The sequence below is a fragment of the Macaca thibetana genome, chromosome 19 (genome assembly GCF_024542745.1).
Source record: "Macaca thibetana thibetana isolate TM-01 chromosome 19, ASM2454274v1, whole genome shotgun sequence".
Taxonomy (NCBI): domain Eukaryota; kingdom Metazoa; phylum Chordata; class Mammalia; order Primates; family Cercopithecidae; genus Macaca; species Macaca thibetana.
Genome location: NC_065596.1, coordinates 17,048,438 through 18,012,297, shown reverse-complemented (window position 1 = coordinate 18,012,297; position 963,860 = coordinate 17,048,438). Strand labels below are relative to the sequence as shown.

Sequence of the window (963,860 nt, the reverse complement as noted above, 5' to 3'; positions counted from 1 at the left end):
TGTCACCCAGGCTGGAGTGCAGCGGTGTGATCACAGCTCACTGCATCCTCTAACTCCTGGGCTCAAGCCATCCTCCCACCACAGCCTCCCATGTAGCTGGGACCACAGGCATGCACTAACACTCTCAGCTAGTTTTTGTATTTTTTGTAGAGATAAGGTTTTGCCATGTTGCCCAAACTGGTCTTGAACTCCTGGGCTCATGGGATCCACCCACTTTGGCCTCCCAAAGTGTTGGGATTACAGGCGTTAGCCACTGGAAAACTTTCTATAAGGGCCAGAAAATACACATCTTCGGCTTTGCAGGTCTCTGTTGAGACTACTCAACTCTGCCTCTGGACAGTAGGAGGAATGAGCACGGCCGCCGCACTCAGTGCTTTTCAGAGCCATGCTAGAGCCTGGGGCAAAGCGGGGAAAAAAAAAAAGCAGCAGTGCTGATCCTGCCTTATGTAAAATTTCAACATTTTGTTCGTCATGGAATTTTTTTCCCATTTTTTTTTTTGAGACAGGGTCTCAAAACACGGCTCACTGCAGCCTCAACCTCCCCGGACTCAGGGAGTACAGGCACGTGCCACTACACCTGGCTAATTTTTGTATTCTTTGTAGAGACGGGGTTTCACCCTGTTGTCCTGGCTGGTCTTGAACTCCTGGCCTCAAGTGATCCACCCACCTTGGCTTCCTAGAGTGCTAGGATTACAGGTGTGAGCCACTGTGCCCGGCCTTCATCATGAAACTTTTTGGCATTTATTTTGATTTTTTAAAATACTGCATTAAAACATTGTGTATCTTGATGACTGTTTTTTTTAGGCACTGCCTTAAATTTTGTACCTCAGGCGAGGGCCTCACTTGCCTCATGCTAGTCCCAGCCCTAGTACTGGTGCTGTTCCAATAAAACTGAACATTTATGGACACTGAAATTTATGGACACTGAAATTTAATTTCATATCATTTTCATGTGTCACAAAATATTTTTTCTTGTTTCCAATCACTTAAAAATGCAAAAAAATATTCTCAACTCATGGAAAGTAAAAACAAAAATAAAATCCACAGTAGTGTGCCAGATACAGTCTGCTGACCCGTTTTTGTTTTTTTTTTTCAAATTTTTATTCATTTATTTATTTATTACGAGGCTGGTTCTTGCTCTGTCACCCAGGCTGGAGTGCAGTGGTGCAAACATGGCTCACTGCAGCCTCAACCCCCAGAGCTCAAGTGATTCTCCTGCCTCAGCCTCCCCAGAAGCTGAGACCACAGCTATGTGCCACCATGCCTGGGCAATTTAAAAATTTTTTTTGTACAGATGGGGTCTCATCATCTTGTCCAGGCTGTGACCCCTATCTTAGATGGCCTTTTGGGGAACATGTCTTACTCATAATTATAGACAGTGGAAAATGCCTGCTAGCGAGTGGGCACTCAAGCGTGTCTGAATAATTTAATCCCATTTTCTCCATTCTTAAATTCCTGATTAGGTTGCTTTTCATTCTCTTCCCAGCCCCAGATCTCCAAATACAAGAGATGAGCACACGTGTCCAGGGCACCCCAGGCCTCTTGGGCAGGGAGGACTCTCGGCAGAGAAGGCCCGATATGGGAGTGTGGCGTGGGAATCGTCTGTGAGTGCTGAAGAACCGGCTCTCCACCTGCCCCAAGCTTTCTTTCCATTAGGCTCAAAAGCAGAATTCGCCCAGTTAAGGGCATGGAAACGAAATGAGCTTGCTGTGCATCATTCAGCTAATATGTGACCACAGGCGAGATAAATGTTGAGGGTCTTTATTGAAGCTGTGATCCTCTGCTTTAGCAGGAGAGTGTAGGGACTTACGAGGGGCAAACTATACAAAGCATATGCCTCCTAGTAAAGTAACGCTGGGAAATATGATGGGAGTCGATTACTCTTTATCATTAACTGTGGTAAAATGTGCATAATGTATAATTTACCATTTTAACCATGTTTAATGTACAGTTCAGTAGCATTAAGTGCATTCACACTGTTGTGCAACCATCACCTCCATCCATCTCCAGAACATTCTGATCTTCCCAGATCGAAACTTTGTCCCCATGAAACACTCACTTCCTACCCCTCTCCAGCCCCTGGCACCCACCATTCTACTTTCTGTCTCTACGGATCCGATGACTCTAAGGACCTCCTAGGGGTGGAATCACACAGGATTTGTCCTTCCTTCCTTCCTTCCTTCCTTCCTTCCTTCCTTCCTTCCTTCCTCTTTCTTTCTTTCCTTCCTCCCTCCTTCCCTCCCTTCCTCTTTCTTTCTTTCCTTCCTCCCTCCCTCCCTCCCTTTCTCCTCCTCCTCCTCCCCTTCCTTCCTTCCTTCCTTCTTTCTTTTTCTTTCTTTTCTTTCTTCTTTCGATGGAATCTCGCTCTTGTTGCCCAGGCAGGAGTGCAGTGGTGCGATCTTGCCTCACTGCGACCTCTGCCTCCTGGGTTCAAGTGATTCTCCTGCTGAAGCCTTCCAAGTAGCTGGGATTACAGGTGCCTGCCACCACGCCCAGATAATTTTATATTTTTAGTAGAGACTGGGTTTCACTATGTTGGCCAGGCTGGTCTCAAACTCTTGACCTCAGGTGATCCACCCGCCTTGGCCTCCCAGAGTGCTGGGATTAGAGGCGTGAGCCACTGCGCCCAGCTGGATTTGTCCTTTTGTGTCTGATTTCCTTCACCAAGCATGATGTCCTTAAGCATAATGCATAATGTCCATGTTGCAGCCTGTGTCAGAATTTCCTTCCTTTTTCAAGGCTGAATAGCATTCCATTGTATGGATGGATCACATTTTATTTATCCATTCATTTGTTGGTGGACACTTGAGTTGCTTCCACCTTTTAGCTATTGTAAATCATGCTGCTATGAACATGAGTGTACAAATCCCAGTTTGAGTGTACAAACACTGTTTTCCAAAGCAGCTACACTATTTTGCATACCTACCAACAGTTCACACGGGTTCGGTTCCAATTTATCCATATTCTCATCAACATCTTTCTGTCTTTTTTCTTTTGGATAACAGTCATGTTAATGGGTGTGAAGTGGTACCTTATTAGGGTTTTGATTTGCATTTCTGCAATGATTACTGGTGTGAAGCACCTTTCCAACTGCTTATTGGCCGTTTGTATATCTTCTTTGAAGAAACGGAAATATCTACTCAAGTCCTCTGTCCATTTAAAAAAATTTTTGCCAAGTTATAGAAATTCTTTATATATTTTGAATATTAACCTCTTATTAGAAATGATTTGGAAACATTTTCTTCCATTCCCTGGGTTGTCTTTTTATTCTGTTGCTACTGTTCTTTGATGCACAAAAGTTTTTAACTCTGATGGTAACTAATTTTTCTGTTTTTTCTTTTGTTGTGAGTGCTTTTGATGTCCTATCCAAGAAATCATTGCCAGATCCCATATCATAGAGATGTCTCCCTATGTTTTCTGCTAAGAATTTTACAGTTTTAGCTCTTATGCTTAGGTCTTTGATCCATTTTGAGTTAAATTTTGTAATGTTATAAAATAAGAGTCCTGGCTGGGCATGGTGGCTCATGCCTGTAATCCCAGCACTTTGGGAGGATGAGGTGGGAGGACTGCTTGAGGTCAGGAGTTCAAGACCAGCTTGGGCAACATAGTGAGACCTCATCTCCATAAAAAATTTAAAAATTAGCCTGGCATGGTGGCACATGCCTGTGATCCCAGCTGGTTGGGAGGCAGAAGCAGGAGGATCTCTTGAGCCCAGAGGTAGAGGCTGCGGTGAGCCATGATTGCACCACTGCACTCCAGCCTGGGTGATAGAACAAGATCCTGTCTCAAAGAAAAAAAAAAGGCATGGGAGGTCCAATTTCATTCTTTTGAAGGTGGAAACCCAGTTTTCCCAGCATCATTTATTGGAAAGACTGTCTTTACCCCATCGAATGATCTTGGCACCCTTGCAGGAGTCAAATACGGTCATGAGGCGCTTCCTGACAGGGATACATTCTCTTCAATGCATCCTCAGGCAATTTCGTCATTGTGTGAATATCACAGAGTGTACTTACACAAACCTAGACGCTACAACCTACGTAGCACACCTGGGCTGTATGGTATAAGCTATTGCTCCCAGGCTGCAAACCTGTCTAGCATGTGACTGCAGTGAACACTGCAGGCAACTGTAACACAATGGTAAGTATTTGTGTCTCTAAACATAGCTAAGCATAGAAAAGGTACAGGAAAAATACAGCATTATAATCTTATGGGATCACTTGTATATGTGGTCTGCTGTTACGCATGGCATGATTGCGTTATAAACAGATAATTAAAGTTAAGTAATAACACACAAGAATCTAATCTTGCCAGAAAGGGCACTCTAAAAGTGAACTGCAAAAGCTCACAGGAATTAGATGACTTCTGTGTTTCCCGTTTGACAGTAATGGATGCGTCCATGCACACGGCTCATTCCTGTTTTCAGTGATGCACTTCCTTACCATTATTTGCAAAGGGAATTTGTCTGTTCTGACCACACAACTCTACGGAGATACAAACATCACATGGGCACCTCTGCCTTTTCTGTTTACTACTAATGTAGATTGTCATGTAATTTTTGCCCTTCCATGCCTGTTCTTCTGAGGAGAAATTCCCGGTGTTGAGCAGATTTTGAAAGAGATCCAGACTGATGAAAATTAAAAACCACTGGGCTATAGCAGTATGTCCTTTTTTTTTTTTTTTTGAGACAGAGTTTCATTCTGTCGCCCAGGCTGCAGTGCGATCTCAGCTCACTGCAAGCTCCGCCTCCCAGGTTCACACCATTCTCCTGCCTCAGCCTCCCGAGTAGCTGGGACTACAGGCACCTACCACCACACCGGCTAATTTTTTTTTTTTTTTTTTTGTATTTTTAGTACAGATGGGGTTTCATCATGTTAGCCAAGATTGTCTCGATCTCCTGACCTCGTGATCCGCCCACCTCGGCCTCCCAAAGTGCTGGGATTACAGGCTTGAGCCATCTGCCAGGTCTTTTTTTTTTTTTTTTTTTTTTTTTTAAATCTTTTAAAACTTAAGTTGACAAATTTGAGGACTCCAATTCAGACGAGCTTTGTTGTATAAACCAGGCAGATCTGTGGTCTTTAGAAGAAAGTAACAAAATCAATTCACTTCCTGGGCGGGGACTGAGCAGAGGCAGACAGTGGCAGCGGGTCAGAAGCCACAAGCTGCAGAGACAGACTCATGATAGAAAGGGCGACAGGCATAACCTCCACAGGGGCAAAGTGAGATGCACACCCGTCTCCAGCAGGCAGCCACAGTCCACACAGGTGGCTACTCCTTCCTCCCACCGCCCTGTATTTAGGAACTCAAACAGCCTGGGAAGGGACTGTGCTGATAATTGGCTCTGCCTTCAAAGAACACCTGGGAGATAATTAACCCACAGTCCACCAAGTCCAGGAATTCGAGGATCGAGGATCAGAGGAAGCCCAGGAGAGAGATACCTGCCAGAGGGGAGTAAAGGGGCTTAGAGAGAAGTTCAGTTTTTTTCTCGCATCCACCCATTCAACACAGGGAAGCCCACCTGATTTACCACGTCTAGTCACTGACCTTGATCAGTTTCATGGCCAGGCATTAAGGCGAGTCCCCACTGACTTTCTCACCCCAGAGAAGCCCGATTGCAATTCAGCCCCTCCCTGGACTCTGTCAGTAATTCCTAGCAATGTCTTAACTCTAAAAAATCCAGCTACAACAAAAGATTCAGATGTTGCAAAATTTATGTTCGTGAGGTTTCAGCTCCAACTGAAAGGGCTGATATCATGGAAATAGCTTTTTTGACAGCTAAACAGAAATTATTTTCCTTGTTGATTAGCCATGACACATTCTCACTTCTTAGGTGGACAGCGTGTTTTGAGATGAAGGTGACCGGTTACAGGTGCTGGGTTTCTCTACGGGGGCAGTTTCTCCCCCAGGAGCTTCACTCCTTACATCATCATCTAGAGCAGTAATTAATTTCAGAAACCACTCCTGGCTGCCATATAAGCTGCACACCCACTTCCAGAACTGGCTTAACCCGCCAGGAAGCAGCCACAGTCCTCAAGGGACAGTCACCCAGAGCTGCGTGTTGGTGAGTCAGAGACCAGAGCAAAGACAAAACAATGCCCCCTGAGACAGAGCCCTTCAAAGACAAAGAAGAATGCCACAGAGGAAGACCAGGGCACTACAGCTTTTTTTTCTTTTCTTTTCTTTTTTTTTTTTTGAGATGGAGTTTCACTCTTGTTGCCCAGGCTGGAATGCAATGGCGTGATCTCGGCTTACTGCAACCTCCACCTCCCACGATTCTCCTGCCTCAGCCTCCCGAGTAGCTGGGATTACAGGCACGCGCCACCATGCCCTGCTAATTTTGTATTTTTAGTACAGATGGGGTTTCTCCATGTTGGTCAGACTGGTCTCGAACTCTTGACCTCAGGTGATCCTCCTGCCTCGGCCTCCCCAAGTGCTAGGATTACAGGCGTGAGCCACTGCACCGACCCAGCATTTTTTTTTAAAGGCATAGTTCTCATAGGTATAAGAAGGCAATGAAATTCATCCTGCAAGATGGATGTAGCCAAAGACTCTTCTTTAATTACAACAAACAGGAGAAGATAACAAAGCAAATATTATTCCTCTCTCCCTTAGATGAAGCAAAAATATGTTAAACACCATTGAAGAGCCTAAGGGATTTTATAAACCTCAAAATTAGCATCACATTCATATACACATGAGTACTAATCACATATAGCCAAGTAATGTGTGTCAGACCAGGGGTTGGCAAGCTTTTTTTGTGAAATGCAGAATAGCAAATATTTTAGGTTTTGCAGGTCAGGCATTCTCTGTCAAGATGACTCAACTCCATCCATCGTAGGGTGAAATGATTGTGGCTGTGTGCCAATAAAACTTTATTTATGGTTCCAATTTTAGCATATTTGCTGCCGAAGCAAGCACAATTTATGGACACTGAAATGTGAATTTCAGATAATTTTGTATGTCCTAAAATATTCTTCTTTTGATTTTTTCCAACTACTTAAAAATGTAGGAAAAAAAGCATTCTTAGTTCACGGGCTGTACAAAAACAGGCAGTGAGTTGGATTTAGCCCATGGGCTAGTTTGCCCACTCTGTATTAGACTCAGATGTTTGGACTCATGTCTTTAAAACAGAGCCTAAAATAACTCCAAATAAATAAAAGGGCAGGTATCAAATAGCCCATGTAATGACAAATACCATTCTAGAAATCTGTGTCCATCAGGTCAAGGACACTCTGGGGGTGAAGACCAACATTCCTGTCATGTCTCCATCTCAGAGGCACAGGATGTGGGGTTTTGGGCAGTCTCTGGAAAGGGCGCGTGCATGGGCAGGAGCTGGAGCAATGTCATAGGGAAGGCGAAGGCCAGCTCTCATGTCATGTGGATCCTGACCCTGTGCTATGGTTGGAATGTTTGTATCCCCCTAAAACTCACATACTGAAACCTAACCCCCAATATGACGGCATCTGGAGGTGGCGCCTTTGGGAGATGATTAGGTCATGAACATGGTGCCCTCAGGAGTGGGATTAGGGTCCTTGCAAAAGAGGCCCCAGAGACTTCCCCTGCCCCTTCCATCATGTGAGGATACAGCTAGAAGGCAGAAGCTGAACCAGAAAGCAGGCCCTCCCCAGACACCGAATCTGCCAGTGCCTTGTTCTTGGACTGCCCAGCCTCCAGAGCTGACAGCAACGCATTCCCGTTGTTCAGAAGCCAGCCAGTTTCTAAGATTTTTGTTGTAGCGGCTGAATGAACTGCCACCCTCCCTTCCCTCCACCACCCTGTGTAGCTCTTACATGTGTTCAGGACCTTAACGATTCAGGGTCTTTGGACATTTCACAGAAGAGAAACTTGTGGATTAGAGAAAATTATTATACGAGATAACATCTTTGGATTGTTCGTTCGTTTGTTTGGAGACAGGGTCTCGCTTTTGTCACCCAGGCTGGACTGCAGTGGCATGAACATGGCTCACTGCACTCTCAATGTCCCAGGCTCAAGAGGACCTCCCACCTCACCCTCTGGAGTAGTTGGGACCAGAGGCCCACACCACCACCCCTGGCTATTTTTGTATTTTATATTTTTCATAGAGACAGGGTTTCACCATGTTGCCCAGGCTGGTCTTGAACTCCTGAGCTCAAGTGATCTTCCTGCCTCAGTCTCCCAAAGTGCTGAGATTACAGGCATGAGCCACCGTGCCAGCCCAGATAACACCTTTGAATATACATTTCTCGGCCGGGTGAGGTTGCAGTGAGCCAAGATTGTGCCATTGCACTCCAGCCTGGGTGACAGAGTGAGACTCTGTCTCAAAAAAAAAAAAAAAAAAAAAATACATTTCTTCAAAGAAGATCTACAGACAGAGAAAAGCACATGAAAAGAGGCTCAGCATCATTAGTCATTAGAGAAACACAAATCAAAACAACAATGAAATACCACTTCACACCTACTAGGCTGGCTATAGTAAAAACAGGGAAAAATAAAAGTGTTGGTGAGGATGTGGAGAAACTGGAGCCCTCACTCCCTGCCGGTGGGAATGTGAAAGGACGGTTTGACAGTTGACATGCAGTTACCATACGACTCAGCAACTCCACTCCTAGGTATATTCCCTGAAGAAATGAAGCTATATGTCCAGGCAAAAGCTTGTCCGCAAATATTCACGGCAGCACTATTCGTAATAGTCAAAAGGTAGAAACAACCCAAATGCCCATCAAGGGATGAACGCATAAACAGATGTGGTCCATCCATGGAGGGGAATACTATTCAGCCATGAAAAAGAATGAAGCTCTGACACAGGCTACAATGTGGATGAACTTCAAAACAATATTATCCAATCTTCCAGGGCTTAAATATATATTTATATACACACAAGTGAAAGAAGCCAGTCACGAGAAAGGTCACATATTGTATGATTCTATTTATAGGAAATATTCAGAAGAGGAAAACCCACACAGACGAGAAGTAGACTGGTGTTTGCCAGGGGCTGGGGAGTGGGGGACTGTGATTGACTTCTAATAGGTATGGAGTTTCTTTTCATGGGGACAGAAATGTTCTGGAATTAGAGAGTGATGATGGCTTCACAACACTGTGAAAATCCTAAAATCCACCAAATGAAAACCACTTTAAAGTGGTTAAAATGGTAAATTTTGGGCTGGGTGTGGTGGCGTATGCCTGTAAACCCAACACTTTGGGAGGCTGAGGCTGGGGACTGCTTGAATCCAGGAGTTTGAGAGCAGCGTGGGCAACATAGTGAGACCCTGTCTCTACAAAAAATTAGCCAGGCACGGTGGCGTGCACCTATAGTCCCAGCCCAGGAGGTGGAGGCTACAGTAATCCATGATCGCACCACCGCACTGCAGCCTGGGCGACAGAACAAGAGCCTATCTGAAAAAAAAAAAAAAAAAAAAAAAAAGTGAATTGTATGTGAATTTTACCACAATTGAAAAAAGAAGATGACGCTGAGTGCTGGCAAATGCCAGCCACGAAGAGAAACAATGACATACAGACTAAAAGCATTTCCTGCATTCCTCACCTCAGGAGAAGTAAAATGCAATATTCTCATAATTATGAGAAAACTAGGCACCAGAACTTACAAAGTACAATTTGAACATTTTCAGAAATAAAATTCAGTAACAAACAAAAATATCTGTTCAACATGATCCCTAAGAGACTGTTTGTGAAAATCTCGAGTGACAGGAGAGAAGTAGGTGTGGGGAAGTCTGGTTCAGAAACGCTGAGTCTAAGCAGCAAAACGTGTTTACATGAGTCCCGTCAACAGAACAAGCCGAGGGACTGAATGAGGAACGAACTGCGGGAAGTAGGCATTCTACAATCAGGAATCTGAAATGAGACTATGTCCCAGTTTGGGAGTCAGAGAATTGTAGACTTTCTGGGCCAAGCCCTCAGTGAACATTAACCCTGGAGAATAAAGGAGCAGGGAGTTTCTAGAAGATTCTACATTCGGGGGTGGGGGGAGGAAAACTGTGGAGGTTGGTGTCTCAGAAATCTTAAAGGATGTTAAAAAAGAAAACTATGATTCACTGAATTTAAAATGGGAGAAAAGCTCAGATTAAGAATGAATAACTTTATCGAGGATTAGGTCACAGGAATTCTGGTTTTAAATTGTTTACATAGAGTTAAAGAGAAAGAATTTGTACCATAATAAGAAGCCAACCATAACAGCAAGAAAGAGGTTCAAGAACAGGATCTAGTGGCTGCACAACTGAGTTCCCTCCTCGGGCTGGAGAGAGCAGGGGCTCAAGTCCCTAAACCCGGGCCATGGCAGCAGGGGGTCAATGACCCGAGAAAGCAGCTCGGGACGGAGGGTGGCCCCGCAGGCTGCATCCTGGGCTGCTGGAAGAAGGTCTTCCGCTGAGAAGGCAGCAGAATGAGTGCTCTGCTGGAGAATAAAGGTAGCAGAGTTTACAGCCGCGCGTCCAGAGGAAATTCGGAGGGGCGGGGCACGCCGTTGCTAGGCTCCAGTCCGCGCAGGAGTCGAGGGCGACAAGCATGAGCTTGTGGCTGCGCAAACTAGCCCAGCAGCCAGGCCTCCCCGAGAGGCACACGCCCGCATGGGCGCAGCTCACGGTGACAGAATGAGGCTGAGTCAGTCACACGTGGGCTGTAGGACAGGCAGAGCCAAGCTGACGGGGAACACGTTCCAGAAGAGGGGCCGGGGGAGAGGCTGCCCAGGGGTCCTAGCACCTCCTCAGTGGCCCACAGAACACTGTGGCTGAGTTCAGTGTGCATTCTCCTGGAGGGTGGAGACACAAGTTTTCACGAGTCCGTCAAAGGGTCTGGGACCTGCTACTCTGAAATGTTAAGAAGGTAAAGAGTTTGTGCTGGTCTGAGAGGCAAGGAGTGGGACGGGGACTTAGGGCAAAGGACAGGCATGTGGTAAAAAAGGCCCTGTGGTGTCGGGGAGGTGAGGAGGTGGCTCTGGTCCTGCTGGAGGCAGTGCAGTTTCAGGAGAGGACAAAAGTGGAAAGTCACCTTTATAGTAGGAATGGAGTGCAGATGTAAGTGGCGGCAAGCTAAGGCCAAGGGGAGGAAGTCCGTCAGGCTCAGCAATTTCCCTCCCGTGACTGTGCAAACATCTCACATGTGTACACAAATGTATTTGGGCATGTGTGCTTACTGCAGCATTGGCGGTAAAGTGGAAGGTATAACCAAAATGCCTATGAATAAATAACTAAGGCCAGGTGCAGTGGTTCATGCCTGCAGTCCTAGCACTTTGAGAGGTTGAGGGGGGCAGATTGCCTGAGGTCAGGAGTTCGAGGCCAGCCTGGACTACATGGTGAAACCCTGTCTCTACTAAAATACAAAAAATTAGCCGGGCATGGTGGCATGTGCCTGTAATCCCAGCTACTCGGGAGGCTGAGGCACAAGAATTGCTTGAACCCAGGAGGCAGAGGTTGCAGTGAGCCTGGATTGTGCCATTGCACTCCAACCTGGATGACAGAGCAAGACTCTGTCTCAAAAAAAAAAAAAAAATAAAATAAAATAAAAGGCTAAGTAACTACTTAGGGCAGGAGTGGAAATATCAGACCGTTAGTAGAAAGAATGAAGCACAAACACAAATAGTGAGTGATAAGGAAATATACAGGCTAAATATTAGGTAAAAGAGCAGGTTGCAGAAAAGTGAGCAAAATAATATCTCTTTTTTGCACACACACACAAAAAAAAGTCTTATTCCAGTCATGAAAAGCAATGAAGCACCAACACATGGTACAAGGTGGATGAACCTTGAGAACATCATGCTAAAAACAGCCAGTCACAAAAGGCTACTTACTATATGATTCCATTTTCATGAACTTTCCAGAACAGGCAAATCCACAAAGACAGAAAGTGGCTTAGTGGCTGCCAGGGACTGGGGAAGGGAGGTGGGGAGTGACTGCTTAATGGGGATAGGGTGTCTTTTTGGGGTGATGACTCTGGAATTAGATGATGGTGATGGCTGCATACCCTTGTGAATATACTAAAAGCCATTAAATTGTACACATTAAGAGGGTGAATTCTATGGCATGTGAATTACATCTCAATGCAAAAAATACTAAAAAATTCGTGTGTATATTTTATAGGCCTGCGAAATATGTGAAAGCATCCACACCAAACTTTTCTTAGTGGTGGGAGGGGCAGAGGAGAGAGGAAGAAGCAGCTAGAGGCTCTTTTTTTCTTTTGTACGATTTGGATTTTTTTTTTTTTTATGATGAAAAGGTAAGATTTTTATAATGTAAAAGAGAAGCAGTCAGAATTATGGGGACTACACACAGGATCCCAAAGTCCTGAAATGGTCACTAGGGAATTCTGGGGACAGATCACTCAGGTGGCTTGGAGGGCACTCAGGTGGCTTGGAGGGCACCACCTGTGTTACAAAGTCCAGCGATGGTCACTTTAGAAAATGGACAACACTGAGGTCAGGTGGACCCACACCACTCAGACTTTGCGATGACCTTATGTTTTCACAGCTATGGAGTATCTGCACGCCAGTAAGTAGCCAATATAGTGGTCGCCTTTTAAAAGGAAGAGTTGACGTAAAACTTGTGCCTGCCTTGACTTTAACACCTTTACCTGTGCAGTCGGTATAGAAGCCAGGGTCACACGTGGCTGCCGAGCACCTGAAATGGGGCTGGTCTGAACTAAGATTTCTAAGACTTAGCACACAAAAAAGAATGTGAAATATCTCAACAATAATTTTTCCTATAGATTATATATTGAAATGAATATTTTCAATACAGTTCATCGGATGAAATGTATTATTAAATTACTTTCACTTGTCTCTTTTTACTTTTTAAAATGCAGCTACTGGGCTGGGCGCAGTGGCTCATGCCTGTAATCCCAGCACTTTGGGAGGCTGAGACAGGCAGATCACAAGGTCAGGAGACCGAAACCATCCTGGCTAACACGATGAAACCCCGTCTCTACTAAAAAATACAAAATATTAGCCGGGTGTGGTGGTGGGTGCCTGTAGTCCCAGCTACTCAGGAGGCTGAGGCAGGAGAATGGCGTGAACCCAGAAGGCGGAGCTTGCAGTGAGCCGAGATCGTGCCACTGCACTCCAGCCTGGGCGACCGAGCGAGACTCCGTCTCAAAAAAATAAATAAATAAAAACAAAAATAAATAAATAAAATGCGGCTACTAGAAAATTGCAAATTTCACATGTAGCTTGTGTTATGTTTCTATATTGGCCGGTAATGATCTAGAAGACCCTTAGAATAAATCATCTTAGGGTAAGTTTAAGAGTTCACAAGTATCTTAAGAGATCCTATTTTACTAGAAAGTAAGCAAAATGATTTTTAGAGGTAGATGTGATCTCTATCTAGTAAGAACTCATGTAATTTTGACAAATAATTACTCTATGTGGTGTCCCACAAATACAATTAGACATGGCCTCTATCCTCAAGGGTTTTGTATGGATGGGGTAAGAAAGAAAAGGAGACGTACACAGATAATTCCTTACGTGGCAAAAGGTGACAGGTGCAGACTCCAGATGGAACAGGGTGCCATAAACAGCAGGGCAGGGGAGTCTGGGCAGCATCCCGTCCTGGACCCTGCTGGAGGTGGGGTAGGGAAAATCAGGCAAAGGTGTAGACAAGGGGAGGGTGTGTGGGGCAGGGAAGGGGTCAAGAGACCAAGCTGGTTGGAGCTCGGGGAATAAAGGGGGAAATAAGATGGACCACTTGGAGAAAGTCTATGAATGTGAGTCAGAGCCCCTGGACTCCACCATAGGGGCAGGACTCAGGAAACTACCGCCTACCACCCAAATTTGGCCCAGCCGCCAGCCTGTTTGTGTATGGCCCATGAGCCAAGAATGGCTTTTACATTTTGAAGTGGTTAGAAAAAAATCAAAATCAAAATATTTTGCGATGCATGAAAATTACATGAAATTCACATTTCAGCATCCATAAATAAAGTTTGATTGGCACATGGCCATGCCCAGGCTCTCACATGTTGTCTACATCTGCTTTCAAGCTCCATCGGGAGGGCTGAGTAGTGGAGATAGCGACCATCTGGGCCGCAAAAGCTAAAACATTTACTATCTAGCCCTTTATAGAGAATGTTTGCTGATCCCCACTTCCTTGGAATACTAAAACATCCTGTGGGCTTTCTTTGCTCAAATAAAATAAAGGCACTGCTCAAATAAAATAATGGCACTTGTGCCAATCTACAGAAATATTTATTGGCTAGGTTCCTCGAATTTAAAACATTTTCCCTATCAATATTTCTTAAACCTTTGGTAGACGTTTCCTCTTATCTGCTAATGAAGAGTAGCAAACAACAAAACAAAAAATAATGTCATACCCTGCAGGTTTCACATTATTGGGAAGCCCTGCACCAGTCTGTCTCTCCCAATCAACAGCAGTTTTTTGTTTGTTTGTCTGTTTTTTTGAGACGGAGTCAGGCTCTGTCACCCAGGCTGGAGTGCAGTAGCATGATCTCGGCTCACTGCAAGCTCCGCCTCCCAGATTCACGCCATTCTCCTGCCTCAGCCTCCCAAGTAGCTGGGACTACAGGTGCCCGCCACCACGCTCGGCTATTTTTTTTTGTATTTTTAGTACAGACGGGGTTTCATCATGTTAGCCAGGATGGTCTCGATCTGCTAACCTTGTGATCCGCCCGCCTCGGCCTCCCAAAATGCTGGGATTACAAGCATGAGCCACCGTGCCCGGCCAACAGCAGTTTTAAAGAACGTATGCTCACAGTTGATACTGCACACACGCTCATTTCTTATAATTTAATCATGTTGCATGAATAAAATATGATGAGTTCACATGATTTAATTCAGTGCACTCCTGGTATTCCATGGTGTTTCACAATATCGGGTGGTCTCCCCCTCCCAGGGTCCCCCGCCATCTTAAGGCCATTGTTGAGGGCAGCTAGAAGCACCAGATTTGGAAGAACACAGAGCAAGAAGACCCGTGCTCTACCCTTCAGCTAAGGTAAGAAATCGGAAGTTTACTTGAACAATCCTGAATGAGAGGGTCTGAATTGGAACAGTATAATCCGAAATAGAAAGGGAAGAATCAATACAAGACCAGTTTGGGTGGTGGGATCTATAGGAAGTAGTGAGTAGAAAAGAGGGCAGTGGGTTAGTGGGGGTGAAGGAGAGTGGGGAGAAGATGAGGTGACCCCTACCCTTCGACACTGGGCAACAGAGGAGACAGCTCCATCTATAGCCTTGGACTAGACCCTGGCGAGGAAGAACGAGTGGTCCAGGCTACTCAGGTTTCTGGCAAGAGCAGGGTGCCCAGGTTGGGACCCACACATCTCTCTTTCACTTGGGCCTTGCCTTTCTTCCTAGACCCTGGGTCCAACCCTTTCTGAAGCAACAAAGCGGGGAAGCAACTAAGGAGAAAGGCAAATTGAGTGCAGTTTAGCTGCAGGAAATATTCCTCAGCTACCTGCCCAAAGGACTGAGACATGCATTAAGATATCTTTACCCTTCTGAGGGCATGATCATCATTCCAATTCCACTGGGCTTTTACAAGGATTAGAAGTAACACATGTAATGCACCAGGCACATAGTAGGTACCCACAGGTAATATCATGGCAACCCTTTATTATTATTAATTATTATTATTATTATTTTAGAGACAGGTCTCACCCTCTCACCCAGGCTGGAGTGCAGTGGTGCAAACACGGCTCACTGCAGCCTCCAACTCCTGTGCTCAACTCCTGTGCTCAAGTGATCCTTCCACCTCAGCCTCCCGAGTAGCTGAGACTACAAGTGTGCACCACCAGGCCCAGCTAATTTAAATTTTTTGTGTGTGTAGACAGAGCCTTGTTATGGTGCCTAGGCTGGTCTTGAATTCCTGGCCTCAAGCTATCCTCCACCTCAGCCTCCAAAAATGTTGGGATTACAGGCATGAGCCACCGTGCCAGGTTCCCTTTATTTTTAAAACATAACCTTGTTGATCTAACAGGCACTACTTTTAACGTCTGGCTACTCCTTACTGAGGGCTGCTTTTTTGCCCGTTTGCTTGATTCTGTGGCCAACACACCACTCTCTGCTGTTCTTGAAAAACCCTCTTTCTTCTTTTCTTATATGAGAATCAAAAATGTTATCACAAAGCATTGAACATTCTTATATAGATCAGAGAAGGCAAATGACTTGATAAATGATGTCATACGTTATTTTATCTAAGAGCTTTGTAACCAGACAACTAAACATATAATTATTTCAGAGTATCTATTTGGAAACAATAAAAGAACTTTGCCACCCATGAAGTTTATCCCAGCCTCTCTAAGTGGCTTATATTTTGACTTGCATGAAAAATGACCTCTCTTCCTGATGAGAACTGTTACTGGTCTAATTAGAAATGTGGGGCTCCATTGTGGGAACTTGAGAAATGGGGGCTGTCCCTGCACCGAGGCAGTGCAGTGAGTGCTTGGCTGATAATAACACCTATAAAGAGGCCACAAGATAAAGAGAGTCTTCAGCGAGATGCGTTTTCGTCCAAGTTCATCAGAGCCACCTGGGCAATGATCTTGAGGCAGTGTCTCTTTGTTGGTTTTAGCACCTTCCAGGACCACCAATACTACCATTTACTATTTTTCTTTAACAGTCAGCTCTCGAGTTTTGAAGTCTGTTCTTCATTAAACATGAGAGGTCAGGAGTGTTACAGAGGGGTTAAAGATACCTTAACACCCACAAGAGACTTTCTCCTCAGCCTACTGGGAAGGCCTAAAAAAGAACTGGAAAAAAAAGAGGATTCTGCTTTGGCAGATCCAGTGGTAGCAGATCCATGTGTTGGGAAATGCTTTTGAGTTGGGGAACAAAGCTGGGGAAATAGATCTTTAAGAAAGGGAGCCAAGGTTAGAAATATTTGTCTACAAAGTGAGTAAATTTTATGTAACTCTGTTAATTCTCTGTAACTGCTTCCTCTGCCACTGCTCGTGGCCCAGGGCTGACTTTTTGGGGTGACCCCAAGTGTCTGGAGCTTTCAAATATTTCACTAATTGTTTGAACCACAAAAAAAAAAAAGCTAAGGGCTAAAATACAACTTGCCCTATAACCTTGCTTTCCCTCAGAGCAAAAAGGAGAATTCATTGGTTCGACAAATGCTGAGTGCCACATTTCGTTGCTGAAACAATTCTAATAGACATAACAGCTCTATATTTATTCCAAATTGACTTTTTAACAGAGTGAAATCTTTGAAAAGTTCCAAAGCAAAACAAGAGACAAATCAAGCCACTGCAATGGGCTGGGACATAGAATTCGGGATTTCATATTCTCCACTGCGTACTCAGCTCCTAGCAATGAGACCCAGCAGCAGCTCTGTTATAAAACCCCTCCCTGCTCCCCGAACTTTCTGGAAAAAGAACTTCATTTGCAATTTTGGCTGGGTAAAAAGGGAAATTAATTAACAGTAGGGGTCTTTGATTAAAATTTCTTTTGAAATTTGGTAAAGGAAAAGTACATATTGAAAGAGCTGGAATGTTAATTGAGACCAAATCGAAAACATGGAGTTTGAAGGTTATTGGATCTCAGGCACCGACTGCGTGATTTTTTTTTTTTTTTTTTAAGAACTGTACGTTTACCATCTTGATATAGGCCTTGCCATTCTGAAGAGCACTCGGGCTTATGTGTGTCATTCACTCACGTGTTAAATATGAAGCCCTATGTACAATGGCCTGTGGGAACTGTGGCAGGAGTAGCTGTCTCCATCCTCCAGAACCTTGCCACAATCAAGAATAGGAAATGAGACGCACAAATCACTACCACCTGTCGAAGAGGCCTTGCAATGCTAAATCTAAGTGCTGAGGCAATTTGCCTGCAGTCTTTGCCACTTCTGGTTGATTAGTCCAGCAGCCCCCAGCTGGGGGGCAATTCTGTTCACCTTAGCTCCCACCTCAGGACATCTGGCAATGTCTGGAAACAGTTGGTTGTCACCACTTGGGGAAGGGGGAATGTGCTTTTGGCAGGTAGAGGCCTGGGAGGCTGCTCCACATCCTATAGTGCACAGAACAGTCTCCCCAACCAAGAATAATCTGGCCCCAAATGTCAATAGTGCCATGATAGAGACTCTGCTCTAGTTTATATTTTCCAACTTAACTCCTCAACGAAAATCTCAAGGTTCCATGGCAAGAGGGGATTAGAGAAGGGTCTTGAGGGAAGAGTAGGATTTTCTTTAGTAGAAATGACATTCCAGAGACGGGATAAGAAAGTACAAGACCCGTTTAAAGTATGGCAAGGTCATTTGGAGTAGTGAAAAGGAGGCAATGAAAAGGAAGATGGGGCTGGACTGAAGGAAGCCTTGAATGTGTGGTTACAACAAAGGGGAGGGGGAAGTTTGTCCATTTGGCTAACAAAGTAGTCAGAAAGTGCCCTTCCGTTCCTCCTGACATAGCTCAAAGAGACGTGACAAGGCGGCTGGGAGAAGACGGAGATCAGTAAGAATCCAGAGACGAAGGAACCCAAGGTCTGTGCAAGGACCCGCAGGGAGACCATACGGAAGTATAAGAAGAAGAGAGGCCGGGCGCGGTGGCTCAAGCCTGTAATCCCAGCACTTTGGGAGGCCGAGACGGGCGGATCACGAGGTCAGGAGATCGAAATCATCCTGGCTAACACGGTGAAACCCCGTCTCTACTAAAAAATACGAAAAACTAGCCGGGAGAGGCGGCGGGTGCCTGTAGTCCCAGCTACTCGGGAGGCTGAGGCAGGAGAATGGCGTAAACCCGGGAGGCGGAGCTTGCAGTGAGCCGAGATCGCGCCACTGCACTCCAGGCTGGGTGACAGAGTGAGACTCCGTCTCAAAAAAAAGAAAAAAAAAGAAGAGAAGTAGGCTCATGCAGGCCCACGTAAATGGGAGGAAGGTGGAAGTTTCCGGACCGGAAGTCTAGGTGGGAGGCGCCATGTTGCGGCCCAGTGGCTGCTGCTGACTCCACCATCCCGCAGTTCGTTAAATTAAATAACTGCAAATTGATGAGTCTTTTCTTTTGCATGCTGAGTCCCTCTGATGAGCACGGTCATCAGTGTGAACTAAGGCTGGCGATTAATTGAATTATATTGATTTAATTGAATTAATTAATAGAATCATATCCATTTCCAGAAGTAATTCTACTCACCCGTGTCTGTCATTTTAAGGGTCTGCAGTAAAAATACCAGGATTTACACAAAAGATTTGCTCCTGAGATATATCCTGTTTTTAACTTAGGGTCTGAATATTAGTTGCCAATGGTTTCTAATAATTTTAAATTTGTCTAGTGCCTTCTCCCCTCTCAACTGTCCACATGATGATATTAATACACGTAAATACTTAACTAATTATAAGCTCCTCAGATGTTTGATATTTCAGGCCCACAAATATTTGCTAAATAAATGGATGGAGATCCCAGTGAGCTCCTCACCGAAATCCCTAGTAGGGTGAATTCTTCAAGAAATGAATAATTCCTTTTAAAATCAGAAGCATATCCTTTAGTCTGTTTTCAGTGGGTCTGGAATTCCAAATATATTTTTTCTCAAGGCAGGCTACATCTGTCTGTGTGTATTCTGAGAAGGACAGGAGAGGTGGGAAAAAGGCCTTCGTGTTATTTTCTTTGGGTTTCCACTGGCCTGGGTGGAGCCCGCATACATTTTTGTGGGCTGGTAATTTTTTTGGAAACTGCTTCTAAGGCCTTTCCCCACCGATCACCTTTTGGACAGAAATGTATCCTTGGAGACATGGCACAGTTTCTAAAAGATAAACAGTTTGCATTTTTTAAAAAAGTATAATTAAGTGCTATTGCAGCATTAGGAATGGACTTCTATATCATTGGTATAATTTCAACAGTTTTCCAGGAGACAGGCGCTTATGAGTCAAGCCTTCTGCCTTTCTGTGGGGACCCAGTCCTTTTTCTCATGGGACTTGTGCAAGTCTTATCTTTCTGGTTGCCACTGGATCTCACTCTTCATGGTGCTCAGTTCTTGAAGTTATTTCCTCCTTTGCCTTTTGAGCCTCTGTCCAGGTTCTCCCTCCACCTAAGAGTCCCTTCGAGATCTCTGCTTAGCATGATTCACAATAGCTGTAAGGTGGAAACCACCCAAGTGTTCATCCATGGATGAATGCGTAAACACAATGTGGCATATCCATGCAATGGAATATTCTTTAGCCTTAAAAAGGAAGGAAATTCTGCTGCATGCTACAGCATGGACAAGCTTTGAAGATATGCAAATGAAATAAACCAGTCACAGAAACACAAATACTCTATGATTCCACTTATATGGGGTATAGTCATCAGATTCATGGAGACATGAAAACATGGACTGCCCAGTCCTGAAAACATGGCCACATCCCTCTCCCCCACCTGCTGCCTGCAGAACACCATTCTCAAGATGCAGTTCAGATCCACACCCTCTTTTCAGACCTTTCCTCAGCTCCAGGGATAGCTGGCCTCCCTATTTTGTCTGCCTTCTGTGCCTGTAGAAATACCCAGCAAAGCCTATTTGATACTGACTCCCCTTCCTTGTTGGTCTTTGGTCTTTGTAACCGGGTAGGATAGCACTTTACTCAAAGAAGGTAATGAATAAATGAATGGAGGATGAATGAATGAAGAATGTATGAATGAATAATGAACAAATGTCAGGAGTCTGAAAAGCAGGTCTTTTGGTAAATGACTGGACACCCTTGATCTGACAGCTACAGGCTGACGTGAACTCTACTGATGATCCCGTTTATACTTAGAATAGCATCCAAACTTTGCTCATGGCCTCCAAGGCCCCGCAGATTGCCCCTGTCTCTTCTGCCTCTCTTTGCTTTGCTCGCCAGGCATCAGCCACACAACTGCAGGACCTTTGCATCTGCTGTCCCTTGCCTGGAAGGCTCTTCCTTCTGAACCCCACAGCGCTGGTTCCCTCTCCTCATTTCAGTCTCAGCTCAACTGTCACCTCCTTAAAAACTGCTAGATGCCAGGAGCCCAGTCCGCATCACACGGCCTTGCTTTTTTTGTCTCTACTGTTCAATTTTTCAGCCAAGTTCAAATATAAGAAGCCTCTTATGGCCAGGCACAGTGGTTCACATCTATAATCTCAGCTGCTTGGGAGGCTGAGGCAGGAGGATTGCTTGAGCCCAGGGGTTTGAGGCTGCACTCCAGCCTGGACAACAGAGTGAGATTTCATCTCTTTTTTTTTTTTTTTTAAAGTTTCTTATTATTAATTACCCACACCCCAGTCTCAAACATATACACAAACACATGCACACATGTCCAAAATAACTGCAGAGATCTTAGTAGAAATAGGCTTACCATATATAGCACATCTGGGCTTCATTATATAAAAAATGACAAATAATCACTATATCGGACCATTACATGTAAATTCTACATATTTTTAATGGCTTTTCAGCTTTTTCTCCACTTTGAAACATGGACTGTAGCAGGTGTAAATGAACTGACAGCATTTAAAATCTATCTGCTTTATGTATCATCTACAGGCAGTGGCAAGTCAACTGTATTTTTTAGAAAGTCATGAAATTCACAAACATTAAAAATAAGAATAAGGAATTGCCAGGGCATACAACAGGGTTTTCAAACACGCAAGACATTATGTATCATAAAACAGGAATGCACTTTCAGGAAAAAACAACTGAGGTGCAGCAAGGCCAGGCTGTCTGCTCCTAAGGGCCCAACTCAAGTCCTGGCACGAAGACCAGGCCAGTCCTCAGCTCCAAGTGGCTCATTTCCAGACTCCGACCATGTTGGCATCCAAGAGCCAGTGATAACAGAGAAGGGAAACCAGTTTTAAAATGTTCTCATCTGTAGAGCTGGCCACTCCCCAAAACCCATCACAAATGTGATGTCTGGGGAGTCATTTCAGAGGGGCCCATGTCACAATCAAGATGTAGGACTCCAACAACTTTTCGCGTTGTTTTTGTTCTTATGAAGCACTTGTGTTTGCAGAGGGACACATTAGTACCCATGAGTTTCCAGGTTAATTTAAGGGGATTTCCTACCTTAAAACAGACAGCATGGGGCCCGACCACTCAATCAAGCAAGATGTATTTACTAAATGCCTCCTTAGCCTCTAGTACTGGTCAGGAAACCACAATAAAAAACTGATCATCCCAGGCCACTTACTACTTATTTGCTTCATCCTAATAATAATAATAATAACACTGACTTTTTTCTGAGCATCTAGTAGATGCCAGCCGCTGTGCTAAATAGCTTATAGAAATTATTTCTAATATAGCAACCACACGAGCTATTATAATCGATTTCACAGATGTCAAATCTTGCCCCAGAGCCACTAAGCTAATAAATGGTGGCGCCACAATTTAACCCCTTCTCTGCTGTGCTCCAAAGCCCTGGTCTACAACATCCAGCACTATGACCTGCACCTTTTCCTTTCCTCTTTGCCCTGCCCCCGTTCATCCAGATTCATCCAATTTGAGTTCTACTGACTCAGAGATGGCAATATGAGCTTAAGGTGCCGATGAGCAATTCTTAACTAAAAAAAAATTTTTTAAGGGCAGGGTCTCACTATGTTGCCCAGGCTGGTCTCAAACTCCTGGGCTCAAGCGATCCTCCTGCCCTAGCCTCCCAGGTAGCTGGGATTACAGGTGTGAGCCACCACACCCAATGCAGCTCCCAGCTCTTCATTTCTACATATGCTTTCCCCATAAGTGTCAAGGCAACCATTTGTTTATTCATTTCACAAATATTTCTCAATTGCCTACTCAGCACCAAAATTATTCTCAGCCCTGGGGATATAGAAGTTAATAAAACAGCTCATGCCTGTAATCCCAGCACTTTGGGAGGCTGAGGCGGGCGGATCACGAGGTCAGGAGATTGGGACCATCTTGGCCAGCATGGTGAAACCCGGTCTCTAATAAAAATACAAAAATTAGCTGAGTGTGGTGGCACATGCCTGTAATCCAGCTACTCGGGAGTCTGAGGCAGGAGAATCACTTGAACCCGGATGTCAGAGGTTGCAGTAAGCCAAGATTGCACCACTACACTCCAGCCTGGTGACAAAGTGAGACCCCATCTCAAAAAAAAAAAAAAAAAAAAAAAAAAAAGAAGTTAATAAAACAGATAGAAGTTCCTGCCCTTACTGAGCTGACATTCTAACAAGAGGACAGTGATAATAAAATAAATATGTATCACTTATGGTGTGTTAGATAGGAATAAATGCTGAGACAAGAGAAAGCAGGGGAGGAGGCTGAGAGCACCCATTCTCAAGTGGATGGCCTGGTGACATTTGAGAAAAGGCCTGAAGAAAGTCAGGGAGCCAGCCCTCCAAATACCTGGGCAAAGAGCTTTCCAGGCAGAGCTGGAAGGAGCTTCCGGAGGCCAGCAGGGTGGAAGTCCAGTGAGGGGAAGGCATCTAGGTTGGCGATGAGGTCAAAGAGGTATTAGGCTTGGCGGGGAATGGAGTTGGGGTGACTTTGGTTTTTGCTCCAGGTGAGATGGGAGCCATCGGAGGGTTTGGAGCTGAGGGATATGAAGTAGAACTTAACATGACACCCCCTCCCCTAGGGTTAACAGGCCCTGTCTGGCTGCTGGGCTGAGGAGAGACTGCCGAGCGCCAGTGGTGGAATCATCTGGGCTAGATGCTGGTGGCTTGGACCAGAGGGGCTGGCAGTGGAGGTGGCGAGGCATGGTCAGGTTCTGGGTAACTACTGAAGGTGGAGTCAACAGGATTTGCTGATGGCTTGGGAGAGAGGAGTAAAGGACAATCCCAAGGTTTGGCCTGAGTAATGGGGAGAAGTGAGTTGATACTTACTAAGGAGTTTGGGGGATACTTTGGGAGTAGTAGATCTGGGGGGACTATGGCAGGCTCAGCGTGGCCAGCTTAAGTTTAAGGTGCCCATCAGAATCCACCTGGATGTGCCCAGCAGGCAGCGGGATAAATGTTTTCTACAGAGAAGAGCTTAGAATCCTAACCCAGTTTGGAGCTTCCCAGGCTCCAGTTCCCTCTAGACCTGTTAGGGCCTCTCTCTGGACCTTTTCCCACTCCTCCTTCACCTACCCTTATCCCTTTCACCCCCTTCATTCTGGGTCTTCCCCTATATTTTTTTCCTATGAGGATTCCTTTGCTGACCTTAGAGTTTCCAAGAAGCAAGTAGGTGGTTTTCAGTTTTCTCTCTAATTCCCAGCGTATATTCCATCGGCCTGCCCATCTATCCATCCGTCCATCCATCCACCCACCCACCCATCCATCCATCCATCCATCGAAATAAGAGCTTTCACTATGCCAGGCATATGTCTACATGAGAGAGCATGAGAACACGACCAGCAGAGGAGCTCATCGCCATTTACATTCTAAAGTGGGAGTCAAAACATCTTTTTAAAAAATACGTAAGCCCACAACCCCTTACAATAATACTAAAATCCAGGAAACTCTGAAAACTGGAAGTTTTTTTGTAAATTTGGCCTGAACTCACTTGGTGACAAAAGCTGGCCTGAACTGACATGAGGTTACTTATGGTCCTTCTCTTCCCCACTTCAGGTGAATATTCATATAGTTCAGTCCAGAAATACAGCTATGTTTAGTGGGAGTGCCCTGGACCCGTAGCTTCAGAGACGGGCCCACAGACTCGCATTCTCCTCTCCGGTAGTTTAGTGAGTGTCTTGACAAGCAAGATGAGAACTTCCCTTTGTTTTTCCAAAGTTTCATATTTTACAAGTAAGTGTGTATGTATGGGGGCACACTGTTTAAAAGTTTGTAAATATTTAAATATATTTCTTTTATATTTAAAATATATTTATATTATATTTAGATTTTATCATATTTAAATATATAAATATATATACATGTTTTAATATTTCAAAATATATTTTAAAAATATTTAAATATTTAATAAACAGCTGTCAACTTTAGAAACAAATATATAAGATGTGGTTCCTTCTGGCCCCAGAATTTCATGACCAAAACAATCATTAGCTACTATAAAAATCCACAGGTGCAGGGGCCGAAAACGGGTGGCTCACGCCTGTAATCCCAGCACTTTGGGAGGTCAAGGCGGGTGGATCATTTCAGGTCAGGAGTTCGAGACTAGCCTGGCCAACATAGTGAAACCCTGTCCCTACTAAAAATACAAAAATAAGCTGGGTGCAGAGGCGCGCACCTGTAATCCCAGCTATTTGGGAGGCTGAGACAGGTGAATCCCTTGAGCCTGGGAGGTGGATGTTGCGGTGAGCCGAGATCTTGTCACTGCACTCCAGTCTGGGTAACAGAGTGAGACTCTGTCTCAAAAAAAAAAAAAAAAAAAAAAAAAAAAAAAATCCACAGGTGCATTTAAAATTGTGATTCGATTATAATATTAAAGTTAAGCCAATTTAATATTTTTATTGATTATAACGTTAATATAAAACTAAACAATTAGATCTAAGCAATAAGACCCAGAGAAACAATTCCCCAGCATCTGCATTTCTGGTGAACAGAACCATCCTTAACAGTACTTCAATAATAACCAATGTTAAAAGATGAGTATCGGCCGGGTACGGTGGCTCAAGCCTGGAATCCCAGCACTTTGGGAGGCCGAGACGGGCGGATCACAAGGTCAGGAGATTGAGACCATCCTGGCTAACACGGTGAAACCCCGTCTCTACTAAAAAATACAAAAAACTAGCCAGGCGAGGTGGCGGGCGCCTGTAGTCCCAGCTACTCGGGAGGCTGAGGCAGGAGAATGGCGTGAACCCAGGAGCGGACCTTGCAGTGAGCTGAGATCCGGCCACTGCACTCCAGCCTGGGCGACAGAGCGAGACTCTGTCTCCAAAAAAGAAAAAAAAAAGATGAGTATCTATATTTAAACATACATCACATATACATTATATGATATTGTTATATTTAAATACACATCACACATACATTAAGGTAATGCATGCCCTTCATGCAGAAAGCAAAGATCAAGTGATTTCAAAGAACTTGTCCTGTTATTGAGGTAATAACTGTCTGTCTCTTCTCAGATTCAGTGGTTTATAAGAATGAACTTAAAAAACTAAAATAATTCAGTATTGCTTTTCCTGCAGGGGCAAACTATTTCAGAACTCGTTCCCGACCCAAGTCCGTTGAACTGTCACACAGTCACAGAACCAGTGATCTTTCCCATCATACATTATGAATTGCCTTCCGTACCACGCCTGTTGATGAAGAAGCCCTAGTCATTCAAGAACTTAAATTATTTTCCTAGGGGAGGGTACCATAAACTCTTACTTCTCTGGTCAGAGTAGGTGAGTTGCCGTTTCTAAGGTTATTTTACAGTCAGTTCAAGTCTTTAAACTGGAGCAGGAGAGAGCACAGATGCCCCCCTCCTCCTTATCCAGAGAAGGGCGGGAGGTAAGGATCTTTCCATAAGCAAACAATGTTTCGGGGCATGATGTAAAAAGATAAAATACACGTCAATAACATGTACAGGCAAACTTTTTTTTTAGTCTTTGTTGTTGTTTTGTGTCGTTATTATTATTACTGTTACTTTGTTGGGGAACTCTTAGTTGAAACAGAGAAAGAAGCTTGTACGAGGTTTGATACCTCGGACCTGCAGAGATGAAGCTGACTGAGAGGGAAAAGAACTCATCGACGCCTGCGCTGGTCATTTATGGTACAAAGCAGGAAAATAATTGCAGGGAGGCGCAATGCTAACAACACCCCAAAGTAGGAATAAAGCCTGGGGGGAGGGGGGCGGTGGGGGTAAGGCAGCCCGCCCTGGGTCCGGCGCTCATCCTGCCCTCTCCCTTCCCCATTCTGGCCGCACAACCAGGAGGTTAAAATAGGAAGATGAACCGCGCCGCCGGCAGCCGCCAGAATGGCCCGGGCGCTTGGGGCCCTCGGGGGGCCCTTGAAATAGACACTAGGATCGGAAAACCCAATTTTCCTAGCGGAGCAGCGAGGAAAATCAGAAGGAACGGAGCCGGAGGCTGGTGGCGAGGGAGCGCGGTGGCTTCTCCGAGGGAGGGAAAAAGAAAGCAATGAGCATTTGGGGTGTGAGTGTGTGAGTGTGTGTGTGTGTGTGAGTGCGTGTGTGTGTGTGTGAGAGTGTGTGTGCGCGCCCGCCACCGCGCTGGGGGGGGGGAAAGGGGGTGGAGTTTAAATCCACAAACACACACACGCACTCGCACAACCTCGGAGAAAATGCCCCGAGCAGTTTAGGTTCTTTAAGAAAATAAAGAAATTGAAAAAAAAAGAAAAAGTTTCACTCGCTTAGGTGAAACTTTTCCCTTCCAGATCAGTCCTGAGAGGACAGCCGCGGACGTGCGGAGGGGCTTCTTGGGGGGACGTAGAAAGACTGGCGGACGCACGAACCCCCAAACTCAGGAATATGGGGTCACAAGGAGAAGGGGAGGGGGTGTCAGAGAGAGGAGCCCTGAACGCGAGAATTTGGGGTGAAAAGGTGAGAAATGGTTCCCGGGGAAGCTCGCTAGGGGAGTTTGGGATGAAAAGGTGAGAAGGACAAGAGGGGTTCTCTCCAGGGCAGACGCACCAGCTTTTAGTTAAGGAATGAGAAAAGGGTTCCAGGGGTGCCCCCAAATTCAGTATGTCTGGGAGTCCATTGAAAAGGGGGTCCCCGGGACAAGTCAAATCTAGGAATTTGGGGTAAAAATGAGAAGGGAGTCTTCGAGGTCCTCTCGAGGCAAGGAGTTTGCGACTAAGAGTGACAGAAGAGCTCTGGGGTCACCCCAATTTCGGAGGTTTGGGGAGTAAAGTAAGAAGAGGGCCCCAGGTGCCCCCAACTCAGGGAGTTTGAGGGTATGAGTAAAAGAGGTGTCCCTGGGCGCCCCCAACTCAGAGATCTGGAGAGTAACCGTGAGAAGAGGGTCCCCCGGGGCCCCCAATTCAGAAAATTCGAGGGTATGAGTAAAAGAGGGGTCCTCGGGTGCCCCCAACTCAGATATCTGGGGGGTTAAAGTGAGAAGAGGGTCCCCAAGCGCCTCCAATTCAGGGAGTTTGAGAAGTTTGAGAGACGTTCCCGGGGCGCCCCCAACTCAGCGAGTTTGAAGGTAAGCGTGAGAAAGGGGTCCCCGGACGCCCCAACCTCAGGAAGTTTTGTAAAAAGTCAGGCGACGGCACCGCACCTCCCCCGCGTTCGGTCCATAAGGAAAGTGGAGGCGTCGCCAGGGTCCCCCCAAACTCCGCCGCGCGCGCGGGACGGGGTGGCGGAGGCGGGTCCCGCGGCCGCACCCCCCGGACGTTTGGGGTGAGCGGCGGGGACGTGCTGCCCGCTCCCCCGGCTCCCCGAGCGAGGTCCCCGCCGCCCCCCATACTCCCCGGCCGGGCTGGGCCCGGGGCGGTCGCATCGGTCACCTGGAGTTCGGGCCGGGAGTTCGGGCAGCGGCTCCCGCGGCGGCGGCAGCGGCTGCTGCGTGTTGGTCCCCGTTGGTAAGTAACAGTCTCCACGGCTACAGTCTCTATGGCGGCGGCGGTGGCGGCGGCGGCCGCTCCTCCTCCGGCTCCCGCCGCCAGCCAGCCTCGCGCAGCCCGCCCGCCCGACTGGGCGGGGCGTTGTTACCGGCAACGGTTACCAGGCTCCGTGCCCCACCTTCATAACGGCCCGCCCACGCCCGCCTCCAACGGGCCCGAAGAGGGCGGGGCGCGAGACCCTGTGGCGTTCCATTGGCTGTCTGCAGAGTCTGTCAGAAGGAGGAGGCGTTCCCTGGCGGAAAAGAGGGCGAGACTCGGCCAATCGCCGCGAAGGGGGGCGGGTCTTGGCGGGAGGCGCGCTGGGCTCAGAGGGTTGGCAAACCCGAGGCGCGCGCGGGGCCGGGGGTTGGTGGCGCGTTTTGGGAAAGTCTAGTTTTAGGGGACCCAAGGGACTTCGTTAACCCCACAGGAGGAATGTGAGACATGTCGGGACAGTCTGATTAGGGGTCAGCAAACTCTGGCTCGCGGCCTGTTTTTCACGGACCCCCAGCTGAAAATTTAAATATATATATATTTTTACATGGTTAAAAGAAACTATCAAAAGGAGCTTTTGTGGGGTCTGAACCTGATAGGAGACCCTCTTTTATTGTAGTGGGTCCAGTATTTTGAACTAGTTTAAAGCTTGGCAAACTGTGGCCTGCGGGTCAAATTCTGCCTGCTTGGGTTTGTAAATAAAGCTTTATTGGAACATAGCCACGCCCATTTCCTTGAACAGCTTGGAGGAGTAGAGTAGTTGCGCAAAGGCGGCATGTCCCACGCAAAGCCTAAGATATTTACTATACGGTCCTTTACAGAAAACGTTTGCCAAAACTCACCAACCCTCCTGTCAAGCTGGTAGATTCAGCTATGAGTAGAACAGAAACAGACCCTGTTTCTCTATAAAAATAGAGCTTTTATTCTAGCGAGGGAACATTGATAACAAACACAATAAAGAAGTAAACATATAGTTATTCGAGACAAGGGGCTGGAACAATAGGAGAAAACAACTTGTACTGAGAAAAGGCAGGAGATTAGGCTTCAGCTCCACTCATTCATTCAACAAGAAATCATATTAGTGAACACTGATTAAATTGTTACGTGCCAGAAAGTGATCTAAGCATTTTTTAATTTTTTAATTTTTAATTTTAATTTTTATTTATTTAGTTTTTTTGAGACGGAGTCTCACTCTGTCACCCAGGCTGGAGTGCAGTGGCACCATCCCGGCTCACTGCAAACTCTGCCTCCCGGGTTCACGCCATTCTCCTGCCTCAGCCTCCCGAGTAGCTGGGACTACAGGCAACTGCCACCATGCTGAGCTAATTTTTGTATTTTTAGTAGAGACGGGGTTTCACCATGCTGGCCAGGCTGGCCTCGAACTCCTGACCTCAAGTGATCTGCCAGCCTTGGACTCTCAAAATGCTGGAAATACAGGCATGAGCCACCATGCGCGGCCTATCCCCATTTTTCAGATCAGGAAACTGAGGCCCAGAAAGAATGAGTGAATTTGCCCAGTGTCAAAACAGCTTGTGAAGGATCGGAGCCCTACTAGTCTAGTGCCATAGTGCATGCTGTTGATCACTAGACGGGTGGTTTTCGAACATTTTTGACCACAGCATACAGCAGGAAATACATTTTACTTAGGGGCTCAGTCCACACAAACGTCTATAACTGAAACAAATGATACTGTAACTAAAACAAATGACACTGTAACTAAAGTACCATGAAATGATACTTTAATGCACTCTGATATTTCCTGTTCTGTTTCATTTTAATTAAAATGTTGACCGTGATTTTCTAAATTGATTTCATCATCTCCTTCTTTTTTTTTTTTTTTTTTCTTGAGACAAAGTCTCTGTTGCCCAGGCTGGAGTGCAGAGGCACGATCTCAGCTCACTGTGACCTCCGCCTCCTGAGTTCAAGCGATTCTCCTGTTTCAGTCTCCCTAGTAGCTGGGATTACAGGTGCCTGCCATCACGCCCGGCTAATTTTTGTATTTTTAGTAGAGACAAGGTTTCACCATGTTGGCCAGGCTGGTCTCAAACTCCTGATCTCAAGTGATCCACCGGCCTCAGCCTCCCAAAGTGCTAGGATTACAGGCAGGAGCCACTGCGCCCGGCCATGCGACAGAATCTTAAACTTAAGTGGTCTACAGTAATCAGTCCCTTTCATTCAATTATTAATTTAGTCAAAAATATTTATTGAGGTCCAAGTGCAGGGACTCAGCAGGAGGATTGTTTGAGACCAGGGGTTCAAGACCAGCCTGGGCAACATAGTGAGACCTTATCTCTGTAAAAATAAAATAAACTAGCCAGGCACAGCAGTGCACACCTATAGTTCCAGTTGCTCAGGAGGCTGAGGTGGGAGGATCACTTGAGCCCAGGAGTTCTAGGCTGCGATGAGCTATGACTGTGCCACTGAACTCCAGCTTGGTAGATAGAGCAAGAATCTATCTCATATATATATATATGAGATATATATATATACACACACACACACACATATAGTGTATATGATGATAGATAGATAGATAGATAGATAGATAGATAGATAGATAGATAGATAGATAGATAGATAGAGCCTACTATTTGCTAGGTGCTAGGACACAAGTGTAAATAAAATAGGCCGGGCGCGGTGGCTCAAGCCTGTAATCCCAGCACTTTGGGAGGCCGAGACGGGCGGATCACGAGGTCAGGAGATCGAGACCATCCTGGCTAACACGGTGAAACCCCGTCTCTACTAAAAAATACAAAACAACTAGCCAGGCGAGGTGGTGGTCGCCTGTAGTCCCGGCTACTCAGCAGGCTGAGGCAGAATGGCATAAACCCGGGAGACGGAGCTTGCAGTGAGCTGAGATCCAGCCACTGCACTCCAGCCTGGGCGACAGAGCGAGACTCTGTCTCAAAAAAAAAAAAAAGGTAAAATTCCCATGCCCATAGGAAAGTGATATAGTAGTGGCTTGGTGGGAGAAGTGGGTGGGTGGACCTTATCTTAGATAGAGCAATCAGAGATGATCTCCCTGGGACGTCCAACAATCCTGCTTGGCCCAAGACTGAGGGGTTTCCCAGGATATGGGAATTTCAGTGCTAAAACCGGGAAATCCCCAAAGCGGGAAGAGTTGGTCACCCTGAGTCTCTCTAAGGAGCTGACATTTGAGGCAACGTTGGAGTAACGAGGAACAGAGGAAAATAGTTTGGAATTCAAAATCCCTGGGGTGAAAGCTGATGTGGAAGAAACAGAAAGCAGGTCCTTGGGCATAGCCGGAGCCAAGTGAAAGGGGAAGAGCAATGAGTGGGTGGGGCGAGTGAGTCAGGGGATGATATGATGGCAGTCATTTTATTGGAGGCTATAGGGAAGAAGTCATGATCACACTGGGAAACCAATGGAGGGTTTGTTGTTGCTGCTGTTGTTTTTGCTGTTGTTTGTTTTTGAGATGGAGTCTCGCTCTGCACTCCAGGCTGGAGTGCAGTGGTGCGATCTCAAGTTGTAATCTTGGGGAGTAAGGTGACCGCCTGTCCTGGGACTGCTGGTTGACCCTTTTAGCTAAGCTAGACCTCTTCCTGCTTCCAGCCCTGGCCAGACGTGGAAACTGTGGCCCCAGTTAGCTCAAAAAACAAGCACAGAGTAGCAAAAGACAAGCCAAAAAGTGGCAACTTCTTATGAGTCCTGCTTTTGTGCCACACATTTTTTTTTAATTAAGGTGAAATTAACATACCATAAAATGAGCCATTTTAAAAGGAAATAGTTCAATGGTATTTAGTATATTCACAATGTTGTGCAACCACCACCTATATCTAATTCCAAAGCATTTTCTTTTTTAAATTTTTTCTCTTTCTTTTTTTAATGATGGAGTCGCCTATCACCCAGGCTGGAGTGCAGTGGCACCATCTAGGCTCACTGCAACCTCCCCCTCCTGGATTCAAGTGGTTCTCTCCTGTCTCAGCCTCCCAAGTAGCTGGGATTACAGGTGCCGCCACCACGCCCAGATAGTTTTTGTATTTTTTGTAGATATGGGGTTTCACCACGTTGGTCAGGCTGGTCTCAAACTCTTGACCTCAAGTGATCCAGCCCCCTCGGCCTCCCAAAGTGTTGGGATTACAGGCGTGAGCCACCACGCCCAGCCCCCATGGCGGATTTTAAGCAAGGGGGTGTGTGGGGGCAGGTGGAGGGAGGAGTGGGTGGAATGTAATCCGATCTGTGATTTTATTTTGTTTTGTCAATTAATTTTTTAAGAGACTCTTACTCTTATCGCCCAGGGTGGAGTGAAGTGACACGATCATAGCTCACTGCGTCCTCAGACTCTAGGGTTCAAGGGATTCTCCCACCTCAGCTGCCCAAGTAACTAGGACTACAGGCATTGCCACCAAGGCTAGTTAAATACAAGATTTTTTTTTTTTTTTTTTTTTTTTGTAGAGACAGGGTCTTGAACTCCTGACCTCCAGTGATCCTCCTTCCTTGGCATCCCAGAGTACTGGGGCTACAGGGATGAACCACCATGCGTAGCCTAAACTATAATTTTAAAAGCTAGGTTGAGGCCAGGCACAGTGGCTTATGACTGTAATCCCAGCACTTTGGGAGGCCAAGGCGGGTGGATTACTTGAGGCCAGCCTGGCCATCATGGTGAAACCCGGTCTTTACTAAAAATCCAAAAATGAGCTGCGCATGGTGGCAGACACCTGTAGTCTCAGCTACTCTGGAGACTGAGGCAGGAGAGTAGCTTGAACCCGGGAGGTAGAGGGTGCAGTGAGCCGATATCATACCAGTGCACCCCAGACTGGGCAACAGAGAGAGACTCCATCTCAAAAAATAGAAATGAAAATAAAAATAAAAATAAAAGCTCAGTTGAGCCACCTCATGGGGAACAGATTGTAGGAGATAAAAGGGACAGAGAGAGAACCTAGGAGTCTGTCCCAGTTCTCCTGGGTGGGAAAGTATGGTGGCTTGGTTTAGGGACCTGGTAGTGGAGGTGGACATGAGTGGGTGGACTGAGGGTACATTTGGAAGTACACTCTAGTGGACTAGACGTGGGGAGTGAGGGATAACGTTTTAGGGTGCGACAGGAGGTGCCTTGTAGCTGATTTGTATGCTCCGTTCTGCTAGAATGCTTGTCTTTGAAATGTGAATTAGTCCCAAAGTGGTGGATATAATAGCAAACAATTTGGGCATAATGTGGATTTTGCCTTCCTTATGCACAATTTTGTCTGCAAGAAACACTAGGTAAATAGAAAACTGCACCTGTCTGGACCAAATCGTATAGGACTGCACAAAATATGCATAAGCACACATCTGAAATATCTACCAGCCAGCTCAGCTTCCTGTGAATTATAAGCCACATTTATCTACACCTAGCATTACAACTTTCCATCTGATTACAGATGATTTTCTGCCTTTTCACAATAACTCACAAGCTGCAGTCCTCCAATAGCCACTTCCTCAAGCAAATTTCAGGCTTTTTTCATGGCAATGTGTCATATTTACTATAGTATTTATGTATTTCTTAACCATCTAAAATGTGTAAAACTCTTCAATCTCAAAGAAGAAATCATGAGGGAAATTAGAAAATACATTAAGGGCCAGGCACAGTGGCTCACACCTGTAATCCCAGCACTTTGGGAGGCTGAGGCAGGTGGATCACCTGAGGTCAGGAGTTTGAGACCAACCTGGCCAACATGGTGAAACCCCGTCTGTATTAAAAATACAAAAATTAGCTGGGTGTGGTGACACATGCCTGTAATCCCAGCTACTGGGGAGGGTGAGGCAGGAGAATGGCTTGAACCTGGGAAGCGAATGGTTCCAGTGAAAGGTGAGTCAAGATCACACCATTTTGCACTCCAGCTGGACAACAGAGTGAGACTCCATTTAAAAACAGAAAAGAAAAGTAAAGAAAAACACATTGAGAAAAATAAAATAAAAACACAACCTACCAAGATTTGTGGAGGCAACTAATGCAGAGGGAAATATACAACTGTCAGACACCTATGTTACTAAAGAAAAAGGATCTCAAATCAATAGCCTTCCACCTTAAGAAACTGAGAAGAGTAAACTAAACCCAAAGCTAGCAGAAGGATAGAAATAATAAACATATGGGTAGGAAAAAACAAAATAGAGAAATAAAAATCGGGAGAGTCAACAAAACTATAGGTTGGTGTTTTGAAAAGATCAACAAAATTTTAATTAACTAGGCTAAACGAGAAAAAAAGAGAGAAGACTCAGATTGCTAAAATCAGGAATGAAAGAGGAAGTATCACTACTAATTTTATAGAAATAAAAAGAATGATGGAGCAATGCTATGAGTGATTGTATGCCAACAAATTAGATAAATTAAATGAAACCCAGTAACCAAAAAATAATCTAAATGAAATGGACAAATTCATAGAAAGTCAAAACTACCAAAATGGACTCAATAAAAAATAGCAAATCTGAATAGACTTATAACAAGTAAAGAAATTGAGTAGTAATCCAAAAGAAACTTTCCACAAAAAGCCCAGGACCATGTGACTATACTAGTTAATTCTTCCAAATATTTAAAGAAGGATTAACACCAATCCCTCACAAACTAAATGGTCCCCAGCTTACGATGGTTCGACTTTCAACATTTTTAACTTACAATGGGTTTATCAGGCTACAACCCCATCATAAGTTGAGGAGCATCTGTTGTCTTAAAATGGGAAAGGAGGGAACACTTAGTTCTACTATTTTATGAAGCTAGTATTATCTGGATAACGAAACCACACAAAGACATTATAATAAAAAAAAAAAACTACACACCAATCTCTCCTATGATTATAAATGTAAAAACCCTCAATCCCAAATCCAGAAATGTATAAAAAGAATTATACACTATGATTAAGTCAAATGTATCCCAAGAGTGTAAAAGTGGTTGGGTCAACATTTTAAAAGTCATATTAGTAGAATAAAGGACAAAAACCATATAATCATCTCAATAGATGCAGAAAAAGCATTTGACAAAAATCCAACACTCATGATAAAAGCACAGGAAACTAGAGATAGAACTTTTTCAACCTGATAGAGGGTATCTATGAAAATCCCACAGTTAATATTAGAGTACTTATTGGCAAAAAAAAAAAAAAAAAAAAACAACCAAAAAATACTGAATACTTTCCCCCTTAGGTCAGAAACAATACAAGGATGTCCACTCTACCACTTCTATTCAGCATTGTACTGATGGAGCTAGCCAGGGCAACTATGCAAGAAAAAGAAATAAAAGGCTACTGGATTGGAAAGGAAGAAGTGAAACTACTTCTATTTGTAGATGATATGATCTTGTATACAGAAAATCCTAAGGATCCTACCAAATCGCTATTATAATTGAGAAACAATTTCAGCAAGGTTGTAGAGTACAATAACAATATACGAAAGATAATTGGAACCTGGTGCCTGGCACTGCAGGCCGGGGTCAGGTGGGCTGGGTTGGGCTCCTCTGGGCCGAGGTGCACATGTTGTGCTGGTAACTGGGGAAGTGAGGAGGGCTGACCTCTTGTGGAGCTGCCTGCTGTTTTATAAAAAAGAAAAAGAAAAAAAGTCGGGCGCAGTGGCTCATACCTGTAATCCCAGCACTCTGGGAGGCCGAGGTGGGCAGATCATGAGGTCAGGAGATCGAGACCATCCTGGCTAACACGGTGAAACCCCGTCTCTACTAAAAATACAAAAAGTTAGCCGGGCGTGGTGGCGGGCGCCTGTAATCCCAGCTACTTGGGAGGCTGAGCCAGAGAATTGCTTGAACCCAGGAGGCGGAGGTTGCAGTGAGCCAAGATGGTGCCACTGCACTCCAGGTTGGGTGACAGAGTGAGACTCCATCTCAAAAAAAAAAAAAAGGAAAAAAAAAAAAAGTAAGTGAGTGAGGCTGGATGCAGTGGCTCACACCTATAATCCCAACACTTTGGGAGGCCGAGGTGGGCAGATCACTTGAGGTCAGGAGTTCTAGACCAGCCTGACCAGTCTCTACTAAAAATACAAAAATAAGCTGGGCATGGTGGTGCACGCCTGTCATCCCAGCTACTTGGGAAGCTGAGGCAGGAGAATGGCTTGAAGCCAGGAGGTGGAGGTTGCAGTGAGCTGAGATTGCACTCCAGCTTGGGCAACAGAGCAAGACTCCATTCCACATTCAAGGGAAGGATTAGATAAGGGTGTGAACATGAGACAATGGGGACCCTGGGGGTCTCATGTAGGGGCAGCCCACCACACTGGGGTACAGAAAGGTTCAGTCACTTGTCCACACTTACAGAGCTAGCTAGCAAATTGCAAACTGGGATTCGAGCTCAAGCAGCGTGTCTCTAAAATCCAAGTGCTTCACCTCCACCCTGTACCACGCCTCCTCTGCACCCTTCTGCAGTATGCTTGTATATGCAGATAATATTTCTGGAAAGATAAAAAAAAATACACTAAGGATATACATAACAGTGGAAGGGAGGCTTAACTTTCATCGAAGAGCCTTTCATGTGGTTGAGTCTGTCTGCATGTTTTTTTTGTTGTTTGTTTTGTTTTGTTTTTTTTTTTTTTGAGACGGAGTCTCGCTGTGTCTCCCAGGCTGGAGTGCAGTGGCGCGATCTCGGCTCACTGCAAGCTCCGCCTCCCGGGTTCACGCCATTCTCCTGCCTCAGCCTCCCGAGTAGCTGGGACTACAGGCGCCCACAACCGCGCCCGGCTAATTTTTTGTATTTTTAGTAGAGACGGGGTTTCACCGTGGTCTCGATCTCCTGACCTTGTGATCCGCCCGCCTCGGCCTCCCAAAGTGCTGGGATTACAGGCGTGAGCCACCGCGCCCGGCTGTCTGCATGTTTTTATGTGCGTTTACCAAGCACAAATACTATTTTTCAATGTTTTTTTTTGCCACAGAACTCAAATGGCACGATAAAATAAAGAGATTTTTCTGCTAAAATACAAAATAAAATCAAACAAAAATTATTTATTCATTTATTTTAAAGATGAGGTCTGGCTCTGTCACCCAGGCTGAAGTACAGTGGTATGGTCACAGCTCACTGCAGCCTCAAACTCCTGAGTTCAAAGGACCCTCCCACCTCAGCCTCCAGAGTAGCTGGAACTACAGACCACCACCAAGCCCAGCTAATTTTATTTTATTTTATTTTTTTTTGAGACGGAGTCTTGCTCTGTCGCCCAGGCTGGAGTGCAGTGGCCGGATCTCAGCTCACTGCAAGCTGCGCCCTCTGGGTTTACGCCATTCTCCTGCCTCAGCCTCCCGAGTAGCTGGGACTACAGGCACCCGCCACCTCACCTGGCTAGTTTTTTGTATTTTTTTAGTAGAGATGGGGTTTCACCGTGTTAGCCAGGACGGTCTCGATCTCCTGACCTCGTGATCCGCCTGTCTCAGCCTCCCAAAGTGCTGGGATTACAGGCTTGAGCCACCGCGCCCGGCCAATTTTTTTTTTTTTTAAGAGACGAGGTCTCACCATCCTGCCCAGGCTGGTCTCGAACTCCTGGGCTCAAGTTATCCTCTGGCCTCAGCCTCCCAAAGTTCTGAGATTACAATCATAAGCCATCCTTCCCTGCCTCAAACAAAAACGTTTAGCCAGCACATTTACAAGGGAAGAATTAGTAAAACCACAGGGCCAGTGAAAACGAGTTCGGGTATGAGAATGGTACAAAAACTGCCTCTTGCCTGGGAGATGTCCAGGTCTCCTTGAAACAATTTACCCTTGGTGATTGTTAAAACTATTTTTTTTCCTCCCAGACGAGCTTCTCCCTAATTGATTGTTTTTATTTAACTGATGACTGTTAATTAACCAGCACTATTAGAACTTTACAGGCCATTGACGCACCAATGCGTGGTTTTAAGAGCCTCTTACTTGGTACAAACCTGAGTTTGAGCATCTGATCCTTTCAAGGGTAGCATAAAAGGACAATTTCCATAATGACGGGGCTTCTGAATAGCGGATTTTGTGTAAAAAGCACCTGAGTGCCGCAGAGATCTTTTATTTGTCTTGTGGCTTTGTCGCTGTCCGCTGCCACGTTTCTCTGCAACATGGAATCATTTCCATAGCAAATGCTTGTGACCCCGAACAGCCTTCGAAGGGGCAAGCTGAATACATATCAAACACATTTTTTTAAAACAAAACAAAACAAAACAAAAACTTTTTTTTTCAGCCAAAGGTATTAACCACTTCCAGGTAACCAGGGAGCAGAAGGATAGAATGGCTGTGTGTGCCTGTGTTCCATATTAACCTCAAAGGCAAGGAAGAAGGAAAGGAAAGAGGAAAAAGAGAAATGGAGGGAAAAAAAAGGAGAATTTGGAGAGAAAATGAAAGGGGTAACCGGGCACAGTGGCTCATGCCTGTAATCCCAGCACTTTGGGAGGCCTAGGTGGGTGAATCACTTGCGGTCAGGAGTTCAAGACCAGCCTAGCCAACATGGCAAAACCCCATCTCTACTAAAAATACAAAAAATTAGCCCGTGTGGTGGCAGGCGCCTGTTAATCCCAGGTACTCGGGAGGCTGAGGCGTAAAAATCACCTGAATTCCGGAGGTGGAGGTTGCAGTAAGCTGAGATTGTGCCACTGCACTCAAGCCTGGGTGACAGACCTAGACCCTGTCTCAGACAAAAAAAAAAAAAAAAAAAAAAAAAAAAAAAGGCAAGGAATGAGAATGAAAGAGGTTTAAAAAAAGAGAGAAACAAAAAATTTCAGTAACAGAAGCTGTAAAGTATACTAGCTGCCTTCTTTATGAAAACAGAGATAAAAATGTTCAATTCTGGATGGGCATGGTGGCTCCTGCCTATAATCCCTGCACGCTGGGAGGTCAAGGCAGGGTGATCGTTTGAGGCCAGGAGTTTGAGACCAGTCTGGACAAGAAAGCGAGACCTCATCTCTACAAAAAAATAAATAAAATCAGACTGGGCACAGTGGTTCACACGTGTAATCCCAGTACTTTGGGAGGCTGAGGTGGGCAGATCACTTGAGGCCAGTAGTTTGAGACCAGCCTGACCAACATGGTGAAACTCCGTCTCTACTAAAAATACAAAAATTAGCCAGGCATGCTGGCAGGCGCCTGTAATCCCAGCTACTCGGGAGGCTGAGGCAGGAGAATTGCTTGAATCCAGGAGGCAGAGGTTGCAGTGAACTGAGATTGCACCACTTCACTCCAGCCTGGGTGACAGAGCAAGACTCCATCTCAATCAATCAATCAATCAATCAATCAAATCAACTGGGCATGGCAATGCAGACCTATAGTCCCAGCTACCCGGGAGGCTGAGGTGGAAGGATTGCTTGAGCCTGGAGAGGTTGAGATTGTAGCGAGCAGAGATTGTGCCATTGTACGATGGGCAACAGAGCAAGACCCTGTCTCAAAATAGTAAGAAGAAGAACTCAAAAAAGAGAATGTTCAATTCTTAGCTTAATTACAACCAAGCTGTAACAGTAACATAGTGCGTTCACTAGTCTAGGTTCTGTGCCTGAATGTTAGCAACTTTTCAGAATTGATACAAAGATTTATCTTACAACTTGGCAAGGCAATCTAACAAAGGGGACTGTGGGGGCTTTGCAACTAGTTCGCATCTTTATAAACGACACTGGCTTCATCTGCATTATTTTAAGGATATCACCGTGTAAACTGCACCACTTTTATTATTATTGTTGTTTTAATAGAGACAGGAGGCTGGGCACTGTGGCTCATGCCTGTAATCCCAGACTTTGGGAGGCTGAAGTGGGAGGATCACCTGAGCTGAGAGAGGTTGAGGCTATAGTGAGCCACAATTATGCCACTGCACTCCATTCTAAACAACAGAGTGACACCCTGTCTCAAAAAAACAAAACAAACAAAAAAAAAAACAAATTGAGATATAACTTACATACATCAAAGTGCACAATTCTTAATTGTTTACATATGTGTGACTTTTTACGTGTGTGTGTGTGTGAACCCTTACCACCAGCACCTGGATCAAGGTATAGAACATTTCCTTCTCCCCAAAAGGTTCTCTCTTGTCCTTTTCCAGTAGATACCTCTACTCCGTTTTTCTGACTTCTACCACCACTGTATTTTGCTTACTCTTTCATTTTATTTTAATTTTTTAGATGGAGTCTTGCTCTGTCGCCCAGGCTGGGGTGCAGTGGCGCGATCTCAGCTCACTGCAACCGCCATCTCCTGGTTCAAGCGATTCTTCTGCCTCAGCCTCCCAAGTAGCTGGGACTACAGGTGCATACTACAACGCCCAGCTGATTTTTTGTATTTTTAGTAGAGATGGAGTTTTGCCATGTTGGCCAGGCTTGTCTTGAACTCCTGACCTCAAGTGATCTGCCTGCCTCAACCTCCCAGTGCTGGGATTACAGGCATAAGCTACCACGCCCAGCCTTTTCTGGCTTCTTTAGTATGATATTATATCTGTGAAGTTCATTCATATTGTTGAATGCATCAGTTGTTCATTCTTTTAAAAAAAAATCTGAGTGGTATTTCATTAAAAAAATATACCACTATTTATAGGTTTATTCTCTTGTTGACAGACATTTGGTTTTCTTCTAATATCCTTTAAAAAGAGTTTTTTTTTTTTTTTTGAGACAGAGTCTCACTCTGTCTCCCAGGCTGGAGTACAGTGGTGAGAATTCGGCTCACTGCAACCTCCGCCTCCAAGTTTCAAGTGATTCTCCTGCTTCAGCCTACGAGTAGCTGGATTACAGGCACCTGTCACCACACCCGGCTAATTTTTATATTTTTAGTAGAGACAGGGTTTCACCATGTTTGCCAGGCTGGTCTTGAACTCCTGACCTTGGGTGATCTGCCTACCTCGGCCTCCCAAAGTGTTGGGATTACAGGCATGAGCCACTGTGCCCGGCCCGTCAAATTTTTAACAGACACAATTGGCAAGAAACTTTACGCACACAAACAAGCAGTAAGAAACTTCAAACCATTTTCTACAAGCCTTTAAAAATTACAACAGGTGGCCGGGCGCGGTGGCTCAAGCCTGTAATCCCAGCACTTTGGGAGGCCGAGACGGGCGGATCACGAGGTCAGGAGATCGAGACTATCCTGGCTAACACGGTGAAACCCCGTCTCTACTAAAAAAAAAAAAAATACAAAAAACTAGCCGGGCGAGGTGGCGGGCGCCTGTAGTCCCAGCTACTTGGGAGGCTGAGGCAGGAGAATGGCGTAAACCTGGGAGGCGGAGCTTGCAGTGAGCTGAGATCTGGCCACTGCACTCCAGCCTGGGCGACAGAGCAAGACTCTGTCTCAAAAAAAAAAAAAAAAAAAAAAAAAAAATTACAACAGGTGAAATTATGTCTAAGGACCCCTCTTCTTTATTCATTAACAAATGTAAGTTTCAAAAATTCTTGACTGGGCACGGTGGCTCACACCTGTAATCCCAGCATTTCGGGAGGCTTAGGCAGGTGGATCACAAGGTCAGGAGATCGAGACCATCCTGGGTAACATGGTGAAACCCCGTCTCTACTAAAAATACAAAAAAAATTAGCTGGGCATGGTGGCGTCCACCTGTAGTCCCAGCTGCTGGGGAGGCTGAGGCAGGAGAATGGTGTGAACCTGGGAGGCAGAGCTTGCAGTGAGCTGAGATCACACCACTGCACTCCAGCCTGGGTGACAGAGCAAGCCTCCATCTCAAAAAAAAAAAAAGAAATAAGTTATTGTAATGATATAAATGGCTTTTTGAATCCAGTTGAGTGTTTTCCCATCAGGCACTTCAAATGATAATGATGCTCTAATTTGCATGCATTGTTGGAACAGTCATCCAGTTGCTGGCTTGATCCCTGCTGAAAGAGCATACCAGCTGCAAATTGACAGAAGAATCTGATACATGTAAAGCTGGGGACTTGGAGGTTTTGTCTGGCGCTGCATCCACCAGGAGCCCCCTTCTGGTCTCCTCCAAGAACTGCACCTTGGCTTCACGGCCTTTCCTTGGCACCTGGAACATGGACTCCTTCAGTATCTTCCAGTACCTGGATCCACAGTGACACAGGATGTTCGTGGTGGACAGCGAGTGTCAGACGTAGGGATCAAAGACACACCTCCAGACCTCACTCCATACTGGCCATCCTGATGGGAGCCTTGGATGAGGCTGCTCATGGCTGTAGATGACACACCAAGGAACTAGAGCTTTTCAGATGCCACCTGGCCACACAGAGAACACCTTTTCAGACGTTCTCGGCCATAGCAGTGTTACTTGCTACTGTCAACATCCACTGCATTCTGTCAAATGTGTGTCATTTAAAGACCACAAGACATAACAAAAATTAATTCATTAAAACTTCCTGTATTTTATTTTTTAAACTGAGATAGGGTTTCTCTCTGTAGCCCGGGCTAGAGTGCAGTGGTGCAATCACAGCTTACTGCAACCTCAAACTCCTGGGATCAAACAATCTTCCTGCTTCCCAAGTAGCTGGGACTACAGGTACACGTCACCACATCTCGTTAATTTTCAAATTTTTAGGAGAGATGAGGTCTCTCTATGTTGCTCAGACTGGCCTCAAACTCTTGACCTCAAGCGATCCCTCCGTGTTGGCCTTCCAAAGTGCTGGAATTACAGGTGTGAGCCACCATGCCTGGCTTAATTTTGCTTTTACACAGACACACACACATACACACACACAAACACACACACACACGATAAGAAAATTGCAATTTCAGGAGCCAAGACTTAGGACATCATTGATTCCTGATGGGGTTGGTCAAAACAAAACAAAACAGGACCACAAGATGGCAGTATTGCCTAACAAGCTTTATTGCACGGCACTTAGATAGGTTTGCATGTGGGCGCTGTCCCTTCCAGCAGGACTCCTTCCAGAGGAGCTCCTGGAACAGAGGAGAGTTAGAGGCAGGGTTTAAGTGTCTAGGTGATGTCATTCAGTAGCAAGGTGGGGAGAGTCTGCATCATAGAACTCTGAAAGGCAAAAATAATTTGGAGTTTCTTATGGCTATAAGATTTGTCTTCTCTGTGATTAATAGGTGTTGGGTGCAATTTTGTGGGGTATGCAAAGTAGGTAGGCTCTAAACGACTAAACATATGCTTATTTGTGCAATATTTATAGCAATGGATTGTGTGACAATTTGAGCTTGGTGCTGGTGGGCTTTGAGCTGTCAGGTCTCTGCCTGCCTGCTGTAAAGAAATAAATGGGGGCCGGGCATGGTGGCTCACGCCTGTAATCCCAGCACTTTGGGAGGCCAAGGCAGGCAGATCACGAGGTCAGGAGATTGAGATCACGGTAAAATCTTGTCTGTACAAAAAATACAAAAAATTAGCTGGGCGCAGTGCCAGGTGCCTGTAATTCCAGCTACTCGGGAAGCTGAAGCAGGAGAATGGCGTGAACCCACCAGGCGGAGTTTGCAGTGAGCCAAGATGGTGCCACGGCACTCCAGCCTGGGCAACAGAGTGAGATTCTGTCAAAAAAAGAAAGAGAGAGAGAAAGAAATAAAGAAAGAGAGAGAAAAAGAAAGAAAGAAAGAAAGAAAGAAAGAAAGAAAGAAAGAAAGAAAGAAAGAAAGAAGAGAGAGAGAGAGAGAGAGAGAGAGAGAGAAAGAAAGAAAGAAAGAGAGAGAGAGAGAGAGAGAAAGAAAGAAAAAGAAAGAGAGAGGCCGGGCGCGGTGGCTCAAGCCTGTAATCCCAGCACTTTGGGAGGCCGAGACGGGCGGATCACGAGGTCAGGAGATCGAGACCATCCTGGCTAACACGGTGAAACCCCGTGTCTACTAAAAATACAAAAACCTAGCCGGGCGAGGTGGCGGGCGCCTGTAGTCCCAGCTACTCCGGAGGCTGAGGCAGGAGAATGGCGTAAACCCGGGAGGCGGAGCTTGCAGTGAGCTGAGATCTGGCCACTGCACTCCAGCCCGGGCTACAGAGCAAGACTCCGTCTCAAAAAATAAATAAATAAAAATTAAAATTAAAATTAAAAAATTAAAAAAAAAAAAAAGAAAGAGAGAAAGAAAAAGAAAGGAAAGAAAGAAAAAGAACAAAAGAGAAAGGAAAGAAAGAAAGAAGAAAGGAGAAAGAAAAAGAAAGAAACAAAGAAAGAGAAAGAAAGAAGAAAGAAAGAAAGGGAGAGAGAGAAAGAAAGGAGATAGGGCTGATAGAAAGACATCATCTTTGGCTCATTTATATAGCAAGTGACAACCAATGTCGCTCAAATTTTCTTGCCTCTAGACATGCACCATCCACTCATATCCACATATCATTCTTCCTGGAAACTGCCACGGAACACGCAGACCTCCGTATCCACTTTTGTCAGTAGGGACACCCACTTTTGAAAAGCCACGGACCCCTTGCAATGAAGCTGCAGACATACCATTTAACTCAACCTGCCTGGAAAGGGAAAGTAAACGTTTTCTTCCCAATTTTTGCTAGGGAAATCCAGGCACATAAATGTATTCAGTAGCTCAATGATTTAAATTTCAGGGCTTGTGTGTGTGTGTTATTGGAAAAGCATTTGAGGCTGGCTGTCATGATTCATGCCTGTAATCCCAACACTTTGGAGGCTGAGGCAGGAGGCTAACTTGAGGCCAGGAGTTCCAGACCAGGCTGGACAACTCCACCTCTACAAAAAAATAAAATAAAATAATAAGCCCTGCATGTTGGTGCACACCTGTAGTTGTAGCTACTTAGGAGGCTGAGGTGGGAGGGTTGCTCGAGCCCAGGAATTCAAGGCTACAGAGAGCTATGATCACACCACCAGGCCTGGGCAATAGAGTGAGATTCCATCCCTAAAAAATAATGCATTTGAGAATTTTAGCGAATCTAAGTACATTTGGAGTCTGCTAATATTACTGTATGTGGGATTTTGGTGGGACCATCCCTAAGGATTTAGTAATAAAATGTCCCTTTATATTGTTGAGAATTTTAAATAATTCTTTAAAGCAGTTATGTTCTGGTAAATATTTAATAACTGGCTCTTGAGTGGCATGGGGCACTGATTTGCAGTGTTTGCCAATTCCTGTGGTGTAAATACTCCCACCGTGGCTGATTTCAAGGTACAGATGTGATACCACTAAATGTGAAGCTGAGAAGAGATGCATGCAATTGGCTCTGAGTCATGCAGTTGATACCTGCCAGCACCAGCACATCATGACTTCAAGCTGTCCTAGATGTGCCCTGTCTGAACTTCTGACCTACCAAAACCATGAGAGATGATAAGTGATTATCATTGTTTTAAGCTGCTAAGTTTTGGAGTAATTTATTGCAGGGCAATAGATAATACAGCGATGACATAGCCCTTTCTCATTCTTTTTCACAGCTGTATAGTATTCCAGCTATGAAATGGAATACTATAGAGCTGTGAAAAAGAATGAGAAAGGGACATGTACCTATTATAGCAATTTGACCTCACCCAATGGTGAGAGTTCATTATGTAACCATATCGGACCAATCTGGTTCAACTTTTATGTAACAAAGTTGTGAGTTGTCTTTCAGTTGCCATGGACCCCAAGTTGCAAGTTATATAATCAGAACATGTCCAGATGAGCTAAAAAGTCAACCATAGGTGGAACGTAAGTGCTCAGACTAAGGAGCAGAACTGAATTAAGAAACAGATGTCACATGGAAATGATCCAGCATCCAATCAGCTCAAGCCCTGGCATCACACCATCACAAGAGCCAATCAGATCATGCCTCATTACCCTGTGACTATAAAACCTGCCCCAACTCCCAGTTCAAAGAGACAGATTTGAGTGTTTCCTCCCATTTTCTTGCCAGTTGGCTCACATTAAACCTTTCTCACTGCAAGACCATGGTGCTTTGCTGGTTGATGTTCCGTTGTATACAGAGAAGTAGATCCAGTTTGGTTTGTAACAGTTACATATGAGGTTTTGACTCTGCATCTCATGCTGTTGGAGCTTTTTAAATTTATTATTATTATTATCATTATCATTATTATTATTATTATTAATGCAGGGTCTTGCTCTGTTGCCCAGGCTGGAGTGCAGCGGTACAATCATACCTCACAGCAACCTTGATCACCTGGGCTGAAGTGAACCTCTTACCCATCTCTTGAATAGCTGGGACTATAGCCATGTGCCACCATGCTGGGCTAATTTTTTAAAAATTTTTTGTAGAGATGGGCTCTCACTATGTTCCCCCATCTGGCCTTGAACTCCTGGCCTCAAGCAATCCTCCTACCTTGGCCTCCCAAAGCACTGGAATCATAGGCATGAGCCACTGAGCCCTGCCTCTTTGATTTCTGAACTATGAATATGAATATTTTGCCTATTGAAAAAAATCAAATGAAGTAAAGGTATAAATAGAACAGGTCTCACACTGCACAAAGGATGTGGAGAAATTACAACTTTCATACTCTGCTAGTGGGAATGCAAAATGGTGCAGACACTGTGCAGAACAGTCTGACGGTTCCTCAGGAAAGTTAAACATAGAATTGCCACCTGACATAGCAATTCCACTCTTCTGCTGCAACCCAAAATAATTGAAGGCTGGTACTCAGATAAGTGTACGTGAATGTTCATAGCAGCATGGTTCACAATAGCCAAAAGGTGGAAATGACCCAAGTGTCTGTCCACCCATGGACGAATGGATAAACACAACGTGATCGATTCATGCAACGGAATATTATTCAGCCATAGCAAGGAACGAAGCCCTGGCACGTGCTGCAATGTGGATGAACCTTGAGAACATTATGTGGGTTGAAAGAAGCCACATACAGCTGGGCGCGCAGCGGCTCACACCTGTAATCCCAGCACTTTGGGAGGCCAAGGCAGGTAGATCACGAGGTCAGGAGATCGAGACCATCCTGGCTAACACGGTGAAACCCCGTCTCTACTAAAAATACAAAAAAAAAACTAGCAGGGCGACGTGGCGGGCGCCTGTAGTCCCAGCTACTCGGGAGGCTGAGGCAGAAGAATGGCGTAAACCCAGGAGGCGGAGCTTGCAGTGAGCTGAGATCTGGCCACCACACTCCAGCCTGGGCGACAGAGCGAGACTCCGTCTCAAAAAATAAATAAATAAATAAGATAGTACAGGCCAGCGTGGTGGCTCATGCCTGTAATCTCAGCACTTTGGGAGGCTGAGGCGGGTGGATCACTTGAGGTGAGGAGTTTGAGATCAGCCTGGCCAACATGGTGAAACCCTGTCTCTACTAAAAACACAAAAATTAGCCAGGTGTGGTGGTGCATGCCTGTAACCCCAGCTACTTGGGAGGCTGAGACAGGAGAATCGCTTGTACCTGGGAGGTAGAGGTTGCAGTGAGCCGCGATCATACCATTGCACTCTAGCCTGGGCTACATTAGTCTAAAAAAAAATAAAAAAACAAAAAATAAATAAAAAATAAAGAAATAAGATAGTAAACAAAAGAGGGGTGTTGAAATTCCTCCTGTGACTAATCCATTGGATATGTGAATAACTTTTTTTTTTGAGACAGAGTCTCACTCTGTTGCCCAGACTGGGATGCAGTGGTTAGATCTTGGCTTACTAGAGCCTCTGCCTCCCAGGTTCAAGCGATTTTTCTGCCTCAATCTCCTCCCGAGTAGCTGGGATTACAGGCACTTGCCACCACGCCCAACTAATTTATTGTATTTTTAGTAGAGACGAGGTTTCACCATGTTGGCCAGGCTGCTCTTGAACTCCTGACTTCAAGTGATCCAACCGCCTCTGCCTCCCAAAGCGCTGGGATGACAGGCGTGAGCCACCACACCTGGCTCTATTTTTATTTTTAATATGGCAAAATACGTATAACACTAAACTTACTACCTTAACCATTTTTAAGTGTACAGTGGTAAATTTTATGTAATTTTAAGTTATTACAATTTTAATTTAAATACTCACATAGACTTGTGGCTACCATATTGGACAGGGTCAATTTTCAGTTTTTTCCTTGAGTAAGTTATCTTGTCCTTGCATAATTCATCACTCTTTTATCAGCTGGACTTTGAGACTTAGAAACGACGAAATTTTCTTGCTGCTGTATTTCAATGAGGGGTATAATATTTGATTACATTATGTTGTTAGGGCTGGGCCTGGTGGCTCACGCCTGTAATCCCAGCAGTTTGGGAGGCTGAGACGGGTGGATCACCTGAGGTCAGGAGTTCGAGGCCAGCCTGGCCAACATAGTGAAACCCCGTCTCTACTAAAAATACAAAAATTAGCCAGGCGTGGTGGCGGGCGCCTGTAATCCCTGCTACTCGGGAGGCTGAGGCAGGAGAATCGCTTGAGCCCTGGAGGCAAAGGTTGCAGTGAGTCATGATGGCACCATTGCACTCCAGCCTGGGCAACAGAGCGAGACTCTGTCTCAAAAAATAAATAAAATATAAAATAAAATAAAATAAAATGTTGTTAGAACAAGCAGCACAACTGGCATAAATAGGTTTGGGAACACACAGCTTGCGCTCAGTGAGCACACGGCAAGCCTGGTATGGAAGTGGATGCATGTGCATTTCAGAGCAGCCCTGCAAGGGTTCCGTACGAACCAGGAACCTTGCATGTTCTTTGGGGGATAGACCTTGGGTTAATGGATGAGTTGGTTAATTGGGTGTCTTGGAGGTTGGCTGAGAGCGCCCACTGTTCTCGACTCTTAAGACAAGATGGCACATGAGGTGAAAGCAGGTGCCCCAGTGGAGGATCCTAGAGCCAGCCAAGTAAGTGAGGAACCAACCGCCCCCTTGCCCAGAGAGGTACTGGTGGAGGACACACAGGTGACTCACACTGCCAGGTGAGTCCCCCGTTCCCCATTTCTGGTGTGAACGCCTGGATTCTTTTACAGTGTTCCCCTCGGCTTGAGTTCACTTTGCCCTTGGCTCTGGGGAGAGGGAGTCTCCCGGGGTCTGCTGGATTAGAAGAGATGCATTTTGCCCAATGAATGCTTCTCTTTCTGCAGCTGTTGCCTTTCTGCGATGCCCTTTCTATCTTCAGTCCTTTCTCCACTGAAATGTGAGCCATGGCCTGGAATGAACTTCATCCCTCTGTGTGGAGGAAGTGTCCTCAACTGCCCAGACAGGCTCAGCTTCCGGTCGGTGTAGGAAGAACGCGTCAAAGGGAGTGGGGAGTCGAGCTCAAAGAGTAACAGCCAAGACTCTGGGGGAGTGGTCAGCTCAGAGTCCTCAGGGAAGCGGGTGTGGGATGAGAGTACATGTCACTATCTTACCTGGGGCAGGTGGAATAAAGGTAAGAGAAGGCAAGTGGAGGATTTCAGTGACATACAATGCCTGCCTTTGTTGCAGAGAGCTTATTGGGAAGCAGATGAGAGGAACTGAGCTTGCAAAAAGTTTTAGAAGGATGGATACTGATGGAAGGGAAAGAGAAGGGAAGGGAAAGAAACAGGATGGGGGGGGGGGAGGGGGGGAGGGGGAGAGAGAGAGAGAGAGAGAGAGAGAGAGAGAGAGAGAGAGGTCCAGCTGCCCCTAGCTCTGTAGCTGGGATGGCCCCTGAGTTGTCCTGATTTGGGGAGAAGGGCCTGAGATTTTAGGTCTCCACGCAGATGTTGGTGGCCCAGGGAAGGGAACAAGACCCTGGATGAGGAGGTGCTATTCGGCAGACGCTGACCTGAAGGGGTGGACAGCAGAGGTCTGCTTCGGGTAGCATTCCCAGAAGCTGGGGCACACGTCTTTCTTCGCTGAAAAGACCTGGGTAGCACAGCAGTGTCCTCCTCATCCTTGCTGAAACTTGTCTGGGATAGCTATGGACAGACTTCCTCTAAGCAGATTTACTTTTCCGTGCTGAGAGGGTGTGTGTGTGTGTATGTGATTATGTGTCTCTATGAAGGTGTGAGTGCATATGTGTGTGTCATACTGTATGTGACTGTGTATGCCTGCATGTGATTATGTGCACGTGTGTGATTGTGTCTCTATATGAAGGTGTATGTGAGTGTATACGTGTGTGTGTCATACTGTATGTAACTGAGTGTGTATGCGTGTATGCGTGTAATTATGTGCACGTGTGTAAGTGTGTGTCATACTGTGTATGTGTATATAACTGTGTCTGTTCGAGTGTGTGTGAATGTGTGGTGACTGTACGTGCAACTGTGTGTCAGCACGAGGGTGTGTGTGCATAACTTTGGGATGATATGCGTGTGTCTGTGTGTATGTAGGAGAGTGTATATGAATGCATATGTGTGTCATAAGGTATGTGTGTATGAGGGTTTGTGTGAGTCTGAGCAAGTGTGTGCATATGTATGTGTGTGAGTGTATGAGTGTGTGTAATTGTGTCTGCATGAGGCTGTGTGACTATGCGTGTCCATATATGTGTGTGTGGGAATGCATATATGTAATTGTGTCTGCATGAGGGCCTGAGCATTGTGACTGTGTGACCATCACACATTGTGTGTCTGACAGTGTACATATGTATGAAATTGGATGTCTCTATAATGAGGCATGTGTGTGATGGCATATGTGCATGGCTATGTGGATGAGTGTACATGCATGTAATCGTGTCTGTAGGCGAGTGCATGTGACTGTGTGTGTGCACATGTGTGTGTGTGCCTGCCTGCCGGTTTGTGTCTGTATGAAGGCATTTGAATTGTGCAAACAGGTGTGATTATGGGAGCATGTTGTGAGTTTGAGTGTGTGTATGTGAGTGTGCTTGTGACTGTGCCCATGGGAAGGTGTGTTTGAGTGTGTGTGAGTACCTGTGCACGTGAGAGTGTCTGAGCAAGCGAGCGTGTGTGCAACTTGCATAAATCTGTCTGGCACCAGCAAAGTGGCTCAACCATTATTAGAGACAGAGGTCCCTTCCCTCCTATTGGGGACCTCCTATCAAGAGGTCCCTTGACCTGCTCCCTCCCCTCCAGCTTCACCCCTGTCCAAGGAGGCTGCTTCTGATCCCAGGATTCTACTGGGCGGGGAGTTGGGGAAGGGCGTCACCTCCTTTCCTTTACAGGCATGACCAGGCGTGGCCCCCACCACTTATGCCCACTTCCCACAGGGCAGGACGTAGCCACCCGGACACGCCATGCAGTCAGGGAGTCTGGGAAACATTCTCTTTAGGTGAGGGCTCTGGGGAAGAAGGGCTGGATGGACATTGGTGGACACTGGCTCTCCTAGCAGAGCTGCCCAGGTGCTCTGCAGAGTGGATATTTGTGAAACATTAAAAAGGCCCCGGTGACCAGGCCCGGTGGCTCACACCTGTAATCCCTGAACCGTGAGAGGCCAAGGCGGGCAGATCACGAGGTCAGGAGTTCAAGACCAGCCTGGCCAACATGGCGAAACCCCGTCTCTACTAAAAATACGAAAGATTAGCCAGGTATGGTGGCGGGCGCCTGTAATCCCAGCTACTCGAGAGGCTGAGGCAGGAGAATCGCTTGAACCCGGGAGGCGGAGGTTGCAGTGAGCTGAGATCGCGCCATTGCACTCCAGCCTGGGTGACAGGGCAAGACTGAGTCTCAAAAAAAGAAAGAAAAGAAAGAAACCACTCCCAGACTCCCTGCCTTGGTGGGATCCTCTGATCAAGCCCTCAACACGCCTTAGGGCTTCTCTTCACAATAAGTTTGCATTTGTTTGTGTGACTCTAGGCCTCCCCTTATCTTCTTGAACAGGCCTCATCTGGTTTTGTTCATCTTTTTTTTTTTTTGAGATGGAGTCTTGCTCTGTCGCCCAGGCTGGAGTGCAGTGGCATGATCTGGGCTCACTGCAAGCTCCGCCTCCCGGGTTCACGCCATTCTCCTGCCTCAGCCTCCCGAGTAGCTGGGGCAACAGGCGCCTGCCACCACACCCGGCTAATTTTTTGTATTTTTAGTAGAGACGGGGTTTCACTGTGTTAGCCAGGATGGTCTCGATCTCCTGACCTCGTGATCCGCCCGTGTCGGCCTCCCAAAGTGCTGGGATTACAGGCGTGAGCCACCGCGCCTGGCCTGGGTTTGTTCATCTTTATGTCTCCAGCATCCAGCACAATCCCTGGCATTACGGTCATGGCTCCATAAAAATGTCATGAACACACACAGAAGTGCGTGCGTGCACGAATCAATTAACAATGCATGAAAAAGCAATCTCCCCATCCTGGAAGCAGCTTCCCCTAGGGTGGGGGTGGTGTGCGGAGGCAGGGACAGCCAGTGATGTCACAAGAGGTGGCTGGGATGGAAGGTTCTGGAAGGTTGAACGGGGTAGAAGGCCTGTTGTGGAGGGAAACCACCCAACCTCCTGCCTGCCACCACCACCATCATCCTGGCTGGACGGAGAGGGTGACGGGGGCTGGGAAGGGGCAGCTCATGTTCAGGTTTCCAGGAGGGGCTACCTGTTTACTGTCTTTGCAGGAAGAAGAAAACACCTGAGTGACCAGATGTCCCAGCTCCAGGTGCCTTGCCAGATGGCCAGAACCACACCTCTTGAAGAGTGACAGGTGCCAGTGGTATGGGAGAAGGGCACGTGTTTTCTTTTTTTTTTTTTTGAGACAGGGTCTCACTCTTTCTCCCAGGCTATAGTGCAGTGGCATGATCTCAGCTCACTGCAACCTCTGCCTCCCAGGCTCCAGCGATCCTCCCACCTCAACCTCCCAAGTAGCTGGGATTACAGGCGCCCGCCACCACGTCCAGCTAATTTTTTTTTTTTTTTTTTAGACTGAGTCTCACTCTGGCGTGATCTCGGCTCACTGCAAGCTCCACCTCCTGGGTTCACGCCAGTCTCCTGTCTCAGCCTCCCGAGTAGCTGGGACTACAGTCACCCACCACCACGCCCAGCTAATTTTTTGTATTTTTTTTAGTAGAGACGGGCTTTCACCGTGTTAGCCAGGATGGTCTCGACCTCCGATCTCGTGATCCGCCCACCTCAGCCTCCCAAAGCGCTGGGATTACGGCGTGAGCCACCGCACCCAAACCCTACATGGCCTTTTAAAATTGCAAAACATATAATGCGCGTAAAACAACACAAAACATACCTGCACGATTTAATGAATAACAATAAATATCTGTGTGCCCTTTTCACTTTGTGAAATCGAATATTACTAGTAACTTACAAGTCCTCTGTGGAGAACTCCTGAGCTCAAGTGCTCCACCTGCCTCGGCCTCCCAAAATGATGGGCTCAGAGGCATGAGCCACCGCGCCCAGGCTGCATGCATTTTTGCATATCTGCTGGGGGTGAAATGATTGTGTGATTTTTTAACGTGCAGTTCCCTGATGACCAAAGCTCCTGAGCATCTTGTCCAGGATTTATAGCCCATCCAGGCTCCTCTTTTGTGACCTGCCTGCTTACATTTTTCGTCACAAAACACTGGGTTGTTTACTTTTGTCTTTTAAATCCAGAGTTCTTGTCATACTCTGGATACTAATTTTATTTGCCCGTTTTGCATTACTATAAAGTAATACCTGAAGATGGGTAATTTATAAAGAAAAGAGGGGCCTGGTGCGGTGGTTCACGCCTGCAAATCCCAGCACTTTGGGAGGCCGATGTGGGGGGATTGCTGGAGGTCAGGAGTTCAAGACCAGCCTGGGTAATATGGCGAGGCCCCCAGTTCTACAAAAATAAAAATAAAAATAAATTAGCCAGGCATGGTGGCATGCACCTGTAGTCCCAGCTATCTGAGGGGAAGAGAGTTCCAGGCAGAGGGCTGGTGTAAGAACCACGTGCATGTTAGAGGGCTTCATTCACCAAAGCGTTTACTCAAGTTGTTGCCTGCTGGGTTCCTGCGCTCACTGATAGAAACATTTACAGTCCATAAAACATTACTGCAAATCTAGAATTCAGAACAACTGCTTGATTCTTGTATCGAGTCCACTCTTTATCATGAACAAAATCGCACAATTTTCCTCCCTGAAAGCCACTGGAAAAATCAGTTTCAATAAATATCGACCCATAATTTGGCCTCCACTTCCCCCAGGGGACAAAGTTGACCATATCTGGGGACATTTTTGATTGAAATAAATTGATATTTAGAATTTGTGATTTTAGGCCAGGCACAGTGGCTGACACCTGTAACCCCAGCACTTTGGGAGGCTGAAGCCGGTGGATCACCTGAGGTTGGGAGTTTGAGACAAGCCTGACCAACACAGAGAAACTCTGTCTCTACTAAAAATACAAAATTAGCCAGGCATAGGCCAAGCGCGGTGGCTCACGCCTGTAATCCCAGCACTTTGGGAGGCCGAGGTGGGCGGATCACGAGGTCAGGAGATGGAGACCATCCTGGCTAACACGGTGAAACCCCGTCTCTACGAAAAATACAAAAAAATTAGCCGGGCGTGGTGGCGGGTGCCTGTAGTCCCAGCTACTCAGGAGGCTGAGGCAGGAGAATGGTGTGAACCCGGGAGGCGGAGCTTGCAGTGAGCGGAGATCACACCACTGTACACCAGCCTGGGCGACAGAGCGAGACTCCATCTCAAAAAAAAAAAAAAAAAAAATCAGCTGGGTATAGTGGCCTGTAATCCCTGCTACTCGGGAGGCTGAGACACAAGAATTGCTTGAATCCAGGAGGTGGAGGCTGCAGTGAGCCAAGATTGCGCCACTGCACTCTAGCCTAGGCAACAAAACAAAACCCCATGTGATCTTAAGTCTGATTACTGATAAACGTTTTCTAAAGAGATGGCATTGATTTTATCACAATGAATGAGAGCACCTGTTTTCCCACATTTTCATAATAGGAAATATTGTCACCTTTTTTGATCTTACTTAACCTGAGAGGTGAAAACTGCATGATATTTTCTATTGTATTTCTCATAGGACTGAGTTTGAGCATGTTTTCTTCTTTTTAAAAGTCATTTTTTAGTTTCAGATAATTATCTGTTCATGTCCTTTGCCCACTTTCCCTTTGGGTTTTGGTCTTTTTCTGACTAACTCCTCAGGGTTCTTTACATATGAAGGAAATCAAGCTTTTATACTTTGGATGTATTGTCCATATCTTTCCCTAATTTGTAGATCTCTTGATTTTTGTTTATGGTATTCTTTGCTATGTGGAAAATTTAAAAATTTTATGTAGCAAGATTTATTCTGTTTCTCCTTTAGGCCCTTTGAGTTTTCATATTAATACTACCTTTAAGAGAAGGTAAATGTGTGGTCCCATAAGAGTTTCTTTCCCTTGGGAGGCTTGAAAATGTTTTCTCACCCACAGAGTTGTGTATAGGCCCACACTTTTTCTATAAACTCACAGATTGAATACCCTCTGGGTTTTACAAATGCTGTAGTATCTGGCATGCCCGCCACTCTCCTCTCCTCCCAGGCCCAGGACAGGCATGACCAATGGATCCCAGGATGCTAGGCAGACATGACTAGTGGATGGAGGAGTTGGCCTCATACCTACAGCCCCTTTACCAATCCTGTTCAACTCCTGCTTTTTTGCCTTGCAGTACTGTGAAGCATGGTTTCTGCACACCTTGAATGATTGGAACCCCAAAGACTCAAGAAGGAGCTAAAGATCTTGAAGTAGACATGAATAAAACACAAGGTATATTGCACTAAAGAGTGCATGGGAGAGAGACAGGCACGTTGATTCCACAAAGGCTCTTGGCAGAGGAGTCTGGATCTAGAAAGATGTAGCCGTTCCTTGACTGACCCTGCTGACCCCCACCCTCCACCCGTTTTTTTGAGACAGTGTCTTGCTCTGTCATGCAGGCCGGAGTGCAGTGGTGCCATCATAGCTCACTGCAGCCTTGACCTCACAGGCTCAAGTGATCCTCCTGCCTCAGCCCTCCAAGTAGCTGGGACTACAGGTGCACACCACCATGCCCAGCTCTGTATTTTTTTGAAGAGACAGGGTTTTGCTTTGCTCCCCAGGCTGGTCTTGAACTCCTGGGCTCTAGCAATCCTCCCACCTTGGCCTCCCAAAGTGCTGGAATTACAGGTGTGGGCCACTATGCCCAGCCTGGGGCCTATTTTCTACTCTTGATAAGGTGTTGAGGTAGCAGGGCAAGTGGTTCACTTAATTCAGAGCTCTGCTCTACTGGTCATGTGACACTGGGCAAGTCACTTGCTCTTTGGAGGCCTCATTTGCATATCTGAATGATGGGGGCATTGATAACAGCACCTGCTTGTCAGGATGGTGAGCCCAAGTGGATAAAGTACCCAGGAACCATCCATGTGGATATGGCACAGATATGATCATAGTGACTTATTAACATTAGGCTATAGGCCAGGCGCGGTGGCTCACGCCTGTAATCCCAGCACTTTGGGAGGCTGAGGCAGGCGGATCACGAGGTCAGGAGATCGAGACCATCCTGGCTAACACGGTGAAACCCTGTCTCTACTAAAAATACAAGAAGATTAGCCAGGTGTGGTGGCGGGCGCCTGTAGTCCCAGCTACTCGGGAGGCTGAGGCAGGAGAATGGTGTGAACCCGGGAGGCGGAGCTTGCAGTGAGCCAAGATCGCGCCACTGCACGCCAGCCTGGGTGACAGAGCGAGACTCGGTCTCAAAAAAAAAAAAAACAAACATTAGGCTGTAATCATTTTACTGCCAGAGCTAAAGTCAAGGGACATGGTGACATCATAGACAGCTTTGATACCAGTGGGCTAGGGGAGGTCCTCAAATGCCAGTGGGACCTCGAACCCAGCCATTGTCCAAGCTCTTGACACCATCGAGAGTGAATTCAAGAAACAAGTCAGAAAATAGTGAAAGTGGGCCAGGCATGGTGGCTCACACCTATAATCCCAGCACTTTGGGAGGCCGAGGTGAGCGGATCACGAGGTCAGGAGTTCGAGGCCATCCTGGGTAACACGGTGAAACCCCGTCTTTACTAAAAAATACAAAAAATTAGCAGAGTATGGTGGTGGGTGCCTGTAGTCCCAGCTACTTGGGAGGCTGAGACAGGAGAATGGCGTGAACCCAGGAGGCGGAGCTTGCAGTGAGCCAAGATCACATCACTGCACTCCAGCCTGGGCCACAGAGTGAGACTATGTTTAAAAAAAAAAAAAAAAAAAAAAAAAAAAAAACTGAAAGTACTGAGGTTTATGGCAAACAAAAGTACTTGCATTGCAAAATGCACATTCAAGGAGAGGGAGTGCGGGAGTACTCGAAAGATAGCGTCATGCACAAAAGGAGTTTGGGGACCTTTATGGGTCCAAGGGGTGGAATATTCATCTAAATCCCTAGAAAATTGGCTGAGCACAGTGGTTCACAACTGTAATCTCAGCACTTTGGGAAGCTGAGGTGGGCAGATTGCTTGAGGCCAGAAATTCGAGACCAGCCTGGACAACATGACAAAACCCTGCCTCTTAAAACTACAAAAATTAGCCAGGTGTGGTGGCACATGCCTGGAATGTAGTGAGTCTCAACTCACTGCAACCTCTGCCTCCCAAGCTCAAGTGATTCTCGTGCCTTGGCCACCCAAGTAGCTGGCATTACAGGCATGCACCACCATGCCTGGCTAATTTTTTTTAACAAAGTGCCCCAAAATGAGTGTCTGAAACAACAGAAACGTATTGTCTCACAATTCTAGAGGCCAGATTTCTGAGATGAAGGTGTGGGTAGTGAGGTTGCAGTGAGCCAAGATCGCACTACTGCATTCCAGCCTGGGCAACAGAGTGAGACTCCGTCTCAAAAAATAATAATAATAGGCCAGGCATGGTGGTTTACGCTTGTAATCCCAGCACTTCGGGAGGCCAAGGCGGGTGGATTGCCTGAAGTCGGGAGTTCGGGACCAGCCTGACCAACATGAAGAAACTCTGTCTCTACTAAAAATACAAAAGTAGCTAGGCGTGGTGGTGCATGCCTCTAATCCCAGCTACTTGGGAGGCTGAAGCAGAATTGTTTGAACCCAGGAGGCGGAGGTTGCAGTGAGCCGAGCCTGGCCAAGAACAGCAAAACTTCATCTCAAAAACAAAAACAAAACAAAATAATAATAAAAAAAAATAAGATGGGGCCAGGTGCGGTGGCTCATGACTGTAATCCCAGCACTTTGAGAAACTGAGAGAGGATTGTTTGAGCCCAGGAGTTTGAGATCAGCCTCAGAAACACAGTAGAACCCCATCTCTACAAAACATTAAAAAATAAAATTAGCTAGGCATGGTGGTGTTCACCTGTAGTCCCAGTTATTTGGAAGGCTGACGTGGGAGGATGGTTTGAGCCTAGGAGGTCGAGGTTGCAGTGAGCTGTGATTGTGCCAGTGCACTCCAGCCTGCTGACAGAGTAAGACTGTGTCTCCAGAAAAAAAAAGAAAAGAAAAGAAAAGAAAAAACAAACAAAAAAACAAAAAACAATGGACAGAACAAAAATAGCAGGACAGATGTGTGATAATATATACTAAAATGCTAGCAGTTGTAGAATCTAGGTGTTGGGTAAGAAAGTGCTTGGTATACAATCCTTTCGACTTATTAAAATTTTTTTGGGGGGGGAATGAAAAAATAAATAAAGAGAAAGGAAGCTTGTCTTGCCAGTGTTGACCACATAACTTCACCCTAAAAGGGGATTAATTCAACTCTCAGCACCTTAGGTCCAAAAAGACACCAACCGCCCCCTATCCAAAGTTGTTAAATAAATTAAAACATTTGCCACCCAACTCTGGTAACTATTTGCAGTTACTCCCAGGCTGTGGACCACCTGTCGAGATGGAGAAGTCCTTCTGAGGCTATCCAAACATGGACCGGGCCATGAGACCCCGATGACCATCCCTGAATTTTTTCGAGAGTCAGTCAACCGATTTGGAATTTATCCAGCCCTTGCATCCCTGAATGGCAAAAAATGGGAAGTTCTGAATTTCAACCAGTACTACGAGGCTTGTCGGAAGGCTGCAAAATCCTTGATCAAGGTAAGATCCATTCATTCATTCTCCTTTGTTCAACCATTCATTCTGAATAGGTAATACACGTACATATATGTGGTACAAAATTCACAGGGCACCAAAAGATACAAAGGTTAATTGGTGAAAAATTTCCCTCTGATTCATGAGCCTCAGACATCTAGCTCCTCTCCAAGGAAGCAGCCACCATTGTCAGTTTTTTGTGTGTCCTTTTGAGAACTAGATTATGTATATATACATAAAATACAATTTTTATATATGCAAAATTTTACACACATAATAGCCTACTACACCCATGGTTCTGTATCTTGCATTTGTCCCTAACATACTATATCTATGTATTAGTTAGTTGCTGCTGCATAACAAATTATCCCAAAACATACTGACTTGAAATGACAAACATTTATCATCTCACAATTTCTGTGGATTGAGAATTTAGGAGCTACTTTGAAATTGGGTGGTTCTGGCTCCAGGTCTCTCATGAGGTTGCAGCCAAGTTATCAGCTGGGGCTGTCTCATCTGAAGGCTCAATCAGGGCTGGAGGCTTTACTTCCAAACTTACTTACCTAGATGGCTGGTTGTTGGCAGGAAGTCTCAGCACCTCATTCCATGGCCTTCTCCACAAAATTGCTTGAGTGTCTTCACAGCATGCTTGCCAGTCCCCCCTAGAATGAATGAAGCAAAAGAAAGAGGGAAAAAGGCTGGGGTCAGTGGCTCATGTCTGTAATCCTAGGGCTTTGGGACATTGAGGCAGGTGGATCACTAAGCCCAGGAGTTCAAGACCAGCCTGGGCAACACAGACCCCAGTCTCAACAAAAAATTTTAAAATTAGCCAGGTGCAGCGGCACATGCCTGTAGATCCAACTATCAGGAGGCTGAGGTGGGAGGATCACTTGAGCCTGGGAGGTTGAGGCTGCAGTGACCTGTGATTGCACCATTGCACTCCAGCCTGGGCAACAGAGTGAGATCGTGTCTTAAAGAAAAAAAAGAGAGAGAACCATGTGTTTGGGCTGGGTTTCTTCTTGGTGGCCCCACCCTCATACTATGTCGCTGTGGCTAGTTCATCTCTCCTGAAAGATGGTCTCCTTTAGGCATATTCTTTTTTTTTTTTTTTTTTTTTTTGAGACAGAGTCTCGCTTAGTCGCCCAGGCTGGAGTGCAGTGGCGCGATCTCGGCTCACTGCAAGCTCCGCCTCCCGGGTTCACGCCATTCTCCTGCCTCAGCCTCCCGAGTAGCTGGGACTACAGGCACCCGCCGCCTCGCCCGGCTAATTTTTTGCATTTTTAGTAGAGACGGGGTTTCACAGTGTTAGCCAGGATGGTCTCGATCTTCTGACCTTGTGATCCGCCCGCCTCGGCCTCCCAAAGTGCTGGGATTACAGGCGTGAGCCACCGCGCCCGGCCTCCTTTAGGCATATTCTTAGTTCCGTGGAGTTGAAGGTCCCTCTCCTCCTCTAAATCTTGGAGACCTGACCAAGCATGGTGGCTCATGCCTGTAATCCCAGCACTTTGGGAAGCCAAGTTCGGCCAATCAAGGTCAAGAGGTTAAGAGTTTGAGACCAGCCTGGCCCACATGGTGAAACTCCATCTATACTAAAAATACAAAAGTTAGCCAGGTGTGGTGGTGCACGCCTGTAATCCCAGCTACTCAGGAGGCTGAGGCAGGAGGATTGCTTGAACCCAGGAGGCAGAGGTTGCAGTGAGCCGAGATCGTGTCATTGCACTCCAGCCTGGGTGAAACTCTGTCTCAGAAAACAAACAAACAAAAACAAAACTTGGAGACCAAAGTAAAAACAAAACCAAAAAGAAAAACAAACAAAACTACCTGCAGCCCCAAGTAGAAATTAATCAGTGTAATTATTATTAATAGGCATTAATAAAAACACACTCTGTCCATAATAAAGCCAGCCTTTTGGTCACTGAAACACTTGGCATCTCATCCTGAGGCACCAGCAGGCAAATGGTTCCTTTTCCCCCAAGAACAGCAGATCATTGCCAGCCGTGATCCCGTATGACTAAAAGAGCCGACAATGTTGGTTGGCAGTACCCAGAACAAAGAGGGAGATTTCCCCTAAGGATGCTTACTTTTGTTTCTGAGTTTCCTGGTTTATTCTCAGCCACACTCAGGGCAAGTCTGTACCTTTACATGTGCAACTTTTTTTTTTTTTTTTTTTTTTTTGAGATAGAGTCTCACTCTGTTGCCCAGGCTGGAGTGCAGTGGTGTGATCTTGGCTCACTGGATCCAAGGCTCACTGGAGCCTCCGCCTCCAGGTTCAAGCAATTCTCCTGCCTCAGCTTCCCAAGTAGTTGGGACTACAGATGCGTACCGCCACACCTGGCTAATTTTTTGTATTTTTAATAGGACGGGGTTTCACCATGTCGGCCAGGCTGGTCTCGAACTCCTGACCTAAGAGATCCACCCGCCTCAGCCTCCCAAAGTGCTGGGATTACAGGTGTGAACCACCACACCCAGCCCTACAAAAATAAATTTTTTTAAAATTAGACTCCGTGGAGCAGGCCCATAGTCCCAGCTACTCAGGAGGCTGAGGTGGGAGGATTGATGGAGCCTAGAAAGTCGAAGCTGCAGTGAGCTACGATCACCCACTGCACTCCAGCCTGGGCAAAAGAGCAAGACCCTGTTTCTTTTTCTTTTTTTTGTCGCCCAGGCTGGAGTGTAATGGCACAATCTGGGTTCACTGCAACCTCTGCCTCCCGGGTTCAAGCAATTCTCCTGCCTCAGCCTCCCAAGTTGCTGGAATTACAGGCATGTGCCACCACGCCCAGCTAATTTTCTGTATTTTTAGTAGAGATGGGGTTTCACCATGTTGGCCAGGCTGGTCTCGAACTCCTGACCTCAGGTGATCCACCCGCCTCGGCTTCCCAAAGGGCTGGGATTACAGGCGTGAGCTACCATGCCCGACCTACATATGCAACTTACAACCACTATCTGATATCATTCCTTGAATACTTTCATTAAAAATAAAAATACGGCCAGGCACAGTGGCTCATGCCTGGAATCCCAGCACTTTGGGAGGCTGAGGTGGGCGGATCACGAGTTCAGGAGATAGAGACCATCGTGGCTAACACGGTGAAACCCCGTCTCTACTAAAAATACAAAAAATTACCCGGGCGTGGTGGCGGGCGCCTGTAGTTCCAGCTACTCAGGAGGCTGAGGCAGGAGGATGGCGTGAACCCGGGAGGCAGAGCTTGCAGTGAGTCGAGATTGCGCCACTGCACTCCAGCCTGGGCGACAGAGCAAGACTCCGTCTCAAAAAAAACCAAAAAAACAAACAAACAAAAAACAATATTACACCTCAGATTTTAGGCTCAACGCTGTCTCCCACTCCGTGTGGCTACTTTTGCTTTGTTTTGAAACAGGGTCTCACTCTGTTGCCCAGGATGGAGTGCAGTGGTACAGTCATAGCTCACTGCAGCCTCGAACTCTAGGGCTCAAGTGATCCTCCTGCCTCAGTTACCCAAGTCGCTGGGACGACAAGGGTGAACCACCATGCCTGGCGAACTTTTCTACTCTTTTGTAAAGACAGGGGTCTCACTGTGTTGCCCAGGCTGGTCTTGAACTTCCGACCTCAAGCAGTTCTCTCACCTCAGCCTCCCAAAGTGCTGGGATTACAGGTGTGAGCCACCGCGCCCAGCCTCCGTGTGACTACATTTGACTCTAACGTCACATATCCTAATGATGTAACATCTCTGTGTTCACGCTTTGTTTTTCTGGTTTTTTCCTTCCCAGCTGGGCTTGGAGCGTTTCCACGGAGTTGGCATCCTGGGGTTTAACTCTGCGGAGTGGTTTATCACTGCTGTTGGCGCCATCCTAGCTGGGTAAGGTCCTTGGCTTGGTTCACGGTGAGGATTAAGGAGCCGCTACCCTGGGCCTGGGACCCCTGGGCTTGTTCGGTGTGAGATGCAAACAGGAATTTTGGATGAACGCCCTGGTTAGCAGGCAGGATAGATACACGAACACATTATTCTGATCACAGGACATACGCAATAACACCCATTAGACCAGCGGTGTCAGACCTCTTGGTTTTCTTCAGCTGCAGAACTTTTTGCAGACAAAATAATAATCACAGCATTTAGAGGCTTCTGATTATGTGCAGAAGCATTGTGCTCCGTGTGTATGATCCTGGAAGACCTCACGACAGCAATGTGAAGTGGGTCCTATCATCTCCTATCTACAGATGAGGGAACTGAGGCTCATGCGGCCAGTGAGCAGTAGAGTCAGCACTCTGCTCTAAAAATAAAAATTAAAAAAAAAATTTAAAAATCCACAAAATGGCCAGGCACGGTGGCTCATGCCTGTAATCCCAGCACTTTGGGAAGCCAAGGTGGGCAGATCACCTGAGGTCAGGAGTTAGAGACCAGCCTGGCCAACATGGCGAAATCCCATCTCTACTAAAAACAATACAAAAATTAGCTGGGTGTGGTGGTGGGTGCCTGCAATCCTTGCTACTTGGGAGGCTGAGGCAGGAGAATTGCTTTAACCCGGGAGGTGGAGGTTGCAGTGAGCCAAGATCATGCCACTTCACTCCAGCCTGGGTGACAGAGCAAGACTCTGTCTCAAACAAACAAACAAACAAACAAACAAAAAATAGCTCCTAAACACACATGCACACACACAAATAAAAGAGGGAGTTCCTCTAGTTATATTACCTGGGAGTTAGGGAGGGGCTGGGATATCCCGACATTAATCTCCCATGACACTGACTGTGTTTTGTTCATCTCTGGGGTCTGGTTTACCAGGTTACTCAGTATTTAAATAAAAGATGATAATCCAGTCCAGATGCCACCATACCACTGGGGTTTTTCTGTTTGTCTGCTTTGGGGTTTTTGTGAGACAGAGTCTCGCTCTGTCACCCAGGCTGGAATGCAGTGGTACAATCACAGCTCACTGCAGCCTTGAAGTCCTAGGCTCATGCGATCCTCCCGCCTCAGCCTCCAGAGTAACTGGGACTATGAGCACACACCACCACACTTGGCTAATTTCCTTTTTTTTTTTTTTTTTTTTTTTTTGTAGAGATGGTTTCTTGCTATGTTGCCCAGGCTCTAATCATGAAAAAAAAAAAAGTAAAAATAAAATATTGATTTCTTTTTGAGCTGGTAATTCTACCTTTGGGAGTGTTACTTAAAGAAGCAAAACCAAAACATGAGAATATATTTTGGCTTATGCACGAAGATGCTTCTTGGAAGTGTTATTAGTGATGGCAAAAAGTCAGGGACAACCTAAGTAAAAGTCAGGGACAACCTAAGTGTCCCACAGCTGGGGATTAAACCATGAGACGCCTTCTGGATGGGATTCTGGGTAATATTTTGAAATGATGGCTCTGAAGAGCACATTTTAAACATTTTTTATGTCAGAGGTGACAAAGCAGGTATCAAAATATTTATACACTGTATGGTTACAACTACGCTTAACATTTAAAATACCAGGCCAGGCGCGGTGGCTCACACCTGTAACCCCAGCACTGTGGGAGACGGAGGTGGGCGGATCACGAGGTCAGGAGATGGAGACCATCCTGGCTAACACGGTGAAACCCCATCTCTACTAGAAATACCAAAAAATTAGCCAGGCGTGGTGGCGGACACCTGTAGTCCCAGCTACTCAGGAGGCCAAGGCAGGAGAAAGGCGTGAACTCAGGAGGCAGAGCTTGCAGTGAGCCGAGATCGCACCACTGCACTCCAGCCTGGCCGACAGAGCGAGACTCCGTCTCAAAAAAAAAAAAAAAAAAAAAAATTAAAATACTAATTATTAATATAGCAATTATTGCTGGTCACTCTTACCCATATGATATCATTGACTGTTCATGGTAGCCCTTTGAGGTAGGTGCCAACATGATCCCGAGTAATAATGATGGTGACGATAATCTGGGACCCATCGAGGTTAAGTGGCTTCCCCAGAATCACGCTGTGGTTGGATAAAGACCCTGAGACCTGAACTCATTTGTTCGAGTCAAGATTAATAATAACAACAGCAATGACAACAGTAGCAGCAGCCACAGCTATGAAAAAATTGAGAGGCTGGGCACAGTGACTCATGCCTGTAATACCAGCACTTTGGGAGGCTGAGGTGGGAGGATTGCCTTAGCCCAAGAGCTCAAGACCAGCCTAGGCAACATAGCAAGATTCTGTCTCTAAAAAAAAAAAAAAGAAAGAAAAAGGTGCTTTTAAAATTAGCCAGGCATGGTGGTGTGTGCCTGTAGTCCCAACTACTTGGGAGGCAGAGGTGGGAGGATGGCTTGAGCCCAGGAAGTTGAGACTGCAGTGAATTATGATCACACCACTGCACTCCAGCCTGGGCAACAGAGTGAGACCCTGTCTGTAAAAAAAAAAAAAAAATAGAAAGAAAAGAAAAAGAGAGAGAGAAGGAAGGAAGGAAAGAAGGAAGGAAGGAAGGAAGGAAGGAAGGAAAAGAAATTGAGGGTAGTGACTAGAAATAAATATTAACATTAGTTATATCTCATCATCGAGACTAAGAACACCCTAATATGTTATATTCTATTTTCCAAATTTTTATGAGCATATACTACCCCATCTTACAGGGAGTTGAAATATATATATAATATATATAATATATATTCTTTCTTTCTTCCTTCCTTCCTAATAGTAATATTATATATAGTATAGATAATATTATATATATATAATATATATATTTTGCCTCACAGGGCTGTTACGAAGATTCAATAAGAGATTCAGTAAGATTCAATAAGAAGATTCAATAACCCTTAGCACAGCGCTTAGCAAATAGTATGTGCTTAAGAACAGTGATGAGAGTAACCATCCCAAATAATTATAACGTGCTTCATTCCCTGACATATTAAAAACAAAACAACTAGATCAACAGAGCAGAGAGCAAGAAATAGCTCCATGCATACATGGTCACTGGTTTCCAACAAAGGCAGCAGAGTAATCCAGTGGTGATGGACCAACTGGATATTTGTATGGAAAAATAAATCAGCCCTGATCCCTACCTCACATCATATGCAAAAATTAAATTGAGATGGATTACAGACCAAATCATGCAAGTCAAATTCTAAAGCTTCTAGAAAAAGGAAAGGATGGAATGGTTTCACAACCTGGGGGTAGCGAAAGATTTCTTAGACAGGACACAGAGAGCAAAAAGCATAAGAGAAAAAGTTGCCAAATAGGACTTTTTATTAGCATTAAAAAGTCTGATTATTAAAAGACACCAATAAGATGAACAGTTGCTGAGCATGGTGGCTCACACCTGGAATCCCAGCGCTTTGGGAGGCAGGGGCGGGTGGATCACTGGAAGCCAGGAGTTTGAGACCAGCCTGGGTAACATGGCGAAACCCCTTCTCTACAAAAAATACAAAAATTAGCCAGGTGTGGTAATGCATGCCTGTAATCCCAGCTACTCAGGAGGCTGAGGCAGGAGAATTGCTTGAATCCAGGAGGTTGAGGTTGCAGTGAACTGAGACTGCACTACTGCATGCCAGCCTGGGTGACAGAACTAGACCCCATCTTAAAAAAAAAAAAAAAAAAAAAAAAAAAAAGAACAGGCAAACTGCATACTTGGGAGAAAATATTCTTAAAACTCAAATTTCTGACAAAAGACTGGTATCTAAGATATATAAAGGAATTCTGTAACTCAGTAATAAAAAGGTAAAAAAAAAAAAAAATTGAAAGGGGCAAAAGATTTTAACAGAAATGCCACAAAGGAAAGTAGCCAAAAGGCACGTGTAAAGATGCTCAATGTCATTATCCATTGGGAAATGCAAATTAAAAGCAAAAGAGGATGCCACCTGCAAGCACAAAAGGCCATGAATGATGGGAACAGGAGCTGAGTGAGGAGTTCAAATCCTAGGTCTAACACCTACTTGCTGTGTAATCTTGAGTAACTTCACTGCCGGATCCTTGTTTTTCTCATCTGTAAAATGGGGTGTTCTAAGTGTTCCACGACCTGTTGTCATAGTGACATCATAGGAGCTGTCACTCTTATCATCATTGTCATTTTTGTTGTCTTCACCGTTAAGTTGGGAAGGGAGGGAAGCTGGTGCTGTGGCTGCAAACTTAAGAACTTGCCTGCAAATCTTTCCTCTCTCTTGACCTTCCAGACCATTCTGCCTTTAAGGTGTGTTTGGATGCACACATGAATGTGTTTTCTTTTCCCAGGGGTCTCTGTGTTGGTATTTATGCCACCAACTCTGCCGAGGCTTGTCAATATGTCATCACTCATGCCAAAGTGAACATCTTGCTGGTTGAGAATGATCAACAGTTACAGAAAATCCTTTCGGTAAACCCCTACCCAGCAAACCCCTACACACTGCCTGCCAAAGTCACCCAGGGAGACCTCAGGGCTCTGGGCAAGTGTTCTTTTTCTCCCAGGTAAATTCTAATGAGGGCCATTAGAATAAGGCCATACATCGGTTCAGCAAGAGTCCTCCGTGACCTCATTAGTATACGTGGTGAAGCTGATGTTTGGAGAAGCAGAGTGAAGTGGAGGAGTTTGATTTCCAATTCATATTAACTTAGTTTAATATTCAGCCTCCATTTCTTTTCTTTTTTTTTTTTTTTTTTTTTTTTTTTTTTTTCCGAGACAGGGTCTCACTCTGTCCCCAGGCTGGAGTGCAATGTCGTGCTTGTAACTCACTGTAGCCTTGAACTCCTGGTCTCAACTGATCCTTCTGCCTCAGTCCTCCAAGTAGCTGGGACTACAAGCATGTACCACCATGTCGGGCTAACTTTTTTTTTTCCGAGACGGAGTCTCGCTCTGTCGCCCAGGCTAGAGTGCAGTGGCGCGATCTCAGCTCACTGCAAGCTCCGCCTCCTGGGTTCACACCATTCTCCTGCCTCAGCCTCCCGAGTAGCTGGGACTACAGGTGCCTGCCATCACGCCCGGCTAATTTTTTTGTGTTTTAGTAGAGATGGGGTTTCACCATGTTAGGCAGGATGGTCTCGATCTTCTGACCTCGTGATCCGCCTGCCTCGGTCTCCAAGTGCTGGGATTATAGGTGTGAGCCACTGCGCCAGGCCTGGGCTAATTTTTAAAACATTTTTTGGGCCAGGTGTGGTGGTTCACACCTGTAATCCAGGCACTTTGGGAGGCCAAGGCAGGCAGATCACCTGAGGTCAGAAGTGTGAGAACAGCATGGCCAACATGGTGAAAATCCATCTCTACCAAAAAATGCAAAAATTAGCTGGGCGTGGTGGCATGCACCTGTAGTCCTAGCTACTGGGGAGGCTGGGGTGGGAGGATCGCTTGAACCTGGAAGGTGGAGATTGCAGTGAGTCAAGATTGATCCACTGCACTCCAGCCTGGGCAACAGAGTGAGATCCTGTCTCGAAACAAACAAACAAACAAAAACCTTTTTTTTTTTTTTTTTTTGTAGAGACAGGGTCTTGCTATATTGCCCAGGCTGCTCTTGAACTTCTGGCCTCAATTGATCCTTCTGCCTCAGCCTCCCAAAGTGCTGGGATTATAGGAATAAGCCCCCATGCCTGGCCTTAAGCCCCCACGTAAAAATATTTATCTATTATTTTATATACATCCCACTGCTAATTATTTTTTCTTTTGGAAGTGTGATGATTTCAAGCCTGTGCTTCTATATAATTTTCTTCATTTCTTGTCATTGTCTTCATTTCTAGATGCTTTTGTTGTTCTCTTCTATTTCTTGCCTAAGTTCTATCCCTTCCTGTTTCACTTTTTTCTAGTGTCCTGCTGTCTCTTCCCTGAGTGCTTGTATGTTTGCTTTGTGTTCTTTCTTTCTAGCTGTGTTTGCTTCATTACATTTTTAGTTTTATGTTGGAATGTTTGGTTACAATTTTCTTTTGCATTGTGTTGAAATTATCCAGTGAGTTTTCTTTGTGTACAGTGAAATTTGGCTCCTGTGTTACTTTTTTTTTTTCATTGTAGTGTCTTTGTATGGCTATTGTGGAAACTTTAAATTTCCTACATGTTTGAATGAGTTGCAGTTTGCTGATTCAGCTTTTGGCAGGAGGGTCCTGGAGAGGAGAGGAGTCCTTGGGAGGGGTGAGCCTAGATGGCTAGGTTCATCATTCAGCTCAAGGACCACTGTGACTGTTTCTTGAATACATGATTTCATGACTCTGAGCCACTCATTTCTTCACTTTTTAACATCTCTGGAATCGAGATGTGTCTTTTCATTGATGGCATTCTCTGATCACTACTGACCATATGTTTTCTCACATTTTACTATCTCCAAAATTTGGGTACAGTTTCCAGATTCAGTGAAATCCTAGCTAGACTCAGCAAAATACAACACTTTCTGCTGCCTGGCTTCCTTTGACTCCTAATTCCTGACTTGGTTCAGTAAGGACAGACCTCTACCTCTGGCCTGGAGCTTTTAAAAATTCTTTTCTTTTTTCTTCTTCTTCTTCTTTTTTTTTTTTTGAGACAGTCTCACTGTGTCATCCAGGCTGGACAGCAGTGGTATCATCTTAGTTTGGCTCACTGCAACCTCTACTTCTCAGGTTGAAGTGACTCTCATGCTTCAGCCTCCCAAGTAGCTGGGACTACAGGTGCACACCACCACACCTGGCTAATTTTTGCATTTTTTTTTTGAGACGGGATTTTGCCATGTTAGCCAGGCTCCTCTTGAACTCCTGGCCTCAAGTGATCCAATGGCCTTGGCCTCCCAAAGTGCTGGGATTACAGGCATGAACCACTGCTCATAAAATTACTTTCTTAAGTGATGCATCTGTGGTTCCCAAAACTCATGTCATACCTGTTTGTCCTCTTCTTAGCAGAACACACTATGGGGTGGGTGCTAGTGGGTGGGTAGGATCCTTCTTCCATCTGGGAATGCTGGCTTAATTTGAGTTTTCCATAACTGGAAAATGCCACATACACAACCTTCCCCTCTACACTCACCTGGCTGCTATGGATTTCTGTCCTGATTCTAGGAGGTCCAGCCTTAAGTGAATAAAGAAATATCTGAATTATTTCTGACTCCTAGTTTCATTGAAGGTGAAGTCTGTGGAGGATTTATTGTTCCAGTTGCTATGTCTAGAAGATTCAAAACCAGGTTCCTGACATGCTCCTTCCAAATTGGATGCCCAGCTCCACTTGGAGATCTTTGATCTGGGGAAGTAATCACAGATCCTCCTCTGCTTAAACCCTCTAATTCTCTTGTGGTTTTCTGTTGGAGTTAAATAAACTCCAAACTCCTCATCTTTGCCTCCAAGGCTCCGCTGATCTGGGCCTCACCATTCTTTCATGCCCCCTCACCTGTCATACTGTCTTGGGTCCCCACTCTGGCCATCCTGGACTTTTTATATCCCTCAGACATCCCAAGCTGTTGCCTGCCCCAGGCTCCTTGAATGTCTGTTTCTTCTTCTCTCTGGAAAACTTGTCCAGCTGCTGTACGGGCTTCTGCTCTCTTCTCTCCAATGCCTGCCACAGGCATGGCTATAATTAGCAAAATGGATGTTGCAAGTAACTTTTTCACTGGATTGGCTAGAAGTGTCATAGAGAGACCCCTCCCCCTTTCTTTGGCATGAACAGAGTACAAGAATCTTGCAGGTTGCCTGATTCTTACCGTGCTAGGTATGGGTAGAGGGCTCTGCACTTGTCCAGGTTCCAGCCAACTTCATGGAGGATTTTTGTTGCCTGATTCCAACTAAAAGGTTAGCTAAATCTGGGCTGCAAGGTGAAAAGTCCTGGAAAACAGAGAGCGGGAGGGACTTCCTTTAGCTCATCAACCAAGATCCACATTTCTGTGTAGCATAATTCGGTCAGAGGTGTGTTGTCTCAGGCAGATTGCTGTCATCCTCTACCTACACTGTTGGAAGCTAGTGATATGGAATACAAAGAATCCAGGAGTCCTGAAACCAGGTCATTTGGGGTCAGTCAAGACCAATAGCAGCGTTTTATAGTGTGGGCAGGGGAAGAAAAGAGGCCGGGCACAGTGGCTTACACCTGCAATCCCAGCACTTTGGGAGGCCGAGGCAGGTGGATCACCTGAGGTCAGGTGTTCGAGACCAGCCTGGCCAAAATGGTGAAACCCCAGCTCTACTAAAAATACAAAAATTAGCTGGGTATGGTGGCGCATGCCTGTAATCCCAGCTACTCGGGATGCTGAGGTGGGAGAATGGCTTGAATCCGGGAGGTGGAGGTTGCAGTAAGCCGCGACTGAGCCAATGCACTCCAGCCTGGGCGACAGAGCAAGACTGTGTCTCAAAAAAAAAAAAAAAAAAAAAAAAAAAAAAATTGGCTGGAGTTGCTGGAGAGAGCTTAGGACATCCAACCCAGCTTTAGTCTTTCCCAGGGCTGGGCTGCCATGAAGCCCACAGAGAACTTTCTTTCAGATTCCACAGAGCAGCCTGGAGCCCCTAAAAGCCATCATCCAGTACAGACTGCCAATGAAGGAGAACAACAACTTGTACTCTGTAAGTGTGGGAGGTGGGCACTGGGGAAAGGGGAGGGCGGGGCCTTGCAAGAAAAGTAGGCGTGGCCTAAGGAAGTAGAACGTGAGCAGAGGGAGGAGGTGGGACCTGGCAAGGGTGGGAACTCTCAAAGGAAGTAGGTGGGGACTCTCAAAGGAAGTGAATGGTGAGAAAAGGTGGGTGGGGCCTTGTGAGGAAAGTGGGTGTGACCTTTCAAAGGACGTGAAAGGTGAGCAGAGGGAGGGGGTGTGACCTTACAAGGGAAGTGGGTGTGGCCTTTCAAAGAAAGTGGGAGGTAAGCAGAGATGCAATGGGGCCTCACAAATGTGGCAGGTGGGACTTTGCAAAGGGCTGTGGGTGGGGCTTCATAAATGTAGTGGGTGGAGCTTTGCAAAGGGAAGTGGGTGGGGCTTCCCAAATGTAGTAAGTGGGGCTTTGCAAAGGGAAGTGGGTGTGCCCTTTGCAAAGGGAAATGGGAGGTGAGCAATGTGTGGGGGCCTCCTAAAAGGAAGTAGGCGTGACCTCTGGGACACATTTTTCCCTTCTGGCATAAAGGGACTGATTAATGAACAGTGTCTGTTCCAACTAATTACTGCTGGACTGAACAAATCACCACCAAAACTGGTGGCTAAAAAAAAAATCAGTTATTTTGTTATTTTTTTCCCAAGAACATTAAGATAATTAAACAATATACTAAAAAGTTGAAAATTATGTGTTAAAACTAACATTAAGTTTAAATATTTTATTTATACCCAAGCCAAAATTTATTATAACTTTATTTTTCTGGCTTTAACAGATGCAAAATCATTGATAATATTTTTACTAAAACCATTGACCATTTAAAAATATGCATAGAGGGATGTAAATTTTTCCTTTTGCCGCAAGCTCCAGTATGGCTAGGACCCAACAGCTGTGTCGCAGCCTGTCTTTATGTAAAATTTTGATATGTATTCATCACGGATGTTTTTTGCTTTAATAGTTACTTTTAAAATACATATTATTTATCTTAAGCTGGGCATGATGGCACATGCCTGTAATCCCAGCTACTCAGGAGGCTGAGGTGGGAGGATCACTTGAGCCCAGGAGTTCGAGATCAGTCTGGGCAACACAGCAAGACCCCATCTCAAAAAAAAATAAACAAATAAGCAAATTTGCTAAACTAAAACATCATTGATCCTGATTACCAAGGGTTTTTTTTGCGGCCCTTTGGGTATTGTGCTGTAAGCAAGGACTCTGGTTTTCATCTTAGTCCCAGCCCTGTAGCTGGGGTGCAGCCAGCATCTTTCTCCATCTCTTTATGGTTTTTCCATATGGCCTCTCTAGTACGGTCACTTCAAGATTGCTGGGGCCGGGCACAGTGGTGGCTCATGCCTGTAATCCCAGCACTTTGGGAGGCCAAGGCCGGTTGATCACGAGGTCAGGAGTTCAAGACCAGCCTGGCCAACATGGTGAAACTCTGACTTGACTAAAACTACAAAAATTGCCAGGTGTGTTGGCGCACACCTGTAATCCCAGCTACTCAGGAGGCCGAGGCAGGAGAATCGCTTGAACCCGGGAGGCAGAGGTTGCAGTGAGCCGAGATCATGCCACTGCACTCCAGCGTGGGCAACAGAACAAGACTCCATCTAAACAACAACAAAAAGATTGCTGGACTTACTTGGTGGCTGAGATCTTTATAGAGAATATCTTGAGAGAGAGCACGTGTGCCAGGTGGAAGCTGTCTCACATTTAATGACTTAGTCTTGGAAGTCACATGACATTGCTCCCGTCATTACTTGCCCATCAAGGCCAAGCCAAAGATCTGTCAGGGATCAAGGGATGGGGACATAGACACCATGGCTTACTAAGGGAGAGGCAAGGTCCCTAAAGAATGTGTGACATTATACATGTTGTCACAATCATTTTTGGAAAATATATTCTGCTGCAGCATCTTTTGCAGCCAGAAAATGTTTGATTGCAAGCAACAGAGATCCACTTAAGCCAAATAATACTTTTATTATTGATTTTAGTTTGCTTTTTTTTTTTTTTTGAGACAGTGTCTTGCTTTGTCGCCCAGGCTGGAGTGCAGTGGCGTGATCTCGGCTCACTGCAAGCTCCGCCTCCCAGGTTCACACCATTTTCCTGCCTCAGCCTCCAAGTAGCTGGGACTACAGGCGCCCACCACCACGCCTGGCTAATTTTTTGTATTTTTAGTAGAGACGGGGGTTCACTGTGTTAGCCAGGATGGTCTCGATCTTCTGACCTTTGATCTGCCCTCCTCGGCCTCCCAAAGTGCTGGAATTACAGGCGTGAGCCACCACTCCCGGCCTGCTTTTTTTTTTTTGAGACAGAGTCTCACTCTGTCACCCAGGCTGGAGTGCAGTGGCGCAATCTTGGCTCACGGCAACCTCCACCTCCTGGGTTCAAGTGATTCTCCTGCCTCAGCCTCCCTAGTAGCTGGGATTACAGGTACCCACCACCATGCCTGGCTAATTTTTTGTATTTTTTTTTTAGCAGAGACGGGGTTTCTCCATGTTGGCCAGGCTGGTCTTGAACTGCTGACCTCAAGTGATCCACCTTCCAAAGTGCTAGGATTACAGGTGTGAGCCACTGCTGTTGTTTTATTTTAAAGGACATATTGAGTTATCTTACAGAAACCAGGGCAAGAGGCTTGTGAGAGACCATGAAGAATTCCTTCTAATTTCCATGAGATTAGACTCTCAAACCCATTGCTCCAATCAGAAGGAACTGAAAGTCATGGAGTTTATTTTGGTTTTCCCTCCATGCAAGTGGGAGAAATGAACCTTTCTGGCCAGCCAAAACTCATCAGCTTTCATGCTTTTCAGAAAACATAAATGTCCATATTAATACCAGAACAATGACTAAGACAACCAATTAGAATTACAGACTTTTCAGGAGATCAAGACCATCCTGGTTAACATGGTGAAACCTCGTCTCTACTAAAAATACAAAAATTACCTGGGTATGGTAGCACATGCCTGTAGTCCCAGCTACTCAGGACGTTGAGGCAGGAGAATTGCTTGAACCCAGGAGGCGGAGGTTGCAGTGAGCGGAGATTGTGCTACTGCACTCCAGCCTGGCGAGAGTGAGCCTCTGTCTCAGAAACAAAAAAAAAAATTACAAACTTTTTAGAGTTTCAAAATGACCACTACAGCAACAGCCTTAAGTCTTGGATAACTTAAAAGACTCCTTTGTTAGCAATAACACTTATAGTAGGGTTTCTCAACCTCCTTGCTGTTGACATTTGGGGCAGGTAATTCTGTGTTGTAAGGAGTTGTCCTATGCCCTGTAGGATGTTGAGCTGCATCGCTGGCCTCCACTCACTGGATGCCAGGAATATATCCCCTGCCTCCCACTTGAAACAACCAAAAGTGTCTCCAGACACTGCCTAATAGACCCTGGTGGTGGGTGGGTGGGCAGTGGTGGAGTACTATCACCCCTGGTCGAAGCTGCTAATTTATAGGGGATAGCGACATAGAAGGGCATCTACTTCTCTGCAAGGGAGAGTAGAACCTACCATTTTAAGATTCTGTTTAGGCTGGACGCAGTAGCTCATGCCTGTAATTGGGAGGCTGAGGTGGACAAATTACCTGAGGTCAAGAGTTCGAGACCAGCCTGGCCAACATGGAGAAACCCTGTCTCTACTAAAGATACAAAAATTAGCCAGCCATAGTGGTGCACGCCTGTAGTCCCAGCTGCTCAGGAGGCTGAGGCAGGGGAATTGCTTGAACCCGAGAGGCGGAGGTTGCAGTGAGCCGAGATCGCGCCACAGCACTCCAGCCTGGCAACAGAGTGAGACTCCATCTCAAAAAAAAAAAAAAAAAAAAAAAAAAAAAAAAAAAAAAAAAAGGCTGGGTGCAGTGGCTCATGCCTGTAATCCTGTAATCCCAGCACTTTGGGGGGCCAAGGTGGGTGGATAACCTGAGGTCAGGAGTTTGAGATCATCCTGACCAGTATTAGCAGACCAACCTCTACTAAAAATACAAAAAGTAGCTGGGTGTCATGGCACGCACCTGTAGTCTCAGCTACTCAGGAGGCTGAGAGAGGAGAATCACTGGATCCCAAGAGGCAGAGGTTGCAGTAAGTTGAGACCACGCCACTGCACTCCAGCCTGGGCGACAGAGCAAGACTCTGTCTAAAAATAAACAAATAAATAAAATAAAATAAAATAAAATACAAAAAAAAAAAAATAGCCAGGCGTGGTGGTGCATGCCTGTCCAAGCTGCTTGGGAGGCTGAGGCAAGAGGATCACTTGAACCTGGGAGGTGGGGAAGAGGACGCCTGACTGCCTTCTCATCCTCCGTTTGTCTTTTCTGTCCACAGTGGGATGATTTCATGGAACTTGGCGGAAGCATTGCTGACACCCAACTGGAGCAGGTCATCCAGAGCCAGAAAGCGAATCAATGCGCAGTGCTCATCTACACTTCCGGGACCACAGGCATACCCAAGGGAGTGATGCTCAGTCATGACAACGTACGCCAAAGTCCCTTTGCTCTGGAGTGGTGGCCTTTGGGCTGTTTCTCCTGTTGGCTTCCAGGGGCAGGGTGGCATTCCAGGGTCTAGCACGCAGTGGCTCCTTCACCACTGGGGGTTAGAGAGTAGTGTAGTTGCTTCACTAGGGGGCAGCAGAGTGCAGTGATTCAGATCAAGGAATGCTGGCCATGTCAAAAGCAGAAAAATGTCTGGCAGGGTATGCACCCAACAGACAAGGATGATTCCTCTGTGTAGGTCAGGAAGGTTGTGTGTGTGTGTGTGTGTGTGTGTGTGTGTGTGTGTGTGTGTGTGTGTGTGTGTGTGTGTGTTTGAGATGGAGTCTTGCTCTGTCCCCAGGCTGCAGTATAGTTGCGCAATCTCAGCTCATGGCAACCTCCGCCTCCATTCAAGTGATTTTCCTGCCTCAGCCTCCCAAGTAGCTGGGATTACAGGCACCCGCCACCACGCCTGGCTAATTTTTGTATGTTTAGTAGAGACAGAGTTTCACCAAGTTGGCCAGGCTGGTCTTGAACTCCTGACCTCAGGTGATCCACTGCCTTGGCCTCCCAAAGTGCTGGGATTACAGGCATGAGCCACCATGCCCAGCCTACTTTATTTTTCAGTTGTGTTTGTGTATGTGTGTGTTTTTTTGTTTTTATTTATTTATTTATTTGAGACTGAGTCTGGCTCTGTTCCCCAGGCTGGAGTACAGTGGCACTCCACTCACTGCAACCCCTGTCTCCTGGGTTCAAGCAATTCTCATGCCTCAGCCTCCTGAGTATCTGGGACTACAAGCCAGTGCCACCACACCCAACTAATTTTTTGTATTTTGGGTAGAGATGGAGTTTCACCATGTTGATCAGGCTGGTCTCAAACTCCTGACCTCAAATCATCTGCCTGCCTTGGCCTCCCACAGTGTTGGGATTACAGACATGAGCCACCGCACCTGGTCTATTTTTAAATTGTTTTTAGAGATGGGATCTTGCCACGTTGCCCAGGCTGGAGTGCAGTGACTACTCAGAGGCACAATCATCGTGCACTGAAGCATCAGACTCACAGGCTCAAGTGATCCTTCTGCCTCAGCCTCCCAAGTAGCTGGGTCTTACAGATGCATGCCACCACACCTAGCCTGCTGGTTTTTAAATGAAGCATTTCTACTTTATAAATGCTTCCCTGCCCTCCCCCCCCACTCAGCCTAGGGTAATAGTTACCAGCACACACTGGTGTCTGACAACATCAGTGTTGGAATCCTGGCTTTGCTACTTGTAAGTAACAATATACGCTGGTGTGACATTGGTCATATGACATCATCAAACTGTGTGTCAGTTTGCCCATCTGTAAAATGGGGAGACTAGAGTGCCCAATTCTGGCAGAGGGCCTGGCCCATGGAAGGTCAGCAATGGAAGATTGCAAAGATCAGCCTCCACTTCCTTAACACACTGTCTCAGCTAGTGCTGTATAGCAAGGTGTGGGGCTAGGATCATCCCCCTGGGTCTGGAGGTCCCGATCCTAGATCCACACCTTGGAAATCTTTTCTGAATTTCTCATTTTAACATGAATCCAAATCTTTCGCCAACACTGTCTCCTTCTTGCAGAGCTCCTTTCCTCCTCCTGAATCTTAGCTCAAGGTCTCTCAGAAATTTTCTGATTTTTCTACAACTATGGCTTTGACCCTCCCATACCGTCTGTTTGAGCAACATTGTGGGTCCAGGACTAAGGTCTATATGTAAATTAAAACTTGGCTTCCTGTAAAATTTGATGCATAAATATATTTTGCTATAACGACAAAGAAAGCAGGCTTCAAGTTTGGCAATAAATTGTTGGAGTAAAAATTAAAAGTTCAGACATTACAGAAGCCCTTGGACTCAACTGTATGATGCATGATAGAGAAAAATTATTTTTGGTCTCATCTCCATCATCGCTCCCCTGGATCTGTGTGGTCGCTTTCACCCTACCCTGTTACCCGCCTCCCACCCAACTCCCACCCTTACCCCGCGTCTATCCTCTCTACAGCCACCAGAGGGCACCTGTCAGCGCCTGAGTCAGGTCCCATTCCTCCTCTGTCCACAGCCCGCCATGGCTCCCATCTCCCTCCAGGTAAAAACCCAAGTCCTCCTGAGGCCCACAAGGCCCTGCAAGCGTAGCCCCTTCCCCTTCCTCCTCTTTTCTCCACCCTCTCTCCCCCTTCCTCATTCTGTTCTAGCCACACCGTCGTCCTCACTGTTCCTCCAACACGCCAGACAAGTCCTGCCTCGAGGTCTTTGCATGAGCTTGGTGGGAAGTTTTTTCCCTAGATAGCCACACAGCTTGTTCCCTCCCCTCCTTCGGGTGGGTCTCTGCTCAGCGTCACTTCCTCAGTGAAGCCCTCCCTAACTTCCATGTTTGAAACAGCAAACAATAAACCACCCCCTTACTCCCTAATTCCCGTTTGGCTACTTCTTTTCTTCCTTAGAATTTTTTAACACTGACATATTATATGCTCATTTGTTTGTCAGGAACATCAGCTCCTTGAGGTCAGGGGTTGTCTGTCTTATTCGCTACTGTAACTGCAGGGCCTGGTGGGCAGGAGGATTCAATCCACTTTTGGGAAATGAATGAATGAAAGAAATCTGATTAAACAGGATATTCCCCTCTATGCTGGCTAGTATTTATGCTCCTAGTAGCTGCATGTCTGCTAACATATTCTCCTAGCACAGGGGTTATAAGCATAGATCCTGAAGCAAGACTGTCCACATTTTAATGGGGTTGTTTTATTTTTTTCTTGTTGATTTAAGTTCCTTATAGATTCTGGATATTAGTCCTTTTTTTTTTTTTAAAGAGTCTTGCTCTGTCATCCAGGCTGGAGTGCAGTGAACGCTATCTCAGCACACTGCAATGTCCACCTTCCAGGTTTAAGCGATTCCCCTGTCTCAGCCTCCCAAGCGGCTGGGATTACAGGCACCCACCACCACGCCTGGCTCATTTTTGTATTTTTAGTAGAGATGGGGCTTCACTATGTTGGGCAGGCTGGTCTCAAACTCCTGACTTCAAGTGATCGACCCGCCTCAGCCTCCCAAAGTGATTACACGCGTGAGTCACAGCACCTGGCCGATATTAGTCCTTTATTGGACGCAGAGTTGCAAATATTTTCTCCTATTCTGTAGGTTGTCTTTACTCTGTTAATTGTTTCTTTTGCTGTGCAGAAGCTCTTGAGTTTGAGTCCCAATTGTCCACGTCTGTTTTTCTTGCATTTGCTTTTGTGGTCTTAGTCATAAATTCTTTGCCTAGGCCAATGTCCAGAAGAATTTTTCCTAGGTTTTCTTCTAGTTTCTTCATTTTTCTGCACATGGCTAGCCAGTTTTCCCAGCACCATTTATTGAATAGGATGTCCTTCTCCATTGTTTATTTTTATTTTTATTTATTTATTTTTTTTTTTTTGAGATGGAGTCTCACTCTGTCTCCCAGGCTGGACTGCAGCTGCCGGATCTCAGCTCACTGCAAGCTCCGCCTCCTGGTTTTACGCCATTCTCCTGCCTCAGTCTCCCGAGTAGCTGGGACTACAGGCGCCTGCCACCTTGCCCGGCTAGTTTTTTTGTATTTTTTAGTAGAGACGGGGTTTCACCATGTTAGCCAGGATGGTCTCGATCTCCTGACCTCGTGATCCGACCGTCTCGGCCTCCCAAAGTGCTGGGATTACAGGCTTGAGCCACCGCACCCGGCCAGATAAACACATTTTAACCCCTCAGTAAAACCCCACCAGGAAAATTTTGTCACTAACCCTTTTACAGATGAGAAAACTGAGGCTCAGACAGAGGAAATTACTTGGTCAGGATCACAGAGCAAGGGAAGCTCTGAACTGAGATCTGAACCAGGAGTGTCTAAACCATTGTACCTCACAGACTACACACACCAAGCCCCTTCTCTCAACAAAAGTGTGCTAAGTTCCTTGAACCCTGGACTATGCATGACAAGGTTTATGGGAGCCTTCATCCTGAGCCCAGGGAAAGAAGTGGAACTAGCCTTGAGGGATATTTTGGGCTGACTGCTGTATGTCCTTTATTGTAGTTAACCTTTCCTTCTATTTCCTCATTCATTCAACAAAAATTCATTGAGCACCTAGTATGTACTGGGGAATATTCCAGGAACAGGGGATACAGCAGCGAACAAGACAGACTCAATCTGGACCTTGGGAACAGATAAGAAATTAACAAATGAAAACATTCAGCTTGCATGACATGGTGCGTAGAGACTTAGGCAGTCACTGGCAATTTCACCTTAGATGGTGTGAGATGGCCCTTCTAAGGAGGTGACACTTGAGCTGAGACTTAATGTTCAAGAAGTAGCCAGCCACGGGGGTGGGGGGTGGTGAGGGAAAAGGCTGAAGAAAGAGCATTCCAGGCAGAGGGAATAGCCAGCGCAAAGGCCCTGAGGCTGGACCATGCCTGATACATTGGAGGAACAGCGAGGAGGTCCGGGTGGCTGGATTAACGAAGTAACTATTCACCAGATATTTATGACACTAGTGAGAACTATAGGTGACAAAATTATAGGTACACTAAAACTTTACATCCACATATGCATCGGAGAAAGAAAAATGCTAATAATGCTAATAATGCTAATTGCTGGGTTGTTTATATGATGGGATTATGGAGGCCTTTTTGTTTGTTTGACCATGTTGGTTCCATAGTTCTATATTGGACCTGAGAAGCCTCTGTCCCCACTTTAAAGATGAGGCAATCACGGCCACAAGGGATTTTAAGTAAACAGCCCAAATGTCTAGCAAACAGTGGAGTCAGGGTTTGACTCTGGGACACTTGCTGAATCCTTCGGTTTTCTGAGTTCTGTCATTGGACCCAAGAGGGTCTGCAACCTCCCTACTCCTAAAGCTGCCTGCTAAATTTTGCAACCCCCGTAACTTCAGGCAAGTTAGTTAAGGGCTCTGTGCTTCTGTTTTCACATAATTCTCCCTGGTTAAAAAAACTGTTAGACCTGGGGCTTCACCCAAAAAATCTGTTGAATGATTAACAGCCATCTACTCACCTGGGCTGCCCAAGAGGATGAAGTGGGGGATCCAGGTGCTTACTTGATCTTACCTTGAGAGCATCTGCTTGAGCAAAGTAAGTGAGCGCCCCAATCTTCATGAGTACCCAGATGTCCATCATCTGTGCTGCAATGTGGCTGAGTGGGAGGGAGCTGATCACCGTCTCATGCTTTTCTGTCAGTTTAAAGTCCTTTGCCACTGCTCCTGCCATCCACGTGATCTGTAACATAAGGGACAATCCAAGATGTCTTATACTGACTTATGAAAAAGCAACACACACACGCACTCAGCCAGATTGCGGCACAGATGGTGGACATCTGGGTACCCGTAAAGATCGGGGCACTCATATACTTTAGGCTTAAGCAGATGCTGTCAAGGTAAGATCGAGTAAGGACCTGGGGCCCCCACTTCATCCTCTTGGGCAGCCCAGATGAGTAGATGGTTGTGAATCATTTGACAGATTTTTGGGGGGAAGCTCCAAAAATTTCGGGAGAATTATAGTTACTGACCCCCAGGTGTTACAATGATTCAACGACTTGATGTTTGTAAAGTATGCAAACAGTGTCTTGGTCATAGTAGGTGCTTTGTAAGTGTTTACTTAATTAATGTGTTTAGCTAAATATATTTAAAAGGGCCCTCCAGGCTGGGCATGGTCACTCACACCTATAATCCTAGCACTTTGGGAGGCTGAGGCGGGAGGTCGCTGGAGGCCAGGAGTTTGAGGCCAAGCTGGAAAACATAGTGAGTTCCCCTCTCTACAAAAAAAAAGTTAAAAAAAAAATTACCTGGATGTGGTGGTGTGTGCCTGCAGTCCCAGCTACTCAAGAGGCTGAGATGGGATGATCCCTTGAACCCAGGAGTTTGGGGCTGCATTGAGGTGTGATCACACCACTGCACTCCAGTCTGGGTGACAGAGTGAGGCCCTGTCTGAAAAATAAATAAATAAAAATTTAAAAATAAAATGGCCCTTCTATGAGGGCAAGGCACCTTGGATTGTCCCTTATGTTACAGATCACGTGGATGGCAGGAGCAGTGGCAAAGGACTTTAAACTGACAGAAAAGGATGAGATGGTGGTCAGCTACCTCCCACTCAGCCACATTGCAGCACAGATGATGGACATCTGGGTACCCATGAAGATTGGGGCGCTCACATACTTTGCTCAAGCAGATGCTCTCAAGGTAAGATCGAGTAAGGACCTGGGGCTCCCACTTCATCCTCTTGGGCAGCCCAGGTGAGTAGATAGTTGTTAATCATTCAACAGATTTTCTGGGTGAGGCCCCAGGTCTAACCGTTTTTCCTCTGCCCTCATCTTAATGCTCTATTTAGAAGCATTAAAAACAAGACCAGGCACAGTGGCTCATGCCTGTATTCCCAGCACTCCGGGAGGCCGAGGCAGGCAGATTGCTTGAGCTCAGGAGTTGAGACCAGCCTGAGCAAGATGGCGAAACCCCATCTCTACAAAAACCAATAATAATAACAGTAAATTTTTCTTAAAAAAAAAACACCTGACCAAATAAAACAACTTTTTTTTTTTTTTTTTTTTTTTTTAAACCAACTGGCTACATTCTCCTAGTTTTTATCTTTATCCAAGTGAGGGCATCTATGTATGGTTATGTAGATTGAACACTGAACAACACAAGACAAAGATGTACTTGGTATTGAAAGTAAAATATGTGTGTGTGTGTGTTTTTATAAGTCGGTATTCCAAAATCTAAAAAGCTCCAAAAAAACAGGAGCTTTTGGCAGCAAAGTCGGATCTGAATTCATACGATGTTGTTTGTGGTCTTCATTTTGTTCCACTTGCTGGGATTATGCATATATTTGAGTGTAGAACTTTTATACCACCTTTTCTTGACTTTAAGTATTATCTTTGCCTTTCTACTGTGGTGAGGATTTCACTCCCTTCCTCTCCCGTCTCCTCATTTCTCCTTCCCCATTCTCTCAATATAAATTATTCTTAGTTAACTGAGCCAAGTAGTTTATTATATGATAACATTTCCTGTTTGGTACAACTTTTTGTTTTTCCCAGAATTAATAGTTGCCTTTCTTTTCCAATTTGGTGAAGTTTTTGCATATATGTCCAGTTGCTCCATCTGATCTGTCACATGCTTATCAATATTCTCCAAATGTTCACATATTCATTGCATTATTATTATTTGAGATGGAATCTTGCTCTGTTGCTTGGGCTGGAGTGCAGTGCCATGATCTTGGCTCACTGCAACCTCTGCCTTCCAGGTTCAAGCAATTCTCGTGCCTCAGCCTCCCAAGTAGCTAGAACTGCAGGCCTGTGCCACCATGCCTGGATAATTTTTGTATTTTTAGTAGAGATGGGGTTTCACAATTTTGGCCAGACTGATCACGAACTCCTGACCGCAGGTGAGCCTTGGCCTCCCAAAGTGCTGGGATTACAGGCATGAGCCACTGCACCCAGCTTCATTGCATTATTCTTTTCCTCCATCCTTCTGCACTTAGCTGGACTGTTGTTTTAGATTGTCCTAGGCTGGGTATCCTAGAAGCAAAATCTGAGTTGGAGATCTTTGTGATTTATCAATGGGGAGCTCTCAGGTGAAAACCAAAAGGAAGTAAGGAGAGAAGGATAGGCTGGGAGAAAAAACAAGAAAGGACATACATTCAGCTGGATTGTAACTTCAGACTGATCCCATAGGAAGCTCTGAGGCATGAATGACACTAGAGTTGTTCCACTTTGAGGCAAGGAGGCTGTGCTTTTGTATCCCCAACTCAGATAGTCATTGGCTGTGGGCTCAGGCACCCACATGGGATAGGGAGCATAACTTCCCAGTTATTTCTAAGTAAGGGCTGTTTTCTGGAAAAGAGAGAACTGTGGGCCACTAGAGATGTGATAGGACATCAACAGCATCTTCTACAAGCTGCCATACAGGGATACCCCTTCTCCCCACTCCTGGGTTGGATCCCCTGTTTTCTGGGGTCTTTGCCTTTTTTTGGATTATTCCTTGATTTAGCTGGAAATCATTCATTGGTAGGTTTTGCAAAGTAGTTATGTGAGAGAACACTTTGATTTCTTTTTAAAATACTGTTTTCATTTTTTTTAGAGACAAGGTCGTGCTCTGTCACCCAGCCTGGAATGCAGTGGCACGATCATAGCTTACTGCAGCCTTAAATTCCTGGGCTCAAGGGATCCTCCCATCTCAGCCTCCCCTGTCGCCAGGACTACAGGCATATGCCACCATGCCTGACTAATTTGTTTTACAGTGATTTCCTACATGTCTGGACTTTGCAAACAGAGCCAGAAAAGAACTCTGACATTTTCCCCAAGCTACATTCTCTGAATTAGTTTCCTGTTAATGCCACAACAAATGAACAGAAACTTAGTGACTTAAAACAACATTTATTTATTTAGAGACAGAGTCTCGTTTTGTCACACAGGCTGGAGTGCGGTGGCAGTGGCGTGATCTCAGCTCACTGCAACCTCCGCCTACGAGTTAAGCGATTCTCGTGCCTTAGCCTCCCAAGCCGGGATTACAGGCATGCACCACCATGCCCAGCTAATTTTTGTATTTTTAATAGAGACGGGATTTCACCATGTTGGCAAGGCTGGTCTTGAACTCCTGACCTGAAGTGACGCACCTGCCTCAGCCTCCCAAAGTGCTGGGATTACAGGCGTGATCAAGTGTGCCTGGCCCTTTTATTATCTTATAGTTCTGGTGGTCAGAAGTCTGAAAATGGGTCTCACTGGGCTAAAATCAATACGTCATCAGGGCTGCATTCACTCTAGAGGTTCTTGGGGAAGAAATCATTTCCTTGCCTTTTCCAGCTTCTAGAGGCCACCTATGTTCCTTATCTCAGGGCCCCTTCCTCCATCTTCACAGCCAGCAGGGCAACCTCTTCCCCTCTCTGACTCTCCTGCCTCCCGCTTGTAAGGACCCTGTGATGACACTGGGCCACCCAGATCATCCAGGATGATCTCCCATCTCAAGATTCTTAACTTAATCCCATCTACAAAGTCCTTTTTACCATGAAAGATTATACATTCACAGGTCCCAGGGGTTAGAACGTGGACATCTTTAGGGGGCCATTATTTTGCCTCCCACACTCTCCATCAAGCAGGCTAAATCTTAGGGCCTTTGTACATGCTTCTAGAAGGTTCTTGCTCTTGTTCTTTGCAGGGCTGACTCTTCTTTGTCACTTAGCTCTCTGCTAAATATTTCCTTGGGCCCTCTCGATCCCTCTCGCATGCCCCATGCTCAGTGCCTGAGATGTGTTAGGTCTTCAATACATTATTTCCTTTCTTGGCTGAATACATAATACATACACATTTACCTACAGGACCTGAGAAGTTCCCATTTTCCCACATCCTTACCGACTCCTAATATTGTCAGAATGTTTAAAACTTGTCAATCTGAATAGAGACAAAAGTGTCTTAATATTTTCAGAAATTTCCAGACTGTTTTCTAAAGTAAGTGCACCAGAAGTGTGCGAAGGTTAGTTTCTCTACATCTTCACTAACGCATGTTATTATTATTATTTTTATTATTATTGCCATTCTAATTTATTATTTTTTTATCATTTTTATTATTTTATTATTTTGCCTTTTTTATTATTGCCATTTTAATTTGCATTTCCTTGATGATTAATGATAGTGAGCATCTCTTCATGTGTTTATTGACCTTTTACACATCTTCTTTGGAAAAAGAAATCTGTTCAAATAGTTTGCCCATTTACAAATTTGGTTGCTCTTTCTGTGCTAGCATGACTAGTAAAAAGAAAAGTAAAAGCCGGGCGCAGTGGCTCATGCCTGTAATCCCAGCACTTTGGAAGGCCAAGGCAGGCAGATTGCTTCAGGTCAAGAGTTCAAGACCAGCCTGGCCAACATGATGAAATTCTGTCTCCTCTGTCTCTATTAAAAAAAAAAAAAAAAAAAAAAAAATTAGCCAGGTTTGGTGGCATGCATTTGTAATCCCAGCTACTCAGGAGGCTGAGACAGGAGAATAGCTTGAACCTGGGAGGCAAAGGCTGCAGTGAGCTGAGATGGTGCCACTGGACTCCAGCCTGGGTGACAGAGGGAGACTCTGTCAAAAAAAAAAAAAAAAAAAAAAAAAGTAAAGAAAGAAAGAAAGGAAAGAAAAGGAAGGAAGGAAGGAAGGAAGGAAGGAAGGAAGGAAGGAAGGAAGGAAGGAAGGAAGGAAGGAAGGAAGGAAGGAAGGGAAAGAAATAAAAAAGAAAGAAAGAAAGAAAAAGAAAGAAAAAGAAAGAAAAGAAAGAGAGGAAGGAAAAGAAGAGAAGAGAAAAGAAAAGAAAGAAAATTTAAAATGAAAAAAAAAGAATTGGCTGCACATCTAATCTTTTCTTTTTTTGAGACAAAGTCTTGCTCTGTCGCCCAGGCTGGAGTGCAGTGGCGCGATCTCAGCTCACTACAAGCTCCGCCTCCCAGGTTCACACCATTCTGTTGCCTCAGCCTCCTGAGTAGCTGGGACTACAGGTGCCTGCCACCATGCCCAGCTAATTTTTTTGTATTTTTAGTAGAGATGGGGTTTCACCATGTTAGCCAGGATGGTCTTGATCTCCTGACCTTGTGATCCGCCCGCCTCGGCCTCCCAAAGTGCTGGGATTACAGGTGTGAGCCACTGCACCTGGCCTGCATATCTAATCTTATTGTTGAGTGTTCAGGGTTCTTTATATATTCTGGTTACAAATCCTTTACCAAATTTGTGGTTTGCAAATACTTTCTCCCAGTTCTATGGCTTGTTGTTTCCTCAATAATCTTTTGAAGAGGAAAAAAGTTCAAGTTGGATGAAGTTTGATTTATCTATTTTCTTTTATGCTTTTGGTATCATATCTAGGAAATCTTTGCCTACTCTAAAGACACAGAGATTTTCTTCTACGTTTTCTTCCAAAAGGCTTTTAGTTTGAGCTCTTACATTTAGGGCTATAATACATTTTGAGGTAATTTTCATGTTTGGTGAGAAATAAGGCTCTAACCCTAAGTTTTGTGGAAGTGTTTGTTTGTTTTACTTCGTTTTGTATTTGAATAGTCTCCCCTCTCCACTAAATTGCCTTGGCATTTTGTTGAAAATCAATTGATCATAAATGTAAGGTTTTGTTTCTGGATCTTCTGTTTTGTTCCACTGATCTGCATTTCTATCTTTATGCCAAAGCCACACTGACCTGATCACACTAGCTTCATAGCAGGATGGCTAAATTTTCCTGGTTTGCCTGGGACTTCCCCAGTTTTAAAATAGAAAGTTTCACATTTCAGATACTCCTGCAGTTCTGCAGTAAACCAGGATGGTTGTTCATCCTACTTTAGAATAAATTTTAAAATCAGGTAGTAAGTCCTCCAATTTTGTCTTTCTTTTCCAGAATTGCTTTGACTATTCTAGGTCCTCTGCATTTCTATATAAATTTTAAAGTCGGCTTGTCAATTTGTATTTAAAAACAAAACAAACAAACAAACAAAAACCTGCCTAGATTTTGATAGGGATTGCATTGAACCTATAGGTCTCTTTGGGGGAGAATCTTGCATCCTTTTTTAACAGTTGTACAACATTCCACTGCATGCTTGGACCACAGTTTCTTTAGCCAACCCCTTGTCATTGAACCTGTAAGCTGTTTCCATTCTGTTACAAAACAGTGTTGCAAAGAACATCTTGAATGTGTTTCTTTGTGTGACTGAGTCTTTCCTTCAGCTGAATTCCTTCACCCACAGAAGTGAAGTTGACAGGTTGCATTTAAAATGTTAATAGTACTGTCATGTTACCTTCCAAAAATATCTTACCAGTTTATGCTTCTCATCAAATCCCTAGAGAGAGTGCAAAAATCTGATTGGCCAACCCAGCCAGTGGGTTGTCTCCTTTGGGCTGGGAGCCCTGCATAATCTGATCGGTGAAGGAATGTTCTCTTGGGCAGAGTTGGGTGGATCGGGAGAGATGGACATCCCTGGTGCACGGAAGGCCCTGCTGTGGCTAACCTAGCTTCGTTACGTACAGGGCACCTTGGTAAATACTCTACGGAAGGTAAAACCCACTATCTTCATGGGAGTGCCCCAGATTTGGGAGAAGATACATGAGACAGTGAAGAAAAATAGTGCCAAGTCCACAGGCTTGAAGAAGAAGGTGTTCGTGTGGGCAAGAAACGTTGGCTTCAAGGTCAACTCAAAGAAGATGTTGGGGTAGGTGCAGCATCCAGAGGGCTGGGAGGATAGTTGGTGAGGAGGCTCAGCTTTCTCCACAGGGTCCCATCAGCCCCTTTCCACTTGATGGCATTCTTATTCACAGGAAATATAATACTCCCATGAGCTACCGCGTGGCTAAGACTCTCGTGTTCAGCAAAGTCAAGACGTCCCTTGGCTTGGATCACTGTCACTCTTTCATCAGTGGGGCTGTGCCTCTCAACCAAGAGACTGCCGAGTTCTTTCTAAGCTTGGACATACCTATAGGCGAGTTGTATGGGTTGAGTGAAAGCTCAGGACCCCACACAATATCCAACCAGAATAACTACAGGCTTCTAAGGTACCAGCCCCCGGGGCAGACCCCTGCTCCTCCCATAACATGGGGTCAAGAGGGGGAAGGTGGGTATATAGATGGGCCTCTGGGTTAAGAAGAATCCTGACGTGGTGTCTCCAGAATGATCCTCTTCTCCAGCCTCCAACTCCTAACTCTGCATGACCATGGGAAACCCTGGATGGTCAGAGAGCCCACAGACAAGGGGGATGGCTCTCTGAACATTCCATGGTCTCCCCATTTGTCATTTGTGAGTTCTGCCTCCAAGTTCACCGTCTGTGACCTCAGCACCTTTCATCCCCATGATCCCCCATCTCAAAACACCTCCATGGCCCATTCCTGGCTTTCTCCCAAGCTCAGCTTGCCCTAGGCTGCAAGGTTGAACCCAATGATAAGAAAACTTTAAGAATACCAAATTCAGGTCCAACTCCCCATCTGACAGCAGTCATAGTCATAGAATCTTCTGGTTGTGTCTCTCCCTGACTCCCTCCTTTTAGCATGGGTGAGGTTTGAAAAAAATCTTTTCATATATATGTTTATTTTTAAAAATTTATTTTAAAAATCTTTTTAGAGACAGGGTCTCACTTTGTTGCCTAGGCTGGAGTACAATGGTACAATCATAGATCACTGTAACCTCAAACTTCTGGATTCAAGCATTCCTCCTGCCTCAGCCTCCCAACTAGCTGGGACTACAGGCATAAGCCTCCATGCTTGGCAATTTTGTAAAAATTTTTTTGTAGAGATGGGGTCTTGCTATGTTGCCCAGGCTGGCCTTGAACTCCTGAACTCAAGCAATCCTCAGTCTCCCAAAGCACTGGGATTACAGGCATGAACCATCATGCCCAGCCTTTTCATATACTTAAAAGTCATTTGTACTTCCTTTCCTATGAACTATCTGTCAATATTATCTGCCTGTTTTAAAAATTAGATTATTGGGCCCTTTATTATTGGTTTGTTGGCACTCTTTACATATTAGGAAAATCAGCCCTTTGTCTTTCATATGAGTTACAAATATTTTATTCCCTGGCTTGTCATTGGTATTCTGATTTTAGTTAAGATATTTTTTACTCTGCAGAAATTTGTGGTCACAAATTTAGATGGTTGAACTTACCAATCTTTTCTTTTATGGCTTCTGGATTTTTCTACATACCTAAAAAAGTTTCAGTGGGGGAAATCATAAGGCAGCTCTTTGTAAATTTTAAATTTCTCAGGTCTGTCTCCATTTTTTCTTTTGCTAACCGGGGGAATACCTACATTTAACCCTGGGACCACTGGCCTTGCTAACAGTTAATCAAAGAGATCTCAGCAACACAAGGAGAAAATATTTCCTTTCCTGCATCCTAGAACTACCCTGGCCAATACTATCTCTAGGGGGGAAAAAAGAAAAGTAAGAAGAAGAATCCAGATTTCAAATAGTGCTACTCTGTTTTATGAAAGTAACTTTTACCTCTAAAGAGATTGTAGTTGGTTGTCATACTTAAAATTAGCTGTCTGAATCACTGCAGAGAGGTCTACCTATCTGTTTTCTTAAAAATGAGGGGGTTTTTTTCCTATCCTTAAGCCAAAAGCATTTTTTTCTTTGCCGGCATATGTGGAGATTTAAAAAAAAAAAAAAAAAAACAAAAAACAGCCTGAAATGCTGTTGGATTTTCTTTTGTTTTTTGTTTTCGTTTGTTTTATGAGATAGAGTCTTGCTCTGTTGCCCAGGCTGGAGTACAGTGGCGTGATCACTACTCACTGCAGCCTTGACCTCCTGGGCTCAGGTGATTCTCCCAGCTCAGCCTCCCAAGTAGCTGGGACCACAGGTATGCACCACCATGCCCAACTTTTATTTTTTATTATTTTTGTAGAGACGGGTCTCTGTATGTTGCCCAGGTTGGTCTTGAACTCCTGGGCTCAAGCAATACTCCCTCCTCGGCTTTCCAAAGTGTTAGGATTACAGGCGTGAGCCACCGCACCCGGCCACCGCTGGGTTTCCCGGTTCACAAAGCCTTTGGGAATCTGACACGCTGGATTAAACACTGCAGCAAACACCTCCTTCTGTGCACTCGGGTGCATATCCAGCCTGCTGTAGTTGAGCAGAGTATTAGGTACCTAGGCTGAAGATACAGGCAGAGCTGGGTGGCTGATTTTGTCTCTATGAGCCTCAGTTTCTCTGCTTCTGTCCCCTGGCAGCTGTGGCAAGATCTTGACTGGGTGCAAGAATATGCTGTTCCAGCAGAACAAGGATGGTATTGGGGAGATCTGCCTCTGGGGTAGGCACATCTTCATGGGCTACCTGGAAAGTGAGACTGAAACTACAGAGGCCATCGATGATGAAGGCTGGCTACACTCTGGGGATCTGGGCCAGCTGGACAGTCTGGGATTCCTCTATGTCACTGGCCGCATCAAAGGTACCAGGGGCTGAGTTCTTTGGGAATCTCCTGCAAGCAGGCCCTCCCTGAACATTTAAGGGCCCAGCATACCAGCACAAAGGCCACCCCCAGTTCCTCATCTTCCAAGAGGAGCTGTGCAGAAACACCTCAGTCTGTACAACCCATCTCTGTCCTCCTGTCCAACAAACGTTACCCCTTGGTCACTTGGTATCCCATGGTCCACCCTCAGGCGGATGGACCTGCAAAAGACAAGCCTTGAAGCCCGTTTCAGAATAGCACCAGCCCAGAGGAAAACTCAGTAAGAGAAGGATAAAAAAATTCCTTGTGACATCATTTTGGCACCTTGATCCAGCCATACCTGAAGCCAGGGACCTTTTGAACTTTTCCGTTATATTGAGCCAACAGTTTTACTAAAAAAAAGGTAAACTCAAACTCATTCAAGCTGGCTCAAATGGGTTTGAGTAAAAAAGTGCCATTTTCTTCCTCAGCATTTTCAGAGGACAACAATCTACAGAGTTGTAAGGATTAAAGAAAGTATAGAACAAGGATAAGCCAATTTTTCCTGAAGAGCGCCCTTTAGCAAACATTTTTGGGTTCACAAAACGTGTCTCTGTTGCAGCTTCTCAACTCGGTAATTTGTAGCATAAAAACAGCTGTTGACAACACATAAAGAATGGGTGTGGCCAGCTGCCAATATGAATGTCATAATTTTTATGTGTCAAAAATATTCTTCTTTTGACTTCCAACAACTTAAAAATGTAAAATTCATTTTTAGCTTTTGGTCATACAAAATTGAATAGTGGCCTGGATTTGGCCACTATGGGCCATAGTTTGCCAAAACCTGATGGAGAACACAGTGCTTTTTTACTCAAACCCATTTAAGATGGGTTTAAATAGGTTTGAGGGGGGGAAAAAAAAAAAGCAAAACTGTTGACTCAACATAACTGAAAAGGTCAGTTGGCCAAAAGGTTAGCTGGCTTCAGGCATGGCTGGATCTGGGTGCCAAAATGAGGTCATAAGAAATTTTAAAATTCTTTTCTTGAGTTTTCCTCTGTGCTGCTACTGTTTTACTTTTGAGAGAGGGTCTCACTCTGTTGGCCAGGCTGGAATACAGTCTCCAATTATGACTCACTGTGGCCTCGACTTCCCAGGCTCAGGTGATTCTCCCACCTCAGCCTCCTGAGTAACTAGAATTATAGGCGCATGCCACCACACCCCACTATTTTTTTGCAGAGACCCGGTTTCACCATGTTGCCCAGGCTAGTCTAGCACTGTGGGCTCAAGTGATCTGCCCACCTCAGCCTCCCAAAGTGGCAGGATTATAGGTGTGAGTCACTCCCCCTGGCCACTAGTGTTCTTTTTTATTTTGTTTTGTTTTGTTTTTTTGAGATGGTGTTTCACTTTTGTTACCCAGGCTGGAGTGCGGTGGCACAATCTTGGCTCACTGCAACCTCTGCCTCCCAGGTTCAAGTGATTCTCCTGCCTCAGCCTCCCGAGTAGCTGGGATTACAGGCGCACACCACCAAACCTGGCTAATTTTTGTATATTTAGTAGAGACGAGGTTTCACCATGTTGGCCAGGCTGGTCTCGAACTCCTGACCTCAGGTGATCCACCCGCCGCAGCCTCCCAAAGTGTTGGGATTACAGGCGTGAGCCACTGTGCCTGGCTGTTGCTTTTTTTTTTTTTTTTTCCTGAGATGGAGTCTCCCACTGTCGCCCAGGCTGGAGTGCAGTGGTGCGATCTCGGCTCACTGCAACCTCTGCCTCCTGGCTTCAAGAGATTCTCCTGCCTCAACCTCGCAAGTAGCTGGGATTACAGGCGCACGCCACCACACACGGCTAATTTTTGTATTTTTAGTAGCGACGGGGTTCCACTATGTTGGCCAGGCTGGTCTCAAACTCCTGACCTGGTGATCCGCCAACCTCGGCCTCCCAAAGGCTATTCTTAAATAAACTTTGCCATCTGGTAGCAAGAAAGCTACCAACAGTCTAGGCTGACCTCTAACCCCGCAAGGGGACTAGAGTGTATCATTCTCAATGTTTTCAGCGTTTTAGGCCTCTCATTGGATCCTCGAGTCACGATATGTCTCACTGTAAGGGGTGAAATATGCTGATTGGTCAGAGGTGGTCACATGCTCACCCCTGCAGTCCAACCCACCCAAACCACATTAAAAAGTGAAGAGTAGTTCCCACTCAGTACTCTTACCCCAAGAAGGCGTTACACACTTACGTCCATTTCATGGTCATATTTATTCTTACTGCTATTAATGACCACAGTAAAGGTGACTTTGTGAGTCTCTGGGACAAGGGAGAACGAGTTTGAGTGGGTGGGACAGAAAGAGGGAAGCATCTTAGGATGAAAGAACAAGTGACCAGTGGGTCTGGGGCAGGAGGAGACGCTGTTGAAGAATCTGAGAGACTAAGGGAGATTCTTGCAGAGTTTGCCAAAATTAGGGTTACTACACATGTCCCTGGGGCTAAGACTGGAATTACATTACATTCTGAAGGGGTTACTAAGTGACTAGGAGGCAACAGACAGGCAAGGTGTGGCCAAAAAGGCTTCACTATCTTTCAAGGAAGACATATTGGAAGAACCTAAAACCAGGGCATGGTGGACCAGGAGATAGGAAATGAATTATTAAGATGCTGTCCAAGTGGAAGTCACAACTTTGGACACTTGATGATAATTAAAAGTGGGTGGGGGAAGAGGGCCAGGTCCTCCTGTGCTTCTGGGGCTTTCTGGGTGAGTGTTGGCCATGCCAGCAGCTGCCCTTCTGATCTCCAAGGGGCTGGGGGTTCCACGTTGTCATGGCTGGACGTGTACCAAGTCAAGCTCTGTTCCAGAAATCCTTATCACTGCTGGTGGTGAAAACGTGCCCCCCATTCCCGTTGAGACCTTGGTTAAGAAGAAGATCCCCATCATCAGTAACGCCATGTTAGTAGGAGATAAACTGAAGTTTCTGAGCATGTTGCTGACGCTGAAGGTAACATGGGTTTTCTGTCATTGGGGGAAGTCTCTGCAGCCGCTCTTACGTTCCCTGGCCCCACCCCAGGGTCAAGAGGATGCAGCTGTGGGTTCAAGACCCACTTCTTGGTCTGTGGGCCTGGGGAGGGGTGCTGGTCAAGGAGTATGTGTGGTGACAGAGGTGTCCGGGGGCAGTGTGAGATGAATCAGATGAGCGGAGAACCTCTGGACAAGCTGAACTTGGAGGCCATCAACTTCTGCCGGGGTCTGGGAAGCCAGGCATCCACCGTGACTGAGATTGTGAAGCAGCAAGACCCCCTGGTCTACAAGGCCATCCAGCAAGGCATCAATGCTGTGAACCAGGAAGCCATGAACAATACACAGAAGATTCAAAAGTGGGTCATCTTGGAGAAGGACTTTTCCATCTATGGTGGAGAGCTAGGTGAGTGGCCATGACGTTTGGAGACTGGTCCCTTGTTAGCATCCGGGACTGTGTGGGCTCTGAAGAGACGGGTCCTTTTCTGAAGGTCAGAGGATCTATGAGACCAGCCAGGGACCAGGAGAGGGATGCTGCCACCTCTAGCTAACTGGTCCCCAGCTCTTCATCTTGGAAATAAAATCCAAACTCCTTACTATAGCTCTACACAATCTCTCTCCTGCTGACCTTTCATTCACTCTGCACCAACTCTATGGGCTTTCTTGATGTTCCTGCAGCTCTCTGGGCTTTGTCCAACTGTAAGGCCTTTGCACTTGCCAGTCTGCCTCCCTGGTAATACCCTTCCCCCTCAATTCCTTGCCTGGATGGCTCCTTCTCATGGTCCAGGTCTCACCCTACAGGCCTCTTCCTCCTCAGAGCAGCCTTGTTACAGGACCACCAGGTTTGTATGCCCACTGCACACTAATATACCAATACACTGAGACAGCAAGGGATGCAGCAAAGACAGAGTTTAATTATGGCCAGGCACAGTGACTCACACATGTAATCCCAACACTTTGGGAGGCTGAGGTGGGCAGACTGCTTGAGCCCAGGAGTTTGAGACCAACCTGGGCAACATGGTGAAATACTATTTCTACAAAAAAATACAAAAATTAGCTGGATATGGTGGCATGTGCCCAGCTACTCAGGAGGCTGAGAGGATCACTTGAGCCCGGGGAGGTCAAGGCTGCAGTGAGCCACAATCATGCCACTGCACTCCAGCCTAAGCAATGGAGACCCTGTCTCAAAAACAAAAAATCAAACAACAAAAATAAAAAAGGAAATTAAATTCCCTTGCAGGGAAGCCAACTGAGATGGAAAGAACCCTCAAATCTCTCTTTGAGGAATTCTGGGCTGGGGTTTTAAGGGGATCTTTGGGGGTGAAGGGCTGGAAAATTAGAGTCATTGATTGGTTCGGGTAAGGGGGATGAAATCATCTGGATGTGGAAGCTGCATTCTTTGGTAATTCAGCTCCTGTGGGGTCCTTCAGATCAGTGGGCATCAGTAGTTTCACTGGTATGCAGGACTTGAAAAGATATCTCAAATGGAAAACTTAACCTTTCACAATGCTTAATATGTTATCTGTAGAACAGTTAAGGGGAACTATATCTTGTGACTGGGTTTTTTTTGTGTGTGTGATTCTGGGGCAATAGGCAGACAGCTAGCTATGAGGAAGGGGTCAGAGAGCAAACTGACCTAATGATGAATGTTGAGTGTGTTGTAAGTATGGCTGATTTTAGTTTCTCCCCCTCCCTTCTTCTCTGATTAATATTATAAAGTTTTTAGGAATGGTTTCAGCCTTCCCTGACCATGCTGGCTTAAGTGGCTTGCCATTGTCCTTAATATTTCACCCTGTAGCTCACTGTCACCCCCATTATACCACCTTGTCTTCTTTAAAGCATCAGAACATGAAATTATTCTCTGTATGAGTCTTATTTTTGCCTCTCTTTCCCTATGAGGGAAGGGCTCACTCCAGAGTGGGGATACTGGATTCTACCAATGTACTTTCATTTGGGAGTTTGCTGTCAGTGCTTGGCTGTAATCTGACGGTGTGGATGGAAGAGTCAGAGCAAGCATGTGGCACTGAACAACCTGGGTTGAAATCCTGTCCCCTCTACACAGGGAAGTGACTTGTCCTACTGAGCCTTGTTTTTTGTTTGTTTTGAGACAGAGTCTCGCTCTGTTACCCAGGTTGGAGTACAATGGCATGATCACGACTTGCCGCTGCAGCCTTGAACTCCCAGGCTCAAGCAATCCTCCCACCTCAGCTTCCTGAGTAGCTGGGACGAGTGTGCTCCACCACGTGTGGCTATTTTCTTTTTATTTTGTAGAGATGGTGTTTTGCCGTGTTGTCCAGGCTGGTGGTCTTCTCAACTATAAGCTGAAAAACAGTCCTTGTGGGGTTGCTTGAGACACGCAGAGAGGTCATCAATGCCCCTGGTGACTCAGAGGCTTTCAACGAAAGTCCTGGGCTGAGGGAGCAGACAACTCCCAGTTTGAGTCTTGATTCTGCCATGCACTTGCTGGCTGACCTCAGAGGAACTGGTCCTCTCTATGTTCCAGTTTCCTCACCTGTAAAATGGGGATGGGGCATGGTTTGAGATGATGATATCCCTCCTCCATTGGGTACACAGTCCACCTCAGGCACAGAATGCAGCGTGCTCTTCACCTTCCACCTCACAGAATCCTCACCACAGCTGAAGGACCACATGGAAGTTTTATCATCCCCATACAGATGGCACAAGTTACACACCCTGAAAGTCAATGGCACAGCCAGCCACCCAGCCTAGCCCGAGGCATGGGACTCTGTTGCCTGGTCATGCATGGGTGTATGGAATTTTCTTTTATCTCCGTAACTCAATTGATTTCTCCTTTCTCAATAGGTCCAACGATGAAACTTAAGAGACATTTTGTAGCCCAGAAATACAAAAAACAAATTGATCTCATGTACCACCGACTGCTTTGATGGAGCTGCTGTCACCTGTTCTGATGGTGAGATTCAGTTGCTTGGCTTTGCTGGGCTATGCATTCAGAGTCCAAGAGAGGGCTCCACTGTGTGGCAGGCAGATCTGTGACTGGAATTGCAGAACACACAGACACAGACACACACAGTTGCAGTGGGTTCTGAGCAGCAGGCTTCAACTCATACCAGGGTCATGGTAGGGTATGTAAACTCCTTCAACTAGCCACCAATGATGTAAGCTGTGCTTCCCGCCTTTTCTATTTGTTTCTAGAAAGTAGGAGGCAATAAATCCCAAATGTCTCTTTGGGTCTTATTTGGAGAAGGCCTTTTGTCAGAAACTTTAGTGGAGAAAGTTCTACTTGCCAGGAATCCAAGGAATGAGGTGTGTTGGCCCATTACACAGATTAATAAGGGATGGAGGCTTGAACTTCCACTACCCACCATTTCTCCTCTCCTCTCCTCTCCCCAAGGCATGTGCAGAGGGAGCCTCCATGACACCATGAATCACTGATAGTTTTGTTTGTTTTCTTCACTAGATGCACAATGCAGGCAGAAAGTAGAATGCATCTTCAATTGTCCTATAGGCTGCCTGTAACCTTCTCCTGGGCAAATTGTTCTAATGCCACCAGCCAACCCATGTTTTAGTTTGCTGGGGCTACATAACAAAGTACCACAGACTGGAGGGCTTAAACAACATAAATGTATTGTCTCACAGATCTGCATGCTAAAACTGTGAGATTGAGAGGCTGATTGGCTTGGTTCCTTCTGAGGGCTGTGAGGGGAGGATCCATTCCAGACCTCTCTCCTTGGCTTGCTGATGGCTGTCTTCTCTCTGTGTCTTCACATCATCTTCCCTGTGGGTGTCTCTGTGTTCAAATTTCCCTTTTATAAGGACAGGTTAATAAGATTAGGGCTCACCCTAATGACCTCATTTTAACTTCTGTAATGATCCTGTTTCCAAAGAAGTTATATCCTGAGGTACTAAAGGTTAGGACTTCAACACGTGAACTGTGGAGGGGTACAACTCAGCCTGTGACTCATCACATCCATTGTCCTTTGTTCAGTGTTAACTGGTTTAACCCTTCTGCACCTTCATGTGTCGATGTCTTGTGGGTGGGCCCAGCAGTTCAACGTACCACATTCATAATTCTTCATCTTTCGTGAGATTTCCAATTTCACTTTCCAGTTGAATGAGAAACCATTGGACATTGATGCGGGAGTGAGAGATGGACCCTCTTATACCAGTGCTGTCCAATATGGCAGCCACTGGCCACAATGTGGCCTGTCCAAACCAAGATGTGCTGTAATACATAAAACACACACTGGGCTTCAAAAGCTCAGCACTATATATATATTTATAATATATATATTATACATATTATATATATATAAATAAAATATCAGTATTTTAAAATTTTGATTACATGTTGAGATGATATTCTGGAATACTGGGTTACATAAAATATTTATTATTAAAAGTACTTTTACCAGTTTTAAATTTTTATTTACTTTTTAGAGACAGGATCTTGCTCTGTTGCTCAGGCTAGAGTGCAGTGGTACATTCGTACCCAGTGTTTTAAATGTTTTTGTGGGGATAAGGTCTTTCTATGTTGCCCAGGTTGGTCGCAAACTCCAGGCCTCAAGCGACCCTCCTGCTTCAGCATCACAAAGTGCTGTGATTACAGGTGTGAGCCATTGTGCCTGGCCAAGTTCCTTTTTTAAAAATGTGGCTGCTAGGAGAAAGGCGTGAACCCGGGAGGTGGAGCTTGCAGTGAGCTGAGATTGCGTCACTGCACTCCAGCCTGAGAGACAGAGCGAGACTCTGTCTCAAAAAATATAAATAAGAATGTTTAAAAAGTGGCTGCTATATATTATTAAATTGCATAGGTGGCTCCAGTAATGTTTCTTTTGGATAGTGCCACTCTAAAGTTCATTGTGGGGAGATTTTGGGTGATGGCCAATTTATAAATGGATCAATTCACTGGGGAATATTTTCATCATATGGTGACTGTGGGATCTTGGAGACTGAATGCACATATTACGAGAATCCCCCAGTGATAACTTGTGTTTCTCCTCTTTGCAGCCTTCGGCAGGAAGACCTCATTGCAATAAGTGAAATGCTGCTCTGGGTAGAAGCTCTTCCTGCTGTTTTTAAGGAGCCACATTCCTCCTTGGTCAGTTTCTTGATTGTTCGTCTGTTGAAGAGGTGCTCCCTAGAAGAACCTGCCATATGTTTCAAAGCATGAAAATCATCGTAGATCTTTCTACGGACCTTCAAGTCATGACCCCAGGGAAGCCTTACTGGGAAGTCTACCAAGAGCTGCCTGATTTGGAAGAAAGATCTGAACTTGTGGGTTCCCATTTGATTTTTTTTTTCTCCTCAGGGGACTTAAAGAGACATTAGAAAGAAAAAGCCTTCACAGATTTGAAGAACTGGGCCACCAAATGAACTCACCTGCCTGAAAGCAACTGGGAAACCCTTCCAATAAGTTCTGATAATAAAGCACTTCAGGGCCCCATGTCTTGATTTTTGGCTTGACACAAATACTTCGTCCTTTATTTAGTGTGATGGGGAGGGACTTGGCCTCTGAAATCGGTTCTGGGTTCAGACTGTGACCAGCTGGGATTTCAACTGTCTGAGGCTCAGAGATTTTAAATCTGGAAAGTAGATCCCCATCTCGGAGGGTGGCCACGGAAGTTCATGGAGATGATGTACAGGGAATGCAGTGTCTGACTCCAGAAAGTCCTCGGTATGAGTTAATGGTTATCATCAACACAGTCAGTCTTGGTTAACTCAGGAGTCAAGGTATGACTCTTGACTAATTCCATCATTAGGGAGGAGTTTTGCTGTTGTGGTAAAATTCAATAAGAACAACTGAAAGAAGATAGTTTATTCCTCTCCCATCCAACAGTCCGTTATAAGCAGACCAGACCTGAAACGGCATATTCATAGTGTGTCCCTGAAATATTAGTAGGGAGAGTGGGAGAGGGAACATCTCCCAGGCTGGAGAGAAACAGCTTATCAGGAGCAACAAAACTCCCAGTGTCTCTTAAGGTTCTAGATACTGATCAGAGGCAGGCCAGAGACCCTTTTGAGTTCCATTTTTTAAATACACCAGAAATTTAAAATGGCATTCTCCTTGCAAAAAAAAAAAAAAATTAACGCAATGCAGATAAGGCTAATGTCAACTTTGAGTGCTGTATTAGGCCATTCTTGCACTGCTATAAAAGAAATACCTGAGATGGGGTCATTTATAAAGAAAAGAGGCTTAATTAATTAGCTCATGGTTCTACAGTCTTTACAGAAAGTATGGTGCTGGTGCCTGTTCAGCTTCTGGTGAAGCCTCAGGGAGCTCGCAATCATGGCAGAGGGCAAAAGGGGAGCAGGCATGTCTCATGGCGAAAGCAGGAGCAAGCCAGAGGGAGTGCCACACATTTTTAAATGACCACATCTTTCCAGAACGCACTATCGTGAAGACAGCCCCAAGCCATGAGGGATCTGGCCCCCGCCGTGACCCAAACACCTCCACCAGGCCCCACCTCCAGCACTGGGGATTACAGTGCAACATGAGATTTGGGCAGGGACAAATATCCAAACCACATCAATGGCCCTCCTCAACTATTTGGTGGGCTTTTACTTTTTAATAAGTTAGTACAGTTGGTCCTCATTATTTGCCGATTCCGTATTTGCAAATTCGCCTCACCGCTAAAATTTGCTTGTAAACTCCAAATCAATATTTATGGCACTTTAGAAGTCATTCCAGGACATACACAGGAGTGAAAAATTTGAGTGGCCGACTGTACATTCCCATCTGAGGTTGAACAAGGCGATGCTCTGGCCTCGTTTCAGCTGTCACACTGTAAACAGTACCCTTTCTGAGGTATATCTCACGCCACATTTTCTGCATTTTCATGTTTCTGTTAGTAAACTTTTTTGAGTTTTTTTAAAAATAGAGCCAGGGCCTCAGTCTGTCACCCAGGCTGGAGTGCACCGGTGTGATCTCAGCTCACTGTAACTTCAAATTCCTGGGCTCGAGGGATCCTCTCCTGTCTTGGCCTCCTAAAGCACTGGGGTTACAGGTATGAGCCACTGAAATCAGCCAAACCCTTCTGATTTTATCCATGACTATACTGTACAATTTTGGGTCAATATAATTCTGTTTTATAGCTTGTTTCTACTGTCCATGTGATCTCCCCACTTTTAGGTTTTCTAGGTAGTTAATGTTGGTATATGGAAAAGCTGTTGATTTTTGTATGTTAATATTATATTTAGACACCCCACTGCTAACCTATTTCTCAAAATGTGTAAGCTTTTTACAGAGATGTGCATATCTTTTGCAAATATTTTTTCACTTCCTTTTCAATGTTGATTCCTCCTCAAGGAAATACAAATGGTTGATTATGTCAAGTGAGGGAAGCTCAAATACAGGAGAGGAATGTATGTGTTTTCTATAATGATTCTCACCCTGGTCTCACTGTTCTCTTAATGTTCTCTCAATGTTTTTTGAGAAACGACAAGAATCTGCTATCGTCAGGAAGGCTTTTAAAATTTAACTGTGGTAAAATATACGTAACATAAAATGTGTCGTTTTAACCCTTTGTTATTACACAGTTCAGTGGCATTAAGCACATTCACATCGTAGTACAACCATCAACACGACACATTTCTAGAAGTTGCATCTTTTCAAACAGAAACTTTGGATCCATCAAACAATTCCCCGTTTCCCCTTCCCCTGAAAGCTATCATTCTACTTTTTGTCTCTTGAATTTTACTACTTTAAGCACCTTAAAAGTAAAATTGTAGGCTGGGTGCGGTGGTTCATGCCTGTAATCCCAGCACTCTGGGAGGCCGAGGAGGGTGGATCACGAGGTCAGGAGTTCGAGACCAGCCTGGCCAATATGGTGAAACCCTGTCTCTACTAAAAATACAAAAATTAGCCGGACGTGGTGGCGTGCGCCTGTAGTCCCAGCTGCTCAGGAGGCTGAGGCAGAAGAATCACTTGAACCCAGGAGGCGGAGGTTGCAGTGAGCTGAGATCATGCTACTGCACTCTGGCCTGGGTGACAGAGCGAGACTCTATCTCAAAAAAAAAAAAAAAAGAGGGGGTATTGTAAGAATATTTGCCATTTTCTGGCTGGCTTATTTAACTGAGGATAATGCCTTTAAGGGTCATCCTTTTAAAAAGTTTTTTCAATTTTTTAACAATTTTTTAAAAATAGAGACAGGGTCTCCCTATGTTGCCCAGGTTTGTCTTGAACTCCTGGCCTCAACTGATCCTCCCATCTCGGCCCCTCAAAGTGTTGGGATTACAGGTGTGAGCCACCATACCTGGTCTCATCCATGTTTAGCACGTGTTAAAATTTCTTTTTTCAGGCTGAGTAATATTTCATCATGTATGTATACACGTGTGTGTGTACACATATATACGTGGATAAATTTAATTTATCCGTTCATCCATCAATAGACCCTTGGGTTACTTTCCCCTTTAGGCTCTTGTGAATCATACTGCTGTGTATATGGGTCCATGGCATGGTTCAGGGTCCATGGCAGAAACACATTCAGTGCCCAGAAAAGAAACCATGGGTGTATAAATACCTCTTCACACCCCTGCTTTCAATTATGCTTGGTGGGTAAATGAATTCATAAAACCCCAGGCACAGCGACTCAAAGTCCTTCTCTAACTCAGCCTTCCGGGAGCCCAGGGCTCTGTTTCCTTGACCTCCATGATGCCCGCACCTTATTTACCTCCTCCATCTCACCACTCTTCTTCCAGTTCCCTTGTGAACTGTCTCACTCAAAGCCAACTGTGTGGAGCAGGACTCTGGAGTCCCTCCCGCTGCCAGACTTGCCCCTGGCTCTTCCCTGGGGACTGTCACCTTGCAGACCACTGGCCTGTCAGAGCAGTGAAGGGCCTTCTTGGGTAGACCCTCCCTGCCCTCTAAAACTGGTCTCTACAAAGAGGCAATAGGTCATGTCTCCATCGTGGCTGTGGGCCACGGGATCCACAGTGATGTCACCAGGTTGGCCATGGACAGGAACATTCTGGATGTCTGGTCTAGAGACCACTGTCCCCCTGTGGCTAGAATCCCTGTGGCTAGAACAGGGGGAGTGACCAAGAAGATAAAAAGGTAGAGTCCAGAGGCGGGCATATAGTGGCTCACGCCTGTAATCCCAGCACTTTGGGAGGCCGAGGCGGGTGGTTCACAAGGTCAGGAGGTTGAGACCATCCTGGCTAACATGGTGAAACTCTGTCTCTACTAAAAACACAAAAAATTAGCCGGGCATGGTGGCGGGGGCCTGTAGTCCCAGCTACTGGGGAGGCTGAGGCAGGAGAATGGCGTGAACCCAGGAGGCAGAGCTTGCAGTGAGCCGAGATTGCGCTACTGTACTCCAGCCTGGACCACAGCGAGAGACTCTGTCTCAAAAAAAAAAAAAAGGTAGAGCCCAGAGTGGGCACTGCCTTCCCAATGACAGAGGGGCATGAAAATATGTTGTGGACACGAGGGAGGGACTGGGAGCCCACATATGTCAGCTCCCCCTGGGGATGAACTAGGCTGCACACCAGGTGGGGAATGGGTGTGGTAGATTCATTTCCTTCCTTCCATGCTCCTTCTTCTCTTCACGCCGGCCGCCAACCGCCTTCATCACGTTTTTCCCTTTTTTTATTTTTTTTTTGGAGACAGAGTCTCCCTCAGTTCCCCAGGCTGGAATGCAGAGGTGCGATCTCAGTTCACTGCAACCTCCACCTCCCAGGTTCAAATGATTCTTTTGCCTCAGCCTCCCGAGTAGCTGGGATTACAGGTACCCGATACCATGCCTGGCTAATTTTTGCATTTTTAGTACAGATGGGGTTTCACCATGTTGGCCAAGCCTCAAGTGATCTGCCCACCTTGGCCTCCCAAAGTGCTGGGATTACAGGCATGAGCCACTGCACCCAGCCTGTTACCTCTTTATTTATTTATTTATTTTATTTTTTTTAATGAGACGGAGTCTCATTATGTCACCCAGGCTGGAGTACAGTAATGTGATCTCAGCTCACTGCAACCTCCACTTCCTGGGTTCAAGAAATTCTCCTGCCTCAGCGTCCCGAGTAGGTGGGACTGCAGGTGTGCACCACCACGCCCGGCTAATTTTTGTATTTTTTTTTTTTTTTTTTTGAGACGGAGTCTTGCTCTGTAGCCCAGGCTGGAGTGCAGTGGCCGGATCTCAGCTCACTGCAAGCTCCGCCTCCCGGGTTCACGCCATTCTCCGGCCTCAGCCTCCCGAGTAGCTGGGACTACAGGCGCTGCCACCTCGCCCGGCTATTTTTTGTATTTCTTAGTAGAGACGGGGTTTCACCGTGTTAGCCAGGATGGTCTCGATCTCCTGACCTCGTGATCCGCCCATCTCGGCCTCCCAAAGTGCTGGGATTACAGGCTTGAGCCACCGCGCCCGGCCTAATTTTTGTATTTTTTAGTAGACACGGGATTTCACCATATTGAACAAGCTGGCCTCAAACTCCTGACCTCGTGATCCGCCCGCCTCGGCCTCCCAAAGTGCTGGAATTACAGGCTTGAGCTCCGGGCCCGGCCGCTTGTTACCTCTTTTAAGATGCTTCTCCCTCCTTCCTTTGCCTGGTCAGTGTCTACCCACTGTTCAGAGAAGCCTTCCCTGGTCACCCCCATGACTCGGTGGGAATCCTGTGCCTCCCTGTTGGACACTCCCACCCCCGCTGCCCGCTGTAGTTTCGTTTGAAGATCTGTCTGCCCAAGCCCAGCAAACTAGATGCCCCACACAAGAAGAAGAAAAACAAAGATACTTTGGAGACCATGTTTTCGGACAGATTCAGAGTCCATGACAGAAAGGCACTCAACACCCAGGAAAGAAAAACAGAGGTCGGGGTTCCTTGGCTCCTGGGTGAGGCTAGTGGGGTTCCCAAAGAAGCCAGTTTGAGATTGGGGGATCTAGAGCTTCAGGGCTGGCCAAGAGCAGTTCAGCCAGTGTCAGGATCCTTTAGGGTTCAATCTGTCTCTTCAGAAGTCGCCTGATGGGATAGGGGCATGGAAAGCACCGCCACAGGGTGCCAGGTTGGGTGTATGGGGGCTTGGGGGGTGCAGGTGGTTAGTTGTCAGAAGGGTCCAGTCCCTGGGGAGGATACGGCGCCCGGCAGGGACAGTGTGGGCCTGCAGCTGACCTGTCTGCTTGCTGGTGGGTTTCCTGCTGAACTCCTCTCTCTGGGTCAGTGCGTCTTACTGTCCACCTGTCCCTGCATCCCCTTCTGTGCCTCGCTGGTCATCTCTTTCTCCCTTGGCAATCCACTTCATACCTCACGCCCCCTCTGTCTGCCATCTCTCAGTGCCACGCCCCCGCCCGTGCCCCCATCTCTCCCTGGTTTTGCCCCTGACACCCCACCTGCTCGCCTCTCTCTAGGTCCACTGGGGGTCTCCGGACGCCGCTGACCCGCCTGTCCGCAGGCTGAGCTACTTGGACCACGGAGCGCGACGAGGAGGCGCGACTGCGGCTCAGCAAGGACTAGGTTAGCAACGAGACACTCCTCACCGTGCACGACATGGTCGCAAGCACGGCCATCAAGTACGCCAACAACATCGCGCCCGGCTCCAACTACAGAGACAGCTGCCACCTGCTCACCTACTTCGAGTACCACGAGCAGTGTCCGTGGGTCGCCAAGTCTTTCTTCGAAGTACCGCCAGGCGGCCCGCGCCTGCGCGCCTCTCTCGCCCCTCCTGCGCCTGCGCGCCTCTTCTACACCCACCCTCCTGCGCCTGCGCGCCACTTACTTCACCTCCTGCACCAGCGCACCGCTCCAGGGCCTTTCTTCCCCCGCCCCTCCCCACCTCCTGCGCCTGCGCGTCTTTCCTGCCCTCTGGTACGCCTGCGCACCGCTCCGGCCCACCCGCTTCTGCGCCTGCGCGCTGCTGCAGGGCCGTCCTCCCCCAGCCCCCCGCCTCCTGCGCCTGCGCGCCACTCCTTCCCTCCTGCGCCTGCGCGGTGTTACTCTCCCGTAACTGCCTCTTGTCTTACCCGCATGTTTGTTTGAATGGATTCCCTGAGGCTGCCTGAGAGCCAGAGATGAAAAGCTGCAGCCTTAGGGGGCCCGGTTCGGATCCCAGAGCAGCCATTAGCTACGTTTCTCTTGCACGAATTACTTTGCCTTTGTGCCTCTGTTTCCCCATATGAAGAGTTTACATATACATGTATATGTAAAGGCCAGGCGCGGTGGCTCACGCCTGTAATCCCAACACTTTGGGAGCCCGAGGCAGGCGGATCACTTGAGGTCAGGAGTTTGAGACCAGCCTGGCCAACATGGTGAAGCCCTGTCTCTACTAAAAATACAAAAATTAGCCAGGCATGGAGGTGCATGCCTGTAATCCCAGCTACTCGGGAGGCTGGAGGCAGGAGAATCACTCAAACCCGGGAGGCAGAGACAGTGAGCCGAGATGGTGCTACTGCACTCCCGCCTAGGCAACAACAGAGCGAGACTCTGTCTCAAAAAAAGAGAAGAAAAGTCATTCCAATACCCATAATAAACTGGATCTTCAAGTAAAAATACTGTTAAAAATTTAAAAATTAAACATAAAAATATGTATAATTAGATATATACATTTAAAATATAGTTGTTATAAATGCACAGTATATAAAACATCTGTTTATGGATAAATTTTATGTGTGCTATACTTTTATGTTAAACTTAATATAAAATATGTTCATTTATATTAGCATTTTGTATGTAAATATACAAAATATAACAGCAGCTAGCTCACAGCTTTGCTGCATGGATTCAGTGAGTTTACACACATTCAATAGCTCTGGCACACACAAAGCATTGCACCAGCATTCACTATTTATTATTTTTATGGTTCTTTTTCGTTTTTGTTTTTGAGACAGAGTCTCGCACTGTCGCCCAGGCTGGAATGCAGTGGTGCGATCTTGGCTCACTGCAACCTCCGCCTTCCGGGTTCAAGCAATTCTCCTGCCTCAGTCTCCCGAGTAGCTGGGATTACAGGTGCCTGCCACCACATCCAGCTAATTTTTTGTATTTTTAGCAGAGACAGGGGTTTCACCATGTGGGCCAGGCTGGTCTCAAACTCCTGACCTCAAGATTCGCCCACCTTGGCCTCCCAAAGTGCTGGGATTACAGACGTGAGACACCATGCCCGGCCATTTTTACGGTTTTTATTGTGTCTCTTCTCCAGTGGCACGTCCTCAGCGAGATCTTTCCTTGCTCCCCTGGTTCCCCAGACCTACCCCCTTCCCCCTCTCTGTGACAGTGCCTTTAAAAGTTGTCTGCCCAGGGCCAGGCACGGTGGCTCACGCCTGTAATCCCAGCATTCTGGGAGGTTGAGATGGGCGGATCACTTGAGGTCCGGAGTTTGAGACCAACCTGGGCAACATGGTGAAACTCTGTCTCTACTAAACATACAAAACAATTAGCCAGGCATGGTGGCACACCTGTAATCCCAGCTACTTGGGAGGTAGAGGTTGTAGTGAGCCAAGATCATGCCACTGCACTCCAGCCTGGGCGACAGAGCAAGACTCTGTCTCAAAGAAAAAAAAAAAAAAATCTTCCCAGTTTTTATCATCATGGCTACAAGCTACCATGGCCGTTTGTTTATTTGGTCATTTCCCTGAGGGCGAGCGGCCGGATTGCCTTGTTGTTGTACCAGCGCCAACCCTCTGATGTTTGTTGAATGAATGAACACCCATTTCTCAGATTAGGAAACGGGATAAGAGACCTCCTGTGACTTGTTCAGTCCATGTAATAAACAACTAAATTATGCAATAGGTAGACAGAGGTCAGTAATTCAGAGGAATCCAAAGCATGTAAAGGAGAAAACTGCTGAGGTGGGGGCAGAATTTAAAAATATGGCAGCTAGCCAGGTGCGGTGTCTCACCCCTGTAATCCCAGCACTTTGGGAGGCTGAGGAGGGCAGATCACTTGAGGTCAGGAGTTCGAGACCAGCCTGGCCAATATGGTGAAACCCTGTCTCTACTAAAAAATACAGAATTAGCTGGGTATGGTGGTGCACACCTGTAATCCCAGCTACTTGGGAGGCTGAGGCAGGAGAATCGCTTGAACCTAGGAGCCGGAAGTTGCAGTGAGCTGAGATCATGCCACTGCACTCCATCCCGGGCAACACAGTGAGACTCTGTCTCAAAAAAAAAAAAAAAAAAAAAAGGAAAAAAGAAAAGAAAAACATGGCTAAGGAGAACCTCACTGTGAGAAAGAGATATTTCAACAAAGACTTCAATGAAGAGGAAAGATCTAGGGGACGGTGTTCCAGGTCAAGGGGAGTTTGTGCAAAGGCCCTGAGGCAGGACAGTGCATGCTGTGTTGAAGGAATAGGGAGGAGGCCCGTGTGGCTGGAGCAGAGTGAGGGAGGGAGGGGGTGGGGAAGGTCGAGAAGTGCCTGGTGGGCCTTGGGGAGAATGTGGCTTTTACCTGAGGGGAGGGGGACTGGGAGCCATGGAGGCAGAGGAGGGATGTACCCTGAACTCAGGTGCTCTCTGGCTACTGTGGGGAGGACAGACTGAGTAGAAAGAGACCAGCTGAGATTGAGATGCTGATAGTTTGGACCAAGGTGTAGCAGGGGAGAGGGTGAGAAGCGTTCGGATTCTGAAAGCAGAGACCACAGAATTTCTCGGTGTCTCAGCAGAACCCACTGAGAATGACCAAAGTTTCTGGTCGGTGCCACTTGAAGGATGGAGCTGCTGTTGTTTGAGATTATGGAAGGTTGGAGTGGAGGGAGGAGGTTTAGGGACAAGGGCTATTAGTAATATCCCTCCCCTAGCTGGGCTCCCCTAGCCGGGTTTGAGATGTGTGTTAGACGAGGAAATGAGGGGTGGGCAGCTGTATCCAAGAGTCTGCAGTGGCGGGGAGGGGCCCCACCTGGATCCGATGGGCTCACCTGAGTGAATGGAACCAAGAGAGTTACACCATCTTAAATTATCAGGTGGACACTTATGTCAGCACAGATAATCTCAGTGCACAGGCAGAGCTTGAGCTACCAGGGTGTTCACCTCAACATTTTACCTAATAAAAGTGAAACCAGGCTGGGCGTGGTGGCTCATACCAGCTTGGACGACATAGTGAGACCGCCATCTCTAAAAAATATGAAAATTATGGTGGCATGGTGGTGCACATGGAGTCCTAGCTACTCAGAAGGCTGAGGTGGGAGGATCGCTTGAGCCAAGGAGGTGGAGGCTGCTGTGAGCCATGGAGGCACCACTGCACTCCAGCCCTGGGTGACAGAGCAAGACCCTGTCTCTTTTATTTATTTATTTGTTTATTTTTGAGACGGAGTCTCGCTCTGTCACCCAGGCTGGAGTGCAGTGGCGCGACCTCGGTTCACTGCAAGCTCTGCCTCCCGGGTTCACGCCATTCTCCTGCCTCAGCCTACCGAGTAGCTGGGACTACAGGCGCCCACCACCGCGCCCGGCTCATATTTTGTATTTTTTGTAGAGACGGGGTTTCACCGTGTTAGCCAGGATGGTCTCAATCTCCTGACCTCATGATCCGTCCCAAAGTGCTGGGATTACAGGCGTGAGCCACCGCACCTGGCCAAGACCCTGTCTCATTAAAAAAAAGAAAGAAAGAAAGAAAAAAAAAAAAGTGGAACCAACAACAAAAAACCCAGCAGCCAGAGCCTACGTATCAGCCAATAAGGGGGATGATTAAATCATGACATCTCTATACTACACGACATTATGGAAGTGTTAGATTTGATATTGCAGAGAAATATTTAAAGACTGGGGGAAACAGTCAAGATGAATGGTTTTGTGAACAAAGGCAGGTACGTATGTGTAGTATTGCCCTGGCTCTGTGAAGTATGCGTGCTTAAAAATGTCAGGAAGGTAATTTGTTTGCAGTTCTTTTTTCCAGGATTTCTCAATCTCCGGGCCGTTGTCCTCAGGGGCCGGATCATTCTTTGTGGTGGAGAATGTCCTGTGAGTATCTCGTCTCTATCAAAGCCAGTGGCGCTTCATTCCCGGAGCTATGACAACCCCTAATGTCTCCAAGTATTACCACAAGTCCCCGGAGGAACAGAATCGCCCCCTGGCTGAGAGCCCCAGTTCTAGATGAATGTGTGGTTGCTTGTCATGGGGGGCATGCGTTATTTTATCAGAGAAAACAACAACAACAACAACAAACAAAACAAAACAAAACAAAACAAAAAAAACAGAAGAAACAGGACAAGCGAGGTGGTTGTAATCCCAGTGCTTTGGGAGGCCAAGGCGAGTGGATCGCCTGAACCCAGGAGTACAAGACCAGCCTGGGTGACATAGTGAGATCCTGTCTCTACAAAAAATTAAAAATTAAAAAATTACCCAGGTGTGGTGGCGTACACCTGTAGTCCCAGCTACTTAGGGGACTGAGGCGGGAGGATGGCTGGGGCTGGGGGAGGTCGAGGCTGCAGTGAGCCATGATTGCGCTATTGCATTCCAGCCTGGGCAAGAGAGCAAGATGTTGTTTCAGAAAAAAAGAAAAAAAAAAGAAGAAGAAGAAAGAAGAAACAGGCAACAGAGAAAAGGGAGCCAAAGGTTCTCAGCCTGAGGCTCCCGGGCAGGTGGGAGGGGATGGCTGAGCCTCCTAGTGCCTCACAAGGACCTCCTCCCCTAGCTGGGCCTGGAGCGCTTCCACGGCGTGGGGATCATGGGTCTCAACTCAGAAGAGTGGGTCATCACCGGTATTGGTGCCATCATGGCAGGGTAAAGGGCACATGGCCCCTCCCTGGAGCGTTTTGGGGGCAGGAACCCAGCAGCCCACCTTCTATGGGGTCCCGAGGAACAGTCCTCAGGACAGGGAGCTGACAAGGGCTCCCACTTAAGTCTATGCTTAGTGGGATTTTTCAACGGCCCAGTCCTGTGCATGCCCAGCTCACCCTTCCAGACATTCTCCACCTAGTGAACTCATATACATCCTGTGAAGCCCCACTCTCATATCCCCTCTCCTAGAAAGCCCTCCCCACTTCTCAAGGCTCTCCAGCACTGAGCCCTCTCTCCACCCATCCAGGACACTGGGGAACCCCTTGAGAGCAAGGTCCAAGCCTGGGCTGTCCCTGAATTCCACCTCCCAACAGGGTATGTTGTGTCAGGTGCTGGGGACTCCCAGGAACCTTGCACTCACCCAGCAGCGAGTAGCTGGGATTACAGGAATGCGCCACCACACCCGGCTAATTTTTTTGCCTTTTTAGTAGAGACAGGGTGTCACCATATCATCCAGGCTGGTCTCGAACTCCTGGCCTCAAGAGATCCACCCGCCTCGGCCTCCCAAACTGCTGGGATTACAGGCATGAGCCACCGTGCTTGGCTATCAATTTTAAATAATAATTAATATGCTAAGAGCTCTAATGGAAAAAGCTGACAGAACCTACAACAAGGGGGTTCTCGTAAGCAGAGAGATGGAAACTCTAAGAAATCAAAAGGAAATGGTCATCAAAAACACTGACATAAAGCAAGCATGCTTCCAATGGGCTCGGCAGGGGACTGAAGCCGGCCGAGGAAATCATCAGTGAGCCTGAAGCCGGGTCAATAGAAACATCCGTCGCCGAAAATCTTAAGAGAAAAAAAGAGGCCAGGCACAGTGGCTCATGCCTATAGTCCCAGCACTTTAGGAGGCTGAGGTGGGAGGACTGCCTGAACCCAGACGCTCAAGGCCAGCCTGAGAAACTTAGCAAGACCCTGTCTCTATTTAAAGGAAAAAAAAAAAAAAAAGAAAATTGAGAAGAAAAAAGAAAAGACAAAAACACAACAAAATGGACAAATGTAAAAGAACCGCGGGACAATACAAAAACCGTAACATACACATAATGAGGGTTGGTTACAGATCTGAAGCTGAGGCCGGCGGATCACCTGAGGTCAGGAGTTTGAGACCAGCCTGGCCAACATGGTGAAACCCTGTCTCTACCAAAAATACAAAAATAGCCAGGCATGGTGGCAGACACTTGTAATCCCAGCTACTTGGAAGGCTGGAGGCAAGAGAATCACTTGAACCTGGGAGGCGGAGGAGGCAGTGAGCCGAGCCGGCACGACTGCACTCCAGCCTGGGCAACAAGAGTGAAACTCCATGTCAAAAAAGAGAAAAAGAAAAAAAAAGAAAAAACATTGCTGAGAATTCTCCAGGAACTCACCAAGTGCCAACAAGGAGACATTTTAAAAAAAAGTAAGGCCAGGTGCAGTGGCTTACTCCCGTCATCCCAGCACTTTGGGAGGCCAAGGTGGGAGGATCTCTTGAGCCCAGAAGTTCAACATCAGCCTGGGCAACATAGCGAGACCTCGTCTTTACAAAAATAATAAAAAAAAAAAAAATTAGCTGGGCCTGATGGCACGTCCTTGTGGCCCCGACTACTCAGGAAGCCAAAGTGGGAGGATTCCTTGAGCCTGGGAGGGTGAGGCTCCAGTGGGCCGTGATAGCGCCACCCCACTCCAGCCTGGGTGACAGAGTAAGACTCCATCTAAAACAAAAACAAAAACAAATTAAAATTAAAATTAAAACTTCAGAACAACAGATAAAAATATTCTGAAACACAAGCTGATTCATTTATATGAAGAAAAAAGCATCCAAGAATATCTGGGGAAATTCTGAAGCAGAATTATAAAGGGAAACTACCACTACCAGACTTTTTTTTGTTTGTTTTTTTTTTGAGACGGAGTTTCGCTCTTCTTGCCAGGCTGGAGTGCAATGGCGCGATCTGGGCTCAACGCAACCTCCACCTCCCGGGTTCAAGCGATTCTCCTACCTCAGCCTCATGAGTAGCTGGGATTACAAGCATGCGCCACCACGCCCAGTAATTTTGTATTTTTAGTAGAGACGGGGTTTCTCCATGTTGGTCAGGCCGGTCTCGAACTCCCGACCTCAGGTGATCCACCCACCTCGGCCTCCCAAAGTGCTGGGATTACAGGCGTGAGCCACTGCATCCGGCCGCACTACCAGATATTAATTAGGTCACACAGTGGCAGACATGCAAAGGTGAGTACTGTGCATATGAGGGAAGCCAGGGAGAGACACAAACGTATGCAGGAATTGAAAAATACAACCAAAGATGGCATCTCAAATAAGTTAAGGAAAGACAGGTTATTCAATAAATGGGGTGGATCGCCTTGCATAGCTATTGGGGAAATACAGTTGGGGCCCTCCCTCATGGCTAAATAAATTCCAGATGCAACAAATTGAAATGTGAGAAAGAAAGAGGGAAGGGAGGCAGGAAAAGGGGGAAGAATTGAATTCTTAGGAGAAATCAAGGGAGAACCTAAAAGAAAAACATCCTAAACAATAACAGCCCAAAAGCCATTTCAAGGAAAACTTGATAACTTGATAATGGATCACTTGAGGTTAGGAGTTCGAGACCAACCTGGGTGAGAGTGAGACTCCATCTCAAAAAATAGTAATAATAAGTCAATAAATAAAAAAGAAAAAGAACGAGGCACGGTGGCTCACGCCTGTAATCCCAACACTTGGGAGGCCAAGGTGGGTGGATCATGAGGTCAGGAGTTCAAGACCAGCTGACCAAGATGGTGAAACCCCGTCTCTACCCAAAATACAAAAATTACCTGGACAAGGTGGCAGGCGCCTGTAATCCCAGCTACTCGGGAGGCTGAGGCAGGAGAATGGATTGAACCTGGGAGGCGGAAGTTGTGGTCAGCTGAGCTCGCATCGCTACACTCCAGCCTGGGTGACAATGTGAGACTCCATCTTAAAAAAATAAAAATAAATAAAAAAGAATCCTGGGCGAGTCGGCTTGCTGAGGCTGTTTCTTTTTCTGTAGACAGGGATGAAGCAGTGCCTGCCTCATGGAGTGCTTATGAAGAGTCCATGAGAGAACTCTTAGGGATTTTTTTTTTTTTGAGTTGGAGTTTCACTCTTGTTGCCCAGGCTGGAGTGCAGTGGTGAGATCTTGGCTCACTGCAAGCTCTGCTTCCCAGGTTCAAGCGATTTTTCTGCCTCAGCCTCCCGAGCAGCTGGGATTACAGGCGCCCGCCACCATGCCCAGCTAATTTTTTGTATTTTTAGTAGAGACAGGCTTCACCATGTTGGTCAGCCTGGTCTCAAACTCCTGACTTCAGGTGATCCACCCGCCTCAGCCTCCCAAAGTGCTGGGATTAGAGGTGTGAGCCACCTCTAGCCTTTTTTTTTTTTTTTTTTTTTTTGAGACAGGTTCTCTCCTGTCACCCAGGCTGGAGTGCAGTGGTGCAATCTTGGCTCACTGCAACCTCTGCCTCCCGGGTTCAAGCAATTCTTGTGATTCAGCCTCCCAAGTAGCTGGGACTACAGGTATGCACCACTACGTCAGGCTAACTTTTGTAATTTTAGTAGAGACAGGGTTTCGCCATGTTGCCCAGGCTGGTCTTGGACTCCTGGACTCAAATGATCCACCCGCCTCGGCCTCCCAAAGTGCTGGGATTATAGGTATGAGCCACCGTGCCTGGCCAGAAAGCCCTACCACATTTTTACACATCCGTAGTCCTTCCACTGCATCTTGGAGCGTCTGGGAACCCTGAAGGAACCACCATAGACCCTCTTTCACTCCATATTCCTACTTTAGGAGCTCAGACCCAAAACCATACCCCGAAGGCTCAAAAGAACCTTTCTCTGGTAAGGCACAGGGCAGGGAAAGCCACACTCTGATGCTGGGAATGGATTTTTTGGTTCCAGAGTAGAAAGGAGAAGACATGCTCCAGAGTCACCAGCGCTAAGCTGAGCCCAGCTGAGTCCCCAGCTGCTGCCTGCTGACAAAGGTGATCTCAGTCAGTGGCTGCCGCAGTGACTCTGCAATGTGGGCCGCTCAGGAATGGAACTCCTGCTCCTCTGGGTGGAGCTGGAGCTGGAGCACAGAGGACAGATCTGCTCAAATGGGGCCAGTGACAGCTTTGTCTCCTGGAGGTTCACTGAGCTCTGCCACACTGAGGCCAGAGAAAAACCCACCATAGGGAAACTGGGAGATGGCACGCTGGCTCCTGGAAAAAAATGTCTGCCTACCCCATCCATCCATCCATCCATCCATCCATCCATCCATCCATCCATCCATCCATCCATCCATCCATCCATCCATCCATCCATCCATCCATCCATCCCTCCATCCATCCATCTTTCCTTCCATCCACCCATTAATCCACCCATTGATCCATCCATCCATTCATCCTTTCATCCATCCTTCTTTCCATCCATCCACCCATCTGCGGTTCCTTCCTTCCCTCCCTCCTTCCTTTCCTCTCTCCTTCTTTCCTTCCTTTCTTTTCTCCTTCCTTCCTTCCTTCCATCCACCCATCAATCCATCCATCCTTCCATCCTTTCTTCCACCCACCCACCCATCCGTTCATCCGTGGTCCACCCAACCAATCATCCACTCATCCATCAAACCATCCGTCCATTCACCCATACACCTTATGAAACCAAGTTTTCTTCTCAACCCAAACCTTGCTGCCTGCTTCCAAGTAGAGAGCACAGCATCAGAAGCAGGATGCGAGCCAAATTCTCTGCCCTCTTGAATTGCTGGTGGCGTCGCCTCCAGCCTTGTTCACACTCCCCGCCCCCACCAGGCTTGGTCCCAACCCTCCTTCCCCTTCTTGGTCACTGATCTAGGGGCACCGGGACAGGCAGTCGGGGCAGGGGGCCCCAGGCTACCTCGCACGCCTGACCACTGACTCGACACAAGGAACACGGCAGATGCATGGGTCTGCTTTCCCATCTGACTTTATTTCACTTTTTTTTTCTATAAAACTCCTCCATAATTTCACAATTTAACAAAAGTTTAAAATCCAGGAAAGAAACAATCCTGTAACTCGTTACAAACACGATTCTCCTTATTCCTTTTATCCAGGAGTTGGTCTCGGGCCGATGAGTGTCCTAGTTCCTAGTGAGACACATTCTTTGTAAAAACCCTTATGGGCAAGAAAGGTATTCGATACCATTTGCTTTCCGGCGTCGGTTTACATTTTTGTTCAGGAGAGAGCAAAACACAGAGATTTGCACTGGGGGCAGGCGGCTTAACACGAAACACGTGGCAATCACAAAGTGCCGGGCCCCTTCCTATGGAAGTGTCCCCAGAGCCCTCGTGGGCCCAGCTGCCGGGCAGCTGGGGTGGGGTGGGAGAGCAGCTGGGGATGCTGCTTTTGGAGCCCATGCTGCCCGGCACGTCCATCGGGTGGTCACGGAGCCAGCCCTGGGCCCAGAGCAGCTCTGGAGGACAACGTGAGGCCTTCCGGCCAGAGGAGGTAACTGAGAACTGGGTTGGTGCTTCCGGAGGCCTTGGAAACCGCAGGAAGGGCCAGACGCCACCACTGAGAGCAGGCGGGGGAGCCCGGCCCTCCTCTGGCTGAGCGGAAGGCTGCTCGAGTCGCTGTGTGGATCCTGGGGGGGACTCTCGTGAAGGAGAAAGGCCAGCATCCTGGGCTGAGATTCCTGTCCGTGACCCCCGGCGGCCTCTGTGCATAGAGCACCCAGCAGCACAGGCCCCCGGTCAGCCCCCCTCAGGCCAGTTCCTTCAGTCCAATGTCTTAGTTTCCAGAGAAGAAAGGAAGTACCCCACGGTGGAGTATTGTTGGCCGACCTGGGAAGGGGAGAGGGGGCACAGGGGCCTGCCCTCTTCCTGATACCTGAAGGCAGTGGGGCCGGGAGAGAAACAGAGCAGATGGCGAGGAGTCCTGGAGGCTTCCTCGGAAGGTTCTTGGGCCTTTCCCCGAGGGTTCTGGGGAGTTTCCCCAGGACAGCTGGCACTGGGGGCAGCCTTGGAGGCAGGGGTCCTCACCAAGGAGTGTTCAGGTCTGCTGACAGAATCAGAGCAGGGACAAGATTGGGGACCTCAGAGAGGGACAGATGGAGCCCCCCAAGTCTGAGCTCATAGGCTGGGGAGGAGGAGACATCTAGGTGGGTTCGAGAGGGCGCGAGTCCACCTCCAGGCCCTCAGCCTTCTTTTCCTCCTAACTTGGTCAGGGCACAAGGACTTGAAAGGACTTGAAAGTCAGGGGCTTGGGAGGACTGGAGGCGCCTCGAGTCAAGGTCTGGGAAACGGAGGCTAACCAGGTAGGCCTCCAGCCCCTGGGACCCTCAGCCAAGGTGGGCTGGCTCCACAGGAGCGTCCTGGTCCTGGAAGAGTGGGCCGGGAAGGAGGACCGGCTTGGCCCGTGGAGAATCTCAGGCATACCAGGAGTGGGGCTGCAGGCACGGCACCAGCATGAATTGTGGCGGTGGAGGCCGGGGCGGGCCGGGCCACGACCAGAGAGAAAGGCAGCCTGGGAGGGCCAGCCCGGCCAACCCAGCGGGCCTGCCGACGGCCGAGCCCACGCTCAAGGGGCTGACCAGAGTCCAATGCGCCTCAGAAAACTCCATAAACTATCCCGTCTTATTTGGCAAAAGCTCATATTTTTTTTTTCAAAGTTTGAAGACTTGATGAATGAAAGAGAGGAAGAGGAGCCTATGGGAGGAGGCCGAGACCCGGGGCAGCCGATGCGAGTCTGTTCCCGGAGACTGTTGGCGCTAGTCTGAGTAGAGCCCGAGAGCGGAGTGGGGGCTCCCCGGCGCCCTGAGGACTCACTGCCCTTTGTAGTGTTGGCTGGCCCCCCGGGAGCCCCAGCAGGAGGCGGCGGCATCCTTGGAACGGCAAAGGGAGAATTCCTCCATGCGCCTGGAGAGGGCCGGCTGCCGTGCCTGGCTCGGCCTCCAGCCCCACACCACCGCGGACACATCTTAACCTACAAGCCCCACCGTACGCACCCCCCACCCACCCCACGTGCACTGCTGCCACAGAAACGCACATGGACACTGCTCTTAACCAGACAGTGCACACACATATATAATAGAGAGAACTATACAGCACGGACCCCAGCGCAGCGTGAGCCGGGGAGGAGCCGGCGCTAGGTCTACACGGAGGACGACGCAGACACACAGGCAGGGCCTTCTGAGGCCCAGGGTGGGCAGAGGGTGTGTTCTGAACCATTCAGGAGGCTGGAGACGCTCCCCAGCCTTCGGTCCGCTGCTCAGAAAGGCTGGGGCAGCCACGCCCTGCCGCACAGCCCGCCGAGGAGTGGGGCCTGGTCCCAAGGCTGGGCGAGGGGCCCCCGGCCCTGTCTCTGCCCAGAGCTGCCTTCAACACCAGCCGCTCTCTGAGGGGAGCCCGAGGGGCGGCTCGCGGGTGGCCCAGCCTGGCCCCAGGGCTCCTGGCGATGGAGCAGGGAGAGTGGGCAGGGAGCCGCCGAGGAAAGTGCAGCGGGCCGTGCGGGCGAGGACAGGGCTGTCGCTAAGGCAGTGCTGCGGGCAGGCGAGACGGGAGAGGAGGGCAGGCGGGGCCCGGCTGCAGCCTCCCAGGACCCCGGTGGTGGGGGCCCGGCACGCGGCCCAGGGTCATGTGGCCACGGCCTCCAGATAGCTCTGCAGTTTGCGCACGGTGGTCTCGTCCAGGGAGAAGAGGTCGAAGTCGAAGGTGGTGTTGGTGACGTTGAAGTGGCCGGTCTCCTCGATCAGATTCACAATCTGTAAGGTGGTGGCAGGTGGCCTCAGGGGCAGGAGGCCAAGGGTGGGGTTGCCCTGTTCCCCAAGAGAGGTATGGGGCTCCTGGGACAGCACTAGGGACCCCTGCAGCCCACACTCCTCACGGGCACCCAGACCTCAGCCAGGCAGGACCCTCGGTGGGGGCGATACCTGCTGCAGCACGTTGCGCTCCCGCAGCGCCATCAGCCTCCGGTGTAGCTCCACCAGCTCGTCCGTGTAGGCCTGGAGAGCGGGGCGGGTCTCAGCAGCGTGTGGGGGGCCCTGGGCCCTTCCTGCTCCCATGCCCAGCCCCACCCATGACCCAGTCCCAGTCCATCCCAGCACAGGACAGAGGTAGCCACATTCACCCCAAGGAAGGCCCAAGGCTGCAGGGGCAGTCCCTTAGCTCCAAGGCCTTGCCGGGAGGGGAGGAAGGACTGTCTCTGCTCCCGCCAAGGAACAGTCTGACTGTGGGGTGTTCAGGGGTTCTGGGGTCCTCCACTGGCTGCAACTCCCACCACCCGCCCCTCCTGAGCACCCCCACCTTGTCGTAGGTGCCCTTCTTGAGGATCTTCTCGGGCTTGCTGCAGGACTCAGGGCTCCTCCGGCCTGACACCTGCAGGGAAGCCAGGTCTCCACTGAGCTGCGGCCCACACCAGCCCCAGCCCCGAAGGCCCCGCAAACCCTCCTAGGACAGCCAGGCCGAGGGCTAAGCCCGGCCTCCTGTGCACCCCCTGCCTGCCTGTGGGCCCCGGGCTCACCTTGCTGTTGGGCGGGGGTGGCTTCTGGGGGGGTGGGGGCTCGCGGCTGGGCAGGGAGGAGTCAGCGCTGTTGTCACTCTCGCTGTCGCTGAAGCTCAACCTGAACCGACACACGGGCGCATCAGGCCCCTGACGCCCCCACCAACCCCAGCCCGCCCCCAGGCTCAAGCCCCTGTCCCCGCACAGAGTCAGCACCTGAGCCCACACACCCCCGACAGCTCCATTCAGCTCTGAGCAGGAACCTCAACTTAAAAAAAAAATACTGTGTGTGTGGCCACCAAAAGGAAAGAACCCCAAGAAAACTAGGCCACCCAGAGGCCCTTTGGGGGCTGCCCGAGCCGGCCCGGGATACCCGGGGCACAAAGTCCCCCAGCCAGATGGGGCTTGCTGGGCTGTGGTCCTCTGACTTGGTTCTGTGGCTTTAACAAGGGGAGGAGGAGCTGCCTGCTGAAAAACCCCGAGCTTCTCCCAGCACTGCCCTGGGGCTTCCATGGCCGCCTGCCCCTCTGATGCTCCCGCGGCCGCCTGACCAGCTGATGCTCCCGCGGCCGCCCGCCCCTCTGATGCTCCCGAGGCTGCCTGACCCTGGTGTGCTCTGGACGGCAGGCCTCCATCAGCTACATCAGCCCCCTGACCCTAGAGGGTGTGGTCCTAAACACAAGTATCTGGTGGTGGGGAGAGGCCCAAGCTCTCAACCTCCCCCACCCTGGGGAGCTCTGCCTCAGTTTCGCCATCTGTGAAAGGAGGCTGCCATGACCACACACACAGCCTGGGCCCATTTTTCTCTCACTGTGCGTGCCTGGGGTCCCGCTCTGCCAGGGATATTTTGGGCTTGATCCAGCGAGAGGGGCCCCTGACAACTATCACTTCATAACACGTTTAGAACACAGCAAACCCCAGGCCTCCCGGTGAACAAGGTGAAAGAAGCGCCTCGAGCACACTGGACTCCCCGCTGGGCAGCACAGCCACTGCCCCCGTTCCTGGCCTGCTCCTGCCCCGGCGCAGGCTCCGTCCATCTCTTAAACTTGCCCCTCAGTGGCCTCAGGCTGGGGCCACTCTCTGCAACTGCCTCCCGACTCTGGCGGCTCCAGGTCTGGCTCACGTTGCCCAGGCGACGCCCCTGCCTGCGCTCCCGCCGGCCTCTGCCGCGCATCCCACAGGTGACTGGGATGACGGCTGGGAACCGCTGCAGACTGGGCTTCCCAGGCAGCAGACCAGGGTGTGCGGAAGCTCCGATGGTGCGGCCTGTGCGCTCCCTGCCCCAACAACGCGGGGACAAGGCCGGCAAGCCCTCACCCAGGGCCCACACAAACACACAAACATTCCAGGAGGAATCAAAACACACCTCGCGTGAGGCTCGGTCCCTGTGCCGTGCCTGCCGGCCCCTTTAGAACCAGACCCTATGTCAGCCTCTCTGCGCTCACGGCTCTTGGCGTAAGCAGAATCCACCCTGAATGTCACTGAACGAGGCGGGAGCCTCCAGGTCCTGTCCTGGGGACGCCACAGCCCTCCTCGTGTCTAGAGGCTAAGTCCCTGTCAGAGTCGTGGGCCTGGACCTCCCACCAGCAGCTCCCCTGCAGTGAGCCACTGCTCCTGCTCTGTCTGCGGTGGGTGGGAATCCCGCCATGTGCCTCTGGCTGCACATGGAGGACCAACCAGGCCCTGCCGCCCAGCCTGCGGGAAGGTGGCTTCAGTGAACAACAGACAGCTGCAGGCGCCTGTGAGGCTCCCATGCACCTTGCTGGGTGCAGGCTGGTAACCAGCCCTGTCTTCAGTAGAAGCCACTGGGGCCTGAAGGCCTCAGCCTCACAGGAGGAGGGACTGACTGCCGGCTCTGCTACAGCTTTGGAAAAGCCTGGGCCCCTGCCCACTGAAACCTGTGTGCCCGGGGCCAATGCCCGCATGTTCTCTGCTGTCGCTTGGCTGGAGGCCGAGCGCGCGGAGCTCTCCCAGGTGGGGTCACACCAAGGGTCCTGCATATCCCAAGGAGGCGCTCGGCACCCCCGTGCCTCTTGGGGAAAAGGCCACAGGCAGCCAAAGCTGTTCCCACACTGGGTGTCGGCTGTCCCAGGACGGGGCTCCCCATGGATCCTCACCAGTGTAAGGCAGGTGGGAAAGGACTGGGAGTCTCCTGGCCCGAGAGCAGAGCAACAGGCCTGCTCCCTCCCCCCACCTCCAGCCAGGGCTCCCTCCTGCACCCCTCCCTGCCGGACAGCCTACACCTGCCAGCGACCACGAGGAGGGACAACACCCAAGGCCCCAGATGGGGGCAGCCCTTGAGGCCCTCAGCCTCAGGGACCAGGAGAGGACACACAGCCCCAGACCCACCCCAAGGCCCAGGCTGGACTGAGGCCACCTGGGGACGGATCCTCGCTTTGGCCCTCCCAGGGGACCCTCCAGTCCCAACCCCACCTCCAGCCTCACAATCACTGCAGACCCAGCCAGAGGCGCCCCGGGTGGCCGCCTCCGCCCACTGGCTCCCGCCGGGCAGTCACCTGGAGTCCCTCCCCGGGTTGGTCTTGCCGGCAGCCTCCTCGCCTGACGAAGAGTCATCCTCGTCGGACTCCTCAGACTGCAGGTCCTCCACCATGGAGCGCAGGGGTCCTGGGGAGGCGGGGCGGGGAGGGAGGGGAGACAAGGGCAGGGCTCCGCTGAGCCTCCAGGGTCCCTCGCGCACGAGGCCACACAGAGCTTCTTGACACTGGTGACCCCCAAATGCACACGCCAGCCCACCTGGGGGTCCCTGTGACCATCTCCAAGAACTGCCCCCACACCGGCAGCCACCCCCTTCCCCAAGAACCCCCTGGCTCCCCCATCCCTCCCTACCTTCCTGGCCCTGCTCGCAGGCCTCAGGGGCCTGGCCGGCAGTGGGCGCGCAGGGCCCCTCCATTGCTGCAGCCGGAGGAGAACCCCTCCTCTGCTCAGGGCACAGAGATCAGAAGCTCTGCCGAGAGCCCAGGGAGGGCGACGGAGCCACAGCCCGGCTTGGAAGCTGGGCCTGGGGCCACAGATTTCTCTGCCTGCGCCCTACGCCGGCCTGCCCACCCCCTCGGTAATCCCCTCTGCTGCTCCCAGTCCACCGTCCTCCCCTTTCTCCAGAGGCACACGGTTCCAGTCCCCTACAGACGGCATCTTGGTTTATATTCCTGTTACCAAGGCAACAGAGGGACACAAAGCCCTCAATTACCTTAGTCACATGATCCCGCTTCAGTAGGTCCCCCTCCCTTCCCGGCAGATAAGAACACTTGGAGCGAGTGTGGGCTTCAAGGGCCCCATCCCCCAGCCCCCTCGGCAACTGCACGGCTGAATTCCAGGCCAGACTCCCTCCACAACCCCGTACACTCCTCTCCCCCAGCCCCCCGGCAAAGGATTCCAGGCCAAGGGGGAAGGAGGCTCCTGTTCCCATACAGGAGTGGAAACGCTTCTGGCCTGGGAGTGGGTGCTGGGGTCTGGGCTGGGGCTCGGGGCTCAGGGCAGCTCTCCCGCTGTGTCCTGCAGGCTGCCTGGTCTCCACGGCCCTCCCCACTCTGGGGCAGGCTGGAGCAGGCCTATGTCCTTTCGCCAAAAAGCCTTCCCTACTCAGGGTGGCCTGCCTGGAGAGGGAGAGGACACGCCAAACACTCCGGCAGCAGGAGACCCCGGCCGTCCACAGGCAGCCAGCGCCTCAGTGACCCTGGGGAGCGGGTGGGATGGGCGGAGGAGGTGATGCCGTCTGTCCATGGTCCCCAGCAGCGCAGGGAGGGTTCTGGCCATGGGCAGGGCCCTCACCAGAAGCCCCTCACCAGCCTGGCTCCAGGCACAGGGTGCATGCCAACAGCCACCACAAGGAGCAATGCCCCAGGCCTGGCTGTAGATCCGGTTACCTGTTCCTGCTTTGCTTTTAAATATAGACTCTCCCAAGCCACCAAAACTCTCCATGTACAGATCTGCGCGGCCCAGCCTGCGCAGGCAGCGGACACTGAGGAATGCGCATGCAGCCTGAGCTCCAGGCCCTGCCCGGCCCCATCCGTGCCCCCCGGCTGCTCTCCGTACACACCTTGGCTGTGGTTCTGAGATGGCTCGAAGTCCGAGTCTGAGCTGGAGTCTGAGCTGGAGCTGGAGTTGGACGGGCTGGACTGGGCAGACTTCACCCAGTGGCGGGGCAGGGAGGGAGGAGAGAGGAGAGCTGTCACCTCTTAGCAGAGACAAAGGGGCCCCTCTGGCAGTGGCTATGCTGAGTGGGTCTCCCCCAGACACCCCCAGGGTCTCAAGGGTACCCAGGTGTGCCACTGAGAACGCACTAGGGAGCCAGCGCCCAGGCCATGTGATGCCTACAGCCTCCCACGCCAGCCCTAGGACGCCCCTGGATTCTTCCCACTGAGCGGTGTCTGGGTTTCCCGTAGCGCCAGGAGATCTTGAGGACCACGTGGGCTCTCCTGTCTACCCAGGCAGGTGCACAGGGGACTGGGAGGGAGGCTGGGGCAGGGGCCTGAAGTCCCACAGGTGGGTGGGCCTTGCCTTCGTCCAAGAAGGCAGGCATTGACTGGTGTCGCAAAAAGGTCTGGAACAGGAAAGCTGGGTGTGGACACTTCTTGTTCTGACCCAGCGCTGTCCTGGGGCTCAAGGGTGGCAGAGAGCTCCGTCTCCCCACCTATGTGCTGCTCCTACCACCAGCTGCCCGAGACACTGAGGAGTGTGTGTGCACAAGGGACAGAAGCCATGGGCAAGCCTGGCCAGACCTGCCTCCTCCTCCCACAGCCGTCCTTCCAGGCTCAGCCACCAGGGGGCAGTAAAAGCCACAACAAGGACACAAGGGGTGCGATGCCAGGGCAGAGGGTGGCAGTGCGGGGCAGGCGGTTATGGGGCGGAGGTTCAGCTCCTGGGTGGACGGGAGTCAGGCACTGCAGACACCTGCACGGGGAGGGGCCCACTGTTCCAGGCCCACATTTCTGCCAATGGGCTCACCCCGAGGGGTGTGCCAGAGGACGCAGTGGGCCCAGGGCAGCCCCCTCACCTTGGGGGCCCATCTGGTGGAACTAGGTGGCTTGAGCCCCTCAGACCAGTCCTCTCCAGGGTCCTCCCTCCATCAAGAGGAAGCAGCTGGTCTGCTGGGTTCTGGCAGGGGCCGCTGCAGCCGCCAGCCATGCAAGGGAAGCCGCGAAAGGAGTGCTGAGGTGCTGAGCCGGTGGGACTCAGGACCTTGAGTGCCTGGGGGCCCCCGGCCCCTCCCCTAGCATGTGGATGAGGGGCCCCACGAAGGCCCAAGGCCTCCCCATGCAGCAGGTCCAGACTCACCCTTGCCTGAGAGGGAAAAGCACTCTCTTCCCAAGGGTTTACTGCAGCCCACCCCAGCCCCCTCCTGCCCCTCAAACCAGCCCCTGCCAGCACCCCTCCCCACCAGCACAAGCCCGCCGTGGTGCCCATCAGTCACTGCCCACTCAGGCCACCTGAGTCCCGAACACATACCCCAGAGCGTCCAGGACCCCTGGCTGGGCCTTCCTGGAGCTGTGTGATGCACAGCCTAGACTTCTGTTCTTGGGGGCCAGGGGTGAGTAAGGGTGACTGAGAGATGGCCTGTTGAACCCCAGCCTTCTGACCAGCAGGCCTTGCTACTCAGACCAACGCCGTCCCATTTTTCCCAGTGCCTCAGTTTTCCCAGCACTGCCAGCTGCCTACACATGGACCAAGGCTAGTCCTCTCTTGACCTCCGGATGGAACCCCTGGGGCAGAGGGGTGGACACCAACCTGGAGGAAGGTGGACTGGGGAAGTATCCAAGGTCCCGGTCCCATATCCCACACACTTTCGCACTAAGGGTGGGGCGGGCGGCACAGTTCAGGCAACCAAAGGAGGCTGTGCAAGGTCAGCAGGGATGGAAGCGGGGAGGGTCCAGAGCCCCGAGAGGCCTCCTAAGCCTGCCTGGGCCAGGAGTCCTGGCGCCATGCCGGACAGAGGAAAGCCAGTCGGCAACACGTGCCCCCTTTCCTTCCACCCAAATCCAAGGGGCAGCGAGGAAAATAATCCAGAAATGGTCTCAGCCAGAAGAGGCCTGAGGTGGTGTGGTCAGAAGGGCCACCGGAGCACGCCCAGGGCTTAGAGGGAGGGCGGAGCAGATGGGGTCCACAACTGGCCTGAGGGTAGGCGGTACCGACTGACTCCAGATCCCCAAGGGCCAGGGAGACCCCAAGGCAGCAGCTGGAGGACGTGGGAGCTCAGCCTGGGGACTCGGCCCAAAGAGCTGCCCTACGAGGGTGGGCGTGGGCCGGACCCCAGCTGGTGCAGACTCCTCCGATGGCCGGTTCTGGTAGCACAGCCACACACAGCCTCCAGGAGGGGCGGCCCAAGACCGCCAAGGGGAAGCCGGGGGGCCAGTGGTCTGGAAGGCCGATGTGCTTCTTCACCACAGCAGCCTGGGCTTCGGCGAAGCCCCTGGGGGAGAGGCTGTCAGGGGCTCTGTGCTGCTGGGGCCTGGGTCTCCCTCCCGCACAGACCTCGGGGCGCTAAGCCGCATTGCTCAGAAGCCTCTCAGCACGCGGCACGCTCTTCTTCAGCCAGGAGGAAGTCCCAAAGCCTCCGCCAGCAACTCCAGCCTCAAGGCCACCCAGCCACTCTGAGCAGCAGTGTCCTAGGTGGCAGGAAGCTCCCCACAAAATATTCTAGCTGTTTGACAACACTGGTGGCGGGAGCCAGGAGCCAAGTCACTCACTGCTGGGGGCCAGGCTGGGTGGGCAGAGAGGAGCGGAGCGGGCCATGGAGCCACCTTGCCGCTGCCCAGCATGCTGCACACCCAGCCCCAGGAGCCAGAACGCCTCGGCTGGAGATGCCTGGCCTGGAACTGCACGTCACCCAGTACCTATCCCTGACCCTGGGGTAGAAGAGAGGGGACAAGCACCTGCCCAGGGCTGTGGTTGCTGCCCAGGCAGAGAAGGGGGCAGGCTTGGTGCCCAGCAGGCACCACCAGGCCCTCCCACAGCTGAGAGGGCTACTGAGACGGCCCGGGACTTCCGGGAGGCGGCACCGGCCCCCCCCCCACCTCAGGGTCACAGCAGATGGTGCTGTCTTCAGCCAGGGCCAAGCCATGGGGAACACCGGGCACTCAGCCTTGCCTGCCCATGTGTGTCTATGAGGCAGGATGCACTGTCACCCAGAGGCTGGGCCATCACCCCCAGGCAGCCCCGACACCTCCATGAGGGCCCTGGGGGCAATCAGCACTGCCCACATAACCCCCTCTGGCTTTGTGGCTGGGACCTGCGTTCAAAGCCCCAGCGGCTTTTCAAAGCCTCAGCAACCCTGAGGCAAAGCTTCCCCTTGAGGGCAAGCCAAACCCACAAAAGGCCCCTGAGGGCTGGGGCTGGCAATAGAGGTGAGAGGCCCAACCTTCATCCATTCATTCATTTTCACCTGGCCCAGTGTCCGTTGTCTGAATGCCAAGTGCCAGATAACAGCGCTGGAAGACACCACTGCCATCCCAGGCCCCAAACAGGGTCTGGCCACAAGACCATGAGGTGATTACCGGCTCTTGTGGCTCAAGTCATGTCTGATGCAGTCCTCTGAGAATGTCCGGACGCAGTGCTGTGGGACAAGCCCGCAGCCTCTCATGGTGAGAAGGCCGGTCCCTGAGAGGGGTCCTCGTTCCAAGCTCAGACACCGGTGGGGACAGATGTGAGCATCTCCAAGTCACAGCTGTATGTGATGGGTGTGGGCGGGAGGGATGCTCTTGACCCCACCAGCCACCTAAGAAGGGAGCCGGGCACGGCCCAATGGCTCCTCATGGCTAGGGGCTGTCTGAAGTCCTCATCATTAACCCTCCAGACAAGGGTGAGTCTCCCAGATGCCCTATTAGCAGAGGGAGCACACTCCAGGCTGGGCTGACCGCACCATGGTCAGAGCAATCGTGAGACATGCTTGCCCACTGGCACCAGAGCGGCCAAGACCTGGGCCCGTGCAGGGGGCTGCTGGAGGAGGCGAACTCAGGACCTTGGGACCATGCCATCATGCTTTACCAGAACCACCCACAAACGCCACCTAGGAGGCAAGGAGGGACTCCTCATGAGGCAGACTTTTATCACCTGACAGATGGGGAAACCGAGGCCTAGTGACGTGTGGAGGCCCCAGGTTACAAGGAGCCAGCGGGAGGAGCGGCTGGTGAGACCTGAGGTCCGGGCTCAGATCCCACCTCCTTCCACTGTTCCAGAAGGGAGGCGGGTCCCACCACACTGCCCGCACCTCGCTGCCCTGCCCCAGCGCTCACTCACCTCGGACTTGAAGGAGGCCTCGTCCTCTGAGTTGGACTCCTCCACCTCCAGGGCCTTTTTGGCCTCCCGTGGCTCACTCTCGGCCTTCACCTTCTCCCCTCTGGCGCTGCTCTTGTCCTTGGCCGGCTTCTTGTCCGAGAAGGAGGAAGAGGTGCGGGGCGAGGTGCCTGGAGCACTCCGGGACCCCTTTGAGCTGCTCTTCTTCGGCTTCTTGGCGCTGGGCTTTGGCGAGTCGGCGGTGGCCGGCCGCTTGCTGGAAGCCCGGGGCGGGGGTGGGGGCGGGGGCGGGGGCCCACCCTTGGGGGACGTGCTCTCCAGCTTGGTCTCTTTCAGGGCCATCTTGGGCTCCTTGAAGGCAGCCTTGGGCGGGGGCGCCTTCTCCTCCTTGGGCAGCCGGCCCTCGCCCAGCTTCCTCGAGGTGTCCTTGGAGCTCTTGGCCTGCTCCCGCTCCAGCTCCTTGGAGGAGCTCTTGCTCTCGGAGTCTTTGCGGGGCCGCTCCCGGTGCTCCTTGGTCACCTTGTGCGGCTTGGAGGCCTTGCTGCTCTCCTTGTTGGCGTCCTGCAAGGCCCAGAGCAGGGAGGGCAAGGGGAGAGACAAGGTCACATGGCACTGCGGGGCGCCCTGCTCCACCACCCCTGACCCCTACAAAGCATAATCCACCTGATTCAGCCTCAGCTAGAGAAACTCTTCCATAAAGCAAAAAGGTAAGGCAGCAGGTGAGAGTTTTAAATGGAGTTCTCCCTCTAAACTACTAGGAAGTGTCAGCTGGTCCCCGGCGGCGGCAGGCTAAGCTTCCCCTCTGAATTGAACTGACATTCCCTGAGGGATTCAAGAAGAGCACAGGGTGAGTCAGGCAGAGCACGGCCACTTCGCCCGCGCCCGCCGCGCTAACACCTCACAGCTGGGCCCGGGAAATTCAGAGGCTCTGCTGGCACTGCGGGGTGCTGGCGGGCACTGGAGGCAGCCCTGCCCCTCATCCCAGCCTCCATCTCCAGCATTCACGCTACGTGCGGGAAGCTCAGTGCTTCCTGCTCGGTCACTCAAGGCCTTCCGTTCTGAGCCCCGCCGGCCCCTCTCTCCAGGACTCCACTCCCCTAGGGTCCAGCCGGCTCAGGCCTGGCTTCGGGGCGCCACCTGTTGAGTGCCCACTGAGTCCCAGGTACCACACAGAGCAAACAGCTCCTGGGCTTCTCAGAAGGGAAACCGCCTGGGTCGCCTTCCTAAAATACTGAGGACATTCCTAGGTCTCCGCCTCAGAAACCCAGGGGTTTAGGGTGGAGCCGGACTCGGGGGCTGATCGCATTGAGGACAGACGTAAGATGATGGCAGAGAGCAGCAGGACGCAGGCCCAGGGGTGAGCTCAGCTCTGACCTGACACTGCAGGACTCGGCAGAAAAGCCCAGCCATCTGTGTCTGCTTCCCTGAGGAAGAGCAAGCTACCACCTCAACCCAGCACACAGCGTGGGGGCTGCCAGCACCGCGGCTGGGGCGGCACAGCCCGCGCCTGGCCTGGGCGCTGCTGCTTGTATGCTGTATGTTTCTGCCCTACACCCCGTCCCACAGGCACGCTGCCAACACTCCCGCGGCGGGAGCCACGCCTTCACCTTCCCTACGGAGACCCTGTGTCACCCCACGCACCCCGGGGCACTGAGCAGGCTTCTTTGCCGTCAGCCGCCTGGGACTCCACCCTTGCTAGGAAAGGAGCAGCGGCCAGCAGGTGCACGGCGGCCCCAGAGCCTGTCCAGACGATCACGCACCTGGCCTCCCGGCACAGAAGCCAGCAGCAGCCAGACCCTGAAGGCCCTGGGGAGGGGCTCTGGGAGCAGTGAGAGTACCAGGGAGGAGGGGGGTCACGCTTCACAGCTCCCCCAAAGACATGCAGGAGGGGCAGGCTGGGCAGAGGCCTCTCAAAACCACCTGAGTGTCCAGGGACAGACTCCTCCCTGCAAAGAACCACAGGGCAGGCAGAGCAGCTGGCCATCTTCTTGCAAAGCCACAGCCCACGCTGAGTGTCAAAGGCTCAGGAACAGTACCAGTGGCTGTGAGGCCTCAGCCTGGCTCTTCCACTCGGGGCGGTGGGAGTGTCCCCAGAATCCCCCCAGCTGGCCTGGGCCATGCAGGGCTATCGGGGGGGTGTCCTCTTGGAAGCTGGGCTGTGGAATGGGGCTGTGCTCCACAGCAGGCTACTCCCCAGGGAGGGAGGTGTGAGACACTGAATGCCACATGCCACCTGGCCTCTTCAAACAGGGGACACACGCCCAGCTGGGCCGCAGGAGTTCAGCCGGGGTCACAGCCACCAAGGGCAGAATGAGAGCAAACTCCAAAGGCACACCAGAGGCCCCTAACACAGTTCCCACTGTGCGCCCCTGGCCTGGGGTCAGCCGAGCCGCCACTGCCACCAGGGCCTGCCCGGCTAGGAGGAGCCTTCCCACCCAGGCACACAGGCACCCGACACCACAGGTTCTGAAAATAGGCACTAAATTTTTTTTTTTTTTTTTTTTTTTTTGAGATGGAGTCTCCCTCTGTCACCCAGGCTGGAGTGCAGTGGTGCGAGCTCGGCTCACTGCAAGCTCCGCCTTCCGGGTTCACACCATTCTCCTGCCTCAGCCTCCCGAGTAGCTGGGATTACAGGCACCCGCCACCACGCCTGGCTAATTGTTTGGATTTTTTAGTAGAGACGGGGTTTCGCCGTGTTAGCCAGGATGGTCTCCATCTCCTGACCTCGTGATTCGAATTAGGCACTAAATTTTCAGCATAACATGAGCACTCTCCAGGGTAAGAAGCCATGAAAATCACGTTCGCAAGGTTGTCTGTGAACCTCCACGGGAAGCAGCAACCAGGCCGAGTACCTGACATCACATGGGTGACACCCAGCTCCCTGAAGCTGATGCCAGGCAAGGCCATGAGAGGGTCCTGCCCCCTCTACGAGGCTGTGGTTCCTGCCTGCCACGCCACTCTTGAGTGAGGGCTATGAAGGAGGGACAAACCCCAGGACTGAGTCCCCCAAAGCTGCCACAGCTGCACTCACCAGCAGTCCCCCAGCCTGGGGATTCTGATGGGCAAGGCCCCAAAAGGCCCACCTATCCCATCTCTCTGGGCTCAGGGAGCCCTGCTGAGGCCCCTCTGCTCGCAGCGCATGGCCTGGCCACTCACTCCCCAGGCAGAGCCAGTGACCGACGGAGGGCGCTTAGCCGGGGAAGAGGCCGGTCCATAGGCCTGTGCCGTCCAGGGCTCCACGGTGGGGTTGGCGGCTCATTCACTAGGCTAGGGTTTGGGGCAGAGGGGCTTTCTTAAAACGCCCTCAGCAGACAAGTGCCTTGGCAGGACCCTGTGCTGCCCGATTCTTCCCCACAGATGCCGCCTACATCTCTCCACCCGGTGGCTGGAGAAGTCTCCAGGGACAGAGAGGGTGGAGCCGGAGGACCCTGCCCACAGGCCTCCTGAGCCTAGTGGATCAACTCACCAGCTGGGAGCTCCAAGGGTCTCAAAGACACTCCGGCAAGAGAAACCACGAGCAGCCCCAGCCCCGCCAGCCCCAGGGAGGGCACCTCTCCAACCGGGACGGCCTTTCTACACAGGGCTTTAGGTGGCTTGAAGTGACCCGTGCAGAAGAAATCCTGTTGTGGTGGCTGAGAGGGACGCTGCCAAGATCCCCAGCAAGAGCTTTCCTTCGTTGAGCCTCCACAAGGCTCAGGCAGAGACAGGCCAGGAGGCCGAGCGCGGAGACCCCAGGGTTCCGTTTCCTACTCAGACACTCTGGCAAGTCTGACGATTTCTAAGACCTGCTGGCCTTGGGGAAAGAGCCAGAAAGACCTGCCTGGGTGCTGCAGTTCTTCTCCCGTGCGGCTGACGGTGAGTCTGTGAGGCAGCTGGAGAGCCCTGCCTGTCCCACCTGGGATGGCCGGGTCCACACGCAGGGCCCGGCAGACAAGTGAGGCAAGGAGAACGGAGAGGACCAGTGGAGAGACGTGTGGGTGGCGGGCACCGGGGAGCTGCCCCGAGGGCCCGTGCAGCTCGGTCTCCAGGAACGGCTGCGCTGAGTGGGCGGCTATGGAGGACTGGGGCGTGCTCAGGGGTTAAAGGAACACTGTGATGCCATCCAAGGGCTTTCTAGCTTGTCTTTTGAACTGCCGCTCAGGGACGGTTTAGAGAGAGAGGCCTCAGAAAGGCCGAGTGCCACCCACCTGACCGACTGGGATGAGATGACACCATAAAAAGTTTCTTCCACACTGGAATTCAGCTGGCGCCCACCTGGCTTCCCCTGCCCTTCCCCCACGAACCTCTGCGGTGAGCCATAGCCCGAGATGCAAAGCCTGGCATAGCCAAGGGCAGGAGTAGCCCCAGCTGCCCTCAGGAGGGTTGAGGAGGTGGGCAGCTGCAGCCTAGACAGACACTCTACCCAGCGGCCGCCCCAGCAGCCGTCAGCGAAGCTCTCAGGGCTTCAGGCCGAGCAGTCCTGGGACCCTGCCATCACTTGGCAGAACGGGAGAGGACCAGGCAGGGTCTCTGGCCTCAAGATGAACAGGACAAAGAGCCCACGATCACGGGCTTATTCCTGAAATCCTAGGGAAGCGGCAGTGCGCAGCGAGGGGTGTGCAGAGAGCTCAAAGAGGAAGACGCCAAGGGAGCGAGTTCAGGTACGGAAGGCCCAGCCCAGTGGAGGGAGGGCGCCGGGAGGGGCCAGACCTACCACAGCTGGGCCCGGCGCTCCCATGCGACTGGGCCTTCCGCCTCACTAACCTTGGAGCCGTGGGATGGTTTGGTCTTCTTGGGGTCAGAGAAGGCAGAGAGTGGAATTGTGGGTAACATGGGGTAGTCGGGACTGGGCCTGGACACCGTGTCTGCTCCTTCGGGCATTACCATCACCTAGTGACAGAGAAGAGACAGTCATTATCGATGGGCAGGGGGCAGGGGCCACGCGGGCCGGGCTGAAGGTGGTGGGGCTTCCCTCTGCAGGAGGGAGAAGGGAGAGCCTCAGCGCTTTCCCGAAAGAGTCCCAGGCGCTTCCCCGCTGGGGACTGGGTGCTGAGCACACAGATGAAGCAGGCATGGGTGGGGAGCGAAGAAAAGCCCAGGGTCCCAGGATGGCTGGGCCCAGATGGGGCCACGCGGCCTTCCGGGAACAGCGGACCGGAGGGCTGGCCCAAGAAGACTTGCGGAGCACACTGAGAATCATGAGAAGGCAGCGTGGCCAAAGCCTGACCTGCATGCTAAGGTTTAGGGGGAACAGCTAAGAAGTGTGAGAGGCCAGCCAGATGCCCGCAACAGGCAGGGAGCAACTTCCCGGGGTGCACACGGGTGCAACTCCAGTGGGTCCCACATGCCCAGGGGAATGAGCCGTCCTTGGTGTGCGGTGACTGCAGCTGGCCCGAACAGGGCAAGAGCACCCAGGCTGAGGCTGAGACCAAGGCAGACGACCTGTGCCTACCAAGGGGGCTCTCTGCAAAGCAGGCCCGAATGAGCCAGCGAGCCCGCAGCACGGGGCACCTGCTCCTGTGCTCCGTCAGAGGCTACGGATGACGAAAGTTCTGGGGTCCTTCCAGGAGGGCTCCCAGGAAACACCTGCTGTGCAGGGGGAAGCTCAGAGCAAGGTCTTGAAATACCAACACTGCAAGTTTAGGAACACCACCACCACAGAGAAAAGCCTCCCAGATGGCCGCAAGAGAGAACAAAAGGCGAAAACACACTTCAAAAAAAAAAAGTATTGAAGTTGGTAGAAGAAGCACCGCTAACAGCCTTGAGCACCTGCGGTTCCCAGCCAGCCAAGCCTTTCATCTGAAGATGCTGACGTCATGCGGCCATGGGGACACAGGCTGAAAAGAGGGCCCCCAGGGTCCCCACTCAGAGCTGCTTCTCAGAGCCTGTCTGACCGTGATAGCTCAGCACCGACAGCACGTGTGCCCCAGCCGTCCCTGAAAACATGCCACGGGAGGCCCTCCGCGCTCTGGGGCACGCACACCTCACAGGCTCACGGAGGAGCCACAGAAGGCCGCCATGCACAGACGGGCTTGCCAGGAGGCTGAGCCCCATTCCCGCTCAGGCCCAATCCTTTGACTCTCATGGTAATCTACCTTCTTTCCCCTCAAAACAATGCCCTAGACTGACTGTTTCAGGATCACGCAGTGTCTCGCTCTAGCACAGACCCTTGAGAAAAAGGAACTGGGAACTGAACGCACAGATGACTCCCACCTCCTACAAGGCACTGCCAGGAGGACCAGGCTCCCCAACGGAAACAAGGACCCTCAGCCACGGGGGCAGAGATAAGACATGGTCCTAAGGGGCACAAGGCTGGACCGGCGGAAAGTCCTACCCGCTCTCCCTTGAATTACCGATCTCCAAGTGACCCCAGCAAGAGGAGCAGAGAAAGCAGCGCTCGCTGACACAGAAAGCAGCCCCTCCTCCCGGGTCTCCCAGCACCGACAGCTCCGCGGCGGGGGCTGTGGTCACCTGCTGCTAGACGGCCACTGCCTGGTCCTGGGCAGCCCCAAGAGGAGCCCCCGCCACTGAGACCTCTGGCTGCTGCTAAGGCTGAGAGCCCCACTCAGCCATCAGCCCAGGGCAAGCCCCGGAGGCCTGGAAAGTTCCTGCCCAGCCAGCCAGCTCCCCGGGCAGCCCACCCTCAGAGGGCAGAGCGCCCAGCGCCTGGGGCAGAGACCCCCCACGGCGCCTGCTGCAGCCTGCGTGCCTCTCTGTGGAGCCAGCGCTCCCTCCTCCTGACAGGCCCTTCCTCCCAACCTCGCCCCATGCCTCCTCCCCGCCCCTGGCTTTTATGTGTTGAGGCGATGGCCTCAGAGCCTTCATCGCTGCGGAGGAAAGGAAGCCGCCTCCCACAGGGAGCGAGGTCCTGGCTGCAGCCCAGAGAGGCCCAGGGAACGCCACTTCCCAAAGCCACGCCGCCACGGAACCTCCGGGGACGCCCAAAAACCCTACTGCAAACGCGGTGAAAACACCTGGCCATGAAAGAAGGTGGAAAAGCGGAGCCAGGAGGGCGCTGGGACCCAGCCCCCACACCCTCGGGCCACCCAGCACTCAGCCACGCCGTCCACAGAGACCCACGCTGTCCACATAGATCCACGCCATCCACACAGACCCACGCCGGCACCACCCTCCCCAGATCAGAACCACAAGCGGGGCTCTACGAGGATAGCAGCAGGATGCACTCAAGCTTCTACATGGACAGACGCCTCCTTCCTCTTAGGAAAACGACGGCCACCAAGGATCTGACTGTGCCCCAGGAGGAGGAAGGGGGACTCCCCAGCCCAACACCCACAGCCATGGTGCCCCCAATTCACCCAGGAGGCGACCCACTCCACCCGCATACTCAACACGTCACATGTGCCACATACACACCCATGACACATTCACACACTCCCAACACACGTCACACCATATATGCGTGACACACCACACCCACGTCCCACAAGTGACACGACATACATGCCATGCACACACCATACATGACACATCAGACAGCATATGTACACACCACACAACACACATATATACATGCCACACACACCACATGCCCCACGTGTGACACCACACACCACTCACCCCATACATGCTACACGTGCCACACACTGTACACGACACACCCCACACATGTACAACCACACCCCACACGTGCATGCCACACCCCACACATGTACTACACCCCACACATGTACAACCACATCCCACACATGTACAACCCCACCCCACACATGTACAACCCCACCCCACACATGTACAACCACACCCCACACATGTACAACCACACCCCACACATGTACATACCACACCCCACACATGTACATACCACACCCCACACATGTACATACCACACCCCACACATGTACAACCCCACCCCACACGTACAACCACACCCCACACATATACAACCACACCCCACACATGTACATACCACACCCCACACATGTACATACCACACCCCACACCTGTACAACCACACCCCACACATGTACATACCACACCCCACACATGTGCATGCCACACCCCACACATGTGCATACCACACCCCACACATGTGCATACCACACCCCACACATGTACATACCACACCCCACACATGTACAACCCCACCCCACATGTACATACCACACCCCACACATGTGCATACCACACCCCACACATGTACAACCACACCCCACACATGTGCATACCACACCCCACATACATACATACCACACCCTACCCCACACATGTGCATACCACACCCATGTACATACCACACCCCACACATGTGCATACCACACCCCACATGTACATACCATACCCCACACATGTACATATCACACCCCACACATGTACATACCACACCCCACACATGTGCATACCACACCCCACATGTATATACCATACCCCACACATGTACCACACCCCACACATGTACAACCACACCCCACACATGTACACCCCCACCTCACATGTATGTACCACACCCCACACATGTACAACCACACTCCACACATGTGCATACCACACCCCACACATGTGCAACCACACCCCACACATGTACAAGCCCATCCCACACATGTGCAACCACACCCCACACATGTACACACCACACCCCACACATGTACATACCACACCCCACACATGTACAAGCCCATCCCACACATGTACAACCACACCCCACACATGCCTACCACACCCATGTACAACCACACCCCACACATGTACATATCACACCCCACACATGTACAACCACACCCCACATGTACACACAACACATACCCCACACCACACACAGCACTCACACCACACACAACACACGTACATACCACAAACACCACACATACATACACATGACACACCACACACCGCACACGACACACAACACGCCACCCCAGCCCACTCCATCACAGGCTCAGGCCGGCACCCAGGCAAAGGGTCTGTGGCCTTGGGCCCTGAAGGTGGCATTGCTGTCCTGTGACCAGGCCTCAGCCTGCACATCCCTCCCTCCATGCACCCCCCTCCATAACCGCCACCAGCACCTGTGCCCACCCTGTTGCCAAGAGCCCTCGTGGGGAGCTCTGCCCCCACATAGGGTCCGGAGGGCTCAACTCCAGCCACCGCATGGGGGTCCCGGCCACATGACTCCTGGAGAGCCCTGGCCCCAGAGCTGGCACTGTCGTCTGGCCTCCCGAAGTCAGAGGTGATGGCGATGCGCACGGCGGGGGCCCTGTGCGGAGGCCCTGCCCGGCTAGTTACAAGCCAGCTCCAGGCCCAGCCACGCGGTCAGACCGGCCTCGCGCCCATCCCTTCCCGGCACTTCCTGCAGGAGGGTGTTAATTACCCGCGGCTACCCAGAAGCACAGGGTGACCAGCAACGAGTCACCTGCAGCGACCACGCCCCGGCACAGGTTGCGGAGCTCCCAGGTCCCCTCCAGCTCTGTCGGGCGCTGCCGTGTGACCTGTGCCTCGGGTCTCGGCCCCCAGCACCAACACCTCTGGCCGGGCACAGGAGGCCGCAGCGGAGCGTCCTCGGCGGGGCGGCCCCTCGGCGGGCAGGGGTGGGGCACACTCACCCCGCCGGCCCGCAGGAGCTTGTACCGGAACTCCGTGGTGGGGTTGTTGAAGGTGAGCTTCTCGCAGCGCAGGTGGTTCACGGGCGGGTTGCCTTCCAGGTTCAGGAACAGGTCGTAGGTGAAGCAGACCTTCCTCGGCTCCTCCTGGAACAGAGAAAACAAGAAAGTCCACATCAGAGGGTGGTCGTGGGGCAGGGACAGAGCTCCCCACTGGCCCTGGTTCTCCTCTCTCCCTCACCAGACCTCCGCTCCCCTCCCTCCGATTTGCACCCACTTCTCTCTCGGGGCGCCTCCTGCCCTGCCGTTATTCAAAATCGAACAACTTACTAAGTGCAGCTAACTGGGTCTTGTAGGCCCCACGGCAGAAACAAAGCTCATTCATAGCCATGCTCTCGGACGGTTACGGGAAACACGTACCCCCTTCAACCCTTGCAGCACCACTAACGGACAGGGAAACCGAGGCACAAAGGCACCAACTAACGCATGGCAGCGCTGAGACCTGCCCCAGGCCTCTGGGGCCCACGATCTCACCACCTCCACTCCCTGCTTCCTTTGCAAGGGGAGCCAAGCCCAACAGACGCGGGACGCAGGATGCAGACTCAAACGACAGAGCAGCGCCCAGAGGGGGCAAAAGTACAAGGTCACGATCCAGTTTCCAGGAGGCTCTGTCCACTTTGGGGGCCGCCCCGCACCCTCACCACCCCAGAAGACAGGGACGCTCTGGCATGGGGCAGCGCTGATGAATCTTCCACGTGAGGGTGAGAGGAGCTCATGTGACGGCCTGGAAAAGGGCTGTGAGTGAGAGGCTGTGATGAGCACAGCAAGGCCGGGAGGGCTCAGGGCAGGCAGGCTTGTGGGAAGGAGCCGTCTGCCCGGGCTCCCGTGGAGGCCCAGCAGCATGTGCAGGGGCTGCGTTTCTGTGAACCTGGAAATTTTGAAGCAAGACAATTTCATCTGCTTTTCCTTAAGAACCTCGCCCCATCCCAAATGATGTAAGCCACAGGTCCCAGTAAACAGAGATGTGCTCCTGGGAGCAGGGACGTCAGGCTGGTAAGAAAATGGAGTGGACGGGGAGTGTGGGAGAACGGCACCGTGACAAGCCCGAATGTCACATGGAGGAAGGGAAGTTTTCATAGAAACAACGTGTACGGGTCGGGCGCGGTGGCTCACGCCTGTAATCCAGAACTCTGGGAGGTTGAGGCAGATTGATCACTTGAGGTCAGGAGTTTGAGACCAGCCTGGGCTACATGGCAAAACCCTGTCTCCAATAAAAATGCAAAAATTAGCCGGGCATGGTGGTAGGAGCCTGTAATCCCAGCTACTTGGGAGACTGAGGCAGGAGAATCACTTGAATCCGGTAGGCAGAGGCTGCAGTGAGCCAAGATTGCACCACTGCACTCCAGCCTGGGCGACAGAGAAAGACTGTCTGAAAAAGAAACAAACAAACAAACAAACGTGCAGGCTCACGTTCTCACATTATGGGCAGCTGGTGCTTGATAAGGGTGACGAGACCACTCAGTGGGGACTGAGGAGTCTCTTCAACCAATGGTGCTGGGACAACTGGATACCCACCCATGGGAGAATGGAGGTGGCCCTACTTCACCCACACACAGGAAACAACTCAAAATGGATCAGAGACCTGGACAGAAGCACTAACGCCACACGGCTCTCAAGAAAATACAGGTGTCCATCACGACATTGCATTAGACAATTGTTTCTTACAATATGACACCAAAAGCACAGGCAACTAAAGAAAAATAGATCACGTGAACTTCGGAAACATTTCAGAATTTTGGCCCAGGCATCATGGTTTATGCCTGTAATCCTAGCACTTTGGGAGGCTGAGGCAAATGCAGAGACACGGGTGAGTGGGTACCGGGGGCGGGTGGGAGGTGCAGGAGTGGCTCTAACAGGCAAAGGGTTTCTTTTGGAGGTGATGAAAATATGCTGGAATTTAAAATTTGTGATGATTGCACAACACTGTGAATATACTAAAACCACTAAATCTGCACAGTTTAAAAGGCTGAATTTTATGATAGGTGAATTACAACGCACTTTGTTAAAATGCAGTTCACCGGCATAAAAATAACTAAGAGTATGGGCGTCCCGTGAAGGCTTCTGAGTTGGGGAACACTCTCAGAAGCTCGAGACGTCACACTGGCTCAGTCAGCAGTGGGGACGCAGGGCAGAGCTCCGGGCCCGGGGTCCTCTGCACCCTCTTTATTCTCAGCCCTTTCCCCAGCAACCTAAGCTCGCAGGTGCATGACCACATCCTCAGTCCTGGCAAGAGGGGACAGACCGAGGGGCTTAAGGTGCTGCAGCAGGCCATCTCTCCCCAGCCTGCCTGCAGTGCCAGACGGTTTGCACAGGCGGCACCAGACTCTGCAAGCTCTGGGGACAGGTGCCTCCTGGGAGTCGGGGACTAGCTAGCAACACAGGTGGCAGAGGCAGCTCCTGCGGCCGCCCACGAGTCCCAGGTGCACCTGCATGGGAAGGAGCCTCCAGAACCACAAGTCCGGTCAGGGCGGACAAGTGAACAGGTTCCCAACCCAAGGCCAGCCGGCGTGGCCGACAGTGACCTTGTGTGGGGAAAGCCCCGATCTCAGAAGAGTGGGTCTCTGTCCCAGCCCCAGGCGGGGAGGCGTGACCCGTCTGGGCCAGGCTAGGACTCCCTCCCCTTGTCCGAGGGGACGTGTGACTTAGGCTCGGGTAAGGAGACGGAAGGGAGGGCAGCCTAGGGAGAGCTTTCCTTCCCAAGTCACAAACAAAACTGCAGGGACAAAGTTTCTCACCACCGCTCTTTGTCCTGCCAAAACTCGAGGGTGGTGCCGGCGGGGGCGGCTTCCTCCACAGCACTATGTGGAGGGATGCCAGGCCCTGGCACCTCCTGCCTTCATGTCCTGTAAGAAGACCAGCCCTTACAAGAAGCCCCACTGCACACTTGGTCTGAGCAACTGGACGTATCCCTAACCGACACGCCCCCTCCAAGTCCACACTTCTCCTACGCTGCTCTTCCTAAGGACTCAAATGTGGCCGCGTGCCCCTCCTCTGTGCCCCTTGCCTTTACAGAGACACTTGTCCCAGGGGCTGTGGGTCCCTGCCAAACTGGGAACCTGGGACTATGAGGACTCCTCTCCTGTCTTCCCCCGAGGGGCGCAGCTGGTCCAGCTCCAAGTGAGCCACGGGAGTGAGATGCTAGGGCAGACTGGAGGGGGGATGGTGCAGCACCAGGGGTGGGAGGGGCTGGGAAGGCTCCCTGGGGGCTGTGGTGGGGTTGAAGGATGGCCAGGAGCCGGTCAGCTCAAGAAGGCTAAGAGGTGGATGGGTGCCCAGGCTGGACCGCCAGGAGCATGCACAGCCTCACACAGGAAACAGGGGCACGGGCCAGTGTCCTCGCGGGACCCCCGGGCTCCGGCGCGGCTGCGGTGGGGAGAGGTGGTGGTGCTGCCCCTGAGGAGGGGAGCCCCGTCCGGAGGTGGACGAAGGTTTCAGCTCAGGAACAACGGTCACATCCAGGTCTCAGGAAGCCACACCCTCCGGCCTACGGCGCAAAGGGCAGACGCAAGCCGGCACTTCTGGGCGCAGGGCTGGCTGGAACCTGGCAGATAAAGGGGAACGGGGTAGGGGAGGAGAGCTCTTGTCCTGCCTTTCCTACAGAAGCAACACCACTAGGTGAACCCGGAGAAGGCAAGCAGCTAACCCGCACAGACTGTCCCAGCCCACCCACGAAGGACCATGAGAGCGTCCTAGCATCTTGCCATCCACTCGGCCGGCGGCAGAGACGTGGGCAGCCACACAGAAAGACCAAGCCTCCAGATTCAGGCCCCCGAGACAGGGACACGCGAGTCAGAGGGCGACCCTGAGTGCCACTGCATGGCCAAAAGCAGCAAAACCCAGATGGTACCAAGCTCTGCGGGACACATGGTCCTGACTCTTCACCAAATAAATCGCAAAGCCAAAAAAGACTTCGTGAATGAGAAGGGGGCGGGAGAATCTACAAACAACGAATCGCAGCGTGTGGATTTCATCAACATCCTGATTCAAACAAACAAACACAAAAAACAGGACTTTAAACACTGGCATATTGAGAGACTAAGGGATTATAATCATCAATTAATATCACCAAGTAATATGGTAACATAAGAGATGACTAATTCATGGGTGTGGTCCTGGTAGCACTGTCTTGTTAGAGGCCTCTTTTGAAATATTTACACATGAAATGAGGACATCTGGGATTTGCCCCAGAATGACCGAGAGGGCAGCGCAGGCTGGCACAGGCTTGGCTGTGCAGGGACCACCTTTGGGTGGGTGGCAGCTACGAGAGTTTGTTGCATCTGCCTCTGTAAATGCTTCAAACTTTCCCTGGTAACTTCTGAGTGGACGCCGGGAGCAAGGCTGTGCAGAGGGTGAACATGCCTGGGGAAGCATCCTCGTGCAGAAAGCCTAGGGCCTGAGGGACACCAGCGGGAGCCTGGCCGCGGTCCTGCCTCCTAGGCCTCAGGTTCTTCATAGGCAGCTTGCGGGGGTCTACCGCAGTGCCACAGCCACAGCCCGCAGCACCCTATCGTCCACAGGAGCCCTCAGCGCCCCCACAGAGCAGCCTGGGCTAACAAGGGAACCTGGGGAGGCGCAGCCAGACGGTACCAAAGCACTGGGATGCCCCAGGGACACTCCCCAGCTCTGCCCACTGCCTGGAATGGGGCACCCTGGGGCTCAGAACCGGGTCCTCGCCTCTCCACCCACGCTCCTGGCCACGGCTGTGCACCCCGGCTGTGCACCCCTGCTGCACAGCGAGTCCAGCCACTTCTCCCGAGCTCCTCGGCCGGCCCCTGTCTCCTGGACCACCTGCCTCCTAACCGTCACCCGCTTCTACCACAGCCCCCTTTCAGGCCACAGTATCTCCATGTGCTCAGCCCACCAACGGCCTCGATGAGCCTGGAGGAGGCGCCACATCCTCGGTGTAGCCAGAGCGACATGCTGCCTTCTTCCAAGCCTCCTCCACCCAGCTCACCCCTTCCTGACCCCTGCCTGCCCCTACCCCGGCCTGCTGTTGTCCCCAAGCACAGAGCACAGCTCACTCTCTGCCAGCTCTCCTCGCAGTCTGAAGCACGTCTGTCTTCTGTCCCAGCACCCTACTGACCCATGAACACCACACATCATGGGACCGTCGTTTTGTTCCTGATGGGCCTGGTGCTGGGCTAGCACTGTGTCTGCTGAACGTCCCTGGATACTCATGTATCCACCAAAAATGCCACAGGCGCCTACCACAAGATCCCGGCAGGGATCACGAGAGAGGAGAGGTCTCTAATCTTACGGACAGTCAGGCTACAAAGGCGAAACAGCCACGCGGCAGTGACACCAGTGCGACACCAACTGCACCGTGTCAGTGTCTGCAGAGCGCTGACGGTGACCAGGCACTTTCTAAGCACTCAGCAGATACAAATGCTTCATAGCCCCAAAACCCAGGTGCTCCTGGTATCCCCCCATCACAGATGAAGATGCTGAATCGGACAGGGGATCTGGGCAGCAGCAGAGCGAGCGCACCCCAGCAGAGGTTCTCGGGAAGCCCCAGGTCTTGGAGAGGTTCCTGTTGCCCACACAAACCAAACAGGGAAGGCAGCCACAACAAGGAGATCCGGCATGTTCACGACTGCAGAGAGGGCAGCACCGGAAAGCAGGGAGGACACCCCCCACCGGCCAGGTAGAGGTCATGCCCCGAAGTACCCTGCGGCCAGCATCCTGGGATCGGGATTGGCTGCTGGAAGCTGCCAGTGAGTCGCAGGCACTGGGAGTGACTAAAAGGCACGCCCTCTATGTGAGACCTGGGCCTACAAAGCTTAGGAGCACCCCAGGGGGCTGCGAACCCCTTCCTGGCCATCCCTGGAAACCAGCTTTCTGGGGGATGTCGGGACGGCAGCACCTTCATGCCCCTGAGGCCTGGCAGCAGGTTCCGTGAGCACTGGCAAAGTCGAAGGTGGCTGGCCAAGCAGCCCAGGTGTGACACCCTTAGCAACTCCAGCCGGACTGCACTGTGACCCACTAATGGCAGGAGCCTCCTAGAGTCACGTGTTCCCGGGCCAGGTCACGAGCAGCTAGCTGCCCACTCCCAGGCTGCTGGCCACAAGCCAGCGTCTCTGGCCTCGGCAACTAAGATGCAGAGGAACTGGCCAAACAGGTGCCTGTGCCAAAGACCGCAGCATGCACCATCCGGTGCCCGGGGTGGGGAGTCCAGGCAGCAAGCCCGCCACGCCTGCCAGTGCTCCTTGGGATGAGAATCACAGGGCCGAGTGGCCAAGCTGGCCTTGGCACGAGGCACATCAAGGCAAAGGCCCTGTGACCAGCGGGCCACGCATGGAGCGCCTGCTGGCGCCACCACCTCTGAGAGGCCACAGTCTCTCTGCCCCACGCCCCACCTGGAGGACACCCAGCCTTCCCTCCCAATCCTGGGTGTGAGGGGAGCGCAACCAGCCCTCCTGCAAGGTCTTCCAGCTCCTGCCGACCTCAGCTGTCTCCTGGCCATCTCTTCCCTGCCAAGCTCGTCCAGCGGCTGCCTGGCATTCCCCTCTGAGGCCCCAGGGTTCACAGACATATGCTGGGCTTTAAAAAAAACATTTTGGCCGGGCACGGTGGCTCACGCCTGTAATCCCAGCACTTTGGGAGGCCGAGGTGGTTGGATCACGAGGTCAGGAGATCAAGACCATCCTGGCTAACATGGTGAAACCCCGTCTCTACTAAAAATACAAAAAAAGAAAAAAAAAAATTAGCCGGGCGAGGTGGCAGGCACCTGTAGTCCCAGCTACTTCGGAGGCTGAGGCAAGAGAACGGCGTGAACCCGGGAGGCAGAGCTTGCAGTGAGCCGAGATCGCGCCACTGCACTCCAGCCTGGGTGACAGAGCAAGACTCTGTCTCAAACTAATAATAATAATAATAATAATAATAATAATAATAATAATAATTTGCAAGGGAGGAAAAAAGAAGTGGTGGTGGCTGGGAAAAGGTAGGGTGACGGAGAGGGGAAGAGAGAGAGAGAAAGTGAAAAAGAGATGGAAGGAAGAAAATGGTTTAAAGACGCTTAAGAGACAAAGCAATCAAGAGAAATGCTTGGGCCTGGCACAATGGCTCATGCCTGCAATCCCGGCACTTTGGGAGGCTGAAGCGGGAGGATCGCTTTGAGGTTGGAAGTTTGAGACTGGCCTGGTCTACACAGTGAGATCTCATCTCTACAAGAAAAAGAAAAAAATTTTTTTTAATTAGCTGAGTGTGGTGATGCACCTGTAGCACCTGCTACTCAGGAGGCTGAGGCAGGAGGATCCCTTAAGCCCAGGAGTTGGAGGCTGCAGTGAGCTATGATCAGATCACTGCATGCAACCTGCGTGAGAGCAAGACCCTGACTTAAAGATGGAAAGAGAGAGGGAAGCTCCAACCTTACTTGAATCCTGATGTGAACACGTAATTTTATAAGATGTATGTCCACACACACACAGCCTCCTTCGGTTTCTGCAGGCTCTAGAGGGCTGACTGTGTGTGTGAGAGATGACAGGGGAAACTGATGGTACTGGGCATGTGACAATGTTAAAGAATTACTAATTTACCAATTTCTAGCCAGAATGATATTGTGGTTAGGGTTTTTGCTTTGTTTTGTTTTAAGAATCTTATCTCTCACAGGCACAGCAGGAAATATTAACAGATTAGAAGACGTGATGTCTAGGACCTGATTCAAAACAACCCTAGAGAGGAGAGAGGAGAAGGCACCCGTGCAGGCTGGCGGCTGTGGGAGCCAGAGGTGGGGGGCGGCTGCTCTGCCGTTCTCTCTGCTTCTGCGTATGTTTTCTAAGTCGTCTATATTAGAAAGAAGAATTAAATAGATATGCTTGGCCCCGCCCCCAGCCTGCCTCACAGCTCTGAATTTGAATGCAACACCACCTGTGTCCCTACCACCCTGCCTCTGTCCTGGAGCTGGGAAGACAGTGGGGAACCAGGCAAGTCCCCGCCATGGAGCCCAGATGGAGCCTCTGCCAGAGCCTTCTCTGGTCAGCAGGCAGATGCCTTGCTCTGCTTCAGGTGGCTACCTTGGCAGCAAGGAGCAGGCCCTGTGGGGATGCGTGCGGGGCCGCAGGCCTTACCCCACCACACCTTCGTCGGTCCACACCAACACTCCAGGAGGGCATCACTCTCTCATCAGCTGCCAGGAGAGGAAGCGCAGGTTTCGTGGCATCTGGCCACTCACCGAGGCCTCACAGAACCAATAAATGCCAAACCCACTAGTCTACACATCAAAAGCCTCTCGCGTCCACAGAGCCCTGCCCCTCCTCTGGACACAGCTGTAAGGCACTAGGCTCTCGCGTCCACTGGCCCACGGCAACCTGGAATGGGGCTGACACACAGTCTGGCGAGAAAGCAAGGGAAGAGCAGAAACGTGGAAAAAAGATGTCCAAGAAAGAAACAACCCCATCCCTCAAATCCCACGTCCAGGATGAGATCCAACCGAAATATCCACAGAGAGTGTAAACAAATGTACAAGGGGGTCACCGAGGCACCCCTGCAGAGGGAGACCCTGAGATGCCAAATGTCCCCCCCCCCCCCCGAACAGTCAGGTAAATGACAGCTGACACAAATGCCAGGGCACACGATACTGACCGTAGCCAGAACCAGACACAGTGGCCTGTGCTGACGCCGGAGGGCCACAGGCAGGGAGTTCAGATGTACGAGTCACACTCATGCCCACACACTCATACACACGTGCGTACACACACCCACAGTTACCCACATGCACACGCACACACCCACTCACCTGCCCTTATACCCGTGTACAGACACACCCACCCACACACCCACGTACGCACACACCCATGTGCACACACTCATACACGTCCATACTCACCCCTCACCTACCTGTGTACAAAACAAACACACCCGTGTACACACAGACACCCACCACCCACACTCATACACTCAGACTTACACACACACCTATGTACATATACACACCCACTCACATCCACACACCCGTACGCATACACCCTCACACGCACACTCAGACTCACGTACGCAGAGAACTGTTTTGGAAGGACAAGCATTGCTTATCATGGAGAGGATTTCAATTCCTTGTAACCTGCATATGTCACACCTTGGCTTTGTCATCAAAAGAAAAAAAAAATTTTTTTCAGGTTTAGGTAAAACAGCACAATGTGGGCTGAAAACCTCTGACCAGGAGTCAGAGGACTCCTGGGTACTGAAGCGGCTCAGCGCTGGCTCGCTGTGTGACCCTGGATGGGCTGCTGCACCTCTCTGAGCCTCAGAGAGAAACAGGAATCCAACGGGAAGGAAGCAGGAAGGCCGGCGGTGTCTCTGGCTGGGAGGACAGCCTGGGGAGCATTAGCCCAGACCCCTTCCAAGGCTGCCTGACCGCTCAGCCTGGGAGGCCAGGGAGACCCCAGAGACCCCGCCCCCTCCCACAGGTGTGCTCAGGGCCTGCAGCCCTATGTGAAACAGTGAAAGCCGGCCACCTACAGGCCTGCCTGGAAGGGGCCGGCCCTGGTCAGGGGAGGTGGGGGAGTTTTCTTCTCGTACCCTTGAACTTCGAACCCCACTGTGGAGCACGCTGCCGCCACTGGAAGGAGCTTGACAGATGCAGCAGGTGACGCAGAGGGCGGGCTCCGAGCCGAGCTGGCCCCGGCACTCACCGTGCAGCCGGAGCAGGCGACGCTGCCCATCTGTGCTCAGCGTCCTCACCTGCAAAGTGGGAAAGGCAGAACCCAACCCATATACAGGTGCTCAAGAGCTACTCCTCATCACATGCTGACCCGGAGACCCCCGGGACACATCGCTGGGAGAAGAAAACCAACCACAAGACTGAGAGCACCACGGAACCTACAGCGCTCAGATTCAAAAGCACTGGGGGTGTGATGTCAGATGCAAAGGGAGAGACTGGACCCCACACTCAGCTACAAACCTCCCGAGAGAGCACGAGAATTCAGGGGCGAAGGGATGGAAAAGGCAGCTCCTACCCTGCATCCTTGTGCGCTTCGCATTTCCGATAATCGGAATCAATTCCTGCATCGATGAGCAATGAGAAACCAAAGCGAGGAGGCAGAAAGGCAGACACCACATTTTCAAACGCTCTCCATGGAAACAGACGTTTTTAGACTCAAAGTTGGCTTCTATTATCTGGAGGCTAAACTTAATGATTTCTCCTCAGTCTGACACCAGAAAGGGGAGAACGCAGCCTGCAACGTAAACACGTGCAAAATGGCAGTTTGAAATCTGGACCACAACAAATGAAGACAGGAGGAGGTATCCCCAAGATGAGCCCATGAAAGTCACCGGCCTGATGCTGCCAGGCCAAGAGCAGCTGAGCTGAGACCTGCGAGCGGTCAGTCCCGGGGCCTCCTGCCTCCCTCATGCCCAGGATGAGGACAGCCTCTCTCTACCCTGATCTGAGGCCACTGGAACTCACAGCTCCCAGACCCCCGCCCTATCCCGAGAGCCCGTGTCCCCCAGGCCAGTGTCAGGCAGAGTCCAGCTGGAGGCAGGGTCTATTCAGGGCTCCATGGCACCAGACTCCCAGCCCCCTCACTGGACAGCACCTTCCCTGCTCTGGGAGCCACAGGGCAGATGCCTTCGTCCTGCGGCCCTGTCTCTACAGGAGGCACAAACATCAGTCAGGAAAGATGGCCTCCGAGAAGCCGGGAAAGAATTTTATCAGGCACATGCCGAGATAGGAAATTTGGGGAACATAATGGGTGCTTTCAATGCCCAGCCAACTCTTCCAGCCCCTTCTCTAGGGACCCAGGAGAAGGCATTCTGGGCCTCTGGGCCGTCCCACCGTCCCAGCTTTGGAGGTCCTGGGGTGGCTGTGGCGGGCGCAGGGCTGCGCAGCACCTCCTCTCTCCCTGCAGCGGTGGGTGCCTTCTTTCTTTCCTTGTGCTTCTCTGCCGGGCTCCAGACCCGCCCTCTAGGAAACACAGATGCGCATGGGGACCCACTTCAGGGAACAGAGGATGCTCCAGGGAAAGACAGACCGCCACAGCTGGCACGCATCCATGCGGCTTGTCACAACGCGGCAGCTCGGCCCTGCCCCGGGTCCCCGCACACAATGTGGCTTCTGTTCTGGCTCCCTCGGCAATCCACCAGCCAAGGCCTCCCCCTCGGCCACATCAACCGGCTGATTGTCCCTGGCGGAGCGCTCTATGGGCTCACCAGAGGGGCTGCCCGCCTCCTGAACTCTGCAAGGCCCTGGGAGCCTGGGAGCCAGGGAGGGCGTGCGAGGGTTGCTTGGCTTCTGCGCCAGCAGGTCAGGGGCAAGGGGAGAAGACAATGGAGGCCCAGAGGGGGCTCCCGGCCTCCCTGCCTCAAGACCGGCTTTCCCTAGTCTCAAACTGAGCGCATGCAGGGGCAGCCCAAGTGGAACCCGCATGGGGTAGCATTTGCAGCTGAGAGCCATCTCCACTCTACAGAGGGTGGTGGCTGCAGAGGGCACCGGGCTTGGTGTCCCTGGAACCTCCCCTGGCATGTGCGACTGCCTAGGGCCCCCAACACAAGCCACCCAGGATGTGTCAGGAAGATGCCTCTGAGGGTCTTAAGGATCTGAGGCCAGCGTGGTTTAACTTACTTTTAAAACTCTCCACGTAAACTCGTGCACACTTCCTAATGGCACGAACCAAAACGCCCTTCCTGTGCCCTCAGACATCTGCCTGTGGGACACCACGGGGGACTGGTGATGGCTGTGGTTCCCTGTCCAATGACAGCTTGTTGCAGGGGTTGGGGAGGAGGTCTAATATGAGTGGTAAATAACCACAATAAACTTCTTTTTCACACTTGGCCATTTCCAACACTGGACTGTCTCTCACAATCAGCGCGTACCCCTCGCGTTTCTTCTCCTGCTCTCAGGACAGGTTCCTTCAACTCAAGTCACGGGAGGCTTAGACTGAAGGAAGAGGAATCTGGGGTCAGGGGCAGGGCAAGTTTTACCGCCCCAAACAGCCACACTCCCCTTTCCTGGCACCGTTCGTACCGGGTTCAACAGACACAAGTGCCCCGGCCGGCATCCCCTCATGTGACAGCATCTACAGGGCACCTAGGGGGCCGTGAGCCGATGCCAGCCACAGGAGAGGACAGCGGGCCACTGTCATCTCAGACGACCCCTCTCCCCATCTGAAAGCAGCTCTCTCTCCACCCCTCTCGGTTTTGCCAAGCACGCCAAGCCAGTAATGCAGGACTGTGTGACAGCCAGCACTGGCATGAAAGAGACAAAGGTGAGGGCTAAAAGGATTGCCAAGGAAAATTAAGTCACATCAAATGATGCCTCAGAGAAGAGCTCCTGAGTCCAGCTGCTGATCTTGGCTAATGCCTCAAAACAAAGCAAGACAAAAGGCAACTGTGCTAAAGTCTGCTGGGAAGGTAAAGCAGGAACGTGGCGGGGTCACCAAGCGGTAAAGCTGAAAGAGACCCTGAGAGCCGGTCCCAGACCCAGCAGGGCCGTGAATGTCAGTGGGGGCCCCCCATGAAGGCTTGGGGAGGCCAGCAGCCCTGGGGCCCGTGCCCCACCCAGGACCAGGGCATCGAAGCCCTCCAGGTCAGCCCTGCAGCCCCTCCCGAGGCCCTGACCCTGCCTCCTAACTGACTCTAGGGCACAGACAAGCACTTCCTGTTTGGCAGCCATTGAATTACTTCTGGGAGAGACGGAGCCAGGTCTGCATTATAATGTCACTGACCTACTCCAGAACACACGGGACAGGCGTGGGACAGGCACCTGGCGGGGGCTTCTGAAGCCACAGCCACAGAGCTTACACCCAAAGAGGCAGGTGAACCCGCAGGACTCCACCCCTTATGGAGGATCTAACGGCAAATGTCACCATGTCACCCCCGGCAGATGAGCAGCTCTGCCCACCCAGCTCACCTCCCTCACATCGCCCCAGACCCCACTTCATCACCTGGACTCTGCCCTTCAAACAGCTGCCACTCCCCCTAGAAGGGACCACCCCATCCTCTCAGCCTCACTTAAGAAGTCAATCTCACTTCTTAAAGAGAACCCTCCTGACCCTTTCTAACTGGGCCCCCGTGACACACTCGTAGCACCCGGCAGCTGGGCTTCCCGCAATTCATTCTGATGGTCACTTCCTCTCCCGTGTGTCTGCTGTCTCTTGCCCTGTCAGTCTGTGAACTCCACAAGAGAGGGGAACGTGTTCACTTGGTCTTCACTGGGCCTGGACTTGGTAAATACCTGTCACATGAAGAAATCTATGAAACTCCAGCAAAGAATGGAAGTAAAAGCAATTCCTCCTCCTCACTGTAAACGCACACTTAAAACAAACAAACAAAAAAAACCCCCTCATTTGCGAAGAATAAATGACAAGGGCCTCCCTTACTAGATACCCGCTGCCCTCCGGCAGTCCCCCCACCTCTCTCAACAGCGGGCTTGGTGCACGCTGCCAGCGGACAGTGAAAACAGAGGCATGGGCCTCAAGTGGCAAAGGGTTTCAGACACAAAACCAGAAGCACTTGCCAGAAAAACAACAGTAAGCCGTCCATCAAAATAAAAAACGTTTGCTAGACAAAAATATACTATTAAGAGAATGACAAGATAAGCCACAGACTTGGAGAAAATATTTGCAACTCATATACCAGGTATAGGACTTGTATCCAGCGTATATACAGAACTCTTGAAACTCAACAAGAAAACAGCTAACCCAATTTTTTTAATGGGAGGGAGGGGCAAAATTCTGAACAGATACTTTACCAAAGAGAATGTATGGATTGCAAATAAGCACGTGAAAAGATGCTCATTACCGTCAGTCGTCAGGGAGATGCAAATCAAAACCTAACCGGGCACCACTTCACACCCACTAGGACAGACGGCTATAATCAAACAGGCAGAATATGAGCTGCTGGTGAGGAAGCAGAAAAGTTAGAACCCTCATACCCAGCTCGGGGGAATGTAAAATGGCACAGCTGCTGAAACACAGTCTGGCAGTTACTCAAAAAATTAAACAAAGAATGTGGCCAGGTTTGGTGGCTCACACTTATAATCCCAGCACTTTGGGAGGCTGAGGCAGGAGGATCACTTGAAGCTAGGGTTTTGAGCCCAGCCTGGGCAACATAGTGAGACTCTCTCAACAAAAAAATTTAAAAGTCTTTCTTTCTCTTTCTCTTTCCTTTCCTTTTCCTTTTCTCTCTTTATTTTATTTTATTTTTTTGAGACGGAGTCTCGCTCTGTCACCCCGGCTGGAGTGCAGTGGCACAATCTCGGCTCACTGCAAGCTCCACCTCCCAGGTTCACGCCATTCTCCTGCCTCAGCCTCCTGAGTAGCTGGGACTACAGGCACCCGCCACCACGCCCAGCTAATTGTTTTGTATTTTTAGTAGAGATGGGGTTTCACCGTGTTAGCCACGATGGTCTCAATCTCCTCATCTCATGACCCACCCACCTCGGCCTCCCAAAGTGCTGGGATTACAGGCGTGAGCCGCTGCGCCCGGCCTCTTTATTTTTTTTAGAGACAGGTTTCACCATGTTGCCCAGGCTGGTCTCAACCTCCTGAACTCAAGCGATCCTTCCACCTCAGCCTCCCAAAGTGCTGGGATTACAGGCATAAGCCGCTGTGCCCAGCCGTTAAATTTTTTTTTTTTTTTAACTCACTGGGTTTGAGGGCTGAGCACAGTGGCTCACGCCTGTAATCCCAGCACTTTGAGAGGCCGAGACGGGCAGATCACGAGGTCAGGAGATCGAGACCATCCCGGCTAACATGGTGAAATCCCGTCTCTACTAAAAATACAAAAAAAATTAGCTGGGCGTGGTGGCGGGCACCTGTAGTCCCAGCTACTCAGGAGGCTGAGGCAGGAGAACGGCGTGAACCCGGGAGGCGGAGCTTGCAGTGAGCTGAGATCGCGCCACTGCTCTCCAGCCTGGGCAACAGAGCGAGACTCCATCTCAAAAATAAATAAATAAAAGATTTTTTAAAAACCCCACTGGGTGTGGTGGCATGTACCTGTAGTCCCAGCTACTTGGGAGGCCAAGGCAGGAGGATTGCTTAAGTCCAGGAGACAGCGGCTGCAGTGAGCTGTGACTGCACCACTGCACCCCATCCAGCCTAAGTGACACAGTGAGGCCCTGTCTCAAAACAAACAAACAAAAAACCCAAAAAGTTGGCTGGGCATGGTGGCTCATGCCTGTAGTCCCAGCACTTTGGGAGGCCAAGGCAGGTGCATCAGCTGAGGTCAGGAGTTCGGGACCAGCCTGGTCAACACGGTGAAACCCTGTCTCTATTAAAAATACAAAAAAAAATTAGCCAGGCGTGGTGGCGCATGCCTGTAATCCAAGCTACTCGAGAGGCTGAGGCAGGAGAATCGCCTGAACTCGGGAGGTGGAGGTTGCAGTGAGCTGAGATCACGCCCTTGCACTCATCCAGCCTGGGCAACAAGAGCAAAATTCCATCTCAAAAAGAAAAGAAAAAAGAAAACAACGAGAAAAAAAAGGAAAACCACCTGACCATATTCAAGGACTGGCAAGGATTTGGAGCAACAACGGGAACTCTTCCTGCTGATGGGGCTGCAGAACGGCACAGCCCCTTTAGAAGAAAACTACTGGGCAGTTTCTTAAAAAGTTAAATAGACCCTCCAGGTGCGGTGGCTCACGCCTGTAATCCCAGTACTTTGGGAGGCTGAGGTGGGCAGATCATGAGGTCAGGAGATCGAGACCATCCTGGCTAACACGGTGAAACCCCATCTCTACTAAAAATACACACACACACACAAACACACAAAAAACAACAACAACAAATTAGCTGGGCATGGTGGCGGGCGCCTGTAGTCCCAGCTACTCCGGAGGCTGAGGCAGGAGAATGGCGTGAACCCGGGAGATGTAGCTTGCAGTGAGCCGAGATCGTGCCACTGCACTCCAGCCTGGGTGACAGAGCGAGACTCCGTCTCAAAAAAAAAAAAAAAAGAAAAGAAAAAAACCAGTTAAATAGACCCATATCATGTGACCTAGCAATCTCCACTCATTTACCCAAATAAACTAAAAACATGGTCACACAAAAACCTGCATGCAAATGTTTAGGGCAGCCTTATTCATAATCACAACAGCTGGAAACAACACAGACGTCCTTCAACAGGCGAACGAATACACAAACCGTAAGGCATGCATGCAGCGGAACACTCCTCGAAAAAAACACAACAAAATTACAAAGATTCATTCACACAGCAACATAGACAAATCTAAGTGCGCTTTACTAAGGGAAAGAAACCAGATACAAAAGGGTTGCATACTGTCTGAGTCTTATGACAATCTGGAAAAGGTAAACTACAAGAATGGCAAACAGATGAGTGGTTGTAAGGCCTGGGGGTGGGAGGGGTGACTGACTTCAAAGGGACAGCAAGTGGGAATGTGCAGGGTGGGCGGGGGAGCGGAGTCCTGGTAGATATACAACTCTCTGCACTGTAAACGTCACTGAGTATGAACTAAAAAATCAGTAATAACCAGATGGGCAGAGGGGGCAGACCGAAGATGAAATGCAAGTGTGACTAACGAAGCGAACTGTATTACAAATGCATGACATGACCACACCAGGGAAAGAAAGGGCTGCCACAAATAACCTTGTAACCTTGCAGGGTTCCAACTTGACAGAAAGAGCTGCATGCCAATGCCGAGCCCTCGTGGCCAACACAGGAGGGCTGGCCGTTGATTCTCAAACTATTTTCCAGGTATCCTGGAATTAAACAGGTAAGCAAACACAGTACAGATAACAGGAGCCACGTTTCCTCCTTCAGAGACAGCTACAAGGAAGCAACTGGGGAAGGTGTGAATGAGTCCGCTCGTGCTGGATGGAGTTGGTAGCCTCAGAGGAACTTGCGTCTGTTTTCATATTACACAGATAGACATAGAACGGAACACAGATGTAAAGGGTGGGGTGGTTTCCTAGTTCTGTCACATGAGAGGACCTGAAGGCGTGATAACCAAGCAGCAGTGAGCACACTTAGCTCCCAGATCTTGGCTTTTAAACACCATTCTCCAACAACAGGAACTAAGGCTCCTGGGAGCAGTGGAAGATTCTAGGGCTGGGGCAGAGAAATACAAGGTGAGCCTGTGGTGCCAGAATGTGAAAGCACCCCCAAAACCATGGGAACATGATGAAATGACAGGCCCAAATGCGAGAACAATTTCAACAACAGACAGGTAACAACAGACAGGATTATAACCCAAAGAAAAACGAAATACCTGTGAACCCATCCACGTTGAGATAAATAACTGAATACGTGAACAGAAGAGAAGGGACAGCTCTTCCTTAACGAAAAATTCCAGTTAATAAATGTAGAAAGGAAGGAAGAAATTAAAATTACCAGTAGAACACCACTGGGGCAGGCTAAAATTAGCGGGTGGTACCACAGGTTAAGTAGCCCTTATCCAAAATGTTTGGGACCAGAAATGTTTTGGATTTCAGACTTTTTTTCCGGATTTTGAATATCTGCATTATACTTACTGGTTCAGCATCCCTAATCTGAAAATCTGCAATTTAAAATGCTCCAGTGAGCAGTTCCTTTAAGTGTCATGTTGGTGCTCAGAGTTTCAGATTTTGGAGCATTTTGGTGCCTTTTTTTTTTTTTTTTTTTTTTTTATGAGAGTCTCACTCTGTGACCCAGGCTGGAGTGCACTGGTGTGATCTCAGCTCACTGCAACCTCTTCCTCCCGGGCTCAAGCAATTCTTGTGCCTCAGCCTCCCAGGCAGCTGGAACTACAGGCGTGTGCCACCATGCCCAGCTAATTGTTGTATTTTTAGCAGAGATGGGGTGCCATGTTGGCCAGGCTGGTCTCGAACTCCTGACCTCAAGTGATTCACTCACCTTGGCCTCCCAAAGTGCTGGGATTACAAGAGTGAGCCACTGCGCCCAGCCTGAGATTTTGGAGCATTTTTTATTTTGGATTTCTGGATTAGGGATACTCAACCTGTGTTTTTTAAAAAAAGATAAAACAGGTTATAAGCACAGCTTCAAAGTATCTCTCCCAAAATGGGTATTATTAACTGTGTTGTTTTTAACCTACGCCCACCAGGATGGAGGGGTTAATTCGTCTCCCTTGAGTGTGGGCTGGACTTAGTGACCCGCTTCTTCTAAGCAATAACCAGTGGAGAAACCTGGCAGACACCACTTAACCAGGAGATCAAGGTTAACCTCGGCTGTTAACCACGAGTCGTGTAAATGTCTGGCACTTCCTAATACGATGTAAGCAGAAGTGCATTTACCTCTGTGGTCTTCTTATCGAACTCTATAACCACGGACTAGCCATGAGAAAATGGCAAGCGGAGGGAGATTCTGCGTAATAGGCCACTAGTACCTTTCAAAAATATCCAGGTCATGAAAGGCTGAGGAGAGAGAGACAGGCGACGGTGCAGCATCCTGGGGTGGGTTCCACAACAGAAAAAGAACGTGAATTGAAAACTGGGAAACCCGAACCAGTCCCTAGTTTAGTTCGTGGCGATTGTACCGATGCTACTGTCTTGGTTTTGATCACTGGACCGTGGTTATGTGAGATGTTCACATTAAGGGAGGCTGGGTCGTGGGGGAGGTCCTATGGGAATTCTCTGTACTATCTTTGCAGCTCTTCTGTGTCTAAAATTATTTCAAAATTTAAAAAATCGTAGCTATGAGAGATTCCCACTCAGGAACCACACTCGGTTCAGTAACGAAGATTTTCATGCATCTGGAGCAGCTCGGGTGTACGAATCTACTTCTTTGTTCAACTGTGAGTTTTATGGAATCTAAATACAGATCAAGCCTTTCTGATGACGTTTCCGTATCCAAATTGAGATGCGCAGCAAGTATAATAAACAGACTGAATTTCAAAGACTTGGTATGAAAAAAGAATGTAAAAATCTCTCAATACTTAAAAAATATTGATTACATGTTGAAATGATAATGTTTTAGATACACCGAGCTAAACCAATTATATTATTACAATTAATTTCACTTGTTTCTTTTGACCCTTTTTTAATGCGGCTAAAAAATAATAATAATAATTAAGATTTCTACTGGACAGTCTGGGGTCTGAGATGTTACTCACTCACTAAAACAGGAAGGGCTTTAAATATCTCTGACCACTTCCAGGACAACAAACAGATACAAAGAGAGCATTTAAACAAGACTCCCTCATCTGACTGGGCCAAGTGCACTGAGGAACCGATTTATTCATCCAGGCCACTGCCTTGTCCGGGGCAGCCCCAGCATGGCCTCCCGGGCCACAGTCAAGGCCACTTTCCAAAAGAACAGTTCAGCTGCAGCACGCAGAAGCCTCGAGGCCGCATGTGACGAGAGGCAGGCCACCCGGATCCCCCCTCAAAGAGCTGGAGCTCCCAGCTCAGGGAAGTTCCCGTCATGCATCCAGTCTGCCCAGCAAGCACTTTACTGTCAAAGTTTAAAAACGGGCACTTATCCAGAAGATAGAAAGGGCCCAGTCAGGCAAAGCGGCTTGCGCCTGTAATCCCAGCACTTTGGGAGGTCTAGGTGGGCGGATCGCTTGAGCGCAGAAGTTCGAGATCAGCCTGGGCAACACGACAAGACCCCATCTCTACAAAAGTAGAAAAATTAGCCAGGTATGGTAGTGCACACCTGTGGTCCCAGCCACTCAGGAGGCTGAGGTGGGAGGACTGCTTGACGGGGGAGGTGGAGTCTGCAATGAGCTGTGATTGCACTACCCTTCTCCAGCCTGGGTGACAGAGTAACACTCTGTTTCAAAAAAAAAAAAAAAAAAAAAGCAAGACAAAAAATTCTTACAACTCAAAAAGAAAACCCCAAATCAAATACGGGCAAAGAGCTTGAATAGACCTATCTTCAAAAAAGATACACAAATGGCCAATAAGCACATGAAAAGATGCTCGTCATCATTAATCAGGGAAAGGTGAATCAAAACCACCTACAAACACCATTTCACACCCACAAGGATGGCTATCATTGAAAACAGACAAAAAACAGGAGATAACAAATGCGGGTGAGGACGCGGTGAAACTGGAATGCTTGTGTGTTGCTAGTGGCAATGTAAAGTGGTTTGGCTGCTGCGAAAACAGTTTGGCACTCCCTCAAAGAAATTAAACATAGAATTACCATATGACCCAGCAATTCCACTCTAAGGTATACAGTCATCTCTCAGAACTGTGAGGGATTGGTTCCAGAACACCCTTTGGATACCAAAGTCTGCAGAGGCTCAAATTCCTTTATATAAAACAGTAGCATTTGCACATAACCTATGCACACCCTCCCATATACTTGAAATCATCTCTAGATCCCTCATCATGCCAAATACAATGCCTGCACATCACTGCATTCCTGTGGATTCAACGGCCTTTGGCAAATTCACGTTTTGCCTTTTAGAACTCTGTGGATTTTTTTTTCCAAATAGTTTCTGTTTGTGGTCGGTTGAATTCATGGATGCAGAGCCCATGGATATGGAGGGCCAACTGTATACCCAAAGGAATTGAAACCTGGTACTCAAACACATACACGCACAGCCATGTTCAAAGCAGTGCTTATTCATAACAGCCAAGAGGTGGGAACAGCCTGCATGGCCGTCCACAGATGAATGGGTAAACAAAGTGTGGGACAGCCACACAGCGGAGTGGTACTTGGCCATGAAAAGGAATGCAGTTTTTTGTTTTTTGTTTTTTTTTTTTGAGACGGAGTCTCGCTCTGTCGCCCAGGCTGGGGTGCAGTGGCCGGATCTCAGCTCACTGCAAGCTCCGCCTCCCGGGTTCACACCATTCTCCTGCCTCAGCCTCCAAGTAGCTGGGACTACAGGCACCCGCCACCTCGCCCGGCTAGTTTTTTGTATTTTTTAGTGAAGACGGGGTTTCACCGTGTTCGCCAGGATGGTCTCGATCTCCTGACCTCGTGATCCGCCCATCTCGGCCTCCCAAAGTGCTGGGATTACAGGCTTGAGCCACCAGGCCCGGCCAGGAATGCAGTTCTTACACATGCAACAATACGGATGAACTCACAAACACGGCAGAAAGAAGGAAAGAAGCCAGACACAAACGTCACATACTGTATGACTCCATTTACATGAAACTGCCAGAATGGGCCCGTCCACCAAGACACAATATAGATCAGTGGCTGCCAGGAACGGTGGCGAGGCGGGGAACGGGAAACAGCTGCTTACTGGCACAAGGTTTCCTTCCGGGGTGATGAAACCGCTCTGGAACTAGGAGACAGCAGTAGTACAGCCTCACGAATGTACTAAATGGCACTTTACTTACTGTGTGCTTTAAAATGGTTCATTTCATTTCATGTGAATTTCACCTCCCTTCTTAAAAACGTTGGGGTGGGGGGGTGGCAGCACTTATACACTGGTTATGCCAGGAGGTTTTCCGATATTTGGATGTAAAATAGCTACCCCTCTGGAATGAATCTGGTTCATCCATTTAGTACTCGTTTAATAAATATTGAACAAGTGCCACCTCCATGCTAGATGCCAGCTGAGAACAAAAGCAGAACCCTGGTCCTAAGCTTACTTTTGCGTGGTAGAGACACACGGACGAGTAAACACACATCCACATATCTGCTACAGAAAAGAAAGGAACAGTCAGTTAGAAAAAAGAAGAAAGAAGAACCAAATCCAGATGAGAGGCTTTAATTTTAGATGTCAACTTGACTGAATTAAGAAATACCTAGAGGACCTGGCACAGTGGCTCATGCCTATAATTCCAGCACTTTGGGAGGCCAAGGCAGGAGGATCGCTTGAGCCCAGGAGTTCGAGACCAGCCTGAGCAACATGACAAAACCCCATCTCTACAAAAAACAAAAAAAAAAGAAAAAAGAAATTAGCTGGGCATGGTGGTACACACCTGTAGTCCCAGCCACTCGGAAAGCTGAAGTGGGAGGATCACCGGAGCCCAGGGAGGTCAAGGCTGCAGTGAGCTGAGAGTGTACCACTGCACTCCAGTCTGGGTGACAGAGCGAGACTCCATCACAAAGAAAAAAGAAAAAAAGAACCTAGAGAACCGGTAAGGCTTTATTTCTGGGTGTGTCTATGAGGGTGTTTCCAGAGGATACTGACATGTAAGTCAGTGGGCTGAATAGGGAAGATTCACCTTCAATGTGGGCCAGCACCATCCAACTGGTTGGGTCCCAGAAGGGACAAAAAAGAGAGAGAAATGGCGATCTGTCTCTAAAGGGACAAAAAGTCAGGGATGGCAGTCTCTCTATCTGCCTGTCTCTCTCTGTGGCCTTAGGACTCTGGCCTCACCCTCATACCACGCCTTCGACCTCCCAGCGAGAATTACACCAGGGTTTCCCTGCTGTGGGGGCGTCTGAGCTTGTGGGGAGCTGTGCTGCCGGCCGCCCAGGTCTCCAGCTTGCGGGTGGCCTGTCATAGGACTTCTCGGCTTCCACAATCACGCGAGGCTCTTCCCCCAATAAGTTCCCTCTTGTATCTGGGTATCTATCTATGTATCCTACTGATTTTGTCTGGAGAAAAAACCCCAACAAATACAACAACCAATGGGTCAAAGAAGAAACCACTGAGAGAATTAGAAAGTACTTCTGAGATAATGAAAACAAAACACAATATATCGAAACATATGGAATACAGTGTACACAGTGCTTACAGCGAAATGTAAAGGTGTAAACACCTACATTCAAAAATAAGAGTGACTTCAAATCAGTGACTCCCTTTACACCCTAAGGAATTAGAAAAAGAACTAAACTCAAAGCTAACAGAAGGAAAAGGAACAGAAATAAAATAGGGAATAAAAGATATAGAGTGAATCAATAAAATCAAGTTTCTTTGAAGAGATCAACTAAATTGACAAACCTTTGGCTAGTATTTTAAAAAAAGAACATAAATAACCCACATCAGACATAAAAGTGGGAACTACCAATCTTACAGAAATTAAAAGAATTATGAGAATACTATAGACAACTATATGCCAGCTAGAAAATGCAGATAAGACATAACCTTAGAAGCAAATTACTAAAATTGAATCAAGAAGAAGTGGGGCCGGGCGCGGTGGCTCACGCCTGTAATCCCAGCACTTTGGGAGACCGAGGTGGGCAGATCACGAGGTTAGGAGATCGAGACCATCCTGGCTAACATGGTAAAACTCCATCTCTACTAAAAAAAAAAAAAAAATTAGCCAGGCATGGTGGGCACACCTGTAGTCCCAGCTACTTGGGAGGCTGAGGCAGGAGAATGGCGTGAACCCGGGAGGTAGAGCTTGCAGTGAGCCGAGATTGCACCACTGCACTCCAGCCTGGGCGACAGAGCGAGACTCCATCTCAAAAAAAAAAAAAAGAAGTGAAGAATCTCAACACATTGATAACAAGAGATGGAATCAGAAATCAAATACTTCCCAGAAAGAAAAGTCCAAGACCAGATGGTTCACCGAACTCTATGGAACATTCAAAGAACAAACACCATTCCTGCTCAAACTCTACCAAAACTTAGAATAGGAGGGAATACCTCCTAACTCACTTTATGAGGGTGGCGTTACCCTGATACTAAAGCCAGACAAAGATACCACAAGAAAACCACACAGCAACGTTCCTTATGAATACAGACACAAAAATCCTTAACAAAATACTAGCAAATCCAATCCAACAGTACACTAAAAAGATTATATACCATAACCAAGAGGGATTTATCCCAGGAATGCAACGCGGCGGGGGGTTCCTACGTGAAAATCCATTAGGGTAATACAGCACATTAATAAAAGAAAGAAAAAAACAACATGATTTTCTCAATAGAGACAGATAAAAGCATCTGACAAAACTCAACACCTATGCATGATTTAGAAAAACATCATTCAGCGAGCTAAGAAAAGAAGGTGTGACATGGTAAGAAATATATACATTTGGTCTCTACTCCTAGTCCTGGCACCAAGCTGCTAAAATACTTTCTGAGAGATGGTGGTGATAGGAGCCTGTTTTGTTTTAATATTGGGTCTTAGTCCTGGGTTCCTGACACAAAGGCCTCTAAGATCCTTGAAATCTTGGAAGTGATACGAGCATCTTTACATTTGTTCATGAGATGCCTGGTGACTGAATGCCTCTAGATAGCTTCAGGATGGGGGCTGGTTGCCAGGGGAACCAATCATGTGATACGCAGCTGGAATTTTCAGCCCCACCCCCTGACCTCTTAGGGAGGGCAAAGGGGCTGGAAATTTAGTTTAATCACCAATGGCCGATGGTTTAATCAATCATGCCCACACAATGGAGCTTCCATAAACACCTTACACAAAGGGGTTCCGAGAGCTTCCAGGCTGGCCTGTCTGAGGGCATGGAACACCGGCACCCTTCCCACATACCCTGCCCCATGTAGCAAGGTTTGGCCATTACTGAATTGCACTCTTTACGACAAACCAGTAACGGAAGTAAAATGTTTTCCTGAGTTCTGTGAGCCATTATAGAGAACTGTTGAACATAAGGAGGGAGAACGTCCAGTTTATGGCCGGTTGAGTACAGGTGGCAGTCGGGGACTTGCCACTGGCATCTGAAGTGGGGGCTGTCCTGTGAAACTGGGCTCTTAACCTGGGAGCTTGCGCTAACTCCAGGTCGTGGATAACAACACTGAATTCAATTGCAGGACCCCCAGGTGGGGTCTGAAGAGAACTGGAGAACTGCAATGTCCGAGAAACCTACACATTTGGTGCCAGAAATGTTATAAGTGGAGAAAACATGTTTTTCCTTCTTCTAGAAGGGAATTTCCTTAACCTGATAAAGGGTATTTACAAAAAGCTCACAGCTGACATCACACTCAATGGAAGAAGGCTGGAACTCTTCCCCTGAGATCAGGAACCAGACGGGATGCCCACTCTCTCCATTGCTATTCAACACTGTGCTGGAGGTTCCAGCCAGAGCAGTCAAGCAAGAAAAAGACTTTGACAAAAGACATCCAAACTGGAACCTCTATTTGCAGATGACATGATTCTATAGACAGAAAATCCCAAAGAAGCCAAAAAAAAAAAAAAAACAAAACAAAACCCTACTAAAGCTACTAATAAATTCAGTAAAGCTGCAGGGTACAAGATCAATACACAAAAATTGGTTGTGCTGTCCACAGAGGAGGTCTACAGGAAAAACAAAATCAGCTGTGCTTCTATACACCTGCAATGAACAATCCAAAAAGGGAATAGTATTCCAAAGAATAAAATACCTAGGAATAAGGCCAGGCACAGTGTAATAAGGCCAGGCACATGAGATTAAGGCTCATGCCTGTAATCCCAGCACTTTGGGAGGCCAAGGCGGGCAGATCACTTGAGATCAGGAGTTTGAGACCAGCCTGGCCAATATGGCAAAACTCCATCTCTACTAAAAATACAAAAATTAGCCAGGCATGGTGGCACACGCCCATAATTCCAGCTACTCGGGAGGCTGAGGCAGGAGAATCGCTTGAACCCAGGAGGCAGAGGTGGCAGTGAGCCAAGACTGTGCCACTGCACTCCAGCCTGGGTGACGGACAGAGACTCTGCCTCAACACAAAACAAGCCAAAAAAACCTAGGAATACATTTAAGCATGCAGGTACAAGACTCAGGGATACTGAAAACTATAAAACACTGCTGAAAGAAACTAAAGACTTAATTAAGTGGAAAGACATTCCTTGTTCATGGAATGAAGACTTAATATTGCTAAGATGTTTCAAAAATGACTAGATTCAAGGCCGGGCGCGGTGGCTCACACCTGTAATCCTAGCACTTTGGGAGGCCGAGGCGGGTGGATGATGAGGTCAGGAGATTGAGACCATCCTGGCTAACATGGTGAAACCCCGCCTCCACTAAAAATGCAAAAAATTAGCCGGGCGTGGTGGCGGGCGCCTGTAGTCCCAGCAACTTGGGAGGCTGAGGCAGGAGAATGGCGTGAACCCGGGAGGCGGAGCTTACAGTGAGCCGAGATTGTGCCACTGCACTCCAGTCTGGGTGACAGAGCAAGACTCCGTCTCAAAAAAAAAAAAAGGACTAGAGTCAATAGAATCTCTATCAAAATTCCAATAGAATTTTTTGCAAAAATGTAAAAGTCAAACCTCAAATTCATATGGAATCACAAGGGGCACAGAATAACCAAAGTCATATTGAAGACGGAAAAAAAAACACAGAGTTGGAGGACTCACACTTGCCAATTCCAAAACTTCTACAAGGCTGAGCGCGCTGGCTCACACCTGTAATTCCAGCATTTGGGGGGCCCAAGGCGAAAGGATCGCTTAAGGCCAGGAGTTCAAGACCAGCCTGGGCCAGGCACAGTGGCTCACACCTGTAATCCCAGCACTTTGGGAGGCCGAGGCAGGTGGATCACCTGAGGTCAGTTCGAGACCAGCCTGGCCCACATGGTGAAACCCCGTCTCTACTAAAAATGCAAACAATTAGCCAGGCATGGCGGCGGGCACCTGTAATCCCAGCGACTCAGGAGGCTGAGGCAGGAGAATCGATTGAAGCTGGGAGACGGAGGTTGCGGTGAGCCAGGATCGTGCCACTGCACTCCGGCCTGGACAAGAGCAAAACTCTGTCTCAAAAAGATAGATAAATAAATAAGAAGACTAGCCTGCACAACACAATGGGACCCCATCTCTACAAAAATAATGAAATTAGCTGGATGTGGTGGCACGTGCCTGTGGTCCCAGCTACCTGGGAGGCTGAGGTGGGAGGACTGCCTGAGCCCAAGAGGTCAAAGCTACAGTGAGCCATGATTGCACCACTGCACTCCAGCCTGGGTGACAGAGCAAGGCTCTGACAAAAAAAAAAAAGAAAAAAAAAACCTTCCTATACAACTACAGTAATCAAAACAGTATGGCACCAGCATAAGCACAGACACACAGACCAATGAAATAGAATTCAGAGTCCAGTTTTAAACCCAAAATCTATGGCCAACTGATTTTCAACGAGGCTCTAACACCACTCGATGGTGAAAGAACAGTCTCTGCGGGCCGGGCACGGTGGCTCAAGCCTGTAATCCCAGCACTTTGGGAGGCCGAGACGGACGGATCACGAGGTCAGGAGATCGAGACCATCCTGGCGAACACGGTGAAACCCCGTCTTCACTAAAAAATACAAAAAACTAGCCGGGCAAGGTGGCAGGCGCCTGTAGTCCCAGCTACTCAGGAGGCTGAGGCAGGAGAATGGCGTGAACCCAGGAGGCGGAGCTTGCAGTGAGCTGAGATCCGGCCACTGCACTCCAGCCTGGGCGACAGAGCGAGACTCCGTCTCAAATAAATAAATGAAACAACAGTCTCTTCGGTGAACGGTGCTGGGACACCTGGAAAACCACACGCAAAAGAATACTGTTAGACCTCCACCTCGCTTCATATATGAAAGTTCACTCGAAAATGAATCAACTATCTAAGCATAAGGACTACAACTATGAAATGGGTGCAAATAAACATGGGGCAAACCTTCAAGACCTCAGATTTGGCAATGGAGTCACAGATTTGACACCAAAGGTGTGAGTGACAAGAAGAAACAGATTAATAGAACGTCATAAACATTTAAAACGTTCATGCAACAAGGGACATTATCAGGGCTGGGTGTGGCAGCTCACGCCTGTAATCCTAGCCAGCTGGGAGGCTGGGGTGGGAGAACTGCTTGAGCCCAGGAAGTCAGGGTTACAGTGAACCAAGATCACATCACTGCACTCCAGCCTGGGCAACAGAGTGAGATGTTGCTGAAAAAACAGACATTATGAAGAACGTAAAAAAAAAAAAAAAAAAAAAAACCTATAAAAGGGGATAAGATATTTGAAATCACATACCCTGTAAGAGTTTAATATCCAAAATATATAAAGAACTTCTATAACACAACAACAAAAACAACCTAATTCAAAAATGGGCAACGGGCATTCAAAAATGGGCAACTCACGCCTGTAATCCCAGCACTTTGGGAGGCCAAGGCAGATGGATCACTTGAGGTCGGGAGTTCGAGACCAGCCTCACAAACATGGCGCAACCCCATCAATGCTAAAAATACAAAAATTAGCCCGGCGTGGTGGCGGGAGCCTATAATTCCAGCTACTCGGGAGGCTGAGGGAGGAGAATCGCTTGAACCCAGGAGGCAGAGGTTGTAGTGAGCCGAGATGGCGCCACTGCACTCCAGCCTAGCCAACAGAGCGAGGAAAAAAACAAACAAAAATGAGCAATGGATATATCTAGACATTTCCTGAGAAAGAGATACGTGCAGCCAGCAAGCATGTGAAAAGATGTGAAACATCACAGGTCATCAAGGAAATGCAAATAAAAACCTCAACAGTTACAGCTCCAAACCCACAAGGATGGCTATAATTTTTAAGAAACAGAAAACAAGCATTGCTGAGGATCTGGAGAAACAGGAACCCTCACACATTGCTGGTGGAACTATGACAGGGTCCAGCCACTGGAAAACGGCTTAGCAGTTCCTCAGAAAGCTAAACTGAAAATTGTTGTATGAGCTGGCAATTCCATTCCTAGGTGTATATGCCCAGAGGGACTGAAAACGGGCACTCAAACAAGTACGTATACACACACACACACACACACACGTTCACAGCAGCACTATTCCGCATAGCAAATGGGTAGAAACAGCCCAAACATCTATCCACAGACGAATGGATAAACACAGAATGGTACAGCTGTCTCTCATTCTGCATAGATTCCATACTTTTGAATTTACCTCCTCACTGAAGTTCATTTGCAAACCCCAAACCGATACTGTCGGCTTTTACTGTCTTTTGCGGACACGCCCAGAACAGCAAAAAGGTTGAGTTGCCCAACACGCATGTTCCCAGCGGATGTCAAGCAAGACAACACTGTCCTCTTGCTTGGGAAAAACTTCACAACACACATGTATTACTTTGCAATCAGATGAGGTCCTCCAAATTCTTTTTCCTTAAGAGAAAGGAGTGATTTTTCTGTTAAAGAACATGTCACCGGCCGGGCGCGGTGGCTCACGCCTGTAATCCCAGCACTTTGGGAGGCCAAGGTGGGCAGATCATGAGGTCAGGAGATCGAGACCATCCTGGCTAACACGGTGAAACCCCATCTGCACTAAAAAATACAAAAAAAAATTAGCCAGGTGTGGTGGTGGGCGCCCTAAGTCCCAGCTACTTGGGAGCCTGAAGCAGGAGAATGGCGTGAACCCAGGAAGCGGAGCTTGCAGTGAGCCGAGATCACACCACTGCACTCCAGTCTGGGAGACAGAGCGAGACTACGTCTTAAAAAAAAGAACATCCTACCAACAGGTCAAACAAAATGCAGCCTCAGTTAAGTTCTAGTGCCTAACACTGCATAAAGCACAATTCCTTCATTTTACAGGCGATGTCATATTCAAGGTCAAGTGCACTCACTGAGAAAGCCACACACTTATACAAGAATAGAGCTGTCTGCAAAAGCACATTTTCTGCTCTGGTCTTAGAGCCACACTCACGGGAGAAGCCAAACAACATCTTTTTCATCGCAGGAACCCTCAACCTCCTTTGGGCCCTCCGAGGTCTGAGGCTCCCTTTCTCCACTGAACTTTCTTGCCCAGATTGACTGGAAGGAGCCGATACCATTTCAACAACAAATGGATGAAATGCCCGCTGTGCCGGGCCCCGGGTCAAGTGCTGCACCTGCTGTCTCCCTCTTAATCTTCCTGACTCCTGAGAAGCAGACGCAGCCAGAAACTCCATCTTATGGACAGACAAACTGAGGCCCAGAGGAGTGACCCACCCATGGTGACACAGTCAGGCTATGAGACTGAACCCTGGCGTGTCCACCTCCAAACTGTGGTCTCTGCAGCTCTCTCCCTACCCTGTCCAGACACACCAGCACCTCCCCAAACCCACTCCGTCACCAACCTCTGTTTACTCCTTATTCCACTTTCCTGACCTCCCACTGAGGAGTAAGCCGTGGCTAACCACCAAACACAAGCCCTGGCTACACCAGGTAGAAAAACCGCTAGCAAACCCATGCACTATGACCCTGTCCCTAATCGTGTTCCAAATCCTGCAGCCATGAAGCACTCCCATCCCCGGCACCGAAACTCATCAAGCACTATCATGCTTCTAGGTCATGCCTGTCTCAGGCAACGGGTGTGTGCTTACAAAGAGCTGGTTCCAATCCTAGCTCTGCCAACTTCTGGGGCTTGACCAAGTGACTCGGGATCCAGGATCTCCTCCACCTGTGGATGGCACACACACCCCTGCCACTGTGAGGAGGACCTGCATCCCTGGACCTTGCCGTGGGGCCACCAGTACTCCCGGTGCAGGACCCTCTACAACCACCCCAGGAAGAGAAAGTTCCCAGGCAATGGGGCACATAGCACACTGAAGCAGCTGGCTTCTGTCCTGAGAGAGGGGGAGCGCTTCAGTTCTCAGCACAGGCTCATGGCAGAACGGCCCAGCCACACGGCTTCTGCAGGAATTGTTCAGACAAATAAACACCAAGAAATACGACTTAAAAAAAAAAGAAAAGAAAAGAAAGAAAAAACAGAAAAACTGGCCATCCTCCAAAAGTGCTCAATGAAAGCACATGCTGAAATTTGAAAAACCTGCTACATCTAAAATGGGAGAATTTTACTATATGTAAATTATACCTCGATAAACCAGACTTAAAGAAAACATATTGGCCGGGCGCGGTGGCTCACGCCTGTAATCCCAGCACTTCGGGAGGCCGAGGTGGGCAGATCACGAGGTCAAGAGATCAAGACCATCCTGGCTAACACAGTGAAACCCAGTCTCTACTAAAAACACAAAAAATTAGCTGGGCATGGTGGTGGGCACCTGTGGTCCCAGCTACTCAGGAGGCTGAGGCAAGATAATGGCGTGAACCCGGGAGGCGGAGCTTGCAGTGAGCCGAGATCGCTCCACTGCACTCCAGCCGGGGCGACAGAGCAAGACTCCATCTCAAAAAAAAAAAAAAAGAGGCCGGGCGCGGTGGCTCAAGCCTGTAATCCCAGCACTTTGGGAGGCCGAGACGGGGGGATCACAAGGTCAGGAGATGGAGACCATCCTGGCTAACACGGTGAAACCCCGTCTCTACTAAAAAATACAAAAAAAAAAACTAGCCGGGCTAGGTGGCGGGCGCCTGTAGTCCCAGCTACTCCGGAGGCTGAGGCGGGAGAATGGCCTAAACCCAGGAGGCGGAGCTTGCAGTGAGCTGAGATCCGGCCACTGCACTCCAGCCTGGGCGACAGAGCAAGACTTCGTCTCAAAAAAAAAAAAAAGAAAAGAAAAAAAAAAGAAAAAGAAAACAATTTAACCCAACAATGTCACCGCAGGTTGCCGGAAGTACACACGCTCCTGCTGAAGGGCACCGAGGGAGCCGGCACCGCACTTGGGGCCATTCAGAGGAACCAGGCAACAAGTGCTATAGAGGAACATGGGGTCCCATACCCCCCATGCAACCACACGCCCCCACACCCTAAATGAAGCCCCCAGGATCCCGAAAGAGCAGGCAGGGATTCAGAGAGGGCTCTCTGTCCCCTTGACACCCCCACACAGGAGAGGATGCTGGGCCCAGCAGTAACAATCCTACGGCCAAAGGGTCCCCCGCTTCCTTTCTCTACAGGGACAGGATGCAAGGGTGGAGCCTCAGGAACTCAGGACAGAAACAGCCCTGGAGTCTGCATTTCAGCCTCAGTTGAGAGCTGCAGGACACATCAGGTGGGGCAACCTGAGCAGCAGCCACTTAGGGCCCCTGCTGCGTTGCGCACGGCGGCACCACACACTGTGGGTTTCTGCCACATTTGGGAGCGGCCAGCCTGCATCTCGCCTGAAGGTGTCCCTACTGAGCAAGGATGACAAGCAGCAAACAGCACTGGCCAGCCCCTGCCCCACCTGCCACCAAATCCATGGGCAGCCCACGGCGGAGCCAGGCAGCAGTCAGAGCCCCTTGCCTGAGGGCGCTGGGAAGTAGAATGGATGCCACCAGTCCCCAGGTGGCTGAAGGCTGTGTCAGGGACCACACAGGTGTCTGGGAACACAGAAAACCTCACTGAGCTTGGGCACAGTGGTACTTGCCCGTAGTCCCAGCTACTTGGGAGGCTGAGGTGGGAGATCGCTTGAGCCTGGGAGGCTGAGGATGGAGTGAGCTATGATTGCACCACTGCACGCTCCAGTCTGGGCAACAGAGCAAGACCTTGTCTCTAAAAACAAACAAACAAAAAGCCTTGCTGGCCCAAACTGCTTCTGAACCTCAGAGGACCTTAATCTAAGTCACCCCAGAGGCGAGCTTAAACTGCCTACACAGACGGTGGCCCCACAAGCCACCCGCTAGAACACCAGTGCCTGAGCTACGGAGCACCTTCCACGGACAGGCTCGAGCAATCCCCTCAACCGCCCCAAGAGGGGGCTGCTGTTCTCATTCCCTTTCCGCACGCTCACGGGATGGAGCTGGGGAGACTGGGAGCCCAGGGATACACCTGACAGGGGGGTGGCCCCACAGGCCCAAGGGCCGGGACCACTCACCCCCCAGAAGGCCCACTTGCAGGCAGGTTCGGCTCTTCTCCCAGTGGGGCCTCAATTCCAACAAAGCCTCAGAATGACCTCGGTTTCTGTGAACTGGACCCCGGGCGAGGCCTTGCATCTGAAATTGGCCAAGGTGCACCGGCTGAAATGTCACCCGGCTCCTAGGAGGGCCGCATGCCAAATGCCTCTCCTCAAGGCCCTTAGTGCCAGGGGGTTTGTGGAAAAGTGGAACAGTAGCCATGCGGCCCGGCACGGCCAGGTACAAACCAGGGACTCAGTAACCAAGCAGGCCGGCATCCACAGGCCTCCCAGGACACCTCCTTCCCCAGCGCTGCCTCCATGCCAGTCCAGCTGCACTTGTGGGAAAGCAGCCGGCGGTGGACAAGCCACGAGCCAGGAAATGTCACCGCTGGCCCTGTGGTGACGCCTGGGAGGAGGAGCAGGGGCAGGTTCTGAGTTGTTTTAATTATTAGGCCAAGAAAAAATAAAAAGGTGAAAAACTACAGATGAAAGAAAATGGAAACAAAACCCCCGCAGTCCCACCACCCAGATGACGCAGACGACCGGCGCTAACATTCCGGATAGAGGTAACTCCAGATGACGCGGATGACCCGCACTAACATTCTGGATAGAGATAACTCCTTTTTCCTTTAAGTTTTATATATGTAGTTTGCTTCGTTAATTCTGAAGCTCATCAAAGATTCTGCCCAGAAGACGCACCGTAATCGGACCGTAATCAGATATTTAAGCTATTTCTCGATCTCAGTCACCACACATGACCCGGATATTAACCCTCTAGGACCGTCGAGGAAGCTGGTCCTGACAGGGGATGTCACTGCCGGCACATTTTCCAGGCAACTGGACAGGAGGTGGCCCAGCAGCTCCCCGAGAGAAGCGGACCAAGGGGCACGCCCACCTGCTGTCACGAACCCACCTGTGTCCTGGCCCCTGATGTCCCCGGGAATGGAGATGGCGACCAGCACTCCCCGCAGCCCTCACTGGAACGCCTGTGCATGGGCAGCAGCCAGGTCTCTGGCCTGTTTTGTGAACTGCCGTGGCACCCGGAGCAGGGGCTCCCACAGAGAGGCAACCTGCCTGCTCCCCTCAGGGATCCTACCTTGTTTTTGAAGTGCACCTCGATGGGCATGATGAAGCCAGCGTACCCCGACTCCTCTACTTTGTAAGGGGGCTCCTTGCACACTAAAAAGAAAAGGAAGAAACACACGCATCAGCTTCCTGCCTGTTTCAGGCCCAGTCGCCAGCGGCAGTACTGCACCCCTCAACCCCACCACCTCCTCCCAGGGGCTTGGCTGGCCTCGCAGGGGGTGGCTTTTCAGTAGGTTGAGCCCCCGTGACAGGGTTGACTTCCACGGCAAAGGGATCTCAGGCATACAACAGCAGGGAAGAGGAGGAGAAAGGAGACTCAGCCACCGGTGTGGTCAGCAGAGAGTGAGAGGGAACATTAGCCTGTCATTGGGGCCCTTGCTCCTGCAGAGGACAAGGAGGCTGAGCCCAGAGAAGGCTGCACAAGTTGACCCAACTCAGGTCAATGTCGGTAAGTGTGGCCTGGGTGAGACATGAAACCCAGCAGGCAGGGCCACACACTCTACTGTCACCACCTCCAGCATGGGGGCTGGGCACCTGCTGCGCCACAGATGCACGCGCTCAGAGACGGGGGAGCCCCAGGCGGCTGGGACCCTCCTCCTGGGTTCCAGTTTAGCACCTAATAAAAGCATTCCAAAGCAGCATGAACAAAACCCCACTGAACCCAGAGATTTAAAAAGATTTTAAAAAAAACAAAAAAAAGGCTGGACATAGTGGCTCACACCTGTAATCCCAGCACTTTGGGAGGCTGAGGCGGACAGATCACTTGAGGTCAGGAGTTCAACACCAGCCTGGTCAACGTGGTGAAATCCCATCTCTACTAAAAATACAAACATTAGCCAGGCATGGTGGCAGGCACCTGTAATCCCAGCTACATGGGAGACTGAGTCAGGAGAATCACTTGAACCCAGGAGGCAGAGGTTGCAGTGAGCCAAGATGGCACCACCACACTCCAGCCTGGGTGACAGAGTGAGACTACGTTTCCAAAACAAACAAGCAAACAAAAACTATGCTTAGTGCCTCATGCTTGTAATCCCAGCACTCTAGGAAGCTGAGGCAGGAGAATCACTTGAACCCAGGGGTTTGAGGCCATCCTGGGCAACACAGTGAGACCCTGTCTCTGTAAGAAATTAGCCAGGCGTGGTGGCGTGTGCCTGTGGTCTCAGGGGCTACTCGGGGGGCTGAGGCGGGAGGATCGCTTGATCCAGGAGGTATGATCGTGCCATTGCACTCCCGCTTGGGTGACAGAGCAAGACCATGTCTCAAAAAAACAACAACAACAACAAACAAAACTGAAATAAACAGCAAAATATATGTAAAATAATCTCCTATAATCTCATCCCCCAGAATAAACCATCAATGTTTTGACCCGTATGTTGTTACTAGGAAAGCACCATGGAAGCAGTGTCTTCTCACTTTAAGAAAAAATCTAGAGCCGTAGAGATCAAATCCCGCGTCCCTCGCTTCCCCCTCCAGATGCAACTACGACTGGGAGACAGGAAAAAATCCTGGCCACTGTGTGTCAGTTTTTTCCCCACTTTACTGAGGTCTGGTTGACAGGTTAAGAAGCTGCATAAATTTAATGCCCACCTTTAGATGAGTTTGGGGACGTGAGTACATCTGTGAAACCATCACCACCACCAAGGCCGTGAACATATCCATCACCTCCCACAGTTTCCTTCTGCTCTCTCTCACTGTTTTTGTCTTTGAAGACCACTGAGTTGCCCTCTTAGCAATTTCAGTGTATACTACAGTATTGTCAGCTATCGGGACTCTGCAATACAGCAGATCCAGAACTTACCTTGCAAAACCGAACAACGGTACCTTCTGACTATCATCTCCCCGTCCCCCAGCCCCTGGCAGCCACCCTCCTACTCTAGGCTTCTCTGAGTGTGACTGTTTTAACTGCTGGATGTGTGTGAGATCATGCAGTCTCTGTCTTCTGGGTCTGGCTTTCTTTGTTTGCTTGTTTGTTTTTCTGAGACGGAGTCTCGCTCTCACCCTGGCTGGAGTACAATGGTACGATCTCGGCTCACTGCAACCTTCGTCTCCTGGGTTCAAGCGATTCTCCTGCCTCAGCCTCCTCAGTAACTGCGCCCAGTCAGTCTGGCTTCTTTCACTTAGCATAATGCTCATTGCTAAAAATCTTCATACACACATATTTGCACTAGTAAGGTAATTCTTAAGTGGGTCAGAAATTGCTAGAAAACTGGCTGGGCATGGTGGCTCACGTCTGTAATCCCAGAACTTTGGGAGGCCGAAGTGGGCGATCATCTGTAGTTTATCACCCAGGCGGAGGCAGGAGAATTGCTTGAATCCGGCAAACAACATCTATCAGTAGGGTAGGTTTGGAGTGATGACCTGGGAACCTCAAAGACAGGGCTGACTGGACAGCCTTGAACAGGGCCCCTGCCTACATGCCACGTCTGTGCAAGGCTTGCTCAACTGGACCGAGGTGGGCACAGCCTCCCCAGAGACCAACGGTAGCCCTGGCTGCCCTGCTGGGAGCTCTGAACACCACTGCCTGACATCAGGGTCTGCACACGAATCAAAAACACACTCCCAAACGACAGTAGAGATGATATCCGCTCCATTCACTCATTCACGCCCCACTGTCTGTGTCAGACAGAGTCAGAGGCTGGGATGATCAAAGAGGCCAAGAAGAGGCCCCTGACTGGCCGGGTGGCTCACGCCTGTAATCTCAACACTTTGAGAGGCCAAGGCGGGCAAATCACGAGGTCAGGAGTTCCAAACTAGCCTGACCGACATGGTGACACCCCGTCTCTACTAAAAATACAAAAATTAGCTGGATGTGGTGATGCACACCTGTAATCCTAGTTACTGAGGAGGCTGAGACAGGAGAATTGCTTGAATCCGGGAGGCAAAGACTGCAGTGAGCCGAGATCGCACCACTGTGCCCGGCCTGGGCGACAGAGCGAGACTCCATCTCAAAAAGAAAAAAAAAAAAAAAAAAGAAGATGCCCTTGGCCTTCAGTGCTTACTCCAGGGGGAGTCATCGCCCTCAGATCAATGCTCGCCCTGTGGTGAGGAGCAGCCCTGCCTGCAGGGCACTCTGGCTCTACAGGGAGCACCTGCAGCCTGACGGAGGCCGGCCCGGGCACCTGCGCCCCAGTGTCCATTCCACTCTCCTTCCCGATCCTCTGACATCCTGCCAGGATGGTGGACAGGGGACCTCCAATGATGAGGCCCACCCCACACCAAACCCCCTCCACACACCAGTCCCCCCGCCACCTTCTCCTGCAACTCGCCACTCAGGACCCAGCTGCCCACCACTGGCCCTAGACCCCAGTCCACTGCAGTCCTCTCCGGAGGCTCAACTGAGGCCAAGTGCTAGCAAGTCCACCCCAAAGCCCCTCTGGAATTCAGCCCTGCCCCGGTGCCATGCCTCTCTCGTCCAGCCTCAGGCTCCTTCCGAGGCACCTTCTGCACGGGGAATGACCAAACCTCTGACTGCGCCCACTGAGGGAGGGCTCCCCACTGTCCTATGCAACCCGCGAGGTGCCTTCCGCCTCAGCTCTGTGCAGCCCAGCACCAGATCCCACGATCCAGCCACATTGAGCCTCTCAAATCCCCAGCTCACTTCCTCTGGGAGCCCTGCTCTGAGCCCCCACAGGCTCCCCGGTGTCCTGTACCCCTCCACCGCAGGACTTCCGTGCTCACTTTGCCTGTCTCCCTCCATCCCCACCTCTAGACGATAAGCTCCATCTCACCGAGTGTGACATCCCCAGGGCCTGAAATGGAACCTAACACTTCCTTTCGGAAGCATCTTATATCCCTTAAACACTGCCAAGCTGGTCTAAAGTGCAGCAGGGGGTCGGGCGCAGTGGCTCACGCCTGTAATCCCAGCACTTTGGGAGGTTGAGGCAAGTGGATCACTTGAGGCCAGTTCAAGACCAGCCTGGTCAACATGATGAAAACCCGTCTCTAATAAAAACACAAAACTTAGCTGGGCATGGTGGCGCATGGCTGTAATCCCAGCTACTCGGGAAGCTGAGGCAGGATAATCGCTTGAACCCGGGAGGCAGAGGTTGCAGTAAGCGAAGATTGTGCCACTGCACTCCAGTCTGGGTAACGGAGTGAGACTCCGTTAAAAAAATCTAATAAATAAATAAAGTGCAGTATGGGGCCACACACCTGAAAACTTAATCTGAACCTGGGAAGGAAAGTGGAGGCAGAACAGAGGAAGGGTGGCCTGTCCCCAGCAGAGGAGGCGCGGGCATGGGCAGTGGCCTGGGATTTGCTCTCAGACTCCACCCATGCCCCGTCCTCTCCCCACCCACCCATAGTCTGAATCCCACCCAGCCACAAAGGCCCACAGCAGGGCCACCTCCTTCGAGAAACAGACCCCATGTCCCTCGGCCTCTGACTTCCAGGTCACATGCTTCCCAAATCTACTGTCACATCTTATCTCATGGTCCCCACCCCTTCAAGGAAGGAATCCTGTCCTGTGACGGGTACTCCAAACCTAGAGAACTTCTATCCCCCCAGACAGTGCCAAGAGGGACGGCAGTCGGCCAAGCGCCGGGGATAGTCTTCAGTCCAACTGGGGAGACCAGGGAGACGCACCGGCCCACTCTCCTGCCTCAGAGCCCACATGAATCAAGAGGACAGGAATAAGGCCGTGAGAGTGAAGGCAGGAGGGAAGAGGTTTGAGCCACCTGCGAGTTTCTGGAAGGCAGAAGTCGGACGAGGACACGCTGGGCAAGGGGCAGGATGAGGAGGTGACGGCTCAGAGTCTGCTACGGGGGCGCCGTAGGGCAGGGACAGCCACTGGTGCCAGAAGGCTGAAGGTCCTGGACTGGCTGAGCAGAGGGCAGGAGTGAGGATGAAAGCTGGGAGAGGGAAAGGGAGCACGGTGGGGGAGGAGGGTGGGAGCAAGAGAGTGAGGGCCTGAGCTTCTCCCTGAGGTGACAGCAATGTTTTGGAATTAGACAGCGATGATGGAATCAGTGGTCATGGCTGCACAACTATGCGAATATACTGAAAACGCTAACTGTACACATTACAAGAATGAATTTTATGATGCGTAAATTTTATCTCCATAAAGCGGTTATTAAAAAAAACAAAAGGGCAAACTGAAAGGCTGCGCTGGGGACAGAAGCCCTGGGATCCCTGCCTCCTGCCCATCCTCCCTCCCGCCCATTCCCCTCCCCGTGCCCTCCCCCCGCCCAGGAAGTTTCAGGTTTCCCTCTGGGAAAATTGAGATGACTCCGTGTCTCAAGGAGCCAATGATCTGGGGGAAGCTGAAGCTTGCAGCGTGGAAACCAGACCCCAAGGAAGGCCTTACTCATTAGGAAATCAGGAGGCCTGTGAGCCTTCAGGTCTGTGGATGAGCGGAACCTACCCTCCCAGCACAGAATGCTCAGGAGCTCCCACCAGGAGGAAAGAGCCCGAGGAGACAAATAATTTGGAGACCCCAGAGAGCTTGACAAAAAGAAAGTAAAAAAAATAAAAACCGAGAGTCAATGTCCTCAGATTCAAGGAGATATACATCCAACAACAACAAAAAAATAAGATATTTCTAACAGGGAAAATTACAGCCAGGCACCACAGCTCACACCTGTAATCCCAGGCACTCTGGGAGGCCGAGGTGGGAGGATCACTTGACACCAGGAGTTCAAGGCTGACCTGGACAACGTTCTCTACTAAAAATACAAAAAATTAGTCAGGCATGGTGGTGCGCACCTGTCACCCCAGCTACTCGGGAGGCTGAGGCACGAGAATCACTTGCACCCGGGCAGGTGAGGTTGCCGTGAGCCAAGACAGTGCCACTGCCCTCCAGGTGACTGAGCAAGACTGAGTTTCAAAAAAAGAAAAAAGAAAACAAGAAATAAAATGAGGATCCCAGAAAGAAGAAAAGAGAGGAAATAAACAGATGGAAGGAAACTGTCAAATAAATAGAAGGAAACTTTCAGAGCTAAAATGAAGGACACTCAAATGTCACAAAACATAGTGAACAGCAGCAAAAAAAAAAAAAAAAAAAAAAACATGATATCATAAAGCAAACGTCCTAAAAACATCCTAAATGTTTCCACAGAAACAAACAGGTCACGTGTAATGGGATGAGGACCAAATGGCATCAGACTTTCCAGAAGATACTAACACAACGCCTTCACAGCGCTAAGTGATACGTGCTCCCAAAACATTTGGGAGCAGGAGTGTTGTGAACTTGGGATTTTTCAGACTTTGGAATATTCGCATTCCACTGGTTCAGCATCCCTAACCCGAAAATCCGAAATCCAAAATGCTCCAGTGAGCATTTTCTTTTTTTTTTTTTTTTTTGAGACGGAGTCTTGCTCTGTAGCCCGGGCTGGAGTGCAGTGGCCGGATCTCAGCTCACTGCAAGCTCCGCCTCCCGGGTTTACGCCATTCTCCTGCCTCAGCCTCCGGAGTAGCTGGGACTACAGGCGCCCGCCACCTCGCCCGGCTAGTTTTTTTTTTTTTTTTGTATTTTTAGTAGAGACGGGGTTTCACGGTGTTAGCCAGGATGGTCTCGATCTCCTGACCTCGTGATCCGCCCGTCTCGGCCTCCCAAAGTGCTGGGATTACAGGCTTGAGCCACCGTGCCTGGCCTCCAGTGAGCATTTTCTAAGCATCATGTCAGCACTCAAAAAGTTCTGAATTGACCGGGTGTGGTGGCTCCCGCCTGTAATCCCAGCACTTTGGGAGGCCGAGGGGGGGTGCATCACCTGAAGTCAGGGGTTCAAGACCAGCCTGATCAACATGGAGAAATCCCATCTCTAATAAACATACAAAATTAGCCAGGCAAGGTGGTGCATGCCTGTAATCCCAGCTACTCAGGAGGCTGAGGCAGGAGAATCGCTTGAATCTGGGAGGCAGGGGTTGTGGTGAGCCAAGATCGTGCCATTGCACGCCGGCCTAGGCAACAAGAGCGAAACTCCATCTCAACAACAACAAAAAAAAGTTTTGGATCTTGGCCAGGCACGGTGGCTCACGCCTGTAATCCCAGCACTTTGGGAGGCCGCAGCGGGCGGATCGTGAGGTCAACAGATTGAGATCATCCTGACCTACATGGTGAAACCCCGTCTCTCCTAAAACTACAAAAATTAGCCAGGCGTGTTGGTGGGGGCTTGTAGTCCTAGCTACTCAGGAGGCTGAGGCAGGAGAATCGCTTGAACCCGGGAGGTGGAGGTTGCAGTGAGCCGAGAACGCGCCACTGCACTCCAGCCTGGGCAACAGAGTGACACCCCGTTTCAAAAAAAGTTTTGGATCTTGAGCCGGGCATGGTGGCTCACGCCTGTAATCCCAGCATTTTGGGAGGCCGAGGCGGGAAGATTTTAAGCCCAAGAGTTCAAGACCAACTTGGGCAACATGGTGAAATCCTGTCTCTACAAAAAATAAAAAAGCTGGGCATGGTGGTGGGCCAGTAGTCTCAGCTACTTGGGAGGCTGAGGCAGGAGGACTGCTTGAGCCCAAAGGTTGAGGCTGCAGTGAGCTGTGATCACAACACTGCACTCCAGTCTGGGTGGGTGGCAGAGCGAGATTCTGTTTCCAAAAAAAAAAAAAAAAAAAAAAAAGTTTTGGATTTCAGATTTTCAGCTCAGGGATTCTCGATCTGTAATTCGCAAACCACAAAATTACACCCAACCAACCCACCGTTCCACTGTGAGAAGAGAATAATGGCATCTTCAAATATGCTAGGACTCAAAGGGTTTACTGCCCACATGTCTGTCTGTCTTTTTTTTTTTTGAGACAGAGTTTCTCTCTGTCACCCAGGCTGGAGTGCAGTGGCATGATCTCGGCTCACTGAAACCTCCGCCTCCCAGGTTCAAGCGATTTTTCTGCCTCAGCCTCCCGAGTAGCTGGGATTATAGGCGCCCGCCACTGCCCCTGGCTAAATTTTTGTAATTTCAGTAGAGATGGGGTTTCGCCATGTTGGCTAGACTGGTCTTGAACTCCTGACCTCAGGTGATCCACCTGCCTCGGCCTCCCAAAGTTCTGGGATTACAGGCGTGAGCCACTGAGCCTGGCCAGAAATGTCTTAAGTAATTAATCTCTTGGGATATTACTTGAGAAACTGCTCTACCAAAACGAGAAAATAAATCAAAACGAGAAAATAAACCAAAACATAGGCCAATAAACAAACCACCTCAGGAGAGCAGGAGAGAAAAGGCCCAGGGTGGTGGCTAAAGGGGTGGCTGGAGAACAGTCCACTGTAATCAGAGAAGGAAGGCACAGAGAAACAGCATGAAACACTCAGAGGACTTCACAAAACAAACAAGCCAGAAGGTCAGGTGAGGCGGCTCACACCTGTAATCCCAGCTACTCCTGAAGCAGAGGTGGGAGGACTGCTTGAGCCCAAGGAGTTGGAGTCCAGTCTGGGCAACAACATAGCGACACCCCATCTCTAAAAGAATTTTTTTTTTTTTTTGAGACATAGTTCGCTCTGTCGCCCAGGCTGGAGTGCACTGGCATGATCTCGGCTCACTGCAACCTCCGCATCCCAGGTTCAAGCGATTCTCCTGCCTCAGCCTCCTGAGTAGCTGGGACTACAGGCACCCGCCACCACAGCTGGCTGATTTTTTTGTATTTTTAGTAGAGACAGAGTTTCAGCATATTGGCCAGGCTGGTCTTGAACTCTTGACCTCAGGTGATCCACCCGTCTCGGCCTCCCAAAGTGCTGGGATTACAGGCATGAGCCACCACGCCCAGCCAAAAAATTAAAAAAAAAAAAAAGCCACAGAATAAATGAAATGATTGAGAGAATGGGGGGAAAATGAAGGTATTGATAAAGACACAACACAAAAAGGAGAAGGAAGGGGGGATTCCAAAAGCCACAGACCAAATGTGAAGCAAGCTAAAATAGGGCCAAATTTTAACCAAAAATGACCAAAAAGAACCCGTTTGCCATGGACCTGACTTGGAGCCTCCCCCCTGGAGTGGCCCAGGGTTCGGGAAACGGCAAACAGAGGCTGAATGAAGTCCTGCCGTCCCAACCAGCCTGACGGTGGCAGCGTCAAACACGTCAACGCTGCCTACTGCTAGTTCCCAACTCTTACAGTCAATCCACAGCCGGGGAGTGAAGGTCTTGGTCTTCATCAACAAGCTTCACAACGTCCAGTGTAGCCTCAAAAGGAGGGGTGCAGCAGGGTCAAAAAAAGACAGGGTACCGGTGGCCTTGCCTTCCTCAGTGGAGAGTCAGAAAACACTAACAAAAGCTGATCAGGTGCAAGGGTCCATTCAGTCATCAAACACTTAGTAAGCACCTACTGTATCCCTGCAGGCACCGAGCATGTAGCAGCAAACAAAACTGATAGAAACCTCTTACTTGGGGTGGGGAGAGGGATGGACAAGATAAGGAAGTAATATGTACAAGATGTTAAGATGGTGCTAAGGAGAAAACCAAAGCAGAAAAAAAAGGCTAAGAAGCATATGGCTGTGTGGGTGTATTGGGCAAAGAAACTGCGAGTTAGCCCAGGCAGCCAGAGGACTCCCTAAAAAGGGTGACGTGGGACTCTGCTGTGAAGGATCCCAAAGGTAAACAGGCTCACATCATCATTCAGAGTCACAAAGACGACCAACGCAAAAGCGAGTCACTGGACTATTAAAAACTTAGAGAAGACAGTGGGTAAAAGGGGGTACTTTGGGATAAATTCTAACCCTTCAAGCCGGTAAATCAGTAAGTATTGTCTACATTTTCAAGAAATAAGAAGCAAATGAGCTGCTGTGAAGACAGTTCAGAGAGGGCTAGGAAGATGGCCCCGGGGAGGGAGGACTAAGGAGGCCAGGAACAGCAACTTTGTACCTTACATGTTTCTGCCCAGTTTGATTTGTGATAATGTAAGCCGCCTCGGAAGTAAAAGATACTTTTTAAGTACCTCAAGTATCATTCCAGAGGCTGGAGTGCTTTAAGAGGTTCACTCCCTCTCTCAAGTTTTATTCAGTGCAATAGCGTGTGAGCTGGGAGTTTACTTTCTGATACATTTGATGGGGCTGCTATCTGTCTCCAGGCCCCAGAGACAGACTACAACAAACAGGGCTCAGTTACTAATTTAAAGGCTGCCTACAAACTGACACTGAAGCCTGGCATGGTGGCACGCGCCTGCCAGGAGCTCAAGGCCAGCCTGGGCAACACAGCGAGCGAGACCCCATCTCTTCAAAAACAAACAAAAAACAAAAAACGAACCCTTAAGAGTGAGCCCCACTCATGACCCCATCTTCCAGGTACCTGGAGCTTGGAGAAGGTGCTGTGTCAACATGGTGGGGAGCAAAGGTGAAATCAACAGTCTCAAAGTAGATGGAAATCAGCGTCCAGGGCCCATCCCAGAGCTCCGGGGACAGAGAAAAGGGGAGTGGGGGAGGGGGTTGGTGAAGGAGAAGTGGAGTGGATGCCGCCAGAGAAAGGAAAGAGGGCCTGGTGCAGGAGGGGCAGCCAGGCTTCTGCTCTGCCGACGTGGCGCGAAAGCAGCCACAGGCGACACCCACGCGAGCGGGCATGGCCGTGCACCAATAAAAACAGGCCGCACTGGCAGTGGCCGGACCCAGCCCACGGGCCAGCCTGCCCACCCTGCTGTATGCACAGGCAGCGGCCTGCCCCCTGGGCCCGTCTCCCTGTCTGCACGAGAGGGCTGTGGCGAGAAGAAAACGTGATCCTGCGCATGAAGGGCTGGGCAGGAAGTGCTCGATAGATGGCACGTGTCCCCACAATTAGGAAGCGCTTTATAAATATCTGCCGCTGTCAGGAGCCTCCGTGGCCATCCTCTAAGAGGCTTAGAGAGGGAGGAAGGAAAAGGGGAGAAGGTGAAGACTCAGGAAAGGAGAAATGCAGAGGCAAAGGGGAGCCGCAGGCTGAGGGAATCGGAGGTGAGCGTCCCTTCAGCATGAAATCCTTCTGCTGCTGTCAACGCCCGTCACTTCCCCAATAGGCTGCAAACCACTCACAGGCTCAGGGCCAGGGTCCCGGCTCCCAGGAAGCTCCTGCTTCAACCTAAGCACACCCACGCTTGTGTGCGGCTCACCTCCTGTGGCCCCTGGAGCTCCCAGGACCCCCATACTGCAGGGTAGAGGGGTCACCAGCCCAGCCAGGGCTCTCCTGACCCTGAAGCGCTTCGCTACAGCAAGTCCCTCATTCCTTTATCAACACGTCACTCAAGAAGTATTTCTCGAACCCCTGTGATGCGCCAGGCCCCGGGCTTCACACTGGGGACTCAGCGGTAAGAAAAGCAGATGTGGCCCCAGCCCTGATGGCGCTCCCCAGACCACCACCTCTCTCTCCAGTTCCACACCACAGTCTTCCCCTGGGGCTCCCTTCCCCAGGAGGGCTTCCCTGATCATAAATTGGGTGCGTTCCTGCCTCTGCCCCGTCACACTGCACCCTCAGGAAGGCCAGGGCCCCCACGCCACAGATGGAGGCGCTGACAGAATACACGACTGAGGCACTCGTGCTGAACCAATGACAGTCTGAGGCTTGAAGGGAGAGGGAAGACACGGAAGAGAAAAGACGGTGGTGACATGAGCTCCTGCATTCTTTCTGCCCCAAATATTCGGAATCTTTCACACAGCACCCCCAAGCAAACCTAGGGCCAGTCGGCAACTTTCTGATCACTCACCAGCTGGCTGACTTCACCTTTCCCACCCGTGCCCACCTGGCTGTTGCTTCCCAGAGCCCGGGTCTAAATCACGACACGACAGACCGCCACCACCTCCTTCAGTTTTTCCTACAACTAACTCAACAGCTGGAGGTGACGCGGCTCCAATGCCCCCACGCCGAGGGACGCAAGCCGGAACCTCACGGTTGGGGGGTCCTGCTGCTCCTGAGGGAGGGGTGGAGCCTGGCCTTGGGAGGAGTGGAGTCAGACGGGTCCGTGCTGTGGGCACTCAGGGCTTGGGGCCACTCACCGCGTCTGGGCTTGGGGAAGCTGTCGTGCAGCCAGAAGACCACCTTCTCCACGAAGTGCTGGATGTCACATTGCTCGGGGCCGCGGACAAACACCATCCAGTCGTGAGTGAACCCCTCCGTGGTGGGCTTCTTGCGCAGTTGGGCACGGTGCCCCAGCTCTAACCTCACCTGGACGGTGCACTGGAGGGAGAGAGAGGTGGGGAGACCAGGTCAGCACACGGCTCCACGCAGGGGACTATCCCCTCATCCACAGAGAACTTTCGATAAAGACCTCCAGCAGTGCTATACGCTCTCAACCCAGTGAGGAGCACACAGACAGCTTCCCAGCGTGCTAGCACCTTGTCGCCGACGCCCCGTGCCTTCTCCCCTCCGTACTCCCACGCAGCCCCTGCGTCTCCTCCCATCCACCCCCTCATCCTCAGTTCCACCCGCACAGCCTCCTCACCAGTCCCCAGCTCAGCCCAGCTCACTCCTGCCTCGGGGCCACTGCACTGGCCTAGGATGCTCTGCTCCTGAGACTTCCCAGGCTGGCGCCTCTTGTCACTGGGCTCTCAGCTGGACTGTGCCTCTGCAGGGAAGCCTCCCCTGACCACCGATCCGAAAGCATCCACCACCGCTCCCATCACTCTTTATCATAGAGGATGCTCTTCCGAGCACTTGCATTATCAAAAGTCATCTTGCGGATGGCTGTCGGTGTCTCTGCCACCTAAGCTTGTTGACACCAGCATTTTCATTCCCACGCACGCATCACAGCACCTCCCGGAGGCCCCTCTCCTTCCCCTAAGTCATCAGCTACAACACTGGCTTTCAGTTTCAAGAGCAGAATGGGAGGTTCCCGAGGAGAAGGCAGAGGCCAGCCTGCGGCCCCCTGGTGACTAGTCCCAGGTGGACCCTTGGCCTGGGCAGCCCAGCCCCCTCCGCTGAGCGAATGTCATGTCTGACACTTAGGTCTGAAATACAAGGCAGCGCAGGCCAGTTCCACGCTACTGAACACAAAGCCGCATGCCTTCAAAGCACTCTTCATACCTAGGTTGGCCAAAACCACCAACAGGGAACCTACAGTAAACATCCACCCTGCTTTGTAAAAACCTCCCCGGACTTTTCAGATACCGCCCTGACACCTAATATCAAATACAAGAATGTTACAAAATAAAGCTGCGGCCAAGTACACACTTGCTTCTAAGTGCTGAGATAGCCGGGAGACAGCCAGACCGTGGCCTGAGTCCCACGCCCTCGCCCGACAGAGCCGCCCTCCCAGGCCCCAGACCAGACAGCTCCCATCTGCGCCTTTCCACGCCATCGCTCGGCAACTGGCCAGGTGTGTCCCAGTGGCTGCAATCCCTCCAGTACCTGTCTCTTCTTTGGCATTCCGAGGCCCCGTTCAGACCCTGCCACCTGGCTGAGTGCCCCGGCGCCTGGCCGGCCTCCCTCCCTCTCCGTCCCCCTCTCTGAGCTCTCAGTTGTCACGCGATTGGAGCCGCTGGGGCAGGCAGATCCTATCGCCCCCACCCCCGCCCGCCATGTTAAAGCTTTCCAAGGCTTGTCACTCCCTCAGCAGGAAGCCCGAGCCCCATGTACATCTTCCATGCGTGTATTTCCTCAAGTCTGAGACACTCGTCTCTTTTCACGTCCTAACCCTTTTGAAGTCAGAGTCCAGCGTGCACCCACAGGAGCACACATGCACACACACAGAAGCTGCGCCTGAGTTGGTGGCGCTGTCTTGGTATCTCAGAGTCCCGGAACTGAGGAAATGCAGGAAACGCGCACATTCCAGCTCAATCCTACAGCCAGCCCCAGACACACCAGGAACATCCACCCCATCTCTCTTCATCTCTTCTAGTGCTGCAGCCTGGGTGCCCTAAGCTCGTTTCAAAACTCTACTCATCTTGAGTCCTGGCTCACACACCGCCCTCTTTCCAGGACCCTTTCTGGTAGCCACGCTGGAGAGCAACCCTGAGTCCCCACCGAAGCCTGTGGGCAGCTCCACGGGAGCCCATTCATCTCATCCCCCGCTCCTGGGAGTTGGCGGCAGCCCCCAGGGCCCCTGTGAACTCTCTGAGAGCAGGGACTACCTCTCGTTCGTCCTCTTAGCCTCTATCTTGAAACCACGGGACAGGAGGCCTGGACGATGCTGGATTAATTAAACCAGAGAGCCTCTCAGGTCAGGGAGTTCTGAATGCTGCTTTCGGAGAGGGCAGGGCCACGGTGGCAGATAAGGACAGGCCAGTTCCAGTGTGTGGAAGAACTGGCTGGAGGGGCTGAGGGTTCTGCGCGCACAGCAAGTTAGGTATAAGAAATGAGGCAGAGGTGTGCAATTTGTATTTGGCAACTTAAAAAGTAAATTAAAACATGTACATGATATAAATACACAATTTTTATTTGTCAACTAAAAATTAATTTTTAAAAGAAAATGGGGCAGAGGGGCTTCCCTTGGCTCAGGACGATTATCCCTCTGGAGTTCCCTGGGAAAAGAGGGTGGGGACTCCCCAGGGACCAGGCACACTGCAGGGGGTGCCTAGGATCGGGCCAGAGTGTCCAGGTCGGACACAAAAGAAATAACCCGTGGTAAGTGGATGACAGACACGGGAAACGGGCTCAGAGTCAAAGACCCCCGGCGCTCTGTGCACCGCCTGGGGTGCAGGCAGAAAAGGGCAAACGGCAAACCAACGGCAACTCAAGCCCATACAGAGGCAACCAGAGGGAATGGCTGGAAAAAGGGGTGAACACAGCCTGAAGCCAGAGAACTGACAGGACCTGAGGGTGGAGGACATTCAGGTGACCCCAAGATCCAGGCAGCAGGGACATCGACATCGACAACCTCAGTGTGGGAAGAAAGTGGGGATGGATGGAAGACCAGGCGCTCTCATAAACCCCGGCGCTGCGGATTCATGAGGATCTCAGGTAAAAGTACCCCCACCGAACACACGAGGTGAGGGCTGAGCATCGGCACAGCAATACTCAGGCCAAGCGCAAGCGTCTATCTGAACAGCACGGCATTCCGACAAACCCAAAACAACACCGACATTAGCCCCAGTCGGCTGTGATCACCCTCTATGCTTACACGCGTGGGCCTCTGCCTTTTTCTCTAGAAAACAGGAAGGCAACCCCTGTCCCGCTGGGAGCATTACAGGTGAAAACGAAATCTACATATACATCATGGGAACAGCACCAGGATGTGGGAGAATGACCCCTGCTGCTGTGGAGCTGACTCCCACACAATGACAGCGTCTCCTCGGAATCACTTATTCACTGACCCGGCCACTCAGACCTCGGCCGACTTCCCGGCATTTTTGATGACAGGGAGTTCCTACTCAGGGCACGCAGGCGGCAGAGCAGTTATTGTGAAAGAGTGAAAGACTGTGGTTCCACTGGAGAGGGGGAGGATGGAAGCACCAGAACTCCGCCGCAGTCGCCAAAGTAAACAGGAAGGTTCGGAGGCAGCGATGGGTAATCTTCGCAGCCGGCAGGCCAGGCCCAAAGCGCTGCCCGGGCGACACCGATGCCCTGGGGGCTGGCGCCAACTTGAGCCTCAACACCCACGGTTAAGGGCACACCCCAGACTCAGCCAACAGATGCAAAGTTCGGGTGCCTGGCCTGCTGCACCCAGGGGACTGTGGAGCACTGAGGGGGGCACTCCCCGGAAGGGTGGGATAACACAGAGTCTCTGCTGTTGCAGTAAAAAAGGAATCACGGATTCAGTAAGACGCTCAAGCCACGTCAACGGGAGGCAAGAAGCGGAGCCCCGGCCAACGCCTTTGACTTGTCAGGTCATGATAATTTATTAGCACAGCTAAGCCAATTCCATAGCCAAGGGTAACCACCCCCCTTCCCCCACGCCACCTGGACTCTTTCCCTGGCCATTAGGACCAAAGAATTGAAGCTAATCAATTAGCTGCCTCTCTAGGAAGGGTGCCTGGCTGCAGAGGTTAACTGACAGGCTCTCTACAATGTCTTAGAATGAATGCATCTGATTGGTCAGTAGCTCTCCCCCAACTTTATCCCAGCAAGTTCCTTCAAGGCACCAGGAACGCCTGCTGCTGCCGGGAGGGCACTTTTTTGGAACCTCTGGACTGGATGGCTGGAAACAAGCCAGGGCGCTTTGGTCTCGAGGATTTCCACTTCCCTGCACCTCTGGGATCACCCTGACACCCACTCCCCAACAAAAGCCCTGGATAAAGGGGAACCTTCCAGGACTGTCCTGGAAAGAGCTGTCCATCGCACTTCTGGGAAATCACCTGAAAGACAGTGGACGGAGGGATGGGCACAAGCGCTCCAAGGGCCATCTGGGGACAGTTAGGCTTGGGCAGAGGGCCTCAGCTGGGACACTGCCTTCTCTCCAGGCCAGCTGGCAGAGGGCACTTGGAACCAAAGGGCCCAAATCCCAAATCGGGCAAACCAGGCAAACAGCCCCTCGAGGGCAGCTTCCCTGGGGCTTTCTCAATGCAGTGTGTGGATCTCCCCAGGTGTGGGCTACAGCGGCCCTTGCCTGGCAAAGAGCCCCGAGCCAGCCACGTTCCAACAGCTTCTCACAATTCCTTCAGCCCATGCACCGCACGCACTTCCTGCAAGCCCTTAAGACAGGTCTTCAGCAACCAGTTTATCTGAAGGTTTCCCTGGTCTCGTGGTGGGAATTCTCAATAGGTGCCCTTCCTCCGGGAACCTGCCCTTCACCCAGTGGTGTAATGACGCCTGGAGTTTGGCTACTGCATCTAATTCCCTCGTAGGCAACCATCCCCCCCCACCCGCAGGAGGGGAGAACTGAGGAGTCTTTTCCCCTTTCAGCCTAAATGGATTTTGAGGTCCTCCTGGGCTGAGCACGTGCGTGTGTGTGAGCCACACACGCACAAACAGGAAGCGGTGACGAGGTTTGGGCAATCCCACGGAGACCCAATAAAACACCCTGTGGAACCTTCTCCTGCCAGGTCCGGTGGGGGGCCCTCAGTGGTAACCACTGAATTCGAAGGTGAGAGAGACCGGGAAAGATGGGTACTCCTCTGTGACAGTCCTCTGAAGCGGAGAGCTGCCCACCCAGAGGGCAGGGGCCTCTCACTGACAGGTACACGGGGCCCTGGTCCCCTGACTGCTGGCACACTGGGGCTGGGGGCCAGCACCTCCCCCCTCTTCTGGCTGTATCTGTCCTAGTGCCTCTGATCCAAGGCACAATGACAAAGCGATGAGATGGCACTCAATGAATTTCTCTCTGAAAACTCTCTCAGAGAGGTGTGCAGACCACCTGGAAATGCAAATTCCCCTTTATAGGGCCCGCCGGTTCCTGGTAAGACCGACTCTCTGACCACAGTGTCAGCGGAGGCCTGGGCCAGACTGTTTACAAACCACGGGCCCAAAGATGTGTAGACAGTGTACCAGGTATCTCCCAGGTTCTCCAGCGGGGAGCGGGAGGGGCCTTGGTGGACTTTCTGAATGGGTACAACCCCAATAAAAGCATCTGTCACCAGACCAGGTGGGCCTGGCTGCAAACGGACTGATTCCGTTACTTGTATTTAACCAGCAGCTGGCAAAGCTGAGTGCAAAACCTCCTGTGACGAACCACAACGGGCATAAAGGGAAACGGGACTCTGGTCCCTGCCCTCAACTGCTTCACAGTATAATCACTTTAGGACAAAAAAACTGGCAGGTCGGCTTTCCAGGGAGAAGCTTCAGAGCTGGGAGCAGGCGGGAAATCTGTCACACCTCAGCCAGCGACCTGGGTAATTCGGAGCTTTTCGGGCAGGTTTGGGGAACCAGCCGAGTTGCAAGAGGAAGACTCTACCCAGCCTTGCCTGCTGGTAGGACGTCCTGAGACTGCATTTCCGCATCTGTGAAATGGGTCCCTGGCATCAACAACAAACTTTCCCTGCTGAAGAACATCGTTGCCAGGCAGCTGCTCTCAAATCCAAACCCAGGAGAGCATGTGCAGGACCAGCAAGCAGCAATTCAAGTGTGGGGGTGCTCCCTGGTCCTTTTGAAGAACGTGACCGCCCAGATGCTGACACCACCTCCCAGCTCCCTAGGCAGCCCCAGTCCCCGTGACCTGCTCTCAGGCCCTTTCCCAATCTCTTCGGCATCTGCTCAGCCTTATCCTTGTCACGTCCCAGTCCCCTCCCCCGGCCCCAGCCCAGGAAACAAACCACACTCCTTCCAGACATAACCCTTAAGTGAGCAGGGAACTCGCTCATCCCCCTGCCAAAAAAAATACAAATACCACAGACAACACCAGCACAGACTTGGGGCGGAGGGGGAATCAAACATGCGGGTTACGGTTGGGGCAAAGAGAACAAGAAAGGCGTTTTCCTGGCCATGGGGAAAAGATGTCAATGTTGAGAAGCTGGGAGCCCAGAGCACAGCGGGAAATCCTGCTCTTAGAGGGGGTCTGAAAGTCCTAGAAAGTAACAGAGGAAAGCAGAAAGAGAACCAAAGCTTCCCAAAGCCAGCGACTGGGTGGAAAGCTGTGCTGTTTCCCACTATACCGAGGCACTAACGTTTTGTGGCATCAGGGGCTAGTGGGAGCGGAGGCCCAGGTTCTGCTGGATTCAAAGCATTTTCCCTGTGCCAAGAGTCCCTCAGGGACACTGACCGCCAACTCATCTGCTTGGGTAAAAGATACCATTCTCTCCTGTTTCTCCAGGGGCCTCCTGCTCTGTGAGGAACGGACAGAGAGCCCTTGGGCCTCTCTCAAACTTGCATGAAGGCTTTGCTGGGGAAGGAGAATCAGACTTTGGGTCCAAACACACTTCCCTCTGGGAGCCGCTTCCCTTGCAAATACTTCTGCAAGGAGGGAGACCACCGCCATGGATGGAACTTTCTGCGATGATGGAAATGCCTCTGCACTGCCCAACACAGTCGTCAGTAGCTCAGTAATGGTGGTTACTGAGCGCTTAAAACGTGGCTGGTGAGATGGAGGAACTGAAGTTGTCATTCGAGTTAGTTTAAATGTAAATCAGCCACAGATGCTGGTGACTGTGGTACCGGGCAGTGCAAAGCCAGCTCTCTCCCACGCCTGTCTACCTGAGCGAGACCTTTCTCTCTCTCCGTCGCAGACCAGGAATGCCACCCATTTCCACCATCCCACTTACATAAGTGACAGCCACCCAGACCTCCGGGGTCCCACACATCACAAGGGGAACAGACACGCTTCAGCCTAGGACGTCTCCGCCGGGGACTAAGGAAGGAGGGCAGGGGCCATACCCTACGCCTCTGTGTGCCCAACGGGACTTGCCTGGAGTCAGGCTTCATTGAAAGTGGACACTAAAGGTACATTTCATTTGGGCTTTTAACTCGATACCAGATTGGAAGCAACAAGCTCTGTCTCTTCAACGGAAATCAACTCACACCATGCCGTGGAAATCCACCGATCAACTGCTGCAAACTCTTCCTTACCTCTTAAGAGGAAGGCAGCAACACCCAAATCAGACGGGAAGCCACTGGAACTGGGTACCAGAAGCATGAGCCACCTGTCTCCATGACCCTGTGCCACAGGCGCCCAGATGGGCAGGAGGGAGGTTCCCTGCCCCCCACCCATGAAACCACACAGCCAGACAGTGCCACCTTAGTGGCGCCAGCAGCCAGGGACGCCCCAACCTGCCCTTTCTAACGGCGGAGATTTCGGCTGCCACCCCCACAGCCCCAAGACACTTTTCCTGGCCTGGCGCCCCTGAAAGCCAGGGCAGCCGGGGAGGAGGAACAAATGATCCCATGTTGGGGGCCAGCAATGGTTCTGGACTTGAGGAAGAGGGGTACGGGCTTGGGTATTGAAGAGGCAGCGTAGAGTTGGGTAAAGGGGGTACCAGCGTGCAGGAAGACCTTGTGTTTATGAGAACCGACACAGACCAATGGGGAGGGGCCGTCCGGAGCGTTTAGGGAGGCTGGGGAACCCACCCACCCTGGGTTTCAACTGAGACTCTTAAGATCCTGGGGGCAAAAAAAAAAAACCGAAAATGAGGTGGAAGAAGGGAGAGGGTAGTGGCTGAGACAGACATCAGGACTGATCAGGCTGAGGGGCGTTAGATGAAGTGGGAGATCCTGAAGGCAAAGGTTGTGCAGGAGACTGTGGGACTGTGTCATGACAAACCAGCCTGGGAGGGAGATGTGGACTGGGGTGAAATGTGGGGAAGCCTAAATCAGGATGCCAGGGACGGAGATGGCCCAAGCTGAGGGCAACAGCAGGCAATCAGTGACTCAAAGGTCTGGGGCATCCAGATCAGAGAAGCAACTGCTCCTGGTCCTGGTCTCAGGGCAGAGGATCTGAAGGTGAAAGAGACAGCCCCACCAGGTCTAAGGCAGAGTGACCAGGGCCTGAAACTAGAAGGGGGCTGAGGCGGCAGGGTGGGTCAAAGAAGTCTGAAAAAGCAAGTACAAAGAGAGGGGACGCTCCAAACAGGCCTGAGTCCCTGCAGCAAAAGACAGAAGGCCAGGGTCCTAGGGAGTCTGAGGAGCTCAGGCCAGGGCTGGGGTTGAAGGAGAAAGGGTTGCTCTGGCTGCAGCCGGGGCAGGAACAGAGGGGAGAGAAGGCTCAGGCCCAGGTAGGGGGTGGGTGGAAATAAATCTTAGGCTAGGCCTGGGTTCAAGGAAGAGAGACGCTGCAGAGCAGGGTCTCAGGGGGCCGGGGACGCCTCATCTCTGAGCTGAGGTTGAAGGGAGGACAGGCAGCAGGTTGGGGACTCAGGGAGTCTGAGGCGACTCCGGGCCAAGGGTCCAGACAGGAAAGGAGACAGTGACTGGCCCTGGACCCAGAGAGGGAAAGGTCTACAGGGCAGATCCCAGGGGTCCCGGGAGGGGTCTGGACAGGGCCGAGATCCCAGGAAGTGCCTGGAAGGAGCTCTGGACCAGGCTGAAGTCCCGAGAGCTGTCTTGAGGTCCCTAAGCCGGAATGGGGTCCCCAGGGGCGTCCCAGGTGGATGCAGATCGGACTGGGGTTCCGAGGGGTCTCCCGGGGGGCTCCGAGCCAGGCTGGGGGGTCACCAGGGGCGTCCCAGGGGGCTCCGGACCTGGCCCAGGTCCCGAAGGGGGTCCGAGGCGCCCTGGCCGGGCCGGGGTCGCGGATGGGGGAGGGGCGCCCCCGCCCCACATAAAGGCCCGGGGAGCAGCGGGCGCGCACAAAGCGAGCGGGCGGGCGCGGAGCGGGGAGGCCGGGACCGGGGAGGGCCGGGTGGGCCGGCGGGGCGGGAGGGGGCCGGGCGGGCTGCGCTGGGGCGGCGCGGCCGCTCCTCACCTGATTGTCCATGGCTGGCGCCCCGCCCCGCCCCCGGGCCCCGCGTCGCTCGCCGCCGCCGCCGCCGCCGCCGCCGCTCAACGCCGCCCCGCCGCCCTCATTGTCTGTCAAGCGCCGCCGCCGCCGCCGCCGATCCCGGCCGCCCGCTCGCCCGCCAGCCCCGCGGAACCGGAAACCACCGCCAGCCCGGGTCGCGCACCGATCACGGGCCCCCGCCGCCGACTAGGGCCCGCCGCATCGACTGACAGCCACCTGGGCCAATCGACGGCGCGGACGGCCGCTCGTGGCGCGGGACTTCCTGCCTGGCGGGGGCCTGCCGAGCTGCGGTCGGAGGGACGAAGCCCGCAGCCAATGGGAGGCCAGGACCGGAGGGGCGGGAGGAGGGAGGGAGGGAGGCGCGAGGCGAGCCTGGCGGAGGGGAGCGCGAGGTGTGCGCCGCACGTGGAGGGGGGCGGGGGCGGGACGGGCGCTCCGCGCCTGCGCGCTGTGGCCCGCAGGGGGCGCTGCCTCGTGGCTGGAGCCTCCAGGGCGGGAGCGTTCAGGGGCTGCAACTGAGGTTACTGGTTCGAGCCCTGGGGAGGGATCCCCAAGGGCCCCCGGTAGGTACACTTTTGTTTCCTGACCGCATGATGCTGCTATGTGACGGAATGAGCCCTGGGTTCTGGAACTGGAGATTAATTTTTTTTTTTTTGAGACACGGTCTCGCTCTGTCGCCCAGGCTGGAGTGTAGTGGCACGATCTCCACTCACTGCAACCTCCGCCTCCCAGGTTCAAGAGATTCTACTGCCTCAGCCTCCCGAGTAGTTGGGATTACAGGCGCTCGCCATTACATCTCACTAATTTTTGTATTTTTAGTAGAGACGGGGTTTTGCCATGTTGGCCAGGCTGGTCTCGAACTCCTGACCTCAAGTGATCCACCTGCCTCAACCTCCCAAAGTGGAGATTAATTTTCTAATCCTGCATAATCCTTGGCAAACCTGGTCAGCCCCTTCTTCACCTTTCCCTGAGTCTCAGTTTGCACATCTGTAAAATAGGTTGAAGAACAGTACTGTGTGATTCTTCCTGCTAATTTGAATGATACAAATTTGAAACATTCAGACGACCCAAGAGAGTCACATGTTTTCAGTTAGACAGGAAGAGTAAATTCTGGCCATCTATCACACAACAAGGTGACTACATAATAACGTTATTTTATATTTTAAAATTGCTAAAAGTGGTCAGATGTGGTGGCTTACACCTGTAATCCCCACACTTTGGGAGACTGACTGGGGTGGATCACCTGAGGTCAGGAGTTCAAGACCAGCCTGGCCAACATGGTGAAATCCCATCTCTACTAAAAAAATACAAAAATTAGCCAGGCGTGGTGGTGTGTGCCTGTAATTCTAGCTGCTCAGGAGGCTGAGGCAGCAGAATCGCTTGAATCAGGGAGGCAGAGGTTGCAGTGAGCTGAGATCACACCACTGCACTCCAGCCTGAGTGACAGAGCAAGACTCTGTCTCAAAAAAGAGAAAAAAAGAAAAAAGAAATGCTAAAAGTGAATTTTGAATGTTCTTACCGTAAATAATTGATAAGTATATGTGCTGATGGATATGTTAATTAGCCTGATTTGTTTATTCCGTAATGTATACATGTATCAAAGCATCAAGGTGTACCCCATACATACATACAGTTATTATTTGTCAATAAAGATTTTTTTTTGAAATGAGGTCTCTGCTGGAGTGCAGTGGCACAATCATGGCGTGCTGTAACCTAGAACTCCTGGGCTCAAACAATTCTCCCACCTCAACCTCTCAAGCAATTAGGACTGACTGCAGGCTTATGTCACCACACCCGGCTAGTTTGGTTGGTTATTTATTTATTTATTTATAGAAAGAGGGGTCTCACTGTATTGCCCAGGCTGGTCTCCAACTCCTGGCCTCAGGCAACCCTCCCGCTGTGGCCTCCCAAAGTGCTGGGATTCTAGGCATGAGCCATTGTGCCCTGATCAAAGATAAAATTTTTAAAGAGAGAATCTCATGTTATCCATGAAAATTTAAATAATACCAATCTCTCACACAAAAAAATTTTTTTGACTTATTGAGGATCACAAAATTTTACAATGACCTGTAAACTGTGTTTATGTGGGAAATAGGCATACCCCCATCTTTTTCAGGACTTTGTAAGCCACTTGTCTCTTGGACATTAGGACCTTCTGCCTGCGATTTAGAGACTCTTGTGCAGTTATTTTAAATTCCTTTTTATCATTAAAAATCGGGTTGTCATTTGCAAGAAAGAAACAAACCACCCTGTTAAAAAGTGGGCAAAGGACACGAACAGACACGTCTCAAAAGAAGACATACATGCGGCCAATAAGCATATGAAAAAACGCTCAGCGTCACTGATCATTAGAGAAATGCAAATCAAAACCACAATGAGATACCATCTCACACCAGTCAGAATAGCGATTATTAAAAAGTCTAAAAACAACAGATGCTGGCAAAGTTGCGGAGAAAAAGGAGCATTTTTATACTGTTGGTGGGAGTGCAAATGAGTTCCACCGTTGTGGAAGACAGTGTGACAATTCCTCAAAGACCTAGAGGCATGAATACCATTCAACCCAGCAATCCCATTACTGGGTACATACCCAAAGGAATGTAAATCATTCTATTATAAAGACACATGCACGCGTATGCTCACTGCAGCATTACTGACAATAACAAAGACATGGAATCAACCTAAATGCCCATCAGTGATAGACTGGATAAAGAAAATGTGGTATATATACACTGTGGAATACTATACAGCCATAAAAAGGAACCAGATCATGTCCTTTGCAGGGACATGGATGGAATTGGAAGCCATTATCCTCAGCAAACTAATGCAGGAACAGAAAATCAAACACCACATGTTCTCATGTATAAGTGGGAGCCTAATGATGCAAACACATAGTAACGTGATGGCAAAGAACACACACTGGAGCCTGTTGGGGATTGTGGTGGGGGAGGAAGAGCATCAGGAAGACCAGCTAACAGAGGCTGGGCTTAATACCTAGGTAATGGGATGATCTGTGCACCAAACTGCCATGGCACACGTTTACCTATGTAACAAACCTGCATATCCTGCACATGTATCCCTGAACTTAAAAGTTGGATAAAAAATAAATAACTCCTATTTAAAAAATCAGATTGTTGGGACACACGTTCTCAGGATCTCATGTGAGCTGTGTCATGGGCAAAAAGTAACAAAATTCTTTAAAAACGAAGAAAAAAATCGAGACGGGAGGATCACCTGAGGTCAGGAGTTCAAGACCAGCCTGGCCAATGTAGTGAAACCTCGTCTCTACTAATAATACAAAAATTAGCCTGGCATGATGGTGGGTGCCCATAATCCCAGCTCCTCAGGAGGCTAAGACACGAGGCTCGCTTGAACTCGGGAGGCGGAGGTTGCAGTGAGCAGAGATTGTGCCACTGCACTCCAGCCTGGGCGACAAGAGCAAAACTCTGTCTCAGAAAAAAAACACACACACGAAAAAAACAACCAGATTGTTTTCTCACTTAAGTGTCAGTCAAACATTTATTAGCTAGCGGGGCTAGTGTTTGCACTGAAGAACAAACAGCACCAGAAAATGAATAACTTTGGAATGAAAGTAAGTCCAGATAAAAACTCTAAAGAAGGCCAGATCGCTGTCATAGTAACACCACCATGCTTTTTAATCGAGGGCAGGTGGTGCTGGAAAGGAAAAAAAAAAAAAAAATGGAGATCATGCTGAGAAAATAAGCAGTGATTTAATGTTGATACATTTTTTGGTTTTTGTTTTTTTTTTTCTTTTGGTTTTTTTGTTTTTGTTTTTTTGAGACAGGGTCTTGCTCTGTAACCCAGGCTGGAGTGCAGTGGTGCAAACACAGCTCACTGCAGCCTTAACCTCCTGGGCTGAAGCAGTTCTTCCACTCAGCCTCTCGTGTAGCTGGGAACACAGGTATGCACCTATTTAGGTATGCCTATTTCCCACATAAACACCATGCCCAGCTAATTTTTAAAAATTTTTGTAGACAGCCAGGTGCAGTGGCTCACACTTGTAATCCCAGCACTTTGGGAGTCCAAGGCAGGCTGGTCACTTGAGGTCAGGAGTTTGACACCAGCCTTGCCAACATGGCGAAAACCCATCTCTACTAAAAATACAAAAATCAGCTGAGCGTGGTGGCACATACTTGTAATCCCAGCTACTCAGGAGGCTGAGACATAAGAATTGCTTAAACCCGGGAGGCAGAAGTTGCAGTGAGCTGAGAGCCAAGATCGTGCCGCTACACTCCAACCTGGGCAACAGAATGAGACTGTGTCTCAAAAACAAAACAAAACAAAACAAAAAATCTTGCCCAGGCTGGTCTCAAACTCCTGGGTTCAAGCAATCCTGCTGCCTCAGCCTCCCAGAGTGCTGGGATTATAGGTATAAATCACTGCACTTGGCCATAACTTTAAAAAAAAAAAAAATGTTTTAATCCTATCACTAGAAGTAAGTAGATCAGTGTCTCTAAGTAGTCCCCAAAGCAGCAGTGTGAGCATCACTTGGGTATGTTGCTATAAATACACATTCTGTTCTTCCCCCACCCTTGTTTATGGAATCAGAAATTTTATGTGCTTGGACAGCAGTGGCTTAACCAACCCTACAGATGGTTCCAAGGCTCACCTAAGTTTCAGAATCACTGCCCCAGGTAAAGGGACAAAAATGGGAGTCAGGGGTAGCCATCTACCTTTTTTTTTTTTTTCTGAGACAGAGTCTTGCTCTGTTGTCCAGGCTGGAGTGCAGTGGCACAGTCTCAATTCACTGCAGCCTCCACCTCCCAGGCTGAAGTGATCCACCTGCCTCAGTCTCCCAAGTAGCCAAGAATAAAGGCTCACAGCACCGTGCTCAGCTGATGTTTGCATTTTCTTTTTTTGTAGAGACAGAGTCTTATTGTTTCCCAGTTATGTTTCCCAGTTATGTTTCCCAGTCTGGTCTTGAATTCCTGTGCTCAAGCAATCCACCTGCCTCGGCCTCCCAAAGTGCTGAGATTATAGGCATGAGTTACCATGCCTGGCCAGCGTCTGTCTTTGAAGGAAGCTTGCAGGAAAGAATCTTTAGGCTACGCTTGCTACAAATATGAGCTTTTGGAACTCAGCCCCCTCCTCCTTATGCAGTTGGGAAATTACCATTCAATTAGGTTCTACATTATTGGGAATTTTCAAAACTGCATCCCTTGGACTCCCACTGGCTGAGGTGGAATACTTTGAACATTGAAAAGAATAATGGGGAACAGCCAGGCGCGGTGGCTCATGCCTGTAATCCCAGCACTTTGGGAGGCTGAGGCGAGCAGATCACCAGGTCAGGAGATCGAGACCATCCTGGCTAACACGGTGAAACCCCATCTCTACAAAAAATACCAAAAAAAAAAAAAAAAAAAAAATTAGCCAGGTGTGGTGGTGGGCGCCTGTAGTACCTGCTACTTGGGAAGCTGAGGCCGGGGGAATGGCGTGAACCCAGGAGGCGGAGCTTGCGGTGAGATGAGATTGCGCCACTGCACTCCAGCCTGGGCGATAGAGAGAGACTCCGTCTCAAAAAAAAAAAAAAAAAAAAAAAAAAGAATAATGGGGAAGGAACTGAATGTCTACTGACACATGAGCTGATAGACTAAACATGGCTTATCTGTGCAATGGAAACTTATTCAACCTTAAAAAGGAAGAACATAGGGTGTGGTGGTGTGCACCTGTAGTCCCAGCTACTCAAGAGGCTGAGACAGGAGGATTGCTTGAGCCCAGGAGTTCAAGGCTGCAGTGGGCTATGATTGCACTGATGGCAGCGGCTGGCCATCTGGACCAGCCACCACTATCATACTAGCTGCAGCACAGAGACCCAGCCAGGACTGCATGCTCCATAAATCTGGCAGAAGCTGGTGACAAGTGGGAGCCCTGCCCCTTCTGAGTTGGGGTGGGAGCTCCCTGGATGGTGCTGCAGCCACTCAAGCCACGGCTACAGACCTGGGCATTACTGGGCTCTCGGGCCCGGAAGCAGGCAGGAGCCCCACCCTCCCAGGTGCAGCTGCAGCTGTCCAAACTGCAGCTGTGGACCCAGGAATCCCTGTACTCCTGAGGGCCCGGGAAGGTTCCCCCTGCCCTTGCAGGCTCAGAAATATCTGCTCCCACTGCTTGGCTTCTCCCTGCTGTTGATGCCCGCTCCATCTCAAAGCAAAGTTGGGGCTGAGCCCCAGAGCTGTTACAGCCAGGCAGGGTGTGCCCACACTTGGGGCAGTGCAGACATGCCAGCTCCCTGCTACCTCAGCCCCATCTGGACTTTGGGCACCAATGAGCATAGGAGGGAAGCCAAAGTGGGGCTGAGGGCAGCTCAGTGCTGACCTGCATGTGCCCCTTGGCATCTATAGCCTGGGCACCGTGAACAGCAGCAGAAGGCAGACAGGCTCCTGGGTGGAAGGAGATGGTCCCTGGTGAGGCCCCACCTTCAGGCCAGGGAGGGCCTGAAGGCTAGAGGCTGGGCTATCAGCTCTATGGACTGGAGTGGCAACATGTGATGCCTTTTCCAGGCCTGCTCATGGACCAATCAGAATGCACTTTTTCCCCTCTGAGGCCCATAAAAGCCCTGGGCTCAGCCAAAGCTGGGCAGACATCAGGATGACCAGCTTCGGAGAGCAGCTACCCACTCCAGGGCCTCCTCTCTGCTGAGGGCTGCAGAGACATCGGGACTACCAGCTGCAGAGAGGAGCAACTTACTCTAAGGCCTCTTCTTTGCTAAGAGCTTGGACGAACATGGAATGACCTTCCTGCAGAGAGAAGCAACCCATCCCAGGGCCTCCTTCTGTTGAGAGCTGCAGAGAATGATGGCACAACATGCCTGCAGAGAGGAGCTACCCACTCCAGGGCCTCCTCTCTGCTGAGAGCTGGACAAGCAATGGGACAATCTGCCTGCAGAGAGAAGCTACCCACTCCAGGGCCTCCTCTTCTCTGAGAGCCACAGAAAATGACAGGATGAACTGCCTGCAGAGAGGAGCTACCCAGTCCAGGGCCTCCTCTGAGCTATTCTGTCACTCAATAAAGCTCCTGTTCACCTTGCTCACCCTCCACTTGTGCACATACCTCATTCTTCTTGGGCACAGGACAAGAATTCAGGAACTGCTAAACAGCAGGGCTGAAAGAGCTATAAAACCCACAGGGCTGAAACATGCCCCTTGCCATGCTGTGGGTAAAGAGAAGGAGAGAAGAGCTGTGGCCCTTCAGGGACCTAGGAGCTCCCTGAGCCAGGACTGTGACTCCCTCTCTGGGGCCTGGTGGTTCCTGGAGTCTCCAAGCTTCTGAGTGCCATTGCATTCCCTGGTGGCAGCTGTGGAAGCTGCTTGTGGTGCACCTAGTCTGGCTGCAGCCTCTCAGAGAGCCAGGGTCCCTGCCAGCACCTGGAGCTGCCTGCCCTGCTGCAGCAGCTGGTGTGCCTGGCTGCATGCAGTGGCCAAACCTCATGCTTGCGTGCTCACACATCCCTCACCCCTCCATACCTGGCTCACCCTTGGCAAGTATGAGATCCAGCCTAGTAGTGTGAGCTGAGTACAGCCTGCCAGGCCAAGTGGGTGGACTGAGCCCAGTGGGCCCAAGCAAAACTCAGGCAAAGGTGCCACCAGCCACAGAGGTTTCCAACCAGAAATCAACACCCCAAGGATCCTACAGTATTTTTGAGGGCTCGTCCAGGATCTGCAGAAGGGTGAGTGAAAGGGTGAGTAAAAGTGGATCTGCTCTTTCTATCCCTTTCTCAGAGTCCTTAAACTCAACAATAGCTAAAATGGAAGAAAAATACTAGGCCTCTATTAATAGTTAAAATTGACTAGCACAGCTGCTGGACTTAAGACATGGATGATAGGCTTGCTGGGGAGGACACTGTCGATCCCTCATCATCCTCAACTGTTGAAAAAGTTGGGTTTGTTTCAATCCCGTTTCCTTTCATGAGGTCTACCTGTTACATGAGACCAGAAGGAGGTCCTGGGGCAACTGAGGGTATCTGGCTGAGGCTATGCCTCAGTGTTATCCAAAGGCCCTGGACTAACTCCTGCAACTCAAGTCCCTAAGCATCCATTAGGGTGTTGGCACTAGGACCTCCAGTCTCCAATCTATCTTTCTTTCATGGTTGTCAAGGTTCTCATATCTTCTTCTTCTTCTTCTTCTTCTTTTTTTTTTTTTTTTTTTTTGAGACGAAGTCTCTCTGTGTCGCCCAGGCTGGAGTGCAGTGGCATGATCTTGACCCCTGATCTCAGGTGATCCACCCACCTTGACCTCCCAAAGTGCTGAGATTACAGGCATGAGCCACTGCACCCAGCTCCTATCTCTTCTTTATATACAGTGTTTGTGTGTGTGTGTGTGTGTGTGTGTGTGTGTGTGTTTGAGACAGAGTCTCACTCTGTCACCCAGGCTGGAGTGCAGTGGTGTGATCTCATCTCACTGCAACCTCTGCCTCCAAAGTAGTTCGGATTTCAGGCATGCACCACCATGCCTGGCTAATTTTTGTATTTTAGTGGAGATGGGGTTTCACCACGTTGGCCAGGCTTGACTTGAACACCTGACCTCAGGTCATCCACTGGCCTCGGCCTCCCAAAGTGCTGGGATTACAGGCATGAGCCATTGCATCCAGTCTACAATGTTAAATATTAAGAATGTTGTTGCAAAACAGAGATATTACCGGGTAGAATGAGCATTTGGCTTAGACAACAAAAGTATAAAATGGAAGGTTAAGAGTAGCACAGATGAGCAAAGTGTGCCTTGGTGTCTGTACATAAATTTGTGACAAAAATGTTATTGTCATTGCCTTGGTTGCCACCTTAGTGCCAGGCACCTTGAGGCACAGAACAGAAGCATGGCCTCAGGAAGGAAACTTTTCTGTAAACACGAGGGCAAATAAATGGTCCAAGGTCCCATAAATGCAGGCCTTCTTTGCCTTGCAGGGTAATCTGGACCTTTGCCAACATTGTAGGATTGATTCAACTGTCCTAATGGCCTTCTCAGGAAAAGCTGCAAGAGGTAATCCCAGGGAAATAGGGAAACATACCCCAGAGATACCTCCAGCAGGGGAATCAACCCCTTCAACTCCTCCCTATCCAGGTTCTGTCTCAAGCTTGCCCCAGCATAGGAATCCTTGTTTTAGGCAGGTCCCAGTCTCAACTGCCCAGAAACAGATGCCTGGTGAATATGGTCTCATTGAGGTTCAGGTCTCCTTTTCTCTATAGAACTTAAGGCAAATTTAAGGGGAAATGTTGGAAGGTTTCAGATGGCCCTCACAGGTATATAGAGGGTTTCCAGAACTTAACCCAAGTATTTGAGCTCTCCTGGAAGGAGGTCATGTTACTCTTGTTTTTGTTTTTGTTTGAGATGGGGTCTCACTCTGTCACCCAGGCTGTAGTGCAGTGGCACTCTCTTGGCTCACTGCATCCTCTGCCTCCTGGGTTCAAGTGATTCTCCTGTCGCAGCCTCCTGAGTAGCTGGGACTACAGGCATGTGCTACCACACTGGCTAATTTTTATATCTTTAGTAGAGATGGGGTTTTACCATATTGGCCAGGCTGGTCTCAAACTCTTGACCTCAAGTGATCTGCCCACCTTGGTCTCCCATAGTGCTGAGATTACAGGCATGAGCGGCACCCAGCTTCATGTTACTTTTGAATCAAACCCTGACCACCACTGAAAAGCAGGCCACCCTGCAAGTGGCAGAGAATTTGGGGGATGAGCTTTATATCTTATATAGGGCCAGGGAAGGGGATGAGACTCATCTGATTGGAAGAATAGCAGTACCACTGAAGAACACTAAATGAGACCTCAATGATGAGATAAAAGAATGGGGCTGGTCGTGGTGGCTCACACCTGTAATCCCAAAACTTTGGGAGGTCCAGGCAGGTGGATCATGAGGTCAGAAGATCGAGGCCATCTTGCCCAACATGGTGAAACACCATCTCTACTAAAATACAAAAAAAAAAATTAGCCAGGCGTGGTGGTGCTTGCCTATAATCCCAGCTACTCGGGAGGCTGAGGCAGGGGAATCACTTGAACCTGGGAGGTGGAGGTTGCAGTGAGCCAAGCTCGTGCCACTGCACTGCAGCCTGGTGACAGAGCAAGACTCCGTCTCAAAAAAAGAAAACAAAGGCCGAGCGCGGTGGCTCAAGCCTGTAATCCCAGCACTTTGGGAGGCCGAGACGGGCGGATCACGAGGTCATGAGATCAAGACCATCCTGGCTAACACGGTGAAACCCCGTCTCTACTAAAAAGTACAAAAAACTAGCCGGGTGAGGTGGCGAGCACCTGTAGTCCCAGCTACTCGGGAGGCTGAGACAGGAGAATGGCGTAAACCCGGCAGGCGGAGCTTGCAGTGAGCAGAGATCCGGCCACCGCACTCCAGCCTGGGTGACAGAGCGAGACTCCGTCTCAAAAAAAAAAAAAAAAAAAAAAAAAAAAAAGAAAACAAACAAACAAACAAGAATGGAAGAGGAGGCCAGGCACGGTGGCTCGCACCTGTAATCCCAGCACTTTGGGAGGCTGAGGTGGGCAGATCACAAGGTCAGGAGTTCGAGACCAGCCTGACCAACATGGTGAAACCTCATCTCTACTAAAAATACAAAAATAAATTAGCTGGGTGTGGTGGCATGTGCCTGTAATCCAAGCTACTCAGGAGGCTGAGGCAGGAGAATCACTTGAACCTGGGAGGTGGAGGTTGCAGTGAGCCGAGATCATGCCACCGCACTCCAGCCTCAGCAACAGAGTGAGACACCATCTCAAAAAAAAAAAAAAAAAAAAAAAAGGGATAGAAGAGGAAACACTTTCAGGTGTGCATACCAGAGGGCGTACGAAGGACTAGGACTAAGCCTCTCAATTACACCAAGCTATCCATGGTAGACCAGGGACTAGGTGTGAGTCCCATTGCCTTCCTGGAAATGCTAAGAGAGGCCTTGGTAAAACACAACTATGTCCTGATTGAGGAGACGGACAGCTGATCCTAGAGGATGAGTTTATCTCATAGTCAGGCCCTGATGTCAGGAGGGAGCTTCAGAAACAAGCTGTGGGACCAGATGGTACTTTGGAGGGCCTTCTGGGAGTGGTCACCTTAGACTTTGCAGTGGGAACTTGGAGGAAGTCCAGAAAAGAGAGAGGAGATACAGGAAAAAAAAGGCAAAAGCTCTAATACCTGCCCTGCAGCTTCACAGACTCCATAGTCCCTGAGATGCATCTGTTGTCTGCTGCAAATATAGCAGGCCAGGCCACTTCAGGAGGGACTGTCTGGGCAGTGCAAGAAGGTCACCTCAACCCTGTCTGGTTTGCAATGGGGATCACTGGTGGGGAACAGCCTGTCCTTGGAGACACAGGTTGCTGGGTCCAGGACCAGACTCCCAAATAGTCCAGCAGGACTGGTGGATTCTAGGGCTCCTCTCCCAAGCTCTGATGGTTCAGACCACTATTACCATCCAGGATCCCTGGGTGATTCTGGAAGTCGAAGGGAGGAAGGTAGACTGCCCTTCTGGACTCTGGAGCAGGCCTTTCAGTTCTCCTCCCGAACCTTTCAGTTCCTCTCTTAGCACGAACATAAGCAGCATCTCAGGTCTTCTTCCTCCACCACACCAGGAGTCATCATAGTCTTGTGACTACAGGGAGCTTTTCTATGTGTGGGGTTACTTTTTTTTTCCTTTAGGGAGTATATTAGTTCTTTTCACACTGCTGATAAAGACATACCCTAGACTGGGAAGAAAAATAGGTTTAACGGACTCACAGTTCCACATGGTTGGGGAGGCCTCACGATCATGGCGGAAGGAGAAAGGCACTTCTTACATGGTGGCAGCGAGAGAGAACGAGGAAGAAGTGAAAGTGGAAACACCTTATAAAACCATCAGATCTCATGAGACTTATTCACTACCACAAGAACAGGATGGGGGAAACCACGCCATGATTCAATGACCTCCCACCGGGTCTCTCCCACAACGTGTGGGAATTATAAGAGTACAATTCAAGATGAGATTTGGATGGGGACACAGAGCCGAACCATATCAGGGAGGCACCTGATTAGGCCAGGTCCCCAATTCCCGGGACTCCCTTTCTCTCCCTTGTTTGAGAAGGACCTGGCCCCACAGCTTCACCTGCTTGTGATAAGGAGGCAGTAGAGGACCAGCCTCCTTCAGTTGCTATCTGCAATTTGATGAGGGCCATGTGGGACTAATTTAATGGGTCCATAGACCCATCTGAGGCACCTTTTTGTCCCATGCTTCAGTTTAAAGTCCTGAAATGGGACGTTAGACCTGAGGCAGCGGGACTTGATGACAGTGGGACTTGAGAGGCACAGCCCAGGTGAGCATGATAATTCCTGCCAATTAGGCCCTCCTGCTTCATGGATGGAAGCATAGATAAGGTCTAGGGAACCCAAAAGTTACCAACAGTACAAGGATAGGGTGGTATGTAGGTAAGTGCAAATATTCCTACCCACCATGCCTTCCTGCTGCATGGGTGAAGGTCTCACTTGCATCTATGAGTGGCACCTGCAAAGGTCACTGGGACTTGGGGATATAAGGTTGAAAAAAGGAAAAGAGATGTCTTTTCTTTTTTAAATCTCCATCACGAACCCCAGGTATTCGTTGGAAGGACAGGAACAAAGAGATGTCCTTTCCCCTCTTTCCGGATGGGTAACCAACCAATCATTTTCAGCCTCCACTCCTCTCAAGTGCATTCTAAATTACTGGAACTGAGCTGGTTGCAGCCGCTCATACATGTAATCCCAGCAGTTTGGGAGGTCGAGGTGGGTGGATGACTTGAGGCCAAGATTTTGAGACCAGCCTGGCCAACGTGGCAAAACCCCATCTCTACTGAAAATACAAAAAAAATTAGCCGGGCATGGTGGCACACGTGCCTGTAATCCCAGCTACTTGGGAGGCTGAGGCAGGAGAATCACTTGAACCCAGGAGGCAGAGGTTGCAGTGAGCTGAGACTGTGCCACAGTACTCCAGCCTGGGTGACAGAGCGTGACTGTGTCAAAAAATAAAATTAAATTAAAATTTAAAAAAATCACTGGAACTCCTTTGACCCTTAGACTCTGGAGAAAAAAACATTTTTCCTTTATTCCTCCTCTGTCCTGTCTTCACAGATGGGTAATCACACCTCTGTACCACAGGATACTCTCCTGGGATCCATCCCCCAAACTGGGAAGAGTTCAATTTCCCCAAGTCTTAAACTGCTTGGCAATTTCTTGAGGAGGGACAACTCTTTGGCTGCTCCCCTTCACAGGACTCCAGGGTCAATAGGGCTCCATGGCTCAGGGGAATGGAACCCAGAACCCTAACATGCTGGCAAAAGGGTAAGAGTTCTTACCAGTTGGACTTATGGCTTCTCTCTGTGCAAACTGGTTGCAGGAATGACAAAAATCACTGTATTCTCTGCCCCTCCATGAGTTCAAACATCAGAAGTATTGGCCATTTGGCATGGCTAAGCTCAGGTAGTAACATATTTTAAAGCACTTCTTTTTTTTTTTTTTTTTTTTTTTTTTTTGAGACAGAGTCTTGCTCTGTTGGCCAGGCTGGAGTACAGTGGTGCAATCTCAGCTCACTGCAACCTCCATCTCCCCCGGGCTTCATCAATCCTCCTGTCTCAGCCTCCTGAGTAACTGGGATTACAGGCGTGTGCCAACGTGCCCGGCTAATTTTTGTAGTTTTTAGTAGAGACAAGGTTTCACCATGTTGGCCAGGCTGGTCTTGAACTTTTGACCTCAGATGATCCACCTGCTTTGGTCTCCCAAAGTGCTGGGATTAGAAGCGAGAGCCTCTGCTCCCAGCCAGGACTTCTTAAAAAGGAAGTGCTATGGTTGGCCGGGCGCAGTGGCTTGCCCCTCTAATCCCAGCACTTTGGGAGGCCGAGGTGGGTGGATCACAGGTCAGGAGATCGAGACCATCCTGGCTAACATAGTGAAACCCCGTCTCTACTAAAAATACAAAATAATTAGCCGGGCATGGTGGCAGGCACCTGTAGTCCCAGCTACTCAGGAGGCTGAGGCAGGAGAATGCCATGAACCTGTGAGGCAGAGCTTGCAGTGAGCCAAGATCACGCCACTGCACTCCAGCCTGGGTGATAGAGTGAGACTCCATCTCAAAAAAAAAAAAAAAAAAGGAAGTGCAATGGTTAAAAGTCAGCTTAATTAAAGATGGAGGATATCCAAACTATAGGTATATTTAAAAGGCCTTTATGTCATTTATTTTTGTAGATTTTTTTTTTCCTGGAAAAAGGTGTCTTCTTCTCAATCAACTGAACTATTTTTCTCCATTTTTGTCTTGCTATTCTTAATGTACACATGAGAGGTTCCAGGATGACTTCTGGTGGCCTGAGACTCCTTGGGAAAAACACAGGAGGCTCCACTGACCCATTTTGGGAAAAACCTCTGTTTTCCTCATGGCACTTCAGGGATTAGGGGTAGATGGATCCCTCTCAAAATCTATTTTTGTCGTCCAGCTATGCCTACTTATTAGGCCTTAGAAACTGCAAGTTTTCCTAGCCCTGATTCTTGAAGGGCTCCACCCCCAGGCCAGTAATCCAATTAAGAAACTGGCACAAGAGGCTGGGTGCGGTGGCTCACACCTGTAATCCAAGCACTTTGGGAGGCCAAGGTGGGTGGAGCACCTGAGGCCGGGAGTTCAAGACCAGGCTGGCAACATGGCGAAACCCCATCTCTACTAAAAATACAAAAATTACCTAGGCGAGTTGGTGGGCACCTGTAATCCCAGCTACTTGGGAGGCAGAGGCAGGAAAATCACGTGAACTTAGGAGGCAAAGGTTGCAGTGAGCCAGGGTCATGCCAGTACACTCCAGCTTGGGCAACAGAGTGAGACTCTGTCTAAAAAAAAAAGAAGAAAAAAAAAAGAAAAATCTTACAACTACTACTGGATCTCCTTCTGTCTATCTGTGTAGTTATATATGTGTTACATGTGTGATGTTTATATAAAAGAGCTCTAATTGATTAGCTTAAGGAAAAATAAGCACTTAGGGCAAATATTCTTGAAGAAAAATAGAAACAATAATGCCTTTTAGTTCTCATACTTTAATCTTAAAGAAATAAAAACAGTCTTAAAGATTATTGATAAAATAAAAATGTCTTCAAAATGTAGACATGTGGTCCAAATTATGCAGGTCAAATATTAGGTTTGCTAAATGCTTTGAAGTCATAAACTGCTTTTTTGGCTTTTGAAAACTGTTCGACTTGCCTGCTTTACAGTTTGGTAAGGACTAGGTACATATGGAGTTAATCATGTCCATAGATGTGCTGGAAATATTCAGATCTTATCAGCACCTAGGACATAATTAAAATAACTTACCAGGTTTTCTTTCTTTTTTTTTTTTTTTTTTTTTTTACCAAAAGTAAGAATTGCTAAGAGTTACCATTATAACATGTAATTGAGACTGCTGAAAATAGATTTACATGCAAGATGTGTAAGAAAAGTAAAATGTGTCTTTAGTAAAAGAATATAAGAAGGCATGGGAATGTGAATTTTTGCCAAGTTTAGAGATTTAAAGGATTGTTTTAAGTTAGATAAGATAAAGCTAAGGGTTTAAACAAGTTATAGAAGGTTTGTAAAAATTAATCTTGTAAAAGGAATTCTGTGTGTAAACATATTGACTATTTTTTTTTTTTTTTTTTTTTTTTTTTTGAGATGAAGTCTCACTCTGTCACCCAGGCTGGAGTGCAGTGGCATGATCTTGGCTCACTGCAACCTCCACCTCGCAGGTTCAAGCAATTCTCCTCCCTCAGCCTCCCTAGTAGCTGAGATTACAGGTGCATGCTACCACGCCTGGCTAATTTTTGTATATTTAGTAGAGACTGGGTTTTGCCATGTTGTCCAGGCTGGTCTTGAACTCCTGACCTCAAGTGACCTACCCACCTCAGCTCTCCAAACTGCTGGGATTACAGGCGTGAACTACCATGCCCAGCCCACATTGACTAAATTCAAAAGGGTATTATTTGGTTTTCCTGTAAGTTGAACATTGGAATGGAAGCACAATCTGCTATTATTAGGGCACTGATCTATTTCATAATAAGTGTTATAAGCCTTTAATATGTTTGATAGCCTTCCTGAAATCAAATTTCAACTTCAAAATTGTCTTTTCTAACCTCTAAGTTTTGGATGCTACAGAGGATCACTGAAGTGTCCAGGGAAGAAGTAGACAGGGTGATTTGATATGTTTAGCTACATAGGATTGTCAAAATAAGGTGGTGGTTGATCTCCTGCGGGTTACATTTTAATGAATAATGTTAATGTGTGTTCCAAAATTGTATGGGATTTCTAGAGTTCTGATGTCTAAGGATGTGTTATGAATCATAATTAAGGTTATTGTGTTCGGTTATTGTAGACCACAGCGGTTACCAAATTTCTTTGTCAATCATGATTTTGACTGTGACTCTCCTAGGACATTTTGACATTCATAGACAATTGTTGTCTTGTTTTGATCTTCTTCAAAGGATGGATTATAGACCTCGAGTGCAGGTTTCTACTGGCTTTGGAGATTGTGAACAGGAGTTGACTGGGTGAACTGAACTAATGGAAGACCAAAGTATTCTGAGTTTTTGCTTGGAACATTGCTGATCCTTTGTTTTGTTTTTCAGAATCAAGGAAACTTTTCTTTCAAGCTATTTGTAACCTTTGACAATTGTGGGAGAGAACCCATCAGTGATCTCTGACTGCAGCTCAGAAGAAACTAAAGGGATGGACTGTCAAACTCCAAATGGTCATGCAAATGGAGCCTCAGACGATGGCTCCCTTTTACTGCAGACCCTTAGATAGGCCCCTGAGGGAAAATCTGACTGCCATTTTTCCAAAAACAATGCCCCCTGTCAGCATGAAGCAGTTAAGAACGGTCATCATCGGCCAGGCTTGGTGGCTCACGCCTGTAATCCTAGCACTTTGGGAGGCTGAGGCGGGTGGATCACAAGGTCAGGAGTTCAAAACCAGCTTGGCCAGTATGGTGAAACCCTATCTCTACCAAAAATACAAAAATTAACTGGGTGTGGTGGCATGCACCTGTAGTCCCAGCTACTCGGGAGGCTGAGGCAGGAGAATCGCTTGAACTCGGGAGGCGGAGGTTGCAGTGAGCCGAGATCACGCCACTGCACTCCAGCCTGGCCAACAAGAGTGAAACTCCATCTCAGAAAAAAAAAAAAAAAAAAAAAGAATAGTCATCATCCCTACCCTAATGACCATTAGATGTACCTCTTCAGAGGGGAGATTGATGGCTGTGTCAGGGTCAAGTGGGAGCCCCGCCCCTTCTGAGTTGGGGTGAGAGCTTTCCAGGTGCTGCTGTAGCTGCCCAAACCACAGCTGCAGACCCGAGCCTCCTACTCCACAGAGTAGGCAGGAGTCCCACACACCCCCAGTGCAACTGCAGCCACCCAAACCGAGGCTGTGGACCCAGGCATCCCCGCACTTTTGGGGTCCTGGGAGGGCCTCCCTGCCTTTGCAGGCTTGGAAATGCCTGCTCCCACTGCCTGGCTTCTCCGTGCTGTCCATTCCAGTCTCAGAGCAAAGTTGGGGACAAGCCCAGACACTGTCACAGCCCAGCTGGGTGTGCACATGCTTGGGGCAGTGGTGACACTCCATCCCCTGCTGCCTCAGCTCCCTCTGGACTTCGGGTGCTGATGAGCATAGGAGGGAAGCTGAGGGAGGGGTTGAGAGCAGCTCGGTGCTGGCCTACAGATGCCCCTTGGCACCTATAGCATTGGCACCATGAACAGCAGCAGGAGGCAGACAGGTTCCTGGGTGGGAGGGGGAGGATCCTCAGTGAGGTCCCACCTTCAAGCCAAGGAGGTCTTGAAGCTCACACCTGCAATCCCAGCACTTTTGGAGGCTGAGGCAGGTAGATTATCTGAGGTCAGGAGTTCGAGATCAGCCTGGCCAACGTGGTGAAACCCCGTCTATACTAAAAATACAAAAATTAGTCGGGCGTGGTGGCACACGCCTGTAATCCCAGCTACTTGGGAGGCTGAGGCAGGAGAATTGCTTGAGCCTGGGAGACGGGGGTTGCAGTGAGCCGAGATCACACCACTGTACTCCAGTCTGGCTGACAGAGCAAGACTCTGTCTCAAAAAAAAAAAAAAGAAAAGAAAGAAAAGAAAAAGAAAAAGATAAAGATAAAGAAAATAGGCTGGTGGATGCCAGGGGCAGGGGAGGGTGCTGGAGAGTGAGTGTTTCATGGGGACAGTTTCATGCTGGGAAGATGAGAAAGTTCTGGAGATGGATGAAAAAGTCAGATGCTATACATTCTCACTTACAAGTGGTATCTAAATAACATGTACACATGGGCATAGAGTGTGGAATGATAGACACTGGGTGGGCTGGAGGTGGAAGGAGAGAAAGTGATGAAAAATTGTTTAACAGATACAAAGTATATTATTCAGGTGATGGATACACGAAAAGCCAAGACCACCATCATACAATATACGCATGTAACAAGCTGCACGTGTACCCCTTCAATTTTTTAGATTTTTTTTTTTTTTTTTTTTTTTTTTTTTTTGGCAGCCTGATCTTGGCTCACTGCAAGCTCCGCCTCCCGGCTTCACGCCATTCCCGTTAGCCAGGATGGTCTCAATCTCCTGACCTCGTCATCTGCCCGCCTCGGCCTCCCAAAGTGCTGGGGTTACAGGCTTGAGCCACCGCGCCCGGCCGAGATTTTTAAAGTCAGGGTCTCACTCTGTCACCTAGGCTAGAGTACAATGGCACGATCACAGCTCACTGCAACCTCAACTTCCAGGGCTCAAGCGATCCTCCCACCTCAGCCTCCCCAGTAGCTGGGACCACAGGCATGCGCCACCACATCCAGCTAATTTTTAAATTTCTTTGTAGAGATAGGGTCTCCCTATGTTGCCTAGGCTGGTCTTGAACTCCAAAGAAAGTAACATTTTGGATGTTCTGGTCTTGCTTTTGGTCCGTAGCTGAACAGTTACTGTTAATACATTAAGTCTTTCTGCCCTCTAGTGGTTCACTTTATTTGCACCCCGGGAACAACATTTGAGGGTTCCCTTTATATGATGGTCCAGCCCTCTTTTGGATATTTTTTGGAATCCCTTTGGCTTCCAGCCTGTTTCCTGTAACCTCCCAGTTTGCTGCCTGCCACAAAAGTACACACACAGCCACCTGTTGCAATATACATATATAAGTATATATAGTTTTTGAGACGGAGTCTGGCTCTGTCACCCAGGCTGGAGTGCAGGAACGTGATCTCGGCTCACTGCAACCTCAGGCAATCTGCTCACCTTGGCCTTTCAGAGCACTAGATTACAGATGTGAGCCACTGCTCCAGACTTTTTTTCTTTTTCTTTTTCTTTTTTTTTTGAGACAGGGTCTCACTCTGTCACCCAGGCTGGAGTGCAGTGGTGTGATCACAGCTCACTGCAGTCTCCAGCTCCCTGGCTCATGAAGCGATCCTCCTGCCTCAGCCTCCCAAGTAGTTAAGACCACAGATGCACACCACCATGCTTGGCTGATTCTTAATTTGTTTGTAGAGACAGGGTCTCACTATGTTGCCCAGGCTGGTCTCAAAAAATCCTCCCACCTTGGTCTCCCAAACACTGGGATTACAGGCATGAGCCACCATACCCAGCCTGGGCTTGGAGTTTTGAGTTCACTTTTAAACTTAGAAGGAAGGCAGGCAGCCTAGCCCTCCTGGTGGCCGCTCCTACCCGTGAAGCCAGTCAGAGGGATAAGGAGAGCCTGGCCCTGGTGACATCATTTGAAGCCTGGACCCAGCCAGGTCTGCAGCCTGGGGCTGAACTTCAAAAGCATATATGCTGGCCGGGCACAGTCGCTCACGCGTATAATCCCAGCACTTTGAGAGTCTGAGTTGGGCAGATCACCTGAGCTCAGGAGTTCTAGACCAGCCTGGGCAACATGGTGAAAACCCACCTCTACTAAAAATACAAAAATTAGCCAGGCATGCTTGTGTGCACCTGCAATCCCAGCTACTTGGGAGGCTGAGGCCAGAGAATTGTTTGAACCCAGAAGGTGGAGGTTGCAGTGAGTCAGTGAACCAAGATTGTGCCACTGCACTCCAGCCTGGGTGACAGAGCAAGACTCTGTCTCAAACAAACAAACACAAGTATATATTGCTGATTGTCCATTTGTGATTTCAGCCAGTTTGGGTTGAATATTTTGTCCTTTTTCACCAATAGACCTTCCTGATAAAGCAGACCACCTGAGGTCAGGAGTTCAAGACCAGCCTAGCCAACATGGTAAAACCCCGTCTCTACTAAAAATACAAAAATTACCCAGACATGGTGGTGGGTGTCTGTCATCCCAGCTGCTTGGAGGGCTGAAGCATGAGAATCGCTTGAACCCAGGAGGTGGAGGTTGCAGTGAGCCAAGATTGCACCACTGCACTCCAGTCTAGGCGACAGAGACTCTGTCAAAAAAAAAAAAAGTATATATGCTGATTGTCCATTTGTGATTTCAGCCACTTAGGGTTGAATATTTTGTCCTTTGTCATCAAGAGACCTTCCTGATGGAGACTAGGGTGTACAAGGGTCATGTAGCTTGTCAGAATTACAGCCTGGAGTCCGGGCACAGTGGCTCACGCCTGTAATCCCAGCACTTTGGGAGGCTGAGGTGGACGGATCACAAGGTCAGGCGTTCGAGACCACCCTGGCTAACACGGTGAAACCCTGTCTGTACTAAAAATACAAAAATTAGCCAGGCGTGGTGGCGCGCGCCTATAATCCCAGCTACTCAGGAGGCTGAGGCAGGAGAATGGCGTGAACCTGGGAGGCGGAGGTTACCCAGGCCTCCTGCTTTTCGGCTACCTTTATGCCCCAGGAGGAGGCTGTGAGGAGGGACCAGCAGAGCCAGAGGACAGATACTGGGGATAGAGTGGGATTTTTTTCTTTTCTTTTTTTTTTTTTTTTTTTTTTTGAGACGGAGTCTCGCTCTGTCGCCCAGGCTGGAGTGCAGTGGCCGGATCTCAGCTCACTGCAAGCTCCGCCTCCCGGGTTCCCGCCATTCTCCTGCCTCAGCCTCCCGAGTAGCTGGGACTACAGGCGCCCGCCGCCTCGCCCGGCTAGTTTTTTGTATTTTTTAGTAGAGATGGGGTTTCACCGTGTTCGCCAGGATGGTCTCGATCTCCTGACCTCGTGATCCGCCCGTCTCGGCCTCCCAAAGTGCTGGGATTACAGGCTTGAGCCACCGCGCCCGGCCGAGTGGGATTTTTTTTTTACATGATTTTACACTCGGGCCACATAAACTGGCAAAGAAGAGGAAGAACCATGGGGTCAGGGGAGGAGGCAGGCGCTTCTCTATCCTCCTCCCTCAGAAGATTTTGTTTGTTGATTTGTTTTGTCTTGTTTTGTTTTGTTTTGTTTTTTGAGACGGAGTCTTGCTCTGTTACCCAGGCTGGAGTGCAGTGGCACAATCTTGGCTCACTGCAAGCTCTGCCTCCCAGGTTCACGCCATTCTCCCGCTTCAGCCTCCCAAGTAGCTGGGACTACAGACACCCACCACCACGTCCAGCTAATTTTTTTTTTTTTTTTTTTTTTGTATTTTTAGTAGAGACGGGGTTTCACCGTGTTAGCCAGGATGGTCTCGATCTCCTGACCTCGTGATCTGCCTGTCTCAGCCTCCCAAAGTGCTGGGATTACAGGCGTGAGCCACCGTGCTCAGCCACCCTCCCCAGGAAGATTTTGAACTGAGGTTCTCAACTCTTTGGGTGGTCAAACACCTCTTTAGGGGATGTCATGGAATCACAGCTCCTCTTCCCCAAATACACCAAGACACACAGCATTTCGTAGATGATTTTACAAGTTTATAGAAATCCCCAATTCCACCTCTTCCGACCACCATGATCCATCCTGGAGCCACAAGTGAAAAAACCTCTGGTTTCTAGGACAAGAAAGGAAGAAGGACCCAGAAGCAGATGACCAGGGATCTAGGTTCAAGTCCACTACTGACTCACTGCAGTGCAAGGAGCTTTGGAGGACAGACTGGGTTCAAGTACACACTGGGTGGCCTTAGGCAAGTGACTTGCCCTCTCTGAGCCACATCTATAAAATGAGAGTATTCTCATCTATCTAAAGTGATGCACTCCAGGTGCCTAGATTGTATGCCCAAACACCCATCTTTTGCACACAATGTCAAGTGGTCTGTGGAAGCTGAAACCCATCCAGGGCCCCCAGATTAAGAACCTCTTACTATGTGTCCAGGTTGGAATGCAGTGGCACAACCTCCACTTTCTGGACTCAAGCCATCCTCCACCTCAGCCTCCCAAGTAGCTAGGACTACAGGCTCATGCCACCACACCCAGCTAATTTTTTAAAAATTTTTCATAGAGAAGGGGTTTTGCTGTGTTGCCCATGCTGGCCTTGAACTCCTGGGCTCAAGCGTCCTCCTGTCCCAGCCTCCCAAAATGGCCTTGCCCTGGCTTTTGATATCGTTTGTTTCCTCTTGTCATTGAGGGCTCAACTGCAAAATGCACTCCCTGAACCACCCATGTGATAGTACTGCTCCCACAACCATCATCTTCCAGAATATTATTGTGTTTGTTTTAGCACCCATCAGTGTCTGGAAGTGCTTTGAGTGTGTGTGTTTGTATTTGTTTAATATCTATATTCTTCATTAGGGCAAGGACATTGCATGTCTTTGTTGTCTTGGATCCCCAGAGGCTAGCGTCTGATATATAGTAGGATCCCAATACACGTGTGTGTGTCGAATGAGTGAATGAATGAGCAGTTGAAAAGTAGATGAACAAAAGCATGGTTGCATGATTTGGATGGATAAACGAATGGAGAAATGAATGGCTAAATGTAGGCGAATGGATGGATGGACAGAGGGAGGCAGGGTAAGGTGATGGATAAATAATTGGGTAAATGAATGGATAAATGGCTTAATAGAGGAATGAAAGAATAATAAATGATGGATGATGATGAATAATTGATAATGGATGGATGAATGAATGCATAGTTAGATGGATGATTCAATGGATGGATAGATACATTAATGAATGAATAGGTGGATTAAAGGATAGATAATAGGTGAAAGATAGAATGGTTGGATAAATTATTGGATGGGCAAATTAAAGGATGGATAGATGGATAGTTCAATGGAGAGTTCAATAGATGAATGGATGGATGGATGGATGGATAGATGGATAGATGGATAAATTAATGGTGGTTGGATGAATGGATAAAGTAATGGATGGGTGAATTAACGGATGGATGGAAGGATAGAGAAATTAATGTGTGCATGAATTAAAAGACAGGTAGATGGATAAACTAATGGGTAAATAAATTAAAAGATGGGTAGGTGGATGGATAGATGGATAAATTAATGGATGGATGAATCAAAGGATGGGTAGATGATGAATGGATAGATGGATAAATTAATGGGTAGATGAATTAAAGGGTGGGTGGATGGATGAATGAATAAATCAATGGTAGATGAATGAAAGAATGGATGGATGGATGAATAAATTATGGGGCAGATGAATTAAAGATGAGTGGGTGGCTAGATGTTTGTCAAACTCTATGCTAAGCACTTCACACACATTCATTTGTTTTAACCACACAAAAACCCCCACAAGACAAGGAATATTATGTTTATTTTACAGACAATGTCCTTGAGCTTCCAAGGAAGGAAAAATCACTTCCCCAAGATTGTACAACTAGAAAATGGTGAGGCAGGAATTCTAACTTAGGTCTGCCTGACTCGAAGCCCTGTGCTCTTAACCATCATGAAAACTGCCCTTCCCCACCATCCCACCACTGCTTTAAAGACTATCCTCACTCGTCTGTCATGTCCACATGCCCCCAAAGCACACAGATTGCCCAGTCTGGGACTCTGCTTTCCTCAGCTGTGAACCTGAGGACCTCACAAGCACATGGGAGGAGGTGGGTGGGTCTGCGTGCAACGTCTCCACATGTATGTGCGGATGTAGAATGAGGTGACTGGAAGTCATGTTCATTCTCTGGGGTGCCCCACAAGAACCAGGGACATTGCCATGGTCAAAGACAGATGAGGGAGTCTGGTAGTGACCACCAATATTTAGAAGCTAATATTTATTTATTTATTATTTTTTGAGATGGAGTCTCGCTCTTGTCGCCCAGGCTGGAGTGCGGTGGCGCAATCTCAGCTCACTGCAACCTCCATCTCCTGGATTCAAGCGATTCTCCTGCCTCAGCCTCCCAAGTAGCTGGGATTACAGACGTGCACCACCACGCCCGGGTAATTTTTGTATTTTTAGTAGAGATGGGGTTTTGCCATGTTGGCCAGGCTGGTCTTGAACTTCTGACCTCAGGTGATCCGCCCTCCTTGGCCTCCCAAAGTGCTGGGATTACAGGCGTGAGTCACCACGCCAGGCCTGGAAGCTAATATTTAGATGCCACATCCTTCAGTCACCCCAGTACCTGGTGACTCAGCCCCACTAGCTCATGTGACAATGGTCACTGGGAGGCTGTGGACACAGAGGAGGAAATGAAAGAGGGTGTGGGGGATCATGGAAGGGAGATGCGCGAGACAGCCCCCCACAGTCACCAGGCTGCTGCTCAGAGATGTTACAAAGTCCATCCTCGGCCTCAAGGCAGGGCAGTGCAGGACAAGGAGGACATGGAAGGGGAAACAGAGGAAGGAACCATGAGTGTCCCTCAGGCGCAAGTCCTGACCGGGGCTCTCTTCTCAAGACACAGGCAAGTTGAAGGGTGGTGGTTGGATAGTCAAGAGGCTGGCAGGTCTCAGCAGTTCTTGTCATCACCCCGGATTTCCACATAGGGCAGCCCCACGGGCCAATTGTCCCGAGGCCAGTAGCGGACTTTGAGGGTTTCTCCTGGCATCTCATAGTTGGCATCCACCAAGGCCATGGTGACCATACCATAAGGGAAGGTGATGCTGATGAGCACGTGCCTGTGGAATGCAGAGCGAAGGTGGTGACGGCATAAGATGCCCATAGCCTCACACTGGCCCTCTTTTTATTTCTCATGGATCTTTTTTTTTTCTGAAACGGAGTCTCGCTCTGTCACCCAGGCTGGAGTGCAGTGGCACACGGTCTCTGCTTACTGCAAGCTCCACCTCCCGGGTTCACGCCATTCTCCTGCCTCAGCCTCCCGAGTAGCTGGGACTACAGGCGCCCGCCACCATGCCCAGCTAATTTTTTGTATTATTTTTAGTAGAGATGGGGTTTCACTGTGTTAACCAGGATGGTCTCGATCTCCTGACCGCGTGATCTGCCCGCCTCGGCCTCCCAAAGTGCTGAGATTACAGTCGTGAGCCTCCACACCCAGGCTTTTTTTTTTTTTTTTTTTTTTTTTGAGGCGAAGTCTGCTTCTGTCTCCCAGGCTGGAGTGCAGTGGCAGGATCTCCGTTCACTGCAAGCACCGCCTCCCGGGTTCACGCCATTCTCCTGCCTCAGCCTCCTGAGTAGCTGGGACTACAGGCACGCCTCACCACACCCGGCTAATTTTTGTATTTTTAGTAGAGACGGGGTTTCACCATATTGGTCAGGCTGGTCTGGAACTCCTGACGTCATGATCCACCCGCCTCTGCCTCCCAAAGTGCTGGGATTACAGGCATGAGCCACGGCGCCCGGCCTTTCATGGATCCTGACCATCCAAAGGGACCTTCTGGGTCTGGCCTTCTGACTGCAGCCTTCCCCTACTGCCAGGACCCAGTATCTGGCTCTCCTCCCTCTGCTCCTCGACCCCCAGCCCCCAGGCTCCTACTCCGAGCTCTGGCATCTAAGATTCTCTGACTCTGGGCCCCTCACAGCCTCAGAGCACGCGCTTACCAGATGCTGTGCAGATAGAAGAAATGAATCCTCTGCCAGAAGCTGCAGAGCAGACGGTCACTGATCCAGCTGGTCAGAGCAATAGCCCATAAAACCACGGAGACCTCAATCAGGTGCCGAAGCTCCTTATTGCTGGTCCTAGAGAGGGGAGAGGGGGATTAGAGAGTAGCACCTGAGGGGGCTGATGGGAAATTCCTCCTTCCACAGTGATGAGGCTCAGAAGCTGCGAGAAGGGCAAGAGCAGGAATTGAGGGTGCGAGCAGGGGGGGGCCCAATCTCGTGCTTAGAACTAACACTGAGCATTGCCAGCACACCACGTGCAATTTCAAATGTCCTTCAAGCCAGGCAAAGTAGCTCATGCCTGTAATCCCAGCACTTTGGGAGGCTGAGGTTGGGAGGATCGCTTGAGCCCTGGAGTTTACAACCAGCCTGGGCAAAGTAGCAAGACCCCTAAAAAACCAAAAATTAGCCAGGCACGGTGGCATGCACCTGTCATCCCAGCTGCTCGGGAGGCTGAGGCAGGATAATGGCTTGAACCTGGGAGGCGGAGGTTGCAGTGAGCTGAGATTGCAACACTGCACTCCAGCCTGGAAGACAGAACAAGACTCTGTCTCAAAAAATAAATAAATAAATAAATAAAAATAAATAAATAAATATAATGTAGGGTGGATGCAGTGACTCACTCCTGTAATCCCAGCACTTTGGAAGGCTGAGGTGGGTGGATCGCTTGAGCCCAGGAGTTCAAGACCAGCTTGGGCAACATGACAAAATCCTGTTTCTACAAAAAAATAAATAAATAAATATAAAAGTTATCCTGGCGTGATGGCATACGCCTCTAATCCCAGCTACTTAGGAGGCTAGAGTGGGAGGATTGCTTGAGCCCAGGAGGTAGAGGTTGCAGTGAGCCAAGATCACACCCCTGCACTCCAGCCTGGGCGACAGAGCGAGGCTCCATCTCAAGAAAAAAAAAAAGACAAGCTCTGCAGTCAGTCAAGTTCAAATTCTGGCCCTGCCACTTGTTAGTGGATGATCTTGGGGAAGGGACGTCCCCTCCGTGAGCCTGGAGTCAGGGGTGCCAGGAGGGGGATGGCAGCCCCCTGCCCAGGCACCTGCAGTGTTCACTCACTTCCTGTACTCCTGGCACACGATGTAGACAATGTGTAGGGCAATGCTGTTGAGGACGTAGGCGTTGACCGTGGGCCGCAGGAAGGACAGGGGGGTGCTGACCACGGTGGTGACGAAGACCAGGCGGATGAACTGGGACCTGGGGAGGAAGGGCCTCAGCTGTAGGTGGGAAGGAACATCGTGGGGTTGTAGGCAAGGTCACTTGGAGATCTTGTGGCCCAGGTGGGTGAGGAAAGGAAAGGATTCTGGGGGGCCCAAATAGGCTCAGCAAAGGGTCCTAGCCAGGCAGGGCACAGTGGCTCATGTCTGTAATCCCAGCACTTTGGGAGGCTGAGGTGGGAGGATCACCTGAGGTTAGGAGTTCGAGACCAGTCTGGCCAACATGGTGAAACCCCATTTCTATTAAAAATACAAAATTTAGCCAGGTGTGGTGGCAGATGCCTGTAATCCCAGCTACTCAGGAGGCTGAGACACAAGAGTCGCTTGAACTCAGGAGGCAGAGGTTTCAGTGGGCCAAGATCATGCCACGGCACTCCAGCCTGGGTGACAGAGGGAGATTCTGTCTCAAAAACAACAATTAAAAAAGGGTCCTAGCCAGGCACAGTGGCTCATGACTGTAATCCTAGCACTTTTGGAGGCTGAAGCAGGAGGATCGCTTGAGCTCAGGAGTTCGAGACCAGCCTGGGCAACATAACAAAACTCTGTCTCTACCAAAAATACAAAAAAAATTAGCTGGGTGTGGCGGCATGTGCCTGTAATGTCAGCTACTAAAGAGGCTGAGGCAGGCATCGCTTGAGCCTGGTAATTGGAGGTTGCAGTGAGCTAAGATTGTGCCACTGCACTCCAGCCTGGGAGACAGAGTGAGATCTCATCTCAAAAAAAAAAGAAAGAAAAGAAAAGAAAACAGGTAGAAGAAGAAGAAGAGGAGGAAGAGGAAGAAGAGGAAGAAGAAGGAGAAGAAGGGGAAGAAGAAGAAGGGGAAGGAAGAAGAAGGTGAAGAAGAGGAAGAAGGAGAAGGAGAAGGAGAGGAAGGAGAAAGGGAAGGAGAAAGGGAAGGAGAAGGGGAAGAAGAAGGGGAAGAAGAAGAAGAAGAAAGAAGGAAGAAGTAAAAAAAGAAGGAGGAGGAGAAGAAGAAGGAGGAGGAGAAGGAGAAGAGGGAGGAAAAGGAGGAAGGAAGGAAGAAGAAAAAGAAAGAAGGAAGAAGAAAAAGAAGGAGGAGGAGGAGAAGAAGGAGGAGGAGGAGCAGGAGGAGGAAGAAAGAAGGAAGAAGAGGAAGAAGAAAAAGAAGGAAGAAAAAAAGAAGGAGGAGAAGAAGAAAGAGGAGGGGGAGGGGGAGGAGGAGAAGAAGAAGGAGGAGGAGAAGGAGGGGAGGGGGAGAGGGAGGAGGAGGAGGAAGAAGCAGAAGGAGAAGGAAGGAAAAAGAAAAAGAAGGAGGAGGAGGAGAAGAAGAAGGAGGAGGAGGAGAAGGAGGTGGAAGGGGAGGGGGAGAAGAAGAAGAAGGAGGAGGAGAAGGAGGACGAGGGGGAGGAGGAGAAGGAGAAGAAGAAAAAGAAGAAGAAGAAAAAAAGAAGAAGAGGAGGAAGAAGGAGAAGGAGGAGAAGGAGGAGGAGGAGGAGGGGGAGGGGGAGGAGGAGAAGGAAAAGGAGGAGGAGAAGGAGGAGGAGGAGGGGGGGGGGGGGAGGAGGAGAAGAAAAAGGAGGAGGAGAAGGAGGAGGAGGAGGAGGGGGGGGGGAGGGGAGGAGGAGAAGAAAAAGGAGGAGAAGAGAAGGAGGAGGAGGAGGGGGAGGGGGAGGAGGAGAAGAAAAAGGAGGAGAAGAAGAAGAGGAGGAGGAGGGGGGGGGGAGGAGGAGGAGGAGGAGGAACGAAGGAGGGGAGGGGGGGGAGGAGGAGGAGAAGGAGGGGGAGGAGGAGAGGAGGAGGAGAGGAGAAGAGAAGAAGAAGAAGGAGGAGGAGGAGGAGGAAGAAGCAGAAGGAGGAGGAAGGAAGAAGAAAAAGAAGGAGGAGGAGGAGGAGAAGGAGGAGGAGGAGGAGGAGGGGGGGAGGAGGAGGAGGAGGAGAAGAAGAAGAAGGAGGAGGAGGAGGAGGAGGAGGGGGGGAGGGGGGGAGGAGGAGAAGAAGGAGGAGGAGAAGGAGGGAGAGGGGGGAGGAGGAGGAAGAAGAAGAAGAAGAAGGAGGAGGAGGAGGAGGGGGAGGAGGAGAAGAAGAAGGAGGAGGAGGAGAAGGAGGGAGAGGGGGAGGAGGAGAAGGAGAAGAAGAAGAAGAAGAGGAGGAGGAGGAGGAGGAGGAGGGGGAGGGGGAGGAGGAGAAGAAGGAGGAGGAGAGAAGGAGGGAGAGGGGGAGGAGGAGAGAAGAAGGAGGAGGAGAAGGAGGGAGAGGGGGAGGAGGAGAGGAGGAGGGAGAGGGGGAGGAGGAGAGAGGAGAAGAAGAAGAAGGAGGAGGAGGAGGAGGGGGGGGGAGGGGGAGGAGGAGAAGAAGAAGGAGGAGGAGGAGAAGGAGGGAGAGGGGGAGGAGGAGAAGGAGAAGAAGAAGAAGGAGGAGGAGGAGGAGGAGGAAGAAGCAGAAGGAGGAGGAAGGAAGAAGAAAAAGAAGAAGGAGGAGGAGGAGAAGGAGGGGGAGGGGGAGGAGGAGAAGAAGGAGGAGGAGAAGGAGGGAGAGGGGGAGGAGGAGAAGAAGGAGGAGGAGAAGGAGGGGGAGGAGGAAGAGGAGGAGAAGAAGAAGAGGAGGAGGAGGATTTCACAGAGGTCAAGTGTGGGTGTGGGGATCAATTAGATCAAGAGAGGGACCCAGGGGTCTAAGAAGATCAGATGAAAGATGCCAGGGGCCCAGGTGAGAGGCTCAGGGAGCAGTCCCTTGGGGCCAGGTAAGTGTAGACATGAGGTCCTGGAACTCCTATTGGATGCAACAGAGTCTGAAGAAAGTTCCAGGTTGTACAGGTAGGATCAGGGGAGGGATTCCAAAAAACCAGGTAAGCTCAGGAGTGGGGTCTCCAAAAGCCCACGTGAGTCAGGCAGGGTCAGGAGAGAACCCGAAGTGGTCAGGGGAGGAATTCCAAGGGCCCCAAAAGGGGTCAGGGGTGGGGACCCAGGGGACTCAGGTGAGCTCAGGTAGAGTCACCTGAAGACTCAGACCCCACCCAGTCCAGATGGCCAGCCCCTGACCCACCTGTTGCCCCCCAGGAAGGAGGGGAAGTAGCAGCGGGGCATCCATATGCTATAGCCACTGCCCAGGAGCCACAGGATGGCAATCTCATCCAGCAGCTGGCCCAGGAAGCTGAGCGTCATGTGGAAGTACATGGAGAACAGACCTGCAGCGACAAGGGCAGGCGGTCAGTGGGGTCTGCCACCTCCTGCACCCCCACTGCCTCCCGACTCTCACAGACCTGAACCACACCTCCCTACCTATGATCATGAAGAGGACCCAGAAAACGTAGATGTAGCGGGAGCGCTTCTGGGCATAGGGGTGCATCAGGAGCATCATCAGTGGCCCGAAGATGAAGAAGGGGATATTGGTGAACTGGAGCAGAGACAGTCATAGGGAGGAGCTTGTCAGATAGAGGAGGCGGAGGAGGCTGCCCTCTGTCCAGACCCTCAGTCACCAGCCAGTCGGTTACCTGCTGCATTTCAGGCAATTCATCAACCCAGGATTTGTCAATCACTCACCTGTCAACCTTTCAGCCGACCTCTTTTATTTATTTATTTTTTTTTAGATGGAGTCTTGCTATGTTACTCAGGCTGGAATGCAGTGGTGCCATCTCGGCTCACCGCAACCTCCACCTCCCAGGTTCAAGTGATTCTCCTGTCTCAGACTCCTGAGTAGCTGGGATTACAGGCACACGCCATCATGCCCAGCTAATTTTTTATATTTGTGGTAGAAACAGGGTTTCACCATGTTGGCCAGGCTGCTCTTGAACTCCTGACCTCAGGTGATCCACCTGCCTTGGCCTTCGCAAGGGATTACAGGTGTGAGCCACTGCACCTAGCCACTTTTCAGCTGATCTTGACCATCAGTTGGTCATCCACAGATCAATTTCTCAACCTGTTATTGGTTCATTCATTCATGCAATGAGTGTGGCAAAGACTATCCACTAAACTTCCATATATATTCTCCTTCTTCTCTTTTACTTTTTCTACTTATTTATTTTACAGGCAGGGTCTTGCTCTCTGCTGCCAGGCTGGAGTGCAGTGGTGCGATCACAGCTCATTGCAGCCTCAATCAGCTGAGCTCAGAGGATCCTCCTGCCTCAGCCTCCCAAGTAGCTGGGACTACAGATGCCCGCCACCCCACCTGGCTAATTTTCTTTTATTTTTTTTAAAGAAGGGGTCTCACTATGTCACCCAGGCTGGTTGCAAGCTCGCAGCCTCAAGCGATCCTCCCACCACAGCCTAAAGTGTTGAGATTACAGGTATGAACCACTGCACCCAGTCCCTTTTCCTGTAGAAATAGTATCTCCCAAGTTTCAGCTGGGCACACAGCTTACCCAATGAAAGACTACATTTCCCAGCCTTCACTGCAGCTCACTGTTGCCTTGTGACCTCCTCTGGCCAATGAGATAAGAATGTAAATGATATCTACTACTTCCAGGTCAGTCCTTTCAAAAACCACTTAAGGAAAGCTTGCCCCCTTTCCTCTTCCTGTGGACTGAAATGTGGACATGGGAGTCATGAGTTGACCTTGCCCTTGCAGACAAGGAAAGATGATGCAGTACCCTTTTGATAAACAGCATGAAGCAGAAATGATACTGTGTGACTTCTGAGGTTAGGTCATAAAAGGAACTGTGGCTTCCACCTTTCTCCATCTCATAGGACAAGACGTCAGGCCCTAGGCCACCATGCAAGAAGACTGGCTACCCTTGAAGCCACCATGCTAGAGAAACCATGTGTAGAGACTACACTGAGATGGAGGGAGATGCCAGAGGAGGGCCAGTGGTTCAATTCTTCCCCATACAGTCATCAGACACATGAGTGAATGAAACTTCAGGTGATGGCTGGACGTGGTGGCTCATGCCTGTAATCCCAGCACTTTGGGAGGTTGAGGCAGGTAGATCACCTGAGGTCAGGGGTTCGAGGCCAGCCCAAACAACATAGTGAAATGCTACAAAACAGTATGTGAATATATATATAATATGTGAATATATATTTCACAATAATGTTAAACAATACAAAAATTGGCCAGGTGCAGTGGATCACACCTGTAATCCTAGCACTTTGGGAGGCTGAGGCAGGCAGATCACTTGAGGTCAGGATTTTGAGACCAGCCCAGGCAACATGGTGAAATCCCATCTCTACTAAAATACAAAAAATTAGCTGGGTGTGGTGGTGGATGCATGTAATCCCAGCTACTGAGATTTGGGAGGCTGAGGTGGGAGAACTGCTTGAACTCAGGAGGTGGAAGTTGTAGTGAGCTGAGATCACACCATTGCACTCCAGACTGGGCAACAGACTGAGACTCCATCTCAAAAAAAAAAAAAAAAAGTCACAAGAACATTTGCACCAAAATTAAATGGCTCAAGACCCTGACGTGCTGACACCAGACTTCGACTCCCCACAAAGTCTCTCCCTGATATGTCTGAGCCACAGCAAGTCTCTCACATGACAAATACTTATATAGTATTGGTGGAAATGTAAATTGGTACAACCTCTATGGAAAACAATATGCAGAATTTTTTTGGTTTTTTTTTTTTTTTTTTTTTTTTTTTTTTGAGACAGAGTCTCCCTCTGTCACCCAGACTGGAGTCCAATGGCGTGATCTCGGCTCACTGCAAGCTCCGCCTCCTGGGTTCGCGCCCTTCTCCTGCCTTAGGCTCCCGAGTAGCTGGGACTACAGGTGCCCACCACCATACCCGGCTAATTTTTCTGTATTTTTAGTAGAGATGGGGTTTCACCGTGTTAGCCAGGATGGTCTCCTGACCTCGTGATCCGCCCACCTCGGCCTCCCAAAGTGCTGGGATTACAGGCATGAGCCACTGCGCCCAGCCCCAGTTATTCCTTTAGAGCAACACAAACTGAACTAAGACAGATATAGAAAGAAAACCAAGCGATTGATATGAAATGGACAACGTCAGTAAATAGATTACTACAACAATTCTGGACTGTAAGCCCTTCTTGTCAGTGGTCCAAGAACAGATGGGACAGGGCCATGCCAACGTCTCCATGGGCCTCTTCTCAGCCCGTGACCCTAGCTCAGTTACCTCCATTTGTGCTGATGCACACATACTCCCAAACAAACCCAATGTTCCCTCTGCCTCCAGCCAAATACCAGCCCTTGGGTATCAATGCATGCCTGAAGATACTGACCCAACCACTTTCCCAGATTCAAAAGCATCCATTAAAACATGTCTGGGCCTTCCATAAATAAAGTCTAAACTCTTAAACTTGCCTTATAAATTCCTTCCATAACTCATCTCCAACTTTTTCTGTTGTTGTTTTGTTTTTTGTTTGTTTGTTTTGTTTTTGTGTTTTTGTGTTCTTTTTTTTTGAGACAGAGTCTTGCTCTGTCACCCAGGCTGGAGTCCAGTGGTGTAATCTCAGCTCACTGTAACCTCCGCCTCCCAGGTTCAAGCAGTTCTCCTGCCTCAGCCTCCCGAGTAGCAGGGATTACAGGTGGTCGCCACCATGTCTGGTTAATTTTTGTATTTTTAGTAGAGGCGGGGTTTCACCATATTGCCCAGGCTGGTCTCGGACTCCTGAACAAAGTGGATCCACTCACCTCAGCCTCTAAAAATCTCCATTTAAAAAGTGTTCAAACTGGGCGTGGTGGCTCATGCCTGTAATCCCAGCACTTTAGGAGGCCAAGATGGGCTGATCACCTGAGGTCGGGAGTTCGAGACCAGCGTGGCCAACATGGAGAAACCCTGTCTCTACTAAAAATACACAATTAGCTGGGTGTGGTGGCACATGCCTGTAATCCCAGCTACTCGGGAGGCTGAGGCAGGAGAAATGCTTGAACATGGGAGGCAGGAGTTGCAGTGAGCTGAGATCACATGATTACATTCCAGCCTGTGTGACACAGTGAGACGCTGTCCCCCAAAAAATAAATAAAAAATAAAAAATAGGCCAGGCACGGTGGCTCACACCTGTAATTCCAGCACTTTGGGAGGCTGTGGCGGGCGGATCACGAGGTCAAGAGATCGAGACCATCTTGGCTAATACAGTGAAACCCCGTCTCTATTAAAAATGCAAAAAAAAAATTTTTTTTTAATTTAAAAAAAATTAGCTGGCTGTGGTGGCGGGCACCTGTAGTCCCAGTAGTCCCAGCTACTCGGGAGGCTGAGGCAGGAGAATGGCGTGAACCCGGGAGGCGGAGCTTGCAGTGAGCGGAGATTGTGCCACTGCACTAGAGCCTGGGCAACAGAGTGAGACTCCAGCTCAAAAAAAAAAAAGAGTTTAGATTTTATTTACTTGCCTGAGTAGCTGGGACTACAGGTGCCCGCCACCTCGCCTGGCTAATTTTTTGTATTTTTTTTAGTAGAGACGGGGTTTCACCGTGGTCTCGATCTCCTGACCTCGTGATTCGCCCGCCTCGGCCTCCCAAAGTGCTGGGATTACAGGCCTGAGCCACTGCGCCCAGCCAAAATCTAAACTCTTAGACGTGCCATATAAAATTATTTCTAAGTCATCTCTCCCCGACTCAAAAAAAAAAAAAAAAAAAAAAAAAAAACAAAGGTGGAAAGACTAGATGGGTGGTGGTGATTAAGAGGGCGCTCCCCCGCTGCCTGACCCTGTGACTAATGCCTCTTGGTTTCTCTTTGCTTGTATCAGTAAAAGCAGAGTATATCATCAATGGTACCTTGCAGGCTGATGCGGGGCATGCACAAGACAAGGCATTGCCCAGGATGTGATATGAGCTCAAAAAATAGCTGGGGTGGCCGGGCGCGGTGGCTCAAGCTTGTAATCCCAGCACTTTGGGAGACCGAGACGGGCGGATCATGAGGTCAGCAGATCGAGACCATCCTGGCTAACACAGTGAAACCCCGTCTCTACTAAAAAATACAAAAAACTAGCCGGGCGAGGTGGCAGGCGCCTGTAGTCCCAGCTACTCGGGAGGCTGAGGCAGGAGAATGGTGCAAACCCGGGAGGCGGAGCTTGCAGTGAGCTGAGATCTGACCATTGCACTCCAGTCCGGCGACAGCGCGAGACTCCGTCTCAAAAAAAAAAAAAATAGCTGGGGTTGCTGCTGTTGTTATTGTTGAGGGAGAAAATAATAACAACAGGCCTGTTATGGGTATCATTATTCCAAGTTTAGGGGCCAGCAGAGTCCAGCCAGGGATTATCAACAGTGCTCCCAAGCGCTCAGAAGGAGGACAGAGCTGTGGGTGGAGAAACTGACTAAAGGAGGGCCCCAACTGGCTCTGGAGTCTCTGAAAACATCAGAAACTGCCCGGATGCCAGGGCCTCCCTCCCTGTCCTCTGGGGCTCAGCCCCCACATTCCCTGCTTCTCACCCCACCCAGGCCCTGCCAGGCAGGGGAGACACCTGTCTGGGATCCCATCCGAAGCCAGCCCAGTCCTGAACTCTGGACACAAGTGAGCTGGACCTTCTGGGTCCCAGCTCCAGCAGGTGACATCACCTCCCTCCCTTCATTCATTCATTCATTCATTCATTCGTTCAAGCATCCCTTGAGTACCTACTATGTATGTGCTCAAGGACCATACCAGTGTCTGAAAACAAAGTCCCTGCATTCTCGGGGTGCATACGGTCAGGACAGCAGGACACGTCCTGTGCCTGATTTTCCGGCTCCTACTTCCAGAGGCTGCTATGAGGATTACAGAGTTAAGTGCCACGGGACCAGGGAGCTCTGTGTGTTTTGCCCCCTCCCCACCCTGTATCTAGAACAGTGTCTGGCACACAGTAGGTGCTCAATACATTTTTGTAGAAAAGAATGCACGTAAATAATACAAACGGGGCCAGGCGTAGTGGCTCATGCCTGTAATCCCAGCACTTCGGGAGGCTGAGATGGGCAAATCACTTGAGGTCAGGAGTTCAAGACCAGCCTGACCAACATGGAGAAACCCTGTCTTTACTAAAAATACAAAAATCAGCCAGGTGTGGTGGTGGACGCCTGCAGTCCCAGCTACTCAAGAGGCTGAAGCAGGAGAATTGCTTGAAAGTGGGGGCTGCAGTGAGCCGAGATCGCACCACTGCACTCCAGCCCCCGTGAGAGAGCGAGATTCTGTCCCAAAAAGAAAAAAGGAAGGAAAGAAAATGTGTTGAATACATCTCTAACATCTCCTCATTCTTTGTCCTCGTTACCAAAGCTCAAACTCTCTCCCACCACCCACACCTGGCCTCTGTCACCAGTTGGGGACAGCCACCTGAGTTCATTCCAAATGTGCCTGCTAATGTTGGAGGGATGAAGCGTGCACCGGCCATAGCACAAGACTTAATTGCATGAATTAAAATGCACATATCTCGCTCTGTCGCCTAGGCTGGAGTGCAGTGGCGTGATCTCGGCTCACCCACCACAACCTCTGCCTCCCGGGTTCAAGCAATTCTCCTGCCTTAGCCTTCTGAGTAGTAGCTGGGACTACAGGTGTGCGCCACCACACCTGGCTAATTTTTGTATTTTTAGTAGAGACGGGGTTTTGCTATATTGGCCGGGCTGGTCTCGAACTCCTGACCTCAGGTGATCCGCCTGCCTCGGCCTCCCAAAGTGCTGGGATTACAAGTGTGAGCCGCTGCACCATCCAAAATGCACACAATTAATTCCTAATCACCCAGTAATTAAGTGGTCTCACCCCGCACTGTAGTTAAGGGAGAGACTCTTAGGACCAGGCTCTTGGAGAAGCTGTAACTTTTGCACAACTGTAATTTGCATACTGTGTGGCTCTGGGAAATAAATATACCCTCTTCTGAGCCTTGATTTCCCCATCTGAAAAATGGGGAGCATAATTGTACTTACTTCATAGGATTTTATGAGGATTATAGTCGGTGCTAATTATTCAATGAAAGGAATAAATACGTAATAAAATTAATGAATGTTACTTTCACATCTCTGGGTGCTGTATTCACTTGTAATAATAATAGCTACAATGTATTCAGTGCTTAGGATGTGCCAAGAGCTGTGGGCTGTGGGTTTTTTTTAAAACATCCCTATTTTTAAAATCTAGACATAAATCACATACTATAAAATTCGCTCTTTTAAACTATGCAATTCAGTGGGTTTTAGTATATTCATAAGGCTTGCAACCATCACACTAGCTAATTCCAGAACATTTTCTTTTTCTTTCTTTTTTTTTTTTTTTTTTTTTTTTTTTTTTTTTTTTTTTGAGACCAAGTCTGGCTCTGTCACCCAGGCGGGAGTGCAGTGGCGTGATCTTGGCTCACTGCAGCCTCCGCCTCTTGGGTTCAAGTGATTCTCCTGCCTCAGCCACCTCAGGAGTTGGGACTACAGGTGCCCATCACCATGCTTGTTTGTTTGTTTGTATTTTTAGTAGAGATGGGGTTTTGCCATGTTGGCAAGACTGGTCTTGAACTCCTGTGCTCAAGTGATCCACCTGCCTCAGCCTCCCAAAGTGTTGGGATTACAGGTGTGAGCCACCGCATCCGGCCAAAATACATTTTTCAAAAAAAGAGGGTGAGAGGCTGGGCACAGTGGCTCACGCCTGGAATCCTAGCACTTTGGGAGGCCGAGGCGGGCGGATCATGAGGTCAGGAGATCGAGACCATCCTGGCTAACACGGTGAAACCCCATCTCTACTAAAAATACAAAAATGAGGTGGGCGTGGTGGTGTGCACCTGTAGTCCCAGCTACTCGGGAGGCTGAGGCAGGAAGATGGTGTGAACCTGGGAGGCGGAGCTTGCAGTGAGCCGAGATCGCACCACTGCATTCCAGCATGGGCGACAGAGCAAGACTCTGTCTCAAAGAAACAAAAACAAAAACAAAAAACAAGAAGAAATTAGCTAGCCATGGTGGCAGGTGCTGTAATCCCGTCTACTCAGGAGGCTAAGGCAGGAGAATGGCTTGAACCCAGGAGGCGGAGCTTGCAGTCAGTCAAGATCGCGCCACTGCACTCCAGCCTGGGCGACAAAGCCAGATTCCACCTCAAGACAACAAGAACAACAACAACAAAAACCTTTACATATGCTATTCCCTTTGCCCCCAAAGCCTTGAGCTGGGCATGGTGGCTCATGCCTGTAATCCCAGCTACTCCCAGGACTGAGGCAGGAGGATCACTGGAGCCCAAGAGTTCAAGGCTGCAGTAAGCTATGATCACACTGCTGTACTCCAGGCAGGGCAACAGAGCAAGACCCTATCACTAAAACAAACAAAATTCAAAGCCTTAGAGGACATCTACTCATTCTTTTTAGACTTGGTTTCAACGGTACTGTTTGTTTTCTGTTGTTGAGTCTGTTTTTGTTTTGTTTTGAGGCAGGGTCTGGTTCTGTCACTCAGGCTGGAGTGCAGTGGTGCAATCATAGCTCACTGCAGCCTTGCACTCCTGGGCTCAAGCAATCCTTCTGCCTCAGCCTCCAGAGTAGCTGGGACCACAAGTGTGAGCCACCATGCTCAGCGTTTTGGTTTTTTTTTAGAGACAGATTCTTACTCTGTCGCCCAGGCTGGAGTGCAGTGGCGCGATCTTGACTGACTGCAAGCTCCGCCTCCTGGGTTAACCTGCCATTCTCCTGCCTCAGCCTCCCAAGTAGCTGGGACCACAGGTGCCTGCCACCACACCCGGCTAATTTTTGTATTTTTTTTTTTTTTTTTTTTTTTGAGACGGAGTCTCGCTCTGTCGCCCAGGCTGGAGTACAGTGGCCGGATCTCAGCTCACTGCAAGCTCCGCCTCCCAGGTTCACGCCATTCTCCTGCCTCAGCCTCCCGAGTAGCTGGGACTACAGGCGCCCGCCACCTCGCCCGGCTAATTTTTTTGTATTTTTTAGTAGAGACGGGGTTTCACTGTGCTAGCCAGGATGGTCTCGATCTCCTGACCTCGTGATCCGCCCGTCTCGACCTCCCAAAGTGCTGGGATTACAGGCGTGAGACACTGCGCCCAGCCAATTTTTGTATTTTTAGTAGAGATGGGTTTCACCATGTTAGCCAGGATGGTCTCAATCTCCTGACCTCGTGATCCGCCCGCCTCGGCCTCCCAAAGTGCTGGGATTACAGGCGTGAGCCACCGTGCCCAGCCTTTTTATTATTATTATTATTATTAAATTTTTTGTAGTGATGGAGTCTCACTATATTGCTCAGGCTGGTCTGAAACTCCAGCCACACCCATTTATCATACAGCCACACCCAATTATTGTCATATAGCCACACCCATTTATTTATCTATTATCTATGGCTGGTTTTCAGCTACAGTGGCATAGTTGTGTAGTTGAGACAGAGTCTGGATGGCCCACAAAGCCAAAAATGTTGACCGGGTGCAGTGGCTCTTGGCTGTAATCCCAGCACTTTGGGAAGCCAAGAAGGGTGGATCACCTGAGGTCAGGAGTTCAAGACCAGCCTGAGCAACATGGTGAAACCCTGTCTCTACTAAAAATACCAAAGTTAGCCAGGCGTGGTGTCAGGTGCCTGTAGTTCCAGCTACTCGGGAGGCTGAGACAGGAAAATTGCTTAAACCAGGGAGACGGAGGTTGCAATGAACCAAGATAGAGATGGCACCACTGCACTCCAGCCTGGGCAACAGAGTGAGACTCTGTCTCAAAAGAAAAGCCAAAAATATTTACTAGCTAGCCCTGTACAGAAAAGGTTGGCACTGGGTGCAGTGGCTCATGTCTGTAATCCTATCACTTTGGGAAATGAAGGCACAAGGATTACTTGAGCCCAGCCTGGGCAGCATAGCAAGACCCCATCTCTATACAAAACAGTTTTTTTTAGACAGGGTCTCACTCCGTCACACAGGCTGCAGTGCAGTGGCACCATCGCCACTCACTGTGACCTCCACTTCCCAGGTTCAAGCAATTCTCCTGCCTCAGTCTTCCGAGTAGCTGGGACTACGGATGCGTGCCACCATGCCCAGTTAATTTTTTTTTTTTTTTTATAGAAATGGGGTTTCATCATGTTGTACAGGCTGGTCTTGAACTCCTGAGCTCAAGTGATTGAACCACCTCGGCCTTCCAAAGTGCTGGGATTACATGTGTGAGCCACTGTACCCAGCACCCATCTGTATAAAAATTTAAAAATTAGCTGTGTTTGGTGGCACGCACCTGTGGTTCCAGCTACTTTGAAGGCTGAGGCAGGAGGATCACTTAAGCCCAGGAGGTCAAGGCTGCAGTCAGCTATGATGGCACCACTGCATTCCAGGCTGGGCAATAGAGTGAGACAGTGTCTCTAAAAACAGTAAAATAAAAATAAAATAAAATAAACATGAAAAGAAAAATTTTGCCACCCACCCGACCCTTTTGAACTGTATGATTTATTAGCTATAGGTTTGGGATACTCAGAAGTGTTTTGGAGGAGAAGGTCTTGGGAAAGCCCTTTCTCACATAACTCTGATTCTATTCCTCATCCCCTGACCTGTTTGGATAGAGGCTTTTTTATTAGAATAGAATAGAATAGAATAGAATAGAATAGAATAGAATAGAATAGAATAGAATAGAATAGATCCGGGTGTGTTTGTACCAGGGAAAGGTAAGTCTCGTTTTGTGCAACTTTTGTTTCTGTATGATACACATCTGGAAAGGCAGGTATGGGATGATGATGATGTAAAATCTCTTTCCTAATAGGTGTCATGATCAGAGGAGTTTGACACCTGCAACCTTACCAGGTAGCTACAGGTGGCTCAATTTATTTTATTTGGGGACAGGCTACAGGAGAATCCAGTGGAGGACAATTTCGCATGCAATAAGAACACACAGCTATACTCGGGCTCAGCACACACCTGAATCAGCCCTTTCTAGGTGCCTTTTATTTTTTAGAGACAGGATCTCACTCTGTTGCCCAGGCTGGAATACGGTGATGCAATAACAGAGTACTGCAGCTTCAAACTCCTGGACTCAAGCAATCCTCCTGCCTCAGCCTACCAGATAGTTTTTATTTTATTTTTAATTTTTTAATTTGTAATTTTTGGCTGGGTGCGGTGGCTCACGCCTCTAATCCCAGCACTTTGGGAGGCCGAGACGGGTGGATCACGAGGTCAGGAGATTGAGACCATCCTGGATAACGCGGTGAAACCCCGTCTCTACTAAAAGCACAAAACAATTAGGCAGGCGTGGTGGCGGGCGCCTGTAGTCCCAGCTACTTGGGAGGCTGTGGCAGGAGAATGGCGTGAACTTGGGAAGCGGAGCTTGCAGTGAGCTGAGATCAGGCCACACCTGCCTGGTTGAGCAAGACTCCATCTCAAAAAACAAAAACAAAAAAAAATTTTTTTATTTTTTTATTTTTTTTTATTTTTTTATTTTTATTTTTATTTTTTTTTTTTTTGAGACGGAGTCTCGCTCTGTCACCCAGGCTCCGCCTCCCGGATTCCCGCCATTCTCCTGCCTCAGCCTCCCGAGTAGCTGGGACTACAGGTGCCCACCACCTCGCCCAGCTAGTTTTTTTTTGTATTTTTTAGTAGAGACGGGGTTTCACCGTGTTAGCCAGGATGGTCTCGATCTCCTGACCTCGTGATCCGCCCGTCTCAGCCTCCCAAAGTGCTGGGATTACAGGCTTGAGCCACCGCGCCCGGCCAAAAAATGTTTTTTAATTTTTAATTTTTTGAGATGGAGTCTTGCTCTGTCACCCAGGCTGGAGTGTAATGCTGTGATCTCAGCTCACTGCAACCACCACCTCCCAGATTCAAGTGATTCTCGTGCCTAAACCTCCCCAGTAGCAGGGATTATAGGCATGCGCCACCATGCCCAGCTAATTTTTGTATTTTTAGTAGAGATGGGGTTTCACCATGTTGACCAGGCTGGTCTCAAACTCCTGACTTCAAGTGATATACCCGCCTTGACCTCCGAAAGTGCTGGGATTACAGGCATGAGCCAGCGATGCCCAGCCCACAGCTAGTTTTTAAATTTTGTGTAGGGACCGGATCTTGCTATGTTGCCCAGGGTAGTCTTTTTTTTTTTTTTTTTTTTTTTTTTTTTTTTTTTGAGACGGAGTCTTGCTCTGTCGCCCAGGCTGGAGTGCAGTGACCAGATCTCAGTTCACTGCAAGCTCCGCCCCCGGGTTCACGCCATTCTCCTGCCTCAGCCTCCCGAGTAGCTGGGACCACAGGCGCCCGCCACCTCACCCGGCTAGTTTTTTGTATTTTTTAGTAGAGACGGGGTTTCACCTTGTTAGCCAGGATGGTCTCGATCTCCTGACCTCGTGATCCACCTGTCTTGGCCTCCCAAAGTGCTGGGATTACAGGCTTGAGCCACCGCGCCTGGCTGCCCAGGGTAGTCTTGAACTTCTGGCCTCAAGTGATCCTCCTGTCCTGACCTTCCAAAGTACTAGGATTAAAGGTGAGAGCCACCACAGCCGGCCTACCAGTGCCTTCTGCAGGGGGTCTCATCTGGAGGTGGGATGAAAAGAGAACACTGTACCGCGGTGGATGCTGGGGACTCCAGAGAGAAGAGCTCTAGAGCCCTTACCCATCATCTCAGCCTCCGAGGACCAATCATTCAGCTCCCTCCCACGTTACAGGTGGAACTACTGACGACCGGAAACCATATCTCTGGCCAAGGAAGAGAAAGAATCAGTGAGACCATGAGGATCCCGGAGTCTCATAATCCCACTTCCCAGATATGGGAAACCCCGGGGTCAAAGGTAACAGGATCAGAGCAACCTGAGCATCCTGGAACTAAGCCTCCTACCCTCCTCCCAAAAAAGTCTCCTGGACTCACCAAGTTTTAAGTCCTGGCTCTAATAACCAGGGTGACCCTGAGCACAGCCTTCAAACTCCTTGAACACCTGTTTCATCACCCGGAAAATGGGAAGAAGTCTATATCATATAGATTGCGTCTAACTCCCAATGTCACTGTGCACATTAAAGGAGGTGTTTCATGTAAAATGTTTAGGGCCATGCCTGGTACACAGCAAGCACTCTTTTTTTTTTTTTTTTTTTTTTTGAGATGAAGTCTCACTCTGTCACCAGGCTGGAGTGCAGTGATGCAATCTTGGCTCACTGCAAGCTCCGCCTCCTTGGTTCAAGTGATTCTCCTGCCTCAGCCTCCTGAGTAGCTGGGACTACAGGCACCCGGTACCACGCCTGGCTAATTTTTTGTATTTTTAGTACAGACGGCGTTTCACCATGTTGTCCAGGATGGTCTTGATTTCTTGACCTCATGATCCACTCCCCTCGGCCTCCCAAAGTGCTGGGATTACAGGTGTGAGCAATTGCACCCGGCCAGCAAGCACTCTTTTGCTCACCGAGCAGGGGCTATGTGCAGGGCATAGAACTAAGCACTACGAGGCCGGGCATGGTGGCTCATGCCTGTAATCCCAGCACTTTGGGCGGCTGAGGTGGGCGGATCACCTGAGGTTGGGAGCTCGAGACCAGCCTGGCCAACATGGCAAAACCCTGTCTCTACTAAAAATACAAAAATTAGCCAGGCGTGGTGGTGGGCACCTGTAATCCCAGGTTGGAGTGCAGTGACGCAATCTTGGCTCACTGCAAGCTCCGCCTCCCGCTCACTGCAAGCTCCGCCTCCCGGGTTCAAGTGATTCTCCTGCCTCAGCCTCCTGAGTAGCTGGGACTACAGGCACCTGCCACCATGCCCGGCTAATTTTTGTATTTTTAGTAGAGACGGGGTTTCACCATGTTGGCCAGGCTGGTCTCAAACTCCTGACCTCAGGTGATCAGCCTGCCTCAGCCTCCCAAAGTGCTGGGATTACAGGCATGAGCCACCGTGCCTGGCCTTTTCCTTTTTTTTTTTTTTTTTTTGAGATGGAGTCTCGCTCTGTCGCCCGGGTTGGAGTGCAGTGGCCGGATCTCAGCTCACTGCAAGCTCCGCCTCCTGGGTTCACGCCATTCTCCTGCCTCAGCCTCCCGAGTAGCTGGGACTACAGGCGCCCGCCACCTCGCCCGGCTAGTTTTTTGTATTTTTTTAGTAGAGACGGGGTTTCACCGTATTAGCCAGGATGGTCTTGATCTCCTGACCTCGTCATCCGCCCGTCTCGGCCTCCCAGAGTGCTGGGATTACAGGCTTGAGCCACCGCGCCCGGCCTTTTTTTTTTTTTTTTTTTTTGAGACAGGGTCTCCCTCTGTCGCCCAGACTGGAGTGCAGCAGTATGACCTCAGCTCACTGCAGCCTCCACTTCTTGGGTTCAAGAAATCCTCCCACCTCAGCCTCCCAAGTAGCTGGAACTACAAGCACATACCACCACTCCCAGCTAATTTTTTTTTTTTTTTTTTTTTTTTTTGAGACGGAGTCTTTGCTCTGTCACCCAGGCTGGGGTGCAGTGGCGCGAACTCGGCTCACTACAAGCTCCGCCTCCTGGGTTTACGCCATTCTCCAACCTCAGCCTCCCAAGTAGCTGGGACTACAGGCGCCCGCCACCTCGCCCGGCTAGTTTTTTTTGTACTTTTAGTAGAGACGGGGTTTCACCGTGTTAGCCAGGATGGTCTCGATCTCCTGACCTTGTGATCCGCCCGTCTCGGCCTCCCAAAGTGCTGGGATTACAGGCGTGAGCCACCGCGCCCGGCCCTAATTTTTAAGAACTTTTTGTAGAGACACAGTCTTGTTATGTTGCCCAGGCTCGTCTGGAACTCCTGGGCTCAAGCGATCCTCCTGCCTCAGCCTTCCAAATTGCTGGGGTTACAGGCATGAGCCATGGCGGTAGGTACATCCATGATTTTTTAGCACTTCCCGTGTGGTGTTTTAACAGGGAAAAAGAAGACCACCGAGAATGCCCAGAACTGAGGGGTTTCCTAGGAGGTGGGATTTTTTTTTTTTCTTTGTGAGACAGAGTCTCACTCTTTCACCCAGGCTGGAGTACAGTGGCACAATCTCAGCTCACCGCAACCTCTGCCTCCTGGGTTTAAGCGATTCTCATGCCTTAGCCTCCTGAGTAGCTTGGACTACAGATGCCTGACACCGTACCCAGCTAATTTTTTATTTTAGTAGAGATGGGCTTTCACCACGTTGCCCAGGGTGATCTCGAACTCCTGAGCTCAGGCAATCCACCCACCTTGGCCTCCCAAAGTGCTAGGATTACAGACGTGTGCCACTGCGCCCAGCCAAGAGGTAGAACTTTTTAAATACAGAAACCAGGATAGTCCCGGGCACACCGGGACAAGTTGATCAGAGGGTACAGCTACAAACAAGACAGACACAGTCACCTCTTCCAGGAAACCTTTCCTGATTGGCCCATTCCCTCTGGCTCAAGGGCGCCCTCTGCTTCCCCTAACCACAGCTGCCTCTTTGCCCCCCAAGAAGATACCATCCCTCCCGGTTGCAAATGCCTGCAGTCACATCAGCGTCAGCTTAGGCAAGACAGAAACCAGCTCTTTTCCTGGCCACCGATGTGTCTCTAAAACCTACCACAGAGCCTGGCATCAAGTAAAGACGAGTAAATGAATGAAAGCTGGGACTCTTTGGCTAACAGATGAGAAAACTAGGGCTCAGACAGGGGAACCACTCCAGCAAGATTCCCCAGTAAGGATGTATGGGGAGGAACCGGGACTCGAACCGGCAACTGGAGAGAGTCCTTCACACACCCGCGCACTCACCGTGTTGTAGAACTCAGCCACCAGCTCCGAGTACTGGAAGTTGCTCTCACACCAGTCCACCTCGGAGCTCTGATAGGCGAAGATGCTAGGCATCTTGTCTCAGTGGCCACCGCCAGCCGGCTGTGCCCGGCAGAGAGGAGAAGGCAAGTTTGGGAAGGCCGGGCCCTGGTGAGGCGGGGAGAGGACAGCCCGGTGCCCCGCGGCAGGCAGACTGAGAGGAAAAACCTGCTGGGCCGCTCCCCAGTTGCACCAGGGCAGCCTGGCTGTGCAGTGAGAGCAGCCCTGGGCATAAGCCATGGCGCTAGCACTGTCCAGGCAGGGCAGGGGGCAGGAGTACGCAGGGAAGAGGCCTCCCATCCAGACTCCCCAGGAATAGGAATTGGGGTGGGGGGCAGTGGAGGGAACTGTTTTTATCTTTTATGTACTTATTTATTTATTAGAGTTAGGGTCTTGCTCTGTTGCTCAGGCTGGAGTACAGTGGCATCATCATAGCTCACCACAGCCTCAAACTCCTGGGCTCAAACAATACTCCTGCCTCAGCCTCCTACGTAGCCAGGACTACAGGCACATGCTGCGACCATGCCTGGCTAATTTTTTTGTTTGTTTGTTTTATTTCGTTTTGTTTTTGTTTTTGTTTTGAGATGGTGTCTCACTCTGTTGCCCAGGCTGGAGTGCAATGGCGCAGTCTCCCAGCTCACTGCAACCTCCGCCTCCCGGGTTCAAGCAATTTTACTGCCTCAGCCTCCCAAGTAACTGGGATGACAGGCACCCACCACCACACCCAGCTAATTTTTGTATTTTTAGTAGAGGCAGGATTTCACCATGTTGCCTAGGCTGGTCTCCAACTACTGACCTCAAGCAATCCGCCTGCCTCAGCCTCCCACAGTGCGAGGATTACAAGCGTGAGCCACCACATCTGTACTATTTTTTATATACTTATTTGTTAGAGTCAGGGTCTTGCTCTGTCAGCCAGGCTGGAGTGCAGTAGCACAGTCATAGCTCACCGCAACCTCAAACAACTGGGCTCCAGCAACGTTCCTGCTTTAGCCTCCCAAGCAGCTGGGACCACAGGCACAGTCTGCCACCATGCCTAGCTAATTTTTTATTTTTTTTATTTTATATTTTGTAAAGTCGTGATCTTGCCATGTTGCCAAGGCTGGTCTCGAACTCCTGGGCTCAAGTGATCCTCACGCCTCAGCCTCCCAAGATGCTGGGATTGAAGGGAGGGGACTGTTTTTAGAACTGTCATTCAAAAATAATAACGTAGAGTCCATTGAGATGAGTAGCATGGCTATCCCAAGTTTACAGACGAGTAAACAGAGACACGGAGCACAGTCATTTGAGAGGGCACACAGATGGTAACCCTAGGCTGGCTCTGAACTCAGGTTTTACTGCCCTGGCACCATCCAAAGCCACACGTTGCTGCTGCCTAGGTTGGGGCAGCAGCTGGACACCTACCCCAGTGGGCTCAGCTCAGCTCCCCTGAAATCCTTGTCTCTGTAACCTTGACATTCATTTCGCCTTTAAGGACCTCTGTCTTCCTGTTTCGGCTAGGGAAAGTTGGGCTGGATTGAGGCCCCCAACTCTTAGAGTGAAGACCTCATCTGCTCAGAATGTCCCATCTTCCACCAGAAGCCACTTCAAAGCCTCTGTGAGGAGAGGAAACCTTTGGGGTTTCAGGTCTAGGATCCGCAGTCCTGGCTTCCAAGGGTTGCGGAAAGCTCTGAGTGACATAGGCTTGGGTTTGAATGCTGAGTTCCTCTACTTGCCTTTTTTTTTTTTTTTTTTTAAATTGAGATGGAGTCTGGCTCTGTCACACAGGCTGGAGTGCAGTGGCACAATCTCAGCTCGCTGCAATCTCCGCCTCCTGGGTTCAAGCGATTCTCCTACCTCAGCCTCCCAAGTAGCTGGGATGACAGGCACCCGCCACCACATATAGCTAATTTTTTTGTATTTTAGTAGAGATAGGATTTCACCATGTTGGTCAAGCTGGTCTCAAACTCCTGACCTCAGGTCATCTGCCCACCTCAGCCTCCCAAAGTGCTGGGATTATATACGCATGACCCAACTCACCTGGCCTGAGTTCCTCTGCTTTAAGCTGTGTGACCTTGGGCGAGTGAATTTACCTCTCTGATCCTCTTTTTGCTCACCTGTCATACGGAGAGGATGGTGACAGAACCAACCTCAACAAAGGAAGACGGAGATAAAGCATGTCAAAGGCTTAGCCCACTGCCTATGTCAGAGTAGGCGCTCGATGGATGGTAGTGAGTTTTCTTACTGAAGCTGGCCTTGAACTTTAAGTCAACTTTGTGGGAATAATAACAATTATTATTATTATAATTAAAAGAGCCTGGCCTTAGCAAGCAGTTAGCAAAAGTGTGAATAACAATACTATTATGTAATTACTTATTATATAATAGCAATATTATATCAAAATATAAAATTACCATATTAAAAATATTTTATATATTAAATATTTTAGTGTATTATTTTTAATATAATAATGTTATATAATAATTAATTAACATATAATTTAATAACTAATTAATTATATTACTTATTATTTTTCTTTAAGTGCTTGATGTTCAGTATCATCTCATTTAATGTTCTTTTTTTTTTTTTTGAAATGGATTCTAGCTCTGTCGCCCAGGCTGGAGTGTAGTGGCACGATCTCCGCTCACTGCAAGCTCTGCCTCCCGGGTTCACGCCATTCCCCTGCCTCAGCCTCAGCCTCCCGAGTAGCTGGGACTACAGGCACCCGCCACCACACTCGGCTAACTTTTGTATTTTATTAGAGATGGGGTTTCACCATATTGACCAGGCTGACCTCGAACTCCTGACCTTGTGATCTGTTTCAACTTCCCAAAGTGCTGGGATTACAAGCGTGAGCCACCTTGCCCAGCCTTCATTTAATGTTCTTAACAATCCTACCCCAGACGTGGTGGCTCACGCCTGTAATCCCAGCACTTTGGGAGGCTGAGGTGGGTGGATCATGAGGTCAGGAGATCCAGACCATCCTGGCTAACACGGTGAAACCCCGTCTCTACTAAAAATACAAAAAATTAGCTGGGCATGTTGGCGGGTGCCTGTAGTCCCAGCTACTTGGGAGGCTGAGACAGGAGAATGGCATGAGCCCGGGAGAAGGAGCTTGCAGTGAGCCGAAATCGTGTCACTGCACTCCAGCCTGGGTGACAGAGCAAGACTCTGTCTCAAAAAAAAAAAAAAAAAAAAAAAAAAAATCCTAAGCGCCAGGAACTATTGTTATCCCTTTTCTTTTTTCTTTCTTTCTTTCTTTCTTTTTTTTTTTTTTTTTTTTTTTTTTTTGAGACAGAGTTTTGCTCTTGTGGCCCAGGCTGGTGTGCAATGGCATGATCTCAGTGCACTGCAACCTCCGCCTCCCGGGTTCAAGCAATTCCCCTGCCTCAGCTTCCCGAGTAGCTGGATTTACAGGCACCCACCAGCACGTCCGGCCAATTTTTGTATTTTTAGTAGAGACGGGGTTTCACCATGTTGGCCAGGCTGGTCTCGAACTCCACCCGTCTCGGCTTCCTAAAGTGATGGGATTACAGGCGTGAGCCACTGCACCTGGCCTCTTTTTCTCTTTTGAGACAGGGTCTTGCTCTGTTGCCCAGGCTGGAGTGCAGTGGTGCAATCATAGTTCACTGCAGCCTTGAAATCCTGAGCTCATGCGATCCTATCTCTTGCTAGTAATCACTAGCAAGGAAACTAAAGCCCAGAGAAGTTAGGGAACTTACCATAAATCACACAATTAGGAAATGATAGAGACAGGCAAGCCACACCACCTGTCTGACGCCTCAGTTTCCTCACCTGTAAGGTGGTGAAAATAATGATGGTACTGCCCTCTCGGGCCTGTTGTGAAGATTTAGTGAGCTGACACGATGTTTCCATAGAAAGATAAACTGTGGGCCGGGCGCGGTGGCTCACGCCTGTAATCCCAGCACTTTAGGAAGCCAAGGCGGGCGGATCACGAGGTCAGGAGATCGAGACCATCCTGGCTAACACAGTGAAACCCCATCTCTACTAAAAATATAAAAAATTAGCCAGGCGTGGTGGCGGGTGCCTGTAGTCCCAGCTACTCAGGAGGCTGAGGCAGGAAAATCGCTTGAACCTGGGAGGCGGAGGTTGTAGTGAGCCGAGATCATGCCACTGCACTTCAGCCCGGGTGACAGAGCGAGGCTCTGACTCAAGAAAGAAGAAAAGAACAGAACAGACAAAGAAAAAGAAAGAAAGATAAATTGTGGTGCTATGTTGCCCTGCATTCCAATCACTGAACTGGGCCAGGCGCGGTGGCTCATGCCTGTAATCCCAGCACTCTGGGAGGCTGAGACAGGTGGATCACTTGAGGTCAGGAGTTCAAGACTAGCCTGGACAACTTGGTGAAACGCCGTCTCTACTAAAAATACAAAAATTAGCCTGGTGTCGTGGCACACACCTATAATCTCAGCTACTCAGGAGGCTGAGGCAGGAGAATTGCTTAAACCCAGAAAGCGGAGGTTGCAGTGAGCCAAGACTGTACCACTGCACTCCAGCCTGGGTGACAGAGCGAGACTCCCTCTCAAAAAAAAAAAGAATAATAATAATAGTAATACTAATAATAATAATGGCCGGGCGCGGTGGCTCAAGCCTGTAATCCCAGCACTTTGGGAGGCCGAGACGGGTGGATCACGAGGTCAAGAGATCGAGACCATCCTGACTAACACGGTGAAACCCCGTCTCTACTAAAAAATACAAAAAACTAGCCGGGCACGGTGGCGGGCGCCTGTAGTCCCAGCTACTCGGGAGGCTGAGGCAGGAGAATGGCGTGAACCCGGGAGGCGGAGCTTGCAGTGAGCCGAGATCGCACCACTGCACACCAGCCTGGGCGACAGAGCGAGACTCCATCTCGAGAAAAAAAAAAAAATTGTGGTTGTGTTTGCACAAATCTATACATGTGATAGTATTGCATAGATTTGCTCCCATTTTTCTGAGAATATGAAAAGAAAATTGCCTAACACATGAATGCATGGGAAAAGCTGTTGAAATCTGAATATGGCCTATAGGTCATATTTATGTCACCGTTCTGGTTGTGAAATTGTATAGTCATAAAAGAGGTACCACTGGGAGAAACTTAGTGAAGGTTACCTGGGATTGTTCTATACTATTATTGCAGGTTCCTGAAAGTTTATAATTATTCCAATTTTTTAAAATGTTTTTGATAGACGGTCTCACTCTGTTGCCAGGCTTGAGTACAGTGGTGCAATCACAGGCCACCGCAGCTTCAAACTCCTGGGCTCAAGTGATCCTCACACCTTCGCCTCCCAAGTAGCTGGGACTACAGGCCAGGCAAATGTTTTCTATTTTTTTGTAGAGACGGGTTCTCACTATGTCTCCCAGGCTGGTCTCTAATTCCTGAGCTCAAGCGATCCTTCCACCTCAGCCTTCCAAACTGCTAGGATTACATGTATGAGCCACTGCACCTGGCCTAAAAATCTTTTTTTTTTTTTCTTTTGTTAAGACCGAGTCTCTCCCTGTCCCCCAGGCTGGAGTGCAATGGCGCAATCTCGGCTCACTGCAACCTCCGCCTCCCGGGTTCAAGTGATTCTCCTGCTTCAGCCTCCCGATAGCTGGGATTACAGGCGCCCACCACCATGTCCAGCTAACTTCTACATTTTTAGTAGAGATGGGATTTCACCACGTTGTCCAGGCTGGTCTGGATCTCATGACCTCAGGTGATCCTCCCGCCTCAGCCTCCCAAAGTGCTGATTACAGGCGTGAGCCACCGTGCCCAGCCTAAAAATCTTTTTTTTGTTTTGTTTTGTTAAAGGGATTGAGTTAGAGTTTTAATTAGTACATGAATGGATAAACACAATGTGTGTGGTTCATCCATACCATGGAATATTATTCAGCCCTGAAAAAGGAAGGAAGTTCTGACACAGGCAACAACATGGATAAACTTTGAGGACATCAAGCTGGGTGAAATAAGCCAGATACAAAAGGACAAATCCTGTGTGATCCCACTCCTAGGAAGTCCCTAAAGTCCTCAGAGTCACAGAGACAGGAAGTAGAATGGGGGGTATGAGGGGCTGGGGAGGGGGATGTGGAGTGTTTCTTGGGGACAGAGTTTCAGTTTGGGAAGATGAGAAAGTTCCAGAGGGGACGGTGGTGACGGTTGCACAGACATGTCAATGTGCTTAATGCTGCTGAACTGTGCACTTGATGATTAAAATGATCAGTTTCCTGTTATGTATCTTTTACCATAATTTTACAAAGTATTGATTTAGGTTTTTAAAAGAGGGGTTTGGGGCTGGGCATGGTGGCTCACACCTGTAATCCCAGCATTTTGGGAGGCCGAGGCTGGCGGATCACTTGAGGTCAGGAGTTCAAGACCAGCCTGGCCAACATGGTGAGACCCTGTCTCTAATAAAAATAAAAATAATAACAGGGTGTGGTGGCGCGTGCTTGTAGTCCCAGCTACTCGGGAGGCTGAGGTACGACGATCGCTTGAACCTGGGAGGTGGAGGTTGCGGTGAGCCAAGACTGTGCCACTGTACTGCAGCCTGGGGGACAGAGCAAGACTCTGTCTCCAAGGAACGGCAAGTCAAGGCAAGGCAAGGCGGAAAGAAGAAAGGAAGGAAGGAAGGAGGGAGGGAGGAAGGGAGGGAGGGAGGGGAAGGGGAGGGGGGAGGGGGGAGGGGGGGGGGGAGGGGGGAGGGAGGGAGGGAGGGGGGAGGGAGGGAGGGGGAGGGAGGGAAGGGGGGGGGGAGGGAGGAAGGGGGAGGGGAGGGAGGGGGGGAGGGGAGGGAGGGGGGGAGGGGGGGAGGGAGGGGGGGGGGGGGGGGGGGGGAGGGGGGGGGGAGGGGGGGGGGGGGGGGAGGGGAGGGGAGGGGGGGGGGGAGGGGGGGGGGAGGGGGAGGGGGGGGGGAGGGGGGGGGAGGGGAGGGGGGGGGGGAGGGGGGAGGGGAGGGGGGAGGGGAGGGAGGGGGAGGGGGGAGGGGAGGGGGGGAAGGGGGGGGGGAGGGGGGAGGGGGGGGGGGGGGGAGGGGGGGGGAGGGGGGGGGGGGGGGGGGGGAGGGGGGAGGGGGAGGGGGGAGGGGAGGGGGGGGGGAGGGGAGGGGGAGGGGGGGGGGAGGGGGGGAGGGGGGGGAGGGGAGGGGGGAGGGGGGGGGGGGGGGGGGGAGGGGGAGGGGAGGGGGGGGGGGGGGGGGGGGGGGGGGGGAGGGGAGGGGGGAGGGGGGGGGGGGGGAGGGGGGGGGGAGGGGAGGGGAGGGAGGGAGGGAGGGAGGGAGGAAGGGAGGAAGGGAAGGAAAGGAACTAAAGCTTGACCTGGCTCTGTATAGCACCCCTCCACAAACATACACCATTTAGCCACAGCCCTAGCCCCCAAATCCCCTCCCCAGGTGGACCACGAGGGCAGACAGACACCACCCACCACTGCCACCCCAGCTCCCTAGTAGCGACCCTGACTCCTTCCCCATGGAGTAATTTTGAAACAGTCTCCGCTCTGTGTGTAGGTGGAGCAGATGGTCTCTGAGGCCCCTTTCTGCTCATAGCTGGAACAGGACCCAGCTGCTGAGATCCTGAATCTTGGCGAGGGTTTAATAGCAGGCAGTAAGGTAGTGACTGGCGCCCACGCCCAGCCCAGACTGGAGAACTTGGGCAATCATGGTGCTGACTGGGGAGGACAGAGCAGCCAGGCAGGTGGGTGGGAGCCCGGAGAGAGCTCTGCCTCTGCTAGGAGGAGAGGAGGGGCTAGAGAGAGGGTGACAAACAGAGGCGTGTGAGCTCTCAGTGGTTATTGTAACAGATGCCACAAATTTAATGACTTAGAACAACACACACTTACCATCTTACCTTTCTACAGGTCAGGACCCTGAAATGAGTCTTACAGGCTAAAGATGTCATCACAGCTATGTTCCTGGTCGAGGCTCCAGGAGAGAACCCATTTCCTGCCCTATCGAGTGTCTAGAGGCCACCCATGTCCCTCAACTCGGGGTCCTGTCCTCCACCTTCACAGCCACAGTGCACTCTCTTCCAGTCTCTCTCTGACTTTCTTTTTTTTCTTTTGAGACAGAGTCTTGCTCTGTTGCCCAGGCTGGAGAGCAATGGTGTGATCTCGGCTCACTGCAACCTCCACCTCCAGGGTTCAAGCAATTCTTGTGGCAGGAGAATCCCTTGAACCCAGGAGGTGGAGGTTGCAGTGAGCCAAGATTTCGCCACTGCAATCCAGCCTGGGCAACAGAGCGAGACTTCATCTCAAAACAAAACAAAACAACAACAACAACAAAAAAAAAAACAGTCTAGGCAACATGGGGACCCTATTTCTATAAAATATTAAAAAGTTGGCCAGTGGGGGTACACACATGTGGTCTTAACTTCTTAGGAAGTTGAAGTGGGAAGATTGCTTGAGCCTAGAAGGTCAAAGTTACAGTGAGTTATGTGTGCACCACTGCACTCCAACCTGGGCCACAGAGTAACACCTTGTCTCAAAAAAAAAAAAAAAAAAAAGAGTTATACCCATCTTAGCATTGGGCTTTTTTTGTTTTCTTTCTTTTTTTTTTTTAATTTTTTTTTTTTAGGATGGAGTCTTGCTCTGTCACCTAGGCTGGAGTACAATGGTGTGGCCTCCACTTACCACAACTTCTGCCTCCTGGGTTTAAGCGATTCTCCTATCCCAGCCTCCCAAATAGCTGGGATTACAGGCACCTGCCACCACACCTGGCTTAATTTTTTAATTTTTAGTAGTGACAAGGTTTCACCATGTTGGCCAGGCTGGTCTCGAACTCCTGACTTCATGATCAGCTCGCCTTGGCCTCCCAAAGTGCTGGGATTATAGGCGTGAGCCACCACACCCGGCAGTATTGGTCTTTATACCTGCTTTCTATTTATTTAGTAGCTTTCCATGTAGTGGAGCAATATAAAATTTCCTTTTGAAGTAAAGGTATGCGTTAATGTTTTTGGAAAGTGAACTTGTTTAAAGACAATGTTTAAGTCAATAATGGTTACCGTACAGATTGGCAAAATTTTAGTCTGACAATGCCCAAAGTCACAAAGAACATTATTGGGTAATTGGTGAAATTTGAATATGGAATATAAAGTAGATAATAATATTGTGTCCGTGTTCGTTTTCTGAAGTAGATAAATGAATTCTGGTTGTGTAAGAGAGTTTCTTAGTTTTTGTTTTTGTTTTTGTTTTTCAGATGGAGTTTCCCTCTGTCGCCCAGGCTGGAGTGCAGTGGCTTGATCCCGGCTCACTGCAATTTCTGCCTCTGGAGTTCAAGAAATTCTCCTGCCTCAGCCTCCTGAGTAGCTGGGATTACAGGTGCCTGCCACCACACCCAGCTAATTTTTATATTTATAGTAGAGACAGGGTTTTGATATATTGGCCAGGCTGGTCTTGAATTCCTGGCCTCAAATGATCTGCCCGCCTCGGCTTCCCAAAGTCCTGAGATTACAGTCATGAGCCACTGTGCCCAGCTCTTTTTTTGCAACCTCTGCCTCCCGGGTTCAAACGATTCTCATGCCGCAGCCTCTGGAGTAGCTGAGATGACAGGTGCCTGCCACCACACCCGGCTAATTTTTGTATTTTTTTTTTTTTTAGTATAGACAGGGTTTCCCCATATTGGTCAGGCTGGTCTTGAACTCCTGACCTCAGATGATCCACCTGCCTCGGCCTCCCAAAGTGCTGGGATTACAGGCATGAGTCACCGCACCAGGCCAAAAGATTTTTCTTTATTTTTTGAGACGAAGTCTCGCTCTGTCGCCCAGGCTGGAGTGCAGTGGCATGATCATGGCTCACTGCAAGCTCCGCCTCCTGGGTTCACACCATTCTCCTGCCTCAGCTTCTCGAGCAGCTGGGACTACAGGCGCCCACCACCGCGCCCGGCTAATTTTTTTTTTTTTTTTGAGACGGAGTCTCGCGCTGTTGCCCAGGCTGGAGTGCAGTGGCCGGATCTCAGCTCACTGCAAGCTCCGCCTCCCGGGTTTACGTCATTCTCCTGCCTCAGCCTCCCGAGTAACTGGGATTACAGGCGCCCGCCAACTCACCCGGCTAGTTTTTTGTATTTTTTTAGTAGAGACGGGGTTTCACCGTGTTCGCCAGGATGGTCTCGATCTCCAGACCTCGTGATCCACCCGCCTCGGCCTCCCAAAGTGCTGGGATTACAGGCTTGAGCCACCGCGCCCGGCTAATTTTTTGTATTTTTAGTAGAGACGGGGTTTCACCTTGTTAACCAGGATGGTCTCGATCTCCTGACCTCGTGTTCCCCCGCCTCTGCCTTCCAAAGTGCTGGGATTGAAAGTTTTTTCTTTAAGTTGCTGATGCCGAGTACTGGTGAGGATGGGAAGTGGGGGAGTGGTAGAAACGTGAGAGGCCAACCACTTTGGAAAACTGTTAGAACAAGACAATTCAACAAATATCTGTGTCCTGAGAGTTATATCTCACATAAGCAAAGAGCATGGAGGGTGAAGTCATTCCAGAAGGCTCAGGCAAGTGAGAATTTAGCAATCCAGGCCCCTTCCTTCCTTCTCATGATGCTTCCATCCCAGCCTGTGGCCTCCATCCCAACACGTGACCTCCACTCACAAAATGTGGGCCTCCTCCCAACTTGTGGCTCTCAATTCCAACATGTGCCCTTTGCTCCCAACATGTGGCCTCCATACCCATCATGTGGCCTCCATCTCAACATGTGGCCTCCACTCCCAATATGTGGCCTCCACTTTCAACATGTGGCCTCCATACCCATCATGTGGCCCCCATCTCAACATGTGGCCTCCACTAACAAAACGTGAGCTTCCTCCCCAACTTGTGGCTCTCAATCCCAATATGGCTTTGGTGTACCTCCTATTGGTCAGAACTAGTCACATGACCTCCACTAGATGAAAGGGTTGCTGGGAAATGTAATCTCTAGCACAGCAGCCACTTCCTGGTACCCACTTTACCCTGTGGGAAAGGAGTCTGAATCTATAAACTACAACAGGCTGCCTCCATCACATTTAGTAAAGGTGAAAATGAACATGTCCTACAACCAGGAACTCACTTCCTGGATTTATATCCCCCTGAGAAACTCCCACAAACGGACCCAGGATTCCGGTACAAGATTATTCAGAGCAGCCCTGCCTGCAATAGCAAAACCATGGATCTATTCACAAACATGACTGAGTTAAAGAATTGATAAGTAAGGCCGGGCGCGGTGGCTCACGCCTGTAATCCCAGCACTTTGGGAGGCCGAGACGGGCGGATCACGAGGTCAGGAGATCGAGACCATCCTGGCTAACATGGTGAAACCCCGTCTCTACTAAAAACAAAATACAAAAAAGTAGCCGGGTGAGGTGGCGGGCGCCTGTAGTCCCAGCTACTCGGGAGGCTGAGGCAGGAGAATGGCGTAAACCTGGGAGGCGGAGCTTGCAGTGAGCTGAGATCCCGCCATTGCACCCCAGCCTGGGCGGCAGAGCAAGACTCCGTCTCAAAAAAAAAAAAAAAAAAGAATTGATAAGTAGGCCAGGCATGGCGGCTCACGCCTGTAATCCCAGGAGCCCAAGATGGGTGGATCACCTGACATCCAGAGTTCAAGACCAGCCGGGTCAACATGGTGAAACCTTGTCTCTACTAAAAATACAAAATATTAGCCAGGCAATGGGAGGCAGAGGCAGAAGAATGGCGTGAACCCGGGAGGTGGAGCTTGCAGTGAGCTGAGATTGCGCCACTGCACTCCAGCCTGGGCGACAGAGCGAGACTCCGTCTCAAAAAAAGAAGAAAAGAAATATTAGTCAGGCGTGGTGGGGTGCCTTTAATCCCAGCTACTCGGGAGGCTGAGGCATGAGAAGCGCTTGAACCCAGGAGGCAGAAGTTGCAGAGAGCCAAGATCACGCCATTGCCATTGCACTCCATCCTGGGCAACAAGAGCAAAACTCCATCTCAATTAATTAATTAATTAATTTATTAAAGACTCTTTAAGTAAATAGTGGATTCTCCTGCCTTGGCCTCCTTAGTAGCTAGGACTACTGGCGCCCACAATCATGCCTGGCTAATTTTTTTGTATTTTTAGTAGAGACAGGGTCTCACCATGTTGGCCAGGCTGGTCCTGAACTCCTGACCCCAAGTGATCCTCTTGCCTCAGCCTCCTAAAGTGCTGGGATTGCATGCGTACGCCACCATGCCTGGCCAGTGCAGATATAAGTTTTCAACGCATCTGGGTAAATACCAGGGGGCACAATTGTTGGATTATTTTGTTGTTTTTTTCTTTAAACCATATATGTTTGTTATATATCCTCTTGTGAAGGTATATTTCACAATAATCAATTTATTTTATTTATTATTATTATTATTATTATTATTTTGAGATGGAGTCTCGTTCTGTCATCCAGGCTGGAGTGCAGTAGCGCAATCTCAGCTCACTACAAGCTCCGCCTCCTGGGTTCACGCCATTCTTCTGCCTCAGCCTCCCGAGTAGCTGGGACTACAGGCGCCCGCCACCGTGCCCAGCTAATTTTTATATTTTTAGTAGAGATGGGATTTCACCGTGTTAGCCAGGATGGTCTCGATCTCCTGATCTCATGATCCTCCTGCCTCAACCTCCCAAAGTGCTGGGACTACAGGTGTGAGCCACCACGCCTGGCCTTTTTATTTTATTTTTGAGATAGAGTCTTGCTTTTTTGCACAGGTTGGAGTGCAGTGGTACAATCAGCTTATGCAGCCTCCAACTCCTGGGCTCAAGCCATCATCCTGTTTCAACTACTCCCAAGTACTTTCAACTACTAGTACTCCAAGTAGTTGAAACTACGAAAGTGTGCTACCACTTCTGGCTAAGTTTTGTATTTTTGTGGGGTAGGGATGAGGTTCCACCATGTTGCCCAGGCAGGTCTCCAACTCCTGGGCTCAAGTCCACCCACCTCAGCCTCCCAAAGTGCTGGGATTACAGGCCTGAACCACCATGTCTGAACAACAATCAATTTAAAAATTAGAAGTGTGGGCTGGGCGTGGTGGCTCACACCTGTAATCCCAACACCTTGGGAGGCCAAGGCAGGCAGATCACGAGGTCAGGAGATCGAGACCATCCTGGCTAACATGGTGAAACCTCATCTCTCCTAAAAATACAAAAAAATTAGCCGGGCGTGGTGGCGGGCGCCTGTAGTCCCAGCTACTCAGAGAGGCTGAGGCAGGAGAATGGCGTAAACCCGGGAGGCGGAGCTTACAGTGAGCCAAGAGCGCGCCATTGCACTCCAGCCTGGGCGACAGAGTGAGATTCCGTCTCAAAAAAATCAAAACAAAAAAACCAGACGACTTATAAACAAATGGATGTGGCTGTGTGCCAATAAAAATTTATTCAAACACAACTTCATCTACAAACAATACACTGAGGCCAGGCGTGGTGACTCATGCCTGTAATCCCAGCACTAGCACTTTGGGGGGCCCAGGTGGGTGGATCACCTGAGGTCAGAAGTTCGAGACCAGCCTGACCAATATGGTGAAACCCCCATCTCTACTAAAAATACAAAAATTAGCCAGGCGTGGTAGCGGGTGCCTGTAGTCCCAGCTACTCAGAGAGGAGGCTGAGGCAGAAGAATTGCTTGAATCCAGGAGGCAGAGGTTGCAGTGAGCCGAGATTGCGCCACAGAAACTCCAGCCTGGGTGACAGAGCGAGACTCTGTCTATAAATAAATAAATAAATATAAAACAAAATAAAACCCAAACAATACACTGGTTGTAGTTGCCAACGCCTGGCCTAGATTCTACAATTAACATTTTGTTCTATTTGTTCAATCACATAGCTGTTAATATATCCATATTTTCATCTCGTCATCCCTCCATTTTATTTATTTATTTATTTTAATGATTTAATTATTATTATTATTGGAAATGGGGTCTCCCTGTATTGCCCAGGCTGCTTTCAAACTCCCAGGCTCAAGTGATCCTCCCACCTCAGCCTCCCAAGCTGCTGGGATTCCAGGCGTGAGCCACTGAGCCTGGCCATCACATTATCTTCCGAGGTGGGTTAACTCCATGACTTACCAGAAGAAGGGTTGCCACATAAAATACAGGACACCCAGTTAAATCAGAATTTCAGATAAATGAGGGATAAGTGTTTAGCATAAATATGTTCCAAATATTGCATAAGATCGGATTATCCTCAAAATTATTCTTCATGTATCTGAAATTCAAATTTAAATGAGCCTCCTGTATTTTTAGGTGCTAAATCTGGAAGCTCTAATCTGGAAGTATCTCTTCAACTGAGTCTGTCTCATTCCTTCCTCCAAAAAAGAGTTTGAAAAAAGTTTTCATTAAGTGGCATTATGTCATTTCTATTGCCTCCTCTACCAAAATCCAATAACCTCAAATGGGTACTCTGAGGTTAACCTTTTATTTCACTCATTCTTTCCTCCTCCTCCTCCTCCTCCTCCTCCTGGGTGACAGAGCGAGATTTCGTCTGGAAAAAAAAAAAGATGATTAAAGACTGAGCCCTGGAGCTCTCCAAGACAGAAGGGTCTCTTAAAGGACCAATCTGATGAGAGGGAAAAAAATCTTTCATCACAAAGAAAACATCCATTTACAGGGGACTAGTTAACTAAATTATGGGTTTTGATATCATGGACATGGAATGCTCCACAGGCATTTAAAAAAAAAAAAAAGATGACAAAAGTTCTGAGTCACCATTTGGATTCTCCAGAACAGATCCTGAGAAATAATTTGGGGTGTGAGATTTTTATTGGGACTCACAGTTGTCAAAGAAAGAAGCAGAGCAGGCCGGGCACGGTGGCTCACGCCTGTAATCCCAGCACTTTGGGAGGCTGAGGCGAGTGGATGATGAGGTCAGGAGTTTGACACCAGTCTGGCCAATGTGGTGAAAACCCGTCTCTACTAAAAATACAAAAATTAGCTGGGCATGGTGACGGGCGCCTGCAGTCCCAGCTACTCTGGAGGATGAGGCAGAAAAATCGCTTGAACCTGGGAGGTGGAGGTTGCAGTGAGCTGAGATAGCACCACGGCACTCCAGCCTGAGCAACAGAGTGAGACGCTATCTCAAAAAAAAAAAAAAAAGAAGAAGAAGAAGAAGCAGGGCTGGGTTTGGTGGCTCACGCCTGTAATCCCAGCGCTTTGGGAAGCAGAGGCAGGTGGATAGCTTGAGCCTAGAGTTTGAGATCAGCCTGGGCAACATACGGAGCCCCAATCTCTTCAAAATAAAAGAAAGAGAGAGAGAGAAGAAAGGAAAGGAGGGAGGGAAGGAAGGAGGGAGGGAGGGAGGGAAGGAAGGTAGGGAGGGAGGGAGGGAGTGAGACAGGGAGGGAGGCCAGACAGGACTGGGCAAAGGGAGAAGTTAAAGTGGTGTTGAGCATGGACAAAGCCTTGGCTAATCAGCGAGGGACTCTAGAGCCAGTGTGCCTCATCAGAGCATCCCACGTGAAGTCAGAATACCCAGACCTTTATTCTTCTGCCTTGCCCAGTCACTGGCTGTGGGCTGCCCTGGGACAGATGGGGCTTTGAGGGAAGTGGCTCTCTGCACCTGAAGGTGACCCTAACCATGGAAGCCGGAGGTTTCTGCTCACAATACATCCCTTGGCTGGTCAGCAACTCCCTCCTTGAAAGGGGATCTGGGCCCGGGCGTGGTGGCTCATGCCTGTAATCCCAATACTTTGGGAAACTGAGGTGGAACAAACACTTGATCCCAGGAGTTCAAGACCAGCTCAGGCAACATAGCAAGACCTCGTTTCTACCAAAAATACAAAAAGTAGCCCACTGTGGTGGCGCATGCCTGTGGTCCCAGCTACTCCAGAGGCTAAGGCAGGAGGATCGCTTGAGCCCAGGAGGTTGAGGCTGCAATGAGCCATGATTGCACTACCGCACTCCAGCCTAGGCGACAAAGTAAGACCCTGCCCTGTGTCAAAAGAAAAAGGAAAGAAGGGAAAGGAAGGAGAGGGGAGGGAAAGGGAGGGGAGGGGAGGGGCGGGGAGGGAAGGGGCCAGGCAGTGGCTCACGCCCATATTCCCAGCATTTTGGGAAGCCGAGGCGGGTGGATCACAAGGTCAAGAGATCGAGATCATCTTGGCCAACATGGTGAAATCTTGTCTCTACTAAACATACAAAAATTAGCTGGGCATGGTGGCACACGCCTGTAATCCCAGGTACTTGGGAGGCTGAGGCAGGAGAATCGCTTGAACTCGGGAGGCGGAGGTTGCACTGAGCCGAGATCGTGCCATTGCACTCCAGCCTGGGCGACAGAGCAAGACTCCGTCTCAAAACAAAGACATAAAATAAAATAAAAGAAGAGAAAAGGAAGAAGGAAGGAAGGAAGGAAGGAAGGAGAGAAAAAGGAAAACTCCGTGAAAGCAGGGATTGTTGTCTGTTTTTCCTTGCATTTGCTTGCTTTGTTTTATAGGAATAAAAACATCAGGAGCTAGGCCGGGCGCAGTGGCTCAAGCCTGTAATCCCAGCACTTTGGGAGGCCGAGACGGGCGGATCACAAGGTCAGGAGATCGAGACCATCCTGACTAACATGGTGTGAAACCCCGTCTCTACTAAAAAATACAAAAAACTAGCCAGGTGAGGTGGCGGGCGCCTGTAGTCCCAGCTACTCAGGAGGCTGAGGCAGGAGAATGGCATGAACCCGGGAGGCAGAGCTTGCAGTGAGCTGAGATCCGACCACTGCACTCCAGCCTGGGCGACAGAGTGAGACTCCGTCTCAAAAAAAAACAAAAAAACAAAAAAACCTCAGGAGCTCTACCCCAATGCTGTGTACATAGTAAATGCTCAGTAAATATCAATGGAATAAATAAACAAATTTCCCAGCTCCTCTGCAGCCAGGTGTGGCCATGTGAATAGATCCTAGCCAATAGAAACTTTGTGTGACACAATCACCCTACCAACTCTGGATGCCAACCTCAACTGTGACTGGGAGAGAAAGACATGTCTATCTTATCTAAGTCTTTGGTATTTCTCTCCCTCACAGTCATATCTAACCATGTAATTAAACCAGTGAAGGCACTCCATAAATATGAGTTACGGGCCAGGCGTGGTGGCTCACGCCTGTAATCCCAGCACTTTGGGAGGCCGAGGCGGGCGGATCATGAGGTCAAGAGATCGAGACCATCCTGGCCAACACGGTGAAACCCTGTCTCTACTAAAAATACGAAAAATTAGCCGGGCATGATGGTGGGCACTTGTAGTTCCAGCTACTCGGGAGGCTGAGGCAGGAGAATTGCTTGAACCTGGGAGGCGGGGGTTGCAGTGAGCCGAGATTGCGCCATTGCACTCCAGCCTGGGCAAAAAGAACGAAACTCCATCTCAAAAATAATAATAAATAAATAAGAGTTATATTCCATACTATGGATGCTTGATAATTTGGTTTAAAATTTGGCCAGGCACAGTGGCTCATGCCTGTAATCCCAGCACTTTGAGAGGCCGAGGCAGGAGGATCGTTTGAGACCAGGAGTTTGAGTTCTGCCTGGACAACATAGCAAGACCCTGCCCTTACCCCCCCAAAAAAAATTAGCCGGGTGTATTGGCGTGCACCTGTGGTCCCAGCTACTCAAGAGGCTGATGCAGGAGGAACACTTGAGCCTGGGAGGTCAAGGCTGCAGTGAGCCATGATTGGGCTACTGCACTCCAGCCTGGGTGACAGAGTGAGATGCTGTCTCCAAAAATTAAATAATAAACTAATTTTAAAATTCAAGCCATTCAAGTCGTCCCCTCTTACGAGGCATTTATTTGCAATTCTTTGCTAATATGTGTATGATAGACTATCTCCAGAGACACTCGCCATCACTTTCCATCCTGTTATGCCCCTGCCACTCCTCCCCCGAGTCTATTTCATCTCCTCTTCCCCTTGAATTTGGGTTGGGCCATGTGACTTGCTCTGACCAATGGAATGCGGCGGAAGAGCTACCATGTGGCTTCCAAGCCGATCATTTAAGAAGACAAGTAGCAGCCGGGCACGGTGGCTCAAGCCTGTAATCCCAGCACTTTGGGAGGCCGAGACGGGCGGATCACGAGGTCAGGAGATCAAGACCATCCTGGCTAACACGGTGAAACCCCATCTCTACTAAAAAATACAAAAAAAAAAAAACTAGCCGGGCGAGGTGGCGGGCGCCTGTAGTCCCAGCTACTTGGGAGGCTGAGGCAGGAGAATGGCGTAAACCCGGGAGGTGGAGCTTGCAGTGAGCTGAGATCTGGCCACTGCACTCCAGCCTGGGCGACAGAGCCAGACTCCCTCTCAAAAAAAAAAAAAAAAAGAAGAAGAAGACAAGTAGCTTTTGCTAACTCTCTCTGAAGTCGGTTGCCATATGGGGAACAAAGACCACCATACCGTGCAGCCACGTGGAGAGAGAGAGGACTCACTGGGGCTCCAGATATGTGAGTGGAGAATGTTCCTTGTGGATGTTCCAGTCCCAGGAAATCCTAGCTGAGCCCAGTCCAGATTCTCAAATTATGAGAAATGATAAACTGTGGTTGTTTCAAACTCCTAAGTTTAGGAGTGGTTTGTTACACAGCATTAACTAACTGAAACACAGGTGATGAACAACTCTGCCATAAGCAACTCTGTGGTCAAATCTTAGCGCACAGGTGCACACCTTTGATCATTTCCTAAAAACAAATGACTAGAAGTGGGTTCTGTGAATTTGAAATTTGGTGTCAACTTGATTCCCAGAGAAACTGTAGCAAAGTCCATGAGCCATTTATTGACGCATCCATTCATCCACAGCCTCTTCAGCACTGAGAGTTTCCTTTTCTTTTCCTAATTTTCCATTTCTATCATTTCAATAGGCCCATTTGCATTCATTCCAGAGAAGGTAACAGCGATGACAGCTTCTCTCTGATCATGGAGTGATAACCAAAAACCAGTAGGGCAGGTTGATTTGCAGCCAAGAGCCAAAATACTCATTCATTCAGAACTTACTGAGCAAGGTTTAGAGGAACAAAAACATTAAATATTTATGGAGTCCAGGTGTGCTAGCTCACGCCTGTAATCCCAGCACCGAGAGGCCAAGGCATGGGGATCATTTGAGGTCATGAGTTCAATATCAGCTTGGACAACAACATAAGAGAAATTCTGTCTCTACAAAAACAAAAACAAAAATTAGCTGGGCGTGCTGGCTTGCACCTGTAGTCTCAGCGACTTAGCAAGCTAAGGTGGGAGGATTGCTTGAACCCCGGAGGTCAAGGCTGCAGTGAGCCATGTTCACGCCACTGTACTCTAGTCTGAGTGACAAAGCAAGGGAGACAAACTCACCTTCAACTCCTTCCCTGTGTTGACATCCCAGCGCTTTGGGAGGCCGAGGTAAGAGGGTTGCTTGAGACCAGCCTGGACAGCATAGTGAGGCTCTGCCTCTACAAAATAAAAATCAATAAATAAAGTTGCTTTTTTTTTTCCATCTATTTCAGATCACTATCCACTTTCATCTAAATCGTGGTTCTTGGCCAGGTACAGTGGCTCACACCTGTATTCCCAGCACTTTGGGAGGCAGAGGCAGGTGGATCACCTGAGGTCAGGACTTCGAGACCAGCCTGACCAACATGGTGAAACCCCGTCTCTACTAAAAACACAAAATTAGCTGGGCGTGGTGGCATGTGCATCTATTCTCAGCTACTTGGGAGGCTGAGGCAGGAGAATCGCTTGAACCGGCAAGGCGGAGGCTGCAGTGAGCTCAGATCATACCATTGCACAACGGCCTGGGCAACAAGAGTGAAACCCCGTCTCATAAAATAAAATAAAATGAAATAAAATAAAATAAATCATGGTTCTCAGGCCAGCTGTGATGGCTCACACCTGTAATCTCAGCACTTTGGGAGGCTGAGGCAGGTGGATCACCTGAGGTCAGGAGTTTGAGAACAGCCTGTCCAACACGGTGAAACCCCATCTCTAATAAAAATACAAAAATTAGCCAGGCACGGTGGTGCGTGCCTGTAGTCCCAACTGCTTGGGAGTGTCAGGCAGGAGAATCGCTTGAACACGAGAGATGGAGGTTGCAGTGAGCCAAGATCACACCACTGCACCCTAGCCTGGATGACAGAGCGAGAAACCGTCTCAAAAAAAATAAATAAGTAAATAAATAAATAAATAGTGATTCTCAGATGGGAGCGACTCTGCCCCCTGGGGGATACTTGGCAAATGTCTGAGACACTTTTTATTGTTAGGGGAGCATTTTTTTTTAATTGATGGGGGTAGGGGTGGGGTGCTCCTGCTATCCAGTGGGTGAAGGCCAGGGATGCTGCTCAGCACCCTACAGTGGCCTGGGTGGCCTTTTGTCCTCTCAAAGTATTCTCCAACTCAGATTTTCAATCGTGCCAAGGTTGAAAAACCCTACTTTAAGTGAAATGCAATAGAATAGGATCAAATAGAATAGAAAATATCAAAGGACATTGCTCAAATAATAAGCTTCATTTCATAAGACTTTTGTATTTTTGTATACTCAGACACTATATTAGATACGTTTCTCCTTGTGAGCCCGAATCAAAAAGCTTTAATTGACTGAGTGCAGCAGCACACGCCTGTAATCCTAGCACTTTGGGAGGCCGAGGCAGGAGGATTGCTTGAGCTCAGGAATTTGAGACCAGCCTGAGCAACATATTGATACCTTGTCTCTGCAAAAAAAAAAAAAAACAAACAAACTTTAAAAACATTAGCAGGCCCTGTTGGCGTGTGCCTGTGGTCCCAGCTACTTGGTAGGCTGAGGTTGGGAGGATTTACCTGAGTCCAGAAGTTTGAGGCAGCCGTGAGCTATGCACCAGAGCCAAACAAGATAGCAGAATGTTCTGCAAATAAAAAAAGAAACAAATGAATTAATGCAATTGTTTATGATGGCAGTCACACCAAAATGAAAATTAAACAAGGCAAATGTTCTAGAGTGCCTGGGATATTAGCAAAGGTGTTCAGGGAAGGCTTCTCTCGGGGATGACATTTGAACTGAGATTTTTTTCTTTTTTTTTTTTTTTGAGATGGAGTCTCACTTTGTCGCCCAGGCTGGAGTGCAATGGCGTAATCTTGGCTCACTGCAACTTCTGCCTCCCGGGATCAAGCGATACTCCTGCCTCGGTCTCCCAAGTAGCTGGGACTACAGGCACGGGCCACCATGCCTGGCTAATTTTTGTGTTTTTAGTAGAGACAGGGTTTCACCCTGTTGGTCAGGTTGGTCTCGAACTCCTGACCTCAGGTTATCTGCCTGCCTTGGCTTCCCAAAGTGCTGGGATTACAGCCGTGAGCCACTGTGCCCGGCTTTGAGTTGAGATTTACATGTTGGAAGAAGCCGGGACTCCAAGCAGAGTAAAGCAAAGGCTTTGTGGCTGGACTGAGCTTGGTGTGTTTGGGGCATGAAAATCGGACCAGGGTAGGGAAGGAGATATGGGGAGTCGGCAGGGGGGATGGGAAACCGTGGTTCAATTCAGCTTTCTCAGCTGAGCTCGGTGGCTCACACCCGTGATCCGAGGACTTTGGGAGGCCAAGGCGGGGGGATCACTTGAGGTCAGGAGTTGCAGACCAGTCTGGCCAACATGGTCAAACCCTGTCTCTACTAAAAACACAAAAGTTAGCTGGGCGTGATGGTGGGTGCTACTCGGGAGGCCAAGGCCTGAGAATCGCTTGAACTCGAGAGGCGGAGGCTGCAGTGAGCCAAGATCGTGAGCGAGAGACCCCCGTCTTAAAAAAAAAAAAAAAAAAATTGGCTTTCTCGGGGATCTCTTAGAGTGAAGAATGAAGAAGAGACAGTGTGTCACAGTGACATGGGCGAAACTGGAGTACCTGTTAGGGAGCTATTAACAATGAAGAATGTGAAAAGCAGTTGCAATGCAGAGAAATGAAGCTGATTAAACAAAGGGAGACAGGGAGGGCATCTAAGAGGACCTCGCCACCCCACGTCAGAGGTTGGGCAGACAGGGGGTGCAGGGCAGCGTCCGGAGGAGTGGAGGAGTGGCTGCAGGGATGATGGCAGCTGCTGTCCTGGCCCTTCTCCCCAGGGCGGGGGCAGGAGCTGGGGCCCTGGGGGAACCGGCCCGGCAGGGCCACCCACCTGACTCACAGTAGAAACTGGGACAGCGGCTGTAATCCCAGCTACTTGGGAGGGTGAGTCAGGAGAATCACTTGAACCCAGGAGGCAGAGGATGCAGCAAGCCGAGATCACGCCACTGCACTCCAGCCTGGGCATTAAGAGCAAAAGTCCATCTCAAAAACAAAACAAAACAAAACAAACAAACAAAAAAACGAATCACAGCAGACTCCTGAAGTGGATTTTGATGTATAAGAAGGAGTTTACCAAGCAGTAAGTGGTAGACTTTTTTTTTTTTTTTTTTTTTTTTTTCGGTGACAGAGCGAGACCCTGACTCAAAACAGAAAAAGAGTCTACCGGCCGGGTGCAGTGGCTCACGCCTGTAATCCCAGCACTTTGGGAGGCAGAGGCAGGTAGATCCTGAGGTCAAGAGATCAAGATCATCCTGGCCAACATGGTGAAATCCCATCTCCACTAAAAATACAAATATGAGCTGGGCAGGCCGGGTGCGGTGGCTCACGCCTGTAATCCCAGCACTTTGGGAGGCCGAGGCGGGCGGATCACGAGGTCAGGAGATTGAGACCATCCTGGCTAACACAGTGAAACCCTGTCTCTACTAAAAATACAAAAAATTAGCCGGGCGTGGTGGCGGGCGCCTGTAGTCCCAGTTACTTGGGAGGGCTGAGGCAGGAGAATGGTGTGAACCCGGGAGTCGGAGCTAGGAATGAGCCGAGATTGTACCATTGCACTCCAGCCTGGACAAGACTCCGTCTCAAAAAAAAAAAAAGAGTCTACCACTTACTGCTTGGTAAACTCCTTCTTATACATCAAAATCCACTTCAGGAGTCTGCTGTGATTCTTTTTTGTTTGTTTGTTTGTTTGTTTTGTTTTGTTTTTGAGACGGAGTTTTGCTCTTATTCCCCAGGCTGGAGTGCAGTGGCGCGATCTCGGCTCGCTGCATCCTCTGCCCCCTGGGTTCAAGTGATTCTCCTGACTCACCCTCCCAAGTAGCTGGGATTACAGGCATGCGCCACCATGTCCAGATTATTTTGTATTTTTAATAGAGATGGAGTTTCACTGTGTTGGTCAGGCTGGTCTCGAACTCCTGTCCTTAGGTGATCCACCCGCCTTGGGACCCCAAAGTGCTGGGATTACAGGCGTGAGCCATTACAACACCTCGCCTGAACCTGCTGTGATTGGAAGGACTGCCCGGGGAAAAAACAAACAAACAAAAAAAAAAACCCACTTCAAATAGACCCCCATGTGGGAGGACTTGAGACTCCCATGGTCCCTGATCTAAGACATCAATAAATAATTCAGACTGGGTACTTTTTACACATTTTTGGACCCTTTCTGAGGACCTTCTGCACAAACCTAGGAGGTAGGTTATCATTATCCCAACTCTGCAGATGCCTCCAAAGCCCTCTGCCTTTTACCTATCTCCTTTATCACCTCTTCATCTCTTGGTTCAATGTGTATTTAATAAGCACCTACTGTGTGTCAGGCACCATTCTAGACTTTGGGGATGAAGTAGTGACACTGGCTTTCTCGGGGATCTCTTAGAGTGAAGAGTGAAGAAGAGACAGTGTGTCACAGTGACATGGGCGAAACTGGAGTACCCGTTAGGGAGCTGTTAACAATGAAGAACGTGAAAAGCAGTTGCCATGTGGAGAAATGAAGCTGATTAAACAAAGGGAGACAGGGAGGGCATCTAAGAGGACCCCGCCACCCCACATCAGAGGCTGGGCAGGCAGGAGGTGCAGGGCAGCGTCCGGAGGAGTGGAGGAGTGAAGTCGTGACACTATCTTAGATAGTGACATTGAACTGAATGATGCAAAAAAATCTGCCTTGAGAAGGTGTGGCAAAAAACCAGAAGTCCCAACATTACCAGGAATCTTCCTACTTCCACCCTTTTGCCCATTCTTTTTCCTCTGCTGGAAATGCCTTTCCCCAGCTAACAAACTCCTACTTATCCTTCAAAGCCCAATTCCAATACCCGCTTCTCCTAGGAAAGCTTTCCAGTCTGATCTCCAGGCAGAATCCGCAACACCCTTCTCTGGGCTCCCACAGACTGGGGTCCCTCGCTCTACTCCACAGGTGGCCAAAAAATGAATGAGGAGGTCGGCCACAGCAGGCTGGAAGCTCTTCAAGGCCAAGATCCAGGCTAAGTCCTCTCTGGGACCCCTCTTCCAAGATGAGCTGTGGGAACACTGCAGCTGTTTTTTTTTTTTTTCTTTTTTTTTGAGACAGAGTCTCGCTCTGCCGCCCAGGCTGGAGTGCAGGGGCACGATCTCGGCTCACTGCAAGCTCCACCTCCGGGGTTCACACCATTCTCCTGCCTCCGCCTCCTGAGTAGCTGGGACTACAGGTGCCCATCACCTTGCCTGGATAATTTTTTGTATTTTTAGTAGAGACGGGGTTTCACCGGGTTAGCCAGGATGGTTTTGATCTCATGACCTCGTGATCCTCCCGCCTCGGCCTCCCCAAGTGCTAGGATTACAGGCGTGAGCCACCGTGCCCAACCCTGCAGCTATTTTTAAAATAAGGAATAAGTGGGGTGTGGTGGCTTACGCCTGTAGTCCCAGCACTTTGGGAGGCCAAGGTGGGAGGATCACTTGAGGCCAGGAGTTTGAGACCAGCCTGGGTGACATAGTAACACTCCATCTCTAATATATATATATTTGCCAGATGTGGTAGTGCACAGCTGTAGTCCCAGCTACTCTGGAGAGCAAGGTGGGAGGGAGGGTCACTTGGGCCCAGAAATTTGAGGCTGCATTGAGCTAGGATGGCGCCACTGCACTCCAGCCTGGGCCACAGAGTGAGACTCTCTCTCAAAAAAAATAAAAATAAATAAAATAAAGCAGAAACAGTAGAAAACGAGGCCAGGCGCAGTGGCTCATGCCTGTAACCCCAGCACTTTGGGAGGCCAAGGTGGGAAGATCACAAGCTCAGGAGTTCAAGACCAGCCTGGCCAACATGGTGAAACCCCGTCTCTACTAAAAACACAAAAATTAGCCGGGTGTGGTGGTGTGTGCCTATAATCCCAGCTATTGGGGCAGCTGAGCCAGGAGAATGGCTTGAATCCAAAAGGCAGAGGTTGCAGTGAGCCAAGATCGTGCCACCGCACTCCAGCCCGGGTGACAGAGCAAGACTTCGTCTCAAAAAAAGAGAAAAAAGAAAACGAAGACGAATTCGTCGGTAAGGGGACTCGAACTGTAGACTCTAAAGCTTCTCCAGCCCCGCCCACTCTATTTACTTCACTGGCTCCTCCCTTTCAGGTTCCGATCCTAGCCCCGCCCCACCCTTAACGGCGCCCGCCCACACTCCCGGAAGTGGGCGGCCTAGCGAGCGCGCTCCTAGGCGCAAAGCACGCCGGAAGTTGTAGTTCCGCCATCGGACGGAAGCCGACCGGGGCGTGTGGAGGGATGTGGCCCGCAATATTAGTGGGGGGGGCCCGGGTGGCGGCATGCAGGTACCCCGCGCTGGGGCCTCGCCTCGCCGCTCACTTTCCAGCGCAGCGGCCGCCGCAGCGGACACCCCAAAACGGCCTGGCCCTGCAGCGGAGCCTGCACGCGACGGCGGCCCGGGCTCTCCCGCTCATTCCCATCGTGGTGGAGCAGACGGTACGGCGGCCGGGCGGGGACACGGCCCGGGGGCTCCGGGCTGGGTGAGGATCGGGGGGCTGCCCGCGACCCCTCACCTACATCTTTCTACCCTCAGGGTCGCGGCGAGCGCGCCTATGACATCTACTCGCGGCTGCTGCGGGAGCGCATCGTGTGCGTCATGGGCCCGGTGAGCGCGCCGGGACCCTCCCCAGGACTCTCCGAAGCGCCTGCCCAGACCCCCTGCGCCCCTCCTTCCCTGGCCCCAGACTTTCTTTCCCCAGGCTCCGCTCCCCTTCCAACCCCCTTCCCTCTCCTTCTGACTCCCCTCTTGGCTCCCGGTCTCCCCACCCGCTCCTCACCTCTTCCCCTCTGCTCCTCGCCTCTTGAGCTCCCACTGCCTTCCTGACACCTGGCACCGCTCTCCTCAATCCTAGGCGCAAGACTCTTCGCAGGTGTTCTGACCCTTTCCTTTCCTGTGTCCTGAGCCCCGCCTGGGTCCTAGCCACTACTCTCTCCCCATCCGCTTCTGGGTCCTAAATTCTTCCCCACCCCTTTTATTTGGGCCCTGGTCCCCCTTCCTGGTTCTCTGACCCATCCCCAGCAGCCTTAAAACTCTCTCCCTACCCCGAATCTGGGAACACCCCTGCCCTCTCCACCTGCAGATCGATGACAGCGTTGCCAGCCTTGTTATCGCACAGCTCCTCTTCCTGCAGTCCGAGAGCAACAAGAAGCCCATCCACATGTACATCAACAGCCCTGGTGAGCAAGCAGGGGCTTTCCTAGGTGCCAGGGGCGCTCGTCAGGGCGCACGGGTGACTCAGGGGACCAGAATCCCGGGTCAGGGATGTTCTCTCTCTGGGAAAGGGTGCAGAGCGTCAGAGTTCCAGAAGTGGCTTGAAACCGCCAAAAGGTGCCTGTTGCTGGCTTTTGAGCCTCGGTTCACAAGTCAGGATGTGGCCTCTTTGATCCTGCACATACTGTTCTGCCAACCTGACCCGGCTAACATTTAAAAATTGTAGATTTAAAAAAAAAAAGGCCGGGCGCGGTGGCTCAAGCCTGTAATCCCAGCACTTTGGGAGGCCGAGACGGGCGGATCACGAGGTCAGGAGATCGAGACCATCCTGGCTAACACGGTGAAACCCCGTCTCTACTAAAAAATACAAAAAACTAGCCGGGTATGGTGGCGGGTGCCTGTAGTCCCAGCTACTTGGGAGGCTGAGGCAGGAGAATGGCGTGAACCCGGGAGGCGGAGCTTGCAGTGAGCTGAGATCCGGCCACTGCACTCCAGCCTGGGCGGCAGAGCAAGACTCGTCTCAAAAAAAAAAAAAAATGTAGATTTTAGCCCGGGCACGATAGCTCTCACCTGTAATCCCAACACTTTGGGAGGCTGAGGTGGGCGAATTGCTTGAGCTCAGGAGTTCAAGACCAGCCTGAGTAACATAGTGAGACCCCATCTCTACAAAAAAAGTACAAAGATGTGGCGCATGCCTGTAGTCCCAGCAACTCGGGAGGCTGAGTGAGAAGGATCACTTGAGCCCAGGAGGTCGGGGGCTGTAGTGAGCCCGTCTCAAATATAATAATAATAATTGGTAGATTTTTCGCCTCCCCCAAAAAAGTGGTCAGTTTGGATTGACCACTTACAATTGAGGCTTTTTTTTTTTTTTTTTTGAGATGGAGTCTCGCTCTGTCACCGAGGCTGGAGTGCAGTGTCGCAGTCTCAGCTCACTGCAACCTCTGCCTCCTGGGTTCAAGCGATTCTCCAGCTTCAGCCTCCCAAGTAGCTGGGAATTACAGGCATGTGTCACCATGCCCATCAAATTTTTTGTATTTAGTAGAGATGAGGTTTCACCATGTTGGTCAGGCTGGTCTCGAATTCCTGAGCTCAAGTGATCCACCCACCTCGGCCTCCCAAAGTGCTGGGATTACAGGCATGAGCCACTACGCCTGGCCTGATTTCTAGTTTCTCTTGGAAATTTAGTAGATCTGGTCCCGTGGGTCCACTGGCACATGTGGCAAGTCAGTACACTGTAAAGCAAGCACTCTCCCTTTTGCCTGCACCTGGCCCGTGTCACCTGTTTTTGTCACCTGCCAACCCCTGGAAGCATTTGTGTTGGTGAACCCTTCTTTAAAGAGCTGCTTCTAGGCCGGGTACGGTGGCTCACGCTTGTAATTCCAGCACTTTGGGAGGCCGAAGCGGGCTGATCACTTGAGGTTAGGAGTTTGAGAGCAGCCTGGCCAACATGGTGAAATCCCATCTCTACTAAAAATACAAAAATTGGCCGGGCACAGTGGCTCACGCCTGTAATCCCAGCACTTTGGGAGGCCGAGGCGGGCAGATCACGAGGTCAGGAGATCAAGACCATCCTGGTTGACATGGTGAAACCCCGTCTCTACTAAAAATACAAAAAAATTAGCCGGGCATGGTGGTGGGTGCCTGTAGTCCCGGCTACTTGGGAGGCTGAGGCAGGAGAATGGAATGAATCCGGGAGGCAGAGCTTGCAGTGAGCCGAGATCGCGCCACTGCACTCCAGCCTGGGCAACACAGCCAGACTCCGTCTCAAAAAGAAAAAAAAATTAGCCGAGCGTGGTGGCGTACTTGTAATCCAGCTACTCGGGAGGCTAAGGCGGGAGAATTGCATGAACCCGGGAGGCGGAGATTGCAGTGAGCCGAGATTGCACCACTGCACTCCAGCCTGGGTGACAGAGTGAGACCCTGTCTCGAAATATATATATATATAGCTGCTTCTGGCTAGGCGTGGTGGCTCACATCTGTAATCCCAACACTTTGGGAGGATCGCTTGAGCCCAGGAGTTCGAGACCAGCCTAGGCAACATAGTGAAACCCAGTCTTAATTTTATTTTTTTTTTTTTTGAGACAAGAGTCTCACTCTGTCGCCCAGGCTGGAGTGCAGTGGCGCGATCTGGGCTCACTGCAAGCTCCGCCTCCCGGATTCACGCCATTCTCCTGCCTCAGCCTCCCGAGTAGCTGGGACTACAGGCACCCGCAACCACGCCCGGCTAATTTTTTGTATTTTTAGTAGAGACGGGGTTTCACCGTGTTAGCCCGGATGGTCTGGATCTCCTGACCTCGTGATCCACCTGCCTCAGCCTCCCAAAGTGCTGGGATTATAGGCAGGAGCCACCGTGCCCGGCGGTCTTAATTTTTAAAAAAGGAAGGGGGCTGCATCTGTTCCACTCTCCCCAGGGTTAGGAGATGAAATAGGAAAAGGGTTGGGGGAGCTGGTCCAGCCCCTCACTTGCTCCCCCACTCACAGGTGGTGTGGTGACCGCGGGTTTGGCCATCTACGACACGATGCAGTACATCCTCAACCCTATCTGCACCTGGTGCGTGGGCCAGGCCGCCAGCATGGGCTCCCTGCTTCTCGCCGCCGGCAGCCCGGGCATGCGCCACTCACTCCCCAACTCCCGTATCATGATCCACCAGCCCTCAGGAGGCGCCCGGGTGAGTGCCAGACACACAAGCTGCTGTCAGGATTCAGGACAAGGTCTAGACAGAAGGACTGACTGGGCGGAAGTCAGGTGTGGGAGTGGATGTCTTAAAATGTGCAGGCTGGGCTGGGTGTGGTGGCTTAGGCCTGTAATCCCAGCACTTTGGGAGGCCGAGACGGGCGGATCACGAGGTCAGGAGATCAAGACCATCCTGGCTAACACAGTGAAACCCCGTCTCTACTAAAAATACAAAAACTTAGCCGGGCGAGGTGGCAGGCACCTGTAGTCCCAGCTACTCGGGAGGCTGAGGCAGGAGAATGGCGTAAACCCGGGAGGCGGAGCTTGCAGTGAGCTGAGATCCGGCCACTGCACTCCAGCCTGGGTGACAGAGCGAGACACCGTCTCAAAAAAAAAAAAAAAAAAAAAAATGTGCAGGCTGGGCTGGGTGTGGTGGCTTAGGCCTGTAATCCTAGCACTTTGGGAGACAGAAGTGGGAGGATCATGTGAGCTCAGGAGTTCAAGGCCAGCCAGGGGAACATAATGAGACCTCGTCTCTATTTAAAAAAAAAAAAAAAAAGGCCCAGCATGGTGGCTCACGCCTGTAAATCTCAGCGTGATTTGGGAATCCAAAGCAGAAGCCAGAGCAGGTGGATCATTTGAGGTCAGGAGATTGAGACCAGCCTGGCCAACATGGTGAAATCCCGTCTCTACTAAAAATACAAAAATTAGCTGGGCGTGGTGGTGCGCACCTGTAATCCCAGCTAATTCGGGAGGCTGAGGCGGGAGAATCGCTTGAACCCAGGAGGTGGAAGTTGCAGTGAACGGAGATGGCGCCACTGCACTCCAGCCTGGATGGCAGAGCAAGACTCTGTCTCAAAACAATAAAGAAAAGAAAAGAAAGTACACTCGGGAGTTGTTTGCTATCTGTTAAGAATTAGCTTCCGCCGGGCGCAGTGGCTCACATCTGTAATCCCAGCACTTTGGGAGGCCAAGGCAGGAGGATCACTTGAGGCCAAGAATTTAAGACCAGCCTGGGCAGTGGTGAGACCCCATCTCTACCAAAAATTTTCAAATGACTCAGGCGTGGTTATGCTTGCCTCTGGTCCCAGCTACTCAGGAGGCTGAGGTGGGAGGATTCAGCCTGAGAGGTCAGGGCTACGATGAGCTATCTTGCACCGCTGCAGTCCAGCCCTAGGAACAGAGCAAGACCCTGTCTCAAAAAAAAAAAAAAAAAAGCAGGATTACAATTGGGCATGACGGCTCATGTCTTTAATCGCAGCACTTTGGGAGGCCGAGATGGGAGGATCACTTGAGGCCAGGAGTTTGAGACCAGTCTGGGCAACCTAGCAAGACCTCATCTCTTAAAAAAAAAAAAAAAAGGTTTAGCTAATGCAAGACAGAGAGACACTGTTCCTCCCAGTCTGCAAGGCTTCAGATGCAGAAAATAAGAAAACATACTTAATCCAGTCAGAAAGCTTTCCTGGTGGTGGGTGGCAAGATTGAAGCAGGATATCAGGGGATTTACACAACCCCAACCCACCAACCTCAAACCAAAAGCCCAAAGCCCAGGGAGGGCTCCTGAGTACCACCTCCGACCTCCCTGTGAGGGGCTGACACTGATGCCAACCTTTACCCCCTCGCTCCCCTTGGACGTCCCTCAGGGCCAAGCCACAGACATTGCCATCCAGGCAGAGGAGATCATGAAGCTGAAGAAGCAGCTCTATAACATCTATGCCAAGCACACCAAACAGAGCCTGCAGGTGATCGGTGAGCACCCTCCTTTATTTCATCCTGGTCCGTGCACAGGCGGACTAGGTGTTATTCTAAGCCAGGGCTTCTCCACCTGGGCCCTGTGGACTTTCAGGGCTGGATCATTCTCTGGGATGGGACCATCCCAGGCACTGCAGGATGTGTGGCAGCGTCCCTGGCCTCCAGCCACTCCACGCCAGTACCCTCCTCCAACTGTGACAACCAGAAATGTCTCCAGACATCACCAAGTGTTCCCTGGTGGGCAGAATTGCCTGCAGCCAAGAGACACTGTTCTAAGCCCTTTAAAAATATCCTTAGGCGTGGTGGCTCACGCCTGTAATCCCAGAACTTTAGGATGCCAAGGCAGGTGGATCACTTGAGGCCAAGAGTTCAACACCAGCCTGGGCAACATAGCGAAACCCCATCTGTACTACAAATATAAAAATTAGCTGACCATGGTGGTGGGGACCTGTAATCCCCACTGCTCTGGAGGCTGAGGCACGAGAATCACTCGAACCCGGGAGGTGGAGGTTTCAGTGAGCTGAGTTCACACCACTGCATTCCAGCCTGGGTGACGGAGCAAGACTGTCTCAAAAAATAAAAGAAAAAAATCAGCTTAGCCAGGTACGGTGGTACACATTTGTAATCCTAGCACTTTGGGAAGCCAAGGTAGGAGGATCACTTGAGCCCAGGAGTTCAAGTCCAGCCTGGGCAACATAGGGAGACCCCATTTCCGTAGAAAATTTAAAAATTGGGCACAGTGGCTCACGCCTGTAATCCCAGCACTTTGGGAGGCCGAGGTGGGTTGGATCACCTGAGATCAGGAGTTCTAGACCAGCCTGGCCAACATGGTGAAACCCCATCTCAACTAAAAGTATAAAAATTAGCCTGGTCTGGTGGCAGGCGCCTGTAATCCCAGCTACTCGGGGGGGCTGAGGTAGGAAAATTGCTTGAGCTCGGGAGGCGGAGGTTGCAGCGAGTCAAGATTGCCCCATCGCACCCCAGCCTGGGGGACAAGAGCGAGACTTCGTCTCAAAAAAAAAAAAAAAAAAAATTTTTTTAAATTAGCCAGGCATAGTGGCTCATGCCTTTAGTCCCCAGCTACTCAGGAGGCTGAGGCAGGAGGATCTGTGGAATATGAGAGTTTGAGGTTACAGTGAGCTAATTATTATTATTATTATTTTTTTTTGAGACAAGGTGTGGCTCTGTCGCTCAGGCTGGAATGCAGTGGCATGATCTCAGCTCATTGCAACCTCTGCCACCTGGGCTCAAGCAATTCTCCTGACTCAGCCTCCTCAGTAACTGAGACTACAGGTATGCACCACCATGCCTGGCTAATTTTTTGTATTTTTTGTAAAGACGGGGTTTCACCATGTTGCCCAGGCTGGTCTCAAACTCGTGAGCTCAAGTGATCCAACTGCCTCAGCCTCCCAAAGTTCTGGGATTACAAGTGTGAGTCACCACGCCCAGCCATAATTTTATGAAAATCAAAAAATGAAGCCAGGTGTGGTGGCTCACACCTGCAATCCCAGCACTTTGGGAGGCTGAAGTGGGAGGATCACTTCAGTTCAGGAGTTCAAGACCAGCCTGGGCAATATAGTGAAACCCCATCTCATTAAAAAAATAGGCCGGGCACAGTGCCTCACGCCTGTAATCCCAGCACTTTGGGAGGCTGAGGCGGGTGGATCACCAGGTCAGGAGATTGAGACCATCCTGGCTAACATGGTGAAACCCCTTCTCTACTGAAAATACAAAAAATTAGCCGGGCGTGGTGGCGGGCACCTGTAGTCCGAGCTACTCGGGAGGCTGAGGCAGGAGAATGGTGTGAACCCGGGAGGCGGAGCTTGCAGTGAGCAGAGATCACGCCACTGCACTCCAACCTCAGCGAGAGAGCGAGACTCCGGAGTGTCTCAAAAAAAAAAAAAAAAGAAAAAAAAAATTTTGCGGGGCGCGGGCTCATGCCTGTAATATCAGCACTTTTGGAGGCCGAGGCGGGTGGATCATGAGGTCAGGAGTTCGAGACCAGCCTGACCAACATGGTGAAACCGTGTCTCTACTAAAAATACAAAAATTAGACGGGCATGGTGGCGCGCACCTGTAATCCCAACTACTCAGGAGTCTGAGGCATGAGAATCGCCTGAACCTGAGAGGCGGAGGTTGCAGTGAGCCAAGATCACACCACTGCACTCCAGCCTGGGCGACAGAGCAAGACCCTGTCTCAAAAAAAAAAAAAAGTGAATGTACCACAGCATCACATATGAATCTTGCAAATACAATGTTGCATGAAAGAAGAATAAACACTCTGTGATTCCATTTATTTAAACCGTAAAAACAAGCAGAGCTGGCCGGGCACGGTGGCTCAAGCCTGTAATCCCAGCACTTTGGGAGGCCGAGACGGGTGGATCACGAGGTCGGGAGATCGAGACCATCCTGGCTAACACGGTGAAACCCCGTCTCTACTAAAAAAATACGAAAAACTAGCCGGGCGAGGTGGCGGGCGCCTGTAGTCCCAGCTACTCGGGAGGCTGAGGCCGGAGAATGGCGTGAACCCGGGAGGCGGAGCTTGCAGTGAGCTGAGATCCGGCCACTGCACTCCAGCCTGGGTGACAGAGTGAGACTCCGTCTCAAAAAAAAAAAAAAAAAAAAAAAAAAGCAGAGCTAATTTATGCTGTTAAAGGAGTGGTTGCTTTGGGGCATGGGGAGGGGGTGGCAAGGATTCGTGACCGTTGTGGGCCCAAGTAGGGTTTCAGGGGTGCTGGCAATATTCCATCTCTTGGTCTGGGTGCTGGTCCTGTAGGGTATGTTCAGTCCAAAAATCCATCCCACCAGACATTTACAAATCATGTCCTTTCCTGGGTGTATATAATACATCAATAACAATTTTTTTTTTTTTTTTTTTTTTTTTTTGAGATGGAGTCTCACTTTGTTACCCAGGCTGGAGGGTAGTGGTGCAGTCTCAGCTCACTGCAACCTCCACCTCCCAGGTTGAAGTGATTCTCGTACCTCAGCCTCCCTAGCAGCTGGGATTACAGGTGTTTGCCACCACACCTGGCTCATTTTTGTATTTTAAGTAGAGACAGAGTTTCACCATGTTGGCCATGCCTCCCAAAGTGCTGGGATTACAAGTGTGAGCTGCCGTGCCTGGCCCAGAAACAATTTTTTAAAAAACAAAATTGAAATTGGTATTTTACTGATACCTAGGGGAAACTGAGGCAGTGCAGAATGAGGACATATCTCAGTCAGCTTGAGCTGCTTAACAAAACACCACAGACTTCCACAGAGATTGATTTCTTACAGTTCTGGGGGCTGAGAAGTCCAAGGTCAGGGTGCTGGCTGATGTGGTTCTCGGTGAGGGCTCTCTTCCTGGCTTGCAGACAGCCGCCTTCTCCCTGTGTCTTCACATGGTGGAGAGAGAGCAAGTGCACTCGTGTCTCCTCTTACAAGGCCACTAATCCCATCAGGGGGCCCTGACCCCATCTCTCCCTAAAGACCTCCCAAGGACCCCGTCTCCAAATCCCATCCCACTGGGGGTTGGAGCTTCAACATACGAACTTGGGGTGATGGGCACAAACATTCAGGCCAAAACACGAACCAGACCTGGCCCCGGGTCTCTGCTATTACCCTAATGTGTATCACCGCCTGCTTCCCCACCAGAGTCTGCCATGGAGAGGGACCGCTACATGAGCCCCATGGAGGCCCAGGAGTTCGGCATCTTAGACAAGGTTCTGGTCCACCCTCCCCAGGATGGTGAGGATGAGCCCACACTGGTGCAGAAGGAGCCTGTAGAAGCAACGCCAGCAGCAGAACCTGTCCCAGCTAGCACCTGAGAGCTGGTCCTCCTCTCCAGAATCACATGAAGGGGCCAGAGGCCAGCCAGACCCCCAGCTGGGCCCTGTTCACCCCTTGCTGCTGGGCCCGGAGGGGCCCCTTGAGGAACTTTTAATTTGCAAGGGTGCCCCCTATGGATGGGGCATTCCAGCTGAGACACTGTGATTTTAAATTAAATCTTTGTGGTCTTTGCTCTGCGTCTGGGACACCCTCCCTCTCTGCACGACGACGGCGTGTACACATCTGTATTTCACAGGCCCCTTGTGTTTTTGTCCTGACCCCAAGAGGTAAGCCATGTTTCCCTTCAGCAGATTCTCCTGATCATATCCTATATTCTAGGCAGTGTTCTTTTGTGAAGAAGACACAAGCAACCATCCTCAAAAGAGCTCCATTCTTGTGGCAGTAGACAGTTATTTAAAAAAAAAAAACAAAAAAGGCCTGGCGGCTCATGCCTGTAATCCCAGCACTTTGGGAGGCCGAGGCGGGTGAATCACAAGGTCAGGAGATCAAGACCATCCTGGCTAACATGGTGAAACCCCGTCTCTACTAAAAATACAGAAATTAGCCAGGCATGGTGCACCTGTAATACCAGCTACTCCAGAGGCTGAGGCAGGAGAATTACTTGAACTTAGGAGGCGGAGGTTGCAGTGAGCAGGATCACGCCACTGCACTCCAGCCTGGGCAACAAAGCAAGACTCTGTCTCAAAAAAAACAAAAAACACAGGAAAGGTGGCATGCAAGTGTGAGGGTGAGTGTGTTACAGTTTTCTATGGGGTAATCAGGGAAGCCCTCACTGAGAAGGTGGTGTTTGAGCAAAGCCTCAAAGGAGGGGAGGGATGGAGCCTGTGTCCAGGCAGAGGACACAGCCAGTGCAAAGGCCCTGTGGCAGGACGGTACCTGGCATGTGAGAGGACCTACGAGGAGGCCCGTGGTTGAGGGAAGGTGGAAGAGATGAGATCAGAAAGTAGAGGTGAAAATTAGCCAGGCATGGTGGTGTGCTTGAACCCAGGAGGCAGAGGTTGCAGTGAGCCAAGATCACACCACTACACTCCAGCCTGGGCAACAGAGTGAGATTCTGTCCAAAAAAAAAAAAAAAAGTGGAGGTGATTGAGGAGACTAGATCATAAAAGGCCTGACATCTAAAAGGAGGGAGGTGAACCATGGCGAGTTTTTAGAAGAGGAAGGAAAATAAGGATGACTGTGACTCCTGAGGAGTGCACCCTGGACGGAAACTGGAGAGCAGTTAGGAGAGCTGGAGTAATCCAGATGAAAGCTGATGGCAGGCCTGGCCGAGGGGTGAGACAAAGTCAGATTCTAGCTAGGTGGGATGTGACAGAGAGCAGTTTCCAGAAACTCCGAGCTGATGGCCCAAAGCAGGAAGATGGAGACCTGTCACCTGAGATGGGAAGTGTAGGGAAAGGAACAGGCTTGGGGAGGGATCGGGACTTGATTTTGGATATATTATACCTGGTGTTTGTTATGTCCCTCGACATCAGGGTCAAGAGGTTGAAATAAAAATGTAGGCAGCATTAGCATGTAGGTTAATTACCAGTCAGACTGAGAGATGGCTATTGGATTCGGTGCTGTGGATGTCACTGGTGGCCTTAAATCAGGGCATTTCTGGTACTGTGGGAGCCAAAAGCCAGGCTGGAGTGGATCCAGAAAGAATAGGAGGAAATATCAGACATAGACAAGTCTTTCGAGGAATTACACTATCTCCTCGATAGTGTAATGATTACTACACTAAGCGGAGCAGGGAGTTGGGGGACGGATGTAGCCGGAGGGAGAAATGGGGTCAATAGTTTTCAAAATTCAAGCATTCAGGCCGGGCGCGTGGCTCACGCCTGTAATCCCAGCACTTTGGGAGGCCGAGGCGGGCGGATCACAAGGTCAGGAGATCGAGACCACGGTGAAACCCCGTCTCTACTAAAAATACAAAAAATTAGCCGGGCGCGGTGGCGGGCGCCTGTAGTCCCAGCTACTCAGGAGGCTGAGGCAGGAGAATGGCGTAAACCCAGGAGGCGGAGCTTGCAGTGAGCCGAGATCGCGCCACTGCACTCCAGCCTGGGCGACAGAGCGAGACTCCGTCTCAAAAAAACAAAACAAAACAAAACAAAAAAACAAAATTCAAGCATTCGGGAGGGGGGCGGGCTATGCTTAGCAGTTACAGTGTTGCACTTTGCATTATGGACATTAAAAATACATAGAAAAGTACCCTGAGCTTTGAGAGGCTGAGGGAAGAGGATCTACCTGAACCCAAGTGTTCGAGGCTGCAGTGAGCTACGATCCTGCCCTTGCACTCCAGCCTGGGCAATAGAGGGAGAAAATAATAAAACATTTTATTATTATTCTGTAAAAAAATAATAAAAAAATATAGGCCGGGCATGGTGGCTCACTCCTGTAATCCCAGCACTTTGGGAGGCCAAGGCAGGCGGATCACCTGAGGTCAGGAGTTTGAGGCCAGCCTGGCCAATGTGGTGAAACCCCATCTCTACTAAAAATACAAAAATTAGCCAGGCGTGGTGGCAGCTGCCCATAATCTCAGCTACATGGGACGCTAAGGCAGGGGAATAGCTTGAACCTGGAAGGCTGAGGTTGCAGTGAGCCAAGACCGCACCATTGCACTCCAGCCTGGGTGGCAAGAGGGAAATTCGGTCTGAAAAACAAAACAAAAAAAGCTGGGCATGGTGGTTTGGTGCCTGTAATCCCAGCTATTTGGGAGGCTGAGGCATGAGAATCACTGAAACCCAGGAGGCAGAGGTTGCAAATCTCCAGGGCCCAAGATCGTGCCACTGTGCTCCAGCCTGGGCAACAGAGTGAGACTGTCTCAAAAATAAATAAAAATAAATATAAACAAAAGTAGAGAAAACAGGGTAATGAGACCCCACGTACTTATCACACCAGTTCCACAATTAATTCACGGTCAAATGTGATTCTTCCCTACCCGACCCCATCCCTGCCTCCATAGCCTGGATTTATGTGGAAGCAAATCCCAGAGATCTTTTCATCTGTAAATTTTTTTTTTCAGTTTGCATTTGTAAAATACGAGGACTTTTTTTTCCTTTTTTTTTGATACAGAGTTTTGCTGTGTCACCCAGGCTGGAGTGCAGTGGTTGGATCTTGGTTCACTGCAACCTCCGCCTCCTGGGTTCAAGCAATTCTCCTGCCTCAGCCTCCTGAGTAGTTGGGATTACAGGCGCGCGCGCCACCACGCTCGGCTCATTTTTTGTATTTTTAATAGAGACGGGTTTTCACCATGTTGGCCAGGCTGGTCTCGAACTCCTGACCTCAGGTGATCCACCCACCTCGGCCTCCCAAAGTGCTGGGATTACAGGCATGAGCCACCACGCCCGGCCAAGGAATAAAAAAGACAACCATAATGCCATTTTCAAACCTAAAGCAAAGTAATACGGAGACAGGGAAATGAATGAAGAAGCCTTGCTTTGACCTTTGACCATAAGCCCTAACTCTGAATAGCTGGCCCCACCACACACCTAATCGTGGCCTTGACGTCAGTCCCCTAACCCCGGACCCTTATCTCGGCCTCACTGTACTCTGCCCTTAACCTCTAGCCCTAGTCGACTCTATAACTGTGGCCTTAGCCCCAGTCCCCGTGACCTCCGGACTTCAGACCAGATACTGCCCATATCCGCTTGTGAGGTCTTGGTCAAGCAACACCTGGGTTGTACGTTTTCTCTTTCATCATTAAAAAGGCGGTGCTAAGCTGCAGACGGACTTCTGACTCAGCCAATGGTGTAAGCCAGTCCGGAGGTGGCGTCCAATAAGCTCAAGAGAGGAGGCGGGTTCTGGAAGGAAGCCAATAGCTTGTGAAGGCGAGTCTAGCAGCAACCAATAGACATGAGGGAGAGGCAGGACTCCGAGGGAGGTCAATCGCTGGAGGCGTCTGGCGCAGCTACAGCCAATGATTTTTGGCGGAGGCGTTCCCCAACCCTGGCCTCTCCCATGACCCCGCTCCGGGGCTATGGCCGCGACTGGGCTGCTGGCGCTGCGGACGCTGCCAGGGCCCAGCTGGGTGCGAGGCTCGGGCCCTTCCGTGCTGAGCCGCCTGCGGGACGCGGCCGTGGTGCGGCCTGGCTTCCTGAGCACGGCCGAGGAGGAGACGCTGAACCGAGAACTGGAGCCCGAGCTGCGCCGCCGCCGCTACGAATACGATCACTGGGACGCGGTGAGACTGGCAGCGCGGGGGGCGAGGGGCGGGGACTCGTCGTGGGCGCGGCCTGGGGACGTGGAGCACCGGATGGGGCGAGAACACGCTGGGGGCGGTACCTAGAGCGGGGATTTGGAGCGGGGACAGAGGATACGAGCGCCGGGATGGGCCAGGGTTACACTGGGGGCGGTTACAGTGCAGTCTAGCGTTGGGGCGGGGCTACAGTGCTGGGTGGGGCGGGGCAGGGAGTCGGGCGCAGGGATGGGGCGGGGCCACTCTGGGGGCGGGGACAGGAGTCTAGCGTACGGACGGGGCGTGGCCACGCTGGGGGCGAGGACAGTGGGGACCTGTGCTGGGATGGGGCGTGGTCACGCTGGGGGGCGGTTACAGCTCAGTCGAGCGTGGGGGCGTGGCTAGGTGGGGGTGGGGCCAGGGAGTCGGGAGTGGGATTGGGGTGCGATTATACACTGGCAGCAGTTACAGGGCGGTAGAGCGTGGCAGTTGGGATTGGGGCGTGGTCAGGTCGTCGTGCGCATGGATGGGGCGGGACCAAGCTTGGGGCGGGGTCCGAGGAGTCAAGAGCATAGATGGGTTGGGGCCGTGCTGGGGCTGGGGGCCGGGAAAGTCGTTTAGAGACGGCAGAACCAGGCTGTGAGCGGAGATAGTGGAGACACACATGCTGGGATGGGGCAGGGCCTTGTTGGGGTCGGTAGCTAGAGCAGGGATTTGGGAGCCGGGCTATGGTGGGAGCTGGGCTGAAACTCAGGCTGTAGGAGGGGTGGGACCTGGGGGATGAGGACATTGGGGTCAGGGAGAGCACTTTTGCGATCTGGGACCAAGGTTAGGATCAGAAACGGATGTGGAACCAGATGATGAGAGACAGAGACACGACACTTGGGTGGGGTCAAGTTGTAGGGAGACTCAGCCAATTGAATATTGCTGCCGGGCCAGCATTGGGGACCTGAAATTGTAGCCTCAGGGTGAGTACTAAGGGCTGAGGTCACACCTAGGTAGGGCCATGGTTGGGGGGCTAGGGGAGTTTGAGTTGAGGGCAGGGTCGAGAGTCACATTAGGGAAACCAGCCCCTTGCCCTGTTTTCTGCCCCTCCATGCCTCCATTTCCTTGTTCCCTCTGGGAGCTCCCAGGCTTGACCAAGCTCTCTGTGCAGGCCATCCACGGCTTCCGAGAGACAGAGAAGTGGCGCTGGTCAGAAGCCAGCCGGGCCATCCTGCAGCGCGTGCAGGCGGCCGCCTTTGGCCCCGGCCAGACCCTGCTCTCCTCCGTGCACGTGCTGGACCTGGAAGCCCGCGGCTACATCAAGCCCCACGTGGACAGCATCAAGGTGGGCAGAGGCCTACGCCTTGGCACTCCCAGCCAGGGGGTAGGCAGGCCAGACCAGAGCCTGACCCATCCCCACGCCCCTTTTGCAGTTCTGCGGGGCCACCATCGCCGGCCTGTCTCTGCTGTCCCCCAGCGTTATGCGGCTGGTGCACACCCAGGACCCGGGGGAGTGGCTGGAACTCTTGCTGGAGCCGGGCTCCCTCTACATCCTTAGGTACCTCCAGCCAGGCAGCTGATTGTGCCATCCACCCCCCCAGTGCCCTGGGTACCTTCCCTCACTCCAGCCCTCCCCAAAGAAGCCCTTACCCCAGGGCCTGTGTGGGAGGCAGCAGGGGGCTGGAATCCAGGTCTGCCTGGAGCAGGGGCTGCCCTCCTTGCACCCAGTCACAGCCTGTTTCCTCCTGCAGGGGCTCAGCCCGTTATGACTTCTCCCATGAGATCCTTCGGGACGAAGAGTCCTTCTTTGGGGAGCGCCGGATTCCCCGGGGCCGGCGCATCTCCGTGATCTGCCGCTCCCTCCCTGAGGGCATGGGGCCAGGGGAGTCTGGACAGCCGCCCCCAGCCTGCTGACCGCCAGCTTTCTACAGACACTGGATTTGTGAATAAAGCTGGGGAATGGACAGCCTCACTGGAATATTGCAGTGGCTGCTTGCTGGGGCCGGGATCTGCAGGGGAACCCAGGACTGCACTGGCCCACAGGGAGCTCCAGGTGTGGCTGGCTGGACACAAGGTCAAGGTCACAAGGCCGGGAGAGTGGTGTCCTTTATTGCATTCATTGCTGGTCACCCCAGCCCACTCCCCTCCTTGTTGTCTGTGCATCCAGGTCTCCAATAAATAAGTCAGCCGAGCTCCCCCAGCACTGCAGCTCCTGGCTGCCAGGCCGGGCACTCTCAGCCGCCACAGCCGCAGGCAGCCGCCGAGAGCTGGGGCAGCCGCTGCCAGCGGTGGCGGTCGTCAAGAAAGGCCACGTCGGTGTAGCGAGTGGGCCAGCAGCAGGGCCCGCCGTGGGCTCGGCCCTGGCCCTGCAGCCGGGCCAGCGCCAGGCCGTGCTGGGTGCGGGCACCACGGGGGCAGCTGCCGGCGCAGTAGCGGAAGATGACCTTCTCCTCTGAGGCGTAGCCCAGGCCCAGCTCTGCCACCGATAGGGTCAGGCTCCACAGCTGGCATGGACCGGACGGGGCTCGGCGCAGGCGGGCGAGGGGGCGGTGGGTGCCTGTGGGAGAGAAGGGTGCTGACAGTGAGCAGGGTCAGGGCTGGGGGAAGTTGGGAAGTCACAGAGGGTCCCTGGGGGTTCTTACCCAGCCAGGTCCCTCCAGCCTTTGCCACCTGCTCAGACGAGAACTCTCCATCGGCCACCGGATCCCCACGGGCATCAGGGCCCCAGCCCTGTCCCAGCTGCAGGGACAGAAGCAGCAGAGAGCCCAGCAGGACCTTCCCCACAGCCATTGTGATGGGCAGGTCCTGAGGGTGGGAGCTGTGCCCCGAATTTATGCCCTGCCTGGGCTGGGAGCTAACCTCTTCACTGCCGGCCCCTGCAGCCAGGAGGCCCCACGTCTGCACCAGCCCATCTCCCGCACCCTGGGATCCAGGCATCTCCTGCCCCACACCCCACCCTTCTAAGAGTTAAGGGCTCACCCCCAGCCTACCCCACCCCGACATTCCACACACCCATTTCCTACGCCCCAGACACCCCCTGATTTACGAGTGCTGTGCTGGCGGCCAGGGCAGGCAACTGGTGTTCCCCCGACCTGCTGCCTGGAGCAGAAGTCGGGGGGCTTCGTGGGACCCCATTGGGGTCCCTCCCCACTAAGTCAGGGTGCTGGGGCTCAGGAGCCCCCACATGTATCATGTGCCAGGTGGGGCGTATGTGAGTGCTGGGAAAGGTGGGTTGGCAGGGGACCGGGTTGGCAGGGGACCGAGGCCACGGGAACTCTCCGTGGTGGCTCCCGCCTGGAGGATTAGGACATCATGCCCCTGTCTCCGGGCCTGGCTGAGCCAGCTTCAAAACAGGAAAAGGGAGAGGCCTGGGGACAGCCAAGGGTGGGGACATAAGGGGACAGGGACGCCTGTCTCGGGAAGGCCAACCTAAGACCCCCATAACTGCAGCCCCATCCTGGGATCTGAGCGTGTCAGAGCCCCTGGGGTGATGGAGGCCGTCCATGTCATGGTAATGTCTAGCATGATGCAGCCAGTGAGGATAAGGGCTCTCCAGGCTTCCATACCCAGCCCTGTGTGAGCCCAGTCCCCTTCCCAGTACAGGGGAGCTCCTCAGGACCCGTCCTACTCAGCTTGGTGAGGAAATAAATGGGTACTTATAGAGTGTAACGCAGTACCCGTAGCTTTAAATGCAAAAACAAGCAAACAGCTTGTGATTGTCCAAAGGGGTACTTGACCCTAATCACCCACAAGATTGGTGAAAATCAGAAAACCCTCACACACAGCCCGTGTGTGACCCAGGCGCGCCCCCGTGCTGTTGGTGGGGGTGTAAAATGCTAGCAGCTCTTTGGATGAACAGCTGCTACTGGGGAATTGTAAATTACACCCTCTGCCCCAGGAGCCCTGTTTGTGGGGTTCCTCCCACACAGGCCAGTGAAACAGCTGGCACAGGGACGTCTGATGCCTTCTTCATATTAGGAAAGACTGGAAGTGACCGCAACTCCATCCACGGGGGATTGCGTCGATGATGATGATGTGGTTTTTCTTCCTGAAGTGCTTATTGAGAGAATTTTCAGATGGAAAGAAAAGCCTGGGCTTGGCATGGTGGCTCACTCCTCGGGAGGCTGAGGCGGATGAATCACCTGAGATTGGGAGTTTGAGACCAGCTTGACCAACATGGTGAAACCATCTCTACTAAAAATACAAAAATTAGCCGGGCATGGTGGTGGGCGCCTGTAATTTCAGCTACTTGGGAGGCAGAGGCAGGAGAATTGCTTGAACCTGAGAGGTGGAGGTTGCAGTGAGTTGAGATTGTGCCATTGCACTCAAGCCTGTTCAACAGAGTGAGACTCTGTCTCAAAGAAGCCTGGCCGGGCCCAGTGGCTCACACCTGTAATCCCAGCACTTTGGGAGGTTGAGGTGGGAGGATCATTTGAGGTCGGGAGTTCGAGACCAGCCAGGCCAACATGGTGAATCCCCATCTCTAATGAAAATACAAAAATTAGGCCGGGCGCAGTAGTTCACGCCTGTAATCCCAGCACTTTGGGAGGCCAAAGTGAGCAGATCACCCAAGGTCAGCAGTTCAAGACCAGCCTGGTCAACGTGGCAAAACCCCATCTCTATTAAAAAATTAGCTGGGCGTAGTCTCAGCTACTCAGGAGGCTGAGGCAGGAGAATCACTTGGAACCCAGAAGGCAGAGGTTGCAGTGAGCCAAGATTGCACCACTGCACTCCAGCCTGGGCAACAGAGTGAAACTCCATCTCAGAAATAAACCCAAAAAACAAAATTAGCTGGACATGGTGGGGCGTGCCTGTCATCCCAGCTACTCAGGAGGCTGAGGTAGGAGAACTGCTTGAACCCAGGAGGCGGAGGCTGCAGTGAGCCGAGATTAGGCCACTGCACTCCAACCTGGGCGACAGAATGAGACTCCATCTCAAAAAAAAAAAAAAAAAAAAAAAAAAGCCTGAAGTTACCCAGAATTAAGCAACGGACCTGGCATTTGAACCCAGGCAGGTCCTACCTGAATGCAAAGCCCCTGCTCCTAACCACGGGGCCACACCACCCAGCCTCCTTAGATGAAGGTCCATGAAGTGGGGATGGCTGGGGTGAAACTGCTGAAGCAGCAGCTCCCTCTAGAGCTGCCTCTGCTGCCCAAGAAGGCCTGGTGGGAGAAGCGGGGGAGGGGGGGAGGTTGGCCTGAACTGGGACATTCCGAGGAATTAGCCGGACATCTCAGGCATTCCTGCTCGGCAGCCAAGGGCTGCAGAACTGGGTGGGGAAGACTTCCACCTGCAAGTTTCCAACCACCAGGAAGACGGAAGGGATCGCCCGGAAGATGGGTTCAAAAGTAGTGGCTGCAGCCAAATTCCATTTCCAGCTACATTACTGACCAGGAACTGGAAAAGCCCTACCTTACAGAACGCCTGGCAATGCCAGATCAAATATATGCACGACCAAGCTTGTAAGAAGGGAAGGAAGCCCCCCAAAACATCACTGGGAACCTGAAACATAGGGACCCACAACTGGGGGGGAGGGGGGTTGGCTTTGGTGGCCACCTAGGGACAAAGTCTGCAAGCCGAGAACCACACACAAAATGAGCTGGGTAGCTAGCGAAAACCAAGGCGGAACCATCTGGAAGGACTGCCTGCAAAGTAGGCCACCCCGGATTCCCACAGAGCCCCCAGCTGGCCATGAGAATCCGATCCCAAGTCACAAGAAAATCTATCACCAAGGGTAGTCACAAGAAACAGAAGGCTGCCTGGGAACTTCAGCTTCTAGGTTTATCAGACTACAAAGTCAGGATGCGTAAAATAAAAACATCAGCCGGGCGTGGCTGGGTGCGGTGGCTCACGCCTGTAGTACCAATACTTTGGGAGGCCAAGGCAGGCAGATCACCTGCGGTCAGGAGTTCGAGACCAGCCTGGCCAACATGGTGAAACACCATCTCTACTAAAAATACAAAAATTAGCCGGGCGTGGTGGCGGGTGCCTGTAATCCCAGCTACTCGGGAGGCTGAGGCAGAATTGCATGAGCCAGGGAACTGGAGGTTGTGGTAAGCCGAGATTGCACCACTGTACTCCAGCCTGAGCAACAAGAGTGAAACTCTGTCTTAAACAAAACAAAACAAAAACACATTAGCCAGGCATAATCGTACATGCCTGGCTGAGCCATGAGTTCAAGGCTGGCCAGGGCAATACAGTGAGACCTCACCTCTACAAAAAATTAAAAACTTAGCTGGGCGTGGTGGTGTGCACTACTTGAAAGGCTAAGCGGGGAGGATGGCTTAAGCCCGGGAGGTGGAGGGTGCAGGGAGCTGAGACAGTGGACACTGCAGTCCAGCCTGGGCAACAGAGCAAGACCCTGTCTCAAAAACTAAAAAATAAAAATAAAACCATGAAAGTTGGGACCAAAACATAAGGAACAAGACATTTATCCCCAGCAGAATAGCAGATCTAAAAAGGAAACAAATCTCAGCAATTTATTTTTTTATTTACTGAGACAGAGTCTCACTCTGTTATCCAGGTTGGAGTGCAGTGGCGTGGTCTCGGCTCACAGCAACCTCCACCTCCCAGGTTCAAGTGATTCTCGTGCTTCAGCCTACAGAGTAGCTGGGACCACAGGTGCCTGCCACTATGTCTGGCTACTTTTTCGTGTGTGTGTGTGCCAGGATCTCGTTCTGTCACCCGGGCTGGAGTGCAGCGGCACCATCAAAGTTCACTGCAGCCTTGAACTGGGCTAAGAATCCCAGGTAGCGGGGACTGCAGGCGCGTATCATCACACCCAGCCCAAACTGAAGACTTCCTGGGCTGTGCGGTGGACAAGTCATGGCTAAAGAGAGAACTAGGGGAGTGGAAGGGAGAACTGTGGAAGTGGGGAGCACGGGCCCTTGGTCAGTGTGAGGGAGGCTGAGCCAGGAGAAGGAGGACAGTAAGAAGGTCTAACAGGCATCTGAAGATTCCAGGAGGGGCCAGAGGAGGAGATGGCTTAACCTTTCCAGAATTGCTAACTATGGGGCCCTGGGAGTCAGGGAGCAGGATAGTGAAGGGGCAGTGAGAGCCTGAGTTCTGGGGGCAGGGCTGTGTGCCGGACAGCGCCTCACTCTAGGATGGCGAAGGGGCAGTGAGAGGCTGAGTTCGGGGGCAGGGCTGTGTGCCGGACGGCGCCTCACTCCTTGAGGGAGAAGTGCATTTTGTCGTTGACCATCTTGCGCTCGGGGTTGAGGCGCTTGAGGATCTGGGCCAGCACGTTTACCGTCTGCTCGCTGCTCAGCCCTGTCTTCTTGGTCTGGAACTTTTTCAGCAGGTCCTTAGTGGTCATGGGCTTCCGTGTCAGGTAGCGGCGCACGGCATCCTCAGTCACCTGCACGTCGCTGAGGATGGGAGGGCGGGGAAGGTGGCATCAGTGAGCTTGTCCCCGGTAGCCCTTGCCCTGCCCCCTGCCGTCCTCATCAGCTTACCCGCTACTGGGTGTTGACTTGCCCGATGGCGGCTGGGGGGTCGACTTCCCGGACAGGCTCTGGGGCCCCGCGTCCAGCCGCAACCGCTTGGCTGCAGGCATCTCGCTCACCCGCTTCCCTGTGGGAGTGGGGTCAGGGCTGAGTCTTGGGGGCAGGAGGCCGAACCCCTGAGCAGGACCCCAGGCTGGGCAGTGCCAGGATGAGGGTTCAGGGGGATTGGGGACAGACAGGCCTCCACCCCCATCTCCATCTCCTCTCTGTCTTAAGCCCCAACAGAGGTCGGGAGGCCGCGGCTGTGGGAGTGGGGAGGCCACAGGCGCTCACCTTGCTCGAGCTTGCTGGCAGCCGCCCGCAGGGTGGAGGAGGTGCTGCCGCCCTCTGCGCTGGGCGTGCCTGGGCGGCTGTTGCCCCTCGAGCTCCCTCCCGACGGCTTCCGCTCTCTCTTGGGTGGCGTCTTCTTCTTCTGCGGAGGTCAGGGTGGGGTGAGGGGTGTGAGTCTGGAAACAGACGCCCAGGCCTCCCCTGTCACCGGGCTGGGCCTTACCGCCATGAAGAGGGCCGAGGAGGCCTCGCTGTCAATGTCGCTCTCCTCTGAGCTGTCCGACTCCTCGCTGCTGTCTGCGGGGCACAGGAAAGGGGTCAGGGCCAGAGCAACCCTGGGACCCGGCATCCACCGGTACCTCCACTGCAGATGAGGGAGGCCTGCAGGGGAGAGGGGAGGAGGCAGCAGAGCACCAGGCCCTGACCCGAGCCTCCAACATGGGCCACACCGGCCGCACCTTTCCTGCGCTTCTTCTCCTGCGGGGTGGGCGCCTTCTTCTCCTCCTCCTCCTCCTTGTCCTCCTCGGGTGGCTTCTCCTCCTCACTCTCCTCGCTACTGTCACTCTGCTCATCAACACCTGGGGGGACAGGGTATGAGCAAGAGCAGAGACGCACTGCCCGCATCTCCCCCCGCATCTCCCCCCGCATCTCCCCGGGGCCCGTCCAGCCGCCGCCTACCCTTGGGCCCCTCCTCCTGCTGGGGCGGCTTGGCCTTGCTCTCAGGCTCGTCCTGGGAGCTGCTGTGAGACAGGGATGGCAGAGGGTGAGCGCGCGCCCGCAAGGCCGCACGGGGTCTCGCAGCCGCCTCGCGTCGGCCTCACCTGGAGCCGTCCGACATGTAGTCCACCTCCTGGCCCTCGAAGTCCCCATCGTCGCTGTCCTCGAAGGCCTCGTCGTCGGAGCCCTTCTTCTTCTTCTTCTTCCTGCCACGCTTGGCCAGCGGCGCCTTCTTCTTGGCCTTGGGGGCTCTGCCGCCTGGGAAGGGAGGAAAGGAAGGAAAAGGAGGGGGAGGCAGTGGGTATTTTGTGCAGTTTTGACATCCTGGGGGCCTCACTGACTGGGGAGACTGCCCCACCAAGGCCAGCCCAGGAGCTCAGCTCTCCTAAACAAACTCCTGGTCCAGACCCCACACCCCAACCCACGTTCTCTAACGCTCACAGACCACTCCCCACTCCCAGACCAACCCAGGCGAGGCACCTGATAACCAGGGACAGCCCCTACAGCCCAGAGCGCACAGGAATTATTGAAACTGGCCAACCCAGAGTTGCAGTTTCTCATAGGAACCCCCGTAAAGACCTCAGCCAGGCCAGGCGCGGTGGCTCATGCCTGTCATCCCAGCACTTTGGCAGGCTGAGGCGGGAGGATGGCTTGAGCCCAGGAGTTTTCAGACCATCCTAGGCAACATAGTGAGTGAGACCCCAGTCTCTACAAAAAATACAAAAATTAGGCCAGGTGCTGTGGCTCACACCTGTAATCGCAGCACTTTGGGAGGCCAAGACAGGCAGATTACCTGAGCTCGGGAGTTTAAGACCAGCCTGGCCAACATGGTGAAACCCCGTCTCTGCTAAAAACACAAAAATTAGCCAGGCGTGGTGGCGCATGCCTGTAATCCCAGCTACTTGGGAGGCTGAGGCAGGAGAATCACTTGAACCTGGGAGGCAGAGGTTGCAGTGAGCTGAGATCGTACCACTGAGTTCCAGCCTGGGCAACAGGGCAAGACTCTGTCTCCAAAAGAAAAAAACAAAACTTAGCCGGGCATGGTGGTGCATGCCTGTAGTCCTGTAGCTACTCAGGAGGCTGAGGTGGGAGGATTGCTTGACCCTGGGAGGTCAAGGCTGCAGTGAGCTGTGATTGTACCACTGCACTCCAGCCCTGGTGAGAGAGAGAGATCCTGTCTCAAGAAAAAAAAAGAAAGAAGGGCCACAGCTCAGTTCTCCCGGGCTCTGGCTTTGCCTCTTGACTGACATCACTGCTCCTCCAGGCAGCCTCGCCTGACTCTCATTCTTTTTTTTCTGAGACGGAGTCCCTCTCTGTCGCCCAGCCTGGAGTGCAGTGGCGCGATCTCGGCTCACTACAACCTCCATCTCCCAGGTTCAAGCGATTCTCCTGCATCAGCCTCCCGAGTAGCTGGAACTAGAGGCATGCACCACCATGCCCAGCTGATTTTTGTGTTTTCAGTAGAGACAGGGTCTCACTGTGTTGGCCAGGCTGGTCTCGAACTCCTGATCTCAGGTGATCTGCCTGCCTCAGCCTCTCAAAGTGCTGGACGACAGGCGTGAGCCACCGCATCTGGCCCCAGGTGCCTCGAATTCCAGGGCCACTGTGAGCGACGGTAGACTGTGCCTTCACTGGCACCGCCTGGGCAGGTACCTCTGTAGCCTAATGCCCGGGCCCCCGTGCTCACCCTCCTCACCGCTGGCATCACTGGCATCAGACGACATCTCCAGGTCATCCTCCAGGTCGTGGATGCGTAGCTCGCTTGCCTTCCTGCGGCCGCGTTTCTCCTTCTCCTCCTCGTCCTCATCCTGGTCCTGATCCTTGAGCCGCCGCTGCTGCATGATGCTGAAGTGGTTCAGCACCTTGTTCCTCCTGGGGGCCAGGCACAGGGTGGCTCATGCTGGGCCTGGCACCACCCTGCCCCTGCGCTTGCAGGGGGCGAGCCCTAGGGCACCACCCACACAGCCTTCAATGTGATGTGGACCCCGGGGACTTGGGCTGTGGCCCAGGACTCCCTGAAACCACACGGATAGAACCGGCCCTTCCTACCTTCCCTTTCCGCCCCGAGTCCCTCAAAGACAGGGTCCCCACGTGCTGCTGGAGTCTCAGCACCTCCCTTGGACTCAGAGTCTGGCCCCAATCCAGTCACACTGGTTTCTTGCTATTTTTTTTTTTTTTTTTTTTTGAGACAGACTCTCGCTCTGTCGCCCAGGCTGGAGTGCAATGGTGCAATCTTGGCTCACTGCAACCTCCGCCTCCCAGGTTCACACCATTCTCCTGCCTCAGCCTCCTGAGTAGCCGGGACTACAGGCGCCCACCACCTCGCCCGGCTAATTTTTGTAGTTTTCATAAGGACGAGGTTTCACCATGTTGTTCAGGCTGGTCTCAAACTCCTGACCTCAGGTGATCCACCTGCCTCGGCCTCCCAAAGTGCTGGGATTATAGGCGTGAGCCACTGCACCTGGCCAGATCTCTTGTTATCTTAATTTATAGATGTCTTTTTCTTTAATGACAAAACCTACTGTTTCCACTGGAACAATGTAACGTTGTCTCATTGCTCATGGAAGCTTCAAAAAACAGGACTGCAGGCCGGGCTTGGTGCAGTGGCTCACGCCTATAATCGCAGAAATTTGGGAGGCCGAGGCAGGTGGATCACCTGAGGTCAGGAGTTTGAGACCAGCCTGAACAACATGGTGAAACCTCGCCCCTACGAAAACTACAAAAATAAGCCGGGCGTGGTGGTGGGTGCCTGTAGTCCCGGCTACTTGGGAGGCTGAGGCAGGAGAATTGCTTGAAGCTGGGAGGTGGAGGTTGCAGTGAGCTAAGATTGCACCACTGCACTCCAGCCTGGGTGACAGAGTAAGACTCTGTCTCCAAAAAACAAACAAACAAAAAAGACTGCATGTAATGAGAAGTGTTAGGAATACATGTAACACGGGCAAAGCCCAGGCTGGTGTGAAAGATAATGAAACTGCTGCATAACACTGTGAGCGGCTTTACCCCACTGAGCGGTGCACCAAAAAAGTGACAGTTGGATGCAGTGGCTTAAGCCTGTCATCCCAGCACTTTGGGAGGGGAGGCCAAGGCTGGATACTCGCTTGAACCCAGGAGTTTGAGACCAGCCTGAGCAACATAGCAAGACCCCATCACCATTTTTAATTTTTTTCCTTTTTTTTTTTTTTTTTTTTTTTGAGACGGAGTCTCGCTCTGTCACCCCGGCTAGAGTGCAGTGGCCGGATCTCAGCTCACTGCAAGCTCCGCCTCCCGGGTTCCCGCCATTCTCCTGCCTCAGCCTCCCGAGTAGCTGGGACTACAGGCGCCCGCCACCTCGCCCGGCTAGTTTTTTGTATTTTTTAGTAGAGACGGGGTTTCACCGTGTTAGCCAGGATGGTCTCGATCTCCTGACCTCGTGATCCACCCGTCTCGGCCTCCCAAAGTGCTGGGATTACAGGCTTGAGCCACCGCGCCCGGCCTTGTTTTTTTTTTTGAGTCGGAGTCTTGATCTGTCACCCATGCTGGAGTGCAGTGGTGTGATCTCGGCTCACTGCAACCTCTGCCTCCCAGGTTCAAGTCATTCTCCTGCCTCAGCCTCCCCAGTAGCTGAGATTACAGGTGCCCGCCACCATGCCCGGCTAATTTCTGTATTTTTAGTAGAGATGGGGTTTCACCAAATTGGCCAGGCTGGTCTCTTGGCCAGGATGGTCTTGAACTCCTGGCCTTGTGATCCGCTCTCCACGTGCCCAGCCTGAACAGTTCTTAGCTAAGTAGATTTAACATCTGATCAAGAGATGGCATTCTGGCCGGGCACCGTGACTCACACCTGTAATCCCAGCATATTGGGAGGCCAAGGTGGGCAGATCACTTGAGGCCAGGAGTTCGAGACCAGCCTGGGCAACACGGTGAAACCCCTTCTCTACTAAAAGTACAAAAATTAACCGGGTATGGAGGCGCACGTTTGTAGTCCCAGCTACTCGCGAGGCTAAGGCAGGAAAATTGCTTACACCCGGGAGGTGGAGGTTGCAGTGAGCCAGGGAGCTGAGATGGCACAACTGCACTCCAGCCTGGGTGACAGAGTGAGACTCTGTCTCAAAAAAATAAAAATAAAAAAAAGGCCGGACACGGTGGCTCACGCCTGTAATCCCAGCACTTTGGGAGGCTGAGGCAGATCACAAGGTCAGGAGATCGAGACCATCCTGGCTTACACAATGAAACCCCATCTCTAGTAAAAATGCAAAAAAATTAGCCAGGCGTAGTGGTGCGTGCCTGTAGTCCCAGCTACTCGGGAGGCTGAAGCAGGAGAATGGCGTGAACCTGGGAAGCGGAGCTTGCCATGAGCTGAGATCGCGCCACTGCACTCCAGCCTGGGCAACAGAGCGAGACTCCATCTCAAAAAAGAGATGGCATTTCTCCTTTGGTTAACATCCAGGTTTTACACAATTCTATAAAATGCCAAATTCTTCTCCCTAAAACTTTCAAAGCAGATTCTAAGGAAAATGCAGCAAAAGGGAACCTGCCCTCCCAGCAAAGACTGATCGATGGATTTTACAATGGAGCCCCAGGAACTCAACCAACGTGGAGCAGGCAGGAAGACTGGGGGATGCTGTTCCAGGGTCCAGGGGCACAGAAACTGCCCCACAGGCTCGGAGGCTCATTACCTGGAGAGGAGGATGCTCTGACTGCGTGCCATTTATGGGGTTGCTTTTGGAGCTGAGCCAACCTACGACTCCAGAAATTTTAAAACCAAAGAAAATGACTAAAAACTAAAGCAGGCCGGGCATGGTGCCTCATGGATGTAATCCCAGTACTGGCTCATGGATGTAATCCCAGTACTTCGGGAGGCCGAGGCGGGCAGATCACCTCAGGTCAGGAGTTTGAGACCACCTGGCCAACATGGGGAAACCCTGTCTCTACAAAAAAATACAAAATTAGGCTGGGCGCGCTGACTCACGCCTGTAATCCCAGCACTTTGGGAGGCCGAGGTGGGCAGATCACAAGGTCAGGAGATGGAGACCATCCTGGCTAACACGGTGAAACCCCGTCTCTACTAAAAATACAAAAAATTAGCCAGGTGTGGTGGCGGGCGCCTGTAGTCCCAGCTACACGGGAGGCTGAGGCAGGAGAATGGCGTGAACCTGGGAGGTGGAGCTTGCTGAACCCGGCAGGTGGAGCTTGCAGTGAGCTGAGATCGCGCTACTGCACTCCAGCCTGGGTGACAGAGCGAGACTCCGTCTCAAAAAAAAAAAAAAAAAAAAAAAAAATTACAAAATTAGCTGGGCGTGGTGGTGGCCAACTATAATCCCAGCTACTCGGGAGGCTGAGGCAGGAGAATGGCATGAACCCGGGAGGCAGAGGTTGCAATAAGCTGAGGTTGCGCCACTGCACTCCAGCCTGGGCAACAAGAATGAAACTCAGTCTCAAAAAAAAAAAAAAAAAAAAAAAAAAAAAAACCACTAAAGCAAAGAGAGAAAAAGGTGTTTTTTAACCCTTTGTGAGCCATCAACTCTTTGAGCATCTGCTCATCTGTGACCTGTGCAGATGCCATTTTGCAGACGCATCCAAAGTGCCCTCCCCACCATCTGCAAGCACCCTAGGGCAGTGGTGGCCCTAAGGTCTCATCCAAAGCCGTAACATCCAAGACCAAGTGCTCTGGGCCCCCAGCCTCGTCCCCCTGCCCACAGTCACTCTGCACTGGCCTCATGCACTGTGTCTCTCCACAGCCCTGAACTGTACCCGCCTCACCTCTGAGGCCAATGACACTGCTAGAGAAACCCTCCCAGGATGCCCTGCCTGGAGCTGTTGCCCTGCAGTGGATCAGGCTGTGTGACCTGCGGCCTGTGGAAGCCAAGGGGACAGTTAGATCCCATTCTGCTCTGCCAATTTGAGCTCCAGGTCACCCCCTCCTATCTGTTTCCCCCTGAACTGACAGCTCCGAGATGGCTGAGTGGGGTCTGCCCTGGTTACCCCCGAGTCCCCAGCTCCCAGCACAGGGCCTGGTGATATACCCACAGCAAGGCACCCCATTTCCCTCACTTCTGTCCCCAGCAGCCACACAGTCCACTCACCTCTCCCACTCCTCCTCGGCCTCCTCGGCAGTGAGCGTGCGGTGCCGGGCCAGTGGCGTGAAATTGTACCAGTTGTGCACGGGGAAGGCCTCGAAGGCCCCGTCGGGGCACTGGGTGAAGATGTAGTAGGACGTGTTCTCTGTCACGCCTCCCTTCTTGATGCCCTTGAACCTGCAGGGAGCCACGATCATGGCCTGGCCCACAGGGACCAGCCCAGACCTGCCTGTGTCCCCCAGGCCTGCCTCCTTTATGGCACTTGCCATAAGAGGAAGACCAAGGAATGCCCATGAGGCCTTCAACCAGCTGGGCCTCGTCAATTCTCACATCTGGGGAACAGCGCTGGCACACCTACACTGCAAAGGGCTAGGCATGTGCGCATCGGGATCATTTCTGGAAAGACCGTGTGAGATTATCTCAGAAGAGCCCAACCCTGCAGTCAGACCGTCTACATTTGCCTCCAGCTCTGCTACTTGTGGGCCATACCCAGGAAAATGAGGAGCCAAGTGAGAGGATGGGGTGGGAAGGCATGGCCAGATATTTTTTTTTGAGATGGAGTCTCGCTCTGTCACCCGGGCTGGAGTGCAGTGGCATAATCTCAGCTCACTGCAACCTTCGCCTCCCGGCTTCAAGCGATTCTCGTGCCTCAGCCTCCCGAGTAGCTGGGATTACAGGTGTCCGCCACCACGCCCAGCTAATTTTTGCAGTTTTAGTAGAGACGGGGTTTCACCATGTTGGCCAGGCTAGTTTTGAACTCCTGATCTCAAGTAATCTGCCCGCCTCGGCCTCCCAAAGGGCTGGGATTACAGGCGTGAGCCACCATGCCCAGCCATGGCATGGCCAAATCTGAAGTGGACACCTGGCCCAGGCCACCATTCCCTCAAGCCTAAACAACTGCCCAGCCTCCTAAGGCCTCCACTTCATTCTCTTCTACCCTAAAGGTCCAGGCAATCTGGGTGAGCGCCCCTTCCCTGCCTACAGCTTTCCAAGGCTCCACTGGGTCCAGCACATCCTGGCACCTACTGCCCTGTGTGAGCTGCCTGTGTCTCTCACTATCACCCAACTGCTGTGCCTGGAGCACCCTTGATCAACCTAACCTGGACCCCTCCCGTTCTGGCCTCAGTCTGCCCCCTCTAAGAGGTCATCTCAAGTGTCATGAGCCCCCAGCGCTGGCCACCCAAGCTTCCTGCATTGTGTACTCAGAGCTGCCTCAGAGCCAGGCACAAGCACCAACTCAGTGAACTATCTTCAAAAATACAACCCCAGGGCCTGGGCGGTGGCTCACGCCTGTAATCTCAGCACTTTAGGAGGCCAAGTTAGGAGGATCGCTTGACCCCAGAAGTTCAAGACCAGCCTGAGCAATGCAGCAAGACCCCATCTCTACCAAAAATACAAAAATGAGCCAGGCATGGTGGGGCACGCCTGTAGTCCCAGCTACTCAGGAGGCTGAGGTGGGAAGATCTCTTGAGCCCAGGAGTTGGGGCCTGCAGTGAGCTACGATGACACCACTGCGCTCCAGCCTGGGTGACAGAGTGAGACCCTGTCTCAAAATAAATAAGTAGGCTGGGTGGCCGGGCACGGTGGCTCACGCCTGTAATCCCAGCACTTTGGGAGGCCGAGGCGGGCAGATCACAAGCTCAGGAGATCGTGACCATCCTGGCTGACACGGTGAAATCCCATCTCTACCGAAAATACAAAAAAATTAGTCGGGCGTGTTGGCAGGCGCCTGTAGTCCCAGCTACTCGGGAGGTTGAGGCAGGAGAATGGCATGAACCTGGGAGGCGGAGCTTGCAGTGAGCCGAGATCGAGCCACTGCACTCCAGCCTGGGTGACAGAGTGAGACTCCATCTCAAAATAAATAAATAAATAAATAAATAAAGTAGGCTGGGTGGGGTGGCTCACGTCTGTAATCCCAGCACTTTGGGAGGCAGAGGCAGGAGGATCACGAGGTCAGGAGTTCGAGACCAGCCTGACCAATATGGTGAAACCCCATCTCTACTAAAAATACAAAAATTAGCCAGGCCTGGTGGTGGTGGGCACCTGTAATCCCAGCTACTCAGGAGGCTAAGGCAACAGAATCGCTTGAAACCGGGAGGTGGAGGTTGCAGTGAGCCAGGATCGTGCCACTGCACCCCAGCCTAGGCGACAGAGCAAGACTCCATCTCAAAAAAATAAATAAGTAAAATAAGATAACATAAATAAATAAAAAATAAAACCCTACAGGGATGGAAGTGCCAGCACCTCCATCGCAGCAGTGGGAATCCGAGGTTCAGAGAGGGTACCCCACAAAGTTTGTAAGTGGAGGGGGGATGTGGACTGGTCACTAAGCCGGCACCGCCACCGCCCCACCACTTACTTCCTGCCAGATTTGCCGTTGACCCGGAGCAGCCAGGGCTGGTCCTCGGGCCGGAACTCCTTGAGGACGATGCCATACTTCTTCCTCCGAGCCTCCTCCCGAAGCTTGCGGTTGAACTCACTGCCTGCGCCCGATTCGGGCATCTCCTCCTCTTGGTAGATTTTCTTGTTGCTCAAGTCCCGCTCCAGCCGAGCCTAGGGGAGCAGGAAGCAAAGCCTCTCAGGGTCCCTGGCTTTGCTTGGGCGGTGCCCCGCTCTAGGAATGCCCTTCCTCACCCTAGGCCAAGCTCTAGACGCTCAAAACCAACTTACCACTTGGCAACAAGGGAGGAGAATGGTAGCCTTTGATAAATCTGGGTAAGGGGAATTTGAGCGAGCCTTGTGTTCTATTTTTGCAACTTAAAAGCTTGAAATTACTTCCAAATTAAAATTAAAGAGAAAAAGAGCACCTGGTGGCCATCGAGCAGGCCCTCGAAGGCAACATTCCTTATCTGAGGAATGTAGAAGTAATGAAGATTTCCCTATTCTGTACGGCAGGCATCTGGTTCCAGGCTTCTTTTCCAAAAATTCATAAGTAACCAGAATGGCTACACATCTCCAGAATGCATGCGTGTCGAAACTCATTGTGTGGTAGCTCACGCCTGTACTCCCAGAACTTTGGGAGGCCAAGGCAGAAGAATCGCTTGAGCTCAAGAGTTTAAGACCGGCCGGGCGCGGTGGCTCAAGCCTGTAATCCCAGCACTTTGGGAGGCCGAGACGGGCGGATCATGAGGTCAGGAGATCGAGACCATCCTGGCTAACACGGTGAAACCCCGTCTCTACTAAAAAATACAAAAAACTAGCTGGGCGAGGTGGCAGGCGCCTGTAGTCCCAGCTACTCGGGAGGCTGAGGCGGGAGAATGGCGTGAACCCGGGAGGCGGAGCTTGCAGTGAGCCGAGATTGCGCCACTGCACTCCAGCCTGGGCGACAGAGCGAGACTCCGTCTCAAAAAAAAAAAAAAAAAAAAAAAAAGAGTTTAAGACCAGCCTGGCATCAGAATGGCTTGAACCTGGGAGGCAAAGGCTGCAGTAAGCCGAGATCACGCCACTGCACTCCAGCCTGGGTGACAGAGTGACACTCTGTCTTATTAAAAAAAAAAAAAGGCCGGATGCGGTGGCTCATACCTGTAATCCCAGCACTTTGGGAGGCTGAGGCAGGCGGATCACCTGAGGTCAGGAGTTGGAGATGAGCCTGACCAACATGGGGAAACCCGATCTCTACTGAAAATACAAAATTAGCAGGGTGTGATGGTGCATGCCTGTAATCCCAACTACTCGGGAGGCTGAGGCAGGATAATTGCTTGAACCCGGGAGGCAGAGGTTGCGATGAGCCAAGATCACACCACTGCACTCCAGCCTGGGCAACAAGAGTGAAACTTTGTCTCAAAAAAAAAAAAAAAAAAAAAAAAAAAAAAAAGGCCGGGCGCGGTGGCTCAAGCCTGTAATCCCAGCACTTCGGGAAGCCGAGACAGGCGGATCACAAGGTCAGGAGATCGAGACCATCCTGGCTAACACGGTGAAACTCCGTCTCTACTAAAAAAATACAAAAAAACTAGCCGGACAAGGTGGCGGGTGCCTATAGTCCCAGCTACTCAGGAGGCTGAGGCAGGAGAATGGTGTAAACCCGGGAGGCGGAGCTTGCAGTGAGCCGAAATCCGGCTACTACACCCCAGCCTGGGCGACAGAGCGAGGCTCCGTCTCAAAAAAAAAAAAAAAATGAAAAAGAAAAGACCAGCCTGGGCAACATAGTGAGACTCTATATCTATTTTTAAAAAATAAAAAGGCCGGGCACAGTGGGAGGCTGAGGCAGGTGGATTACTTGAGGTCAGGAGATCAAGACCAGCCTGACCAACATGGCGAAACTTCATAAAAAGACAAAAATTAGCTGGGCGTGGTGGCAGGCACCTGTACTTGGGAGGCTGAGGCAGAAGAATGGCTTGAACCTGGGAGGTGGAGATTGCAGTGAGCCCAGGTCGTGCCATTGCACTCCAGCCTGGACAACAAGAGACTCCATCACAAAAAATAAATAAATAAAATAAATAAAAAGAATCTCATTGTGCAACATTTGCTGACATTAAGGCACCAAAATCTCTACAAATGTTACCATTTATCGTGACCTATGTGGCTAATATGATCCAAATTACCCTTAAGCTCTTGATTTAAGGTCCATATATACCATTTCCAAAACACTCTAGAATCAGCCACATCTCATAACCTCCACTGCCCCCAGTGCCCACCAGGACTCACCTAGACCAGACCAGTTGCTTCTACCCGGTCTCCCTTTAACTGCCCTCAAACCCACAGTCTGTCTCCCCACAACAGCCAGATCACACTACAACCTCCCAGTTGAAAACACTTTAATGGCTCCCAAACTCCTTTCTAGAGCCTCTGATGGCAGGGGCTCTGGGAAAGCCCCCAGCCCAGTCCCCTCCCTTGCCCAGATAAACCCTCTCCAAAAATGCCCATCGGTGGGCACAACTTCTGAATGTTCTCCTTTAAGGAGAGGCCTCCGGTGGGCCTACCAAACCTAACTTACAGGGACACCCAGGAGCTTGACCTGGGCCTTTGTCATTCTTTTTTTTTTTTTTTTGAGATGGAGTCTCGCTCTGTCCCCCAGGCTGGAGTGCAGTGGCCGGATCTCAGCTCACTGCAAGCTCCGCCTCCCAGGTTCACGCCATTCTCCTGCCTCAGCCTCCCAAGTAGCTGGGACTACAGGCGCCCGCCACCTCGCCCGGCTACTTTTTTGTATTTTTTTAGTAAAGACGGGGTTTCACCATGTTAGCCAAGATGGTCTCGATCTCCGGACCTCGTGATCCACCCGCCTCGACCTCCCAAAGTGCTGGGATTACAGACTTGAGCCATGGCACCCGGACTTTTTTTTTTTTTTTTTTTTTTTTTGAGACAGGGTCTTGCTCTATTATCCAGGCTGGAGTGCAGTGATGCAATCATAGCTCACTGCAGCCTTGAACCCCTGGGCTCCAGCGATCCTCCTACCTCAGCCTCCTATGTAGGCCTACAGACCCACACTACCAGCCCCAGCTAATTTTTTAATTTTTTTGTAGAGTTGGGGTCTTGCTATTACATTGCCCAGGCTGGTTTTGAACTCCTAGCCTTAAGCAAGCTTCCTGCCTCGGCCTCCTAAAGTGCTGAGATCAGGGGTGTGAACTACTGCACCCAATCCTTTGTCATCTATCTTTTCTTCATTTTGAGAAAAGTGAGAAAATTAAGACTTAGTTACTATGACAGTTAAGCAACTATTACAATCACCAAGGTCAGGGTCATGTTCTCCCACCACCCCAGCTCCCAACCCCCAGGACCCAGGGACTTACCTGATTCCACGTAGCAAAGTTGACTTTATCGGCTGCATTAAAAGCCATGATATTATATTTTTTGGTTGTATTCCTGGAGTGGATTAGAAAGAGGTGGTGTCAATCCAATACAGTTCAATCATTAATTTAATGAATTAATGCGATTGAACCATTAATTCAATCAGCCATCCAACTGGATCATTAATTCAATCAAATCATTAATTCAATCGCTCAATCCAATTGAACCATCAATTCAATTCAATCATTCCATTCAATTGAATCATTTATTCAATTCAATCACTCAACAAACCCACCCCGATTCGATTCATTCAGCCTGTTTTGCCTGGCAACACTGGATACAGAAGACTCCAAGGATTCCCAGTCTGCCAGAGAAGCTAGACCCATCCCCTCTTGACCCCAGGCAGAAGAAGAGCAGATGGAGGGACAAAGATTTGAGGGAACCCAAGATGTGGAGATTATTGTGAACTCAGCCTTGGGGAGGAGGGAGGACAGGCACGGAGGGCTTCCTGGAGGAGGAAGATACTGAAGCTGAGCTTTGTAGAATCAACAAGAATTCACCCAGCAGAGTCACAGTTTAGGGGTTGAGGGGAGGCACTCATGGCAGAGGGAACAGGATGTACAAAAGCCTAGAAAGGAAAGATAGCCCGACCATTTTGAAACAGGACGAGGAATATGTTCTTTACAGCTGGCCTGAGCATCATGGGATCGAAGGTTAGGCCAGGGGGCTGGATCGCCGTGTTATTAATGCACTCATTCATTCATTCGTTTAAAAAAGCAGTGTTGTCTCCAGGGAAGCCTCAGCTTAATCCCAGCCCTGCCCTCCAAGTCTCTCCCAGTCTGGAGGAAGAATCACAGACAGGGCCAGAAACGCCTGGCTAAGAAGACCGTGAAGGTTTTCATTTTTGGAGGGTGGAGAGGAGGGGGAGATGGGGCTGGACACTTACTTGGGAACTCGAACGACGTATTCAGTGACATTCTGGCTGCTAGGGCCCTGCGGAAAGAGGAACCGGACGGTGAGTGAGGAGTTGCCGAGGTCGCCGTCGGGACCCCGGAACCCCGCCAAATCCACACTCACTAGGGCCGCCATGGGCAATGGTCAGTGGTTCCGATCTGGTCCGACCCGGGTTCCTTTCGTCTCCTCTGGCGTGCGCGTCCCTCGATCCCGGGCAAGCCGCCGCTCGCTGTCGGGTCTCTGTCCCTGAGCGAAGACCCCAACCCCAGGCGCCTCCGGCACTGGGAAAAGGTAACCGGAAGAGGCGCTGCAGCTACTCCGTCTACGCTTCTACGGCCGCTTAACCCGGAAGCGAAACCCTCCAGCGGCCGCGTCGCGATGGCAACCTTCTTAGCCACTGTGGCCGCCTCAATGCGCAGTCACTTATGCTCCTCGGCGGCTATGGTCACCTCAAAAGGGCCACCACGGTCCCTTCTTAGACTCAGCAAACCCAGGCCGAGTCTGAGATAAACTAACCGGCCTCTGTCGCTGGCGCTCTTTTACATAACACGGTTAACTTCATCAAATGGGGGGCCGCCCTCCCTCCTGACGTCACACCCAAGGACCGCGGGGCATCCTGGGTGGGGAGAGGGAGAAGAGTCCTCCTTGCGGGCCCCCAGGCACTTTGCGCATGCGCCATATCGCTCTGGACCGGGGTTGGGGAGGGCCAAGAAGGCCGCGTCACCATAGCAACCGAGGCCTACTCCGGTTGGGTCGAACCGCTGCTTGGCTCCCCATGGGCCTGTTTGGGGTTCATTTCCTCCCCCTACCCCGAAGGAATGGACCCCGTCATTGTCGCAAAATGACCGGGGCGGGGACCCTTGTGACGTTGTGCGGAGCCAGGAGGGGTCAGAGCCTGGGCGGGGTCGGGGAGCGACCACCCCAAGGCCTGCTGGCTGGATGGGTCTCTGCAAGTCCAAGCTGCCCGAGATGGGCAGGGCTCTGAGGCCCCAGGAGAAGGGTAACGTCGCGGGGGCGGCTGGCTGGCTTCCTGGGGGGAAGGGAAGGAGGCTGCAGAGAACAGTAGGGAGATGCAGGATCCCCTACCCCGTTCCAGGCATGCACACACGCCCCAGTCATGGCAGTAACACAACTGCGCATGCTCACGGCGCAACCATTCATTGCTCCACTTCGGAAATACTCGAGCACCTCCTGGGTTCGGGGCCCCGCAAGGTGAATCTGTCAAACCAGCTCCCAACGGAGGGTTACAGTGTCCTCTCGAGGGTTACAGTGTCCTCTCGAGGGTTACAGTGTCGTGGGGGAGACAGACTCATAACATGGGAATCTACAACCCAGGAAGGAGCAGGAGAAGCACAGTGGGCTCTGAGGGCTCAGAGAAGAGGGGAGGTTTCAGTTGGGCACTGAGGGATGCATAGGAGTTGGCTAAGCAAAGGGAAGGGGAGCAAGACACAAAAATTGGGCCATGAACTACAGACACTGTCGATGTGTCTGGTTTCATTTATTCCTCATCCACCACTAAATGTCAGGAACTGCCAACTCCTAGGAATATAGGAATGAGGGAGGCAGAAATAGTCCTTGCCCTCATGGAGTCGAGTCTGGCATGGAGGAGACAAGAACGAGTAAACGGCCGGGCACGGTGGCTCACGCCTGTAATCCTAGCACTTTGGGAGGCCGAGGCAGGCAGATCACCTGAGGTTGGGAGTTTGAGACCAGCCTGACCGACATGGAGAAACTCCGTTTCTACTAAAAATACAAAATTAGCCGGTCGTGGTGGCTCATGCCTATAATCCCAGCTACTCGGGAGGCTGAGGCAGGAGAATCACTTGGACCTGGGAGGCGGAGGTTGTGGTGAGCAGAGATCACGCCATTGCACTCCAGTCTGGGCAACAAGAGTGAAACGCCATCTCAAAAAAAAAAAGCAGGAAGAAGAAAGAAGAAGAAGAAAAATATAAAAAGAACAAGTAAACAGGGAAGATCATGACTGACTGTGGCCATTGCTGTGGAGGAAATAGGTGTCTGAGACAAGGAGTGATGGGGGGAATCTCTAGACAGAGGCTAGAGAAGGCCAGATGGAAGTTGTGGCCAGAAAGAACTGGGGCAGGCAGGGATTTTCCAGGCAGAGGAAACAGCAAAGGAGAAATGAGTTTCAAATTCAAAGAACTGAAGCTCCCTGGGGCTGGGACAGAGGAAAGGGGAGTATGGGATGGGGCTGGGACAGAGGGAAGGGGAGTATGGGATGGGGCTGGGACAGAGGGAAGGGGAGTATGGGATGAGACTGGGACAGAGGGAAGGGGAGTATGGGATGGGGCTGGGACAGAGAGAAGGGGAGTATGGGATGGGGCTGGGACAGAGAGAAGGGGAGTATGGGATGGGGCTGGGACAGAGGGTATGGGATGGGGCTGGGACAGAGAGAAGGGGAGTATGGGATGGGGCTGGGAAGGGGAGTGGGATGGGGCTGGGACAGAGAGAAGGGGAGTATGGGATGAGACTGGGACAGAGGGAAGGGGAGTATGGGGGGCTGGGACAGAGAGAAGGGGAGTATGGGATGAGACTGGGACAGAGGGAAGGGGAGTATGGGATGGGGCTGGGACAGAGAGAAGGGGAGTATGGGATGAGACTGGGACAGAGGGAAGGGGAGTATGGGATGGGGCTGGGACAGAGAGAAGGGGAGTATGGGATGAGACTGGGACAGAGGGAAGGGGAGTATGGGATGGGGCTGGGACAGAGAGAGGGGAGTATGGGAGTATGGGATGGGGCTGGGACAGAGGAAAGGGGAGTATGGGATGGGGCTGGGACAGAGGGAGGGGGAGTATGGGATGGGGCTGGGACAGAGGGAAGGGGAGTATGGGATGGGGCTGGGACAGAGGAAAGGGGAGTATGGGACTGGGACAGAGAGAAGGGGAGTATGGGATGGGGCTGGGACAGAGAGAAGGGGAGTATGGGATGGGGCTGGGACAGAGGAAAGGGGAGTATGGGATGGGGCTGGGACAGAGGAAGGGGAGTATGGGATGGGGCTGGGACAGAGGGAAGGGGAGTATGGGATGGGGCTGGGACAGAGAGAAGGGGAGTATGGGATGAGACTGGGACAGAGAGAAGGGGAGTATGGGATGGGGCTGGGACAGAGAGAAGGGGAGGGGATGAGACTGGGGGGAGGGGGGGAGTATGGGATGGGGCTGGGACAGAGAGAAGGGGAGTATGGGATGAGACTGGGACAGAGGGAAGGGGAGTATGGGATGGGGCTGGGACAGAGAGAAGGGGAGTATGGGATGAGACTGGGACAGAGGGAAGGGGAGTATGGGATGGGGCTGGGACAGAGGAAAGGGGAGTATGGGATGGGGCTGGGACAGAGGGAGGGGGAGTATGGGATGGGGCTGGGACAGAGGGAGGGGGAGTATGGATGGGGCTGGGACAGAGGGAGGGGGAGTATGGGATGGGGCTGGGACAGAGGGAGGGGGAGTATGGGATGGGGCTGGGACAGAGGGAGGGGGAGTATGGGATGACGCTGGGAGCATGGGTAATTCCCTGCCTCTCTCTGAACCTCAGTTCCCTCCACTGTAAAATGGGATGATAGAGTTCTCAGGATGCTTTAAGGAGATGCCATGTGCGAAGGGCCTGTCCTGCTCAAGTTCACATCATTTTTTTTTTCTTCTTTTTTTTTTTTTTGAGACAGAGCCCTGCTCTGTTGCCCAGCCTGGAGTGCAGTGGCACAATCTCGGCTTACTGAAACCTTCGGCTCCTGGGTTCAAGCGATTCTCCTGCTTCAGCCTCACAAGTAGTTGGGATCACAGGCGTGCGCCACTACACAAGCTAATTTTTTTTTGTATTTTTAGTAGAGACAGGGTTTCACCATGTTGGCCAGGCTGGTCTCAAACTCCTGACATCAAGGGATCCACCCCCACCTCAGCCTCCCAAAGTGCAGGGACTATAGGTGTGAGCCACCGAACCTAGCCTCAAGTTCACATCTTCATCCAAGCGGTACAAACACACAACGTGCCTGGCTATACCCTTGAGAACAGAAACATACCTCCAAGATGCCACCCTACAGCAAAAGAGAGTATGCCAAGAGACTTTGTCCAGTGTCACCCAGGGACACCTGTGCCCCTACAGGCACTAACCCATCTCCTTCCCTCTTCCTGGGTGCCACAGACATCCTCAAGTCCCCTCTGATCATCTTCGTGATGGGCGGCCCAGGCTGTGGCAAAGGGACGCAGTGCAAGAATATGGTGACCAAGTATGGCTTCTGCCACGTAGGGCTGGGCCAGGTACTGCGACAGGAGGCTCAAAGGAGCACGCAGCAGGGCCGGCAGATCCGTGACATCATGCTGCAGGGGCTCCTGGTGCCCCCGGTAGGAGCTGATGGGAGGGGGTAGGAAGGAAGGGGGTACGTTGGGACAGCCACCCACCAGGAGGGCTCACAGGACCCAGAAGGTTGCAACTTCCCACGTGGCTATTGCCTTGCTGCACTAAGCTTTCATTTCCTTATCTGTGAAGAGGGGAGATCCCATCAAAAGGCTGTAGGGGTCCGGCCCAGTGGCTCACACCTGTAATCCCAACACTTTGGGAGGCCAAGGCGGGTGGGTCACCTGAGGTTAGGAGTTCAAAACCAGCCTGACCAACATGGAGAAACCCTGTCTCTACTAAAAATACAAAATTAACTGGGCGTGATGGCGCATGCCTGTAATCCCAGCTACTCGGGAGGCTGACGCAGGAGAATAACTTGAACCCGGGAGGCGGAGGTTGTGGTGAGCCGAGATTGTGCTATTGCACTCCAGCCTGGGCAACAAGAGCAAAACCCCATCTCAAAAAAAAAAAAAAGAATCACTCACTAGGGAAGCTCTCGCTGTTTGGTGAAGTGGAGGGTGCCCCATTCGTGAATTGCAAATAAAAGTCAATTTGAGCTAAACAAAAAATCACTCAAGGACAGGCACAGTGGCTCATGCCTGTATTCCCAACACTTTGGGAGGCCAAGGAGTTTGAGACCACCCTGGGCAACATAGCAAGCCCTATCTCTTTTTTTATTTTATTTTTTTTTTTGAGGCGGAGTCTCGCTCTGTCACCCGGGCTGGAGTGCAATGGCGTGATCTCGGCTCACTGCAAGCTCCGCCTCCCAGGTTCACGCCATTCTCCTGCCTCAGCCTCCCGAGTAGCTGGGATTACAGGTGCCTGCGACCACGCCCGGCTAATTTTTTTGTATTTTTAGTAGAGACAGGGTTTCATTGTGTTAGCCAGGATGGTCTCGATCTCCTGACTTTGTGATCCGCCCACCTTGGCCTCCCAAAGTGCTGGGACTGCCCCCGGCCCAAAACAATACATTTTAAAAAGTTAGCTGGCACTGCAGGGAAAAGGTATATACTGAAAATGAACCAAAAAAAAAAAAAAAAAAAAATTTAAAAAAGAAAAAATTCAGCCGGGCATGGTGGCATGAATCTATAGTTCCAACTACCTGGAGTCTGTAGTGAGAAGATTCCTTGAGCCCAGGAAGTGGAGTGCAGTGAGCCATGACTGCACAACTGCTCTCCAGCCTGGGCGACAGAGCAAGACCCTGTCTCAGGAAAAAAAAAAGAAAAAGAAAAGAAAAGAAAAAAAAGTTCCAGGCGTGGTGACTCATACCTGTAATCCCAGCACTTTGGAGGCCAAGGCAGGTGGATCACAAGGTCAGGAGTTCAAGACAAGCCTGGCCAACGTGGTGAAACCCCTTCTCTACTAAAAATACAGAAATTATCCAGGCGTGGTGGTGGGTGCTTGTAATTCCAGCTGCTCAGGAGGCTGAGGCAGGAGAATCGCTTGAACCCGGGAGGTGGAGGTTGTGGTGAGCCGAGATCGTGCTACTGCACTGCAGCCTGGGTGATAGACCCAGACTCAGTAAAAAAACAAACAAACAAACAAACAAAAAAAAAAAACGCCAGGTGCGGTGGCTCATGCCTGTAATCCCAACAGTTTGGGAGGCCAAGGCGGGTGAATCACTTGAGGTCAGGAGTTCAAGACCAGCCTGGCCAACATGATGAAACCCCATTTCTACTAAAAGTACAACAACAACAAAAAAATCAAAATTAGCCGGGCATGGTGGCACACACCTGAAATCCCCAGCTACTCAGGAGGCTGAGGCAGGAGAATCTCTTGGACCCGGGAGGTAGAGGTTGCAGTGGGCCGAGCTCATACCATTGCACTGAGGTCTGGGCAACAAAGTGAGACTCTGTCTCAAGGAAAAAAAAAAAAAAAATTGGCTAGGTGTGATGGCTCACGCCTGTAATCCCAGCACTTTGGGAGGCCAGATCACCTGAGATCAGGAATTCAAGAACACCCTGGCCAACATATTAGTGAAACCCCATCTCTTTTTTTTGTTTGTTTTCTTTTTTGAGATGGAGTCTGGCTCTGTCGCCCAGGCTGGAGTGCAGTGGCCGGATCTCAGCTCACTGCAAGCTCCGCCTCCCGGGTTTACGCCATTCTCCTGCCTCAGCCTCCCGAGTAGCTGGGACTACAGGCGCCCGCCATCTCGCCCGGCTAGTTTTTTTTTGTATTTTTTAGTAGAGACGGGGTTTCACCGTGTTAGCCAGGATGGTCTCGATCTCCTGACCTCGTGATACGCCCGGCTCGGCCTCCCAAAGTGCTGGGATTACAGGCTTGAGCCACCGCGCCCGGCGTGAAACCCCATCTCTACTAAAAAATACAAAAATTAGCTGGGCATGGTGGTGTACACCTGCAATCCCAGCTACCTGGGGAGCTGAGGCAAGAGAATGGCGTGAACCCGGGAGGCAGAGGTTGCAGTGAGCTGAGATTGCGCCACTGCATTCCAGCCTGGGCGACAGAGTGAGACTCTATCTCTTTAAAAAACAAAACAAACAAACAAAATCACTCAACAGAATTAGCTAGTATTTATTTCCTTTGTCACCCCGTGAAGCCGCTTCCTCAACCGGAAAAGGAAGGGAACCCCAGTACCTGCCTCACGACATGGTGATGATTAAGGTACGGCCGGGCGCGGTGGCTCACGCCCGTAATCCCAGCACTTTGGGAGGCCGAGGCTCCCAATCTGACCTCAAGTGATTTGCCCGCCTCGGCCTCCTAAAGTACTGAGATTACAAGCCTGAGCCACCACGCCGGCCTGTTTTTTTTGGATGGTAAAGACAGGGTCTCACTCTGTTGCCTAGTCCGGAGTGCTGTGGTGCGATCATAGCTCACTGCAGTGTTGACCTCCTCCCACTTCAGCCCCCCAAGTACTTAATTTCTTTTTTTTCTTTAAGACGGAGTCTCTCTCTGTTGCCCAGGCTGGAGTTCTCTGTTGCCCAGGCTGGAGTTCTCTGTTGCCCAGGCTGGAGTTCTCTGTTGCCCAGGCTGGAGTGCCATGGTGTGATCTCGGTTCACTGCAACCTCTGCCTCCCGGGTTCCAGTGATTCTCCTGCCTTAACCCACTGAGTAGTTGGGATTACAGGCGCCTGCCACCATACCAGGCTAATTTTTTTTTTTTTTGGTATTTTTAGTAGAGATGGGGGTTTCTCCATGTTGGCCAGGCTGGTCTCGAACTCCTGACCTCGGGTGATCCACCCACCTCGGTTGGCCTCCCAGAGTGCTGGGATTATAGGCATGAGTCACCGCGCCTGGCCAAGTATCATTTTTTTTTTTTTTTAATTGTTTGTAGACATAGGTTTCCTCTATGTTGCTCAGGCTGGTGTCTAACTCCTGGCCTCAAGCAATCCCCCCCTTCAACCTCCCAGTGTGCCGGGAGTACAGGCATGAGACCCTGCACCTTCCTGGGAAACGGAGTGTTCTATTATTAAGGGAAGGTCAGGGTGTGGGAAGTTTCTGGAACTCTGAAAACGAGTTAAGGAGCTCTCTGAGGGCAGGGAGGAAGTCATTTCAGTGTCTTCCTGCCCAGCTCCTGGCATGTGGTGGGTGAACCATTTGCCCACTGAATAGCGTGTGGGTTTAGCTCCTCCCTAGGCCACACAGAGGGATTCGTGTTGTTCATTCAACTGTTTACGCAACCACCTGTCCCCGAAGTGTTCTTAGAGCAAGCCCTGCCCTCGGGGCTGGGGTTACAGAGTTTACAGGATGCTGACATCAGAGTGGGAAAGAGAGGCACGGAGTCATGCCAAACAAAGACATTTCTGGGCCGGGCGCGGTGGCTCACGCCTGTAATTCCAGCACTTTGGGAGGCCAAGGTGGGCGGATCACCTGAGGTCGGGAGTTTGAGACCAGCCTGACCAACGGGGTGAAACCCCCTCTCTACTAAAAATACAAAAAAAAAAAAAAAAATTTAGTCAGGCATGGTGGTTCGCGCCTGTAATCCCAGCTACTTGGAAGGCTGAGGTACGAGGATCGCTTGAACCCGGGAGGCGGAGGTTGCAGTGAGCTGAGATCGCGCCACTGTATTCCAGCTTGGGTGACAGATCGAGACTCTGTCTCAAAACAAACAAACAAACAAACAACAACAACAACAAAAACCCACAAAGGCATTTATGATAGCAGTTAAGTGCGGTGAGGAATAGAAAACAGAGTGACATTTGGGAGGAACGAGTGTGCTCTTTCGGGCAGGGTGGGCTGGATGGTAGCCTCCCTGACGTGGATACACTGGGGCCCTGAGTGGAGGATGAGGAACTGGTGCTGGGAAGGTTGGAGTAAATTTCTTCAGGTGATTTTCACACTTCAGCGTGGTTTTTGTGCAAGCAGCTGTCTGAACACATGAACAGTGATGATACTGCGGCCCGAACAAGAAGGAATCTTTTTGATTCCATTTGGAAACAGTTGAGCAGGAAAAGAGAGGCCGGGTGCAGTGGCTCATGCCTGGAATCCCAGGACTTTGGGAGGCCAAGGAGGACAGATGGCTTGAGCCCAGGATTTCAAGTCCAGCCTGGGCAACATAACAAGACCTCTGTCTCTACAAAAAAATTTTAAAAATTAGCCAGGCGTGGTGGTGCATGCCTGGAGCCCCAGCTATTCAGGAGGCTGAGGTGGGAGAATTACTTGAGCCCAGAAGGTGAAGGTCACAGTGAGATATAATTACACCATTGCCCTCCAGCCTGGGTGACAGAGCGAGACCCTGTCTCCAAACAAACAAAAACAAAAAACAGGAAGGAGGCCAGGCGTGGTGGCTCAAGCCTGTAATCCCAGCACTTTGGGAGGCCGAGGCGGGCGGATCACGAGGTCAGGAGATGGAGACCATCCTGGCTAACACGGTGAAACCCCGTCTCTACTAAAAAAATACAAAAAAACTAGCCGGGCGAGGTGGCAGGCACCTGTAGTCCCAGCTACTCGGGAGGCTGAGGCAGGAGAAGGGCGTAAACCCGGGAGGCGGAGCTTACAGTGAGCTGAGATCCGGCCACTGCACTCCAGCCTGGGCGACAGAGCCAGACTCCGTCTCAAAAAAAAAAAAAAAAAAAAAAAAAAAAAAAAAAAAAAAAAAAAAAAAAACAGGAAGGAGAAGAGAAGAGAAACTGTCCGTCAGGCTACAGACCTTGAAGCTTCTCTGAGGATTGCTGGATTCCAGTTAAAATACCTTTCGATTCGAGACCAGCCTGACCAACATGGAGAAATCCCATCTCTATTAAAAACAGAAAATTAGCCGAGTGTGGTGGTGCGTGCCTGTCATCCCAGCTACTCAGGAGGCTGAGGCAGGAGAATGGCTTGAACCCAGGAGGCAGAGGTTGCAGTGAGCTGAGATTGTGCCACTGTACTCCAGCCTGGGCAACAAGAGTGAAACTCAGTATCAAAAAAAAAAAAAAACCTTTTGAAGAAGCACTTTGATGGAATCAAAGGTCATGGGGGCCAGGGCAGCTGTCCCCGCCTGCAGGTGGGGGCCCTGCCCTTTGTTCACACCTACAAGCAAGGAATTCTGTTGGGCTCGTAATTCTCGTTGTGATGGGGTTAAAGGGCAAATCTCAGGCCCCCGCCTCAAGACTGGGAGTTCTCCGAGGGCAAAGGCCGGGCTCATTCATTTCTATGCCCGCCCCAGCCTCAGGCCAGTGCCCGGAAGAAAGCAGGTCCCCAGTTCCACCAGGGTCTTCTAAATCTCAGAACAGAGGCTCCAGACTGTGGCGTGGGCCCCTATGGTTCCACCAAAGTGTTCGGTTTGGACTTTACAGCATTTCGCATTTTCCTTTTTGGATTCACGGCCAACATTCGACAACAGGGAGCTTCCACATCAAAACTCCCAGCTTCTCTTGAAAACCGACTGACTTGGCAACGCAGGGCCTGCACGTCCCCATGGCAACAGCTGCGTGAACGCTTCCTGAGCTTTTATTGAGCCCAGCTCTGTTCTCAACACTCTGCACGGATGAACTCATCTTCTGGAACGTTCCAGGCATTAGCATCCCGATGTTTTGCAGAGTGATCAGGGAACTGCAACAGGGTCATACAACGTAGGTGGGGGAGGCAAGGCGGAAGCCCAGGCAGCCCCACTCCTTGGGCCCATATTTTTTAACTTTTTATTTTATTATAGAGATGGGGGCCAGGCCCGGTGGCTCACACCTGTAATCCCAGCACTTTGGGAGGCTGAGGTGGGTGGATCACCTGAGGTCAGGAGTTTTGAGACCACCCTTGTGTGATGGCCAACATGGTGAAACCCCATCTCTACTAAAAATACAAAAATTGGCCGGGTGTGGTGGCTCATGCCTGTAATCCCAGCACTTTGGGAGGCCAAGGCAGGTGGATCACTTGAGGTCAGGAGTTCGAGACCAGCCTGGCCAACATGATGAAACCCCATCTCTACTAAAATACAAAAATTAGCCAGGCATGGTGGTGAGTGCCTGTAATCCCAGCTACTCGGGAGGCTGAGGCAGGAGAATCGCTTGAACCAGGAGGCACATGTTGCAGTGAGCTGAGATCGTGACACTGTACTCCAGGCTGGGCAACAGAGCCAGACTCCCTCTCAAAAAAAAAAAAAAAAAAAATTAGCTGGGCTTGGTGATGTGAGCCTGTAATTCCAGCTACTCAGGAGGCTGAAGTAGGAGAATCTCTTGAACCTGGGAGGCAGAGCTTGCAGTGAGCAGAGATTGCACCACTGCACTTCAGCCTGGGTGACAGAGCAAGATTCTGTCTCAAAAAAAGGGGGGGTCTTGCTGTGCTGCCCAGGCTGGTCCTGAACTCCTGGCCTCAAGCTCCCACCTTGGCCTCCCAAAGTGCTGGGATTACAGGCGTAAGCCACCACGCCCAGCCACCAAGGCCCCAATTTTATTTCCTCTGCTGTGCAACTGACTTTGCCACAGTCACTGCCACAGGCATTTGAGTCTGCAGTGGCCTTGCCTTAGAGTCTGTCCATTAGTTCCTAGTAGCACAGCATCCCTGGAGCCTGAAACACAGACCATGCCTAGCCCCATCTGGGACCCCAGCTGGCTCATGCGTCTTTGTTTGATGCATTTTGGTGCGGCAGGTCTGGCTTGATGATGGATCCCCAGGACGGAGATCTCCGTGCACAAGAACACGATGTGCAGGAAGCGTGTGTTGATTCCCGTTACGATTCCCACTGTCCTGTATACTCCAGACACCACGGGGGGCCGTCCTGGATCAACCCACTGAAATCCACGGGAAGCCAAGGCTGCACACAGCCTCAGCATTCCAGGGAAACTCTCGCCCCTATTTTACAGATGCAGAAACCAAGCCCTAAGGAGGAAGGGTTGCCTCCTCTTAAAAGTTGTAGGGCCAGGTGAGGTGGCTCATGCCTGTAATCCCAGCATTTTGGGAGGCTGAGGCAGGTGGATCGCTTGAACCCAGGAGTTCCAGACCAGCCTGGGCAACATGGCAAAACCCCATCTGTACAACAACAAAAAAAAAAACAAAAAAAATTAGCCAGGTGTGATGGCGAGCACCTGTGGTCCCAGCTACTAGGGAAGCTGAGGTGGGAGAATTGCTTGAGCCCAGGAGAGTTTAGTGAGCTGAGATTGTACCACAGCACTCCAGCCAGGGTGGCAGGAGTGAAACCCTGTTTCAGAATAAATAAATAAATAAAATACGTGTTTTTGTTTGTTTTTCTTTCTTTTTTTTTTTTGTTGAGAGAAGTCTCGCTCTTGTCCCCCAGGTTTGAGTGCAATGGCTTGATCTTGGCTCACTGCAACCTCTGCTTCCCAGGTTCAAATGATTCTCCTGCCTCTGCCTCCCAAGTAGCTGGGATTAAGGTGCCTGCCACCACGCCTGGCTAATTTTTATATTTTTTTTATAGAGATGGGGTTTCACCATGTTGGGCAGGCTGTTCTCGAACTCCTGACCTCAAGCGATCCCCCCATCTCGGCCTCTCAAAGTGCTGTGATTATAGGCGTGAGCCACCTCGCCCAGCCATGATGTCTGAATTGATGGAACTGATGGTCATGTAACATCAAAACCAGCCAATTGACATTGATATATATTTGTTTATACAGTTACCTGCATGTGGAGATACCATTGTCTTTTTTAAAAAAAAAAGGTTGCCAGGCATGGTGGCCCACACCTGTAGTTCTCGATACTTGGGAGGCTTAGGTGAGATGATGGCTTGAGCCCAGGAGGTTGAGGCTGCAGTGAGCTGTGATTGAGCCACTGCACTTCAGCGGAAGTGACAGAGTGAGACCCTGTCTCACAAAACGAAACAAAACAAAACAAAAAACGGATCACGCGAGGTCAGGAGTTCAAGACCAGCTTGGCTAACATGGTGAAACCACATCTCTATGAAAAATACAAAAATTACCTGGGCGTGATGGTGGGCGCCTATAATCCCAGCTACTCGGGAGGCTGAGGCAGGAGAATCGCTTGAACCGGAAGGTGGAGATTGCAGTGACCCAGATTGCATCATTGCACTCCGTCCAGCCTGGACGACAGGGTGAGACTCTATCTAAAAAAAAAAAAAAAAAGAGAGAAAGAGAGAGAGAGAGAGAGAGATACAGGGTCTTAAGAAAAGATCTGGGCCGGGCGTGGTGGCTCAAGCCTGTAATCCCAGCACTTTGGGAGGCCGAGACGGGCGGATCACAAGGTCAGGAGATCGAGACCATCCTGGCTAACACGGGGAAACCCCGTCTCTACTGAAAAATACAAAAAAAACTAGCCGGGCGAGGTGATGGGCGCCTGTAGTCCCAGCTACTTGGGAGGCTGAGGCAGGAGAATGGCGTAAACCCGGGAGGCGGAGCTTGCAGTGAGCTGAGATCCGGCCACTGCACTCCAGCCTGGGCGGCAGAGCGGGACTCCGTCTCAAAAAAAAAATCTGTCACTGGGGGGAGGGAGGAGTGATAGCATTAGGAGATATACCTAATGTAAATGACGAGTTAATGGGTGCAGCACACCAACATGGCACATGTATACATATGTAACAAAGCTGCACGTTGTGCACATGTACCCTAGAACTTAAAGTATAATTAAAAAAAATAACAACAACAGCAACAAAAAATATATATACAAAAAGCAAGAAAGAAAAGACCTGTCACCCCGGCTGGAGTGCAGTAGCGGAATCACGACTCACTGCAGGCTTGAACTCCCTGGCTCAAGTGATCCTTCTGTCTCAGCCTCCTGGGTAGCTGGGACCATAGGCCACCTCTGTTTTTCTTTCTGATGCTAGAGTGGTCACATCTTGGGCTACCAGGAGCAATTTCATGTTGATGCTGGTGTCCTTTTGGGTTGAATGCTGCTTTTTTTTTTTTCTTCAAAACAGAGTTTCACTCTCTGCTCACTGCAAGCTCCGCCTCCTGGCTTCACGCCATTCTCCTGGCTCAGCCTCCTGAGTAGCTGGGACTACAGGCGCCCACCTCTGCGCCCAGCCAATTTTTTGTACTTTTTTAGTAGAGACGGGGTTTCACTGTGGTCTCGATCTCCTGACCTCATGATCCTCCTGCCTCGGCCTCCCAAAGTGCTGGGATTACAGGCGTGAGCCACCGCGCCCGGCTCCATTTTTTGTATTTTTACTAGAGATGGTTTCACTGTGTTAGCCAGGATGGTCTCGATCTCCTGACCTCATGATCCACCCACCTCGGCCTCCCAAAGTGCTGGGATTACAGGTGTGAGCCACCGTGCCTGGCTGTGGTTGAATGATTCTTGTTTTCTGGTACAAGACTTTAAACTCCTACTTTTTTTTTTTTTTTTTTTGAGACAGAGTTTCATTCTTGTCACTCAGGCTGGAGTGCAATGGCACGATCTCAGCTCATTGCAACTTCTGCCTCTCAGGTTCAAGCAATTCTCCCGCCTCAGCCTCCTGAGTAGCTGAGATTACAGGCGCCCGCCACCACACCTGGTTAAATTTTGTATCTTTAGTAGAGATGGGGTTTCACCATGCTGGCCAGGCTGGTCTTAAACTCCTGACCTCAGGTGATCCATCCACCTCGGCCTCCCAAAGTGCTGGGATTACAGGCATGAGCCACCATGCTCAACCTCGTTTTCCTTTAATATGTAGGCCCTCTGTATCTATGGGGGTTTGGTTCCAGGACCTGTCTCAGATACCAAAATCCATGGATGCTGAAGTTTTTTTGTTTGTGTGTTTTTGAGATGGAGTTTCGCTCTGTCGCCAGGCTGGAGTGCAGTGGTGCAATCTTGGCTCACTACAACCTTCGCCTCCCTGGTTCAAGCGATTCTCCTGCCTCAGCCTCCCGAGCAGCTGGGATTACAGGTGTGCACCACCACGCCCGGCTAATTTTTTGCATTTTTAGTAGAGACGGGGTTTCGGAAACCACGTTGGCCAGGCTGGTCTCAAACTCCTGATCTCGTAATCTGCCCACCTCGGCTTCCCAAAGTGCTGGGATTACAGACGTGAACCACCACACCTGGCTGCTCACGTTTCTGATATAAAATAACATAGTAGTGGCCAGGTGTGGTAATCACACCTGTAATCCCAGCACTTTGGGAGGCCAAGGTGGGAGCCCAGGAGTTTGAGGCCAGCCTGGGCAACATAGTGAGATCCCATCTCTAAACAAATTACATATTCAGACAGGGCGTGGTGGCTCATGCCTATAATCCCAGCACTTTGGGAGGCTGAGGCGGGCGGATCATGAGGTCAGGAGATCCAGACCATCCTGGCTAACACAGTGAAACCCCGTCTCTACTAAAAATACAAAAAATTAGCCGAGCGTGGTGGTGGGCGCCTGTAGTCCCAGCTACTCAGGAGGCTGAGGCAGGAGAATGGTGTGAACCCGGGAGGCAGAGACTGCAGAGAGCTGAGATAGTGCCACTATACTCCAGCCTGGGTGACAGAGTGAGACTCCGTCTCAAAAAAAAAAAAAAAAATTACATATTCGAAGAGCTAAATAATAAAATACCGTGGTATTTGCCTAGAACCTATTATCACCCTCCCATATACTGTAAGTCATCTGTAGATGACTTGTAATACCTAAAACAATGTAAACGTTATGTAAATAGTTGTTATAATGTATTGCTTAGGGGATAATGACAAGGAAAAAATTCTGGGCTGGGCGAGGTGGCCCACGCCTGTGGTCCCAGCTACTTAGAAGAGTGAGGTGAGATCGCTTGATCCCAGGGGTTCGAGGCTGCAGTGAGCTATGATTGCGCCACTGTACTCCAGCAAGACCCTGTCTCAAATTAAAAAAAGAATTTTAATTTGGACATTATGAGGTATGGGGAAAAAACCAGACCCTGTCTTTAAAAAAAAAAAAAAAAAAAGTCTATACATGTTCAATACAGAGGCAACTTGTTTTCCAAATATTTTCTTTTTTTTTTTTTTTTTTTTTTAATTTTCTGAGACAGTTTCCCTTTTGTTGCCCAGGCTCACTACAACCTCTGCCTCCCGGGTTCAAGCGATTCTCCTGCCTTAGCCTCCCAAGTAGCTGAGATTACAGGCGCCCGCCACCACGCCTGGCTAATTTTTTGTATTTTTAGTAGAGACTGGGTTTCACCATGTTGGCCAGGCTGGTCTCAAACTCCTGACCTCAAATGATCCGCCCGCCTCGGCCTCCCAAAATGCTGGAGTTACAGGCCTGAGCCACCATGCCAGCCCTTTTGTTGTTGTAGTTGTTGAACTTTGCCATATATCCAGAAGATCTCACATTAGTGTAAAGAGATCTTCCTTGTTCCTTTTTTTACAGCTGTGTAGTATTCCATTGTTTGGCCACGCCATTGTATATTCAGCCAATCTCCTATGGGCCATAAATTACTTTCAATCCTTTGCCACTACAGACAATGACACATTAAATAATAACCTTTGCATGTCATTTCACCTTTTTGCTAGTATCCTTGAAATAGATTAAGGGTGCAATAGCTGGATTAAAGAGAAATGCATAATTTTGCTAGACATCGCCAAATTCCTCTTCATTTTACATTTACAGCAAGACCTACAAAACATGCTGCCAAGGTTTTGGATTTTTGTCAACCTGTGTAGGTGAGAAGTGGTATTTCAGTGTGGTTGTAATGAGCATTTCTCTGGCTACAATTGAGTGTTAATATCTTTTGCAAAGTTTAAGGGCCACACTGGGCACAGGGGCACATACCTGTAGTGCTAGCTATTCAGAAGGCTGAGGTGGGAGATCGCTTGAGCCCAGGAGTTCAGGGCTGCCGTGAGCTATGATCTTGCCACTGCGTTCCAGCCCAGGCAAGGGTGAGACTCTGTCTCTAAAAATACAAAAAACTTGAAAAGTGTTTTGTTGTCTTCTTCAGTGAACTCTTTATATCTCTATAACAGGTTGTTGACTTTTTCCTTCTTCTGTTTGTTTGTTTTGTTTTTGTTTGTTTTTTGAGGCAGAGTCTTGCTCTGTTGCCCAGGCTGGAGTGCAGTGGTATGTAATCTCTGCTCACTGCAACCTCCGCCTCCCGGGTTCAAGCGATTCTCCTGCTTCGGCCTCTCCCGAGTTGCTGAGACTACAGGTGTGCACCACTATGCCCGGCTAATTTTCCTGTTTTTAGTAGAGATGGGGTTTCACCATGTTGGCCAGGTTGGGCTGGAACTCCTCACCTCAAGTGATCCACCTGCCTTGGCCTCCCAAAGTGCTGTCATTACAGGCTGAGCCACCATGCTTGGCCATTGCATCACATTTGGATCACATTACAATTGTAAACTAGTTTGGGAAGACTCAGCTCCTTTATAATGTTGAGTCTTTCTATCCAAGAATATATATCTGATCCTTTTGTGCAAGTATCTTTTTGAGTCACTTAAGAATATTTTACTTTCTAGGCGCAGTGGCTCACGCCTATAATCCCAGCAATCTGGGAGGCCAAGACGGGAAGATCACCTGAGGTTAGGAGTTCGAGACTAGCCTGACCAACATGGCAAAACTGCGTCTCTACTAAAAGTAGAAAAATTAGCTGGGTGTGGTGGTGTGCACCTGTAATCCCAGCTACTTGGGAGGCTGAGGCAGGAGAATGGCTGGAACCTGGGAGGAGGTGGTTGCTGTGAGCGGAGATCTTGCCATTGCACTCCAGCCTGTGGGACAGAGTGGGTCTCCCCATCCATCCCTCCGTCCCGTCTGTCCCGTCCGTCCTGTCCCGTCCCGTCCGTCCATCACCAGGGCGTCCTGATTATTTCTTATACCTGCCCATGTAATCCTAGATACCAGGTTTCCAGGGAAACCAGGGTTCTGGGACCACCGTGCCTGGAACCTCCTCATCCAGCCCCCTTGTTTGGGTTCCCAGGTGGGCCGGACCCCCAATGTCGTCATTGTATTTCACTGCTCCATGGAGACGATGGTCCGACGAGTGCTACACTGGGGCCAGATGAAGCACCAGGCAGACGACTCGGAGCTGGCCATCTGCCAGCGCCTGGACACGCACTACACCTTGTGTGAGCCAGTCTTGACCTTCTACCAGCAGAAGACCCTGCTCCGAAATGTCGGTGCTCCCCGCTTCTGGCTCACTACACCCCAACCCCTAGGGAACAAGTCCTGCTTCAACAGCCCAGGGTCACCTGGGCCTGGTCCTCGCTTTCCTACCAGGTAACCTGGGGGATTCCCATTCCCCCAGGAAATGCCCTGGGAACCCAGCCTCAGCTCACGTGGGCAGGCGATGGGACGCTGGTGGGGCCTCCCTGCACGCCCTCACACAGCAGTCAGCAACACAAGCTTTCCTGACCGTGTCCCCACTCTCTCTTCACGTGCGTGCCTCTGGGATTTTCCCAGGATCTGAGCGGGAGAGGGTGACGTCCCTGCCGTGGGGCCCAGACCTGACCCCTGCGGCTCCCCCTTCTCTAGATCCTGGCAGAGGAAGCACCAGAGAACATCTTTGCCAAGCGCTGCTCTGTCATTGAGAGTCTGCAGTGAGATGGAGGGGCTGGGGGCGGGCCTTGCCCCTCACCAGAACCTGTGCAGGACGTGGGAGGGGTGCGTGCCTAGATGAGACCTCCAGAAATGAGGGATGATGCCCCCTGTGATTCCAGAGCAACAGCTTCCCCTTCCCTGGGTCTGCTTCCCCATCAGGCAGGTTGGCCAGGGGCCACCAAGGAACACGCCCCACCAGGCCAGGTGCCTGGCACACCTGCATGGGTTGGGGGGCTGTAAACAGCCCACCCTAGAGACCACATCTGTTACTGGAACCTGCTGGGGCTCTCACCGGGCCTGTGAGCACAGGACATTTGAGATGAAGCCAGTTTTAAATGCTGGCATTCAGCCACAACCTCAGAGACCCCGCAGCTGCATGGGGAGTTACAAGATGCCCGCCCAGGTCCAAACAGCTCAGGTGGACCCTCGGTGCCCTCTCCCACCTCACATCCGGTCCCATCACCCACCGAGCATTGGCACGGACCTGGCTCCTACCTCAGGGCTCTGAACGTTAACAGGCCAGAGGACTTCCTGTAGCAACAGCCCATCCATGGGAACACTGGTCCCTGAGGCCCTCCTGAGCGCCTTGCTCCCCAAGGTGCTGGAAGGAAACTGGGTTGGGGAAGACAGCAGTGCTGGGCTTGGCCAGCCTCCCCTTCCCACATCGGAAGGGGAAAGTCTTGGGGGGCCACACCCCACTCTAATCGGCCGAGACTTGCTCCTCAACTTGTTTCCTCTCACAAACACAACTGCGGCCGGCACGCAGTCTTTTTTTTTAAACAAAAAACACTTTATTTAACAAAAAAAAAAAGGTGGAGGGCAGGGTTAGGAAAGCACATTGCGCCTGAAGAAAACTATTTTCTATTTTTCTTAAAAAAAAAAAAAAAAAAAACACAAAGTTTGTAATTTTCAATCACCGTTATCAGGCTTTTTAAACAACATCTATAAAGAACAAACATCTGCTTCAAAACTACAGGGAGGGAGGGAGGGAGGGAGCGGGGGAGACAGACAGCACCCGCAGACGGGGAGGTTTTGTTATCATTTATTTGTGAAGTTAAAAACGAGCGATAAAAAGTAAAAACTGCCATACAATTTTTTTTGTTGTTCTCATTTTGTTTTCAGTTTCAATCTCCTCTTGAACAGATGAAAAGACAACAGACCAGTCCTGGGAGGGGGGACGGGCGGGGCCGCAGGAGCTGAGCCAGGGCGGGAGGAGAGGAGAAGAGGGGGCTTGGCTGCTGGGGGAAGGGGTCCTGCAATACAACACCTGGTCCAAGGAATGTTCCACCTCTAACTAAAAAAAAGAAATAGCAAGAGTGACTTTTTTTTTTCCTTTTTAAAAGTTTATTTTAAAAACAAGAAGAGGGCCGAGGGTGGGAGAAAATGAATTGCTTTATCCTCAGAGAGGCAGGTTCAGGAAGGCTGGGGGGTGAAGAATAGAGACTTTTTAATATATATATATATAATTTTCTAAGTTCTGCTTTGCTCTTTGTGTTTTAATGTTTAAGGTGTTTTTGGCAGAGATCGAGATCTCGCTATCTTCTCTGGCTGGCTCAACATGAAGAATCCCAATTTTGAAAGAAAAAGCATGTGAGACACAGAACAGGCGAGAGAGTGAGGGCCCAGCAAGCCCCCAAGCCCCCTCCCACCGCTTGCCGCGAGGGCTCCCCGATACTCCCCACGGCAGCCATCGCTCTCTCGCCAAACAAAACAGAAGCCCCCAAACAGAACAAAATGGAAAAAAAAATAAAGATTTTTCACAGATGAAGAAGTTCACATTCATTCGATTCATTGAGCCTGCGGAGAGGGAAGAGATAGGAATTGGTCACTACGGGGAGGGGAGGGTGGGAGACTAGGGGGCGGAAGAGAGGAGGGGCTGGAACACCGTTGTGGGGGGGGCAGGAAGCCCCCTCCCAAACCTGCGCTGGCTCAGGCTGGAAGGACGTGCTTGTTAACTGTCTAGCCAGGTGCTCGCGGGACTCGCTGAAGTCACGCTGCTCCCTGATGGAGAAGGAGGGACAGAGCAGGAAGAGAGGAACGGGGGCCGCGGAGGGTGGAGGCGCTAGGGTCGGAGGGGAGCTGCCCTGTCTCCGGAGGGCGGCGGCTCCCGGCGCAGCACAACAACATGAACAATCCAGAGATCATGGTGTCCCCACAACACCCCTGTGAGGTAGGTTGGAAGGTGGCAACGATCTTCACGCCCACTTCACAGACAAGCCCGGGACACAGGCAAGCGCGAGCGCATGGGAGGCTAAGCCCGGCGGGGCAGGGGCCTGGGCCGCTCCCTGCGTCCCCACCAGTCCCTGCCAGAGCCGGGCCGCCTGCAACACAGTCACTTGGACACGGGAAAAAAGATCACGGGTTAAAAAAAATAAAAGAATAAAAAGAACAAAAACCAAAAAAGTGATGCAGAGAAGGGGAAAAAATAGACGTTTTCTTCCCAAGTGGCCAGATTGTGAGCAAGGTGGCGGCCGGGCCGGTGCCCACCGTCCGCGCTGTCTGCCTGCCCCCCGACTCCCCAGCAGTTCAGAAGTCCCGCCTGCGAGTCTCAGCGCTCCCCAGCATCACGACAGCGGCACACAGGAACGAGCAGCCGGCGCAGGGAGGCCTCTTCGTTTAACCTCTGGACCCAGCGAATGCTTCCCTGGTGGTGCGTGGGGACTCCCGGAGACCTCCAGCCACACGGCCCCCGCTGCAGGCATCAAGGGCACACCCCGCAGGGGAAGGGGTTTCCGGCGCTACCCACTAAGGCAGGATGGACGGTGGCCGGGGGTTGGAAGGAGAAAGGAGGAGGAGGAGGGTGGCAATTCCCACTTGCCTGCTGCTGTCCCTGCTGCGTGGGCGGTGGCTGGGGGCCGCCAGGACCTGGGGTCTGTCCGTAGTAAGCGGCCTGCTGTCTGTAATATTCCGCCCAAGCGGCACTGTAGTCTGGCTGGGAGCCTGGAGGAGCTCCTGGACCCCCTCCGGTGGCCACTTGCGCTGTGGGTGGACAGACACAGGTGAGAGGCTGTGGGTGAGGGCTGCCCCTGCCCCTGTCCCCAGTCGGTGGCCACTCACCTTGCTTCTTGTAGTACTCCTCCCAGGCCTTCGTGTAGTCCTGCTGTGGGGGCGCTCCGGGCTGCTGGGGCTGCTGGCCTGTGAGGGCGCCAAGACAGGTCAGAAACCACTCCCCCGGCAGGGCTGGAGCCCCCCCGCCGCCCTGCAGACTCACCGATCTTTTTGTAATACTCTTCCCAGGCCTTAGTGTAGTCCGACTGGCCGGTGGGTGGGGGCTGAGGGGGCTCACCCTGAGCCGGTGGGGCCGCAGGGGCCGGCGCAGGGCCTGGGACGGGGCCCGGGGGCTGCTGGTAGTAGTGTGAGTAGTAGGCGGCCCACGCGGCATTGGGGTCCGCGGCCGCTGCAGCTGCTTTGCCTGCAGGAGATACCCCGGGTGAGACATGGGCACAGAACAGGGCCCGCCCTCCCCAGGCGGCCCATCACTTACTTGGGTCGTGAGGAGCAGGCGGTTGCCACTGGGGGTAGGTATTGCCCCAGCCCTGGGGTGGGTACTGATGAGGAGGGGGCCCCCCGGCACTGCAGGAGAGAAGAAAGGGATGTTTGAGCAGTGGTGCGGGGGTGGCCGCAGTCGGCCCACCTGGGGTGGGGACGTTTTTCAGTGGGGGGGAACAAGAGACCCAGACCACCAGGCTCAACAGGGCGCCTAGGAAAAGCCTAGACAAGAGGCAACTTGAAGGACATGCACTGTCAGCTCGAAGACACGAAATAAGCCCCTGAAACTTCCACGTGGGCAGAGAGATGCTGAAAGGCATATGTGCTGTAGCAGTGGACAGGAGAGGGCCTGTTGATGGTATCCACGAAAACGGGCTGGATGAGGCCCCCCACCTGCACTTCTAGGGAAATGGGGTCTGTTATTCTTCTTGCCAGCTCAATGAACCCCCGCCCCCAAAGCCCAGGAGGCAGAGAAGGATACTCACTGTGGGGGAGCCCCGGGTGGCCCCTGGTTGAAGGGTCCAGGATTGAAGGGCCCCATTGGGCCAGCAGGGCCTGGGCCGCCTGGGCCTGGTCCAACTGGACAGAGAGGACCCTGGAAGGAAGGAGAGTAGCCGAGGTGAGTGGGCTGGGATCTGGGCTGCGAGCCCAAACCCCCAGAGCCCGCCCCAACCCACCTCGATCTTCTCCTCGATAAGCTGCTTGGCGTGGTCAATCTGCTGGGGCGAACCCCGGATGATGAACAACTTGAAGTTGGGGTCCCCGTTGGGTGGCAGCTGCCGGGAGATCTCTACGAAGGCTCCCGTCTGCTGGTTTATGGCTTTCACATTCTCGCCACCTGCAAAAATGCAGAAGGTGAAGGTGGCCTGCAGTGGTGGCCCAGGAAAGGGGGGGCAAGGGGCAGGGGGCCACACTCACCTCGGCCGATGACCAGCCCACACTTGTGAGTGGGGATGGAGAAGGTCATCTCCCCACCAGGGGGACCCCAATTGCCTTGGCCTCTTCCTCGGCCTCGCCCCCCTGGGGGCATGCCTGGACCCCCTGGAGGACCTGGGGGACCACTCTGCAAGACAAGAGGAAGAAGACGAACCCTAGAAGCCGATCTGGTCTCCACACTCCCCTGGAGGCCCTGCCAGGCCCTTCAGCACCCGGGGCCACCTACCCTGAGGCTCTGGAGGAGGTCGTTGATGATCCGGGCTGCGTGCTCGCACCTGTCTGGGGGCCCCATTATATGAGCAATCTTCTCGGGCCCTGTCCCGTCATCTGAGGCCAGCACCAAGAGAGCAGAGAGACAAGTTTAAAAGTGCCCACCCCAGAGCCCTGCAACGCCGCCTCCAGCGCAGACACCACGCTGGCCTGAGATCTCAGACACGCTGCGCCGCTCCCAGCTTCCACCCGCTCAGGGATCGAGGGGGAGGCGGCCCACATTCCCAGAGAAGGAAACCCACGGCCAAGCCAGGGGGTGGCTCAAGCTTCTTCCAGCACACAGCACCCCCAGCACTGTGAGATTTTACAGAACAGTAAATATCTGAAAAGCCAGAGGGGCCCTTCTCCCCACGGCAGGCAGCTCAGAGACTGGCTGAGGACTGGCAAGAGTCCAGAGCTGAGGTGGAATAACCTGATCCAGCCTGTGGGACACCCAGGGCTGTCCTGTCAGGATGGGCTCCATCATGGGGGGAGGAAGAGATCTGACAGGGACAGGGACACACGGTCCCCTGGATGTGGAAAGCCCATGTCACCCCCTCATGCAGCCGTCCCAGAGGAGAGAAGGGACTGGGCATGTTCTGACGGCTGGACTAGGAGCCATGAGGTGCTATGGAGGCCACCTGGCTGACCACGGTGCCCAGCTCCCTCAGAGCCTGCCTCCTGAAGAGGGTGGGGGGAGGGACGCTGGCCAGGCCCTGACCTTGCTTGAACTGTATCCGCACGCCAGCATCATTCTGGATCTTCTTGATCATCTCTCCGCTCCGGCCAATGACCACGCCAACAGAATGCCTGGGCACTGGCACCTGAGGAAGGAGGCGGCAGGGTCGGCTCGGCCCGCAGCTCTGCTGCCCTCTGCTGTCCACTGGCCACGAGGAGCACTCACCCCGGCCCCTCCCTCCACCGGGGGGTGAAGGCAAGGCCCACACTCACATCAATGCCTCCGCCAATCCGAGATCCGTACTCATTCCGGTCCCCAAAGCCGCCTTGGTCACGTTCCCGGAGGATGTCCATCACCATCTCGCAGGCTTGCTGCAAACACACAGGAGAGGCAGCCCTCACGGGTGAGTCTTGCTGCCCCACACACCCCCTACCTTCTCAGGGGATGTGGGCCTCAGCAAAGGACCCATGAACCCTGGCTGAGCCCAGCATGGCACCCTACTAAGCTTTCTACCTGCCACTTGAATGGGGAGGCACTGACAACAGTCCCATTTCCAGATAAGAAAGCAGAAGGTCAGAGGTGAGGCCGGTGCCTCACACACACAAAGCTGGGAGTTAGTTCAGGGTCGCCCTCTGAGCTAGCACTCTTGCAAGCCTCTTGGTGTTATGACCAACTGTTCATGTATCTCTCCGGCGGAATGCAGACCTGAGGCTGCTGGCCCTGCCCACCTGCCCATGCTGCTCCAAAGCCCCGTCCACCACCCCAGGGTGTGCTCACCTGCACTTTGTAAGGATCCCCAATGATTCGGAGAGGTTTGTCCACATTCGTATTCTGAGATCCGTCCTGAATTAAGATCATCTTCACTCCAGCACGTTCCTTTACAACCAAGGTTAACTGTTAGTGCTGGGCTCTCCCAGGACTTCCTGGGCTGCTGTGGTGGTGGGGGGTGGTGCACAGATGCGGAGGAAGCTGCCCAGGTGCTGCCCTCACCTGCAGCTGCTTAATGGTCTCCCCGCCCTTGCCGATGACCAGGCCAGCCTTGCCCGCAGGGATCATGATCTCCTGCACGGTGCCATTCTGGCCCCCGTTGGCGTTGTCGTGGAACTGTCCTGGGGGGCCCCCACGACCCCGAGACACAATGTCGTCCAGCATCATCTTCGCTTTCCTGGGAAGGGGAGGAGTGGGTGCCACCACTGGAGAAAGGTACTGGTCTGGTGGCCCACCCAGCTCAAAGGGAAGGCGACCCCAACATGTGCAAGGATGACAGGGAAGAGAGGCCAGTCACTGGAGCTGTTCAGGCTCCAGATTCCCCAGGTCTTGGGCTGCTAGGGAATCAGCCTAATGTTAACATGGCTCTCTGGAGAAGGGGGCAAGAGTGGAGCACATGCGAGTTGCTCCCAACTTTCAATTCAAAGGGACAGAGCGGGCTTCTGCTTGTCCCCCACATCACAATGAAAGGTCCTGCGGGGACTTACTGGACAGATTCTGGGGCTCCTGTCAAGGACACGCTGCGCTCAGGTAGGCCACCGCTGTCTGGAAAGAGGAAATAGGGTCAGTGCCCTCCCTGGCCCACAGGCAGAGAAAGGCCTGCCTTGGACATGAGGAAACTTTCAGAACGATCAAGAGCCACTTCTGTCCCATTCAGCAGCTTGACAAATCAGTTTACTTCCCCTAAACACCTGGGAGGCTGCTTGAGGCAAGGCCAAGGTTGGGAAGGGATCCCAGAAGAGAGGCAGCACTTTTAGGGAAAAGGATGAGGTGGAGGGAATGGCAGATTCCAGAAGGTCCAGGACCTGGCCACCCCCACTACTAGCGGTGACCACCAGAGCCTCTTCTACAGACAGCACGTGCTACACACCCACATGAAGCCTCAGAGCCCCCTACCGAGCAAGCTTTCTGTACCTCAGGACTCTGAGATTCAAAGAGGTAACTATATTGCCTAAGAGCAGATGTACAGTCAGAACTGGGATCTGCACCTGGGCCTGACCTCAGAGGGATCCCTCTTTCCAAGGCACCACCTGCCTCATGCAGTCTTGCCGGGGTGCTTTCACTCACGCGGCAGGTCAGTGCAGTGCTGCGGAGCTTGGTGTCTGCAACCAGGCCCCTGTGTGAAATGCTAGCCCTGCCACCTCAGGCCATCCCTACCCACTGAAAATAAGTCACAGCTGCACCCCGTGGGCAGTACCAGTGCAGTGAGATACTGCACTGAGCCCAGGCCATAGTAACCACCACCAAGCGCCAGCTCGCTTCCTGTCCACAGTCCCCGTGAAAATTAATTAAAGGAAAGTGCAAAGGGCCCAACCCCGGCCCCCTTTCTGGCAGGAATCTGACGCTCTTGTACCTGGAGAAATCTGTACTTTGCAGCCTGAATCCTGTTGGATTTTGTTAATTTGTTCACCTCCTCTGCCAATAACTGGATGGAGAAAGAAGGAGAAAAGCAAAGCGTGATGAGGGAAGGGAACCCGGGCCTCAGGAGACTGCGTGGCCAGGGCCCCAGCCCCTCTGATGTTCAGGAGGGCAGCAGTCCTCTAGAGGGCTCCTATCCTCTGCCCAGAGGGGATGAAGGAGGGACAAATGAGAACAGCACACAGGAGCTCTCTCAGACCAGGGCTTCTGGGCTGGCAGGAGCTCACAGGACACTTCCTCCTGGGGAAGAGTGGGCCTCCCCACCCAAGGTAACCCACACTCACTCAGGCCCACCATGCCGTCTGGGACCCTGTACTCTTCTGTCATTGAAGTCCTGTAGAGAGACATGCCCAAGGTCAGTTCTCAAGTGGGAAGGGAGGAGAACAGAAGTTCTGGAAGGTCTACTTGAAACCTCTGCCACCGTAGGCCTAAGCAGAATCTGACCAGACAGGCCACCAAACCTCTGGAGGCCTCAGTTTCCCCATCTGTGCCCTGAGAGATTTGGTCTGGGCATTGTGGGCTGTGGCCTGGTGCCGTCCCATTGATTCAGGGCGAGAGCGAGCACTGAGACTCACAGCAAACTGACAGTCACTCTACATTGCTGAGCTCTAAAAAGCCAGCTGTATGTCCTTTTCATCTTATTTTCCTAGTATTTTATGAAACTACCAGCCCATTAAAAAACAAACAAACAAAAAACTGGCCCCCGACAACTGCCCTGTGTCAGGTTCACCTCAGTCCATTTGGTCGGGCAAAGAGCCCTGAGCGCCACAGCACGGAGTGGGATGGGCACTTGCAGATGTGGGAGGGAGGGAGGTAAGGCCCTCCCAGCCTCTTCCAGGACGACAATATTTGTTCTGCTCAGAGTCCCCACCCCAGCGGAGGAAGCCATAGGGTGCGGAGAACACCCTGTCTCTACAGTGACTGCCATGACCCTCTCCTCCCACAGCCCTACAGACAAGGGGTACGAGGAACGGACACAGCTCCTCTGTCTCGTTCCCATCTGAGCACTCTCTGGTCAACTGGCACTGGGGGATAAAACCTGAGAGAGGCGACCCCAGTCAGAGCCCTCCCAAGCCAGAAGAAAGGCCAGTCTGCTGGCCAACAGACAAGAAAGCAGTGTGGGCCCCACCGTGGCTTACCTTGGAGGAGGATGGATGGGTCCAAGTTGAGAACTGATTGCTGTAGAGAGAAAACCCAAAGCAAAGACTGGCTTAGCTCCTCCTTGGGCACTTGGCACTGCCTGCCCCGGGGCAGTGGGAGCTGAGCTTGGCACCATGGTCCCCAGCCTGCTCCAGTGCCTGATGGATGCTGTGGATCCCCTCCCCATAAAAGCAGAGTTCATCTGCCTCAATTTCAGGGGTCCTGGGATCCCTCAAATGTATGGGCCCCAGAATGAAAGCACCAGGCGCCTCTGTAAAGAGCTGCCACCTCCTCACTGACTCCTGAAAACCTCAACCCATTGAAGCCACGTATCTGCCTGCAGACCCCCTGGACTTACAGTCTCCCTGGGAAGCCAGCTTCTTGCTCTCCGGTTGATCTGGGAAAGAGAGAGGGTGGCAGATGCAGCACCCGCCCACCCACGGCCACCTCGAACCTGATGCTGGTGCCACATGTCCAAGGTAACCAGTGCCCCTCAGCCCGCACCCTTAACAAGAGCTGAGACAGGAGCCTAGGAGAGACCGGCCCCTGACGGGGCCAGACTCCGCCAATCCCGCCACCAACGCCCAGAGTAAAAAAGCCTTCGGAACACGCAAACACCACCAGGCACCTGAGTCCTCCCGGTTTAGGACAGCACCCGCCTCTAGCAGGGAGGGGTGTCATGGATAACAGTGGAGTTGGTCAGGAGATGATCACCCACTACTTGCGGTCACACGACGCACCCCAGGGCTGGGCCAACTTCACATCAAGACTCACTAACTGCTCCTGGTTGCCTCAGCCTCCCAGAAGGAGAGGAATCATCTTGGGAACTTACAACTTCGACCCAGTCACAATCAATCTGCCCTCCTCTCTGCCACCTGATACCTCAGGATGGCACACGGAACAAAAAGAATTAACAAAGCCGGGACTGCTGAAGTTTAAAAAGACCAAACAGCAGCAACACCCACCCCCTCTGAACCACACTCAAACAAAAGCACCCCTTTAGGCCCCCAGCCCTTCCTCCTAAGCTAAAGACGGCAGCAGGGAGTTACCTCCATCTTCCAACTGTCTCTTTTGGCCCCCAAAACCAAAATCAGGAGTGCTGTTATTCACTGTTGTGGCAGCATCGCCTCCAATTTTGGCTGCAATCTAGAATAAAGTAGTAAGCACAGAAGAATTACCACCAGAAACAACCCTCCATGGCACCCAGGTCAACTTCTCAGAACATTTCCTGGATATGAAAGCCCGTCAGGTCTTGGTGTCTGGCCCTCCAATTTAGGGAAGAGTCAGCTGGTTAAGACATCCTAGAACGAGTTTTGAACCTAGGCCTCAAGGTTCTCACCAGTTATCCGGGATTATCAAAATTCCTCTCTTCCCTTCTGCTGTGATTTGTGTCTTAATTGTGGCCAGCCCATAATCCACACTGACTTCATTCTACGGCTGACGGGAACACAGGCTCAGGTGCCAGGGAGGGTCCCCAGGTCATCTCCAGGAGCTTTCAGACACTTCCTTCTGCCAGTGGCCCCAGCTCACACAACCAGAAAGTGTGTGTTTTTTTAGCCCAGTTTTCCTGGGATGCTGAAGAGTTCAACTTTCCCTTATCTCCCCCACTCTCAAAATCCTTTTTTCAATTTACTGAATAAATTTGATCAGAGTGATCACTTCAAGGGATATGAAATCCTCATTTGACCAAAATAGAAAACAGAAGATTCTTTGGATGGCTGGACGCGGTGGCTCACGCCTGTAATCCCAGCACTTTGGGAGGCCAAGGCTGGCAGATCACTTCAAGTGAGGAGTTCGAGATAACCTGGCCAACATGGTGAAATCCCACCTCTACTAAAAATACAAAGATTAGCTGGGTGTGGCGGTACACACTTGTAATCCCAGCTACTCGGGAGGCTGAGGCAGGAGGAGCACTTCAACTGGAGAGGTGGAGGCTGTGGTGAGCTGAGGTCGCGCCACTGCACCCCTGCCTGGATGAGAGTGCGACTCGGTCTCAAAAAACGAAACAAAACAAAAAACGAAAACAGGACTCTATGGGACACAAGTTCCATCTCAGACACGTGAAGAGCAACTTTAAAGAAACCTCAACCCAGCAAACTTAGGATCAGAGTCCAGGTTTAGAAACCTAAATCATATTAAGAATCTCCCTTTCTACCAGTCTCCATTTTTCTATGTTGCCCTAGAGCCAAAGTTCATGGGACGCCCACAGGGGGCCTGTCCCCACCAACTGACAGCACCAGCTCCCTCCCTTCAAGCTGCCCCAGAATCAAGACGGTTCCATGGGCAATAAGACCAAGTGCACGCTAGAACCCACCCAACTCCAAGGGTGAGTTAGTCAGAGACCACAGAGGGCCAGAACACAGGCGTTCACCTAACGGGACCTCCCACCTTGGGAGGAGCCAGTCTCTAGCCCCGGAGGCATTGGGACAGCCCAGGAGCCGGTCGGTTTCCCGAAAGGCTGCAAAGTCCTCCCATTCTACAGACCACCAACCCTCCAGGCCATGAGGAGGCTGCAAATGGAGCTGGAGAGGTCAGTCCTAGTAGCATGTGACACTTCCTTGTTGTCATCACGCCTTAATACACGGTGGTGGGAGACCCTCCCTTCTTTCCCCCAGAGAGACAGACCACGCTTTCAAGCCACCAAAGCATCCAAAAGCCAGTCCCCATGCTCGTCTTCCCATTTCGCACAAGTGCTCAGTCCTAGACAGGTCCCCATCCACTTTCCCGACTCAAGAGCAAGGACTGTCCCTCCCACCCCCACAATGTCCCTTCCTTCTAGGGAGGGAACAGAAATGGGATAGAGTTGGGGGCAAACACTGCCCTTTGCCCTGATATGGGGAGGAGAGTAAAGACTCTCCACCCGGGAAGGTGGACCCCTGCCTCCAGGCATGTCCTAAGGCGGGGGGCTAAGGGGGGCTCCCAAAAGTGCGTCCCGGAGCTCAGGGGCACCTGCATACCCAGGGGCCGCTCCTGGTGACCCCCAGTGCGCCCCTACCCCCTGCAGGGGGGTCACCCGCAGGGAGCCCACTCGAGGCGCAGCGGGAGGGCCAGGCCCCCGCCTACCGCCCACGTGACCCCGCGACGGCCCGGGCCCCCCCTCCGCGACCCCGCGCGCGCGCGCGCACGTGACCCCCGCCCCCTCCCCCGCCTGCGCGCGCGCGCGAGCGCGCCCCTCAGGCCCTCGGCCTCCTCACCTGGCGGGCCCGCTGCACGGCGTCGGCGAAGGCGTCCTTGCGGATTCCCGGGCCGCCTCCGCCGGGTGGCTGAGAGGGGCCCCCGGCCGACCCCCCGCCCGGGCCGCCGCCGCCAGGGCCGCCGCCGCCCCGGTCCCCCGCGCCTGGCGGGCCCGGCGGAGGGCCTCCCCCGGCGCCCCCGGCTCCCCCGCCCCCGCCGGCGGGTGGCGGCGGCCCGGGCGGGGGTCCTCCCGTGCTGTAGTCCGACATGGCGCGGCGGGGCCGGGCCTGGCGCGGAGGCTGAAGCTGAGGAGGCGGCGGCGGCGGCGGCGGCTCAACGCGGGAACAAGGCCTCGCTCCACACGGCCGCGGAGCACTCTGGGAACCCAGCCGCTGGGAAGACGACGAGGGGGGAGAGGGTGGCCCCCTCCCGCCGCCGGCGTGACGGACGGCTCCTGCGGGCCAATGGGAGGCAGACGCCGCACCCCGGACGCCAATCGCGAGCTCTGAAGGAGGTGGCCAATCGGAATGCAACGAGGGGCAGTGGGCGGGAGGCTCAGAGTGACTGACAGCTCTCAGAGGCAATAGCTGCGAGCTGCCGGTGCTGGGCGGGCAAATGAAGGCGATCTGAGAAAGCAGGAGGCCCAATGAAACGCGAGTGCCAGATTCGCGGGGCGGCTTCAGAATTAGATTGACGGTTCTGAAGAGTCACGTGGACTGTAAGGCAGGGCCTAGTGAAAGACTCCTATGGACTGGCTGGGTGGGCGTTCGGCTTGATAGTCGTGGACAGAAGCCAATGAATGCACGTGAGAGGTGGTGCTTGTAAAGATGGGCAGTGAATTTAATCCAATCCCTGACGAGTTCTGGGTGATGAGGTTGGCTTTGGACTTTAATTGCTTCCCTTGTTAACCAGAATCCCTTTCTAGCCCTGACTTCTAAACCAATGGCTGAGCGACATGGGTGGGTGTTCGGTGACTGACACTGGTCTGGACAAATGGGAATGAAGGAAATCAAGGCGCCCAGTTTTGGTGGGAGCCAGTGGAAGTGCCGCTGCATTGGGGCGGAGTCGGCCACCAGACAGCGAGAGGGGATTAGCGGGAGCTGTAGTGAATGGCAGCCGACGTGGGCGGTGGCAACCGGCTGCCCGAACTCAGGCCTGACGTCTGGGTTAGCTCCCTGGGAGCCTGGCTGGGTAGGCCAGGCACGTGGCCCGCTTGAAGCGTTAGAGATCGACCGCTTCTGGGGGTGGGGAGGCCGGAAAGCAGGAAACCTGGGATCCCCTGGGCCCTCTTCTTTCTCGACCCCCCATCTAGAGCGTCCAGTTCTCTTGCAGGACTCAAGGAACCAGCCCCCCTACCGAGTCCAGAGCCGTTCCAACAACCGGGATCCAGGGATCACAGCCCCTCACTTCACACCCCTCACTCCCTTCGCATAATGCCCTGGGAATAGAGCCTCAAGCTCCTATCCTGGGTCCTCACCTCCTCTCCTGGACACAAATTCCCATTCAGTACCCAGAGGCGCAAGGTCCCCAGCTCCCCTACTGGGTCCAGGGATCTCATGCACCCAGTTCCACTCCTAGGCCCAGGTATCCAGACACGTTCAACAAAAACCATCTCTTTATTCCTCGTTGTGTGACATGTTCACCATTTCGCCCTGGAGCCAGGACGACCCACAAGGAGCCAGACTGGAGTCCACGTTTCTTGTCTCAGGCTGCACCGTGGGGAGGGAGCCCCGGGAATCTTCTGACGCAGCATCACCCCCCACCCACCAACCCCAGCCTCAGGAATCTTCTGACCCAGCGCCCCACCCCCACCCCACCCCCAGCCTGCTTTTGCCACCAACAACTGCTCCAGGGCCTGAGCCTTGAGGCCTTGAGGGCTCTTTGAGGCCAGGGGTCATCAGGTCCTCCTGTCCCATTTCTGCCTAGGCTGTGTCGTCCAGCTCACAGCCTATACGCCCAGGGTTTTCTTCATGGCTTCGTACACCACATAGCTGATGCCACCTGCTGGTAAGACCTTCAGTAGCGTGGGGGTCATGCCTCGGTACAGCCCTAGCCAGCCCTGCTGGGCCAGGATCCGCTGGAGGACTCCGCGCATGGTGGGATTTGAGCCCTCCACGGTATCTGCAGGGACACAGACAAGATCAGAACTAGGCCAGAGATGACCCGGCCTCCTAGGAGTCTGGAATGTTGCAGACAGGTGCTGAAGCCACCGGTAGGGAGGGGCCCCAGGGGTCAGTAGGAAAGGAATTTCGAAGTCTTAGAGGAAATTGGTCAGTTTTAGGAAGAGTGGGGGAGTGTTTGAGTAGGAGTTTTCAGGATTAATTTTAGGAAATTTTCTTCGAGGGTGGCAGTGGGGATAGGATCTGGCTCTGTCACTCAGGCTGGAGTGCAGAGGCACGATCATAGCTCACTGCAGCCTCGATCTCCAGAGCTCAAGGGATCCTCCAGGCTCAGCCTCCCAAGTCGCTGGGACCACAGGTCTGTATCACCATGCCTGGCTACTTTATATGTATATATTGAGATGGAGTCTCAAAAGCCATCAAAAGTGGGCTGGGATCAGACATGGAGGGTGCCGGACTCAGTTTTGGGGAATGAGAAAATTAAGACAGCCAGGGCCTTGCGGGGAATGGGCATGCGTGGTGGCCGCTGGGGGCAGGCTGACCTTGGGCCTGCATCCTGGTGCGCACCAGAGTCAGTGGGTAGCTGGCCATCTGGCCACAGGTCGTGGATAGCGTCACAGATGACAGACTGACCAGGCCACTGGGGTCCCCCATATCCCTGCCTGACTTCAGCCAGAAGCACTGGAGCATCTGCAAGAGAAGGGGGGCCAGGAGAAAGCTCACTAGCAGCCTGGGCTCCGGCCACCCCTGCCACCCCCTCTGGAGGACCCATACCTCATAGACAGCCAGGTCGGTGCAGGCGTAGGGGATGATGCCGAGCATATTGGGCAGGTAGCCGCGGTAAAGGGCGCGGGTGCCCTCCCGCTGCAAGATCTGCCTGGCGCAGTCCAGCAGCCCCTTGTACTGGCCCGTCCGTCGCAAGGTCAGCCGTGTCTTCAGCACCTGGGGATGGCGGGGAACAAGGCAGCTCATTCAATTGAATCCTGTCAATGATTCTCAGGGGTAGCCATTGTCCCCACCCTACAAACAAGGAAAATGAGGCTCAGGAAAGCAAAGAGCTGGGTTTCAGACCCAGATCTGTCAGAGTCCCTGGGATGCTCTCTGAATTTTGAGTTCTGAAGCACAAATCCTGGCAAAGGCCGAGAGAGTGAGGGAAGAAGGCTCACGTCTGTCATCCCAGCCCTTTGGGAGGCTGAGGCGGGAGGATCGCTTGAGGCCAGGAGTTTGAGACCAGACTGGGCAACAAAGCGAGACCCCATCTCTACAAAAAAAAAATCAATAAAATAAAAATAAGATATATATGGAAACATCAACATAGGAGAACGGCCTGGAAAATTGATTAAGAATAACAGGGAAGGGAGGCAAGAAAACATACCATCAAGCCTCGAAAATTGAAGACAGCTGGCAAAACTTTACGGCAAAAAGATCAAGCATTGGGGGGAAAGAAAGGGAGTGAATAAGTAGAGAACAGGGCCTTCCTAGGGCAGTGAAACTACTCCATAAGATACTACAATGGTGGATACAAGTCATTATACATTCCTCAAAAGCCATAGAACTGTTACTTTAAGAGTGAACCCTAGGTCGGGTGCGGTGGCTCACGCCTGTAATCCCAGCACTTTGGGAGGCCAAGACAGGTGGATCACTTGAGGTCAGGAGTTCGAGACCATCCTGGGCAACATGGTGAAACCCTGTCTCTACTAAAAATACAAAAATTAGCTGGGTGTGGTGGCAGGCACCTGTAATCCCAGCTCCTCGGGAGGCTGAGGCAGGAGAATCGCTTGAACCCGGGAATTGGAGGTTGCAGTGGGCAGTGAGTCAAGATCGCTCCACTGAAACTCCAGCCTGGGTGACAGAGTGAGACTCTCAAAAAAAAAAAAAAAAAAAAAAAAAAAAAAAAAAAAAAGAAGGGTTCCTGGTTCTCAGATGAGGAATGAAAATATATACGTCGGCCGGGCGCCGTGGCTCACGCCTGTAATCCCTGCACTTTGGGAGGCCGAGGCGGGCGGATCACGAGGTCAGGAGATCAAGACCATCCTGGCTAACACGGTGAAACCCCGTCTCTACTAAAATACAAAAAATTAGCCGGGCGCGGTGGCGGGCGCCTGTAGTCCCAGCTACTCGGGAGGCTGAGGCAGGAGAATGGCGTGAACCCGGGAGGCAGAGCTTGCAGTGAGCCGAGATCGCGCCACTGCACTCCAGCCTGGGCGACAGAGTGAAGACTCCGCCTCAAAAAAAAAAAAAAAAAAAAAAAAAGAAAATATATACGTCTACATATATATGGTATATATACATATTATATACATATTATTATATATGTTGCATATATTATATATAACATGCATATATATTATCTATTTTTATATTACATATTATATAATAAATGTAATTATATACATTCAATTTATATATAATATATACATGTTATATGCACAATATATAACTAATATAATAAGTAATGTATATATGTGCATATTATATATAAAACATATATATATATTTTTGAGACAGGGTCTCCATCTGTCACTCAGGCTGGAGTGCAGTTGCGTGCCATCACAGCTCGCTGCAGCCTCCACCTTCTGGGCTCAAGTGATCCTCCCACCTCAGCCTCCTCAGTATCTGGGACTACAGGCGTACGCGCCACCACACCTGGCTGATTTTTTTTTTTTTTCATTAGAGATGGGGTCTTGGTGTATTGCCCAGGCTGGTCTCAAACTCCTGGGCTCAAGCAAGCAGTCCTCCCTGCTCAGTCTCCCAAAGTGTTGGGATTACAGGCCTGAGCCATGGTGTCTGGCCTGAAAACGTTTTATATATACATACATACACACATATGTACATATACATATATAAATACATATGTATATATTGTATATATGTTATATATAATATATACATATATAAATTTAGAGAAAGGAAGAGGAGATTGGAGAGGAGGAGGAGAGAAAGAGGTAAAGGGGGAGGAGGGAGAGGAGGGAGAAAGGAGGAGGAGGGAGAAAGGAGGAAGGGAAGTGGAGGGAGAAAAGAGGAGGAGGACGAGGTGAAGGGGGAGAAGGGAGAATAGAGGAGGAGAAAGAGGAGAGGAGCAGGAAGGAGAAAGATGAGGGGAGGGGGAGGGAGAAAGGGGAGGAGGAGGAAAAGGTGAAAGGGAGGAGGGAGAGGGGAGAAAGGGAGGAGGAAGGGGAGGAGGGAGAAGTGGGAGAAAAGAAAGGAGGAGGGAAGGAGGAAGAGAGGAAGGAGGAGGGGAGGAGGAGGGAGAAAGGAGGAAGGGAGGAGTAGGGGAGGAGGAGGGAGAAAGGAGGAGGGGAGGAGGCGGGGAGGAGGAGGGAGAAAGGAGGAGGAGAGGAGGAGGGAGAAAGGAGAAAGGGAGAAAGGAGAAGGGGAGGAGGAGGAGAGAGAGAGAGGAGGTGGGGAGGAGGAGGGAGAAAGGAGGAGGGGAGGAGGAGGGAGAAAGGAGAGGGGAGGTGCAAGAAGAAAGGAGGAGGGAGAAAGGAGGGGAGGAGAAGAAAGTGAAGGGGAGGAGGAGGGAGAAAAGAGGAGGGGAGGAGGGAGAAAGGAGGAGGGGAGGAGGGAGAAAGGACGAGGGGAGGAGGGAGAAAGCAGGAGGGGAGGAGGAGGGAAAAAGGAGGAGGGGAGGACAAGGGGAGAAAGGAGGAGGAGGAAGAGGTGAAGGGGGAGGAGGGACAAGTGGGAGAAAAAAGGAGGAGAAAGGGGGAGGGGAGGAGGAGGGGAAAAAGGAGGAAGAGGAAGTAGCCCAGCAACGTGGGTAACTAATTTACACAGCGTTTCCTCACCTGTGGGGCAGATGTTCTCTTACCTCCATGGGGTTGATGAGGGTCTGGGAGATGGCCACGGCCAGGGAACCAGCGAGGAGACGCTCCTGGAAGGGCGGGGACCCATGTATTCCACAGAAGTAATTCTTGCACTGGGAGAGGAGAGAGGAGGAGAGAGAAGTCAGCCACCCTCCGACACAAAACCCACGCGGGGAAGAGGCCTGGGGTCTGCAGGGTGAGCGTGTGTCTTGAACAAGGGCCTGGAGTTTTGGGGTGTGGGAGGGGTTTGGGCTTGAGCTGGGGGAAGCAGACCCCTCATTCCCCACCTGCTCGAATACGGAGAACTTGATGGCATACTCGGGAGCAATCTTGAGCACGTTGATGCCGTTGCCCCGCCACAGGGAGCGGAAGCCTCCCTCCTGGACCATGCTCTGTAGCCCCCCCAGCAGGTTGGTGAAGGTCGTCTTGGAGGAGTAGACCTGGGTGGAGGGAGGACCCTGGAGGAGCCCCTCCTTACCTCTGTCTTGTCCCCATCCCCACCCCAAGCGCAGCCCCACCGGGAACTCCCCAGCCACCCAACCCGAACCCATCCCCATCCCATCCCCATTCCTTCTTCAGCCCCTTCCCCAGCCCCTTCCCCAGCCAGTTCTAGAATCGCACACAACACGGACCCAAAGCCAACATCGACCCACATTCCTGCCTCATCCCTCTTCTTCATCTTCTCCTCAGTTCTTTTCTCTTTCTTTCTTCCTTCCATCCTTTCCTTTCTTTCTCCCTTTCTCCTTCCTTCCTTCCTTCCTTCCTTCCTTCCTTCCTTCCTTCCTTCCTTCCTTCCTTCCTTCCTTCCTTCCTTCCTTCCTTCCTTCCTTCCTTCCTTCCTTCCTTATTTTCTTTTCTTTTCTTTTATTTTATTTTTTTGACGGGGTCTCACTCTGTCGCCCAGGCTGGAGTGCAGTGGGGGGATCTCAGCTCATTGCAACCTCTGCTTCCCTGGTTCAGGCAATTCTCCTGCCTCAGCCTCCCGAGTAGCTGGGATTACAGGCTCACATCACCACACCTGGCTAATTTTTGTATTTTTAGTAGAGACGGGGGTTTGCCATGTTGGCCAGGCTGGTCTGGAACTCCTGACCTCAGGTGATCCGCCCACCTTGGCCTCCCAAATTGCTGGGATTACAGGCGTCAGCCACCATGTCTGGCCTTGTTTTTCTTTTCTTTCTTGTTTTTTTTGTTTGTTTATGTTTTTGAGACAGGGTCTTGTTCTGTTGCCCAGGCTGGAATGCAGTGATGCAATCACAGCTCACTGCAGCCTGAGACTCCTGGGTTCAAGTGATCCTCCCACCTCAGCCTCCCAAGTAGCTGGGACTACAGGTGCATGCTACCATGGCAGGCTAATTTTGTAAAATGTTTTGTATAGATGGGGTCTTACTAGGTTGCCCAGGCTGGTCTCAAACTCTCGGGCTCAAGCGATCTTCCCACTTTGGCCTCCCAAAGTGCTAAGATTATTATAGGTGTGAGTCACCATGCCCAACTCCTTTTTAAATTTTTATTTATTTAATTAATTTATTATCATTTTGTAGAGATGTGGTCTCACTATACTGCCCAGCTGGTCTCAAACTCCTAAGCTCAAGCAACCCTCCCTCCTTGGCCTCCCAAAGTGTTAGGATTATATACGTGAGCCACTGCACCCATTTATTTTTTTAGTCAGGGATCTCGCTCTGTCACCCCGGCTAGAGTTTGTGGCATGATCATGGCTCACTGCAGCCTCCAACTCCTGGGCTCAAGCGATCCTCCTGCCTCAACCTCCCGAGCAGCTGAGACTATAGGTGTGAGATATCCTGCTTGAGATAGCTCCAGTCCTACGCTGCCTTTTTCTTTTTTGAGACAGAGTCTCACTCTGTTGCCCAGGCTGGAGTGCAGTGGCGCGATCTCAGCTCACCGCAATCTCCATCTCCTGGGTTCAAGCAATTCTCCTGCCTTAGCCTCCTATGTAGCTGGGACTACAGGCACATGCCACCACACCCGGCTAATTTTTTTGTATTTAGTAGAGACAGGGTTTCGCCATGTTGGCCAGGCTGGTCTCAAACTCCTGACCTCAGGTGATCTGCCTCCCCTGGGCCTCCCAAAGTGCTGGCATTAGAGGCATGAGCCACCACGCCTGGCCCCTACCCTGTCTTTAAACTCATCCAAAGACCCCACCCCCAATTCCCTGACCTCCAACCCCTACCTTGGCCCAGCCGTTGGTCCCTGTCCCTGGTTAAGTTCTCTCAACTCCTCTAACTCGACTCCAAGCCAGGTCCACACCAGCTCCATCACCACCCACAACCTCAATCTCAACCAGTCCAGGAGAGCCCAACTCCAACCAGCACTCCCATCCTGAACTCCATCTACATCAACTCTATCTGTCCTCACCCCACGTTCTCCCCAGTGGCTCCAGCACTGTGTCCCGTCCTCCCTCCAACCCATACACACCTGCATGTACACTTTGGCTCTGTCCAGAGGTGCCGTGCCTGTGCGAGACACCGCCCCAGCCATTGCTCCTGAGAGCAGAAACTTCCACAAGGCCCCCTCGTTATCTACTTCCAGGACTTCCACAGGGACCATCAGCTGCTCTCCTGTGTCCAGCACCTGCAGGGAAGACCCGGCCCTCCCTCATCCTCAGCCAGGTTGGGGCACCTTCCCCAGACACACATCTAGGGCACCCTCCTGGTGAAAGACCCACCAGGTTCCCCCGAGTCTGCATTTTTTTTTTTTTTTGAGACGGAGTCTTGCTCTGCTGCCCAGGTTGCAGTGCAGTGGCATGATCTCAGCTCCTTGCAGCCTCCACCTCCCAGGTTCAAGCAATTCCTGCCTCAGCCTCCTGAGTAGCTGGGATTATAGGTGTGCACCACCACACCTGACTGATTTTTGTATGTATATTTTTTTATTAGAGACAGGTTTCACTATGTTGGCCAGGCTGGTCTCTAACTCTTGACCTCAAGTGATTCGCCCACCTCTGCCTCCCAAAGTGCTGGGATTACATGCGTGAGTCATTGCGCCCTGCCTCCCTGCCTCCCTGCCCTGCCCTGCTTCAAGGTGGAATTCTAGGTCTGCTAGCAGGGGAGTGGGCCCATAGAGAGTGGGGGTAGCCTGGCCTCTCCCTGCAGTCCCGACCAGAGGCGCTCGGACACCGGTGTTTCCTGAACTCACCTGCTGTGACGGGAGATGGTCAAGGTTGTTGTCATGCATGTGTCCAAACACGTATCCATACACGTGTGTACAGCCAGGGTTCCAGGATGGGGGTGGGGGTGGAGGTGGCGGGGGAGGCGGGGCTTTGATGAGTAAGTTCTTGACCCTCCTAAAGAGCGTCTGGATCCTAGAGCAAGGGTTCTGAGGTTCTCCAGGCTGAGCGCCCATGGAGGAAGTTAGGACACCTGGCTTCAAATCTCTAAGCAGTAGTTTGCCGCTCCAGCTACCATGCGGGAGTGTCTAGTGGGAGGGTTGTGTGGGGGACCAAGAGGGGGATGAAGTCACAACCGCCCCTGTGACCTCGCTGGATGTGGTGGGCAGCTTGATGGCCCCTTTCCCCCAAATGTCCACCTCCTGATCCTCCCAACCAATAAATGTGTTATCATTATAAATTGAATTGTGTCCCATCAAAATTATTATTTTTATTTATTTATTTATTTATTTGAGACGGAGTCTCACTGTGTTGCCCAGGCTGGAGTGCAGTGGCTTGATCTCGGCTCATTGCAAGCTCCGCCTCCCAGGTTCACACCATTCTCATGCCTCAGACTCCTGAGTAACTGGGACTACGGGCGCCTGCCGCCACGCCCAGCTAATTTTTTAAATTTGTAGTAGAGACGGTGTTTCACCGTGTTAGCCAGGATGGTCTCGATCTCCTGATCTCGTGATCCGCCCGCCTCGGCCTCCCAAAGTGCTGGGATTACAGGTGTGAGCCACCGCGCTCGACCCCAAAATTATTATTATTACTGTTGTTGTTGTTTTGATACGGAATCTCGCTCTGTCGCCCAGACTGGTGTGCAGTGACTGGATCTTGGCTCACTGCAACCTCTGCCTCCTGGGTTCAAGTGATTCTCGTGTCTCAGCCTCCCAAGTAGCTGGAATTACCAGCATCTGCCACCACACCTGGATAATTTTTGTAATTTTAGTAGAGATGGGGTTTCGCCATGTTGGCCAGGCTAGTCTTGAATTTCTGACCTCAAGTGATCCACCTGCCTCAGCCTCCCAAAGTGTTGGGGTTATAGGCGTGAGCCAGCACGCCCAGCTCAAAATTAATTTTTTGTTAATTTTTTTTTCAGGGAAGGGGTCTTTCTCTATTGTCCAGGCTGGGCTGGAGTGCAGGGGTGCAATCATGGCTCACTGCAGCTTCAATCTCCTGGGCTCAAGTGATTCTCCCACCTCAGCCTCCTGAGTGGCTGGGACTACACAAGCACACGCCACCAGCCTGGCTACTTTTGGTTTTCGTTTCTGTAGGGGGTCTTGCTATGTTGCCCAGGCTGGTCTTGAACTCCTGGCCTCAAGTGATCCTCCTGCCTCATCCAAAGTGTTGGGATTATAGGCATGAGACACCACACTGGGCCCTATCAAAACTCTTATGTTGAAGCCCTGTCTCCCAGTGGGCTGGAATTTGGAGGTAGGGCCTTTGGGAGCTCATTAGGGTTAGATGAACTCATAACGATGGCCCCTGCAAGATGGAATTAGTTCCATAAGAAATAGACAAACCTGAGCTCTTTCTCTCTCATTTTACCATAGGAGTACACAGCAAGAAGGCATGGTAGGAAGAAATCCCTCAGCAGGAACTGAGCTAGCCAGTCACCTTATCCTTGGATTTCCCAGCCTCCAGAAATAAATGTCTGCAGTTTAAGATCCCACTCTGTAGTGTTTCGTTATAGCAGCCTGGGCTGACTTACATTTGTTACATGGCAAAGGGGAATTAAGTTTGCAGATACAATTGAGGTTGCTAGGCCAGATGTGCTGGCTCGTGCCTGTAATCCCAGCACATTGGGAAGCTGAGGCCGGTGGATCATCTGAGGTTAGGAGTTCGAGACCAGCCTGACCAACATGATGAAACCCAGTCTCTCCTAAAAATACAAAAATTAGCCAGGCTTGATGGCGGGCCCCTGTAATCTCAGCTACTCTGGAGGCTGAGACAGGAGAATTGCTTGAACCCAGGAGATGGAGGTTGCAGTGAGCCGAGATTGGGCCATTGCACTCCAGCCTGGGCAATAGAGCAAGACCCCATCTCAAACAAACAAACAATGACAACAACAACAACAAAAAAAAAAACCTTGCTAGGCTGGGCGCAGTGGCTCACGCCTATAATACCAGCACTTTGGGAGGTTGAGGCAGGTGGATCACATGAGCCCAGGAGTTCGAGACCAGCCTGGGCAACGTGGCCAGACTCCTGTCTCTATAAAAAATACAAAAATTAGCTGGGCATGGTGGTCCATGCCTGTAGTCCCAGCTACCGAGGAGGCTGACACCTCAGGATTGCTTGAGCCTGGGAGGTGGAGGCTGCAGTGAGCTGAGATCTTGCCACTGAACCCCAGCCTGGGTGACAGAGCGAGAACCCTGTCTCCAAAAAAAGAAATGAATTAAGGTTGCTAAACAGCTGATGGGAAGATGGTCTCACTCTGTCACCCAGGCTGGAGTACAGTGGCACAATTAAGATCAATCCCCTTGACCTCTCTGCTCAGGTGGTTCTCCCACCTCAGCCACCTGAGTGGCTAGGAACACAGGCGCGGACACCATACCCGGCTAATTTTTTTTTTTTTTTTTTTGAGACAGAGTCTCGCTGTGTCACCCAGGCTGGACCCAGGCTGGAGTGCAGTGGCGCGATCTCGGCTCACTGCAAGCTCCGTTTCCCAGGTTCACGCCATTCTTCCGCCTCAGCCTCCAGAGTAGCTGGGACTACAGGCGCCCACCACCATGCCCGGCTAATTTTTTGTATTTTTAGTAGAGATGGGGGTTTCACCATGTTAGGCAGGATGGTCTCGATCTCCTGACCTCGTGATCCGCCCACCTCGGCCTCCCAAAGTGACGCCCGGCTAATTTTTAAAAATTATTTTTGGCTGGGTGTGGTGGCTCACACCTGTAATTCCAGCACTTTGGGAGGCCAAGGTAGGTGGATCACCTGAGGTCAGGAGTTTGAGACCAGCCTGGCCAACATGATAAAACCCCGTGTCTACTAAAAATGACAAAAATTAGCTGAGTGTGGTGGTGCACGCCTGTAATCCCAGCTACTTAGGAGGCTGAGGCAGGAGGATCACTTGAGTCCAGGAATTCAAGACCAGCCTGGGCAGCAAAGCAAGAAATTTTTCTACAGAAAATTTTAAAAATTAGCCAGGTGTGGTCCTGTGCACCTGTAGTCCCAGCTACGCGGGAGGCTGAAGGGGGAGGCTCCCTTGAGCACAAGAATTAGAGGCTGCAGTGAGCTATGATTGTGCCACTACACTCCAGCCTGGGTGACAGAGTAAGATCCAGTCTCTAAAAAAAAAAAAAGTAGGCATGGTGGTGTGCGCTTGTGGTCCCAGCTACTCCGGAGGCTGAGGTGGGAGGATCGCCTGAGGCTGGGAGTTTGAAGCTGCAGTGAGCCATGACTGCACCCCTGCACTCCAGCCTGGGGAGGGGACAGAGTGAGATCCTGTTTCAAAAACCAAAACCAAAACCAAAAAAAATGTGACAAAATCATATACATGCAGGTGCATATATATTAGCCAGCTATTGCTATGTGACGAATTACCCCCCACCAAAGCTTGGCAGCTTAACACAACAAACGTTTATCATCTCACCCATGTTCTGAGCATTAGGAACTCAGGAGCTGCTGAGCCAGCTGTTCCTGTGGTTCAGTGTTTGAAGTATAAGAGTCTAAGATTCAGGATTCAGGTACTGGGATCCAGTTATTCTGGTGGAGGGATCCCCAAAGCTTGGACTATCCAGGGCATGCAACTGGTAGAATTGCAGTGAGATGTTGGCCAGGACAGCAAGATCCTCTTCCAAGTTCAGTTACATGGCTATTGGCTGAGTTCCTCACCACATGGTCCTCTCCATAAGGCTGCTCATGGCATGACCACCGGCTTCCTTCAGAGCAAATGTTATGAGAAAGGGAGAGAGAGCAAGAGAGAGCATATAACCAATAACCAAGATGGTAGCTACAGTGTCTTTTTTTTTTTTCTTTCTTTGAGACGTAGTTTCCCTCTTTCGCCCAGGCTAGAGTACAGTGGCGCAATCTCGGCTGACTGCAACCTCTGCCACCCAGGTTCAAGCAATTCTCCTGCCTCAGCCTCCTGAGTAGCTGGGATTATAGGTGCCCGCCACCACGCCTGGCTAATTTTTGTATTTTTAGTAGAGACAGGGTTTTGCAATATTGGCCAGGCTGGTCTCGAACTTCTGACCTCAGGTGGTTCACCCGCCTCAGCCTCCCAAAATGCTAGGATTATAGGCATGAGCCAGCACCCAGACTTTTTTTTCATTTTTTTTGAGATGGAATCTCACTCTGTCGCCCAGGCTGGAGTGCAATGGTGCAATCTTGGCTCACAGAAACCTCCGCCTCCCGGGTTCAAGTGATTCTCCTGCCTCAGCCTCCTGAGCAGCTGGGATTACAGGCATGTGACACCACGCCCGGCTAATTTTTCTATTTTTAGTAGAGATGGGGTTTCACCATGTTGCCCAGGCTGGTCTGGAACTCCTGACCTCAAGTGATCTGCCCGCCTTGGCCTCCCAAAGTGTTGCGGTTACAGGCATGAGCCACCGTGCCTGGCCTACAGTGTCTTTTATAACAGAATCTTGGAAGTGATATAGGATCATTTTTATTGTATTCTCTTAGTCAGAGAAGCCCACCCTGGTACAACATGAGAGGGGCTACACAAAAGTGTGAATTCTATTAAAAACATTTTTTTAACACCTCTACTGGCAGGAAGAGAGTGTGAATTCTTTTTTAATTTGAGACGGATCTTGGCTCTCTGCAACCTCTGCCTCCTGGGTTCAAGCGATTCTCCTGCCTCAGCTTCCCTAGTAGCTGGGATTACAGGCGTGCTCCACCACACCCAGCTAATTTTAATATTTTTAGTAGAAACAGGGTTTTGCCATGTTGCCCAGGCTGGTCTCAAACTCCTGGGATCAAGTGACCTTGAACTCCTGAGCTCAAGTCATCCTCCCATCTCAGCCTCCTGAGCCGCTGGAACTACAGGTGTATGCCATCATGCCCAGCTAATTGAAAATTTTTTTGCAGAAATGGGGTCTCACTGTGTTGCCCAGGCTGGTCTCAAACTTCTGGTCTCAAGCGATCGTCCTGCCCCGACCTCCCAAAGTGCTGGGTTTACAGGCATGAGCCTGAATTTTCTATTTTTTTCTACAGTGAATTTGAATTACTCGTTTTGGGTTGAACTGTGTCCCCTAAAAAGATGTGTTCAAGCCCTAACCCCTGTAACCTGCGAATGTGACCTTATTTGGAAATAGGGTCTTTGCAGATATAATCGAGTTAAAATGAGGTCACACTGCATTGGAGGGGTGTCCTAATCTGATGACTGCTGTCCTTCAAGACATGGAATCGGCCGGGCACGGTGGCTCATGGCTGTAATCCCAGCACTTCGGGAGGCCGAGGCGGGCGGATCACGAGATCAGGAGATCAAGACCATCCTGGCTAACATGGTGAAACCCCGTCTCTACTAAAAATACAAAAAAAAAAAAAAAATAGCCGGGCGTGGTGGTGGGCACCTGTAGTCCCAGCTACTGAGGAGGCTGAAGAAGGAGAATGGTGTGAACCCAAGAGGTAGAACTTGCAGTGAGCTGAGATCGCGCCACTGCACTCCAGCCTGGGCGACAGAGCAAGACTCCATCTCAAAAAAAAAAAAAAAAAAAAGATATGGAATTTGCACTTTGGGAGGCCAAGGCAGGTGGATCACTTGAGGTCAGGAGTTTGAGACCAGCCTGGCCAACATAGCGAAACCTGTCTCTACTAAAAATACAAAAATTAGCCAGGTGTGGTGGTGTGCACCTGTAATCCCAGCTATTCTGGAGGTTGAGGCATGAGGGTCACTTGAATCCAGGAGGCAGAGGTTGTAGTGATCCGAGATCACATCATCATCGCACTCCAGTCTGGGCAACAGAGCAAAACTCTGTCTCAGAAAAGGGGGCCGGGTGCGGTGGCTCACGCCTGTAATCCCAGCACTTTGGGAGGCTGAGGTGGGTGGATCACAAGGTCAGGAGATCGAGACCATCCTGGTCAACACGGTGAAACCCCATCTCTACTAAAAAAAAATACAAAAAATTAGCCGGGCGTGGTGGCGGGCGCCTGTAGTCTCAGCTACTCGGGAGGCTGAGGCAGGAGAATGGCGTGAACCTGGGAGGTGGAGCTTGCAGTGAGTGAGATCGCGCCACTGCACTCCGGCCTGGGCGACGGAGCGAGACTCTGTCTCAAAAAAAAAAAAAAAAAGAAAAAGAAAAAGGATGGAAATTTGGGCAGAGAGACACAGACACACAGAAGGCAGCATACAGCATGAGGATAGGCAGGCAATGGAGTGATGGATCCATCATAAGCCAAGGAATACCAAGGACCAAGTGCGATGGCTCACACCTATAATCCTATCACTCTGGAAGGCTGAAGGTTGACGAATTGCTTGACCCCACAAGTTCAAGATGGGCCTGGGTAACGTGATGATATCCTATTTCCACAAAAAAGAAGTAATAATAATTAGGCCAGGCACGGTGGCTCACACCTTGAATCCCAGCACTTTGGGAGGCTGAGGTGGGCAGATCACCTGAGGTCAGGAGTTCGAGACCAGCCTGGCCAACATGAGAAAACCTGGTCTCTACTAAAAATACAAAAATTAGCTGGGTGTGGTGGTGCACGCCTGTAATACCAGCTATTCTGGAGGCTGAGGCAGGAGAATCGCTTGAACTCGGGAGGCAGAGGTTGCAGTGAGCCGAAAGCAAGCCACCGTACTCCAGCCTGGGAAACAAGAGCGAGACTCCGTCTCAAAAAAAAAAAAAAAAATTAGCCAGGCATGGTGGCATACGCCTGTGGTTCTAGCTGCTTGGGAGGCTGAGGTGGGAGAATCACTTGAACCTGGGAGGCACAGGTGGCAGTGAGCCAAGATCGTGTCACTGCACTCCAGCCTGAGTGACAGAGCAAGGCTGCATCACAAACAAACAAGCAAAGAAATAAACAGAAAGTTAGCTGGGCATGGTGACGGTTGCCTATAGTCCTAGCTACTTGGAAGGCTGAGGTGAGAGGATCACTTGAGCCCAGGAGGTGTAAGCTGTAGTGAGTCGAGATCGCACCACTGCACTCCAGCCTGGGCGACAGAGCGGGATCTCTGTTTCAAAAAAAAAAAATAGCTGGACACAGCAGTGCATGTGCCTGTCGTCCCTGTGGTCCCAGATACTCAGGAGGCTGAGGTGGGAGGATTGCTTGAGCCCAGGAATTCGAGGCCGCAGTCAGCTATGAGTGTACCACTGCACTCTAACCTGGGCTGCAGAGTGAGATCCCATCACACACACACACACACACACACACACACACACACACACACACACACAAATTGTTTTAAGCCATCCCGTTTGTGATAATTTGGTCTGGCAGCCCTAGGAAACGGATAATTTGAAAAAAATTTGAAATTTCTAATTTTTAAAAAAATACAGGGCCGGGCATAGTGGCTCACGCCTGTAATCCCAGCACTTTGGGAGGCTGAGGCGGGCGGATCACGAGGTCAGGAGTTCGAGACCAGCCTGGCCAACATGGGGAAGCGCTGTCTCTCCTAAAAATACAAAAAATTAGCCAGGTGTGGTGGTGGGCGCCTATAATCCCAGCTACTCAGGAGGCTGAGGCAGGAGAATCACTTGAACCCGGGAGGCGGAGGTTGCAGTGACCTGAGACCGTGCCACTGTACTCCAGCCTGGGCAACAGAATGAGACTCTGTCTCAAAAACAAAAAACAAAAAACAAAACACCAGAACATTTAGAAGGGGTTATAAACATGGATTCCCTAACCCTGCTCCCATTTTATAGATGTGTAAACTGAGGCTCAAAGAGGGAATCGTTTCCTGGCTCTTGGAACTGTGGGTGTTGGGAAGCAGCCCCTTATCCCTTCCCTAGGGGTAGGCTAAGATGGTCCCATAGCCACCCACCCCCTTTTCAGCAAAAACCACAATAAAAGAGCTTAGAAAATTTATTCCTTTTGTTCTTTTCCTTTGAAATAACACACACAGGCAGGGAGGTGGGGCGCAGTGGAGGTGGAAGCGTGAGGAAGTCCTCCAGCCCCTCCCCGAATCCCCATTCCCCTTTCCAAGTCCCTCCATGGGGTCTCCCGATGATCCTAAGCTCAGAATCCAGCTATGAAGTGCAGAATGTATGGAGGTAGGGGAGGGGGACTTTGCTCCTCTCTCTCGTAGAAAAATAGATCCGGAATGAATTTGGGGATTTGGCGTTTTTCTGTTTTGTTCTTTGCATCATTGGGTGCTTGGGTTCAGGGAAGGGTGGCCTTTGCCGAATTTCTCCTGGCTTTCAACTCTGGAAGCCTGGGGAGGGGCTGGCAGTGCTGGGGTGGGGACATCCCTTCATGTGTCCCTGGCCTCAGACTGTCTCCTTGCCAGCCGCCAGGAGTGAGTGATTCCTCGGACCCCTTGGAGGGACACAGCTCTGGGGACTATTCGCCTAGAAGGTGGGAGGCGGATGGAAGATGCTGTAAAGTGGGGGGGATGCAGGGAGTGGGGTGGTTCCAGGGAACAGTTTCCCCACAGGGCTGGGAGGGGGTGGCCATGCAGAGGAGGTGAGGTGAGGAGGAATCCAGCATCCGTGCAGGTCGCAGGAGATTCATCTCTGCCCTTGCTGCCTGGTGATGAGCTGTATCAGGACCTGGGACCAATCCCCCAGGGTTTTCTGCAGCCAGGACCTGGGCTCCCTTTCCCACAGGCTCCCTCCACCATGCAATTTCATGTCACGAGAAGCCTGCTCTGGGCATCAGTGTGTGTGGGATACTGTGTAATTGGGCTGCCAGGATCTAGACTTGGGGCCTGAACATGTGAGACCTGGCGCCTGGAAGATTCAGACCAGAAACCAGGGGTTAAGGGCTTGGGATTCAGTGCCTTGGAATATCAGGGTCTGCCTTTAAGAGATGAGGTTTCAACATCGAGGGACTGGGCAGAAGGATTGGGGATCTAGAATGTGGAATCCAGCAGCTGCAGTTGCCAGGATCCACTTGCTGTACTGTTGGGGCCTCTACACTTGTTTTAGGAGCCATAATCTGGTGGGTGAGGGCTTGGGGGATCTGGGATCCAGTGGCTGGGGGTGGAAGGCGTAGTGCTTGAAATGTAGGGATCTGGCAGTCAGAGTAGAAGGATGTGAGACCCAGTGTCAAGGTTAAAAAACAAACAAACAAATAAAAAACCAATGCAGGAATCCAGTGGATGGAGTGAGGGGATCTGGGATCCAGTGATGAGGGCCCCAGGATCTAGGCATTGCGATTGTCAGGATCCGGTGGTGAGGTCTGTTGACATCCAGAATCCAGCAGCTGAGCATGAAGATCCAGGGCTCGAGGCATGGGGATCTGGGGTTGGGGATCTAGGATCCAGTGTTTCACAAGGACACTGGATCTGGTGCTCGAGGGAGGTGGGGTCTGGGTGTTGAGGTACACAGGGAATTCGTGCTCCTGTGGTTGGGGTGTTAGGATCCATTCACTGATTTGTGTGGGATCCAGTGGTTAAGACATGGAGGTCCAGGATCCAGTAGGGGGGACAGGGAAGCGTGGGATCCACCTTGGGATGTAGGGCTGCAGGATCCAGTGATTTGGGGATGGGGATTAAGGGCTGGGGTGTGGATAATCTTGGATCTTGTAGTTAGGGTAGCAGACTTGAGTTGCTGAAGTAAGGGATCCACAGTTATGGTTACAGGTGATCTGGGATCTAGAGATAGGGTACTGGGATCTAGTGGCTGAAGGGTGGGGATCCCATGACCCAGTGGTTGGGGCATAGGAGTCTAGGATCCAGGATCTGGGTGCTGGGATCCCATAACTCAATGGTTGAGGCATAGGAGCCTAGAATCCAGGATGTGGGTACTGATTTCTCGTGGCCAAAGAGTAGGGATCCTGTGGTTGGATCATCAGTCTCCAGTGGCTGAGGTGTGGGGGACGTCATGCCTGGGGTGAGGGATTGGGGGGACAGGCTCCGGGTCCCTCACCTGGACGTGACCCCCAAGGCCTGCTTCATGTTCTCGTAGACCACATAGGAGATGCTCACAGCTGGAATAACCTTCATGAAGTTGGGGGCAATGCCCCGGTAGAGGCCCCGCATGCCCTCCTGGGACAGGATGTGACGTAGCAGACCCAGCATGGACAGCTGGGGGCCACCCTCGATGGAGGCTGGGAGGGGGCGGGGGGCACCAGGTAAGGCCAATGTTCCCCTTTCACTTTCCCCTCCTACCCCCCAGGGTTGGGCCAGGTGGTGTCATTGCAGCAGGAGGGAAGGAGGTTAGACTAACAGTGGGACCTACCACTCAGAGGCGAGACTTGTATTGACCTTGGAACTGGCTGCTCATCTTTTTGCCCCAAGTTTGGGGACAATTAGAAATGGAGCAGGTATGGGTGTGCAAGGTGGGAGAGGACAGAAATGTCCTCCTCCTGGAGCCAGGTTCCCTTCCTCCTTTCCCAGCTGACTCCTACTCATCCTCCTAACCCCTATCCCAGAGCCAACTCCCCAGGGGAGTCCTCCTTGGTGCTCCAGTCTAAGTCAGGCTCCTCCCTGCACTCCACCCACTTTTTTCTTCCCCCAGAGATGGAGTTTCGCTCCTGTTGCTCAGGCTGGAGTGCAGTGGTGTGATCTCGGCTCACTGCAACCTCCGCCTCCCGAGTTCAAGTGATTCTCCTGCCTCAGCCTCCCAAGTAGCTGGGATTATAGGCATAAGCCACCACACCTGGCTAATTTTTTTGTACTTAGTAGAGATGGGGTTTCACCATGTTGGTCAGGCAGGTCTTGAACTCTTGACCTCAGGTGATCCACCTGCCAGGGCTCCCAAAGTGCTGGGATTACAGGCATGTGCCACTGTGCCCGGCCCTTTTTTTTTGAGCCTGTTGCCCAGGCTGGAGTGCAATGGCACGATCTCGGCTCACTGCAACTTACACCTCCTGGGTTCAAGCGATTCTCCTGCCTCAGCTTCTTGAGTAGCTCAGATTACAGGTGCCCGCTACCACGCCCAGTTAATTTTTGTATTTTTAGTAGAGACAGGGTTTAGCCACGTTGGTCAGGCTAGTCTCGAACTCCTGACCTCAGGTGATCCGCCCGCCTAGGCCTCCCAAGGTGCTGGGATGGCAGGTGTGAGCCACTGCCCCTGGCTCCCACCCACTTTTTTGAGACAGGGTCTCACTCTGTCACCCAGGCTGGAGTGTGGCGGCATAATCATAGCTCACTGCAGCCTTGAACTCCTGGGCTCAAGTGATCCTCTGGCCTCAGCCTCCCAAGTAGTTGGGACTATAGGCACCTGCCACCACGCCTGGCTAATTTATTTCATTTTTTTAAAAAAAAAGATGGGGTCTTGCTATGTTGCCTGGGCTGGTCTCAAACTCCTGGCCTCAAACGATCCTTCCTCTTTGGCCTCCTAAAGTCCTGGGATTACAGATGTAAGCCACTGTGCCCGGCCTCCTTCTCCCCTTTATACAACCCTAAATCAATACTTAATTCCAGAATGATTTATTTTGCATCTTCCTTCCTCTCCAGCCTGTGAGCTCTATGAGGGTGGGGACCGTGTCCATCTTGTGCACTGACACATCCCCAGTGAAAATCACAATACACAAGCACTAAAATTCCCAAGAAAATTCTCAAAACAGATTCAGAAAGAATGGGAGGGTAGTGGTGGAGGGGAAAGGGGGGAAATAATTCATAAAAGAAAAATACAGACAAAAACAGTAACCAGTCTGGCCCTGACTGCTCCCTACCCTTGCTCCTAGCCTCCCACTCACGATAACCCAGGCTTGCAAATTAGAGTTCAAGTTATCAGCCTGGAAATGCTAGATATTTGCCAGCAGTGACATCCCAGCTAAGTCTGCAAGGGATCTCTTCCTGTACTCACTGCATCTGTTTTCCTAGTTAATCCTCAGCTCCATGAAAGTAAAGGACTCTCATTTCAATGTCACAAGTGGGGAAACTGAGGCCCAGAGAAACCCATCCAAATCCAGGAGGGGATCCCAGCCCAGGGCTTTACCTGGGAGAAGCTGGGGCCCAAGCGATGAGACTCTCCCTGCCCCATCCTCCCGCCCAGGCCTCACCTTGTGCCTGCATGCGGGTCCGGACCAGGGCCAGGGGGTAACTGGCTATCTGGCCGCAGGTGCTGGATATGGTACCGCAGGCCAGGAGCACGAGGATGCCTGGGTCTGCCGAGTCGTGGCTGTACTGCTGAAGCCACCAGTTCTTCAGAGTCTGGAGTGGAGAAGGGAGTAGGGAAGGTTGGGGTGGGTGACCCCAGGACCCTGGCTTCAAAGGCCTTGCTGGCCGGTTCTGTATCCCATGACAGCTGCTACTAGCTGAGCACTTAGTACCTCCTAGGGGCTGAGCCAGCCCTTTCCCTGCATCCCCTCACCCAGTTCTCATCTGGACCCTCTCTGGTAGGTGGAATAAGGGTCCCCTGTACTGACTATGCCCTAATCTCTGGAACCTCTGCATATGTTACCCAAGATGACACAAAGGACTTTGTAGATGGGATTCAGTTAAGGATCTTGAGATGAGATTATTTTGCGTTGTTGGAGTGGCCCAATGCCATCACAAGGGTCCCTTTTTTTTTTTTTTAATTATTATTATTATTCTGAGATGAAGTCTTGCTCTATCATCTAGGCTGGAGTGCAGTAGCATGATCTCAGCTCACTCCAACCTCCGCCTCCTGGGCTCAAGTGATTCTCTTGTCTCAGCCTCCCAGGTAGCTGGGACTACAGGTGTGTGCTACCACACCCGGCTAATTTTTGTATTTTTAGTAGAGACGGGGTTTCTACCGTGTTGGCCAGGATGGTCTCAATCTCCTGACCTTGTCATCTGCCTGGCTTGGCCTCCCAAACTGCTGGGATTACAGATGTGAGCCACTGTGCTCGGCCTCATTATTTTTCTTTTTATACAGATGGAGTCTCATTATGTTGCCCAGGCTGGTCTCAAACTCCTGGGCTCAAGCGATCCTCCCTCCTCAGCCTCCCAAAGTGCTGGGATGACAAGCCACCATGCCTGGCACAGGGCCCTTCTTCTTTTTTCCCCCCGGAGATGGAGTTTCGCTCTTGTTGCCCAGGCAGGAGTGCAATGGTGCAATCTCGGTTTATTGCAACGTCCGCCTCCCGGGTTCAAGCGATTCTCCTGCCTCAGCCTCCCAAATAGCTGGGATTACAAGTGTGTGCCATCATGCCCGGCTAATTTTTGTATTATTAGTAGAGACGGGGTTTCACCATGTTGGCCAGAGTGGTCTCAAACTCTTGACCTCAGGTGATCCACCTGCCCCGGCAGCTCAAAGTGCTGGGATTATAGGCGTGAGTTACCGTGCCTGGCACAAGGGCCCTTCTAAGAGCTAGAAAAGTAGGTTTAAAGACAGAAGAAGCAGCAAGAGAGAGATTGGAAGATGCTATGTTGCTGGCTTTGAAGATGGAAGGGACCACAAGCCAAGGAGTGCAGGCGGCCTCTAGAAGCTTTGTCAAGGCAAGGAAACAGATTTTCTCCTGGAGCCTCCAGAAGGAACACAGCCCTGCCAACATCTCGATTTTATAAAGCCCAGTAAGACCCCCATTTTGGATTTCTGACCTCCAGAACTGTAAGGTAATACATTTGTGTTGTTTTAAGACACTAAGTTTATAACTTGATCGCTTGCAAGAAGGGTAAAGAATAAATTAAAAACGGCCGGCTGCGGTGGCTCACGCCTGTAATCCCAGCACTTTGGGAGGCCGAGGCGGGTGGATCACGAGGTCAGGAGATCGAGACCATCCTGGCTCACACGGTGAAACCCTGTCTCTACCGAAAATACAAAAAATTAGCCGGCTTGGTGGTGGGTGCCTGTAGTCCCAGCTACTCGGGAGGCTGAGGCAGGAGAATGGCGTGAACCCGGGAGGTGGAGCTTCCAGTGAGCCAAGATCGCGCCACTGCACTCCAGCCTGGGCGACAGAGCAAGACTCTGTCTCAAAAAAAAAAAAAAAAAAAAAATAAATTAAAAACAACAACAGCAACAAAAGGCTGGGCATGGTGACTCACGCCTTTAATCCCAGCACTTTGGGAGGCCGAGTCAAGAGGATCGTTTGAGCCCAGCAGCCAGAGACCAGCCTCAACAACATAGCGAGACTCTGTCTCTACAAAAACAAACAAACAAACAAACAAAAAAACTGGATGTGATGGTGCATGCCTGTGGTCCCAGCTACTCAGGAGGCTGAGGTGGGAGGATTGCTTGAACCCAGGAATTTCTAGTGAGCTGGAATGCATTCCAGCCTGGGCGACAAGAGTAAGACTCAGTATCAAAAAAAAAAAAAAAAAAAAAAGTTGGGCCTGGTGTCTCACGCCTATAATTCCAGTGCTTTGGGAGGCTGAGGTGGGCGGATTTCTTGAGGTTAGGAGTTCGAGACCAGCCTGGCCAACATGGCAAAACTCCATCTCTCCTAAAAATACAAAAATAAACTGGTATGGTGGCAGGCACCTGTAATCCCAGCCACTCAGGAAGCTGAGGCAGGAGAATCGCCCGAACTGGGGAGGCGGAGGTTGCATCGAGGCAAGATCACACTACTGCACTCCAGCCTGGGCAATAAGAGCAAGACTCTATCTCAAAAACAAACAAACACTCTCCAAAGACAGTCCTGTGGCAGATGCTGTGAGTATACCACCTTCATCCCTTCCCACTCCAATTCAGACCTGCCGACTTCTTACTGCCAGCATCTACCCAAAGACTTTGCTTGTGGACTTTCTCTGAACCCAGACCAGCCTGCTCTGACCGCTTAGGAATCGGCAGGAAGCACTGGGAAATTAGCATCTTCAGATGCAACCTTCAAAAGACTGGCTTGGTGTATCAATACCCCAGCTCCCTCACCTCTCTGATGCAGAACGTCCTATGTTGCCTCCTACAGGTTTCTAGAGGGCTGGAACTCCATTTGCTAGGAATGGTAACTTGCTTGATAACATACTGTTATGGGTTGAATCATGTCCCCACTTTGGGGGGGAACATGTTGATGTCCTGACCCCCAGTACCTTAGAAGGTGACGTTCTTTGGAAATAGGGTCTTTGCAGATCTAATTCGTTAAGATGAGTAGGGTAGTAGGGTAGACACTTAGGCCAGTATGACTGGTGTCCATAGAGGAGAAAGACAGAGACACACAAAGACAGAGACACACATGGAGAAAGACAGCCAGGTGACAGCAGAGGCAGAGATTTGAGTGAATGTATCTACAAGCCAAAGAATGTCCAGGGTTGCTGGGAACAAGTAGAAACTGAAAGAAGGAAGGAAGGATTCTCTCCTACAAGTTTGAGAGGGAATATGGCTCTGCTGACACCTTGATTTTGCACTTCTGGCCTCCAGAACTGTGAGACAATAACTTTCTGTTGTTTTAAGCCAACCAGTTTGTGATACTTTGTTACAGCAGTCCTAGGAAACTAACATACTCATACTGTATGCATTGACTCCCTGTCTCATTACCTCCCTAATAAATCACTCACGTCCAATAAATCCCCTCACGTCCCAGTTTCAGGGTCTGTTTTGGAAGGATCTCAAACTAAGACCAAAACTATTATTATTATTGAGACAGGGTCTTGCTCTGTCACCCAGGCTGGAGTGCAGTGGTACAATCTCAGCTCACTGCAACCTCTGCCTCCTGGGCTCAGGTGATCCTCCCATCTCAACCTCCTGAGTAGCCAGGATTACAGCTGTGCACCACCACACCTGGCTAATTATCTTTATTTTTATTTTATTATTATTTTTTGAGACAGAGTCTCACTCTGTCACCTGGGTTGGAGTGCAATGGCACCATCTCGGCTCACTGCAACCCCACCTCCCAGGTTTAAGTTATTCTCCTGTATCAGCCTCCCAAGTAGCTGGGATTACAGGCATGTGCCACCAGGCTTGGCTAATTTTTTGCATTTTTTTTTTTTTTTGAGACGGAGTCTCGCTCTGTTGCCCAGGCTGGAGCACAATCTCGGCTCGCTGCAACCTCCACCTCCCAAGTTCAAGCAATTCTCCTGTCTCAGCCTCCCAGGTAGCTGGGATTGCAGGCACACACCACCACAACCAGCTGATTTTTGTATTTTTAGCAGAGACGGGGTTTTACCATGTTGGCCAGGATGGTCTCCAACTCCTGACCGCAAGTGATCCGCCTGCCTCTGCCTCCCAAAGTGCTGGGATTACAGGAGTGAGCCACCACACCCCTTCCCTATTATCTCTATTTTATAGAAAAGAAACTGAAGCTCAGGGAAAGTTACTTGCCCAAAGCTACAAAATAAAGGTGAGAACTACCATTCACAGCCACATGTGAATCTAGAACTGTACGCCTGAAGGCTTTAGGGTGGCTAATCCCTTCTGAAGCCTTCTGCCAAGGTGACTGTAAGAACAAGACCTTCTTTGCCTTGTGGCGGGGAGAAGCTTGTAAGTTTCATTTCCTATGCCAATTCTAATCCACCAGAAATTGCTGCCTGAAACTGGAATTGTGTTGAGGGGGACTCAGTGCTGTGATGGATTAGTAATGCCTAGCCCAGGCACAGACTGGGTAAAACAGGCAAGTACTTAACATTATTGCCTTTGCAACTTTAGAAGCCTTCTGTTGGGTCTAGAACAGCACTTGCCAAATAGATGTTTAATGGGTTATTATTAAGATTAATCTATTGAAAAGAAGTTCTAAAGATGGCTGGGTGCAGTGGCTCATGCCTATAATCCCAGCACTTGTTTTTTCTTTTTTTTTTTTTAGAGATGCAATCTTGCTCTCTTGCCCAGGCTGGAGTGCAGTGGCGCGATCTCGGCTCACGGCAACCTCTGCCTCCCAGGTTCAAGCAATTCTCCTGTCTCAGCTTCCCGAGTAGCTGGGATTACAGGTGCCCACCACCACACCCAGCTATTTTTTGTATTTTTAGTAGAGACGGGGTTTCACCATGTTGACCAGGATGGTCTTGATCTCATGACCTTGTGATCAACCTGCCTCGGCCTCCGAAAGTGCTGGGATTACAGGTGTGAGCCACCGCGTCTGGCAACCCCAGCATTTTGGGAAGACGAGGTGGGCGGATCACTTGAGGTCAGGAGTTCAAGACTAGCCTGGCCAACATGGTGAAACCCTGTCTCTACTAAAAATACAAAAATTAGCCTGGCGTGGTGGCGCGCACCTGTAATCCCAGCTACTTGGGAGGCTGAGGCAGCAGAATTGCTTGAATCCAGGAGGCAGAGGTTGGAGTGAGCTGAGATCGCACCACTGCACTCCAGCCTGGGTGAGAGAGAGAGAGACTTTGTCTCAAAAAAAAAAAAGAAAAAAAAAGTTCTAAAGACTAGATTAGCCGGGCGCGGTGGCTCACGCCTGTAATCCCAGCACTTTGGGAGGCCGAGGCGGGCGGATCACAAGGTCAGGAGATCGAGACCACGGTGAAACCCCGTCTCTACTAAAAATACAAAAAACTAGCCGGGCGCGGTGGCGGGCGCCTGTAGTCCCAGCTACTCGGGAGGCTGAGGCAGGAGAATGGCGTGAACCCGGGAGGCGGAGCTTGCAGTGAGCCGAGATCGCGCCACTGCACTCCAGCCTGGGCGACAGAGCGAGACTCCGTCTCAAAAAAAAAAAAAAAAAAAAAAAAAAAAGACTAGATTAACATGGAAAGCACTGGGTTAAAAACAAAAACGTTAAATCACTTTAAGGGACAAACACAGATTTTGAAACTCCAAGAGGGTCCAGGTTTCTAAAACCTCTTAGACTTCTAAAGTCCCTTTTTGGGCAAAGAATGCATTAAATAAGATTTTGCCTCCTTTCTTTTTCTTTCTTTCTTTTTTTTTTTTTTTGGAGACAGGGTCTTGCTCTGTTGCTGAAGCTGGAGTTCATTGGCATGATCACAGCTCACTGCAACCTCTGCCTACTGGGCTCAAGCAGTTCTCCCATCTCACCCTCCTGAGTAGTTGGGACTACAGGTGTGCACCACCACACCTGGCTCTTTTTTTTTTTTTTTTTTCCTGAGACGGAGTCTCGCTCTGTCGCCCAGGCTGGAGTGCAGTGGCGCGATCTTGCTCACTGCAAGCTCTGCCTCCCGGGTTCACGCCATTCTCCTGCCTCAGCCTCCCGAGCAGCTGGGACTATAGGTGCCCGCCACCACATCCAGCTAATTTTTTGTATTTTTAGTAGAGACTGGGTTTCACCATGTTGGCCAGGATGGTCTCGATCTCCTGACCTCGTGATTCGCTCGCCTTGGCCTCCCAAAGTACTGTGATTACAGGTGTGAGTCATGCGCTCGGCCACCTGGCTAATTTTTAAATTGTTTTGTAGAGACTGGTCTCGAACTCCTCGGCTCAAGCAATCCTCCCACCTCGGCTTCCCAAAGTGCTGGAATTACAGGCACAAGTCACTGCCCCTGGCTGCATCTTATTTCTACTCACAACTCTTTTTTTGTTTTCGAGATGGAGTTTCACTCTGTCACCTGTGCAGTGGCGAGATCTTGGCTCACTGCAACCCCCACGCCCCGCCCCGGGTTCAAGCGATTCTCCTGCCTCAGCTTCCTGAGTAGCTGGGATTATAGGTGCCCGCCACCACGCCTGGCTAATTTTTGTATTTTTAGCAGAGACGGGGTTTCACCATGTTGGCCAGGATGGTCTTGAACTCCTGACCTCAAGTGATCCACCGGCCTTGGCTTCCCAAAGTGCTGGGATTATAGGCGTGAACCACCGCGCCTGGCCTCTCCTCACACTTCTTAATGGCTTCTTATTGCACTTAGAAGAACCTGTCTCCTGCCTTGATCAGTTCCCCCCAGCCACCTAAGACTTCCACTCCTCCAAAAGGCCATATTTGTTCTTGCTTCCGGACCTGGGTACTAGATTTGTGCACACTCCCTTGTGATAATACGCCCAACCCATGGCTTCAATGTCACCTTCTTGGAGGTGTTCCTCAACCCCCCTCCCGCCCACTGTTACTGAAGATGACAAATCCTGGCTCGTGATCTTCTGAGAGCTTTTCTAGGAGCTGAAACTATCTTATTTGCTGGTTGATTGCCTGCCTTGTTTATGGAAATGGGCATTCTAGGATGGCAGGGACCGTGCTGGTCTCAATCAACACGACATCCGCAACAATCTGCACAGGGCCTAGCACAGAGTAGATGCTCAGTAAATAGTCACTAAGCAAATGAGTGAACAATAAAATCAAGGAACAAATGAATGAGTGAGCAACGGTCTTGTCTCATTTGGTTGTCTAGATGCCAGGTGCTGGGGCGGGCAGGTAAAGATGGCAGGAACAGTGTCTATTAGATCAGAATCAGCTACATAATTTGCAGGATCCAGTGCAAAATGTAAAAGGGTGAGGGTCCCTTGTTCAAAAATTATTGACCAGGTGTGGTGGCTCATACCTGTCATCCCAGCACTTTGGGAGGTTGAGGTAGGGGGGATCACCTAAGGTCAGGAGTTTGAGACCAGCCTGCGCAACACGGTGAAACCCTGTCTACTAAACATACAAAAATTAGCCAGGCATGGTGGCAGGCACCTGTAATCGCAGCTGCTGGGGAGGCTGAGGCAGGAGAATTCCTTGAACCTGGCAGGTGGAGGCTGCAGTGGGCCCAGATCGTGCCACTGCACTCCAGCCTGGGCAACAGAGTGCGACTCTGTCTGAGAAAAAAAAAAAAAATTAAGAATTTCAGCCCTGGCACGGTGGTTCACACCTGTAATCCTGGCACTCTGGGAGGCCGAGGTGGGTGGATCACTTAAAGTCAGGAGTTTGAGACCAGCCTGGCCAACATGGAGAAACCCCATCTGTACTAAAAATACAAAAATTAGGCTGGGCACGGTGGCTTACGCCTGTAATTCCAGCACTTTGGGAGGCCGAGGTTGGTGGATCATGAGGTCAGGAGATCGAGACCATCCTGGTTAACACAGTGAAACCTTGCCTCTACTAAAAATACAAAACAATTAGCTGGGCATGGTGGCGGGCACCTGTAGTCCCAGCTACACAGGAGGCTGAGGCAGGAGAATGGCGTGAACCTGGGAGGCAGAGCTTGCAGTGAGCTGAGATCACACCACTGCACTCCAGCCTGGGAGACAGAGTGAGACTGTCTCAAAAAAGAAAAAAAAAAAAAAATTAGCCAGGCATGGTGGTGCATGCCTGTAATCCCAGCTATTCGGGAGACTGAGGCAGGAGAATTGCTTGAACCCAGGAGGTGTAGGTTGCAGTGAGCCGAGATTGCGCCATTACACTCCAGCCTGGGCGGCAAAAGCGAGACTCCATCTCAAAAATAAATAAATAAATAAAAATAATTTCAAGACAGCAGCAGCAGAGCGTTGCATCAAGCACAGGGCCCTTCTGAGCATGGGGCCCTTTGCGACTTCACAGGTCACATGCCCGTGAAGCAGGCCCTGTCTTGCATACAAAGATTTTGGAGGGTACGCTTGGGGACATCCAGGACCATGCTAATTGGGAAGACCTGGCGATCCCACTAGGAGAAGGTAAAAACTACAGATAAGGCCCCTGGAAGAAAAAGAGCAAGAACTGTCTGGACCTGCCTGCGTTGATAAAGGTCTCAAGATGCTGGTGATTGGGTGTGGTTCTTGTGGTAACAGCAGATGCTCAAATGGGCAGGCCCTGAAGATGACCTTGGCTTAGAGACAGAGGCCGGGTCTGACACGTGCTTCGGGGAAGTTGGGTGTCTTTGAGACTCATCTTTGCCTGCTTTTTCTTTTTCTTTTTTTTTTGAAAAGGAGTCTTGCTGTGTCGCCCAGGCTGGAGTGCAGTAGTGGGATGTTGGCTTACCGCAACCTCTGCCTCCCGGGCTCAAGCAATTCTCATGCCTCAGCCTCTTGGAGTAGCTGGGATTATAAGCACACACCACCATGCCCGGCTAATTTTTGTAATCTTTGCCAGCTCTTATGGTTCTGTCAGCTAGAGTGGTCCCTGACTTTCAGGTGACCCGGGAAGGCTGAACTGCTAATCAAAATTAAGTGGAGAAGTGGGAGAGTCCAATACCTGGAAGGGTTCCCCAGGATTCCCAGGTCCAAAGTGCTCCTCACTTCATAAATGCCTTTCTCTAGCTATAGAAGGTCAACCGAGCCAGCCCCAGGGGAAGGGGAAGGGGTGTCCTGTGGGCAAATCCCAGAGGGGAGCAGGGAGGGAGGGGCGGGCTGCCCACAGACCTCATAGACGGCCAGGTCGATGCCCGCATAGGGGATGATGCCCAGCACGTTGGGCAGGTAGCCGCGGTAGAAGGCACGGGGCCCCTCCCTCTCCAGGATCCGCCTGGCGCAGTCCAGCAGCCCCTTGTACTGGCCCGTCCGGCGCAAGGTCAGCCGTGTCTTCAGCACCTGGGGAGAACCTGGTTATCCCTGGAAAAGCTGCCCCCACCAAATCACTACATCCCGGAATGAAGACACCTAGAAATAGCTACTCTTGAAAACAGATGCCCTGAGAACAACCGAATTTTAAAAACCACCTACTCCAGAATCTTCTGCTATCCCCAAATCTCTATACCTAGAAATAGTTACACCTACCAAAGTGCACGCATGTGGCACCACCAGTAACTGTGTCCTGATATCTTTATTTTATTTTTTGGTCATTTCTGTAGAGATGGGGACTTGCTACGTTGCCCATGCTGGTCTCGAAATCCTGGGCTTAAGCGATTCTCCTGCCTCCACCTCCCAAAGGACTGGGATTACAGGCATGAGCCATCATTCCCAGACCTCCAGTATCTTGTTCCCTTCTGCTTTCATACAGAAACTGTAACTTTCAGCAAGCACACAGCCACTAGAAAGAAAGATGACATTTCCCAGATGCCCTGGGTATGTGGCTATGTCACTATGTCCTAGCCAAAGAAATAGAAGGAAGAGAAAGAGGTACACATGAGGTTCAGAAAGCATCCTTAGAGGTGGGGAGGTGTTTCCTCTTTTGTCTCTTCTTCCTTCTTGGCTGGACTGTGGAATGTGATGAACGGAGCACAAGCAGCCACATTAGTCCACGAGGTTGTGTAACAACAAGATAGACAGAAAGAACCTGCATCTCTGACACTCTGAAGCTACCATCCCAGCCTGAAATGCTCATCTGTAGACTTTGTTGACGTGATTGAAGTTTTTCTTTCTTTTTTTTTTTTTTGAGATAGAGTCTTGCTCTGTTGCCCAGGCTGAGTGCAGTGACACGATCTTGGTTCACTGCAACCACTACCTCCCAGGTTCAAGTCATTCTCCTGCCTCAGCTTCCCGAGTATCTGGGATTACAGGCGCCCACCACCATCCCCAGCTAATTTTTGTATTTTTAGGAAAGACGGTATTTCACCATGTTCATCAAGCTGGTCTTGAACTCCTGACCTCAGGCAATCCACCTGCCTCGGCCTCCCAAAGTGCTGGGATTACAGGCGCTAGACATCATGCCCAGTTGACATGATTTAAGTTTTCTGTCACTTTCAGAATCTGAACAATACACTGCATAACCTGAAACCTGAAATAATTTATCTGAAAACATGTAGCTAGGACAGTCTATCCTTAGAAGAGGCATAATCATAAACAGTTGGTGACACCTAGATACAACGTCCCTGGGAACGTGCACCCTATCCTTAGAGGACGCATATTTATAAACAGCTGGCTCCGGCAACTACCGTCCAAACAAGGATAACCAACACTACCTTCCCCAGAAATTATATCTCAGTTGTAACACCCAGACAGGCTACATATGAAATAGCATTACTGTGATGAGCTATACTCCAAATCAGAGAGACAAAGGTATAATCCCAATGGATATCATGAAATGCGGAGTGAGATGGGTACAGCAGGCCCCCCACCCTGCCATGGGGCCTCCACCGGGGTCCCTCCTTCTCACCTCCATGGGGTAAATGATGGTTTGGGCTGTGGCACCAGCCAGGGAGCCAGCCACGAAGCGCTCCTGCACATGCAGTGTCTCCTGCTGCCCCAGGATGGCCCTCTTGATCTGAGGCGGGGAGACACAGGGATGGGTAGGACCATGGGGGTTGAACCTTCCTTGCACTCCACTGTTCTCCTGGCTTCCACAGAACTGGCCTGCTGTGGGCATTCATGCAGAGGAGCAGATGCCTGATCCTGGGGAACTGTGTTCACCACCCACCCCCCAAGCCAATTCCATAAATCTTTATGTACAGCCCAGTCTTTCCTGTGGCAAGTACATTCCTCCCTGTACCTGCCCTCACCTGCTCATAGGCCATGAACTTGATAGCTGACTCAGGGGCAATCTTGAGTACATTAATACCATTGCCGCGCCACAGGGAGCGGATGCCCCCCTCCAGGACCATGCTTCGAAGCCCCCCCAGGATGTTCAGCCGGTTGGTCTTTGAGGCATGGACCTGAATGGGGAGACAACAGCTTGGAGGTCCCCTCCCACATGTCAGGCCTTGGGGAGGGGGCAGATCTCTCCAGGGTCCCTCACCTGCATGAAGACCTTGAGGCGGTCCAGAGGGGCCGTGCCTGTCCGTGACACGGCGCCTGCCACTGCGCCGGCCACCAGCTGCTTCCACCACATGCCCGTCAGTTTTTCCTGCTTTGAGAACTCATCCGGCACTGTCAGGCATTCGCCAATGTCCAGGACCTGAAGATACACGTGCTGGGGGTGTCATGCCATGGTAGGGACAGGGAGATGTGACTCAGTCCTAAATAGGGGAGTTTCCTCCATGAATCCTAGGATACCCTAGAGTCTGCCAATGACTCTTGCTTGGAGATCCCAGAAGAGTCCTGTTGGGTCCTACCAGGTGTCACCAAAGCATCTAACCTAGCAGCCTCCTTAGAAGATCCCAATATCCTACTACCAAATCCGACCATAGGATGTGCCAAATCCCACTAAAGAATCGTATTCAAGTATCTGCCACATAAAGATCCCTCCAGGCTGGGCGTGGTGGCTCACATCTGTAGTCCCAGCACTTTGGGAGGCCAAGGTGGGAGAATTCCTTGGGGGCAGGAGTTCAAGACCAGCCTGGGCAACAGAGCAAGATCCCATCTCTACAAAAATTGGCCAGGCATGTGCCTGTAGTGCCAGCTACTCAGGAGGCCAAGGCGGGAGGATTGCTTGAGCCCAGGAGTTCGAGGCTACAATGAGCTATGATCATACAACTGCATTCCAGCCTGGGCAACAGAGTAAGACCCTGTCTCTAATAGCAAAAAAAAAAATCCCTCCAGGGCAAATGAGATTCTACTGAAAGATCCCACTCAAGGGTTTTCCATATAATGATTCCAGAAGATCCCTCCAGGGCCATACAAGATCTTACCAGGCACCTCCCATATAAGGACCCCAGTAGATCCTTCTCAGGGATCCACCAGATCTCATAGGGATCTCCTCCACAGGGAATCCCTGTGCAAGAATTATCTCCTGTCTAGAATTTCCAACCAAAGTCCCCATGAAGCCTCTGGGGTGGGAGTCTCTGGATCTCCAAAGAGGTTCTCACCGGATCCCACAGATGGATCCCCCTCCGGATGCTACAGGACACATTGCTCATAGATACTTCACCCAGGAACTAGGGTGAAGCAAATCCCCACTACCCTCTCTAGTGGCTCCCACTGGATCCTCTGAAGACTGTGTTTTTTTTTTGAGATGGAGTCTGGCTTTGTCGCCCAGGCTGGAGTGCAGTGACATGATCTTTGCTCACTGAAAGCTCTGCCTCCCGGGTTCACGCCATTCTCCTGCCTCTGCCTCTCTAGTAGCTGGGACTACAGGTGCCCGCCACTACGCCCGGCTAATTTTTTTTTGTATTTTTAGTAGAGATGGGGTTTCACCATGTTAGCCAGGATGGTCTCAATCTCCTGATCTCGTGATCCGCCTGCCTCGGCCTCCCAAAGTGCTGGGATTCCAGGCGTGAGCCACCGCGCCCAGCGAAGACTGTGGTTTTTGAACGATTCCGTTCAGTGGTAGAATCCTTTATCCAGGCAGAGAACCCAGCAGAAGGGAGCTGTGTGGGTGGAAGGTGGGAGGCCTGGTGCCCCATCTGGTGAGCTCTTTCTTTCCTGCACCCGCAACCCCCGCACGCTGTCCCCAGAGGCCCCGATGTAAGTCTCAAGGACTGCGCTTCAATCAGACAGCAGAGATGTCCCAAATGGGACCCTTGAACCCCAAGTGGAGAAAGAGGAACAGACCCTCATTCCTCAGCTGCTGCCAGTGCCTTCTCCTTCTGGAAAGTCCTGGCCCAGCCCGTCCAAGCCCAGGGGAGATCGGAGCAACGCCCCCCCGGGGAAGAGGGCACAGCCTTCAGCCAGGGAAAACCACCCCCACCTCACCGTGGAATGCTTCCAGAAATACAGCACGTCCTCCACATTTTCCAGCGAATGCAACAGGAAGTGGTCGCGCCATTCTTGCCAGTCAATGGTCATTGTGCCGTCTCGGTCCATGCTGAGGGAAGAGTGAGGGTGGAGGACAGGCTCAGTGCCTGGGGGTGGGCTAGGCTTGGGTGAAGATCTGCTAGGTTTTGCAGTTTGGGAGGTTCAAGTCCTCATATCAACCCTATTGGAGACGTAGCAGTATTGCCATCATTTTCTTTTTTTTTTTCTTCTTTTTTTTTCTTTTGTTTTGAGACAGAGTCTCGCTCTGTCGCCCAGGCTGGAGTGCAATGGTGCAATCTCGGCTCACTGCAACCTCCGCCTCCCGGGTTCAAGAGATTCTCCTGCCTCAGCCTCCCATGTAGCTGGGACTACAGGTGCACACCACCACGCCCAGCTAATTTTTGTATTTTTAGTAGAGTCGGGGTTTCACCATGTTGGCCAGGATGGTCTCGATCTCTTGACCTCGTGATCCACCTGCCTCAGCCTCCCAAAATGCCAGGATCATAGGGGTGAGCCACCATGCCCAGCCACATTACCCTCATTTTCTAGAGGGGGAAACTGAGGCTAAGAAAGGCAACTGGTCCCAGATCTGTCTGGCTTCAATTTGAATTTTTCTTTTTTTTTTTTCCAGACAGAATCTCATTCCGTCACCCTGGTTAGAGTGCCCTGGCATGATCATGACTCACTGCAACCTCTGCCCTTTGGGTTTAAGGGATTCCCGTGTCTCAGCCTCCCAAATAGCTGGAATTACAGGCATGTGCCACCACACCCGGCCAATGTTTGTATTTTTAGTAGAGATGGGGCTTTACCATGTTGACCAGGCTGGTCTCAAACTCCTGACCTCAGGTGATCCACCTGCCTCCATCTCCCAATGTGCTGGGATTGCAGATGCGAGCCACCGCACCTGGCCAGATCTGTCTGACTTCAAAGCCCCAACCTCTCAGCTGTATCCTCCTTGGGACTGGGTCTGGAGCCCAGAAGACAGAGATGGCCAAGGGGTCACTGCGTCCTGAGTTACTTTGGATTCCAGACCCCCAGTGACTCACCTGTGCAGAATTTTCTCCGCCTGCTCCAGCGTGATGGAAATGCCCAGAGCTCGGAAACTCTGTTGGATCTCAGAGACGTCAATGTGACCTGGGGAGGGGGCCGGAGGTGGGGAAGGATGTGCGTGTGAGGACACCTGGGGAGCCCCAGAACCAAGGATCAGAACAGCTTGGAATGGAGGTGGTCTAGCAAGATCAGGGGTTCCAGAAACCCAGGACGAGGTTTGCAGCAGGGCTCTGGGGGGATCCCTGACTCACTGGGGTCAGAGAGGTGGAACCGGGAAATACTGGGGCGGCTTCTCTGTTCTGTGAATGAATGAAGGAATCCAGGGGTAACTGGGGGTCTCTATGCCATGGGGAATTGAGAGGCAATATCCGCAACCCAGATGCTGCTATGAGGGGATCTCTGTCCTACGGGGTACCCAGGAACAGCATAGGGTATCTTTGCCCCGTAGAAAAACCTAAGGGTGCCGGGCGTGGTGGCTCACGCCTGTAATCCCAGCACTTTGGGAGGCCGAGACGGGCGGATGACGAGGTCAGGAGATTGAGACCATCCTGGCTAACACTGTGAAACCCTGTCTCTACTAAAAAATACAAAAAAGTAGCTGGGCGAGGTGGCGGGTGCCTGTAGTCCCAGCTACTCGGGAGGCTGAGGCAGGAGAATGGCGTGAACCCGGGAGGCGGAGCTTGTAGTGAGCCGAGATTGTGACACTGCACTCCAGCCTGGGCCATAGAGCGAGACTCCGTCTCAAAAAAAAAAGAAAAAAAAAAAAAAAGAAAAAAAAGAAAAACCTAAGGGTAATTATCAGGGTTCTGCCCCAGAAGGGAAAAGAGGTGGGATGGGCTGGCTGGGCCTCGAACCACCTAGCTGGGGGGTGAGGAGCGCTCCTGAAATAGCCTGTGAGTCATCGGGGAGAAGCGGCCCTCCCCCTCTCCTCCTAGGCTGCCAGTTCTAGCCCCATTGATGTGTCTAGGGCCCCCACAGCCCTATCCCTGGGGGCCTGCAGGCAGGCGGCCCCACCTTACCGTCCTGGTTCCGGTCAAGACTGTGAAACATGAGCAGCAGACGCTGTTCCCGCTCCTGGAGGTAGCGGGAAAATTCCTCCAGGTCAAGCCCGCCATCTGGGTCAGCGTCACCCTCAGAGGAGATACCCTGGCAGAGGAAAAGGGGACAGAGGTGACTCCAGCAACCTGCTCCTGATCTGGAGGGGACGCACGTCACCTTATGCCTTAGGAGCCCAGAGCCCCCAGTGCCTTGAGGAAGGGGACAGAAGGTATCACCCCACTTCTCCCTCAGTCGGCTAGCTTCTCAGTCAGATCCCTACAGCCACCACAGGTCTGTGCCGTGGGTGTGAGTGGTCTAGTTTTCCTGGTGAGCAAACTGAGGCTCTGCAAGGTCAAGCCACCAGTTCAAGGTCACAGAACCAGGAAATGGTAATCTTGGGTTCTCGTCTCTAAAGCCTGTCCTCCCAGCCGTCTCTTGTTTTTAGTTTTTATTTTTTTTTTAGGTACCTCATTCCTGTTGAACCCAACTGCCTCTTTAAAAAACCCTGTCCACATGGGGGTCCTAGGAGTTCCCTTTGGAGGCAGCCCTGGGTGACGTGGGGTAGGAGAGAACCAAGCGGAGTGGCTGAGGCCTTGGTTTTTCCCAGTTGGGAAGTGGGAGGTTGGACTGGTCTCGGGGACACTGTGGTTGTTTTAGGGCGATCTGGGGCTACAGGTGTGGGAAGGGCCTGCAAGGTGGAGGTGGGGGTGGCGGGGGGGCAAATCCTTGTGATAGGTGCATTTTCAGCTGCTGGTGACCGCAGATAGGATTGGGTCCCTGGCTGGGGCAGCCCGGGACAGTGAGCCAGGCCCGTGAACAGCCCATGAAAGGGCAGGCCAGGGAATGTAAACACAGGGACGGGGGGTAGCTGCAGGCCAGGGCAGTAGGTGCCCAGAGGATGGAGGGTGTGTCTCCTGGAGGTGGGAGCAGGGCACGTCTTGGGCTGTGCAGTCCGGAGGAGGGTGTGTCCCGGGCAGTGGGCAGGAAAGCGCCCCCATCTCTTCCCAGGCAGACGCCCCCTGCTCCCAGGGAGGGGGATCGGGTGTTGGCCGCGGAACTGCAGACTTGGGGCCTCGGCAGCCCTGTCTTGAGCGAGTCCGTTAGGCCAAACACGAGTGGGTAGGGGAAAGGAGATAGAGACACAGACCCTGGAGTCTAGCCACAGGTAGTCCCTGGTGGCTCCGGCCGCCCCATTCCGGGGCTTAGGTGACCGCGAGCGGGCGGGGCCGGGAGGGGAGGAGGTCCCCGGGAGTGGGGGTACCTGTTGGGCGCCGGGGTCTGGGTTGCCCCCGCCCAGCCTGGCCAGCCCCTGGCGCAACTCGTGCACGTCCACGCGGCCATCCTTGTTACTGTCCAGCTCCTCGAACAGGCGACCCCAGCGCTGCCGCCGCTCCGCGTCACCCGGGCTCCCCCGCATGGCGCCCGCCCGGGGGGGAGGGGAGGCCCGGCAGCGGCGGCCTCAGCGGGGGCTTCTCGGCTCCCCCTCCCCCCCGGGACCCCGCAGGGTCAGCTCCCGCGGCCGCCGGCTCCGCAGCCTCCGTGCAGCCCGCTGGGCTCTGGCACTTGCGGGAGGTGGTGACTGCTAGCCGTCGCCGCCCGCGCCAGAACTTGCGTCTCCTCCCCCGACCCGCATTGGGGGGAGGGGACCGAGGGCGGAGCTGGGGGCGTGGGGAGGGAATGTCTGGGATGGTCTGGTATTGCACAGCCGAGGGAACACAAGAGTTCTTTCTGGGAAGAGGGGCTAGGGAGCTCAGTGGTCTCAGAGTTCCGCCTCTGCGTGCCTCAGTTTACCCTTTTCCCCTTTGCCCAAGGGGGCAAGGTAGAGAGCTGTCGGGGATTGGGTTTCATAATCCCCTTCCACTTGACCTCCCCGCCACACCCACTAATCTTCAGGAACTCAAGTTCTCGCTTCTGCCAGACGCACGCAAGAACCCTGCAACATCTCGCTCTCTCTCTGCCCGCCCACGCCCGACACCTTCTCCTCTCGGCCGCAGAAACAGAAGATCCAGGCGCTATGCGCTCCCACTGTCCTTTCCTCCCGCTCGCGCGCCTCCTTTCTCGGTCCCACTCCGACCGGGAAACAGAAAATCAACACGCGGCGCGGCTGCAAGGTCGGTTTCCTATTGGTCAGCGCCGCCTGGGCTGAGCCCGCCCGCCCCGCCTCTTCTCCCACCTGGGCGGGGCCTCTCCGCAGACCCCCGGCTGCCGCCTGCCCGCAGTCCAACCACCTGCCAGGCGATCTTAAAGAGGCCGCGGCCGCATTGAGACGCTGCGCGGCATGGGGAGGGGGTGGCTCAATGTCCCGGGCGCGGGGTTGAGGATCCCAGTGTTCGAGCGCTGGAGGCGGGGCCCCAGCCTGTAGCACTCGCTGCACCTGCGGAATGTCCCTACTACTAGTTTCAGGCGCAGTTTCTCTATTCACCATTAGGGGGAAGGCAGCCCAGACCACTTGACAGCGAATAATAACAAAAGCTCACTTTGATTCAGTGCGTTGCACATGCCAGGGCTTTTACTCACCTCTCGCGTCGTCGTTGCCGAAACCCTATAAGGTAGGTGGTACTGGCGTTCGCACTTTGCAGATAAGGAAACGGAGGTTAACTCATTCTCCCCAGTCCTGATGCCCACTAAGGGGCAAAGTAGGGGTTTAAAGAGATCTGGGATCCTTAACCATCACTCTATCCCCTAGAAGAAATTAATCCTTTTTTTTTTTTTTTTTTTGAAACGGAGTTTCTCTGTTGTTGCTTAGGCTGGAGTGCAATGTCGCGACCTCGGCTCACTGCAACCTCCGCCTCCCGGGTTCAAACGATTCTCCTGCCTCAACCTCCCGAGTAGCTGGGATTACAGGCGCCCGCCACCAGCCCCAGCTAATTTTTTTTATTTTTAGTGGAGACAGGGTTTCACCATGTTGGCCAGGCTGATCTCGAACTGTTCACCTCGTGATCCATCCGCCTCGGCCTCCCAAAGTGCTGGGATTATAGACATGAGCCACCGCACCCAGCCGTGAGTTTTGTATTTTTAGTAGAGATGGAGGTTTCACCATGGGGGCCAGGCTGGTCTTGAACTCCTGATCTCAGGTGATCCTCCTGCTTCAGCCTCCCAAAGTGCTGGGATTACAGGCGTGGGTCACCAGGCCCGGCCTGGCCTAATTATTCTTTAATCATCACTCGTCACCCAAGGGTCCTCAGGAGGGGGTCTTGTTATTATCATCATCGTTTATCCAAAGATACAGCATTGGCCAGGCTCAGTGGCTTAGGCCTCTAATTCTAGCACTTTGGGAGGCTGAGATGGGAGGATCGTTTAGGGTCAGGAGTTCGAGACCAGCCTGGGCAATATAGCAAGATACCCATCTCTACCAAAAATAAATAAATAATTAAAAAAAAAAAAAAAGAAGAAGAAAAGAAAAGAGACAGAGAGAGAGAGAGAAAGAAAACAAAGATACAGCCGTGAGGGCACATTTGGTTCACTCCCAGCCTCTGCCTAGACAGGTGTGCCGGAACAGGTGTGCCCCAGACAAATGAGTCTCTTCTAAGAGACGCCCCTAGCAGAGGTTTTTATTCACGGTTGTTCCTTGCAGGTGCCATACAGCATGGAGTGATACAGAGGTTTTTTTCCGTGTAAGTGCCCCCAAATAGGTGTTTTCTCACAGATGCATCCTTGACAGGTAGGCCTCAGTATATGTGAGCCCCTGCCCTGATGGTTTTACCCACAGATGTGCGTCAATGTGAGTGTGCCCCATGCAGAAGTTCCAAGTTCTTCCCCTCACTTGAGCTCAATCTCATACAGGTGTTCCTCCTACAAGGTGCTTTCCCTTACCTCACAGGTATGTTTCTGAACAGGTTTCCCTCCACCCATGAATGCATTCTACAGTCTCCCACCCCATAGGTGTGTTTCAGTTAAGTATACACTCATCTGGGTATGTTTCCATATAACCAAGTCCCATATAGGTCTACGTAAATGCAGGTATGTCTCATACAGGTATTTACAAGACACTGACACCCCAGTAATTCCCCAATACAAGTGCTGTACATTTCATAGGTGAGCCTGCAGATGTGTTCCTAAAACAGGTCTATTCCACATCAGAGTGCCTTAGCTGTTTGTGATGATAATGCAGGCGTGTTCTGTGGAGATATTGTCCACCCTGGTGGTATGTATCCATTTGGTCATATTTCTTTTCTTTTCTCTCTTTTTTTTTTGACAGAGTCTTGCTCTGTCACCCAGGCTAGAGTGCAGTGGCATGACCTCGGCTCACTGCAACCTCCGCCTCCAGGGTTCAAGCGATTCTCCTGCCTCAGCCTCCCAAGTAGCTAGGATTACAGGCACCCACCACTACGCCAGCTAATTTTTGTATTTGTTTTAGTAGACACAGGGATTTCACCATCTTGGCCAGGCTGGTCTTGAACTCATGACCTTGTGATCCACCTGCCTCGGCCTCCCAAAGTGCTAGGATTACAGGCATGGGCCACCATGCCCAGCCTTGGTTATATTTCATATAGCTGTGATTCAATGCAGATTTTTTTTTCTTTTTATGGGATGGAATTTCACTCTTGTTACCCAGGGTGGACTGCAATGGCCCAGTCTCGGCTCACTGCAACCTTTGTCTCCTGAGTTCAAGCAATTCTCCTGCCTCAGCCCCCGAGTAGCTGAGATTACTGGTGCCTGCCACCACACTCAGCTAATTTTTGTATTTTTAGTAAAGCCAAGAGTTTCACCATGTTGGCCAAGCTGATCTGGTCTCGAACTCCCGACGTTAGGTGATCCTCCCGCCTAGACGTCCCAAAGTGCTGGGATTACAGGCATGAGCCGCCGCACCTGGCCAGATGTTTTCTATGTGTTCTTATATGTGAATGCCTGTACAGGTTTGATTCCACACAGGTGTTAACCGTACAGGTGTTTTATCTTTTTAAAATTTTTTTAGAGACAGGGTCTGACTTTGTCACCCAGGCTGGAGTACAGTGGTACAATCACAGCTCACTCACTGTAACCTCCACTCCTGGGCTCAATCCATCCTCCCACCTCAGCCTCCCAAGTAGCTGGGACTACAGGTGGGTGCCATCACATCCGGCTAATTTTCTTATTGTTTTGTAAAGATGGGGCTCCCTATGTGGGCCAGGCGGATCTCGATCTCCTGGCCTCAAGTGATTCTCTTGCTTTGGTCTTTCAAAGCGCTGGGATTACAGGATCACGCCAGAGCCCCGGGCTTATTTTCTTCTTCTTCTTCTTCTTCTTTTTTTTTTTTTTTTTGGTAGAGAATCAGGCCTCGCTGTGTTGCCCAGGCTGGTCTCGGACTCCTGGCATCAAGCGATCCTCTTGCCTCAGCCTCTCAAAGTGTTGGGATTACAGGCGTGAGCCATTGCGCCTGGGCGGGTGTTTTTTCTCATGGAGCGCTCCCCATCGAAGTCTGCCCTAGGCAGGAGTGCCTCGTGCACGGGTACATACATACCCCGTGCGTCTCCACACCTGTGCACTCCTACACATGGCTCGCAATGCAGGTGTGAGGGTCCCGTTACAGGTGCGCCCGCAGCGCGGCCCCGCCCCCCTCTTGGCTCCGCCCTCTTATCGAGGCTCAGGTGCACAAGCCGGAAGTGCGCTCTCCTCCCAGGTGAGTGACTAAACTTTCCGGGTCACGTGAGCGGGCGGAGCCGGTGGGATCGGACCCAAAGACCGACCGACGGACCGAGGGTTCGAGGGAGGGGCACGGACCAGGAACCTGAACTAGGTCAAAGACGCCCGGGCCAGGTAGGAAAGCAGGACGCACCGCTAGGCCTTCGCCCTCGCCCGTCCACCCTACCCGTCCCGTCGCCTTCCTTTCCCCAGCCCAGGAACGCGCTCCCAGGAGTTAATCTTTAATCGCTGACCTCTGGCGGCTGGGGCGGGGCGGGACTCATGGGTGCCCTGGCGCCAGTTGTTTCTCCTGTGGGCCTGCGCCCGGGTCCAGACCCCGATCCCAATGCCCGGGCCTCTCTCCTTCTCCTGCCCCCAGGTGCCCCGTCGCAGGTGCCCCTGGCCGGAGATGCGGTAGGAGGGGCGCGCGCGAGAAGCCCCTTCCTCGGCGCTGCCAACCCGCCACCCAGCCCATGGCGAACCCCGGGCTGGGGCTGCTCCTGGTGCTGGGCCTGCCGTTCGTGCTGGCCCGCTGGGGCCGAGTCTGGGGGCAAAGTAGGTACCAGCTGAGAGCTCTGGGGGGAGGGGTCCGGATTCCTGGATCTCTGCTGGGGACGTGGCTTAGAAGCGCTGGGTATCTGGGGCACAGAGAGGGTCAAGAATTGGGAAGCGGGCAAGAAATACCTTGGGGAGGGGTCTACAGGGTTAGGGCTCAGGGAGATTAAGATTTCTAGTTTCTTCCTTGGACCCTGGGAGGTGGTCTAGGAGACCGGAGTTCCTGAGCCAGGTGGAATTGTGTGTTGTAGTGGGGGCTCCTAAGTAGGACTTGGTGGGAGGTAAGGGCTGTGTACCTGAGTCCTGGCATAGTGCAGGTGTTTTGGGTGAACTGGGAGCTGGGAGGAGGCCTGCCGAGCCCGGTCGACCCGGTTGGCTGAAGGTGTAGACCCCAGCCGTTCAGTCTTAGATTTGTTTTGGGAGCCTGGGGGGAGGTGTGAGTCACACACTCCAGGGAAAAGCTAGGCCCGCCCAGATCCTTAAGGGCCCAGGGCCGGGTGGTGAGTGGGGGAGGGTTGGACTTCCGGACACCCTCCTGGGCTCTGCTGGGCTGGGTGGGGGGGTGTCCGGAGGAGCAAACACCGGAGGGACAGGTCCTGCCTGCAAGGCGCCCACTGTCTCTGTGCCAATGAAAGGCAGAGTTTGAATTGGGACTTGCTGGGAGGAGGCGAAGGGGAATGACCAAAGCAGGTGCCCATGGCGGGGATGGGAGAGAAAGATGGAGACTGATTTAGTCTCTGCCTTCAGCCTCCACAGGATTGGCCTCTTCTGCATATGACAGTAGCACTGTTGTGCCTTCACCCACCAGCTCCAGCTCCAATGGCAACTTGGTGAGTTGGAGGTATATGTGGGAAGATGGCAGCAAGGATGTTATCCAGGGGCCACACATACAGCATGTAGAGAGGACTAGACACCCCCTTCCCCCAGAGGTGGCAGGTCAGGGTGGCTTTGGAGAGCTCTAAGTAGGAGAGACCTGAAGTCTTAGACCAGGAAGACTAGGAGACCCTAGAGGGAGTGGGCAGGAACACTGTAGCTGTCAGATGTGGGGGCTCAGGAACTCCACATGCCTCTCAGGTGGGTGAGGAAGCAAGGAGCTCAGACTTGGTAGACATGATGAAAGCAGGAGCCCTGGCTGGGTGCGGTGGCTCACATATGTAATCCTAGCACCTTGGGGGGCTGAGGCAGGCAGATCATGAGGTCAGGAGTTTGAGACCAGCCTGGCCAACATGGTGAAACCCCATCTCTACTAAAAATACAAAAAATTAGCCAGGCAGGGTGGCACACGTGTGTAATCCCAGCTACTCGGGAGGCTGAGGCAGGGATAATCACTTGAGCCTAGGAGGCGGAGGTTGCAGGGAGCTGAGATCGTGACACTGCACTCCAGCCTGGGCGACAGAGCAAGACTCTGTCTCAAAAAAAAAAAAAAAAAGCCCAAGTCCCAGACATGGCAGGTGCTTGCAAGGGGTGTCCCAGACATGGCAGGTGGTGGGGAGCCTTAGCACCCCAGATAAGGTAGGTAGGGATTCAGGAAGCCCCAGTGTGGGGATCAGATCACCAAAAATGGCAGATATGTGTGTGTGTTGTGGGTTGGGGGTTGTTGAGGGGGGTGCAATTCAGGTGGAGGTGGACAGGCTACCCAGGCTCAGGTGATTCACCCCTGTCCCCTCTCTGAAGTCTCAGGAGGCCATCACTGCTATCATTGTGGTCTTCTCCATCCTGGCCATCTTGCTCCTGGCTGTGGGGCTGGCACTGTTGGTGTGGAAGCTTCGGGAGAAGCGGCAGACGGAGGGCACCTACCGGCCCAGCAGCGAGGAGCAGGTGGGTGCCCGTGTGCCACCGACCCCCAACCTCAAGTTGCCGCCGGAAGAGCGGCTCATCTGAACGCTGGGGCCTGCTGCAGTCACCAACACTGCCCAGGACTGCGGGGTGCTGGCTTGTACACTGCAGCTGCCACCGAGACACCAGCCTCTGATGGCTCAGGAGGACTTGTGGGGAGAGGCTGGGGGCACCCACCTGGTGGGCTCTGTGCAGCATGTTGCCTCTGCTTGGCTGTGCCTGCAGCTCAGGGTGCTGGGGCTCGGGACCCACCTCCCTGCTTGCGGAACCAACTTTTCTCTGTGTGTCCTGCAGGCTCCACAGCCCCCTCTCCTTTCTTTCAGTTCTCCCATGCAGCTGAGGCCCGGGCCCCTCAGGACTCCAAGGAGACGGTGCGGGGCTGCCTGCCCATCTAGGTCCCCTCTCCTGCATCTGTCTCCCTTCATTGCTGTATGACCTTGGGGAAAGGCAGTGCCCTCTCTGGGCAGTCAGATCCACCCAGTGCTTAAGAATAGCAGGGAAGAAGGTACTTGAAGACTCTGCCCCTGAGGTCAGGAGAGGATGGGGCTATTCACTTTTATATATGTATATAAAATTAGAAGTAAGATGTAATAAAAGCTTTATTGGTGTGTTTGAGCTGGTGGGAGCATTAGCTGAGATGGAAGTGACGAATGCCGAGAGGAATTGTAAGGTTGCCGGGATTCTAGAGGACCAGGAGGCTTCCTGGAATTCCCCGCTACGACTCAGTTAGAGAGGCTGCCCTTGGAGGGACAGAGGTGGGTGGGATGGATTTCTGAGCAGAATGAGGGCACCAGAGAAATTCACCAGGAAAAAACCAGCTTTGGGCTCCTGTGGCTTTACTGAGGGACTGGGGTCTCTCCTGGACCCCTGATTCTTTTTTTTTTTTTTTTTTTTTTGAGACGGAGTCTCGCTCTGTCGCCCAGGCTGGAGTGCAGTGGCGCGATCTCGGCTCACTGCAAGCTCCGCCTCCCGGGTTCACGCCATTCTCCTGCCTCAGCCTCCCGAGTAGCTGGGACTACAGGCGCCCACAACCGCGCCCGGCTAATTTTTTGTATTTTTAGTAGAGACGGGGTTTCACCGTGGTCTCGATCTCCTGACCTTGTGATCCGCCCGCCTCGGCCTCCCAAAGTGCTGGGATTACAGGCGTGAGCCACCGCGCCTGGCCGGACCCCTGATTCTTAACCCTCAAAGCACTTCTTAAGATCAGCGACTCTGGGCCGGCTGCTGGGCTGGAGCTTTTGCCAGTTGCTGGTGGGTGTAGCAGGGGAATTCGGGGCTCCTGGTTCCTTGAGTGGCTGGAGGTGAGCGTGCTCTGCTAGCAGGGCCTTGGGAGACTGGGCTCTGGGGTCCTCCAGAGAACTGGGGTCTGAGGAAGGATCAAGGGGCTGGGACGTCCAGGCTATATCAAAGTTGGGCTTTGTGGGGGCCAGAATTTGGGGGCTTTCTGGAGGGCTGGGCTCAGTGGGTGCAGTGGACAGCCAGGAAGCGGGGTTTTCCTGGGTTCTAGAATCTTCAGCTGCCTTGTGGGAAGGGGCGAGATGAAGAATTAGGGGCTCTGTGAGAGGAGAGGGTTCGGGGTCCCCTCGGCTGCTTGCGTCTGCAGAAGCTGTTGAGGACTGGGATGGAGAGATGATTTCTTGGTCGGACTCTGAGGGTATTAGCTGGGACCTGGGGTCCTTTGAAGAGCTGGTGGCATCCAAAGACGAGGTGCTTTGCAGGGATGGCAGGGACAGGGGCTGGGGCTCTGGCTCTGGTAGTTTCGTATCGTCTGGTTGCCATCTTGGTATGTTAGGCTAGGTGGGATGGATAGGGAAGTTGTGGCTTTTAGATGGCAGAGGGGCTGGCAAGTTGGATGGACCATTAGGGGAAGACTTGGGGCGGGGTTGGGGGAGTGGGCGAGGCTCTCACCAGGCTGAAGCAGCTGTCCAGGTCTCCTCTGTGACAGCAGTCTAAACTCTGGCTCGGTCTCAGGCTGCCTGCACTCTTGGCTCCCACGCTAAGGCTGTCCAGAATCTCGCTCAACAAATCCAGTTCTTCTCCAGACCCTAAGAAGCTGCCGTCCAGAGCTTCTTCTGCCCACGGGCACCCCTCATCCTCAGGACTCAGAGGGGGTGTCCTGGGTGAGGATGGGCAGCCTCAGATGTTTGCCCGAGACCCCCCAGCCCTGGTCAGGCTGCTCTGGAGTTTGGGGACCCTCTTCCCCATCAGTCCTGGCCTCCCACTTTCAACACCGCTGTTCCCTTTTAGCCTTACCCCACCCCTGGGGGCTCGGAAGGTCCCTCTTCCAGCCGGCGTCTCCTGCTGGGGCGAAGGGGCCGGTTCTGCAAAGGGTGGGGGTGATAGGACCTCAGGAGACTGCAGAATCAGGGGGCTGAAGCTTGCTAAAGGAGGGTGAGTGTGAAGTGGGTGCCACATATTAGGGAAGCTGAAGAAGGAGGTGAGATGTCTGGATGGGGACTGGGATGGGTGGAGGATTCAGTGATAATTCCAGGTGTGTGCATGGCGGGAAGGGGCGCTCTCACCTGTCCAAAGTGCCGAGTGATTGGGAGGCGTTGCTGCAGGCGGTCTGAGCGGCTGGTAAGGGCTGGGGCCCTCAGAGAGCCCCCCCTCTGCAGGATGGAGTCCCCATCCTAGGAAGAGAATGCATGAACTGGGAACCTCTGCCACGAAGTCTCCCCATCACCCCCTACCATTGGTCTTTAGTTAGTCTTTTTTTTTTTTTTTTTTTTAAATGAAGCTTCACTCATGTTGCCCAGGGTGGAGTGCATGGTGCAATCTTGGCTCACTGCAACCTCTGCCTCCCGGGTTCAAGCGATTCTCGTGCCTCAGCTTCCCAAGTAGCTGGAATTACAGGCATACGCCACCATGCCCAGCTAATTCTGTATTTTTAGTAGAGATGGGGTTTCACCATGTTGGTCAGGCTGGTCTCAAACTGCTGATCTCAAGTGATCCACCTGCCTCGGCCTCCCAAAGTGGTGGGATTACAGGCGTGAGCCACCGCGCCCAGCCAGTCGTCGTCGTCTTTTTTTTTTTTTTTGAGACAGAGTCTCCCTCTATCACCCAGGCTGGAGTGCAGTGGCACGATCCCGGTTCACTGCCCTCTACCTCCTGGGTTCCAGCAATACTCGTGCCTCAGCCTCCCAAGTAGCTAGGATTACAGGTGCCCACCACCACGGCTGGCTAATTTTTGTATTTTTTTAAGTAGAGACAGGATTTCTCTATATTGGCCAGGTTGGTCTCAAACTCCTGACCTTAAGTGATCGGCTCTCCTTGGCCTCCCAAAGTGCTGGGGTTACAGGAGTGAGCCACCGTGCCCAGCCACGGTCTTCTTTTTTTTTGAGACAGGGTCTCTGTCACCCAGTCTGGTGTGCAGTGGTGCTATCTCAGCTTACTGCAACCTCCGCCTTCTGGACTCAAGCAATCCATACTCAGCTAATTTTAAAATTTTTTTTGTAGAGACAAGGTCCCACTATATTACCCAAGCTGGTCTCAAACTCCTGGACTCAAGCGGTCCTCCTGCCTCGGCCTCCCAAAGTGCCAGGATTACAGGGGTGAGCCACTGCACCCGGCTGTTGGTCTTACCTTATACATTAGAAGGCTCTGCACCCCCTTCAAGCCACTCTTGGCCTATAAAGAAGTGGAGAGAGAATTACCCGAGGGTGGTGGGATCCTGGGCATTTGAGAGCTCAGCCTTCTGTCCCCTAAGATAGCTTTATTTTGCCATCTGCGTGTCTCAAATATGTTCACCACCCGCCATACACCACCTAAGAAGTCAATGCAAACTTTCACCCTGTTGACTAATATAAAATTAGTATTCCCGGAGGAAGGCATCCCCAAATAAAATGGGGAATGGCGAAGCAACAGGGCAAGGTGTTCCTGTCTCAAAACTGTGAAGAATAAAATCGCATGGACAATTTTGAGCTGCAAGAACTGGCCCCAGGAAACTTCTGAGCTTGGGAGAAAAAAGGCAGAACCTGGAATTGTGGCATCCAAGGACAAAGAATGTTTGCCGGTGAATCTTGGCTGTCAATTTTACAGGGGGGTGGGGGGTAGGATTCCAACAAAAATGAGTATAGTAAATAAAAAAATAAAAGGGGGAAGAGCTGTTAAGGGTTTAACTGCTGGTTCAGTTCTGATTAAATCATTTGTGTTTAAAGTGTCTGCCAGGGTCAAAATACTCCATCCTTGGGAGGTCAAAGTGTCCTCTGTCCCCTCCCCCTCATCACCCCAGCGAGAGTGGCCTGTCCAGCTCAGCCTCACCGAGCGGTACATGTTCTTGACTGCTGGTTGGGTCTTGGCCTTGACTGAGTGCAGGAGGGCACCACCGCCTTTCTGCAGGAGAGGAAACACCAAGGGGGAGGGGCTAGGGCCAGATCCCACCTCCCCATCCCAGGTTGTGTGATGCTGATCAAGCCCCTTTCCCTCTCTGAATCTCCATTTTTTCACCTCTATAAATGAACACGATCGTAGTCATGACCCTACCTGCTGACTGTTGTGGAATTAAATTAATCCATTGAGACACACTTAAGTGTTTTTTGTTTGTTTGTTTTTGTTTCTTGAGATGGAGTCTCAAAGAACAGAGGTTTTTTTTGTTTGTTCGTTTTTGCTGAAATGCAGTCTCACTCTGTCACCCAGGCTGGAGTGCAGTGGCACCATCTCGGCTCACTGCAACCTCCGCGTCCCGGGTTCAAGCGATTCTCCTGCCTCCGCTTCCCGAGTAGCTGGGACTACAGTCGCCTGCCACCATGCCCGGCTAATTTTTGTAATTTTAGTAGAGATAGCATTTCACTATGTTGGCAGGATGGTCTCGATCTCCTGACCTTGTGATCTGCCCGTCTCAGCCTCAAACTCCTGACCTCAGGCAATTCGCCTGCCTCGGCCTCTCAAAGTGCTGGGATTACAGGCGCGAGCCACTGCGCCCAGCCAACAAGCGGTTTTTGAGACAGGGTCTTGCTCTGTCACCCAGGCTGGAGTGCAGTGGCACGATCTCGGCTCACTACAACCTCCACCTCCTGGGGCTCAAGCCATCCTTCCACCTTAGCCTCCCGAGTAGCTGGGACTACAGCCACACCTAGTTAATTTTTTTTTTTTTTTTTTTTGAGACGGAGTCTCGCTCTGCCGCCCAGGCTGGAGTGCAGTGGCCGGATCTCAGCTCACTGAAAGCTCCGCCTCCCGGGTTCACGCCATTCTCCTGCCTCAGCCTCCCGAGTAGCTGGGACTACAGGTGCCCGCCACCTCGCCTGGCTAGTTTTTTGTATTTTTTAGTAGAGACGGGGTTTCACCATGTTAGCCAGGATGGTCTCGATCTCCTGACCTCGTGATCCGCCCGTCTCGGCCTCCCAAAGTGCTGGGATTACAGGCTTGAGCCACCGCGCCCGGCCTTTTTTTTTTTTTTTAAATTTAGTAGAGATGGGGTTTCGCCGTGTTGTCCTGGCTGGTCTCAAACTTCTGGTCTCAGCAATCCTGTCTCCGCCTCCCAATGTGTTGGGTTTACAGGCCTAAGCCAAAGCCTATTGTTTTGGTGGTCTTACCTTTAGATTGTCTGCCCAGAGCTGATAGGATCGAATGGTCCCTGGGGTAAGGAGAGAGTGTGGTGGTCACCAAAGTCTGGCTGAGGCTGGGGGTGCTGGTGGGTGGGGGGGACCCAGGGACTGGACTCAGGGCTCACCTGAGGAGGCCCCGCAGCCGGTGATCTCCTGCTCGAATTGATCTGAGAAGCCCTCCCCATTGTTGAGCTTCTCCAGTCGGGCTTCGATGAACTGGGATGGGGGACAGTAAATCAGAAGCAGCAGGAGACACATCGGAATGCCAGCACTTTGCAGCCTGCCTGCTATCAAGATGTAGAAGCCATCTCTGGCCTCCAGCCTGCCCACCCCCAAGCACCTGGGAAACTGGAGCCCACTTTATTTTTTATTATTTTTTTTTGAGATGAAGTCTCACTCTGTCACCCAGGCTGGAGTGCAGTGGCAAGATCTCAGCTCACTGCAAGCTCTGCCTCCCCGGTTTAAGTGATTCTCCTGCCTCAACCTCCCAAGTAACTGGGATTACAGGAGTGCACCACCATGCCCAGCTAACTTTTATATTGTTTGTAGAGACATGGTTTCCCCATGTTGGCCAGGCTGGTTTTGAACTCCTGACCTCAGGTGATCTGCCTGCCCTGGGCTCCCAAAGTGCTGAGATTATAGGCGTGAGCCACTGCCCCCAGACCAGAGCCCACTTTAGGAACCAGAGATCCCACCTTCTCCTCTCTCCCCAAGTCAGGACCTGTCCCCAGGGACCAAGCCCCGCCTCTTTCAGGGACCCAGAAATTGATTTCTGCCTCCTCTAGACCTACCCACCTGCTCTCAGTGAGCCAAGAGTAGGTTGACCCCATCTTTAGGGATCTTGTGGTCCAAGCTACCTTCTCCCAGGGGCCTAGAAGTCCAGTCCCACCTGCCACCCCTCCCCCCATATCCCTAGGACTCAGGAAATCCTGGGATTTCAGTCAGGACCTGTCCCCTCTGGAGTCCAGCTCGGGCCACCACCCCAGTCCCAGAAAGATACCTGCTTAGGGACCTGGGATTTGGTTCCACCCTGATTTCTCTCAGGGACCTAGGAGTAGGTGTTGTCCTCCAGGAACCCAGGAGTTGGGGGCTCCCATGTTTTTGTTTTGTTTTGTTTTATTTGAGACAGAGTCTCGCTCTGTCATCCAGGCTGGAGTGCAGTGGCATGATCTTGGCTCACTGCAACCTCTGCCTCCCGGGTTCATGTGATTCTCCTGCCTCAGCCTCCTGAGCTGGAATTACAGGCGCACCCCATCACGCCCAGCTAATTTTTTAATTTTTAGTAGAGACAGGGTTTCACCATGTTGGTCAGGCTGGTCTCGAACTCCTGACCTTGTGATCCGCCTGCCTTGGCCTCCCAAAGTGCTGGGATTACAGGCATGAGCCACCGTGCCCGGCCGGGGCTCCCATCTTTAGGAATCCAGGAGTTCAGTCCTTCCCCACTTGGGAACCCTGGAGTAGGGGATCCTGCTGGACTGTCTACAGCGATACCCTCAGGGACCCAGGAGTCTGCCCTCAACCCTGCCAGTTCAGACAAGCCCTCGGGGTCTCAGCAGTCCACCTCCAGCCCCAGCTGGACCCTCAGGGCTCTGGCATACCTGTTTGAACAGCTGCAGGTGCACAGCCCGCCGGTGGAAGGCCTGCAGAGGTGCCCCAGGCTTCTGGGCCAAGAAGGCTTCCTCACTGAAGGTCACTGGCTGGCCCTGGAAGAAGCGTTGGAGTTTTGAGCTCCCTGGGGTGTTCCTGGCCCTCCCTCATTCTACTATATATTTAGGTAGCAAACATTGATTAGGCACCTGCTGTGTGTCTGACCCTGTGTGGGGCCTCGTGGATGGAAGGGAGGACTTAAGCTGTTTTGTTGTTGTTGTTTTGTTTGTTTGTTTTGTTTTTTGAGACAGAGTCTCACTCTCTCGCCTGGCTGGGATGCAGTGGCGCAATCTCAGCTCACTGCAACCTCCGCCTCCAGGGTTCAAGCGATTCTCCTGCCTCAGCCTCCTGAGTAGCTGGGACTACAGGCACGTGCCACCACTCCCAGCTAATTTTTGTATTTTTAGTCGAGATGGGGTTTCACCATGTTGGCCAGGATGGTCTCGATCTCTAGACCTTGTGATCCACCCGCCTCAGCCTCCCAAAGTGCTGGGATTACAGGTGTGAGCCACCGTGCCTGGCCCTGTTTTTTTTTTTTTCATTTCTTTTTTTGAGTCAGGGTCTCACTCTGTCACCCACGCTGGAGTGTAGTGGTGTGATCTTGGTTCACTGCAACCTCTACCTCCTGAGCTCAAGCGATCCTCCCACCTCAGCCTCTCAAGTCGCTGGGACTATAGGTGCACGCCACTATGCCCGGCTAATTTTTGCAGTTTTTGTAGAGACGGGGTCTCACTATGTTTCCCACACTGGTCCGAACTCCTGGGCTCAAGCAATCCACCCACCTTGGCCTCTCAAAGTGCAGGGATTACAGGGTGAGTCACCCACCCGGCTGATTTAAGTGTTTATCTTGAGTAAGGTGGAAGACCTGCAGGGCTGTGGGCAGGGGAGGGAAATGATCTGACTCAGGTGTTCACAGGTGACCTCTGGTCACTGCGGGGAGGACAGACTCTGGGAGATAAAGCAGAAAGCTGCTTGCAGGGGGCCGGGCGCGGTGGATCACACCTGTAATTCCAGCACTCTGGGAGGACGAGGTGGGTGGGTCACCTGAGGTCTGGAGTTTGAGACCAGCCTGGCTAACTTGGTGAAACCCCATCTGTACTAAAAATACAAAAATTAGCCAGCGTGGTGGCGCATGCCTGTAATCTCAGCTATTCGGGAGGCTGAGGCAGGAGAATTGCTTGAACCTGGGAGGCGGAGGTTGCAGTGAGCTGAGATTGTGCCACTGCAGTCCAGCCTGGGCAAGAGAGCAAGACTCTGTCTCAAAAAGAAAAGAAAGGCCGGGCGCGGTGGCTCAAGCCTGTAATCCCAGCACTTTGGGAGGCTGAGACGGGCGGATCACGAGGTCAGGAGATCGAGACCATCCTGGCTAACACAGTGAAACCCCGTCTCTACTAAAAATACAAAAAACTAGCTGGGCGAGGTGGCGGGCGCCTGTAGTCCCAGCTACTCGGGAGGCTGAGGCAGGAGAATGGCGTAAACCCGAGAGGCAGAGCTTGCAGTGAGCTGAGATCCGGCCACTGCACTCCAGCCCCAGCGGCAGAGCGAGACTCTGTCTCAAAAAAAAAAAAAAAAAAAAAAGAAAAGAAAGAAAGAAGGCAGCTGCTTGTGGAGGAGTCCCAGGGGAGAGATCAGTGCATTAATTTTAGGCAAACAACGACAGGGTCCCGGCCAGGGTGGAGACAGAGGAAGTGGGTGGTCTGTGTGCAGATTTGGGATGCAGCGATGACAAGAACGTCAGATGCTCAAGTGATACTGGACCCCCCGCCCCGCCCCAGCGATTTTATAGCTTGGTTGTGCAAAACAGGGGAGGGCACTTCAGAGATCGAGGCCCTGGCTTCAACATTCACCCACTGTGGGACTTCTCCAAAGCCTTGGTTTCCTCATATGGAAAATGGGACTATTGCAGTATCCATCTCAAAATGTCATGAGCATTAAATGAGATAATAGCAGCAGTAGGAGCTAGCATTTATTGAGTGCTTGCTGTATGCCAGGTACGATTCAAAGTGCTGGGAAGATGCTAATTCACTGATTCTAATATCCTTTTGGGTGGTACTATCGGGGTCCCATTTTACAGAGGGGCAAACAGAGGCACAAAGTAAGCACTCCATTAATGCTACCTATCATTATTATTATTATTATTTTTTTTTTTTTTGAGACGGAGTCTCGCTCTGTCGCCCAGGCTGGAGTGCAGTGGCCAGATCTCAGCTCACTGCAAGCTCCCCCTCCCGGGTTTACGCCATTCTCCTGCCTCAGCCTCCCGAGTATCTGGGACTACAGGCCCCTGCCACCACGCCCGGGTAGTTTTTTGTATTTTTTTTTTTTTTTTTAGTAGAGACGGGGTTTCACCGTGTTAGCCAGGATGGTCTCAATCTCCTGACCTCGTGATCCGCCCGTCTCAGCCTCCCAAAGTGCTGGGATTACAGGCTTGAGCCACTGCGCCCGGCCTCATTATTTTTTTAATTAAAAAAATAGAGATGGTGGCTGGGCGCGGTGGTTCACACCTGTAATTCCAGAACTTTGGGAGCCCGATGTGGGTAGACATGGAGAAACTCCGTTTTTACTAAAATTACAAAAATTAGCTGGGCGTGGTGGTGCGCACCTGTAGTCCCAGTTATTGGGGAGTCTGAGGCGGGAGAATCGCTTGAACCCCAGAGGTGGAGGTTGCAATGAGCCGAGATCATGCCACTGCACTCCAGCCTGGGCGACAGAGTGAAACTCCGTCTCAAAAACAAACAAACAAACAAACAAACAACAGATGGGGGGGTCTCACTGTGTTGCTCAGGCTGGTCTTGAACTTCTGGGCTCAAGCAATTCTCCCATCTCGGCCTCCCAAAGTGTTGGGATTACAGGCGTGAGCCACTGCGCCCGGCCTCATTATTTTTTTAATTAAAAAAATAGAGATGGTGGCCGGGCATGGTGGTTCACACCTGTAATTCCAGAACTTTGGGAGCCCGATGTGGGCAGACATGGAGAAACTCCGTTTTTACTAAAATTACAAAAATTAGCTGGGCGTGGTGGTGCGCACCTGTAGTCCCAGTTATTGGGGAGTCTGAGGCGGGAGAATCGCTTGAACCCCAGAGGTGGAGGTTGCAATGAGCCGAGATCATGCCACTGCACTCCAGCCTGGGCGACGGAGTGAAACTCCGTCTCAAAAACAAACAAACAAACAAACAACAGATGGGGGGTCTCACTGTGTTGCTCAGGCTGGTCTTGAACTTCTGGGCTCAAGCAATTCTCCCATCTCAGCCTCCCAAAGTGTTGGGATTACAGGCGTGAGCCACTGCGTCCGGCCATCTACCGTACCTATCATTATATTACGATTCATTCAGGAACCCACGAGATCTCTCCCGCAACGGCCCCGCTGCTCACCGGGCTGCAGACGAGTGCATCGCGGTACCCTCCGAAGAGCAGGGCCTGGGCTTTGAGGAAGAGACGGGACACCCCTTCCCCGGGGGCCAGGGCGACCTTCCTGAGTCGGAGCCTCAGCAGGGACACCTGAAGCACAAGGGAGTGGCCCTGAGTGGGCAGGTGTGGGGCCCTCGCCTCCCGGGGCAGGAAGGTGGGAGGGGCGACACTGACCACGTCTGGAGGCAGCGCCTGCACATCGTTAAATGTTGTCTCCAAAGTATTGGCGTCGACGTTCAGCACCACGACGTCCTCCAGAGCTTTTTCTCGTACTCTCTGCGGAAAAGCGGGGCCGGCGGCTCAGAGTCCGAGAGTCCTTGGCAGAGGAGGGCATCTGGGGATGTAGAGGGAGGGGGAACCCTCACATCCCCGCCGTCTGGGTGGATACGCGCTCACCTCGGCGAGACTGGCGTGCACTCCAATGAGGTAGGGCATGGGCGCGCTGCGGACCAAGGGGACGGGGTCATGCAGGCACCGCCTCCAGGGCCTGCCCCCAGGCCCGGCCCCTCCCAGCTTCCCTCGCTCACCAGCAGTAGTCCAGCAGGTGTGGGGGCAGCGTGGGGATCAGCACGTGCTCCCAGCGCATGGGGTACAGGAGCGCGCAGGACGCGTGGACGCACGAGGTCAGCTGGGGGGCGATGGCGGGGCGTGAAGTCATGGCCTGGACCCTCTAGCGCGGGGGTCTCTTCCAGCTGCATTTCCCACGTCCCCAGTCTCCTGTTCCCCCTTCCCATCCACTGCTGGGTAATGAGTGACAACTCGAACCCCTTTAGAAATCATGTGGAGACCAGGAATTTGGCCACTTAACAGTGCTTTAAGCAGGTGAAGCCAGGACTCATCCCGTCCTGATCCCTCTCTCTAAGAGGCGCAGTTAATAGGCAACAGCCCTGAGTCTTCCCGCACACAGGTGGTGCAAGGACTGAGCCTCCACGCACTCCACCCCGAAATAGGTGGAGCTATGATGTAGCCCGCCCTTGTCCCGCCCCTAGGGGTGGAGCCACGACCTAACCCCACCCGAAGAGGTGGAGCTGGAATGCAATCATTCGGCCCCACCCCTAGGGGTGGAGCCAGTCTCCGCCTCTGCCTTTGACCCTGGGTCTCGGGGTCCCTGGCAGTATGGGTCTCTAGTTGTTATCTGAGTCCCTGTGTTCCTAGGTCCCTGGGTATTCGGGTCCCTGGGTCCCTGGATCTCTGAGTCCCTGAGTCCCTGGGTCCCTGGGTCCCCATGTGTATAGGTCCCTAGTTCTCAGTGTACCTGAGGGTCCGGAGGGGTGGAGCCAGACCTGTTGTGGCCCATAGTAGGTGGAGCCTGAGCGCAGTACTCCCAAAAAAGAGGAGCTGAAAGCAGCCCCCTCCCACGAGGGCGGGGCCAGAATTCAACTCTCCGAGACCGTCGAAGGGGCGGGGCCAGGGCTTCGCCCTCAGGTCTCGCGCAGTTGGGTTAGAGCCAGGAATCAGCCCTCGTTGTCCCGCCCCCAGGGGCGGAGCCAGACCCTGCTCCCACCCCGGCCCGGCGGGCCCCGCCTCACTGTGCTGAGTTTGCTGGCGGTGAGCAGGACTCTTCTCTCCGCCAGGAGCGCCGCGAACAGCGCCACGATGTTCTCGTCAGTCACGGCCACCACCAGCTCCGTTAGGTTCCTCTGAGGATCAGAGAGGTGCGCTGGGCGTGGACTGGCCCCTGGATCTTGCATCCCCGGTCCGGGTTTCGGGACCTGTTCCCATCCCCAGAGACCCCTCCCGGGTCCCCACTCACGTTCTCAGGGATGGAGGGCAGGCGGCCGGAGTCCGGGGCCACGAAGCAGGACAGCTGGTGGGGGTATTGGCAGGGGGATCAGTCAGTCAGGAGGCTGGCCTCACCTGGACCCCCGACCTTCTAGGGTCCCGGAGCCCCGCTCACCGGCTTGCTAGTTCCCGGGATAGGGGGCAGGATACCCTGCCCGCTGGAGACGGTCACTCCGCTGCCCTGGGAAAGAGGCACGATTCTGTGGTCATCAGGGCTGGGGCGCAGCCTTCCCATCCACCTAAGGTCCGGCGCCCAGGGAATGGGAGCTACTCACCAGCTCCAGCCCCACTGAGGCCTGGGGCCCAGACAGGGACTGCTGAAACAGATTTTGAAGAAGTTCCTCTGCCTCGGAGACCTGGGTGGGACGTGGAGGGGCGGGGGTGGCTGAGCCAGATGTGGGGATTGGGGATTCCGAGGGCTCTGAGTAAGCTTGAGTGGTCTGGCAGGAGCCAAGGGCTCAGGTCAGGCCTGGGAGGTTTTTTTTTTTAATTTCTTTAAAAGAAATTTAACCATCCTGGCTAACCCGGTGAAACCCCGTCTCTACTAAAAAATATAAAAAAACTAGCCGGGCGAGGTGGCGGGCGCCTGTAGTCCCAGCTACTCCGGAGGCTGAGGCAGGAGAATGGCGTGAACCCGGGAGGCGGAGCTTGCAGTGAGCTGAGATCCGGCCACTGCACTCCAGCCTGGGTGACAGAGCGAGACTCCGTCTCAAAAAAAAAAAAAATAAATAAATAAATAAATAAATAAAAGAAATTTAATAATAATAATAATAATAATAATAGAGACAAGGTCTAATAGAGACCAGCCCAGGCTGGTCTTTTTTTTTTTTTTTTTTTTTTTTTTTTTTTTTTTTTTTTTTTTTTTTGAGACGGAGTCTCGCTGTGTCGCCCAGGCTGGAGTGCAGTGGCCGGATCTCAGCTCACTGCAAGCTCTGCCTCCCGGGTTTTTACGCCATTCTCCTGCCTCAGCCTCCCGAGTAGCCGGGACTACAGGCGCCCGCCACCTCGCCCGGCTAGTTTTTTTTTTTTTTGTATTTTTTAGTAGAGACGGGGTTTCACGTGTTAGCCAGGATGGTCTCGAACTCCTGACCTCGTGATCCGCCCGTCTCGGCCTCCCAAAGTGCTGGGATTACAGGCTTGAGCCACCGCGCCCGGCCCCAGGCTGGTCTTGAACTCCTGGGCTCAAGGGATCCTCCTGCTTCGGCCTCCCAAAGGGCTACAATTACAGGCGTGAGCCACCGCTTCCGGCTTTTAAAATTTTTTAATTTAAATGTTTTCTTGTAGGCTGGGCGTGGTGGCTCACGCCTGTAATCCCAACCCTTTGGGAGGCTGAGGTGTGTAGATCACCTGAGGCCAGGAGCCCATGACCAGCCTGGCCAACATGGTGAAACCACGTCTCTATTAAAAGTACAAAAAAAAAAAAAAAAAAATTAGCTCGGCTGGTGGGCCAGGGTCATGCTCTGTGTCCCAGGCTGGAGTGCAGTGCTGTGATCATAGCTCACCATAGCTTCAAACTCCTGGGCTCAGGCGATCCTCCCACCTTGCTCTCCTGAGTAGCTGGGACCACAGGTGTGCGCCACCACGTCTGGCTAATTTTTCTTTTTCTTTTTTTTTTTTTTTTTGAGATGGAGTTTCGCTCTTGTTGCCCAAGCTGGAGTGCAATGGCGTGATCTCGGCTCACTGCAACTTCTGCCCCCCGGGTTCAAGCGATTCTCCTGCCTCAGTCTACGAGCAGCTGGGATTACGGGCATGTGCCACCACACCCGGCTAATTTTTTTTTTTGGTATTTTTAGTAGAGACAGGGTTTTACCATCTTGGTTAGGCCGGTCTCGAACTCCTGACCTCAGGTTATCTGCTCACCTCTTCCTCCCAAAGTGCTGGGATTACAGGTGTGAGCCACCGAACTCGGCCAATTTTTTAAAAGATTTTGTAGGCCGGGCGCGGTGGCTCACGCCTGTAATCCCAGCACTTTGGGAGGCCGAGGCGGGCGGATCACAAGGTCAGGAGATCGAGACCACGGTGAAACCCCGTCTCTACTAAAAATACAAAAAATTAGCCGGGCGCGGTGGCGGGCGCCTGTAGTCCCAGCTACTCAGGAGGCTGAGGCAGGAGAATGGCGTAAACCCAGGAGGCGGAGCTTGCAGTGAGCCGAGATCGCGCCACTGCACTCCAGCCTGGGTGACAGAGCGAGACTCCGTCTCAAAAAACAAACCAAAAAATAAAAAAAATAAAAAAAATAAAAGATTTTGTAGAGGCAGGGTTCTCACTATGTTGCCCAGCTGGTCTCAAACTCCTGGGCTCAAGCGATTCTCCCACCTCAGCCTCCCAAAATGCTGGGACTGCAGGTGTGACACAGTGTGCCCTGCCAGGCCTGGGAGATCTGAAAGGGAGGGGTTGGGAGGTTGGGGGGGGGGCTGGGGCTCCCACAGGAGTGAGAGAGGGGCTGGTCTCACCTGGTCCTGGGCTAGGAGGTCTCCCACCGTGTTCAGTAGCTTGTAAAACACCTCGAACCAGGGCAAGTGGCTGTGGAGAGAGGAGACACGTTCCACGAAGTGTCCCTAGGCCTCGGCCTTTCCCATCCCCCCCGCATCCAACCCCCATATCCCGCACCTGAGGATGCAGAGACAGCTCTGGGTACCCGCCCGCAGGCGGCAGAAACCAAATCTGCGGTTGCCGGCAAGGTCTGTGAGGGCGAAGGTGAAATGCTGCACGACTGGGCTGGGGGGCTCCCTGGAGTGGGAAGGGCTGTTAGAGAGACCTGGACATCCCAGCTGTCTGAGGATGTCCCCCCTCCCCCACAAAGTTCCTGGGATCCTGAGTGTATGGGTCTCTAATCCTGCAAGCCTGGGTCCCTGGGTCTTAGAATCCCTGGGTCCCTGAATCTCTGGGTCCCTAGATCTCTGGGTCCCTAGGTCCCTGGATCTCTGCGTCCCTGGATCTTCTTGGTCCCTGGATCTCTGGGTCCCTGAGTCCCTGGGTCCTTGAGTCCCTAGGTCCCTGGGTTCCTGAGTCCCTGGATCTCTGGGTTTCTGGATCTCTGGGTCCCTGGATCCTTGGGTCCCTGGGTCCCTGGGTCCCTGAGTCCCTGGGTCCCTGGGTCCCTGGGTCCCTGGGTCCCTGGGTCCTTGGGTCCCTGAGTCCCTGGGTCCCTGGGTCCCTGGGTTCCTGAGTCCCTGGGTCCCTGAGTTTCTGAGTCTTTGGGTTCCTGAGTCCTTGGATCCCTTAATCCCTGAGTCCCCGAGTCCCTGAATCCTTGAGTCCCCGAGTCCCTGAGTCTCTGGGTCCCTGGGTTCCTGAGTCCCTGAATCTGTGTGTCCCTGAGTCCCTGGGTCCCTGAGTCCCTGAGTCCTTGCATTCCTGAGTCCCTGAATCTCTATGTCTCTGAGTCCCTGGGTCCCTGGGTCCCTGAGCCCCTGAGTCCCTGGATTCCTGAGTCCCTAAATCTCTATGTCCCTGAGCCCCTGAGTCCCTGGATTCCTGAGTAAATCTCTGTGTTCCTGAGTCCCTGGGTCCCTGGGTTCCTGAGCCCCTGAGTCCCTGGGTTCCCAAGGCCCTGAGTCCCTAGATTCCTGAGTCCCTGAGCTCCTGGGTCCCTGGGTCCCTGAGTCCCTGAGCTCCTGGGTCCCTGGGTTCCTAGGTTCTTGAGTCCCTGGGTCCCTGGGTTCCTGAGTACCTGGATCTCTGGGTCCCTGAGTGTCTGAATCCCTGGATGCTAATGCATATAGGTCCCTAGTTCTCAGGGCTCCTGAGCACCTGAGTCTTTGAGTCTCAGGGTCCTCTAGTGTATGGGTTTCCAGATGTCTAAGTCTCTAGGTGTTGAGTCCTTGGGGCCCCTGAGAGATCTGAGTCCCTGAGTCCTTGGATCTCCCCGCCCTTCCGTACCTTTCCACATCAAAAGGGAAGCAGAATTTAGGCACCATCTGCATAGCTTCCTGGAGATGAAGAAAAGTGCAGACTGCTTGGCCACTGAGGTTGGGCACCGCCTCCCTAGGCTCCAGGTCCAAGAAACAGAGTCCCCTCCCCCTGGGGGACCGGCCCTGGCCCTGGGGGAGCAAGGAGCCACCTTGAATACCTGGTCCCTGAAGTCTGGAGGGAACTGCCGCAGGATGGGGGGATCTGTAGAAGAGAGCAGGCCTCTAAGTTCAGTGACCCAGGCCCACCCTCCCCTCCCACTCCCTCACTCCCAGGCTCCCAACTCACCCTCCTGCAGGGAGGCGGGGCAGGCCGCTTCGAAGAACCAATCAAACACGGCAGGGGAGCCCCCTCTGTGGGATGCAGAAGGGATCCAGAGACTTGCTTCTAGGCATGTGTGGTTGTGTCTGCCGCTTTGCACACAAGCGTGGTTGTGTGTGCCTGTGCCACAAGGTGCATCGGCATGTGCATGACTCTGGGGCTCTGTGGCTGTGAGTGTGTGGTTGTGTGAGGCTGTGTGTGTAGCAGTGTTAATGGTGCACACAAGTACGGGATGGAGTGAGAAAGTGTGGCTGTGTGCGTGTGGCTGTGTGTGATTGTGTGTGGCTGAGTGCGTGGCTTGTGTGAGCAGGCAGTGAGTGTGTGTGTGATCCTGTCTGCTGTCTGCCTGAAAAGACGAGACTGTCCCCTATATCTGTGGGGTGGGACTGCATGGATATAAAGGACAGCCTGTGCAGTCTAAAGCTAAGTGAATGACATCTATCTATCTATCTATCTATCTATCTATCTATCTATCTAATTTTCTAATTTTTTTGAGATGGAGTTTTGCTCTTGTCACCCAGACTGGGGTGCAGTGGCACAATCTTGGCTCACTGCAACCTCCGCCCCACCCAGGAGGTTCAAGCGATTCTCCTGCCTCAGCCTCCCTGTAGCTGGGATTACAGGTGCCTACCATTATGCCCAGCTAATTTTTGTATTTTTAGTAGAGACAGGGTTTCACCATGTTGGCCAGGCTGGTCTCGAACTCCTGACCGCAGGCGATCTGCCCACCTTGACCTCCCAAAGTGCTGGGATTACAGGCATGAACCACTGCATCTAGCCACGACATCTGTATTTTCTTGTATAGATGTGAGTGTGTGTGCCCGAGCAAGTGAATGACGTCTATATTTTCCTGTACAGCTATGAATGTCGCTGGGTAACTGCGTGGGATCCTTGTGGGCTGTCTGTGTGTTTCTGTGTGAGAGACCCCATAGAACCCTGGTGGCTGATCCCACATGTCTCATCAGAGGAAGGAGGGCAGGATACCTAGGTACTTACTGTAAGCCCTGCAATCTCTGCTTTCCTCCTCTGCCCCCATATCAAGCAGAAGATGCAGCCTTGGGCTCAAGGAGAGAGACAGGAGATCTGGAGGGAGATCAGCTACAGACACACTGTCCTGCCCAGTTGCACACAGTCTCTGCCATGGGGCACCCCAGCACTTCACCCTCATGCTGACACAAGTCACACACGATCACCCACTCATACGAACACCCAGCCTCCCCTCTGCCCTGATCGCCCCCCGTGGGACCCCCCTGAAGCCATCACTCAGACATACCAAGGACAAAGCTCAGAGGGGTACATGCATCCACAGAGCTACAGACATAATCACAGGAGCTGAATATAGAGAGAGAGACAGGAGGGGACCGAGAGTGGCCCGTCCCAGAGTGGAGGTCATAGCGGAGGCCCGCAGAGTATCTGATTCCAGCCACCTGCCCCTCCAGGTCACTGCACCTCCCTGGCCTGCTCCAGCCCCAGCTCCCCTCTGCGCCGGCTCAGGCCTGGCCTGGGAATCTTGTACCAGAGAATGAGGGATGGGGAGACTCTTACTCAGCTCTGGATTCCATGGTCCCTGCAGGGCCAGCCCAGCGGGGCCCTCTCCCCAGGGGTCCTGGGGGCCTGTGTTTGCTGGGCCCCAAGCCGGCTCAGCTTCCTGTGTGGCTGAGAGAGGAAGTTTAACGGGTGACGTCCCCGGACAGAGGCCCTGCCCCCACCCCCTGTGAGAAACCCAGGCATCCTGCCTGCTAATTATGTTGGGGATGGGTGGGCAATAAGTAGTCAGCCTGGGAAGGCAGACCCCCAGGTCCGTCCCCGCCAGGCTGGACTGTCTCTGGTCCCCCGTATCGTGCCTCGGCCCTCGTCTCTCCTTCCCCGCTCCGCAGCAGCCAAGATTCACAATCTGTCTATTAATAAAATGCCTCCCCGTCTCTTAACTCTTTTTTCCTTGGTCCATTTGGCCTGGATGGTCACTGGTGGACCACCAGAGGGAGCCACCTGTAAAGTGGATGGTGGGGGTACCAGGGACGGCGACAAAGAGCACAAAGTACAGGCACGAGGACAGACAGACAGACACGGACAGTTGCACACTGAGGAAGTCACCAGCACAGACAGACCGAGTCCAGAACAGCCAGAGACGACAGACATGGAGAGATAGGGAGTCCTATAGCTGGATCATGGTCCCAGGCTGGGCACAGTGGCTCATGTCTGTAATCCCAGCACTTTGAGAGGCTGAGGTGGGAGGATCACTTGAGCTCAGGAGTTTGAGACCAGACTGGGAAACATGGCGAAACTCCGTGTCAACCAAAAACTACAAAAATTATAGCTGGGTGTGGTGGCACATACCTGTAGTCCCAGCTTACTCAGGAGTAAGGCCGGGTGCGGTGGCTCACACCTGTAATCCCAGCACTTTGGGAGGCCGAGGCGGGCAGATCACCTGAGGTCAGGAGAGCGAGACCATCCTGGGTAACACGGTGAAACCCCGTCTCTACTAAAAATACAAAAAATTAGCCGGGTGTGGTGGCGGGCGCCTGTAGTCCCAGCTGCTCTGGAGGCTGAGTTAGGAGAATGGCATGAACCCGGGAGGCAGAGCTTGCAGTGAGCCGAGATTGTGCCACTGCACTCCAGCCTGGGCGACAGAGTGAGACTCTACCTCGAAAGAAAAAAAAACATTTTTTTGTAGAGATGGGGTTTCGCTTTATTTCCTGGTCTGGTCTTGAACTTCTGGCCTCCAGCAATCCCCTGGCCTCGGTCTTCCAAAGTGAATGGGATTACAAGTGTGAGCTACTGTGCCCAGCCGATTTTTATTTTTTATTTTTAATTATTATTTTAGGGCCGGGCGCGGTGGCTCAAGCCTGTAATCCCAGCACTTTGGGAGGCCGAGACGGGCGGATCACAAGGTCAGGAGATCGAGACCAGCCTGGCTAATACGGTGAAACCCCGTCTCTACTAAAAAATACAAAAAACTAGCCGGGTGAGGTGGCGGGCGCCTGTAGTCCCAGCTACTCGGGAGGCTGAGGCAGGAGAATGGCGTGAGCCCGGGAGGTGGAGCTTGCAGTGAGCTGAGATGCGACCACTGCACTCCAGCCTGGGCGACAGAGCGAGACTCCGTCTCAAAAAAAAAAAAAAAAAAAAAAAAATTATTATTTTAAGAGATAGGGTCTCCCTCTCTCTGTCTCCTAGACTGGAGAGCAGTGGTACCATTATAGCTCAATGCAACTTCTAACTCCTTAGCTCAAATGAGCCTCCCACCTCAGCCTCTTGAGCAACTAGGATTATAGACACAGCCACCACACATGGTTAATTTTGTTGTTGTTTTTTGAGACGGAGTTTCGCTCTTGTTGCCCAGGCTGCAGTGCAATGGCATGATCTTGGCTCACTGCAACCTCCGCCTCCCTGGTTCAAGCGATTCTCCTGCCTCAGCCTCCCTAGTAGCTGAGATTATAGGCACCCATCACCATGTCCGGCTTATTTTTGTATTTTTAGTAGAGACAGAGTTTCACCACGTGGCCAGGCTGGTCTGGAACTCCTGATCTGAGGTGGTCCACCCACCTCAGCCTCCCGAAGTGCTGGGATTACAGGTGTGAGCCACGGCACCTAGCTTTTTTATTTTTATTTTTTATTTTTTTTTTAGAGACAGGGTCTCCATCTGTTGCCCTGGCTGGAGTGCAGTGGTGCGATCATAGCTCACTGTCGTCTGGAACTCCTGGGCTCATGTTATCCTCCCATCCCAGCCTTCCAGGGAGCTAGGACTACAGCAACGTGCCATCACACCCAGCTAACTTCTTAGAACAATTTTCATAGAGACAGCGTCTTGCTATGTTGCCTAGGGTGGTCTCAAACTCCCGGCCTCAAGTGATCTTCGTGCTTCAGCCTCCCAAAGTCCTGGGATTACAGGTGTGAGCTACAGTACCTGGCTGAGTCAGTAGCATTAATCTTCAAATCTCTCACTTGCTGGGACTCCTGCTTTTGTCCTCACTTCTTCTCTGACTCTGATCCTCTGTCTCCCTCTTATAAAGACCCTTGTAGGCCGGGCGCGGTGGCTCAAGCCTGTAATCCCAGCACTTTGGGAGGCCGAGACGGGTGGATCACGAGGTCAGGAGATCGAGACCATCCTGGCTAACACCGTGAAACCCCGTCTCTACTAAAAATACAAAAAACTAGCCGGGCGAGGTGGCGGCGCCTGTAGTCCCAGCTGCTCGGGAGGCTGAGGCAGGAGAATGGCGTGAACCCGGGAGGTGGAGCTTGCAGTGAGCTGAGATACGGCCACTGCACTCCAGCCCGGGCGACAGAGCCAGACTCCGTCTCAAAAAAAAAAAAAAAAGACCCTTGTGATTATATTGGACCCACCCAAATAATTTGCCATAATCCTCTTATCTTAAAATCCTTTACTTTTCCTGGGATGGTGGCTCATCATGCCTGTAATCCCGGCACTTAGCGAGGCTGAGGCTTGAGGTCAGAAGTTCAAGACCAGGCTGGGCAATATATCAAGATCCCGTCTCTACAAAAAAAATCTAAAAAATATCTGGGTGCAGGCCAGGTGCGGCGGCTCACGCCTGTAATCCCAACACTTTGGGAGGCTGAGGTGGGTTGATCACCTGAGGCCAGCAGTTCAAGACCAGTCTGGCCAACGTAGTGAAACCCTGTCTCTACTAAAAATACAGAGATTAGCCAGGTGTGGTGGCGCATGCCTATAATTGCAGCTACTTGGGAGGTTGAGGCAGGAGAATCGCTTGAACCTGGGAGGTGGAGGTTGCAGTGAGCCGAGATCATGCCATGGCACTTCAGCCTGGGCGACAGAGTCAGACTCCACCTCAAAAAAAAAATTAAAAATAAAAAAAAAATAAAAATAAAAAAATTAGCTGGGTGTGGTGGTGCACGCCTGTAGTTCCAGCTACTCAGCAGGCTGAGGTGGGAGGATTACTTGAGTCCAGAAGGTCAAGGCTGCAACTGAATTGTGATCATGCCGCTGCTCTCCTGGCAATTGAGTGAGACTGTCTCAAAAACAAACAGACAAAAAACTTACACTTGGCCGGACGTGGTTGCTTGCTCTTGTAATCCCGTCACTTTGGGAGGCCGAGGCTGGTGGATTGCTTGAGCTCAGGGATCCTCCCACCTCAGCCTCTGGAGACCAGCCTGGGCATCATGGTGAAATGCCATCTCTGCAGAAACACTAGCTGGCATGGTGACACATGCCTGTGGTCCCAGCTACTTGGGAGGCTGAAGTGGGAGGATCACTTGAGTCCAGGAGGTCGAGGCTGCAGTGAGCCGTGATTGTGCCACTGCGCTCCAGCTTAGGTAACAGGAGACTCAAAAAACAAAACAAAACAAAACAAAAAAAAAAACAGTTGAAACCCCCCCCCCCACAAAGCAACTGCCTCATCAAAGTTTGGGGAAATACTATTTAAAACAACAAAACAAACAAACAAAAAACCAGGCTGGGTGCGGTGGTTCACACCTAATCTCAGCACTTTGGGAGGCTAAGGCGGGCTGATCACCTGAGGTCAGGAGTTCGAGACCAGCCCCTGGCCAACATGGTGAAACCCCATCTCTACTAAAAATACAGAAAAATTAGCCAGGTGTGGCGGTGGGTGCCTGTAATCCCAGCTACTTGGGAGGCTGAGGCAGGAGAATCGTTTGAACCTGGGAGGTGGAGATTGCAGTGAGCCGAGATTGCACCACTGCACTCCAGCCTGGGCAACAAGGGCGAAACTCTGTCTCAAAAATAAATAAATAAATAAATAAATAAATAATAAAAGAAAAAAGAAAAAAAAAGGCAAATAAAAAGTCTATATACGGCCAGGCGCAGTGGCTCAAGCCTGTAATCCCAGCACTTTGGGAGGCCGAGACGGGTGGATCACGAGGTCAGGAGATCGAGACCATCCTGGCTAACATGGTGAAACCCCGTCTCTACTAAAAAATACAAAAACTGGCCAGGCGAGGTGGCGGGTGCCTGTGGTCCCAGCTACTCGGGAGGCTGAGGCAGGAGAATGGCGTGAACCCGGGAGGCGGAGCTTGCAGTGAGCTGAGATCTGGCCACTGCACTCCAGCCTGGGCGACAGAGCTAGACTCCGTCTCAAAAAAAAAAAAAAAAGTCTATATACTTCTGAGTAGTTAAGTGCCTTGTGCAAAGAAGGAGGAGGAACCCAACCCAGATCTATTCACTATGCTGCTACCTAAGTCCTTTGTATTGCTGGTCTACCACCCAGTGCTGTGCTGTGCTGGGCCTGCTGAAGTTGCTGTGGGCTAATGTCCATGCTGCTTGCCTCATGCCTCTCCTTACTCCTGGCTGCAGGGCCTAGCAAGAAGACTGGGGCTCCAGCCTGGGTCTGGTGGTCTAGCACAGAGTAGTGGACATTACTGCTTGGCTCTCCACGTGTCCCCGCTCACCTACCCTTGCCCCTGGCTTGTCTTCCTAATGCAGAGGCTGCAAAAAAACTCCTCCAAACCCTACATTTCCCAGATGCCTTTGCAGCTCCGTTTTTGGATGCAGAATGGGTTCTACCAATGAGAAATGCTCATGAGAGATTTAGAAAGTGGAAGCGAGGCAGTGTGGGCGTGTGCATATGTCTTGCCGAGAAGCAGGATTGTGGAGCTATACATTTTATTTTCATGAATTTGTGTGCTTTGTTGGACCCATTTCCAGGTCATAGTTCTGGTAACTGCCTCTTTTTTCTCCACCTTTCTCCCTATACAGGGGAGCTGCTCCTTGGTGACCCATTTCCATGGTGTCACAAGGGTCCTACCTACTCCGGGGCTGCTCAATCTGTGGTCTTATTCACACATCTTTAGCATCTCCTGAGAGCTTGTTAAAAATGCGGAGTTTTGGGCCCCACCCTGGACCTACTTACTGAATCTGAAACTGTGAGGGGGTGGGACTGAAGAAGCTGTGCTTTAGCAAGTTGTTCTACCGATTCTTTTGCACAGTAAAATTTGAGAAGCCTACGGCCCACTCTCTCAGCGTCTTCCAGTGATTTCGCAGGCACCATCAATTCTTGTATTAAGTTCTTTTCTGCTTAATATACCTAGAATGGTCCCCATATGGAACTCCGGCTGCCCGTGTCGGGGTTCTAGAGTTCAACTAGTAGGGTTTGAATTCTAGCTCACTGTTTAATAGCCATGTGACCATGGGCAAGTGACTTTGTGTGGTAAATTATAATTTTTTCCTACCTTCCTTTTTTCCTTCCTTCTTCCCTTCCTCCCTTCCTCCTTCCCTCCCTTCCTCCTTCCTTCCTTCCTTCTTTCCTTCCTTCCATCTTGCTTTCCTGTCTTCCTGCCTTCTTCTTTCCTTCCTTCTTTCTTTCCTTCCCTCCTTTCTTTTCTATCTTTCTTTTCTTTCTTTTCTTCTTTTCTTTTTCTTAAGACAGAGTGTCACTCTGTTACCCAGGCTGGAGTGTAATGGCACGATCTCAGCTCACTGCAACCTCCACCTCCCAGGTTCAAGCGATTCTCCTGCTTCAGCCTCCCGAGTAGCTGGGATTACAGGTGTGTGCCACCATGCTCAGCTAATTTTTTGTACCTGTAGTAGAGATAGGGTTTCACCATGTTGGCCAGGCTGGTCTTGAACTCCTGAACTTGTGATCTGCCCGCCTTAGCCTCCCAAAGTGTTGGGATTATAGGCGTGAGCCACCGTGCCCAGCCCTCTTCCCTTCCCTTTCCTTCCCTTTTCTCCCACAGTGTCTCACTCTGTCACGCAGGCTGTAGTGCAGTGGTGCAATTACAGCTCAGCCACTGCAGCCTTGACCTCCTGGGCCTGAGTGATTCTCCCACCTTGGCCTTCTGAGTAGCTGGGGCTACAGGTGTGCACCACCATAGCCAGTTATTATTATTATTTTGTATTTTTTGCAGAGATAGGGTTTTGCCATGTTGCCCAAGCTGGACTCAAACTCCTGGACTCAAGTAATCTGCCCGCCTTGGCCTCCCCAAATTTTGGGATTACAGGAGTGAGCCACCACACCTGGCCAAAAATTTGTAATTTCTAAAGATGGCCATGGCTCTATTGCTCTCCCTACACGCTCTTCTAGAATCTTGCCACTCTACCATCAAGAGCTGAAGTGTGGGCCGGGCATGGTGGAACATGCCTGTAATCCCAGCACTTTGGGAGGCCAAGGTGGGTGGATCACCTGAGGTCAGGAGTTTGAGACCAGCCTGGTCAACATGGTGAAACCCCATCTCTACTAAAAATACAAAAATTAGCTGGGTGTGGTGGTGGGTGCCTGTAATCCCTGCTACTCAGGAGGCTGAGGCTAGATAATTTCTTGAGCCCAGGAGGCGGAGATTGCAGTGAACCAAGATTACACCATTGCATTCCAGCCTGGGCGACAAAGGTGAAACTCTAACAAAACAAAACAAAAAACAAAACAAAACAAAACAAAACAGCTGGAGTATAGACCAGGTGTGGTGGCTCATGCCTGTAATCCCAGCACTTTGGGAGGCTGAGGCAGGAGACTAGCCTGGACGACATAGTAAGACCCTATCTCTAATCTCTACTAACAATAAGAAAAAGCCAGATGCGGTGGCACATGTCTGTAGTCCTAGCTACTCTGGAGGCTGAGGTGGGAGGATCGCTTGAGCCCAGGTGCTTGAGGTTTCAGTGAGCCATGATCATACCACTGCACTGTAGCCTGGGTGACAGAGTGAGATCCTGTCTCAAAAAGAAAAGAGTTGGAGTCTGTACCTCATCCCCTTGAACATGAACAAGCCTTAGTGAGTTCCTTGATGGTGAGTCCTGAATAAGTGACACTGTATGACTTCTGAAGCTAGGTCATAAAGATGCAATCTACTTTTCTTTTGCATTTACTTCTATCCTGCTCTCTTGGGATGTTTGCTGTGGGAGAACCCAGTGGCCATGTTGTAAGGAAGCTCAAGCAGACTATGGAGAGACCTACATGGAGAGACACTAAGGCCTTTGTTCTCCTTACTCCTGCTGAGCCCCCAGCTGATAATTGGCACTACCTGGCCAGTCAGTTGTGAGCCACCTTGGACATAGATCCCTCTACCTCCAGCTAAGATGCTCTGGCTGATGTCACGGGGAGCCTAAATGAACTGCCTCACCAATCCTTGCTCAAATTACAGATATGAGAGCAAAATAAATACCTGTTTTTGTCTTAAGCCACTAAGTTTTGGGGGATTGTTTGTTACACAGCAAAAGCTAACTGATATGCTTTTCTCTCTCTAAACCTTGGCTTGGAAGGGATAGAAGCTCAGGCCTTCCAGGGTTGGTGTGAGGCTTGCATGAAATGAGGCATGAGTCAGGCACACGAAAGAGCTTCATGTGGGTGAGCTGTGTTGTTACTCTGGCAGGATTGCCACTTGGGTGCCAGCTGAGGCTGCCATCTTCCTGGCACCCTTCCCTAGAGATTCCCCTTCCTGCCTTCCATATTTGCAAGGTGCTGCACAGAGAACAGCAATACCTCTGCCACCAAGCACCCGCTCTGTGCCCCTGAGATATCCTCAAATCCTCAGGAACAATTCTGAGGTGGGTGTGTCAGAGACGTGTGAACCAGAACAACTCCATCTTGAATAGGAGTTTGGTAAAATGAGGCTGAGACCTGAGACCTACTGGGCTGCATTCCCAGATTGTTAAGGCATTCTAAGTCACAGCATGAGATTGGCATAAGATACAGGTCATAAAGACCTTGCTGATAAAACAAGTTGCAATAAAGAAGTTGGCCAAAACCCACCAAAATCAAGATGGCTGCGAGAGTGACCTCTGGTTGTCCTCACTGCTGCACTCCCACCAGTGCCAGGACAGTTTACAGATGCCATGGCAACGCCCTCTATGGTCTAAAAAGGGAGACATGAATAATCTACCCCTCGTTTAGCATATCATCAAGAAATAACCATAAAAATGGGCAACCAGCAGCTCTCGGGGCTGCTCTGTTTATGGAGTGGCCGTTGTTTTTTCCTTTTTTTTTTTTGAGAGTCTTGCTCTGTCCCCCAGGCTGGAGTGCAGTGGTGTGATCTCGGCTCACTGCAACCTCTGCCCCCCAGGTTCAAGTGATTTTCCTGCTTCAGCCTCCCACGTAGCTGGAACTATAGGTGCCCGCCACCACACCCAGCTAATTTTTGTATTTTTAGTAGAGATGGAATTTCACCGTGTTGGTCAGGCTGGTCTCTCCTGGCCTCAGGTGATCCGCCCACCTCGGCCTCCCAAAGTGTTGGGGTTACAGGAGTGAGCCACTGCACCTGGCTCCTTTATTATTTTTGAGATGGAGTGTCACTCTGTTGCCAGGCAGGAGTGCAGTGGCGTGATCTTGGCTCACTGCAACCCCTCTGCCTCCCAGGTTCAAGCGATTCTCCTGCCTCAGCCTCTGGAGTACCTGAGACTACAAGCGCCCACCACCACGCCTGGCGAATTTTTTTATTTTTAGTAGAGATGGGATTTTGCCATGTTGATCAGGCTGGTCTCCCCTGTCCTCAGGTGATCTGCCTGCTTCGGCCTCCCAAAGTGTTGGATTACAGGTGTGAGCCACTGTGCCCGGCTCCTTTACTTTCTTAATAAATGTGCTTTTACTTTATGGACTTGCCCTGAATTCTTTCTTGTGTAAGATCCAAGAACCCTCTCTGGGGGTCTGGATCGGGACCGTATTCCTGTAACAGTTGTGAGAGGATCCTGGGGGGAAACACATGATCCCATTTTACAGGTGGGAAGACTGAGGCTCAGAGAGGGCAAATGGCTTAGTCAACACCTCAGCACTAGTGGGTGGCCTAGCCTGGCCTGTCTGATCCCTCCCCACCCAGAGATGAGATGTCATTGGTACCCTCCTCCATCCTGTAGAGAAAAGCTGGCATTTGCTCTAAGAGAGGAAAGAGGAATTCGGCAGAAACATCCAGGACAACAATCAATTTATTTATTGAGGGCAAGGCAGGGATGCGGGAAGGGAGGGCAGGGGCAACCTCTCCTCCTCACAGGAACCGGGCCTTGTTTCTCTCCCAGATAAGCTAAGGTCGGCAGGGGCTGAGGGGAGTGAGGCAGGGAGGACGCATATGGGGCCTGTGGGAGCCAGGAGAAGCAGGGGTCAGAGGTAGGAGCTGGGGCTGTGGGGAGTGGAAGGTGAGGCAAGTTCAAAGGTGAACTGCAGCTCGGAGGGAGGGGTCCAGTGCAAACCAGGACTTACAGGTGTAGAGGTAAAATGGGACTCATGGGGGTGAAAGAGAAGTTGGGGTCAGAGGGGATTCAGAGGTCAAAGAGAAGTTGAGGTCAGAGGTAGGAGCTGGGGCTCTGGTGATGGGGTTAAAGGTGAGGCAAGGTCAGAGGTGAAGTGCAGCTCAGAGGGAGGGGTCAAACATAAACCAGAACTTCTAGGTCTAGAGGTAAAATGGGATTCATGGGGGGCAGGGGTCAAAGGTGAAGCAGAGGTCAGGGGTGAAGGAGGACCCGCAAAGTTAAAGGCGCGTTCCCAGAGTCAGAAGGGTGAAGCGGGGCTCCTCCTGGGAATGTCAAGGTTGGAAGAGCTCAAGAGGGTCAAAGATAAATTGGGGCTCAAGGGTCAAAGGGGAGCCAGGGTTGGAGATGAAGTAGCCAGAGGTAAAGCGAGCTCCAAAGGTATTGTTAGGGTCAGGGCCAAGTCTTACGGTTGCGGGGAAGTCAGGCTTGGAGGGAAAGTGGGGCTCCAGGGGTCAGAGATGGGGGGCCTAGGGGGTCAAAGGTCAGAAGCCTCAAGGGGAAAGATGGGAAGCGATGGGAGCAGCCTAGGCCACCTCCTCCTCCGCCTCCTCCTCGAACTCGCCCTCCTCGGCAGTGGCATCCTGGTACTGCTGGTACTCAGATACCAGATCATTCATGTTGCTCTCGGCCTCGGTGAACTCCATCTCGTCCATGCCCTCGCCCGTGTACCAGTGCAGGAAGGCCTTGCGCCGGAACATGGCCGTGAACTGCTCGGAGATGCGCTTGAACAGCTCCTGGATGGCCGTGCTGTTGCCGATGAAGGTTGCAGCCATCTTCAGGCCGCGGGGCGGGATGTCGCACACAGCCGTCTTCACGTTGTTGGGGATCCACTCCACGAAGTAGCTGCTGTTCTTGCTCTGCACGCTCAGCATCTGCTCGTCCACCTCCTTCATGGACATGCGGCCCCGGAACACGGCGGCCACGGTCAGGTAGCGGCCGTGGCGCGGGTCGCACGCGGCCATCATGTTCTTGGCGTCGAACATTTGCTGGGTGAGCTCAGGCACCGTCAGGGCCCGGTACTGCTGGCTGCCCCGGCTGGTCAGGGGCGCGAAGCCAGGCATGAAGAAGTGCAGGCGAGGAAAGGGGACCATGTTGACTGCCAGCTTGCGCAGGTCGGCGTTCAGCTGGCCCGGGAAGCGCAGGCAGGTGGTGACCCCGCTCATGGTGGCCGACACCAGGTGGTTGAGGTCCCCGTAGGTGGGGGTGGTCAGCTTGAGGGTGCGGAAGCAGATGTCGTAGAGCGCCTCGTTGTCGATGCAGTAGGTCTCATCCGTATTCTCCACCAGCTGGTGCACGGACAGCGTGGCGTTGTAGGGCTCCACCACCGTATCCGACACTTTGGGCGAGGGCACCACGCTGAAGGTGTTCATGATGCGGTCCGGGAACTCCTCGCGGATCTTACTAATGAGCAGCGTGCCCATCCCAGACCCCGTGCCACCTCCCAGCGAGTGGGTCAGCTGGAAGCCCTGAAGGCAGTCGCAGCTCTCGGCCTCCTTCCGGACTACATCCAGGACGGCGTCCACCAGCTCCGCGCCCTCCGTGTAGTGCCCCTTTGCCCAGTTGTTGCCGGCTCCGGATTGGCCTGGAGAAGGAAGGGGAGGGGACAAAGCGCAGGCAGTTATGGGGAGCCCCCACCCTCGACCCTGTCTCTCCACCACCTGGAGGAATACTAGTAGCTATCAAAAATAATAACAATTAGCCAGGTGTTGTGGCAGGCACCTGTAGTCCCAGCTACTCGGGAGGCTGAGGCAAGAGAAACACTTGAACCTGGGAGGAGGCTGCGGTGAGCCGAGATCGAGCCACTGCACTCCAGCCTGGGCAACGGAGTGAGACTCCATCTCAAACACACACACACACACACACACACACACACACACACACACACACACACACACACAACACCCTCCTGCCCCCACCACCAAAAAAACAAAAAACAAAACAAAAAACCAAGACTGGGCATGGTGGCTCTCAAGCCTATAATCCCAACACTTTGGGAGGCCGAGGCGGGAGGATTGCTTTGCTTGAGTTCAGCAGTTCAAGACCAGCCTGGGCAACATAGTGAGACCCTGTCTCTAAATATATATATATACACATATATATATATATATAAGCCAGTCATGGTGGTGGCATGCCTATAGTACCAGTTACTAGGGAGGCTGAGGTGGGAGACTGCTTGAGCCCAGGAGTTGGAGGCTGTAGTGAGCTATGATCACACCACTGCACTCCAGCCTGGGAGCCAGAGCAAGACCCTGTCTCTAAAATAAATAAACAACAATAAAAATATTAATAATTAACATTATTATTATCATTTCCAGGCAAGGTTTTGGTATGTTGCCCAGGCTGGAGTACAGTGGTGCAATCATGGCTCACGGCAGCCTTGACCTCCTAGGTTCAAGTGATCTCCTGCCTCAGTCTTCTGAGTAGCTGGGACTACAGGCTTATGCTACCAGATCTGGCTAATTTTTTTATTTTTATTTTTTTGTAGAGGTGGGGTTTCATCATGTTGCCCAGGCTGGTCTTGAACTCCTAAGCTGGAGCAATCCACCTGCCATGGCCTCCCAAAGTGCTGGGATTACAGGTGTGAGCCACCATACTTGGCCTGTGTTTTCTTGTTAATCATGTTGTCTGTAAGCTCACTTGGAATGCAAGCTCCATGAGGAAAAGAATCAGTATTAGAATATTGGCCGGGTATGGTGGCTCACGCCTATAATCCCAGCACTTTGGGAGGCCGAGGCTGGCGGATCGTGAGGTCAGGAGATCGAGACCATCCTGGCTAACATGTGAAACTGTGTCTCTACTAACAACAGAAAAAAATTAGTCGGATGTGGTGGTGGGCGCCTGTAGTCCCAGCTACTCGGGAGGCTGAGGCAGGAGAATGGCGTGAACCTGGAAGGTGAAGCTTGCAGTGAGCCGAGATAGCGCCATTGCACTCCAGCCTGGGCGACAGAGGGAGACTCCATCTCGAAAGGAAAAAAAAGAATATTGGCCAGTATTACTGTGAACAGCTAACGTTTTCTTTCACCCCTTGTCTGTTTCCACCTTGGTTCAGCTCCAGCATTGCCCTCCTGGATAAGTTCAGTTCCCTCTGTCCTGGTCCCCTGGCTCCTATCCTCATCCCCCAGTCTGTCCTTTCCACAGTACCCACAAGACGACACCTGAGAGCACCTGAGTTAAGTCCTGTCCCTCTTCTGCCTACAGCCCTCCAGGGCTCCCACCTGCCTTGGGGTCAAAGCCCAAATCCTCCCTGCAGGCGACAAGGCCCTGCCCGACCTGTCCCATCCTCTCCCTCACTCTGCTTCAGCCACAGTTGTTTCTTCAGCTTTCCAGGTGTGGTCCTGCCCTGGGGCCTTTGCACTAGTTGTTCCGGCTGCCTAGGCGGCTTTCCCACCAGGTATTCACACGACTTTTTCCTCACCTCCTTCAGGTCTCAGCTCAATGCCACATCCTCAGAGAAGCCATCTCTGGTCACCCCCACCCTCCTTCTCCCCAGCCTGGTGGTTTGGACTCCAGCTTCTCAGGACTGACAAGACAAACTGTGTGACCTTGGACGAGTGACTTCCCCTCTCTGATCTGTTGGAAGATTTCAAAACATAATGATGCCGTTCTGTGGCCGTGGCCTATAATAGGTCCTTGGGAAATGGCTGGGTGAAATCAACATGAAATGAGATTGGCCAAAGGATGTGAGTGATTTCAGGAGGACCACAGAGGGTTTGCAGTTGGGCCAAGAGAATCTGTGGTCTCTGGGTGGCCAGGGGGTGGGAGGAGCATTAAAAGTGTGGACTCAGACTGGGCGCGATTGCTCACGCCTGTAATCCCAGCACTTTGGGAAGCAGAGGCAGGCGGATCATCTGGGGTCAGGAGTTCGAGACTAGCCTGGCCAATATGGTGAAACCCCGTCTCTATTAAAAATACAAAAAATTAGCTAGGTGTGGTGGCACGTGCCTGTAGTCCCAGCTACTCGGGAGGCAGGAGAATCGCTTGAATTGGGAAGGTGGAGGTTGCATCACTGCACTCCAGCCTGGGCAACGGAGACTCTGTCTCAAAAAACAAAACAAAACAAAATGTGGACCTAGTAGTCAGACCCTCTGGCTCCTGGCAGCCTCACCGGCTTGCGGTGTGACTTTCTGCATGTCACCTACTGTCTCTGTGCCTGTTTTCTCACCTGTAAAATGGAAGCAAGAGGCGAAGGGGAGGAAAAGATTCAGAGAGATAGGACAGGTCCTGCATTTAGCACATCTTAGATGCTGGGAGTATTGGAGGCGGGTGGAGCCAGGGCCTGAGGCCAGGGTGGGGACATGCAGCCAGCTGGAGCCAGGAAAGCTTCCCCGGAAGGATGGTCCCAGGGTGTGGACGCCTCACTATCTTCACATATGCTGTTCCCTCCGTCTTAAACATCTTTCCTCCCTTCAATGCCCTTTGGCTAGTCCAAATCCTACACACATTCTAGACTGCAGATAGTAATGAAAACAATGACAAATGCTTATTTACCTCTTTCTCTGTGTCAGGCATTGTTCTAAATTCTTTACATATATTAATGGCTTTAGGCCTCACTTTTTTTTTTTTTTTTTTTTTTTGAGACGGAGTTTCACTCTCGCCCAGGCTGGAGTGCAGTGTCGTGATCTTGGCTCACCACAACCTCTGCCTCCTGGGTTCAAGCAATTCTCCTACCTCAGCCTCCCGAGTAGCTGCGATTACAGGCATCGGCCACCATGCCTGGCTAATTTTGTATTTTTAGTAGAGACGGGGTTTCTCCATGTTGGTCAGGCTGGTCTCAAACTCCCGACCTCAGGTGATCCACCCATCTCGGCCTCCCAAAGTGCTGGGATTATAGGTGTGAGCCACTGTGCCCACCCTAAGCCTCACTATTCTAATAGTTAGCATTTTAGAATCCTTGTTTTATTTGATCTTTTTAAGAGGTAGGGTCTCACGCCATCGTTCAGGCTGGAGTGCAGTGGCACCATCATAGGTCACGGCAGCCTCGACCTCCCAGGCTCAAGTGCTCCTCCTACCTTAGCCTCACGAGTAGCTGTGGTTGCAGGTGCATACCACCTCACTCAGCTAATTAGAATTTTTTTTCTTTTTGTAGAGACGGGGTCTCGCCATGGTGCCCAGGCTGGTCTCGAACTCCTGGCCTCAAGCTCTCCTCCTGACTTAGCCCAAAGTCCTGGGTTTACAGGCATGAGCCACCATGCCCAGTGAAATCCCTGTTTTAAAGACGAGGAGGCCGGGCAAAGTGGCTCATGCTTGTAATCCCAGCACAGCTGAGTTGAGTGGATCATTTGAGTCCAGGAGTTTGAGACTAGCCTGGGCAACACAGAGACCCACCTCTCTACAAAGACTAAAAAATTAGCTGGATGTGGTGGTGCACTGTAGTCCCAGTTACTTGGGAGACTGAGGCAAGAGGACCACGTGTGCCGGGAGGTGGAGGCGACAGTGAGCCGCGATCATGTGACTGCACTCTAGCCTGGGTGACAGCAGGACAGACAGACCTTGTCTGAAAAAAAAAAAAAAAGAGGATTTTGAGGCCCAGAAAGGCTGAGGAGCCCAACCTAAGTTATCCATCTGAATCAACCCCTGGCTGAGCTTTACTTATTTATCTCCTTTGTGGCCTATCAGCTCACATATCCACCAGAATGTGAGCTGCACTGGGGCAGACAGGGAGCTCTGTCTATTTGATTCTTCCCTGTATCTCCAACTTCTAGAACAGGGCCTGGTATGCAGTAAGTGCTCACCATTTGTTGAATGCATGAAGTGGCAGAATTGGGATGTGCACCCAGGCAGTCTGGTTCCGGTTCAGACTGTTGAATTAAAATGCCACCTCCTCCAGGAAGCCTTCCCTGAACCCCTCTCTCTGTATCCACCCTCCCCAGGGCTCTCACAGTGGCCCGAGCGACCCCCCCATCACAGCCCTGGATGCAGGGCTGGTGGCTGATGCGCTCCCTGTCCAACCTCTCTCTGGTCTGTGGGCTCCGGTGGTGGCTGTTGACTCAGTGGTGTTAGCAAGAATAAGGAGGTTTTCCAGCCTCTGCTCCCTGCTGGGGGACTCACCAAACACAAAGTTGTCGGGCCGAAAGATCTGACCGAAGGGGCCGGAACGGACAGAGTCCATGGTGCCGGGTTCCAGGTCCACCAGCACCGCTCTGGGGACATAATTCCCTCCTGCAGGGAAACAGATGGAGGGCAGTTTGGTGCGTGCCAGGAACCACAGGCGCCCGGTAGCATCCTGTTCCCTCCCAGCTGCCCCTCCCCACCTGGAAGGGGCCTCCTTCGCCCTACCTGTGGCCTCGTTGTAGTACACGTTGATCCTCTCCAGTTGCAGGTCACTGTCCCCATGGTATGTGCCTGTGGGGTCGATGCCATGTTCGTCACTGATAACCTCCCAAAACTAGAGAGAGAGGTGGTCGGAAGAGTTGAGAGAGGGGAAGCCGGTGGCCAGGCGGAAGAGTACCGCCAGCCCCCAACTACCTCCCCAGCTGCCACCTCTCCCCCAGCAAGGTGAACGGGGGACCTAGAGGCATGGTGTCGGGGCGAGGATGAGGCAGCAAGAAGGAACGGTGGGGGCGGGGTGCAGCCGAGTCAGCACCCAGCGGGGCCGGCTGGTGCCAGCGCACCCAGGCTGCAGCCCGGAGGAGGCATGGGGGTTCTTTGTGCGTGAGGAGGGGACAGTGGCCCAGCTGTGGGCCCAGCTGTGACAGGCGGACAGAAGGCTGGCTCCCACTCTCCGCAGCCTCTTTGTTCCCAGCCTGGCCCTGCCACCCCCACCCCGCGACCCTTCCCCCACGGGCCCTGGGACGCGCTGGCCTCCTGGGGACCTCATTCCTCTCCAAAGGCTCCCAGGTTGGGGGGTGCTCCGGGGACCGACCCCGCGCCGCTCCTCGGGGTCGCTGCTTCCTCCCCGGGCCCCGTCCCTCTCGAACCTTGGCCCCGATCTGGTTGCCGCACTGGCCGGCCTGCAGGTGCACGATCTCCCGCATGGCGGTGGCGCTGAGGGTGGACGCGGCGGCGGTGGCGCGAGCGCGGGGAGCTGCGGCGGCGGCGCGGGTGGAAGATGCGGCGGAGACGGCGGAGCACGGTCCCTGCGCCCCCGGGAGCCGCTATATGAGCGGGCGGGGCACGCGTCACGGCCGGTCACCCTCCCGCTCCGCCCCTTGGTCCCGCCCCGGGATGATAGAGGGGGCTGGGGTGGGGGGAGGTGGTGCAGGGACCTCCCTCCCCAGCGGCCTCCTGGAGGTGTCCGGGACCCCACGTACTCCGACCCCTGCCTTGTGGGTGAGGCCCCTTAGGGCTCCACCAGTGCCTTCTCCACCGTCCCAGCCCCCAGCCAGGCTTGACCACCCGCAGAAATTGGGCGGAGGAAGGGAGGGGAGCGCCTGGTAAACAGGCATCTGAGAAGTCCTGCCCCTCCCCCTTAGCCTCCACCCTCCTGTCCCAGGCTTTGCCTCAGTTTCTCGGTCCGCAGCCCCTCTTCTCATTCTACTTAGACTGCATTCGCCAGAATCCTTGCATTAACCGCGAGCCCTCCCAGTGGGGCTGGGCTGGGGGCTCCGGAGCGGAGATATGGTTTGCAGGTTGGGTCCCGGAGGGCTTGTCCTGAAGCTGCATAGTAAAACCACGATTTTCCTCCCATGACTGGGTGCAGATGCTGGTGGGCTCCCCTGGTACACCTCTACTGGGCATTGAGCTCGTCCCAGGTGGGTCAGCCCCAGCCTGGCCCAAGGAGGAGAGTGGAGGAGTAAGACAGCTGGGTTACATATTGGGAGGGGATAGTGAGTCGCCAGGGCTGCCTCGCTCTCCCAAAATAACGCCACTCCTCTCCAGTATTATAATATATCTATATCTGTATCTATATCTATATATCTATATCTATATCTGTATCTATATATCTATATCTGTATCTGTATCTATATATCTATATCTATATCTGTATCTATATATCTATATCTATATCTGTATCTATATATCTGTATCTATATCTATATCTATATCTGTATCTGTATCTATATATCTATATCTATATCTATATCTGTATCTGTATCTATATATCTATATCCATATCTATATCTGTATCTATATATCTGTATCTATATCTATATCTGTATCTATATATCTATATCTATATCTATATCTGTATCTATATATCTATATCCATATCTATATCTGTATCTATCTATATCTATATTTATATCTGTATCTATCTATATCTATATCTATGTCTGTATCTATATATCTATATCTATGTATCTATCTGTATCTATATCTATATCTATATCTATATATCTGTATCTGTATCTGTATCTATATCTGTATCTATATCTATATCTATATCTATGTCTGTATCTGTGTCTATATCTATATCTATATCTATATCTAAATCTATGTCTATATCCATATCCTTTTGCTGTTTTTTTTCTTTGAGACGGAGTTTCACTCTTGGTGCCCAGGCTGGAGTGCGATGGCGCGATCTCGGCTCTCTGCAACCTCTGCCTCCCAGGTTCAAGTGATTCTCCTGCCTCAGTCTCCTGAGTAGCTGGGATTACAGGTGTGTGCCACCACGCCCTGCTAATTTTTTTGTATTTTTAGTAGAGGCAAGGTTTCTCCATGTTGGTCAGGCTGATCTCAAACTCCTGACCTCAGGCCATCTGCCCACCTCTGCCTCCCAAAGTGCTGGGATTACAGGTGTGAGCCACTGCGCCCAGCCTATATATATATATACATATATATATATATATATATATTTTTTTTTTTTTGAGACAGGGTCTTGCTCTGTCCCCTAGGCTGTGGTGCAGTGGCATGCTTAGAGCTCACTGCAGCCTCAATGTCCTGGACTCAAGCAATCCCCTCACCTCAGCCTCCCAAGTAGCTGGGACTGCAGGTGCACGCCATCACGCCTGGCTAATTTTCAAGACTTTTTGTAGAGATGGGGTCTTGCTATGTTGTCCAGGCTGGTCTCCGACTCCTGAGCTCAAGGGATCCTCCCACCTTGGCCTCCCAAAGTGCTGGGATTCCAGGCGTGAGCCTGGAATTGTATTTTATTCCAGTGTTCAGTATTATAATTTATTACACACCATATATCCTGCCTCTGCATTTCCTGTAACGTTAGGTATATGACCTTGCCCTCGTGCTCCTCTCTGTGTCTGAATTTCACATTTGCAAGCTGGGGTGGTGAAGAAGGCCCACCCTCCAGGGTCTGATGATGCGAGACCCAGTTAAGAACATGGTGCTAGTCTCCCCTTCCGCAGAGTCAACAATAAATTGTATCTTTCACGAGTCTATTATCAGAGGCTGGACTGGACTTCCTGTGCTGCCTCTCATGTGAAGGTCAGGCCTCCTGGGGCTGCTTCCTTGGACAGCCTCCAGTCCCACCCTCCCAGGAAGTCTCCTCCTCACCTCCCGTCCTTGACTTCCGCACTCAAGGACTTTGGTGTATTGCTGGTGGGGGGTGGGGTAAGCCATCCTGGCCATGTGGTTGGGATGTCACATTTGCCATGGCCACTAATTTTTTTTTATTTTTTTTGAGACAGAGTCTTGTTCTGTCACCCAGGCTGGAGTGCGGTGGTGCCATCTCGGCTCACTGCAACCTCAGCCTCCTGGGTTCAAGCCATTCTCCTGGCTCAGCTGCCCCAGTAGCTGGGATTACAGGCGCACACCACCATGCCCAGCTAATTTTTGTATTTTTAGTAGAGACGGGGTTTCACCACGTTGGCCAGGCTGGTCTCGAACTCCTGACCTCGTGATCTGCCCACCTTGGCCTCCCAAAGTGCCGGGATTACAGGTGTGAGCCACTGCACCTGGCAAATTTTTTTTTTTTTTTCTGAGACAGGGTCTTGCCCTGTCATCCAGGCTGGAGTGCAGTAGCATAGTCATGGCTCACTGCAGCTTCAAACTCCTGGACTCAAGTGTTTCTCCCACCTCAGCCTCCCAAGTAGCTGGGACTACAGGCATGCGCCACCATGCCTGGCTAATTTTTGTATTTTTTTGTAGAGATGGTGTCTTGCTGTGTTGCCCAGGCTGGTCTCCAACGCCTGAGCTCAAGCGATCCTCCCACCTCAGCCCCCCAAAGTGCTGGGGTTACACATGTGAGCCATTGTGCCCTGCCCAATGACCACTAAATTTGACTAGTGGTTCTCAACAGTGTGTGTGTGGGGGGGCGTGGGGGGGGGCGGTGAGGTTGCCCTCCCAGGGGACGCTTGGCAATATCTGAAAATGTTTTTGGTTGCTGTATCCAGATGGGGGCGGGTGTGTGTGTGTGTGAGACTGTGTGCACTACTGGCATCTAGTGGGTGGAGGCCAGAGGTGCTGCTGAAAGCCCTTCAGTGCACAGGATGGCCCCACCCCAGAGAATGATGCGGGGCCAATGTCAACAGGGTTGAGGCTGAGAAATCCTATGTTAATGATTTCGGGGGAAATTTGTGTTAGCCCCTTCGCTCACACTAGATGCCAGAATAAATTCCAGGGGGGCTAGACCTTATATGGGTTTGATGGGGTGATCTCTTAGCTTCTGTGACTTACATACTCTCTCTCCCCCAACTCAGTTAGTGTGTGTGTATGTATGTTTTTATTTCTTTTTTTTTTTTTTTTTTTTTGAGACGGAGTCTCACTCTGTCACCCAGGCTGGAGTGCAGTGGCGCGATCTCGGCTCACTGCAAGCTCCGCCTCCCGGGTTCACGCCATTCTCCCGCCTCAGCCTCCGAGTAGCTGGGACTACAGGCGCCCGCCACCGCGCCCGGCTAGTTTTTTGTATTTTTAGTAGAGACAGGGTTTCACCATGTTAGCCAGGATGGTCTCGATCTCCTGACCTCGTGATCCACCCGCCTCGGCCTCCCAAAGTGCTGGGATTACAGGCTTGAGCCACCGCGCCCGGCCTTGTTTTTATTTCTTTAGCAAGGCCATTTTTTTTTTATTTTGAGATGGAGTTTCGCTCTTATTGCCCAGGCTGGAGTGCAGTGGTGCGATCTCTGCTTACCGCAAACTTCGCCTCCTGGGTTCAAGCAATCCTCCCGAGTAGCTGAGATTACAGGCATGCATCACCATGCCCGGCTAATTTTGTATTTTTAGTAGAGACAGGGTTTCTCCATGTTGGTCAGGCTGGTCTTGAACTCCCGACCTCAGGTGATCCCCCTGCCTCTGTCTCCCAAAGTGCTGAGATTACAGGCATGAGCCACCACACTCGGTCGCCATTTTTTTTTTTTTTTTTGAGACAGTTTCACCCTGTTGCACAGGCTGGAGTACAATGGTGTGATCATATCTCACTGCAGCCTTGACCTCCCAGGCTCTGGTGATCCTCCCACCTCAGCCTCCCGAGTAGCTGGGACTACAGGTGGGCACCACCATGCCCGGCTGATTTTTGCATTTTTTGTAGAGATGGGGTCTTGCTGAGTTGCCCAGGCTGGTCTCAAACTCCTGGGCTCAAGTGATCCTCCTGCCTGTCAGGCCTCTAAACCCAAGCTAAGCCATCATATCCCCAGGGACCTGCACTTATCCATCCAGATGGCCTGAAGCAACTGAAGATCCACAAAAAAAGTGAAAATAGCCTTAACTGATGACATTCCACCATTGTAATTTGTTTCTGCCCCACCCTAACTGATCCATGTACTTTGTCATCTCCCCCACCCTTAAGAAGGTTCTTTGTAAATCTCCCCACCCTTGAGAATGTACTTTGTGAGATCCACCCCCTGCCCCCAAAACATTGCTCTTAACTCCACCACCTATCCCAAACCTATAAGAACCAATGATAATCCACTATCCTTTGCTGACTCCTTTTTCGGACTCAGCCCGCCTGCACCCAGGTGAAATAAACAGCCTTGTTGCTCACACAAAGCCTGTTTGGTGGTCTCTTCACACGGACACGTGAGACACTGCCTTGGCTTCCAAAGTGCTGGGATTATAGGTGTGAGCCACTGCGCCTGACCAGCAAATGATTTTTTATTTACTTGCATATTATAGCTCCAATAGGAAAGTAATTCGGCTTAGCACTCTTTACAACTCCAGTACAATCTTTTTTTTTTTTTTTTTTTTTTTTTTGAGACGGAGTCTCGCTGTGTCACCCAGGCTGGAGTGCAGTGGCCGGATCTCAGCTCACTGCAAGCTCCGCCTCCCGGGTTCACGCCATTCTCCTGCCTCAGCCTCCCGAGTAGCTGGGACTACAGGCGCCTGCCACCTCGCCCGGCTAAGTTTTTGTATTTTTAGTAGAGACGGGGTTTCACTGTGTTAGCCAGGATGGTCTCGATCTCCTGACCTCGTGATCCGCCCATCTCGGCCTCCCAAAGTGCTGGGATTACAGGCTTGAGCCACCGCGCCCGGCCTCCAGTACAATCTTGAAGGCATCCTAAGGTTTCACTGACCCACACCTAACAGTGCCTTTAAAAAACCCTCCAAAACCCCTCCCCACCTATACTTCTTTTTTTTGGAGATGGAGTTTTGCTCTTGTCGCCCAGGCTGGAGTGCAGTGGCACGATCTCAGCTCACAGGAACCTCTGCCTCCCAGGTTCAAGCGATTCTCCTGCCTCAGCCTCCCGATTACAGGTGTGCGCCACCAACCTCGGCAATTTTTTGTATGATTAATGGGGACAGGGTTTCACCATGTTGGCCAGGCTGATCTCAAGCTCCTGACCTCAGGTGATCCACTCGCCTCGGCCTCCCAAAGTGTTGGGATTACAGGCGTCAGCCACCGCGCCTGGCCCCTGTGCTACTTAATTTTTTAATTTTTTATTTTTTTGAAACGGAGTTTCGCTCTTGTTGCCCAGGCTGGAGTGCAATGGTGCGATCTCCAGCTCACCGCAACCTCTGCCTCCCAGGCTCAAGCGATTCTCCTGCCTCAGCCTCCTGAGTAGCTGGGATTATAGGCTTGTGGTACCACACCTGGCTAATTTTGTATTTTTAGTAGAGACGGGGTTTCTCCATGTTGGTCAGGGTGGTTTCAAACTCCCAACCTCAGGTGATCCACTAGCCTCAGCCTCCCAAAGTGCTGGGATTACAGGTGTGAGCCACCGCACTCGGCCGTGGCCCCTATGCTTCTTATCTTGCTCATGAATATCTGAAAGTTTGAAGATTCTTCCAGCTTTAAAAGCAGTGAAAAAAAAAAATAATAGTGTTGTGCAGACCAGATCTATGGCCAGATCTTGTTTTCTTTTCTTTTTTTTTTTTTTTTTTTTTTTTTTGAGACGGAGTCTCGCTCTGTAGCCCAGGCTGGAGTGCAGTGGCCGGATCTCGGCTCACTGCAAGCTCCGCCTCCCGGGTTCACGCCATTCTCCGGCCTCAGCCTCCCGAGTAGCTGGGACTACAGGCGCCCGCCACCGCGCCCGGCTAGTTTTTTGTATTTTTAGTAGAGATGGGGTTTCACCGTGTTAGCCAGGATGGTCTCGATCTCCTGACCTCGTGATCCGCCCATCTCGGCCTCCCAAAGTGCTGGGATTACAGGCTTGAGCCACCATGCCCGACCCAGATCTTGTTTTCAAGTGCTTGCTGTGTATCAGCTTGTGTGTGTGTGTATGTGTGTATAATTTTTTTTTAGGCAGAGTCTCACTCTGTCTCCCAGGCTGCAGTGCAGTGGCCCGATCTCAGCTCATCGCAACCTCCGCCTCGGCCTCCCTGTGCTGGGATTACAGGCATGAGCCATTGCACCTGGCCTTGTTTATATTTTACTTATTTATTAACTTTTTGAGACAGAGTCTCACTGTGTCGCCCAGGCTGGAGTGCAGTGGCCTGATCTCAGCTCATCACAACCTCCACCTCCTGGGTTCAAGTGGTTCTCCTGCCTCAGCCTCCTGAGTAGCTGGAACTACAGGCACCCACCACCACGCCCTGCTAATTTTTATATTTTTAGTAGAGATGGGGCTTCGCCACGTTGGCCAGGCTGGTCTCCCAATGTGCTGGGATTACAAGCATGAGCCGTGGCACCCAGCCAGCTTGTTTATATTTTTAGCTGATGAAACCACAACCTAGGGAGGTAGTTGCTGTTTGTGTGCCCATTCTACAGATGAGAAAATGGAGGCCCAAGGAAGTTGAGTATCTCATCCGAGTGTCCCATACTGTTGAGGCTGGGAATAGAGTCAAAAAAACCCCCGCATTCCAGGTCCAAAGACCCTGCTTTTATTTATTTATTTATTTATTTATTTATTTGAGACGGAGTCTTGCTCTGTTGCCCAGGCCGGAGTGCAGTGGTGCAATCTCAGCTCACTGAAAGCTCTGCCTTCCGGGTTCACGCCATTCTCCTGCCTCAGCCTCCTGAGTAGCTGGGACTACAGGCGCCCGCCACCACGCCTGGCTAATTTTTATGTGTTTTTAGTAGAGTCGGGGTTTCACTGTGTTAGCCAGGATGGTCTCGATCTCCTGACCTCGTGATCTGCCTGCCTCGGCCTCCCAAAGTGCTGGGATTACAGGCCTGAGCCACGCGCCTGGCCGACCCTGCTCTTTATTGCCACAGGATGTTGGAGTTACTTTGTTATTTGATTTTTTTTTTTTTTTTTTTTTGAGGCAGGGTCTTGCTCTGTGGCCCAGGCTGGAGTGCAGTGGTGCGATCTCGGCTCACTGCAACCTTTGCCTCTGGGTTCAAGTGATTCTCCTGCCTCAGCCTCCCGAGTAGCTGGGATTACAGGCGCACACCACCACATCCAGCTCATTTTTGTATTTTTAGTAGAGATGGGGTTTCACCGTGTTGGCCAGGCTGGTCTCAAACTCCTGACCTCAGGAGATCTACCCACCTTGGCCTCCCAAATTACTGGGATTACAGGCATGAGCTACCGTGCCTGGCCTGTTATTTGATCTTAAAAAAAAAAAAAAAATGGGGGGGGGTACAGTGGCTTATGCCTGTAATCCAAGCACTTTGGGAGGCCAAGGTAGGTGGATTGCTTGAGCTCAGGAGTTCGAGACCAGCCTCACCAACATGGTGAAATCCCGTCTGTACTAAAAATACAAGAATTAGCCGGGTGTGGTGGCAGGTGCCTGTAATCTCAGCTCCTAGGAAGGCTGAGGCAGGAGAATTGCTTGAACCTGTGAGGCGGAGGTTGCAGTGAGCTGAGACTGCACCACTGCACTCCAGTCTGGGTGTCAGAGCGAGTCTGTGTCAAAAAAAAAAAAAAAAAAAGCCTGGGAGTCCAGTGAGCTGTCTTTCAGGAGGAAAATGTCGCTGGTGTTGAGGCAGCCGTGTGACTGTCACGTGCTCCATGGCCTGGGCCTCTCCGTGTCATGTGTCTGCCCACCACGGTGCCCGGTGTTCCCGGCTGGCTCCGATGTGTGCTGTCAGCTTCCAGCATCGGAATCTGTGCTGTCTTTGTGTACTTGGCCTGTGGGTCACTGGCCCTTTTCCCAAGGTCCTTGCTGCCCCCTCTCCCCGGCGCCTCCTTCCACCTTCCCACCCAGACGGTAGAGTCTGATCTCCTTTTCCTCTGCCCAGGTGGAGCCCAGCCCTGGACGTAGACACAGCCAGCACGGACCCTCTCCAGCTAGAGGCAGCAGAAGACAGAGGGTTGGAGCGGTTACTGTTCTGAGACAGGGATGCTGAATGAGTCTTAAGAGAAGCCCTTCCAACTCCAGGGGCACACACAAGCTCTGTGAAAGCCGTGCCTGGCACTGTCGGGACCAGTTATGGGGTGGGGGGTGGTGGAAGGGGTGGGGAAGGGGACAATGGAGCATTCTCCGGCCTTGCTGGGCCTCCCGCCACCAGATACACAATGGAGTACATCCCAAAGAAGGCGTGTTCAGAATATAAGGATTTCTTAGTGGCTCACGCTGGTAATCCCAGCACTTTAAGAGGCCAAGCAGGGAAGATCGCTTAAGACCAGGAGTTCAAGACCAGCCTGGGCAACAAAGTTAGACTCTGTCCCTAATTTAAAATAATTAAATAAATAAACTAGAAGGATTTCCCGAGCCAGGCGTAGTGGCTCATGTCTGTAATCCCAGCACTTTGGGAGGGCGAGGTGGGTGGATCATCTGAGGTCAGGAGTTCGAGGCCAGCTTGGCCAACACAGTGAAACCCCGTCTCTACTAAAAATGCAAAAAATTAGCTGGGCATGGTGGCAGGCACCTGTAGTCCCAGCTACTCAGGAGGCTGAGGTGGGAGAGTAGTCTGAACCCGGGCAGGGGAAGTTGCAGTGAGCCAAGATTGTGCCACTGCACTCCAGCCTCAGAGACAGAGCAAGACTCCATCTCAAAAGAAAAAAAAAAATAGCTGGGCGCGGTGGCTCACGCCTGTAATCCCAGCACTTTGGGAGGCCGAGACGGGCGGATCACAAGGTCAGGAGATCGAGACCATCCTGGCTAACACGGTGAAACTCCGTCTCTACTAAAAAATACAAAAAACTAGCCGGGCAAGGTGGCGGGCGCCTGTAGTCCCAGCTACTCGGGAGGCTGAGGCAGGAGAATGGCGTGAACCTGGGAGGCGGAGCTTGCAGTGAGCCGAGATCCGGCCACTGCACTACAGCCTGGGCGACAGAGTGAGACTCTGTCTCAAAAAAATCAAGAACAAAAAACCACAAAAAACAAAAAACAACAAGAACAAAGTCCCCACTCTGCTCACTGAGATACATGCATATCTGATTGCCTCCTTTGGAGAGGCTCATCAGAAACTCAAAAGAATGCAACCTTTCGTCGCTTATCTACCTATGACCTGGAAGAGTCCCCTCCCGGCTTTGAGTTGTCCCGCCTTTCCAGACCCAACCAATGTTCATCTTGCATATGTGATTGATGTCTCATGTCTCCCTAAAACGTGTAAAACCAAACTGTGCTCTGACTACCTTGGGCACATGTGGTCAGGACCTCCTGAGGCTGTGCCACATACACGTGTCCTCAACCTTGGCAAAATAAACTTCCTAAATTAACTGATGGCTGGGTGTGGTAGGTCACGCCTGTAATCCCAGCACTTTGGGAGGCCGAGTCGGGTGGATCGCCTGAGGTCAGGAGTTCCAGACCATCCTGGCCAACATGGAGAAACCTCATCTCTACTAAAAATACAAAAATGAACTAGGCGTGGTGGCACATGCCTGTAATCTCAGCTACTCCGGAGGCTGAGGCAGGAGAATCGCTTGAATCCAAGAGGCGGAGGTTGCAGTGAGCTGAGATCGCACCACTGCACTCCAGCCTGGGCAACAGAGTGAGACTCTGTCTCAAAAAAAAAAAAAAAAAGTAAAAATAAAAAACTGAATTAACTGAGACCTGCCTCTGATATTTGGGGTTCACATGGACATGAATCATCTCTCCCAGGCTGATGCGCAGGGGTTCTCTAACTGCCCAGTGGGTTCACTTTGTCCTCTGCCCAGATAGAACGAATGTATCAAGACAGGAACATTGCAACAAGAGTTTAATTCATGCCGAGCTGGATGAACAGGCTGGAGTTTTATTTGAATTAATTAATTAATGTATTTATCTATCTATCTTGAGTTAAGTTCTTGCTCTGTTGCCCAGGCTGGAGTGCAGTGGCAGGATCATAGGTTACTGCAGACTCCAACTCCCCGGCTCAAGTGATCCTCCCACCTCACTCTCCTAGATAGCGTGTGTGCCTCATGTCTGTGGTCTCGCTACTCGGGAGGCTGGGGCATGAGAATCACTCAAACTCAGGAGGCGGAGGTTGCAGCGAGTCGAGATGTTGCCACTGCACTCCAGTCTGAACGAGACTCCATTAAAAATTTTTTTTTTTTTTTTTAAAGAGAGAGCAACTGGGTGCAGTGGCTTATGCCTGTAATCCCAGCACTTTGGGAGGCCAAGGCAGGTGAATCACTTGAGCTCAGGAGTTCACGACCAGCCTGGCCAACAAGGTGAAACTCCATCTCTACTAATAATACAAAACACTTAGCCAGGCATGGTGGCGAGCGCCTGTAATGCCAGCTACTTGGGAGGCTGAGGCAGTAGAATTGCTTGGACCCGGTAGGCAGAGGTTGCAGTGAGCTGAGATTGCACCACTGCACTCCAGCCTGGGCAACAGAATGAAACTATGTCTCAAAAAAAAAAAAAAAAAAAAAAAAAGAGGGTTGGCACCATGGCTCATGCCTGTAATCCCAGCACTTTGCGAGGCCGAGGCGAGCAGATCACAAGGTCAGGAGATCGAGACCATCCTGGCTAACATGGTGAAACCCCATCTCCACTAAAAATACAAAAAAAAAAAAAAAAAAAAAAAAATTAGCTGGGTGTGGCAGCATGTGCCTGTAGTCCCAGCTGCTGGGGAGGCTGAGGCAGGAGAATGGCGTGAACCCGGGAGGCGGAGCTTGCAGTGAGCCGACATCGCACTGCACTCCAGCCTGGGTGACAGAGCGAGACTCCATCTCAAAAAAAAAAAAAAAAAAGACACACACACACACACGCACACACACACAAACACAATGAGATACACACAGATGCATAGGCCTAGAATCAGATCCTAGGACAGACATAGCCAGACTATCATACATGGTTAGAAACACAATACACGACAGGCGCGGTGGCTCACGACTGTAATCCCAGCACTTTGGGAGGCTGAGGTGAGTGGATCACCTGAGGTCAGGAGTTCTAGACCTGCCTGGCCAACATGGTGAAACCCTGTCTCTACTAAAAATACAAAAATTAGCCAGGGGTGGTGGTGTGCACCTGTAATCCCAGCTACTTGGGAGACTGAGGCAGGAGAATCACTTAAACCCAGGAAGCGGAGGTTGTAGTGAGCCAAGATTGTGCCATTGCACTCCAGCCTGGGCGACAGAGCAAGACTCCATCTCCATAAAAAACCCCAAAAAACAAAAAACACAGTACAGACTCGGGTACACACATACTACATACATGCAATCAAACATAACACAGATATATGCAATGCACCCGCACAGCCCTACAGACAGACCTGGATATGCAACTCAAAAAAAAAAAAAAACAAAAAAAAAAACAGAGCCAATACACAGACCCAGGGAGCTGGCAACACACAGGGGTGCTTTGGACACAAAAGCCACACTGTAGGGAGTTTTTTCTGTCATTCACTCAAACACACATTGACCCAGACGCCCCCCACACAGGGACACACACAGATGGACATACACAGGACTGCAGTCCACAAGCCAGGGAAGACTGCCTTCCCCCAAGCATCAGACAGAAAAAGTCAGAAGCATCCAACATCGCCCGGCCTTTTTTTTTTTTTTTTCTGAGATGGAGTTTCACTTTTGTTGCCCAGGCTGGAGTGCAATGGCGCGATCTTGGCTCACTGCATCCTCCACCTCAGCCTCCTGAGAGCTGGGATTACAGCTCTACTTATTCATAATACAAAAAAAATTTAGATCGGCGTGGTGGCGCATGCCTGTAATCCCAGCAACTTGAGAGGCTGAGGCAGGAGACTCACTTGAACCCGGGAGTCAGAGGTTGCAGTGAGCCGAGATCGCGCCATTGCACTGCAGCCTGGACGACAAGAGCGAAACTCCATCTCCGAAAAACAAACAAACAAACAAAAAAGCAAGAAACGGAATGGGGCAAGAAGAGTCTCCAGGCCCTATTCCCGGGCCACTAATGATTGGAAAATGGGCGGGGCCTGGGAGAATGACAGGGAGGTGTGAGAGACTGAGGAGTGGGCAGGGCCTAGGAGGCTGATGACAAGGGAAGTGGGCGGGGCCTGGAGATAATGTTGGGAGAAACTGTGGCTTGGGGAAGGCCTGGAGCGGACGGCAGGGGGAGGTGGGCGGGGGACCTGGGGAGAATGAGTGAATACACCCAGTCTGAAACCCCCCGCGCGCCTTGGCTCTGGGCCCCGGCTCCGTGCAGCCCTGGACTGGGGCTCCAGGTCCACCAGGGGGCGCCCGCCGCCCAAGCTGGGTACCGCTGCGGAGAAAAGGGGCCCAGAGTGGTTCCTCGGGGGAGGGAGGGGGCGGCCCCCAGACGGAAGGGCCTGGGTTTCCTCTGGGAGGATGGATCTTAGGTGATCTGAGGGGTGAGTCCTGGGTTCCCTGGCGGAGGTGGATCTTGGGTGGTCCTCTGTGGGTAGAGGGTGGAGCTTGGGTGTTCTGAGGAGTCGTCCCTGGGGACTCCTCTGGGAGGGGGGCAGACCTTGGATGGTCTTAGGGTTGGACCTGGACCTCTGTGTGTGTGGTTGTGTATGCCCATAACGTGTGTTCTTGCGTTATGTCTATGGCTAGCCATGGTGCCTGCCATGTGTATCTATGATTGTGTCTTTGGGGGTCTGTCTCAGTGTGTAACTGTGTATATGTGTGTGTTGTGTTTCTTCATGTCTGTTTTGGTATGCGTGTGATGGTGTGTCTGTGTTGGTGTGTTCTAGTCTTGCTGTGTTTGGTTATATGCCCTGAATATATGTATCTTTCCTCTGTCATTCAGGCTGGAGTGTAGCAGCACGATCTTGGCTTACTGCAACCCCTACCTCCGGGGTTCAAGTGATTCTCCCATCTTAGCCTCCTTAGTAGCTGGGACTACAGGCGCTCACCACCACGCCCAGCTAATTTTCTTTCTTTTTTTTTTGTATTTTTGGTGGAGACGGGGTTTCACCATGTTGCCCAGGTTGGTCTCGGACTCCTGACCTCAAGTGACCCGCCTGCCTTGTCATCCCAAGGTGCTGGGATTACAGGCGTGAGCCACTGCACCCGGTCTGTGGCTAGCTTTGATGGTTGTTGTGTATCTATGATTGTGTGTCCAGGTGTGTGTGTGTGTGAGATTGTGTGTATGTCTGCATGGTGTGTCTGTGTGTCTGTCTCGGTTTGTGTGATTGTATATGTCCAGAATGGGAGTGCCCTTTGTGTTTTGGTGTCTGTGTGTGTCTAATTGTGCCCCTCCCCGAGGGGAGTTGGAAAGTCCTTTCCAGGTGGTTACCCTGCTGGGATTCCCTTTCTGAAGTTAGTTGACTTCCCAGCACCGTGAGCTGCCTCTTCACACTCTTTGAAGGGGTCCCTGGGTCTGCCCCAAGTCTGCCTGGGTCTTCCCCATCCCTGACTCCCCCTTCCACTGCCCTTAGCAGGGAAACACCATTTCCTGCCTTTGATGTCACCAAGTGCTAAAAGTTTCCTTCCTCCAAATGGCTCTGGCCACTGGTTTCTTTCTGCGTGTGTGAAAGCTGGCCACGATTCTGTGCTTAAAGTTAAAACAAAAAGAATAAAACAAAGCAAACAAAACTAACCCATGGAAAATGCAAGCATGCAAAATCATATACCATGAAACGTCCACATCTTCTCACCCCTAATACCCTCAATTTTTGCATATCTTTCTGAAAAAACATTTTTTTTTCTTGCTCTGTCGCCCAGGCTGGAGTGCAGTGGCGTGATCTTGGCTTACTGCAAGCTCCGCCTCCCGGGTTCACGCCATTCTCCTGCCTCAGCCTCCCGAGTAGCTGGGATTACAGGCGCCTGCCACCATGCCCAGCTAATTTTTTGTATTTTTAGTAGAGACGGGGTTTCACCATGTTGGCCAGGATGGTCTCGATCTCCTGACCTCATGATCTGCCTGCCTTGGCCTCCCAAAGTGCTGGGATTACAGGCGTGAGCCACCGCCCCTGGCCGAAATGTTTTATACGAACCTATTTCTGCTCTGAAACCCAAAGCGTGCATTCGGTACATAGCAGCCTGCACCTTGCTTTCGTTTCTTTTTTTTCCTCACTTACTTATTCTTTTAAAGTTTTGTTTTGTTTTGTTTTGTTTCTGAGACAGAGTCTCATTCTGTCGCCTAGGCTGGAGTGCAGTGGCACGATGATCTCGACTCACTGCAACTTCCACCTCCTGGGTTCAAGTGATTCTCCTGCCTCAGCCTCCCGAGTAGCTGGGATTACAGGCATGCACCACCATGCCTGGCTAATTTTTGTATTTTTAGTAGAGACGGGGTTTCTCCATGTTGGCCAGGCTGGTCTCGAACTCCTGACCTCAAGTGATCCACCTGCCTCAACCTCCCAAAGTGCAGGGATTACAGGTGTGAGCCACCGTGCCCAGCTTCTTTTTTTTTTTTGAGATGGAGTCTCACTCTGTAGTCAGGCTGGAGGGCAGTGGCATGATCTCGGCTCACTGCAACCTCCGCCTCCCAGGTTCAAGCGATTCTCCTGCCGCAACCTCCTGAGTAGCTGGGACTACAGGCACCCGACACCACGCCCAGCTAATTTTTGTATTTTTAGTGGAGACGGGGTTTCATTACGTTGGCCAGGATGGTCTCGATCTCTTGACTTCATGATCTGCCCAGCTTGGCCTCCCAAAGTGCTGGGATTACACGTGTGAACCACCATGCCCGGCCGCCCAGGCTCCTTTAAAGGTTTTGTAAGCAGCCGGGCGCGGTGGCTCACGCCTGTAATCCCAGCACTTTGGGAGGCCGAGGCGGGCAGATCACAAGGTCAGGAGATCGAGACCATGGTGAAACCCTGTCTCTACTAAAAATACAAAAAATTAGCCGGGCGCGGTTGTGGGCGCCTGTAGTCCCAGCTACTCGGGAGGCTGAGGCAGGAGAATGGCGTGAACCCGGGAGGCGGAGCTTGCAGTGAGCCGAGATCGCGCCACTGCACTCCAGCCTGGGCGACAGAGCGAGACTCTGTCTCAAAAAAAAAAAAAATAAAAATAAATAAATAAATAAATAAATAAATAAATAAAGGTTTTGTAAGCGATCTGTCCAAAAAAGCAATTACATAAAATAATCAAGCCAAATGTTCAACCTAAAGTTCAAACAGGACAGAGACTCAACCTGATGGTTAAGGCCCATTTCACACTAAAAACCTTAATCTTTGAAAGCATAGAGGAGGCCAAGTCTGAGTGCCTTGTTCTCTTAGCCCTTGGAGATCTCTATCAAGAGATGACTCAGACATGTTTACCGCTTAATTTTTAACTGATTCTGTGAGTAATAATCTGGCAGTTTTCCTTCTGATGACCATTGCAGTTATTTCCATCCTCAACAGTTTTGCACCATATGTTCCTGCCTGCCCGTTGTTTCTATTTTGTTTTTGTTTTGTTTTGTTTTGAGACTGAGTCTCTCTCTATTGCCCAGGTTGGAGTGCAGTGGCATGATCTCGGTTCACTGCAACCTCCGCCTCCTGGGTTCAAGCGATTCTCGTGCCTCAGCCTCCCGAGTAGCTGGGATTACAGGTGCCCACTACCACGCCCAGATAATTTTTGCATTTTTAGTAGAGACAAGGTTTCACCATGTTGGCCAGGCTGGCATAAGCTACCGCGCCTGGACTTTTTTTTTTTTTTTTTTTAAGATGGAGTCTTGCCCTGTCACCCAGGCTGGAGTGCAATGGCGTCATCTTGGCTCACTGCAACCTTTACCTTCCGGGTTTAAGTGATTCTCCTGCCTCAGACTCCTGAGTAGCTAGCATTACAGGTGTGGACCACCACGCCTAGCTAATTTTCGTATTTTTAGTAGAGACAGGCTTTCACCATGTTGGCCAGGCTGGTCTCGAACTCCTGACCTTGTGATCTGCCCGCCTCGGCCTCCCAAAGTGCTGGGATTACAGGCGTAAGCGACTGCGCCCAGTTTTTTTGTTTATTTGTTTTTTCTTTCTTTTTTTTTTTTGAGACAGAATCTCTAGGCTGGAGTGCAGTGATATAATCTTGGCTCACTGCAACCTCGCTTCCCAGGTTCAAGCGATTCTTTTACCTCAGCTTCCTTAATAGCTGGGACTACAGGTACCTGCCACCACAGCTGGCTAATTTTTGTATTTTCAGTAGAGACAGGGTCTCGCTATACTACCCAGGCTGGTTTTGTACTCCTGAGCTCAGGTGATCCGCCCCCCTCAGCCTCCCAAAGTGCTGGGATTACAGTCGTGAGCCAGCACGCCCAGCCCTGCCTGCTTTTTTGCCCAGACAAGATCAACCCTTGTACACAGTCATGTGGAGGCACCGCACTCTCAGCCCACTGGCAGCAATGATGACGGGTCCTATTGGGCAACTGCTGTATGCCAGGCACTATTCTGGCTCCCTGATTCTGGACAACAGTCCCACAAGGTGGTGACTGGTGTTAGTCCCATTTCATATATGGGGAAACTGAGGCACAAAGCGATGGAAAGATTTCAAGGTCATGTAGCCAGCAGAGGCAGAGCTGGGATTTGAAGCCAAGTGAGTTAAATCCTACGCTATGGTGCTGTTCCACTGGAAACACACCCATGCCGGCATGCATCCTCCTGAGCACACAGCGGAGACACTGTGTATCATGTCGGAGACACTCGGTCCCAGAGTAGCAGGGTGTGTGCCCCAACTTCACAAAGCTCAACTGCTTTGCACAATCATACCTTGCAAGCTGGGAGTGGTAGTTCTTGCCCCTAATCCCAGCACTCTGGGAGGCTGAGACAGGAGGATCTCTTGAGGAAATGTTTTGGTCATTTCTTCAACTTCAGGAGTTCCAGACCAGTCTGAGCGACGTAGTGAGAATACACCTTGTGACTCTTTTTTTTTTTTTGAGATGGAGTCTTGCTCTGATGCCGAGGCTGGAGTGTAGTGGCACAATCTCGGCTCACTGCAACCTCTGCCTCGCGGGTTCAAGCGATTCTCCTGCCTCAGCCTCCCAAGTAGCTGGGATGACAGGCACCCGCCACCGCGCCCGGCTAATTTTTTGTATTTTTAGTAGAGACGGGGGTTTCACCATGTTGGCCAGGATGGTCCCCAACTCCTGACCTCAGGTGATCGGCCTGCCTAGACCTCCCAAAGTGCTGGGATTACAGGTGTGAGCCACCATGCCTGGCCTGTACCTTGCAACTCTTACACAAAACCCCAGGTGCACACACTCGGGTGCCAATCCGTGTTTTCCAGAGACCTGGATGTAGCTTTTCCAGCAACTGGAACTCATTTGAACTATGTAATTCCCCTCTCCGTGTCTCTTTCCTCCTTCAACATGTGTAAACACTCCTTCATGACTCAAGATCAATCTCAGGCTGGGTGCTCATGCCCGTAATCCCAGCATTTTGGGAGGCCAAGGCAGGAGGATCACTTGAGCTCAGGAGTTTGAGACCAGCCTGGGGAATATAGCGAGATCCCGTCTCTAAAAAAAAAAAAAAAAAAAAAAAAAAAAAAGGTCCGGGCGGAGTGTAATCCCAGCACTTTGGGAGGCTGAGGTAGGAGGATCATGAGGTCAGGAGTTTGAGACCAGCCTGGCCAACATAGTGGAACCCCATCTCTACTAAAAATACAAAAAATTAGCTGGGCTTGGTGGCAGGCGCCTGTAATCCCAGCTGCTTGGGAGGCTGAGGCGGGAGAATCGCTTGAAGCCGGGAGGCAGAGGTTGCAGTGAGTTGAGATCGAGCCACTGTACTCCAGCCCGGGTTACAGTGCATGACTCCATCTCAATAAATAAATAAATAAATAAATAAATAAAGCATGGTATGGTAGTGTGTACCTGTAGACCCAGCTATTAATACATGGGAGGCTGAGGCAGGAGGATCGCTTGAGCCCAGGAGTTCCAGATCAGCCTGGGCAACATAGTGAGACCCCATCTGTACAAGAAATAATAATAATAATAAAAGAGCTGGGTGTGGTGGCATGTGCCTCTAATCCCAGCTACTCAGGAGGCTGAGGTGGGAGGATCTGGGAGTTCAAGGTTGCAGTGAGCCATGATTATGCCACTGCACTCCAGCCTGGCCAACAGAGCGAGACCCTGTCTTTAAAAAAAATAAGATCCACTTCACTTCATACTTTCCTTCCCTTTTTTCTTCAGTTCCATCTGGTCCCTAGCTTACTCTGTAACTGTCTGACTCATGCAAATTGCTCTGCTCACACCAGTAATGCTCTGTGAGGCTTCACCTCTGCCCCGGGGTAGACAGAGGACCCAGGCCAGGTAAAAGTTAACACTCAAAGAGGTCACTGGCAACATGATGGGAGACACACTACAGAGACCCTGAGAGGAGAGGATTTTTGCTAGGAAACAATCAAGGTGGACTTTATGGGGGAGGCATCTGTTCACTCAACCTCAGAGGCAGAAGAAGGAGGGGCCCCCTGGCACAGCCTGGGGTGCTGTCCCTTCCAACTACTTCCTGTGCAATCCCTCCCTCAAGGCCTGTGATGGTGAGGGTGGAGAGTGGGGCCCTTCCCCAGTGGGTGAGGAAAACCAGAGCCCACGCTTACTTCGAGGAGACAGCTGAGCACAGAGGTGTGACTCCAGTAAACGTGAGGTGCTAAGAGGGTGACGTTGAGTCTCCATGGTGGGCGGGGCCGCCTGGCTCAGATGTCCCAACCACAGCACGTCACGGCGCTCCCTGACTGCGGCCTGAGCCTTCCCCAGGCGTTGAGGTCTTGTTTCCCTTCCCTGGGGTGCACCTTCAGAACTCCGCCAAGCCCCCCAGCACAGATAGGAGTTCAGACCAGTCACAGTGAGACTTTGGCCAAGAGACCTCACTTTCTGGAGTTTCAATTTCTGTGCCCACGTTTTAGGGACGATGGTGTACCACAGAACTGTAGAGAAAATTCAGTGACCATCACAATGACAGGTTGCCTTTATTGAACATTTACTATGTGCTCGGCACAGCGCTCAGAGCAAGCTTTCCGCCATTCTTTGAGATCCACTATGATTTCCATTTAACACATCTGAACAATGAGCTGAATCAGAGAAGTGAAGCAGTTTGCCCAAGATCACACAGCAAAAACTCCCACACTCTCTCTCTCTCTTTTTTTCTTTTTCTTTTTCTTTTTTTGAGACAGAGTCTTGCTCTGTTGTCCAGGCTGGAGTGCAGCAGCACAATCTCTGCTCACTGCATACTCCGCCTCGCGCATTCAAGCGATTCTCCTACCTCAGTCCCCTGAGTAGCTGGGATTACAGGCATGTGCCACCATGCCCAACTAATTTTTTGTATTTTTAGTAGAGACGGGATTTCACCGTGTTAATCAGGCTGGTCTCAATCTCCCGACCTCAGGTGATCCACCTGCCTTGGTCTCCCAAAGTACTGGGATTATAGGCATTAGCCACCATGCCCAGCCTGTCTTTCTTTTTTTATTTTTGTTTTTATTTGAAAGACAAGGTCTTGCTCTTTTTTGCCCAGGCTGAAGTGCAGTGGTGTAACCATAGCTCACCGCAACCTGTGCCTCCCCAGGTCAAGCGATCCTCCCACCTCAGCCTCCCTGAGTAGCTGGGACCACAGGTGTGTGCCATGACACCTGGTTAATTCTTTTTTTTTTTTTTTTTTGAGATGGAGTCTCACTCTGTTGCCCAGGCTGAAGTGCAGTGGCTCGGTCTTGGCTCACCACAACCTCCGCCTCCCGGGTTCAGGTGATTCGCCTGCCTCAGTCCCCCAAGTAGCTGGGACTACAGGCGTGTGCCATCATGCCTGGCTGATTTTTTTTTTTTTTTTTTTTTTTTTGAGACGGAGTCTCGCTCTGTCGCCCAGGCTGGAGTGCAGTGGCACGATCTCGGCTCACTGCGAGCTCCGCCTCCTGGGCTCACACCATTCTCCTGCCTCAGCCTCCCGAGTAACTGGGACTACAGGTGCCCGCCACCACGCCTGGAGAATTTTTTGTATTTTTAGTGCAGACGGAGTTTTACTGTGTTAGCCAGGATGGTCTCGATTTCCTGACCTCGTGGTCTGCCCGCCTTGTCCTCCCAAAGTGCTGGGATTACAGGCATGAGCCGCCGCACCCGGCCTTTTGTATTTTTGGTAGAGACGGTGTTTCAGGATGTTGGCCTGGCCTTGTTTTTTGTTGGTTTGTTTGTTTTTTTAGAGATGGGGGTCTTGCTATATTGCCCAGGCTGGTCTTGAACTCCTGGGTTCAAGTGATCCTCCCACCTTGGATTCCCAAAGTGTTGGGATTACAGTCACGAGCCACTGCGCCCATCCCACACAGCAAGAACTCTGAAGAGCTGGAATTGAAGACTCCAGAGACAGCAAACATTGTTCTGAGAAGGACCAGACAGTAACTATTTTGGGCTTTGTGAGCTAGTCAGTCCCTCGTCACAACTCTTCAACTCCACCATAGTGTCAGCAAAGCCACCATAGACAATGAGGAATGAAGGGAGGATCACTTGAGCCTGGGAGTTCGAATGAATGAAGACCGGGTGCAGTGGCTCAGGCCTGTAATCCCAGCACTTTGGGAGGCCAAAGAGGGTGGATCAGGAAATCAGGAGTGCAAAACCAGCCTGGCCAAGACGGTGAAACCCTGTCTCTACTAAAAATATAAAAATTAGTCGGGCGTGGATGCGGGTGCCTGTAATTCCAGCCACTCGGGAGGCTAAGGCAGAGAATTGCTTGAACCTGGGAGGCAGAGTTTTCAGTGAGCCGAGATCATGCCACTGCACTCCAGCCTGGGCGACAGGGTAAGACTCCATCCATCTCAAAAAAAAAAAGACAATACGGAATGAATGAGTGTGGCTGTGTGCCAGGCACACTTTATTTATGGACAGTAAATGGGAAATTCATATCATTTGCACGTGTCAGGAAATGTTATTTTTCTTTTCTTTTTTTTTTTTTTTTTTTTGGAGACGGAGTCTCGCTCTGTAACCCAGGCTGGAGTGCAGTGGCCGGATCTCAGCTCACTGCAAGCTCCGCCTCCCGGGTTCACGCCATTCTCCTGCCTCAGCCTCCCGAGTAGTTGGGACTACAGGCGCCTGCCACCGCGCCCGGCTAGTTTTTTGTATTTTTTAGTAGAGACGGGGTTTCACCGTGTGAGCCAGGATGGTCTCGATCTCCTGGCCTCGTGATCCGCCCGTCTCGGCCTCCCAAAGTGCTGGGATTACAGGCTTGAGCCACCACGCCCGGCAGGAAATGTTATTTTTCTTTTGATATTTTTCCAGACATTCAAAAACAAAAACAATTAAGTGAAAGAATCTTCATTTGCAAGGCTGCTCAAAAACTGGCAGTGGGCCATATTCAGCTTTTGGCTGGAAGTTTGCTGATCCTGGCTCTAGAGTGCTCTTAACCTTTATGCTACAATTATTTCTCGTTTCCTTTTGTTTTGTTTTTGTTTTTGTTTTTAGAGGTAGCGTCTCACTCTGTCACCCAGGCTGGAGTGCAGTGGTGCGATCCTAGCTCACTGCAGCCTCAGCCTTCTGGGTTCAAGTGATCTTCCAACTCAGCCTCCTGAGTAGCTAGGACTACAGGCGTGAGCCACCATGTCCTGTGGCACCAGTATCTTTAAATCTTTTTAAAATTTATTAAATTTTTTTTTTTTTTTTTGAGACAGAGTCTTTCTCTGTTGCCCAGGCTGGGGAGCAGTGGCGTGATCGTGGCTCATTGCAGCCTCTGCCTCCCAGGTTCAAGTGATTCTCCTGCCTCAGCCTCCAGAGTAGCTGAGATTACAGGCTCGCACCACCACTTCCATCTAATTTTTGTATTTTTAGTAAAGGTGGGGTTTCACCATGTTGGCCAGGCTGGTCTCAAACTCCTGGCCTCAAGTGATCCGCTTGCCTCAGCCTCCCAATATGTGGGGATTACAGGCGTGAGCCATCGCGCCCGGCCTAGAGTGCGCTTAACCTTTATGTTATATTTCTTTCTCTTTTCCTTATTAATTTATTTTATTTATTTTTTTAAAGATAGGGTCTCGCTCTGTTGCCTAGCCTGGAGTGTAGTGGTGCAATCATAGCTCACTGCAGCCTTCACCTCCTGGACTCAAGCAGTCCTCCCACCTCAGCCTCCTGAGTAGCTGGGACTACAGGCATGAGGCACCATGCCCAGCAGCATCAGTATCTTTTAATCTTTATTCCTGGCCTGGCGCGGTGGCTCATGTGTGTAATCCCACCACTTTGGGAGGCTGGGGCGAGCGGATCACTTGAGGTCAGGGGTTCAAGACCAACCTGGCCAACATGGAGAAACCTTGTCTCTACTAAAAGGAGGCAGAGGTTGCAGTGAGCCGAGATGGTGCCACTACACTGTAGCCTAGATGACAGAGCAAGACTGTCTCAAAAAAAGGAAAAAAAAAAGTCTTTATTCCTGGTTGGTCAGTTTCCTTGGAGAGGAACCTTCTGCCTATCCATCTTCTGGATCCTGGATGCGGAGGGAGTAGAGGTAAGCGCTGAGGGCATGTGTGCGTCTTAATTTCACATTCACATTCCAGGTTCAATGAACACTCCTGTTTCCCACTACCCGCAATTTTTTTTCTCTTTCCAGAAACTCTGCCATTTCCCTTTCTCTCTCTCTCTCTTTTTTTTTTTTTGAGACAGAGTTTCACTCTTGTCACCCAGGCTGGAGTGCAAAGGCGTGATCTCCGCTCACTGCAACCTCCGCCTCCCGGGTTCAAGCAATTCTCCTGTCTCAGCCTCCCAAGTAGCTGGGATTACAGGTGTGTGCCACCATGCCTGGCTGATTTTTTTTTGTATTTTTAGTAGAGGCGGGGTTTCACCATGTTGACCAGGTTGGTGTTGAACTCCTGACCTCAGGTGATTCACTCACCTAGGCCTCCCAAAGTGTTGGGATTACAGGCATGAGCCACGGTGCCCAGCCCATTTTCCTTTCTGTTTTTTTTTTTTTTTTAACGGAGTCTTGCTTTGTCGCCAGGCTGGAGTGCAGTGGTGCGATCTTGGCTTACTGCAATCTCCGCCTCCCAGGTTCCAGCAATTGTCCTGCTTCAGCCTCCCGAGTAGCTGGGACTACAGCGTGCCCCACCATGCTCAGGTAATTTTTTGTATTTTTTAGTAGAGATGGGGTTTCACCGTGTTAGCCAGGATGGTCTCAATCTCTTGACCTTGTGACCCACCCGCCTTGGCCTCCCAAAGTGCTGGGATTACAGTCATGAGCCACTGCCCCCGGCCTTTCCTTTCTCTTAAGGAAAAAACAAAACAAAAAAAACAAAAAAAAAAAACTGGACGCAGTGGCTCACACCTGTAATCTCAGTACTTTGGGAGGCTAGGGCAGGAGGATCCATTCAGCCCAGGAGTTAGAGATCAGCCTGGGCAACATGGAGAGACTCTGTCTCAATTAAAATATAAAATAAAATATCCTAGCCAGGCGCGGTGGCTCACGCCTGTAATCCCAGCACTTTGGGAGGCTGAGGCGGGCGGATCACAAGGTCAGGAGATCGAGACCACAGTGAAACCCTGTCTCTACTAAAAATACAAAAAAAAAAAAATTAGCCGGGCGCGGTTGTGGGGGCCTGTAGTCCCAGCTACTCGGGAGGCTGAGGCAGGAGAATGGCGTGAACCCGGGAGGCGGAGCTTGCAGTGAGCCGAGATCGCGCCACTGCACTCCAGCCTGGGCGACAGAGCGAGACTCCGTCTCAAAAAAATAAAATAAAATAAAATAAAATTAAAATATCCTGTGTGCATTCACTTAGGAAAAAATGCAATAAAATAAAATAAAAAATAAAAAAGAATAAAAAAGGGCCTGGTGGCCCAGCAGCCCACCAAGGTAGCTCACGCCTATGATCCCAGCACTTTGTGAGGTCGAGATGAGCGGATCAGTTGAGCCAAGGAGGTGGACTGAGCAATATGGTGAAATCCCATCTCTTCAAATAATACTAAATTAGCTGAGCATCGTGGTGCGTGCCTATAGTCCTAGCTACTTGGGAGGCTGAGGTGGGAGGATTGCTTTAGCCTGGCGGTTGAGGTTGCTGTGAGCTGGGATTACCCACTGCCTGGGTGACAGTGTGAAACCCTGTCTCAAAAAAATAAAAATGATTTAGAAAGGGCCAGGTGAGGTGGCTGTTACCTGTAGTCCCAGCACTTTGGGAGTCTGTGGCGGGAGGGTCACTTAAGCCAAGGAGTTCGAGGCTACAATGAGCCGTGATGACAGCACTGCACTCCAGCCTGGACAACAGAGTGAGATGCTATTATTTTTGAGACAGAGTCTTGCTCTGTCACCGAGGCTGGAGTGCAGTGGTGCAATCTCGGCTCACTGCGACCTCCACCTCCCGGGTTCAAGTGATTCTCCTGCCTCAGCCTCCCAAGTAGTTGGAACTACAAGCATGCGCCACCACACCCAGCTAATTTTTGTAGTTTTTTTTTTTTTTTTTTTTTTTTTTTTTTAGTAGAGACAGGGCTTCACCATGTTGCCCAGGCTGGTTTTGAACTCCTGAACTTAAGGGATCCACCCGCCTCAGCCTCCCAAAGTGCTGGGATTACAGGCGTGAGCCACCAGGTTGGGCCGAGAACCTATCTTAAAACAAAAAATTCCTTCTCTGATTCTGTCTTATGGAAAGTGGAGAGGAGCTCATGTCCCTTCCGCATTTTTTTTTTTTTTTCTTTTTGAGATAAGAGTCTCACTTTGTCACCCAGGCTGGAGCGCAGTGGCACGATCTCCATCTCAGCTCACTGCAATCTCCGCCTCCCGGGTTCAAGCGATTCTCTTGCCTCAGCCTCCTGAGTAGCTGGGATTACAGGCACCTGCCATCACGCCTGGCTAATTTTAGTATTTTTAGTAGAGATGGGGTTTCACCATGTTGGTCAGGCTGGTCTTGAACTCCTGACCTCAGGTGATCCACCTGCCTCAGCCTCCCAAAGTGCTGGGATTACAGGCGTGAACCACCGTGCCCTGCCTTCTTCCGCAAATTTATCTATGGCAAACTTCTGTATTTTAGCCGCCATCCACCACGTTGTTCATGGTTGAGGGGATTCACCAACAAGTAAGTCTTGGGGGTGGTGGAAATCTAAGGAAACTCACCTTTCCATTCTGCTGGCTTGTAATTTTTTTTGGTTTACGAACAATTGCTTAAGTGTCACTACAGTGAAGTTTCAGGAGACAGTGAAAGCAGAGGCTGGTTCAGTTTGTCACCTTGACCCGGAAGGGATGGTATATAGGGAGACATGAGTGGTAAGAAGGTGTCTGGCAGTTGCAGGTCTGGGGAAAGAATGTTCCAGGCCCAGGAACAGCAGCTGCGAAGGAAAAACGTGGGCACAAGTGGCATTCTCAAACTTACGGGCCGTGAGAATCTTCTGGAGGACGCCCCCTCCAGAGAGTTTCCAGGTGCTAGAATTTGCATAGCTAATTGATAGTGGCCCTGTTGCTGGGTTGGGCCTCACACGTGGAGAACCCAAACCGTATATAGGAAGTGTTTAGCATTTGGTAATGTTCCTTCAACACTAGCCAGTATCATTATTGTTTTCTCTGTAATCCCCCAGGGAGGCCCAATACAGGATCAGACACAGTGCTGACATCGGAAGATACTTGTTCTGTTGCATGAGAAGTCTCCTTTATGACTGGGCACGGAATGCATGCCTGCACTCACAGCGCTGAGAGGCCAAGAGAGGAGCAACGCTTGAGTCCGGGAGTTTGAGACCGGCTGAGCAACATAGCAAGATCCTGTCTCTATAAAAAAGTAAAAAATTAAAAAAAATTGGTAGGCATGGTGGTATGTGCCTGTAGTTCCAGTTATTCAGGAGGCTAAGACAGGAGGATGGCTTGAACCCAGGATTGGAGGCTGCAGTGAGCTATGATCGTGCCACTGCACTCCAGCCTGGGCAACAGAGCTGGTATCTGAAAACAAAACAAGTCCCTTTATTTCATGGGCTGTTGACTCCTGCTAGCAGAGGGATAAAAGGTGTGGTCTACCTCCCATCTCCCGTGGGGCTGGGAGACGGGAAGGGAGTTGGCTAGTGTGGACCCACACTGGTCTGGGCAGACCAGGACTTCAACACCAGCCAAGGGCTTTCCCCGGGTCACCTCCCTCTCCATCTAGGAGTACTTCCTCTTTTGGGGCTAAGTTTTCACTGCTTTTTGGCCCATCCTCCCAGCCCCGGATTGGCCGCCTCCAGCAGGCCAGAGCAGATGGGAAATGTGAGTTTCCTCCAACTGGCTCCACACTGTCTCTTTCTCGCAAGGGGAATTTCTCCACCTGGACTCTCCGAGCTTCTGCTTATAGGGTCCCGAGGGACTCCTGCCGGGAAGCATCCAGTGGGTGGGTGGGGGCAGGCCAGGGAAGGCCCAGGGATCCTGGGGAAGGTGGGCAGGAGGGCTGAGCATGACACTCAGGGTTCCATTAGGGGGGTTGGGGCTTGGGGGCAGGTGCTCCAGGAGTGGGGGTGGTTGAGGCCTGGCTGAAGCCTGACCCTTCTTAGGAAGTGCTGGATGTGGGGGAACCTGGGGGAGTCCTAGTGATGGGAGGCTAGGGGGTGCTGAGAGGAGGGGAAGGAGACAGAGACTAACAAGGACAAGGAGAGAGACAGGGAGACATAGAGAGTCAGAGACAGAGGGAATCAGAGACAGAGAGAAACAGGCAGAGAGACAGAAAGAGTGAGAGCCAGAGACATACAGAGACAGGGAGAGACACAGAGACGCATAAAGAGAGGGAGCCAGAGGCAGAGACAGAGAGAGATAACAGAGCCAGAGATAGGGAGAGTCAGAGACAGAGAGAGTCAGAGACAGAGAGACAGAGATAGATAAAAGAGCCAGAGACAGGGAGAGAGAGAGAGAAAGACGTTAACGGGGAGACACACAGAGCAAAGGAGACTAAGTCAGCAAGAGACCCACAGAGATACCGGGAAAGAGCGGCAGAGAGGGAGAACCAGGGCAGTGGAGACCCTGCAGGCAGAAAAGAACCTGGGGCCGAGCTTGGAAGGCCGGAAACGCAAAGGAGAGCGAAAGGCGGAGAGAGATCCGAGTGGAGAAAATTTCGCAGAGTCACGGGGGCAAGGGGAAAGGCTCTGGGCTGGGAAGGGGCGTGGCCGCGGGCGGAGGGGCGTGGCCGTCGGCCGCGGGCGGAGGGACGTGACAGCGGTACCCTTTTTTTGAAGTCTATAAAAGGCTGCGCGCTGTGTCTGCCGGCAGTCTCCGGTCGCCGGTCATGGAATGCGCCTCTGACGCTGCCCTGGACCCCGAGGCCCCGTGGCCTCCCGCGCCCCGCGCCCGCGCCTGCCGCCTGCTGCCTTGGGTTCTGGTGGCCGTGCTGCTGCTGCTCGTTGCCGCCTGCACCGTCTTCCTCGCCCGCCCCTGGGCCGTGTCCGGGGCTCACGCCTCGCCTGGCTCCGCGGCTAGCCCGAGACTCCGCGAGGGTCCCGAGCTTTCGCCCGACAATCCCGCCGGCCTCTTGGACCTGCGGCAGGTGAGACGTGCCCCGACCCTCGGTAGCTGGTCTCGCGGGAGACCCCTACCGTCCCTGTGGGACTCCCTTCTCCCTCCCGCACCCCCAGGGACACCTGTTCTACACTCCCGGCCTGGGAGAGGAGACTCACGGGGGCTCCCTTTCTCCATCTAGCACCGAGGCGGGGCGAGGGGGCACACCTTTCATCGCTCACCCCTACGAGACCTCATCAGTACCCCAGGCCGGGGGCGGGGAGGAGACTGCCCAACAGTTCTTTTTGGACCCCCCAAGGGTCTCCTTCTTCTTCTAGCCCGGGGGGCGCCCCTTTTATCCTGCGCCCGCTAGGAGACCCTATCTGTATCCCGCACGGGGGAGAGGGGACCCCGACAAGTTCTTTTTGGACCTCTAAGGGCTCTCCTTCTCCGTCTTGCACGGGAGAGCACCCCTTTCATTCCACATCCCCACGAGACCCCATCAGCACCCCAGGCCAAGAGGAGGAGACCCCCACCGTCCTCAACCCCCCAAGGACACGTCTTCTGCACCCCGGGTCGGAGAAAGACTGGCTTCTCTCCTCCATGTGGTACTGGGTGGGGGCACCCCTCTTCATTCCGCATTCCCAAGGCACCCCATCTGCACCCTGGAAGGGAGACCCTCCGCGGTTCTCCAACCCTCGATAGCCTCCTTTCTCTATGTAGGACTTAGGACGGAGAGGGCACCTCTTTTTACGCGGCAACCTCACAAGATCCGCATCCCTGCGGGGGAAACTTTTCCATCCGCGATCCGAGGGGGGCACTTCCTCTTTATCTGGGACCACCAGGGAGACCCCCAGTTCCTTTGCTAACTCCCAAAGAGCCTTATCCCCAACCGTTGAGGTATCCCCCTCTCCCTTGCAAGACCCCCAGGGGAATCCCCGCAAGGGGGCTGGAAAGAAGAGGGATCTATTTTCCCTCCTGAATTCTCGGAGGTCTGTCCTTGGGGCAGGTTGAGCCACCAGTTTCTTGTGTGTGTGTGTGTGTGTTTGTGTGTGTGTTTGTGTGTGTTCGTGTGTGTGTGTTCCTGTGTGTGTGTGGTGTGTGTGTTCGTGTGTTTGTGTTTGTGGTATGTTTGTGTGTTTGTGTTTGTGGTGTGTTTGTGTGTGTTCGTGTTTGTGTGTGTTCGTGTGTGTGTTTGTGGTGTGTTTGTGTGTGTTCGTGTGTGTTTGTGTGTGTGTGTTCGTGTGTTTGTGGTGTGTTTGTGTGTGTTTGTGTGTGTATTCGTGTGTGTGTTCTCAGTGTTCTTTAGTTGGAAGTGAAGGGAAGCGTAGGCTTCAGGTCTGCACAGACCCTGGGGACCCTGACAACTGAAGTGAGTGGAGACAGAACCTCCATTTTCTCGGGGAACCCCCATCCACCTTCGTTCTTTCCACTTTTAACAGGGCATGTTTGCGCAGCTGGTGGCCCAAAATGGTGAGTGTCCTGCGCCACTTCCGGTCCCTGGCCCCTCCTGGGGATACTAAGAAGGGGGAACACCTGGAGAGTGGGGCTCTGCCGCCCACCCGCTCTGACCCTCGACCGCTGCCTTCTCTAAAAGCTGCCACTTCACCTCTTTGAACGCCACCGATCCCTCTTTCGTCCCTCTTTCTGACTTGCCCTGACTCTCTGGATACCATGGCCTCCCCATCAGACCCCCATCTGGGCCCACCTGGGACCCCTGCCCTCTCAGAGTTGGGGCTTGACATCCCCAACCCCCAGCCTGGTTTTGTGTCTCTGGCCTCCTTCTTTTTGAAATCTTCCTCCCTGTTGCTTTTCTTCCCTCTTTCCTGCCCCTTCCCCACTCCCCCAGCCTCTCTTCCCCACCTCTTCTCCTCCCCCAGAGCCTCCTCCCTACTCCCATTCTCTCCCCCATCCCCAGGCCCTCCTCCTCTCCCCTTCCCCTCCCCTAGACCCTCCTCCCTGTCTCTTACCCTACCCCTTCCCCAAACCCTCCTCCCCAACGCCATCCTCTCCCTGTTTCCAAGACCCTCCTCCCCACACCTTCGCTCTCCGTCGAGAGACCCCCTTCCCTTCCCGTTGGAGACCTCTTCCCCCTTCCCCTCCCATTCTAGAGACCCTCTTCCCCCTTCCCCTCCCATTCTAGAGACCCTCTTCCCCCTTCCCCTCCCATTCTAGAGACCCCCCTTTCCCCCTTCCCCTCCCATTCTAGAGACCCCCTTCCCCCTTCCCCTCCCATTCTAGAGACCCCCTTCCCCCTTCCCCTCCCATTCTAGAGACCCCCTTCCCCCTTCCCCTCCCATTCTAGAGACCCCCTTCCCCCTTCCCCTCCTATTCTAGAGACCCCCTTCCCCCTTCCCATCCCATTCTAGAGACCCCCTTCTCCCTTCCCCTCCCATTCTAGAGACCCTCTTCCCCCTTCCCCTCCCATTCTAGAGACCCCCTTCCCCCTTCCCCTCCCATTCTAGAGACCCCCCCTCCCCCTTCCTCTCCCATTCTAGAGACCCCCTTCCCCCTTCCCCTCCCATTCTAGAGACCCCCTTCCCCCTTCCCCTCCCATTCTAGAGACCCCCTTCTCCCTTCCCCTCCCATTCTAGAGACCCCCTTCCTCCTTCCCCTCCCATTCTAGAGACCCCCTTCTCCCTTCCCCTCCTATTCTAGAGACCCCCTTCTCCCTTCCCCTCCCATTCTAGAGACCCCCTTCCCCCTTCCTCTCCCATTCTAGAGACCCCCTTCCCCCTTCCCCTCCCATTCTAGAGACCCTCTTCCCCCTTCCCCTCCCATTCTAGAGACCCCCTTCTCCCTTCCCCTCCCATTCTAGAGACCCCCTTCCTCCTTCCCCTCCCATTCTAGAGACCCCCTTCTCCCTTCCCCTCCTATTCTAGAGACCCCCTTCTCCCTTCCCCTCCCATTCTAGAGACCCCCTTCTCCCTTCCCCTCTCCCTCCAGAGACCCCTCCCCCTTCTCCTCCCCTCCAGAGACCCCTTCCCCCTTCCCTCCCTCTCCAGAGATCCCTTCTCCCTCTCCAGAGACCCCACCCCCCTTCTTCCCCCCTGCAGAGACCCCATCCCTCCCCCTCCAGAGACCTCTTCCCCCTTCCCTCCAGAGACCCCATCCCCGTTCCCTCCCCACTCCAGAGTTCCCCTTCCCCTCTTTCCCTCCCCCTGCCCAATACTCCTCCCTACCCCTTCCCCTCGCAGTCGAGAGACCCCCTCCCTGCCATCTTCTCTCCTTGGTGCTTCCTTCTCCCTAACCCCTCCTCCGCCCCTTCCTCCTCCCTTTTCCTTTCTTTGAAGTCCTCTCTTACTAGGTCCTCTGTCCACCCGTCTCAAAGTTCCCTTGATTCCCTGATGGATCCTTCCTCTAGAACTTCCCCCTTTCCTAAGGACCTTCCCTCTCCCTCCCAGCTCCCTCCCAGCCTCCCTCTCCCCCTCTCCTCTCCCCTTTCCTGCCTTCTCTCCCTTCTCCCCCATCTCCATTCTGTCTGGAATCTGCTGCTCCCTCCAACCCCCTCACTGCCCTCTCCAGGAGTCCCCTTACCCCTCCCCGAGGCCTCTTCCAGCCAGACTCGCCGGACCTTTTGCTTTTCACCCCGTCCTCCTCTTCCTGAAAGTCTCCCCCCGCAGCCGCATCGCTCCTTCCCCACCCAGCCTCCTGGAGTTCTGCCCTGTCCTGACTCTTGGCCTTCCCCCTGGATTCCCTTCCTCTGTTCTATCCCCTTCTTTCCCTTCCCCAGCCCTACCCCCGCTCAAAGTCCAGTCCCCTACGACCTCAGTCTCCTTCAATCAGCCGCCCCCCACCCTCAGCTCCTCCCCCCACGCTCCCCTGCCCCACTCCCCACCCCACCATTCCCCGTTTCCCTCCCCCGTCCCCCCCCACCCCACCTCCCCTCGACCCCCCTCACCCTTTCATTTCTCCCAGAGCTGCGCTGTCCTGCTCCGTGGCCACGCCCAGCTGTGTTGGGACCAGCTCAGCGAAACTAAGTGCATCCTATCCTCCCACAGTTCTGCTGACCGATGGGCCCCTGAGCTGGTACAGCGACCCAGGCCTGGCAGGCGTGTCTCTGGCGGAGGGCCTGAGCTACAAGGAGGACACAAAGGAGCTGGTGGTGGCCAAGGCTGGCGTCTACTACGTCTTCCTGCAACTAGAGCTGCAGCGCGTGGTGGCCGGCGAGGGCTCAGGCTCCGTTTCGCTTGCGCTGCACCTGCAGCCACTGCGCTCTGCTGCTGGGGCTGCCGCCCTGGCTTTGACTGTGGACCTGCCATCCGCCTCCTCCGAGGCTCGGAACTCGGCCTTCGGTTTCCAGGGCCGCCTGCTGCACCTGGGTGCTGGCCAGCGCCTGGGTGTCCATCTGCACACTGAGGCCAGGGCATGCCATGCCTGGCAGCTTACCCAGGGCGCCACAGTCTTGGGGCTCTTCCGGGTGACCCCCGAAGTCCCAGCCGGACTCCCCTCACCGAGGTCTGAATAACGCCCAGCCTGGGTGCAGCCCACCTGGACAGAGACTGAACCCTACTCCATCCTTCATGGAGACCCCTGGTGCTGGGTCCCTGGTAATTTCTCTACCTCAAGGGGCTTGGCAGGGACCCCTGCTGCTGACCTCCCCTTGAGGACTCTCCTCACCCACTCCTTCCTCAAGTTGGACCTTGATATTTATTCTGAGCCTGAGCTCAGATAATGTATTATATATATTATCTATATATCTATATATATATCTATATATCTATTTAAAGAGGTTCCTGAGTTTGTGGAATGGGCTTTTTTAGGGGAGTTGTTTGGGGGGGTGGGTCTTCGACCCTGCCGAGGCTAGTCTTGAACTCCTGGACTTAGACGATCCTCCTGCCTCAGCCTCCCAAGCAACTGGGATTCATCCTTTCTATTAATTCATTGTACTTATTTGCTTATTTGTGTGTATTGAGCATCTGTAATGTGCCAGCATTGTGCCAGGGCTAGGGGGGCTAGAGAAACATCCAGAAACAGACTGAAAGAAAATCTGAGTTATGGTAATGTGTGAGGAATTTAAAGACTCATCTCCAGCCTCCACCTCCTGTGTGATATTTGGGGACTAGCTTTTTTCTTTCTTTCTTTCTTTCTTTTTTTTTTTGAGACAGAGTCTCGCTGTGTCTCTCAGGCTGGAGTGCAGTGGCGTGATCTCGGCTCACTGCAAGCTCCGCCTCCCGGGTTCACGCCATTCTCCCGCCTCAGCCTCCCAAGTAGCTGAGACTACAGGCGCCCGCCACCTCGCCCGGCTAGTTTTTTATATTTTTAGTAGAGATGGGGGTTTCACCATGTTAGCCAGGATAGTCTCGATCTCCTGACCTCGTGATCCACCCGCCTCGGCCTCCCAAAGTGCTGGGATTACAGGCTTGAGCCACCGCGCCCGGCCCTTTCTTTTTTTTTTTGAGATGGTCTTGTTCTGTTGACCAGGCTGGAATGCAGCGGTGCAATCATGAGTCAATGCAGCCTCCAGCCTCGACCTCCCCAGGCTCGGGTGATCCTCCCATCTGAGCCTCTCGAGTAGCTGGGATCACAGGTGTGCACCACCGCACTTGGCTAACTTTTTAATTTTTTTGCAGAGACAGGGAGGGTATCGCTATGTCTCCAAGGTTGTTTACATGCCAATACAATTTATAATAAACACTCATTTTTCCTCCCTCTGGAGAGTTGGTTGTTAACCATTTACCAGCACATCCTGTCCCTCTCTGCTCTACAGAGCTGGCCAGTTTCTTCAGCCCCATAATTTCCCCACCGTACAGATCTTTCACGACCACCCCTATAACTAGACGCATCCTCTGGCCCGCTAGGATAGCCCTGTGACCCTGCAACCCAGGCCTTAACATGGGATTTGTGGGGAGAGAAGGATGGTCCCCCCAACTCTGGTCCGGGAGCCAGTGCCAAATCTGATTGGTCAAACCTGATTGGTCACCGTCTGTCTGGCTACAGGGTGGTTTGCCTGTTTTGAATAACACTCCTGGCAACAGGTGACTCAATTCCTTTGTCCCAGTTGATTGGGTCAGGTTGGACCTGTGACTCAAGCTGGGCCAATCGGATCTCCTCCCCAGGAATGTGGGTGGTCTGGGCCACAGAGGCTAGATAGTGGAGAGAAGGAAGTTGTGCAAAGACTCAGATGCGACCACAGAGTTACAGGAGCTACTTTGATTTCCTTCTTGCCTCTTGCTGGTGACATGGGTTGCCATTTTAATGGCAAAACTGCAATTACTTTTGCATCAACCTAATAGTTTTCTAGGGCTGCCATAAGAAGGTACCGTAAAATGGGTGGCTTAAAGCAAACGAGAGTTGTTATCGCTCGGTTCTGGAAGCCAGAGTCCAAAGTCAAGGTGTTGACAGGGCCATGCTCATTCTAAAGACTCCAGGGGAGAGGACTTCCTTGCCTCCTCCTAGATTCTGGTGGTTACCAGCAATCCTCTAATCTCTGCCTCTGTTGGTCACATGGCTGTGTTCTTTCTGTGTGACTCCATCTCTCTCTCTTCTTCCTCTTTTTTTCTTTGAGATGGAAGGAGTCTCACTCTGTCACCCAGGCCAGAGTGCGGTGGCGCCATCTCGGCTCACTGCAACCTCCACCTCCTGGGTTCAAGCGATTCTCCTGCCTCAGTCTCCAGAGTAGCTGGGATTACAGGCGCGGGCCACCACACCCAACTAATTTTTGTATTCTTAGTAGAGACAGGGTTTCACCATGTTGGCCAGGCTGGTCTTGAAGTCTTGACCTCAAGCGATCCGCCCGCCTTGGCCTACCAAAGTGCTGGGATTACAAGCATAAGCCTCTGTGCCTGCCTTCTTCTTCTTTATGTATTTTTTTTTTCTTTCTGTAGAGACAGGGTCTTGCTATGTTGCCTAGGCTCATCTTGAACTCGGAGTAACCCTCCTGCCTCAGACTCCCAAAGTGCCGGGATTACAGGTGTAAGGCACAAGGCCTGAACTCTCCCCTTTTTATAAGGACACTAGTCATACTGGATTCAGGGCCCACCCTCTTCCAATATGACCTCATCTTAATTTAAATAATTACATCTGCAAAGACCCTATTTCCAAAGAAGGTCATTAATATAGTTTGGCTCTGTGTACCCACCCACTTTTTTTTTTTTTTTTTGAGGCGGAGTCTCGCTCTGTCGCCCAGGCTGGAGTGCGGTGGCCGGATCTCAGCTCACTGCAAGCTCCGCCTCCCGGGTTTACGCCATGCTCCTGCCTCAGCCTCCCAAGTAGCTGGGACTACAGGTGCCCGCCACCTTGCCTGGCTAGTTTTTTGTATTTTTTAGTAGAGACGGGGTTTCACCGTGTTAGCATCTCCTGACCTTGATCTCCTGACCTCATGATCCACCCGTCTCGGCCTCCCAAAGTGCTGGGATTACAGGCTTGAGCCACCGCGCCTGGCTCTTTTTTTTGGATAGACTCTCATCTGTCGCCCAGGCTGGTGTGTAGTGGTGCAGTCTTGGCTCACTGCAACCTCTGCCTCTTGGGTTTAAGTGATTCTCCTGCCTCAGCCTCCTGAGTAGCTGGGATTACAGGAGCAGGCCACCACTCCTGGCTATTTTTTTTGTATTTTTTGTGGAGGGTTTTGCCATGTTGGCCAGGCTGGCCTCGTACTCCTGACTTCAAGTGATCCACCCGCCTTGGCCTCCCAAAGTGCTGGGATTACAAGCGTGAGTCACCTTACCCAGCCCCCTTGGGGTTCTGAGCTCCCCTAAGCTAAAATCAAGGTGACTGAAGGTTTGCATTTCTTCTGGAGGCTCTAGAGGAGAATTGCTTTCCTTGTTTTCCAGGCGTCTAGAGGCTTTGTTTTTAATTTAATTTAATTCTATTTTGTAGAGACAGGGGTCTCCTCATGTTGCCCAGGCTGGTCTTGGACTCCTGACCTCAAGGGATCCTCCTGTCTTGGCCTCCCAAAGTGCTGGGATTACAGGCGTAAGCCACCACACCTGGAAGCTGATGGTTTTAAAGTGTGGCACTTCCCTGCTTGCTCTTTCCTTCTTGCTGCCTTGTAAGATGTGCCTTGCCTCCCCTTCATTTTCCTCCGTGATTGTAAGTTTCCTGAGGCCTCCCCAGCCATATGGAGCTGTGAGTCCATTAAACCTCTTTTCTTTTTCTTTTTTTTTTGAGACAGAGTCTCACTCTGTCACCCAGGCTGGAGTGGAGAGGCACTATCTTGGCTCACTACAAGCTCCGCCTCCCGAGTTCACACCATTCTCCTGCCTCAGCCTCCCGAGTAGCTGGGACTACAGGTGCCTGCCACCACGCCTGGCTAATTTTTGTATTTTTAGTACAGACGGGGTTTCACTGTGTTAGCCAGGATGGTCTTGATCTCCTGACCTTGAGATCTGCCTGCCTTGGCCTGCCAAAGTGCTGGACAGGCATGAGTGACTGCGCCCAGTCAAACCTCTTTTCTTTATAAATTACCCAGTCTCAGGTAGTTCTTTATAGCAGTGTGAAAACAGACTAATACAGTCATACCCAGGAAGGGCAAAAATAGTGAGGGGCCACTGTTCAACTCAGCCTAGTATCAAGTGTTGAGGACCATGGAATGTCTGGTGTGTTCCCATGAATTTTCTTCTGGGGTGGATTTTGTTCCAAATTTGTAGCCAAATAACCTCTAAGACAAGAACCCCTAAGCATGCAGGCCTCCAGGTCCCTCACTGTCCCCTTGGGTGGCTTTGGCATTCAAATGATTGCCCTGCTTTTGGGGTTATGTGGGGCCTGGGTGTGCCTCACAGCAGGGATGCTTGGACCCCATAATGTTCTAGGATGTTCCCAAGACCCAAGACTATGCATACAGCTGAAATTCTACAGTAGTAGCAATAACCACAGATGCATTTATTGATGTTTACTAGTCCCAGGCATTATGCATTTATTGCATCTGCAAAGATGCTATTTCCAAATAAGGTCATATTCTGAAATTTTAGGAAGGACATGAATTTTGTGGGGACACTCTTCAACTCACTATTCAACCCAGGTGCATTTACTTTATTTTTTTGTTTTTGAGACAGAATTTCCCTCTGTCACCCAGGCTGGAGTACAGTGGCACGATCTTGGCTCACTGCAACCTCCACCTCCTGGGTTCAAGCGATTCTTCTGCCTTAGCCTCCTTAGTAGCTGGGATTACAGGTGCCCACCACCACGCCCAGCTAATTTTTGTATATTTAGTAGAAGAGGGATTATGCCATGTTGGCCAGGCTGGTCTTGAACTCCTGACCTCAAGTGATCCTCCCGCCTTGGCCTCCCAAAGTCCTGGGATTACAGGTGTGAGCCACTGTGCCCAGCCCAGATGCATTTATTAATGTTTACTCGTCCCAGGCACTAATTACCTTATGACGACCCCTGTGTGAAGCTGCTATTCTATAATTATTCCCATTTTATAGACAAGGAAACTGAAGCCCAGGGAAGTGGGCTTAACACCACACAGTCCCAGTAACAGGCAGAGTGGTTGACAATGTGAGTTCTAGAGATGGACTTCCTGGAACCCTGGATCTTTTCCAAGTAACCCCATGGAATATGCAAGAGGGTAGCGTGTTTGAATTATGCTCCTTCCACCCTCAAATTCACATGTTGAAGTCTTAACCCCCAGAACTGCAGAATAAATAAAATTATTTATTTTTTAATTTTTTGTTCTAACATGATCTGTGTTTTGTTTTGTTTTGTTTTTGAGACAGGGTCTTGCTCTGTCACCCAGGCTGGAGAGCAGTGGTATGATCACAGTTCACTGCACCCTCAACCTCCCAGGCTCAAGTGATCCTCCCACCTAAGCCTCTGAGTAGCTGGCGCTACTGGTGTGCACTACCAAGCCTGGCTAATTTTGTTTATTTTTATTTTTATTATTATTTTTAAATTTATCGTTATTATTATTATTGTTTTTCGAGATGGAGTCTTGGTCTGTCACCAGGCTGGAGTGCGGTGGCACGATCTCAGCTCACTGCAACCTCTGCCTCCTGGGTTCAAGCAATTCTCCTGCCTCAGCCTCCTGAGTAGCTGGGATTACAGGTGCCCGCCACCAAACCCGGCTAATTTTTGTATTTTTAGTACAGATGGGGTTTCACGATGTTGGCAGTATGGTCTCCAACTCTTGACCTCATGATCTGCCCACCTCAGCCTCCCAAAGTGTTGGGATTACAGGTGTGAGCCACTGTGCCTGGCAATTTTATTTGTTTTTTTGTAGAGATGAGGTCTTGCTATGTTGCCTAGGCTGGTCTCAAACTCCCGGGCTTGAGTTATCCTCCCGACTCTATAAGAATTAAAGAAAGAGGAAAGAAACAGGAAAGGTGGCTTAACAGTCAAGCCACCTTTCTCTCTTATTTTCAGAGAAAATAAACCTGAGAGGGGCTTCTGGCTGAGTTAGGTCAGAGGCACACTCTCTTACAGACTAGGAGTTTTTAGAGATTTATCAGAAGCTTGGACTGCTTCTGTGTTTCTTTCTTTCTTCTTTTTTTCTTAGTTGAAGTCTCGCTCTGTTGCCCAGGCTGGAGTGTGGTGGCACAATCTCGGATCACTGGAACCTCTACCTCCCCGGTTCAAGCAATTCTCCTGCCTCAGCCTACAGAGTAGCTGGGACTACAGGTGTGCGCCAACACACCCAGCTAATTTTTGTGTTTTTAATAGAGATGGGGTTTCGCCATGTTGGCCAGGCTGGTCTCAAACTCCTGACCTCAGATGATCTGCCCGCCTTGGCCTCCCAAAGTGCTGGGATGATAGGTGTGAGCCACTGTGCCCAGCCCTGTGTTTCTTTGTTGTGCTTATCTAGGAGGGAGAGTTGCATGTCTGTCCCCATGCACCTTCCTGCAGCTGCAGGCATTGCCCGCCGAGTCTGCCTTTAGCTTCCCCATGTTAGTGCATCTGAAGGGAAAGGAATGTGTTTATTAAGTAAGACCCCACTGTTTTACTGGGGCCCATTGATTGAGGGTGAAGTTTGGCAGTTACCCAAGAGACTTCCTCCTCGCCTCCCGCTGTGTCTGAGCTGCCTTATCTGTGTTTTACTGTCTGATCTTTCTGGCTGCTTGTAGTTAGAAGAGAAGTGATTTTCTTGAAATGCATGAGGCTAGAAAGGGAGCTGGAGGTCAGGTGCAGTGGCTCACGCCTGTAATCCCAGCACTTTGGGAGGCTGAGGCAGGTGAATCACTTGAGGTCAGGCGTTTGAGACCAGCCTGGCCAACATGGCAAAATGCTGTCTCTACTAAAAACACAAAAGTTAGCTGGACGCACTGGCATGCACCTGTAATCCCAGCTACTCAGGAGGCTGATGCAGGAGAATCGTTTGAATCCGGGAGGTGGAGGTTGCAGTGAGCCAAGATCACACCATTGCACTCCAGCCTGGGCGACAAGAGTGAAATCCTGTCTCAAAAAAAAAAGAAAGAAAGAAAGGGAGCTGGAACTTGAAGTGGCGGGATTTGTCTGAGATGACGATGCTCTGACTCTGTCAGCCTTGGCCTCCCAAAGTGTTGGGATTACAGACCTGAGTCACCGCACCTGGCCCACAAACAATTATAAATAAAGCTTAACTCTTATATAAAGACCTGACAATGCATACAATGGTCCTCTGTTGATTTGGAAGCAGGGACAGTTTTCTATTACAGTCTGTTGATTGTATTGTATAATTGTTAAGGGAAAAAAGGAAAATTATATTTCTGTTTTTTGTTTGTTTTGAGACGGAGTCTCGCTCTGTCACCCAGGTTGGAGTGCAGTGGTGCGATCTCAGTTCACTGCGACCTCCACCTCCCTGGTTCACAAACGATTCTCCTGCCTCAGCCTCTTGAGTGGCTGGGGTTACAGACACACACCACTACACCCAGCTAATTTTTGCATTTTTAGCAGAGACAGGGTTTGTTGGTCAGGCTGGTCTCCAACTTCTGGGCTCAAGTGATCCACCCACTTCAGCCTCCCAAAGTGCTGGGATTACAGGCATGAGCCACCAAGTCCGCCCTCCCCAGTATTTCTTATTGGAACTGTTTTTCTTGTTTGAGGTTTCTTTTCCACACCCTGAATCTACAATGACCCAACCACAAATTCGGGAACCTCGCTTCTGAGGCCCATTCTCTGATGAGTAAGTTTAGTCCCAAATGGGGAAAGTACCTAAGTTTCAGCCTTTTCAGCCTGACTGCATCTATTTCGAGATAGGGTCTTACAGGGGTGATAACGTTAAAATGAGGTCATTAGGGTAATCCCTGATCTAATATGACTGATGTTCTTATAAAATGGGGGCTTTGGCTAGATGTGGTAGGGTGGCTCATGCCTGTAATTCCAGCACTTTGGGAGGCCGAGTCACGTGGATTGCTTGAGCCCAGGGGCTTGAGACCAGTCATGGGCAACATAGCAAGACCCTGTCTCTACAAAAAATACAAAAATTAGCTGGGTGTGGTGGTGCACACCTGTAGTCCCAGCTGCTAGGGAGGCTGAGGTGGGAGATCACTTGAACCTTGAGGTCAAGGCTGCAGTGAGCTATGATTACCACTGCAATCCACCCTGTGTGACACAACAAGATCCTGTCTCCAAAAAAAGTGGGGATGAGGGGTGGAATTTGGACGCCGACACACACAGGGAGAGCAGCATGTACAGAAGAAAATGGCATCTGTGGCCAGGCCCCAGTAGCTGACGCCTGTAATCCCAGCACTTTGGTGGATCACTTGAGATCAGGAGTTTGAGATCAGTCTGGCCCATATAGTGAAACCTCGTCTCTACTAAAAATACAAACGTTAACCGGGTGTGGAGGCGTGCACCTGTCATCCTGGCTACTCCATCTCAAAAAAACAAAAAAAAAACAAAAAAAAAAAAGAAGAAAATGTCATCTATAAGCCAAGGAGAGAGGCCTGGAACACAGCCTTCCCTTACAGCCCTCAGACGGAACCTTATCTGCCAATGCCTTGATTTTGGACTTCCAGCCTCCAGAACTGTTAGACAATACATTTCTGCTGTTGAAGCCCCCAGTATGAGCTACTTTGTTATAACAGCCATATCAATTAAAAAAGAGAATTAAAGGAGTTGATAATTTTTTTTTTTTTTTTTTTTTTTTTTTGAGACGGAGTCTCGCTCTGTCGCCCAGGCTGGAGTGCAGTGGCGCGATCTCGGCTCACTGCAAGCTCCGCCTCCCGGGTTCATGCCATTCTCCTGCCTCAGCCTCCCGAGTAGCTGGGACTACAGGTGCCCACAACCGCGCCCGGCTAATTTTTTGTATTTTTAGTAGAAATGGGGTTTCACCGTGGTCTCGATCTCCTGACCTTGTGATCCGCCCGCCTCGGCCTCCCAAAGTGCTGGGATTACAGGCGTGGGCCACCGCGCCCGGCTTTTTTTTTTCTTTGAGATGGAGTCTCGCTCTGTCACCCAAGTGGAGTACAATGGCACCATCTCAGCTCACTGCAACCTCCGCCTCCCAGGCTCAAGTGATTCTCCTGCCTTAGCCTCTCGAGTAGCTGGAGCTACGGGCACATGCTAGCATGTCCAGCTGATTTTTGTATTTTTAGCAGAGATGGGGTTTTGCCATGGTGGCCAGGCTGGTCTCAAACTGCTGGACTCAAGTGACCCACCCGCCTCGGCCTCCCAAAGTGCAGGGATTACAGGCGTGAGCCACCGCACCCAGCCAGGAGTTGATAATTTAATACACTTTCAATGCACAGTGTCTGGCTCCTGGTTAGCAATTATTAAGGACACTCAAATGGACAGAAACGATGTTACAGAAACACAGTGGTACAATAGAGGGGTTGCGGCCAGGCACAGTGGCTGATGCCTGTAATCCCAGCACTTTGGGAGGCTGAGGCGGGTGGATCACGAGGTCAGGAGTTTGAGACCAGCCTGGCCAACATGGTGAAACCCCGCCTCTACTAAAAATACAAAAATTAGCTGGGCGTGGTGGTGGGCACCTGTAATCCCAGCTACCTAGAGGCTGAGACAGGAGAATTGCTTGAACCTGGGAGGCGGAGCTTGCAATGAGCTGAGATCACGCCACTGCCCTCCAGCCTGGGTGAAACAGCGAGACTCTGTCTCAAAACAAACAAACAAACAAACAAACAAACAAAAAAGGTTTGATTCAAAACTGGCAAGCAAGGCCAATAATAGAGAGAGTAAAAATACTATGAGAGATAGTGAAATAAGAGATAGTGAAAATACCATGAGAGATAGTGAAATAAGATAGTGAAAATACTGTACGTTGAACAGGACGCGTTGAGAGATATGACTAAGACAACACAAAGGCACATTTCTCAAGCAGTGACACACAGGTTTACAGATGACATCATACAACGACAGATGTGGGTATTAGAAAGAAGCAACAGCTCACAGAAGAGCCTTGCCGTGACACAGCTGTGATGTTACAGAGATATCCTCAAGCTGGGCATGGTGGTACATACCTGTGGCTCCAGCTACTTGGGAGGCCGAGGCGGGAGGATCTCTTGAGCCCAGGAGGTCGAGGCTGCAGTGAGCTGTGATCACACCATTGCACTCTAGCCTGGGCGACAGAGAGACACCCTGTCTTTAAAAAAAGAACCGTCGGCCGGGCGCGGTGGCTCAAGCCTGTAATCCCAGCACTTTGGGAGGCCGAGACGGGTGGATCACAAGGTCAGGAGATCGAGACCATCCTGGCTAACACGGTGAAACCCCGTCTCTACTAAAAAAAAAATACAAAAAACTAGCCGGGCGAGGTGGCGGGTGCCTGTAGTCCCAGCTACTCGGGAGGCTGAGGCAGGAGAATGGCGTAAACCTGGGAGGTGGAGCTTGCAGTGAGCTGAGATCCGGCCACTGCACTCCAGCCTGGGCAACAAAGCGAGACTCCGTCTCAAAAAAAAAAAAAAGAACCCTCTTGCCAAGAAGGGAGTTACAAAGTCATAATGTCATAAAAGCAATTATGCAAGGATGGGATATTGTAAACCAACCACAGCTTTATAATATCATAGCCATTACTCTAACGTTGCCAAACAGGAAGACAAATACTGTATGATCTCACTTATATGTGGGATCTAAAATAATCAAACACATAGAAGCAGAGAATAGAGTGGTGGTTGCCAGGGGCTGTGGGTGGGTAAAATGAAAGCTGTTGGTCAAAGGATACAAATATTCAGTTAAGAAAGACGAGGCCGGGCGCGGTGGCTCACGCCTGTAATCCCAGCACTTTGGGAGGCTGAATGGATCACCTGAGATCGGGAGTTTGAGACCAGCCTGACGGACATGGAGAAACCCCATCTGTCCTAAAAATAGAAAATTAGCCGGGCGTGGTGCTGCACGCTTGTAATCTCACCTACTCGGGAGGCTGAGGCAGGAGAATCACTTGAACTCAGGAGGCGGAGGTTGCAGTGAGCGGAGATCACATCATTGCACACCAGCCTGGGAACCAAGAGCAAAACTCTGTCAAAAAAAAAAAAAAAAAAAAAGAAAGAAGAAGGAAAGATGGCTCACGCTTGTAATCCCAGCACTTTGGGAGGCCGAGGTGGGTGGATCATTTGAAGTCAGGAGTTCAAGACCAGCTTGGCTAACATGGTGAGACCCCATCCCTACTAAAAATACAAAAATGAGCCAGCTGTGGTGGCGGGTGCCTATAATCCCAGCTACTCAGGAGGCTGAGGTTGGAGAGTTGCTTGAACCTTGCAGGTGGAGGTTGCAGTGGGTCGAGATTATAGCACTCCAGCCTGGGAGACAGAACGTGACTCTGTCTCAAAAAAAAAAAAAAAAAAAAAGGTGTCTTTATTGGATTGATAAGGAACTCCCTCCTTCTTCTTCTTTTTTTTTTTTTTTTTAAATTTTTTATTTTTGAGACAGGGTCTCTCTCTGTCATTCAGGCTGGAGTGCAGTGGGGTGATCTCAGCTCACTGCAACCTCTACCTCCCAAGTTCAAGTGATTCTCTTACCTTAGCCTCTCTAGTAGCTGGGACTACAGGCGCTCACCACCAAGTCAGGCTAATTTTTGTAGTTTTTGGTAGAGATGGAGTTTCACCATGTTGGCCATGCTGGTCTGGAACTCCTGACCTCAAGTGATCCACTCACCTTGGCCTCTCATAGTGCTGGGATTACAGGTGTGAGCCACCGTGCCCGGCCAAGGACCCCCTTCTACCAGACAGAAGCCAAGATGCACAGACTAGGGGGCAGATTATCGGCTGGATTTGAGCCTTCACTCACATCTTTAGTCCAGGGACTAAATATATGTGTGTGTGTATATATATATATATATAAATATGATTGGGTGTGGTGGCTCATGCCTGCAATCCCAGCACTTTGGGAGGCTGAGGCAGGAGGATCACTTGAGTGCAGGAGTTCAGGACTGGCCTGTGCTACATAGGGAGACCCTGTCTCTGCAAAAAATTAGCTGGGTGCAATGGCGTGCACCCGTAGTCCCAGCTACTTGGGAGGCTGAGGCTGGAGGATCGCTTGAGGCCAGGAGTTCGAGGCTGCAGTAAGCCATGATTGCACTACTGTACTCCAGTCTGGGTGACAGAACCAGACTCTCTCTCTCTCTTTCTCTCTCTCTCTCTCTCATCGGATATATGTATCAGAGGCTAGGAAGAGGGGAGAGGGGGATGAGGAAAAAATAAGAATACAAAAGTATTTATTTATTTATTTTTTATTTATTTATTTTTTTAGGAATTTAGCTTTTATTCAAAATTAAATAAGGAAAAGCAAAAATTTTAAGAAATTTTTACAAATTACTTACATAAAAGAAAGTTAATAAGGATAGTCACAAATTTGCAACAGATAATTACAAAAGTTTCTAGGCAGCATGAATATAAACCATGTCACAGCATGGTCATCTAACTGTGATATGAATAAGGCATAACTAGCATTTGCTCCGAGACCAGAATTAAAAACAAAAACAAACTTTAAAAGCTTAGTTCTATATTAAACTTCTTCTCTTCTCCCAGATCCTTAATGGGTTTATACTATGTATTTTTTTTTAAAACACATCATGTCAAACTATAAATTACATAAATGGGCAGTTAATGTGAAAAGCCTCCTAAAATGTACAAACTAACTGGTACTGAATTGAGTTCTCCTTTTACCTTTATGTACAATTAAATGTAAACCATATTTTCACAGTTTTGAGTGTTTTATGAATAGATGCACAGTACCATGTCAGGTTTACAGTTGTTCCTGAAAACTGGCTGTAGGTTCTGCATCCAATGCCTGTCGGCCACTGTGATGCAAGTATTTACATAAATAAGAAACTGTGTCATAGTCAATGGTCAAGACAGTTCAGCAAGAGCAGTATTTCCAACAAAGAATGATCCTCAACACGATATTTTACATACTTGTGCAAATATAAGCATTAGGACAGATATATCTGAGGCAAATTCAATTTCCAAAAACTTGTATTGCTACTCTTGTAAACTTGGGCAACAAATGACCCTCAGCAAGTTCTGCTCTCTACGGCTTTTTTGTTTGTTTTAAAATTTTAAAGCCAGAGAAAATGCACACACACTACCCAACCCCCACAAGCACGCATGCATGCACGCACACACACACGCACACACTCTCTCACTGAGTTCTTATTTCATTTTAGAGTAAAGTACATAGTGCAACTTCACAATGTAGAGGTTTAACACACATTCAGCGCGTGTTTTTCTGCGCAAGTTCTTAGTGGTCTAAATCCTAGTTGAAGGTATTCATTTGCAGAACCACATGATTCAGGAGGTTGAAGGAAAAAGAAAAGTTTCATTACATTTCTGAAACCAGCACTAGATGTGCAAAGGCAGCGGACAATCTGGCCATCGACACAGCCAGATTAGGGTAATTTTAAAGGGAGATCCAAGCAGTTACTTAGATTGGTCTCTAGAAAAATAGGTCAGTATATGCTGTATCTTTGTCAACCGTTCTTTCAAAGACTTCATTGACAAAACTGACAGCTGGTATCGTGGATCTACAGGGAGAACTGCAAGAAGCCACCAACACCATGCGGGTCCATTAGGGATTGCCTGAAGGTTTTTCTCCCTCTCGGGCATTGATCCAAAGTGCTGAAGAATTTGGCTTCGAAATCTGTCTCTTAAATTCTGAAACCAGCTGCAGGCTTGAGAGTAAACCAAATCATGAAGCTCTCTGAGATTCTTACTCTCATCTTCATTCTCAACCTTAACATCTTCCAGATATTCAATGTCGGCAGTGCAATATCCATCTTTCATTCCTCTTTTTAAAACCCTAAACCGCTTTCCTCCAACTGTATCCACCACAGACCTTCCGTCAGGTAAGAAATGCACGTTTCTCATTTGCAACATACAACCATAATCTGCAAAACTATTTTGTGTATCACTGACACACAATGCCAAACCGTTTGGTTCCAGTCTGTATACTTCTTCGAATCATCAATCTATATCTTGGCTCAAATACACGGAGAGGGCAAGGCACAGTGGGGTAGGACATAGTACAAACAAATATTGGAACATTCTTGGTCACGTGTGAGAGTTCAGCAGTTTCTTCATCATATATTTTTTTTTCTCTCAGACAGTTCATCAGGCAGATACTTCACTATTAATTCTTGCAACAGCTGTGTGACACAGTACCTCCTATCTGCTAGATACTCTTTTAAGCTTTCTTTGCAAAGAGGACAATGTGGTGCATGATCTAAACAACGCTCAAGACAATTCCTACAGAATAAATGTCCGCAAGGGGTTGTTACTGGCTCAAAAAACCACCTCACGCAGACAGAACATTCGAAATCCGAGACATCGATTCATTCTTCTGGAATATCACCATAAGCTAAGGAAAACATACAGACTTCATTGGGAGTTTCTCCTTGTTTTTTAAGCTTATTTCTTCCACCTTCATTTACAATCACATCCTGTTCTAAAAGAGACAACTTTCTTTTCAGCAGAACACCTTTTTCTTGAACAGACAGAACAGGTTCTGAGGACACTCTTTTTAAACGGTCCTCTCTGGCAGGCGTTTCTGTTGAATGTATAGACTGTGCTGACTGAGCACGGTTTAAGCTTCCTTTGACGGGCTCTGAAGTGACCTCTGGTATTTCTTCACTCTGCTTTGGGCTAGGCTCACTGGGAGACTGAGACTCTTCCATCACTGAAGGAAAATCAAAAGGTCTGTTTTTAGTACACGGTAATGAATTCCAGGAAGATTCCTTCAGGCCTTCTCTTAAGGTTTCAGGTAATAATAAATCACATAAAATCTTTTGCACTTGCAGCTTTGCAGGTGCAACATCTTCATCAAGGGCTAAGCACTGAAGACAGAGTTGTAAGGCATCACCCAAAAAACCAGCATCATAGAGTACTTTTCCTTTCCTGAAGTAAGCCTCAGGCCAATCTGGAAGTTGAAAAAGAACTGCATTGAAATCTTCGATGGCTGCTTTAAACTCTTGGAGACCAGCATATGATTCCGCTCTGTACATTTTTACAATCAAGTCACTGGGCTCTGCTCGCAGCGCCTCGCAGGCGGCGGCCAAGGCCTCCCGGTAGCGCCCCTGGTGCAGCAGCTCCCCGAGTCTGCCAGCCGCCCGGGGCCGCTCGCGCTGGCCCGGGAACCACTTCTCCGCCAGGTGGTTGAGGACGACGCTGGTTCTGAAGTCTGAGGCGGCGATGGCGGCCGCCAGAGGCGGCGGCCGCGGGGCGGTCCCTTCAGCATCAGTGGCACTGGCGGAGGGGGGGCAGCGGCCGGTCCGGCAGAGGCGGCAGCGGGAGCGGAGTTCCCTCCGCCCGCAGCGGCGGCAGTTGCTATGGCCACAGGGCACGGCACCGGCTCGCTCAGTAAGCCCCGGAAGCCCAGGCAGCCCCGGCAGCCCAGGCATCTGAGGACCCCGCAGGCGCCGCCGTCCGCGCCCGCAGCCGGGGCCGCGCTCCAGCTCTGCCCGTGGCAGAGCCGGTAGTTGAACACCAGGCAGTCCCACCAGGGCGCCCAGGCACTCGGGCCTGGCCGGGGCCCCGCGGCGCAGCGCCGCCGCGAACGCCTCCCGCGCGCCCTTCAGGTGGCCGCCCAGCGCCAGCAGCTCCCCCCGGCGGAGCAGCAGGTCCCAGCGCTCCGACTCCGCGGGCGCGCGCTCCAGCCGAAGGCCGCTGCCGCCGCCCACTTCCCAGAACCGGCCTCCGCCCTGCGGCGCCGGGGCCACCTCCCGACTCCCTCCCGGGGGACTCCTCGCCACAGCCGGAGAGGACATGGCCCGCGGAGGGCTGAGCTGCCGCCGCCCGCCGCCACGGTCCCGGAGCCTCCCGGGCGCGCGGCTCCGCACGCGGCCCCTACAAAGGTATTTATTATCACTGAACTGAATCCTTAATAATGTAAAAAAAAAAAAAAAAAAAAAAAAGATAAACCATATATACACATTTTACACATATAATTTAAAATTATATTTATATATAATTTACATACATGGTGTATTGATATACCTAAAGCTGGAAAAATGTTAATCTCCCAAGCAGAAACTTGCCTTTGTCATAAGTACTTTGGCAGTCGAACTTGACTGTGCCCATGTAATTGTTTTGATGGTCTTTATTCATGGCATAACCTGCAATGAAACAGGGACGTTTACATCAATCAAGTATGTTTGATTATGGAGGGATGTCCTAGGAGCCCCCAGAGGGGATAATCCGTGCTACACACATCGTACTACCTTTCCAAATTCTAATTTTTTTTTTTTTTTGAGACAGAGTCTTGCTCTGTCACCCAGGCTGGAGTGCAATGGTGCAATCTCAGCTCGTTGCGGCCTCCGCCTCCCGGGTTCAAGAGATTCTCCTGCTTCAGTCTTCCAAGTAGCTGGGATTATAGGCGTCCACCACCACGCCCGGCTAATTTTTTTTTTTTTAATCTTTGCTAGAGATGGGGTTTCGCCGTGTTGGCTAGGCTGGTCTTGAACTCCTGACCTCAAGTGATCCACCCGCTTCGGTCTCCCAAAGTGCTGGGATTACAGGCGTGAGCCACCGTGCCTGGCCTCTAAATTCTAGATCTCCAAATCTGGCTTCTAGGGTTTGGGATCAGGGAGTGCGGATTTGTGGATTTGTCCGAGGGCATGGGGTGGGAACAAAGACCGCATGTTTACAAGAGGTCAGATGTCAGGAAGCGGAGGTACGCCCACACCACTGAGGTAGGTGCGCCCCTTTCAGGGGGGATTTCTGTTCAGGGGATCCCCATTCTGAGGTTTCCCAGCAGGGGATACTTTTCAAGTCGACTTTCCTGACCGTCGCATCTTGTCCGTGGTGCATCTCAGCTTTGTCTTGTGGCCCGCAATCTCTGGCGTGGTCTGCACAGGAAACCCCCTGTGCCCAAGATCCGGATGGAGATGAGGGCCTTAGTTGGCCTAGTCGCGGTATCTCAGGGGTGTGAGACACCTCGGTGGGGAAAGCAGAGTGGAAAACCCAGCACCATCCACCAGCAACTCTTGTGAACATGTGTGTGTTGGTTTGTGTGCCAGGAAGGAGTGGAGATGGATAGTGTGGTCTGCAGAGGATGCATTTTGGAGCTGACAGAGCTGAGTTTGAGCCCCGGTTCTGCCAGTGCTGGCTAGGCTGTGCACCCCAGGGCAAGGGTCTTCACCTCTCTGGGCTGGTGTCTTCAATTATAAAACTGGAAAATAATTCTCATAGGCTCTTGGGAGATTTATTTATTTGTTTATTTATTCAAAGACGAATTCTCGCTCTTATCTCCCAGACTGGAGTGCAGTGGCACGATCTCAGGTCACTGCAACCTCTGCCTACCAGGTTCAAGTGATTCTCTTGCCTCAGCCTCCCAAATAGCTGGGATTACAGGCGCCTGCCACCACGGCTGGCTAATTTTTGTATTTTTAGTAGAGATGGGTTTTCGCCATGTTTGCCAGGCTGGTCTTGAACTCGTGACCTCAGGTGATCCGCCCGCCTTGGCCTCCCAAAGTGCTGGGATTACAGGCGTGAGCCACCGTGCCCGGTGCTCTCGGGAGTTTTAAATGAGCTAACAGTTTCAATTGTACAGTGGCTGACATCGGATTTCATATGTGAAATCTGTTATTATTATTAACATCATCATTATTATTATTATTTGAAACAGGGTCTTGTGCTGTTGCTCAGGTTGGAGTGTGGTGGTGCGATCTTGGCTGACTGCAACCTCCACCTCCTGGCTTCAAGCGATTCTCCTGCCTCACTCTCCCAGGTAGCTGGGATTACAGGTGTGAGCCACCACACCTGGCTAATTTTTGTAATTTTAGCAGTGACAAGGTTTCACCCTGTTGGCCAGGCTGATCTCGAACTCCTGACCTCAGGTGACCTGCCTGTCTTGCCCAGGCTGTAGCACAGTGGCGTGATCTTAGCTCACTGCAACCTCCACCTCCTGGTTGAAGGAATTCTCCTGCCTCAGCCTCCTAAGCAGCTGGGATTACAGGCGCCCGCCACCATGCCTGGCTAATTTTTGTATTTTTAGTAGAGATGTGATTTCACCATGTTCGCCAGACTGGTCTTGAACTCCTGACCTCAAGTGATCCACCCGCCGTGGCCTCCCAAAGTACTGGGATGACAGGCGTGAGTCACTGAGCCCGCCTCAAACTGTATTTTTCCTCTGCTGTGACACCAAAACCACTACCACCACTACCACCGGAGTCATCAATACAGAAGACGACTACGGTGACCAAATGTGTGGGTTTTTTTTTTTTTTTTTCCCCACACACCCAGCAGCTAACACCAGCTGGGTGTCTTCCAATTCAATTGCAACATCATCTACCTGTAGATGGTGTCAGATTGCACAGACTGGGGGCTCAGTCCCCAAGAGTGACCCCCACGTCCCCCAGACACCAGTTGCAAGTCTGGGCTTCTGGAAGGTTTTGTTTGTTTGTTTGTTTTTTTAGATGGAGTGTTGCTCTGTCACCAGGCTGGAGAGCAGTGGCACAATCTCGGCTCACTGCAAACTCTGCCTCCCAGATTCAAGCAATTCTCCTGCCTCAGTCTCCCACGTAGCTGGGACTACAGGTGCCTGCCACCATGCCCGGCTAATTTTTGTGTTTTTAGTAGAGATGGGGTTTCACCATGTTGGCCAGGATGGTCTTGATCTGTTGACCTTGTGATCCTCCCGCCTTGGCCTCCCAAAGTGCTGGGATTGCAGGCGTGAGCCACCACGCCCGGCCTGGAGCTTTTGATCGATTGGCTTCAAGTTGGGGTTCCCACGATCCCTTGTTTTGAGTTTGATCAATTGGCTGGAGCGGCTTACGGAACTCAGGGAAATACTTATGTTCACTGGTTTATTATAAATGATGTTCCTAGGGATATAGATGAAGAGATGCATAGGGTGAGGTATGGGGGAAGTGGGATGGATCTTTCATGCCCTCCCTGGATGTACCACCCTTTGGGATCCTCCCGTGTTCAGTTAACTGGAAGGTCTCTGAACCCAGTCTTTTGGGGTTTCCATGGAGACTTCATTACATAGGCATGATTGATTAAACCATTGGCCATTGGTGAACAACTTGACCTTCAGCCCCTTTCTCCTCCCCCTGAAGACTGAGGGCTGGGACTGAAAGTCCTGACCCTCTAATCCTGCCTTGGTCCTTTCTGGTGACCAGCCCCACCTTGAACCCATCAGACAAACAGTACACAAAAGACAGCATTTTGGAGATCCCAAGGATTTTAGTAGTTCTGAACTGGGAACCGTGGACGAAAGCCTGTACATATAATAATGCCACAAGCAGGGTAGACGGTGGAGGCATTTATGGACTTGGGGAACCTGATCACAGGTCACTTTGAGTTGTGCGGGATTTCTAGATGTCTTTGAGGGACTTTGACCTGGATGGCCAAGGGGGAGTGTTGAATGCATTCTGTAGCTATGCAAGCTGTTTGCCTGGAATGCACATTTGAGAGTTGTTGCTATATTTTATATAATGCAAGTTTTGGGGGCAGGATGAATCTCTTACACAGACAAAGGTGTAGAAGAGAGGAGGGTCTAAGCTCAACTGCCAAGAAACTCCTATATATATAACAAAGTGTGTGTGTGTGTGTGTATATATATGTGTGTGTATATATATATATGAGATGGGGTTTCACCATGTGCCAAGAAACTCAGATATACAACAGAAAGCCTATATATGTATATGTATATGAGATTGGGTTTCACTGTGTGTGTGTATATATATACGTATACATATATACGTGTGTGCACATATATATATCCAGTGTCTGTAAATCAGGTGTTCAGCATATTTGGAGGTTTGGAGGAGTGACCAGACAGGAAAGAAAAAAATTAAGTTTCGAGAAATGTGTTTCAAGAAGGAAGTGGTGGTCAGTGGTGTCTGATTCAACTTCTGAGAGTCTGTTAGGATGAGAAGCTGAGGCAGGAAGGAAGGTAGGCACCATGTCCGGCCATGAAGTTGGCGAGAATCCCTTGAAACAGGCCAGGGAGATGAATGAAGAAGAAAGGGCTTTGAGGCAAAAACGATGTCCACATCTACACAGTATTTAGCTCCCATTTATGCCAAGACCAGCTCGGTCGGGGAGACCCACACCCAGCGGTGCTAGAGGAATTAAAGACACACACACAGAAATATAGAGGTGTGGAGTGGGAAATCAGGGGTCTCACAGCCTTCAGAGCTGAGAGCCTCGAACAGAGATTTACCCACGTATTTATTAACAGCAAGCCAGTGATACTCACTGTTCCTATAGATTATAGATTTAGTTAATAAATTTAGAAATAAAGGGATGTGTCTGCCTAGTTATCTGCAGCAGAAGCATGTCCTTAGGCCACAGATCGCTCATGCTATTGTTTGTGGTTTAAGAACGCCTTTAACACATCTATACATGCACCCTAGAACTTAAAGTATATATAAAAAAAAAGAATGCCTTTAAGTGGTTTTCTGCCCTTAAAGTGGGCAGGTGTTCCTTGCCGTCATTCTGGTAAACCCACAACCTTCCAGTGTGGGCGTCATGGCCATCGTGAACATGTCACAGTGCTGCAGAGATTTTGTTTGGGGCCAGTTTTGAGGCCAGTTTATGGCCAGATTTTGGGGGGCCTGTGCCCAACACATTTATAAGTGGGAACATGCAGTATTTGACTTTCTGTTTATGAGTTGTTTCACTTAAAGATAACGGTCTCCAGCTTCACCTATGTTGCTGTAAAAGACAGGATTTCATTTTTTTTTTTTTTTTTCAGACAGAGTCTCATTTTGTTGCCCAGGCTGGAGTGGAGTGATGTGGTCACATAGCTCACTGCAGCCTCAAACTCCTGGGCTCAAGCGATCCTCCTGCCTCAGCCTCCTGTTTAGCTAGGGCTGCAGGAGCGAGCCACTGGGGCTGGCTAAATTTAAAATTAACTAATTACTTGATTTGTGAGATAGGGTGTTGCTATGTTGCCCAGGCTGGAGTGCAGAGGTGTGATCACGGCTCCCTGCAGCCTTGACCTGCTAGGCTCAAGGAATCCTCCTATCTTAGCCTTCTAGGTGGCTGGTACTACGGGGGTGCACCACCATGCCTAATACAGATTTTTTTTTTTTTTTTTTTTGTAGAGACAGAGTCTTGCTATGTTGCCCAGGCTGGTTTAGAACTCCTGTGCTCAGGCGATCTGCCCGCCTTGCCCTCCCAAAGAGTTGGAATTACAGTTGTGAGACACTGCACCCAGGCTAAGTTTATTTTTGTTTTATATTTCTATTTAATATTTGAGATTGAATACGATGAATAGAAATGCAAGTGAAATAAATAATTTTAAAGAATAAAGGCGGGGCATGGTAGCTCATGCCTGTAATACAGCACTTTGGGAGGCCAACGTGGGTGGATCACTTGAGGCCAGAAGTTCGAGACCAGCCTGGCCAACATGGTGAAATCTTATCTCTACCAAAAATATGAAAAATGAGCTGGGCATGGTGGCATGTGCTTGTAGTCCCAGCTACTCAGGAGGTTAAGGCATGAGAATCGCTTGAACCTGGGAGGTAGAGATTGAAGTGAGCCAAGATTGCACCACTGCACTCTAGCCTGGGTGATAGAGCCAGACTCTGTCTCCAAAAAGAAAGAATAACAATGTAAAAGGTAATATTTAATATTATATACATTTATATATACTATTTATATTTTATATTATATATATTTTATTTTATTTTTAACTTTTATTTTTCCAATATAACACTTTTAAAAAGTATGCCACTGTCACTTGGGAAAAAGTAATTTGTTTGCATTGCTAATTTTTTTCTACTGCAGTATTTTTCTACTGCAGTGTTAGCACTTCATATAGGCACCACTCTTCCATTTCCTACTTACATTCATTTGGTCTATTGTTACAAATATAGTATGCAATTGAAAACACTAATGGGGGCCCAGTGTGGTGGCTCAGGCCCATAATCCCAGCACTTCTGGAGGCCGAGGTGGGCGATCACCTGAGGTCAGGAGTTGGAGACCAGCCCGGCCAACATGGTGAAACTCCGTCTCTAAAAAATACAAAACTTATCTGGGCATGGTGGTATGCGCCTGTAGTCCCTGCTACTCGGGAAGCTAAGGCACAATAATTGCTTGAACCTGAGAGGCAGAGGCTGCAGTGAGCCGAGATTGCACCACTGCACTCCAGCCTGGGTGACAGAGCCAGACCCTGTCTCAAAAAACAAACAAACAAACAAAATAAAAACAAACAAAAGAATCCAAAAAACAAACAGGGAAATGAAGCTTTATAGATTTTTTCCCTCTTTACAGCTTCTCAATATCATGCCATTTAAGTGAAAATTTATATGGACATTTTCTGTACATATCTTTTTTTTTTTTTTTTTGAGACGGAGTCTTGCTCTGTCGCCCAGGCTGGAGTGCAGTGGCGCAATCTTGGCTCACTGCAACCTCCACCTCCCGGGTTCAAGCCATTCTCCTGCCTCAGCCTCCTGAGTAGCTGGGACTACAGGTGCCTGCCACCACGCCCGGCTAAATTTTAAAAAAATTTTTAGTAGAGAAGGGGTTTCAGTGTGTTAGCCAGGATGGTCTCGATCTCCTGACCTTGTGATTCGCCCGCCTTGGCCTCTCAAAGTGCTGGGATTACAGGTGTGAGCCACCGCGCCCACCTCTGTACATATCTTGAAGGGCAGAGATTACACCGATAAAGCCAAAATAACTGTGCAAGGCCGGGTGCAGTGGCTCATGCCTGTTATCCCAACACTTTGGGAGGCTGAGGTGGGTGGATCACCTAAGGTCAGGAGTTTGAGACCAGCCTGGGCACCATGGCAAAACCCCGTCTCTACAAAAAATATAAAAATTAGCCAGGCGTTGGTGGTACACACTTGTAATCCCAGCTACTCAGAGGCTGAAGTAGGAGAATTACTTGAATCCAGGAGGCGGAGGTTGCAGTGAGCTAAGATTGTGCCACTGCACTCCAGCCTGGGCAACAGAGCGAGACTCTGTCTCAATTTCCCCCCCCCACACAAATACAATACAGAAAACAGAAACTACAGATGATGTGGCTGGGTACTGTGGCTCATGCCTATAATCCCCGCTCTTTGAGAGGCTGAGGTGGGAGGATTGCTTGAGCTCAGTTCAAGACCAACCTGGGCAACATAGTGCCCCACCTCTGGGACCCAGGTCTGCAAAATACTAAAAAATTACCAGGCATGGTGGTGCACGCCTGTAGTCTCAGCTACTATGTAGGCTGAAGTGGGAGGCCCCACCTCTGCAAAATATTAAAAAATTACCAGGCATGGTGGTGCACGCCTGTAGTCTCAGCTACAGTGTAGGCTGAAGTGGGAGGATCACTTGAGCCTGGGAGGTCGAGGCTGAAATGAGCCATGATTGTGCCACTGTGCTCCAGCCTGGTCAACAGAGTGAGACCCTGTCTCAAACAAAAACCAAAAAACAAAAAAAACCAAACAACAAAAAACCCCCCCAAAAACCAAAGCATTTAATTTGACTGAAAAGCTCTGTAAGTGGAGAAACTATACTCAGAATGTTCTTTAGTTACCTCTCTCTCAAATATCAAGGGTGCACTGAGTTCAAGGCAGAAATCACGTGTGAATTAGTTCCAGTGGTATACAAACAAATGGAAACGCTAAATGAAAAACTGCCTTCCTCAAAGTGTAGTGAGACCTCACAGCGGCTCTAACTGTAACCTCAGTCATCAAGACAGAGGACGCACTGTTACTTCTGCATTACAAATGTGGCTCTGGCACACCTGTTATCTATCCAAATCATTAACTTTCTTTGCCTTTCTAGAAAAAGGTCTATTATTGAACATTAACCATATTCTAATTTTAAATGTAATTCATTTCTTAAAAACCACTGTCTTTGAACAGATAAAAATGACTTACACAGACCAGATACGGTGGCTCACGACTGTAATCCCAGTACTTTGGGAGGCCAAGGTGAGTGGATTGCCTGAGCTCAGGAGTTTGAGACCAGCCTGGGCAACACAGTAAAACCCCATCTCTGCTAAAATACGAAAAGTCGGGCATGGCCGCGTGTGCCTGTAATCCCAGCTACTCGGGAGGCTGAGACAGGAGAATCGCTTGAATCTGGGAGGTGGAGGTTGCAGTGAGCCAAAATTGTGCCACTGCACTCTAGCCCAGGCAACAGAGCAAGACTCCCTCTCAAACAAACAAACAAACAAACAAACAAAAAGGCTTACATAATACTGTTACAGAACCTTTAGGGTGTCACTTTTCTGGTCGGAAACGTCTGTGGTCCCTGGCGCCTTCGCCGGAGTTCTTGTCTTGCATCCAGGAAGAATGAGGTACATAGGCAAGTAGAGGGTGAACAAGATGAAGAGGAGTTTTATTGAGTGTTTGAGCAGCTCAGAGAAGATTCACAGTGGGCAGCTCCTCTCGGTAGGCAGGTCATCCCACTGAGTGTTCAGCTCTCAGCAGAGCGGAGACCCCAGAGAGGGTAGTTCCTCTCTGGTCCTCCTGATATCTGCAGGTCTCAGCAGAGAGGAGGCCCTGGAGAGGGTAGCTTCTCTCTGCAGCTGACTCGTTCCGATGTCTCTCTTTTTCTCTGCCCTGCTCTGGCTGAGCCTGGAGCTTTTATGGACTGCAGAGGGGATGCAGTGTGTGCCGACTAGGTCCATCGACAGCCGTGGATGGGCCTGGAAAAGGCATCAGAAGTCCCCACTCTGGTCCACAGGTCTGGCGGCCCTCAGCCTTCAGGCCCTCCCTGACCTGAACGTGGGGTCTTAGCGGGGACTTGCTCCCTTCTGCCAGGAATCAGTCTGACTCCTGCTGCTGTTCGTGGCCTCAGGTTGGGCCCTGACTTTGCTCCAAGATCAGAGCAGGTGCTGAGAGCAGGGAGAAACCAGGCAGTTGGAGCAGGTGCTTTGGAGCCTGCAAGGGCAGGGCTACCTCCCTGACCCCCCAAGAGCACAGGGAGGCTTGAATCTGTGGCTACAACTTGGGCGGCTGCAGAGGCCCAGGATGCAGCCTCAGGTGCGCCCCCTTGCAGACTGGGGTGGGGATTCCTGATCCTTGCTGGGCCTGGGCTGGCGTCCAGGGCAGGGCAATATCACCAGGAACTGCCCCTGTTGCCCCAGCACTCAGGCGCAGCCTCGGGAAGGCCTGGCCATGGGGAGTGGCAGGCTTGACGGTTGCCCTGATGTGGGATGAGCCTCAGGAACAGGGCTGGGAGGCCCTGCACAGAGCCTCCTCCTAAGGCCCAGGATCCCTGAACCCTCTGTGGGGTGGGTGCAGTAGCTGCACTGCTGGCTAGTCCCTAAAGAGGGCGCTGCTCCCTCTTCCTGCCACTGCCCGCAAAGCGCGGCCCCGGCTCCACATCCGGGCCCCTCTCTGCCGGACTGTGCTGCTCCAGTGCTGTGCTGAGGCCTGTGGACTGCAGGCTGCATGGTGGGGGAGCCGTCAGCCTCCTCCCTGGGCCCTCCCTACGGCAGCTGGTGTGATGCCAGCAGCCAGACAGCCCACTACAGCCATCAGTACCACACGAGTTTTCACAAGAAGCTGGTCAAACTTTCCCTTGTGGAAAAAATTAGTCTGTGGCCGGGCGTGGTGGGGCCCTGCCCTCCCAGGAGGTTATCACGACATAACCTGCCAATTTGATAAATCTCTGCCTCATGGAGTCACAAACATTCTTCTCTAGGGGAGAAGTTCTCCATGATTCCATACATATAAATTTTAAAAAATTTAACTTGGGGCTGGGCGCGATGGCTCACGCCTGTAATCCCAGCACCTTGGGAGGCCGAGGCAGATGGATCACCTGAGGTCAGGAGTCTGAGACCAGCCTGGCCAACATGGTGAAACCCCGGTCTCTACTGAGAATACAAAAATTAGCTGGGCGTGGTGGCGTGTGCCTGTAATTTCAGCTACCCAGGAGGCTGAGGCAGCAGAATCACTGGAACCTGGGATACGGAGGTTGCAGTGAGCCAAGATCACGCCACAGCACTCCAGCCTGGGTGACAGAGCAAGACCTCAGATGGTGAAGGGTTTGGGGAGGAAGAGGATCAGGAAAAGTAACTAATGGGTACTAGGCTTAGTACCTGGGTGTGGGAAGTAAGCCACCCAGGTGTTGAGGCAAGAGCTGGAGGGCACGAGCTGTTCCAGTATAATAAAATATATAAAATAAGAATAGTTAAACTAGATATAGATCATAGATATGATTGTATATAACTATCATTAATCGTTAGTCTGTAGCAATCACTCTTTATTCCAATATTATAATAATCCTCACTCTATAATCACCACCTAAGAAAAACCAGACCATACAGAGATAGGAGCTGAGGGGACACAGTGAGAAGTGATCAGAAGACAAGAGTGTGAGCCTTCTGTTATGCCCAGGCAGGGCCACCAGAGGGCTCCTTGGTCTAGCGGTAATGCCAGCATCTGGGAAGACGCCGCATGTTGCCAAGCAGACCGTGGTCTAGCGGTAGCGTCAGTGCCAAGGAAAAGCACCCGCTACTTAGCAGACCGGGAAAGGGAGTCCCCCTTTCCCCGGAGGAGTTCAGAGAAGACTCTACTCCTCCATCTCTTGTGGAGGGCCTGACATCAGTCAGGCCTGCCCGCAGTTATCCGGAGGCCTAACCATCTCCATGTGATGCTGTGCTTCAGTGGTCACGCTCCTAGTCCGCCTTCATGTTCCATCCTGTACACCTGGCTCTGCCTTCTAGATAGCAGTAGCAAAATTAGTGAAAGTACCAAAAGTCTCTGATATGCAGAAATAATGGCATAAACGGTCTCTCTCCTCTCTCTCTGCCTTGGCTGCCAGGGAGGGAAGGGCCCCCTGTCCAGTGGACATGTGACCCACATGACCTTACCTATCATTGGAGATGGCTCACACTCCTTACCCTGCCCCCTTGTCTTGTATCTAATAAATAACAGCACAGCCTGGCATTCGGGGCCACTACCGGTCTCTGCGTCTTGGTGGTAGAGGTCCCCTGGGCCCAGCTGTATTTTCTTTTATCTTTTTGTCTTGTGTCTTTATTTCTACAATCTCTCAACTCCACACACGGGAAGAAAAACCCACCGGCCTTGGGGGGCTGGGCCCTACACCTGGGTGAAATAATCTGTACAACAAACCCCCATGACACAGGTTTACCCATATAACAAATCTGCACATGTACCCCTGACCTTAAAGTTATTATTATTATTTTTTGAGACAGAGTCTTCTTCTGTTGCCCAGGCTGGAGTGCAGTGGCATGATCCCAGCTCACTGTAACCTCCATCTCCTGGGTTCAAGCAATTCCCCTGTTTCAGCCTCCCAAGCAGCTGGAATTACAGGCTTGCGTCACCACGCCCGGCTAATTTTTGTATTTTTAGTAGAGATGGGATTTCACCATGTTGGCCACCATGGTCTCGAACTCCTGAACTCAAGTGATCTGCCTGCCTCAGCCTCCCAAAGTGTTGGGATTACAGGCGTGAGCTACCGTGCCCAGGCAAGAAGGGAATACCTTAATGGCAACTTCTCCCCGCCACTTGCCTCGCCAAAATTCTTCACATCCACCTTTGCCAGTGCTTTCTTGTAACAACAAGAGTTTTTGCAATTGTTCTCTGAACGAGCAATGGTAGAACTGATCCAGAGCCTGATAATGTCGTATCGTAAATTAAATCTTTTAACGTAGTGCCCTCTGAAATAAAAGGATGATCTAATGAAGAGTCCTCTTTATTTGGCACTCGATGGTGAGTGGCAGAAACAGATCATCAACATGAGTGAGATGTGGAGGAGGCAATGGCAGCTGCTAGTTCTATGAGACCTGGGCCAGGCGACGGCTTCATAGTAGTTGAGTGTTTTATTTTATTGCGATAGTCCTGATTGCAGCAACACATTGTGGTCACACACCCAGTTTATGTATTTATATTTTTTATCTTAAACACATTTTTTTTTTTTTTTTTTTTTGAGGCAGTCTCACTCTGTCGCCCAGGCTGGAGTGCAGTGACGCGATCTCGGTTTACTGCAACCTCCGCCTCCTGGGTTCAAGCGATTCTCCTGCCTCAGTCTCCCGAGTAGCTGGGTTTACAAGTGCCTGCCACCATGCCTGGCTAACTTTCATATTTTTAGTAGAGATGGGGTTTCACCATGTTGGCCAGGTTGGTCTTGAACTCCTGGCCTCAAGTAATCTGCCCACCTGGGCCTCCCAAAGTGCTGGGATTATGGGTGTGAGCCACCACACCCAGTGAGACAATAGATTCTTGTAAACTTTAGACACCCAATTGAGCTAACAAACACTAGGTCTTATTTTATCAAACTGTGTGTTTGTACCCATTAATCAGCTTCTCTTCCTTCTCCCCCTCAAGAATAAACTTCTGTAAAAAAAAGAATCATAGAGAGGTTCATTCTCTCTTCAGTCGCTTTTGCTTAACCATTTCTACCTTAGCTATGAGTTTAAAGTAAACCCAGGCTGGGCGAGGTGGCTCATGCCTGAAATCCCAGCACTTTGGGAGGCTGAGGCGGACAGATCACTTGAGGTCAGGAGTTCGAGACCAGCCTGTCCAATATGGTGAAACCTCATTTCTACTAAAAATACAGAAAATTAGCCAGGCGTGGTGGTGGGTGCCTGTAATCCTAGCTACTCAGGAGGCTGAGACAGGAGAATCACTTGAACCTGGGAGGTGGAGTTTGCAGTGAGCTGAGATTTCATCACTGCACTCTAGCCTGGATGACAGAGTGAGACTCTGTCTCAAATGAAACAAAAGGAAACAAAAGGAAACCCAGCCCGGTAAATCTGGGCTGACCCTGTGGTTCAGTTTTTGTTCCACTCTAACATTTGGTCTCACGTGGAACCCACACATTCCCACACATTCAAAAAAAATTTTTAAAAGATAACTGAAAACATTTACTGGAGTTTGAACAACTGGAGTCACAAGGTGATTTTACAAGGGCAATTTTTAGTGATGGGAATGACTCTAGTTGCATGAGTGGCTTGAGAAATTAGTGACAAGGGAAGAATTTAAGATTGCCTATAGGAAGAGCTTCTTTTAGAAGACTATTTTTGGAAAATAACTTCAAATGTAAAGCAAAGTAGGCCGGGCATGGTGGCGCATGCCTGTCATGTTAGCACTTTGGGAGGCCGAGGCGGGAGGATTGCTTGAGCCTGGGAGTTTGAGATCAGCCTGGGCAACAGGGTGAGACCCTGCCTCTACAAAAATTAGAAGAAATTAGCCACACGTAGTGGTGCTTGCCTGTAGTGCTGGCACTTTGGAAGGCTGAGGTGGGAGGACTGCGTGAGCCCAGGATAGAGACTTTGCACTGCAGCCTGGCAACAGAGAAAGACTGTCTCAAAACAAAACAAAACAGAAAGTTACATGAATGAAAGGTGTACAAGGAACACCCATCGTGTCTTTTACCCAGGTTCCCCAGTTAATATTCAGGCCCGCTTGCATTATCATTTGCTCTCCCCCGCTCTCTCTGTCTCGTTCATTTTCTGTCTCCATCTCTGTCTCTCTCTCTTTCTCTATATCTATCTTTCTATCTCTATCTCTTTAAAATATGCTTACATTTTGTTTTTTATTTTTTCTATTTTTGTTATTTTTTTCTTCCTTTTTCCTATCTCTCTATCTCTCTTTTTTTTTTTTTTTTGAGACGGAGTCTCGCTCTGTCTCCCAGGCTGGAGTGCAGTGGCCGGATCTCAGCTCATTGCAAGCTCCGCCTCCCAGGTTTACACCATTCTCCTGCCTCAGCCTCCCGAGTAGCTGGGACTACAGGCGCCCGCCACCTCGCCCGGCTAGTTTTTTGTATTTTTTTTTTTAGTAGAGACGGGGTTTCACCGTGTTAGCCAGGATGGTCTCGATCTCCTGACCTCGTGATCTGCCCGTCTCGGCCTCCCAAAGTGCTGGGATTATAGGCTTGAGCCACCGCGCCCGGCCCTATCTCTCTATCTCTTCATCTCCATGTACTTCTCTATCTCAGTCTCTCAATCTTTTCCTCTCTGTCTTTGTCTCTCTCCATCTCTATCTCTCTACCTCTATCTATCTCTTTCTCTGCCTATCTCTCTATCTCTGCCTATCGCTCTCTTTCCATCTCTATCTCGTCTCTTTTTGTCTCTACCTATCTCTGTATCTCTACCTATCTTTCCATCTCTGTCTCTATCTATCTCTATCCCTCCATCTCCATCTCTATCTCTATCTGTCTCTTTATCTCAATCTATCTCTTGATCTCTCTATATCTGACAAGACCGGGGTTAAGAATCAAAGCCAGAGGAAACCACAGCCTCAGAGGCCAGGGAAGTTCTGGGAAATTTCCCATGCAGTGTGAGAGGATTTGAGAAAACAGGAGGGAGTCTTGGGGCATTTGTGAAGGCGATTTCTTAGAAAGAAATACAGAACTGGTTGGGTGAGCTTTGCTCCGTCCTTTGGCCCGTGTTTTAAGCAGATCAAATGATATCATTAGCCCCTGGGGGCATGAAATATCAGCTAATCAGCAGTCCTCTTTTTTTTTTTGTTTTAACATTTTTATTACTTTTCTTTTTTTTTTTTTTTTAAACACAGAGTCTTACTGTGTCTTCCAGGTTGGAGTGCAGTGGCGTGATCATGGCTCACTGCAGCCTCAACCTCCTTCCTAGGTTCAAGCAATCCTCCCACCTCAGCCTTCCAAATAGCAGGACTAAAAGCACACACCACCATGCCCAGGTAATTTTTTTGTTTTAAACTTTTTGGTAGAGACAGGGGTCTCTCCATGTTGCCCAGGCTGGTCTCAAACTCCTGGGGTCAAGCGGTCCTCCCACCTTGACCTCCCAAAATGTTGGGATTACAGGTGTGAGCCACTGCCCCAGCTGTGCCCACATTTTTCAAGGTGCAATGATACAGAATAAAAAGAAAGAGAGACTAGTTTCTGCTCTCAAGCAGTTTACATTTTAGATCATGAGTCAAATCTAGATCAGGTGAAATCTAGTCCATGGTCTGTTTTGTTTCTGAGACATGCTCTCACTGTGTCACCCAGGCTGGAGTGCAGTGGCACCATCATGGCTCGCTGCAGCCTCAACCTCCCAGGCTCAAGCAATCCTCCTGTCTGAGCCCCCCAAGTAGCTGGGACTACAGGCATGTGTCACTACGCCTGGCTAGATTTTGATTTTTTTGTAGAGATGGAGTCTTGCCATGTTGCCCAGGCTGGTCTTGAACTCCTGACCTCAAGCGATCCACCTGCCTTGGTTTCCCAATGTGCCGGGATTACAAGCGTGGGCCACTGTTCCCGGCCTCCTTGCCAGTTTTTGTAAGTTAAGTTTGATTGGAATGCAGCCATGATCATTTGTTTATGTAATGTTTATAATTGCCTTCACGCTACAGTAGCAGAGTTAAGTAGCTGCAACAGAGACTGTGTAACCTCTGTGGATATGCACATATGGGGGGGTTAGAGAAGGGAAGAGAGAGAGAGAGATTTTTTTTATTATTATTATACTTTAAGTTCTAGGGTACATGTGCATAATGTGTAGGTTTGTTACTTATGTATACTTGTGCCATGCTGGTGTGCTGCACCCATCAACTCGTCAGCACCCATCAACTCGTCATTTACATCAGGTATAACTCCCAATGCCATCCCTCCCCCCCCACCCCCATGATAGGCCCTGGTGTGTGATGTTCCCCTTCCCGAGTCCAAGTGATCTCATTGTTCAGTTCCCACCTATGAGTGAGAACATGCGGTGTTTGGTTTTCTGTTCTTGCGATAGTTTGCTGAGAATGATGGTTTCCAGCTGCATCCATGTCCCTACAAAGGACACAAACTCATCCTTTTTTATGGCTGCATAGTATTCCATGGTGTATATGTGCCACACTTTCTTAATCCAGTCTGTCACTGATGGACATTTGGGTTGATTCCAAGTCTTTGCTATTGTGAATAGTGCCGCAATAAACATACGTGTGCTTGTGCCTTTATAGCAGCATGATTTATAATCCTTTGGGTATATACCCAGTAATGGGATGGCTGGGTCATATGGTACTTCTAGTTCTAGATCCTTGAGGAATCGCCATACTGTTTTCCCTAATGGTTGAACTGGTTTACAGTCTCACCAACAGTGTAAAAGTGTTCCTGTTTCTCCACATCCTCTCCAGCACCTGTTGTTTCCTGACTTTTTAATGATTGCCATTCTAACTGGTGTGAGATAGTATCTCATTGTGGTTTTGATTTGCATTTCTCTGATGGCCAGTGATGATGAGCATTTTTTCCTGTGTCTGTTGGCTGTATGAATGTCTTCTTTTGAGAAATGTCTGTTCATATCCTTTGCCCACTTTTTGATGGGGTTGTTTGTTTTTTTCTTGTAAATTTGTTTGAGTTCTTTGTAGGTTGAGAGAGAGATTTAAAGAAATTGTCTCACATGATTGATGAGGCTATCAAGTCTGAAATCTGCAGGGTAGGCTGGAGACCCTGGGGAGAGTTGTTGACTCTGAAGTCAGAGATTAGAGGCAGGACTCCTTCTTCCTGTGGTGGATTTCAGTCTTCTTCTCTTAAAGCCATCAACTGATTGGTTGAGGCCCACCCACATTATGGAGGGTCTCCCAGGGACTTTACTCAAAGTCTACTAATTTAAATGTTAGTCCCTAAGCCAGGCACCGTGGCTGTAATCCCAGCACTTTGGGAGGCTGAGGCGGGTGGGTCCCCTGAGGTCAGGAGTTTGAGACCAGCCTGAGCAACATGGTGAAATCCCGTCTCCACTAAAAATACAAAAATTAGCCGGGAGCAGTGGCGCATGCCTGTAATCCCAGCAACTAGGGAGGCTGAGACAGGGGAATTGTTTGAACCCAGCAGGCGGAGGTTGCAGTGAGCCAAGATTGCACCACTGCATTCCAGCCTAGGCGACAGAGGGAGACTCTGCCTCTAAATAAATACACAAATAAATAAAAGTTGAAATTATAAAAAAAAATCTCTGCAAAGTAAATTATGATGTAAGGCTGGAGTGTTGATATTCTCCTATGGCAGGACCGTGAAGGTATATTGCTGGCCTTGCCGGATGAATGCTAACTGTTTCTGGTCGTCTTTATTAACGTATGGAGTGAAAAACCATGGACCAGGCTGGATGCAGTGGCTCATGCCTGTAATCCCAGCCCTTTGGGAGGCCAAGGCGGGAGGATTGCTTGAGCTCAGGAATTTGAGACCAGCCTGGACAACATGGCGAAACTTCATCTCTATAAAAAATATAAAAATCAGCCTGGCATGACCAGGTATGGTGGCTGACACCTGTAATCCCAGCACTTTGGAAGGCTGAGGTGGGTGGATCATGAGGTCAGGAGTTCGAGAACAGCCTGGCCAATATGGTGAAACTCTGTCTCTACTAAAAATACAAAAACTAGCCGAGTGTGGTGGTGTGCACCTGTGGTCGCAGCTACTTGGGAGGCTGAGGCAGAAAAATAGCTTGAATCCTGGAGGCAGAAGTTGCAGTGAGCTGAGATCACACCACTGCATTCCAGCCTGGGCAACAGAGCAAGACTCCATATTAAAAAAAAAAATTAGCTGGGCGTAGTGGTGTGTGCCTGTAGTCCCAGCTACTTGGGAGGCTGAGGTGGGAGGATCAATTGAGCCTGGGAGGCAGAGGTTGCAGTGAGCTGCAGTGGTGTTACTGCACTCAAGCCTGGGTGATAGAGTGAGACCCCATTAAAAAAAAAAAAAAAGACAAAAGAGTATTAACCAGATTGCTGGGTACAGTGGCTCACGCCTGTAGTCACAGCACTTTAGGAGGCCAAGGCGGGCAGATCACGAGGTCAGGAGATCGAGACCATCCTGGCTAACATGGTGAAACCCCATCTCTACTTAAAAAAAAAAAAAAAAAAAAAAAAAAATATTAGCGGGGCATGGTGGCAGGCTCTTGTAGTCCCAGCTACTCGGGAGGCTGAGGCAGGAGAATGGTGTGAACCTGAGAGGCAGAGCTTGCAGTGAGCTGAGATGGCACCACTGCACTCCAGCCTGGGCGACAGAGCGAGACTCCATCTAAAAAAATAATAAATAAAATAAAATAAAATAAAATAGCTACGCATAGTGATGTGTGCCTGTAGTCCCAGCTCCTAGGGAAGCTTAGGTGGGAGGATCACGTGAGCACAGGAATTTGAGGTTGCCATGAGCTATGATTGTGCCACAGCACTCGAGCCTGGGCAACAGAATGAGACCCTGTCTCCAAAAAAATTTAAGAAAGTAGCAAAGGACTTGGCTGAACTGTGTTCTAGTGTTTTGCAGAAGGCAGATCTTAGAAGTGACAAAACTGGATACTTAGCTGAGGAAATGTCTAAGCAAGGTGTTGAAGGAGTGGCTTGGTTTCTTCTTATAATTTATAGCAAAATGCAAGAAGAGAAAGGTAAGTGGAAGGAATTGTTAAGCAAAAAGGAACCAGAACTTGAAGATTTGGAAACTTCTTGGTCTATGCATATTGCAAAAAATGACAAGGCTTGTTCTGAAGAGAACGCAAGCATAGATGTGAGCCATGGATTTAATCAGCCATCTCCCTAGAAGTTAGGAATACAGATGGGATTATACCAGCAGAGACACTGCCGGTTCAAACTAAAAGGAACAGAGACAGATCAACCTAAGGGAAGGATTTCAGACTTCTAGGATTCAACAGGATGGGGCGATGAAGTTATTTGGCTGTGAGTATGCATTAGCCTTTAAGAAAAGGGAGGAATGGGGGGCCGGGTGCAGTGGCTGAAGCCTGTAATCCCAGCACTTTGGGAGACCGAGGCGGGCGGATCACAAGGTCAGGAGATCGAGACCATCCTGGCTAACACAGTGAAACCCCGTCTCTACTAAAAAATACAAAAAAAACTAGCCGGGCAAGGTGGCGGGCGCCTGTAGTCCCAGCTACTCGGGAGGCTGAGGCAGGAGAATGGCGTGAACCCGGGAGGCGGAGCTTGCAGTGAGCTGAGATCCGGCCACTGCACTCCAGCCTGGGCTACAGAGTGAGACTCTGTCTCCAAAAAAAAAAAAAAAAAAAAAAAAAAAAAAGGGAGGAATGACTTCAAAGGCAATTCAGAGATCATCAGGGCTGTCCCTTTCACAACAAAAGGAGTCTGGCTCCTCTTCATTTTCAGAGGGCAGGATTTCTTCCTCACTGTCAAAGGATCAGGGACCACCACAGACAGCCTCGGGATCCTGAGCCGAGGGGTGAATCTGTCCTGAGGATCTGAATTGATGATGCTTCCCTGGTGGTCTAGTGGTTAGGATTTGATGTGCTCTCTCCCAAAATGGTGATGCTGCCGCTGCAGTGGGCCTGGAGGCAGAGCATGGGAGCAAAGAGGATTATTCTCCAGCCTTAAGATCGAATGGAATTTGCCTTGCTAGATTTTGAACTTGCTTGGGACCCATCATCACTTTCTTCCTTCTGATTTTCTCCCCTTTTGGAAAGGGAATCCTATGCCTGGCCCAGCATTTATTTAATTTAGTATTATTATTTTTTATTATAGTTTAAATTCTGCGACACACGTGCAGAACGTGCAGGTTTGTTACACAGGTATACACGTGCCATGGTGGTTTGCTGCACCCATCGACCCGTCCTCTACATTAGGTATTTCTCCTAATGTTATCCCTCCCCTAGCCTCTCACCCCCCGACAGGCCCCGGTGTGTGATGTTCTGCTCCCTGGGTTCATGTGTTCTCATTGTTCAACTCCTACTTATCAGTGAGAGCATTTGAGACAGAATCTTACTCTGTTACCCAGGCTGGAGTGCAGTGGCATCATCTTGGCTCGCTGCAGCCTAGAACTCCTGGGCTCAAGTCATCCTCTCGCCTCAGCTTCCCCCCAGGCATGAGCCACCATCCCTGACTATTTCTCTAATTTTTTTTTTTTTTGAGACGAAGTCTCGCTTTGTTGCCCAGGCTGGAGTGCAGTGGCGCGATCTCGGCTCACTGCAAGCTCCACCTCCCGGGTTATGCCATTCTCCTGCCTCAGCCTCTGAGTAGCTGGGACTACAGGCACGCACCACCATGCCTGGCTAATTTTTTGTATTTTTAGTAGAGACGGGGTTTCACCGTGTTAGCCAGGGTGGTCTTGATCTCCTGACCTCGTGATCCACCCACCTCGGCCTCCCGAAGTGCTGGGATTACAGGCGTGAGCCACCGCGCCCGGCCATTTTTTTTTTTTTTTTTAAGAGATGGGGTCTTACTATGTTGCCCTGGCTGGTCTCGAACTCCTAGACTCAAGCAATCCTCCCGACTTGGCCTCCCAAAGTGGAGGAATTATAGGTGGAATTATAGGAATTATAGCTGTGGCTGGGTAAGTCTCTGGTATTTCGTTATGGCTCGCAGACCAGGCTAATACAGTCCCCATTCCAATGTTCATAATCCCGTATTTCTTCACAATCAATGGCCTTGCTTTAACTGCAGACACCACCTGAGACTGAAAATTCAATCTGTGTTGGAATCCAGTGAGGGATTTATGCAAAAATAGATTTTTTTTTTCAAATGGTGTCAGGCAGGCAGAGACAGAGACGAGAGAAAAAAAAAAAAAAGTCAACACCAGGTGATAAGGTTTGGCTGTGTCACCACCAAAATCTCATCTTGAATTTTAACAATCCCCACAAGTCAAGGGTGGGACCAGGCGGAGATAATTGAATCATTAGGGGTTTTCCACCATACTGTTCTCATGGTAGTGAAGTACTCTCAGGAAATCTGATGGTTTTACAAAGGAGAGTTTCCCTTCACAAGCTCTCTTGCCCGCTGCCACGTAAGACATCTCTTTGCTCTTTTTCATCTTCTGCCTTGATTGTGAGACCTCATTAGCCATGTGGAACTGTGAGTTCATTAAGCCTCTTTCCTTTATAAATTACCCAGTCTTGGGTATGCCTTTTTTTTTTTTTTTTTGAGTTGGAGTCTCACTCTGTCGCCCAGGCTGGAGTGCAGTGGCACGATCCTGGCTCACTGCAACCTCCACCTCCTGGTTCAAGCGATTCTCGTGCCTCAGCCTCCCGAGTAGCTGGGATTACAGGCAGCCATCACACCTGGCTAATTTTTGTATTTTTAGTAGACATGGGGTTTCACCATGTTGGCCAGGCTAGTCTCAAACTCCTGACCTCAAGTGATCCGTCCGCCTCAGCCTCCCAAAGTGCTGGAATTACAGCCATGAACCACTGTGCCTGGCCAGTCATTCCTTTTGGAATATCAAAGTTGTGATTTGTTTTTGACAATATGCAGTTTGGGCAGCAGATGGCCATCGGCTAATGCCATTTCATTGCCATCCAGAAATTTACGTGTAGAAAACTTAGTGTCCTCCATGATATTTTCATCAATTTCATCAGGGAGAGGATAATTCAGATATTCATAAGTTTTTGCAGGTTTTTTTTTTCTTCAACTTTTAAGTTCCAGGGTACATGTGCAGAGGATGTGGAGGTTTGTTACATAGGTAAATGTGTGCCATGGTGATTTGCTGCACAGATCAACCCATCACCTATGTATTAAGGCCAGCATTCATTAGTTATTCTTCCTAATGCTCTTCTTCTCCTCACCCTGCTGACAGACCCCAGTGTGTGTTGTTCTCCTCTCTGTGTCCATGTGTTCTCATCATTCAGCTCATAGTTATAAATGAGAACATGCAATGTTTGATTTTCTATTCCTGTGTTAGTTTGCTGAGAATAGCTGTTCCAGCTCCATCCGTGTCCCTGCAAAAGACATAATATTGTTCCTTTTTATGGCTGCATAGTATTCCACGGTGTATATGTACCACATTTTCTTCATCCAGTCTATCACTGATGGGCATTTGGGTTGATTCTATGTCTTTGCTATTGTGAATAGTGCTGTAGTGATCACATGCATGCATGTATCTTTATAACAGAATGATGCATATTCCTTTAGGTATATATCCAGTAATGGGATTGCTGGGTCAAATGGTATTTCTACTTCTAGATCTTTGAGGAATCACCACGCTGTCTTCCACAATGGTTGAACTAATTTACACTACCACCAACAGTGTAAAAGCGTTTTTTTTTTTTTTTTTTTTTTTCTCTCCACAACTCACCAGCATCTGTTGTTTCTTGACTTTTTAATAATCACCGTTTTCTGTAGGGTTTTTAAGAGATCCCTCACTCATGCTTCATTAACTTCTGGCCTTGAATTCTTGATCTATGTAGAGAATTTGGCAAAGATGTCAATTCCAGCAGTATTTGATTCTGGGTGTTTTGGTGAAAGCTTTAAGTACTTGGGAGGACATAAGACTTCTTCAGGAGATTCCTCAATCTTATTTGACTTCAATATTATTTGAAAATTATAAGTGGTGGGTTGTTCCCAGGAGCCTTGTTTTGCAGATCTGCAGGTTTCCATTTCAGATCAACAGTTGTGACACTAAACACAACTCCTTTGAACTAAGGAATCATGAGGAATATCTGGGGAAAAAGGCAGATTTCTGTGCTTTCACCATCACTGACCACCTTGACACAGAGCTCAGTGAGGGGTGCTTTGTCTTCCTCCTTCAACCTGTTCAGTGTCATTGACAATGCCAAGGCCAGCTCAGCTGGGCTTTGCAAATGGTGGCAGCTGCTGTTTCTGCTCCAGGGCTGCTCTGGCTGATGACTTAGGCCATGCTGCTCACTGGACAGTCTGGCATTGAGGACTTGTGACTTGAGCCACTTCCTCAACTGGCTTTAAATTTATCAAAGGGAGATTGTCCAGGTGAGCCCGAGTTAATCATGCAAACTCTATAAATCTGAATGTAGAAGGCAAATATCAAGAAAGTAAGAAACCAGAGAGATTCAGACCTTGAGAAGGATTTGACCTGTCATTGCTGGCTTTAAAGATGGTAGGGGCCACATGACAAAAACCTGAGAACACTTTCTAGGAGCAGAGTGATCCTTGGCTAACAATGAGCTAAGAAAACAGGGGCCTCAGTTCTGCACTGCAAGGAACTGAATTCTGCCAACAACATTAATGAGTTTGAACACAATTTTTCCCCAGACTCCAGATGAAAACATGGCTTGGTCAACTCCTTGATTAAGTAACCCTGAGAATAGAATCCAGATAAATCTTGCCCAGATTCCTGATGCACAAACACCATGAAAATAATGAATGAGTATTGTTTCAGGCCACTAAGTTTGTGATGATTTGTTACACTGCAGTAGCTAACTAATACACTGGGTTATGCGGCCAACCTGTTGATTGGGATCCCCAGTCTTATTTCGCATAGATACTTCAGAACCATGGACAGTGGAACAAATGCCAGGGGAGAGCTGATTGGCTGGATTAGCTACCATCCAAACTGGAGAGATCCTATTGGACAATCTTTGACCTGGGCACTGATCCCTGGACCAGTCAGATTTTGTCAGGATCTACAGACTCAACTTTTCCTTGCCAACCATGAAAATGGTGCCTCAGGGGTCCTGCAAGGTCCTGAGTGAACAAGTCCCTGCCTAGTTCTTCAGAAGGATATTGCACCACCCTCTTCCTCATCCACATTAGCCTCCTTTGCCTTCTCCTTCCCATTTCCCAGCCATTGCCCAGTGTTGTTCCTGTGTTCAGGAACTCTGTTCTTTTCTCTCTTTGAAACTTTCTATCCTTTACCTAGCCAACTCTTATTTTTTTTTTTTGAGACAGAGTCTCTCTCTGTCACCCAGGCTGGAGCGCATTGGCATGCTCTTGGCTCAGTGCAACCTCTGCCTCCCAGGTTCAAGTGATTCTCATGCCTCAGCCTCCCCAGAAGCTGGGAATATAGGTGCATGCCACCATGCCAGGCTATTTTTTTTTTTTTTTTTTGAGATGGAGTCTCACTCTGTCACCTGGGCTGGAGTGCAGTGGTGTGATCTTGGCTCACTGCAACTTCTGCCTCCTAGCTTCAAGTTATTCTCCTGCCTTAGCCTCCTGAGTAGCAGGGATTACAGGTGCCTGACACTATGCCCAGCTAAGTTTTTGTGTTTTTAGTAGAGATGGGGTTTCACCATGTTGGCCAGGCAGGTCTTGAATTCCTGACCTCAAGTGATCCTCCCACCTTGGCCTTCTAATGTGCTGGGATTACAGGTGTGAGCCACCATGCCTGGCCTGATATCTCTGAAATTTAAAAACTATTTAGAATATCACTGGGACTTATGTGCTTTCATAGCCAATGGCCTGCTGCTAAAACTATATAAGCCCCTTCCCTCTAGGCCCAGGGACTGTCACAGAAGAGGTGGGCATGTGAGATGGTAAGGGCCAAATTTGAGGGATAGAATTATTTCAGACCCTCATACTCAAGAATGGGCACACAGATGCCCAAACATCTTCCAAAATAAAACTGCTTCTTGGGCTACTATGTGGCCTCTCTCCATCCATCCCAACCATAAAAAGTTTTGCTTGCCATAGAATTAAACAAAAATTATAGAGAGGATATCCAGATGCCTGGTGTATTAGTCTGTTTTCCTGCTGCTGGTAAAGATATACCTGAAGCTGGGTAATTTGTACAGGAAAAAGGATTCACAGTTCCACGTGTCTGGGGCAGCCTCATAATCATGAAGGAAGGCAAGGAGGAGCAAGTCACTTCTTACATGGATGGCAGCAGGCAACAAGAGAGCTTGTGCAGGGAAACTCCTGTTTTTAAAAGCATCAGATCTTATGAGACTTATTCACTGTCATGAGAACAGCATGGGAAAGACTTGCCCCCATGATTCAATTGCCTCCCACTAGGTCCCTCCCACAATGCATGGGAATTCAAGATGAGATTTGGGTGGTGACACAGCCAAACCATATCACCTGAGCCTTCTGGGTATAGTGCTGCCAGTAATAAAATTGTGCCAATTGTATAAACAATTTTATCAGCCACTTTAGGAGAAATTACTAAAAAGACTACAAAAAGCCTTGCAGCACATTGAAAGTCTCTAAATTCCTTAGCTTAAATGGTTTTAGGAAAATGCTTATATTTTGTATCACTAATTGCTACAAGTGTGTAACTACAACCAATATTACAGTAGCTCAGTGCATAGAACTTAAATAGATGTCAATTTTATAACCTCGCCTTTTGACATTTGATTTTTGGCTCTTATGTTACTTAAAGGGTTCCCAGGGTTAGTGAGAACCTGCCCACCACCATTCCCATCTGGCCTGGAACATTTAGTTGGCTGTAAATATTATGACTCCAAGACCTTTGGCCATAGGGGCCCCACCGAGGGACATGTTGGGCCTGGGTAGGCAGACACACCACCCCAGCAATAATATGGGACAAAATAAAAGTTTGGCCATTGATGCTGCGTCTGGTATATAATGACAAAAAAAAGGGGGAATGTAAACTAATAATTAAATCCCAAGCTCCCCCTTCCCACTGCCACTGACAGAATGGATCCCTCCTTGGCCAAGGGAACCCCCTGTAAAAAAATCTTAAAAACTTAGTTCCCAGACATAATGAGATGGGAGGCCAGACATACCTTCCTTTTGTGGTTTAGACACAATAACTGACCAGCATTAATGGTCAAATAAAAATCACAAGACGAATGGAACAGACTTACTGTAACAATAAGATAGCAAATTAAGCCAGGTATGGTGGTATGCACCTGTAGTACCAGGTTGCCGGGTCTGACCTACGGACCCTGACCCAGTGACGGATGAAAGACATACACTGACACAGATATTTTGCCTGTCAGTGCGGCTAAGGGGCTCTGCTGCCTGAGTCAGCAGAATCGGCCTTGATAAGCCAGTGAAATTCACATTTATTTAGTACAGATTAAATGACAAAGGTCTCAAGTAAACACCACTGGGGGGTAATTAACATTGCCGACCTCCCAAGTAGAGAGCAATCATGCACCCGCAGATGACCAAAGGTCAGTCTTAGGACCACAGGAGTAAACAAGCTATTTAGATAAACTCCTCTACAGTCCCATATATCTATGCCCTAAGCTTTTAAGATAATTCAACTGCCTTCAGCCAAATCTTCTACGTAAGTTATACAAACTCCTGGCCTTCCAAGAAGATTTGTATCTATTTCCTGTAACTTTATAATTTCTCCCACCACCCTGACCGATCCCCTACATCTCCCCCTTCTCTGTTTTTCACATCAGTCCTTGTTGTTTGAAGAGTACAGACGTGTGCATCAACAGGTCTGTCAGGCGAGGCAGTCGTTGCTCTTATTCTGGCTTTGCATCCTAGAATTAGCAAATAACATGAGGTAAACATGAGTATAATCAGTAACATTCTTTTCCAGTCGAGGAGTGACCTGTAGTGTTACTTGGCGCTTCAGTTTGATGTGTGCTGTTACTAAGGATCCCCACTGGGGGTATGTTAGTTTCTTCTAGTGAAGCACTCACATTTTTAGAAGCTGGGAAGGGGTTGTTTGTCTAAGCAACAGGGCAGACAAAAGGCAGATTAGAAGATGGGCTTAATAGAGTGTGGCAGGTACAGGTAGCAGGCAAAGTGAGAGAATGAAAAAGGAACAAATTATCTGGAGTGAATGGTGTTTGTGTTTGGAGTAGGATTTGCTTAGCCTTCGGAGTTGTCCTCTTCAGCCTCCTCCAGATAATGTCTGGGGCCTGTGTTGTCTGATGAAGTCACATCATCTGGGGCTGTGGATCCTGCCGGGTCATCTCCTTCATTTCTGGTATTGGGTTGGGTCCTAGCCATGCCATGGTAAGGTTTGATGCATCATGCTGGAATCCAAAGAGGACCTGAGGGGGTGTGAACACCAGCATATCCTCTTCCCCATGTTAGCAAATCATCTGGACCACACCATTCATTACTATTTATATCCTTCCATAAAACTGCAGGTTTTGTGTCTTGAGAAGTTTTAGCAAAGTGCCTTTCTATAGCTGGTGGAAATTTGTCACCTAAATTTTAAAAATGAAGGGTAAATGAGGTGTGTGCTAGTAGTGTTGCAGGGTGCTTATCCATACTTTCCCTCTTTTTGTTTTCTGAGCATATTTTTAAGGATGGAGTGGGCACGTTCTACTATGGCCTGTTCTTGGGGGTTATATGGAAAGCCTGTGGAATGTTGGATGTTCCATGTGTGACGAAATTGTTGAAGTTATGAGCTGGCTAAGTTGGACCATTATCAGTTTTTATTTTTGTGGACTGCCCCATAAACACAAAAGTTAAAAGAAGATGTTTAATGACATATTGAGTGGACTCTCCAGGAAGAGCATGTGCACTAATTAAATGAGTGTAGGTGTCAACAGTTACATGTACATATCATAGTTTTCCAAATTCAGGGATGTGTGTACATCTATTTGCCATAACTGATTAGGTTTTAGTCCTCTAGGGTTAACACTTGTAGAAGGAGGGGATGTGCCTGTGAGTTGGCAATCTGGACATTGTAGGATAATTTGTTTAGCTAGTCTCTGGGTAAGTTGAAATTGTTTAGATAAGTTTCTCCAGTTTCGGTGGAAAAATTAGATATATTTCTCCAGTTTTGGCAATTGGGTGGCTTGGTAAAGCAGTGATGTCATAACTTGTAAGTCTGTTTGATCATTGCCCTAAGCCAATGGGCCAGGCAGTGAGCTGTGGACTCGAATATGGGTAATAAAAATAGGGTGTGTACATTGATCTAGCAATTTCTGAAGTTGGAGAAAAGCAGTGCACAGGGTGGGCTCCGGAGTGAACTTAATGAGTGCTGTCTCAAGGTTCTACAATAAATAAACATAGTAAGCAGAGTCACTAACAATATTGATGCGCTGAGTGGAAAAAGTCTCCAAAGTCAATATTAAGGCTCCAACTTCAGCTCTTTCAGTGCTAGTAAACCCATATCAAGTGAGGGAATTATGTGGTCTCCACCAGACAGTTACTTTTCCATGTTTACCCGAGCCATCAGTACACAGTGTGAAAGCATTAGGTATAGGGGAGTGAACTATTTTTGTAGGTAAAATCACAGTAGTTCGAGATAAGAATGGAAGGAGTTTGTCAGCAGAAAGGGCATGCTCTATATGGCCTGTGTAATCAGAGAGGGCTATTTGTAGATCTAACGACGGGGCAAAACTGCTTCAAATTGCTTTTTACTTAAAGGAATTTTTATGACATTAGGATCATAACCTAGCAACAGATTGCATCATTTGTGGCCTGAATAGATGACTTTACTGATTAACTGGATATAGGGAGAGAGTGATGTAGTCCCAGTATGTGAGCAAAAAACCCATTCTAGAAGGCGCAGCCCTGGGGCCATCTGTCCTATTAACTCTGTAGGGGAGTGTTTAGTGGGAAAAATAAACAATTGAATTGAATACCATGGATCAACGTAATCTAGTTGCCTTTGAGAGATAGCTTGCTCTATCTCTTCAATTTCCTTTTTCGCTGTGGGGGTTAAATACCTGGGAGAATCCAGGGCTGTATTGCTCTTTGAGATAGAAAACAGGTTTTGCAATTTACCATTAGTAATGCCCAAGTTGGGGCGAAGCCAGTTAATATTGCCTAGTAATTTCTGATAATCATTTAAGTTGCTAGTATTTGATTTAACCTTTTGAAGTCTTACTGACCAGGAAGTTAGTATGTACCCAAGATATTTCCAAGGAGAAGACATTCGTACTTTTTCAGGTGGGTGCTATGATTAAACCTCTTGACTTTACATTCTTTACAACAGAGGTATATAAACTTAAAAGCATTGGCTCCATTGGGGCTGCTAGTAATATATCATTCATAAAATGAATAATCTTGCACTTAGAAAATTCTTTTCTACTGGGGAGCAAAGCTTGATTTACATGATACTGACACATGGTAGGACTGTTCAGCATTCTTTGAGGAAGCACTTTCTAATGAAATTGGCAAGCTGACCTTTCATTATTGGTAGCTGATATGGTAAATGCAAATTTTTCTCTGTCCTGCTTTGCAAAGGGAATGATATAAAAGGAGTCTTTTAAGCCTATGATGATTATAGGCCAATCTCAAGGAATTGACATGGGGGAGGGGTTGATTGCCCGAGCTGAAGGGACCCTATAGGTTGCAATTAGTATTAATAGCACATAGGTCATGCAAAAGTCTCATTTACCATACTTTTTGGGAATGACAAAAATAGGCAAATTTCAAGGGCTGTTAGATGGTTCTATATGGCTGGCTTTTAATTGCTCTTCAACTAATTCATGGTCTTTTTGCAATTTCTCTCCCTTCAGAGGCCACTGTTCTACCCAAATTGGATCTTGACGGAGCCACATCAGGGGTAGGGGAGGGATAATAACAGTGGCCATTATTAGAAAGGGATCTGCAGAGTGACTCCCCCATTGGGCTAAAAGGTCCCATCCCCATGTTGCAAATGACAGGATCTCACTCTTGTTTTATGGTTGAATAGTACTCTATTGTGTATATGTCCCATATTTTATGTATCCATTCATCTGTTGATAGAAATAGATTGCTTCCAAATCTTGCCTATTGTGAATAATGCTGTGATAAACATGGGAGTGTAGCTATCTCTTTGATATACTGATTTCCTTTCTTTTGAGTATATACCTAGCAGTGGGATTGCTGGATTGTATGGATTTAGTTATTTGAGGAACTTCCATGATGTAGGGAGACCCCCTGAAACTATTGCTATGGAATAAAAGATGAAATGCTCCTGATTATTGTAAATACAAAATTGCATGCAGGATTGTGTAAAGATAATGCCAAGTTGGACTGCCAGAATGAGCCAACAGTGTGTGATGTGCTTCCCCCTGTGGAGAGCTTATGAATGGATGTGCAGTCGGGGAGGTCACATCACCAAGATTCCTACCCCAGAAAAGCAGATGTTCATAGCTCTGGGAATGGAATGCAACCTTTGTGAAGAGCCTATAAACAGATGCATGGCGGGGGGTGCCTGTCCATATGGATAAGATAGGGCTATAAACGCCCTCATCTTGTCATGACTCTTCTAGGCCTCTTTAGGGTTAAGGCATACTCCCTTCTGAGCATTTCTGGTCTAACCAGTTGTCTAGCTTCACGTCCTGTTACTATGGATTGTCTAGTTTCATTCTTCTGAATATGGATATCCAGTTTTCCCAGGGTCATTTATTAAAGAGACTATCCTTTTCTCAATGTTTGTTCTTGGCTTTTTTGTCAAAAATGTGTTTACTCTAGATGTATGGATTTGTTTCTGGGTTCCCTATTCTGTTCCATTGGTCTATGTGTCTGTTTTTATGCCAGTACCATGCTGTTTTGTTTACTATATCTCTGTAGTATAATTTGAAGTCAGGTAATGTGATTCCAGCAGTTTTGTTCTTTAGCTTAGGCCTGTTTCCCTTGCCTCCATAACTGTTGCGGGTATTGACAGTCAGGCTGCTAGACCCCTTAGAACTCCCCATCTCTGGTGCCAACTTGGACAACATTCTTTTATGCACACCTTTTTAGTTATCCCCACCTGCCCAGCTCCCTTATTAGGTCAAGAAGTTTTAACAAAATTATCCGCTACCTTAACTATTCCTGGACTACAGCCTCATCTCATTGCTGCCCTTCTCCCCAACCCAAAGCCTCTTTCACATCTTCCTCTTGTATCCCCTCCACCTTAACCCAAAACTATGGGACACCTCTGCTCCCTCCCTGGCAACCAATCACATGCCCATTACTATCCCATTAAAACCTAATCACCCTTACCCAGCTCAACGCCAGTATCCTATCCCACAACAGATTTTAAGGGAACTAAAGCTTGTTATCACTCACCTGCTATAGCATGGGCTTCTAAAGCCTATAAACTCCTTACAATTCCCCCATTTTACCTGTCCAAAAACTGGACAAGTCTTACAGGTTAGTTCAGGATCTGCGCCTAATCGACCATATTGTTCTGCCTATCCACCCTGTGGAGACCAACCCATACACTCTTTTGTCCTCAATACCTTCCTCCACAACTCACTATTCCATTCTCAATCTTAAAGATGCCTTTTTGTTTTTCTATTCCCCTGCACCCTTTGTCCCAGCCTCTCTTTGCTTTTACCTGGACTGACCCTGACACCCATCAGTCCCAGCAGCTTATCTGGGCTGTGCTGCCGCAAGGCTTCAGGGACAGCCCTCATTACTTCAGCCAAGCTCTTTCTCATGATTTACTTTCTTTCTACCCCTCTGCTTCTCACCTTATTCAATATTTTGATGACCTTCTATTTTATAGCCCCTCCTACAAATCTTCCCAACAGGACACCCTCCTGCTCCTCCAACATCTATTCTCAAACGAATCACGTATCCCCCTCCAAAGCCCAAATTTCTTCCTCATCCATTACCTACCTTGGCATAATTCTTCATGAAAACACACGTGTTCTCCCTGCCAACTGTGTCCAGCTGATCTCTCAAACCCCAACCCCTTCTACAAAGCAACAACTCCTTTCCTTCCTGGGCATGGTTGGGTACTTTTGCCTTTGGATACCTGGTTTTGCCATCCTAACAAAACCATTATATAAACTCACAAAGGGAAACCTAGCTGATCCCATAGATCCTAAATCCTTTCCCCACTGCTCTTTCCATTCCTTGAAAACAGCTCTAGAGACTGCTCCCATACTAGCTCTCCCTGACTCATCCTGACCCTTTTTCATTACACAGAGCCTAAGTGCAGGGCTGTGCAGTAGGAATTCTTACACAAGAACCAAGACCATGCCCTGTAGCCTTTCTGTCCAAACAAATTGACCTTACTGTTTTAGGCTGGCGCTCATGTGTGTATGCAGTGGCAGCTGCTGCTTTAATACATCTGAAAACCCTCAAAAAAACAGGCTATGCTCACTGACCCTCTACAGTTCTCACAACCTTCAAGCATTAATATCTTCCTCACACCTTTCACACTTACTGTCTGGCCCTTGACTCCTCCAGCTCTATTCACTCTTTATTGAAACCCCAACAGTAACTATTGCCCAAGGGCCCGATTTCAACCCAGCTTCTCACTTAACACCCAACACAAGTCCTGAACCACATGACTGTGTTTCCCTAATACACACAGCATCTTCCCCCTTTCCTCAGATTTCTATTCTTTCAATTCCAAACCTAGACCACACTTGATTTATCAATTGTAGTTCTTCTAAACCCAATCAGTTTTCACCAGCTAAAGCTGGATATGCTGTCATGTCACACACCTCCATTATCGAAGCTGCTGCTTCCTCCTTCCCCCACTTCCCAACAAGCTGAACTAATTGCTTTAACTTGTGTGCTCTCTCTCGCTAAAGGAATGCACATTAGCTGTTATACTGACTCCAATATGCTTTCCACATCCTCCATAACCATGCTGCCATCTGGGCTGAAAGAGGCTTCCTTACCATACAAGGCTCTTCCATTATCAATGCCTCCCTAACAAAGGCCCTCCTTAAGGCTGCTCTCCTGCCAGCCAAGGCTGGAGTCATTCATTGTAAAAGACACCAGAAACCAACTGATCTTATTGCAAAAGGAAATGCCTATGCCGACAGGACAGCAAAACAAATAGCCAGTGCCTCCACACCTGCCAATATTCCAGCCCCAACTCCAGAGGGCCAGTATTTTTCTTTCTCTTCTATCACTCCCATCTACTGTTCTTCTGAAAACCTGCTCCACCAGTCTTTTCCAACTCAGGGCAAGTGGTTCTTAAATCATGGAAAATTCATTCTTCCTGCCTCACAAGCTCAGTCCATTCTTTTTTCCCTTCGTGACCACCTCCATGTGGGATACAAGCTTCTGGCTTGCCTCCTGCAGGCCCTCATCTCCTTCCCTCCATGGGAATCCATCCTTAAGACCATCACCTCTCAATGCTCTGTCTGCTATGCCACCAGCTCCCAAGGCTTTCTCAGACCTCCTCCTTTTCCTACACATCAGGCTTGTGGATTTACTCTGACACAAGATTGGCAAATTGACTTTACTCATATGCTCCATGTCTGTAAATTTAAATATCTCTTGGTTTGGGTCGATACCTTCACCAGATGGGTCGAGGCTTTTCCCACTAGCTCCGAAAAGGCTACTGCAGTCATCTCTTCCCTTCTAACAGATATAATTCCCTGATTTGGCCTCCCTACTTCTATTCAATCTGACAATGGTCTGGCCTTTATTAGTCAAATCACCCAAGCAGTTTCTCAGGCTCTTGGTATTCAGTGGAAACTTCGTACCCCAAACCATCCTCAATCTTCAGGAAAGGTAGAACGGACTAATGGTCTTTTAAAAACACACCTCGGCCAGGCGTGGTGGCTCACGCCTGTAATCCCAGCACTTTGGGAGGCCGAGGTGGGTGGATCACAAGGTCAGGAGATCGAGACCATGGTGAAACCCCGTCTCTACTAAAAATAGAAAAAATTAGCCGGGTGCAGGGGCGGGCGCCTGTAGTCCCAGCTACTCGGGAGGCTGAGGCAGGAGAATGGCGTGAACCCGGGAGGCGGAGCTTGCAGTGAGCCGAGATTGCGCCACTGCACTCCAGCCTGGGCGACAGAGCGAGACTCCGTCTCAAAAAAAAAAAAATAAAAAAATAAAAAAAATAAAAACACACCTCACCAAGCTCAGCCTCCAACTTAAAAATGACTGGACAGTACTTCTACCATTTGCCCTCCTCAGAATTAGGGCCTGTCCTCGAGAGACCACAGGGTACAGTTCATTTGAACTTTTATACAGACACACTTTCTTGCTTGGCCTCAACCTTGTTCCAGACACAAGCCTTCTGGGTGACTATCTTCCAGTCCTCCAGCAGGCTAGACAGGAAATTCTCCAGGCTGGTAATCTTCTCTTGCCTACTCCAGATTCCCAGCCACAGGAAGGTACCTCTTTTAGTACATCCTCTCATCTTTTCACTTTACATTTCCATTTTTACCTTACACAAGGCCTCTTCTTCCTCTGTGGCTCCTGACCTACATGTGTCTACCTGTTAATTGGACAGGCACATGTACACTAGTTTTCCCTACCCCCAAAAATCAGTTTGCAAACGGGACCGAACAACTTCCCCTCATGACACCAACACTCCACTACTGTTTTGTTTTTCTTATTATTAATATAAGAAGACAGGAATAGGCCTCGACTTTCTCACTACTGAAAAAGGAGGACTCTGTATATTTTTAAATGAAGAGTGTTGTTTTTACCTAAATCCATCTGGCCTGGTATATGACAACATAAAAGCACTCAAGGATAGAGCCCAAAAACTCGCCAACCAAGCAGATAATTATGCTGAACCACCTTGGACACTCTCTAGTTGGATATCCTGGGTCCTCCCAATTCTTAGTCCTTTAATACCTGTTTATTTCCTTCTCTTATTTGGACCTTCTATCTTCTGTTTGGTTTCTCAGTTCCTACAAAACCACATCCAGGCCACCAATCATTCTATATGACAGATGCTCCTTCCAACAACCCCACAATATCACCCTTTACCCCAAAATCTTTCTTCAATTTAATCTCTCCCACTCTAGGTTCCCACGTCACCCCTAATCCCACTTGCAGCAGCCCTGAGAAACATCACCCATTATCTTTCCATACCATCCTCCCTAAAATTTTCACTGCCCCAACACTTCACCACTATTTTGTTTTGTTTTTCTTATTAATATAAGAAGACAGGAATGTCAGGCCTCTGAGCCCAAACTAAGCCATCATAACCCCTGTGACCTGCATCCAGATGGCCTGGAGCAACTGAAGAACCACAAAAGAGGACATTCTACCATTGTGATTTGTCCCTGCCCCACCCCAACTAAACAATCCACCTTGTGACATTCCTTCTCCTGAACAATGAGTCTCATGATCTCCCCACTGAGCACCTTGTGACCCCTGCCCCTGCCCTCAGGAGATAACCACCTTTAACTGTAACTTTCCACTACCTACCCAAATCCTATAAAAACTGCCCCACCCCCATCTCCCTTTGCTGACTCTCTTTTCAGACTCAGCCCACTTGCACCCAAGTGAAATAAACAACCTTGTTACTCACACAAAGTCTGTTGGTGGACTCTCTTCACATGGATGTGTGTGACAGGATAGTCCTATTCTACCCTCCTTGTAATAGTCTTTTTGAATAAAGTCTCTCCTGCTAAATTCGGATTTGTTTTTTATTTGACAGAGTAATGGTCTGTGCACATAAAAGACTAAGTGTGCACACTTTACCAAGGCCTGGGTGTGTGCACATGAGGAGGAGGCTGTGCTCGTGTGTGTGTGTGTATGGGTGCTGGGTAGGTGGTTTTTGACTTACATATGAATCTGAGAGTCCAGATAGTCTCTGAATGTAAAGAAAGTTTGGTTTTGTCTGGGCTTGTCTGGGCTTGCCTCCTGAGCGGATGAGGCACATCCGTCCCAGCCTATTTGAATAATGACAAAGTGTTAGAGTTAAGCCAATTCTCAGGGCAGAAACGATCTTGCAAGTACAATATGATCTTGGGGTTGGAGGAGAGAAGAATCTGCAACAAGTCTGCCAGTGGAAATGTTTGCCTTCTCTGGGTCTTGTGTGGTCCCATCGGGGAATCAGGGCATATAAGACAGACACCAGAGAACAGCTTCGCTAAGACCTGAAGACCCTAGTACCCTCTTCCAGAATGCCCTGGGTCTTGTGTGGCCCCCATGGGGAAACCAGGGTATATGAGAAAGACGTCAGAGAACGGTTTCACTAAGACTTGAAGACCTTAGTTCCCTCTTCCAGAATGCAGTATTTGGAGCAAGAGAATCTGCTCTTTAATAGCTTTCAGCTACACAGGTTTCAGTTCCTCAAAGGCCGTACTTCTGACATTGAGAAGTCAGAACATAGTAATATCTGCATGAACATTGCAGCATTATTATTTTTATTTTACTTTAAGTTCTGGGATACATGTGTAGAACATGCAGGTTTGTTCCATAAGTATATGTGTGCCATGGTGGTTTGCTGCACCTATCAACCTGTCATCTAGGTTTTAAGCCCCACATGGCATTAGGTATTTGTTCTAATGCTCTCCCTCCCCTTGCCCCCAATCCCCTGACAGGCCCTGGTGTGTGATGTTCCTCTCCCGTGTCCATGTATTCTCATTGTTCAATCCCCACTTATGAGTGAGAATACGTGGTGTTTGGTTTTCTGTTCCTGTGTTAGTTTGCTGAGAATGATGGCTTCGCTTCCAGCTTCATCCATGTCCCTACAAAGGACATGAACTCTTTTTTAATGATTGCATAGTATTCCGTGGTGTATATGTGCCACATTTTTTTAATCCAGTCTGTCATTGATGGGCATTTGGGTTGGTTCCAAGTCTTTGCTATTGTGAATAGTGTCATTGCAGCATTATTTATAATAGCCAAGATATGAAAACAACCTAAGTGTCCAATAATGAATGAATAAAGAAAGTATGGTCTAGAGAGGAACACATTGGAACATTATTGCATCTTACAAGGGAAGAAAATCCTGACATTTGGGACAATATGGATGAACCTGGATGACATTGAGCTCAGTGAAATAAGCCAGACACAGAAAGACAAGTACTGCATGATCTCACTTATACGGGTAAGAGTTAAAGAAAGAGGAAAGAAACACAAAAAGTGGCTCAACAGTCAAAGACGGGTTTATTTTGGAGAATAAACCTGAGAGGGGCTTCTAGTCAATTTCAGTCAGGAGCGCTCTCTCTTACAGACTAACAGTATATATTGGTTTTAGGGTGAGGGGGCTTATCACAAGCTTGAAATGTTTCTGTGTGGGGGAGAGGTTTGTGGGGGGGTTGGAATGTCTCTGGGCAGAAGGGAGGTTATCTTGGGGCTGACATCTTCCCACCCAGAAAGGAGGTTATCTTAGGGCTGACATGTCTGTGGTTGAGGATGTTATTTGTGGTTTATGGTCATGGTGACCTTAGCCATTAGGCTGATGCCATTTGGATTTAGGCAGTTTTTGATCAAGATGAAACTTTTTTTTTTATTTGAGAGGGAGTCTCGCTCTGTCACCCAGGTTGGAGTGCAGTGGCGCGATCTTGGCTCACTGCAAGCTCCGCCTCCCAGGTTCATGCCATTCTTCTGCCTCAGTCTCCCGAGTAGCTGGGACTACAGGTGTCTGCCACCATGCCTGGCTAATTTTTTTTGTATTTTTAGTGGAGACGGGGTTTCACCGTGTTAGCCAGGATGGTCTCAATCTCCTGACTTCGTGATCCACCTGCCTCAGCCTCCCAAAGTGCTTGGATTACAGGCGTGAGCCACCACGCCTGGCCCTGATCAAGATGAAACTTAAAATGGCAGCACTTGTCCGAGATAGTGATACTCCTGTTCTGTCAATATGGGGAATCTTAAAAAAAAAAAAAAAAAAAAAAAAAAAAAAAAAAAGCCAAACTCTTAGAGACAGAGAGCAGAACTGTGGTTACCAGGGAATAGGGGTGGGAGGAAATGAGCAGATATTGGGGCACAAATGTGTGGGTTCTCTGGAGACTTGCATAGTATTAAGAAGTGGGTTTGCCCCAAATTGGAAAATGTGGGCTCTGTGTTCAAATAGTCTCACTCGGGTCTCAGGGCTGGTAAAGTTTGCTGGAAATTTGCATGTGCATTGTGCATACGCACGCTAGCATGATATTTAAATCAATGTTCTGAGAATTTTAAAGAGATACAGTTTTTCTGTCTCAGCACAACATACTCATGAAGCATTTACCGTCACCCTTAAAAAAGATCACACACAAAGTGTGGTCAGTTAATTGGTGAGTTAGGTAGATTCATCAAAACACCAGTTCCTCCTTTGTGCAGGCTAAATTTATGACGGTGGACATCTCTGGTCTTTATCCTGGTAATCTGGGTGTCTGAGTTTAATGCTAAATTTTAAAAGATGAGACTGGATGCATCGGCTCATGCCTATAATCCCAGCACTTTGAGAGGCCGAGGTGGGTGGGTCACCTGAGGTCAGGAGTTTGAGACCAGCCTGGCCAACATGGTGAAACCCAGTCTTTACTAAACATACAAAAAAAAAAAAAAAAAAAAAAAGAGAAAGCTGACCTTGTTGCAATCTTGGCTCACTGCGACCTCTGCCTCCTGGGTTCAAGTGATTCTCCTGCCTCAGTCTCCCGAGTAGCAGGGACTACAGGCACCCGCCATCATGCCTGGCTAATTCTTTTGTGTGTTTTAGTAGAGAGAGGGTTTTGCCACAAAAGCCACATTGGTCTTTCCCTTATTGCCCTTCTGACCAAGCCAAGGTGGGTGATCCTTCCCCTCCCTCAGCTGGGACAGGTGAATCACCCATCTTGGCCTCCCTCCACTTTGGCCTCCCAAAGTGCCAGGAACAAGCATGAGTCACTGCACCTGGTCTTGTTAACGGACATTGAATTTCCTTTTGATGAAGTGGACAGGATGATGATTAACTGTTAACAGACTGAATTTTCTTTTTTCTTTCATTCTTTCTTTCTTTTTTTTTTTTTTGGAGATGGAGTCTCGCTCTGTTTCTAGGCTGGAGTGCAGTGGCGTGATCTTGGCTCACTGCAACCTCTGCCTCCCAGGTTCAAGCGATTCTCTTGCCTCAGCCTCCTGCGTAGCTGGGACCACAGGTGCCCACCACCACCCCTGGCTAATTTTTTTGTATTTTTAGTAGAGATGGCGTTTCACCGTGTTGGCCAGGCTGGTCTCCAACTCCTGACCTCAGGTGATTCACCCGCTTCGGCCTCCCAAAATGTTGGGATTACAGGTGTGAGACACTGTGACTGGCCTTGCATTTTCTTTTCTTTTTTTTTTTTGAGACGGAGTCTTGCTCTGTAGCCCAGGCTGGAGTGCAGTGGCCGGATCTCAGCTCACTGCAAGCTCCGCCTCCCGGGTTCACGCCATTCTCCGGCCTCAGCCTCCAGAGTAGCTGGGACTACAGGCGCCCGCCACCTCGCCCGGCTAGTTTTTTTTTGTATTTCTTAGTAGAGACGGGGTTTCACCGTGTTAGCCAGGATGGTCTCGATCTCCTGACCTCGTGATCCACCCGTCTCGGCCTCCCAAAGTGCTGGGATTACAGGCTTGAGCCACCGCGCCCGGCCGCATTTTATTTTCTATAAAACCCTGTGTATACACTCTTTTTTCAAAAATTGAGGTGAAAATCATATAACATCAAATAATCTTCCTTCCTTCCTTTGTCCCTCCCTCCCTCCTTCTCTCTCTCTCTTTCTCTCTTTTCTTTCTTTGTATTCCTTTGTCACCCTAGCTGGAGTGCAGCATGAACATATAGCTCACTGCAGACTCCTGGGTTCAAGCCTCCTGCCTCAGCCTTCCTGTTAACGGACATTGGATTTCTTTTTCTTCTTTTTTTTTTTTTTGGAAATGGAGTCTTGCTCTGTTGCCCAAGCTGGGGTGCAGAGGCTTGATCTTGGCTCACTGCAACCTCCACTTCCCAGGTTCAAGCGATTCTCCTGCCTCAGTAGCTGGGATTACAGGCAGGTATGGTGGTGGGCACCTGTAATCCCAGCTACTCAAGAGGCTAAGCCAGGAGAATCACTTGAACCCGGGAGGCAGAGGTTGCAGTGAGCTGAGACGGCACCACTGCATTCCAGCCTGGGTGACAGGAGCGAAACTCCATCTCAAAAAACAAACAAAAAATCAAAACAAACAAACAAAGAAAAAAGAAAATAGAACTGATTCAAATAACTGTGAAGCACCTGAAGGAAAATTCTTGATGGGTAGAAACACAAAGAAACCCTCAAAGACCGCACATCTAAAAAATTCTATTTTATATTCCTGTGAACAGTTTTACTCCTATTGGTAGATTACTGTAAGCTAGTTTATACAATATATATTTTTCCTTTTTGACTGACTTATTTCATTGAGCATAATGTCCTCAAACTAATCATGCCTTCCCAACCATCCCCCAAAGTCTTAACTCATTTCAGCATTAACTCAAAAGTCCACAGTCCGAAATCTCATCTGAGATAAGGCAAGTCCCTTCCACGTGTGAGTCTTTAAATCAAAACCAAGTTAGTTATTTCCTATAAACAGTGGGGTACAGGCATTGGATATACCCATTCCAAATGGGAGAAATTGGCCAAAACGAAGGGGCTGAAGGCCCCCTGCAATTCCAAAATCCAGCTGGAGTACAGTGACTCGATCTTGGCTCACTGCAACTTCTGCCTCCTGGGTTAAAGCGATTCTCTTGCATCAGCCATGGGACTACAGGCTCATGCCGCCATGCCTGGCTAATTTTTTTTTTTTTTTTTTTTTTGTATTTTAGTAGAAACAGGGTTTCACCATATTGCCCAGGCTGGTCTTGAACTCTTGACCTCAGGCAATCTGCCCACCTTGGCCTCCCAAAGTGTTAGGATTACAAGCGTGAGCCACTGTGCCTGGCCAGGCAGTCAAATCTTTTTTTAAAATTATACTGTAAGTTCTAGGGTACATGTGCACAACGTGCAGGTTTGTTACATATGTATACATGTGCTGTGTTGTTTTACCGCACCCATTAACTCATCATTTACATTAGGTGTTTCTCCTGATGCTATCCCTCCCCCCTCCCCCCACTCCACACTCCACAACAGGCCCTGGTGTGTGATGTTCCCCACCCTATGTCCAAGTATTCTCATTGTTCAATTCTCACCTGTGAGTGTTAGGTTTTCTGTCCTTGAGATAGTTTGCTCAGAATGATGGTTTCCAGCTTCATCCATGTCCTGACAAAGGACATGAACTCACCTTTTTTATGGCTGCATAGTATTCCATGGTGTATATGTACCACATTTTCTTAATGTAGTCTGTCATCGATGGACATTTGAGTTGGTTCCAAGTCTTTGCTATTGTGAATAGTCAGGCAGTCAAATCTTAAAGCTGCCAGATAATCTCCTTTGACTCTGTGTCTCACATCCAGGTCATGCTGATGTAAGTGGTGGGTTCTCATGGTCTTGGGCGGCCCCTTCCCTGTGGCTTTGCAGGGTACAGCCTCCCTCCCGGTTACTTTCACAAACTGGCGTCGAGTGTCTGTGGCTTTTCCAGATGCATGGTCCTGAGTCCAAGTAAGGTTGGAGAGGGGCTGCAGGGCTAGATTTGTGGGGGAGGGTGGTGCGTGGGTCTCACTTCCCCTCCCTCAGCTGGGGACACCCCACACCTCTCCTCTCACTTCACCCTCTAGAGGTGAGAGCAAGGATGCAAGATGCGGGATTATCTGGGTTGGAATCCTGAGTCCACTACTATGTAGACGAACTGCCCTGGGCTTGTGACTCAGGTTTTATGCCACTATTTTCCTTAACTGTTAAATACAAAGGCCCCAGCAGTTACAAAACCAGTAACTTTGGGCAGATAACTTAAAGTTTTGTGCCTCTGTTTTTCTCATCTGTGAAATGGGATGATGACGATTCCTCCAGCTTTGTAGGTCTTGCATAAACACGAGCTGAGTTAATGTGTTAAAACGGTGTGCAGTCCATATTAAATGCCGTAAGGAGCATTTGACTTTACTTTGAGTCCCCAATTCCAAAATCCAAAAACCCCTGGAAATCAAGTCGTTTTGGTAAATTGTTTGGCGGCAATTTCTGACCTGAACTAACTTTTTGTTAATTGTAGTCTTTCTTTTCTTTTCTTTTCTTTTTAAGACAGAGTCTTACTCTGTTACCCAGGCTGGAGTGCAGTGGCACTATCTCAGCTCACTGCAACCTCCACCTCCTGGGTTCCAGAGATTCTCCTGTCTCAGCCTCCCTAGTAGCAGGGATTACAGGTGCCCATCACCACACCCAGCTAATTTTTATATGTTTAGTAGAGATGAGGTTTCACCATATTAGCCAGGCTGGTAATTGTAGTCTTGATTTTTTTTTTTTTTTTTTTGAGATGGAGTTTCGCTCTAGTCACCCGGGCTGGAGTGCAATGGCACGATCTTGGCTCACTGCAACCTCCACCTCCTGGGTTTAAGTGATCCTCCTGCCTCAGCCTCCCGAGTAGCTGGGGTTACAGGTGCCGGCCACCATGTCCGGCTAAGTTTTGTATTTTTAGTAGAGACGGAGTTTTCCCATGTTGACCAGGCTGGTCTCGAACTCCTGACCTCAGGTGATCCGCCCACCTCGGCCTCCCAAAGTGCTGGGACTACAGGCATGAGCCACCGCGCCTGGCCTGTAGTCTTGATTTGTATCCCACTTAGTGTGAATGTTAACACTTCTCATTGTAAAAAAAAAAAAAAAAAAAAAAAAAAAAAAAAAAATAGGTATGGTGTTTGATTACAAAATGCTGCCCCAACCTTGCTAAGGTGATGCATAAAAGACGGTATAAACACCGGGCGCAGTAGTTCACGCCTGTAATCCCAGCACTTTGGGAGGCCGAGGCGGGTGGATCACGAGGTCAAGAGATCGAGACCATCCTGGCCAACATGATGAAACCCTGTCTCTAATAATAACAGAAAAATTAGCCAGGCGTGGTGGCAGATTGCTGTAGTCCCAGACTTGAGAGGCTGAGGCAGAAGAATCACTTGAACCTGGGTGGGTGGAGGTTGCAGTGAGATGAGATTGCACCACTGCACTCCAGCCTGGACAACAGAGCGAGACTCCATCTCAAAATAAAATAATAAAAAAAAGATGGTCTAATCCTATACACCATCTTTAAATACTGGACAATTCTGGGTTCCAAAATGTATTCGAGGTCCAGTGCAGTGGCTCATGCCTGTAATCCCAGCACTCGGGAAGGCTGAGGTAGGAAGATGGGCATTTCGGGAGACTGAAGTTTGAGACCAACTGGGGCAATGTAATGAGACCTCATCTCAAAAAAAAAAAAAAAAAAAAAGCCAGGTGTGGTGGCCTGTGTTGGCGGTCCTAGCTATTTGGGAGGCTGAGGTGGGAGGATCACTTGAGCCCAGGAGTTTGAGGCTGCAGTGAGACACGATCATGCCACCACACTGTAGCCTGGGTGACAGAGCAAGACCCTATATTTTCAGTAGAGGTGAGGTTTCGCCAGGTTGGCCAGGCTGGTCTTGAACTCCTTGACCTCAAGTGATCTTTTATTATTATTATTATTATTAAAGTTCTGGGGTACATGTGCAGGATGTGTAGTTCCGTTACATAGGTAAACGTGTGCCATGGTGGTTTGCTATACCTATCACCAGGCTGGAGTGCAATGGCGCGATCTCGGCTCACTGCAACCTCCGCCTCCCGCGTTCAAGTGATTCTCCTGCCTCAGCCTCCTGAGTAGCTGGGATTACAAGCGCCCTCAACCATGCATGGCTAATTTTTGTATTTTTAGTAGAGATGGAGTTTTACCATGTTGGCCAGGCTGGTCTGGAACTCCTGATCTCAAGTGATCCACCCACCTTGGCCTCCCAACTTGTTAGGTGTTTTGCACTGTCTGCTTTGAGGGACAGCCACCCAAAGTGATCTCTGTGTTTCCTCTCGTCAAATAGAGGCACCAAGGAGAAAACAGAACTTTTTTTTTTTTTTGACAGGGAATCTTACTCTTTTGCTCAGGCTGGAGTGCAGTGGCATGGTCACGGCTCACTGTAGCCTTTGACCTCCTGGGCTCTACCCAACCTCCCATTTCAGCCTCCCGAGTAGCTTGGACTAGCATACCACTACATCTGGTTAATTTTTATATTTTTTTGTAGGGATAGTTGTCTCACTGTGTTGCCCAGGCTGGTCTTGAATCCCTAGGCTCAAACGATCTGCCTTCCTCGGCCTCCCAAAGTGCTGGGATTACAGGTGTGAGCCACGGTGCCCAGACTGCTTCCTCTATTCTTCAAACATCCCTAACCAAGAACATTTTTTTTTTTTTCTGAGACAGAGTCTTGCTCTGTCGCCCAGGCTGGAGTGCAGTGGCACAATCTTGGCTCACTGCAACCTCTACCTCCAGGGTTCAAGCGATTCTCCTGCCTCAGTCAGCCGAGTAGCTGGGATTACAGATACATGCCACCATGCCTGGCTGATTTTTGCATTTTTTAATAGGAAAATGAAAAGACAGAAAAAACTCAATACCCTCCCTTGTCCTACCCGCCACCCCACCCCGACTCCCACCTCAGGTGGCCCCTGTGTGTAAACATTTTCTCTCAAACTTAAATAAAATAAAATAAAATTAAAAAAACCCTCATCAGAAGCAGTGGTCAGGGGCGCACCCACTGCACTCCAAAGAAGGTCTCATCAGTGTTTCTGGAAGGCAAAAGTGTCCCAGTAAGGTTGGTGCAGAGTGTGTCCCCTCGGGCCAGAGGCGTCAGGCGCTGGGAGGCAATGGTACAACCTTGGTGGAAGCTGAGACGTAGCAGGCTGATGCTACGGGAGGCGGGAGAGCAGATTCCCACGGCCAGGGTGGTGGGGTGGTGGTGTCTGGAGGTCGACGTGGAGGAGCAGATGGCCAGTGTCACCTGGATGTGGACCATGTAGATGCCGTCACGACGGATACGTAGCTGCCCCTTGTCCAGCTCTGGTCCACGCAGGAAGGAGCGGCCCAGTGCTGGGCCCCCCTGCCAGTATAGCCTGGGGTCCTGCTGAGGTCCTGGGGCACAGGGTTAGAGGGATGAGAGGATGAAGTTTTAGGGAAACTGAGGCACAGGAGGTCATAGAGAAAGTCAGATATAGAGATTGAGAGTTAGAGATCAAGGGATAGGTTGGACATGGTGGCTCATGCCTGAAATCCCAGCAGTTTAGGAGGCCAAGGCGGGTGGATCACCTGAGGTCAGGAGTTCAAGACCAGCCTGGACAACATGGCGAGATCCCACCTCTACAAACAATAAAAAGTTAGCCAAGTGTGGTGGTGTACGCCTCTGGTCCTGGCTACTCTTGGGAGGCTGAGGCTGGAAGATCGCTTGAACCTGGGAGGATGAGACTGCAGTGAGCTATGATCACACCACTGCACTCCAGTATGGGTGACAGAAACCCTGTCTCAAAAAAAAAAAAAAAAAAAGGAGGGGGGTAGAATGTAAGAGATCTAAAGAGAAGGAGAGAGGAGTAAGGGGAGAGGGGTAGAGAGAGAGAGAAAAAAAAAACCGAAACAGACAAGGGTAGAGACGGATGGGGAGGGAGAGATATAGAGGGAGAGAATGCATGAGACAGCGAGAGAGAGAATGAGAGAGCAGGAGAGAGTAAGAGAGCACGAGAGAGCATGAGAGAGAGAGCAAGAGAGTGTGTGTGTGAGAGAGGACGAGAGCTACAGAGCTTGAGAGAGAGTGCACGAGAGAGTGAGCGAGAGAGAGTGTGAGAGGGAGCGTGCGCACGAGAGGACGCGAGAGAGCCGCGAGAGAGCGAGAGAGAGGACGTGCGAGAGAGCGCACGAGAAACAGCTCGAGAGAATTCCCAAAGGGAAGCCTGCTTGGGTAACACCCTGAACCTCAATAAAAGCTTTGGCTCCCAGGTCCCTTTCTTTTCCTTGCTCTCCACCCGCTGGTTGAGCGTGTGTATGTCTCAGAGAGCTCCGACACCTTCTCATTGGCCCTCTTCTCTCTAGGATCTTTATTTTCTTGAGAGATGGTGTCTGACCCTGTCACCCAGGCTGGAGTGCAGTGGTGCAATCATAGCTCACTGCGGCCTCAGCCTCTGGGGCTCAAGCTATCTCCCACCTCAGCCTCCTGAGTCACTGGGAAGTGGCGTGCGTCACCATGACCAGCTGATTTTCAAAATTTTGTTCTAGAGATGGTGGTCTTGCTATGTTTTGCAAGCTGGTCTCGAACTCCTGGGCTCAAGCGATCCTCCCGCGTCAGCCTCCCAAAGCGCTGGGATCACAGCTGTGAGCCACGGTGCTCGGCCACATTTCATGTGTTTCTCGCAGCGTCTCCTGTCTCCGTGTCTTATCTGACTGACACACCTGAGCCTCACTCTCCTTCTTACTCGAGGCTCTCCTGGACACTGGCTGTCTTGTGAGGAAGGAACGGAACACAGGTCAAACAGGAGCCACAAGGTTGTTTACCAGGCTTTGCAAATTTCCTGTATTGTTTACCAGGCTTTGCAAATTTCCTGTAAGAGTGACACCTGGTCCCCTGTCAGACACTTAGGCATGACATCATCCACCAGAAGAAAGAACTGACATGTGAAAGACGCTATCAACAACCATGGTCACCACGCCCGGTGCCCCGTCGATGCGGGGCTAGAGTTTACAGTCACTCTCCAGAAAGGGGCCTCAAGACCAAATTACAGGAAAAATATAGGGGGGGGGGGGGGAGAGAGAGAGAGAGAGAGAGAGAGAGAGAGAGAGAGAGAGAGAGAGATCAGGGGTCAGAGACCCAAGGAGAAGAGAGAGAAACAAAGGTCCTTTCCATTACAAAATAGAAGGAACAAGCCTGTAGTGATGTTAGTCTCTGGGGATGAACCGTGGAAAAACAGAAGAGGAAGAAGTGTTTGAGAGAGGCTGGGAGGAGACAGATACTCTCACCTAAAGCAGAATGCTTCATTTCATCTCCCTTAAGGCTTCTTGCCAATGCCACCCACTCAGAGACCCCCTGCCCCCCAGCGCCGCGACTCCACTTTAAATGAAAACCCCAACCCAGGCATGCCGGGATTCCCCACCCACACATCCTTGCCTGATTTTTCTCTAAAACCTGCTCTTGGCCTGTTTTACTCTATGTGGCATTGCTCTGTTTTTCACATGTTCATTTTTATCTTTTGTCATCTCCTCCTCAGTAGGAGTAATGGTAGAAGGGAAGCTCACCAGGCAGGGATTTCTGTCTGTTTTGTGCGCGGCACCGGAACAAGGCCTCCCCACCGCAGATGTATAATTAGTGCTTGTGGCATGAATGGAGGAAGGGTAGCCATTCCTGTGAGCATTTTTGATTACTAACAAAATCCCTTTGATTCTTCTAAGGGAAGAGATCGAATGTGAAGGACTGAGAGCGAAAGAGAGAGAAAGGTAGTGGATGCCCAGAAACACACACCTACCCTCTCTCTCTCTCTCTCTCTCTCTTTCTTTCTCATTCTCTCCCTTTTCCTCTTTCTCTTGGGCATGATCTCTTTCTCCCTCACCCTCTTTCTCTTCTTCCCCCTCTCTGTCTCTTCCTCTCTCTCTCTGCCATTCGCCTCTTTTCTCTCTTCTTTCTTTTTCTTTCTTTCTTTCTTCGCTTTTTCTTTCATCTTTTTCTTCCTTTCTTTCTCTCTCTCTGTCTCTTCCCTCCCTCCCTCTTTCTTTCATCTTTCTCTTTCTTCCTTTCTTTCTCTCTCTGTCTCTTCCCTCCCTCCCTCTTTCTTTCTCTTTCTTTCTTTTCTTTCTCTTTCCTTTCATTTATTTATTTGTTTACTTATTTATTTGACGGAATCTCCTTCTGTCAACTAGGCTGGAGCGCAGTGGCATAATCTCCGCTCACTGCAACCTCGGCCTCCCAGGTTCAAGCAATTCTGCTGCCTCAGCCTCCCGAGTAGCTGGGATCACAGGCACCTGCTACCATGCCCAGCTAATTTTTGTATTTTTAGTGGAGACAATGTTTCACTGATCTCAAACTCCTGGGCTCAAGTGATCCACCGCCCTCAGCCTCCCAAAGTGCTGGGATTACACCCGGCCGCCTCTCCGGTTTTCATTCACTGTTCCTCTCTGTCTCTCCCTCCCTCTCTCTCCTCTATCTTTTTTTTTTCCTCTCTCTCCCTCTCTCTCTTTCTGTCTTTCTCCCTTGCTCTCTCTTCCTGTGTCTCTCCCGGTTTCTTTCTCCCTTTCTTTCCCTGCCTTCTTCTGTCTCTGTCTGTCCCCTCTGTCTCTCTCTCTGTCCTTGTTTCTCGCTGTCTCTCACTCCCTTTCTCTTGGCCTCTCCCTCCCTCTCCGTCTCTCTTCTCTCTGTCTCCCCTTCTCTGTTTCCCTCCCTATCTCTCCCTCTCTCTCTCCTTCCTTCTCTCTCTGTGTCTCTTCTCCCCGTCCCTCCCCGTCCCCCGTGTTACCTGTATGGTTCAGCTGCAGCTCAGCTATGTCCCACTGGAAGAAAAGACCAGAAAACAGGGCACGGACGTAAGCAGAGAGGTTCTATGTGTCCCCCGTGCCAGGAGCTCTCTTTTCTCTGGCCATCCTCCTTTCCAACTCTCATCCCACGGCGCGCACGGGTGACTTCATTTTATTTTATTTACTCTTAAGACTTCTTAAAGAGGAAGCAGGTCTGAACCAGCGGGGAGCGTAAAGTCGAGACCTTCAAAAGAACTTCTTGGTTTCCCGAATCGTTTTCCTGTATGTCACTGGGCGCGAGTGCACCGCGCGCAGCGGACTCTCTCCGCTGCAAAGGTGCCCGGCGCGGTCCCCAAGGGGACCCCTCCCCCACCCGGAGCGAGTGGCTGGGGTCATCCCGTCCTAGGAGGCTCCAGGGAGCCCCCACGCCCAGCCTTGTGAAGCCCCCAGCAGCCTCTGAGTCAGCCTGCCGGGGAACACCAGAGCCGAGTCATCTTCCATTTCCATGTGCGCCTACCTTTCCCGTCCCGGGATCTCCCTGTACCTCCTGGCAGGGTGACTCTCTCGGAGCCCCTACACCGCGCAGCCTGGTCCCCGCCTCGCCTCCCTGTTCTGGTGTCTGTTTCTGCCCTACCCGATCTTCCTCCCTGGCCTCTTTGTATCCATCTCATTCTGATTTTGTCTTTTCTGTCCCGCGCTTCTCAGTCTCCGCCCTGGTGCACGGTCCCTCTGCCCCTCTCCGTATTCTCTGCCGGAATAAGTTCGGATGTTTTCTTCCCAACTTTCTATCTCAACTCACCCCAAGTGACTCGAGCGGCAGCTGCTGCTGAGCCCGTGAGAGGCGCTGGATGCAGACCACGAGGCAGATCGCCAAGCCCGCGACCAATGGAACCACAGCAGCCCGCAGGACGCACGCATAGGGCCTGCGCCGCACCGCGCAGCCGGAACCCTCCTCCGGCATCGCCGCGGCGATCACCTCCGCTAGCGCAGGCGGGGCGAGGGGGGCGCAGAGCGCTGCGGGGAAAGGAAGGAAGGCAACTGCAGCCCCCTCCCGGGGCTCCTGGGCGTCTACTTGCCTCAACTTGTCAGGGGACCAGCCTGCCCCTCTCTGGGGATGTCCGGCCGGTCGAGGGGAGGGACTAGAGCGATTGGCGAGGGGAAATTCCCTCCAACTGCTACCAGTCTGCAGCTCGCACAGTGGGTGGAGGTGGTTGCCGGATGGGCCAGGCAGTGGCCTCGGGTGAGCCACTGAGTTGCCTGTCCCCAACCCCTCCCCGCCCGATCTTCCTATTTCCCTCTCCACCTCATTCTTCCGGGGCCCATTCATTTATTCACCAAACTTCCACTGCACATTTGTTAGGGACTAGACTGTGTTCTGTGCACTGGGGGTACAGCAGGCATCCAAGAATTGGGGGTGCTCCTCAAATATTCGTGTACCCATCTCCTGCATTTTTTTTTTTTGAGACGGAGGTCTCCCTCTGTCGCCCAGGCTGGAGTGCAGTGGCGCCATCTCATCTCACTGCAACCTCGGTCTCCTGGGTTCAAGCGATTCTCCTGTTTGAGCCTCGCGAGTAGCTGGGATTAACAGGCGCGCGCCATCATGCCTGGCTAATTTTTTGTATTTTTAGTAGAGATGGGGTTTCACCGTGTTGGCCAGGCTGGTCTTGAACTCTTGACCTCCGGTGATCCGTCCGCCTTGGCCTCTCAAAGTGCTGGGATTAAAGGCGTGAGCCACCGCTCCCGGTCAGTTATCTCCCACATTCTTGGAAACCTCCTGCTTTTTCGTTTAAAGTTAAACTAATATTTTTATTTTTTTATTTTTATGTTTTTGAGACAGAGTCTGGCTCTGTTGCCCAGGCTGGAGTGCAGTGGTGTGATCTTGGCTCACTGCAAGCTCCGCCTCCTGGGTTCACGCCATTCTCCTGCCTCAGCCTCTTGAATAGCTGGGACTACAAGTGCCTGCCACCAAGCCTGGCTATTTTTTTTGTATTTTTAGTAGAGATGGGGTTTCACCATGTTAGCCAGGATGGTCTCGATCTGCTGACCTCGTGATCCGCCGGCCTCGGCCTCCCAAAGTGCCGGGATTACAGGCGTGAGCCACCCTGCCCAGACTAAATGAATATTTTTAGAGACAGAGTGTTGCTCTGTTGCCCAGGCTGGAGTGCAGTGGCGCCACACAGTTCACAGCAGCCTCAAACTCCGGGGCTTCAGTGACCCTCCCATCTCAGTCTTTTGCATAGTTGGGTCTACAGGCACACGCTATCATGCCTGGCTAATTAAATTTTTTTTTTTTTTTTTTTTTTTGTAGAGGATGGGGTGTTACTATGTTACCAGGCTGGTCTCAAACTCCTGGGCTCAAGCGATCCTCTTGCGTAGGCCTCCCCACCGCACCCAGGCCCCTGCCTCTGTTCTTGATGGCTGTAGTGGGTTAACAGCATCCTCCCAGAATTCATGGCCACCTGGAACTGCAGAATATGACCTCATTTAGAAATTAGGGGTTTTTTGCAGATGTAATTAGGATTAAATGAGGTCATACTGGATTAGAGAGGGCCCTCAGGTGGAGAGAAAAGAGACACATAGAGAAGGAGGCCGTGTGAAAACAGAAACAGAAACTGAGCAAGGCAGATGAAAGTCAAGAAACACCAAGGAGTGGCCCGGCGCGGTGGCTCATGCCTGTAATCCCAGCACTTTGGGAGGCTGAGGCGGGCAGATCACTTGATGTCAGGAGTTTGAGACCAGCCTGGCTAACAGGGTGAAACCCCGTCTCTACTAGAAATACAAAAAATTAGCCGGGCGTGGTGGTGGGTGCTTGTAGTCCCAGCCACTCGGGAGGCTGAGGCAGGAAAATGGCGTGAACCAGGGAGGTGGAGCTTGCAGTGAGCTGAGATGGCGCCACTGCACTCCAGCCTGGGCGACAGAGCCAGACTCCGTCTCAAAAAAAATAAAAAAAATAAAATAAATAAATAAATAAATAAAAATAGAAAAATTAGCGGGGTGTAGTGGTGCGTGCCTGTAATCCCAGCTACTCGGGAGGTTGAGGCAGAGAATCACTTGAACCTGGGAGGCACAGTCTGCAGTGAGCTGAGATCGGGAGATTGAGACCAGCCTGGCCAACATCGTGAACCCCTGTCTCTATTAAAAATACAAAAATTTGCTGGGTGTGGTGGTGCACGACTGTAATCCCAGCTACTCAGGAGGCTGAGGCAGGAGAATCACTTGAACCTAGGAGGCGGAGGTTGCAGTGAGCTGAGATCACACCACTGCACTCCAGCCTGGGCGACAGAGTGAGACTTCATCTCAAAAACCCAAACAAAACCCAAAGCCAAACCCAAAACCAAAACAAAGAAACATCAGAGATTGCTGGCTAGGTAAATATCAAATAATTGGTGTAGGAGGTCATCTTGGAGGTGCCGTCCACCCACTGTCCCAGACCTGGAGACCTAGGGCTCCCGTGAAGGAAATTCCTTTATTACTTGGGAGATCCCAGGTACTATGTAATCATATGTATATGCTGATTTCTTGGACGTCCCAAAATTCTGGACCTATTTGACTTCCACCTTTCACCTGCCCTGCACATGCTGTATGTAGGCTCAGGCTCCGATATCTCCCATCTCTCCGGTTTCTAGCCACTAGAAAGTGGAAGAGGCAATGGAGTCTCCCCTTGGACCAGTTAGGGGGCATGTGGCACTACTGACACCTTGATTTCAGGCTGTGGCCTCCAGAACAGTGACACAATACATTTCTGTTGTGTGAAGCCATCCAGTTTGTGGCACTTTGTTACAGATTCCCGAGAAAACTAATCCAAAGGTGTAGTTAGGGCATAAAAGCCATCCTAACCTTGTACGATGGTGACAAAATGTATGAGTCGACCCTGACTCATTACAGTTGTACCAAAGCTTGCCAACTGGGTGTGGCTAATGTTTGGTTGTAGACACTGACATTCAAAAGCTTTGTTACATATTGGGGGTGTGGGTGAAGGGCAGGTGGGGACTCTGTGGACCATTTTTGTAGCTTCTTGTGAGCCTTAAACTATTTCACAATAAAAAGTGTCACTCAACTCCTGTTATTTGAGGTAGTTATTGCCCACGAACACCGAACAATTCTCCTAGGGGAAATTATATAGTTAGGGGCCAGGCATGGTGGCTCGCACCTGTAATCCCAGCACTTTGGGAGGCCAAGGTGGGCGGATTACTTGAGGTTAAGAGTTGGAGACCAGGCTGGGTGTGGTGGCTCATGCCTGTAATCCCAGCACTTTGGGAGGCTGAGGCAGGCAGATCACAAGGTCAGGAGATCAAGACCATCCTAGCTAACACAGTGAAACCCCATCTCTACTACTAAAAATACAAAAAAATTAGCCAGGCGTGGTAGCGGGCGCCTGTAGTCCCAGCTACTTGGGAGGCTGAGGCAGGAGAATGGTGTGAACCTGGGAGGCGGAGCTTGCAGTGAGCTGAGATCGTGCCACTGCGCTCCAACCTGGGTGACAGAGCAAGCCTCTGTCTTAAAAAAAAATAAAAATAAAAATGAATAAATAAAAGAGGTTCCAGCCTCTTTTTCCGGCTGGAACTATGGAGGGTGTAGAAGAGAAGAAGAAAGTTCCTGCTGTTTCAGAAACCCTTAAGAACAAGCGAAGGAATTTCGCAGAGCTGAAGATCAAGCACCTGAGAAAGAAGTTTGCCCAAAAGATGCTTTGAAAGGCAAGGAGGAAGCTTATCTATGAAAAAGAGAAGCACTATCACAAGGAATATAGGCAGATGTACAGAACTGAAATTCGAATGGAAAGGATGTCAAGAAAAGCTGACAACGTCTGTGTACCTGCAGAACCCACATTGACGTTTGTCATCAGGACCAGAGGTACCGATGGTGTGAGCCCAAAGGTCCGAAAAGTGTTGCAGCTTCTTCACCTTCGTCAAATCTTCAATGGAAACTTTGTGAAGCTCAACGTGCTGAGGACTGTAGAGCCATACGTTGCATGGGGTACCCAAATCTGAAGTCAGTAAATAAACTAATCTACAAGCGTGGTTATGGCAAAATCAGTAAGAAGTGAATTGCTTTGACAGATAACACTTTGACTGTGTGATCTCTTGGAAAATATGGCATCATCTGCATGAAGCATGTGATTCATGAGGTCTATACTGTTGGAAAACGCTTCAAAGAAGCACATAACTTCCTGTGGCCCTTCAAATTATCTTCTCCACAAGGTGGAATGAAGAAAAAGATCACTCATTTTGTAGAAGGTGGAGATGCTGGCAACAGGGAGGAGCAGATCAACACAACAGGCTTCTTAGAAGAATGAACTATGGTGTGTACCACAATTATTTTTCTAAGCTGTTCGGTTAATAAACAGTACCTGCTCTCAAACTGAAAGAAAATTGTGTGTGTATATTTCTGTAGTTAGCTTCCCGAGAGCCTCTGGCTATGAATCAGCAAGCAGTCAGTGTCATTAACACCTAACTCACAGCCAACAGAGTTAGAACTCATGCCTGGGCATAGCTTCTTGAACACAGGGATTTCTTCCTGTGTGAGGCTCATCACGGTCTCCTTGCTCTTGGTGACATTAGACAGGGCTTCAGCACTACTTGGGGGCCGTCTGAAACAGCAAAATTACCAACAAAAAGCAAAAAAATTGAAAGGAGATAAAAACGGGAGATTTCAGAGCCTGAGCCGATAGCATTTGCTGGGTAGGTGAAAGAGGGTAGTCAAACAGGTCCAGAATCTTGAGGTATTCAGAAATCAGAGTATCTTCCCTGGGATCCCCAAGTACTAAAGGGATTTCCTTCACGGAAGCCCTAGGACTCCAGGTCTGGGGGAAATGGGTAGACAGCACCTTCAAGATAACCTCCTACCCTAATTTATTTAACATTTACTTAGCTGATCTTTTTATCAGTTTAAGATATAAATAGTTTAGAACTCACATCATTAAGAAATAAGTAATACCTTCTAAAAAGATGGGGAGAAAAGAGATAGGGCGTGGTGGCTCATACACGTAATCCCAGCACGTTGAGAGGCCGAAGTGTCTTAGAAAAATCCCAAAACAAAACAGGAGCTGTCAAGTCACAAAAATAAGTACAACTGCTTATGAAACTAAATCTCATTCACCACAAGAAAATTGGGAATTGAAAGCTCCGTGAAAAACAATTTTTCTTTCTTTCTCTTTCTCTCTCTCTCTCTCTTTTTTTTTTTTCTTTAAGATGGTGTCTCCCTCTGTCGCCCAGCTTGGAGTGCAGTGGCGCCATCTGCTCACTGCAGTCTCCGCCTCCCAGGTTCAAGCAATTCTCCTGCCTCATCCTCCTGAGTAGCTGGGATTACAGGAGCCCACCACCACGCCTGGCTAATTTTTGTGTTTTTAGTAGAGACGGGGTTTCACCATGTTGGCCAGGCTGGTCTTGAACTCCTGACCTCACGTGATCTGCCCACCTTGGCCTCCCAAAGTGCTGGGATTGCAGGTGTGAGCCGCCCGCACTCAGTCACACTTTATCTTGTCACCTGTGATTTGGTAAAAGATAAGAGTGTTGGATGATTCACCACTCAGCAAGTGCGTGGGTGAGAAGGAGCCTCAAACCTAGAGGCTAGAATCTGAAATGGACCCAACTTTTTGGAAACACAGCTTGTTAAAATCTATCAAGGCACCAAAATGCACCTTCCCCTCAACCCAGAAATTTTACTTCAAGGATTTTCTTTCGTAAGCACACCTGCACACATCACAGACACAGATGTATGCACACAAACAGTGTGGTGTGGTTTGAATAATACTGGAACACCACCAACCACAAGACCCATGCGTGATTGAGGGTTTAGTCCAGTGCTGAGCACTTGTCAGGTTTCAACTTTTCTGACCTTCCCAAGAACGCTATGAAGTGGATCGTGCTGTTATTTCCATTTTCCCTACGAGCAGGCTCAGAGAGGAAGGGCAGCAGCTTAATCTACCTAGCAAAGAGCTTGGGAGAGGAGGTGCCTGGATTTGAATGTGGATCCATATCATGTACCTGAAGAACCTGTACCTTCCCACCTGAGTCACTTAGTGACTTGACCTGGCCTCCGACCACATTCCAGTCTGCAGTTCTGCTGGAGGTCATTTGCACCATTTCTTTCTTTCTTTCTTTTTTTTTTTTGAGACGCCTTGCTCTGTCACTCAGGCTGGAGGGCAGTGGTGTGATCTCAGCTCTCTGCAACCTCTGCCTTCCGGGTTTAAGTGATTCTCTTCCTACCTCAGCCCCTCAAGTAGCTGGGATAACAGGCGTGCACCAGCACGTCCGGCCAATATTCGTATTTTCAGTAGAGACGGGGTTTTGCCATGTTGGCCCGGCTGGTCTTAAACTCCTGACCTCAAGTGATTCACCAGCTTCGGCCTCCCAAAGTTCTGGGATTATAGGCGTGAGCCATGACGTCCAGCCACGGTCGTGTGCATTGTTTTTTGGTGACGTTTGAGAAGAAGGTTTTCTAAAACCAGAGTTTCCCCATCTGCAGACTCTAGAGCTGAGGCTCCAGCACAAGACGTCCACCGATGTTGGCTCTCTCTCTCTCTCTCTCTCTCTCTCTCTCTCTCTCTCTCTCTCTCTTTCTTTCTGTTGCTCTAAGTCAGGGGAATCATGAGCCCTGTGCAGGGAAAGAGCTGATGGGAGAGACCCAGAGGACAGCTGGAACACAGGAAGTAAGATCATTTTCCTCCTAGGAAAGCCCGAGGCCCACGAGGCTGAGTTTTGGCTACCTTCTGCTTACCCCCAAGGGAAATCTGGAAACTTCTGCCTCTCTTCCATAACCCTGGAAGCCATGGGCCACTTGAAACTGCCAACTCAGGCTTCCTCTTTGTCCAACTTGGCCACTCCTTCTCTTTCCCTTTGCTGTGGCTGATCTCAAGTTGCCACAGGGATATCCCCTTTGGTGATGATACAGGAGTTAAGAAGGAATTACTGGCCGGGCGCAGTGGCTCACGCCTGCAATCCCAGCACTTTGGGAGGCCGAGGTGGGCGGATCATCTGAGGTCTAGAGTTCGAGACCAGCCTGACCAACAAGGAGAAACCCTGTCTCTACTGAAAATACAAAATTAGTCGGGCATGGCGGCGCATGCCTGTAATCCCAGCTATTTGAGAGGCTGAGGCAGGAGAATCGCTTGAACCTGGGAGGCGGAGGTTGTGGTGAACTGAGATCGCGCTATTGTACTCCAGTCTGGGCAACAAGAGTGAAACTCCGTCTCAAAAAAAAAAAAAAAAAGAGAGAGAGAGAAGGAATTACTTAGGCAGAGAGCAAGGGCATGGCAGTCGTCGCTAAGGTTTTTCTTTTTAATGAAAGGCAGCCCCAAATCATTTTCTAATAAAGAGCAGCCTGCAAGCTGGGAGCTTGCCCGGATGAAGGCCGGGAGGAATTAAGGACTAGACATATTGACGATGGCAGCTCTATCTTCCCTTCTCTGCCAGCCACATGTACTGTAAAGGAGCAGACAAGATGGTGCCGATCAACTAGAAAGCCTATTTGCTTAAGAAGGTTAGGCTGTGGGCAGCGGGGCGCTGTGGCTCACACCTGTAATCCCTGCACTTTGGAGGCCCAGGCGGGTGGATCAGCTGAGGTCAGGAGTTCCAGACCAGCCTGGTGAATGATGAAATCCAGTCTCAGCTAAAAATACAAATAATAGCTGGGCGTGGTAGTGAGCGCCTGTAATCCCAGCTACTTGGGAGGCTGAGGCAGGAGAATTGCTTCAACCAGGGAGGTGGAGGTTGCAGTGAGCCGAGGTTACGCCATTGCACTCCAGCCTGGGTGACAAAGGGAGACTCAGTCTCAAAACACACACGCGCACACATACACACAACTAGGGTGGGGCAACCAGCCTTCTCTGCACACTATGTAGACGTCATACCTAATCAAACTAATCTGTGAGCCCTATGTAAATCAGACACCGCCTTCTCTAGCCTGCTTATAAAATCTGCGTGGTCTGCTGGCTCCCCCTTTTCCTGATCTCTCTCTCTCTCTCTCAGCTCCTCTTCTCTCTCTTTTCTTTTTCCTTTGAGACGGAGTCTTGCTCTGTCACTCAGGCTGGAGTGCAGTGGTCTGATCTTAGCTCAGTGCAACTTCCGCCTCCTGGGTTCAAGCAATCCTCCTGCCTCAGCCTCCCGAGTAGTTGGGATTACAGGCGTGCACCACCATGCCCAGCTACTTTTTTGTATTCTTAGGAGAGAATCCCACTGCTGGGATTTCTGCTGGGAGGGAGGGTATCAAGACGCTCTTACTTCTCACTCTTCCATTCCTGTTCCTTTCTTTCTTTTTCTTTTTTTTTTTTTTTAGACGGAGTTTTGCTCTTGTTGCCCAGGCTGGAGTGCAATGATGCAATCTCGGCTCACTGCAGCGTCTGCCTCCCAGGTTCAAGCAATTCTCCTGCTTCAACCTCCTGAGTAGCTGGGATTACAGGTGCCCACCACCACGACCAGCTAATTTCTGTATTTTTCGTAGAGACAGGGTTTCACCATGTTGGCCAGGTCGAACTCCTGACCTCAGATGATCCACCCGCCTCAGCCTCCCAAAGTACTGGGATTACAGGCGTGAGCCACCATGCCCGGCTCATTCCTGTTCCTTTCTTTATCCCATGAGCCAGTAGGACTAGGAGAATTCTGTGCAAAAGGAAGCAACAGGAAACAATTTTCACCTATGTGAAAGTCTGGGCTGGCATGTCATCTCTGTTCTGCAAAATCTTTAGGAGCCAAAATTATTTCGCTCAAGTGCCTCTGACACACAAAAGGTGATGCCCTTGTCTGCAAAATACAAAGTGACATACCACCATGGCTGAGTTCCAGGAAACAGGAAGATCAAAAAGTGAAGGGAAGCAACTCTCCTTCCTTTTCAAGGAAGTGCTTGCACTAATAAATTCCGCTCACAACCCATTGGCCAGGACTTTGTCACATGACTCAGGCAAGGGAGGCTGGGAAATGTAGTCTTCATTCTGATTAGCCATGTACCCAGCTGAAACTCCAGGGTTCTATTACTATCATTAACAGAATTTTGTGCCGCAGGTGCAGATTTCAAGGGGGCATCTCAAACTGTCATTGTCAAGATAAATGATATTCTCAGGCAACATTTAAAAAAAATCTAAAAAGTGAAGGTCAAAAAAAAAATTCATGATGAACACATTGCAAAAATGTTTTAAATAAAGATGAGATCCAACCCTACACTTCTACAATCTGCTTCATTTTCTTCCACTCTAATTCTGGTCTTGCAGCCCAAATTTGCATTCTGGCTCCAACACTTACCAACTGTGTGACCTACAGCAAATATTTTAATCTCTCTGTGCCATAGTTCCCTGGAAGTAATGAAAGTATCTCACAGGTTTGCTATGAGGTTGGAAGGAATTCATATTTGTAAAACCGTTTAGCAAAGAGCCAGTACATGGTAAGGAACTGGTAAGAACTATTATTATCGTTGCTACTACTGAAACGGCCTCCTTGTCTGGAGTAACACCCGAGGTTCATAGTCTCACAGCCAAGGAAAACAAGGACATGGACATGGAAAGAGTGAGGTCAAGTGTTGCAGGGAGTCAGGGACCCCGAACGGAGGGACCGGCTGAAACCGTGGCAGAAGAACATAAATTGTGAAGATTTCATGGACATTTATTAGTTCCCCAAATTAATACTTTTATAATTTCTTACACCTATCTTTACTGTAATCTCTGAACATAAATTGTGAAGATTTCATGGACACTTGTCACTTCCCCAATCAATACCCTTGTGTTTTCCTATGCCTGTCTTTACTTTAATCTCTTAATCCCATCATCTTCTTCGTAAGCTGAGGAGGATGAATGTCACCTCAGGACCCTGTGATTGTATCAACTGCACAAATTGTTTGTAGAGCATGTGTGCTTGAACAATATGAAATCTGGGCATCTTAAAAAAAAAAAGAACAGGATAACAGCAATGTTCAGGGAACAAGAGAGGTAACTTTGAATTGGCCGCTGGTGAGCCGGACAGAACAGAGCCATATTTCTCCTCTTTCATAAGCAAATAGGAGAAATATCGCTGAATTCTTTTTCTCAGCAAGGAACATCCCTGAGAAAGAGAATGTGCCTTGAAGGTAGGCCTATAAACGGCCACTTTATTTATTTTTTATTATTATTATTATTTTTTTTGAGACGGAGTCTCGCTCTGTCGCCCAGGCTGGAGTGTAGTGGCCAGATCTCAGCTCACTGCAAGCTCCGCCTCCCGGGTTCGGGCCATTCTCCTGTCTCAGCCTCCTGAGTAGCTGGGACTACAGGTGCCCGCCACCTTGCCCGGCTAGTTTTTTGTATTTTTTAGTAGAGACGGGGTTTCACCGTGTTAGCCAGGATGGTCTCGATCTCCTGACCTAGTGATCCACCCATCTCGGCCTCCCAAAGTGCTGGGATACAGGCTTGAGCCACCGCGTCCGGCCTAAACAGCCACTTTAGAAGGCGTGCTGCCTTTTATGGTAGAAGCCAAAGGGATGAAATAAGCCCCGGTCTCCTGTAGCGCTCCCAGGCTTATTCGGACGAGGAAATTCCCGCCTAATAAATTTTGGTCAGACAGGTTGTCTGCTCTCAAATCCTGTTTCCTGATAAGATGTTACCAACGACAATGCGTGCCCGAAACTTCATTAGCAATTTTAATTTCTCCTCATCCGGTGGCCCTGTGATCTCGCCCTGCCTCCATTTGCTTTGTGATATTTATTACCTTGTGAAGCATGTGATCTATGTGACCCATACCGGATTCGTGCACTCCCTCCCCTTTTGAAAATCGCTAATAAAAACTTGCTGGTTTTATGGCTTGGGGAGCATCATGGAGCCTACTGACATGTGATGTCTCCCCCGGACACCCAGCTTTAAATTTCTCTCTCTAGTGCTCTTTCCCTTTATTTTTCAACCCAGCCGAGACACTGAGGAAATAGAAAAGAACCCATGTTAAACATCAGGAGTGGGTTCTCCCGATAGTCGAGAGCTGAAGTTTAACAGGCGAAAGAAGGAGAAGAGCTCTTTTCTGCAGAGAGGGGTCCCAGAAAAATGGGTTGCTGTATCAGGGGTGAAATGTAGGGGGGTTTATAGTTAAGCTAGTGAGTAAACAGTGTTTGATTTACATAGGGTGTGAAAGACTGGTTAGACCACGTGTTCCATTTGCATAGGGTGCACATTTCTGGTAGCTTCCCACCCTCTTTTATTATGCGGGCAGGTTCTCTACCTGAGCTGTGCTGTATTGCCCATTTCTCTGTTACTACACACGTGGTAACAAAAAAAAAAGGAAGATGGAGCCTCCATGTTGGGCCTGCCTGGCCCCTGAGTAGCTCTTTTCTATTGGTGCACCTGCTGGCATTCTCCTGTGTAAGCTTCCAGCTTGCCTATCTTTGTTTGCAGCTCAATTTTTCAGGCTGCTCTTTGGTAGAAAAGAAATGATTTGGGGACTGCTTTTTGTTAGAAGGGAAGCTCTGCCGAGGACTCTGTTGCCTTCACTATCTACCAAAATAATTTCTGTCTACCTCCTGTATCACTACTACTGTTATTATTAATTTGAGAAAGAGTTTCACTCTGTTGCCCAGGCTGGAATGCAGTGGCCTGGGCTTACCGCAACCTCCGCCTCCCAGGGTCAAGTGATTCTCATGCCTCAGCCTCCCAAGTAGCTGGGACTACAGGAAGCTGCCATTATGCACAGCTAATTTTTTTTTGTATTTTTAGTAGAGACAGGGTTTTACCACGTTGGCCAGGCTGGTCTTAAACTCCTGACCTCAAATGATCTGCCTGCCTTGGCCTCCCACGGTGCTGGGATTACAGGGTGAGCTACTGCGCTCGGCCTCTTATTATTTGTTTATTATTATTACTATTTTTGGAGACAAGGTCTTACTCTGTCACCCAGGCTGGAGAGCAGTGGTGCACTCATAGCTCCCTGCAGCTTCCAGTTCCTGGGCTTGAGTGTTCCTTCTGCCTCAGCTTCCTGAGAAGGTGGGACTATAGGTGTGCACCACCACACTCAGCTAATTTTAAAAGTTTGTGGAGAGATGGGCTTTCGCTATGTTGCTCAGGCTGGTCTTGAATTCTTGGCCTCAAGTGATCCTCCCACCTTGGCCTTCCAAATTGTTGGGATTATAGGCATGAGCCACCACTCTTGGCCAGACTTTACACAATAAAGGTTTATTTCGGATCACTCTGCCTATGGAGTGGCCATTCTTTACTCCTTCGCTTTCTGTTTTTCATTATTTGTTGTTGTTGTTGTTGTTTGTTTGTTTGTTTGTTTGAGATGGAGTTTTGCTCTTGTTGCCCTGGCTGGAGTTCAATGGCGTGATCTCAGCTCACTGCAACCTTTGCCTCCTGGGCTCAAGTGATTCTCCTGCCTCAGCCACCAGAGTAGCAGAGATTACAGGCACCTGCCACCACACCCAGCTAATTGTTTGTATTTTTAGTAGATATGGGGTTTCACCATGTTGGTCAGGCTGGTCTCAAACTCCTGACCTCAGGTGATCTGCCTGCCTTGGCCTCCCAAAGTGCTGGGATTACAACCGTGAGCTAACACTCCTAGCCTATTCCTTTTCTTTCTTAATACACTTATTTCACTTTAAAAAAAAAAGTTTATTTTCTACTCACACAACATTCAGATCAGGAAGGGGTTCTGTCTGTGGTAGGCTGCTTCTTCTTTTTTTTTGTTTTTGAGACAGGGCCTCACTCTGTTGCTCAGAGTCGAGTGCCGTGGCACAATCTCAGCTCAATGCAACTTCTGCTTCCTGGGTTCAAGTGATCCTCCTACCTCAGTCCCCCAAATAGCTGGGACCACAGGTGCACGGCACCATGCCCAACTAATTTTTTTTTTTAATTTTCTACAAGTATTTTGTTATCAAGCATTAAAAATCTACCCAAACTACAGGCCAGGTACGGTGGCTCACACCTGTAATCCCAAAATTTTGGGAGGCCGAGGTGGGCGGATCACCTGAGGTCAGGAGTTCGAGACCAGCCTGGCCAACATGGTGAAACTCCCTCTCTACTAAAAATTCAAAAAGTAGCCAGGCATAGTCGTGTGCGCCTGTAGTCCCAGCTACTCAGGAGGCTGAGGCTTGAGAATTGCTTGAACCCAGGAGGTGGAGGTTGCAATGTGCCGAGATCATGTCACTGCACTCCAGCCTGGGTGACAAGAGTGAGACTTCCTCTCAAAAAACAAAAATATATACAGAATACAAAGACAGTATAATAGACTTGTCACCCAGGTTTAACAGCTACTAGTCATGCCATTTTTGTTTCATCTATACTTGGACCCATTTCTTACCCCCCACTTTATTAGTTTTTTGGGTTTTCTTTTTAGATAAAATATATATATTGAAAGGTACAATCTGAATTGTACCTTTTTGACAACTTAATACACTCATATAGACTCCCCCCTTTAAAATAATAGAATTACTCCACTTACCAATCACTAATGTACATATAAGTTATCTCAAAGTATTATTTACAATCCAAATTTTTATAAAATAGGTCAGAGTTTTGACTGAAATTTTTTTTTTTTTTTTTGAGACTGAGTTTTGCTCTTGTTGCCCGGGCTGGAGTGCAATGGTGCAATCTCGGCTCACCACAACCTCTGCCTCCTAGGTTCAAATGATTCTCCTGCCTCAGCCTCCTGAGTAGCTGGGATTACAGGCTCGTGCCACCACACCTGTCTAATTTTCTGTGTTTTTAGTAGAGATGGGGTTTTGCCATCTTTGCCAGGCTGGCCTTGAACTCCTGACCTCAAGTGATTTGCCTGCCTCAGCTTCCCAAAGTGCTTAGATTACAGGCGTGAGCCACTGCACCCGGCCCGTGTCTTTTTCGTATGATGCCTATGTTTGGTCCAGAGGTAGGGTAATTCTGACCTCCACATAAACAATGAGAAATGTTCCCTCTTCCACTATATTCTGAAAGCGCTTGTGTAGAATTGGTGTTATTTATTCCTTAAATGTGTGATAAATATTTTACCAGTGGAGTCATCTGAGCTTGGACTTTAATTTGTGGGAAAGATTTTTATTTAGAGATGAGATCTCGTTATGTTGACCGGGTTGGTCTTGAACACTTGGCCTCAAGCAATCCTCTCACCTTGGCCTTCCAAAGTGCTAGGATTACAGGTGTGAGCCACCAACACCCATCCTGGCTATTGGTTTTCTATGTGTCATATGACCTTGTTCTTTGTGTTTTCCATTACTACATTCTGCATTTGTTTGAATTCAGTTTATTTTTTTGTAGGATACTAGTTTCATTCCCTTTTTCTTTCCTATTCTGTTTTTTTCCCCCATTTATTTTCTTAATGGCCTTCTGGATTATAGTTTTAATACTAACTTTATTTATTTTATTTAATTTTTTTTTAAAGATGGAATCTTGTTGCATCACCCAGGCTGAAGTGCAGTGGCTCAATCTCGGCTCACTGCAACCTCCGCCTGCACGCACCCCCCTCCCACCCGATTGAAGTGATTTTCATGCCTCAGCCTCTCGAGTAGCTGGGACAACAGGCATGCACCACCACACCTGGCTAATTTTTGTATTTTTAGTAGAGATGGGGTTTCACCATGTTGACCAGGCTGGTCTTGACCTCAGGTGATCTGCCTGCTTTGGCCTCCCAAAGTGCTGGGATTATAGGTGTGAGCCACCATGCCTGGCCTAATTAACATATTAACTTTATAACAACCTTGTTTGAATAATACTTTTTTAAAAATAATATACAAACTCTCTGCCCCTATATGTCTCTGTCACTCCCCTTCATGTTGTTATTTTCACATATCGTATCTTTATACATTGTGTGCCCTTTAACATATATTTATGTTATCTCTTTCATCAGAGTTAGAAAGCTTTTTGCCATTATTTTTTACAAAATATTTTCTTCTTTCACTTTTTCTTCTCCTCTGGGACTCACGAAGTGTATGTTGGTACGCTTGATGTGCCCCATAGATTTTCCCAGGCTCTGTGTATTTTTCTTTTTTTTTCTTTTCTTTTTTGTTTTTTGAGACGGAATTTTGCTCTTGCAGCCCAGGCTGGAGTGCAATGGTGCAATCTTGGCTCACTGCAACCTCTGTCTCCTGGGTTTAAGCGATTCTCCTGCCTCAGCCTCCTGACTAACTGGGACTGCAGGCATGTGCCACCACACCCGGCTAATTTTGCATTTTTAGTAGAGATGGGGTTTCTCCATGTTGGTCAGGCTGGCCTCAAACTCCCGACCTCTGGTGATCCGCCCACCTCAGCCTCCCAAAGGGCTGGGATTACAGGCATGAGCCACCGCGCCCGGCCGGCTCTGTGTATTTTTCTTCACTTTTTTTCCCTGCTTCTTGGACTTGCTAACTTTATAGTTGCCTCATCTTCAAGTTTGTTGATCTTTCTTCTACCTACTCAAATCTTTCTTAAATTCCTCTAATGAATTATCATCTCCATTATTGTAATTTTCAGCTCCAGAATTCCTGTTTGTCAATTTTTAATAATTTCTTTCTTTTTATTGACATTCTCACTTCTTTCATATATCATTCTCATGATCTGCTTTAGTTCTTTGTCCATATTTTCGTTCATCTCACTGAACACATTTGAGATAGTTGCTTTAATGTCTTTGACTAATAGTTTCAATGTGTGGGCTTTCCTAGTAATGGTATTTGTTAAGTCATTGTTTATCGTAAATGAATTATACTTTCCTATGTCTTTATGCTTTGTAATTAGGACTGGACATTCTGAGTACTATGATTCATAAGTCTGGAACTCCGATGCTCCAAGTCTTCATGGATTGCTGATTTCTGCTTCCTGAAGGCTGAAATTATTCATTTCTGGCTTTCCCAGTCTGTCTTTTGGCAAGTGTGTATCCTTTGGGTGTGATCACTGAAGTTTCTTTTCCATTTTGTGGTCGGTTAGTAACCTGACACAGATTTTGCAAGGCATTGAACCTCTAAGTCTGAGAGATACCAACGGACTCAAGAGGGCCAAAACAAGCATCTTGTTGGCTTCTCAGGACATTGGCAGTCCCAGTAGAGTGCAAATCCCCCAAATTTTGGAGGACAAGGTCTCAACTGCCTGCTCTGGCACTGGTCACCTGTTTGAGGGAAATGGGCTCTCTCCAAATTGCCCCACTCAGGCAGAGGAATGGGGAGTGGAGGCTGGTTCGTGAAGGCTGCTCTCTTTCTAAAGAGTCTCAGTCTTTCCTTTCATCAAGCACTCCTCTCGTTATTATAAGTGCCACAACAGGATGACCAGTTCTGAAATCATTGATTCTGTGTCCCCCGCCCCTCAGTTCACTGTTTATCTCACTGGAGGGAGGGGCTCCCAGAGCTTTCTATTCTGTCTTTTTGCTTGACCTCACTGTTTGCTGACTTTCTGAGATATGCCCAAACTCATACGGCTATTGGAAATTTCCGCGTTAAAAGTACTTCACCAGATTGGGCAACATGGTGAAATCCTGTCTCTACAAAAAAGAAAAATACAAAAATTCCTTGGGCGAGGTGGCACACTCCCGTAGTCCCAGCTACTTGGGAGGCTGAGGTGGGAGAATCGCTTGAGACCGGGAGGCAGAGGTTGCAGTGAGCCGAAATGGCACTACTGCACACTAGCTTGGGCGACAGAGTGAGGCTCTGTCTCAAAAAAAAAAAAAAAAAAAAAAAAGGTACTTGACATGATAGTTTCCAATAAAAACATTTTAACCTAATTCCTTCATTTCACTCTTTAGCAATCAAGATGTGAAAATTATATTGAACGGGTAAAAATGCAGGTTACAAAGATAAGATAAATATGAAATGCTACGATATACTTCTGACTACTGGAAGACATAAGAGAGAGTTGCAATGATTATGCTTAATATTTTGGTTAGTAAACAGAGAGAATGCATCTGCCCAAGGATTCAGAAGAGGTATGTGAATATTTAATAAGGTAAGTAATCCTTAGTTTTTGAGAAACCAGAGATAGAAAATACGTTGTTTTTTGTTGTTGTTGTTGTTGTTTTTTTTACCTTTAAGTTCTGGGATACACGTGCAGAACATGCAGATTTGTTATGTAAGTATATGTGTGCCATGGCGGTTTGCTGCACCTGCTGACCCATCCTCTAAGTTGCTTCCTCTCACTCCCCACCCCACAACAGGCCCCGGTGTGTGATGTTCCCCTCCCTGTGTCCATGTGGTCTCATTGTTCAACTCCCAATTATGAGTAAGAACACGCAGTGTTTGGTTTTTTGTTCCTGTGTTAGTTTGCTGAGGATGATGGTTTCCAGCTTCATTCATGTCCCTGCAAAGGACACGCTCTCTTTCCTTTTTATGGCTGCGTAGTATTCCATGGTGTATATGTACCACATGTTCTTTATCCAGTCTGTCATTGATGGGCATTTGGGTTGGTGCCATGACTTTGCTATTGTAAATAGTGCTGCAATAAACATATGGTGCATGTGTCTTTATAGTAGAATAATTTATGTTCTTTTTTTTTTTTTTTTGAGATGGAGTCTCAGTCTGTCACCCAGGCTGGAGTGTAGTGGCATTATCTCGGCCCACTGCAACCTCCAACTCCCGGGTTCAAGCAATTCTCCTGCCTCAGCCTCCCGAGTAGCTGGGATTACAGGCGCCCACCACCACTCCTGGCTAATTTTTGTATTTTTAGTAGAGACGAGGTTTCACCATGTTGGACCAGGCTGGTCTTGAACTCCTGGCCTCAGGTGATCTGCTTGCCTTGTCCTCTCTAAATGTTGGGATTACAGGCGTGAGCCACCACGCCTGGCCAGGATTGTTATTACTACTTTTAACCCATTTCCCATTTGCCCCAAGAATACCCTTGTCTCTTATCCTAATGTAACATCATATACATTTCTGTTACATTAGGATTAGAGACAAATTATGTTTAGAAATGACTCCAAGAACAGTTTTTATATTTTATTTGCACATTGAAACTCAGCCAGATTTGATTCAGCCTCGAAGAGTGTGTTTATGTAAAATTAAATGAACTCTGGCAGTGAGCAGCACGTTTTTTTAAATTAGGAAATGAGTTAACTAACATTGATCTTGAGGTTTTAGTCATTGTAATGAAATGAAAAGATTGAATAGGAAGAAATGAGTCATTATTTAGAGATTACTTGGCCGGGCGCGGTGGCTCAAGCCTGTAATCCCAGCACTTTGGGAGGCCGAGGCGGGCGGATCACAAGGTCAGGAGATCTAGACCACAGTGAAACCCCGTCTCTACTAAAAATACAAAAAATTAGCCGGGCGCGGTGGCGGGCGCCTGTAGTCCCAGCTACTCAGGAGGCTGAGGCAGGAGAATGGCGGGAACCCGGGAGGCGGAGCTTGCAGTGAGCCGAGATCGCGCCACTGCACTCCAGCCTGGGCAACAGCGTGAGACTCCGTCTCAAAAAAAAAAAAAAAAAAAAAAAAAAAAAAAAGAAAAGAAAATTCCAAATAATTTACACATAGTTTTATTTTTATTTTTGAGATGGAGTCACTGTGTCTCCCAGGCTGGAGTGCAGTGGCTTGATCTTGGCTCACTGCAACCTCTGCCTCCCAGGTTCAAGCAATTCTCTTCCCTCAACCTCCCAAGTAGCTGGGACAACAGGCGTGCGCCACTACGCCCAGCTAATTTTTTGTATTTTTAGTAGAGATGGGGTTTCATCGTGTAGGCCAGAGTGGTCTCAAACTTCTGGTCTCAGGTGATCCACCCATCTCAGCCTCCCAAAGTGCTTAGATTACAGGCGTGGGCCACCGTGCCCAGTCTACACATAGTTTTTTTGTTTTTATTTTTATTTTTTTTGAGACAGAGTTTTGCTCTGTTGCTCAGGCTGGAGTACAGTGGTGTGATACTCCTCTTCCCAGGTTCAAGTGATTCTGGACCTCAGCCTCCTGAGTAGCTGGGATTACAGTCATGCACCAGCACACCCGGCTAATTTTTGTCTTCTTAGTAGAGATGAGTCTACCGTGTTCACCAGGCTAGTCTCAACCTCCTGACCTCAGGTAATCCGCCCACCTCAGCTTCCTAAAGTGCTGAGATTACAGGCATGAGCCACTGCGCCCAGCCTACACATAGTTTTAATATATTGGTTTAGCAACATCACTGGATGCAAAGCCTAAGTACAAAAATAAATCATATTTTTACATACCACTAACAACTAGAAAAGACATGTAAAACTATGTCATTTACAAAAGCAACAAAAATATATCAAATACCTGGGATTACATCTAATGGAAGCATTATACAAATTCTACACCAAACACTATAAAATGTTACTGAGAAAATTAAAGAAACCTTAAATAAATAGAAGGATATACCATGGCCAAGAGGTTGGAAGATTTAATACCATGAAGACACCAATTCCACACCAGTATCTATTGATCTATAGATTCAATGCAATCCCAGTCAGTCCCTCAGCAGGAAGTATACGTGTGTGTGTGTGTGTGTGCATGAGAGGGAGATTCTAATAAAAACACAGGGAACTGCAAACAACTAAGAAAGACAAGATGATCCATAAAAAGAACAAAATGGAGAAACTTTACTATATATTGAGTCTTATTAAAAGGCTACAGCAAGTTAAACAGTGTGGTATTAGTGCCACGAAGGACTACAATCCAGTGGGATTGTAAAAAGAATTGCTCCGCTGCACTCCAGTCTGGGCGACAGAGCAAGACTCCACCTTAAAAAAAGAAAAAGAAATTAAAAAAAAAAAATGGCACACAAAATATACTAGCTGTAAAAGAAAAGATGATCCGATTAGACCACATTAAAATTAAAATCTGTGTTTCAAAACATACTGATTCAGAGCACAACCTACAAAGGCAATCCACAGGGTGGGGGAAGATATTTGAAAAAATATTATTCACAAATGGCTCATTTTCAGATTATATAAAGAATTTCTGGGCTGGGCGTGGTGGCTCGTGCCTGTAATCCCAGCACTTTGGGAGGCCACAGCCGGTGGATCACCTGAGGCCAGGAGTTCAACACCACCCTGGCCAACATGATGAAGCCTCATCTTTACTAAAAATACAAAAAATTAGCCAGGCGTCGTGGCGTGCACCTGTAATCCCAGCTACTTGGGAGGCTGAGGCAGGAGAATAGCTTGAACCCAGGAGGCAGAGGTTGCAGAGAGCTGAGATCGTACCACTGTACTCCAGCCTGGCTGCCAAAGTAAAACTCTGACTCAAAACAAAAAAGGCCAGGGAAGGTGGCTCATGCCTGTAATCCCAGCACTTTGGGAGGCCGAGGCGGGTGGATCATGAGGTCAGGAGATTGAGACCATCCTGGCCAACACGGTGAAACCCCGTCTCTACTAAAAAAATACAAAAAAATTAGCTGGGCGAGGTGGCGAGCACCTGTAGTCCCAGCTACTGGGGAGACTGAGGCAGGAGAATGGCGTGAGCCTGGGAGGCGGAGCTTGCAGTGAGCCGAGATCGCGCCACTGCACTCCAGCCTGGGCGATGGAGCAAGACTCTGTCTCAAAAAAAAAAAAAAAAAAAAAAAAAAAAAATTAGCCAGATGTGGTGGTGCACACCTGTAATCCCAGCTACTCAGGAGGCTGAGGCAGGAGAATCACTTGAACCCGGGAAGCAGAGGTTACAATGAGCTGAGATCTTGCCACTGTACTCCAACCTGGGTGACAGAGTGAGACTCTGTCTCAAAAAAAAAAAAAAAAAAAAAAAAAAAAAAAAAAAATTCTGTAAGGCAAAAAGAAAAAGACAACCTACTTTTAAAAGATGTAAAAGATGTGAAGCAGCACTTCACATAAAATAATATCCAAGTGGACAATACATACATGAGAGGATGTTTAGCTATATTACTCGTAGAAAAAATAAAACCACGTGGAATCCCTCTTACTCAACAGTGAATTGGCGAGACCGATCATGACTCTGAGAGTGAGTCAACAATGTGGCAGGATATGTTTTGAACCTTTATGCTTTCACAGAAACATTCATTTCAATAATCTTCTGTGCAGAAAAATACCTTCACAAGAGCCAAAGAATTCAACTGAGAGACCAGAGCACTCGAAACGGAGCATAAAAATAAGAAAAGATAGGCCGAGTGTGGTGGCTCACGCCTGTAATTCCAGCACTTTCAGAGGCCGAGGTGGGTGGATCACCTGAGGTCAGGAGTTCCAACCAGCCTGATCAACATGGAGAAACCCCGCCTCTACTAAAAATACAAAAAAATTAGCCAGACGTGGTGGATGCGCCTGTAATCCCAGTTACTCAGGAGGCTGAGGCAGGAGAATCTCTTGAACCGGGTGGCAGAGGTTGCGGTGAGCCGAGATCACGCCATTGTACTCCAACCTGGGCGACAGAGCAAGACTCCATCTAAAAAAAAAAAAAAAAAAAAAAAGAAAAGATGTACTGAATTGGGTAGGAAGGACAGTTTCACTTGATCTGCATCATCCCCTCCCTGAACCCAAGGCAGCACAGAGAGAGATACCCACTGCATCGGGGAAGAAGAGTAAAGTGAGTTCCAGGCTGCACTGCAGACCTGAGCCCGAGTTCCACTCTAGTGAACACTGTTATCAGGCTGTCCTCAACAGACTCAGGCTCCAGGCCCATCTCATGGCCAGTCTGGCTCCCACAGTCTCAGGCTCCAGCACTTCAGGCAGGCTCCAGCTTCAGGCAGGACCCTGTGGTTCCAGGCTCCAGGTGGCTCCTTTGAGCCCAGGCTCCAGGCTGGCACGCACAGACTCAAGCTCTGCAGCTGCCGTCATGCTAGATTGGCCCCCATGAACCCAAGAACCACGCCCATCCTCACCGACTTTGTTTCGTTTTGCGACAGTCTCGCTCGGTTGCCCAGCCTGGAGTGTAGTGGCGTGATCTTGGCTCGCTGCAACCTCCGCCTCCTGGGTTCAAGCGATCCTCTTGCCTCAGTTTCCCAAGTAGCTGGGATTACAGGTGCCCACCACCGTGCCCAGTTAATTTTTGTATTTTTAGTAGAGACAGGTTTCATCATCTTGTGTAAGAATCTTCAATGGTAAGACCAGCGCTGTGGCTCACGCTGGGTACCGCCCGAGGCGTGCAGAGAAGCGAGGTGAAGGCTCGGGCCAGGGGCTGCAGCGGCCAGTGGGGGACGCTCCTCTACGCGTCTCCGCAGCACCTGCCGAACGCAGCCTCCAGCGCCGCCACAAACTCCACATGGCTGATTTTGGCACCAAAGTCTGTGAGGGGGCCAGTCACCCTGACACTTTGGGAGGCCGAGGCGGGTGGATCACCTGAGGTCAGGAGTTCGAGACCAACCTGGCCAACATGGTGAAACCCTGTCTCTACTAAAAACACAAAAATTAGCTGGGCATGGTGTCAGGGGCCTATAATCCCAGCTACTTGGGAGGCTGAGGCAGGAGAATCGCTGGAACCCAGGAGGCAGAGGTTGCAGTGAGCCAAGATCATGCCACTGCATTCTGGCTTGAGTGACAAGAGTGAAACCCTGTCTCAAAAAAAAAAAAAAAAAAAAAAAAAAAAAATGGGAAGAAACAAAAAAGAAAGGGTGCCGTTGTGTCATTTTCTAGAATCCTTTCAGTTTTAGCTACCAACTGCCAGGAAAAGCCCTCATCTTCTCCTCCTCTCCTCGGTTTCCATCTTGTTGGTACTTTTCTAGCCTTATACAAACGATCACCATGTTAGCCTTAGGCTGAGAAGCTGGCTAGTCCTTTCTATGAAGCTAATACAATGGTCATTCCCAGACAAATGTAAAGGAAACACGAAGGCTGCTTCGAAGATTACCTGATTCCTTTAAAATATATACCTATATACACAGACATGCTCTTTTTTTAAGTGCTTATGCTTTAATAGAGATGAATCAGTTTTGGGATCTAAGCTGTTTGCGAAGCTGAAGCCACAGGTTGTGAAATACTTTTTAACTTTTGGAATCATACTGCCTACTGTCACTCTAAATATCAATATAGGGGTTATTATTATTATTTTGAGACGGAGTCTCAATCTCTCGCCCAGGTTGGAGTGCATTGGCGTGATCTCAGCTCACTGCAAGCTCCGCCACCCGGGTTCACGCCATTCCCCTGCCTCAGCCTCCCGAGTAACTGGGACCACAGGTGCCCGCCACCACCCCCAGCTAATTTTTTGTATTTTTAGTAGAGACAGGGTTTCACCATGCTAGCCAGGATGGTCTCGATCTCCTGACCTTGTAATCCTTCTGCTTCGGTCTCCCAAAGTGCTGGGATTACAGGCATGAGCCACCACGCCCGGCCAAATATAGGGATTTTTAAAATGTGAATTTTTGCCTGTCTTTAAAAATTTCAACATCAGCCTTTGTTAAGCTTAAATACACTGAATTGAATCTACAAAAGTGACTCATCTCCAGACTTTTATTGATACTACAGCTTTTGCTTTCTGGTGGCCAAAATACCAAAATGCCTATTGTATTTATGGATTAAAAACTGCTCATAAAAGCCTGTTATTACTCCTACTCCTTTTTTTTTTTTTTTTGAGATGGAGTCTCGCTCTGTTGCCCAGGCTGGAGTGCGGTGGCACGATCTTGGCTCACTGCAATCTTCGCCTCCCAGGTTCACGCCATTCTCCTGCCTCAGCCTCCCATGTAGCTGGGACTACAGGCGCCCGCCACCACGCCTGGCAAATTTTTGGTATTTTTAGTAGAGACGGGGTTTCACTGTGTTAGCCAGGATAGATGGTCTCGATCTCCTGACCTCGTGATCCGCCCGTCTCGGCCTCCCAAAGTGCTGGGATTACAGGCGTGAGCCACCGCACCTGGCCCCTATTACTCCTACTCTTGAAGATGATAATATTCTACGTGGTCAAATGTTTGGATTCATTCAGGTCTTAGATATTTCACTGTACTTGATTTTTAATTTAACTCTTTTTCACAGCCACGCTAAGGGTAAAAATGAATAATTTCTGTCTGTCTTCCTTTTCAAGTATTTCTGGATAAGGGATTTGAAAAACTAAAACTGTTTTTGTTTGACATAATATAAAATATGGAACTGATCTTTCTGGGGTGAGAGATGATTAATGTTTTTGCTATATACTTTTATACATTATTTTCTTATCAAACTAGTTAACAATTATTTTTATATGTTTGTAAGCAGATATGCTTTCACAGCATACCTTGTGTATATGTAAAGATAAGTATTTGATTCTCACTGTTCACTTATTTTATTTTATTTTTTTTTAAAGATGGAATCTCACTCTGTTGCTAGGCTGGAGTGCAGTGGCACGATCTCAACTCACTGCAACCTCCGACTCCCTGGTTCAAGCTATTCTCCTGCCTCAGGCTCTGAGCAGCTGGGATTACAGGCACGCGCCACCATGCCCAGCTACAGCTAATTTTTGTAGTTTTAGTAGAGACGGGGTTTCACCATGTTGGCCAGGATGGTCTTGATCTCCTGACCTCGTGATCTGCCCTCCTTGGCCTCCCAAAGTGCTGGGATTACAGGCATGAACCACCACGCCCGGCCCCATTGTTCACTTTTAACTGACAAAGAAAAACAAGTGGAAACTACAGAAACTGTGGTAGAACTTTTACTTGCTGGTCTGGTCTAGGTTGTATCCAACTTTGGCCAGTCACATATGTACTCAAGAAACCTTCCCAATAGAGTAGAACAGGATGAGACTCTGAAATCACTTTCAATATTCCCTGCTAGATATTGATTGTTATATCAAGTATTAAGTGTAAGCTTTTAATGAACAATTTATTGATTGTTATATCAAGTATTAAGTGTAAGCTTTTAATGAACAATTAGTATAACTGTGGATGGCATCTGCTTTTGTTTTTAATTCTGTGGATTGTGTTTAAGCAATTCCATAGTATGTTCCTGATTTTGAGATGCTAAGTGGTATTGCACAGTTGTCACTTTATCAAGTGTGTACCACAGTCCCATGAAGTTTATAGAGCATACCCTTGTGTAGCTTCAGGTGCTAGAATTAAAATTGATCTGTTATCACACACACACACACACACACACACACACACACACACACACACACACACACACAATCAGCCATGTGGACTCAAACTCCAGGTCCATCCCAGTGGATCCAGGCACCAGGTCAGCCCCTGTGGAACCAGGTGCCAAGCCTCCCCTCTTGCTGAAATACGCACCAGGCAATCCCTCTCAAGGACTCCAGCAAGAAGTCCACCAACAACTCCCCACCAAACAGCCTATCTAGAATCTCTAGATAGGTTGACTGGCAAAGGGCTTTTCCTGCTAAAGCCAGTATGTAAAGACTGGAAGAGGTGACTACTTCAAATGCAGAGACACTAATGCAAGGCCATAAGGATCGTGAATAATCAGAGAAACACAACACCACCAAAAGAACAAAATAAAGTATGAGAAACTGACACAAAAGAAGTGGAGATCTATGAACTCCTGATGAAGAATTCAAAATAATCATCTTAAAGAAGCTCAGTGAATTAGAAGAGAACACAAATGGACAACTGAATGGAAAACAAAACGTGAACAAAATGACAAATTCAACGAAGAGATAGAACCTATTTTTTAAAAAGGACTAAAAAGAAATTCTGGAGCTGGAGAAAACAAGGACTGAACTGAAAGGCTCCATGGAGAGCTTCAACAGCAGATGTGATCAAGAAGAAGAAAGAATCAGTGAGCTCAAAGGCAGGACATTTGAAATTATCCTTTCAAAGGAGCAAAAATAAAAAAGAATAAATAATACTGAAAAAACTCAATAGGCTTATGAGATACCATTAAGTGAACCAATATATACATTATAGAAGTGCTCCAAAAGGAGCAGGAAAGGTGAAAAGAAGAGAAAATGTATTTACAAAAATAATGATAGAAAAATTCTGGGGTCAGGCATGATGGCTCATGCCTGTAATTCCAGCACTTTGTGGGGCCGAGGTGGGTGGGTCACTTGCGGTCAGGAATTTGAGACCAGCCTGGCCAACATGGTGAAACCCCATCTCTACCAAAAATACAGAAATAAGCTGGGAGTAGTGGTGCACACCAATGGTCCCAGGTACTTGGGAGACTGAGGCATAAGAATCACTTGAACCTGGGAGGTGGAGGTTGCAGTGAGCCAAGATTGTTCCACTGCACTCCAGCCTGAGCAACAGAATGAAACTCTATCTCAAACAAAAACAAAAACAACCCCCCCAGAATTTCCAAATCTGGAAAGGAAAAAATGAATATGAAGATCCATGGAGCCCAAAAAACCCCAAATAGGGTTAAGGTAAAGAGAACTTCATTGAGACATATTATAATAAAATTCTCAAAAATCAGAGATAAAAAGGATTTGAAAGCAGCAAGAGAAAAGCAACTCATCATATACAAGAGAACCTCCATTAGAGTATCAGAGATTTCTCAGCAGAAACATTCCAGGCCAGGAGGAAGCGGGATGATGTATTCGAAGTGCCAAAAGAAAACAACAACAACAACAACAACAATGACAACTGTCAATCAAGAATACTATAACAGCAAAGCTATCCTTTAGAAATAAAAATAAATAAATAAAAACTTTCCCTGATAAGCAAAAACTGAGGTAGTTCATCACCACTTAACCTGCATGACAAGAAATGCTAAAGGGGCTGGGTGCAGTGGCTCATGCTTATAATCCCAGCACTTTGGGAGGCTGAGGTGGACATATCACCTGAGGTCGGGAGTTCAGGACCAGCCTGACCAACAAGGAGAAACTCCATCTCTACTAAAAATACAAAATTAGCCGGGAGTGGTGGTGCATGCCTGTAATCCCAGCTACTCAGGAGGCTGAGGCAGGAGAATTGCTCGAACCTGGGAGGCAGAGGTTGTGGTGAGCCGAGATCCCGCCATTGTACTCCAGCCTGGGTAACAAGAGTGAAACTCTCTGGGAAAAAAAAAAAAAAAAAAAATGAAAACATGTAAAAGTATAAAACTCACTGTAAAGGTAAGTATAGAATCAAATTCAGAATGCTTTAATATTGTAATGGTGTGTATAGATCATTTTAAACTGTAGAATAAAAAACAAAAATACTTAAAAACTATACAGTAATTTGTTAATGGATACAAAATATTAAAAGATATAAAATGTGACACTAATAAGATAACATATAAGAGGGAAGTAAAAGTGTAGAGTTTTTTATGTGATCAAAATTAAGTTGCTAGCAGCTTAAGATGAAATGTTAGAAGATGCTTATGTAAACCTTATGGTAACCACAGAGAAAAAACCTGCAGTAGATACACAAAAGAGAGGGAGAAAGGAATCAAAGCTAATCACTACCCCAAATCATAAAATCACAAAAGATAGTAGAAGAGGAAGAAATGAAGGAACTACAAAAACAGAAAATGATAAGGAAAACAGAAATAGTAAGTTCTTACCTATCAATAATTATTTTAAAGGTATGTGGATTAAATTCTCCAACCAAAATATGTAAAGTGGCTGAATGGATTAAAAAACAAGAACCATCTATATGCTGCCCACAAGAGACTAATTTTACTTTTAAGGACATATATGGGCTGAAAGTAAAAGAATGGAAAAAAGATATACCATGCAAATGGTAACCAAAAGAGAGGTAGCAATAGCAGTTTTGAGTGAAGTTTATAGCAATAAATGCTGACGTTAAGAAAAAAGAGGCTAGGCACAGTGGCTCATGCCTGTAATCCCAGCACTTTGGGAGGCCTAGGTGGGTGGATCATGAGGTCAGGAGTTCGAGACCAGCCTGGCCAATATGGTGAAACCCTGTCTCTAATAAAATACAAAAATTAGCTGGGGGCAATGATGTGCACCTGTAGTCCCAGCTGCTCAGGAGGCTGAGGCAGAAGAATTGCTTGAACCCAGGAGGTGGAGGTTACAGTGAGCCGAGATCATGCCACTGCACTCCAGCCTGGGTGACAGAGTGAGACTCCATCTCACAAAAAGAGAGAGAGAGAGAGAGAGAGAAAAGAAAGATCTCAAATAAACAACCTAAGTTTACACTTCAAGGAAATAGACAATTTAAGCAAAAGTTAGAAGAGGAAGAAGATAACGGAGCAAAAAATAAAATCGAGACTACAAACACAATAGAAAAGATCAATGAAACTAAGAGTTGGTTTTATAAAAAGATAAACAAAATTGACAAAACTTTAGCTAGACTAAGAAAAAAGGAGACTCAAATCAAATCAGAAATGAGAGGAAACGTTACAATTGATACTACTGAAATACAAAGGATTAAGAGAATATTATGCACAGTTATACACCAACAGATTGGGTAGCCTAGAAGAAATAGATAAATTCCTACAGACCTACTAAGTCTGAATCATGAAGAAATAAAAATAAATCTGAACAGACCAATAATAAATAAGGAGATTGAATCAGTTATCAAAAGCGCTCCAACAAAGGCAAGTCTGCGACTAAGTGGCTTCACTGGTGAATTTCACTAACTTAAAAAAAAAATTAACACTAATCTTCTCAAACTATTAAAAAAAATTGAGGTGGGAATAGTATCAAACTAATTTTACAAGGATAGTATTACTCTGATACCAAAACCAGACAAAGGCACTAGAAGAAAAGAAAATAATTACAGGCTAATATCCCTTAGAAACACAAATGCAAAATTCTCAACAAAGTACTAGCAAACCTAATTTAACAGCACATTAAGAGGCTCATTCACCATGATCAAGTGGGATTTATCCCTAGGATGCAGGGATGGTTCCAAATACAGAGATTAATAAATATAACATACCATATTAACAGAATGAAGGATAAAAATTATATAATCATCTCACTAGATGCAGAAAATCACTTGACACAATTCAACATCCTTTCATGATAAAAACCAGCAACAAAGTAGGTATAGAAGGAAGGTATCTTAACATAATAAAGGCTATATATGATAAACCCATAGCTAACATCATACTCAGAGGCGGACAACTGAGTGCACTCTCACCACTTCTATTCAACATAGTACTGAAAGTTTTATGCAGAGCATTTGGGTAAGAGAAAGAAAGAAAAGAAATTTAAATTGAAAAAGAAGAAGTAAAATTATCTCTGTTTCTAGATGTCATAATCTTAAGTATAGAATTTTTTTTTTTTTTTTTTTTTGAGATGGACTTTTGCTCTTGTTGCCCAGGCTGGAGTGCAATGGCGCGATCTCGGCTCACTGCAACCTCTGCCTCCTGGGTTCAAGCGATTCTCCTGCCTCAGCCTCCTGAGTAGCTGGGATTACAGGCATGCACCACTGACTAATTTTGTATTTTTAGTAGAGATGGGGTTTTTCCATATTGGTCAGGGTGGTCTCGAACTCCTGACCTCAATTATCCACCCATTTGGGTCTCCCAATGTGCTGGGATTATAGGTGTGAGCCACTGTGCCCAGCCTAGAAAATCTTACGGACACCACAAACAAACCTCTTAGAATTAATAAATTCAGTCGCAAGATACAACATCAATGTAGACAATTCAGTGTATTTCTACACACTGACAACAAACTATCTGTAAAACTAATCAATAAGGCAATCCCATTTAAAATTGAATAAAAAATGCTCAGGAATTAATTTAACCAAGGAAGTAAAAGATCTGTATACAAAAAAAAAAAAAAAAAAAAAAAAAAAAAAAAAAAAAAAAAAATTGATCGAAGAAATTGTAGAAGACACAAATGAATGAAAAGATATCCCATGTTCATGGATTGAAGGAATTAATATTGTTAAAATGTCCATGCTACACAAAATGATCTACAGATTCTATGCAATCCCTATCAAAATTTTGGGGGCATTTTTCATAGAAATAGGAAAAAAATTCTAAAATTTCACCACAAAATACTTTGAATAATAAACGCAATTGAGCAAGAAAAACAAAGCTGAAGGCATCAGTTCTGGATTTCAAACTGTATTACAAATCTATAGTAATCAAGACAGTATGTTACTGGAATAAAAGCAGACGCACAGACCAATGGAACAGAATAAAGAGTCCAGAAGTAAACTCATGCATCATGCATGTATGGTCAATGAATATCAGACAAAAGTGCTGAGAACACACAACGGGGAAAGGAGAACACTTTAATAAATGGTGCTGGGAGAAATAGATATCCACACGCAAAAGAATGAAATTAGACCGTCATCTTGTTACTGAAACACCAGGGATATGGTCTGGGTCTGCTGCTTGCCACACAGAAAGCCAATGACTGAGGTGATGAGTATTGCCGAGGAAGAAGGCTTTAATTGGGTGCTGCAGCTGAGGAGATGGGAGCTAAGTCTTGAATCCCTCCCCTTGACTGACTAAAATTAGGGCTTTATACAGCTGGGAAGAAATGTAACTATGTGTGGGAAAACGGGAACTTGGGAGGCATAAGGAAGCAATCATGATGAATGAGGGGTCTGGATGTGATGATCTGGTGAGTTTCAGTTCTTTGATATTTTTTGAGATGCCTGGGTGGGGGTGGGGGGATTCTTTCTTGAGGAAGAAGAAATTCAGATAAAACAAACCTAAGTTTCAAGGTTTAAGACCACAAGTGTCAATTTCTATTTATCAAAAACAAACACACACAAAAGCCAAAATAGTCTATGGGACTATTGGGTCAGTTTTGGTCCCCTCTTTTGAATTTTTTTAAATCATGGGAAATCAGGCCATCGATCTTTCTGGCTGCTCCATGCTGAGGAGGGGTGTCACGGGCAGTTCCATACCATGGGTGACCATATGGCCACTTTCTGAAACACAATCATTCTCTCTCCAGCCACTGCTGCCCCCACCAAAGACAAGTCACAGCAGGATGAACCTACCTGCAAAATAAGCTTCAGTCCATGGCTGGGCATGGTGACTCTTGCCTATAATCTCGGCACTTTGGGAGGCCAAGGCAGGTGGATCACTTGAGGCTGGGAGTTCGAGACCCAGGAGATGGAGGTTGCAGTGAGCCAAGATCATACATTGCACTGCACTTCAGCCTGGGTGACAGAGTGAGACTCTGTCTAAAAAAAAAAAAAAAAGGAAAAAGGCCAGGCGCAGTGGCTCACGCCTGTAATCCCAGCACTTGGGGAGACCGAGGCAGGCGGATCATGAGGTCAGGAGATCGAGGCCAGCCTGGTTAACGCGGTGAAACCCCGTCTGTACTAAAAAATACAAAAAAAGTAGCCAGGCGTGGTGGCAGGCACCTGTAGTCCCAGCTACTCGGGAGGCTGAGGCAGGAGAATGGCGTGAACCCGGGAGGTGGAGCTTGCAGTGAGCCGAGATCGCGCCACTGCACTCCAGCCTGGGTGATACAGTGAGACTGTCTTAAAAAAAAAAATTCAGTCCCATATACTTGGCCTGCTTACCCACACAAAATGCAGCAAAAATCGTTGTCCACATAAATTCTTCTAAATTGGCCTTGCTGGAACCTCTCGCTGTGTTCCATTATAAAAGAAAATATTTTCTTATTGAAACTGTGCCAACAAACACATTGACATATCAGAATTTTAGGAATCTCATACAATCCTAGAACATATATTAACAACTCATCTATATAAATTTAACCCTAAGGGCTGGGTGTGGTGGTTCATGCCTATAATCCCAGCACTTTGGGAGGCCGAGGCAGGCAGACCACGAGGTCAGGAGTTCGAGACCAGCCTGCCCAATATGGTGAAACCCCATCTCTACTAAAAATACAAAAATTAGTCAGGCGTGGTGGCGTGCACCTGTAATCTTAGCTACTCGGGAGGCTGAGGCAGAAGAATCACTTGAACCTGGGAGGCAGAGGTTGCAGTGAGCCAAGATTGAGCCACTGCACTCCAGCCTGGGTGACAGAGCAAGACTCCGTCTCAAAAATAAAATATAACCCGAAGGAAGCTAAATACCACCTTGGATCTGACAATGTTTCCTGCCTAATTCCAACATAACAAGCCTAATATGTCTCTCTTGGATTTCAGGGAACCTAATATCCAAAAAAAGTTAGTTTGAGGTCAAAAAGACTGAATTTAGACCTTTAAATTGTGCTCCTGGAAATTTTGCCAATTATAAAAATTTTAAAACACTTGAAATCACAAAACATGATCACAGGTCACAATAAAATAGTCATTTACGGCCGGGTGCAGTGGCTCATGCCTGTAATCCCAGCACTTTGGGAGGCCGAGGCAGACAGATCACCTGAGGTCAGGTGTTCAAGACCAGCCTGGGCAACACTGTAAAACCTCGTCTCTACTAAAAATACAGAAATTAGCTGGGTGTGGAGGCACGTGCCTATTAATCCCAGCTACTTGAGAGGCTGAGGCAGGAGAATCACTTGAACCTGGGAGGTAGAGGTTGCAGTGAACCGAGATTGGGCCACCGTACTCCAACCTGGGTGACAAGAATGATATTATGTCTCAAAAAAAAAAAAAAAAAAATCGGCCGGGTGCGGTGGCTCAAGCCTGTAATCCCAGCACTTTGGGAGGCCGAGATGGGTGGATCACGAGGTCAGGAGATCGAGACCATCCTGGCGAACACAGTGAAACCCCGTCTCTACTAAAAAATACAAAAAAAAAAAACTAGCCGGGCGAGATGGCGGGCGCCTGTAGTCCCAGCTGCTCGGGAGGCTGAGGCAGGAGAATGGCGTAAACCCCGGAGGTGGAGCTTGCAGTGAGCTGAGATCCGGCCACTGCACTCCAGCCCGGGCGACAGAGCGAGACTCCGTCTCAAAAAAAAAAAAAAAAAAAAAAAAAAAAAAAAAATCATTTATTTAGCCAAAATGATAAAACAAAAATGCTTACGTTTTAATAGGAGATGTAGTTTCTCAAACAATAAGACAGCATGAGACCAAACAAATCTGTCTCTCTCCACTCCATTTTTTCCCTCCAGTTTACTTAAAAGGTAAACAAAACTACTTTATCTCTTATTAATATTACACAAATTTTGTTCAAAAGAGAAAACCCAAATTTTACCTTTATATGGTGTATTTGTTAATGTTAAAGCCAATTTTAATAAAACCTTATGAATAAATCTATCTAATTTTCATTGGCTTGACCACATGCCTTAGCTTCCCAAAGTTCTGGGATTACAGACGTGAGCCCCCACACCCAGCCTTAGTGATGATTTTTTGGATTTGACAACAAAAGCACAGATAACAAAAGCAAAAATAAGTGGAACTGCAACAGACTAAAGAAGTTCTGCCAAGCAAAGGAAGCAATCAAGGAAATTAAAAGGCAACTTATGGATGGGAAGAAAATATTTGTAAGCCATATATCTGGTAAGGGGTTGATATCCAAAATATATAAAGAACTCATATAACTCAACAGGAACATAACAAATAACTCAATTTAAAAATGGGCAAATGGTCTGAATAGACATTCCTCAAAAGAAGACATACGAATGGCTAACAGGTGTATGAAAATATGCTCAACATTATTAATCATCAGGGAAATGCAAATTAAAACCACAGTGAGATATGATTGTGCTGATCATTTCAGTGTATAGGTGTATCAAAGCATCACTTTTTGTTGTTGTTGTTTTGAGACGCAGTCTCGCTCTGTTGCTCAGGCTGGAGCGCAGTGGCGCGATCTCGGCTCACTGCAACCTCCGCCTCCCGGGTTCACGCCATTCTCCTGCCTCAGCCTCCCGAGTATCTGGGACTGCAGGCTCCCGCCACCACACCTGGCTAATTTTTTGTATTTTTAGTAAAGATGGGGTTTCACCATGTTAGCCAGGATGGTCTTGATCTCCTGACCTCATGATCTACCCGCGTCAGCCTCCCAAAGTGCTGGGATTACAGGCATGAGCCACTGCACCCAGCAAAGCATCACATTTTCACCTTAAATATGCACAATTTTTATTTGCCAGTGATGCCTAAATAAAACCGGGGAAAATATGGGAAATAAGAGTTGGCAGAATGAGAAACAACAGAAATTCTCACATATGGCTGGTGGAGATATTTTTTTTTCTTTTTCTTTCTTTTCTTTTCTTATTCCTTATTTTATTTTATTTTATTTTTTTGTGGAGACAGGGTCTTGCTGTGTTGCCCCGGCTGGAGTGGAGTGGCACCATCATAGCTCACAGCAGCCTCAAACTCCCAGGCTCAAGCTATCCTCCCTCCTCAGCCTCCTGAGCAGCTAGGACTACAAGCCCATGCCACCATGCCAGGCTATTTTTTTGTAATTTTTCGTAGAGATGAGGTTTTGCCATGTTGCCCAGGCTGGTCTTGAACTCCTGGCCTCAAGTGATCCTCCTGCCTCGGCCTCCCAAAGTATTGGAATTACAGGCATGAGCCATCGCATCCAGCCGTGATTTCTTAATAAGAGTTTCTTTCCTCTAACTTACTTTATTGTAAGAATACAGTATATAATATATGTAACATACAACATATGTAATAATCAACAGCTTATGTTATCAGCAAGACTTCTGGTTAACAGTACCCTGAGTTAGGTCTTTGGGGGGTCAAAAGTTGCATGTGGCCGTTCGACTGCTCAGGGATTGGTGCACCTAAGACCCCACAGTTGTTCAAATTTCAACTGTCTATGGAATAAAAACGTTTACGAAACATCTCACTTTGGCTGTTGTATGAAGAATGGCCTGTAGGGGGAGCCAGTGGCTACAGGGAGACAGGGTAGGAGGCTTTCTGCAGATAAGAGACTTAGACTCTGATAGATTAAATATGTAAATTAAAATCTTTAAAAGTATAGGAATAAAATGTATAATTTCTGAACTCAAAAGAAAAAACTGGAATGAGAAAAAAAATCTGAAACAAGGCAAAGAAGGAGAGAAACAGAAATACAGAAGAGGCAAATAATTCCTCCAAAAAATTCAAAATGTATGAAGAATTGCAGTTAATGCAGATAGTCCAAATCTGTGCTAGTCAATACCATGATATTCCATGTCAATAGCCATATTTTACTATACGGCGCTTGGAATGTGGATCTGAACTGAAAGGTGCTGTTGTGGCCGGGCATGGTGGCTCATGCCTGTAATCCCAGCATTTTAAGAGGCCAAGGCGGGTGGACCACTTGAGGTCAGGAGTTTGAGACCAGCTTGGCCAACATGGTGAAATGCAGTCTCTACTAAAACTACAAAAATTAGCCAGGATATGGTGGCGGGCACCCGTAATCCCAGCTACTTGGGAGGCTGAGGCAGGAGAATCTCTTGAACCTGGGAGGTGGAGGTTGCAGTGAGCCGAGATGGAGCCACTGCACTCCAGCCTGGGTGACAGAGTGAGACTCCATCTCAAACAAACAAACAAACAACAACAATAACAACAAACAAAAAACACATTAAGAAATGCTTATGGGCCAGGAGTGGTGGCTCATGCCTGTAATCCCAGCTCTTTGGGAGGCTGGGACAGGTGGATCACTTGAGGTCAGGAGTTTGAGACAAGTCTGACCAACATGGTGAAACCCCATCTCTACTAAAAATACAAAATTAGCCTGGTGTGGTGGCAGATGCCTGTAATCCCAGCTACTCGGGAAGCTGAGGCAGGGGAATCGCTTGAACCCAGGAGGCGTAGGTTGCAGTGAGCCGAGATGGCAGCATTGTACTCCATCCAGGGCAACAGAGCAAGACTCCACCTCAAAAAAAAAAAAAACAAAAAAAAAACAAAAGAAAGAAAGAAAGAAAAAGAAAAAAGAAACACTTAGGGATCTGGTAGGAATGTAAATGGGACAGCTGCTATGGAAAACAGTATGGCACTTCCTCCCAACATAAGAACATAATTACTATGATCCAGCAATTCTACTTCTATGTATATACCCAACAGAATTGAAAGCAGGGATGAGAACACATATTGTTACATCTGTGGCCATAGGAGCAGTATTCACAGTAACCAAGATATAGAAACAACCCAAGTGTCTACTGATGGATGAATGGATAAACAAAATGTGGTATATCCATACAATGGAGTATTATTCAGCCCTGAAGAGGAATGAAGTTTTAATATATCCTACAACATGGATGAAACTTGAAGACATTTTTCTAAGTGAAATGAGCCAGCCACAAAAGGGCAAATAGTGTTATGATTCTACTTATATAAATAAATCATGGAGCAAATTTATAGAGACAGAAAGGAGAAAGGTGGGTGTCAGGGGCTGGGGAGGACAGAATGGGGAGTGAGTGTGAGTGTTTAATGAGTACAGAGTTTCAGTTTTGTAAGAGAAAAAACGTTCTGGAAATGGATGGTGGTAATGGTTGCATAACAATGTGAATATACTTCATATCAGTGAAGTGTACACTTAAAATTGTTAAAATAGTACATTTTTGTATTTTTAGTAGAGACAGGGTTTCGCCATGTTGGCCAGGCTGGTCTCGAACTCCTGACCTCAGGCGATCCACCCACCTCGGCCTCCCAAAGTGCTGGGATTACAGGTAAATTTTATCTTATATATGTTACCATAATTAAAAATAGATGCATTTTAAAATGCTTAGGGAATATTTAGAAAAATTGGCCTTATACTGGGTGATAAATCACATCTCTACCAAAGGAATTGATATCATATAGGCTCTCTAAGTTACTCATGGAGGATCAGAGGAGGAATAAAAATGTAATTACGACAATATCTAGGATCTTAATTTATTTTTATTTTTTATTTTTTTGAGACAGAGTCTTGCTATGTGGCCCAGGCTGGAGTGCAATGGTGCAATCTCAGCTCACTGCAACCTCACCTCCTGGGTTTAAGTGATTCTCCTGCTTCAGCCTCCTGAGTAGCTGGGATACAGGCGCCCACCACCACACCTGAATAATTTTTGTATTTTTAGTAGAGACAGGGATTCTCCATGTTGGCCAGGCTGGTCTCGAACTCCTGACCTCAGGTGATCTGCCTGCCTTGGCCTCCCAAAGTGCTGGGATTACAGGCGTGAGCAACCTCTGCCTCCTGGATTCAAGCGATTTCCTGCCTCAGCCTATGGAGTACTGGGATTACAGGAGTCCACCACTATGCCCGACTAATTTTTGTATTTTTAGTAGAGATGGGGTTTCACTATGTTGGCCAGGTTGGTCTCGAACTCTTAACTGCAAGTGATCTGCCTCCCTCGGCCTTCCAAATTGCTGGGATTACAGGTGAGCCACTGCACCCGGCCTTAAAAATAATTTTAAATTAAATTTTATTTATTTTTTGAGACAAGGTCTTTCTTTGTTGCCCAGGCTGGAGTGCAGTGGTGTGATCATAGCTCACTTCAGTCTCAACTTCCCTAGGCTCAGGTGATCCTCCACTCTAGCCTCTTGAGTAGCTGGGACCACAGGTGGGTGCCACCATGTCAGGCTAAGTTTTTAGTTTTAGTTTTTGTAGAGACAAGGTCTCGTTATGTTGCCCAGGCTGCTCTTGAACTCCTGGGCTCAAGCAGTTCACCCGCCTCTGCCTCCCAAAGTGCTGGGATTACAGGCAGGTGCCACCATGCCTAGCTAGTGGCTGTTATTTATTGAGCACCTAGTTTGTGCCAAGAACTGCTAAACTAAGCACTTGTGGGCCAGGTGCGGTCGCTCATGCCTGTAATCCAAGCACTTTGAGAGGCCAAGGCAGACTGATCATCTGAGGTTGGGAGTTCGAGACCAACCTGACCAACATGGAGAAACCCCGTTTGTACTAAAAATACAAAAAATTAGCCTGGCGTAGTGGCACATGCCTGTAATCCCAGCTACTCGGGAGGCGGAGGCAGGAGAATCACTTGAACCCGGGAGATGGAGGTTGCGGTGAGCCGAGATCGTATCACTGCACTCCAGCCTGGGCAACAAGAGCGAAACTCAGTCTTGAAAAACAACAACAACAACAACAACAACAACAACAAAACTAAACACTTGTGCTGTCTTAACCATACCCGAGTAGTAGGGGGAAATATTATGAGGTATGACATAATGGGGATGCTTTTATTCCTTTTTACAGGTAAGGAAACTGAGGCATAGCAAGGTTAAGTCAGCCGCTTAAGGTCACCCAACCAGTAATTGAGAGAGTGGAGATTTGGATCAGAAGGAAGAATGGAAAAAAAAAATATCTTAAATTATTTCAAAATCATTATCCTTCCATGCAGGATCTCTTTGAATCTTCCCAGTGACTTAGTGAGGAATGAGCTATTTTCTTTTTCTGTATTGTACAGCTGGGGAAACTGAGGCTCAGTGAGGTGAACGGACTTGACCAGAGTGATATAGGAGCCCCCAAACTGTGGCAATTCAGTTTTCAGGGCCAAGTTTTAGTGAGAGTATCCTGAAGTGGGGCGAGGGCGGGGTAAAGAGGAACATGGAGAAGAAAGCATGGAAGGGCCGGGCACAGTGGCTCATGCCTGTAATCCCAGAACTTTGGGAGGCCAAGGCGGGTGGATCACTTGAGGTCAGGAGTTCAAGACCAGCCTGGCCAATATGACAAAAACCCATCTCTACCAGAAATACAAAAATTAGCCAGACATGGTGCTGAGCACCTGTAATCCCAGCTACTAGGGAGACTGAGGCAGGAGAATCACTTGAACCTGGGAGGCAGGGATTGCAATGAGCCAAGATTGCACCACTCACTCCCGCCTGGGCAACAGAAACTCTATCTAAAAATAAATAAATAAATAAAGCAAACAGCTGGGCACAGCGGCTCACTCCTGTAATCTCAGTACTTTGGGAGGCCGAGGCGGGCGGCTCACCTGAGGTTGGGAGCTGGAGACCAGCCTGACCAACATGGAGAAACCTCATCTCTACTAAAAATACAAAACGAGCCGGGTGTGGTGGCGAGTGCCTGTAATCCCAGCTACTCGGGAGGCTGAGGCAGGAGAATCACTTGAATCTGGGAGACAAAGGTTGCAGTGAGCCAAGATTGCGTCACTGCACTCCAGCCTGGGCGACAGAGAGAAACTATCTAAAAAAAAAAAAATTAACACAAACAAACAAAAACAACAACAACAACAAAGAAAGGGTGGGAAATGAAGGGAAGCAGGTGCAAAGGGCTGGATTTGAAGTCCTGGGATGATACACCCAAAGGCTCAAAACCCTTCTGCAAACCCTCATCTGAGGTCACCCAGGACCTATGGCGAGGGGCCCACCTGCACAGAAAGACACTCATTTGGATGTCATGAACATCATGAACATAACACTGTGAAGCAGGCTATGTGCCCATCAGTAGGAGAGCAGATAATAAAATGGGGTCTATGCATAGGCTGGTACCAGCCCATATATCTACCCAGAAGATATAGGTGAGTGGTTTAGGGCACGGGCTCTGAAGCCAGAAAGATCTGCCACTTCCTAGATGAAGAACCTTGCACTAGTTACCTCACCCCCTCGTGTCCCCGTTTCCTCATCTGTAGTTAGGGGACAATCAGAGTATCAGCATCGTGGGGTGATGGTGAGATGATCTGGGTTAAGCACTGAGTATACGGAAGTGACTCAGTAGATAAGGTGTCAGCAAACTTTTCCTGTGGATAAGACCAATGGAAACCCCTAAAATCGCTTTCCTTGTCACCTCTCACTGACCAAGACAGTAAATCAAATGCAAGGTTGGGCTGGGCACGGTGGCTCACGCCTATAATCCCAGCACTTTGGGAGGCCGAGGCGGGTGGATCACATTGAGGCCAGGAATTCAAGGCCATCCTGGCCAACCCCATCTCTACTAAAAATACAAAAATTAGCGGGGCGTGGCGGCACGTGCCTGTGGTCCCAGTCACTAGGGAGGCTGAGGCAGGAGGGTCACTTGAACCCGGAAGCCGGAGGTTGCAGTGAGCTAAGACTGTGCCACTGCACTCCAGCCTGTGCTACAGAGTGAGACTCTGTCTCAAAAAAAGCAAAAGCAAAAACACAAACACAAATACAAACAAAAACAAAAACATAAACAAATGCAAGGTTGCATCACAGTGGAATAGCAGAGATTAATGTCGCCCTTAAAGGCCTAAAGACATGGTGAGCAAGGTCTCAGATCCCTCAGGGATGAGGATCTAGGTGACCCCACCAGGTGAGCCACCTACACTAACAGAAGGGCCCCTGAAGATGAAGGGACTTTAGAAGGGACAGTGGAAGAGGGGGAGGGTGAACACTCACGGGGGCTGCTGGATTCCACTCCTGCAGTGTAGACTGTGGCTCATCTCACCAACCTTCATTTTCTGGCTGGCATAGAGACCAAGAATGCTAAGTAGCTGTTCTCAAATGCAGTCAGTCTCTTTTTTTTTTTTTTTTTTTTTAAGACGGAGTCTCGCTGTGTCGCCCAGGCTGGGGTGCAGTGGCGCGATCTCAGCTGCAGTGAGTCTCTTTATAAAACAAATGAATCCGGGCTGGGCATGGTGGATCATACCTGTAATCTCAGCACTTTGGGAGGCCTGGTTGGGCGAATCACCTGAGGCCGGGAGTTGGAGACCAGCCTGGCCAACATGGTGAAACCCCATCTCTACTAAAAATACAAAAAATTAGCTGGATGTGATGATGGGCGCCTATAATTCCAGCTACTCAGGAGGCTGAGACAGGAGAGTTGTCTGAACCCGGGAGGAGGAGGTTGCAGCGAGCTGAGATTGTGACACTGCACTCCAGCCAAAAAACAAATGAACACACACACACACACACACACACACATGAATCTGCGTGGCATAAAGGGTGGGCTATGGTGGATGCTGTGGTGTGCTACCCAATCCCCACTATTTTCCTATTGCTATCATAACAAATTACCACACACTTAATGGCTTAAAACAACACAAATTGGTTGGGTACAATGGCTCACATTTGCAGTCCCAGCACTTTGGGAGGCCAAGGTGGGAGTGTAGTGAGAAGCCAGGAGTTTGAGACCATCCTGGGCAACATAGTAATACCCCATCTCTACAAAAAATAAAAAATAAAAAAAATAGCCAGTCATGGTGGTGCATGCCTGTAGCCCCAGCGCTTTGAGAAGCCAAGGTGGGAGGATCACTTGAGCCAGGAGTTCAAGACCAGCCAGGGCAACATAGCGTGACTCTGACTCTACAAAAAATTAAAAAAATTAGTCAGGTGCAGTGGCATGGACCTGTAGTCCCAGCAACTTGGGAGGCTGAGGCAGGAGGATCATTTGAGTCCAAGAGTTTGAGGCTGCAGTGAGCTATGGTCACACCACTGCACTCCAGCCTGGCTGACAGCCTGTCTCTTAATAAAAAGAACACCGCAAGTCTATTGTCCTACAGTTCTGGAGCCCAGAGTCCAAAATCAGTTTCACCCGGCTTCTCCCTGTGATTTTTAAAAATTTTATTTGTCACCCAGGCTGCTGGAGTGCAGTGGTCTGATCATAGCTCACTACAGGCTCCAACCCCTGGGCTCAAGCAGTCCTCCTGCCTCAGACTCCCAAAGTGCTGGGATTACAGACGTGAGCCACCACGCCCTGCCCTCCCTGTGTCTTTATAGGATGGTCCCTTTGTCTGTGTCCCTGTTCTAATCTCCTCCTCTTATAGAGACCCTAGTCTTATTGAATTGGAGCTCACCTTAAGGGCCTCGTTTTGAGTTAATTACCTTTTCAAAGATAGAATCTTCAAATACAGTCAAATTCTGAGGTGCTGGGGGTGAGGACTTCAGTGTGTAAATTTCGGGGGGACACAGTGCAGCCCATAACATGGAGGAAAGTTCCTATACCCTGCTTTTTAGGTAGAGATCTAGAAACATGGAAAGTTCCCCAGGGGAGTTTTAGAGGAACCCGAAGATAGAATGGGCTTGGACTCTGCTCCCCACAGCAGAGACCAGAGAAGCGACTGGTCTGCAAAAAAAGGAAGTGACTTAACAGTGGCTTTGGGCATTTGAAGCCACAGAAAGCCTCAAAGAGTTTCCTGTGCCTCAACTCAGCTGAAAATCGGCCTCACGAGAAAGGTATAGGAGAAAGCGCTGCCTGGCTGGCTGGCTGGCTGTCTGCCTGTCTGTCTGTCTGTCTGTCTGTCTGTCTTTCTCTTTCTTTCTTTCTTTCTTTCTTTCTTTCTTCTTTCTTTCTTTCTTTCTTTCTTTCTTTCTTTCTTTCTTTCTTTCTTTCTTTCTTTCTTTCTTTCTTTCTTTCTTTCTTTCTTTCTTTCTTTTTTCTTTCTTTTTTTCTTTCTTTTTTTCTTTTTCTTTCTTTCTTTTTTTCTTTCTTTTTCTTTTTTCTTTCTTTTTCTTTCTTTCTTTCTTTCTTTCTTTCTTTCTTTCTTTCTTTCTTTCTTTCTTTCTTTCTCTTTTTCTTTCTTTCTTTCTTTCTTTCTTTTTCTTTTTCTTTCTTTCTTTCTTTCTTTCTTTTTTCTTTCTTTCTTTCTTTCTTTCTTTCTTTCTTTCTTTCTTTCTTTCTTTCTTTCTTTCTTTCTTTCTCTTTCTTTCTTTCTTTCTTTCTTTCTTTCTTTCTTTCTTTCTTTCTTTCTTTCTTTCTTTCTTTCTTTCTTTCTTTCTTTCTTTCTTTCTTTCTTTCTTTCTTTCTTTCTTTCTTCCTTCCTTCCTTCCTTCCTTTGTTTCTTCCTTTCCTTTCCTTCTTTCTTTCCTTCTTCCTTCCTTCCCTCCTTCCTTCCCCCCTCCCTTCCCCCTTCCCTCCCTCCCTCCCTTCCTTCCTTCCTTCCTTTCTTTCTTCCTTTCCTTTCCTTCTTTCTTTCCTTCTTCCTTCCTTCCTTCCCTCCTTCCTTCCCCCCCCTCCCTCCCTCCCTCCCTCCCTCCCTCCCTCCCTCCCTCCCTCCTTCCTTCCTTCCTTCCTTCCTTCCTTCCTTCCTTCCTTCCTTCCTTCCTTCCTTCCCCCTCTCTCTCTCTCTTTCTTTCTTCTTTTTTTCTTTTTTTTTGAGACAGAGTCCCACTCTGTCACCCAGGCTGGAATGCAGTGGCATGATCTCGGCTCACTGCCACCTCTGCCTCTTGGGTTCAAGCGATTCTCCTGCCTTAGCCTCCTGAGTAGCTGGGACTACAGGCATGCACAACCACGCCCAGCTAATTTTTGTATTTGTAATAGAGGCGGGGTTTCACCGTGTTAGCCAGGATGGTCTCGATCTCTTGACCTCGTGATCCGCCTGCCTCAGCCTCTCAAAGTGCTGGGATTACAGGCGTGAGGCACCATGCCCAGCCAAGGCGCTGCCTTTCTAAGCAACAAGGACAAGAAAGAAGGTCTGATAGGCCAGAAGCAGACGGATGGTGGACGCTTTATGGACATGCATTTTGAAAATGAGTCTCTTCCTCACTCTTAATGCCTCCGCACTTCCAAAGCCTCCTGGAACTTTGAAAGTCTTGGGAAAACAGGATGTAGGAAGAAATGGTTTCTGAGGGACTGATGGCAGGTGCTTGGCATTCTGGTACAAAGGGGTCTTGAAATATAAATAACGTTACATTAATGAAAAAAGAAAGTTAACTTTGCACTCCTTGTGGATTGAGATTTAATTTTTTTTTTTTTTTTTTTGAGACAGGGTCTCGCTTTGTCACTCAGGCTGGAGTGCAGTGGCACGATCTCGGCTCACTGCAACCTCCGTGTCCCAGGCTCCATGGATCCTCCCGCCTCAGCTCCCCAAGTAGCTGGGACCACAGGCGTGTGCCACCATGCCCAACTAATTTTTGTAGAGATGGAGGTTTCGCCATGTTGGCCAGGCTGGTCTCGAACTCCTAATCTCAGGTGATCCACCCGCCTCAACCTCCCAAAGGCTGGGATTACAGGCATGAGCCACCATGCCCAGACCGGATTGAGATTTATATAAACTGCTTTTGTGCCTTAGTATGAGTTCCCATAAAGGTAGACCCTGGGAAAAAAAAGTAGGGGCAAAAGGTTTATTAGCTAGCTATTGCTGTGTAAGAAATTAAATTATCATGAACCTGGCAGCTTAAAGCGACACACCTTTATCATTACCTCAGTGTCCTCAGTCAGAAGTCCAGGTACAGGCTCACGTCTGTAATCCCAGCACTTTGGGAGGCCAAGGTGTGCGGATCACCTGAGGTCAGGAGTTCGAGACCAGACTGACCGACATGATGAAATTCATTCTGTACTAAAAATACAAAAATTAGCTGGGCGTGGTGGCAGGCGCCTTTAGTCCCAGCTACTTGGGAGGCTGAGGCAGGAGAATCACTTGAACCCAGGAGGTGAAGGTTGCAGTGAGCCAAGACCATGCCATTGCACTCCAGCCTGGGTGACAGAGTGAAACTCTGTCTCAAAAAAAAAAAAAAAAAAAAAGAAAAGAAAAGGCAGAAAAAGGAATTATTCCCTAGAACTCCCAGGAAACAATACAACTCTACTGATACTTTAATTTTAGCCTCATAAGACTCATTTTGGACTTCTGGCCTCCAGACCTGTAAGAAAATAAAACTGTTGTTTTAAGCCACTAAGTTTGTGATAATGTGTTTCAGCAGCAACAGGGAACTAATATAACGATGAACTCTCATTTTTCTTAAAACTTTTGGTCGTGTCAGGCTGTTATATATTTTCTCACCTTTGATGGAGAAGTGACTTAACCTCTCTGGGCCTGGATGTCCCCATCTGTAAAACAGGAGTCAAAATAGTCCCTCCCTGCAACGTTATTGTGATAATTAAATAAGTTAAAGTGAATGAATAACACTCCTCATGGTGCACAGTGAGTACTCCAGAAATGTGAAGTATAATTAACATTACTATTACTTAAAAACAACAGCATGAGTATGATGATGAAAGACCACTGGCCTTCAGCCTCTGTGAGAGGCAACTGGGAGTGGTGGGGACTGTGGTAAGCTGATGAGGCCTTGCCATATTCAAAGGAGACAGCCACTATCCAACCTGGGCTCTTGTCACAGCTTCCACCTCCCCAAGAAAATCCAGAAATCTGGATTTGTCCATCTCCATGTGCAAAATTTTCTTTCTTTAATTAATTAATTTATTTATTTGAGATGGAGTCTTGCTCTGTCTCCCTGTCTGGAGTGCAGTGGTGCGATCTTGGCTTATGGCAACCTCCACCTCCTGGTTCAAGCAATCCTCTTGTCTCAGCCTCCTGAGTAGCTGGGACTACAGGCACATACCAACACGCCTGGCTTGTGGGTGAAACACCAATAGGGTTTCACCATATTGATTAGGCTGATCTTGAACTCCTGACCTCAGGGGATCCACCTGCTTCAGCCTCCCAAAGTGCTGGGATTACAGGCGTGAGCCACCCATGTGCAAAATGTTCAAATGTTTACATCCTGGCTACCAATTCCCGTTTGAAAAATACACTAGATGTGGCCTGTGAGTGTGAGGCCACTTTTGATGTAATAACTGAAAAGAATCAGAAATTTAAATGTGCACATGATTATAACATGCTTACCAAAAGAATAGCTACTAAGGATTCAAGAGCTCACTGTGGGCCAAGCTCTGTAAAAGTACCTAAGGGTTCAAGCCATGTAATCTCACAATAACCAGGGTAAGGTAGAGGCCACTTTTCATCCTCTTTTACAGATGAGGAAACTGAGGCCTATAGCTGCCAAGGATGAATACTAAGGTCACCCATCTGGGAAGTGACAGAGTGGGGATTTGACCTCAGGGGATCTGGCTTGTAAAGGAAAATAAAAAATATCAGAACCCTCAATCTCTTTGTGCAAAAGGGAAGGCTGAGCTTGGAGGCTGAGTTATTGTCACACCCTTATCCAATGAATAGCGCTGTCACTGGTTTCATGTATCAACTATATCCCCCCAGCCCCAAAAGTAAAAGGCCGCAGGTATCTATGAAGGGCTAATCCCCACAAATCTTTCCTCAGGAAATTCTTTGCTGGCTTCCTATAAACCAGAATGTGAAAATGTTAACCATAGGTCTGTAATCTAAAGCTAAAGTCTGTTCCATTTCACAGTGACAATGTCGATTACAAGCTTATCTTCCCAGGTGAAGAGCACAGACAAGGCAAGATTAGTCATTCCTCCCTCCCTCTTCAAACATTCACCTTATCTTATGTGAAATGTAGATTTACTGGGTACTAACTAAAGTCTCACAAGAATGTAAGGGTTTGCCTTACTGTCTCTTTAAGGAAATGTGTAGGCCGGGCGCGGTGGCTGATGCCTGTATTCCCAGCACTTTGGGAGGCCGAGGTGGGTGGATCATCTGAGGTCAGGAGTTTGAGACCAGCCTGGCCCACATGGCAAAACCTCGTCTCTACTAAAAATACAAAAATTAACCGGGCATGGTGGCAGATGCCTGTAATCCCAGCTACTTGGGAGGCTGAGGCAGGAGAATCACTTGAACCCAGGGGGTGGAGTTTGCAGTGAGCTGAGATCATACCACTTCACTCCAGCCTGGGCAAAAAAGCAAAACTCCGCCTCAAAAAAAAAAAAAAAAAAAAAAAAAAAAAAAAAAAAAAAAAAAGAAAAGAAAAGAGAAAGAAAAAATGTGTAAATACGAAACCTCCTGAAGCTTCTCTGGAAAACAGCCACAGAGGCACCTGTGGCTGGTGATTTTCTCAGATGGGTGCTCAAGCTGGCTAAGAAAACCTTGGTGAATTGACTCTTGCCTCTGCCTCACATTCTGGTCATTGGACCAGTATAAGAACGATCCTGATTCTCTGCAACGATGCATCTCAAGTGTTCAAATGCCGTGCCATTCAGCAGGAGGAACATAGCATCCTACTATGAGATTAATAATATGTTTTCTCGGCCGGGCATGGTAGCTCACTCCTGTAATCCCAGCACTTTGGGAGACCGAGGCAGGTGGATCACCTGAGGTCAGGAGTTCAAGACCAGCCTGGTGAACATGTTGAAACCCCATCTCTAACAAAACTACCAAAAAAAAAAAAAAAATAGCTGGACATGGTGGTGTGCACCTGTAATCCCAGCTACTCAGGAGGCTGAGGCAGGGGTATTGCTTGAATCTGGGAGGCCTAGGTTGCAGTGAGCCGAGATCTTGCCACTGCACTCCAGCCTGGGCGACAGAGCGAGACTGAGTCTCAAAATAATAATAATAATTTGTTTTCTCATCATGGCTTTTTCACTTCTACCACCTCTTGGTCTTGGCAAGAGATGAAGAGCGGGGAGGATTTCCTGCCCAGGGGGTGGGGGTAGGGTGAGGACGGTGGACTTCAGGTCCTGAGGAAGAGCTGATGGTGGTGGCGGGTTGGAGGGTGCAGTGAGGATGCAATCTGAAAAGATGCTGGAGCCCAGGAGGCGAGAAGCGGAAATGAGGTAGATAAACTTCTCAGAAGTCAAAAGTGGGTTAGCAGCCTGGTTATAGGAGGTCTCTGTTCCTATACTTTATTGAAGGTCAAGTATGGGTGTAAGGTCTCTTGTCACACCAGTCTTTGTGGGGTTTTTCCTTGGTCGCCTCTCATCTTTTCCTCCCCTCCCTGACTTTCCTTTCCCTCCTCTCTTTCCCCTCCATCTCCTTCCACCCCCACCCTTCCTCTGACTCTCCCGTTCTTTCCCTCTCCATCCTCCTCCTCCCTCCTTCCACCTCCTCTTTCTTCATCTGCCCTTCCCCATCTCTTTCCATCCTCTTCCTCACCCATGTCTCCTTCTTCCTCTTTCTCCTGCTCCTTCAGGTTGAGAGACCCCTCCCAGAATGATTTTTTGGAGGCTAAACTTAGCAAGAGGTTCCATCCCCAGGCGGAAGCTGGTAGCTGCTGGTGACTTTTATCAATACATGCTCTCCACACCTTGGTTTCCTCATCAAAGCCACAGAAACAGAAAGACCATGATGAGAGTGAAGGAAACTCCAGCAGGGGTTGGGGCCAGGTACTGGGGGCTCTCCTACCTCCCACCAGCCCAGCAAGGGCAGGGAGGCAGGAAACTGCCCTGAATCCACTGCTCACCCTTGGCAGAGGTAAAGAGCATCCCTGCCTCTCTCGGACCACGGTTCTGCATCTAAAATGTGCAGACAGTAACAGCTCCTGCCCGAAGCCAAAGGATGTATATAAATGTATAACTCACACAAGATGCCTAGGCCTTGAATATGCCGGGCGCAGTGGCTCAAGCCTGTAATCCCAGCACTTTGGGAAGCTGAGGGGGTGGATCACCTGAGGTTGAGAGTTCGAGACCAGCCTGGCCAACATGATGAAACCCTGTCTCTACTAAAAATACAAAAAAAAAAAAAAATTAGCCGGTTGTGGTGGGCGCCTGTAATCCCAGCTACTCGGGAGGCTGAGGCAGGAAAATCATTTGAACCCAGGAGGCAGAGGTTGCAGTGACCCGAGATCACACCACTGCACTCCGGCCTGGGAGACAGAGGGAGACTCAGCCTCAAAAAAAAAGAAAAAAAGAAATTCGTTTATGTTTCATACATACCTTATACACATAGACTGAAGATAATTTCATACAATAGTTTTAATAATTTTGTGCATGACACAAAGTTGGTGTACACTGAACCGTTTGAAATCAAAGGTCACTGTCTCAGCCACCCATGTGGACAATCTGTGGTTGCTTGGCATCGTCATCATTCCTTTTATTTATTTATTATTTGTATTTTTTTGTTTGTTTGTTTGTTTGTTTGTTTTTGAGACGGAGTCTCGCTCTGTCGCCCAGGCTGGAGTGCAGTGGCGCGATCTCGGCTCACTGCAAGCTCCGCCTCCCGGGTTCACGCCATTCTCCTGCCTCAGCCTCCCGAGTAGCTGGGACTACAGGCGCCCACAACCGCGCCCGGCTAATTTTTTTTGTATTTTTAGTAGAGACGGGGTTTCACCGTGGTCTCGATCTCCTGACCTTGTGATCCGCCCGCCTCGGCCTCCCAAAGTGCTGGGATTACAGGCGTGAGCCACCGCGCCCGGCCGTATTTTTTTTTGAGACAGAGTCTCACTCTGTTGCCCAGGCTAGAGTGCAATGGCGCGATCTCAGCTCACTGCAACCTCCACCTCCTGGATTCAAGCGATTCTCCTGCCTTAGCCTCCCAAGTAGCTGGGATTACAGGCGCCCACCACCATGCCCAGCTGATTTTGTATTTTAGTAGGAAAGGGGTTTCACCATGTTGGCCCGGCTGGTCTCGAACTCCTGACCTCAGGTGATCCACACCCCCCTCCCCCCGGCTGGAATCCCAAAGTGCTGGTGGTGTAACCGAACGAGTTATAGAGAAATGCCACACTCTTAGACTAATTCAGGAGTCCTTTATTAGCCAGCGGCGACCAAGAGACGGGTAGCACTCAAAATTCTCTCGGCCCTGAAGAAGGGGCTAGGTTTCTTTTTATACCTTGGTTTAGAAGGGGAGGAGGGAGCCTAGCTGAAGCAATTTTACAGAAGCAAAACAGGCAAGAAAGTGAAAAAGATAAATGGTAACAGGAAAACAAACAGTTCCAGGTGCAGGGGCTTTAAATCTATCACAAGGTGATAGACACGGGGGCTTTGGGTGCTATCAACCGGAGGAATTCCTGGCAACTGCGGATATAGCTTGCCACAGTATCTTATCAGTAATTGCATTCTTGGATGTGCTGGGAGTCAGCTTAAGTCCTTAAGGAAGGGGGGTGAGTAAGGGGCTGTCAGTGAAGGAGTCAAAATGGAGTCTGTCTGGCTCTGTCTGCTAGGAGAGAGTCAATCAGGTTAAAAGCAAAGTAGGATATCACATCGGGATTACAGGTGTGAGCCACCGCACCTGGCCAACATCACCATCATTCCTGACTCTGAATTTATATACTACTAACCAGCAATCGCTTTCCTCCACTTATTCACACATAAGTACTTAACAGTAAAAGATGTGAGATACCTATCTGGCATGTGAGAAAATGATATATAGCTACTGACGGGGATTTCCCTTGAGGATGCTGAGTAAACTTTGTGGTGTGTGCCTGCATTTCCACTGCAACCTGTTCATGTGATGAGTTGTGGAATTTCCCACTTGTGGCATCACATTGGGGCTCAAAAAGTTTCGGATTTTGGAGTATGTTTTTTTTTTTTTGAGATGGGAGTCTTGCTCTGTCACCTGGAATGTGGTGGTGTGATCTCGGCTCACTGCAACCTCAACCTCCCGGGTTCCTGCCTCAGCCTCCCGAGTAGCTGGGATTACAGGTGCCCCCCACCACACCCAGCTAATTGTTTGTATTTTTAGGAGATGGGGTTTCATCATGTTGGCCACGTCTGGAACTCCTGACTTCAGGTTATCCATCCACTTTGACCTCCCAAAGTGCTAGGATTACAGGCATGAGCCACCACGCCCAGCCTAGATTTTGGAGCATTTTGAATTTGCGATGGTGAATCTGTACTGTTGTTCCTCTCCCGCCACAACCATTTTGCCGATGGGGAAACTGGAGCCCTGGGAGGTGATGGAACTTGCTCGAGGTCGTATAGCTAGTGAGTGGCAGAGTGGACTCAGAACCCAGGATCATCTGATTGCAGAGTCTGTTTCCTTCATCAACAATGGCAAGAATACTATTGGCAATAACAACAGCAGCCCACAAATTTTGACTTGTCATTCATGACAACAACAAAATGATAATAACAATACATTCGCCTCTGGGGTCGAAACCCGTATCCTAGAGTCCTAGGAACTAAGGAGTCCCTCCAGCCACACTGTGGCAATACTCATTTGCATAGGCCCTCTAATTTGCATGCATATCATTATCTGCCCCCACCCAACCCACCAGCTCCCTGTGTTTTATGCTTCTAACTGGCTTGGCGGATTGTCACTCTGTCCTGGATGTGTCTAATAAGGGCGTCTTGCGGGATGTAGGCTCTACTTCCTCAGGAATTGTGGATTGGAGAGGAAGCCAGATCCAGACGTGAGGTCTCTGGTTTCCCCCACATTTCCTGCATGGACTTGAGCCAACTGGGTTCAGGTTCCTTGTCTGTAAAATGACCTCCACGGGTCATTACCTCCATCCCTCTGCCTCTAGGCGCCACCACTTGTTGCTAATGATTGCCCCCCTCCGACTCCTTCCTTTCCCTGTGGGGCTCTTTGGGCTTGACAATTCCTCTCTACCCTTCTTCAGTTTCTTCCCCCAAGAACTAGACAGATCCAGGTACAACTCTTTGCCATTTATTTCAAAGATCAGTGGTTAAGAGGCCCAGGGTTATGAACAAGGTCTGGTCCTCACCCCAAGATATGTTAGTCTGGGCTGAGGAAGGCCCTCAGGCTGTGTGCATATGTATAATGTTGTGTGTTTGTCATTGTGATGTTGTGTGTGTGTGTAATGCTGTGTGTTTGTCATTGTGATGTTGTGTGTGTGTAATGTGTGTTTGTCACTGTGATGTGTGTGTAATGTGTGTTTGTCATTGTGATGTGTGTGTGTAATGTGTGTTTGTCATTGTGATGTGTGTATAATGTGTGTTTGTCATTGTGATGTGTGTGTGTCATGTGTTTGTCACTGTGATGTGTGTATAATGTGTGTTTGTCATTGTGATGTGTGTCATGTGTGTTTGCCATTGTGGTGTTGTGTGTGTGTATGTGTGTGTAACCAGGTCTGACTATAACTTGGTCTCTCTGTGTCTGATCTAATGAGTATTAATTACCAAGTGTGACGGTGACACCTCTGGGGGTGGCTGTGTGGCTGGGATGCTGTCTGAGTTTTGTGTGGTTGTGTTTTAACATACACACAGTGCTGCGACTGTCTGTGATGCCGTCTATGACTTCCATGTGATTCTGCGGTTGTGCATGAATCTGGCACTTCGTGTGTATGAGTCTATAGTTGTGAAAGAATGGCTGAGATTACGCAGCCATGTGACAGATTTCGTGGGATGCCATAGGTGTGACTGTATAGTCATTCTTTCTTCCTTTCTTTCAATCAGCAAGCATTTCCCTAGGGCCTGCTTTGTGCCAGGTCCTGGGCTGGATGCCAGGGACAGATCTGTGGTGCCCTCTTGGGGATGTCTATGCTTGGCAGTGATGAAATCAGCCATGGTGGCAGCATTTGCACCATGGAAATTGGCAAACATTACAAAGCTATCCCCCTCCGAGGACAGCTGGTTTTTAAACATTTATGAGCACACTGCTGTGCCCATGTATCCGAGTGTAACTCTTTGTGACCAGGCTGAGGTGTGGCCACCAGTCTGTGGGTGGGATCTGAGTATGTGACTCTGACTGTAGGTGGGGTGGGCTGGGCTCTACATGATGAGTCCTGATGATCAGTCTCCCGCCCACCCTGTCTGTACTCATGATGAGAGGAGGGAAGTGGAGGAAGTTTCCCACCCCCAGCCAAGTTCCTGGAGTCCCAAGTCCCACTTTCTTCTGAATGAAAAGCATAAATACCCACCCCTCACCCTTCTTCCTGAATATCAGGCAAATCAACTTTACCCAATGTTTGGGAGCCCACAGACCCCAAGTCTCTGGGTCTTTGTCCTTAGTATTGTCCATGGCAGGGTTTGCAGTCTACATGGGTCTGCTGAAGGTGCCTGCTGGGTCTTCAACCCCTCAAGATGGCTGAGTTCTTGGTCCCTGGTGGTGCCCACTGAACTCTCCGCCTTCGAGTTTTGGGTTCCCTCGCATGTGATCCAAGATCTGTTTCCTGAATTTTCTTTTTCCTTTCTTTTCTTGAGGCAAAGTCTCGCTCTGTTGCCCAGGTTGGACTGCAGTGGTGCGATCTCAGCTCACTACAACCTCCGCCTCCCAGGTTCAAGCAAAATTCCCCTGCCTCAGCCTCCCGCGTAGCTGGGATTACAGGCAGGCACCACCACGTCCGGCTAATTTTTGTATTTTTAGTAGAGATGGGGTTTTGCCATGTTGGCCAGGCTGGTCTCGAACTCATGACCTCAGGTGATCCGCCTGTCTAGGCCTCTCAAAGTGCTGGGATTACAGGCGTGAGCCACTGCGCCCCGCCTCTGCTTCGTGAGTTTTCTTTCCCCTGAGGCACCCTCTGAGTTCTCCATGTGTCAGACCCACGTCCAATGCACCACGCTCCTTCCTTCACACCATGAAAGCCCCGAAGTAAGACCGGGTGCCATCACGCAGTCGGACCAGGCGCTCATCCAGCACACGGACGACCACCTCCTCCCCAACCTCCAGGTGCACCACACCACCCAGGAAGCTGCTGTCCCACCAGACGCGGGAGTTGCTGGTGGCCCGTCCGCAGGGTGACTGCTGGCTGACCAACAGCTCCAGCTCCTCGGGGTAGCGGGGCGTGCGCTTGTAGAGGCCGTGGGTGATGGTGCTGGCCAGGCCCAGCGGGCAGCCCACACCGCCCAGCTGCACCTTGGAGTAGATGTAGTAGTAGCCAGCCTTGTTGGCCACAAGGGCCCCATCGTGGTAGTCGAGGCCCCTCAGGAAGGCCAGGCCCAGCTGGGTCTCCCATAGCAGCGGTCCCCCGCTGCCCGTCAAGCTGGAGTTGGCCCCTGTTTGGGAGAGAGAGACAAAAGGGGGCTGCCGGTCAGCACATGTGTTACTCTGTTTTTGTTTTGTTTTGTTTTGTTTTTTGACACAGAGTCTCACTCTGTCACCCAGGCTGGAGTGCAGTGGCGTGATCTCGGCTCACTGCAACCTCTGCCTCCCAGGTTCAAGCGACTCTTCTGCTTCAGTCTCTTGAGTAGCTGGGACTACAGGTGCCGCCACCACACCCAGTTACTTTTTGTAGTTTTAGTAGAGACGGGGTTTTGCCATGTTGCCCAGGCTGGTCTTGAACTCCTGACCTCAGGTGATCCACCCACCTCGGCCTCCCAGAGTGCTGGGATTACAGGTGTGAGCCACCACGTCTGTCCTCACATGTCTTACTTTTGCTGTGTGACCCCAGGCCAGGCACCACTAGGCAGTGTGTGTGTGTGTGCGCGCGTGTGTGCACACATATGTGTGTATTTGTAGAGACGGGGTCTCACAATGTTGCCCAGGCTGGTCTCAAATTCCTGGGCTCAACCGATCCTTCAGGCTCCCAAGTGCTGGGATTACAGGCATGAGCCACCCTGCCTAGCCTGTTTGTATGTATTAATTCGCTTTATCTCTGCTTTGCAGATGAGGGAAACTGAGGCACAGAGAAGCAAATTAATTTGTTTAGTCTACATCTCAACTCTTTGCATCCCTCTTTTGCAGGTGGGGAAACTGAGGCATGGAAACGTTAAGTGACTTGCCAAAAGTGTCAAAACTTGGCTGGGTGTGGCGTCTCACCCCTATAATCCCAGCACTTTGGGAGGCTGAGGCAGGAAGGTCCCTTAAACTCAGGAGTTTGAGGCCAGGAGTTCCAGATGAAGTAACATAGGGAGACGCCATCTCTACAAAAAACAAAAAAATTAGCTGGGCATGGTGGCAGGTACCTGTAGTCCCAGCTGCTGGGGAAGCTGAGGTGGGAGGATCGCTCGCACCTGGCAAGTTGAGGATGCAGTGAGCCATGATAGCGCCACTCCAGCCTGGGTGACAGAGTGAGACCCTGTCTCAAAAAAAAAAAAAAAAAAGTGTCCAAACATGCAAATTTGCAAAACCGAGAAACCAAGGCGGCATCTCGTACCTGCTGTGTGCTTCAGTTTCCCTCTCTGTTAAATGGACACATTACTAGCACCTGCTTAGAATGTAATGAATTAATATGTAGAAAGCATGTCATAGCACATAACACAGCATAAGTACTATATGAGAGTTCATTAAATGAATACAACTAGGCCGGGCGCGGTGGCTCATGCCTGTATTCCCAGCACTTTGGGAGGCCGAGGTGGGAGGATCACCTGAGATCAAGAGTTTGAGACCAGCCTGGCCAACATGACAAAACTCCGTCTCTACTAAAAATACAAAAAAAAGTAACCAGGTGTGGTGGTGGGTGCCTGTAATCCCAGCTACTTGGGAGGCTGAGGCAGAAGAATTGCTTGAACTCTGGAGGTGGAGATTGCAGTGAGCCGAGATCATGCCACTGCACTCCAGCCTGGGCGACACAGCGAGACTCTCTCAAAAGTAAGTAAGTAAGTAAATAAATAAATAAATAAATAAAAGAAAATAATAAAATAAATAAAACTGGAAACACGTAGCACTTGTGGCCTGTGTTCTGAGCAACTCTGTGAGTAAATAAGGAATGAATGAATGAATACACTGGTATGTATAGCGTTTATCTGGTCTTCCAGAGACGCCCTGACCCCTGCCCCTTGCCAGGATCCAGGGTCCCCCTCACCTGTGAGATGCGCTGCTGGGTTATTCTGGTGAGACCTTCGCTCTGGGGAGAGAGGTCAGAGGTTAGAAACGAAGACAGTGGAGGTAAAAGCCAGCCTTCTACAGGGTCATCGTGTACACCTCCTGGATTCAACCCCACCCCTTCCGGAGTGACCCAAACTTCTGCTTCTCAGGCCTGGGGGAGGGGCACCTGTGAGGATTTGGCCAGTTGTGCAAATCATATTGGGCAATTGACCAAGGGGTGGGGGCAGCGTGGGAATCATCTCGCCTCCTTCCCTGGGACCAGGACCCTGACTCACCTTGTATCAGCTGATCCCAGGAGCCTCCGTGTCCGTCCTGAAAATGCAGAAGGGACCTACGGTAAGAACCTGCGGTGGGGCCACGCCCTTGCATTGCTCACACACGGCTGTGAGACACGAGGACCGTGGCCACCGACACCACCCTCAGACGCGTACACAGGGCCACATGCACTCACTTGCACACACACACACCCCCTGCCTAGCAGCCTGACAACCACCTGGTGCCTCAGTTTCCCTCTATGTAAATAGAGTTATGAATAGTGTCTGCTTGGCATTGAATGAATTAATATATGTAAGGCATTATTACAGTGCTTGGCACATAGTATGCACTAGAGAAGGGTTTAATAGGCTGGCTGCATTGGCTCACGCCTCTAATCCCAGCACTTCGGGAGGCTGAGGCAGGCAGATTACCTGAGGCCAGGAGTTCGAGACCAGCCTGGCCAACACAGTAAAACCCTGTATCTACTAAAACTACAAAAATTAGCTGGGCGTGGCAATGGTGCACGCCTGTAATCCAGCTGCTCCGGAGGCTGAGGCAGGAGAATCGCTTGAACCTGGGAGGTTGCCGTGGGCCCAGATTGTGCCACTGCACTCTAGCCTGGGTGACAGAGTGAGATTGTATCTCAAAAATAAAATAAAATAAAATAAAATAAAAGGGTTTAATAAATAAGTAACATTGCCCAGTGTGGTGGCTTACACCTGTAATCCCAGCACTTTGGGAGGCCAAAGTGGGAGGATGGCTTGAGGCTAGGAGTTTAAGACCAGTCTGGGCAACATAGCAAGACCTCATCTCTACAAAAAATTTTAAAGATTAGCTGGGCATGGTGGTGGGTGCCTGTAGTCCCAGCTACTTATGAAGCTGGGGTAGGAGCCTTGCTTGAGCCCAGAAGTTTGAGGCTGCAGTGAGCTCTGATCATGCCACTCCACTGTAGCCTGGGCAGCCGAGTAAGACCCAGTCTCTAAGATAAATAAATATGTAATTAAATAAATAAGTAATATTTAAAAATACATGGACAAGGTCAGGTGTGGTAGCTCACACCTGTAATCCCAGCAATTTGGGAGGCTGAGGCAGGCGGATCACCTGAGGTCAGGAGTTCGAGACCAGCCTGGCCAACATGGTGAAACCCCATCTCTACTAAAAATACAAAAATTAGCCGGGCATGGTGGCGGATGCCTGTAATCACAGCTACTACTCAGGAGGCTGAGACAGGAGAATGGCTTGAACCCGGGAGCTGGGGTTGTAGTGAGCCAAGACTGCACCACTGCACTACAGCTTGGGCAATGGGAGAGAAACCTTGTCTCAAAAACAAGAAAATGCGGTCAGCGAGACGGCTGGACACATGGACGCCACCCTTGGGATATAGCAGCTGCCACAGGGCACAGACCTCAACATCGTCACAATGCTTAGAAGACACATGTGGCCTCAGATGTGTGGACATGTGGTTTGTGGTTTATGGATTCATGTGTGTCTATAGACACGGAGACCCAGAGACAAAGACACACAACACAAATACACCGGCTGCAGATAGGCGGGTGTGTGGACCTGTGGGTACACACACATACGTCCACGTGGGTACGTGGACAGGAATGTGTGGCCACGGGATCTAGACCCAGGACACAAAAGGGGCCAAGCCCACATGGGCATGGTGTTGGGCACACACAGACCTCCAGGTGAGGCACACAGACAGGCGGACACGTCCACGGCCAGCTGGAAGCAGCCCGAGAGATTTCCACAGATGGAAATGGTCAGAGAATTAATCTCAGTAGCAGTGATAAGAGTACAGAGAAGGCCGGACACAGTGGCTCGTGCCTGTAATCCCAGCACTTTGGGAGGCTGAGGTGGGTGGATCTCCTGAGGTCGGGAGTTCGAGACCAGCCTGACCAACATGGAGAAACCCCATCTCTACTAAAATTACAAAATTAGCTGGGCATGGTGGTGCGTGCCTGTAATCCCAGCTACTGGGGAGGCTGAGGCAGGAGAATCGCTTGAACCTGGGAGGCGGAGGTCATGGTGAGCAGAGATCGCGCCATTGCACTCCAGCCTGGGCAACAAGAGTGAAACTCTGTCTCGAAAATAAAAAAGTACAGAAAAAATGCATGTGTGTGTGCACAGGGGTGTGCATGGCAGTGCTGGGGTGTCAGTTCCGACGGGTGGAGCTGGCACTGTCTGGTACCACACACGCCGTAGCATACTTCGTCCCCTATGAAGAGGTTGCCCTTATTTTGTGGATGAAGACACTGAGGTTCAGAGAGGTGAATTCACTTGCCCAAGGCTGGGAGCAGCAACCTGTCAAGCCAGCTGCTCTCAGCCTGTGCCCTGTCCTGCACACACACACACACACACAGACATGCAGTGACCCACAGTGACACAGGAGAGCCCCCCTCGCCTCCACCTACTGTCAGCCCCCCGGTCCCACTCACAGGCAGGCGGGTGACCATCTCTCCCAGACGCCAGTGCAGCTGCAGAAGGAACCAGCCTTGGATGGCCAGCCCGGCCCCCATCAGCAACAGCAAGAGACCCAGACCCACCCGGGCCACACTGCACGTCTGTCTCCGGCGGCTTCGTCCCAGCCTCGTGAATGGGATGTCAGTCTGTCCATCCACCACAAACACTGAGGGCCGTACGACACTCTCCTCCATGCCCAAGGTGCCTGGAGCGGGGCTGGCACGCCTGGGTCCTTCAACCTCAGAGGAAACCAAAATTGCTCAACCCTCCTGGGCTGTGCACGCTGCGGACAGACACCCGAAGGCCGCCTTTAGAGCTGGGGTTCAGCCCCACCCCTTCCCCCACTCACCCTCCTCTTCTTCCTGTCCCCTCCGCCCCCGGCCTTGGCCCTGTCTCACTCTCACTCATGCAGACTCTCACACTTTCCAGAGGCTTCTGAAAATGTGACTCAAGTGGCAAGTGCAGTGGGGAGCCCCCAGCTTTCCCGTCCTGGATGCTTCTTTTGCTTGGGGCCACCAAATATTTCCTGAGGACTTTCTGTCCATGCCAGGCTCTGCTCTAGGTGTGGGGAATGCGGCAGTGAACAATGGCGACAAGGTTCCCTGCTTCGATGGTGCTCTTCTCCTGGTGAAGCCAGAGAGACAAGAAACCTCATAAACAAGAAAATAAAATGTTGTGGGTTTGTTTTTGTTTTTATTTTTGTTTTCTGAGATGGAGTCTCGCTCTGTTGCCCAGGCTGGAGTGCAGTGGCATGATCTCAGCTTACAACAACCTGCACCTCCTGGGTTCAAGTGATTCTCCTGCCTCAGCCTCCCAAGTAGCTGGGATTACAGGCGCGTGCCACCATGCCTGGCTGCTTTTTGGATTTTTAGTAGAGACAGGGTTTCACTGTGTTGGTCAGGCTGGTCTCAAACTCCTGACCTCAAGCGATCCGCCCACCTCAGCCTCCCAAAGTGCTGGGATTACAAACATGAGCCACTGTGCCTGGCCTTCTGTTGTGTTTGGATGTGACAAGTGCAGTGAAAAATATGAGAGTGGAATAAAGGAGTGGATGTGTGCTCTGTGTGTGTGCCTGAGTCTGCATGCATATATGTGTGTGGTGTGTGCATGTGGATGTGTGTATTCAGTTGTGTGCATGCAAGTGTGTATTGTGTACACACTTGCACGTGTGCATGCCTGTGTATGCATACATGTGCTGGCATATAAATGTGTGTGCTCATGTGGGCAGGTGCATGCATACATGTGTGTTGTGCATCTGTGTGCATGTGCATTTGGTCCATGTACCTGCATGCATGTGCATGTGTGTGTATGTGTGTACATGCATCACATGTGCAAGTGGGTGTGCATATATGTGCTGTGTGCAGGTGTGTGCATGCATGTACCTGTGCATTGGTGCATGTGTGTGTGTGCACGCTTGCACGGGTGTGTGCATGTGTGTGGGGAGGTCCATGTATAAGTGTGCATGCATTCATGTGTGGATTTTTTTTTTTTTTTTTTTTTTTTTGAGACAGAGTTTTGCTCTGTCGCCCAGGCTGGAGCGCAGTGGCCGGATCTCGGCTCACTGCAAGCTCCGCCTCCCGGGTTTACGCCATTCTCCTGCCTCAGCCTCCCGAGTAGCTGGGACTACAGGCGCCCGCCACCTCGCCCGGCTAGTTTTTTGCATTTTTTAGTAGAGACGGGGTTTCACTGTGTTAGCCAGGATGGTCTCAATCTCCTGACCTCGTGATCCGCCCGTCTCGGCCTCCCAAAGTGCTGGGATTACAGGCTTGAGCCACCGCGCCCGGCCCATGTGTGGATTTTAAAAACTGGAACTCATAGTCAGGTGTTAGAACCACTGTTCACCCAGTGAGCTGAGCCTAAGACCTGGGAGTCCCTCCCTCTGTCTTGTCCTCACATTCTACCCTGCAGCGAGTCCTGTTCATTCAACCTCCAAACCAGATCTCAAACCCCACCGCCTGTTTCCATCCCTGCTGCTACCACCCTAGCTCGGTGCTATGAATTGAATGTTTGTGTCCGCCCCACCCCAACCTCCAATTTATATGTTGAAGCCCTAATCCCCAGTGTGATGGTGTTAGGTGATGGGACCTTTGGGAGGTAATCAGGTCATGGTGGTGGAGCTCCATGATGGGATCTGTACCAATATAGGAAGAGACATGAGATGTTCACTGCCTCCTCCATGTGAAGATGCAGCAAGAAGGTGGCCGTCTGTAAACCAAGAAGAGAGCCCTCACCAGAACCTCACTGTGCTCTTGGACTTCCAGCCTCTAGAACTATGATAAATAAACGCTTGTCATCTAAGCCATGCAGTCTATGGTATCTTGAGAGCATCCCGAGCTGACTGAGACACTAAGGTACCCTCGTCTCTCGCTTGGACTGTTGCAGTAGCTTCCTCATTAGATGCCTAGATGTCCTGCTTCATCTGTTGCCACTTTAAAATTCACTTTCTACCCTCTATCTACTGTGAGCTCACTTATTTATTTATTTATTTGGATTTTGTTTTGTTGGGGTGAAAAGTCACATAACAAACCCATTTAAAAAATGAGTAACTCGGCTGGGCACGATGGCTCACGCCTGTAATCCCAGCACGGTGTGGGATGGTGGCCACCTACTTGCTGGTGAAAAGTTCTCTGGGGTCTGGGTCCCTGGAGCAGAGAGAGAAACTGACTTTGGTGGACACCCCTCATCCCTGCCAACCCAACCTGCCTGGACCTCCAGGCAACACCCCCTTAGACGGGTCACTCTTTGTCCAGAGAATGTCTCCAGTGGCTGGGAGCAAAGCCTGCCCACCATCCCAGGTGGCCCATCCCAAGCAAACAGGGCATTCCATGCTGGAAATGTCCTCTTTGTTTGATTGATTGAGATAGGGTCTTGCTCTGTTGCCCAGGCTGGTGTGAAGTGATGCAATCACAGCTCATTGCAGCCTTGACCTCCTGGACTCAAGCCATCCACCTCAGCCTCCCAAGTAGCTGGGACCACAGCCACTCACCACCGCACCTGGTTAATTAAAAAAAAAAAGTTCGTATAATAGATACTGGGTCTCACTATGTTGTCCAGGCTTGTCTAGAACTTCTGGGTTCAAGTGATCCTCTCACCTTGGCCTCTCAAAGTGCTGGGATTACAGGCATGAGCCACTGTGCCTGGATCCTGTCTTGTTTGTTTGTTTGTTTGAGACAGAGTCTCGCTCTGTCGCCCAGGCTGGAGTGCAGTGGTGTAATCTCGGCTCACTGCAAGCTCCGTCTCCCGGGTTCACGCCATTCTCCTGCCTCAGCCTCCCGAGTAGCTGGGACTACAGATGCCCACCACCATGCTTGGCTAATTTTTTTGTATTTTTAGTAGACACGGGGTTTCACCGTGTTCGCCAGGATGGTCTCGATCTCCTGACCTCGTGATCTGCCCGCCTCGGCCTCCCACAGTGCTAGGATTACAGGTGTGAGCCACTAAGCCCAGCCTCTTTCTTTGTTTTTTTTTTGTTTGTTTGTTTTGAGGTAGAGTCTCGCTCTGTCACCCAGGCTGGAGTGCAGTGGTGCCATTTTGGCTCACTGCAACCTCTGTCTCCTGGATTCAAGCAATTTTCCTGCCTCAGCCTCCTGAGTAGCTGGGATTACAGGCACCCACCACCATGCACGGCTAATTTTTATATTATATGTTGGCCATTATATATGTTGTAACATATATGTGGTATATATATTGGCCAGACTGGTCTCGAACTCCTGACCTCAAGTGATCTGCCCACATCAGCCTCCCAAAGCGCTAGAATTACAGGCATGAGCCACTGCACCTGGCTCCTGTCTTGCTTCGTAAGTATCTTTGTAATATCCTGGATTTTACCTCTCGGCTCTGAAAGCCGAAAACACTTATCTGGCCCTTTATAGATACAGTTTGCTGCCAGCTTGCCCCTGACCTTAGGCTAAGACACCAAGTGACCTTCACTGGGGCCTCTGAGCTTGGGCCCTTGTGCTTTTGCTCACTCTGCCCCAGGCAGACGTCCTGGGTCTTTGCACTTCCTCTTCCTGCTGCTGGGGACTGTCTTCCCTAGATCTCCAAAGCCAGCTCCCCCTGGTCATCTGTGTCTTGACTCAAGAAACTTCTCCTCACAGGAGCCCTCCCTGTATTGGTCAGATGTCTCCTGAGAGACAGAACCGATAGAAGATAGACAGAGATAGAGATGGAAATCTATAGGCTGGGTGTGTTGGCTCACGCCTGTAATCCCAGCACTTCCGGGGCTGAGGCATGTGGATCGCCTGAGGTCGGGAGTTCGAGACCAGCCTGGCCAATATGGGGAAACTCCGTCTCTATCAAAAATACAAAAAAAAAAAAAAAAATTAGCTGACTGTGGTGGCACCCTCCTGTAATCCCAGCTACTCGGGAGGCTGAGGCAGGAGAATCACTTGAACCCGGTAGGCAGAAGTTGCAATGAACTGAGATTGTGCCACTGCACTCCAGACTGAGCAGTGGCATGAGACTCTGTCTCAAAAAAAAAAAAAAAGAAAAAGAGATCTGTAGAGACAGAGAGAGATACAGAGTCAGAGAAGAGACAGACACGGAAAGCTAGAGAGACAGGGACACAGAGATATAAAGACAGACGGAGAAAAAGAGAGAGACAGAGAGAAGTATAGAGTCAGAGAGAGAGTGTGTGTGACACATTTATTTTAAGAAATTAGCCCACACAATCATGGGAGTTGGCAAGTCTGAAGTCCACAGGACAAGCCAGTTAGGCTGGAGGCTCAGGGCTCGGGTAAGAGGTGGCACTGTAGTCTTAAAGCCTAAAGGCTGGAAATTCAGGCAGAATTTCTAAGTTGCAACCTTGAGGCAGAATTCCTTCTTCAGGAAACTGCGGTGTATACTCCTCAGACCTGCAACTGATCAGGTGTAACCCACTCACAATACCTAGGCTTATCTCCTGTCCTGAAAGTCAACTGTGGTTGTTGATGTGGTCTGAAAAATACCTTTCTAGCCAGGTGTTGCGGCTCACACCTGTAATCCCAGCACTTAGGGAGGCAGAGGTGGGAGGATTGCTTGACCCCAGTAGTATAATACCTGCCTGGGCAATATGGTGAGACCCTGTTCTCAACAAAAAGGAAAAAAAAAAAAAAAGACCAAAAAAATAAAGAAATATAAAATACCTTTCTAGCAACATTTAGACTAGTGTTTTACCAAACAACTGGTCACATAGCCTGGCTATGTTATCACATACGTTAGCCCTCAGGCCACTCAATCTAAGAGATCTTCTTAACTGCTGGACCCGTCCCGTGGGTGAACTTTCCTTTTTGGACATCCTCACCATCCAAAATCCATTCCACACTGTCTTCTTTTTTGGGGAGCAGGTGCAGGGGATGGAGTCTCGCTTTGTTGTCCAGGCTGGAGTGCAGTGATGCCATCTCAGCTCCCTGCAACCTCCACCTCCCGGGTTCACGTGATTCTCCTGCCTCAGCCTCCCGAGTAGTTGGGATTACAGGTGCCTGTATTTTTAGTACAGAGGAGGTTTCACCATGTTGGCCAGGCTGGTCTCGAACTCTTGACCTCAAATCATCTGCTCACCTCGGCCTCCCAAAGTGCTGAGCTTACAGGTGTGAGCCACCACGCCCGGCCCCATGCTGCCTTCAAGGGTCCTTTCCTGCTTCCCCTTTTAGAATGTAAGATTCACAAGATCCTATCTGCACCCTTCACAGCCTCAAGTGATAAGTTTTAGTCCAAAAGAAAAGCAAACACAAACAAAAGCCCCAAACACCCCTATATGTTGAAGAAACGAATCAAATGAATCCCAAACAGGAGAAAGCAGGAGTGAAGGCCGGGCACAGTGGCTCACGCCCGTAACCCCAGCACTTTGGGAGGCCAAGGAGGGTGGATGACTTGAGGTCAGCAGTTTGAGACCAGCCTGGCAACATGGCGAAACCCTATCTCTACTAAAAATACAAAAAAAATTAGCTGGGCATGGTGGCACACACCTGTAATCTCAGCTACTTGGGAGGCTGAGGCAGGAGAATTGCTTGAACCTCGAGGCGGAGGTTGCAGGGAGCCGAGACCGTGCCACTGCACTGTAGCCTGGGGGACAGAGCAAGACTCCTCTCAAATTCAAAAAAAAAAAAAAAAAAAGAAAGGAGGAATGAATAAGAAAAGAATAAAGAAATGGGAAGAAGGATGTGAAGTAGAGTGGTGGTCTTGGCAGATGTCAGCCGGGATACCCACTGAGTTGCAGGAGGCTTTGGCATTTGGGAGCTTGAGGGTGTAGTGCAGGCTATGCATCTATTTCCCCCATGCCCCTGGAGTTGTGGGGTGTCTGAGGGAAAGAGGCTCTGGAGGCATGACTTTCAGTCTCAGTGGGTGTTTCTTGATGACTTGGTGCAGAGCTGGGAGGCTGCATCCCACTCTCCATACACACACCCTCCCAGTCCCCAGGGGACCAGAGGTGCAGTGAGAGGAGGTGCTCGGGGCCCCGGTCCCCTCTAGCAACAGTGTCCCCGCTCCCCACACTCAAGGCTGCTGCTCCCCACGCAGTGCTTGTGATGCTGTGACCACAGAGCCCCCACACTCCCTCCCTAACTGCTGACTCATGTCTTCCCCTCCCTGGGGCTCCAGCCGGAAACGCTGCCCTGCCCGCCAGCCCCCTACTGCCCCCTCTCGGGTGCAGTCACCAGACATGGCTCACCCCAAAGCATTGACTCCTGGCTCAGGCCCATCTAGAAATGGGGTCTGGGAGAGTGAGGTGAGGCTGGAGGAGGGCAGAAGGGATGCAAATGAGGACAGGTGAGGATGCAGGTGAGAGGGCAGAGCAGGACTGCAGGCCGATGGGTCTGGCGAATCTACAAGGATAGATGCCGGGGGAGGTGCATTGCAGAAATGAAACCAATTCTGCAAAATCGTAACTGAGGAAATTATGACGGTGAAAGAAATCAGACCTAACCGACTCCGTCTTACTTCTAAGCTTCGACTGTCCTTGTTCATTCCCGGGCATAGGCCGAACTAACTTTGGGAAGGAATTTAGTTCATGGTTTGGCTCTGAAACAAAATTGATAACAGCCCTTTCCCGAAAAGACTCCCTTTTTGCCTGGGGACCGGTCTGCCTTTGCAGGACTAACAAATTAGCTACAAGATTAGAAATTAACAGTTTAGGGGTCATGTGTCCTCTGGCTCCAAGAGTCTGAACCTCCCCACATTGCTCCTGGGGATAACATCACTATTGCAAAACCTAAGTTCAGTGCTGGCGATATTTTGCAGACCCTGAACTCAATGGATCAGCCGACAGCACCCAGACCAGAAATGTGACCCCTCCAGTTCTGTAATCCCACCCAGGAACGGAAGACAAAAAACCTCACCTCGACCCCCTGTGATTCCAACCTCCATCTCACCAATCAACACGCCTCACTTCCCAAACCCCTACCTGCCAAACTATTATTATTATTATTATTTTGAGATGAAGTCTCGCTCTGTCACCCAGGCTGGAGTGAGTGCAGTGGCGCGATCTCAGCTCACTGCAACCTCCACCTCCCGGGTTCAAGCGATTCTTCTGCCTCAGCCTCCTGAGTAGCTGGGATTACAGGTGTGCACCACCACGCCTGGCTAATTTTTGTATTTTCAGTAGAGACGGGGTTTCATCATGTTGGCCAGGCTGGTCTCGAACTGTTGACCTCAGGTGATCCACCTGCCTCAGCCTCCCAAAGTGTGCGGATTACAGGCGTGAGCCACTGCATCTGGCCCACCAAACTATCTGTAAAAACTCTGATCCCCAAATATTCGGGGAGACTGATTTGAGTAATAACAAAACTCCGGTCTCCTACACAGCTGGCTCTGCGTGAATTACTCTTTCTCCACTGCAACCCCCGTCTGATAAATCAGTTCTGTCTAGGCAGGGGGCAAGGTGAACCCATTGGGCAATGACAGTAAGAAGGCAGGTAAATCTGCAGGTGAGAATGCTGGCAAGAACACAAGAAAATACCTAAAAAAGCGTGCAGGTGAGGACCCAGATGAAGATACAGAGAAAATACGCTCGCCGGAGAGGATGTAGGGGGAAAAAGGTGAAAATATAGGTAAGAGTGCTATGAAGGTAAAGATACAGGTAAGCTTACAGATTGAGATGTAGGTGTTGGGGCCAGGGGAGGATGCCAGGAAAAAAAAAAAAAAAAAAGCAAAAACAACCCTGGTGGGGCGCCGTGGCTCACACCTGTAATCCCAGCACTTTGGGAGGCTGAGGTGGGCAGATCACCTGAGGTCAGGAGTTTGAGACCAGTCTGGCCGACATGGTGAAACCCCATCTCTCATAAAAATACAAAAATGAGGCCGGGCGCGGTGGCTCAAGCCTGTAATCCCAGCACTTTGGGAGGCCGAGACGGGCGGATCACGAGGTCAGGAGATCGAGACCATCCTGGCTAACACCGTGAAACCCCGTCTCTACTAAAAAATACAAAAAAACTAGCCGGACGAGGTGGCGGGCGCCTGTAGTCCCAGCTACTTGGGAGGCTGAGGCAGGAGAATGGCATGAACCCGGGAGGCGGAGCTTGCAGTGAGCTGAGATCCGGCCACTGCACTCCAGCCTGGGCGACAGAGCAAGACTCTGTCTCAAAAAAAAAAAAAAAAAACAAAAAAAAAATACAAAAATGAGCCAGGCATGGCGGCGTGGGCCTGTAACCAAAGCTATTTGGGAGGCTGAGGCAGGAGAATCGCTTGAACCCAGGAGGCGCGGTCACAGTGAGCTGAGATCGCACCATTGCACTCACCCTGGGCGACAAGAGTGAAACTCCATCGCAGAAAAGAAAAAAACCCCACAGAAACAACAACAAAAACCCATACGTGGATACAGCTGAGGGTGCAGAGGAGCGAGCAGGTAAAGATTCAGATGAAAATATTGGTAACATTGGGAGCGGGGAGAACGTTAGGAAAAAGACCTAATGCATCCTGGACTTAGTAACTAGGTAATGGGGGGCTGGGTGTGGTGGCTCACGCCTGTAATCCCAGCACTTTGGGAGGCCGAGGCAGGCGGATCACTTGAGATCAGGAGTTCAAGACCAGCCTGGCCAATATAGTGAAATCTCTACCAAAAATACAAAAATTAGCCAGGCAAGGTGGCAGGTGCCTGTAATCCCAGCTACTCAGGAGGCTGAGGCAGGAGAATCACTTGAACCTGGGAGGTGAAGGTTGAAGTGAGCCAAGGTCGTGTCACTGCACTCCAGCCTGGGCGACAGAGCAAGACTCTGCCTCAAAACACACAAACACACACAAACACAAAACCTAGATTAGGGGTTGATAGGTGCAGGAAAGCGGCATGGCACACTTTACCTATGTAACAAATCTGCACATCCTGCACATGTACCCTGGAACTTAAAATAGTAATAATAATAAAAGAAAAAAATATATTGGTAAGATTATCAGGTGAGGATGCCGGTAAGCGAAGAGGTGAGAACTCAGGCGAAGAGGTTGTGAGCTGCCGGTGAATGTGCAGCTGAAATGGAGGTGAGGTGCAGGTGCATGCTATGTGCAGGTGAGGCAGGTCCGTGGTGCTTGGATAAAGAAGTCAGGTGAACGCCCGGGGAAAACGCAGTGGGAACAGGTGAGGTTTCAGGCAGGATGCAGCTGAGCTGCAGGTGAGGCGGCTGGGGATTTCAGCCTCTTGCTCTCTGGCAAAGAACTCCAGACAACGTGAAATATAACTGAAGCTTTATTGGGAGTGGGGGAATGGGGGTGTGGTCAGTTGGGGCACCCAAAGACAACCATGTTCTCAGTGAAGGTGCCGAGGTCCTGGCATTGTTTCTGGTTCTCTTCATCTTGGCATTCGTCCTCCTCGGGCCAGTGCTCCACCCAGGTGTCCTTCCCGATGATGTAGCTGAGACTGGAGGCAGGAATGGCAGGTCAGGAAGGGGCGTGGTGTGGGCGTGATGCATGGGGGCGTGGCCATTGTGTGGGCGTGGCATGGGCGGGGCAGTCGGACGGTCGCACGCGCAGGGTGAGTACTCACTTGGGTTTCTCTCCCCAGAAATCGGAGGAGAGACCCCACATGAGGTAGTGTTTCCTCTCCTCCAGCTTCAGGGCTTCCCTGCACTTGATGGGGCTGATGAACGTGCGCTGTTGTCCAACCTGCACCTCATCCGAGCCTGGAGTGGAGGGGAGAGGGAAGAAGCTGAGCCGTGGGGAGGAAGCCAGGGAGAAAGCCGCGGGAGGCAGCGTGCTGAACCTGACCTGACTTGATGATCTGCTCAATGGCCATGATGTACTCGTCAAAGTCATTGGACAGCTGGGCCTTGACCAGTCGGGTCTTGTACACTGTGGGGGAGAGGCGAACAGGGTGGGTGGTGGGCTGGGCTGACCATGAGGGGCACCCTGGTTTGCAGGTGCACCCGGGCATGTGGCTCTCTCCCCCAAGGGAAAGTTGTAGAATCACAGCCAGTCACACTATGGCCCACCCCTCATTACACACACAACCATAGAGGGTCACATGTCACCATCCACACACAGTTGTGCTCATAGATATGCACAGAGGTCACAGCCACCTACAAAGTATAACAGTAACATACTATTCATACTATGCAATGACAGCGACTCATGTGCACAAAATATCGCAGCCTCATGGCCACAGGCATAACCATGTACACAATCATAGCCACCGAAAACTATGGTCATCTACAGAACTTCAGGACCTCACACTCGCTGCCATCCACAACCACAGCCTCACACAACCATGGCCACACACGCAATGATGCACACAACCACATCCACCTTTCCTTACATAGGCATACCCGGGCCACTCACAGCCATGGTTCCCCACACAATCACGGCCCCTCACAATACCTGCTCACACACACAACACAGTCACCCACGCCCACAGCCTGAAGCCACACCATGACAACCACACCTACCACCCACCACACAGTTGGACACACACAGCCAAACACACATGACCCCGCCCATCACCCACTCACCATAGTCCACTCCTGGCTCACAGGCCTTGTCCAGCCGTTCTTCCAGGGTGACTTTGTCATCCAACTTTTGTATGAAGCAATTCTCTGCAAGGTGGGGGTGGAGACAGGGTCTAAGTCCCACTCCTTATCTGGGGCCTGCTGCCCATGGGTGTGGCCAACCCTGGAAGCCTACCCCTCTTGGTATCCCCTGGGTATGACTTTGGGGGTCCCTGGTCATGGGATGGACGACCTGGGGAAGTGTATCTTGCTCAGTCGCACCTGTTCCCGGCTCCAGGGAACTCACCCTCAGCACAGCGGCACAGCTCATCACGACAGAGCTTGTTCAGCTTTCCATCCTCCTTTTCCGGGTGGTAGAACCGGGTACAGCTTTCCGCTGCAGGCAGATGTGACGCGAAGATGAGAGGATAAGGGTCTCCCTCCCAAGACCATGCCTGGGAGGCCCAGATCCCCAGTTCTCAGTCTTCAGACCTGGAGATGCTAGGTCTTCAACCCCTCAGATCCCTTGGATCCCGAGACCCCCTCTACTTTCTGATCTTTGGGATTCTCAGACCCTTGAGCCTCTTAGACTCTCAACTCACAGAAGGCTGGGACCCTTGAACCCCAAATTCATAGTTTCCTGGGACACTCAGACCTCCAACCCTCATACTCCTGGAATCCTTAGACCCTTATTTTGCAACTCACATATTCCCAGGACCCTGAGACTCCTGAACCCATCAGACCTCCAACTCTCAGATCCCTAGAACCAACTCATAGATTCTTGGGACCCTCAGACCCCTGGGACCTCCAGACTACTAATCTTCAAATCCCTGGACTCCTTAGACCTTCATTCTCAGATCCCCACAATTCATATATACCTGGGACTCTCAGGCCCCTGGAAGCATCAGACCCCAGGCCCTAGTTTGGCTGCTCACCCAGGTTGTAATAGGCGTAGACCTTGACTGCACCAGGCTGGATAAGCTCTACATTAAAATATTGGTGAACTTTGAAAGCTATACAGTCATCCTCAGAGTGTGAGACCTGAGGGGGAAGGAGGAGCTTGGTCAGTGGGGTGATGTGGAAGGGAGTCCAGCATTGGGTCTTGGGAACTGAGGCAGTGGTGGAGAAATTGAAGGATAGAGGAGGAAGTGGCGAAGATGAATGAACAATTCAGCAAATCCATTTACTCTTCTTCCTACACTCACAGCGAGACTACGTTTCTCAGCTCCTCTTTCAATTAGGTGTGGCCAGGTGGCTGAACTCTGGCCAACAAATTGCTATCTATACCCATAAAAACAACCCGTACACAATCTTATTTTCATCTAGAATGAAGGAATCCTGCAGAGAACTACAAAGGATCCGAAGCATTGCAGAGTAACAGGATGGAAGGTGCTTGGATCCCTGAGTGACTGCATGAAGCAGAGGGACCCTTCCTTACCTCCCACGCCAACTGGACTTCACATGAGTGAGAAATACAAGTCTGTTGTGTTAAGACCCCATATTCTTAGTGGTTTTGTTTTAGTAGCTATCATTACCTAAGCTGACTAAAATGGGATTGAGGGGCCCTGTGGGTATCAGGAGTTAGCAGGGAGGACATGGGGATAGGAGAATGGGAAGAAATAGAGAAGGGAGAGGAGAAAGCCCAAATCATGGTTGAGATGAAAGAGTAAGAGAATGCCAGATGGAGAGAAAATAACAGAAGACAGGACAGGTGTGGTGGCTCATGTCTGGAATCCCAGCCTTTTGGGAGGCTGAGGCAGGAAGATCGCTTGAGGCCAGTAGTTTGAGACCAACTTGAGCAACATATCAAGAACCCCATCTTTACAAAAAATAAAACAATCAGCTGGGTACTTACACAGAATATTTATGAAGAAACAAGAACAAAAATTCAGCTGGGACCAGGCACCAGGGGCTTATGCCTGTAATCTCAGCACTTTGGGAGGCGGAGGTGGGAGGATCACTTGAGCTCAGGAGTTTAAGACCAGCCTGGGCAGTATAGTGGGACCCCATATCTACAAACTTTTTTTTTTTTTTTAAATTCACCAAGCATGGTGGCATGCACCTGTAATCCCAGCTACTCAGGAGGCAGAGGCAGGAGGATCATGTAAGCCTGGGAGATCAAAATTGCAGTAAAAAAAAAAAAAAAAGAAGCTGGGTACAAGAGCATAATATTTATTTTAAAAAAATTAGCTGGGTGCAGTGTCGCAGGCCTGCAATCCCAGCAACTCAGGGGGCTGAGGCAGGAGGATCCCTTGAGCCCAGGAATTTGACTTTGCAGTGAGCCAGTATCAAGACACTGCACTCCAGCCTGGGTGACAGAGTGAGACCCTGTCTCTTGAAAGAAAGAAAACAACAGAAGAGAGAAATAGATGCAAAAAAAGAAACAAAGGTCAGGAGTGGGCAAGGGAACAAGGCAAGACCTTTCTGTCTACAAAGCACTAAAAAAAAAAAATATATATCCGAAGGGGCTCTTTTTCATTGGTTAAGACTCTGCTGTGAAACCCCGTCTCTACTAAAAAATACAAAAAAAAAAAAACTAGCCGGGCGAGGTGGCAGGCGCCTGTAGTCCCAGCTACTCGGGAGGCTGAGGCAGGAGAATGGCGTAAACCCGGGAGGCGGAGCTTGCAGTGAGCTGAGATCTGGCCACCACACTCCAGCCTGGGCGACAGAGTGAGACTCCGTCTCCAAAAAAAAAAAAAAAAAAAAAGACTCTGCTAAGAAGCTGGAGGAGGTCAATGGTCAGAAGATGAGATGTTTATAGAAGATGCTGGGTTGACCCCCTTATTTTACAAGCTCCTTCCCCTGTCACCCAGCAACACAGACCTTGTCTCCTCTAGCCTAGGGCTCGTGTGACCCAGAGACAAAAGCTGAAAGGAAAAGAAAAGACCAGCCAGATAGAGGTCAAGGTGTCCATGGAAACCTCCCAGGGAAGGATGATGCAGTCTTACCTTGTCCAGGTAGATGATGAGGGTGTTCCTATCGGAGAAGGCTTTGTCCAGCTCATACTTGGAGATGTATCTGTCAACGCCGTTTGCCAGCTGGGGAAAGGTGGAGCCTGTGAAAAATCCCTCCTGGATCCCTCTCTACCTGCAGCCTCTTCCATACCCCAGGCTCCTTTCCACTTATCCCAGCTCCTGAGCCCTTCATACCTGCTTGAGGTCATCTGTGTCTGGAACGAAGCCAGTCATCATGGATATGTCCAGTATAGACATAGTGGCATCCTGGTCTCCCCGGTACCTGGATAGTGCAGAAAGAAGGGCATTGGGTTCCAAGATAGGGTCAGCCCCAACGGTCTGTTCCTGGACAAGGAGGTCTGGTCAGGCACTGAGACCTCCGATTCCCCCACAATAGCACAGAGGGGCATTACAGTTTTTAGGAAACGTTTCCCCAAAGGAAATAAAAAGTAAGGTAATGTAATGGTCAAGGTGATTGATTAAGAGCTCAGACTCTGAACCCAACTGCAGGGATTCAAATTCCAGCTCTAAATAACATTGGATGCATGATTTGACCCCCTCCATGCTTCAGCTCTAGAAAACAAAGGCAAGAATACAGGCGGCCCTCACTTTGCATGATTCAGTTTAATAACACTAGTAGCCCGGTGACATGGTTCACTTTCGGTACCTTGGTATATTGATCATGAGTAGTTGCATATGGTATAAACTCTGTTGCTAACTCTTCAGTCTAGAAATCACTACGTAAATAAAAGATGAGCATCATAATTGAGGGCCAATTACTGTCACTCCTTTCAAAGTCCATCAGTGATTGGTCACTGAGCTTCTGCTCTTCAATTTATGTACAGACAGCAAACTGTGTAGTTGTGTTGCCTCCCTGTCTCCAGGTGGCTAACTCCCATGAGATTTTACAACAATGTATCACCAAAAGAGGGAACTGGCCAACAAAGATAAAAATGCAGCAAAGAAATGAAAAGTGATAATGCCAGAAGTGAACTTCAAAGAAGGCATAAGTGGAGTTATCGAAGAATAGCAGACTGTGGGGATGTTGACCCTGCTGCCATTTGAGAGATAGGTGGCGTAGAGGAACTCAGTGAAGGCAAATGTATTAGCATAAATAAGGAAGGTCATGGGGACAAAAAGGATGAAGATGTCCCAGAGGAAGTTTCGTTATAGAATAAAAAGTCACTTTAAGGGAACTCTTGGAGGAATTTTGTGACATGGAAAGCTCGAAGGATAAAATATTGGAAGCTGATCCAAACTTAGAAAGGAGCAAGACAATGTACTAAGGCATAGAAAAGATGTTTACTCCATGTTGTAAATTATACAAAGAGAAGAAAGCAAGCATTTTTTGAACTAAAGCACTCTCTGCAAGTGTCATACAAAAAAAAAAATACACCTTGCATCTCAATGTTCTGATGTTTTAAATTACAGTGTAGTCAAATACTCATCTTACTATGTCTTTCATTTTCCTGTATCTTTATAACTGGCAGTATGATAATTTTAAATGTTATAATAGAAACATTTAGGCTGGGCATAGTGGCTCATGCCTGTAATCCCAAAACCTTGGGAGGCCAAGGCAGAGGAATGCTCAAGGTCAGGAGTTCAAGACCAGCCTGGGCAACACAGTGAGGCCCCACCTCTAGAAAGAATAAAAAATAAAAATTAGCCAGGTTTCATGGCACACGCCTGTAGTCCCAGCTACTTGAGTGGCTGAGGCGGGAGGATCGCTTGAGCCAGGGAGTTTGAGGTTACAGTGATCTATGATTGTGCCACTGCACTCCAGCCTGGCTGACAGAGCAAGACCCTATCTCTCTCAAAAGAAAACAAGAAAACTTTAAAGGTCATGGAATGATAGTGTACTTTTCTCCATTGATTGCTGCTAAGATGCTTTGCCAGTCTCAACTTACATGGTCATTGCTGTGGTCTCACATTGACACGCAAAGCAAGGACTGTCCGTGTTCTCTACCTTATGGTGGATACATAGAACAGTATCAGATACACAGTGTACTTGGAAAGTATTGAATATCATGGATATTATTTGCAAGAATTCTTGCTAGAGATAGCGGGATGGCCAAGATGAACCCCGGTGACCTAGCTTCTTACCTGGTACAGATCTCAAGGATCATAGTGTTCTTGGCATCCTGAGGCCTCTTTTCTGGAAACACAGAAGAGAGAAAGATGGGAGAGGGTATACCTGTGTGTTGATTCAGGAGGGGGGAAGAAATTAGAAGAGGGGTAGGAGGAAGGTGACAGATAAGGCCTTGATTCCTTTTACCTGTTTCCGGTGCTGGTTTTATGGTGACCTTGAGGTCGAATTTATTACAGGTGAGTTGACCTTTGGCCTTAGCATGGTACATTGTCACTACCTGGTAAGATGGGAGAGGAGACACAGTGTCATCCCACAGGACTAGGACTACTGAGGACAAGAGGAGATGGTCCCTCTGGGGCAGAGGGGCATGGGCCAGGCAGGTGTGGGTTTCTGTTCCTTACCGACAAGGTGCCTTGGCCTTTTCCTTCAGCTGTGACTGTGAAACCCTCATTTTCCTTGGTCTGCAGAGTGAAAAGAGAGAAGACAGCATGTTGGGAATTAAGCCTTCTACTGCCTGTGATGGTCACCTCTCCTCCCTCTTGCTTCCCAGTAAATCCTGGTTGGTGTAGAGGGCGACAGCAAGAGTGAGGAGGGCTTGGCTGGGTGACTGTACCTCTTCTGATCGCAGGAGGCTGGCAGATTCCCAGTGGATACGGTGGGTGATCTTGGAGCTGCGACTGGGCAGTTGGAGGGACACATCCAGGTTCAGTTCCTTGTGGTCAGGGACATCCTTTTGGTATTGAGCCAAGGCTTGGAACACCATGAAGGTGGCCTAGAACCCACGAGAGAGAAAGATGGTGATCTGGGAGCCTGGGAAAGTGGCTAGAATCCAGTGGGGGATAAAGAGGTTCAAATCAGAGCTGGGACATCAAAAAGTTGCCTAGAACCTACTAGCGAGTGCAGGAGTAATAATTGGAGGTTATTGAACTCTGAGGACATGTTCAGAACTCTCCAAGGGACAGAAACTTACACCAGGACTCAGAGATGCTGAGAACATGTCTAGAATCCACCAGAAAGTCCAGATGTGAGACTGAAGGTCTAGCAACCCTGAGGATGTGGTCTAGACCCATCAAGAGGATAGAGTCAGGCCAGGACTTAGAGACACTGAGAATATGTCTAGAACCCACTCATGAAAAAGAGAATAAAACTGTGGCCAGAGGATACTGAGCATATAATCTACAACCCAAAAATGACACTGTAACACTGAGAACGTGATTGACAGACCACCAGAAAGAAAGGAGGTCAACTGGAGCCTGAAGTTGCTGAAGCCTGAAGTTACTGAAACCATGGCCTAGAACAGGGTTTGCATAATACCCTAGGGTAGCTGGGAACATAGTATAGAGCCTACCAGTGGGACAATATGACATTGGGAGTCTGGTAGACCTGGGAACATGGTCTAGAACCCACCAGCAAGACAGGGTAAGATTGTGAGATAGTAGAACTGAGAACCTGGTCTAGAGCCCACCAGTGAGACAGAGTAACACTGTGAGCCTAGTGGAACTGGAAACCTGGTCTAGAACCCACCAGGTGGAGAGAGAGGCTTAGACCTGAACCTGGGCCCTGAGAACATGATCTAGACACCTGGGGCAAGAAGAAGGCTCAACACACAGCTTGGAGTATCCAGATTGTATTCTAGAACCTATAGATGGGTTTGCAACTAAGAAAACTGATTCTCAATTCCACTCCAATCACACTGGCTCGTGGGAAAGAAGAACTGCCTCGCGGGGCCTCAGTGTGTTCTCTAGGAGGCTGGTGGGAAGCCACAGGAGACAGGGATGCATGTGCCTGGGGGCTGTAGGCCACTTACCTGGGTAGAGCCATAGCCACCACCGTAGTATCTCTGTTCATTGAGCCAACGCACGACGGGAGGCACAAAGTCAAAGTCTTTTAGCTGCAGTAGGGCCAAGAGGGCATAGGATGTGGCCTCCACATTGTAGAGCTGCTGACCAGGCTCCTCCCAGCGGTTCTTATCTGCAAAGAGGATACCCCATCCCCAGTGCTCACTGCTCTGTCCAGCCTGGGGATGGCTCAGAGAAAGCTCAGAAAGAGATGTATGCTAGATTTCCTGGTGTTTGGGTGTTCTGGCTGACATTCAAAGCTCTTAGTTATTTGGCTCCTGCCTTGCCTCTCTCGTTTCATTAACTCTCACTTCTCCCTTTTAAATGAATGCTGAATACGCATTTGTTGAATGAATGATGCAACAAACCTTCTTGTGTGGTTTACAATAAGGACCTGCTAAACCTTAGAACCACGCATCCCAGCTCAGCTCAGGGTTATGCATCCCAGCTTGGTACCTTAGGACTATCCATCCCAGCTTGGCTTAGGGTCATCCATCCCAGCTCAGCTAAAAGCCATGCATCCCAGCTCAGTATCTCCTGCCCTAAACTTCAGCCATGCATCTCCCTTCACCCCTCCAGGCCATCCCTCACCTTTGGCTGTGGTCAGAAATTTGTTGAGAAGAGGTCCCTTCAGCCTGCCCATCTGGGCCAGGGCATAGGCAGCGATGGCCACAGTGTAGGATCTCTGTAGGTTCATGTAGTTGGCTTCAAGGAAGTCTCCTGCTTTAGTGATGCTGCCTGGCAGGCTCTATGAGAAAGAGGATCAGATTCTCTGGTCACGTGGGCATTACTGTCACATTAGTAAGGATCATACGAGCAGCACTTCCTGAGAATCAGGGATTTCTGTCCTTGGGATATATCTGTCTTAGATTTGTCCATTTTTGAGGATTTCCCAGGTATTTTAGCCACCATGAGCTGCCTTGTTGCTGAATATCTATTATGTATCTGGAGAAATCCATGTACCCCATGGTGTGCTGGTAAATGTTTAACAACCAGCTCTCCAGTGGGAGGGTTAACGGATCCTTAGTTTATAATGATTGACAATTTCTGTCGTGTACATACCCCGACCGGGACCAATTTCACGGTGTCAATGTGACATCACTGAACAAAGTGTTGGGGAGACATTCTCCAAATTGTTACTCATAAACTGGTATGGGACAGATTCGGTACACCACTGTGGACACCTCATCCAGTCATTATCATCATCTTCTTCATCATCATAGCTCACACTTACTCTGTGTCATTCAGATAGCCGCACATTTAATCTCATAAAACCTGTTAAGAATACTGAGCCCTGAGAGATGCAGTAATTTTGCAAAGACCACCTAGGAAGTAAGTGGCAGAGTTAGGATCCCAAACCAGCCTTCTGGGGATGGAGGAAGACATGATGTGTACCGTTTCCTCATTTCCATGGTGTAAATACTTCCATCACTGATTTCAAGCTACCAATATGGCATCATTGAATGTAGAGTTGGGAAGAGCTTTGCAGTAGCACAGTATTATATAGCATTTTCACTACGCAAATCCAATACACATAAATAACCCCAAGAATATAGATTATGGGAGTAAGGCGTAAGAAGTGATGAGTTTGAGTGTTTCTAACCTTTGTGTTTAATAGAATTTATTTAATTGTAAGTTTTATAACTTAGTTTTTTTGTTTGTTTCATTGGTTGGCTGGGTTTTTTTTTTGTTGTTTGTTTGTTTTTTTTTTGAGACGGAGTCTTGCTCTGGTCCAGGCTGGAATGCAGTGGTGCAAACTCGGCTCACTGCAACCTCTGCCTCCTGGGTTCAAGTGATTCTTGTGCCTTAGCCTCCTGCGTAGCTGGGATTACAGGTGCCCCCTCCACCATGCCCAGTTAATTTTTAGTAGAGAAGGGTTTTTGCCATGTTGGCCAGGCTGGTTTTGAACTCCTGACTTCCAGTGATCTGCAGGCCTTGGCCTCCCAAAGTGCTGGGATTACAGGCTCACTGTGCCCAGCCTAATACTTAGTTTTTAATAATAGTTATATTTAATGACCAGCTTGAAAAATTCCTGTAAATTTAACACTTTTTTTTTTTTTTTTAAAGATGGATTCTTGCTCTGTTGCCTGGGCTGGAGTGCAGTGGTGTGATCTCCGCTCACTGCAACCTCTGCCTCCCTAGTTCAAGTGATTCTCCTGCCTCAGCCTCTTGAGTAGTTGGGATTACAGCACACTCTTGACCCCAGGAGTCTGGTTTCACAGCCTGTGCTATACTCTACTACAATGCTGCCATGCTGTAGCAGAAACAAATATTTTTTTTCCTGCCCACTTCCCTCTCTGACATCCACTCCTTTTGTAAGAACTTCTCCCTTCCATTCACGTGGCCACAGTGGAAGCAGCCATGTCTGCCCACTGAGACCTACTTCCTGTCCTTAGCTGATTGGTCCAGATGTAGTCTTCTGACCCAGGCTGAGCCAATCAGAGTCCTTCCCTGGGAATATGGCGGCCCTAACCTTGATCTGATATGTTCTCTAATTATTGGCCAAGAACAGAATGAGGGACATGGGAGAGAGGAGCAAAGCATCCTGGCAGAGTCCCTGAGGCCACCTTCATCTCTGTATTTGATATCTTTGGACTCTGAACATAAATTCCCCATCAATTTTTGTATAATCTAGGTCACAAGTGTGTTATATCTGGGACAACCCAGAGGCCTAAAAATACAGAGATCATTATTTATTATCCCCATTTTACAGATGCACATACTGAGTGAGGCTTAAGGGTGGAAGTGCCCGTGAGTCAGGATTTGAAGTCTAGACGTGGCTGACCCCACAGTCCCCCACCCCCATGCTACTTTCCTTCTCTCTCTCTCTCTCTCTCTCTCTCTCTCTCTCTCTCTCTCTCTCTCTCTCTCTCGGCCTTGGTCCCTCTTGGGTGTTAGAGGCAACAGCCCTGTGTTTGTTTTTCTCTTCACTGGCCCCTCCCCTTCATCTCTTTTCCTAAGAGGGGAGAAGCCACTCGCTAGGGGTGTAATCCTTGGCTTCCCACTTTGAAAGCTAAAGGTTAAAACCCCACGATCAGCTAGGCGCAGTGGCTCTTGCCTGTAATCCCAGCACTTTGGGATGCCGAGTCGGGCAGATCACCTGAGGTCAGGAGTTCGAGACGAGCCTGTCCAACATGGTGAAACCTCATGTCTACTAAAAAGACAAAAAATAGCCAGGTATGGTGGTGGGTGCCTGTAATTCCAGCTGCTCTGGAGACTGAAGCAGGACAGTCCCGTGAACCCGGGAGGCGAAGGGTGCAGGAGCCAAGATCATGCCACTGCATGGCAGCCTGGGCGACAGAGACTCCATCACAACAAAACAAAACAAAATAAAACAAACAAACAAACACAATAAAGCCGACAAAGGCATTCCAGACTCTCAGCGGCCCATCTTTCCAAGCTTCTCTGCTTCAGAATCAAAACCAGAGGAAAAAGAGACAGTGATGAGCCAACGGTTTTCACCGTTTCCTGTTTGGAGTCATGGATCCCTTTGAAAATCACCTGAAAGATCCTCTGGACTAAGGAAACAGTCTCAGCTCTGTATCCCAAGTTTTCTTTAAAGAAGCAGCAAGGATGCAGCTGTACCGATCCCGTAGCAATGATGTAGAAAGCACTTTGGGAAATGGGCGGAAAACCCTCTGAAAATGCTAAAGCAGACAGAAAGAATCCCCACCTTTGATCTCTTTGCGCCTCAGTTCTCTCATCTGCAAACTGGGGATAATAAGAGTAACCTACCTTTCAGGCTGCTAAAAGGATTATGAGACTTAACATGTGAAACTCTTAGAGGGGGTCTGTATTAGATGAGTTAAGCGCTCAATACATGTTAGGTATTAACATGACTACAGTGATGCCTGTTATTGCACTGGGAGAGCTGCAAATTCCCCGAAGGCAACCTCTCATTCTCCAAGGTGGCTGTGTTCTGCATAGGGTAAGGTAGGGTAGGGTGGGAAGACGGGGGGCACTTACGTTGACCTGCTCCTCGCAAATCTCTTTAGCCTCTTGCAGCGAGATGAGAACAAAGGCCGTGAGGGCCATGTCTTTCTCGTTGGTGTTCCGGAATCCACCCTGGGATGGAGAGCAGAAAGCAAGGATGGGGTCACCGGTATGTCCACACATGCCAGTCATCCCCCCTGCAGATTCAGAATCAGGGGGTCTGGGCAGGACTGAGTGTCTTCTAGGTGTCACCCCGCTACCCCACGGAGGTCAGACTTCTTAGTATTAATTCATGCAATCATTTATCCTTCTGCAAATGTCAATGAAGGGCCTCTGTGCTGGCACAATGGGTCCAGTGGTTTGATCCATCGTAAAACCAGACATAGGCTGTCGCCCTCACAGAGCATTTCTCTAGTAGGGAAGATGGATATAGTCCACCCAGATCCTCAAGATATATATATATACACACACACACACACACGTGTATATATACACACATATATATACACACACGTATATATACACACATATATATACACACACGTGTATATATACACACATATATACACACACACGTATATATACACACATATACACACATGTGTATATATATACACCTATATACACACACGTGTGTATATATATACACACATATATACACACACACACGTGTATATATACACACACATATATACACACACACGTGTATATATACACACATATATACACACACACACGTGTATATATACACACATATACATACACACACACGTGTATATATACACACATATACACACACGCACGTATATATATACACACATATATATACACACACGTGTGTATATATATACACACATATATACACATATATACACACACACATATACACACACGTGTATATATATATACACACACATATATATATATAATTTTTTTTTTTTTTTGAGACAGAGTTTTACTCTTGTTGCCCAGGCTGGAGTACAATCGCGCAATCTCGGCTCCCTGCAACCTCTGCCTCCTGGGTTCAAGCAATTTTCCTGCCTCAGCCTCCCAAGTAGCTGGGATTACAGGCATGCACCACCATACCCGGCTAATTTTTTGTATTTAGTAGAGATGGGGTTTCCCATGTTGGTCAGGCTGGTCTCGAACTCCTGACCTCAGGTGATCCACCTGCCTAAGCCTCCCACAGTGCTGGGATTACAGGTGTGAGCCACTGCGCCCGGCCAAGAGATATATACTTATAAAGTGGAGGAGTTCTGTGCAGGGGAAGAGGACATATAGCAGTGCGAATGAAGTGTGGGAGTGTGACCCAGTTGGGGAGGTTGGAAAAAGTGTCCCTGAGGGAGTCAACTGTCACAGAGGGCAGGGACTAGCGTACTAGGTGGCAGAAACCGCATGTGCAAAGGTCCTATAGCACAATAGAGCAAGGCTCCTATGAATGGATGGAGCCTGGAAAGAAAAGAAAGGCTGGGAGGCTGGAAGCCTGAAAGGTGAGACTGAGGCAGTGATTCTCCATCTCAAGCACACATTAGCATCACCTGGAGGAATGGGGGCGCTTTTAAAAACTCAGATTCCTAGGCCGGGTGCAGTGGCTCATGCCTGAAATTCCAGCACTTCGGGAGGCCAAGGTGGGCAGATCACCTGAGGCCAGGAGTTTGAGACCATCCTTGCCAACATGGTGAAACTTGGTCTCTACTAAAAATACAAAAATTAGCCAGGCATGGTGGACGGGGCACCTGTAATCCCAGCTACTCAGGAGGCTGAGGCAGGAGAATTGCTTGAACCCGGGAGGTGGAGGTTGCAGTTAGCCGAGATCAGGCCATTGCACTCCAGTCTGGGTGACAAGAGCAAAACTCCATCTCAAACACACATACACACACACACATAAACACACACCCCTCAGATTCCTGGGTCCTGCCCCTAGAATTTCTGATTCAGTGAGTCTGGGGTCCGGTCTCAGAATGTGTTTTGTTTTTGAGACAGGGTCTTGCTCTGTTACCAGCCTGGAGTGCGGTGGCATGATCATGGCTCACTGCAGCCTCGACTTCCTGGGCTCAAGCCATCCTCCTGCCTCGGCCTCCCAAAGCGCTAGGATTATAGGCTTGGGCTGTCGAGCCCAGCCACAAAGTGTGTATTTCTAGTAAGTCATGGGTGCTGCTGCTGCTGCTGCTGCTGGTCTGAGGATCACACTTCGAGAACCAGTGCTCGAAGGAGTTTTGTGTTTAAGAGCCATAGAGGGAGCCACGGGACTTTCTAAGGACTGATGCAACTGGATTTGAAAAAATCACCCCAGCTGCTATGTGATGAGTGTCTGAGAGCCCACAAAAGTGGAGGCCACCAGGATGATGCCCAGGAGGTGGCTTCTACACGGTCTCCAAATAGGGAGGGGCGGGGAGAGTGTTACTTGGACCAGGGGCTGGCCATGAGGATAGAGAGAAGGGGGTGACTCCTGTAACACCATGGGAGAATGCAAGTGTTGATGGATTGAGTGTGAGAAAGGGATTCCCAGGCAGGACCCCTGCACTTGGTTTAATGAAATTCTTAATAATTTCTGAGCGAGGGGCCGTGCATCTTCATTTTGCACTGGGCTTCGCAGGTCTCTGGTTTTTGCAATGCTGGAGTGACGCCTCTGGCTCATTTATCTCCCTGCCCCCACCCCCACCCCAATATTTGCAAAGGGAATTGGGCAGTGGGAACATGGAGGTAGGGGTCTGTCTCGCGTTCATCCTGTGAGACTCAGGAGCCCCTCTCTTCCATTTTGCCTTAAATCCCAGCCTCTTACAGTCATTTCTTGATGTATCACGGGCGCATCCTCCTGGAAGACCCCGTCGGGCTTCTGCTTCTCCAGGATCAGCCATTTAACAGCCCCGCAGAGGACCTGGGAGTCGATGGCAATGAGGTTGACAGCCAGAGAGAAGACCTTGACCACGTAGGCGGTCAGCCTGGGGGTGGGCACAGAGCGTGAGCCAATCGGCTCTGAGATCCAGAGACTGCCATGCCATCCAGCCAATGAGCAGGTGGGGAGGGACCAGGGCTTGGCCCAGTTTGCTTCCTTTGCTTTCCCAGGTCCCAGGACCCAGCTGTTGCGTGCGGTCCGTACTTAAGGATGCTAAATGACCGCTGGCCACTCAGCCAGCGCCTGCCTGGACTCTGCAAGTCCAGGGCTGTTTGGGCAAGGCTGGCCTAGGCGACCATCCCTGGCCAGGGTCCAGGCCCTGCTGGGGGTTGAGGGTGGAGGGTCTGCACAGCCTGAGCTGGCTGTTGGGACTCACCAGGTGCTGGGTGCCCGGTTCAGGAAGGCCGCAAAGGCAGAGCCGGGTTGTCTGAAGGCCAGCTGCTGGGTGTACCCTGCAGGGACGAGAGAGTAACCCCCAAAAGAGCCGAGGCTGAGCAGAGGGGGCACGCCAGAAAGGGCAGGGGTGGGGTGCAGAGAGGGGACAGGGGCTTAGGGTCGGGGAGGGATTCTGGGAGGAGGGGACCTTAAAGAGAGAAGGACTGAAAGGCGGTGGGGGATCAGAGCGAGGAGGGGGAAGAGTTCTCAGAGGACAAGGGATTCAGAGAGGGGAAGGATCTTGAGGGTGGGGGGCTTTCAGGAAAGGGAGGGGTCGCAGACATGGGGTGGAGTCTCAGGGAAGAGGCATGGCCTGGAGAGGACGTAGGGCCTCAGATGAAAGTGGCTGGGAGAGGAGGTGGGGCCTCACAGGAGGGTTTGGCCTTGAGAAGAGGTGGGGCCTCAGGGGATGGGCTTGGTCTTGAAAAGAGGCAAGGTCTCATGAGCCTGGCCTGGGAGGAGGCAGGGCCTCAGAGGGCGTGGCCTTGAGAAGAGGTGGGGCCTCAAATGTGGGGCGTGGCTAGGAGAGGAGGTGGAGCCTCAGGGGAGAGCGTGGTCTTGAAATGAGGTGGGGTCTTAAGGGAGGGGGGCGCTCGGAAAGGGGTCCCTGGGGTCTCCAAGAGGGGCAGGGAGCCCACCCTTCTTGATGAGCTCCAAGGCCCCCTGCCGCTTCTCCGGGCCGAACTTCTCCCACTGTTCCGTTTCATCCAGGTAATGCACAGCGATGACTGTGGGCGTCATGGTGATCATGTTCTGTTCTCCGCAGCCCGAGGGGGTCACGATGAGGTGCTTCAGCCGTTCCGCATCGATGGCATCCTCTGTCATCTGGGCCACCGGGGTCCCTGCAGCAGGTGGGAAGAGGACGTCGCTCAAGCCGGGTAGGTGACCCAACCTGGGGTGGGGTAAAAAGGATTCCAGCCTCCCAACCAGCCAGGTCGAAGGCGTCAGGGACAGGAGAGTGCTGGGAGGATGTGACTGCGGGGAGGGGAGTCTGCATGGCTGAGTGGCTGTTCGGGGGTCTGCACTGTTCGGAGTGGGACGTGCTTCACACGGTCACCCTGGTCCCTGGGTCTGGTTTCACCAACAGTAAAATAATTCCAGTAACAATATTCAGGAATACTTATATCGCGCTTAATGTTACTTCCCAGATTGTTCTAAGAGAACACCACAGAGTATCTCATTTAATCGTCACACCAGGCTGGGCGTGGTGGCTCAAGTCTGTAATCCCAGCACTTTGGGAGGCCGGGGTGGGTGGATCACCTGAGGTCAAGAGGTCGAGACCAGCCTGACCAATATGATGAAACCCTGTCTCTACTAAAAATACAAAAATTAGCTCGGCATGGTGGTGGGCGCCTGTAGTCCCAGCTACTCGGGAGGCTGAGGCACGAGAATCACTTGAACCCGGGAGGCAGAGGTTTCAGTGAGCCAAGATCGTGCCACTGCACTCTAGCCTGGCGACAGAGCGAGACTCCGCCTCAAAAAAAAAAAAAAAAAAAAAAAATTGTAACGCCAACCCTTGGAGGTAGATACTATTATTCTTCCCCTATCAAAGGTGAAAAAACCAAGGCTCTTTCCCCAAAGCCTTATAGCTTACAGGTTGCAAGGCCCTTTTTTCTCCAGTCTTCCCTCCTGGGGCAAGAAATGAGCTCCAGAATTTCTGCTCTTGTACTATGTTCCTTGTCTTTTTTTTTTTTTTTTTTTTTTTTTTTTTTTGAGATGGAGTCTGGCTCTGTCGCCCGGGCTGGAGTGCAGTGGCCGGATCTCAGCTCACTGTAAGCTCCGCCTCCCGAGTTTACGCCATTCTCCTGCCTCAGCCTCCCCAGTAGCTGGGACTACAGGCGCCCGCCACCTCGCCCGGCTAGTTTTTTGTATTTTTTAGTAGAGACGGGGTTTCACCGTGTTAGCCAGGATGGTCTCGATCTCCTGACCTCGTGATCCACCCGTCTCGGCCTCCCAAAGTGCTGGGATTACAGGCTTGAGCCACCGCGCCCGGCCTTTTTTTTTTTTTGAGACGGAGTCTTCCTCTGCTGCCCAGGCTGGAGTGCAGTGGCAGGATCTGGGCTCACTGCAACCTCCGCCTCCCAGGTTCAAGCTATTATCCTGCTTCAGCCTCCCGAGTAGCTGGGATTATAGGCGTGTGCCACCATGCCCAGCTAGTTTTTGTACTTTTAGTAGAGACAGGGTTTCACCATGTTGGCCAGGCTGCTCTTAAACTCCTGACCTCAGGGGGTCTGCCTGCCTCGGCCTCCCAAAGTGCTGGGATTACAGGCTATTGCTTCTCATTTCAGCTGATTTCCCATCTGAGAAGCACAGAAGTTCTACAAAAAATTAAAATAAATAAAATGATGTATCAGTGAAAGCTCTTTGCTGAACTAAATGCTATCTGGAGGCTTCTATAAAACCGATCATAGCAAATAATATCTGTATGCTTTAAAAAATGTTAGAGGGAAAACATGATCGGGCGTGATGGTTCACGCCTGTAATCCCAGCACTTTGGGAGGCCGAGGCGGAGGGGGTGGATCACGAGGTCAGAAGATCGAGACCATCCTGGCTAACACGGTGAAACCCCATCTCTACTAAAAATTAAAAAAAAAAAAAAAAAATTTAGCCAGGCGTGGTGGCGGGTGCCTGTAGTCCCAGCTACTCCGGAGGCTGAGGCAGGAGAATGGTGTGAACCTGGGAGGCGGAGCTTGCAGTGAGCCGAGATCACGCCACTGCACTCTAGCCTGGGTGACACAGCGAGATTCCGTCTCAAAAAAAAAAAAAAAAAAAAAAGGGAAAACAGATCACAGATGGGCTGTTCTAGCTGAAGGGGAAGAGAAAGGTGTGGGTTAAACACTTCCAGAATGAGACGGAATTTGACTCCCTCCATGCCCTACTGAGACCCATGGGGTCAGGGTCAAGGGCAGCTCACCTTGCAGGAGAATTCTGGTCTCAGACTCGGTGTCCGGGACTTGGTCACTCAGGTCTGCAGGTGGGACGTCCTCTCTCTGCACTCCTTCTGCAGGGTGAGTGAGAGACACCGATGGCTCTACCTCCCTCCCGCCCTATCCTACCTCGCTAAACCCAGGTCGCTTCCCCCCTTCACCCTGCCAGCCCCTCAGCCCCTACCCCTGCCGCTGACTCACCCTGGCCCAGGCGTTCTGGATCCAGCGTGCGAACAGCCACAGTTTTGTTCATTCTGATTCCTTCCGGCTACACAGTGTTGGAGGTGGGGGGAGTCGTTGGATGAATAAAAGAACAGACAGACACACAGATGGTCAGCAGGGCACTGTCCTTAGAATTACCCTGGCATAGCCGGGCGTGGTGGCTCATGCCTGTAATCCCAGAACTTTGGGAGGCCGAGGCGGGTGGATCACGAGGTCAGGAGATCAAGACCATCCTGGCTAACACAGTGAAACCCCATCTCTACTAAAAACACAAAAAAATTAGCTGGGCGTGGTGGCGGGCACCTGTAGTCCCAGCTACTTGGGAGGCTGAGGCAGGAGAATGGCGTGAACCCGGGAGGCGGAGCTTGCAGTGAGCCGAGATCTCGCCACTGCACTCTAGCCTGGGCGACAGAGCGAGATTCCGTCTCAAAAAAAAAATTAGCCAGGCATGGTGGCGGGTGCCTGTAGTCCCAGGCGATTTACCCTAGCATAGGTGTCAAAGCATCTGACCCCAGCCCCTTGCCCCCAGCTGTGTGATTAGGGGCCAGTTACTTAACCTCTCTGTGCCTCAGCTTCCCTCCTTAGCAGGAGGAGGCAATATAAACACCTGCCTATTGTGTTGTGGTGTGAATTTATCAGAAAGTTATAAATCAATAAGGAAATAACATAATCTTTTGAATTCTTTTTTGAAACAGGGTCTCAATACAATAAAATGGAAAAATTAGCCAGGCGTGGTGGCAAATGCCTGTAATCCCAGCTACTCAGGAGGCTGAGGCATGAAAATCGCTTGCACCCAGGAGGCAGAAGTTGCAGTGAGCCGAGATCACACCACTGCACTCCAGCCTGGGCAACAGAGTGACACTCTGTCTCAAAAAAGTAATAAATAAATAAATAAAATAATCTTTTGAATTGAATACAAAAAAATTATTGATTGGTGATGGTTGATGAACTTTTTGGTACCCCCTAAAATTCTAAGCCTGGGGTTATCTCACTCACTTTACCTCAGTCCTGGCTCTGCTTCTAAAATTCTGGGACTGCCAAATTTCCTAAGCCAGACACTATGATTCTTACTGTCTCAGAGCCTGGATCTGCGACCTGAGTCAATAGTACGAAGACCAGGAACCCTCTCTGAAGGACAAGGGTTTGTGGGTGCCCCAAGCACTCACCACGACCTTCAGGGACTTCCTGACACCGTCACTGATGAAAAAATGGTAGACGGCAGCCTTGACTTCTACTTCCTGCTGGCCGGTCTTTAGGGGCACGATGACATAAGGAACGGACAGCGAGGACTTGGGGGGGATGGTTACGGTCTGCTGGTGACGCCTCTTGGCGGTGGCCAGGCTGCAGAAGGCTGGATTGTGGAGTAGTTCCACCCTCACCTGCCAGAAGAGGAAGTATCAGGGCAAGTGTGTGTGCAACAGGCTACCTACCCCCTTGCAGGCTCCATGAAGCCTCTGCCACCCTGGGACCCACCTTGAGCTCTTGGTTCTGCCGGTAATTGTAGAGAACAGCTCGGATTTCCACCTGCTCGTTTCGAACAACAGAGTAGGGTAGCCGCAGGTCGATGAAGAAGTCCTGCATTACTGTGACCTCGAAGGGGTCTGCCACACAGATCCCTTCCCGGGCAGAGACAGAACACGGAGTGTTAAGGTCGGGGAGTGGACAAGGCGAGGCTCCTGGATCTCAGCTCTTAGTCCTCACTGCAGGAGCTCTCGCTAACTCAGCCTGTCTTTGCAAAAGCCTATGAACTAAACGCTGTCAATGGTGATAAATGACAGATGATGGTGGTGGTTGGGAGTTACCATATTTTATTATTATTATTATTATTTGAGATAGAGCAAGACTCTGTCGCTAGGATGGAGTGCAGTGGCGCCATCTCGGCTCAACGCACCCTCCGCCTCCTGGGTTCAAGCGATTCTCCTGTCTAAGCCTCTCGAGTAGCTGGGACTACAGGCATGCACCACCATGCCCAGCTAATTTTTATATATTTAGTAGAGATGGGCTTTCACCATGTTGGCCAGGATGGTCTCGATCTCTTGACCTCGTGGTCCACCCGCCTCGGCTTCCCAAGTGCTGAGATTACAGGCGTGAGCCACTGCGCCCGGCTGGAGTTACCATTATTTAATGATTTGCATTCTGTTTGTAGTTTGACTCAGAGATCTACACGTAGGAAGAGAAATCTCCAAAATATATCCGCATCTCTGAAATGGCAGCCCCAAGCCGTGGGTGAGAGCTGAGCACTCAAAATGGGGTTTGCTCAAGTGAGAAACTGGATTTGTACTTTTATTTGAATTACTTGTTTTTAAATATATTTAATTTCATTCAGACGTAAACTTTAAACCTGATGATCTAGCTATGTGTGGTGGCTCATTCCTGTAATCACAGCACTTTGGAAGGCTGAGGCGGGAGGATTGCTTGAGCCCAGGAGTTCAAGGCTGCAGTGAGCTATGATCACACCACTGCGCTCCAGCCTGGGCAACAGAGTGAGATCCTGTCTCTGAAACCAAACTCAGTGAAACAAAACAAACAAACAACCAATGCTCATTGTAAATATATGAAACACCATTGAATTGTATATTTTATTATTATTGCTATTCTTTTTTTTTTTGAAACAGGGTCTCGCTCTGTCACCCAGAGTGCGGTAGCGTGATCTTGGCTCACTACAACCTCCGTATCCCGGGTTCAAGCAATTCTCCTGCCTCAGCCTCCTGAGTAGCTGTGATTACAGGTACCCACCACCATGCTCTGCTAATTTTTTGTATTTTCAGTAGAGATAGTGTTCACCATGTTGGCCAGGCTGGTCTCGACCTCCTGACCTCAGGTGATCTGCCTGCCTCGGCCTCCCAAAGTGCTGGAATTACATGTGTGAGCCACCATGCTGGACCTGAATTGTACATTTTAAAAGGGTGACATATAGAATGTGAATTAAATCTTAATTTTATTAAAATGATGATTGATTGAGTGGAAAACGTTTAAGCATGTTTGCAACAACTTGGGTATGAGGATCTACCTTTTCTTTTTCTTTCTTTTTTTTGTAGAGACGGGGCTTTGCCATGTTGCCCAGGCTGATCTCGAACTCCTGACCTCAAATGATTTGCCAGCCTCAGCCTCTCAAAGTAATGGGATTATAGCCGTGAGCCATCGCACCTGGCCTGAGAATCTACCTTTTTGAACTGTAAATTTTATGAAACCTAAAATACAGATCAAAGTATTTCCAACAAAAACCTAGCATCCTGGGCTGGGCGCGGTGGCTCACACCTGTAATCCCAGCACTTCGGGAGGCTGAGGAAGGCAGATCGCTTGAGGCCAGGAGTTTGAGACCAGCCTGGCCAACATGGTGACACCCAGTCTCTACTAAAAAAAGGAGACTTAGCATCCTATTTACGCCACTGAACTCCAGCATAGGTGACTGAGCAAGAGCCTGTCTCAGAAAAAGAAGGAAAATCTAGTATCCTAAATGAGATGTACTGAATTGTAAACTACATGCTAGATTTTGAAGACAGTGCAAATAGAAGTAAAATATATCATCAGTAATTTTGATATACTAGTAGATTATTATCAAATCTTAAAAGGTTATGGTCACATTATTAGTGTGATGTGGTTTTGCAACTTTTTACAAAATGTTGAAATGATACTATTTTGGGTATATTTAAATTAAATAGAATGTTTTGTAATAAGTTATGATATGGCATAATTATAAATACATAATCAATAATAAATGATATATCATTTATATTATATAACATCTAATATACATTATATATGTTAATATGTCAATAACAAATGATATAATAGTAGTAAATTATAATTATAGATTATAACAAAATTAAATTATGATAAATTATGGTTTATTATAATTCATTAAATTATATCAATTAAATTTATTATAAATTATAATACATATATTTTATATATTACACATGTAATATGTATATGTAATATATAATATATATGTAATATGTAGATATGCAATATATTATATATTATGTTATGTAATTATATATTATATTATAATTAAATATTATAAACATATTACAATTAATAAATATATAAATATTGTAATTAAATTTATAAATTATTCTAAATTATAATAAACCATATAAATTATGGCTTGGGTATAAATAGAATATTTACACTTAATGTGAATTTTAATATATCTACTTTTTAATGATTCAATCTTTTTTCTTTCTCTTTATCAATATATATTTCCTCTCTTGTATCCACTCTTTGACTCAATCTTTCTTCAATTACTTAAATGTTCTGGGAAAAATAAACCTTTCAAATATACATAAAACTTGCACGTAGGTGCACATTTTTCCTCTTGGGGCAGACTCCCATATGGCTTGACATAGTGCCGATGTCTACTTAAAATGTGGATTGTTTGTCATCCTGGATTTTATTTTTTTGTTTGCATTCCCTTTGATGTTTAAAAAGTATCATATTGGCCAGGTGCAGTGGCTCACGTCTGTAATCCCAGCATTTCAAGAGGCTGAGGCAGGAGGATCACTAGAGCCCAGGAATTGGAGACCAACCTGGGCAACAAAGCAAGACCCCATCTCAAATTAAAATAAATAAATAAATAAATACACACACACACACACACACACACACACACACACACATTGCACTAATTGCTACCAAGTGGCAGTTTGGACAAAGAAAATTTTTTTTAAGAAAATAATATTGCATTAAAATACTATTTTTGGCAGGGTACGTTGGTTCACACCTGTAATCCCAGCACTTTGGGAGGCCAAGGTGGGTGGATTGCCTGAGGTTAGGAGTTTGAGACCAGCCTGGGCAACATGGTGAGACCCCATCTCTACTAAACATACAAAAAATGAGCCAGGTGTGGTAGTGCTCGCCTGTAGTCCCAGCTACTTAGGAGGCTGAGGCAAGAGAATTGGTTGAACCCAGGAGGCAGAGGTTGTAGCAAGGCAAGATGGCGCCACTGCACTCCAGCCTGGGCGACAGAGCGAGACTCCATCTCAAAAACAAAAAAAATGCAAAAATTTCCCACACTACACTAATGTAATTTTTTTGGGGGGTGGGCGGTTACTGTTTTGGCATACTCTTAAATTTTGTGCCTGAGGACAGTGCCTCACTCTCTTCACTTGCCTTGCTGTCAGCCATCTGTACCTGACCAGAGCTAGCCAGGGTCTCACATCAGGCTGTAGATGGCGGGGAGAGGACAAGTACCTAGGAATGGGGCCACCCCTTGTCCCCAGTTTGTCATGTTGCCCAGTCTGACCACCAATGTGTTAATCACGTGTTTCATCCTGCTTCCTTTTGTATTTGTATCTTTTCTTTTTTTCCTTTTTGAGATAGGCTTGCTCTGTCACCCAGGCATGAGTGCAGTGGTGCGATCTCGGCTCACCGCAATCTCCGCCTCCTGGGTTCAAGCGATTCTCCTGAATCAGCCTCCCGAGTAGCTGGGACTACAGGTGCCTGCCACAACACCCGGCTAATTTATTGCATTTTCAGTAGCGATGGGGTTTTGCCACGTTACCCAGGCTGGTCTCGAACTCCTGACCTCAGGTGATCTGACCATCTCAGCCTCCCAAAGTGCTGGGATTACAGGGGTGAGCCACTGCGCCCGGCCCCTCATGTATCTTTTCTGAATCACTTTGCCCTCTCTCATGTCCACATCACCTCTGAAAAGTTTCTCTTGTAACTGCCTCTGTAGCACTGTCACGGCATGGTGGACTCGTATCTTCATCCACTGATCCAAACCCACAGAATGTACAACACTCTCATGTGAAACTTGGAACTTAGGGTGGAAGTGCTGTGTCCTGGAGGTGCACTGCTCCACTGGGGGTGCTGGCAGTGGGGGAGGCTGTCAATGTGTGGGAACTGGGGGTATGTGGGGAGTCTCTGTACTTTCCCCTGAATTATGCTGTGAACTGAAAAGACTCTCAACAATAAAGTGCACTAAAAGAAAATTACTGCAGTGGCTCATGCCTGTAATCCCAGCACTTTGGGAGGCCAAGGTCGGTGGATCACTTGAGGTCAGGAGTTCGAGACCAGCCTGGCCAACATGGTGAAACCCCATCTCTACTAAAATTACAAAAATTAGCTGGGCATGGTGGTGGGTGCCTGTAATCTCAGCTATTGGGGAGGCTGAGACAGGAGAATCGCTTGAACCTGGGAGGAGGAGGCTGCAGTGAGCTGAGATCGTGCCACTGTACTCCAGCCTGGGTGACAGAGCAAGACTCCTTCAAAAAAAAAAAGAAAAGAGAAGAGAAGAGAAGAGAAGAGAAGAGAAAAGAGAAGGAGAAAGAGAAAAAAGAAAGAAAGAAAGAAAGAAAGAAAGAAAGAAAGAAAGAAAGAAAGAAAGAAAGAAAGAAAGAAAGAAAGAAAGAAAGAAAGAAAAGCATCAATGTTAGAGACGGTACCCCCACCCTGTCTAGCTTTTGACACTGTTAGAGTAGGCAGATAGGCGGAAATGAGCAGGCAGGGGAGCTTTCTGGGAAAAGAAGTCCCAGACAGGCTGCCTACTGATAGCGCTGCTCACTGGCAGTCAGCGAAAGGACGACAGCTGCATTAGCTACATGTGGCCTTGTGGTTGGGGTCCTCCAGCCCTGAAGGGGACTCATCAGGTCCTAGCTGGAAATAACCCTGCTAGGGATTTTCCCTGATGACGAGCATGTGCACTGCTCCGAAAACCCACCCTAGAGTCGTCTTTTGCTCATTATCATAGGTAAAAACACACCCTGGGTGGAGATTTTAGACGCTAATGAGATGTGCCGCGTGCACGCTAGCACGTACAGTCACAGAGCCTGCTCGCCCACATAGACCTCCCAAAACATGCCTGCAAGTGACACCCCCTCATGCCCCTTCATGAAAAATCATGTAAGAGTCTCATAAAAAGAGTCCACCAGCAGTATCTGCTGCTGGCTCATTCTCTCGAGCAGCCATGTCTGTGTCATCGTTCAGAGCATACTGACACTTTTTATTTATTTAGAGAAGGAGTTTCACTCTTGTTGCCCAGGCTAGAGTGCAGTGGCACAATCTCAGCTCACCGCAACCTCCACCTCCCGGGTTCAAGCGAATCTCCTGCCTCAGCCTCCTGAGTGGCTGAGATTACAGGTGCTCGCTACCCCCTGCCTGGCTAATTGTTTAGTAATTTTAGTAGAGACGGGGTTTCACCGCGTTGGCCAGGCTGGTCTTGAACTCCTGACCTGAAAGTGATTCCTCTGCCTCGGCCTCCCAAATTGCTGGGATTATAGGTGTGAGCCACTGAGCCTGGCCCTGTCTCTTTACATAAGCATTGAGACTACTATTTTTCCAGGGGGACCAGACCAGAGCTGTTTCTTCCTTCAATAAACTCTGCCACTTAACCCTTGCTATGCATCTCTTGGCTGAATTCTTTCTTCCGAGTTAGACAAGAACTAAGGATTCCCGCAGTTCCTGATAATAACACCTCTGTGGTAACCAGGGCAGAGAATAAAGTGCCAAGAAACATAGGGTTCATTGGGTTTGGATAAAATGAGATGACACTCAGACACCCTGGGGTCCCTGCCTCCCTGGGACCAGCCAGCACCCTCGCTCACCTTTCTTGTCTGACAAGCTCACGGCCAGAATCTCCCACGTGGTGATGGAGTCTTTCAAAAATATATTCATGAGCTTCGTGGAGATTCTGGATGGAGAAGAGTTTGGGGCATTAGGAAACGTCATCTAGCAGGGTGGTAGAGGGGGAGAGCTGGGGCAGAGGGATCCCGAGGAACAGGCTGGAAGGGTCTGGGGGTGCCTCCATGTAGGTAACCCAACAAATGATTTTTCTAGGTTGGGCTGTGGGGTTGCACTGTGATTCCAGAGAAGACAAGAGATAGCAGGTGCATGCAAATTAAATGGTCTGGCTGTGGGGTGGGTTGCATGGGGGGTTACCCGGGCCTTACCCGTTTTTCGGTGCCTCTTTCAACTCTTCAATCTTCCACAGCCAACTCTCTGGGAACTCACTTCGGGAAACGATGTTCTCTTCTGCGATGATGTCCTCATCCAGGTTACCTGCAGGGGGTTTAGATCTGCATTCAGAACAGACCAGGCCAGGCGCCATGGCTCATGCCTGAAATCCCAGCACTTTGGGAGGCTGAGGTGGGGGGGATCACTTGAGGCCAGGAGTTGGAGACCAGCCTGGACAACATGGTGAAACCCCATCTCTACTAAAAATACAAAAATTAGCTGGGCGTGGTGACACATGCCTGTGATCCCAGCTACTCTGGAGGCTGAGGCAGAAGAATCGCTTGAACCCAGGAGGTGGAGGTTGCAGTGAGCCGAGATCGCACCACTGCACTCCAGCCTGGGCAACAGAGACAGACTCCATCTCAAAACAACAACAACAACAAAAAACCAAACCAAAACAAACAAACAAAAGAGCCCACCTACTTCCTCAGCAGTCACACCTTTAGATCCTACCTCTGCCCAGGAGGGATTCCTAGCAGCGAAATACATCCCAGACATGGAGAACTGCAGGATGAATTCTCACGAGCCCTAGACACATCTGCCTTGGGAACTACTTCTCCATAAAAAAAAAACCTAAAAATTATATCCCACAAATGTACTGGTATAAGGACATATACAATGCAGACTGGATTATATTCATTCCTTTCCCTCTGATTTTTAAAGAAATGAAAGCATTTGGCCAGGGACAGTGGCTCACATCTGTAATCCCAGTACTTTGGGAGGCCGAGGCGGGTGGATCACTTCAGGTCAGAAGTTCAAGACCAGCCTGGCCAACATGGCAAAACCATGCCTCTATTAAAAATATGAAAATTAGCCAGGCGTGGCAGCGGGTACCTGTAGTCCCAGACACTTGGGAGGCTGGGGCAGGAGAATCACTTGAACCCAGGAGGCGGAGGTTGTAGTGAGCCAAGATTGTGCCACTGCACTCCAGCCTCGGTGACAGAGTGAGACTCCGTCTCGAAAAAAAGATAATAATAAAAGAAAGAAAGCATGTGCACGTGCCTCGAAAGGATCATGGTCCTGAGAAACCGTGTCTGCTTCCTCTAAGGGATTTGTCCATTCTGAACATGACTAGGTGAGCTGAGAACATTCCCAGACCTCGTGCAGAACATGGAAGAAGCAGTGGCCTTTAAAAACCATCTAATACAAAAATTAGCCAGGTGTGATGGCACGCGCCTGTAATCCCAGCTACTCGGGAGGCTGAGGGACGAGAATCGCTTGAACCCAGGAGGCGGAGGTTACAGTGAGCTGAGATTGCATGACTGCACTCCAGCCTGGCAACAGAGCAAGACTCGGTCTCAAAAAAAAATCTCGATAGGCTGGATGTGGTGCTATGATCCCAGCGCTCTGAGAAGCGAAGGTGGAAGGATGGCTTGAGCCCAGGAGTTTGAGACCAGCCTGGGCAACATACTGAGACTCTCTCTCTACAAATAATAATTTAAAAATTAGCTGGGCATGGTGGCATGCACCTGTAGTCCTAGCTACCCAGAAGGCTGAGGCTGAGACAGAAGGACCCCTTGAGCCCAAGATGTTGACGCTGCAGTGAGCTGTGACTGCACCACTGCACTCCAGCCTGGGTGAAAGAGCGAGACCCTGCCTCTAAATAAATATATAAATCAACAAAAGCAGCTTGACACTACCAGCAAGTAAAGGCAATTGGACTCCTCCCCCTGCCCCACCCCATGGGACCTACTCCTGGCCAGGCCCAGGTGACTGGCCCGCGCGTGCTGCCGCCGCAGCTCGGTGATGTAGTTGCAGCAGTCCAGGAAGGCCTTCTTGCACGCCTCGTCCAGGGTGATGTAACGGGTCCGGCGCTGGCATGAGAACCTCATGGGGTTCTCCCGCATACCGTGCTCGCAGCACTTGCGCAGCTCCTTGGGGTACTGACCAACTGCGGGAGCACATTCCCCCAGGCCACACCCTCAGCTGGGGACCGGCAGCAGGAGGGACTCGGGACGGACCCCGGGGAGGACTTCCCCGCCAGGACCTCCCTTCCTCCCTCTCTGGCTCCTGCACGGCCAGGCTCGGGTCTCACAGGGTGGGGTTCAGGGGCAGGAGTGGGTAGGAAAGGCACCCACCTTTGTCCATTCTCTTCTCCGCGAGCTGCACGGAACGGCGTCGGCGGGCGGCTGGCTGTGGGCACTGAAGTTCTGCAGGGCAGGCGGCCGAGAAGAAGATGGCTGAGGCACCTACTAGGTGTCCTCGGTTCACCCCTCACGATCGTGGGAGGTGGGGGTGTTCCTGCTCCCATTTGATGGAAGAGCAAACTGAGGCTCAGAGGGGAGGGGTTTACTTGGTGGTGGTGGAGGCGGGGCTTGAACCCAGGGCCCCAGATTCCAGAGCTCTGCTCCCAGCATCTGGGAGGTGGAGGTGCTGTCTGTCCCTGCACCGGCCCCTGGTGGCGACCTCACCTGCCCTCTGGGCCGTCTGCTGGCCACTGCTGCTCGCAAAGGTCAGGCCTGCATCCGAGAAGACACCAGCGTAATCCTTCCCACTGCCTGGGGTGCAGCCGATGTCTGCCTTCTCCACCACGTCCCAGATCTGCGGGGGGCATAGGGGTGGCAGGACGCAGGGAGGCTAGGCTGGCAGTTGGGATCCCCCACATATGCACCTGTGTATCTCTTCCTGAATGACCCCACCCTGTCCTGCTTTCATCCCCCCCATTCCTGCTTCTGCCTTTCCTTTCTCTCTCTTTCCTTCCTTCCTTCCTTCCTTCCCTTTCTTTCTCTCTCTTTCTTTCTTTCTCTCTCCTTCCTTTCTCTCTCTCTCTCTCTCTCTCTCTCCTAAAAATACAAAAAATTAGCCGGGGAGGTGGTGGGAGCCTGCAGTCCCAGCTACTCAGGAGGCTGAGGCAGGAGAATGGCGTGAACCCAGGAGGCGGAGCTTGCAGTGAGCCGAGATAGCGCCACTGCACTCCAGCCTGGGCAACAGAGCGAGACTCCATCTCAAAAAAAAATAATAATAAAATAAAAATAAAAAATAAAAAATAAAAATCATAAAATAAAAATTAAAAATTAAAAAAAAAAAAGAAAGTGTCCAAGTCTCAGCCGGCCGCAGTGGCTCACGCCTGTAATCCTAGCACCTTGGAAGGTCAAGGTGGGTGGATCACAAGGTCAAGAGATCGAGACCATCCTGGTCAACATGGTGAAACCCTGTCTTCACTAAAAATACAAAAATTAGCCGCGCATGGTGGCGGGCACCTCTAGTCCCAGCTACTCGGGAAGCTGAGGCAGGAGAATCGCTTGAACCTGGGAGGCAGAGATTGCAGTGAGCCGAGACTGCGCCACTGCACTCCAGCCTGGTGACAGAGAGAGACTCCATCTCAAAAAAAAAAAAAAAAAAGAAGAAGAAGAAGAAGAAAAAGTCCAGTTCTCTTGACCATCCCCAACTGGAACCCATGTCCAACCTCATTCCCATCTTCAGCTTCAGCCATCTGTGTCTGGTCTGCTCTGATCTCTGCTTTTAGCCCATGCCCCCCACTGTACTGCCCTCTCCAATCCCATCCATCTCCCCCAGCCCCAGCTCTGTGCCTCCGCTTCTTCTCAGCAGCCTTGGGACACTGGTCCTTACCTTACTCTGCGTCAGCTTGTTCTTCTTATTCAGCACAAACACGCCCTTGTCCACAGCCACCAGTCCCACCCGGGCCCCGTGGTCACCCTCTATCTTCAGGGTCATCTGCTGCCCGGGTAAAGGCTGCCTGTCTTCTGACTGGCCGCTTTTTACCACCAGCTGTGGGGAGGGCGGAGATGCAGAAAGAAGTCAGCCCTGGGAGAGAGGAGCACTCGGGATGGAGCGGGTGCTGGGCTACAGTGGAACGACAGAAAGGTTGGGGGGAGCCGTGGGGGTGGGGAGGAGAGAGAGAGAGAGAGAAAGGGAAAGAGGGAGGGAGAGAAAGGGAAAGAGAGAGAGGGAGAGAGAGAAAGAAAGGCAGAGACAGGAAGAGAAGGAGAGAGAGAGATGGAAAGACAGAGACAGGAGAGTGGGGGGGAGAGAAGGAGAGGGAAAGAGAGAGGGAGAGAGAGGGAAAGAGAGAGGGAGAGAAAGAGGGAAAGAAAGAGAAGGAGAGAGGGGGAGAGAGAGAAAGGGAGAGAGAGAGAGAAAGGGAAAGAGAGAGGGAGAGAAAGAGGGGAGAGGGAGGGAAAGGGAAAGAGAGAAAGGGAGAGAGAAAAGAGAGAGAGGGAGAGAGAAAAGAGAGAGAGGGAGAGAGAAAAGAGAGAGAGGGAGAGAAAAAGAGAGAAAAGAGAGAGGGAGAGAGAAAAGAGAGAGAGGGAGAGAGAGGGAGAGAGAAAAGGAGAGAGATATAGAGAAAGAGAGAGGGAGAGAGAGGCAGAAAGAGGAGAGGGAGAGAGAAGGAAACAGAAGTAAAGAGAGAAAGAAAGAGAGATAAAGAGAGAGGGAAAGAGAGATAAAAGGAGAGACAGTTGAGAGAGGGAGGAGAGAAAGGGAGAGGAAGAGGAGAGAGAGAAAGGAGAGAGAAAAGGAGAAAGGGAGAGAGAGAGAAAGAGGAGACAGGGAGACAGAGAGAGAAGGAGTGGGGAGAGGGAAAGAGGGAGGGAGGGAGTCCAGGGCACACTTACCGAGCCCACGCAAGAGTCCTTGACGTCCACCCACACGGAGTCGGCCACCACTTCCCTCTGGCCGTTGGCGCCGATCAGCGTGTAGTAGGCCACCAGGCGGAAGGAAGGGATGAAGTCGGTGGTGATGGACAGGGGCAGCACCACCAGGTCCTGGCCAGGCTCTCGCACCTGGCGTCCCACCTTCAACAGCTTGCCTTTGTTCATAATCTAGGGGGGACAGGCTGGCATCAGGCTGGGGAGGGTGAGTGGGAGGGAACGCAGGGAGGGATCGGGATGGGGGAAGGGGTCCCAGGGATGTGGAAGAAGCAAGGAGGAGGCAGGGGGCGCTGAGGTTTCCAGGTGGCCACGGACCAGGTAGGTGTAGTAGCGGATCTTGGCCTCCTGGGTGCGGTCCATTCGCAGGAGGAAGTTGACGTTGAGGGTCTCCCCAGGTCTGAGCTCTGCACGTGGCACTGAGAGATGCAGGTAATTGTTGGAGTTGCCCACGGTGCTGTAGGGCTGAGCCTCCATGGTCCTGGTAGCCTGCTCCGCCTCCGAGAGCTCCCGCTTCTTCGTGCGCACCTGGGTGGGGATTAGGATGCATGCTGGTCCCCGCCCAAGGATGCCCACACCCAAATCCCTGAGACCTCGGAACTGGTGGCCTTTCTTGACAAAAGGGACTTGGCAGATGGGATTAAGTGAGGGATCTGGAGATGGAATCATTATTCTGGATGATGTAGGTGGAGCTAATGTAATCATAAGGGTATTTATTAAGGGGGGGCAGGGGAGAGAGGAAGGGAGAGAGAGACAAAGAAGGAGAGAAAGAGGAGAGAGGGAGAGAGGGAGAGAGAGAGGAGGGAGGAGAAGAAGAGGAGGAGAGAGGAAAATGTTAGAGGAGAGAGGGAGGGAGATAAAGGAAAAGGAGGGGGAAGAGGATGAGGAGGAGAAGGGAAGAAGAGGAGAGAAGAGAGAGGGAGAAAGAGGGAGAGAAGGAGAGCGGGGAGAGAAGAGGATGGGGATGGGGAAAGAGAGAGATAGACAGAGAGAAAGGGCGAGACGCTGGAAGATGCTCTGCTGCTGCCGTTAAAGGTGGAGGAAGGGGCCGTGAGCCAGCCTTTAGGGTGCCCTCTCCACACGGCAAAAAGCAAGGGAGCAAACCTTCCCCCAGAGCCAGGACTTCTGACGTCCCAAACTGTAGACCCGTAAATGTGTGTTGCTTCAGATCACTAGGCTGCGGCCATTTGTCATGGCAGCCACAGGAAATTCATGCACATGCTGAGCAGTGAGGGGTAAGTGGGGTGCCCAGCCTGGGAGCTGCAGAGGGACCGGGAGGCCATCTGCAACCTCCACTGCTGTCATGAGACTCGTTTCCCTCCCAGTGAGGGCGACAGGGCCACTTCCACGGAAGCCAGGAGGACTGAGACCACCTCACAACAATGGGCCTGTCCCAAACACTGCACAACCCTCCTTGTGAGATTCAGGCTCCTTCCCCCGTGGGAGTGGAAAGACTGTGCGTGGATGGAGCGCTTCTCCGTGTAAGTGGAAGGAGCAGGGCATGCAAGAGGAAGAGTCCTGTTTCCTGGAACTGTGGACCCGTCTATGCAGACAGCAGGACCCCCACTGTGCAGGAGAGAACCCCTCTATGCAGATGAGAATATCTCTATGCAAATGACAGGACCCCACTGTGCAGGAGAGAACCCCTCTATGCAGATGAGAATATCTCTATGCAAATGGCAGGACCCCACTGTGCAGGAGAGAACCCCTCTATGCAGATGAGAATATCTCTATGCAAATGGCAGAACCCCACTGTGCAAACACCAGGACCCCTGTACCGTCTTCCCAGTGGGGGGGTTCTGAGGCTGGGCCCAGACGCACCGTGATGCTCAAGGGCTTCTGGCTGGGGTGTGTGTTGATGCTGAGTTTGGCCACGCCGTCTCCCTGGGTTAGAGACTGCACAGCGTCCTCGCCCTGGACCGCCACGGGGACTCGGTAGGCTGGAGAGCCATCGGGGTTCGTCACGAACACCTGTGATGGGGGGTGCAGGTGGCGGAAGTTCAGGCAGGCTCAGGGTGTGGTCAGTGTTCCTGAAGGGAGGAGGGGGACCCCTTTCCGCCCTGGGTCTCACCATGAGGTCAAAGGGCATTCCTGGTTTGAAGTACTTGGGCGTCTTGGTGAAGTGGATCTGGTAGGGAGAGGTCACGATGGGGATCCCGCTGCGCTCCGCCTGCACCATGTCACTGCCTGAGGGGACCAGCTGTGAGTGTAGGCTCCTGGGCCACCCCTCAGGATAGGAACTCCTCCCTCAGAATGGACCCCACCTTCAGACTAGGCCTCCTCCCTCGGAGTGGAGTCCACTTTCATACTGGGCCTGTGCCCCCCATCAGACTGGACCCCACCTTTATACTGGCCTTGCCTCCTCCATCAGACTGGGCACAGACTTCATACTGGGCCTGTGCCCCTCATCAACCCAGACCCCACCTTTATACTGGCCCTACCTCCCCCATCAGACTGGACCCATCTTTATACTGGCCCTGCCTCCCTCATCAGAGTGGACACAGACTTCAGACCAGACCCCACCTTTATATTGACCTTGCCTCCCCCATCAGACTGGATTCCACCTTCATACTCGGCCTCCCCTCTCAGAGTGGGCCTACCCCATCAGACTGGACCCTACTTTCACTCTGAGCCTCCCTCCTTAGACTAGGCTTTCTCTTCTGAGCTGGCCTCCCCTCTCAGACCGGCCCATTTGATGGTCCTGAGCCTGGCCTTCAGACTGGGCCTCACCTGAGTGCAGGATAACGGTGACAGACACGTACAAGGACTTCCCCACCAGGTCTTCCGGTCGGGGATTCTGCACCCCGTCCAGCAGTACCTTCCGGCTCAGCACGGCGTCTCCTGAGCCATCCTCAATCTGGGAAGGGAGAGGAGGGCTCAGAGGGGAGCGGGCTCAGAGGAGGCGGGACTGGGGGAGGGATCAAAGAGGCATCTGTCAGTGGTGCTACCTGGATGCGCTTGAGGGATTCAGGCAGGGAAATCCTCTGCTCGCCATCCTGGATCCCGAAGATGACAAAGGCAGTTCCCTCCACTTTCTTTCCATAGAGGAACCTACGGGGCAGACAAGGAGGACTTCAGGTCCGTCCCTCCCGGAGAACAGGATCTCCCCCAGCTTCTCCTGCCAGCGCTGAAGACGGGAGCCCCCGACCCACTGTTGGCCTCTAACTTGGCCCCATCTCTAGCCCCTCATCCGGCCCCATCCCCAGCCCCCACCTTGCCCCACTCCCAGCCCCATGTCTTGCCCCACTCCCAGACCCCCACATGGTCCCACCCCCAGCCCCTCACCTTGCCACACCCCCAGACCTCCACCTGACTCCACCCCAGTCCCCCACCTGGTCCCACACCCAGAGCCCCCCTGACTCCACCCCCAGCCCCTTACCTTACCCCACCTGCAGCCTCCCACCTGGTCCCACACCCCAGTCCCCCACCTGGTCTTCACCTGGTCCCTCACCTGGCCCTTACCTGGCCCCACCCCCAGTCCCTCACCTGGCGGTGATGGTGACCTCCAGGCCCTTCTGGTTATAGATGTAGTAGAATTTCTCTGTAGGCTCCACTATGACCTCGAAACTGGGCAGCACTGGTGGACAGACAGCGTTGCTGGGGGCGGCGCTGGGCCAGGCGTTCTGGGCGCTGCCTCCCCCGGCCCCTCCTCCTCTTACCGTACTCCTTCACCTCAAACTCAGTGGAGAAGACCTGTTGCGGCGAATTTTCATAGTAGGCTCGGATCTTCCACTGGCCCATGCTGTGAGGAGGGCGGATGAGTGGTCTGCTCAGGCCTCGGAGCCCCCCGCTCCCTCTCCTGGGATAGGGGAGCCCTGAGCCCCCTCCTCAAGAGCCTGACATACTTGACGAGTTCCGGAATGTCCCAAGACAAGGGCAAGATGCCAAATTGGTTCTGAGAAGACAAGGAGTCCTGCTTGACCGGGATGCCGTCCGGGTTCTGTGGGAGGCAGAAGGGAAGGATACGGGATAAAATGACTCTTCAGAGGCTGGGCTTAGCCTCTCAGCTCTCCCTCACCTCTCTGTGTCTGGATTCTCTGTGCAGTGTCTACTGTGGTTAAGAACAGGGACCCGGTGGGCGTGGCAGCTCACGCCTGTCATCCCAGCACTCTGGGAGGCTGAGGTGGGCAGACCACCTGAGGTCAGGAGTTCAAGACCAGCCTGGCCAACATGATGAAACCCTGTCTCTACTAAAAATACACAAATTAGCTGGGCATGGTGGCGGGCATCTGTAATCCCAGCTACTCAGGAGGCTGAGGCAGGAGAATCGCTTGAACCTGGGAGGCGGAGATTGCAGTGAGCCAAGATTGCTCCATGACACTCCAGCCTGGGAGACACAGACTCCGTTTCAAAAAAAGGAAAAAAAGAACAACGACCCGAGTCAGTCAACCTTAAGTTTGAATCCGTACTGTGCCACTTACAAGCTGTGTGACCCTGGGCAAGTTACCTAACCTCTCTGTGCTCAGTGTGAGACTCCAGAAACAGGAGATAATAATGGCACCTACTGTATTAGCTTGGGACATAGTTCGTATGAGTAGGGGCTCATTTCTTCAGTGTCTCTCTGAATACTAATAACTAGTAGTATCATTTCATTTGCTGCCAACATTTAAACAACATGAGACAGCATCGCACCACTGCACTTCAGCCTGGGTGAAAGAGCGAGACCCTATCTCAAAAAATAATTTATTAGGGCGAGTGCGATGGCTCAAGCCTGTAATCCCAGCACTTTGAGAGGCAGAGGTGGGAGGACTGCTCAAGATCAAGGGTTCAAGACCAGCCTGGGAAACATAGGGAGACTCCATCTCTACAAAAAGTTTTAGAAATTAGCTGGATGTGGTGGTGCACGTCTGTGGTCCCAGCTACCCAGGAGGCTGAGACAGGAGGATCGCTTGAGCCCAGGAGGTCAGTGCTGCAGTGAGCTGTGATTGTGCCACTGCACTCCAGCCTGAGCAACAGAATGAGACCCTGTCTCAAAAATAATAATAACGAATGAATGAATAAATAAATTTAAAAGAAACTGTACAGAGGTAACAGGGATCAGGCAAGTGGCATGTCTGAAGGCCGTGAGCTGGCTTTAGGTATTGAAACACATAAAAGTCTGTTTTGTTTTTTTTTTGAGACGGAGTCTCGCTCTGTCGCCCAGGCTGGAGTGCTGTGGCGTGATCTTGGCTCACTGCAGGCTCTGCCTCCTGGGTTCACACCATACTCCTGCCACAGACTCCTGAGTAGCTGGGATTACGGGTGCCCGCCACCACGTCCAGCTAATTTTTTTGTATTTTTAGTAGAGACGGTGTTTGACCGTGTTAGCCAGGATGGTCTCGATCTCCTGACCTCGTGATCTGTCCGCCTCGGCCTCCCAAAGTGCTGGGATCACAGGCGTGAGCCACCATGCCTGGCCAAAATTTGTTTTTCCAGCTTCTGTTGGAAACAAGGAAATTTCTGTGGATAGTGTACTCTGGTTAGCAGGAGACATCTAATTGGAGCTAGGCAACTGTCGTGCCTTTAAAAGAGGTGTGTGGTCTCTGTTCCTCACAGACCGTATCGATCCCTAAATCTAGATAATTTTAAAATTTTTTCTGTGGAGATGGAGTCTCCCTACCTTTCCCAGGCTGGTCTTGAACCCTTGGCCTTGAGCAGTCTTCCCACCTCTGCCTCCCACAGTGTTGGAATTACAGGCTTGAGCCATTGCTTTGCCCCAATTATTTTTTGAGACAGGGTCTCACTCTGTCACCCAGGCTGGAGTGCAGTGGCGCGATCATGACTCACTGCAGCCTGGAATTCCTGGGCTCAAGTGATCCTCCTGCCTCAGCCTCCCGGGGCAGCTGTGACCACAGGCGCGCACCACTACACACAGCTTTTTTTTTTTTTTTTTTTTAACTTTTATTTTTTGTAGAGACAGGGTCTGACTCTGTTGCCCAGGCTGGTCTCGGACTCTTGGGCTCAAGCGATCCTCCCACCTTGGCCTCCCAAAGAGCTGGGATTACAAGTGTGAGCCACTGCCCCTAGCCTTGTATGATTTCAACACATCCTCATGATAATTCTATGAGAACACCCTCCTTCCCCTTCCCTCCTCCCATCCTTCTCGCTTGTTCTGGTAAGTTTTTTATTAAACCAAACTATATACCAGCTTTGTGCTGAGTTCAGGTGACAAAACCCTGAACGAACATAAAAATTCCTTCCTGGATGGATTTAGGTTCAACAGAGGGTGAGGCGAGGGAAGAAGCAATGATCAAATGAATAAATGTCATTTGCAGGACATGGCAGGAAGGAGGAGTGTGTGTGTGTGTTTGTGTGGGGCGTTGGGGGGCGGCGCTCATGGTGGGTATTTGCAACTTTACAGCTTACTCAGAGAGACTTCATTGTAAAATGGAGACATTGTTGACATGGAGCAAAGACTCAGAGGAGGAGAGAGGACGAGCTGTGTGGATATTTGGGAGAAGAGGGTTTTCTTGAGAAGAGGGCACAGCCCGTGCCAAGGCCCCAAGGCAGGACTGCACCTGGGTATTGGAGGAACAGGGAGGAGGCCGGTGTGGCTCGAGCAGAGTGAGTGTGGGGGAGACGGGGAGGAGGGGAGGGCAGGGAAGGGACAGGGCAGGGTGTGGACTTGTGGACTGCAGGGAGGACTTAGGCTTTGGCCCATAGGAAGGTGGGAGCCATGGAGGGCTATAGCAAGAGGAGGGATGGGCCCTGAGGCAGGTGCTCACAGGCGTCCTCTGGCTGTCATCGGTAGAATAGATGACAGAATTATCTGTCATGATCCCAATATTCAGATGAGGTAACTGAGGCTCAGGGAGGTGAAGTGACCAGGGAGGTTATCTGAAGGCAGAATCCACGGACACCTGCACTGCTCCCTGGGGTCTCCCTGGATCTCCACCTTGTCTCTCGGCCTGTGTGTGTGTGTGTGTGTGTGCCATATGGTGTATTGTGTGGTTGTGTGTTGGGTTGTATGTTGTGTGTGCTATGTTGTGTGCATTGTGTTGTGTGGTTGTGTATGTTGTGTGGTTGTGTGGTTGTGTATGTTCTGTGCTGTGTTTTGTGTGTGTTGTGTGTGTGTGTTATATGATTGTCTTGTGTGGTTGTGTGTTGTGTGTGGTGTGGTTATGTTGTGTTGTGTGTGTTTTGTGTGTATTGCGTGGTTGTGTATGTTGTGTGCATTGTGTTGTGTGTGTTGTGTGGTTATGCACGTGGTGTTGTGTGTATTGTGTTGTGTGTTGTGTTGTGTATGTTGTGTGGTCGTGTATGTTGTGTGTTTGTGTGTGTTGTGTGTGTTGCGTTGTGTGTGTGCATTGTGTGTGCACGTGTCTGCATACCTCTTTGCCTCTGTGTGTGCTGTGTGCTGTATGTGTGTGTGCTGTGTGTGTGTGTGCTGTATGTGTGTGTGCTGTGTGTGTGTGTGTGTGTGTGTGTGTGTGTGTGTGTGTGTGTGTGTGTGTGTGTGTGTGTGTGTGTGTGTGTGTGTTGTGTGTGTGTGTGTGCTGTGTGTGTGTTTTGTGTGTGTGTGTGCTGTGTGGGTGTGTGCTGTGTGTGTGTGTGCTGTGTGTGTGTGTGTTGTGTGTGTGTGTGTTGTGTGTGTGTGTTGTGTGTGTGTGTGTGTGCTGTGTGTGTGTGTGTTGTGTGTGTGTGTGTGCTGTGTGTGTGTTTTGTGTGTGTGTGTTTTGTGTGTGTGTGCTGTGTGTGTGTGTGTGCTGTGTGTGTGTGTGTGTGTGTGTGTGTGCTGTATGTGTGTGTGCTGTGTGTGTGTGTGCTGTGTGTGTGTGTGTGCTGTGTGTGTTGTGTGTGTGTGTGTGTGTGTGTGTGTGTGTGTGTGTGTGTGTGTGTGTGTGTGTGTGTGTTTTTGTGTGTGTGTGTGCTCTGTGTGTGTGTGTTGTGTATGTGTGTGTGCTGTGTGTGTGTGTGTTGTGTGGGTGTGTGTGCTGTGTGTGTGTGTGCTGTGTGTGTGTGTGCTGTGTGTGTGTGTGTTGTGTGGGTGTGTGTGCTGTGTGTGTGTGTGCTGTATGTGTGTGTGCTGTGTGTGTGTGTGCTGTGTGTGTGTGTGTGCTGTGTGTGTGTTGTGTGTGTGTGTTGTGTGTGTGTGTGTGTTGTGTGTGTGTGTGTGTGTGTGTGTGTGTGTGTGTTTTGTGTGTGTGTGTGCTCTGTGTGTGTGTGTTGTGTATGTGTGTGTGCTGTGTGTGTGTGTGTTGTGTGGGTGTGTGTCTGTATATCTCTTTGCCTCTGTGTCTCAGCCACTGCACCGCTTCCGGTGTGTCTTTCTCTGTCTCTCTCGATCTCTTTGCCTCTCCTGAGCCTGTGCCCCTGCTGCCCCAGGGGCCCCCTCTGGCTGGTACCTCAATGTTGACCACGACCGTCCGGCCCACGGGTAGCAGCTTGTGGTTGACGGTGAAGATCCGACAGAGAACTGGGGAGAGACAAGGAGGCCTGGTGAGACCCTGGCCCGCCCACGCCGGTGCCCCGCCCTCTCCAGCCGCCCGCAGCCTCACCTGTGGAGCCAGGGGTGTAGATGGTCTTGTCTGTCTGGATGAAGAGGTACCCGCTCTGAAGGCTGACCAGTACCACCTTCTCCACCACTTGGGCCCCGAAGGTGGCCTGCACAGTCACGAACTTGTTGTGCCCCTTTTCTGACTTGAACTCCTTGTTGGCTGGGATCTAGGCGTGGGCAAGGCATCGTCAGGGGTCTGTTCCACGGCCCAGTGCCCACGGTCCAGCTTCCGGATCTTGGGCTGGGTCCCTCCTTGCCTGCCCATTATTCTTGGTCTCCCAGGGTGGCCCAGTTTTGGGGAGGGAGGGGCATGTGAAGGAGGTGCCGGGGAGCGGGGGGACCAGGGAGGGGACTCAGAAGGAAGAGCTCACAAGGAAGAGAGAGCTTATAGGAGGAGGGGCTCAGAAGGGGCGGGGACTCAGAAAAGGGGAGGGGCTGACATGGGAGGGGCTCAGAAAGGGTGAGGGACTCAAGTGAGGGAACTTAGAAAGTGGTGGAGACTAAGAGGGGAGGACTTCAGAAGAGGAGACCTTTGAAGGGGCGGGGCTTAGAAAAGGAAGCAATTCAGTGGGAGGGACTTAGAAGGGGTGGAGTCTCAGAGAAGGGAGGGGCTTAGAATGGGAGCAGCCTCATAAGTGGTGGGGTGTCAGGTAAGGGCAGGGCTTAGAAGGGGAGGAGACTCAGAAGGGGTGGGGTCTCAGAAAAGGGTGGGGCTTAGAAGGGGAGGAGACTCAGAAGGGGTGGGGTCTCAGAAAAGGGTGGGGCTTAGAAGGAGAGGCGCCTCCGAAGGGGTGGAGTCTCAGGGAAGGGCAGGGCTTAGAAAGGAAGGAGTCTCAAAAAAGGTGGAGACTCAGGGAACGGAAGGGCTTAGCAGGGGAGGAGACAGAAGGGGAGGGACTCAGAGAAGGGAGGGGCTTAGAAGGGACGGAGCCTCAAAAGGAGTGGAAACTCAGGGAAGGGCAGGGCTTAGAAAGGGAGAAGACAGGTGCCGGGCGTGGGGGGCTCACGCCCGTAATCCCAGCACTTTGGGAGACCGAGGCGGGTGGATCACGAGGTCAGAAGATCGAGACCATCCTGGCTAACACGGTAAAACCCCGTCTCCACTAAAAATACAAAACAATTAGCCGGGCGTAGAGGCAGGCGCCTGTAGTCCCAGCTACTCGGGAGGCTGAGGCAGGAGAATAGCATGAACCCGGGAGGCAGAGCTTGCAGTGAGCCGAGATCGCGCCACTGCACTCCAGCCTGGGTGACAGAGTGAGACTCTGCCTCAAAAATAAATAAATAAATAAATAAAAATAAAGAAAGGGAGAAGACAGAAGGGGAGGGCTCAGAAGGAGGGAGAGTGGGCGTGGCTGTGGGTGTCAGCAGGGTCCTGCACCAGTCTGCACCCACCCTGATGGTGACGCTGCCCATGTGGCTGGTGGCAGGGGTCAGCACGGTCTTCTCACTGGACAGCACCAGTTTTTTGCCTGGGAAGTCGTGGACAGTGACAGTGACCGGAACATCCCCATTCGCATCATGGGCCTCCAGCACCACGGTCTCCTCACTCTCCAGCCGCAAGACGTTGGGGGTGATCATAGAGTACCTGTCGGAGTGGGGCACGCGAGCGGGGCTGTCATTCCCGGGGTGTGAGATGCCAGTCCTCACTGGAGTCAGCACCTGGCACGCTGTGTGCCCCAGCCCTTGGTCCTGGAGAGGATCCAGGGACTGCTGGCGCACTGCCAGTGCCAATATCTGGATCTGAATTCTTCTCTGGGCACTGCCACTGTCTCAACCACATGGGCAGGACAGCAGCCACCATGACTCCCACTCTCAGCCAGCTAGGCCTGGCCTTTGAAAGCCTGGGCAACGAGGGGCCATGCATCCCACCAACCCCTGAAGCTCCAAACCAGCGTCAGCAACTCCTCCAAGTCTCTGGACTTCCAGACCCACAATCCCCTAAATCCACACATGCCCCAAACCCTAAACCTCTACATCTCTAAACACAGCAAATACGTTAACACTCAAACCCCAGACAGCCTAAACTCTACATACCCAAACCCACATACACCCAAACCTCTAAACCTCAAATCTTAGAGCACCCCAAACCCAGCCTAAACCTCCAACACCCCGGTCCTAATAAATACAACCAATTCCAAATGCCCCAACCATACATGAACCCAAAGTAGCCAATCTTTAAACCCACACTGAAACTTCTAAGTCCCCAAGCTGCAAACTCCCAAATCTTGCAAAGTCCAAACCTCCGAGTCTCCAAGTCACCCCAACCACACCGTCACTGAACACCACATACACCCTAAACCAACAGATGACCTCAATTCCAGAAACATCCCAAATTCCAATTCCACAATACCTGGATTCCACAAACACCCAACCCGTGAACACCCAAAGTCACAGGCAGCACAAATTTATACAAACATTCCCAACCTGCTAACCCCGGAATCCACAAACACCCAAATGCACCCTGAATTCTACAGGGACCTGGACCCCCAAATGGCGGATTCCACCCCAGAAGCAGCCTTGTTTCTGTGTAGAGTCGTAACCACTCACATGGGAGTCCCCAGAGCCAGGGGGAGGTGGATTAGTAGCAGGAGCAGCAGGCTGGGACCTGAGGTGAGTCCCATGGTGCTGGGACAGTGCAGGGTCAGAGGGACAGAGGGACAGAGGGAGAGGATGGGGAGGAGTGAGCAGTGACTGCTGGAATTGGCTTTTTATCCAGCTCCTGCCTTTCCCCCGCCTCCTCAGTCCCCCCTTCTCCCCATGGCCTCTCCCCTTTCGGGAGCTGCCCCAGATTTCTCAATACCATTTCCTAAGTTTTTCAGTCCCTGGGGCCAACATGTCCGTGGGGTGAGTAACCTGAGGGCATGTTCCTCAGCAGCATGAATGTAGCTGCACCCTGCCCTGGACTCTCCCAGGGTCAGGGCCAGCTGGTGAACACAGACCTTTCTCTGTCGGGCCCACTTTGTAGTGGAAGAACACTAAGGTCTGGAGAACCGCCCCCCGCGGATGTCTTGGACCTCATCCCCAGTTCACTTTTAGCCATGCGTTTATCAGTTGAACCCTTCCTAGGAATCTCTCTGTAGGCTGGGAGTTAGAGCCCCACTTCTAGAGGCTTCCATGCTGAGGGAGGGGAAGTAGGATGGGGGAGGGACAGAGCCCAGCACCAGAAACTCCCAGTCTCATGAAATGTTTTCTAGCTCATGTGCAGAGCTGGGGGGGGGGGGGAGAAGAAGAAGAAGAAATGTTTTCCCCAGTGAAACAGAGCTCTGCTTCTTGGAGGGTCAGGGAAAACTTCCTGTAGGAGGGGACATTTCAGATGGGCTTTGAGGTATGTGTAGGAGTTCACTATCCAGGTAAGCTTATTTTCCAAGGAAGCTCCCCTCACTTACCCTTGTCAGGATGCCTGAGTGACTTTGGTGGTGAGAAAAGTCATCACTGAGGAAAGTCCTCATTTCTAGAGCTTTTGTACCTGTCTTATGTCAACATCCTCTTCAGATATTAAATTGTATTGTGTGCGTGTGTGTGTGTGTCTGTGTGTATAATATATTCATATTGATCAACATCTAAAAGGTAGAAATGTGTATAGAGGGAAAGGCAGTCTTCCTCCCACCCCTGTTGACAGCATATTCTTTTTGTTTTTTCCTTTTTAAATTTTTTTCTCATTCTGTCACTCAGGCTAAATTGCAGTGGTGCAATCACAGCTCGCTGCAGCCTCAACCTCCTGGGGTCAAGTGATCATCCTGACTCAACCTTCTGAGTAGCCGAGACTCCATGCCTGAATAATTTTTTTATTTTTGTGGAGATGGGGGTCCCACGATGTTGCCCAGTCCAGTCTTGAACTCTTGGGCTCAAGTGATCCCCCGTAGCAGCCTCACAAAGTGCTGGTGTGAACCACCATGCCCTGTGGACAGCACATATTACATATTATTCTTCCCGGTCTCTTCAGTTAAATCTTGAGTTTCATTTTGCTTTGTTTTTTTCACGAACAATATACTTCAGAGGCTATTTCACCTCAGTGCACAAAGAACTTCCTCATTCTTACAGGTTACAGGCCTCTTGTTATATTGTGGGAAAGTAACCAGCCTGCTATTTGTTGGGGGATATTTCATTTGTTTTTGAGGGGTTGTTTTAGACAGAGTAGGCTGGAGGGTAGTGGCGCTATCTCAGCTCATTGCACCTGCCACCTCCCGGGTTCAAATAATTCTCCTGCCTCAGCCTCCGGAGTGGCTGAAACTACAGGTGCGCACCACCCCGTCCGACAATTTTTGTATTTTTAGTGGACACGGGGTTTCACCATGTTGGCCAGGCTGGTCTCGAACTCCTGACTTCAAGTGATCCACCCACCTCGGCCTCCCAAAGTGTTGGAATTACAGGCGTGAGCCGCTGTATCCAGCCACCAGCCTCTTATTGATGGACAGACGGACATCTGCGGCTTCACACCAGGCTCTCTGCAGTGAATAAGCTTGAAGCTGCATTATTTTCTAGCTCTGAAACTAGCTGTAATCTTTGGGCAAGCTACTGATTACCTCCTGATCCTCAGTTTGTTCATGGAAAAGGATACGCTTACCACCTACTTCATAGAGTTGTTGTTGCAATGAAAGGAAATACGTTGGGTCATCTCTGAATGCATTGGTAATCTTGCTAGATATTGCCAAATTCCCGTGCACAGAAGTTGTATTGATTTACACACTTGCGGGCCGTGCATGAAAAGAACTGTCAGTTTCTCCCACTGCCTCATCACAGGGGCAAACTTGAGGATTTTTGCCAGCCTTGTGGGTGACAACTGGTACCCTGGTGTCATGTTTGTTTGTTTGTTTCTTTTGAGATGGAGTCTTGCTCTGTCGCCCAGGCTGGAGTGCGGTGGCACCATCTCGGCTCACTGCAACCTCTGCTTCCCAGGTTCAAACGATTCTCCTGCCTCAGCCTCCCAAAGAGCTGGGATCACAGGCATGTGCCACCACACCTGGCTAATTTATGTATTTATTTATTTATTTTGTATTTTTAGTAGAGACAGGGTTTCGCCATGTTGGCCAGGCTGGTCTCAGACTCCTGACCTCAGGTGATCCACCCGCCTTGGCCTCCCAGAGCGCTGGGATTATAGGTGTGAGCCACCACACCCCGGTGGCCGGTGTCATCTTAACTGGCATTCCTCTGATGGTCAGCAGCATTGCTGTCCAGGCATAGGAGGTGGATGGTGAAGGCAGGAGAAGGGTCTGTGGGTAGGGCCCCCTTATCCCTAGAGAGGCGGTTTCTGAAACCTCATTGAAGGGGTTAATGGGGAGTTTTCTCTGATTTCCTGTAAACCACGTTCCTTTCCGTGCCAGGGGTAGGGGGAGGCGTGGAGCATGAGAACAAACCTGGCGTCTGTCTGCACTGATTGCAACACACTCTTTGGAAGAGGAGGAGGAGGAGGAGGAGGAGAGAGTATGAAAACACCTGCTTGCTCTCCAGAATTGGGGTTCAGCTTTTGAAACTGCATCCGCTTGCCAGGCGCAGTGGCTCACGCCTGTCATCCCAGCACTTTGGGAGGCCGAGGCAGGCAGATCACCTGAGGCCAGGAGTTGGAGACCAGGCTGGCCAACATGGCGAAACCCCATCTTTACTAAAAATACAAAAAGTAGCTGGGCATGGTGGTGGGTGCCTGTAATCCCAGGTACTCGGGAGGCTGAGGCAGGAGAATCTTTTGAACCCAGGAGGTAGAGGTTGCAGTGAGCTGAGATTGCACCAATGCACTCCAGCCTGGGTGAAAGAGAGAGACCCTGTTGCCAAAAAATAAAAAATAAAAAAATAATAAAAAAAGAAAGACACTGGATCTTCCAATTGCCCCATTCCATCTTCTATCCCCCACTTTCTCCTCAAGCCACCCCGTTTCCTGGTTTCATTCTAGACTCAAGCATTTGGCCTTGTGGTTTGACAACCTTGAGAAGGAATTCCTGTCTGGCTTCTGTCTAGCTGCAAACCTGGGTTCCTCTTTTCTCTGAGCCTCGGTTAATCCAACTAAACAATGGGACTGAAGATAGTTCTGGTAGTTGTGACAATTAAAGAAGCCAGGATGCCTAGAAGCCACCAGGCTCAGAGGGGCAGATGTGGTGGTTCATGCCTGTAATGCCAGCACTTTGGGAGGCTGAGGCTGGGGGATCACTGGAGGTCAGGGGTTCGAGACCAGCCTGGCCAACATGGTGAAACCCTGTTTCTACTAAAAAATACAAAAATTAGCTGGCTAGGCACGGTGGCTTACGCCTGTCATCCCAGCATTTTGGGAGGCCAAGGCGGATGGATCACCTGAGGTCAGGAGTTCAAGACCAGCCTGGGCAACATGGTGAAACCTCATCTCTACTAAAAATACAAAAACTAACCAGGCATGGTGGCGGGCACCTGTAATCCCAGCTATTGGAGAGGCTGAGACAGGAGAATCACTTGAACCTGGAAGGTAGAGGTTGCAGTGAGCGGAGATCATGCCACTGCACTCCATCCTGGGCGACAAGAGCGACACTCTGTCTCAAAACAAACAAACAAACAACAACAACAAAAAATTAGCTGGGCATGATGGCAGGTGCCTGTAATCCCAGCTACTCGGGAGTCTGAGCCCGGAGGATCACTTGAACCTGGGAAGGGTCTGGCCCTACCCTGACCTCCAAGAAGTGACCAGAGGGGAGGGGCAGGATGAGAAGTGAGGGGGTTGGAGGCTGGAGCGGATGGCAGCCTGCTGGGAGGGAGGGAGGGAGATGAGATGGGGAATTCTTCAGAACCTCGTGACTTTTTCTGGGAGACGTGCATTTGTGTCCAGAGTTTGATAGGGGGATAGTGCACAAAGATGAGCCCGCAGGGGAGGGAGAGAAGGAGGTCTGGGTGTGCATTGGGGTACTTTCCATTTGCATGTCCACCCAGCCCAGCATTCCGGGAATCCAGGAGGGGAGTTCGGCCACCCGAGCTAAACATTCATGGGTTATCTGGAAGCTACATATACTGAAAAAGTGTTTGTTATTTATCTGAAATTCAAATGTAACTGAGCGTCCCGTATTCTGTTTGGCAATTCTCGCCGGGGTGCAAGGGGAAAATGAGAAGGGGCCGGGGTACGGTGACTCATGCTTGTAATCCAGCACTTTCGGGAGGCTGAGGTGAGAGCATCATTTGAGCCCAGGAGTTCGAGACCAGCCTGAGACATATAGTGAGACTTCGTCTCTACAATTGAAAAAAAAAAAAAAATTAGCGGGGCATGTTGGCGTGCCTGCAGTCCCAGCTCCTCAGGAGGCTGAGGCAGGAGGAGTTAGAGGTTGTAGTGAGTTATGACTGCACCACTGCCCCCCAGCCTGGATGACAGAGCAAGACTCTGTCTCCAAAAAAAAAAAAAAAAAAAAAAAAAAAAAAAAGGAAAGACAAAGAAGAAAGAAGGAAAATGGGAAGAAGGAAGTGGGAATGATTTCTGGGTGGCGGACCCAGGTGCCCCCGCCTCACACCTGCCTGAGTTCACTTACTGCCCACTATACCCCATCCCTCCCCTTCCCCCAACAAAGGGGCAACCAGGCCTGGGAGCAGCTGGGAAACCCCCTATCCCACCGTCTAATTCCAGGTTGAGGTGACTGCTTTTCTAGAATTTTTCTCCAGGACCCACAGCCAGGCCATCCCCTTCTCCCACTCTATTACTGATTAATTCAAATTAACCTTGACCTGGCTGAATCAATCTATCTGCCTGGCAACAATGGCTCTTTCCCTCCTCTCGCTCTTGTACTCAGCAGAAACTAGCTGGGGCCCTATGGACTCCAGCCCTGGGAAAATGGACAGCAGTGGGTTTTGATTCCAGCTCTGCAGGGCCCCTGGGAAGGTCCAGCCCCTCTCCCAGCCTTGGTTCCTAATCTGTCAACTGGAGATCCACAGCCTAGAGCCTCCTTTCTAGTCTTGGAATGAAAGTCCCGAGTGGCACCCGGGAAACAAAACATAGCCCAGTGCCCTGCACGTACTGAGCGCTCAGTACACTTGAATTGGTTTTTTTTTTTTTTGAGACAGAGTCTTGCTGTCGTTGGTCGGGGCAGGAGTGTAATGGCGCGATCTTGGCTCGCTGCAACCTTTGCCGCCCGGGTTCTAGCAATTCTCCTGCCTCAGCCTCTCAAGTAGCTGAGATTACAGGCACCTGCCACCACACCCGGCTAATTTTTGTATTTTTAGTAGAGACGGGGTTTCACCATGTTGGCCAGGCTGGTCTTGAACTCCTGAAGAACTGTATTTTTATTTTTGCTAACACCCGCGTCTTCTACCCCAGCCTTGCTTGGGTGATGGTCCCACCAGCCTTCCAAGATGGACTCCTCACTTCTTCTCATTCCCAGAATTTACCTGCTGGCCAAGCCTCTGCCTGGAATCTCCCAGTTCATCCTCCCTCTCCACACCTGTGATCTCTGCAGAGGTGAGGACCTCTGCCCCAGCTTCCTCCCTACCAGCCCATTTACTCTGAAGCAGCTAGAGACTCTTTACTTTTATTTTATTTTATTTTATTTATTTATTTATTTATTTATTTTTGGTGAGACGGAGTCTCGCTCTGTCGCCCAGGCTGGAGTGCAATGGCGCGATCTCGGCTCACTGCAACCTCCACCTCCCTGGTTCAAGCGATTCTGCTGCCTCAGCCTCTTGAGTAGCTGGGATTACAGGCACCAGCCACCACGCCTGGCTCATTTTTTGTATTTTTGGTAGGGATGGGGTTTCACTATGTTGGCCAGGCTGGCTGGTCTTGAACTCCTGACCTCAAATGATCTGCCCACCTGGGCCTCCCAAAGTGTTGGGATTACAGGCGTGAGCCACCGCGCCCAGCCATATTTTATTCTTTTCAAAAACAGGGTCTGGCCCTGTCACTCAGGCTGGAGTGGTGCAATCATAGCCCACTCTGGCCTCAAACTCCTGGGTTGAAGCAATCCTCCCGCCTCAGCCTCCTGAGTAGCTGGGACAAGGTGCACGTCACCATGCCTGGCTTGGCGACTCCTTCCTTTCTAAAATCCACCTTTGGGCCGGGCATGGTGGCTCATGCCTATAATTCTGGCACTTTGGGAGGCCAAGATGGGTGGATCGCTTGTGGCCAGGATTTTGAGACCAACCTGACCAACATGGTGAAACCCCATCTCTACTACAAATACAAAATTAGCCAGGCATGGTGGCACATGCCTGTAATCCCAGCTACTAGGGAGGCTGAGTCAGGAGAATTAATTGAACCCAGGAGGTGGAGGTTGCAGTGAGCTGAGATCACACTATTGCACTCTAACCTGGGTGACAGGGCAAGACTGTGTCTCAAACAACAACAAAAACCCTACCTTTGTATTCCTTTGACCAATCATGATGTATAACACAGGAATGCACACTCATGTTCACAAACGCCTATGAGATGTGCGTGGTGGCAACTTGTCTATTTCACGTATTTTAACCCTTGTTTACACCACATGCTGTAGGTACTATCATTGCCCCATTTTACAGATGAAGAAACAGAGGCTTCGGCCGCTTGCCCGAGATCCTGCGGCGGGTAAGTGTCGGAATCTGAACTCAGACAGCTGGGCTGTATAGAGAGCGTGCTCTTAAACTGTGTGAATTCTTAACTGCTGCAGCAAAAGATGACTGCAAGCTCGGTGGCTTAAAACAACATGTTTATTTTCTTACAGTTCTGGAGGTCAGACGTCTAAAATCAAGGTGTCAACAGGACTGCGTTCCTTTCTGGAGGAAACAGGTGAACCCATTTCCTTGCCTTTTTCAGCGTCTAGCAACCGCCTACATTCCTTGGCTTGTGGCCCCTTCCTTGCAATCACTGCAGCCTCTGCCTCTGTCACTGTGTCTCCTTCTCTAACTCTGACCCTCCCACCTGGCTCTTATTTTTTTTATTTTTTATTTTTTGAGACAGAGTTTCACTCTTGTTGCCCAGGCTGGAGTACAATGGCGTGATCTCGCGCACTGCAACCTCCGCCTCCCAGGTTCAAGCGATTATCCTGCCTCAGCCTCCCAAGTAGCTGGGATTACAGGCGTGTACCACCATGCCCAGCTAATATTTTGTATTTTTAGTAGAGACAGGGTTTCACCATGTTGGCCAGCCTGGTTTCAAACTCACAACCTCAGGTGATCCTTGGCTTCCCAAAATGCTGGGATTACAGGCATAAGCCACCATACCCGGCCTCCACCTCCCTCTTATAAAGACCCTTGTGATGATATTGGGCATATCCAGATAATCCGAGATACCCCCCCACCCTGCACACACACACACACACATTTTAATAGCCTTAATCCCACGCACAAAGTCCCTTTTGCTGTGTGATAGAACATATATCCACAGGCCTTGGGGATTTGGACATGCACATCTTTTTTTTTTTTTTTTTTTTTTTTTTTTTTTTTTTTTTGAGACAGGTCTCTCGCTCTGTCACCCAGGCTGGAGTGCAGTGGTGCGATTTCAGCTCACCACAACCTCCGCCTCCTGGATTCAGGTGGTTCTCCTGCCTCAGCCTCCTGAGTAGCTGGGATTACAGGTGCCCACCACCATGCCCAGCTAATTTTTGTATTTTTAGTACAGATGGGGTTTCACCGTGTTGCCCAGGCTGGTCTCAAACTCCTGACGTGTGATCCGTCTGCCTAGGCCTCCCAAAGAGCTGGGATTACAGGTGTGAGCCACCACGCCGGCTGGATGTGCCCATCTTTGAGGGGACGTATGACTCAGCTGACCGCAGCAGGCACATGCCGTCTCTCTGGCCGTGCTCCTCCCTGCTTTAAATTCCTCTATGGCTCCTGTGGACCCCTGGATGAAGCCCCTTGTGCCTGCCTGTCCTTAGGCCTCTGCCAGCTTCTCTCACCCTCCTCCTGCCCCCTCCAGCCTTGGGGGCCATCCCAGCCTTCCCCGCCGTGTTCATGTAACTTCCCCAGTCTGCAATGCCTCCCACTTCCTTCTTTGTCTGACCGGGCTATTTATTCATCTGGGCCCCAGCTATATTTGTTTCTGCTTACAGGAAACCTTCACCCCAGCCCCGTTCCCTGCCTCTGTCCCATGCTTGTGGTCTCCAGCGAGGAAGGCTTCTCTGAGCTTCAAAAGGCATTCTGGGTGCTCTAGTTGAAGGGCAGGTGAGTCGGGGGTGGAGAGCCCATCTTGGGAGCCTACCCTTAACTGTGTGCACAAGTGGATCTCTAATTCCACGGTTGCCCCTCAAGATTCAGGGCTGGTTCCCTAGAAGTCAGGCCAGGCTGTGCAGCTGGGCGCTGTGCCAAGCCAGACACCTCTTATTGTATGTGATACTCAACACTTAGGAGGCCCCATGTTATATGCGAGGAAACAGAGAGGGTAAGCCAGTAATCCAGGGTCACACAGCAAATGCTAACAGGCTGAGAGGTTTGGTCCCAGGGAGTCTAGCTACAGAGCAGCAATGCACACAGTCGGTGTCTGGCTTTGAGCCCAGAGTCTCCCATTCACTCATTAGCTGTGTGACCTCAGGGAGGTTTCTTATCCTCTCTGTGCCTCACAGGCTTTTTAACAAATTAAAATCCACAGAAGCCTTAATATACAGTGTGGCATAGCAATCACTCTGTGTTACCTCATATTATTTTTTCTTTTCTTGAGATGGGGTCTTGCTTGTTGCCCCAGCTGGGCTTTAACTCCTGGGCTTGAGCGATACTCCTGCATTGCCCTCCCGAGTAGCTGGAACTACTACAGGCACTTGTCACTGTGCCTGGTTAGCTTCTATCATTATTGTTTTTGAGATGGAGTCGGCCGGGCGCGGTGGCTCAAGCCTGTAATCCCAGCACTTTGGGAGGCCGAGACGGGCGGATCACGAGGTCAGGAGATCGAGACCATCCTGGCTAACACGGTGAAACCCCGTCTCTACTAAGAAATACAAAAAACTAGCCGGGCAAGGTGGCGGGCGCCTGTAGTCCCAGCTACCTGGGAGGCTGAGGCCGGAGAATGGCGTGAACCCGGGAGGCGGAGCTTGCAGTGAGCTGAGATCCGGCCACTGCACTCCAGCCTGGGCTACAGAGTGAGGCTCCGTCTCAAAAAAAAAAAAAAAAAAAAAAAAAAAAAAAAAGATGGAGTCTTGTTCTGTTGCCCAGGCTGGAGTGCAGTGGTGCGATCTCTGCTCATTGCAACCTCTGCCTCCCTGGCTCAAGCGATTCTCCCATTTCAGGCTCCTGAGTAAGCTGGAATTACAGGCGCCTGCCACCAGGCCCAGCTAAGTTTTGTATTTTTAGTAGAGACAGGGTTTCATCATGTTGACCAGGCTGGTCTCGAACTCCTGACCTCAAACGATCTGTCTGCCTTGGCCTCCCAAAGTGCTGGGATTACAGGCGTAAGCCACCACACCCGGCCTATTCCTTCTTTTCCTCTGTAGCCTGAGCCACTTGGGTGTCTTCAAATCCCCGTTTTCCCCTTGCCCCCAGCTTTCATGCCTGCGGTTCCCTCATCGGGGCATGAGCTCTTCCACCACGTTTCTACCGACCTCTCCTGACCCCCACGGCTGGGTCAGGGCCCGGTGCAGTCCCCGACACGGCGCTGATGGTCCAGTGATGGCCCTGCCAGGTGACATGTCCCTCTGCCTGACCCCCACCCTGGGCACTGGGAGCCCCTCAAGGGCTGGGACCAGGTGGGTCTTGGAGACTGCTCCGTCCCAACGCCTGGCTTTGGGCCCTGCATGCAGCTGTTACTAAATAAGTATTTATTGAATGTGCAAAGACACGGACCCTCTGCGCCCCACACACACAGCGAAAACAGGTTTCTACATTGTAAACACAACCTCCGTGTAGACCCCAGCCCCCAAAAAGGCAAGACACCGGCGTAGCCAAACAGATTGGTCATTATTGTACATATAGCTGGAAGGGAGGGGTGGTCCCGGAGTGAGGACAGGGCTGCCCAATACTTGGGGGGAGGAAGGGACTCTTCTTCCAAATGGGCTTGTCCGGGAACCGGGGTCCCGGGGAGCTGGGCGCCTGGTCCACATGGACCCCCTCCACCTCCCCACATACGCTGTGGAAGAAGGGCAGGAGTAGAAATGCTGGGGGAGAAGGATCCTTTGGTCTGAGATGTGGAGGTGATCATAACAGTTCCCGCCCGCTGGCTGTTTTGTTGACTTTGGAGAGGCCTTCCCGGAACCCAGAGTCGGTCATTCTGGGGGCAGACAGCAAGGAGGCGTCCAGCGCTGCAGGGCAGCAGGCGCCGCCCACCCACCCCCTACGGCAGCCCAGGCCCTACTCTTCTACCCCAATCACCTAGGCCCCGCCCCCGCCACAGCAGCCCTGGCCCCGCCCACCCTACCCTGAACCACTCAGGCCCCACCCACCTCACCCCCACAGTAGCCCAGGCCCCACCCATTCTACCCCCAACTACCTAGGCCCCGCCCACCCCGCCCCCAGAGCAGCCCTGGGTGTCGCCCTAGCGGCCCTAACCCCACCCCCAGCTCAGCCTGGCCTTAGGCACTCCACAGCTGTCCAGTCTCCACCTGCACAGCTGCCCTGGCTGCCCCCATCTCCCCTCCATCCCTCCTCAACAGCAGGCTCTGCCCTAACACTGTCCCTAGGGCTGCTACAGTCCCTCCCCCCTGCCCACCCTGCCCTGAGAGCTGCCCGCCCCCTACTCCGCCCCTAGAGCCACCAGCCCTGCCATGGTGCCCGGCTCACACTTGCTCCATCTGAACATCCTCCTCGTCCTCCTGGGGCAGCTGCAGGTACGGGTTGTCCCCTGTGGGCTGGAACTTGTAGCCCGTGAGCACGAAGAAGGCCAGGGTGGAGCCCTCCACCAAGAGCTGGGGGACAGGACAGAGTGGGGGTGTCAGGCTCATGCCCCCCTCACCGCGGCTGCCCTCCTGTCCCACCCGGGCCTCAGGCTCACCTGGTATAGCCACTGCCACTGAAAGGGGACAGCCACCTGCAGCAGGATGGCGATGATGCGGGTGAAGTAGACATAGCAGATGACCTGCAGGGGTGCAAGCAGGCGTGGGGCTGGACTGCAGGGGCGCGGGCAGGTGTGGGGCCAGGACTGCAGGGGCGCGGGCAGGCGTGGGGCTGGATTGATGGACCACGGGCTGGGGCGTCTGGGTGGGGGCCTCGGGATGGGGCAGCGGCCGAGGGGCTGGGGTGGGCGTGCAGCAGGTCGGTAATCGCCCTAAACCCCCCGTGAGCGAGGCGGGCTCCTACCATGACATAGTAATGCCGGAACAGCTTCAGCTTGGCCAGGTTCACCGCCACTGAGGGTGGGCACAGAGAGGGGGGTCAGGGGAGACTGAAGGTGGGAGGGAGGCAAGGGGGCTGGGGGCTGGGGGCTGGGAGAGGGGACAAACAGAACATCTGAGGGAGTGTCCAACGAGCAGAAAGTCTAGAGGGGACATTAGGTGCGGCAGAAGTCTAGAGGGGACATTAGGTGGAGCAGAAAGTCTGGAGGGACATTAGGTGGGGCAGAAAGGCCGAAGGGGGAGATCAGAGAGGAGGGAAGGGCCCCCCAATGGGGCGGAGAGGCCAGATAGAGGCATCTGGGGGGGAAGAGAGGCCAGACTGGGGCGTCCAGGGAGGCAGAGGCCTGGGGGCTGGGCAGAGAGGCCAGGAAGGGCATCCAAGAGGCAGAAAGAAGGGCCTGGGCCAGGAAGAGGGCCATGAGCAGAGGGCCCACAGGTGCAGGGCCTCACCCTTCCCGTCTGTGCCAGACGCATCCTGGAGATGCCGGATGGACCTGGGACAAGTGGAGGACACAGGGTGCGGTCAGCACAGACATCGCCCATGTGCACAGGGCAGGGCCTCAGCCGGGGGCAGGGTCCTCACCAGACTACGGGGAACAGGATGGCGCCGCAGCAGATGAGATCCACCAGGAACAAAATCTCCTTCCACAGCACGTAGTCGCTGGCGCCCTCCTCGCGGGACTCGATGACGATGTAGGCCACGTTGGCCAGGACCTGCGCAGGTGGCGGGGGTGGGTGGGCACTGCCCGGCGCGCTCCCCTCTGCCCCACCGCCCTGTGCAGCCCTCCCCACCCTGCTCCGGAGGCCGCTCCATCTGCACCTGCATGGAGATCACGATCCCAAAGACTTTCTTCTCCTTATCCGACAGGACGCACTTGATGAAGGCCCAGCCTGAGCCGATCAGGGCGATGGTGATGAAGAGAAGAGCACCCTTCAGCCTGGGGGGGCAGGGGACGGTGTGATGATGAGGTGGGGGGCCCGCCCTCCCCTGCCCGCCTCCCCCCAGCTGCCAGGCAGAGCGGGCGCACTCACAGGCGGGTGATGTAGTGCATGACGGCAAGGCCTTCGATGGGGTGGCCCTGGCTGTTGATGAAGTAGTAGTTGATCTGGGGGTGGACGGACAGACGGACAGTGAGGCACACGGAGGGGTGGGAGGCTGGTGGTGGTGGTGGGGGCAGGATTAGGAACACAGACCGTCACCATCAGATGGGTGGTCAGAAAGGTGAATAATGAGGACGGTGGGTGGGACTCAAAACTGGTAATTGGGGCTGAAAAAATGGAGGGAACGGTCACAGTTGGAAGGGTGAATGGTTGGACAATCAATGAGACGGACGGTCACAGCTGAACCAAGGGACAGTGACGGACAGAGCTGCCCAGCAGGACTGGCGGACAGAGGGGACGGGCGGCTGGCCACACTGGTAAAATGGGTGGACACGTGGAGAGCTGGTGGATGGCCCTCCCACAAGCCCCGGGTCTGCAGAGATTTGGGGGATGGCCCAGATGGTCTCTTCCTCCCGGCCCACCCCCCGCTGCCCCCCGGTGCAAGACTCTCACGCTGTGGAAGAGGAGAGAGATGCTCTTGGTGAAGGCCAAGGCCGCCATGAGCCAGTGGATCTTGAAGACGCTATACCTGGTGGGAGGGTCAGGGAGAGATGGGGTGGGGGGCACCAGCAGGGCATAGGGATGGGGGTCTGGTGAAGGGACAGGGGGGACCCCCAGGGGCAGGGGCATTACATGTTCCTGCAGAGGACGGACACCCAGAAGATGCCGGCGGCCAGGAAGCAGGCGGACATGACCAGGTACAGCTTGAAAAGGGGCATCTCCGCCGCCGACAGGAAGCCATCGGGGTTCTTCTCCCGGATCATCACCTGGGGAGGGGACAGTGGTGGGCGGCGGTGGCAGCGGCACAGCCTGACCTCTGGCCTGGGAGAGCAGCGAGTGGGGGTCTCCTGCTCTCCCACTTTCTACTGGGCCACTCATCCACTCTGAGCCTCAGTTGGCCCCATCTCCCAAATGGGTATAACAGCTCCTACTCCGCATCCGGGAGAGCTGGGAGAAGCTAAGTGGGGTGTGGTGCTCCAGGCCCGCAGTGGGTGCTCCCTGGCCCTGCTGTCCTCCCCTCCGCTCACCGTGATGTCGAATGGATGCTCCTTTCCCGGCACTGAATTGTTGCAGTTGTGGAAGTTCAGGCTGTACTGGCCTTCTTCCGCCTGAGAGCCGACCACCACGTGGAACTGGGCGGGGGAGAGAGGAGGGCTCAGCCTGGGGGTCCTGTGGTCTGGGGCGACAGTCAGCTTGGGGGTCCTGTGCTCTGGGACGACCGTAGGGCTGCAGGAGGGCTCAGCCTGGGGGTCCCGTGCTCTGGGGACACAGTAGGGCTGCAGGAGGGCTCAGCCTGGGGGTCCCATGCTCTGGGGACACAGTAGGGCCGCAGGAGGGCTCAGCCTGGGGGTCCCGTGCTCTGGGGTGACGGTAGGGCCGCAGGAGGGATCAGCCTGGGGGTCCCGTGCTCTGGGGTGACGGTAGGGCCGCAGGAGGGCTCAGCCTGGGGGTCCCGTGCTCTGGGGTGACGGTAGGGCCGCAGGAGGGCTCAGCCTGGGGGTCCCGTGCTCTGGGGACACAGTAGGGCTGCAGGAGGGCTCAGCCTGGGGGTCCCGTGCTCTGGGGTGACGGTAGGGCCGCAGGAGGGATCAGCCTGGGGGTCCCGTGCTCTGGGGTGACGGTAGGGCCGCAGGAGGGATCAGCCTGGGGGTCCTGTGCTCTGGGGTGACGGTAGGGCCGCAGGAGTGATCAGCCTGGGGGTCCCGTACTCTGGGGTGACGGTAGGGCCTCAGGCGCTGCAGACACTCACACTGAAGTTATAGGAGTTGTTGAGGTGGCTCAGGCCTAACACCAGCTCCTTGTCCTTCCCGCTAGGACCCTGAAGGGACAGAGCCCCTCCATCAGCTGGCTCTGGGTCCCCGCAGGGCCCTGGGTGTGCCATCTTCCCTCCCGCCCCACCTCCCTGAAACCTGAGGCACTGCGGGTGTGGACTTGGGCTTGCTGGCTGCAGCGGTCCCTCCTGTAAGAGACCAGGCAGTGATTTCAAGAGATGGATGGATAGAGGGGCGGCAGGAAAATGGGATGGGGGGTGCACAGGGCGGACCTGCCCATCCACCCCTGCCGGCACAGCCAGCCTGACTCACCGCCATCCACCTTGCGGGGGACTGTGGCCTGTGGCTTTGGGAGCCCTGGTTCGGAGGGCGCTTCGGGGAGGAGCCCGGGAAAGATAAACAACTTCTTCTGCTCTCCATACTTCCGCACCTGGACCCTGCAGGGAGGGTGGGGTGCGGCATGAGGCTGGGGGGCCGAACCTGGCTCAGGCACACAAGCCCAGGCAAAGGACTCAGTGGCCTCTGGCACCCTCTTGCGGGGCGGGGGTCCAGCTGAGTCAGCTATCACTGAGTTTCAGCCTTTGGTTCCCACTGGTCAAGACGGCGACCGCCTTCCTGTGCTGCCTGCACCAGCAATTATTTGTCATTTCCCATGACATCAATCTACTCTTTTTCTCTTTTCTTTAGAGACAGGGTCTCGCTCTGTCGCCCAGGCTGGAGCGCTGTGGTACAGTCGCAGCTCACTGCAGCCTCAGATTCCTAGCATCAGGCAGTTCTCCCACCTCAGCCTCCGGAGTAGATGGGACCACAGGCACGTACCACCACCGTGCTTGGCTAATTTTTAAATTTTCTATAGAGACGGGGTCTCCCTATGTTGCCCAGGCTGGTCTTGTTTTCCTGGCTTCAAGTGATTCTCCTGGCTCAGCCAGCCTCCCAAAGCACTGGAATTAATGGTATGAGCCACTGTGGCCAACCCCACTGTATAATAATAATAATGATAATAGACAGGCTCTTGATCTGTCATCAAGGCTGGAGTACAGCAGTGCAATCTTGGCTCACTGCAACCTCCACCTCCCCAGCTCAGGCGATCCTCTCACCTCAGCTTCCAGAGTAGCTGGGACTACAGGCGTGCACCACCCTGCCTGGCTAATTCCTGTATATTTTTTGTTGGTAAAGACAACGTTTTGCCATGTTGCCCAGGCTGGTCTACAATTCCCGGGCCCAAGCAATCCGTTTACGTTGGCCTCCCAAAGTGCTGGGATTACATGCCTGAGCCATTGCCCGGCCCTAAGTATATTATTTAAAAATAAAGCATTTTGTCTACAGAAAAGCAACATGGTTTTGTCAGACCCTGGCCCCAGGCTGCCTGGCTCCAAATCCCAGTTCCTGGGACTCAGTTTTCTCATCTGAAGAGCAGATCACAGGATAAGGAATCGATGAGTTAATGTGTTAAAGCTCCAGGACACGGCCTGGCAAACCAGAAGCACTCAACAAGTGCGAACAATTGTTATTCCTTCTCACAACAGCCCTCTGTATCCGGGCCTTCTGCCCTGAGACACCAACATCCTCTGAGTCCCTCTCTCCTTCCTTCCAATAATCAGAAGACTTGAAGGCAAAACTAAAAAGTAAGTGGTGTTCTCTCTCTGCTTCTCATCCCACCTGATCAGCCCAGGTGCCTGTGGGCATCACACAGGGAAACGCAGAGGAAGGATCTGAACGATCCCCCGGTCCCCAACTCACTGCAGATCCTTGGTGTTGATGAGGAACAGGACCAGGAAGCTGCTACTGTTTTTCTGGAGAGGGCAGTCCTGGAAATCCCGGGTCTAGGCGGGTGGGGAGGAGGGAGTCTTGGTTACTCCTCCCCTGGCCCAGCTCCACCCTGTCTCCCTCCCTGTCCACCCAGGGGCTCTTCCTGCTCCTGCCTCTGAGAAAGAACAGGGGCCTTTGGGTTACAGGTGCAGAGGACAGACCCCACCCCCTCCCTCCAGCCCCTTCTCCCATCTTCCCCATTCCCTCCACTCACTGAATAGGAGTGAACTCTGCCAGATCGAACCCGGCTGAGACTGAACCCCACCTGGTGGATGGAAAAAAAAGGGGAGGGTGTGAGGGACAGTAGAGAACTCCCAGCTATCCCTTTCAGTAGCAATAGAAACCTAACCTCACATTTACTGAACACCTAATGTGTGCTAGATCCCACACACTCTCTCTTTTTTTTTTCAGAGTTGGGGTGGTGGGTGGACCTCATTCTGTTTCTCAAGCTGGAATACAGTGGCAGGATCATAGCTCACTGCAGCCTCGAACTCCCGGGTCCAAACGATCCTCTCACCTCAGCCTCCCGACTGGTTGGGACTACAGGCACACCTCACCATGCCTGGCTAATTTTAAAAACTTTTTGTAGAGACGGGGGTTCTCACTGTGTTGCCCAGGCTGGTCTTGAACTCCTGGCCTCAGGCAATCCTCCCACCTTGGCCTCCCAAAGTGCTAGGACTACAAAGCCCGAGCCACCGCGCCCTGCCTGTCCCCCACGTCTTAAGAAAAGTGCCTAGCACATCCTGTTTAAGACATCAGTATTCCCAGTTACAGATGAGGAAACAGGCTCAGAGAGATCACGGGACTTGCACAAGATTACATGGGTAGAGGCAGAGCTGGGAACCCAGAACCAGGGGATTGCATCCTGCTCTCCTTTAGCAAACTCCTCAAGGTCCCTCACCAGCAGGGACTTCTCTTCTGCCTCCCGGAGGCCCAGCCGCAGGAGGCTCAACTCCACCTCCAGGGAGCCGTTGGTGTAGAAACCGAAGTTGTTCAGCTGGATGTCTGCTCGCTTCTCCCCCTGCCGGAGACCAAGGAGGCAGAGGCAGTTCAGACCTCTGCCCAGCCCCAGGAGTCTGGCACGAGGATCCCCCGAAGGGCCTCCTGGTACCCCTCTGTTTAGGAAAGGCCCGGAGGATGACAAGAGAAAGTTGAGAGGGACTTCCTCCCTGCAGGGAAAGGGTGGTCCTGCATTCTCCGACTTCTCTTCTGAACCCAGGAACAGAGATCCTGGGGCACGTGGAAGTCCCCCCACTGGGATAAGCACAACCCAGAGAACAGTTATTCACCTCGGAGGGCCTGGCCACCTTCCGGAAGAACTTTTAGATTCCAGTTGAGCTCCCAGCAACATTTCAACGGAACCCCCCCAATCCCATTAAGTGCCCCGAGGACCCCACTCTATAGCCCCTCCCCCCAGGACCCCGCTGTGCGGCTTCAGGGTCTTTAGCGCCCCAAAAGTGATTCCAAGAATTTAAAGGACTAAGACCCAACCGGGGGGGGAGGGGGTGTAGTCCCCAAGAGATGGAGCCACGCCCCCGAAGGGAGGGGCCCGACCCTAGCGATGCGGGCCCGGCAACTCCATCCGGAGGACGGAAGGGGATCCCGGGACAAGACCACTCCGGGCCCGGAAACGGGGGGCGCCGGACCACTCCATCCCGCGTCGGGGGCGGGGGAGGGCGGACGAGACCACTCCAAGCCAGGGGGCTTCTCCGAGACAAAGTTGCGCCCCCAACCCCAGACCCTCACGCGGCGGGCCTCACCGTCAGCGCCAGCCGGTGGATGCGCCCGGAGCAGCCGCCCAACAGCAACAGCACAAGTAGCCGCTGCCCCCACCTCCCGCGGCCGAGCCCCCTCCTCTCGCTCACTGCCATCTCTGGAGCCACCGCCTCCCCGACTCCGCCTCTGGCGCCCAAGCCCGCCCACCGATGAGCCAATCGCCGCACGGCGGGACCCGGTGCTTCGGAATTTCCAGTCTGCCAGCCAATCAACAATTGCCTCTCCGCAAGGCCGCCTACTTACGACACCCGATGGACAGCACCAGTTCCGAATGGGAGTGCCGACAACGCTTAACCCCCGCGCTCACTCTCACCAATCGCTATAAAGATTGTCCAGGATGTGATTTAATGAGCAGTTTATCTAACCAATTGTCATGGATCTGATATCCGGCCCTTGAAGCGGAATTTCTCCACCCAGTCTTAACGGTCCGGGACTACATTACCCAGAATGCAGTGGGAGCAGACAAGGGCAACAAGGCATTAAATAAACTACATTTCCCAGTATCGCCAAGGACGGACTTCCTCTTCTTGCCTCAGGGATGTGGCTCCCAGCCAGAGCTCAGGCTTTTGGTAAACACACGCATCTGTTCAGGCCTGACCTGTTTTCCTAATCTTCCTGGTCCACAGAGAGGCCTAAAGCTGGCCTCTGGTTAAAGTTTGACCCCAGGATGACCTATGACCTCAGGCTGAGACCCCAGCCTTAGGTTAAGCCTTTTATTCCAGAGTGAGGCAATTGGAGCCCCATCCCCAGATTACAGGCTAGACCGGACTCCGGGCTGAACTCTGACCCCAGGTGAACTCCCCCTGCAAGTTGAGTCCCAACTTCAGCCTGAAATTCTGACATCCCCTCGTCCCCCACACCACACACTGAGGCTTAATCTCTGGTTTAGGCCACCGATCTGGACTAGTCCTGACTCCAGATTGGACCTGACCCCTTACTGGGTTTCTAATCCTTCTGGTTAAGCCTCTGGCCTCAGTTTGAGACCCTATCCCCACCGTGGTGCTGACCTGGGTTGAACCCCAATTCCAATTTGTGTCTCTGAGCAGAGGTGAACTCAGAACTTTGCTAGGCTGAGCCCCCATTTCAGACGAGCCACTAAACTCACTGGGTTCAGTTGCCCAACTGCAATCAGACATTTTCTAGCTCAGAAGCCACCAGCAGGTGGGGCCAGGTCCCAGCAGAGACATCAGTCCCAGTGTGGGCTCCCAAAGCTCTCCTGGGCTCACCTGTATCTCTCTGTCCTGGGAGCCTGGGTGCTCTTGTGTAAGGGGAACGTATCCCCAAGGGCCCCCCTGCAAGACGCCCCGCCTTCTCTGTAGCTACAGAGAAAGCGCCAAAGGCCGGAGAGAATGGGGGTGGGAATCCCTAGTGCCTCCTCTTCTCTTTCATCCCAGCACCTCAAAGGGATTTACAAGGTGTGAACAGACTTTTATGGGAGAGGTGACAGACTTCCCTTCTCCACGGCCCAGATGTCCCAGATGTCAGGGGGAGGGGCAGAGGCGGAATCTCAGGGGCAGTACTGAGAATTAAACCAGATTAAACCTTCATGGATGGGACTGGAAAATGGGCAGATGCAGGCGCTAACTGGAAGGCAGCAGGGGAAGGGCCTGGGCCTGGCGCCCCAAGGACAGCCCGTCCTCAGTTTCCCAGCGGAGACTGGGGGAGGGAAGGCAGGATGCGGTGCGGGAGCTAATGGACCCGGCCTTGGCGGAGGCGCGTCCTGGGTTGGATCGAAGCCCTCTCATCCGCCCTGTGGCCGGAGGGACCAGACCATTAGTGGGACGAACCTAGACGCCTGGAGCCGGGCCGGCTCGCAAGAACGGGGTGACCTCAGGTTGCCCCTGCAACGGGGTTGAGGAAGGACTTATTGAGTTTGGGGTTTTAGCATCTTGGCCCTTTAAGGAATAATTGCGGGGAAAGGGGAAAAGGAGATAGGAAGAACCGTTTGGAGTGGGGAAGGAAGATGAGAGGACGAGAGGGACCCCGGGGATTTGGAAAAATGGGTGGGGGTTCTTTAAGGGGTCCAGCGGAGTTGAGTGGCAACGTTTCTTTAAAAGGGGGCGGAGCGTCCGTTGGGCCCCGCCCCCGAAGCGCAGGACTAGGGCTCCATGCGGGTGGGGGCGTGGCACAGCGTGCAGAGGGGCGTGGAAGGGTCTGGGGTGGGCCGGGCCGGGCGGGGCGGGGTGGGGCGGGGCCAGGCGCACCGCCCTCGGCTGAGTCTCCCCGGGGAGGGCGGAGGGCGGAGGGCGGCGGGCGGCGGGGACCGGGTGCGGTGGTGGCTGCGGCGGCGGCGGCGGCGGCGGGAGCAGCATGGATTGGGGCACTGAGCTGTGGGTAAGTCCAATCGGCCCGCCTCTAAGTTCCCCTTTGCTGGGGTCCAGGTACCCCCCTTTTGTCCCCAGTGTATCTTAGAGGGGGCTCCGCGCCTTTCCCTTCCACCAACCCCTGGGTCCCCGCCCTCCACCCTCCGCCCTCTCTCGGAGTGTATCTGGGAGTCTCAGCACGCTCAGGGGCGAAGGGCAACTTTGCCGAACCGGCATGGGGAAACTGAGGCACAGAGTTGCGAGTGAGGCGGGCAGAAGGAATCCTGGGGCCCGGCCGGGGCGGCTGGGAGAGGTCACCTATTTTGGGCTCCCTGGCCGGGCAGGCGGCTTATCTTACGGCCCCTGGGTCCCTGCCCGTCGTCCGCCTGTCCGGCTGGGAGGGGGGAGGGGACCCTCTGGTCACCCTCATCCCCACCCACGTGGGACCTAGAAGTCCTGACCGCCCTTTCCCTCGCCTTTAATCAACACCTAGGGGCTGGGGACGCTCATGGAGGGGAAGGGGGATGCTAAGCTCGGCCTAATCCCCCTCCCTGGCTTCCCCAGGCCCAGGGCGGGATCGCCCCCTGGTCGCCTATAACCTCAGCCCTGGAAGCCCCAGAAATTTCCCCCTATCCTAGCCGGACCTCTGACCCCTCCCCTTCCTGGGGGTGGTGGAATCCCTGAGTTCTCAGTGCAGCGGGGGTAACCAGACCGCCACTCCCTCCTCCAACTCTGCGATTTCTTTTGGATGTGTAGTGGGGTCAGTGGGGGAAATTGAGTCACCCATTGGGGGATCCCGGGAAGCAAGGAGATTCAGGGAACCTGGTGCCTGCCCCCTGGCCACTCAGGGGCCCCCAGTCTGCGAGGAACCCTGCCCCTCTGGCCTTGACTCACGCCGGGCCGGCCGGATTTTCCGGAATCCGGGGGGATTAGGGGAGCCCGAGCTGGGGGAGTGGCCCTGTCCCCTTCCACGCCCCTCTTGGCGGTCCTATGTCGGAGACCCCTGTCTCCCGGCCGGGGTGGCTGGGCCCTGGGCGCTGTTCTCCGGCCCTTCCCGGGAAGGGGAGGGGGTTCCCGCCAGTTTCCTGCCTCCCCCCGCGCCACGCCGGGGCGGCGCCGGGAAGCCACTCCTAGGAACGCAGAGCCTTGGAGCTCCCTGGGAGTCTGGTCGGCGGGCTGTGGGGTCCCAAGATCGTGACCCCGGCTCCTCTCTCCTCCTCCCCCACCATGTCCCCTGTCAGGATCAGTTCGAGGTGCTCGAGCGCCACACGCAGTGGGGGCTGGACCTGTTGGACAGATACGTAAAGTTCGTGAAAGAACGCACCGAAGTGGAACAGGCTTACGCCAAACAACTGCGGTGAGACCCTGGGGTGGACGCTACGGAGGACGCGCCTGGGGCGAGGGGGAGCGGTGGGAGGACTGCGGGCTCAGCCCTCCTACCTCTGTCTCCCCTTAGGAGCCTGGTGAAAAAATATCTGCCCAAGAGACCTGCCAAGGATGATCCCGAGTCCAAGTAAGGTTGGAGAGGGGCTGCAGGGCTAGATTGGTGGGGGAGGGCGGTGCGTGGGTCTCACTTCCCCTCCCTCAGCTGGGACACCCCACACCGCTCCTCTCACTTCCCCCTCTAGAGGTGAGAGCAAGGATGAAAGATGCGGGATTATCTAGGTTGGAATCCTGAGTCCACTACTATGTAGATGAATTGCCTTGGGCTTGTGATTCAGGGTTTCTGCCACTATTTTCCTTAACTGTTAAATACAAAGGCCCCAGCAGTTACAAAACCAGTAACTTTGGGCAGATGACTTAAAGTTTTGCGCCTCTGTTTTTCTCATCTGTAAAATGGGATGATGACGATTCCTCCAGCTTTGTAGGTCTTGCATGAACACGAGCTGAGTTAATGTGTTAAAACGGTGTGCAGTCCATATTAAATGCCATCAGGAGCATTTGACTTTACTTTGAGTCCCCAATTCCAAAATCCAAAAAGCCCTGGAAATCAAGTTGCTTTGGTCACTTGTTTGGTGGCAGTCTCTGACCTGAACTAACTTTTTGTTAATTGTAGTTTTCTTTTCTTTTTTTTTTTTTTTTAAGACAGAGGCTCACTCTGTCACCCAGGCTGGAGTGCAGTGGCGCCATCTCAGCTCACGGAAACTTCCGCCTCCCAGGTTCAAGTGATTCTCCTGCCTCAGCCTCCCTAGTAGCTGGGATTACAGTCACCTGCCACCATGCCCAGCTAATTTTAATATTTTCAGTAGAGACAGGGTTTCACCATGTTAGCCAGGCTGGTAATTGTAGTTTTGACTTTTATCCCACTTAGTGTGAATGTTAACACCTCTCATTGTAAAAAAAAAAAAAAAAAAAAAAAAAAAAAAAAAGGGCTGGGCGCGGTGGCTTACACCTGTAATCCCAGCACCTTGGGAGGCCTAGGCGGGTGGATCACTTGAGGTCAGGAGTTCAAGACCAGCCTGGCCGATGTGGTGAAATCTTGTCTCTTCTAAAAATACAAACATTAGCCAGGTGTTGTGGTGGGTGCCTATAATCCCAGCTACTCGGGAGGCTAAGGCATGAGAATCGCTTGAACCCGGGAGGTGGAGGTTGCAGTGAGCCGAGATCGCACCACTGCACTTCAGCCTGGGCAACCGACTGTCTCAAAAAAAAAAAAAAAAAAAAAAAAAAGATACGGTGTTTGATTACAAAATGATGTCCCCAACCCCACTGAAATGATGCATAAAAGATGGTATAAGCCTTGTACACCATCTTTATTTTATTTATTTATATTTTTTGAGACAGAGTCTCGCTCCGTCACCCAGGCTGGAGTGCAGTGGCACAATCTTGGCTCGCTGCAACCTCCTCCTCTCTGGTTCAAGCAATTCTCCTGCCTCAGCCTCCTGAGTAGCTGGGATTACAGGCACATGCCACCATACCCGGCTAATTTTTTGTAATTTTAGTAGAGACAGGGTTTCACCGTGTTAGCCAGGGTGGTCTTGATCTCTTGACCTCAGTATACCATCTTTAAAAACTGGAAAATTCTGTGTTCCAAAATACATTCGAGGTCCAGTGCAGTGGCTCACACCTGTACTCCCAGCACTTTGGGAGGGTGAGGCGGGAAGAGGCGGAGTTTGGGGGGATTGGAGTTTGAGACCTCATCTCAAAAAAAAAAAAAAAAAAAAATTAGTCAGGTATGGTGGCGTGTGGCTGTGGTCCCAGCTATTTGGGAGCCTGAGGTGGGAGGATCACTTGAGCCCAGGAGTTTGAGGCTGCAGTGAGACACGATTATGCCACTGCACTGCAGCCTGGGTGACAGCAAGACCCTGTCTCAAAAAAAAAAAAAAAAAAAAAAAAAAATTTCTACTCAAAGGTTGGGGTTAAGGAATATGGACCACAACTTGTCATTGCTTCAAGGATTAAATTCTTGGGGCTTAACCCTTTTCCACCTGGAGGTGCGTCCTGGGGCATCAGCCTATTTGGGGGGCCTGACTCCCTGTTCCCCGATTCTCATCCTACCCCAGATTCAGCCAGCAACAGTCCTTCGTACAGATTCTCCAGGAGGTGAATGACTTTGCAGGCCAGCGGGAGTTGGTGGCCGAGAACCTCAGTGTCCGTGTCTGTCTTGAGCTGACCAAGTACTCACAAGAGATGAAACAGGAGAGGAAGATGGTGAGGAACTCCCTCCGATTCAGGTTTTGCGAAGGGCTCCTGCTGGAACCCTGGCGAGCCTTATCGCTCTTCTTTCTGTAGCACTTCCAAGAAGGGCGGCGGGCCCAGCAGCAGCTGGAAAACGGCTTCAAACAGCTGGAGAATGTGAGTTTGCAGAGGTGGCAGTGACTGTGGCCCGGAGGCACGGGGGTCAGGGTTGCAGATCCTGGAGTCAGGGACCTGCCCTCTTTGTCAGACCTGGTCCTTCCCTGCCCCGTAGGCTTCTAGTACGCCCTTGTCCCCTACTTACTGGTTGACATCCCAACAATCCCTGAAACCTTGGTTTCCCACCCTGCTGTCTTTGGGAGGGTGGCTCCCTCACTCTGGTTCTGTCCCCTACACAGAGTAAGCGTAAATTTGAGCGGGACTGCCGGGAGGCAGAGAAGGCAGCCCAGACTGCTGAACGGCTAGACCAGGATATCAACGCCACCAAGGCTGACGTGGAGAAGGTGTGTGAGGGGGTGGCGGGGTCTGGGACAAGCTTAGGGGGTCCGGGTGGGACGTGACCAGAACCTGGTAGTACCTTCCACCTCCTCATTCCTCAGGCCAAGCAGCAAGCCCACCTTCGGAGTCATATGGCCGAAGAAAGCAAAAACGAATATGCAGCTCAACTGCAGCGCTTCAACCGAGACCAAGCCCACTTCTATTTTTCACAGATGCCCCAGATATTTGATGTGAGTGCTCCCAGTTCTCAGACCTACCTTCCCAAAAGCCCCCAAATGTTAGCCAACTCCTGCACATTCGTCAAAACCCCAGCTGCAATGTCCCAGTCCCTAGATTGAAAGGGAATCAGAAACCTATCATAACAGCGAGCTGTGCTTTTAATCAGCTGTTCTTCCTGCTGGGCATGCCTTTTACTTGTTTGTTTATTTACTTCTATAGAGAGATGGGGCCTGGCTCTGTCACCCAGGCAGGAGTGCAGTGGCGCAATCCCAGCTCACTGCAGCCTGGAACCCCTGGGCTCAAGCAAGGTTTCTTTCCTTTTGAAATTCCTACTTATTATTTTAAGCTCCACCTCTAACAACCTCTCTGAAAGGTCTCGAATTTCCCCTCTCCTGTTTCAATCCAGCGCTCCATTCTCTGTCCCATCCCAGGCCCTGGAAGTATCAGGGCTGGTTCTGCTTTTTCTTCAAATCCCTGCTCCTTTGTCTCCTCCTTTGAGAAGCCTTTGCTGACCCCCTAGGCAGGCGTCCCCCTCTGAGGTCCCCCTGGCACTGTGTCTCTCCCCAACCACACTGGGCTGGAGTCTCTTCTCTTCCTGACTCTCTCTTCCCCTCCAGACTGGCTTGGGGTTGGGGCCAGCGTGGAGTGCGATCATATTTGCAGAGTGAATCACTGTGCTTCTAGTCCCTCTGTTAGCACCCCTGAGCCACCCTTGTCCCCGTCCCTACAGAAGCTCCAAGACATGGATGAACGCAGGGCCACCCGCCTGGGTGCCGGGTATGGGCTCCTGTCGGAGGCCGAGCTGGAGGTGGTGCCCATCATCGCCAAGTGCTTGGAGGGCATGAAGGTGGCTGCAAATGCTGTGGATCCCAAGAACGTGGGTGCCTGGTCTGGGTCCAGTGGGCCATGGGAAGGGCGGAGGGAAGTCCCCATACGCTGGTCACTTGACTACTCATCCACCGTCCCCCTCCCCCAGGACTCCCAAGTCCTTATAGAGCTGCACAAGTCAGGTTTTGCCCGCCCGGGCGACGTGGAATTCGAGGACTTCAGCCAGCCCATGAACCGTGCACCCTCGGACAGCAGTCTGGGCACCCCCTCGGAAGGACGTCCGGAGCTCCGAGGCCCAGGCCGCATCCGCACCAAGCGCTGGCCCTTTGGCAAGAAGAACAAGGTGGGGGCCGGGACCCTTGGGATGGTGGGGGAGAATGACAGCGAGGTGGGGACAGTGGGGCCCCTATTGAGTCAGCCCCAGCCGCCTGAACGCCGAGTCCAGGGCAGGAATTTTCCTCTTGGCTGCCAGCCCGGGCTGGAGGGAAGGAAGGCGGGCGGGCCGCTTGGCCTGGGAGTCCCCCGAGGCGAAGGCGGGGGCAGGGTGGGGAGGTCTGTGGCGTTTGTCTGCTGCTTCTCGGGATGCTGGGAGAAAACCTGCTGTTGGAATTCAGAGCTGGCCTGAGGGCTGGTGACACCATCCCTGGGGAGTCCCCGAGTTTCTCTCTCCATCCTGCTGATGGGACTCCGGGAGCTGCCCTGCACATCCTGGTTTCTTGGGTTTTTGGATTTTAATATACTTTAGCACCCTTGGTTTATACCTTTGATTTATACTTTGGGTCCCTCTTGACTTACACTCTCATACCTCTCCTTGACTTCCACCTGCGATCCCCGAGCTTAAACCTCTGACGCCGCTAACCCCTCTCATTTTCCTGCCTTCCACTCCCTCTCAGCTTGTGGTTTTATTTTTGTTTATCTTTTGTGTCCTCCGTGGCCTCACACCTGTCTGAGACCTCGATTCCGGCATGCGTCTTCTAGACTGTCAGCCCAGAAAGCTAAGTGGACAGAGAGACATGGGTCTCCCTGCCTCCTGGACCCATGCTTGCTCCCGAACATAACATTCCAGAGACCTAGGAGATACTGGGGGTGTGAGAGTTCTGGCTTTCGGGCTTACAGTTCAACGTCCTCCCCGCCACCTTCCAGATGTTTTTGTGTCGCTCCTGCATGCGTTTTCTCTGTGTGATTGTGTATCTTGAGTTGTGGTTTTCTTACCGTTTTTTTCTTTCTCCATTTTGTTTTTCCTTTTTTCTTTTCGCGTCCATCCGTCCATCCGTGCATCCATCCCTCCGTCCATTCGTCCTCATTTTCTACATCCTCCTACACTCCCCCACCCCTTCAACCTATCCCCCTCCCCGGCCCCCGCCGGTAGCCTCGCCCCCCACCCCTCTCCCCCCTGGGGGGTCCCGTACCCTCGGCATTGCCTAACGGACCCCCGTCCCCCCGCTCCGGCCGTGACCCCTTGGCCATACTGAGCGAGATCAGTAAGTCGGTCAAACCGAGGCTAGCATCCTTCCGCAGCCTTCGAGGCAGCCGTGGGGTAAGTGAGGCCTCAGGGCAGGAGAAGGTGGTGGCCCTAGCCTGCCCAGCGGCGGGTGGCGGGACCCTGGGCTCGCTTCCTGCCGCTGGCTGGGCCCCTCTTCCCTGGTTGCCCAACCCAGACCCGCTTTGCTTTGTGCATGGCCTCGCTGCCAAGAACCATGGCTGGGGAAGGAAGTGAAATATCTCAGAAGGGTGCAGAGTCTGGCAGCCTAGACTCCTTGATCCCAAATTCAGCCCTCTACCCACCTTGCAGACAGTGGTGACCGAGGATTTTAGCCATTTGCCCCCAGAGCAGCAGCGAAAGCGGCTTCAACAGCAGTTAGAAGAACGCAGTCGTGAACTTCAGAAGGAGGTTGACCAGAGGTAAGGTGGTGGGGTGGGGAAGGGCAGGCAAGGAACATGATAAAATAGTAGATGATTTCCATTTATTTATTTATTTTTTAATTTTATTCTATTTTATTTTTATTTTGTGACAGGGTCTTACCCTGTTGCCCAGGCTGGAGTGCAGTGCCATGATCTCAGCACACTGCAGTCTCCACATCCCAGGTTCAAGCAATTCCTATGCCTCAGCCTGCTGATTAGCTAGGACCACAGGCATGCACCACCACGCCCAGCTAATTTTTATATTTTTAGTAGAGGCGGGGGTTTCCCCATATTGGCCAAGCTGGTCTTGAACTCCTGGCCTCAGTTGATCTGCCTGCCTTGGCCTCCCATAGTGCTGGGCTTACAGGCACGAGCCAGTGCCCTGGTCTGTAAATGAATGACATTTAAGTGGTACTCAAAGATCTCCCCAACAATCCCAAGGCCCTGACAGTTTTACAGGTGATTCCTACCACACTTACCAGAAACAGTTACTTCTTGGCCAGGTGCAGTGGCTCACGCCTGCAATCCCAGCATTTTGGGAGGTTGAGTCAGGAGGATCACCTGAGCCTAGGAGTTTGAGACCTGCCTGGGTAACAGAGTGAGACCCCATTTCTAGCAAAAATAAAAAAATTAGCTGGGTGTGGTGGTTTGTGTCTATAGTCCCAGCCACTTGGGAGGCTGAGGTGGGAGGATGGCTTAAGCCTGGGAAATTGAGACTGCAGTGAGCTGTGATTGCACCACTTGCACCTCAGCCTGGTTGTCAGAGTGAGACCCTGTCTCAAAAAGAAAAAAAGAAACAGTTACTTCTTGTCTTATACAAGTCATTCCAGCAAACAGAAAAAGAGTGAAAGCTGTCAGCCTCTTTAGGCTGACGAATCCTGATTCCCAAGTCAATGGCCAAGAATTCAAGAAGATAAAATCGAGGGCTCGTTTTACCTTATTTATGATAATAGATGCAAAATCCTAGCCAAGCAAATCCAGTGTTTAAAAAATAATACATCACTTTGGGAGGCCAAGGCGGGTAAATCACTTGAGGTCAGGAGTTTGAGACCAGCCTGACCAACGTGGTAAAACCCTGTCTCTACTAAAAATACAAAAACTAGATCGAGACCATCCTGGCTAACATGGTGAAACCCTGTCTCAACTAAAAATACAAAAATTAGCCAGGTATGGTGGCGAACACTTGTAGTCCCAGCTACTCGGGAGGCTGAGGCAGGAGAATGGCATGAACCCGGGAGGTGGAGCTTGCAGTGAGCCAAGATTGCGCCACTGCGCTCCATCCTGGGTGACAGAGCGAGACTCCGTCTCAAAAAAACAAACAAAAAAAATACAAAAACTCTCTGGGCATTGTGGCACGCGCCTGTAATTCCAGCTACTTGGGAGGCTGAGGTGGAGAATTTCCTGAACCTGGGAGGTGGAGGTTGCAGTGAGTTAAGATTGCACCACTGCACTCCAGCCTGGGTGATACAGCGAGTCTCCACCTCAAATAATAATAGTAATAATACATTAGCCAAGTGTGGTGGCTCATGCCTATAAGCCCAGCACTTTGAGAGGCTTGGTAGAAGGATCGCTTGAGCTTAGGAGTTCAAGGCCGGCCTGGGCAACACAGTAAAACCCCATCTCTTAAAAAAAAGAAGAAGAAAAACCCAAATAAATTTTTTTAAAAACAAAAACAAAAAAAAAGAAAAAAAAGCCACCATTCGTTGGGTTTTATCCCAATAATGCAAAGATGGTTCAATATCCAAAAATGTATCCATCTAGCTCACCACATTAATTGGCTAAAAGAAAAAAAAAGCAGCCTATGGTTATCTAACAGCTCAAACACTTAAAATATTCACAATAAAAAAATCTGCCAGATTAAAAAAAAAAATCTTTACTCACTCTTTCCAAGCAACAAAATCCTCTTCCCAGTTCTGTTACATAATAGGAATGACGTTTGCCACTTGCAAACAGGCAGCCAAGTTATATTTTGCCATTTGCATGTAACCTCTTGGACAGAATGGCTTTTATTGGTGTAAAGTTCCATTCAGAACTCTCTAGTTCCTGGGTTTCTACGGTGGAGGGATTAAGGGTGCATGTTCTAGAGTCACGACAAACTGAACTTGATTTCCAGCTTCATCTCTGAGGTCTTGGGCAGCTTGTTTCACCTTTTAATTCCTCAGTTTCTTCATCTGTAAAATGGGTCAGGTATTAGAACTGGAAATGAAGTTGGCCAGGTGCAGTGGCTTACACGTGTAATCCAAGCACTTTGGGAGGCCAAGGCAGGCAGATGGCTTGAGGCCAGGAGTTTGAGACCAGCTTGGCCAACGTATGGAAATCCTGTCTCTACTAAAAATATAAAAATTAGCCAGGCATGGTGGTGTGCGCCTGTAGTCCCACTACTCTGGAGGCTGAGGCACAAGAGTCACTTGATCCCGGGAGGCGCAGGTTGCAGTGAGCCGAGATTGCGCCACTGCACTCCATCCTGGGTGACAGAGTGAGACTGTGTCTCAGAAAAAGATAAAAAATAACTGGAAGGAAGTTGAGCTCAGATCTGGTCTTTTCCAAAGGTCTATTATAGTCATGACTATCTGTATGTACAGACATAGAGGAGACGGATGAGAAACTAATGATAATGATAACAGTATTTATTAGTCACTTACTGTATTCTAGGCACTATTCTAAACAGTGTACATGGATTTATTCGAATTCTCAAGTTTTCCTGAGAGATTGCATGCAGACTTAAGATCCTGTCTTGTTTAGTGTTATATTTATTTATTTTTTCCCCACCACCTCCTTCCCCTCGTTTTTTTTAATTTTTTTTTTAATTGTTTTAATTTTTTACTAGAGACAGGTCTCACACTGTTGCCCAGGCTGGTCTTGAACTCCTGGCCTCAAGTGATCCTTCCACTTCAGCCTCCCAAAATAATGCTGGAATTACAGATGTGAGCCACCGTGGCCAGCCCAGCGTTATATTTTTGATGCTTAGAATAGTACCTGTATGCAGTAGGTACTCAATATGTATATGAGTAATAGTGAGGACTTACTAGGTATCAGGCATTGTATTAATCCTCACAATGACCCACATGAGATAGTTGGATCATTATCTCCATTTCCAAGATAAGCAAACAGCATCAGGGGTTCAATGATTTAAGCCAAGCTCACACAACTAGGAAATACTCAAACTGAGATTCGAACCCAGGCAGTCGGGCACTAGTATTTGCATCCTCAACCATTGTCATGCCTTGCTATTTGCTCCTTGATGCAAAACTCCTGTATTTTGCTTGTTAAATCACATGGAGCCTGGTGACTCATGCCTCTAATCCCAGCACTTTGGGAGGCTGAGGCAGGAGGATCCCTTGAACTCAGAAGTTTGAGACCAGCCTGGGCAACATAGCCAGACCCCATCTCTACTAAAAATTATTGAAAAAAAAATCAGGCGAGTGTGGTGATGCGGGCCTGTAGTCCCAATTACTCAGGAGACTGAGGCAGGAGTATCCCTTGAGCCCGGGAGGTCAAGGTTGCAGTGAGCCATGATGGCACCACTGCACACCAGCCTGGGGAAGGAGTCAGAGCAAGACCCTGACTCAAACAAAACAAAACAGCAACAAAAAAGCTCACAAGGAGCTATGTTTTCCTGTCTGCCTCTCTCCCTTGTCATAGGGAAGCCCTAAAGAAAATGAAGGATGTCTATGAGAAGACACCCCAGATGGGAGACCCTGCCAGCTTGGAGCCCCAGATCGCTGAAACCCTGAGCAACATCGAACGGCTGAAATTGGACGTGCAGAAGTATGAGGTCAGAAAAGACCCTGGGGAGTGGCGGGAGCCAGCGTGCCTGGCTGAGTCACTGCCGGGTGGGGGTAGGGGTGGGGTCGGGGGGTCGGGGAGAGGGGAGGTGTTCGGAGCTGGGGGTCTCCAACTGTTTTCCATCACAGCCTTGGCTGTGCGGGGGTGATGTCAGGGAACCTCTGAGTCCAGAGTGGGCTGACCCCAGAGCTCTGCCCTGGAACGATTTTGCTGTCCCCTCCTCCCAGGCGTGGCTGGCAGAAGCTGAAAGTCGAGTCCTTAGCAACCGGGGAGACAGCCTGAGCCGGCACGCCCGGCCTCCCGACCCCCCTGCTAGCGCCCCACCAGACAGCAGCAGCAACAGCGGATCACAAGACACCAAGGAGAGGTGAGGGGTGACGCCAGAGTGAGTCTGTTCCCAGGGTCCCAGGGGGGCGTGTCTTTATCTGCCGAGTTCTCCCCAAACAGCTCTGAAGAGCCTCCCTCAGAAGAGAGCCAGGATACCCCCATTTACACGGAGTTTGATGAGGATTTCGAGGAGGAACCCACATCGCCCATAGGTCACTGTGTGGCCATCTACCACTTTGAAGGTAAGAATGGCCAGAGTGGGCTTGGCGGGGATGGGCGGCAGTGTCTATAGCTAGGTTCAGTTTAAATTTGCCTAAAGCAGGGCTGGGCGGGTGGCTCAGGCTTGTAATCCCAGCAGTTTGGGAGGCTGAGGCAGGCAGATCACTTGAGGTCAAGCATTCCAGACCAGTCTGGCGAACATGTTGAAACCCCATCTCTACTAAAAATACAAAAATTAGCCAGGTGCGGTGGCACACGCCTGTGATCCCAACTACTCAGGAGGCTGAGGCAGGAGAATCCCTTGAACCCAGGAAGCGGAGGTTGCAGGGAGCTGAGATCGCGCCATTGCACTCCAGCCTGGGCGACAGAACGAGACTCAGTCTCAGAAATAAAAAATAAAAATAATACATTTGCCTAAAGCAGATCTGGGCCCACCCCCACCCCCATCACAGGGTCCAGCGAGGGCACCATCTCTATGGCCGAGGGTGAAGACCTCAGTCTTATGGAAGAAGACAAAGGGGACGGCTGGACCCGGGTCAGGCGGAAAGAGGGAGGCGAGGGCTACGTGCCCACCTCCTACCTGCGAGTCACACTCAATTGAACCCTGCCAGAGGCGGGAAGACGGGGGGCTGTCGGCTGCTGCTTCTGGGCCACGGGGGGCCCCAGGACCTATGCACTTTATTTCTGACCCCGTGGCTTTGGCTGAGACCTGTGTAACCTGCTGCCCCCTCCATCCCCAACCCAATTCCACCTGTCACTCCGGACGGACCCGCTGTGCCTTCTACCATCGTTCCACCATTGATGTACATACTCATGTTTTACATCTTTTCTTCCTGCCGCTCGGCTCCGGCCGTTTTGTTTTATACAAAAATGGAAAAAAAAAAAAAAAAAAAAAAGAAATTACATAAAGTTCCTGGAGTCGGTGCCTTATTAGAGGATTTAGATACTGGGACTGGAAGGATCTAACACCACGTTTCTTACAGGCCACACAGGGAACAAGGAAGGGAAGGTGATCTTGGGCACACCTTGGGTCAACCCTGCCCCCTTCTGGAAGTTGGCCTATATCATTGTCAGTGGGTGTCTGCTTGGGACTCAGGTAGGGAGAAGGATACCAAGTTTCCTTTTCTTTTTCTTTTTTCTTTTTGAGACAGCCTTACGCAGTTGCCCAGGCTGGAGTGCAGTGGCGTAATCTCAGCTCACTGCAGACTCCACCTCCCGGGTTCAAGCAATTCTGCCTCAGCCTCCCAAGTAGCTGGGATTACAGGTGCACACCACCACGCCCAGCTAATTTTTTGTATTTTCTGTAGAGGCAGGGTTTTGCCATGTTGGCCAGGCTGGTCTCGAACTCCTGACCTCAAGTGATCCATCCACCTCGGCCTCCCAAAGTGCTGGGATTATGGGTGTGAGCTACCGCGCCCGGCCGGGACACCAAGTTTCATCCCTTCTGAATGCAGTGCAGCTTCTGAGAATGGGTAGCACTTATTGAGGACCTACTGTGTGCCAGGCATTCTCCACCTGCGGTCTCATTCCCAGCCACAATTCTTAGAAAGTACACAGCCTCAACTTTTACATTTTGTAAAAGTTTTTTATTTTTCAGTTTTTGTAGAGATGAGGTCTCACCATGTTGCCCTGGCTGGTCTTGAACTCCTGGCCTCAAGCCTTCCTTCCGCCTCGGCCTCCCAAAGTGCTGAGATTACAGGCCTGAGCTGCTGCACAGCCATGATTTTGTTAAAGGCAGACACAGAGAGGTGAAGTGATCTGCTAGAAATCACAGCTTTTAAGAAGCGGAGTCACATTTGAACTCTGGCCTCTGATGCCAGATCTGCAGGTCACATGTTCACCATGCCCCGGATGACCCTGACTGCCCTCCCCACCTCTGCTGTGAGGCACAGGGCAGGTTTCCGCCTGAGGACGTGAGGAGCCTGGGACGACTCCTTCGGTCTCTTCCGGGGTCTTCAAAAACCTGGGGGTCCCGGGTGTGAAGAAAGGGGTCTGCGCTCTCAGCTGTCAGGCTCCAGGCGCTGTGACAGGACGCCGAGGACGCGCTGGAACTTCTCAAAGCGTTCAGCGCGCGGAGCTCCCGCGCCCCGGCTACCCCAGAGCAGCCTCCGCAGGAAGCCGGTGGTCAGGGCCTCCCTCAGCTCTGGGTTAGGCCGGAATCCTGGAAACAAGGTCAGGTGGGCTGGGGGCGGGGCCCAGGCGCCCGCCTCGCCCCTCCCAACCTCCCGCACCTGCCTTTCCCCTGAGGACTTTGACCCAACAGCGGCCCGGGAGGGACTTGCCCCACCTGCGGGATGACTAGGCGGGGTCAGAGGGGAGGGGGCTTCCAGCCCTCTGCAGGAATGGGGGTGGGGTGCCTGAGGGGCTCTACTAGAGTGCAAGGGGGTGGCCTGTTCCAGGTGCCAGATCCTGGGGGTCCCGCCTTAGGGGCTGTGCCTGGACGTGGGGCTGCACCGGTGGCGGGATCCCAGGTTGTCGGGGAAGGTGGGGGATCTTGTCGGCTGGGCTGCCCTAGGATAGGAGGGAGGAATCGTTTGGAGGGAGCAGGGCGTTCCTCGAGATCGAGATCCCTGGGGTGCGGGATCGTTCTAGGTGGGAAGGGGGAGTGGGGACTCGCGGAGGTGGCTCTGGGGGCAGGACAGCCCGCTTTGAGGTAGACGGCCCTGTTCCTATCAATACCGCTGGAAGCAGCGTTTGCTTGGGGTGAGAACCTTCCTGGAGTGGAGACGTCCCAGTTTGGGTGGGGCTCCGGGAGGCGTGGCGAGAGGCTCCCTTCCTGGGACAGGTTGGGTTTGGGGGTCCGGCCAGAGCTTGCCGGATCTGAAGTCTGCAGTACAGAGCAGAGGGAACGCTCACCTCGCAGGCGCTGGGCTGCCACCTTGCGGAATTTGGGTGCGTCCCGGGCCATGTGACGCGCCCCGTGCAGGGTGCGCAACAGCCGCTCGCAGCTCTCATCCAGCGGCCCCGCGACTTCCTCGCCCTCCAGCAGGCGCACCATGGGTGCCACGTGCGGCAGCGCCACCTCGCCGGGGTCGCAGGGTCCTGCGGAGGGGGAGGGTCTGATCTGGGTTTGGGGCTGTAGATAGGGCATGGGGCAGAGATGGAACCTAGGACAGATGCAAGGGCGGGGCTTAGGATTGAGCGACAGCGGGGTCTGTGGACAGGGGCCAGGATCACAAGCCCCGTATGGGGGGCGGGGTCTATGGCGAAGGGGCGGAGCCTAGGGAAAGGGGCTGGGATCAAGGCTGGTAAGGGAGCGTGGCCCTAGGAACAAGTCCCGTGTGGAGGGCAGGGCCTAGAACTGATGTAGGAACAGGGCATAGGACTAGATTAAGATTTCTGTTAAATTTGGTCTGGGCCCCCGGAGGATGCCAAGCCCCAGACCTTCACTCACCAGCGCCCTCATCCAGAGCCCGCATCAGCGGCTTCAGCTCCTGTTCAAAGGCCAGCGCAGCCTCCGTGTGGCTCCTTCGGAGCTGGCGCCACGTGTGCTCCAACCGGGACACCTGGGAGAAGAGACCTGCGCATGCCTCCTCTCCTGTCTTCCCAGTCACCCGCACTCCAGCTTCCTCCACTCCCTGCTCCCCACGAACCTGGGGCATGAGCAGGGCGCCCATGACCGCAGCCAGCCCGGGCAGGTCCCCCGCTGCCCCTGGCCGCAGCGCCAGCGCCAGCTCTACCAGGCCCCTCAGTGCGGCTGCGCGCTCCTCCAGCGGCCCCGAGCAGCCCAGCACTGCCAGTGCCCCGGCCAGCGCCAGTGTCTCATGCCTGCAGAAGCGGAGGGCAAGGGTCTGGGGGCAGTGGGGAGGTTTGTAATGCAGGGGTGAGGGGGGATAGGATGTGGCATTGCCCCATCTCCCTTCTTCCCTGGGGAACCATGAGTGGGGAGCTGTTTGGAGACTTTCGGAAGTCGGGGGGAATTGGCCTTCCCCAGCCAAGATTCCAAGCGGCTGGCTCACCTCTCCAGCAGTTCCAACCTCAAGCGACATCCATGGGGAAGAGTGAGCAGCTCCAGGCCAGATGAGACCCCCATGTTGTCCCGCTGAACCCTGGTCACTCCCAGGAGGCCTGTGGCCTGCGGAAGGGAATGGGGAAGTCAGGTGAAGTGTGATTATGTAGGTATGGTGGGGTCTTGCCCTGGGCCTGGGGAGGAGCATCTCAGCAGGTGACCCACCTGGCAGTCTACCAATAGCAGGTGAAGGGCAGTGCTCCCAGGATGGTGTTCCAGGAACAGGCCACGGAGAGTATGCAGGACTTGGGGTTCCAGGGGCCGATTCTGGGGGCCCAGGAGGCAGGAGGGGGTATCAGGGGGGCAGAAAGAGATCTCAGCCTGTGGTCTTGTAAAACATCTGTTCTCTTCCTCCTCATCCTCCTCGGCCTCCCACCATGGGGCCTCTGGCTCTGGGCAGCTTTGGCTCAGGGATGTTCCCTGGACACAGGGTACTCGGGGCACCAGCTCGCAGTACGTTGGGGGACGTTCAGAGGCATCAGGCAGTTCGAAGGAGGGTGTCCGGGGAGGCTTCGCTGGTGCCTTGGCTTGAAGCTGCCCATCGGAGGCTCTGAGACTGTTGGCAACAGTTCCCAGGGGAGCAGGGGCCTTCAGCAACACGGGGTCACTGCCCGTTCGGGGCAAGGCAGATACGGGCGTGGCGAAGGCTTCTGGAGATCATACAAGAGGGGTCAATGGGAATACACAGAGAAGATTGCTGAATGGGCGGGGGTGAGAGCTTCATGGGCTACTACCCACCTGATCCATCGACTCATTCCAATAATGGGGTACCCCAACCTATCCAGGGGCAGTTTTGAATTTCAACAACCTCAACAGTAGAAATGCTAACATGCTTACACATGGTTGGAAAACTTTGGCATCTCTATCGTTCTGTAAATTCTTTTTTAAAAAATTTTATTTTATTTTATAGAGATGGGATCTCACTCAGTTGCCCAGACTGGTGGACTGGTGTGGAATTCCTAGTCTCAAGCAAGCCTCCCTCCTTGGCCTCCCAAAGTGCTGGGATCACAGGCATGAGCCACCTTGCCTGACCCTAGGAATTCTGAATACTACATTTTAAATTTGAATTCTTTGTTTTTGCCCCTCTGACTGAAAGATGGTAAGCAGTGACCCCACGAAATTAAAATTTTTTTTCAAAGGAAAGGATGAAGGTGGTGGTTGATGCCTGTAATCTCAGCATTTTGGGAGGAGTCAAGGTGAGAGGATCGCTTGAGGCTAGGGATTCCAGACCAGTCTGGGCAACATAACAAGATCTTGTCTCTACAAAAAGTTAGAAAATTAGCTGGTATGATGGCATGCACCTGTGGTCCCAGCTACTTGGGAGGCTGAGGTGGGAGGATCACTTGAGCCAGAGGCTGCAGTGAGGTATGACTGCACCACTGCACTCCAGCTTGGATGACAGAGTGAGACCCTATCTCGAAAAAAAAAAAAGATATCTATGTATCTATAATTAAGTATAGATATATCTCTCTATGTCATATCTATACAGATAGATATCTATATATTATATAAATATATAATATATACTTAAGTATATCAAAATTAACATTAAATATATAATGTTGCCCTATATATTATATATAATTACATTTATATATGATAGATATTTTACTTTTCTTTTTTATGATAATATATATAATATCTCTCCATAGATATATCTATATAAATATATATAATTAATACAGATATCTATAGAGAGGCAGAAAGTATACAAAATTCACAACCAAACCATGTATGGTATGACACTCAGATAAGTATCAAAGAAACCAAGCTTATTAAACTTTCTTTTTCTTTTTTTTCTTTTTTATTTCTTCTAAACAAACAAAAAAGCAACAACAAAAAACAGGATACACGTGCAGAATGTGTAGGTTGGTTACACGAGTATCCGTGTGCCATGGTGGTTTTTGCTGCACCTACTGGATCCCTCCTCTCAGTCCCCTCCCCTCATCCTAAACTTTTAAATGATGTCATTTGTAAGTTGGTGGCATGTTGACCTCCTGGACTATTAGTACTTAAAACTGTACTAAGACTTTTGGGAGACTGTATTTACCATGCCTTTGAATAGGCTCTTTTCTAGGAACTTGAAACCATCCAACAGTGCCTGGCTCACTCTGAGTTAATTAAGGTCCAAAGTGCTCACTGTAGCTGAAAAATCCTCACAATCTGAGTCCCAGGGTCTCTCTCTCTGACTTTCCCCTCATTCCCTCTGCTTCAGCTACACTCATCTGTCCCTCCTTCCCTCCCTCCCTTCATTCCTTCCTTCCTTTCTTTTCTTTCTTGACGGAGTCTCACTCTGTCACCAGGCTGGAGTGCAGTGGCGCCATCTCAGCTTATTGCAACCTCTGCCTCCCAGGTTGAAGTGATTCTCCTGCTTCAGCCTCCTGAGTAGCTGGGACTACAGGCACCACCACACTCAGCTAATTTTTGTATTTTTAGTAGAGATGGGGTTTCACCATGTTGACCAGGATAGTCTTGATCTCGACCTCGTGATCCGCCTGCCTCGGCCTCCCAAAGTGCTGGGATTACAGGCATGAGCCACTGCACCTGGCCCTTTCTTTTCTTCTTTCTTTTAAAATTTGAGACAGGGTCTCACCCTCTGTGGCCCAGGCTGGAGTGCAATGGTGCAATCACGGCTTACTGCAGCCTTGACTTCCTGGGCTCAAGTATCCTCCTGCTTCAACCTTCCAAGTAGCTAGGACCACAGGGGTGCAACACTACGCCCAGCTACCCACTTATTTTTTGGTTGAATGAACAGCTTAAATTTTATTTATTTATTTTTTTTGAGACGGAGTCTCACTCTGTCACCCAGGCTGGAGTGCAGTGGCGCGATCTCGGCTCACTACAAGCTCCGCCTCCCGGGTTCACACCATTCTCCTGCCCCAGCCTCCTGAGTAGCTGGGACTACAGGCGTCGCCACCTCGCCCTGCTAGTTTTTTGAAGTTTTAGTAGAGACAGGGTTTCACCGTGTTAGTCAGGAGGGTCTCGATCTTCTGACCTCGTGATCTGCCCGCCTGGGCCTCCCAAAGTGCTGGGATTACAGACATGAGCCACTGCGCCCGGCCTAACAGCTTAAATTCTTGTTCTGCCCCGAGAGCCTTTGCACTGCCTCTTCCTCCTGCCTGGTTATCCCCCAGTTATCCACCTTGTTCCCTCCCTCATTTCCTTCAATTTTATTTTTTTCTGCAATGGGGCCTTTCCTGTCTACTATTTAAAATTGCTTGCCTGGGTGCAATGGCTCACGCCTGTAATCCCAGCACTTTGGGAGTTCGAGGTAGGTAGATCGCCTAAGGTCAGGAGTTTGAAGACCAGCCTGACCAAAATGGTGAAACTCCATCTCTACTAAAAATACAAAATTAGCAGGGCGTGGTGCACATGCCTGTAATCTCAGCTACTCAGGAGGCTGAGGCAGGAGAATCGGTTGAACCCAGGAGGTGGAGGTTGCAGTGAGTCGATATTGCGCCATTGCACTCCAGCCTGGGCAACAAGAGCAAAACTCTATCTCAAAAATAAATAAACAAATAAACAGACAAACAAATATAAAATAAAATTACAATACACATCTCCATCTTTATAGTCCCTATCTCCCTTACTCTGTTTTTTGTTTGTTTTGGTTTTTTTGAGACGGAGTCTCACTCTGTCGCCCAGGCTGGAGTGCGGTGGCGTAATCTCGGCTCACTGCAACCTCCACCTCCCAGGTTCAAGCAATTCTCCTGCCTCAGCCTCCTGAGTAGCTGGGATTACAGGCATATGCCACCACACCTGGCTAATTTTTTTTTTTTTTTTTTAGTAGAGATGCGTTTTCACCATGTTGGCGAGGCTAGTCTCGAACTCCTGACCTCAAGTGATCCACCCACCTCGGCCTCCCAAAGTGCTAGGATTACAGACCTGAGCCACCTCACCCTTCCCTTGCTGTTTTATTATTATTTATTATTTATGTTTTATTTTTTTGAGACAGAGTCTCACTCTGTTGTCTAGGCTGGAGTGCAATGGCGTGATCTTGGCTCATGGCAACCTCCGCCTCCTGGGTTCAAGCAATTCTCATGCCTCAGCCTCCCGACTAGCTGGGATTACAGGCGTGCACCACCACGCCCGGCTAATTTTTGTAGTTTTAGTAGAGACAGGGTTTCTCCATGTTGGCCAGGCTGGTCTCGAACTCCTGACTTCAGGTGATCCACCCACCTCGGCCTCCCAAAGTGCTGGGGATTACAGGCCTGAGCCACTGTGCCTGGCCTTCCCTTACTGTGTTTTGATTTTCACCTTGAAGCAAACAAAATTGCCTTATTTCTGTGGTTCCTGGTTTGTTGTCCTTTCATAGACTGTTGGCTCCCACCGGGCAGGGATTTTTGTCTCTCTCTGGTTCACTGATGTATCCTAGCCCTCTGTGCAGGGCCTGGGATGCAGGAAGGGCTCATGTTGAATGGGGTTGGGAGAAGGATGGGAAAAAAGGAGCATGAGGGGGCATTCAGGTGAGTCTTCCTTTAGGTAAGACTGTCAGACTCAACTGCTTTGAGGAACTTACCCTGGATGGAGAGGAGCCATTCAGGAAAAAATTAGGGGAATGAGAATGTTTGTGTCACTGGTGGAAATGTAAAGTACAAAGGCCCCAAGGCAGGAATAAAAGCCTGAGGGTTCGAACAACTGCAAGGAGGGCTGTGTGACTAGCATGAGGAGGGTATGTAGCAGAAGTTGTTAGCAAGGTAAGCTGTGGTCAGAACAGGTACAGCTCCTTGGAATAATTGTAAACACCCTTTTTGTTTTTTTTTTTTTTTTTTTTTTTTGAGATGGAGTTTTGTTCTGTCACCCAGGCTGGAGTGCAGTGGCATCATCTCGGCTCACTGCAACCTTCGCCTCCCGGGTTCAAGCAATTCTCCTGCTGCAGCCTCCCGAGTAGCTGGGATTACAGGTGCATGCCACCATGCTCGGCTAATTTTGTGTTTTTAGTGGAGATGGAGTTTCACCACGTTGGCCAGACCTCAAATGATCCACCAGCCTCGGCCTCCCAAAGTGCTGGGATGACAGGCATGAGCCACTGTGCTCAGCCTTGTAAACACACATTTTAAGCACCCACAAAGTCCCTGAGTGTTTCAAGTCATCGCGATTGTCATCATTTTCTAAAGCAAGAAATTGAGGCTCCAACAGGTTCCTGCACCTGACTAAGATCTCTTAGGTGGTGAGTTGCAAAGCCAATCCCTGAACCACAGGCCGTTCTGGTAGACACTCACCTATCCCAGTGGGGTCTTCTCTTGACTGTCCCATATGTGCCAAATCTGCAGGCTGACTGTTGCTCCACTTCCTTGCCCTGGGGGACAGAGTGGGAGAGACCTGTAGTCCCCACCTAAGCAGAGTGTCCCTCACCAATATCTGGAAAACCCTGTGTCCAGTTACTCTGTACCAGTGAGTCTCAACCACCCAAGGTGACCTACGTCCAGGGGACTCTTAGCAACGTGTGGAGACATCTTTAGTTGTCACGACTAGTAGCATCTAGTTGGATGGAGCTCAGAAATGCTGCTCAACATCCTACGATGCACACGACATCTCCACCTCCTCCCCCACAACTAAAAACGTTCGGGCCTCAAAACTCAACCAAGGCCAGGCGCGGTGGCTCACACCTGTAATCCCAGCACTATCGGAGGCCGAGGCGGGTGGATCACTTCAGGTCGGGAGTTTGAGACCAGCCTGGCCAACAGGGTGAAACCCTGTCTCTACTAAAAATACAAAAAATTAGCCTGGCGTGGTGGCTCATGCCTGTAATCCCAGCACTTTGGGAGGCCGAGGCAGGTGGATCACTTGAGGTCAGGAGTTTGAGACCAGCCTGGCCAACATGGTGAAACCCTGTTTCTACTAAAAATACGAAAAATTAGCTAGCATGGTGGTGCACTCCCGTAATCCCAGCTACTCGGGAAGCTGAGACAGGAGAATCGCTTAAACCCGGGAGGCGGAGGTTGCAGTGAGCTGAGATCGTGCCATTGCACTCCAGCCTGGGCAACAGAGTGAGACTTTGACTCAAGAAAGAAATAAAAAACAAAAAAATAAAAAAATTAGCTGGGCGTGGTGGTGCACTCCTGTAATCCCAGCTACTTGGGAGGCTGAGGCAGGAGAATCGCTTGAACCTGAGAGGTGGAGGTTGCAGTGAGCTGAGATCACACCACTGCACTCCAGCCTGGGCAACAGAGTGAGACTCAGTCTAAAAAAAAAAAAAAGAAAGTCAACCATTGAGTTGGAAAACCCTGAGAGTGCTGGGTGTTCTTAAGGAGGCAGGGAGACTGTGAGTACCTGAGAGGCTCTGTCCGAGCCGGGCCATCCATCAGGGTGTCCTCGCTAAAGCTGCGTCGCAGAGGCCTCTGCCAAGTCACAGGCCTGGAGACCACAGCCCCTGTGGCCTGGGACAGTGGGCGCCTGCCTGTCACATAACTGCGAACCAGAGCGGGCATGCTGGGGAACTGCTCATCCTCCAGCTGAAAGAGAGCTGTGGGTCGGCCTGGCCGGGGACGCAGGGCCACACGGAACACCTCGAAATGGAGGGCTGAGCCCCGCCAGCGGCAGGAGATCACGGGGTGGCCCCCACGAGACCCAGAGGCACGAACCAGGAAGTCGCCATCTTGCTGAAGAAGAGCTTCAGCCTTCTGTGGATGGAGGTCAGGGGGCAGAGGAATTAAGAATGAGCCCAGAGCAGTGGTTAATGGTGTCTCCCCCCATCATCACCCCCACCACCCAAGAAAAGCTACCCCAGTGAAACTTCTGTGGCAGACAAAGACTGGGAAGTTTCACACCAAGTTCTGTCCCCTATTCTGCTGGCACCTATGTAGACTACATTTCCCAGGCTCCCTTGCAGCTAGGGTTGTCATGTGATAACTGGCCAATGGGATGTGGGGTAGAAGGGCTATGGGAAATATCCAGACCTGGTCCATAAAACCCTCCTGCACAGTCTTGTAGGTTCTGTCCCCTATCTGTCAGCTGATATCCCCAAAGCCCTGAGGGATGACAGAACTACATGATACACTTGGCTCCCGACTGATTTATGGAGCTTTGCATCTCCACTTCTCAACCACCTTGGACTATGACATTAACATATTGACTGTGTTTAGCTGGTGATATATTGGGAATGTTTGTAACTAGCCACTAGGTGATGCTGACCGATGCAACATCCAATTTGGTAAATGCACTGGGCTTGTTATGCAAATATGGCTTCAAGAGACGCCATTAGCTGGATGCTTCCAGATTGGGGCCCCCTCTTTTATAAACATTTGCAAGCAGTCTTATGCTAGCTGTGGTGGCTGGTGTCAGAATAGGGTAGGAAGGGTGGGGCACAGTGGTTCACACCTGTAATGCCAGCACTTTGGGAGGCTGAGGCAGGCAGATTACTTGACATCAGGAGTTTGAGACTAGCCTGGGCAACATGGCAAAACCCTGTCTTTACCAAAAAATATAAAAATTAGCTGGGCGTGGTGGTGTGCACCTGTCATTCCAGCTACTCAGGAGGCTGAGGTGGGAGAATTGCTTGAACCCAGGAGGCAGAGGTTGCAGTGAACCGAGACGGAGCCATTGCATTCCAGCATGGGTGACAGAGCGAGATCATGTCCCAAAAAAAAAAAAAAAAAAAAAAAAAAAAATGGTGTGGGGCAGCAGGCAGAAAGGCCAGGACCCCAGAGAGAGGCAAAGTAGAGGTGAATGTGGAGTCTGGGCACTGAATAATAGATGTAGCAGACACACGTGTAACCCTTACTATATGTCAAGCACTGCTTTAAATGTAAAGGGTATTAACTCCTGTAATTCCTGTAACAAGGGTGGTAGGTATTATTATACCTTTTTTCTTTTTTTTTCTTTGAGATGGAGTTTTACTCTTGGTGCCCAGGCTGGAGTGCAATGGCACGATCTTGGCTCACTGCAACCTCTGCCTCCCAGGTTCAAGCGATTCTCCTGTCTCAGCCTCCTGAGTAGCTGGGATTACAGGCACGTGCCACCATGCTCGGCTAATTTTTTGTATTTTTAGTAGAGATGGGGTTTCATAATATTGGTCAGGCTGGTCTCGAACTGCTGACCTCAGGTGATCCACCTGCCTCGGCCTCCCAAAGTGCTGGGATTACAGGCACGAGTGACCATGCCTGGCCCATTTTTTTTTCCAGCCTTTTTTTTTTTTTTTGAGTCAAGGTCTCTCTCGATTGCCCAGGCTGAGTGCAGTGGAGCAATCATGGCTCACCCACAGCCTTGACCTCCTGGGCTTAAGCAATCCTCCCATCTCAGCCTCCTGAGTAGTTGGGACAACAGTTACATGCCACCTATGCCTGGCTAATTTTTGTATTTTTTCTTTTTTTTTGTAGAGACAGAGTTCTGCTATGTTGCCCAGACTGGTTTGGGACTCCTAACCTCAAGTGATCCTCCTGCCTCAGCCTCCCAAAGTGCTGGGATTACAGGCATGAGCCAACATGCCTGGCCTGCTATCCCTATGTTAAAGATGGGGAGACTGAGGCCCAGAGAGGTCAAATACCCTGCCCAAGGTCACACACAATATAAGTTGTAGGGTTTGGATTTGAACCTAGGGTGTCTGGGTCTAGATTATGGGCTTTTAACTTTTTTTTTTTTTTGAGACGGAGTCTCTGTCTGTGGCCCGGGCTGGAGTGCAGTGGCCGGATCTCGGCTCACTGCAAGCTCCGCCTCCCGGGTTCACACCAATTCTCCTGCCTTAGCCTCCCGAGCAGCTGGGACTACAGGCGCCCGCCACCATGCCCGGCTAATTTTTTTTATTTTTAGTAGAGACGGGGTTTCACCGTGTTAGCCAGGATGGTCTCGATCTCCTGACCTCGTGATCCACCCGCCTTGGCCTCCCAAAGTCCTGGGATTACAGGCTTGAGCCACCGCGCCCGGCCCGGGCTTTTAACTATTAAGCTATACTGCTTCTCATGATTTCATTAGATGCTCAGGGTCCCAGAATTTTTGGAGGTGACAACTGAGTTTCAGATGGAGGTGGGAGCCTCAGATTTATTTGTTTGTTTATTTATGTTTTTGACAGAGTCTTACTCTGTCACCCAGTCTGGAGTGCAGTGGCACCATTTTGGCTCACTACAACCTCTGCCTCCTGGGTTCAAGAGATTCTCCTGCCTCAGCCTCCCAAGTAGCTGGGACTACAGGCGCATACCACCACGTCTGGCTAATCTTTGTATTTTTAGTAGAGATGTGGTTTCACCATGTTGTTCAGGCTGGTCTTGAACTCCTGACTTCAAGTGATCCACCTGCCTCGGCCTCTCAAAGTGTTAGGATTACAGGCGTGAGCTGCCGTGCCTGGCTCAGGAGCCTCAGATTTAGAGGGAAATACCAGGAGGTAGATGGAGTTCAGAGGGAGAGACAGCCTGAGCCAAGAGTGGTTTGGGGGGCATTAGGACTCTCCTTAAGCTTCATCACCAATCTCATCATCCCAAAGAAAGTGATAATTTAAATATAGTGACAGTCCCCAACCAGCCAACCTTCAAGACAGTCCCCAGCCCTCTGCCATCTGTCCCAATAGACCTTGGCACTAAGTCCCTCATCCAGGGACCCAGGAGTCCTCAGCAAGGGTGGGAGAGACTCCCCACCAGATGGTGCCGAGGCCGTGCTGTGGGTGGTACCTGGCGGGACAGGAGGCCGTGGTACCAGGGTTGGCCAGCAAGGTCTTCTCCATCCTGTGGCACCTGCATGGAGCTCTTGGGGACAGAGGGTTCAAGGGCTGAGCTCTGCACTTGCAACAGGCCTCAGTCTTCCACATCTGTAAAATGGGAATAATTAGCCCTGCTTGAGTGTCTGGGTCAGCTTCTTCTATCCTCTTCTTAATTTTGGAGACAGCTCCATCAAATCTTTTTTTTTTTTTTTTTTGAGACAGAGTTTCATTCTGTCACCCAGGCTGGAGTGCAATGGTGTGATCTTGGCTCACTGCAACCTCTGCCTCCTGGGTTCAAGCGATTCTCCTGCCTCAGCCTCCCAAGTAGCTGGGATTACAAGCGTGCACCACCACACCCAGCTAATTTATTTTTATTATTATTATTTTTTGTATTTTTAGTAGAGACAGGGTTTCTCCATGTTGGCCAGGCTGGTCTTGAACTCCTGACTTCAGGTGATCCACCCGCCTCAGCCTCCCCAAAGTGCTGGGATTACAGGCACAAGCCACCACACCCAGACTTTTTTTACATTTAAAGAGAGAGGTCTCGGCCGGGCGCGGTGGCTCAAGCCTGTAATCCCAGCACTTTGGGAGGCCGAGGCGGGTGGATCACGAGGTCAGGAGATCGAGACCATCCTGGCTAACATGGTGAAACCCCGTCTCTACTAAAAATACAAAAAACTAGCCGGGCGTGGTGGCGGGCGCCTGTAGTCCCAGCTACTCGGAGGCTGAGGCGGGAGAATGGCGTGAACCCGGGAGGCGGAGCTTGCAGTGAGCCGAGATCGCGCCACTGCACTCCAGCCTGGGTGACACAGCGAGACTCCGTCTCAAAAAAAAAAAAAAAAAAAAAAAAAAAAAAAAAAAAAAAAAGAGAGAGGTCTCACTGTGGTGCCCAGGCTGGAGTGCAGTGCCTATTCACAGGTGTGATCATAGCACACTTTAGCCTTGAATTCCTGGGCTCAAGGAATCCTCTAGCCTCAGCCTCTCAAGTAGTGGGGATGACAGATGTCACCATCGTGCCTGTTCCAAATATAATGCAATTTTTATGAAGAAAGAAACATGACTGATGATGACATCATGCCACCCCATCTTGCAGAAATGTAATTAATGAATTCACTGAACCCCCATTTATTGAGCACCTATGGGGTCCCAGGCTCTGTTCTAGTCCCTAGAGACATAGCATTGAACAAAACCGATGGAAATCTCTGGTCTTGGGAACTGACATTCTACTGGGGAGAGGCACTTCAGAAATGAACTAGATGATGGTGTACATGAGTGAGTTCTAGACAAAAAAACTAAACCGTGGATGGGATATAATGAAAGTACAGGTGCTGGGGTGAACACTTTTTTTTTTTTTTTTGAGACAGGGTCTTGCTTTGTTGCCCAGGCTGGAGTGCAGTGGTGCAATCACAGCTCATTGCAGCCTTGACCTCCTGGGCTCAAGTGATCCTCCCACTCATCCTTCTGAGTAGCTGGGACTACGAGCATGGGCCACTGTACCTGGCTAATTTTTTTTTTTTTTTTTTGAGACCGAGTCTCACTCTGTTGCCCAGGCTGGAGTGCAGTGGTGTGATCTCAACTCACTGAAACTTCCACCTCCTGGGTTCAAGCAATTCTTGTGCCTCAGCCTCCTGAGTAGCTGGGACTACAGGCGTGTGACACCATGCCTGGCTAATTTAAAAATTTTTTTTTTTTTTTTGAGACGGAGTCTCACTCTGTCATCCAGGCTGAAGTGCAGTGGTCGGATCTCAGCTCACTGCAAGCTCCACCTCCCGGGTTTACGCCATTCTCCTGCCTCAGCCTCCCGAGTAGCTGGGACTACGGGCGCCTGCCACCTCGCCTGGCTAGTTTTTTGTATTTTTTTAGTAGAGACGGGGTTTCACCGTGTTAGCCAGGATGGTCTCGATCTCCTGACCTCGTGATCGGCCCGTCTCGGCCTCCCAAAGTGCTGGGATTACAGGCTTGAGCCTGTAGTAGTAGAGATGGGGTTTCTCCATGTTGGCCAGGCTGCTCTCGAACTCCTGACCTCAGGTGATCCAGCTGCCTCAGCCTCCCAAAGCACTAGGATTACCAGCATGAGCCACTGTGCCTGGCCATGCCTGGCTAATTTATATATATATATTAAAATATATATATATATCGGGTCTTGCCATGTTGCCCAGGCTGGGTGAACATTTTTGACTATGTGGCCAGGGAAGGTCTCATTGAGTAAAGTCTGGAAGGAATTCTGGGGAGTGTGCCAGGTGACTGGGTGAAAAAACATCCCAATCAGGGGGAATTTAACTTACAAAGGTCCATGGCTTCTCGGCAACCTATGCGCACACTCAGAGGTTCTCAGGATAGGTGCAAATCTAACCCCTATTTTTTGCTTTAGAATGCAACACTGGCGGGCCCAGGCGCAGTGGCTCACTCTTGTAATCCTAGCACTTTGGGAGGTAGAGGCGGGTGGATCATCCGAGGTCAAGAGTTTGAGACCAGCCTGGCCAACACAGTGAAACCCCGTCTCTACTAAAAATACAAAAATTAGCCAGGCATGGTGGTAGTCCCAGCTACTCAGGAGGCTGAGGCGAGAGAATCGCTTGAACCCGGGAGGTGGATCCTGCAGTAAGCTGAGATCACACCACTGTACTCCAACCTGGGTGACCAAGCAAGACTCCATCTCGGGGGGGAAATGTAACCCAGGGTTAAGATTTTTAGAAGGTCACATTTTGTAGCAATGTCAGCAAACAGCAATGTTGCCTTTGCAGGTCCTTGTATTTCAGAGCCCATATATTTGGTCATCATGATGATCGAATTTAGATCTCAGACATTTTGGTAGTTTCCTGATAATCTCACAGGCCTCAGGGCCAGTGTGTCTCAGGTGTCTGTCTGGTGGGGGAGATTTCTCTGGATGGTCCAGAAGGAGATAATCTGCTTCTTACTCTCCTGCAAGCTCTCCCCGCAGCCCTGCAAAGTTTTCTGGGTCTGGTAGGATCTGCAGAGAAATTTCTGTCTCCTGAGTCAGCAGGAAGTTCCCAGACTAGCCCTAGGTGGCTTTAGGGGAGGAGCTCTGGGCAGGGAGCCAGCTGCCCGTGCCGCATACCTGAAGCCAGGTATGTCTTTGGAATGCCTTTGCACTTCCTGTTTGTCACCTGGACCAGGGCTAGCCTCGGTCTCAGAGTCTCCCAACCCCAAGTTCCTGCCTTGTGTCTCCCTTAGTGAGAGTGAAGTTGAGTCAATGGCAAGGTTCTGGTTAGTTTGGGGACACAGGGTGGCCATAGGTCAGCCAAAGGCCAACTAAGTCATTCTCCTGCCTCTGAGTCCTTTGGGGTCATTTATTCGGGCACAGAAGAGAAGAAGGGGGCAGAGTCAGGCATCAGACCAAGCATGGGGAGAGGAGAGGGAATTATTCATGTTCCAGTTGGATCATAAACATGTGTCCACGTGTGGGGAGGGATGTGGAGGGTGGGAACCACCAGCACAGGCGATACAAACACAGATGTATGCAGGACTCGCTTTTGACATTGGACGAACATTGCTGGAGCACTTGCTGTGCACCAGGCTCTGTTCTAGAACCTAGAGATACAGTGACTAAGGAGATTAAAGCCTGGCACCGCCCTACCCTCCAGAGCTTGCAGTCAGCTGGGCAAGAGAGACCACAAACAAGCGCGAGATGAATGGAGAAGACAGACCATTTTCTAAGAGTTATCAATGAAAGTGATAAGCCAGGGAGATGTGATAAAGGAGGCTGGACAGGACAACCTCTCCTATAAAGTGACATTGGAACTGAGACCTCAGTACAGAAGGAGGCAGTTAGGCAAAGATTTCGAGGAGTCGTCTGGGTGAGGGGTACAGTAAGGGCAAAGGCCTGGAGGTGAGGTGGACTTGCTTTTTATATTTTACATCATCAAGGCGGCTGGTGTAGCCGGAATACCATGAGCAAGGAGCAGATAGGAGGGCAGCGATGTTAGAGAGATCAGGAGGAGAGACCGGGCAGAAACTGGTGGACTTTGAATTTTAATCTCTACTGCCCAAGGGTTTTAAGTAAAGGAGGAGCCCGATCTGATTCGCCGTTTAAAAGGATCACTCAGGCAAAAATGGAAACAATGGCTTTCTGTGCTGCACAGGAAATACACTTAGGGGATCACGCCCAGGTGAGCCCGGGCACACCGACACGCGTAATGCACAACGACCCACTCATTCGCGAGGCGACCTCTTCTACCCCAGATCCTCCCTGCGAGCCGATGGCCCCACCTGGAAAGAGAGGACGCCCCATCCCAATAATCCTGGTTCTGGATCTGCCCTGGGGCTCCACTCACCTAGGCAGGACCCGCGGGGCTCCCACGAGGCTGGGACCAGGCGGAAGCTGAGGCTCTGCGGGCTCGGGGCTGCTGTCACCCCCGCCCTCCACATTGCCACCGCCCCAGCCTTCCGAGACCACACCTAGTGGGAACCCAGCCCAGTTACCTGACCACGGCTCCTGCAGGCCCCGCCCCCTGCAGGCCCCGCCTCAAACTAACTTCCCAGGCTCTTGCTCCGCCCCCTTGAAACAATTTTTTTTGCTTCTAGCCACGCCCCCTGTGCGTGGCACTGCTTTCTCCATAGAACCGGCCCACTAGGGGAGCACTGCGCATCTTTTCCTGTCAATGGCCCCGCCCCTGTACATAGCCACGCCCACCCCCGAGTGACTACGCCCACTCGCAACCACCTCCTTCTTAGCCCCGCCCCTTAAGGAAATAGAACAAATTTCATCCCAACGTTCCCGCCCCTTAGAACCCGGCCTCTCCCTTCCACTCAGGCGGCCCCAAGCACCCGTGGTCCTTTGGTACCAGGGTGGGGTGGGGTGGGGTATCTCTCTCCCTTCCCCGCCAAGGCTCTGGGTCAGGGCAGGGCAACTCCCTCGGGCTCTTACGCCAGGCTGGGGTAGCTGCGGCGGCTGTGACGTAAGGAGGGGTGCGCTTCCTCCAGACCGCCCTCCTGGATTTTCCGGAAAGAAGCCCCATTTGGGTGGCGGGTTTTGTGGAGAGATATCCGGGAAAACGCGACAGCTTCCTTCAGTGACAGCACGCTGGAGGGGGGCGGGACTTTGGGGGAGGTGGAAGGCAAATCATTCAGGTGGTTTCCTAGGTGGGAGGAAGGGTAGGGGGGACTTCCATCATGATGCCTGGAGATGAACAAGAGAAAAGGTGACAGGGACCTAGTGCAAGAGAGAGGACGCTTTGGCCACGTTTATTGATAAGTTCCTCATATTAACATCAGTCTTGTCTTGTAGAGACGGTGTCTTGCTATATTGCCCAGACTAGAGCGCAGTGGCCTGATCATAGCTCACAGTAGCCTCAACTTCCTGGGCTGAAGCGATTCTCCCGCTTTAGCCTTCCAAGCAATTGAGGCTAAAGGTGCACACCACCACGCTCAGCTAATTTTATTGTATTTTTTTGTAGAGATGGGGTCTTAGTATGCTGCCCAGGCTCTGGAACTCCTGGGCTCATGCGATCTTCCTGCCTTGGCCTCCCAGAGCGCTGGGATTACAGACATGAGCCACTGTGCTTGAGCCAGTAACCACAGTCTGAAAAGCAGTAGCAGCAGCTAACATTTATTGAGCACTTACTGTATACCAGGGCTGTTCTGTCAACTCGCTTTTTTTTTTTTTCTTTTTGAGATGGAGTTTCACCCTCGTTGCCCAGACTGGTGTGCAGTGGTAGCAATCTCAGCTCACTGCAACCTCCACCTCCCAGGTTCAAGCGATTCTCCTGCTGCAGCCTCCCGAGTAGCTGGGATTACAGGCTAATTTTTGTATTTTTGGTAGAGACGGGGTTTCACCATGTTGGCCAGAGTGGTCTCAAACTCTTGACCTCATGTGATTCACTTGCCTCGGCCTCCCAAAGTGCTGGGGTTACAGGTGTGAGGCCTCTATTTTACTTTACAAACAGACCACCCTGTAAGGGTGATAGGTAGTATTTTCATCACTTCCATTTTCCAGCTGGAGACACTGAGGCACAAGGCAGCTAAACCATTTGCCCAAGTTAACCTGGCTTGTAAGTGGTAGAGGCGAGAATCAAACCCGGAGCTCCGGAGTTTCATCCTGTCTGCCTCCCTTTCAATCTTCGCATGCCTACTTTCTCCAGGATGCTGCTTTGCAGTGAAAGTTACTCACCCACCATTTTGCAGATGAGGAAATTGAGACCTAGAGGGCCAAGGATGCTTGGGGATGAAAAGTTTTGATGCTGTAGGGTTGCAAAGCAGGGAATTTCCAGACTGGGCTCCCCCCACCGGCCCTGGCCAATGTGGAAGAGACTCCAAGCTCAAGAGCGGAAGAACGTTTCTTCCTCATCCCCCATCGGTCTAGTATTGGTACAGTCAGAGGCTATGGGCCTGTCCAGGGAAGGGGTCTAGCGCCTCCTCGTGGTTATAATAATTTAAAAAGAGGGCCCAGTACTTTGGGAGGCGGAGGTGGGCAGATCACCTGAGGTCAGGAGTTTGAGACCAGCCTGACCAACATGGTAAAACCCTGTCTCTACTAAAAATACAAAATTAGCTGGGTGTGGTGGCGTGCGCCTGTAATCCCAGCTACTGGGGAGGCTGAGGCAGGAGAATCACTTGAACCCGGGAGGCGGAGGTTGCCGTGAGCTGAGATGCACCACTGCACTCCAGCCTGGTCAATAGAGCAAGACAAAAAAAAAAAAAAAAAAAAAAAGACACTATTGCAGTCTATAAGGAGAGGGATGTTGGTAGCTTGGATTTGGGTGGTGGCCATGGACATGATGATAAAGGGATGGATTTGGGATAAATGTCAGGTGCAGTCAATAGAGCTTTCAGTTATTCATTCAACACGTATTTATGAGGCATGCATATGTGCCAGGTGCTGCATAAGAGAGGGGTCAGTAGTGAACCAAAGAGACACAAATTCCTGAATAGACAATAAAGAAACAAGGATGACCGGGCGTCATGGCCCACATCTGTAATCCCAGTGCTTTGGGAAGCCGAGATGGGAGGACTGCTTGAGGCCAGGAGTTCAAGACCAGCTTGGGCAACATAGTAAGAGCCCCTCTCTGCAAAAAAGTTTAAAATTAGCCAGGCACAGTGGCACAAGCCTGTAGTTCCAGCTACTTGGGGGTCTGAGGCGGAAGGATCACTTGAGCCCAGGAGCTTGAGGCTGCAGTAAGCTATGATCATGCCACTGCACTCCAGCCTGGGTGACAGAAGAAAGAGGCTGGGCACAGTGACTCAAGCCCATAATCCCAGCACTTTGGAAGGCCAAGGCGGGCAGATTACTTGAGGTCAGGAGTTTGAGACCAGCCTGGCCAACATGCTGAAAACCTGTCTGTGAAAATACAAAAATTACCTGGGCATGGTGGTAGGTGCCAGTAATCCCAGCTGCCTGGGAGGCTGAGGTGGGGGAGAACCTGGGAGGCGGAGCTTGCAGTGAGCTGAGATCATGCCACTGCACTCCAACTTGGGTGACAGAATGAAACCCTGTCAAAAAAGAGAAAGAGAAAGAGAGAGAGAGAGAAAGAAAGAAAGAAAGAAAGAAAGAAAGAAAGAAAGAGAGAAAGAGAGAAAGAAAGAGAAAGAAAGAAAGAGAAAGAAAGAAAGGAAGGAAGGAAGGGAGAAAGAAGGAGAGAAAGAGAAAGAGAGGGAGAGAGAAACAGAGAGAGAAAGAGAAAGAAAGAAAGAAACAAACAAACAAACAAAGAAAGAAAGAAAGACAGGGCATGGTGGCTCACGCCTGTAATCCCAGCACTTTGGGAGGCTGAGGCGGGTGGATCACCTGAGGTCAGGAGTTCGAGACCAGCCTGACCAACATGGAGAAACCCCGTCTCTACTAAAAATACAAAATTAGCTGGGTGTGGTGACGCATGCCTGTAATCTCAGCTACTTGGGAAGCTGAGACAGGAGAATCGCTTGAGCCCAGGAGACGGAGGTTGTGGTGAGCTGAGATTGTGCCACTGCACTCCAGCCTGGGCAATGAGAGTGAAACTCAGTCTCAAAAGGAAAAAAAGAAAAAGAAAGAAAAGAAAAGAAAGAAAGAAAAAGAAAGAAAGAAAGAAAAGAAAGGAAGAAAGAGGAAGGAAGAAAGGAAGAGAGAGAGAGAAAGGAAGGAAGGAAGGAAGGGACCGAAAGGAAGGAAGGGAGAGAAAGGAAGGAAGGAAAAAAAGAAGAAATAACTATAAAAAAATCAGATTTGTTGGATGAAGATCAGGCTTAACCTAGGGAAGTGGGTAGGGCTGATGGAATGTGGAAAAGGCTGTGATTTGAAATCAAGGGGTTTAGGAAGACCTCATGAGAAGGTAGCATTTGAGCAAAGACCTGTAGGGGTGAGGGAGCTAGCCGTGAAGTTGCTTAAGGTGGAGGACACAGCCCATGCAAAGGCCCTGGGGCAGGGCCATATGTTGCTGGCACGTTGGAGGAAGAGTGAAGAGGCCCATGTGGCTGAAGCACAGTGAAGAGGGGGAAAGAGGGAGTGGGGAGGGCAGGGACGGAACTGGGCAATTCAAGCAGGGTTTTGTGGGCCTTGGGGAGGACTTGGGCTTGTCCCTGGAGGAAAGTGGGAGCCATAGAGAGTTGTGGGCAGAAGAGGGGTGTACCCTGACTCAGATGCTCACAGGCAACCTCTTGTGGTGGCTGCAGGGAGGACAGACTGTGGGGGACAGGGGCTGGAGTCAGGAGACCAGCTGAGTGATGATGGGGCTGGACCAGACCGAGGAGGGGGTGAGAAGTGAGTGAATTCTGGGTATATTTCAGAGTGTCACTGCCGCTGTCTGCATATGGAGGAAGCACGCCTGTCTCATAGTCTAGCTGGCCTGACTCCCCCAGCCCCCCAACTCCCCGTGCCCAGGCCTGTGTCGAGTGGGCGGAAGAAAGAGATGTCAGATTCTACATGGAAGGGGTGGGGTGGGGCTGGGCCGCAGGTGCTCCCCCAGCTCCCCCCCCCCCCCCGCCCCATGGCTCCTCCTCCTCCACCCCCTCTCAGGGCAACAGTTACAGGCAAAGAAGAGGAAGTGGTAGCACTAGCTGTCGCTCCACAGGCGAGCAGGGCGGGCGTGCGGGCGGGTGGGTGGTGGAGGCCGCGAGGGTGCACGACCGGCCCTGAGCAGGCAGCAGCCATGGAGCTGTGGCGCCAGTGCACCCACTGGCTCATCCAGTGCCGAGTGCTGCCGCCCAGCCACCGCGTGACCTGGGATGGGGCTCAGGTGTGTGAACTGGCCCAGGCCCTCCGGGATGGTGTCCTTCTATGTCAGCTGCTTAACAACCTGCTACCCCATGCCATCAACCTGCGTGAGGTCAACCTGCGCCCCCAGATGTCCCAGGTGAGCCCTCCGCCGGCAGGTGTGCTGAGGGTTGGAGACGGGGGGTCCTCCCCGGGGCTGACAGTGGAGGGGTTGACGTGCTCCACCTCTGGGCCTGCAAAGGAGGGGGGATATGCTTACAGGTCCAAGGCGGGGCCAGGGGGTGGTCACAATCTGAGATTCTGGGGTAGCCTCCCCAAGCTTAACAGGAGCCCTGTGTGGGTCCACGGGCCCTGAGTTGGCCCGCATCTAGGCTGAGAACTGGCAAACTAGGGGTTAACTCTCTCAAGCCCCAGGCTGCCTCTACTGCGGTTCATGCTCCCAAATAGGACCAACCAGAGGTCCCCGGGGAGCGCCTCAGAACCCCCAGGGTGGCCATTGGGTTACCTGGGGCTTTGGACTCCTTTGACCCCCAGAGTCTGGATGTGGGGGAGGAGCCTCCGCCAACATCTTCCCCGACATGTGTCTCCTCCTCCCGGGCCCTGGGCCCCTTCCTTCCCCTTACATCTTCCTTCCCCTTGGCTTCCTGCCTGGGCCTGGGGCAGCGTGGGGCAGGTGGGGGGCTGTGGCCCCAAGGATCTGAGCTTCCTCGCTGTATCCATCTCAGGGGAGACAGTGAGGCAGGGTCCAGTCCTGGGCTTAGAGAGTGGGTCCTGAGGTTTTGGTGCCTGGAATTGCACCTGCATTTTCTCGGCAGGGATTTCTGCAGGGGCCCAGGCTGGAGGGGTAGTGGCAGATTTGACTGTGACTGCATGAGCCTGGCTCAGGAAATATATTCAAATCCCTATTTGAATGTGGTTGGGTGGGCGTGTGATGTGGCTGTGTGATGTTTCTGTAGCATCTCATCTGGTTCCCCAGGGCTGCTGGGTGGGAACAGGGAACGGGCAGGGCTGGTGGAGTCCCATCTGCTCTGGGATGAAAGGAGATACAGCCCTATCCTGGGGCCTGGGGGACACAGTCTTGCCCTGAGGTCTGAGGGGAGAGCTCCCATCTGGTCTGGAAGGATAAGTTAATGGAGATGGGCCCATGGGGGTTCCTGGGGGGTGGTTTTCAGGGGTAGGGCCATTGGTGGAAGAGATCCATGGGTCTTTACTCCTGTGGTTATTTTTTAATTAATTAATTAATTAATTAATTAATTTTTTAAAGACAGGGTCTCACTCTGTCACCCAGGCTGGAGTGCAGTGGCGCGATCTCAGCTCACTGCAACCTTAACCTCTCAGGATCAAGCAATTCTCCTGCCTCAGCCTCCCGAGTAGCTGGGATTACAGGTGCACGCCACCACACCTGGCTAATTTTTGTATTTTTAGTAGAGACGGGGTTTCACCATGTTGGCCAGGCTAGTCTTGAACTCCTGACCTCAAATGATCCGCCTGCCTCGGCCTCCCGAAGTGCTGGGATTACAGGTGTGAGCCACCATGCCTGGCCGCTCCTTCTGTTTTTTTTGTTGTTGTTGTTGTTGTTGTTTTATTTTTTGAGACGGGGTCTTGCTCTGTCACCCAGGCTGGAATGCGGTGGTGCGATCTCAGCTCACTGCAACCTCCACCTCCTGGGTTCAAGTGATTCTCCTGCCTCAGCCTCTTGAGTAACTGGGATTATGGAGGTGTGCCAACATGCCCAGCAGATTTTTGTATTTTTTTTTTTTTAGTAGAGATGGGTTTTCACCATGTTGGCCAGGCTGGTCTTGAACTCCTGACCTCAGGTGATCCACCCGCCTCAGCCTCCCAAAGTGCTGGGATTATAGGCATAAGCCACCGCACCCAGCCGATATAATATAGACTCTCTAAGTTACTCATGGAGGATCCAAGGAGGAATACAAATGTAATTAGGAAAATATATAGACTCTTAATTTATTCTTATATTTTGAGACAGAATCTTGCTGCGTTGCCCTGGCTCGAGTGCAGTGATGAGATCTGGGCTCACTGCAACCTCCGCCTCCTGGGTTCAAGCAGTTCTCCTGCCCCAGCCTCCCGAGTAGCTGGGACTACAGGCACCCACCACCATGCCTGCCTAATTTTTTTTTTTTTTTTGTATTTTTAGTAGAGATGGGATTTTGCCATGTTGACCAAGCTGGCCTCGAACTCCTGACCTCAGGTGATCTGTCCACCTCGGCCTCTCAAAATGCTGGGATTACAGGCACGAGCCACCGCATCCGGCCCTTCTGCTTCTTTAGTGCCAGGGGATTACACCATCCTCAGCTGTGACAGGGCTTCCCGAAAGGAGAAGGCACTCCCCCCACCAACCTAAGCATCCATCCTCTCTGGCCACAGCCCATCCCTGCTTTGCCTACATTTGCTCAATCTCCTTCTGGTTTCTAGGGCATGAGGAAGTAGTCATGGGATCTGTTAGGACCCATCTGTTAGACCTGGCAGGGAGTCAAGGTCTCCGTGATGCTTCAATAGCAGCTAATGGGAAAGTGGATAGACTTAAGGATGAACTTCCACTCACTCCTGTGTGTGTCTTAGCTAAAGCCAGTTTTTGGATGAAGGGCAAGGGTGCATGATGCTAATCCCTGGGAGAGCAGTTGCACTCCAAAGACAGTTCTAATCCTCTGTAACAGGGAACATCGGGAACCCAGGTGGGTTCAGGCTTTATGCAAGAGGGGACATTTGCGCTGGGATTTTGAAGAGTAAATAGGAGTTTTTCTCATTGTTCTGGCTTCCTGTGCCCAGTTGTATCAGGCTCCAGGCTGGGCAGGGGTGTACCTGGACCCTTTCCCTCTGGGAGGGGGCACATTCCTGTCCCTACTCATTTTGTCGCCCTTTGAAGCTCGGCCCTGTGTCTGGTATATAGTGGGGATGTATGTGGCAAGGTAAAAGGTATTGACAAGAAGCCCAGAGGAAGCTGCCACAGGAACAACCTCTCTGGGTTTCTGGGTGCCTAACTGTCCACAGATTGAAGCTGGAGCTGTGAATGCCCCATGGGATGTGAAAGGGCGGAGGGAAAAAGGAAAGGTGCTTCTGCGGAGGAAATGGCATAAATAAAGGTGTGCAGGCTGGAATGAGAATTCTTCCCAGTTTCTGTCATTTCTCTTCAGAGTCCCTCTCTTTTTTCTCAGTTGTTTCTTGGGAAGAGGTTGGGAAGAACATATCCATCCATCCATCCATCCATCCATCCATCCATCCATCCATCCACCCACCTACCCACCCACCCACTCATTCATTCACTCATCTATCCCTCCAATTATCCATCCATCTACCCATCCATCCATCCATTTATCCATCCATCCATCCATCCATCCACTCATCCATCTACCTATCCATCCATCCATCCATTCACTTATCCATCCATCTGCTCATCTATTCATCCATCCACTCATCTATCCATCCATCCATCCATCCATCCACCCACCCACCCACCCACTCATTCATTCACTCATCTATCCCTCCAATTATCCATCCATCTACCCATCCATCCATTTATCCATCCATCCATCCATCCATCCATCCATCCATCCATCCATCCATCCACCCACCCACCCATTCACTCATCTATCCCTCCAATTATCCATCCATCTACCCATCCATCCATCCATTTATCCATCCATCCATCCATCCACTCATCCATCTATCTATCCATCCATCCATTCATTCACTTATCCATCCATCTGCTCATCCATTCATCCATCCATCCATCCATCCATCCATCCATCCATCCACCCACCCACCCACCCACCCACCCATTCATTCACTCATCTATCCCTCCAATTATCCATCCATCTACCCATCCATCCATCCATCCATCCATCCATCCATTTATCCATCCATCCATCCATCCATCCATCCATCCATCCATCCATCCACTCATCCATCTATCTGTCCATCCATCCATTCATTCACTTATCCATCCATCTGCTCATCCATTCATCCATCCACTCATCTATCCATCCATCCATTCATCCATCCATTCATCCACCCACCCACCCATCCATCCATCCACCCACCCATCCATCCATCCATTCATCCATCCACTCATCTATCCATCCAGCCATCCATCCATCCGTCCACTCATCCATTCATCCATTGACTCATCCATCCATCTATCCATCCATTCAACCACCCACCCATTCACCCACTCATCCATCCATCCACTCATCCATCCACCCATCATCCATCTACTCATTTATCCATCTATCAATCTACCCATCCATCCATCTATTTTTCCCTCCATCTATCCATCCATCCACCCATCCACCCACCCACCCATTCACCCATCCACCCACCCATCTATCCATGGAGCCATCCATCCACTAATCTATCTTTTATTTGTTTTTTTTTTATTTTTACGGAGTCTCGTTCTGTTGCCCAGGCTGGAGTGCAGTGGCATGATCTCGGCTCACTACAACCTCTGCCTGCCAAGTTCAAGCAATTTTCCTGCTTCAGCCTCCCAAGTAGCTGGGACTAGAGGCACCCGCCACCATGCTTGGCTAATTTTGTATTTTTAGTAGAGATGAGGTTTCACCATATTGGCCAGGCTGGTCTTGAACTCCTGATCTTGTGATCCGTTCCTCTCAGCCTTCCAAAGTGCTGGGATTACAGGTGTGAGCCACCGCACCCAGCCCATCCATTCATCTATCTGTCATCCACCCGCCCACCTACCCATCCTTCCATGTACTCATCCATCCATCCACTCATCCATCCATCCATCCATCCATCCATCCATCCATCCATCCATCCATCCACCCACCCACCCACCCCATCCATCCATCCACTCATCCACCCATCTACTCATCTATCCATCCATCTACCCATCCATCCATCCATTCATCCAACCATTTATCTGTCCGTCCATCCATCCATCCATCCATCCATCCATCCATCCATCCAACAGTGTGACAAGGTCTGTCAGGCCCTGTTCTTGGTGCTGGGGACAGTGTGAATAGCACACACACCCACACACCCACACACACACACCCCCCTGTTGTTGAGGAGCCTGCATTCTAGTGGCGGAGGCTGACAGTGAGGAAATAAGACAATGTATAAGACGTCAGGAGGTGCAGGAGGTGGTATGTACTGCTCTGGAGAAAACAAAGTGGAACAGGGTATGCAGGGGGCACTTTGATGAATGAGGAGGGCTAGTGGTAAGGTGACATTGGAGCAGAAACCTGGGGAAAATTAAGGAATGAACCATGTGGATCTGGGGAAATGGTGTCCCAGACAGTGGTTACTGCCAGTGCAAAGGCCCTGAGGTAGGAGCTAGTCAGTGCCTGTATGTTCAGGGCAGTGACTGGCCCAGCTGGTGGGAACGGTAAAGGAGGTCAGATTGGAGTGAATCTCCAAGCGGCTGGTCCCCTTGAGATCTGAGGCCCAGGGAGAGGATGATACCATCATGAGAAGCCACAGCTATACCGAGACACCCAACTCTCCATTATGACTTTTTTTTTAAATGAGACAGAGCCTTGCTGTCTCCCAGGCTGGAAGGCAGTGGCACAGTCCCAACTCACTGCAGCCTTCACCTCCCAGGTTCAAGCAATTCTCCTGCCCCAGCCTCCTGAGTAGCTGGGATTACAGGCAACTGCCACCACGCTGGGCTAATTTCTGTTGCCCAGGCTGGAGTGCAGTGGCATGATCTTGGCTCACTGCAGCCTTCACCTCCCAGGTTCAAGCGATTCTCCTGTCTCAGCCTCCTGAGTAGCTGGGGCTACAGATGTGTGCCACCATGCCTAGCTAATGTCTGTATTTTTAGTAGAGACAGGGTTTCAGCATGTTGGCCAGGCTGGTCTCAAACTCCTGACCTCAAGTGATCCACAGGCCTCGGCCTCCCAAAGTGGTGATATTACAGGGGTGAGCCACCACGCCCAGCCACCACTGTGCTCTTGAAGTCCAAAATCTGGGCTGCAGAGATGGAACTTGAAGGCCAAGAGACTGGAGAGGAAAGAACAGATTGTTGAAAAGATTCACCAGGACCTGGGAGCTGGTTAGACCTAGGATGTGGGCAGGTGCCGGGGACAAGATGATGTTAAGGTCCCCAGCATCAGTGAATAGTGGGGAGAGGGTGGGACAGTTAAGAGTAGGGGGTGGACTGGGGAGTGGGGTGGGTGGTGGCTTAGGAGAGCCACACCTCGGTTCAAATTCTGGTACCACTGCTTCCTGGTTTCACCTCTCTGAGCTTCAGTTTCTCCATCTGTGAAACACAGATAAAAATGGCACCTTTTAAGGCTGGGCGGTGGCTCACGCTTGTGGTCCCAGCTACCCAAGAGGCTAAGTGGGGAGGATCACTTAAGCCTGGGCTGCAGTGAGCTGCGATGGCACCACTGCATTCCAGCCCGGGTAACAGAGAGAGACTTTGTCTTAAAACAAAAGAAAACCCGATTTTGCCTGGGTGTGGTGGCTCATATCTGTAATCCCAGCACTTTGGGAGACTGAGGTGGGTGAACTGCTTGAGTTCAGGAGTTCAAAGCCTGGTAACACGGTGAGACACCATATCTACTTTTTTTTTTTTTGAGATGGAGTCTCACTCTGTGGCCCAGGCTGGAGTGCAGTGGCGCTATCTCAGCTCACTGCAAGCTCCGCCTCCCGGGTTCACAACATTCTCATGCCTCAGCCTCCCGAGTAGCTGGGACTACAGGCGCCCACCACCTCACCTGGCTAATTTTTTTGTATTTTTAGTAGAGACGGGGTTTCACCGTGTTAGCCAGGATGGTCTCGATCTCCTGACCTTGTGATCCTCCCGCCTCGGCCTCCCAAAGTGCTGGGATTACAGGCGTGAGCCACCGCGCCCGGCTTTTTTTTTTTTTTTTTTTTTTTTCCTTAAGAGACAGAGTTTTGCTTTGTCGGCCAGGCTGGAGTGCAGCGGTATGATCACAGCTCACTGCAGCCTCCAACTCCTGGGCTCCAGCAACCCTCCTGCCTTAGCCCCTTGAGTAGCTGGGACTACAGGTGTGCATCAGCATAGTTGGGTGATTTTTTTGTTTGTCTGTTTTTTGAGACAGGGTGTCGATCTGTCACTCAGGCTGAAGTGCAGTGGTACGATTACAGCTTACTGCAGCCTCAGACTCCTGGGCTCAAGCAGTCCTCCTGCCTCAGCCTCCCGAGTAGCTGTGACTACCAGTGTGTGCCAGCAATACCTGGCTAAATTTTTTTATTTTTTGTAGGGATGGGGTTTTGCTATGATGCCCAGGCTGGTCTTGAACTCCTGGCCTCAAGCAATCCTCCCACCTCGGCCTTCCAAAGTGCTGGGATTACAGGCATGAGCCACTGCACCCGGCCAGAATAGGGGTTCTTATCTCCATCCTCCCGTAACAGGAAAGATGACACACGCCACCCACTGCTCTGTGCCTGCTTTCCTCACTCATCACCTTGGCAGTCTTTCCAAGTCAGTCTGTAGAGATTATAATTATTCTTTATAACATGACTGTGTATTCCATTTATTTTAAGAAAGACTTGTATTTTGCTTGCTCTGTGCTAGACATTAGTCTAAACGAGGGAGGGGCCTGGCTGGGTGCAGTGGTTCAGGCCTGTAATCCCAGCACTTTGGGAGGCCGAGGCAGGAGGATTGCTTGAGTCCAGGAGTTAGAGGCCAGCCTGGGCAACAGAGTGTGACCTCGTCTCTGTAAAAATGAAAAATAAAAATAAAATAAAGCTGGGGGCTGGGTGTGGTGGCTCATGCCTGTAATCCCAGCTCTTTGGGAGGCTGAAGTGGGCAGATCACCTGAGGTCAGGAGTTCGAGACCAGCCTGGCTAACATGGTGAAACCCTGTCTCTACTAAAAATACAAAACAGCTCAGTGTGGTGGTGTGCGCCTGTAATCCCAGCAACTATGGAGGCTGAGGCAGGAGAATCACTCGAACCCGGAAGGCGGAGGTTGCAGTGAGCCGAGATCACATCACTGTACTCCAGCCTGGGCAACAGAATGAGACTCCATGTCAAAAATGAAATTAAATGAAACAATTACAGCTTCCTTTTTTTTTTTTTTTTTTTTTTGAGACGAGGTTTTGTTTGCTTTGTCCTCCAGGATGTAGCACAGTGGTGCAATGGTTCGATCAGGGCTCACTACATTCTCAATCTCCTAGGCCTGAGTGATCCTCCTATGTCAGCCTCCCAAGTAACTGGGACGACAGGAGCGTGCTACCATGCCTGATTAAGATTTAAACATTTTTAAAAACATTTTTAATTTTTGTGGGTACATAGTAGATACATATTTATGGGGTATACGAGCTATTTTGATACAGGCATGCAATGTGACATAAGCACATCATGAAGAATGTTTTCTTTTAATTAATTAATTATTTTTGAGATGGAGTTTTGCTCTTGTTGCCCAGGCTGGAGTGCAATGGCGTGATCTCAGCTCACTGCAACCTCTGTCTCCCGGGTTCAAGCGATTCTCTTGCCTCAGCCTCCCGAGTAGCTGGAATTACAGGCACCCACCATCATGCCCGGCTAATTTTTGTATTTTTAATAGAGACGGGGTTTCACCATGTTGGCCAGGCTGGTCTCAAACTCCTGACCTCAGGTGATCCGCTCGCCTCGACCTCCCAGAGTGCTGGGGTTACAGGTGTGAGCCACCGTGCCTGGCCCAATTATAGCTCCTAAAAAACAATAATAACCTCATCCATGAATCATTTTCCAGCTCCTCTGCTGTGTGATCTTGGGCACGTTAGTAAACCTCTCCGTTTCCTGGTTTCTCATCTGTACAATGAGGATGCTAAATCCCTATTTATGGCATCGTTATGGGGGATAAGCGAATTATTATAAAGAACTTAGAAAAGTATTTAGCTGCATATACAGTCGTGTGTTGCTTAATAAAAGGAATCGGTTCTGAGAAATGCATAGTTAGGTGGTTTCATAGTTGTGTGAACATCGTAGAGTACATTTAAACAAACCTAGATGGTACAGTGTACTGCACACCTGGACGATATGGTATAACCTATTGTTCCTAGGCTACAAACCTGTACAGCATGGGACTGCACTGAATACTTACCATTGTGTTACAAGATTTCTTTTCTTTTCTTTTCTTTTCTTTTTTTTTTTTGAGACAGAGTCTCACTCTATTCCCCAGGCTGGAGTGCAATGGCGTGATCTCGGCTCACAACAACCCCCACTTCCTGGGTTCAAGAGATTCTCCTGCCTCAGCTTCCCAAGTACCTGGGATTACAGGCATGTGCCACCACATTCAGCTAATTTTTTTGTAGAGACGGGATTTCACCATGTTGACCAGCTTGGTCTTGAACTCCTGACCTCAGGTGATCCGCCCGCCTCAGCCTCCTAAAATGCTGGGATTATGGGCATGAGTCACCATGCCCAGGCAATTTCTTATCATTTATACTACATTTTATACAGAGATTTCTTATCTTTCTTTTGAGACAGAGTCTCGCTCTGTCACCTAGGCTGGGGTGCATTGGCATGATATCTGCTCACTGCAACCTCCGCTTCCGGGGTTCAAGTGATCCTCCTGCCTCAGCCTCCTGAGCAGCTGGGACTACAGGTGCACACCACCAAGCCCACCATTTTTTAAAGTAGAGATGGGGGGGTCTCACCATGTTGCCCAGGCTGGTCTCAAACTCCTGGCCTCAAGAGATCCTCCCACCTCGGCCTCCCAAAGTGCTGGGATGATAAGCATGAATCATCGTGCTCCGCCCAGGCCTTGTGTTTTCAGTTTTCAAATTTTAAGACGTTTTATTTTGTCAACGGAAGCGCTAGCCAATCTTAGTGTTTTTGATAGATATTGCCAAATCGTTATCCGTCTGGGATTGTTTCCATATGAATTGTTTCAATTATACCACCACATGCCAGACAGAGGACCGGCTTCTCTGCCCGCCTCCCCGACAGACGGTTCTGTTGTAAGATTCTGGAGTTTTTCCAGCTGGAAGGGTAATCAGTGGAGCTCATTAAGGCTCAATTTACATTTTCTCTTATTCCGAGTGAAGCTGAACCTCTTTCCTTATGTTTAAGAGCTATTTATATTTTCTTCCCGTGATACAATCTCTGTTCATATTACTTGCTTACTATTGTTGTCCTTTCTAGAACTACTGACCTTTTCTCTTACTGATTTTTTTTTTTTGAGGCTGTTTCTCTGTTGTACAGGCTGCAGTATAGTGGCGCGATCTCAGCTCACTGCAACCTCCGCCTCCCAGGTTCAAGTGATTCTTGTGCCTCAGCCTCACAAGTAGCTGTAATTACAGGCATGCACCAAGATGCCCAGCTAATTTTTGTATTTTTAGTAGAGACAGCGTTTCGCCATGTTGGCCTGGCTGGTCCCAAACTCCTGACCTCGAGTGATCCTCCTGCCTTGGCCTCCCAAAGTGCTGGGATTACAGGCATCTCTTAGTGATTTTTAGGAGCTCTTTATATATTAGGTTGACTTAAACTGCAAATCAGGTATTTGCTAGCTTTGTGGTCTTGGAGAAAAAAATAATTACTTAACCTATCGGACCCCTGATTGTCTTATCTATAAAACAGGAAATCTATAAAATAGGAATGTTGGCCGTGCACATGGCTCACGCCTGTAATCCCAGCACTTTGGGAGGCTGAGGTGGGTGGATCACCTGAGGTCAGGAGTTCAAGACCAGCCTGTCTAACATGGTGAAACCCCGACTCTACCACAAATATAATAATTAGCCAGGTGTGGTGGTTGGCACCTGTAATCCCAGCTACTTGGGAGGCTGAGGCAGGAGAATCCCTTGAACCCAGGAGGCAGAGGCTGTAGTGAGCCAAGATTGCACCACTGCACTCCAGCCTAGGTGACAGAGTGAGACTCCAACTAAAATAAATAAATAAATAAAAATAAAAATAAAATAAAATAAAATGGAAATGTTGATAGTACCTTTATTTCAGAGTTGTGCAAGGATTAAACGTGATAAGGTAAATTAATTTCCCAGCACGGCAATTAACATATAGCAAGTGCTAAATGAATGAGAGTCATTATTTTTGTTAATTGAATTCCATTGAGTCCGAGCTGACTGTAGGCAATGGTGTGTAAGTCAGGGTATGTATGTTAACTGCCGTAACAAATTGCATCATTTTGCCAGGCACAATGGCTCATGCCTATAATCCCAACACTTTGGGAAGCCAAGGCAGGCTAATCGCTTGAGGCCAGGAGTTCGAGACTAGCCTGGGCAACACACAAGACCCCCCTATCTCTACAAAATACCAACCAACCAACCAAACAAACAAAAATATTAGCAGGGCATGGTGGCATGTGCCTGTCGTCCCAGCTATCTAGGAGGCTGAGGCAGGAGGATTGCTTGAGCCTAGGAGTTGGAGGCTGCAGTGGGCTATGATTGTGCCACTGCAGTCCGGCCTGGATGACAGAGGGAGACCCTCTCTCAGAAGAAAAAAAAGGCCAGGTGTGGTGGCTCATGCCTGTAATCCCAGCACTTTGGGAGGTTGAGGCAGGCAGATCATGAGGTCAGGAGTTTGAGACAAGCCTGGCCAACATGGGGAAATCCCATCTCTACTGAAAATACGTAAATTAGCCAGGTGTGGTGGCGGGCACTTGTAGTCCCAGCTACTCGGGAGGCTGAGGCAGGAAAATCGCTTGAACCTGGGAGGCGGAGGTTGCAGTGAGCTGCGGTCATGCCACTGCACTCCAGCCTGGCGACAGAGCGAGACTCCGTCTCAAAAACAAAAACAAAACAAAACAACAACAACAAAAAACCAAACCCGCAAAACATAAAACCAAATTACATGCCTTCAGTGATAGTGAGAGTTTACTTCTTGTTCTTGTCACAATTCAGTTTGGGTCAACCTGGGGGGTTGGAGGAGGAGGGCTCTATGTTATAAAGTCACCCTGGGGCCCAGGCTCCATCATCGCATGGTCTTCGCTTCCCCAAGGCCCTTGCAGTCTTGAAGTCTTTTCTACTGGGGAAAGAGCGCGATGACAGAATTTCAGAGGCCAGGCCGGGAAGTGGCGCCACCACCTCCATTCTTCTTCTTTTTTTCCTTTTGAGATGGAGTTTCGCTCTTGTTGTCCAGGCTGGAGTGCAATGGCGCGATCTCTGCTCACTGCATCACTGCAACCTCCGCCTCCCGGGTTCAACTGATTCTCCTGCCTCAGCCTCCCAAGTAGCTGGGATTACAGGCATGCACCATCACACCTGGCTAATTTTGTGTATTTTTAGTAGAGACGGGGTTTCTCCCATGTTGGTCAGGGTGGTCTCGAACTCCCGACCTCAGGTGATTCGCCTGCCTCAGCCTCCCAAAGTGCTGGGATTACAGGCGTGAGCCACCATGCCCGGCCTCCATTCTTGTTATTGGCCAGAACTTGGTCATATGGCTCCATTTAACTACCAGAGACACTAGGAATGTGGTTAAACTGGAGCTGGGTGGGGATCAAAAGGAGATAGGTTGGTTGGATGCAAAGAAGTCAGTGCCCTAGAACCTCAGGGTAATGCCTAGCTGGTTCCAGAAATGCAGGTATGGAGGGGGTTTCATGAATGCAGGTCTAGGGCCGGGCATGGTGGCTCATGCCTGTAATCTTCGCACTTTGGGAGGCCGTGACAGGAGGATTGCTTGAGGCCAGGAGTTCGAGACCAGCCTGGGCAACATACCAAGGTCCCGTCTCTACAAAATATAAAAAAATTAGCCCAGCACGGTGGTGCACTCCTATAGTCTCAGCTACTCAGGAAGTTGAGGCAGGAGGATCGCTTGAGCCCAGGAGTTCGATGCTGCAGTCAGCTATGATTGTGCTACTGTACTCCAGCCTGGACAAGGGAGTAAGACCCTGTTTCTAAATATATCTATGCAGGTCTGTGGAAATCTCAATGGAATGTAGAATGAGAAGGACCTGAGCCAAGGCCATGGGGGAGGAATTCAGTTGGGGATGAGGGGGCTGGGTGACAGCAAACCTCAGCAAAATGGGTTGGGTTGATTGGAAAACCTCCTCTTATCTTGCCTGCTAGGGCGAACAGGAGGGGCGCTTAGGAGGGTCAGCACTTGGCACTGCCCTTCCTTTCCATTCTGTTCTGTTCTTTTTCTTTCTCTTTTTTTTTTTTTGAGACAGAGTCTCACTCTTTCTCCCAGGCTGGAGTGCAGTGGCACGATCTTGGCTCATGGCAGCCTCTGTCTCCCAGGTTCAAGTGATTCTCCTGCCTCAGCCTCCTGAGTAGCTGGGATTATAGGCAAGTGCCACCACACCTAGCTGATTTTTGTATTTTTAGTAGAGATGGGGTTTCACCATGTTGGCCAAGCTGGTCTCGAACTCCTGGCCTCAAGCAATCCACCCACCTCAGCCTCCCAAAGTGCTGGAATTACAGACGTGAATCACCACGCCCAGCGCCCAGCCTCCATTCCGTTCTAATCACTGACCTCCTCTCTCGGTCCAGTGCTGGGAAATGTCACCTTTCAGGACTTTCACAGAGGATGCTGGAAATCTCTGTCCCTTCCCTACTCACAGCCCTCCCCTGGTTCTCCACTGCCCTTGGTGAAAAAGACAAACTCCTCACTGTAGCCCACAAAGGCTTATGCATTTGGCCTCTGTCCACCTCTCAGCCCTCCCCTGCTCCCTCTCTGCCCATTGCTCTCTGTACTGCAGCCACATCGGCCACCCAGCACAATGCAGCCTCAGGGCCTTTGCACTGCCTCTTCCTTCTTCAGGGATTCCTCTTCCCTCAGGTATACACTGTGAGTGTTCTCTCATCTCCTCCTTCAGGTTTCTCTTTCTCTCTCTCCGTCTCTTTGTTTTCGGAGAAGGGGTCTTGCTCTATTGCCCAGGCTGGAGTGCAGTGGCGTTACCATAGCTCACTGCAGCCTCAAACTTCTGGGCTCAAGTGATCCTCTCGCCTCTGCCTCCCGAAGTGCTCGGATATAGACATGAGCCACTTCGCCTCTCTCTTTCCTTTCCTTCCTTTCCTTTCTTTCCCTTCTTTCCCTTCCCTCCCTTCCCTTCCTTCCCTCCCTTCCCTTCCTTCCCTCCCTTCCATCCCTCTCTTTCTTTCTCTCTCTCTTTCTTTCTCTCTCTCTCCCTCCCCTCCCCTCCCCTCCCCCCTCCTCCCCTCCCCGTCCTTTCCTTCCTTCTTTTTTAATGGAGTCTCTGTCTATTGCCCAGGCTGGAGTGCACTGATGTGATCTCAGCTCACTGCAACCTCCGCCTCTTAGATTCAAGCGATTCTCTTGCCTCAGCCTCCCAAGTAGGTGGGATTACAGGCATGAGCCACCATGCCTGGCTAATTTCTGTATTTTTACTAGAGATGGGGTTTCACCTTGTTGGCCAGGCTGGTCTCAAACTCCTGACTTCAGGTGATCTGCCCACCTCGGCCTTTCAAAGTGCTGGGATTACTGATGTGAGCCACCGCACTTGGTCAGCGGCCCGGTCCCTTTTCTTCCTTTCTTCCTTTCTTTGCTGAGACGGAGTCTTGCTCTGTCACCCAGGCTGGAGTGCAGTGGCATGATCCCAGCTCACTGCAACCTCCACCTCCTGGGCCCAAATGATTCTCCTGCCTCAGCCTCCCGAGTAGCCGGGACTACAGGCACGCACCACCACACCCAGCTAATTTTTATATTTTTAGTAGAGATGGGGTTTCACCATGTTGGCCAGGCTGGTCTTGAACTCCTGACTTCAAGTGATACGCCTGTCTCAGCCTCCCAAAGTGCTGGGATTACAGGAATGAGCCACCACGCCCAGCCCAGATTTCTTATCTGAGAGATCTTCCACTGTTTCTAGATAATAAAATCATAGATTTCCCCCTCCCAACTTCCCATTCTCTTTCATGTTTTGTTTTTTTTCCACAGCACTTACTGCTCTCTGACCTGTCATAGTTTTTACTTATTTGCTTATTAGCTGTTTTCTCCACTCGAATGTCAAGACAAGGATTTTTGTCTATTTTACGTCCCCCAGTGCTTTAGAACAGCACCTGGCACATAGTAGGGGATCAATTAATTATTTTTCATTTATCAAATGAATATATGATTCTAATTGCTTCATTCATTCACTTAACACAGGGGCTGGCAAACGATAACTCATCGGCCCAAGCTGACTCGTGTTTTAAAAATTATTTTAGCATGTGTCTGTAGTCCCAGCTACCTGGGAGGCTGAGATGGGAGGATCGCTTGAGCCCAGGAGTTTGAGACTGCAGTGAACCGTGATCCTGCCACTGCACGCCAGCCTGGGCAACACAGCAAGCCCGTCTCTAAATAAATAAATTATTTTTAAAAATTAAAAATACAAATTATGGCTGGTTGCAGTGGCTCACGCCTATAATCTTAAGATGTTGGGAGGCTGAGGCAGGAGGATCACTTGAGCCCAAAAGTTTGAGACCGGCCTGGGCAACATGGCAAAACCCCATCTCTGCAAAAACTACAAAAATTACCTGGGTGTGATGGTGCATGCCTATAGTCCCAGCTACTCAAGAGGCTGAGGTGGAAGGATCACTTGAGCCCGGGAGGTGGAGGCTGCAGTGAACCATGACTGCACCACTGCACTCCAGCCTGAGCAACAGAGTGACACAGGGTCTCAAAACAAAATGAAACAAAACAAAATAAAAATTTATTTATTTACTTTTCTTGTTATTGATTTGAAGTTTACTATTTTTATATTGTATTATTGTTATTATTTTTCGTATTCCACATATTCAGAGAAACTTCTCTAGTAACAATCTATAAAAATGATCCCTGAAAGTAGAGTCTTACTGCTTTATTTTGAAAATAAAATTTAACCAATACACGGTCAGGCCCATTTGTCGACACACTATTTTTTTTTTTTTTTTTTTTTTTAATGGAGTCTTGCTCTGTCATCCAGGCCAGAGTGCAGTGGCCTTCAGGTCTGGCTGGCTCCAGGGGCTCAGGCAGTATCTCAGGACATGTCCTCCCCACCCTTGATCTTTCTATCTCTCTCTCTATCTATTTTTTGTTTGTTTGCTTTTTTTGTTTTTTGAGACAGGGTCTCACTCTGTCACCAAGGCTGGAGTGCAGTGGTGTGATCTTGGCTAACTGCAACCTCCACCTCCTGGCCTCAAGTGATCCTCCCAACTCAGCCTCCTGAGTAGCTGGGACTACAGGTGCATACCACCATGCCAGGCTAATTTTTGTATTTTTAGTAGAGATGGGGTTTCACCAAGTTGGCAAGGCTGGTCTTGAACTCCTGACCTCAAGCAATCTTCCCCGCCTTGGCCTCCAAAAATGCTGGGATTGCAGGCGTGAGTCACCGCACCCAGCCCTCCATCTCTTACCTCTGCTTTCCTTTGGGTGTTTTCATTCATCCTCAGTCATTCTTTTCCCTCATGGAGGCAGATGAGGGTGACCAACTACTCCAAAGTTATTTATTTATTTGAGTCTAAGTTTTGCTCTGTCACACAGGCTGAAGCACAGTGGCACAGTCATAGCTCCCTGCAGCCTCAAACTTCTGGGCTCAGGAGATCCTCCTGCCTCAGCTTCCCAAGTAGTTGGGACTGCAAGTGTGCGCCAACATGTCCAACTATTTTTTTAATGTTTCATTCAATGGAGATGGACCTCACTATGTTGCTCAGGTTGATCTGGAACTTCTGGCCTCAAATGATCCTTCTGCCTCAGCCTCCCAAAGCTTTGGGATTACAGGAATGAGCCACCGTGTCCAGCCTGCTCTAAATTTATATTCTCATCACTCTGAGTTTGATGGAAAATAGGGGTGTTAACTTTCTGGTCACTGAAGCCAAGGTCTAGCATTATCCTTCATTGAACATGATTCTTTTTTTTTTTTTTTTTTTTTTTTTGAGAGACGGAGTCCCACTCTATTGCCAAGGCTGGAGTGCAGCGGCACGATCTCAGCTCACTGTAGCCTCCGCTTCCTGGGTTCAAGCAATTCTCCAGCCTCAGCCTCCTGAGTAACTGGGACTACAGACACGTGCCACCATGCCTGGCTAATTTTTTTGTATTTTTAGTAGAGACGGGGTTTCACCATGTTGGCCAAGCTGGTCTTGATCTCCTGACCTTGTGATCCACCCGCCTCGGCCTCCCAAAGTGCTGGGATTACAGGCCTGAGTCACTGCTCCTGTTCTTTTTTTTTTTTTTTCCAGACTGAGTCTTGCTCTGTCACCCAGGCTGGCGTGCAGGGGCGCAGTCTCAGCTCAGTGCAACCTCCACCTCCTGGGTTCAAGCAATTCTTGTGCCTCCGCCTCCCTAGTAGCTGGGATTACAGACAGGTGCCACCACACCCGGCTAATTTTTGTATTTTTAGTAGAGACAGAGTTTCACCAGATTGGCCAGGGTGGTCTTGAACTCTTGACCTCACGTGATCTGCCCGCCTCAGCCTCCCCAAGTGCTGGGATTACAGGTGTGAGCCACTGCACCTGGCTGTTTGAACATGATTCTTTTTTTGTGTCGGGGGGTGGCTGGTCACATGTCTATTTCTGAACCAGCTGCTGTGGCCAGGAGAATACCATGCTCTGAAGGGCCAGGCCAGGGTCACGTGCCTATTCCTTGAGTTGAGGTTGAGGTGGCTTCCACAGGGGAACGTGAGGAACTGTTACCTCAGAAGGGGAAATAAGATGTCAGGAGGCAATCAGTGCTTATATGAGCACCGAGTTCTAAATTTAAGCCAGAATTTCCGATTCTCAGTCCTGTAGACATTTGGGGCCGGATCATTTTCTGTCCTGAGAGCTGCCTCGTGTATTCTAAAATGCTCAACAGTATCCTTGGATTCTATCCATTTCACACAAGTAGCACCGCTCCCCAATATCTCCAGACATTGCCAAATGTCCCCTGGGAGGCAGAATCGCCCTGGGGGTGGGCAAACCACTGTTTTGGAGGGAGTGAGCTTGCTGTCTTGGGGAAGATCCAAAGAGACCTGATGATTACTGGCTGAGAACAGCAAAGAAGAAATTGAGGGCTTCTTTGAATTAGAATATTCATTCTAATTTCTTTCTGTCTGTCTTTCCCTCCCTCCCTCCCTCCCCCCCCCCTCCCTCCCCCTCCCTCCCTCCCTCCCTCCTTCCTTCCTTCCTTCCTTCCTTCCTTCCTTCCTTCCTTCCTTCCTTCCTTCTCTTTCTTTCTTTTTGTGTTTTTTTTTTTTTTACCCAGGCTGGAGTACAGTGCGATCTTGGCTCACTGCAAGCTCCGCCTCCCGGGTTCACACCATTCTCCTGCCTCAGCTTCCCGAGTAGCTGGGACTACAAGCGCCCGCCACCACATCCGGCTAATTTTTTGTATTTTCAGTAGAGATGGGGTTTCACCGTGTTAGCCAGGATGGTCTTGATCTCCTGACCTCGTGATCTGCCTGCCTCGGCCTCTCAAAGTGCTGGGATTACAGGCGTGAGCCACTGCGCCCGCCTGCCTGCCTGCCTGCCTGCCTGCCTGCCTGCCTGCCCTCCCTCCCTCCCTCCCTCCCTCCCTCCCTCCCTCCCTCCCTCCTTCCTTCCTTCCTTCCTTCCTTCCTTCCTTCCTTCCTTCCTTCCTTCCTTCCTTCCTTCCTTCCTCTCTCTCTTTCTCTCTCTCTCTCTCTCTCCCCCCCCCTCCCTCCCTCCCTCCCTTCCTTTCTGATGGAAGTTTCCTCTGTCACCCAGACTGGAGTGCAGTGGTGTGATCTCGGCTCACTGCAACCTCCGCATCAGGGGTTCGAGTGATTCTCCTGCCTCAGCCTCCAGAGTAGCTGGGTTTACAGGCACGTGCCAGCACGCCCAGCTAATTTTTGTATTTTTAGTAGAGATGGGTTTTGCCATCTTGGCCAGGCTGGTCTGGAACTCCTTACCTCAAGTGACCTGCCTGCCTTGGCCTCCCAAAGTTCTGGATTACAGGCATGAGCCACCGTGCCCAGCCTTATTTTTTATTTAATGGTGGGGAGAGGCCAGGCGTGGTGGCTCATGCCTGTAACCCCAGTTCTTTGGGAGGTTGAGGCAGGTGGATCTCCAACATGGTGAAACCCCGTCTCTACTAAAAATACAAAAAAATTAGCCGGCCATGGTGGCGGGCACCTGTAATCCCAGCTTCTTAGAGGCTGAGGCCGGAGAATCACTTGAGCCCAGGAGGTGGAGGTTGCAGCGAGCCAAGATCATGCAACTGCACTCCAGTCTGGGCGAGAAAGTGAGACTCTGTCTCAAAAATAAAATAATAAAACAAAATAAATGCTGGGGAAAGGAAGAGGGGAGGAAGACTCATTTGATATTATTTTATCATCAGCAACAGGGGCTACACTGATTGATGGGGTTACAGCAAAGGACATAATGGACACAGTTAATGCTTTTCCAAGTTCATGTCCTCATGAGGGAGGGGGCAGTGCTTTTGTTCCTTGTGGCTTTTGTAACAAAGGACCAGGGATTGATGACTTAGAACAATGGACATTTATTCTCTCATAATCCTAGAGGCCAGAGGTCTGAACTCAAGATGTCTGCAGAGCTGCACTCCCTCTGGAGGCTTCAAAGGAGAATGTTTCTCTGCCTGTTCCTGCTTCTGGGAGCTCCAGGCAATCCAGGATAGGCAAGTCCCTAGATTGGGGCTTAGCCCGGGAGGGTTCTTGGCTTCACCCAGGAAAGAATTCAAGGGCGAGCTGGTGGTGTCAGCAACTTTTATTGAAGCAGCCATGCAGAGCAGCAGCAGAGGTACTGTTCCTTGCAGAGCAGGGCTACCCCACAGGCAGTGAGCCCAGAGTAGCAGTCCACAAGCAGTGCTGCAGGCATATTTATATGCATTTTAATTATATGCAAATCAAGGGGTGAATTATGCAGATATTTCTAGAAATAAAGTGATAACTTGTGAGTTATCAGGTCTTTGCCATGGAAAGGAGTGTCAGCTTCTGGGTGTTGCCATGGCAATGGTAAACTGACATAGCACTGGTGGCCGTGTTTTATGGAGAGGCGCTTTTGCCTCTTCCCTGTTTTAGCTAGTCCTCAATCTGGTCCAGGGTCTGAGCCCCACCTCCAGAGTCGAGTCCTGCCTCCTACGTCACATGCATCCTTGGATTGTGACTCCATCTTTACATGGTTTTCTCCTGTGTCCGTGTGTCTCTTACAAGGACACTTGTCATTGGATTTAGGGCCCATCCGGATGATCCTGGATGACCTGGGTGGGTCTTAAATATCTCCTCATCTTGAAGTCCTTGAGTTATCCCCTCATCTTGAGGTCCTTGAAATACCTCCTCATCTTGAGGTCCTGAAGCTATCTCCTCATCTCGAGGTCCTTGAGATACCGCCTCATCTTGAGGTCCTGACGCTCTCTCTTCATCTTGAGGTCCTTGAGATACCGCCTCATCTCGAGGTCCTTGAGATAGCTCCTCATTTTGAGGTCCTTGAGCTATATCCTCATCTCAAGGTCCCTGAGACATCTCCCCATCTTGAGATCCTTACCGTACATCTTACAAAGTCGTTCTCTCCAAAATACGTTCACAGGTCACCTTCACAGGTTCCAGGGATTTGACCTGGATGCATTGTTTCAGGGGGCCAGACCCATTCCAGACAGTAAACAAATAGACAGACAAAATGCTGGCACGTTGTAATAAATATCACAGATGAAACAAACCCAGGGATCAAGGGGAAGAAGAAGAGGAGGGCATGCTTTCTGGAGGGTGGTCAAGGAAACCTGAGAGCTGAAGGAGGAGGAGCCAGCTCTGGGAAGCATGAGGCAGAGAGGGCAAAGACTGTGCAAATGTCCTAAGGTGAGAAGAATCAGAATGAAGGAGCTTCTGGAAGGAAGGGAGTGAGTGGAAGGAGAATAGTAAAGAATGAGGTTTAGGAGGAAGGCACTTAGTTAAAGTGGCTATGGGGATGTGTGTGGAACTTAAGGGGGATGGGAAATCCTTGGAGCATTTAAGCAGATCAATGGTTTAGAGGCCCCTGACTAGGTGTGGTGGCTCATGCCTGCAATCCCAGTGTTTTGGGAGGTTGAGGCAGGAGGATCACTTGAGGCCAAGGGTTTGAAACCGTCCTGGGCAACATAGTGAGATCCCACCTCTACAAAAAGAAACAAAAAAAGCAGAGGGATCTGGAAAAAGAAGTTTGATGAAGGCATCCCCATAAGAAGTGATGGTGGCCTCGACTGGGAGTCAGGAGTCATGGATCCAGCTCACATTTTCGTTGAGGAGGAAGGGTGGGGGTGGATGAAAAGAGGAGGCAGGTCTCATATTCCAGGAAGCCAAGAATTTAAAAAAAAAGAGAGAGAGAAATGAAATGAAATGAAATGAGAAGAGGAGGCAGGGTGGTGTCTAGGTTTGCAGCTTATGGACTTGCGTGAATTAGGGTATCTTCTACTGTGGTGGGAAGACCAGGGGAGGAACAGGTCTTGGAGAGTTCGATCAAGCTAGGGAAGGAAGGCAGTACAGCATAATGGCTAGCACATGGTTCTTTTTTCTGTTTGTTTTGTTTTGTTTGTTTGTTTTTGTAGAGACAGGGTCTCACCATGTTGCCCAGGCTGCTCTTGACATCTTGGGCTCAGGCGATCCTCCCATCCCAGCCTCAATGCTGGGATTACAAGGCATGAGCCACCATGCCTGTCCAGTGCATGGTTCTTAACTACGGGGTGAGGGGAGTAACTCTGTCCTTCCAGAGGACATTGGGCAATGCCTGGAGACAGTTTCAGTTGTCACTACTGGAGGGCCTGGTGTGCACTGGTATCTATTAAGTAGAGGCCAGAGATGCTTCTGAGTGTCTTCCAATGCCCAGGACAGGCCCCTCTCCCACCAAATGTCAACAGCGCTGAGACTGAGGGACTCAGTGCTACGCACATGGATTCCAGTTGCTTGGGATGTCCAGGTTCCAGTCACAGCTGTGGGATCTTGGACAAGTTATCAAATGCTTCAAGAAAGGACCATATATCAAAAGTGACCCCAAATGCAGAAGAAGCTAAGACACCAAAGAATGCAGCAGACAAATCCTGTTTGTTGGTAAAGGGTGATTTGTGGGGGAGCTTATGGACAGAAACATGGTCTTGGGTGGTGGCAAGACAAGTACCTCTCTGCACCATTACCTCGCAGACCCAGGGCTTATATAGTATAGGAAAATGTGCAGGACAATTAAAGGCAGCCCTCCAGAACAGGCAAGAACACCATGTGCATCGCAGCCTATAATTTGTACGATAACATCAAGTTTGCTTTGATATGTTCTTACACTAGGGACAGCAAATAACGTAGAACTCAGGAGATGTTCCAGGGACTGGGGTTAATCAGAAGTCAACATGGTGATTAGCATCCAAGATGGGGCCACTTTTGTCTGCACACAGAATCTCTCCGTGACTCAGTTTCCCCATCTTTCCAATGGTGATAAAAATAGTCCCTACCTTATAGGGTTGTTACAAGAATTAAAAATGTGGCCGGGCGCGGTGGCTCACGCTTGTAATCCCAGCACTTTGAGAGGCTGAGGCGGGCGGATCACGAGGTCAGGAGATCGAGACCATCCCATCCCAGCTCACACAGTGAAACCCCGTCTCTACTAAAAATACAAAAAACTAGCTGGGCGTGCTGGCAGGCGCCTGTAGTCCCAGCTACTCGGGAGGCTGAGGCAGGAGAATGGCGTGAACCCGGGAGGTGGAGGTTGCAGTGAGCCGAGATCACACCACTGCACTCCAGCCTGGGCGACAGAGCGAGACTCTGTCTCAAAAAAAAAAAGAAAAAGAATTAAAAATGAGGTAATAATTGTAAAGTTGTAAAGTGCTTCAAGCAGTATCTGTTAAGTGATTGGTAAATAAATCATTGGTAAATGATTTACCAGTGATATTGATAAATGATTTATTTACCAATAAATCAATGGTAAATTATTTATTTACCAAGGGTAAATTTCACTCATTGATAAATGATGTATTGGTAATAAATCAATTATCAGTTTTTTGGTTTATTGGTAATGAATCATTTATCAATGAGTGAAATCATTTGGGACAAAGAAGAGAGAGGGGAAAGAGGTGGTCTGAGGGTTCGGCCTTAGGTTGTAACAGCATAGAAACATTGGGGAGAGGAGAATACAGTGACTGAAGAGGAAAACCAGGCCAGGCGTGATGGCCTATGCCTGTAATTTCAGCATTTTGGGAGGCCAAGGCAGGAGGATCACTTGAGCCCAGGAGTTTGAGGCTGCAGTGAGCCATGATTGCATCACTGCACTCAAGCCTGGGCAACACAATGAGATTCTGTCTCAAAACAAAACAAAACAAAACAAAGAGGATAACCAGATGGGTGTGGTGTCAAGAGACCAATGCCGTTGAGAGGAGTAGATTCAGAAAGTGTCATGAATAGCAACAAAAACAATAGGTCACTTTAATGAACACCCACTATGTTCAGGCGTTGTTCTAGGTACTTAATACTTAGTAACACTTTTGAATTTTCACAACAAATCCATGGTGTTGGCACAATCATATATTTAGGTTATTAGTTATTGCTGTGAAACAAAGCACTCCAAACTGAGTGATGTAAGAAAAACATGATTTTTGATTCTCACAGATTCTATGACTCAGGAATTCAGACAGGGCATAGTGATGATGGTGTCTCAGCTCTATGGTGAGAAACCTTGACTTTCTGGGAACTAGAATCCTCTGGAGGATTCTTTGTCACATGACGGGTGTCTGGGCTAGGAGGACCTGAGGCTATGCTCAGTTGGGGCTATTGACTGGAGCACTTACCTGTGGTCTCTCCAAGCGGCTTGGGCTTCCCCACAGCATGGCGACTAGGTTTCAAGAAACCCGGAAATAGAGCAAGTATTCCTCAAAAGATCAAGCCAGAAGCCGCAAGGCGTTCTTCTAACCTACTTGGAAATCACGCAGTGTCACTTCACTGCAGTTTTCGCGACAAGAAGCCATACACTGGATTCTCTCTACCTACCCTAGGCACCAGCAAGGACCTCCAATTGGCTGAACCTATCTAGGAAGCAGGGTGCAAAGGAGCCTGGGAAATGTAGTTCTCTTCCTGGCAGCGCAAAACAAAGGAAGGGGATGGGTCATTAACCAATCAAGTTAATGACCTACATGAACCTTGAGCAAATGGCTTTCCTTCTCTGAGCTCTGTGTATCGCTCGCGAAATAGGAGCCCTACTTTATTGCAGGATCGTTTTCAAGACCAGAGGAGACAGTTGTAATGCACACGAACTGCTTCACCCAAGGCGTAGTACTTTTATTTATTCGTTGAATTAATTTTATTTATAACTCTAATGGGTAAGGAGCCTGGTTCTCAATTGATGGAAGCTGTCCATATTGCTATTGGTCTGAGAACTCATGATATGTAACGGTTTACTATGTCCTGGCACAGGGTGGTACATCTTAGCTCCACTGTCCTGCTGGTTTTGGGGTTTAGTCCACCTTTTTTTTTTTTTTTGAGACAGAGTCTCGCTCTGTCGCCCAGGCTGGAGTGCAGTGGCCGCATCTCAGCTCACTGCAAGCTCCGCCTCCCGGGTCTACGCCATTCTCCTGCCTCAGCCTCCCGAGTAGCTGGGACTACAGGCGCCCGCCACCTCACCCGGCTAGTTTTTTGTATTTTTTTTTTTTTAGTAGAGACGGGGTTTCACCGTATTAGCCAGGCTGGTCTCGATCTCCTGACCTTGTGATCCGCCCGTCTCGGCCTCCCAAAGTGCTGGGATTACAGGCTTGAGCCACCGCCACCGCGCCCGGCCTTTTTTTTTTTTTTTTTTTTTTTTTTTTTTGAGATGGAGTCTCACTCTGTCGCCCAGGCTGGAGTGCAGTGGTGTGATCTCAGCTCACTGCAACCTTCCCCTCCGGAGTTCAAGTGATTCTCCTGTCTCAGCCTCCCTAATGGTTGGGACTACAGGCACGTGCCACCGCGCCCAGTGAATTTTTGTATTTTTAGTAGAGACGGGGTTTCACCATATTGGCCAGGCTGGTCTCAAACTCCTGACCTCGTGATCCTCCTGTCTCAGCCTCCCATAGTGCTGGGATTACAGGCGTGAGCCACTGTGCCCGGCTAGTCCACTCTTAGATCAAGCCCGGATCTCCTTTCTTGTGACTGTCTCTGCCATGAGCTACCAAGACACGTTGCCTTCCTTCTCGCTGCCTGTTAAAAAGAGATATGCCCCCATGATCTAATCACCTCTTAAAGGTTCCGCTTCTCAACACCGTTGCATTGGGGATTATACGTTCCCAGCACGTGCACATCCAAACCACAGCAGCGTTCAAGCCCTCCAAGGATGTGGGTCTATTGCCTTCAACCTGACTTGCTATTGAGTATGTACTCGAGGGAGAGGTGGGAGAAATACTTCAAAGGCTTCACAATCATCTATTTGCCCTTCTTTATAGGGACTCTGGGAGATATGGCAGGATGTGGGGTGCCTGGGGTGACAACCACTTGCCCCATTTTGATTACACGGCCACAGTTTAGGCAGATCAGCACCTGAGACCACCCTTGGTTGACTCCCTTCCTCCCTCCCTCCCTCTTGCTCAGTCTGCTCCAGGCACACAGATCTCCTTGTTCCAACATGCCAGGGCCTGAGGACCTTTGCACTGACTGTTCCCTCTGCCTGAAATGCTTTTTTCTCAGAGCCTTTGCACTAACCTCAGGGCCTTTGCACTGGCTATTCCCTCTGCCTGAGATGCTTGTCCTCCAGACACCCACCTGGATTGTCTCCTCACCTCCTTCAAACCTTTACTCAAATGCTACTCTCTCAATGAGGCTTCCTGGACCTCCTTATTTAAAATTGCACCCCCTCCTGACATTCTCCATTCCTTTTCCTACTTATTTTTTTCTCCCTTAACACTTAACCACCTTCTGACAAGCTATGTAATATATTCCTACAATACATTCATTGTCTTCCTTTGCCAGAATATCAGCTCCATGAGGGCAGAGATGCTTATCTCTTTGGTTCATAGCTGTATCTCCAGCACCTAGACCAGTACTGGGTGTATAGTAGGTGCTCAATAAATATTTGCATATTTGGCCAGGCACTGTGGCTCATGTCTGTAATTCCAGCACTTTGGGAGGCCGAGACAGGTGGATCACTTGAGGTCAGGAGACCAGTCTGGCCAACATGATAAAACCCCGTCTCCACTAAAAGAACAAAAATTAGCCAGGTGTGGTGGCGGGCGCCTATAATCCCAGCTACTCGGGAGGCTGAGGCAGGAGAATCACTTGAACTCAGGAGGCGGAGATTGCAGTAAGCCGAGATTGCACCACTGCACTCCAGACTGGGTAACAGAGTGAGACTCAGTCTCAACAACAACAACAAAAATTGCATAGTGAATGAAGGAGTGTCTGAATGACCAAGGCCCTCTTGCCTGCTCTTCCCTCTGCCTGGAACCCTTTTTCCCCTCTTCACACTCTAAAGTAAGAATAGTTTGAATTATAAAGAATACAAATTTATCTCTCATTCAATATGTTTTACCAAGAGTAGGAGCAAAATGACTGGGCACAGTGACTCACGCCTGTAATCCCAGCACTTTGGGAGGCCGAGGTGGGTGGATCACCTGAAGTGGGGAGTTCGAGACTCAGCCTGACCAACATGGTGAAACCCCCTACTAAAACTGCAAAATTAGCTGGGCATGGTGGCGCATGCCTGTAATCCCAGCTACTCAGGAGGCTGAGGCAGGAGAATTGTTTGAACCCCGCAGGCAGAGGTTGTTGTGAGCTGAGATCGTATCATTGCACTCCAGCCTGGGCAACAAGAGTGGAACTTCGTCCAGAAAAAAAAAAAAAAAAAAAAAAAAAAAAAAAAGAGTAGGAGCAAAAATATGACTAAGGCTATATTTTGCATTATTGACCAGTGATGTTTTACATTATTTCCTTATTTTCCACCCCATACTCTCCCGCCCACTCTCTAGGCTGATAATCATCCTATCTATGCAGGACCACCTGAGCCTGGGAGGCAAGGCTGCAGTGAGCCAAGATTGTGCCACTGCACTCCAGCCTGGGCAACAGAGTGAGACTCTATCTCAAAATATATATATATATGATTTGATAAACAATTTTTTCTTTAATTTCTAGATTTGTTTTCAGAAACGGTGTTGGCAGGGCATGGTGCCTGAAGCCTGTAATCTCGCCCCTTTGGGAAGCTGATGTAGGAGGACTCTTTGAGTTCAGGAGTTCGAGACCAGCCTGGGCAACATAGTGAGACCAGCCTCATTGCTAATAAACAAACAAACAAACAAATAAATAAATAAATAAATAAATAAAATAATTAGCTGGGCATGGTGGCATGTGCCTGTGGTCCCAACTACTCGGGAGGCTGAGATAGGAGGATCATTTGAACCCAGGAGGTCGAGGCTGCAGTGAGCCATGACTGCACCACTGCACTCCAGTCTGGGTGACAGAGTGAGACCCTGTCTCTCCCCTTCCCTGCCACCCAAAGAAAAGGGAAAAAAGAGAAAGAATCAGTGTCTCCCTATGTTGCCCAGACTGACCTTGAACTCCTGGGCTCAAGCGATCCTCCTACCCTAGCCTCCTGAGTAGCTGGGATTACAGGTGTGTGCCACTGAACCTGGCCTGATTTGATAAATTTTGACATATGTATGCAACTATGAACCCCAGTCTCGAAATCAACGGATCATATCCATTGCCTCTCAAAGTTTTCTCTTATCCCACCCCTCCCTGCCTCCCTCTCCTCCCACCTCTTATTCCCAGGTACCTCCTGAGTTGCTGTTAGTCACTGTCGATTAGTTTGTATTTCCTGAAGTTTTATGTAAGTGGAATGGTACCATCTGTGGTCTTCTGTGACAGGCTGCTTTCCCTGAGCATGATGTTGTCCTGGTTCATCCATGTTGTTGTATGTTATCAGTCTACCATTCTGTTGTACGGACGCCTCACAGTTTGCTTATCCATTTGTCACTTGATGGAGATTTTTTACTTGTTTGTTTCGCTTTGTTTTCTTGAGATGGAGTCTTGCTCTGTCTCCCAGGCTGGAGTGCAATGGCGTGATCTCGGCTTGCTGCAACCTCTGCCTCCCGGGTTCAAGCCATTCTTCTGCCTCAGCCTCTCGAATAGCTGGGACTGCAGGTGTGCGCCACCACGCCTGGCTAATTTTTTGTATTTTTAGGAGAGACAGGGTTTCACCACGTTGGCCATGCTCGTCTTGAACTCCTGACCTCGTGATCTGCCCACCTCAGCCTCCCAAAGTGCTGGGATTACAAGCGTGAGCCACCACGCCCGGCTATACTTTAAGGTCTGGGATACATGTGCAGAACGTGCAGGTTTGTTACATAGGTATACACGTGCCATGGTGGTTTGCTGCATCCATCAACCCATCATCTACATTAGGTATTTCTCCTAATGCTATTCCTCCCCTAGCCCCCCAACCCCCAACAGGCCCCGGTGTGTGATGTTCCCCTTGGTTGAGGTTTGAATTGCTGATGGTGCTTTTGGCTATGATGAATTAAGTTGCTAGCTGGGTATGGTCGCACATGCCTGTAGTCCTAACTCTTTGGAAGGCTGAGGCAGGAGGATTGCTTGAGCCCAGGAGTTTGAGACTGCAGTGAGCTATGATTGCGCCAGGCTGCACTCCAGCCCGGGTGACAGAGGGAGACTCTGTCTCAAAAAAAAAAAAAAAAAAAAAAAAAAAAAAGGAAAGAAAAGAAAACAGAATCAAGCTGCTATGAACATTCTGTACAAGTCTTTGTATGGACATTTGCTTTCATTTCTTTGAGTAAATGCCTGGGAATGTAATATATCGTATGATAAGCGCATGCTTAACATTTTAAGAAAACTTACCAGGCCAGTCACGGTGGCTCACGCCTGTCATCCCAGCACTTTGGGGAAATGAGGTGGGAGGATCACTGGAGTCTAGGAGTTTGAGACCAACCTGGCCAACATAGTAAGACTCTTGTCTCTTAAATTTTTTTTTTTAATAAGAAGAAAATGTACCAACTTTTCTTCCTTTGTGCTGGAATTGCAAGGCAAAAAAATAATAATAATAACAAGGAAAATGTACCAACTTTTCCAAAGTGGATCCACCAGGTGATATTCCTGCCAGCTGCTCAGCACGCTTCTCTTCTTCGCTTCACTATCTGTCTCAATTTTTTTTTTTTTTTTTTTGAGACGAGGTCTCACTCTGTTGACCAGGCTGGAGTACAGTGGCACGATCTTGGCTCACTGCAACCTCTGCCTCCTGGGTTCAAGCGATTCTCCTGCCTCCGCTTTCCAAGTAGCTGGGACTACAGGCGTGTAACACCACACCCAGCTAATTTTGTATTTTTAGTAGAGACAGGTTTCACTATATGTTGGCCAGGCTCATCTCAAACTCCTGACCTCAAGTGATCCACCCACCTCGACGTCCCAAAGTGCTGGGATTACAGGCATGAGCCACCACGCCCAGCTTCTTTTTTTGCTTTGCTTTGTTTTTTTGAGATATTCTCCGTCTGTTGCCCAGGCTGTGCAGTGGCGTGATCTTGGCTCACTGCCACCTCCGCCTCCTGGGTTCAAGTGATTCTCCTGCTTCAGCCTCCAGATTGGCTGGGACTACAGGCGCCTGTCACCACGCCTGGCTAATTTTTTTTTTTTTTTTGTATTTTTGGTAGAGTCAGGGTTTCACCGTGTTGCACAGGCTGGTCTTGAACCCCTGACCTCAAGTGATCATCCACCCGCCTCAGCCTTCCAAAGTGCTGGGATTACAGGCGTGAGCCACCACACCCAGCCACTCACCATCTCTTTGTCACCTGCATGGCACCATTCTCTCCTGCACCACCCCAAAGCCTTACCAGGTGCTTCCTAATTTAACCAGGTCCCGTAGCTCTCTGTGCTTCCCGGCACACCCTCTCACCACCCTCATCATCAATTATTCATGTTGCTGTCTGCCTAGTGTCTGTCTCCTGGCTGGATTACCTAAGCCCTGTAAGGACAGAGCTCTGTTTGCCTTGACCACCACCAGGTTCTGGTGCTTGGTGTACGGTAGGCATTCCATACATGCTTGCTGAATTAATGCATGACCAGGTCTGGGGTGCTGGGTTTCACACCAGGCTCTACCACAAACATTTGGTCAAGTATTTTCATTCCCGATGTACAGATGTGTCAACTGAATCAACGGAAAGCAAAATGACCCATCCAAGCTCCCTCAGCTTGCTGAGCTGGTTTGGGAGCCCAGATCTGCCTGACCCTCCCACCGGTGCTGAAAAGTGGCGTGTGTGCTGGGGTGGTAGGGGATGGGGCAGAAGGGTTTGAGGGCTAGGATGAGGCATGCACACTGTGCACCTCTGCTTTGGAGCTTTGAAAGGGTGCACAGCACACCCGCTCTCTCTGGGAACCCTCGGGAGCTTGAGGTTGCCTGATTAAGGGGCCCTCCACCCACCCTTTTTTCTCTCTCCCCAACCAAGCCCTGGTAACAGGCATTTCCGGTTTCCGGCCGGCTCCCTGGGGCTGGGGTGGGGGTGGGGAGTCGATGGCAGCCATCATGCTTGTCTCTGGGTCCCCTTCTCCCAGACCCCAGAGGCCTCTGTCCCTGCACACTGCTTCCCCGAAGGAGCGTGGAAAGCCAGCCGACCTCTCTGGCTCTTTCTTCTTCTTGGGCAGGGGTTTTGTTAATGGGAGACTGGTTGGTAAATGGGGAAGAATGAACCTCAGGGTTCGCCGCAGGGCGCCTGGGTGCTGATTTGCATATGGGCTAGAGGCCAGCACAATGGGGGTGCCCGCCTCTTCCTGGAGGAAGGAAGAGGGGCACTGAGGGGGGTTGCCCCCAGCAGGGAGGAACTGTCCTCACATGCCCCTCCTACGTTGGTTTAAAGGATCTCCTGTCCTTTGCCACTTTCTCACACTCTTCGGGCGACCAGGAAGTCCTTTCTGGTGGTCTAACTGCAGTCACCGCTGCTGTCTGACGGAGCCCCTTTCTGTAGCTGGCCCCACCGCAGCCCAGAGAGGGGATGAATCATGCCCCCTTTCCCCTCTTTGAGGCATCACATGACTGGAAGGAAGCCGTCTCAGGGCTCAGCTGATCTCCCTGAGGTCAGGGGGGAACTTCCTCCCTTGAGCCACAGGCACAACCATCTGCTCTATTGTCTCTGGTGACCTGCCTGCCCATGACTGCCCTCATTATGCCACTCGCTAGGAGGCATCAGGAGCAGCTTAGTGTGGTTCAAAGAGGCAGTGCTGTACAGAGGTTAGAGGCACACACTTTGGGCTCACAGTGCTGGTGGCCCTGGACAGGCGGTATCCCCTCTCTGAGCCTCAGTTGTTTCCACTGTCAAAGGGAGATTTATTCATTTGACAGATCTTATTGAGCATCTACTATATGCCAGACATAGTACTAGGTATTGAGGTCCTCTATTTACCCAAAGGAGTTGAACATTTACGTCCACACAAAAACTTGCACACAAGTCTTTGTAAAGGTTTTATTCATGATTGCTGAAACTGGGAAGCAACGAAGATGTCCTTCGGTAGGTGAATGCGATGTAGGGCAAGGCAAGCCCTAAACTGGGGCTTAGCCTGGGAGGGTTCTTGGTTTTGCCCAGGAAAGAATTCAAGGGTGAGCTGGAGGTGTTAGCAGCTTTTACTGGAGTGAAAGTGCATAGCGGCAGCCTCAGAAGTCCTGCTCCTTGCAGAGCAGGCTACCCCACAGGCTGTGAGCCCAGAGTGGTCAGTGTTGCAGTCGTATTTATACCCACTTTAAGCATATGCAAATTAAAGGGCAGATTATGCAAATTTTTAGGAAAAGGATGGCAACCTCTGGGTTGTCAGGTCATTGCCATGGAAAAGGAGTAGTAGCTGCTGGCGTTACCATCACAATGGCAAACTGCCATGGCACACTGGTGGGCATGTCTTATGGAAAGGTGCTTCTGCTCCAGCCCTGTTTTAGCTAGTCCTCAATTTGGTCCGTTGTCTGAGCCCAACCTCTGGAGTCAAGTTCCACCTCCTTCCTCATATGGATAAAAAAGCTGTGGTGCATCCAGACGATGGTATCTTATTATTATTATTACTACTACTATTATTATTAGAGATGGACTTTCACCCATGTTGCTCAGGCTAGAGTGCAATGGTGTGGTCTCGGCTTACTGCAACCTCTTCTTCCCAGGTTCAAGCGATTCTCCTACATCAGCCTCCTGAGTAACTAGGATTACAGGCACCTAGTACCACACCTGGCTGATTTTTGTATTTTTAGTAGAGATGAGATTTCACCATGTTGGCCAGGCTGGTCTCAAACTCCTGACCTCAGGTGATCCACCTACTTTGGCCTCCCAAAGTGCTGAGATTACAGGTGTGAGCCACCACACCCAGCCCAGACAATGGAATATTATTCAGGACTAAAGAGAGATGAGACGAGCTCGCAAGCCATGAAGAGACACACAGGAAGCCCAAATGCATATTACTAAGTGAAAGAAACCAGTCGCAAAAGCTACATACTGTGTGATACCAGCTATGTGATGTTTCAGAAAAGGCAAAACTGTAGAAGCAGGGGAAAGATCAGTAGTTGTCAGAGGTTAGTGGGAAAGGGGGGATGGATAGGCAAAGCATGGATGCTTTCGACGGCAGTGAAAATACCCTGCACGACACTATAATAGCGGATACCTGTCATCATACATTTGTCCAAATCCAGAGAATGTGACACACGGCAGGCAAGCGGCTTAACCTGCGAGGGTTCTTGGTTTCACCCAAGAAGGCTCACAGGCTACTGAAATAATTCAAGGGTGAGTCCAGTGGTAGGGTAGAAGAAAACAGCTTTATTGCAGTGGCAGTGTTGCAGCTCCATGACTGCTCTTGCAGGGCCACCCACAGGCTGAGAGTAGCAGCTCAGGGCAGTTTTGCAGTCCTATTGATAGTTAATCAATCTATCTATCTATCTATCTATCTATCTATCTATCTATCTATCTATCTACAGAGTCTCGCTCTGTCGCCCAGGCTGCAGTGCAGTGGTGCAATCTCAGCTCACTGCAACCTCCGCCTCCCAAGTTCAAGCAATTCTCCTGCCTCAGCCTCCTGAGTAGCTGGGATTACATGCACTTGCCACCACGCCTGACTAATTTTTGTATTTTTAGTAGAGATGGGGTTTTGCCACGTTGGCCAGGCTGGTCTCAAATTCCCGACCTCAGGTGATCTGCCTGCCTTGGCCTCCCAAAGTGCTGAGATTACAGGCGTGAACCACCATGCCCATCCGATACCTCCTTTTAATTACATGTTGAGTAAGGGGCAATTTATGCAGAAATTTCTAGGGAAGGGGTAGTAACCTTTGGGTGATCAGGTAATTGCCATGGAAAGGGGTGGTAAGGCCGGGCGCAGTGGCTCACGCCTATAATCCCAGCACTTTGGGAGGCTGAGGCAGGCAGATCACCTAAGGTCAGGAGTTCGAGACCAGCCTGGCCAACATGGTGAAACTCCATCTCTCCTAAAAATACAAAAATTAGTTGGGCATGGTGGCACACACCTGTGATCCCAGCTACTCAGGAGGCTGAGGCAGGAGAATAACTTGAACCCGGGAGGTGGAGGTTGCAGCAAGCCAAGATCACAATACTGCACTCTAGCCTGGACCATAGAGTGAGACTCCATCTCAAACAAAACAAAACAAAACAAAATCAAAGAGAAGAGACCAGGCTTGGTGGCTCACATCTGTAATTCCAGCGCCTTAGGAGGCTGAGGCAGAAGGATCACTTGAGCCCAGGAGTTCGAGACCAGCCTGGGCAACATAGTGAGACCCCACCTCTACAGATATATATATATATATATACACACACACACACACACACACACACAAACATATATATACATGCACACACACACATGAGTCAGGGGGCATGGTTTCATATAGATATATATGAGTTGGGAGGATGGTTTCAGGATGAATCAAGCACATTACATTTATTGTTCACTTTATTTCTATTATTATTATTATTATTATTTTTTTTTGAGACGGAGTCTCGCTCTGTAGCCCAGGCTGGAGTGCAGTGGCCGGATCTCAGCTCACTGCAAGCTCCGCCTCCCGGGTTCCCGCCATTCTCCTGCCTCAGCCTCCCGAGTAGCTGGGACTACAGGCACCGCCACCACGCCCGGCTAATTTTTTGTATTTTTAGTAGAGACGGGGTTTCGCCGTGTTAGCCAGGATGGGCTCGATATCCTGACCTCGTGATCCGCCCGTCTCGGCCTCCCAAAGTGCTGGGATTACAGGCGTGAGCCACCACGCCCGGCTATTTCTATTATTATTACATTGTAATATATAATGAAATAATTATACAGCTCACACATATGTATGTGTGTATATATACATGCACACACATACGAATATTATACATATTAATATTTATTCATATATATGAATAAAAAAGAAAATAAGAGAGAGGAGGAAAGGAAGGCAGGAAGAAGGAAGGAAGGAAGGAAGAAAGGAAGGAAGGAAGGAAGGAAGGAAGGAAGGAAGGAAGGAAGGAAGGAAGGAAGGAAAGGCCAGCCTGGAGCCTCTGGACTGCCCTGATGGAAGTGTCTTGGATGCTAAAGGGGTTTATGTGCTGATTCCCTCAGCCTCCTCCCGTCTAACAAGGTCTGGTGTTCCATCAAGGCAGTGGGTATGTCCACAAGAAGTTTGCAAATGACAGAAAACCTAATTACAGGTCAACAAACCATGACCTGTGGGCCAAATGCAGCCTGCCACCTGTTTTTGTAAATGAAGCTTTTTTTTTTTTTGAGACGGAGTCTCACTCTGTCACCCAGGTTGGAGTACAGTGGCACGATCTCGGCTCACTGCAACCTCCGCCTCCAGGGTTCAAGCAATTCTCCTGCCTTAGCCTCCCGAGTAGCTGGGATTACAGGTGCATTCCACCACACCCGGCTAATTTTTGTATTTTCAGTAGAGATGGGGTTTCACCATGTTGGTCAGGGTGGTCTCGAACTCCTGACCTCGTGATTCACCTGCCACAGCCTCCCAAAGTGCTGGGATTCCAGGCGTGAGCCACCATGCAATTTTTCTTCATGGCTTGTAGACGATCTCCTACTCTAACTTGGCTGGGCGCAGTGGCTCATGCCTTTAATCCCAGCTCTTTGGGAGGCAGAGGCGGGTGGATCCCCTGAGGTCAGGAGTTCTAGACCAGCCTGGCCAACATGGTGAAACCCTGCCTCTACTAAAAATACACAAAATTATCCAGGCGTGGTGGCGGGCGCCTGTAACTCCAGCTACTCAGGAGGCTGAGGCTGGGGAACCGCTTGAACCCAGGAGGCGGAGGTTGCAGTGAGCCGAGATCACATCACTGCACTCCAGCCTGGTGACAAGAGAGAAATGCTGTCTCAAAAAATTACTCTAACTTGATTCTGAAGGATTGGGGAGTGTTGAAAATCATCTTGGGTTTCTAAGCCAAATTGCTGGGTGGTGATGGAGCCATTATGAGGTGAAGAGGCTGGAGGGAGAGCAAGTTTGAAAGGGGAATGATATCAATCTTGGACCTCTTAAGCTTGAGGTGCCCATTGTTGAAAGAATGAACCTGTTTCCCCAGCTATAAGCAAATAAATGGATTGCAATGAAAAGGCATGCTTTCAACTGTTGTTCCAAAACCTTGGTCCTGGTCTGGAACGGAGGTACAGACTATCTTCTAGTTACTCTATTATTCATTTTTTAAAATGTAATTTAATTTAATTTACTTTTTTTTTTTTTTTTTTTTTTTTTTTTTTTTTTTTGAGATGGAGTCTCGCTTTGCCGCCCAGGCTGGAGTGCAGTGGCCAGATCTCAGCTCACTGCAAGCTCCGCCTCCCGGGTTCACGCCATTCTCCTGCCTCAGCCTCCCGAGTAGCTGGGACTACAGGTGCCCGCCACCTCGCCTGGCTAGTTTTTTGTATTTTTTAGTAGAGACGGGGTTTCATCGTGTTCGCCAGGATGGTCTCGATCTCCTGACCTTGTGATCCGCCCGTCTCGGCCTCCCAAAGTGCTGGGATTACAGGCTTGAGCCACCGCACCCGGCCTAATTTACTTTACTTTTATTTTATTTTTTAAGATAGCGTCTTGCTCTGCTGCCCAGGCTGGAGTGCAGTGGCACAATCTCAGCTCACTGCAACCTCCACCTTCCAGGTTCGAGTGATCCTCCTGCCTCACCCTCTCAAGTAGGTGGGATTATAGGCACGCACCATCATGCCCAGCTAATTTTTGTATTTTTAGCAGAGACGGCATTTCACCATGTTGGCCAGGCTGGTCTCGAACTCCTGACTTCGAGTGACCCACCCTCTTTGGCCTCGCATAGTACTGGGATTATAGGTGTCAGCCTCCATGCCCAGCCTCATTTATTTATTCAATAAATTGTATTGGCTGCTATTGCATGCCACCATGTGATGTTCAGGATTCAGAGGTGACTCAACCCTGGGTTCTGACTTCATCTGGAGAGAGCCCAGCACAGGCATCTTCGTTGTCAGGCCTGGGATGGGGAGGGACATCATATTAAGGGAGGCTGCAGTGGGGGGAGAATGAGGACTCTGCTTGGCTGAAGACACTGGGGAAGGCTTCCTGGAAGAAGAGATATTGGAGATGGGCCTTGAAGGATGAGTAGGAGTTCACCACGCAAATAGGAGAGGAACTTTTAGCCCAGACATCAGTCCTTTATTCATCTCCCCGTATATAATTACTGTAAGAATTGGCAAGAGAAGCTGGAAGGGAGAGTTACGAGGTCTCTGAGGATCAGACAGATACATCACAGCTAACTCTGGCCCAAAGGGTATTCCTTAGGATAACACCAGCTACTGTAACAAACAAGACATTTCAGTGACTTAACATGGTAAAAATTTATTTCTTGTACACAAAACAGTACAATGCATGTGCTTCTAGTTCCAGATTGGGGGGCTTTTCCCCACAGAGTAATTCAGGGACCCAGGCTACTTTCATTTGCAGTTTTGCCATCCCTTAGAGTCTCAGCCTGCAGAAAATAGGAAGAGAGAAGGTATGGAGAAGTAATTTCTCCTCAAATACAGTGCCCTGAAAGTGATGCTTATGACAAATGCTCTTATTCTATTGGCCAGAAGCAGTCACATGACTGCATCCACATGCGAGGAGAGATGGGAAATGCAGTCCTTAGCTGGGCAGCCATTTTCCAGCAGCAATTCCATATTATGGAAGAGAAAGCACGAATTTTGGTGGGTCTTTAGTGGCCTCTGCCCGAGGTAGGCAGAGGAATAGAACTAAGGGCTTGGAGGCAGTAACACTCAGTTTGATTTATGCTCTTGAGTAAACCGTTCTTCTCCCTCCTTGGGTTTCTCTCTCTGAGTGATGAAGATTGAAAACTAGTTAATTTCTGAGGTCTTTTCCAGTTTCAAAAATTGACCGGATGCAGTGGCTCATGCCTGTAATCCCAGCACTTTGGGAGGCCAAGGCAGGCAGATTGCTTGAGGTCAGGAGTTCAAGACCAACTGGTCAACAATGTGAAACCCTGTCTCTACTAAACAGAAAATACAAAAATTAGCTGGGCATGGTGGCGGGCGCCTGTAATGCCAGCTACTGGGGAGGTTGAGGCACGAGAATCACTTGAACCTGGGAGGCAGAGGTTGCAGTGAGCCAAGATCACGCCACTGCACTCCAGCCTGGGTGACAGAGGGAGACTCTGTCTCAAAACAAAAACAGAAACAAAAACAACCAAAAATACAAAAATTGATGGGTCGGTGAATGCTCTTGGGTTTCCGAGCTGGAGCTAAGATGATGATGGTGATGATGATGATGGTGGTGATGGTCATGGTCATGAATACGATTGTGGTAATGATGGTGGTGATGGTTATAATAGTAACGATGATGGTGATGGTGGTGATAATAATGACGATGAGGATGATGATAAGAATGGTAATGACGAGAATGGTGATGGTGATGATTGTGGTGATGATGATATCACTATCATGATGATAATGATAATTTCCAGAACTTGAAATGTCCAGCCCTTTTTTTTTTTTTGAGACGGAGTCTCGCTCTGTCGCCCGGGCTGGAGTGCAGTGGTGTGATCTCGGCTCACTGCAAGCTCTGCCTCCCGGGTTCACGCCATTCTCCTGCCTCAGCCTCCCAAGTAGCTGGGACTACAGGTGCCCGCCGCCACGCCTGGCTAATTTTTTTGCATTTTTAGTAGAGACAGGGTTTCACCGGGTTAGCCAGGATGGTCTCGATCTGCTGACCTCGTGATCTGCCTGCCTCGGCCTCCTAAAGTGCTGGGATTACAGGTGTGAGCCACCTCGCCCGGCCACGTCCAGCTTTTTTTATGCATTATATAATTGAATTACAACAACATGAGACAGTAGGCATAAACCCTTCATGTTGGTTCATTGGTCTTTCTCCTTATGTTACCTATTTATTGCTGGGTAACAAATTATCCCCAAATTTAATTGTATAAAACAACCATTTATTATGCTTATGGATTATCTGGGTCAGGAATTCTGAAATAGCTCATCTAGGCAGTTCCCGTTTGGGGTTTCTAATGAGGTTGCACGCAGATGTCGGCTGGGGCTGCAGTCATCTGAAGGCTTTAGCTGGAGGATCTACTTCCTGAATGGCTGGGTCACATAGAGCTTCAGCTCCTCTCCACCTGGGGCTCCCCACAGGACTGATTGAGTGGCCTCACAACATGGTCGCTGGTGAGTGGTCCAAGAGACCAAAGTGGAGCTTCAATATGTTTCATTATTTAGTCTTGAGAACTCACATCTTGTTACTTCCACCCTATTCTTTTTGTGACACATGGCCAGTCTTGGTTCAATGTGAGAGGGGATTACAAAAGGGCATTTTTAACTTATGTATGAATACTAGGAGCTATGGACCATTAGGGGCTGTCTTGGAGGCTGGCAACTACAAACACATTGTCTTAATTACTGTGGATTTATGGTGTCTTGATATTTGGTGGGACTTGTACCCTTTATTTTCCCTCTGTAGGAGTATATTGGCTACTCATGACTGAGGTGTTTTATACAAATCTTAGGATTTGTATGTCAAGTTCAAGGAGAAAACATTCTGGGGTTTTTAATTGTAATTGCATTAAATCTATAGCTCAATTCTGGAGAGAACTGAAGATTTTAAAACTTTAAGTCTTGGGGCTGTGTGCAGTGGCTCATACCTGTAATCTCAGCACTTTGAGAGCCTGTGGTGGGAGAGTCGCTTCAGGCCAGGAGTTGAAGACCAGCCTGGGTGACAGTAGTGACACCCTGTCTCTATAAAAAATCTTTAAAAAAAATTAGCCAGGTATGGTGGCATAGGCCTGTAGTCCCAGCTACTTGGGAGACTGACGCAGGAGGATCTTTTGAGCCCAGGAGGTCAAGGTTACAGTGAACTATGATCGTGCCACTGCACTCTAGCCTTTGTGACAGAGTGATATCCTGTCTCTAAAAATAAATCAATGAATGAATAAATAAAATAAAACAAAACAGCCGGGCGCGGTGGCTCACGCCTGTAATCCCAGCACTTTGGGAGGCTGAGGCGGACGGATCACAAGGTCAGAGACCATGGTGAAACCCCGTCTCTACTAAAAATACAAAAAAATTAGCCGGGCGCGGTGGCGGGCGCCTGTAGTCCCAGCTACTCAGGAGGCTGAGGCAGGAGAATGGCGTGAACTCAGGAGGCGGAGCTTGCAGTGAGCCGAGATCCGACCACTGCACTCCAGCCTGGGTGACAGAGCGAGACTCTGTCTCAAAACAAAACAAAACAAAACAAATAAATAAATAAATAAAACAAAACATTGAGTCTTGCTAGAAAGGAACTCGTATACATTCTATTTTGTTTAGGTCACTACTTTTATATTGGTTTGTTTCACATCTTCTAGACTATGGTCAATAGTATCCTTTTAAAATCAAAGTCTGATTTCTCTATGTGAAATGCTAAATTCTTCATTTTACCATTCAATCAGTTCTAGCAACTGTGGACAGTTGTGCAATCCACACCCTTATCAAAACAGAGCATTTCCACCACTTGCGGCCTCTGTGAGTCAATCTCTACCTTCTCTCTTGCCCCAGAAGCAACCACTGGTTTGATTTCTCTCATCATAGGTTAGTTTTGCTTACTCTAGGATTTCACACGTTATCTTTTTTTAAAAAAAAAACAATTTGTGAGTTATTTTTGCTTATGTACTGACACTTAGTACACTTTGTATATTGATTTTGGATTCAGCCACACTGCTAAATAATTTTATTAATTTCAGCAATTTATCTGTATATTCTTTGGGAATTTCTATGTTGACGATTGCTTCTTCTGTAAAAATGACCCGTCGGCCGGGCGCGGTGGCTCAAGCCTGTAATCCCAGCACTTTGGGAGGCCGAGACGGGCGGATCACGAGGTCAGCAGATTGAGACCATCCTGGCTAACCCAGTGAAACCCCATCTCTACTAAAAAATACAAAAAACTAGCCGGGCGAGGTGGCGGGCGCCTGTACTCCCAGCTACTCGGGAGGTTGAGGCAGGAGAATGGCGTGAACCCGGGAGGCGGAGCTTGCAGTGAGCTGAGATCCGGCCACTGCACTCCAGCCTGGGCGACAGAGTGAGACTCCGTCTCAAAAAAAAAAAAAAAAAAAAAACCCCCTGTCTTTCTTCCTTTCTTTCTTTCCTTCTTTCTTTCTCTCTCTTCCTTTTTCTTTCTTTCTTTCTTCCTTTTTCTTTCTTGCTCTTTCTTTTTTCTTTCTTTCTTTCTTTCTTCTTTTCTCCTTCCTTCCTTTCTCCTTCCTTCCTTCCTTCTTTCTTTCTTTCTTTCTTTCTTTCTTTCTTTCTTTCTTTCTTTCTTTCTTTCTTTCTTTCTTTCTTTCTTTCTTTCTTTCTTTCTCTTTTCCTTCTGTCTTGTCTTGCAGTACACGCTGAGATCTTCAATACAATGTTGAATAGAAATGGTGATGGCAGATTCCCTTGCGTCGTTCTGATTTCAAAGGGAATCTTTTCAACATCTCATTATTAAGTATAGTCTTTCAGTCTAGGTTTTTGGAAGACCTTCTTTATCAGGTTACAGAAGTTCCCTTCCATTTTTACTTTGCCAAGAGATTTTTCCCCCTCTTTTTTTTGATCAGGAATGAATAGTGAGTTGCTACCGCATCTTTCATGTGTCTCTGTTGCAAATGTCTCTTTTTGACAAAGAGAGAACACATCTTGGGTCAGAGCCTTGGGCAAGCAACAGAATCTGCCTAGAATGTAATAACATTGTTTGAACCATTTTTATTCTACAGTTGCTTATTTATTTATTTATTTATTTATTTTGAGACGGGGTCTCATTGTGTTGCCCATGCTGGAGTGCAGTGGCGTGATCATAGCTCACTGCAGCCTCTACCTCCTGGGCTCCAGTGATGCTTCTGCCTCAGCCTCCCAAGTAGCTGGGACTACTGGCCATCACACCAGGCTAATTTTTGAAATTTTTGTAAAGACAGGGTCACTCCACGTTGCTCAGGCTGGTCTCAAACCCCTGACCTCAAAGTGATCCTCTCGTCTCGACTTCCCAGAGTGCTGGGATTACAGGTATGAGCCATTACACCCGTCAGACAGTTGCTTCTGTTTGTAGCACATGAGCTTAGTTTTGTAGGAGGATGGAAAGTTCTCTTCTTAAGCATAAAAGAGTTAAAGTTAAAGTTCATGTTCCATATGTAATGGGTTACACAGACTGTGGCAGCAATTGAGAAGATGATACATTCTACACATGGAAGTATGAGAAACAGGGTTACAACAGACACTAAGTATCAAATCAGTTCGCACCCGCGCACACACAGCTATGGCATAATGGTTAGGCACAGGCTTGGAAGTCATGCTGCCTGAGTTTGCATCCCAGCTGTGTGTCTCACCTCAGTTTCCTACTCTGTAAAATGAGGATAATAATATTACTTACCTTGAAGAGTTGCTGGGAGGAGTCCCTGTTATCCCTGTAGCATGCTGAAAATTGAGGGCACGGTGGGTGGAAGCCCATGCTAGCTTCCACTACACACAAGGTAAAGAGAAAAGGCTGTGGTTAAGAAAGCGGGCTTAGCTGGGAGTTGTGGCTCCTACGCGTAATAACCAACGTTTAGCGAGGCTGAGGCAGGAGGACTGCTTGAGGACCAGCCTGGGCAACATAATGAAACTCTCTGTCTCTACAAAAACATTTTTAAAATTAGCTGGGTGTGGTGGCACACACACATCTGTTGTCCTGCCTACTTGGGAGGCTGAGTTGGGAGCATTGATGGGCGTGGTAGCTCATGCCTGTAATCCCTGCACTTTGGGAGGCTGAGGCAGGTGCATTACTTGAGGTCAGGCGTTCAAGACCAGCCTGGACAACATGGTGAAACCCCTATCTCTACCAAAAAATACAAAAATCAGCTGGACGTGGTGGCACACACCTGTAGTTCCAGCTACTCAGGAGGCTGAGGTGGGAGAATCGCTTGAACCTGGAAGGCGGAAGTTGCTGAGATGGTGCCACCACCCTCCAGCCTGGGTGACAGAGCAAGACTCCATCTCAAAAAGGCATAAACACTCACAGTGTGGTTATGAGAATGGAGTTAATCTGACTGCCTAACCATGCGTAGTAGGCATCCAAGAAATGCAATTTTTTTTTTCTTTTGAGACAGAGTCTCACTCTTGTTGCTCAGGCTGGAGTGCAGTGGTGCTGTCTCAGCTCACTGCAACCTCCGCCTCCTGGGTTCAAGCGATTCTCCTGCCTCAGCCTCCTGAGTAGCTGGGATTACAGGTGCCTGCCACCATGCCTGGCTTCTTTTTTCTTTTTTCTTTTTTTTTTTTTTTTTGGTATTTTTAGTACAGATGGGGTTTCACCATGTTGCCCAGGCTGGTTTTGAACTCCTGACCTCAAGTGATCTGCCTGCCTCAGCCTTCCAAAGTGCTGGGATTACAGGCATGAGTCGCTGCACCCAGCCAAAAAAAAATTGCAAATATTGAGAGGCACAGAGTAGGGGTTTGCAGGTATGTCAGAATCACCTAACGAGAGTGTTAATATGCATATTCCCAGGACCCACCTCCATCCATCCAGTTAACAAACATATACCAGGGGCCTCCTCCACACAAGGCACTGTCATAGTTGCTGGGCATTCCAGAAACAGAATGATGGTCCTCCCCTCTTCAAACTGACATTTTATTTGGGTGAGATGAACAATAAACACAAGTGAAGCAAAGCTAAAGGGATAGAAAACGCCAGAGTAGGGGAGTGGGATTTTATTACATTTTAATTAATTTATGTATATATTTATTTTTTGAGATGGGATCTTGCTGTGTTGCCCAGGCTGGAGTGCAGTGGCACGGTCATGGCTCACTGCAGCCTCCACCTCCCAGGCTCAAACAATCCTCCTCTCTCAGCCTCCCAAGTAGCTGGGACTACAGGTATGCACCACCATGCCTGGCTAATTTTTAAATTATTTTTGTAGAGATGGGATCTCATTATGTGGCCCCAGGTTGATTTTGAACACCTGGGCTCAAGTGATTGTCTCACTTCTGCCTCCCAACATGCTGGGATTACAGGTGTGCACCACCACACCCAGCTGACTTTTTATTTTTTGTGGAGACAGGGTCTCTGTGTGTTGACCAGGCTGGTCTTGAACTCCTGGGCTCATGTCAACCTGGGAGTGTGATTTTAAATAGGGTGGTTAGAGGAGGTCTCATAGAAAATGTGTACTTTGAGGAAAGACGAAGTTAGCAAGGAACTTTCTTTCTTTTTTTTTTTTTTTTTGAGACGGAGTCTCGCTCTGTCGCCCAGGCTGGAGTGCAGTGGCGCGATCTCGGCTCACTGCAAGCTCCGCCTCCCGGGTTCACACCATTCTCCTGCCTCAGCCTCCCGAGTAGCTGGGACTACAGGCGCCCACCACCGCGCCTGGCTAATTTTTGTATTTTTAGTAGAGACAGCGTTTCACTGTGTTAGTCAGGATGGTCTCGATCTCCTGACCTCGTGATCCGCCCGTCTCGGCCTCCCAAAGTGCTGGCATTACAGGCGTGAGCCACCGCACCCGGCCAGCAAGGAACTTTCTTCTGGATATCAGGGTGTATTTGTTTGCGTGGGTGCCATAACAAAGTACCAAAAGCTTGGAGGCTTAAACAGCAGAAATTTATTTTCTCATAATAAATGTCTTGGTCATCTCCCTGTCCTCCTCTCTTCTTCCTTCTCACCCACTCTACCTCCAGCCACATGGGCCTCCTTGCTGTTCCTCCAACATGTTAAGCAAGGTCTTGCCTCAGGACTATTGCATGCACTGTTCTCTCTTCTTGGAATACAGTTTCTTTTGTGTTATGGGTCAAACCGTGTCCCTCAAAATGTATACATTGAAGTCTTAACTCCTAGTACCTCAGAATGTGGATGTATTTGGATATAGAGTATTTACAGAGGTAGTTAAGTTAGAACGAGGTCATCTGTGTAGGCTAATGCACTATGACTGATGTCCTTATAACAAGAGTAAACCAGGGCACAGGCAGGGCAAGACCACGTCACAGCGCAGAGAGAAGGTGACTGTCTACTGAAACGAGCCCTTAGAGGAATCTACAAATATCCAGTCCTAAAAAGTAGAATCAAGCTGGCCAGGCGCGGTGGCTCACACCTGTAATCCCAGCACTTTGGGAGGCCAAGGCAGGTGGATCACCTGAGATCAGGAGTTCAAGACCAGCCTGACCAACATGGTGAAACCTCATCTCTACTAAAAACACAAAAATAAGCTGGGTGTGATAGTGGGCGCCTATAATCCCAGCTACTCAGGAGTCTGAGGCAGGAGAATTGCTGGAACCTGGGAGGCAGAGGTTGCAGTGAGCTGAGATCGCGCCATTGCACTCCAGCCTGGGGGACAAAGTGAGACTCCGTCTCAAAAACAAAAACAAAAAACTATCCATGAGAACACTTTGTGATGTGCTGTTTTATATCACAGAACTGAACCTGTGTTTTGGTTCAACAAGTTTGAAACACTCTTTTTGTAAAATCTAAGCAGTTACGTTTACAAACCTATTGAGCGTTTATAGGAACATAGAAATATCCAGTCCTAAAAACCAGAAACAAACGGTCTGTGAGAACATCTTGTGATGTGCTGTTTTATATCACAGAATGGGACCTGTGTTTGGATTCGACAAGTTTGAAACACTCTTCTTGTAAAATCTAAGCAGTTATGTTTCTGAACCTATCCAGCCCATAGGAACGTATGAATATCCAGTCCTAAAAACTAGAAACAAGCGATCTGTGCAAACACTTTGTGATGTGTTGTTCCTTTTTTTTTTTTTTTGAGACATAGTCTCCCTCAGTGGCCCAGGCTGGAGTGCAGTGGTCGGATCTCAGCTCACTGCAAGCTCCGCCTCCTGGGTTTACGCCATTCTCCCGCCTCAGCCTCCCGAGTAGCTGGGACTACAGGTGCCCGCCACCTCGCCTGGCTAGTTTTTTGTATTTTTTTTAGTAGAGACGGGGTTTCACCATGTTAGCCAGGATGGTCTTGATCTCCTGACCTCGTGATCCGCCCGTCTCGGCCTCCCAAAGTGCTGGGATTACAGGCTTGAGCCACCACGCCTGGCTGTGCTGTTTCATTTCACAGAATGGGACCTGTGCTTTGAAGAAACCAACCCTACCGACACCTTGATCTTGGACTTCTAGTCTCAGAACTATTCCGGACATTTCCTATGAATAGAATTGTACAATACATGGCATTTTGTGATTCGCTTCTTTCACTGAGCATATTTTTAAGGTTCATCCATGTCGTAGTGTGGAACAGTATTTTCTCCTTTTTATGGCTGAGTAATATTCCATTGTGTGGATTTACCTGTACTGGACATTTCGTATAAATAGATGCATACAATATGTGGCTTTGGACGATGAATTTTAACCAGCTCTCCTGATGAGTCTGCTTTAGGACTCTTGGTCCACACTGACTTCATGGAGAGTGTTGGGGGCCATGGGAGAGCCAAGTCTACAAGCTGTGGGAGGCTGGTGGATGGAAGGCTGGTTAGAATTCTTCAGGATCTGGGGAACTTCAGAGAGTGCTGAACCTGTTGGATGAGCCAATACTTGGCAAATGCAAGAATATGAAGGTTTCTTTCTTTCTTTTTCTTTTTCCAGATACTCAAAAGCCGGGGCCATGTTACATGTGCCCGACCATTTCATTAGTTAATATCTTTTGGTTGCAGGCCATGGCAACCCAATCTAAACTGACTTAAACAAGAAAAGGAATGTTTTGGCTCATGAAATAAAAAAGTTCAGGGATGGCCAGGCATGGTGGCTTCCACCTATAATGTCAGCACTTTAGGAGGCTGAGGCGGGCGGATTCCTCAAGACCAGGAGTTCAAGACCAGCCTGAGCAATATAGCGAGACCTCATCTATACAAAAAATACAGAAATTAGCTCAGTGTTGCGGCACATGCCTGTAGTCCCAGGTACTTGGGAGGTGGAGGCAGGAGGCCTGATTTTTTGTTTGTTTGTTTGAGACAGGGTCTTGCTTTGTTGCCCGGACTGAAGTGCTGTGGTGCCATTATAGCCCACTGCAGGCTGAAACTCCTGGGCTCAGCGATCCACTCATCACAGCCTCCTGTGTAGTTCAGAATGTTTTTGAGGTCATCCACATTGTAGTATGAATCAGTGCTTCATTCCTTTTTATGGCTGAATACTATTCCATTGTATGGATATACCACATTTGTTTAACCATTAGTGATTCATTTTACGTTTTGTCAATTTTAACTCCATAAAAAAGTGCAGAGCATAGATCTGGATCAGGCACAGCTTAATCTTTATCAGAAGAGAATGCAGTTTCATGGAAGGGGGTCTACGCTTTCATTTCCCCTCCACACCAGTCCCCAAGCCAGGTGGCCTGGGGGGTCAGTTTCTCCCCTGCCCTTTCATCCTCCCCTACCCTCATTTCCCTGTCTCCTCGCAGTTCCTGTGCCTTAAGAACATTAGAACCTTCCTGTCCACCTGCTGTGAGAAGTTTGGCCTCAAGCGGAGTGAGCTCTTCGAAGCCTTTGACCTCTTCGACGTGCAGGATTTTGGCAAGGTGAGCTGCCCACTTGAAGCACAAAGACTGAGTTTCAGTTCATTTCCATTGACGTCTACACTGGGCAAGTTAAGGGCTGTCAGAGGACAGGCAGACAAACCAGACCAGGCCATATACATGGTGCAGATAGCACTGGTTTAGGATATGTGAGAACTGAGTTTGAGTCCTCACTCTGACACTTGCTGAATGACCTTAGATACGTGGCTGTGCCTCTCTGAGCCCCCGTTTCTCACCTTAAATATGGGAATATTATCATCCTGCCCTCTCTGAGTGGCTGTGAGGATTAAATAGAAAGATAGAGGGCAGGGCGCGGTGGCTCATGCCTGTAATCCCAGCACTTTGGGAGGCTGAGGTGGGCAGATCACAAGGTCAGGAGATCAAGACCACCCTGGCTAATACAGTTAAACCTTGTCTCTACTAAAAATACAAAAAATTAGCCGGGCATGGTGGTAGGTGCCTGTAGTCCCAGCTACTGGGGAGGCTGAGGCAGGAAAATTGCTTGAACCCAGGAGGCGGAGGTTGCAGGCAGCCGAGATCATGCCACTTCACTCCAGCCTAGGCAACAGAGTGAGACTCCACTTAAAAAAAAAAATAAATAAGGAAGATAGGAGCAAAGGGTGGGGCTCACTTAAGGGAACAATGGTATGGGGAATGGGGAGGTAGAGAATATCCCGAATTAGGTTCCCAAGAGGCGTGGGGTCTAACCTCAGACAGATCCTTGCAGTTGGAGGCTGTTTTCTGCTCTGGGGGTGTACAAGGGGCTCACTGGGTGGCCACTGCCTCGTCACAGGTCATCTACACCCTGTCTGCTCTGTCCTGGACCCCGATCGCCCAGAACAGGGGGATCATGTGAGTAACCACCTGGGCCTTGGGCCATTTAGCCTCAGTCCTCTCCCTCCCTGAAGCCCCACTTCTACCCAGACCCCGGGCCCCTGGCTCACACCCTCCTGACCCCCCCCCCCAGGCCCTTCCCCACCGAGGAGGAGAGTGTAGGTGATGAAGATATCTACAGTGGCCTGTCCGACCAGATCGAGTGAGTGCTCAGGCCTGTGGCCGCACAGCTCATTTCAGCACCGTCCTGGGGGTGGAGGGTCTGGGGGGACATGGTCTTGGCCTCCGGGAAATAACGTCATACCCAGGTGTCTGGGGCACACAACCTTGCCTGGGAGTCTGGGGAGACACAACCCTGCCCTGGGGTCTGAGGGGACATGGCCCTGCCCTGGGGCTTGGAGGGACATGGCCTGCCCTTGGAGTCTGAGGTCCCATCCTGGGAGTCTTGGGGGGACAAAGCCCTGTCCTGCGGTCTGAGGGGACCCTGCTGTGATCTGGGAGAGGTCCGAGGGATCCCTGACCTCACAACCCACAGCGACACGGTGGAAGAGGATGAGGACCTGTATGACTGCGTGGAGAATGAGGAGGCGGAAGGCGACGAGATCTATGAGGACCTCATGCGCTCGGAGCCCGTGTCCATGCCGGTGTGCGAGGCGGAGGGTCGGGTCTGGGGAGGGCGCGGGCGGCGGGGGCAGCCCCAGGCCCCCCAACACCGTTCTCTCCCCTGGCTCTCAGCCCAAGATGACAGAGTATGACAAGCGCTGCTGCTGCCTGCGGGAGATTCAGCAGACGGAGGAGAAGTACACGGACACACTGGGCTCCATCCAGCAGGTGGGCGTCTCCCATCCAGCGCCTGCCGGGCGGATGCGCGGGTCCACCTGTCCGGCCCCCTCTGGGCAGCTGAGGCTTTTCCTGCCCCCATCGCTTTTCCTTTCTGTAACTGTCTCCGTCTCTGGATTTCTCTGACTTACATATGTATATATAAATATGAGTCTGACATATATATATATAAAAATATATATATAAATATATATATAAATACGATACTCCACCTGCAGAAGCAGTCAAAAAAACAAAAACAAACAAAATAAATACAAAATTAAAAATATATAAATATATACATAAATAGAAAATATATAAATATATACAAAGCATATACAAAAATATAAACATATAATATGTATAAAATATAAATATATGATATATATTTATAAGATATAATATATAGTTTTTATATAGAGCCATATATGAACAATATATACAATATATAAAATATAAATAATATGTAGATATATTAATATAGGCATATATATTTTTATATAGATATATATTTTTTAATATACAAGATAAATAATCCATATGTAGACATATATATCTTTATCTTATATACCTATAAGATATATATCTTTATCTATCTATCTTTTTTTTGGGGGGGACAGGGTTTCTCTCTTATTGCCCAGGCTAGAGGGCAATGGCACACTCTCGCTTTACTACAGTCTCTGTCTACTGGGCTCAAGCGATCCTTCTGCTTCAGCCTCCCGAGTAGCTGGGATTACAGGCATGCACCACCATGCTCGACTAATTTTTGTATTTTTACTAGAGACAAGGTTTTGTCATGTTGGCTGGGCTGGTCTCGAACTCTGACCTCAAGTGATCTGCCCACCTCGGCCTCCAAAAGTGCTGGGATTACAGGCATGAGCCACTGTGCCCAGCTTATATGTCTATCTTTTAAAGACATATATCTTTATTTAGAGAGATATATATAAAGTATATATAAGATATATAATATATATAAAAATATTATATTATATATAAACATATAAAAATACATAATATATAAAAATATATAATATATAATATATATGTATATATATAATGTATGTGTATATATATTTTTTGCTATGTTACCCAGGCTGGTCTTAAACTCCTGGGCTCAAGCAATCCTCCTGTAATCCAAGCCTTTTGGGAGGCCACACTGGGCCTCTTCCTCTTGTCTCTCTGTCTCTCTCTTTTTTTTTTTTTTTTTTTTGAGACGGAGTCTTGCTCCGTCACCCAGGCTGGAGTGCAGTGGCCGGATCTCAGCTCACTGCAAGCTCCGCCTCCCGGGTTCACGCCATTCTCCGGCCTCAGCCTCCCGAGTAGCTGGGACTACAGGCGCCCGCCACCTCGCCCAGCTAGTTTTTTTTGTATTTCTTAATAGAGACGGGGTTTCACCGTGTTAGCCAGGATGGTCTCGATCTCCTGACCTCGTGATCCGCCCGTCTCGGCCTCCCAAAGTGCTGGGATTACAGGCTTGAGCCACCGCGCCCGGCCTCTGTCTCTCTCTTTATCTCTCACTCTGTCTCCTTTTCCCTCCGGGTCTTCTCTTGCTACTTTCTTCCTCAGTGTGTCATTCTCTCCCTTTGTAGCTCTTTATCCCTGGCTCAGTCTTTTTCTGTATCCTCATCTCTCCATTTCTTTTAAGAATAACTTTATTGAGATTTCATTAATATACATATAATCCATCTTTTTTTTTTTTTTTTTTTTTTTTTTTGAGACGGAGTCTCGCTGTGTCTCCCAGGCTGGAGTGCAGTGGCGTGATCTCAGCTCACTGCAAGCTCCGCCTCCCGGGTTCACGCCATTCTCCCGCCTCAGCCTCCCAAGTAGCTGAGACTACAGGCGCCTGCCACCACGCCCGGCTAGTTTTTTGTATTTTTAGTAGAGACGGGGTTTCACCGTGTTAGCCAGGATGGTCTCGATCTCCTGACCTCGTGATCCACCCGCCTCAGCCTCCCAAAGTGCTGGGATTACAGGCTTGAGCCACCGCGCCCGGCCAATCCATCTATTTAGAGTATACAGTTCAATGGTTTTTGGCATACACACAAGATTATGCAGTCATCACTACTATCTAATTTTGGAACATTTTCATTTTGTTTGTTTGTTTGTTTCTTTTGTTTTGATTTGTTTTGTTTTGAAATGGGATCTCACTCTCCCATCCAGGCTGGAGGGCAGTGGCACGATCATAGTTCACTGCAGCCTCGAACTCCTGGGCTCAAATGATCCTCCTGCCTTAACCTCCTGAGGAGCTGGGGCTGCAGATACATGCCACCACACCCTGCGTAATTCTTTAAATTTTTTTTGTAGATATGGGATCTTACTATGTTGCCCAGGCTGGTCTCATATGCCTGGCTTCAAGTGATCCTCCTGCCTTGGCCTCCCAGAGTGTTGGGATTACAGGTGTGAGCCACCACTCCTGGCCTTTATTTTAGAACATTTTCATCATCCCCCAAAGAAACCCCAAACTCTTTAGCTGTCCCCCCTCAATCTCTTATCTTCCCCCAGTCCATGGCAACCACGAGCTTACTCCCTGTTTCTGTGGATTGGCCTCTTCTGGACATTTCATATAAAGGGCTTCACATACTATGTGGTTTATATGCATCTGGCTTCTTTCGCTGAGCATGGTGTTTTCAAGGTTCATCCACACTGTAACCTGTGTCAGAGCTTCATTCCTTTTCATGACTGAATAATATTCCATTGTACAGATGGACCACATTTTTTTTTTCTTTTTTGAGACCAGTCTCACTCTGTTGCCCAGGTTGGAGTGTAGTGGCATGATCTCAGCTCACTGCAACCTCTGCCATCCAGGTTCAAGCGATTCTTCTGCCTCAGCCTCCTGAGTAGCTGGGATTACAGGCACCTGCTACCATGCCTGGCTAATTTTTGTAGTTTTAGTAGAGATGGGGTTTCATCATCTTGATCAGGCTGGTCTTGAACTCCTGACCTCGTGATCCACCTGCCTCGGCCTCCCAAAGTGCTGGGATTACAGGCATGAGCCACCGCGCCTGGCCAGACCACATTTTATACATCCATTCACCCATTGATAAGCATTTTGGTTATTTCTGCTTTTGGGTTATTATGAATAATTTCGCTGTGAACATTCTTGTACAAGTTTTTGTGTGGACACGCTCCCTCTCTTTATCTCCCTCTCTGTCTCCTTCCCCTGTCTCTCTGAGACTGGTTCTGGAGGAGGGAATCTTGTCTTCCATCATCTTTCTCTCCCTTCCCTGCAGCATTTCATGAAGCCCCTGCAACGGTTCCTGAAACCTCAAGACATTGAGATCATCTTTATCAACATTGAGGTGAGCCAGCCGATCCCCAGCCCTCTTGGGTCTGTCTAGTGCAGACAGCTTGCTGCCCCTACCTGTCCCTGGAGTACAGGGGTTGGGAGTTGAACAGCATGGGGCCCCTTTCCTGCCTGGCCCCTTGAGCCCTGGGCTCTGGTCCCAGCCCTCACCCTTCCCTCTGAGTAGGACCTGCTTCGTGTTCATACTCACTTCCTAAAGGAGATGAAGGAAGCCCTGGGCACCCCTGGCGCAGCCAATCTCTACCAGGTCTTCATCAAATACAAGGAGAGGTGAGACTCAGCTGGCCAGACTGAAGCTCTGGGGTCACTCTGCCTTGCCTAGGCTGGGCATTCGAGAGACCTTACTCTCAGACACCACTGGACAGGGAGGACTTTGTGCTGTGTGCTCATGGGCAAGGGGCTGCCCATCTCTGGTTCAATCCCCAGCTCTGCTGTGTGGCACTGCGTAGTCACTTAACCTCTCTGTGCTTCTGCTTCCTCATCTGTACATCAGTGGGTCACAGGAATGTGCCTCCTAGGCTGGTGGTGAGGGTGGAATATACGGATGCACACAGGGCCTGGCACATAGTAGGTGCTCAATAAGTATTTGTTAAATAAAGGAACATTGGCCAGGTACGGTGGCTCACGCCTGTAATCCCAGCACTTTGGGAGGCTGAGGTGGGTGGATCATTTGAGGTCAGGGGTTCGAGACCAGGCTGGCCAATATGGTGAAACCCCGTCTGCATCGCCTGAAAATACAACTAAAACACAACTAAAAATACAAAAAAACAATTAGCCGGGCGTGGTGGTGTGCGCCTGTAATCCTAGTTACTCAGGAGAATTGCTTGAACCCGGGAGGCGGAGGTTGCAGTGAGTCAAGATCACGCCACTGGACTGCAGCCTGGGCGGCAGAGCAAGACTCTGTCTCAAAAATAAAAAATAGGCCAGGTGTGGTGGCTCACACCTGTAAATCCAGCACTTTGGGAGGCCAAGGAGGGCAGATCACTTGAGATCAGGAGTTGGAGACCAGCCCGGCCAACATGGTGAAACCCCAACTCTACTAAAAATACAAAAATTAGCCAGGCGTGGTGGCGGGCACCTGTAATGCCAGCTACTCAGGAGGCTGAGGCAGGAGAATCGCTTGAACCTGGGAGGTGGAGGTTGCAGTGAGCTGAGATCGTACCACTGTACTCCAGCCTGGGCGACAAGAGTGAAACTCCATCTCAAAAATAAACAAATAAAATAAAATAAAAATAAACAAACATTGGGCAGAGACAATACCAGGTACTGTGGTGAGATTACCGTAGCGTTAAATGAGATAATGCTACATAGCCTCGCGTGGGAGATGCTATTGTTATTAACATTTCACAGATGGGGAAACTGAGAGTCAGGTTTCTTCTCCAGCTGGGAAGAGCGAGGCCAAGGCTGACGCCGGCCTCTGCCCGACCTTGATGCCAGCCACCCTCACCTGGTGGCCTGTCCTCTCGCTGTAGGTTCCTCGTCTACGGCCGCTACTGCAGCCAGGTGGAGTCAGCCAGCAAACACCTGGATCGTGTGGCCGCAGCCCGGGAGGACGTGCAGATGAAGCTGGAGGTGGGGGCCTCTCCCGCTCCTCCCCAGGCCCTGGGGGCAGCAGGGAGGACGCTGAATTGCAGATGGTCCACTTTCTGCCGCAGCCCAGCCAGGGATCCGTCACAGGACTGGGGAGGGAGGTACTGGCCAGCCAAGTGGAGAAAATGGAGAAGAACAGAAATGGGCTGGCCCCGGGTCTGGGCTGACCCCTGATATCAGGCTGAACTGAGCTCTGATCCCACACCGAACCCCAGCCCTCGGCTGAGCCCTAGCACTGATGGTACCCCAAGTCTGGGCTGAGCTCCCACTTCTCACTGAACCCCAATTCCAACCAACCCCTGATCCCAGGCTGAACCTGATCTAGAATTGAACTTCAACCTGGATCTGTTTGTCTGGTGGAAACACAGACAGGGCAGGGGTGGTGAGGATGGGTGCTCTCCAGACCTGTCCCTCTCCCCCTCTGCGGTCCCCCTCAGCAGGCAGAATGCTGGACCTCTATCCCAGGCAGCATTTGCCACATTCCAGTGGTTTTTTGTTTGTTTGTTTGTTTTGTTTTGTTTTGAGACAGGGTCTCATTCTGTCCCCCAAGCTGGAGTGCAGTGGCATGATCATAGCTCACCGCAGCCTCGAACTCCTGTACCCAAGCAATCCTCCCAGCTCCTACCTCGGCCTCCTCAGTAGCTGGGACTACAGATGCATACCACCATTCCTGGCTAATTTTTGTGTGTTTTATAGAGATGGGGTTTCACCATGTTGTCCAGGGTGGTCTCAAACTCCAGGACTCAAGCGATTCACCCACCTCAGCTTCTCAAAGAGCTAAGATTACAGGCGTGAGCAGTTGTACCCAGCCTCTTCTCATTGTTTTTTTTTTTGTTTGTTTGTTTTTTGAGATGGAGTCGCCGTCTGTTACCCAGGTTTGAGTGCAGTGGTGCGATCTCAGCTCACTGCAATCTCTGCCTCCTGGGTTCAAGCAGTTCTCCTGCCTCAGTCTCTTGAGTAGCTGGGATTACAGGAGTCCACCACCACACCAGTTTTTTTTTTGTTTTTTTTTCAGCAGAGACGGGGTTTCCCCATGTTGGCCAGGCTGGTCTTGAACTACTGACCTCAAGTGATCCTCCCGCCTCGGCCTCCCAAAGTTCCTTCCAGTGGTTCTTAAGCTTCCCCCACCTTATGGAGCTCTTTCCCTGTTTCCTTGGGGGCAGATATGATGCTTTGGCCTCTAGAAAAATCCCCACAGCTCTGGGGTGGAGAGCTGCCCACGTCTTTATTCAGATCTATCTGCACCCACCCTGCAACTGGCTCTTTCTGGGACCTGCCTCAGTTTCCCCATTGTTCTCTGATTCACCAGGAATGTTCTCAGCGAGCCAACAACGGGAGGTTCACCTTGCGGGACCTACTGATGGTGCCTATGCAGCGAGTTCTCAAATATCACCTTCTTCTCCAGGTGCCGGGCCCATCCCTGAGGCGTTGGATCCACGCATCTACTCTCCTGTGTCTATAAAAGTGGGGACGGGGTTGGCTTCTGGGGGTTGGGTCTCTAGGACACTCGGGGATGGGTCACTGGGGTCATGTCTCAGCCTCCAGGGCCACCAGTACAAGGGAGGAGCTGGTGAGCTAGCATTGTTTGGAAGGCCCTCCCCCCAGGGAGAAGGGGAGGGGCCAGGTGACGTCTGACGTCTTGGTTCTCGCAGGAGCTGGTGAAACACACGCAGGAGGCTATAGAGAAGGAGAACCTGCGGCTGGCCCTGGATGCCATGAGGGTGAGTGGGTGTGGGGTGATGGTCACTCACCTGCTGCAGACACTCTCCTGGTGGAGGCTGATCCTCTAGCTGGGGTTAGGTAGGAGCCTGGGTCGGCTGTTGGGGGGCCAGGTTCACCCCTGTCCCTTCCCCAGGACCTGGCTCAGTGCGTGAACGAGGTCAAGCGAGACAACGAGACACTGCGGCAGATCACCAATTTCCAGCTCTCCATTGAGAACCTGGTGAGGTGGTGGAGCCGGGTGGGCCAGGGGTGTGGCCACGTGGGGAGGGTGTCTGGCTCCTTTCTTGGGAGACCCTTGCTAGACGCCCCTGCCTGCTGCATAGGACCAGTCTCTGGCTCACTATGGCCGGCCCAAGATCGACGGGGAGCTCAAGATCACCTCGGTGGAACGGCGCTCCAAGATGGACAGGTGAGTGGAGTCAACATGGATCTGGGATGGAGCCTGGGCAAAGGGGCGGGGCCAGACTCCTAGATGGGCAGGTGGATGGAGTCAATACAGATCTGGGTGGAGCCTGGGCAGGAGTGGGGCGAGGCTCCTAGATGGGCAGGTGCGTGGAGTCAACACAGATCTGGATGGAGCCTGGGTAGGGATAGGGCCAGGTTTCTAGATGGGTGGTTGGGTGGAGTCAACACAGATCTGGGAAACAGCCTGGATAGGGGCGTGGCCAGACTCTTAGATGGACAGGTGGGTGGAGCCAATGCAGATCTTGGGGGGAGCCTCGGTAGGGATGGGGCCAGTTCCTATGTAGACTTGTAGGTGGAATTAAGATGAATTTGGGTAGGGACCTGAGTGTGGGTGAGACAAGATTTCTAGACAGACAGGTGGTAGATCCATCCAGACAAGGCAGTGGAACCTTGATGGACAGGCAGGACGGAGCCAACCAGGAATATGGGTGGAGCCAAGACTGACAGGCAGTAGGGCCAACGTGGATCACGTGGGTGAGATCAGGATGGACAGGTGGGCATGACCAAGTTGGCCAAGGAGGAGGAGAAGGTCAGGGTGGGACCAGGATGTGGAGGAACTGGTCAGAGAGCTGGTGGGGACAGTTGGGAAGAGCCAGACAGGAATGCCTTATCCATCCTTCCAGGTATGCCTTCCTGCTTGACAAAGCTCTGCTCATCTGTAAACGCCGGGGAGACTCCTATGACCTCAAGGACTTTGTGAACCTGCACAGCTTCCAGATTCGGGATGACTCTTCAGGAGACCGCGACAACAAGAAGGTGGGGCTTTGACGTCACACAGTCAGCAGCTTAGCCCTCTCCATGTGGGCATACGCCGGTGTTTACCAGACTACATCTACATGGAAGTGTGTGTTAATCCACTCACAGTCTTTTTTTGTTTTTTTTTTTTTTGTTTTTTTAAGACGGAGTCTTGCTCTGTCGCCAGGCCAGAGTGCAGTGACACAATCTCGGCTCACTGCAACCTCTGCCTCCCAGGTTGGTTCCATTCTCCCGGCTCAGCCTCCCGAGTAGCTGGGACTACAGGCACGTGCCACCACGCCTGGCTAATTTTTTGTATTTTTAGTAGAGACGGGGTTTCTCCATGTTAGCCCCATGGTCTCCTTCTCCTGACCTCGTGATCCACCTGCCTCGGCCTCCCGAAGTGCTGGGATTACAGGCATGAGCCACTCAACAGTTTTTAAATTGAGCACCTACTCTATCCAGGGCACTCTTCTAGGCACTAGGACTAAAATGGAAAGCAATATCGAGTTTTTATTTTGTTTCATTTCATTTCTGTTCTTTTCTTTTCTTTCTTTCTTTCTTTTTTTTTTTTTTTGAGACAGTCTTACTCTGTCCTTCAGGCTGGAGTGCAGTGGCATGATCTCGGATCGCTGCAACCTCTGGCTCCCAGGTTCAAGCGATTCTCCTGCCTCAGCCTCCCGAGTAGCTGAAATTACAGGTGCCCACCACCACGCCCAGCTAATTTTTGTATTTTTAGTAGAGACCAGGTTTCACCACATGGGCCAGGCTGGTCTCAAACTCCTGACCTCAAGTGATCCGCCCGCCTCAGCCTCTCAAAGTGCTGAGATTACAGGCATGGGCCACCGTGTCTGGTCTATTTTATTTCTTGTATGGTACTTGACTTCTTATGGGATGCTTTCTACAAAGAAAATAAAGTAGGTGGCTGGGTACAGTGGCTCACACCTGTAATCCCAGCACTTTGGGAGGCCGAGATGGGAGAATCTCTTGAGCCCAGGAGTTTGAGACCTGCCTGGGCAACATAGGGAGATCCTCGTTTCTAAAAAACATTAAAAAAAAAAAAAATGTAGGGGCCGGGCGCGGTGGCTCAAGCCTGTAATCCCAGCACTTTGGGAGGCCGAGACGGGCGGATCACAAGGTCGGGAGATCGAGACCATCCTGGCTAACACGGTGAAACCCCGTCTCTACTAAAAAACACAAAAACTAGCTGGGCGAGGTGGCGGACGCCTGTAGTCCCAGCTGCTCGGGAGGCTGAGGCAGGAGAATGGCGTGAACCCGGGAGGCTTGCAGTGAGCTGAGATCCGGCCACTGCACTCCAGTCTGGGCGACAAAGCGAGACTCCATCTCAACAACAACAACAAAAAAAAAAAAAAAAAAAAAAAATTTGTAGCTGGGCTTGGTGGCACATGCCTGTAGCCCTAACTACATGGGAGGCTGAGGTTGGAGGATCACTTGTGGCCAAGAGTTGGAGGCTGCAGTGAGCTATGATTGCACTCCAGCCGGGGCCACAGAGTGAGACCCAGTCTCTATTAAAAAATAAATGAATAAAACAGGGGATGTGACTGTGGTAGGTGAGGATGGGCCCCCCTCATCTACCACAGTCACATCTTACCTCCATTGTTCAGGGGCACTCTCTGTGGAAGGGACACTCTCTGTGGCAGTGACATTTGAGCTGAGACCCCTCTCCCTCTCGGCTCTTCCTTGCTTCCTTTTGCTTTTTCTCCTGTGAACTCTTCCCTTCCCTTTAGTCCTTCCCCTGGAGATCCCCCCTGAGCTCTGGTCTGTGGCTTCTCTTTTTTTTTTTTTTTTTTTTTTGAGAAGGAGTCTCGCTTTGTCACCCAGGCTGGAGTGCAGTGGCATGATCTCAGCTCACTGCAACCTCCCGCCTCCTGGGTTCAAGCAATTCTCCTGCCTCAGCCTCCCGAGTAGCTGGGATTACAGGCACACGCCACCACACTGGCTAATTTTTGGTATTTTTGGTAGAGACGGGGTTTCACCGCGTTGGTCAGGCTGTTCTTGAACTGCTGACTTTGTGATTCACCCATCTTGGTGCTGACCTCGTGATTCACCCGTCTCGGCCTCTCAAAGTGCTGGGATTACAGGTGTGCACCACCACACCTGGCCAGCTTCTCTGTTTCTCAGCCTGTGCCTCCCGAGGAGCCAGTTGCTGTCTTGTGACTGCCTGCTTCCGGCATCTGTCTCTCCTACCGAGCTGGAGCTCTGGGGACCACGTCCTATTCGCTGCTCTGTCCCTAGCTCCTAGCAGTGTCTGTTTCTCAGCAGGCGCTGCACCCATGCTTTGTTGAACAGACAAATCAATGAGGAGTGACATGCTGTGTCTGGTGTGTGCTTCTGCAAAGGGGTGTGTGTGTGCATGTGCACGCATGTGTGTGTGGTTTTGGGTTTATGGTTGTGTGTTTGGATATCCTAGAAAGCCCTTTTACAAGGATATCCGTGCATGGTGCTTGGGGCACAGAGACTGCCACGGGCTTGACTGTTCCCTACAGAGGGAGGGTCAGTGGGCGTGTGCTCCCGCCCCCCACAGGGGCAGTGCCTTCAGTCTGAGCTCTGCTTCCCTGCAGTGGAGCCACATGTTCCTGCTGATTGAGGACCAAGGTGCCCAGGGCTATGAACTGTTCTTCAAGACAAGAGAGTTGAAGAAGAAGTGGATGGAGCAGTTTGAGATGGCCATGTGAGTCCCCGTCTTCCTTCCTCTTTCTGTCCTCAGAGGGGCAGGGGCTGGGAGAGAGGAATGTGCTCTAGTCGCTACTCTGTCCTGACATGTCATGGGACCACTCTGAACCTCAGTCTCTTCATTTGGGAAATAAGAGGGACAGGCCCAAGGCTGTCTTCATCCTTGGAATGCCGGAGTTGTGTGCAAGCTCCTTTCCTCCTCCTCTTTCCTCTTCCTGCTCTTCCTCTTGTTCTTCCTCCTCCTCTCCATCTTCCTCCTCTCCTTCCTCCCCTTCCTCCTCCTTTCCTTCCTTCTCTTCCTCTTCCTCCTATTCCTCCTCCACCCCTTCTTCCTTCTCCTCCCTTTCCTCCCTTTTTTCCTCTTCCTTCTCCTCCTCTTCCTCCTCCTCCCTTTCCTCCTCTTCCTCCTCCTCCTCCTTCTTCCCCTCTTCCTCATCTTCCACTCCTGTCTTCTCCTCCTCCTTTTTACATGAGGCAAAATGCCCACGACAAAAATCTAACAATTTCAAAGTGCACGACTGCACGGCACTTTGTACACTAACAGTGTTGTGCAACCATCACCTCTATCCACTTTCAAAACCTTTTCGTCAGCCCAAAGGAGACCTCATACCCATGAAACATTCACTCCTAATTCCCCGCTCTCGCAGCCCCTGGAAACTCCTAACCTGCTTTCTCTTTCTCCCGATGTGCGTAGCAGCACGATTCAGTGTGGCCAAAGGGTGGAAACGACCCAGACATCAATCAGGGAATGAGTGGACGCACCAAATATGGTCTGTTCATACCATGGAATAGTATTCAGCCATAAAAAGGAATAAAATGCTGATCCTCTTTTTTTTTTTTTTTAATTTTCCTCTGCCAGCTCCAACATCTACCCGGAGAATGCCACCGCCAACGGGCATGACTTCCAGATGTTCTCTTTTGAGGAGACCACGTCCTGCAAGGCTTGTCAGATGCTGCTTAGGTGGGAATCTAGGAGGAAGGTCCTGCATCCTGGTCTTGGTCGTCAGTTCCTTGCTAGAGAAGCTGCCCCAGTAATTGGTTCCCTAAACTGGGAGATGGGGGGGGTTCCTACTTTGATCTTCTGCTTCTCCGTCACTCTCCTGATCTAAAGAGAACCCAAGGGGGCCCTTTATGTTCTTGGCAGAATATTTGGCCATGTCTGTAAAGGTCACTCACTCTTCTTTATGTGTCCCCTGCATCTCAGAGGCACTTTCTATCAGGGCTATCGCTGCCATCGGTGCCGGGCACCTGCACACAAGGAGTGTCTGGGGAGGGTCCCTCCGTGTGGCCGACATGGGCAAGGTACGAGTGGGAGGGAGGCTGGGAGGTGAGCTTGGTTCTCTGTGGAGGATTTCCCGTTCTCACCGTCACCTTTACTCTCCCATAGATTTCCCGGGAACTATGAGGAAGGTAAGACTTTCCCACGCTCCTTCCTGTGCACTGCAAATAATCGGCAACAGTGCGGGGAGGACCCAGGGCATCCCGGAACTGGCCGTGATCCTTTGTGGGGTGAGGACAGTGATGGGGGCCTACAAGCCCCCAGGCTGGGCATCGGTAAACAGGCTTTCTTTGTCTCTCCTTCCAGGACAAACTGCATCGCAGGGCTCAGGACAAAAAGAGGAATGAGCTGGGTGAGTTGGCAGGGGATGCTGTGTGGGGGCAGGAGGAAAATGTATCTCCATTCACGTTGACCCAGGGACAGATCTCCATAATCATATTAACAGCCACATTGGGCTGGGTGCAATGGCTCCCACCTGTAATCCCAGCAATTTGGGAGGCCAAGGCGGGAGGATCGCTTGAAGTCAGGTGCACGCCACCACGCCTAATTTTTAAATTTTTAAAATAGAGATGAGGTCTTGCTATGTTGCCCAGTCATTCTGTATAAATTAACTCATACAGTATGTGCTTATTTTAACTAATTAATTAATTTATTTTTGGAGATGGAATCTTGCCCCGTTGCCCAGGCTGGAGTGCAGTGGTGCGATATTGGCTCACTACAACCTCCACCTCCCAAGTTCAAATGATTCTCCTGCCTCAGCCTCCTGAGCAGCTGGGACTACAGGCACCACGCTTGGCTAATTTTTGTATTTTTAGTAGAGACGGTGTTTCACCATGTTGGGCAGGCTGGTCTCGAACTCTTAACCTCAGGGGATCGGCCTGCTTGGCCTCCCAGAGTGTTGGGATTACAGGCATGAGCCACTGTGCCCAACCTTAATTTAAAAAAAACTTAAGGCCAGGCGCGGTGGCTCAAGCCTGTAATCTCAGTACTTTGGGAGGCCGAGACGGGCAGATCACGAGGTCAGGAGATCGAGACCATCCTGGCGAACACGGTGAAACCCCGTCTCTACTAAAAAAATACAAAAAACTAGCCGGGCGAGGTGGCAGGTGCCTGTAGTCCCAGCTACTCGGGAGGCTGAGGCAGGAGATCCCAGCTACTCAGAAGGCTGAGGCAGGAGAATGGCATAAACCCGGGAGGTGGAGCTTGCAGTGAGCCGAGATCCGGCCACTGCACTCCAGCCTGGGCGACAGAGCGAGACTCCGTCTCAAAAAAAACAAAAACAAAAACAAAAAAACTTAAAAAAATATACATGTCTCCTTCTGTTGTACTGAGGACATTTGAGTTGTTTCTAGTTTTTTACTATTGCAAATAAAGCTGATACATATATGTCATATATCATATATGTGTATATATAATACATCTTTTTTTTTTTTTTGAGACAGAGTCTCGCTCTGTCGCCCAGGCTGGAGTGCAGTGGCCGGATCTCAGCTCACTGCAAGCTCCGCCTCCCGGGTTCACGCCATTCTCCTGCCTCAGCCTCCCGAGTAGCTGGGACTACAGGCGCCTGCCACCTCGCCCGGCTAAGTTTTTGTATTTTTAGTAGAGACGGGGTTTCACCGTGTTAGCCAGGATGGTCTCGATCTCCTGACCTCGTGATCCACCCGTCTCGGCCTCCCAAAGTGCTGGGATTACAGGCTTGAGCCACCGCGCCTGGCCTATAATACATCTTTTTAAAAAAAATTTTTAGAAGCAGGGTCTTGCTCTGTATCCCAGGCTGGAGTGCAGTGGCAGGAGTGTTCCACTTATATGCCATTTATATGACATATAAATATATAACGTAAGTCAGGTGTGGTGGCTCATGTCTGTAATCCCAGCACTCAAACTCCAAGGCCAGGAGTTTGAGACCAGCCTGGGCAACATAACGAGACCCTGTGTCTACAAAAAATTTTTTTAAATTAGTGGGGTTCCTGTTTAAACCCAGGAATTCAAGGTTGCAGTAAGCCATGATCACGCCACTGCACTCCAGCCTGGGCAACAGACCAAGATCCTGTTTCAAGGAAATAAAAAAATAAATATGTGAAATCTATGAATGGGCATGTTTTCTTCTTATTATTACTTATTATGTAATTAGCAATAGTCAGTCAGCTTTCTTAGCAACAGTCAAAATTAGAAACACCCCAAGTGTCCTTTATACAATAGAATATATATATACATATATATATGCACACACATACATGTATTTTATTGAGAGAGGAAATACATACTTTAAGGTATGTAAAAATCAATAAATCTTAAGTATATGACTTAATACGTTTTTATCCATGCAACCAACAATCAAATAAAAGCATAGAACATTTTCATCCCTCCAGAACGGCACTGTCCGATATAAATGAATTAAAATGAAATCATCTTAAATTTTTTTTTACTTAGCCTCGAAGCTCTCAATAACTGCCTGTGGCTAGTTGCTACCATATTGGACATATCCATCACCACAGAAAGTTTTATCAGAAAGCACTGCTACTCACCTATCTCCCATAGGGAACCACTGTCTGATGTCTATCACCATAGATTAATTTTGCCTGCTCTTGAGTTTTCTATAAATAAAATCATATAGTGCATGCTTATTTCATCTGGTTTCTTTTATCTGACATAATGATGGTGAGATGCATCGATGTGGTTGCCTGTAGCAACAGCTTTTTCTTTTTCATTGCTGTATAGTATTCCATTATGTGATGGTATCACAATTTGTTTATTGATTGATCAACCTATTGAGGACATTTGGTTGGTTGCCAGTTTTTGGATATTCTGAATAAAGCTGCAACTTTTGAAGGACATTTTTTGTTTTTTGTTTTTTGTTTGTTTGTTTATTTTGAGATGGAGTCTCACTCCATTGCCCAGGCTGGAGTGCAGTGGCATAATCTCAGCTCACTGCAACCTCTGCCTCCTGAGTTCAAGGGATTCTCCTGCCCCCTGCCTCCCAAGTAGCTGGAATTACAGGCACCTGCCACCATGCCTGGCTAATTTCTGTAGTTTTAGTGGAGATGGGGTTTCACCACATTGGCCAGTCTGGTCTTGAACTCCTGACCTCAGGTGATCCGTCCACCTCGGCCTCTCAAAGTGATGGGATTACAGGCGTGAGCCACCTCACCTGGCCAGGACACATGTTTTTATTTCTCTTGGATTGCTGGGTTACAGAGTAGATACAACGTTTAGCTTCAGTAGATATTGTCGAATAGTTTTCCGAAGAGTATCCCCACCAGCAACGAGTGAGAATTCCAGTTGCTCCACGTTCTTGTCAACACTTGGTATTGCCAGTCTAAAAAGAAATATTTTAGCCATTCTGGTGGGTGGCAAGATTCAGCGTTGAAAGTTGCCTGCCAATCACCCTGTACTCCTGTACCCTGTCCTCCAGGTCTGCCCAAGATGGAGGTGTTCCAGGAATACTATGGGCTTCCTCCACCCCCTGGAGCCATTGGACCCTTTCTACGACTCAACCCTGGAGACATTGTGGAGCTCACAAAGGCTGAGGCTGAACAGAACTGGTGGGAGGTACAGGCTGGGACAACAGGAGTGATGGGGTGGGACCCAAGTGTAGGGTTATGGAGTCATGTGGTCTCAGGGAGTTGGGTCATAGTCTTACTGTGCTCTGGAGGTGATGCCTGGGGAGTTGGGGAGGTACCCTGAGATTTCTCGGCATGGCTTTTCTGAGATGGCCATCTTCCCAGGAAGTTAATACTGATTGTCACCTCTCTGGGCTCTCCAGGCCATCCTGAGATAGATAGACAAGCAGAGTGACCAATGAGCAGAGAGACGGACACACACACACACACACACACACACACACACACACACACACACACACACACACGAGTGATGGGGCAGGATCCATGTGGAGGGTTATGGGTTTAGGTGGTGGGTGGGGTTATGGATCCTATAACCTCTCTGTTCCTGTTTTTGTCTCCTGGGTGTTTAGGGCAGGAATACATCTACTAATGAAATTGGCTGGTTTCCTTGTAACAGGGTGAAGCCCTACATCCGTGTGAGTGCCTCAAGTCTGAATGGAACGAGGGCAAGGGGTTCAGGGTGGGTCCTGGGAGGATGGGCAGAATTGAAAAGACACCCCTGGAGTTGGGAAGGGGGCTGCCCATCATGGCAGGTCTATCTCCAACTCAAGGCTTTGCCCACCCCACCAACTGAGCCCAGAGAGGGGCCACCCTGGAAACAATGATTGATCTTTTTCTCCTTGATAATTTTTTTTTTTTTTTTTTTTTTTTTGAGACGGAGTCTCGCTGTGTCTCCCAGGCTGGAGTGCAGTGGCGTGATCTCGGCTCACTGCAAGCTCCGCCTCCCGGGTTCATGCCATTCTCCCGCCTCAGCCTCCCAAGTAGCTGAGACTACAGGCGCCCGCCACCTTGCCCGGCTAGTTTTTTGTATTTTTTAGTAGAGACGGGGTTTCACCGTGTTAGCCAGGATGGTCTCGATCTCCTGACCTCGTGATCCGCCCGTCTCGGCCTCCCAAAGTGCTGGGATTACAGGCTTCAGCCACCGCGCCCGGCCATCTCCTTGATAATTTTTGTATCAAGGTCCTTTCCTTCCTACACAGGTATGGTAGGGAGGAAGGAGCAGGGACCTAGAAAGTGGGCCTGCCCGTGGCTTCCTTCTGAGACACTGAATTGAGTTCTGTGAGAGCGCTGTGGCCTCCATTGCCTGCGTCCTTGCCCTGCTCCTGGTGGACGCACGTGTCCACCCCAGCCTCTGCTGTTCTTCTAGTGTTCTCTTCTCGATGGACCCCTCACTCTTCACGATGACTTCAAAGCTCTCCCTCTCACCCCAACCTCAGATGTCCCCTAGCTCATTCATAGCAAATGACCCCACTGTCCACTTCACAGCCTACAGAGGGAAATTCTCTCCAGTGTTGCTTTAACTTTAATTTTATATTATTTCAGACTTCTAGCAAAACTATGAGAATAATGCAAAGAGCCCCCATTAGCCTTTACCCAGTTGCATTGGTTCTGCTAATGTTTTGTTCCATTTGCTCTGTCATTTCCTCTCTCTACCCACACATAGTATTTATTTTTCCTGGAAGAGTTAAAAGTGAATTTGCAGATGACGTTCCCCTTTACCCCTAAATACTTCTTAAGAACAAGAACCTCCTTGTACATAACCAGAGCAAGATTTTAAAAGACACAAAATTCAACGTTGACATTATACTATTATTGAATTCATAGTCTGTATTTAAATGTTGCCAATTTCCCCAAAAATTTTATCAAAAATTTTTGTGTTCCTGTGGTTTCTCCACTGTCAAGTTACAATATGAGTTTCCAACTCCATCATTCTTTCCACATTTATTAGCTGGTGTTCTGCTGCAAGGAAGCGCTGTCCCTTCTGTCCCCATCTGTCTATCTGTCTATCTATCTATTTATCTATCTATCTATCTATCTATCTATCTATCTATCTATCCATGTACCTACCTACCCATCAATCCATCCATTCGTCAATCAATTCTTCCATCCTTCCATCCATCCATCCATCCATCCATCCATCCATCCATCCATCATCTGTCTACTTATCAATACATTCATGATCTGTTCATCCACCTATCATTTATCTATGTATTATCTGTCTATGTATTATCTGTCTATTATCTATCTATTCACTGATCATCTCTCTACCTATTTTTCACCTACCTATCTAACCATCTATTATCTATTATCATTTCTCTCTCATCTATTCATTTATCATTTATCTATCAACTGTCTGTTTATCATCTATCATCTATCCATGTACCTATTACCTACCTATCCATCATCCATCTATTCTATCTATCTCTTAATTTTTTTGTTTTAGAGAGAGGGTCTCATTCTGTCTCCCAGGCTGGAGTGCAATGGTGTGATTTTAACTCACTGCAGCCTTGACCTCCTGGGCTCGAGCAATCCTCCCACCTCACCCTCCTGAGTGGCTGGGACCCCAGATGCATGCCATTATGCTCAGCTTTATTTATTTATTTATTTATTTATTTATGATGGAGTTGCACTCTTGTTGCCCAGGCTGGAGTGCAGTGGGGTGATCTCGGCTCATTGCAACCTCTGCCTTCTGGTTTCAAGCGATTCTCCTGCCTCAGCCTCCCAACTAGCTGGGATTACAGATGCCTGCTACCACGCCTGGCTAATTTTTGTATTTTTAGTAGAGATGGAGTTTCACCATGTTGGCCAGGCTGGTCTCGAACTCCTGACCTTGTGAACTGCCAGCCTCAGCCTCCCAAAGTGTTGGGATTACAGGCATGAGCCACCGCGCCCAGCCACAGCCATTTTTTTGTGTGTGATTCTTTTGCAGAGATGGGGTCTCACTATGTTGCACAGGCTGGTCTTGAACTCCTGGGCTCAAGCAGTCATCTCATAGAACATCCTTCCCTTTTTTCTTTTAAAAAATTGAGGTGAAATTTGCAAAACATAAAACTGACCATTACAATGTAGCTGAGATTACAGGCGTGCACGACCATGCCTGGCTAATTTTTTGTATTTTCAGTACAGACTGGGTTTCACCGTGTTAGCCAGGATGGTCTCAGTCTCCTGACCTCGTGATCCGCCCGCCTCGGCATCCCAAAGTGCTGGGATTACAGGCGTGAGCCACCGCGCCCGGCTTTTTTTTTTTTTTTTTTTTTTTTGAGATAGGGTGTGGTTCTGTTACTCAGGCTGGAGTGCAGTGGTGGTGCAATTATAACTCACAGCAGCCTGGATCCCCTAAGCTTAAGTGATCCTCCCACTTCAGCCTCCTGAGTAGCTGGGACTACAGGCATGTGCCACCATGCCTGGCTAATTTTTGTACTTTTTTTTTGAGACAGAGTTTCTCTCTTGTTGCCCAGGCTGGAATGGAATGGTGCGATCTCGGCTCACTGCAACCTCTGCCTCCTGGGTTCAAGCGATTCTCCCGCCTCAGCCTCCACAGTAGCTGGGATGACAGGCACCTGCCACCACACCCAGCTAATTTTTGTATTTTTAGTAGAGACAGGGTTTCACCATGTTGGCCAGGCTGGTCTCTAACTCCTGACCTCAGGGAATCTGCCCACCTTGGCCTCCCAAAGTGCTGGGAGTACAAGCGTGATCCACCATGCCTGGCCTAATTTTTGTATTTTTTTTTTTGTAGGGACGGGGTTTCATCTTGTTGCCTAGGCTGGTCTCCAACTTCTGGGCTCAAATGACCCACCCTCCTTGGCTTCCCAAGGTGCTGGGATTACAAGCGTGAGCCACTGTGCCCGGGCAGTTTTCTTAATTGTTAAGAATTTTGTTTATCCTTTTTCCCGTCAGTGAACAATCGGCTGCTTCAACTTTTGCGTTATTGTGAATAAAGCTGCTACGAACATGGGTGTGCAAATATCGTTTCAAATCCTTGCTTTCAGTTCCTTTGGGTATATACTCAGAAATGGGACTTTTCTATGGTAGTTCTAGTTTTTAATGTTTTGAGGAACCACCATTATTTTTATTTTTATTTATATTTATTTATTTATTTATTTCGATAGGGAGTTTTGCTCTGTCCCCAGGCTGGAGTGCTGGAATGCAATGGAATGATCTCGGCTCACTCTGCCTCCCGGGTTCAAGCGATTCTTCTGCCTCAGCCTTTTGAGTAGCTGGGATTACAGGCGCCTGCCACCGCACCCAGCTAATTTTTGTATTTTTGTAGAGATGGGGATTTCACCATGTTGGCCAGGCTGGTCTTGAACTCCTGACATCAGGTGATCTACCCACCTCTGCCTCTCAAAGTGCTAGGAGTACAGGCATGAGCCACAGCACCCGGCCCATACTGCTTTTCTTTCTCTTTTCTTTTCTTTTCTTTCTTTTTTTTTTTTTTTTTTGGAGATAGAGTTTCGCTCTGTGGCCTGGACTGGAGTGCAGTGGCGCGATCTCGGCTCACTGCAACCTCTCCCTCCCGGGTTCAAGTGATTCTCCTTCCAAGTAGCTGGGATTCCAAGTAGCTGGGATTACAGGCGTGCACCACCATGCCTGGCTAATTTTTTGTATTTTTAGTAGAGACGGGGTTTTTGCCATGTTGGTCAGGCTGGTCTTGAACTGCTAACCTCATGATCCGCTTGCCTCAGCCTCCCAAAATGCTGGGACTACAGGCGTGAACCACCACCCCCAGCACATACTGTTTTTCATAGTGCACCATTTTACATTCCTACCAACAGTGCACAAGGGTTCTTTGTCCACATCTTTGCCCACATTTGCTACTTTCTGTTTTGTTTGTTGATTTGTTTTTGCCTTATAGTAGCTGTCCTAATGGCTTTAAGGTAGTGAAAGCGAGCACTTTCAGCCGGGCGTGCTGGTTCATGCCTCTAATCCCTGCACTTTGGGAGGACGAGGCGGGCGGATCACCTGAGGTCGGGAGTTCGAGACCAGCCTGACCAACATGGAAGAAACCCCATCTCTACGAAAAATACAAAATTAACCGGGTGTGGTGACACATGCCTGTGATCCCAGCTACTCGGGAGGCTGAGGCAGGAGAATTGTTTGAACCTGGTAGGCGGAGGTTGTGGTGAGCCGAGATCACGCCATTGCACTCCAGCCTGGGCAAGAAGAGCAAAACTCTCTCTCTAAATAAATAAATGAATACATAAATAAGAAAGTGAGCACTTTCACCCATATTCAGATGAGGATTGGCAAACTTTTTCCGTAAAGAGCCGAGTAGTAGTGTAAACATGCTGACCCTCCAGGGTCCCATACAGTTTTGCAACTCTTTAGTTCCGCCCCTGTAGTGCAAAAGTAGCCGTAGATAATCTGTAAATGATGTGTGGCCGTGGCTATTTTCCTATAAAGCATAGTTCATGGGCACTGACAGATGAATTTCATATAATTTTCACAATCCCCAAAATATTATTTTGGCTAGTCATGGTGGCTCATGCTTGCAATCCTAGCCCTTTGGGAGGCCAAAGCAGGAGGATTGCTTGAGGCCAGGAGTTTGAGACCAGCCTGGGAAACAAAAGGAGACCCTCTCCCTCATCTCGAGAATATTAAAAAAATTAAAAATTAGTGGGTGTGGTGGCGCATGCCTGTAGTCCCAGCTACACTGGGAGGCTGAGGTGGGAGGATCGCTTGAACCTGGAAGGTCGAGGCTGCAGTGAGCTATGATTGTACCACTGCACTCCAACCTGGACAACATAGTGAGACTCTGTCCCTAAAAATATTTTTTAAAAAAATTCTTTTGATTTTTGCCAACCATCTAAAAACGTAAAAACCATCCTTGACTTGAGGGTTATGATAAACTGCTGGGAAGAGAACCCCTGCCTTATATGACACTGGGACAGTCTCTCCCCCGAGATTCTGGGACTTTATCCCCAAAGAGTACCACAGTGCCTGGCACATAATAGGCACTCACTAAACGCAAGTGGAATGAATGAATGAAGGAATGAATGAATGAAGTTCCCTGCCCTCTGCTGTCATGCTGGGGTCTTTACACTAAGTCGGGGTCTCTCTCTGTGTTCTTAGGGCCCTCCTCAGGACCTGTCTGTTCATCTCTGGTGAGTAGAAATATTTCTTATTTTGTTTCAATGAGAGGTTTCTGAGTTGGGGTTCCAGGCTGGGTATGGGAGGACCCTCCGACCCAATTAGTTATGCATTCTGTGTTCCCTGAGCAGCGACTTCTGAATCTAGCTCTGGGCTGGGGGCTGCTGGGGATGGGAAGGACAAAGGAGGGCCCCTGACCTTGGGAGATGATGGTCTTGTTGGAAGGAAAATAGTTATGATGATGATGATGATGATGGTGATGATGATACTGGTGATGGTAACGATGATGATGATGACGATGATGATAATGATGATGTGATGGTAACGATGATGATGATGATGACGATGGTGATGATGATGACGATGACGATGATGATGATGATGGTGGTGATGGTAGCGATGATGATGATGATGATGGTGATGGTGATGATGACAATGACGACGATGATGATAATGATGGTGGTGGTGATGGCAACGATGATGATGATGATAATGATGGTGATGATGATGATAATGATGGTGGTGGTGATGGTAATGATGATGATGATGACAATGATGATGATAATGATGGTGGTGGTGATGGTAACGATGATGATGATGACGATGATGATAATGATGATGGTGGTGATGGTCATGACAGTCCCAATTGTTTTTGTAGGATTTTTTGTCTTGCTTGTTTGTTTGTTTTGCACCTCTAGCATGTCAAGCATATAGGGGTGGAGGTTTACAGTGTGGCTTTTGGGACCTGCTGACCTGGATTCAAATTCTGACCCCAACCTTACCTAGCTGTGTGACCTTGGGCTGGTAAATTAACCTCTCTCTGTTTCAGCATTCCTCTCTGGAAAATAGCTTAATGACAGTATCTACTTCATAGTGTTGTTAGGAGGTGTAAATGAGTCTGTCAAGTGCTTAGTCCTGATCCTGACACATAATGAAGACTTTATACAGCATTAGTTGTTATTATTACTACATTTAATCTGTTCTAAGATGCATGTTTTTTTTTTTCCCTTCACATTGGAACATCTCTGTCATTGAAATGGCTCTTGTGATCCACAGTATCCATCTTCGGCTGAATTTTATAGGCAGGAAATATTCTTTCATGATGGCACATAAAAGAATGGTGCATTGAACAATTGCTGGCACCTCAGCTCTTTAATGAGCTTCTTTAATTTTCACAAAAGCTCTTTGGAAAATAGATTTGATTCTCACTCCCTGTCCCCTACTTTCTTCTTTTCTTCTTCTTTCTTTTTTTTTTTCAAAGGAGGCTGAGGAGGGGAAGTGACTTACTTAACGTCACATGGTGAGGATGTGATGGAGATGGGATTTGAACCCAAAGCCTCAGTGCCTCGGTTTACCATCTCTTGCTAGTAATAAAACACAGCATGATTATGCTCCCATCTTCTTGTCGCCCAGGCTGGAGTGCAGTGGTGTGATCTTGGCTCACTGCAACCTCCACCTCCCAGGTTCAAGTGATTCTCCTGCCTCAGCCTCCTGAGTAGCTGGGATTTCAGGCACCTGCCACCACACCCAGCTAATGTTTTATATTTTTAGTAAAGACAGGGTTTCACCATGTTGGCCAGGCTGGTCTTGAACTCCTGACCTCGTGTAATCCACTTGCCTCGGCCTCCCAAAGTTCTGGGATTACAGGTGTGAGCCGCCACGACTGCCTGACGCTCCCATCTTCTAAGTGCCTACCACATAGTAGCAGGTGCACTATTGCCATTTATAAAAAATGTGCATCTATGGCATCTCCCTCTTTTCAGAAGAGGAAATTGAGGCCCAGAGAGGCAAAACCAGTTGCCAAGGTCTTAGAATGCACAAGGGGCAGGGTCAGGATTTGAACCATGGTCTCTTACATTAGCACTCCTTCCACCCTTCCATGCCAAGATGCGGTCAGTGAGGTGGGGACCAGGGTGAGACCAGGGAGGTTCTCTTGTGGGTGCAAGATTTAAGGGGACGCTGAAAATCTCAGTGATTAAGGTCCATCATGTTTTAATGCAACATTAAAAAAATCAAAAGGCAAAAAAAATTCGAGATGAACAAATATCAAAATTGTAACTAAAGACAGGGTCCAATAGAGCCGGGACTAAGAGGAGGTGGGTGAGGTGAGTCGGGCAGTCAGATTCTGTCTTTATTCAAAAATTTGACGTTTGTTCATCATGGTTTCTTTGCATTCATTAAAAAAAAATGTTAAACGCCAACTTGAACCAGATTTGCATTCATTTTTTAAAATTGAGGTGCAATTCAGCTGGACGTGGTGGCTTATGCCTGTAATCCCAGCCCTTTCGGAGGCTGAGGCAGGTGGATCACTTGAGATCAGGAGTTCAAGACCAGCCTGGGCAACATGGTGAAACCCTGTCTCTACTAAAAATACAAAAATTAGCTGGGCATGGTGGCGCACGCTGGTAATCCCAGCTACTCGGGAGGCTGAGGCAGGGGAATCGCTTGAACCTGGGAGGTGGAGCTTGCAGTGAGCCGAGATTGCGCCATTGCACTCCAACCTGGGCGACAGAGTGAGACTCTGTCTCAAAAAAAATAAATAAATTAATTAAATTTTTAAAAATGAGGTAAAATTCATACAACATAAAATTAACCTTGTAATGATTACTGGCATTTCTATTTCTATTCATATTTACATTTATATTACATATTAACATTTACATGATGTTAGATATTATACGCAATTACATAAGGTTTATAATTAATACTCTTTACATTGTGTATTTATGCTTATAACCTACTATATATTATGCCACATATCATAATATATATTTTTATTATGCTATTTTTATCACAAATTAATGCTTTTTATTTATATTGCACATTTATATTATATTATACAGTATACAGTATATTATAATATAGATTTATATATTACCTATTTACATTTATATTTTATTAGATTTATATACAATTACATATAATACATAACTATTATTCTTTATATTGTATATTTACATTTATATCTTATATCACATATTATACCATATATCATAACATATTTATATTACAGATTTACCTTTATATTATGCTATATATTCTAGATAATTAACATTTGTTATTTATATTGCACATTATGTTTATATATCATATGCATTATGTAGTACACTATACTGTAGCTTTATATATTACATATTTACATTTACATTATGTTAGGTGACATAAAGTTATATATTATGCATAATTAATATGTGTTATTTATATAATGTTACATTTATGTCATATTGTAATTATATATTTTAATATACATTTACATTAACATGACATATTTACACTTATATAAAATTATATACTATGTATAATTATGTATTATGCATAATTAATATTCCTTATTGTATGTTACATTTCTATCATGTTGCACATTATACACTATAATATACATTACATTAACATGAGATATTTATGCTTATATGAAGTTATGTATTATGGGCTGGGCGTGGTGGCTCACGCCTGTAATCCCAGCACTTTGGGAGGCTGAGGCGGGTGGATCACTTGAGGTCAAGAGTTCAAGACCAACTTGGCCTGCATGGTGAAACCCCGCCTCTACTAAAAGTACAAAAAATTAGCTGGGTGTGGTGGTGTGCACCTGTAATCCCAGCTACTCGGGAGGCTGAGGCAGGAGAATCGCTTGAACCCAGGAGGCAGAGATTGCAGTGAGCCAAGACAGTGCCACTGCACTCCAGCCTGGGTGACAGAGCGAGGCTCTGTCTCAAAAAAAAATTATATATTATGTATAATTATGTATTACATATAATTAATATGTATTATTTATGTTGTCCATTTACATTTATAGTATATGTTATACCATATATTTACATAGACTATATATGGTGTGTTCTATGTAATATAAATATTACATGTATATTTATATTATATTCATATTATATATTATAGAGTTATGGATAACTATCTATAATTATTATATATAGCTATCTACAATATAGATAGTTATATATTATTATATAATGATTATGTTATATATTATATATAACTATTTATATTGAATATTTACATTCACATTATAAATATATTCATGTTACATTTACATTCAGTGGCTTTTTTTTTTTTTTTTTTGGAGACAAGAGTTTCTCTCTGTTGCCTGGGCTGGAGTGCAGTGGTGTGATCTCAGCTCACTGCAACCTCTGCCTTCCGAGTTCAAGCGATTCTCCTGCCTCAGCCTCCTGAATAGCTGGGATTACAGGTGCCCGCCATCAAGCCCAGCTAATTTTTGTTTAGTAGAGACGGGGTTTCATCATGTTGCCCAGGCTGGTCTCGAACTCCTGAACTTGTGATTCGCCCACCTCGGCCTCCCAAAGTGCTGGGATTACAGGCGTGAGCCACCGCGCCCGGCCAGTGGCATTTAGTATATTTGCAATACTGCACCGCCATCACCGCCATTTAGCTCCAAAACATTCTCATCACCCCCAAGAGAAACCCCATCCCGGGCAGTTGCTCCTGCCTCCCGCAGTCCCCGGGAACCAAGAGTCTCCTTCCCGTCTTGGCGGATTGGCCTGTCCTGGACATTTCCTACAAGTGGAATCCCACATTGTGTGGCCGTTCGTTCCTGCCTTCCCTCACTGAGTGCGAGGTTTTGAAGGCTCATCTCTATTGTAGCCCATGTCAGTGCTGCTTCCCTTTTGATGGCTGATTTTTTATTCACTGTGGTTTCTAAGAATCACATTAGAATACTGTGTGTTTTACTTATTGTCATTAGAATACTGTGTATTAGAATATTACACAGTAATATTCTAATATTAGAAGACTGTGTGTATTAGAATACTGTGTGTTTTACTTATTGTCATTTACCTTGACGACTGGGTTTTTTGGCTCTCACTTACATTTTGCACCTGAGGCTCGTGATTCATTCTCCTTCCCCTACTTCTGTCCGGGTGACCACAGAGATGGGCACACAGTGAGCCTTCAGGAAATGTCCGGCGAAGCCATCGCCAAGTTCCAGAGACCCAGCCAGGCCCAAAAGGCTGAGCCATCCCCCTGAGTCCGTGTGTCAGACCTTGGTGGTGACCTACAGAAGTGGAAGCCCGCTCCCCATGTCTGGGCTCCGGCCCCTGCCTCCACGGGGCCTACCTTGGTGCTAAAGGGTTGTTAGATCCAGGCTGTCACCAGCTTAAAAAAATCAAAGGGATTCAGGGGAAAAGGCAGCCTCCATATGGCAATAGGGGGACCCAGGCACGGGGGCCGTGCCACCTCTGTCCTTGGTGTCTCTTTGCAGGTATGCAGGCCCCATGGAACGGGCAGGGGCAGAAAACATCCTGGCCAACCGCTCGGACGGGACTTTCTTGGTGCGGCAGAGGGTGAAGGATGCAGCAGAATTTGCCATCAGCATTAAGTAACTCCTCTCTCCCTCACCCATACCCTTTTGGGGCCTGGGCCCTGCGGGCCTGGGAAAAAGGATATCCAGGTTTTACTTTATAGAAGTGTACAGTAATAACGTCCACCTTTTACTGAACCCCTGCTGGGTCCCGAGTGCCTTTCACCTTTCTTATTTCTTTTAATTGACAACCACAAGAAAGATATGATTCCTATAGAGGCTCAAAAAGGCTTTTAAAAATTAATTAATTAATTTGAGTCAGAATCTCCCTCTGTCGCCCTGACTTTTCTTTTTTCCCTTTTCTTTCTTTCTTTTCTTTTCTTTTTTCTTTTTTCTTTTTTTTTTTTTTGAGACAGAGTCCCTCTGTCACCCAGGCTGGAGTGCAGTGGCGTGATCTCGGCTCACTGCAACCTCCGCCTCCCGGGTTCAAGCGATTCTCCTGCCTCAGACTCCCGAGTAGCTGGGATTACAGGTGCCCGCCACCTCGCCCGGCTAATTTTTGTAGTTTTAGTAGAGATGGGATTTCTCCATGTTGGCCAGCCTGGTCTCAAACTCCTGACTTCAAGTGATCCACCTGCCTTGGCCTCCCAATGTGCTGGGATTACAGGCATGAGCCATCGTGCCTGGCCTGAAGGCTTTTATTTTTAACCAATTTTCATATATATATATATATATATCTTTTCTTTTCTTTTTAATTTCCAGGAATTTCTAATTTTTAAAAATTTATTTTATTATTATTATTATTTTTTATTTTTTATTTTTTTGTGACAGAGTCTCTCTCTATTGCCCAGGCTGGAGTGCAGTGGTGTGATCTCAGCTCACTGCAACCTCTACCTCCCAGGTTCAAGCGATTCTTCTGCCTCAGCCTCTTGAGTAGCTGGGATTACAGGTGCATGTCACCATGCCCGGCTAATTTTTTTGTATTTTTAGTAGAGACAGTGGGGTGGTGGGGGTGGGGCAGTTTCACCATGTTGGCCAGGCTGGTCTCAAACTCCTGACCTCAGATGATCCACCCGCTTCGGATTCCCAAAGTGCTGGGATTACAGGCGTGAGCCACCATGCCTGGCCAATATTGTGCCCATCTTTATGTCCATGTGTACCCAATGTTTAATCCCTGCTTATAAGTGAGAACATGGGTTATTTGGTTTTCTGTTTCTGTGTTAATTGGCTTAGGATAATAACACCCAGTGCATCCACGCCGCTGCAGTACACATGATCTTATTCTTTTTTATGGCTGTATAGTATTCCATGGTGTATATGTACCACATTTTCTTATCCAGTCCACTGTTGATGGGCACCTGGGTTGACTCCAGGTCTTTGCTATCGTGAGTGGTGCTGTGACGAACATACGAGGGCGTGTGTCTTTTTGGCAACACAATTACTTTTTCCTTTGGGTAGATACCCAGTCCTGGGGTTGCTGAGTCAAATGGTAGTTCTATTTTTAGTTCTTTGAGAAACCTCCGAACTGCTTTCCACAGTGGCTGAACCAATTGACATTCCAACCCACAGTGCAGAAGAATTCCCTTGTCTCACATGTTGCTGAGTTTGTAATTTTGTTTTTATTTTTGGCTCCTGTGAATTTCCCTTACTTTTTTTTTTTTTTTTTTTGTAGAACTCAGCATTTTTTTCCTCAACATTTCTAGGGTTTTTTTAATGGGAAGAGGTTTTTGTTGTTGTTGTTTTTTGTGTGTTTGTTTGTTTTTGATCTAGTTTGCCAGATGAGCAGGAGTGGAGGTCTCCACCAAGGCCCCTTTTAGTCTATGTCCACCGTATTGACAGAAATGGGTTTCTCCTCCCTCTTCCTTTATATCCTGTGGTCGTCTATATTGGTGGAAGGGGAGGTCTCTTCCTGTCTATTCTAGAACACTGCTTTCTTTACAAGGCCCTACTGACTTCTCAACAAACCTGTGAGTCAGGGAAGATGATTCCTCTTCTACGAGAGGAAGACATGAAGGCTTAGAGTAGCAAAGGCCCCAAGGAATGGGTTCTGTTGGGACAGCTTCAGGGTTTGGGTTCCAGCAGTTACTCTTCCCTGAAAGGGTCAAGGTTGCTTCTTCCGTGACTGGGGCTTGGTGGGGAACGGGCCTGGTCCCCGGACTCAGGGCCCGGTGACCATCTGGTTCCAGATATAACGTCGAGGTCAAGCACATTAAAATCATGACAGCAGAGGGACTGTACCGGATCACAGAGAAGAAGGCTTTCCGGGGGCTTACGGTAAGGGCCAACGTCCGCTCAACCCCAGCTTTCCAGAACCTAGGAGGACCCTCCCTGCACCTGCGCCTTGGGACCCCCTTTTCCTACATTCAGGGTGACCCCCCTTCAGTGGCACTACAGTGAAAGTGACCTTAAACTTATGTTCTTAATGATGAACAATGGGAGTAATAATGACTAACAGCAGTTGAGTATTGACAGAGCATTTAAGTGTAAGATATATTAATTTTTAAATTTTATTTATACATATATACATATGTTATGTATATATGTATGTGTGTATATATGTATATATACATATATGTATGTGTGTATTTAAATTTTGCTTACATATATACTACATATGTAGTATATATGTATATATGTGTGTCTCTTTATTTATATAGATAGATAGATTGAGAGAGAGAGAGAGAGTCTTGCTCTGTTGCCCAGGCTGGAGTGCAGTGGTGCAATCATAGTACACTGACTGCAGTCTCAAATTCCTGGGCTAAATAATCCTCTCGCCTCAGCCTCCTGAGTAGCTGGGACTATAGGCATGCACCATCATGCCTGGCTCATTAAAACAAATTTTTTTTTGTAGAGATGGGGACTTGCTTTGTTGCTCAGGCTGGCCTTGAACTCCTGGGCTCAAATAATCCTTCTGTCTTGGCCTCCCAAAGTGTTGGGATTACAGGTGTGAGTTACTGCATTCAGCCCTCAAATATGTTATAGATAGGAACCTAATTAATCCCCTCAACCGTTTTTCTGAGTCCCCATTTCACAGATGGGCAAAACTGAGGTTTACTCCTCATCTAGCTTCACTGAATGGCAGACCCATAGCATGTCTTTGCCTAATCTGCTGCATAATTGTTTTGGCAATAATTCAAATGCCTTTTGAATGTTCTTACTTCTGTTTGGTGCCTTGTAATTTTCAGCCATATTTTAGATATTTTTAGGCCTAGTGGTCTAAGGCATATGGTTTTTACCCATGGTCTGTGAGCCCTTGAGAAGCTGAGTCCTCTGAAAGAAAGTCCAGAATTGTGCATGCATCTATATTTTTTGTCTTTTAGATTTCACTCGATTCTCAAATGGATCCTTGACTCCCCCAAAGGTTAATTTATTCAACAAATCTTTTTTCCTCCATACTTTTTATTCTGAAACACGTTCCCCCAATTTTTAACTCCTGAAAAATTTCAGACAAGTTGTTGGAATAGGGTAATCAGTATCTATGAACCTTTCATATAGGTTTACTTTAAAAAAAAAAATACAAGAGACAGAATCTTGCTCTGTGGCCCAGGCTAGAGTGCAGTGTTGTGATCATAGCTCACTGTAGCTTCAAACCCCTGGGCTCAGGCGATCCTCCTTCCTCAGCCTCCTGAATAGCTGGGACTACAGGCATGCGCTGTCATGCCTGGCTAATTTTTTAATATTTTGTAGAGATGGGATCTTGCTATGTTGCCCAGGCTGGCCTTGAACTCTTGGCTTCAAGTGATCCTCCCACATTGGCTTCCCAAGGTGCTGAGATTACAGGCATGAGCCACTGCATCTGGCCCAATGATGATTGTTAATTGTAAATTAAGGCACATGGCACCCATTGAAGGTTTCAAATTTGGCGAGCTAATTATCTGGCAAATTTATCACGAAGTGAATTAGTCCACTATTAGAAGAACTTGTTTTAGGCAATGTGGTGCCTTCCCCATAAATGGTCCTGGCTGCTCAGGAAGGTGATGAACTCCCCATCATGGAGGGCATTCAAGGGGTCACTTGCCAAAGAGGCCAGAGGCAGGGCCTGCTTTGTATGAGGAGTTGCATATGGCTCTTCCTAGCTCTGCCCCCTTATGGGCTGGCCTGCTGGGATAGCATCTGCCATGTTGTCCGCCTTCTAGGAGCTGGTGGAGTTTTACCAGCAGAACTCCCTAAAGGATTGCTTCAAGTCTCTGGACACCACCTTGCAGTTCCCCTTCAAGGAGCCTGAGAAGAGGACCATCAGCAAGCCAGCAGGTAGGAGGACTCAGACTGGGCGCTTACAGCCCCAGCCCCTTCCCATTGTGGAGGGAAAGTTTGGGGATGACACTGACACCCGTTCCAATGGGTTTGCAGAGGTCGTATCTGTGCAGTAGCAGGAACCCCTTTCCACTCCTGTCTATCCCTTCATATATATATACGCATACACACACACACACACACACACACACACACACACACACACATATATATATATATATATATTTTTTTTTTTTTTGAGACAGAGTCTCACATCTCACTCTGTTGCCTAGGCTGGAGTACAGTGGTGCAATCTTAGCTCACTGCAACCTTTGCCTCCCACCTCCCAGGTTCAAGGGATTCTCATGTCTCAGCCTCAAAATAAAAAAATAAAAATAAAAATTCAAAAACAGTTTTATTTTCCGGCTGGGCGCGGTGACTCACACCTGTAACTCCAGCACTTCGGGAGGCCAAGGCGGGTGGATCACTTGAGGCGAGGAGTTCAAGACCAGCCTGGCCAACATGGTGAAGCCCCATCTCTACTAAAAACATAAAAACCCGCCGGGCATGGTGGCACAGGCCTGTAATCCCAGCTATTCAGGAGGCTGAGGCAGGAGAATCACTTGAACCCGGGAGGCATAGGTTGCAGTGAGCTGAGATCGTGCCATCGCACTCCATTCTGGGTGACAGAGCAAGACTCTATCTCAAAAAAAAAAAAAAAAAAAAAAAAGGTCTTATTTTCTAAATTTGAATGGGAGGATGATGCTGGGAGTACAGTTGTATCCCCTTACAGCAGAGGGCATCTAATACTCTGCAACGAAGAGCACTGATAACTCCTTTATCTGGAGTTACCATCTCAAGAGCTTGCGCCCCCCGACAGGGAGTGCGTATCTGCCCCAGACCCTTTTCTCAGTTCTGTTCTCTCTCCACAGTGGGAAGCACAAAGTATTTTGGCACAGCCAAAGCCCGCTATGACTTCTGCGCCCGGGACCGATCAGAGCTGTCGCTCAAGGAGGGTGACATCATCAAGATCCTTAACAAGAAGGGACAGCAAGGCTGGTGGCGAGGGGAGATCTATGGCCGGGTGAGGCAGGCAGGGCTGGGTGACAGGGGGAAGGCATGGGGGTTGACCTGGTGGTGGAGGGGACAGGAATTGGGGACTGGAGAAGGTGAGGTGTGGCTCCCGTGGAGGTCTCTCTTGGTTGGAGGGAAGGAAGGGACGCAGGGATGCCATTTATGCATTTATGCAACCTACCTGCATGTATTGAGCACCTGCTGTGTACAGACATGGTGCTGGGTGCCAAGGAGATAGAAACAAGCACGGTACAAGGACTGCCCTCATGAAACTTATAATCGAATGTGGAGGACAGACTTACAACCAAGCAGTCATGACGCTGAGTGGTCAAGATTAACAAGGGTGCTGGTCACGGTGGCTTATGCCTGTAATCCCAGTGCTTTGGGAGGCTGAGGTGGGAGGATCTCTTGAGGCCACAAATTCGAGACCAGCCTGGCTAAAATAGTGAGATCCCACCTCTCCATAAATAAAAGTAAAAACATTAGTTGGGTGTGGTAGTGTATGCTTGTAGTCCCAGGTACTCGGCAGGCTGAGGTGGGAGGATTGCTTGAGTCCAGGAGTTGGAGGCTGCAGTGGGCTATGATTGTGCCACTGCACTCCAGCCTGGGCAACAGAACAAGACCCTGTGTTTAAAAAAAAAAAAAAGAAAGAGGCTGGGCGCGGTGGCTCACGCCTGTAATCCCAGCACTTTTGGAGGCCGAGGTGGGTGGATCACAAGGTCAGGAGATAAAGACCATCCTGGTTAACATGGTGAAACCCCGTCTCTACTAAAAATACAAAAAACATTAGCTGGGCGTGGTGGCGGGTGCCTGTAATCCCAGCTACTTGGGAGGCTGAGGCAGGAGAAAGGCGTGAACCCAGGAGGCAGAGCTTGCAGTGAACCAAGATCACGCCACTGCACTCCAGTCTGGGTGACAGAGCGAGACTGTATCTCAAAAAAAAAAAAAAAAGAAAGAATAAAAGAGATTGTGGTGGAAAATCACAGGGCAGCGTGGGAGCACTGAGGGAGCCCCCAATCCACCCTAGGAGCAGATCAGGATGACTTCTGAAAGGTCAAACTGATTAACAAAGGATAAATAAAGTCATCCAAGTGAAAAGGTTGTAGATGTGTTGGGGGAAAGTGTTCCAGACAGAAGGACCAGCGTGTGCAAAGGCCCTGGGGTGAGAGGGTGATTGTCATGTTTGGAAAACGTCGAGGCAGGAGGCAGGGATCCGTGTCTGTCTTGCTCACTGCAACATCACACCAGTGCTTGGGACAGTGAGTGCCTGGCACACAGTAGGTGCCGAATCAGTACTGAATGTACAAAGAGGTAGAGCTGGGACTAAACCACTGTGCTCAATTGCCTGCTTGAATTCCGACTCTAAGGAGTGGAATAGACCTTGGGGCTCTTCAAGTCCACTTGTTTCTGCCAAGTTCTTATTTTTGTTCCTTGAAGGCAGAGCACCTTCTTTATTTCATCCACTGATGACTTCTCAGTCTCTAGAATTCCGCCTTGATTACGATGATTTCTTAGAAATATTTGTGTGATGATGACAAGGACAGTGGTTAAAGCTTACATTCTCCTGGGGAAAACATACAAGAAAAAATGATCTGGATAATTGCATAGATGAGGAGTTTTGTTAAAACATTGGAGGGACAGTTTAATGAGCAGTGGAGGACAATTAGGGTTTGAGAGAGGCTTTTGGAGCATTGAGGAAGGATTGGGATGTAAAGGATTCATTCATCCGTCCATCCATCTACCCATCCATCCATCCATCCACAAATCATCCATTCATCTGTGCATCCATCCATCTCAACCTATGCATCTATCCATTCATCCACCCACCCTTCCATTCACCTATCTATTTATCCATCCACCTACCCACTCATTAAAACATTAATCTATCCATTAATCCACCATCCATCCAACATCTATTCATCCATTTCTGTCTGTGCATCCATCCATCTATCTATGCATGCAGCCATTTGTTAATCTATCTCTATATTTATCCATCCATCTACCTACCCATCAGGCCATTAATTCATCCATCCCTCCATCCAACCACTATCCACCAAAGCATGTATCCATCCACCCATTCATCTATCCATCCATCCATCCATCCATCCATCCATCCGTCCATCCATCCATCCATTACCTATCCATTATCTATCGACCGATCTATTATCTATCTATCTATCTATCTATCTATCTATCTATCTATCTATCTATCTATCTATCTATCCACCTACCCATCAATCCAATAATCCATCCATTCATCTATCCATCCATCCAACAAATATTCATTAAGTATCTACTGTGTGCCAGGAACTGTTCTAGGCTCTTGGGATTCAGTGACAATTAATACAGACAAAAATCCCTTCTGGCCAGGCGTGGTGGCTCATGCTTGTAATCCGAGCACTTTGGGAGGTCAAGATGGGTTGATCACTTGAGGAGAGGAGTTTGAGACTCGCCTGGCCAACATGGTGAAACCCTGTCTTAACTAAAGATACATAAAAATTAGCTGGGTGTGGTGGTGTGCACCTGTAATCCCAGCTACTCGTTAAGCTGAGGCAGGAGAATTCCTTGAACCCAGGAGGCAGAGGTTGTGGTGAGCCGAGATCGTGCCACTGCACTCCAGCCTGGGCAACAGAGTGAGATTCTGTCTCAAAAAAAAAAAATAAATAAATAAAATAAATTTTCCCTTGTAAAGCTCACATTGTAGTTGCAGGGAGGGGAACAGACAGAGTGAGATTCTGTCTCAAAAAAAAAAAAAATTCTCCCTTGTAAAGCTCACATTGTAGTTGCAGGGAGGGGAACAGACATAAAGCTTGTAAATAAGCAAATTATACATAATGAATCAGATGGTGATAGGTGATATAGAGAAAGATAAAGCAAAAAACGGGGTCCAGGCGCGGTGGCTCGAGCCTGTAATCCTAGCACTTTGGGAGGCTGAGATGGGCAGATCACCAGAGGTCAGAAGTTTGAAACCAGCCTGGCCAACGTGGTGAAACCCCGTCTCTACTAAAAATACAAAACAATTAGCCGAGTGTAGTGGCAGGCGCCTGTAATCCCAGCTAATCGGGAGGCTGAGGCAGGAGAATCACTGGCACCCAGGAGGTGGAGGTTGCAGTGAGCTGAGATTGCGTCATTGCACTCCAGCCTGGGGGACAGAGTGAGACTCCGTCTCAAAAAAAAAAAAAAAAAAAAAAAAAAAAAGAAAGAAAAGAAAAAGGAAAGGGGCTAAGGAGTGAGTGTTGGGGCGGGTGGAGCTTGCAATTCTGAATAGAGTGGCTAGGAATGCCTTGATGATAAAGTGACATTTAGGGAGGGACTTTTAGGAAGTAATGGGGGTGTGTGTGTGTGTGTGTCTGTGTGTGTGTGTTTATGTGTGTGTATGTGTCTGTGTGTGTGTCTGTGTGTATCTGTGTGTGTGTGTCTGTGTGTGTGGCTATATGTGTATGTCTGTGTGTGTGTGTCTGTGAGTGTGTCTGTGTGTGTATCTGTGTGTGTGTGTCTGCGTGTGTGTCTATATGTGTATGTCTATGTGTGTGTCTCTGTGTGTGTGTGTGTGTCTATGTGTGTGTGTGTCTGTGTGTGTGTCTGTGTGTGTCTGTGTGTGTGTGTGTCTATGTGTGTGTGTCTGTGTGTGTGTGTGTCTGTGTGTGTCTCTGTGTGTGTGTGTCTATGTGTGTGTGTGTCTGTGTGTGTGTGTCTGTGTATGTGTGTGGTCAGCCTTGGGTATGTTGGGTGATGTGTTTTCTGGGGTAGAAGGAATAGCAGGTGCAAAGGCCCTGAGGTGGGAGGGAGCCTGCCTGGTGTGTGGAGGGGCGGTAGGAGGATGTGCGGAGGCTGCTCTGATGAACTCATCTGTTTCCAGGTTGGCTGGTTCCCTGCCAACTACGTGGAGGAAGATTATTCTGAATACTGCTGAGCCCTGGTGCATTGGCAGAGAGACGAGAGACTCCAGGCTCTGAGCCCGGCGTGGGCAGGCAGCAGGGCCAGGGGCTGTGACAGCTCCCGGCGGGTGGAGACTTTGGGATGGACTGGAGGAGGCCAGCGTCCGGCTGGCGGTGCTCCCGGGATGTGCCCTGTCACAGTTAATTTATAACACCCCGATTTCCTCTTGGGTCCCCTCAAGCAGATGGGCTCAAGGGGGTTACATTTAATAAAAGGATGAAGATGGATGGAAGGCCTGGCGTCGTTCAGAAGGACCTGCCAGGAGAGAGATGGGGAAAGAGTGTGCCACACCGACAAAGCCCCTCACCAATCCACAGACAAAGCCCCTCACCAATCACAGACAAAGCCCCCTCACCAATCACAAAGCCCCTCACCAATCACAGACAAAGGCCCCTCACCAATCACAGACAAAGGCCCCTCACCAATCACAAAGCCCCTCACCAATCACAGACAAAGGCCCCTCACCAATCACAGACAAAGCCCCTCACCAATCACAGACAGGCCCCTCACCAATCACAGACAAAGCCCCCTCACCAATCACAGACAAAGGCCCCTCACCAACCACAGACAAAGCCCCTCACCAATCACAGACAAAGCCCCTCACCAATCACAAAGCCCCTCACCAATTTCTGTCTCCCAACTTGATTGCTGTTCTCTGTCATTTATTAATACAATACAACTTGAATCTGGGATATGAAATTCCTTCTTTTGGGCTCGGCGTGGTGCTTCATGCCTGTAATCCCAGCACTTTGGGAGGCTGTGGTGGGCGGATCACCTGAGGTCAGGGAGCTCAAGACCAGCCTGGCCAACGTGGCAAAACCCTGTCTCTAATAAAAATACAAAAACTACCTGGTGCCTATAATCCCAACTACTCAGGAGGCTGAGGCAGGAGAATCGCTTGAACCTGGGAGGAGGAGGTTGCAGTGAGCCGAGATTGCACCACTGCACTCCAGCCTGGTCAACAGAGACTCCATCTCATAAATAAATAAATAAATAAACAAACAAATAGATAAATAAAGCGGGAATTTGCCGGGCGCAGTAGCTCATGCTTGTAATCCCAGCACTTTGGGAGGTTGAAGCGGGCGAATCACCTGAGATCAGGAGTTCAGGAGCAGCCTGGCCAATATAGTGAAACCCCGTCTCTACTAAAAATACAAAAACTAACCGGGCGTGGTGGCAGGTGCCTGTAATCCCAGCTACTCGGGAGGCTGAGGCAGGAGAATCACTTGAACCCAGGAGGCAGAGGTTGCTGTGAGCCGAGATCATGCCACTGCACTCCAGCCTGGGTGACAGAGCAAGACTCTGTCTCAAAAAAAAATAAAAATAAATAAATAAATGAAAATAAATAAAAGCGATAATTTCTTTTTTTTATACTCAAAGATTTTTATACTAAGGAAAGAATTTTATACTCAAAGATTCAAGATCACAAAAATGTACTGCTCATTCGTTTTTCTTTCTTTTAAAATTATTTTATTTTATTTTTTTCAGGGACAGAGTCTCACTCTGTTGCCCAGGTCAGAGCGCAGTGGCATGATCATAGCTCACTGCAGCCTCCACCTCCTGGTGTCAAGCGATCCTCCCACGTCAGCCTCCCAAGTAGCTGGGACTAAAAGCAAGCACCACCACACCCGGCTAATATTTTATTTTCTTTTTTGTAGGGAGGGGGTGTTGCTATGTCAGCCAGGCTGGTCTTGATCTCATGGGCTCAAGCAGGTCCTCTCACACTGGTCTCCCAAAGTGCTGGGATTACAGGTGTGAGCCACTGCACCTGGCCTCATTTGTTTTTCTTTTTGAGACAGAGTTTTGCTCTGTTGCCTAGGCTGGAGTGCAGTGGTGCGATCTCGGCTTACTGCAACCTCCGCCTCCCGGGTTCAAGTGATTTTCCTGCCTTAGTCTCCCAAGTAGCTGGGATTATAGGCATGTGCCACCATGCCCAGCTAATTTTTTGTGTTTTTAGTAGAGATGGGGTTTCGCCATGTTGGCCAGCCTGGTCTGGAACTCCTGACCTCAGGTGATCCACCTGCCTTGGCCTCCCAAAGTGCTGGGATTACAGAGGTCAGCCACCGTGCCCGGCCATTTTTTATTTAATCGTCTTTACTAATTATTAAAGTTGCAGTAAAATATACATCACATGAAATTATCTTAACCATTTTTTTTTTTTTTTGGTGACGGAGTCTCGCTCTGTCACCTAGGCTGGAGTGCAGTGGTGCCGTCTCAGCTCACTGCAAGTTCCATCTCCTGGATTCATGCCATTCTCCGGCCTCAGTCTCCCAAGTAGCTGGGATTACAGGTACCCGCCACCACGCTTGGCTAATTTTTTGTATTTTTAGTAGAGACGGAGTTTCACAATGTTAGCCAGGATGGTCTTGATCTCCTGACCTCGTGATCCACCCACCTGGGCCTCCCAAAGTGCTGGGATTATAGACATGAGCCACAGTGCCCGTTTTGTTTGTTTGTTTGTTTATGTTTTGTTTTTTTTTTTTTGTTTCTGAGATGGTGTCTTGCTCTGTTGCCCAGGCTAGAGTGCAGTGGCGTGATCACAGCTCACTGAAACCTCCGCCTTCCAGGTTGAAGCGATTCTCCTATTTCAGCCTCCCTAGTAGCTGGGATTACAGGCACCCGCCACCCCACCCGGCTAATTTTTGTATTTTTAGTAGAGACGAGGTTTCACCATCTTGGCCAGGCTGGTTTCAAACTCCTGACCTTGTGATCCACCCTCCTCAACCTCCCAAAGTGCTGGGATGACAGGCGTGAGCCACTGCACCTGGCCAATCTTAACCATTTTTAAGTGTTCAATAGTGTTAAGTACATTCACACTGTTGTGCAACCATCACCACCATCCGTCTCCAGAACTTTTTCATCTTGCAAAACTGAAACTCTGTATTCATTAATCAACTCTCCATTCCTCTCTGCCCCTATCTCCTAGCACCTACTATGACCAGATTTTTGTCCGGAGTCCTTTAGAGCTTAGCTTTTTTTTTTTTTTTTTTTTTTTTTTTTTTTTTTTTTTTTGAGACGGAGTCTCGCTCTGTCGCCAGGCTGGGATGCAGTGGTGGTGATCTGGGCTCACTGTAACCTCTGACTCCCAGGTTCAAGTGATTCTCCTGCCTCAGTCTCTCAAGAAGCTGGGAATACAGGCGCCAGCCACCATGCCCAGCTAATTTTTGTAGTTTTAGTAGAAATGGGGTTTCCCCATGTTGGCCAGGATGGTCTCGATCTCCTGACCTCATGATCCGCCCGCCTCGGCCTCCCAAAGTGCTGGGATTACAGGCGTGAGCCACCGCACCTGGCCCTTAGACTTTTTTTTAATGCTCATAAATTAAGATTCAGGATCTCCAAGGAAGATTTTGAAGTTTGAAAGCCAGGAAGGCTGAGGCCGGAGAATTGCTTCAGGCCAGGAACTCGAGATCAGCCTGCACAATATAGTGAGACCTTCCTCTCTACAAAGAAAAAAAAAAAGAAAAAAATTAGCTCTGCATGGTGGCACACAACTGTAGTCCCAGCTACTCAGGAGGCTGAGGTGGGAGGACTGCTTGAGCCCAGGAGGTGGAGGTTGTGGTGAACTATGATTGCACCACTGCACTCCAGCCTAGGCAACAGAATGAGACCTCATCTCTAAAAACCAACCAGGCCAGGCGCGGTGGCTCACACCTGTAATCCTAGCACTTTGGGAGGCCGAGGCGGGCAGATCACTTGAGGTCAGGAGTTTGAGACCGGCCTGGCCAACATGGTGAAATCTTGTCTCTGCTAAAAATACAAAAATTAGCCAGGCATGGTGGCAGGTGCCTGTAATCCCAGCTACTTGGGAGGTTGAGACATGAGAATCACTTGAACCTGGGAGGCAGAGATTGCAGTGAGCTGAGATTGTGCCACTGCACCCCAGCCTTGATGACAGAGTGAGACTCTGTACTATTATAATAGTAATAATAAATTAAAAATGAGGGGAAAGCTTTTTAGGGAGAGGTGCAAATGATGGTGATCCTGGGAGGTTCTGGGAACTTCAAGGGGCTCATTTTGCTTGGAGAGGGAGGAAAGTAGGGGTGGGGTGGTGAAAAGTTGTTGGGAGACCGGGCACGGTGACTCAGGCCTATAATCCTAGCACTGTGGGAGGCTGAGGCAGGTGGATCACTTGAGGTCAGGAGCTCGAAACCAGCCTGGCCAACACGGTGAAACACCATCTGTACTTAAAAAAAAAAAAATATATATATATACACACACACACACACACACACACACACACACACACACACACACACACACATACACATATATATATATATAATTAGCCGGGCTTGGTGGCATGCACCTGTAATCCCAGCTACTCAGGAGGCTGTGGCAGGAGAATCACTTGAACCCAGGAGGGGGAGGTTGTAGTGAGCTGAGATTGCATCACTGCACTCCAGCCTGGATGACAGAGCAAGACCCCATCTCAAAAAAAAAAAAAAAAAGGAAAACGAAAAAGAAAAAGAAAAGAAAGGGTTGTTGGGAGTCGGATGAAGCCCAGGTGAGGCCTGATGCAAGATTTCCCTTCTTATGTGTCCCTGGGGGACCACGAAGAAAGAGGGAACACATGCACACACATACACAAACATTTGTGCGCACACACAGACACTATTATTAGTTTGCTGGACCCACAAGCGTGGCACACGCATACACACACGTGTGTGCACACACACATGCACCTGTGTGCACACACTGTATTAGCTTGCTAGACCCACGTGCATGGCACACATGTGCACACACGCAGGCGCTGTATTGGCTGTCTAGGGCTGCCATACCAAACCACCACCACCAGTGTCTGAAACAACAGAAATGGATTCTCTCCCAGTTCTGGAGGCCAGAAGTCTAAGATCAAGGTGTAGGCAGGGCCACACTCGCCCTAACGGCTCCAGGGAGGATCTCTTCTTGCCTGTTCCAGCTTCCGGTGGTGGCGGGCAATCTCCAGTGTTCCCTGCCTTGCAGACACATCGCCCCGATCTCTGCCTCTGTCTTCATATGGACAGCTCCTCTGTGTCCAAATCTCCTTCTCCTGTCTCATAAAGACATTGTCATTATATTTAGGATCTACCCTAAATCCAGCATGATTTCAGCTCAAGATCCTTAACTAACTCCATCTGTAAAGACTCTGTTTCTAAATAAGGTCACATTCTGAGGTCCTGGGGATTAGGATTTCAATATGTGAATTTGAGGAGGGGGTGCAGCAATTCAACCCCTAAGACAGACAGACAAACACACATACACACTGTACACAAAGGTCCTCATAGAAATACCTACATGTGCAACTGGCCAAAACAGATACATAGATGTTTATAAAGAAGACAGCCCCGGAGATAACACACAAACAAGCACACACTGCAGAGATTCACAGACAAAGATTCCCTCCCCATGACCCTACATTCTTGGTAAGCAGATGCACAGATGGACATAGACCCAGACAGTCAAAAACTACTTGCTGACTGGGCGCGGTGGCTCACACCTGTAATCCCAGCACTTTGGGAGGCTGAGGCAGGTGGATCACAAGGTCAGGAGATCAAGATCATCCTGCTAACATGGCGAAACCCCATCTCTACTAAAAATAAAAAAATTCGCCAGGCGTGGTGGCAGATGCCTGTAGTCCCAGCTACTTGGGAGACTGAGGCAGGAGAATGGCGTGAACCTGGGAGGCGGAGCTTGCAGTGAGCCTTGATTGCACCACTGCACTCCAGCCTGGGCAACAAGAGCTTAACTCCATCCAAAAAAAAAGAAGCACCCTCTTTCTTTCTTTCATCTTTTTTAAGAGACAGGGTCTTGCTATGTTGTCCAGGCTGGGGTACATTGGTGAAATCATAATTCATGGCATCCTTAGACTCCTGAGTTCAAGTGATCCTCTCACCCTTAGCATCCTGAGCAGCTGGGACTACAGACGCACGCCACCATGCCCAGCTAATTAAAATTTTTTTTTTTTTTTTTTAGATACGGGGTCTTGCTATGTTGTCCAGGCTGGTCTCGAACTCCTGGCCCCAAGTCATCCTCCCACCTCAGCCTCCCAAAGTGTTGGGATTACAGGTGTGAGCCACCGCACCCGGCCCAGAAGAACTTTTTTTTTTTTCAGAGGAACATTTTTTATCCAAAGGAATGACTCCTTAATGGTGGAATTCCAGGCAATGAAGTTAGGCGGGGGGCAGATTTTCACACAGGAAGCCGTCATATTTCATGGGTACCATTCACGCAAGGCGGGACTTGTCCTTAGGCAGCCAATACTTCCGCGTTGCCCTGGCGTTTGCCCCGCGGAACCAAGTTCCCCGTATCTTGCCCGTTGTAACCGCACAGCACCAATTTGAAGCTATGTACTGCCCTCTGGTGGCCTTCGGTGATTTGGCTTCAGTGTCTCAAACTCTGATTAGACTGTTTCCAAAGACAAGGCTGTTAGGGGGCCTCAGAAGTCAGGCTTGGATGTTTGAGCTCTAAGCTGCAGGATTTGGGGAGCCGTGGTGTGGGGGGTGACTTATTTATTTATTTATTTATTTTTGAGGCAGAGCCTCGCTCTGTCGCCCAGGCTGAAGTGCAATGGTGTGATCTTGGCTCACTGCAACCTCCACCTCCCGGGTTCAAGTGATTCTCCTCCCTCAGCCTCCCGAGTAGCTGGTGCTAAAAAGTCCTCCACCACGCCCAGCTAATTTTTGTATTTCCTTTTGAGTAGCGAGGGGGTTTCACCATGTTGGCCAGGCTGGTCTCGAACTCCTGACCTCAGGTGATCCACCGGCCTTGGCTTTCCAAAGTGCTAGGATTACAGGTGTGAGCCACCGTGCCTGGCCAGAGTGGGGATGATTCAAACAGTGGATATTCGCATATCATGTGCCCATTCCTATGGTGTAAACAGTCTCACCACACCTGATTTCTTTTTTCCCCTCCCTCCCTCCCTCCCTCCCTCCCTCCCTTCCTTCCTTCCTTCCTTCCTTCCTTCCTTCCTTCCTTCCTTCCTTCCTTCTTTCCTTCCTTCCTTCCTTCCTTCCTTCCTTCCTTCCTTCCTTCTTTTTTTGACGGAGTCTCGCTCTGTTGCCCAGGCCGGAATGCAGTGGCACACTCTCGGCTCACTGCAACCTCCAACTCCTGGGTTCCAGCAATTCTCCCTGTCTGAGTAGCTGGGATTACCGGTGCCCACCACCACACCCAGCTAACTTTTGTATTTTTAGCAGAGATGGGGTTTTGTCATGTTGGCCAGGCTAGTCTTGAACTCCTGGCCTCAGATCATCTGCCTGCCTCTGCCTCCTGAAATTCTGGGATTACAAGTGTGGGCCACCGCACCTGGACCACAGCTGATTTCAAGTCATCGTAAGTATCTTCACTTTCCTTGCCTCCAGCCCACCCAGCAAAAGCACAACCAACATCGGAGACCTCAGGCACGGGGATAACCACAAGGCATCTCCCTTCCTGCCTTGGCCATGCTGGCCACAGGCAGCAGGAAGGGGCAGAGGAAAGAGCTGGGTGAGGGTGTGGCTTCCGCTGGAGTTTACTTAGAGATTAGCTCCCTGGAGAAAAATAAAGTGGAGTAACATGCTAGCAAGTTTTTATTTAAAAGTTGAAAAATAAAAAAGGTTTTTATTTATTTATTTATTTTTGAAATTGACACATAAAAATGGTATATATTCATGGCGGTCATCATGATGTTCTGAAATATATAGATATTGACTGGGTGCAGTGGCTCACGTCTGTAATCCGTCCCAGCACTTTAGAAGGCTGAGGTGGGCAGATCACTTGAGGTCAGGAGTTGGAGACAAATCAGGGCAACATAGCAAGGCCTGTCTCTACTAAAAATACAAAAAATTAGCTGGGTGTGGTGGCCCATGACTGTAGTCGCAGCTACTCGGGAGGCTGAGGCATGAGAATTGCTTGAACCCAGGAGGCGAAGGTTGCAGTGAGCTAAGATGGCGCCATTGCACTCCAGCCTGGGTGACAGAGTGAGACTCTGTCTCCAAAAAAAAAAAAAAAAAGGAAATATATATATAGAGAGAGACACACACATTATCAAATGGCTAAATTGAGCTAATTAACATATACATTATTCAATTACTCACATACTTATTTTATTGTGGTGGGAATACTCAAAATCTACTCCCAGCCAATTTTCAAAAATACAGGCTGGGACTCAGGAGGCTGAGGCAGGAGAATCACTTGAACCCAGGAGGTGGAGGTTGCAGTGAGCCGAGATGGCACCGCTGCTCTCCAGACTGGGTGACAGAGCAAGAATCCGTCTAGAAAAAAAAAAAGAAATCACACCTGTAATCCCAGCACTTTGGGAGGCCAAGGCAGGTGGATCACGAGGTCATGAGTTTGAGACCAGCCTGGCCAACATGGTGAAACCCCATCGCTACTAAAAATACAAAAATTAGCCAAGCGCAGTGGTGGTCACCTGTAATCCCAGCTACTCAGGAGGCTGATGCAGGAGAATTGCTTGAACCCTGGAGGCAGAGGTTGCAGTGAGCCGAGATCACAGCACTATGCTCCAGCCTGGGACAGAGCAAGACTCTGTCTCGGGGAGGGGAAAAAAAAAAAAAGAATACAGACTGGGCAGGGTGGCTCACACCTATAATCCTAGTGCTTTGAGGGGCTGAGGTGGTAGGATTGCTTGAGCCCAGGAGTTCGAGACCAGCCTGGGCAACATAGTGAGACCCCATCTGTACAAAAAATTAAAAATTAGTTGGGTATAGTGGTGGGTGCCTGTAGTTCCAGCTACCAGGGGGTTGAGGCAGAGGAGGATGGTTGAGTTCAGGAGACTGAGGCTGCAGTGAGCTATGATCATGCCACTGCACTCTAGCCTGAGCCAGGACAGAGTGAGACCCTGCCTTTACCAAAAGAAGTACAATATATTGTTATTAATGTAGTCACCATGTTGTACAATACATCTCTTGCACTTATTCCTCCTGTGTAACTGAAACATTGTGTGCTTTGAACAGCTTTTCCACAGCCTCTGGCAACTACCATTCTACTTTTTATTTATTTTCTTTTTTTTGAGAGGGAGTCTTGCTCTGTCGCCTGGGCTGGAGTGCAATGGCACCATTTTGGCTCACCATAACCTCTGCCTCCCAAGTTCAAGCAATTCTCCTGCCTTGGCTTCCCGAGTAGCTGGGATTACAGGTGCCCGCCACCATGCCTGGCTAATTTTTGTATTTTTAGTAGAGACAGGGTTTCACCATGTTGGCCAGGCCGGTCTTGAACTCCTGACCTCAGGTGATCCACCCACCTCAGCCTCCCAAAATGTTAGGATTACATGTGTGAGCCACCGGGCCTGGCCCTTTCTACTTCTTTGGATGTTTTCAGATTAGGTCGACTTTTTAGATTCCGCATGTAAGTGAGATCATCCAATATTAGTCTTTCTGTCTTAGGCTTATTTCACTTAGATATAATGTTATAAAGATTTATTCATGTGATTGCAAATGACAGGGTTTCTTTCTTTTTAAAGGCTGAATAGCATTCTATTGTGTGTGGAGACCAGATTTTAAAATTCACATTAGAGCCTGATGTGGTGGCATGTGCCTGTAATCTCAGCTACTTGGGAGGCTGAGGTGGGAGGATCGGTTGAGGAGGAGTTCGAGACCAGTCTGGGCAACATATTGAGACTCCCATCTATACAAAAACTAAAAAACTTAGCGGGGCATGGTGGTGCACACCTATGGTCCCAGCTATTTGGGAGGCTGAGGCAAGAGGATCACTTGAGCCCAGGAGTTTGAGGCTGCAGCGAGCTGTGATCGTGCCACTGTACTCTAGCCTGGAAGACAGAGTGAGACCCTGTCTTTAAAAAGAAAAAAATTGGCTGGGCGTGGTGGCTCACACCTGTAATCCCAGCACTTTGGGAGGCCGAGGCAGGCAGATCACCTGAGGTCGGGAGTTTGAGACCAGCCTGACTAACATGGAGAAACCCTGTCTACTAAAAATACAAAATTAGCCGGGTGTGGTGGTGCATGCCTGTAATCCTGTGGGTGGCAAGCCACCCAGGTGCCAAGGCAAGAGACCGAGGGCTTGAGCTGTTCCAGTAAAATATAGAAAATATGTAGAATAAAAATAATTACACCAGAAATATATTATAGATATGATTATATATGAATATCATTAATCATTCATTTGTAGCATTACTCTTTATTCCAATATTATAATAATCTTTGCTGTACAATTATAACCTAGGAAAAACCAGGCCATACAGAGATAGCAGCTGCAGGGACATGGTGAGAAGTGACAAGGAGACAAGAGTATGAGCCCTCTGTTATGCCAGGACAGGGCCACTAGAGGGCGCCGTAATCTAGTGGTCACGCCAGTGCCTGGGAAGGTACCAGTTACTTAGCAGACCTTGGTCTAGCAGTAGTGTCAGTGCCTGGGAAGGCACTTGTTACTTAGCAGACTGGGAAAGGGAGTCTCCCTTTCCCCAGGGGAGTTAGAGAAGACTGTGTTCCACCACCTCTTGTGAAAGGCCTGACATCAGTCAGGCCAGCCCACAGCTATCCGGAGGCCTAACCGTCTCCCTGTGACGCTGTGCTTCAGTGGTCACGCTCCTAGTCTGCCTTCATGTTCCATCCTGTACACCTGGCTCTGCCTTCTAGATAGCAGTAGCACAATTAGTGAAAGTACTAAAAGTCTTTGAAATGCATAGAAGAAATAATGGCATAGCTGTTCTCTCTCTCTTTCCACCTTGGCTGCCAAACAGGGAAGGGTCCCCTGTCTGGTGGACACATGACTCATGTGACCTTATCAATCACTGGAGATGACTCACACTCCTTACCCTGCCCATTCTGCCTTGTATCCAATAAAAGTGCAGCCAGGCATTCAGGGCCACTATCAGTCTCCGTGTCTTGGTGGTAGTGGTCCTCCAGGGCCCAGCTGTCTTTTCTTCTATCTCTTTGTCTTGTGTCTTTATTTCTATGATGTCTCATCTCTGCACATGAGGAGAAAAATCCACAGAACCTGTAGGGCTGGTCCCTACATAATCCCAGCTACTTGGGAGGCTGAGGCAAGAGAATCGCTTGAACTCGGGAGGCAGAGGTTGCGGTGAGCTGAGATCGTGCCACTGCACTCCAGCCTGGGCAACAAGAGTGAAACTCTGTCAGAAAGAAAGAAAGAGAGAAAGAAAGAAAGAAAGAGAGAGAGAGAGACAGAAAGAAAGAAAGGAAGGAAGGAAGGAAGGAGGGAAGGAAGGAAGGAAGGAAGGAAGGAAGGAAGGAAGGAAGGAAGGAAGGAAGGAAGGAAGGAAGGAAGGAAGGAAGGAAGGAAGGAAGGAAGGAAAGAAAGAAAAAATTATGCCAAAGAACCGCTTGATGGTGGTGGATGGTTATTGTTGATTGGGTGACTAGAGAAAGCCTCTCTGATATTTGAGCTGAGATCCAAGTCCAAAGAGTGTGCTGAAACATGTGTATTCCAGGCAGAAGGAACAGCAGGCTGAAACCTCTGACTAGGGAAAGAGCTTGGTGCAATCAAGAAATAGCCATAATGGCTAAGTGCAGTGGCTCATGCTTGCAATCTCAGTACTTTTGGAGTTTGAGGAGGGAGGATCACTTGAGTCCAGGAGGTTGAGGCTGCAGTGAGCTATGATCCCACCACTGTACTCTAGCCTAGGATATAGAGCTGGAGTCTCTCAGAAAAGAAAGAGAGAGAGAGAGAGACAGAGAGAGAGAGAGGAAAGAAAGAAAGAGAGAGGGAGGGAGAGAGGGAGGGAGGGAGGGAGGAAGGAAAGGAAGGAAGGAAGGAAGGAAAGAAAGAAAGAAAGAAAGAAAGAAAGAAAGAAAGAAAGAAAGAAAGAAAGAAAGAAAGAAAGAAAGAAAGAAAGAAAGAAAGAAAGAAAGAAAGAAAGAAAGAAGGAAAGAAAGAGGGAGAGAATAGTCATAAGGCCAGAGTGGCCTGGCACCCAGTGAGTAAGGAGGGGAAAGGAGGAGGTGGTGAGATCATCAGGGACAAACAATTGTGAAAACTTGACATTTTTTTCTAATCGTAATGGGAAGCAAGTGTCTGTGTACAGTTGTGCTTTGCAGAAAGGTGCCAGGATGAGGGATAAAGTGAGGACTGAAACTTTATTTATTTAGTTTTTTGGAGACATAGTCTTACTCTGTTGCCCAAGCTGGAGTGCAGTGGCATGATCTCGGCTCATTGCAACCTCTGCTGCCTCCTGGGTTCTAGTGATTCTCCTGCCTCAGCCTTCCAAGGAGCTGGGAGTACAGGTGTGCACCACCACGGCCTGCTAGTTTTTGTTTATTTTTTTAAATTTTTAATACAGACTGGGTTTCACCATGTTGCCCAGGCTGTTCTTGAACTCCTGAGCTCAGGCAATCCCCTGACCTTGGCCTCCCAAAGTGCTAGAATTACAGGCGTGAGCCACCATGCCCAGCTGAGGACTGAAACTTAAACTGAGCTGAGTCAGATACTCTGAGAGTTGTGCTGCATCTGTCAGACGAGAGCATTTTTTCTTTCTTTTCTTTCTTTTCTTTTTTTTTTTTTTTGAGATAGAGTCTCAATCTGTCACCCAGGCTGGAGTGCAGTGGCGCGATCTCGACTCACCGCAACCTCCACCTCCCAGGTTCAAGCAATTCCCCTGCCTCAGCCTCCCGAGTAGCTGGGACTACAGGTGCAGGCACCACCACACCCTCCGGTTAATTTTTTTGTATTTTAGTAGAGACAGGGCTTCACCCTGTTGGCCAGTGTGGTCTCAGTCTCCTGACCTCATGATCCGCCTGCGTCGCCCTCCTAAAGTGCTGGGATTACAGGTGTGAGCCACTGCACCCAGCTGCTCCTTTGTTAATAGCTTTCTTCCCTAAGGGCTCAGCAGAAACCAACTCTTTCAAAACACTCCACACTGATAATGTCCGTTACTAGGTTATCCTCCTAGGTACAGAACAAAGACAAGATGAGATCAATTCTTCCTTCACCCCTCCCCAAGACGCCTGCTTCTTCTGTCTCTTTTTCTTCAATGTTCACCTTTTCTTAATGTAGTGAGGACTAAGCTGGTTTTTGTTGTTGTTGTTTGTTTGTTTGTTTGCTTTTTAAATCTTGCCCAAATTCCTATCTAAGGTGTCTGGAAAGTCATGCCCTACAAACCATACATTCTCATCAGATGGGTTTTATTTAACCCTATATATTGTGACTGACTTTCCAACCTGACTCTGGCATAACATTATGTGACAAAGAAGAAAGTAAAACTATTTCACCCCAAAATACGTTCTTTTGCCGTGTTTTGAAACGGCCCCGCAAAGCAGTCCTTTGTGGGGGAAAATTTGCCTCTGTAAAGAATCTCTATTAACATAGCTACATCTTTTTCTTCCAGATCCTCTCAATCCTGAAGAGATTAAGAGTCTAGCATCTTTTAAAGATCTGAATAGGAGGCTGGGTGCAGCAGCTCAAACCTGTAATCCCAGCACTTTGGGAGGCCAAGGCTGGCAGATCATGAGGTCAGGAGTTTGAGACCAGCCTGGCCAACATAGTGAAACCCCGTCTCTACTAAAAATACAACAAAAATTAGCTGGGTGTGCCGGCACGTGCCTGTAGTCCCAGCTACTTGCGAGGCTGAGGCAGGAGAATCACTTGAACCTGGGAGGCAGAGGTTGCAGTGAGCCAAGATCACACCACTGCACTGCACTCCAGCCTGGGCAACAGAGCAAGACTCCATCTCAAAAAAAAAAAAAATCTGAATAGGAAACACATTTGTCATTTATTCTCTCTAAGGGGAACTGCTATAAGACTTCAAAAGAACCTTGGTCTCCACAATCTTTTATCTTAACCTAAACATTTCCTTTCTATCAATCTCAGGTCTTTAGACAAACTCAACCAATTGTCAACCAGAAAATATTTAAATTCTCCTATAGTCTGGAACCCCCCACTCCTGCTGGCCCCTCGCTTTGAGTTGCCACGCCTTTCTGGACCAAACCAATGTATTTTTCTTTCTTTTTTCCTTTCCTTTCCTTTCCTTTCCTTTCCTTTCCTTTCCTTTCCTTTCTCTTTCTTTCTTTCTTTCCTTCCTTCCTTCCTTCCTTCCTTCCTTCCTTCCTTCCTTCCTTCCTTCCTTCCTTCCTTTCTCTCTCTCCCTCCCTCCCTCCCTCCCTCCCTCCCTCCCTCTCTCTCTCTCTCTCTCTCTCTCTCTCTTTTTCTTTCTTTCTTTCTTTCTTTCTTTCTTTCTTTCTTTCTTTCTTTCTTTCTTTCTTTCTTTCTTGAGACAGAGTCTTGCTCTGTCACCCAAACTGCAGTGCAGTGGCATGATCTGGGCTCACTGTAAGCTCTGCCTCTTGGGTCTATGCCATTTTTCTGCCTCAGCCTCCCAAGTAGCTGAGACTACAGGCTCCTGCCACCATGCCCAGTTATTTTTTATTTTTTTATTTTTTTGTATTTTTTTAGTAGAGATGGGTTTTCACTGTGTTAGCCAGGATGGTCTCGATCTCCTGACCTCGTGATCCACCTGTCAGCACCTCCCAAAGTGCTGGGATTACAGGCATGAGCCACCGTGCCCGGTCAAACCAATGTATTTCTTAAATGTATCTGATTGATGTCTCATGCCTCCCTAAAATGTATAAAACCAAGCTGCACCCAGACCACCGTGGATACATGTTCTCAGGACCTCCTAAGGGCTGTGTCATGGGTCATGGTTGCTCATATTTGGCTCAAACTAAATCTCTTCAAATATTTCACAGAGGTTTAATCTTTTCATAGACAGTACATTTACGCTAACTAAAGTCTCCCAAATATGTCACCACTCCTCTTACTGCCAGCCTTCCCCTTTTCAGGGAAAACGTATAAATACTGAACCTCCTAAGAACCTCTTTGGAAAAAACAGCTCCAGGCCAGGCACAGTGGCTCATGCCTGTAATCCCAGCACTTTGGGAGGCCAAGGCCAGCAGCTCACCTAAGGTCAGGAGTTCGAGACCCACCTAGCCAACATATAGTGAAACCCCATCTCTGCTAAAATCAACTGGGTGTGGTGGTACACACTTGTAGTTCCAGCTACTTGGGAGGCTGAGGCAGGAGAATCATTTGAACCCAGGAGGCAGAGGTTGCAGCAAGCTCAAGATCGCGCCACTGCACTCCAACCTGGGTGGCAGAGCAAGACCCTGTCTCTCAAAGCAAACAAAAACAAACAAACACAGACAGCACCAGGTGAGTCTGTTTTTCCTGGGTGCACCCTCTAGCTGGCTCAATACATTTCAATTAATGAAACACCTGTTTTCAGTCACTCATTTTGGTTGTCAATATCTATTTTTGAGTACATGGACCCCAAAGTATCTGAGACAGGTCTCAATCAATTTAGAAAGTCTATTCTGCCAGGGTTAAGGACCTACTTGTGACACAGCCTCAGGAGATCCTGATGACCTGTGCCCAAGGTGGTTGGGGTACAGCTAGCTTTTATACCTTTTAGGGAGACATCAGTCAATACCTGTAAGATGTACATTGGTTTGATCTGGAAAAGTGGTAATAACCCGAAGTGGGGCGTTTCCAGGTTATAGGTGGATTTAAACATTTTCTGATTGGCAATTGGTTGACTTAAGTTATTATTATTATTTATTTTCAAGATGGAGTCTTGCTCTATCACCCAGGCTGGAGTGCAGTGGCATGATCTCAGCTCACTGCAACCTCCGCCTGCCAGGTTCAAGCAATTCTCCTGCCTCAGCCTCCCAAGTAGCTGGGATTACAGGTTCACACCACCATGCCCGGCTAATTTTTATATTTTTAGTAGAGATGGGATTTCACCATGTTGGCCAGGCTGGTCTCGAACTCCTGACCTTGTGATCTGCTCGTCTCAGCCTCTCAAAGTAAGTTATTATCTGAAGACCTGGAATCAATAGAAAGGAATGTCCAGGTTATGATAATAAGGTGTTGTGGAGACCAGAGTTTTATCACGTAGATGAAGCCTCCGGGTAGCAGGCTTCAAAGAGAATAGATTGTAAAGGTTTCTTACCAGATTTAGGGTCTGTATTTATGTTAGTGCTGGTCATCTCTTCCTGAATTCCAAAAGGGAGGAGGGTAGAATGAGGCATTTCTGACCCTCTCTTCTCATCCTGGCCTGAAGTTTTTCAGGTTAACTTTGGAATGCCCTTGACTGACAGGAGGGATCCATTCCGATGGCTGGCAGGGGGGCTTTGAATTTTATTTTTGGTTTCCAAACAGATGAGAAAAATGGGGATCAGAGAGGCTAAGGAAGTCACGTGTTAAGGGTACACAGTAAGCAGTTGGAGCTGGTATATGAGTGTTAGGGACACAGTTGTGTCCCCTGCCAAATTCCTGTGTTGAAGTCCTAACCTTCAGCACCCCCAATTGTTACTGAGTTTGGAGACAGAGTCTTTAAAAAGGTAATTAAGTTAAAACGAGATCATATGAGTGAGTCTTTATCCAGTATGACTGAGGTCCTTCCAAGAAGAGGAGATTAGGGCTGGGCATGGTGGTTCACACCTGTAATCTCAGCACTTTGGGAGGTTGAGGCGGGTGGATCACTTAAGGTCAGGAGTTCGAGACCAGCCTGGCCCACATGGTGAAACCATGTCTCTACTAAAAATACAAAAATTAGCTGGGCATGGTGGCACATGCCTGTAATCTCAGCTACTCGGAACGCTGGGGCAGGGTGATCACTTGAACCCGGGAGGCAGAGGTTGCAGTGAGCTGAGATTGTGCCACTGTACTCCAGCCGGGGCAACAGAGGGAGATTCCGTCTTAAAAAAAAAAAAAGAAAGAAAGAAAGAAAAAGAGGAGATTAGGACACAGACATGAACAGAAGAAGGATGACCATGTGAGGACGCAGGGAGAAGATGACTGTCTACAAGCCAGGAGAAAGGCCTCAGGAGAAAAGTAACCCTACCGACACCTGATCTAGGACTTCCAGCCTCCAGAATATTGAGACAAATTTCTGTTGTTTAAACCACCCAGTCTGGGCCACAGGCAGTGGCTCATGCCTGTAATCCCAGCACTTTGGGAAACCAAACTGGGAGGATCGTTTGAGCTCAAGAATTCAAGACTAGCCTGTTCAACATAGTGAGACCCCCCATCTCTACAAAAAATTTAAAAATCAGCTGGGCATGGGGGCTTGCACCTGTAGTCCCAGCTACTCTGGAGGCTGAGGTGAGAGGATGGCTTGAGCACAGGAGGCTGAGGCTGCGGTGAGCTATAACTATACCATTGCGCTCCAGCCTGGGCAACAGAGCAAGACCCCCATCTCAAAACGAAAGCAAAAACAATAATAATAATTTAAAAAACCCAACCTTCATCCAGTCTGTAGTACTTAGTTATGCCATTCCTAACAGACCAATACAGTGAAACTAGGTCTATCCGCCAGAAAAGCCCATTCTGTGAGCTGACAGAATATATTGCCCCTTATTTTTAAATTTTTTTAGACAGAGTGTTGCTCTGTCATCCAGGTTGGAGTACAATGGCACGATCTTGGCTCACTGCAACCTCCACCTCCTGGGTTCAAGCGATTCTTCTGCCTTAGCCTCCCGAGTAGCTGGGATTACAGGCATCCACCACCACACCTGGCTAATTTCTGTATTTTTAGCAGAGATGAGGTGTCATCATATTGGCCAGGCTGGTCTTGAACTCCTGACCTCGTGATCCGCCTGCCTCAGCCTCCCAAAGTGCTGAGATTACAGGCGTGAGCCACCGTGCCTGGTCTATTGCCCCTTATTTAGGCTATATCTTTTGTAACTCCTCCACTTCCAAGAACCCTCTACCTTCGCAGAGACTTAGCCCTGGAGATCCATTTCCTTTCTCTAGATTCTTTGAGACCCACTTCCTTCAAATTCAGCTCCCCATCCGCCTGGTCTCAGGGGTCCTATCTTTGGGGATAAATATGATGATTTATTATATTTTTCTTCAGTCATTTTGCATTTTCACACGTTCTTCTGGGTCATCTTCTCGTAATGTCCAAAGACAGTCTAGAGTGTCAGTTCCTCTAGCTGGTTCTTCTGCCCCCTGTGAATTGCAAGGATAAGTAAAACCATTCCGGGAACTGGCTTGGAGCTCAGCCAGAAACACTTGCAGAAATTTGCAGAGGAAGAGTCTGTGCATAGCAATGCTTGCAGACGTTAGGTAACCCTTGCAAAGGGACTGGGTAAACACACAGCTGCATACTGTGTAAGTTCACAAGCCTGTGCCCCGAGCTCTAAACAGGACTGCGGAGAGGTTTCCAAGATGTATTTCTTATCAGCAGCACGCAGTTAGGAAACAAAAATTGCGCCAGTTTTTGTTGCTTTATTTTAGTTTTTGAGGAAGTATGTGGTTAGATTGTTGCTAAGGTTTATAAGGTCATATGTCTTTTTCTTTCCTTTTTAAAATTTATTTTATTTTATTATTATTAATTTTTGAGATGGAGTGTTGCTCTGTTGCCCAGGCTGGAGTGCAGTGGCATGATCTCAGCTCATTGCAACCTCTGCTTCTGGGGTTCAAGCAATTCTCTTGCCTCAGCCTCCCAAGTAGCTAGGATTACAGGCATGCACCATCACACTTGGCTAATTTTTGTATTTTTAGTAGAGACAGGGTTTCACCATGTTGGCCAGGCTGGTCTCAAACTGTTGGCGGAGGATTACGTAGGTGCCGAGGCAAGAGACTGAAGGCAGAAACTGTTTCAGTATAATAAAGAAGATAGTTAGAATAAGAATAGTCATAATACAAATTAGATCATGAACAATTATCAATCATTATTATAAAAATTATTAATCATTAACTTTTAATATTACTCTTTGTTGGATTACTAATATAACCTAGGAATAACCGGTGGATATAGCATCAGGTGCTGAAGGGACATTGTGAGAAGTGACCTAGAAGGCAAGAGGTGAGCCCTCTGTCATGCCCGCATAAGAGCCGCTTGAGGACTCCTTGGTCAAGCGGTAACGCCAGTGTCTGGGAAGACACCTGTTACTTAGACCTCAAAAGAGAGTCTCCTTTCTTTGGAGGAGTCAGGGAACGCTCGGCTCCACCACCTTCTTGTAGAAGGCTGGATGTTATCCAGGCCTGCCCGCAGTCATCCGGAGGCCTAAACCTCTCCCTGTGGTTCTGTGCTTCAGTGGTCACGCTGCTTGTCCACTTTCATGCTCCTCCCATACTCCTGGTTCCTCTTTGAAGTTCATAGTAGATAGCGGTAGAAGAAACAGTGAAAGTCTTAAAGTCTTTGATCTTTCTTACAAGTGCAGAGAAGACAACACTGATGTATGCTGCCTTCTGTCTCTGCTTCGGCTGCCTAAAAGGGAAGGGCCCGCTATCCTGTAATCACGTGACTTGCTTCGCCTTGTCAACCACTTGCCCCTACCGGTTTCCGCATCTTGATGGTAGTGGTCCTCTGGGCCCTGCTGCTTTCTCTTTATCGTTTTGTCTTGTGTCTTTATTTATTACAATCTCTCGTCTCCGCACATGGGGAGAACACCCGCTAAGCCCCGTAGGACTGGACCCTACATCGAACTCCTGACCTCAGGTGATTCACCCGTTTCGGCCTCCGAAAGTGCTGGGATTACAGGCACAAGCCACCGCGCCCGGCTGGTCACACGTCTTTATCATTGAGCGACGAAATCAACTCTATATTAAAAGAAATTTAAGAGATCACATTTCATTGCAGACGCTCAAAACAGATGTCATTAGATCCCTTTATATGGCATACACAATAAAATAATTTGATTCCTCCATTTAGCAGGCACCATAAAATAATTTGGTTGCTTTGTAGAACAGGCACCAACAAAATAACGAGGTCCCCTCATGCAACATGCACCATAAAATAATTTGACAGGATGGTGGGTGCTCTTCTATTTTGGGGCCTATTTTACCAACTTCATTAAGGAATATCTTGTGTACAACAAATGGCATCCTTTGGCAGTGTACAATGTGACGTTTTGACAAGCACTGCTACAATGCTACAGTAAAAAAATATAGATCAGTCCGGGCGCAGTGGCTCATGCCTGTAATCCCAGCACTTTGGAAGGCCGAGGCGGGTGGATCACTCGAGGTCAGGAGTTGGAGACCAGCCTGACCAACATGGTGAAACCCCGTCTCTACTAAAAATGCAAAAATTAGCTGGGCATGGTGGTGCATGCCTGTAATCCCAGCTACTTGAGAGGCTGAGGCAGGAGAATTGCTTGAACCCAGGCGGAGGAGGTTGTAGCGAGCGGAGATTGCGCCACTGCACTCCAGCCTGGGCTACAGAATAAGACCCCGTCTTAAAAAATATGCATAGATCATTTCTATCATCCCCCTAAATCCCCTGGGACCCTCTTGTAATTCATCCCTCCCTGCACCCCTGGCCCTGGGTAACAGCTGATTTGCTTCCTCTACCGCTAACCATATGTGGTTTGTGTTTTCTAGAATTTCAAATACATAGGCTTAGAGTGGTTCATTTTACGTGTCAACCTGTCTAGACTGTGGGAAGGTATTTTTCAGTTATGATTAATGTTTATAGTCAGTTGACTTTCAGTAAATTAGATGACTCTCTATAACGTAAGTGGGCCACTTCTAATCAGTTGGATTCCTTAGGAGCAAAGACAAGTTTCCCGAAGAAGAAGGAATTCTGACTTCAAACTTTAACATAGAGGTTTAGAAATTATGCCTGTGAATTGCAACGAAAGCAAAAATTGACCAATGGGATCTAATTAAACTAAAGAGCTTCTGCACAGCAAAAGAAACTGTCATCAGAGTGAACAGGCAACGGCCGGGCCTGGTGACTCATACCTGTAATCCCAGCACTTTGGGAGGCTGAGGAGAGTGGATCACGAGGTCAGGAGTTCGAGACCAGCCTGGCCAACATGGTGAAACCCTGTCTTTACTAAAGATACAAAAATTAGCCAGGCGTGGTGGTGGGTGCCTGTAATCCCAGCTACATGGGAGGCTGAGGCAGGAGAATTGCTTGAACCCAGGAGGCAGAGGTTGCAGTGAGCCGAGATTATGCCACTGCACTCTAGCCTGGGTGACAGAGCAAGACTCCATCTCAAACAAACAAAAAATTAACTGGGCATGATGGCACATGCCTGTAGTTCTAGCTACTGTGGTGGCTGAGGTGGGAGGATCACTTGAGCCCAGGAGGCTGAGGCTGCAGTGAGCCGAGATTGTGCCATTGAACTCCAGCCTGAGCAACAGAGCAAGACTCTGTCTCAAAAAAACAAAAACAAAAACAAAAAAACAAAAAAACAAAACCAAAAGCAACAAACAAATAAAAAACGAGTGACCAGGCAACCTACAGAGTGGGAGAAAATCTTTGCAATTTATCCATCTGACAAAGGTCGAATATCCAGAATCTACAAGGAACTCAAACAAATTTACAAGAAAAAAACAAACAACACCATTGAAAAGTGGGCAACGGATATGAACAGACACTTCTCAAAAGAAGACATTCATGCAGTCAACAAACATATGAAGAAAAGCTCAACATCAATGATCATTAGAGAAATGCAAATTGAAACCACAGTGAGATTCCATCTCATGCCAGTCAGAATGACCACTATTAAAAAGTCAAGAAACAATAGATGCTGGTGAGGTTGCAGAGAAATAGGAATGCTTTTACACTGTTGGTGGAAGTACATTAGTTCAGCCATCATGGAAGATGGTGTAGCGATTCCTCAAAGATCTAGAACCGGAAATACCATTTGACCCACCAATCCCATTACTGCAAATATACCCAAAGGAATATAAATCATGTTATTACAAAGATATATGTATGCCTACGTTCACTGCAGCACGACTCACAATAGCAAGGACATGGAATCTACCCAAATGCCCATCAATGATAGACTGGATTAAAAAAATGTGGTACATATACACCATGGAATACTATGCAGCCATAAAAAGGAGTGAGATAGTGTCCTTTGCAGGGACATGGATGAAGCTGGAAGCCATTATCCTCAGCAAACTAATGCAAGAACAGAAAACCAAATACCACATGTTCTCACTTAGAGTGGGAGCTGAAAAATGAGAACACATGGACACAGGAAGGGGAACAACACACACTGGGGCCTGTCAGGGAGTGGGATTGGGAGAGGGAGAGTATTAGGAAAAATAGCTAACACATGCTGGGCTTAATACCTAGGTGACAGGATAATAGGTGCAGCAAACCACCATGGCACATGTCTACCTGTGTAACAAACCTGCACATCCTGCACATGTACCCCAGAACTAAAAATACAAATTTTAAAAAAAATTTTAAAAAGAAACAAGGCTGGATGTAGTGGCTCACACCTGTAATCCCAGCACTTTGGGAGGCCAGGGCGGGTGGATCACCTGAGGTCAGGAGTTCAAGAGCAGCTTGGCCAAAGTGGTGAAACCCCACTTTTAGTCTCTACTAAAAATATAAAAGTTAGCCAGGCGTGGTGGTGCACGCTTGTAATCCCAGCTACTCGGGAGGCTGAGGTGGGAGAATCACTTGAACTCAGGAGGCAGAGGTTACAGTGAGCCAAGATCATGCCATTGCACTCCAGCCTCGGCGACAGAGTGAGACTTTGTCTCAAAAAATGAATAAAATAAATTTTAAAAAAAGAAAGAAATTCTGCCTGTGCTTTAAGCCTTTGGGCTCAAGACTACAGTATCACCTCTTACCTGAATCTGTAGCCTGTCAGATTGCCCTAGGGAATTTGGACTTGTAACCTCTACAATCCCATGAGCCAATTCCTTAAAATCACTCTCTCTTTCTCTGACTCTCTGTCTCCCCCTCTCTGTCTCTCTTTCTGTCTCTCTGTCTCTCTTCTTAGTTTTGTTTTTCTGGGGAACCTTGAATAATACAAGATCCTTTTAGTTTATTCCCTCTTTGCATCTGGCTTCTTTTCTTGCTTTTTTCAAAAATTTGCATGAATATGTGGGGTACAAGGCCAGTTTTGGTACATGGATGTACCACTTAGTGGTGAAGTCTGGGCTTTTAGTGTAGCCATCACCCGAGCCATATACATTGCACCCACTAAGTAATTTCTCATCCCTCACTCCTCTTCCACCCTTCCAAGTCCCCAGTGTCTATTATTCTACACTCTACGTCCATGTGCATGCATTATTTAGCTCCTATTTGTAAGTGAGACTATGTGGTATTTGACTTTCTGTTTCTGAGTTGTTTTACTTAAGATAACGGGCCTTCAGTTCCATCCAAGTGTTGCAAAAGACAAGATATCATTCTTTTTTTATGGCTGAGTAGTATTTCACGGTTCATATATGTGGGTGTTCGGTCAGAGTGGTGGGAAAAACTATAAGGAAAGGACTCAAACCTTCTGAAGGTTCGGAATATTCTGCAGAGCCCTGGGGGAAGAATAGCTGAAGGCAACTGTTCTATAACCCTGAGGCAGAGGGCAAGAAGTAGGTACAAGGGAATGTGGGCAAATTTGTCTTAAGCAGGCCTGTTTACTTGTGTTGACCAGGAACTGATCTTTGATCATCTGTGTATATGATGTTCCCTGGAATGGGAAGAATAAATGTTAATTACCTGCGGGTTGTGTGTGCTCCATGTTTTCGGCATTGTGCCCACACTGAATAAATGCAAGCAGCTCCAACTTCTCAGGGCTGCTCTCTGGCTGCTAGAGCCAGGCAGTCACCTAGCTGCTCTTACACTGCATACCTGTGTCTGAGTACTCATTTCGTCCCGTCAGCCAGGGTTTGCGGGACAGACCCAGGACATATCCACCACATTTTCTTTATCCAGTTCTCTGCAGATAGACACTTGGACTGATTCCACATCTTTGCTCTTGTGAATAGTGCTGTGATAAACCCACAAGTGTGGGTATCTTTTTGAGAAAGTGATTTCTTTTCATCTGGGTAGTGACCTAGAAGTGGGACCGTCAGAATGGCTTCTCAATTTTTTTTGTTTTTGTTTTTAGGGATGGGGGTCTTCCTCTGTCACTCAGGCTGGAGTGCAGGGGTGCAATTATGGCTCATGGCAGCCTCGAACTCTTGGGCTCAAGCGATCCTCCCACCTCAGTCTTCCAAATAGCTGGAACTACAGACTTGTAGTAATTTTTGTATTTTAGCAGAGATGGGGTTTCTCCATGTTGGCCAGGCTAGTCTTGAATTGCTGACCTCAAGCGATCCACCTACCTCAGCTTCCCAAAGCGCTGGGATTACAGACGTGAGCCATCACGCCGGGCTCCCTCTTATTTTTGCTCTGTATCCTTTCACTGTAATAGATCGTAGCCATTAGCATGACTGTATGCTGAGTCTTCTTAGAGAATCATTGAGTTTGGGGAGAGGAGTCTTGGGGATTCCTGAGAAACCACCCCTACCTTTAAAGAAAGAGCCTTAGGAGTCATAGATAAACCATGAAGTCTTTGGAGGATGGTGAGGTCTTTGCATCCACCTCCCTCTTAGAAACCCTGATTCTTTTCTCCAGCAAAAGGGCAGCTGCTATTCACTTCTCACCCCCTCAAGAATCGTGGTCTTCTTTCTGGGGCAGCGGGGTAGGGATGCAAAGGTTAGTAGATTCATCCATTTCTCTTCCCTTTTTTTTCCTCATTTGTTTCTTTATTTTCTAGGATACAACAGCCAATGAAATTATTTCCCTGCCCTCAGAAAATGCTCAGTCTTTTGAGGGAAACAGACATTCAAGCAAGTATAGATAATACCGACTATGGTGATCGGGGGGAGGATGGAGGAGGCACCTCACTCTCAAGTGGAAGTCAAGGAAGGCTTCCTGGAGGAGGTGATATTTATGCAGAAAGGTTGCATAGGATTGGGGTGAATGTGTGTTTCAGACTTGGCGTCGAGAGAACTGGGTGTGGTGGCTCATGCCTGTAATCCCAGCACTTTGGGAGGCTGAGGCAAGAGGATCATTTGAGCCCAGGAGTTTGAGACCAGCCTGAGCAATGAAGCAAGAGCTCATCTATTAAAAAAAAAAAAAGAAGGGTATAGTAGTATACGCCTGTGGTCTCAGCTACTTAGGAGGCTGAGGTGGGAGGATTGCTTGAACTCAGGCAGTTGAGGCTACAGTGAGCTGTGATTGAGCCATCGCACTCCAGCCTGGGCAACAGAGCAAGACCCTGTCTCAAAAAAAAAAAAAAAAAAAAAAAAAAAGAGAGAGAGTTTGAAGTAGAACTGCTGTGAGGTTTCTTGTGCACAGGTGTTTTTGAGGGAGAAGATCAGGACAGAGCAAGGGAAAGAACTAAGCAAGGAAGTGGTCTCAGCTGGAGTCCAGCCTTAGCTGGATCCCATGGGGAGCCCCGGAGTGTGATTGGCGCCACCAGGTTGATCTCACCCTGGGGGCATGGGGCTGGCCTTCTGCACTTCTGTGACCATCCGTTATGGCTGTGGGCTGGGTCTGAGGGTTTGCACAGCTGAGGAGAAGGGGGAAGCTGTGAGCTATGAGCTACTATAGGCAGCACTCACTCACAGCAGCCCAGGGATGGGTGCACCAACCTGGGAAAGGCCAGCGGGCAGAGCGTTGACTGCACCCACAACAGGGGCTTCAAGTATTTTATAATCACTGGGGGGCTTTTTGTTGTTGTTGTTGTTTTGAGACAGGGTCTCACTCTGTTGCCCAGGCTGGAGTGTAGAGGTGCCATCATGGCTCACTGTGACCTTGACCTCCTGGGCTCAAGCAATCCTCCCGAGTAGCTGGGACTACAGGCATGCACCACTATGCCTGGCTTATTAAAAATTTTATTTTGCAGAGATGGGGTTTCGCCATGTTGCTCAAGCTAGCCTTGAACTCCTGGACTCAAACGATCCTCCCACCTCAGCCTCCTGAGTAGCTGGGACCACAGGTGTGCACCAGCCACTCTGCCCAGGTAATTAAAAAAAATTTTTTTTTCTGTAGAGACAGGATCTCAGTATGTTGCCTAGGCTGACCTTGAACTCCTGGGTTCAAGAGATCCTACCACCTTGATTTCTCAAAGGGGTGGGATGACAGGCACGAGCCACTGTGTCTAGCCCATCACTGGAGCTTTAGGGGGAGACCAGAGTCAGACTAAGTAGAGCCTTGAGTGCCGTATTAATAAGCCTGAACTTCATCCTGAGGGCAATAGGGAGCCATGGAAGGGTTTAGACTCTAAGCAGGGCATGGACAGGTTAGGCAGGGATTCCTCAGCTTCCCTGTCCCTTCCCTGCACTCTGTGTGACAGTAAGTGATGTTCCTACAACTCCCCAGGCTTATTTCTTCAATCTTGAGAGTCCCTTGTATTCCCCTTTGCTGGGGAAGTCATTAGGGGTTAGACTTTATAAGCTGCTTGGCCAGAATTGTTGATTTCCTCTTCCATATCCTTCCTCTTCTCATTCTCACACACCCACCCGCAACCCTGCAGGGCCGCTGCAGGACGGTCTTTATAACCTCGGTCACCTCTGCAGGTTTGAAGGGTGTCTGGAGTCTTGGGTCTTCAGGTTCTCACCAGGACCTGAGACCCCGCCTGTGGTAGGTGGGATAAAGGGGCCTCCTCTCCCTCCACGAGGCATCCACAGCCTAATACCTAAAATCCATGGATGTGTTCCCTTCTATGACAAAAGGGACTTTTGCAGATGGGATTCAGTTAAGGACTATATTTTTTTTGGAGGGGCTGGGGGACAGAGTCTTACTCTGCTGCCCAGGCTGGAGTGCAATGGCACGATCTCGGCTCACTGCAACCTCCGCCCAATGTCATTACGAGAATTCTTATGAGAAGGAGACAGGAGGATCAGAGAGAGACAGATGGAAAGACAGAGATGGAGAGATAGAGATATACAGAGAGAGAGAGAGAATAAGAGCAACGAGAGAGAACAAGACAGAGACACTGGGCCGGGTGCGGTGGCTCACACCTGTAATCCCAGCACTTTGGGAGGCCGAGGCAGGTGGATCCCCTGAGGTCAGAAGATCGAGGCCAGCCTGGCCAATATGGTGAATGAAACCCCACCTCTTCTAAAAATACAAAAGTTAGCCAGGCATGGTGGCAGATGCCTGTAATCCCAGCTATCCTCGGGAGGCTGAGGCAGGAGAATCGCTTGAACCCTACAGGAGGAGGTTGCAGTGAGCCGAGATTGTACCACTGCACTCCGGCCTGGGTGACAGAGTGAGACTCTGTCTCAAAAAAAAAGAAGAAGAAAAGAGAGAATGAAAGAGCAAGAGGGAGGGAAAAGTGAGAGAATAAGCAAGAAAGAGAACTAGAGAGAGACAGAGAGAAAAAGAGAGAGGGAGAGCGAGAGAGAGAACGAGAGAGCAAGAGGGAGGGAAAATGAGAGAGAACAAGAACAAGAGATTTAGAGTACGCAAGAGACATTTGAAGCTGCTAGCTGCTGGCTTTGCATGGGAAGGAAGGGACGGTGAGCCAGGGCATGCGGGTTGCCTCCAGAAGCTGGAAAAGACAAGGAATGGATTCTGCCCTGGAACCTCGGGAAGGAGTGCAGCCCTGCTGGTATCTTGGTTTCAGACCCATAAGACTCGAGAGGACTCTGACCTCCGGATCAATCGTATACTTAATCTTTGTTTTCCCCAAGCTTCCGGGTCCGTGGCCAACCTCATCCCATCCCCATCCCCAGGAGGGATCTGAGCTTGCTTGCAAAACCTTCCAACTCTTTAGCCCAGCCTGCAAATGTCAACTCCTTCTTCTGTCTCAAACTCCCCTGCTACATCCAGACAGTCCCCAAATTCGGTTGTTCCTGTCTCCTAAATTCTTCTCCGTCACTACAGCCCCTGCTCCAGACTTCTCTCTCTCCTGGCTATATCCCCAGCCTCCTCCCTGTCTGTTTATCTGTGAGCCCATCCTGTCCAACACCCACCTATAAAACACAGGCGTAAAATTCCAACCTGAGCCTGTGGCTCCCTTGCTGAACCCCCTTTTATTGCCCCGAGGGTAAAGCCTAAACTCTTTCACCCACGTTACAAGGTTCTGTCTGATATGAAATTTGCTGGCTTCTCCAATTCAAGTTTTGCTGGTATCAGGATTTTTTTCTAGGAGTAGCTGCGACCATTTAGTATGGTGGAAAAATAATCATGCCAATAATAACTAATAGTATTTAAGCATTTAATCTGTCCCACGCAAGGTTTTATTATTGTATCACCTTAACCCTCAAACCCTGTGAAGTTAGACACTTTATTTATTGATTGATTGATATATTTATTTATTTTTCAGACAGAGTCTTGCTCTGTTGCCCAGGCTGGAGTGCAATGGCATCATCTCTGCTTACTGCAACCTCCGCCTCCCAGGTTCAAGTGATTCTCCTGCCTCAGCCTCCTGAGTAGCTGGGACACTACAGGCATGTGCCCCCATGCCTGCCTAATTTTTTTGTATTTTTAGTGGAGATGGGGTTTCACCATGTTGCCCAGGCTGGTCTCGAACTCCTGATCTTAGGTGATCCACCCATCTTGGCCTCCCAAAGTGCTGGGATTATAGGCATAAGCCACTGTGCCCGGCCTAAACCTTTGCTCTAAAACTCATTTTTTGTGTCTGCATTTTATTTTATTTTATTTTATTTTATTTTATTTTATTTTGAAATGGAATCTCACTCTGTTGCCCAGGCTGGAGTGCAGTGGCACTGTCTCAGCTCACTGCAGCCTCCGCCTCCTGGATTCAAGCAATTCTCTGCCTCAGCCTCCGGAGTGGCTGGGATTACAAGCACTTAACACCACACCTGCTGGCTAATTTTTTGTATTTTTAGTAGAAACAGGATTTCACCATCTTGGCCAGGCTGGTCCTGAACTCCTGATCTTGCGATCCATCCTCCTAAGCCTCCCAAAGTGCTGGGATTACAGGTGTGAGCCATGGCACCTGGCCGTGTCTGCATTTTTTATTTCCTTGGTGTGAGGCAATGAACCTTGGGTATTACCCCAGATGGATGATACTACTTCAATATCTGCCAGTCACTGCAATTTGTTATCAGTGGGATTATATCAACTGCAGCACATTCTATCTGCTTGGAGGCCAGGCCTGAAGTTTCAAGGGGTTGACACCCCCTAGGAGCAAGCCTCAAGTCAACCCATGACTGACAGTAGGTGGGATATAAATACCTCAGCTCCCTCACCCCTCGGTTGGAATAACTGAAGAGTATGTTCCATGCCACTTCCCTGGGGAGGTTAAGTTCCACTTTCTCACCATGTAACTTGTTTGAAGACACACCCGGTATTGGCTCTTTGCCTTTCCTGTTCCACTTTCTCCTCCAGCTGGCGTTTTCTGGGGTCACCTTCTTGATAAACTATTTTTGCTAGAATCCTTGTCTGAGGGTCTGCCCTTGTGAGACCCTAAGATGTTACCAGAGAGAGTTAGGAAGCTGGGAATGGGGTGGAAGTGTTGCTGTATAGTGGTTAGACAGAGTTGAGATCTGAAGGAAAATAAGATAGTTAAAGCTCTTGACTCTGGAGTCAGAGGGTCCTGGGTTCAAATCTCAGGTTTGAGAGATCTTGGACAAGTTATAGCTCCTCTGCAAGTCTGTTTCCATTTTGTTGGTGAATGGAGGGAGGAAGGGGAATTCCTACTTTACGAGGTTGACATGATAATGAAATTACACTTTGTTGTCAATGTGCCTAGCACAGTGCCTGGTACATGACGGTTGTGATGGCTGTTATACGGGAGACTGGGAAGAGATCCTAAAGGCTGAGATTTGCTTCACTGGAGGCAGGAAGTGGAAGCTCCTTTATTGGGTGCAATGAAAGAAGGTGTTGAGAGATGGGAGATAGATGTTGATGGGAAAGAAAAAGGGAGAGATGGTGGGAAGGAGAGAGAGAGAATGGTACGCATTAGGCAGATTAACTTCTCTTTATTGCAGAGAAAGGGGGGAAATTAGGATTTTCTAGGCTGTCTGCAACTCAGCAAAAAGGGCTGTGATGACCGGGCAGCATTGAGCAACTCTGACTCCGCCTTCCCCTCTTCCCACACCTTCTGGTTACCGAAAACCCAGGGTGTAGAAAAGCTTCTTCTCTTTGAATGACAGAACCACAGCATAATGCGTGGCTTCAACCTGCTCCTTTTCTGGGGTAAGTGTGAGGTTGAATGGGGGGCTAGGGGAGGCCTGGGTTGGAAATAGGCTTCAGGGGAAATGGGAGGGCCATGGATGGTCCAGCCAAGAGATTGTAAGTCCAGGCTGGATACTGCAAACACCTTCATTCGGGGAACCTTTGACAAAATTCCATTGCCCAGGGAAGTCCATCTGTCAGATTAGATTTTTCTCAATAGTCATTCATTTGACCTGTGTTTCCTGAGCACTTCCTGTGTCTTAGGTGCTGTTCTAGGCACTAGAGGGTACAGCAGTGAGAAAAAAAGACTAAGTTCCTGCACTCTTGAGGCTGATATTCTAGTGGGTAGGAGCAGACGGGAAAGAAGGCACAAACAATCATAGTCCACTTAGCACTGCTGTAACTTCTTTAAACATAGAATGTATCCAATTGTCACAACATTTCTATGACATTGGGTTATTATTAGCCCTATTTTGCAGATGAGAAAACTGAGGCAAAGGAGATAAAATAATTTTCCCAAGGCCACTTAGTCAATAAGGGGTAGAGGCAGGATTTCAAGCCAGGCAGTCTGACTGCAGAGTCTGTAAGCTTTTCCATTACACTATGTTGCCCCAAATTATAAGTAAACATAGGAATTTCAGGTAGCGATAAGTGCTATGAAAGAAGTTGTTACAGAATGTGGTTGGGGGTTATGTTGAAGGGAGAAGTCTGGGGTTGAGGAGGGGCAATTCGAGCTGAGTCCTGAACAATGAGATAGACCCTTCCTGTGCTCTTATTTCTCTTTCTTCAGGTGTCAGTTTGTCTCAACCTTGTTTATCTTCCATGTTTCTGGTTTTTCTTCTATGTCTTGTGTATTTTGGTCATTGGATCACATTTAAGAATGGAGGATATCGGGGACATATTCTAAGTAGCAAGTATGGATTTCCTCTGCTGTTGTACAGTGGATCTGAATCCCCTATTTTAACAAGGAGGAAACTGAGGCACAAAGAGATTAAATAACTTCCTCAAGGCCACACAATCATTAATTGGTGAAGCCAGATTTTTAAACCCAAGCATTTTGACTCCAGACATTGTATGCCTAAACAGTATGCTGAATTGCCTCTAAAATAATTAATGAATGAGCAGAAGAATTTTTGTTAGTAATAATAGATAGAATTTGGGAGTTTGGATCTGTGGGACCTGTTGACCAGCAGGCTACATTAGAAGAAATAGGTGGCCTGTGGGCATCAAATGTAGGAATGTAGCGTTGTTATTTTGGGGTGTTGGCAATGGTATTAACTGTTAACACTCCTTATTCTGCCCTGAAGCTAATCAGCAAAGAGTTGTGATGATGATAGTGATGATAATGATGGTGATGATCATGATGGTGGTGGTGATAATAGTGATGATGAAGATGGTAATGATTATGGTGATGGTGATGATGATGATGATGAGGATGATAATGGTGATGATAGGGATAATGAAGATGATGATGGTGATGATGGTGTGATAATGACCATGAAGATGGTGATGATGGTGATGATGGTGGTGATGATGGTGATAATGTTGATGGTGATGATGATAATGGTGATGATGGCAATTATAATGGTGATGATGATGATGGTGATGATGAAGATGATGATGGTGATGATGACAGTGATAATGATAGAGATAATGATGATGGTGCAGGAGACCTAAATGCTGCAGGGCTGCATTGCCTTTAAACATTAAAAAATGGGCTGGGTGCGGTGGCTCACGCTTGTAATCCCAGCAGTTTAGGAGGCTAAGGCAGGCGGATCATGAGGTCAGGAGATCGAGACCATCCTGTCCAACACAGTGAAACCCCGTCTCTACTAAAAATACAAAAATTAGCTGGGCGTGGTGGCATGTGCCTGTAATCCCAGCTACTCGGGAGGCTGAGGCAGGAGAATAGCTTGAACCAGGGAGTTGGAGGTTGCAGTGAGCCTAGATCCCACCCCTGCACTCCAGCCTGGCAACAGAGCGAGACTCCATCTCAAAAAAAAAGAAAAAAAGAAAAGAAAGGAAAAGAAAAGAAAAATGAACTGCCCTACCCTGTCACGAAATTTTAATACTATAGACACACTGTATATCTATATATGTATTTTCTATATATACATATGTATCTTATACATAAAAGAGTGAGCTTAAAAAAATCTCTTCCTGAGAACCAAGTTTGAGTCCTTTGGGGAAGATATCACCCCTTTTGAGAATGCATGCTTTAATGTATGCTTTAGAAAATCAACTGGAACTTTTTTTTTTTTTAGAGACAGGGTCACCTAGGCTGGAGAGTAGTGGCATGATCTTGGTTCACTGCAGTCTCAATCTCCTGGGCTCAAGCAATCCACCCACCTCAGCATCCTGAGTAGCTGGAACTACAAGGAGTCACTGCCACCCAGCTAATTAAAAAAGTTTTTTTTTTGTAGAGACGAAGTCTCACTGTGTTGCCCAGGCTGGTCTCAAACTGCTGGTCTCAAGTGATCCTCCCAACTTGGCCTCCTGAGTAGCTGGGGCTATAGGCATGTGCCACTATGCCCAGATAGTTTTTGTATTTTTTGTAGAGATGGAGTTTTGCCATATTGTCCAGGCTGGTCTTGAACTCCTGGTCTCAAGGAATTTACCCACCTTGGCCTCCCGAAGTGCTGGGATTACAGGTGTGCACCATAGTGCTTAGCCTGGAACTATTTAATCAAAAAGAAAAAGAAGATAAAGACAGACAAAATGAAAAGCAAAAACAAAGTGCAGAAAACCAGGAACGGTCATTGTTAAGCTTATGCAAAATAGTGTATGTTTGTTCCTTAACTAGGTTTGTCATCTAGCCTCTTCAAACCTGTTTCCGTGGGGCCAAGCCAGGAGTAATTTTGCAGATTGAGCCCAAAAGGTTTTCTTTTGGTGGTTCATGGTGATTTTCTTTTCTCTCTTCACAGGATGTTGTGTTATGCACAGCTGGGAAAGGCACACAGGACCCACACTGAAACCAACGACGAAGGGTAAGTTGGCCAGAGAGAATGCAGATACCGGCAGGGGTGGAGAATGTTTTCTCCCCAGGAAATATCCCAGGAAGCTGAGCCTCATCCAGATGCTTGCTGGGAGCTAGTTAGTGGCAGAGCAAGGGTTAATATGCAGGTCTCCTGATTCTCACTTCAGGATCTTTCCTTTGTACTTAGAATAGCTGTGTGATCTCAGATAAGTCACCTAACCTCCCTGAACTTCAGTTTCCCAAGCTGTGAAATACAGATAACAATAGGGATGTTGTGAAACTTAACTTCAAAGAGGTAGCTTTGGAAACCACCTGAGATAGATAGATAGATAGATAGATAGATAGATAGATAGATAGATAGATATAGTGTGTGTATATATAATGTAGTATATATTTTAAAATATTAATATATATTTAAATATATAAAATATATCCACTACATATTAATATATATTAAATGCATACATTATATATTATTAGTATATAAGATATATTTTATTAATATATAAATATATTTTATATGTTTTATAAATATAATATATATGTTTTATATATTGTTTATATATAAAATATATTTTAAAAATAAAATAAAAGCAAGGAGAGGAGGAGGAGGAAGAGGAGGAGGAAAGGGAGCGAAAAGAAGAGGGCATCGAGAAATTGTAAAAATGTGGAACCAACCCAAATGCCCATCAGTCAACAAGTGGATAAAGAAACTGTAGGCTGGGCACACTGGCTCACGCTATAATTTCAGCGCTTTGGGAGGCCGAGCCAGGCAGATCACTCGAGGCCAGGAGTTCAAGACCAGCCTGGCCAAGATGGTGAAACCCCCATCTCTACTAAAAACGCAAAAATTAGCTGGGCATGATGGCACATGCCTGCAATCCCAGCTACTCAGGAGGCTGAAGCAGGAGAATTTTATATATAAAATATATATTATAATAATAATATATAATGTATTATATAATAATATAACAATATATGATATATAAAATATTATATATTATACAATAATAAATCATTTATATAATATATTATATAACTTTAATATATAATGTATTGTATTATTAAAATACATATTAATAGTATTCATATATTAATAACATATAGCATATTATATATTAATAATATATAATGTATAATATAATACATGATTAATATATAAAACATATTTTATATATTATTAGTCGAGTGTGGTGGTGCGTGCCTGTAGTCCCAGCTACTTGGGAAGCTGAGGCGGGAGGATTGCTTGAGCCTGGGGGTTTGATGCTGCAGTCCTCGAACACCCAGGCTGGAGCACAGTGGTGCTACCATGGCTGACTTCTGCCTCGAACCCCCAGGCTCAAGCGATCCTCCCGCCTCAGCTTCCCGAGTAGCTGGGACTACAGGCACGCACCACCAAACTCGACTAATTTTCTTGATTTTTTAAAATAGTAGAGATGGGGTCTTGCTATGTTGCCTAGCCTAGTCTCAAACTTCTGGGCTCAAACAATCCTCTCACCTCAGCCTCCCAAATTGTTGGGATTACAGGCATGAGCCACTGTGTCCAGCTGGCTCCTGAAATATTTATAGGGACTTTTAAGATATCTTTTTCCCCATTCACGTCTTTGCTTTCTGAGAACTCAACCAACCAATTTGGTAATTAAAAAGTAAACATTACTGTTTTGCTCTCATTGTGTGTCTGGTGCTAAAGCATCTCCAGTTCTCCTAAATGAGATGAAATCTTTCTCAGAATGGGTTGGGAGTAGTCACATCCATATACGTGGAAAAGAGAAAATTCCATTAAAACATTTCCAAAAAGATTATCTTTGATAAAACAGCCATCATTATTATTGATCCCAGAAAGCCCTTGGAGGGTGGGGAAGAGGCTGTATTAATCTTTATACCTCTGGAACTCAGCCAGGATCTGGAAGCATGTAGGCAAGTAACGTGGGTAAATAAAAAAAGGAATAGACCGGGCATGGTGGCTCATGCCTGTAAACCCAGCGCTGTGGGAGGCCTAAGCCTTGGATTGCTTGAATCTATTGTGTCATTCTTATGTCTTTGCATCCTCATAGTTTAGCTCCCATTTATGAGTGAGACCATATAAGGTTTGGTTTTCCATTCCTGAGTTATTTCACTTAGAATAATGGTCTTCAGTCTCATCCAGGTTGTTGCAAATGCCATTAATTCATTCTTTTTTATGGCTGAGTAGTGTTCTGTCATGCATGTATGTATGTGTGTGTGTGTGTGTGTATATATATATATATATATATATATATCACAGTTTCCTTTTTTTTTTTTTTTTTGATGGAGTCTCACTTCGTCACCCAGGCTGAAGTGCAATGCCACGATTTCAGCTCCCTGAAACCTCCGCTTCCTGGGTTCAAGTGATTCTCCTGCCTTGGCCTCCCAAGTAGTTGGGATTACAGGCATGTGCCACCACACCTGGCTAATTTTTGCATTTTTAGTAGAGATGGGGGTTTCACCATCTTGGCCAGGCTGGTCTCAAACTCCTGACCTCAAGAGATCTGCCCGCCTCGGCCTCCCAAGGTGCTGGGATTACAGGTGTAAGCCACCATGTCCGGCCTACAGTTTCTTTATCCACTTGTTGATTGATGGGCATTTGGGTTGGTTCAACATTTTTGCAATTTCTCAATGTCCTCTTCTTTTTCCTCCCTTTCTTCCTCCTCTTCCTCCCCCTCCTCCTCTCCTTCCTTTCCCTCCTCCTTTTCCTCCTCCTCCTCTTTGTCTTTGGGGTCTTTAAAAATTAAATCATCCTTTGGAAGTTAGTAATGAAGACTGAATTTAAACAGAGGCAGGATTCTGACAAACCCACTTTTTTTGATGCTTTATTTAATCTGTATAGTAACAGAGAACACATCTAAAGTATGGTAAACAACACTACAGAAAAAAAATGTGCTGGTTTAAAAAACCTTTCTTTACCCTGTTTTGTCTGTTTGTTTCTTTTTCCTCCCATGCTTGCATTTGATAAAAGAGTTATTATTTTCCTGCATTATGATAAACTTTAAATTTATCCTGGTATGGTTTGGCTGTGTCCCCACCTAAATCTCATCTTGAATTGTAGCTCCCAGAATCCCCATGTGTCAGGGAAGAGACCCAGTGGGAGCTAATTGAATCATGGGGGCAGGTTTTCCCATGCTGTTCTTGTGATAGCATCTCGTGAATAAGTCTCATGAGATCTGATGGTTTGATAAAGGGTAGTTCCCCTGCACACGCTCTTGCCTGCCGCCATGTAAGACATGCCTTTGCTCTTCCTTCACCTTCCACCATGATTGTGAGGCCTCCCCCGCCAAGCTGAACTGTCAATCAAGTAAACTCCTTTCCTTTATAAATTACCCAGTCTTGGATAGGTCTTTATTAGCAGCGTAAGAACAGATGGATACAATCCCAACTTACTTTTTTCTGAAAATTATTTATGTTCTATTTTTTTTAAAGACATGAGCTGTCCCTCGTAGTTTTTTTTTTTTTTTTTTTTTTTTTTTTTTTTTTTTTGAGATGGAGTCTCACTCTTGTTCCCCAGGCGGGAGTACAGTGGCATAATTTTGGCTCACTGCAACCTCCACCTCCTGGGTTCAAGCGATTCCCTTGCCTCAGCCTCCTGAGTAGCTGGGATTATAGGCACCTGCCACCACGCCTGGCTAATTTTTGTATTTTTAGTAGAGATGGGCTTTCACCATGTTGGTCAGGCTGGTCTTGAACTCCTGACCTTAGGTGATCTGCCCACCTCAACCTTCCAAAGTGCTGGGATTACAGGCATGAGCCACTGTGCCTGGTCCCTTTGTAGGATTTTTTAAAAAGGGCTTTATTGAGATGGTTAGGAAAATTTTTTCAAGGAAGTGATGTTCCAGTGGACTTAAAGGATGGATGAATTGATGTTACCCAGGCAAAAGGGCAGGGTGGGATACGGCGTGACTGATGGCCAGAACAGTGGGTGCAAAGGTCCTGAGGTTGGAAAGAAGTTGGAGGACCGAGCGAAGATGAGCGTGACTGATGGCAGAGGGCAGGAGATGAGATGGGGAGGTGAACAGGTACGTAGTCCCGCAAGACTGGATTGTTATTCTGGACTTGGGTGGGTTTCAGTTGTGAGGGAGAGGGCTAGAGGAAGAGGATGATGGAAAACTCACAGCATGAAGGGACCACAAGTGATAAAATACCGGAAGTCTGCATAGAGAAATGTTGCCTCTGCAGATGAAAGAGGAAGCTGGAAATGAGAAGAGAGATACCATCTGAGGTCTCATGCAGGGAAGGGAAATAAACAAGGCACATTATAGGAGCAAAGAACTTAGATCTCAAAACTGAGTGTATAACATAAACAGGGCGAATAATGTCACAGTCATGATAATCCCTTCCTTCTATTTTTATGATACGTTTTAGTTTTTCCATACTACCAATTGATGTTGGCATTATCGTTGGTTCCTCTCTTTTCACCCCTCACGTCCAATCCATTGGCAAATTTTGTTAGTGTTGCTTTAAAAAGAAAATTCTGAATTGCATTCCCTCCATTAATCCCTTCCGGGTTGTATCCACAGACATTGTTCAACTGGACAAGTGCAGCCACCCCATCCTTGGTCAGTTTGTTTCTGATCTTCTATAGTTCATCTTCCAACCAGTTGCCAGAAGGCTTATGTTAAAACCTTATGCTGTGTCCCTACTCTGCTCTAAATCCTCCCATGACTCCCATCTTTCTTTGATACAAAGCCCAAGTCTACTATTCATAATAGTCAAGATGTGGAATCCACCTCAGTGTCCATCAACAGATGAATGGATGAACACAATGTGGTCTGCATACACAACGGATTGCTATTTGGCCATAAAAAGAATGACATTCCACAATTTGGAGCAACGTGGATGAAACTGGAGGTTGTTAAGTGAAATGAGCCAGGCACAGAAAGGCAAATATCACATGTCCTGACTCATATGTAGTTGCCCTATTGTGCCACTGAGCACTGGATCTTATTCCTTCCGTCTAACTGTGGTTTTTGTACCGACTGGTTAATCCCTCATTATCCCGCTTCCCCACTATCCTTCCCAGCCTCTGGTAATTATCATTCTACTCTCTACCTCCGTGAGATAATGATGATGATTATTTTTAGCTCCCACATAGGAATGAGAACATGCAATATTTATCTTTCTGTGCATGGCTTATTTCACTTAACATAATGTCCTCCAGTCTTCCAGTTCCATCTATGTTTCTGCAAATGATAGAATTTCATTATTTCTTTTCTTTTCTTTTCCCTTTCCTTTCCTTTTTCCTTTCCCTTTCCTTTCCCCTTTCCTTTCCTTTCCTTTCCTTTCCTTTCCTTTCCTTTCCTTTCCTTTCCTTTCCTTTCCTTTCTTTTCCTTTCCTTTCCTATTTTGATGGAGTTTTGCTCTTATTGCTCAGGCCGGAGTGCAATGGCGTGATCTTGGCTCACTGCAACCTCCACCTCCGTGGTTCAAGTGATTCTCCTGCTTCAGCCTCCCGAGTAGCTGGGATTACAGGCATGCGCCACCACACCTGGCTAATTTTTTGTATTTTTAGTAGAGACGGGGCTTTTTCATGTTGGTCAGGCTGGTCTCGAACTCCCGACCGCAAGTGATCCACCCACCTCGGCCTCCCCATGTGCTGGGATTGCCTGTGTGAGCCACCGTGCCCGCCCGATTTCATTATTTCTTATGGCTGAATGATATTCCATTGAGTACGTATACCACATCTTCCTCACCCATTTATCCATTGATGGACACTTAGGTTGATTCCATCTCTCGCATGCCCACCACAAGAATGACAGCATCAAGTGAGCCTCTTTCCTAGCACCTAGGAGCCTGACCCCACCTGTGATCTTGTCGTTTTGAAGCTCACAGTGTGGTGGTGAAGGTGGCCATGAAGGAGGGAATCACTGAAACAATCAAGCAGTCACAGTTTTGATGAATTCCATAAAAGAAGAGCTGAGGGAGCTATGGAGGAGTCAGGGAAGGCTTCTTGGAGGAAGTGATGTTAAAGCAAGATCTGAAAAATGAGTGGAAACTGGCCTGGCAAAGCAGAGGCAGCAGGAACAGCATGTGCAAAGGCCCTGTGGTAGGAAGGCTAGAAATGGAGCGCAAAGAGAAACTGACATGATGAGGCTGAATGATGTGGTTGGGTCTGGTCACTGGCGGCTTTGCAGTTCATGTTGAGTGATTTGAGTTTTATTTCTAAGGAGAACAAAGAGCATTATAGGCAAGGGGTGGAGGTGGGAGGTCGAATGTGCATTCAGAGATGACCATGGTGTGGAGTAGAAGACTGTGGAGGACAATGGGGGTATGTAGAAATGTTGAATTTAGAGGAAGATCTGGATCAGGCAGATGGTGGGGTGATGGTGGGTAATTGTCAAATGTTATTTGGGAGGGGGGATCAACAGGGCTTGGAGGCTCATTAAATGTGGTGGTTAAACAGGCAAACTGAGGTACAGAGACGTGAAATCACTTGTCCCAAGACTGGACTGGCTAGTATAGAGTGTTGATTGCTTTCATAGAAACAAAGTAACTACGAATGAAACAATGCAGATGTTTATTTTTATCCATCTCATAAATCTCCAACTTGAAGATGGAACAGGGTCGTGGAACAACCTTGCCTAGGAGGTCATCCCGTCTCCCAGGTGCCTTTTGCCTTGTTGCCTCTCCAACCTTAGATGTGAGCCTCATCCCCCATGGTTGGGAATGGATCACCCTACTCTGTCCATCTTCCAGCCCAGGTGAAAAGTGAAAGGAAGTGTAGAGTATGCTCTTTCTTTTCAAGGTCATGATCAGACAGTGAACACATCACTTCTATTCATTCTCCTCAGCCAGATTTTCGCCAGGTGGCCACAGCTAGCTGCGTCTGGCCCACCCTACTCCAGCACTACTTCATCTTAACTTATATCTTAATTACATCTACAAAGACGCAGTTTCTAAATAAGATGAAATTCACAGGTACCAGAGTTTAGGACTTTAACGTATCTTCTGGGAGGAACACAGTCCAACCCATAACAGCCACCTCCACCCTTGTATGCTGGGCTCCCTTGCAGCCTCACTCTAATGCTCTAATCTTGTCTAAACTTTTCTTTATACACCACCTAGATAATAAATGTAGAGACAGTACCATGTGCCCATCTCATGCCACCTGCACCAGCACTGTGGACAGTTACTATTGTGCTTGCAAACAAGGATTCCGGTCCAGCAATGGACAAAATCACTTCAAGGATCCAGGAGTGGAATGCAAAGGTGAATTCATATCCCCTCAAACCCTCCAGCATTTGGTAGTAAAATCAAGCAAAAGCGGGCTGGGTATTGAATGTAGGTACTCCCCCACCCCCCTTTTTAAAAATCTGGTTTAATAATCTATACCTTTTAAGTGGAGCATTAGGCCATTTCTGTTCAAGGTTAATATTGATATGTGACGGTTTTGTTCCTGTCACAGCATTACTAGCTAGTGTTGCTAGCAAATGTGACTTATTTTTCCTTCCTTCTTTCCTTCCTTCCTTCCTTTCTTCCTTCCTCCCTCCCTCCCTCCCTTCTTTCCTTCCTCCCTCCCTCCCTCCCTCCCTCCCTCCCTCCCTCCCTCCCTCCCTTCCTTCCTTCCTTCCTTCCTTCCTTCCTTCCTTCCTTCCTTCCTTCCTTCCTTCCTTCCTTCCTTCCTTCCTACCTTCCTTCCTTTCTTTCTTTCTTCTTCCCCACCCTTCCTCTCTCTGATCGTGTAAATAAATTCCTGGTCACTGTAAAATTTCATGGATGGTTGAGTTTCTTCACAATATGGTGGCTGGATTCCAAGGATAAGCATCCCAAGAGAACAGGTGGAAGGACATCATATTTTTTATGACCTAGTGTCACTTCCACCATAGTCACAAGCATGCTCAGATTCCAGATGAGGACATACATTTCATTGCTTGATGGAAAAAGTACCAAAGTCACATTGAATGATGTGCATATGGAATGGGAGATATTGTTTTAACATTTTTTTTTTTCAAAATACAGTCTTCCATGTAGTATAAGCAAATTTGTAACTCTAACTCTCTGTCTAGATGTTGATGAATGTTCTGAAAGCCAGCCCTGCGGTCCTAATTCAGTCTGCAAAAACCTGTCGGGGAGGTACGAGTGCAGCTGTTTACATGGTTTCTCTTCTCCCACTGGAAATAACTGGAAACCAGGAAAGCCAGGCAATTTCTCCTGTACTGGTAATGCTCTCAGACTCCCAGGGATGGGTCTTGGGTGGGGGATGATTTCATGTATTTCTAAACTTAGGCACCCAATTTCTTATCTGCTCACCCTCTTCCACTGCTTCTCAGATATTAATGAGTGCCTCACCGGCAGGGTGTGCCCTGAGCATTCTGACTGTGTCAACTCCATGGGAAGCTACAATTGCAACTGTCAAGTTGGATTCATCTCTAGAAACTCCATCTGTTTATTATTTACCTACTTAATTAATTAAGGGTCATCTCACTGGAAGACCCTATGAGAAAGGCATTTTTCTCATGTAGGGATGAGAAAATTGGGGCTCAGAGAGGTAAAAACATATAGTTGCCTATATCTTTTTCTCTATCCCTTTACTTTGGGCCTGTGGGTGTCTTTACATGTTAGGTAGGTCTCTTGTAGGCAGCACATGGTTAGGTCTTTTTTTTTTTTGTATCTTGTTTAACAATCTATATCTTTTAAGTGGAGCATTAGGCCATTTCTGTTCAAGGTTAATATTGATATTTGAGGGTTTTGCTCCTATCACAGTGTTGCTAGCTAGTTGCTTTGTGATCTCAATTGTGTAAATGCTTTATAGGATCTGTGAACTATATGCAAATGTTAAGTGGAAAGCTGGGATTTGAACTCCTGTCGAGGACCTACTATAAGTCAGATAATGGTATCAGAATATGATGGGGTGCATTGTCTCCAGATTGATATTTCCCCCAGGGGGCATTGGCAAGATCTGGACATATTTTTGATTGTCACAACTGGTGATGGTGGGGAGAGGTGCTGTGTATGCTACAGGCATCTGATGGGAAGAGGTCAGAGATGCTGCTAAACATCCTGTAATGTACAGGAAGGCCCTCACAACCAAGAATAATCTGACCCTAACTGCCAATAGTGCTGAGGTGGAAAAACCTATTTTGGGCTGGGCGTAGTGGCTCACATCTGTGATACTAGCACTTTGGGAGGCCAAGGTGGATGGATCACTTGAACTTGGAGTTCAAAACTAGCCTGGCAAACATAGTGAAACCTTGTCTCTACTAAAAATACAAAAAATTAGCCAGGCATGGTGGCAGGCACCTGTAATCCCAGCTACTCAGGAGGGTGAGGCAGGAGAATTGCTAGAACCTGGGAGGCGGAGGTTGCAGTGAGCTGAGATCATGTCATTACACTGCAGCCTGGGCAACAGAGAAAGACTCTGTTTAAAAAACAACAACAACAAAACACACAAAACCTATTCTGGGGAGATTCTACAGTCCAAACTTCAGAACTTTCCCCTAAAAGCTATTTGAATTAACACTTGAAAGTTATCTTTAATCAGCCGGGTACGGTGGCTCCCACCTGTAATCTCAGCAGTTTGGGAGGCCAAGGTGGGCTGATCATGAGGTCAGGAGATTGACACCATCCTGGCTAACACAGTGAAACCCCATCTCTACTAAAAATACAAAAAAATTAGCTGGGCATGGTGGTGCGTGCATGTAATCGCAGCTACTCAGGAGGTTGAGGCAGAAGAATGGCATGAACCAAGGAGGCAGAACTTGCAGTGAGCCGAGATCGTGCCACTGCACTCCAGCCTGGGCAATAGAGCGAGACTCCATCTCAAAAAGCAAAAGACAGTTGTCTTTAATCTTTTCTCTCCCTTCACATTAAAGCGGTCATCACACCTTGGGGAATCTACCTGCTAAATATGTTTTGAGACTGGGTGTGGTGGCTCACACCTGTAATACCAGCTCTTAGGGAGGCTGAGATGGGAGAATCGCTTAAGACCAAGAGTTTGAGACCAGCCTGGGCAACATAGTGAGACCCTGTTTCTCCAAAAATTTTAGAAAATTAGCCGGGTGTGGTGGCATGTGCCTGTAGTCCCAGCTACTCAAGAGGCTAAGGTGGGAGGATCACTTGAAACTGGGAGGTTGAGGCTGCAGTGCACTGTGCTTGCATCACTGCATTCCAGCCTGGGTGACAGAGCAAGACTTTGTCTCAAAAATAAATATATAAATAAATATGTGTTGAATTCCTTCACTCTTTTCCATCCTTGGTTCAGGCTTGATCATCACTGCAGCAGCCTCCTCTCTAGTCTCACCTTTTTCGGTCTTATTCCCTCCAATCCATCCTCTATACTGCAGCCAGAATGTCCTCACCAAGAGACAAGGGCTCCATCTTCCTGTGTCTGGTGCATTGTTATTCTCCACATTCATTTACGGGGATGATGACTCCATTGAGAAAGGCAAGGAGTGATCAAGCCCTCATTATATCCCCCTGGCTTAGTTTAAAAGATGTTTGAAGTCATCTCTGCCTTTGCTACTCCATTTGTAGCAGTGAGCTATCACTGGGTAACAAATCATCCTAAAAATTACTGTCTAAAAACGACCACCACATATTTAGCTCTTGATTCCATGAGGAGACATTTTAAATGGTCTATTCTAGCCAGATCTTTTGGTCTCAACTGGTCTTGTTCTTGTGTCTGCAGTCAGCTGATCTTGGCTGGACTTTTGTCTTATTGCCTCTCCAAACTTAGGTATGAGCCTCATCCCCATGGTTGGGAATGGATCACCCTACTCTGTCCATCTTCCAGCCCAGGTGAAAAGGGAGAAGAAGTGTAGAGTATGCTGTTTCTTTTCAAGGTCATGACCAGATGGTGCACACATCACTTCTATTCATTCTCCTTAGCCAGATTTTCACCATGTAGCCACACCTAGCTGCAAGAGAAGCTGGGAATGCAGTCCTCAACTGGATTGTTATACTATTACAAGGAGGAGGGAACGGGTCTCACATGTCTGGGGCTCATCTGGGAGGATTCATTTCTTTTTTTGTTTTGTTTTGTTTTGTTTTGAGGCGGAGTGTCGCTCTGTCGCCCAGGCTGGAGTGCAGTGGCGTGATCTCAGCTCACTGCAACCTCTGCCTCCCAGGTTCAAGCAATTCTCCTGCCTCAGCCTCTTGAGTAGCTGGGATTACAGGCATGTGCCACCGTGCCTGGCTAATTTTTGATTCGGGGCAGGTGAGCCCCAAAGTGGGGTTTACCTCACAAGGGTTCTTGGCTTTGCCCAGGAAAGAATTTAAGGGCAAGCCAGAGGTAGAAGAAAACAGCTTCATTGAAGAGGCAGTGTTACAGTTTTGTAAGTGTTGCAGCTCCTGCAGAGCAGGACTACCTCATAGCAGAGAGCAGCAGCTCAGGGCAGTTTTGCAGTCATTCTTATACCGACTTTTAATCATATGCAGATTAACAGGTGGTTTCTGCAAACATTTCTAGGGAAGGGGTAGTAACTTTTGGGTCATCGGGTCATTACCATAGAAAGGGGAAGTAACTCCCCAATGTTGCCATGTCAATGGTAAACTGACCTGGCACACTGGCGAGCATGCCTTATGGAAAGCTGCTTCCACTCTGTCCTTGTTTTAGCTAGTCCTCAATTTCCTCCAGTGTCCAAGTCCCTCCTCTGGAGTTGAGTCCTGTTTCCTACCTCATTACTAGCTTAACATAATAGAAAGTTATCACTCTCATAACAATTCAATATGGATATACCTGGCCAGTGGGCAGCTTTTCTCCACGTGGTGATAAAGGAATTCAATCTCTCTCCATCTTTTGGTTCTTGCATTCCTTAGAGCCTTGGAGTTCCTGGTTTTAGCCAGTTGAGGTGAAAGAGGGAGGAGAGAAGTTACACTCACTTCTTGACCACCTTGTCCCTGAAATGACATATATTGTGGCTCTCATATTCCACGAGTGAACAGTAGTCACATGACCTCACCTAGACGCAGAGGGTTCTGGGAAATGTAGTCCCTGGCTGGGGTGCCATTTTCTAGTGAAACATGACTCCGTATTTTGCAAAGGGAAGTATGATTTTGTTGGATCACTGACCAACTTGACTCCACACCCATTCTATACCCCACAGACATTGATGAATGCACTGAAATGTGTCCCATCAATTCAACATGCACCAACACTCCTGGGAGCTACTTTTGCACCTGCCACCCTGGCTTTGCACCAAGCAATGGACAGTTGAATTTCACAGACCAAAAAGTGGAATGTAGAGGTGAGCAGAGGGTTTGAGGGACAATCCAGAAAAGACATTTCTCTTTGTTCTTCTGGGTTTCTTGATATTCTCCAGTTCTTTGCAGATATTGATGAGTGCCGCCAAGATCCATCAACATGTGGTCCAAATTCTATCTGCACCAATGCCCTGGGCTCCTACAGCTGTGGCTGCATTGCAGGCTTTCGTCCCGATCCAGAAAGCTCCCAGAAAGACGGCAACTTCAGCTGCCAAAGTAATCGTCTCTTCGTATGTGTTGGCAATGGAATCTGTTTCTGGCTTTGACTGGAAAATTCTCATTCTACCCAACCTCAGCATCTTCCTCTTACTGTTGCCTCATCCGCATATTCTGTTTCTTTTCTTCTTCATCCATTTCCTCTTTCAATAAATGATTTTTGGAGTACCTATTAATTAATTAATTAGTTAGTTAAACAGGCCCCTGCAGTAGGCGCTGAAGATTTGGTCCTAAATATGATAGGCATGATTCTTGTCCTCTTGTAGCTTATAGTGTAGGGAAGGAGCTAGAAAACACACACACACAATTATTTAATTATAACTATGAATAAAACAACAAAGAAACATAGTGTGCTTTGAAGTGACTAATAGGATATTGATTATGCTCCAAGCAAACAGTTAAGCAGAAACCTGAAGGAGGAGAAGGACTTCTCTAGAGGAAGAATGGAGATCATGCTGTTCTGGGTTATAGCAGATGCAAAGGTCCTGAGGCTCACACCAAAGGAGGACAAGGGGAAGTGGCATTAGACATATCTGATGAAGTGGACAGAGGTCAGATTCTGCAGGTTCTTGGTGGCTTGTGAAGAATTTTGAAAGGGCTGGATGCAGTGACATGCCTATAAACAGCACTTTGGCAGGCAAAGGTGAGAGGATCACTTGAGGCCAGGAATTCAAGACCAGCCTGGGCAACATTGCAAGACTCTGTCTCTACAAAAAATAATGATAAAAAATTAGCCAGATATAGTAGCATGGGCTTGTAGTCCTAGCTACTCAGGAGACTGAGGTGGGAATATCACTTGAGCCTAGGAGATCGAGGCTGCAGTGAGCTATGCTCATGCCACAGCACTCAAGCCTGGGTGACAGAGTAAGACCCTGTCTTTTATTTATTATTATTTTTTTTGACGGAGTCTCACTCTGTCGCCCAGGCTGGAGTGCAGTGGTGCTATCTCAGCTCACTGCAACCTCCATCTCCGGGTTCAAACGATTCTTCTGCCTCGGCCTGCTGAGTAGCTAGGATTACAGGTGCCCCCACCACGCACAGCTAATTTTTGTATTTTTAGTAGAGACGGGGTTTCACCATGTTGGCCAAGCTGTTCTTGAACTCCTGACCTCGTGATCCGCCCACCTCGGCCTCTCAAAGTGCTGGGATTACAGGTGTGAGCCACCATGCCCTGCCAACCTTTCTTTTAAAAAAGAATTTCAGAGTCCTTTTCCCCCCCCAAGAATAATGGGGAACCATGAAAGGTTTAAAACTGTTAAATTATGGATTATTTACGTTAAAAATATGTGTACCTTATTGGAGGCAATGAAGTATAACAAGTAAATGAATATAGCTGATGTATTTCCCAATATAATAAAGATAGTATCATCAATGCCACTGAATCTCCTATGCGTTTCTTCTCCACTCTATCTCCTTGTATCCTCCTCAGAAAACCACTTGGAATTTTGTGTTTATTATTTCCCTACTTAAAAAAATATTTTCCCTGGTACGTACCCCTAAACAATATCTGCCTAGTATTGCTTGTTTTGGAGCTTTGTAAAAATGATATCATACTACATATGACTATAGATGTATGTCTTTTATATGTATGACTTCTCTAATTTGCTCTGTTTCGCTCATTATCATGCCTTTTAGAGTACAAGTTGTGCAGGGACATAATATGGAGTGAGAAGTCACACATATAAAAAACATACATCCATAGTCATATGCATGATTGCCTCTAAGAGGCATGATATTGAGTGAAATAGAGCAAAATAGAAAATTGTGTGTCGTAGTAGACACATCCTTCATGTTGTAGTGTGTAGCTGTGGTTTGTTCATTTTCCCCGTTGTGTATTAGGGTAATAGATGGATTTTAAGCCAGGGAGGGGAGGACATGAAATCAGACGTGAATTTTCATCATATTTTGCTGAGGTTGAAATTTTTTTGGTTACTGTTGTTTTCTTCCTAGGGGTTCCCTTCAAATGTAAGGAAGATGTGATACCCGATAATGAGCAGGTCCAGCAATGCCAAGACAGAACCACAGTGAAACCTGAATATGCAAGTATTTCTTAAGGTTCCTAGTTTCTGAGGTTTTCTTAGAAGCCATTCAGGTAGAATGTTGTTTTTGCAGTTCTAACAAAGGCAAAAGTAATAGTGGCCAAAACCAGACAGCAGTTTATTTTTCTCCTCTGTAACTGGCTGAGTGTAAGCTGTGCAGAGTTCGTACGATGGCTCCGTTATGCTCTGCCAGCATCAACACAACAAGCCGCTCACTTTGTGGTCCAAGATGGCTGCTCCAGCTCCTGCCCTCACATCTGCATTCCAGCCTGTGGGAAGGGGAAAAGAGGAAGTGAAAAGCACGATCCTTCTCTTTAAGCATATGACCCAGCACCACTTCTGCTTGCACCTGATTGGGTAGAAATTAGTCACGTGGTCACATCTAGCTGCAAGGGAAGCTGGGAAGAGAGGATATTTGCCTATCGAAAACTTGAGGATTCTCTTAATAAAAGAATGGGAGAATATATTGGAGTCTTCCTGTCGGTGAAGGTGTTGATGCTGCAACTGAGGGATGTTGGTGTGGGGCTGTTACACAGCCAGCCAGGCCAAAAGGAATTTGGACATCCTGATTGTCTAATGAAGTCATTGCAATGAGTAAAGACTCCATGGCCTCTTTAGACATTGATGTCACTATTCTAAATATGAGCTTGTAAATTAGCTTTGGACCACTGTTTTTCTTTTTAAATTGTGGTGAGGTACACATAACATAAAATTCACCACTTTAACTATTTTGAAGTGTGCAATTCAGTGGCACTTAGACCATTCACAATGTTATGCAATCATCACCTCAATCTAGTTCTAGAATTTTTTTTTTTTTTGAGATGGAGTCTTGCTCTGTTGCCCAGGCTGGAGTGCAGTGGGGTGATCTTGGCTCACTGCAATCTCCACCTCCCAGGTTCAAACAATTCTTCCTGCCTCAGCCTCCTGAATAGCTGGGACTACAGGCACCCACTACCATGCCTGGCTAATTTTTGTGTTTTTAGTAGAGATGGGATTTCACCATGTTGGCCAGGGCTGGTCTCAAACTCCTGACCTCAGGTGATCTGCCCACCTCAGCCTCCCAAAGTGCTGGGATTACAGGTGTGAGCCACCATGCTCAGCCAAGTTCTGGAATATTTTTATCATTAAGCAGTCACTCCCCATTTTCCCCTCCCACTAGCCCATGGCAAACACTAATCAGCTTTCTGTCTCCGTGGATTTGTCTATTCTTGACATTTTATAGAAATGGAATCATGCGATATTTTCTCCTTTGTGTCTGGCTTCTTTCACTTAGCATGATATTTTCAAGGTTTATTCATGCTGTAGTACATATCAGAGAACTCCATTCCTTTTTATGGCTGAATAATATTCCATATGGACCACTGTTAGTTCATACATTTTCTCTTCTTTTAATATCACTAAGTAGTTTTGCTATTTGTTTATGTTTGCTTTTTTTTATTCATGGGAGGAAAAGGTGATATAATTCTAATTCTGATCAAACAATGAGTTTTTATTTCCCTGAGAATTCTACAGACTCAGGAATTCAGGGTTACCTCATATGATGGGCTTTATGGGCTAATTTATACATTACATGCTTGGTGGATTAATCAATTCATGCTCATAAATGCTCTTTTTTTTTTTTTCTGGGTCACAGGTCTCCTTTTGTGCACAAATGAATAACATCTTCAGTGTTCTGGACAATGTGTGTGAAAATAAAACAACTGTAGTTTCTCTGAAGGTAACAATTGGGTCTTTTAAATTGTGTTTTGAGTTTCAAACATCCTGGGCACACTTTGGGTGTCTTTATGGCCGGGTGTGGTGGCTCACACCCATAATCCCAGCACTTTGGGAGGTTGAGGCATGTGAATCACTTGAGGTCAGGAGTTCGAGACCAGCCTAGCCAACATGATGAAACCCTGTCTCTACTACAAATACAAAAATTAGCCGGGCATGGTGGCGGGTACCCATAGTACCAACTGCTCAGGAGGCCGAAGCAGGAGAATTGCTTGAACCCGGGAGGCTGAGGTTGTGGTGAGCCGAGATAGCACAACTGCACTCCAGCCTTGGCAACAGAGTGAGACTCCGTCAAAAAAAATAAATAAAGGAAAGAAAGATCTCTTTAAAATTAATGGATTGTGAATTAATATTTGATTTTTTATAGCTGTAAGATTTGAAAAATTAGCATATAGTAAAATTACCTTTTTACTTGTGTAGTTCGATGAGTTTTCTAACCTGAATAGATTTGTGGAACTACCACTATAATTAAGATGCAGAACAGTTTAATTATCTCTAAACATTCCCTTGGGCTTCTCCTTTATAGTCAGATACTCCCTCCACCACTAACCTCCACAAATCCCTGATGTAGTCTCTGTCACTAGAGTTTTGTCTTTTAAAGATTGTTATATAAATGAAACCACATAGTATGTGGTCTTTTGAGACTGGCTTCTTTGACTCAGCATAATGCATTTGAGATGCCTGGATAGTGTATGTATAAACAGTGCCATTTCCTCCTCCTCCTCTTTCTTCCTCCTTTCTTTTCCTTCCTCTTTACTGTGAATGAGATTCAGCACATTCTCATTGCTGTATAACCATCCCCACTATCCATCTCGAGAACTTTCTCATCTTTCCCAAAAAACGCTGTCCCTGGCAGGGCACAGTGGCTCAGCCTGTAATCCCAGCACTTTGGGAGGCCGAGGCAGGCAGATCATGAGGTCAGGAAGAGGTCAGGAGATCGAGACCATCCTGGCCAACATGGTGAAACACCGTTTCTACTAAAATACAAAAAATTATCTGGGCATGGTGGCACGTGCCTGTTGTCCCAGCTACTCGGGAAGCTGAGGCAGGGGAATCACTTGAACCTGGGAGGCGGAGGTTGCAGTGAGCTGAGATGGAGCCACTGCACTCCAGCCTGGGCAACAGAGTAAGACTTCATCTCAAAACAAAAAAAAAAAAAAAAAAAAAAACAAAAACAAAACAAAAAAAACACAAAATATCCCACTCTGTCTCCCTGAAACACTCACTTCGCATCCCAATCCCCAGCTCCTGGCACCCACCATCCTACTTTCTGTCTTTGTGAATCTGATGACTCTAGAAACCTCCTAGGAGTGAGATCACACAGGATTTGTCCTTTTGTGTCTGACTTCTCTCACTGAGCATGATGTCCTCGAGGTTCATCCACGTTGTAGCATGGATCAGTGCTTCATTCCTTTTTCATTACCGAGTAATATTCCATTTTATCAATAGAGCTGCTATAAACAAACATCCAGATATAGTTTGTGTGTGTGTGTGTGTGTGTGTGTGTGTGTGTGTAAGCATAAATTTTAATTTCTCCAGCATAAATACCTAGGAGTTGTTAGATTATTACAGTTGTTGATATTAAGTTTTTCTTTCTTTCTTTCTTTCTTTTTGAGGTGGAGTTTCACTCTTGTTGCCCAGGCTGGAGTGCAATGGTGCAATCTTGGCTCACCAAAACCTCCACCTCCCAGGTTCAAGTGATTCTCCTCTCTCAGCCTCCCAGGTAGCTGGGATTATAGGCATGCACCACCACATCCAGCTAATTTTCTATTTTTAGTAGAGAGGGGGTTTCTCCATGTTGGTCAGGTTGGCTTCAAACTCCCGACCCCAGGTGATCCACCCACCTCAGCCTCCCAAAATGCTAGGATTACAGGTGTGAGCCACCACGTCTGGCCAAAACCTAGTTTTTCTCCAGCTTTAAGTTGAACTCATTGACATTGTCATTTTCTTTATAAATCTGGTTATTTCTGTATGAAAATAAGAATAACTTTTTACTTGTAACTTTATTAATTTTAAATTAATACATTTATTCATAAAGTACACATTCATTCCTAGGGTTTTCAGATTAAATTTTAATAAATGGTTAACCCTATTTACAAACAGTTTAATTTCCTCAAATGTTTTATACTATGTTTATAAATATTCCAAATCCCCCCTCCCCGCTCCACGCAAATTTCAAGTACCTAGTGAAGAGGATTTACAAATCTAACACGCAAAGTCACCTGGGTCCTCAGCGACTCATAAATCCAATTGATCGAATCTGTAAATGTAGTAATTCAGATTCTTTTAGACATTAAATATGGTTTATAGACAGCCATGTTATCTTAAATTGTTCATATAAAATAACAAGGCTAATTGCTTTTTGCAATAAAAATCATGTGGTTAATTGGTTAGCTTCTCTAATGTGTCAGACTGTTCCAACTCTTTTTTTTGAGGGGAGAAAGAGTTTCGCTCTGTTGCCCAGGCTGGAGTGCAGTGGCGCCATCTTGACTCACTGCAAGCTCCGCCCCCTGGATTCAGGCCATTCTTCTGCCTCAGCCTCCCAAGTAGCTCAGCCTACAGGCACCCACCACCACACCCGGCTAATATTTTGTATTTTTAGTAAAGAAGGGGTTTTGTCATGTTGGCCAGGCTGGTCTCAAACTCCTGACCTCAGGTGATCCACCCACCTCGGCCTCCCAAAGTGCTGGGATTACAGGCATGAGCCACCACACCCAGCCCCAACTATTTAAATGACAGATGTTTCTGGATTATGCTAAAGATGTCAAAAACTTCTAAATTTAACACAAATCCTACTAAGGAGTTTTAGTTGGCCTAAAATTTTCTAACTTTCCTGAGGATATAACATAACTTTCCTAGCTAGGAAGAATAGACATGACAAATCAGAGGGGCAGGATTTGAAGAGATTTCGTCAGCTGTAGAATTGAGTAATATGTTTCCTGGAGATGGTGCTAGTTGAGATATTTCTGCTATGTCAATGGGGAGGGGAATCCCACACCCATACCTTTCGGGGAATACAGAACTCAGGGCATCCTGTTTCTCTTGGACACATATCTCTCAACTGTCCTGCTTACCCCGTGTTTATCGAAATCCTTTTTTTCCTTTTATCATCTAATTTGGATAGATAGAAATTGTGTTGCTGCTCAAATTTCAGTTTAATTTCCTCTACCATCCGACTGGATTTAATTCATTTAATACATTTTCTTGCATTTATTAGGTTCTGAATTCCTTTTAGTTTTGGGGTTTTTTTTTGCTTGGGTCAGAGACATATGTGATAATCCATTTATTGATGATCATCAATAATAAGGGTAATCACATGAATATTACTATTACTATTGTTGTTATTGTTTTTCTTACCTTAATCCTCTTCCTCAGACATATCCAGTGTTAAGAGGTAGAAAAGTATCTTCCCCTTTTTACCTTGTGAGAAGGTACACACATACACACATATACATACATACACATACAAATAAACACACACATATACTCACATGCACACACACATACATGTACACTGGATACATACACACAAATACACACATACACATATACACACATATACATCTCCCCCACATGCACACACATGCACACACATAAGTACATGCATACACACATATGTATATGCACATACATATAGCACATACATACACACATGCACACACATAAGTACACAATACACACACATATATATGCACATACATATAACACATACATACACACATGCACACACACACCCCCCCACACACATTTACACACATACACACAGGTATATACACATATATGCATATACCCATACACACATACAGACATACAGACATCTACACACAGATACACACATACACATACATACACACACATATCCACGTTCCTCACACACATACACACATATATACATACAGGCATATACAAATGTACACACATTCACGAACACACATATACACACACGTATACATACATATACACAAACACACATACACAGATAGGCATACATAGACATACACAGAGATACACACACATGCACACACATGTACACAGCCCAACACATACATATACACACACTCACATACATAAGCGCACACACACACGCACACACATTGGAGTCATTTTATTGAGCACTTATTTGAGAGGTTTAGGACAGTGATTAATGATTCCGCTTCTGCTGCCAGACTGTCAAGGTTCAAATCGTAGTTCTTCCACCTGCTAGATACGAGTCCTTGTTTCTCCTTTCACACATCAAAATAATCATAAATAGCCTCTACTTCCTAGATATCTTCTACAAATTAAACAAGTTAATATATAAAAGACATTTAGAGCAATACCTGGCTCATAAAAAGTGTGTGCTATTTTTATTTCTATATACCAGAACATAAATACCATAATATATAATTTAAAATTAAACCAATTGTTTCTAAACCAAATGCGATACTATATACATGATACTCTGTAATTTGCTTTAGTTAACAATGGCTCAGAGACCTTTTTGCTTGTTGGTGCCTGTAGGTGTACTGCGGTATTCATTTTAACAGCTATATGGCTATCTCATTATTTGATTTCATTTTCATTTATTGACCCAACCTGTAGGGCATTGAGGCGTTCCACAAACTATCCAGAAATGAACACCACTGGACAAGATCCTTGCACAACTTTTAAGTATTTCTGGAAAGATTAATTCCTGGAAGGGGAATTGCTGAGTCAAAGGGTATATGCAATTTACATGGTTATAGGTACTAACTTACTACATTGCATAAAGGTCACATCAATTTTTCTTTCTTGCTTGCTTGCTTTTGACAAGATCTCACTCTGTCACCCATGCTGGAGTGCAGTGGAGTGATCACAGCTCACTGCAGCCTTGAACTCCAGGGCTCAAGAGATCCTCCCACTTCAGCCTCCTGAGTCGCTGGGACTAGAGTCATGCACCACCATGCCTGCTCATTTTTAATTTGCTTGTATAGATGGGGTCTTGTTATATTGTCCAGACTGGTCTTGAATTCTTGGACTTGAATTTGTATTTCTTTTTTTCGTTTTTGAGATGGCCTCTCGCACTGTCGCCCAGGCTGGAGTGCAGTGGTGCGACCTCAGCTCACTGCAACCTCTGCCTCCTGGGTTCAAGCTATTCTCCTGCCTCAGCCTCCTGAGTAGCTGGGATTACAGGCACGTGCCACCACACCTGGCTAAACTTTTTTGTATTTTTAGTAGAGACAGGGTTTCACTGTGTTCGCCAGGCTGGTCTCGAACTGCTGACCTCATGATCCACCCACCTCAGCCTCCCAAAGTGCTGGGCTTACAGGTGTGAGCCGCTGCACTTGGCCTCAATTTGTATTTCTTTCTTTTTTTTTTTTTTTGAGATGGAGTCTCGCTGTGGTACCCAGGCTGGAGTGCAATGGCATGATCTCTGCTCACTGCAAGCCTGCCTCCCGGGTTCATGCCATTCTTCTGCCTCAGCCTCCCAAGTAGCTGGGACTACAGGCGCCCGCCACCATGCCTGGCTAATCGCTTTGTAATTTTAGTAGAGACGGGGTTTCACTGTGTTAACCAGGATGGTCTCGATCTCCTGACCTCGTGATCCACCCGTCTCATCCTCCCAAAGTGCTGGGATAACAGGCGTGGCCACCACGCCCGGCCTCAGTTTGTATTTCTAATGGGGCTTCTTGAATCAGAAAAAGGAGCCCGAGTGGATGCCCCTTTTAATTCTCCCTTGGATTGACTCCCAGCCTATTCTTAATGAGAAAAAGGACAGCTGTTATTTCATTAATGAGAGAGAGAGACAGAGACAGAGAGAGAGAGAGAGAGAATGAACAAACACGTCTTTCCTTGCAGAATACAACTGAGAGCTTTGTCCCTGTGCTTAAACAAATATCCACGTGGACCAAATTCACCAAGGAAGAGACGTCCTCCCTGGCCACAGTCTTCCTGGAGAGCGTGGAAAGCTTGACACTGGCAGCTTTTTTGAAACCCTCAGCAAATGTCACTCAGACTGTTCGGACGGATTACTTAGGTAGGAGATACCCTTCGTGGCAAGGTTACATCTAGGTGATGATTTTGAGAGTTGACTTTGGCAATGGGATTTTCCCTGGGTTTCCTACCCATTCTTTCTCCAACTGTTTAAATACCTTGAATTCACAGCAAAGTAAGTCTAATCATATTAACAACATTTTCCATTCACTGAGCACTTGGCAAAGGCCAGGCACTATGCTAAGACCATATCATTAATTTATTCTACAAATATTTGCAGATTAGCTGCTATGTGCTGGGCTAAGGTATGACAGTCATAGGCTGTGCTCAAGTACTTCCTGTTTGCCCTGCTGGGCCCACGGTAGAATTGTACTTCCTGGCTACCGTGTGGTTAGGTGGGATTTGGGGACTAGTTCAGGCCAATAAATTGGGGAATAGAGTAGTTGCCAGTATGAGACTTTCCAGAACTTTCTTTCCCTCTGCCCATACGATTAGCAGTGCCTCAGGTCACAGTTGCTCCATCTGCCTGTGTGCCAGAATAAAGATAATATGGAACATGGCCTCAAGTCAATTTACAATAGATACAAAGCATTAATGAGATATAAACGCTTGGTTTTTTTAATCCACTAAGACTTAGGGTTGTTTGTTACTGCTGCAAGACTGATCCTTTCCTGACTCATACATACTTGATAGATGACTACTTGGGAATAGTGGCTGCTGTAGATCTTTTGCATTAGCACCCTACTCCTGGTAGTAGTTCCAGTATCATTCACATAAACCTAGGAAGTTCCAACCTAATGGATGCCCAGAAGGCCAAGAGGTGGAAATAAAGTATTTGGTGGACTCCAACCAGTAGTGAACAAAATTAGCCTTATGAATCTTATATTTTAGTGAGTTGAGTCAGACAGTAAACAAACAGACATCTGGTATACCAAATAGAGGTAGTGCTACTGAGAAAAAATACAGCAGGCTAGGGAGGTTAGAGAGGGTTGGTATTAGAGGGAGAGTTGCTACTTTATATAGTGAGATCAGGGTAAGTCTCACTGATGTCAAGGAAGAGAGTCATGTAAATATCTGGAGAAAGAGCAAGTGCAAGAATACCTGGAGAATTCAAGGAACCATGAGGTGCCCAGTGTGGCTGAAGTGGCATTGAAGATGGCGATAGCAGTAGGAGAAAGGAAGGGAGATAGAAATGTAGATAAACATAGGGACTTGAGGTTTTTCTTTTCTTTCTTTCTTTTTTTTTTTTTTTTGAGACAGGGTCCCACTCTGTTACCTAGGCTGGAGTGCAGTGGTGCAATCATAGCTCACTATAGTTTCACACTCCCAGGCTCAAGCGATCCTCCTGCCTCAGCCTCCTGAGTAGCTGGGAACTATAGGCGTGCACCACCATGTTTGTCTAGTTTTAAAAATTTTTGGTAGAAATGAGGTCTTGCTATGTTGCCCATGCTGGTCTTGAACTCCTGAGCTCAAGTGATCCTCCTGCTTGGCCTCCCAAAGTACTAGGATTACAGGCCTGAACCACTGTACCCAGCCAAGATTTTATTTGAAGTGAGATGAAAAGACATTGGAAAATTTGGGAACAGGTATGGTATTATCTGGCTTATATTTTACAAGGATTCTTCTGGTTCCATTATCTAGTTTATTTTCAGGAAGGGCCAGTGGGTTAGGTCCTGCAATGTGTTGCCATGATACAGATGAGAAATAGGAGGCATAGAGAGCTTAAGTCAATACTCAAATTTAGGCAGCTAGTGCTCCACAGAGCTGGACCTCCCAGTTACCACCATCTGACTGCAGAACCTGAGCTCTTGTGTACCATGCTAGGCTTGCCCCAATCCCTTACTATTTGTTTTGGTTTTAGAAAACACATGAAGCCGGGAGCAGTGGCTCACATCTGTAATCCCAGCACTTTGGGAGGCCGAGGCGGGCATATTACGAGGTCAGGAGATTGAGACCATCCTGGCTAACACGGTGAAACCCCGTCTCTACTAAAACTACAAAAAATTAGCTGGGCATGGTGGCGGGCGCCTGTAATTCCAGCTACTTGGGAGGCTGAGGCAGGAGAATGGCGTGAACCCGGGAGGCGGAGCTTGCAGTGAGACAAGATCGCGCCACTGCACTCTAGCCCGGGCAACAGAGCGAGACTCTGTCTCCAAAATAAAAACATCAACAAAACTAAAAAACAAAAACAAAACAAAAAACTTAGAGTAGAGAGAGGATCATGACTGTTGCCTTCCATCACTGTTGACTTTGACCCCATCTTTCCCTGATGCATCCCCTAGAATATGAGAGCTGGCTTCTAAGGCTCCACCTGGGTTACTCATTTGTTTGGTGCTATGGTTCTCCTATCATTCATTATGGGACTCAAGATCTTTCCTATCATGAATTGAACTTTCTATTCTTTTTCTCTGCTCGCCACGATGGATGTGTACTTTTTTTTGGACAGAAACCAAATTCAGGACTGACTTTCTGGGCGACCTCATAGGAACTCTCCCTTTTTCTTTTTAGACATTGAGAGCAAAGTTATCAACAAAGAATGCAGTGAAGAGAATGTGAACTTGAGCTTGGCAGCCAAGGGGGATAAGATGAAGATCCGGTGTTCCACAATTGAGGAATCTGAATCCACAGGTACAGTTCCTCTCCTGAGAATGCAGGTTATGGTGTATTCCATTAATATGCATTTATTGATCCCTTTCAAGGTGCCAAGACCAGTGCCAGATGGTTGAGAACCAATGAGGGCAGAAATGGCCTATGCTCTCAGAGTTTTCCATCTGCTAGGGAAGTCAAACATTAAATGACCTTGTAATAATGGAGTATTGAGACCTTTACTGGCCTGTATGATATGAACTGGTCACATTCAGCTGTTGAGCAGTTGAAATTTGATTAAGCCAGGTTGAGGACTACTGTAAACCTAAAATAAACATTGTATTTCAAAGGCTTGGTGCCCAAAAAGAAGGATTAAAACATCTCACTAGTCATTTTTTTTGTATTTAAAATAATATAAAAATAAAAAATATTTAAATTTTTAAAATATTTAAATTTTTAAAATATATAATATTTAAAATTTTAAAATATTTAAATTTTTTAAATATGTAATATTAAAAATTTAAAAATATGCAATATTTAAAATATATTTTTACATTTTAAAATATCATTTATATGTTGAAATGATAATATTTGGCTTATACTGAGTTAATATATTATTAAAATTAATTTTATCTTTTTTTAATTTAAAAAATGTGTACTAGAAAATTTAAAATTACATATGTGGTTCATACTATATTTCTGTTGGACACTGCTAATCTATGTCAGGGATGGCAAACTTTTTCTGTAGAGTGTTCGTTAGTAACTATTTTAAGCATTGCAATTAATACAACCTCTATCACAACGACTTAACTACCATTATAGTGTAAAAGCATTCATAGACAATATGTATATGAATGTGCCTGCGCATGTTTCAATAAAACTTTATTTAAAAAAGTAGGTGACAGCCAGATTGGCCCATAGGCCACAGTTTTCCAGCCCCTGATCTGATCTATGCATATGATTAACACTGTGGTTAATACTTTCATGTAAAAGCACAGTGTGAAAAATGGAAGAGATATTTAAGCGAAGTCCTGTGGAATACGTAAAGAAAGTAGGAGAGAGTGTGTTACAGGAAGTGCAAGCTATGGCTCTGTGTTGAAAAAAAGCTTGGTATGATCATGGAACTAAAAGTAGAGTGGGCTGGAGCACCAGGAACGTGGGGGAGAGAGGGAAAAGAATTGAAGGTCACTGGGCGTGGTGGCTCACACCTGTAATCCCAACACCTTGGGAGGCCGAGTTAGAAAGAGAGAGACAGGGATATGTCCTATGCCGCTTCCTGTAGGGTCCAGCCCCACAGGGTTGGTGGGTTTTTCTCCCTGTGTGCGGAGACAAGAGATTGTAGGAATAAAGACACAAGACAAAGAGATAAAAGAAAAGACAGCTGAGCCCGGGGGACCTCTACCACCAAGACGTGGAGACCGGTAGTGGCCCCGAATGCCAGGCTGTGCTGATATTTATTGGATACAAGACAAAGGGGCAGGGTAAGGAGTGTGAGCCATCTCCAATGATAGGTAAGGTCACATGGGTCACGTGTCCACTGGACAGGGGGCCCTTCCCTGCCTGGCAGCCGAGGCAGAGAGAAAGAGAGGAGAGAGAGAGAGAAACAGCTTACGCCATTATTTCTGCATATCAGAGACTTTTAGTACTTTCACTAATTTGCTACTATTATCTAGAAGGCAGAACCAGGTGTACAGCATGGAACATGAAGGTGGACTAGGAGCGTGACCACTGAAGCACAGCATCACAGGGAGACGGTTGGGCCTCCGGATAACATCAGTCAGGCCCTTCATAAGAGGTGGAGGAGTAGAGTCTTCTCTGAACTCCTCCGGGGAAAGGGAGACTCCCTTTCCCTGTCTTCCCTGTCTGCTAAGTAGCAGGTGTTTTTCCTTGACACTGACGCTACCGCTAGACCACGGTCCGCTTGGCAACGGGCATCTTCCCAGATGCTGGTGTTACCGCTAGACCAAGGAGCCCTCTGGTGGCCCTGCCTGGGCATAACAGAAGGCTCACACTCCGGTCTTCTGGTCACTTCTCACTATGTCCCCTCAGCCCCTATCTCTGTGTAGCTTGGTTTTTCCTAAGTTACAATTGTAGATCAAGGATTATTATAATATTGGAGTAAAGAGTCATTGCTACAGACTAATGATTAATGATAGTTATACATAATCATATCTATTATCTATATCTAGTATGACTATTCTTATTTTATATATTTTATTATACTGGAACAGCTCGTGCCCTCGATCTCTTGCCTCGGCACCTGGGTGGCTTGCTGTCCACAGCTTCCTGTCCCAACCAGACAGTACCATCCCCCAGGCTTCATCTGTCACTGCCAAGCTAATGAAGGGACCCCTTGGATGTCCCCCCCAGACGTCATAAATTGAGCACTTTCTCCCTCCTCCTCCTCCTCCTCCTCTTCTTCTTCTTCTTCCTCTTCTTCTTCTTCTTCTTTCTCCTCCTCCTTCTTCTTCTTCTCCTTCTTCTTTTTCTTTTTCTTTTTTTTGAGATGGAGTCTTGCTCTGTTGTCCAGGCTGGAGTGCAATGGCATGTTTAGCTCATTGCAACCTCCACCTCCTGGATTCAAGTGATTCTCGTGCCTCAGCCACCTGAGTGAGTAGCTGGGACTACAGGTGCCCGCCACCACGCCCATCTAGTTTTTTTGTTTGTTTGTTTTGTTTTGTTTTTAGTAGAGACAGGGTTTCACCCTGTTGGCCAGGCTGGTCTTGAACTCCTGACCTCAAGTGATCCACTTGCCTTGGCCTACCAAAGTGCTGGGATTACAGGTGTGACCCACTCTGCCCAGCTGTGGAAGTTTTTGTTTTGTTTTGAGACGGAGTCTTGCTCTGTCACCAGGCTGGAGTGCAGTGGTGCGATCTTGGCTCACTGGTTCAAGAGATTCCCCTGCCTCAGCCTCCCGAGTAGCTGGAGCTACAAGGGCGCATCACTACGCCTGGCTAATTTTTTGTATTTTAGTAGAGACGGAGTTTCACTGTGTTGGCCAGGATGGTCTGGATCTCCTGACTTTGTGATCCACCCGCCTCGGCCTCCCAAAGTGCTTGGATTATAGGTGTCAGCCACCGTGCCTGGCCGGAGTTTTATTTTTTAAACCTAGAAGCCCACTGGTTATTTTAATCTCGGAGCAGCACAGTGAGGTGCATCTCTCTCTCTCTCGTGTGTGTGTGTGTGTGTGTGTGTGTGTGTTCGATCTTCTATAATAACCATTGAGCAAACGATTCCCTCTTTTTTTCATTTGGGGAAACCTGCAGGGACCACTGGTGTGGCTTTTGTCTCCTTTGTGGGCGTGGAGTCTGTTTTAAACGAACGCTTCTTCCAAGACCACCAGGCTCCCCTGACCACCTCGAAGATCAAGCTGAAGATGAATTCTCGAGTCGTTGGGGGCATCATGACTGGGGAGAAGAAAGATGGCTTCTCAGATCCAGTCATCTACACTCTGGAGAACATTCAGGTTTGTGAAGAGGTCTCTGCTGAGATTCCTGTCTACCTCTTGGGAACTCCTCGTCTCTCGATTTCCTTAACTCTCGTTTTTTATAGGAAGCTATTGTGGTCGGTAAGCTTCCACAATTTCTAGCAATTCAAGTCAATTAACAGAAGCCACCGCTAGAGGAATGAGGTCTCCCACTGTTACCAAACAGAACTAGGTCCATTTGCCCATGTGCAACAGAAAGTCAAACACTGAAGCACCGGGTTTTTGTAGAGAGAGAAGTTTATTGCAAGACTGCCAAGAAAGGACACAGGAGTCTGGCTCAAATCTGTCTACCCAAGCTGCGGGGGCTGGGGCAGGTTTTATAGTCAGTGGGTAATGAGCTGCGTTCTGATTGCATCTTACAATGAAGTGATGCAGGAAGGCGTGATCTGATTGGATGTTGCCATGGCGTGATGCCAGGGCTTGATCTGATTGGATCCTGGATCCTGCTATGTGGTTGTTGCTTCTTTTATTATTATTATTATTATACTTTAAGTTTTAGGGTACATGTGCACAACATGCAGGTTTGTTACATATGTATATATGTGCCATGTTGGTGTACTGCACCCAGTAACTCATCATTTACATTAGGTATATCTCCTAATGCTTTCCCTCCCACCTCCCCCCACCCCACAACAGGACCCAGTGTGTGATGTTCCCCTTCCTGTGTCCAAGTGTTCTCATTGTTCAATTCCCACCTATGAGTGAGAACATGCAGTGTTTGGTTTTCTGTTCTTGCGATAGTTTGCTGAGAATGATGGTTTTCAGCTGCATCCATGTCCCTACAAGGGACATGATCTCATCCGTTTTTATGGCTGCATAGTATTCCATGGTGCATATGTGCCACATTTTCTTAATCCAGTCTGTCATTGATGGACATTTGGGTTGGTTCCAAGTCTTTGTTATTGTGAATAGTGCCGCAATAAACATATGTGTGCATGTGTCTTTATAGCAGCATGATTTGTAATCCTTTGGGTATATACCCAGTAATGGGATAACTGGGTCAAATGGTATTTCTAGTTCTAGATCCTTGAGGAATCACCACACTGTCTTCCACAATGGTTGAACTAGTTCACAGTTCAACTAGTTGAACTAGTTCACACTGCAACCCCTGCCTCCTCGGTTCAAGCCATTCTTCAGAGTAACTGGGATTACAGGTGCCCACCACCACGCCCAGCTAACCTTTTTGTATTTGGTGGAGACAGGGTTTCACCGTGTTGGTCAGGCTGGTCTTGAACACCTGACCTCAGGTGATCCACCCGCCTCAGCCTCTTAAAGTGCTGGGATTACAGGCATAAGCCACCATGCCCACCCTTCTAATATACATTCTTAAAGCATGTTGTTCTTAAACTGTTACTAAAAATGTTTCTCTGTTTACTTGGCTTTTATATGTTTTTCCTCCCACTGCACTATGATCTCCTTGGGGGAAGAACTGTGTCTATTTTATTTACTAATGTCTCCTGTAAACAGCACAGATCAAGGCATGTGATAGGTATTCAATAAAAACATGTTGAACGAGGCTGGGTGTGGTGGCTCATGCCTCTAATCCCAACAGTTTGGGAGGCCTATGCAGGCGGATTACTTGAGGTCAGGAGTTCGAGACCAGCCTGGCCAATATGGAGAAACCCCCATCTTTACTAAAAATACAAAAATTAGCTGGATATGGTGACACACACCTGTAATCCCAGAACTTTGGGAGGCCCAAGGCAGGTGAATCACTTGACATCAGGAGTTCAATACTGGTCTGGCCAACATAGTAAAACCCCGTCTCTACTAAAAATACCAAAATTAGCCGAGCATGGTGGTGGGCACCTGTAATCCCAGCTACTTGGGAGGCTGAGGCAGAAGAATCACTTGAACCCTGAGGCGGAGGTTACAGTGAGCTGAGACTGCACCACTGCACTCCAGCCTGGGCGACACAGTGAGACTCAGTCACACACAGACACACAAAAAAACCACACATTGAATGAGTAAGTGAATAATGAGTGACTATGCAGAAGGCCTTATTATGGATTTGATGAAAGGAGGAGTTTTCTTCTAGCAACAGGAATGTAAGCTACCCCATCGGATTGGCCCTCATTGCATAATGAAATATCAGCATTTTCCCCCATTCCCTCAGAATGTACCCTGTGTATTCTTGTTCCCAGTGACTCTCGAGGATGGTCACATTTAATCTATTTGATGGGGATCCTCAGGTGACCAGGGCCTTTGTTTTTTTTTTTGTTGTTGTTGTTGTTGTTGTTGTTTTAAAAATTTTTGGGGTTTTTTTAGCCAAAGCAGGAGTTTGAGAGGCCCATCTGTGTTTCCTGGAGCACCGATGTGAAGGGTGGAAGATGGACATCCTTTGGCTGTGTGATCCTGGAAGCCTCTGAGATACATACCGTCTGCAGCTGTAATCGGATGGCGAATCTTGCTGTTATCATGGCTTCTGGGGAGCTCACGGTTAGTAATGATGATTTGTTCCCTGAGGCAGAGTATCTGCCTCCAAATCCAATGGGAAAATATTGATTAAACGTCTGTCGTGTGTCTCCCACGGGGTTGGGTGTTGTGGGACGGAGTCATGGGGACAGAAGGGGTAGGTGATACGCCGTCGCCCCTGCAGAACTTACAGTCTGGTTGGAAGGCCATGAAGCTCACGTATACAATGAGAAATAATGACCCTAAATAGGGCCAGGCACTGGAGCAATCACAGATCTTAATGAGCACCTACAGCGTGCTGGGCTCTTTAAGTTAAGCCGTTTCAGACGCATTTCACAGAATGGGCAAAGTGGCCCGTCTAGTCCTGAAGTTAGAAATTGGGGCAGGTGGAATTCAAATCTGGGGAAATCTCTTTCGACTAAAACATGCAAATGGGTCAAGAAGGAATGCTATAAGAATTCAGAGGTGTTGGCCGGGCGCGGTGGCTCATGCCTGTCATCCCAGCACTTTGGAAGGCCACGGCGGGTGCATCATGAGGTCAAGAGATCGAGACCATCCTGGTCAACATGGTGAAACCCCATGTCTACTAAGAATACACAAATCAGCTGGGCGTGGTGATGCATGCCTGTTGTCCCAGCTACTCCAGAGGCAGAGGCAGGACAATCGCTTGAATCGCTTGAACCTGGGAGGCAGAGGTTGCAGTGAGCTGAGATGGCACCACCGCATTCCAGCCTGGCAACAGAGCGAGACTCTGTCTCACATGGAGCATTCCTGAATGTCTGCATTATCAGTTGGGATGCAGTACAGGAAGGAAAAAACACCCCAGGTATTTCAAGCAGAAAGGGATTTAATACAGGGAAGTGGGTGCTCACAAAAATCTCTGGGAGAGGATGGAGGAGTTGAAGTCAGGGGGCTGTCACTTCAATTTTGGCTTCAAGATCATCCCCCAATGCAGCTATAACTCAGAGGTCAGAAATTGCTGCTGTCGTTTTTGCCACCCCACTCCACCATGAAATTGGGGACTGGACAGTGGAAATGTGGAATGAAGCTCACTCCTGTCTGCCAAAAGCTGATATTTGCCTCCCTTCTGCATTCCAAGACATTCACAGATGTATCTCACTGGAGAACCTAAATTACATCCAGGACCTTAGTTCCCAAGGATTCTGGGAGATGTAGTTTGTGGACATCCAGTCCCAGTCATACCTGGAGTAGTGCATAGGACAGGGCTGGGAATAGGTGCTGGTGGATGCCAGTTGATTGCAAAGGATAATGAAGGACAATATCTAGTTCACTGAGTGTTAGAGGGAGAAAAGGCCCCCAAGCTAATTTTGCCCGAGCCAGGGTTTTAGATAACTGTTCTTCCCACCTGGGGGAATTTTGATCCCATTCTCAGGCCAACTATGAATTCCTTCCTGACAGATGGACTTCTCTTTGTACGTCATTAGCCACGTGGGCATGATCATCTCCTTGGTGTGCCTCGTCTTGGCCATCGCCACCTTTTTGCTGTGTCAATCCATCCGAAATCACATCACCTACCTCCACCTGCACCTCTGCGTGTGTCTCCTCTTGGCCCAGATCCTCTTCCTCGCCGGTATAGACAAGACTGACAATCAGGTCTACATCGCTGGGGCTGTGTCCCTACCAAACCCCATCTTCTCCCCACCTGCCTCAGCTCATTCCTACCCAATCCCCTCTACCCTGTTCCTACCTCAGGGCCTTTGCATAGGCTGTGCCCTCTGCCTGTAACACTCACTTCCCAGCTTCTCACCTGCTTGACTCCTTGTGACAGCTCTCAGTTCAAAATTACATCCCTGATCATGTTATGAATTGTAACGGTTCCTCCTATTACTTGTTTTTGTTTGTTTGTTTTTGATACTGAGTTTCACCCTTGTTGCCCAGGCTGGAGTGCAATGTGATCTTGGCTCACTGCAACCCCGTTCTCTGGGTTCAAGCAATTCTCCTGCCTCAGCCTCCTGAGTAGCTGGGAATACGGGCATGAGCCACTATGTCCTGCTAATTTTTTTGTATTTTTAGTAGAGACGGGGTTTCACCATTTTGGCCAGGCTAGTCCTGAACTCCTGACCTCAGGTGATCCACCCGCCTTGGCCTCCCAAAAAGTGCTGGGATTACAGGCTTGAACCACAACGCACAGCCCCTCCAATACTTTCTAAACCAGACGTGGCAATGTCTGGAGACATTTTTGGTGGTCACAACTGGAGGAGCGTGCTACTGGTATCTAGCGGGTAAAGGTTAGGGATGCTGCTAAGGATCTTGTAGTGCACAAGACAGCCCTCCATGACAGACGATGATCCTGCAATAATGTTACAAATGTCGATAATGCTACAGCTTAGAATCTCCACTTCTCTTTTTATTTTCTCCTTCCTTCCTTCCTTCCTTCCTTCCTTCCTTCCTTCCTTCCTTCCTTCCTTCCTTCCTTCCTTTCCTTTGCTTTCTTTCTTTCTTTCTTTTTTTTTTTTTGAGACAGGGTCTTGCTGTGTCACTCAGGCTAGAGTGCAGTGGCTGAATCACACCTCATTACAGCCTCCCGGGCTCAAGCGATCCTCCCACCTCTGCCTCCCAAGTACCTGGGACCACAGGCCTGTGCCACCATGTCTGACTAATTTTTGTATTTTTCGTATGGAGAGGGGGGTTTCGTCATGTTTCCCAGGCTGGTCTCAAACTCCTGGGCTCAAGCGATCTGCCTGCCTCAGCCTTCCAAAGTGCTGGGATTACAAGCGTGAGCCACCACACCCAGCCAATAAAGCTTTATTTACAAGGCAGGCAGTCAGCCTACGGGGTCTAGTTTGCTGAACCCGCGTATTCTCAACCATTCCCTAAAGTAGGGCGATCAACAGTCAGTTTTCCTAAAACTCTTCCTGTTTTAGAACTGAAAGTCATGTGTCTTGGGAAATCTCAGTTCCAGACAAACCAGGACCATGGGTCGCCTTACCAGGAAGTGGTGCTGCTTGTGGTCGAGAACCACTGCCCATCTCTATAAATGTTTGTGAGATGAATGAGTGAGCTAGGTTTGGGGAATTTCCAGCCGAGGAGTCTCTCTCTTCCTTTCTTCCTCTCGATTTCTCTCTGGGGTGGAGGACCCTGACGTGCATGCTTCTCCCCTCCAGACGGGCTGCGCCATCATCGCGGGCTTCCTGCACTACCTTTTCCTTGCCTGCTTCTTCTGGATGCTGGTGGAGGCTGTGATGCTCTTCTTGATGGTCAGAAACCTGAAGGTGGTGAATTACTTCAGCTCTCGCAACATCAAGATGCTGCACATCTGTGCCTTTGGTTATGGGCTGCCGGTGCTGGTGGTGGTGATCTCCGCCAGTGTGCAGTCGCAGGGCTATGGAATGCATAATCGGTGAGTGACATCCTCTCTCTTCCTGAAGACCGTGCTGCCAAGGATCACAGTGATAATGACATGAGCAACAAGGAGAGTAACAACAGTAGCAGTAGTTGTGGCTACCATTTATCGAGCTCTTACATTATGTGCTATTGGTTTCAGGACCACCATGTACAGGAGCACAGGTTGTGCACTGCACAAATCCAGGGTCACTACTATTTGAGATTTATGTTCCAGGAGGAGAATATCTAGTTTACCTAACTTGATTATTTTCCTTTTCTTGTGTGTATGACATGGAAGGTGGGGGTGAAAGCGAGAGAGGAATACTTCTGCATGGTGGCGTGTGTCTGTAATTCCAGCTACTCGGGAGGCTGAAGCAGGAGAATTGCTTGAACCCGGGAGGCGGAGGTTGCAATGAGCTGAGATCGCGCCATTGCACTCCAGACTGGGGAACAAGAGTGAGACTTTGTCTCAAAAAACTGGTGGGGGGAATATTGGGGTGCTGTTATTGAACGTGACGGAATGGCTGTTATGTAGTAAAAGCAGCTAATGTACACTAGAGACATAATAAAAAGAGGCAATCCTTTCTTCCTCCCTCCAACCCTCCCTCACTCCCTCCTTCCTCCCTTCTTCCTCTCTCCGTATCTCCCTCCCCTCTTCCCTCCCTCCTTCCTTCCTTCCTCCCTTCCCTCCTTCCCTTTCTTCCTTCCTTCCTTCCCTTCCCTCCCTCCTTCCCTTCCCTCCCTCTCTTCCTCCCTTCCTCCTTTCCCTTTCTTCCCTTCCTTCCCTTCCTCCCTTCCTCCCTCCCTCCTTTCCCTTTCTTCCCTTCCTTCCTTTCCTCCCTTCCTCCCTTCCTTCCCTTCCCTCCTCCCTCCCTCCTTCCCTCCTTCCTTCCCTTCCTTCTTATCCTTCCCTCCCTCCCTCCCTTCCTTCCTTTAAATAAACAATTATGAAATATCTTGTCTATGCTAGGCTTTGCTCTGAGTGCTGAGTATTCAGAAATGAACAAACACCCAAGGCCCAAATTCTCATGAAGCTCATAGTCTAGTAGTGGAAGACAATTTGCAATTACACAAGCAATTAAACAAGGTAACTTATGATAGCGATAGCTGCTATTTTAAAAATGTAGTGAGCTCTGCTAGATGGATACCAGGAGATAGGATGCCCTATCTAAGGATAGTCAGGAGTGGCTTCTCAGAGGAGGTGACGTTTGAGCTGAGATTTATTTATTTATTTATTTGTTATATATTTATTTTGAGACACAGTTTTGCTCATGTCGCCCAGGCTGGAGTGCAGTGGCGTGATCTCGGCTCACTGCAACCTCCACCTCCCGGGCTCAAGCGATTCTCCTGCCTCAGCCTCCCAAGTAGCTGGGATTATAGACACCCACCACCACGCCCAGCTAATTGTTGTATTTTTAGTAGAGACGGGGTTTCATCATGTTGTCCAGGCTGGTCTGAAACTCCTGACCTCAGGTGATCCACCTGCCTTGGCCTCCCAAAGTGCTGGGATTCCAGGCGTGAGCCGCCGCGCCCGGCCTGAGCTGAGATTTCAATGACCAGGTGTAGCAGTGGAGAGTTCTGCACAGAGGGAAACAGGATTAGGAAGTTGTGAATTGCGAAATGAGCTCAACCTCGGGCACCAGGTAAACATTTCAGGTACATTTGCCCAGGAAGAAGGTCTAAAAGAGGAAGCACGGTGGTCTAAAGGAAGCTGAACTGCAACCGGGACCATCCTGAATGTCATCTGAGTCTCACCTCCCAGTGTTCTCCTCCACTAGGGCATTTGTTGGGGCAGGGTTAACTGTAAGGTCCGGACTCTGAGACGAGCACTGACTCCTCCTATTTCTCTCCGTAGCTGCTGGCTGAATACAGAGACGGGGTTCATCTGGAGTTTCTTGGGGCCAGTTTGCACAGTCATAGCGGTAAGCAAATACGACAACAGCCTGGCGAAGTGTGTTCTGGAGGAGGAGCAAGGAGACCTGCGAGATCTGGAATTTCCAGGGACGTGTGCAGCTGAGAGGGTCACTTATTCCCATCAGGAGTTCTCCTTTCCAGGCTGAGCGCAGTGGCTCACGCCAGTAATCCCAGCACTTTGGGAGACTGAGGCGGGTGGATCACCTGAGGTCAGGAGTTTGAGACCAGTCTGGCCAACGTGGCAAAACCCCGTCTCTACTAAAAATACAAAAAATTAGCCGGGTGTGGTGGTGAGCACCTGTAATCCCAGCTACTCAGGAGGCTGAGGCAGGAGAATTGCTTGAATCCAGGAGACACGGAGGTTGCAGTGAGCCGAGATCATGCCACTGCACTCCAGCCTGGGTGACAGAGCGAGACTCCATCTAAAAAAAAAAAAAATGGCAGCTCCTTCTTCCCTTTTGTTTGTAAACCATGTGGACAGTAAGGAGAAGACAACATGTTGCCAGCCAAGTAAAGGCCCCATTTGCATAATAAAAGATCAGGGTGGGTGGCCAGCTTCCTCGTGCTCTATGTAAATGTCACACTGGGTCCAACCAATCTTTGGGCCCTATGTAAATCAGACACCGCCCCCTCAAGCCAGTCAATAAAATCCAGTACACTTTGCTGTGGGCCGGAAGTCCCACTCAGGAGGCCCTCTCTCTTGCAAGACACAGAGATCTAGTCTCCTTTCTCTTTCTTTTGCCTATTAAACTTCTGCTCTTAAACTCACTCCTCGTGGGTGCCAGTGTCCTTGATTTCCTTAGCATGAGGCAATGAACCTCCAGTATTATTACCCCCAGACAACAACTCCACCTCAGAGAGACTCATGGACCCGTACACAAGATGGATACAATTATGGTCCCTCCTAGGGGCATTTGCCTTTCAGAAGGAAAAACAAAATTCGCGAATCAAAGAAATTACTCTAGGACTTAAAAATCTCAAGAATGAAATATTGAAAAGGAGAACTCATTTTTTTTTTTTTTTTGAGACTGAGTTTCACTCTTGTTGCCTAGGCTGGAGTGCAATGGTGCCATCTCAGCTCACCAAAACCTCTGCCCCCCTGGTTCAAGCAATTCTTTCCTGTCTCAGCCTCCTGGGTAGCTGGGATTACAGGCGAGCACCACCACGCCCAGCTAATTTTGTATTTTTAGTAGAGATGGGGTTTCTCCATGTTGGCAGGCTCACTGCAACCTCTGCCTCCTGGTTTCAAGCTATTATTCCGCCTCAGGCTCCTGGGTAGCTGGGATTACAGGCACGTACCACCACACCCGGCTAATTTTATATTTTTAATAGAGATGGGTTTTCACCATGTTGGCCAAGCTGGTCTCAAACTCCTGACCTCAGGTAGTTTGCCTGCCTTGGCCTCCCCAAGTGCTGGGATTACAGGCACGTGCCACTATGACCAGCTAATTTTTGTATTTTTAGTAGAGATGGGGTTTCACCACCTTGCGAGGCTCTCTACTAAAAAATACAAAAAAATTAGCCAGGTGTGGTGGCAGGCACTGATGGTCCCAGCTACTCAGGAGGCTGAGGCAGGAGAATCGTTTGGACCCGGGAGGGGGAGGTTGCAGTGAGCCGAGATAACACCACTGCACTGCAGCCTGGGTGACAGAGTGAGACTGTCTCAAAAAAAAAAAAGAACCCCAGTCATATTTCAGTCATATTAGATTAGGGTCTGCCCTAATGAGTTCATCTTAACTTGATTATTTCTGTAAAGATTCTATGTCCAAATAAGGGCATATTCTGAGATCTTGGGACTTAGGGGTTCAACACACCTTTTTCTGGAGACACAATTCAACTAAAACTAGGTACGACCAACCTGAAACAATTTTAAATAAATGCCTCATCTAACAGCTTCCTAGACTATGAAGGTAGTGTAAAATTGGACTCCCAATCCATGGAAGGCCAGAGCTGGGGTTCTTTTCTCTCCCCTCCTCCTTCTCCTCCTCTTTGTCCTCCTCTTCCTCATCTTCCTCCTCCTCCTCCTTGTCCTCATCCTTTTCTTTTTCTTTTTCTTTTTTTTTGAGGCAGGGTCTTACTCTGTTGCCCAGGCTGGAGTGCAGTGGTGCAATCATGATTCACTGCAGCCTCAACCTTTCGGGCTCAATCGATCCTCCTGCCTCAGCCTCCCAAGTAGCTGGAACTACAGGTGCGTGCCACCATGTGGCCCAGGCTGGTCTTGAACTCCTGGGCTCAAGCCATCCTCCCACCTCAGCCTCCCAAAGTGCTGGGATTACAGGTGTGAGCCTTGGCAGCCGGCCCTCATCCTCTTCCTTACCCCTCTCTTCCTCTGCTTCCCCTACTCTGTCTCTCTCCTCTCTTTTCTTTTCTCTTTGTTCTTCACTAAGATCCAAAGCCTAGACAGAACAGTTACCTTGTTTCCTCTGTTGGCCAGAATTTTCTTTTGTTTTCTTTTCTTTTTTTCTTTTTTGAGATGGAATCTCACTCTGTTGCCTAGGCTAGCACAGTCCCAGCTCACTGCAAGCTCTGCTGCCCGGATTCACGCCATTCTCCTGCCTCAGCCTCCCGAGTAGCTGGGACTACAGGCGTGTGCCACCATGCCTGGCTAATTTTTTGTATTTTTAGTGGAGATGGGGTTTCACTGTGTTCGCCAGGATGGTCTTGATCTCCCGACATCGTGATCCGCCCGCCTCGGCCTCCCAAAGTGCTGGGATTACATATGTGAGCCACCACGCCCAGTCCAGAGTTCTCCTTTTATAGGTGTTCTGGCCGTTGTCCATTTGTATATCCAGCCTCTCCATCCTTCTGCTTGACTTTGCAGATCAACTCCATCCTCCTGACCTGGACCTTGTGGATCCTGAGGCAGCGGCTTTCCAGTGTCAATGCCGAAGTCTCAACGCTAAAAGACACCAGGTACAGCCCTCTTTCATCTCTCCTCCTCTTTTAATTTCCTCTTCCTTCTTCCCAGAAAAGTTCTTTGAGCACTTTTTGTGTGCTGGGTCCTATGCCCGAGACAGAGGTGATGAGGTCTGTTTAGCATATCACACCACCTAGATCTGGAGGCTTAAAGTCCAGCTCCCCGTCTCTACTAAAAATACAAAAAAAAAATTAGCTGGGCATGGTGGCAGGTGCCTGTAGTTCCAGCTACTCGGGAGGCTGAGGCAGGAGAATGGCGTGAACCCGGGAGGCAGAGCTTGCAGTGAGCCGAGATGGTGCTACTGCACTCCAGCCTGGGCGACAGAGCAAGACTCCGTCTCAAAAGAAAAAAAAAATTCCAGCTCAACTATTTACGAGCTGTGTGACCTCAGGCAAGTTACATAACCTCTCAGAAGCCCATTTGCCTCACCTACAGAATGGGGATATTAATATTGCTTATTTTAGGTGCCTTACAAAGCGTTTAGCACAGTTACTAGGAACAGTGGGTGTTTCATATATTACAACTATTAATAAACTTTCTAATTTTTCCCTGTGCATGCTTATATGTGCATATTTACAAGAAACTGAATCATAGTATTTGGTTTTTTATGTTTTTTTTTTCTCTCAAGAATGTCCTGGCGATTTCTGACTTAGTTAGATATTATTCTACAATATGATTTTCTTGCACAGCATTTCGGTGTAAATTTGTAGCACATTGTATTGAAGTCATACCATATTCATGGACACTTAATTTGCTTCTGTGTGTTATCAGTTTTGTTTTGTTCTCTGTATAAACAATACCGCTTTGAGCACCCTTGTAGGTAAATCCTTCCACACCGTGGTTATTTAATTACAACACAAAACATGAAACTACATAAATCCAACTGCCTAAAGGGTAGGTTGGATTGTACTGCTTCTAGTATGTGCGTCATAAATTGATTTTCAGAAAATTTGTTTCCAATGATGAGAATATACCTATTTACTTGCAATATTGTCAACACTGGAGTGTATTGTTTTTGATGCATTTTGTGCTGATTTAATGTGTGAAATATTCTATTTCATTATTTTTGTTACACATATTTTATATTAGGGATTTGGGACTTCTTAAGTATTTTTATAGATCAGTTGTGTTTCCTAACTTCCTTACTCAACTACTGTTCATTTCAAGAAACTTCAGCAACCATCGTCTAGGTTTTATTGTCAGTAACCTAATAACATTCTTTGTGTCTTTTTTCTTCTGTATCCAATCCCTTATCCATTTTAAATATGTTTGAAAAGTTAGTACAAAAGTCAAAAAGGAGGCCAGGCATGGTGGCTCACGCCTGTAATCCCAGCACTTTGGGAGGCTGAGGCCGGCGGATCATGAGGTCAGGAGATCAAGACCATCGTGGCTAACATGGTGAAACCCCGTCTCTACTAAAAATACAAAAAATCAGCTGGGTGTGGTGGCAGGCACTTGTAGTCCCAGCTACTCGGGAGACTGAGGCAGGAGAATGGCGTGAACCCATGAGGCGGAGACTGCAGTGAGCAGAGATCACGCCACTGCACTCCAGCCTGAGCGACAGAGCGAGAATCTGTCTCAAAAAAAGAAAAAAAAAGGCAAAAAAGGTAAAACAAAGTTAATACATACACATGGCAGAAAATGTAAGCAATAAATTTCACATCAGATGAAATTCACTATTTTAACCATTTTAAAGCATGTAATTCAGTGGCTTTTAGTACATTCACGGTGTTGTGCCCTGACCACCACTATCTAGTGATCTAGTGGCGGATCCTTTTTTTTTTTTTTTTAAGAAAGAATCTCACTCTTACCCAGGCTAGAGGGCAGTGGCATGGTCCTGGCTCATTGCAACCTCTGCCTCCCAGGTTCAAGCGATTCTCCTGCCTTAGCCTCCTGAGTAGCTGGGATTACAGGCATCTGCACCTGGACTTTTTTTTTTTTTTAACTTGCAAGATTCATCCATGTTCGGTCATATTCCAATACGTCATTCCGTTTCACGGCTGAATAAGATTCCATTAAATAAATATACCACATTTTGTGTATCCATTGTTGGATACTTGCATTGCTTCCACTGGAGGGAGAGGAGACTGGGAAACAATCAGTATGGGGTTTCTTTAGGAGCTGATAAAAATGCCTTGCTATGGCCGGGTGCAGTGGCTCACGCCTGTAATCCCAACACTTTGGGAGGCCAAGGTGGGTGGATCACGAGGTCAGGAGTTTGAGACCAACCTGGCCAAGATGGTGAAACTCCGTCTCTACTAAAAATACAAAAATTAGCCAGGTGTGGTGGTGGGTGCCTGTAATCTTAGCTACTTGGGAGGCTGAGGCAGGAGAATTGTTTGAACCTGGGAGACGGAGGTTGCAGTGAGCCAAGATCATGCCACTGCACTGCAGCCTGGGCGACAGAGGGAGATTCTATCTTTAAAAAAAAAAAAAAAAAAAAAAAGCCTTGGTACTATATAGTGGTGATGGTTGCACAACACTGGGATAAAATGGTGAATTTTATGTTAGGTGAATTTGACCTAAATAAAAAGAAAGGCATCACAGTATTTCATACTATGATTTCATCACTCATTTAACATGTCCCGATTTTTTGGACCCATGGGTTTTTCTACCCTTTTATTACTACAAACGAAAATTCACCAAATCCACGTGTGCATAGTGTCCATGTATATTGAAGGCTGATTGCATTTTTTTTTTGAAATGGAGTTTCACTCTTGTCACCCAGGCTGGAGTACAATGGCATGATCTCGGCTCACTGCCACTTCCACCTCCTGGGTTCAAGTGATTCTCCTGCCTCAGCCTCCCAAGTAGTTGGGACTACAGGCATCCGCCACCATGCCCAGCTAATTTTTGTATTTTTAGTAGAGATTAGTTTTTACCATGTGAGCCAGGGTGGTCTTGAACTCCTGTCCTCAGGTGATCCACCAGCCTCGGCCTCCCAAAGTGCTGGGATTACAGACACCCACCACCACGCCCAGCTAACTTTTGTATTTTTAGTAGAGACGGGTTTCACCATGTTGGCCAGGCTGGTCTCAAATTTCTGTCCTCAGGTGACCCGCCCACCTTGGCCTCCCAAAGTGCTGGGATTACAGGCTTGAGCCACTGCACCCAGCCTGATCGTGTTTTAAATGTCTATAGGATTTGATTTTCCCACACCTAAGCTTGGAGACCCCACCCTACATTTGTCCCCACCCAGGTGGCAAATTGCACAGTGGCCACCTCAGACCATTCCTGGAAGCGTGGCCTACAAGGACAATAGCCACCTCCCAGAGCCTTACACGCTGTACATCTCCTCCCCAGGTTACTGACCTTCAAGGCCTTTGCCCAGCTCTTCATCCTGGGCTGCTCCTGGGTGCTGGGCATTTTTCAGATTGGACCTGTGGCAGGTGTCATGGCCTACCTATTCACCATCATCAACAGCCTGCAGGGGGCCTTCATCTTCCTCATCCACTGTCTGCTTAACCGCCAGGTATGTAGCTGCTGCCCTCCCCATCCCCTCTCCCCACCCCACCCCCAGCATCCCTCCACCCAACATCCCTGTCCCTGGACCATTTCCCTGCATCTGGATGTGCCTCCTTCTCCAGGTACGAGAAGAATACAAGAGGTGGATCACTGGGAAGATGAAGCCCAGCTCCCAGTCCCAGACTTCAAGCATCTTGCTGTCCTCCATGCCATCTACTTCCAAGACGGTGAGAGACTGCATGCTCCCTGCGGGTGCTGGTCAAGGGAGGTGCCGGCCACTTGGTGACACTCAGCTCTGCCACGTGTTGGGTACTGAATGGGAGCTGAGGGTGCTCACCCTAGTTAGCTCATGGATGAAGTGTGGAGTTGAAGACTGGGGATTTTTATGTATATATCAGCAGACACACACACATTATCTGTCTATCATCTATCTATCTATCATCTATCTATCGATCTATCATCTATCTATCTATCATCTGTCATCTATCTGTCTATCTGTCATCTATCTATCATCTATCTATCATCTATCATCCATCTATCTATCATCTATCATCTCTCTATCATCTATGTATCTATCTATCATCTATCTATCATCTATCTATCATCTATCATCTATCTATCTATCATCTATCTATCTATCATCCCTCTATCATCTATCGATTTAAATAAAATTTCAAGAATAAGACATATATAATTTATAACAGAAGATTTACATAGATGCATTTGTATACAAATTATGTAACATATTAAACATAATACATATTTTATATATTATGTTTATAAAGTAAATTTATATACATTTATTATGTACATATAATGTATAATATATACATATAAATGTAAGATGTAAGTTTAAATATAGATATCGGCTGGGCATGGTGGCTCACGCCTGTCATCCCAGCACTTTGGGAGGCCGAGGTGGGCAGATTACCTGAGGTCAGGAGTTCGAGACCAGCCTGGCCAACATGGTGAAAACCCGTCTCTATTAAAAATACAAAATTAGCCAGGCGTGGTGGCAGGCGCCTGTAATCCCAGCTGCTCGTGAGGCCGAGGCAGGAGAACGGCTTGAACCCAGGAGGTGGAGGTTGCAGGGAGCAGAGATTGCGCCATTGCACTCCAGCCCGGGCAAAAAGAGTGAAACTCCGTCTCAAAAAAAAAATTAAATAAATATAGATATCTTCACATATATATTTATATAGAGAAATTTTTATGTATTATGGATAGCGTATTTATATATGCAGATTTTCAGGAGTATCGAAATATTACAATGAATATGCAAATGGAGGCAAAGTTGATTTTCCCACTAGAATGTCTTATTTTTTTTCAACGATGTTTTCCATGCCCCTGAAATGCTGTCTAGCACACAGTAAGTTCTTGGTGAATATTTCCTGAGTAAATAATAATTCAATAGCTTAGTTTCCTCACTGATAAAGTGGGGATAATGGTAATCCTTACCTTGGAATGTTATACTAAATAGTAGATGAACTGGTATGCAACGGGGTTGGAAGAGTGCCTAGGACGTAGCAGGATCTCAGTGTTAAGCCTTGCAAAAGTCCAGTGAGGTAGGTATCATTGGTCTGTTTTCATTATGAGAAAACTGAATGTCATCGAGGTTAAGTTTGGTGATTTCAGAATGAGCCACAGGAATCACCCACTGTAAAAATTGTCCAAATCACAGATGACGTATTCTCTTGGCAATAAGTTTTTAAGCATAATAAGGTTTACTATAGTTTTAATGAAAAAGTATAGGTATAGAACATTTTAGAAAACGGTTGTATGCATTGAAAACAAATAAAATTAAAATGTCCCATTATCCCACCACATAAAGATCCCAGTGAGTCATATTTTTGGATGCAAGCACCTTAGATCCAGTGGCTTAATTAAATAGGGAATGATTTTCCTTGCAAGAAGAGAAGTCCAGAGTTAGGTGTTGGTAATATTGCTGGTATTGCTGGTTCTATGCTTAGTGGTGTTGTAAAAGCTGTAAACTAAGAATCTAGGTTTTCCCGTTTTCCATTCCACCCTCAGCATGTTGACATTTTATTGTATTTTCATGGTTGCAATACGGTTGCCACAGCTCCAGACATCATGACTATGTTCCAGTCAAGAAGATGAGGGATGGGCAGGACCAGAAAGCCCTTCTTTCATGTCTCTGTCTTTAACAGTAAAGAAAAACTCAGAAAACGCTCAGTAGATTTCCCTTTACCTGGTTGGTCAGAAGTGTATCATGTGACCACTCATATGGGCAAAAAAATCCGAACCAACAGCTGTTTGACTTTCTGAAGTCCTACATGGGCGCTATCAATGCTGAGGAGGTGGAGAATGGCTTTTGGGTTTTCCAGCTGTGCCTGTCACACTAGGGACAATCGCATTTATCATTTTAATGTGTATCCTTCTAGTCTTTGTTACTGTATTTTTAATACTCCTGCCCCTGTAGACATGACCCTTGGAATCATGTTTGCATTAATCCCGCTGCAGACTCTGAAGAAATTCTTTTCTGTCTCACAGGGTTAAAGCCCTTTCTTGCTTTCAAATACGCTATGGAGCAACAGTTGAGGACAGTAGTTTCCTGCAGGAGCCTACCCTGAAATCTTCTCTTCGCAGCTTGACATGGAAATGAGGATCCCACCAGCCCCAGAACTCTCTGGGGAAGAATGTTTGGGGCCGTCTTCCCAGGGTTGTATGCACTGATGAGAATCAGGGGTTTCTGCTCCAAATGATCATTTTATCTTCTGTGCTCTGCAACTCCTTGAGTTCCAGAGTTTTTGAGAACAGACTCCAATTCAATGGCATGACCAAGAACATCTGGCGACCGTTTTGTTTTCTCCCACCCTTGCTGGTGCATGGTTCTAAGCGTGCCCCACTAGCGCCTATCACACGCCGGACGCAGAGGACCTCTCAATAAATTATTTGTCGGCCGGGCGCGGTGGCTCACGCCTATAATCCCAGCGCTTTGGGAGGCCGAGGCGGGTGGATCACAAGGTCAGGAGATCGAGACCATCCTGGCTAACACGGTGAAACCCTGTCTCTACTAAAAAATAGAAAAATTAGCCGGGCATGGTGGCGGCGCCTGTAGTCCCAGCTACTCGGGAGGCTGAGGCAGGAGAATGGCGTGAACCCGGGAGGTGGAGCTTGCAGTCAGCCAAGATCGCGCCACCGCACTCCAGCCTGGGTGACAGAGCGAGACTCCGTCTCAAAAACAAAATAAGAATAAAAATAAAAAATAAATGATTTGTTGCCTGTCTGACTAGGACAAAGACTCTTCGTGATTTTAAAGAAATGGTCAGTAAAACTGTAATGAGAGTCCCAGGGAACCAAGATGGTGCATAGACAGACAAGCTACTTTGGCACAAACATTTAAAAAGAATTATGTTGGTAAGTAGGAGGACGTTTGATGTAGCAGAACTCTAACGCTTACTGGAGGGTTGACGCACTTGATGACAACACCCTTTGGAAAGTGCTTTGGTTTTCTGGGGTCCTTCAGGTAACCAAGACCTCCCTTTTTTCTAGAAACTATCTAATGACTTGGCTAGGATTTAGGATTTGCTCTGTCACAGTTATCTCTACCCATCCTTAATTTTTTTTTTTTGACAAGAGTCTCACTCTGTTGCCCAGGCCAGAGTGCAGTGGCATGATCTTGGCTCACTGCAACCTCTGCCTCCCGGGTGCAAACGATTCTCCTGCCTCAGCCTCCCGAGCATCTGGGATCACAGGCAACCACCACCACACCTGGCTAATTTTTGTATTTTTAGTAGAGACAGGGTTTCATCATGTTGACCGGGCTGGTCTTGAACTCCTGACCTCAGGTGATCTGCCCACCTCGGCCTCCCAAAGTGCTGGGATTAAAGGCATGAGCCACTGCGCCCAGCCAATTATTGTTATTATTTAGTGACAGATCTCACTCTTTCACCCAGGCTGCAGTGCGGTCGGCACAGTCATAGCTCACTATGCTTCAAACTCCTGCCCTCAAGTGATCCTCCCACCTCAGCCTCTCAAGTAGCTGGAGCTACAGATGCCCACTACTATGCCTGGCTAATTTTTTAAAAAAATTTTATAGAAATGGGATGGAGGGGTGGTCTCACTATGTTACCCAAGCTGGCCTCGAACTCCTGAGCTCAAGCAGTCCTCCTGCTTCAGCCTCTCAAAATGCTGGGATTACAGGCATGAGCCACTGCACCTAGCCCCAAATATTTTAAAACTTCTTTTTTTGAAGGTCTTCATGGTAATCTGGGGTGTTCATGTGTCATAAAGTATTTAATCCCAGTTTGTATCATTTCTAAATTTTCAGCACTATAAACAACACTGTAATGAATATCTTTGAGCTAAAATTTTAACACTCTACTATGTAAGTGCCTTTAAAATTAGCAGTAGGTTATAAGTGGGAAGAAATTTATATGTTCCCCTTAGTGTTTGATTAAAACAAACATTTTTCACTGTACAAAGGCTGCCAAAACTTTCCCAAACTGTAAAAAATAAACCATTACAGGCCGGGCATGGTGGTTCATGCCTGTAATCCTAGCACTTTGGGAGGCTGAGGTGGGTGAATGACTTGAGCCCAGGAGTTCAAGATCAGCCTGGGCAACATGGCAAAACCCCGTCTCTACCCAAAATACAAACATTAGCCAGTCTCATAACTGGTCTCTAAATAAATAAATAGATAAAAATTTAAAATAAAATAAATTTAAAATCAGCCATTAGAAATATAGTAATTTGGATGGGCGCGGTGGCTCACGCCTGTAATTCCAGCACTTCAGGAGGCCGAGGCAGGAAGATCACGAGGTCAGGAGATCGAGACCATCCTGGCTAACACGGTGAAACCCCGTCTCTACTAAAAATACAAAAAATTAGCCGGGCGTGGTAGCGGGCACCTGTAGTCCCAGCTACTCGGGAGGCTGAGGTAGGAGAATGGCATGAACCCAGGAGGCAGAGCTTGCAGTGAGCCGAGACCGCACCACTGCACTCCAGCCTGGGTGACAGAGCGAGACCCTGTCTCAAAAAAAAAAAATATATATATATATATACACACACACACACACACACACGTATATACATATATATATATATGTATATATATGGAGCATGAGTCATACCTCAGAGTTGGTCTCACTTTGAGTCAAGGGCCCCAGCCTTGTTTATGCCTGTGTCAGTCAATTATTGGCTACGTTGTCCCGACAATGGTAGGGCCGTGTGTCACCTCCCAGATGGAGCACTTCCTGTTCAGCTGAAGCCAACTTCCTGGAGAAGGGGATGGGGGCTGAAAAGGAAATTAGGAAGCGGCTACTCTGTAGCCCAGGCTGCAGTGCAGTGGCATGATCTTGGCTCACTGCAGCCTCTGCCTCCTGGGTTCAGGCAATCCTCCCACCTCAGCCTCCTGAATAGCTGGGATTACAAACGTGAGCCACTGCACCCAGCTAATTTTTTTTGTATTTTTAGTAGAGACGGGATTTCACCATGTTGGCCAGGCTGGCCTCGAACTCCTGGTCTCAAGTGATCTACCCACCTCAGTCTCCCAAAGTGCTAGGATTACAGGTGTAAGGCACCACACTCCCCCTCTGGAAGCATTTTTGATTGTCATGACTGGTGGGGAAGTGTCACTGGCACCTACTGAATACAGGCCAAGCTGCTTCTAAACACCCTACAATGCAAAGAATGACCCCTTACAAATAAGAAATTATCAGCCGGCATGATGGCTCACACCTGTAATCCCAGCACTTTGGGAGGCTGAGGCAGGCAGATCACAAGGTCAAGAGATTGAGACCATCCTGGCCAACATGGTAAAACCCTGTCTCTACTAAAAATACAAAAATTAGCCAGGCATGGTGGCGTGCGCCTGTAGTCCCAGCTATTCAGCAGGAGGCTGAGGCACGAGAATCGCTTGGGAGGCGGAGGTTGCAGTGAGCCAAGATTGTGCCACTGTACTCTAGCCTGGGCAACAGACCGAGACTCTATCTCAAATAAATAAATACATAAATATTCAGCCCAAAATATCAATAGTGCAGAATTTGAGATATAATGATTAGGTGGAGGCCAAGAATATTTAATGTATCATCTCTGCCATTCTTGCCTTCACAAATTTTATAATTGAGGGAGGCATGATTTACAAACACACACAACATCATTTGTGAAACAGCACACCACGTGGAGGGGTAAGTCATGTGGTACAGGCCTGAATAAATTGAGTTTAAAAGATGAATTTATTTGGCCAGGCGCAGTGGCTCACACCTGTAATCCCAGCACTTTAGGAGGCTGACAGGCTGACGCGGGTGGATCACGAGGTCAGGAGTTCAAGACCAACCTGGCCAACATGGTGAAACTCTGTCTCTACTAAAAATAGAAAAATTAGCTGGGCATGCTGGCACATGCCTGTAGTCCCAGATACTCTGGAGGCTGAGGCAGGAGAATTGCTTGAACCTGGAAGGCGTACGTTGCAGTGAGCCGAGATGGTGTCATTGCACTCCAGCCTAGCCACACAGCAAGACTCCATCTCAAAAAAGAAAAAAGAAAAAAGATGGATTTATTTGAAAGCCTGAATAAGAAATTGATTTTGAAGGAAGCAGAAGCCGGACTGGCTCTTAAAAAGAGTGGAAAAGAATGGGAGAGGCAGGAAAAAGAAAGGAGCCTACCGGGCATGGTGGCTCACGCCTGTAATCTCAGCACTTTGAGAGGCTGAGGCAGGTGGATCACCTCAGGTCAGGAGTTCGAGATCAGCCTGGCCAACATGGAGAAACTCCATCTCTACTAAAAATACAAAATTAGCTGGGCGGGCATGGTGGTGTATGCCTGTAATCCAAGGTACTCGGGAGGCTGAGGCAGGAGAATCGCTTGAACCTGGGAGGCAGAGGTTGCGGTGAGCCGAGATTGCGCCATTGCACTCTAGCCTGGGCAACATGAGTGAAACTCCACAAAGACAAAACAAAAAAACAAGAAAGAGAGAGAGAGAGAGAGAGAGAGAGAGAGAGAGAGAGAAAGAAAGAAAGAAAGAAAAGAAAAGAAAAGAAAAAAGTAAAGAAGGAAGGAAGGAAGGATAAAGGGGGGGAAGGAAAGAAGGAAGGAAGGAAGGAGAAAGAGGGGGGGAAAGAAGGAAGGAAGGAAGAAGGAAGGAAGGAAGGAAGGAGGGAAGGAAGGAAGGAAGCCTTCAAGTTGGAAGGGAGGGAAAATGGCCAATAGAGGAGTCTGAATTCAAACCTGCAGCACCTACAATACATGGCTTATTTATTCTGTCTTTCTTCAACCGCCAAGGACGAGAGAGCAATAGCAAGATGAGTAGGAATTCGGCACAAGGGTTTGTCAGCTGCCCAGGAAGATCGCATTTTACGCAGCCTTTATTCGTGTAAACTTTAAATTATGCAAAACAAAAAGTTGCGCAGCATGCACGCATTTTGCAACCATGTGAATATCCCTACATTTTTTCTTTTCCAAAGGAATTACATGACTTCAAAGCCAGCAGGTGGAGTGGATGTACACTACGCTGTTTACATCTAGGGAGGAGACGTTTGCGTTAATTAAGCAGAAAAGTCCTCAACCCTTTGTCTGCAACCCCAAAAGAAGACCTCACATGATTTTCTTTTTTTCTTTTCTTTTCTTTTTTTTTTTTTCTATAAGACAGAGTATCACGGCCTCCCAGGCTGGAGTGCAGTGGTGCAATCATAGCTCACTACAGCCTCAAATTCCTGGGGCTCAAGCAATCCTACTGCCTCAGCCTCCTGGTTGCGGGGATTACAGGAACGCACCACTATGCTTAGCTAATTTCGTAAATTGTTTGTAGATATGGAGTCTCACTGTGTTTTCCAGAGCGTCTCAAACTCCTGGCCTCAAGCAATCCTCCTACATCAGCCTCCCAAAGTGCTGGGATTACAGGCATGAGCCACCGCACCTGGTTTGAAATTTCTTCAAATAAATGATGATGATTCTTGCCTATTTTAACATTGACAGTCATTAGCATTTAAAATCTTTTTGGAGCTATTCTGTCATAACAATCATCCACACATTTATTAATGCACTGAAAACCATACCTAAAACCCAGTAACTTTGCAAAAGTAATTAGAAATGGTAAAATGAAAAAATGAGTCTGAATACCCCACGGTTTTTGTTTCTGGACATTTGTACTGGGACATGGTCAAGAAGACATTAAGGAAACAAAATGATCTTTAATCCATGTGTACATGCAGGTTCAGGAAGTCTCAGGCAGGCCGGGCTCAGTGGCTCACGCCTGTAATCCCAGCACTTTGGGAGGCCAAGGTGGCTGGATCACCTGAGGTCAGGAGTTCAAGACCAGCCTGGCCAACAATGGTGAAACCCTGTCTCTACTAAAAATACAAAAAATGAGCCAGGTGTTGTGGCGGCCGCCTGTAATTCCAGCTACTCGGGAGGCTGAGGCAGGAGAATCTCTTGAACCCAGGAAGCGGAGGTTGCAGTGAACCGAGATGGCACCACTGCATTCCAGCCTGGGCAACAAGTGCAAAACTCTGTCAAAAAAAAAAAAAAAGTCTCAGGCAAAGAAAATGGGGAAAATGCCAGTGTCTTGGACAAAAGAGCCTGTCCAATGACATTGCACCCCTAAGCTGAAATGATGATACCTTTTTGTATTGCGAAATGCAACACCCTCTTTAATATTGAACCGCATGGAATTGCTGAATTATGTGAATGTGGAGTGACGATGTAAGATCTTTGGGAGCATAAAATACAGCAGAGAGGCCAGAAAGGGAACTGTGAGCTGAATCCAGACTCCAGTTAGTGATTTTCTGGCAAGGTGGCAGTAGCTGCAAGAAGAAAATCCACTTCTCCCGCCCGCCATCTTTAAAATGCATCCTTCAGACACTTCATTGCATGTGCCACACTACTGGACTCCAGATCTAAGAATTCTCCCAAATGTCTTGTTCTTTCTATGAAGATAAAAAGCCAAAATAGGTGAATGAGCCTGGACTTTTCACAGGAAAGCTAGAAATAGTAGCATTTGTCCAATCTGTGTGTGACCACAGGGGCGCCTTAGACAAACGGAAAGGAATGGTAACTTCCGGGTCATTGCCATGGCATTTGCCAGGTCAGTTCACCTTTAGCCAATCAACAGAGACGAGATGAACCTGTGGCTGTGGTTGCTTGCTTGAAACTGCAGATGATGATGGAGTGTCTCCTTTATGAATGAATTCTGAGGACTTCCCCACTTCTTCCTACTTAGGGGAAAGATAATAAGGAGAAAAGGTGAAAGAGAATGTAATACCTCAGAAATTAACTAAAACTTCTAACCTGCCCAGAGATGACAAGCTAGGATTTCTGTAAGATCCAAAGCTCAATATCTGACATGACAACTTCCCACCCTCCTCCAAAAAAGCTCCACCATCTAATAATGGTTATTTTACTTTATCTTTTCACAAACATTTACAGGGGCTTCCTGTGGTGCCAGGCAGCCTTCTACGTGCTTATTTGACATCATTTAATCCTCACGATGAGAGGTGCTACCCTAGCTAAGAAGCTCTCTGTCCCAAATAAAGCTCATATCTTTGCAACAGCTCCATGGTCTTAGCATTCAGGATGCCCTCTAGGGGTAATCCCAGTTTCATGAGTCACAGCACTCAGGAATCTGTGGTTTCTGACCAAAAGTCTCTTCCTAGTCCTCCAAATCTAGATAATTTCACAAACCAGAGGTCGTTTTTATCATACACAGCCTTCAAATTTTTGGTCAAGTGCCAACTTCTTGTAGTCACCTTATTTAAAACTGGAATCCTCCCACCCTGTCATTCCTGGCTGCTCTCCATTGCTCTATTTTTTTCTGAAGCATTTATCACTTTGCAACATATCATAAAATTCACTTTTTGAGGTCTGTTGTCAGTCCCCTCACCCAACTAGAATGTTAGCTCTGTGAGGTCAAGGACTACTGTCAATGTGTCCACTGTTGGTTCTCCGGCACCTAAACAGTGCCGGACAATAAATATTTGTTAAATGAGTGTAGCTAATAAATTTTTTAAAATGTTAAATATCCTTTGGATATTTGTTGAAGGAAGAAATGAAAAGAGAGAGGAAGAGAAGGAGGGAGGGATAGAAAGAATGGATCAGAGAGTCAGAAAAGAGAGAGAAGGAGGAAGGGAGCGACAAAGAGAGATAGTGAAAAAGAGAGTGAGAAAGAAATAAAATGTAAGGAAGGAAAGGGAAACCAGGAGTAAGGGAGAGAAAGAGACTGAGAGAGAGCAAGAAAAAGAGAAAAAGAAAGAAAGAAGGAAGGAAGGAAAGAAGAAAGGAAGGAAGGAAGGGTTGGTTCTGGTTTTGGTCTCAATACCCAGAAACTTCAGCTGCATAATACAGGAACCTAATGCAATTTCTCTTTTCTTTCAGATCAAAGAACCAGGAAGCTTCCAGAGGCATAAGATGTTGGGTTCCAATAAGGAACTCAAAAAGGGCTGATCTTACCGTTTTGGTTTGGGTAGTAGAGCGAGACATCTCAGTGCTTTCAGTTTCTACTCCTTTCCGCATCCCACTAAACCATTTTTTGTATTCCATTCGCACCTGGAAATTTGAGTAGAGAGGTCCATGTTACATCCAGGGCTCAGTTTAGGAGAAAGGATCCTAAAATGGGAGGTTAAAGATAAAGACACCAAGCCCTACTCTCTTTCTAGTTTTCCATATAATCTTGGCCATGCTTATGTTGATTCATTTTATTTAAACTCAAACTTCTCAGCTGTAAAAAAGGTGTGTATTAAATATCAGACACTATAGGACTCAATAGATGATGATGATGATGGTAATGAAGGTGACTGTTGATGGTAGTGGTGGTAATGAAGGTAATTAAGATGATGATGGTGATGATGATGAAGGTGATGGTAATGGTGATGATGGTGATGATGAAGGTGATGATGATGAAGGTGATAAAGGTAATGATATTGGTGATGGTGACGTTGATGGTAATGGTGATGATGGTGAGGGTGATGATAATGAAGATGATGATAATGAAGGTGATAGTGATGATGATGGTGAAGGTGATGATGATGAAGTTGATGATAATGGAACGGACAATGGTAAAAGTAACGGTGATGATGGTGATGATGATGAAAATGATCATGATGAAGGTGATGATGGTGATGATGAAGGCGATGGTAGTGAAGGTGATGATGAAGGTCATGGTGACGGTGGTGATAGTGATGTTGATGAAAGTAATGTGAAGGTGATGATGAAGGTGATGGTAATGGTGATGATGGTGATGATCATGAAGATGGTGATGTAGGTGATGATGGTGAAAGTGATGGTAAAGGTGGTGGTGATGCTAGTGATGATGATAAGGGTGAATTAAAGGTTATGGTAATGGTGATGATGGTGATGGTGATAATAGTAAAGATGATGAAGGTGTGATAAAGGTAATGAAGGTGGTGATGGTGAAGGTGATTATGATAAAGATGATAATGGTGGTAATGATAAAAGTGACTATTGTGATGATGGTTAGATGATAATGGTGGGAGTGTTGGTGATTATATGATGGTGAAGGTCACCATTTGTTGAACACTAGCTATATTCAATACACTGTATATGCAATATATCATTTAATTATTACATAAATGGAGTGAGAAAGACATTTCTCCTACCCACAATTAAAGATGAAGAAGTTGAGACTCTTGCAGGTAAATTGACATGCCCAAGGTCACACAGCCAGGACTCAAAACCTTGTCATCTTTATTCAGAGCCCTGACGCTAGCCATTACACTCACCCATCCTCCATGATTCCAAGAATTGCCTTCCTCTAACCTCCTTGACATGCTAAAACTGATTTTACTTCTTCTGTGAGTGAGAAGTATCAAGCCTTAAGGCACTAAAAGATTGAAGAGAAATTAATGACATGTTAAGATAGCATTTTGCCACTAGCGTTTTAACTGCTTGTAGTTTTATTCAACAGCAAAGGGAAAATGCCAGGAGAACTGGTCCTAATTTTCTATGGAGAGTAAAATTGAAATAATGACACTCACTGAGATCTTAATGTGTACTAAGGACTATGCTAGGAGATTGCACTGATTCATTTAAATATTCAACCCTGTAATGAAGGCATCACCACATTTGCAGATGAGAAAACTACAGATGATGCTCAGAAAGGATAGGAAGTTTACCCAGAGTCACACAGCCACATACTCAGTGGAGGAACTGGGATTAGACTTGAAGTCTCTTTGAGTTTATGGTAGATTATACCACATATTTCAGCATCACTTCCTATAGTGCCCCTCACTACAGAAGGATTATTCATCCCCTTCTTGGTGAACTGAGGTATGGCCATGTGACTCGCTTTGACCAATTAAACGAGAGCAGAACAGAGGTGCATCACTACTAGGTAGAAGCTTTAAGAGAGCTAAGCTGTGCTTTCCCACAATCTCCTTTTCCTGTGCCATGAAACCATCAATGTTCTAAAGAGGTCACACCTTCAGCCTGCACCCCAGAGGAAAGACGATGTACTTATGTAGCACAAGCAAGAAATAAACATTTATTGTTGTAAGTTGCTAAGACTGAGTGTGGGAGGCAAGGGGCTATTTGTTATTGCAGCATAATCCATCTTATCCTGACTGATCCATGCTCTTCAGAGATATGATGCCAAACAGATGAAACCCACAGGATATAGCATACCCCAGCAACACCTAAACCCTCATTTTCAAACCAAGAAGACCCCAAAATACAATTATAAAAGGTCAGAGAAGAGTGAGAATGTGAACAACCATTCAATTAGACTTTGGGACTAGGCTGATGACAGACAAAATAAGTAGCCTTACCTGGCGATTAAGGAGACAGTGTACCACAAACAGCAATGCTCCCTGAAGAGTGTTGATGATGGTGAATGAGTATGCAAAGATTGATCCAATCGTCTTCCCTACTTCTTCAACCATAAAAAGACCAAGGCCCCAAGAACAGCCCAGGATAAATAGCTGAGCAATGGCTTTAAATGTCATGACTCTGCAGGGAATAAAAGTAATAATAACTACGGTTTACCAGGTATTCACCACAAGTGTAGTTAACATTAGTGCTAACTAAATGCTTTCCCTTATTTAAACCTCACAACAGCTTAATGCAGTTAAGTGACATATACAACAAGGTCACACAGCTTGAGGATGAAGTGGAACCCATGGTTTCAATCATGGCAAATCACTGAGAATAGTGCTTTTTCCCCACCGTTGAAAATAATTTGATTTATCTGCATGTCTTCTGCCTAGACTTTTTGGAAGATTTATGGGAAAATGCCTTCTAGAAATCTGTATTTAAAAATTTGAATAATGGTGAATTCCTGACTTTAGAACATAACATAATGTTGAGTTTCTTCACACAAAAAATATTGTGTTTCATATAATGGAGTGGGATTGTTGATGGCAGCTGGCTGGGAGAGCTAATGAGTGTGTGTGACAGTGTGTGTGTGTGTGTGTGTGTGTGTATGAGACTTCACTTTTTACTTTTTGCGTTACCCCCTGGGAATATAAACTCTACGAGGGCAGGGATTTTGGTCTGTTTTACTCACTGCTTTAATTCCAGTCCTTAGAACAATGCCTAGCACAAAGTAAATACTCAATACATATTATGGTTTGTGATAAACTTGCTAATCAGTCCTTCCTGCTCCTGATTTGGTTCCTAGGTTTTCCACAACTGCAATCTAGCTTGGTGATTTTTCTTATATCCAGTCCTCCTTCCATTTACGCTTACAGAAAGATATATACTTATAGAAATGACAGAAAACCTACCTATGTCTACATTTAGGAGACAGCATAATCACTGTTATATCAGGATTCTCCCATGACAACTTTCTCTTTGACCTAAAGGGTACCATATGGCTTCATCCCCACTGACCATAGCCAGTTACCCCAGAGTAGACACCTGACCTGTAAGAAGTCAATCAATGCATTTTCCCCCCAGCCAACCAGATTTTCTGTCTTAAGCATTTGAAGTAAGAGGCTTGGAGAATGAATCTGTGAGACCCCTTTGGGGTGGCTCCGCCCTGTTCATCAGCTGTGGGTAGTCAGTCTGCAGGGAGAAGAGGACAGAGCCAAGGTGCAGGCAAAGGGAGTCATAAATACGCGATTTTTGTTTCTTTTTGAGATGGAGTCTTGCTCTGTTGCCCAAGCTGGAGAGCAGTGGTGCAATCTCGGCTCACTGCAACCTCCGCCTCCCAGGTTCAAGCGATTCTCCTGCCTCAGCCTCCTGAGTAGCTGGGACTACAGGTGCCCGCCACCACGCCCAGCTAATTTTTGTATTTTTAGTAAAGACGGGGTTTTGCCATGTTGACCACGATGGTCTCGATCTCTTGACCTTATGGTCCACCCGCCTCAGCTTCCCAAAGTGCTGGGATTACAGACGTGAACCACTGTGCCTGGCCAGTTATGGGATTCGATAGCACTATGGTTTATTCTGGAGCTTAGGAGGCAAAGGGACTCAAGTGGTTGGGGGCTTCTAACAGATCTGGAACAAGTCTCTCAACTCCTCTTATCCAGCCTCCCCTTCCTGCCATGATGTTTGAAATTTCTAGAATCCAAGTCCTTCCTATTGAAAGAGCACGATGTTTCCACCATGTCAGTGTTAACCTCGGATTTATTACTTAGGAAATAGATGAGATAGTTAATCTCTACCCCAAAGTATGACATTAACCTAGTGTAGCACAACGGGATAACTGTCTATTCACCAGCAAGAGGAAGAGGTTGGCAACAGGGCATGGCTGCTGGGGATGAGGTCAGACATGGAGCTTGCTGCTTGCAGTTCTAAGGAAGAAGTGAGCCCTTAGAGGATAAGGAATTGAGAAATAGGGGGATGGGGAACCACCAAGGAGGGTGGCACTTTGACCCTCAATAATTGAGGAAACCAAGGCTAAGAAATGTCAGACTGGTTTACTAAGTAGAGGAGACTAGAGACAGGGCTTGAAATTAGACAGATAGTCCTTTTAATTTTCATACATATGACTCACCAAGGCAAGATCCTTACCCACCCTTGGGTAAGGTGAGCTGTGGGCTCATATTATCAATGAGGGTATTATTAGCATTCACCCCATAGGTTGAAAGTATTAGCATGCCATGAAATAATATTGATAAATGTCCAGCATCTACCAAGATTCTATTGAACATTAGTTTTTGTCATCATTATTTTTAATAGCGTAGATTGGTACCCATGAGAATTGAGTTACTACAACCAAAGAAATGGAGTCCAGGTCAGGTGCGGTGGCTCATGCCTGTAATCTCAGCACTTTGGGAGGCTGAGGCAGGTGGATCGTCTGAGGTCAGGAGTTCGAGACCAGCCTGACCAACATGGCAAAACCCCATCTCTACTAAAAATACAAAAATTAGCCGGGGGTGGTGGCATGCACCTGTAGTCCCAGCTACTCAGGAGGCTGAGACAGGAGAATTGCTTGAACCCGGGAGATGGAGGTTGCAGTGAGTCGAGATCGTGCCACTGGACACAATCGTGCCTAGGTGACAGAGTGACACTCAGTCTCAAAAAAAAAAAAAAAAAAAAAAAAAAAAAAAAAGTCCAGAGGTATATGGGCTCTTGGTGGAGTGGGAGGAGGATGTTGATACTCTTGGAAGAGTATGTTATACAAAGGAGGCACTTGATGAATGTTTCTTTTACTTTTTTTTTTTTTGAGACAGTCTCGCTCTGTTGCCCAGGATGGAGTACAGTGACGTGATCATAGCTCACTGCAGCCTCAACCTCCCTGGATCAAGTGATTCTCCTTTTGCAGCCTCCCAAATAGCTGGGACTGCAGACACATGCCACTATGCACAGCCAATTTTGTAACTTTGTTGTAGAGACAGGGGTCTCAATATGTTGCCTGGCTGGTCTTGAGCAGCTAGACTCAAAGAGTCCTGTCACCTCAGCCTCCCTAAGTGCTGAGATTACAAGTGTGAGTCACTGCACTCAGCATGAATATTTATTGAATAAGGAAATGAAGTTACCTGAAAATCAGAGTTTCTATTTCTTCTATAAATTGTCCTTCACATACCCTTTGTCGTATACCAGGGTAATTTATATCATATTTCTGCGTGGGTTCTTTTTTTCCCAAAAGAGTGATCATGTAGGAATAACGTGTGGGTACCACTGATTCTGATGCCCTCTTACCTGGTATCCTGAATGGTGGAAACTTCTTTATTGAGGGAGGAAAGTTTGCTTCTCAAAATCCACAGAATTTGGAAGTAGAACACCAGGTTGATCTGTGGGAACCGCATGAAAAAAGTGACTTGGAATTTTCTTTTGGAGTCATTTTATACAGTCTAATTTCAGGGGGACCTAAGAATCTTTTCCCAAAAGACACAGGTTTTATAAAGATGGTACACACATATGTTCTGGTCCATTATGTGCAACACACAGCATATGCCCTGTAGCATTTGGTGCTTGATTCGGTGACGATACAATTTATCATTCAAACCAGGACACTTTGAAAGTAGAAGGGTGCTATTAATGTCTCTACCAGGGAACAGGTGTCATCAGAAAGTTCCTGACAAACAGGAAACCATGTCGCCCTGTGTAGAGAGGCCAACCATTAAATATTTGTTGAATGAATGAATAACAGCATTTTGAAAAAGAAGTCCCAGGAGAGATGATATTATTACATCAAAGCAACAAATGAGCCAGGGGGAATCCAAGGAAAGAAAAGTGAAGACAGTACTTTCGGGAAGAGGGATTGATCACATTAGGCTGTATTTCTTATCTTCATCTCATTTCCCCTTAGATAAGAAAAACATTTTACATGCTTGGTCAACCCAAGGCGGGCACACCCATAAATAATTATCACCTACCAAGATAATGACTGCCACTGGCCCCGTGAAGCTCCAGATGAATCCTTTATCAGGCTTGAGCCAACAGCTGTTGAGAAAGAGAGAGAAGCATTAGCTGTCTCTTCCCTGGGAGAAGGCAGAGACCTTGAATACAGGCTCCTGGTGCAAGATCTGAACAGGGCCAGGAGTTGCTTCGCTCAGAATCCTGAATTTTAGATGGAGTCAGATGTGAGTTCTCATTTGACGCAGATGCATGCTCTGAGGCTGAGTTTTTTCAAGTGTATAATAGAGCTGATCAAAGTACTGGAAAGATTAAATGATGACTGTAGCTCTCTACTGAGGCTTGAAGTCAGGGAATGTCAGTTCTCTGTCTTCGTTGTTCTCCTTCTAAACAGTGTCGTCCATTCTAGGTTTTTTTGTCTCCTTTATCTAAACTTCAGAATCAATTTGTCAATATCCACAAAATAATTTTCTGGGATTTTGATTTGGAATGTGTTGGATCTATAGATCAAGTTGGGAAGAACTGCCATCTTGATAACGTTGAGTCTTCTTATCCATGAACATAGAATATCTATTTGGATATCCTTTGATTTTTTTTCATCAGAATTTTGTCACTGTTTTCATATAGAACTTGTAGGAAAGATTAAAGAAGATAATGTGCTTAAAGTTTTTGACTACAGTTCCTAGCAATGAGTTAATGGTAATAAATGTAGTTAGCAAGTTGATAATGATTGTTATATTGAGAGAGTAAAAACAATAACTTAACTACAATTATAAAAACTAACTCTAATAAAGCATATTCCATGCATCAGGTACTCTGTTGTCCAAATAATGTGTATTCTTTCTTGGCTTATGATGGCAGAGGTAGCATACCTTTCTTTTTTTTTTTTTTTTGAGACGGAGTCTCGCTCTGTCACCCAGGCTGGAGTGCAGTGGCGCGATCTCGGCTCACTGTAAGCCTCGCCTCCCGGGTTCCCGCGGTTCTCCTGCCTCAGCCTCCCGAGTAGCTGGGACTACAGGCGCCCGCCATGTCGCCTGGCTAGTTTTTTGTATTTTTTAGTAGAGACGGGGTTTCACCGGGTTAGCCAGGATGGTCTCAATCTCCTGACCTCGTGATCCGCCCGTCTCGGCCTCCCAAAGTGGCATACCTTATTTTTAAATGGAAGCTGAGAGCCTGAATCTCCAACATTCAGTAGGCAGAAAAGCTTCCAAATTTAAGTTCTATCCGAAGGGTCGCCAACTATGGCCCATGGATCAGATCCAGCCCACTACTTGCTTTCATAAGTTTTACTGAAAGACAATCATACTCATTCAGCTACATATTGTCCATGCTGCTTTCACACTACATGGGTAACATTGAGTAGTCACCTCAGAGACCCTGTGGCCAGCAAAGCCAAACATATTTACTATCTGGACTTTCATTGAAAATGTTGGTTCCAAGTCTTTGCTATAGTGAATAGTGCCACAATAAAACATATGTGTGCATGTGTTTTTATATCAGCATGATTTATAATCCTTTGGGTATATAACCAGTAATGGGATGGCTGGATCAAATGGTATTTCTAGTTCTAGATCCTTGAGGAATCACCACACTGTCTTCCACAATGGCAACCCAAATGTCCATCAGTGATAGACTGGATTAAGGAAACGTGGCACATATACACCGTGGAATACTATGCAGCCATAAAAAAGAATGAGTTAATGTCCTTTGTAAGGACATGGATGAAGCTGGAAACCATCATTCTGAGCAAACTACTGCAAGGACAGAAAACCAAACACCGTGTGTTCTCACTCATAGGTGGGAATTGAACAATGAGAACACTTGGACATAGGGTGGGGAACATCACACACCGGGGCCTATTGTGGGGAGGGAGGACGGGGGAGGGATAGCATTAGGAGATATACCTAATGTAATTAACGAGTTAATGGGTGCAGCACACCAACATGGCACATGTATACATATGTAACAAACCTGCACATTATGCACACGTACCCTAGAACTTAAAGTATCATTTTAAAAGAACACACACACCAAATTTCCATCTCCCATAATAGAAAAATATCAGAAGGGAGTACCTAAAATTGTAAAAAAGAGAAAATGTTGGTCAACTCCTCCACCATTCTATCTCCACCATTCTGGCAGGATATAGAGTTCAAGCTGAAAACAAAGCATCTCTTTGACTTTAAGAGGGACAACATTGGGAGGCCGAGGCAGGCAGATCACCTGAGGTCTGGAGTTCAAGACCAGCCTGGCCAACATGGTGAAACCCTGTCTCCACTAAAAAATACAAAAATTAGCCGGGCATGATAGCGGGTGCCTGTAATCCCAGCTAGTCAGGAGGCTGAGACGGGAGAATTCTTTGAACCCGGGAGATAGTGGCTGCAGTGAGCCGAGATCACGCCACTGCACAGGTGAGCAAGACTCCATTGCAAAAAAAAAAAAAGAGAGGGACTGCATACATGATAAAACAACATACATGATGTTTTAGTGTATGCACAACCTACTTCCTAACCCAAGCACCATTAACAAAGTATTAACTACTTCAACTAACGGTTGTGTGTTGAGTTTTGCAAGCTTCTTTAGTGAAGCAATAAAACATGGCTATTCAGAGTATTGCCTTGAAAATTCTGACGTACTCACCTTGCAGCTCTGACCTTGGAAAAGTTTATGAAATGCACTCAAGCCCAGGTGTCCCGTGAGTAAGAAAATAAACTGCTGACATCATAGGGTCATGGTGAGAATGGCATGAGCTGCTGCAGAGAGGAAGCACCATTTTTGATGCACCACAGGGCTTTGATACTTTTAATATTGGTGTTATTCTTGACATCTTGGAGATTCATCTCAGCCCATTCCACCTACTCTTTCAGAATCCAGGAGAACATGTAGCTCATGGGTGCTTAATGTGGGGCTCTGAATTTGCTTTTTTTTTTTTTCCTTTTGACACCAAGTTTTGCTCTTGTTGTCCAGGCTGGAGTGCCATGGTACAATCTCAGCTCACTGCAACCTCCGCCTCCTGGGTTCAAGTGATTCTCCTGCCTTAGCCTCCTGAGTAGCTGGGATTACAGGCATCCACCACCACGCCCATTTAATTTTTTGTATTTTTAGTAGAGTCGCGGTTTCACCATGTTGGCCAGGCTGGTCTTGAACTCCTGACCTCAGGTGATCCGCCCACCTCGGCCTCCCAAAGTGCTGGGATTACAGGTGTGAGTCACTGTGCCTGGCCGGAATCTGCCGTTCCTGTCTCAGAATTAACTGAAGTTGTATTCAAAATTTTGTTTATATGTACATTTGTCTGAGGAAAGGGGCTTTGACTTTCAACAAAATTCTCAAAAGGATCCAACCTCAAAGATGCTGAGAACCACTGCTCTAGGGATTTTCAAGAGAAAACAGGCTTAAGAAAGGACTGGTTTGAAGTATAATTGGCAATTAAAAGATGGACTAAGGGCTGAGTGCGAAGGTTCATGCCTATAATCCCAGCACCTTGGGAGGCTGAGGTATGTGGATCGCCTGAGGTCAGGAGTTCGAGACCAGCCTAGTCAACATGGTGAAACCTCGTCTCCACTAAAAATACAAAAATAAGCCAGGCATGGTGGCAGGCACCTGTAGTCCCAGCTACTTGGGAAACTGAGGCAGGAGAATAACTTGAATCCAGGAGATGGAGGTTGCAGTGAGCCAAGACCTCACCATTGCACTCCAGCCTGGGCAACCAGAGCAAAACTCCATCTCAAAAAAAAAAAAAAAAAAAAGAAAAGATGGACTAAGAAAACATTTTGATTTTAGTCACGCAGGAGCCATGGCCATTGCTACCACCATCATAAAGACACGCATTATGCTTACTGAGTAAATGTTCCATAATTCTGGGGTCCAACTATTGCAGACACAGCAATAATCACAGCTGGGATCCCGTAGCCTACAGGGTACATGAACCTCTTCTTGAATCTGCCCATGCTGGTGTAGTTGGCCACCCTGAGGTTCCTGACGGTGAGGAAGAGGTGCAGCCCTTCCAGGAGCATCCAGGTGAAGCAAGCCAGGTAGAGGAAGTGCAGCAGCCCTGCAATGACGGAGCACAGCACCTGAAGGGAACAGAAGAGTCAGGGGTGTACAGCAGATGTGGTCTGTACCTGATTATATGCTCAGCACGTAGCATTTCCTGGATGCTGCCTGGAATTTCTATTTGAGCATCTATAACATTTTGCCTGGGTGCTAAACATTTTCTGAGGACTTCTGCTACTTATTGAAGTCTGTTTACATCATGCATAGAGCAGGGTAGAAACCCAAGGAATACATGTCGTGGGAACAGCCCCCAAATGTATAATAAACAAAAATTGGTAGAATCCACTAATATCTAAGACATGTTCTCTACACTGCCCCCTGGGGATCCTCGGTGGAATTGAGCTCCAAATGTCCACAGGGGAAACTCTTAAAAACACATCTATTGGCTAGGTGCGGTGGCTCACGCCTGTAATCCCCAGCATTTTGGGAGGCCGAGGTGGGTGGATCACCTGAGGTCAGGAGTTTGAGACCAGCCTGGCCAACATGGTAAAACCTCATCTCTACTAAAAATACAAAAATTAGCCAGGTGTAGTGGCGCATGCTTGTAATCCCAGCTACGCGGGAGGCTGAGGCAGGACAATCGCTTGAACCTGGGAGGAGGCGGAGGTTGCAGTGAGCTGAGATTGCGCCATTGCACTCCAGCCTGCATGAAAAGAGCGAGATTCCATCTCAAAAAAAAAAAAAAAAAAAATCATGTGCTGATGTTCTAATCCCCAGTATCACAGAAGGTGAGTGTACTTGGAGACAGGGCTCTCCAAAAGATCATTAAGTTAAAATAAGTTCAGATATGTGGGCCCTAATCCAATACGAGTTATGTACATCTAAAAATCTCCTATTTTTCGATGTACATAGAGGAGGATGGATCATTTGAGATCGGGAGTTCAAGACCAGCCTGACCAACATGGAGAAACCCCGTCTCTACTAAAAATACAAAAATTAGCTGGGCATGGTGGCACATGCCTGTAATCCAAGCTACTAGGGAGGCTGAAGCAGGAGAATCGCTTGAACCCGGGAGGTGGAGATTGCAGTGAGCTGAGATTGCACCAGAGCCCGGGCAACAAGAGTGAAACTCCATCTTAAAAATAATAATAAATAAAAATTTAAAAATAGGAGATTAGAGTGCAGACACATGCAAAGGAATGACCAAGTGAGAACACCGGGAGAAGACGGCCATCAACAAGCCAAGGAAAAGGACCTCAAAAAAAGCCAATCCTGCTGACATATTGATCTCAGACCATGAGCCTCCAGAATTATGAGAAAATTAATTTCCATTGTTTAAATCACCCTGTTTGTGGTACCTTGTTATGGCAGCCAAAGCAAATGAATATACTTTTATAGAAGTCATGCTTCATGATTTCTCATAATTCTCTAGATGTGTTCCCAGACACAAAGTTTTCCATTCCATGTGCGGAATAAGCTTCCATTTCTAATCGTGATAACATAATGAGGATGGGATTTACCCTCCCATATTAAAAAACTAAATGCTAAATGACATGTGTGACATTATGAATTACAGATATTGGCGAATAGGCATTGAGTACTTATGTTTACCGTGATCTCTAAAAGGAGGGAAAGGCGGAGCACAGTGGCTCATGCTTATAATCCCAGCACTTTGGGAGGCCCAGACGGGCAGATCACCTGAGGTAAGGAGTTCGAGACCAGCCTGACCAACATGGAGAAACCCCATCTCTACTAAAAATACAAAATTAGTTGGGTGTGGTGGCTCATGCTTATAATCCCAGCTATTCTGGAGGCTGAGGCAGGAGAATAGCTTGAACCCAGGAGGCAGAGGTTGCAGTAAGCCAAGATCGCGCCATTGCACCCCAGCCTGGACAACAAGAGCGAAACTCCATCTCAAAAAAAAGGAGGAAAAAATGAGTTAACTTTCTCAGGTCATCTACTCACTACCTGAAGAGAGTCTACGGGTCATTCTTCAGGGAGAAGTAATGCCCCAAAAGTCCGGCAGTCTTGCTGAATTGAGGAAATAAAGTGCAAAGTATGAGGAGACAGCTGGGTGCAGTGGCTCACGCCTGTAATCCCAGCACTTTGGGAGGCCGAGGCGGGTGGATCACGAGGTCAGAGTGAAACAAGAGTTTCGCTCTTGTTGCTCATGGTGAAACTCCGTCTCTACTAAAAATATTTTAAAAATTAGCCAGACGTGGTGGCGGGTGCCTGTAATTCCAGTTGCTCAGGGGACTGAGGCAGGAGAATCACTTGAACCCTGGAGGTGGAGGTTGCAGTGAGTTGAGATCACACCACTGCACTCCAGCCTGAGTGACAGAGCATGACTCTGTCTCAAAAAAAAAAAAAAAAAAAGAAGACTGTTAAGCATTGAATTTTGTCTTCCCTCCCCAGATTCATATATTGAAGTCCTAACCCCCAATATCTCAGAATGTGAGCTTATTTGGAAAAATGGTCTTGCAGATATAATTACTTAAGAGCAGGTCATACTAAACCAGGGTGAGCTCCTAATCCAACATGGTTGATATCCTTCTAGAAAAGGAGAGAATCAAACACAGACACATACACAAGAAAAACATTGAATGAAGACAAAGCCAGAGATGGAGGTGATGCTTCTACAAGCTGAAGAATGCCAAAGATTGCCAGAAAAACACCAGAATCTAGAGGACAGGCATGGAATAGATTCTCCCTCACGGTCCTTAGTAGAAATCTTCCCTGTCGGTGGGGGACAGTGGCTCACGCCTGTAATCCCGGCACTTTGGGAGGCCGAGGCAGGTGGATCACCTGAGGTCAGGAGTTCGAGACCAGCCTGGCCAACATGGTGAAACCCTGTTGCTACTAAAAATACAATAAAAAAAAAAATTAGCTGGATATAGAGGCAGGTATATGTAATGCCAACTACTTGGGAGACTGAGGCAGGAGAATCACTTGAACCCGGGAGGTGGGGGTTACAGTGAGCGGAGGCTGTGTCATTGCACTCTAGCCTGGGCAACAAGAACAAAACTTTATCTCAGAAAAGAAAGAAAAAGAGAGAGAGAGAGAGAGAGAGAGAGAGAGAGAAAGAAAGAAAGAAAGAAAGAAAGAAAGAAAGAAAGAAAGAAAGAAAGAAAAAGAAAGAAAGAAAGAAAGAAAGAAAGAAAGAAAGAAAGAAAGAAAGAAAGAAAGGAATTTTTGAGGCCAAATACCACGGGGTAGGGAGCAACAGTGGGGATGGGAAGTGGGGAAGCGGAGAGACCGGCAGAGGGTCTGGTTACTTATCAGCAAATGCTTGCAAAGAGACTGACCAAAACTAGGAAAAGACTCCTAAGAAGGAGTAGGCAGAACATCTTCTGAGTTCACACAGGACTGGAAATAGTTTGTTCCTATTATCCAAATGGTTTTTTCCTATTACCCAATTTTACCTGAAGTTCTGTGTGTTAGGGAAGTTTAATATACAGATTCCCTGTATGTTAGAGCAGATTTTCTGTAAACAGGCTCTCTGTATGTAGACTCTCTTAACATCCAGAATTTCAGGTAAAATTATCAGGAGAGTATTATATCATGAATGGGGCCAAATGAGCCCTAGACGAAAGAGAATTCTGTGACCACGCTATCCAATCTTAGCATCAAGACTTGAATGTATCAAACTGTTTCCAAGTCACTTCATTATGTCCCCTCAAAAGCCTAAAAATGTTTAAAGAATTTTTTAAAAAGATACAGCGCTCATAATTTAAAATTCACCAAGAATGGCATTCAAACAAAAATTAGCAGGCATGCAATGAAGCGGGTAAATCCAATCAAGTAATATACACACATCCTACTATTTCTGTGTCTCCAGAAACCCTGACTAACATAACCTCCTAACTAACAAATCCAGCAGTCTCTCTACTTGCATTTCTGGGTTTGTTTGTTTGTTTGTTTGTTTTTGAGATGGAGTCTTGCTCTGTTGCCCAGGCTAGAGTATAGTAGCATGATCTCGGCTCACTGCAACCTCCGCCTCCCAGGTTCAAGCGATTCTCCTGCCTCAGTCTCCTGAGTAGCTGGGATTACAGGTGTGTGCCACCGCACTCTGCTAATTTTTGTATTTTTAGTAAAGATGGAGTTTCACCATGTTGGCCAGGCTGGTCTGGAACTCCTGACCTCGTGATCCACCAGCATTGGCCTCTCAAAGTGCTGGGATTACAGGCATGAGCCACCGCGCCTGTCCACCTACTTGGCCTTTCAGCAGAAGCTGATCAACCTAGTTGACACTTCCTGTCCTTCGATGTCCTGGACACTCATCTATCCAGGAATTCTCACCTGCTTATCTTTGAGTCTTCTCAGGTATCTCGTGTATCTTCCTCCTCTGAATCTTTAGATTACAGGCGTGAGCCACCGCACCTGGCCTGAATTTGCTTTTCCTGTCCCTGAATTAACTGAAGTTTTATTCAAACTTTTGTGTATATGTCCATTTGTCTGGGAAAAAGGGCTTTAGCGTTCAACAAAATTCTCAAAGGGATCCAACCTCAAAGATGCTGAGAACCACTGCTCTAGGGATTTTCAAGAGAAAATAGAATTCAGGCTTAAGGAAGGACTGGTTTGAAGTATAGTTGGCAATTAAAAGGTGGACTAGGCTGGTGTGACTTCTAAGCCTCTGTGTCCCCACCTGGAATGTGGAGATTGTGACTCCTACATCCTGGTGGTCCCTACCTCATATGTGTTTGCAGAGGGCCTGGTACCTGTGAAGACCCTCCCTACAGGGTGGCCTCCATTCTGAGACCACGGCTTCAAGGACTCGGAGAGGATTATGGACAGACTATGTGCAGAGTTCTCCTCCTCCTCCTGTCCCAACGTCCCCCCTTCCTCTTCCTCCTCCTTCTCCCTCTACCCCCTTCTTCCTCCTCCACAGAGCTTTATTCTTAATCCATTTTACATACCTCTGATCATTATTTCTGCAGCTTGAAGTGTCTCCTTCGTGTAGAAAACTCCAATATCCCTTTCTCATGCTCTAATCTCTCCAGGGCTCAAAATTCCTATGTCCAATTTTCTATTGTATGTCTGAATTCCAGTGTCTGACCAGCACCTCTAACTAACAGATTTAAAACCGAATTCATTCTACTTCTTGCTTCAAGTCTGTTCCTCTCTCTCACCATCCATCTACCCAACCTCCCAAATGGGAAACCTCTAATTCATCCTTATTTCTGCTTTCTCGCACATGTACCACTTCCACATCTGTTTGGGCCTCAAGTCTGACCAACTCCCCTTACAAATATTCCTAAAATCTGGCCCACTTCCTCTAGCAGGGTTCATATTTTTATTATTTTATTTTATTTTATTTTATTTTATTTTTTGAAATGGAGTCTCCCTGTCACCCAGGCTGGAGTGCAGTGGCGCCCTCTCTGCTCACTGCAACCCTCGCCTCCTGGGTTCAAGTAATTCTCCTGCCTCAGCCTCCCGAGTAGCTGGGAGTACAGGTGCCCGCCACCACCACACCTGGCTAATTTTTTGTAGTTTTAGTAGAGACGGGGTTTCACTATGTTGGCCAGGCTGGTCTTGAACTCCTGATCTAGTTCTTCACCCACCTCGGCCTCCCAAAGTGCTGGGATTACAGGTGTGAGCCACCGCACCTGGCCCATATTTTTAGTAACTCCCACTCAGACTCTTCATAGCCCTATTGCTGTTCTTTCTGCTGCTAGTTTCCTCTCACTCCAGTTACTTTTACCTTCAACTTTTGTTGACCTGAGAAGTGTTTTCTGTCATTCCCAGCTTGAAGTCCTTTCCATTGCTGCCTTGAGCAGGGTTAGGAAATCTGTGGCTTTGGGCCAGTTCTGGCCCAGTATCTATTTTTGTAAGTAAAGTTTTATTAGCACATGGCCACACATATTCATTTACTTTTATCTGTGGCCACTTCTTTTTTTTTTTTTTTTTTTTTTTGTTTTGTTTTGTTTGAGATGGAGTCTCGCTCTATTGCCCAGGCTGGAGTGCAGTGGTGCAAACTCAGCTCACTGCAAGCTCCACCTCCCCAGTTCAAGCCATTCTCCTGCCTCAGCCTCCCGAGTAGCTGGGATTACAGGCGTCCACCACCACTCCTGGCTAATATTTTGTATTTTTAGTAGAGGTGGGGTTTCACCATGTTAGCCAGGCTGGTCTCAAATTCCGGACCTCAGGTGATCCACCTGCCTCGGCCTCCCAAAGTGCTGGGATTAGGTGTGAGCCACCACACCCAACCTCAGCACATGTTTCTAAGCTGTGAACTCTATGGGGAAAGTAATTGAGGTAGTTCACCTAATTATTAATGTATTCTCAGCACAATGCCTGACACACAGTAGGTATTTTAAGAATATCCATCAAATGAATAAATAAATAAATAAATAAAATAAGAGGTAGGATTTTAGAGCATTATATAAAAGCATATATATTCAAGATGACTAAGTCAACTCCATCTTAACCACAATATTATTTTTACAGATTTTAAAAACATTATTTGAAAATTTTATCAGAGAAGTAATTAGTACCTTCTGAGCACTTAATTAAGGGTGAACACTGATCAAATTGCTTTGTAAGTATTAACTCAACTCATATTATTACCTCACTACTGTGAGACAAAAAAAATTTTTTTTTTTTGAGACGGAGTTTTGCTCAGTCACCCAGGCTGGAGTTCAGTGGCGCGATCTCGGCTCCCTGCAAGCTCCGCCTCCCGGGTTCACGCCATCCTCCTGCCTCAGCCTCCGGAGTAGCTGGGGCTACAGGCGACCACCACCACGCCCAGCTAATTTTTTGTATTTTTAGTAGAGACGGGGTTTCACCGTGTTAACCAGGATGGTCTCAATCTCTTGACCTCGTGATCCGCCCGTCTCGGCCTCCCAAAGTGCTGGGATTACAGGCGTGAGCCACGGCGCCCGGCAAAAAAAAAATTTTTAAGGGCCAGATTTTAAGCTTTGCGGTTGAATCTCTATTGCAACTACACTATTCTACCATTGTAGCACAAAAGCAACCACAGACAATATGTAAATGAATAGATGAGGCTGTGTTTTAATAAAACTTAATTTACAAAAACAGAGGGCGGGCCAGATTTGGCCTGAGGACTGTGTCTTCCCAACCTCTGCCTATTTTCAAATGAAACACCAAGAGGTTAAAGTCTGGCCCCCAAATCTCACAGCTGATAAAAAATAAAATTGGATTTGAACCTAAACTATCTCCAGAAAATGTACTTACTCTTAACCATAAAACTATACTATTTGTCAGGAAGAAAAAAATTTAAAAATCAACAGAATGCTTTTGTAACTTTCTAGCTGTGTGATCATAGCGTTTTAGGGTTAACAGAAGACTTAGAGAACCGTCTAGCTTTAAATCTTCCAGGATCATATGATGGCCATGATCATGATAAAGACAAAGATGAACACTGTTCTCTGAGTGATTAATTAATAATCTTTTATATGTTTTATCTTGCTAAATTCTTACTAAATCCTACGACTAGGCCGCTGTTTTGCAGAGGAAGTTTAAAAAGGGGAAGCCACAAGAGCTCTATTGTAAAACATGGTGATCATAGTTACATGGTAACAACGTATGTATTCTCAAAAACCACTAAAAGAATAGGTTGTTAGTATTCTCGCCATTAAAAAAAAAAAAAAAAAAAAAAAACTACACACACAGCAAAGCTGAGTGTGTGAGGTAATGCAAATGTTAATTAGATCACTTGAGCCATTCTACAACGTATACATATTTCAAAACATGCTGTACAGAAAAAAATATCATATATATAATTTGTATTTTTCAGATTAAAAAATAGATGTAAATAAATTAATTAAAAGGGGAAGTCACTTCAACAAGGTTTTACAGCAAGTAACATGAAGAGCTGTGATTCAAGTGCAGATCACTGCAGCAAACTCACTGCCCACCAAAAATTTAAGCCTCTTCCCCATCCTCAAATCCAGAGTATAGATTTGTCAGGAGGAAGTGGCTTCCCAGAGACTACATTTCCCAACTGCCCTTGCAGTTATGTGTTATCATGTGACTGAATCCTAGCCAATAGAGTGTGAGGGGAAGTGATATGCACCACTTCCTAGTGTGGCACATATTAACCTCCCACCGTGGGACTCAGCCATGTTCTTTTCCCCCTCCCGGTTGGTTGAAATGTGAAGAATACCAGGATGACCTTGGGAGCTGTGTATGGAAAAATGACAGAGCTTCCCTCAGCCTGATGGTGCAGGATAGACACTCTTAAGACCTGTTTGCTCACCCTCTACTGATACATAAGGAAAAAATAACTCCCACTGTGGCAAGCCTGTGACATTCTGGAGGTGATCCTAACAACCACTAATGTTACCCTATTTAATACCATCAGCCTGACACTCAATCACTTTGCTAAATGGCCTTTGTATAGGAGGACAACTGAAATGGAGCTCATCCTTTTCCTCTCTACACCATCACTGCTGACTAATGTCTTGCTCTCCATCTTCTTGTGGGACAAGATGGCTGGATTCATTATGACCATGAGGTAATTTGGGTAAATTACCTACCTCAGGCTCAGTTCTATTGATGCCCGTCAGGAATAGGAGGTGGGCCAGGAAGAGGCAGAGGGAGAACTGTAGGTGGAGGGAGGTGCTGGTGTTCTGGATGGGCCGGCACAGGAGGAAGGTGAGGATGGCCAGGAAGAGGCACAGCAGAGAGATGGCCAGTCCCACCTGGGTGATTACAGTCAGCACAGGGTCCTCCTGCAAAACACCAGAGGGGGAATCCATGATAGTGTCCAGTGGTGGTGTTATGTTCCTGAGGTAGTGTCAGATGGGCTTCCTTGTTCAGTCCCTGAAACAATTGACTTTACCTCTCTAAGACTTAGTGTTCTCATCTTCAAAATGAGGGCAGTAATAACACTCATCACACAGGAATGTTAAAAACCGAAACAACTAGACCAGTGCTGGATACAGCTCTTAACAAATGACTAATGGGAGTTGGTGTATAAATACCCCAGCTCCCTTGCAGCTCAGATAGAATGACCCAGAGATGTGAGTTCTACACTGACTCCCAGAGTCCCCCAGAGGGAATAAAGTCCAGTTACCTATGGTGGTAACTGGCTTGATAATGCTGTCTGCACTGACATCTGTCTTACTTCCATCTCATTGTCTCAGTCCCCCACTAGTGTTTCCTGTAATCCGCTTTCAAGTAAGCTACTACTATCTGACTCTTTGTCTTAGAATCTCTTTTTTTTCTTTTCTTTTCTTTTTTTTTAACATGGAGTCTTGCTGTGTCACTAAGGCTGGAGTACGGTGGCACAATCTTGGCTCACTGCAACCTCCGCTTCCTGGGTTCACTCAGTTCTTCTCCCTCAGCCTCCTGAGTAGCTGGGATTACAGGTGTGTGCCACCATGCCCAGCTAATTTTGTATTTTTAGTAGAGACGGGTTTTCATCATGTTGGCCAGGCTGGTCTCGAACTCCTGACCTCAAATGATCCACCCACCTTGGCCTCTCAAAGTGCTGAGATTACAGGTGTGAGACACCATGCGTGGCCTTTAGAATCTTTTTGTAAGAAATGCAGAGGATGACTCATAGCTTCCGAGACATACACAGGTTCACAGGAATTAATCTTGGTACCTTGGGGGCAAGAGCCACGAGGACGGCAAAGCTGGACAGATGGAAGCACTTGCATTTGGTGTAAGAGCCGTTGCTGCACACACGAGAGCAGCCCTTAGTGGACCAGCTGCCTCCCTCCAGTCCCTCCCAGTAGACACAGATATGTTTTGTTCTCTCGTCACCAGGCTGGAAAGAGAAGAGTATGAAAGTGGGTCTCTTCCTGGTTTTATTTTTTATTTTGTTTTATTTTGAGACAGAGTCTTGCTCTATTGCCCAGGCTGGAGTACAGTGGTGCGATCTCAGCTCACTGCAACCTCCACCTCCCAAGTTCAAGCAATTATCCTGCCTCAGCCTCCCAAGTAGCTGGGACTACTGGTGCACACCACCATGCCCGGCTAATTTTTGTATTTTCAGTAGAGATGGGGTTTCACCATGTTGGCCAGGCTGGTCTTGAACTCCTGGCCTCAAGTGATCCACCCGCCTCGGCCTCCGAAAGTGCTGGGATTACAGGCATGAGCCAACGTGCCCAGCTTATTATTTCAACTTTATAGGTTAATCACTATGCAGTGTTGGAAACTGGATTGGAAATACACTTGTAGGGCAAGAGTTTCACACCACCACGCCTGCGGTGGGTTTATTCTCCATCTATTCTGCCCTTCTCTGGTCAGCTCAGAACCCTGGTGTTGACCCTCTGAATGGCTTCGCCAGCTTCCCTGCTATTTATAGAACCAAAGAGAGGCACTGGTGAGACTCTTTGGGTGAGAGAAGAGAGAGAAATAAAGTATTTCTTCCCTGTGCCCTTTCTACTTTAAACCACCTCCATCTTCTGCAGAGTGATCCCTCATTCCTGCCTCCTGCTTCCACTGAGCTCAGTAAAGCTTCTCCTCCATTGCCTTTTGGCTTCAACGTGAGAATGGCATCTCACTGTGGCAATTTCTGGATGCCCCAACATTTCATTTCTTCCCAAGCTTTACTGAGGTGTGATTGACCAAAAAAAAAAAAAAAAAAAACCCACAAAAAACTATGTTTATACATTCTGATAGATGTATACAGTTTTAAATGATTATCACAATGAAGCTAACATATCCAACACCTCACATATTTGTGTGTGTGTGTGTGTGTATGTGGTGAATACATTTGTGATGCACTCTCTCAGCAGATCTCAAGTATACACTTATTAAGTGTAGTTACATTGAGTGTGGTACATTAGGCTGGGCATGGTGGCTCATGCCTGTAATCCCAGCACTTTGGGAGGCTGAGGCAGGCAGATCACCTGAGGTTAGGAGTTTGAGACCAGCCTGGCCAACATGGTGAAATCCCGTCTCTACTAAAAATACAAAAATTAGCCAGGCATGATGGCAGGGGTCTGTAATCCCAGCTATTCTGGAGGCTGAGGCAGGAGAATCATTTGAACTCAGGAGGCGGAGGTTGCAGTGAGCAGAGATCTTGCCATTGCACTTCAGCCTGGGGTGAGAGTGAGATTCCGTCTGTTAAAAAAAAAAAAAAAGCTATTGGCCAGGCACGGTGTCTCACACCTGTAATCCCAGCACTTTGGGAGGCTGAGGCAGACGGATTACCTGAGGTCAGGAGTTCGTGACTAGCTTGGCCAACATGGTGAAACCCTGTCTCTACTAAAAATATAAAAATTAGCTGGGCATAGTGGCACACTCCTGTGATCCCAGCCACTCGGGAGGCTGAGGCAGGAGAGTCGCTTCAGCCAGGGAGATGGAGGTTGCAATGAGCCGAGATAGCACCACTGCACTCCAGCCTGGCCGACACAGCGAGACTCTGTCTCAAAAAAAAAAAAAAAAAAAAAAAAAAAAAAAAAAAAAAAAATCTTCATTCATCTGTTGACAGATACATAGGCTGTTTCCATATCTCGGCTAGTGTGAATATTACTGCAATAAACATAGGAGTGCAGTTATCTCTTTGAGATCCTGATTTCAATTCTTTTGGCCACATACCCAGAAGTGGAACTGCTGGAACAGATGATAATTCTGTTTATAACTTTTTGAGAAGCCTCTGTACTGTTTTCCATAATGACTGTACCATTACAGATCCATAAGGGTTCCTGGTTTTTTTTTTTTTTTTTTTTTGGCCACATACTGGTATGTTAGGTTTTTGATAATAGCCATCCTCACCATGGTGAGGCAAAATCTCATTGAAGATGCCTCAGCGTGTCTTGTGTCTTCTCTTACTTCTGAATTCCGTTTCCTACTTGGGAAGCTGTCCGCACCTGCTCACCCTTTAAGGTGCTGCATGAAGACCCAGCCCGGGGTGTTTCTCACCTGATTATGGTGAAAAGTCAGGAACACAGGTTCAGACAGGGACACTTTTTCCTTCAAACCGATGCTGCCACTCACAACATGAGAGTTCAGTTTTACTTCCTGCATCCCTTTTCTTTTACTAAAAAAGGATGCATTCAGAATATCCCCAAGAGATTCAAACGTGATGAGGGCAACTGCAGTGCTCTCTGAGAAAAATGGAAAAGAAATACTGTTAGTGGCCGTCCATAGTTTGGAGAGAAAGGACAGTAGTGTCTAACATGAGGGTCATAAGGCAAGCAAGGAATGGCTAAAACTGTTCTTGGAAATCCCTTAAATGCCATTCAAGACACTGTGTGTCGCTTGGGGTGCAGCATTTTTGTTTATGTAATATGTATTATAATGCCCCACATATTATAAGCGGTTTATGTGCAAAATATGCTCATCAGAGTCCTAAAATATATATAAAAGCCCTGGAGCATTATAACCAGAGTTGTGAGGCAGGATGCTTGTCCTCAGAAGGGCACGTGGAACTCAGGCAGTCTAAGAAAATCACACTCTCTCAGCCTTCACCTCAAGCTCACTCTGGGGTACCTAATTTAGTGGAATGGTATGCAGAATGGCCCACTGTATTTAATTAATTCACTCCTTTTGTCTCTCTCTCTCATCTTATCACCCTTCCTCTCCCTGTCTTCCTTTTCCCCCTCCCCTTTTCATGAAGCCACAGTTTAATGTAGAGAGCTTCAGGCTGCGCACGGTGGCTCACACCTATGATCCCAGCACTTTGGGAGGCTGAGGCAGGTGGGTCATCTGAGGTCAGGATTTCAAGACCATCGTGGTCAACATGGCAAAATCTCATCTGTACTAAAAATACAAACATTAGCCAGGTGTGGTGGCGTGCACCTGTAATCCCAGTTACTCGGGAGGCTGAGGCAGGAAAATCGCTGGAACCCAGGAGGCAGAGGTCGCAGTGAGCTAAGATGGTGCTACTGCACTCCAGCCTGGGCGACAGAGTGAGACTCTTCTGACTCCAAAAAAAAAAAAATCATGGAGGTGCAGTGCACACAGGATGCCCGTGTGATGGGGTGTTTCCCAAATTGCAGTTGTCCACGTGCTACCATCCCATTTTTGACCAAAGCTACTTATCATCTGTATTCCTATTTGCTCCATTAAAAAAAATCAACTCAGCTGGGCATGGTGGCTCACGCCTGTAATTCCAGCACTTTGGGAGGCCAAGGTGGGTAGATCACCTGAGGTCTGGAGTTCGAGACCACCTTGGCCAATACAGCGAAACCCCGTCGCTACTATAAATACAAAAATTAGCTGGGCGTGGTGGTAGGTGCCTATAATCCCAGCTACTTGGGAGGCTGAGGCAGGAGAATTGCTTGAACTCGGGAGGCAGAGGCTGCAGTGAGCCAAGATTGCGTCACTGCACTCCAGCCTGGGCAACAGAGTGAGACTCGGTCTCAACAACAACAAAATCAACTTGTTTTTAGATCCCTTTCCTCCCTTCCCCTACTCTATAGCTATAGTAAGGAGTGAAGATTGACAAGTAACCAGGAATTTTTGGAGGAAATGCAGCAGATATTTCATTTTTAAGGTAACCAGGTTTTTCTCTTTGAAATAGTTTATATACATTCATTCATTTATCTTTCAGGGAAATATTTTTTTATCCTCTACTGTGTGCCAGACATTCTAGGAATTATTATACAGCAGCAAACAAAACAGACAAAACCCCTGCCATCAGAGAGCTGATGTCATAGTGAGAGAGATGGGCCACCAACAAATAAATAAGTTAGAAAAAAATACATAGTGCAGGAGCTTTACAGAGACTTCAGGAGATGAGATAACGCGGGTGTGAAACACTATGCTGTGAGGGTAAAACCCAGCCTGCCGCCTGCTTTTGTAAATAAAGTTTTATTGACACACAGCCACACTCCTTCACTGACACATCATCAATGGCTGCTTTCACACTCTGATGGCAGAGTTGAGTAATAACAAAGGTCATCTGGAACAAAAGACCTAACATATTTACTCTCTGAACCTTGTAGAGAACATTTGTTTTCCAATCTGTGGTAAAGAACAAGACGGGATGGCTCTCTTAAAAAGGGTGTTCATAAACGCTTCTCAAGGAAGTGTTCAAGGCAATCTGACACCATTGAGTGTTACCTTTTCAGACCATCACATGGAAACGGCATGCATCAGCCAGTCCTTTTTTTTTTTTTTGAGTTAGAATCTCACTCTGTCACCCAAGCTGTGGTGCAATGGCGCCATCTCGGCTCATTGCAACCTCCGCCTTCTGGGTTCAAGCAATTCTCCTGCTTTATCCTCCTGAGTAGCTGGGATTACAGGCACGCACCAACACGCCTGGCTAATTTTTGTAATTTTAGTACAGATGGGGTTTCTCCATGTTGGCCAGGCTGGTCTCAAACTCCTGACCTTGTGATCCGCCCGCCTCATACTCCCAAAGTGCTGGGATTACCGGCATGAGCCACTGTGCCCGGCCCAACCAGTCCCTTTTCAGGAGGCATTTTAAGGAATCCCTGTGCAAACTTTTGTGTATATCACAAAGTACACACCCCATATGGCAACCCGACTTCTCTCTGCAAAATGCCTAGTTAGTGCTCAAGGAAGATCTTTTTATTCCACCATGTAGAATCTCCCTACCTGAAAAGCTTTGTGAATTCCCACCCCGGGGTTTAATCACCTAGAAATGAAACAATGATGCATAGAATTCAGAGTCAAGAGAATTCACTGGAGACACAGTACCTCTTGGGGTTCTTTTAAAAGCATCGGCACAGTTGATATCCATGGTGTTATTTCCAGCTTCCAGAAAAGCGTTCTCCCTTGTTTCATTGCACCTCTTGGTTTCATAAACTGAAAACATTAAGAAAGTCAGTCCTGTTCTCAAGCCTCATGCCTAAATAATTTGCTAAAGAACTCCCTTCTCTGGAAGACCGCCTATTGGTGATCCCATCTCCCCTGTGCAAGGTTGGCCACATGGCACTTTCTTCCCACCTTTGGCTGGTAGAAATGGAGTGGCCAAAATGGCCTTAGCAACACACTGGCCACAACCCAAGAGAAGAGAGGAGAAGGGCATGCTTCCCAGAACAGGTACTCTGATAGGCAAGCTAAGCAGTTTCCACAGGACACTTAATTGTACTGGAGTGCCTGGTTAGGGGCGAATGCAATCTTTATAAGCAAGAGTAGCTAAGCATTTTAAAGTTTTCCCAAAAAAATAGTCACTAGGAACAGAACTTCTGCATTTGGGAAGAATCCCTTGAGTAAACACTATTCATCAAACCTATAAACACATTTTGTGAGATCAACCTCAACATTTTGGGGGTATAACCAGAGTTTGTCTCTGAGCAAGTGAGAAAGCTGTCCTAGGGGCTATGGCAGAATGCTTATTACCTGTGATCACCATTTACCTATTCTTTCTTTGGGTCTAGAATTACTAAATTTAAGCTGAAGACAAGCCATTTTCCAGCTTCCCTTGTAGCTAGGCAGAGCCATGCAACTATTTTCAGGCCAATGGATCAAAGAACAGAATGGCATGTGCTAAGGGAAACAGACATCCTTTCAACTTATTTTTTCCCCTTTTCACTGGCTGGTAAAAGGGTGTGATAGTAGAACAGCTCTCTTGTAACTCAAAGTGAAAGTGAATGATGAAGGCAGCAGAGCATAGAACTGCCATGGTATTGCTACATCAGCCCTACTCAATTATGCTAAAACTATTTAAAAAATAATGGTTAAGCCACTGTTTACCATGCTTATACCACCAGATTTGGTATGTTAATTCAGACACTAAGTTCATATGGAACATTTGCCAAAACAGACTATCAATCAAGTCTCAATGAATTCAAAAGGATTGAAATCCTACAGAGTATGTGCTCAGACAACTCATCAAAGAGTATATATCACAACTATTTTTTCCTGGTGAGCAAGTGTGGTTTAACATACGTAAATCAATCAATAGGATTTATCACATTAACAGAATGAAAGATAAAAACCATCTCAATTGATGATAAAATGATCATCTCAATTGAGGTAGAAAAAGCATTTGACGAAGTTCAACATCCTTTCTTAATTAAAACCCACAATAAATTAAATGAGGCCATTAACAGAAGGAAACCCTAAAAAGCCACAAATATTTGGTAATTCAGCAACACACTTCTAAATAAACCATGAGTTAAATGATAAATTACATAGGAAATGTTTTAATATTTTGATCTAAATGATAATGAAAGCCCAGTATATGAAAACTTGCAGGATGCAGCTAAAGGTGTGCTTAGAGGGAAATATATAGCTCTAATTTATAGCTAAGTGTTAAGCTTTAAATGCATATATTGGGAAAGGAGAATGGTTTAAAATTAGTAATCAAATTACTAAGTCAATAAGTTAGAAAATGAAAAGCAAGTTCGACCCAAAAGAAGTGAAAGGAAAGAAATAATACAGAAAATTAAAGAAAAAGGAAATGGAATAATAATATAAATAATCAACAAAGCCAAAAATTAATTCTTTGAAATGATTAACAGATACAGAGGTTAGGAAGAAACCACAGTTCCTGATATAGAGTTCCTAAAACCCTTAGCATTTCCTGAGCAGTAGGAACACTAGGAAAATCTCTTGTTCTAATATTTGGTCTTGGACTCAAGTTGCTGACATATCGCCCCTAAGACCATTGTAATTTCCTGAGTGACAGGAGCATGTGACTCAACTCAAATCCTTTGTATTTTCTTGGTTATAGAAACATCTTTTTTTCTAATGTGGTGACTCTTAGCCAGCTCCTGGATAGCCTCAGGATGGGGGTGGTTGCCAAGGAAACCAATGGTGAGATTAAAGGGTTGGAACTTTCAGTTTCACCCCCATCCCAGATACAGGAAGAGGAGGGAGGCTGAATGTTGAGTTGATGTCAATGGCCAATAATGTACCCAATCATGGCTAACTAATGAAGCCTCCATACAAATCCAAAAGATTTGTTAAGCTGTCTAGGAGATTCTAGATAGCTTAAAATATGTGGGTCCTCAGCGTGGCACCCCTAAAGGGGGCTTAGAAGCACTGCACCTCTTCTCCTATGCCTTGCCCTGTGTCTCTCTTCCATCTAGCTGTTCATCTGTATCATGTTTTATTTATATATATATAGTATTTATAAAGATATATTTATATTTTAAATATTATTTTATATATATAGAGAGAGAGATGGAGTCTTGCTCTCTTGCCCAGGCTTGAGTGCAATGGTGTGATCTCAGCTCATTGCAACCTCCACCTCCTGGGTTCAAGCAATTCTCTCTTGCCTCAGCCCCCTGGGAAGCTAGGATTACAGGCGCACAACACCACGCCCAGATACTTTTTGTATTTCTTTTTTTTTTAGTAGAGATAGGGTTTTGCCATGTTGGCCAGGCTGGTCTTGAACTCCTGACCTCAGGCGATCCACTTGCTTCAGCCTCCCAAAGTGCTGGGAATACAGGCATAACTCACCACACCCAGCCCATTTGTAATATATTTTTAATAAATGGATAAATGTAAGTAAAGTGCTTTCCTGAGTTAAGTGAGTCACTCTAGCAAATTACTCAAACCCAAGGAAGGGGTCATGGGACTGTAATGTATAGCCTGTCAGTCGGACGTACAGGTTACAACCTAGAACTTGAGATTGGCATTTGAGGTGAAGAACACTTTTGTGGGATTAAGCCTGCAGCCTATGGGATCTGACACTATCTTTGGTAGAGAATGTTGTGGAATCTGAAGTTTGGCATGAAAGTCATTAAGCATTCATAATGTCATAATTGAATTATAGAACACCCCGCTGGTATCCACTGGAGAACTGTGCGGTCAGTGTGGAAAATGAGCCCACACGTATTTTGGTGACCAGAGATGAAGTATTCTGTGTTCTCGTTACTATGTGAGAGTAGAGTAGGAAAATAACCGAGGATTTTTCTGTCCTCTAGCCAAGGAGGCATGGCGAATATGCTCTTAAATACTTTCCATCATACCAAGGGAAGCTGAAAAGAAGAAGAGAGCTGGTTTATTCTCTTGTCCCTTGAATTTGCATTTTTGAAAACAGAGTCCTTCTCATGTAGAATGTTGGTGTAGAGGGTCTATGATCCTGGAAACCCACAGATTTCATCATTCAGAAACCCTGGCAAAGCCAGGACCCAGACCTCTTAATGGTCTTTACGGAGGGTGATAAAGACTCTACTCAGACTCTCTTACCTACATCTAAGTCAGAAATTCGACCCTTTCCTGGAGAAGCAAAACTGTCATTCCAGATCTTCAACTCCACGCTCTGAATTAGTTGAGTAGCCTGTCTTGCAATGTCCTCTCTGCTTCCATTTCTTCTCAGATTTTCCTTCAAAAAAATAAAACTAATTAGATTGACTCTCACTGAAATGTAAGAAATAAGGAATATGCACAAGTGTTGGAGTGGGGAGCCCAGAAGGCAACGATATTTATTAAGGTGCTACAAGGTGCGTGTGGCATTGAGAATCTAGGTGCTTGATGTAGGTCTTTGAATGACAGCTGAGGCATTCCCCCCTACCCTTGTATTTCTCTTTCTCTATGGACATATGGTACCAGGAACTTCTTAATTGTGGGAGGCTGTCCCAGGCACTGTAGGATGTTGAGCTGTATCCCTGGTCTCTATCCACAAGATGCCAGTCACACACATCACCCCGAAGGTATGACAACCAAAAGTGTCCCCAGACATTCACAGATAACCTTGGAATGGAGGACAAAATTACCCCTGGATAGAACTACCCTGACCTAAAAATCACAGCAAGACATGTTAATGTTTGGGTAGGAGAATGACATAGTTATACATACCAGCTGTTTCCCAAATCCAGGCTTCACCCCACTCACCCAAATATCCACTTTTGCCTGTGTCCCTTGACTATCGTCCTCTGTGAAAGAAAAGATGTCATTGAAAGAGATGTGGGAGAAAATACACTCTGCTTGCATCCCTTCCTCCAATCACCCTCAAGTTGAGTCTTTCCCTAATACTTCTGCAGCCCATTCTAATTCCCCTCTAAGAAGCCTAAAAAGTATTGCACAGTAGAATTATAAAAGAGAATTAGAATGGGGCTTCCAGTTCCATATTGAGTTGGTGTAAAAGTCATAGCAATCTTTGCTATTGAACGTAATGGCAAAAACCGCCATTACTTTTGCACCAACCCATTACTTTAGTCAACCCTGTTTATTGGGCACCTACTCAAAACCAAGCACAATGCTGAAATATATGGATATAGGCTAGGAAAAGAAACAAAGGTGTCCCCTTGTGGAATCTGAAGTTTGGCATGAAAGTCATTAAGCAAGTTATTATGGATAAATAATTAAGCAATTGCAAGGGATGCTCTTAATAAATAGAACATGATATGTGGACAAAAAGATGGGAAGTATAGACACTGGGGACTACTAGAGGGAGAGGGTGGGAGGCTGACGAGGGCTGAAAAGCTACCGATTGGGTACTATGCCCACTACCCGGGTGATGGAAACATTCATACACCAAACCCCAGAGACACGCAATTTACCCACGCAACAAACCTGCACATATACAACATCCAAACCTAAAATAAAATAAAACAGGACTTCCCAAAATCAATCAATCAATCAATCAATCAATCAATAATAAATAGGACACGATGGTGTGGGAGTATATAGCAGAGGATCCCAACACATCAGGGTGACATGCAAGAAATCAGTGTTAATTGACTTAATAATATAGAAGCAGTTGTCTACACATCGCAGTATATAAAGTGCCTTCATATATAATATCTCATTTCAAGGAACACAGAAAGTTGTAGAAAAGGCACATACAGCATAATAACCAGTATTAACTGACTCTTCCTAGGTGCCTAGGACTGTTAAGTATTTCACATACATTAATAATGAGTAGGGGCTGGGTGCAGTGGCTCACGCCTGTAATCCTAGCACTTTGGGAGGCCAAGACGGGTGGATCATTTAAGGTCAGGAGTTCCAGACCAGTGCGGGCAACATTGTGAAACCCTGTCTCTACAAAAAATGCAAAAATTAGCCAGGTGTGGTGGCATATGCCTGTGGTCCCAGCTACTCAGGAGGCTGAGGTGGGAGGATTGCTTGAGCCTGGGAGGCAGAGGTTGCAGTGAGTCAAGATCACACCACTGCACTCCAGCCTGGTAACAAAGTGAGACCCCATCTAAAAAATAATAATAAAGAATAGGTAAAGTATATTAATTTCCTGGGGTTGCCATAATATAGTGACACAAATTGGGTGGCTTAAAGCAATAGAAATGTATTGCCTCATAGTTCTGGAGGCCAGAAGTCCAAATCAAGGTGCCAGCAAGACCATGCTCCCTCTGAAGGCTCCAGGGAAATACCTTGCCCTGCCTCTTCCAGCCTCTGGTGGTTTCCATCAGTCTCTGACATTCCTTGCCCTTTGGTAGCATAACTCCAATCTTCACCTCTGTCTTCACATGGCCATCTTCCCTCTGTGTGTGTCTCTGTGTCCAAATACTCTTCATCTTATAAGGACACCAATCATGTAGGATTCAGGGTCCACTTTGATCTCGTATAACTGCATCTTGACTTATTACATCTACAAATACCCTATTTCCAGATAAGATCATATTCACAGATTCCAGGTGGAATCAATTTGGGGAGAACACTATTCAGTCCAGTAAGAAGGATTCAGAAATGGCTCCAAATAATCCCTGCCTCTTGGCATTCACATCGTTGGGTAATCTTCCCTTGACTGTGGACTGGACTCAGTGACTCATTTCTAAGGAACAGAATATAGCAAACGTGATAGGATGTCACTTCTGAGAGTGGGTTATAAAAGACTATGACTCCTGTCTTATTCATGCTCTCTTTCTGGCCATTCTAATGTGTTTGCTATAACAAAGCAAGCTGTAGAGACCCACATATCTAGAAACTAAAGGCTGCCTCCCACCAAGCACCAGAAATGAACTGAGGGTTTCAGTCCACCAGCTCTGAAGGAACTAAATTCTCCCAGCAACCTTGTGAGTAGCTTGGAAGCAGAACCTGCCCCAGTCGAGTCTCCAGATGAAACCACAGCCTGGACAAAACCTCAGTTGCAACTGTGATAGACCCAGAAGCAAAAGACCCAGCTAAGCCATGCTTAGTTCCTTAACCCAAAGAAACTATGAAACAATACATATGTATTGTTTTAGGCCACTAAATTTGGGGGTAACTTGTTATGCAGCAACATATAACTGACACAGTAGATACTATTAATATTACTACTCCCATTTAAAGATGAGGTGTATAGAAATTAAGTCATTAACTGAAAGCCAGATGGTAAGTGGAAGATTTCGCACTTAAATCCAATCTCTCTTACCCAAAACGTGAAATAATGCTGGAATTAAACAAATAAATAAATTGTGGATAGTGAGAGACGGGTTTCTCATTGTTGGAGAAGGAAGTTACAAATAAGGAAAGAGGGAAGTTTCCACAAGCCTTGATGTTGAACTGGAACCAGAGGTATCAGTGTGAATTCATCAGATTTAGTAGATAGGTAGATAGACATAAACATTGAATTTAAGATGAGTGAGAGATGAATAAATAGAGAAATTCGGAAGAAATTTAAAGGTGCCCTTTTGGAAGCTCGGGAAACAGACCTGTATTGGACACATACATTTGGAAGCATCTATATAGAGATGGTTATAGATGCCAAGGCTTGGATGACACCATCTTGGAAAATATCATCAAAGACAACAAAGGAATGAGGGATGAGGGTTAGGATGGAGCTTTACTCTCTTACCCTGGCCTAAAATTAGAGAATCTCTCAGAGTTTCCCCCAAGTCCCCATCATTTTTCAGTGAAAACAGTATTTGGAGGTTCTTACCATAACAATCCGGATGATTATAATCTATCAAACCAGCCAGCCAGTTTAAGATAGGATGTTTTCGCCAACAGCTACAGATGTAAGCTCCAATTTTATTTTTACAATAAGCTTCATACTTGCACTTTGCCAGCCCGGTCTCACATTCATTAATATCTGTGAATCAAGAGAAAGTGTTGCTTTCATTTTCATAGAATTATACCATTTCCCTTGCCCATGAAATCTTTCTTGCCCAACCATTGTCCATCAATGTTCTCCCTAAGTTAATTTATAAATCCAATGCAATTCCAATTTTTAAAAATCTACATATGTATTTTATAAGGTAAGAGACAAATTGTTGCTATCATGCAGATGCAGCCAGAAAAAACTACAAGGTGGGAACCAGACATTAAGACAAAGTATAAAGCTGCAAGTCAACAAAGAGGTACTGATGCATGCATAAATAAAAATAGACTAATGAAATAGACCAGAAGTCCAGACATAGACCCAAGTATCTATGGAGCTTTAGAACATGGTAAAGATGACTTATCAAATCACTAGAATAAGGATGGAATGTTGTTTTTAATGTTGTTTTTAAGTCACACCATTTGCTAAATCAGTTTAATACACAGTGCATAGCAGGGTAATAAACATAGGGTAAGTTAACACACTATTAGAAAAGCTTGAGAGAGATGAGGAAGGACCACACTACTAAAATCCTGGCCTGGCCGGGCGTGGTGGCTCATGCCTGTAATCCCAGCACTTTGGGAGGCTGAGGCTGGCGGATCACATGAGGTCAGAAGTTCAAGACCAGCCTGGCCAACATGGTGAAACCCTGTCTCTACTAAAAATACAAAAATTTGCTGGGCGTCGTGGTGTGTGCCTGCAATCCCAGCTACTCAGGAGGCTGAAGCAGGAGACTCGCTTGAACCCGGGAGGCAGAGGTTGCAGTGAGTTGAGATCGCGCCATTGTACTCCAGTCTGGGTGACAGAGTAAGACTCTGACTCAAAAAAAAAAAGGCCAGGCGTGGTGGCTCACACCTGTCATCCCAGCACTTTGGGAGGCTGAAGCGGGCAGATCAAAAGGTCAGGAGATCGAAACCATCCTGGCTAACATGGTGAAACCCCGTCTCTACTAAAAACACAAAAAATTAGCCGGGCATGGTGGTGATCGCCTGTAGTCCCAGCTACTCGGGAAGCTGAGGCAGGAGAATGGCGTGAACCTGGGAGGCAGAGCTTGCAGTGAGCCGAGATGGTGCTACTGCACTCCAGCCTGGGCGACAGAGCGAGACTCCATCTCAAAAAAAAAAAAAAAAAAAAAAAAAATCCTGGCTTATGCAATGTTTATGTGTCTTGCCGTTCCCAACCACATCAGCCTTCTCTGCTGAATGGACCAGAGCTGAGGCTCAAGCAAAGGACCCACAGACAAAAGGTGCTCTGGACCACAGACTTATACTTGTGCTCTTCATCTGAAGGACTCAGGGACAAGCACACCTGGCCGACGGCTGTACTTTATCAAATAGTCTGCTGAAGAGAGACAAGCTTTATTTGGGCTATGGGTTTATGTGTTTTGGGCAGAGGACACATGGAACAGAATAGTTATCACTAATGAGAGATTAAATTAAAACCCCGTTAACATTTTTACCTTCACACTTCTCAGAGAACTCATGAAAGTATGTCCTGCCAGACCTGGCCGAAAAGCCGTGTTCACAGGTGCAGTGGGTGCTGTTGTGGCACTTGGCATATTTAGGGCATTGAGGACAGAAAGCTGCAGAGAAACAGAATCCATTCATTCGTCTAAGAAATATTCAGTATGCGTCTACCCTGTACCAATGCTGCTGTCAGAAGAATGTCATGTTGGGAATAGTTCTGTTGGCATCCGTTTGGCACCCAGACCTTTGCTGAACACAGGGGCACACAGTGCCCAACCATGTCCCACTTCTGCCACCAACACCACTTTTGCCAGATGGGTGAACCTCCAAATGCCAGCACCTGTTTTTCTTTCCTTGCAGGCTCACCCTGGCTACCAGAATTCTCTTTGTTCATCACATGGCAGGTTAACAATGCCTTTCCTCTCATAAGTAGCTCCCTTTAACAATGATTGATAGAAGATAGTGCATTTAAAAAAAAAAGAAAAGAAAAAAAAAAAAAACCAATTTTGGCCGGGCGCGATGGTTCACGCCTGTAATCCCAGCACTTTGGGAGGCTGAGGCAGGTGGATCACGAGGTCAGGAGATTGAGACCATCTTGGCTAACATGTTGAAACCCCGTCTCTACAAAAAAATACCAAAAAAAAATTGCTGGGCATGGTGGCAGGCACCTGTAGACCCAGCTACTCAGGAGGCTGAGGCAGGAGAATGGCATGAACCTGGGAGGTGAAGCTTGCAGTGAGCCGAGATAGTGCCACTGCTCTCCAGCCTGGGCGACAGAGCGAGACTCCATCTCAAAAAAAAAAAAAAAAAAAGCCAATTTCATTATTATTTTAAAAACAACAGAAAATACCAAGTGTTGGTGAGAATGTAGAGAAAATGGAACCCTTGTGCCCTGCTGGTAGACATGTAAAATGATGCCATGTCTATGAGAAACAGTATAGCAATTCCTCAAAAAATTCTAAATCAGAATTACCATATGATCTTACCATATGATCCAGCAATCACACTTCTGGGAATATACTCAAAGGAATCAAAAGCAGGGTATAGAAGAGATATTTGTCCACTCATGTTCATATCACCATTATTCATAATAGCCAAATGTTGTATGTAATCCAGGTGCCCATGAATGAATAAATGAATGAACAAAATGTGGTCCATCCACACAATATTATGTTATTCAGCTTTTAGAAAGAAGGAAATTCTGGCCAGGCATGGTGGCTCACACACCTGTAATCCCAGCACTTTGGGAGGCTGAGGTGGGTGGATCACCTGAGGTCAGGAGTTCGAGACCAGCCTGACCAACATGGTGAAACCTCATCTCTAATAAATGCAAACAAACAAACAAACAAAATTAGCTGGGCATGGTGGTGAATGCCTATAATCCCAGCTACTTGGAAGGCTGAGGCAGGAGAATCGCTTGAACCCAGGAGGCTGAGGTTGCAGTGAGCCGAGATTGTACCATTGCACTCCAGCCTGGGCAACAAGAGTGAAACTCAGTCTCAAAAAAAGAAAAAAAAAAAAAAAGAAAGAAAGAATGGAATTCTGACACATGCTACACCATAAATGAACCTTGGGGAACATTATGCTCCATGAAATAAGCAAAGCGTCAAATAATGTATTATTCCACTCCTTTGAGATGCCCAGAGTTGCTGGATTCATAGAGACAGAAAGTAGAATGGTGGGTGCCAGGGCCTTGGGGAAGAGGAATGGGGAGTTCATGTTTCATAGACACAGAGTTTCAGTTCTGCAACTAGAAAGAACACTGTGGGTGGATGGTGGTGATGGTTGCATGGCAGTGCAAATGTTGAATGGCATTTACCTGTACCCTTGACAATAGTTATAAAGCTACATTTTACATTATCTACATTTTACCACAATTTGGAACATAGTCATAATCAATAGGTTCCTTACCCGTTGAGGTGTATGAGGTGCCTGTTCCATGCCACGCCCAACAGCTTCCCCCAGGTATTAAACTCCAGCTGCCCACATGTAACTTGCTTGATAAGGATCCTATATGAGCTCCTCCCCTTCCTATGCCACTGCCCACTCCCAGCTGGTGCCTCCTAGGAGTCCCTCCCACAACAACGAGTTGCTCTCAGGGTCTGCTTCTGGGGGAACCCAAGCAATGGCTTGTGGTGAAGGCAAAGTATTTCCTGTAATGACTCAAGACACAGGCTTGGGGAAAGAAAGAGGAGAGTCTAGCGTCCACCAGCCATGTGACCTTGAGCCAGCCACTTTTCTGGAGGACCCTTGATCAAATGGGGATAATGTCTTTGTAGGAGTGTCATGGGGATTGACTGAGATGGTATATGTGATGTGCTTTGCTATGTAAATGCAGATGATGGTGATAATGGAGATGGGAAAACAGCTCTTGGTATCTCCAAGGAGCCAGAAGGAAGTGCCAGAGACTCCATGCTCTGTCTCTTGAAAAAAGCTCCTTCCCTTCTCTGAAGGAAGCTTCCAGATCCCAATTTCCTTTCCTCTGGCCTTTGGCTATGAATAGACTCACCTCCAGAATTATCGGCTTCTGATCCTGGCAGAACCACTAAGATAGTGAGACCTGGAACAGAGAGAGGAGGGGATCATTCAGACGGGGATCCCCTGGACTCTGCTTGGCTGAAGGCTGGGTGAGTTAGGGGCAACTAACCCTAACTCTTCGCCCAGTCACACATGCAAGCTTCACCATAGCGTCTTACAGGCAGGTTATAAACACAAGAGTCACAGATTTGGACATCATATCCTTCTAAAGTATGGGAAGTTCATCTGATTGGAGCTGTGTTTCCCAATTTCAGAAAACCCAGCAGCGAATTCAGCTTCTTCTCTATGTCCTAGCACCAAAAGACAAGGTTGGCAATCTCCTTTCTATATTCAACAGTTTATTTTAATATCAGTCTGGACCTCAAACCACACACTGTTCAAGAAAAATATAAATGGAAACCCCATAGGTCCTTTTAAATTTTCCATTAGCAACATTTTTTTGTCTTTTGAGACAGAGTTTTGCTCTGTTGCCCAGGCTGGAGTGCAACGGCATGTTCTCGACTCACTGCAACCTCCACCTCCCAGGTTCAAGCAATTCTCCCGCCTCAGCCTCCCAAGTAGCTGGGATTACAGGCACCTGCCACCATGCCTGGATAATTTTTGTATTTTTAGTAGAGATGGGGTTTCACCATATTGGCCAGGCTCATCTCAAACTCATGACCTCAAGTGATTTGCACGCCTCGGCCTCCCAAAGTGCTGGGATTACAGCTGTGAGCCACCACACCTGGCCATCTATTACCCACATTTTTAAAAAGCAAAGAGAAACACTTGAAATTAATTTTGATAATATTTTTTAGTTCAATGTAGTTGAAATATATTACCATTCCAATACATAATCAATATGCAATAAATAATTCGTCCATTATTTAAATTTATATGTGTTTATTAGGTCTTTGAAATCTGGTATGCATGTTGTACAGACGGCACATGTCCGTTTGGACTAGACACATTCTGAGTGCTCAGTAGCCATGCCCGGCTGACGACAGTGTAGGTTTAATCCTTAGGAAACAGGGTTTCCTCTGAGGTACGAGGAGATTTGAATATTCATGGGGAATGAGAATCCTGGGAGTTCAGATATTTTGACAAATTTGGAATGGATAATGATGATTTGAAGATGATCTCTTCCTGCTGCCATGTTGTTAGACTGAAGTTAAATACATACACTGGGGATGAACTCAGAAACGCAGAAAGCTGCTCCACCTATTTCTTCCTGGATTATCTAACATCACTCCCTTAAGGCAAATACGCTTGGAATGAGCAGGCACTTGAAGAAGGAATTTTTTTCCTATCCCTTCCGTTGCAAAGTGGCTCTGTGCGAATCTTTTGCTAAAATATGGAGGCATCTGCTTCTATGAACAATGTCAGCCCCCAGATGGTGTAAGCATAGCAAATAATACCTAGGAGATTGGATTTGGGTCATGCTCATGGTCCATTTGAGTTATCAAAGAACAAGGCAAGGTACCTGGGCAAGATAAAGTCACCTGCTCCTGTCTCATTCATTGTATTTACTATTTTCAATATCATGCATACTGATGAAAACATTATGTTTAAAGATTTATAATATTAAGTTATCTCTTACGACATTTTGTTTTGTTTTGTTGTTTCTTTTTTTTTTTTTTTTTTTTTTTTTTTTGAGATGGAGTCTTGCTCTGTCTCCCAGGCTGGAGTGCAGTGGCACGATCTCATCTCACTGTAACCTCTGCCTCCCGGGTTCAAGCAATTCTCCTGCCTCAGCCTCCCAAGTAGCTGGGATTACAGGCGCCCGCCACCACGCCTGGCTAATTTTTGCATTTTTAGTAGAGATGGGGGTTTCACCATGTTGGCCAGGCTAGTCTTGAACTCCTGACCTCATGATCTGCCCACCTCGGCTTCCCAAAGTGCTGGGATTACAGCCGTGAGCCACCATGCCTGGCTGACAGGGCCATTTTTTCAGAACCAAAACACTCAACACCAATTTTCCTGTGAATAATTATTATTTTTTTTTCCAGAGAGAAATATCACTTGATTCCCACAGGGTAGGGGTCGGCAAACTGGACCTATGAGTTGAGATGACTTTTATATTTTTTACATAAAACATTTTAAATGGTTGAAAAAATCAAAAGAAGAATAATACTTAATGGCCATGAAAATGATATGAATTTTAGCTGCTTATGTCTGTAAATAAAGTTTTATTGACACACAGCCACATCCATTCATTTCCATAAGGCCTATGGATGCTTTAGGGCTGGAATAGCTGAATTGAGTAGTTAAGGCAGAGGCCATATGGCCCACAAAGCTGAAATACAAATTATCTGTCCCTTTACAGAAAAAAATGTGTCCGCCCCTTACATACAGTATGGAACATCACTTACCTGTAAAGTCTCCTAACAAACCTTCCATCCTTAAACTGTATCTGATGCCTCCTACGGAGATTTCTTTTTCTCGTCTCTAAGACCCTAAAGCCCAGAGGACAGGGTGGGAAGGTCTAGGTTGTAGCTTACTGAGCTATGATGCTCCAAGCATGGACCCGCTTGGCGTCAATCCATATAGCAGATACTTGAAGTGACCCTTTAGCCTACCCCAGAGGGGGTTCCTATGAATGCAGATGACATTCTTTTTCTTTCTTTTTTTTTTTTTGAGATGGAGAGTCTCACTCTGTCACCCAGGGCTGGCGTGCAGTGGCGGAATCTTGGCTCACTGCAGCCTCTGCCTTCTGGGTTCAAGCGATTCTCCTGCCTCAGCCTCCAGAGTAGCTAGGATTACAGGCATCCGCCACCATGGCCGGCTAAATTTTTTGTCTTTTTAGTAGAGATGGGGTTTTACCATGTTGGCCAGGCTGGTTTCAAACTCCCGACCTTAAGTGATTCACCTGCCTTGGCCTCCTAAAGTGCTAGGATTAGAGGCGTGAGCCACCGTGCCCGGCCGCAGATAACTTTCTGTCTCTCTCTGCAACAGTGCATTTTACTGCACCCAGCTGGGGAGTAGGCCAGAAATGTGGGAATTACACCGTCTCTTGGAGGTCCCTAGCAGGACAGCACCCCACCTGCCCGCAGTGGTAACCCCCTCACTAACACACCCTTCAGCGGCTCTTCACCCTTCCTTGTGTGACCTCCCCACACCCTCCTTTCCTGGGATCCCCTCCCAAACAAACTATTTACGCACACAAGTCCTTGTTTCAGTTCTGCTTTGTGGCAGCCCAGCCTGACTCGAGATGAGAGCTTCTAATAGGAGAGGCACACGCAGTTAATGCTGGAGAAAATGCCAGATTTGAAGGAGCAAATCAAGCGAGGATACCAGGCGCATGAGGAGAAGGGAAGGGAGTTCTTAGTTCCACTTACCCAAGAGCAGGACCAGGAAGCACCTGCTCCCCATAGCGCTGAGATGCCGGGAACAATCTCTCTCAAGCAGGACGCGGTCAGAGTGCCTGGAATGAATAAGCCCCATGAAATCTGATTTCTGATGGTTCAAGTTCAGAAGCCACGTGGCCAATGCTTATCAAAATGTAAGGCCGAGGCAGGAGAATTGCTTGAAACCAGAAAGCAGAGGTAGCAGTGAGCCGAGATCGCACCACTGCACTCCAGGCTGGGCAACAGAGCAAGACTCTATCTCGAAATCAACCAACCAACCAACCAACCAACCAACCAACCAACAAACAAACAAAATACCTTTCATCTCTCCCTCTCGTTTGACCCAATAATTCTGCCTCTGGTTAACTCTGTCAAGGAAAAGACCCTGCAAGGATGATCATAGCACATTTGGTTATAGGGAACAAGTTTATCACTCAACAAATGCTAAAAACGGATGCATCTGATGAAATATCCGGCTGGAATTTAAAATCCTGTTCTATGGCAATCAGCAAGATCGAGAGTGGAAAACTCCACCAGACAAACTACTCATTTTTTCTTTCTTCTTTTTTTTTTTTTTTTTACATTGTTGTCATTGATTTATTTTTAATTTTTAATTCATAAATAATTATATATGCTTATGGGCTATAATATGATGTTTTGACTTATGTTGACATTGTGGAATAATTTTTTTTTTTTTTTTCGCTCTATCGCCCAGGCTGGAGTGCAGTGGCCCGATCTCGGCTCACTGCAAGCTCCGCCTCCCGAGTTCACGCCATTCGCCTGCTTCAGCCTCCGGAGTAGCTGGGACTACAGGCTCCTGCCACCACGCCCGGCTAATTTGTTTTGCATTTTTAGTAGAGACACAGTTTCACCGTGTTAGCCAGGATGGTCTCCATCTCCTGACCTCGTGATGCGCCCGCCTCAGCCTCCCAAAGTGCTAGGATTACAGGCGTGAGCCACCGCGCCCGGCTGACATTGTGGAATGATTAAATCAAGACAATTAACATATGCATCACCTCACATACCTATCGTTTTTTGGTATGAGAACTTTTAAAATTTATTCTTTTAGCAATTTTGAAATATATAATATAGGCCAGGCACGGCGGCTCATGCCTTTAATCCCAGCACGTTGGGAGAACGAGATGGGCAGATCACCTGAGGTCAGGAGTTAGAGACCAGCCTGGTCAACATGGTGAAACCCCATCTCTACTAACAATACAAAAATTAGCCGGGTGTGGTGGCAGGTGCCTGTAATCTCAGCTACTGGGGAGGCTGAGGCAGGAGAATCACTTGAACCTGGGAGGTAGAGGTTGCAGTGAGCTGAGACCGTGCCACTGCCCTCTAACCTGGGTGACAGAGCAAGACTCCATCTCAAAAAATAAAAAAAGAAAGAAATATGTACACATATATTTATAATATATTTATATAAAAGGCTACTATCTCCTCTGTTTTAGGAAAATGTTAGCCTTCTATATACAATTATCCATATTTGCATGTGTGTATGGGTGTTTATATGTGTATACACAAAATCATACATACAAATGTACAAACATAAATGCATCAAATGCATCTGTATGTGTATGATAATTTTGTATTTGCATAAAATATTCCTGGAAGGTACCTAACAAACTCATAGCATCCGTTACATTTGACAACAAACGTATGCGAGGCTTAACACCTAGGTGATGGGTTGATAGGTGCGGCAAACCACCATGGCACATGTTTACCTACGTAACAAACTCACACGTCCTGCACATATATCCCGGAACTTAAGATAAAGTAAAATTTATTTATTTATTTAGAGACGGAGTCTCACTCTGTTGCCCAGGCTGGAGTGCAATGGCCCGATCTCGGCTCACGGCAACCTCCGCCTCACGGGTTCAAGTGATTTTCCTACCTCAGCCTCCCAAGTAGCTGGGATAACAGGCACCGGCCACCACGACTGGCTAATTTTTTATATTTTTAGTAGAGACAGGGTTTTGTCATGTTGGCTAGGCTGGCCCTCCTCGGCCTCCCAAAATGCTGGGATTACAGGCGTGAGCCACTGCACCCAGCCTAAAATAAAATAAAATATTTTTAAAAAGGAGAAAGAAACCAAGTGACTGGGAAGCCGAGGCAAGGAGACTTTTCAGTTTATCCTCTTCTATCTTTTGAATTTTGAGCCAAGTGAAGGTCTTGTCTATTCAAAACAGAAATCATTTCTAACAGAGAAAATAGTGGAGGTACTAGACATCACTATAAATGAGGCTTTCTGGCCGTGGCGCCCAGGCTGGAGTGCAGTGGTGTGATCTCGTCTCGCTGTAACCTCCGCCTCCGGGGTTCAAGCAATTCTCCTGTCTCAGCCTCCCTAGTAGCTGGGATGACAGGCTCCCGGCACTACGCCCGGCTAATTTTTGTATTTTCTAAGTAGAGACAGAGTTTCACCACGTTGGTCAGGCTGGTCTCAAACTCCTGACCTCTGGTGATCCACCCGCCTGGGCCTCCCAAAGTGCTGGGATTATAGGTGTGAGCCACCAAGCCAGGCCTAAATGAGTCTTTCAAAGAGGACTTTAAGAAGCATTGTAGTAAGCGTTTGCCTACGGATATCAATTTAAAATGCAGAAAGCACTCTCCTAAGGTAATGTCGGTGGCCAGCTGGGGTTTAAGATAAAACCTCCAAGTGCACATTAGCAAAGATGATGTACTCTGCAGATCGGTGAAGCCTTTCAAAGGCGCTGCCAGTGATGATGGAGGAACTGATGGAGAAGATGCTTTAAGTAGTTTGCAGAAAAGTTTCACAAAATGTAAGCAGGAAGGAAAACAACAATTATGTGCAATGCAAACAATCCGGTATCACATGCAAAAAATAATGTTGTAGGAGGCTATTAGAACAACATAGGGCCGGATGCGGTGGGTCACATCTACAATCCCAGCCCTTTGGAGGGCAGAGGCAGGTGGATCGCTTGAGATCAGGAGTTTGAGACCAGCCTGACCAACATGGTGAAACCCCGTCTCTGCTAAAAACACAAAATTATCCGGGCATGGTGGCGAGTGCCTGTAATCCCAGCTACTTGGGAGGCTGAGACATGAGAATCACGTGAACCAGGAGGTGGAGGCTGCAGTGACCCGAGATCAAACTACTGCACTCCAGCCTGGGTGACAGAGCGAGACTCGTCTCAAAAAACAAAACAAGGCCGGGCACGGTGGCTCACGCCTGTAATCCCAGCACTTTGGGAGGCTGAGATGGGCAGATCACAAGGTCAGGAGATCGAGACCATCCTGGCTAACACGGTGAAACCCCGTCTCTACTAAAAAATACAAAAAACTAGCCGGGCGAGGTGGCGGCGCCTGTAGTCCCAGCTACTCGGGAGGCTGAGGCAGGAGAATGGCGTAAACCCAGGAGGCGGAGCTTTCAGTGAGCCGAGATCATGCCACTGCACTCCAGCCTGGGCGACAGAGCGAGACTCTGTCTAAAAAAACAAAACAAAACAAAACAAAACCCCATAGAAAGTGATTATGACGTAGCATTAGGATCGAAAGGAGGTTATATATATATGGGCCGGGCGCGATGGCTCAAGCCTGTAATCCCAGCACTTTGGGAGGCCGAGACGGGTGGATCACAAGGTCAGGAGATCGAGACCATCCTGGCTAACACAGTGAAACTCCGTCTCTACTAAAAAATACAAAAAACTAGCCGGGCGACTTGGCGGGCACCTGTGGTCCCAGCTACTCGGGAGGCTGAGGCAGGAGAATGGCGTGAACCCGGGGGGCGGAGCTTGCAGTGAGCTGAGATCAGGCCACTGCACTCCAGCCTGGGCGACAGAGCGAGACTCCGTCTCAAAAGGAGGTTATATGATTCTATCATTACACATTGTATGCATGTATCAAAATATATCATATGTAACTCACATATATGTACCACTATTATGTATCAATATAAAATGTAGGTTATAAAGAAAGTATATAATATCACATGTAAGAGAATTTTAAATGTTAATAGAAGAATGTCAGTATGAGTGATTTTAAATTTCTCTTTATTCAGCTGTAATTCTAAATTATGTACATTGCCTTAGCAATAAAAATAATAATATAATGAAGTGTTTTAATAAAAGAGGAAACAAAATTACTTTTTTTTTTTGGTTTTGAGACAGGGTCTCACTCTGTCGCCCAGACTGGAGTGCAGTGATGTGACCTTGGCTCACCGCAACCTCCGCCTCCCAGGTTCAAGCGAATCCCCTGCCTCAGCCTCCCAAGCAGCTGGGATTACAGGCACCTGCCACCACACCCAGCTAATTTTTGTATTTTTAGTAGAGACGTTTCACCATGTTGGCCAGGCTAGTCTCAAATTCCTGACCTCAAGTGATCCACCCACCTCATTCTCCCAAAGTGTTGAGATTACAGGCATGAGTCACCGCGCCCAGCCACAAAATGACTTTAAAAATTGTTCTTGAGAGGTCTGCGTTGATACTCCTGCTTTGATATATTCATGCTGCTTTGATCTCTGAGTTTGGAATCTGTTGGGGCTGCCTGTGTGTTTATGTGGCAGTTCTCCCTCCATGCTTCACGCACAGTCACATACTGGCCCTACACAGTTAGATGGCTTTAGAATTTGGTGCACAGGCAAACCTGGGTTTGAATCCCAAATCTACAACTACTAGTTGAGTGACTCTGAGGTTGTGACTTTACCTCCAAGCCTCTCGTCTGCAAAACATAGCTAAGAAAGAGCACATATTTTACAGTTTCATGCTGATTCAGTGAGACGACGCTTCACACCTGCCGGCATGTGGTACGTCCTGAATAAAGCTACCTGTGAAGGAAAGAGGGAAGGATGACAATGGTGGTAGTGGTGGTGGTGGTCGTAGTGGATGTGATAGTAGTGGTCGTGATGGTAATGGTGGTGATGGCAGTGGAGATTATAATGATGGTGGAGGTAGTGATGAAGGTGGCAGTGGTGGTGATGGTCCTGATGGTGGTTATGATGGTGGATGTAATAGTCATGGTGATAGCAATGGTGGCAAAAGTGGTGGTGATGGTGATGGTGGTGATAGTGATGGTGGCAAGGGTGATGGTGGTAATCATGGTGATGGTGGTGATGGTGTCAATGGTGATGGTGGTGGTGGTAATAATGGTGATGGTAGTGATGGGAATGGTGGCAATGGTGATGGTGATGGTGGTAATAGCAGTGATGGTGGTGATGGTGACAGTGTCAATGGTGATGGTGGTGGTGGTAATAATGGTGATGGTAGTGATGGGGATGGTGGCAATGGTGATGGTGGTGATGGTAATGGTGGTGGTGATGATGGTGGTAATGATGGTGGTGATTGTAATGGCGGTGGTGATGATGATGGTGGTAATGATGGTGGTGATGGTAATGGTGATGGTGATGATGGTGGTAATGATGGTGGTGATGGTAATGGTGGTGGTGATGATGGTGGTAATGATAGTGGTGATGGTAATGGCGGTGGTGATGATGATGGTGGTAATGATGGTGGTGATGGTAATGGTGGTGCTGGTGATAGTGATGATGGCGGTAATGATGGTGGTGATGGTAATGGCAGTGGTGGTGATGGTGATGATGGCGGTAATGATGGTGGTGATGGTAATGGTGGTGGTGATGATGGTGGTAATGATGGTGGTGATGGTAATGGCGGTGGTGATGATGGTGGTAATGATGGTGGTGATGGTAATGGCGGTGGTGGTGATGGTGATGATGGCGGTAATGATGGTGGTGATGGTAATGGTGGCAGTGGTGATGCCAATGGTAGTAATGGTGATGGCGGTGATGATGATGATAGTGATGATGGTGCTGATAGTGATGGTGATGATAGTGGTGGTGATGGTAATAGTGAAGGGGGACAGCATGGTTGTGGTGATGGTGGCAAGGATGGTGGAAGTGACAGTAATGCTGATGGTGATGATGGTGACGACAGAGGTCATGGAGATCTCTCATGTTCTTTTCCTGACCCCAATTGTAATCACAACTTTGCATGCTAAGGACTGACTTTTTACCCAGTGGTGATGAGAATTAACAAGGGTCCTGTGAAGTCACCACAGGAACACAGTGGTGGCCTAAGAAGACCCATCCCATGGAACCGCTTATTCCTAAGCAGGCCAACTGCACATTATGCATTGGAATCCTGCTTGCAAATCAAATTTTGCTGCAGATGCTTCTCTCATCCCTTCCATTACTGTCTCCTAAAATCACTTATGGAACTTCTACTATGGGCCAAGTGCCTTAAGAACTTTCTGGCTAATATGGCTATTCTCTTATTGAAAGCTACAACCATCTTACGATGTAGGTCTTTATTTTATTTTATTTTATTTTTTTGAGATGGAGTCTCTCTCTGTCACCCAGTAGTGTGATCTCAGCTCACTACAACTTCTGCCTCCTGGGTTCAAGCAATTCTCCTGCCTCAGCCTCCCGAGTAGCTGGGACTACAGGTGCGCATCACCATACCCGGCTAATTTTTGTATTTTTAGTAGAGATGGGGTTTCACCACGTTGGCCAGGCTGGTCTGGAACTCCTGACCTCAGGTGATCCACCCATCTTGGCCTCCCAAAGTGCTGGGATTACAGGAGTGAGCCACCATGCCCGGCCATGATGTAGGTCTTATAATTTTATGTCTCCTCAGTCTTCAGATGAGGAAATTGAGGTTCCAAACAATGATATCATTTGCTCAAGATTGTGCTGCTAGGAAAATACAAATCTAAGACTTGGAGGACGTCAGCTTGAGTCCAAAGCCCATGCGCAACCACCTCACCAAGGTCATAAACTCCAAGGTCTCCCAGCATCTAGACATGCAACATAAATACATAAGGCCATTGGTGAGAAGTAATAAGGACTGTGTGGAACTGGACACCAAAGGCTATCTAGAGACACCCACACCCACGTTTTCCTTAAATACAGAACCAGGAGGCCAATCACTTGCAATCTCTACTTCACTGAAATCAAATTCTGTCGTGGGAAACTTGTGTTCCGTTGGTAGAGTTATACTTGATTACTTTCTGGATACCTTTCCTCTTTCAACCTTTGTCTTCTTTTTAGAGTCGTGTTGCTCCACCCTTCAAAAAGTCTACTCTAAAATATAACTGGAAAATTCTCAATGAAAAGAACACCTGTCCAGATAAGGGCATTTCTTTGCTGAGGCCTCATTTGAAACAAGTTTAACTAAAGTGAGTATTTTGAAAGGAATAAGGTGGTAAGATTTTTCACAACAGCCAAGGCCTCTGGGGATGCTGATTTGGAGAGGACTTTTGACCATCACCAATTATAAGAAAAGAATTTCACATCAGAGAGAAAGAGAGGCAGACACACAGAACTGAGCCAAGGATCACACACAAAGAAACTCACTATTTGCAGCAACTGATATTATCTAATTAGAGTTGTTTTCATTTCTGCTTGTTGCCTTCGTGGTTGTTACCCCACTAAGGTGGTGCCATGGTGGCACATGCTAAGGACTGACCTTTTACCCAGTGGTAATAAGAATGAACAAGGGTCCTGTGAAGTCCCCACAGGAACACAGTAGTGGCCTAAGAAGACCCATCCACTGAAAGCGACCAGCCTCCTCCAGTGGGTCATAACCAGCTGGGTGAAAAAGTTGACCTGTAAATCTCTGCTTTGGTCATGAATAAAGCACAAAACCCTTCCACCATGAAAATGACGATGACTGTGAGACTGGCATTTAAACACATGTGCTGATGTGTATATTATGGGTGTGAGGTGTATGCAAAAGCTGCTAATTCATCCTACGGACTTAGGAAACTGGCTCATCTTTTTAGATCTTGTTTTCCTTGTTTTTCATAACATGTTCGTTATAAGCTATGTTCATCTTAGATTATTCTCGAATCTTGATCATTTTAGTTCACCTTAAGCCCCTTTACACACCATTGCCCCCTTCTTTGTGTGTGATAAGGCATCCCAGCAGGTTTCAGACTATCGCATAACGACACACACACTCCTTGCCCAAGCAGAAGTGGAAAAAATGAATGTGAGATAGAAGCCGTCATAGCAGCTCTCAAGAAATAAAGTAATTGGACAAGTAATGAGGCCTCCTTGAAAATGTTTCCAGAACGAGAATATTTTTCTTAGATTCAGGATCACAAGTAAAACATTTCCTATTTTCTATAGGAAGATACTACTTACCCTAAAGATGAAAAGTCCTTGCCTCTCACTGAGCCTGGTAGCTTCTCAGAACTGACAGAAGAGGAAGTATGTTGGTTTTTATCTTGAGCTCCGGTTTCTCAAGGAGTCTTGTGGGTGGACAAGGGAGGCTGCGTTGTTGTTTGGGGAGTTTGCATAATGCAGGGTCTATTAGTTCTCCTTCCATTGCTGTAATTTAAGTGGTACATTATCATGGTGGACCATATCAAAGTGCCTCAGAAAATGAACGGGCAAATGGTGATGGTGGTCAGTGGGAAATGGAGAGTGATAATGGAGAGTGAGGCCAACTCCCAAGGATATGGGTTCACCTTCAAAGAGGTCCTTTTCATTTAATTTGCACCACCAGAGTTGAAGGCCAGAGTGTGGAAAGGAGTCGGCATATCTTTGTAGAGCTTAATTTCCTGTTCCAGTTGACCAACTTGGGAAAATGACTCATCCATATTCTTGGTCTTTGGGATGGTACCATTTAACAGAATTACACTGATAGACTTGGCTGATAAGATTTTCAACTGGTTTTATTAGGGTGGTATTCTGAAATTGTTGTCTCATTTGTATTAGAAGAATCTTGGTAAGATCCAGCATGAATATGGCAAATAATGCCCTAATTTGGCAAGTCCAAATACCCAAGAAGCAATTTACTCCTTGTCTTGATTTTATTACGTGTATGAAACATGGTCTTATTCTCCCAAATGTTAACACCTTCATCTTTCTGTTTTCCATTTATTTTTATAAATTCATAAGAGTAAATGCAATAAATTATGCAAATAATCACGTAGATACGGCTGTATAGCGGGGCTGGTAATCACCTCCTCCATGTACTACTCAAAATGTTTGCTGCATCATCTTTTTTTTGAGATGGAATTTCACTCTTGTCGTCCAGGCTGGAGTGCAATGGCACAATCTTGGCTCATTGCAACCTCTGCCTCCTGGGTTCAAGCGATTCTCCTGCCTCAGCCTCCCCAGTAGCTGGGATTACAGGCACACACCACCACGCCCAGCTAATTTTTGTGTTTTTAGTAGAGACGGGATTTCTTCCATGTTGGCGAGGCTGGTCTCGAACTCCTAACGTTGGGTGATCTGCCCGCTTCAGCCTCCCAAAGTGCTGGGATTAGAGACGTGAGCCACCGTGCTCAGCCTGCTGCATCGTCTTTCAAATGACAAACGAAAGACGGATTCAGCCTGCCATTGTCAGCTGTACTGAAGAGAAAATTGTCTGAATGTAAAATGGAAACGCCTAATCCCAAAGGAAGTCCCTGAAATTCTGAGTATTCTGTGTGCTCATGGCCCAATTCTGCACGCGACAGATTGCACCCTGGGATGGAAGAATTCTCCATCTTTAAGTGTAGTCTCTGGTTCTTATCTTGGCCGTGTGACTGGCTTTGGCCAATGAAACAACAGCTAACAGAATGCAAAAAAAAATGCTAGCCTGCTGGAGTGTAAGAAGCCATGTGGAAGAAACCAAGGCTTGATAGCCAATCATTCATCACTTCAGTTGCCAATCTGCCAATCACCACACGTGTGGGTAAGACCATGTCAGATCATCCATTCAACCAGCATACCCTCCAACTGACCACAAACACGTATGCATGGAACCAACAAGCCAGCCCAGATCTGAAGAAAGGTCCACAGAATCGTGAACTAAGTGAAATAGTTGTTATTTTAAGCAAAAAAGAAAAAAGAAGAAAGAAAAAAAATTCAATGAGGAGAGGATGGTTTGTTATACACCCAAGGCCAACTGAGACACTTCCCAAGGTATGCTGGAATAAGTTATTTGCACTCATGTTGTCAGACATGGTATTATTTAACTTTGCCTCCCAACCGCAGCTGATTGGAACATGGATTGGTCCATATGGCAAACAACAACTTATGAGATGGCCGAGAAGATAAGTGTACCTTCAAATAGTTCTGTCTATTGAATATTGGACTGACGAATCCATTCAGCCTGTGTCTCTCTTGAGGAATCTGAATAAGTCCCGGAAAGGGATGCAGACAGCAGCATGACTCATGAGCCGCAGTGATCAAATTAAGAAATAACAAAAGCAGAAGCCATCGGATAGGAGAATGATGACCTTCCTCTCTAATCTCTACGTCGGGTATCTCACCTTGCCTCGGTAGAGCAGCACAGTACACTGCCCCCATCACAGAAACCAGCCCATCTCAAAACCCAAGGGAGCAAATGTTCGGTCTAGGAACATTTGATATGGCCTGGTCATTTCCCAAACTTCAACAAGCATTTAACAATTGACTTTGGGCAATTGTGAAAAACACCTGTTCTCCATCCTTCTGCAACCGGCCCTGTGCATTGAGAGGCTTCCCTGTATGTTCTGGATCATGAGGCACTTGCGTGCTCTGCTGTGAAGCTCGATTTGACCAGTGTTAGCCCCGGAAGAAGAAAAGAGAGCTGGTGCAGCAAGAGATGTGGTGTTTGCTTCCCCAGCCTCCTCTTCCCCCGCAGCATTGCACATTTGGACAGTGGTTGGGTTTTTCTGCTGCAGGCTAAAGCCCTTCCAGGTTCTTATAAATGCTGCCTCCCTTCATGCCTTCAAGTCAACGAGTGGTAAGAGATCACCCACATTGCCAATCCCAGGGTGCCTCGCCATCCTCTGTTGATTTTCCTTAGCCCTACCCCCACCTAAATAAACAGTCCTTTCATTAAACCCCCCTCATTTAACTCATTTGAGGGCGCAGCTGTTTCTTGCCATGTCACCAATTAATACACACTTTGGTCCTGATTCTGCTTATTCTAGCTTTCTTATCAACTGTCATAGAAGAGGAAACCCTTACTTCAAGAAAAGAAGAAAACACCATTCTTCGACCAACGCGTGAAAGTGAATCACAAAACACAAATATCACTTCCTCCTTTGGCAATCATTTAAAAGGAATTGTTTCTCAGCCAACTTCCCATGCCTTGAAATAGTGGTGTTCGGTACGTGAATTGGCTGGAAATATGGTGTAGGTGGTCCACTTGGAAAGAATGGGATATAGGAATCAGAGCTTAGAACCTGGGCTTTATCAGAATGGCAGCCCAGACTTGATGCCTAAAAGGTTGTGTTCAGTGGCTCGTACATATGATCTTTCTTGCCGGTTCACTGGGCACCAACAGAATCATGCCCTTAGATAATATTGTCACCTTTGTTTCTAACAAACTTCTTATGCTAAGTGTGCTTGGTGCCTGAGATGGTATTAAAACATGGCCCCACACTTTCTGACATTCTTTTCTGGAGAGCTGAAGTCTATGTCTCGTCTTCTTGTATCTGGGCTTTGTAACTTCTTAACTAGTAAAACTGACAATAGAAAATAACTATATAGCCCAGCGCGGTGGCTCATGCCTGTAATCCCAGCACTTTGGGAGGCCGAGGCAGGCGGATCATGAGGTCAGGAGATCGAGACCATCCTGGCTAACACAGTGAAACCCCGTCTCTACTAAAAATACAAAAAAATTAGCTGCGTGTGGTGACAGACAACTGCAGTACCACCTACTCGGGAGGCTGAGGCAGAGGAATGGCGTGAACCCGGGAGGTGGAGCTTGTAATGAGCCGAGATTGCGCCACTGCACTCCAACCTGGGTGACAGAGCAAGGCTCTGTCTCACAAAAAAAAAAAAAAAAAAGAAAGAAAAAGAAAGAAAGAAAATAACTCTATACATCTTACAGGACCAGATCTTATCTTAAGACACTGGTAGCTTCTTTCTTTTCTTTTTTTTTTTCAGATGGCATCTCACTCTGTTACCCAGGCTGGAGTGCAGTGGCACAATCTTGGCTCACTGCAACCTCTGCCTCCCGAGTTCAAGCGATTCTCCTGCCTCAGCCTTCTGAGCAGCTGGGACTACAGGTGCTTACCACCACCCCCAGCTAATTTTTGTATTTTTAGTGGAGACGGGGTTTCGCCATCTTGGTCAGGCTGGTCTCGAACTCCTGACCTCAGATGATCCACCCGCCTTAGCCTCCCAAAGTGCTAGGATTATGGGCGTGAGCCAACGCACCCAGCCCATGACGTTATTTATGAAATAAGAGTGCACATGTACCCTAGAACTTAAAGAAAAAAAAAAGAAAAACAAGAGTGGTCACTTCAGGAGACAGAATGTCAGAATAATGTTCTGTTGCTGTGCAGTAGATTGACACATGGTCTTTCTCAGATGTATTCATTCAACAAACATTATAAACCCAATCAGTGACCCCAGTCTCCTGCTGGGTAATACACTTACAGAGATAAATCAGACAAGGAACTCATCTGATTATGATCCAACATGCTGAGTATTACAAATAAAAGATCGATAATAACTTTGGACACAATGAAACAGAAATGTTAAGTCAGGAGGTAACCGGATGACTTTGAACTGATGATGGAAAGCTCTTCTATGAGCAAAAATTAAATAAACTTCAAATAAGGTGGGCACGGGGGCTCACGCTTGTAGTCCCAGCACTTTGGGACGCTGAGGCAGGTAGATCACTTGAGGTCAGGAGATTGAGACCAGTCTGGCCAACGTGGTGAAACCCCATCTACTAAAAATACAAAAATTAGCCGTGCATCATGGTGGACACCTGTAATCCCAGCTGCTTAGGAGGCTGAGGCAGGAGAATGGCTTCAACCCACAAGACGGAGGCTGCAGTGAGTGGAGATCATGCCGCTGCACTCCAGCCTGGGTGACAGAGTGCGACTTGGTCTCAAAAAGAAAAAAAGGGCCGGGCGCGGTGGCTCAAGCCTGTAATCCCAGCACTTTGGGAGGCCGAGACGGGCGGATCACGAGGTCAGGAGATCGAGACCATCCTGGCTAACACGGTGAAACCCCGTCTCTAATAAAAAATACAAAAAAAAAAAAAACTAGCCGGGCGAGGTGGCGGGTGCCTGTAGTCCCAGCTACTCGGGAGGCTGAGGCAGGAGAATGGCATGAACCCGGGAGGCGGAGCTTGCAGTTAGCCGAGATCTGGCCATTGCACTCCAACCTGGGTGACACAGCAAGACTCCGTCTCAAAAAAAAAAAAAAAAAAAAAAAAAAGAAAAAAAGAAACCCTGTCTCTCAAGTAGCTGGGATCACAGGTGTCCACCACTATATCTGGCTACTTTTTGGGGGAGGGGATAGAAACAGAGTCTTGCTATGTTCCCGGGACTGGTTGTGAACTCCTGGGCTCAAGAAATCTTCCCTCCTTGGACTCCCAAAGTGCTGGGATTATAGGTGTGAGCCACTGTGCCTGAGCAAATTACTATATTTCTATTGATGTATTTTTTACAGTTTGGGAAAGTTTGGGCAGCTTCTGTGTAGTCATAAATGTTTTTGTTTTTCTTTTCTTTTCTTTCTTTTTCTTTTTTCCTTTTTTTTCCTGTTGCCAGGCTGGAGTGCAGTGGCATGATCTCAGCTCACTGCAACCTCCACCTCCCGGGTTCAAGTCATTCTCCTGCCTCAGCCTCCTGAGTAGCTGGGACTGCAGGCGTGCACCACCACACCCAGCTAATTTTTGTATTTTTAGTAAAGACAGGGTTTCACCATGTTGGCCAGGATGGTCTCGATTTCTTGACCTTGTGATCCTCCTGTCTCAGCCTCCCAAAGTGCTGGGATTACAGGCGTGAGCCACCACGCCCAGCTCATAAATATATTTTTTCAATCAGACAATAAAAGAGACATAAAAACTTCCTGCCACTGATAACCCCCTACTGATTTTAAAAGCACTCTAATGGTAGAGTGTTAAAATTATAGCTTGAAGATGTTTGTCACAGTGTTGTATACAGTAGTGAAAAGTTGGAAATGACACAAACTCAGGGTAAATACGCTGTGACACAGGTATACCAGAGATTATCAGTCAGCCATCCAAAAATAGGTTCTGAAAGGGTTAATGAGTTGGAAAGGTGTTCATATTGTGACAAGTGGAAAAAAGAAACAAAGGGCATATCTGTTGTAGATTATTCTCAGGACAATTTCCTATGTGGGCCTGAGGCATCTGGCACTGCCATGGTACAATTTTTCCTTTACATGCAGACTAATGTGACTAAGAGATTTTCTTTTTATTAATAATGGAGTGTTTGCCGGGGGCGGTGGCTCACGCCTGTAATCCCAGCACTTTGGGAGGCCGAGGCAGGCGGATCATGAGGTCAGGAGATGGAGACCATCCTGGCTAACACGGTGAAACCCCGTTTCTACTAAAAATGCAAAAAATTAGCTGGGCGTGGCGGCAGGCGCCTGTAGTCCCAGCTACTTGGGAGGCTGAGGCAGGAGAATGCCGTGAACCCGGGAGGTGGAGCTTACAGTGAGCCGAGATCGTGCCACTGCACTCCAGCCTGGGCGACTGAGCGAGACTCTGTCTCAAAAAAAAAAAAAAAAAAAAAAAAAAAAATGGAGTGTTTAAAGTAAGAGATGTGGATAATGTCCCATTTCCTAGAAGCAGGCTAAAAACCAGCCTTAAAAAGTTTATAGGCCGGGCGCGGTGGTTTAAGGCTGGGTGCGGTGCCTCACGCCTGTAATCCCAGCACTTTGGGAGGCCGAGGCAGGTGGATCACCTGAGGTCAGAAGTTCGAAACCAGCCTGGCCAACATGGTGAAATCCCGTCTCTACTAAAAATACAAAAATTAGCCGGCATTAATCCCAGCTACTCAGGAGACTGAGGCAGGAGAATTTCTTGAACCACAGAAGAGATGGTTGCAGTGAGCCAAGACCATACCACCACACTCCAGCCTGGGAGACAGAGCGAGACTCCATCTTTATAATAAAATAAAATAAAATATAAAATAAAATAAAATAATAAAATAAAATAAAATAGAAATCATGGCTCGGACTAAGGCAAGGTACTCAGGTACAAAATTTAAGGGGGTACCAAAAATTAAGTAAGCAAGGCAAATACTGTTTCAATGCAATATTTTTAAAAATCAATGCAAAACCAGCGTGGCCAACATGGTGAAACCCCATATCTACCAAAAATACAAAAAAAAAAAAAAAAAAAAGGCCAGGAATGGGGGCACAGGCCTGTAATCCCAGCTATTCAGGAGGCCGAGGCAGGAGAATTGCTTGAACCTGGGAGGCAGAGGTTGCAGTGAGCCAAGATTGTGCCACTGCATCCAGCCTGGTCCACAAAGTGAGACATTGTCTTAAAAAAAAAAAAAAAAAAAAAAAAAAAAAAAAATCAATGCAAGAAAATTCATGATAAAGAAAATAAGCAGTTCCAAAATCTGACAGTGCTATGCCAGGTCGTAATGGACACTGAGGCAAACGGAAACACGGGCGCCTCTCTATGCAGACATTTTTAATGTGTTTGTTTTATTGTCTATATTTAAGATGTTCAACAGGATGCTTTGATATAATGAAAGGATAACTATAGTTAAGTGAATTAACATTTTCATTATCTCCTGTAGCTACCTTTTGTGTGTGTGCAAAAGTATCCAAGATTTACTTTTTTAGCAAATTTCCACTTCATAATACAATATTAACTATTGTCCTCATGTTATACATCTGATCTCTGGACTTATTCATCACACATAGCTGCAATTTTGTGCCCTTTGACCTCTATCTCCCCGTTTCTCCTCTACTCCATCACCACCTCAGTAACCACTATTCTATTCTCTTGTTTCCATGTATTTGATGGTTTTTTGAGATTCCACGTATGTGTGAGATCATGCAGTATTTGTCTCTCTGTGACTGGTTTATTTTACTTAGGAAAATGTCCTTCAGGTTTATCCATGTTGTCACAAATGGCAGGATCTCCTTCTTTTTTAAGGCTGAATAATATTGTTAACGGCCAGGCACAGTGGCTCACGCCTGTAATCCCAGCACTTTGGGAGACCAAGGTGGGTGGATCACCTGAGGTCAGGAGTTCAAGACCAGCCTGGTGAACATGGTGAAACCCTGTCTTTACTAAAAATGCAAAAATTAGTTGGGCATGGTGGCACATACCTGTAGTCCCAGGTGCTCAGGAGGCTGAGGCAGGAGAATCGCATGAACCTGGGAGGCTGAAATTGCAGCGAGCTGAGATCATGCTACTGCACTCCAGCCTGGGTGACAGAGCGAGGCTCCATCTCAAAAAAAAAAAAAAAAATATATATATATATATATATATATACACACACACACACACACACACACATTATATATACACCCACATGTGTATATATATATATATACACACACACAGAAATATATTTAAATATAAATATATATTTAACTAATGGTTCATTTTCTTCCCAGAAGTGTGATTTTAAAAATATTATTGATGAATTTGCTTCCATTAAAACCAGCAAAGAGCTGGGCATGGTGGTGTGCACCTGTATTCTCAGCTATTCAGGAGGCTGAGGTGGGAGAATGGCTTGAGCTCAGGAGGTCAAGGCTGCAGTGAGCCAAGATCGCACCACTGCACTCTAGCCTGGGAGACAGAGCAAAAACGTGACACCAAAACTAATAAAAAATAAAAAATAAATCTTACAAAAATGTAAAAACAAACAAGAAATTAAAATATTGATAATTTTGGTTTGGGGGATACATAAAACATTTATACAGTGTTTTATATTCTAATACACTTTCCAATTTTTCAGTATTTTTTCAACTAATGTTCTGGGAGGATAAGCGTATTGTACGTGGTCAATAAATATTCCTTGAGTAAATGGATCTGCATTTTCTTGCACACTATAAATTATTCAGATTATAAAAAGGCAAGTTTATTTCATGTTATGTGTATGGGATTAGAGAACCATGAAGTTTTTACTCCTTTCTCCCCCTAGTGGAGACAAATGATACCACAGGGATAAAAGAATGGCAAGTGTAGTTTGATGATACTAAGAAAAATCCCTGTTGTGGAGGTCACAGCTTTATCTACTCACCTTAGAAACAGAGAGTTTGCCGGCCAGTCGCGGTGGCTCACGCCTGTAATCCCAGCACTTTAGGAGACAGAGGCGGGTGGATCACCTGAGGTCGGGAGTTCGAGGCCAGCCTGACCAAAATAGAGAAACCCCGTCTCTACTAACAATACAAAATTAGCCGGACGTGGTGGCGCATGCCTGTAATCCCAGCTACTTGGGAGGCTGAAGCAGGAGAATCGCTTGAACCCGGGAAGTGAAGGTTACAGTGAGCCAAGATCGTGCCTTGACTAAGGCAACTATATCTTGTTTATTTATTCACCTTTTTCCAGTACAAGTTTAATATTCATTAAAGGAGTTTTTTTTTTTTCGGGTGGGGGGAGAATGGCGGCAGGTAGTAGGATCTGCTGAAGGCAAGAGCTTCACTGTGATGATGAAGCCCCGCACCTCGGGTTTCCCGCAGCCCAGGATCTGGTGGCAGACAATGGTATCATAGCATCTTTGTTCCTACAAGGATGGGACGTGGTCTGTCTCATCTCCCGGGCACATCAGGAGCGCTTTCCAGACTCCGGGTGATCGGGGAATAGCTGCCAGTATGGTCTTAGTTGGGGTCTCCTCCTGACCCATGTTAATCCATGAACGCCCCATGATGAGGGCTAGTGAGGGCCTCTCCCTGGAGTCAAGGACCAGAAATGTGTTTATGAGGCGTTCTAGTTCTATGGAAATGAGAAACGGGATCTCCTGTCATCATTCACACAGTATTAGTGTCGTCCTCAGCCCCACAAAAGTCTGTCCGACAGATGGCAGGCCCCGGCCACCATAGTGTAGACAGTGACTCCCAAGCTCCACATGCCCACTGGGGTCCATCGTACTTTTGTCCCGGGGAACAGTTCCGAGGCTGCGTAAGAGGAGCTCCCAGGGCCTCAGCTTTCAGCCTACGGTGAATCTGGTATCAAAGCCAGAGTCTGTTGTTTCCACGTCGTGCTGAGCCTCCTCAGGGAAGTTCTCTGGCTTCAGAACCCTGTAGATAATTTCCTGCTGGAAGCCTCACTGCACGGAATACCCTATTTGCTGGAACTTGCCACGGGCCTCTTCGCCCTTCAAGGAGGAGAATTCGAGGGTGAAGTCGGATAGCTCTCTCGAGCTGGCTTAATCCACTACTAGGAAGAGTCTCTTCTGGGCGCCAGCCACGGGAGTCTGATGATCTTCGGGCGATGAAGGGCCTTCATCATATGGACCCTGCGGTACAGACGCTGGAGGCTGCAGGAGCCCTGCTGCCCTGTTGGGGTGACCTCCACAGCCATCTCGGTCCCAGTGAGAATGTGCTGGGCCAGCCGCCTTGACTTCTGCAAAGCTGCCCTGGCTGATGACCTCGAGGAGCCTATGATCATCAGTAAGGGTCTCTTCGGAGGCAGAAGTGGTCCCAAAGTCCCTCAGCATGGTGACCTCCCAGCTACACATCTCAGCTAGGAATGCCAACTGAGACTACTACCCCTACAAACTTTGCTAACGAGAAGCAAAAATGACACGGCTGGAGGTGTCTGCTGACATGTGAGGGCGACCTCTGGTCACTTCCATGCCAGGGACAACATTCGAGGCCAACGCCACTGTGGCTGCACCCAGGAGCAGGATGATGTCACCAGGAATCAACTCTCCCGGCCCCTTAGTTCTGCTGACTTCCCACTAAGTTGATGTCATTCTCAGGTGGGCTCTTCCTCCAAGGTAACAAGATGGCACCCACAGCCCCAGCAGCCTAACGGAAATAGATCTTCTCCTCCCAGATGTTTCCAAGACAACGGCCTGACCTTTGGCACAGAGTGTGTCACATGAGCAGGCCTTAGCCAATCACTGTGGAAAAAGAAGATGGACTCTGCTGATTGGCCAGATTGAGGTCATGTGGCCACTGTCTCCATGGAAACTTGAGAGCGGCTTAGCTGTTTTTTCAATTGGGAGGCGGTGTGATGGCTGAGAGAGCAGATTCAGAGTGGAAAGGTCGCTACAACTGGATATCCAACTGCAAAAGAAAGACCAGAAATGTGTTTATGAGGACCAGAAATGTGTTTATGAGGCGTTCTACCTCATAGGCAGAAGGTTGGACTCCTACCTCACAGGATATAGAAAAAATAAATAAAACAACAGCTAACAAGGGGCTAAAAAGTGCTAGTCTCCTGAAGTGTATGATACACAAACATCAACTCAAAATCGACCAGTGTTGTAAATACAAACGTTGAAACTAGAAAGCTATTAGAAGCAAACAAAGGGTAATTTTTTATGACCCCTATCTAAGGTCATGAAAACCCATAGTGATTTTAGAGATTACACCAAATTACAAGCAAAAGAACAAAAAGTAGATACATTTCAGTTGACTCTTTATTTTGTACATTCTGAGTTTTGAAATATATGTAATAACCTGTATCCATCATCACTGTGTCATACAGAATGGTTTCACTGCCCTGAAAATCCCCTGTATTCCACGGCCTTAGAGGTCTGGTGGTGTGAGCCTCGTCATTGATGTTTTGGGTGGTGGGGAATGTAGGTGTGATTTTCAGTTATTATCCTCTGCTTTAGGTCAGAAAAGAGAGGAATTCCCCACCTAGACCCATGTTTTCATAAAACCATAAATAATGGAGGAATGCAATACTGCAGGTGAAGAAATGAATCGTCAGGATATATTGATCCATGGGATAACCAAGGTAAAAAAACAAAACAAAAAACAAACAAAACAAAAACAAAAAACTAAGAAATAAGGAAGGAGATCACATTTTAGAACCCAACAATGCAGCTTGAATTCTGCATTGATCTTGAGCTACTCATTTGGACTTGTGTGAATGTTTCTTCCCAAGCAATGGGGGACGCATGCACTTGCCGGTGCTCGTGCACACGGGATTGGCGTACAGATGTGTGCGGCCGCACAGGGAATGTTCTGCAGCTGCCCTGGGCCCTGGGTGTGTGAGGCGGCCCCCCTGCCATGTTGAACTTTAAAGGGTGTGATGCCGGAATGTTGTTGGCTGAGTCCTGATTAGCATGAGCCCTTCTGATCCTCTTACCTCACACCTTGCCTGACATCAGCCCAAATGGCGTTTGTGCAAATGGCTTATTGACACGGGCTTGGGACCAAATCCACCCAAGAGGAGGGGTCCCTGGGTCCTTGCTATCCGTGGCATAGTGCCTGGGGGTGGAGAGGATGACCCTCAAACATGTTTTCCACCTCGTGTTTTTCTCCTAGATGCAGGACCCTAGATGCAGAGCCCCAGGGCACAGAGGATTCCAGATTCTTACAGGGGACTGGAGGAGGCTTAACTGAAAGGAATCAGGGCTATGAGGATGGGGGAGAGATTCTAGTAGTTTCTCCATTTCACAGCAATAATTCCTCCCCGCCCCAACCCAACACACACACATACACATGATATATGCATACACCTGTCTGGTGTGCAAGTTTCCCCTTTTGCTCAGACTTCTGGTTTTGCAGACACTTCTAAGGAAACATTGATGTTCCCTTTAATTTTTGTCTTCTTGCTCCTGAAGCTTCCCCTCCGTGTGTGCAATATGACTGATCCCAACTTACTTCTTTCTTTCTTTCTTTCTTTCTTTCTTTCTTTCTTTCTTTCTGTCTCTCTCTCTCTCTTTTTTTTGGGGGGGGGATGGGGTTTCATTCTTGTTGCCCAGGCTGGAGTGCAGTGGCATGATCTTGGCTCAGCAACCTCCGCCTCCTGGGGTCAAGCAATTCCCCTGCCTCAGCCTCCAGAGTAGCTGGGATTGCAGGTGCCCGCCACCACGCCTGGCTAATTATTACATTTTCAGTAGAGGTAGGGTTTCACCATGTTGGCCAAGCTGGTCTGGAACTCCTGACCTCAGGTGACCCACCCGCCTCAGCCTCCCAAAGTGCTGGGATTACAGGCGTGAGCCGCTGTGTCCAGTCTCCCACATTTCTTAAATGATCTGCATCATAAAATGTGGTGCTTTAATTATGCGCTATCTGGTTGTTCCTCATTTCCTGGACACCTATGAGTATTATCTCCCAAACTAGATTGCTTAGCTGTGTGGAGGTGCGCACCTCAAGGCATGTTCTTGCAAAAACCCACTTCCCCCATTCCCTTCCTGTGGTTAGAATGCTGGGTGCAAACAAGTAATTACTCTGTGTTTGGCTATGAATTATAATATAGGGCATTAGGTTCCCAGTACAAAAGGACTCCTTTTTTTTTTTTTTTTTTTTTTTGATACATGGTCTTGCTCTGTCTCCCAGGTTGGAGTGCAGTGGCACATCTTGGCTCACGGGGCAACCTCTGCCTCCTGGGTTAAAGCAATTCTCCTGCCTCAGCCTCCTGAGTAGCTGAGATTATAGGCGCCCGCCACCACACCGGGCTAATTTTGTATTTTTAGTAGAGACAGGATTTCACCATGTTGGCCAGACTGATCTCGAACTCCTGACTTCAGGTGATCCACCCGCCTCGGGCCCAGTTGGATTCATCTTTAAGGAACAAGTTAACCAAAAAGGAGGATCAAACATAATAAGCATACGTATTTTGTATATATGTAAAAATGTAAATGCACTAAACGATGCTAGGTAATGTTAACGGATATATGTGCTTTGTATATTAATACATGTTTAAATGTTATTAATATGTATTTGGATGTATATACTGTATGTGTATGAAATTCAGAATGGAAGTATATACACCGAATACATAATGACATTTGCCTGCTCTGGGAAACAGGGAGGAGAGAAATTGGATTGTCTGGGGAGCCAACGGGAGACTACTTGTTTGTAAAATGTTATTTTTAAAAGACTCAAAGTAAATATAATGTCAGTAATTGTCCATTCTGGGTGATTGGAATGTAGATGTTTGATGTATTATAATTGCCTGATATAAAATGTAAAAAATAGGCTGGACGCAGTGACTCCTGCCTATGTTCCCAGCACTTTGAGAGGCCGAGGCAGGTCGATCACCTAGGCCAGGAATTCCAGACCAGCTTAGCCAACATGGTAAAACCCCGTCTCCACTAAAAATACAAAAATTAGCCAGGTGTGATGGCGGGCACCTGTAATCCTAGCTACTCTGGAGGCTGAGGCAAGAGAATCGCTTGAACCCGGGAGGCGGAGGTGGCAGTGAGCTGAGACCACACCACTGCACTCCAGCCTGGGCAGCAAGAGTGAAATTCTGTCTCAGAAAAGGGAAGGGAAGGGGAGGGGAGGGGAGGGGAGGGGAGGAGAAGTGGAGGGGGAGGGGGAGGGGAGGGGAGGGGGAGGGGAGGGGAGGGGAGGGGAGGGGAGGGGGGGGGAGAGAGAGAGAGAGAGAGAGAGAGAGAGAAGAGAGAAAGAAAGAAAGAAAGAAAGAAAGAAAGAAAGAAAGAAAAAGAAAAAGAAAGAAAAGAAAAAGAAAGAAAGAAAGAAGAAAGAAAGAAAGAAAGAAAGAAAGAAAGAAAGAAAGAAAGAAAAAAAAGAAACAAACAAAGAAACAAAGAAACAAAGAAAGAAAGACAGACAAAAGAAAGAGAAAAAGAAAGAAGAAAGAAAGAGAAGTTGGCATCAGTCATATTGCACACATGGAGGGGAAGCTTCAGGAGCAAGAAGACAAAAATAAAAGGGAACATCTTTGTTTCCCTTGAAGTGTCTGCAAAACCATAAGTCTGAGCAAAAGGGGAACTTGTGGCACCAGACAGGTGTGTGCATATATGTGTGTGTGTGCATATATCATGTGTGTATGCATATATCGTGTGTGTATATATTATGTGTGTATGCATATATCGTGTGTGCATATATCATGTGTGTATGCATATATCATGTGTGTGCATATATCATTACACATTTGTTAAAACAGAGTGTAAAAAATAGTGAGCTGAAATGTATCTGCTTTGTTTTTTTCTTGTACTTTTGGTGTCATCTCTAAAATCACTGTGGGTTTTTATGACATTAGATATGGCTCATAAAATATTACCCTTTGTTTGCTTCTAAAAGCTTTCTAGTTTCAAAGTTTATCTTGACAACACTGGTCGATTTTGAGTTGATGTTTGTGTATCATACACGGCAGTAGACTAGCACTTTCTGGCCCCTTGTTAGCTGTTGTTTCATTCATTTTTCTATATCCTGTGAGGTAGGAGTCCAAAGTCATTCTTTTGCAGTTGGATATCCAGTTGTAGTGACCTTTCGAGCCTGAACCACTTCTCTCAGGCATCACACCGTCTCCCAACTGAAAACAACTAAGCAGTTCTCAAGTTTCCATGGAGACAGGGGCCACATGACTTCAATCTGGCCAATCAGCAGATCCTGTCCTCTTTGGCCACAGTGATTGGCTAAGGCCTGCTCATGTGACACACTCTGTGTCAAAGGTCAGGCCGTTTTCTTGGAAACATCCGGGAGGAGACGATCTATTTCCGTTAGGCTGCTGGGGCTGTGGGTGCCATCTTGTCACCTTGGAGGAAGAGCCCACCTGGGAATGACATCAACTCAGAGGGAAGTCAGCAGAGCCAAGAGGCCGGGAGAGGTGATTCCTGGTGACATCATCCTGCTCCTGGGTGCAGCCACAGTGGAGTTGGCCTCGAATGTTGTCCCTGGCATGGAAATGACCAGAGGTCGCCCTCACATGTCAGCAGACACCTCCAGCTATGTCCTTCATGTTCCTCATTAGCAAAGTTTGTAGGGGTAGTATTCTCAGTTGGCATTTCTAGCTGAGATGTGTAGCTGGGAGGTCTCCACGCTGCGGGCCTTGGGACGACTTCTGCCTCCAAGGAGACCCTTACTGATGATCATAGGCTCCTCAAGGTCATCAGCCAAGGCAGCTTTGCAGAAGTCAAGGCGGCTGGCCCAGCACATTCCCACTGGGACCGAGATGGCTGTGGAGGTCACCCCAATAGGGCAGCAGGGCTCCTGCAGCCTCCAGCGTCTGTACCACAGGGTCCATATGATGAAGGCCCTTCATCGCCCGAAGATCATCAGACTCCCGTGGCTGGCGCCCAGAAGAGACTCTTCCTAGTAGTGGATTAAGCCAGCTCGAGAGAGCTATCCGACTTCACCCTCGAATTCTCCTCCTTGAAGGGGGAAGAGGTCCGGGGCAAGTTCCAGCAAATAGGGTATTCCGTGCAGTGAGGCTTCCAGCAGGAAAATTATCTACAGGGTTCTGAAGCCAGAGAACTTCCCTGAGGAGGCTCAGCACGACATGGAAACAACAGACTCTGGCTTTGATACCAGATTCACCATAGGCTGAAAGCTGAGGCCCTTCGGTGGGAGCTCCTCTTACGCAGCCTCGGAACTGTTCCCCAGGGCAAAAGTACGATGGACCCCGGTGGGCATGTGGAGCTTGGGAGTCACTGTCTACACTATGGTGGCCGGGGCCTGCCATCTGTCGGACAGACTTTTGTGGGGCTGAGGACGACACTAATACTGTGTGAATGATGACAGGAGATCCTGTTTCTCATTTCCATAGAACTAGAACGCCTCATAAACACATTTCTGGTCCTTGACTCCAGGGAGGACCACTAGCTAGTGTGGGCCCTCACTAGCCCACATCATGGGGCGTTCATGGATTAACATGGGTCAGGAGGAGACCCCAACTAAGACCATACTGGCAGCTATTCCCCGATCACCCGGAGTCTGGAAAGCACTCCTGATGTTGCCGGGAGATGAGGCAGACCACGTCCCATCCTTGTAGGAACAAAGATGCGATGATACCATGGTCTGCTACCAGATCCTGGGCTGCAGGAAACCCGAGGTGCAGGGCTCCACCATCACAGTGAAGCTCGTGCCTTCAGCAGATCCCACCACCTGTCGCCATTCTTCCCCATCATCTGAAAGAAACTCCTTTAATAAGTATTAAACTTGTACTGGAAAAAATTCAATAAGTAAATAAGATATCATCGTCTTAACAAACTCTGTATTTCTAAGGTGAATGAATAAAGCTGTGACCTCCACAAGGATTTTTTTTTTTTTTTTTTTTTTTTTTTTTTTTTTTTTTTTGAGACGGAGTTTCACTTTTGTCCCCCAGGCTGGAGTGAAATGGCCTGATCTCGGCTCACTGCAACCTCCGCCTTTCGGGTTCCAGCGCTAAATTTTATTTGTATTTTTAGTAGAGACGGGGTTTCTCCATGTTGGTGAGGCTGGTCTTGAACTCCTGACCTCAGGTGATCCACCCGCCTCAGCCTCCCAAAGTGCTAGGATTACAGGCATGAGCCACCATACCCAGTCATGCATTCTTCTTTAAACCATTGGCTGCTTAAGACTCTGCTATTTAATTTCCACATCTGAATTTTCCAGCATTCTTTTTATTGTGAATTTCCAGCTTCTTTCTAGAGCAATCATAGAAGATACTTTGTATCTTCAGTCAACAACATTCAGACATGTGGAAATTAAATAGCAGACTCATAAACAGCCAATGGTTTAAAGAAGAATGCACGGCTGGGCGTGGTGGCTCATGCCTGTAATCCCAGCACTTTGGGAGGCCGAGGCGGGTGGATTACCTGAGGTTGGGAGTTTGAGACCAGCCTGACCAACATGGTGAAACGCCTGTCTCTACTAAAAATACAAAATTAGCTGGGCGTGGTGGTGCATGCCTGTAATCCCAGCTACTCGGGAGGCTGAGGCAGGAGAATTGCTTAAACCCGGGAGGCAGGGGTTGTGGTGAGCCGAGATCGCGCCATTGTATTCCAGCCTGGGCAACAAGAGGGAAACTGTCTGAAACCAAAAAATAAATAAAGAGAGAAAGAAAGAGAAAGAAAAGAAAACCTAATTAAAATCACGGTAAACAGACATTGAGGTGTACATGTAAAGGTCTCCCTCTTTGCCTCACGAAACCCAGTTTCTCACCACAAAACCATCCACTCCTTACACTTGTTGCCTTTCAAATGCTTTTAATAAAGAACAGGTGGGGAAGTACAAAGTGTAACAATTGAGAGTAGGAAAGAGGACTAGCATCCAACTCTGGGGCCACACCCCCAACAGCTTCTCAGCGCCCCCTCCTCCTGCAGTTCATCCACCTGTCAGCATTTCTGCCTGCCTGGCCAGCCTGTCTGCCTGCAAGGCCCTGGCCAATCTCTCCCTGGCTTTCTTCACCCTCCTGGCCTGTCTCCGGATATCTGCACGAGTCACCAATTGGCCCGAGAGGGGCGGTGGGAGCTGACAATCCACTCCTGGGGTTGGCCCCCCTGCCACAGCTGGAAACTGCCCAGGGGTGGGCTCGGGCAGCCTGTGCACATGCTCAGCTCCAGCCCTGTCCAGAGATTCACCGGCCATCCCCGGTGCGAGGATACTTAAGACGTTCTCCAATTGCAGTGGACTTGAACCTTCTCCTTGGCTGCTGCAGGGCTGCAGGGCCTGCATTCTCCGGTAGGCGCAGAGTTGCTGTGGCTTCTCCAGGTGCTCCTCCCCTTTTCTGCGTCTGACCTGGTTGTCAGGATGAGACCTGATCCTTGTCACCGGCCTCGGGAAGATGCAGCTGGTGAGTCTCACGGGGAGAGCAGACCTCGCAGCTCGTCTCCGATGGGCCTTGGCCATGTGGATTTCTCGTTTCTTCTGTAAAGCCCAGGGCATCATGTTTCTTTTGAGCTTCCCCTTTCAAAAGAAAAGAAAAGGTGAAATTTCAACCAAATGGAGGCTGGAGAAGGTCAGCTCTGGGGGGCTTCTCTCAGCTCAGTGGAATCTTCCCACCAGCCTCTCTTTCTGGGGAAATGTGTCTCAAATGGCACCGTACATCCTCAGCACCTGCAGGGTTTGTTAAACTCAGATCTCTGGACCTGAACCCAAGTGAGTCTGGGGTGGACCCTACAGTCTGCATTTCTCCGTGTAATGCTGATGCTGCTGGCAGGAGCTCCAGGCATTGACACTGGGTCCTGGGACCTCATTGGGCTGATGCCAGTCAAGGACTAAATGCTCAAGGTCATGACCCAGGGCCAGTTCCAGACCTTGTCCCTCCTCATCCTCCTCGGAGGACACTCCTGTCTTCTCTTCCCTGCCACTGTCAGCTACACACATGCTGGTGCCTCCTAACCTATCCCCAACAGGACACCGGGATCCCAGACTTCCCTGTGAACCAAGAGCTCACATTTCTCTGTGTCTCTCGCTGCTGTGCTTCAGGACACACCATCATTTTCACAGCTCCTTGACTCCCTGGTCTCCAAAGAAATGGTGCCCTCGCCAACCCTTAAATACTCACTGCCACACCCAGATCTCATCTTCACCTGAGCACCTCCTGCTCCTGAAGAAAAACCTCAGAAACACCATGTTCGCTTTCTGTTTCTGATAAGCTCAATTAACTAGAGTTGTACCATGAGGGAATCTTTTGATGACATACTGGGAAAGATGATTAAGTTCTTCCTAAGATTTGAAATCCTTACTTGCTCTAACTCAATTAGAAGACTCTAGTCTCATAAAGCTGTTTCAGATACAGTCTTTATCAGGGCACTTTCTACTTTAAAGCCTTCGTTTCTGTCCTTCCCATTTCACTTCTGTTGTCCTGGCATTAAGATTAACACTACCCCTTTACACGACCTAAGATGTTCCCCTTTGGAGGGAAAATTATTTAGTCCCCTTAGTTGCAGGGCACCTGTGATGTGCCAAGCTGTACAGTAGAACCCCTGATCCAGAAGTAAACTTCATAAATCACCGTTCTGTTGATTTTCATCTTGGTGAGAAGGAAGACGTAATAAACACACTAAAAACAAATTTCTGATGGAATCGAAGCTATTATCCCCATATAGTTTCATGGGCAAAAATGAGAAGACTTTGAATATTATTCAACAGATATTAACACCTAAGGTATAACTTTCCACAACATCTAGTTTTAAGAACAACTCACTGCTAACTGTAAAGATGTTTTACAGAAAGAAAAAGGACACAAATGGACATTCTTGTGGTCGATAAAAATCCTGTACTCACCAGAACAGGTGGTCTTGGAAAAGAGGTGAACGCAGGCTTTCCCATAGCTGTAGAGTTTCTCCTGCTGACCCCACTCCTGAGATGCAGACAGCCCTTGGCTTGCTGGAAAATGCAGCGACTTCTGCATCTGGCTCCTCTTTTATAGAGAAAGGGAGTGATAACCCAATCAGTGGATAATCCACAAGGAACGCCCTGTCTCCACCCACTGGATTTGAGGCATTTCTAAATCTTTATACAGAAACCAATGTGGTGTTACTGACACAGAGTGTTAGTAGAAAAAGAATTTAATATGTGTGTGTGGCGGGGTGGTATTTGCAATTAATATCAGCATTTTAGATATGTTTCCTTTTCCTCCCCTTCTTTCAAATATCTCTGAAAGCATTCTATGGAAGTAAGAATGGAACTGTTGGCTGGGTGTGGTGGCTCACGCCTGTAATCCCAACACTTTGGGAGGCTGAGGCGGGCGGATCACCTGAGGTCAGGAGTTCGAGACCAGCCTCAACATGGAGAAACCCCTTCTCTACTAAAAATACAAAATTAGCCAGGTGTGCTGGTGCATGCCTGTCATCCCAGCTACTCGGGAGGCTGAGGCAGGAGAATCGCTTGAACCTGGGAGGCAGAGGTTGCAGCGAGCCGAGATCGCACCATTGCACTCCAGCCTGGGAGACAAAAGCAAAACTCTGTCTCAAAAAAAAAAAAAAAAAAAAAGACTGGAATTGTCCATGTACATAAATTTTCATGCACTATTTGATTTAATAACAAAAATTAAAGACCATTTAAATGTTCATCCAGAAAAAAATGCCCAACAACTTTCCAATGTTGCTTACCCTGTGCTTTGGTTGGGATACCTGCTTTTGAACTGTCTTTCACTTTAGTAATCTAGACTTTTGCTAGGTTCAATTTCATCTTAATGTCTTCCTTTTTTGTTGTTGTTTGTTTTCTGAGATAGGGTCTTTGAGACAGTGTCACCCAGGCTGCAGTGCAGTGGCTCGATCATTGCTCACTGCAGCCTCGACCTTCTGGGCTCAAGAAATCCTCTCTCCTCAGCCTTCCAAGCAGCTGGGACCACAGGTGCATGCCGCTCCACCCAGCTAATTTTTGTATTTTTTGTAGAGACAGGGTCTTGCCATGTTGCCCAGGCTCATCTCAAATTTCTAGGCTCAAGTGATCCTCCTTCCTCAGCTTCCCAAAGTGCTGGGATTACAGGTGTGAGCTGCCTCATCCAGCCAATTTCTTACATTCTTAATTGCTGTTCTAACTATAAGACACAATAAATAGCTTTAATTAAATAATAGGTTGAAAAGCAACTCCACACTGAATGAGAGACAAACTTTCCTTTCAATACAATAAAACTCAAAATGGCAAGGAGAAAAGTATAACTTGGATCCCATTAAATTATATTAAGATTAAAAAGACTTAGTAAGAGCTCCCATTACTCAAGCTGGACACGGTGGCTCACACCTGTAATCCCAAGAGGTCAAGGTGAGCAGATCACCTGAGGTCGGGAGTTTGAGACCAGCCTGGCCAACATGGTGAAACCCTGTCTCTACAAAAAATACAAAAATTGATTGGGCGTGGTGACGGGCACCTGTAATCCCAGCTACTCGGGAGGCTGAGGCAGGAGAATGGTGTGAACCTGGGAGGTGGAGGTTGCAGTGAGCTGAGATTGCACCACTGCACTCCAGCCTGGGTGACAGAGTGAGACTCCATCTCAACAAAAAAAAAGAGAAAGAAAAGAAAAGAAAAGAAAAAAGAAAAACACCTAATAAATAAGCAGACCTAATAAAAAAGAAATACAATCTCAACAGTCTTGGTCTATGTGGTTACTACTTAGTTTTGTTCTTATTATTTTTCATGATCTTTTCCTTGTATAAATCTTCCTGGTTTGATCTTTGGGGAGGCAGACAGATGCTGGCTAGGAAGTTTAAGACACAATTAGCTTACATATTTATCACATTGTGGCTATTTCAACGTACTGATGCCTCCCCCAGCAAACTCCAACATACAGATACAATATCTGCACTCCAGCCTGGGCGACAGAGACTCCATCTAAAAAAAAAAACACACACACACACACAGAAAAAAGAAAGATCTCCCATTAATCAAAATGCAGTGAGAAATGGGTGTTGGAAAATCATATTGGAAAATATATTTGCATGACATGCATCCAGTAAAGTACATCAAGCCAGAATACAGAATAGAAAGATGTCCATCAAATGAAAAAAATATATAAAAGATGTACATACAAAATGGGTGAAAAACTTCAGTAGGCACTACTGAAGACAGAATAAATAAACGGTCAATAAAATCCTGAACGCATGTCCAAATTCTGTTTGGCTTCAGATAAATGCTGATGAAAAATCACAATGTGATATTCATACACACTTCTGTTTGGCTAAAATGAAAAAACAGCAATGCCAAGTGCAGACAAGGCTATGGAGCAATCGTACCATTCATGTATAGCTAGTGAGAGTTTAAATGTATCCCAACCTGGATGTACATTGGAATCTCCTGGAGAGTTTGAAAATCTAATGGCAGCACCCACCCCTATACATTTGTATTCCACTGATGTTGGATGCAGCCTGGGGTACAGGAATTTTACAATCCCCCAAAGGCCAAAAGGACAGCCAGGGATGACACACCACTTCCCTGGGTGGTTTGGAGTCTGTGGTTCTGAACCTTGGTTTGCAGAAAACACACCTGGGCACCTTCCAGACCAATGTCTCGGGATGCCTATGGGAGGGACCAGGAAATCAGAATTAATTAATTAATTTATTTATTTATTTATTTATTGAGACAGAGTCTCCCTCTATTGCCTTCTGCCTCTGTTGCCCAGGCTGGAGTGCAGTGGCACGCTCTAAGGTCACTGCAAGCTCCACCTCCCAGGTTTAAGCTATTCTCCTGCCTCAGCCTCCCAAGTAGCAGATATTACAGGCCTGAGACACCACACCCAACTAATTTTTTTTCTTTTTTTTTTTTTTCTTGGAGACAGAGTCTCACTCTGTTGCCCAGGCTGGAGTGCAATGATGTGATCTCAGCTCACCTCAACCTCCACCTCCCAGGTTCAAGCGATTCTCCTGCCTCAGCCTCCCAAGTTCCAAGTAGCTGGGATTACAGGCCCCCGCCACCACACCTGGCTATTTTTGTATATTTTTTTTAGTACAGACGCGGTATCACCATGTCGGCCAGGCTGGTCTTGAACTCCCAACCTCAGGTGATCTGCCCACCTCAGCCTCCCAAAGTGCTAGGATTACAGGCATGAGGCACCATGCCCCCGCCAGCCACACCCAGCTAATATTTGTATTCTTAGTAGAGTCAGGTTTTCATCATGTTGGCCAGGCTGGTCTTGTCCTGACCTCGAGTGATCTGCCCACCTCAGCCTCCCAAACGTAGGGTCCAGCCCCACAGGGTTGGTGGGTTTTTCTCCCTGTGTGTGGAGACAAGAGATTGTAGAAATAAAGACACAGGACAAAGAGATAAAGGAAAATACAGCTGGGCCCGGGGGACCTCTACCACCAAGACGTGGAGACCGGTAGTGGCCCCGAATGCCAGGCTGTAGTGATATTTATTGGATACAAGACAAAGGGGCAGGGTAAGGAGTGTGAGCCATCTCCAGTGATAGGTAAGATCACGTGGGTCACGTGTCCACTGGACAGGGGGCCCTTCCCTGCCTGGCAGCCGAGGCAGAGAGAAAGAGAGGAGAGAGAGAGAGAAACAGCTTACGCCATTATTTCTGCATATCAGAGACTTTTAATACTTTCACTAATTTGCTACTGTTATCTAAAAGGCAGAGCCAGGTGTACAGCATGGAACATGAAGGCGGACTAGGAACATGACCACTGAAGCACAGCATCACAGGGAGACGGTTGGGTCTCCGGATAACTGCGGGCAGGCCTGACTGATGTCAGGCCCTCCACAAAAGGTGGAGGAGTAGAGTCTTCTCTGAACTCCTCTGGGGAAAGGGAGACTCCCTTTCCCTGTCGTCCCTGTCTGCTAAGTAGCGGGTGCTTTTCCTTGACACTGATGCTACTGCTAGACCACGGTCCACTTGGCAACGGGCATCTTCCCAGACGCAGGCATTACCACTAGACCAAGGAGCCCTCTGGTGGCCCTGCCCGGGCATGACAGAAGGCTCACACTCCTGTCTTCTGATCACTTCTCCCTATGTCCCCTCAGCCCCTATCTCTGTATGGCCTGGTTTTTCCTAGGTTATGATTATAGAGCGAGGATTATGATAATATTGGAGTAAAGAGTAATTGCTAGGCCGGGCGCGGTGGCTCAAGCCTGTAATCCCAGCACTTTGGGAGGCCGAGACGGGCGGATCACGAGGTCAGGAGATCGAGACCATCCTGGCTAACACAGTGAAACCCCGTCTCTACTAAAAAATACAAAAAACTAGCCAGGCGAGGTGGCGGGCGCCTGTAGTCCCAGCTACTTGGGAGGCTGAGGCAGGAGAATAGCGTGAACCCGGGAGGCGGAGCTTGCAGTGAGCTGAGATCCCGCCACTGCACTCCAGCCTGGGCGGCAGAGCAAGACTCCGTCTCAAAAAAAAAAAAAAAAGAGTAATTGCTACAAACCAATGATTAATGATATTCATACATAATCATATGTATGATCTATATCTAGTATAACTATTCTTATTTTATGTATTTTATTATACTGCAACAGCTCGTGCCCTCGATCTCTTGCCTTAGCACCTGGGTGGCTTGTCGCCCACACCCAACAGAATTTATTGTTATTATTATTTTTAAGAACCCCAAGTCCTGCCCAGGCAGAGTGGTTTACATCTGTTACCCCAGCACTTTGGGAGGCCGAGGTGGACAGATCATTTGAGATCAGGCGTTTGCGACCAGCCTGGCCGAGTTGGTGAAACCCCATCTCTACTAAAAATACAAAAATTAGGCTGGGCGCGGTGGCTCACTCCTGTAATCCCAGCACTTTGGGAGGCCAAGGTGGGGGGATCACTTGAGGCCAGGAGTTCAAGAGCAGCCCAGCCAACATGGTGAAACCTCATCTCTACTAAAAATACAAAAATTAGCTGGGCGTGGTGGTGGGCGCCTGTAATCCCAGGTACTCAGGAGGCTGAGGCAGGAGAATTGCTTGAACCCGGGAGGCAGAGGTTGTAGTGAGCCGAGATCGCACCACTGCACTCCAGCCTGCCTGACAGAGTGAGACTCTGTTTCAAAAAAAAAAATACAAAATTTAGCTAGGCTTGGTGGCGGGCACCTGTAATAACAGTGACTTGAGAGGCTGAGGCAGCAGAATTGCTTGAATCCAGGAGGTGGAATTTGCAGTGAGCTGAGATCATGCCACGGCACTACGGCCTGGGTGACAGAGGCAGTCTCTATCTCAAAAAAAAAAAAAAAAAAAAAGAACTCCAAGTCCTTCAATTGTAAGTCAAGAAGAGGACATTTCTGTCATTTCAGGGTGTCTCAGGTTTTGCAGCACATCACAGTAAAATTTAAAAGGATTGGCGTCTGGATCCCAGGCAGGATCATTTGTATCTGTATAATAGTTTGCTGAGGTGCTGAGGGAGGCTTCAGTACCTTGAAATTGCCCTATGTGATAAAATATGTAAGCTAATTGTGTCTTTTATTCTCTTTTAGGGGGACGGGGTCTCGCTGTCACCCAGGCTGGAGTGCAGTGGCACAATCTCGGCTCACTGCAAGCTCCATCTCCTGGGTTCATGCCATTCTCCTGCCTCAGCCTCCTGAGTAGCTGGGACTACAGGCCCCCGCGACCACACCCAGCTATTTTTTTTCGTATTTTTTAGCAGAGATGGGGTTTCACCGTGTTAGCCAGAATGATCTCGATCTCCTGACCTCGTGCTCCTCCCACCTTGGCCTCCCAAAGTGCTGAAATTACAGGCGTGAGCCACTGTGCCCAGCCCTAATTGTGTCTTAAACTTCCTAGTCCCAGGTCCAAATTGGCAAACTCGCCAGCGTCTGTCTGCATCCCCAAAGATCAAACCAGGAAGATTTATACAAGGAAAATATCATGAAAAATCATTTAAAAAAAACTTGAGTAGTCCCTGCAGAGACCAAGTCTGCCGAGATTGTATTTATTTTTTTTTTGTCTGTTTATTTATTAAGTGTTGCATGTTGATTTGTTTGTTTCTTTTGAGACAAAGTCTCTCTCACTTGTCACACAGGCTGGAGTGCAGTGGCACGATCTCAGATCACTGCAACCTCCACTTCCCGGGTTCAAGGCATTCGTGTACCTCAGCCCCCCAAGTAGCTGGGACTACAGGTGTGCACCACCATGCCTGGCTTATTTTTGTATTTTAGTAGAGACGGGGTTTCATCACGTTGGCGAGGCTGGTCTCGAACTCCTGGCCTCAAGTGATCCGCCTGCCTTGGCCTCTCAAAGTGCTGCGATTAGAGGCAGGAGCCACTGCACCCGGCCATGTTTTGTTTTTAATTGTATATATTTAAGGCATACATAATGTTTTGATACACATATATGTAGCGAAATTATTATTACAATGAAGCAAAGGAACATATCTGTCTCCTGACATAATTACCTTTGTGTATGTGTGTATACAAAGAGTAGCTGAGATCTACTCTTTCGGCAAATTCCAGTATACAAGGCGGTATTCCTGAGGTTGCTTTTATGGGGTGGAAGTTTGTTACAGATTGGCCTTAAGCAGGAGTTGGTATCTCAGTCTCTTTTCCTCAATTGTTATTGGCATAGAACTTACAAAGAGCAAAGTGCAAAAAATCAAACACATACGTGTTCATGAACTTTCACAAACTGAACACACTCATGTGCACAGCACTGAAATCAACCAACAGAATAGCGGATTCATCCCCAGTTGCCTTTTCCTGCCACCCTGTCCTGCCTCCCACAAGGGCACCCTCTGTTGTAACAGCACCTAGGATTAGTTTGACTGGTTTTTGTTTCATGTCTAGGGAACCACATTGTATGGACTGTCTTGGGTGTGGATTAACCTCAGCTTTGAGAGATCAAAGGTTAAGGATGTGCTGATAGTCATTTGTGAGTTCTGATTGCTGTGAGGTGATCCGCTGGGTGCAGATGCCCCAGTATTTATTCATTCTCCTGCTGTTCATTGGTTGGTTTCTGACAAGAGCTATGATGACTGCAGGTTCTGTGCCCCTCAGAACATGAAATTAGTGGGCACACACGCACAATGTTGAGATAAATGCTGTGTGCAAGGGAAGAGGGTAGACGTATGTACAGTTTTTGGGGTTTATTTGTTTGTTTCTTTGAGAGAGAGTATCGATCTGTTGCCCAGGCTGGAGTGCAGTGGCACAATCTTGGCTCACTTCAACCTCCACCTCCTGGGTTCAAGCGATTCTCCTGCCTCAGCCTCCTCAGTAGCTGGGACTACAGGCCTGCACCAGCACGCCTGGCTCCTTTTTTTGTATTTTTAGTAGAGACGAGGTTTCACTATGCTATCCAGGCTGGTCTTGAACTCCTGACCTCAAGTAATCCACGCACCTCAGCCTCCTAAAGTGCTGGGATTACAGGCGTGAGCCATTGTGCCCAGTCTACAGCTTTTGTTTTTGAGACAGGGTCTTGCTGTGTCATCCAGGCTGGAGTGCAGTAGCTCAGTCATAACTCACTACAGCCTTGATCTCCTGGGCTCAAGTGATCCTCCCACTTCAGCCTCCTAAGTAGTTGGGACTACAGGCATACATCACCATGCCTGACAATATTTATTTTTTATTTTTTGTAGAGATAAGGTCTTCCTTGTTGTCAGACTACTGAGCTCAAGCGATCCTCCCACCTCTGCCTCCCAAAATGCTGGGATTACAGGCGTAAACCACCGTACCTGGCCCTGTACAGCTTTAATAGATGTTTCCATATAGTTTTCCAAAGTGGTTATTCCAATTTAAACTCCCACAATCCTTACAGGAAAGACTGGTCCCTCCATAATCTAGTCAGCACTTACTTGGTGTTTCTGTGTTTTTCCCTTTAGCTAAGCTGATGTCTGTATAATAATAGTATCTCATTGTAATTTTTATTTTTTTTAGCATTTCCCTGAAGCTAAAGGGGGTACACATTTGTTCAAATTTTGCTGGTCATTTAGGCTGGGCGCGGTGGCTCATGCCTGTAATCTCAGCACTTTGGGAGGCCAAGGCGGGTGGATCACTTGAGGTCGGAGTTCAAGACCAGCCTGGGCAGCATGGTAAAAACCCAGTTTCTACTCAAAATACAAAAATTAGCTGGATGTGGTGGTTGGAGCCTGTAATCCCATCTACTCAGGAGGCTGAGGCAGGAGAATCGCTTGAACCCGGAAGGCAGAGGTTGCAGTGAGCCAAGATCATGCCACTGCACTCCAGCCTGGGTGACAGAGCAAGACTCCACCTCAAAATAACAATAACAATAATAATAATAATTTTTTACGGTCACTTGTTTATATTCTTTTTTTTTTTTTTTTTGAGACGGAGTCTCGCTCTGCCGCCCGGGCTGGAGTGCAGTGGCCGGATCTCAGCTCACTGCAAGCTCCGCCTCCCGGGTTCCCGCCATTCTTCTGCCTCAGCCTCCCGTGTAGCTGGGACTACAGGCGCCGCCACCTCGCCCGGCTAGTTTTTTGTATTTTTAGTAGAGACGGGGTTTCACCATGTTAGCCAGGATGGTCTCGATCTCCTGACCTCGTGATCCGCCCGTCTCGGCCTCCCAAAGTGCTGGGATTACAGGCTTGAGCCACCGCGCCCGGCCGGTTACTTGTTTATATTCTTTTGTGTAGGATTCATTCAAGTCTTTCACCCAGTTTCAAGTGTGTTTTCATTATTTTTCTCTGTTTGTTTGACATTATTCGTTATATACTCTGGCCTTGATGCATTTTCCTGGGGGTACAGAATCAAAACCTCTTCCCCCACTCTCATTTTCCGCCTTTTCTCTCTCACTGATGTATTTTAATGAATAGTTGCTCTTAATGCATCTTCATTGGTTCACATTTGAATTTTCTCCTTTCTATTTAGAGTTTTATTGTATCAAGAAGAAATACTGTCTCCTCATTGACTGTGAAGCTGTTCTTCCACCTAGTTTTTAATTAAAGCTATTTACTGTGCTTTATATTTAGGACTGAAACTAAGAATATAAGAAATTAGGCCAGGCACGGTGGCTCACACCTGTAATCCTATCACTTTGAGAGGCCAAGGCAGGTGAGTCACTTGAGGTCAGGAGTTCAAGACCACCCTGGCCAACATGGCAAAACCCTGTCTCTACAAAAAATACAAAAATAAGCTGGGTGTGATGGCGTGTGCCTGTAGTCCTAGCTACTTGGGAGGCTGAAGCAGGAGAATTGCTTGAACCTGGGAGGCGGAGGTTGCAGTGAGCCAAGATCATACCACTGCTATTCAGCCCGGGTGACAGAGTGAGACCCTGTCTCAAGAGAAACGAAAGAAAGAAAGAAGCGAAGGAAGGAAGGAAGGAAGGAAGGAAGGAAGGAAGGAAGGAAGGAAGGAAGGAAGGAAGGAAGGAAGGAAAAGGATAGGAAAGGAAAGGAAGAAAAAAAGGAAAAGAAATTAAAATGAGATTGAACCTAGAAAAAACGTAGATTAGCAAAGTGGAAGAGAGTTCAAGAGCAAATATTTCCACCAAAGCACAAAATGAACAATGCTGGAAAATTCAGAGACAAGTGGGATGTGATTAAAAGAAGAGTAGAGAGAACTTGGAGAAGAATGGATATCAGAAGTGAAGGATACACATGCACCTTCCAAACTGATGAAAGACATCAAGCCACAGATGCAATTAACCCCACACCCTCTAGGCAAAGGAAATACACAGGAAGCAATAATGAGCTACACTGTGGCCTACAAACCAATGACAACGAGAAAGAGTTTAGAGAATGCGGAAACCAAAGAAGCAAGGAAAAGCCTGACAGCTGACATCTCAACACACATAAAATGAGATAGACATCAGTGGAGCACCGTTTCTAACATGCTAAAAGAAATTTGTCAAGCCAGACACCTATACCCAACAGCAATATTGCCCCCAAATAAAGATGCCTAAATAAAGGTGTAAAGGAAAACAATTAGTTGTTAGCAGCATTGAATTAGAAAAGAAAATACCAGAATGAATTCTCAAGTCCACAGGGAAATAATCCCAGATTGAATGCCAGAAATGCAGAAAGAATAAATATGAACAGACAAGATAATCTGTAGGTAAGTATTAGCGCATATTGCTTTACGTAGAATTAATATGCATGACAATGGTAATACAAAAGTCAGAAAAAGCTAAAAAGAGAATTAAAAGTGTTCTAAAGTATTAGCATTTTGTGGGAGGGGTTCAAGTAAGTAATTGTGTCAGAGTATATGATTTAATTATTAGCATAACTACACAGATTTGTATGGCTGTAAGTAGCAAGTTCATAGAGAGAACAATAAAATAATAAACATATTTAATTCAAAGTCAGCCAAGTAAAGGCAAAAGGAACATTCATTAATCGGTTAAGTCAAAACCTAGGAAAAATGAGACGATTGAAACAATTTCAAATGTACTGGTAATTATATTAAATGTAAATGCACAAAATAGAATTTTTTTTTTTTGAGATGGAGTCTCACTCTATCGTCCATGCTGAACTGCAGTGGTGTGATCTCGGCTCACTGTGACCTTTCCCTCCCAGTTTCAAGCGATTCTCCTGCTTCAGCCTCCCGAGTAGCTGGGATTACAGGCGTGTGCCACCACGCCCGAGTAATTTTTGTCTTTTTAGTAGAAACGGGGTTTCACTATGTTGGCCAAGCTGGTCTTGAACTCCTGTCCTCAGGTGATCTACCTGCCTCAGTCTCCCAAAGTGCTGGGATTAAAGGCGTGAGCCATCTCGCCCAGCCAAAGTAGTAATTTATTTGCAACAACTGTGTGACATATTCTATAGGATTGGGAATAAAAGTTTTGGGCTTTCTTTTCTTGAAGAACATTTAAATGGTCTTTAGTTTTTGTTATTAAATCAAATATTACATGAACATTTATGTACATAGACAATTCCATTTCTATTTCTATAGAAAGTATTCAGAGATGTTTGGAAGACTGGGAGAAAAAGGAAACATATCTAAACTGCTGATATTAACTGCAAATACCACCCCGCCACATGCACACACGTATTAAATTCTTTATCTACTAACACTCTGTGTAGGTGACACATTGGTTTCTGTATAAAGATTTAGAAATGCCTCAAATCCAATGGGTGGAGACAGGGCGTTCCTTGTGGATTATCCACTGATTGCATTATCACTCCCTTTCTCTATAAAAAGGGGAACCAGATGCAGAAGTCACTGCATTTTCCAGCAAGCCAAGGGCTGTCTGCATCTCAGGAGTGGGGTCAGCAAGAGAAACTCTACAGCTATGGGAAAGCCTGCGTTCACCTCTTTTCCAAGACCACCTGTTCTGGTGAGTACGGGATTTTTATTGACCACAAGAATGTCCATTTGTGTCCTTTTTCTTTCTGTAAAACATCTTTACAGTTAGCAGTGAGTTGTTCTTAAAACTAGATGTTGTGGAAAGTTATACCTTAGGTGTTAATATTTGTTGAATAATATTCAAAGTATTCTCATTTTTGTCCATGAAACTATATGGGGATAATAGCTTTGAATTTTTTTTTTTTAATCCTACATCACTAGGAAGGGGAAGAAGTATTATTTGGCCTTGCAGTCTTCAAATTGTCTCCTTCTCTGGAAAGTTCTTGAACCAGAAATTGCTTGGTCCCTTTAAAAAAAATAGTTCTCCAGTTAAATTTCATGATTAGTTAGTTAGTCCCCTAAACTCACTGTCACGATTCATTGTAGTGAATTTCTTTCTTTTCTGTTTCTCCGTTTCTCCTTCCTCGATCCCTCTCTGTCTCTCTCTTCTTCTTCATCACGGAACTTAATTATATCTGATATCCTATCAGAAATTTGTTTTTAGTGTGTTTATTACGTCTTCCTTCTCACCAAGATGAAAATCAACAGAACGGTGCCTTACAAAGTTTACTTCTGGATCAGGGGTTCTACTGTACAGCTTGGCACATCACAGGTGCCCTGCAACTAAGGGGACTAAATAATTTTCCCTCCAAAGGGGAACATCTTAGGTCGTGTAAAGGGGTAGTGTTAATCTTAATGCCAGGACAACAGAAGTGAAATGGGAAGGACAGAAACGAAGGCTTTAAAGTAGAAAGTGCCCTGATAAAGACTGTATCTGAAACAGCTTTATGAGACTAGAGTCTTCTAATTGAGTTAGAGCAAGTAAGGATTTCAAATCTTAGGAAGAACTTAATCATCTTTCCCAGTATGTCATCAAAAGATTCCCTCATGGTACAACTCTAGTTAATTGAGCTTATCAGAAACAGAAAGCGAACATGGTGTTTCTGAGGTTTTTCTTCAGGAGCAGGAGGTGCTCAGGTGAAGATGAGATCTGGGTGCGGCAGTGAGTATTTAAGGGTTGGCGAGGGCACCATTTCTTTGGAGACCAGGGAGTCAAGGAGCTGTGAAAATGATGGTGTGTCCTGAAGCACAGCAGCAAGAGATTCAGAGAAATGTGAGCTCTTGGTTCACAGGGAAGTCTGGGATCCCGGTGTCCTGTTGGGGATAGGTTAGGAGGCACCAGCATGTGTGTAGCTGACAGTGGCAGGGAAGAGAAGAGAGGGGTGTCCTCCGAGGAGGATGAGGAGGGACAAGGTCTGGAACTGGCCCTGGGACATGACCTTGAGCATTTAGTCCTTGACTGGCATCAGCCCGATGAGGTCCCAGGACTCAGTGTCAATGCCTGGAGCTCATGCCAGCAGCATCAGCATCACATGGAGAAATGCAGACTGTAGGGTCCACCCCAGACTCACTTGGGTTCAGGTCCAGAGATCTGAGTTTAACAAACCCTGCAGGTGCTGAGGATGTACGGTGCCATTTGAGACACATTTCCCCAGAAAGAGAGGCTGGTGGGAAGATTCCACTGAGCTGAGAGAAGCCCCCCAGAGCTGACCTTCTCCAGCCTCCATTTGGCTGAAATTTCACCTTTTCTTTTCTTTTGAAAGGGGAAGCTCAAAAGAAACATGATGCCCTGGGCTTTACAGAAGAAACGAGAAATCCACATGGCCAAGGCCCATCGGAGACGAGCTGCGAGGTCTGCTCTCCCCGTGAGACTCACCAGCTGCATCTTCCCGAGGCCAGTGACAAGGATCAGGTCTCATCTTGACAACCAGGTCAGACGCAGAAAAGGGGAGGAGCACCTGGAGAAGCCACAGCAACTCTGCGCCTACCGGAGAATGCAGGCCCTGCAGCCCTGCAGCAGCCAAGGCGAAGGTTCAAGTCCACTGCAATTGGAGAACGTCTTAAGTATCCTCGCACCGGGGATGGCCGGTGAATCTCTGGACAGGAGTAGAGCTGAGCGTGTGCACAGGCTGCCCGAGCCCACCGCTGGGCAGTTTCCAGCTGTGGCAGGGGGGCCAACCCCAGGAATGGGTTGTCAGCTCCCACCGCCCCTCTCGGGCCAATTGGTGACTCGTGCAGATATCCAGAGACAGGCCAGGAGGGTGAAGAAAGCCAGGGAGAGATTGGCCAGGGCCTTGCAGGCAGACAGGCTGGCCAGGCAGGCAGAAATGCTGACGGGTAGATGAAGTGCAGTCCTGGGTTTTGCATCCCTTTCTTTTAATGCCCATCCTCTTTCCTACTCTGAATTTTCCTTCCCCACCTGTTGTTTATTAAAAGTATTTGAAAGGCAACAAGTGTAAGGAGTGGATGGTTTTGTGGTGAGAAATTGGGTTTTATGGGATGAGGAGGGAAACCTTTACATGTCGTTGTACACCTCAGTTTCTGTTTACCATGATTTTAATGAGTTGTGGGTTTGTTTGTTTGTTTTGAGATGGAGTCTCGCTCTGTTGTCCAGACTGAAGTGCAATGGTGCGATCTCAGCTCACCGCAACCTCCGCTTCCCAGGTTCAAGTGATTCTCCTGCCTCAGCTTCCCCAGTAGCTGGGATTCCAGGCACCCGCCACCATGCCCAGCTATTTTTTGTATTTTTAGTAGAGATGGGGTTTCACCATGCTGGCCAGGCTGGTCTTGAACTGCTGACCTCAGGCAATCTGCCCACCTTGGCCTCCCAAAGTACTGGGATTACAGGCATGAGCCATGGTGCCCAGCCATTAATTAGTTTTTATATTACATTCTAATTTAATCTTTGGCCTGGCGCTGTGGCTGATGCCTATAGTCCCAGCACTTTGGGAGGTGGAGGAGGGCAGATCATCTGAGGTCAGGAGTTCGGGACCAGCCTGGCCAATATGGCGAAACCCCATCTCTACTGAAAATACAATAATTAGCCAGGCGTGGTGGCGGGCGCCTGTAATTTCAGCTACTTGGGAGGCTGAGGCAAGAGAATCCCTTGAACCCAGGAGGCAGAGGTTGCAGTGAGCCAAGATCGTGCCACTGTACTCCAGCCTTGGTGAGACTTTGTCTCAAAAAAAAAAACAAATTATAATTTCAAATGAAATCCTTAAAAAATGAAATTAAATTATGTAAGTTTAAATGAAATGAATACATTACATAATTTATTAAAAATTTACTACATTTTCATTTTTAAATTAAGTTTCTTTTTTTTAATTTTCGATTTGGGGGTACATGTAATATAATATATAAATCATATATAATATAAAATTATATTTAAATATAATATAATATAAATTATATTTATATATTTTTATATATTTATATATTATTATATATAAAATTATATATTATACAAGTATATATAATTTATGCATAATATAATTATACAATTCAAAAATGTAATTATATATTAAATATATGTAAGTTATATAATATATAATGTATAATGTATATATAATTTATACTATATAATTATATTATGTATTATATATATTACTATATAGAGAGATCAACAAGAATCCCCATGTGCTCCCCAACCTGTCTCTGGGTTTCCATCTGTGGGATGCCCTTCCCAGTGACCTAAGGACCTTGGAGAGCTCCCTTCAGTGGCTCTCTGCAGGAAGACAGACTATCCCTAACTACAACCACTAGGCACAGAACAAAACTGTTGCCGTCATGCCAGGCACCACGTCAGTATCTTTGACCAAGATGGGAGCTCCCCTGGGGTGCTACAGAAGGCCACAGATAAGGAGTTTGTGAATTCTGGGGAGAGAAATATTTGGGTCTCCCCTAATGCCACTCTCTTACATCTCATCAAAGGGAAAGGTGGACACTGAGCTTACATATCCATGAGAGCTATAAGCAGATCCTAGGGAATTCCCTGTATCATGAAATGATCATGATGGTGACGATGATCTTGGCTCACCACAACCTCCACCTTCCGGGTTCAAGCGATTCTCCTACCTCAGCCTCCCAAGTAGCTGGGATTACAGGCGCCCACCACCATGCCCGGCTAATTTTGTAGTTTTAGTAGAGACAGGGTTTCTCTATGTTGGTCAGGCTGGTCTCAAGCTCCCGACCTCGTGTGATTCACCCGCCTTGGCCTCCCAAAGTGCTGGGATTATAGGTGTGAGCCTGGTCTCTGGATGCCCCTGAGAAAGTAATATTCTAGGATAGGGCACTTCTCTGTGTTGTGGAATTCCTGGCCTCTTGTAATCCTGACAGCTGTGAATGGTCAGCAGTCACTAGTCTCAGCAGCTGGGGGAGGGAGGCATTAGCCATGGACAGGACTCTGGGTTGAGGCTCACAGCATCCACTGCTCCTTCTCCTTTATCCCCATCCTTGCTATTGTTAATAATGTTGACGGGGCACATGCATGTAATCTCAGCACTTTGGGAGGCCAAGGCGGGAGGATCACTTGGGGCCAGGAGTTCAAGGCGAGGCTGGGCAACATAGTGAGACCCTGTCTCTACCAAAAAAAAAAAAAAAAAAAAAAAAACCCAAAATACAAAATTTAGCCAGGTGTAGTGGCATGCGCCTGTAGTCACAGTTCCTTGGGAGGCTGAGGCAGGAGGATCACTTGAGCTCAGGAGGTTAAGACTGCAGTGGGATCATACCACATGCCACTGCACTCCAGCCTGGGCAACATAGTGAGACCCCTTCTCAACAACAACAGCAAAATTAGCCAGGTGTGGTGGCATGCATCTGTAGTCCCAGATCCTTAGGAGGCTGAGTCGGGAGGATCACCTGAGCCAGGAGGTCGAGACAGCAGTGAGCCATGATTGTACCACTGCACTCCAACCTGGATGACGGAGTGAGACCTTCTTTCCAAAATAATGATAATAATAATAATCATCATCAAAGTACTAAACATATTCATTCATGTCATGCCCTTTTCAAAGTACAAGGTCCAGGTCAGGAGCAGTGGTGGCTCATGCCTATAATCCCAGCACTTTTGGAGGCCAAGGCAGGAAGATTGCTTGAGGCCAGGAGTTCAAAACCAGCCTAGGCAAAATAGCAAGAGCCTGTCTCTATAAAAATGAAAAGAAAAAGAAAAAAAAATACAGATTAGCTGGGCATGGTGGCATACACCTGTAATCCCAGCTACTCAGGAGGTCGAGGTGAGCAGATCACTCGAGGCTAGGAGCCTAAGACCAGCTGGGCAACATAGCAAGACCCCATGTCTACAAAAATTTTAAAATTTAGCTGAGTGTGGTGGTGTGCACCTGTAGTCCTAGCTATTCAGGAGGCTGAGGCAGGAGGATCACTTGAGCCCAGGAATTCGAGGCTACCATGAGCCATGATAGAGCCACTGCACTCCAGCCTGAGCAACAGAGAGATTCTGTCTCAAAAATATACATATATTATTACTGTCCATCAAATTAGAAATTAGACAGTAAATTAAACTTTCTAACAATACTTTTTATAAGTACGCATCCATCTTTGTCTATATATTAAATCTGATTTATTTGGCTGGGTCCAGTGGCTCACGCCTGTAATCCCAGCACTTTGGGAGGCCGAGGCAGGTGGATTACCTGAGGTCAGAAGTTCAAGACCAGCCTGAGCAACATGGTAAAACCCTGCCTCTTTTTAAAAAATATAAAAGAGGAAAAAGACTACATAATATGACTATGTGTTAGTAGATGAGTGATTAAATAAATTCTGGTACAGCAATTAATTGGAATACCATACCACTTATTTAAGACTTGGCTAAACACTCATATCTACCTGGAAAAAAGTCCACAGTCTGTTAAGTTTTCAAAGTAATCTCCAAAATAATTAGTATATAGTATCATAGTTTTTTTTGTAAAACTATTTTAAAACTCTAAATATAGGAATATATATTGTGATAAAATGCTTTTTCTAGTATTTATGTAGTAAATTATATTATTACATGCATAAGTTTAATTTTTCATAGATGGGACTATAGTAATGGTCACCTCAAGCTCATATCAGAGAAGGAAAATGGAGTTTTATTTTATTTTATTTTATTTTATTTTTTATTTATTTTTTGAGATGGAGTTTCACTCTTGTTGCCCAGTCTGGAGGTGCAATGGCGTGATCTCAGCTCACTGCAACCTCCACATCCCAGGTTCAAGCAATTCTCCTGCCTGAGCCTCCCAAGTAGTTGGGATTACAGGCATGTGCCACCACACCTGGCTAATATTTTTGTTATTTTAGTAGCGACGGGGTTTCACCATGTTGACCAGGCTGGTTTCCAGCTCCTGACCTCAGGTGATCCACCTGCCTCAGCCTCCCAAAGTGCTGGGATTACAGGCATAAGCCACCGTGCCTGGCCAGGAAAGGGAATTTTGAATTGTGTTTTACATACTCTATATTTGTGAGAATGAGTACATATTATCTTATTAATTTTAAAAATCCAGTTAAACACTTCTAAATAAAACAACATTAAGAACTACGAAATATGAAAAATTTAGCACACACAGACCACCATATGTTTCCTCACCTATAAATAGTGATAATAACACCTTTCTTGTAGGTCTCTGTGAACGTATTTAGGGATAATGTATGTAAAACTGTTTATTACCATGCAGGCTGGAAAGTAATGTCCCATTCATTTGTCCACTAGGATGGCCATAGGGTGTTTGGGTTTTTTTCCTTTTAATTATTGAATTCCAGAGTTTTCAAACACATTCTATTGTTGTAAAGTGAATCATATTCATATTTTTTTCCTAGGGTTTAGTGATTCCTTTTGCATACAAATTCAGGCTGTACGTGTTCACACACAGATCTCAAATAATACCTTAATTTTCACAATGAAAAGCTCTCTTCCTTGCCCCGTAGCCTTGCTCCCAGAATCAACTTTTTTTTTTCCTGATAGTAATTACATATTTGTAAGTTAGGTATTTATACTGCTTTTTCATTTATCAGCTTTAGACTATATTGAATTACTTTCTTCTCTGAAACAATCAGCACATAACTCTTACATACTGTAAAACTAATTTTCCTCACCAAACATAATCATTTAAGGAATCTGGATACATCAAAATTCAATGTTTATCATTTTATGACATCAACATTTACCATTTGTAGCATCTAAACCTTAGCCAGAGATGTAACAAGTAGTATGTTAATTTTTTTCATGTTTTCTTTTGATTTCTTAAATTTTAAAATTTCCTTTTTTATTTCTTCGTATGAATCCAACACCTATTTTCTCCACCAGAAATGTAATTCTCTTTTCAATAGATCCAGATGTGCACGAGACAATTCATCAGCTTTGGCTTTTACTTGGAGACATCCCTCCGTAGCTCTCCCTCCCCTCGTCCCTCTCTGGATAGGAGAAAGATGCATACATGATCCCATTTTTGAAAGAAATTAGGAAGCTCAAAATCACAAAAAAGGCTGAGTGTGGTGTGGCTCACACCTGTAATCTCAGCACTTTGGGAGGCCGAGGTGCGAGAGAATGACTTGAGGCCATGAGTTCTACACCATCCTGGGCAATACAGACCTCCTCTCTACAAAAAAATACAAAATAGCCAGGCTTGGTGGTGTGGGAGGTCCAGGCGGAAGAATGGCTTGAGCTCAGGAGGTCGAGGCTGCAGTGAGCGACGATTGCACCACTGCACTCCAGTCTGGGCCAGAGTGAGACCCTGTCTCAAAACAAACGACGCACACAAGCCCTAAATGTGTGGCTATATCATTTTAACAGGCAGTGAATGTGGAGAAACGACTGAAGAAAACTTTAGAGTTCATTTTGCATCCTGCTACCTGAACAGTTTTAAAATCCACAAAAAGCCCTGCACCCAAAAACTGACCTCCCCAAAGTCTTGCCCTCTCAGCCTCTTAGCTCAACCCCATTCCATGCCCCATCACTACCTTATCTGGTCCACATGCTCTCGCACCAAACCTGGTACTAACCCGCAAGACCCGCCCATCAAACTTAATGCCCGCCCACAACCCCGCCCCCTAACAGTCTCTGGACTGTTAGCCCCGCCCGCATGCCTGGTACCGCCCCAGCCGCTCCCCAGAGTTGGTTCCCGCCCCCGGAACTAGCCCACGCCCACACTCAGCCCCGCCTCCAAGCCTGGTACCGCCCGCGGCCCCGCTCAGGAGCTAGTTCCACCCCCAACCCTACCACAGACCGGCGCCAGGACAACCCTGCCTCCGCGGCTATCCCTGGTCAGGGCCCAACCTTGTTCTGTTAATAACTAAGCAAACTGGAACACCTCGGCCCGAGGTTTGGGTGCGCGGCCGCTACTCCCGCCCGCCCGCTGCACATGCAGCCTGAACCCGGGGCCTCCGGACACGCCACATTTTAGGTTCGGACCAGCTGGAGCCGGAAGTGGAGGTGCAGCGCCGCTAGCCGGAGACCGGAAGCGGAATTGCAGGTGTGTATTGTGAGAAGAGCAGCGTTTGCAGCGACTGGGAGAGAGTCTTTCGGTCGCCGCGAGAGGTGCTGGGTTCGGTGAGTCCGAGTCCAGAGAGGGGTCCCAGCCGCGGGCCCTGCGTCCCTCCCGGGAGCCGGGTTTCCGCCCCTGAGGCCTCGGGCTGTACCCTCAGTTCAGCCCGAAGCTGCTATTTCCTCCGGTGTCGGGGCCCGGCGCCCGTGTCGCCCTCACACGGGACGATTATGCGTCCCAGGGGACTTTTGGCTATAGTTGGAGACGGTTTTGAATGTCACAAAATGGAAGGTAGGAGGGACTGTGCTACTACTGTAATCTAGAGGGTGGAGACCAGGGATTCTAGCAGCTCAGCATCCTGCAGCGCATAAAGCAGCCGCCGCCAGCAAAGTCTCATCTAGCCCCAAATGTCAGTAGTGCCCAGGTTGGGAAACCCTGATGGAGGGCATTAAAATCTCTGCAGTCCTAAATGCACTGTATAAATTATTTAGAATTCAGCTGAGTCACTTATAAGACCTAAAGTTACGAATTAGAGCATCTGGAGTCACCATAAAATCCCCAGGCAAATGATTTAAGCAAGTCAAATGCAAACAGCTTTAAGCCCCTTGTCCCATTTTAGGGAGCAAATGGCCGGATAGGAATCTGGGGAATTCAGGCACAGCCAGTAGCCTGGGTTCTTATTATTTAAATCTTTTTTTTTTTCTTTTTTTTTTTTTTTTTTTTTTTTTTTTGAGACGGAGTCTTGCTCTGTCTCCCAGGCTGGAGTGCGGTGGTGCGATCTCGGCTCACTGCAAGCTCCGCCCCCCGGGTTCATGCCATTCTCCTGCCTCAGCCTGCCGGGTAGCGGGGACTACAGGCGCCCGCCACCACGCCCGGCTAATTTTTTTTGTACTTTTAGTAGAGACGAGATTTCACTGTGTTAGCCAGGATGATCTCGATCTCCTGACCTTGTGATCCACATGCCTCGGCCTCCCAAAGTGCTGGGATTACAGGCGTGAGCCACCGTGCCCGGCCTCAATCAGTGTTTTTAAGTGAATGGGGTGGTCTTTCTGTGCAACAACTGTGTTACTCTCAATAAATACATTTTATTATGTATACATATTACTCCCTACAAAAGGCCTCTTAAGCCATTTTTGTGCCCTTTTTCTTTTCGGACAAGAAAAGTATCATTCTAGCTCAGATTTGTGTTGAAACCAGCCTCAAGGTTCACCTATCCTCACTGATCCGTGGATTTCTGTATGATCAGGTGAGTAGCGTGTAGAACTTGTAAGCTGCAATACTCTACTGTGTAGAAATACTGCGAATGGATTTTTCCTGTGCTCAGGTTGTAAACACAAGGAATTACTAAGAGTGAGGGTATCTTTTTTTTTTTTTTTTTTTTTTTTTGAGACAGACTCACTCTGTTGCCCAGGCTGGAGTGCAGTGGTACGATTTCAGCTCATTGCAACATCTGCCTCCCAGGTTCAAGTGATTCTCCTGCCTCAGCCTCCCAAGTAGCTGGAATTACAAGGGTGCACCACCACGCCCTGCTATTTTTTGTGTTTTTAGTACAGGCAGGGTGTTGCCATGTTGGCCAGGCTGGTCTTGAACCCCTGACCTCAGGTGATCCGCCCAACTCGGCCTCCCAAAGTGCTGGGATTACAGGCGTGAGCCACGAGTGAGGGTACTTTAAAAATTATTTGTTTGACGGCTTCTATTCAAGAGAAAGATAGTAAGGGGTGTGTGACAGTGTGTGTGTAAATAAGTCAGTAAATACAGCTATATGCAAATCAGTACACAAAATAAACACGTAAACACTATTTTTAAATTTTTTTTCAACCTTCCAAGATATCTCAATTTTTCTTTTATTTTTTTCTTTTCCTAACTGGCCTGCCAGCCTGTAGACTTGTGCTGTATAATAAGGTAGCTGCTAAGCCGGGTGCGGTGGTGCACCCTTGTAATTCCTTGTAATTATGTAATCCCAGCACTTTGGGAGGCTGAGGCGGGCGGATCACCTGAGGTCGGGAGTTCAAGACCAGCCCCACTAACATCTTGAAACCCTGTCTCTACTAAAAATACAAAATTAGCTGTGCATGGTGGCCGGCACCTGTAGTCCCAGCTACACGGGAGGCTGAGGCAGGAAAATTGCTTGAACCTGGGAGGCGGAGGTTGCAGTGAGCCGAGATTGCGCCACTGCACTCCAGCCTGGGCGACACAGCGAGACTCTTTCTCAAAAATAAATAAATAAATAAATAAGGTAGCTGTTAGTCCATGTGGTTGTTTAAATTTAAATTTAGACCAATTAAGATTCAATAAAATTGGCCAGGCGCTGTAGCTGACACCTGTAATCCTAGCACTTTGGGAGGCCAAGGCAGGTAGATCACGAGGTCAGGAGATTGAGGTCATCCTGGCTAACACGGTGAAACCCCGTTTCTACTAAAAATACAAAAAATTAGCCGGGCGTGGTGGTGGATGCCTGTAGTCCCAGCTACTCGGGAGGCTAAGGCAGGAGAATGGCGTGAAGTCGGGAGGCGGAGCTTGCAGTGAGCCAAGATTGCGCCACTGCACTCCAGCCTGGGCCACAGAGTGAGATTCCGTCTCAAAAAAAAAAAAAAAAAAAAAAATAAATTTTTAAATTCAGGTTCTCAGTGGCACTAACCACATTTCAAGTGCTTGACAGCGACATGTGGCTAATGCCCCTATTGAAAAGCGAAGATTAAGATCATTTCCATCATCCCAGAAAGCCCTGCTGGGTGGCATTGTCCTAGTCTCTTCCATTTGTCCATTGCAATGAAGCCAGAATGGCTGTTGTAAAAGATAATTTGTGGCCGGGAGTGGTGGCTCAAGCCTGTCTGTAATCCCAGAACTTTGGGAGGCTGAGGTGGGTGGATCATCTGAGGTCAGGCGTTCAAGACCAGCCTGGCCAACATGGTGAAACCCCGTCTGTACTAAAAATACAGAAATTAGGTGGGTGTGGTGACTCTTGAGCCCGGGTGGTGGAGGTTGCAGTGAGCCAAGATGGCACCACTGCACTCCAGCCTGGGCAACAGAGCGAGACTGCATCTCAAAAAAAATAAATAAATAAAAGTAAAAATACAGCCGGGTGCAGTGGCTCACACCTGTAATTCCAGTACTTTGGGAGACTGAGGCGGGCAGATCACCTTAGGTCAGGAGTTTGAGAGCAGCCTGGCCAACATGGCAAAACCCTGTCTCTACTAAAAATACAAAAAGTAGCCAGGCGTGGTGGTGGGCGCCTGTAATCCCAGCTACTTGGGAGGCTGAGGCAGGAGAATCGCTTGAACCCGGGAAGCAGAGGTTGCAGTGAGCCGAGATCTCACCATTGTAGTTCAGCCTGGGTGACAGAGCGAGACTGTCTCAAAATAAATAAAAATAAATTTGCTTCAGTCAGTCCCCTGCCTGAAAAGCCTTTGCTGGCTCTCCACTGCCTCTCACCTTCAAACTCCTCACCACTCTATAATACCTTTCGAAATACAACCTTTCCCCTGTACTCTGGCCCCTTATTTGTCCACATGCTCCAAACTGCGAACTTGGCTGCCTCAGCAGCTTGCTTTCCTGCCTCTGCACGTGCACTTCCCACTGAGCAAGACCCTACCTCGACTCTCAAGACTCAATTCAAATGTTTTTAGTGTTTTTCCTTCCCCGGCTTCCCAGTCCCCTTCCTCCCAGATCCTGGGTTGGATGCCACGCGCCCCTCTGCCATAGCACATATCACTCTGACATGCAGCAGGAGGTCTGTGTGTGTGTCCCACTCCCGGAAAGCCAGTTCTTAGATGACAGGGATCTTCCTCCCCTCCATCTGCAGCACCCGGCGTGGGGCAGGCATCAATAAAACATGAATGAAGGGTCAACGTCGGGACCCGAGGGCTGGAGAAGGGATTGGAGAGGAATAACTGGGTGAGGAAATGCTACGCCTCGTTTGGACTTAGGAGAGAAAAGGGGGCGGACCCACCAGGGGCTCACCTATGCAAAATTCTCTTTTCTACCGTTTGTGCAACACAGCTGCTGGAAGACCCCACTCATAAACAACTAGAAATATGTGGAACTGCAGAGAAATAATACTTTTTTTTTTTTTTTTGAGATGGAGTCTCACTCTGTCGCCCAGGCTGGAGTGCAGTGGCACGATCTGGGCTCACTGCAACCTCTGCCTCCTGAGTTCAAGCGATTCTCCTGCCTCAGCCTCCCAGGTAGCTGGGATTACAGGTGCCCACCACCATGCCCAGCTAATTTTTTAAATATATTTTTAGTACAGACAAGGTTTCACCAACTTGGCCAGGCTGTTCTCGAATTGCTGACCTCAGGTGATCTGCCCGCCTCAGCCTCCCAAAGCGCTGGGATTAGAGGCGTGAGCCAGTGCGCCCGGCCATAATACAGATTTTCTTGCATGTCATAATACTAAAACTCAGACTTTTACATATAAGTACAAATATATAAACTTTTAACATGTATATGTGAATTTTGGGGGTGTTGTTATTCTGCCAACCACAGAGACCAAATGTCAGAGACACTTGGCAGCTGTACTGGGGGGTGGGGGCTGTGAGGCTGCAGGCAGGAATGGGAAAGAGCCGCCCATCTCTGCTTGGCTCCAAGTACCAGCGAACAACTGGCCTGTGGGGAATGGCTCTCCATTCACTCCTCTCCCAATCCTTCCCTCCCCGGACACTGGGGGTATGGGGGTCACCCAGGATAAATTCCCTGGGCAAGAGATCTAGGACGCCAGGGCCTGAATGCTGCATCTCAATACAAATTCTAGAGAGACTGAGTGGCCCTGCCTTCCATGAATAGCGAGCACCATCCACCCTCTACAGCTCTGTTTTGTCTACCTGGCCCAAACTCACTCTTACAGGTCTCTAACTCCAGACTGTGCCCCCTCGCCAACCCCTCCCACACGCACACCCTTGGCCGCTTTCTTTTTTTGTTTGTTGTTTTTTTAGACGGAGTATCGCTCTGCTTCCCAGGCTGGAGTGCAAATGGCATGATCCTGGATCACTATAAGCTCCACCTCCCAGGTTCATGCCATTCTCCCGCCTCAGCCTCCTGAGCAGCTGGGATTACAGGTGTGTGCCACCATGCCCGGCTAATTTTTAATATATTTTTTAGTAGAGATGGGGTTTCACCACATTAGCCAGAATGGTCTCGATCTCCTGATCTCACGATCCGCCCACCTTGGCCTCCCAAAGTGCTGGGATTACAGGCGGGAGCCACCATGCCCCACTGGCCACTTTCATCTTTGTGTGTATACACACACACACGCACACACACACACATACACAGCCCTTCTTTTCTCGTATAAAAGGAAACATTGCATATATACTATTTGGTGCTTTTTTTCCCCTTAAATTTACTGAGGATAATAATCTATTGATATCTAGAGATCTCTCTTTTTTTTAACGGGTGCACTATAATGCCACAGTGAATAATCTTACACAACTTTTATATTTGTGTATCTTACAGATCGATTCTTAGAAGTTGTAGGAATCTAGGGTCTCTGATAGAAAATGGCTGGAGCTCTGCTGGGCTGGCATGAGAATAGGGGATGGGGAGGAGGAAATCAACTGAAATGAGGGGCAGTGACATCCAAGCTGGGTAAGGTGGAAACCAGGAGGGAGGGTGGCCAAGGCAGGGCACAGGCTGGAGAGGGGGTGACCGATTCAGGGCACAGGCTAGAGAGGGGGTGAGAGGCAGGGCACGGGCTGGAGAAGGGGTGACCGAGGCAGGGCACGGGCTGGAGAAGGGGTGACCGAGGCAGGGCACGGGCTGACGGGGGTGACTGAGGCAAAGCATGGGCTGGAGAGGGGGTGGCCCAGGCAGAGTGTTCCCATTTCTTCCAGAGTGCTTTCCTAAGAGCGATGCAGGAATAAGGGAGGAGCGTCCTGCTTCCTGGCTGCCCTGTTGCTGTCGGAGTCACAGGATGGCCGCCATCATCCTGCCCCTGACTGCTGGTGAGTTGTGGGGTCTCAGAGTCCAGACTTGAAAGGCTCTGACCCACAGCATGGGATGGGAGCGAGTTGGGCAGAGCAGGTGAGGCAGGAGTGGAGTCCCAGGGCCCAGAGGTCCTCAGTGTCTGATCGGGTGGCTCTCGGGATTTGGGACTTAGGCGTTTGGGTGTCTGTGGATGTTGTCTCTGTGGTGAATGTGCTGGAACTTTTGAATTCTCCCTTTAGTTCTTTCTGTGAACCTTATAAAAACACAGTGACACCCTTGGAACTTCAGTTTCCTCATCTGTGAAGTGGGAATAATCCCTTCCCCAAGTGCAGTCAGACCTTGAGCCCTGTTACCTGGCGTGGATGCAGCAGGGCCATGCTCTGGTTTCCTTGGATTGCTGTTGCTGGGTGTTTGCGTGCAGTAGAGGTGGCTGCTTTGTGGGTGACTGTGTATGCATGGGGACATGGTCAGTTGCAGGCAGGTGGGGGAGCTTCCAGGTGTGTGAGTGGACACAGGGCCGGTCTGGATTCCTGGGACTCATTTTTCCTCCTCCAGCTCTGTCTTCCCCGTTCCCAGCCTCTCAGCGAGAAGGACACACAGAGGGCGGAGGGCTGGTTAATGAGCTCCTGACAAGCTGGCTAAAGGTAAGTTAGATGTTCTTTTCTCCAAATCATTATTCCTTCAGCCAGAAGGTTGGACTCAATGCCTTTCAGTGGCCTGGACCTTCACGGCCAAACTCGCTCCTCAGGCATCCCAGGATCTCTGAAAAAGGGCTGCCCGGAAAATACCAGTGTGTGTCAACGTTTACTGCAGGTTCAGAGCCCCTTCCAGGGTCCCTAAGTATATCACGTGCTCCTGCGAGTTTTAAGGGAAAGCTAGGTAAAGACATGACAATGTTCTAAGCCCAAGCGATGAATGAAGGCCGTACGGAAATCATTCATTCACTTACCAAGTATTTCTCCGATTTCTGCCATGTCACGGGCCCGTGCTCCCCTGGAGACTGAGGGAAATGAGGTCACAGGAGCTCCCAGTCTGAGAGAAAAGACGGCTGCTCTGTGGTACTGGGCACTGGGCCTGGGAGTGGCCTAAGGAGACAAGCATTGAGGACTGAGCTCAGAAGCCAGGGAGGGGAGCTCGGAACCCCACCCCACATCTTGTGCTCAGGTTTCCCTAGCCCTGGCTCTGTTCTTCTGGGCCCTATTCCTGTGCACATTGGGGGGGTGGTCCTTGGCTAAGCCGTGATGTCTGCAATGCCTTAGGGCTTGGTGACCTTCGAGGATGTGGCCGTGGAGTTCACCCAGGAGGAGTGGGCATTGCTGGACCCTGCCCAAAGGACACTGTACAGGGACGTGATGCTGGAGAACTTCAGGAACGTGGCCTCCCTAGGTAAGCCTAATGTCATTCCTGCATTTATTTAATGACTCAGGAAGTAAGTCTTTTCTTTTTTTTTTAATTGAGGTAACACAGGACACAAAAGTCACCATTTAAACTATTTTAAAGTGTCCAATTCGGTGGTTTTTCGTAGGTTCACCGTGTAGTACGACCATCACCACTAATTCCAGAGCATAGCTGTCATGCCAGAAATGAGCCCCGTAGTTATGAAGTGGTCTCTCCCCATTTCTCCCTCCCGAACACCTTGGCAGCCACTAACCTTTCTGTCGCTATAGATGTGTCTCTTCTTTTTGAGGAGGTTGTTTTCAGACAGTGTCTCCCTCCATTGCCCAGGCTATAGTGCAGTGGCACAATCCTGAGTAGCTGGGACCACAGGTGCGCACCACCATGCCCAGCTAATTTGCTTATTTTTTGTAGAGATAGGGTCTTGCTCTGTTGCCCAGGCTGGTCTCAAACTCCTGGGCTCAGGTGATCCTCCTGCCTTAGCTTCCCAGGGTGCTGGGATTACAGATGTGAGCTACCATTCCTGGCCCTATTCTTGCCATTTTATATAAATGGAATCATATAAAATGTGGTCTTTTGTGTCTCACTTTTTGCTTAGCATAATGTTTTCTGGTTTTTGTTTTGTTTTTTTTTTGAGATGGAGTTTTGCTCTGTTGCCCAGGCTGGAGTGCAGTGGTGTGATCTCAGCTCACTGCAACCTCCACTTTCCAGGTTCAATCTGTTCTTCTGCCTCAGCTTCCCGAATAGCTGGGACTAAAGGCATGCGCCACCACGCCCGGCAAATTTTTGTATTTTTAATAGAGATGGAGTTTCACCATGTTGGCCAGGCTGGGACTCCTGGCCTCAAGTGATCCACCCACCTCGGCCTCCCAAAGTGCTGGGATTACAGGCATGAGCCACCACGCCCGGCTGTTTTCAAAGTATAGCCGTGTTGTAGCACATATCAGAACTTCATTCTTTTTATGGTTAAATATTGTTCCATTATGTGTATATACCACTTTTTATAAATCAGTTCATCAGCTGATGGAAATTTAGCCTGTTCTCATGTTTTGGCTAATGTGGGTAGTGTTGCTATAAACATTCATGTACAAGATTTTGCTTGAGCACCTGTTTTCTCTTGGGTATTTACCTAGGAGTGGAACTGCTGGGTCCTGTGTTAATTCTATGTTTAATGTGTTGAGGAACCTCCAAACTTTTACATTCCTACCAGCAATGCATGATACCAGCAATGTATTACAATTTCTCTGCATCCTTACCAACATTCGCCTCTTTTCCTTTTTTAAAAAAAATTATGATAGCCATTCTTGTGGGTGTCTGTCTCATTGTGGTTTTTATTTCTATTCCCTAAAAAAAATGATGAGATTGGCCATCTTTTCTTGTGCTTGTTGGCCATTTATACATCTTTTTTGAAGAAATGTTCGTTCAAGTGCTTTTTCCATTTGCGGGGCATTGTTTGCCTTTTTGTTACTGAGTTGTAAAAGTTCTTTATATGTTCTGGATCCTCGACCCTTATGAGATACATCATTTTCAGATATTTCCTCCCATTCAGTGGATTGCCTTTTCACCATCTTGAATGACAGTTTTGCGGGAGATAGAACTCTTGGTTGATATTTTTCTTTCAGTACTTGGCGTATGTCATCATCCCACTGGCTTGTGGCCTCCATGGTTTTTGATGAGAAGTCAGCTGTTAATCTTGTACATGATGACTTATTTCTGCCTTGCTTTTTTTCAGGATATTCTCTGTCTTTGGCTTTTGACCATTTAATTATAAGGTATCTCAGTGTGAGTTTTTTTGAGTGTATCCTATTTGGAGATCCTTAAGCTGCTTTGATGTATAGACTTGTAATTTCCATCAAATTTGGGAATGTTTGGCCATTATTTTTCCATATATTCCTTTATTATTATTATTATTTAGAGTCTCACTCTGTCACCCAGGCTGGAGTACACTGGCACGATCTCAGCTCACTGCAACCTCCGCCTCCTGGGTTCAAGCAGTTCTCCCTGCCTCAGCCTCCTGAGTAGCTGGGATGACAAACGCACACCACCACACCTGGCTAATTTTTGTATGTTTAGTAGAGACAAGGTTTCACCATGTTGGCCAGGCTGGTCTCGAACTCCTGACCTCAGGTGATCCTTCCACCTCGGCCTCCCAAAGTCTTGTAATTAGAGCGTGACCCACCGCGCCTTGCCAATTTTTCCACATATTCCTTCTGCTCCTTTCTCTGTCTCCTCTCCAGTAGCAACTCCCATTATATGTATTCTGATGTTTGATGGTGTCTTCTGGGTCTCTTAGGCTCTGCTCATTTTTTTCCCTTTATTTTTAATTTCTGCTCTACAGATCAGGCAATCTTAATTGACCTGGCATCAAGTTCACTGATTGCGTCTTCTGCCTGATCAAGTCTTCTGAGGAGCCCCTCTAGTAAATTTTTCATTTCAGATAATAAATATTTTTCAATTTAAAAATTCCTATTTGGCTCCTTTTTATAATTTCCATCTCTTTATGCTTTTCTCTATTTGGTGAGAATTCATTCTGATGGTTTTCATTAGTTCTTTGTACACAGTTTCCATTAACTCCTAGAGCATATTTGAAATAGTTGACTTGAAGTCATTGCCTAATAAATCCAATGACTGGGTTTCCTTATGGATCATTTCTGTTCATTTCTTTTTTCCTATAATGCAGTTTCATTTCTTTGTTTCTTTTTTTTTTTTCTTTTTTTTTTTTTTTTTGGAGACAGAGTCTCACTCTGATGCCCAGGCTGGAGTGCAGTGACACAATCTCGGCTCACTGCAAGCTTTGCCTCCCAGGTTCATGCCATTCTCCTGCCTCAGCCTCCCGAGTAGCTGGCACTACAGGCGCCCGCCACCACGCCTGGCTATTTAGTAGAGATGGGATTTCACCATGTTACCCAGGATGGTCTCGATCTCCTGAAATCGTGATCTGCCCATCTCAGCCTCCCAAAGTGTTGGGATTACAGGCATGAGCCACCACGCCCAGCCCATTTTTTTGTTTCTTTACATGCCTCATAATTTATTTGCTGAAAACTACTTTCAGAATATTACAATATGGCAGTTCTTTAAATCTGATTTCAAAGTTTGTTGTAGTTGGTATTATTTCTTTGTTTAGTGACATTTCTGAACTAATTTTGTAATGTCTGTATTTGTCATATGTGGCTACTGAAGTCTCTGTTCTATTAGCTTAATGTTCAGCTTGGGATTCATTTGTCAGAGATTTTCTTAAATACCTGGAACCCAAAAGATGACCAGGCTTTACCAATAGATCTGAATTACATGTTGGAGCATGCCTTCAAAACTCAGCTAAAGCACTTTACAACTCTGACTTAGCCTTCACTTCCTTCTTATGCAGAACCTGAAGGTCAGTCAAAGGTAAGGGCTTGGTGCCTTCTCAGATCTTCTCTGAGCATGTGTTCATCCCTGGGTATGAACATGGCCTTCTAGAAATGTGCGGAGGGCTGGGCACAGTGGCTCACACCTGTAATGCCAGAACTTTGGGAGGCCGAGGTGGGCGGATCATCTGAGGTCAGGAGTTCGAGACCAGCCTGGTCAAGATGGTGAAACCATATCTTTACTAAAAATACAAAAGAATCAGCCAGGAGTGGTGGCACATGCCTGTAATCCCAGCTACTTGGGAGGCTGAGGCAGGAGAATTGCTTGAACCCAGGAGGCAGAGGTTGCAGTGAGCCGAGATCACACCACTGTACTCCAGCCTGGGCAACAGAGTAAGACTCCATCTTGTGGGGGTGATTAAAAAGGTGTGGAAAGATGCTCTACTCCCCCGAGCATCTTGTTCCCCACTTCTCCTCCCAGGTTTTTTGGTTAGTCTTGTTTGCTTCACAGTTTTCCCTACCCCCACTCAGCAGTGGCTGATTTGCCTTTAGATGTGTTGGGACACACTTCCCTCTCCACCCTACACCTTCCATAGGTGTAGTCTCTTCAGACCTGGGAGAGTTTGGAGTTACACAAATAAAGGGAAGCCCTTTGATCCAGCCCATCAGGGAGCCAGCAGACAGGTCAGAACAAACAACCACAGGTTTTTGAGAATAAGGTGCATTCTGTTCCCTTCAGTACTAGAAACACAGGTTGTTGTCTTCAAGGCAAAATGGGGACTAGAGTGTGCGGCTAGAGTCAGTTAAAATGTCACAAATCTCTCTTACCCTGATTCGGCTGTTTGTCTCGATTAGGCATTCTCCTGTGGCTGTAAACTTTTGATCACATTCAAGAGCTCCAATGAAGCTGATTCTGTTTTTGCCCATTTACTTACTGTTTCTATGAAGGGATGAAGTTGGGGAGTTCCCTACTCCACTACTTTCATCGACATCACTTCTTTTAAGTCCTTCGTAAGCACCTCTGTTCCTAGGTCTGTGCTGGGATGTGGGTGTACAGTGAAGAATGCAACATGGTCCCAACCCTCATAGAGCTGTCTAATGCTGTCCACTATGAAATGAAGATCTCCTTCTTTCCCTGACTGTATATTCTCTGTAGTTAAATCTTCTGGGCTTTCAGATTCTGTGTTTAAACCTGGACAGGGGCTCCTGGGACCAGTTACCTGCAACCACCCTACATATTGCTTGTGATTTTGTGTATGTGCGTGAAAGACAGTTGCTACATTTCTTCAATTTCGGCATAATTATTCCTCTGCTCCTGAAGTCACACCTCTTCCCCTTCAGAACTGATTTCAGTTTCATGGGGAGCTTGTCTGCTGCACAGTCCTCCTACATCATGCGTCTTTTCTCCATGTACAGGGGACCAAGTTGATAAACCTGGTCTGATCACCCAGTTGGAGCAAGAAGATGAAGTGATGACAGAAGAGAGAGGAATTCTCCCAGGTACGTGTCCAGGTGAGCACCAGGTGGATATAAGTCCTTGTGAGGCCGGGCGCGGTGGCTCAAGCCTGTAATCCCAGCACTTTGGGAGGCCGAGACGGGCGGATCACGAGGTCAGGAGATCGAGACCATCCTGGCTAACACGGTGAAACCCCGTCTCTACTAAAAAATACAAAAATCTAGCCGGGCGAGGTGGCAGGCGCCTGTAGTCCCAGCTACTCGGGAGGCTGAGGCAGGAGAATGGCGTGAACCCGGGAGGCGGAGCTTGCAGTGAGCTGAGATCCGGCCACTGCACTCCAGCCTGGGCCACAGAGCGAGACTCTGCCAAAAAAAAAAAAAAAAAAAAAAAGTCCTTGTGAGGAACAGCTCTGGCCAGGGACTGAGGCGTTGGGAGTGTTATAATACATTAGGAAATACCAGTCAGAGAACTGCGTAAACGCCCCTTTTCCCAAGAAGGCTGAGAACATTTGGTCTGAGCCCCCCCATGTACTTTCATGACTTTAACTTTCTGTCATCTCGTACTTTACTTGGGCCTCAGGGGAGGAAAAAAAGACATGTCTCTTTTTCTGACATTTAAGTCTCCTGTGAACTCTTTGATCAGTTTCAGTCCACCTTGCCCTCCTGACAATTCCTTCATTCTGTCCACATCAATCTCAATCTTCCTAGAGTCTTTCTTAAACATTGCCTAAAATTGTCACAGCCATATCTTTCATGGAATCCCTTCTCAAAAACCCTCACCTCTCAGATTCTGCCTTCACCCATGTATGCATTTTACCATTTCACCATCAACTTATATTTGCCTCTTTTCTATCAACTTAAATTTCTTTTTAACTTGTTTCAGATGTGGAGAATCCATTTAAAGCCAAAGGGTTAACTCCTAAGCTGCATGTTTTTCAAAAAGAACAATCTGGAAATATGAAAATGGTAAGACTAACATGGGTGATTTCTGTTTTTTTCATGGTAGGAGAATGCCCTACGTGAGAAAAGCCACAAAGACTGGCTTTGTTGGCCAGGCGCAGTGGCTCACGCCTGTAATCCCAATACTTTGGAAAGCCGAGGCGGGTGGATCACGAGGTCAGGTGTTGGAAACCAGCCTGGCCAATATGGTGAAACCCCGTCTCTACTAAAAATACAAAAAAAAAAAAAAAAAAAAAAAAAAATTAGCCGGGTGTAGTGGTGCATGCCTGTAATCCCAAATACCTGGGAGGCTGAAGCAGAATAATCACTTGAACCCTGGAGGCGGAGCTTGCAGTGAGCCAAGATCACGCCACTGCACTCCAGCCTGGGCGACAAAGCGAGACTCTGTCTCAGAAAAAAAGAAAGAGTGGCTTTATTGAATAGTTATTAAAGGAAAGTGTCATTTTTCCAAGAGAAAGTAGTGTCTCTGAAGAGATACTGTGAAATTATTTTGAATTTGGAAAAAAGCATTAGTTAGCCCCAAACGTGTTTTTCCTGAGAATTCCCACAAGTAAGTATTTCCAGTAATCTGAGTCAGATATTGGGTATTTGAAAAAGAAATTAGCCTTAAATTTATCAGAAAATACTCTGTGAATATGATAAAGACTTGCGGAAAGAATCCATCTTTTTTAAATGCTAAGAATTCAAACTGACAGAAGCAATGTACCAGCACTCATAGTGGCAAAAACATTAATTCCAATACTATGATACACAACAGAATTCCTGGGAGAGGAAATTCCTCTGACAGCATTCAATGTTAAAAATATTATAAATGGTACTTATTAGTCATCTCTTAATCAACAGGAGAGGAATCATCTCGGAGCAGAATTCAGTGAATGTAATCAGTGTTTTAAAGTCTTCAGCACAAAATCTTCCCTTATGCGGCACAAGAAGATTCACACGGGAGAAAAACGCTACGACTGCAATGAATGTGGGAAATCCTACAGCAGCAAATCTTACGTTACTGTTCATAAGAGAATCCACAATGGGGAGAAACCCTACAAATGCAGTGACTGTGGGAAAACCTTCAGCAATTCCTCATACCTCAGACCGCACTTGAGAATTCACACCGGAGAAAAACCCTACAAATGTAACCAGTGTTGTCGTGAGTTCCGCACTCAGTCAATCTTCACAAGGCACAAGAGAGTTCATACAGGGGAGAGTCATTATGTATGTAATCAGTGTGGAAAGGCTTTCAGCACAGGGTCATCTCTTTCTTTGCACTATAGCATTCATACAGGGGAGAACCCTTACGAATGCCACAATTGTGGGAAAACCTTCAGGAGGAGCTCGAATCTGACACAGCACGTAAGAACTCATACTGGAGAAAAGCCCTACAAGTGTAATGAGTGTGGGATATCCTTCACCAGTAGCTTTTCTCTTACAGTTCACAGGAGAATACATAATAGAGAGAAATCCTATGAGTGCAGTGACTGTGGAAAAGCCTTTAATGTTCTGTCATCTGTTAAGAAACACAGGAGAACTCACAGTGGAAAAAGACCCTATGAATGTAATTATTGTGGGAAATTCTTCACAAGTAACGGGTACCTTTCTGTGCATATGAGAACGCATATTAGGCAGATGTGAATTCAATAACTGTGCGAAAAGCATTCATCGATCTTTCATGCCTCAGATACATGAAAGAACTCTTCACCAGATGTATGAATTCCCTGCTACTGTATAACGTGTAACAAATTACCCCACAAAATTGTGTGGCTTCAAACAACAAACATTTATCTCAGTTTTTGTAGGTCAGGAATTCAGAAACAGCGTAGCTCCATAGTTCAGGATCTCTCAAGAGGTTACAGTCCAAATGTCAGCAGAACCATAATCATCCAGAATTTGTACTGGTGAAGGGACCACTTCCAGATGGCTCACTCACATGCCTGACAAGTGCATGCTAGCTGTTTCCAAGGGACCTGCACTTCCAAACCACGTAGGCCTCTCAACAGGGCTAAGTTTCTTTATGGAAGCGACTTCTCCCCAAAGCCGGTGATCTAAAGGAGCCAACACAGAAAGCATAATGTCTTTTATGACCTAGCTTCAGAGAGAGAGGTGTTCATGTCCCTGTTACATCGGTCACACACACCACTCCTGATACAATGTGGAAGAACACCACACGAGGTATGAGCAGTAGACATTCAGAACCATCTGGAAAGCTTGCCATGAAATCAGTGGAGATAATTTTTTATTTTATATGTTATTTATTTTTTAATTTTTTTTGTTTTGTTTTGTTTTCTTGAGACAGGGTTTCATCTATGCCCAGGCTGTAGTGCAGTGGTGCAGTCTTGGCTTATTACAACCTCCGCCTCCTGGACTCAAGGGATCCTCCCATCTCAGCCTCCCAAGTAGCTGGGACTGTAGGCATGCACCACCATGCCTGTCTAGTTTCTGTAAAGATGGGGATTCACCATGTTACCCAGGCTGCCCTCAAACTCCTGGGCTCAAGTGATCCACCTGCCTCAGCCTCCCGAAGTGCTTGGAATATAGGAACGAGCCACCACTCTCAGCCAGAACTTCTTAAGATAAAGGATGAGGGAATGTTTTCAGTGATACCTCTTACATTAGGAAAAATACGAAAATGTTCCTTGGATGCAGCACCCATGAGTGTATTAAAAATCCTTCAGTGATTCCTCCCTTTACACTTGAGAGAACTCATAGAGGAAACCCTAGGAACGTAATTGATGTTAGGATGCCTCACCTCTTATCTGAGTGGCCACATGATACCTTATACTGAGAACAAAAGGTATAAGTGCTATGTATGTGGAATTACCTTCAGCAGTGTCTCATTTGTAGGTTGGGCCACTAGCTCATTAATTTTCCATCTTTTAAGTATTTATGGCTATAGCTGTCCTGAAAATCTTATTACCTCATTTTATATACAGTACATTTATTATAATTCTAAAACATCAATATATCAAATATTCAGAAAGGTATTTCCAAACAGCTCCTGAGTGATCTAGTTTGTTATAACAGAAATTAGAGGCCTGGCATGGTGGCTCACGCCTGTCATCCCAGCATTTTGGGAGGGTGAGGCAGGCGGATCACAAGGTCAGGAGATCAAGACCATCCTGGCTAACTCGGTGAAACCCCGTCTCTACTAAAAATACAAAAAATTAGCCAGGCATGGTGGTGGGCACCTGTAGTCCCAGCTACTCGAGAGGCTGAGGCAAGTGAATGGCATGAACCTGGGAGGTGGGGGTTGCAGGGAGGTGGGGGTTGCAGTGAGCCGAGGTCGCGCCGCTGCACTCCAGCCTGAGCAACAGAGCAAGACTCTGTCTCAAAAAAAAAAAAAAAAAAAGTATTTGCCAGGTGTCGTGGCTCACACCTATAAACCTAGCATTTTGGGAGGCTGACGCGGATAGATCACCAGAGGTCAAGAGTTCGAGACCAGCCTGGCCAACATGGCGAAACCCCGCTTCTACTAAAAAACTACAAAGTTTAGCCGGGTGTGGTGGCAGGCACCTATAATCCCAGCTACTCAGGAGGATGAGGCAGGAGAATCAATCGAACACAGGAAACGGAGATTGCAATGAGCTGAGATTGTGCCACTTCACTCCAGTCTGGGCAAAAGAGCGCAACTCCGTCTCAAAAAAAAAAAAAAGAAAGACAGAAATTAGACAATATTTGATATATTTTTTCTAATCTAATAGCATTTTATCAGAGTACATGGACTTTTTGATTTTGATTGTTTTCTCTTTCTGTCCTAATATAGCAAATACTGTTTCTTTTTTTCTGGGTTTTTTTTTGAGATGGAGTCTCGCTCTGTCACCCAGGCTGGGTTCTTGCCATTCTCCTGCCTCAGCCTCCCTAGTAGCTGGGACTACAGGTCCCCATCACCATGGCCAGCTAATTTTTCGTATTTTTAGTAGAGACGGGGTTTCACTGTGTTAGCCAGGATGGTCTCGATTTCCTGACCTCGTGATCCACCTACCTCAGCCTCCCAAAGTGCTGGGATTACAGGCATGAGCCACCGTGCCTGGCGCAAATACTGTTTCTTAATGTTCATTCTCCCTACTTAAAAGAAAAAAACAAGTTGTCAATGAACAGTATTGAAAATGTACAGTGGGGCCAGGCGCCATGGCTCATGCCTATAATCCCAGCACTTTGGGAGGCCAAGGCGGGCAGATCACCTGAGGTTAGGAGTTCAAGACCAGCCTGGCCAACATGGTGAAACCTCGTCTCTACTAAAAAAAAATTTAAAAATTAGCCGGGTGTGGTGACAGGTGCCTGTAATCCCAGCTACTTGGGAGGCTGAGGCAGGAGAATCGCTTGAGCCTGGGAAGTGGAGGTTGCAGTGAGCCAAGGTCGCACAACCACACTCCAGCTGAGGCAACAGAGTAAGACTCCATCTAAGAAAACAGTGTACTAGGCTTTCCTGAAGCTTAGACAGGCTTTGTCCCACTCTGCTGGCTACAAGAAGTAGGAATAACGCACTGGGTGAGACACCGTCTGGCTTATTCTTATCTATATTCTTTTCATTCTTTCTTTTGGAAAGTGGACACAAAGCATAGAGTTAAAAGAGCCTTTTTTTTTTTTTTTTTTTTCACTACGATGATAAAAATCACAGTATGGCTCATGCCTGTAATCCCATCACTTTGGGAGGCCGAGGCAGGAGGATCACCTGAGGTGGGGAGTTCGAGAGCAGCCTGACCAACATGGAGAAACCCTGTCTCTCCTAGAAATACAAAATTAGCCAAGCATATTGGCACATGCCTGTAATCGCAGCTACTCAGAAGGCTGAGGCAGGAGAATCGCTTGCAACTGGGAGGCGCAGGTTGTAGTGAGCCAAGGTTGACACTGCACTCCAGCCTCAGCAACAAGAGCGAAACTCGGTCTCAAAAAAAAAAAAAAAAAAAAAAAAAAGTGCCGAAAAACTCACAATGATTTGAGTTCTTCAAAAACTTTTGATTGGCTGCATTGGCTCTGTTCTGCGTATTACTAGACTTCTTACATGATCACAAGTAACCACTAATTGGTTAAAACCAAAGAGTGAGTGAGTGTGTGTGTGTGTGTGTGTGTGTGGGGGGGGGGGTGGTGTTCTGTTAGCTTCCAGGTGAATGCAGTATCTAACTGTTAATCCTGTTTATTGATCTATTTTTATAAGTGCTCCATGATTCTTTGAAAACAGTATACTGTGTATCTAATTTTTGGATACAGGATGGACATACGTACTCAAACTAATAGTGTTTTTCAATATGTACTTTATTTTTTTCTCTCAACCTGACTTAGTGATAGAGGTATATTAAAGTCTTCCACTAGCATGGTGGGTTAACAAATTCTTTCTGTAATTCTGTCATTTTTGCTTTATATAGGTTTATGTGTAATGTAACTAGGTGTGTAGAGGTTTACATATTTTCTTGTGAATTTATTTATTTTCAGTAGGGGCCATACCTTTTCATACCAAAGAATTGTAACATTAAAATATATTAACAAAAAGAGATCAAACATCTCACTATCCTATAGACCAGGCACTCTTCCAAAGTGCCTTATGAACATTAACTGCATACTCACTATAGGCTTGCAAAGTATGTGCTATTACTATCTCCAACTTACAGATGGGAAAACTGGCATGGAATGTTTAGGTTGCTTGCCTGAGTTCACCAGCTAGCAAGTGGTAGAGCAGACTGGAATCCAGACAGTTCATGCTCATAACCACTAGCCTGTTTATTGAGTACATCCCATGTGGCTAAGCACTGTTTGAGATATCATGTCTACAGCAGTGAATGAAACTCAAGTTTTGCCATTGAGGCACTTACATCCTAATGAGGAGGGGTGAATTATAGAAAAATCAACAATATGGCTGGCTGCTGTGACTCATGCCTGTAATTCCAATACTTTGGGAGGCTGAGGCGGGCAGATCATGAGGTCAGCAGTTTGAGACCAGCCTAACCAACATGGTGAAACCCCATCTCCAGTAAAAACACAAAAAAATTAGCCAGGCGTGGTGGCGCATGCCTGTAATCTCAGCTAATTAGCTATTCAGGAGGCCGAGGCAGGAGAATCATTTGAACCTCGGAAGTGGAGGTTGCAGCGATCCAAGATCATGCCAATGTACTCCAGCCTGGGTGACAGAGCGAGACTCTGTCTAAAAGAAAAAAATCTGGCCGGGCGCGGTGGCTCAAGCCTGTAATCTCAGCACTTTGGGAGGCCAAGACGGGTGGATCACGAGGTCAGGAGATCAAGACCATCCTGGCTAACCCGGTGGAACCCCGTCTCTACTAAAAAAATACAAAAAACTAGCCACGCGAGGTGGCGGGCGCCTGTAGTCCCAGCTACTCGGGAGGCTGAGGCAGGAGAATGGCGTAAACCCGGGAGGCGGAGCTTGCAGTGAGCTGAGATCCGGCCACTGCACTCCAGCCTGGGCGAGACTCCGAAGTCTCAAAAAAAAAAAAAAAAAAACTCAATATTCGTGTTATGCAGAAACATAAAGCACTGTGAGTTATGGAGGGCTGGGGACTTGCTGTTTTATATAGCATAGGAAGGGAAAGGCCCCCAGTTAAGGAACATTTGAGGAGAGACTTTATTGAGTAGGAACTTGAGTCATGTGAATTTCTGTGGCAAGAGTACTGTTGGCATGCAAAGACCCACAGCACAGAGGCCAGTATGACTCAGGTAAAACAGGGATTCAGGGATTAGAGGGTAATCAGAGATGCAGATCCTGATCTTGTGGGGGTTTATAGGTCATTGTTAGGACTTTTCCTTACATGTTCAGGAAGTTGGAATATCAGAGTCCCAGCAGGAAACAGTTGACACACGCGTCAACTGGGCTGATTCAAGTGCAGTTTCTATCAAGGGACAGAATTGTGAACAGGATGTAGAGAAACTGACAAAGGTACTTGAAATGGAACATCGGTCTTCTCCCCACCTCAGACATGGATGCTTCTGGTTCTCCAGCCTTCAGACTCAGACTCGCTACTTAACACCATCGGCCCTCCTGTTCTCAAGCCTTTAGACTTCACACTGGGGTTTACACTGTTGACTCCCTGCTTTCAGGTCTTTGAGCTTGGACTGGAGCTAGACTACCAGCTTTCTTGGTTCTCCAGCTTCCAAACAAATGGCAGATCATAGGACACCCATAAGCCTGAAGGGACAAAGGAAGGCAGCAACTGAACGTTGTTGTTCAAGTGAGGAGAGGGCCGCATTCCAGGAGCTGACAGGAGGTCAGTGAGGGGCAGCATCCAGCCTCGAGTTCTGCAAGCAATAGGGCCGGCCGGGCACAGTGGCTCACACCTATAATCCTGGCACTTGGGGAGGCCGAGGCGGGTGGATCACTTGAGATCAGGACTTCAAGACCAGCCTGGCCAACATGGTGAATGAAACCCATTTTCTACTGAAAATACAAAAATTAGCCGGGTGTGGTGGCACACGCCTGTAGTCCCAGCTACTCAGGAGGCTGAGGCAGGAGAACTGTTTGAACCCCGGAGGTGGAAGTTGCAGTGAGCCGAGATCATGCCATGGTCCAGCCTGGGTAAGAAAGTGAGACTCCATGTCAAAAAAAAAAAAAAAAGAAATAGCCAGGGCCAGCCCTCCTTGTCCTTCATTCTTCTGATATCATATTTGGGTTCCCCATTAGCCAAACTCAACCAAAAGCCATAAGGTAACGGATTTCGTTGATTCTGTTCATAGTAACTAATCATCCCAAGCACAGCAGGGTAGAGGAGGTGGATCTGCTGCGGCGAATGGAAGATATCCTGTATTGGTCACTCCTTTTGCTTCTGGGAATCTACTCATGCCCATCACCTGGATGGAAAGTTCATATCCAAGCCCAGGAATTCCATCAGTTGCTCTGCTGCCCTGGGGTGCTGTCCATGCATTGATACTCCCCATTGAAGCCTAACATAGTTGCCAACACCAGTGTTTCCTGTATAGGATGCGGGATAGAGCCATTGGGGAGGAAAGCACAAGAAATAATTAACCTGGCTGTGCACGGTGGCTCACCCCTGTAATCTCAGCACTTTGGGAAGCCGAGGTGGGCAGATCACAAGGTCAGGAGTTCGAGACCAACCTGGCCGAGATGGTGAAACCCCATCTCTACTAAAAGTACAAAAATTAGCCAGGCACAGTGGCGGATGCCTGTAATCCCAGCTACTCAGGAGGCTGAGGCAGAAGAATCGCTCGAACCCAGGAGGTAGAGGTTGCAGTGAGCCAAGATCGCACCACTGCACTCTAGCCTGGGTGACAGAGCAAGACTCCATCTCAAAAAAAAAAAAAAAAAAAAAAAAAAAGAAGTAACCTAAAGGACCTGGTTCCCAGAGGGGAACACTTCCACCAAGAGACACAGTAAGAGTCTCATCAGATGTTCAACTGACTTCTATGAGACCAGCACACAAGGAAAGAAGTCACCATACTGGCTTAGGTAATTAATGCTGTCATCCATTAGAATCTGAGGCTGCCGTTATCTGATGAGTGCAGGGAGAAAACATTTGGCATTCAGGGAATCCACTGGGATGTCCCTTGCTGTTGTTTCCCCAATTTTAAAGATAAAAAAATTCCACCAGCTATATCTTGAGAAGGGCATGGTGAAGACCCCGTAGGCATGAGGATCTGGAGACGCTCTCCAGGTAAGCCACCTAGACCAGCAGGATCTAGGTGAGAAGGAAATCTAGAATTTTCACCCTAGTCAAGGGTGAAGGGACACTAGAAGGTGCAAGTAAAGGAGTGTGATAAGCATCAGTTGCATCTCTGAGACTTGTTCAGGTGGAAAGGGCTGTCTACAATTTGTCCACTGATCTTCCTCTTGTCAGTTTCTCCAGGCAATGGGACCAACCTTGATCCTGAGGGCACTTACTTTAAGAATCCCGGGGCCAGGCGCGGTGGCTCACGCCTGTAATCCCAGCACTTTGGGAGGCCGAGGTGGGCGGATCACGAAGTCAGGAGTTCAAGACCAGCCTGACCAATATGGTGAAACCCTGTCTCTACTAAAAATACAAAAAGTAGCTGGGCGTGGTGACACGCGTCTGTAGTCCCAGCTACTCAGGAGACTGAGGCAGGAGAATCACTTGAATCTGGGAGGCAAAGGTTGCAGTGAGCCAAGATCGCACCACTGCACTCGAGCCTGGGCGACACAGCAAGATTCCGTCTCAAAAAAAAAAAAAGGAACTCCAGCAAATGCCACCTTTCCTACCCAATACCACTGCAACGTGCATCCCTTGTCTTTCCAAGACTCTAAGTATCCCCAGCAATGACACCCAAGACAAGCAATGGTCAGAATCTCAACAGGCAGCCCCCAGATTCTACAATGTAAGTGGCAAACTCATACCCCAGAAAACTATCTCTTCCCATTATTCCAAAGTAAGAGTTGATAGACGCATCAGCAAGCAACACCCTTAACATAAATGAGGAAGGGAGCCCAGAATGCAAATCCCGTCTCCCCCAACATGAGTTGACTGCCCCTGTGGTGACCCCTCCTTTATCCCAAACACAAGGAATAATCATAACCTCAGCAGGCAACTCTTGCAGCCTCCCCTTGCAATATGAATATCTCTACGCTCACAATATAGATAGATAGAGCCCTATCAAGCCAAGTATTCCCTGCTAGGGGACTGTTGGGTACTCCAGTCTCAGAACATGGAAGACACGGTAGGCCCGACAAGCTGGCAAATACTCTAAGCTCCCATAATACAGGAGGTGGTATAGCCCAGCAAGCAAACTTTCCAACATTTCCTGCACCCAGCAGACCCTTATCGGCTGCATTCCCAGTTGACTCTCAGAGCATCTCCTGCTCGCTCACTAGAAGCAAAGAAAGACCGGAGCTGGGGGTGAGGCTGAGAGGTAGAGAAAGGGGAGAAGGGTAAAAGAGAAGAGGGGGAAAGGAGACTTTCCAAGTTATTCTAAAACCGGCCATGAATTCCAGATGCCTCAAACAGCTACAATCAGATCAGGCACTCCAGCACAAAAAAAAAGAGATTCCGGGCTGATGAAAAGAGGTGGTCTAGAGGAAAGGTGGGTGTGTTGGCTAGCCTTCAGGATGCTTACCAAAGACCCTTGCCACCTGACATTCCTGTCCTGTGTACCCCACCTCCAATATTGAATCATACATGACCCATACGATCAATACAGCACTACTGCATGTGACATCTGAGGCTAGGTCATAAGACACACTGAAGCTTCCTCCTTGGTCTCTTCTATTGCTCTTTCTTTAGGGGAAGCCATCCGCCATGCCGTGAGGAGACTCAAGCAGCCCCGTAACCAGTAACCAACTCACCAGCACCACATTGCTAGCCAGGGGATGAGCCACCTTAGAAGATCTTCCAGCCCCAAATTTTGAACTCTATTAATGATACGTAAGCTATCTGCAACCTACTTCAAAATGCATTAAAAAAGATGAATTGGTGGATGACAGAGATGTATATGACAAAGTAGAGCAAAATGTTACTGATGAATGTTCCTGTACATTTTTTCAAAAATTATTTCCATGCTTGAACATTGCTCATAATTTGTTATTATTCAAGAACTCCTACGAAGCAGTAAGAGAAAGACCAAGAGTTAAATCAGAGAAAGGAGCAAGTGCTAAGAACAGTTCACAGAAATCCAAGTGGCTCTCCTAAGAAAAATGGGAAGTAAAACATTGAGATTCCCTTTTTCATGGATCAGGAAGTTTTTTCTTTTAAAAAGATAACAGATTGGCCAGGATGTGGAGACACTGGCACCTCCATATAATAATGACGGGAACTCAATTAGTGCAACCTCCCCGGACTAAGACGAGGACCCAACCAGACCTAGTGCCACGCCGAGGCCAGGGTGCCATGTGGAGAGGCGGAAAGAGCCCAACTGAAGCAGCGAAATCGGAGAAAACCAAGGCCGGGCGCAGAAAGCCGAACTGAACGAACCGAGTCGAGGAGCGGCGGGGAAGCCAAGGCTGGGCGAGGGGAGCCAAAGACTTGGGGTGGGAGCCGAGGTCGGCCGAGAGGAACCGGAAGAGCCAAGGCCAATGGGAGGAGCTGAGGCCAGGCGGGAGGAGCCGCGCCGGGCCCAAAAGCGGCGGGAAGGGCGGCGGCGAAGCCGAGCCAAAACCAGGCGCGGAGGAAGGGGAAGTTTCAGGTCGGAGACAGCGAGGAACAGACCACGCCATGATGGGACGCGAAGCGAGGACGGGCGGGAAAGCCGAGGCTGGGCGGAAAGAGCCGAAACCAGGCGCGGAGAGAGCCGAAGCCAGGCGCGGAGAGAGCCGAAGCCAGGCGCGGAGAGAGCCGAAGCCAGGCGCGGAGAGAGCCGAAGCCAGGCGCGGAGGAAGCCGAAGCCGGGCGGGAGGATCCGAACTGGGCCGAAAAGCGGCGTCACCGGCGCCAAGGGAGGGAGGTCGCGGGGCAGAGAAGGCGAAGGGAGGGAAGCACCTGGGGCGAGGGCGGGAGCGAGAGCCGAGCTAGGCAGAAAGAGCGGAAGCCGGGAGCTAGTGGGGGTTTGGGGGCGGGCGAACCGAGGCAGGGCCTTGGAAACCGAGGTCCAGAGCGGGTCGAAGAGGGTAACCGAGGCTGGGGAGGAGCTGAAGCCGAGTGGGAGTAGCCAATGGCGAGTGGGAGGAGCTGAGGCCAAGTGGGAGGAGCTGAGTGGGCGAAACACGCTGAAGTTGAGCCGGGACCCATTTTCTTGGGAGCAGGGGAAGGGAGGTTAGGGGGCTGCGGTGGGGAAGGGGCTGTGGATGGTTAAGCCCGAAGCTGTCAGCATGGCCAGAGTCACCTGCAGGGCCTCAAAATGCCTCTGCAAAAATTATAACAGTGAGAAAATTATGATAGTGAAAGACACCTGACCTAACCGACTCCATCTCGCCTTTAACCTCCAAACTCTCCTTGGTCATTCCTAGGTGTGGGCCAAGCTAACCTTGTGAGAAATTTAGTTATAGTTTAAATAATGAAAACCTTTCCTAAAACTAAACCGCCTTATAAAACTAAGAGACCACCAAGTTAGGATTAGGAGCGGGGCCCGAATTCCGCTAAGATGTAGACTTCGTTAAGGATTACCAGCCCTTGCTCAGGTGATCACAAGATTTGTAACCCCTCCAATTACTCCTGTAAATAACATCACGATTGTAGAAGCTAAGATTGACCTTTTGAGATGTCATTTAAGACTTTTGGGCCAGACACGGTGGCTCATGCCTGTAATTCCAGCACTTTGGGAGGCCAAGGCGGGTGGATCACCTGAGGTCAGGAGTTCGAGACCAGCCTGGCCAACATGGTGAAACCGTGTCTCTACTAAAAATACAAAATTAGCCAGGCGTGGTGATGCACGCCTGTAATCCCAGCTACTCAAGAGGTTGAGGCACGAGAATTGCTTGAACCTGGGAGGCGGACATTGCAGTGAGCCGAGATTGCGCCACTGCACTTCAGCCTGGGCAACAGAGCAAGAGAGTGTTGGGGAGTAGCCTCAACACCACCCGTAAGGTACCCGAAGTCTGGCGGCGACAAAAGATTGAGAAGAGACAAGAGTAAAAGTGGGGAGCCAGGGGGCCAGATGCGAGGTAGGAGGCTGCAAAAGGCTCAGAGCTCTGGTCTCCACACTATTTATTGAGTATAATCACTTAGATCTAAGAAGCAGATGTTCAAGGCAAAACAGTGAAAGGGAGGCAGTGCCTCATAGGCGTAATCTATAGCAATAGCGCTTTAAATGAACGCTTTGTGCTCAAACAGCATGTCTTTAACTTATCGGAAAGAGCTAGTGGGAGCGGCTTTGTCAGGAGCCTGCACGTCTGTCCACATTCCAGTGTTTCAAAGGAGTGTCTTTCTCTTTGAACATAGTGTTTACAGATAAGAGCGCGGGTCTCGCTCTGAGCATGGGAACGTGATGGCAACTAGGAGGCTTTCCTCCTCGCAGGCCTCTTGTGGCTTTCCACAACTTATTGTCCCATACTTTTATGGCCAGTTTATAGAGGCACCCTACAAGCCTTTTCCCAACATGCCCTTTTCCCAACAGAGACTCTGTCTAAATAAATAAATTAAATAAATAAATAAATAAATAAATAAAGACTTTTGCATTTCTGATGACCGGATGATTCCTGTGGCTCCCCACCCAGAAACAAAGTCAGCGCACAAGGACTGTTTATTTCTACGCGTCCTGGACCAATTAGCAGCACCTGTTCCCTGCCCCGCCCACCAAACTATCTTTAAAAAACCCTAGCCTCCAAATTTTCAGGTTTCCCATTTAACCGACTGTGCATGTTTTTTGTTTGTTTGTTTGTTTTTGTTTTTTGAGATGGAGTCTCGCTCTGTCTTCCAGGCTGGAGTGCAGTGGCACGATTCCGGCTCACTGCCAGCTCCGCCTCCCGGATTCACGTCATTCGCCTGCCTCAGCCTCCCGAGTAGCTGGGATTACAGGCGTCCGCCACTGCCCGGCTAATTTTTTGTGTTTTTAGTAGAGACGGGTTTTCACTGTGTTAGCCAGAATGGTCTTGATCTCCTGACCTCGTGATCCGCCCACCTCGGCCTCCCAAAGTGCTGGGATTACAGACGTGAGCCACTGTGCCCGGCCACTGTGCATGTTTTGAATTCTTTCTCTATTGCAATTCTCCTGCCTTGATAAATCAGCTCTATAATGATGAGCAAAATGAACTTCTCCAGTGCTTTCAGGTCCTTCTGCCTTCCTGGTCCTGTTGCTCCGGGCCTGCCACCATCCCCTGCGAGGGCTGCTCCATCGGCAACAGCTGCATGTTCTCTGCCCCCAATGAATGCTCATTGGTGATATTTGCATAGCAACACCCCGTCGGCCTGGCAGACACTCTCTCTGAACTGCGCTGAGAACTTCTGGCCCCTCACCTGTTTATCCTCACACCGGAATCCTGTTTTGGTGTTTGCTTTTTGGAGGACTTGCATGATAACACTGTTTTGCGAATGAGGAAACTGAGACGTGAAGGCACAGAGGGGTTAAGTAACTTACCTAAGGTTACACAGCTGGTAAGGGATTTAAATGGGATTTAAATGGGTACTCCAGAATGAGTACCCCTAACCATTGCGCTATGAGCAAAAGAGAGAATGAGAGAACCAAATCAAGATCCAAAAGAACATCCTTATCTTGATTTTGTAGTCTCCCTGGCCTCTTTTGTTGCCCAGGCTGGAGTGCAGTGGTGCCATCTCAGCTCACTGCAACCTCCGCCTCCTGGATTCAAGCGATTCTCCTGCCTCAGCCTCCTGAGTAGCTGGGGTTACAGGCACGCACCACCATGCCTGGCTAATTTTTGTATTTTTTAGTAGAGCCATGCCTGGCTGATTTTTGTATTTTTTAGTAGAGACAGGGTTTCACCATCTTGGCCAGGCTGGTCTCGAACTCCCGACCTCAGGTGATCTGCCTGCCTCGCCCTCCCAAAGTGCTGGGATTATAGGCATGAGCCACCGCGCCCGGCCTCCCTGGCCTGTTTGAATGAGGAGTTTCTAATACTTTCGTCGGTTTTTCCGATGGCTGGCACATCTAGAGTGCCTTTCTTTTTTATTTCAAAATATGCCCTGAAGATGGCAGTATTGCACCACCCTAAACCCACAAACCAAAATGGTTTCTCTTCCATTTAACTCAGGGTAAGAATTTGTGTTTTGTAGCCAGTGTGAAAGGAAAATAAATCTCCCTCCAAAATCACGAAGCCAAAGGGAAAAGTTAACTTGGGAACTGTGTGGGGCAAACGTGCCTTCCATACTATTCCTAAATAAGATAGCTACAAAGATTAAAAAAAAAAAAAAAGCTACATACCCATACCCCCCTCACAATTTGCCCACGAGGAAATTCCTTGTGGGCAAAGGACAGGCAGAACTCATGGTCATCCCTCTGTTCACATGAGACCAATGTGTATCTGATGGCTTCCTCTCTCCTATTGTTTCCTTTTTTTTTTTTTTTTTTTTTTTTTTTTTTTTTTTTTTGTGATTGAGTCTCACTCTGTCACCCAGGCTGGAGTGCAATGGCACGATCTCGGTTCACTGCAACCTCTGCATCCCAGGTTCAAGTGATTCTCCTGCCTCAGCCTCCCGAGTAGCTGGGATTACAGGCGTGCAACATCATGCCGGGCTAATTTTTGTGTTTTTATAGAGACGGGGTTTCACCATGTTGGCCAGGCTGGTCTCAAACTCCTGACCTCAAGTGATTTGCCCACCTCAGCTTCCCAAAGTGCTGGGATTACAGGCATGAGCCATCGCACCTGAACTCTCCTATTGTTTCACAAAGCCAGACTAAGGCCTAAGTGACTATTCCTGTAAATTGTGCATTCAGTGAAAGGCTAATGAGAAACTCAGAAGAGGCTGGGTGCAGTGGCTCATGCCTGTAATCCAAGCACTTTTGGGAGGCTGAGGTAGGAGGAGCACCTGAGGTCAGGAGTTTGAGACCAGCCTGGGCAACATGATGAAACCCTGTCTGTACTAAAAATACAAAAAATTAGCTGGGTATGGTAGCGGGCACCTGTAATCCCAGCTACTCCAGAGGCTGAGGCAGGAGAATTGCTTGAACCTGGGAGGTGGAGGTTGCAGTGAGCGGAGATCATGCCACCGCACTCCTGCCTGGGCAACAAGAGTGAAACTCTGTCTCAAAAAAAGAAAAAAGAAAAGAAAAGAAAGGCTGGGCATGGTGGCTTACACCTGTAATCCCAGCACTTTGGGAGGCTGAGGTGGGCGAATCACCTGAGGTCAGGAGTTCAAGACCAGCCTGGCCAACCTGATGAAACCCCATCTCTACTAAAAATACAAAAAATTAGCTAGGCGTGGTGGTGGGCACCTGTAATCCCAGCTACTCGGGGGACCGAGGGAGGAGAATCTCTTGAACCTGGGAGGCGGAGGTTGCAGTGAGCCGAGATTGTGCCATTGCACTCCAGCCTGGGCGACAGAACAAGACTCTGTCTCAAAGAAAAAAAAAAAAGAAAGAAAAAGAAAAATTCAAAAGAATGCAACCATTTACCTACGACTTGGAGGTCCCCCTCTCCACTTTGAGTTGTCCCACCTTTTTCGACGGAACCAATGTACATCTTATATATATATATTGATAGATGGCTCATGTCTCCCTAAAATGTACAAAACTAAGCTGTGCCCTGACCATCTTGGGCACATGTCATGAGGACCTCCGGAGGCTGTGTCAGAGGCACGTCGTTAACCTTGGCAAAATAAACTTTCTAAATTCACTGAGACCTATCTCGGATATTTGGGGTTCACACCGGCAGACACTGATTCTTCTTAGGGTACAGGATGGCTTACAAGAGAGGAGTTTCTTTCTCTTTCAACTACATGCCATCTAACCAGAGGTCCCAAACCCAAGCTACAAAATGCCAAAGAAAATTCTCCCTTGTATACCCTGTGTATCGAGATGGTATACCAGAATATTCATGGAAACTTACAAAATAGCAACAAAACAAAAGCAAAACAATGGGAAAACTCTGTGTAGACGTCAATATGAGGGATGTGTCTTCCCATTGCTTCTGACAACAGGGGGTCCTAATAGACATGAGGCGCCTAAAAGGAAACTGGGATCCTAGTGCGATGTCAGCTCGCCTTGAAAACTGGTTACAGGCTATTGGATTTAAAGGGACGCAGTTACCTTCTGGGCCGGTTTGGTTGTTCACAACACACACAACACGGTAAAACTTAGAAACTGTAGCACATCTTGGTGCTAAACAGCATAATAATCTCCTTTTCAGTCCTCAGTGGATTCAAGCTCATTTCCAAATGATTTCCCTGATGTCCATCTTCTGAAAACAATAATCACCAATTAGACAGGTGAATCAATTAGCATTTACTCCTTCCATGAAGAACAATGCATCGGTCTCCTAGAGAGCAACTGTACAATTTATTCACTTTGTTGTTGTTGTTGTTTGTTCGTTTGTTTGTTTGAGATGGAGTCGTGGTCTGTTGCCCAGGCTGGAGTGCAGTGGTGCGATCTCAGCTCACTGCGGTCTCCGCCTCCCAGGTTCAAGCAATTCTCCTGCCTCAGGCCTCCCGAGTAGCTGGGATTACAGGTGTCTGCCACCACGCCAAGCAAATTTGTGTATTTTTAGTAGAGACGGGGTTTCACCATTTGGCCAGAATGGTCTCAAACCCCTGACCTCAGGTGATCCGCCCGCCTTGGCCTCCCAAAGTGCTGGGGTTACAGGTGTGACCCACCGATCCTGGCTGTAACCGGGCTCAATGACTTTAATCTCTTTTCCTTAATGACTCTCATTCCTCAATGGCGTTAACCTCTTTTCCAAATGATTGCCCTGATGGCTAACATATGTCTATCTTCTGAAAACAATAATCACCAATTAGACATGTGAGTCAATTAGCATTTAATCCTTCCATTAACAACATTACACTGGTCTCCTAGAACGCAATTTACAATTATTCACTTTGAAAAAGGGAAATCTCTTCGTCTCCACAGACAAGATAGCCACTGCCTTTGTGATCACGGATCACAGTGAGCAATGGAAGTTTCATAATCAATGGTCTTCACTTTCTTTTCTGGGATGTAAAGCAAATTTGACTCAGCTGGGAAGAAACCCATAAAACAAAAAAGATCAATATGAGACAAAGAGACTTGTCTGCAGCATGGCAGGCTAATTATCTTGAAAAACACTCCTACTACAGAACATTTAAAAAGGTGAATATACACCTGTAATCCCAGCACTTTGGGAGGCCAAGATGGGCTGATCACTTGAGATCAGGAGTTTGAGACCAGCCTGGCCAACATGGCAAAAACCCATCTCTACTAAAAATACACACACACAAAAATTAGCCAGGCATGGTGACACATGCCAGTAGTCCCAGCTACTCGGGAGACTGAGGCAGGAGAATCACTTGAACCCAGGAGGCAGAGGTTGCAATGAACTGAGATCATGCCACTGCACTCCAACCTGGGCAACAAGGGCGAGACTCCATCTTAAAAAAAAAAAATGAATACAAGGCCGGGTGTGGTGGCCCATGCCTGTAATCTCAGCACTTTGGGAGGCCGAGGCGGGCAGATCACCTGAGGTCGGGAGTTCGAGACCAGCCTGACCATCACAGAGAAATCCTGTCTCTATTGAAAATAAAAAATTAGCCGGGCATGGTGGCGCATGCCTGTGATCCCAGCTACTTGGGAGGCTGAGGCAAGAGAATCGCTTGAACCCAGGAGGCAGAGGTTACAGTGAGCTGAGATTGCACCATTGCACTCCAGCCTGGACAACAAGAGCGAAACTCTATCTCAAAAGCAAACAAACAAAAAAAACCCAAAAACCCTATTTCCAAATAAGGCCGCATTCTGAGGTCCTGGGGACCAAGAGTTCAATATATTTGGGGGTGCACAATTGAATTCATAGCATTGTTTAGGCACGGGGACCAACCTGTTGTACCCCACATCAACCGTCAAATGCGGCTGCTCTCTGGGGAGGGGAAATAACCTTGGACAAAATAACTCCCTTAAGCCTAGGAAAGTTCCGGAAGAGGGACTCAGTTGTCAAGTTTCCGGAAGACAACTTTCCTGGAAGTTGGAAGAGTGAGCACTTGGTTCTGAAGGGGTGATCTGGGTGGTGCACGACAACATCCACGACACTGGATGTGCCATGGCTCTTGCTGCGTCCACTACAACATCCACTAGAGCATCCACTACCTCCACTAAAGCGTCCACTACCTCCACTAAAGCGTCCACTACCTCCACTACAACAACCACTGCCTCCACTAGAGCATCCACTACCTCCGCTACAGCATCCACTACCTCCACTACAACAACCACTACCTCCACTAGAGCATCCACTACCTCCGCTACAGCATCCACTACCTCCACTACAACAAGCACTACCTTCACTAGAGCATCCACTACCTCCACTACAACAACCACTACCTCCACTAGAGCATCCACCACCTCCACTAGAGCATCCACTACCTCCACTACAACAACCACTGCCTCCACTAGAGCATCCACCACCTCCACTACAGCATCCACTGCCTCCACTACAACATCCACTACCTCCACTACAACAACCACTGCCTCCACTAGAGCATCCACTACCTCCGCTACAGCATCCACTACCTCCGCTACAGCATCCACTACCTCCACTACAACAACCACTACCTCCACTACAACAACCACTGCCTCCACTAGAGCATCCACTACCTCCGCTACAGCATCCACTACCTCCGCTACAGCATCCACTACCTCCACTACAACAAGCACTACCTTCACTAGAGCATCCACTACCTCCACTACAACAACCACTACCTCCACTAGAGCATCCACCACCTCCACTAGAGCATCCACTACCTCCACTACAACAACCACTACCTCCACTACAACAACCACTGCCTCCACTAGAGCATCCACTACCTCCGCTACAGCATCCACTACCTCCACTACAGCATCCACTACCTCCACTACAACAACCACTACCTCCACTAGAGCATCCACTACCTCCACTACAACATCCACTACCTCCACTACAACAACCACTGCCTCCACTAGAGCATGCACTACCTCCGCTACAGCATCCACTACCTCCACTACAGCATCCACTACCTCCACTACAACAACCACTACCTCCACTAGAGCATGCACTACCTCCACTAGAGCATCCACTACCTCCACTAGAGCATCCACCACCTCCACTAGAGCATCCACTACCTCCACTACAACAACCACGGCCTCCACTAGAGCATCCACTACCTCCACTACAGCATCCACTACCTCCACTACAACAAGCACTACCTTCACTAGAGCATCCACTACCTCCACTACAACAACCACTACCTCCACTAGAGCGTCCACTACCTCCACTAGAGCATCCACTACCTCCACTACAACAACCACTACCTCCACTAGAGCGTCCACTACCTCCACTAGAGCATCCACTACCTCCACTAGAGCATCCACTACCTCCACTACAACAACCACTACCTCCACTAGAGCATCCACTACCTCCACTACAACATCCACTACCTCTGCTACAGCATCCACCAGAGCATCCACTACATCCACTACAACATCCACTACCTCTGCTACAGCATCCACTAGAGCATTCACTACCTTCACTAGAGAATCCACTACCTCCACTAGAACATCCACTACCTGCACTACAGCATCTACTACTTCCACCACAGCATCCACTATCTCCACTACAGCGTCTGCTACCTCCACTACAGCATCCACTACCTCCACTACAGCATCCGCTACCTCCACTACAGTGTCTGCTACCTCCACTACAGCATCCACTACCTCCACTACAGCATCCACTACAGTGACTCCAACACAGTGGCCTCCCAGAACATCCACCCCAGCATCCAGTAAAGTGAATCCATTAGAGTTTCCACTATAGTGGCATCCTTTGGGTCTTGGATTATAACAAGGGCTTCTAGAGGTGCTTGGGGTGTAAGATTCTGGGGGAGTCACCTTGAGGGCACAATCTCATCCAGCAGAGTCAGCTTCATGAGGTTGGGGTTATGCTTTAGGAGATGGGTCAGCAGCCTCCAAGAAGTCTGGAGATCAACAGTCGAGAACATTAGACCATGGACTCATAGTCTAAACCACCCACCAGCTATGTCAGCCCTATTAAAAGTATTGCTTCCCTCTTTGTGCAGTACTTTGAAGATGTTTTCTCTCACTTTTGTACTATCCTGATGACCACTGTCTCATCTGTGGTCATGCAAAACACACATGGAGCAGAGCCAAGGCCAGAATTTGCATTTCCTGGCTACCAAGTCTGACTGTCTCAGCAACCCACATCCCCATTCTAACCCAGAGCCCAGCCAGAGTTCCTCCTCTGGTTGTGAGACTGTGATCTATGAAACCAAAGCCTTTGCCTTGCTTTCTCAGTCTGTCAGAGTCTTACGACTGGGTAGGAGCCTTGGATGAAAGGACAGACAGATAGATAAATTGATGGACTGGCAGGAAGAGGGATGGATGATGGATGGATGAATGGATGGATGGATAGGTGGATAGATAAATGGATGGATGGATGGATGGATAGGTGGGTGGATGAATGGACAGGTAGGTGGATAGATAGATGAATGGACGGACAAGATGGATATACAGACAAATGGGTGGGCGGATGGATAGAAAGAAGGAAGGAAGGAAGGACAGATGGATGGGTGGATGAAGAGAAGGCAATAGACAAACATCTACGAAATTACAAATATGAATAGGTTAAAAAGGCCCCAAGAGAAGTACAGGTAGAAGCAGAATTATAGAAAAGGGGGAAGAGATCAGAGATATGAATGGGAGGAGGAAGGTGAAATGAGAGAGAAAGAAAAACAAAGCCCAAATTATAGCCTGACAGGAAGATTGGGTGGCAGAAACACACATGCAAAGAAAGAGAAACAAGTGAGACCAAAATTGGAGACATAATTCAGAGAGAGTGACCAAGAAGGAGAGAAACTAAAGAACAGACACAAGGGAAGCAAAGCGAGAGAAGAAAAATAAGACAAGAGTGGGAGGAGGAGAGGGGGAAATAGAGAAAAAAATGGGAAGACAGAAAAGTCCTACATAGAAGGAAAGACAGAGGGAAAGATAGGGTAAGGAGATAGAGAAATAATGTAAAACAGAAATAAAGTACATCGGGCATGGTGGCTCATGCCTGTAATCCCAGCACTTTGGGAGGCTGAGGCGGGCAGATCACCTGTGGTCAGAAGTTCAAGAGCAGCCTGGCCAACATGGTGAAACCCGTTCTCTATTAAAAATACAAAAAATTAGCTGGGCATGGTGGCAGGTGCCTGTAATCCCAGTTACTCAGGAGGCTGAGGCAGGAGAATCACTTGAACCCTGGAGGGGGAGGTTGCAATGAGCTGAGACTGTGCCATTGCACTCCAGCCTGGACAACAAGAGTGAAACTCTGTCTCAAAAAAGAAAAAAGAAAAGAAAAAAGGAAAGAAAGAATAAAAGAAAGTGAGGGAGCCATTGTGGGTGCAGGAGGGGAGTAGATAGTGAGGACAGAGAGAGAAGGGGAAAAAAGAGTTAGAGAAGCACAAATGAAGAGAGGCAGAAATAGAACTGATCACAGAGAGAAGCACCCCGAAGGAGAAAGATGAAGAGAATAGGAGAAAAGAGCAGAAGGCAGATACAGAAGAAGAGGGAGAAGAGGATGAAGAGGACTTGAAAGAGATAAAACAGAGATAAAAGAGTGGAAAGCAGTAGAAAGTAGGACAGAAACAAGGAGGGAGCAGGGTGATGAAGAAACAAGCAAGCAAACAACAAAAAAAAAATCAAAACACAAGGAGAAACAGTGAGATAAATACAAAGAGAGGAAGGGAATGAGAGGGAGAAGTGAAAAGGGGAAGCCAGGGTGGAGGCAGCAAAGAAGAGGCCCACACTGAACAAGATAGAGGAAAGAGAGAAGGGAAGAGGGAAAGAGAAGAAAGAGAAGCATTTCTTTCTTCTAGAAGGGTGGAAGAAGGAGGCAGAGATACAAGGGTAGTAGCCAGCACTGGAAATTATCCTGAGGCATCAGATAATGATAAAGATAATGATGGTAATGGTAAGAATGACCATGATGGCGATGATAGTGATGGTAATGAGGGTGATGGCAATGATGATGATGGTGATGAAGATGGTAAGGATGGTAATGATGATGATGGTGATGGTGATGAGGATGGTAATGATGATGGTGATGGAGATGGTTATGATGGTGATGATGATGATGGTATGGTGATGGTGATGATGGTGCTGATGATGATAGTGGTGATGATGGTGATGATGATAGTGATGGTGATTAGGATGGTGGTGATGATGATGATGGTGATGATGGCGATAATGATGATGGTATGGTGATGGTGATGATGATGGTGATGATGATGATAGTGATGATGATGGTGATGGTGATGATGGTAGTGATGATGGTGATCATGATAGTAGTGATGATGATGATGATGGTGGTGATGGTCGTGATGGTGATGATGATGGTGGTGGTGATGGAGATGGTGATGATATAATGATGATGAGGGTGATGGTGATGATGGTAATGGTGATGAGGATGGTGATGATACTGATGATGATGATATGGTGATGGTGATGAGGGTGATGGTGATGATGATAATGGTGATGAGGATGGTGATGATACTGATGATGATATGGTGATGGTGATGATGGTGATAGTGGTGATTATGTTAATGATGATGGTGATGATGATGACAGTGATAGAGATGGTGATGATGATATAATGATGAGGGTGATGGTGATGGTGATGAGGATGGTGACGATGGTGATGATAGTGATGATGATAATGACAGTATGGTGGTGATGGTGATGACGGTGATAATGATGATGGTGATGATGACAGTGGTGGATATGGTGGTGATGATATAATGATGAGGGTGATGGTGATCACGATTATGATGGTGATTATGATAATGATGCTGGTGATAATTATGACGATGCTGATGATGATAATGCTGGTGGAAGCAACAATTGACACATACTAAGTGTTTACTGTGTGCCAGGCAACCTCTTTTAACTGAGGTATAATTTATATACAATAAAAGGGATAGGTTTTAAGCGTACAGGTCAGTGAATGATAAATGCATATACCTGTGTAATTGCTACCTCAGTCAAGGTACAGAACAAGGTACATCGCCCCAGAAAGTTCCCATGTACCCCTTTGCCACCAAGATCCCATTACCCCTCCATAGCTCCATAGGAAACCCATGTTCTGGTTTTGTCACCATCAATTACTTTAGCCATGCCCTGTGTAAGTGCTTTACACACAGCACAAATTTATTTTATGTCCCACAACAGCCCGAAGAAACAGGGACCACTTTCATCCCCATACCTAGGGAGATTCATACAACTAATCATAGGAGAGCCATGGCTCAAAATGAGGCAGACGGCTTCTGGGAGCTCACTTGAACCACTAAGACAAATATAATATTTTGGGGGTCAAGTGAAGTAACCTTTCCCTGTCACCCTCTTAGAGTCTCTGACTGGGACTGACATAAGACAGATTAACAAGATAAAACATACACATTTTATTTAGTTGAGGATTTTTGTTTATTTTTAGAGACAGTGTCTCACTCAGTCGCCCAGGCTGGAGTACAGTGGCACAATCATAGCTCACTGCAGCCTGCAATTCCTGGGCTCAAGGAGTCCTCCCACTTCAGTCTCCTGAGTAGCTGGGACTACAGGTGTGCACTACTGTGCCTGGCTAATTTTTAAAAAAATTTTTTTAGAGATAGGATCTCTCTATGTTGCCCAGGCTGGTCTTGAACTCCTGGCCTCAAGTGATCCTCCTGCCCTGGCCTCCTAAAGTGGAGGAATTACAGACCTGAGTCACCATGCCTGGTCTTCATTTAGCAATTTTTACATGTGCATGGGAGCCTTTGTAAGAAAAATGAAGACCTAAATTAGCAGCTGGAGCCGAATGCTTATGTACTAGGTTGGACAAAATGTAGTATGGTAGTTTCATCTCCTGCTTTCAAGAAGAAAAAGGAAAGCCAGAGTGTCCTTCTTGCATTTGCTATTTTTCAAGCATGTTTAACTCAAAATAATGAAAATGTGTCAAAGTGGCATACTTTGTTGTTGTGAAGTGTTTTCGTTGTGCTTTTTTTACTTTTTATTTATTTATTTATTTATTTTGAGACAGAGTCTCGCTCTGTCACCCAGGCTGGAGGGCAGTAGCACAACCTCCGCCTCCCAGGCTCAAGTGATTCTCCCGCCTCCTCCTGGGTTCGAGCGATTCTCCTGCCTCAGCCTCCCAAGTATCTGGGATTACAGGCGTGCACCACCACACTCAGTTAATTTTTGTATTTTTAGTTAGAGACAGGGTTTCACCCCATTGGCCTGGCTGGTTCTGAACTCGTGACCTCAGGTGATCCGCCTGCCTTGGTCTCCCGAAGTGCTGGGATTACAGGTGTGAGCCACCGTGCCTGGCCAAAAGTGGCATACTTTGGAGTGGCCCATTTTGATCCCCTACACAGCCAAAGGCAGAATGTGTTCTTGTCCCGAGTCAGCTCAGTCCACCAGGGGGAAGGGGAAGTTGTTAAAATGCAAGTTCCCAGGCAGCGCCGGTCCCCTGGGCCCACTTTTTCTTTCTCTATACTTTGTCTCTGTGTATCATTTCTTTTCTCAAGTCCCTCGTTCCACCTAACGAGAAACGCCCACAGGTGTGGAGGGGCAGGCCACCCCTTCACCAGGCCCTGCCCCATAGATGCTCACTGAGGAGGCCTGGGTGTGGCTTAGACAGACATGCCTTTGTTTTTAATAAGTGGGATTCTGGCCGGGCGCGGTGGCTCAAGCCTGTAATCCCAGCACTTTGGGAGGCCGAGACGGGCGGATCATGAGGTCGGGAGATCGAGACCATCCTGGCTAACACGGTGAAACCCCGTCTCTACTAAAAAAATACAAAAAACTAGCCGGGCGAGGTGGTGGGCGCCTGTAGTCCCAGCTACTCAGGAGGCTGAGGCAGGAGAATGGCGTGAACCCAGGAGGCGGAGCTTGCAGTGAGCTGAGATCCGGCCACTGCACTCCAGCCTGGGCGACAGAGCGAGACTCCGTCTCAAAAAAAAAAAAAAAAAAAAAAATAAGTGGGATTCTGTTAAGCACTCAAGGCCCAGGAGGCAGCTCTGGGAACCCAGTGCAGACACTCCCCACTCCAGGCCATGTGCCCAGCAACTCTTCCAAATGGTGCTGTGATCACTCAGCCGGGGATTTCGAGGAATTCAAGTGGCTCCTCTGCGCAGAGACCACACGGCCATCCACCCTCCCTGAGACTGATGCCTTCCTTGATGAGCTTTCCTTGGGAGAAAAGCATTTTCAATTTTCCAAGAGACTTATATTGAATTTCACAAACCCAAGGAAGCCGACTTTACACTGCCACCACAGCCAATAAGCAGTAGCATCAATTTCTTGGAGAACAGGGAACTTGGAGGGACTTGGGGATATAGGAACGTCCATCCTGGAGGGAGCATGAAAAATCAATGTTACCTCATTTAATCTTCGCCATGGTCATATCAAGTAAGGTCTATCATCAATAATAAGAGGGTGGGGCCTCTGTGGGCCATGATCAGCCTGCTAGCTGGATGGCAGAGAACTGGGAGCAGAAAGGAGGAGGGGCGAGAGCTCGAACGAACGTCGGGATTCCAGAGCCCAGGGTTAGGACCACCGCCCTTTGTAAAACCAGACAGATTAACAAGAGAAAACATACACATTTTATTTAGTTGAGGTTTTTTGTTTATTTTTAGAGACAGTGTCTCACTCTGTTGCCCAGGCTGGAGTACAGTAGTATAATCATAGCTCACTGCAGCCTGCAGCTCCTGGGCTCAAGGAGTCCTCCCTCTTCAGCCTCCTGAGTAGCTGGAACTACAGGTGTGCACCACCGTGCCTGGCTAATTTAGCAGTTAGTTGCTTGTGTCTCTTCGGGCTAATTCAACAACCCCATACTGTGGAACTCTGGGCCAGAGTTTGGAGGAATGTGAAGACTTCAGAGGCGACTTTCATGCAGCCTCTGGAAAGCTCCCAGGATAATGGGGAAACTCATATTCGATAACCTCAACTTTCGATGGCCCAGCTCAGAACACCGCCAGCTGGAGGTAGGTGGTCTGAAGAAATCTAGAGACCACCTGGAGGGGGTGGGGGATTGAGTTCCATGCTTTTGGGAGGGAGAGATTCCACAACCCACATACTTTGCACTTTAGCTAAGGTCAACCCCTCCACCTGTGCCATCGATCTCATCGTCACTTGTTTGCTTAAGGACATAGATCTAGTAATCCCCTGCCTTCATCGCAAGGACATAGATCTAGTAATCCCCTGCCTTCATCTCTTTTCCCTCTGATGACTAGATTATCCCCGTCATCATCCATACTGCTATTTCTCCCATCTAAAACACAAGGAAAAAATAATAATAATAGGAGGGTAAAGTGAGAACTTTACCTTTATATTATTACTGGTAGTAGCAGTATTTATTTTATTTTTTTATTTTTGAGACAGAGTCTCGCTCTGTCGCCAGGCTGGAGTGCAGTGACGTGATCTCAGCTCACTGCAACCTCTGCCTCCTCCCAGGTTCTAGTGATACTCCTGCCTCAGCCTCCCGAGTAGCTGGGACTACAGGCGCACGCCACCACACCCAGCTAATTTTTGTGTTTTTAGTAGAGACGGGGTTTCACCATGTTGGCCAGGATGGTCTCGATCTCCTAATCTTGTGATCGGCCTGCCTCGGCCTCCCAAAGTGCTGAAATTATAGGCGTGAGCCACCGCACCTGATCCCCCTTTACATTATTAAAAATAATAATATTAATGATAGGAGGGTAAAGGAGTGGAAGATTTTGCAGGATTGGACTTTAGTTGGTTCACATCACTTTTTATCTGCATCCTTGGACAGTCTTCTTCAAAGCTGACTCTGGGTTTGGCCATGGGACTTACTTTGGGCAACGGGACAGTAGCAAATACCACATGAGCAGAAGTTTGGAAAACATTTGCATTTGGGGGCTTTTTGTTTCTTCCGACTGGGTGTCCTTGCAACCACCACCATACGAACAAGCCTCAGCCTCCTGGAAGATAAGCAATCCTGGCTCTCCCAGCAGAGGCCTCAGCACAGGAGCGAGGCTGTTCCTGGAAGAACCACCCAACCAACACATAGAACTGTAAGAAATAGGCCAGGCACTGTGGCTTATGCCTGTAATCCCAGCACTCTGGAAGGCCGAGGCGGGCAGATCACTTGAGATCAGGAGTTTGAGACCCGCCTGGGCAACATGGCGAAAACCCATCTCTACTAAAAATACAAAAATAGTAATAATAATGGTAATAATAATAAGGCTGGATGTGGTGGCTCATACCTGTAATCCCAGCACTTTGGGAGGCCGAGGTGGGCGGATCACCTGAGGCCAGGCTGGCTTGAGACCAGCCTGGCCAACGTGGTGAAACCCCGTCTCTACTAAAAATACAAAATTAGCTGGGCATGGTGTGCATGCCTGTAATCCCAGCTACTCGGGAGGCTGAGGCAGGAGAATTGCTTGAACCCAAGAGACAGAGTTGCAGTGAGCCGAGATCGCACCACTGTCCTCCAGCCTGGGTGACAGAGCGAGACTCTATCTCAAAACACAAACAAACACACATAAAAAAAAAAAAAGAAAGAAGAAAAGAAATAAATGGTTGCTGTTTTAAGCCACTAAGTTCTGGGGCTGTAGCAAAAATTAACACGTGAAGTGACGTGACTCATTTGAAAGCACTCAAGGAACAGAAGGTGAGGAGTCTGTCTCCTAACCCACTACACTCTGTACTGTGCATGATAGCTCAAGACTGTTCAAAAGGCTTTCAATCCCATGGTCGAACCCATGGTCACTCACCTGTCCACCCAACCTGGGAACAGGTCTCCACTCCTGGGATGACATTGACAGTATTTAACGTGTGAGTTTCCCACATGTCAGAATAGAGCAAGATCTTGAAGGTTCATTGGTATTCTCGGAGTGAACCCTTGAGTGGTTGCACCATGGGGAGGTCTGGGAGCCCTTGGGGAAGCGCTTACTTACCAAATAGTATGGAAATAGTGCAATATTTAAACCGCCAG

General features: G+C 49.1%; 29 protein-coding genes, 1 long non-coding RNA gene and 4 pseudogenes across 72 annotated transcripts in view; 13 read left to right on the top strand and 21 right to left on the bottom strand.

Annotated features, from left to right (window-relative positions):
• Positions 1–28,414, bottom strand: part of RFX2 (regulatory factor X2) — a 124,664-nt gene extending 96,250 nt beyond the window's left edge. The window contains exon 1 of one of the 4 annotated variants that reach the window (XM_050770218.1): positions 28,205–28,414. The gene's annotated coding sequence lies outside the window, so the exon portion shown is untranslated. Of the gene's footprint in view, positions 1–13,444; positions 13,525–28,204 lie in introns of those variants that run through there. The other 3 variants (XM_050770219.1, XM_050770216.1, XM_050770215.1) reach the window with 3 other exon arrangements.
• LOC126942906 (uncharacterized) lies at positions 10,125–26,320 on the top strand. 2 transcript variants are annotated; one of them, XR_007721627.1, is made up of 3 exons: positions 10,125–10,397; positions 14,826–14,924; positions 18,336–18,675. It is a non-coding gene; the product is annotated as an uncharacterized LOC126942906 (long non-coding RNA). The 2 variants fall into 2 exon arrangements; XR_007721626.1 differs by lacking the exon at positions 18,336–18,675 and adding an exon at positions 25,936–26,320 and having other exon boundaries at positions 10,126–10,397.
• A 23,856-nt stretch (positions 28,415–52,270) lies between the features above and the next one.
• Positions 52,271–99,013, top strand: ACSBG2 (acyl-CoA synthetase bubblegum family member 2). 4 transcript variants are annotated; one of them, XM_050770263.1, is made up of 15 exons: positions 52,271–52,534; positions 55,468–55,565; positions 58,632–58,861; positions 62,600–62,688; positions 67,003–67,123; positions 71,158–71,238; positions 75,559–75,708; positions 81,740–81,907; positions 87,695–87,876; positions 87,983–88,216; positions 90,383–90,600; positions 93,427–93,566; positions 93,743–93,989; positions 96,407–96,515; positions 98,570–99,013. In XM_050770263.1, the coding sequence occupies exons 2-14, from the start codon at positions 55,499–55,501 to the stop codon at positions 96,487–96,489; spliced, it is 2,010 nt and encodes a 669-aa protein (XP_050626220.1). In that variant the 5' UTR covers positions 52,271–52,534; positions 55,468–55,498; the 3' UTR covers positions 96,490–96,515; positions 98,570–99,013. The 4 variants fall into 4 exon arrangements, with proteins under 4 accessions (XP_050626220.1, XP_050626221.1, XP_050626223.1 ...); XM_050770264.1 differs by having other exon boundaries at positions 52,290–52,543; XM_050770266.1 differs by lacking the exon at positions 87,983–88,216 and having other exon boundaries at positions 52,290–52,534.
• TRIP10 (thyroid hormone receptor interactor 10) lies at positions 93,735–643,988 on the top strand. 4 transcript variants are annotated; one of them, XM_050770331.1, is made up of 16 exons: positions 93,735–93,741; positions 631,574–631,689; positions 632,900–633,015; positions 633,115–633,171; positions 635,162–635,309; positions 635,391–635,453; positions 635,693–635,797; positions 635,894–636,022; positions 636,742–636,888; positions 636,988–637,182; positions 638,209–638,376; positions 638,632–638,741; positions 642,384–642,516; positions 642,755–642,894; positions 642,975–643,096; positions 643,526–643,988. In XM_050770331.1, the coding sequence occupies exons 2-16, from the start codon at positions 631,666–631,668 to the stop codon at positions 643,672–643,674; spliced, it is 1,806 nt and encodes a 601-aa protein (XP_050626288.1). In that variant the 5' UTR covers positions 93,735–93,741; positions 631,574–631,665; the 3' UTR covers positions 643,675–643,988. The 4 variants fall into 4 exon arrangements, with proteins under 4 accessions (XP_050626288.1, XP_050626290.1, XP_050626289.1 ...); XM_050770332.1 differs by lacking the exons at positions 93,735–93,741; positions 631,574–631,689 and adding an exon at positions 632,326–632,418; XM_050770333.1 differs by lacking the exons at positions 93,735–93,741; positions 638,209–638,376 and having other exon boundaries at positions 631,571–631,689.
• LOC126942755 (uncharacterized) lies at positions 115,157–117,165 on the bottom strand (annotated as a pseudogene). The gene has a single exon (XR_007721607.1). The product of XR_007721607.1 is annotated as an uncharacterized LOC126942755 (transcript).
• On the bottom strand, positions 115,157–117,169 carry LOC126942813 (formin-like protein 1). Its single transcript, XM_050770861.1, has one exon. It carries the CDS (start codon positions 115,911–115,913, stop codon positions 115,335–115,337), a length of 579 nt encoding a protein of 192 aa, XP_050626818.1. The 5' UTR covers positions 115,914–117,169; the 3' UTR covers positions 115,157–115,334.
• MLLT1 (MLLT1 super elongation complex subunit) lies at positions 115,157–191,242 on the bottom strand. Of its 2 annotated transcripts, XM_050770385.1 has the most exons (12): positions 191,046–191,242; positions 181,837–182,017; positions 169,970–170,052; positions 136,470–136,613; positions 131,680–131,805; positions 126,940–127,497; positions 122,744–122,831; positions 121,203–121,311; positions 118,708–118,807; positions 118,491–118,562; positions 118,118–118,189; positions 115,157–117,949 (listed from the first exon to the last, which is right to left on the bottom strand). In XM_050770385.1, the coding sequence occupies exons 1-12, from the start codon at positions 191,055–191,057 to the stop codon at positions 117,821–117,823; spliced, it is 1,674 nt and encodes a 557-aa protein (XP_050626342.1). In that variant the 5' UTR covers positions 191,058–191,242; the 3' UTR covers positions 115,157–117,820. The 2 variants fall into 2 exon arrangements, with proteins under 2 accessions (XP_050626342.1, XP_050626343.1); XM_050770386.1 differs by lacking the exon at positions 131,680–131,805 and having other exon boundaries at positions 191,046–191,172.
• On the bottom strand, positions 214,654–262,712 carry ACER1 (alkaline ceramidase 1). Of its 2 annotated transcripts, XM_050770757.1 has the most exons (8): positions 262,450–262,712; positions 257,195–257,259; positions 255,737–255,834; positions 221,335–221,449; positions 221,099–221,240; positions 217,938–218,075; positions 216,812–216,949; positions 214,654–215,931 (listed from the first exon to the last, which is right to left on the bottom strand). In XM_050770757.1, exons 4-8 carry the CDS (start codon positions 221,411–221,413, stop codon positions 215,763–215,765), a joined length of 666 nt encoding a protein of 221 aa, XP_050626714.1. In that variant the 5' UTR covers positions 221,414–221,449; positions 255,737–255,834; positions 257,195–257,259; positions 262,450–262,712; the 3' UTR covers positions 214,654–215,762. The 2 variants fall into 2 exon arrangements, with proteins under 2 accessions (XP_050626714.1, XP_050626715.1); XM_050770758.1 differs by lacking the exons at positions 255,737–255,834; positions 257,195–257,259; positions 262,450–262,712 and adding an exon at positions 236,517–238,817.
• Positions 261,794–271,309, top strand: CLPP (caseinolytic mitochondrial matrix peptidase proteolytic subunit). The gene is made up of 6 exons (XM_050770708.1): positions 261,794–262,108; positions 262,206–262,277; positions 262,753–262,849; positions 265,365–265,552; positions 267,201–267,306; positions 270,943–271,309. Exons 1-6 carry the CDS (start codon positions 261,911–261,913, stop codon positions 271,113–271,115), a joined length of 834 nt encoding a protein of 277 aa, XP_050626665.1. The 5' UTR covers positions 261,794–261,910; the 3' UTR covers positions 271,116–271,309.
• Positions 274,322–277,251, top strand: ALKBH7 (alkB homolog 7). Its single transcript, XM_050770756.1, has 4 exons — positions 274,322–275,302; positions 276,453–276,626; positions 276,715–276,839; positions 277,033–277,251. Exons 1-4 carry the CDS (start codon positions 275,099–275,101, stop codon positions 277,193–277,195), a joined length of 666 nt encoding a protein of 221 aa, XP_050626713.1. The 5' UTR covers positions 274,322–275,098; the 3' UTR covers positions 277,196–277,251.
• Positions 277,370–279,647, bottom strand: PSPN (persephin). Its single transcript, XM_050770828.1, has 2 exons — positions 277,924–279,647; positions 277,370–277,838 (listed from the first exon to the last, which is right to left on the bottom strand). The coding sequence occupies exons 1-2, from the start codon at positions 278,216–278,218 to the stop codon at positions 277,516–277,518; spliced, it is 618 nt and encodes a 205-aa protein (XP_050626785.1). The 5' UTR covers positions 278,219–279,647; the 3' UTR covers positions 277,370–277,515.
• Positions 281,757–297,322, bottom strand: GTF2F1 (general transcription factor IIF subunit 1). Of its 3 annotated transcripts, none has more exons than XM_050770441.1 (13): positions 296,634–297,322; positions 296,503–296,549; positions 295,559–295,631; positions 292,192–292,385; positions 289,839–290,009; positions 285,464–285,648; positions 283,881–284,034; positions 283,738–283,799; positions 283,518–283,637; positions 283,283–283,356; positions 283,063–283,201; positions 282,739–282,856; positions 281,757–282,651 (listed from the first exon to the last, which is right to left on the bottom strand). In XM_050770441.1, the coding sequence occupies exons 1-13, from the start codon at positions 296,643–296,645 to the stop codon at positions 282,447–282,449; spliced, it is 1,554 nt and encodes a 517-aa protein (XP_050626398.1). In that variant the 5' UTR covers positions 296,646–297,322; the 3' UTR covers positions 281,757–282,446. The 3 variants fall into 3 exon arrangements, with proteins under 3 accessions (XP_050626398.1, XP_050626399.1, XP_050626400.1); XM_050770442.1 differs by having other exon boundaries at positions 283,738–283,796; XM_050770443.1 differs by having other exon boundaries at positions 285,473–285,648.
• Positions 300,203–314,716, top strand: LOC126942812 (adenylate kinase isoenzyme 1-like). Its single transcript, XM_050770860.1, has 3 exons — positions 300,203–300,856; positions 314,028–314,222; positions 314,582–314,716. Exons 1-3 carry the CDS (start codon positions 300,542–300,544, stop codon positions 314,648–314,650), a joined length of 579 nt encoding a protein of 192 aa, XP_050626817.1. The 5' UTR covers positions 300,203–300,541; the 3' UTR covers positions 314,651–314,716.
• On the bottom strand, positions 315,419–327,095 carry KHSRP (KH-type splicing regulatory protein). 2 transcript variants are annotated; one of them, XM_050770210.1, is made up of 21 exons: positions 326,741–327,095; positions 324,596–324,692; positions 323,905–323,943; positions 323,546–323,585; positions 322,691–322,740; positions 322,342–322,413; positions 321,476–321,533; positions 320,991–321,165; positions 320,778–320,876; positions 320,273–320,371; positions 320,043–320,145; positions 319,299–319,399; positions 319,055–319,199; positions 318,814–318,974; positions 318,622–318,731; positions 318,132–318,220; positions 317,859–318,059; positions 317,705–317,782; positions 317,585–317,626; positions 316,511–316,552; positions 315,772–315,857 (listed from the first exon to the last, which is right to left on the bottom strand). In XM_050770210.1, exons 1-21 carry the CDS (start codon positions 326,987–326,989, stop codon positions 315,772–315,774), a joined length of 2,136 nt encoding a protein of 711 aa, XP_050626167.1. In that variant the 5' UTR covers positions 326,990–327,095. The 2 variants fall into 2 exon arrangements, with proteins under 2 accessions (XP_050626166.1, XP_050626167.1); XM_050770209.1 differs by having other exon boundaries at positions 315,419–317,626.
• On the bottom strand, positions 328,149–339,493 carry SLC25A41 (solute carrier family 25 member 41). Of its 2 annotated transcripts, none has more exons than XM_050770612.1 (7): positions 335,794–336,207; positions 335,077–335,232; positions 332,934–333,086; positions 332,652–332,759; positions 329,615–329,782; positions 329,383–329,530; positions 328,149–328,841 (listed from the first exon to the last, which is right to left on the bottom strand). In XM_050770612.1, the coding sequence occupies exons 1-7, from the start codon at positions 335,998–336,000 to the stop codon at positions 328,669–328,671; spliced, it is 1,113 nt and encodes a 370-aa protein (XP_050626569.1). In that variant the 5' UTR covers positions 336,001–336,207; the 3' UTR covers positions 328,149–328,668. The 2 variants fall into 2 exon arrangements, with proteins under 2 accessions (XP_050626569.1, XP_050626570.1); XM_050770613.1 differs by lacking the exon at positions 335,794–336,207 and adding an exon at positions 339,399–339,493 and having other exon boundaries at positions 328,158–328,841.
• SLC25A23 (solute carrier family 25 member 23) lies at positions 339,300–364,654 on the bottom strand. 6 transcript variants are annotated; one of them, XM_050770502.1, is made up of 11 exons: positions 364,622–364,653; positions 364,364–364,534; positions 363,084–363,210; positions 362,061–362,148; positions 360,973–361,084; positions 359,138–359,296; positions 358,902–359,054; positions 358,559–358,666; positions 356,887–357,054; positions 347,861–348,011; positions 344,295–345,961 (listed from the first exon to the last, which is right to left on the bottom strand). In XM_050770502.1, the coding sequence occupies exons 2-11, from the start codon at positions 364,517–364,519 to the stop codon at positions 345,777–345,779; spliced, it is 1,407 nt and encodes a 468-aa protein (XP_050626459.1). In that variant the 5' UTR covers positions 364,520–364,534; positions 364,622–364,653; the 3' UTR covers positions 344,295–345,776. The 6 variants fall into 6 exon arrangements, with proteins under 6 accessions (XP_050626460.1, XP_050626461.1, XP_050626463.1 ...); XM_050770503.1 differs by lacking the exon at positions 344,295–345,961 and adding an exon at positions 339,300–339,687 and having other exon boundaries at positions 364,364–364,654; XM_050770504.1 differs by lacking the exon at positions 344,295–345,961 and adding an exon at positions 339,300–339,683 and having other exon boundaries at positions 364,364–364,654.
• Positions 363,192–371,685, top strand: CRB3 (crumbs cell polarity complex component 3). Of its 6 annotated transcripts, none has more exons than XM_050770908.1 (9): positions 363,192–363,331; positions 364,996–365,213; positions 365,531–365,651; positions 366,677–366,716; positions 366,812–366,922; positions 367,301–369,258; positions 370,015–370,088; positions 370,933–371,076; positions 371,418–371,685. In XM_050770908.1, the coding sequence occupies exons 6-9, from the start codon at positions 369,177–369,179 to the stop codon at positions 371,487–371,489; spliced, it is 372 nt and encodes a 123-aa protein (XP_050626865.1). In that variant the 5' UTR covers positions 363,192–363,331; positions 364,996–365,213; positions 365,531–365,651; positions 366,677–366,716; positions 366,812–366,922; positions 367,301–369,176; the 3' UTR covers positions 371,490–371,685. The 6 variants fall into 6 exon arrangements, with proteins under 6 accessions (XP_050626865.1, XP_050626861.1, XP_050626862.1 ...); XM_050770904.1 differs by having other exon boundaries at positions 366,812–368,838; positions 369,083–369,258; XM_050770905.1 differs by having other exon boundaries at positions 366,812–369,258.
• DENND1C (DENN domain containing 1C) lies at positions 371,678–389,379 on the bottom strand. Of its 2 annotated transcripts, none has more exons than XM_050770195.1 (23): positions 389,250–389,379; positions 387,672–387,736; positions 387,544–387,587; positions 387,354–387,403; positions 386,082–386,201; positions 385,925–385,994; positions 383,747–383,827; positions 383,587–383,652; positions 383,443–383,496; positions 383,219–383,329; positions 382,217–382,317; positions 382,086–382,131; positions 381,864–381,965; positions 381,654–381,779; positions 378,236–378,340; positions 376,763–376,853; positions 376,626–376,666; positions 375,355–375,426; positions 374,677–374,721; positions 373,617–373,724; positions 373,348–373,415; positions 373,003–373,210; positions 371,678–372,887 (listed from the first exon to the last, which is right to left on the bottom strand). In XM_050770195.1, exons 1-23 carry the CDS (start codon positions 389,264–389,266, stop codon positions 372,273–372,275), a joined length of 2,406 nt encoding a protein of 801 aa, XP_050626152.1. In that variant the 5' UTR covers positions 389,267–389,379; the 3' UTR covers positions 371,678–372,272. The 2 variants fall into 2 exon arrangements, with proteins under 2 accessions (XP_050626152.1, XP_050626153.1); XM_050770196.1 differs by lacking the exon at positions 389,250–389,379 and adding an exon at positions 388,701–389,217.
• Positions 399,013–406,496, bottom strand: TUBB4A (tubulin beta 4A class IVa). The gene is made up of 5 exons (XM_050770471.1): positions 406,305–406,496; positions 405,783–405,941; positions 405,142–405,250; positions 404,914–405,024; positions 399,013–400,447 (listed from the first exon to the last, which is right to left on the bottom strand). Exons 1-5 carry the CDS (start codon positions 406,335–406,337, stop codon positions 399,390–399,392), a joined length of 1,470 nt encoding a protein of 489 aa, XP_050626428.1. The 5' UTR covers positions 406,338–406,496; the 3' UTR covers positions 399,013–399,389.
• TNFSF9 (TNF superfamily member 9) lies at positions 433,364–438,348 on the top strand. Its single transcript, XM_050771041.1, has 3 exons — positions 433,364–433,664; positions 435,058–435,088; positions 437,617–438,348. The coding sequence occupies exons 1-3, from the start codon at positions 433,407–433,409 to the stop codon at positions 438,081–438,083; spliced, it is 756 nt and encodes a 251-aa protein (XP_050626998.1). The 5' UTR covers positions 433,364–433,406; the 3' UTR covers positions 438,084–438,348.
• Positions 451,187–453,680, bottom strand: LOC126942522 (LON peptidase N-terminal domain and RING finger protein 1-like; annotated as a pseudogene).
• Positions 462,801–484,672, bottom strand: LOC126941660 (chloride intracellular channel protein 4-like; annotated as a pseudogene).
• On the bottom strand, positions 494,571–502,458 carry CD70 (CD70 molecule). Of its 2 annotated transcripts, XM_050770859.1 has the most exons (4): positions 502,054–502,322; positions 501,257–501,290; positions 497,646–497,900; positions 494,571–494,929 (listed from the first exon to the last, which is right to left on the bottom strand). In XM_050770859.1, exons 1-4 carry the CDS (start codon positions 502,213–502,215, stop codon positions 494,868–494,870), a joined length of 513 nt encoding a protein of 170 aa, XP_050626816.1. In that variant the 5' UTR covers positions 502,216–502,322; the 3' UTR covers positions 494,571–494,867. The 2 variants fall into 2 exon arrangements, with proteins under 2 accessions (XP_050626816.1, XP_050626815.1); XM_050770858.1 differs by lacking the exon at positions 494,571–494,929 and having other exon boundaries at positions 497,335–497,900; positions 502,054–502,458.
• Positions 505,820–506,591, top strand: LOC126941659 (60S ribosomal protein L7-like; annotated as a pseudogene).
• Positions 553,051–560,235, bottom strand: TNFSF14 (TNF superfamily member 14). The gene is made up of 5 exons (XM_050770736.1): positions 559,934–560,235; positions 559,489–559,796; positions 557,068–557,104; positions 556,770–556,811; positions 553,051–555,021 (listed from the first exon to the last, which is right to left on the bottom strand). The coding sequence occupies exons 2-5, from the start codon at positions 559,705–559,707 to the stop codon at positions 554,597–554,599; spliced, it is 723 nt and encodes a 240-aa protein (XP_050626693.1). The 5' UTR covers positions 559,708–559,796; positions 559,934–560,235; the 3' UTR covers positions 553,051–554,596.
• On the bottom strand, positions 569,145–611,443 carry C3 (complement C3). The gene is made up of 41 exons (XM_050770015.1): positions 611,283–611,443; positions 610,128–610,320; positions 608,737–608,902; positions 608,584–608,654; positions 604,105–604,199; positions 603,919–604,001; positions 603,746–603,836; positions 603,208–603,310; positions 602,990–603,116; positions 602,331–602,446; positions 602,081–602,230; positions 600,578–600,787; positions 600,227–600,433; positions 599,220–599,378; positions 598,061–598,190; positions 597,728–597,799; positions 597,343–597,540; positions 595,586–595,694; positions 595,241–595,326; positions 589,164–589,306; positions 588,857–589,069; positions 587,670–587,736; positions 587,456–587,542; positions 585,180–585,383; positions 584,483–584,558; positions 583,993–584,152; positions 581,244–581,342; positions 577,869–578,025; positions 577,247–577,410; positions 576,053–576,211; positions 575,841–575,900; positions 575,626–575,716; positions 575,454–575,505; positions 573,546–573,633; positions 573,345–573,434; positions 571,332–571,437; positions 570,704–570,793; positions 570,421–570,504; positions 569,681–569,764; positions 569,460–569,595; positions 569,145–569,333 (listed from the first exon to the last, which is right to left on the bottom strand). The coding sequence occupies exons 1-41, from the start codon at positions 611,354–611,356 to the stop codon at positions 569,192–569,194; spliced, it is 4,992 nt and encodes a 1,663-aa protein (XP_050625972.1). The 5' UTR covers positions 611,357–611,443; the 3' UTR covers positions 569,145–569,191.
• Positions 621,509–629,510, bottom strand: GPR108 (G protein-coupled receptor 108). The gene is made up of 18 exons (XM_050770400.1): positions 629,340–629,510; positions 628,481–628,600; positions 627,794–627,844; positions 627,511–627,593; positions 626,083–626,207; positions 625,909–625,958; positions 625,749–625,817; positions 625,027–625,131; positions 624,632–624,765; positions 624,452–624,527; positions 623,930–624,003; positions 623,718–623,835; positions 623,481–623,611; positions 623,348–623,391; positions 622,863–622,912; positions 622,558–622,641; positions 622,347–622,471; positions 621,509–621,837 (listed from the first exon to the last, which is right to left on the bottom strand). Exons 1-18 carry the CDS (start codon positions 629,448–629,450, stop codon positions 621,765–621,767), a joined length of 1,623 nt encoding a protein of 540 aa, XP_050626357.1. The 5' UTR covers positions 629,451–629,510; the 3' UTR covers positions 621,509–621,764.
• A 649-nt stretch (positions 643,989–644,637) lies between the features above and the next one.
• Positions 644,638–661,208, bottom strand: SH2D3A (SH2 domain containing 3A). Of its 5 annotated transcripts, none has more exons than XM_050770350.1 (10): positions 661,006–661,208; positions 656,682–656,818; positions 653,356–653,705; positions 652,305–652,381; positions 647,248–647,732; positions 647,033–647,148; positions 646,667–646,841; positions 646,468–646,579; positions 645,930–646,115; positions 644,638–645,234 (listed from the first exon to the last, which is right to left on the bottom strand). In XM_050770350.1, exons 2-10 carry the CDS (start codon positions 656,748–656,750, stop codon positions 645,074–645,076), a joined length of 1,731 nt encoding a protein of 576 aa, XP_050626307.1. In that variant the 5' UTR covers positions 656,751–656,818; positions 661,006–661,208; the 3' UTR covers positions 644,638–645,073. The 5 variants fall into 5 exon arrangements, with proteins under 5 accessions (XP_050626307.1, XP_050626309.1, XP_050626308.1 ...); XM_050770349.1 differs by having other exon boundaries at positions 645,151–645,584; XM_050770353.1 differs by lacking the exon at positions 644,638–645,234 and adding an exon at positions 645,497–645,579 and having other exon boundaries at positions 661,006–661,142.
• Positions 661,209–665,656: 4,448 nt separating this feature from the next.
• On the top strand, positions 665,657–750,205 carry VAV1 (vav guanine nucleotide exchange factor 1). Its single transcript, XM_050770176.1, has 27 exons — positions 665,657–665,994; positions 712,410–712,526; positions 713,317–713,375; positions 713,491–713,559; positions 713,893–714,001; positions 714,093–714,188; positions 717,407–717,475; positions 717,647–717,750; positions 718,953–719,052; positions 720,380–720,475; positions 720,723–720,791; positions 720,926–721,012; positions 721,116–721,201; positions 721,881–722,013; positions 724,575–724,684; positions 725,546–725,647; positions 725,891–725,988; positions 726,074–726,096; positions 726,272–726,317; positions 729,378–729,514; positions 729,939–730,004; positions 735,445–735,476; positions 740,693–740,809; positions 742,918–743,005; positions 744,868–744,982; positions 745,897–746,048; positions 749,898–750,205. The coding sequence occupies exons 1-27, from the start codon at positions 665,791–665,793 to the stop codon at positions 749,949–749,951; spliced, it is 2,538 nt and encodes an 845-aa protein (XP_050626133.1). The 5' UTR covers positions 665,657–665,790; the 3' UTR covers positions 749,952–750,205.
• A 29,418-nt stretch (positions 750,206–779,623) lies between these two features.
• Positions 779,624–828,234, top strand: ADGRE1 (adhesion G protein-coupled receptor E1). The gene is made up of 19 exons (XM_050770197.1): positions 779,624–779,783; positions 782,687–782,749; positions 789,814–789,957; positions 790,755–790,907; positions 794,793–794,933; positions 795,019–795,165; positions 797,116–797,204; positions 798,838–798,921; positions 804,795–804,972; positions 807,438–807,557; positions 810,782–810,981; positions 813,271–813,441; positions 814,837–815,031; positions 816,543–816,778; positions 818,618–818,684; positions 821,498–821,589; positions 824,897–825,065; positions 825,181–825,285; positions 827,567–828,234. Exons 1-19 carry the CDS (start codon positions 779,753–779,755, stop codon positions 827,570–827,572), a joined length of 2,391 nt encoding a protein of 796 aa, XP_050626154.1. The 5' UTR covers positions 779,624–779,752; the 3' UTR covers positions 827,573–828,234.
• A 4,383-nt stretch (positions 828,235–832,617) lies between these two features.
• Positions 832,618–893,877, bottom strand: LOC126942549 (putative adhesion G protein-coupled receptor E4P). Of its 4 annotated transcripts, none has more exons than XM_050770276.1 (17): positions 891,841–893,877; positions 874,897–874,982; positions 871,551–871,601; positions 869,035–869,157; positions 867,414–867,566; positions 864,434–864,474; positions 863,789–863,924; positions 860,345–860,452; positions 857,600–857,784; positions 855,333–855,497; positions 854,260–854,454; positions 845,606–845,841; positions 841,789–841,855; positions 841,112–841,203; positions 837,793–837,973; positions 835,460–835,555; positions 832,618–834,225 (listed from the first exon to the last, which is right to left on the bottom strand). In XM_050770276.1, the coding sequence occupies exons 2-17, from the start codon at positions 874,928–874,930 to the stop codon at positions 834,100–834,102; spliced, it is 1,989 nt and encodes a 662-aa protein (XP_050626233.1). In that variant the 5' UTR covers positions 874,931–874,982; positions 891,841–893,877; the 3' UTR covers positions 832,618–834,099. The 4 variants fall into 4 exon arrangements, 3 of the variants coding, with proteins under 3 accessions (XP_050626233.1, XP_050626232.1, XP_050626234.1); XM_050770275.1 differs by lacking the exon at positions 891,841–893,877 and adding an exon at positions 883,028–883,797; XM_050770277.1 differs by lacking the exon at positions 891,841–893,877 and adding an exon at positions 883,028–883,797 and having other exon boundaries at positions 834,141–834,228.
• Positions 893,878–900,775: 6,898 nt separating this feature from the next.
• Positions 900,776–902,775, bottom strand: MBD3L5 (methyl-CpG binding domain protein 3 like 5). The gene is made up of 2 exons (XM_050770838.1): positions 902,681–902,775; positions 900,776–901,357 (listed from the first exon to the last, which is right to left on the bottom strand). Exons 1-2 carry the CDS (start codon positions 902,723–902,725, stop codon positions 900,776–900,778), a joined length of 627 nt encoding a protein of 208 aa, XP_050626795.1. The 5' UTR covers positions 902,726–902,775.
• An 11,144-nt stretch (positions 902,776–913,919) lies between these two features.
• Positions 913,920–916,436, top strand: LOC126942795 (putative methyl-CpG-binding domain protein 3-like 5). The gene is made up of 2 exons (XM_050770830.1): positions 913,920–914,035; positions 915,648–916,436. The coding sequence occupies exons 1-2, from the start codon at positions 913,991–913,993 to the stop codon at positions 916,227–916,229; spliced, it is 627 nt and encodes a 208-aa protein (XP_050626787.1). The 5' UTR covers positions 913,920–913,990; the 3' UTR covers positions 916,230–916,436.
• A 5,598-nt stretch (positions 916,437–922,034) lies between these two features.
• On the top strand, positions 922,035–940,744 carry ZNF557 (zinc finger protein 557). 7 transcript variants are annotated; one of them, XM_050770525.1, is made up of 8 exons: positions 922,345–922,420; positions 923,515–923,601; positions 928,184–928,294; positions 928,833–928,921; positions 929,537–929,663; positions 934,433–934,528; positions 935,355–935,437; positions 936,275–940,744. In XM_050770525.1, the coding sequence occupies exons 3-8, from the start codon at positions 928,264–928,266 to the stop codon at positions 937,055–937,057; spliced, it is 1,209 nt and encodes a 402-aa protein (XP_050626482.1). In that variant the 5' UTR covers positions 922,345–922,420; positions 923,515–923,601; positions 928,184–928,263; the 3' UTR covers positions 937,058–940,744. The 7 variants fall into 7 exon arrangements, with proteins under 7 accessions (XP_050626484.1, XP_050626483.1, XP_050626482.1 ...); XM_050770527.1 differs by lacking the exons at positions 922,345–922,420; positions 923,515–923,601 and adding an exon at positions 922,035–922,343; XM_050770526.1 differs by lacking the exon at positions 923,515–923,601 and having other exon boundaries at positions 922,343–922,420.
• The last annotated feature ends 23,116 nt before the right edge of the window (positions 940,745–963,860 follow it).

Bases quoted from the DNA above. Each gene is read 5' to 3' on its own strand.
- ACSBG2 (XM_050770263.1), top strand. From the start codon at position 55,499: ATGATTGGAACCCCAAAGACTCAAGAAGGAGCTAAAGATCTTGAAGTA. The intron at 55,566-58,631 runs GTATATTGCACT...AACTATTTGCAG, and splicing joins AGACATGAATAAAACACAAG to TTACTCCCAGGCTGTGGACC. The intron at 93,990-96,406 runs GTGAGTGGCCAT...CTTTCTCAATAG, and splicing joins CATCTATGGTGGAGAGCTAG to GTCCAACGATGAAACTTAAG.
- LOC126942813 (XM_050770861.1), bottom strand. From the start codon at position 115,913: ATGCACAGAGGCCGCCGGGGGTCACGGACAGGAATCTCAGCCCAGGAT.
- MLLT1 (XM_050770385.1), bottom strand. The intron at 131,806-136,469 runs GTGAGTGTGCCC...CTCTGTCACTAG, and splicing joins AGCTCCTGCGGGCCGGCGGG to GTGATGGTAATGCCCGAAGG. The intron at 122,832-126,939 runs GTGAGTGAGCGC...CACTGGGTGAAG, and splicing joins AGGCCTCCTTCAAGTCCGAG to TCTGCCCAGTCCAGCCCGTC.
- ACER1 (XM_050770758.1), bottom strand. From the start codon at position 236,609: ATGCCTAGCATCTTCGCCTATCAGAGCTCCGAGGTGGACTGGTGTGAG. The intron at 221,241-221,334 runs GTAGGGAGGTGT...TTGTCGCTGCAG, and splicing joins GGTCCTCTTCATGATCATAG to GTCTGTTCTCCATGTACTTC. The intron at 218,076-221,098 runs GTGGGTCAGGGG...CTTCCTCCCCAG, and splicing joins TCCTTCCTGGGGGGCAACAG to GTCCCAGTTCATCCGCCTGG.
- CLPP (XM_050770708.1), top strand. From the start codon at position 261,911: ATGTGGCCCGCAATATTAGTGGGGGGGGCCCGGGTGGCGGCATGCAGG. The intron at 262,278-262,752 runs GTGAGCGCGCCG...CTCCACCTGCAG, and splicing joins TCGTGTGCGTCATGGGCCCG to ATCGATGACAGCGTTGCCAG. The intron at 262,850-265,364 runs GTGAGCAAGCAG...CCCCACTCACAG, and splicing joins CATGTACATCAACAGCCCTG to GTGGTGTGGTGACCGCGGGT.
- ALKBH7 (XM_050770756.1), top strand. From the start codon at position 275,099: ATGGCCGCGACTGGGCTGCTGGCGCTGCGGACGCTGCCAGGGCCCAGC. The intron at 275,303-276,452 runs GTGAGACTGGCA...CTCTCTGTGCAG, and splicing joins AATACGATCACTGGGACGCG to GCCATCCACGGCTTCCGAGA. The intron at 276,627-276,714 runs GTGGGCAGAGGC...CCCCTTTTGCAG, and splicing joins CCCACGTGGACAGCATCAAG to TTCTGCGGGGCCACCATCGC.
- PSPN (XM_050770828.1), bottom strand. From the start codon at position 278,218: ATGCCTGGATCCCAGGGTGCGGGAGATGGGCTGGTGCAGACGTGGGGC. The intron at 277,839-277,923 runs GTAAGAACCCCC...TCTCTCCCACAG, and splicing joins GGCTGGAGGGACCTGGCTGG to GCACCCACCGCCCCCTCGCC.
- GTF2F1 (XM_050770441.1), bottom strand. The intron at 295,632-296,502 runs GTAAGTGTCCAG...AATCCACTCCAG, and splicing joins TACGTCGTTCGAGTTCCCAA to GAATACAACCAAAAAATATA. The intron at 283,202-283,282 runs GTAAGGCCCAGC...TGACCTCCGCAG, and splicing joins CCTCGGCCCTCTTCATGGCG to AAGAAGAAGACGCCACCCAA.
- LOC126942812 (XM_050770860.1), top strand. From the start codon at position 300,542: ATGCCACCCTACAGCAAAAGAGAGTATGCCAAGAGACTTTGTCCAGTG. The intron at 300,857-314,027 runs GTAGGAGCTGAT...TTGGGTTCCCAG, and splicing joins AGGGGCTCCTGGTGCCCCCG to GTGGGCCGGACCCCCAATGT. The intron at 314,223-314,581 runs GTCGGTGCTCCC...CCCCTTCTCTAG, and splicing joins AGAAGACCCTGCTCCGAAAT to ATCCTGGCAGAGGAAGCACC.
- KHSRP (XM_050770209.1), bottom strand. From the start codon at position 326,989: ATGTCGGACTACAGCACGGGAGGACCCCCGCCCGGGCCGCCGCCACCC. The intron at 318,732-318,813 runs GTGGGTTGGGGC...CCTTCCTTCCAG, and splicing joins TTATCGAGGAGAAGATCGAG to GGTCCTCTCTGTCCAGTTGG. The intron at 318,060-318,131 runs GTAAGTGATGGG...TATCTCCTGCAG, and splicing joins GCCTGCTCCTCACGACCCAA to GCAAAGCAGCTGCAGCGGCC.
- SLC25A41 (XM_050770612.1), bottom strand. From the start codon at position 336,000: ATGGGCGCTCAGCCTGGAGAACCTCAGAACCCTTGCTCTAGGATCCAG. The intron at 332,760-332,933 runs GTGGGGAATGAG...CTCCTCTCCCAG, and splicing joins AGTTCTCCGTATTCGAGCAG to TGCAAGAATTACTTCTGTGG. The intron at 329,783-332,651 runs GTAAGAGAACAT...CGCCATCCCCAG, and splicing joins CCCTCATCAACCCCATGGAG to GTGCTGAAGACACGGCTGAC.
- SLC25A23 (XM_050770502.1), bottom strand. From the start codon at position 364,519: ATGCGGGGGAGCCCGGGTGACGCGGAGCGGCGGCAGCGCTGGGGTCGC. The intron at 359,055-359,137 runs GTGAGGGACCCT...CTCCCCATTCAG, and splicing joins GCCTCAAGGTCTTCATGCAG to GTCCATGCCTCAAAGACCAA. The intron at 357,055-358,558 runs GTGAGAAGGAGG...GGTTCTCCCCAG, and splicing joins CCATCATTTACCCCATGGAG to GTGCTGAAGACACGGCTGAC.
- CRB3 (XM_050770910.1), top strand. From the start codon at position 369,177: ATGGCGAACCCCGGGCTGGGGCTGCTCCTGGTGCTGGGCCTGCCGTTC. The intron at 369,259-370,014 runs GTAGGTACCAGC...CAGCCTCCACAG, and splicing joins GGGCCGAGTCTGGGGGCAAA to GATTGGCCTCTTCTGCATAT. The intron at 370,089-370,932 runs GTGAGTTGGAGG...CCCTCTCTGAAG, and splicing joins CCAGCTCCAATGGCAACTTG to TCTCAGGAGGCCATCACTGC.
- DENND1C (XM_050770195.1), bottom strand. The intron at 387,588-387,671 runs GTGAGTTGGGAG...TCTCTTCTACAG, and splicing joins CCCCGCCTCCCTGCAGGAGG to ATCCCCCCATCCTGCGGCAG. The intron at 376,854-378,235 runs GTATGCCAGAGC...CCCCCATCCCAG, and splicing joins ACCTGCAGCTGTTCAAACAG to TTCATCGAAGCCCGACTGGA.
- TUBB4A (XM_050770471.1), bottom strand. From the start codon at position 406,337: ATGAGAAGAGGGGCTGCGGACCGAGAAACTGAG. The intron at 405,942-406,304 runs GCAAAGCCTGGG...CCGGGGGCGCAG, and splicing joins CTGCGGACCGAGAAACTGAG to GGACCGTGCTCCGCCGTCTC. The intron at 400,448-404,913 runs GTGAGTCCCCCA...TTCCTTCTCCAG, and splicing joins GCCCGACAACTTTGTGTTTG to GCCAATCCGGAGCCGGCAAC.
- TNFSF9 (XM_050771041.1), top strand. From the start codon at position 433,407: ATGGAATGCGCCTCTGACGCTGCCCTGGACCCCGAGGCCCCGTGGCCT. The intron at 433,665-435,057 runs GTGAGACGTGCC...CACTTTTAACAG, and splicing joins GCCTCTTGGACCTGCGGCAG to GGCATGTTTGCGCAGCTGGT. The intron at 435,089-437,616 runs GTGAGTGTCCTG...ATCCTCCCACAG, and splicing joins GCAGCTGGTGGCCCAAAATG to TTCTGCTGACCGATGGGCCC.
- CD70 (XM_050770858.1), bottom strand. From the start codon at position 502,215: ATGCCGGAGGAGGGTTCCGGCTGCGCGGTGCGGCGCAGGCCCTATGCG. The intron at 501,291-502,053 runs GTGAGTTGAGAT...CTTTTCTTCCAG, and splicing joins TGCCGCTCGAGTCACTTGGG to TGGGACATAGCTGAGCTGCA. The intron at 497,901-501,256 runs GTAACACGGGGG...CCTGTGCCCCAG, and splicing joins GCTGCAGCTGAACCATACAG to GACCTCAGCAGGACCCCAGG.
- TNFSF14 (XM_050770736.1), bottom strand. From the start codon at position 559,707: ATGGAGGAGAGTGTCGTACGGCCCTCAGTGTTTGTGGTGGATGGACAG. The intron at 556,812-557,067 runs GTGAGTCAGGGT...CTCTCTCCCCAG, and splicing joins CTGGGATCAGCTGATACAAG to AGCGAAGGTCTCACCAGAAT. The intron at 555,022-556,769 runs GTGAGGGGGACC...TCTCCCAAACAG, and splicing joins CCCAGCAGCGCATCTCACAG to GGGCCAACTCCAGCTTGACG.
- C3 (XM_050770015.1), bottom strand. From the start codon at position 611,356: ATGGGACTCACCTCAGGTCCCAGCCTGCTGCTCCTGCTACTAATCCAC. The intron at 597,541-597,727 runs GTGGGTGCCTTT...GTGCTCCCGCAG, and splicing joins GGAGAAGAGAATGGACAAAG to TTGGTCAGTACCCCAAGGAG. The intron at 573,634-575,453 runs GTAAGAAGCTAG...TGCACTATCCAG, and splicing joins ATCCTTGAGATCTGTACCAG to GTACCGGGGAGACCAGGATG.
- GPR108 (XM_050770400.1), bottom strand. From the start codon at position 629,450: ATGGCAGTGAGCGAGAGGAGGGGGCTCGGCCGCGGGAGGTGGGGGCAG. The intron at 625,959-626,082 runs GTGAGTCAGGCT...GGTCTCTTACAG, and splicing joins CCCCCGCAAGGTGGATGGCG to GAGGGACCGCTGCAGCCAGC. The intron at 623,612-623,717 runs GTGCAGATGGAG...CCACCTGCGCAG, and splicing joins GGATCGTGATCTCCATGCAG to GTCCTGGCCAACGTGGCCTA.
- TRIP10 (XM_050770331.1), top strand. From the start codon at position 631,666: ATGGATTGGGGCACTGAGCTGTGG. The intron at 637,183-638,208 runs GTGGGGGCCGGG...CCCCGCCGGTAG, and splicing joins CCTTTGGCAAGAAGAACAAG to CCTCGCCCCCCACCCCTCTC. The intron at 642,517-642,754 runs GTCAGAAAAGAC...CCCTCCTCCCAG, and splicing joins TGGACGTGCAGAAGTATGAG to GCGTGGCTGGCAGAAGCTGA.
- SH2D3A (XM_050770349.1), bottom strand. From the start codon at position 656,750: ATGCAGGTGCCACAGGATGGAGAAGACCTTGCTGGCCAACCCTGGTAC. The intron at 652,382-653,355 runs GTACTCACAGTC...TCTGTCCCCCAG, and splicing joins GCTCGGACAGAGCCTCTCAG to GGCAAGGAAGTGGAGCAACA. The intron at 646,842-647,032 runs GTGAGCCAGCCG...CCGCTTCTGCAG, and splicing joins AGGTTGGAACTGCTGGAGAG to GCATGAGACACTGGCGCTGG.
- VAV1 (XM_050770176.1), top strand. From the start codon at position 665,791: ATGGAGCTGTGGCGCCAGTGCACCCACTGGCTCATCCAGTGCCGAGTG. The intron at 712,527-713,316 runs GTGAGCTGCCCA...GCCTCGTCACAG, and splicing joins ACGTGCAGGATTTTGGCAAG to GTCATCTACACCCTGTCTGC. The intron at 726,097-726,271 runs GTAAGACTTTCC...CTCTCCTTCCAG, and splicing joins TCCCGGGAACTATGAGGAAG to GACAAACTGCATCGCAGGGC.
- ADGRE1 (XM_050770197.1), top strand. From the start codon at position 779,753: ATGCGTGGCTTCAACCTGCTCCTTTTCTGGG. The intron at 789,958-790,754 runs GTGAATTCATAT...CTCTCTGTCTAG, and splicing joins TCCAGGAGTGGAATGCAAAG to ATGTTGATGAATGTTCTGAA. The intron at 790,908-794,792 runs GTAATGCTCTCA...TATACCCCACAG, and splicing joins AGGCAATTTCTCCTGTACTG to ACATTGATGAATGCACTGAA.
- LOC126942549 (XM_050770276.1), bottom strand. From the start codon at position 874,930: ATGGGGAGCAGGTGCTTCCTGGTCCTGCTCTTGG. The intron at 854,455-855,332 runs GTACCAAGATTA...GGTGTTTTGCAG, and splicing joins TCGTGGCTCTTGCCCCCAAG to GAGGACCCTGTGCTGACTGT. The intron at 841,856-845,605 runs GTAAGCATAATG...CTTTCTCAACAG, and splicing joins AATTATGGAACATTTACTCA to CTGTTGGCTCAAGCCTGATA.
- MBD3L5 (XM_050770838.1), bottom strand. From the start codon at position 902,725: ATGGGAAAGCCTGCGTTCACCTCTTTTCCAAGACCACCTGTTCTG. The intron at 901,358-902,680 runs GTGAGTACAGGA...TTCTTTTGAAAG, and splicing joins TTCCAAGACCACCTGTTCTG to GGGAAGCTCAAAAGAAACAT.
- LOC126942795 (XM_050770830.1), top strand. From the start codon at position 913,991: ATGGGAAAGCCTGCGTTCACCTCTTTTCCAAGACCACCTGTTCTG. The intron at 914,036-915,647 runs GTGAGTACGGGA...TTCTTTTGAAAG, and splicing joins TTCCAAGACCACCTGTTCTG to GGGAAGCTCAAAAGAAACAT.
- ZNF557 (XM_050770522.1), top strand. From the start codon at position 928,135: ATGGGCTGGAGAGGGGGTGGCCCAGGCAGAGTGTTCCCATTTCTTCCA. The intron at 928,922-929,536 runs GTAAGTTAGATG...GCAATGCCTTAG, and splicing joins TCCTGACAAGCTGGCTAAAG to GGCTTGGTGACCTTCGAGGA. The intron at 929,664-934,432 runs GTAAGCCTAATG...CTCCATGTACAG, and splicing joins CAGGAACGTGGCCTCCCTAG to GGGACCAAGTTGATAAACCT.